At 45.6% G+C, this 1,153,433-nt stretch overlaps 7 protein-coding genes and 3 long non-coding RNA genes across 29 annotated transcripts; 4 read left to right on the top strand and 6 right to left on the bottom strand.

Annotated features, from left to right (window-relative positions):
- Positions 1-148,056: 148,056 nt before the first annotated feature.
- LOC142830398 (uncharacterized) lies at positions 148,057-157,482 on the bottom strand. The gene is made up of 3 exons (XR_012905601.1): positions 156,969-157,482; positions 151,408-151,797; positions 148,057-149,220 (listed from the first exon to the last, which is right to left on the bottom strand). It is a non-coding gene; the product is annotated as an uncharacterized LOC142830398 (long non-coding RNA).
- A 2,568-nt stretch (positions 157,483-160,050) lies between these two features.
- UNC5B (unc-5 netrin receptor B) lies at positions 160,051-326,674 on the top strand. 4 transcript variants are annotated; one of them, XM_075934963.1, is made up of 18 exons: positions 160,051-160,589; positions 276,458-276,679; positions 288,524-288,667; positions 291,762-291,865; positions 295,898-296,078; positions 296,886-297,053; positions 297,735-297,899; positions 300,463-300,546; positions 302,106-302,138; positions 304,843-305,037; positions 307,308-307,697; positions 308,510-308,597; positions 310,191-310,359; positions 310,727-310,960; positions 313,244-313,393; positions 317,892-318,056; positions 319,846-320,024; positions 322,084-326,674. In XM_075934963.1, the coding sequence occupies exons 1-18, from the start codon at positions 160,508-160,510 to the stop codon at positions 322,247-322,249; spliced, it is 2,919 nt and encodes a 972-aa protein (XP_075791078.1). In that variant the 5' UTR covers positions 160,051-160,507; the 3' UTR covers positions 322,250-326,674. The 4 variants fall into 4 exon arrangements, with proteins under 4 accessions (XP_075791078.1, XP_006121550.1, XP_006121552.1 ...); XM_006121488.4 differs by lacking the exon at positions 300,463-300,546 and having other exon boundaries at positions 160,052-160,589; positions 297,738-297,899; XM_006121487.4 differs by lacking the exon at positions 300,463-300,546 and having other exon boundaries at positions 160,055-160,589.
- A 21,383-nt stretch (positions 326,675-348,057) lies between these two features.
- Positions 348,058-389,227, top strand: SLC29A3 (solute carrier family 29 member 3). The gene is made up of 6 exons (XM_006121491.4): positions 348,058-348,634; positions 350,588-350,889; positions 372,161-372,243; positions 376,829-377,055; positions 380,058-380,220; positions 382,082-389,227. Coding segments are annotated over exons 1-6 (1,425 nt in total). The 5' UTR covers positions 348,058-348,633; the 3' UTR covers positions 382,731-389,227.
- A 5,287-nt stretch (positions 389,228-394,514) lies between these two features.
- Positions 394,515-408,235, bottom strand: LOC112545527 (uncharacterized). 3 transcript variants are annotated; one of them, XR_003089022.2, is made up of 4 exons: positions 400,850-401,048; positions 398,814-398,933; positions 395,360-395,493; positions 394,515-394,745 (listed from the first exon to the last, which is right to left on the bottom strand). It is a non-coding gene; the product is annotated as an uncharacterized LOC112545527 (long non-coding RNA). The 3 variants fall into 3 exon arrangements; XR_012905599.1 differs by lacking the exons at positions 398,814-398,933; positions 400,850-401,048 and adding an exon at positions 408,180-408,235; XR_003089023.2 differs by lacking the exon at positions 398,814-398,933.
- A 178-nt stretch (positions 408,236-408,413) lies between these two features.
- Positions 408,414-985,162, top strand: CDH23 (cadherin related 23). Of its 11 annotated transcripts, none has more exons than XM_075934954.1 (68): positions 408,414-408,961; positions 442,290-442,361; positions 463,197-463,274; positions 546,877-547,019; positions 554,316-554,363; positions 554,702-554,794; positions 636,518-636,712; positions 643,072-643,200; positions 661,641-661,719; positions 688,011-688,123; positions 694,307-694,495; positions 726,569-726,718; positions 729,328-729,486; positions 771,454-771,518; positions 773,374-773,611; positions 776,550-776,655; positions 777,531-777,658; positions 789,496-789,568; positions 791,915-792,031; positions 794,665-794,777; positions 801,031-801,138; positions 805,098-805,287; positions 806,786-806,931; positions 807,821-808,040; positions 811,288-811,440; positions 814,187-814,300; positions 822,880-823,028; positions 842,391-842,451; positions 843,982-844,130; positions 846,753-846,888; positions 848,254-848,642; positions 848,745-848,846; positions 853,429-853,578; positions 855,910-856,038; positions 858,055-858,183; positions 860,087-860,314; positions 930,988-931,209; positions 931,297-931,416; positions 935,473-935,653; positions 937,853-937,986; positions 939,125-939,334; positions 942,233-942,340; positions 944,100-944,202; positions 945,330-945,455; positions 945,657-945,860; positions 946,800-947,258; positions 948,172-948,288; positions 949,694-949,918; positions 950,502-950,671; positions 952,125-952,262; positions 952,595-952,714; positions 954,142-954,319; positions 955,319-955,530; positions 960,681-960,875; positions 965,682-965,792; positions 966,503-966,632; positions 968,630-968,893; positions 969,588-969,749; positions 970,670-970,926; positions 972,206-972,303; positions 974,122-974,242; positions 974,685-974,764; positions 975,295-975,335; positions 976,821-976,881; positions 977,485-977,614; positions 978,587-978,709; positions 979,229-979,342; positions 981,736-985,162. In XM_075934954.1, exons 2-68 carry the CDS (start codon positions 442,295-442,297, stop codon positions 982,057-982,059), a joined length of 10,074 nt encoding a protein of 3,357 aa, XP_075791069.1. In that variant the 5' UTR covers positions 408,414-408,961; positions 442,290-442,294; the 3' UTR covers positions 982,060-985,162. The 11 variants fall into 11 exon arrangements, with proteins under 11 accessions (XP_075791069.1, XP_075791071.1, XP_075791070.1 ...); XM_075934955.1 differs by lacking the exon at positions 408,414-408,961 and adding an exon at positions 436,415-436,535; XM_075934956.1 differs by lacking the exon at positions 979,229-979,342 and having other exon boundaries at positions 981,736-983,882.
- Positions 827,315-834,489, bottom strand: C8H10orf105 (chromosome 8 C10orf105 homolog). 4 transcript variants are annotated; one of them, XM_014572734.3, is made up of 2 exons: positions 834,000-834,489; positions 827,315-829,528 (listed from the first exon to the last, which is right to left on the bottom strand). In XM_014572734.3, exon 2 carries the CDS (start codon positions 829,521-829,523, stop codon positions 829,104-829,106), a length of 420 nt encoding a protein of 139 aa, XP_014428220.1. In that variant the 5' UTR covers positions 829,524-829,528; positions 834,000-834,489; the 3' UTR covers positions 827,315-829,103. The 4 variants fall into 4 exon arrangements, with proteins under 4 accessions (XP_014428220.1, XP_014428222.1, XP_014428223.1 ...); XM_014572736.3 differs by having other exon boundaries at positions 834,169-834,489; XM_014572737.3 differs by having other exon boundaries at positions 834,331-834,489.
- Positions 876,777-919,672, bottom strand: VSIR (V-set immunoregulatory receptor). Of its 2 annotated transcripts, XM_006121492.4 has the most exons (7): positions 919,430-919,664; positions 905,054-905,509; positions 903,437-903,493; positions 896,913-897,020; positions 886,844-886,871; positions 878,662-878,849; positions 876,777-877,519 (listed from the first exon to the last, which is right to left on the bottom strand). In XM_006121492.4, the coding sequence occupies exons 1-7, from the start codon at positions 919,512-919,514 to the stop codon at positions 877,482-877,484; spliced, it is 960 nt and encodes a 319-aa protein (XP_006121554.2). In that variant the 5' UTR covers positions 919,515-919,664; the 3' UTR covers positions 876,777-877,481. The 2 variants fall into 2 exon arrangements, with proteins under 2 accessions (XP_006121554.2, XP_075791076.1); XM_075934961.1 differs by lacking the exon at positions 896,913-897,020 and having other exon boundaries at positions 919,430-919,672.
- Positions 906,270-916,798, top strand: LOC142830397 (uncharacterized). The gene is made up of 2 exons (XR_012905600.1): positions 906,270-913,079; positions 913,494-916,798. It is a non-coding gene; the product is annotated as an uncharacterized LOC142830397 (long non-coding RNA).
- A 3,353-nt stretch (positions 985,163-988,515) lies between the features above and the next one.
- LOC102446209 (prosaposin-like) lies at positions 988,516-1,030,172 on the bottom strand. The gene is made up of 14 exons (XM_006121497.4): positions 1,030,013-1,030,172; positions 1,009,728-1,009,861; positions 1,008,766-1,008,840; positions 1,006,637-1,006,762; positions 1,005,682-1,005,876; positions 1,002,923-1,003,054; positions 1,001,737-1,001,793; positions 999,340-999,456; positions 997,536-997,631; positions 997,021-997,204; positions 996,610-996,779; positions 993,385-993,465; positions 992,268-992,372; positions 988,516-990,689 (listed from the first exon to the last, which is right to left on the bottom strand). The coding sequence occupies exons 1-14, from the start codon at positions 1,030,071-1,030,073 to the stop codon at positions 990,654-990,656; spliced, it is 1,569 nt and encodes a 522-aa protein (XP_006121559.2). The 5' UTR covers positions 1,030,074-1,030,172; the 3' UTR covers positions 988,516-990,653.
- A 4,259-nt stretch (positions 1,030,173-1,034,431) lies between these two features.
- PSAP (prosaposin) lies at positions 1,034,432-1,082,916 on the bottom strand. Its single transcript, XM_075934951.1, has 14 exons — positions 1,082,766-1,082,916; positions 1,058,610-1,058,740; positions 1,057,002-1,057,076; positions 1,056,465-1,056,590; positions 1,055,194-1,055,388; positions 1,053,559-1,053,702; positions 1,052,583-1,052,639; positions 1,046,620-1,046,733; positions 1,046,396-1,046,488; positions 1,045,859-1,046,042; positions 1,044,246-1,044,409; positions 1,040,355-1,040,435; positions 1,039,264-1,039,371; positions 1,034,432-1,037,601 (listed from the first exon to the last, which is right to left on the bottom strand). Exons 1-14 carry the CDS (start codon positions 1,082,893-1,082,895, stop codon positions 1,037,566-1,037,568), a joined length of 1,638 nt encoding a protein of 545 aa, XP_075791066.1. The 5' UTR covers positions 1,082,896-1,082,916; the 3' UTR covers positions 1,034,432-1,037,565.
- Positions 1,082,917-1,153,433: the final 70,517 nt, after the last annotated feature.

Raw genomic sequence — 1,153,433 nt, 5'->3', positions numbered from 1 at the left:
CAGTTGGGATGGACATGTGACTTCCTCAGATCAATCACTGCTAAGACTTAAAGGACAAAAGAAGGTGTTTACAGTTGGTCATTTAGACCAGGGGTCAGCAACCTTTTTTAAGTGGTGTACCAAGATTTAACCCTCCTGCCCTGGGCCACGCCACTCTCCAGGAAGGGCTCTCTCCACCACATGCCCTGCTTGGTCTCCTGCCCTGGGCTCCGCTCCAACTTTTCCTGTGGGGAGGGGAGGAACTGTGCGCACGTGCTTTCCCGGAAGCCAGATGTGGTGCGGAGCCTTGGAGCTTCCCCCCGCGCTGGCTCCAGTCTCATGGGGGACACGATGCTGGATCTCCAGCACAGACTAGGGCCAGGAAGGATGGGGGGGGGAGGGTGGGTGACCTTGTGCTATCCAGTCCTCATAGGAGTGTGGCCCACAGAGCCCTTGCCTTCCTGCCAAGAACCCAAGTGTGCAGGGGCCAATGCAGCTTTGTGGCAGGGGGACCCCCCACACGTTGTTCTCTGCCCTTAGCTGTTCCTGCCGCTGCCCAGCCCCAGAACCGCAGCCTGGGCAACACTCATCCTCACTCACACCCCAGAGCAGGCTCCCCTCCTCTCCACAGCCACTGCACCCTACCTGACTCCAGTCTGCCCACGGCAGCTGGATTCGGGGCTCCCCACTCCCCATATGGCCGAGCAGCTCCAGCCCCCGGAGCAGCCCTGCTCTGCCAAATGGCCTGGCCACCCCAGGAGCAGCCCTGCTCTGCCAAGTGGCCCAGCTGCTCCTGGAGCAGCCCAGGCCCCTGAAGCAGCCGTTGGCTATGCAGCCCTGCTGGAGGGGCCGCTTGGCTGCAGCAGAACTGGATCTGGGACAGTGGTGAGACTGCCCCAGCAGGGACAGCCTCACCATAACCCAGCTCCAGCCACAGCACACAGGGAAGCCGCCAGACATGCAGCCCCTCCAGCCGGGCCACATGCCTGTAAAAATCAGCTCACATGCCACTTATGTCATGCGTGCCATACGTTGCCAACCCCTGATCTATACATTGAAGGAGTCACCCTTGATGACTTTCTTTTGCACAATTAAAACCATAAAGCCTCCCTACTCCATATATCTAACTTCACACACGAGAATGACACATACGCCAACATAAGGTATACAGATCCAGCAGATTAAGACATTATGATTGATAGGTTACACGAGGTAATGTGTCCAAGTATCTTTGAGTTCTGCATATTTGTGTCCATAAGTCTATTTCATAAAGCACGAGGGTGGGAAGTCCATCACAGGGGGATTATTTAGAAATAACAGTATTGTTGTAACATCCCATAATGCACATGGATGCGCATAGAGGGATGAGAGAGAGAAAAAACAACCTCACTGGAAAACTGAACTCACCCAGAATATAATTTAACTCTGTCCTGTACCGGGCCCAGCCTTTAGGAGCATCAGGAATCAAAAGTATTCATTGTGCAGAGCATTGCTACAAACAGTACTACCCCTTTGTGTGCTGACGTTTGGAAAGATCTTACCCAATGAAATCATATTCTGTCCCAGTCTACTGGGCAGGGGCTCATTTGAGGAGATGCCAGAGAGGAGGAATAATTCCTCCAACCCATGCTCCTCACATAAGTCAGAAATGCAAATACCCACATGGTGAAGAGAGAAATGGACAGTGATCTGGGCTTCATTCTTTTGGCTGGTCTCATGGTTGTGGGTGTGTTTGGACTTTTTTTCTATGTGCTTTGGAGCCCTGCCTTGCTTCACTGGTTCCACAATTGCTGGGAGCTCATTTGGCTCAATTCAGGAATAGAAAGACATGCAAGTATTTCCCTACCTTTGGTCCCACCTGATGTAGTTTCACTTAAAGCTGTGTGAGTTCCAAGAGAGAGAAGAAAGAGCAATAGGGGTAAGAAGACAGAACGGATGATAGGTACTCCAGTGATGGGTGTTGTAGAACAGAACAGAGTGTATGACAAATGAGAGAAAAAAAATGAGCATTTAGAATGGAACCAAGAGAAGAGAAGGAAAGCCGATGTCTAATGATCATCTAATTTTAACATCTCCATGAATTTCAAACAACTGGAAACAATATGCAGCTAATCCAAAGCCAAATAAGTGGACAGAGCATTAAATGACAGTCACATACAGTGCTTTTGATCTTCTATTATAACAAGGATATTAGTAATAAAATCAATACCAATAGTTAGCTACGCCTAATAACTACACAGATCAAATCAGATTAATTTGATATTACTTATATCCTAATAACTTGCTATTGCTGCGCTTACACTCAAAGACGAAAGCCTTGACAATAGAACATCTACTTTTAATTAAAATGGGGTACTAGAATTTTGGATCACCCATAATGATAATTGAAGATAGCTAGTCCCTTTTCTTAGCAATTAAATCTGATTTGAAATTATTACTATTTTGTAAAATAGGAATCATTGGGCTTTTGCAGTTGTTTCTAAAGTAATAAAGTAGAATAATGCATGGGGAAGGCTGAAAATCTTAATTGGAATTTTCTTTTGCTCATGACAAAGTTCATGATATTGACTCTCAGGAATTATGATAACTCCATATGAAAACGTCCATGGTTTCCTCTATGAGAAATCTTTTGAAAGTAGCAAAATGATTTTCTTAAAGCACAGTTTTAGAGAGTAAGAAATTAGATACAACGCCTCACAACAGACCACAGATATGACCTAAAGCCCACGGCAGTCAGTTGAAATCACCAACACATCTCTCTTTGATCAGTGATCCCATCACACAGGACATCCACCAGTTGATTAGGGTTAGTGTTTGGATGAGAGATGTCCAAGGAACACTGTCTTGTGGTTTGATTTATTTTAGATCCGAGAAAAAGCAGGACACTCGAGAGAGACTTAACCACTTTCTTAGGCATTGTAAGCTTTAAGTAGTTAATATAGTTGTTTAAGTTTTACATGCCTTAAAAACATTTACTATACAATTTAAACCTTAAATACTATAAATTCTAAAGCAATCAGTACAGTACAGAAGAGTGCAAAAGCAATAAAAGACTATTATAATACAATAATTAAGCCTAGTTCACTTATACTTCACCCGTATGCTACCTACAGTACCAGGCAGGAGGTCATGATCCCTTTGATTCCCACCCATAGGGACGCCATGCACTGCTGCAGCCAGCGTGAAGGGTCTTTTGCTTCTAGTTACAACGAGCAGGACCTGTGGGTCAATCCTGCTCCCTCCCTCCCATCAATTCTTCTTACTAAGCCCATTTTATAGCAAAGCGAGACTTAGTTATTCTAATAATATTTTTCAATTGATTATGTATTGTGTAAGATACCTAAAATGCCCAATGCCCTTATTTGGGGTACATCCTGCTACTCAGGATGTTGCAAAACTATGTGCTTGGTGAACAGTTTTTATGGCTGTATCTGGAATTTTTGCTTATCAGAAATTGAAGTACCAATACAAGGTTCCTCCCAATATCCTTGGCATGGTCTCACATTAGTACCATGCTGTATCTGCATGATTGTGCAAAACTTTCCTGCCTCCTAAAGCTTCTCCCCCGAGCCTTGCCTGCGTGCTTCCATGCACTAGACTTGAGACAACCCTGGATTTTGCTTATTAGAGATCCACACGGTGGTCAAGGCAGACATTATTATTTCAGAAGCTTCACGGGGTAGCCGAGTTAGTCTGTTAGGGTATGTCTACACTGCCACCCTCGTTTGAACTAGGGTGGCTAATGTAGGCATTCAAACTTGAAAATGAAGCCCGGGATTTAAATATCTCGGGCTTCATTTGCATGTTCTCAGGCTGGTGCCATTTTTAAATGCCCATAGTCCACGGTTACACGCAGCACGGACTAGGTAGTTCGAATTAAAGCTCCTAATTCACACTACTGTTATTCCTCCTGCAAGGAGGATTATAGACAGTTTGTTAGTCTATAAACTGCTACTAGACCATTTGTTGTTTTATTATTATTTCAGTCGTGGCAGGGGTATCCAGGCTCCCCTAAAAACGCCAAGGTTTAAATGAATCACTATACAGTATTCTTTTTGTTGAGTTAGTATTAAACTAACATCACTGGTCACTACTGGTGTAGGTTTGAGCCAGCCTACCGATCTTAAGCGGAGAAACTTGGTATAAGAAATCCTAACCCTGTTGTATCAATGGAAATTCTGCCTATGAGCAGAGGAGCCATAGGACCAGTGAAGCCTGGGCAGAAAATGTGACCTGATCTTTGTTAGTTTATTGTTTTTCTTGTTAATAAACTCAAGTCCCATAAAAGAAAAAAAGCCCAAAGTACTTTCAGGTGCCAAGCGGGGGGAGCTAACATGATACTGGCCTTGGCAGCAGGATAAGCCACCAATAGGAGAATATACAGAAATTATGTCCTATGATGAAATGTGATTTTGAGGAAATTTGTGGGTTGGGTGAGACCATGACTACAAAGAATGGACCACCCAGATGTCACATAGTGCCTGCATGTGTGCAGGGAATGCAGCCATACTCGGGGGCTATGTCTAGACTGGCATGATTTTCCGGAAATGCTTTTAATGGAAAAGTTTTCCATTAAAAGCATTTTCTGAACAGAGCATCTAGATTGGCACGGACGCTTTTCCACAAAAGCACTTTTTGCAGAAAAGTGTCCATGACCAATCTAGATGTGCTTTTGCACAAAAAAGCGCCGATTGCCATTTTCGCGATCGGGGCTTTTTTGCGGAAAACAAATCTCAGCCATCTACACTGGCCCTTTTGCACAAAAGTTTTGTGCGAAAGGGACTTTTGCCCGAACGGGAGCAGCATAGTATTTCCGCAAAAAGCACTGATTTCTTACAGTAGGAAATTGCGGAAATTCAAGCAGCCAGTGTAGACAGCTGGCAAGTTTTTCCGGAAAAGCGGCTGATTTTCCGGAAAAACTGACCAGTCTAGACACATCCCAGGCTTTTACCACTCTCCCAAAGATGGTACTGTGGAGAAGTAGTCCCAGAATGCCCAGAGTATGGGGCTTCTAAGGGTGCAACATGCCCTATTCATGGAAGAGGAATGGTGCCTGGCCCAGTAAATGCACTTTGTGTGGCATATATGGTGCAAAAGGACTTGGTATAAACTAATTGCCTTCAGGCCACAGAGCTGATTCAGGTCTCCTGTGCCCAAGGAGACTCAGAGACCTATCCTTCAGTGGCAATTCCCTTGAAGATGGATAATAAGAGAGGGCAACTCCAAGTGAAACTGGGTGGCTCATTGCTCTTGTGTTAATGTGAGGTGACACTGGTCCATTTTCTGCTGGAGTCCCAGAGGTGTGCTGGAGTTATGAGACAGAGTCACACCACAAATGACAGGTCTTCTGACAACCACTAACCCAGTGGGAAACCTCTCCTAGGCATGGTTTTAAGATGGGCAGTAAGTAAGCAGAGGAGTGTTAATCTGAAACAAGCATCCCAGGAGTTAATCCTGCTGGGAAAAGGCCGGCTCACTGAAACAGACATCCTTATGCCCATCCTCCTGACTATAAGGGAGGTGTGTGGAAGTCTGTCTGTCTCTTTGTCTGTCTGTCTCTCTCTCTCTCAGGTCAGAGGATCAAAGTATGTGCTCTGCTGTCCATAAGGAGGAAACCCTCAGAGCAGCCACCCCCGGGATGATAGATTTAAGCTACTTATTACCCACATGACAAATGTGGGAGTGCTCGTTAATAATTATGAGTATTGTATTCCCTGGAATGGATATTGCCCCCTCCAGGTCTGCAGGTCTGACCGGGCACCAGAGCCTTCCAGCTGGGGAAGAGGGAAGAGGCCCTTTCTCACAGTTGCCTAGTAGCTTACACTTAAGGCTCATTAAGGGACAATCCGAGTGAGTAGCCTTAATAGCTCTTGCCTGCTTTGCAAGAGGTGTGTGGGGGAACAGCAGAAACAGTTTGAACAGGATGGGTCACACTCAGGAGAACCAACTGAGCCACATAAGCTATAGCAATAAAAAACCAGGGGCACTGAGACTCAGAGCGGGGGGCTGGGGAAGGAGGCGGGGCAGCTGACTCGGCCTCATAGGGCTTTGCTCCGGCTGCGGGGCTATATAATTTCAATATAGACCTTTGGACTTGGGCTGGAGCATATGCTCTGAGGCCCACCCTCTGATGGAGGGTCTCAGAGCCTGAGCTCCAGCCCAAACATTTACACAGCAATTTTATAGCCCTGCAGCTCAAGCCTCCTGAACCTGACCCAGCTGACTCAGGCCAGCTTTGCAGTGCAGACACACCCACAGACACACAGAACTTGCTAGGAGAGTGTAACTTAGTTTCCTTCCAGGAATTTAAGAGAAAAGTGTCTAATTTGTAGCAATGCATAAGAGGAGCTGAGAGTGAATATGCATGTAGCTTATTTGTTGGTTTAAATCCTTTTTCGCAATGCTTTGATCCAACAAATGCTTTGTCGAACAAAGCTGGTTGGACAAAATCATTGGTCAGTTCCCAAAGGTGAGAAAAGCAGGTACTTGAACCCAGTCAGACCTGCAACTGATAGGCAAGAGTAGCACGCCTAGACCCCAACCTACGAGTGGAAGAATTGTAAGGCTATGTCTATATTGCCACTTTCAGCGTTAAAACTTTAGCCATTGTGGGGTGTGCAAAAACATCTCCCTAACTCTGAGCTATAAAAGTTTTAGTGCTAAAAAGCCCCAGCATAGAGCACCTTGATGGGGTGGTTTTAATCACTGCCCAGAGATCTCTTCCCCCAGCAACAGAGTGACTGCACTGCCCACATCACAGCGCTGTGGTGACAGTGCTGTAACATGGAGGCTGTGTCTACATTGGCAAGATTTTGCGCAAAATCTTGCCATCTGTCTACACTGGCCGCAAGTACTTGCACAAGAACACTGACATTCTAATGTATAAAATCAGTACTTCTTGCGCAAATACTCTGACGCTCCCACTCAGGGATAAGCCTTCTTGCGCAACTGTTCTTGCTCAAGAGGCCAGTGTAGACAGGCAACATCAATTTCTTGTACAAGAAAGCCCGATGGCTAAAATGGCCATCGGAGCTTTCTTGCGCAAGAGAGCATCTACACTGGCATGGATGCTCTTGCGCAAAAGCACGTCTTTTGCACAAAGGCACATGCCAGCGTAGACGGCCTCTTACTCAAATACTCTAACGCAAAAACTCTTGCGTTAAAGAGTATTTGCGCAAAATCTTGCCAATATAGATGTAGCCGGACAATGTAGGCATTCTCATTTTGAAATAAGCTATTTTGGAATAATAACTCCTGAAATAACTATTTCCAAATAGCATGTCCATACTACAAATGCCCATCGAAATAGTGCAGAACTATGTTGAAATAGTGCATCTACAATGATTGGAGCCTGAATCGCATTTAAAGCCCCCCAGAAGCACTCCGGGCAGGGCATCAAGGCAGCAGTCACTTCCTGGAGCCGCTTCCTGAGGCTATCTGAGGCTCGTGCTTAAAGAAGATCCTCTCTAAACTGTGTCTCAGTCTGCCAATTATTTCTAAATAAGCACAGCTGCGCCATCCACACTCGTCCTATTTCGAAACAGTTATTTCAAAATAGGCATTATTTGTCATGTAATGAGGGTTTATTATTCTGGAATAAGAAGCCTATTATTTCAAAATAATTTCAAAATTATGGGTTTGCTGGGTGGACACTCGCCTTGTTATTCTGAAATAACACTGTAGTGTAGACGTGCCCTATATAGAGAATAAACTGAGAAATCAGAAACAGGACAGAGGGACAGCCGGTCCTGCAATCATGACCTCATTGTTGCCTTCTTTGTTGAGACTGGAAGGGGGTGAGTTTGGAATTTATTTAAATGTATTGCTGATAATACTATACAGCAGGTTGTAAAAGGCATCTGTTCACAGTGCACCAGGTATTCAGTATCTGAAAGGTGAGGAAAAAGTACTCCAGAAGGACCAGCACTGTTCTGATTTCTTCAGAATTAATCATCTTGGCACAACCTGCAAGCAAGCAAAATGTAAGCAGCAAGAAACACCTAAAAACTGGCAAATCACCCATATAGCCAGCAGTGAAATGCAGAAACAGGCTTCCATTTGAACATACGTTAATGGCCTAATACCACATGCAGAAACACACAAAAACATGTGAGATACACAGAAGGCAAAACATGCTCATCAGCACAAGAAATAAGGGCAATAAAGCACTCAGATGAATGCATACCATCTGCTGTGGAAAAAGAGGCTGATTAGAGTGATTCAGAGAATATTGTTTCCTAGGATGAGAGAAGTTTTCTGCACCCTGAAATCTCCTATTTATTGAGAGCTTGTTTTGATGAGAAGTAATGCAATTTTTAATATTAATTAAGATATTACCATCCTAGCTAAGCAGATGGAGGTTATCTAAAGAGATGTGGTATGTATTTGTCAAGTTAGTTTTTCGGTATGGTTTACTCTAGACAAGGGTTTCTCCAGGTGGAAATACCCCTTGGAGGGTTGTTATAGAAAAGCAAGATGTTGGCTTCCCTCACTCACAGGTCTAGAAATTAGAGTTTGGCTGGAGAAGAACAATTCCACTTCATGACAATTTCTGACGCTGTGTCTATGCCACTGCTTTCAGTGGTAAAACTCTGGTCATTCAGGATGGGGGGAGGGGTGAAAAAACATCCCCCTGAGTGACCAAAGTTTTAGCACTGAAAAGTGTCTGTGTAGACAGCTCTTTATCATTGAACTACAAGTTTTTGTCGGAAAAAGTTTTTTTGTTTCTGATTCTTTTGTCAGAAAAGCCTTTTCTGACATTTGGCCTGTCTAGACTGGGCCAAGTGTTGGGGAAAAAAAACCTCTTTCGGAAGCCTCCTTCTTCCTCGTGGAACAAGACACACAGGGGGTTCCAATAGAGCGCATGTACTTTTCCGCAAAAAAAAAAAAGCAGAAGAGCAAACGCGTTTGTTTGACGTGGCAGAGTTTTTTCGGGATACCTCTGGCTACCCCGCAGACTAGCCGTGCCCCAGGAGAGCTACTTCCCCTCATTCAGGGTGGGGGTTTTCATCGCTGGGAGATCTCTCCCCTGGTCATAAAGTGTGACTTCACTGCCCGTGCTACAATGCTGCATGGGAGACCTGCTGTGCCACACTGTAATGTGGGCAGTGCAGACATACCCTGAGATTTTACGGTTTTTTAGTCTACATTGGAATAAAACCACAACTCTGGAAATGTTTTCATAATTTGGAATTGTGCCAAAATGTCCATTTGGGGATCCTAAAGGTCAGGATTTTTATTTATCTCTCTCTCTAATCACTGGAGCATGCTTAGATCCACCCTAAGACTGAAAGAATTGAAAACATAGTTAAAAATCGATACACATCCCTGAAAGAATTCAACTTAAACCAAACAGCTTATTTCACTGGAAACACAGTCTGTTGAAAATGCTCCAACCAGCTGTCTTACCCCAGCAGCAATAGCCCTCTTTCACAGCTGAATATTTGCTCTGTGTAATGTCCGAAAATCTAGCTGACAAGCTTTCTGTTCTGGAGCCACACCAACCGACATTGATATTGCTCATTGAGTTTCCATTCCCCTTGCACACATGACATTACACGATTAAAGAACTTACAAAGACAAAGACGTCGGGTGAGTTCAGGTGTGAAGCACACCAAGCGTACACCTACACTACAGAGGAAGATCAAACCTGCCGCTTCGATCTTCCAGAGTTCGAATTAGCGGTCTAGTTAAGACAGCTAATTCAAAGTAAGAGAGGCCCTCCAGCTGTTGCCGGTAATCTGGCTTTCACAAGGAGTAAGGGAAGTAGAAGGAAGAGTGTTCTTCCTTTGACTTCCTGCAGCGTAGGAAGCGTCAAAAGTTAAGCCGAGTTAAACTACTTCGACTTCAGCTACGCAATTAACATAGCTGAAGTTGCATATCGGAATTTGACTCTGTGCTATAGAGTAGACGTACCCCAAGAATGTAGTAGTATTTCATCTCAGTGTCAATTCTTCTCAAATCCAAACTGAGTTATTCTCCTGGTCCCCAAATGGGGCAGGTAGTCACATAACAATTGAAGTTGATCCTGATGCAAATAAGTGAATGAAAAACTTCTTTTTGCTCTCACTACTTCCTGAAAGTCCAGGTATCCCAGGCCACCACAAGCCCATGTGCAGGGAAGAAAAGATAGAGTCATACTCACAGGGGAGCATAGAAAGAGCCTGATTTGCTGCTAAGTTATGCCAGTTTTATGCTAGTGTCTCTTGGTTGTAGTTAGTTGAAAGCAGGATACTCAAGGTGGTGCACAGAGCCCTACCCACCCACAAAGGATGGTGCATACAATGATTCCTCCAAGAGCCCTGCAAGGTGGTTCCTGCCAATGACAGTGTTTGAGGACTGTACCACAGACACAGGCATGGCAGTGATGGAAACACTCACTTCGCTGTAAGGGTTTCTCACTGTGAGTGTCTGTGTGTGCCCCCAAAGAATTCAGAAGGCAGGCGAGGTCCCGAGAGCAGAAGGCTGCATCCGACACAGCTTTACTGTGCTCATCTTAAACAATTCCCTCCTGCGTCTTTTATTTTTATTTTATTTTTGCCTGAAGCAAACCAGAATTGTTTCAAAATAAACCCACTGAAGTGCCTTCCCAGAGGGCAGAGTTCTGCTCCTCCAAATCCCTCCTTCGCACTGCTCTTTGTCCTGGGAGTGTGTGACTCCTCTCTGGAGTAGCTTGGGGAGCCGTCACACAGCAGTAGGCTGCAGCGCTGGGATATTTGATCCCTGCTACACCAGAACCACAATTTAATTCCAGCCTGGGGGAGAAACTTGGGCAAAGTGAGATAAAACCTGAATAATAAAACCAATTGCCTGAGAGTGGGGTAAGACAGACAGACACCTGCCTCACTTCTATCAGGAAGCAGCACTCTGCAGGCAGAGGATCTGGGTGAGGGGGTGGTTATGAAGCTTCCCTTTGCATTTCCCTCCCTCAGCAGTGCCTACGGATAACCTTGCTTTTTGGTTTTGGTTTTCTTCCTGAGCTGGAAGAGGATAAAACATTAAAACTAGCTGGGAGGGAGACACTTTGAATTTCTTGCATCCAAGCAAGACCTACCTTAATTTTATCTTTTCCTGCTCTTGCTCCTCTCTTATCGAGGATAATTCTGCTTTATCTCCAGTCACACAGCCACCCAGGAGCCCTGCTAACTGCCTCTTCTAACAATGAGGGATGTGTGGGTGCTGAGGTAACCACCTTCAGTCGAATCCCTCTTAATTCATTGCTGTGTGTTCAACAGCTCCTGTCTCACTCCCACAAGTCCATTTGCTTCTTGTAAGTTGCCATGAATTCAACCCGTTCATGCTCCACTTCTGCAGTTTTGGCCATTCCTACTTTGTTCCATCTGTATGGTTGCTCTGGATCTGTTTCCAGTCTTAACTATGCTTGACATTACTGTGCTTTGGGGTTCTTTGGTTCTGTGAAAGATTTTTGACCCTAGCACAAAGAAAGTTAGAATTTGGATTATAGCTGGATGGAGGCTCCCACACTTCATGATCCTGTGTCTACACAGGCCATGGAGATGCCAAGCACTATTGGGTCAGGATTCCACTTTTTCATCTGTCAAAGCCACAGATCAGAGACATTATGGGTATGTCTACACTACCACCCTAGTTCGAACTAGGGTGGTAATGTAGGCAACTGGAGTTGCAAATGAAGCCCGGGATTTGAATTTCCCGGGCTTCATTTGCATCTTGCTGGGCGCCGCCATTTTTAAATGTCCGCTAGTGCGGACTCCGTGCCGCGCGGCTACACGCAGCACGGACTAGGTAGTTCGGATTAGGCTTCCGAGGAGTAACGGTAGTTCGGAATAGGAAGCCTAGTCCGAACTACCTAGTCCGTGCTGCGTGTAGCCGCGCGGCACGGAGTCCACACTAGCGGACATTTAAAAATGGCGGCGCCCAGCAAGATGCAAATGAAGCCCGGGAAATTCAAATCCCGGGCTTCATTTGCAACTCCAGTTGCCTACATTACCACCCTAGTTCGAACTAGCGGGGTAGTGTAGACATACCCTATGACCTTAACTCAGCCCTGGATTTGGACTATCACTGATCAGTTGCTTATATCCAAAATCCTCACATGAGGGAAGTGAAGAAAATAAACTCTATTCTCTCTACGTCTGCTATAGGGTTGGGATGGAAAAGCTGGAAATGGGGGAGTTGTGTGTTCCTTGCAGATGGACAGACAGAAAAAGGAAAAGAAAGCGGATCCAAACTAAATTTTTCTACTGAGGAACTCTTTGGTTCTCAATGGTCCAAGAGTGAGATCAAATTTATTCTTCAAGTTCCAAAGTAACCAAAGTTTTAATTACACAACTCTTAATCAGGAAAAGTGTGGGAAGTAATTTGGAAATGAAAAGCACTGTATGAATGTTTCATATTTTATTATCAATCATCATCATCATCATCATAAATGTCCAGACTCCATGGAAATGGGATTCTGATCTGGAGGAGTTCTGGAGAAGCATCCCAGGGAGATGTTCTCAGGTGAAGACAGGTCTCTGCCTGTCAGAGGTGCAGTACACCTGGGCTATGTCTAGACTGGCAAGATTTAGGGCAAATACTCTAAACACAAGAGTTTTTGCGTTAGAGTATTTGAGTAATAGAGCATCTATACTGGCATGTGCCTTTGCGCGAAAGATTGACTTTTGTGCAAAAGCATCCATGCCAGTGTAGACACTCTCTTGCACAAGAAAGCTCCGATGGCATCGAGCTTTCTTGCACAAGAAATTGATGTTGCCTGTCTACACTGGCCTCTTGCACAAGAGCACTTGAGCAAGAGGACTTATCCCTGAGCGGGAGCGTCAAAGTATTTGCGCAAGAAGCACTGATTTCATACAGTAGAACGTCAGTGTTCTTGCACAAATACTCGTGGCCAGTGTAGACAGGCAGCAAGATTTTGCACAAAAGTAGCTGCTTTTGCGCTAAATCTTGCCAATGTAGACACAGTCCTGATATGTGAGAATCCAGAAAGGGTCTGACCTTTGAGTCTGTATCCCTCAGTGTCAGCAAATGCAATAGATGTCATTACATTGACCCCTGAAGGAGGAGGAAAGGACATGGAGGAGAAACAAAAAGCAAGTAACACAAAATAAAAAGAAGGAAGGATGCAGACAAGGGAAAGGAAGGAGTATTTTCCTAAACAGCTTGTGTTTGTAACTGCAGGTGAAAATTTACCAATGGTTGGGTAATATTGTTTATCCGCGAAGAGTTCATTCATGGTGTGTCTACAAAGTGCCTGAAATCATTCTTTGCATAGGCAACTGACAGGATGGACTGCAACACTAAGCTTTTGGCCTCAGTGCTCTCTCAGTTAAATAAAGTCTGGAAATTTTATTCTCATTCTCCTTTTGTGTGGCGCGAAAAGAAGTAAAAACTGCACTTGCACCTAATGCCACTACAGTCTGTGTTCTCCAACCATCCTGAACACACAATAAATGCTTGCACATAATTAAATGTACGTAAAGCATTCCTACAAACACACAAAACCCCACTCTGGCATGCATGCAGATACATACACAAATATCTCCAGTACACACAAGCACGGATACACAGACACAAGTCTTCACTCCCTCCCTGCCACATCTTAACAGCCTGCTATCGAGGGTCCACTGGCACAGCATCCACCCTAAAAATAAAAAGACAGATTGTCCACTTCAACTGTAATTACCAACTGAAAAGACCCAGTGGGGAGAAGAAGGGAAAAAGGAGAGAGAGAAACAAATCTCTGAACAGGACATCAATCAGCAAAGCAGCCTGCTGTGTAAGGTCCCTGTCTAGTGCCCATTAGAATATGAGTGTGTACAGCAAAGGAGTTAGGCCATCCTGTGGTTTCTTTCTCCCTCTGCAGAGACTCCTCCTTGCTTTCGATCACCTGTCTCACAGCCAACAAAATTAAAGTCCAGCACAGGCTTGTGCAGCTCACAGCAACATCTTCTCCCCTGGCTGAAAAACCCATGTGGCTGAAGACATGAGGGGTGTGGCACAGAGCAGTGATAATCCTCAAAGCCAGCACATGGATTATAATAGAGTATATCTCCCTAAGCCAGCTGGTCCCATTGCATCCCAGGAGAAATTTGCCCTAGAGAGAGGGAAGGTAGTGACACGGTGGCTTATTGGAATCATAGCTTCTATGTGTGACTAGAGCTTCAGAAAGGTCCTGGAAATGGAAGATGCAGAGGGCATGCACTGAATGATGTTCCTTCTCAACCAGCACCCCTGGGGTGCTTGGCTGGGCTTGGACTATGCCCATTGAGAGATCTCGACTTTATCCTCCAGCACATCAGCCTGTGCCATTGAACTGGCATAGAGGGTGGGAAGTTACTACTGACATGCACTGCTAGCAAATGGTTGCCCTTCTGGAGTAAGAGGGAGGAGAGATTCACTCTTCTCTGAAAAACTTAAAAAACAACAAATAGTGTAGTAGCACTTTAAAGACTAACAAAACACGTAGTCTTTAAATTGCTACACGACTATTCGTTGTTTTTTAAGTTTTTCTAGTTACATATTAACTCGGCTATCCCTCTGATTCTTCTCTCAGGCTATGTCTACCCTACAGAGGTTTTTCGGAAAAATGGCCATTTTTTCGTCCACACTGCATTTGTGTTCTTTTGAAAGAAAATTGAAAGAACAGAGGGTTTTTTCTGACATTGGTAAAAACATTTCTATGAGGAATAAGCCTTTTTCTGAAAGAGCTCTTTCGGAAAAAGGTGTGTGTGGACAGGGAAGAGGGAGTTCTTTCGAAAGAAGAAGAAAAAGAAAAAAGCACAGGTGCCCTGGTGGCCACTCTGTCCATAATAATCACAGCCTAACTGTGAGATAGTGTCCATTCAGTGTGGACTCTCTCTTTCGAAAAAGCAGATCGCTTTTTTTTTCAATGCACTTTTGCAGTGTGGATGCTTTCTTTCGGAAGAAGTTTTTTCGGAAGATCTCTTCTGAAAAAAGCTTCTACCAAAAGAAGCCTGCAGTCTAGACATAGCTTCTGTATCCTTTGCATAATCCCACAACAGTGTTTTCTCTGACTCTAACCAAGATACACTTACTGAGCACACTGGAGTTCCTTGGCTCTAAAACACGTGAGAGAAGAAATCAAGTCCTTGGTTTCTCCCGAGACCCACGCACACTGAAGAAAGCACAGGGCCACCAATTCCATGTCAGAAATAAAACAACTAACCTATCATAACTAGCTGTAGCTTTCATCAGAAATTGTCCTTACCCCACCCACTCAGATTTGTCTATGTCTCCATCTCTCACTCCACCACTCCAAGGTCGTTAGTATCATTTTCCTTATCTGGATCCCTTCCTGGTGTATCTGTCTCACTGATTTGAAAAGTTGATATTCCTTAACTGGACTGAGCAAGGCATATTCAGAGCATGGAAAATGCAGAGCCAATTCCTATGGCACCATTATCCCTTTCCTTTCTGCCCCTCTTATCCCCCAACCTCACTCCACTGGTAACTGATGATGAATCCTAGGTGTCAGAAACAGTGAGTGATAAATTAGCTGGGAAAGCTGAGTGTGATTGGGGTGACATTCCCAGAGTCACTGACATTTCTCAGCGCTGCAGAAATGTCTGCCATGTATCAGAGGCAATGCTGGTTACTGTGAGCTGCCTTGTGCAAGGCAAGCCCTACCCTCGACCCTACATCTGAGTTTTCAAATCAGGTCTCTGGAAAGACGGAGTAGATTGGCTAATTAGTCACTGGCAGTGAGAGCCTCTATCTGGATTTAGGGAAAGTTCACACAGGTCCAGAGGGAAAGTCATGGAGTTTGTGAGCCTGTTTTCAGTACCAATGTGTCGGCATGCACAGATATGTAAAATAACAAGAGGATTAAAGGATGAAGGTAGACACATAGACACGGTTGTGTTCAAACACACAGAAAGACACACACACACTCTCAGTTCTATGAACACATAGGTAGGAGAAGGCCATATTCTCCTTGTCAGCATTTGTTTATAGAGACACAACAAACTTAGTACCAGACGGGGAAGCTATTCAAAAGAATTCAACTCACCTCATAGGCCACCACTTTCTAACAAGTCTCCACTGCATGGGATACTTTAGAGACCAATACCCCGAACAGATTCGAAGCAAAGTACATGATGCCTGAAATCAATGATTTGTGGAATACTAAAGTTTAAAATACAGAGAAGTTGCAAAGCTGGTTTCACTGGTGCAAACAGTAACAGCTGTTGGAATAATGCTCACTATTACTCATTCAAACTGAGAGTTTGAAGGCATCTTTAAAAAGATAGCATCCACATGTGTGTGCACATCTGTCCTTGAGTGACTGCACACAGGTGTTTGTGAATGCATAAATTCACCTGTGTGTGCCTCTGGAGATGATGTTTGAGAACCAGGGGGGAGTCATGACTGGTATTGCTAGATCCAGCATTCCAGGCTGGGAACTGTAGTCTCTGGGTTTAGAAAAACTAAGAGGAGCCAGGAAGTGTAGGGGTATGTTGGATGGGAGGAAGTCACTGTTGGGGGTCAGTGAGCTGCTGCGACCAATACTTCTGGAACTGCATGACTGCCGTCTAAATAAACCTTGTTGGATTTCATCCTCAGCTTTCATGCATTCTGGTGCATGCAGCAATCTCCGCAGTGGGATAGAAAAGAGAGGGAGCATATGACCGCCACTGCTTGAGCTAGGGGCTCTCTCTTTTCACTCAACCTGCTCTTTCCTGATGAAAATCCCCCATCCTATCCTGGCTCTCTTACCATCTTTCTACTACTGATCGCTCATTGTTAATGCCAGTAGCCCTTATACCCCACATGCAGGCATTCATACAGCCTATATGCCACTGCATGGCATTGTAGTGGAGAGAGCATTTAATCACTGATATTTGAGGGACTCCAGAAAAATACCCATGAACACATTGTCCCAAAAGTTTACTGCTAGCAGTGCCAAACTCTGTCTGTCATTCCACCTGCAAACTGGAACCAGTGTCCCCTAGAATCCCTATATTCCATATCCCCATATCCTGAACCAGCCAGTTCCCTGAGCTGTGGCTGGCTGGCTTGGACTGGCATTTGCACCCTCAAGATGAAAATACCTGTATTTCTTTCCCCACCCCCTGAGCCATCCACTGCCCCACAACATGAAGACAGATTGAAAGAACTACATACAATTCCATTTCCCTTGGAAAACTAGGACTTCCCTTGGAGACTGGTCATACAGCTGGACAGAGACAGAATGACAGATGGAAATACACATACATATCCATAATGCAGTGCAGGTGACATTTATGTATTCTTTTTTTAGAATGCCAGCCATGTCCTGTCATTATCAGCTAATGCCCTCTAATGGGTCCATTAAACAGCTCTGTGTTTGCTGTTAATTTCCTCTCCCCCACTCACAATCTAGCAACATCACCTGCTTCAGAAGATATTATTATATTACTTTATGCATTCTGCACCACAGAGCCAAGCAGGCTTCAGGACCCATTCACCCTCATGCCACAAAACAAACCAGGATGGTACTTTTCATTCTACTCCGGGAACAGAAATCAAACAAGGGACTTTCAAAAAGGAAACGTTAACAGTGAAAAGGGGATAAAGTGGCAGCTGAAGTGACCTCTCCTTCAGCAGAAGAGAGATCCATGCTAATGTTCTCTTCCTGCTTTCCCGTTTGCTGAAGAGCCACTGCAAAAACAGCCTTGTGAGCAGGAACATATAATTACACCAGAGTGTACCATTTAACATGGAAGTTGTTTAAACAAACACTAGGTAGTAGTCACTATCTCCCCATCCTGCATAGCTGGGTCAAAGGGCTCCTCAGCACTGTTTCTGTCCATCCATCCATGTCATCCAGCCCTACAGAGTACATGACACATTGGTACTACACTTGTCTAGCCAGCCATATCGGCCATTTCCAGCAGGGCCAAAGGTTTCTTCACTTCTGCTGCTGTCCCTTCCACCAGCCTCAGCTCATTGCTGGGCAAAGTTAGCCACACACTCCTTAGTTTTGTCCCCAAAAGTGTGTCCACATCAGCTGTTCTTGACCCTGCTGCCTGCGAGACTGAATTGATGGCGTGGGAGTGGTGAGAACAATGACAGACAATAACAATTATGATATGTGTAGCATGAAATGGCCTCTTGAAATGTTAAACAATAGCGTGACTGGTATGACTCCAGATTGGTAGTTGCTGGATTGGTAGTTTGCTGACTTTTGCTGGCGTGTAGGGATGCGTTGGTATGGTAATTATTGATAACATGTCACTGTGAATGTGCATAGCACTGTGCTATACAAACAGTAAGAATTCAAGACTCCAGGGAGCTTACAAGTATGGACAGAAATAACTTTTAACCAGTAGATTGGTTGTGGAAGGATTTGGAGAGTGGAGACAATCGTAGAAGAGATCAGAGTAGGAAGAATCCTGAGGAGCGCTCTGGAGCAAGAAAGGAGAGTATGTTCAGCAGCCAAGCAGTGAGAGCCTGGAAAAGGTTTGTAGCTGAGAGCAGAAGAAGCAACATGGTCCAGTGATAGGGCCTGGGATAGGGGTGACTGGTGCCTGTGGGGAGGAGGGGATGCATGGATGGACACTGAGGGGCAGAGAGATGTGGGGGCACCCCATTTAGCAATTAACATTTTGATGGGGCCTTAGGAGGGCTGTGCACTTCCCAAGTGCTACCGCAAGTCACCTATGGCGTGGGACTCATGAGACCTGCGTTTTATTCTGAGACCTGCTCCGGAATTGCTTTTTGACTCTGGAAAAACTGTTCACTTTGTTTGTGCCTGGATTTTTATCCCTGTAGGATAGGAATAACGAAGATTAACCCCCTTGGTGAAGTGCTTTGAGATCTATGAATGGAAATGACTAAGTTGGGATTAATTATTAGCATTTATAAGGAGACAAAGGGAGGAATTAGAAGAGAGGATTCACAAGATCTGCGGAGGGAGAGAGTGGACTGTTACGCCCTGAGATAACATATATAACAATAGTACCCTTTAAGTCTGAAGAATCTTTTTTGTGTTGCGGGCCAATGACCCACAGAAAAATCAGTCAGGGGCCATACACAAATGAGAAAACAAAAAAGAAACAAAAAAGAAAACTCCTCTTCTTCCCCTCACACACCAGAGGCTTGGAGGGGCCCAGGCTAGTAGATTTTGTGTGCTCTGCACCAGCATAGGCTCCTCAATGCTGGGGGGAGCCCTGAGCCTTGGGGGCTGACCCAGGAAAGCTGGAGGATACATTCGGCTCCCTGGCCTTAAGTCCCCCCCCCCCCCCCCGCTTTAAGACAACAGAACTTTTTCTATAAAACTACACGTTTTTTAATTTTGTGTCCATCTTTATTCCTAATGACCACTGATGTGATCATAATGACACACCTACACAGTTTAAAAGGAAAAGATCCTATATGGTCTCCTTTTCTGTATGTTAGCCTCATTTCATGTTACGTTAAATGAAAGATACAGATTAACTGCCCTTGAAACTGAAGCCCTCAGTTTATCCTCAGGACAAATACAGCAATGGATATATATAGCAATAAACCTATGCACTGCTCCAGATGGCCTCACACTAAAACTGGAGAGAGTAGATCTAAGAAAGTGGTCTAGTCTCTGTAGCCATGGTCCTTCTGCTGATACTGCTGACAACCGGAGCACGTGGTACTAGAGCTCCATTGTGTGCACTAGGTGCCCATCAGTCTCTGCAAAGGGCTAACTGTTTCAACATCTGGTTACAGGAGACACTGCCTCTCTCCTTGTGCACACAGAACTTTTGCACTTACAATCAGCTCAAGGGGGCAGAGCCACAAGGAGGATGTTCCCCATGCGGGGTCATGGACTGTGGAATTCACTCCCCTTGCTCCTAGATGTGTTAAGCTTTCAGCCAGAGACGAGATAAGGACTGTAGAGTGGACATGAGGCCTGGAAACTCCACAAAAATGTTTTATGATGGAAAAATGTCTTCTTGACTAAATGGAAACATTCGCCCCCTTTTTCCCCTTTTTGTAACAAAAAAAGGGGTTTTTGTCATTAAAAACTAAACCTTTTTCAAGATCACAAGTTTAGTTGGGACTGAAATGTTTCTGGGGAGAAGGGAAGGACTGATTTCCTGACCAACTTTATAGGATACTGCAGAAGCCGTCATGATTATTGTGGAAAAAAGAAAATGTAGAACAAGATTTTAGTGATCTAAATACCTGCCAACGGGGAGCTTGAACCACCAAGAGTATTTCTCACAGATCTGGGCATTGCCTGCTGATAATGCTCACTTACCACTGGCAGTTTGTGACTAAGGCAGAACACTTCCCCTAGCTCCACACAGCCCACCCTCATGGTCCCCACCCCAGGTTCCAAGAGAAAGAGGACTGACTGGGACTCTCTGCCAGCACTGCTTCTTAATCAGCCAGTGAACACGGCTGAGTGAGTCCTGGAACCACACCCACCAATCTGCCCAGGCTCTTCAATTTTTTCCTACAGCAGTCACTGCCGTTCCAGATGAGGGGCTCCCCAGACAGTTCTGGCAATTAACCTTGTTTCTGACCTACAGCAATCGCTGCCACTCTGGTCCTGGATCTTTCCTCAGTAGAGACTGCTGCTTGTTCTGAACTCTATGATAACTTTTGTGATATGGATACAACATCTGCTGGACATTAGAACAGTTAACTGCAGAGGCTGCTACACGTCAAGGCAGAGGAGCATTGACTGAGCTTTATAAGGCCCAGGACTAGGAAAGCGAGAAGTGCACTGAAGTTAATCCCATCAAACTCTTTTCACTTCTGACCTAAGTCAGGATCTGAACCCACAACTCCAGAGGGAGTGAAGCAATGTATTGTGCCATCACAGCCCCAGGAAGGGCATCAAGGACAATCAGATTCTCCTACAGCAAAGAGAGGCTTTGTACTGCTACCCGATGTAAAAACTTGTTGATTTGAAAAGGGTATTAATGAGAATGCAGACCAAACACATGGAGGAGATTTCACTGGCACCGCAATAATATTTACTCATGCTCCTGTTTGTCATGACAACGTGCACCCAGCTGAAAAGAGCTGACTAGCTACCCCAACATCTATACTCATGACAGCTGCTTAGTAGCAAAACAACATCTTAATTAACTCATGGGCTGAATGGACATGCCACAGCCTTGGAAACAGTGCATGGACACACAGAGGTTTCCCCCAAGACTGGCAAGTCCCACACACTGACCGCCTGGTTTATAGCACAACCCAGATGGTCATTATTTCTAATGCAATGCAATTGAGTCTATCACTGCTTATTTACAATAGGAAGCACTACAGGGACTCAAGTATCAGAGGGGTAGTCCTGTTAGTCTGAATCTGCAAATGCGATGAGGAGTCCTGTGGCAACTTATACTAATAGATTTATTGGAGCATAAGCTTTTGTGGGCAAAGACCCATCTGATGAAGTGGGTCTTTGCCCACAAAAGTTTATGCTCCAATAAATCTGTTAGTCTATAAGATGCCACAGGACTCCTCGTCGCTTTTACAGTGTCTCAGTGGCTTTATCTATTCTAGGGGGAGAGGGAAAGATTAAGGGCCTTTGCATGAATATTCCTGGTACAGAAAGTGGAAAATCCCTTCCAAAAAGCTGGCTTGGAGACACCCATGGAGAATCTGAGTAGGTTCACATAAGGGGAGCATCTGAGGGGACAGGACAGTGATTTTCACAGGAGAGGGACTGCACACATCTCTGGTCAGCAGGAGCCCATCCTCGGATTGGCATGATTTCCAGCAATCCACAGAGGTCAAGGCAGAGAGGGATACCACACAGATAGCAAGGGGTGGGGGACGGGGGAGGCTGAGAGATGATCTCTTTCTCCTCTCCAATGATTAGTCGATCAATAAGCATTTAAGTTGTTCAGTTTCAAGAAAGTCCACTAGCCGTGTATAGCTCCCAGTAATGCAGCTATGGAGCAATTTCTGCTGTGGCAATCTGAATCCAAAACCTGGTTTAGGTACACGTGAAAATAATATGTTGGTCTTGGTTTTAGGGCCTGATCCAATCTCCCCTGAAGCAGATAGAAAGACTCTCATTAACTTGATTGGGAGATGAATGAAGCCAGTTGCCCCTAACAAACATTTGTCCTCTTTCCAAAACAACAACTCAGGTTTTGCAGTAACAGAGGGTGATACTTCAAATCCAGACTGAAGGACATCAGCTGTGAGATGTGTGAGGCCCAGCACTAGAATCGCAGTGTGAGATAACAGGGCAGAATAAAAGGTGCATTCGTTAGCTTGTTGTGCAATGCCTACCCATCTGATATCTGGTTCTCACGGGCGTCAGATACGTAAGGCGGGGGAAAGCTCTGCCTTCCCAAACTGCCAGGCATGGCCCTGCCCACACTCCACCCCAGAATACCTGCCGTAGGTGTTCTGTGGTGGAGTGTCGCTGCCCCCTAAGCCCACCCTCCCAGTGCTTCGGGGCTGGGGAGGCCGTGCTTGGCAAAGTGGCACGCCCGCAGACTGGAGAGGCCGGGCCATGCGGCACAGCAAAGCACACCCTGCCTCCTCCCTCCCCCCCAGTGTGCTGGGGCTGGAGAGGTGGGGCTGGGCTGGGCTGGGCTGGTCCAGGCCACGGGATGCAACATGCCCTGCCTCCTCCATTTCCCAGTGCTTGACAGGCTGTTCTGGGCTCGGCCAGGCCAGGCAGCATGGTACACCTTCCACTGGGGCTGGGGAGGCTGCACAAGCACATGGCGGCTTTCCTTCCCTCCCTGTGGTTGGAAGGGGGGATCACGCATGTAGTGAGTCACCCCATTTCCAGGCTTGGGGAAGGGGTGGGGCTTAGAAGAAGGGGGGGTCTGGAAGTGGGGCTGAAGGCTTGCCTCCCCCAGCTTTCTCTTCACCAACTGCCCATGCTGGCTATAACCCATTTTATTATTCCCTTTCTTTCATTAGAACCCAGTTTAAAATAAAATCAAGGCAACAAATAGGAATAAAGGACACGAAAGATGAATCCTTTAAATTTTAAGGAAATAATTTGTGTGGAAGATTTGAGTGAAAGTGTCAACAGATGCATCATGTAATAAAATGTGAAACCTACTATTAAGCTTTCACTAAGAAAGGGCAAAACTGCAGGCATCTGAGATAAACACACGGAGTTATGAAGCTGCAATATTTAATGGTTCACTAATCGTGTTCTCATTTCCAAGGTACATTGCCCCCTAGCACTGAACTAAATATAGCTTTTATTTACCTTTTTTTTAGCACAAGATTGGGCTGTAGCCCTTCAGTTAGGAAAATGCCTCCATTTCTCATGTCTGTATCAACTCTCTCACTTTGTTTAGACAGTTTTAATGAACAATGGTTAAATATTATTTTACACCCACTTTGCATTCACTTCACCCAGGTGTAAATGACTCCACAAAGTATGAAGGCAATGGAGAACAAAGCTCTGAAGAATCAAATATTAGGATTGGAAGAAAGCTCAGGAGGTCATCTACTCCAGTGGTTCCCAACCTTTTCCAGCATACGGACTCCTTTTCAATCTATTAACATTTTACAGCCCCCCCCCCGCCACCCCCCCACCAATCAAACAGTTTTCAAACATTCCATTACTTGATAATCATCTGAAATGTACAATAGTTCATGTTACCTAAACAAATATAGCAGTGTTGAGAGATAATACAGGGTGTCCACATTGAAATGTAGCAACTTTGAGGTGCCATATATTTTTACTGAATAAAATGTTAATGGATCCACTGATCCATTTTTGCTAGTGGCCCAAATAAACCCTTCCTGTCACTCTAGCAACTTTTGAACAGTTAGAGCTGGGTGACATATTCACATAACATGATCGTTTCAAAAAAGAGAAAAAAATGGAAAAATGTTGTACCAAATAAAAGCAAGCAGGATCTTATGAGGGGGATAAGGCAAAAAGCCACATTTATTGTAAAGATAATAATAAAAAATAAAGAAAAGATAGAAGCAAACAACGTTGTTTAACTACTTATTCCTAACACTACTTAACCCTTATACACTTGTATGTATGTTATATATATATAACCATTCATTCATACATCCATTCATTCAAGTTCTGTGTATAGTTACCAGCCTGGAAGTTGCTTGTGACAGAATACTGGCCAGGTATTCTGTACACAAGTGATGGTAGTGGGGAGCGAAGTCCTGATCAGATGCGCATCTGAAGCTCCTGGTGGGCTGACAGCAGAACCTTGGACTTTGGTTCCATAGTTTTTTAGTCCAGTTCTTATAGGAATTTCTTCCTATGCCAGTCTATGGAAATTGCTGCATCATGCTGAGGTCTCCAGGGTGGCTGCCAGGTGCTCGTCAGTGATCTCATCGGGTGGACCTCCAGTTTCTCCACTTGACACCTTTTGGTTGCACTGGCACCTGACGCCTTCTTCAGCCCTTTGTTGCTGTATTCTCAGGCTGGCACCTCTCAGACCCATTCACTCATCATCCAAGCACTCTCTCTCTCTCTTACATACATTCCTTAATTAATGTTTCCCATACAATGTTTTTGTATAATAATAATTTTACATATATCAGAGTTGTAGTTACAAAAAGTTTCTGGTAATAATTTTACATATATCAGAGTTGTAGTTACAAAAAGTTTCTGGGTGGTATTGCTTAAAACATTCTCTGAGTGCTGAGTAAAGTTACAATGTTTTAAAGAGAACAGGCGTCAATTAAGTAACAATGCCCTTAGTCAATTACAGGGCTTGGCTCCCATAGCAGAGTTAGTGGTTTGACAATGCATTGTTACAATGTATCTTTGCAATGTCAATTTCAAGCAGCCCCTTGCACAAACTTGAGCATGCCCTGGAGCACGGGGGGGGGGGGGGGGGGGCGGCTGTTTCTGGTTACATAGGATTATATTTTTAACAGTTCTAAGTTACATGACCTAATACATTATATTCTAAAGGGGCAATAATAATAATAAATCTAAACATTTAACAATCTTAACAAATAATAATAAGAAGAAGAATTAATAATAAATCTAAATACTTTAAGTTGTGGGGAACAAATTATGGGGAGTCACTTCCATTTGGAGGAATCATTTTCAATACATTAATATGTTATCCCTACAAAAAAAAAAAGTGACTGACTCATAGACTCATAGACTTTAAAGTCAGAACGGACCATTTTGATCATCTAGTCTGACCCCCTGCACAATGCAGGCCACAGAATCTCACCCACCCACTGCTAGAATAATCCTCTCACCTCTCTCTCAGATATTGAAGTCCTTGAAACGATGGTTCAAAGACCCCAAGATGCAGAGAATCCTCCCACTAGTGACCAGTGCCCCATACTACAGAGGAAGGCGAAAAACCTCCAGGACCTCTGCCAATCTACCCTGGAGGAAAATTCCTTCCCGACCCCAAATATGGCGATCAGCTGAACCCGGAGCATGTGGGCAAGACTCACGAGCCAGACACCCAGAAAAACTTCTCTATAGAACATTATAGACTCATTTATAAGCCAACTCCAGAGCACAGTTGCAGCTCATCAGCTTCAGCGTGGGCTGAGGGATGTGCAGACTTCAGGGCACGGAGCTTCTCCGCTCCCGTTGGCTGCTGTTCGCTGTTCACAGCCAATGGGAAGTGATAGGCTCTGTGCCTGCAAGCAAACAAACTCAGACTCTGCAAGCAAACAGATGTCCCGGCAGAGTACAGCAGAGTCTGCAGCACTTCCCAGCCCAGCAGGGTAAACTGCTGGCACACTGGGACGTTTTATCTACACAGAGCGCCTGCCGGCTTGGAGCCTATCAGCTCTCAGTCCCTGCCTTTCACTGTTCTGGGTAAAAGTGAGCAGCGTGAAGCAGTGGCCAGCATGTCACTTGGCCACACTGCTTCCTCAGCTCTTGCCCTTCCACCCCCTGCCCATCCACGGACCATACAGCGAGAGGGGTCTCATGGCCAAAGGAAGCTCCTGCCCCGGCACTCTGCCCTTGTGGCCAAACATGAAGCCCTGGGGGAGAAAAGAAAAAGAAAAGAAAAGTAAGGATTGGGCCCACCACAGGACTGGGCGGGAGGAGAGGGTTGGAGTGTAAACAGCAGTGCAGCTGGCGGGAGGAGGATGGGTGGTCATGAACAGCGAGCCCCAGGCGAGAATCACTTGGTGAAAAGTCCCAGACCTGTGGTGGGCCCAAACCTTACTTTTAAACTTTCCACAGACCCCCTATAGTACCACCGTGGACCACAAGGGTCTGCAGACCACAGGTTGGAAACTACTGGTCTAGTCCAACCCCCTGCTCAAAGTAGAACTGATCCCAACTAAATCATCTCGACTAGGTCTTTGTCAAGTCCAGCCTAAAAATCTCTTAGGACAGAGATTCCGTCACTTTCCTAGGTTACCTATTCCAGTGCTTCACCATCCTCCTAGTGAAACAGTTTATTCTAATATCCAACCTAGACCTCCCCCCCTGCAATTTGTTGAGACTGTTGCGCCTCGTTCTGTTATCTGCCGCCATTAAGAACAGTTTGTCTCCACCCTCTTTGGAATCCCCCACTCTTCAGCTAGCTGAAAGCTGCCACCAAATCTCCCCTCATTCTTTTCTGCAGACTAAATAAGCCCTGTTCCCTCAGCCTCTCCTCATAGGTCATGTGCACAGGGGTGATTGCTGAGGAGAGACAAAAGGGAGGCACCAGCCATATGACCATTGTGCCCCCCCCCCACACACACACTGTGGCTTCTCCCCGCACCATCTGTAGCCTAGACAACCCACCACCTTGTGCCCCAGACCCCAATCCCATCCCCACACCTCCTCTTCCAGCCCCTGCCCCACCCCTGCTCCCTGCAGATTTTCACTCACTCCATTTCTATGCTTAAGATAGGAACATGCAGGTAGCCCGGGTACTGGATATGGAGAGGTATAAGTATGGTACTTATCCTGTGCCCCATTGCTACCTTATGGAAAAATACGTGGTGACACATTCACTTTAGAAATAGTGCTCCCTTTAATATTTGCAGAAATTTCTGTATTGCTCTTTCCTTGTTCTTTGTTACTTAGAAACATTGAAATGCAAATGGGCTTTCAGTTTTTAAGTGTTCACCTGCTCTGAATCCATATTATTCCCCCCATCTGAATCCATAACCCTCTGCTTCATGCAGACTTCACTCTGATGTTACACAGAGAGGATTGAGAGAACATGATCCTGCATTCCTTGTACACCCTAAGCTCTCACCGATGTCTAGTGGACAAGTATTGGAGAGTTGGACCAGGTTCCTAACTAACAAAGAACAAGGGAACAACTGCAACAAGGCAGTGGGCAATACAAACAAGAAAAAGATCATGGTTTTTTTTAGAAAAGTCCACTCCTATTCTCATTTAAATGTAGAAACAGCAAGGAAAGGGTACTATAGAAAATACATAGCAGATGCAGAATTGGAAAGATGTGTGTCCACATGACCCCTCGCTTTGAATGCTGCCTGTGGCTCTCCCTTCTCTGTCATATCAAGTACAAGCTGCTGGTATTCCCTTTCAATGCCCCTCAGGGACTATTCTCCCCTATTGAGATGCCCACTCCCGCTTCCAACCGGCCAATGAGCCAAGCCTCTGGTGTCCACTTGTTACATTTTCAAACTAGCACTTTCATGCTTTTTCTCCCATGCTGCCTCTCCTGTTTGGGAGGAGCTCCACCTTCACATCCACCAAGCTGGCTCATTGTTCTTCTTCCAATGCCTCCTTAAAACTCTCCTTTCTTTTAATACCTATGTGGCTGGGTCCCTAGCAGCTGAGTAGTCTAGTGTCTAGGTTGTCGAATACAGGATTGGAAGGAGGGGCGCTGCCCCCTGCCTCTCTGCTCCCGGCCCAGGAACTCCAAACCATTCTGACGGGGTGCAGTCTTCTGTGGCACCCCATCACACACTGTTCAAATTCTTGAGTTTGGGGCATGGCCCCAGGAGTCCAGACTCCCCTTAGTTGGGGCTTCTCAGTAGGTCCCTCCCTTTCCCAGAGGGGTAGAGTGGGGGCTTCCTTGCTTACATGGCTGCCGAGTGGACAGGCTCTAGTTTATATTCTTAGTTTAGACCACTGAACCAAGCTCCTGTTTCCTTGCTAGTCAGAAGCAAACTGAGCCAGGCTCCATCCTTTTCTCCTCCCTCCAGGCCTGGCACTGGTTGCAGGTAAACAGGGACAGAGCTAACTGGGATCAGAGGCTTTCTTTAATCCTTGGGATGCTAGGCCCTCCTTTCTCCACTCCCTCACAGCCTACAAAACCTGCATGAGCATTTGGCCACTGTGTGCTGAGACCACAGCTTGTCATGCTGACCAGGATTCTCATTTTTTTCCTGTCTCTCTATATCTACCTATTATCACGTCTTCTTGTTATAGTACAATGGGATCCTGGTCGTAGGCCTCTTAGGCACTGTAATAATATAAATAATAAATAAATGATTCTTCCAACTTTGCTGGGCGGCTTTGTTTGCTCTTTAATAGTATTTGTGACTCTCTATGAAGGATGCAATATGAAGCTGTATCTAACATGGATACTTGTTGTGCTTTCATTCCTAATGTTCTTATACTAGATAGATTTTTCTTTGGAGACCTTTTGTTTCTTTCCACGTGCCTCTTCTAGCACAGAAGTAACCCAGCACCTAATCAATACTTCTGACAGTTATCAGTACTGTACAGTCACTGGTGGAAAGACAGGAAGGAATTATCCATGTGAAAGCTTCAAGAAAGAAATCAGTCACAGCAGGTTTGTTTGTTTGTTTTAAATCTTTGTTGCTTTCAGAAATTAAAAATTAATAATCCTACAGCAGACACATTATTTCACACACTGTGCACTCACTCCTTGTTAGAGACTCAGCTGGGTCTGGGTCTGCAATAGCTTCAGGAGGAAAGTTGAGGTCATCCCACAGAATAAATTGCAGGAATTTTGCCGTCTTGAGACCCACCAAATTCCACAGCCATTCAACACAGTAGAGTGTAGTACAGCGAAACCTTTGTTATCCAGCACTCTGTTAACCAGAAAACTTTGTTAACTGGCATTGCCCCCAGCCACAATACTGTCACATCTTCAGGCGCACAGGCCTGGCTTGGTTTACCATGACTGGTTTAACAATTTTTTTATTTAAGAAGTACTAATCATCTTTAACTCAAAATAGAAATGTGAGACCAACTGCCTCACACTACAAAACTATCAATATTAAAAACCTGAGTTTTACTATTATTGTCTATTGGTTTTTCCTAAGTTGATGGGACCCTCAGATAATTGGAATTTTTAAGTGCTAATGGAGCACTTAGTTCGAACTAGGTAATCCTCATTCCATGAGGATTAAGCCTAGTTCGAATTTACTACCGTATATTCCGGCGTACAAGACGACCTCTGAAGTTAAAAAACATCCCCCAAAAATCGGGGGTCGTCTTGTACGCCGGATGCCCCGCCGCCGGAGCCCCTCCGCGGCTTTGAAAGCCTCGGGGGAAGCCGGCGGCGGGGCATCCCAGGCGCGCATGGGCTGCCCGCCCGCCGGAGCCCCTCCGCGGGGCTCCGGAGGGGGGGCAGCCCATGCGCGCCTGGGATGCCCAGCCGCCGGCTTCCCCCGAGGCTTTCAAAGCCGCGGAGGGGCTCCGGCGGGCGGGCAGCCCATGCGCGCCTGGGATGCCCCCCCGCCGGCTTCCCCCGAGGCTTTCAAAGCCGCGGAGGGGCTCCGGCGGGGGGGCAGCCCATGCGCGCCTGGGATGCCCCCCCGGCCGGCTTCCCCCGAGGCTTTCAAAGCCGCGGAGGGGCTCCGGCAGGGGGGCAGCCTATGCGCGCCTGGGATGCCCCCCCGGCCGGCTTCCCCCGAGGCTTTCAAAGCCGCGGAGGGGCTCCGGCGGGCGGGCAGCCCATGCGCGCCTGGGATGCCCCCCCGCCAGCTTCCCCCAGGCTTTCAAAGCCGCGGAGGGGCTCCGGCGGGGGGGCAGCCCATGCGCGCCTGGGATGCCCCCCCGGCCGGCTTCCCCCGAGGCTTTCAAAGCCGCGGAGGGGCTCCGGCAGGGGGGCAGCCTATGCGCGCCTGGGATGCCCCCCCGGCCGGCTTCCCCCGAGGCTTTCAAAGCCGCGGAGGGGCTCCGGCGGGCGGGCAGCCCATGCGCGCCTGGGATGCCCCCCCGCCAGCTTCCCCCAGGCTTTCAAAGCCGCGGAGGGGCTCCGGCGGGGGGGCAGCCCATGCGCGCCTGGGATGCCCCCCCGCCGGCTTCCCCCGAGGCTTTCAAAGCCGCGGAGGGGCTCCGGCGGGGGGGAGCCCAGGCGCTCCTGGCGGCTTTGCTCCCGGTGCCTCTGGTCTGCTGGGGACCATCTCCAGCAGACCAGGGACACCGGGAGCAAAGGAGGCGGAAGGGCGCTGGGGTATAAGATGAAACCCTATCTTTTAATTAAAAAGATAGGGGGTCGTCTTATACGCCCAGTCGCCCTATACGCCGGAAAATACGGTAGTTCGAATTAAGGGCTGTGTAGCCCCTTAATTCGAACTAGTGGGAGACTAGCCCTCCCCAGGTTTCCCTGGTGGCCACTCTGGCCAACACCAGGGAAACTCGTCTGCCCCCCTCCCAGCCCCGGACCCCTTAAAGGGGCACAGGCTGGCTATGGTGCCTGTGCCAGGTGCAAGCCTGCCAGCACCCAGCCAGCAGACCCTGCACCTGGCACGGCTCGAGCCACCCACCCGCTGCCCCCAGCCCTCCCCCTCTTCCCGGGACCAGGCTGGCGGCTCCCGGGAGCTTTCCCAGGACCGCAAGAGGCGGGCACCCGCCTGGGCTAGTGTGGACATTGTGGACCTCGTCCACGACCTCCATACTAGGCACAGGAAAGTGGCCGGCTAGGGCAGGGGAACTGCCAGCCTGGCCACCCAGGAGCAGGTGTGCATGAAAATCAAGGTGGTCCACTGAGACCCCCGACCCTGAGCCCTGAGCTTACAATGGCCGTACTGGGTCAGACCAAAGGTCCATCTAGCCCAGTAGCCTGTCTGCCGACAGTGGCCAACTCTAGGGACCCTGGAGGGGATGTACCGAAGACAGTGACCAAGCCATTTGTCTCGTGCCATCCCTCTTCAGCCTTCCACAAACCTTGGGCAGGGACACCACTCCTACCCCCTGGCTAATACCACTCCATGGACCCAACCTCCATGACTTGATCTCACGTCCCTTTAAACTCTGTTCTAGTTCTAGCCTTCACAGCCTCCTGCAGCAAGGAGTCCCACAGGTTGACTCTTTGCTTTGTGAAGAACAACTTTCTGTTATTAGTTTGAAGCCTGCTACCCATTCCTTTCCTTTGGTGTCCTCTAGTCCTTCTTTATGGGAACTAATGAAGAACTTTTCTGTATGCACCGTCTCCACCCAACTCCTGCTTTTAGAGACCTCTATCCTGTCCCCCCTCCGTCTCCTCTTTTCTAAGCTGAAAAGTCCCAGTCTCTTTAGCCTCTCTTCATATGGGACCTGTTCCCAACCCCTGATCATTTTAGTTGCCCTCTCCTCTCCCAGATTCTCTCTTCCCCTCTCCCACCTCCTTTTCCCAGTCTCCCCCAGTTTTGTTCAATAAAGACAGATTCCATTTTGGAAGACACGTTATCTTTATTTTGTACATCAAGAAGAGGGGCTAGGGAAGGGTAAGTGGAAGGAGGTGAGGGAGGAATGGGGTACGAGCCCCCGATGGGGAGGACTGGGCTGGCTCTGCGGGCTTCTGGGGGTGGAAGTTCTCCTGCAGCCCCCCAATTGCCTCTTCTCCCCAGATGGCAGCTTGCGGCAAGTGCAGCCGGGCTGATGGCCGAGTGCTGTGATGTGCCTAGTGTGGGCACTCAGGGCACTCCAAGCCAGGACTGCTTTGCAAGTGGGGCACCCCTGAGAATTGTCTGTCCGGGGTGGAGGTCGGGACCCTTTAAGCACAGCCCTCGGCTAGCCTGAGACAGCATCTCCACGCTCTAAGTCCTCCTCTGATGCCCTGCCGGCACTGCTTCCGGCCATCCTTAAGCCTGGTTCAGGGTCCACTTAATGTGGACGCGCTAGTTCGAATTAGCAAAATGCTAATTCAAAGTAGTTTTTAGTTCTAGACACGTTAGTTCGAATTAGCTTAGTTCGAATTAATGTTGTAGTATAGACGTACCCTTAGTGCTACGAGGCGGAGGGGCATCTCTGTGGTAGGGTAAAGTTAGTAACAGAGCAGAGCAAATGCGTTTGAATTTGCACTTAGCATTTACAGATGAAAACTGATATCCTTCCAATTTTTTAAAACCATCCACCAAAAGTTCACCATGTACATGACAATGATATTGGTAGTCCACCAATGATCTCCTCCTCGTGTGCATTCATTCCCAACACACAACTCCAGATTGGAAAGAGAGAGGAGAGAATAGGGGCCTGATGTCTCATCTGTCTTACAGAACAAAAGTGGCTATTGCCTGTATCCTCCACCAACCTTAGTTGGATTGGAGTCTGCTCCCTGGGCTGAATCTGGAGCCAATTGCCAGGAGGGCATTGTTTTCTGATGGCTACGTGAGTGGGTCCTGGCAGTTCAACATGTTTTATTCTCACATTTTAGGTGCTGATTGAAGGTCCCCTGACACTATTCCATGCCATGAAGCGGTCTCCATCTTGTCTTCAATTTTGCTACTGATCCCAGATGCAGCCTTGCGAGGGACAGAGAGCTGGGAAGGATTGCTGACCCATCCTGACATAGGATGTACACCAGAGACTTTTAAGCCAGCAGTTTGTAACATCTCTGCTGAGAGCCTGCATCAAGAACTTAGGGTATGTCCACACTAGCCCCCTAGTTCGAACTAGGGAAGCTAATGAGGGCGACCGAAATTGCAAATGAAGCCCGGGATTTAAATATCACGTGCTTCATTAGCATGTTCCCAGGCGGTTGCCATTTTGGAAATTGACTAGCTCGGAAGAACTGCCCGCATCTACATGCGGCAGAGAAGAGCAATTCCAAAATAAACCCTGACTTCGAATTACCAGTTAAACCTCATGGAATGAAGTAATTTGACAGTTCTTCCAGACTAGTCAATTTCCAAAATGGTGACCACCTGGAAACATGCTAATGAAGCACGGGATTTAAATATCCCACGCTTCATTTGCAATTTCGGTCTCCCTCATTAGCCTCCCTAGTTTGAACTAGGGGGCTAGTGTAGACATACCCTTAGTGATTGGTGTATGTAATGTATTTTCCTTAACAACCTAACTCTCAACCTATTCTTTCTTTCATTAATTAACCTTTAGATTTTAGATTCTAAAGGATTGGCTCAGCATGCTTTTGTGGGTAAGATCCAAAGTGTAAACTGACCGGGGATTTGTGGCTGGTTCTTTGGGACTGGGAGGACCCATTCAGGGTAGGCAAGATTGGGTTCTATAACCCCTCACCTGTGTGTAAGGCCTGGGGCTGATTGTGGCACAGGGAGAGCTCGGGTGTCTGAAAGTTTTGCTCGTGAGGCTTCCTGCTGGCTAGATTGGCAGCTGAAGTACTCGGTGTGACTGGTTTGTGGCCTGTTTGGGAAAGGTCTCCAGTCTGGGGCTGTAAGCAGCTCTGGTTTTGAGCAATTCGCCCTGAGCGGATGCCCTCAGCGGTGGCCAGACCCGTCCCGGTCCATTACAGAGGGGAAGTGACTTGTCCAAGATCCCCCAAAGGTCAGTGGCAAAGCTGAGACTTTAAATGCCCTGACTCATAGCAAGGTGCCTTAGCCACTTTTTTTAACTCCTTGTGTGTTCTTGTCCCTTTCCTGTGATGCTCAGGTGAAAAGCTGCACATATAAAACATATACAAGTTTATGTCACATTTTTTCTTTTAGTCTTATTAACGTGAACAATCATTTGGTTTAACCAAATACACAATTCCAGGCCAACATCAGACTGGGCTGTAGCGGATACTTCCTCAACATGGATACATCAAACATGATCTTTTTACTTCTGTCCTCCAGAGCTTTAGAATCAATATTTGTTTGTTGTTTTATTCCTTGGGGAGAAGGGGCTCAAACAGTGAACACCAAGTCACTGATTTGGTGTGCCAGTGGTTCTCCATTATCAGGGCTTTTGAGCTATTTGTGAGCACTCAGGAAGTTGAGTCACCTGTTTGGTAAGCCTTCCAATTGATAGATAATATCCTACTGAGTGTCCTTCTATTCTGGAGTCTTCCTGACCCTTTACTATGGTCTATAGTACCATGTTTATATAGGGGATAGAAAGATACTTCCACTCTACTTACCATAGGAAATGTGTGTGTGTTAATATCTTTTCTTCCAAATTGTTGGTCTAGTTTATTCTTCTATTCCTAAAATTAGCACAGCTTCATAAGTTTGCTTAGGGTTTCCCTCCTTCCCCTACAAACTTCCCCCACCCCTAACAGCAAGCCTGGGTGAAAGAGAAGGTTCTGAATCCTGTTAAACTTTGAGGCTACATCTACACTGCGGGCTTCTTGTGCAAGAACTTTTTGTGCAAGAGTTCTTGTGCAAAAGAGTTCGTGCACAAAAAGACGCTCTCTTGTGCAAGAAAGCTCTGATGGCCATTTTAGCCATAGGGGTTTCTTGCACAAGAAACCCCTGTTCCCATCCACACAGCTTTCTTGCACAAAAGGGCTTATTCCTTGTGGGGACAGGAATAAGTCTTGCGCAAGAAGCCCTCTCTTCTGATGCTTTACTGTAAATTTACTTGCGCAAGAATACGCGTGCAGCATAGATGAGCCACAAGTTTTTGCGCAAGAACAATCATTCTTGCGCAAAAAATCTGTAGTGTAGAAGTAGCCTGAATGTCTTTCAGATGTTCTGTCAATGACATAACAATGTGCATATAAATCTAGGGGAAACAAAGCAGAAAATACCTTTACAATAAACATGAGCCAGAACCAAATTTTTCTATCCAGAGTTTGAAGTTAGAGAAAATGGGACACAAATCTGAACTCCTTCAGACCCCTGCTGACTTTGCTGAACAAAACTCTGTAAAACGAGATATTGCACATTCTAAAGCATCTATAGCTCCTACCATTTCTTTTTAAAATAGAGATAGGCCAGCACTGGAAGGCTATGTCTACACCGGCAGTTTCTTGCACAAGAAAATCTTGCGCAAGAGTTCTTGTGCAAGAACTCTTGTGCAAGAAAACGTCCACACTGCCATGTGGGAGATGTGCTTTTGCGCAAAAGCATCCATGGCAGTGTGGACGCTCTCTTGCACAAGAAAGCTCCAATGGCCATTTTAGCTATAGGGCTCTCTTGTGCAAGAAATCCCTGCCGAGCATCTACACTGCCCTCTTGTGCAAGAGCTCCTGCGCAAGAGGGCTTACACCTGTTAAAAAAGAGCATAGCTCTTGCACAAGGAGCCCTCTCTTACCACGCCGTACTGTAAATTTCCTTGCGCAAGTGCGGGCGGGCAGTGTGGATGCTCTGCAGATTCTTGCGCAAGAACGGCCGTACTTGCGCAAGAAGCTGCGAGTGTAGACATAGCCGAAGTGTTTATCTGGACATTTTTTTCCCCCTGCTAAAGTCTGGTCACAATCAATTTACCTAAGGAATCACCCCACCCATGATTTACCTCTTGATTGTGCAAAAAACAAAAGCCAGCATATGAACATTTCAGCAAAGCCAGACCTGGCTCAGTTTTGTAATTCTCTGCAATGTATGCATGTTGCTCTACTCTCAAAAGCCACACACCTGCTGGGTGTGGTGTACTGTCCCATCTAGAGGCATTGAGACCACTTACAGACAGAATAATGAGCCTGCTAACAACCAGCTGGCTTTCAGCACATACAGTACGGGCATGTCTACACTAGGAAATTATTTCAAAATACCTTATTTTGAAATAATAACTCCCAAAATAACTATTTCGAAACAGCATGTCCACACTATAGGGAAGCCTTGAAATTAGTCCAAGGCAGGCTACCTTAATGTGGATGCACTACTTTGACTTAGAGCCCCAGGAGGCACTGAGGAGTAATTACTTTGTATGACTCTGGGGACTAGTTATTTTGAAATAACAGCAGCAGAGCATCCACACTACTGCTATTTCGAAATAACTATTTCAAAGTAAGTGTCATTCCTCGTGGAAAGCAGGAGTTATTATTTCAAAATAACCAGCCCCTTAGTTTGAAATAACTGGCTTGGTAGTGTGGATGCTCTGCTTGTTATTTCAAAATAACTCCCGAGTGTAGATCAGGGCTAGAAGTGCATGCACTAAGCTCCAGAGGTCCCAGGCTTGATTCTATCTGTCAACCTTACACCTGTATGCACTGAAGTGAAGGCACACTATTGCAGATGAAAAGCCCTACTTTATGCTTTATTTGCAAAGCCCACAGAACCCTTACACATAGTTCTTATGCTCAGGACCAGGATCTGTTTGTGTTATACCTGTAATCTATTTTCTAAAATAAATTAAAACCAGCAACTAATGGGCAATCCTACAAAAACAAGCCAATGTGCTGTAGGGAGAAAGAAGATTAGAAGTAGACAAGGGAAAGTATATGAAATCAACTTTTCCTCTCTGCTTGCAGGTTTTAATAGCTTAATGTTAAAGAAACAATTATTGTAAAACAAGTTAATTTCATGTCACTTTCATCTTATACTGCCTAGACCAAGGAGATATTTGCCCTTATTTATATCAATGTACCAGTAGGAGCTGTGCATGGGAAGGGAGTGATGTTAACCCCAACAGGCAGGGGTGTTACCCAAACTCCAAATTCTAATTGGAGTGATTCCCCTGTTGTTTTAACTGGATATGGTATGACAGTCTTTGTTACCTCTTCTCTGAAACTGCTGTATACTGTTGCTGTGTCTTCTTCACTGGGATTAGGAGAAGTGATTCTTGAATTTTAAATTGTATCACTTGAATAACTAGATTTCATCAGCAAATAGGATGGTGTCATTACATACAGTGGCAACTCAATGAGACTTTGATTTTTCTGAATTCCTTTGTTATTCAAAATTATTTGAGCACTTCATATGAACATACTTCAGCCTTATGGGTTTGTTTGTGGACAGCTTGCTTTGATGATGCTTTGAAGAATCACTATTCATTATTTATGGAGAATGATGAGTCACTTAAGTTACACACGATATTATTTCTGACACCTGGCAACAATGTTACCAGCTTTCACATTATATCATGTTCTTCCTAAAGCTTCAGGTCTTGGAGTCAGCTGACCACATAAGAATTTCAGGTTTCACTTAAAATACAAAGCAAGTTTCTAGTCTTCCTGTTTGTGAAGGAAAACTTGAAAATAGGATCAGAGTGTACCCTAAAATACAAAAACCGTTAGGCAAGCCACAAAGAATCCCAACATTATTAGTAATATTATTTTCAATCTCAAGATCTTTAAGCCAGTCATGATTTTTGGAATCTGCATCATGCTTTCTATATGTAACATTGGAGCCATGCTGCTCCCAGAATATTAGAGAAACAGAGTAGTTGAGGTAACATCTTTTATTGAACCAACTTTTGTTCATATTTGAAGATCTGGGCCTGGCTGAATCATTTATAAATGGGAGAAAGGAAATCAACATGTTCCCAGATGGTTATGCAAATATTTCTTCTGTGAGAGTACAGTCTCACAGGACTTGCTTTCTGTGATCATTCTTGTGAATTAAAGAAAAATGAAAAAGATGTTAGCAGCAAATGAATGAAAATTGTTGTAAATATCAGCAATGTGGATGAGCGTGAGTATTCGAACAAACTCCTTTTGCAGATCTGTTCATTCCCAATGTATGATAAATATTAATATCACATTGAAATCACAACAGCGTTTTGGCTGAGTCATGCCAGTGGCTTTGCAGCTTTAACGTTTTGATTACAGTATCAAAGGGACACTGTCATAGAGGAAGTTCTGCCAAGTCTGAAATTGAGACTAGGCTTTGGGCATTCACGGTCAAAAAGGTATATAACAGATTTATTATAAAGATATAGCCAAAGAGAAACTGTCAAGTCACGAAGACCAAGATTTATATTTTGGAAAATCAAGGCGTTTTTACAAAACCAAATATTTTTCTGGGTTTCTTTTATATGTGACAAAAAGTAGCATTGGGCTACTGTTTGAAAACCACAAAAGGACATTAATGTGTCCAAGATTAGTTGCATATGCACCCTTCCTAGGCTCCAACCACTGGCTTCAGACAGTGAGTAAAGGTACCTTACAAATTCTAGGCAACAGTGAGACTGCAAGCTGGAGTCCTGGGACCCTCAGAACCTTGCAGAGACATCTCCGCTACCCGATTTTAGAATGTGCACTTTCTCAGTTTCTCCCACATATTGAAAACTTTACATGAATCCTCAGAATAAACCACTTAAATTAATGGCTTCATGGCAGGGTGGGAGGCAGACGGGCCAGCTTTTATCTTGGAATCACTACTGCTTAGGGCCTTACAAGAACATCTGCATCTGGAGACACTAACAATTGAGACTATTCTTGCACAAGATCACCTCTAGTTCTGCAGGGAAGAACTTTTGGGGCTCACAAAGAACTGGGGGTGTCTATAAACAGATGTGGAGGCTTGTCTAGTAAGTTAACTGTGTTAAGTTCTCCTCTGTAAGTTATACACCATTTAAAAAAATAAAAATGTTTGCACCAATATAAATGAAAGGAGAATATAGACACTGAACCAAGCTCACTATAACCTCATCAGGTAAGAGGTCTCTGTAGTATGTTGGCATAAGTATGTTCATTAGAGATGTATGAACGAAATAATTAATTTGAAGAATAGCCACCATGATCTGCCATCTCAGTATGGAAATAATAGAAAATAGGATTTTGTGTGGCTATAGAGGAGAGAAAAGCACTATGGTTTATTAAAATGCCTGTCTAGGAATAGGCCAGATAGCTGGGGAGAAAAGCTTTGCCTTTTACCTCTAGGATGCCCCCTTCAGTCCTGCCTAGGTCGGAAGTAACTTGTGATTGTCACTGTTGCATAACTAGGTGGTAGTCTATTTCCATGACTTTGATGACTCAGTCCAGTTGCCAGCAAAAAGAGATTAACATCACAAAAACCACAGCAATTGGCCAGTGTGACGGTGCAGTCTCTGCACACAAGCTAACGGTGTGTTTGTTATGGTCCCTCCATGCCAGAATGAGGCACATGATGGAGATGAGTGGGGCAGTTAGCTGTTGTCTGTTTCTGTGGAGAAACAGAAGAGACTGATTTTCAGGGCTGTCCATCTTTCACCTTCCATCATTACTAAACACACACAGGTTTTTGGCTGCCTGAGAATCCATACTCTCCTGCCTTCACTTCATAGCTCCAGATACAATTGTCTTCTTCCCAAACTCCTGAGTCCCAGCTCCTTGATGGTAGGGTGGCTGCCAAGAACAATGAACAAATTAAGGTCAGAGGAGGAGATATTGCTTTCTCATTTACTGCAGCTTTTCCCTTCCTCATCACCCTGGATATAGCTGTAATTTACGAGAACAATTTGCCAGAGCACTCTGCGTGGTCATCCTGAGTTATGAGGTTTAAAGTGACAGATCAGTTACGGTCGCTGATTTGATTTGACAATTCTTTTGCATAAGGTCTTGCCAAGAGGAAGAAGGCAGGGGAGGAGGGATGTTTATAGTTTTCATTTTATTTATTTACTTTTGTCCTCTGTGCCACAGAATGAGGATAGGGATAGGGCATGACAAATCAATACTGTAAGGGACAGCCTGCCACATAACAGGGTATGTACTCACTTGTCCCTATTTCAGCGCTTATTTATTTATTAAGATTTTGACGCAAGCTTAAAAAGCATACCTACACGTACACTCCTAGCTATCCTTGATGTAACTTGAACAATCAAATTAATACCCAATAATATTAATAATTGCAGGATAATTCAGTATCTCTGCAGCCCACGTGTAAACCAGAATCTCAAATTCTCTACCACACCAAGAATTCCTACCTCTTGGGATTCCTCTCTTTTTTCAAATTCCAGGATAAAAAGATGCCTTGAAGGTCATCAGACTTGAGTTATTTCAGATGGATGGGGGAACAAAAAGTCCTGGCTGGGATGATTTAGTTGGGGTTGGTCCTGCTTTTAGCAGGGAGTTGGACTCGATCACCTCCTGAGGTCTCTTCCAACCCTATTCTATTATTCTATGAACAAATTCTAAAGCTGCAAGTCCTCTCAGAGACCACCCTCCCTGCCAATCGTTCCCTCCGAGGGTTTCATCTCAAGTACCTCTGGCTCATCCCAATATGGAGGCACAGCACAAGAAGAGAGGTGGACTCTCAGGAACATAGCTTTTAATGGTCAGACTCACTGCTTTTGTTTCTGTGACTTAGTATTCCATCATCCCTCTGTTTTTACTATGGTTCTACCACAATAATGTTGTGCTGCAGCTAGTTAAGATCTCATTCATATAGACAGGCAACAGCAAAATACCACCTGGAAAAGATTATTACTTTCACAAGATTTTTCCTTTACAAGTTGTTGGGCCAGACACCGGTGGCAATATGCAAGGATTGGCTATAGCCAGTGCAGGTGATGATCTGCCAATGCACTAGATTCTTGACCTATAGCACCTTTCTCTTTTCCAATCCTGAGCCTCAGCAAACATTTGCCAATATGTTACAATCTTCCCCTGCAGCATCTTTTCTGTTCTAGTTCTAGGCACCCACAACTCTGCCCAAACACCTTAATACTGACCTAGAGCAACCCTTACTTTTTCTGTCTTGGCTCTTTCCTAAGTAGACAAGGGAAATCATGACAAACTGTGGATTTATTTCAGATTGTAGACAAAAATCTATTAGGAACTAGAGCAGGGCTGGGCAAAATACATCCTGCAGGCTGGATCTGGCCCACCATGCCACCAGATCCAGCCCATGGATGCAGCAGAGAGCCCCAGGTAGGCTCCCTGCTTGCCTCGCCCTACCCACATGCCACTCAGAAAAGCAGCTGCTGGGCCATTTCTCTTTCACAACTGTGAGCCTGAAGGGGAGGAGGGGAACGGCTTCATGAAATTCCCCATCCCCAGAACAATCCCATTGTCTGGTTTCTGGCCAATGGGAGCTGCCTGTTTGAAAAACAGGCAGCACATGAAGCACCACTCCCCTCAGGCTCATAGTTATTCACACACACACACATGGCCCCCTGAACCCTGTGCAGGGACAGGCAAGGAGGCAACCCAGCCCCCCCAGCCCTCTGTCCCCCTACCCCACATAACCCAAACCATCTACCCCTTCCTGTACCCATACCCCCTGCCAGAACCTGCACCCCAGCCCGCTGCCTTAGGTCACAACCCAAGTCCCTGCACTCCAGTCTAGTGCCCCAAGCCACCACCGCCTCCTTCACCCAAACTCCCTCACAGACCCCACACTCCCTCCTACACTCTAATGCCTTACCCCAAGCTCCCTTCTGCACCCACCTCCATCCAAAGCCCTCCATGCTTAATATCATGAAAGAGTACAGCCCTTAACTAATGTCCAAAATCTTGGAGTGGCCTCCCCATCAAAAATTATTGCCCACCCCGAACTAGAGTTATGTCACCAAACCTCTTTGATTTGTGATTAGGGCTGAGCAAATAATTCAGTATGATAATGTACTAAGTAAATGTAAAGTCTCTTTCTACTCATAGATGTTCTGTAACCAGATTGTGTGTGACCTACGATGTCCTCATATTTACTTGTTATTGGAAATTAGACACATTTTAAAATTTGTTACTAAATCATTAGTAGTAATATTAACAAGTATAATATTCAAAATGTGAACTGTATTACTTAGTTATGATTAGTCACATTAGTCAAATGGGATTGTTTCTGTTCCCAAATATTTATAATTTAGAGAACAGCTTGATGAAACTCCTGGGGCTCTGAATCTCTCAGGGAGAGGAAGAAGATAAACAGGATTAGAACACGTTTAGACCTTTACTTACTGGGCTCACCAGGTCTTTCACAAAACATCATTCCTAGGAAAAAGGGACTGAGGCATAAATATAATTTAGACTTAATAACATTGCATTGCATCCACACATAGTGACTTTTTGTACATTCACAATCCTAGCTGTGAGGAGAATGCTTGTATCTGTGTTTGTGACAGGGCCCTGTAAAGGCATATTGGGAACCCTATCCCCCTGCTTTGTCACTCAGATGTTTGTATAATGTGAACACAAGCTTAGCTATACAAATTAATTTTTCCGTTTCTGTGACTACTAGCAGACAGACTACCATTCTTCTCATTTCTGAAATTAGGATTTGGATTTATGGTGTTGCCTATGTTAAGAGTTATCAGTAGTCTTGCAATATGTAATGTTTTACTTAAAGCCCTAGCACCTGGAATCATGTGAATATATGTGTTTCAGTTTTCATTTAAAAAAATAGTTTCTAGCCATTGTCGCTACAAGGGAAAATATGACCTAAGTGGACCCTTAAGACTCAAAATCCTGAAGATATATTAAAAGAATTCATAATTTATTATTATTTTAAATCTTATCATTCTAAAGCCAATTTTATGATTCTGGGGATCTTTCTCATGAGTGTTGAAAGTTTGGGTAGCAATATAGATTCAGGTCTCCAGAAATGAAAGGCCAGGGCCACCAAACCTTTATTTAAAACGCTCTACCTGTGTCCTTTGGTTAGACCATTCAGTAAAAGAAGCCCAGTCTCACGGTTTATCTTCTGACATTTGTGGGGCACATAATTCACTCCAAGGGTTCTAACTTCCACCTTGTATCCAATGTGCCCTTTCCATTTAGGCATCAGATGAAAAGTGCCTTCTGTGGAAAGCATCATGTTTTCCCCACTCGATGGGCTACATATGCAGTTGAGCTCTGGAGTTCCCATTAACCAGCCATTTCAGTATAAACAAATTGATTCTCCATGCCTTTCACCAGCTGCACCTTTCTAGTCACTGCCTTGACTCTCCTCCAACTCAGAGGTTATAATTGTATATAATATGCCAAGCACAATTGCCTCACCTGCAAAGCCAAAAAGCCCCTTCTGCAGATTTATGGATCATTTTCCTGAGGGGGTACCTCCAGCTATTGCTTGTCTTCACTGAGCTTCCCCCTCCCCCCAGTACGGGTCACTTAAACCTTCCCTTCTTTTCACCCCATGTTCCATTCTCTTGTTATGATTCTAGGCAGAGGATGAGCTTATCACAGCCCACTCATTCTTAGCAATACATGCTGTTTCTATCTGTGCTCCAAGTGCTCCCATGGATCTTGGTCAGGCAGAACAAAAATGAACTTGGTCTGAACCATCCCTGAACAAGCATTAGCATGGCAGCAAGCTGCTCACACATTCAGTACAACAGGTCAAGTGTGTTCTGGAACACAGTGTCTGGCTGGATGCGTGGCCTCTGCCTTGCTAACGTGCCAGGTCATGTTCACACCAGGTTCCTCCTTGCCTCAGCTTCTTCCCAGGAAGCAGCATGGCAGAACCACCGGGAGATGGTTGAACTCCAAGAAGGTGAGTGGTGTGAGGTATATTTAGCTTTAATCAATTGGTGTAAAGAACCCAGGGCCTCCCTTGAGGCAATAGGTGTCACTATTATCTGAGCGTCATGTTACTTTTGCAGAGCAGAGGTAGTTTCTGAGATGTTTCTTCCATCCCTCTAATTCTAACCCCCTTGTCAGCATGCTCTACAAACATTTTACATGTGTGCTGAGCAGTTCTGACTCCTCTCTCATATCCTCTGTCTCCCACGTACCCAAAGACCCTTCCTCTCTGACTTCATTCCATCTACCAGATAACCCTTCCCACCGTCCTCCCATCTATCCCAGGGACCCAGCAATCCTTTCCCTACCACACTGATCTCTCACACCCCAAACAATCCTCCTCCTCTGGTGCATGTATTCAGATTCCCCTTCCTCCTGTGTTCCATGTTCTATAATCACCCTCCTCCTATATGGCATGCTGTTGGATTTCCTGTCTACCTGTACAGGCAGTCCCCGGGTTACGTACAAGATAGGGACTGTAGGTTTGTTCTTAAGTTGAATCTGTATGTAAGTCGGAACTGGCTTCCAGATTCAGCCGCTGCTGAAACTGACCAGCGGCTGACTACAGGAAGCCTGAGGCAGAGTTGCTCTGCCCCGGGCTTCCTGGAATCAGCCTCTGATCAGTTTCAACAGGCTGAATCTGGACGCCAGTTCCATACAGATTCAACTTAAGAACCCCAGGCGTCCCCAAGTCAGCTGCTGCTGAAACTGATCAGCGGCTGATTCCAGGAAGCCCGGGGCAGAGCAACTCTGCCTCGGGCTTCCTGTAGTCAGCGCTGGTCAGTTTCAGCAGCGGCTGACTTGGGGACGCCTGGGGCAGAGCAGCTGGGGTGCAGCTGGGTTGCTCCAGTAGCGCCGCTCCTCGGAGAACATGGACAGCGGACAGCCCGGATGCGCTGCGGCTGTCCCGCTGCCGGCGTCCTCAGAGGCTTTGCTCCCCGTCTCCCTGGTCTGCTGGCCTCCAGCAGACCAGGGAGACGCGGAGCAAACCCTGTTCGTAACTGCGGATCCGACATAAGTCGGATCCGCGTAACTCGGGAACTGCCTGTATTGTATACCCTGCCATGCTGAGATATTCCACGTCGTTCTCTTCATATTCATTAATAATCTACAGCAAATTTGACCCTATCTTTCTCAACGCGGCATCTTTCCAAGTTATAGCATCCCTCAGCTGTCTCCATATGGTACCTTCCGTTCTGTTACCTTGCCATGTATTTATTTTAAGTGATAAATCCCAGAGGAAGTGAGTTCAATCACCAGCAGCTGACACCCTGCTTAAAGCACAGCTTTCGCTTCATGTGTTTTCTTGTCTCTGGTTTACTTGTTTTACTGCCTCTGAGGGCATCGGCTACAGTACCGTGTCTTGTGCTGATGCACAAAATAACAGAAGATCCTACTCTGCTGAGTAGCTGGTTTTGTTTGGAAAAAGAAAACTGTCTTGGGGAAAAACTAGGGTTGCCCTTGTTACAGAAGCTGTGAGTGGCAAACCCCTTGTATAGATACTGAGCAAACCCCTTGTATAGATACTGAGCAAACAGAGTTCTGAGTTATTTATAGGGAAAGAATAAGCTAAGGTGTTTATATAAAACACATTAATAATTTCACCCTTTCCCTCTGTATTTACTAAATTGATTTTTGAACTGCAAGCAGTCATATTGCAATAAATATCGTTGAAATCCATTGCACGTACTGGTTTATAAATTGTGAGCCATAATTCAGCAAGAGACTGGGTGCTGGGTTTTTTTTTCTTTTCCTTTCCTCCAGCCCTTAAGCCAGCACAACTCTTAAGCAAAGTAATAAATTGGGAATAACAAAAGCACTGCTAACTAAATTTCACTTGTCAGCTTTAAGATTTCATGCTGCGTGTTAAGTTCTTGCAAATATCACAAAGCTTAAAAAACAACAAGAAAAACTGCTATGCAATTCCCTGTGGCTGAAAGGCTTTTGTGCTCAGATCAGCCAGGAGGGTCAAAGGGTCTTGCTTTTCAATTCCTAATAGGAACCCCCTTTTCTTTGCCACCAACACCTGACTCATGCACTTCCAGAAGCATGGCCACGTTCCCATGGAACCACCCCCTGACGTCTGTAGTACTGGAAAGAGCAGAAGATAGACCCACTAATAACAAGACTCGCCCATCCCTGCATTAGAGTGAGAGAAGAAATAAACAGAGAACACTTTGTAAGCGGACATCTCACCGGAGAAGGAAGCAAAACCATCCACCTGCCAAGTGGGAGTAGAACTTTGCTGATGTCTTTAATAATTTCAAGGAGATATAGGAGAACTGGCAGAAGAGGGAGTTAAGGGGCAAAGTATATTTAAAGGGACATTGCCCTACAATGTTATTTTCCTGGCACCAAATCAAACATTCAGATCCCAGTGTATGAATATTGTTTGAAGGTGTAATTATTATTCGTCAGCTTGTTCTTAGTATTTCCTTGGATCTGGATTGCTGGATATTTAGGCATCAGATAAGAGGCTTCCTTTAGAATGTAGGAGAGGTGGTTACCGAGAGCCAGGAGACATCTGCTTATTATCTCTTCCTGCAGACAAGGCAGGAGGAGATAAGCCTCCCCTGCCACCAGCTCACCAAAGGTTTGGTCCAGGAGAAGAACTGAGGTCCAAATACCAGCTGCAGCTGATATCGACTCACAGGAAGCAATCAAGATGGGTTGAAGTGAGACGAGCGACTCACAGGAAGCAATCAGGATGGGCTGAAGTGAGACGAGCCTCAAGGCACTATTCATGTGCTTAATGTGAGCCCTGTTCTTAAGAGCTTTGCTGAACTAAGATCTAAATACTGTCCCTTCAGGAGATAATGGAGCATGATTTATGGACCCACCATTAGCCAGCAAAGAGGTTCAACTGGGTGACGCTGAGGGTCATCAAGTCTCAACCACCTCTGGGTAAAGAGGATTTCGTACAGGGCACAGCTTTCAAAAGGGCCTATATGACATTTTCAAAAGTAACAGAGGCAATTAAGCGCATATGCCTCATCAAAAGCCAGTGTGTCATAGGCCCAAATCCTCAAAGGTCCTGTGCTGAGATGCCTCGCCAGGTGCCTGAAATCCAGTGAGCAACAAGGATTTTAAACTGCAGCTTGAACTGCAGCAAGGGAGGTTTAGGTTGAACATTAGGAAAAAATTCCTAACTGTCAGGAAGGTTAAACACTGGAATAAGTTGCCCAGGGAGGTTGTGGAATCTCCATCACTGGAGATATTTAAGAGCAGGTTAGACAAACACCTATCAGAGATGATATACACCATGTTAGGTCCTGCCATGAGTGCAGGGGACTGGACTTATTGATCTCTAGGTACCTTCCAGGTCTAGTATTCTGATTCCATGATATCAAAGCTCAGGCTCAGCCTAAGCTGGAACCTCTCCATAGTCTAGGTAGTAGCACTGACATTTTCAAAGCTGCTTACCTGCTGTCTATGCCTGCAGGCACCTGTATTTGCCAACCCACTGAGCCCTGATGCTACCCCACAGCTTCAGAACCCTGAAGTCAGAGCCTCAAAGAAAGGCCCCAAACCAAGTTTCAAACTAAGGGTATGTCTACACTACCCCGCTAGTTCGAACTAGCGGGGTAATGTAGGCATACCGCAATTGCAAATGAAGCCTGGGATTTGAATTTCCCGGGCTTCATTTGCATAAGCCGGCCGGCGCCATTTTTAAATGCCGGCTCGTTCGAACCCCGTGCTGCGCGGCTACACGAGGCGTACAGATAGTGCGGAATGGCTCTCTAGTTCGAACTATCTAGCCCGTGCCGTGTGTAACCGCGCGGCACGGGGTTCGAATGAGCCGGCATTTAAAAATGGCGCCGGCCGGCTTATGCAAATGAAGCCCAGGAAATTCAAATCCCGGGCTTCATTTGCAAGTGCGGAATGCCTACATTACCACCCTAGTTCGAACTAGGGTGGTAGTGTAGACATACCCTAAGTGAGGAAGTGCGTGCTCACTGATTGGACAGAACCTTTAGGCATGCTCCGTGTCTGCTTTATGAATGGAGAATGATCAAATCCTGCTGCAGGAAAGATAGGTGCAGATCACCCACCGATGGGAGCCAAGCACAGCACTTGCACAAAAGACAGCTAAGGCACAGAGAAACATAGGGCAACTCTGAGAGCTGTATCAGCTGTGGGCAAGTTTCAGCTGCAGGGCTCACTGGTTTTTGTTGCTTCATTCCAAGAGAAGTTCATATCTGAGGATGCTGAGTGGAGGGAAGCCTCTATCTCTGGCCCATTAGACAGGCACACCAGGTCAGGCTTGTAGGCTATGTCTACATTGCAAAGAAAAACCTCTGGCGCTGAGTCTCAGGGCCTGGGTCAATTGACAGAGCTGGGACTGTGAAGCTAAAAATAGCAATGTAGACATATGGGCTTGAAGGACCAGACTCTGAAACCCAGCAAGCAAAGACGATCTCAGAGCCCAGACTCCAACCTGAGTGGAAACTTCTACACTGCTATTTTTAGCCCCAATGCTCAACTCAATTGACCCAGGCTGTGAGACTAAGGCCAGGTCTACGCCGGACACAATATTGAACTAAAGTACAGAATTCTAGCTACATGAATAGCATAGCTGCAGTCCTCGTACCCTAGTTCAACTTACGGTGGTGTCAGCTCTGTGGGGGGGTCGATAGGAGACACTCTCCAGTTGACTTTCCTTATTTCTCGTGACCCAGTGGAGTACCGGAGTGGATGGGAGCAAAATCAGCAGTCGATTTAGCAGGTCCTTACTAGACCCACTCAATTGACACCTAGGAGACCGATCTCCACCATGTAAATCTCTCAGGGTATGTCTACACTACAAAGTTAGTTCGAACTAACGGACGTTAGTTCGAACTAACTTTAATAGGTGCTACACTAGCGCTCCGCTAGTTCGAATTTGAATCGAACTAGCGGAGCGCTTAGTTCGAACTAGGTAAACCTCATTTTACGAGGACTAACGCCTAGTTCGAACTAGCTAGTTAGAACTAAGGGCTGTGTAGCCCTTTAGTTCGAACTAGTGGGAGGCTAGCCCTCCCCAGGTTTCCCTGGTGGCCACTCTGGCCAACACCAGGGAAACTCTATGCCCCCCTCCCGGCCCCGGACCTCTTAAAGGGGCACGGGCTGGCTACGGTGCCCGTGCCAGGTGCAAGCCTGCCAGCACCCAGCTAGCAGACCCTGCACCTGGCACGGCACAGAGCCACCCACCCGATGCCCCCCAGCCCACCCCCTCTTGCCGGGACCAGGCTGGCGGCTCCCGGGAGTTTGCCCTGGACCGCAAGAGGCGGGCACCTTCCTGGGCTAGTGCGGACATCGTGGACCTTGTCCACGATCTCCGCACTAGGCACAGGAAAGTGGCCGTCTAGGGCAGGAGAGCTGCCAGCCTGGCCACCCAGGACCAGGTGTGCATGAAAATCAAGGGGGTCCACTGAGACCCCCGACACTGAGCCCTGAGCTTACAATGGCCGTCCTGGGTCAGACCAAAGGTCCATCTAGCCCAGTAGCCTGTCTGCCAACAGCGGCCAACCCTAGGGACCCTGGAGGGGATGGACCGAAGACAATGACCAAGCCATTTGTCTCGTGCCATCCCTCTCCAGCCTTCCACAAACTTTGGGCAGGGACACCACTCCTACCCTCTGGCTAATAGGACTCCATGGACCCAACCTCCATCACTTTATCTCACTTCCCTTTAAACTCTGTTCTAGTTCTAGCCTTCACAGCCTCCTGCAGCAAGGAGTTCCACAGGTTAACTATTTGCTTTGTCAAGAACAACAACTTTCTCTTACTAGTTTCAAGCCTGCTACCCATTCCTTTCCTTTGGTGTCCTCTAGTCCTTCTTTATGGGAACTCAGGAAGAACTTTTCTGAATGCACCCTCTCCACCCAACCCCTGCTTTTAGAGACCTCTATCCTGTCCCCCCTCCGTCTCCTCTTTTCTAAGCTGAACAGTCCCAGTCTCTGTAGCCTCTCTTCATCTGGGACCTGTTCCCAACCCCTGATCATGTTAGTTGCCCTCCCCTCTCCCAGCCTTTCTCTTCCCCTCTCCCACCTCCTTTTCCCAGTCTCCCCCAGTTTTTGTTCAATAAAGACAGAGTCAATGTTGGAAGAAACGTTATCTTTATTTTGTACATCAATAAGAAGGGGGGCTAAGGAAGGGTAAGTGGAAGGAGGTGAGGGAGGAATGGGGTACGAGCCCCCGATGGGGAGGACTGGGCTGGCTCTGCGGGCTTCTGGGGGTGGAAGTTCTCCTGCAGCCCCCCAATTACTCCCTCTCCCCAGATGGCAGCCTGCGGCAAGTGCAGCTGGGCTGATGGCCGAGTGGTGTGATGTGCCCAGTGTGGGCACTCAGGGCACTCCAAGCCAGAACTTCTTTGCAAGCGGGGCACCCCTTAGAACTGTGTGTCCGGGATGGGGGTCGGGACCCTTTAAGCGCAGCCCTCGGCTAGCCTGAGACAGCATCTCCATGCTCTAAGTCCTCCTTTTATGCCCTGCCGGCACTGCTTCCGGCCATCCTTAAGCCCTGTACAGAGTCCACTCAATGTGGACTTGCTAGTTCGAACTAGCAAAACGCTAGTTCGAACTAGTTTTTAGTTCTAGACGCGTTAGTTCGAACTAGCTTAGTTCGAATTAACTAATTCGAACTAAGTTAGTTCGAACTAGCGCTGTAGTGTAGACGTACCCTCAGTAAGTAGAGACAAGGCTTCAGTGCCACAGGTTTTCCTTTGCACTGTACACATACCCTGAAAGACCCACACCCCTCTCCTCCTCTTCCTGGCATTTCACTTCTATCCATCTTAGGCATCACCCTACATAGCTTAGGGGTTAGGTGTTGCAACATTGGGCAAAGTAATGCCTCTGGTCTTTTGAGGATCTGGACCCTAGAAGCTGAAGTCTCAGAGAAAGTCAATAGGGCTTAGGCTTTTCAGTGCCTAACGTAATTTTTGGAAATTAAACCTCCTTGTGGGTGGCCTGCATCCATCTCTCCTGCTATAGGTGGCACTTAGGCCTTTACAATACTGAGCAGAGCAACATTTGGGCTGTGTCTACACTTGAAAGTAGGAATAAGAGATCCTCCGGAAAAGGCTTTATTTTCCAGAGAATCACGTCTAGACTGGCGCTTTTCTCCGGCTTATCTCCAAGCCGGAAAAAAGCGGCAGCCACGTTAATGCAAATACCGTGGGGGATATTTAAATCCCCCGCGGATTTGCCTATTCCAAAGTGCTACATTAGCATCCCTTTTCCGGAAGGGATGCCAGTGTAGACACAGCCTTGTTGTTTGCCTTGAAAAGTCTGTGCTTTAGGTACTTCTGAAAATTTAACCCATGGACTTTCCTACCTTTATCTTTAGACTGTTATTTTATAATCCCTTCATCTGACTGTAATACTATGAAAATAACCAACGGCTTCTAAACCTCTGGGCTGCATCTAGGCTGGCAAGTTTTTCCGCAAAAGCAATTGCTTTTGCCAGCTGGAAAAATTTGCCAGCTGTCTACACTGGTCGCTTGAATTTCCGCAAGAACACTGACGATCTCATGTAAAATTGTCAGTGTTCTTGCGGAAATACTGTTCTGCTCCTGTTCGGGCAAAAACCCTCTTGCGCAAATGCTTTTGTACAAGAGGGCCAGTGTAGACAAAGCGGCAGGGGCAGATGACCGTTTTGCGGGGCCCTGGGCAGCATAATTCCGCGGGGCCCCCCCTTTGCCACGGCGCATGCACAGTGACGCCATGCGCATGCACGGTGGCGCCACGGCGCATGCGCGGGGCTTTCTGAAGCACGGAGCCCGGGGCGGCCGCCCCGTTCGCCCTGCCCTATATCTGCCCCTGCAAGGCGGTATTGTTTTGCGCAAAAAAGCCCCAATCGCGTAAATGGCGATCGGGGCTTTCTTGCGCAAAACCGCATCTAGATTGGCACGGACGCTTTTCCACAAAAAGTGCTTTTGCAGAAAAGCGTCCATGCCAATCTAGATGCTCTTTTCCACAAATGCTTTTAACGAAAAAACTTTTCCGTTAAAAGCATTTTTGGAAAATCATGCCAGTCTAGACGTAGCCCTGGTCTTTTGGTTCTTAGTCTCCCTTCCCACAAAGCACAGTCCATCCACTTGGCTACTTTGGGGGTCACTGCAATAAACATTTGTTGTACAAACACCATTCCTAGGACACTTGCACCCTTTTATCGCTTCCCTTCAGTAAGATCCCCTTTCCCTCGGACATCACTGAGGCTATGTCTAGACTACAGGCTTCTTCTGGAAGAAGCTTTTTTCAGAAGAGATCTCCCCAAAAAACTACTTCAGAAAGAGAGCATCCACACTGCAAAAGGTCATTGAAAAAGCGATCTGCTTTTTCGAAAGAGAGCATCCAGACTGAATGGATGCTGTCTCGCAAATAAGCTGTGATTACTATGGACGAAGTGGCCACCAGAGCACCTGTGCTTTTTCCTCTTTCCTCTTCTTCCGAAAGAACTCCCTCTTCCCTGTCCACATACGCCTTTTTCCAAAAGAGCTCTTTCAGAAAAAGGCTTCTTCCTCGTAGAATGAGGATTATCAATCCTGGAAAAAACCCTCTGTCCTTTCAATTTTCTTGTGGAAGAATATGATTGCAGTGTGGATATTCCTCAAGTTTGGTCAGAAAAACTACCGTTTTTCCGACAAAACTCTGTAGTATAGACATACCCTCTGACTGACTTGCTGGGAATCCTCCAGGGTTTTGAGTCTATAGGATCTAACATTTAAAGCATCTTCAGAATTTGCCTTCTAGCTCCGGCCACACCAATGGCTTTACCAGTGCTTCAACTATTTATGTCTTTTAAAAAGGAAGTAGCTGGAGAAATGGTCAAAATAGAAAATTAATCAGCTGGAAAAAAACATATACCAAGGGCTTGAGAGAGACTTTGGAGAGCTGAGAGCACAGACAAGCCAGGGAAAGTGGCACGCACATGCGGCAAATGGATCGGGAGGATCTGAGATTCTCAGGGTTCCTATCATTTAGTCATTTGCTCAGCTGACGTTCCAGACAAAATGTCACTTTCCCCTTGACACCACAGAGAACATTTTCAAGCCCTGACGGCTCACTCAGGGATCTTCAAGGGACATTCTTAGCCGCCGTTTCCGCTGGCATCAATCATAACTAGCCCTTTATAAAGACACACAACCCCCTTTGCTGTGACCCAAGGCTCTCATCTCTCACACAGATTTGCTATAAAGTGCAGCACTAAAGGCCATATGCAGAGGAACCAAAACGTTTCCACGCTGCCTGAGAAATCTCCCTCGGGTGAAGAGACAGAAGCTGAGTTGAGCGCAGTGACCATGCAGGAAAATCCATAGCCTCCATAGATTTGTGATCTGTGGCGAGAAATGTAGGGTAGATATTTTTAAAACGCAGGACCATTAAACTCTCAAAATTGGCCTGCTCTCCTGATATTTAAACGATACAGTGTGACACCATATATTTTAAATATATTCCTTCTGGACTTGTTAACTATAAACTGTCTCATCCCATTTATTGTAAATGTCATGAAAATGGCCACTCTTGTCACACAGTAACCATTTTACATTTTTTTACTGGGCACAGAAAATTTAAGAACCAAATCAGGGACCTGAAACTCCCAGGAAAATGTATTTGTTAGAAGCTGGAGTATTTATCCAGGTTGTTATTGTTCTCATCTTTTCTTTTTCCCCTTTGCCGTGATTTGTGTTTATTGTGATTGGAATCACCATATGAACATATACAGGTCCTGGCTGTGCTTGTGATTTGGGGATGTATAACGAGTATTAGTCACTGGCCTGCTGATATCATAAATTGAGGCAGATGTAATGAACGGCTCAGTCCTTTGCTGCATGAAAGGAACAGCCGAGTGGTAATGAAAAGTGTCACAAACAAATGAAGAATTTCCTAATTACAAAGGCGCCTTTGTGTGGGATTTGTGGGGCAATCTGAATGGGTTGCCTGCATGTATCCAGGAGCATGGATTGTGTGATCACATATGTGGGAGAGCGGGTACTATACAGCATGCCCAAGTACCTATATACTCGATATCCACAAGGGCAGTAATATTTAAAAGATAGCCTTGTCAGTAGGCCATGCTCCCTGGGCATTTGAGAGTGCTTAAAAACACCTCTCACATTATAGACATTGAATAATAATGTGCCCAACCCCTCTAAGAAGACCTATTTCCAGACATATCAAATGCTCAACTTCTGCATCACAGATAATAAAATATCCATAAGCACCATAAAGGTGCAATGAAATGGACTGTGTACATGTTACCTCACTGTGCACTCACTGCCAGATTTTTAGCCCAACAGTTCCCGTTGTGAACCCCTTTGTCCAGGTTTTCAAAAGAGCTATGCATCCAACCTGCTGAGCTGTTTTGAAAACTGGTGCTTTCCAGTCCAGAAGCCTGAGCAATCGTAGTTTGAAATGACTGATCATGGAGCTAATAAATAAAATTATTGGCCTTCTAAGCATGACTCCTGAGGGCTTAATAAATATTACAGCCCAGCTCCTTAGTTGGTGTTAATAGATATAGTTTCATTGACTTCAATGGAATGATGCCATATACCCCAGCTGAGATCTGGCCTTTTGGTTATTTGTATAATCACGTGTTTGCATGTTTGCATCCTGCCCAGGTGCTTGTGTGTACATTTGCCTGCTCATTTATGAACATACTGATTATCTTGTTTGCATGAGTGTGCATGTGTGTGAGGTGACTGTTTGTGTAGTGTCTCTTGAGGCTTGAACCTCACTGATCAATTATGACACCATCAAAGCACTGCAGACCTTTCTGGGAGGGCTCTCCTGAAATCTCAGCTACCTGGTATGCCAAGAACATCAGGCAGGATCTGGCCTGTTAACTGCAAACTCAAGCCCAACATGCACACAATGATAATTGCAGTTAGTAGAAGTCACTGGTAACAAGTGAGGACACATTCACTGATCATAGAATACTATAGAATACTAGGACTGGAAAGGACATTGAGAGGTCATCGAGTCCAGTCCCCTGCCCTCATGGCAGGACCCAGTACTGTCTAGACCATCCCTGATAGATATATATCTAACCTACTCTTAAATCTCTCCACAGATGGGGATTCCACAACCTCCCTGGGCAATTTATTCCAGTGTTTAACCACCCTGACAGTTAGGAACTTTTTCCTAACATCCAACGTAAACCGCCCTTGCTGCAGTTTAAGCCCATTGTGTTTTGTTCTATCCTCAGAGGCCAGGAAGAACACATTTTCTCCCTCTTCCTTGTGACACCCTTTTAGATACCTGAAAACCGCTATCGTGTCCCCCCTCAGTCTTCTCTTTTCCAAACTAAACAAGCCCAATTCTTTCAGTCTTCCCTCATAGCTCATGTTCTCTAAACCTTTAATCATTCTTGTTGCTCTTATCTGAACCTTCTCCAGTTTCTCCACATCTTTCTTGAAATGTGGTGCCCAGAACTGGACTCAATACTCTGAAGGATATGCATGTGTTCATTTTAAACAAAATGTGGTTTGGAAAGTAGGTATGCATAAAGAAGCATGCTGTGGCTCACCACCCTAGGAACAGTCTAGAAAAGGCCAAGAGGAGGGGGGTGAACTCAACATGTGGAGTGGAGAAGTACAAGCATGTGACAAACAAAGCCAAATATGGAAAGGTTGAATATGATTGGTTTAGAAGTTTGTGTTATATAACTTGTTATGTAACCTGTTATGTAACTGCCATGTGCTATAAAACAGCAAGGGGAGGGGCTCCTTGCTCGAGGGGCTCTGGCTGATTTTAGTACCAGGGGCTCTCCCTTTATGTTGAATTGAATTGAATTGAATTGAAGTATCGAATATCATGCGAAACCAAATGCCTTACTAAAGTCTAGGTATACCGTGTCCACCACTTCTCACTTATCCACAAGACTTGTTATCCTATCAAAGAAAGCTATCAGATTGGTTTGACACAATTTGGTTTTTACAAATCCATGCTGGCTGTTCCCTATCACCTTATTATCTTCCAAGTGTTTGGAGATGATTTCCTTAATTACTTGCTCCATTATCTTTCCTGGCACAGAAGTTAAACTGACTGGTCTGTAGTTTCCTGGGCTGTTTTTATTTCCCTTTTTATAGATAGGCACTATATTTGCCCTTTTCCAATCTTCTGGAATCTCTCCTGTCTTCCATGATTTTCCAAAGATGATAGCTAAAGGCTCAGATACCTCCTCTATCAGCTTCTTGAGTATTCTAGGATGCATTTCATCAGGCCTTGGTGACTTACAGACATCTAACTTTTCTAGGTGATTTTTAACTTGTATTTTTTTAATTGTATCTTCTAAACCTACCCCCTTCCCACTAGCATGCACTATGTCAGGCATTCCTTCATCAGACTTCTCAGTGAAGACCGAAACAAAGAAGTCATTAAGCGTTTCTGCCATTTCCAAGTGTCCTGTTACTGTTTCCACCTCGTCACTGAGCAATGGGCCTACCCTGTCCTTAGTCTTCTTCTTGCTTCTAATACGTTTATAGAATGACTTCTTGTTTCCCTTTATTCCTGTAGCTAGTTTGAGCTAATTTTGTGCCTTTGCCTTTCTAATCTTGCCCCTGCATTCCTGTATTGTTTGTCTATATTCATCCTTTGTAATTTGTCCTAGTTTCCATTTTTTATATGACCCCTTTTTTATTTTTAGATCATGCAAGATCTCCTGGTTGATCCAAGGCGGTCTTTTGCCATATTTTCTATCTTTCCTATGCAGCAGAATAGGTTGCTTTTGGGCCCTTAATAATGTCCCTTTGAAAAACTGCCAATTCTCTTCAGTTGTTTTTCCCCTCAATCTTGCTTCCCAGGGGACCTTACCTACCAGATCTCTGAACTTACCAAAATCTGCCTTCCTGAAATCCATTGTCTCTAATTTGCCGTTCTCCCTTCTACCATACCTTAGAATCATGAACTCAATGATTTGGTGATCACTTTCACCCAAGCTGCCTTCCACTTTCAAATTCCCAACCAGTTCCTCTCTATTTGTTAAAATCAAGTCTAGAACAGCTTCCCCCAGTAGCTTTTTCAACCTTCTGAAATAAAAAGTTGTCTTCAATGCAGTCCAAGAACTTATTGGATAGTCTATGCCCTGCTGTGTTAGTTTCCCAACATATATCTGGATAGTTGAAGTCCCCCATCACCACCCAATCCTGCACTTTGGATGATTTTGTTAGTTGTTCAAAAAAAGCCTCATCCACCTCTTCCGCCTGGGTAAGTGGCCTGTAGTAGACCCCTATCATGACATCACCTTTGTTTTTTACCCCTTTTAGCCTAACCCAGAGACTCTCAACATGCCCGTCTCCTATATCCATCTCCACCTCAGTCCAAGTGTGTACATTTTTAATATATAAGGCAACACCTCCTCCCTTTTTTCACCGCCTGTCCTTCCTGAGTAAGCTGTACCCTTCTATACCAATATTCCAATCCTGTGTATTATCCCACCAAGTCTCTGTGATGCCAACAATGTCATAGTTGTATTTATTTAGTAGCACTTCCAATTCTTCCTGCTTACTACCCATACTTCTTGCATTTGTATATTGGCATCTAAGATACTGATTTGATCATGCCTCCCAGTTCTGCCTTGTCCCTTCTGTCTCTCTGTTATTATAGCCCACACTCCCTCCCGTTTCTGACCCATCTCCCAGGTCTCCATGTTCTTCACTTACCCATGGGCTTTGGTCACCTGTCCCGTCGAACCTAGTTTAAAGCCCTCCTCACTAGGTTAGCCAGTGATGATAGGTTTTGTCATGTGAGGCCACTGAATGGTGTTTACTCTGCTCTGTACAATAGAGGCAGGTCTCTGGATACATACCCATTTCAGAGGCCTTGCACCACGAGCTCTCTCTCAAATAGCTTACTTAGGTTTTGTCTACACTTGCATTTGATGGACAAAACTTTTGTCATTTATAGGGGCTTAGTCCTCCCTTCCCCCCTCCCCGAAAGCCTCCACCCCAGAACAACAAAGGTTTTGCTGAGGTGACTGCAAGTGTTGATGTTGCTTTGTTAACAGGAGCACTCTCTGGCTGACAAAGCAAAAGCCACTCATGGAGGCTCAAAGTATTTTGTCTGCAAAAGTGCACTGACACGGCATTCACGTGCACTGACTTTTAGCGACAGAGCTGTGTCAAGACAGCATTGTCACTAAAAGCTGCGTAGTGTAGCCAGAGCCTTACATGTCCGGGCAAAAATCAGCAACTGCGCTACAGCTGAGCACAGCTCGAATGCTTTTGTAGTTTGATCGCATGATGATGTAAAATGGCTGCTCAGACATAAGACCATTTGAGGGATGGGGGAAAGATGGAAGCCAGATGGCCCTGGAAGTCCCACAGTGATCTGGAACTGGCAAAGGCTGGGAAATAAACATATTAGAAGTAAAATCCTTGTCTTGGCATTCTAACTATTTCATTGATCTTGGTCTTTCATTTAAAAATATTTATAATTGGGACTTTGGTTGTAGACTCAGGTACAGAAACCTTTCCTGCAGAACAGAGAGAAAGAGCACCCAGCCACTTTCACACAAGAAAAGTTACTCACAAGCCTAGCCTGCCTCTGAGAAGCAGGTGGGTGAGCATCTTTCAGCCCAGAAATGTTCTTATACCTTGTAATGAACAAAGTTCGAATCCCAATGGTGAACTATTGACCTGTTGACTTCTTTGAAGAAGGGGGTCTAATACTCATGCAGTTCACCTCACCCATGTGTATTTATGCCATTGGGTACAGTAGCTTAAGCTGTTGAAAGGCAGAGCAAATCTGTAGCCTGCATTTACTGGATGGGGTAGCAAAGGGAAACAATGTGATGTACAGTGAAGTAATGGGAAAAGAAAAACAAGCTGCATGTCTGTCCAGGAATTCAATGCAGGTAAAGGGAGACCTCACTGCTCCTGCAGTAGCTAAGTCACCTGGGCTGCCAGCTATTTGCTTACAATTTTGGGAAAACATGAGGTGTTGTGTCATCATGCTATATCATGAAGGAACAATATGGTACAGGTCAAACCTCTCTAATCTGGCATTTTCTGATCCAGTAATATCTGTGGTCCAGCATGATTTTAGTTAGCCACATATCCACTTATCATGGCTGTGGCCAAGTTTCCCACAGTCCCATAAGGTTTGTTTACAGCCACCAATCCTGGCTTTCTGTGTTCTGTGCTGATATTTAGCTTTAATTTACCCTTAAATGTCTTCTGGGATCCCAATAAGCAGTGGAAGTGCTGGTCATGCTGTTAGATAATATTGACCTTTTGTGGTTCATCAAATTCTCTGGTTCAGCACTGGTCAAGTCCCGTGGTTGCCGGACTATGAGGTTCAAACTGTACTTTCAAAAACTATAAAGAAAAGCATGCCTCAAAGAGTAAATAACAAATACCATGTCATTTCCCTTTAAAAAGTCTTTCACCTGAATCAAATCCAATCCAGGTTTTTAGTAACCAAATATTATTACCACACTGTGATTGTTACCATGTTACACTACCACTGCATTATGGCTATTAATAATAGAATGTCATTACCATAGTATAAATCTATGTGAAAAGTCATTGGACGCTGTCCAGTTCTTCACGGGAATCTATCCACATTGAGAAAGGCACCATTACAATGGCTACTAAATGACACATTTGTTGGCAGCTTCAAGAGACAGACCCAAGAATGAATGAATACAGAAAATTAACTATTCTCATACCTATAGAACTTTTCCCTTCAGGTCAGAGTTAACCGCCTATTGGTAGGACCCGGTACGGGGGTTTGGTTGGCTGATATCTGCTGTTTGTATTCTGTGAATGGAGATGTCTTAACTTATGTTGCACCGCTTGGCCTTTTCTCTACTAGATAATAATGGATTTTGTTAGCTGGCATAGAAACAAAAAGTTTAAATTTCTGGGCATCTGTAACTATTTTGCACACAGCTTTGTTCTTGAGTGCTGGCAGAATACTGAGACATACAAGAATCTTGTACCTGGAAGCACTCAGACACTGAATTTCTCATTCCAACATCCTCTCTGCTCACAAAAGCAGAGCAGCCATGGGGACTGCATCAGGATGTACATGTGTGCACGTTCATACATGCACACACTGAAGCAAGAACTGAAGCAAAACTGATAGATTTGTGTCCCTTCAACCCAAGTATTGTGCTTCATGAAAACAGGAAGTCTTAATAATGTATCAGAAATAGCATGATAAAAATTAACATTTATAGGGAGATCTAAATAAAATCATGACAGGCCCCAGAAAAGCCACAGCACAAACCACTGCTGAGAACCACTTCATATCTTCATGTGTGTCTCTCCCAATCCTTGACAGTCAAGCTTCTGGATCAGATTCTCCACTGCCATGCAATTCATGTTGCCATTTACATGTAAATAAATGGGTGAGAATTGCTGTCATAGCAGAACGATAGTGTTTTACAACCACATAGAAGAGGTGTAAAGACAATACCCAGAGGAAGGCAGAGGAGAACCAGACCTTGCGGAACTGGAGAAAGAGGTTTGGGTTTCGGAAGGACTTTGGCTGGTGTGACTTTAAAGACTTACTGTTGGGAGCTGTGATAAGAGACATAGTCAAAGGATGACGTGTATTGAAGACAAGGGTGAAAAGATACATTTTGAGGCACAACGTAAAGGGAGCCACTGGAAGGTTATTTAAAGAAAGGAACCATCTGTCATGGTGGCTAAGTAGGGAACTGAAGTGAAATCATGTTTCTAAAGATCTGAGAATTAATTTCTGCCTGTCCTGCCATTGCCCAAAGGCCTACAAGAATTTATTTTCTGACACTAACCAAGTAAGAGAGAGCTGATTTTCAATAGCGCCATATCAAATTCATTGTCCACTCTGGTCAATTTCATGGCCAGAGGGTTTTCATATTCGTCAGTTTCACAATTTCCAATGTTTACATCTGTACTTCCATGGTGGGATTGTGGGAGCGCAGTTTGCAAAGTTGTTATGGGGAGTCGGTCCCAAAATTGCCACCCTCACTTCTGTGCTGCTTTCAGGTCAGACCTTAGAGGAGGTTCCCAGAAGTGGCCATTTTGTCGATCCTTGGAAGGAATTTCTGTCCCTCCTCAGCCTGGCCAGGCGAGCAGCTGAGAACTTAGATTTCATGAGAAAAGACAGATTTCACGGTCCATGATGTTTTTTCATGGCCATGAAATTGGTATAGTCCTAATGATCAAATTCTGCTAAAATGGAAGAGAATATACATGAACAAATCTGCCTTCTTCAGCCTAACTAACAGGCATATTCTCTATTATTCTGAATGTTGAAGATGGTCACTTGCCCATATCAGGACTTGGCACTGGCACAGTTGGACAAGCACCTCCATGTCTCAACCTATATTTTTCAGTATAAATCCCTTAAGAAAGGATCTCCGCAGCTCTATTTTTAAAAAGTGTTAAAATTAAACCTAACCTCACTTGGAAAGCCTGGAAAAGTAGCCGAGAAAAATATGAACAACTGTCCAGGAGAGATAATCAGTTGTTAAAACATGCCTGCTGTTTTAATTAGAAAGCAAATGAATTTCGGTTTAAACTGGAATTAATGGGTGCCCCCTTATCCTTTGTATCTATCTTGCACTCCCCAGTCCTTCTGAACAAGCTTGATGGAACGAAAAAAAGGAATCTCATCTTCTCCGGAGCCCCCGCTCCCTGAAGATTCCCCCAGAGGCCTCCAGCCTGTAATCCGTTTAAACCATTCCAAGGAGCACAAACAATTGGTGTTGACCAAACCCCACCCACTGCTTAGTCTCCCTCAGACCTGCCTCCTCAGTGCCAGCCTGCTTAGGAAAGAGGATGAAAGTAGCTAATCTGGCTGTCGGATGCTGTTTATCAGAGGGGATTTCCTCTGGGGGCATCTCTGGGAATGAAGCAAGCGCAAATTGATGCGGCTGAGTCCACTTGCCCATGACTGTGCTAGGAAGTAGTGAAAATTTTTTTAAAAATCCAACATAAATTAGATGGACTATGTGTGAGCCCCATTCTGTTGAGACAGAGATGAGCAAGAGTCACTGTAAGGGGGATAGACCTCAATTCAACTAATGAGGCTTTAGTTTCTCAAACTGGTGGCTATACTGGCTAACCTCTAAGTGAAGCTACTTCTGGTTCTGGCATGTTCCACCTGGTCTTGGGAGTGTACATGTGCATGTCCTGGCTTAAGTAATTGTGCATAGATGCAAATGCTGGGTGGCTGAGCATATGGCTTCACTCTAGCAGCTGGCATTAACTGTTGGGCTACGTCTACACTGGCCCCTTTTTCGGAAGGGGCATGCTAATTTTGAAAGTGGGAATAGGGAAATCCGCGGGGGATTTAAATATCCCCCATGGATTTAAATAAACATGTCCGCCGCTTTTTTTCCGGCTTGGGGAAAAGCCGGAAAAAAAGCGTCTAGACTGGCCCGATCCTCCGGAATAAAGCCCTATTCCGGAGGATCTCTTATTCCTACTTCGAAGGATATTTAAATCCCCCGCGGATTTCCCTATTCCCACTTTCAAAATTAGCATGCCCCTTCCGAAAAAGGGGCCAGTGTAGACGTAGCCTTGATGTCTAGGGCACAGGCAGAAGTAGAGAGCCCACCCTCATAACAGTTGTTTCAATTTAGAAATAAAGTACTGTTTATTTAGTGTCTCCTTTACATCTGTGACACTACAGTCCTGGAGGAGGAAAAACAGCTGCTGGCTTTAACTCAGTAGTTTCTCTGCAAAAGCAGATGGAAGCCTCAGAAAGAGTCTCCTAAATACAGAGTACCACTCAGGAATTTCAGTAAAACACTGAATCCAATAATCTACAACTATCACTTGAAGACTTGTATCATTTGTAGGGAGGGCCAGACTCACTGGGAGACATTGCCAAGTTGAAGGATGCAAGTAGGTGAGAACTTTATTTGCAATTTGCCAAGCATTTCAATTTGCATTGAATGCAGCAGATTTCAGCCATGTTTATCTTTCACACGGAGGTGCAACTTAAAGAAACTACAGGCCCCAACATCTAAGGGTTGTTCTGCTCACACACTGCTTCATAGAATCACAGAATTCTTGAACTGGAAAGGACCTCAAGAAATCATCAAGTCCAGTCTCCTGCCCTCAAGGCTTAGATCATCACTGATAAATGTCTATCCAACTTGCTCTTAAATATCTCCAGTGATGGAGATTCCACAGCCTCCCTAGGCAATATATTCCAGTGTTTAACCACCCTGACAGTTAGGAAGTTTTTCTTTATAGAGGGAGCTACTCCTGAATGCATATTCAAATCTTTGATGTGCTCCTTTCTGCCTTTCCAAGATTCTATTTCTTTCCCCCTGCTTCCCAAACTCTCACTCTCTCTCTTCTTAGCTCCACAAAGACAACTTGCCTTTGATTATATTGATTTGGAGTGGTGAGTTCTCAGTCTGACATTCTTTATGGTCTTCAAATTTTGCAAACTCCTGCACTACTCAAGAGTCAAAGGTGTTCTGAAACAAAGAGTAGGAGAACTTTCAAGATCTTGGGATCTATTAAAGCAACCATGAGAGGCCTGGTCAGGGCTGAGTTACACAATTCTGTGTAACTAAAAACAGTGATAAGGTTCTTTTTTAGTTCAAGATTAGGAAAAAGGTTTATGTCAATTCTTGATTTTCTGCATCCATCCCAAATGAAAATGTTTCCTCTGTCATATTTAATTGAACACATTCACTTCACCAAGAAAAACAAGTTCATTTTCACTCATGCTGTTTATTATTTTTTAGGGTTGCCAGGTGTCCAGTATTGGCCCAGTATTTGCGGCATCTGTTCGGTTAAAAAAACCCAGAAAATACAGGACATGTATTTTTTTCTCGGATGGAAGGCTGCTTGGGACAATCTTCCCCTGCATCTGGTGGGGCCGTGACTCTTTTTCCAAGTAACATATAGTCAAGCTGTATGTGACATAGGGCTGGATTTTCATTTCTAGGGATTTTTGTGAATCAAGATTTTCTCATGTGATTTGCACAGTTGTCATTAGAACCCCATTCCCATACTGGATAATTGTATACATTTGTTCTTTCTTTGTAGGTTTTTGTCACCATGAGTGAAATTTTTCCCATGCGCAGAACCAGCACAAGGCTTAAGCACCATTTAAGTTCCTCTTAAGCCCTGTTCCTGTTGGCTTCCTAGATGTTCCTGGCTAGTGAGTAACAGCAATGACCAAGAATAATTTGGATAGAAGGTTCTGGCCTTTTTCTTTGGAGATGGGCCCCCTTTAGAGTTATCCATCACTTTGTCACTTTGAGTTGGGATTTCTGCAATGTACTTTATTTGAAGCTGAACTTGAAGAGTTTTTGGAAACTTTAGCTAGCCCATAATGTCATTGTCTACATTGTTAGACAATGACAAAGCACACCGGTGCTTTAGGATCTGCACTGGCTTCCAATCCACCTCAAATCTTAAACATAATACATTCTTCTCCATTCTGAGTCAGCTCTCTGTAAAACCTTCATATAATGCCTCCCCACCCTTTCTACTTCATCTGTGACCAGGGCTTCTCTTTTCTACCTTTAGCAAGGCATGGGCTAATGTGAGGAGCTGGTTAAAACCTAACTCTCAGTTGTGAGCATGTAGTCCTAGATAAGTTATACTTTACTTGTTTGTATTTTTAGAACTATGTGGTAATTAAATTGCAAGTCATTTTTCTTTTTCCACTGTATTGTGTTCATATTTCTGTTTGTTCACCATATAAATTATGTGCTGAGCAGATGAAAACAGCATTCTGAAAATCAGCTGGAATACAAAGCTGGTTAGAATGCTGTACTGGTGTGAAGGTTATTTGCAAATATTCAGATTCAGAAGGGACTTTCAATTCAACCATATTCATGACACTCTCATGCTTTCTGCTGATTAGGCCTTCACTGGAGTATTGTGTCCAATTCTGGGCACCACATTTCAGGAAAGATTTGGAGAAGGTCCAGAGAAGATGAACAAAAGTGCTTAAAGGTCTAGAAAACATGATCTATGAGGAAAATCAGAAACAATTGGGTTTGTTTCGTTTGGAAAAGAGAAGACTAAGAGGGGACATGATAGCAGTTTTCAAGTACTTAAAATGGTGTTACAAGGAGGAGGGAGCAAAATTATTCTCCTTAACCTCTGATAATGGGACAAGAAGCAATGGGCTTAAATTGCAGCAAGGGAGGTTTAGGATGGACATTAGGAAAAACTTCCTAACTGTCAGGGTGGTTCAGTACTAGAATACATTGTTTAGGGAGGTTGTGGAAACTCCATCATTGCAGATATTTAAGAGCTGGCTGGGTAAACATCTGTCAAAGATGATCTAGAAGATGGTGCTTGGTCCTGCCACAAGGGCAGGGGACTGGACTCAATGACCTCTCAAGGCCCCTTCCAGTTTTACTGTTCTATGATTCTATAACCTTGAACAGGCAGATGTTTGATAGTCACTTTCATGAAATGCACAAAACATAACACTAGCTTAAATGCTTGAATATTTTCCATAAGCCAATTCTGAATAGCAGAACTAGTGAATAACAGTGTAGATTATGAATTCTGAATGGCAGCTTTTACAATGGAAATGCCCTGCACAATATAGTGTGTTGTAGTTGGTTATGTATGTCATTCAAATCAGGACACAGGAACAATACCATGCAACTTGCAGTAACTAACCACCAGAGTCCACGCTTTAAATCGTCACAATTGGTGAACCATCTGCAGACTAATGGAGCTGAAAATTTGTTTACAGAAAATTTAAATGCACAAAAGGAGGCAAAATGTGTCTGAATTATGTGTGGTCTGATATTTGCCCATATCTATCTTCGGATAGATCTGTGTTACATTAGCAAGCTCATACTAAGAAGGTGGAAGTTGGATCTGAATGAATGATTTACTTGTAACTTCATGTTTTCCTTCTCCAAGGCTTATACAACTGAGTGTATGCAGAAATCCATTTCACAGTATTCCCTTGGGAACTCTATCAAGAGTTCACTCCAGCCAGGCCTTAGTCCAGTCCCAGGTCTTATTCCCAGTGCACTGACAGCATATCCTTTACTTTTTTTGACAGTTAACACTAATACAGAATCTCGACTATTTTTCCCCACCTGTCTCAGACACTGGTAAATCCCAGCCTATAAGACCTGGAGAGCCAGACACTTTAAAAAAGGAATGTTAGCCACCTGGGCACTTCAATGTTTACAAAATAATCAGCAATTTCTAATATAAGCTCCAAAAATCTATAACACTTCTGAACTTAGAGCTGGTGTGCTGGCCACGTTAGAAAAAGGTATTGATGGAGAGGGACAAAGAAACATTCTATCAAGTTAGGCCTCAGGGTCTGCTCTTTACTGAGCAATAAGCATGAGACTATTAAGAACTAAATTGTGCCATTTGGATGCAGCCCAGAGAGGAGGGAGAGTTTTTGTACTTTGGAGAACTCCAGTCACTCCCCATAATCCTTTGTGTATGGAGAGACTGTGCATACTACACATCATAATACAACCTGTTCTGTTCTGTCTCATCCCTGCTCCTTCTTGCCCCCAAACCTGCACAGAGGGAGAGATCAGTCTGTCTACTCTCATTAGTCAGGGACTGCAGTTGTGACTGGCTATTGTAGGAGGGGCAGGGGAGACTCTGCACCCATTTTCTCTCCATCAGGGGACCACCCTGTCCTACATAAACTCCAGAAGGAGGGGATCCTGTATCAGGCCCATACACAGAAGGGGGTGTGAAGGGTGCGAATACACCCTCTCCCAAGGTCCCTTCAGTAAACGTGAGGGGAGGAGTCAGCCGCTCCCCTACGCCGGGGTAGAGACAGAAGCAGCTATGTCTCATAATCCACTAGTTAGTGTGTATTGAGCATGCACACTGGAACTGAGCATACCCAGTAAGAGCTGCTGTTGCATGCACGCAGATTCAGATGCTGCTTCTAGCTTTTTATAAGCATTAAAAAGAGGTTCAGGGGGCAAATCACAGTGTGGGGAGGAACAGGCTGTGAACAGGGGGCACAAATTAATCAGTGTGGGGGGGTGTCATGTAACCTTAGGGTGAGGCGGAGAGGCTGGAAGGGAAATATTAGGCCGGGGGAGGCAGGAGCTGGGGTTTGGTTGGGGCGTGGGGAGACATTGCCAGAGAGGGGCAGAGGCACAGTTACCTAGTGTGGTGAGCCACCTGCTGAGTGCACAAATGCGATGGGGACGGGACGTAAGTGGGGGCAGAGCAAGCTTTTTATTTCCCCTTTCAGTGTGAAACATATCAGCACAGGGCAGCTGCTTGATTGTGCTCTTAAAGGCACAGCTGTCCTAAAGACGTGGCTCTCACTGCTAGCCCCCGCTGTGCCTCTCTCTCTGCACTGCTACAGTACAGAGGGGACTGAATGTTGTCAAACAGGGGTGGGGAATCTTTTTGGTCAGGGGCAATGCCCCACAGAAAAATCAGTCAAGGACTGCACACAAGTGGGGGGGACACCCCTCACTGATGTGGCCCCTGACTGAAAAACAGAGAGACACTCCCAGCACTCCCCTCCCACATCAGAACCTAAATGGGGCCCAGCCTCAATTTTGTGTGCTCCAGCCCTGAGGTAGGGCTCTCCAATGCTGGCGGGGAGGGCAAAGCCATGGAGGCTGGATCTAGGCAAGCCGGGCGCCACACCCAGGTTATAAAACATGCCACCTGTAGCATTTGAGGGAGTGTGTAACACATTTGGAAGATTTAGAAGTCTCTTAATTTATATGTCAATGTGAAGTCACATAACAGTTCACAAATTTGTCCTATCAGTTGCTATGATTCCTAAATTGCACTCCCGTTCTTGTAACCCATCATATATATAGTAGCCCAGTGTCTGAGAGTCTGTAACGCCGAAATGCTGGCTGTTCCCTCCTGAAATGCTGGCTGTTCCCTCTGGGTGGCACTGTTGCCTGAAATGCTGGCTGTTCCCTCTGGGTGGCGCTGTTGCCTGAAATGCTGGCTGTTCTCTCTGGGGGGCGCTGTTGCCTGAAATGCTGGCTGTTCCCTCTGGGCGGTGCTGTTGCTGAAATGATGGCTGTTCCCTCTGGGCGGCCTGTGCTGCATGGAGAGTGCGGGGCCCAAACGGCTGCTTGTGCCACTTGCTCCCCCACAGTGGCCCAGCTGAGCAACAAAGAAGTCAGCCGAGTTCCACGGCGAAAGCGGAAAGGGGCGGGGCAGTGACGTACATGCCCAGGGGTCGGGCCTGGCCATGTATGTCACCGCCTTGCCCCCCTTCGCCTCCTGCCGTGGCACTCGGCTGACTTCTGTGTCACTCAGCCGGGCCGCCACAGGGAAGCCCAAACGGTTGCTTGCTGCCCCGCGGCGGCCCAGCTGAGCGGCGCAAAAGTCAGCCGAGCGCCACGGCGGGAGGCGAAGGGGGCGGGGTGGTGACGTGCGGCGTGACAGTGGCTCCAGGCCCCGCCCCCTTGCCGTGAATGTCACTGTCCTCCTTTGCCTCCCGCCGTGGCGCTCGGCTGACTTCTGCACCACTCAGCCAGGCTGCCACATGGGAACAAGTGGTGCAAGTGACTGTTTGTACTCTGCGGTCCCCCGAGTGAGAGGCAGGAGGGGGAGGAGAAGAGAAAGAGAGAGACGGAGAGAGAGGCAGGAGGCGGAGGAGAGCTGATGGGGGGGGAGGCAGTAGGAGGAGGAGAGACGGAGCAAGAGACCGGAGGCTCAGGAGAGAAAACCAACGTGGAGGAGAGACCTGAAAATCCCATCTTATGACGTGCTAATTGGCTAGTTTCAATTATAGTTTTGTTCCTTTACAAATGTTATTTCTATTTCTCTTATTGCTCTGAACACTCCATCATTTCTCTGTATTATTGTGCAATGCATGTCATGGCAATATTTGTTTTTATTTCAATAGCTAATGCTCAAAATCATTTAAGTAACTAGTAGATACTGGTTTTAGCAATTCCACCTGTGTTTCTGTTACAGCACTTGCTCTAGGTTTCTGTACTTTAAATCTGTACCCGGGAGTTAATTTCACTTTTTTTTTCTTGTGATAGCACAATTTTTATTCTGTTGAGTCTATTACTGCCAGTGCTGTTTTCTTGAGGAATGAGGGCATAATATCTCAGGCCCGTACGGGGGTGTGTGCAGTGTTCCCTAAGTAAGCGTGAGGACAGTGATTCCACCCAGGCTAGGGAAGGTATTGCTCCTTTCTCCCTCCCCTGTGCTCCAGCTGGCCGGGGCAGAAGGCTGGGGCTGATGCCCCACCCCCAGGAGTGAGGCTGGGGGTGGGGCTAGGTCCCTTAATATTAAAATAAATTACAGTCCACATTTACAAAAAAAGTGCACACACCCCAGAAATTCCTGGGTACGGACCGGAGTATGGGAGAAACTCCCAAATGGTAGATCTAGAAGAGTAGGTATGGCTGTAGGCCAGAGCACAAGTTGCATTCATCAAAACATGCAGCCGTTCAGCCCCTAAATCCTGACAGGCCCTGCAAATCAAAGCATTGCTCACAAAAATAGTAGTTAAGAACAAACAGAAAAGGTGTAGGCATGGATGGCCTAGAAGGTGATTAAGTGTTCACCAAAATGCTACTGGACGTTATGGTTTGAAGGCCATAGTTGACTATGCCATCTCATTAACCTTCAATGAAGTAGCACGGGTATAAGCCAGGGCATCATTTGAAGTAAATGGCTTTTCACGAGTGTCACTGATGACATAATTCACTGGCTATAGGGTAGCACTGGTGTCACTGCAAGTCTTATTAGGCTTACAGACTCTCTCAGCCAACAGGGCCTTCAAATTCCAGGATAAAGCCTTACAAGTGTAAGTATGTTTAAATAGGCTTAGAAACACACTTGTGACCAAGCGATATTATTCTTGCCTTTGTAGACAGAAAACCCATTAAAGAACTAGATTCCAGCCTAGATTTCTAGCTGAGTCAAAACATGGATTTTCTGTCCAAACAGGCAAGGATAGATTTGTAACATGATTTGGCCACAGTTTTGCTGAAACATGGCTATTTTGTGGTATAATACAGACTGCATGGCTGGCAATTGAAAAAACAGTTTTTACTGAGAAAATTTGATATGCAAGTGTGTGAGCCACAACAGATCAGATAATGCCCCACTAGGTCATTTTCCAGAGCAAAACACTACATCAGGGCTATGATGAAGAACATAAGAACGGCCGTAATGGGTCAGACCAAAGGTCCATCTAGCCCAGTAGCCTGTCTGCCGACAGTGGCCAGCACCAGGTGCCCCAGAGAGGGTGGACCGAAGACAATGATCAAGCGATTTGTCTCCTGCCATCCCTCTCCAGCCTCTGACAAACAGAGGCCAGGGACACCATTTCTATCCCCTGGCTAATAGCCTTTTATGGACCTAACCTCCATGAAATTGTCTAGCTTCTCTTTAAACTCTGTTATAGTCCTAGCCTTCACAGCCTCCTCTGGCAAGGAGTTCCACAGGTTGACTACACGCTGTGAAGAAGAACTTGCTTTTATTAGTTTTAAACCTGCTACCCATTAATTTCATTTGGTGTCCTCTGGTTCTTCTATTATGGGAACCAATAAATAACTTTTCTTTATCCGCCCTCTCCACACCACTCACGTGGGCTGTGTCTAGACTGGCATGATTTTGCAGAAATACTTTTAACGGAAAAGTTTTTCCATTAAAAGTATTACCGCAAAAGAGAGTCTAGATTGGCACGGTTGCTTTTGCGCAAAAAGTGCTTTTGTGCAAAAGCATCCGTGCCCAGTATAGACGCGCTTTTGCACAAGAAAGCTCCAATGGCCATTTTAGCCATCAGGCTTTCTTGTGCAAAAAATTCAAGTGCCTGTCTACACTGGCCCTCTTGCGCAAGTATTCTTGCGCAAGAGGGCTTATCCCTGAGCGGAAGCGTCAAAGTATTTGCGTAAGAAGCACTGAATTCTTACATTAGAACGTCAGTGGTCTTGCGCAAATTCAAGCAGCCAGTGTAGACAGCTGGCAAGTTTTTGCTCAAAAGCAGCCATTTTTGTGCAAAATCTTGCCAGTCTAGACGCACCTATGGTGTATAGCAATCCTGTAACTGGCCACACCCATCAAAATGTGAAGTATGAACTCCAAGTAGGAAGAGTTGGATTAGATGGCTGTGTTCTGTCCACTGAAAAATATTCTGCTTCTGACTAGTGTGTTTTGGCTAAATTTTTTTCTCTGTGCACATTGACTCCTTTCTCCCTTTTTGTACTTCCTACTCTTCTTTGCCTCCTGTGAACACTGTCTCTCTGGATCCTTCTAACTTGGAGAAAGTGACATGAAGCAGAATAATAAAAAAAAGTCCTGGGATTCTGTCATTTAAAGGGCTGGTGGAGAGAATTTTTTTCCCCCACCTTCCTCTCATGTTGACCTAGGACTTCTTTTTTCCTTTCACTTCCCTCTGTTCTATTTGCACCAATACAACCGTCAGGCCTGAATCCCCTTTGAAAGAGTCATTAAGCCTGCCTGTGACATCTGATTACTTGGAGCCAATTTGGCAGAGTGTGAAAGAGAAACCTTCCTGTTCTTTCTCCCATCTTTTCTTTTCCTCCAGCCCCCTCTATCCTGGGATCCCACATGTGGTTTTGTGTTTTAAGAGGTCCTAGAATGAAGGCCCTTGTGGGTATTCTTTATGGACTTTAATAAATGGTTGGCAAGTGAGAATTTCTGATTAAGAATCTGTGCACATGAGCTGGTATGAAGAATTGTAAGCTTAGCTTGCAGGCGTCATGATTTTACAGATATGTTTTATGCTTTGTGCTCTCTTGAACTGTACTTACTAGCCTGAAATGTCATTTCACAAAATTGTTCTGTTTTGAAATTTCCTTTGTTTTCTTGTAAATCTCTGATTTAATATCATGCCAGGATCCTGATTAACTGAGGAAAATCCATGAATACTTTGGTCATGCAGAGTTTTTCCTGGAGCTTCTACGCTTGTTTAGCTATCTGCCCCTGCTCTTCAGACAGTCCCCAATAGACACAAATTGGATATACGTAAAGGGAACATACAGAAGCCTGGTGGTGAGCATTTCAGCTTGTCTAAGCACAGTCTGACAGACCAGCAAGTAGCTGTCTTGTCACAAGCCAGCTCTACAAGCCAAATACACAGAGAAGCCCTGCAATCCCAGTTCATCCACAAATTCAATTCACATGCTAATGGACTCAATCGTGATATGGGCTGGTGGGGACTCTACCTACTTAATAACCGCTGAGGGTGCTAACAGCTCCCTGAGTGGTATCCTTCCTGTTTTAGGAATCTATCTATTGACTTTGATTTTTATCAGCTTAGGTTTAAGTACCCATTCTCCAGATACTTACTGATGCTCTGTCTCCCACCCCCTCCCTTTTTCTTTCTCTTCCCCCTCCCCTTCTCTACAGGGGTAGATGAGAGTGCCGCAGGGCCCAGGGCAGCGCCGCGGGACCCCGGGCAGCGAAATTTCGCGGGGCCCCCCCTTTGACACGGTGCATGTGCTGTGGCGCCACAGCGCATGCACAGGGCTTTGGAAAGTGAGAGGCCCAGGGCAGCCGCCCCACTCGCCCTGCCCTAAATCCGCTGCTGCTTCCCTATTTATTTCAAGTTTTCATATCCCTAACTCATAACTCTGGTCATCAGGAGTGGCCCATGAGCCTAGGCAGACTAGGTGGTCATCTAGGGTGCCGCTGGCCCGGGCGCCCGACGATGATGTCACGGCCATTGACAACCGTGCACGTGGGGGAGCCTTCCGCCTGGGGCGCCAGCTGCTACAGCCGCCCGAGGGCTGCTCCTGCTGGTCACCTGAAGAAGTGGCTGTGCCCATGAAAGCTCATGGTACCATCTACATGTTTCGTTAGTCTATAAAGTGCTACCACACCATTTGTTTTTTTTTCTGTAACAGACTAACTCAGCTGCTCCCTAATCCTAGTTCCCTAGTCAGCCTCTTAGGACGTGAATCCAGTCTGCAGACTGAGCAGACCACAAAGCTGTGTGCCTGAGGGTCCTGGCAGAGTGGTCCGTGGGCTGGATTGAGTGGCTTGGAGGGCTGGATCTGCCCCCAGGCCATATTTTGACCAGCCCTGTGCTAGGGGCTTAGTCAGGGGAAGTGGGTGTGAACAGAAACTATTCTTTCCCTAATCTAGCATCAGTCTTGGTCCCTGACATACATAACAGAATGGGCACATGCAGAGCATGGGTAGGTACAATGATGGCATAAAGTTACCTTAGTTTCATTCTTCCATTCCTGCTCTGGGAATAGCTCAGGTGGAAAGAAGCACAAGGCCCTTCTGAGTATCTTTTCCTTTTTCACACAAGAAATTCGAATCTACCATTGACACTAAGGGTGGTCAAGAGCCCTCTGGAAGAGGATAAAAAACTCTGAGAGCCTAACATGGACAAAGCACAAGTGTTGACAGTGTTATTTATATACATCTCAGGTCTTTTTATACCTGCTTGTTCTATTCTTTTCTTTTGTCTCCTCAAGTGTCACACCTGATTTCTATTTCTCAGTGAGTGGAATATGTCAAGCTTTTCTGAGCTGCAGCTGGAGATGCTCAGCTCTTTTGATTGCTTCCAAATATTTTTTCATGTTTTTGAGTTCCAAGTGCTAGAGAGATGGAGTAGGGAATAAAACTCCTTAGCACCAAAAGGCTGTTCTTTGACTGAACCTCTCCAACAGGGTTTTGAAACAACAGGAGGGCATATCAGAGTCATACAATGTTGACAACCTCTCTCCAAGTCCAAATTTTTCAGTTTGATGGAGCTTTTATCCAGAGTTCTTGAATGTGTTAGGACTTGTCTACAGATGGAGCAGTTCCTGGTTAATTGATCTTGGTTAGCACTGTGTGGACACTCTTATTCTGGAATGTGTCTATACATTATGTTAGTCAGGAGCAGTTAATCAGGAATCATTCTGTGTGCTTCAGTCAGGCCTCAAAATCATTAATTTTTTAATAATACATTTTTGGCTCTTTTTATATTATGTTTCTGAGACTTTGTGACCTGCTTGGATAGTGTTTTCAATTTTATCTCTGCATCCAGGAGAATAAGAAACTCTTTTTCCTAAATGAAAACTGTGGCTCTCAGTTAATCACTTGACTCCAGGAACTGAGTGTTTAAGGAAAAAAACTGCACATAGCAAGGGTTATGATAAAATGCTGAGCGCTGGCAGCTCTGGTATGTCAATATTTAATAGAAAGATACCATGTTGGCTCATTAGTATATGTAGCACTGTTCCCAAGTTAGCAGATGTAGTCGTTATTCCTGCTACGCACTGCAAAAGGCTTCCTGAATCCAATTCTTAAGCAGTCCCAGAGTGGGCCTTAAGAAATGTCAGTCTCTGAAAGCCTATCAATTGAGTCTTCAGCAAATTAATTGATTACCATAGAAATACTTAAGCAACATGACTGAACATTACTTGACAAAAATGTAGATGGTATCATGATAATCTGATAATCTGAAGAAGTGGGTTGTGCCCATGAAAGCACATGATACCATCTACATTTTTTGTTAGTCTCTTAAGGTGCTGCAAGACTATTTGTTGTTTTTTAAGTTTTTCCCATGACAGAGTAACATGGTTACCTCTCTGACATTTTTGAACATTACTTTGTTGCAAATGGCTGAGAGGATTAAGAGAAGCCATGTTTCTTTGAGATTGGATTAGCATGGGTATTTGGTATGTACTTTGTTAGGAAAGATTATTTATGTTCAGTGGTGCTAGACTAGTGGATTTCTGCACTTCCTTCAGACAGTCATGAGTTGCTACCCAAGTGCTGGGTGGGCAGGTAGGAAACAAGCCCAGAGGTATAGATTCTGCTGTTTCAAGGAGCAGTAGATTTCCCCAGCTCATATAAGTGGATGGGGGAAATGCCAAAGGAGCTTGCTTTAGTGATAGCACCATGAAAAAGAGTGAGATTCTTTTAATCTTTGGAGATTTTTCTTCAGCTTCTGCCAGAGGTTCCTATCTGTTCTGAAATCTTTTCATTTTATCTCATTTAAATATTTAAGCCAATGTCAAGACTTAATGAGGACTAGGATGATGAATATAGTTTAATAATTAGGATGGGATTCACCAGGCTGGAGACATCCGTGGAATTAGTGCAGCTTTCAGAAGAGCCACCTTTTTTAGGCCTTCAGACAGTCTACTGGGGGTCAGAGGACAATCCATCCAACGTCAGATGAAGATGGAGCTCAGAAACAGTGGACCTGATCCTTGGCCCAGCGACATCTACTTTGCAAGGTAGTGATAGCACTGACCTTGTGGGGATTTTGCCCTGAGGTGCTACAGAACTGTGGGAATATCTCTTAAGCCATCTGCAGCCTCCCTGTTTAGGGGGTATGTCCAGGAGAAAAGGATCCTTGGGGGACACCACTAGTTACCCCTCTCCAAACTGAAAAAATACCATTTATTCCTACCCTTTGTTTCCTGTCTTTTAACCAGTTCTCAATCCAAGAAAGGACCTTCCCTCTTATCCCATGGCCATGTAATTTACACAAGAGCCTTTGGTGAGGGACCTTGTCAAAGGCTTTCTGAAAATCCAAGTATACTATATCTACTGGATCCCCCTTGTCCGCATGTTTGTTAACCCCTTCAAAGAACTCTAACAGATTAGTAAAACAGGATTTCCCTTTACAGAAACCATGTTGACTTTTGTCCAACAAATTATGTTCTTCTATATGCTTCACAATTTTATTCTTTACTATTGTTTCGACTAATTTGCCTGGTACTGAAGTTAGACTTACCGGTCTGTAATTGCCAGGATCACCTCTAGAGCCCTTTTTAAATATTGGTGTCACGTTGGCTACCTTCCAGTCATTAGGTACGGAAGCCGATTTAAAGGATAGGTTACAAACCACAGATAATAGCTCAGCAATTTCCCATTTGAGTTCTTTTAGAACCCTTGTATGAATACCATCCAGTCCCGGAGATTTGTTAACATTAAGTTTTTCTATTTGTTCCAAAACCTCCTCTAATGACACTTCAATCCGGGACAGTTCCTCAAATTCATCACCCACAAAGGACGGTGCAGATTCGGGAATCTCCCCAACGTCCTCGGCCATGAAGACTGAAGCAAAGAAATCATTTAGTTTCTCCGCAATGGCTATATCGTCCTTGATTGCTCCTTTTATAGCTCGATCATCTAGGGGACCCACAGGTTTTTTAGCAAGCTTCCTGCTTCTAATGTACTTAAAAAACATATTGTTATTTCTTTTTGAGTTTTTGGCTAGCTGTTCCTCAAAATCTTTTTTTGCTTTTCTTATTACATTTTTATACTTGATTTGGCAGTGTTTATGTTCCTTTCCATTTATCTCACTAGGATTGGACTTCCACTTCTTAAAAGATACCTTTTTGTCCCTCACTGCTTCTTTTACAAGGTGGCTAAGCCACGGTGACTCTTTTTTAGGTCTCTTGCTATGTTTTTTAATTTGGGGTATACATTTAAGTTGGGCCTCTATTACGGTGTCTTTAAAAAGTTTCCATGCAGCTTTCAGGGATTTGGCTGTAGCCACTGTGCCTTTTAATTTCTGTTTAACTAACCTCCTCATTTTTGTGTAATTCCCTTTTCTGAAATTAAATGCCAGGGTGCTGGACTGCTGAGGTGTTCTTTCCACCACAGGAATGTTAAGTGTTATTATATTATGGTCACTATTCCCAAGCGGTCCTGTAACGGTTATATCCTGGACCTGATCCTGCGCTCCACTCAGGACTAAATCGAGAATTGCCTCTCCCCTTGTGGGTTCCTGCACCAGCTGCTCCAAGAAGCAGTCATTTAAGCCATTGAGAAATTTTATCTCCGTTTCTCTTCCTGAGGTGACATGTATCCAGTCAATATGGGGGTAATTAAAATCCCCCATTATTATAGAGTTCTTTATTTTGGTAGCCTCTCTAATCTCCCTTAGCATTTCAATGTAAGTATCGCTGTCCTGGTCAGGTGGTCGGTAATATATCCCTACTGCTAATTTCTTATTATCGGAGCATGGAATTACTATCCATCGCGATTCTATTGAACACATTGCTTCACTTAATATTTTTATTTCATTTGATTCGACATTATCTTTCACATACAGTGCCACTCCGCCACCCACCCGGCCTGCTCTATCCTTTCTATATATTTTATATCCCGGGATGATTGGGTCCCACAGATTTTCCTCATTCCACCAGGTTTCAGTGATGCCTATTATGTCAATCTCCTCATTTAATACGAGGTACTCTAGTTCACCCATCTTATTAGTCAGACTCCTAGCATTTGTGTACAACCACTTTAAAAATTTGCCAGTGCTTATTTGTCTGCCCTTCCCTGATGTATTGGATTCCTTTGAATGCGGTTGTTTGTCTGCTCTGGCCCATGGTTTGCCCTCTCCCCTCCTCTCTTTCTGATTACAGCTTAGAGAATCTCTATCAATGGATTCTCCTCTAAGAGAAGTCTCCCTTCGATTTACATGCATCTCCGCACCAATCGGCTTTCCCCCATCTCTTAGTTTAAAAACTGCTCTACGGCCTGTTTAATGTTTAGTGCCAGCAGTCTGGTTCCACCCTGGTTTAGGTGGAGCCCATCCTTCCTGTATAGGCTCCCCCTCTCCCAAAAGTGTCCCCAGTTCCTAATAAATCTAAACCCCTCTTCCCTACACCATCGTCTCATCCACGCATTGAGACTCTGAAGCTCCGCCTGCCTACCTAGCCCTGCGCGTGGAACTGGAAGCATTTCCGAGAATGCCACCATAGAGGTCCTGGATTTCAGTCTCTTTCCTAGCAGCCTAAATTTGGCCTCCAGGACATCTCTCCTACCCTTCCCTATGTCATTGGTACCTACATGTACCCATGTACCACAACCACCGGCTCCTCCCCCGCACTACACATAAGTCTGTCTAGATGCCTCAAGAGATCCGTAACCTTCACACCAGGCAGGCAAGTGACCATACGGTTCTCCCGGTCATCACAAACCCAACTATCTATGTTTCTAACGATCGAATCACCCACTACTAACACCTGCCTCCTCCTAACTGGCATTCCCTCCCCCTCAGAGGTATCCTCAGTGCGAGAGGATACCGCAACATCCTCTGGGAGGAGGGTCCCAACTACGGGATGGTTTCCCTCTGCTCCCATTGAATGCTCTGTTCCCTTGAGACTTTCATCCTCCTTAAGAGCACTGGGGCTCTCAGACTGGAGGTGGGATAGTACTACAGTGTCCCGGAAAGTCTCATCAACATAGCTCTCTACCTCCCTTAGCTCCTCCAGTTCAGCCACCCTGGCCTCCAAAGCCCGAACTCGGTTTCTGAGGGTCAGGAGCTCCTTGCAACGGGAGCACACATACGCCACCTGCCCAGAGGGCAGGTAATCATACATGTTACACTCGACACAATAAACAGGATAGCCCTCACTCTGCTGCTGGGCTTCTGTCTGCATTTTTCTAATGAATAAGTTTAAGTATAAACTGGGATTCTTTTTAAACCTCTGGAATATAGATTATTCTAAGAGTTATGTTTTAAAGAAAGTCAGAAGTCACTAGTGCCCTCTAACCTCCCCCTCTAAACTCCCTCTCTAAACTCTCCTGTTAGCTGTTCCTGTTCACAAGCTTCCTGGTCACTGAGTCACAGGCTTATATAGCTCTGGTAGCCCCTCCCCCTGACTGAGGCTCAGCCATTTAACAGAGGCTTCTAGATTTCAAACCTTTTAGAAGCTCCTTCAAACAGACAGACCAAACAAACAAACCAAACCAAACCAGACAAACACAAGCTCAGCACACTGCAAATAACTCCCCCACACACAAACACATGCTCCCCTTATGTGTATGGGGCCTTGCCCACCATGGAGCAGCAGCTGGGTGTCATGCAGTGGCCCTGGCCTGTTCCCCACACACCGACCTTGCCTTGCAGAGGGCAGCTGGGTTTCACCCACAGTGTCCCCAGGGAGAACTGACCACTGCTCTTGTTTCACCACAGCTGCAGCACCTGGGATTGCAGGGTGTACCACCCCGCTTGCAACAGCCACCCGCACCCAGGTCAGCGGGCGCACCAGGAACATGGAGGACTATCACCGGCGGCACCTGCGGCTACTGGAGCAGCAGCTCCGCATCCAGGACCACTGGGTCCGGGAGGACCTGCGGCTGCGGCAGTGGAGCTTGGAGGTGCTGGAGGAGCAGAGCCGTGCCCTCAGAAGTCACCTCTAGACCCTGGTGGACAGGTTCCTGCCTCCTCCTGCTCCAACCCCTGCGGCCGCCCCAGCTCTCACTCCTCCTTCCACCCCTGCTCCCCCCTCCCGCTTCCTCTGTACCCCCCATCCCTCCTGCCCCTCCCTCCACACCCACTCCCCTCCGACGCTCCCGCAGTGCTGCGAGTCGGGAGAGCCAGCAGGACCCCCAACCCTGAGCTTTCCCTTCCCTTCCTCCCCTTCCACCCCCTTCCAGCCCCCTCCTCCCAGGTTTCCCCCTCTCCTCTCCCACCGTCACTCCTCCCTCCCTCACCCCAGTTATGTACAATAAAGAGAGATTTTTGTTGGCAAAACAGGTGTGTTTATTTTACATTAGGAAGGGGGGTTAGGGAGGGGAAAGGGGAAGAAAGGGAGGGTGGAAGAAGGCCCCAGTGGGGCATACAGGGAGAGTTCAGTCCTCCTCCTTCTCCACCTGGAAGCTCTCCTGCAGGGCTTCCCAGATCCGGACACCCCCCCCCCCCCGGACGGCGGCGGTGTGGGGCTGCACATACTGGCCAGCCATGCGCTCAGCCTCATCCATCCAGGCTGGCAGGAAAGCATCCCCCTTGCGCTCACATAAATTGTGCAGCACACAACATGCTGCCACCACGGGAGGGATATTGTGCTCAGCGAGGTCTAGGAGTGTGAGGAGGCACCTAAATCGTGCTTTCAGGAATCTGAAGGCCCCTTGACCACGTTGCGGGCCCTGTTGAGCCTGGCATTGAAGGCTTGGTGGGAGGGGTTGAGGTGCCCCGTGTATGGCTTCATGAACCAGGGATGTAGGGGGTAGGCTGCATCCCCCACCAGGCACACGGGCATGTCCACGTCCCGGACCCTGATGTGGCAGTCGGGGAAGAAGGTCCCGGCCTGCAGCCTCTGGCACATGGAGGAGTTCTAGAACACCCTGGCATTGTGTGCCTTGCCAGACAAGCCCACATTAATGTCCGTGAACTGGCTCCGGTGGTCACACACGGCCTGCAGGAGCACAGAGAAGTACCCCTTTTGGTTGATGTACTGGGAGGCCTAGTGTTCCGGGGCACGCATGGGGATGTGCATCCTGTCGATGGCCCCCCCCGCAGTTGGGGAAGCCAACAGCGCCGAACCCCCGGATGACCGCGTGCGAGTCCACCCTGTGGACCACCCTGCAGAGCAGCACCCGGTTGATGGCCTTGACGACCTGCAGAGAGACATAGCAAACCAGGAATCACTGGAGCACCCGGGTGGCTGGGAGTGTTCATTCCCTGGCACTGCCCCACGACCCACTCCCGGAAGCAACCCCCGCAGGTGGCGTTTAGTACGGCCGGGACAGACCGAACCCTCCGGTGCGGGGCACTTTCACCTCCTCCCTCCCCCCCCCCGTTTTCCCTGGGGCGGCCCATCCCCTCCTTGCAGCCTCCCTCCCCCCCAGCCTAGTGGCCGGTGGGTGCCGTACCTGCATGAGCACTGCTCCGACAGTGGATCTCCCCACGCTGAACTGGTTCCCGACGGATCGGTAGCTGTCCGGCGTGAAGAGCTTCCACAGGGCGATGACCACACACTTCTGGAGGGGTATGGCAGGTCTCATGCGAGTGTCCCGTCGCCGCAGAGCAGGAGCTCCAGGAAGGTGTCCTTCTTCATCCTGAAGTTCTGGGTCCACTGTTGGTCTCCCCAGCGCTCCAGGACGATGCAGTCCCACCAGTCGCTGCTGGTGTCCAGACGCCAGATGTGGCGGGGCACGCTGGCATCTGGGTACTGCTGCCGCTCCTCCACAACTACCGGGGAAGCCAGGGAAAACGGGGGGGGGAGGGAGGCGAAAGTGCCCTGCACGGGAGTGTTCAGTCTGTCCCCGCCGTACTACATTGCTGGCAGGCTTGCAGCAGCATGTCCAAAAACTGGAGCAGCATGCCCAGGGCGACCTTTGGCTCCATGGTACCAACTACGGCGGCGGCCCCAATGGGAAGCACCGACACAGGCAGGTGGAGAGAAAACGCTTTGCTGTCCGTCGACGAGGTAGGCAAGCAAGCAGAAAAGCTGAGAACCGGCTGTCCAGGGGGTCCCTTTAAGCACGAGTCTCAGATAGCCTCAGATAGCAGCCACACAAAGCAGCTACTGACCTGATGCCCTGCTGGAACTGGTTTCAGCTGCCCTTAAATGCGACCCAGTGTCCAATCAGTGTGGACGTGCTAGTTCAAATTAGCAAAACGCTAATTCAAATTAGTTTTTGGGTCTAGATGCGCTAATTCGAATTAGCTTAGTTCGAATTAACTAATTTGAATTAAGTTAGTTCAAATTAGTGCTGTAGTGTAGACATAGCCTATGCTACTTGTATTGCAAGGGGAAGAGCATGCCAGCTAATAGGCTGCTAAAAGGGTACTCAAGGAAGGAAATATTGGCAGGAGGCAGCCTCTATGTCTGTCATTCAAGCCCACAACTGAGAGCCAGCAAACCTTGGCTACACTCCCTGGTCTTGCCTCAGATTTCTTTTGTGACCTAGGGCAAGACACTTAGCTTCCCTTTGGCTCATAATACACCCCCACACTGCCTAACCTCCCACAGAGCAGTATAGTGAGTTGTAATTCATTAAACCTAAACCACTCGAGGAACCTCTGCTAACATGGAACTACTGGAGATCAAAATATTAGCAAACACAGCCCTGCTACCCCCTCTGAGCCCTGCTGGAGATGCACTCTCTCAATGGGGTGGAGGAACACATTCTGAAATGCAGCTTAGGTGCCAGTGGCTAATATGTTTGTGGTGCATTATGCAGGGTAGCAACAGTGTGAAACTAGAACAGAACAGGGGAAAATAATCAAGCTAAGGGGGGAAAAAAAATACCAATGTCCTCTTCTAACATAAAAGCCCTCCTCCCTCTGCAGGAAATAAAAGCCAGAATGAAATGAAGGTAAATGCCAGAGGTTTAAGTACCACACTGCAGAGTGTGTTTTAAAGGTTACCTTTCAGGGGGTTGAAGACAGAGCAAGCGGCAGAAAGGGAAAGAGAGTGGGAGCACTTCCCATAGTGAAGATCACTCCAGCTCTTAATGGATTTTAGATCCCTGTCTGCTTTCGGTGACATTATTAAAATTGTTTATTTTTAATATTTTTTTTTCTTGGTTTTGTTTTGAGAGGGACCAACTCTGTTGCCATGCCAACCATACAGCTGAAAGAAGCAAGATCACTTCAACAGTTTGGAACAAAATTGAAGTTTGAAAAAACCCCAACCCCACACATGAACAAAAGTCACAGTGTTTAATAGCAGGAGTGGGAAGGTGACATTTTCTATGCTCACCTGTTTAGAGTGAAGAAACAGGGAGGCAGCCAGTGCTGGGAGAGTCAAAAAGGCTTGTATGTAACAGTCATTCATCTATGATATACACATCATGTTTGTAAATGTATCAGCTATAGTAGAACTCACAAAAATGATGCTAAACTTTACCTCTCATTCATTACAATGTATGTTGTGTCTCCATTTATCTTCTGTTCGTTGTTTAATTGTTAGGTCTTTGGGGTAAGGGGTCTTGTCATCTTCGGCCAGAACTACACTATACACCAGGGAATCTCAACCTTTTTCTTTCTGGACTCCCCACCCAAATGCTATACAAGCTCCATGGCCTATCTGTGTCACAACAACTGCTTTTGCATAAGAAACCCAGAGCTGGCATTAGGGTAGGGGTGGGCAAAATACCTCTTGTGGGCTGGATCTGACCCACCAAGCCTCCAGATCCAGCCCTCAGATGCCCCCCCGGGACCCTCAGACACTGCAGCACCCACTGTTTTAAACGCAGGGCTGCTCCATGTGCCTCTCTGCTCTGGAGGGAAGAGGAGGCTTCATGTGATCTGCCCACCCCCGGCCCAATCCTCAGCTTCTATTGGTCAGAAACAACCAGCCAATAGGAACTGATCCAAGCCAATATCTTATATGAAGCAAAATGCAGTACTATGTAGCACTTTAAAGACTAACAAGATGGTTTATTAGATGATGAGCTTTCGTGGGCCAGACCCACTTCCTCAGATCAAATAGTGGAAGAAAATAGTCACAACCATATATACCAAAGGATACAATTAAAAAAAATGAACACATATGAAAAGGACAAATCACATTTCAGAAAAGGAGGAGGATACAGGGGGCGGGGAAGGAAGGTGAATGCCTGTGAGTTAATGATATTAGAGGTGGGGAAAGGTAGATGTCTGTGAGCTAATGGTACTACAGGTGATAATTGGGGAAGCTATCTTTGTAATGGGTAAGGTAGTTGGTGTCTTTGTTCAATCCCCCCGGAGAGTGTCGAATTTTATCATGAATGACAGTTCAGAGGATTCCCTTTCAAGTGCAGATGTAAAAGGTCTTTGTAGCAGAAAGCAGGTAGTTAAGTCCTTGAGACAGTGTCCTTTCTGGTTGAAATGGCAAGAAGCTGTTTTTTCTTTGTGATCCTGTCTGATATCTGTTTTGTGGGCATTAATCCTTTGGCGAAGTGTCTGAGACGTTTGTCCAATGTACATAGCAGACGGACACTTTTGGCACATGATAGCATAAATTATATTTCTGGATGCGCAGGAATATGTGTTCTTGATCTTATAACTCACTTGGTTAGGTCCAATAATGGTATCAGCAGAATGAATATGTGGACAAAGCTGGCAACGGGGTTTGTTGCAAGGGAAGGTACCAGGGTTGGTATTAGTGTGGTATGTCCTGTGGTTGTTGGTAAGAATCATCTTGAGGTTAGGTGGTTGTCTATAGGACTATGGGTCATTCTGCTGATACCATTATTGGACCTAACCAAGTGAGTTATAAGATCAAGAACACATATTCCTGTGCATCCCGAAATATAATTTATGCTATCATGTGCCGAAAGTGTCCGTCTGCTATGTAGTGGGACTCAGAGCTCCAGACTTCAGCCCCAAGAAATGGGGCTTTGTCTTTCTGCCCTGGAACCCAGAGAGTCGAATGCTGGCAGACCCCTGGAACCTGCATGAGGCCACCCAGGGGGCCTCAGGCCCCTGGTTGAGAGCCACTCCTATACAGTATAGACTTACCTCAGTTATCTCTGCATCACACAGAGGTGTGAAAAATCAGCGTTCCCAAAAAATGAAATTACACCAACCTAATCCCCTGCATGGACAATGCTATGTCGGCCAGAGGGTTTTGCCCATTGACATGGCTACTGCCTTTCACCGAGGTGGGTTAACTACACCGACAGGATAAGCTCTCCCATCAGAATAGTAACTGCTTCGCTGACGCACTACAACGGCGATGCTGCAGCAGTGAAGCATACATCTGCCCTCAGGCCTGCCAACGGGAGGTGTGGGGGTGCAGGTAAAGGGGCAATTGACCCGAGGCCCAGAGATTCTGCCTTCACTACTACTGCAGCAGTAGTAGCCGGGCTCCCAAGCCCCTTTAGATTGCTGCCAGCACACCATTCCCTGCCTCTATGTGGTTCTGAAAGCTACGGGGCGCGCTGCAGTCTGGGAAGTGCTAAGGGCTGACTGACCTTGGCCCGCCCTTTCTGAGGGCACAATGCTGGGCCCCTGAATACCTTGCTCCAGGGCCCACTGTGGCTGTCGACTCCTCTGCCTGCCCTTAGTGACCCAGATTTTCAGTTTGGATTGAGGTGTGCACTAGGCAGCAGCAAAGGGGGCAGGGATAGTGCTATGGTAGCTGTGTAAGCCATGCTTGTGGTCTTCCAGTCCTGGAACCACATTCTCCTCCTAAGTTCCCCCTAAGCTGCATGGGATTCCCCAACCCTCTGTCCCAACCCAGAGCCCCTCAACCCCAGCCACAACCTAGGGTCTGCACCCCTATCTGGAGCCCTCATATTCCTGAACCCCACCCCTCTGCCCCAGGTCTGAACCCCCTCCCACACTCAGACCCCTTGACCCCTCTCCCACCACATGAATTTTATGTGCACCAATACAAAGGTGATGTGTTGCACATCACCTCCATATCGGTGCACATAAGAAAATTCATTCTGCTCAGGAATGCTGCCTTGTTAAAGAGGCACAAGTTAGAACAGCCTTTACCAGGTGCCAGTTCTCTGCTGCCAATGGCCTTAAAGGACTGTTATGGTCTCTAGAGACTGGTCATACCATGTGCATCAGCAGCAGGCTGAGGGGGAAGGGAACTACACCAAGGTACTCTGACTGTGTGGCAACTTTGCACCATCAGAGCTGCACAGGACTGCTCCAATATTCTGGAGGATTTGGTTCTTTATATAGCACTCGGCACATTTTCAACACTACAAAAATATTATGGACCAACCGTGTGAGGATTGAGATGTGGTTAATATTAACTGAGATCCACTTGAACTATTAAGGTCACAGAGCTAAACTGTGTGCAAACCTTTTCCTGTAATTTAGACCCAGGGTTCTGTTTTAAAGGTGATTCCGTTTTAAAAACAAATGTATTATTTTAGCTTAGGCTCTGTAGAAGGTGCAGAAGCATTCTGCCCCCCTCCCCCAACCTAGACTGGCACAAGTGCATGTTGAGTACTGGATGTGACTCCTGTATTTTGCATTGGATTTTCACACTTCGTCTTCCCCACCTCTATGCTCCTTTGTTCACACGCTCCGGCTACGTCTACATTGCGCATTCTTGCGTAAGAAGATATGCAAATGAGATGAGGTGATGAATATGTCTGCGCCTCATTTGCATACCTAATGAGCCGCCATTTTGCACAAGGGGCTTTTGCACAAAAGCCGTTCTGCCACTTATTTTCAGGCAGAACGGCTCTTATGCAAGAGGGAGGTTATGCGCAAAAGCCCTTTGCACAAAATGGCGGCTCATTAGGTATGCAAATGAGGTGCAGCGATATTCATTGCTGCTCCTCATTTGCATATCTTCTTGCGCAAGAATGTGCAATGTAGACATAGCCTCCATGTATTTGTTTATCCCTTTGCCTCTTCTCTGCCTTCCTTTCATCTTAGTCTCTTGTTGGCTTTCTCTGGCCTCTCTCTGCTCAGGTTCTTTCATCAGAGTGCAAGCCCTGCCATGCCTGGAGGGGAGCACTAGGTGAACTTTAGAACCCATTGTGGTTCAATGAGCTGACCATGAGTTTACCCATCCCGAAAGTAGCAGATTTATGAATGGTATTTAAAAAGGGATCCGAAACATGACTGAGCAGCAAGTGAAGATGTACCTTTATCATTCTATTTAGGTTCTATGGCCCCATAAGGGAGCTATTCCAGGTCCTCACGTATAGTAAAGAATTTTTTCGCACCATACCCCCATGAAGTAGGGCAGTCTTATGTTCTCTGTATTACAGAGGGGGCACAGAGAAACGATGGGCTTTTCTACGCAGAGGGGTAACGTGCTGTACAGAGATCTCTAAAGCACACAAACGTGTTGTGCATTAATTGGTTCTTTCAGAGACCCTGCTAATGTCCTTCTCTAGTGTAGAACTGTTTGAAAACAGTACTGTGTTAGAGCACACTAGGGAACTGTTAGTGCACACCAGCAGGATATACACAGACGGTCACACAGGAACTCTAGCATAACTTGGAATTGATCTAGTACCTTTAAGCCTATTCCTTAACCACAGGATCATCCTTTCTCTCTGCATTAACAGTTACTAAAGGTGAAACAGCATGATTTTAATTAGGGATGTAAGTGACTAGTTGACTGTCCGATAAGCATATATTTATCAGATAATCAACTAGCGATTCAACTAGTTGCTTTCTCTCCCCAATTGCTGCCTCTGTCAGAGAGAGGCCGGGGGAGGGGGGAGGGAGGAGGGAGAGGGAACAGGAACCAGTGCTGTGGGAAGCTGATTTAAAAGCTGGTTCCTCCCAGCACCATCCTTGGGGAGGGAGGGAGAAGGGGACAAAGGCGGGGAACTGGCAGCACTTCCGCCTTTGAAATGTAGCAAGAACTGGGCTCTTGCTACATTTCAAAAACAAAACGCTCCCCACAGCACTTCTTTGATATGTAGCAAGAGTCGGCAGGGCTCTTGCTACATGTCAAAGGTGGAGGTGCCCTTATGGACTAATCGAATAGTCAATGTACATTGCATCAACTATTCGATTAGTTGATTAAATTTAACATCCTTAATTTGAATCATTGTCTAACTTGTTCAAAGCAGATCTATATCACACAATGCTCTCAGCACTGCTGGCTGGTGGTGCTCAGTATTACTACACTAATATGCTCACTGTTGCTACTAGGGGAAGCTTAATCAGTGGTAGCAAAGATGGAAGATTTTAGAGGAAGAAGCCTGGCAGAGGCAGCCTATGAAAGCCTGACCTTCAGAAAGTCAGGTTAGTGTATTTCCTTCACAAAACCAGCAGCTCTGGCTCTCTATCCCCCCATGTTCTTCCTAAGAATCCTTTCTATCATACCAGCTGTAAATAAACCATTATTCCATGATGTATCCAGGCCTGCTGATGGGGAGGAATGGGACAGTTGCCCCAGGGCCCAGCTCTCTGGCCCTTTAAATCACTGCTGGAGTCATGCAATGCATGCCAGGAAGCTTTAAGGGCTGCCAGGGGAGCAGGAACAGCATAGGGGGTTGGCTGCCCTAGCACCATCCTTTCCCCCAAGGCCCAGCCCCTTTTGGGAGCTTGGAGCTGCTCCCCTCCCCCACCTTGCCCAGGGGCACCAGAGGCTGTTGGCCCCACTGGTTGTATCACTACCAATCCTACCCATGTGCTGACAAGAGGTATCATCTGCCTTTCCCCAGCCCTCAATCCCAAAGTTAGAAATGGCTGGAAATCTGTTTTAGAAAGTCAGATTCAGAGGATAAAGGAAAGAAGAAAGAGAAAAACCTTCTGAAGATGAAGAATCTCTTTCCTCTCAGGTCCTGCCTGCCACTCAGAGGGATCTGAACAGACTCTTGTGGGTGTCAGATGGCCTTGTGGAAACAAATTATCACCTAGGCTTGTGAGGTTAATGTGATTTCATGTATTGCGCCTTTTAACAGTGTGCTTGGTGCACCGAGGGACCCAGGCAGTGATGCAGAGTTGATGCTGGGGGACACTAAACCCAGATGATAGAGGGAAGCCCTTGCAGAGAGCTTAATTGTACTCCCTCAGACAGCATGGCTTCTGTGAAGAGGGATTTTCCTTAATAACATGCAAAAAGAAGAAAGCAGGAAAACACTAGGTGCAGGCTCACTTTCAAATGGAGAAGACTGTAATCAGACAAGTAGGGTTCCCATGAGAGATCAGAGGGAGCCAGCTTCCAACTTGGGAGACCCAGAAGAGATGTCATTGGACATATTATTCAATGCCACTTCAGTGTGCTGATATTTCACCCTGTTGTACCAGCCTCATACTCTAAGAGTTCCTTAAATGCAAAAGCATTTAAAAGAAAATGCACATATCAGTACCAAGTATTTAACATGGCAAAAGGAAAATCTGGCTGAACCTTGTGCTTGTATTTCATCCCCACAGAGAATTGTGCACATATATATCTTACACACTCTACTTAGGGCTTTACAGACACTCTCTACGGCATTGCTAAAGTGCCTCGTGCCTACAGTACCTAAGAACCTACCTATGCCCGTTTCCTTTACTCTCTCTGGGTACGTCTACACTAGCTCGTTAGTTCGAGCTAGGTAGGGTAATTAGGGCAAGCGGAGTTGCAAATGAAGCCTGGGATTTAAATATCCTGGACTTCATTTGCATGTTCCCGGGCACCGCCATTTTTAAATCCCCGTTTTTTAAATCCCTCATTTGCAACTCCGCTTGCCCTAATTACCCTACCTAGCTCGAACTAACGAGCTAGTGTAGACGTACCCTCTCTCTCTTTCTCTCTCTGTCTATGTGGGTATGTATATATGTATATTTATGTGCAGACCTTCTGAACACAGTTCACATAATTCATACTTACACATGCATGCATCCAATCAGCCATTCACAAATATGAAATGCATTTTGCCTTCACACACCCACACTACAGTGCATATATAAACATACAGCGTTCCATGACATAAATTCATATCCAGTAAATATCATGCTAAGATCTCGGCACATATACATACATACATAGCTGCCCTGCATCTCGTAACTCAGGTATTACCATGACATGATAGACATCTAGCAGGGATGATGGTGCTATGAGCCCTTTATCTGGAAACAGAAAGAATACACTTAGAGCACAATAAAGTATGAGCAGCTATATCTGTGCATTTTGTGTGGATATATCCTGTAAATAATCAGCCTTTTGTTACACACCTTTATATCATGCAAAGTCATATCCTACAAGCAGACATGATGTCTGACTGAGCTTCATTATTTAAATGCAATTCCAGGGTAAATCCTGATAAATCCCCAGATTTAGTATTTTATATGAGAAAAAATATTTTAGCTAAATTGTTCAATAACATTCAAAAACTTTTCATTTGATATCTGTATTTTTCCTGCTAGCCACCTTTTTTGTCTAATAAAATAAACCCAAACTGTATTCCAAGTCTATATTTTTAAATCCAGGGTTCCAGTTACTGAAGCTTTGTCTCTTTTTTTTTTTTTCTTATCCTTTATTTCAACAGAAACCTACAGTAAATATACAGTGGAAAACACTTGTGGGAAAGTAGTTGCACAGGCTTGTTGTTATCACTGATATTTGGGACCAAATTTAAAGAAATTACATAAATGTCACACAGTGGATAAACTGGTATGACTGGGCCAAATTCTTCTTTTAGATGCAGAAGGGCAAATCTGGAATAATTCTGCTGACTGAGATCAGAGTCTTCCCCTGTGAAGGAAAGACATGGGATGAGGGGAAGAGAAGACATCCCATGAGGGGAAGAGAAAAAATGGAGACAAACATCAGTGAAATAGAGTAAAAGGGAAGAAATGAACCCGCTCAGAAACATCACTCGCCGTGGAATCTATGAATCACTTCTCGTCATGCATGTACCAATGGCAATGAAAGCTTATTCAAGCATTGGAACTGATGGAGAAAGATTATATCAATTTTTTAGGGGAATTCTTTGACTCCTTTTCACCTGCAGGGATACTGACACACACCTATAATTACATGCAGCAAATCTGTCTGCTTTCTTGTGCAAGTTTCTTCAACATGTTGCTTTTATTCTGAAATTCCTGTCATTAGAGAAAGACCCCAAGCAGACTCCTCATGAGTTTTTCCTGAGGTTGGATCTAGGTCCAGATGAATTCAAACACTTCCAATCCATTGAGAAAGTTTGGATCTTTGTGTAGTTCTGGATCCAGACTTCATCACTTGGCTCTATCGGTAGCTGTAATGTGCCTGCTTATAGGCTCCTGCCCCACATGCAGAAGGACCAATACTGTCTTTGAGATGGTAAGTCAGCATCTTCCCATGCAGTGCCACTTGCCACAGTATGAAATCCCATGAACTGCAGCTGCTGTAAGGTTACAGTGGCAGCATGAGGACCAGCCTTAGGGAAAATGGCACCTGGGAAAACTTGTGTTTTGGTGCTCTGGGCCCCCGTGGGCATGGCACTCCCCCATTTCTCCTGGCATCCATGGGCTCCCCAACCCCTTCACCCCCACCTTGCATCCCCTTTGCCACTAACCCTGCATTGTGCTCCCTTTGCCCCAACCTCTGCACAGTGTCACTTTCACCCGTAATCCTGCACTTCCTTCCCACCTGTGTCCCTAACCCCAGTCCTGGGCTGCCAGTGTACACCACCCATCCCCCTGCCCAGAGCTCCCCACCCCCTTATGTCCAGCAGCATCCATGCCCAGTGGCCCATCCCTTGGAGTTCTCCACCACAGATCCCTGTGCCTAGCACCCTCCCACCCATAGGCTTTGTCTACACTGCAGGCTTCTTGTACAAGAAGCTTTTTGCGAAAAGTTCTTCCGCAAAAACTTCTCATGCAAGAGAGCGTCTAAACTGCATGGACACACTCTCTCAGGAAAGGGCTGATTACCATTAACAGAATGGACACCAGGGCACCTGTGCTTGTTTTGATAGGCTGTTTTTGCACAAAAAACCCCTGCTGCTTGTCCACACACACCTTTTTGCACAATAACTCTTGAGCAAAAAGGAGTTATTCCTTGTAGAAAGAGGAATAACTCTGCTGCAAAAACCCCTCTGTTCTGTTGATTCACTGTAAATTTTCTTGTACAAAAACACGCTTGAAGCATGGACGCTCAGCGAGTTTTTGCACAAAAAACGACTGTTTTTGCGCAAAAAATCTACAGTGTAGAGGTAGCTTTAGACATACACCGGCACTGCCCTAGGATAGGGACTTGGCAGTGAGTTACCTCTGCATGCATGTCAAAAGGCCACAGGGAAGTGTTTTACACGATGGCTGGGATGTCAGCCAGGACCCAAATTCCCTTTGAATGACAAAAAAAGAAATAATGAGGAGGAGTCCTGTGACAACTTAAAGACTAACAAATTTATTTGGACATAAGCTTTTTGGGGATGGAACACAAAAGCTTATGCCCAAATCATTTTGTTAGGCTTTAAAGTGCCACAGGACTCTTTGTTTTTGCTGAAACAGACCAATACAGATACCCCTCTAAAAAAAGAAATAGTTAATTCCAATGGCTGAATCCAGACCTCAGGCCCTTCCCTGCCACTGTAGTGGGCCATCATCTCTCAAACGACCTTTCATTCTCTCTAAAATAGAGCATTTCCCGCTACGCCTGAAAAGTAAGCAGATGCTTGGGATGTGCAGTTTGATAAGAAAAGAAAAACAATTCACTAGTGCTACACACTTACAAACAAGAGCGCAAAGAGAAACAAAGCAAAGAAAACTCACTGCTTCCATCCTTCCTTTCTTCTCTTCTCCGCCCCCATTCAAATTTTCAATGCCCTGTCCAGTTTTTCCTTCTTCCCCCCCTGTGCCCTGCTCCTTCTCTGACCCACTCCCTGAAATTCAGGGCCTTCCCCCAAAATTGGCTCCCCACTCTTTTTCCAGCCTCTCAGGGGTATCCCCCATACTCTCTTGCGTGGCTCCCCCTTCAGCTCCTCTCCCATCCCACAGGCTTTCCTGCTCCTGCTGACTCTCACCTACCACGTCACATGGAGAGAAAGGGGCCCATCCTTGTCAGAAACCAAGCAGCACAGGCAGGCAGGGACTCTGCCCGCTCCATATGGTGGTGGGACAGCCCGCCATGCCACCAGTGATGGTCCATGTTGCTCCAGGACGGAGAAGAGGGGTGGGGTTGAGTTAGGGCCTTCAACTGGCCATCTGAGGAGTGGGCAGAGGGAAGGGGTCAAGGGGCAAGATCAGGGGAAGCTACAGCCCAATACCGATAGGGGCTGGAGAGGAGTCTGGACCACAGTGTCGTCAAATGAAGTCATGCTGCCACCAGCAAGAGGAAGCCTGAGCCCATTGCGGCGCCCATCCTGGCTATGGTGCCTTGAGCATGGGCTCAGTTGACCCGCCTTAGGGCTGAACCTGTTGCCAGTCCTCATGACATCAGGACCTTCCCCAGGCACCACTAATCCAACATTCAGGGAAGGAGTACATTAGGGCCATCAGTAGTGGTTCCCATCCCAGCCAGTACTTCGGGCTTAATGACCAGCACTCAGAAAGGGTATGTCTACACTACAAAGTTAGTTCGAACTAACGGATGTTAGTTCGAACTAACTTTCATAGGCGCTACACTAGCGCTCCGTTAGTTTGAATTTAATTCGAACTAACGGAGCGCTTAGTTCGAACTAGGTAATCCTCATTCCACGAGGATTAAGCCTAGTTCGAACTAGCTAGTTCGAATTAAGGGGTGTGTAGCCCCTTAATTCGAACTAGTGGGAGGCTAGCCCTCCCCAGGTTTCCCTGGTGGCCACTCTGGCTAACACCAGGGAAACTCTACTGCCCCCCTCCCGGCCCCGGACCCCTTAAAGGGGCACGGGCTGGCTACGGTGCCCGTTCCAGGTGCAAGCCTGCCAGCACCCAGCCAGCAGACCCTGCAACTGGCACGGATCGAGCCACCCACCCGATGCCCCCCAGCCCTCCCCCTCCACACGGGACCAGCCCGCCTGGACTAGTGCGGACATCGTGGACCCTGTCCACGATCTCCACACTAGGCACAGGAAAGTGGCCGTCTAGGGCAGGAGAGCTGCCAGCCTGGCTACCCAGGAGCAGGTGTGCATGAAAATCAAGGGGGTCCATTGAGACCCCCGACCCTGAGCCCTGAGCTTACAATGGCCGTCCTGGGTCAGACCAAAGGTCCATCTAGCCCAGTAGCCTGTCTGCCGACAGTGGCCAACCCTAGGGACCCTGGAGGGGATGGACCGAAGACAGTGACCAAGCCATTTGTCTCATGCCATCCCTCTCCAGCCTTCCACAAACCTTGGGCAGGGACACCACTGCTACCCCCTGGCTAATACCACTCCATGGACCCAACCTCCATGACTTGATCTCACTTCCCTTTAAACTCTGTTCCAGTTCTAGCCTTCACAGCCTCCTGCAGCAAGGAGTTCCACAGGTTGACTCTTTGCTTTGTGAAGAACAACTTTCTGTTACTACTTTGAAGCCTGCTATCCATTCCTTTCCTTTGGTGTCCTCTAGTCCTTCTTTATGGGAACTAATGAAGAACTTTTCTGTATGCACCGTCTCCACCCAACTCCTGCTTTTAGAGACCTCTATCATGTCCCCCCTCCGTCTCCTCTTTTCTAAGCTGAAAAGTCCCAGTCTCTTTAGCCTCTCTTCATATGGGACCTGTTCCCAACCCCTGATCATTTTAGTTGCCCTCCCCTCTCCCAGCCTCTCTCTTCCCCTCTCCCACCTCCTTTTCCCAGTCTCCCCCAGTTTTGTTCAATGAAGACAGATTCCATTTTGGAAGACACGTTATCTTTATTTTGTACATCAAGAAGAGGGGCTAGGGAAGGGTAAGTGGAAGAAGGTGAGGGAGGAATGGGGCACGAGCCCCCGATGGGGAGGACTGGGCTGGCTCTGCGATCTTCTAGGGGTGGAAGCTCTCCTGCAGCCCCCCCAATTGCCCCCTCTCCCCAGATGGCAGCCTGCAGCAAGTGCAGCCGGGCTGATGGCCGAGTGCTGTGATGTGCCCAGTGTGGGCACTCAGGGCACTCCAAGCCAGGACTGCTTTGCAAGCGGGGCACCCCTGAGAACTGTCTGTCCGGGGTGGGGGTCGGGACCCTTTAAGCACAGCCCTCGGCTAGCCTGAGACAGCATCTCCACGCTCTAAGTCAAGCCATTGCCAAGCCACCTCTTTCAGAGCATTCACAAACGAAAATATGATAATGACTAGGGTAACATGTACAGCTGCCCTTCCAACTGGAATCAGAAGTGCACAACTGTTTGCCATAGAACCTATATTGTAAATGGCTCAGGATGAGTCTCGTAGCAGGGGCCAGTGCTTTCAGAGCAGCAGGCTCTGATGCAGTGGGACATTCCAAGTGACAATTTAGTGACAAATGTGGAGTCCCTAGAGGGTTATAATTCTGTTATAACTGATATGTATTCCATACAATGCTTCTTTTAGCCTATATATGTGTGTGTGTTTGCTTAGCTGGTCTCTTCTTTCAGCTTAAGATGTTGTTCCTGGCTGCAGAATGAATTTAAAAAGAATTGCAAAAGCAGGGAATAAAGTTTCAAGAAAGGCAAAACCCTTCAATTCTCTATGCATCCTTCCTAAGACACACCGTATATGCCAGCATATATATTTAGTTCTCTTTTTCCGTCTCCTGTCAGTCTGGAGCTGGTGCCCAAGGGACTACTGCACAGCACTGTATGCACAGGAAGGGAAGCGTGATGCTCTTGGTGATTGCCTAATTTGGTAGTCATTTGATTAGAGTTGGCTTTTATTGGCTTTGTTGATAACTCCTGGTGCAGTGGGGAAAACGCAAGAGCGAGGCAGAGATGGGGATTTAATTGGATAATTCTCGCTGAAGCATCCCTTGTTTAACCAGCCAGAACCCCACCTGCATCTTTACATTACTTTGCATGTTAACAGGGTCTGTATCCTGCAGTGTGGCTGGTGTGGAGTGAGGGGTTATTAGAACTGATGACACATCTTCTGCTTATCCTCCAGGGTAATTAAAGGGTTGTCTTAGCCCTAGTCTAGGGCAGCTTGACTCACTACAGATGCACACATCTGTAAGTCCATGTTGTGCTCCATTCCAAACAGCCAGCACCCACTGAGACAGATACACTTTATTGTTATGATGCCTTTCTTAGTGTCACATATACTGGAGTGGGAACAAACCATTGTTCTGACCTGGTGGGGGTGGTGTTCTTTCATACCTGCCATTTATGAGCCATAAAAATGCTATAAAGTTCCTCATTACAGACCTCATCAAGGCTCCCCTCCATCTGATAATTCTCATAATTGGCAGGGTGTCCTCATGTCTCAGTTTAAAGCCCTGTCTACACTATAGTTGGACTTAGAAATGTAGCACTGGAAAGCACTTCAAGAATCATCTAGTCCACCTATACCCTGTGCTAGGGCAGGACCACGTACATCTAGACCATCCCTGACAGGAGTTTGTCTAACCTGTTCTGAAAAACCTGATGATATGGATTCCATAACCTCCCTAAGTAATTTACTCCAGTACTTAGCTATCCCTATAGTTTCATAGTTTTTCCTTTTATCCAACCTAAATCTCCCTTACTGCAGTCATGCAGCCTCAACTTTAAATACACTTCTCACTAGCAAGGTTGTAGCACAGCTACCCTTACCACTGTACTGTGCCCACCTTTGCTGGCCCCAGCTCCGGCACACAGAGCAAGCCGCCCACCATGCGGCCCTCCCTGACCACAGTTCCAGCCTCGGGCTCCCTGGCTGCTCTAGGGGTTGGTGGCTTGCTCTGGAGCCACACCATGGCCCAGTTCCAGCTCCAGCACATGGCTGGAGGGAAGCAGTGCTGTGGTACATAGCCAGGGTGGACCACATGGTAGCTGCCCGGCTACTCTCTTGCTCCATGGCACTCTGATTGCCCTCAGCCCCGCCTCTTCTGGGGGTGTGGAGCCACACACACACCCCACCTTGCCCTGGGGCCCATCGTGGCTGGTGGTCCCACTGGATGAGGAGGCAGGTTGGGGGTTGAGGGGGTCTGGCCAGGAGGGTGGGTGCAGGATCCTGGCTGCGGTGTCGGAGGGGGTGTGGGATTGTGAGTTCAAGTCCCACCCCCCTCCAAGAGGCTGGAGCACCAGCAACATCTTCCTGTTGATGCAGAAAGAAAGCCCACAGGAAGAATGGCAGAGCATAGAACACACTGCCTGGAGGCTTTCCCCACTGCTCCCATTGGCCAAATTGCGGCCAATGGGAGCATCAGGAAGCAGTGCTCCCCCATCCCTCTCATGTCCAGACCCTGTACCCTCATCCCCCTCACACACAAACACCCCAGCCAGCTCCTGCACCTTCCCACCTGGCTGTTGATTCCCCAAGCGGTTACTCTGCAGCACTGTTTGGTAGCTTGATCTGCAGAAAAAAAGTCCTGGCTACACAGATCTGGAAACCTGTACTAGAACCTGACTAGCAACTAGCCGTGAGCAAAAAGTATTTGTAGTAGCAGGCCTTCTGTCACAGCATGGATGGGGCATTAATATCTTCATGATGAGACATCCTCTACTTTTTTGCCCCTCCCCCAGCATGGGAGAGGGGATAAGTGTGAATGAGGGGCAGGCCTGCGGACAAGGGGTGGGCAAAAGGGAATAGTTGCCCCAAGGCCAGGTGATTCAAAGGGGCCAATGCATTGGGCTCCTTTAAATTGCTGTCAGAGCACCACATGCTTCACACAGCTCTGAGGAATGTCGCCACAACCTGGGCAGTGCTGAGGTCAGGCTGCCCCACTCCACCCCTTCCACTTGAGGCCCCACCCCTTTCAAGGGTGCAATGTTGGGCTCTCCCACAAATGTTGGCTTCCCAGTGAGGGGATCCATGTACCCTTACCAGTCCCTGCACAGAAATGAAAATGCAGGCGGCACGATTTATTCTGTATAATACCTCGCACTGAACTTTCCAAGAATGCCGAAGGAGATATTTTCTCCCAATGTAAAACCAAAAAAAAATCACCCTTCTCTGAAGGAAAAAGTAACCAAGACGCTCCAGAGTTCTAAAACTGGGAAGAGGTACAATGGAGAAAAAAATTTTGGAAAGTGAGTGAGCACAACAAGGAAAACTGGACACCTGAAAAATGTCTGGCTTGTTTTATTTCCTAAGTAAGTTAGCCAAAATAAATGTGATGCATGACATTCACTTCTCTTTGGGCTCAAAAACAGCATATAACCTCAGCTGGGTGGGTGAAAATTCCCATGTGGCAATAATGTGCTGTTGCTAAGAAGTCATGGTTATCATCTGGAGTTTTTCCTGTGTTAGTCAATATGCCCTTTATTTTTGGTGACATATCTGATGATTCAAATGGGCCAGCCCCAAGCTGGTTTCCAGTTAGAAGCAGACAGGAAACACAGAGGTTTGCTCCCCAGTCTCTAGCAAAATCTGTATTAGTATCAGATGTACATTGTCTCAGATGGTGGGTTTTGTTCTAAGTGATTTTACTTACATCAGAAGCAGTATTTGGCTTTTAGGGAGGTTTCTAGTAGGCTTTCTTTTGCTCTGGCCATTAGACATCATACCTCCACGTCACTCCAGGGGAATGAAGCCAATGGCTGAACGCTTATATTGATAATGGCAAAGCTAATATGAAGGAAACAAAGAGCAGGCAGGTAAAAGGATGATTCAACCTCTCTGGACACGCTCTCTCAGGAAAGGGCTGATGGACCATTGATGGACCTATCCTCCTTGAATTTATTTTGTTCTTACAGGGAACTCAAATGTAAGCTGTTTCTTACCCCTAATAATTTCTGTTGACCTTTCTGTATCATGATTTTATATAAAGGCAAGATGATATTTTCTGTTTTATTACCTATTCCTTTCCTAAAGATTCCCAATATTCTGTCAGATTTTTGGACTGCCACTGCACAGTGAGCAGATGTTTCAGAGAACTATCCACAAGGATTCCAAGATCTTTCTTGAGTGGTAACACCTATTTTAGACCCCATCATTTTTGTATGTATAGTGGGGATTATATTTTTCCATGTGCATTACTTTGCACTTCTCAACACTGAATTCCATCTGCCCTTGTATTGCCCAATCACCCAGTTTTGTGAGAGCCCTTGATAACTCTTTGCAGTCAGCTTTGGACTTAACTATTTTGAGTAATTTTGTATCATCTGCAAATTTTCCCACCATATCAGTAGTCCAAATGCAGATCTTTTTTTCTCTATCTTTTAAGCGGAGCACCTGGCAATGTTTTCATGATGCTTTAACAATCCTTCAGTTAGTTGAATAACAAAGCCTTTTGTTATCTTAATCACACTGTCTCCTCCAAAGGCAAAGCTGGGAGCAGCACAAACACCACTGCAGTTAAGAACTACCTCTGGCGCTAAAGCGTGCACTTTAAGCAAACCTCAAATATGAAACCCAGGGGCTTAAGGAAGGGGCTACTGACCCCCTTAGCACCCATATATGACATCCTTGTCATAAAAACCAACTAACCTACATTTTGGAATTCCAAACACATCAAAACCCCTAGAACAAGCCCTGACCATAATGATCATCAGTACAAATCTGAACAGTTGCTCTTCTAGGATAGCAGATGATTAACTTGGTGATCCTGGGAATTATTTCAAAATAAACTCTCCTTATTTCGAAATAGTAAGTGGAGCATCCACACGACCAAGCCTGTTATTTCGAAATAACAGGCTGGTTATTTCAAAATCTGTACTCCTGCTTTCCTGGGAGAATAAGCTTATTTCACAATAGCTATTTTGGGAATTATTATTTCAAATTTAGTTATTTTGAAATAATTTCCTAGACATGTCCTATGGTATTCTATATAAGGCACCTTTGTCAGTGAATTACAGTTATCTAATAAGGCACATAAAGAGAATCATTTGTCTAAAAGGTTTTGATGAGAGTTTCATGTGCCACGTCTTTCCAAGGGTGTATTTTAACCTGAGAGACAACTTCATCCCACAGGGAACTTTTCTGAAACCCATGGATTTACATGGGAGATGGCATTGTCCCACTATGCCCATTTCTACTTTAAAGGAACACTGCTTATTAGAAATTAAAATGACTCTCCCAAGAGATTAGCCCCACTTTGAAGGTGTCAATGAAAGATGTATGTTATTTTTATCACATACCCTTAGCATCAGAGCTAATATGATGAACTACCCTTCCCCTAGCCTCCCCCCAAATTCCACTCTTCAGATCTCACCTACTTGTTCTTTAACAGGAGTTGTGAGGGGAAGGGGTTATGCACCCTGACAAAGGTATACATGCCTGTCCTAGAAATGTGTCCTTATGCTGGTAAATAAACCACTGGTTGCATTTATGCCCTGACATTGGTATAAGCAAACAGATGCCTGTATAGGGGATGCAGCATGTGCAGCAGTGTGTTCACTAAGGGTGTGTCTAGACTACATCCTTTTTTCGGTAAAGGGATGTAAATTAGGCATGTCGATATTGCAAATGAAGCCGGGATTTAAATATCCCGTGCTTCATTTGCATAATGGTGGCCGACGCTTATTTCAAAATGGGGCTTTTTTTTTAAAAAAAAAAAACAGCAGTCTAGATGGGGATCTTTCGAAAATAAAACCCTTTTCCAAAAGATCCTATAAACCTCATTTTTTGAGGAGTACAGGATCTTTCGAAAAAGGGTTTTATTTTTGAAAGATCCCCAACTAGACTTTCGCGGGTTTTTCTGAAAAAACCCAGTTTAAAAAAAAAGCAGCGGCTACCATTAGGCAAATGAAGCGCAGGATATTTAAATCCCAACTTCATTTGCAATATCAACATGCCTAATTTACATCCCTTTACCGAAAAAGGGATGTAGTCTAGATGTAGCCTAAGGGTGTGTCTAGACTGCAACCTTCTGTCAGCAGAGGAATGTAAATGAAGCACTTCGAAAGTGCAAATGAAGCCAGGATTTAAATATCCCACGCTTCATTTGCATAATCACGTAATGGCGCTCTTCCGAAAAAGCGCTATTTCGAAATTGAAACTGCAGTCTAGACGTGGTTCTTTTGAAAACAGAAGCCTTTTTCGAAAGATCCTGTAAACCTCAAAAAATAAGGCTTCCAGGATCTTTTGAAAAAGCACCCTGTTTTTTAAAGAACCGCGTCTAGACTGCAGTTTCAATTTAGAAATAGTGCTTTTTCGAAAGAGCGCCATTACATGATTAAGCAAATGAAGCACGGGATATTTAAATCCCGGCTTCATTTGCACTTTCGAAGTACTTCATTTACATCCCTCTGCCGACAGAGGGATGTAGTCTAGACGTAGCCTAATAGTTTCTGTAGTAAGTCCCTAGGGCTTTGGTGGGGGGGGAAGGGGGACGTTTCTTATTTAAATTAGCACTGAACTAAAGACCAAGTTTTAAAAAGCTAAATACTTCTGAAGTACATTTTACTTTCCCTCACTTTCTGTAAAATGTGGCTAATTCTCACCACTTTCTCAATATCCCTTAAGACTATATGTTCAAATTCAGGGCCAGTGTGACCTGCTGACTAATCCATTCCACTTCCATTTCCTCATCTTTCTCTCTCCACACATCCTGCCTCTTTCCTTTCTGCCCCATGCAGGTGTCCGGGACATTCCCAGCCTCAAATATTTTCAACTCTGAAGTCATGTCCTGCTGCATCTCAATACTCTCAGGTACTGACTCTAGGCAGGGGGCCAGGAGTTAATTTTTTATCTACAGTATATAGCACAAAGTAGCAGTTAGCTTTTCTGATGTCAGTTCTGCCATGGGTATCAGGTTAGTGCAGCAGATGCTTCCTAGAAAAATGAGCTTTTTATCCACACAATTTGGATCTAGAAATAGCTTTTAGAAAGTCAGCGGACCAGACATGGGCCTAGGTTCTGACCATCTCCAAAGTTCAAGGAGTTTCAAATTGGAATTTACAGAACCTAACTCTAAGATGCTATTAAATCAGTGTGAATAGGAAATCAGCAACAAAGACCCCAATAATAGCAGCTTCCCAAGCTACCAATGTCATCCCCTCTCCCTCTTGTACCACACACTTCTCACTGGCCATGCCATGTGAAGGATATTCTATTCTAGTTTTCAAGGTGGGTGGAAGAGGAGGTTATTCATAAACTTGCAAATATGTAGCTTTTCACTCACTTTTATGGACAAACAGCAATTCAGGAAGAAGTTAAAGTGCTGAGCCACCAATCTTGCAGCAGTAGACACTTCCAGTAGACTCACAACACATGTCCTTGATGTCCTGCTTTGACAACCCCCGATTCAGCACATCCAGAGAGTGATGGAACTCCCCTTGCAGTTTCAGGTGTGGTAGTCCACAATCATTTTCCAGGCCTTTCACAACTCTGTACTTCCCTACTTAACCATTAATGTCTCATCGCTTCCTCCCTCTCCCCCTCCACTCATTCCAGGCTAAAATGCCACTCTGCGCCCACAAACAGCTTCACACTGCCCTTTACACACACACTATACTCCCTGAACTGATCCAAACAGCTGCTAGCCTTCCCTCCATCAGATCAGTCCTTCAGCTCCACTCTTCCTGTGATGCCTACATTCTGCGAGCCAATTCATGGTGGTTAGCTTAGGGAAGCCTTGTATTAATCTTTAATTGCATGAGTTTATTACTTTCATCCTCACTGCCCTTCCCTCCTATTGTTCATTGTGTCTTGTTTCAAATTACACTGAAAGCTTTTCAGGGCAGAGACCATGCTTCCTGTATGTTCATATAGCACAGTAGGGTCCTAGTCTTGAGTAGGACCTTTGGCATCATTTCAGTACAAATGAATAATAAATACCAGCAATAATAATAGCTAAAGTGCAACCTTGACTTCATAAAACCCAGTCATCAAGAGTCTGAGGCAAAGCTCACTGAAATCCATCGAAAAACTTCTTTTGACTTAAGTAGGTTTGAATCAGGCCCCTAATGAGGTTAAAAATTACACTAAGCTACACAGCCAGGCTCAAATTCCTGGTTCTGCTGTCAAGCTCCGTCATTGTGCAAAAGCTGGGAGTGCACTGGAGACTGTATGTTCAACCCCTGGAGGGAAGAAGTGCATCATGTCATCTCAGTCAGGAATGATCATTATGGTCAATCATAAACATCATCGATAAACTTGAATGGTGCCAACTAGTCATTGTCAGCTGGAAGAAAGGAGGATGGGATATGTGGCTCTCTGGAAATAGAAATGCACTCTGGTGGGCTATCTGAACATTTACTCTTTCCCCTCCCTCTCTTTATGATTCATGAGATTGTATCTCTAGCAGATACCCCTTGCCCCATCCGTAGTACACTCAGCTGCTTTTCGTCTCTGCTGTTGGCAGGTATATTGCAACAGGAAGCTTGACATTACCTTGGAGAACACCCTGTGACATTGAACAAAGGATGTTTCCCAGCACTGGGCAGTGACACACATTGTTAACAGAACTGGTCTGAATCAAGGAAAACAAGTGAAATGACAATCACTGATCAGTCGTTCCTCCTCTTCGTTCATAACTCTGTCAACCCTTTCAGCAGGACTGTCAAAATATGTTTGTCACAGAACAATTCCTAGCATTTTTTTTTCTGCTACAGACTCTGGCTGAACTCATCCATTTGGAACAAAACCCAATATTCATTTCCTCTCTGGGTGGTTTATCATATTATTGTCTCACCTGCTCCTGAAGTGGAAAAGCTGCGAGTGCAGTTGGTTCTTCAAAGCAAAATTCTATTTTGTTTCCAGCCTCGCACATTTGGTGGCTGCAGGTTTATAAACAGGAATGTAAAGACCCTCCTAGCAAATGATGGGAAATATTCTGTTCAGAATAGAAATTAATGAGCTGGAAGCATCCTTCTCCCAAACTCAGCTCCAAGCCATAATCTTTCCTAAGTATGTCTATACTACGGGACAAGGTTGAATTAAGATACTCAACTTCAGCTACGTTAATTGAGAAACTGAAGTCGAAGTACCTTAACTCGACTTTTGGTGCTGTTCACACTGCAGGAAGTTGAAGTAAGAACACTCTCCCTTCAACCTCCCTTACTCCTTGTGGAAGCAGGACTACCGGCATCAACCAGAATGCCCCTGTCACTTTGAATTAGTTGTCTTAACTAGACCTGCTAATTTGAACCCTGGAAGATTGACAGCGGCAGCTTCAATTTTTCTCTGTAGTGTGGACGTATCCTAAGCCCCAGACCTGCTCATCTCAGGAAACCCTTTACCCCACAAGGCCTGTTGCCCAATTTGTACAATCTCATAGAGACATCTCCGGGTGGGATTTTTAGAAGCACATTGGCCTAACTATGTTTTGATTAAAGTTCATAATAAAAATCCCATTAACTTAAATGGGAACTGAGTTAAGCCACATGCTATACCTGCAACTCTCCCACATGAATATAGGCTTCCTCCCCTTTGAGAAGCCTGTTGGCAGCTTTTATGCTTAGTGTTGGGCACTGCAGTATTCAGATCTCATGTCTACTCTTTGAAATGTCTTTTTCCTTGGGAAAAATATATGAATGCAACGTCATGAAGCTTAGTGTAAAGGCTGTCAAACTTGCCAGACTTTCACTGTGGGACCTGCAAAAATAGCAAGGAACTCAGAGGCCTTCTGGAAGGTCTTTCCAGGTGACATGGGGGTGTTACATGAAAGGAGAGTAGCTTCACAAGACTTGCATAAGCAATTTTGCTTATCTGATTGAACCTCTGAACCTTTGGGGGTTCAGAGATTCAGAGGCAGTTTGCTGCTTATTTATTTTCTGTATTTCCAGTCACCCAGTCCTATTGTTTTGCACTTCCATAGCTCTTATGCGCCAAGAACTCCAAAGCACTTCACAAACATCAATTAATAAAACTCACAACTCTTTTCTGAGTTAGGGGATAGCATCCTCATTTTACAGATGTGGGAACTAAGGCCCAGAGCAGCTAGGTCAGTGTTCTGTAAAGCCATACAGCATGGCTGTGGCAGGAATAGAATCCAGATTTCCTGAATTTGTGCTCTGAAAACAAGACCGAGTTTTCTGCCTCTGCTGCTTTTTAAACATAGATAAATTTGTATTAATAACAGGAACTTTCTTTCCTAAGAGTTCCCTGGCTTTCATTGTGTGGTGAGCCCATGCCAAGATTTTCTAGTGAAGTCCCCTGAGAGGGGTACAGAAGGTACCCAAGACAGGAGCCCACCTGATGAGTCTGTTAGCTTCTAACAGTGACTCCCAGACCCCATGCCTTTTCCCTGCTCTTGGCATTTTAGGTCTATTGATTTCATTACTATGATATATCGGTTTCCTATTTAACTCCAAAGACACCATAATAGCTTTCCAGTGGGAATCCTGGGGCTTCAACTGCAGACAGAATGAGTGGTGATGTGCTAGCACCGGCTGCCAGCACTATACCGTATGAAAAGATTCTGGGCAGGTACTGCAGAATTCAGCGCTTATATTGCCCCAGCTACAACTGGCTCAGCCCTGTACAGAGCTTTCACTCTCTCTCATATCCCAGCCAAATCCATCCATAATGAGTGGAAAAACTGCCCAGCCTTGCAAGGGCTAGAAATGCATAGAAAATATCCATTGTTCCTTCTTGCTGCCAATGCTGCAAACAGCTCTGAGCTTGCATGTCAGCCAGAGCTACCTTGAATGGCAGAAAAGTCATCATGCAGGTCAAGGACAGATGAATGAGGCATGTGTTAAAACAAGAAAACCAATCACAGCTGCAAATGAAAGGAAGACAAAGTGTGAAGAAGGATTCAAAGGTGTCAGACTAGTCCCACTGATTCTGACTACCATAAGTTCTTATTCTTGGTGTTCCATCTCCATATCTCCTTTCTTGATCAAGAGGTGCTGCACCGTAATGACTGAGAACCAAGCATATTGAGAGGCTGATCCATTATGCATGCCGCAGATCCATTCTCATGTAGCCTGTTGCCACCTGCCCTGTTAAATTAATGTGGAGTCTGTAGAAGCACCCTGGCAAAACAAACTCTCCCAGGAGAACTGAATTCTATTGTGCGATATGCCCTGAATATGGCATTCTATTAAACAGCTGCTGCTAGGCTGTGCTACAACTTTAGCTGTTCAACTGCCTGTGCTGGTCTGAATGCTGTGTTTCCATCTATACACTACATAGCAGGTATCATTCATTCTTCTAGAAAGACTAATATTTCCAAAATTCTATTTACGCCTACGCTGTGTCACTTATAGTACAGACAGTTGCAAAGTGTGTGCAAACATACGGTGATAATGGCTATTCGAATGCAATACATTTTGGCTGGTTTGTACAGAAAGGAAGTCTTGCAGGCACAGCCCCTATGCCTGATATGTTCTGCCATGCAATTACACCCCTGGAATAATTAAAAGTAGAAAACAAAACAAATGGGTCAAGATGTTTCTATGAATGGCTCATGCAGCTTTTCACCTCGGCTACGTCTAGACTGGCATGATTTTCCGCAAATGCTTTTAACGGAAAAGTTTTTCCGTTAAAAGCATTTGCGGAAAAGAGCGTCTAGATTGGCACGGACACTTTTCCGCAAAAGCACTTTTTGCGGAAAAGTGTCCGTGCCAATCTAGACGCACTTTTGCACAAAAAGCCCCGATCGCCATTTTCGCCATCGGGGCTTTTTTGCGCAAAACAGTTTTCAGCTGTCTACACTGGCCCTTTTGCGCAAAAGCATTTCCAGAAAAGGGCTTTTGCCTGAACGGGAGCAGCATAGTATTTCAGCAAGAAGCACTGATTTCAGACAGTAGGAAGTCAGTGTTCTTGCGGAAATTCAAGCAGCCAGTGTAGACAGCTGGCAAGTTTTTCCGCAAAAGCAGTTTTTGCGGAAAAAATTGCCAGTCTAGACACAGCCCTCATGTTTACAAGTCTTGAAGGAGCTGGAAGGGTGTTTTAGTGAATAGGGCACTGACTGGGGACTCAAACAACCTAGGTTTAATTCTAATCTTAGACACAACATTCCTGAGTGACCTTGGGCAAATAACTTAGTCTCTCTTGTGCCTCAGTTTCCATCTGTGTAATGGGGATAATACTTCCCTACCTCACAGAGGTGTTGCGAGAATAAATCCATTAATGTGAGATGCCCAGATACTGTGATGATGAGAGCCATAGAAGTACCTAGTTATAGAAAGAATGCAGAGCAATTCAGTGGTGAGAAAAAGTCATTGCTCTCTTGGCAGCCTATGTGAAACAATGTTGTAGACTTTTGGGTCCCAGGACACTAGACAAATGAGATGGGGGAAGTTCTGTAATATATTTTATTGGACCCAGTTCTGTTGGTGAGAGAGACAAGCTTTCCAGCTTACACAGGCCTAAAGAAGATCTCTGCATACACTCATGTCTCTCTCTCTCACCAGTAGAACTTGGTCGAATAAAATACATTTTACCTCACCTAGCTTGTCCCTCTCTGTGAAATAACTCAGCCAAGTTCCCTAAAGGGCCAAAACACCAAACCACCACTTTGGCATCCCTGTAGACTATGCAGAAAGGCCTTGGACTGAATGGACACAGAGAATGAACTACCCAAAAAACTTCTCCAGATTTCTCTGCCGTTCTGCAGATGAACAAAAGGTTTTACTCTCTCCAAGTCTCTGGAACATGTTCACGCCTCACATTTCCTTTTCCCAACTTCTCTCTCAGTGTCTGGCAGTTCCCTCCATCTCTCCTGTTGTTTTGCTAATGCTTTCCTCCTAGGAGTTGGAGGTGTATGTTCAGAACACTGCATGGATTTCTCTTGCGGCTGGGTTGTGGAAAGTACAGAAAATGGAGTGTGATTGCACCGCTTAGGTGATTGCTTTGTACCTTGGGAGAAGGGGGTTGACAGTCTGTATGCAGCACTATCTTGGTGTACCTGGAAGGCGTATCTGATGAATAGAACTGTTTTATTTGCCTCCGGCTGAACCACGCAAAGCTCAGGAGAGTTTTTTTCTGAGCCGCTCCATTAACACACAAACAGGCAGCAATGCTAGCTGCTGACACCAGGGTTAATTAAATCTATCTCTCCATCAATTCTTATTCAACTATTATCGACGGTCGTTAGATCAGTGACAAAGTGACAAGAAAACAGTAATAGACTCATTTTAACCTTTGCAGTGCTGGAAAAGCTTAGTGAAAAATAGGGCTGGCACTTCTCTTGCATTCCTTTTTGTTTTTCTCTCAACTTTTTTTTTGGCCCATGCCTGTCAGCCTCATTTTAAACTAAAAAATCCCAGGCAAAAAACTGTTTTCATAATCTGGAACACAGGCATCTCTTGCATTTCCTATCTCATCCCCATCTCCATTAAGAAGGAAGGAGGGTAATTCCTTCCAAGAATAAATGATATCTCTTTAATCTTGTGAAACACTTGGATGAAATAGCAGAATTTGGGACAATTAGCTTACACAGAAAATGTAGAGGAAAAATAGTTTGGAAGCCATCAAGTCTCTCTCACACTGCAAGCTTTAACATTACTTTAACATATTAGATGCACTAAGAGCCATACCTTGCCTGCCTAGAACAGTAAGTTATTGGAGAAAACATCCTTTGTATCCACATATCCCCATAAACTATATTTATCACAAACTTCTATCTTACAACCCTGTGGTGAACCTGCAAATGACATGTGTGCCATACGTCACTGATTACCAACTAACTAATGCACTAAAACAATTTCCAGCTTTTCAGCACTTTCTCTCTTGTATGCTGGACTCAAAACCAAAAGCTGGGACTTTCCTCTGATTTCTGAGGTGGGTGGTAAGACCATGGTCCTTCCCCCCATCCTCAGAATGGTATAGGGAATGCACATGATCAATTCTAAGATTAACCTGTGATAATTTATGGATGACAAATGAATTTTGGCTGATATAAAGTTGTTGCTATGAAAATTATATCCTGACTGCCCCTCTCTGTACGTATCCTCCATTGCTGACAAGCTTTTACCTTCCAGACCACAGACATGGGTCTTTAGACCTCGACTATTGTATATTCCAAGTGAAGCATCTTGAGAGAATGGATTTGGCCACAAAATGTTCAGGAGAGGTGAGGAAACCAAAATAGGGTTTATTATTTTGTATATATCAGTGTATTTGTTATGATGATATATAAAAAGAGCAATGTTGTATTCAAGTCCTATGCAAAGTCTATCTACGTCTACACTGGCGTGTTCTCACACAAAAACTCTTTTGCAGAAGAGTTCTTCTGCAAAAACTCTTCCAGAAGAGAGCATCTACACTGGCATGTGCTTTTGCGCAATAGATGTGCTTTTGTGCAAGAGCATCCATGCCAGTGTAGGCGCTCTCTTGCGCAAGAAAGCCCTGATGGCCATTTTAACCATTTCTTGCGCAAGAAATTCGTGTTGCCTGTCTACACTGGCCTCTTGCGCAAGAACAGTTGCGGAAAAGGGCTTATTCCTGAGCAGGAGCATCAGAGTTCTGGTGCAAGAAGCCCTGATTTCATACATTAGAATGTCAGTTTACTTGCGCAAGAACATGCGGCCAGTGTAGACAGGCAGCAAGTTTTTGCTCAAGAGCAGCCGCTTTTGCGCAAGATCGCACCAATGTAGACACAGCCTATGTGTTATGAACTATACACCTTACGACAGAGCAGTGCTGTGGAAAGGAAGGGTGAGCCGGGGAGCTCGGGGCTGAATAAATGACAAGCTGAGGCGCAGCAACTGAAGCCTAGGGAGGTACTAGGTCTACAGAGGAGCAGCAGTTAGAGCAGTAAGAGGCAGCAGGTCCAGCCTCACCTTGCCAGTGATGAAGTGGCTAGTTCAGTCTGCAGTTTGCCTCTGAGGGAAGGGGCTAGACAGGACCGTCCTTAGGATTTATGGTGCCCTAGGCAGGATTATTAAACTGGTGCCCCTATGCCTGACTTGCTCTTCCACCCTTGTCCCCTCCCCTTCCCTTCCCAGAGACCCCAGCAGCCAATCCCCTCCCTCAGACTGTGCTGCAGGCAGCGCATTCGGCCCTCTCTAGGACCCAGCCCTGCTGTTACATGTGTAACCCTTCTGCCGGGTAGGCCTGGCAGCAACCAGGGCCGGGTTCAATATCTAGGGCTATGTCTACACTGGCGGGTTACTGCGCAAGAACAGCTGTTCTTCTGGAAAGTGTCCACACTGCCCACCTGCTCTTGCGCAAGAAGATGTACAGGACGGCATGGTAAGAGAGGGCTTCTTGCACAAGAGCTGCGGTCTTTTCTAACAGGTGTAAGTTCTCTTGCGCAAGAGGGCAGTGTGGACGCTCTGCAGGGATTTCTTGCACAAGGAACACCTATTGCTAAAATGGCCATCAGAGCTTTCTTGCGCAAGAAAGCGTCCACACAGCCATGGGATGCTCTTGCACAAAAGCACAGCTCGCACATGGCAGTGTGGACGTTTTCTTGCGCAAGAGTTCTTGCACAAGAACCCTTGCACAAGATGTTCTTGCGCAAGAAGCTGCCAGTGTAGACATAGCCTAGGGGTCCATCTCACACAGAACCGGCTCGAGCCCCCACCCAGTAGCCTGGGAAATTCACACACCCCTGGGCACCTCTGAGAGGCAATGTTTCCCCACTCGCAAGCACAGAGTCTGAGTGAAGAAAATAAACTTTTAATGAAAGAGAGAGAAGTCACATGGCATTATCTTGGGAAAATACCACAACAGAGTTCACTTACCCAAACTTTCTCTGTACTTCACTTCAGATGTCCCACTTACAGCTCTGTCCAGTGAGTGCAGACCCTGACATATTATCCAGAGGACTCCCCTCCTTGAGCCTGAGGCTAGGCCACCTTTGTGCTACTCCTGGGCTAAGTCTACACTGGCAGCTTCTTCTGCAAGAACTATTTTGTGGAAGAGTCCTTGTGCAAAACTCTTCCACAAGAGAGCGTCTACACTGACATGTGCTTTTGCGCAAGAGATGTGCTTTTGCACAAGAGCATCCATGCCAGTGTAGACGCTCTCTTGCGCAAGAAAGCTCTGATGGCCATTTTAACCATAGGGGCTTCTTGGGCAAGAAATTCATGTTGCCTGTCTACACTGGCCTCTTCTGGAAGAGCTCTTGCGCAAGAGGGCTTATTCGTTGTGGGGAGAGGAATAACTCTTCCGGAAGAAGCCCTGTTTTCCAACGCTGTACTGTAAATTTACTTCTGGAAGAACACTTGGGCAGTGTAGACAGCTGGCAAGTTTTTGCGTAAGAACAGCTGTTCTTGCGCAAGAAGCTGACAGTGTAGACATTGCCCTGTAGTCCGCTGGCCGCTCCCACCAGCTGGTCATTCCTGCCAGCCGCTCCACTGGCTGCAATGGGTCTGGCTCCCAGTCAAACCAGCGATTTCAGCTCTTAGTGATTTCAACTCTTTTGCCATCACCTAGGCTGGCAAAAGATTCCATCTTCCACTGGACTAGCAAAAAGACTCCTCATGGAGTCTGCTTTAGGTCTGGCCTTAAAACCAGGGGGAAAGGGGCAGGTTGATCCAGTCTTTCAGCTCCCACCTGGCAAGCATGAAGCAGGCTAACTCAGCCCTCCAGCCCTTTACACCCCAACTCAGTTCACTCAACTCTGGCAGGGGGGAGGCTTGTTCCTCTGAGACCTCTTACAATGATGGTGTCTCTCCTGCAGGCACTGGTGTCATATTTGCCAGTTCCCACATTTAGGAGTCGCATGATTTGTGACCCCCACAACAGCCCCAAATTAGTTACAATACACCACGTTCCATTCCAACACTGATCCTCCATCAGCCCTGGCTGAATTGGATTTACATAGCCACACCTCGGATTCCTTCCCCCTCCTGGCATGAGTTGTATTTACATATCAACAGTTAACAGTTAATTATCTTGCAGAGCTAAAGGAGTGAGCACACCCACCCCACAGGGCAGCTCTCTCCTTTTAGCTGGCTGATAGCAAGCAGTCATTTAGCCCTTGCTTACACATGCTCCACTGCTTCCGTCCGTCCCAGCAGAGTGGTGCCCCAGAAATACTGGTGCCCTAGGCAACTGCCTATTCTGCCTATGCCTAAGGACAGCCCTGGGGCTAGATGACCTAGTGCACTGGGTCACTGATGCAAGTGGCAGCTTAGGGATAAAGGGTTTCCCTGGAAGGGGAGAACCCCACAGTGCGGGTGCTGCCTCAAAGCAGTACCCAGGGGAAGGGACAGCTGGGGAGGGATGTGGGGGCCTGATGCAACATGGTGGCGAACTGGAAAAAGACAGGTAATAGCAGGTGAGACACTGGCCAGAAGTGGGCACTCCGGAGCTGGAAGAGCTAATCCCCAAATTGACCAGCAGGAGGAGTTGTGGCAGTGAGCAAACCTGACCCACACATGCACTAGTATGGGTGACTCCACTACCAACAGTGGGGAAAGATGTCCTGAGGGGGCTGCTCTAGAACAATGATGCGCTAAGAGGCAGCGACACATAGCAGGCAGTCTGGAAAGTGACATGCTGTGGGGCGATGCACTGGGAGTGACACATTCTTTGGCAAATGCTCTGGCACAGTGACACGTTCAGAGATGCTGTGGGCATACTGATGAGGTGCTTGCAGGCGATGACACAGGGCGGCTCTTGATAGCAGCAACACATTAATGGGGAGATGTTCTAACACAGTGATAGCTTGAGGTGGGTACTCTGGGATGGTAACACATTGGGAGGTGTCACATGCTGCATGGCAGAGTATCTTGGACAGTGACACATGGAGGGAGAAATACTGACAGAATCACTATTTTGGGATCCCAGAAGTATCCCGAAATAGGAATTCCGCATCTTTAAATGCACCAATTATTTCAAAATATATTTAGAAATAATGGGTGCACTATTCGAGCATCCCTGTAAGCCTTGTTCCATGAGAGTTAAGGGATTGGTTGTAATAGCATTTCAAAATAAGCTATTTCAAAATTACCTCGAAATAAGTTATACAGTTTGCATAGCACAAATCGCATAGCTTATTTCAAGGTAAGGGTGCTGTATAGACTCACCACCAGGTGGGTCTGTGCCACTTCCTCAGAAGAACCTGCTTCAGCTGGAGCTTAAAAGAGAGCCAGACACCTCAGAAGGGGGCAGACAGGATAGGATGGGCTCGGCAACCTTTCGAAACCAAAGAGCCAAACCACATCAAAATTCAGAACAAGTGGTCAACAAAGAGCCATATCAGCAGGGCTCAACAAATAATGCAATCTACTCGCCCGTGGCGAGTAGATTGCAACCCAGAAGAGTCGGGTTCGGGAGATCTGTGCATGCGTACAATGATCTGCGCATGTGCAGATTGCCAGACAGCACGGCTGGTGAGCAGGGCTTGCCACGGTTCGGCGAGCCCTGCATATCAGAATGTCCATTTGCCTGACTGAAAATATACAACTTAATATTATTGATAATTGACATGATTAAGGGAGGGGCAGGGGTGTCAGAGGCAGAGACTTACCAGTGAGACTCCAGACCAGCAGCTCAGCATGTTTCTCAGGAGCCTGCTCTGCCCCCACATAGGCTGCAGGGCCAGGTGCTCTGTGAATAAGAGCCTGAGGGGAGGGGGGATTGGTGTTTTGTGCACTGCCTATTTTTGAAACAGGCTGCTTCCATTGGCTAGAAACTGGCCAATGGGATTGTGCTAGGGGTGGGAGCAGCCATGAAGCACCACTCCCTTTCCCCCCTGCTCACAGTTTGTGAAAAACAAATGGCCCCACAGCCACTTTTCTGAGCTGTGTGGGGGTGGGGCAAGCAGGGGAGTCTGCCTGAGGCTCCTTGCTGTGTCCGCGGGCCTGACTGTTTTGCCCAGGCCTGCTGCAGTACCAGCACAGGCTCCATGCTGTGGGAGGAGCAAGTGGGGGCTGGGCTCCAGCTTCAAAAAAGCCATATCTAGCTCCCTAATGAGCCCTATTTGTCTTGCGAGCCATAGGTTGCCGACCCCTGGGATAGGAGAACATAAGAACGGCCATAATGGGTCAGACCAAAGGAACATCTAGCCTGTATCCTGTCTTCCAACAGTGGCCAATGCCAGATGCCACAGACGGAGTGAACAGAACAGATAATCAAGTGATCCCTCTCCTGTCACCCATTCCCAGCCTCTGACAGTCAGAGTCTAGGGACACCATTCCTACCTATCCTGGCTAATAAGTGTTGACAGACCTAACCTCCATTTTTCTAGTTCTTTTTTTGAACCCTGTTAAAGTCCTTGGCTTCACAACATCCTCTAGATGAAGAGGACAAACCTTTCCTGAGTGAGGGCCTAGCTAGCCCCCTGGCTCAAGGATGAAACCCTTCATTCCATTGTCTGATGGATCATTTGTCAGGCTTTCTGACCATGTCTTGAGTGAGTGAGCATATAGTAGGAAGTGGCCCAGGAAGGCAGCTCTGAAACACTTCTGGGTGTTTGATACTGCTGCTTCTCCCAGTCCTCGTGTTGGAGCCTAGTGGAGAAGGAGGAACCCAGGTTCCCTTACCTGCCACATTCCATCTCTCTGTCAGCTGTGGTCTGGACATAGGCGGAAAGCTGTCTCTTTCCATAATTTTTTTGTTGTTGGATTCTGTTAATCACTGGAATGGATTACCTAACAGGAGGGATGGAGTAACCCTTTACTGGAAAGGTGACTGCTATAGTGACAGAGTGATTATCAGCAGAGATGGGGAACCATTGTGATACAGGTATCTAACTACTAGCCAGTACCACCGGTCAGCCCAACCCATCACATCTATAAACTCTTAAGAATTAAACATCCCTTGGGAAAGTCAACTACAAATATAAGTCAGTCTGTGAAGTGTGTAACCATACTAAAGGACTTGGACACTTTTCATTCCCCAGAGCAGTTCCTTATTGGATCAATGTCTTTCCTCTTAACCAAGGAGAACCTATGTTCTGAAGGCTCCTTTCAGTACCATCTGGATTTTTATAGGCAGGCTTGAGGGAACAGCAGTTTCACGCTTTCCCTTCTCTGATTAAGAGTTTAAATGAGAAATGAAGGCTGCCAAAGGACTGTCATCCTTTTCCACGTTTCTAGGTCAATGGCTTACAGGGGGCTGTCCAGCTCCCTTCAAGGTCAGTCATAGCCCTGCAGTGAAACTCCAGCAGATCCAGAAACTGTTGTGTCTCACAACTGTTCCTCTGCAGAGCAGAGAGACAGGGCTCTGCAGTTCTCCCAACCTGCCCATTACCTGAATGCCACCCCATCTCCACTCTGCCCTCGTGTTTAGCTTATCCCTGACCCATAGTGAACACACAGCTTTCTGTGTTTGTCCACTTCTCCCTTGGTCAAACACTGCTTCATATGGGATTTTGCTCCTAACGGCCTGAGCTCGGAAAAGATATTGGCCCTGTGACTAGATGACTCAGTGACTCAGTGACCTGGCCTACCACCTTGAAGACTTCATTCAAGTCATGTCTTATGTCATAGCTGTGACCTCAATCCAGTCTCTAGAGGTCATCACAAAGCCGGTAATGTGTCAGGACTGATCATTTCTAGAACCGGAACAGCTGGACGTGCTCTAGCTTAATAATGAGGAGCACGCACAGAGAGGTTAGTAGGATTGATGCTTTATCTGAAACCCAGCCGGCCAATGACACTAAAGGATCCATTTCTGAAGTGATTCATAAGTCATTTAACTGAACTACTCCAGTTGACATCGAAGGGGATTCTGCTCTGACATGGGAACCCAGCACAGTGCCAACCCACCCAATCCTGACCCTTGTAATCAGGTCCCCATCAAGTCTGGGAGGGGTGGCACGATTCTATGTTAGTGCTCTATTAGTAGCCCAAATCCAACTCACCTCTGGAGAGCAGACTCTCAAGTTTTCAGGTGGCAGACTCCATCCTCATTGAACTATTTCAGCCTGTGCATAAGAAGGCTTTTCACACACCTTAAGTGACATTTTGCACATTGATTTTCCAGTCATTTTCTGGCTCCGTCTTCTGGAGTAGTCACAGGTTGCTCCATGCAGTGGCTGGGGTATTAGTGAATACCTGTGTCATTTCTTACATCCTGACAGATTCTCTGTTCCTACAGCCAGTCCTTGGGAAACAGAGAAAACATGCCAACCATAGCCCTCAAAACACATGCACAAGCAGCATTTAGAGAGTTATACCACCTTCTCTTCCACACTATCATCAACAAACACATTATAAAATGTCCTTTGGTCTTGAGCCCAGTAAAAATAGCAGAGAAGGGAAAGCTGATTTGGGCTTAAGATGATTGTCTTAGATTAACATTAGAACTGAGTGCAAGACCAAAAGCCCTTGTAATCCTAGACTTGCATGGATTGTTTAATTCTGCCTTGCAGGGGACTCTCAATGTTGCTTGAAGGCGAAAAAAGATGGAAAGAAACAATCCTGAAAAACCAGCACTTGGAACAATGAGAGACAGTTTTGTTAAAGAGCAGGAATTAGGTGGCTCAGGCTATGTCTAGCCTACAGAGTTTTATCGGAAAAAGGTATGCAAATTGCACTCCGCAATTTGCGAACCTTTTTCCGATAGTTTTGTCAGAAGAGGCTTTTCTGAATTTTGGCCCGTGTACACTGGGCCAAATTTCAGAAAAACCTCCTCTTTCGGTAGAGCCCATCTTCCTCATAAAGTAGTCTAGACATAGCCACAGAAACATAAGGAGTTAACATGTTTGTCTCCCATCAACCCTGTAAGGTTATAGATGAAAATGAGTTCAGTTTCTCAGACTATTTCCTAGTGGATGTTGGCTCCCAGGTAAAACCCCACCAAAGGGGCACAATTACAAGTTTCTGCTCAGGAGAAATTCAGGACTGGCACATCAGGGCTGTGATATATTGGCTAGGTTTGGTGGAAATCCAGGCCTGGAGTCGTGGAAGGGAATGGAGCTATACTTCACAGTGGTGGCACACGTTCATTGGCAGAGTTGGACAGAAGCCAGGCCTGGAACAGCAACTCTGATTTTTCTCTATTTGACTTTGCCATCCAAGGCTCTTGAGTCTCTAGTATGTGTCACTGTCTGGGAGACAAAGACTAGGTGGCCGCATGTTGCTCTTGCAGCAGCCAGTAAGGAGCTAGTTTGCATGCCCAGAGTGAGTTTTTTGGAAGGGTAAAAGTGCAATGCTTCGATAGCAGCTAGAGAAGCAGAAGCTCCTCCCTTACGAGTGTTATACATGTCCAGTGCCTCCAGCTTCTGCTAGCAGAGCAGCAAGGTTTTAAAGCAGCTCTTCTTGTGATGAGTTTTGATGATTAACACCAGTTTAAAATAAAGCCAAGGTAACACTTTAACTGCTTTTAGCCAGCTCTTGGTTCCCCAAAAAGAAAATAATTTCTGTATTCGTTTATAGATGGAAATGATTCCCTCATTTATGACATGGACTCGCCTTCTTGTCCTGAAAAAGAGGGAACTCTACACCAATAGAGAGAATTTCAGAGAGAAGGGACACAAGACAGGCATTTATGTGCTTCAATTACAAATGAAAAGAAGCCTATGGTGCTATGGGTTTCTTCCCACCAGCTCCCCCACAAAAAAACAGATTGGGTGAAGGCTAAGATCTGATGCGGCCCGTAAATGTCCTGGATTCTTCAGTGTTGCAGGAGGAAAATGTCTGCCAACCTTTGTAAGTCATAAGACTTGTTGTGACTTTACAGTTTGAAGACATCTTCTTTCCCAATTGTCCTCATAAATAGGTAGATGGATTGAAATTGTAGGCTTGGGAAATCTGTTCTTTTTCCAATGGCAGGATGAAATCAGGCAATTAACATGGGTTAAATTAAACTGATTGATGTTAATAGCAGTTGTGGGTGTAAGTGAGCCAGAGGCCCTACTTGTGTACATTTCAGCCATTGGCTCATACCTGAAATCCATTCTCAAGTGGGCTCTAAGATCCAACCTGGCATTTCTATGTAGCTGCCATAGGGGACAGGGGCCACATAATGGGACCTCCACCAGAATCTTGAGCCTCTTGATTCATTTAGAATAAGTAGGAAGAGACTGTCATGTGGATTTATTTTTGCTGAGCTTCTTCATGAGCATTAGTATCTGGGAACAGCACGTACCCTCTTGGCAGCACTCGTCGATCCCAATTATCTACTATATATTTGTCTGTTCAAGAACCTTCCTGGTCACTCAATCCTGGATTTAAAAGTAGCTATTCTTCTACAAAGGAATCTCACCACTCACTTACAGAGAGACACTGCAGAACTGGAATTCATCTACAGATTTGACACTGTTATTCTGGGCTTGAATAAAGACATTAAGAGTCTGTCTACACAGCAGTTATTTCGAAATAACTTTACTAGCGTCTACACCGCCAAACCGCTATTTCGAAATTAATTTGAAATTAATTCGAAATAGCAGCGTGCTTATTTTGAATTTGGTAAACCACTTTCCACAAGGAATAAGGCCAAATTCAAAATAGCTATTTCGAAATAAGTGCTGTGTACACACTTATATCGAAATGGGGGCCTCCAGCCTTCCCAGGGTGCCCTGGTGGCCACTCCAGCCTCAACCAAAACCACTCCTCTCCCTCCCCCCTCCCAGGGAGCCCTTAAAGGGGTAGACTCTAGCCACAGTGCCTGTGCCAGCTCCAAGCCTGCCAGCCCAGAGCCAGCAGTCACTGCTCCTGACCCAGTGGCCCCAAAACATAAGCCAGCAAGCCACAGGCAGCCAGCCCTCCACCACTCCCCAGGAGCAGTCTGCCAGCTCCCAGAAGCCTGCCAGGGCCCAGAGAAGGTGGGCAACTTCCTGGTCCAGGGTGGAGATCATGGACCTTATTCAAGTTTGGGGAGGGATGCCCCCAACGTCCATGATCTCCGCACTGGATGGAAGAATGTGGCTGTGTATGGCAGGATAGCTGCCAGCCTGGCCACCAAAGGCCACATGCGAACTCAGGAGCAGGTTTGCATGAAAATCAAGTTGGTCCAGCGAGATCCCCACCCCTGAGCCCTGAGCTTCCCCTTCCCCTTCTTCCTCTTGCTTCCCCCTTCCAGCTCCCTCCTCCCAGGTTTCCCCCTCCCCTATCCCACCCTCTCTTCTCCCCTCTCCTGCGTCCTTTCCCCAGTCTCACCAGAGTTTCATTCCCCCCACCCCAATTTTGTTAAATAAAGAGAGTTTCTGTTAGGGAGGGGTAAGTGGAAGGACGTGAGGGAGGAATGAGGCACAAGCCCCAGTGGAGCAGACCAGGGAGGCTCTTAGTGCTCCTCAGGGTGGAAGCTCTCCTGCAGGGCCTCCTGGATACTGACAGCCCCCCGATGGACCTCCCAGATGACAGCCTGCAGAAAGTGCAGCCAGGCTCGTAGCAACACGTCCACGAGAAGCACCAGAGTGCGCAGGGGCAGCTCTGGCTCCATGTTGCAGAGTGCTGTGGTGAGGGCAACCAGAGCACGCAGAGACAAAATGCTTTGCTGTCCCTCATCGAGGTAGGCAAGCAAGCAGGGAAAGCTGAGAACCAGCTGTCCGGGGGGGTCCCTTTAAGCACAGGCCTCAGAAAGCCTCAGGCAGTAGCCACACAAAGTAACTCCTGACCTGATGCCCTGCTGGACCTGGTTCCGGCCAGCCTTAAATGCGATTCAACGTCCACTCAGTGTGGATGTGCTATTTCGAAATAGCAAAACGCTATTTTGAAATGCATTTTGTGTGTAGACGTGTTATTTCGAAAACTTATTTTGAATTAACTATTTCAAAATAAGATATTTCGAAATAACGCTGTAGTGTAGACATACCCTAACTGGTTAACTCATTACAAAGCCAATTTCCCCTGCCTTTAACACTGGCATTTTCATATCGAAGACTATGTATGGGACACAGCCGGCCCACTTAATTAACGTCAATAACACCCATTCTACAATTGACAGGTACTTCTTTTGCTGTTATATATATATCTTGGTTTCTGTTACTTATGCTCCAACTCATCTGATGAAGTGGGTCTTACCCATGAAAGCTCATGGTACTACATATTTTGGTTAGTCTCTAAGCCCTGGTCCACATTAGGACCCTTATTTCCAAATAACAAGCAGAGTATCCACACTATGCAGTCTGTTTTTTTGAAATAAGGGGCTGGTTATTTTGAAATAATGCCTGCTTTCCATAAGAAATAACATTTATTTCAAAATAGTTATTTTGAAATAGTGTTAGTGTGGATGCTCCACTGCTGCTATTTGAAAATAACTGCTCTACAGAGTCATTCAGAGTAATTACTCCCCAGTGCTTCCTGGGGCTTTAAGTCAAGGTAGCACATCCACATTAAGAAAGCCTGCCTCAGACTAATTTCGTGGTTTCCCTGTAGTGTGGACACGCTATTTTGAAATAATTAATTTGGGAGTTATTACTTCAAAAAAGTTTTTTGAAATAATTTCCTAGTGTAGACATGCCCTACGGTGCCACAGGACTCCTCCTAAACAGTAAGAACTAAGAGCATCACATTTGGTATACAGTTTCCTTTTATCATAACTTAAAGCAAGGTAAGGGTTTGGTTGTGCCAGGAGAATGGAATGTGTCTGGGATGGGATTGCTTCTCATAAAACCAAACAGAAAAGACAGAATCACAAGGCAGATGAGAGGGGCTGGCCCCCAAGTCTGAGACTGCTGCAGCCCCAAGCCTTCCACCACCCCTCAGGTACACTTTAGGGGAGGTGGGGGGGGGGGAGGGCTAAAGCTTCCCCTGCCCCGATTCACATGGGAACATTGCTGGCTGTTCCCCTTCATCAAGGAGCAAGGGGAAAGTGCACTGTTTGCTGCATTCCTCACTCTGGCTGGGGAGCACAGGGGGCAGATGATCCTGGACCTGCCCCAGCTGGAGGACATGCACCCCTCCCCCAGCTGTGCCCACTGGAACTGCAAAGCCATGGAGAGGCGCTTTGCACCTGGTCCCAAGCTGCTGTGATGAAAGAGGGCTGAGGTAGTCCTCTCTCCCCAACGTAGCCTGGATACTGAACCCCACGTGCCCAGCCCCACCCCAGAGCAATGGTTTAAATGAAGCATGTACATTTTCATGTTATTTTCCGAGAAACAAAAATTAATTGACTTAAGGATCCAAGCAACGCCGGGTAACTCATCTAGCAGGTTATAAAATTGACTCCTGAAAGTCTAGTGAGGAGCTGTGCCAGAAACCAAGGATGGAGACGTTGTAAGGCTGGTCTGGCCAGACACCTTTTCCATCCATGCCCCTAAGCTGGAAGAACTGGCCATATAGAGCTACTGTGCTGAGACTCTGCTGCCTGGGGAAACCGCAGGAAGTCAGGTAAGTTGCTTTTATAGCTCACAATAGGGTTGAGTTTCAGGCCTTTCATGTCTTGCCTGTGTTTGCCCATGCTGCAGTGAATAACCCTTACTACAGTGAGTATACAGGCAAGACTTGAATGGGCATGCTTTTGATCTAGCTGAGCTCTAGCAAATAAGCTAAAGGAAGGCTTCTTCTGCATAGTTCATCCACTGGTAGCTCTTCCTCAGCTGAGCAAGTCACAGCTATGCAGTGACTTGTTCTCATTTGAAAGCAGCCTGTGTTGATATACAGGGGGAGGGAGATTGTAGTTCACTTTAGTCTTCTCTAGACACATTGCCCTTAGGAAGTGGTCACTATCCCAACAGCTCCTGCCACAATTGCTAAGGGAAAATGGAACGGGTGCTGGTTCCACCACATGCTAAATCTGAGCCTGTGACTGGAATCCGTGGTGCCCCTCTAGAGCTATGGTGCAATCAGGTTAGCGGGTGTGGGGAAGGTTATATTTGAACAGGATAATTGATATTAAATTAAATGGAAAAGAAGAAATTGTAGATGGGCAAGCTGGTAAACATATCTATTTTTCATTGTCCACCAAAATGATTGAAGTCAGTAGCAAGGATGATACGTGACAGAAAATTGATAAAACATTGATGACAGAGGATGAATATTTCAGAAGGGGTCATATGCATCGAGTGCCCCCCGTGGTAAATCTTTAGCCATTGCTGGATAACCTTGAGATGCATGTGTTAGTTCTCATTTAGTTAGTGGCAAGGCAGGGGTGGGTGTTTAGGGAATAGTAACCAGGGAGAATTTAGGCTTTCTTCTTATCCCACTGGGAGGTCCCATTGGTGAAGAAGAGATTTTCATAGAGCTACTGTGCTGGGTCTATGCCACCCAGTTAAACTGCCTATCCAGTTTGCAGAAAAAGCTACTGATTTACTAGTATTGCAACAAAAATCTGCAAAAATAGTCCCATCAGTGCAGCTGGCCTGTTCTACAGGCAGATGCAGGAAGCTGAGATTGAGGCAGGCCTGCCTCCATCTCCCATGTTATCAATTTGGGGTGTCATTACGAGCCCCTTGGAACATACCACAGGAATTATGTCTGCACTCATGCAAGTGCAAGGAGTGCAGCTGTGACAGACTCTTGAATGATTCAAGTGAGAGATTGCAATTTACCTCTGCCAACCATGGTCAGGGTATGTCACAATTTAGCCTTAAGGTGGAAATGGGCCTGAAGCCCCCCAGAACTTTGTGGGATTATGGTGACAGACCAAGACCATTAGCAGGTTAGAATGACTGAGAGGGATGGCCTTTTTTTCATGTTTGTTTAAAACTAGTCAGAAGACACCACACGGATGGTCTGGGAAATTGCTTCTCTGCCCTGTGGGTTCTCTGATGCAGAGTTGTACCGGGTTCTCCCGTGTCTCACTTATTTTCCACTCATTTATCCTGTGTGACTGACACTGCTTACATACTTACTGGTGTCCAGGTGGAGTGTTTGGTGTAGATTTTGACCTGTAACTCTCTAAATAGCCTGAGACCTGCCTATCTAAGTAAGCATCTCTCTCCAAGTCCCAAACTAATACAGCTGTGGTCAGCAGGAGCACTCAAACCACAGGCCCTCTGGGTTAAAAGAGAAGTGAGCTGGGAGCAAAGCACTATCTAAGAGGGAGCTTCAGCTGTAGGATCTACTCTCTTCCTCCTTGATGACTTTCAGAGCATTCTACAATAACCACCTCTGTAACCTAGGTTTCAAGGAGGGACAATCTGAGGATAGCTGATATTCAGAGTAGTTTTTGGTATGGGGCCCTAGTTGTTTATTTTTTTATTTGCCAGTAGAAAAAATAAAAGTAAAATGAGGGGAGCCATAAACTGAGATATTCAAAACAGCCTAGAGGGTTGGATGCCCATTTCCCATTAGTTTTAATGAAAGCTGGGCACTCAAATCCCTTTGGCAGGTTTGAAAATCTCAGAGGCAATGCAGATGGTTTTTCTGTTCCACTTGTCTCAAAGCATGAGTATAAATAAATGCTACAAGAAGCTAGAAAACTGTAACAGGGCTAGGGTGTTAGGCTTGCCAACTTTCTGTGAACAGCACCTGGCCCATCCAGTCAGGAAAGTTAGCAATCCTAGGTGGGATTACTGTCAATACCCTTCTATGTAGTGCTAATTCTGCTCCTACTGAACCTACTGGTCAAACTCCCTTTTACATAAATGTTAGGCTCATGCTGAATGTTTTTCAACTTCCCATTCCCAGAGGGGCTGACAGACTTGCTGAGCTCCTGGGCAAGAGTGGGGAAACTCTGTGCTCCCAAAAGAGGTGGAAGGGGTGGGACAGAGGCAACCTGCCTTCAGCACTGCACCGCACCCCCAGCCCCCACCAGCTCTCAGACCCTCCTAGAGAGCGTCACATGAAGCTCTAGCAGTAATTTTAAGTAGGGTTGCCAGGTGTCCGGTTTGGAACCGGACAGTCTTGTATTTGAGCTTTCTGTCCGGGAAGCAAATTGAGAAAATACTGGACATATAAATGTCTGATATTTTCTAATTAAATAAGTTTTATTATTATCAGAAGTATCAGTAAGTAGTTGCATACTGCCTGGCTAGTAGACGCGCTCACACTGCGTGAGCATATATACTAGCCAGGCAGTACGCAGCTACGCAGTAGAGAGGAGGGTGGAGGGGGCAGCGCCGGGGCAGGATGGAATCCCTGGGGCCAGATTCACTTGCGTGCCCAGCTGGGACTGTTCAGAGGATGAGCAGTACCCTGGGATCTGAGTGCACCCGGATCATCCCCACTCCCCACTGGCCGGTTCCTCCCTACCTCCCCCTGACCCCGCTCCAGGACAGCCCTGCTTCCCACCAGCTGGTTCAATCCCCCAATCTCCCCCAGCCAGCCCCACTCCTCCCAACCAGCCCCGCTCCCCACTGGCTGGTTCCTTCACCTGATCTCCCCCGGCCAGCCCCACTCCTCCCGACCCCCTCCCCGCCAGCTAGTCCCTCTTCCCCCCCAAGTACCCCCAGACAGCTCTTCTCCCCACTGGCCAGTCCCCCTCCCCCTCCCCGAGCTCCCCCAGCTAGCCCCAAACCCCACTCTCCCCAACCCCCTCCCAATCAGCCCTGCTTCCCACCAGCTGGTGCCACCCCACCCTGATCAGCCCTGCTCCCCCCAACCCCCTTCCAGCCAGCCCCGCTCCCCTCCTGGATGGTCTCTCCCCCCCCCTCCCGATTCTGAGATCACGTGTGTCCGGTATTTTTTGAAACCCATCTGGTAAACCCACTGCTGCTGCAGTAGTGGCAATTGCCAGGAGTCTAGAACCCTTTTGAATTGCTGGACCCTGGGGCAACTGCATCCTTTGATTCCTCCCCTCCCCAGGTCAGTGGACTTGCCCATTCCTATTGTGTGAAATTAATATTGAAGTAAAATTATTTTAAATTGAGCTTGGAGACAAGATGAGGATGTTAGATCATAGAAGGACACGCCAATCCGAGAAAAGGATAGAAAGGCTTGTGGCTGTAGCAAGGAGGCTTGGGTTTTCCGTTTGCCCCAGTGAGAATTGAGGGGAATATTACTGAAGGATTTAGGAAAAGACTTGCCAGCAACCATCAAAACAGAAAGTGTGAGTGAAGAAATTAAGAGCAGCATGGGAAATTTGGGGCAATGGAGACAACTCGGACTTTCCTAGACCCTGGTAAGTAGAAAAGTATTGCTGGTTTGTAGCTATTTTCAGATAGAGAATTAATGAAGGATTACAGGGAAAACAATAAAGCTGTCCCAGAAACTGAAGGTGTTGAAGTGTTATTGCTAGGCTATTGGAGAAAGCATTCAGCCATAAATTCATCACTATACCACTGAATTCAAAATTTCCATTGACTTCAGTGGGAGCAGAAGCAGGCTCCATGATTGTACTGCTTATTTGGGGTGCGCATGTGACCTGAATTTGTTACCTTCAGAAATAGTCACCCGAAAGTACAAGGCACCAGCGTTTGCATGGAACCCAAGTTCAGCTCTAACATACCGTACAATGTGCCCACACAGGCATTAGGCCTAATTCTCTTCACTGACATTCAGAAGGAGCCTAAGGGACTCTCTGTATTTGCTGCTCCATAGGTTTGCTTGTTTACTTGGAAGTTGGAATTGTCCTGAACTTCTTTGTTTTAATAAAACCTTTAAGAAAGTTTCTCCCTCAGATGAGGTTTTCTTGGAATGCAGGAGATCCTCAAGTGTTGTTTGGATGTTTCATGAACCCAAGTGATGATACTGCCATCATTATTATTTATTTGTGTTGTGGTAATGCCTAGGGGAGGCTATTGTGCTAGGCTCTCTACCCTGTACACTGGTAAGTGTGAATTAAAGGGCCATAATTCCATCAAAAGGAGCACGGTGACATCTTTCATGAGGACACCTGAATCCCAAGATGGAATTATAGTCCATTAGCTTACAAATATAATTACTCAGTTTATAGCAATAAAAAAAGCAGGAGGAGCTCCATAGAAAGAAAAAAAACACAAGAGAAAAGAGTAGCCTGTAGACAAGAAAGACACACAAGAAACCATTTCTTCATGTGGCAATCATGCCTGTTATCACCCTGTCACTAGCTTTCCCTCTTTAGAGAAGACAGTTGAGACGGTGGCCAGGTAGCATGGTAGCAGATGTCTGGAATCTTGACACTTCCTCAATCCCTTTCAGTCTAGCTCTTGGCCAGACAGTGCATTTCTTACTCTCACTGGCTGTTGACAGAATGATGGACAAAGGTCAGATGTCCATCACACGGATTCTTTCAAATCTATTGGCAGGCTCTGCTGTCATTTGCCATGAAGTTTTGTTGAATTTTCTGTAGAAGATAATACAGTTCCTAAGGTTCTTTCCAAAAGGCACTAATAGAAGCCCTATCGTTTGATTGCCCCTACCTTTTTTTAATAAAACCAAGTAACACATCAGCAAATGTATTCTGTCTGTTTATCTGTACTGTGCTCATCACTGTGATTTCCGATTCCCTGTAAGGAGCTGGTTATCTGGATTATCTAATAGTTCCTTTCATGTCTCATTTCTATTTTTCTATAACAGCGACAGGCAATATTGCCCTTGGGCTGAATCCAGACTGTCAAGCTGCTGAATCCAGCCCACGGCAGCCTTAGCCAGATTTCCTACCTGGCCCGCCCCCCGCTCAAAGAGCCCTCTGAATGCTGCAAGCCCAGGGGGAGGGGGAAAAGGTTTTTCATGCTGCTCCCACCCCCAGAACAATCTCTCAGCTCTCATTGGCCAATTTCCTGCACTCCGACCCCAGGTTACAACGCCTGCCAGACTCTACATTCCTTCCTGCACCCCTCCTCCAGGTCAGAATCTTCTTCTGCATCCATACCCCTTCCCAGATCTCACACCCCTTCATGCTCCCCAATCCTTACCACAAGCTCTCTTCTGTACCCAACCTCAATTGTTGTACAGGATCTTTTTCATGGCGATAGGGCAAAACGCCATATTTACATACATCAATCAACACTGCATCATATGCATATGATATATTACGTTCATGCACTCTCACTCACACACACATAAGCACACTCTGTGTTGTTGTTGTTGCTGTTACCAGTTAGTTGCTCCCCCTAACTTCACTGGCCAAGTGAGTTAGATGGGGGAGGGCAGTGTAGCCAGACAGGAACCCCCCTTGTAACATCCATTTTTGCTTGCCTGGAGCGTGCAGGGCACACAGAACAGAAGGCCCAGGCTGCTGTGACCGTGAATGGCTGTAAACAGAGATATGCCAATTGCTGACCAAGAGGCTGCCAAGGAGTGTCCTTGACTCAAACCCATATTGATACGAACACACAGCCGCCCGCGGGGGGAGGAATCTCTTGCCCAGTAAAGAATATCCGGCACTCCTAATTTAGCTATCTTCCTCTCTTGCAAGTGTAAATTAACTTGAAACTTGCTTGTAAGAACTGGCGCCACAAAACAGACCAGTACAATTTGGCCTCTTAGATAAGAAAGAGGATACGGGCCCCCACGGGTATAAAGATGGGTCCAGCAGTACATTTACTCTGAGTGTCAATCTACCATCTATCTGCTGGTCGGGTTAGGTGTTTGATCTCCCGAGGTTCCAGAAGGGACGCCCACCTCGTATTCGTCTTTCCTAGGAATTGAGAGACCGGCCCTGGCCTGACACGCTGGAGTCGAGAGGCACAGAAAGGGGTAAAAATTGTACCTGGATGTGGTCCTTTGCTTAAGTATATATATACATAGTGTTAGAGCTCTTTAAAGATTAAGCTGTCACTTGGTACCATTATTTCTATTTTCTATCTTTATTTTCTTTGTAACCATTTTTTTTTAAATCTGTATTTGCTAACAGTTAAGAAAGAGAGCAATAGCCATTGTAACCATATGATTTATAAGTCTTTTTAATAAACCTGTAACTGTATAAGTTTTAACCTGACTCCTTCAGTTGCTGTAATAGAACCAAGCACAATTTAAAAGAACTTCAGCCCGTCATAAAGGGACAGTCATATGAAGAGCTTGGGCGTTTGGATCTGTGTCACTCCCAGGTGACAGATCCGTTGGGGCACTTTTCAGCCTTCCCCAGGCTGCCCGCTGCGAAGGAACTTTGTGTTCTAGCAGCTAAAATCTAAGGTGTAATAAGCTCTTCCTATATAACGGGGCGTCTGTTGGCCTGCTGGCCACCCTCTGTGACGGGACCCCGGTCCTAGCAGTAAAGACACGGATGTTAAACCTCTTCTCGGAAACACACACACACACACACACTGCCCTGACCGTCGGCTGACAGGCAGGAGCTGGGATTCTGCCGATCCGGATTGATGCTCCAGTGTTGGCGAGACAAGACCCAGGGTCCCCTGCAAGACACCCTACACTTATAGTAGCTTCCCTCTCATGCAAATCTATACACGTTAGCTGTATTAGTTAGTCATCTTATGCAAATCAATTCACTCTAGCTGTGTCAGTTAGTGATCTGTGGCACCTTCTTACAGGTATTGTCCTCGATGATGCCACATTCATCTTCAAACAGGGTTTTTGAATTTGCTTCAAAAGAAGGTGCTTGCTTCTGACTTGCAAGGCTGTCAATATGTCTGATTTTTTTCTCAATGAGCCCCCTTGACAGGTCTTAGACGATGTCTATACAGCAGCATTATTTTGGAATAACTGACATTATTACGAAATAACAAAGAGTGTGTCTGCATAGCAAGCCATTATTTCAAAATAATGGTGAGCTGGAGGACTTCTTATTCTGACTCATAGTAACCCTCATTTTAAGAGGAGTAAAAGAAGTTGAAGGAAGAGTGTTCTTTCTTCGACTTCCTGCTGTATAGACAGTGCCAAAAGCTGAGTTAAGCTATTTCAACTTCAACTATTCAATTGACGTAGCTGAAGTTGCGTAGGTTATTCCAACTTTAGGCCTGCTGTGCAAACATACCTTAAGGTGCATCTGCACCCTTATCTCAAAATAAGCTATGCAATTTGAGCTACACAAATTGTGTAGCTTATTCTGAGTTCATTTCAAAATAGCTTATTTTGAAATTTGGTGCTGTCTACATAGCACCAGATTTCAAAATAGAGTGCTATTCCAAAATGTTTCTTAATTCTCATGGAATGAGGTTTACAGGAACTTTGGAATAGTGAGACCATTATATTTCAAAATAACGGGCTTGCTCAAAAGATGTGGAATAGCTATTTTAGGACACTTCTGATATCCTGAAATAGCTCCGCATTGTAGACGAATCCTTAGTGTCCGTGGGTTTGGCTCCTATTCCCCATTCCAACTATTGCAGCTGTTTGGAGGTGCTTGCCTTCTGTACTTCATTCATTTAACAGGGCCACATTCAAGTCAAAGGGGAGAAAGATCTATTCCAGTGTTTCTCAACCAGTGGTATGAGTGCCTTTAGGGGTACTTGAGAGAAGTCTGGGGGGTACATCAACACAACTGAAATTTGGAGAAAATTGAATTTTTGTTTTAAGTTTTACAGTGCTTTATTATTTTTGTACATTTTACACACAAAAATTTGAACACCTACCTGGTTATGATTACAACCGCTTCCCGAGTTACGACCACCTCCACTTACAACCAAAGTGGTCGTAAATGCAGATCCGAGTTATGAACGGCGATCCACACTTACAAACAGCGCGGTCGCCATGTAACTCTATGGGATCCGAGTTACGAACACTTTGAGTTACGGACCAAGTGTTGGTCCGTAACTTGTTCGTAACTCGGGGAGCAGCTGTAGTTGTTTAAAAAATGTGCTGCAATGGTAAAACAAAATTTTCTGTGTCTGAAAACTGTAGGTATTGGGGGTACTTATAATTTTTTTGAAAAAAAGGGGTACTTTATAAAAAAAAAGGTTGAGAAACACTGATCTATTCTAATTCTAGTACAAAGACATTTTCTTTACCTTAATTATTCCTAAGGACTATAACATTATAAAAAGATGTAATACAAAATTTCTGTATTATAAAGAGACTTAATACAAAGTTTCTACAGTATGACAAGACTTAATACAAATTACGAAAAGACTTAATACAAAGTTAAAAGACTTACAAAGCTCCTATATTATAAAATGACTAATACAAAGATTTATACACCATCCCAGACCTCACACCTCCTCCATTAATATCATGGAAGAGTGCAGCCCTTGACCACTTACCAAATTCTTGGAGTCCCTCCCCCCTATCAAAAATTATTGCCCACCCCTGTTCTGTAGGGTTCTACCCAGAGATAACATCATGCTGATTTCTATGGCAACCACCCCTGGAATTTCTCATAGCACTGATGAACTCTTGGATAATGCAATAGGAATTCTAGTGTAAAAAGAGCTATCAGCAATTCCAAAAACCACCTCTGTCGATGCCTCCTCCACACAGGTAAAAACAGGGAACAGAAGATTGGAGCATTTATACATTTCCACAATAATTCACTGTTACTTCTTTGTAATGAATAGATGTTTGCATGTATCACGTCAGAGGCTGTTTTGCACAGAATCAGTTTCACAGATAGGGGCCATAGACCAGGAAATATTTTTGAAACATGGGTGCAACAGCTCTTTAAAATTATTTGTAATCATAGTGTTGGATTCAGAAATGAATGACAGTGGTTGAAAATATTATTTCAAAAGACATTGCATATCTGTGCATGAAAGCAGGGCTTCTCAATGTGGGGCAATGATATTCTTCAGCAGAGTCCAGATGCTTAATTTTGTATCTGGCTGTTAAATGTTTAGCAAAAGACAAGTGTTCCATTATGGCACCATGTTAACACTCCTAAATTTCTTGTTCAATTTACATGTGAATATGATCGTATGAACCCTGATTCTGCAAAGCACATACATGCTGCTTAACTTTAAGCAAGTGTTTCAATCACAAATAGGATGACTCGAGAATGTGCTTAAAATTAATCATGTACATAGGTAACTTTTTTAATAGAGATTAATTTAAGCCATTTTAAGTAGCTGGCTAATCCAGGGCCATAATTACATTGCCTATAGGTATCAGTTTAGAATTACTCTGATCTGTAAATGAAACAGCAAAATCTTTTGTGATAATACAGTGGTACCACTTATGTGAAAAGAGAAATCTAGTACCTTTGGTGTCCTGTGCTGAAGGAGAGCTAGGCATTATCAGCTGTGACATGTGTGATTTAAGGAAGACTATTGCTTTAAGAAGTTACACAGGAAAAGACAGCACAGACGCACTTAGGAAAACACAGTGAAACTAGACAACCTTCCAGTCTATTCCCCAATGCATTTGCAGTGTCCATTTCAAGGTTAGTGAAACAATAAAAATACTGAGCAAAGAAAGTTAATCTGTGGTCCAAAGCACTTGAACAAATATGTTTAAAATAACCACAGCAGACCCATTACCTCTCTCCCACATTTTGTAATAGCGTCCCTGAAATCCCATGACTAAAGATGTTACTATTTCAACATCTTTTTTTTTCTCTAGCCAATACCTAATTAATTCTAGATCTTAATGTATGTCAGGCCAGGTACTCTGAATGCCCCAATTATGCAAAAGTCAAAGAGCACCCATTACAAACAGTATGCCAATACTTCTGACCTAGCACCAGCATCTTCCTACCAAACCTTTCACATCGCTGGCTGCAACAGATTGTCGTAGTTGCCTACTGGTTTGTAGGGTTGTATGACATAGTTCCAGGATCAAATATACTCCTGAGAAAGAAATGAAAGATTTCCAGCCTGCAGCAAAGTGTAAGAAAGCAAATGATCCTTTTTGCTGTTATTGCTTCTTGCTATGTTTCTGACAAGAAAATCCACTGTGTTACGATGAGTTAATAAGCATCCTCCTTGGGATTTCTATAGCTGCAGCCCTCAGAGACTTTTCCATGTTTTGTGTCTGACTAATATTGTGTGTAGAGCATGCCAGCATTTTACAAGCACTGAAAAAGTGCTGTCTCACATTTTGGACTTTTCCCAAATGTTACCACATATTTCCAGGTGATGGTATTAAGAGGTGTGGAGACAGGAATTCAATTCTCCTAACTCCTATTCATAGACTTCCTTTCTTTATACACCTCCCAGAACTTACCTTCTCCCACTTAAACTGTCTTATCAAATACAATCTGCCCTCATTATAATGTGCCTCAGATTGTTCAGTCTCAGATGTAGAGCTATTACCATACACTCTCCATACATATACATTACAACATATTATCTCCTCATAGATGCATACGCCCCCTATTTGCATATACCTGACTAGGCAATATGTTCTGTAACTGTGGTCAGACTACACTGACATACTACCACTAACTGATACGAGATGGACTGAAACGCCCACTAAGGTCACACCTAAATCTCTTTCTGAAATGATCAAGTGCCCTTGCTCACCAAGGGTATGTCTAGACTACATGCCTCTGGCGACAGCAGAGTTCTTGCTTCTTCTTTGTATAGTTTAAAGCACTGCTGAACTGTAGTTCATAGTACTTGCTACCACTCACTTGGGGTATGTCTAGACTACATGCCTCTGATGACAGAGGCATGTAGATTAGGCTACCCGACATAGGCAAAGGTTATATTTCATTAAAATAAAGATGGCCACCGCGCTGTGCCGGCGATCAGGTGATCCGGCACAGCATGGAAGTCTAGACGCGGATCAGTCAGCTGGAGAAGCCTTTGCCGACTGATCCTGTAAGCCTTGTTTCACGAGGCATAAGGGATCGGTCGGCAAAGGCTTCCCTAGCTGACTGATCCGTGTCTAGACTACCGTGCTGTGCCGGATCAGCTGTTCGTCGGCACAGTGCGGCGGACATGTTTATTTTAATGAAGCGGGGATTATTTAAATCCCCGCTTCTTTGCCTATGCTGGGTAGCCTAATCTACATGCCTCTGTCGTCAGAGGCATGTAGTCTAGACATACCCCAAGTAAGTGGTAGCAAGTACTATTAACTACAGTTCAGCAGTGCTTTAAACTATATAAAGAAGAAGCAAGAACTCTTTGTAATTTCTGAAATAGGCAGGCAGGGGCACCCTTGTAAATTGATTCTGCTCAGAAACAGGAAGCTGCTGTAAGGGAAGGTCACAGGTGCTCCCTTCTTCTCCATGTGCCTATTTTCAAGGCTGTGGCTGTGCATGCCCTACCCAGATGGCATATGATGAATCTACAGTGGAAGGTAACATCTCTTGGGGAAGGAAGAAAAGGTGCTGAGATGGTTGGTGTGTGCTATCCTGTGACTGGTCAAAGGGGGTCTCAGTACAGTGTAATGGCCAGAAAATGTAGTTGTATTGCTTTGCTTAATTTTACATATATATATATTCCAGAGATATGCATTGCAAAGTGATTACGGTATTTCACAGAGGGTTTAAATTTATTTGGCTTTGTGTCTTGGAATACCCCAAACGGGGCATGTTATAATTGCCCAGAAACTGACTCCTATAATGTTTGCCTGTAATGGTCTGCTTATAGTGCTTTATTAGAGCCACTCCTTAATAAAAACACCTGATTGTGGGAGATTAAAGCTGCCAATAGAAGAAAACCTCCTACTCAAGGTTTTCAGTGGGCTTTGAAAATATCCAGGAAGTAAGACTCACAGCACCTATATGAAGTACAGTGGTAAAGTATTATCATAATTTGACATCTTGAAACACAGATGCAAAGGGAGGCTAAGTGACTTGCCCCAGACCACTTCACAAGTCAGTGGCAGAGCTGGGATTAGCATTCAGGTGTTCTTGATTCCCCCATCAAACCAAGCTGTCAGTCTGCCTTTTGATGCCTAGAGAGCAATAGTGAACTATAAGCCTGATTCCAGCGGCACTCACGAAGGCTGCATACATTCACAATAACACAATTCTCGGTTTGAACTTGTAGAACATTATTGCCCATTAATTATTGATAGTTATTGTACCCTCTGGACAATAAATGATTGAGGTTACACACTGAATGGAGAATGAGAAGCAGCTTGTGTTCTGTTTACAGCATAGCAAAGCTGAGCTGTTTTTTCCTCTTTACCTTTCCTTCTGCATAAGAGAGTCCCCAGCTGAAATTAGGAAAATGCCAAGTCTCTGACTACAGTGAATCAGAGAATACTAGAACTGGAAGGGACCTCGAGAGGTCAACGAGTCCAGTTCCCTGCCCTCACAGCAGGACCAAGCATGGTCTAGATCATCCCTGTTAAATGTCTCTCCAACCTGCTCTTAAAAATCTCCAGAGATGGAGATTCCACAACCTCCCTGGGCAATTTATTCCAGTGTTTAACCACCCTGCTGACAGGCAGGAAGGTTTTCCTGATGTCTATCCTAAACCTCCCTTGTATCACGGGGCCAGACAGTACCTCTGTAGGAGTTTCCAGAGGAATCCTGGTTGGGGAGGAGGGATCCCTGAATCTTGTGATAAGCGGCCTCCCGTAATATAGAGCCCATGTAGGTTTGAGCGAGTGATCAAGAGGTGAAAGTGCCATGTCAAACACCCACCCATCCCAGTTCTGCAGTTCACTTTCACAGTAGTTGCTGAATTCTTGGTTCACAACAACTAAAGTCCACAGTGGAAAGTCTACAATGCTATGTCTGGGGTGGTTAGAAATAACAGCGATTCAAGACAATCCTATTAATAACTGGTTCTTCCCTTTGTCCTTGCAGAATGACATGACCTGGTCACCCTGCTAACATTTTCATTCTCTTTGGAGGGATGTGCTTGTAACAGGGTGTTGCAGTCACATGATATTTTGCATTTACAGTATATAGCATCTGTTATCTGAAGAGCTTAAAGCTCTTGATGTTCCTTAGAAGAACCATTTCCCAGACAGAAATACATGCATTTTCAGTGAAATGATGGGGTAGTGGTGGTGGTGGGGTGTAATTCCATGTTTACTGCAGGTTCATTTAATTGGTTTTTGTCTTTATTGGCTGGTTAAAAACAAACACTTTCTGTATTTAGGCCCACACTCTGCTAGCTTAAGGATGGCTGTTTGGCCACTGCACCAGTGTTGGGGATGAAGTTGCACGCAGAGAGAGATGTTTTCATGTCAGTATCACATAGCTACGTGCATCAAGGGACCCTCCCTTGCCAGGATCTGATGAAAGCATGGGCTAATACTTTCACCTGAGGCACTCAGATTATTTTATAAACTTTACACCTATGAGAGAGAGATGGTTTTTCACTCATTTTTTGTGTTGGTTAACTGAAGCACAAAACTGTCATGTGACTTTCCTTAAGTCATTCAGTGAATCTGTGCCAGAGATAGACGTAAAACCATGGTGTCCTGACTCCCTGGTCTCTCCCATTAGAAAATGTTTTCACTTCCTGGGAAAGATCTCACCCTTTGCTTAGTCCTACGTGCAACCAGACTTATACAAAATACTTAAATATTTTGTACCGCATAGTACTGAATAATAAAAACTGACCAATTGTGCTAACATGAAGGTGCATTTTAATATCTTTGTATGTATAGATGTATATGTCTTTACTTGTGGATACAGCCATGTTTGATTAGACATCAAGGAGAGGGATTTCAGTGGGAAGTTCCTTGTGTTTAGTCAGGTTGGAATTGATAAAGGAGTGGTGATGACTATACTGATCTTAAGCTAACCATGGAGACTTAGAAAACCTGTAAGAAATACTGCATGGGCTGTTAGACTGATTGCCTCTTTGGCCAAGTCTCTACTACAAAGGCTTTGCCGGCTTAGCCATGCCAGCAATGGAGACACAGCATATACCAGCACTAGGAGTTTTTATTTCAGTACTGTTAAACCACCTTCCTAAACAACATAAGCTAGTGCCAGCACAAGGACTCTTTTGCTGTTATGAGCCTGTCTCTACACTGGAGTTTTTGCCAGCATAGCGACATTGGTTAGGCTGGGGGTTGATTTTTTTCCCATACTCCAACATGGCTATGCCAGCAAAGATCTAGCCTCACACATAGACTACAAGGGGGTTTGTTATATGAGGTTCATAAAGCTGGTTCCATTCCTTCTCAGTTGGTAGCCTATTTACAAATGATCTTTCTGATCTCCTGCAATCACCACAGCACAAAATGCCCCTGATTTCTGTATTCTCTCCTGAAGGAGAGAGCTACAGTGAGCATCTATTCCGTCTCCCCACCCAAAGCTTTGTCCGGAGCTTGTTTCCACATCCCTGCCATATCTTTCCACAGCAGCTTGTTGAGAGGCTTGGCTGAAAGAGTGATTTGGCACACCACAGTGATGATAATTAATCATCTCTGGCATCCATTTGCAGTTTGGTCTCACCATGTTTAGAAATAGCCAGGCTCAGGAGCACCATCGCTTTATTTTCCATGTCTAATCCATGCACCCTATTCAGGATACCTAGCCCAGGTACTGGAGGTGGAGAATGACGCATGGGATGTTGTTGTTGCAAATATATTCTCTCTGGACTCACCACTGCTGTTCTCCATTTACACCTGTGCAAAATGAGTGCAACATGATTCCATTCTGATTAGCATTTTCACTCAACTTCACACAGGTGCCATTAACAGTGCAAGGCACTAGAGAATCATGCTCACATTACACACTTTCCCCTCTGCAATTGAAGCACTGCCTTTGGCAGCATACATCCGGCTTTACTGAGCCCACAGCATCACTCTGCATCTGTCTCTGCATGGAGACTCTCCATCCCCTTTCCTTGCAGGATTTGGGGAGCAGTTTGTTCTCAAGACAGAGGCAGTGTCCTCTTCTAAACAAGTGACTAGGAGTAGAATCCTAGTCTCATACAGTGAGAAAGGAAGAATACCTATCTAAGCACAGAGATTATTTCCCTGTCTTAGGCTGTGTCTAGACTACATGCTTCTGTCGGCAGAGGCATGTAGATTAGACACATAGGCAAAGGCAAATGAAGCTGCGATTTAAATGATCGCGGCTTCATTTACATTTACATGGCTGCCGCGCTGAGCCGACAAACAGCTGATCAGCTGTTTGTCGGCTCGCGTGCTAGTCTGGACGTTCCCCCTGTCGACATCAAAGCCCTTTGTCGGCAGCCCCGTTATTCCTCATGGAATGAGGTTTACCGGGGCTGCCGACAAAGGGCTTTGATGTCGACAGGGGGAACGTCCAGACTAGCGCATGAGCCGACAAACAGCTGATTAGCTGTTTGTCGGCTCAGCGCGGCAGCCATGTAAATGTAAATGAAGCCGCGATCATTTAAATCGCGGCTTCATTTGCCTTTGCTGAACAAACAAATCTACATGCCTCTGCCGACAGAGTCATGTAGTTTAGACGTACCCTTAGTGAAATATAATTCCTTTATATGGAGATGTCAGATATTAAAATGAGTTTACACATGAGTAAACACTTGACCATCACCATCAGTGAGCAAAATAGGACTCATCTCATACATTAAGCAAAGTTTAGTAGCAAAAACATGGTTTCCCCTGCATAGATTGCTAAGAGGTACACTGATATTACCTGGAATAATCCTCAAGAACTATACAGTTAAGCCCTTGGAAACAATAGTAACTACATGACAAATGGTTAAACTACCCAGTTATGCCTATACTAATGCAGCTCCATAAATAGCTTATATCACCACTTTTATGAGCTTCCTTACCTTCTATTTTCTTTTCTACTGCCTTTATCCATTTCTGAACTATCCCACACTCCTCCTACAAGCCTGACCTGTATCAAAAGGATGCATGAGTCAGAAGGTTCTTTGACTTCTACTTCCATTAGTCTCCATTCTTTGTTGTGTATCAGCAAGGGGACAGAATCTCTGCAAGTTCTGCTAACAGTGGCTGGTGCAAGTGCACTTTTTGGAGCCTATCAAGGCCTTGATCAGTTAGAAGGATCTCTGATCAGTGCCAGAAAACCTGATTCTCCTGTGGCCCTGCGCTGTAGATCCAGCACTGAAGCAGCAAGGCTGTGTCTACACTGCACCCCTTTTCCGGAAAAGGGATGCAGATGAGACAAGTCGGAATTGCAAATGAAGGGGGGATTTAAATATTCCCCGCTTCATTTGTATAAACATGGCTGCCGCTTTTTTCCGGCTCGGGGCTTTGCCGGAGAAAAGCGCCAGTCTAGACGGGGTCTTTCAGAAAATAAAGCCTTTTCTGAAAGGTCCCTTATGTCTGATTTTAAGAGGAATAAGGGACCTTTTGGAAAAGGCTTTATTTTCTGAAAGAGCCCGTCTAGACTAGCGCTTTTCTCCGGCAAAGCCCCGAGCAGGAAAAAAGTGGCAGCCATGTTTATACAAATGAAGCAGGGGATATTTAAATCCCCCCCTTCATTTGCAATTCCGACTTGTCTCATCTGCATCCCTTTTCAGGAAAAGGGGTCCAGTGTAGACACAGCCCAAGATTATGCAGAGCAGGTTTGGAAATAGAGTGTGTGCAGAAAGCATGTGAAAATGTGAGTGCTGTCCTATAGGTTGGATTACCTCTCCCTCTAGACATACCCCTGGAAGAGTCCCAGGGAAAGAAAATGTCTGAGAGGATCTCCTGGCAAGGGTTCACTCAAGTCGTTCTATGGGAGCAGATGGGATTTGCCCCACTACCATGGAGTGAGATGTGGTTTCTTCCCAAGCTCAGAGGTTTGGTTGGGGTGCTAGTCCCTCCTTGTGAAGGCTCTCTTGCTCTGTGCTGGCTGTAACACTCCCAGCACCATCTGCCTCCGTGGTTCCAGTGGCGATCAAGGCTTCTTTAGGATGCAGCTGCCCTGAGCACCTTGTTAAAAGGGGTTGCTCTGTATGGAGGCCTGTGCCTAAAGGAGAGTACAGCCTGGCATGGCAGAAGGGAGGTAAGTGCTGTGCAGCTGGCTGACCCTCCTCCTTTCACACAGGACAGGGCAACCTGGCAGGCTCTGTCTATGTGCAGAGCTAGGGCACAGGAGCTGTGCATCTGTTTGACTCTAACCAGCATGACCAGACTGGCTTTCATTAACACCAAAAATCCAGGGGGTGAAAGGAACTTAAATTTCTTATTGGTACTGTTCAGTCATAACCCGGCTCTCTGCCAGCTTTTTAAATAGCTCCCTGCTGGCTTTTGCCACAGCTCTTGCTTCTAATCCGAACTAGCTAGTCCGTGCCACGTGTAGCCACGCGGCACGGGGTCCGACCTAGCCGGCATTTAAAAATGGCGCTGGCCGGCTTCATGCAAATGAAGCCCGGGAAATTCAAATCCCGGGCTTCATTTGCAACTGCGGATGACTACATTACCTCCGCTAGTTCGAACTAGCGGGGTAGTGTAGACATACCCCAAGGCAGCAGTGCATTATATCACATACAACTGCTCTTAGCCGTTTCTTTCCCCTGACACATGCTCTACAAGTGCATGTGTTCACCTTCCTCTTGTTCCCCAAGCTGCACTGGGAGAGTGATTACAGCAAATGAATTGGGCTGAGGAGGGAGGAAATGATGCAGGAAGAGAGTGATCACAAAAACTGGGGTCTTCCTCCTCCTCCGCCGCTCTTAGCTGTTGAAGTGGATTTACATCATAATCTCAAACTAAAGCCAAGTAGACTCTGGAATCAGTAGAAAGTGAAGCGCTTTCCCTAATCGAATCACACGCTGGTGTCACTTGTGAAGCTCTGCAAAGCAGAAAGAACTCTGAATCCACTGAACTGCAAACACCATCCCCTCCCCTTCGCCAACTTGTTTCTTTCTTTTCCTTCTCCTTCTCTCTCTTTTGGCCATAAGCAAGCTGGGGCCGGGGTGTGTGTGGGAGGGATAGCAATGCCATGTGAGAGACCTGGACTTCCGCTCCTCGTCCTTCCCTTTTCTGTGCCTCTGCTTCTTGGCCGTCCCTCCGTCTTCCTTCCCCCTCTCCCCCACTTGCTTCCCCATAGCTGAGGGAAAGTGAGAGGCTGAAAATACCACACTGACTAGCTTGCGGTCCTTATTATTGCTCCTGTTGGGACAGGGCACCTCCTTTACATTCTGTGTTTAGGCACATCCTCTGAAAACACACTACGCTCTACAGGGACTTCGGCCCAATCCTGTGCGGTGCTGAGGGTCTCTCAGGATCATGTCCTGATAAAGCAGGTAGACTTGTTGTCCTACCGTGCCTTTCCCCTCTCTGTTTTCTACACTTAGTCTCACCTTCTCCCATCTCTCACCCACTCATTTCTGAGCATCTGCCAAGCATGCCCCAGGGTGAGCTTGCTCCTGTCCCCTTTGAAGTTGATTTGTTAACAGGCTCTTTGGAGGTGAGAAGCAGATGGAGGAAGATCTAGGACTGATACATCACCTGCACCAACCATGGACCAAATGACATTATGGGTCTCCAAGCAGGACCCAAACCAGGGCTTCTATGCTGCATGGCAGAAGGCCTGATTCTCCAGTGCTCTCTCACCCCTTTGGGGAATGCAGAGCAGCTGTAACCTCCGTGTAAATGGTCCCAAAGGGATTCCTTCAGCATTGTGGCACCCTGCACCAGTGAGGAACTGCTGTAGTAGTTCCTATGGAGCTCTCCTTCCCATCCCCCAGTTCAGGGCTGTATCCAGGTGAGGTGGGGAGGGTATGGACGGGGCATCCCTATACTCAACCTGGGAGACTGTGGTTAGGGGAGTGCAGCACATCCCTGGTGAGTTATATGAGTCACTTTTGCCCCCCGGCCTCCTTCCCATGGATTTGTGCTGAGAGCTTCTCAATAGTGCAGGGAAGATGGGTCCAAATGTCCCTGATGATTTACATGATTCTGTTGACAGCATCTTCTCACTAGAGTATTCTGCCTGCCACCCCAGCTGGTGTGAGGTGCAGCTGTCAGGTGAGGCTGCCATGTAGAGGAGCCTCAAGGAGGGAAATGAGAAGTTAGATGAATCAACCATGTTCTGGAAACAGCGACACACAGGTGCTTGGGATGCGGGAATTGTTATGTGTCCAAGCTCAGCCACTGCTCAGGCTCTGCTGAGGCAGCTAATAAGGACACCTCTTGCTCTGGGTGGTGGGTATGATAGGCAGGAGAAGGCAATGCCTTTGCACACTGCCCAACTGGCTCTGCCCACTCTCCACCTCCACCCTCCTTTCAGCACGACTTCCCCACTCTCCTGGGGCTGCCTAGGCTTCAACCCTGCCAAGACTGAGGCCATCCTGTCAGTCCTCCCATGGGGAGGGGAGAACGAGATGACTCGGCTCCCACGAGGGCACTGGGTAGCAGGAGCGGGACCTCGGGCAGAAGAGGTGGAGCTGGGGGCTTGCCTCCCCTCAGCCTTAGGTCCACCCACCTCTTATGCCTATTGCATTAATTTATGTGACATAGACACTTGTCTACCAGGACTGGACTGATACACCAACTCACTCATATCACATAGGCCTTAGAGCTTTACTTAGGAAAACGGCTCTCCCTGATTTCCCCCCTTCCTCTCGTCTTCAGGTCATTTCTTCCTTCTCATCTCCTCTGTTCAAGAAGGGGAAGGGCAATAAATTTAAAATAACCAGGCATCCCAGCAAGTGCCCATCCCACACAAAAGCTCTGTGGCTTCTCAAAGACAATAAACAGCATCATTTCACTAGTCTGTCAATGGCTGACATGGCAAAAGAGGGGATGTGAGAATAGAAAATGGATTGAAACTGGTTCTCCTGCCCTCCCAGAAAGCAGCAGGCCACCCTGCACCTCCAGCTCCTGACCCACCAGTCAGACAGGGGTATCATTCCACTCCTACGGCCAGCTCCCTGACAGCCACACAGCTATGGGAACGAAGAAGAGGGGGAGGTGTTGCTAACACCAGGTGCCTGCTAACTGCAACACAGAGGAAAAATCATTACTAATATCTGAATGTCATTGTGTTTATTTTTACGTTTGGATTTGTCAGTAACATCCTTTTTATAACTCATCTCTACAAAAGCAAAAAAGCCGCTTCAGCACTTATCAAACCCTGGAGACTGAACTCTGTCTACTGAACAGAGATTGCAAAGGCAGTGACAGGGGAAGCCCCCCTCACATGGGCCAATCAGTGAGCCTTCTGCCTATCAGGAGGGGCCACTTTAAAGTGTGACATTCCCAGACCCATTCAGTCCTTGGCTTTTCTGGAGAAACTGTAGATCAGGGTGCAAATGATTATACATCGTGGACAACTAGGAATGAAGAACTGGAAAGAGACCAAAAACATTTGACACTCGCCACCAAATAGCCACCAGCTGATAATACTTCCTGGTCACTGCTAACCTGGGCGGATCCCATTACTACTGTCCTAAATCACCTTTCCCCTTGTTAAAACAATACATTTCCAAAAGGGAGCACACTGTTGTCAGGCATGGCCCTGGGAAGCACAATGAATGCCTCACACTCACTCCGCCAACCCTGGCATTTCATCATGCAGAGTTTTGACACATTTCATTAACCTTCCAGGCATAGCTGTGAACCAACACCTCCTCCTCCTCCCGGACCTCCTCCCGGTCATTTCTAGGCATAGCTGTGAACTATTCCCTGCCGCCATTACCAGGCATTGCTGTGAGACAGGCACACACCTTTCCAACTACCATAGCATTCCAAAACCACCGACTTGAGTGTAGCTGACACAAGTACAACTGCTTCTTTCACATTAACATTTATTTGGGGCATGGATGAGTGGGGAAATGGTAAACAGATAATGGAGCTTTTCACATGCGAGTTGTGCTCTGATTGCTATTTAATGTATGCACCGTCGTTGAAGCCATGTTGGTCCCAGGATATTAAGCAGATCAGTTGTTTTGGTTAAATGAATTGTGGGATTCAGTCCACAAATGGATACGGCTCCACATCACAACTGTCACAAATCACAACCAGTATCCTAGCTGGCAGCCCCAGCAGAGGCCAAAGAAAGAATATGCACAAAGAGCCGTGCTATCTTCTCACCTCAGAAGGTGGCTTCCCCAAGTCTGACATCAGTCACAGTGGCAGGGCAACAGATTGACCTGGTGTTGCTCATGCTGTGTTGGTTCTGTAATAAAATGACTTTAGAATCCAGGATTTTCCTCTTGTTGGCTTTTCCCCAGTGCAGTAATTCATCCTCAATAAAAAAGGGGGGAGAAAAACAAGCCAGCTATTTTTGTAAGGGAAGTCACAGCCTTGGGAATGAGTTGCTGTGGAATTATTTCCCTTATCTAGGCAATTCTCTATCATAGCTTTGTGTACAGGAGTTCTTGGTTTGTCCTTTTCATATACTTTATCCAGCATTACCAAAATCTCTGCCTCACATTCCTTTTTCTCAGTGTTAATTTCTCTATATTCCTTCATCTCACAAATGCCTAATTAAGTTGGAGCAACTGTCAGACATGATACTGTAGTTGTGGATAATATATGCAAATTGTCTTGAAGTCCAGAAAAGCCCTGAAATAGAATGGACAAAGGCCTATAGCTAACCCAATACATATCTGTTAAGGGGTCTTTTCAGCTGACCAAGGCTGAAAATAACAAGCATGCTGCAATCTGCCTATGAGATCTTGAATTGATAAACTGGGTGAAGGCAAGGAGACTGCCAAAAAAAGAATCAATGGTTTAAAAGAGAAATGGGAAAGTATCTTTTAAAAAAAATTTCTCTCCATTATAATCTTATCTGTATCCTAAATATACCTACCAGACCTCTCCTGGTGTCTCAGGGAACTTGTTGCTGCACAGACGTAGGCTAACTCTACACTGGCACTTTACAGTGTTGTAATTTTCTGGCTCAGGGGTATGAAAAAGCATCCCTACCTTGGGTGCAGCAGGTTCCAGTGCTGTAAAATGCCAGTGTGCACCATGCTACAATGCTGTAACTCCCACACTCCCAGGGCTGTTAGCTGTTTTCCTTGCAAAGGTTGTGTATACAGAGCTCTGGGAGATCTTTCTCCTAGCACTAGTGCTATGGCCACACTTTCTGGTCAAAGTACTGCCACGGCTGTGTTTTAAACTTTTATGTGTGGACAAAGCCTTAATTTCCAGGCCAGGTGCAGTAACATAGGCGTGCGCACAGGGTGCGCCTAGGCACACCCTAATGTCTCGGACCAGCTAGCGGCTGCTGGAGGAGGAGAGGAATTTGTGACGGGGTGCCACAAACGTTCACTTTAAATTCCCCACAGCCATCTGAGGGGCACTGTGGGGCAGAGAGAGCGCATGCACAGCATGCTGAAACGCCGCACAACAGGTGAGAGGGGAGATGCCCGGCCGTGGCGTGACATCATGGCCCAGGACTTTCAAACCATGCGGCCCAGCTCCACAAGCAGCTGAGGCCCTACTACAAATGCCGGCCAGCCTGAGACATTTTTGCGCTCCGGGCCCCGCAGCACCTGCCTAGCCCGGCAGCACCACACGGCCCCCCTGAGGCACCTCCCCCTGGCCCAGAAGCACTGCGCGGCGCCCCGGGGATGCCCCCGCCCAGCCCGGCACCACCGCACGGCCCCCCGTGAGGCGCCCCAGGGACGCCCCTGCCCGGCCCGGCAGCACCGCGCGGCGCCCCAGGGGCACCCCGGCTAGGGCCTGGCCGGCCTGTAGCTTGGGCCAGCTCTGACTCCAGCCCCACGAATTGGAAGGCAGAAGCCGAAGGTAAGGAAGGGAAGGGGAAAAACTAAGAGGAAGGGGTGGGAGAGGAAGGGGATTGTGCTGAAGGGAGGGGGCAGGTCAGGAGAAGACAGGGGAAAGTGCTAAGGGAGATGGTAGAGGAGAGGCAAATGCCAGGGGGCCAAGTGGAGACAATTAGGAAAAGGGCAAGAGGGGAGGTGTCAGTGGGGGGACGACAGAGTGATGCTGGGAGAGGAGAGGGGAAGGGCATTGGGGGCTAGAGGGGTGAGGGGAAGTGCTGGGAGAAGACTTGAAAGAAGGGGTGGGCATGAGGAAGGTGGAGATGGAGCAAGTCATGTGAGGGCACAGAGGGGCATGAGGGGAATGGGGGCAGAGGGTGGTGAGGGGATGGACATCAGGGAAAAAAAGGGCAAAGGGGGCAGGGGCAGTGAGGGAAGGTGGGGCACCAGGACAGTGCAGGGCTAAGGGAAGGTGCAGGTGCCAGGGGAGTCTGGAGGTGAAGCAGAAGGGCAGACACCTGCAGAGAAGGGACAGCACCAGAGTAGAGAGGCAGGGCAGGTGTGTAGTGGGAGGTGTTAGGAGAGGGGATGAGGAGGGGTAGCTCACATGATCAAAGTGGGGCTACTGGAGGAGTAGGCTACTGGAGGAGAGAAGGGCTGGTGGAGGGGGGCAGGTCGCAGGAGGGCTGAGGGCAGTGAGACGGGCAGGAGTCAGGACAGCAGAGGAGGGTGAGGGGTTGGGGGGCAGCAGGCACCAGGGGAGCTGATGGAGCAAGGGGAGGAGACAGGGCAGCAGAGGGAAAAGGTAGAGGTTTATAAGATATTTATTAATAACTTGGGTGCCACAGTGGCACATCCAAACAAGCCCCATGAACTCAGTACTGGTGCACAACACAAAATTCATTCTGCTCATGGGAGGAAACTCTTAGAGGGAACACGTCCCCCAGCCTCTCCACCTGAGTTAATGTCACACACATTGGGGTAATGCAACTGCAGGATAGTTAAATGAGGGGAGGTTTTTTTAGGGAAAACTAATCCCTATTGGTAGGAGGATAGTGGGAAAAGTCCTTGGGGGGGGGGGAGGATGTCACATGACACCTTTTCGTCATGTGTCCATCTTGCCCAGAGAGTGTTACCTCCAGAGATGTGGCCAATGGGAGTCAGGGGCATGGCTAACAGGGTCAGGGGAGTGGCTAATGGGGGTCAAAGTACATTTTTAAAAAATTCTTTGGGTGCACACCCTAGTGAATTGTGCTGCGCACGCCTATGTGCACTAATGTCGCAGCATCGGAATAGCTGACAAGCTTTTCCAAGTGACTGCTGATCCTGTTCTCTTGGCAAGTAGGGTGGGTGGGTGTGTGTGTGTGTACAGCCACATGCACGTATGTACATAAGGCAAGTAAACCTTGCAGTTAGGATGGAAGAAAATAAACTAGTTTCTTCTTTAGGGATGCAGTGGTGTGATCACATGATTGAAGTTGGGAAAGAAGCTCCATGGCAGAAGTACCTTCAGGAAAGACTGAATAAAGCTTTGCTCCTCCTACAGGTTATGCCCCAGAGTTTTCTTCTATAATTTATATTAAAATATTATTTTAAAAATCAAGATAAGAGCACCTGGCCTTTCAGTATAGCTAACATATGTGGAATAAGGAACAAAATAGCTGACCGTCTATAGGAATAGTGCAATGTAATGGAACAGCACAAAGCATCATGTGGTCTTTATAACGGGAGTACATCACAGGAGAGCTGGGATTGCAGATATTTTTGGAAAGTGGAAAGGTAAGATGCATTAAATAGGGCTGTTCCAAGTAAAATGGTTTGCATAGAGTGGGAAGAATGAACTCAGAAGAGGTTAGCATGGAGTGGAGAAGGAACAAACTCAGAAGTGTGAAAAGGAAGCAGTCAGAAGAGAAGGTTGGCTAGACCATAGGGAAAGATGAGCTGAATAAGGAAAGATGAGGTTAGAGGTTTGGGCAGGGATTAAGTTAGGGAACCTCTATGGAATAAGATATGGAGCGAGCAATGGGTACGTCTACACTACAACGTTAATTCGAACTAACTTAGTTCGAATTAGTTAATTCGAACTAAGCTAATTCGAACTAACGGATCCAGACTAAAAAACTAGTTCGAATGAGCGTTTTGCTCATTCGAACTAGCATGTCCACATTAAGTGGACCATGAACCAGGCTTAAGGATGGCCGGAAGCAGTGCCGGCAGGGCATCAGAGGAGGACTTAGAGCGTGGAGATGCTGTCTCAGGCTAGCCGAGGGCGGCGTTTAAAGGGTCCCGACCCCCACCGCAGACAGACAGTTCTCAGGGGTGCCCTGCTTGCAAAGCAGTCCTGGCTTGGAGTGCCCGGACTACCCACACTGGGCACATCACAGCACTCGGCCATCAGACCGGCTGCACTTGCCGCAGGCGGCCATCTGGGGAGAGGGGGCAATCGGGGGGCTGCAGGAGAGGTTCCACCCCAAAAGCCCGCAGAGCCAGCCCAGTCCTCCCCATCGGGGGCGCGTACCCCATTCCTCCCTCACCTCCTTCCACTTACCCTTCCCTAGCTCCTTTTCTTGATGTACAGAATAAAGGACAAATGTGTTCAAAAATGGAATCTGTCTTTATTGAACAAAACTGGGGGAGACTGGGAAAAGGAGGTGGGAGAGGGGAAGAGAGAGGCTGGGAGAGGGGAGGGCAACTACAATGATCAGGGGTTGGGAACAGGTCCCATATGAAGAGAGGCTAAAGAGACTGGGACTTCTCACCTTAGAAAAGAGGAGACGGAGGGGGAACAGGATAGAGGTCTCTAAAAGCAGGAGTTGGGTGGAGAGGGTGCATACAGAAAAGTTCTTCATTAGTTCCCATAAAGAAGGACTAGAGGACACCAAAGGAAAGGAATGGGTAGCAGGCTTCAAAGTAGTAACAGAAAGTTGTTCTTCACAAAGCAAAGAGTCAACCTGTGGAACTCCTTGCTGCAGGAGGCTGTGAAGGCTAGAACTAGAACAGAGTTTAAAGGGAAGTGAGACCAAGTCATGGAGGTTGGGTCCATGGAGTGGTATTAGCCAGGGGGTAGGAGTGGTGTCCCTGCCCAAGGTTTGTGGAAGGCTGGAGAGGGATGGCACGAGACAAATGGCTTGGTCACTGTCTTCGGTCCATCCCCTCCAGGGTTCCTAGGGTTGGCCGCTGTCGGCAGACAGGCTACTGGGCTAGATGGACCTTTGGTCTGACCCAGGACGGCCATTGTAAGCTCAGGGCTCAGGGTCTGGGGTCTCAGTGGACCACCTTGATTTTCATGCACACCTGCTCCTGGGTGGCCAGGCTGGCAGCTCTCCTGCCCTAGACGGCTACTTTCCTGTGCCTAGTGCGGAGATCGTGGACGAGGTCCACGATGTCCGCACTAGCCCAGGTGGGTGCCCGCCTCTTGCGGTCCCGGGCAAGCTCCTGGGAGCCGCCAGCCTGGTCCCGGGAAGAGGGGGAGGGCTGGGGGGCATCGGGTGGGTGGCTCGATCCGTGCTAGGTGCTGGGTCTGCTGGCTGGGTGCTGGCAGGCTTGCACCTGGCACGGGCACCGTAGCCAGCCCGTGCCCCTTTAAGGGGTTCGGGGCCGGGAGGGGGGCAGACGAGTTTCCCTGGTGTTGGCCAGAGTGGCCACCAGGGAAACCTGGGGAGGGCTAGCCTCCCACTAGTTCGAATTAAGGGGCTCCATAGCCCTTAATTCGAACTAGTAAGTTCGAACTAGGCTTAATCCTCGTGGAATGAGGATTACCTAGTTCGAACTAAGCGCTCCGTTAGTTCGAATTAAATTCGAACTAACGGAGCGCTAGTGTAGCGCCTATGAAAGTTAGTTCGAACTAACGTCCGTTAGTTCGAACTAACTTTGTAGTGTAGACATACCCAAAGAGATTCAAGAAGGGGAAAGACAGGTTCAGATCAGAGGAAGAAAATAATCTTGGCAGTGGTGCTTTGGATAGATTGATAGGGAGACAGAAAGAGATCATGGAGGAAGAGAAGGAGGCTATATCAGCTGATAATAGCCATAAGAGGAAGAACCACTATCTATAGGTTGTGGAGTGACTAGCAGGTCTCAGGTGGTAGGGAGCACAGCAGAGAAGTCCCAAGGTGGCCAATTCCACATTTTAAAGGCACTTGGAGGGGAGTGCTCAGTAAAGCAATCCAACTGATGAATGCTGGTCAAGTCCACTCTGTAAATATTGATACCTGGAAGATAACTGTGATACTTCCTGGGGCAACTAGAACTGAGAGTCACCTTTTTGCTACCTTGCTCTAGCATGAGAGATTTTTGGTTGTACTAACTGGCGTTAGTTCCTTAGTACAACCAGCCTGTCAGCCATTCAACAGCTTGTTTCTGGGCTCTGCAGATTCACAAAAGAGGTATCCCAACCACTGAGTTTCTTCAGTTTCCTCCTATAGCAGGGCTACTCAACACGTGGCCCGTGAGCCGCATACGGTCCGCAACCCGTTTGTTCGTGGCCCGCGGTGAAGTTTGAGTTTATGCGGGGCTCAATACATGGCTCATGGGTGGGAGCCAAAACAAAAAAGTAGTCAATATAATGGCTTTCTGTTGATATGCATTTTAGTAGTTAAATTCCTGGACTGTCATTGCTCATTAAAAGTGCTGTCATATGTGTGGAAATCGGGTAAATATTGCATTTTATTATCATCAGCAGAACTGACTTAAATAGGGCCTACGTGTTCTGTAGTCTTGCCTTAATCTTTATATTCATGCCCATCAGTGTGAAATAAACTATTTGCATATATATTTGCATATATATACACACATGTATATGCAACTACGCTGAAGTTTCAGAGGGGTAGCCGAGTTAGTCTATACAGGATAAACTTTAAAAACAACAAATAGTCTGGTAGCACTTTAAAGACTAACAAAACATGTCGATGGTATCATTGCGGCCCTCAGGATGTTCTGTGGGTACCATTGTGGTCCCTGAAGCTTCCAAAGTTAAGTAGCCCTGTTCTATAGTAACCAGCCTGTGATACCTGGACATCTGCAGAAACCCCACATCTTTCATCCTTCTCCTGCATCAAACCCAATGCTTGAGTTCAATAATAGTAAAACAAAAGGAGATTGATTTAAGAAAGTCTAGAGCAATGGTCTCCAACCTTTTCACACCCAAGATCACTTTTTAAATGACAGAACAAGCCAAGATCTACCGCCGTGCCCCTTCCTCGAAGCTCCACCCTCTCTATTCTCCTCCTCTCCATCACTTGCTATTCCCAACCCTTATATTGCTGCTTTTCCCCCCAATTCTTCTGTAGGAAGAGGTTTTTCCAACATTTGGCCTGTCTAGACTGGACCAAATGTCAGAAAAAAAGCCCTACTTTTGGAAGCCGCCTTATTCCTCGTGGAAAGAGGAATATAGAGGTGACTGAAAGATCATGTTTGCTCTTCCACTAAAAGAAGTGGAAGAACAAATGCATCCATGGATGCAGAAGAGTTTTTCTGGGATACCTCTGGAATCCTGAAAAACTCCTGCAGTCTAGCCGAAACCCTGCTGGGTGGAGACAGGATGTGTGGGCTCTGTGGTGGGAATGAGGGATTTGGGCATGGGAAGGGGTGAGAGGTGCAAGCTCTGGGAGAAAATCTGGATGCAGGAGAAGGTGGATAAGGGGACACTGGCTTGGGGAGAGGGCGCCAGGCCGGGCAGTGTTGGGGTCAGATGTAGGGTTAGGGTACTAAGCAAGCCACAGACTTCTGGATGTGAGGGTTCAGGAATTTGGGTTGGGGTACATGAGGGGCTCAGGGCAGGGGGTTCCAGTGTATGATAGGCAACGATGTAGGGTCTGGGGGGAAAGGGGAGCGCAGGAGTGTTATGATGCTGTGGCCAGATGGATTCTTAGCCCCAATTTGGGGTTTGTTGGCCAGGCTTCATTTTTAAATAAAACACTACCTCCATTTTCACTTGAGGTAGGTAGTGGGGCTTCTTGGGGGTGGGAGGGAAATGGAGGCGGGGCGGACAGGACACCTCGCGATCAACTAGTCGAGGCCTCGCGATCGACCTGTTGGTGACCACGGGTCTAGAGATTCAGTGAGGAACACATGTGAGTGAACCCAAATGGCTACATATCAAACCAAATAATAAAATGTGAACTAGAGTCTACACATATTCATAGTTACCTTTTGTATCTAATAAAGTAGATTCTCACCCCAGAGATCAGTCTTTTGCACCACCGATAGTCCCGAGAAGGTAAGGCCAGGTCATTCATGAAGTACTCCCATTCATCAAGGTATCTCAGTAAATGCAAAATCAATCCATAATGTCCTTTCCCATTGTGAATGAGTCTTTTGTCTTTATTAACAGACAGGGCCATTCTCTGTCTAATACTCCTTTTCACCTCCAAAGGGGGTTGATTATTATACTGTAGTTTGTCTGGGATGGTTTTCCCATTGACTTTTCTGGGTGGGTGCAAAGGTAGACAATTGAGCAATACATTATGTAATTGGCTAACTAGAGAAGAGTGACTGACAACTGCCTCCTACTTGAATGAGCCATGACAGAGACTTAAGATTCCCCGGTGATGCCATCTCATTACATGACCATAGGGCTATAATGTTCAATATAGTGTATACTTGTCTTACATATCACCTGTACAGCAATAAGTTATCAGTTTTCAGGAGAGACCTCCATGAAAACACTGTATTATAAAATGTAGTGAGTTTGCTGGGTCTGAGGAAGGAGCTGCTTGTAAAGAGCAGTGGAACCTTTCCCAGTTGGCACCAGTTCTGTGTCACATCTTTCTTCCTTCAGTCCCTAGTGGGGGGGGAGGAGAGAGGTTGCTTTCCCTTACACAATACATATAGTCCACCTTGCTGAGTCTCACTGACTTGAGTACAAGTGCAGCGGGATGATGGAGCAAAGGATTTATGTTTTCTCTTTGAGCTCATAGGCCTCCCAGTAATGTGTAGAAGTCACAGATGCACTAAGAGCAGAATAAGTCTCCTCAATTTAGATAATAATTGTGCCATCAGTGGGATATGAACTAGCCAGCAGGATATAATTCTGGCTTCTGACCTGCTGCCACCAGGCCTGCGGCCAACTGTGCTTCCAGCCAAGCAGTGAAATGCAGCACACCATTTCTGAAAAGGTAAAGGCCATAAGCAATTATTGGACAGGGAATTGCTTTGCTCATTGAGCATCCTCCTTTAAGCAGTGTTGTGTCTCCGCCTATGCTACAATCCTTTTTGTGGTACCTGAAACTGGCTCTCATTCTCTTTCTAATACCATCCTCTGGGCCAAATCTTAGTCCCAAGGAGGACACTAGGAGTTTTAGCAGTGATTTCAAAAGGACCAGGATTTGGCCCTGTGACGGAGCACCAGGGCTCTGCACTGGCACCCCGCCGGTCTCCCAGCTACCGGGGAGGGACGGGGATGCACCGCAAGGGCCCAGCCAGGAAACCGACCGTAATGGAGAGCCATGGCTCCACGCTCAAACCCTGCCGGTCCCCCAGCAACCAAGGGCGGGTGGGGCTGCACCGCAAGAGCCCGACCGGGGAGTCAGGAAGAATGCTGCGGGGCGGGGCAGGTGTGTTTGAGGGTGTGGCAACGCCAGGTGGCGTTGTGCCGCCATCTTTAAAAGCCGGCCGGAGGGCAGAGGCCGGGGGGAAGAACCAGGGTGGCCGGAGGCGAAGGACTAAGGGGCGCATGTGGGAAGGCGCCGGGGAACAGGGGCCTCACACCCTTGCGCCAACAGCACTGACGGAGGGTAGGAAGTGGCCGAGGGCAGGGCAATGGGAGCCCGTGGGTCGGCGTGTTACAGGCAGTCGCCCCGCCGACCATAAGGGAGAGAGTGCGGCTGTTCTCTTCCCATTAGGGCCCTGGGATGGGACCCAGTCATGAGGGTGGGCCCGGGTCCCCCTACCCTCCACCCTGCAGAGTGGTGGTCGGCGAGGGCGTTCAAAAGCCCACAACTTGTAAAATAAAACCCTTGACAGGGATCGGGGGGAGGGGTGCACTCATTAAAAGTGGTGTAGCAGACAGTGTACTGCGTACTGCCTCTTATTGGGAGAGGGGGGTTAGGAAGCGCGTAGGGCATGCGCGCTTCCAGGCCCGTTATGCCAAATGCTTGAAAAAATAGATGTTGCATGCAACCAATAATTACCTCCTTTTCCATATCCCCTGTGAATTAGGTGGGCTTTGTTTCTTTTTACCCCAGATATTCATTGTTTGAATATTCTCTGAGGGTGCGTCTACACTGCAACGCTATTTTGAAACAACTAGTGCTATTCTGAAATAACTTAGTCCGCGTCTACACAGCAGGCAGTTATTTCGAAATAGTGTCAAAATTCTGTCAAGCTGGAGGACTTTTTACTCCGAGTCCTGTAACCCTCAGTGTACGAGAAAGAAGGGAAGTTGGAGGAAGAGTGCTCTATTTTGAAATAAGTGCTGGGTAGATGCTCCCTATTTTGAAATAAGATACGCAATTGATGTAGCTCAATTTGTGTAGATTATTTCAAGTTAACCCCTGCAGTGTAGACGCACCCTGAGAGAGGACATGTAGGTTTTGGGCCTCTGTCAACATAATAGCTCTGCTGTGTAGTGCTACAGCTAGCATGGGAGAGGAATCAAAGTAAGTCCTCTTCTGCACTGCAAAGCACAGTCCTGGTAAGATACCCAGATGGGGTTGGGGAGGGTGGCTTGGAAGCTGCAGTGGGAAGAGAGGAGGGGACTACTTCTAGTGGGAGTGGCCACCTCTCACTGTATGCTATGTAGAAACAATCAGTCACATGGATCTTCCTTGTTTCTGCTGGCAGCTGGCTCCTATACAGACTACCACTAGTGGCAAGAGTCTCGGGTAATGTGCTGTTTGAGCCAGGTTAGTCCCCAGATTGGCAGAGGTAGCCTCTTCCCTAAGCCCTGTCCTCCGAGCGACGCAGCCTGTGGAATTAGCGGGAGGGTGGGGCTATGTCGCTTCACTTCCCATGGCTCCCACCACTGCTGGTGAGCACAAGGGTAGGCCTGACCCCTGCTGCCGGTGCAAGGCCCCCGGGCAATCCTCTAGGGCTGTCCTGGGCCCCCCAAAGTGCAGGGCTTAGAGCGGCAGCCTCAAACAGTCTTATGGGTGGGATGGCTCTGTACCGAAGTTAGGCTTACTGGACTGTAATTGCCAGTAACAACTCTGGAGCCTTATTTAAAAAACATCAGAATTATATTAGCTAGTCTCCAGTCATCCAGTACTGAGGCTAATTTAAGCAATAGGTTACATGACACAGTTAGTAGTTCTGCAATTTTATATCTGAGTTCTTTCAGAATTCTTGGGTGAATACCTTCTGGGTCTGGTGACTTATTACTGGTGTGCTTTCTTTTCAGCCTCCAGCTGCTTTGAACATTCATCTTTGCTGAGTAGCTTTCTCCCTTTCCTCGGCTGCTTTCCTCAGTTTGGCCGAAGCTTGCTTCTCCTCTACTCGGATATCAGCCAGCTTTTGCTACATTTTCAAGCCTCTTTTCATCTGCTTGCATCTGTACATGGACAGCTTCTGTTGTTACCTTCTGTTCTCGTGTCAGACTTACGGTCACTGAGCTTTAATCTTTAAAACTCTCTATATCAAATTTAGATTCTAAAATGCGTGGGGTTCGGCTCCAAAGTCCAGTTGGCCTGGTTCTGTGGGATCCTGTCCTGACTACACAAAAGTGAACTTGACTGCTGTGGGTCACAGCTAAAATGACAAATTCAGGACAGACTGATTAAAAAAAAACACATAGGCAATTACACCCCAACCTGGTGGTTATTCTAACATAAGAGCTCACCAAGCCCATGACAAAGTAACCTGCTGTATCACCACACTGGTTAATAAAACTCTAAAAACCACAGTCCACTTAGGCAATCTAGCTCCTACCAGAGCCAAGACATCTGGTCTTTATGATGAGAGGTTACTGAAAATCAGATTCATTCTGCATAAGATTCTTCTAATCCAGCGCTGAAAGTAACCTCAATGTCTTACTGGAATATGGGGATACTGGGCAAGGTGGGGGATGGCGCTGGGCCCCTGGAAGAGGCAGGGCCTCAGGCAGAAGGGGCAGGGTGCCAGCAGCAATGTTAAGGGCCTCAGGCTCCAGCTGCTGCCACTGATGCAGTGGCAGCTGGGAGCCCTGGGCTCTGTTAAATTACAGGATCCCAGGGCACCTTCTCCTTTCTCCACCCCATTGGCAGTCCTGCCAGTATGGTCCTTAAAGTGCTGCCGTGGTGGCACTTTAACATCAGCTGTGTACCAGCCCCTACCAGTGGCCATACACTTGCTGGTGGGGGAAGAGATAGCTCAGTGGTTTGAGCACTGGCTTGCTAAACCCAGGGTTGTGAGCTCAATCCTTGAGTGAGCCATTTAGGGATCAAGACAAATCTGTTAGGGATGGCACTTGGTCCTGCTGCAAAGGCTGGGGAACGGACTCAATGACCTTTCAGCTCTATGAGAAAGGTATACAGGCAGTCCTGGGTTACGTACAAGATAGGGACTGTAGGTTTGTTCTTAAGTTGAATCTGTATGTAAGTCAGAACTGGTGTCAGCTGCTGCTGACCAGTTTCAACCGCAGCTGAATCTGGATGCCAGTTCCGACTTACATACAGATTCAACTTAAGAACCCCAGGCGTCCCCAAGTCAGCTGCTGCTGAAACTGATCAGCTGCTGATTCCAGGAAGCCTGGGGCAGAGCAACTCTGCTGACCTGGGAGACGGGGAGCAAAGCCGCAGAGCACGCGGGCAGCGGGACAGTCCAGGCGCGCCCGGGCTGTCCCGCTGCAGGCGTGCTCCGCGGCTTTTTTCCTGTCCCCCTGGTCTGCTGGGGGGTGCAGCAAAGCCGATGGACCCGACCAGAGACACCTGGGCGGCGGCTTTGCTCGGGTGTCCCTGGTCTGCTGGGGGGGTCCAGCGGCTTTGCTGGACACCCCCCCCCCCCCCCCCCCCTCCAGCAGACCAGGGAGACCGGGAGAAGCTTTTCTCGCCCCGGAGGACACGGGTGGTGACCCGCCGCCTGTGAGCTCTGGGGCGAGAAAAGCCCCGTTCGCAAGTGCGGATCCGACATAAGTCGGATCCGCGTAAGTTGGGGACTGCCTGTATCTCCATTTATTTATTTCACCTCTGCTCTACTCCCAAAAGATCCACCACTTCCCCCACTCAATATAAATAATTAAGATCTTATAAAATACCATGATTGAAGCCAATCCTTTAGTAACTAAAAACTAAAGGGTTATTAATAAAAAAGAAAAGGAGAGAGGTTCAGGAATCATACATTACAAGTGATTCCAGAGTCTAAGGATCTGATTCATAAGAGTGATGGAAGTCTGCTAGCTTGTAGTAAGTTTCTCTGGTTCACCCAAACTGATCAAGGGGTCATCAATCCCTTGTTCAAAATCTCTTTTCTGTTAGAATTCATGTCCAGACATGTAGTACAGGAATGAAGACAGTGATGTCACAGTTTCCTTTTATACTTTCAGCCCAAGTGCAGACAAAGTTACTGGCAAAAGAAAAAGTCTTAGATCAAATGTCCTTACATGTCTCGCTGAATCAGGGGGCATCCATTGCCTCAGTGTCTACAGGAGAGGCTCACTGTGTGAATTGTTTGTTCTTAATGGGCAATTAAGCAGGCTGGCTAGTCTAGATGCAAATCCATCTTGGGACATCACCCAAGAACACAATGTTTGAGACACAAATACATAGGCAATATTCATAACTTCAGATACAATGTTGATACATGGATTCAGATAGGATAATCATACATAACAGGTTATTATATTTCCATTGATATCTTACATGGCATACTTTGAACAAGGCTAATTGTAATTTTGCAACAGCAGTGACTATTATTGTTCCTAGTTATGTTCCTTTCTGGACATCACCAGAGTTAGTTTTTGAGTCTTTTGCTAGTTACTCTTCAAATTCTTTTTGGCTGCCTGATTATACTTTTATAGTTGACTTGCCAAAGTTTATGCTCCTTTATAATTTTCTTTCTAGGATATATGATGTCTAGCTTTTAAAGTATGCCTTTTTGCCTCTATCTGCCTCTTTTACTCTGCTGTTTAGCCATTATAGTATTTTTTTGGTCCTCTTAACTTTTTTTTTTTTAAGTGGGATGTACATATAGTTTGAACCTCTGATACTGTGTCTTTAAATCATTTCCATGCAGTTTGCAGGCATTTCATTCTTATGATTTTTTTTTTTCAATTTAAGGAGCTTCTTCATTTATGTGTAGATCTCCTGTTTTGAATGATATGCTACGTGGTGCAGTTCTTTGGTATGTTTCCCTGTACAGGATGATTCATTTAATTACATCTTGGTCACTATTACCAAGAGGTTCAGCTATATTCATATCCAGGGCTCGACAAATAATACAATTTACTCGTCCATGGCGAGTAGATTGCAACCTGGAAGAGCTGGGTTTGGGCAATCTGCACATGCACAGAATGATCTGCGCATGCGCAGATCACCGGACAGCGTGGCTGGCGAGCGGGTCTCGCCGTGGTTCGGCGAGCCCTGTTCATATCTGCAGGACTTGCCAAGTGGCAGTGAGGCCCGCTTGCCAGCTGCGCGGAACCGCATGCTGCACATGCACAGATTGTGCTGCGTGGCTGCACCAGGCTAAAATCTACTCGCCACGGGCAAGTAGATTACATTAATTGTCAAGCCCTGCATATCTGGACCAGATACTATATTCCATTTAAGACTACACCAAGAATCATCTCTCCCATTATGAATTCCAGGACTAGCCGCTCCAAGAATCTGTTATGAATGATGTCTAGACATTTTATCTTGGTATCCTATGTGGAGGTGATGTGTCAATATTGGGGTAGTTTAAATCCCTCGTTATTATTGAGTTTTCTGTTTGATTAGCCTCTTTAATCTCTCTCAGCATTTCCCAATCCTTGTCAACATCCTGGTCAGGTGGTTGGTAGTATATTCCTACTGCTCTGATCCGTTATTCAAGCATGGAAGTTCTACCAATAGAGATTCTATAGTAAAATTTGACACATTTAATATTTTTACTATACTTAACTCTATGCTTTCTTTGACATACAATGGTATTTCTCCACCAGCACAATCTACTCTGTTATTTCTATATATTTTGTACCCTCATATTATCATGTCCCATTGATTAGCATTGTTCCACCAACGTTCTGTGATGCCTGTTATATCAATATCCTCATTTATTACCACACTGTCCAGTTAACTCATTTTAGTGAGTAGACGTCTACCATGTGATATACAAGTACTCACAAAATTTGTCAATATTTAGTGGTCTGCCTCCATGAGATGTAATTGAGTGGGAAGTCTTTAGACTATTTTTCTATCAACCTCTAGCCTCTTTTCTTACTGGGATATAATGAATCCCCTTTAAGAAATCCTTCCCTAATGGATGTCTTTGTCCAAACCATGTGTTTCTTCATATCTGTTGGCTTCTCTACAGTCCTTATAGTTTAAAAACGATTCTATAACCTTTTTAATTTTACATGACAGCAATCTGGTTCCATTTTGGTTTAGGTGGCGCCCATGCTTCCTACAGGATCCTCCTTTCCAAAAAGGTTCTTCAGTTCCTAATAAACTTAAATCCCTCTTCCAAGCATCATTATCTCATGCACATACTGATTTCTGCCAGTGTAACGGTTCCTGCATGTGGAAGTGACAGCATTTCAAAGGTCCTGGACTTTAATCTCTTACCTACCATCTTAAATTTAGCTTCCAGGACCACTCTCCTACCTTTCCTTTTGTTATTCATACCTTTGTGTATCACCATCACTAGCTCCTCCCCACCAGTACACATCAATCTATCTATATGTTTTGAAAGATTCACAGCCTTCAGACCCAGAAAACAATGTGTGGTTCTGCCTATCATCATAAATTATATTCCTAACAATCAAATTCCGCAATATTATTACCTGTCTCTTCTTAATGTCAGGGTTCCCTTTCCATAGAGAGGTACCCCTAGTGTGAGAGGAAACCATAACATCCTCTGGCAGGGTGATCCTAACCATAGGGTCTTTTCCTCCACTCCAGATTAATGGCCTCCTTCCCCAAGGGTGCGTCTACATAGCATCCTAAACTTAAAATAAGATACACAATTTGCGTAGCACAAATTGAGTATCTTATTTCAAAATAGCTTATTTTGAAATCTGGCGCATCTACACAGTGCCAAATTTCAAAATAATGTGCTATTTCGAGCCATCCCCTATCCCGGGTGCAAAGAGGTTTACAGGAATGGTGAAATACCGTGCCTGTTAGTTTGAAAAATATTTTGAAATAACAGGCGCCTTGTGTAGACATGGGATAGCTATTTTGGGATACCTCTGGTATCCTAAAATAGCTGTGCAGTGTAGATGTACCCCAAGACTTTCAGCTTTTAAACTTCTCCACAGCAAAGTGGCTGACAGACAGGGAGTGGGACCATGCTCGTATGCCCCGGAAAGTCTCATCCATATACCTGTGCATCTCCCTTTTGTCCTCCAGTTCAGTCACTCTGATATCAGGAGCCCATTGTTGGTCTCTGAGGACCCTGAGTTGCTTGCACTGTAGGCTGGTGCAACCATGTCAGTGCAATAAACTGGACAGCACCCTCTCACTTGTGGACTTCCTGCATAATTTTTAGTATCGAAGGTTTTTTGTTGTGGGGCTGGTTTTTTTGGGGGGAGGGGCAGAGTGGGAGGGATTTGCCTAAACTTAAACAATGTTTATTAGGTGTATCTGGCTCTCAAGCTCCCTCGCAAAACTCCCCTGTTGCTGCTCCTGGCTCTTAAAACCCCCTGCCCCCTTGTCAAGGGATCCTAAAGCGATTAGGGAGCAGAGCCAAGCTGCACTAGGCCCAGGGCAAGCACACAGCAACAAACGAACAGGCCACAAACTTACCCCAAGAGTCACACGCGGTCTTAATGTGCTATTAATACTATTCCCCAGCCCCGCACTCCCAGCACTTCTGCAGGCACAATCCATGTTCCACGGGAGACGCATCTCTAGTCCGCAGGGCGCTCCCTGGCCCAGCAGCAAGGAAAAGACAATCCTGGCGGGCGTTTTCAAGTGAGAGGGAGAAGGGGCTGCGTTAGCAATTCACCACTGTCCAATGAGTGCACCGAGCTTTGGGCTGCAGCGTCTCGCGCGGAGCCTACAGCGATTGGCGCTGACCCTCTCCCAAGCTCGCTTCGCGTCCCGATCGAAAGTTGGTTGCGCTGTTTGATCTTTGGTAGAATGAGGCCCGAAGGCCGCAACCAAGGCAGCCACCACAGGGCCTGGGAGAACCCGCGTGCATTGCAACCACAGCTCTTGGAGCTGGACCGGAGTGTCCCAGGCGGAGAATACAGCGCACTGCCGTGGAGAAAGTTGCAGAGCTCCCCCTTGTGCTGATTTTTGCCATTGCGGAAGAGCAGTAGCAAGGGAGGGTTGAATAATCCAGCTGGTCTGACTTTTTGTGGTGGTTCTTATTGAAGTAACTCACTGCCATTTCTTGTAGCTGAGACCAGCCCCGCGTGAAATGGTGCAGCACAGAGGAACAATAGAGCTGCTGGCACCAGACACCCCATTGATCATTCCGGCCCATCGTTGCTTTCTGTGTTTCATTAATAACTGGGGGCGGGGAGCAGTGGAAACTGAGAGCTGCCTTCTCTTCGTTTGACTTTGCTGCCGTGCAAAGCGTTACAATTACAAGCCCAAACTTGCCATTATCGTTAGCGGACGCTAAATCACTCCTGGAAGTAGGTCTGCGGTAACATCCCATTAGCTTTTCTCTCCGCAGCAAATGCTGGATCCACACACGCGCGTCTCGTGTGGGAAACAGCGGCCTCTTCACACAGCCCTAAGCCCCTTTCCACGTCCCAGTCCAGACAGCGGGGTTATAAGGATACAATGGTCGGTGAAACATACGGGACTAAGTGAGTTGCTTTAATAAACTGGCTGGGAGGTGTTTTTTGGGGTGGGTGGGAAGGGGAGTTAAAAATAACTGGGGAAAGGTGGCTCTGCAATAAACATGTCCAGGGTTATTATTTATTTCGCAATTAGGACAGAAATGCTTGGCCTGTGTTACACAATCGCGGAGGTTTCTTAATTGAGGAAAAGGCACAACCGGCACCAGGCAGATTTGGCCGGCCAGCTCTTTCCCCTTTTCCCCTTCCGTGTGTATGCAAGCCCGGCCCAAGTGACTACAGAGACAGGTATCTCGCTGGTCGAGTCCCCACTCCTAAGCATCAGACCCAGGAGTGAAACCTGACCCTGGAAACCCGGTGTGTGTGTGTGTGGACAGGGTGTCTGGGGAGTGTCTAGATAGCTTATTTACACTGCCTAAGATTGAAGACTCGGGCCAACTCCTGTCCTTTACCTGGTCCCCCAGTTTGGGGGTGGATTTAAGAGACTGTGGTAGGTAAGGGAGGAGAAGGGAACCTGCTCTCTGGTCCCCTTCTATTCCATGATGATCCAGACCAGGAAAGTTATGAAATAAATGTAAAGGGGAGACAAGGGAAAGAAGCCCCCTTCCCCCGCCCCCTTTTTATAAAACAATAGAGGCTTTGCTTGGATAGGGATCCAGATCCCATTCCCCTAAGCAATAAACAGTAGGAGAAGCACCATACCTGCTGCATTATCTCTGCCCAGGGAACTGGAAGAATCAAAAGTATCAGATAAGCAGAGCTTCTAAAGAAGGCTCTGTGTGGATGCGGCCAATTCTGCTACCTCTCCCCTCCCCAAATCCCTTCACAAAAGGCAATAATTCTACTCTGAGCAGGACTAAGGTTACATAAAGTGATCAGCAGAGCGCAAGCAGCCCATCAGCTCACCCTAATGGTCCTTTTCTTATCCCTTTCAGATTTTGTTTTGCGGTGGGAGATGGTTATCTTTTCTCTGGTATGGATTTATCCCCCTTCTTTAATATTGTTAATCTATTTTACTTTCATATGTTGCAGACCAAATAAAAAAGAAAAAAATCAGGAAAGCCAAGAGTGCATCCTAATACTTTGAAAACCCAGCGATTTCTTTTAATCTGAAAAACTGTGCAACTTTTTTTCGGGACTCATCAGATCAACAAGAAAAGGGGAGACGCTGCAGGCCAATCCACTTCAGGATCTCCTCCCTTCTGCTCCTATTTTTTTTTTCCATTTCAAGGTAAATTTGCTGAGGACCATAGGAAAGGCACCTAATACTGATAGACGTTAGTCTGCACCCTTTGCCTCCTATCCGGAAGTTTCCTCCTTTGTTCCTTCTCTCAATTGGATGTCAAGAATCTCTGCCACTTACAGGTGCTTGTGCTTACCTGACTCGCGCACTGCATCCCCCTTTCCCGTATACTCCATAGACATAGGGCTTGGGAAAGCAGCAGGAGGGAAAGCCAGTGGGAGCTGAGGATTGTTTTGGAAACAGCTGAACCGATTATTTAATTAGGAGAACAATCACAGGGAACATGAAATATTGACTAAAGAAAAGGACAGGGCCGGGAAGCTCTGAGGAGCTGCAGAGGATGTGCAAGGGGCACTTTAAGAGGATCAAGGAAGAAAAAAAAACGTGTTCCTAGGTAGTGGCACGGGGACTGCGGTGTCAGGTGCGATGTTCATGCCAGGCTACAGCCGCTCTGGACTAGGTGGGTGGTACCTGCCCCAAGCCCCGCAACCCCAGCAGAGACAAGCACAAGGCAGGTGATGTGTCTAGCCGGAGCCCCAGTGTACGGGGGGAAAGGTGCTAGGCGCAGGCTGCTGGAAGCGCGCTACCTGCAATGATGTGCAAAGCCGAGGGCGGCTGGGGAAAGAAGGGGGGCGCGGGCCACTGGGGAAAGGCAAAGGGGGGAGGCAGAAAACAGCCTGACGGGCGAATAGGTTCCAAGCCGAGGGAAGCGCCGGGCGACTCCAGCTCCGCTTCTGCTGTGGATCCGGCCAGCCGGGTTTTCCGCCGGGTCCGGCGCTGCGCGTTGCTGCCAGGGCGGTGTGGGCCGTTCCGAACTCCCTGCCGCCCCCCCTCGCCCTGCCCACGCCGCTCCTGCGGCTGTCGGCTCCCCCCCGTGGCCCCCCGCCCCTGCGCCTGGGCTCCGGCGTGCGGGCCACCTTGGCAGTGTGGCAGGAGCCGGGCTGGGCGCAGGATGCAAGTGCCGTGCTAGGCGCGGCGCCCGGCGGGGAGGCGGCGGCAGGAGGAGCCCGCAGGGATGCGCACCCAGCGCCCGCGCCTCTGACTCGCTCTCCTTGGCCCCAACTTGGGAGCGGAGCTGCCCAGCCTGGCACCGGCGGGCTCCAGGGGCGGGACCCTTCCCCGGGCTCGCCTGGCCGAGCCCCGCGTCCCCCAGGCGCGTCGGGAGGAGGCGGCCCCGGGCCGGGAAAGTGCCGGGGGACTCGGGGCCGGCGTGCGGAGCAGGCAGCCGCGGCGAAGGAGCCTGCGAGCCAGCCCCGAGGGGACGGACACGGGCGCTCAGCCGGGGAGCGATGCCTGCTTCAGCGCGGAGCCGGGCCGGGCTGCTGCTCCTGGCTCTGGCGCTGCACTGCAACTTCGGGCGCTGCGGAGCAGGTAAGGGAACCGAATCAACAAGATGTTGGGATGAACGAGCCGCGGCGCCCGGCCCCCGCCTGCCTCCTGCCTCAGGGGGCCACGGGAGAAGGAGTCCCCGGACCCCCTGCGAAGTTGGCTTCTGGGTTTCGGGGCGCACTTTTGTTCCCTTTGCCTCCGGGCGCTCCACGTTGTCCCGCGGCAGCAGGAACACGGGCCGGGCTGGCCGCAAGGCATAAGCCTGGGGCGGCTTCCCAGGCCCAGCAGTTTGCAAGTAATTGAAAACCAGAGACACGTTACTCTTCTATTTGGCGAGGAGACTGGAGCAAATTCTTCTACATCTGCACTGGGCTGGTGTCCCACTGCTCCCGATCTAGTGACTTAGAGGGAACTGCAAGAAATCCAGCTACTTCTCCTATCCCTACCCCCTCTCACCAGCAGGGTGACCCCCTAACTCTTACCGTGCTCTGGCTACCTTCCCTAGTTGGTTCGTTTTATTTTGCACAAGGGAAATCGCTTCACACAAGGGACCAGGAGGTTACTTTGGGTCTGGGCTGTAACATTTGAGGGGTGTCTTATTTAAGGAAGTTGGAAACTAGATGTAAATGTTAAATAGGGGCACAGGGAAAGAATGACAATATTAAATACATCTAAAAGGGGGTTAAAGTGTTCAGCTGGTCAGTTTCTGTAAGACCCTGAGTGCAGAGATGGAAATAAGGGCCTGCCAGTGCATTTGCAAACTCTCAAACTATTCCACCTTTGCCTAGGTCGACAGTAGTCTCATTGAAAAGGATCCTCTGCCAGCCCAGGTAGTAAAATGGGTCTCATGGAAGGGAATTAGGACCATGCTCATGTTTGCAATAATACAGTGCAACTTTAGTAACTGACTGCCACCCCTTACTTTTGTGGAGTACAGTAACATCACGTTTCAGGATTAGTCCTGTAGAGTATGCTTATTTGTATATCTGTCATATGAAACACATACCTCAGCTGCTTTCCTCTAAGGTAAATAATCAGGGTGGGAAGAATTAAGAGGTCTAGGCAAGGGAGAAAATAGTTCTCTTCCTAGATGAAACTAGAAAGGAGCTGGAAAATGAAGGAGCAGGATTTGTTTTGCCTTTTTTTAGGTGCATTATTTACTGGTGAAGGCCTCAAATTCCAGGGGAAACGGGACTGGAGTTTTCAGCTTTCTTACTGTCAGGTTACACTTTTGCAGTAAGGAACAGTGTAGGAGTTTTGACCTTCTGGTGTCAGGAGGGTGACTCAAAGTCCTCTCCCTGTGGATCATTGACATTTTTGCTTGTCTGTTTGCTGGCCGCTGTGTATGTTCTGTTCTGTGTGTATATTAAAGAGATGTTTCCATGATGGAAGGGAAGAGGACAGTACATTATCTAATTAGGGAGGCATGCCACATGTTTTTGTGCTTCTTAATCGTTTTGTATGAGTGCTGTAGAAAAGTGGAGCAGACTGTAGCTTACTGGTCCAGAGGCAAAAGGGTTCTCTCTCAGGCCCATGCATGATCTGTGTGGAACATGCTTGGTGGAAGAGTTTTAGAACAACAGATGGAATTTTTTGTATGCCTGGCACTTTTGAAATTTAAGGCTAAATCAAAGGACAGATCTGTATAGACCATGTTAGTGGCGATTTGGACTTGGATAAATATTTATAATTGACAACGGCTGCTACTCTGTAGCAGCTAATCACTTACTAGTCTTATAGGCTGTGTGCCTTTCTTTTCTAGTGCAGTGCTTGATACTGTTCTAAAAAGTTGCAACACTTTTATAATTTGATCTGCACTAATTATAATTTGTCCAGAGTCTGGTATTTAAAGATGTATTTTGGAGTTGCAGTTAATGATAGGGGGAAGGTTCAGTATGAATGGAGAACATTGTTTAAAGGGATTCAGGAATGTGAAATAGGAGCACTGGCTTAAGAACATTTAGAGTATGTTTATGAATGTGCAATACTACAAAATAGAAGTAAAGCAATAGAGCAGATATTCCAAATCAAAGGCCCAATTCTGTATTCTTTGTGCACTCAAAATGCCCAGTGAAATCAACGGGAAACTTGGGTGTGCAAGGAACATGGAATTGGACCCCAGCACAATATGGAGACACTGAAGGTAGGGTCTGGGCCTGTTTTGAATTAGTATTAATAACAAAGTTGCATTCCTCAGAAAATGATAATTAGGGACCACAGATGAGAGGAAGGGAGACAAGGAAATCTAGCTGAGACAGTTGCAAGCTGCTCCTGCTGTTATCTCCAGCTTTGATTCTTACTGATGTTTTGTTTTGTTGGCAGGGGAAATCTACATCCCTGCTATCTATTCCATTCTCTTTAATAAGCCAGGTATTCAGACCGGCAGTTGAAATGATGGGTATAGGGTAGGGGCTTCTTACTGTGGGAATAAAAAAAAGGCTCAGGCAGTAATCATTGCAATCACTGACATTTAAGAATTACCTTTTAATTATGGATTCTGATTTCTTATTGATTGACACATGGGATTGAATCATATTCTTCTCATACTTGATCTTAATTTTGTAAATTAGGTTGCCAAGACCAGAATGAGCCCTTTCCTACAGCTCCAAAATTTCCTAGGGGCAAACAAATCTGGTGATCATGAGTCATTTAATGTCAGCCTTTCAGTTGTTTGTGTGTTTGGGATTTCTCCCCTCCCCCCAACATCCAAAAAACTCAGGACCATGCATTCTGCTTCCTACCTTCATTCCTCATACCCCGGATAAAATGCAGCTGCATGCTGCCTAGAATGACTTTACTTTTGATGTCTTGTCTCTCTTTATCTTTTGATTCTGCACCATTTATCCTTTGTCACCCTCCAGCAATAGGAAAATATAGGTGCAAGTGTTTTCCCTTTAAGTGCAGATATAAAAAGATGTCTTCAACTGTAGATCTCAAAAGTGAGGATCTATAAAGTTTGATGGCTGTGGAGTTTGGAAGAGACTATAACTATAAATGTCAGACATTTGGAGTAGCCTGTCAGCCGGTGACAAGCAGACAGCTTGTAATTTTTGATGAAACTTTAAAGTCTAACTAACATAGCTGGTCATTTTCTTCCCATATTGTGAAGGAAAAAGGATGGCTGCAGAATGTGGTAGGTGTGTGTCACTAGAGCTGGATGTTTCGCAGATTTGTCGTCTTCTAGTGAAAAGTCCTTTTTTTTTTTTTTTTTTTTTAACTTGGCAAGGTGAACTTACAGGAAAATGAACCAAGCCGTCATTTTAAAGGGCAATTAAAGATGAGTTGGAATGTTGAGTGTTTCTCAACTGGAAGATTTAACCGCCTCTCTCCCCAATACACTTCATAGGGTAGGAAGATTTATCTTTTACAAAGGTACTGTTTAAAACGTGGGGACGGGAATTGAGAGTGAAGGGAGACTAATCTTAATACACTGGATCTTTGGTTCTACAGGCTGATATTAGATTTCAGTCCTTGGTCAGCATAAGTGAAAATGAGTTGGTTAATTGCAATCTGAATTTAATAAGGAATGTTGGTCCATTTAGGGGATACAAAGAAAAGGGAAAAAACACAGTTAGTGCTGTGTGCCTTAAGGCGAGTCAGCCTATTGGACTACAATAGGGATGGTGCAAATCAGGATTTTTTTAATATGTTGACAAAGTTGAACAGAGGAAAGGAGAACTGGATTAGCAAGGGTGCTGCAGGTCTGGATTTAGGTGCATTGGCAGAGCTGCAGAGCTCAGGCTGGGGATTAGAACGGGATGCTTCGGGTCAGGATTGAAGCATATTGGCAGAACTGCGTGGGTGCCCAAGACCGGAATAGCAAGCTGTGTGCAGGTTTAGAAAGAAAAGCATTGGATTAGACCTATGTGTGTCAGAAGGTTGTACAGCTCCTGTCCTGCTCTGTCTGGAACACCTATCTGTCCTCTAGTTTTTTGAGCACTACATTCAGCATTACAATATAAAGGAAGAACCGCAAGTTGAATATGAGGCCTGAAAGGAGAGAGTCATTCTCTTCATTTTAATGGCAGAGAACTTAAACATTTTCTGTTGCCCTCTATTCCCTGTTAAAGAGGGAAGGGATTTTTAGGGTTTTATCTTTCTTCAAAAGCTTTCAGTAGAAAAATAGTAGGAGCATTTGTTCCTTTGAGATTTCTTAGGTGCTCCAGAAAATGTTACCACCACTCTGATCATACCATTTGCTTGATGGGAATTCATCGCTGTTCTCTGACATGGGACTGGTTTTGTTGTGCATTTGGTTTTTATTAGACTCGGCATGTACATCTTGGAACAAGGATCACAAGCTCTCTAGGGTATATTTCCTTTTCCCTCTTCCTTCTCTCTGCCCCACTTTGTTGCCAACCCTATGTGGGTTGTATAGTGGCTGTGGAAAAATGGGAGTGTGATGCTGTAACATTGACTACGCAGTTACAGATACAGCATAAGCAAACCTCTCATTGTTTATTCCAAGGTAACACCATCACTTATGTTTGACTAAGATATCATCCACCACTGCAGATGGCTTTAAAGAAATAGATATACTGGTGTTACCCTGCTTGATGGAGATGGAATCTCTGGAGCCTAGGGTTAAAACAGCAGTAGGAGTTGTCATCGCAGGTCAGGATTGAGTGTCACCATATGATGAAAATTTCACAGCGTTGCCTGTACCATGCTAGGTTTACTCCCGTGCTGTCAATTTTGTATTTTTGTGACATTCCGAAGAGGTCTTTGCTTGGATCTCTGGCCCATCAATATACAGAAAAGTTACCAGGAAAGGGAAGGAAGCTTCTTGTCTCTATCCAGGATTAGGCCCCCTTGCCTAGAACATATGGGTATACTGGTGTAGGCTTCTTCAGGCAGCATTGCCCCAAATGCACAGGCCAGGGACGGCCCTAGACTAGCTGCCAGCAACTGGCACCCTAGGCGAACTATGTAATCGGCACCCCCACCTCCAAACCCCTCAATGATATTGTGCCATCATTTGGTGCCCCATTTAACTTGGTGCCCTAGGCGACTGCCTAGTTTGCCTATGTGGACAGGCTGCCCCTGGTACAGTCAGGTGCACCTCTGAGCTAGAGAGCTTTAATTGAGGATCTGTGGTTTTCAGTTTGGCCCTTTCATAGTGGGCCCCAGGCAAACTGTTGAGAAGACAGCCCAGTACCAAATAAGCCAGTACCGTTATCCCAAACTGATTGGAAAGTGGGTGTCTATAGAATTCTACATGCTGTTTATGTCAATCCCAGTGGAATTCCTTCCACGTGATGTCATTGCAACTGTATGGCAAAGGGAAAGAAAGATTAGACTGACCCATCAGAGAAGCCAGGAATTGCATAGCAAAGAGACCTGCTTGGCTGAAGAGTGGTGTTTGAAATGCTCCTGTGTTGTCTTTTTTTTTTCCTGGTTTTTGGAATGGGACCCTTTTCTAAAATAAAAAGCAAGTTCTTCCTTGCTGTGTTGTTAGACTAAATGTTTCTTATAAAAACCGTGAAACTGCAAAAATGACACCCTGGGGTTCTGTATTTGGGACTCCAGGCACCATTTTTTTTTTGCTTGCAACTCTAAAGTCCTTCTTAACCAGCAGCCCTGCAAAAACATCCTGAAAAGTCAAGTTGTGCCCTGCATGATGAGTGATAGTCAGAGGAGACAGATTCTACAGGTTGAACCTCTCTAGTCTGGCACCCTCAGGACCTGACCGGTGTAAAACCAGAGAATTTCTGGACCACAAGAGCTCAATAGTGTCTAGCAGCATTACCAACACTTCCACTGCTTACTGGGCTCTTAGATAACACTTAGGGGTAAATTACAGCACAAAACACTGAGAGCCAGAACTGGTGTCTATATACACACTTTGAGACCCTGGGAATCTTGGCCACACCCATGATAAGTGGACAGCTGGCTAACTAAAATCATGATGGACCACAGATGTTGGCGGACCACAGCGTACTGGACTAGAGTCGTTCAACCTGTATAGTTAGACCCTGAAGGGCAGTGCAGCTGATGCTGTACAAACCAGACTGGAATCCGTCTCTTTCCCTTGTTGTACTAGCTGTGTTATGGTAACAGGAATAAAAGTTTGTGAGCTGATATGACTGGATAACTCCAAGGAACAGATCTGTATTGAATTAGGTCTCTTTACTTAATTTATTTTCTGATTGTAATGACATTTTAAAGTCACTAGTTCCATGGCTTTCGATGTATATTGGCATGAGCGGAGTCAGGACGTAACACAGCATGCAGTGTGATCCTCTTAGATTAAGGGGAGTTCTATGTTCCAAACGCCTTTTCTCTCTTTTTTTAAAAAAAAGATGCCCAGGAATGGTTGAATGGGTCGGTGCCGTCACCAAAAGGGCACCCACATGGCTAATATGTGGGTTACTGGATTTGCTGGCAGTGTGTGTGGAGAGTAGGCAGGAAGTGGCAAGCACTGAGGAGATGATGGAAGGGGCTGTACGAAGTCTGCGAGGAGTTCATTACAGCAGATGTTAATGCCATAAAGCCACAGATTCCCGCTGTTTCTTATTCGCTTATGTCCTTTCAGCTTGAGCAATGCTAATGTTACTGAAAACATTTGCTGAAGTGGAGGCATAAATTACAACTCTAGTCCCACTTCTCGCCAGCCCCCCACGTCTAGTCTTTCCCCTTCTTGTCATCTTTCTCTCTTTTGTTTGCCTCTTTCCTTCCCTTCTATATAGCAGCAGCAGAGTCAGTAGAAACTTGCACATTTCCCCCTCTGCAACAATGAGCGCACATTAGCATCTCTTTAGTGGTGTGGGTTTAATTCAGTGCTGTTCGGCAAACACTGCTCTGTTACTGTCTGCACACTCCCTCTTTCCCTAAGTGTGCTGCCACTCATTCACATGCATCCTGCGCACAATAGCACACTCCTGTTCATGAGCCCACGTGCAAGGCTGACCCCCTCACTTGCCTTCTCCTGGTCTTAGATAAAGGATTTTATCCAAGAAGTTGTAATGTTAATAATGATGTATGGCCTGGAAATAATTCTCACCTTGCATGATCCGGCTGCACTGAAATCACCGTAACTCTTTATCTCTTTCATGACAGAGACACTTGTTTCTCCGTTGATAAAGAGAGGGCGCACATGATGTGTGGTTATGAAGAATAAGCAGGAAAGCTTTCTTCTGTGGATGGGAAGGGTTGGAGTAAGGAGGGGCCCAAGTCAGTAGCTGGTGTTTGGAGTAGACCTTCCATCAGAGGGATACCGACACCCAGGTGCGCAAGGTTTAGAATTGCTGCAGAGAGAGCTGAAGAGCCACTACCCCAAACCTGAACTTGGTCTGGGTTTATTTTCCGAGTTTGAGGCTGAGCTGTTGCCCTGATCTGATTGTTAATGAGAATCCCAAAAAAAGGTTGTTTTCCCCCGAGGACCCTTCTAGGCTCCATTGTGACTGAAGTGATTCCCCCCTGCTTGGGAAGAGAGGCAGATGTACACAGGCACACACAGTACCTGTTGGAGAGGAAACAGCTGGGGTAACTTCCTTCTTTCCCACCTGGATGTTAAATGTATTCCTATTTAAACAAGGATGAGAGAGAGAGAGAGTCTATGGAAGTGAGTAATGGCAGTTGGCATTACTGATCCTCAAGAAATCGGGGCTGCAATGGAACAGGATTGTTTTCTTGCTTTTCCAATCAATGCTATATTTTCACCCCCAGCATATTAAACCCTCTGTGTAGTTATTTCTACTGATGCCTTTGTATTTGCAAGGGGTTTGAGTTTTCACCCTGGAATTTGCTGTGAGCAAGGGTCTTGATTCTAGGGATGTCATTTATGTTTGATAGAAATCCTACACTTTAAAGTGTTGTATAGTCCCTCATGTAAATAGGAACACTTTTCAGGTACACTTAAATTGGTTTTGTTTAATCTTTTTTAAGCCTTGTTCTTTTCAGTCTTGAGTAAGGCAGAGTTTTGTCATTTAGCTGCTGTGTTGGGAATCAGACACAATAGCTCTGTTGTGCTTGAGAACTAGAAAGGGGCTCAGTGCAAATAAGTGAAGTTGGTTAAGTGCATTATGATTGCCTATGCTGAGTGACATGCAGAAAGTAAACAGCACACATTGCACTTTTAAAATCCCTTTGGTTCTAATAATTAAAGGTGGTGCTAGGGGTAAGGAAAGAACCTGTCTTTTAAAATATGACTTATCTGCCTTGGACTGAAATTAAAACTTTCCTTTTTGTAGCTATGTTTAAAAATACTCTCTTTGTGTGAGAAAAGAGAAGGAACTTGGTCAAAGAAACAACTAGAAATTACTTGAGCAAGTTTGAGAGTCTCTGGGTTAGGCTAAAAAGGGTAAAAAACAAAGGTGATGTCACTCTCGGAGTCTCCTACAGACCACTTTCCCAGGCAGAAGAGGTGGATGAGTCTTTTTTAAACAACTAACAAAATCATCCAAAGCACAGGATTTGGTGGTGATGGGGGACTTCAGCGACACAGACACATTTTGGGAAACTAACACAGCAAGACACAGATTATCCAATAAGGTCTTGGACTTCATTGGAGACAATTTTTTATTTCAGAAGGCTGAAAAAGCTAGTAGGGGGGAAGCTGTTCTAGATTTTATTTTAAATAGAGAGGAACTGGTTGAAAATTTGAAAGTGGAAGGCAGGTTGGGTGAAAGTGATCATGAAATAGAGTTAATGATTCTAAGGAATGGTAGAAGGGAGAAGAGCAAAATAGAGAGAATGGATTTCAGGAAGTCAGATTTTAGTAAACTTAGAGCTGATAGGTAAGATCCCATGGGAAGCAAGACTAGGAGGAAAAACAACTGAAGAAAGTTGGCAGTTTTTCAAAGGGAAATTAAGGGCCAAAAAGCAAACTATTCCACTGGTAGGAAAGATAGCAATTATGGCAAGAGATCACTTTGTCTTAACCAGGAGATCTTACATGATCTAAAAATCAAAAAGGAGTCGTATAAAAAGTGGAAGCTAGGTCGAATTACAAAGGATGAATATAAGCAAACAACACTAGTATGCAGGGGCAAGATTAGAAAGGCAAAGGGCACAAAACAAGCTCAATCTACCTAGAGACATAAAGGGTAATAAAAATATTAGAAGCAAGAAGACCAAGGACAGGGTAGGCCCATTGCTCAGTGAAGAGGGAGAAACAATAACAGGAAACTTTGAAATGGCAGAGGTGCTAAATGACTTCCTTGTTTCAGTCTTGAGTAAGAAGTTTGATGATGATGGGATGCCTAACCTAGTGAATGCTAGTGAAAATGGGGTAGGTTTACGAGTTTTAAAATAAAAAAAGAACAAAAATTACTTAGAAAAATTAGATGTATTCAGGTCACCAGGTCCTGATGAAATGTATCCTAGAATACTCAAGGAGCTGATAGAGGAGGTATCCGAGGGCACATCTAGACTATGCGCGGCTTCTGAAAAAAGATACGCAAATTCAGCTCAAATTTGCATATCGTCTTCCATTTTTTCCTGGAAGAGGCTTTTCTGATATTTGGCCCGTCTATACGGGGCCAAATATCGGACCCCCCCCCCATTTCGAAAGCCCCCTGTAAACCTCTTTTTAGGGACTTTTGAAAGAGGGGTTTTTTTTTCCTGATATTTGGCCCTGTGTAGTTGGGCCAAATATCGGGAAAGCCTCTTCCGGGGGAAAAAAAGGAAGAAAATATTCAAATTTGGCTCAAATTTGCATATCTTCTTTCGGAAGCCGCAGGTAGTCTAGATGTGCCCTGAGCCTTTAGCTATCATCTTTGAAAAATCATGGAAGTCGGGAGAGATTCTAGAAGACTGGAAAAGGGCAAATATAATGCCCATCTATAAAAAGGGGAATAAGAACAACCCAGGAAACTACAGATCAGTCAGATTAACTTCTGTGCCGGGGAAAATAATGGAGCAAGTAATTAAGGAATTTATCTGCAAACACCTGGAAGATAATAAGGTGATAGGTAACAGCCAGCATGGTTTTGTAAAGAACAAGTCATGTCAAACCAATCTGATAGCTTTCTTTGATAGGATAACAAGTCTTGTGGATAAGGGAGAAGCAGGTATGGTATACCTAGACTTTTGTAAGGCATTTAATACAGTCTCGGATAAGGATGTAAGTGACTAGTCGAGTGACTACTTGACTAATCACTTCCCCCACTTTGCCTCAGGAGCCGGTGCTGGGGGTAGCTGTCTGAAAAGCAGGTTCCCCCCAGCACCATCTCTGCGAAGGTTCAAGGGAGGCAGAGGCACAGCGGGGAACTGGGCGCAAGCCAGGAATCAGCTGATTCCCAGCTCGCACCCAGTTCCCCGCTGCGCCTCTGCCTTTTAAATCTAGTGAGAGCCTGACAGCTCTTACTAGATTTAAAAGGTAAAGCCGCAGCAGGGTTGGCTCCCAAGGTCGGGAACTAACCCCGATATCGCTCTGTAGTTTCCCTCCTTATTAGCTAATCGAGTAATCAATGGAAATTCTATCAACTACTCGATTAGCTGATTAAACGAAATGTAACATCCCTAGTCTCACATGACCTTCTTATCAATAAACTAGGGAAATACAACCTAGATGGGGCTATTAGAAGGTGGGTGCATAACTGGCTGGATAACCATTCTCAGAGAGTAGTTATTAATGGTTCACAGTCATGCTGGAAGGGCATAACAAGTGGGGCTCTGCAGAGGTCTGTTTTGGGACTAGTTCTGTTCGGTATCTTCATTAATGATTTAGATGATGGCATAGAGGGTATAATTATTAAGTTTGCAGATTATACCAAGCTAGGAGGGACTGCAAGTGGTATGGAGGATAGGGTCATAATTCAAAATGATCTGGACAAACTACAGAAATGCTCTGAGTTAAATAGGATTATGTTTAATAAGGACAAATGCGAAGTACTCCACTTAGGAAGGAACAATCTGTTTCACACATACAGAATGGGAAGTGACTGTATAGGAAGGATTACTGCAGAAAGGGATCTAGGGGTCATAGTGAACCACAAGTTAAATGAGAGTCAATAATGTGGCACTGTTGTAAAAAAAAAAAGCAAACATGATTCTGGGATGCATTAACAGGAGTGTTGTGAGCAAGACACGAGAAGTCATTCTTCCATTCTACTCTGCACTGATTAGGCCTCAGTTGGAGTATTGTGCCAAGTTCTGGGCACCGCATTTCAAGAAAGATGTGGAAAAATTGGAGAAGGTCCAGAGAAGAGCTTCAAGAACAAGAATGGAGATATTAAGAGCTGGTTGGATAGACATCTATCAGGGATGATCTAGGTGGTGCTTGGTCTTGCCATGAGGGAGGGGGCTGGGCTTGATGATCTCTGTAGGTCCCTTCCAGTTCTAGCATTCTATGATTCTAAGTTGAAAATCAGGGAAAATTTTTGTTCAGAATTCATCCTTTTTGCCAAAATCTCAAACTTCATCACAATTTTGAAATTCAGAAAATGTTGCCTAGCTCTAGGCTTACCAGAAAGTAGAAGGACTTTTTCTGTGAAAAATTCATCCCATATTTTAATCACCTTTCATTATGAAATCAATATTTAGAAAAATGCCATCTACTCCAGAAATTGGTCCATATATCATTTCAGAACTTTTTTTTAAAACAAAGTGTAGAAACTCAGTGGCCCATGGAATAGGCCAACTTTCCAGCTAAGGAGGTCTGGCTGGGACTCCTTTCCATGATGCTGTTTACTTGACCAAAGTAGATGGAGCTAGTGGCTGAATTTTGGGACTCTCTTTCACACGACATAGAGGCTTCTGTTGCTGGGTAAAATCATAGCCTTGATGAAGTCAGCGGGATTTTTGCCACTGACTTAGTGGGTCTGAGATTTTACTATCTGTTCTGACAGAATTTCTAGTCCTTTGAGCTTGAGGAACACGAGCCTAGGACACACGCTTGGGTCTCGTCCTGAATGGAGGAGGCTGTTTTGTATTTCCTTTGGGTGGGTCTGCTATACCCAGTCACGTTTAGGCCTGTGACTGAGTGGAATATGATTTTATTTTTTACCAGTGGACCTTATTTCTCATAGAAGAACTCTACCTCCTTCTCACCAAGCATCATTCCTGCATGAGCACTCCAGAGAGAAGGAAAGTTGAAATGTGCTACTGCTTTCCTCCCTGAATCACCGCTCTTCTCTATGATGACCGTATAAGTCCATAAAAGTTAATGAGAGTCTTTTTGTTGATTCGGTGGACTTGGGATCAGGGACTAATACAGGGGTGGGCAATAAGCAGCCTGCTGGTTAGGTGCAGTTCACCAGGTTTAGCCCTTGGTGGGCAGCTGGTCACTTTATTTACCTGTGAATTGGCAGGTACAGCCACTCATAGCTCCTGTTCACCACAGTTTGCTGTTCCTGGCCAATGGGAGCTATGGAAAGTGGTGGTCCAGCCATTGCTGCTATAAAGACAGAGGGATTGGTATTTGAACCACATGACCTGAATGCGCTTGCATCAAAATATATTTGTAGTCCATTTAACACTACCCTGGAAAGAACAATTGTTATCTATTTTTGCAGTGTAGACATAAAATGATCCTTAACATGGCAGGTGCAATTGGACGTAGTAAAGAGTCAAGGACATGTCTGGCTGAAGAATGAAGGACATGACTGTTGCTGTTAAGAAATGGTTTATCATGAAGGTGACAGTATTTAGCATCTCTCTTAAAGGCCTCACTCATGTTGTTGTTGCATGAGACTCTCCTCTTTTTTTGTTTGTTTTCTGAAGTAGGTTTCTGGCCCTCATAGTTGTGGAAAGAAGCTGGAAAACATTCTGTCCGCGTATTCTAAAGGTTCAGAAAATGGAAAACAAATAAAATGAACCCAAAATATATTATTTTTCAAATCTCATGACTTTGAGGGGGCCTGACTCATGGCTTTGGAATGCCTGTGGTTGGCAGTACTGCTCTATGTATGGGCAAGGAAAGCAGCCTTCTCTTGCTCTGAAACTAATTCCCCATTTCAAGTGCCGGAGCGGGTGCAAGCAAGCACCACAGCTATTGTGTTCTCTGTGTGTCCCACAATGGCAGTTGCCAGAAGCCACTTTTATGTCCGACTACTGAAGTGGGGCCCTCTTGATAGGATCTTCTATGTTGTTGCTGCTCATGGCAGGACTCTCTGTCTGTCTGTGAGTCTCTCTCTCTCTGTCACAGGGAAGCTTGGCTGGCTGTGAAATAGGCCATGGCAGGCTGCACATGAGCAATCTCTGTCCCCAGCCATGTGCTGGACACCTCGGTGTCAGTAGGAATGGAAAAGGTGGTGGAATTGGCCATGAATTTGCAGACTTGCCTGCTCTGTTGAGTCTGCTGATTGAGAGAAGACCTCGCACAAAGCCCACATGCCAAACAAGAATTCATCTGGAAAAGGTTAAGCAAAGCAACACTTCAAAAAGAGAAGGAATATGAACCAAGTACAGTACTTAATATGGGACTTGCTCCAAGATGTCCCACATGGCTCACGCCCTTCCGTATCTCAATCCGTGGGTGCTTCCTTCCCCATTCCAACCTATCATGCACAGCTCACAGCCCTAATACTAGGTGCTCCCTGTAAAGTGCTCTTGTAATGCATTCCATTCGTCCTTCAGGATCTACACCCTCTCCCAAGGAGTCATTCAAACTTCCTGTGTTGTTTGTTTTTTCTTCCAGCAAGTCCTTTAGGCCCAGCCCCCTTTTCATGTATGTATTTTTAGCTCCCTGTTGTTGTTGTTTATGAGAAAACAGATACACCTGTAAATACAGGATGCTTTACAAACATGTATAAAGATAGGTTCCATGCTCTGGAGGGCTTGGAATATAAATAAAATAAGGAGGATGGTTCTTCAGGGAATAGAATTGCCTGTGATAAGAAGGCAGGGGAGAGTGAATAAGATGCCAGCTGTGTTTTGAGGAGGAGAAATAAGGTATTAGGACACAGAGAATGTAGAGGGCAACATCTAAGAAGGAAAGCAGCCAAGAGTAAGAGGAGGAAACTAATGCAGGAGTAAGACTAGAGAACTGGGAGGAGTGTAGGGGAAAGGGGAGGGTATGGGGCAGCACTGTAGGTCAGGCCAAGAGGACATAGAGCCTTGCAGGTGAAGATGAGGAGGTTGCTTTCCTGTCTCTTACAACATCAGATTCAAATGAGAATTTTAAAGAGGAAGGAAAAAGATGGTTTTAAAGAGAGGGATTTTGGATAGGCTCTGTGAGCGGAGACAGCTGCAGTGACCAAGGCAAGAGATGAGCAGGGGATTGACTAAGGGGCCGGTGAGGAAAGGGCAGACTTTGTTTGCTATGTATTTTGTTTCCCCTCCCATCCTGCCCTGTAGGACCAACACCCTCTCATTAGGTCATTTTTGAATGGCCTATATGCCCTGTTCCTCATACCAGCCTGCCCTGCAGAACTCCCATCCTCTCTGCTACACTGTAGGTCACTGTAACTCCCTTTGCAAGGCTTCTATGTTTACTCCATAGCTCCCTTGCTGACGTCTCTTCAGCAGGCCCATAATCACCTTCTTAGACCCTAGAAAATGACATAAGAGGAGGAGATAATGAACTTGCTCCTTTCTACCATTTGAATATTAATGTGATCTTGTGGGAGAGAAAAGGGGAAATATAAATTCTCAAAAGCCCTCGGATAAATCCTTGAAACTGCTCGTGGTGCTTGTGCGAGGCATGTCCACACCCGTGTGTGTGTGTGTGTGTGTGTGTGTGTGTGAGAGAGAGAGAGAATATCTGCACACCCCTGTGTGTGTGTGTGTGTGTGTGTGTGTGTGTGTGTGTGTGTGTGTGTGTGTGTGAGAGAGAGAGAGAGAATATCTGCAGCTGCACTTGAAGGCCTGGATTATACTTTGCTCTTGTATGGCACTTTCCAACTGAGGGTCTCAAACACTTTACCAACCTCACAATCCCTCCCCCTGGGTTAAACCTCATAATTCCCATTTTACGACTAGGGAAACTGAGGTCAAATAATGTCTTTAGAGTTCTGTAGAAACAGAAACTGAAGCACCCAAGTTCCAGTTCTGGGCTTTTCCCGTAAGGTCGTGCTTCTCCCTGGAACTTCATTTCTGCAGATGAAATATTTCCAATGAGTTGGTGGGGAAGAGTTTACCGTCATTGACATGTTGGGCTTAGTTCACATAGCCATGAAAATTTCACCATGCTGGCAGAGCCAAACAAGAAATTCTTCCTTCTGTTCCTGCCTTCACCCCCTTGGCTTAGTACATTAGTGCATCTTAAACGTACAGAAAGAAAAGACCAAAATCTGATGAGGAAGTGGGGCTTGGAAGGTGAAGGACGGAGTGAATGGAAGCCCATCTAAAGAACGTGTATTCGGTTATACAGTAGGTAGACTTGGAAGGGTTCCAGTGCATCTGAATCTGTAGGCATAGACCGAGCATCTGTACTCTCCCTTCTTTTTGGACAAGTAGGGTGCCTTTTGTTAGTGAATAACAATGCCATAGATTGTAAAGCTTTTTTTTCAGTTGCTCTCCCTCCAAGTCTGGTCTGATACAGCCCATGAGTTATTCACAAAAAAGAGAGACATATAATTAATGAACCCTAACCACCCAGACGTGTTTCCATTTTCTTTTCAATGAAGCAGAATGAGAGCTGGGTGGGATGCTGTTTTAGAATCATGGCAACTTCAGCTATAGTGCAATATAAAGGAAATAGCCCCTGTTGCCTGCAGCCAGCACGCCCCACCCTCCAGTGCAAGAACTCACAGGGAGTTTCCCCCGCCTGCACTTTTGTTCCCTATTAATTTTCTAAAACAGAGACTTGTTTGCAGGGGAGAGAGCTCTTCCCCAGCTGGAGCTGAGTGTGGAACTGCAGGCCACAGAAGGGCCGGATTGCCTTCCTAATCACTACAGAATCTTTATTGATCCAGATTCCAGCATTGCCAACACTCTCAGGGGGTCTCGCTAGTGTGATTTCTTCAAGGGGCCTTTGAGTGACCTTTCTTTTTCCCCAATTCCTCTTTCTTGCACACATGCACTCAGCTCCAAAGCGGCGGGATTGTTTTCTTTTGAAAGAGCGTGGAAAATCTCATTTTGAGACGTTTAATGCTTATTACGTCCATCTGCCTCTGGGGTGAGCTCCTTTTCTCTCACTTGGAGGCCACCGAAAGAGAAGCGCCAGAGAGAGACCCTTTAGCATAAGGCACAGACAGATGCAAAGTACTGGGATGTGGAGGTCTTTCTTCGAGGAAGCAGGATTGTGGCCAAAACCTGTTAGCAGTAACCAGCAGCAGTTAATGGACATTCATGTTGGTAGGTAGAGGATTAGCATGCTGATATCAAAAGGAGAGAGATCTCTGTCTATTGCCCAAGTATGTGTGTGTTTGGAAAAGTACAGAAATAGTCCAGTTGCTAAGCACATGGACATGATTTAGCCAATAAACACACACCCCATCCAATGCTTTCTGGTTCAACGTGGCTACTTTATATAGGTTACCTTCCTACTCTGGGTCAAATCATGCAGCTGTTACATGGGCAAAACTTCCACTGAGTTTTTAGGTCTTGTTAAGCGAGGAGAGCAAGATTTGGCCCATTGACTAGAATTTCCTTGTGTGTGTGGTAGGCACTGGGCTGCCCTTGAAGCTGTGTCTTTTCTTATTTAAAGGCATGTGACTTTGCTTGAAGTACAGCTGCTGCCATTGTTTCAGATCCCTGCAAGAGGAAGGGACCCACCTAGCGGCAGAGAACAGATGCTGCTGCCTGGGCAATTCAGATCTCCTAGGGAGCACCGTACTTACTCTGAACGTGCCAGCCATATGCCATCTTTGATAACTTGGTTGTGGTCCCATCTGATTACATTACCAATGGGCACTAACAGAGACGGACCTCCCACTTCTCTTCCACCTCCTGGCTTCTCCGTCCATCTAATAGTTCCTCAGAAGACCTGGATCTCCCAAACAGGTGATAGTTTTGTCTGGCAGGAGGTGGCCAAGGAGGATGCCATGAGGCCAGGAAGGCAAGAGAACCTGGTTGCAAATGGAGAGGTTGAGGGATGAAGTTGTCCATGAAAGCTTTCACAGCGCCCTGCAAAACCTAGAGCTGGGTTTGCGTCTCATCCTATTGGATGACAACCCAGGCACTCAAATAGCCTTGCCACAGAGGAACTGATCCATTGGTTCATTTGGATTGTTACATTTTCCTCTAGCTATAGGGTAGACTTGTTAGTACAGTTTAAAAAAAAACCATGTGAAGCATTGGGCAAACAGCAGGCTCTGTTGGGAGTAGGATGGGAAAATTCATTTGTGACTCAAGATGCTCTCAGCTGATGCCCTGAAACAGTGAGAGTTGGCCAGCCTTACAACCTAGCTAACTGCTGAGCGGGATGTGGTATATACAGGCTAAGGTCAGCATTGGCATTGCCTGGGAGCATTATGAAGGCAGCACAGCACGTTTAGTCCCTGGGGAGAGAATCCTTGCTTTGCAGAACAGCTACTCTTACTGAGACAGAGCCCTACCTAATACTTTGGTGCAGTGATGGTGGCTTCAGTGTAGAGGAGACGTTAAGCAGGCAGGGTGTTGGGAAGAGGACCTTGGGACACTTCATGGAGTTTGGAAGGTGCCAGGGAAAGGGTAGAAACATCTTTTTCACATCCAACTTGACCACCTTCGATTCTCTTCTCTTCCTGACACATGCTTTTCTCTCAGTACCAGCTTTCCTTGATGCAGCTGGACTCAAGTCTCTCTCCTGGAAACCCTCCATTGGATGCTCTAGAGGTGAGGGGCCCAAGAAGGTAGAAACCTGCTTGTGCTTTATCCTCCACTTGGTTAATTTCTATTCTCATACCAGTCCTTTTCATTTGTCTTACTGTTCTGGCCAAGCACCAAATGGAGCCCAAATGGAGCCAAATTCCCAGATTTGTTAAATGGATGTGAATTTTCTCATGGTTTGATTGTGCAATACATTATAATAGCCTTGAAATACAGGTAATCAAAAACAAACATTGAAATGGCACCAAGAGACTTCTGTTGTTCCTGCAAGAGACACTCAATCTGTGGTATTGTTCTGTCCCAGGATTATATTGGTGAGACTTGCCCATTGTCTGGGACATAGTGAATTCTGCTGTATTTTTGACAAACCATGTTTTTCTGTATCATTGACTTGCTATATTTTCATTGGCTTAGAGAACAGACTGTCCTTCGGCCAATTAGAGAGTGGTTTATCCATAAAATTGCAGAACGAAGCCCTGTATTTATCCTCAGAGTGGGCACAGCACAGGCAAATGTTAGGGCAAGCTTCCCCACCCTGACCGGAAGGGACAACCTCTAGGGGCTGGGAGGTAGGCCATCCTTTGCAGAAACTAGCAATTAAGCTGCTAATTAGTGCCAGTTACGGTGATGGTTTCTGTCATGTGGACGTTCTGTCCATGGGGACCTGGCCTAAGGCCACCAGCTCATTTCACGTAGGCCACTACCCAGCCCTAGATATAAGCCACTTTGTCATTTCCTCCACCCTCTGTTTACCCTAAATAAGCAATGAGAACAGAAACTTTATGGTTTGTGCTGTATTCACAGATTTGGCTGATTTATTTTTAAATCCCTTCAGACAGTATTGCAGCACTTTGTATTTGGGTCATATTTAGAAGGGCTTTTTCTTCTGCAAACACAAGGGCTAGAGACTTCTCTTTAAATGAGCACTTTGACTCTCCCAGCACAATTATGCAGCATTTATGTGGCTGCATAATCATTCTACATAGACCCTGCATTCAATATTTCCTCCCATGAGTTTGAGCGCCTCAACCCATTCTCAGTGGGGCTCACCTAGACTTCTCTTTTCAATCTCAAAATCAAACCAGGGAGCATTGTCCTTTAATGAGTTGGTCTTGAATGATATAAAATCTAAATCCACTGCAAACAAGCTGTCTTGTTACTGCTGTTAAGTGTCTTCTAACCAGTGACTCCTGAGTTGCGATGCTTGCATCAGGAATCCCACATTTTATCTTGCTTCCAGAGGCCCTCTGGTAGTAAGTGGTTTCAAGATGTTTGCCCAAGGTAACAACTTGAAATGGCCACTAAATAGACAGTGAGTGGGGACAGTGAGTGAGGAATGTTCCCCTCTAATTTTTTCCATCCAGGTGCAGAATAAATTTTGTTATGTACATCACATTCACACATGCATTGTACCACCAGTGGAAACACATGCTGCCAGCTGAGGGTGCCGTGGGCACTCGTGCTAATCAGCTGGGCGGCATTTGAATCTCTCCTGGGTGGCTGCCCCAGTGCTCAGCGTGCAGGGAAGAAACACTGTGTGGGAAGAGACTAAGGGCTCTCTTTAAGCCTCTCATACTACTAAATATTGTCATTCTTCCCTGCCTTCAGCTGGAGAGAGAGAGGTCTGTAAGGTCATTAACTGTATGAGAGAACATGAGGTAGGCGATCCCAGTGGGTTCTGGGCCTAACGTTTGCTTTTCAGGGCTGCTGAAATCCCATTAGACCCACCGAGGGAATGTCTGGAGATTGTGTGTTTTGTAGCTGTGTCTGTGAAACCCTTTATAAAAAAAGCTTTGCCCTTTTATGGGAAGTCAGGTGAGACAGATTCCAGGCTGTGGAGGCCTGTGCCTGCTGTCATTTTGTGGATCTCTTTCCTGGAATTGTGCATGTTTTGGGAGAAGGAGTCTGTTCTTGGGCCGTGCTTCACTGGAATTGAAATAGCTTTACAGGCAGTCCCCGGGTTACGTACAAGATAGGGACTGTAGGTTTGTTCTTAAGTTGAATCTGTATGTAAGTCGGAACTGGCGTCAGCCACTGCTGAAACTGATCAGTTTCAACCGCGGCTGAATCTGGATGCCAGTTCTGACTTACATACAGATTCAACTTAAGAAACCCAGGCGTCCCCAAGTCAGCTGCTGCTGAAACTGACCAGCAGCGGCTGAATCAGGACGCCTGGGGCAGAGCAGCTGGGGTGCTGCTGGGTTGGTCCGGAGCGGCGCTGCGGGACCAACCCGGCAGCCCCCAGCTGCTCTACCCCAGGGGTAGGCAAGAAAAGCCTGGTCTGCTGGTGGGGGGGCACTAGCTGCACCCCCCCCCCCAGCAGACCAGGGAGACGGGGATGGCGGGACCGCCCAAGTCCTCCATGGCTTTGCTCCGTCTCCCTAGTCTGCTGACCTGGGAGACGCGGAGCAAAGCCGCAGAGCACGCGGGCAGTGGGACAGTCCAGGCGTGCCGCAGTTGTCCCACTGCAGGCGCGCTCCAAGGCTTTGCTCCCCGTCTCCCTGCAGACCAGGGAGATGGAGAGCAAAGCCGCAGAGCACGCCCGCAGCGGGACAGCCTGGGCAGCTTTGCTCCTGTCCCCCTGGTCTGCTGGGGAGGTCCAGCGGCTTTGCTGGAACCCCCCCCCCCCCCCCCCCAGCAGACCAGGGAGACCGGGAGAAGCTTTTCACGCCCCGGAGGACACGGGTGGCGACCCGCCACCCGTGAGCTCCGGGGCGAGAAAAGCCCCGTTCGTAAGTGCGGATCCGACATAAGTCGGATCCGCGTAAGTCGGGGACTGCCTGTATTGTACTTCCCAACTCCCTGTTAATACTGGTAGCAGGGGGAGGAGGTAAGATGCAAGAGAGTTGGGGAGGGATGTTAAGAAAAGCAAGAGTTAACTTAGCGTCATTGCTCTCTTAGTTATTTATTTAATTAATTTTCAACACCCTACCTCTCCCCCCCCCCCCAAAAAAAAAAACCCGGACAGCTCCTCCTCCCCATTCTGAACCAAAGTTCATAATGGTTTGACTCGAAGCATTATGTCAAGAACAGTTAGTGTAAGTGAGGGGCTTAGTACCATTAGAACAAAGCCACCATCTGCTGTGCCCCCCAGAAGTTACATAATCTTACAGGAGATCTCATGTTCTGATGGATTTGGGGAACAGGAGGAGGGAAACAGAGGAAGTTCTGCTGGCAGATTCTTCCCACTATGCCTCTGGATGATCACATTGTTGTGTAACATGGGATACAGTCCCCATTGAACTCCTTCCTTGGCCTGTTGGTTTTTACTGTAGTCGTGTACTTTCAGAGATAAGCATGAAGTGACCACGTAGAAGTGTAGCTGTTCTGTATGTGCATGTGTTCCAGCTTTGTTTCAGTGTTTGTGAAAAGAAGGAACTGTTTGCCCTGCCAAGGCCAAACACAACCCGAACAAGCAATGTGTGAGCCACCTACTCGCTGGCAGGGCACCTCAGAATACTCATGGCATTCCAGTCCGAGGCCTTGTAGTTTTGATGGTCTCTTTGGAGCACAAGCTGTGCTGAATTGTGTAGTGTATTCTAATGAGGACAAATGGGCATGAGGCATTATCGGAGTCTTTGGCCCTTTTAACACTAGTCAGGTCTGAACCCTGGGATCTAGAAGGAAATTTCCATTCTCTACCTTAGGTATTTATATAGCACGTGTCAGTGTGTGTAAGTGACTGCCCAATAAGCCTTTCCAGAAATCCCACTATGTTGGATGTTTCCTTTTTTTTCCTGAAGAATACTCTGCTTTGTTTCTTCCTGCTTACAAGCTCATCTCTGAAGTGTCTGAGCAAAATGAAAATGGCAGTCAGTAAGCGTTTGGAATTGGCTTGCGCTGAATTTGGGCCCTGACACTGATCTATTTGACAAACGTGCATCGGCATGGCTGTGTTGGGAAATCCACACCCCTGAGCGATTCAGGTACACTGACAGAACACCCAACATAGACAGCACTGTGTCAGCAGGAGGTCCTCTCCCATTGACATACTTCACCTTCTCCAGAAGGGGTAGTTATCTACCCCGATGGGAGAAGCTCTGCTGAGGTAGCATTTTCACCAAGTGCTAGAATGCATGGCTGCAAGGGCAGACAAGTGCATAGTTAGGACTTATGGAGCCAGAGGTCATCTCTAAGAGGTTGTGGGTGAAAATGACATGTGTTTACAGGCTGGGCTGAGATTGCCACCAGCTGGCGGCATTAAGCCACACACAGTGTAACTTTGATAAGCACCAAGCTTTGTTTGTCTGTCTTAACTGATGCCTTTAATTATAGCTTAGCAAGTGATAGTAACATGCTGGCACTCAGACTTTTCCCTCTTGTGAATATGTGTGTTCTTGTTACACTATCATAGAAATCCTGTGTGGCTATCCTGAATACATGCATGGTCAGAACCTTCATTAGCCAATCAAATTCCTCCTTTCATGTGCCATATTTTAATAATAATGATAACAGAAAGATGTATTTCAAATCATAGGCTTTTACTGAATGGAAGTCACAACATTTAACTCCCCCAATGACATTTGGGGACAATTGGATCCACTCTCTCTGATCAGAAGTGGGAGTGTTAGACCCCAGGAAGAATGCTGGCATTGGAACATTGGGATGCATCTCCATGAGGACAGCTGCACACACATTTTTGTCTCTCCGATGGATGCTGCAGAGTAGAGATAGAATTAGTACTTAACCGACAGTTGGGTTAGATCTAGTGGCAATTGCCTAGAGCAGTGTTTCTCAAACTGTGCTCCACGGAGCCCCAGGGCTCTGCGAGGTTGACAAACTAGAAACATTGATAGGTACAACACATACAATCAGTGGACCGCTGGAGCTCTGCATAAATTTTTACGCATGTAAAGGGCTCTGGACCCCAAAAAGTTTCAGAACCACTGGTCTAGAGGCACAGGCTGGGAGAAATATTTGAAGGTGATTTGTCAAAGTACAAGGCTGATCTGAGACTTGGTTGTCCATCAAAATATTATGATGGTCACAATTTTTGAATCCTGGAATTAGTCATGTGCATGCTTCTTCACTTGAAACCATGCAAGTTAGAGTGTAAGTTGCGCAAAATAGCCAGCCCAGGGAGCAAGCCATTCATTTCTTTTGCTGACAACCAGGTTTGCAAGAACACCAAGGCAGGAGGCCCAGTTTTCATTTTCAGCCTTGATAAAATCTTCCAGGCAGCCACTTATGATTTTTAAGTAGTGTCCTGCATCTCCTCTGGCAGACATCAAGAGTGGACTCATCCCCCTTCCACAGCCAGAAGGAATACTGTAAGGCTCCTTTTGCTCACTTTTCATCAGACTGTTTGCCAACTTGAAGGGGAGTAGGGTTGCCAGGTGTCCAGTTTTCAGCTGGAACTTCTGGTCAGAAAAGGATCATAGTAGCTTGGGCAGCTAGAAATTCAGCTGGCCACCAAGTCTGGCTCTGTGTGGCTCCTGGAAGTGGCCAGCATGTCCCTATGACTCTTAAGTGCAGAGGCAGCTAGAGGGCTGTGTATACTGCCCCTGCCTGTTGCTCAGGCACCACCCTGAGCACCAGCTCTGCAGCTGCCTTTGGCTGGGAACTGCGGCCAGTGGGAGCGGTGGGTGTGGCGCCTGTGGAAGGGTGTAGTACGTAGAGATCCTTGGCCACCCCTGTGCCTAAGACTCAGAGGGACATGCCAGCTACTTTTGGGAGCTGCCTGAGGTAGTTGCCACCCAGCGCCCACACCCCAAGTTTCTTCCTGAGTTCCTCTCCTGCACTCAAACTCCCTCCTGGAGCCTACACCCCTCCCCCCCCCGAACCCAAACCTAGTGCTCTAGCCAGTATTTCCCCTCCCACAGTCCAAATCACCCCACCTGGAGCTCCCTCTTGCACTCCAGAGCCTGCATCTCCTGTGAGAGCCATCATCCAACCCAAACACACCCCAGCCTCCTGCCCCAGCCTGGTAAAGCTGAGCGAGTGAGCATGGGGGGAGAATAAACAACAGAAGGAAGGGGTATGGAGTGAGTGTGTGTGGGGGGCGGGATGCCTCGGAGAAGGGGCAGACCAGAGGGTGCGGCAAGGGCTTTTGTTTTTCTGTAATCAGAGCTGCCAACGTTCTGAAGGGGAATGATATAGGCCTCGGTCTTAAAGTCCCTGGAAATCAATGAACAGTCTCCCTTTAACTTCAGTGGGTACTGGATCAGGCTCTTATTTTCAGCGGCCTTTGATTCACTTGGAAAAACCAGTCATCCTGTGGCATCTTAGAGACTAACAGATATATTAGGGCATAAACTTTCATGGGTAAAACCCACTTCGTCAGATAAATTGGAGTGGAAATTACAGAGGCAGAATGTGTATATATATTTGCAAACAATGTGTATATATAGAAACAATATAATATATAAAATGTATGTATTGTAAACAGTGTGTGTGTGTGTGTGTGTGTGTGTGTGTGTGTGTGTGTGTGTGTGTGTGTGTGTGTGTGTAAAAATACATACAACCAAAAGTACAACAAAAGAAAATTATTTCTTAAATGTAGGACCAGTGTTAAGGAGGCTAATCAAGTTTGGGTGGATGTGGTTCATCAAGAGAGGGGAAATTGACTTTGTAATACATTAACCAGTTTAAATCTTTAGTCAGGCCTAATTTGTTTGTATTGAATTTACAAACGAATTGGAGTTCATCTGTTTCCCTTTGTAATAGGGTTTTGAAGGTGTTTTTTGTAGAAAGATGGCTATTTTCAAATCCATTATTGGGTCCAGGGAAGTTAAAATGTTCCCCTGTAGGTTTATGTATGTCACCTTTCTTGGTGTCTGATTTGTGTCCATTTATCCTTTGACACAGAGACTGTCCAGTTTGGCCAATATACATAGCAGAGGGGCATTGCTGGCACCTGATGGCATAGATCACAAGTGGATGTTCAGGGACCCCGATCATGTGGCTTATGTGATGCCAGAGGGCTCCTTGTTGTTTTTGCAGATACAAACTAACACAGCTACCTCTCTGAGACTTTTATAGCATGTTAGAGTTCTTACAGAGCAGATTTTCTGTTCAGCACTCATTTATTACCTCTCTCTCTTTCTACGCACATGACTTATTGGATAGGTTTTCATTAGTATTTATGTACTAGCTGTAAGGGAATGCAGCAGCTCCAGCCTGACTGTTAATGACCCTTTCATGCAATAGCAAAGACCACTTAGCTGACTCAGTTGAAGAGTTTTACTGCCAGCCTGTCCATCTCATTCTGCCTAAGTCTGTCTTATTCCTTTAGACAGTGATATAAAAATGTCTGTGATTTTCATTTAGAACAAATGTGTATGTGTATATTTAGAGAGAGAATGCAAAATTTGTGCCTACAAGGGTTAAGTTGTACAATTAAAACAAAAACATCTGGAAATGGAAGAAGTTAGGGTTCCTACACTTCAATTGCACTGTATGTGTTGTGTTCATTGCATTATGCCTCTAGTCCCCATGAAATATGGATTGCAGAACTGGGGTCCTAATTGTGCTGCTTAAAATGCTGAGGAGTTTTTGCCCATGCTAGGGTCCCACTAAATATAAGTGGTACTGAGTATGAGTGAAGGTTGCAAACTTGGACCCTTGAGGAAAACAGAAATAGAAAACTGCATTATTCTGATTCTTTACAGCATTAACTGGAGCATAATGTTTTGGGACCGGCTCTGTTCAATGTCTTCATCAACTATTTAGATATTGGCATAGAAAGTACGCTTATTAAGTTTGCAGATGATACCAAGATGGGAGGGACTGCGACTAATCTGGAGGATAACGTCATAAGTCAAAATGACCTGGACAAATTTGAGAAATGGTCTGAGATAAATAGGATGAAGTTTAATAAAGACAAATGCAAAGTGCTTCACTTAGGAAGGAACAATCAGTTTCACACATACAGAATGGAAAGCGATGGTCTGGGAAGGAGTACGGCAGAAAGGGATCTAGGGGTTATAGTGGACCACAATTTAAATATGAGTCAGCAGTGTGATGCTGTTGCAAAGAAAGCAAACATGATTCTGGGATGTATTAACAGGTGTGTTGTAAGCAAGACACGAGAAGTCATTCTTCCACTCTACTCTGTGCTGGTTAGGCCTCAATTGGAGTATTGTATCCAGTTCTGGGCCCTGCATTTCAAGAAAGATGTGGAAAAATTGGAGAGGGTCCAGAGAAGAGCAATGAGAATGATTAAAGGTTTAGAGAACATGACCTATGAGGGAAGGCTGAAGGAACTGGGTTTGTTTAGTTTAGAAAAGAGAAGATTGAGGGAGGACATGATAACAGTTTTCAGGTATCTAAAAGGGTGTCATAAGGAGGAGGGAGAAAACTTGTTCATCTTGGCCTCTGAGGATAGAACAAGAAGCAATGGGCTTAAACTGCAGCAAGGGAGGTTTAGGTTGGACATTAGGAAAAAGTTCCTAACTGTGAGGGTGGTTAAACACTGGAATAAATTGCCCAGGGAGGTTGTGGAATCCCCATCTCTGGAGATATTTAAGAGTAGGTTAGATAAATGTCTATCAGGGATGGTCTAGACATTATTTGGTCCTGCCATGAGGACAGGGGACTGGACTCTATGACCTCACGAGGTCCCTTCCAGTCCTAGTATTCTATGATTCTATAATTGTGTGTATTTTATTTCCTAGGCATAAAAAAAGAGAGAAAAGGGTGGTGGTAGGGAACCATGAATAAACTATCCTAATGTGGACTTTTTGGAAGCACAGGTACATTCTTCTATGTAGTCTACTATAGACATTTAACCTCACGATTTGTACACATGCATTATGTGGTTATTTTAGGGGGATTGTTTTGAAACATCCTGGGTTGTTTGTCTTTTGTTTTTCAAAATTTCCCATGAATATTTTTCAGTTTTTTCAACTAAAAATTGCAAAATTTAAAATCTTTTAAAAAAACTTCAATCCCTAGGAACATTTTCTGTAAATAAATAAAAAATTATTTTTGCTCAAAAAGCTATTTTTCTTCAAAACAATGTCCTGCCAACAGAGTTTCAACCTGCTGTATGTTTTAGGAGTGTGTGCTCAAAGGAGCCACTAAAGCAGCATTTACAAGTCTGCGTGGATTCACACAAAAAGAGACTGCAGCAAAGGTGTGTGTGGCTCCCTTGCTAATCCGGGACAGGAGGACTGAGGTTCAAGGCCTCAGGCCAGATTAACTCTTCTGGGGTTCCAGGGTTAGTGGATTTTGAGGGCCCTCCTAAGCTCTGGGGTAGGGCTTAAAATGAGGGGTTAAGAGTATGGGACAGGGCTGCCCGTGAATGGGATAGGGATTGGGATGCAGCATCTGGGCAGGAAGTGAAATGGAGGGGGTGAGGGTGCAGAGTCTGGCCAAGAGGGAGGGTGCAGGAGTAGGCTGGGGGTAGGTTTCTGGCTGGTGGAGGGTGCAGGAGCAAGGGAGAGTGGAGGAACAGGTTGGGGCTGGATAGGGTGTCTGGCCAGGGTGTGTGTATGCAGGAGCAAGGGAAGGTACAGGAGCAGAGTGAAGGGCAGGGGTCTTGATGGGGGGAGGGTGTAGGAGTGGTTTGGGAGTACGGAGTCTCAGTGGAGGATGTGTTGGGGGTGGTGGAGGTGCAAGGTGGGAGAGGGGTATGAGTGAGGCGAGTGGGGGTGTAGCGGTCTCAGCTTGGGGGGTATGAGTGGGGCCAAGAGGGTCTCAGCAGGGCAGTGAGTGAGCGGGCTCCAGTGTGGGGTTTCAGCATGAGGGGAGGGGGGGGCCACTTAATTTGCTTTTGCGTGGCTCCCAATACTGTGCCCTGAGCACTGCCTCCCACTGCTCCTATTGGCTGGATTTCCAGAGTACAGGAAAAGCTCCAGGAAGCGCAGTGTCCCAGCCAGGGGAGAGGGAAGGGAACTGGCAGTGTGTGCAGCCACTTCTAGCTACACTTCTTCCCCACACGCCAGATCCGGTGGGGAGTCTCAGGGCTCCCCCTCCCTCCCACAGGAAGCCGGCACTGGTGTTTCAACCTTGTGGAAGGAAGCGGCGCGGCGCGGGGGGGGGGGGGGAGGGCGGCGCTGGAGCAGTGGAGTGAGTGAGGTGGGGCTGAGTTGCAGCTGCATAAGAGCCATATCAGGCTTGGAAGCCATAGGTTGCCGACCCCTGGCATAGGAGGTGGGGCTTTCGTGGCCAGAGAGCGGGATGCTGTTATTTTGTCAGCCAGCAGGAAATAGTTTTTATCTATCTACCTATCTATCTAATCTTACCGTATCTTCTTGTTATATCACTGGTAATATATTAACCCATTTTATACCATAAAAGATGGCCTTGTCCTTTATTACAATTTTGTTAATGGATTTTACATTAGCTCAAAGCATTATTGAGGAGCACAGTCTTTTTGGGGTCCCCCGTCATCCATTTAGTGTGGAATGAGCAGCAGGCCTTTGCACAGAAATGCAAGGACAGCTCTTTTCTGGCTTTACAAAAAATAAATGCTGCATTTAGTACAATATGCTGAGTGATGTGATAATTGATTGAAGTTCAGCAAGGGGAGGAGACAGCCCTTCTGCAGATTGCAAAGTGATCCAAGTTCTGTCATCTCTAGGAGGTTACTTTTTAAACTCAGTTGGCCATAGTTTCTGCTATAAATTAAGATCTCTGTCATCTGCATGTTATTGCTCTCCTTTAAACCTTAGTGTATGCTCAGTGTGCTTCAGATGGCATATGAGAAGAATTCATCACTGCATTTGGTTCTCTGGTTGGCTCATTAGTTTCCCTGGCTTGGGCTGGATACTGACAGGGAGTGTAACATGGACACTGTTCCATGCCCCCCTCACTCCTTTAAATGATGAAAAGCAAAGTAATCCAGTCTTTCCCCTTCCCTTTGTGCTTGCCTCCTTTTGCTTGTTTGCTTCTCTCCATGCGGAGTTAGCTACCCTCAAAACCCCCTGCAAGATTTTTAAAGTTATATTTGTCTTCCCATTCCTGATTCTTTGCTTATCTTTTCCAAGTGGGTTTCCACTCAACTGCTATAGGCACTTGTCCTTGAGTCTGGAATGTGTCGCAAGGTTCTTTGCATGGAGGCAGAATCTCCTTTAAAGAGTTTGGTGACTGGTGCCATAGCTGAATGGGGAACTGGGAACCCATTTCCAAAGATGAAGTTTTTATGCCAATAACACAGAAGGAGATAATCACATGAAGACATCTATTATCTGAACTCTGGTTGAAAAAGAGGTATTTGCAGCCCTGAAGTATGTATGGGTTTCCCTAAGTGAGTGCTGTGGACTTAACTGAAGTGCTTAAAAGAACTTCTAAAGAGTAAGTTCTCCAAGCAAACTTCCTAACTCTGAGAGATCTTTCATTTTAAAAAACCGAAGGGACAAGGAAAATACCTGATTTTCTTGGTTAGTGTTAAAAGGCTGTTCACCCCGTAATCTTAGTAACCATCTACTTCCCCTAGAAGCCCTCAGGAATGATTCCGTATCTGGGAACAGAGTCCAGAATTAAGAGAGGCTATTGAGTATTTTTCATAGAAAGAAACTGAGCTTGCAAGCAGCGGTGAATATCTCCATGGTGGTTAAATTCCTCAGACAGATGTATCTCAGTTCAAGAGAGTCTGCCCGTTACATAAGGCAGAAGCTCTCGACCTTTCCAGATTACTTAACCCGTAAAAAGAGTCTGATTTGTCTTGCAAATCTTCAAGTTTCACCTCACTTAAAAACTACCTTCTTACAAGATCAGGCATAGAAATACAAAAGTATCACAGAATATTGTTAGTGAGAAATTGCTTACTTTCTCATTTTATCATATAATTATAAAATAAATCAATTGGAATATTGTACTTACTTTTCAGTGTATAGTATATAGAGCAATATAAATATTTCATTGTGTGAAATTTTTGTTTGTACTGACTTTTCTAGTGCTTTTAAAGGAGCCTGTTGTAAAACTAGGTAAATATCTATGGGTATGTCTACACTTGCAGCCTATTTTGGAATAGGGCTGCAAATGTAGGCATTCGGAATTGCAAATCAAGCCCGGGATTTAAATATCCTGCACTTGATTTGCATCTTCCCAGCTGGGTGCCATTTTTTGAAATTTACAAGCCTGGAACAACTATCCGCGTCTACACTCGGCAGTGAAACGGGTGTTTGAAATAAAGCCCTATTTCGAACTACCTGTTATTCCTCCTGCAATGATGTTTAACCAATATTTCGAAATAGGGCTTTATTTTGAATGCCTGTTTCACTGCCGCGTGTAGACGCGGGCAGTTATTCCGGGCTTGTAAATTTTAAAAAATGGCACCCAGACGGGAAGATGCAAATCAAGTGCGGGATATTTAAATCCCGGGCTTGATTTGCAATTCCGAATGCCTACATTTGCAGCCCTATTCCGAAATAGGCTGCAAGTGTAGACATACCCTCAGAAAGTTAATGTACCCTGGGAAGGCCCCCTGTGTACTTGGGAGTATGTGCATCCCAGAATGAGAACCACTGACATAAAGAAAGGAAGCCCAGGAATAAGAAAGTGACCAGAGCCCCAGGAAGACACCAGCAAGCTGTCCAGATCTTTTTTTCTATTGTTTGGATCCATCACAACATCCAGAGCAATGATTTTTCAATAAGGTAAAGTACAGGCTCTGTGATAAGAGGATATACAGCTTATACAGGGACAGGAATTAACCAATTCCTGTGTGGTTTTGCATATGCGAATACAGCATCATGCCTGCCATGGGACTCTGAAGGCAAAAACTGCCCTGTGCATAATGGGAGGAGCTGTGATTTATACCACTTCTGAGAATTGTTTGTGGTACAGAATCAATGGGATGCTAATGTTCCATATTGGGTTAATGTAAATATAAATAATGTAAATACAAGGATGGATATTGATATTGTGCTTGAATAACTCTAATGTCTAAAACATGCATAAGCCAAAATTTGCTACTATTAAACTAAGAACTGAAGTGATATTGAAATTATAATGAAGGTGAGATTTAGAATGTCTTCCAGGTCACTGTAAAATACAATGATACTTGTTTTTTGTTTGACACCATTAATTGTAACAGAGGCAAATGGTCTTTCACTAATTAGAAGAAACTGGCCTCACAAGATGAGTCTGAATTGGAGCACAATACACATTTTTTAGATATAGTAAAGGAATTAAGCAAAAAACCTCAATTTGTTTTGTGTATAGACATGGGGGTTAGTAAAAGACATAACAAAGAAGCTACATGTTACATTGCCATTCCAAAACTATATGTGGCTCATCCTTTGCCTTATGGTTTATGAGGGTAGGTAAAAAGGCAATTCGAACTGGAGAACCAAGGAAAAAAGTCACACATAATTTAGTGAATGGGTTACAACTGATTATGAGATTCTACTACTAATGGAAGTGTAAGTGGGTGTGGGAATTAAAAAGGCATTGGAAATCACTGTATGGGAGCTGATCAGTATCCAGTTTCAAAACCACATAATTTATTTGGATTAAATAGTAAACTCTTGTGGGTAGGGATTGTCTACTATTCATTTATTCAGTGGGTCCTTGATATTGGTTGGTCCGTAGGTGCTACCATAAACAGTTAATGATGATAAACTGGCAGAAGAGATGAAATTCATAAAACTTGACCCATCTCAAGCATATTGACAGATGGCACTAAAGTCAGTGTCTTAAAAATCTTAGTGAATGCACACGAAAGGTTAGTCAGATAGAAAAGAGTCTCAGGTAATATGGCTAAGAAGAATAGATTGAGTTCCACAATCTTTGAACCGGTTGATTATTGAGATGACATTAAGAACACTTGAGAAACCTTGAGAGAAGGTTCTAAAAAGACAGCAAAATATTCATTTAGATGTAAGGAAGTAAAGTGTGCTTTGTCCAGAAGCAAGTTGATTATTTAGGGTTTAGCATAGATGCTAGAGAGGGGCTTATATATCCCTTAAAAGAAAACCATAATCAGGCTTCTGAGAATTTGACTGTTCCATAATGTTTCAGAGAGAAGACCATTTTTGGCTATGTTAACCTATTCTGAAGGTTTTATACTGAAATTACCTGGATTAGTAAAGTCAAAGTCTTAATTTTTATAGAAAAATGCAAAGTGTATTTGGTCTGAAAAGTAAAAGGAGACTTGATGAACCAAGTTCAGAACTGAATACTTGCAATGTTTTTAGTCATCTTTTATCCAGAGTTTCCCTGCCTATTACATGGAGTTCTTCTCCAGTAGAGTGGGAACTTTAATTTCCAACACATGCAAAAATGGAACAAAAAAGCCTACAGCATTTGCTAAAAGAACATTAACAAAGCTGGAAAGAGTTCACTCAAATGGAGAGGGGCAAGAAATTTTTTTTAAAGTAACTATGTTTAATAAACATTTATTTAGAAAGAAATTTACCTGTAGGCCCAGAGAAAGTATTGTGTCCTTGGTAGTAGCCAGAATTCAGAAGAGGGCTTTAATTTCAGTGGCCTGTCAGTACATCGAAATAGCTTAATTCGGTGTTTGGTGCTGTCTACACAGCAGGAAGTCTTAAGGAAGAACACTCTTCCTTTAACTTCCCTTACTCCTCGTGAAATGAGAATTACAGGAGTCGGAGTAAGAAATCCTCCAGCTCGCTATTATTTTGAAATAATGGCTTGCAGTATAGACATGCTTCTTGTCATTTTGGAATAATGTCAGTTATTTCAAAATAATGCTGCTGTGTAGACATTGCTTTAGAGGATCTTCTCAGTACTGCAAAAGAGTAAATAACAGAAACTAAGGAATTTCATGTTTAAAGAATGATATATACTCTTTCTGGTTGGTGAAATCATACAGGCTATGTATAGATTGGCATGATTTTCCAGAAATGCTTTTAACTGAAAAGTTTTCCGTTAAAAGCATTTTCGGAAAAGAGCATCTAGATTGGCACGGACGCTTTTCCGCAAAAGCACTTTTTGCGGAAAAGCGTCTGTGCCAATCTAGACGAGCTTTTCCGCAAAAAAGCCCTGATCGCCATTTTTGCGATCGGGACTTTTTTGCGGAAAACAAATCTGAGCTGTCCACACTGGCCCTTTTGCACAAAAGTTTTGCGCAAAAGGACTTTTGCCTGAACGGGAGCAGCATAGTATTTCTACAAGAAACACTGATTTCTTACAGTAGGAAGTCAGTGCTTTTGCGGAAATTCAAGTGGCCAGTGTTGACAGCTGGCAAATTTTTCCGGAAAAGCGGCTGATTTTCCGGAAAAACTGGCCAGTCTAGACACAGCCACAGTGAATGAGAAATTTTATCATTGCTCTTCTAGGAAAAATTGAGTGTTCCGAGAACAATTAATTATGATGGGGTACAAGTATGCTGTTACGAGAAGGTTTTAACTGCAAGATGCTGTTTGAATTATCTGACTATCACCAAAGCACACTGGAAAGAAGAAGGTTGGCTAGAAGTTATTTTTGGAGGTTAAACTTAGATGAAGGAGAAATTAAGCAATGTGAACTCTCTGGTCACTACTGAAATGTGTTACAAACCATTCCGTGTTGTAAGTGGGCAGCTAACCCTTGGCAAAGACAACATGCTGATTTTGGTAGAGAAGAATAACCAAATGCATCTAACAATCAGAGGAAAGTTTACTTGGGGGCACGTTATTTTCATAACTTTTTACTGCAGATTGTCTTGTGTTCTCTAGAGCAGTGGTCACGAGTCAGTAGATGCTGCTCCTGCCCTCTGCCTGGGAGCTGCCCCCCCACCCCCAGCCTCCTGCATGCTGTGCAGGGCGGGGGGGGGGGGAAGGGGAGAGGAGGGGAGTGCTGATGTCAGGATGTCACACTCCCTCCACCCTTGTAAGCCATCTGCACAGAGTGGCTGGAGGGGCATGATAAAGGTTCGGGACAGAGCGAGCTTTCTGGCCACTTTTGGGAGTAGCACAGGGCCAGGGTGAGCCTACCTTAGCTCTGCTACACTGCACATGATTTGCCTGAAGAAAGAGTAACAGTTGGGAATAACAGTTCAGATTGTTTCAGAGGGATTTCAGATTTTCCTCAAGAAGAATGTAGTAGATCATCTACTTACCATTCGCATTGTATGGGTTAGCAGACTGCTTTCTGTAGACACTTAAAGTCATTAGACAAAAGCAAGGGTAGAACCCTCGAAAGCTGTACTGCAGACTGTGTTTTACTGTATAGGTCAGCACTGCAGATCACGATACAGAAAGCTCCAGCAGAGTTATTTCTTAAACATCAGTTACAAACCAGATTCAATTTGCTTCGACCAGACACAGCAACTGAACTAGATGAAAAACAGCACAGAGCAAGGAACCCACAATATAAGCCTCACAAATTTTTATCTAGAACAAAGGGTACTGATTTTTAAATACAAGAGAGTATAGAAGTGTGAGGGGAAGAGGTTAGAAAGGAGTTGTAGGAAAGGTATTGAAATCCGTGACATACCTGGTTGAGGTAAAGGAGACCATAAAGAAGAAGTGTATTGTTACTGAAGGCTCAGAAAATAGAAGAGGAATTTAAATGGCTGCATACCATGTAATTGCTATGAAAGAAAACTGTTCTCCTTATCACTGGCCTGATGATGGTATCAATGTTAATATTAATGCAGAAAATGACTCTTGGAATGCAAATATTACTGTAGAAAATGGATCTGAAAATGTTAGTGAGGAACTGGAGAAGCAAATGACAACTACTCTTCCTGATGCGCCCTTCCAACCAAAACAGAATTATAAGCCTCCCAAACGTCTGAATGTATAATTTAAAAATGACTAGGGAGGAGAGTGGTATGTGAAGCTCTTCAAACGTTGGTTACTGCACCTTGAGGACCTTGAACGCTCTGGACGCAGAGCTCAAAACAAGAGTGTCATTTGGAAGCAATGGCTGTGGGAGCTGGTTGGAAACCGAACTCAAGAATGAAGCAAGAGGGATGCAGCTTGCAAGCAAGGGCCCTCTGACTGGGCAGGCTTTTCTGAATCAGAGCAAGAAAATAAACCAAAGCCCTCGTGGTTACACCACTGATGTGGTTGGCTGAGTGTTTTTTGGGAGAAAGAACAGGCCAGTGGAGAGCAGCAAAGAAAGCCAGGATCCCAGTGGTAAGGGTTGTGCAAGCCAGGCGTCTTTCAGGCCTTGTCCATGTGGGAAAATTATATAGCTATTGTACTCAGGCATTACCCCACCCCATGTGAACACTTTTCCTGCAGGAGAGGGAGTTTTTGCAGCTTCCCTTAAACTCCTTCCCAAGCAACACAGTCTGAACTGAAAAATGGCGTGGGAGCAGAGTGGTATGGGAGGGTGGGTGGACAGGGCAATGTGTGCACACGTGTTTATACTGGTATATCTGCTCAAATTCACACTCTTAGAAACACAGGGCTGGAAGAGATCTCAGGAGGTCATCAAGTCCAGCCCCCTGCCCAAAGCAGGACCAACCCCAACTAAATTAACCCAGCCACGGCTTTGTCAAGCTGAGACTTAAAAACCTCTAGGGATAGAGATTCCAACCCCTCCCTAGGTAACCCATTCCAGTACTTCACTACCCTCCTAGTGAAATAACTTTTCCTAATATCAAACCAAAGCCTGCTCCACTGTAACTTGAGCCCATTGCTCCTTGTTCTGCCATCCGTCACTACTGAGAACAGTCTCTCTCCATCTTCTTTGGAACCTCCCTTCAGGAAGTTGAAGGCTGCTATCAAATCCCCCCTCACTCTTCTTTTCTTCAGACTAAATAAGCCCAAATCCCTCAGCCTCTCCTCATAGGTCATGTGCTCCAGCTAGGGTTGCCAGGTGTCCAGTTTTGAACTGGATAGTCCAGTATTTGAGCTTTCTGTTTGGGAAACAAATTGAGAAAATATAAATGTCCGGTATTTTCTAAATAAGATGTAATGTAGATTGTGGTGTAATGTCAAGTGTGTCCGGTATTTTTCTTGAAACCATCTGGCAACCCTAGCTCCAGCCCCCTAATAATTTTGGTTGCCCTCCGCTGGACCCTCTCCAGTGCGTCCACATTCGTTCTATAATGGGGAGCCCAGAACCGGACATAGTACTCCAGTTGTGGCCTCACCAGAGCGGAAGAAATAACTCTGTTATGACATTTCCCTGCATAGACAAGGTCTTAGAAGATACTTACTCTATGAGGCCATGGTAGGGATGAGGTAGCCTCACTGGCTAGCTGTGCCAAAGAGGAAAAGGAGGCCACTGAAGTTAGACAGCCGCCTGCAGAGATCCAGACATGGAGAGAGGTCCAGGCTGCCAGAACTAAAGAAGCTAGGAGGAAAAAAGCAGAAGGCTCCCATCTTCCTCTACTCCACTCAGTGAAAAACAGGTAAAGCAACCTATTTATATTGGTGGAAGATGGGAGATTGACATCCCTGAAGCCTTGAGTCTTCTGTCTAACCACTAAAAAGAGGCATTGCGTTGACAGTAACGGTGTAAGCTACCCCACCACGAAGCCCAGCTACTACCTGGAGGGGTCTCTAGTCAAGAGGTCCCCTTTGTTGACAAGTCTCAGGTTTTTTAAATTCAGCAGACTCAATTCAATGGAAGTTACTAATGCATCTTGTATGGATGCTGCACATTTTGGCTCAGCTGAAGTGTGCTGTCAATATAGTATCTGATAAGACCTATGTCACAGAGTCTATATCGAGCCCTTGCACAGAGTTATTTAATAGGTTTTTCTCTCTACAATTACTTGGACATACTGTATTCTTGTTTCTCAGAGAGCAAGAGAGCCTCACAAATGTAAATATACATTTTAGATGATACTGTATGGCAGTGGTCCTCAACCTTTTTGTGGCCAAAGCACATTCATGTTTTCAGAAGAGTGTGGCGGGCGCCAACAATTTTTCAAGGCTTATTTTGTATTTTACATTAAATAATACGGAAAACATCATATTTAATATTACATAATATATGAATCCATAAGATAAAAAAAGTAATTCACATGTAAAAGGTATTAATTGAATTATTCAGTAATTATTCGGCCCCCCTTTGGAGAAAAAATAGAAAAAGGTGTCAAATGCGCAAATTGAAGGCTATTTTCATATTAAATGTGAATTGGGTAAATTTCATAGAAACTTAATTTACTTGGATAATGTTTATTTTAATTATAATGTAATTCATTTTTAAAGAAAATTCTGCATTAATAAAAAGGGGGGGATGTCCAAATGTTGAGCCAAAAAAGTACCCTCCCTCCCCCAAAAAATAATCATGGCACCTTTAAATCTCACACTCCCCATCCCCACCATCTGCTGCCATGTCTCCTCCCCTTGCTCCATCAGCTCTCCTGGTGCCTGCTGCCCCCCAACCCCTCACCCTCCTCTGTTGTCCTGATGCCTGCCCTTGTCACTGCCCTCAGTCCTCCTGAGGCCTGCCCCCTCCACCAGCCCTTCTCTATCCCCTGTGCCCACTCTAGTAGCTCACTCTGATCCTGTGAGTTACCCCCTCTCCTAACACCTCCCTCTACACACCTGCCCTGCTTCTCTCCTCTGCTGCTGGTCCCTCCCCTGCAGGTGTCTGCCCTTCTGCTTCACCCCCAGAATCCTCCTGCACCTTTCCTTAGCCCTACACCCTCCTGGTGCCTCCCCCTTCCCTCACTACCCCTGCCCCCTTTGCCTTCTTTTTCCTTGATGCCCACCCCCTCACCACCCTCTGCCCCCATTTCCCTCATGCCCCTCTGTGCCTTCACACATGATTTGCTCCATCCCCGCCTTCCTCATGCCCACCCCTTCTTTCAAGCCTTCTCTCTGGCTGTTGAAGCCTGAATGGGCCATGGAGAATTTATGGCATGTTCTGTGGGCAAAGTGGAGGCTCATGATATTGGGAAACCAGTGTTGTGTATGGGCAGAACTTTTGAAGATTTTTCTTCCATTGATTAGTTTTGAAGCTGGCAGAGCTGCTATATCTTGGCCTAGAAAAGGTGCAGGTACTTTCTTTGGCAGAGCACAGGGCATTGACCCCTAGTAAGGGCCCTGCAGGTGCGTGGAAGCAGTGATCTCCAACAAATGGATTTTCTCCCCTGCCCCCATGAAGTCTAGGGCTATAAAACCTCAAAATTTAATGGCCTTGTGCTGCTGTCTGCCTGGGAGCTCTGTCGCCTTGTAGCTTTGCATGAAAGATTCTAATAGCAGTACCTCAAAGAAAGCCGTATCACAGTGCAAGAGAAGAGGAGGTTCCCCTGTGCTCCCCTGATCCTGGCTGTACCATGCCTCCCTCCACTTCCCATTCTCTCCTTTGTGGCATGTCTCTGATGCACCTTGAAAAGGAGGGTGCTGAAGTTCTCCACACTGGTGCTTTTCATACTGCGGTGCCTTGTGCTGATGGAGCGGCAGTGCTGGAATACCTCCCTTCTCCTTTTGTGCTGTTCTTCCAGTGGTTAGATTTCCTTGTACTTTGCAGGGAATGCTGCTGAGCTGCAGGAATTGGAGGTGATGGTTCAGAAGGTGGGATGCTTATATATTAGTGCTGAACTACTGCCCTGGTTCAGCGCTAGAGAGCGCTCAGCCCTGCTGGAAGTGTCGTTCCCCCCCCCCCTCCCCCCCCCCCGTTAGAGGAGACGATCAAAACTTCAGTTTTATCATTGTGGCCATTTTAAAGAAACCCTCCCTCCCTTGCCAGACACTTTTCACGAGGCAAGAGGTGCCTAGCTCTGATAGCCTGTCAGATTCTAGCAATGTGACCTGCCTCCCATCACCACTGCAGCAGTTTCATTTGAAGAAGCTTTCTTGCCTAACATTGGGCAGTGTCTTGCACTGTTAAACTGCTGCCATGCTCCACGCCGGAGCTGGATGAAGTGACTTTTGTGTTCACTACCCATAGCACTCAGTTCTTGGGGATTCTTTGAGATGAAGGCACCATAGAAAATGTAAGCTGTGAAGGTAGTAACTAAAGGCCTCAACCCATGTAGGAACCCCCGTTAGGACTTTGGACTGGGCCCTAAGTGGAGAAGGCAGACCAAGTTTGGGTGAAGATAATAAAAATTATACTTCCTCAGTTATCTAGCTGTGAGCTTAATAAAAGGCCTGAACACAACTGCTACCTGTGACAATAAAAAACAATGCTCCCAGGAGACTGACAGGAGTATGTCATGGGAGTCATGGCATATATGGGACTGCCACGTGATCGAGTGCCCTGTTGCTGTAGGCAGTGTAAGAGCTACCTGTTATGGTTTATTAAATATTCCCACAGGATGGTCCAAAAAAGCATTGGATGCCAAGGTGGCTACAATGAAACAAAGCAAACTTTAATTTCCTTAATTAAAGTGCTTGTAGCTCCCATTTAAAGATGGGTGAAACTATAATAAATACAGAGTGACAAGTCAATCTGTATCCAAAGCACTATAATAAACAAAGGTACAAAAATACAACCACTGTGTCCCTGTTCTCTCCCACAGTCTTGGTTTGCTCTTAGATGCCCCTTAACTCAAGGAATGGGAAGAAATGGTAACTATATAAAACCAATTTGTGTTTAGGTGAGATATTCCAAGATACCTGATGGCTGAAAGCTGCATAGACAACCCCAACGTATGCCAGCACTGGTGCCCCTAGTGAGAACCAGCCCTTCTTGCAGGTGTCTGGACAGAGCAGCATTTCTTTAGTCAGCCCCAATAGTGACAACGGGGGTGGGAGGGAGGGTACAGTTCATAAGAGGCATTTCCCCCTCCCTCCCCAGGGCGAGGGAGAATGTTATAAGTAGTTTACGTCCTCAGCGTGAGAGTTTATTTTTAATAAAACTATCAAATCTTTGTGGCATTGGGGTGACCTCTCAAGTGGGCTGAGCTGCAAAAGCAGAGCAGCAAAAACTGTCTGTGCCCCTCTTTGTAATGGGAATGGGAAGCTGCAGGTCTGTTCTTAATGTACTTTCTTTGAAGGTGAACGAGGGAACCCTAGTTGAAGTATAAAATTAAAGGAAGCCCATGGCAGTTTGGTTTGAGAACATCGATTGGTGTTTGCTTTCACATCATGCTGGAGGAAACTGCACTGCTACTGTCAGCACATAAATAAAATAAGAGCTTTATTTTAAATTAGACTCTTTCTGCTGTTGGTTAATTAGATGAGCTCCTACCTGCAGATGCACTACCTAGGCACCAACTGTACTATGCATATTTGAGGCATATGGTTGATGCCTATTGCTTCCAAACTTCATCAGCCCCCTATTATTTTTTAAATGCCCCTTTTAATTGGATGCAAATTCCTTGGGGCCTGCTAGCATAAACAGAGCCCTTTGTAGATAGATGCACATGAAACCATCCGGCATTTCTACACAATCTCTTGCAAAGATTAAGCAGCTGGTTGTTACCACAGATTGGGACATAGCGGCAGACACTGTTGTTAATGGGAGCAGCATATCTAAATAGCCATGCGCAGTGCTGGAAATCAATTCATCACTGGCAAGAATTTACTGTCTGTGTTGGAGCGATGAGTTCTGGCAAATGGGTAATGGTTTAGGTTTCCAATTACAAGAGCAGTTGCTTAGAGTTTTCAAGTTTGTTAAAATGTAGCTGTGAGTATTCGGACTGAATGGAGGTTATGTAGTTATGGATGGACTCTCTGGCTATATCTAGACTGCAAGCCTCTTTTGAAAGAGAGCATCTAGACTACAAGCAGATTTTTCGAAAAAGTGAGCCACTTTTTTGAAAGAGAGTCTAGATGCTCTCTTTCGAAAAAGCACAGTTTGCATTCAGTAGTGCCTTTTTTTGAAAGAGTACTTTCGAAAAAAGGTGTTATTCCTCGTAAAATGAGGTTTACCGCGATCAAAAAAACTGCCACGTTCTTTCGATTTACTTTTGAAAGAACACGGCTGTAGTCTAGACATGGATGAAGTTTTTTCGAAAAAAGGCCACTTTTTAAAAAAAAAAAACCTGTAGTCTAGACACACCCTCTCACTCTTCAAGACCCTGGCTCTCTGTTCTGGCTGAACTGTGCTCATTAAAGTAACAAAGGGGTGAGCTACAGAAGGTGAATTTGGCTTTATTTCACCGTTACACTTTCCCTGTTATCAAACAGACTGTATGTCCATTCAGTCCCTGACATATATTAGATCAGCTTCGAGGCACTTTGAGTTTGTACCAGATGCCAGCAGCTCCCAGGGCTGTTCTGTCAACCAGGAGTAACTGGAGCACAGTGAATTTGCCGGTGCTCTGTGTTCCCAGGCCTTGACCCCTACATTTTTTATATTCTGGTGTAAACTTGTGGTCAGATATTATGGCCCCTTTGACTCACTGGAGTAACACAGATTATCCGGCTTGGCATCCAAATGCAGCAAAAGCCCCATCAGCACTTCCAGATGCATCCATGAAATGCGAGTGGCTGTTGTACTAAAAACTTGCCCTCAGTTCAGTGGTGGCTGCTACCATGATGACTCTGGTAACCCTTACCTCTTTGAACTCTTTTTATTCCCCGGGTGTTAAACCTACCCTTTATAAGCAAATAAGGAACATGGCATGCCCTAAATCACAGTGACACATGGCATCCCCACTGCTGCTTCATTGCACCCTTTTCTTGGGCAGAACTGAGGAAAATGTTATTCATGAGTCTGAGTTACAAATCTGTGCTCCCTAGGCTGTCACCCCGCACACTCTTGCCGAATGCTGCCAACAAAAAAAAAGGAGCCAAATGTTGTTCCTCCTTTTCTAGTTGAATTAAACTTTCCTGTCAAGCTGATATATTAGGCACCTGAGCTGATATCCCCACACTTCCTTCCTCCTGTGCCTTGGCCAGCTCCAACAGCCTGGAGTTTGGCGACTGAGGGCTTGACTACATAGGAAAATGTAGCAGAATAATTATACTAGTATAATTATATGGCTATAGTTGTTATACTGGTAAAACTGCTTCTGTGAACGCTCTTTCTGCAGAGTTAAGAGTGCCTTCTTCCAGTTTATGCAGCTTTAGAAGCAATAACAGCTAAACTGGAAATGGGAGGGGGGGAATTGTTAGGTTGGTATAACTATTCTGGTATAATTATACAGTTTATAATTATGCCAGTAAACTTTCCCATGTATAAAAGGAGCCTCTCTCCTGCTTCTCCTGATGAAGGGCAGCTCCCTTCCTCTCCCCTCCTTTTGTATGTGTGTGGTTTTTTTTTCCCCCTCTCTGAAAATGTTGTACTAGTTTCCCTGATCCAACATTCCTCTTTACAAGGAGATAAGGATCCTGTCTGGCGCCTGGGTTTCAAAACTGCTCCCTGATTATCTGCAGACACCCTGGTATGAGAGCCCCAGGCAACAGATAGAGAGAAGGGGAGGCATTCTTCAGACCACAGCAGCAGTCTGGTCCCCCAGCCTGTCTGTTCTGTTTGCTGTAGCAAAACAAAACCCCACTGGGTGATTGCTTAATGCTACCATTGTGCTAAAGAAATTGTTAGCCCTGGTAAAAAGGGCATTTTTTGCTGACTGGCTTTGTCAGAGGCAGTGGGAGGAAAACCAAAAAATAAAATGAATCCAGGAGGAAGAGCTTGACTGGAGCTACTTGCTGTTAGCGAAAGGACGGGAATGGCCACGAGATACCAGGTGGCTGAATGTAACTTTGGGAGTGAAAAGCCCCCAAAGCCATCATCACCGAACCAAATAAATAATGAGATGAAATCTTGTTAAGGAAGACTACGCTGTCCAGCTCTCCCTGCTGAGAAACTCCTTCCACAGATGGAAGTGAGGAAACCAAAGCCTTAATGAAAGGCAGCTGTTAGAATTCTCTGCATTTGGCATAGGGGTTTGATTCCTACGTCCCTACCTGCCAGGTTGAGAGCTGGCAAACCTGGAGCTGGAGGGGTGAGTGTATTCCTCCTGGCATGCAGCTTGGGAAAGGAGGGAGGAATGCCCTGTGCATTTCAAGCTGTGAGAGGCAGAGAAGAAAGAGTTTGTGGTAAGTGCATTAGTTAATCATCCTCACTAGGATTCAGAAAGAACAGAGGAGATGCAATGAAACCTATAATCAGATGGTTAGCCCCTAGCAAAGTCATATTTTCTTGGAGCCAAACCAAGGGAGATGCAAGCCTTTTGGACCTTTAAACTAGGTCTACACTATAGGTTTTTTTCGGAAAAAGCCACGCAAATTGCTTTTCAGGAAGATGCTTTCCCGCCATTTGGCTGAGTCTAGATTGGGCCAAATGGCAGAAAAGCCTCTTCTTTCGGAAGAGCCCTTATCCCTCGTAGATTGAGGTATTCAGGACTACCCGAAAGAGCTTGTTTGGTCTTCCACACACACAAAAAAGTGGAAGAGCCAAACGCGTTCCTTGGACGTGGCAGAGTTTTTCCGGGATCCCAGCGGGGTAAATCTACCCTGAGTATTTGTGTCTTCCCTCTCCAGAAGAAGACAGCAAACAAGCTTTACACCAGTCACAAATGTCTGTCACCTACCTTGCAGGAGAGTTAAAATGTTCTGCCTTTATTCTGGGCCTGATGACACTGAAATGCAGTGGTACAAGGTACATGCAATGCCACAACAGTTGGAAGCCGCAAGACCCTCACACTTTAATCTGAGTTACTGGTATGTAGTAATGCAGCTGTTACCACAGGATTGTTTAGTCTTGAAGACTGTCAGCGTTCTGTATGCTTCCTGCTCTAGCCCTAAGAGTTTGGGCTTCACCAGCTGTAGAACAAAGTGCTGTACCAGGTGGATGAGACCTGAGCTGGACAAAAATATTTGTCATGTTTGGGCACCTGACCTGGTATTTTTACTGATCCATTTAAAACCCAGGTGTCCCTTCTCTTTGCTTTGCTAAGGAATTCAGCAGTAAGGGTAGAAGCTTGCTCTACTCCTTTGTGTGCTGATACCTGGAACACTTCTCCATCTCCATCTCACAGTTATTTCACAACTGTGTTAAGATCTGAGCTTTGGGAACAAACCAGAGTTATTTCCTCCCACTCTAATGGAATTTGTAAATAGTATAACATTCCCGTGATTATATTTCTTATTATTTCCTCTCCAAATTCACAGTCCATTTTAGTCAATGTAATAGTCGTAGGATTTTAAAAATAATTCGTTTTATGATTTCAGCTATTTAAATCTGAAGTTTCACATTATTATAATTGTAGGGCTTCTGACCCCAAAAAGGAGTTGTGTGGGGGTTGCAAGTTTATCGTGGGGATGGGGCTGCAGTTGTGGTACTGCTAGCCTTACTTCTGGCTGCTGCAAGCAGTGGTGTTGCCTTCAGAGCTAGGCAGCTGGAGATTGGTGGCTGCTGACTGAGAGCCCAGTGCTGAAGGTAGAGCTATTGCCAGCAGCAGGGCAGAAGTAAGGATGGCATGGCATGGTATTGTCACCCTTACATCTGTGCTGCTGCTGGTGGGGTGTTGCCTTCAGAGTTCGGCACCTGGCCAACTGCCACTGCTGTCTGGTTGCCCAGCTCTGTAGGCAGCGCAGAAGTAAGGGTGGCAATACCATGACCCCTCCACAACTCCCTTTTGGGTCAGGACCCTCAGTTTGAGACATACTGGTCTTTCTCCATGAAATCTGTATAGGATAGGTTAAAAGCACAGAGATTTCATGGTCTATGATATGTTTTCATGTCAGTGAATTTGGTAGGGCCCTACTCATTACAGTTAAGCCCGTTTTATTTTTGAATGCTTGGGTTTGGTGGTAGTGTGTATATCCATAGATGAGGAGGAAACCCCTTTATAGAAATACTGGCTCTCTGAGGAGGTAGTAGGTGTTAGACAAACGTTCTCTCTACAGCTCCTGGCCCTGTCTGTCTGGCACAAACTAAGCTAAAAAGAAGTTTCTTTCATCCTATCTATTAATTTGTTCCCATGGGAGATAGCAGCTTCCATGAAATGAGCTGTCCCCTGCCACAGAGCAACGCTGAGCTTTCCATGGGCATTCTGTTAATGCTGGATATTTTGTATCAATAAATATTTGTATCTACAACACTCAATGAAGAAAAAATTAGAAGATGTGTCTTAACCTGCTGCTCTACTTTGTTCAACTGCATCTTTGGGTACCTCACAAAACAGCAATGTGCTCTAGATACACTTTTTACCTAAATCACTATAGTTACATTGTTGGTATGACAAAACAGCACATCCTAGGCATATTGCTTGCCTGTTAGTGTGGTGGTAGCTAGGGATGGAAGTGACTAGTCAACTAGTGACTCAACTAGTTGCTCTCCCCCTTCCTTCCCACTTGCTGCCTCTATCAGAGAGAGACAGCAAAGGGGGGGAGGGAAGCAGGAGCCAGTGCTGTGGGAGCCAGCTTAAAAGCCGGTTCCTCAGCCACGACCCCCCCCCCCCCCCCATCCCCTCGGGGGTGTAGCGGGGAACTGGGCACAAGCTGGGAATCAGCTGTCCCGTGTTGCGCCTGGTCCCCCTTGCTACGCTTCAGCCTTTTAGCTGTATTAAGAGCCTGGCAGCTCTTAATAAATTTAAAAGGCAGAGCTGCAGCAGGGAGCTAAACCTGATGTGGCTCTGCAATCTCTCCTCCCTCCATTCCCCCCGCCATCAACGAATCAACTAGTCAATGGAAATTCCATCGACTAGTTGATTAGCTGATTAAACGCCATTTAACATCCTCAATGTTGGAAACACAGTGCCTCCGTGGAGATGTAGGAGAGGCAACATCCATCCTACTGTGCCAACACTTATTTCCTGGGGGAAAACCATCTGCGGGTGATACTGTATCCCTATAGGGGCATTATAGGTTGTGATGGGTGTAAACACTCTCTTTCTCACACACTGGCTGTGTCTAGACTGGCAAGTTTTTCTGCAAAAGCAGGTGCTTTTGCGGAAAAACTTGCCAGCTGTCTACACTGGCCGCTTGAATTTCCTCAAGAACACTGACTTCCTACTGTCTGAAATCAGTGCTTCTTGCGGAAATACTGTGCTGCTCCTGTTTGGGCAAAAGTCCTTTTGCGCAAAGGGGCCAGTGTAGACAGCTCAGATTTGTTTTGTGCAAAAAAGCCCCGATCGCGAAAATGGCGATCGGGGCTTTTTTGCACAAAAGCATGTCTAGGTTGGCACGGACGCTTTTCTACAAAAAGTGCTTTTGCGGAAAAGCGTCCATGCCAATCTAGACGCTCTTTTCCGCAAATGTTTTTAACGGAAAACTTTTCCGTTAAAAGCATTTGTGGAAAATCATGCCAGTCTAGACGTAGCCTCGTATACACACACACATACACTTCCATGTACATACACTTCCATACTAAAGGCAAGATTTTCAGATACTCAGCTCCCAGTGTGACCCGTTGAGAGCAGAACATTTAAGAAAATCTGATCAAGTAATCTGGTACCTAATTGGGAGCTGAGCTCTTTTGAAAATATGAGAAGACTGGAGTGAGGGTCAGAACACTTTTTCCAAGGTCTCCTGTCTGGCAGTATAAAGAGGATGGTAGCTATTGTGAGAACCCACATGCAATTTTGTTGCGCACTTGAGACCAAAAATAACTCTATTGATTTTGTTTGTAGTTTTGAAAAGAGGTTATCTTCCTTTGTTGCACCAAACCCAGCAACATAGCCTTCATGTTAACTCTTATCCCAGACAGTAGCTTTAGTCCATCAGTAACCCTCCTCCCAACCCACTTTTTTTAGCCAATCAACCATAAAATAATTACTCTGAAATACAATGAAAGGGAGCTCTCCCCCACTATGCATTGGGGAGGGCCTTGAATGTGCATATGCTCTTACATTCCAGTGTGGTTTATCTGAAGCTTCCCAGCATTAATATTTGATGCCTTTCCTTGGGGCAAACATTAAAAAGATATGGCCATCTCCCTTCCCCTAAAAAAAGTTTTGGAAAAAAATTAGCTGAAATGAAATCGTTTTTTATGGCTTCCCGGAGCTGCTTGGATGTGGACGGGATGGCAGTAGGTCAGGAACAGAAGGCCTGATAGCCCTGTGATTGTCTGCCTCCTTGCATCTTTCCCTTTCAGGTCGTAAATATAAAACCACTGTTTGGAAAACAAAAAGGTCATTAAGCTGTCAGCGGGCTCCTTCTTAGAAGGCTGTAAATGTTTCTTTTAACAGTGCTTCTCACTCCTGTCTCAGCTGTGGGCTCAGGTACTTTCTGTCTCCTGAAGAAGCTGTAGGATGCTGAGATGCCTGGTTTGAGCCCGTAATAAAATGAGGGAGGAGGAGCTGGATCCTGTTTACATGGTTCCTGAGTTCACACTTCAATTCTCTAAGGAGACAGAGAAATCTTATTGTCCCTTTTCCCTCCATCTCTAGGTGTGAATTTTCAGAAGTGCTTTAGTCATTTCCCCCAGCTTACTTTCCCTGACCACAAGCATGGCTGGTCCCCTCTTTGAGATTGTCCTGTGGGGCTTGTGCCCTCACTCTATGCACAGCATCTCTAGGCACTGATAGAGCACCCTTCCATCTGCAGACACCAGCGGGAAGTGAAGTCTCTGGCAGGCTGAGATGTGAAATGAAAGTGAAACTCGCTTATCTGCATACAAGCTGGGTTTCAGTGGCCAGATGGGTCTCTGCTCAGTGTTGCAGCCTTACTGCCCTGAGAAATTGCTGCTGAGCAATGCAGGGCACTCACTGTGCCAAGCCTGAACCAGATGGAGCTGTGAGCTCTACTGGGTTGTCTCCTTTTGGGATAAATGTTCTCTCAAGATGGCACAGTATCTCCTCCTGTTTGTGGGCCCTGCACATGAGGGCTGTCATGTATCTTGCGCATCCATAGAACATCTTTAAAGTGTCTTCTGTCCACAGCTGCTCTTTTCAGGGCTACCTGAGAATTTTCTGTGGCTGCCGTCTCCTTGGCTTGCACAGCGATGGCATTCTTAATACAGTTTTTAATGCCCATGTGTTGCTAAAGAATAATAAAATCTGAAATTAGATTAGCGTTTCCTAACTATTAGAGTTTCCTAATTACTGGGAAGAGTGTGTGTGTGTGTGGGGGGGGGGGGTCGTAAGAGAGTAGGGGTAGAAAAGAGAGAGGAAAAGAAGATGGAATGTTAATGGGAACCTGATTTCTGAGCAGTTTTAAGTTTACAGCCTTGCAGGTAATTACAACAGGCAGCCTTCATTTGCTTTCCTGTGTGTGTAGGAGGGAGGGGGACAAGGCAAGGGCACAGAATCTTGGCACTGTACCACCTCATTAAGTTAATTACAAATAACTTGACTCTGCTGCTTATTATTTGTTGAGGTGGGAATGAGGGACAATTCAAATAAATTACATGATAATACTAGTCAGAGGGAAAAGCTTATGACAGGGCATTGTAGGAGTAAAGAGTGTGTGTGCTAGTCACAAAGCCCCACTTACTAATGTGTGGGAAAAGCTGAGATGTGGCATGGAGTCAGGATCGCCCAATGCCCCCTACTGGTGAGACTTGCCAGCATCAAGGAAGTTGTGAAGTAAAAGGGCCAGGGATGTCAGGAGGATGCTGCGTCTCCACTTCCAGCCCTGTGCCATTAGAAAGAGATGACCACAGGTGTCATTTAACTTCTGTGTTGAGGGGAAGGGCTGCAGTTCCAGCCAGTGTCTGGGCATGGGTTGAGGAGCAAATTCCATGCCTGCTTGAGGCTTGCAGTTTGGGGCAACAGAGTCCCCAGGCCTTCCCCAAACTGTGCCCATGGGGGACCAACTTTAGTTTTGTAGGTGAATCTGAGCCAACAGGTAAAAAGCATCAGTAATGAACAGATGTGATATGATGGATGGATTCAGATTGTTGTCTAGTTTTTGCCACCCATGCCCATAGTGGCATGGCATAGTGGCACCTGGTTCTTCTGGGTAGGGAAGTTAAATATCGGTTAATTGAATAGTCAATTAACATCATGAATTCTTATCGGTATTTGACTATTCGGTAGCCCTTGTGGGTGGGGCCAGCAGCCAGTACACTCCGGCCCCACTCCTGAGGAGCCCTCTGCCACTCTATACTGCTACCTCTGTCTGAGAGGCAGCAGTGCGGAGTGCCAGGTGGGAGCTGGTCTGTGAGGGGAACCCGTTTAAAAACCAACTCCCCTTGCAGACCGGCAGCAGCACGATGTGGCAGCAGCCACTGTCCAGAGGGGGTGTGAGGTCCTGGCACAAGGCAGAACTGAACCGGGCTGCCTGCCCACCTGACTCTTAATACACTTTAAATGCAGAGCCACAGCAGGGGTCGGTCCTGGACCCAGTGCTAAAAAATGTACTGACAAGGGGGGGCGGGGAGGAGATTCGTGTAGTCTATAGCGTTAACCTATAAGTTTTTGCTTATCGGTTAATCCATTATACTATTACATTCCTACTTCTGGGACCTCCACTGTGCAACAGCATTTCTTGCCCCAGAAGCCTCCTGCTGCCCCACAGTGGTAGGGTTTTTCTACTACTCTTAAACCCCGATGGCTGGCCTGTGTCAGCTGACTTGGACTCGCAATGCTCCAGTTATCCATCTGGGCTCAAGGGCCTTCCTCCTTCTTTCTACCCCCCCCCCCCCCCCGCCCCCCACTATCTCTTGGCTGGTTATACCCAAGCAACAATCATGCAGCATACAGGGACATTGCTGAGCACTCAGTTATGGAAGGGGCAATTTCTTGGTTGCTCTTGTTCAAGTGTGCTGCCTCAGCAAACTCCCCCTCCCACCATGGGACAGTCACTTTCTTTTCTTAATGCTGGCTGTCTGGGGGTTCTCCTCTCCCTCCTCTCTTAGCTTGAACAGGTGGATACATAACTCAGTCAAAACAGGCCACGAGGCTTTACTAGTATTGCCTTTGCTCATGAGGCTTCTAGCCCGTCTTCCCATCAGACTTTTAACCTTAACTCTGGTCTCAAGTTAGAGGTCTTCATTTTCAACTGAGTTCTAACTGGTCAATGCATTCACTTGTTGCTAACCTGGCACGCTGCTCTAGGCAGAAAGGCTTGTTTTTATTACTACACAGACATGGATCTGATGTAGATTGATGTCCTTGTATCTCAAAGGATGTGCCATGATGATGGAAGAGAAAGGAGCAGTTGAGATGAGTAGTCGAAAAGCTTGTGCTGGAGGGAAGAGGAAAAGAACAAATAGAGGGGAGGAGAGAGTAAATGGAACATAACAGTAATTTCTTAATTTTTTTCCCAAAAAACAATTAAGATACATAATACTTTCCAAATGTTACTCTCCCATAGAAGCAGTTGCTTTTGACTCAGGGATGAATTGCTATTGTGAATAGGAGTGGAGTCAGTCCATGCAGTAGGGAGTAGTAAGAAAGGTGTTTTGCAGACAATCTGTCCAATAAGATAGATATTTTAGGCTACAAATAAGAACTCCATCCATGCAATATTTTTTGTCATTTATGCACCAGATTTTTTTTCCGTGGTTGCAAACTTCTCAGAGATTGGTTACATGCCACATACTGAAAAACAAAACTCCTGTCATGTTACTAACTCTACTTAGCAGTAGCAGCAGTTTAAAATAGAAGAAGGAAAGGAATGAGAAATTAGAAATGGAAAAAACCTATTAGATCATCTAGGCTCTGACCTAGGATTATTTCTATTGCTTTGTCCAGTCTTTGTTTTAAATGTCCCTTGGGTTTCCACTACTTCCCTTGGAGACGGTTTCATTGTGTATTGAAAGTGATGTGAGGCCTGGCAAATTTATAAACTTTGTACAATAGAGTTAAAAGAAACAGTGCATGTTACTACTATTGCATTGTTTTATGTAGCCAGCTTTGCTTTTCACTCTTTTCATACCTATTTAGCTGGGATTTTCACAGGAGGCTGAGGAAGTTATATGTCCTGTTCCCACTGAATTTTGATGGGAACTAGGCATCCAACTGCTGTAGGTGCCTTTGAAACCCCCAGCCTTACATCTTTATCAGCAACATGAGTCACTCAAGCTGTGACTGACACTTTATTAATTAATGGCTTCCATGTTGTCATGCAAGACTCCTGAGTCCTGGGTACATGAGGGAGGGAGGGAGGGAGGAAAAGGTATTGTAAATTGTACTAAAGGAGAGGCGCGCACAGCAGATAAAAGGTGGTGTTACTTGCCTGCAGTCAAGCTGCCTGCTGAGTCCAATGAACTCCAAACTGCAGGAAGCTTCCTATAATTAGGGTGGTGGTCTTATTTCACTAGGTGTTTAGTTATGGAGAGGCTTCCATCTTTCATCCACTGATCTGGGCTTTTAATTGAAGTGCAGTATTGATGCTAAGGGGGCTGGTGGCCACTGTCATGAGGTCCTGTTAGGCCACCAAGGGCCTTGCATTAGAAGTGAAAACAAAGCCAGGCTTTGCAAAGATGGCAGGTTTCTGGGTGAGGCCATATAGCCTTCTCTCCAGGAAGTGTAACCCAAAGGTAGCAGCCTGTGTGTGTTCTCACTCTTGGGCTGCAGGCCTGGAGCACAGGCTGGAGAACTATATTCTGACTTCTAGTCATCATAAACAAGCCTCTGAGCTAAGCTGAGCAGTGTGGGAAAGGTGCTTCCACCATGCTGCCTGTTCTTCTGTGATGTTGCAGCATTTCAGAGAAGATAGAATGTGTGTGTGTGGAAGGGATCCCTGTCCTTCCTTCCCTATTTTTATTTGGCCCCTCAGATGGTGTCCTAGCACAGCACTCCTGAGTAGTCCTTGGGTGGTTCCCGAGGACAGCACTACTGATTAAAGACAGTGGCCGTGTGAAGAAATCAGCTGTTTCTGTGCCCAGGGGCAAGGCTCGTTCTTATGTGAGAGAACCCCGAATCTTTGCATGGGGCTTATTAGGCATCTCTGTGGTCACTCCGCTTAGATCAGTGGTCCCGAACCCTGGGGGGGGGGAGCGCATATGCACTGTGCATCCGGGGCCAGGGCCACCCATGCACTGCGTGCCCAGGGTATGGCCGGCCCCGATCACTTGGCGGGCACACATAAATGCCCCGGTGGGTGCCATGGTGTCCACGGGCACTGCGTTGGGGATTACTGGCTTAGAGGGAACGTTGGTCACAAATATTACTGGGGTTCTGTGAATATATCGCCTTTTGGAGAGTCTGGATCCTTACCTTCTAGATGAACTTGCCTCAGTATGGGTTTTGGAAGGGGGGCAGAGGGTGGAATTTTGCCTGGGTCAGAGGACAAGCGTATGGTGTATATGTGGAGGGAGATGAAGGATCTTTATTTACTGCTGAAACGGAGCTGTTCCAAAGAGCCTGCTAGAATCCAACACCTTCTGCTATTTTTCTTAATTGAAATAGTCTATTTGCCCTCCTGCTGTATGTGTTCAAATGTCTTCAAGAGACAGTCTGCCTGCTTGTTGAGCCAAATATAGCTGTGGTGTCAAGTGCATGTAACTTCTTCAGTGCTGTTGTAACTCCTTGTGCCAGGGCTGAGTTTGGCCTGTCAGATTTCTCTGAAAAAGAAAATGTGATTTAATAACATAAAACAGTTATTGGGTCTGTAGAGGGAGAGTCCATTCCAGAGGAATGGGTGTTATAATGGAAGCCACGAGGCTGGGCTTTACTACCAAGGCAAGATTCAAATAGCTGTGTCCTTGTGTGTCTGCTGTTTGACCTTGGGTAATTCGCTTTCCCTGCCCAGCCTTTGTCTATTGTGTCTGTTTAGACTGAAGTGCTTTTTGGGCAGAGGCCTAGTGCCTAGCACAACGGAGCACTAATCTGGAAAGGGACCTCTGGGTGCTATGTTACTAGTGGAGAGGGAGTTCTACCTTTGTACAGCAAGAGACTGTTTTGGGGATCTTCTTTTGGTGGAGAGTGTTCCCAGCCGCATCCTAACCACCATTACATCCTGGGTTCAAAATCTGGTGTACAGCAAACATTCTTTGTTTAAAAAAATGTACATTGCTTTGAGTGTGTTCCCTCCCTTCCTAATTTCTCCTCCTTCTATTACTATCTCCTTATTTTCCCCCCTGTTCTGTTCCCTTTTCTACCCCACTCCCACCCATGAAGTCTAATCCATAATTCTTGCCATTAAGTGTTTCAGTTCTACTTCCTCTCAAAACATGTCTCCTCTTTTTGTAATTTTTTTCTCCCTCTCCTGTTTTTACCATTAGGGTTATTTTTCTCCTCCCTCATTATCCTCTCAGACCTAATCTTTTCCTTTCTCTGTCTTTCCTGGTCCTCTTGAGACACAGCCTGAGTCCTGCTTGCCCTTCAGAGGGTGGATTGGAGAGGTACAGGCAAGCTGTTGTACCGGAGTTTGTAGTAACTCAAGTGAATACAATGGTGTTTCCTTCTTTTTAGCATCTTCTGTGGGATGCCGCCGTGCTTTACAAAGCAACGAGTGAGATCCAATCAGTTAATACATAGGTGGTGCTGTAGCCATTATGCACTTGACAATAGTCTTTGCATACAGCCTTGAACTCTAGAAGCTGGTTCATTAAGAGAAGGAATGTTGGGTGGGACACTGGGGTTGTACTTTTGCACCTCATAGCCAGCATCTGAGAGCTCATTTGAAAGGATCTTGGCTTAATCTCTCATCTGGTAGATGGTGTGCGACTGAATCACCATATTGCCAAGGGTGTCAGCTGCAGTGTTCTGAGGAGCCTCAGTCCCGAATGGTGTAGGATTCACCTCACTTGTAGCTTCCGAGAGGTTTGCATGCGATAGTGACATGCTGAGCTTTGTACACTGAAATTCAATCTAGCCACTGCCTGCCTACATATGTACAGCATTGCCAAATGAACAACAGGACACCAGATGCTCTGCAGCCCGGGAGCGTGTCAATCAGTTTGACACCTGTTGGGTCCAGCAAAGCTTTGGCTTGTAATGTTAGGGAGCTGTCTTTAATCCCCGCTGATAGAAAATGCAAGCCGCTAATCCTGGGACTTTTCACGGGACGAGTGGGAACCTTCTCTTCCTGCTTTGACAGCACACATGCTAACAGCAAACATGGGAACCATAACTTGCTCTGAACATCTTGGGCGGCAGCTTCACTCCCCGATGATCTGAAAAAAAAAATCCTATTCTTACATTAGCTGCTGTTTGCTTCTGATCTCACCTGTATCTAAATGAAGCAGAGTTCACTGAAAATTTTGTCTCATTTTCCAATAGCTTTGTCCAAACTCCTGCTGTTTAATACACCAGCTGCACTCCTGGCAGGTTTAGTTTTCCTCTCCGTTGCACAGCTTTTCTGAAACCAGTGATTTTACACTGGTTAAAGTGAGCATTAACTGGGCTTCCCCCGTGGGATAAGTGTTCCTGAGCAAAGAAGAAAGCTTAGAACCACAATTATGGGTGAAATGTGCTCATCGCAGTTGGAGGACAAGTAATCTTAGGGTCCTTAGCTTGATTTGGAGCAACCTTGGAGCTGCTTTACATTATATATAGAAGTCTGCAACTCCTTTGGGGCCCTGTAAATATTCTGGGGTTGCTGGGTGTGAAAATACTGTCTATGACCCCCTTCTCCCAGAAACACCTTTTTTTTTTCCTGAGGCTGGGATGGGGGCCAATGCAGAATTCCTACACTGGCTCTATACTGCCAGAGCCCTCTTGCTCAAAGGGAATCCACAGGGAGCCCATTAAGCCTGCTTTCTGACTGGTTTGCTCCACGAGAGTGGACTCAGAAATCAGGCCCATCTTAGCAACCCGAGATTTCTGATTGTGCGTCTAAAGTGGTGGGAAACCTGTTGCCCACTGAGGTTCCATCTGCAGCCCAGGGAGCCCCCGGCTGCCCGTCTTCTCCACGTGCCTTGCGCACTGGGGCACCAGAAACTAAGGATGATAAGGACTAGTCGACTATCTGATAAGCATTAGCTTATTGGATAGTCTGTCAACTAGTTGACTACTCGATTTACCTCCTCTTCCCCCTCCCCCCGCTGCCTTTATGAGATAGAGGCAGCAAGGGCAGGGGAGGGAAGAGGTACTTCAAAGTGGCAGCGCTGTACAGCTGAACCAAGGATCAATTGTGTGGCACTGCCGCTTTGAAACCCCAAGGTGGCATTTCAAAGGGGCAGCTGCTGCACAGCTGGTCCATGGCTCAGCTGTGGAGCGCTGCCCCTTTAAAATGCTGAAGGGTGGAGCCCGGGGTCAGCTGGAGACTCCACAGCTAACCCCCAGTTCCGAACAGCATTTCCTCAGAACCCAGGGAAGCGGCATTGCAGCGCAACATGGAGCCCAGGGTTAGTGGGGGACTCTTAAGTCCCCCGCTGACCCCTGGCTCCATGACTTTGAAATGCACAATAGCCCCCACTGGGGACTCTTACATTTCAAAGCAGGCATCCGGCTGCAGCCCGGAGTCAGCGGGACTTTGCGCTGGCCCTGGAGTTCCACATTCCTCCTTTGAAATATACAAGAACCCCAGTAGGAATGCGGAAGTGCCTATCAACAAGTCGAGTAGTCAGTTAACCTCATTTTAACATCCCTACTAGAGACCCGCACTTCCTACACCTCCCTCCCAGCATTTTCACCTGATTCATGCTCTGTCCCTACTCTCCTCCCAGAGCTGGAATGGGGTCAGTCAGCTGATGTAACCCCAGTGGGCTGTGGGCTGCTGCTGTCCACTGAGGGAAGGAGGGCCACTCATGCAGTCCACTCCCTATTCATGGTTGCCCATCCCTGATTTAAAGTCATGTTAAACGGGCATTGAGATGAAAATACACTCAGCCCCCAGGCCCTCTGGGCAGGATCCTTTCAATCCTCCATAGAAGGCAGCAGGGCAGTGAATGGAGATATGAACCCCAGGGCAACATGGTACTCTCAAATGTCAGCTTTGTAGGTGATGCCATACATGCTTGGAGGAGGTGAGGGCTCCAGGAAGCCTCAGGTGCTGTACCACTGGGGGAGACTCATTCCCTCCCCCACCTCCACTTGCTTTTGAGCTCTGAACCTAGTGCGCCTCACCTCGGGTGTTGTTGGGAGGGTGTAAAAAGCTGAAAGGGCAGGTGTTGCTCATCAAGGATTAGCCCATGGGGTGGGGTTTGCTGAACCAAAGTGGTCTGTTTTCCCCCCCTTCTGTTTTGGGAGGGCGGTAGCTGATCTTTTCTGTTTATCAGGGACCCATCTCAGCACCATGCTATAGCAAGGCTATCATATCTGCTGCCAGTGCAGTGTGTCATTAGTCCCCGTGCTGCCTCTGCTGGGCCATCGCAAAGCTGTTGCAATTGTTTGAAATACGCTGTGCGCCTTCCGTTATTCCATGGGGTCAGTCTGGCTGCCGCAGATATACCACGAACACTTCATCTCACTCTCCTGTGGGCTGTAATCATGACAAGTTATTTTAGACTCAGATCCATTGTTACTGACGAGCTTGGCAACACTGATGCTGCAAAAAGAGATGTCACTGCTTCACAGCTCCTTCGGTCCTGGTGTGTGTATGGAAATGTTCAGGCATGTGTGTGTGTATTTGTCGGACAGGGGATTTACCCATTTGACGAGGCAACGAGAAGGATTTAAGGGTGGTAAGGGGCCTACAGAGAGACGGAAAGATCTGATCAAATCCCGAGATGTTTAAGAGTTGCTGCACATGCGTTTGATGAGATGGGTTGAACCAAACCCTGTTATGGGTGGCAGACTGAGCCTTCCCAAACGGCCTGGCCTGGCCCCACCCATGTTCCACTCCCAGGAGTGCCTGTGAGTTCTTGCTCTTTCATGGCTCAGGGTAGACTTGGGCTGAGATTTGGGAAGCTAGAGTGGGTGCTCTGCCTGGTGCTCTGGTTGGGGGGGTGCTGCAGAGGCGCCACCTGCCCGGTGCTCAGGGCCGGGGTTGGGGATGTTGTGGCTGCGCTCCCCACCTCACATTCCAGGGCTGGGGTCGGGGGAGCTGTGGTTGCTTTGCTCACCTTGTGCGCCAGGGCTGGGGGTTGGGTGTGCTCTAGTGGCTCTGCCATGCCATGTCTGGCTGGGAGCCAGGGGCCCCGCACTCTGGGCTTGGGATCAGGGATGTTGTGACCACATTGCCGAACTGGAGCTCTGGTTAGGGATGGGGGCCCTGCACTCCAGGGTTGCAGTCAGGGGTGCTGGCCTGGAGGGGAGTGGGGCCAGAAGCAGCAGGGGGAGGGGACAGCGGGTCAAGGTTTGGGAGGGAATTAACCTCTAATTTCCATTTTGTGTGCTGCCCATGGATCCTGTTAACAGTGAGAACTCTGTCCCTTCTGTAGTGCGCTTCAGGATCAAAAGGGGAGGGGTAAGAGGGAACAGACCTGTTTAGTTTTCATTATTTTTGAGACATGTCACCAGGTACCCCAAGAACCCACACCTCTGTAGGCTTGTAGTGTAACAAAGGCCAGATGTTTTCCAGTCTTTTTTCACTTCCCGTCTGGCTCCTCCACATTTAGCTTTTTCTATGAATGTATTTGTTTTGGACTACAAACAAAATTAAAAAAGGCTTTTATAACCCTGTTCCCATGCAGGGGACAAGTTCAGGATATAATTTTAAATCTATTCACTATTGTCTTGGGGCTTTTCAGCCCTCCAGCACCCTCTATCACCATACACACTTTTGTTCAAGTTTTTTTCCGGTATGACATCTTTTCTCAGGAGGCTACTGGGCATTTTCTATTCTCTTCCAGCCATCAGGGAGATGGTGGGAATGTCTTGAGGTAATTGAGAATGAAGCATGTTTCCCATGTAGGTTGAACATTTAGATAACCTGATTCTGGCTGCCAAAAAGGAACTGTGAGCTATTAAACATACATGTGCAATGCTTCTAGATAGGATTCTCCTTCCCTGTGAGTAGGGAAAGCGCTATCAAAATGCATCAGGAGCATATTTTGGTGTTATTGATTATACAGTGTATTTTGTGCATGTGTGTGCAGTTATGAATGTGTATGTAGTATTTAGTACAACTCCTTTTATCTGAGATGTTTCAGTGACATCAAAACCAGGTAGGAAAATAGGATAATTAATGGTGCTTGCAGCCCTTACTATATGCAATACATTTAGAGAGCATTGAGAGTCAGAGAAATAAGATAGCCCTGGAGAGTGAGAAGAATAGCACTTTAGATCATTTAAAACAGGATCTGTGGCTCAAGTATTTTAATTTGTTTATGTGAATAAATAAGCTTCTGAATGAGATCCTAAATAGCTAAGGAAGAGAGAAATGGTATTATTAAAGGTGCCACCACCAATTTGAAAATATTGTACCTACAATCATTCAGTAGTCCCTAAAGTGACTATAAGTTTTGGCAAATTACTTTTGATATAGTAATCATAGGGGCTATTTGTCATAATTGTAGGTACACTCTCTTTAAATGTTTAGTTTGACTGTATTTTGTGTCTAGTCAGTTTCACTGTTCCTCTGTATATTGAGCTAGTTAGTCTTTTTTTCCCATGATGAAAACACTCTTACAAAGATCGCCAAGAAGGGGAAAAGCCTTTTAACATTTAAAAAAATCTAAAATATTTCAGGAGATGATGCTTAAAAGATGCCCTGGATGAATCTGGGGAAAATAAAATTAAGTTGACAGTATCCCTTTAATAAATGTCAGTTGTTTTTTGTGCCCAGATTAGCCTTTTCTACTCTATGGAGTTAGTCTCTATAGCTCTCCTCTGTCCCCTCCCTCCCTCCCTCCCTCTCTCTCTCTCTCTCTCTCTCTCTCTCTCTCTCTTAATTGCCTGTTAAATAATTTAAATATTTAGGACTAAAGGGCTTCAATTATCCATTAATTTACATTAGTAATTTATATATCAGGCTGAATGGACACACTGTTAGTATAATGGGCCCCAGTGGACTGGTGGAATCCACACTGCAATGCATTTTACTGGAATATGATCTGTTTCTTTACACCTCCAGGCCTTTATTTTAAACACATGTAGGCACATGTGTTTGGCTGCATGCATGTACACACACACACACACACACACATGTGCACACAGATGCGCCCACAACTATGTGCATTTCCACATACACAGAGGTCTCTATGTGCACACAGAGTTGTGAACACCTGCTCTTTTTGAGCCCCATGTCCGATGTACAGAAGTTTGCATTTCCACAAACACATAGATAACAGGGCGCTCACTTGCATATTTCCACTTGTTTTAGAATACAGAATCTCCTTCCCTGCGTCTCTTGAGCAATTCCAGCCCATCTTTTCCTGAGAGCTGGTGCTTTCCTGACCTGTATAATTTGTGCAGATTTGCCTCAGTGTCCTGTTAATCAGCATCTCCCAGGCCTGAGATCACTCTTGGCAACAGGATAGCAAAGCAGGGAATATTTATTGTCTATTTAATATTAAAGGGGATTTAAATCCTAGAGAGGGTGGGTATTTTTCATCTTTCAGTGGCCCACTGTGCTTCTGATGGCTGTGAGGATTCCACATGCTCTCCCTCTCCCTTCCCTCCTTTCACTGCTTCTTGCAGTTCCTCCCTTGGTGTCCACACTGTATGACCACCCTCTGTGCTATGCTGTTGTGCAGTGCAAGGGAGGGGGGGAGGAGGAGCTGGCTTAAAAGCCAATTCCGCCCAGCACAGTCTCCGCGGAGGCAGGGGAGGTAGAGGCACAGTGGGAACAGTGCAAGCGGGGACTGAAGCAGTCTCTGCTCACGCTGCTTCTGCTGCGATTCTGTTTTTGAAATGTACAAGAGCCCAGCAGGGTTCTTGTACATTTTAAAAGCAGAAGCCCCGCAGGGAGCACGGGGCTTCCTTTTGAAATGTGTTCTTGTACCTTTCAAAGGCTGAGGTGCCGCAGGGAACATGGAGCTAGTGGGGGAGTCCTGAACAACTTTCCTGCCATTTACTCAGCTCTCCCCCCTGTTCTTGGTGACACCTGCCTGTCCCCACCCAACTGATACTATGTCTGTAACTTGATTGCAATTTGCCTTCCCTGACATGCCTTTCTCTGTTACAGTTGTAATGTCAAACCAGAATCCTGTGCTGCCTCTGTTGTTCTGTACAGAGAAGAGCAGTGGCCAGAGACACCCTGCCCATCTTTGCAACAAAGAGCAATCTGCTTTTGAAAACAGAAGCTTGGTATTAATATGGGTTCTGATAGCAAAACCAGGCTCTAAAGCCAATCAGATTAGCTGTTAAACATCTGACTCTGCATTTGGATGTGATGTTTCCCATTGCAGTTGTGAAGATGGGCAGGGGGGCAGGGGCGGACTGCCCTGGCGGGATACCGGGAATTTCCCGGTGGGACTGCCGAAGGACCGGCTGGTGGCTGCTGGAAGAGGAGGGGGATAGTGACGGGGCGCCACAGCCCCGCACTTTAAATTCCCCAGTGCTGGCCAGGTACGGGGCACAGTAGGGCCGAGGGTGCACATGCGTGGAGTGCTCAAACGCTGCACAACAGCTGAGAGGGGAGATGCCCGGGCATGGCGTGACGCCCAGAGTTGCACCGCGTGTCTTAGCTCCAGGACCAGCAAGTGGTCTGGAGCCCCAGAAGCAGCTGGGGCCCAATCACAGACTCCAGCACCGCAAACTGGAAGGCAGAGGGGGAGGGGAAGGGCTTGTGCTGAGGGGAGGAGGACAGGTCAGGAGAAGAAAGGGACCAAGGAACAGGGTGGAGGAGAGACATTCCATGAGGAGTAACAGTTAATTCAAACTAAGGAGTTAGTTCGTATTAACGTTTAACTGCCACATCTAGCCACGGGCAGTTAGTTCGGACTAAGGGGGATTTAAAAATGGAGGCACCTGGGAACATGCAAATGAAGACTGGGATATTTAAATCCCAGGCTTCATTTGCAACTCCGGTTGCCCTCATTTGCCTACCTTGCTCAAACTAACAAGCTAGTGTAGACAAACCCTTAGAGGGAACACTTCCCCCAACCCCTCTGCCCCCGAGTTAATGTCACACACATTGGGTTAATGCAATTGCAGGATAGTTGCATGAGGGGAGTTTGGGACCAAACTAATTCCTACTGGTAGGAGGATGGTGGGGAAAGTCTTTAGTGAGGGGTCACATGACACCTTTTACTTCTGGTCATGTGTCCATCTTGCCCCAAGAGTGTTACCTCCAGAGGCCTGGCTAACAGGGGGTCAGGGGCATGGTTAACAGGTGCCAGGGGGTCAAAGAGTAAATTTTAAAAAAAATTCTTTGATGTGAAAAAGTGGGCCGTTCTCAGTCCATTTCCTAGGCCTATTTTGATTGCCAGTCCGCCCCTGCATGGGGGGATAATAGAATGATAAAGAATCCTTCCACTCTGTCTCATATATTGTTCAGTTTCCACTTCCCTCTAGGATGCTAGGAATGAAATCTACATGATTCACGCCGCTCATTCAGTGTATCCCATGTTTTGTCACAGAGATTTATCAGTGACTGTTTATCATGTAGGTTGTTGTCACTGCACTATTAACTTAAGTGATCAGCAGTTGGGTCTGAATGCCTGGGTTGGCCTTGCCCATGTGCAAAAGCCACATTGCAAGTCCCACTCAAGTTTTTGTGTCTGCATTGGTGCTATACTCCTGCATGGCTACGTCTACACTGGCCCCTTTTCCGGAAGGGGCATGTAAATTTCAGCAGTCGTCGTAGGGAAATCCGCGGGGGATTTAAATATCCCCCGCGGCATTTAAATAAAAATGTCCGCCGCTTTTTTCCGGCTTTTAAAAAAGCCGGAAAAGAGCGTCTAGACTGGCCCCGATCCTCCGGAAAAAGTGCCCTTTTCCGGAGGCTCTTATTCTTACTTTCAAAGTAAGAATAAGAGCCTCCGGAAAAGGGCACTTTTTCCGGAGGATCGGGGCCAGTGTAGACGCTTTTTTCCGGCTTTTTTAAAAGCCGGAAAAAAGCGGCGGACATTTTTATTTAAATGCCGCGGGGGATATTTAAATCCCCCGCGGATTTCCCTACGACGACTGCTGAAATTTACATGCCCCTTCCGGAAAAGGGGCCAGTGTAGACGTAGCCCATGTGTCACTAGGATTTCTGGAACCTATCTCCTGGGTCTTTGTTTTGCTCTGGTGTTGTTTGTATTGGGGTAGCACCTAGGAGCCCTGGAGCCATTTGTGGCAGGTGCTATACAAACAAACAAACAAAAACAGTGGTCCTTGCCCCAAAAAGCTTACAGGCTAGGTAAGTGAAGTGTCTCCTTGACTCCGCAGTAAATTGTGGGAAACCTTCTCCGTCCTGCTGGACACGTGAGAGGGGCAATGTAGGAAGGTATTGGAGGATTCTGATTGAGTGGTTTCTCACAGCAGAGCAGGTGTCTTACTAACCCAGGTATAAACCTTACTTAACCTATAGCCTCAGATGCCCTGGAAGGCAGCAGTGAAGACAGCCTCTAGCAAGAGGTTTCAATCCTAAGGTGAATGTTTTCAGAAGTGGCTAGTGCTTCTGCATGACCCACCTAGTCTGAGATTAAAGCACTACCACCTTTGGGTGAGTGGGTTTTGTATGAGAAGATGAGGCTGGGGGCAACACCTAAAAAAGAGCCTGAGTTCACTCAGCAACGAAGAGCCTGAGTTCACTTCAGCCTGGTAGCCGAAGTCTTGATTGTGATGTGGTGAAAAGAACAACACTGGTACAGTAGCAGGATGGCTGGGGCTGAGCAGGACTCAGAGCCTCTTTGCTGGATAAATATCATTGGCCATTCCTAGTGAGCTTCACGAAAAACAATGTGAGAGAAAGCAAAGGCCTTGTGAGTATTATCTAGTGTTGACAGCGAGCTGGGACTCTGACTTCACTTTTATAGCAGATTTGTAGCTTTGGAACAGTGGCAGCCATTCAGTGTCTGAGATGGGTGGACAGAGAGTTTGCTCTGACAAGCCCTTCTCGCAGATAACACCCAGTGCTGTGATGCCTCCATTGGCTGAGACAACACACGAGGTCTTTGGCTTGCTGAGGTCTTTGGCTTCCATTCTTCCAGTTTGCCAACAAGGAACTATTTATACTTTCGCATATGCATTTATTTTTGTAACACGTAAAATGGCATCTTTCTTTATGCTTTGTTCCTGTTCATCCTCTGCCCTTTGGTATTAAGGAGCAGGAATGTCACAAGCACAGTGCAACAGAGGGGTGAAGACTTAAACTCCCTGCATCTGTTACGGTAGCACTTTCTGATGGGATAGGCACTTGGGGCATTCAGCACTGAGAGGCCTTCGATAGGCTCTTTGTGCAGTTGTGTGCATGTTCTATAATGCATGCATCATCTGCAGCTTTGAGTATTCCATCGTCGTTTGGCCATATATTCATCCTTCTTTGTAACAATTGTTCTCTGCTATAAAACTCAGCTCTAGCTATTAATGAGCTCACTTTCAATGACACCCAGTATTCTGGATTAGGACAGGAGCTATGAATACTAGGACATGTCTATGCCACAAACCAAACCAAAAAAAGATGGCAACTTAGGTTAGCTAAATCAGATTAAAATGGCAATAAAACCACAACAATTCTGCTCTGAACTTGGGTTAGCAGCAAGAATTCAAAAGGCAGCCTGGGACTGAACTCACTCTTGTAACCCAGGTTAAAAGCATATTTGCAGTGTCTTCACCACCATTTTAGTCTGTTAGCTAACCTGAATTAAGAGCACCCATTTCTGGGCCATGTAGACATAGCTGTATTAGTTAGCCTAGCTTAAGAAATGAGGCCTGCATAAACTCATGAGAGTATTAGAATGGAATGGATAGTACTCTGACAGAATAGATTCCTTCAGTGCCTTTTATATGAGGGATCTAGAAATGACTCTACAGACTTGTGAGTTGTAGACAGAGCCATGTCTGGGTAGGCAAATACAACAGCCATAAGTTCAGTGATAGCTCTCTCTCAGCCTTAGAAATCTGTTTCCAGTGGAGAACCAAGGTGTTGTCAACAGCTTTTTATATTCCCTCTGTTGCCATAAGGTTGTTAGCTTGCCCCAGAGACAGGCAGAGGGAGCCTGTTTGCTCTTCTGTCCAGATACTAATAAGTCTTGATACTAACAAGTCTTATGCTGCAGCATCTCCTTCTCCTCAGAACTTCACTCCACCATTGGCATAAGAAAATGCATTGCCCAGACTTCCAGCCCAGAAACTAGCCCGAACCACGCTGAAATGAACAATGTTCATGTAGCCAGCTCTAGCACCTGCCTGTGCTAAATATCTCTAATGTGTCAGGTAGGAAGAAACCAACTAATATGCAAATATTTACATTAAACATTAATCACTGTTCTGTGTGGTGTTGTGTGGATAGGGGAAAAATAGGAGGATTAAGGTAATAGGAAGCATGAAAACCTCAGCTTTGTGATCAATAGAACCTCAATAGTCTGAACCTCAGTTAGACAGACTGTTATCAGAAGGTCAGACTTGATCCCCAGGATTTGATCTCATTCTGTGGAAAACTTTGTTCCTTAAAGTCCTTAAGCACGTCTGTCTGAAGTTAGTGACCTCCACAGCATAAAGGCGTTTCCCTGAGGAATATGCCTTATTCAGCTGCCCTTCTTCTGCAGTTTTTTCTAAACTCAGTAGGCACCTGACTCCACTAAACCCATTTCAACAAATCTTTTATTATCTAGATGAACATCAGGTCCCCAGTTCCAGTCAGATAATTGAGGTTACTATGTGTCAGTTGAAGTATCTCTGAGGATATGTCTACACTGCAATAAAACATTCACAGCTGGCTCAGTGTCTGCTGGCCTGGGCCTGGATTCGGGCTATGGGGCTATAAAATTGCAATGTAGACATTCAGTGTCTCAGAGCCCTTAGAGTCCTGGAGCCCCAGCTCCAGCCTGAGTCTAAAGCCTTACAATTGATAGCCAAGCAGCCTAAGCCTTGGTCAGCTGACAGATGTTCTACTGTAGTATAAACATACCCCAAGCAATCATGTCACTCGTTTCTGGCTATTCTTTCCCAATTAGTGGGAATTTGACATGGATTTTGTTAGCAGAGTTGCATGCAAATTCTGTAAGATGTAGGCATAATGTAAACTGATAAGTGCAGGCATTTGAGTGCTGACCAAATTCTTTCTGAACAAACCAGATTTCAACTCTGGTTCCCAGGAGTGAAAGGCTAGTGCAGGCATGTCCAAAGTCCGGCCCGCGGGCCAATTGCGGCCCGTGTTCCGGTTTAATACGGCCCCACAGGTAATTTGGAAATATCTATCTTTTATGGCCCCCAACGAATCCATATGTATTGAGATGAATACATTGTAAAATCTCAGTTAATGTCAGTTGGTCTAAATCAGTTATAAATATATTTGGACACAACATATATACTTGGTGTTATGTTCCTGTTCATATTTTTTGAACTTAAAAGTTGACAGACAACCTTTATTACCAATAATATGTAATGTACTTTACAATGTTCCTGACATATATTTCAGCTTCCTGGATTTTTTTTTCATCTGGCCTTCAGATATGAAAGGCAGAGTGATTTAACACCTGTTTAGATTTGTCATCCATGTGACGAAATGAAAAGTATGCCGTTTGCAATAAACTTTGCATAAAATAGTTAATTTGCATTTAATTTTAATGGTTCAAAGAATGTCAGGCAAAATGGTCGGCCCTCACGCATGTTCACTTCATCAAATCTGGCCCTGTTTGAAAAAAGTTTGGACACCCTTGGGCTAGTGTATTTACTCCCTGTGCTGCAGCAGGGAATTAGTTAACTTTCCAGGCTCAGTTTAGCATTGCTGGGTTTCTTACCTTCTGAGCAGGCTTCCCACTGCAGAATCTCTAAGATGAAATTCAGAGATGTCAGGCCCCCTTCCCGTCACAGACTAACACCAGATTACATGAACTGCCAGTCACCCATTAGTTCATTGTCACAGAGATGCTTGTTTCTCATGAGGAAGATTCAGGTTGGCAAATCGCCTTGCATTTAAATCTTAATGGCTAATGTCCACTGGAAAATGACAGCCATTGCTCTTGTCTGCTGTCATAGAAATCCAGCTCAGTGTGTCACACGCACAATATTCAGACTCCACTTTGGGAGGGCAGGTTTCCTACTTGAGGTGGCACACAGGTTCCATTCCAGATGGGCACAGAAATCCAAGTCTCATAGTGGCTAATTAAATCAACTTCATCCTCTTGCCATTCCCAGAGAAACCACATCACCCACCCAGGACTTTGTGGTCTATCAGTAACAAAGTTTTGGTTTTCAAAATGGGAACCCTCTAAGCAAAATTGTGGTCTGAATTTTGATGACTTTCTGGAATGGATTTTGGATCTGCTTTTGGAACTAGTAGGAGTAAACTAACAGAGGATAAGGAAGGGGGAAAGTATTTTGGGCCAGATGGGCAAGATTGCAATCAGCAGGTAGACGAAGCAAAATGGGGGTAACATGGGAAAATGAACATTTGGCTAAGAGTGAACAGTACCTATAGTTCTGTTCTGGTTCTCTGGACAACCAGCTGAACCTAAATCAAACCTCTACAAATCTCAAAAAATTGTTGTTAGCACTCTTACTGGGTAGTTTTAATTATTTCCATTTGTGTAGTCTTGCTTCCAGTAACACAGTCATTATCATAGTACCTCTTCTCTCCGCCCCAAAGGCACCAGACCAAAGGTCTTAGATTACATCTGCTGATTAGCAGTTGGGCTCATTCACACCTTTGGGCCTCATACCATTATTATCTAGGTTGCTCGTTTCCACAGTGAGTACCAGCCCTCTGGATACTCACAGAAGTGGACACAATAAGCAAATCTATTTTATTAGCACTCAAATTCTAAGGACAACCATACACCCCAACCATAAATCAACAAAAAACTAAAAACATCAATCAAACAACAAAAAATCATAATGCTGCCTGGGACATAGATAATGTTAATAGCTGATTCCTGAATCTTACTATGATAGGGGACTTGCTCTCCGAAAGGTAAAAGGATGGTGTGTGATCTGAGGGTGGGAAGCTGGGTGTTTAACATTTCTGGAAGTTCACCAATTTCAACTCTTTTATCTAGGATGCCCAACAGAACATAAGAACGGCCATACTGGGTCAGACCAAAGGTCCAACTAGCTCAGTCTCCTATCTTTCCAAGAGTAGCCAATACCAGATACCCAGAGGGAGTGAACAGAACAGGTAATCATCAAGTGATCCCTCTGCTGTCATCTGTTTCCAGCGTCTGGCAGACAGAAGCTAGGAACACCATTCCTACCTCTCCTGGCTAATAGCCATTGATGGATCTAACCTCCATGAATTTATCTAGTTCTTTTTTGAAGCCTGTTAAAGTCCTGGTCTTCACAACATCCTCTAGCAAGGAGTTCCACAGGTTGATTATGTGCTGTGTGAAGAAAAACTTCCTTTTGTTTGCTTTAAACCTGCTACTTATTAATTTAATTTGGTGATCCTTAGTTCTTATGTTATGGGAACAAGTAAATAACCTTTCCTTATTCACTTTTCCACACCAGTCATGATTTTATGGACCTCCATTATATCCCCCCTTAGTCTCCTCTTTTCTAAAATGAAAAATCCAAGTGTTTTTAATCTATCTTCATATGGGACCTGTTCCAAACCCCTAATCATTTTTGTTCCTCTTTTCTGAACCCTTTCCAATGCCAATATTATGCCAACAAATCACCAGAAAAGTAACCAGGATACGATTGCACAATAATCAGAGTTGTTTGCAGCACACTTAGCTATACCTGAGCTAGTTTTGCTTTGGTTAATTTGAGTAACCATAGTAGTAAACCCTAGCAGCATGAGGGGCAACACAGCTGTACAACCCCACTGGGGATGGTGTGTAATCCATGCTGCTGGAACTTCACTCTTGATGATGTTTGAGTTAGAGCAAAGCTAGCTTCAGGTATGTCTACAGGTCCTGCAGCCTCTGATTGCACTGCAAATATACCTTGCAACGGGGTAGTCAATTATTAAGTCCAAATTTATTGGTCAAAATGATGATGATGATGATAATTAAGTAAAGAGATACCAGGAACCATTTAATAGGTCTGGCTATCTGGATTTGCCTTATAATCCCCGTGGGGTATGTGTGGGTGTGTGTGTGTGTGTGTACAGCATTTCCTTCTACTTCCCACCCTGCCAACACACCTCCTTCCCTTCTGATTAGTAAATTAGTATTAAATGCTGATGGAAAGGACATAGAATGAACTGTCAGGGGCAAGAGAAGTAATCATGGCTCGTGTGTCAACATGAGTTTGTCAATAGATTCCTTCTTCCTCCTCATTCTGGAATGCTCCCCCCTTCTCATTTTGACTCTTCTAAGCAAAATAAACAGATAGATAAAGCGGGGAAATACCAAAGAGGACAGATGAGAGGGGAGAAAGATGGGGCAACACAGCTATGCTAATGTCCTTCTGTTCTGAGTAAAGCCATTTCCTGCCATTCCAGCCCAGGGTTTTAGCAAATCTCTGCTGGTTTGCAATAGTCCAGACCTGCAGCACCTTCATCCTTCCTCTGCTTGTGCTTTAGCTTTGATTTTTGAAAGTAAACAGAGCACCCTGGGAAAATCCCCTGGATCAGACTTGCAAGAGTTTGGCAGTACAGGAAGGTCCCTTTTGGGAGATGCTCATACTGATGCAATGTGCAGTAACTGTGGGAGAAAGCAGCCTGGAAGCTTTTTTTTTTTCTTTTGCATGGGGATACCTGTGTTAGTAACGTAAGGTTTTCAATGCACTTGTCAGGAGTTGAACCTGATGTAACTGTCAACTTATTTTCTTTTTGTTTTGGTTCCAGTAGGTTCAACCTCTGTTGCTTGTAAGATGCAGAAATGTTCCCTGTTAGCATAGCCTTTTAATCTTTAGTATGTTGCGAGATGCTTGGCTTTATTTCAGCAGGCTGCTGTTGCCTGTGGATATCCAGAGTTCTAGCAAAATAACAATTTTACTAATCCCAGGCTACCCAGAAGATGCAAGGGTATTGTGTGACTTTTGGACTCGGACTCGGGGGTGGGTGGTTCTCTGTGTGCTGGAGATGGCACATTCAGTAGCAGAATGTACAGTGGAATAGATGTGTATGACGAAGGCTCTTGACAAGTAGTGCACTCAGTGGCATTCCTCTTATACAAGCTTCCGGCAGGTGGGTGGAAAGCAGGGCCTGTTGATGACAACTTCAGAGCATGGGGGTTACTGTAATTAACTAAACTGTACCAGCATCCAAATAGCTCATGAAAGGGATCTTAAAGCGCCCTTTGCCTTTGCCTGCTCAGCTGTGCTGAACACCCCTCTGTGGCTGCCATGGACCTTGCCCAAAGCTTAGATGTGGATCTGTACAAAGGTGATTTTAGATCTAGAGCTCTGATGTCAGTAACAAGCTGCAAGGCACTAAGTGACTGCTGTATACTTCTAATAATAAAATGAGTAAAGTTTCTAGATTCTTCATATTCAACTTTTATTTCACTTCTTTTTTCATCTAGCCCTAAGGATTCCTCATTTCCTTCTGAAGTTTTAACTGGTAGCTTGAGAGTCTGTAGCACACAGAGAAGGAGGGATTTCAGCTCTCCTACAGCTCTTCAGAGAGAGTTGTAGAATGGCCCTCAGTCAATGTGTGCATGAATGCATCCATGTCACAAGTTCCTGGAGATTTCTGTGAATTTGCACGCTGCTGCTGCATGGTATTGTATGGACCATCAGTAATTGTACAGGAAATTTGCGTCAATGGTCTCTCATCTAACATTATTGGGATTCCTTGCTACAGTTGTGCGGTGGCGTAGTGCTACTCCTCCAGGCCATAGTCTTTCACGTCTTTAGCGCCCTGGATGCCCCTGGACATCGTGAAAATGAAAAATGTTTTTAGGGAAATGGTGGGTGCTGGTTAGCTTTAGTGTACCAATGGGAGCTGTTATACAACAAGATTTACTCTTTGTATTGATATGGGTAAGAGCCAGAGTATGTATTTCCGGCTCTTGCTCATTCTCAGGAGTGCCATCCTCCATAATGACTGCCTGCAAAGTGGCTTGGGCCAGCAAGCATTATGTGCTAAAAGCCTCATTACCTACCGTCACTGCAGTTTCATGTGCAGTGTGTTCCATCAAACACAGGCCTTTCATCCTGAGTGGCGCGTGGAGGGGTGAGGGCATGGGGCGTGAGCAGTACCACGCTTGAGTGACTTTGTAAAGATTAAATGTAGATAGTTTTGTTGCTGTTGCCCATCATGTCTTCAAAGGCCTGTGTGGTTCCTGTAGTGTCAGCATTAACACATGGCAAACCATGCAATTAGAATAGGGACTAGGAGTGTTAAATGCACTTAATCAGCTAATCGAGTAGTCGATAGAATTTCTATCGACTACTTGATTAGTTGATGGGAACAACTGCAGAGACACAGCAGGGTTAGTTCCCTGCTTGGGGAGCTAATGCTGGTGTGGCTCTGCCTTTTGAATGTATTAAGAGCCGCCAGGTGTAGCAGGGGGACTGGGCATGAGCTGGAAATCAGCTGATTCCTACTTTGAGCTCATTTGAGCCCCCAGTTGCATCTCTGCCTTTTAAATGTATGAAGAGCTTGGTACAGCATCTGGGACCAGGTGTGAGCCAGGAATTAGCTGACTGCTGACTCAAGCTAGTTCCCCCAGCTGTGCCCCTGCCACACCTACAGAGATGGTGCTGAAGCCAATTCCCCCCTGCACCGGCTCCTGCTCCCCCCACCTTTGCTGCTGTCTGATAGAGGCAGAGGGAGAGTGGGGGAGAGGGAGCAAGTATTCGAGTCACTACTCGACTACCTGATAAGCACATGCTTCTCGGGTAGTCGACTAGTCGCTTGCATTCCTAATAGGGACTTGTATGCTTTGACTGTGTTTTGCCTGAAAACCAAGCATTTTCAGTTGTACTTTGAGTACTGAATCTTAAGTAAACCAGCCACCTGTTTTCTTTCTTTTCTGTTTTGTAGGACATGAATTTGGCACTCACAGATGGGGAGGGACTGATGGCTCTAGTTAGAAACAGGCCGGTGCTGTGCAAACTTCTGCTGCACATCTCTGCCAAAGTACCATAGTGCTCATTTATGGCCCTCCCGCTATCCTGGGTTTGGACCTGACCTGGATACATTGAATTATGCTCTCCTCCAATATCTTTGAGCAGCCGTTGTCCCAATCTCAGAATTACAAGGAGTGAAGATGCTGCTCACTGGGCTCTGATGGTGCCCTGTGTTCTTAACGTATCTCATTGGCAATACTCTCTCTAATCTTTTCCATCCATGTTCAGATTTTGTCCATTCATGTGTGGAATAATTTAACTGATGCATATTTGAATGGGCACCACCAGTAGAAACAAAATCTAACTTTGTGCACTCTCCTGATCAGCTGGGTGGCATCTGAATCTTTCCTGAGTGGCCGCACAAGTGCACAGCTTACAGGGAATGCTGCTCGTGTTTTGTTTTGTTCTGTTCTGTTTTCATTTTTTTTTTTAACTCCGTGTCTTTTTCTGGTGGGGATGCGAACTGCATTGTTAGCACTCAGTAAATTTCTCCCAGGAATCTTGGAGGTTTGCCACCACATTCCACCCCAGGGAGGTGCTCTTTGCCATTTTACCTTTTGGCAAAATCAGCTCCAGCATTTTGCAAAAATGATGCTGCATTTTGAAAAATGATGGAATGTCTGAGAAAACTGAGCAGGAGGAGGGAAAACAGGTTTCTGCATTGACTTTGTGTGAGCCTGGGGAATACTGAGAGAGAGACTATGGGAGGAAATTGTTTATTCTGTGAAAGTCTCCCCCAAAAAAGTAACAAAAACTGCTACAAGGTGGAAATTAATTCCCAATAGTAAAAATAGGAAAGAAATGGCATTAAGCCTAGCTGCTGGATCTGTGTTTTGAATATATTTTCGAAACAATGTTTCTTGGGTATCTTTTAGAAAATCACCAGTTAAAACTTATCTGGCTCCCTGTTTCCAAAACAGTGAAGGCTAGGCATGCACGCAGGGAGAGTATCTCTTTATAGCACTGATTAGGAAGTAATCCAGTGGCACATGAAGTGCCTGGAGCCAATTCCTGTTTGTAAATGTTAATAATACATGGTGAAAGCATAGATGCCACATATTGCTCAGTTGCGTCTAGTGTTACTGTGGGGCTAGGAGGGAGAGAGCCAGCTGCAAGACACAAACCTGAACAATTCAAGGAAACTCCCAAAGGAAACCCACAGGCTGCAGGCAAAGAGGATGAGGAGCTAACTATGAATGGAGAGGCTTCCCACCAATGGTGAGAACAAACGGCTAGCTTTAAGACTACCTTGCAATAAGTGGAAATGGAAGCGGAGGGAAAGGACTTTGCTTTCAATGTATATAGATTTCCTTTCTTTCAATACTATTTTTGTTTTTCTCACCCTTCCCCCTTCCCTGTCAGGCCAAAAAACAAAAACATCAAGGAATGAGCTTTTAGCAGCAGGTGCAGATAGGGGGTGTGCTGCATTGTAGTATCAATCTGCTCTCAGAGGAGGTGTCATGGAGCTCATGAACAGAGAGAGAGCAATGGGAAGCGTAACTAAAAGACACATCGCTAGACAGTTATAGAGCAACAGTGATGATGAGTAATGTATAGCAAACACGTGTGTGTACAGAATGGTGAGGTAGTAGAAAGGATTGATCAGGCTGACTTTGGGATGGCCCCATTTCTTGTAGCTGAAAAAGCCAAAAGTGCACTTGCAGTTCCTAGAAGTTCTGTTAGCATCTGTATAGCAACTTGTATTCAACAGAGCCAAAGATGTGACAAAGAGCTATCTTGCAAAGGTCTTCAAGAGTTTTTAGGCTGGAATTTTCAAAGGCACAGACATGCAAATCACTGGAGACTCCTTGAAAACAACAATTGTAAAGTACAGGTGTTCTGTATATCTTGTAAAGCCAGGTGCAGGTTCTCATACACCAAATGTGCAGAGCTTAAAGGGAGAGGTAAGAATAGAACTAATAATTAAGTATCATCTGTACACAATCAGGGTGGGTATAATATTGATTGGAGATGAGGTTTATTTCTAGAAAATTCTTCCTTTTGCAGGTGAAATAAGTGACTGACAGTGCGAGAAAAATGCTTAGGACTGCATGCTGACTGTAAACTTTTTGGGACTGTATGTTTTGCATGAACAAAGGAGTCCTGTTTTATGATTGTGTACAGGGCATCCCCACATATCCAACGTATCCAAGATACGTTAAAAAAAGTGGACATATAGCGAAAGGAGGTAAAGTGGGGAATTTTTTTCCCATGGCTGACTTCTGTTTGCATGAATTGGTCTCTCTCTCTGGGTTTTTGTTTTTTTGTTGGCACGATGGAAGAGTGGAGAATGGGAGGACTAAAAACTGCACAGTTCCCACAAGCGTCAACAATACTAGTACAGAACCAACATATACTGGGGCGACTTTAGCAGGGACACCCTGTATGCAAAATATCCAAAAGTCCAAGGAGGTCATTGTGCAGCTGTGTTTTCAACCCAAAAGCACATGATATTCCGTTTGGTCTAGAACCTTCATTTTCTATGGCATGGCCACTGTGACATCTTTAGCAATAGAAGGAGCAAGCATCTTGCAAATCCTCATAGGAAATTATTATAATTTATTTCTTTTATAGTAACTGTGAAATTTTAGGACTTTTAAATAAGTTCCTGGTATCCCTAGGATGAGAAGTGTATATATATGTAGGATGATTTCCCTCCCCCCCCCCCCCCCAATTTTGTTCTTTCTGATCTTTCTAAGAAACCTGAAAGGACATGGTTAGAGCCAAGACATGTGCCCTCAGCTACTTTATTTAGAGCATTGAGGTCAGTGGGACTACTAGCAGGTATAATTATTTCTAGGATTGGGCCCTTAGGGTGAAATAAGTTTGTTTCTCAAATACACAGGGGTTTTCCCCTTCAATGCACTGCAGAGTTTCCATATGCTGCAGTTAGCTGTTAAAAAATATTTGTAGGGTGTGTGTGTGTGTGTGTGTGTGTGTGTGTGTGTGTGTGTTTAACTTTTTAATGAAAAAACTGAAGTGGGGGTGAGGAAAAGCTGAGAAGTCTTTTGATTTTCAAATATTTTTTTAAATATTTTGGGTTGGGTTACAATTTTTTAACCTTTTTCTCTTGTTTTTCCTTTTCCCTTCCCCCTCCTGTGCCCCATGTCTGCTTTTTTCCTTTCCATTTTGCCACAGAACCGAGGAGTGGGGAGAGAGAACAGAAAACTGATAATGGAAATTAAATATTTTCAGCTTTCATTTTTAGTTTCTTAACAAAAAAAAAATTGCAATTTCTTGAAAAAAAGTTTGAAATTTCCTGCCAAAAAACTGTAGGACTTTTCCCAACTGTCTCTATCTGCAATGATTCTCTTTGAGAGATTAAAGGTCTTGTGACCTTATCGCTGCCAATGTCTTATCTGCTAGTAGATTAATTTTTGGCACCAGATTTAGTTTTGTTTATAGTACAACTAAAAGATGTACCTGGTGTTGTTTTGGTCCTTAATTCAATTAATTTTTGCTTTTCTTTATTTAAATCATTGCTCTGGAGCGGGTCTGGGGACGAGGGGCTCAGTATGTAGGCCTGTGCACTTTCCCTTAGCTCTCTGACAAAGGTGAACAGCCAGCAGTGTTCCCATACTGGAGGGGGGCAGGAAGGAGAAAGCTTCGGCGTCCTAGCCCTTCCTGAAAGGCGCCTGGGGTGGTGTGAAAGGCTCAGGGCTGGGGCAGTCCTGGATGGGAGTGGGGATAAAGAGGAGGGAGGGATGCCCCAAGCCATCCCCCTTTCCCTGTATGGTGCATCTGTGGCTTCTGTATGGTTTTAGGACAAGCAATCCCATTCCAGGCACATTCCATTTTGGTTGTTCCTGGAAACCCTGACCTTGCTTTAAGTTGTGATGAGAGGAAGCTGTATACTGAATTTGGTGGTCTTTGCTCTTACTGATTAGCAGGAGTTCTTGAACAGAGACAGACAGACAAACTCTCTAAAATAGATGGTATATATTGCAGTTAGTTGTTTGGCAATCTCTAGCTGTAATGTTTTCCAGAGTGGGCAAGGGAATGACCCTTGCTAGTGTATCTGTGTTTTCTTTCCCCATTTTAGGAGTGTCTGCATAAATCTCAAGCAATAGTGGAGTGGAATGAAGTGTCCATTGCCACATGTTCTCTTTATACCACACCAGAGAGATGGGCTGCAAAGTAGCTCTAGGGATAAGGCTTTTGCTGTTGGTACAGTTGTTCATGTTATCAGAATAGTTACTAGTAGAAATGTAGAATTGCTGTGATTTATTGATAGCTTTTATTCCCCGCTGGTGCCATTTAGATGTATATTTATGCTATAATGGACAGGCTGCACTGAGCTACAAGAAGATAATTCTGTCAAGGAGTTCTAATGACAGCAAAAATCACAAGAGGTAGAAAAAGGAGACTGAGAAGGTCTGAATATAGTGGGAGGGAGTGTTTCATCACCAGCATACCAAATTAAAATGGTTGCTGTATTTTATTTCTGCAATACTGTCCATGGATAAGAAACTGTCGTGGGGCTGGGAACAGGCATCAGAAACCATGCAGGGATTTTATGGACTAAGTCACTTACAACAAAGTTGGCAGCATGAACAGAGAAAAGGGAGGGAGATAAGCAAGATGTTGATCAGATGGCAAGGAGCAGTGATTGCCTTTCTTTTAAGGACATCAGAAGCAAGAAGTTTGCTAAACAACCAGTAGGGCCTGGATGATCTAGATGCTAAAGGAGCACTCAAAGACAATACAGTCATTGCAGAGAAACTAAATGAATTATTCGCTTCAGTCTTTACAGCTGAGGATGTTAGGGAGATTCCAAACCTGAGCCATTCTTTTTAAGTGACAAATCTGAGGAATTGTCCCAGATTGAGGTGTCATTAGAGGAGGTTTTGGAACAAATTGATAAACTTAACTTAACAGGTCACCAGAACCAGATGCCATTCACCCAAGTGTCCTGAAAGAACTCAAATGTGAAATTGCAGAACTGTTAACTATGGTTTGTAACCTATCCTTTAAATCAGCTTCTGCACCTAATGACTGGAAGATACCTAATGTGATGCCAGTATTTAAAAAGGGCTCTAGAGATGATCGAATTACAGACCAGTAAATCTAATGTCAGCACTGGGCAAATTAGTTGAAACTATAGTAAAGAATAAAATTGTCAGACACATAGATGGACATAATTTGGGGGGGGGGGGAGTCAACATTGTTTCTATAAAGGGAAATCATGCCTTACTAATTTACTAGAGTTCCCTGAGGGGGTCAAGAAACATGTGGACAAAGGGGATCCATTAGCTATAGTGTACTTAGATTTCCAGAAAGCCTTTGACAAGGTACCTCACCAATGGCTCTTCAGTAAAGTAAGTTGTCATGGGATAAGAGAGAAGGTCTCATGAACTGATAACTGGTTAAAAGACAGGAAACAAAGGGTAGGAAAAAAATGGTAAGTTTTGGAGAGAGGTAACTAGTGGTGTCGTCCCCCAATGGTCTGTCCTGGGACCCATCCTTTTCAGTTTATTTATAAATGATCTGGGGAAAAGGGTAAACAGCGAGGTGGCAAAATTTGCAGATGATACCAAACTGCTCAAGATAGTTAAGACCAAAGCAGACTGTGAAGAGCTTCAAAAATAACTCACCAAACTAAGTGATTGGGCAACAAAATGGCAAATGAAATTTAAGGTTGATAAATATAAAGTAATGCACATTGGAAAAAATAATCCCAACTATACATACAATATGATGGCGACTAATTTAGCTACAACTACTCGAGAGAGAGAGAACTTAGCATCATTGTGGGTCGTTCTCTGAAAACATCTACTCAGTGCAGCAGCAGCAGTCAAAAAATCAAACCGAATGTTAGGAATCATTTAAAAAGGGATAGAGAAAAAGACAGAGAACATCTTGTTGCCTCTATATAAAACCATGGTTTTCCTACATCTTGAATACTGCATACAGATGTGGTCACCTCATCTCAAAAAAGATATATTGGCATTGGAAAAGGTTCAGAAGAGGGCAACAAAAATGATTAGGGGTTTGGAACGGGTCCTATATGAAGAGAGATAAAAATACTGGGACTTTTCAGCTTACAAAAGAGGAGATGAGGGATATGATAGACCTCTATAAAATCATGACTAGTTTGGAAAAAGTGAATAAGGAAGTTATTTACTTGTTCCCATCACATAAGAACTAGGGGTCACCAAATGCAATTAATAGGTAGCAGCTTTAAAACAAACAAAAGGAAGTTTTATTTCACACAGTGCATAGTCGGCCTGTAGAACTCCTTGCTAGAGGAGGTTGTAAAGACCAAGACTTTAACAGGCTTCAAGAAAGAACTAGATAAATGCATGGAGGTTAGGTCCATCAGTGGCTATTAGCCAGGAGGGGTAGGAATGGTGTCCCTAGCTTCTCTGTCAGAGGCTGGGAATGAGTGATGGGAAAGGGATTGCTTGAAGATTCCCTTTTCTGTTCACTTCCTCTGGGTATCTGCTATAGGCCACTGTCGGCAGACAAGATACTGGGCTAGTTGGACCTTTGGTCTGACCCACTTTGGCCATTTTTATGTTTAGCGAAGGTTATAAAACTACAGTTCCTGCCCTTGTGCTAATGAAAATACACACATTTAAAGCTGTCCATTCTTGTATATGGTGTAGAGCACACAGTGTTGTGCCTCTTGTCGCTCTCGAAATCACTTGAGAAGTACTGATTTCTGAATACAGTACTAAATGCAGATTGTCTGTGGGTCTCACTTTCTAAATATGATCTTCCTTCTCTTCAGTAGTGTCACACTGTCCTTGGGGAGCTAATAGTCAACCCTTGCAAGCATTTTATTAAAAAAGTGATTTTAACGGGGCTGACTTGTGAGATTGGAAGCTGAGGTAGAGCAAATAGTCCTGTGTCAGAAGGATGATAGAACTGCAAGACTTGTATGGCAAAGAGAGCAATTATTTGGTGTCGGCGTGCTGTACTGTATAGCAGCAGTGGCATGTCTCAGGGGCTATTGGTACATGCTAAATGTCATGCAAATGAGAAGCGTCAGAAAGAGAGGCAGAGATTGAGCCCCTGAAAAGGGATCACTTGAAGTCAGTAGGGTCTGGGGTTTGCTTGCTTAGATCACTTCGTAGGCTAGGGACAAGGTAGGTGTTCAGGCTTGGTCATAGCCACAGTATATCAGCGTGTTACATCCAAACATATTGATTGTACTGTTAACAAATGAAGAGAGAGGATCTTCATGATGGCGCCTCTTCTAAGGGGAAACGTAAAACTCTAGTGCAGCACTAGTCTGCTGCACAAGTAGAGAGCTGGGGCAGAAAAACTATTAAAAAAGGAGCAGGCTAATGCTAAATCATATACAGAGGTAGTAGCTGAATAAGGCTCGTTATACTAGGGCTGGTCAGATGCAGTAGCCCCACTGTTGGGTTCCAGCCCCTCTGGGCAGTCCCGCTACCTCCAGGCCCTGCTGGCCAGCGTTGCCATGGAGCAGCAGCCCTGTGCTGAGTTCCCGGTTTCACCGCCAAAGGGCAGCCCCGCTGCTGGACTCCAGCCCTGCTGCAGGGCTTCGAGCCACCAGCCCTCCACCGGGACTCTCTGGTCCTGGAACATCATTCCCGGACCAGAGAGTCATGGTTTAGAGAGGTTCAGCCTATAGTGAGATCTATGACGTTGCATTCATCCCCTCTTACACATGGAACATTTTAATCTCAGGTGGCTTAAAAGCATTGGTTACAGCTTTTTAAAAGTCAGCATACATTGCCTTAAAAAACCATTATTTCTGCCTGTTTTCTATGGTAAGACAATTCACTGCAAAATAATGGCTTTGAATTATAAACTCAATCAGATATTTGGGATTTTAAAAAATATATATATGTGCAATTTCCATTCCTATATGGCCACTTTGTGTGTGTGAAATAGCTCCTTTATTTCCCATGTACTGTAGTATGTTTAAAGGCATTGCTCTTTAAAAAAAAAATGTTTTATTTTGTCTGAATCAGTTGTTTCAATGAGATTTCATCTTGTGCTTAATTTACTGTATGCTGGATAATAATGCTTTGGGCTTTCTGACATTCACTGGAGCAGTGACTTCCCTTTCTTCTTCTCTTTTTTAGTTTTAAGACTGTCATTCATTTCACAATAGAGTGCAACACCAATGTTGCAAGTGAAGAAAACAGAATATTACTGCATTAGCTACTGCTGGATTTTTTTACATGGTGTAAAGCCCATATAATTATATCCATTAAAATGATATTGGGGCTCAGTAAATAGAACAAAATATACACGCGTAACATGACAGTGAAATTAAAACAATACAAAGAGAAGTTACTTTTCCCATAATAAGAACCAGCATCAGATGAGATTTTGAGATAGTTTTCAAACATTACTGCCTCACTGAAAGAAATGCATAAAATAGCACAAAAGAATCTAGCACAATAGCAGAGTATAATATGGATTCACTACATTTTTTTAAGTCTCCCTTCCCTTGGTATATTTATGGAGATTTACAAGGCTCATTGATGTCCCCTGTTAAAACCAGAAATAAGGAACAATTTGCTCCAATCTGCCTGTGATATGTTATAAACCTGTGTAATGGAAAATGAGCAGGTTCATATCATGAAGAATCTCATCTGTTTACACTTCTGTGTCAGTTTCCTTATGATTAACATAATCACAAAGATAAACCAAAGAATACTACTAATAGTTCCGTAAATACTAAGATCTAATACAAAATAAACAGTCAGTCTTCTCCTAACTCTGCACAGGACAAGGCATCTTGTTTTTGTCCTAATTGGGGGTTGGTTTTCCCAATCTCTATTCTTTTGGGAGGCATCTTGTACTTGTGGCATTTAGAGTTGTTGCCTTTTTCATGGTTGAGGTTTTGACTTGTACATTGGGAGCTTTTGCATTACATGCAGATGATGGCACTGAGAGGTTGTCTACCTTCCCTGTCTACCTGCCCCTCTTGGAGAGCACATGGTTAATCATTTTAGCCATATTCTTGGTACTGTTCTCCATTGTGGTTTAGAAGCCCTAGCACAAGAAGCTTGCAGACCCAATGTTGGCAAAGGGTTACCCAAAGAGATGATTTTTTTCCCCTTAGATAATGTGTCTTCTCACTTGGGGTCATGCTGAGAGGCCAGAAAAGCCAATCACAGAGATTTCAAAACAGAAGTAAATGCCAGGTGGTTCTGTTTAGCCTTAGGTGGAGTTAGGACATGGCATAGGTAATGCCTGTGGTGAATAGTGAGTTTCTGTCTTGCGGAAGTCATCTTGTCATTCCTGGTGCGGCTGAATGTTAATGTACGTCGCCAGAGGTTTATGAGCCAAAGTGCACCATGTTGTGAGTCTGTCAGTGACGTATATTGAACCACTACTTTAGCACGATGGATGTTTCCATCTCAGACCTTGAACTTATAAAATGAACCTGGCTGTCCCATTCCCATAGTGCTCCCCCAAAGGATGGAGTGTTGTTCAAAGGATGGTGTGACCAGACTAGAGCTCAAATAGAAACTGCCAGGTAGATGGGAGTGGTACATCCCCATTAGCGTCAGCATGAGTCATAGAGCCCTTGCTAGAGAGGCTAATAGCTAATGACTTGAGCTGGGAGGGGGAAGGAGAAAGGAAAGGGCACAGTGGGTGATCCTTAATCAATATACACCATTTATTAACACACAGGCTTTCAGGCAGTTTGTACTCATTCTTCCTGCCCAGGAGAGCAATGCAAGGCCAGTTTCAGTAGACACTGTTCACCTATTTTACTTTAATATATAAAACTAAAGTGAATGAAGAACTCATGAAAGGGAGAGAATAACAACCCTGGTAAATGCTGGCACACTCCTGGCCAGCTTCCCATGCACACAACTCTCCCCCTAACGCACAGCACCTGCAGTTCCTTCAGTCCTGAGTGTCCCACTCCTACCTTGGCTTGTGCACTTTACAGTTGTTTCATGATGGGCAGTTCTTGGGCCAGGTTTCGTCCACACAGAATGGTGTTGATGCCAAATTTTGTGATGGCTTATGGTATTCTGATAAGAGTGGCACCTAAAGTGCAGCTGGAAGCAAACTCTCATTGTGCTGTACGAACATAGCAAGAGGCAGTCCCTTCCTGAAGAGTTTACACACTATAGATGACAGGGGAAAGGTGGGGAAAAGGAAGTAAGTGTTATGAACCCCCTTTCACAGATGGCACAAGGCTCAAAGTCATACAGAAAGTCCCTACCAGAACCATTAATTGAACCCAGATCTCGAGTCCCTTTCCAGTGTCCTCACCATAAAACTATCCTTCATTATGAAGCTGATATATGTTAACTAGTCTGGAAGGCCACCAAAACAATTTTATTGGAGTCCTGAGGCAGGATTTGCATCCAAACATGAATGAGCATTGCTGTAACTCATTCCAGAAGCAGTAATAAAGCTCTGATTCAGTCAGTCAAAGACTCAGGGAACTTTGTATGGATTCTCCACTTAACCTAGTGCCTGATAGTTGCAGATAAAGAACTGGCCATGCAGTGTGTTTTGTTTTATGCTTTATCTTGAAACTGTTAGATTTTACACTGTTCAGGGCAGAGACAGCTTTATTAATTTTTGAAGCACCATAGACACGTGCATCATGGACATTTACAGTGCTATAGCCTACATCTACACTACCATGGGGATAGACGCTCTGAGATCGATCCATCTCATTTGATTTAGCGGATCTAGTGAAGGCCTTCCAAACTGATAAGAAAAGTAAGGGGCGGTGATGGGAGAGTTTCTCCCATTCACTCCCCCACAGTATAGACCCTTCAGTAATTTGATCTAAGGTACAATAACTCCAGCTATGTTATTCATTTAGCTGGAGTTACATGCCTTAATTCAGCTTCTATGGTAGTGTAGATGTAGCCATAGAAATATTTAATAACGTAAGATCATTTCATCTGAAGAAGTGGGTTTTGCCCATGAAAACTCATGATAGATATAAATATAGATATAAATATTTGTTAGTCTCTAAGGTGCCACAGGACTTCTCATTGTTAACACTAAGTCTGCTTTTCTGTGGGTGTAATACTTTGGCCTAGTTTGTTGGTGTGATTAGTGTGCACTTGCTGGGTGGCACTGTGGCTCCAGGAAACATAGGAGATCAGACAAGATGATCCTGTGGCCTTTTCTGATCTTACACTCTGTGATTATTTCCTATAGAAAGATACTTTTCCACGACCCATTAAATGCCTCTGAAATCCTAACTTCTACCTCTGCCTCCAGATGTGCAACAGCTTGGGAGAAGCTACAGGAGAAAGCAGAGTTCCCGAAGTGTAAAGCATTGTACTTCCTGTGCCTGGAAGTGCAGGACCCAACAATATCGTGGGGAGCCCAGGCGGTAAAGAGCATAAAAGGGGGGAAGTGCAAGCCCAAGGCAAAGGAGCAGGGTCAGGGCAGTGTTGTTGATGGTTCTCATTCACAGGACGAAAAGTGACAGGTGCTGGAGGAGGTTACTTAGGAAGAAATCCTAAGTTCTGCCCACCAAGCTGGCACAATGAATGTGGAAGATGAAGAAGAGGAGACAGAGAGGCAAAGAGAAGTGGGGGAATCACTATAAGGGCTATATTGCAAAAAGGTATCAGGCAGCTGAAGCTGGGTCAGGGGAAAGTTGTGGACTGGAAAAGTGTGACAGTGGAGAAAGGGACCACTTGCAGACTTTCAGCTAGGCCTCTCCTTAGCTCAGCCTTGAACTCTTAAAATGAAAGAGACAAGTGGGGGAAAGAACTCGACCTGATAAAACAAAAGAGGCCATTCCTGCCAGCACTTCTGAGCGCCAGCCCCTCCTAATTAGGTTGAGTTTTTTAAAGAGTTTTTTTTCTTTCTTTGTATGGACATCCCTCTCCTTTTTTTCCCCCCCTCAGTGTCCAATCCCTATTTAATAAAGGTGCACAGCAAGGGAGTTCATCTGCAGACTTTTAATTTTGCTTGGAGAAGAATCTGCTTATTTTAAAACTGTATAATTACTGCTGGCTTAAAGCACCCCCTCATTACCGGAGTCTGGAAGGAATGCTCTGTAATTATAGCATTCATCTACTGCAGGGAGGGAGGGAGGGGAGAGGAAGGGATCTGCTAACAGGTCTCAGAAGCTGGAGGCAATTCATCTGTGAAAAGCGTGTGAGAGCACACTCAGTTCTTGGCCAATCTGATCCAAGAGGTCAAAGGGAGAGGCTCAGCTAGATTATGTTTAAGGACCTGTTGGGGGTCAATTTAGCGGGTTAGTCAAGACCCACTAAATTGACCACTGACTCTGGTACTCCTTCAGAATGAGATAAGTAAGGAAAGTTGATAGGAGAGTTTCTCCCATTGACCCAGCGCAATGTGTACCCCACGGTAAGTAGGTCTAAGCTGTGTCAATTTGAGTTACGCTACTAATATAACTCAAATTGTTTAGCTCAGCCTGTCCCTGTAGTGTAGACCTTCCCTAATACTAGGAAGGCGGGCATAGGTTCAGGCTAGCCCTGGAAGCCCTTGTTGCCCATGAATGTGGGGTGAAATCATAGCCCCTTTGCAGTCCAATGGAAATTTTGCCATTGACTCCACTGTGGCCAAGACTTCCCCCCTGAAAGTATAATCCTTGAAATCAAGTGGTAGTAACAAGGACAATAAATAGCAATCACCTAGTCCTTTCATCTGAGGCTCTCAAAGCACTTTACAAAGGAGAGCAAGCTTTATAAGACCTGTTCCTGAAGCACGGAATGGAGTGTTTCGCGTTCATTGAAAGGGAGTCAGTAAAAACCAGGCCTCTTGGCAGTGAGGGGTTGGTGACATAACTCTCCCCTCCGTCCTCCCTCCCGCCCCTCTCCCCCAAGTCCTTCAGTCAGGTGGAGAAAGCTGCAAGGTTGTGAGATTGAAGGAATTGGGAGCAGAGGTGTTTCTAAAGAGAGCCTCTCAGTTTGGAGCTTCCCCATAGTACAGCCCTGGCCATGTCAAGACATCCTGAGGAAATGGAGCCATGTGACTGGTGTCCTCAAGCAGGTTAGTTTCTTCAGCAGCCAACGGATGAACCCACTAGTGGCTGGCATGGCCTGTTTAATGCAAGAGTCTAAATGTGCTCTCGCCAAAGGAAGAGAAAGGGGGGGTCACCAAAATGGTTTGGCAGAGCCAGTTGAGGTGATACGCATTAGGAAACAGGCTCTCCCAGGCCCTGTGGGATCTTGAGAGAGATTGCATGCCTCCTTGCTTAAAGAAAATAATAGACTAGTTCAGCTGCAGAGAGATTTCACCCCAGCAAGTGATTCCAGATTTGACAGGAAGGGACACAAAGGGGACCATGAAACTCCAGGAAAAGTGCAACTGGTGGAGGAAAATGAGCCTGTTAGTCAGACACAAATCCTTTTGGAAAAGGGTAAGTGTTTTTCTAAAATTCGTTTTTAAATAAAAGATTATGCAGAATAGAACAAGTTGTCCATTGTTTTGTGTGAGCTAACCTCAGGGAGGGAGGGGAAAGTGGTATTTTTGGAAACTGCACTTACTGTTACAGTGGCTGAGACTACAGTGCAAAGAGTGTTATTCAAAACTATTTAAGCTTATGATTAGAAGCATCTTCCACAACACTAGCTGCTCTTTACCCTGTTACAATCAGAGAAGTAGCAAATTGAATTCGAGTTTGGGTCAGGCTGAAGAGGCATTGGTATAAAGGTGAGAGCGTCCGAGTGTCATCATAACACAGTGTGCTGTAAGCCAGCCCTGCCAGACTAGGTTGGAGGCCTAAATCTTGGATAACAAGGGCAGTTGCTGGCAAAGAGAGAAATATGCTGGCAGATTGCTGGAGGGAGGAGGAGGGGGAGCTGCAGGTGAAAATGACACTAATAATAATTGTAACAGTCTTGCATTTATATAGCACCTTTCATCTATGGCTCTGCACCACTCCCTGCACAGGGCTTTGTGCAAGTCACCCTATTGATCCCATCAAAAATTCAGCTTTGGCAGAGAGCTGAGCTGGAGAAATGAATCCCCACTTTCCCTAGAGTGGGTCATTGGCTCCTAGCTCAGTGGCTTGAGACACATTGTTGTCCTGTGGTGCCTGTTCATACATGCTGACATTAGATCAACAGAAACTGTTGCTCCACGTAGATTAATCCTTTAAACAGAAAAAAATGTGTTATTGTCATATCCGAGCATCCAAAAATCATGAGTGTGTTTCTAGAAATCCAAGGGAATTTTAAACATAATAAATGTAATAAATATAAAGGTTCTCTTTCTTTCCCTTCTGGTTTTTGAGTCTCTAGGATGCTTGCAGCAACAGGGACTAGAACAGTGGTCCCCAACCTTTGGGGGCTGACGGACGTCCGGGGGTAGAACCGCGCATGCACCAGGTGCGGGGGCCTCCCATGCGCCTCATGCCCGGGGCCAGCAGCCGCCCCCTGCGCCTCGTGCCCGGGGCCAGCACTGCCCATGTGCTGCCTGCCCGGGGGTGGAGCCGGCACAGATTGTTCGGCAGGCGCACATAAATGCCCCGGCGGGCGCCATGGTGCCCGCGGGCACTGCATTGGGCACCACGGGACCACTGGACTAGAAACTTGAGGTGTTTTTATGGAGGAGGATTTAGTGGGGGTTCCCATGTGGTAAGATGACAGCAGAAATTCGCATTAGGAAAAACACCAAATACACTGAGACTTGGCAACAATGTTATGTCGAACAGCACATTGTATGACTGACCATTTCAATTTTAGGAGTAGATTATGATTTCAGCTACAGGTGTAAAGATCCAGGAACTGTACTGCAATCTAGGGATGTTAAATATCGGTTAATTGAACCGTTGCTTAACCTCGTGAATTCTTACCAGTTAGTCGACTATTCTGTAGTCCCCGGGGGCAGGGCTGGCAGCCAGTGCGTTCTGGCCCCACTCCCAGAGTGCCAGGAGGGAGCTGGCCTTCAAGGGGAGCCAGTTTAAAAACCAGCTCTTCTCGCAGACTGGCTGCCTGTGGCCCTGTGCTGCTGCCTCTGATACAGGGGGGAAGGGGACAGGGAAATACGTGTAGTCTATAGCATTAACCTATATGATTTTGCTTATCGGATAATTGATTAATCAACTACACTGTTACATCCCTACTGCAATCAGGACCTTTACTCTGCATTGACACCAGTGTAACTGAGCTCACAATCTGGCCTTTCATGGATAGTGTACCATTTCTTTGTTGCAATTGCAATAACTAAATCATCTTATTACCTCCCTAATACACATAGATCATAATGTCTCCAGTTTCCTTCCTCTCAGTCTTATTTCCTTCTCTCCTGAAACCATTACAGAGCCTGTGTGCCCTTCTGAGAGAGAGAGAACTGTCCTGGGGAATGCATTCCTGGGCCAATCTCCACTGAACTGCCTCTCTGTGGCCTAGCTGACACTGTGGCCGTCTTGTGAGCATTGGGAATTTGATTGGCACTTAAAGTATGTATCAGCATGAGATGTCAGATGCCAAAAGGATAGGAGCACTGTATATATACATGGGGTAGATATCCTCCGGGTCCGTTACGCTCAATTGCACTCTGCAGCTGAGATGTAAGGTATAAATATTTCCTCTTTCCCAGCTATCCTTCCTCCTCTAACTTCTCATCCACAGGGACCTGTGTCTCCGCCCCAGATTCTCTCCCTCACAGCTCCTTCCTTCGGAGGCAGTCTCACATCCCCCTACTTGTAATCACATTCCTTTTTTCCTGTGTCACACAAACCCGTTTGTTTACCCTGTTGCACTGTCAGTCCTCCATGCCCTCCCACTCCTCACTTAGAAGGAGAGGTTAATGTACTCTGCACTGAGTTAATGAGGGTGAGGGATTACATCAGCAAAACTGCAAACAATGGCGAGAAGGTAACAGCAGCTCCCCCGGGAGGGCGGTGACAAGGCCCCATTATATCCTCTGTATCTCTATTTCATCGACTCTTTCCAACTTGCATCAGCCTTTTGCAGCTCCTCGTTGTCAGTGGGTATGGGCAAGCACATAGCTCACAAACACTGCTATGTAGCCAGTTGGGTCCAGTCACAGACTCTTCACTTTTCCATCCAGGGTTTCTTAGTTTGCAGGCATGGCTTTATACATAAGCAACCCTCATAATCGATTGAAGCTGCTCTCTCAGGTGGCACCGCGTTCCTGCCCCTCTCAGCTCACAGACCATTAGACCAGAGTGAAGCAAGTCCCCGCACACTTTCCCTCATTCTCAAGGTAGTGGATCCTTAGGGAGAGACAATTTCCAGGCCATTATCCCCTCTCTCCTCCCGCATCATCTTAGATGCTCTGCTCTTACTTGGAGCCCTGGAAATGCAAAGCCAGCTTTGAGGGGGAGTCTGCAGTTTACTGCACTGAGGGATAGCAGGCTAGACAAGCAATCTTTGAGTTAGGTCTGTGACGCATAAAATGGGGAGATCCCCAGTGAATTCTGCTATGGACAAACAGGAAATTCTTGCCTTATGGAGATTTTAAGGAATCAATTGAGCATCGAAGCAGCATTGGAAAATGGGCACTGAAGGAGGAATTAGTTCAGCTGACTCAAGTGCTGACGCTGCAGGTATCCAAAATAACCACATGCAGACAGAGAAACCAAAAGGAGAGAGGCTCATGCTGCTTCTGACTTCCTGCTTGTTTAGTTACAGCAGCATGGTATAATTGGAGATTGCCAGAGCAGCATCGTGCATCTGTGTCTCTGATTGTTACCTATAAATATATGCACCCCTAATGTAGAGATGATAGCCAGATAAGTTGGAGAGTCATGTAACAAATAGATTTAATCATGCACCTTTGAGCACCTCTCCTGCCTTATGCCCATTAATCCAGCTTCATTCAGAACTTCTCTGACATCCCCAAACCCAACCAGCTCCCTGTCCTGGCCCTGCCCCACCAAATGAGCCACTTTTCCCCTATAATGAGAGTTAAGACCAAGGACCATCAGGATTCATTCCCGCAGCGTGGTTCATTTATGGACCAATACCTATAGGCTGTGTCTACACTGGCCCCTTCTTCGGAATAGCCATGCTAATTTAGAACTTTGGAATAGGGAAATGCGTGGGGGATTTAAATATCCCCGCGGGATTTAAATAAATATGGCCGCCGCTTTTTTTCCGGCTTGGGGAAAAGCCGGAAAAGAACGTCCAGACTGGCGCGATCCTCCGGAATAAAGCCCTATTCCGGAGGATCTCTTATTCTTACTTGAAAGATTGAGATTCTGCATTCACTCCAAGCCTGGTAGGCATCAGGTGTTCAAGTCATGGCATCCATGGAAAAGCTATTTTAGTCTACTTTTTGGGAACATTTTACATATATATTAGTTTTAATTTTAATTCCTCTCTGAGATGCACAATTGGACTCCTGGTAACCAAGACAGCTGGATTCACAGGCAGAGGGATACAAATATAGGCCAGGTGATGTATAATAACTGACTCTTTGGTAAGAGGTATTGCTACAGCACATGTGGCATATACTTTGTTCATGGTGATGCCTTTGGTATGGAAGTTTTAATTACACATACTTGGGAAACCTGCAGAAATCTCCTGTAACTTTACCATTAGGGAAGCGAATGGTTAACTGGTATGGGCTGGAGCAGTTCCCTGCACTCTGTGGACAGGGGCTGCTCCAGGCAGGAGCGCTCCAGGTGGCCTGAGCAGCCTCTGTCCACAGCGGAGCTGGCCTGGGCTGCTCCTCCCCTGCCTGCCTCCCCTTTAATTGGTTTTCTGGTTAAACAACATATTTAACCGGTTAATCAAATAAAATGGGATTTCACATCTCTATTTGCCACATACAAGTACCGTAACCATCCTTAACCCACGCTGGCAAGATCTTTTTACAATGCCATATCATTATGTATTTTCTCTGTGTGCGTGTCTATATGTAGAAAATCAGCCTTGCAAAATTGTCATGAGACTGTATTAGCTTAGGGACAAAATCCACCTATTTTCTCATTCAATTTGGTATTGATGTAATGGGGATAAGTAGAATTGTACCAGGCTGATACTTTAGGTATGTATGGCACTGGACTTGTGGCACATGTTTCTGTTTGTCCCAGTGGATCAATGCAATACAAGATTTGAACTAACTCACTTCCCTGTACTTGGTACTTCTAATGCTGACCTCAGTTCCATTCTCTTTCTCTATATCTGCAAGTGAGAGTTCCTGGACATCTGCCTCATTTGCCAGCAGAAACGTGTGATTCCTCAGAAAGAAAAGTAATCAGTGCTAGAATATAGACTGCTTTGTCGGCTTGTGGGTTATAAAACATTACCTGTTAAGGGCAAGATTTCCCTTGCCACTTATCGTTAGCTCAAGAAGGCGAGGACAGCTCAGGGCAACCAGATCTAAAAGAGAATGGAAACTAATGGAATAATTACAGATATAATAGTTCCATAGAACCAAACTCAAATAATTGATGATTCTGTAACAGTGAAACCTGACACAGAGAGCATTATGGCCTGAAGTATTTGAGCGCCATGCAGTTTTAAATCTCCTGTTTTCAGGCATCAGTTATTACATTCCAATGTGCAATCCAGTCCAGTGATGGGCTGTGTCAATACTTGCCCTACAACTTTTGGTGCCTCGTGTTGGCAGTGCTCTGGTCCATATAGTGCAAGGACTCTTTCCTGTGCACACATGTATCTTCTTCATCCCACAAAATCGCGAAAATTGAAGGAGAGTGTAGTTCAAGTCCCAGCAAATGCATTTGGCCACAGAAGAAATGAACATGTCCTGACCTTAATGCTGAGAGGGAGAGAAATTCTCTGGCATGTGCCATGTAGGAGGACAGACTAGATTATCACAACGATCCTTTCTGGCCTTGGACTCGATGACTCTGGAAAGTTTCATGGAGCATACCCAGGGGACTTTCTCTCCATATTTTACACCCCTGACTGTGCGTGCTTTGTTGTCTGATCAAACCCCATGCCTTTGGGATGCTCTGAGTAACAAGGTCCAAAAGAGTTTCCTTCCGTTGTGCAGTCATATTGATGACAAAGGCATGAAATGAGGATGTTCCATGTGTTTATTTCAATTTCAAAGTCCTGCAGGTAAACAAGATAGTCGCATCATGTGATATGCACAGAAATAGCAAAGAAGGGGCCAGGGTGTCCTGGAGCTCTCTAGTCCCTGCTCTTCATCTTTCCATCTAAAACCAGGAAGGCTTGGTAGTGGGGATTCTGAAACAATCTTTCCCCTGAGGTCTAAACTGTGCTGTGCCATCACAGTAGGTACCGTCCACGGGGCATCTAATAAGAACATGCTGCGATTCTATAAGGCTTTTCATCTGAGGATTTCAAAGCACATCTTTACTAATTAAGCCTCACAACATCCCTGTGAGCGAGGTAAGAGGTATGGCGGTGGGGGATGCTTCATTAATGAGTTACTGTTCCTAAAGCTGTGTAAAAACAAAAGCATAAGTGCTAAGTAGAGATGGGCCAGAACTTCAACATCTTTGCAGTATGGGGAAGTTCACATTTGGAGCTGATCTTGCAGCTAGCTCCCAAGGCTCCGATCCTCAAAGACATTTAGGTGCCTATCTCTTAATATGAGTTGGGCCCCTAACTGTTCTAGGCTCTCAGCCCTAGCTCTTAAATGAGCCAAATCAAAACCTAAGGCTATGTCTAGACTGCAGGCTTCTTTCGAAAGAGGCTCTTTCGAAAGCATCTTTCGAAAGAGCCTCTTTCGAAAGATCGCGTCTAGACTGCAGGCGGATCTTTCGAAAGAGCAATCCGCTTTTTCGAAAGAGAGCACCCAGCGAGTCTGGATGCTCTCTTTCGAGGAAGCCCTATTTACATTGAAGAACGCCTTCTTTCGAAAGAGGAACTTTCGAAAGAAGGCGTTCTTCCTCGTGAAACGAGGTTTACCGCCATCGAAAGAAAAGCCGCGTTCTTTCGAAATAATTTCGAAAGAACGCGGCTTGAGTCTGGAAGCAGGGGAAGTTTTTTCGGGAAAAGGCTACTTTTCCCGAAAAAAACCCTGAATCTGGACACAGCCTAAGAGCCCAACAGTGACCCCAGGCTTTGGGGAAAGCTGATGCCAAACATTGTGAGGCAGGGCCTTCTTATAATATTAATTAGGAGTATTGTTTTTTCACTCCTTACTGAAAGTTAACTATCCTTCAAATGGGATATGACATTTGTGCATAATAGTGCATGGTAAGACTATAATTATTAGGGCCCTATCAAATTCAGGTTCCATTTTGTTCAATGTCACCATCATAGGATTTTAAAAATCCTACATTTCATGATTTTCAGCTATTTAAATCTGAAATGTCATAGTCTGTACACTTATTGCGGCCAAGTATATGTGTGTGTGGTGGGGGGGGGGGGTTCTCAAGGCTACTGTGTGTATATGGGTGTGTAGAATGGGGGTTGCAGTACAGGCAGTCCCCGGGTTACGTACAAGGTAGGGACTGTAGGTTTGTTCTTAAGTTGAATCTGTATGTAAGTCGGAACTGGTGTCCAGATTCAGCCGCCCCTGAAACTGATCAGTTTCAACAGCGGCTGAATCTGGACGCCAGTTCTGACTTACATACAGATTCAACTTAAGAACCCCAGGCATCCCCAAGTCAGCTGCTGCTGAAACTGATCAGCGGCTGATTCCAGGAAGCCTGGGGTAGGGGCTTCCTGTAGTCAGCCACTGGTCAGTTTCAGCAGCGGCTGACTTGGGGATGCCTGGGGCAGAGCAGCTGGGGTGCTGCTGGGCTGGTCCAGTAGCGCCGCCGCTCCTCGGCACTACTGGACCAACCCAGCAGCACCCAAGCTGCTCTGCCCCAGGCGTCCTGATTCAGCTGCTGCTGAAACTGACCAGCAGTGGCTGAATCAGGACGCCTGGGGCAGAGCAGCTGGGGTGCTGCCGGGTTGGTCCAGTAGCGCCCAGAGCGGCGCTACGGGACCAACCGGCAGCGCCCCAGCTGCTGTACCACAGGTGTCCGGAGCAAAGCCGCGGAGCACGGGGGCAGCGGGACAGCCCAGATGCACCGTGGCTGTCCTGCTGCCCGCGTGCTCCGCGGCTTTGCTCTGTTTTGCTCCCCGTCTCCCTGGTCTGCAGACCAGGGGGACGGGGAGCAAAGCCGCGGAACACGCGGGCAGCGTGTGCGCTGCCCGCGTGCTCCGCCGCTTTGCTTCCTCTCCCTGGTCTGCTGGAGACCAGGGAGACGGGCCCCGTTCATAACTGCGGATCCAACATAAGTCGGATCCGTGTAACTCGGGGACTGCCTATACTGCTACCCTTAATTCTGCACTGCTGCTGGCAGCACTACCTTCAAAGCTGAGCAGCTGGAGAGCAGCAGTTGTTGGCCAGGAGCTCATTTCTGAAGACAGAGCCACTGCCAGCAGTAGTGCAGAAATAAGCATGGCATGAAATGGGATTGCCAGCCTTACTTATGTTCTGCTACCTGCAGAGCTGGGCCCTCTGTCAGCAGCCTCCAATGTCCAGCGATTCTGATCTGAAGGCAGAAACGTAGTGGCAATGGTGGCATGTTATGGTATTGCCACCCTTACTTCTGCATTGCTTGTGGTGGTGCTACCTTTGGAGCTGGGTGCCCATTCAATAGCTGACACTCTCCAGTCACCCAGCTCTGAAGGCAGCACAGGAGTAAGGGTGGCAATATCATGACCCCTCTACCATAATCTTGTGATCCGCTTCCCCAAATCCCTTTTGGCAAGGACCCCCAATTTGAGAAATGCTGATCTCTCTTGTGAGATCTGTATAGTATAAGGTAAAACACAGAAATGACCAGACTTCATGGTGGGAGACCAGATTTCATAGTCCATAACACGTTTTTCACGCTCTGAATATGGTAGGGCTCTAATAATTCTATAACACTGGGCAGGAAGGAAGGATAACTGTCCTCATTAAAACTTCAAGTAAAATTTAGATTTCCAAATATGTGTGGGTGATCTATCAGAGTTAGAATTTGGCCAGTACACCAGGAATTAGATCTGTGCTCTTATAACGAGTGCCTTGAGATTCTAAATAGGCACAAGGGATCCAGACCTTACATCCACAAGATAATATGTCTGAGATAAAATGGAGCATTGATTGAATACTGACTCCCAGAGAACAGTGCCTCAGCAACTCTTTCCACAGCACCTAGATGGCCTTTGGGGAGTGCAAGTGTGAAAACTGAGCGGCTCATGGCAGAAGGTAGTCTGACAATAGGCTGTGACTCTTGGTAGTGTAAGAGCAGAATGGAGCTTTCCTGAAGTGGCCACCGAGTTAGTACAATGTCTGTTGCTCAGGCAAAATGATTTGAACAAAGGCTGCTCTAATGCACTGGGTCTGAAATGTGTCAGAGCACCAGCCTTCAAACACTTTCAGGTCCCAAGCAATCTAAAGCTTCCTGGGAGTCTGCACTAGAGGTTTGTCTATCAGAGAATCTGATGGCCACACACGTGATGGTGTGATGCAAAGCTTGGTGTCAGTGGCTGATTTGTTGCCGTGCTGAGCATTTCCCTCATGCTTTGCTCGCCCTTGCACTCCTCTGCATTACCTGTCCACCATCTTTTTTTTTTTTTTTAAAGATAACAGGTTTGATTCACCCTAATTTGCATCAGAAGGTGCAAATGGGGTTTCTCTCATTTCAGGGTTTTGCTGGAGCACCACTTCAGATTTTAGTCATTGGGCCATGAGAGGTTGCACTGAAGGCAAGCTTGATGAGCATGTACCCGGCCCCTGGACTAGCACAATCCACTGCTGTGGCTGAGACAGCTAAATCAGGGACCACTTGGAGAGGGGAGTTTGTGGGCCTCTTGCAGACCTTGATGTAATCCAGGAGTGAACTGAGGTCAAATAATTTATTTTAATCATTCATCTCAACTATTAAATTGTACCTGGAGAGCATGGGAAGGAGAAGGGACAATGTCTCTTGTTTCTCTGATCCAGAGACCAGTCTCTGTCCTGCAAGGTTAATTCTAGCTTGGTAATAACGGATAGGCTGTGCTGCTTCCTCTCCCCCAACAGTTCATTCATCTCAGGCACAGAATGGAGATGGCATCACCGATTGATACATTGGCTGGGAGGAGGAATCTCAGTCCTCTGAAAACAGCGGTCTTGTTTGTAGGGGGAAAGGGAATGTAAGATGTGGTGTGTGGGTTTTTTTTTTTTTTTTTTTTTTGCATTGAAGTTTGCTTTAGCTGAAATGCCAACAGTGCTAATCCTTAAATGAGTGTTTGTTTCTCCAGAGGCAAGAGGGAGGGCAGAGGAGAGAGGGTGAGAGAGAGAGAAAGCAGAAATGGGGGGATGGAGAGTGTTTGGCTCCAGACTTTCCACAGGTACTTTGAAGTGCCTTTTAAAATAAAACCAGTAGCTTGAACAGTGCTGGATGTTTGACCATAGAGATAATGACCCTGTCAACTAGCACAGAGGGTTTTGAGAGCAAGGTGCATTTGGTCTCTGTTAGGGATGTTAAATAGCGGTTAGTAAGCTAATCGAGTAGGCGATGGAATTTTGCTGCAACTCTTCTTTTTAAATGTAAAGCACCAGGCTCTTACTACATTTAAATGGCAGAGCTACAGTGGTGCGAGCCACAGTGTGGTGGCTCTTACTACATTTAAAAATCAGAGGCACAGTATCTGGGGACTGAGCTCTCCAGGCTCCCACCTGCTCCCAGACCACTGTGACTCTGCCTTTTAAATGCAGTAAGAGCCTGGTGGCCTCTTACAACTGATACAGAGTCAGCAAGTGGGAGGGAAGCAGCTAGCTGAGAAGTGAATCGACTGCCCCATAAACCTAGGCTGATCAGGTAGCCAACTATTGAGCTAGTCGCTTGCATCCCTAGTCTCTGTGATCACAGTCAAGCTGAATACACTATAATACTGTACATTTCTATAGAAAATCTGTGTGAAGATCTTGAAGTGCTTTACAGCAATGAGTGAATTTAGCAACTGCCTTAGTGAGTACTGTGAGGAATATTGTTATGGCTCGTGTGGGGAAACTGAGGCATGATGGTTAAGTGTCCAAGGACCGATAGGAGATTTAGCAGATCTGGTTATAGATTTCCTGACTCCTGGCCTGGTACTTCATCTTTAGAGAATGTTTGATGTTCCTTTTCTACCTCTACTTCTGCATGTGGTACTATTAGGGAAGGAAAAGAGGAAGTGGGGGATGGGCACTGGCTTTCTCAGCCATTAATGCGCTCATAATCTCCCAAATGTTTTGATGGATAACAATTGCAGAAGAGAGGATTTTAACGCTTTCCTGCTGATATTTGCATGTGATGGGGAAACAATTGCTGTGAACAGTTGAACAACAAGTAGACAGGTGTGGGAAGTTGTTTTCTTAATGTCTCTTGTTTTGTTTGTTTAAACTGCTTTCCCTCCAAACCCTTCCCAAAATGCCTACCTTGCCCCCCCAATGAAAAACTCATTGTGGTATCTCTGGTTTGAGGATGTCAGTTTTTTAACAAGTTGAGAGAGCTGGCTGCAAACGTCTCCAAATAAGTCACTGAGGAACAGATGTTGCGGGTAATCCGGATCAAGTCCATCAGATTAAAATGTGTGACATGCATCCCATCAAATGTGCTGTGTGCCAACATTTCACCTACTGTCAGAAAGAGAGAACACGGGTCGTTCATTTTTCTGGGGCATCTAAATTGGCGGGGTCCCTGCACTCAGGTCCTGTTGGCCCAGTGGCTAATACACCACTGTCGTATTGCAAGGATGGACAGAGTGAGGCGGCCTTGTACAAGCCATCCTGTGTCCAGCATTTTAGTTATGGCTTTTCCTGTTCACCTGTGACAGTGTTCTTTCACGGGTAGGTCCCATGTTTAATGACTACTAGGGGGCTGTGCCCCCTGCTTGCTGCACTCACCAACCCCCCTATCACAGGGAGTAGGCAACCCTGGTTCGCCCCCGCCTGTCTCCGCTCCCCCACCAGCCCGGGTCCTTTCTCCCCTGCCGCTCCCCTGGCCACGGCACACACCAGGCCCAGCTCTAACCCCAGCAGCCGGGGAGACGCAGGGGTGCCTGCCTATCCCGTGTGGGGTGCAGGGAGGGGCAGAGGTAGTGCATGCAGCACTCTGGGGCACTGCAGCCTGCTGAGGTGGGGAAACCAGCAGGGTGGGGAGCCGCTGTCCTGACCTCCCCAGTGCAGTCCCCCCTGTGCTGCTCACCACCCCAGTCCTGCCTGCAGAGCCCAGGGCTGCCCATCCGCCAGCCAGATGCGGAAGGGAAGGAGCAGACAGGTCAGTGTGGCCACTGCCTCGGGTGGCCTGGGGGGTGCTCTGGAAGCTGCAGTAAGTGCAGCCACTGGAGAGGGGTGAGTTTCTGCAGGGGCAACCGGACTCCGGGCAGTCGGGCACCATTCTCTGGCTCCCCAAGAGCCTGCTGCTGCCACATAAGCCCGGCTGGGAGTCCTGCTCCTAGCATCTGTCCCCGGGCTGCTGTCCCAAGCACTGTACCCTCCCCACCCCGGGCTGTCGTGGCTGTGATGTAGGGTCTGCTGGCTACTGTGCCATGTTTCTTGGCATTGACAGCCCTGTGGGTTGGGAGTGGCAGAAGGGGAGTAGGTTTAAAATAGCAATTCCAAGTGGCGAGGGGAAGCAGAGAGGTTGGGGTCGAGAGGGGAAAGGGGAGAGAGTGAGGAGAGCGATGATGTCACTCTGTCATCCTGCAAGAATTTTTTTTTAATATATAAAGAGATTAGCTCTGTGTTGGCTGGTATGTGTTTGTATTTTCCCTGCTCTGTTTCCTCATTAGCCTCCAGGTAGCGAGGGGCCTGGCAGTAACAATACATATTCCAAAATATGCCTGGCCATATGCTGCCTGTCTGCCACAGACTGAGCAGCATTAGCAGAGTTGTGTGGAGGACCAGGCTTGGGATAGAGTTGGGGCCGTTGGTGAGTATTAAGTTCCTGGACAGATCAGTACAGAGAAGCCTGCTAATGCTGGTCATGCGGCATGGTTCTGGATCGAATTACGGTGTAGACATAGTGCTCATTGGGTGGGCCAGGAATAGAGAAATTTGTTGGGCTACGTAGGTTTTGTGGCTCTCGCACTTTTCCATGCCAAGCTCTCAAGGGTTGCATGCTCCAGCGAGGCCGACAAGGTAAAAAGGACTTTGTTTACAGAAGCCAGCCAGCCTTTTGTTGCCACTCAGAAAAAGCTCCCAAATTGCCAAATGTAGCAGAAAGTGCTGAGCGGTGTCTATTGATACATGTCACATTCTGAAGCCTTTTCTTCTTCCCTCACTCCCTGCCTTCCCTTCTTTTCTTTCCTTTATCTTGGTCTTTCTCCTCCCCTCTCCTCAAAGATACCCCAAGGCAGACAAAACCTGGCCCCTCCCCTTTTCTCAGTGCCCCTTGCTGAGGGGGATTGTCCTGTGGGTTGAATAGGCTGATGGCAGGTGAAGGGGGAAGGAGGCCTTGACCTGCTGGTAGTAGCAAAGCAAAAACACAGTGTAGGGCAAAACAATCAAAACTCCGCCAATACAGAGGACCTTTGTAAGCTTTAGTCCCAGCTGAATAGCTTGTGTGTGTGTTCTGTTTTCCTTTCAGAAAAGTGGGTGAAGGGACTCTTCCTTTTTTTTTTTTAAACTCACCACCTCTTCACAAAATAAATAATCCTGTAATGGCAGGGAGTACAATAATTTAACCTGCGCGCAGATTTGGAGAAAGGAAATCACTTGGACCTAGGTTTTTGTGACTCCTGAAAACTGACTGCTAACCTTTGGGAGAAGGGAATGGCTGGAGAGCAGAGCATCATTAAGTCCCATATATTGATAAATTCTGGTCAGGGAAACTATAATTGTTCTGTTGTTGAAGGAAGACATGAGGCAAAAACACATCCCCTTTGATTTAGTTTAACACTTTATTGTCTTTGTCAGCTATGATGATTAGCCCTGACACATGGTGGTGCCGTATTTCAGCACAAATACAGGAACAAACTCCTTTGCAGCATAAGGTGCTGAATGCTGCTTTTTGATTGATTTTTCTTATACTGATTTTTTTGCTGGTAAAAGATTTGTTGTTGTCAGGATTTTTTAGTGGGCAATCTTTGTCCAGACAAAGAAGGGAAGGGCCTTTTCTTTTTTCTAACCCCACTTTCTCTAACTGCATCAAGGCAGTGTCTTGCTTGGAAACGTGCTTATAGCTTGAAAATTCAGCCTTCAAAGTGCTTTTGTCCCGTCCCCCCATCCCCAAATAAAAATGTAGGTGCTATAGCAGCAAATATGTGTGTTTGAAATGCACCCTGTTTCCTACATGCTGGATTATTTTGGTTTATGATGCTAACTGACACTTACATAGTACCATTCATCAAGATCCCAAAGCATGTTTTACACAGGAAGAACCATGGCTCTTAACATTCAGTGCTAAATTCAGCCTGACAAAACATTAGTTGATGGGGAGGGTCTGAAGGATCATTTAAAATCCTGTGACTCTTACCTTACAGAACTGCAAATGTAACCCTTTCCCATTATGCCAGTGTTCCAATGATAGCGATCAATAGACGGCTTGATCCTCCACGGCCTTGTGTGATGGCCACTAAGACACTAGGGGTGCGTCTAGACTGGCAAACGTTTTTGCGCAAAAACTTGCCAGCTGTCTACACTGGCTGTTTGAATTTGTTCAAGACCACTGACGTTCTAATGTAAAAATTCAGTGCTTCTTGCACAAATACTTTGATGCTCCCGCTCAGGGATAAGCCCTCTTGTACAAGAATACTTGCGCAAGAGGGCCAGTGTAGACAGGCACCTTAATTTTTTTGCACAAGAAAGCCCGATGGCTAAAACGGCCATCGGAGCTTTCTTGCGCAAAAGTGCATCTATACTGGGCATGGATGCTTTTGCGCAAAAGCACTTTTTGCACAAAAGCATCTGTGCCAATCTAGATGCTCTTTTGCAGAACTACTTTTAACAGAAAAACTTTTCCGTTAAAAGTATTTCCGCAAAATCATGCCAGTCTAGGCGCAGCCTAGGGGATTGAACCAGGAAGTTCCAGACCTGAAAGGAGGAATCTTTGCAGCTTGAGCCAGAGAGCCAGGCTCTGTATCTTACACAGTAAGGGTATGTCTACACTACAGCACTAATTCGAACTAACTTAATTTGAATTAGTTAATTCGAACTAAGCTAATTCGAACAAGTGCATCTAGACCTAAAAACTAGTTCGAATTAGCATTTTGCAAATTTGAACTAGCATATCCACATTGAGTGGACCCTGAACTGCAGTTAAGGATGGCTGGAAGCAATGCCGGCAGGGCATCAGATTAGGACTTAGAGCGTGGAGCTGCTGTCTCAGGCTAGCTGAGGGCTGTGCTTAAAGGGACCCGACCCCTACCCCGGACAGACAGTTCTCAGGGGTTCCCCGCTTGCAAAGCAGTCCTGGCTTGGAGTGCCCTGAATGCCCACACTTGGCACATCACAGCACTCGGCCATCAGCCCAGCTGCACTTGCCGCAGGCTGCCATCCGGGGGGGGGGGTTCAATCGGGGAACAGGTCCCATATGAAGAGAGGCTAAAGAGACTGGGACTTTTCAGCTTAGAAAAGAGGAGACTGAGGGGGGAGGTCTATAAAAGCGCGACACCAAATTAAATGAATGGGTAGCAGGCTTCAAACTAATAACAGAAAGTTCTTCTTCACAAAGCAAATAATCAACCTGTGGAACTCCTTGCTGCAGGAGGCTGTGAAGGCTAGAACTAGAACAGCGTTTAAAGAGAAGTTAGATAAATTCATGGAGGTTGGGTCCATGGAGTGGTATTAGCCAGAGGGTAGAAATGGTGTCCCTGGTAGAAATGGTGGAAGGCTGGAGATGGATGGCACGAGACAAATAGCTTGGTCATTGTCTTCGGTCCATTCCCTCCAGGGTCCCTAGTGTTGGCCGCGGTCGGCAGACAGGCTACTGGGTTAGATGGACCTTTGGTCTAACCCAGTACAGCCATTCTAAGCTCAGGACTCAGGGTTGGGGGTCTCACTGGACCACCTTGATTTTCATGCAAACCTGCTCCTGGGTGGCCAGGCTGGCAGCTATCCTGCCCTAGACGGCCACTTTCCTGTGCCTAGTGCAGAGGTCGTGGATGAGGTCCACGATGTCCGCACTAGACCAGGCGGGCGCCCGCCTCTTGCGGCTCTGGGCAGGCTCCTGGGAGCCGCCAGCCTGGTCCCAGGAAGAGGCAGAGGGCTGGGTGGCAGCGGGTGGCTGGTTCGTGGTGTGCCAGGTGCAGGGTCTGCTGGCTGGGTGCTGGCAGGCTTGCACGTGCCCCTTTAAGGGCTCTGGGGCCGGGAGGGGGGCAGAAGAGTTTCCCTGGTGGTGCCCAGAGTGGCCACCAGGGCAAGCTGGGAAGGGCTAGCCTCCCACAAGTTCGAATTAAGTGGCTACATTCCATTTCAAGTAGGAATAAGAGATCCTCCAGAAAAGGGCTTCATTCCGGAGGATCGCGCCCGTCTAGACGCTGTTTTTCCGGCTTTTCCCCAAGCTGGAAAAAAAGCGGCAGACATGTTTATTTAAATCCGCGGGGGATATTTAAATGCCCCGCGGATTTCCCTATGCTGACTTACCTGCTTTGCATCCCTTTTCCGGAATTTGGGGCCAGTCTAGACGTAGCCATGCTGTTTAACTGAGAGCAGAATTTGGAGTATCTGTGTTTAAGTGTCTGACTCAGTAGCAAAATTCTGATTGAAAGTTAATGGGACTTGTGTTTCTATATCATCTATGCACTTTTGAAAGTCCCTCCCTGTCATGGCTCATTATAATTACTCGTTACCAGCTAATAGTATTAAAAAAAATTTTGAGAGAGAAATGCTTGCATATTTCCCTCTGAAAACATCCAAAGTGCCTGGGTTCAGAAAATATCACATTTCTTGTGGGTAACCAAGCCAACCTTGTGCTGTGATGTTTTCAGTCTCTCTTTAGTGCCACAAATGTTTAAGACCTGAACGGATCGTAAAATGACCTTGGATTTCACAGGGTTAAGGAACACTGTTAAAGTACAGTTTTTTCCCCTGCTGTAGTGCAAGACTAACCTATATTTTGACCACAGTTGGAGCTACTCTGTTGTAACCAAGTCCTTCCATAGATTTGAAACAGCACAGACAGTTCTTAAAAACTCCCAGTTACCTCTGGGGGAACCAAAGTTTGACAAGGGACAGGAGACACCCCGGGTTAACTTTGAGTCCGCTCTATTCCAAAGGCCTGGGTTTCAGTGTAGCTAGAAAGGTACACCTGAATATATTGGTTTCCGGGTGGCAGATGTTATTTAAAAGACAAGCATGTAGTTTGATGTGATTGGCAGCCTGGCCTTGGGCAGCTGGAAGGTTGAAATAGCCAAGGATATTATAGGTCGAGACGGAGGTGTGTCGGCATCACTGTGCTGGCTTTCCTGCTTGGATCTTGCCAGTGCTATTAATGCCTCAGTACTAAGAGCAATATGAAGCTGATTAAATGGCAAAACGTTTAACCCTTAACCAGAATTGCATCCAATTTTGTTATTGTTTAACAAGGCAGAGCAACACATTTGCTTGACAGGCCCAAGGAGAAGTTACTGCTCAGGTTTTTTAAGAAGGAGGCTGTCCCCTTTGTGTTGTCTGAGGCATGGCTGGATAGGGATTTCTAGACGGCCTTGAATGAGTTCATCGGGTGAGTGGGGCATGGTGCTGACTGGCCTGGCTCTCTAATAGCCACATTCATTGCCTTGTATTGCTGGACAATGGGAGCTAGATTTATTCCTGGTATAATACCTTTGACTTCAGTGTAATTACACCAGGAATTAATTTGGACCTGTTCAAGCAAACATTTCTTCTCTAAAGATGGAAAAGAGGGCACCAGTAACCCACAATAGTTCGGCTATGAAGAGAGGAGGGCTTACCCAGGCATCATCTTCTGTCATTCTTTACCAGCTTCTTCAGCCATCACTTGAGAGTCCTCTCTCCTTCCCTCCTCTCCCTCTCTGTCCTCAAGTCTACTTCAATATCCTGCAAAGTCACTTTTCTGGGGACCCTGGCTGCCTAACTGCAAACCAGCTTTGCCCAGGATTCCAGCAAGGAAAGCAAAGGGAAAGAGAACACTGCTTCTCTTGTCTTCTGGCTGCACTCTCTCTCCCCCGCCCCCTCCCAGTAATAGCTTAGCTTCCAAGGCAGATTGTGGACTCTTCATTGTTGCAGGTTTTTAAACACAAACTGTACAAACACCTATCGAGGATGAACTCTTTGTTCCATGCCCTGCTTCAGCGCAGGGGGCTGAACTCCAGGGCTCCTTGAAATCCCTTTCATCCCTAAATTTCTATAATTCTGTGGCTTCTCTGCATGCATCAGTGCCTGGGTCCCTGTTCCCTTTCTGAATAGTCTGTTCCTTCTGTGATCTTCCTTGCCCTTTTACCCTCCTTTTTCCTGCTAACACCTCCTTTTATTTGACATTTCTTGAAAGACTAGGGAAGTGACTACTTCCTGCTATGCCAGGTGGAAGTGACAGATCAAGTAAAGGAGCTGTAGAAAACTTCTCCTAGGGGAAATCTGCTTGTACTAGGAAGAGGGTGCTTCTTGATTGCAAAAACCCTGCTTGTCCCATAGCAGTCAGCTTCCATTTAACATGAGGTTTTTTTTAATTAATTATCAGACTGTTTCCAGTTTTATACTAAGAGGAGTCAGGATCATCAAACTATTCATCCACCATGAAGCTGGTGTAAAAGGAAGGGGGTTGTTTTGTGTGTCCCTTCCTTCCCTAATACTAAATGGTTTTTTTCCTCGTGGAGAGAATGTAAGAGATTTCCCATGAAGTGGGTGGCCAAGGCTGCTGAAATTAGCAAGAGTTAGGAGGGGTATGGATGCAGAGGGAGTGCACAGCTCCCAGAGTCAATGTTGTGTGCAGTCAGCACGCACCTCACTTCATGTGCCCTTGCTTTATGCGCGTGTCGCTTTAGTAATGCTGACAAGAAAAAACCTATGAGGATGGAAACAAGCGGAACCTGCTGACCCAGCGCGTGGGCAGCCGTAAACAAAATGTCTCACAGGCCACATGTTGCCCATCTCTGCAGTTGGGGTTCAGAGTCCTTTGTCGTTAAGCACTGGGAGCTCTGTCGGACCTGAGCATGCGTCTTAGGAGTTTCCTTGATGAGAACAGTCACTGTGACCTGAGTGACAATGAAAGGGGTTCAAGTAGGAGCAAATGGGGAACAATCAGTGCGCCCAAAGGGACCCTGAGGACTTCAGTTGTCCCATTGTAGCAAAGAATCACTAAACTGTAACAGGGACCATGTTGTGAGTGGTAACAGCCCATCCATTAACGATGGGAAAGCCAGGCCCAAAGAATCGACTCGCATCTGAGGCTTGTTGTTTCACATCTTTTGGTGCTGCAATGAAATGAGAGAGAACTGGAAGCCTCAGATCCATGCCAGGCAGGGACAGCCTATTAGATTTGTGGCAGTGAAAGGAGGAGGGTGGAGGTTAATAACACAGGCTCTCCCTTCTTCTGAATTGTGGTCTGGCTGGGGGGCTGGAGCAGGCTGCTGCTTGATGGTAATAAAGATTGATAGCAGTTATTTCTTTTCTTCTCTTCTCTTCTCTGGCCCTTTCCCTTGCCCACTTTCAGTCGTACAGAAATAAGAAGCACATTACAGAGGCCAGGGTGCCTGGCCTGAGCTGCCACTTCGTGTATTCAGGCTCTTTGCTACTGGCTGCACACAACAGCTGACATGCAGAGAGGGAAAGGGAGCTGTCTGCCTGGGAGCTGGGCTGAGGGTTTATTTTCTTTCCCATTCCTTAATTTCAGAGGAAAGAGAGGGGCAGTCTGGTAAAGTGCAGACCTGCTATAATCTGGTACAGACATCTCACTGGAGCTGTGCTTTGCTGATGCCATGGCGATGGATGGCCCTCAGACTTAGGTGGTGTCCTACACAAAGAGTTCGTTTGCTGGGTTTAGTGGTGTGTTGGGATTTATGTAAATGAACCAAATGTACAGTCCAGGAGGGGTGAGGGAATGTAACTAAAGGGTGAGCATTTCCAGACACCAGGTGCTAGTTATTCTTGATGTGGAAATGGCTGTTTGCCCCTTCAGATGAATGATGTATACAAGCTTTGTATAAGGAGTGGAGAATTGTCTGCTTTCCTGTTGTCCCATTCCCAGCAGATACCAGGTTTGGAAGTAGGACTGTTAAATTTAGATTAATTGGCTTCTCGAACAGTTGATGTAATTTGCATCAACGATTCAATTACTCGAAAGGGTGCCTCCGCCTTTGAAGTGCAGCAGTAGCCTCAAGGCTGTTGCTACACTTCAAAGGTGAAAGTGCTGCAGGGAGCACGGGGACCTATGCTCCCTGCGGCATTTCAAAGCAGCAGCACCACATGGAACCCAGGGTCAGCCAGGGAGTTCCCAGCTAACTCTGGGCTCCAGGCGGTGCTGCCACTTTGAAATGCCACATGTAGTCCGGGGCCTGCTGGGATCACATGGCATTTCAAAGCAGCAGCACCATGTGGAGCCCAGGGTCTGGCCCCAGGTTCCATGCAGCGCTGCTGCTTTGACACACCCCCTCTTCTGCCCCCCCCCCCCCCTACCCAGGTGCCTCTTTCTGATAGAGACAGTGGAGGGAGGAGGGCAACTAGTTGACTAGTGTGTTGACTAGTCGTTCACATCCCTAGTTGGAAGTGAATGAGGCTGGATATGCAGGAATCGTTTAGACCCTTTCTTAATGCTGCCTGGTGACAGTAGCTGCCTGGAGTTCACTGCTATCTCCATGGAGCAGGTTATTCCATGTGAGAGTTAGCGTGAGTAAGAAAGAGAGATGTTTTTCAGAGGGGCAGCCATATTAGTCTGTTTCAGGGGGGAAAAAAGGTGTGAGTGTTACATTACTACATGGTGGACCAGTGCTAAGGAGGCCAATTCAATCAGGGTGGATATGGCCCACTCCCAAAAGTTGATAAGAATGCCCAAAGGGGGGGAAATTACTTTCTGTAGTGAGCTAGCCACTCTCAGCCCAATAGTGTCAAGTTTGCATATGAATTCCAGCTCATTAGTTTCATGCTACAGTTTTTTTTGTTTTGTTTTTTGCTCATGTATATCAACGTTAAAGGCTGATACTGAGTGTCCAGGGAGGTTGAAGTGCTTTCTTACTGGCTTTGGAATGTCACCATTCTTGATGTCTGATTAGTGTCTATTTATTCTTCTCTGTAGAGACAGTTCAATTTGGCCAATGTACATGGAAGGGCATTGCTGGCCCATGATGGTATATATCACATTATCAGACAGGGATGAGAGATAATATTCTGCTATCCACGTCTCCAACATCAGCAATGTGTCCTTTTCCCCTCACAGAAACGAAGGAAGGCTGGTCATGTAGCTACGAGCTGGTGCATGGAAATTAAAGGGGTTTTAAGGGATCATGTGATCAAAAGATTAGAACAAAAGACAAGGATAGAAATGGTCCTGTGTTCTAATCCCAGCTGACTGCCAACCCCGTACGTGACCACACTGGGCATGTCACTAAAAGACTGTATAACTGGGGTGAGGAGCCTTTCAGAAAATGTTTCATCTAGTTGGAACTTCTTATGTTTCAGTATTGTGAAAGCACTCAGAGCCAGGCTGAAAGGGGGAGGTATATGTGTACTTTGTGCCCTTTCAGGAGCAGACTACTACTGTACATTCCAGCCCATGCCCAAGGATGGGCCTAAATTGGACATAGGACTTGTGCATTAGGCACTAGTGGAATTCTGTAAGTACGTTAGAAATGGAAATGTGTATTTTGGATTATAGGTTGGGCCGTGGTTTTGTTACAGGAGATCCTGGGAGTCAGACTTGACTTTTCGGTTTTGCAGGCTCTTCTTGTTGCTGAGCCCCGGGCAGGGGGCTAATGGGTTGTCTGTGCTTTGCTCCTGGTCAGGGATAGGACAGATCGTTTTGCAGATAATCAAGGATGAGTCAAATCTGTGACTTTTTTTATCCATTTCTGCCATGACTCATATGTAATTCTCCCACCCTCCAAAATCCTCTCTGACCCAAAGCCCCAATTATAATCAACAGAGAAGCAAAGTGTCTACTGCGGTAGGAAAAATGTCTGGATTTTGTTTTGGTTAATGATATGCCCTCTCACGCACACCAGAAGGATTTGCATGTTACTCCGTAATATGGAAGTGGGTCTGCTGTCTTACCTTGTTTGGGTTCTGGGAAAAAGCAATTGTATGGCTGGACTGAAACAAAACAGAGGTATTTGCATTTGGGGTGTTGCGTTGGTATTTGTTGATGTCAGAACAGTGTCTCAGTGTTGGGATATGTCTCACTCCACAACACTGGAAGTCAATTCAAGGCTCTCTGATCACTGTATGACTTGGGTTTATATGACATGGGGCAGGCTGATGAAAATCCGTATCCTCCCATGAATTTTGGGTGGGAGGTGCTGCTTGTTCCTAAGCTCATGAGGAAAGAATGTTGTAAACTAAAAGGCTATGGTCCCTTTCCTTCTGCAAGTCAATGCCCTGCTTGGAGGAAGTTCATGCATGTGCAGTTTGTAAATTGCAGTGCTGTTAGCCCATGGCATAGGGTTTAAATCTGAGTTTAAAAAAGTGAAATAAAAAACTAACTGGCACATACACAGCAGAGGAGAGAAACTTAATCGGTAGCTTCAGGCCTGCATTACAACTCTGGCCAGGGATAATATATCTTTAAGTACTTGTAATCCTTTGAAATTCCCTTCAGCCATGCCTGGGAGAGGACTGGAGATTACCGGGAGGACCAGGGTGGGGGAGGACGCTGCCAGACGCACTTTAAGAGACTAATGGATTTCTAATGTTTACATTTGGTATATACAAACCTACTTTATAAATGATCCTGGCATTAGAGTTGTAAAACAAAGTCATAAAAACAGCCTGCAGCTCAGGCAGAGCATAAATGACTCTTTCTGTAGGCAGATGAGGGGGAAAGAGAGCACATTGCAGAGTACGTCACAATCAATATTTATGTGTGTATCCATGTGTCGGCAATACAGGAAGGAGGTGGAGCATACGCCACAAGCCATTATGGTGGAGCAGTGGGATTGTTATTTCCCTGGGTGCATGTTGGGCCTAAGGAAAATAAGGGGCAGAGAATGCTGTGGATAGAACCAGTCAGGTGCTGTGCAAGCTTCTCCCACGATACTGTTAATGTCTCTGCCTGGCCTTCACTCTCCTTTTCCTGCCGCCCCGCTGTTCCTGTGTTGATTCAGCTCTATCAGCATGCCTCATTCCTGACCAATAACACACCCAGCCACTCCAGTTTCTTGCTTCTCCTAGGCCAGGGGGAAAATTTTTGAAGTGGTTGCGGGCTGCCCCGGAAGGCGTGGGGCCTTGGACTGAAGAGGCGGGGCTCAGGTGGAAGGGCGGGGCCTTTAAATAACAGGAGTTGAAAGAGCTTATGCCTCCCCTGCAGCTCCCAGGTATCACGTTAGCTGGAGATGGGAGCTGCAAGCCCTTTCAATTCCTGCTATTTAAAGGGCTCGCTGCTCCCTGCCTCACTGCTAGCGCATTGCCTGGGAGCTGGGGACACATGAGCCCTTTCAACTGCTTTTATTTAAAGGGCTTGCGCCTTCCCTGGGGCTGTTGCCTGCCAGCCACGGGAAGGCTCAAACCCTTTAAATAGAAGCAGTTAAAAGGGCTCACAGCTCTGGCACCGCTAGCGCATTGCCTAGGAGCTGGAGCTGCACGAGCCCTTTCAACTGCTTCTACTAAAAGGGCTCACGCCTTCCTTGCACCTGTCAGGGGAAGCAGTTGAAAGGGCTCCCAGGCAACACGCTGGGGGCGGGGTTTAGAAAAGCCACGCAGGCCGAATGCAGCCCACTGAATGGCTTTTGCCCACCCCTGTCCTAGGCAGTGGCTGACAGTGTGGATGAACTGTGCCACATACTTTATATGATTTCTGAGAAAGCAGCAACTTACCTGTAGATCAGTGGTCTCCAACCTTTTTACACCTAAAATCACTTTTTAAAATCTCAGAACAGGTGAAGATGTACCGCCCCGCCCTTTCCTTGAAGCCCCGCCCTCTCTATTCTCCTCCTGTCCATCACTTGCTATCCCCAGCCTTTACTTACACACTCTGATAAACAGTTTATTTTTAAATTATGCGATATATAAAATTAAAATCACGTGTTTATAGTTATGAAATAGTCTGTTTCTTATGCACGCTATTTAAATCTAAAATGAAGCATTTATAATTATACATTTTGTGGGGACAGAGTTCTGCGGCTGGGGGCAGGGGAGAGGGAAGAGGGTGCTGGGAGGGCAGAGGACAGGGTTCTGCAGCAGGGGACAGGGTGCCAGTGGGGACAGGTTTCTGCAGCTGGGGACAGGGTGCCAGTAGGGACAGAGTTTGGGGAGTGGGGACAGGAATAGTGACAGAGTTCTGTAGCTGGGAACAGGGGAGTGGGGACAGAATTCTGTAGCTGGGGACAGGAGAGTGGGGACAGAGTTCTGTGGCTGGGGACAGGGGAGTGGGGTCTGGGGAGCGGGGAGTGGGGTGCCCATGGAGGCAGAGAGTCCCCCCGCATCTGCCTCCTCCCAGGATGCCCCCCCAGAGGGAAACCAGTGCATGCCTGACCCAGGGCCCCTGCCTCCCCCCCTCCGCGGCACAGGGAAGCCCCGCACATGCATGCCTGCCCCAGGGCCGACCGGTTCAGGGAAGCCCTGCACGCATGCCTGCCCATGGGACCGACACCCCCCCCGGCGCAGGGAAGCCCCCCGTGCGCGCCTCCCCCGGGGCTGACTCACCCCTCCTGTGCAGTGCAGGGAGCCGATCCTCCCTCCCGCAGTACACCCGGCAGATTAAGCGATTGGCTGAGGCGGAGTCAGAGGGGAGTGGAGTTTGGAGAGTACCATCTGCATGAGGAGAAAGAAGGGCAGGGGCTACTGGCATTGGGGTGAGGCGGAGGCAGGGGGCAGTCTGTGCTGTGAAATAGGGGAAGGTGTGGATAATTCATTTGTGCTTTAGCTGGGAGTTAGGGACAGGAAAGACTGATGGTGCCTGCTAGTTTGAGAAGCAGGATTTTATCCCAGCCTCCATCTGAGCTGGAGGGAGCAGATTGCACAAGGATTGATGGGCAAAAGGGGGTGGATGTGCTGGCATCTGTGCAGTGAAGTGGAGGTGGAGGGAGTTTGTCTGGGATGTCCCTGTCTTGCTGCAGTTCTCTCTGTTTGGCTGGGGCAGGGAAAGCAGGCTGCATGGGGTGAGTACATGCCAGGACATTTCCATGATTATATTTTAAACAAAGTTTACATAGGTGTTAATGGCTTCAGGTAAGAAAGGAAAAGATTCTTTTAACAGATTTTTTTGGAGTGTTGCAGATATCTAAAATTCTTATCTTAATGATTTTTTAAAAGCCTGTGTTACAAATTAATACATGGTATATTTGACCCCTATTAAATATTGTAAGCATTGCTCCTTGCTAACTATCCCTTGTTCTAATATACTTTCTTCTACATATATGGATTGCTTTTTACAATACCTCACTCTATCTCAATATTGGTGTTGCACATTAGGAATGTTAAAATGCGGTTTATTGACTAGTCGATTAGTTGATTGAATTTCCATCAACTGCTCGACTAGTCGATAGGCACTTCCGCATTCCTCCTTTGAAATGTACAAGAGTCCCCAGCAAAGGAGGAATGCCGAACTCTGCATACAGCCTGGGGCTAGTGGGAAGTCCCGCTGACTCTGGGCTGCATGCAGGTGCCTGCTTTGAAATGTACAAGAGTCCCCAGCGAGGGTTCTTGTGCATTTCAAAGCCATGGAGCCCAGGGCCAGCAGGGGACTTCCCAGCTGACCCCGAGTTCCACGCAGCACTTCCCCAGCTGATCCCAGGTTCTGGGGAAATGCCGCAGGGAGCCCAGGATCAGCTGGGCAGTCCCCAGCTGACCCCAGGCTCCATGGCAGCTGTTCCTTTAAAACACTGCCTCTGGCATTTTAAAAGGGCTTCATGCAGCAGTGGAACCCGGGGTCAGCTGGGCACTCCCCAGCTGACCCCTGGTTCTGGGGAAATGCCGCGCAGAGCCCAGGATCAGCTGCGGAGTCCCCAGTTGACCCCGGGCTTCATGGCTGCCCCCTTTGAAACACACGGAGGCGGCATTTTAAAGGGGCAGCCCCGCCTCCACACAGCTGCCCCTTCGAAATGCTGCCACTTTGAAGTATCCCTTCTCCCCCCTTTTGCTGCCCCTTTACTGCGGGGATATCGACTAGTCTACAGACTATGCGATAAGCAAATGCTTATCGGATAGTCAACTAGTCTTTAACATCCCTATTGCACATAAGAAAATTCAACCTGCCCAAAAGAAAATTTGACCTGTCCAAGGATAGAAAATGTTAGAGAAAACACTACCCCTGCCCTCCCTCAAGAAGCCAGCGCTCGTGCTCCAATCTTGCAGGGGGGCGCTGAGGTTGGAGTGCCAGTGCAGGCTTCCTGCTGCAAGGAGTTGGGGGGAGGGGACTGAGCTTGAGCTGCAAAAGAGCCATATGTGGCTCCCTACTGAGCCATATTTGGCTCGCAACCTCTGAACTAGAGGCAATGGAAGCTGAGCACGAAATCCTGGGAGAAGCTCATATGAACTCAGTAGTGAAAATGGCTCCTAAGTAAGGGTGTGGTGACACGGTGATACACACTGGCATGTTTGCTGCATGCATTGGCTTTTTAAGCATGTTCATGTGGTTTAAAACGTGTTGATTTGTGGCACATTCTGAAAGGATCCAGGATTCACTGGGAATTCAGTCACATCTGCTTGTATCAGCTGCTCTTAGCTGCTGTTTTGTGTAGGTCTCTGCAGTGCTGTGCTTGACCACCTCTTCGAATCTGCCATGCTCAGCCAAATGCAGGGTAAAAGCCTCTCCAACACTGCGCAAATCCATCCACTCACCCTGTTGTTTGTCACTGTATTACTCAACAGGCCAGGTTAGAGAAGCAGAATGTGATCAGGCCTGTGCCTAAATGGGAGACGCTTCTCCAAGAAACATACAGGTTCTGAAATAGGTAGTGTTGGCTAGTAAGCGAGAGAATGATGCTGACCCCTGCCCTCCAACCATGCTGAATCAGTAACAAACCATGTCACTCGATGTGCTGCAGTTCCGATGTGAGGTAAAACAGAGGTCTTGACCACTTACAGCTGTTAAGAATCTCTCTCTCTCTCTCTCGCATGTGCGCGCTCACAGAGAGAGAGAGAGAGAGAGAGAATCATACTCAGATTGTAAGGACATACAGTGAATGGTCCCTTATGAATTTTACACGCAAAGCCAGACTCACAGACCTGCTCTCCTCTGTAAATCATTAACAGCATGTTCCCAACAGCACCTAGTCTGGAGAGATTTGCATGTGATGACTAGTGAGACTGATTATAGTCAAGTAAATGGATTGTAGCATGGCCTTTTATTTCTTACCTTGAAACATGTATGTTAGGTGCAGTGTGTAAACCATCCACGAATCCAGTGTGTATTCCATTTTGCCTTGTTTCTGTTGATCCAAGTGCACTTCAAAATTCCTGAAACACTTTTTGTAGTATGAAGAGTTGTTATGCATGGTGTTCTGGCTAAATTTCAATTCTAATAGGGTCTGATGTTGTTACATTGCTGCGTGATAGTTGTTTTGTTTCACCTCAGAGGTAGCAGCTTTTCAGTGATATGAAGTATAAGATGATGTCTGCCTGATGAAAAGTAAAGGCATCTCCTGCACTGCTCCTTTCTGTGCACCTGAATCAGTCGGTCTCTGCTCACTGTAGGGCAGAAAAAACTTAAGCAACAAATAGTCTGGGAGCACTTTATAGACTAAGAAAACATTGTAGATGGTATCATGAGCTTTTGTCAGTACAGCCCACTTCTTCAGAATTTTGGTCTTGTTCTGTCCTTTATGCTCCACTTTTGGGAGAATCTTGCTGTTAGGGATGTAAAATCCTGTTTAGTTAACCGGTTTACCAATTAAACAGGGCGGGTGGACTGGAGCCCATCCCACCCGCTGCTGTGGTCGTGGGCTGCTCCACTAAGGCTGGAGCACCTCCCACCTGCGGTGGGCCCTGCAGGGCTGGGAGCAGCCCCCTGCCCACTGAGACCAGGGGTCTGTGCCAGCCCCCAGTGAAACCAGTAACAGGTGAATCTTACCAGTTAACCATTAACACCCCTACTTGCTGTGCCTGTCTGTTGTGAGTTACCCAGGGATTGGTGTTCCCAAAAGACCATTGTTTAATAACCGGCCCCCCCAGTGAAAGCCTATACTCCACGGACCGTGTCACCTGCAACATTAGCATGGTCACCAGTTTTCTGTGATTCTTTCCTGTACCTATTTCCCTGCATTCTGATAGGCTCTCTCCACCCCCTCACTCCTTATCTTTGTTAGTGAAGGGGTGCTTTTGTCACCCTGCGGCATTGGTTGTCCTCTCAAAGATCCCGCTGAGCCTTCTACTGATGTCTTCTTTTTAAAGGCCAAAACAGGAAGCTGTGAAAATGCTTGTTCTTAGTCATCACTCCCCTCTGTGGGATCTGCACTAAAGGACACTTATTCATTAAATCCTTCAATCCTCCAGTATTTGAATTTTCACTGCACTGTGTTCTGCTCTTCACAAAACATAATGCTTTCCTGCCCCCTTCTTCCCCTCCTACCCAACGAGGGCTTGGGGCGCCAGCCGGCAACCTGGTGTTTGAGTTGGGCAGCAGCTCACAATAGCTCACCAGGAGGGCATTGTACCTCCTAATTATTCTGTGTCCCAGCGCAATTGGTAGGGTGCTGAGAAAATTACAGATCGGCAAATGAAATCAGGGAGGGAATGGCCAGTGGCAGCAGCCGAGAAGGGAAGAGCTGGAAAAAGAGAGAGAGAAACTAGCCTGGAGTTTAATTCATTGTTTCCAAAAGAGCAGTTAATGGATTATGACAAATGTCCTACTGTTCTCTCTTAGTGTTGTGTTAAAATGGAAATGGAAGGTCAATTTTCCTAAATAGATTTTAAATGACTGTCCTCCTGTGTTTTTCACTCACCGATTTTCATCGGGGAGGCAGCTTGGTCATTTTGCTTTCTTGGCCGGCCTGATTTTTGTTTTCTTTTTACTCCCTGTAATGCTTTCTGTTGCCCTCTTTTATTCCATAGCTTTTTGCCAAGGGTGACAAGAGACTGGGTTCACCTCAGCATTGCCACCACTCAGGATTTCGTCACCAAGCTGAGAATCCAATTTTCACTCACTATTTAGAAAAGGATGATCTTAAAGCCCTCTGGGTTCCTGAGAAAAGCCTGAAAACTTGACCTTAGTGTTGCCTAAAGGCCCTAAAACAAAAAAGTCAATGAAAAGAACCTTCAAATTTTAAAAGTTTCTGATTTTTGCAAGGCCCGACTCATGATTTCATGAATGCTTGGGCTTTAGTGGCTCATGAAAGTGATGGAGTAGACCGAATTGGTTAGGACTCGACATTCATAGGCCATGCAGGCTTGAGGCAAACTTCCCCTGTGCAATTCTGTTTTCGCATCTCCAGCTGAACCTGCAACATCCTCTGCTGTTTCCTGAGCATGTACAGCTCCGCTGTGGTAGATCAGTGCTCACCCACATCTATCTCCTCACTTACGTCTCACTGCTTGGCCTGAACACAAGCCACTAGTGTCCCTTTGTGTCACCTTTTCAAATTGTATTTGTGCGTGAATATTCACTAAGGTCAAACCTGACAAACTCACTACAATTGTGAACAAAATGGCATATCTGAACTCAGCTTTCTAGGGAGGAACCTAGTGTTTGAAATTCTTGTTCCACTGTCAAGAGCTCTAGGCTCTTGCTTTCTTTATAGCTCTTGATTCCTAAAGCAAATGGCCTGGCTGGAAGTAGTCACGTTTTTTTGCCAGGGGGATTGTGAGAGTGGCGTCCAAGTCCATTACCAATTCAATGGTTTTAGTCATGGAAAAAAGTCCGTGGTGCTTTAGATTACATGTGCAGCTGCTGCAAAACCTCTATTGTTGATCATTCGTGAAATATTGTGATCTCTGTTCTGGAGTGTATAATCTTCTGAGAGGGATGAACTGGGCATAGGCATGGGCAGTGGAATGTGAGTGTTATGCAAAAGAAACGGGAGAGTTGGCTGGTGTGGGGACCACTGGAATCCAAGAAAAAGCGGTGCCTAAAATCTGGAAAGACCGGTCTGTGTGATTTATGTTGCGGTCACAGTCAGCTTTCCCAGTGCAAGCCCTGCTGGGGTTTTGTTTGGATCACACCAATGCATTCCTTTAGCCTGTGGGATCGGAGACCCTGGGCCTATGCCAGACTCTGCTCATTCTCACAGAAGTGAACCTGTGAAAAGAGTTGACATGGAGCAAGAGACTGGGAGGAAAATGGTGTGAAAACCCTCCTTTCCATTTCAGCACCTTGATTTTCTTTAACCCTTTTGGTTCCGATCCATGACTTGTAGGTACATCCTCCAAGTATCCCCTTTCAGAGAAGCCTCAAGTGACCTGATAACGCATTCACATTGCTGTTTGGGGCAATGACGAGGCAGCTCTAACATGAAGTACCTGCCTCTGCTCCTGGATTGATGTGTTTTCCCTATTGAGAGTACCTCCACCCAGCAAGAACCGGAGAACTGGTGTGATTTTGGAGTTGTTGGGTGCCAATGACACACTATGGATGCCTTCAGGCTGGTTAGCAGCAGCATGGCGGGATGTCAGAGGCATGTGGCTGAATCCTAGGTTGCTCATGGCTCCAGTGAAGGGTGGAAGAGCAGGGTTCCGTAGGAGTACAGAGCACAGGAGAGGAGGGGCTGGGGACTTTGGGGAGGGAGAAGGGGCAGGAAGTGGCAGGCAGGTGAGGAGGCTTGGGGGAAGGGGCAGAGGTGGGGGTAAGGCAGGGCAGGGGAAGGGAAAGACAGGGTGGGGGCAGGGCCTCGGGTGGTTGTACTGGGCCCCACATCCTTCTAGGGATGGCCACGTTTAGGGGCCCACTATTTACTGCTCTCGTTGTGAAAACTGATTATATATTCCTATCTGTTGTCCTATCATTTAACCAGTTACTGATCCATGAGACAACCTTCCCTCTTATCCCATGATAAGCTTACTTTGCCTAAGAGCCTTTGGTGTGGGACCTTGTCAAAAGCTTTTGGAAAGTCCAAGTACACTATGTCCACAGGATCCCCTTTATCTACATGCTTGATGACACCCTTAAAAATTCTAATAAATTGGTGAGGTGTGATTTCTCTTTATAAAAGGTGTGTTGACTCTTCCCAACGTATTGTGTTCATGTATGTGTCTGACAATCTTCTACTATATATTTGAGAGTGTCAGTGGGCGAGTTTCTGTCCCTCCATCTGTCTGTCCTCCTCCTAAACATTAAGAGCTAGGACCGCCAAGTTTGGTATGTAGCGTCCTCTTTTCATAACGTAAAGCAAGGTCAGGGTTTGGTTGTGTGGGATTGGGGAGACTAAAGTCCCCTTCCCAGTTCGTACAGGGACACATAAAACCGTACAGAAAAGAGACTTACCAGGGAGGTGGAAGGGCTGGCTGAGAGTGCCTCTTCCATCCAGGACTGCCTGAGCCCCAAGCCTCCCATCCCCCAGATACCCATTAGAGGCAAAGGGGCAGTGTCACTCCCACCACCCCAACTCACACTGGAACATTTCTGGCTGTTCCCCTTCCTCAAGGAGTGTAGGGAATGCAGGAAACAGATGAACCTGGATCTGTCCCTGCACCCCTTCCCCACCTGTGCCCCCTGGAGCTGCAGTGACCATGGAGAGCCGCTTCTCACATGGCCCCATGCTACTGCGGGGAGAGAGGGCTGGGTAAGCCTCTCTCCCCGGAGCAACCTGCATACTGAACCCCTCATCCCTAGCCCCACCCCAGAGCAATGATTTAAATCAGGGGTAGGGAATAGAGTTACCAGGTAGACCCCCCCCAAAAAAAACCGGACACACTTGATCGTGGGTTGGGGGGGGAAGTGGGGCTGGCTGGGGGGGGAGGTTGGGGGCCGCGGGGTGGCCGGGAGGAAGGGGGGCCGGGAAGCAGAGCTGGGGGGAGATCGGGGGCCGGGAGGAGGGGCGGCCGGAGGAAGGGGGGGCGAGAAGCAGGGCTGGCGGGGGGGTGGGGGGGTGCAGCCACTGGCCTCAGACGGAGTCCAACAGGCCACGCCCCAGGCAGGCACTCCCTCTCAGTTGCTAGTAGAAGCCTGGTGGGGGCAGGGGGAATGGCTGGGAGCCACCCCCCCGCCTGGCTTCTGCACGCAACCAGAGGCTCCCAGCTGGGAGGCGGGGCTTCCATTGGCACTGGGAGCCTCTGGTTGGGTGCAGAAGCCGGGCCGAGGGAGTGGCTGGGAGTCCCCTTCCCAGTTCGTACAGCGGCCCACCCGGCTTTTGCACGTGACCACAGGGCTCCCAGCACCAATCGCGGCCCCGCTTCACAGTCGCTCCCCCGCCCCCGCCAGGCTTCCGTCCGGCACCCAGCTGGAAATTCAGAAAATACCGGACATTGCACATGTCTGGTATTTTCTGAATTTTTCTACTGGGCAGAGACCCCAAAAACCGGACTGTCTGGCAGAAAACTGGACACCTGGCAACCCTAGTAGGGAACCAAAGGCCAAGGGGCCAGATGTGCTCCCCGGCTTGCCTGGATCTTGCCCCCGAGGCTCAGGGCTCCCCCCAACATTGAGGAGCCTGCGCTGCCATCTCCCTGTAGGGCTGGAGCACACAAAATTTACTAGCCTGGGCCCCCTAGGCTCTGGGGTGCAAGAGGAATATGCGGAGGGTCCCCCTGCTTTTCTGCTTCTTGTTCTGGAGCCACATCAGTGAAGGGTTTGTTGTTGTTTTTGTTTTTTGCTTCTCACTTGTGTGAATCCCCCATCCTTACTTGTGTGATTTTTCTGTGGGTCGGTCACCTCTGACCCAAAAAAGTTTCCCCACCCTTGATTTTAAATGGGAAAAAACAACAACAATTGATTAAGGACCCAAGCAATGCCAGGGAAATTGTCTGAATCTTAAATGCAGAGCTGATAGGTTTAGACGCTGGTGATGCTTGGGGAAGCATTAGTGGAGCACATGCAGTCAGAGTAACTGCTTTCTTCATTCTCTCCCTTTCCTTGCAGGAATTGAGTACAGCGATGTGCTTCCAGATTCCTTCCCATCAGCCCCTGCAGAGACCCTCCCCCATTTCCTGCTGGAGCCCCAAGATGCATACATCGTAAAGAACAAGCCCGTGGAGCTGATCTGCAGAGCCAACCCAGCCACTCAGATTTACTTCAAGTGCAATGGCGAGTGGGTCAACCAGAATGACCATCTCACTAAAGAGAGCTTGGACGAGGTGACTGGTAAGAAACCACTCTGGCCCTAACTCTCTTTTTATCTTGTTTTCACCACCCATCCTGCCCTCTCCTTCCTATCTGACTTTCTCTCTCCTCTCCTGCTGCAGCTGTCTACTCCCTCTCTTTAAAGCTCTGTAGTGTGAAACAGAATGGTATTTAAAGCACATTACTTTGCATGCATGCTTGAAATGGAGAAATACCTGGATCCTTTTCCACTTTGGATGAGGAACAGGATTGCCACCTGCATTCAGCCTTGCCAGACAAGATTGGTCCACTTTAAAAGCAATTTATAAGCCTTTTCTCTGGCTATATACAGTCAGATTTTGGAAGTTCAAGGAAACATTTCCTACCATGTAAGAATGAATTTTCACACACCTCCATCATCATCCAGGAACCCACCCCTGCAGTCATCCCTGGTGCAAACTGTGCACACACACCAACAATTTCATCACTGGACCCAATGACATCAGCCACCAAATGAAAGGCTCATTTAACTACACATGCACTAATGTGATCTATGCCATCAAATGCCAGCAATACCCACTGCAATGTATATTGGCCAAACTGGACAATCTCTACGGGAAAGAATTAATGGACACTAATCAGATATCCAAAAAGGCACTTTTAATCTTCCTGGACACTCATTAATGGATCTCCAAATCACCATTTTGTTTCAGACTAATTCTACAAGCCAAATACACAGAAGAATTGGAACTTAACTTCATTCACCAGTTTAATTCTTATGCTAATGGTTCTTAGCAGCCTCTTGTAACTATTTGAACTGTCTCTCTCTTTTTTCTTCCTTCTCTCCCCCCCCCCCCCCCCAATTTATTCTTGGATCTCGACTTACTGTACTCCGGTCATCTGAAGAAGCAGGTTTTGCCCACGAAAGCTCATGATACCATCTACGTGTTTTGTTAGTCTTTAAGGTGCTACTAGACTATTTGTTGTTTTTTAAGTTGTATCCTTCTTGTTGCCCTATCTCATCTAAATATTTGTAGACTGATGCAATTCCTCCCTGTACACCTTGCTTGCTAAAGCTATGTGCATTTATCTGTGTCTAATTTTCCTTCAAATCACTACTGATTTTTGTTGGTCTTAATTAAAGCCTGAGACTGAAGAACCCATGTGTGAAAAAAATATTGGAGGCCCATTCCCACCAGACCAAAGAGAACACCATTGTGATCACCCTTCCCTCTGTTCTAAAGTGTCAGCATGTGCCATCCAAAATGGAATTGATCTTTTCTGCTGCCAGATTTTCCTGCCAACTCATGGCTAATTTGTTGTCTATTATTGCCCAAAAGTCTGTCTCAGAATTTATCCTTTTTTTGCTTTTCTTCCTCCTGTTGTATATCTGTTTGAGATTATTTCTCCCCAGATATATTAGCTTGTGTTTTTCCAGTTCATTTGATTATTTACCATCTATGTCCAAGCTCTCTAGGTCACTGTGATTTCCTTGCACTCACTGTTCCTCTCAATTTTTATTACCTGTGACTTTCAATAGAAGAGTTGCCCCTCCAACTTTGTTGGTGAGGTTATTGAATAAAAAGAGACCTATCAAAACTCCCTTGCTGAACCCCACCGAGAAGCAATTTATCAACATGTTAAAAGAGTTATTTCTTGGAACATCTAGTTCTAGACAACACAGAAGGAGACAGTGTTCCCAACTTAGTCGTAAGTTACCAAAAGGAGTTCAGTCAAAAAGTAGCTATAGTTAAGCTATTTAATAACAATGACCACATTGTAATTAAGCTCAGTACCCTTGTGGGAGGAATCCTACCAGTGTGGCTTTTTTAGCTGAAAATGTATTGAAGTGTTGAAAAAGGAGAACTATTAGATATAATTTAGTTGGACTTTCCGAAAGCATTTCACAGGAGGTGGTTGAAAAAACTAAGTAGTTAGGGTCAGGTGTAAAATATTGACATTGCTTAGGAAGTGTCAGAGAGAGAAAACCAAGAACAGGGATAAATGGTCAATTTTTAGCATGGCGAAAGGTTAACAGTGGGGTACACCAAGGATCTGTATTAGGACCTGCTATGCTTGTTCAGAAAAGGTGGGAAACTTTTGGGTTGGGATTTTTCAAGGAGCGTCAGGAAGGCCTACAATTCCAATTCAGTTTCATCAGGTACTTTACTCTCTTTTGAAAATTGCAGCCCTTGGCAAAATGCTATTCTGATAGAAAAGTGATGCAAAATTGCCTGCACAAATGTGTGACAAATGCTTTGCCATTTTTGTCCCACTTTATTTAAAATCTACGTTATTATATTGCCACATTTCTGGGGCATCTGAGTTCCACACAATCTTCCATGTCTTTATCCTCATAATATCCTTTAAGGCAGGAAAGTACTATCAATCCCATTTGAAAGATGGGGAAGCAAGGTACTAGAGACTTGCCTAAAATCCAAGAAAGTCTATGGTAGAGCAGGGAATCGAACCCTGGTTTCACTAGCCCTCTCCTAGTTCCTTGACACATGGGACAGACCTTTATCTCTAGGGCCTAGTGACTATACTAGACCAGGCAGGTCGGCTTAAGGTACACCATCCAGCTATGCAAAGTGTGTACCTGGATTCAATTTACCTTAAGCCAAACCACCGCAGCATCCAAACTGCGGGAGGCTGACGGGAGCACACGCTCCTGCTGGTTTCCCTTATTCCCCACAGAACAAGGAGTACCAGACGCCAGCGGGGGCTGCCCTCAACATTCGATTTACAGGTCCATTAGACCCATAAATGGAATTCTAGAAGATTGACCTCCGGAAGGTTGATCTGCTTTGTAGCAGACATGACCATGTGGTATGGAAAGGCTGAACGAGTAGGTGGCATAATTTGCAAGTGACACAGCTTTATTTGTAATAGTCAATCTAGAGAGCTCTGACGAACTTCAGAGGGACCTAACAAAGCTGGGTGAACGGGTGGCACAATGTCCGATGAAATTCACTATTGAACAAGACAAGGTAACATATTGGAAGCAACAATGTGAATTACTTACTTTGCCAAGTTCAAAATTAAGTGGGATCACCAAGAAAAAGAGCGAGGGCTCAATTAATTGAAAAGCTTTCTTCACAGTTCAGTGACATCCGAAAAAGCCAACAGGATTCCTAGCGAACAGGATAGAAAAGAATATTGAGACTTTCATAATACCATTATATAAACCCTTGGTCTCACTGTCACCTGCAATACTCTATTCAGTTTTGCCAACCATATTGCAAAAAGGTAAAGCAGAAATGCAGAGGGTCCAGAGGCTGTCAGTGAAAATGATTACAGGTGGGGGGAGGGAAAACCTAGATGAGGCGAGATTGGAAAGATCAAGATTCTTGTTTAGAGAGAATAAGAATGGGAGATTATACACAATAATGGCTGAGCTAAGGAAGCTAGATCAGGCACTGGCATTTATATTTCTCATAATCCAGGAATGAAGGGACATTTAATGAAATTGAAAGGCATTTCAAACTGATAAAAAGAAAACACCCAACACATAGTCAATCTATAGAACTCATTGGTAAAGGGTATCAGAGGCCAGAGGCTGAGTCAGATTCGAAAAACGATTAGCTATTTAATGGCTAGTGAGAAGGTGCACAGGTAGAATTTAAAATGTATATAAGTAATATCAAAGCTCTCATGCTAAGAGCATAAATCAAACAGTAGCTGCCCTGATGAGGAAAAATGTATCTTATGGGCACATTATTCCATAGTTGTCCATTACACTTTCTTGCACTTTCCTCTGAAACCCACATGATTCTGGTTTCTGACAGAGATAGGATAATGGACTGGTTAAATCCTCAATCTGACATAATTTAAATGATTTGCTAAAATGTAAATATTTTACAACTATCCCTCTCTTCATCGCTGATTTTGTAACTGTCCTGAAAAAAAAAAGCAGTCAAGTTTCTCTTGTAAGATATGTTCTTGGGACAAGCCCATGGATGTGGTGAATTATTCACATGAAGTCTTTAAATCAAGATGGAATGTTTTTGAAATGATCCTTTAACTCAAACAGAAGGACATGATGCAGTAATTATAAGATGGGTTTTTTTGACCTGTGTTATACAGGGGGTCAGACTAGATAACATCGGTCCCTTGTGGCCTTAAAACAATGAACATTGCCCATTGGTCATGATCCTGTTAGCCCCTTGATAATGCCCCCATATTATTAGCATCACTTTACTAGCAGGATAGTAATTACCAGGATCACGCTTCTTTGCTATTTAAAATATCAGCATTACTGCTTCTCATGTCCAGTCAATCAGTACTTCCCAGACTAGAGGTTTTTGTCACTTTTCATTACCAAAAGTTAGTGGTACATGACATCTGAGTTAGATGATTTGTGCAAGTTCACAATTTCCAAGTATTCATTCAGCTGCCTGTTATGAAGAGCTTCCTAATTGTCTCAGTGTTTTCTTGTTCCATCCTCCTATCATCACCATCTAGTTTTAAATGGGAGTTCACTCTGTTCTGTGAGTTCTTGTTTGCTTGCCTTTCCAAAACTACAGTGTTGAGGGAAGAGTATTTATTTTAACCTGAAATAGTTGAGCAGCTTACCTGGAAGCCATTTTTCCTAGTCTGTACATTTTTCTTTTCCAGACAATTTGCTGTCTAATATATTCCCTATAAGGTTTCCCAGCCACTTTCCATTCCAGTGAATTTGAATACTCCTTCCAGTCACACCTTATTCACAATGTACCAGATTTTAAAAGGTATTTAAACTTGCTGCACCCAATGTTATAAAGCCTAACTGATTTTCAAAATGATCACTCAGGAGCCAAAATTCCATTGATAAACTATCCGATTATGGTACTAAGAGTGTAAATCATTCCTGGAAAATGGGATTTAGGCACCTAAATCAGTTAGGCATTATGACACTGAGTGCAGCAATGCTTATGTATCTTTTAAAAATGGGCTTAGATTATTTTTTAAATAAATACACTCAAGACTCTTTAATTACCTTGCATGCTGAGTTTACAAGTTGCAGGACAGACCTATAAAATTAGGATAGTTGTGCCAATTTTGGGGTGAGCAGAAGGGAGGTACATCAGAAATCAGACATCTTGTTTAATTGCCTCCCCGTCTGGCATCTGAGGGAACCTGAGGATTGCCAGGGAAACATATGAGTGTGAATGTTGTTCTATTGTAAGTGAATGATTGTAGGAAGGAAAAATGTTTGTTCCTGAGTAGTTTATTTTGTTCTTGTTTGCTGTGTTCAGTTTTCTATCTAGAATTAATGCAGAACTATAATTAAAGCATCCATTAAAGAAATCCGTGTTGCACTGTTAAACTTCTGCAAAAGTCTGTATGAAATGGCTAAATTATTTAATTAGTGTCTAAATTACCAGTATGAATATTAAATGAATTCAGGATGGCAGGAGGCTTTATGTTCTCAGGAGGCTAGTTGATCCATACTGTTGTAATCCCAGCTGTGTGACCATCATATCAGCTAACGTAGCTAAATGTCAGGTGTGATTCAGAGGCGAAGGAGTCAAGGGGCTTGCAAAGAAATTTAATGAAGCTAGGGTTATGGGCAACTCATATATGAGAGAATGTGATGACAAATTAAACTTTCTAATAAAAGTAGCAGTGCATGGGGCAGTATGCGACATTATAGGGCAACTAATGCTGTAGTAACTGTGTCTCTTGTATTTTTAACTAGCTGGTGGTGCATTCTGGGATTTAGAATTCCATCATGGATCTTTGCTCATGGTTGGAACTCTACATACCACAGAAAATGGAGAAGCTGATTGTGCACTAATGATTCTTCTGTGCCTCTGCAGTCTAAACAGGCTTTCTCAGGTGGAAATGTGCAGATTCTTTAATTCAGAACGTGAAAACTGCAGCTAAAAAGACCACTGAGTCATTTCATTGTAGTAAGACGATGACTTGCCTGTGGCTTTACTCTTACTGGAAGCAGTGACACAGAGGGGTTGCTATTACTCCCTGCCTGCTGCTGAAGTAGTGGCCACCTCCACTGAGGACGTGAGCTATGTTCCACAGTTGTTGGGCAGATTGCACCTTTGGCCGCTCTTGGCCTTTCCGAGCGCACTCGTGCTAAATGTAGCCATCACCTGTCTCTGGGATAGAATTGGTGCAGGGGATCGGACTAGAGCTCTCAAGGTCCTGCCCATGCCTGCATTTCTGTCAGTCTCCCACTCTGACTGGACACTGCTTTGCATTTCCCTGGGTATCAACCAGAAGTTGCCTCAGCAAGTCTGACAGTGTCCAGACCCTGCAGCTCTGTTCCCTCGGGGACAATGACAGGGGTAACTGGTGACCAAACGGCCACCTTAAAACAAAAGCATTTAGGAAAAAACATATCTTAAATACAGTACAATAGACCATGTGCATGTCATAAGCGTACCAGGTGTAAAACCATTTTTCACAGGGGGATCTTCGTTGGACTAACTCTGTGAGGACTTCTCCCTAGAGCCTCTGTTCAGCCCTGTGCCTGGGCAGAGCTAACTGACAGCAGCCTGGACAGCCCCTGGTAAATTACCCTCCTGCTCCCCACTTCATAGGACTCAAGTTCACTTTTTAACTCTTTATAGTCCTTTTGATCTGGTGGTTCTATGCTATGGCAAAACAAGGATGGCTGCTGGGTGAGACAGGGATCTGAAACTAGCACTTTGCTCCATTGTATTGCAAGTATGTGCTCAGGCATTCTTATCTGGAAAGCCATTACATGGCCTCCATGCCTTGTACCCTATTGAATTTGAGTATTATGGGCATATAAATAAACAGTCCACTGCCCCCAGTGTAAACACAGGGAATTTTAATAACTTCAGTGTACAATAACTTTCCCCTACATACTGGTTACCAACAATGTTCATAAAATTGTAACATCTCCATGTTGACAACATAGGAATTAGTGGCCATTTTGAGTGAGTGCTGTTGACATAATGGAAAATACAGGGAAAATTTTCTAATAACTTTGCTTAACTGGAACCTAATTTCTTCAAAGGCATGATTGAAGGTGTCTGGCAATGAGTTTTAACTATATGAAAAATCTGAAAGCTAAAAATCTATCATTTATAAGCAAAAGGGGGCTAGAAAATAGGGATGTTAGATATCTTGTAATTGAATAATCATGTAATTGCACCAAATATTATCAGTTACACTATTATTCGATAGTCCCCAGGGTGGGGCCAGCAGCCAGTGTGCTCCCAGCCTCACGTCCGGGGTGCCCACTGCCACCTCATGCCACTGCCTCTGCATCAGTTGGGAGGTAGAAGACGGTCTGCAAGGGGAGCCATTCAAAAACTGGCTGCCAGCACAGACCGGCTCCCGTCTGCCACCCCACGCTGCTGCCTCTGATGCAAATGTTGTGCCGGCATCCCTCGGAGCAGCTTCCTGTGTCCCTCCCTATGCTGCTGCTTCTGATAGAGGCAGCAGCCCGGTGTGGGGGGAGTGTGAGGCAGGTGGGCCAGTGCTCATGGGGAGCTGGCTTAAGAGGCAGCAATGCAGGCAGGGGGAAGAGATGCTGCTCCACTGTATCTGGTGCTTGTGGGGAGCCAGCTTAAAAGTCAGCTCCCCATGGGCACTAGCTCCCATCTTCCTGTTGCTGCCTCTGATACAGACCCAGCCACCGCTAACAGGGGCTGCTGCCAGAGCAGCCTCTGCCCACAGCCAGCCCAGGCTGCTGTAAACAAGGACTGCTGAACCCAGTGTGAGCCAGGACTGGGCCCGGCTCTTACTACATTTACAATGCAGTGCCGTAGTGGTCCCAGACCTGGCGCAAGCCAAGACTCATTAGTCCTGGCTTGCACTGAGTGCGTAAGCTACCCCTGCCATGGCTCTGCATTTTAAATGTAGAAAGAGCTGCAGGGGTTCCTGCTCTGTCCCGGCTCGCATCGGTCCAGGACCTATCCCCACTGCGGCTCTGCAGTTTAAATGTAGTAGGAGCCGGGTTGCCTGTGCCCTGAGCTCTTACTATGGGCTCATCTAGACTATGCAAAAGCGTCAAAAGAGGATATGCAAATTCTGCGGGGATTTGCATATCTTCTTCTGATCTCACTTTCGAAAGCAAAGCTTTCGAAGGTGAAAGTAGTCTGCATGTGTTTTTTCCGGCAACCCCCTGCTTCCTTTTTCAAAAAGCTGCATAAAGCTCATTTAAACTGCAGAGCAAGGGTAGCTTCTGGACCAGCATGAGCCAGGGCACAGCACCTTCCTTTATTGACTAATTGTGTAGTCAATAAAAATTGCATTGACTACACGATTAGTCAGTTATCCCCCTCTTAACATCCCTAGCCTCAGAACTGGCTGGCCAGAGAGCATCCAGCTCAGAAGCAGCACCCCGCCAACAGTAGTGCAAAAATAAAGGTGGCAATACCATATCACACCATGCTGTCCTTGCTTCTGTCTGTGCTGCTGTTGGCAGTGGCTCTGCCTTCAGAGCTGGGCTCCCGGCCAGCAGGCACCACTCTCCAGCTGTCCAGGTCTAAAGGCAACTCAGAAAAAAGGGTAGCAGTACCGGAGCCTCCCGATAATAGCCTTGCAACCCTCCCACAACTCTTCTTGGGTCAGGACCTCTATAGTTACAACACTATGAAATTGCAGATTTAAATAGTCGAAATCATGATATTTACATTTTTAAAAATCTTATGACCATGAAATTAACCAAAATGGATTGGATTTGGTAGGTCCCCGCATGTGTGTTCTCAACTTGGCAGTGCTAAGATACATAAACTCACACTGGTTCCAGTTGTCTTGTTCAACTTGATTGTTTAACTTTCTAACATGGCAGTTTAAAGCTATAAACTACCATGTGGTTAAATAATTCAGGCACGATTTCAAAAATGACTAGTGATTTAGGTTCTCCTTTTTGGGTGCCAAACTGGAACACTTTAAATGGACTGATTCTTGAGAGAGTGCGGAGAACTACCCTCTGAATAGCAAATCCCTTTAAAGTCTGGAAAGAGGCTTGTCATCCAAAACATGTCACTTCTGAAAATCTTGGGGTTTTTTTTATCTCTTCCCTAAACATCCTCCCCCCCCCCTCCTCCATGGGATACTTTTTTGTTTTTTTCAAGCATCTCATTTTAATTAACAAAATATATAACTAGTCATGGTTTTCAAGTCTGTGCCTTTAAAGATGCAAGACTAGCACATGATCTGTTACATTAAACGGACTTTGATAGACTGCTAGGCAACCCTTTAGGGTTGCATCTTATTCTGTCAGTGCAATAAAACTATATTGAGAAACAGGGAAAGAGTGTTAAAACGGGCACTCCAAATTTGGTGCGAAGCATGTTCCTCACTTCATACTAAAGCCATGTTCACGCAACTACTTATGTTGCCAAAACTTATGAAAAAAACCTCCCTGAGTGACACATGTTTTGCAGGCTTACTACTCTCGTGCAAGTGCTATATTGGCAGGAGATGCTCTTCCCACCAACATATTTACCACCACTCATTTAGGTGGTTTTATTACGTTGACAAGAAAGCTCTCTCTCCCTCCTCCCCAGCAAAGCATGGCTACACAGGTGATCTTACAACGGTGCAGCTGTACTGATACTGGTACCACTGTGCGACGGTAAGCTTGTTAATGTAGACATAGCCTTAGCCCGTACATGTATCCCTCCTTATGTTGTGAAAATCAAAATTCATTCCCTGGCTGTTTTGTTTCTTCAAGAATAGATAGGAGGATGAGAATGTTCCACGTATTTCACTGTGAGTGGGACACCTGCTCAAATACCCACCTTTCCTTTAGTTTGTAATGGCTGTAGATGTGATGAGGATTGTATAAAAACAGAGAAAGGATAAGATATGAATAAGGCTACAAGTACGTTATGGAGGTTGCACGGGTCTTGGAATCTGTGGCTTCTAGAGACCTCTGTGACATTGGGGCCTGCAGCAGCCCAGCACCATAGGAGCAGGAGAGCTCAGCAGCTCCCAGCTGCCATGAGTGGCAGGGGAAATCCCCATGAAGTGAGTGGGGAGGGAATCCCCAGAGCACCCCAGCCACCAGTAGCAGCAGGGGACCCTGCAGGTCCTGGTAGCCAGTGGAGACGCCCATTCCCAGTTGCTGTAGGCACCATCCTACACCCCCTCCCCATGTTCAGCCCTGCAGGGCTGTGGGGAATTCCCCTCCTAGTCACTGCACAGAGGTGGACCTGGAGCTCCCTGCCACCGCATTCAGAGGGACAGGATGCTGGGCCCTTGTCCCTCCCCATTTTGTCAGGGATGTTTATAGTAAAAGTCACATGAATTTTTGTTTACTGCCCGTGACCTAGTCATGACAAAATTGTAGTCTTAGGTGTAGGTGTTGGGGCAATAAAACAGACTCTTTAGTCCCTACACATAGTAACTGGGGCTTTATTTTAAACAAAGTCCTCAGAGTGACTTTGCATACAACTTATCACAACCTGGGATGGCTAAACGCAGCCCAGCTGGCTAAGGCATGGTCATGTGATCAGAAAGTATTAGAGGTTGACCCACTTGCCACGACCCTGTTTCTCAGCCTTCCTCTTTCACCCCGTTCTCTGAGCAGCCCCTTTTCTCCCTCAAGCTGGGGGGGGGTGGGGCTGACATACTGTTCTTGCTATCTCACTTCACTACCACACTAGGGATGTAACAGTGTAGTTGATTAACTAATAAGCAAAATCTTATAGGTTAATGCTATAGACTTCACGCATTTCCCCCCACCCCTTGCCAGTACATTTTTTAGCAGGCTGGCGAGCAGCCCAGCTCAGTCCCAGCTTGCACTGGGTCTGGGACCCACTCCTGCTGTGGTTCTGCCGTGGTTCTGTGTATTAGGAGGCAGCCGGCCAGGCAGCCTGGCTCAGTTCCAGCTTGGGCCGGGTCCAGGAGCTCAGACCCCTTCCTCCCAGATAGGTGTTACCCGGGGACTATAGAATAGTCAAGTAACCAATAAGAATTCATGAGGTTAATCAACTATTCAGTTAACAGATATTTAACATCCCTCTACCAAACCATATTGTGCCTTCAGTTCCCCTGTGATGGGTACAATGGCACCATGTGCACCATCAAAGCTTTTATATGTCCAAGGGTCCTGTCAGCTGCAGACAGGCACTTTAAAGGGACATTTACATGGGTGGTTGGTGAACTGCTGGTTTGGAGTGGCTAGCCCCACCACACCTTCCTAGCCCCACCACTTCTGCCCTAGGCCCTTACATGTCTGCCAGAGCCCACTCACCACTGTAGCAGCTGGCCAAAGCCCCCATGCCTGCCCCACTCCCAGGCTAGTGCCCCCCAAGCATTGGGATGCTGGACAGCACAGCCCCAGTGGCACCCCAACCCTGGAGCTTTGGGAGGTCCAGCCCAGCCTCTGTAGTACAAGAGCACTGGGAAGGTGGACAGTGCGGAGCATGATGGCACAGGGGAAGAGCCAGCCACCTTCACAGCAGGAAGGAGGAGGGAGATTGGGACGGAATGTGGGTGGAGCCAAACCTGGATGTTTGGGTAGACTCCACCTTCCCCAGCCTGTGACACCCACTGCCTATGGACACTGATTTGAGATGGGATTTTAAAAAAGTAATAACCTTAAATGGCAACGCAACGAAGCCACCAGCATGTCCTGAAACATGGTATCACCTTTAAAACACTGTGTATTGGTGGAGGAGATCCTGGCATGGATCAGAATCTGGATCGAGCCTTTGAAAAAGTGGGACAAAAGAGGGAGAGAGGAAATGACTGCCTCATGAAGAGGCCATCAAATGCATCTCTCTGTCAAGCTCCTTTTTCAAGTTGGAGGGCCATCATTTTCCTCTCCTTCAGTTTGTGTGTGTGTGTGCGAGTACACACGTGCACACACAGTAATTTCCATCTGTATAAGGAAGGGTTCAACATTCTGGGCTTCTCTCCCCCCGGCCTCCTTAACCTTCTCTTGTTTTCTCCTTCCAGGGATGTTGGTGCGGGAGGTCCAGATCGAGGTCTCCCGGCAGCAGGTGGAGGAGCTCTTTGGCTTAGAAGATTACTGGTGCCAGTGTGTGGCGTGGAGCTCTGCTGGGACCACGAAGAGCCGAAGGGCCTATGTCCGGATAGCATGTAGGTGGAATACACACTTCTCATTGATCATGGGCTCTGCTCCATCTCTGTCACTTGCTCCTTCTTGTCAGCTTGTCCCCACATTCTTTGTGGAAAATCCTTCTCATCTGCCCTTGTGGCGATTTGGGAGTGGGAAGTTTCTTAACAGGTTTAGGCATTTGACAACCTAAAGTTTTATAATTACTTGAGCTGGCAAAAGCTCCCATCTCCATTCCAAGCATCAGAGGAAGGACAGAAACTTTCCTTCTTTATTTGCTCAATGGTTTTCTCCCAACATAGTGCCATTACTTCTCCTTTTCCACTGGCTGCCACCATAATCAGGCTTACCTGTGACAACCACTGAGATAGATGCTCATCTCACTCCCATTTGATGGAGCTGGTGGGGTTCACTCAATGAGGCAGAGCCAAATTACCCCATCACACGATTCCTGCCACACCTGTTGGACTTAGTTGATTGGTCAATGTAGGCTAGTGGTTACAGTCAAGGATACGAGCCAGGAACTCCTGAGAACTGTTCTCAGCTCTAGCATTTACTCACTGTGTGACTGTGGGTAAGTCATACTTCCTTTGTATGTAGCTCAGTGTTCTCATCTGTAAATGGGGATAAGCTTACCTGTCTCACAAGGGCATTGCGGTATTTAACTAGTTGATGTTTGTGTGGCACTTTCGACATGCTCAGCACTTCCACAATACTTCATTATTTTTAGCAGCCTGACAAGTTAGCACCTTAAACATGGAAGTGATGTGCCTGATTCAGCAACTTTAAATCCCACACCCCCAGTTGTTGTTCTATCTTGTTTCCTTTACCAAGTGAATAGCATGTAAATTCTTAGGGTACAAGCACTCTACAACTGGGCTCTTCTGCCACCCAAAGGATGCTAAAGGTGATTCTCTTGACAAGGCGAGAGCTGGGGGAATGGTACGTTGCAGTGTGGAAATTTCAGATCTGCCAATAGGGAAACTGTTCTGTGATTAAAGATGCTTCACTATAGAAGCATCATGCTGAATATTGAAAGTCCATATGGAACCTACTTTAAGAATTTGTTACATTTACACTCTGTACAGCTTGCACGAGGGAGCCCCTTCCCTGTATGACCCAGCTACACAGCTGAGCAAGGCAATATGCACTTCCCCTTCTGCAAAGCTCCTAGGTACATTTTAGACCATATGTACAATATAGAACTATAATGCAGAGCAGTAATACTTGCCGTCATAGGGCTATACTGTAGACTAGGCCAACTCTTTTTCCAGAAGACTCGGGAATACTGAAAATGGCTATCTAGGGTGGAAGCTCTTATGTTGCTTTATTTGTAGCAGTTGCTTCTTTCCAGCTAAAGCCACTGACGTGTTCTCTGCCTTCAAGGCAGTTTTGACACAGAGTGATGCTTCCTGTGCTCAGTTGACAGTGCAAGGCCACAGCTGAGGGAAAAAACTGTCTCTTGTCTTTCTCTTTTTCTTCATCTTGCCTTTTTTGAGGCCACATGAAAAGCCCTCTCTTGTCTCCTTTCCAAAATGGACCCCAGCTCAGTGACATTTGCTAATGGACCTCTGCGTTTCACAGAGTAGTTCTGTGGCAGTCAGCCTGCGCTTTTCACACGCTACATAAAAGTGTGTGTGGGGGGGGAAAGGAATAGCACAAAAAAAGTTGGCACCCAGTCACATTTAGCTCAAGTTGGAGTGATGCTTGTTGGAAGCAATTTCTGTGGATTGCAGCGCCATCTAGTGAGGAAGGGAAGGACTGGTGTCTGTTGCTCCTTTTTCACCACTGAGTTTGGTCCAGGAATGTACAGTGTGCCTTCACATGCTGCTATATTGGGCTGCCTGGTTCCCTTTCATTGAACATCCCATGTGATCATGAGCAAGAACATTTGTGTTACATATATATAAAGCCCAGTTCTGCCTCCTACTCACAATGAGTGGTTCCTTACTATGCAAGAGGTGTCATTGACTTCAGTGGAATTATTCCTGAAGTAAGGTGTTGCTTAGTGTAAGGATGGCAGAATTGGGCCCATGTTACTGACAGTATATATGTATGAGCAGTGTGATATATGATCACTTTTATAGTATGATATACTACATGGTTACATATGCTGTTAACCCATACAATAGTTCTGTATAATTCATTTAAAATGAAATAAACGCAGTTTACATGTGATGAATGAAAAAGACAAAGATCAGATTTGCAAAAGTGCCCAGCTTCTGGGACTTACAAGGAGATGGACCCTTTTGAAAATCTGACCTTTTCTTTAAGGGGCCTAAATGGAAGCAGAACACTACTGAAAATATTGTCTCTTGTTTAGCCTCAGTTGGAGCTTTCTGGGGTTGAGAATCTGGTCTGGAGATTTCCTTGAAATGCACAGTGCTAACTAATTGTCACCCAGAGTTCCAGTTCATAGTAGTACATCTGCCCCTGGATCAAACTGCTCCAGCATGTACTGCCAGATCTCGGTCCCTCCTTTTCACTAGTGTAACAAAGCAGCAAGACCATGTATCTGTGGTCCCCTTTCAGAAACATAGGTGTCATCATTTTGGATTGATTTGGATTATAGAAGGTGAAGTTTCTAGACAGGCACATGTCACTCCAGCAAAAGTGGACCAGAATACATCTCTTCTCCTCCACCCCGTACCCTCTGGGCTACCTCCTCTGAACAGTTCATTTAAGGGGAGGGAAATAAATTGCATTCCAGGAGTGGGCGAACACTCAAAACCATGTTTTATCCATGGGCAAGCAAATGTCAGCCCTAGTTCTGAGACATCCTTTGGAAGACCTAGCCTTTTTCTGCTGGAATATGATTCCCTCCAAAAGATAAGTGCGTGCCTGGGAAACAGCAGTTTTTACAGTTCCAAGCATAAGGTAGGGTACAAAGAGTCCACCTGGATGGGTGGGGCAGGTAGTGACACCCAGAAAGAAGGGTGGAGGTGACAGACAGGAAATCCCTGGAATTCTCAGTGGCTAGTCAGTAGGCTGATATAGTGAACTCCTGGTAGATTTTATCTCCTCGCAGGCTCCTCTGTCCATAGCTGGTACCCCCAAGGTACTGTGGGTTGCTCCATTCCGGGCTGATAACACTTGGGGCTCATTTTTCTTTCCCAGACCTGAGAAAGAACTTTGACCAGGAGCCTCTGGGGAAGGAGGTTCCACTGGAACAAGAGGTGTTACTGCAGTGCCGCCCCCCGGAGGGGGTGCCCCCAGCAGAGGTAAGTTATTCTCTTGCTTTCTCGTGCATGTCTCCCAACAGCAGAGCTGGCTTGAGGGGCCACGTTAGATGGAAGGTGTCAGCCTATGTTGGGGGCATATTTTATTCCTACAAGAAAAACTACTTACCCGAGAGCTCATACATTTCTGTTCCTCCTCCACCGTCCAGCATCTTTGCCCAAACAGACCAGATTTTCCATCCACACCAATCCTGGCAGACGACCCTTCACAGTACAAAAAAGCCCTCTTCATAGCGAGGGATTACTGCAGGGAAGGCTGCACCATCTCCATCCACCAGGGGCCTGCAGTGGCATCCCCAGAATGGGCAGCACTGACAGTGGATAGAGCATTGTCCTATCAGCAGAGGGATATGCTGTTTTAGTGCAGCCTATGGTGGTCTGGCTCTTGGGCATTCCTCCGCAGCTGTCCTCCCTTGGCAGAAAACCCTAGGGAACGCAGCCTGCCCTCGGTTGGCTGTATCTGCCCCGGGATGTAATAAACTCGACTTCCCTGCCCGAGCAGAAGTGACACCTTTTCCAAGCCCAGCTCCCCGTGCCCTCTCTCTCCCCCAGGCTGATGCATGAAAACACTCGTGCAGTCCAGTGGGAAAGAGCATGTTAGGCACTTTTCCTCTCTCACCTGCAGTCTCTATTTATGACTGTCCTGGTGGGTGTTAGTCTGGAGAGACTCCACCCTCTTAGATTTGTGGGAGCTGCTTCTTTGTTTCTAAGAGCACCTCTAGTTGCCGGATGTATGTTTCTATCTGCTGGAGGCAGATACTGGAATAGCATTTACAAGGCTCCTGGCATCTCTTGAATTTTGCCAGTTTTAGCAGACACACAGCTTTCAGTTATGGATTTTACTGCCCTGTCCCTTTTCCAGCTGTGGTTTTTGTTTATCTTTAATCAGAGGACATAGAAATTACTGGTATTTAGCCCCTCCCACCTGCCTTCCCTACCTTCATCTGGACACAGCTGTGGCTTCAATGAAGCCTGATCCCAAAAGTGAACAGTTGCTAGCCAGCCCCCTACGTTCTCCATCATGATCCCCTCATAAAATAGCACAAGCTAATACCAAGTCATCTTTGGGGACGCAGCTCCTCCATATGTTGTTCATTCAGCCCCTAGAACTCGTATCTTCCCCAATGTCTCTTGCACCACCTTTCCCGCTCCAGATGGGATTCCCAGCAGCTCAGTGTGCTAGTGAAGTTGCACTTCGGAGCAAGGAAGAGAACATATGTGGTAGATAGGGCACATCTTTGCAGGTGGATTGGGCCCATGATAGATGGCCTCATGTAGGCCATCAGCATCCATTATTCAGCAAAACTGTTTATTTTGGGCAGTAGATCTGTTATTCTGACATCTAATAACACACTTAACCTCAACACCTGTTCAGCTTACGCCTCTCTCCTATACATGCTCATCTGCCATTAACCCTTTGCAGGACTGATCTGGAAGAAAAGGAAGTACAGAATGGCTGTTTAAATGCTTTGAGTAAAAAATGAGTTAGTGGGGCCTGGAAAGAGGAAGTTCATGGTAACTCGTATCAAGGCAGGGCCTTTGCCTAGTCCAGTCACCTTTCCAAACTTGTTCCAGTAACTCCATGCAGTGCCATTAACACCAGCGTGAGTGCTCTCTGTGTGTGATAAGCCTATGGCCTGTCATCTCTCATAGAAAAAGCAAGTAGGTGGACAACCAGGTTGGTGCTAGTCCAGCCAGTAGTGGGAGTTTGAATATTTGGGACTGGGGTGGGATTCTGTCCCTGTTCTCAAGTGGTAAACAGAGTTCTCCTGCCTCATGCTGCCAGCATCTCTCCAGGCAACACGAGCCTTATATTCGTGTGTAAATGTGACACTGTAAAGGGGTACGCTCGCTGCCAAAGCGCCACCAGCCGTTGGTCCTGGGAATTAGCTCGGACGGCTGGTCACGGGGTCCTTTTCGGGACACTGCCCTCCAGCAGTGCCCACTACAGTCTCTGAGTTCCCCCCTTCTGGGGGTTGGTTGTAGGCTTGTAGGCCTCCCGGAGGGGTTCCTCTGCCTCCGGGTCAGTGGGCGGTATGCCTGTCCCACTGCGCAGCCCCTGTCAATTGTCCCCCAAGTCTCTAGTCCCACTGTCAGGCCTTGGCCTGGACAGGTAGAAGGTGGTCAATAGTTCATGTGCCCGGCCTTGCTTCAGGTCCGAGCCATAGGGGAAGAAGTTCAATAGAGACTCAAGTCTCTCAGCTCACAGCGCCGGGCAGGGCAGGGCAGCAGTCCTAGTCCTGCCCCTTCAGGAGGCCAGGCGGTAACCACCCACACTACATAAGCCCTGGCTCTGGGGCCGGGCGGGGCACCAAACACACAGGTTTGAGGAAGCTCCTGATTCAGGAGCTGGGCAGGTAGCTCACCTGCAGCAGTGGCAAGGGGGAGACCGCCACCCCGTAGGTGGATGGCAGGGGGCGCAGGCCCACCCACGCCACTGTGCCCCGGCCCTGGATGCAGCAGTGCAGCTGCTACTGGCTCAGCAGGGGCTCCAGCCCGCAAAGTGCTGGCCTAGGGCTGCAATCAGCCCGTGCTACCCCCTGGGCCACTCCTGGTCTCCCCCTTCGCGGGTACCCGTGTCTCCAGCAGGTCGGTCAGGGAGTCGAGGGTGGTGTCATCCCAGCAGAGCAGCCTTTGCCGGCCTTATGGAAGGCGGCTGTGAGAGGCCCAGGCCAGGTTTCAGCCTCATCAGCCAGGAGCTCTGGGCAGGCCTCTGTCTCCCTCAGAGGCTGGGCCCCGACTGAGCTCCCAGGCAGAGTTCTTATAGTCCTAGCCACGCCCCTTAGCTTCCTGTCAGGTGAGGGGGCGGGGCTAGGTTGTGGAGGATACTCGGAGGATACTTTCTCCCTTCTGATAGTGGGGGACATCTCCAACCCACTACAGACACCTATAAGGTCCAGGCAATGGAATTTTAAAACTTTATTTTTTTTAAATGTCTCTGTCACACCTGCATGTACTTTAACATACTGAGTAGTGCAGAAATACATACACACATTAGAGAGACAGTGTGCGCCATGGTCTCAATGCACCGAGGAGCTGCATGATGACACGCTGCCTTGGGGTTGTACCTTGCTCACTCCTACCCCTGATTCATCGTTTCCAAGGTCAGGAGGGACCATTGTGATCATCTTGTTTGACCTTCTATATTAAACTTTCTCAAAATAACTCCTAGAGCAGCTCTTTTAGGCAAACAGCCAATTTTGGTGTCCAAATGGTGGATTCTCCATCACTGACCATGACCCTTGGTAAATGGGGCCAATGGTTAATTACCCTCACTCTCAACAATATTCCTGTCTGAATTTGTCTAACTTCAACTTCAGAGTACATATCCCCCTCTCCTTTGAATCCTATTCCTGCTCATCTCTTTCTGTGTGCCCATCAAGATGCCTTCTCCTTTGCTGTTTTCCTTCCCACCCCACTGCAAGGTTCTTCCTGTGTATTTAAAGCAACTGGGCCCTGATTTGGTTTACACCTTGCTTACACTGTTTGTAAGCCAGCATTGTGGTGGAGACCATGTGGCATTTGGATTTCTTTCCTAGTCCTTGCCCACACTCCCATTAGCCACATCCCATGTTAATTATCCATTCAGCCCTGCATGTGCTGATCAGCATTCATTGTGTGCTACAACACCTAGCTCAGGAAAGAGCCAGCATGCTTCCTGCCCCTTTGGCCACGTGTTTGCACACCTTCCCCATCTCTCATCCTGGGCCATGAGCATCATGGCTCCCCCTCATTCACCTAGCCATGGACCATTTCTTTTCCTCGATGGACAGTGGTGGATTTTGGGTGGTGTTCTTAGAGATTTGGCAAGGAGGCTTCTGGAAATGACAATGCATGCTGGATTTTATCTCTGTAACCTTGCTTTCTCCTAGTGAGACCTAATTGCCTCTGGTTCTCTTTCTCTTTTTTCCCCTTCCTTCCTCTGTTTTCTTTCACTAACTTTCCCCATCCTTTCCTCTCTTTTATTCCTCTCTGCCTTTCCTTCCCTCCTTTCTTTCCTTTTTTTCTGCCTAGGTGGAGTGGCTGAGGAACGAAGATGTAATTGATACCACCCAAGACACCAACTTCCTGATTACTATAGATCATAACCTCATAATCAAGCAGGCCAGGCTTTCAGACACCGCCAACTATACCTGTGTGGCCAAGAACATTGTGGCTAAGCGCCGGAGCACCACAGCAACCGTCATCGTCTATGGTACTGATTCTTTGTTCTTAGGAAGCAGGAATTAGCCATTGTGTGTGTCCACAAGCTCAGGGAAAAGTATTGTGACTATCTGTAGCTGCATCCTTAGAAGTACCAGAGTTGCGAGCTACCACACACACAACTTTAGATGTAGAGCAAATCCAGGCAAGTTTTACAGGGAAACCAGATGAAATGCTGGATTTGGCTGAATTTGTTTTGAGCTTGAATCAAAAGGAAAGGATAAAAGTTGAACCAAACCCCACACATCTGTATCTATTTCATTTCTAAAACAAAGTAGTGACCATTTTCTGCTCTGACCCACTAAAAAGCTCTTGGAGTCAAAAACATTTGTGAAGTTACAACTCCTGTAGAGCTGCGGTAAATCAGTGCAGCTCCAGCATGGTGAGAAACCAGGAACACTTAAAAAATGTTCAGCCTTTTTTAATCAGCCAGAGTTGGGAGGCACTCACATAGAAGATGCCTGTTTATGTGGTAGAAGGTGCGTGTTTATTTGTTGGAGAGCGTTGGGAATGGGGTATGTAGGATTAAAGGAACCCAGTAATTGGTTGATGTGGATCAGTCTAGGGAGCTGGAAAAGACTAGGTACCATCCTCAGCTTCTTTAGTGACCACTCCCGTCGAGTCCAGGAAACCGCAGCGTTCACTCCACCAACCACTTTCCCTATTGGCTGTAGTGACTGCCAGGAAAGGAAAGGATGAACGTGACTGGAGTGGTGCTGAGACATGAGTCTGAGTGTCAGTCCAAGGCTCAGGGTTTTTAAGTAGTGTTTTTGGTACTATTTAATTTCTCTATACACAGTGAACGGTGGCTGGTCCACCTGGTCAGAATGGTCTCAATGCAACAATCGCTGTGGCCGTGGCTGGCAGAAGCGCACCCGGACCTGCACCAACCCAGCACCTCTCAACGGCGGCTCCTTCTGTGAGGGGCAGCCCTTCCAGAAAATCGCTTGTACCACGATGTGCCCAGGTAAGGGCAATTTATTTGAGAACCCGAGGCCGCCAGGAATCATGGCTATGTGCTCGCCTCTTCGGATTGTCCAGTTCAGCAATATCTAGCACTGCCCAGGGACTTGTGGGGATGGCATGTATTCTGGAGGGGGATCTGTAAGAAGTCACGGAGTATGAATCTCAGAGCAGCCTCCTTCCAACTAGTGCAAAGTGACTTTTGTCCTGTTGAAAACTCTCATTATGGGCTGTGAAACTCTAGGTTGTAGATGTGAAAGCAGCCATGCCCCTTACATTCCCCGGGACACTGCTGGACTGGGCTTGCCATGCAATAGACTACCATAAAGACCCCCTGCAGAACCTAGGCTGGTGGAGCCGTCCCTCTTCCCCCAAATGGCCTGACAAAGTCCTTACTTTGCCTGCCCTATCATCTAGAGAACAAACCACTAGTGAGACGGCCTTCCAGTTCTCAGCTGTTTGAGCTGCTAAGCCAATTCAGAGCTACGTTTTGTAATGACTTCACCTCCCAGTTTGGTGATTGTGCAGCAGCTGCCTCATCCTAAGGTTTCTTTTGATTATTATCTGTTGGGATTAGAGAAGCCAAGTGCCTTCTGATTCAAATTTCTCTGCCCTTCCTCCTAGCCTTTAATCAGTTGTCTTCTCTTTGTGTCTGTGTGTGTGGTTGTGTTTTCCTGGAACACAGTAGATGGAGCCTGGACAGAGTGGAGCAAGTGGTCGGCCTGCAGCACGGAGTGCACTCATTGGAGGAGCCGGGAATGCACTGCCCCTTCTCCGAAAAATGGAGGCAAGGACTGCAGCGGAGTATTACTGGACTCCAAAAACTGCACTGATGGGCTGTGCATGCAAAGTGAGTGAGCGAGCCAGTCGGGGACAGCATGGGAGGGAGGGAGAAGGAGGAAAGAGACAGCCAGGGGAAAATGTAGGCTAAAAAGGTTTATAGGAATGTGGAAGACATTGCAAGCTGAAGGGTATGTTCTGCCTTTGTCTTGGCAGCAGGCGCTATACTTGGTCTCCTGCTGTGGGTAGATACAGTATTCAGTTCAAGTTCATCTCAACTGCTCCCAGAGCTCATTCCAGGTGGCCCCAGAAACCCAAACCCACTTCAGAGCTCCTCTTACTGCAAGTGAATAATAGACCAGAGTTGCTCTCTGCCTGTCTGACCGTATCGCCAACTCCATACGCTTTTCACATTGGACAACCACTGGTAAATTCCAGACTGGATATCCAAGCCCAGCTGGAATGGATTCTGATTGCAGTGCTGCACAGCACACAGCCAAGGAGAGGTGGTGACAGCAAAATGGATGTGGGATATTTTCTTAAGCCCCATTACTGGACTCCCTCTTGTTGCCAGTGCTAGCATAGAATTCTGATACAGCCCTTTCTAGCCCAATCAGAGCCTCACTAGACTACTTGCAAACCTGAAGGTTAGACATTGTTAGGGTGGGCAATCCAATCCAGCTCCAAAACATTGATGGCAAGTGGACTGCAAGGGCCATTGGCTGAAGCACCAGCCTTTTACTTGTGGCACCTGGCTTCAAATCTAATGAGTGCACTAGGTTTTAGCTCAGGCCTCCTAACCCTCATGGTGCACATTATCATTCAGCACACTTGGCAGTGTGCTCCCTGCTGTGGAAGGACTTAGGAAGGAGTTGCTAAAAGAAAGTAAAATGTTTGTCATCACCTTGCTACGGCAGGGTGGAGGTGACTGGCTGCACTACAGAGGGTGAATGTGGCCCGCAGCTTCCTGGCCCACGCATGTAAACACAAGGCATCAATTTCCATCACTACAGAGTCCATTAACCTTAAAAAAGTACGAGTGCTCCATGTGTGTTGCCAGAGGAAAGGAAGCTGTGGTAGGAGGGAGGAAGGGAGGGGAACAGAGGGCCAACCACTTGTTTTAAATACGCCCTTTCTGGGATTGCTTTAGTCCTATATTTCCCAGATGGCTCCTCTGTGTGTTTTTCTGCTCTGCGCACCCACACCCCTCCTCTTGAGGTAGCAGTGTTTAGACACGGGTCTCTCTGAGCAGACTCAGTGCTTGCCTGTCACCCCCAGCCCGGGAAGGTTGAATATGCAGCTTGACTTCCCATAAGAGAAACATTTCATTTAAGACCACAGAAAAGGGGACCATTTAGCAGCAGTGGAAGCTTATTTCCCCTCTGATCCCTGTCCTTCACTGGTATGCCACGTCGTGGCTGAGTTCCCGGGTGTTCCCATCCTGACCCTGCCTCTAGCAGAAGTGGCCAGCCACTCCCCATGCTGATCCAGGCCCACGCAGTGGAGGGTGCTGAGCGCCCACAGCTTTCTTCAGAGTGCATTAGTGCTGCACATGCTCAGTGCCATGCTGGATCAGGCTCTCTGCAATATTTGTGTCACAATAGTGGATAAGACCCAACAAACTCATTTCATTCCTGACCTAAATCCCTAGCGAGAATAGGGATTAATCATCGTTCTGTTTTTTTTCTTCATCAGTTGTTATCAGTCTGTGTCCCAGGGCCTGGCATGAAGCCAAAAACCAGAAGTCTTTAAAATGCCTCTGAATTAAACCGTCTCCTCTAGAATTGAGGTGGAGTGGAGGAGGGCTTGGATATTTACCATACCCTATTTGGGATCTAAATAGATCAAATGAGTATTCTGAAATACCAAGCCTGTTCTAGGTCTGTGTGGCAATGAGTCTGACACGCTTCATGAGACAATCTTTTACCTGAATTTGGAATTCCTTGGACTCCCCTCATTCCTTAGTATCACTTCTGACCAGCAGCTACAAACAATCCCAGCTACAAATGGGAGGGGGGGAGGTGCTACAAGAAAAACACGCTTTAGAGAGTATTAAAAAGTGTCCTCCTTAGCCTGCTTACCAGCCAGGAATAGTACCATTGCTGCCACCTGCTTGTTCTACAGCAGTATCTGCCCTGCTGCCCTGCAGCTTGTGTGCTTAGCATAACCCGGAATGCCCCCCGTGCTGTAATCTGCTTTCAAGAATGAGTTAGGAGCACATCATAACCCAGGCCCCCCTGTATGACTGCCTTCATGTCATCTTAAATAAACTCACCATGTCGATCTGTGTTGGCAGTGAGCAAAGGGAAGGGGAAGGGGGGGGGATTGAACCACAGAAGTGGTTTCAAAGAAGCATCTTGCAAGCTAGTGCCCTCTGGGCCTGGGAGAAGCTCATGGTTGGGAAAATTAAGGCATCATGACAGCAGAGGTCGGGTCCAGCTTGCAGGCAGAATCAAGCTACGTGTGGTGCCAACTTGGTGCTGGCTGTTAACACTTAGCAGGCAGAAAGCGCCTCGCAGAGAAAAAGGAAATAGCCGAGTATTGAGGAGCAAGTCTGCAGGGTGTGGAAAGGAGTGGGGAGGGCTATTTTATATCCATGGCTACAAATCATTGAGCCGATGCTCAGGACTTAGACCAAAAGCAAAGGCGTGACCTTAGAAAGTGGCTTCCATCCTTGATCCAACTTAGACAGTCAAAACGTGAAGGGAAAGTATTTGGTAGGTTCCCATGTGAATCTCTGTGATTGTTTGCCAGCCATGTGTCTGAGTAAGAGCCCTTCCTCCTTTTCTGGCCATGGCGCTCTGCAGTTGCTGAAACTACTCTCTTGTCTCATCTTGTGTCTCAAGGCTTCAGTCCAAGCTGGAATTAAATGGGAGGCTGGGCCAGGAGGGAGAGAGCTATTGTTACGTAAGGCAAATAGCTTTGATAATCAGCAAACAAGACAGAGGACAATTTTGAAAAAGCCTAACATGTAAAAGGACAATGATTTTGTTTCAGTCATTGATTTCTAGTCTGGGGTGGGGGTAGGCATAAGCCCAATTATGGCAGAGGAGGGAAGGAGAGAAGCCAAGCAAGGATGGGGGGGTGGAGGAAGAGGTTTTAAGAACCCATATCCTCCCCATTGCAAATGTCCTGCAAGTTGCTCCCCCCTCCCACGTGCTCCTTTGGTGGTCCCTAATGCAGATTCCATGAGACAAGCTCACGTGTACAGGCTCAGACGGCAGCCTGGCAGCAAAGTGTCTCTCTTCTGTGCGTACTTCTATACACGTGGCACCAGTGCAGCCCTGAGTGATCACGTGGAGGCTCCTCCACCCTGTCAGGAGCATGTAGCCATGTGATGAGTGAGAAGAGTGTGTACGTTGGGGGTAAAAAACCACCCCAAAATCAAGCAGAAGAGTTAGAGTAGAAAGTGAACAAGGAGGGAGGAAGTGGATGAGAGAGAGAGCAGTGAGAGGAGAAGAGGAATGGAGAGAGGAGGAGAGGTGGCATAACTGGGCTGAAGAATGGTAAATGGGGAGATGGACAGAGAATGGCCACTGTCATCTCTCAGTCCATGACATGGGAGTGCCCCCTAAAAGAAGAATCACAGGAAGGGCATCACTGGTTTTAACAGAATGAATGGTTCTCCCTGGGATACTGGACTCATTAAAATAGCTCTGAAATTCAGTGTGGCTTTCTTGGGTCTGGGCTGAGCCTAGGGCACCCCTCATACTCTCCACCACACCTAAAAGAGGCAGAGGCTGGCCTTTGAGAACTTGCCACTGCTTCATCACTGGGGCCTGAAGTGCCTGGGGCTTTTAGTCTGTTGAACCCCCTGGGAGGCAAGTGAATTTCATGAAGTCAGACCAGGGACCAAGTTCTGCTCCCCTACACCCTCAGGTGAGCAGTGGGTTGAAGGGCTTGGGAAGCTGTCTCCCCACTCACCCCACTGAAGGAAAGGATTTAGGGGCAAGGGGTCAATGTGCTGTCAGGCTCCTACAGCCTATTGGAAATGTAGATCAAAATTCATCATTCTGGTTGAGCAGTGTAGGCTCCTTTAGATGGGCAGCAAGTCCTGACTGAGTGATTACATGCCTGCTTTCTTAAAACTACCACCTGAGCAAGGCTTCCGCATGGCTTCACAAGGCTCCTTGTTCTCTCTAAACCATTTGTGGGGTTTTATCTCTCGTGGGATCCTTCTTGGCATGCTGGGGCTGATTGTTGTTTGTTTCCTTCCATTAGCATCATCACCATCAACATTTTCACCCTTTGTTTTTAACTTTGTTTTTCCTAACAGATAAAAGAGTTCTAAGCGAACCCAAAAATCACTGTAAGTCCTCATTTCATGGCCACTTTATTTCATTGTGATACATTGATTTGTTTCTTGGCACCTCTGAGCGCTCCTTGGTATCAGGCTGGAACTACAAAGCAGCTGCATTACACCACAGATGTTAGCAGATGTTAAAGGATCAGTTGCTCCATCAAACTTGAAACACCTAAATTTAACTTGTATTTCACCCGTCCATTTCTCTATGTGCATGGGCTAAGTTTTATGGTTAGTTACAACAGAATACACCCAAATTAACCAAAGTCCATGAAGTTATTCCAAAATGAATGAAAATTGAATTTGTCTGCTTGTCTTTGTGTGTGAATGTATATATATATGAATAGATACATGTACACATATGTGTCCATATAAAAAGTGTGATTTTTTTTTTTAAAAATTGTTTGTTTTTTTTGCTTCGGAACAAATGCCTAGATTCACACACACACACACACCCACCCACCCACTCCCTGCCAATTAAAACCAGTGCCAGTAGTTCGTTTCTAGTCCTGTTGTTGTTAATGCACCTGTGACAACTTAGGAAATAACACTTCTTTCCTGAAGAAGAGCTCTGTGGAGCTCAAAAGCTTTGCCATCCACCAGCAGAAACTGGTCCAATAAAAGATTCTCTCACCTACCTTGTTTGTCTCATATCCTGGGGCCAACATGACAACAACACGGTAGACTTCTTTCCTTGCCATCTTTGTCATTTTCCATTTTACCAATGGGGTTTCTCTTCTGGGATTTCACTAGAATGGAAGCTAATGTGGCTGTTGATTTACTTCCTTCTTGTGCCTCTATATCCCCACTCATATCAACATTGTAAGGTTTGATAGTGTGTGGTTCTTCTCCGTTTTGCCAACTTCAAATATTCAAAAATTGAGTCAGACTCACCAAAAATCATATTGACTTTAAAATTAAGAGATTGTGAAAAAATAATATATTTGGTGATTCTTCTTATTTTCTTTCTGAGTCTTTAGGGTGCATGAGGGTCACATTTTGATGCTTTTTCCACAGACACAAGGGTTAGAAACTTCCCTTTTCTTTAAAAATGAAGGCTGGACCCATCCTTGACTCCAGGAGTTGGGGCTTTAAGGAAACCAAGTATAATGAGACTCCTGATGAAATCACAGGAGTTGACAGCACTACCTTCTAAAGGTGCAGAACATATAACACTGATCAACATTTTTTGTAGCCAGTGAATTTAACACTAGTAAAGATGAGCTCTTTAAAAATTGGATTCTTCCCAGAAATTAGAAGAATACTGGCCTGTGCTATAGCTCTGAAATACTTGTCTTTATCTCTGGGAGACAGGTGCAGATCATTTCAATTGTAGTTAATGTTGGATGTTGTCATATCTCCCTTGACAATCTCTGTGGAATCATCCCCCTTCTACAAAAGGTAGCACTGAAAACACTTTAGGTCTTTCAGGTTTTCTGTGAGTAGAAGCTCCTAGCTATTCCCCTTCTATCAAACTGGAATATTTCTGTGATCTTGCTGCAGAAGGAATACCCCAGAGGACAACCTACCCACGCCCACACAAATATACCCCAGGAATAGAAACAACCCTAACAAACTGGCCTTGGTTCTGATCCATACCAGACTCTGTACAGGTTAGAAACCATGAAACTAAGCAAAACAATCAAAGAGCACCTGGAAACAGGAAAGGAAAAGAGAGAAGAGGGGTAAGACAGAGAGCATGAGTGTTCAGGCCAATCTGTTTAATGTATCTGGAGTAATTTTCCTTGAGGCAATGTTCAAAACAGACGTGGGTGTATGTCTCAGAGACCGCAGCATCTGATTCTCTAATATGGCCTTATTTAAAGCACTCGACACGAGTCAAGGGTGGATGCAGATTCTGTCTTTGACACTAAAATATGCTGGAGACAAGACACTGATGCTGCAGGATCCTTGTAGAGTTGGAATTCCTTCCCTTGGCAAAGGAATGTAATCTGAGCTCATTTGAAATCAAGGGACTAAATCCCTTGGGTAAAACAAGGGTTAATTTGTTACTGAAGCATGAAAGGAAGGGAGTCAGTGACAGGAACAGAGATTCATGGGCCTGGTTCAAGCTTCCTCAAGTCTAACAATCTACATTCCCAGGCTAGAATGACATAGATTGGCTTAGGTGTCCATGCAGGCCACAGCAGCTGATCAAATCACCAGAGCAGCCATTCCGTAACAGCTGGTACTTTCCTTCTCTGAGGAAGGAAACACATCTACGAGTTTGAGGTGGGAGCAGATGGAAGAATGCCCAGTGGTTGTATGGCATCTCTCCATGTGCTATCCTATTAGCTCATTTTTATCTCTTCCATGTGCATGCATATCATCTTTCAAGGCAGATTTCTTCCTTTTCCCTGGACCAGGGGAGCCCAAAGATCAAGAGTCATACTGGGTGTGGGTGGGTGTGTCTGTGTCTATATATACACACAAACAGTGACTTCTGATTTGGGGCATACAGATAGATATATCCATTGTGTAGTTCTCATTATTGGACTACACTTTGAGCCCATCTGTTACCTTGTTGGGCCACCCTAGCCTTCCCCACCTAGCATTTCCTAAAAGCTTAATCCTAGAATTAGTAGTATCTTCTGCATAAAGACAGTGGGTTGATTAAGCAGGGATCCGGCTGTGGGTGGTCCAGGTCTGACAGCAGATTGTGCAAAGCCCCCTTTTCCTCAGGTTTCCTTTTCTCATTTATCTCTCCTAGTGTTGGAAAGCACAGGGGATGTGGCCCTGTATGCTGGCCTAGTTGTGGCCATCTTTGTTCTCATCGTCATCCTAATGGCTGTTGGAGTGGTTGTGTACCGACGCAGCTGCCGGGATTTCGATACTGACATCACCGACTCCTCAGCTGCTCTGACTGGAGGTTTTCATCCAGTCAACTTCAAGACCTCCAGGCACGGTAAGAAGAAAGCAACTGGCCTGCCCCTTCATAGCATGTCCACCTTTGATCTGCCAGAGAAAGGAGGCTGAGGGAAGAAGGTGGAAACAAATAAAAGGGGTCAGGTTTAGGGGAAGAATAGGCCATTTTGGACATCGAGCGTGAGAGGAGTCATTTATGACTTGGAGAGAAGAGTTGAAGTTCTCGTGTCACATTGCCTTTCTGTGTGAGAGCCAGGAAGGCCCACAACATTTTGGCACCTGAGGTGGCGGGGAGCTCAAATGATGCCCCCATGTCCCCTCGCTAGGGCCAAAACTTAGAATGGTCTCAATTCTGCCTTCTTGCTGTTCTACTCCTCTCATGGCACTCCACCGTCTCTGTGCATCTAGAGCAGAGAGAATACATATGCACCAGCAGCAGACACAATTTTCTACACTCTGGATCCTAGTGGTGCCCCCCCACAGTCTGGCATCTGAGGCGGCCACCTCAGTTCGCCTCATGGTAAGGCCAGCCCTGCCACAGTCAGTGCTCCCCGTGCAAAAGAACCATGCTTAGAATGTTTATATTATTTATTACTTGTATTCCTGTTGTGCCTAGAAGCCACAATCAAGATTCACCCATAGTATGAAAACGAGCTAATTATCTTGCTTGATTTGTTTCCTTATTTTTAAAATGAGTTTAAAAATAAAATGACACTTTGCATCCAGAGTAGGTTGTTTTATGTGTGTTCTTTATCAAACAAGAGAGCAAATGAGTGTTACAGGTTCAGTTGCCCACTTTACCAAAGCCACCACAGCTGAAATGAATTGGCAGCTTTATTGGAAATCTCTACAGAGACTTCTAGAGACCACATTACCCAACGGGGCACAGCAGAAGCTTGTATTTCCACTTCCTGCACTGTACCAGTTGTGTGGAAAAGAGGGCTTCAGTTTTCATGCCTATCAATCTGGCACTGTTCACCGGCATTAAATTGCCCCCCAAACTTGTTTAGAATAAAAAAAATAATAATTTCTATTTGCAATAGGCAACAGGTCCTGTTGGCTCCGAGCTGTCAGAAGCACCCTTCCATTCACCTCTTTATCCATCAACACAACGGTGCCCATGGGGAAGGGATTTCTGTCTGTCCTGTACACCGATCTGATAGATCAGATTCCATTTAATTCCTGCCCACTAACTCTCAAAGGATACAGAGGAGAAGTCCATGGTCTCATAGGTTAAGAAATGAAGTAACAGGCAAGCTCATAGGTAGAGTTGGTTGGAAAAATTACAACAAAACAGTTTTTCATTGGGATTTGCTGATTTTCCAAAATCTGAACCATTTCCATGGAACAATTCATTTCAATTCAGTTCCTCCAGAAACCAGGAAGTTTATGAAAACTGCTTGATTTCTTGCTGGCTTGCCAGCCCTACCTGCTGCTTCAGGGAAGCCAGCCAGGTGCCCCAGTCAGTGACCCTAGGGCTTCCAAAGTCTGTGGTTCTTGGGCAGCCCCACCAGTTCTGTCTCTTTGTGCGGACTCCACTGCTTGGCCTTCTATGGAGAACTTTGAAACATCGGGGTTTAATTCTGAATAAAAAAAAATCTAAGTATCACAATCCTCTGCAAAATGGAATTGCCCAGCTTTGCTCATAGGTTGTTTTATTTTTAAACTTACCGGTAGTTTAAAAAATAAGGAAACAAATCAAGCGAGATACTGAGCTCATGTTTGTACAGTACCTAGCACAGTAGGGCCTCGATCTTGATTGGGGCCTCTAGGCATAACAGGAATATAAATAATAAGCAAAAGTAACAGGAAGTATAGAGAACACAAAGCATTTCAGCAGTTCAGCATGGAATGAAATACTGTCCTGGTCATCTGAAGAAGTGGGCTGTGCCCACGAAAGCTCATGATACCATCTACATGTTTCGTTAGTCTATAAAGTGCTGCCAGACCATTTGTTGTTTTTTAAGTTTGTCCCCTTTGTGTGAGTTACAGGAGAGGTGAACTGCTTTGAGATTCTTGATAAACTTTCTGTGTTCACACGATGATGCAGTTTCTCCTTCATTCTTAAGGGAATCTTGGTCCTGATTCTCAGTCCAGGCAGTTTCCTTTCAAGTAATTGACAAAAGGGAGAGAGTTCAAAGTCCAGGCTCCAGCCTCTTGCTTTAATAACCTGTTTCTCCTAGGGAGAGTAACATACCCTTAGCCTATTGATTCACTGAGGACAGGTTTCCATATAGGACTCCTTTGATTTGAGCTAGTTTACATTGACATGTTACTGAAGTTTTTGCCTTTTTCATCTTTATCTTGCAGACAATCCGCAGTTGTTGCACCCTTCCATGCAACCTGACCTAACAGCCAATGCTGGTGTATATCGCGGCCCAATGTATGCCCTGCAGGACTCCTCTGACAAGATCCCTATGACCAACTCTCCCCTGCTTGACCCACTTCCAAACCTAAAGATCAAAGTGTACAACTCCTCCACAGCATCCTCCTCCCCCAGGCTGAATGATGGGGCAGACCTGCTTGGGGCAGTGCCCACAGGCACCTACCCAGGGGACAGTCCAAGGGACAATCACTTTATGAATTTAAGGAACAAGGCTGCGGGCTCTCAGCATCTCCTCACCCTGCCCCGGGAGCATGGGAACAGTGCCACTGGTACATTTGGCTGCTTGGGAGGAAGGCTCACTATCCCAGATACAGGTAAGCACCAATGTAGGAGGTGCACCTGCGGTTGCTACTGTCCCAGTTGCTCTCAGTAACTTACAGGTGAGTGGTGAGGCCTTGTGATGGTGGTCTTTGGTTTTGCAAACAGTCTGGTGCTGATTTGGAATAAATGATGCACATGCATATCCCTTGCTACACTGAAAACCCCATTAGGCTGCCGGCCTCAGTATCTCCATAAGAAACAGCTGATGGGAATCAGTCACTATCTTGTGGTGACCGTCGTGTATTTTCGTTACTCCATTTGTAACGTGTTGGAGAGCAATGGAGAAAGTCAGCTCCCTGCTGCACTTCTTGTGCTAAGGGTTTCCCCATCTCTGAATGCTGCCTGGCTACACAGTTGGACCCATTTCCATCTTGGCAGGCTAGGAAGTCTCTTAGGTCCTTCCATAAATTCAGTAGTGGCTGCTTTCACATCACATTGGTGAAAGCGACTGTGCCAGTAGTTGAAATAAAGCCAACATGTGACCATTTCACTGCACTTGCCAGATCACAGGCCTTACCCAGCTGCCAGTCTCTACAAAGGTACCCACTAGTGATACAGGCACTTCAACACGGTGATACGTGATCTGGAGCAGCAGTCCCACATCCTGGGAAGCTTTGGGTGAGAAGAGCAGGAAGCCTCATGCCACTGTCTGCACCCAAGTGAGGCCTCCAATTCAGTTTGTACTATGTGCCCAGCATTTGAAATTAACCCATGAGGAAACTGGAAGCTCTCCGGGAGAGGGGGTTCCTTCATCATTTCCTCACCATGAAGAATCCCAAACCCCCCTTTTTATTCTTTTCCCTAGGAGTGAGTTTGCTGGTTCCTCATGGAGCAATCCCACAGGGGAAGTTCTACGAAATGTACCTACTCATCAACAAGGCTGAAAACACTCTGTAAGTAGAATGTACTGTACAGTGGTCCCCAGTCTGTCATCGCCATAACTATCCCCAGAAAGAAATAGCATATCTTAATTCCTTCTGCACTGCCCTGCATCTCATTTCTTGCTGCTCTCTCCCTTGCTTCTGACTTGGACCACGCCTCATGCCCATCCACACATCGGTCTCTTTTATATTCTTCTCTTCATGGCTTCTTCGGCTATGCCTTTTATACCTGGAACGCCCATCCTTCCTTTCTCAGACACTCATCTTGTTTCCTTCATTCAAATCTGTCCTCAAAGCATTTCTTCCACTAAGCTTCTCAATTCTAGCTGCCAAACAAAGACACATTTATTTTACACATCATTAACGATAAAAAACACTGTGCTTCCTTGTGGTAAATTTTATCTGGTACATTCTGTGTTGGAATTGGATTGCTTTGTATGTGTAATTGTGAGCACTTTGAGTCAGTTACTGTATCTTCCCCTGTGCTTTATACATCACTGATCAGGTTCTCTGGTGCTCAGTAAATAATGTCTGGGAGGGTTTTACTCCTGCACCCAAAGATGGCAGTGACTATTGCTGGCAACACAGCAAAGAGGAGAGAAAGAAGTGCATTGTGCTCTGCAGTTTGCTAATGTGGTACAGAGTGAGATTTTTTTGCCGCTTGTATTTGTTTTGTGGCTCGTTATCAGGGGATTTCTGTGCAGCACCTGGGACTCTCATGAAGGTAGTGATGATTCCAGAAGCAGTGGCTACACAGTGAACTTGGACTCTACTGTCCACTATTCAGTATGGCTATGTCTAGACTACATCCCTTTTTCGTAAAAGGGATGTAAATTAGACGTATCGCAATTGCTAATGAAGCGGGGATTTAAATCTCCCCCGCTTCATTAGCATAAAAATGGCTGCCACTTTTTTTCGGCATGGAGCTTTGCCGGAAAAAAGCGCCAGTCTAGATGCTGATCTTGCGGAACATAAAGCGTTTTCCGAAAGATCCCTTACCCCTCTATGAAATAAGGGATCCCTCTATGAAATAAGGGATAAGCGATCTTGCGGAAAAGGCTTTATTTTCTGCAAGATCAGCATCTAGACTGGCGCTTTTTTCCGGCAAAGCTCCCTGCCGAAAAAATGCGGCAGACATTTTTATGCTAATGAAACGGGGGAGATTTAAATCCCCGCTTCATTAGCAATTGCGATATGTCTAATTTACATCCCTTTTACGGAAAAGGGATGTAGTCTAGACGTAGCCTATGTGTCCTCTGCCAGACAGCTCCCTGGCTAGCTCGTCTGCAGTATTTCCACAGGCCAGCAGAACTCCTAGTAATAAACACAGTAGTTTGTTTGCCAAAAAGTGATCATTGCTATCTGCATAGGAGCCCCAAGGCCTTTAACCATGGCAGAGCTGATTCTCCACTCCATGACTGTTACAACTCCACTGATTTCACGGGGTGGGAATCAGGCCCATTAAGTTTAGAGGATGGTAGGCAGCCCCTTCCTCAATTGTGAGCAACAATGTCAGCACTATGCAGGCTTCCTTCTTTCTTTGCATGCATGACTTGGCTGGCCTAGGCTAATTATTTTCCATATGTGTTTATTCATCCCCTCCAGCTTACCTTCAGAAGGCACACAGACAGTATTGAGTCCCATGGTGACCTGCGGACCCACTGGGTTGCTCTTGTGCCGCCCGGTCATTCTTACCATCCCCCACTGTGCGGACATCAGCTCCTCAGATTGGATTTTCCAGCTGAAAACACAATCTCACCAAGGAAACTGGGAGGTAATATGCCCTTTAATAATACAATGGGAACGAAATGTCATCACATTGCTCCGCCTCAGTCAGCAGGAGATGCTGGAGGGTATATGCGGGAATACTGCAGAGCCGGACACAGCAGTTCCATTAAGAGCTTCTTGAGGAATCTTCACTATTTGGGGTGGGGTGAGGGGGGCAGCTCTCCGCAGGTTTGCTGCAGGGATGGAGTGCTGCAGGAGCACTGACCTTCTCAGAGGTCTTCTCATGCTCCCTTGCTGCAGCACTACAGAAAGTGCCAATCTGAACGACCAGTAGAAACTTTGCCTATGCTGAACAAATTACTTGGGAGCAAAAGAGCTGATCAGGAACCTTCGTTTTTAATCCCTCCCTTTAGGAAGTTGTGACCTTGGATGAGGAGACCTTGAATACGCCCTGTTACTGCCAGCTTGAGACTAAGTCTTGCCATGTTTTACTGGACCAGCTTGGCACCTATGTTTTTGTGGGAGAGTCCTACTCCAGGTCAGCCATCAAGAGACTTCAGTTGGCTATCTTTGCACCTACTGTCTGCACCTCCCTAGAATACAACCTCAAAGTGTACTGCTTGGAAGACACACCGGACGCACTGAAGGTAACACTGCCTAAGTTTGGGGTCATAAGTAAGCAACCCCCCACTGTTACATTTTTCCTATCTCCAGCCCCCTTTTAGTACCTGTGAATTCACAAGAATTCATCATAGAGCAAATAATGAATAATCACTAAGCTATAAAAGTGCTTCTTTTTTATTGTTGTACAGCTTGTCACTCTCAGGCTCTCTCTCCTAAGACTGCAGGGAAAAGCCCTGATTAACTGTGAGCAAGTTCTGCTCCATGACAGGGGAAAGCAAACTAGCTTAGAGCCTGCCAGTCCCAACGGGCTAGCAACATAAATCTGTTCTTGTTAGTCCAGCACTAACGTTAGCCAATATATTCATCAGAGATTTTCAGGTGGCTTTTTCTGCTGCACTTGATCCAGATCTGATATAATCTCGAGGGCTTTGGAATCTTTCCACGAAGTTTCCTGAACTATGTTTTGAGTTGGTTACCAGCCCACTGGTTTGTTTGTCCTTGTGCATCCCTAAATATATAGGGCCAGGCCACCAGTTGGGGTAGATCAGCACAGCTCTGTTGACGGCAGTGGTTCACACCAGTTGTGAATCTGTCTTGCAGTAGTTGGTTAACATCAAATACATTGTGCATGTAAGTTTACTTATGAATTCTGCTCTTCCAACTGCCTGAGTCTCTGTGTTTGGGTTGCTAATTGCTTCAGCCTGCTCCTGCCGGTGCTTCCAGATGTGTGTGGTGTCTCTCGGAAAGGTCTGGCTCTGGGGAGCAAACAGCCTGATGCAACCCTGTGAAAAATGACCAAAGTTAAATAATAAGCATGTTTACTGTGTTCCCCAGAGATCAGCCATAACATTTTCCATGGTCCTTGGAGGGAATATCAAGGGGAAGAGGAGGATGTCTCATAGCCGATATTGTGTGCTTTCTTTCTGCAGAGATTGCACAAGGACTTTTGTTGTTGAGACTGAAGGAAGATTTTTCTTTCCTTCTTGTACTAATCAACCCTAATGTGAGATACGAGTTTAATACTCAGTTCACCATAGCTCCTATCATCCCTGGCTTAGACACATTTTCTTATTCCTACCCAAGAATTCCTTGTCTGTTTGTGGTATAATAATTGATCATAGTATTAAACTTAGTTTTTATAAATCATCGTTGTAGGTGCGTGGGGACCGTATGATAAAAGAATATGCTAGGAGCCAGCAAGTTTCCTTGAACTGAAAATAACTATCGTGATTTGTTACTGAAGCAACAGTGGTATTAACACAGATGGGCGCACACACTTATTATAATGCCCCACCTGTACATATTAATGAAATACAGACCTTCAGATTATCTGAAAAATAAGGCAGGTTCCAATGTCCAGAACAGTGTTTCTGCCTTCACTGTGTTGTAGAATCATATTCATTTTATATTACACTCAACAGCATTCTGTTCTCAGATTCTAAAATATCCATGAGGTGACTTATGAGGAGTCACAGTCTTCCATATTTAGGTTACTCAAATCCAAATCAGAATGGTGGTGACTGAAAGTCTCTATAAAATGGCCTCTATAAAATGAGTTGGTGGACTCAGTCCAGTTTCTGTTGAACAGGTGTCAGCATCACACAATGCACTATTATGGCTCCTTAGCGGAGAGGCCAAGAATGGAATGAGTGAGGAAAGTGAATTCCCACCTCCCTCTGAGCAGTGATCCTTTGAGTCAGGGGTTCAGTTATATTGCTCATACAGATTTGGGAAGCCTGAGCTGTTGTAATTCTTTGGATAAACGGGAGATCTTATTCTCCTGGACTGTCAACGTGGCACATTTCACCAGCAAAGAATTTATTTTTAGAAACATTTTGTTCATTGGGGTCTAGCTTAGCTAGAGTCTATGCTGTAGAATTAGAGGAAATTTCAAATGATGAGCCCTTTATCGGGGAAGTAGCTGAACCTGAAGAACGCCATGGGGAAGTGCAGCAAAGGCATTGTTGTAATTCTTAAGAGCCATGCCATACCGTAGATATGCAGTTCCTTGTGTTTTGCTAATTACTGGAGTTAAATTTGGTATCATTCTTGTCATTTCCTCTCTGATTGGGTGGCTTGCATTGCAGCACCAACCACTATACATTGCGCAATATCTTCAACTAGCCTGAACTTGAAAGAACTTGAACTTTTGTTGTTGTTTTTTGGCTTTTTGTGAAATGTTTTGTGAGCAGAGTTCATTGAACAGAGTGGACCCTTCATTGACATAGTGCTGCATTAAAAGCTCAGGTGCTCCACTTTGATGTGACCTTTGATGTCATGGCTTCTTATCCTCTGTCTGCCCATAGGAAGCGCTGGAACTGGAAAAGACTCTGGGTGGCTATCTGATAGAGGAACCCAAGCCACTACTCTTTAAGGACAGTTATCACAACCTACGCCTCTCCATCCATGATATCCCCCACTCGCTGTGGAAGAGCAAGCTGCTGGCTAAATACCAGGTGGGTGGCCAAGTGGTAACAGGAGTCATTTGGAATTTTCATGTGTAGCAGTGCACTGGAATTTAAGCTACTACTGCAAAGAATGGGGGGAGAGGGCAGGATGGGGCAAAGTGATCCGAAAGTGCCCCCCAAAGGTAATAACAACAGCTATGGAAAATTATAGGTTGAACCTCTCTTAACTAGGACTCTCTGATACAGCAATGTCCTTGGTCCAGTAGGACCACAGATGTTCCTGGACCAGAGAGCCCCAGCAATTGGGAGTCTGATGGCAGAAGGGCTAGTAGCCTGCCAGGGCTGGGACCCCAGTTGAGCTGGTGGCACAGGGGTCAGTGGCCAGAAACCTCACCAGAAGGGGAGCTTAGGAGTGGGGGCCAGTGGTTTCAGGGGAGAGCCCGGAGGCCAGCCGCAGACAGCCCAGCATTGACCTCCCCTGGTGCAGCAAACTCCCAGGTTCGGGACCAGTGAGGTTCCAAGGGTGCGCAAAGAACACCCGTTCACATAGGAGCCTATGTGACACACACACACACTTTGTAATATCATATTAATATTCGAATGCCAGCAGCAATTCAGGGGTTGAAGTGAGTCTAGTTTATGCGATAAATGATCAGAAAGAGAGATGTGATCAGGCCCTGAGGGGGCGGGAGGTGGCAGTTGTCCTGGGGCCCAGCAATTCAGAAGGGTCCCAGAGCTCTTGGCTCTGCTACCACAGAAGCACCAGTGGCTGGAGCTCCAGGCCTTTTGAAACACTGCTGGACAGCCACACAATGCACTCCGGGCAGCTCTGAGGGCTGCCAGAAGGGAGGGGGGAACCAATACAGTGCACTCCTGCCTGCGGTCCTGCCTTTTCAGGGGCATGGAGCCCCTCCGCTAACCTTGCCAGGAGGCCCAGCAAGTCTGTTGGGGCTCCTGTATGTGCTCATGCCTTTGATTATAAGTAAGCTAGGGATGTTAAAATTAGATTAATCAACTAATCAAATAGTCAATGGAATTTCCATCGACTATTCGATTAGTCAATAAGGGTGCTTCTGCTTTGAAATGTAGCAAGAGCCCACTGGGCTGTTGCTACATTTCCAAAGTGGAAGTGCCATGCGGCGTTCTGCCTTTGAAATGTTTCAAAGATTGAAATGCTGCCCCGCTGGCCCCAAGCTCCATGTGTCTCTTCCGCTTTGAAATGTACAAGAGCCCCAGCCCCAGAAATATACTCTTGTATATTTCAAAGGTAGAATGCCACTGCTGCACCTCACTTTTAAGCCAGCTCCCCCAAGAACCTCTTCTTCTCCTCCCCCCACCCCTTCCTGCCTCTTTCTAATAGAAGCAGCAAGGGACAGAAGTGATTAATCAACTAGTGTGTCGATTCTCTGATAAGCTTTTGCTTGTCTGATAGTTGAGTAGCTGCTTACACCCCTAAAGTAAGCACTGTTCATACTATTGAGATCCAGGACCTTCCTTTCTCTCTCTCTCTTTTTTTTTAATCTAATCAAGATTTAGGGCTTACCCATCTACCTGTGATTATCTGCTAAGAGAGTGACATATCACTCTGTGCTCTCAGGCTGTGGCGCTCAACTTTTCCAGACTACTGTAACCCTTTCAGAAGTCGGATTTGTCTTGTGTACCCCCTCATTTCACATCACTTAGAAAATACTTGCTTCCAAAGTCAGTCATACAAGTACAAAAATGACACTGAAAGTTACCATATAGCATAGCAATTACTATATAATTATAAAATAAATCAATTAGGGTATGTCTACACTACAAAGTTAATTCGAACTAACAGCCATTAGTTTGAATTAAGTTTGATAGGCGCTACACACGCGAACCGCTAGTTCAAACTTAATTCGAACTAGCGGAGTGCTTATTTCGAACTAGGTAAACCTCATTCCACGAGGACTAACGCCTAGTTCGAATTAAGGGCTGTGTAGCCACTTAATTCGAACTAGTGGGAGGCTAGCCCTCTCCAGCTTTCCCTGGTGGCCACTCTGGGCACCACCAGGGAAACTCTTCTGCCCCCCTCCCGGCCCCGGAGCCCTTAAAGGGGCACGGGCTGGCTACAGTGCCCGTGCCAGGTGCAAGCCTGCCAGCACCCAGCCAGCAGACCCTGCACCTGGCACGGCTCGAGCCAGCCACCCGCTGCCACCCAGCCCTCCGCCTCTTCCCGGGACCAGGCTGGCGGTTCTCAGGAGCCTGCCTGGGTCCATAAGAGGCGGGCGCCCGCCTGGTCTAGTGCGGACATCGTGGACCTCATCCACGACCTCCACACTAGGCACAGGAAAGTGGCCATCTAGGGCAGGATAGCTGCCAGCCTGGCCACCCAGGAGCAGGTTTGCATGAAAATCAAGGTGGTCCACTGAGACCCCAGACCCTGAGCCCTGAGCTTAGAACGGCTGTACTGGGTCAGACCAAAGGTCCATCTAGTCCAATACCCTGTCTGCCGACAGTGGCCAACACTAGGTACCTTGGAAGGGATGGACCGAAGACAATGACCAAGCCATTTGTCTCGTGCCATCCATCTCCATCCTTCCACAAACAGAGGCCAGAGACACCATTTCTACCCCCTGGCTAATACCACTCCATGGACACAACCTCCATGACTTTATCTCACTTCTCTTTAAACTCTGTCCTAGTTCTAGCCTTCACAGCCTCCTGCAGCAAGGAGTTCCATAGGTTGACTATTTGCTTTGTGAAGAAGAACTTTCTGTTGCTAGTTTGAAGCCTGCTACCTATTCATTTAATTTGGTGTCCTCTAGTCCTTCTGTTATGGGAACTAATGAAGAACTTTGCTTTATGCACCCTCTCCACACCACTCATTCTTTTATGGACCTCTATCATATCCCCCCTCCGTCTCCTCTTTTCTAAGCTGAAAAGTCCCAGTCTCTTTAGCCTCTCTTCATATGGGACCAGTTCCAAACCCCTGATCATTTTAGTTGCCCTCCCCTGTCCCACCCTCTCTCTTCTCCTCTCCCACCTCCTTTTCCCAGTCTCCCCGAGTTTTGTTCAATAAAGAGTGTTTCTGTTTTTGAACACACGTGTCCTTTATTTTGTACATCAGGAAGGGGAGCTAGGGAGGGGTAAGCGGAAGGAGGTGAGGGAGGAATGGGGCACGAGCCCCCAGTGGGGAGGACTGGGGTGGCTCTGCGGGATCCTCAGGGTGGAAGCTCTCCTGCAGCCCCCCGAGTGCCCCTCTCCCAGATGGCAGCCTGCGGCAAGTGCAGCCAGTCTGATGGCCGAGTGCTGTGATGTGCCGAATGTGGGCACTCAGGGCACTCCAAGCCAGCACTGCTTTGCAAGCGGGGCACCCCTGAGAACTGTCTCTCCGGGGTGGGGGTCGGGTCCCTTTAAACACAGCCCTTGGCTAGCCTGAGACAGCAGCTCCACGCTCTAAGTCCTAATCTGATGCCCTGCCGGCACTGCTTCCGGCCATCCTTAACCTTGGTTCAGGGTCCACTCAATGTGGACATTCTAGTTCGAATTAGCGAAATGCTAATTCGAACTAGTTTTTAGGTCTAGATGCACTAGTTCGAATTAGCTTAGTTCGAATTAACTAATTCGAATTAAGTTAGTTCGAATTAGTGCTGTAGTGTAGATGTACCCTTAGATTATAAATTTTGTACTTGCATTTCAGTGTATACTATAAAGAGCAGTATAAACAAATCATTGAATGAAAATGTACTGACTTTGCTATTGCTTTTCATATAGCCTGTTGTAAAACTAGGTATATATCTAGATGAGTTGAGTCATGCCTAGAGGATCCCTGCATACACCCCCCATGTGCATACACATTCCTCTGGGTGAGAACCACTGCCCTGAATGAAGGAAAAGGCAGCAGTAGAATTTTCACTTACTGTGTTTGAGTCAAGTAGGGCAGCTGGGTCACTGTCTATCAGCTTTCCCTGTCCTGCCCTGCCAGCTGTCAACACAGAATGATCACCATGTCCTGCCAGCGGGAAGCAGAAGCTGGGAAACCTAGAATATGTCTTAAATGCAAATCTGTGTGTTATTTACTCGATTGTGTGGGCTTTATAATGCAGGGGCAGCTGGCATAATAGGTGGGGGAAGGCATTGCCTTTCCAAACCCCCGGCCTGGCCCCACCCATACTCCACCTCCAGAACGCCTATTCTAGGCATACTGGGAGTGGAGCATTACTGCCTCTGAGCACCCCCCGTCCCCATGCTCCAGGGACAGTGAAGCTGGGGCTGTGTGCCACCCCACCTCCCTGTGGTGCTGGGGGTAGGAGAGGAGAGGGGAGCTGAGCAGAAGGAGCAGAGCTGGGGCAGGACCTGCCTCCCCCAGCTCTACCTTCACCCACCACCCATATTATTGTGGCTCTTGTACAATTAATTATCAGGCACTTAAAGCCTTATTTGTGAGGCATTTTAAAAATTGCTTCTTAAATAATTTCAAATATGAAAAGCCTCGTGGGCTTTTGTCAGGAAGCCCTTCCTCCATTTACAAAGGGTTGTTGAGATTTGCATCACATTGTACTGAACTAATCTGCTACAGGAAATCCCCTTTTACCACATCTGGAGTGGCAGCCAGAGGGCTCTGCACTGCACCTTCTCCCTGGAGAGATACAGCCTGGCTTCCACAGAGCTCACCTGCAAGATCTGCGTCCGGCAGGTAGAAGGGGAAGGGCAGATATTCCAGCTGCACACGACACTCGGAGAGGTGAGCAAAGAGAAGGGGGAGAGAGCAGGGAGCCGTGCCCACTGATAGTTATAGTTGGGAGGGCAGAGGAAGGACCAGGGTATTTAAGGTTGGTCTGATAATGTCTCTTCTGAGGGTAATGACCTGAACCCCCAGGCCCTGATTCTGGTCTGAGTTTTACACCAGAGTAATTCTGTTGACGTCAGTGGAGTGAGACCTGATACGTGTGGTACAGGTGAGATCAGAATCAGACTCTCAGTTAGCTCAAAGAAAGCTGATGCTGTTGCCTCAGGGGTAGGGTTCCCTTTTGCCACTCTTGTTAAATAAAAGAATAACACCAGCCTGTTTCTTTAAATGTCCATTGCCGTGTTGCAGCTGTCGCCATAGATACTAGCCTAGGGATCAACAAGGCTCAGCTACAGCCCTCTGTGGATGCGTCCACTCTGCTAATTACTAAAGAGGAGGTCCCCCATCCGCTCTAGTAACAGTGAAGACTAGAAATGGTCTTCGGATGTCCTCAGTGAATTCCTGGATTTAGGGATTTGAGCTTCTCTCTCTTAACCTGTATAATTAATAATCTAGTGTAGTACCCCCCCTCAATGTTTTATATCTATGGATGCCAAGATAATACCTGTGTTGACCATGCCCCCGTGTTTCTTAGGTCTGTGGTTCAATCAGAGATTTGTCTCGCACTCCGAGATCAAGGCTTGTAAATGAACTATCCTCTTCTGCTCCCAGGCTACTTGTGGAATGGCAAGGCAGTGCAGGGAAACTGGCACTTGCTCTCCCTGCCATTACCTGATAAATAGTGAACCTTCAGTGTCTAGGTCTGTCTCCCTGCCACCTTTCACCAGCACTGCATTCACTTCAGGGGAGGGGAAAGGATGACAGAAAAAAAAGAACCATTAAATTGAATGGTCGTCCAGTTACAACTGTTGCTGAGATACCAGCAGAGTCTGGCAGAAAAAGCAAAGAGTTAGGTTGTGATAACATTTTGTTACCAGAGCGATTCAGAATCCTGATTTTGAAAATATTGATGAGATGCTGATTTTTGGTACATGAGCAACCCCTAGGACACTCAGCTGCAGCTCCCTAAATAATCCCACACCACCTCTGCTGTGTATGAATGTTGTTTTCCAGAGGCTGTTTTGGGGATGGCACTAAAATGCTAGTTGGCACTTTCCCCACTCAAAGCCAGGTGAAAGTGTGTGCTAACCAATGAGAAGGAAGTAAATGAAGAGGCTGAGAGCTGGCTTTTGGAACCACTGCACTTGGAAGAGTCGCTGGGAATTTCAGGGCTTTAATATTTATGCCTCCCTGAAAATGTGCTTGAATGCTACTGGCTCTGCTCCAAATTGTTTAGCCACATGCACTGATATTTGAAGGTTGCTTCCGACTGGGTTCACTGGAGGGACCCTTGGGGGAAGAGCTCAGTGTCACTAAGAACTAGCTGCTTCACTGTTATTCTTTGTGGCATGTTATCCACCTCTCTCTTTTGTTTCTGTTCTTAGACATCTGTGCCTAATGCATTTTAGTGAATGTTACCATCTTATATCTCTCTCTCCCTGTCCTGATCAATGTTGTCTTTTTTTTTTCATCTGTCTGAATTTCTCTGTGATCCAGAGTTATCTTTGCTGCTGGATTGTTTGTGAAAGCACTGCTGAAATTCCACATAAAGAAAAAGGCATCCCTGCTCTTGGACAGGAATGCACAGACCCCGAATTGTAGGCAGGATAAAGTAACATGGGGACACACCAGTGCAAGCTGATAAGGAAAGAATTCTCCATTGAAATCCTTTTTTCCCCTCCAGAATGCCAGCTCCTTTGATGCCTTCTGCTTGCACCATGGCAGTTCTGTGACAACCCAGCTGGGACCCTATGCCTTCAAGATCCCGCTATCCATCCGGCAGAAAATTTGCAACAGTCTTGATGCTCCCAATTCAAGAGGAAATGACTGGAGACTTCTTGCTCAGAAACTTTCTATGGATCGGTGGGTTTCAGTTCAGTGAATGGCTCTAGATCGGGGTGGGGAACTTAAGGCTCGGGGACCAGATGCAGCCCCCAGCTTGCCTTGATACAGCCCCCGAGGTTTGGGGCTCCCCCCAGCATTGTAGAGCCATGCTGGCTCTCCAGCCCCTCACTGTCTCGCTGTGGGGCTGGAGCACGTCTATCAGAAATAGCCTGAAAGAACAGATTTGCCCTAGTCTCCAGAAGATGCTCTTACAGTATCATTAAGCCACAAGGAACAATTACTGACTCACAGGGCCAGCTTTGGGAAGTGTTCAATTTGCACATACAGGTGACAGCTCTCTGGTCCAGCACCCTTGGGACCAGAGTGGAGGTCAAGGCTCCCTGTACAGCTGTAGGCTCTGTTCCTGGCTGGGGCTGCACTCCCTGCCGCTGCCTCCAGCCCAGGTTGGGGCACCACCCCCCAAAGCACCAACCCAGGCTGAGTGCCCACTGCTGGCCCTGCTGACTTCAGCCCCGATTGGGGCTGCTCTCCGCTGCCAGCCCTGGCTGAGGCTGTGCCCCCCTCAATACACCAGCCACAGCTGGGACTGCATTTCCCACTGTGCTAGGCCCAGCCAGGGCTCCACTTCTGGCCAGTGGCCCCACTGACTCCAGCCCCAAGGGGGGCTGCACTCCTCACCACCAGCCTTAACCAAGGCAGCATCTCCCATCCTGCCAGCCCTGAGCGAAGCTGTGCTCTCCACCGCGCTGGCCTGTCTGCTCTCCGCCCAACACCATGGATGTGGAGAGTCCTGGATTTTAGAGGTTTATCCTGCACTGTGAAGCCTTGAGGGGGGTGTCTGTGACCAACAACACAGAAACTAAGCACAGCAATTTGGGAATCCAGCTGATGACGTGAAGCCAGCAAGTATCAATGCTAGTGGGCTAGGGAGAGGGAAGGAATAGGGTGTGAAGAAGCAGGGGGAGCCTGCAGCTTCCACTGGCCTCTAGGCAAGTTGGGGGTGGGGGTGGGGTTGGGGAGGGCAGATGCTCTGTGCTCCCAGAAGGAACAGAGCTGAGGGTAGCCAGGCCTCAGCACTGTCTGGAGTACACCACACCAGCCCCCAGGCAGCCCTTTGTGCTGGCCAGAGCATGTGGTGTGGCACTCTGGCAGTGATTTAAAAGGCTCAGGACTCTGGCTGCTGCCTCTGCTACTGTGGCAGTGGCTGGAGCCCTGGGCCCCTTTGAATCATTGGGCCCTGGGGCAACAATGGCTCCTTTTAACATACAGGACACCCTTGTCAGCGGGACTGGAAAGGAGACACAAAAATGAAGCCCCGGTGACTCAGAAAGAACACTGTGTAGCACTAGGATGTGCAGTCAGGAACTACTTTAGCCTCACAATCCAGGCTGAGGTAGGGCTGTGCTAGTGTGTCTGCTCTGCAGACGGAGAGATGAGGCACAGAGAGGGTGAAACAAGTTCAGTAATGGTGCACAGTGATTCGGTGCTTGAGAGAGCCCGTGCAGGAGCTCGAGTCCTAACCCTGTGTTGGTTGTGCTTGGCCTCTGTGTCTTTAGACCTGGAGGGTGGGAAGTTGCTGTTGCTTGTTGGGTTTTAATGGTGCTCCCCCTCTCCCTTTGATTGGCACTCTAGAGCCCTGAAGGATGGGCTGGCGGAACATTCCAAGCCTTCTGCCATGTTTGGGCAAAGCAAGTGCTTCACACCAGAGACCTTGACTGCTCTTGAACTCTTAGGCTGTGCTGGTTTAGGATCTCACTTTGGGGTCAGGGGTGGAGAGAGCATTTGTAATGTTAATAAAATAAAATTCCTTGTCTTGCTTTTCCATTAATGTTTTCTGCATCAGTGCTGTATAATAAATGCAGATGATGCCCTGAGGGGCCCTGCATTTTAATTCCGGCATTTCCATCTCAGTGCATATCAGAAAGAATTACCCACATTTGCTCCAGAGTCTAATACCCTGGCCTCCTTTCCCAACATTTTCTTCTGCTGCTCTTGGACCATACCAGCAGGGATACCCTCCTAGCAAGTAGATGTGTAACGTTAGAAACCTGCTCACATTCTCTCTCCTCCTTCACAGGTATCTGAATTACTTTGCCACCAAAGCCAGCCCAACAGGAGTGATCCTGGACTTATGGGAAGCCCAGCACCAGGATGATGGTGATCTCAATACCCTGGCTAGTGCCTTGGAAGAGATGGGCAAGAGTGAGATGCTGGTTGTCATGGCAACAGAGGGAGACTGCTGATGTTACTTTCAAGTAGCCAGTAGGAAATGGATGAGGAGGACCGAGTGTGGAGGGGGAAGGGAGGAGGAGGAGAAGGAGGAAGATAGGGAACGGCCTTTCCTGAAGGGAAAGGTGGTGGGGACAAGGGCAGTTTCTGCTTTGTCTGGTGGGTTGCTGATCTGTAGCTAACAGTAAGAGGTAGACTCCTTCTCCCACTCCTTCCTCAACAAGTCACCATCCGCCTTAGAGATCCGACTACACCGTTTACAAGCAATCCAAGTGTTAAACAGGCTCCCTCCTCCGCCTGGCCATCCTCCAGAGTGCGGCGCGAGAGCAATGCATCTTTGGTGACCGTGATGACAGCCATTGGTGAAAGTGGGCAGCTGCTTCTGCCACAGCATGCAGGAATTAGGGCTTCTAGAGTCTGGGTTGAGGTTTATTTTTATTTCATTTATTGGGGCTGCCTCCCCCACTCTCCCTTTGTTCTTCTTTAATAGCATTTATGCTTAAAAGACTTAAGTACAATCTAGACAAACTGCTTTCTTCTGTCAAATGCTTCAGACAGCTTATTAAGGGGAAAAAAGGAAAAAAACACAGTTTCTTAGGAAACGCAAATAATTTATTATCCAGATCTTTGGATGAGTCCTTTTTAAAAAAAACAACCATAAACATTAAGTCTTTTGTGTGTGAGCAAGAACATTGATCCACTTTGTGTGAGAATGAGTGAGAGAGAGAGAGAGAGAGAGACTTAATAATGAACACACACAAAAAGTTAAGAACAACTTGTTTCTGTATTTGGACCCTTGCTGAAGTCAGATTGGTTAAGTGCCTAGAGACCCACGTGGCATAGAAAGGGCAAGCTGAGCCCTCACTGTAACATCTTATTTGCAAATTCTCCTTTATGGCTGCAGCACAATGCACAGGAGGCCACTCAAGCAACCAGCTCACAGAAGAACAAACCCATTTCTGGAAACAAGGTTAAAGGGACATTGTTGCTCATTTCGTGGTTTTCTTCAAACTACAACTAAAGTCCTCAGAATTATTTCCAGGACCGATAAAGAAGCTGAAACCTCAAACAGCCTCCCCCCAGCCTCTGGCCCTACACTTTACAGGGATTATCCACTCCCATACCCATCTTGCGTCTGTTTGAATCAGAGAGAAGAGTGTGGCTTCATAGAATTAGTTTCTTTTTGTGTGCACCAGTGTCATCATTTCAATGGAATGATAATGAACAAAGGAATCTTTCAGCTGCAAATCAGGAAAAAATGTATTCATTGTTGGAGTGTGGAAGTTTGTCCCAGAAGGAGCAGGAGACACCCTCAAATGTGAAGTTTTAAGACTAGACTGAAGGAAATTGGACAAGATGAGCGCTACTTGTAATGGGCCCTTTCCTGGTTCCTATGCAATCAGTATAGCTCTGGGAGTTTCTTTTGTTAGTTAGCTGAGTGTACAGCCTGCAAGGGGAGGACAAGAGGCTACAGAAGAGGGCTGGTGGTAACCTATTTATGTGGATTGTTTAGGAGGGAAGGTTAATGCTTAGGCACAGTGGAGAATTTAATTGAAAACTATTTATGATTTATGGGACACCCTCCATCAGATTATTACAATTCTGGGATGGGTCAGATTTTGGAGCCCAAAGTATTTAAGATCTGTATTTTTAGAGGAAATTCTTTTAGGACTTTTGGGAACGAAAAGGATAAATTTCATCTCAACAACATAAATACAAACTTTCATGGATACAGTCAAGCACTAACACACAGCTGCATACCGCCACCCATAAACCAAGACTCTAGAAAATGGGAGTCTAAAGTTAGGCACCTAAATCTTTTATTTCGGCACTTGAAGCGAGTGGGCAGATTTTCAGAAATGCTGAGTGTGTCATGATTCCTAATGGGAGGCCAGCTGTTGAGTACAAAGGGTCTATTTTACAAAGCAAGGTTCAGTGGCCTGGGATGTAGAGATTAATTTGAAGACTATGTTATTTTAAAGTCCTCATAATCAAATCCATCTTTTGATAGAATGTTTCACAGAATCTTACTTTGATAAATATTCTTGTTCTGAACACTGGCCAAGAGACCATAAACAGTAGTACATCAAGTAGCAGAGTTGTTTGGCATGGTCCTACAGTGGGCAGTGAACTGTAAAAAAGAATAACCAGCACGTTAATGAAATTCACAAGTGATACTAAACTGGAATGTGTTGCAAATACCAGTGAAGAAAGAGAACTAATACAAAGGGAACTTGGTGAGATTAGAAACTCTGTTTGAAGATAGCAAAATTAGAATAAAATTGAAAAATGCAGCCGTTGTAGCTGCAGAAAAAGATAATCTGAGACACAAACTCATTGGGAAAGAGAGAACTTGCAGGCACTGATGCTGAATGGAATTGTGGAGTTGGGTGGGGGGAGAAGATAAGAGAACACTGCAGATTAAACATTTGCAGCACCCTGTGACAGCAAAAATTATCAATGCAACACAACTGCATGTGCAATTAGGTCAGGGTGCTTTCTGTGGCTATCACTGTGGCATACTGGAACTTAACGAACCGTTTTAAACTACGCCGGACAAATACTAGAATATGTATAGTGGGAAATAATCCCTCACTGATCTGTCTGGGTAAACTCATTTGTCAGGGAAGGATAGCATCATGGAGCTCAGTGCTTCTCCCACTTTGATCTTAGCAGTTCCTTTCTTTTCTGCATTAAAAGTGTGGTGTTTAAATGAAAGTTGGCTACATAACAAAGCTGATTTTAATTAAGGGGTATCCATGAATACAATGTAAGTTTCACTCCAGGATGTGGTATTTTAATGAAGGGAAAATATTTTGAAGGGTATTTTGAATAGCCACAAGTGGAAATATTTTACTCTGGTTGCTGCCTCTTAAAAGTTTGTCCTCCAAGATAAACACATCATGACACAAACAGCAACAGAGAGTCATATTGTGATGATGGCACATTTGCTCTTAAACCCCAAAACCTCTTACCACAAGATCTTTGTGGCCAATAATTTAAAACTTTACAGCATACAATAAGCTTCCCATCATTCATTACCCCATACTCCCTCCAGTCTGCCCTCTGTGGTATGGTGATATAGCTAAAGAAAAAGTAAACACAAACTCAGGGAGCCAAGCACATAATATAAGAAGACATTGCCTCTAAAGGATAGGTTAGTATTTCCTCAGGGTCTGAACCTCCAGTTGCATAATTCTTTAGCACACAGGTACTTACAAGCCTGTTTCCATCTCTAATGTTTCTAAATTGGTAGCAGACAGTAGCAGAAAGGACCCACGGACAGAGAACACAGGCAATGCTTGTTCTGTTTAATCACATTGGAAATGGATGGATTGATTGTACAGAGGTACCATACAGTGGCAGAACGAATCAACCCCAGTCCTGAAACTTAATTGAAAAGGACTATCTCAGAGCTTGGAGCCTGGCTTATGTGTAGAAGAGGCTGTACCTTCTTGCCTGATTAGTCAGATAGAAGCAATTCTGGATTTTGAATTTTGTTTTTTATGTATACAGAGACCATTTTTATGGTGTAAATCACAATCAGTGTTCTTCAAAAGTCATTTTATAAAGATTTTTTGCCAATGCTGTGGCTATTTTCTTTTAGCTGTGCACTTGCGTTGTGAATTTCATATCATGGGTGTAATTCACAAACAATTTTATTTCAAATACAAAATGTGCATTCATTACTATTTATATTAAATTTCACTTTCCCCTTTTTAACTTCAAAACTCTTAAAGCCTGAAATATCCGTATATATCTGTAGGTAATATACAGATCTGGATAAGTATCCAAAGTTGTGGATTTGTATCTTTAAAATAATCGAAGGCTCAAAACTGACTACTTGGCTAGATCAGATACTCCAACATAACTGAATTTTTTTTTTGTGTAGCTGGTTTTTGTTTGCTTGTTTGTTTTTAAAGACTTCCATGGACAAACAGTGTGGCTGCATGGTATTCAGGAAGTTTGACAAATATGACTTTTCTCCACCACAATTCCATTTCACAATACTGGGGAAGGCGTTGGGAGGAGAGCCCCGATCTTATCTGACATTTCATTGTGTTAGTACATTAGTTTTCAATATGTTGCATAGACTCAGCTAGAAACTAAGGGCCTGCTCCAGTTCCTCTTAGTCAGTGACTTCCATTGATTTTGGTGGAAGTCAAATATGGCTGTAATACAGGGAATGAGTTTTTCCAGTCTGTTTGACTCCATTTCATAATCTGATTTGTTGAAATCTTGCCTGTAATCTGAACAAGCAAATACAGGAAGTAATGTAGGAAGCGATAAAGCACTAAACAAATAAATATTTTAAAAGCTACCATAAATAACCAGCCATTGCGTCTTTTCTTAGAAAGTCAATGGTGTCCATGAAATGTATCCTCACTGTGCTTCTCTTGGAACACAGGTGTAGATTGTCAACCTATCTCTCTCTCCCCCTTTCTCTCATTAAAGGATCATGGTGTGTCAGTCTCACTCTCAAATCAGTGTGTGGGTGAGATTAAAAAATCAATGTGTGTTTGTGTCCCCTCTTCTCTGGCTATAGACCCAGAATGTCTGAGTACATGCTTTTCTCTCTCTCGATCACTCTGTATGCTTTTCTTAGTCTTTCAGATTAAGGGAGCTGTGTGTATGTAAGGGGTAGGAGGAGGGAAGGAAGGTACTTCTCTCCGATCAGTGTGCATGTGTTCTGTCCCCCTCTCTGGCTCTCTCTCTTGGACCATGGGATTATAGTGTATGTGGTGCTCAGATCACTGTGTCAGAGTGTCCCAAGCCTTCTCCCTTGGTCATATGTGTATGTATCTCTATCTCTTGGAGATGCACTACACTATGATCACACAAAGCGGGGCAGCAGTTTTGTGATACTGGACAGGCATTTCATAGTTTGAGTGAAAAAAACCAGCTGCTGTTTCTCTTTTTGAGAGTGTCCATTCTCTTGCTCTGTATTCTATTTGCATATTTATATGTCATGGGATGAGTCTGGCAGCATCCTCCAAACACACATCTGTTTATTCTGTAAACTAAGAACTGTAAATAAAGTTTAGCATTCCTATTGTAACAAAGTAATTTTTATGCAATAAATTATATTTCCTAGTCTAATTAAAAATGTGTTTTGCTGCTTTATTCCTATTTCAATTCCAGGTGGATTTGGCTGTAGCAGGTTTTATTTCTAGGAACATTGAATCTTGGTTTCACTGCACAGCACTTGCTTTCTGTTGTGTCTAGAGGCCCTTCCTAGCCCACTACTATGCAAGGGTATGTCTACACTACAAAGTTAATTCGAACTAACAGACATTAGTTTGAATTAACTTTGATAGGCGCTACACATGCAAACCGCTAGTTCGAACTTAATTCGAACTAGCAGAGCGCTTAATTCGAACTAGGTAAACCTCATTCTACGAGGACTAACGCCTAGTTTGAATTAACTAGTTCGAATTAAGGGCTGTGTAGCCACTTAATTCGAACTAGTGGGAGGCTAGCCCTTTCCAGCTTTCCCTGGTGGCCACTCTGGGCCCCACCAGGGAAACTCTTCTGCCCTCCTCCCGGCCCTGGAGCCCTTAAAGGGGCACGGGCTGGCTACGATGCCCGTGCCAGTTGCAAGCCTGCCAGCACCCAGCCAGCAGACCCTGCACCTGGCACGGCTCAAGCTAGCCACCTGCTGCCACCCAGCCCTCCGCCTCTTCCTGGGACCAGGCTGGCGGCTCCCGGGAGCCTGCCCAGGTCCACAAGAGACGGGCGCCCGCCTGGTCTAGTGCAGAGATCGTGGACCTCATCCACGACCTCCGCACTAGGCACAGGAAAGTGGCTGTCTAGGGCAGGATAGCTGCCAGCCTGGCCACCCAGGAGCAGGTTGGCATGAAAATCAAGGTGGTCCACTGAGACCCCCGACCCTGAGCCCTGATATTAGAATGGCCATAATGGGTAAGACCAAAGGTCCATCTAGCCCAGTAGCCTGTCTGTCAACAGCGGCCAACACTAGGTACCCTGGAGGGGATGGACCGAAGACAATGACCAAGCCATTTGTCTCGTGCCATCCATCTCCAGCTTTCCACAAACAGAGGCCAGGGACACCATTTCTACCCCCTGGCTAATACCACTCCATGGACACAACCTCCATGACTTTATCTCACTTCTCTTTAAACTCTGTTCTAGTTCTAGCCTTCACAGCCTCCTGCAGCAAGGAGTTCCACAGGTTGACTATTTGCTTTGTGAAGAAGAACTTTCGCTTATTAGTTTGAACCCTGCTACCCATTCATTTCATTTGGTGTCCTCTAGTCCTTCTATTATGGGAACTAATGAAGAACTTTTCTTTATGCACCCTCTCCACACCACTCATTCTTTTATAGACCTCTATGCTATCCCCCCTCAGTCTCCTCTTTTCTAAGCTGAAAAGTCCCAGTCTCTTTAGCCTCTCTTCATATGGGACCTGTTCCAAACCCCTGATATTGTAGTTGCCCTCCCCTGACCCACCCTCTCTCTTCTCCTCTCCCACCTCCTTTTCCCAGTCTTCCCAAGTTTTGTTCAATAAAGAGAGTTTCTATTTTTGAACACACGTGTCCTTTATTTTGTACATCAGGAAGGGGGGCTAGGGAGGGGTAAGTGGAAGGAGGTGAGGGAGGAATGGGGTATGAGCCCCCGATGGGGAGGACTGGGGTGGCTCTGCGGGATCCTCGGGGTGGAAGCTCTCCTTCAGTCCCCCGATTGACCCCCCTCCGGATGGCAGCCTGCGGCAAGTGCAGCCGGGCTGATGGCCGAGTGCTGTGATGTGCCGAATGTGGGCACTCAGGGCACTCCAAGCCAGGACTGCTTTGCAAGCGGGGCACCCCTGAGAACTGTCTCTCCGGGGTGGGGGTTGGGGTCCCTTTAAGCACAGCCCTCGGCTAGCCTGAGACAGCAGCTCCACGCTCTAAGTCTTAATCTGATGCCCTGCCGGCACTGCTTCCGGCCATCCTTAACCTCGGTTCAGGGTCCACTCAGTGTGGACATGCTAGTTCGAATTAGCAAAACGCTAATTTGAACTAGTTTTTAAGTCTAGATGCGCTAATTCGAATTAGCTTAGTTCAAATTAACTAATTCGTACTAAGTTAGTTCGAATTAGTGCTGTAGTGTAGACATACCCCAGTACCTTTCCAATGCTCCTTCTGTCCATCACCATCTGCACCTGTCAGTCATTGCTGGAGAAGATCTCCTCAGTGCTGTTCCAGCCAGATAGAAGAGAGAGTTGGACTGGAACATAACTGGGTGTGCAGTGTGGGCTGGTATGAGCAATTCCCTCACCTTCCCTGGTAGCTGAAGCTTCATTAATCTCATTCTCGCAGATGGGCAAACTGATTTCTCTTGACTCTGGTTCTAGAGGTCCATTTGCCCCACACACCATAACCAGATCCTGGCCACCTTTCCAACCACCCAACACCAGGTGCATACCAGCTTCCCTTTCAGAAATGTGTTGCAAGCTCCAGTGCTTCTCTGAAGCCACATGCCCTTTTTTCCTTTTGGCCAGGCTGTTTTGCACTCCAAATTTGACACTGAAGGCATCTGGTTCCCAGCACACAACCGTGCCTCTGAAAAGGGAAATGGCCCATGAAGCTCTAGAAAGCAGGAGTTAGCATTAGAACTGGTTGGGATTTTGTTATTTTTCATCAAAAGATGCCAATTCATCAAAACCAAAACTTCATGAAACAGCATCAGATGCAATATGTTTCCTAACTCAGAAAAAAGTCAGAAAAGTTTTAAAGCATTTTGTTTTTACATTTTAAAAATCAAAAAAGTCTTTAAAAGTCAATTCAGTCTAAGCTAATTAGACTGAAAAAATGTTTTAAAAGCAAAACAAAACATTTCAAAAATACCATAAAACACTAGAAGACTTACCTGGTGTTGCTTGGGTCCTTCAGAGTAGACGGCTGGTGGTGTGGGGGATGCAGGAGTCAGGGTAGGAGGTGAAGAGGGATTCAGCTGGGGTGAAGATTTGAAAGAGGTGGAGGGCTTAGGGGGTGCCCACCAGCTTCTCCTTGGGGCGGGGGAGGGGATGCGCACCCCGTTCACTGGGTTGTCCTTTTCGACAAGCGATGGCAGTGGAGCTCAGAATGGGGGGAGCCATACAAGCCAGCTTCACTAGCACTTCCTGGTTCTGAGGTGCAGAGGGGGGCACGCAGGCCGGCCCCATCGGCACCTCCAGGTCCAGATGACAGAAGAGGGAACTGCTTAGGCCAGGGGCAGGTGCGCTGGGTGCCTCGGTGCTGGGGAGGGCAGTGAACTGTGGCTTCTTGTGCTCCTAGGATGATGGGGGAGGCCGCAGTGGTGGGATCAGCAGAGCTTCCCCCTCCCAGTGTGGTTTGGGGTAGGGGACCACTTACCTGGGCTGGTGGCCAGCAAGATAGGGAGCCACTGTCTTCCTTGTGTGGCCGCCCCCCAGTGGTCACTCTGCAGTATAGCTTGTACCTCCCTTTCCATGTTAAGGAAAACAATTCCAGGCACATCCCATTTTCCTGGCACAACTTCTATGAGGAGTAACGGTAGTTCGAGTTAGAAAGCCTAATTCGAACTACCTACTCCGTGCCACGTGTAGCTGCGGGCACGGAGTCTGCACTAACGGGGATTTAAAAATGACGGCGCCCGGCAAGATGCAAATGAAGCCCGAGATATTTAAATCCCGGGCTTCATTTGCAACTTTGAATGCCTACATTAGCCACCCTAGTTCGAACTAGGGTGGCAGTGTAGACATACCCTGAGTAGGTTATGGGGGCATATGCTGAACTTTACTTGGGAGTGCAAGTCTCTTAATTTACTACTAAGTTCTGACCTAAAAAGAGTGAGCTATTCCCAACTTATTTGTATAGAACATTAAACCCTGTGCTTGAGCTGGCTGTGCTGAGCCAAAATCAGCCTCTATGGCTGTGATGCTTGCAATTTTTAGGTAAATTAGGGGTAGCACCATAAAAAGTAGTGGTGGTCATCAGTGCTTTAGCCACTGTGTCATTTAGACCTCTGCTTAGAAGAATTAGATGATACGGTGTTTAAAATGGTGGGCAGATGCAGAAGCATTGTCTACATTAGTGCACCTGACTGCCATCACACATGGAGGTGAACTAGGGGCAATCTTTGCAAAAAGTCTAATGCAGAGTCTAGAGACAGCTCATGGGCCAGTGGGCTGGTTCATTACTTCACTAATTGGGTTAATGGAACTGTGACAGGGTGCAGTCACAGAAGATCCCTTGGGGCTGTTTCCCAGTGTGCTGAAAAAGCCATTGACACTTGACTTTTTGCCCTCAAGGGGCTCCTCACCACCCTTTCCTGTTGGGACAGATCTCCTGGTCTCCCCCAGCCAAGGCACAGGCACCAGCGCCTGGGAGGCCCAAGCTAGTAGATTTTGTTTGCTCCAGCCGGGTGGGGGTGGGGGCAAGCTGGAACACCAGTGTAAACTCTCCATTGCTGGGGGGATCTCTGAGCCTCAGGAGCTGGATCCAGGTAAGCCAGAGGCCAAATCCGCCCCTCAGACCTTAAGTCCTCCCCCCACACACACACAATTTAAGTGATTATAATTGAAAACAGACAGAGCAAAGTTAGTTGCAAATTTAAAATAAAATGCATGCCTAGTTCTAACACATTAAAGTGTATTATAAACTTAATCTAAAACTGTTCTTATTTCAGGCAAATCTTCAAGTCAGCGATCTTTTATTCTGACCTGGATCATTGGCTCTGTTCGGTGTGTCATGCCAGCCAAAGACAGAGACTGCTAGCTTTCTAGCTTAAATAGACTTCCTTTAGCGTGAGAATCTTTTGTTGCGCATATTTGTATCCATAAGACAATTTCATACAATGTGTGGGGAAGGGCAGGAGGGAGGGACAGAGGGAGGACTGTCATAGCAGCCACCTCCAACACAGGAAGTGGCAGCTGTTCAACAGTGCGGAGCAACACTATGAATAGTTTTGGGTGGGAAGTGAGGGTAAGATTTCCTAGCAAGGTTGTGGAATTCCTGTCTCTGGAGATTTTTAAGAATAGGTTAGACAAATTTCTGTCAGGAATGGTGTAAGTGTAGTCAAGCCTGCCTCGGCATAGGGGGCAGATTAGATGACCAGTCAAGCAAAGTTTGTTCCAGCCCTACACTTCTATGATTATGTAGATGAATACTGTATCTCATTGAAGGTAAAGAAGAAGGTGCAGGTAGATAGAATATAACTAAAATTTGACTAGGACGCCAAGGCCAACATCCCTAGCAGCTGGCTCTCCACATAGAGTTAGTGCTTTCCCTATAAGTTTTTCACATTTTATGAAGGGGAAAGAATGTGATTCTTCTGTATATTTTGTCAGGGGAGAACACAGTGAGCATCAGAAACTTCAAGGAAAGCATCACACATGATATTCACACAGAACTTCTTGCCCTTTGAAATGTGTGCCCAATCCAATGGGCATCATTTCAAATTGCTTATACTTGAATAAGTGTCTCCAGAATGCTGTTGGAAAGCGGAGCAGTCTTCAATTGGCTGAAGAAGCATACTGCATCCCAGGCTTTCTCTAGCAGATCCATTAGAGGCTGGGCCTATTTGCTTTGTTTTCCTCTCTACCTAAAGTGAGTCATGTGTGTGTGTCATCTGTGCTTTTATTAAAACCGTTTGCATGTTTGTGTGTGTCTGGGGGCGGAGGGGCATTGATTGTGCTGGGTGCATGGGCTATAAGCAAGTGTGTGTTTTTTTTCTGAAAGTGCACTTTTCAGCTTGAAATAGCCCAACCGCCAAAGAGAGAGAGAATTGGGGGCAAGTGACTCCCCCTGTTATCTTTACCACATCTATCTTGTGAGGATCTGTTTTGTTAATGTAGCTGCGGAAAGTTCAGTCTGGTGGCTGCTGCTGCCGCTGCCACCTGGAGTATTTAAAAGCAAAGAGGCTGGATCCCGAAGCCTTTCAGCATGGACAAAATGCAATGTGTTTTTAAAAACTGTTTTCAGTGTGCATCATTTATTCTTTCCATGCTGTGCTAAGGAGGCCTGTTCTGCTCCTTGCCTCAGAGTCTTCAGCCTGTCATTTAAAATCCCACATCTCCTTCCTGCTGTCCAGGTCTTTATTCTTCTCTTATCCCTGACTCTCACTAGCCTTCAAGAATATTAAAGTGCACATTTGCTTCTTGTAAACATCACCTATTTTTTTTCCTTCTTCTCAGTATTTTATGATGCTTCATAGGATGGCCTATATGCAGACATCCTGATGGGTAGCCATTATCTGGAAAGGCATAGGTGTCCTGCTTGCAGTGACATAAATGATCCATTAGATGGCAACATTGCTCCTCCACCCTGGAACTGGCCTCTGAAACAGCAAGCCTGATATTTAGTTAGACAGAGCAAGGAGCAATGCATCTATTTTCCATCACTCTTATCTGCTTGATGAAATGTCACTGTAATAATTAAAACATGGCTCTGAAAAATATAGTAAATGCAACAAAATTGCCTAATATTACAGTCAGCTAAATGATGGACTGATCACAATTATTACCGGATCGGGCAGTTGCTGCATGTTGTCAGCTCAAAGGCAGATGCTGAGAGTGGTGCTCTTTTTTTCTTCTTTTAAATCAACTCAAACAACCCCAGATGGCCCGGGGCTGAGTGAGAAACCTGCTTGTATACAGGCAGGTGCTCCAGTACCGTGAGTCTAATTGTCCAGGCTTCTGAGGGAAAGGAAAACAATAACTCATACATTTAAAACCTCCAGATGTGACCTAAATCATTTTTTCTAAACATACGAAAGCCTTGCTTTAAAGGTCTAATATCCTGAGGTCTTGCAGGGCTTGTGCGGTTTGCCCATTAGAAGTCTGTGAATCTCCTCTTTCCAGCAGTGTACAGCTCTTGCTTTTAGCACTGAAGACTCATAAAATGTCCAGCTTAAACCTGATGCTGTTTGAGTTCTGTACTAGGCTTCAGGATAGTGTGATTTGGACACCTGACCTGGGAGCAGTTACTGAGTGTCACCCATGTATACAATCTAAAGTCATGCTAATGTAAAACCCTCTTGCGCAATGCCGTTACACAGGTTATTTTCAGGAATAACAGCATTGCGCAAGAGGATTTTTCTTGCGCAAGAAGGTGCAGTGTAGACACTCCTTCTGGCGCAAGAGCCTCTTCCGCAAAAATGGTGGCTCATTAGATATGCAAATGAAGCTCAGCAATATTCCACGCTTAGTGTCATTTGCATATTTCTGGCGCAAGATCGCACCAGTATAGACATAGCCCAAGTGTGTGGGTTACACAAACTGTGTAGCAGAATTAACAGATACACACTTCAGGTCCCCCTTCTTCCCAGCCCATCATTCCCAGACTTCTGTAGGTCTTTTTGGGGAGAGAAGGGATGGATACCTCAGCCTCTACACTCTTGAGCAGGATTGTGCATTGGGTGCCTCCCAGCAAAACACCTGAGGGTTCTCCTGATTTCCTCCTATCGAGAGTCCTGTGTGGATCTCTGCTCCAGGAAATTAGAGTGCCCTCTCCTGGGAACTGTTGTTCCTGTTTGATGACCTCTTTGCTTAGCTGCTAGATGATAGGTGGTAGTCTCTGGCTCGTCTCCTCCCCTGACCACAGGTGGTCACCAGAAGTGGCAATCATAGTGGCAACCAGCAATTCCCCTTCAGCCCCATGTGCATAACTGAGTACTTGCTCAGCTGGGGCTTCCTTCCACAGATTAAACTGCCCAGGGTGCAGGCAGTCTGTGCAATATGTGTTCCTCAGGTGTGCAAGAGATGTTTCTGAGTTCATTGCTAAGACTTGACAGGATAAACCAAAGGAGTGATAGTCTTCTGCGCTCCACCCACAGACCATGCGCCATCTACTGGTGATGCCATAACAACACACTGCTCATGGAACATTTGAAGGTGTACAAACTGGATTCCATCTGCTTTGCTCTCTTTCAGTGGAGATGTCAAACACACACATGGGCAATTTGGGTTTGGCTCTCCTTTGGTGGAATTAGGAAAATTCCCTGGATTCCTTTCTTCTCTTTCTGGTTTCTGGGCTCTATGGCTCAGTTTGGGGGAGGAGGAGAGAAGGAAGATTGGTGGTACTCTCCCAAATGCTACCTGCTGTTGGCACCAAAGTGAAGCATTCATTAGTTTATGCAGATCTCTTCTTTCTCCCTTATTTGCTTTGTTCAGTGGTGAAGTATGTCATGCTGATATCATAATTGGACATCTGAGTTTACAACCCACTGAGATGAACATGGCTGTTCATTCTTCTCAGAACTATTATTTCAAGATGTTTGCAAACTCAGGTAGACATCACTCCATCAGCTTATATATTGTTCATGGGGGAGTTTTTTCTTCACGGTGATAAATTACCATCAGCAACAAATAACTTTATTTCCAGAAAATACTTAAAAAACAACGAATAGTCTAGTAGCACCTTAAATACTAACAAAGCACATAGATGATATCATGAGCTTTCGTGGGCAAACCCCATTTCTTCAAATACCAGCTACATGTTTTGTTAGTCTTTAAGTGCTGCTAGACTATTCATTGTTTTTTAAGTTTTTCCAGTTACAGACTAACTTGGCTACCCCCTGAAGCTTTTTTTTCCAGAGTATGGGTATGTCTAGACTACAGAGTTTTGTCGGAAAAACAGCTGTTTTTCCGACAAAACCCAAGTTATGTTCATACTGCAAGTGCGTTCTTTCAACAGTAAATTGAAAGAACAAAAGGGGATTTGCGCAATTGGTATTTCTCATTCTACAAGGAAGAAGCCTGTTTGAGAAAGAATGCTTTCACAAAAAGGTGTGTGTGTACGGGGAAGAGGGAGTTCTTTTGGAAAAAGAGAGAAGAGGAAAAAGCACAGGTGCCCTGGTAGCCATTCTGTGCATAGCAATCACTGCTTACATGTGAGATAGCACCCAGGCAGTCTGGACGCTATCTTTCAAAAAAGCACATTGCTTTTTCGATGAGCTTTTGCAGTATGGACGCTCTCTTTTGCAAGAAGTTTTTTCGGAAGATCTCTTCCGAAAAAAGCTTCTTGAGCAAAAAGCCTGTACTCTAGACGTAGCCTATGAGTCCCAAAACTAGGCACAATATGCACAGACCCAGTGGTTTATCTTGCCTTTCTGATATTGTGTCCCAATTCCCAAATCATTCCCAAAAATTGCTAGAGCAATTATCATCAGAGTTGAACATGTAATCCCATATACCATGTATATAGTGGTGATATCTACATGCTAAATTCTTTTATCATGCACCTTTGACCATTTCACCTGCCGCCTTCTGCCCCTTAAGCCCTTTTCCTTAGAGCTTAGTGTGAAATCCCAAACCTCTGATCACCTTCAAATGGATGTTTATTTCGTACTAAAATAGCCTCCCAAATAAATGTTTCTGTCTTAGGACCTACACAGGCAGTACATGACTTAATCATGATAGGGTTTAAGGTGGACATTTTACTAGCCTTAAGTGCTAAAAGCAAGAGCTTTATTCCACTGCAAAGAAGAGATTCCCAAACTTCCAATGGGCTAACTATACTAGCCCTGGAGCTCCCTCTCTCCCCCCTCCCCCCCATCAGTAGACCTTTGAGCAAGGCATTCTTATGTTCAGAAAAGGTGTTTTAGGTGACTTCTAAAGCTTTTTAAATGAGTGAATGTGAGTTACTGTTTTTCTCTTCCCTGGAAGCCTGGACAATTAGGGTGCATCTACACAGAACAGTTATTTCAACATAATTTCAGAATAACAATGCGAGCGTCTACACAACAATTCAGTTATTTTGATCTAAATTTGAAATAATGGATGGCTTATTCTGACTAGCTATTTTGGAATAGCTGTAGTGTGGATGCTCCACTGCTGCTATTTAGAAATAGCTCCTCCACAGAGCAATTCAAACTAAATCGTGGAATAACATCCACATTAGGGAAGCTTGCCTTGGACTAATTTTGAGGCTTCCCTGTAGTGTAGATGTGCTATTTCGAAATAAGCTATTTTGGAGCATTTCTTCTGGAATAGCTTATTTGGAAATAACTGTGCAGTGTAGATGTACCCTTAGATGCAGAGTATGTATGCACTTGCGTGTGTCAGAGCAAGGATTTAAAAAAAAATCCCAATTAATTTATTTCAAGTTTGTAAAAATTATTCATATTTTTTCTGCAACATGGGATAGCACAGACAAAATAGCCAAATGTGTAATACTAAGGTTTTACCAGCATGAGTTTGGGCTGGTTGCATTACAAGTGGTACAGCAGTTATGGAGGTTATCCTACTTTATATCACACCACAGAGCAGAGCAATGCACATCATAATGGCCACTTTGAGTCAGACCAACTGTTTGTCTAGACAGTATCCTGTCTTTCAATGGTTGTCAATGCCAGGTGCTTTAGAGAGAATGAACAGAACAGGTAATTATCAAGTGATCCCTCCCCTGTTACCCATTCCCAGATTCTGCAAAATGTAGTTTCCAGTCATTATTATTATTTTACTTTTTATTGGTATTGGGTAGCACCTAGGATTCCCAGGATCCTAGTATAGTAGGTGCTAGAACAAAAAAATGAGTTCTGACCCAAGAATCCTCTGCCTTCTCCTTTTCTTTGCTTAGAGCTGAGAAAAGTCTATTCTGCCATTGTCTCCAGTATCTTTTCATTTCTTTTGCCATCTCCAATAGAAAAGGGAAAGAAGATAGACTTGGCCAAGTTTGGCAGAAAATCCAACAGGCCCTCCTCATACAGGTCCTGATCCAAAGTCCACTGAAGCCTATGGGAAAACTGCCTCCTCCGCAGGCTTTGAATTAGGGTCACAGCTCCTAGGGAAAGGAAGGAATGGGGCTGAGAGAACAGCAATAGAAAAAACATGTCACGAGTGTAGGAGTCTGTAAAATCTGTTCTTATCCAACATGTAACTATGACTGAATGAACACATCCATCTTTTGGCTTTTTAAACATTTTAATGGGTACTATTTACTTGATAGACATTATCAGTTAAATACAGATTCTGTTACCAATACTAATTATATTATTTACCCTGGTAGGCTGTCACAGTGTTTGTGCTAATCTGATCAGAGGCACTTTTTAAACAGTGGATTTTTTGACATGATAGACCAGAGCAGCTCAGAAATATCAGGCAAATCCTTCTGAGCTGATGGATAACAGACCCAGATGGGCTGTAAGAGCTCCTCCGGTGCTTTCATGGTCTGATATGTCAATGCAGATGAAAATCGCAATGAAAACCAGGAACTGAAAGAATAACACTCACATAGAGTCATTCAGTCTTACAAACATTCCATTTGCTACTGTACCTCAAGGGTGGCCATGTTTCCTTTGTGTTTGATGAAAAAAAAGAGAGCCCAGGGTTAATTTTACATCTGCATGACCAAGCCAGTCTGATTTATTTCCCCAAAAGGCTCTGAAGAAGGCAGTGCAGTTGTGTTAAGGACAACATGACTGTTTCCAGATGGCTGTGGGTTTTTTTATGTATTCATGCAGTGCTGCTGTGGGTAGCTGAGGTGTTTGCATTATACTGTATCTATTTTGCAGTAATTGCCTTATCACTGGAAAAAAATTAACTAGACTTTCCTAAATCTTTTTGCATGTACGAGTCCCAGTGGAAGGCTCTGCTGTTTCTTTGTCAGCTTTGATGCAGGGTGACTTTCAAAATCTGTAGATGGGTAGGAAGTGGCAGGAGCCATTTGGACCTAGAGACAAGGCAGTTGTGTGCAGGCTCTGTGCTCCAGCAGAGACAGGATACTGAACAAAATGGGAAATATGCCTGATCTAAGATGATAATTTGTGTGTTCCCCTCCATCCTTACCTGCTTCCAAACAGAGACATTTCCCTGACACTAGGGAAAGGAAGCACAGTCTCTCCCTGCACCCCACTTTCCCCCCAAGTCTGAACCAGAGAGACCCTTTCTCTGCAATCCTGAACCAAAGAATATAGAACCAGTCCTCAGCTGGTGTAAATTGATGTAGCTATATTGAAGTCACAGAGGATATACACCTGATTTTTCAGAAATGCTACTGAGAACAAATTCCACAGTAAAGTCAATGAGAGCTATAGCTGGTTCCCAGCATCTCTGAGGGTATGTCTACACTACCCCGCTAGTTCGAACTAGCGGGGTAATGTATGCATACCGCACTTGCTAATGAAGCCCGGGATTTGAATTTCCCGGGCTTCATTAGCATAAGCGGGGAGCCGCCATTTTTAAATCCCCGCTGCTTCGAACCCCGTGTAGCGCGGCTACACGGGGCTCGAACTAGGTAGTTCGGACTAGGGTCCTATTCCGAACTACCGTTACTCCTCGTGAAACGAGGTGTACCGGTAGTTCGGAATAGGCACCCTAGTCCGAACTACCTAGTTCGAGCCCCGTGTAGCCGCGCTACACGGGGTTCGAAGCAGCGGGGATTTAAAAATGGCGGCTCCCCGCTTATGCTAATGAAGCCCGGGAAATTCAAATCCCGGGCTTCATTAGCAAGTGCGGTATGCATACATTACCCTCCTAGTTCGAACTAGGAGGGTAGTGTAGACATACCCTGAAAAACAAGCACTTTAGAGATGTAAAGGCTACTTTACTTTCAGTCTAGGGCTTTGATAGAAAGGGAAGTGGTGGGGAAGTAGGACTGCATGGGTTGAAAATCCAGTGAATTAGCACAGGTTAGCATGAACAACTGGAATAGTAGTCAGCCATAGTCTGTATTTAAATTAATTTAATTTATTAAAAATGAAGCTAACAGCAATGAGGTAGAGAAGCATGTAGGCATAGGTTGTCTTTTGTTTTTTAAAGCAGGCCAACCCTTTAATCTCAAATATTTTTAAAGGCTAAAATATAAACAAATATATATTTTAAATTAAATATATCAATATAAAAATGGCAATCTGAACCTGAAAAAGATCATGTTAACTATGAACAAAAATAGGACTTAAAATGAACAAAAAAACAGTAAAAATAAAAAGGTTCAAATTATTTTAGAAATTGAAATATAGGAAATGATTGTTATTAATACTTAAACAGAAAAAGGGAACAAATAAGATGCGTGCCTGATCACTTTGGGACCGATATTGCAAACATTAGTAAAGTTGCTCACTTGTGCAGTCCCATTAATTTCAATAGGACTACTCATGCTTAAAATTAAGTGTATGTGTAAGAGCTTTGAAGAATCAGCGCTCTGAGTAATCCCACTGACTTCATGTGGGCAAACTCATTCATGTGCTTAAATCTTTGCAAAATTGCCCTCTTTAGACTATAAATTGTGTGTTTTCTTATGGGTTTTTTTCAGTAACATGTACAGGTACAATGGGACTCCAGTCTTGACTGGGGCACTATCACAACAAAAACTAATAATAGTAATAATAATAATCAATTGTCTTCAACCATTTTTTACAGCAGGGAGTGAGCTCATAAAAATTACAATCCATGTTTCTGATGAAGCATGAAAAACAAACGTGATAATACTACTATGACAGTATAAACCCTTGAGTTGACACCTTACAATGTTTGTACACTGTCATGTATCATTTAAAAACTCATAATTTGCTGATCAATAAAAATATGGCAAAATGCAAGTAGCAGCAGTATGTGTAGAGTTATAAATGTAAACTGAGATGCATATTTTCCAGATAAGTATGGGGACTGGCCAAGCCATTCTCTTATAGAAAATGGCAAGAAAATGCCTTAGCCAGGTGTAAACATGGCGATGGTCTATTATCTGCTAAGTGGCCATTTTTTGGTAGAAAAGGGAGCAGGGGCAAAATCCTTCATCTTATGTCTATAATGCAGCCTTCTTCCACAAAAGCTTATGCAAATGAAGCATGGAGTAGAATATTGCTGTGCTTCATTTGCATAATTAATTAGCAGCCATTTTTGTACAAGAGGCTTTTGTGCAAAAAAGAGATGTGTAGACAGCTCCTTTTTTGCGCAAAAAATCCCTCTTGCGCAAGAGCCGTTCTTCCTGAAAAAATTAGAAAGAATGGCTCTTGCACAAGAGGGGTTTTTTGCACATAAAGGAGATGTCTACACAGCTCCTTTTTGCGCAAAAGTGGCTGCTAATTAATTATGCAAATGAAGCACAGCAATATTCTACTCTGCGCTTCATTTGCATAAGCTTTTGAAGAAGAAGGCTGCAGTATATACATAGCCTAGGAAACAGCATGTGGTTTCCTTCCACACAGACTGCCTGCTGCCTTACTTCCAACTGGAAATGCTTCTCAACAGGCAGGGCAGTCACTAGGGGGTGCAGGACCCAGGAAACCTTCCTTCCCCCTTGTCTCAGGCCCTGCCCCTGCCTGCTGCTTCTTCTTCCTCCCCTCCCCTGCTCTGCCCCTGCCCTGTTTCTTCCCACTCCTGCTTTGCCCTTTTCCACCCCCACCCCTATTGCATCTCTTCTCCAAAGCCCCCTTATCCAAGCAACACAACTCAGGGGGTTTTTGGGGAGTAGGGCCTGGCACAGGGCAGCAGCAGGGACTGGGCCACCACACACACTGTAGTGGAAAGTGGAGTGACACAGCAGCCTGCTGTGCCCCACCATCTTGATGGCCTGTCAGGATTGGGTCTATCTGGGGGATTTCAGTTTCTTCTCAGTTTCATTGGCATAGTGTTGAGGTCTGATCTTGGAGTTGTTTCCTGGAATTGGTTTGCCAAAGAACTTCCTTTTGAACCCCAGTTTATATAGTGAAACTTAAATCCTGCTTAGCAATACTGTAACCGATTATTTTACTACAAATTTTACTAACCAATCCTATTATATTGTAAAGTACTTCCCTAACCAGATATATCCCACCACCTTAATTGATTCACATGTAACACAATTATTTATACAGAAACAATTAGAGAACTAGACAGAGATTATAAAGACAGACAATAGGGAAGTGGGACCACAATGACAGAACAATAAAGAGAAGAGGATTTAATAACCCCAACTATTAATAAATAGTTGCGTGTCAGACAGAATGCTATCAAACTAACCTTAACCTTCTTAACATATTTTTTTTTCCGATGATATTAGGTGCCATCAGGATGTTAAGCAGACCCTGCCCTGATATTGCACTATTTTAATGCAAGTTAGAGGGAATGTGAAGATGTGACTTCCTGCTTCTCAGCTAATGGCTGCTGCTCTTTCAATCTGGCTGCAGATGAAGACTGTAGGCTTTACGCCTTAATATGACCACTGCAAAAGGCCTTATCCTGACACTTACATAGTGATTTGCATGCTAGAGGCTGTTTCTGAGCAGTCCAGGTCAGAGGCTACCGCAGCCAGCAAGGCACTGTAAAGAATACCCCTGGTTGCAGGCCAGTGGTGACACAACTCTCCACTACTCTGCACTGTGCCCCCAGCATGTCACAGCTACCAAGTTACCATGTTATAATTTTGGATTTCAATGTATTTATTGATTTTCAAGTAAATATGTATTTGAAAGATGCAGGTGAAACGCTCCATATGAAAAGAGGAGAGAGAAGGAATAAGAAAGATAAATTATGCTTTTATAAAGATTTCATATTGTCTTAAAGATGACAGGCTTAAATTTAATTTAGAGGTAACTTTGCCAAGAAATTAAACTCTATTATGTGTTCAAGAAGATGATATGAATATGGCCAGAATAGAATTACTAACACAGAACAGAATTCCTTTTCCGCTCACCGGTGTTTGGTATATCATAGTCCAGCATTTCTGAAATGCCACTACCAGGGGATTTTCCTATAGCCACAGCCTCCTGGGTGGTTATTGGGAGGGAGGGGGAATCAACAGCTTCTCCCATAGAGCTGCCTCTAGGGCCTGGTCTCTAACCCCTCCTGGAGCCAGAAACACTGTAGGACCCGGTAACCAGTGTGAGTTCCCCACCTTCCTGAGGCAGTAGGCAGAGGGACTGACAGAATTGTCAGGCTCCTGGGCAAGTTGGGGGGTGGTTCTGTGCTCTTGGAAGGGGCAGGACCATACGCAGAAGAGAAAGAGCTGGGGACAGCCTGCCCTCAGCAACAGCCAGATCGTCTTGTACCCCTTGCCCAGCCAGCCCTTATCACAGCCTAGAGCAGTGTTTCTTAAACTGTGTTCTGCGGTAGAATTCAAAATGGCCACCCTTAAAGGGGCAGGTGACCTTTTTTTTTTTTTTTTTGGCTCAACAAAAAATCCTTGGTGTTCCCCATAAAAAAATTATTGTTTGGTGTTCCTCAGTCTTAAAAAGTTTAAGAAACACTGGCCTAGAGTGTACCATGACCCCCCCACAACCAGGCCTCAGAGCTGCCCAGAGTGTGCTTTCCAGGGCTCTGGTGGCAATTTAAGGGCCTGGGACTCCAGCTGCTGCTGCACTAGCAGTGGCTGGGATCCCCAGGCCCTTTTGAATCTCTGGGCTACAAGGCAGTTCTTTCCTACTTTTTGGCAGGCCTGGTGGTGAGGCTTTAGGCTTCTACCCTAGAGTGGTGAATGTAAGGCTCTGCCCATACAGTGGCAGATTTCCCTCAGCCTCAGGGGTTTGGGCTCACCTCGTGAAATCATCTCGACACCTTCTGCCTCCTCCAGCTTTCCATCTCCCCTGTCTCTCTTGCCGCCTTACCCAGCTCCTCATTCAGGGCTTAATTTTACCCCCAGGATACCGGGGTTGAGTAAGTCTGCTGTGAAAAGTTATATTAACAAATATTACTTTTCACAGTAGCAGATTTACTAGCAATCTAAAAAAAAAAAAATCAAAACATGCAAAGCACCTTACTTGTATCTCTATTCTGTTTAGGTACAGTAAAGAATAGAGACAACTGTACATTATTTTTATTATTTTTTATTATTCCTACATAAATAAATGACAATTAGCTGGACATGTATATGCGCCCATTCGTTGTTGTTTTTTAAGTTAATTAAGTATTTTAAGAAAAATGCCACCAGCAAGAGTTGGTAGCTATACCCTGAGGCCACCAAAAATATTGGTTGAGAGAACACATAAGGTACAGCTACACAGCAGGGCTAAAGTGAAATTAAGCTACACAACTTCAGCTACATCAATTGTGTAGCTTAAGTTGAAATAGCTTAATTTGGCTTTTGGCGCTGTTTACAGAGCAGGAAGTCAAAGGAAGAACACTCTTCCTTCAACTTCCTTACTCCTCGTGAAATGGGAGTTACCATGAATTGGAGTAAGAAGTCCTCCAGCTTGACATTATTTCAAAATAAAGGCTTGTAGTGGACTTGCACTCTATTATTTTGGATTAACGTCAGTTATTCCTGAAATAATGTTGCTGTGTAGATGTACCCATAGTCTGACAATGGGCCTGCACATGAGGGTTTTTTTAAATACAAATTGATTTTGTGGCTATGCTTTTGCTAAAACTTCTCAATTTCAAATTAAAAAGCTGACATATATAGGTTTTTTTCAGTTCTAGATTTGTTTGTAAGACAATGTTCTTTTTTGCAAATGTGTCCATAAATATTCACCAAAAAAGTTGGAACAAAAATAAATCAACTTTTGGGTTGTTTGCAAACTTCACTTTGATTCTTCATAGTGCAGAGTCATGTAAGCCACATGATACTGTGTTTGTACTGATACTTAATTGGATTGTTGAAACGTTATACACAACAACAAAAACAAACGGAAAAAGTGGATAATGAACAGAGATTACTCTTGCAAATACACTAATATCCTTGACAAATCTTCATTATGTACAGCTGTATCTTAACAGACCAGGAGTGAGTAGAGACTAGCTGAAATTGCTGAGAGTTTAAAGACAGAAATTTCAGGAAATGGGGAGCAAAATTGGTCAGTTTCACATTCATGAGTTAGCTTAAAGAAAGAGTCTTCTTTGAGCGATAGTCCCTATTGTGTTCCACTGTGCACTATGCATGTGCCTGTGGCAGGGATATAAAAAGTCATTTTAAAAATGTAACCGAGTAACTGCTAAAACTCCTGTTGGTTACAGTTTTTCAAGCTCTATACTGCAGAGCATACAGTGAAGTCTCCCCAGGAGTGGCTGCCGGCCCCACTCCCGGAAAGGCTTTGCTGCACTCTCTGCTCTGAAAGTTATACTGCAGAGCCTGCTCTGAAGCTGGTTCCCCAGAAGTCAGGGAGCCAGTGTGTAACTGTAACAGAAAATAATAAACTGAGGTTTATCAGTTGATCATTTAAATGGTTACACTTTTACATCCCTAGCCTGGAATCAGAATACAGATGGGGACATCATATCTGGAAGAACCTCCAGTTACAGGTAAATAACCACTTCTTCCATGTTAATCCTCAACTGCCTGATTACAACAATCAAAATAAAAAACAGTGAACAGAGTATTAGGTTTGTAAAATTATTTTAGCTTTAGTAAGAGATTATATTAAAGAGAAGCTGATTTAAACCCTAACCCTAATTTAATCTAGATTCCTAATTTAATCTACAAAAATGATATATGCATTCAAATGGGCTAATCATATTGGCTACGTGTAGACTGGCATGATTTTCCGCAAATGCTTTTAACGGAAAAGTTTTTCCGTTAAAAGCATTTGCGGAAAAGAGTGTCTAGATTGGCACGGACGCATTTCCGCAAAAGCACTTTTTGTGGAAAAGCATCCATGCCAATCTAGACGCAGTTTTGCGCAAGAAAGCCCCGATTGCCATTTTCGCGATCGGGGCTTTTTTGTGCAAAACAATACCGCGTTGTCTACACTGGCCCTCTTGTGCAAATGCTTTTGCACAAGAGGGATTTTGCCCAAACGGGAGCAGCACAGTATTTCCGCAAGAATACTGACAATCTTACATGAGATCGTCAGTGTAGTTGCGGAAATTCAAGCGGCCAGTGTAGACAGCTGGCAAGTTTTTCCGCAAAAGCAGCTGCTTTTGCGGAAAAACTTGCCTGTCTAGATGCAGCCATTCAGTACATTACAATCTTTCCAGTGACATGTTCATGAACCATCTTGCATCACTGAGTTATGACATTCAAATCATAAACTATATGGAATATTACATCACATCCACATGTAAAGTTAAGCACGTGCAGAGTTTGCTGTCGTGACTTAAGATTTAAATTCTGACCTTTAACATGATAGGCAAAATCTTGGCCCCATGGGCAAAATTTCCACTGATATCAATGGAGCCAGGATTGTGTGTATACAGTCACAACCTATAAAGAAATTACAACTGGCTTTGTTTCACTCCTCTATGACTCCATTTCCTTTTCTATCCTTTGTTGGTCTTTTGCGGTTAAGTAATCAGAGTAAGTAAAGGCAAGCATGAGTGTAAATCTTTGCAAATTTAGTTCTGTAGAGAGTAAGCTCTTTGGGACAGAGGAATTTCTCATGTTCTATATCAGTGCGTCTCATCTTTTTTTATAAAGTGCTCCTTTAAAAAAATTATAAATACCCCCAGTACCTACAGTTTTCAGACACACAAAAATGTTTTCTACCATTGCAACACATTTGTTTAAACAACATTGCTGGGCGAGCAATGACATGATTGGGTGTAAAAAGTACAAAAATAATAAAGCGCTGTAAAACTTAAAACAAAAATTTGGTTTTCTCAAAATTTCAGTTGTGTTGACAACCCCCCCAGACTTCTCTCAAGTATCCCTAAGGGTACTTGTACCACTGGTTGAGAAACATTGCTTTATATCTATATAGTGCTTAGCACACACAGGGCCTCGGGGTTGTAACTAAATAAATAATGCTCTATTCCACAGACAAAGGGCAGTGGACAATTATCTTTCTATATTTCCCAACTATGTGGACAACAAGTGAACTTTGAAACAAATAAGATTCTTACCCTGAAAGAGGAAGAAGTAGAAAACTAAAACAAGCAGCAGAACACAGTAGATGGAAACAGGGAAGAAAGTAATAAAAACAATGGGAATTTTGTTTTGCAAATAATATTTTTACATTTCTATAGTGCCTTTCCTCTTGAACAATTCCAAAGAACATTACATATTAATGTACAAACTAAATAATGGGATCACTTTGTCTACCAACCTGTTGTGGAATGTAGAATGTTAACAGTTGTGAATAAGCAACATTGCACAGTTGGTTAGGACAGGAAGTGACTAATATCATATCTAATTAAAATGTCAGGGTATTCAGAGAGGCAGAACGTAATACATGCACTGCAATTTGATCAGGACATTAAGGGGAACACCACTATTTTTGCATAAGTATCCTAAGCTTTTTGATGCCCATAAGTAATCACAACTTTGGTTTTTCCTTTTACCTTTTGGTTGTGTCTACACAGGCGCGATCTCGTGCAAAAGCGGCTGCTCTTGCGCAAAAACTTGCTGCCTGTCTACACTGGCCACATGTTCTTGTGCATGTAAACTGACGTTCTAATGTATAAAATCAGGGCTTCTTGCGCCAGAACTCTGACACTCCCGCTCAGGAAGAAGCCCTTTTGCACAAGAGCTCTTCCAGAAGAGGCCAGTGCAGACAGTAAACATGAATTTCTTGCTCAAGAAAGCCCTATGGCAGAACTTTCTTGTGTAAGCGAGTGTCTACACTGGCATGGATGCTCTTGCAGAAAAGCACATCTCTTCCGTAAAAGCACATGCCAGTGTAGACGCTCTCTTGTGGAAGAGTTTTTGCACAAGATCTCTTCCGCAAAAGAGTTCTTGCACAAGAAGCTGCCAGTGTAGACGTAGCTGTGTTTTGGGTGTTTGTCCCTAACATTCGATCAGTACCAGGGTAGCTATCTACCTTTCATGGTTATTAAGGACCACTATGAAAAATAAAGGACAACACTTAATTTTAAAGGCTAGCAGAACAGTGTGTTTTATTTGTGGCAGCTAAGTATGTGTCCCTTCAGGCAAACATATAAACAGTATCCGATCCCATTTTTACAAATATCTCTTCAATGGATGGTGGGTGTCAGGTACCAGATACAAGCATTCAAATCCAGGATGTGTTGATACCCCATTTGGGGCTGACTCTGAGGGATGTGAGTCACTGGGGCTTTTCACAGGTGGAGATATTCAGGAATAGCGTCTCTGGAATAAGAATTTCTGTACAACTCCATGTGGATGCTCTTCCTGCAGGCTGATTACACCGTGTTCCCATTTTAATCCGGTAGTTGGAATTTATGGCGCAAATTGCACAGTCTGCACTGAGCGTGTCTACAGGGAGGAATTATTCAGACACAAGACCACAGTTCTCCTTAATCCGAATTGCCTTCCAGGAGTGCACCAACGCTAGAAGCGTTACCCGCTCCCCCCCAAACTACGCCCATGTTAAACATCGGGGGGGCTTGCCCCACTGCTCGACCGGGGCCCCCCTCCTCCTGCGGCCTGCGAGCGGGGCCGGAGCGAGGAACAGCAGAGGAAGGGAGGCCGGCCCAGCCCGCCCCTAGGCAGGGCCGAGCGCCACATCCCCCGGTCGGGGCGGTGCTGGAGGCCGGGCCTGGGAAGCCAGACCCGGGGGGCGGCGTAGAGCCGGCGCGGTGCAGCCCTGGCCCGGCCAGGCCCCGCTGCGATCCCCGGTCTTGGAGTCGTTGCTGTCCCGAGCGGGGCTGGAGCCTCACAGCGGCAACAGTGAGTGGCTGCTGCCGCCGGTAGCTCCTCTGGGGCCGCGGGGGGCCTGCCTAGCCGGCTGCCTCTTCCCTGGCCGAGGCGGGCCGCCCCTGGCTGCCGGGCGTCCGGGGCTGAGCTCGGGAGGGGCTAACAGGCTCAGGGCTGAGCTACGCGTGTCTGCTGCTTTGGGGAGCTCCAGGGCCGAGCTGAACAGGCCACTACCCCGCCAGGCAAGCGAAGCTGGGGGAGGCCACCCCCCCTAGGGCCCGTTCGCCTTGTGTGAGGCTCAAGGTAGCAAATGAGCCGCCAGCAGCGGTGCTGAATGGGACCTGGGTTGCTGAAGGGCTGCTCAGGTTTGCGATTTAAGAGCTGTGCCACACAAAGGTGAGGGCAGTGCTAGTGTCTATTCTAGGCCTCTACCTTACATTGGGTGAGGACTGTTGCCTCACAAATCTGCTCCCCCTGAGCAGCTTACTTATAGCCACCTAACTCTCTGGCTATGTCTAGACTAGCATGATTTTCCGGAGTACTTAAAGTACTTTAAGTTATAAAATACCAAAGAAGTGACCCATCAGATTTCATTTTTACCTTGGTTCTAAGGATAGGCACAGGCTGATGCCCCTTGTATAAACTTAAAAAGCAACCAATAGTCTGGGAGCCCTTTAAAGATTAACAAAACATGTAGATGGTATCATGAGTTTTAGTGGGCAGAGCCCACTTCTTCAGATGGGTTCTGGACATCCAACACTCTGGTCATCTGAAGAAGTGGGTTGTGCCCATGAAAGCTCATGATACCATCTACATGTTTTGTTAGTCTGTACAGGGTAAACTTAAAAAACAACAAATAGTCTGGTAGCACTTTAAAGACTAACTCAGCTACCCCTCTGAAGCCCCTTGTATAGGGCATGGAAGATGTTTGTGTTCTATATGATGAGGGTTTATGATGGAAGCATTGACATTAAAGCAAGGCGCTTATTGGGACTCCACCAGACATGCCCTACATATTGCCATAGGTGGACCTGTCTGACTGCATGACAGTTCTTTCTGTACTTCTGTTGGAGTTAGTGTAGTTGGCCCAGTGCTTTTTCTGATTTCCTTTAGATCTGCTCTTGTGCCAGTGAGCAGAACATTGTGCCTGAAACCCCTCATACATTGCATCATATCCCTTCAGTGTCTCATCTGGGTCTTTGTCCCATTGTTTCCACCATCACCAACTTTTGTTGTAGCTCCTGTTCACTGTGTGTGGTCAGTGACCATGTCTCTCCTTTATCATACTCTGGGTTAAACCTCTCCAGTCCAGCACTCTCTAGTCTGGCAACATCCATGGCCTGGCATGATTTTAGTTAGCTGGATGTCCACTTATGGGTGTGGTCAAGTTTCCCATGGTCCTATAAAGTTTGTTTACAGCCTCCAGTCCTGGCTCTCAGTGTTCTCTGCTGTTAGTGAGCTCTAATTTACCTCTAAATGTCTTCTAAGAGCCTGGTAAGCCGTGGAAGTGTTGGTAATGTTGCTAGACACTGTTGTCCTTCCGTGGTTTGGCAAATTCCCTGGTTTGGCACCAGTCAGGTCCCATGGGTGCCGGACTAGAGAGGTTCAACCTGTACCTGACTCTGTAATAGCATCTCTGTTCTTTGCCAGCAGCATATGTACTGACCCATTGACCTTCAAAATATCTATGTTTCCCCACTGCATGGATGGGAAAGTGAACACAGAATTTAATTGTTTTGCCCAAGCCCGCTTGGTAAATTAATTGTTGGCACATAGGTGTTCCTGGTTCCCAATCTCATCCTGCTTTCTCTTTAGCATGCACTGCCCTCCTTTTTCTATGGACTGAAAGAGAACACTGGTATGCCTTCTTCTGCAAGCTGACAGGAAATGTGCGCCTTGTGTTTCTTGGCTTCTTGAGATATTTCATCCAGCTGGTGTAGAATTTTATCATATACAATAATTCCTCTTTTTGCTTTTCCCTTAAAGTGGCTGTTGACTTGGAAGATGGAGATGAAAGACTTCAACACAGTGCAAACTCCACATATAAACCAGTGAATACCTCTTACCAAGAAGAAGAGCCTCTGATTGAGGAGCCAGTGGGGAACAGATACATTCTGCACAAGCCTAAAGATCGCTTAAATGCTGCCTATGTTATTTTTTTCATCCTGGGTATTGGCTCTCTGTTGCCTTGGAACTTTTTCATCACAGCAAAACAATACTGGATATATAAACTTCAGAACTGCTCCAATCGTGAGGATCCGGAGGGAGATGGAGTCTCCGATCTCCGTGTGAGTATAATAGGTTCCCACTTGATGTCTGTGCTAGTGCTTGCATCAGCCTTTAAGCCCAGCATGACTGGATTCTCTGTACTTTAATCATGGTAACGGTTAACAGAAATACTAGGCACCGAGGTTGAGGCAGCAGACTTCTGCTTTCATATAGTTTGAACTGCAGTTGTGTTCTCTAAAATGGGCCTGTTAGTCACTCAGAACTAGGGAGTGGTAATAGCTGCTCTGTAATTAAAGGTTGAAACTAACTAGTTATTATCATCATAAACTTTACTTCTTTCCCTCCATCCCCTTTGCACTTCGGAGAAAAGAAACAAATTCCCCTGAAGTTTTGATTCTGTATCTGTTGGGGATACAGGGCTTTTTATTTTGTTTTGTAAAGTTTGCTAAAAACAAAAATAATTCTAAATGTTATGTTTAGAACTTTTACTTGAAGTTCACTTATGATTTTTTTAATATGTTAAAAGTAAACTCTTATTTTTATTCAAATAATCTATCTCCAACAATAGCCTATGAATTTAATATGTTTTGGCATTTGCATATATTTTTGCAAATTTTAAGTGAAGTTAAGGTGGTGTAATTCTGATGAGGAAAGAGTTAATGAGAGACAGATTATATGACCTTGAAAAATTCTGGATCTCATAAATACACATTTGCAGACCATTTCACATTTTTTTATGGCATAAAATGTGAGTTGAGTCAAATAGTATTTTGGGTTTTTAGCTAAACTCAAAATACACTTTCAGCTTCAACTCTTAGTGTGTTTTTCATTCACTCTGTTTTAATTAAACAGAGTTGATTGAGTGTTTCAATTTCAGTGCAAAAGCTCATGTCATAAGTTCTAATAGCCAGGGATTGTTGGATTTGGAGTTGTTCACTACATTCCTCCATTTCCTCCCAAAAATGAACTTTCATTTCCCTTCTCCCTTCACTGTGTATTGCTTTCCAAAAGACAATTCAGCACCAAAACGATTAAATTCAGAACTAGAGGAAACCACTTTGTCAATAGTTATGTTCATAGTTAGGTGTATAGGTCTGGTAGCATCTAATACTGCAATGTTCAGTGATCATTATTTGTTGCTATACCTAGGTCCTACTGAATAGTTGCTGCATCTGTATGTGGTTTCCTTATGGAGACATGCACACTTCTTCTAAGAAACCAATTTTCACAAATAGCTTCAATCAGTCAAAACCAGAAATTTCCTAACCTGTCTGCTAGGTCAAAAAGGGGGGAGAGTGGAAAGGTAACTCTTGTTGCTGAGTAACCGTAACAAAAATAAGTAAAAATAATTCTTTGCTGTGAGAGAAGACATGGTGGAATATGGAATAAACTTTCTGCTCTTCGTAACTTTGAGAATTAGGAATACTGGTGACAAGCTCACTCCTGATTAAGATGTCACAAAATAATGACATTTACAGTTGCGAGTATACTTCTCAGCCCCCGGGAGGGAGGGGACAACACAAGGCTTCCAGCTGCCACTATTTATGCAGCAGCTGGAGCCCTGGGACCTTTAAATTGCCACTGGAACCTCTCATGGTGTGCTTGGGACAGCTCTGAGGCTGGCAGAGAAAAGGAGAGGGGAGGGCGCAGTGCAGCATGCTAAGAACTGGCTGCTCCAACCCTTCCTCTGCTGGCTGAGACCCCACCCTTTACAGGAGCACGGAGCTGGAACCCTCCCACCCCGACCTTGCCCAAGGGCCTGGTGAGTCTGTCGTCCCCTCCACGTCTCACTGACTATGCAGGGGATTACCTTATAATGGTCAGTTTGTATTCAATGTAGCAACATCTTGTTCAGGGCTTTCATACCTTGAGAAATCCAAAGCCAACTGAGCTTCCTCAGATCAACTTCATCAGGTAAAATTAACATCTGTTTGGACTGCAGTTTGTAGCTGGATTGCTGCTTCACTATTTAGCTCTGGCTCTATTTGGAATAGACACTTTATAGTCAGTTTGGCTATATCAGATGTTTCATTGTGCACAGGGAAGACTAAGAGGCACAAGGTGTCTGTCTACTTTTCTGGAGACAAAATAAGTACTAACATGGCCCTCTAAAGAGACATTGTGCTGTTTTCAGCATCTTCCCCCTGTGCACCTAGTGATGAAGCATGTATATAAGAGGCAAAAGGAAGCATGACAGCAGGACTTTGAAAATGACAATGATAGCAAAACTTCTATGATGGGAAACCTACTCCAGGTCTTGTTATTTACAATTCTGCAGACTACCTTATGATGCAGTACAGCTTTTCCCCAAGTGCTGGCACGTGTGACTGTAGTACCTGCTACAGCAATAAGCCTCTGGCTTTTGGCATGTGAGATGAGAAACTTGTCATCTTTCGATTCATGGTCCAAACCTTTAGAAGCAAACTTGCCATTGGAGGATGAATGCTCAGCGGCTTCGTGTTTTGCATTGCATTTTTCTTCTTAATTCCTTGCTCCTTCACTTCTCATTGCTGCTGGATTCTTCAGTTCCTTGCAAGAGGTGCTACTCTGATGCCCCTATCTGAAAGCTCCTGTGGGTGAACACAAACACACCTGGCTTCACAAGACAAGCACCTGCAGTCAGATCATTTATTTACCCTAAAAAGAAATCATGCCAATTCTCCTTTTGAATGTAGCTTTCCAAAAGCAATGTTGGCAAGAGAAACTCTCCTGAGGCAGAGCAGTCCTGAAAATCTGAAAGTCTCTGTAACCCACCTACAGCTTGTGATGGCTGAGGAACTACAGGCAGTCCCCGACTTACGCGGCTCCGACTTACGTCGGATCCGCACTTACGAACGGAGCTTTTCTCGCCCCGGAGCTCACGGGCGGCGGGTCGCCACCCATGTCCTCTGGGGCGAGAAAAGCTTCTCTCAGTCTCCCTGTTCTGCTGGGGGTGTCCAGCAAAGCCGCTGGACCCCCCAGCAGACCAGGGACACCTGAGCAAAGCCGCCGCCTGGGCAGCTTTGCTCGTTTGCCCGGGAGCAAAGCCGCCCAGGCAGCGGGACCCCCGCCGCCTGGGCGGCTTTGCTCGGGTGTCCCTGGTCTGCTGGGGGGGTCCAGCGGCTTTTCTGGACCCCCCCCCCAGCAGAACAGGGAGACAGGAGCAAAGCCACACAGGTGGCATCCCGCCGCCTGTGCGGCTTTGCTCGGGGGCAAAGGAGCAAAGCCACACGGGCGGCGGGGTCCCTCCGCCTGTGCGGCTTTGCTCGGGTCTCCCTGGTCTGCTGGGGGGGAGGCGGCGCAGCTAGTGCTCCGCCCCCCCCCCCCCAGCAGACCAGACTTTTGTTGCGGGACGCCTCGGGTAGAGCAGCTGGGGTGCTGCCGGGTTGGTCCTGTGGGAACCTACCGGGCAGCGCCCCAGCTGTTCTGTCCCAGGCTCCAGATTCAGCAGCTGTTGAAACTGATCAGGCTGATTCCAGGAAGCTGGGGGCAGAGCAACTCTGCCTCCGGCTTCCTGTAGTCAGCCCCTGGTCAGTTTCAGTGGCAGCAGCTGAATCTGGAGCCAGTTCCGACTTACATACAAATTCAACTTAAGAACAGACCTATAGTCCCTATCTTGTACGTAACCCTGGGACTGCCTGTATGTATTCTGCTCCTTCTTGGTTTCTTCAGGTAGAAAACACATTTCTGTCTACACCCCATCGATTACTAAATGTCTTATAAACATAATGATGTATGTGATTTCCATCCCAAACCACTGCCTACGTTTAGTAAAAAAACATACAAATTATATATGGATCTCTTTGCTAACTGCTCAAAGGTAGCAACTTCTAGGCTGAAACTTTCTGGCCCTTGTCATGTGCCATCTTGATAATTGTAAACTCCTCCTTTGTGGCACTCGCATCACGCCATCCTCATTCTTACAAAACATAACTTCTGAGATTTTCTTTGCCCTTCACTCTGAATATATCATCACTTACTTCAGATCCCTCCACTAGCTTCTTATTTTCCACCACATCAAAGTCAAGCTTCCTAGTTTCATCTTTTGAGGCCCTCATTACTAGGGATGTTAACATGTAGTTGATTACACAATCAACTTATAAGCCTTGGCTTATTGATTAATCTTGTCTACTTCATGCCACCTTTCCCCTACAGCCTCTGTATCAGAGGCAGTAAGGGGCGGGGAGCGAGAGCCAGAGACTGTGAGGAGTTGGCTTTAAGCAGGCTCCCCATGAGCACCATATCTGCTTGCCCTCCCACCCCCCGCTGCTGCCACTGATAGAGAGGCATCAGTGTGGAGGATGAGGAGGGCAGGCTGGAGCCTATACGCATAGGAAGCTAGCTTTCTAGTAGGCTCCCTATGTGTGCTGGCTCCGCGCACTCGAGGCAGCGAGGGGGCGCAGGGCAGGCATGAGCTCATGATGGGCGGAGCTGGCTTAACAGCCAGTTTCCCCCAGAACCAGCTCCGTGGTACTGCCTGCCCTGCCCCCCATTCTGCTGCGTCTATCAGAGGGGAAACAGAGGCTGCCATGAAGCAGCCTCTTTCTGCAATGGCCTGTGCCTGCAGCAGACAGAGGGTCAGCAGTAGCACCTCCTGTCCATGGGAGGTCCGAGCGCCCCACGAACAGAGGCTGCTTCAGCACCCATGGAGCAGCCTCTGTCTGCAGTGAGCCTGGGCCCGCCACGGACAAAGGCTGGTCCATGGCAGCAGCTCCCTACAGACAGAGTCTGCTGCTGCGGACCAGCCTCTGTTCTTGGGGAGCTTGGATCTCCTCCATGGACAGGTGCTGATGCCACCCAGCACTGCTCCCTCTGTATCAGAGGCAGAAATCTAGGGTGGCAGGCAACCGGTCTGCATGGGGAGCTGGTTTCTAAACTGACTGCCATGGTGAACCAGCTCCCGCTTGGTACCCCGTGCTGCTGCCTTTTGATACAGAGGCAGCAGCGTGAGGTGGCAGGGAGCTCCTTGAGAGTGGGACCGGGAGCGCATTAGCTGCCAGCTCTGCCCCTGGGAACTATCAAATAGTTGTGTAACTGCTAAGATTTCATGCAGTCATACGACTATTCAACTACACAATATCTAACATCCCTACTCTTTTCTAATCTGTTTAGTATTCCATTGCCTTCTGCTCCTCCAACGCCTTGAACACCTTTTTGTCCAATTCTTCCTTTGTCTGTGTGGCTTCTTACATGTCATCTGCCATGTGGGGAAAAGTTCTTCTTGAGATGATCATGAAAACTCACTTCAAGACTAACATTGACATGACTGCAGCACAATGGGAATAGATGCTTTTAATTAATAGGGAGCAAAACAACCAAATATTTCCAGATGAGCCATGCCATTGTGCATGTAAGTTGTCTGCATAAATGAGTGGTCTAATTGTTATTACCCATATCATTCCTCTCTTCCTCTTATTGTTTGTTGCAATTCTTACTACATATTAGGTCCTGATTCTGCAATCTTATCTATATGGGCACAGCCTCATTCACCTCACGGGGATTCTATGCAAGTTTCTTGCTTTCAGATACAAGAGAAAGACCTATTTCTTTGTCATAATTTTCCCAGAATAGTACATTCATTCATTCATTCATTCATTCATTCATTCATTCATTCATTCATCTGTTCATTTTAAAACCTGCTAAGTCTGCTTCTTAGTGGCTGGGGTGTGGGGGAAAGAACACTTTCCCCTTTAAGAGGCATTTGGTTACAGTGATCGTGAGGGCCACAGAAGTATACAGGTACATAGGAAGATTAGGGGATGCCTATGTAAATCAGATTGAAGATCAGAGCATTGGATTATAAACTCTGATGCAAGGGTTAGGGGGTCCTTTGTGGTCACACAGCACCTACCATATGCCTGGGGAAAATAGGGCCAGTGGGCTGCATCTGGCCCGCCAAGCCACCAGATGTGGCCCGCGAACATAGTGAGAAGCCTTAGGCAGACTCCCTGCTTGCCCTGCCCCTGAATGCTACTCAGAAAAGCAGCTTATGGGCTGTTTGTGTTTCACAGCTGGGGTGGGGAGGGCAAGTGTGGAGAGGCTTCATACATTATCCCCGCCTCTAGCACAATCTCATTGGCCGGTTTCTGGCCCACCGGAGCTGCCTGTTTGAAGAACAGGCAACATGTGAAGCACCATTCTCCCCACCCTTCAGGTTCTTATTCACACATGCACATGGCCTTTGCAGCCTATGCAGGGGCAGGGCTGGCAGGGAGGCTGCCTGGGCTGCTGGCTGGGAGTCACCCAGGTAAGTCTCCCATTCAGAACCTGCCTCTGGCACTCCAGCCCCTCCCTCCCTCAATCCACCACCACCCCACATAACCCAAAACCTCTGTCCCTCTCCTGAACCCATACCCTTTCCCAGATCCTTCACCCAATCCCCCGCCCTACATCACAACCCAAACCCTGGTACTCCCTCCTACATCCCAGTCCCCCAATCCCCCGCCCTACATCACAACCCAAACCCTGGTACTCCCTCCTGCATCCCAGTCCCCCAATCCCCCGCCCTACATCACAACCCAAACCCTGGTACTCCCTCCTGCATCCCAGTCCCCCAATCCACCGCCCTACATCACAACCCAAACCCCGGTACTTCCTCCTGCATCCCAGTCCCCTGCCCCAGGTCACAACCCAAACCCCTGCACCTCAAGCCCTTGCCCCAGGTCATAACTGCCTCCTTCATCCAAACTCCCTCCCAGACCACACATGTCTCTTACCCCAAGATTCCTTCTGCACTCAACTCCATCCCAGACCCCGCACCTCCTCCATGAATAGCATGGAAGAGTGTGGTCCTGGACCACATTCCAAAATCTTAGATTGACCCCCTCATCAAAAATTCTTGCCCACCCCCAACCTGGCACAGTGCAACACCAAGTGACAGATATATCAGTCTGCATTTTCCTGAATAAAATTCCATTTTGTTATCTTGTGCCCATGTTTCTAATCTAAAGCCTTCTTTGTAATTTTTCTCCTCAGTAGTATTTGCAACATCTCCCAACTCGGTATTATCTGTGAATTTCATTAACATGCTGTTTACTCTTGTCTTTCAGTGCATTAATCAAGATGTTAAAAAAAGATCTGATCTAATATGATCACTCAGGTGGCACTCTATACACCTCCTCCCAACTTGTCACGTTGCCAGTTACTAATCTTTTATTATGGTCACTTAGCCAGTTTTCATTCCACATGAGAGTTCCCATCCAAGCCTATTTTAATTAATTTTTCAAATAAAAAATTGCTATATATTGCTTCTGTCTTCCCTCTTTTGCTCCAGTGTTTAATATCGTGCTGCCACATTAGGTCATAGTGTACTCCTATCACGTTGAGAGGGAAGAAATGGAGTAAGGAGGTGAGCCATTCATGGGTGGTTGGTGCAGCACCTCCATCCTCACCTACAGCCCCACCCCCTTTTCTGAGACCCCTGGGTAGGGGAGGAGGCAGGGCAGTGTGCCAAGTGCTCCTCAGTCTCCCTGGAGCACTGTGGAGGGGAATATAGGGTAGGGGAGCATGCGTACAGCACAGCTCCTGGAGCATTAGGAGAGGAGAGGAGATGGTTCCAGCCTCCCTGGCCAGGAGCACCAGGAAGGCAGGTGCTGGGGACAGCAACACTCTGCCCCCAGAACGCCTACAGTAGGTGCTGTGGGAGTGGAAGGCGCACGTGGCCAGGCTGGCAGTTTGAGAAGGCAGAGCCTTCCCTTGCCTTAGCCACTGGACACCCATGGAGCCATTTCTCAAAGCAGATGACAGGACTTTTCCAAAGGAGAAAAAAATGCACTATGTATTTGTACTGTGGCTTAGGACTTTTCAGCTGAACATTTTGTGAGTTCATTTGAGGGACACATCCTTCTTTACAGCTTATTTTCTCATTTTGGGTGGGTTAGGGCAGTGGTTCTCATCCAGGAATGTGTAGAGGTCTTCTAGGGGGTTTGCCAACTCATCTAGATGAGATTCTCAACTTGGGGGTTGTGAACCTGAAGGGCCGGCATTAGAGGGTGGTAAACAGGGCAGTTGCCTGGGTCTCCATGCAAAAGCTAAAGTTACATGGTTCACTATGAAGTGACAGGGCTCAAACTTCAGACTCCTGAAAGGGGTACAGTAGCCTGGAAAGGTTGAGAACTGCTGGGTTAGTGTTTCTTCACAAATTGATCTTCGCTACTTTTAAGGCAAGGCTCATCTGTAGAGCCCCATGGATGAACTGGTGTCTTTTAGTCTTCATTGGAATTATCTTACTTTTTAAAATTAATAATGTAGTATTAATGAAGCTGACTTGCCAAGCCTGAATCATCTACTTATCCACACAGCAGATATAGCAAAGGCAGGAGCACAGGAAGCTTTCCCAATCTGTGCTCCACCCATAAGATCATATCTTTATCCCTGATTTGGAAGGACCAGTCTTCTAGGGATGAGAGGGTAATTCAGTCACCATGTCCATGATCTCTCTGCCAATGAAAGAGTAGTTGCATTTTTTCTGAAGCGGGCCTCTGTCCACTAGGAAATGGACTGAAATCAACAACTTATTATACAGGCTTCTAAATATCCCTATGTGAAATCTGCTCATTCTTCCTTAGGTGGCTTTGGAAAGAGGAAATTGTATTGGTGCTTTTAAGATCCAGGTTTAATCAGTAGTCAGCTCAGTGCCATTCACAGCTTCTCCAATAGAGTTATCTGCTGATGCCTTCTTGGCCCCAGAAGATATTGGTGCATTGAGCTCTTGTGTGGGAAGGCTTTCTGATGGAGAGCAGGGAGGGCATGGAAGGAGAAGCTCAGAGAGGAAGTAAAATCACCTTTAGCTTCCTTATAGGTATCAGTTAATTGGAAATGTAAAGAAAGCAATTAGTTAGAATGAAAATGGCTGTATGTTTTAGTCTTCCTGAAAACTGCTACTCAGCCCTTTTAAAAAACAGAGTATTCCTAATAGGAGGGCACAGCCCACTATTTAGCTTGAAGATCATGTATTTATTTCACATTTTGTTCTTCATGTAGGAAATATTGAGGTCCTTCCTCACTACTGTGTATTCAATAGCACAGAAGTGACCCTGGTTTGGTTTCGTTTACTTCCGTGGTGATGTACCAATATCAGAATTTATATTCTACATTATGGGGAATGGATATTTTAGTTAACTCGCTGTTGAAGCAGTGGTATACCTCATGCCAGTGGGATTCACAAGAAAATTGAAAACAAAAAAAAAAGTCAATTTGTGTAACTTCTTTGCAGTGGAGAGTTGGGTTTCCAAGGCTTCACATCATAAAGTTGTGTTGCTCCATCACTATGTCATGGAAATTGAGTCCATTCAAAAATGATTAAAAAAATTAATTTCAGTATTTAAATTTATAATCTAAATTTCCAGAAAAGCAAACACCTTTGTTACTTTCATTCAGAGGTTATAATGAAATGACCTAATATGCTCACACCAAAATAGCAACATTTTTCTCCCTTTCACACTGTGAACCCATATGTGCTTGCAATAGATATGCCTATAAGTAAATATGTGTAGTCATTTGCAAATGGCTTTCCCAAGATTCTTCCCTAGAATACTGTGCACTAGTCCTTGCAACGCTTTAGGAATTAGTGCAGCATTTTATGGGGAGTTTTATGGTGTCTGAGGAGGCAAAGAGGTTGAGCAAATTCATTTTAGCTGCTGCATGTACACAAGGAATAGGAGCGAGTTTGCTACTCACCAGTGATGGTTAGCAACCTCTTAGGTATTACAGCCTATGTGCTGAAAAGTGAAACTGAGCTTGGAAAAATAGCAGAAAAGGTGCTCATGGAAATCTAGCTCCTCCCACTTTGACTAACTTAATTTTGGTTTTAATTTCTTGTATGGTCAATGTTTCAGTTTATAAAACTCTTTAAATAATAAACCCTGGGTATCAGAGTAAGTGCTTATGTCATGGTTTATTAGACACTTAGGGGTGACTAACTCATTCATGTGGACGAGGTTTCTATAGAAAAAAAACTAGGGTCATGTGGTTGCAACTTTATTGCTGATGACTTTAAATTTGCCTGAAAAACCTTCCTCTCTGCAGCATTCAACCACACCAGATTGCAGGAGGGTTAAATTGGAAAAAGGAAATAGATTTTTTTTAACACTAGTGAGACTTTCAAAATCTGCTAGTCATGCACCTAAATTATTAACCCTATTGAGAAGCAACTGGATTTGTGCTTCTCAATCACTTTTGAAAATCCCACTCTGAGCGAATTTTGTTGCCTATGAATGGTGGTGGCTTGCCAGACTGGAAGGATGAAATCCTCTATCTACAGAATAAACATAGCATGGTCAGCAGCCATTCAGGCTTTCAGTGTTTCACCTTGTGCTGTCCTCTTGACTTGGAGAAAATTTCTGTGAAGTTGGAAGAGGTGGTCCAGTTTCTGTGCCCATTCTATTCTTGTGTGTCTGTTGAGATTGTAATGAATGCAAAATGTGATTGCCAGACTTTGTTAATTATGGAATTAAATTGAGACAATAAAATCTAGCCCACAATACCACCAGTCATCCTCAGATGGTAGTGACCTTTGGTTTCTACCCATCTACTGCCCTGAAGCCTTAAAATCCCATCTCTCTTGTAGGAAGGATGTCAGGGAGGAATTCCCCTTCTGGCTATGTGGTGCAACATTTTCAACACTTGGGCGCCTAAAGCTAGGCTAGTAAATTTGAATGTAGTCACCTAAACAAAATGGACTGATCTTTCAAAAGTGCTGAGAACTCAATAATTCCTATAGTTGTCATTCGGGCACTGTTATGGAACTCTTGGCCATTGAATTTTAAGGCATCAGGATTATGGGCTAGAGTCAAGCCTGTAACCCACAGATAAAGGTTTCTGTTTGGTATTTAGTGTACACTGACTTTTAGCTGAGGATTTCAAAGCACCATAAAACCTAAATTAAGCTTTATACCATGCCTGACAGAGAAAGAGGTATTGTTTTTCAGATGGAGGGACTGCAGCACAGAAAGGTTAACTAACTTGCAGTGGCAAAGATGGATGGAGAACCCAGGTTTCCTTGACTCCCAGTCCTGTGCTTTAGTCTGAGGCCCATCATTGCTTTTTATTAGGATGCTCATTTCTGTGTGTCACATTTAAAAGGAGTCTGGTTCAGGTCACTAGGGGCATGAATCCTCCCGTGAGGCAAGTGGCATGATGTTGGCTCCCTTGCTACCAGGTGTTCCAGTGTTGCCTGCTTTGAAGCTGATACTACCCAGACTTCTGGGGATGGGGGATAGTGCGCTTCCCCTGCAGAGTCCTCAGAAGCAGAACTCTGCTATCGAAAGATGAGTTTACAACTGCAAACTATTCTTGGCTCCAACCTGCTTGCTGCTGCTAATTTCATGCCCTGTGATCCAGGTAACGCTCTAGTGCCTTGAGCCGCCACCCTGGGCCTGAATTGCTTTTCTAGCCCAGCAGGAGCCAGCTGCCTGTGCTGCCGAATTTAGGCTGTAGCTGAATAAAAAATACTTTGCAGAAGCATTTTGGCAGCACAGTGTAGAGTCTGCTGAAGCTAGTGACTCATTTGCTACAGTTGTGTTTTGTTTTAAAGTACTCAGTATTCTGTTTGAATAACATCACACATAGGCAAAGATCACAGTATTGTGTTTGAAGATGCTGTAGTTAATACTGGTCATCCTCTCCATTGTAAACCTCAGTTCTCATATATTTTAGAATGCTGGTGCTTGAATTCCTTCTGGGTTGGTGTGTACTATATGGGAGATTGGAGAAAAGTATTTTTCTTCCTTTTGTAAAGGTGATTGAAATCAGCCCAGCTGGCTGCTTGGCATTCTCATTTTGCTTTGAAGAGGAAAAAGCTTGTTTTGTGCTGCATACGTAGTCATTGCATCACAGAGTGGAGAGGTGACAGCCCTCCACTTCCACCCACCTCCTCCCTGTTTCTTTTGACACCATGACTGCCTACATCAGAGCCCAATACATATTCCATACTGAAGGAAGAGAAACCTATGTATGGGGCTAAGTAGGAAACAATAAGAACTAAAACGTTTAGGCTACGTCTACACTGGCATGATTTTCCGGAAAAGTTTTCCGTTAAAAGCATTTTCGGAAAAGCGCGTCTAGATTGGCAGGAAGCTTTTCCGGAAAAACACTTTTCCCAGAAAAGCGTCCATGGCCAATCTAGATGCGCTTTTCCACAAAAAAGCCCCGATCGTCATTTTTGCGATCGGGACTTTTTTGCGGAAAACACTACTGTGCTGTTTACACTGGCCCTTTTCTGGAACAGTTTTCCGGAAAAAGACTTTTGCCCGAACGGGAGCAACATAGTTTTTCCGGAAAAGCACTGATGATTTTGTATTAGATCGTCAGTGCTTTTCCGGAAATTCAAGCGGCCAGTGTAGACAGCTGGCAAGTTTTTCCGGAAAAGCGGCTGATTTTCCGGAATAACTTGCCAGTGTAGACACAGTCATACAGTATAACTAAACTGTGAAGCTGGGGAGCAGTGGAAGAGCAGAATATAGGTATATACAGATACGAGAAGAACGTAAACACCAATAATGGGGAAGGGTTATTTAAGAGGGAATGGAGTTATGACTAGAAGCAATCATGACATTTGGAAAAGGAAAATATTAGGCTGATTTCCGGGGCATAGAGGATGGTAATTTCCTGACAGCAAAATTTAATAGTCTGGGAAATCGTCTTCTATGGAAAGTTGTGTCTCATCTATCTCCAAAGATGTTTAACATGAGGCTGGTAGGGATACTAGCAAATGTTCTGTGAGGTGCCATCCTTGTTCTTGGAGAATGGACTTGATGTAATTCTGTACATCTTTTCCACCTCTAACTTCAGTGATGCTATAAAGATACAACAAGTCGTTCTGTAGCACCTTAGAGCTAACAAAAATGTATAGTATAATGAGCTTTTATGGGCAAGACCCACTTCCTCTGAAGAGCAGAGTCATGCTCTGCGCATCTGAGGATGTGTGTCTTGCTCATGAAAGCTATAGTTTATGATTGTGTATTATGTTTTAAATGAACACAGTCATCAGTTATGGTAATAACAGCTTAGGTTATCAAAGTGAAAGAATTTGACAAATTCAGCGCACAGTACTTGGTAGTGTTTATACTTGCTTGATGCATGCTTTTGGCAGTGATGCTAGCAATTAAATCTCTTTTACCATCAGGATTTTAGGACCTTAAACAACAGCATCTGGCCCTGCTATGGTGTAAAATTCAAAATAGCATCTATATTAGGGGTGAGCAATAATTTTTGATGGGGGGGGCACTCCAAGATCTTGGTAAGTGGTCAAAGGCTGCACTTTTCTATGGAGGGCATGTGAGGTCTGGGATGGAGGTTGGGTGCAGAAGGGAGAGGACTGCGGTGCAGGAGAAGGTGTGGCGTCTGAGAGGGAGTTTGGGTGAAGGAGAGGGTTGTGATCTGAGACAGAGGCTTGGAGGGCAGGGTCCAGGAAGAGGTATGGGTTCAGGAGAGGATTCTGGCCTGAGGGAGGGATGTAGAAGGGGGTTCAAGGCTTGGGAGGGAGTTGTGACCTGGGGAAGGAAGAAAGGGAGGGTGCAGAGGATTTGGATGGTGACCTAGGGCAGGAAGTTGTGGGGAGGGAAAGGCTGGGTTGCCAGAGGCAGGCTGTGACAGGGAGGCACATACCTAGGTGACTCCCATCCAGAAGCCTTACAGGACCTTGAGGCAGGCTCCCTGTCTGCCACAGTCCCAGACTGCTCAAAATGGCTGGGTGCTTCCTGTGGCTCTCTGTTTCTGGCACCAGGGAGAGCGGGAGGCTTTGTGCGCTGCCCCGCCCCCAGCAAAATCTCTCATCTCCCATTGACTTGTTTCTGCAAAGCCTCCCCCACCCCTCTGCACCAGGAGCAAAGACTCAAATGAGCAACTAGATGCTTAAAGCAGCACTGGGATGCTCTGAAGCAGCTGGCTGTTTTGTGCCTGAGGGTCTGGGCGGGGCAGCCCATGGGCCAGATCAGGTGGCCCCAGGGCTGTAACCAGCAGCTTGGTAGGCCATATCTGACCTACTGGGCCATATTTTACCTGCCTCTCTCTCTCTCTCTCTCTCTCTCTCTCTCTGTGTGTGTGTGTGTGTGTGTGTGTGTGTGTGTGTGATGAGTACTTCACTATAGTGTTGAGATCCAGCTTCTTTAATTGGATTTTCTAAAAACTATTTCTATTGCCCTAAAGTTTAATAAAACCTTGTTTTCACAAAACTGAATGTGAGAGTGATAGTTATGGTGACAGCATCCCTTTAAAAAATCCGCAAACAAGGCTACATTTTAATAATTAAGTTTACATTTTTCTTATAACCTTACTCTTCTATATCACATCCCATTTCCCACAGCTTTTTCTTTGGGATTTGTTTATTCATACTACTGCTATAGTAGATTTCTGTATTTATGTCTCACTCTCTTCCTGTATCTACTTCTCCACGATGACCTACGTATAAGACTACCTATTAGCTGAAATGGCAAAGCTATCAAAAATAAATTAATTCTGCACTCTAAAAATGGGAAAAGTAATGAGTGTTTTAACAGCATAACAACACATAAAATGAATTCAGAATAGAAATGCTGATCTGTGATGTTGGCACAAAAAACATTGCCTTCATTGTAATCATTGCTCTCTGTGTCTCTTCTCATTGATATTGTTGCCTGGTGTGACCTCTGTATGTCAGACTTGCCAATATTGACCTAAATGTCAGCCAAGTTACTCAGGGCATGTCTACACTAAAACTTAAGTCAAATTGTTTACTGCAGAAGTTCATGTCCAGACTGCCCTTCTTTGGTTAGTGATGTGCATCCTCACCGGGAATGCTTCCACTGACCTAAGAGGGGCAGTGAGAGGAGCTGAGACTCCAAGCTGCCTTGTATCAACGTATTTGTATAGTGTAGACCAGGGCTTATATCAGGGGCTTTCAATCTTCATTGCACTGTGATGCCTTTCTGACAACAAAGAATTACTGCATGACCCCAGGAGAGGGGACAGAAGCCTGAGCCTACACAATCCCTGATGCCCTGAGGGAGGTTGGAGGCAAAGTCTTTTCAGCTCCAGGAAGGGCTGGAGACCTTGAGCTTTAATCCTGGGTGGAGGGGCTTTGGCTTCAGCATCAGCCCTGGGCATTTGGGCTCAGACCTCATCTTGGGGCCTCAACACATCTAAGCCAGCTCTGCCAATCACATTATAATAGTTTGAGAACCACTGATTTAGATGATAGATGAGCAAATCAGGGATGTAAGGGAGTAGTTGACTAGTCGACTACTTGCATCCTCCTCCCTCTCTCCCCCCCCCCCCCGCTACCTCTGTATCAGAGGGAGCAAGAGCCAGGGAAACAGGAGCCAGTGCTGAGGGGAGCCAGCTTAAAAGCCTTTCCCCCCGAGCACCGTCTCTGCGGTGCTACCTGTCCGTCCTCCTCCACTGCTGTTTCTGTCACAGGCAGCCGGGGGCGGGGAGGAAGGGAGGAAGAGCGGGGGTGCTGCTGCCACAAAGCAACCCCTGTCTGTGGCAGCGTGGACACGGACAGGGGCTGTTTTGTGGCAGCAGGCCTGTGCGCAGGAGGTCCCAACTCCCCACTGGGACCCCTGAAGACAGAGGCTGCTGCTGGCTGAGCAGGCGTCCAAGCTCACGCTGGGTGCAGGGCCAAACCCCACTGTGGCTCTGCAATTTAAAATGCAGTGGGAGATGGCAGGCAGTCTGCCCGGCTCATACTGCCTTTTAAATTGCAGAGCCACAGCAGGGTTTGGTCCCGCACGCGGTGCAAGCCAGGACTGAGACGGGCTGCCTCTCGACTAACTGAGTAGTCAATTGAATTTTTATCAACTACTTGATTAATTAAATACCTGCCTCTTAACATCCCTAGTGCAAACACAATACAATTAAGTCTGAGTCTTAGGCCTTTTCACTGTATTGTGTGTTTTTACATGCCTTCTTTCTAGCTGCGGGTATTTTGTGTTACAGTGTATGTCCTATGCAAGGTCCAAATAGAGGAGAGAGAAGAAACAGGTTTGATTAATCATTGGAAACTTTACATTTAGTTACTTAACAATAATGTTTTTGTATTATATTCCATATAAACAAATCCTCCAAAATGCCTTTGAGTCAGTAAGCTGAGGCAAAGTGGCTAAAAGATTTGCCCAAGGCCAAGGAGAAAATAAACATCAGAAGATTAGAAACCAGGGATGTAAAAACGGTTAAAAATGTTAACCATGTAACTGATTACAGTTCATTTAGTTACAGGGATAAGCGCTGAGGACGCCATGGGAATTTAACCAGTAACTGGAACTGATAAGCATCGCTTCTCTGTTAACTGGTTAACTAGTTAAACTTTTACATCCCAATTAGAAACTGCAGATTGTGGCTACCAGTCATATGCTCCAGACAAAAGATGATCTATTTCCTCATTTTCATCAGTGTCCATGAAGGGAAGGAAATCTAGGTTACTCTAGGACTAAATGTCTCAGGGGGGTAGCCATGTTAGTCTGTAACTAAAAAAACATAAACAGTGATGGTCCTATAGCAACTTAGGGTATTTCGAAAGTGAAAGTGTGTGCTGGGACACAGGTCGAACCAAACCCCTAAAAATGAGGAGTAACGTTAGTTCACTTTAGAAACAGCTTTTGATCAGAGTAATGTGCTGGCAAGATCATGCTAATGAAGTGCAGGATATTTAAATCCCCGCTTCATTGACTATTTCGAATGCCTACATTTGCATCCCTAGTTCGAACAAGGGTGCAAGTGTAGACATACCCTTAGGCTATGTCTAGACTGCAAGCCTCTTTCGAAAGAGAGCGTCTAGACTGCACGCGGAATTTCGAAAAAGCAAGCCGCTTTTTCGAAAGAAAGCACCCAGTGAGTCTGGATGCTCTCTTTCTAAAAAGCCTGTTTGCTTTCAAGAACGCCTTCTTTCGAAAGAGCACTTTCGAAAGAAGGCGTTCTTCCTCGTGGAATTAGGTTTACCACCGTCGAAAGAAAAGCCGCATTCTTTCGATTTAATTTAGAAAGAACGCGGCTGCAGTATAGACGCAGGTGAAGTTTTTTCGAAAAAAGGCTACTTTTTTCGAAAAAACCCCTGAGTCTGGACACAGCCTTTGAGACTAACCAAAAATATTTTTCATGTGAAGAATTGGGTTGGGCCCACGAAAGCTCATGATACTATCTATATATATATTTGGTTATTCTCTAAGGTGCTATAGGACTGTTGTTGTTGTTTTTGTTTTTGTTTTTGTAAGGACTAAATGGTTGAGCTAGGACTAAGGGATACCTACATAGTCTCTCTGTGCCTTTGTTCCTCAGCTATAAAATAGGGATAATAGCACTTCCCTACTCACAGGGATGTCGTGAGGTTAAATACGTTAAAGATGTTGAGGAGCTCAGGCACTGTGGTAGTGGGGGCCACATCTGAATCTGAGATAGAAGTCAGATTAGTTCTGAGCTGGATATAAGTGCTCTTCATGGAAGCTGGTGTGAACAGATGTCGTGCTGTTAAAGGAGACAATCTTTTGATGGCAACCAAAATTATTTTGGGGATAGAACCAAAAGGGGTATATCTTTGATACAACATACTTTTGGGTGAAGATACTTCTTAAGTAGCCAAGGTTTTTTAAAAAATGAAGGAATCCTAACAAAAGGATTCCACTGCTATTAGGAGAGTGGGGGAAGGAAGGGCAATGAGAAATTAATTGGGATTGTATGTTTGTTTCCACATACTCTTCATTCTGCCTTGAAAATTCTTGCAGTGGAAATGCAAAGATCTCTAGTTAAAAGCTTCAGTTTCTTTCTTAGCTATGTTGTCTGTCTGCATGTGTCTCTGCCAAATAAAACATGTCAAGATTAATAGTTGCTAATTCTCATGGATGTGAATATACACTACACTAGACAAGGCTGGCCTTATATACAAACAAATTTCTTCTGGGAACCTGACATATAACAATATCTCTGTAAATTGTTCCATATCATAGCTTTCGCACTGGAATTCGGGTGATAAATTAAACTCAAAAATAATATTAAGCAGTATCATATTTGCTGCCAGCTTTTATAGAAAATCACAGCCCTGAAGCGGTGGAAGTCACTGGCTAAGCACCTGGAATCAGAATTTGAAGTGTTAAGTCAGCTTCAGACATCAGGAGCCTCTTGAAGAGAGAATAATTTCTTCATTTCAGTATATTCAGCTAATTCAGATCAGTGACTAATTAGTTTAAAGTTAAAAAACCAGTTGGATATTGAAAAGCAGATAAGCTTGTTTTCCTCTTCCAATCTATGAATATGAACTAGAAGTGAGAGGATGAGGTCTCGTAATTTGGTAACCAGAAATAATTAGTTGACTTGTAGCTAAATTACAGATAGTACGCTTTTGTAAACTTTCTGACAAATATTTTTTGAATGATTCTGCCACTTTTAAGGTAATTTCATTGAACTAATAAAAAATTGAAATACCATTTTTCTGCAGTTTAATTTAATTTAAATTTCTAGCCAAAGATAATTTGTGACAAATCAGAATAAAAAAAATCATCTAGTCACTTAAGAAATGTATCAGTCATCATTTTCGTATGATACAATTGTAAAAATTAAGAATTGGAATAAATGTATGTTACGCTTTGTAATTTCTTAAGTAAATTCATATGGCTAAAGTGTATCATCCTGTTTAGCAAAAAGTAGCACCACATGTCATGTAAAAGCTACATTTATTTGCAAATCACCCTGTTTTAATGGTTCCTAACTAATGAGCAGTAACATCTGGGAAAATAAATAAAAGTACTAGTGCAAAGTATGCTTAAAATTAATTATTTAATTAAGGGTTTCTTGCTTGGTGATATTTTTAAATATTAAAGGTGGTGTAAAGCACTTTGGTTAAAATCAAACTACCTTGACTTCATCAGTCCCATTTATGCTCCTGGCCATGGGATTTGAGGACCTGACAAATTACTGCCTGATTGTATGCAAACACAGAGGCTTTCAATGCAAATACAGATCTGCTCTAAATCCCTAATGCCTTGTCTACACTAAAAGGAAGATCGCCACTCCTGCGATCAATCTTCTGGAGTTCGATTTTAGTGAGTCTAGTTAAGATTTGCTAAATCAAACTCAGAGGGCACCCCCACTGGCAACCAGTATTCCTCCTTGTGAGGTGTAAGAGAAGCCCTGCTATGGGGACACCGCCAAGTTCGGCTTATATATTCTATGTAGTTGGAGTTGCGTACCTTAAGCTGAGCTACTGGATTTAGTACAGACCTGGCCTAAAACCTCTTAATGAGATGCTCAGACAGTGATCCATATAATACAGTGTCCTGTTGCTGCTGCAGGGGAGGGTACAGGAAACTGTGTTATAGTCAGATACGTGATTACAGTCAGATTACATGATAGTCAGTAAAACCTTTAGTTGTCTCCTAACCCTTGGTAGTTAGAGGTTGGCTTCTTAAGCCCTTAACCTTGAGGGGTTATAGCCCTTCCATAACTCTAGTTTGTTTTTATACTGAGCATTATTGTTAGTCACATACAAGTCTACATATTGTTTCTGAATGCTACTGAACTCTTGGCCTCACCAGCATTTTGTGGCAATGAATTCCACAGCCTCATAGTATATATATGTTCTGTATTTTTTATTTTCTCAATTTTGAATTTGCCATCTTTCAGTGTCCTGTTGCTCTTGTGTTACGAACTCAGTAAATGGAAGTTTCCAATCTCCCTTCACCATGTGATTTATAAAATGCTTTGGAACATTTGCAATCATGGAGAGCAGACTATATCTGGTGGTTAAATTTCATACCCTGTTGTGAATAACAGAGAGGACAGCTATGTTCTCCTTGGCTTATCAGTGTTTGGAATGCAGAATCTCTAGCCTGGTTAATACACTAGAGCAGGGATGGTCAGCCATGAATACTGGGTGGGTAGCATAAGTGGCCCTCCTTCACCTCAGAGGGCCACATCAGCCTGCAGCCTGCTGGGGTTCCACCTGCAGCCCTCCTGTCTTCCCTCCTCTGCCAAGCACCTCTCACCCCTGGGGCACCGGAGTCCTGCACTTACCTGCCCCTCACTCTTCCAGCATTTTCAGAGTGCATGAATCACCTGATTTGCTCCCCATCCTCACTCCTCCCTTTTCCTCCCAGAGCTGGATCACAGTGAATCAGCTGGTCGCAGGAGGGGGAGGAGTGGGGTTGGAGTGCGAATTAGGTGATGTGCACACTTCAGAAGTGCTGGATAGAGAGTGAGGGGCAGGTAAGTGCAGGGCTTTGTACCCCAGTACACAAGAGATGTATGTGAGAGGGGAGCAGCCTGAGGGTCTGTGGGCTGCAGGTGGAGTCCCAGTAGGCTGCCTGCAGGCTGCAGATTGCCCACCCCTGCACTATAGGTTGAGCCATTCTAGAATTAGCCATTTTGTCTTATAGAATATGTATATAACTAATCACTTGTGCACTGTTTCAGCCATTGATAAAATCCTTATTAGATTGGGGGACCCCCTCTGTTATACTTCCTTAGGTGCATATTTATTCACTCTCTAGGGATGTTAAATATCAGTTCATTGAATAGTCAGTTAACCTCATGAAGGTTACTCGACTGTTCTGTAGTCCCCGGGGGTGAGGCCGACAGATATCACACTCTGGTCTCACTCCCGAGGAACACCCTGCCACTCCACATTGCTGCCCCGTTATCAGAGGCAGCAGCGTGGGGTGCCAGGTGGGAGCTGGTCCATGAGGGGAGTTGGTTTAAACACCAGCTCCCCTCGTGGACTGGCTGCCTGGTTCCCTGCACTGCTGCCTCTAAGAGAGGCAGCAGCACGAGGTAGCAGCAGCCCCTGTCCAGAGCAGGAATGAGCTCCTGGACCCGGTGCAAGCCAGAACTGAGCCGGGCTGCCTACCCACCTGGCTCCGAATACACTTTAAATGCAGAGACACAGTGGGAGTAGGTCCTGGACCTGGACCTGGTGAAAGCCAGAACTGAGTTAGACTGCTGGCCAGCCTGCTAAAAAAAATTACTGGTTAGGGGGAGGGAGGAATGCGTGTAGTCTGTAGCATTAACCGATATGCTTTTGCTTATCAGTTAATCTACTACACTGTTACATCCCTAATTTACTCTACCCTGCTAAGATTGAACAAATCACCATACAACACGCATTCCATAGAGATGCTAATGCAGTGAATATTTTAGTAGCTCATACCTATTTACTGTAGTCACCACTGAACCTGGAAGATTAAGACATACATTAGAAATACATTTGGTAAATTGCAGCTCAGTTTGTAGGCCCACAGACAGTAGAACCTTATGATAGTATGGCAGCTGACAGCTTTGTCTTGGTGTTCTTGATTTGCTTGCTGCTACTTGTATAGAAGGTTTCGGAGGTAGTGCTTAGCTAAACTTGTTTCTGATTTTAGGTCTAAAGGCCTTTGTTGATTTTTGCAGGACTTCTTTGAAAGTTACATTTCCATTGCCTCGACTGTGCCTTCAGTGCTCTGCCTGATTGGAAACTTTGTGCTAGTCAACAGGTAAGTGCAGTTACGTCTCCAATCCAGGATGCATTAAGCACCACTATTTCCAGACTTGCTTGCTGCCTATGCAGTCCAACCATTCCACCATTTTCTTTAGTCTTTTTAGTGTTAGCACAGCAGTGGGCTTGAAGTCAAGCTGAAACATCTAATGGGGAACTACATTTAACCAGAAAAAAATGTTAGCTAAATTGCTTAAGAAAGAGACGCACTCTGTCTTGTCTCCACTGTAAAGCCTACTTGACACTTCTTAGAGATTAGACCAGGCACAAATATATTTCTGTGCTCAAACTCATGTATCTGTTCCCTGTTGTGATGGTAATAGTTCAGTGAAATAATAGCCTATTGTAGAAAAAGTTCAAATAGAGTATTAAATTCCGTGTTACATTTCCCTGTGAAATCTGTGTTCTGAATGCTACTGCAGTTTATAACGCAATACAGGTTCCTGGAATCCATGATGCTTGTTCGAGTGATGGTCTCTATATGTATTCCAAATGTGGGGTGTGCCTGTGCACCATGTACTAGAGCCAGAAGATTTTCCTACCAGTGTCCATTGACCCACATGTGCGTCGCAAATTCCCTGTGCTTGCAGTCGATAGTATAAGAGGCTGTGTGAGTCGATGCATCTCCATTTCCTCTTACCGCCATGTGGCCTGAGTCGAAACCCTTGTTTGTTCATGCTCTTAGTTTTAACTAAATCTGTATTCTGAATACTACTATAGCTTATAACTAGAGCCCTACAAAATTCCCAGTCCATTCTGGTCAATTTCATGACCGTAGAATTTGAAAATGAGTTAGTTTCACATTTTCAGATGATTACAGCTGAAATTTCAGTGTTGAAATCATGGGTCCTGACCAAAAAGAAGTTTTAGGGCAGGGATGGGAACCTTTTTTTGGGTCTGGGGCCATTGACCCTCAGAAATATCAGTTGGGGACCGCACACAAATGAGGAAAAAAAAGTCACTGATTTTGCTGCCCACTGAGAAGGAGAAAGACACTCCCCACATTCCCCTCACGCCTGAGGTTCCCCACCCTTGTTATAGGGGGGTTGCAAAGTTTTTTGGGGGGTTGTCATTCTCCCTTCTGTGCTGCATTCAGACCCACCTTTGATTACCATCTCCTGCTGTAGGAATCTCCATGGCTGAGCAGCAGGAGCTTCCTCGAGATGGTTCTGATCTCTCCCCAAGAGCAGCTGTGCAGAAGATAAGCAAATCCCATCCCCCTCAGCCTGGGGTATAGCCCCAGCTCTGTGTCTCCCCATTCCCTTCAATAGCTATATTTCATAGGAGAGGGCTTATTTCATGGTTTGTAACATGTTTTTCCTGTCTGTGAATTTGGTAGATCCTCACTTAGAAGTCCCAGAAATCAGTGATTTTTAGATACCTAATACATTCATATTATGCTTACCATGTATAAATTGTCTGTCTTTGAGCTTAGAAACTACCCATCATAGTAGTAATGAAAGGCCAAACATACAAAACATTATATAGGGGATGCTACATAAATTGGCATATATGCAAACTAAATTGAGTCAAAGGTTTTTGCTCCTCTAGGCAGATCTGAAAACGACCTACCCTCACAGCCTGGAGCTAGTTGAACTAACAGTCACTAAAGTTGTGATCCCTTTAGCATCTGCTTACATAGTAAACTGGCCCTGTACATGGACATTTTTTTTTCTGTCCAGTAAACTGAGATCAGAATTTGAGGGAAGAGAGTCAGGAGGAATACTCCTCTTGTACCCATTGTCCAGTTTACCCCCTGCCAGGAAAATCTGAAACACATTGAAAAGGTTTCCCCATCCACTAAGATAAAATCTTTTAGAGAGAATTATAGTACTGCACTTGTCTTGACTCCCTGCTGACTGGCAACTACAGTTCTGTTTTCTGTACCTGTGGATTTTGTCAGTGTGCCAATCCCTTTTATCTGCCTTATTCTGCAAGTTCTAATCATTGAAGTAAGAATAGAAATTAATTTGAAGGTTAGCTTATGTATGAACAGTTTATACTTCATATTGAGTAGGTATTTAATGTTCACCATAGAAATTATTAGCCAAGTGATAAATTCTTAAAATAGGTGCTCAGTTGTTACCAATCTTTGCACGTTGTATGCAAACGGGAAAGAAAGCAAAGGAGAACTTCAGAAAATAGATCTTATTTTGCGTGCATATTCTCCGGACTGCTAATGTATCCATTTCACTAAACTATTTTGTATTTAATGAATTACATTTAAATGTAGCATCTATCTCCTGCATATCACTGATTTTTCTGACTGGCACATCTATAATCAATAAGTGTTTTATTATGTTAAATTTTCAACATCATAAATACTCATGAGGCAGATTAACATTATGAAGAATTCTGAGCAAATCGGTTCCCTGTGGTTCAAATATTATGCAGCATATTTGGCTAGCATATGCTCCACCCTCAGAATACAGCATGTTGGAAAGCTTACCATTATGGCTGTTTTAAAGTAGTGGCACTGTCTGCGGATATAGCAACACATATGAAATCATGACTATTTTTTTGTACATTGTTTGGGAGAGAATAACAAAACTAGGTAGTGCCAGCCTTTTGAGAGGACTCGTGAGTATGCTTGCTTTCGTATTGATGCTCTTATTTGACTAGAGATCATTTTTGTGGTTTAATTGGTGTTCCATGCACATAAGGCATATTTCTCAAGAGTCCTTCCTCCTCCTAGAAATGGGCTAGTCAGACTACAGTATTTTTAGTTTAGCTAACTATGTAGCATGGTGCACCATATTGTGGCTCCTTGGAGACCTCCCTAGGGGAACAAGGTTTAGTACAAGAGACCTTGTATCTGAGGATGGAGGGAATATATTTCAGCACTTCATCTTTAGATCTTTGTTGCTAGTTTAGCTTTTCTTTTTCTTCCTTTCCCCTTCATTCCTTCTCTGCCTGGAAGGTGAGCTGATAAAGTCTTATGCATCTATAAATAATTTTCCTGTTCAGTCATAAATTTGATATGAGAACTCTTTAAATAATTACTTTTTATTTCCCTTCTTTTTCTTGGTCTTTCCTGCCCCACAGGAATTAGTTCATTGTAGCTTCTTCATTGGCTCCATTTCTCTAGCCATTTGGCTTCCTTAATGCTCTTGTATTATCTCCCAGTTGGCTGGTACATCAACAGCCTGCCTTAGCCAGAGTATGCATTTCTAGGCTGTCACTTGTACTTCCAAAGCAACTCCATTGTCAGTCCCCAAGTTCCTGTGTATGGTGTGGATTCTTGAGTCTGTGTTCTAAAAAGTGAGACAGCGTGGCAGCTACCCACTTGCACACTACATTTTATCAGCAGTCAGTACTGCAAATGGCATTTCTTGGCCACCTTAAAGCAAAGGTCCTTAGTTCAGATGGTGAAAATTAGTTTGTAAAGTACAAGGAAACTCTTGAAAGCAAAAGGGTATAGATATGCAAAGTTACAAAATGATAGCCATTCTTGCATTTGTCTGGAAACTTTTTGATGACTATAGGGTTGTAAAAATGAAATATGTAGAATAGGGTAGATCATTGCCAGCTTACAGGCATTTGAAGATGAATCACATGTAAGGAGAGGCACTATGACCTAATACATTTGGAACTATACTGGGAGTCAGGAATCCTGAGTTCTTCTGCCAGTTCTCCAACTTCACCCTCACTTTGCTCTGTTTCCCCTGGACCATTGTCTGATAAGATTGTGAGCGCCTCAAGGACTGTATTTTACCATATGTGTATACCAATATATACTAGGATGGAGACTGGGTACAGAAGGGACTGGGGTGCAGGAGACGGTGTGAGGTCTGAGAGGGAGTTTGAGTGAAGGAGAGGATTGTGACCTGGGTAAGGAGATTAGGGTGCAGGGTTTGGGAGGGTGTTTGGGTGCAGGAGAGGAAGCTAGCCTGGGGAAGAGGTGTATGAGGGGGTATAGGGTCTGGAAGGGATTTGTGACTTGAGGCAGGAGGTGAAAAGGGTTTGGATGGTGACCTGAGGGTGGGAGTTGGGATGTGGGAGACAGGCTCTGCCTGGGAGGCGCTTACCTAAGTGCCTCCTGGTCAGCACTCCCAAAGCAAGCCGGGCTCACTTCAAACTGCAGGCTATTCCCTCCATGTAGCTCTCAGCTCCAGGAGGGGGCAAGGCTTGCGCTGCGCTCCCATCCCCCAGGCCAATCTCTCAGATCCTATTGGCTGGTTGTTTCCAGCTAATAGGAGCTGAGAGATTGGCTGGGGTCAATTCCTATTGGCTGGTTCTTTCTGGCCAATAGGAGCTGTGGATTGGGCTGGGGAGATCACATGAAGCCTTCCCCTCCCTCCAGAGCAGAGAGCTGCCGGACTGCGCTTTAAACCTGTGGCAGCTGTGTGCCTGAGGGTCCCAGCAGGGTGGTCGGTAGACCAGATCCATCTGGGGGCTTCATGGGCTGGATCCAGCCCCCAGGCCATATTTTGCCCAGCCCTGGTGTATAGTGCTTAGCTCAATGGGAACTGTATCTCAGCTGGAGCATCAAGGTATTACTGTCATAGAAATAATGAATAATAATGCCTTTTTGATTAAAGTAGATAATGGTGGGATCTCAAACTGTTGCATTTCTTCTTTAGAGTATCTGCCAGCATCCGCATTCTGTCCTCCTTGGCTGTCATGCTGGCTGTCTTCGTGGTGATCACTTTGCTGGTGAAAATGGACACCTCCACATGGACACAACATTTTTTTGTCATAACCATATTTTGTGTGGTTATAGTCAGTAGCGCCTCGACCATCTTCTCCAGCAGCATCTTTGGCCTCTCAGGCTGTTTCCCCATGAAGAATTCGCAGGCATTGATTTCAGGTTAATCTCCCTCTGATATTTCAAAATGGAATTGGTGGTAGTAAGTAAATGATTAGCTTTGGCAATGGAAGGCTATCCACATGCAGAGAATCAGAATGACGAGATCTGAGAAACTGCTTAGGTTCATGGATTTTAGTTTTGTAACATATGCTGTGGGTTCTGCAGCACTTGCTCCATCTTGGTGGAGGTTTGCTGTATGCATTTCAGGCATGTGATAATGAGTTCTGCATGTTAACTGAAGTAACGTGTTTCCTTTATTTAAAAAAAAACAACCCTGTAGACTGAGATAAAGGGAAGTTGCCAAGGAAGAAACACAGCCAGTCATGTGAGCTGACTCTAGTTTCTGTAAACATTTTGTAGACTGCCATATTACACTGTATACAACAGCATTTGATCTCTCAAAAGACACAAAGAAATTCCCAGATCTTTCACATCGATATCTTATGCCTGATTTCCCCCTAAAGCAATCTGAGTCAAAGGACCACAGAGTTGACTTTTCTATAGGGAGAACGACCCCTAGTTCCACATCTGTTTATATCTCAAGAAATATTAAACTTCGCATTGTCTCTCTTTTATATTCCACATTTACACTCATTTCCATAATTGATGAGGGACATGCTGAGAGTCATAAGTGATGAGGTCCCTGAAGGTTTGGATGTGGTTGATAACATTTTAAATGCACTGCAGGGTAGGTGTGAGAGAGAGGTGAGGGGAAGAAATCAAGACAGAAATATTTCTTTGGGCCAAGGCTGGAATGTTTTAATTTTTTTTTCTTGGCGAGGGAATTAAGCTTGTCTCAGAGGTTCCTGTTGTAAAAAAGATGCATGTTGTATTGGCAAATTGATTTGCATTTTGGGAGATAAAAAAGAGAGACTCTCAAACTTCCAATTTTAGAAAACCAAGCTTATGTTTCTGATCTGGTAACTGATATTCTTCTCGTTGAAACTAGACATAGAAAATCCACATTAAAGCCCATCACACAAGATCTACCTGGCCCAAGTAGTGTAATGGAGTTGAGTATCCTTACTGGAGTGGGGAGACGGATGGATGGAAAGCAAGGCTCCCATTTCACTACAACAACTATTACACCTCAGGTGTTGTGAGCCAATAATTAACTGATTTGTAGTACAACACAGAAAAAGAGACAATACCAAATACAGGCAGACCCCGGGTTACGTCAATCCGACTTGAGTTGGACCCCTAGTTACAAACGGGGGGGGAGGGCGCAGCTAGTGCAGGGTGCCTCCCCCACTGTCGCCGCCTCTGGCGGCGTGGGGGACACTTCCCCCCAGCAGACCAGGGAGACGTGGAGCGGCTTTTCTCACCGCGAAGGACTCGGGCGGCGGGACTGCGGCGCATCTCGGCGGTCCCGCCCGCCCGCGTCCTCCGTGGCAAGAAAAGCTGCTCCGCGTCTCCCTGGTGTGCTGGGCGGGAGGGGGGCACAGCTAGTGCGCCCTCTCCCCCCAGCAGACCAGGCTTTTCTCACCGCGGAAGACGCGGGCGGTGGGACCGCCAAGACGTGCCGCAGTCCTGCCGCCCGCATCCTCCACGGCGAGAAAAGCTGCTCCGCGTCTCCCTGGTCTGCTGGGGGGGGGGGGGGGGTGCAGCTAGTGCGCGGCCCCCCCCCCCCCCCCCCCCCCAGCAGACCAGGCTTTTCTCGCCGACGCCTGGGGTAGAGCAGCTGGGGTGCGGCGCTACTGGACCAACCCAGCTGCACCCCAGCTGCTCTGCCCCAGGCGTCCCCAAGTCAGCCGCTGCTGAAACTGACCAGCGGCTGACTACAGGAAGCCCGAGGCAGAGCTGCTCCCCTCCCAGCAGACCAGGCTTTTCTCGCCGATGCCTGGGGTAGAGCAGCTGGGGGGCTGCCGGGTTGGTCCCACAGCACCGAGGTGCGGCGCTACTGGACCAACCCAGCAGCACCCCAGCTGCTCTGTCCCAGGCGTCCCTAAGAGCAGCTGGGGTGCTGCCGGGTTGGTCCCGCCACGCCAAGGGTCGGCGCTACCAGACCAACCCAGCAGCACTCCAGCTGCTCTGCCCCAGGCGTGTCCGATTCAGCCGCCTCTGGTCAGTTTCAACAGCGGCTGAATCTGGACACCTGGAACAGAGCAGCTGGGGCACTGCCGGGTTGGTCCCCGCAGTGCCGCACCTGGGCACTGCGGGGACCAACCTGGCAGCACCCCAGCTGCTCTACCCCAGGTGTCCCCAAGTCAGCTACTGCTGAAACTGATCAGCGGCTGATTCCAGGAAGCCCGGGGCAAAGCAGCTCTGCCTCGGGCTTCCTGTAGTCAACCGCTGGTCAGTTTCAGCAGCGGCTGAATCTGGGACACCTGGGGTACAATATGTACCAGTTCCGACTTATGTACAAATTCAACTTAAGAACAAACCTACAGTCCCTATCTTGTACGTAACGCGGGGACTGCCTGTATACAGATGGACTTTCCCTTTTAAGACTGCAAGCTTTGAAGCCTCATATTTGGGGTAACTAGATGATCCATATTAATGCATGGCTTTTCACCTCTAGAGACCTACACTCCACTGAGTGTAGGGTTGAGTCAGATAAGCAGTGAGTTCAGAGGTTTCTGCCTCACCAAGTATTTGTTTTTTCCCACCTCCCAAAACTATAATACAACTTGCAGCAATTGGCTGCTTTGTTTCAAGAGACCTGGAGCTGGAATTCAAGCCTTGTTCATAGGTTAGGATTAAAGTGCATTGGCAAAGCTGGGTGTGAGTATAACACGAGCACTTGCACAGCACATGCCGGCTTTGAGTCTGGCTCTGGCCAATACTACCAGTAGCGTTGTTCCAAGAACACGAAGCTTGCCCACATACTCCAATTAAAAACAATTTCTGAAATTCTTAGGTACAAGCCTCTTACCCTCAGCTCTCTTATCCCTGACTTATCTGTTTTGACTTTGGAGCTGCTGCCTACCCAAGCGTCTGGGTCTGGGCATTATTGCATGCTTCAGTGACACTGAATTCTTGCTTTCTCTCACTTCACATAGGTCAGGCCATGGGGGGCACACTCAGTGCTGTGGCATCGGTGGTGGATCTGGCAGCAGCAGCTGACGTTACAGACAGTGCCCTGGCCTACTTCCTAACAGCAGATGTCTTCATCATTGTCTGCATGGTAGTATACCTGATTCTTCCCAAGTTGGAATACTCCAGGTAAAGTCTGTCAAGTTATCACACTATTACTATGCAAATATCCTAAGCTGGGTTCAAATAATATATAACACACACATGGTGAATATGCCTCACATGCAGGTAGAGGTTTTTTTTTGTTTTTTGCATATTAAGAGCTACAAAGTACATAACTGTAGTATACTGAGGTGTGAAAAGCCAGCAGTAAGAACAGTGGTGCAAATGGCATAGCTGGGGACCTACTTTATCTTTCACTGTGTAATATAAAAGGTCAGAAAATCACAGTCTGTATGTGATGCTCGTTTCTCTTATTTCCTGCCATTTGCAGTCTTGCTTTTTATGTTCTTTGTTCATGTGCTTGTCTGTTGCAAGAGTCTACCTTTCTTCTTACCATGCTCTGAGGGCCATGCAACACACCCTATGCTTTAGGGATATAAGCAACTAGTTGACTATCTGATAAGCAAAAGCTTATTGGATAGTTGACTAGTCCCTTCCCTCCCCCTCTCCCCAGGAAGGCGGGGGGAGTAGGAACCAGTGCTGGGGAGAACCGGCTTAAAAGCTGGTTCCTCCCAGCACTGTCTCTGCGAGGGGTAGGGAAGGCAGGTAAGTAGCGGGGACTGGGTGCGAGGCAGGAATCAGCTGATTTACAGCTCATGGCCAGTCCCTGATGCTGTGCCTCTGCTTTTTAAATGTATTAAGAGCCAGCTATCTCTTAATACATTTAAAAATCAGACAGCTGATTCCCGGCTCATGTCAGGTCCTCTGGCTGTGCTCCAGTCTTTTTACCTTTAAGGCTGGTGCAAAGAGCGAGGGACCTGGCCCAAGCCCAGAATCAGCTGGGATGACTTGTGCCGGGTTCCCACCCTGCGCTCCAGCCTTTTAATACATTTAAAAGGCTAAAGCAAAGCAGGGAGACTTGGCACAAGCCGGGCCAGCTGATTCTGGGCTCACTCTGGTCTCCGCTGCTGCGCACCAGTCTTAAATGTAAAAAGGCTGGAGTGCAGTGGGGAGACCCAGCGTGAGCCAGAAATCAGCTGTCCTGCCTCAAGCTCAGTCCCCCCCCCCCCCCCCCCCCCGTTGCAATTTAGCCTTTTAAATTAATTAAGAGCCTTAATACATTTAAAAGGCAGAGCTGCAGCAGGTTTAGCTGCAGCTGGGGCCAGGAGCTAACCCCTCTGTGGCTTCCCCACTTATTGACTAATCAGCTATTTGATAGGAAATCCATCAACTTAATTGATTAAACGAAATTTAACATCCTTACTATGCTTTGCTCTCCTGCTGATTATGTTCAGTTCCTTTGCTGGGTCTTTCATCTGAACTTTCCAATTTGACAGAAACCACAAACAGAAACTGTGGGATTTGCAGCTTGTCTTGAGTTTCTGAAAAGTTACCTTTTGTGGGGAAGGGTGGGTGGATGACTGAAACCACATATGCAGTTTCTGATACGGAGGGCAGCACAAGCTATGTAATATAAATTGCATTCTTCAAAGTCTGGGTAATGGCTTGTAAGGGTAGGTCTTTGGCCGTTGCAAGACCGTTGCAAGATGCTTGTTTACCTGAGTGTCCACAGGCATAGCCATTTCTAGCCAATAGGAGTTGCCAGAAGCAGTGGCCCAGCAAAACGTACCATAGCTCCTGTTGACTGGGAACAAACTTGCAGCCACTGGGAGCTGTGAACAGCCATGCGTGCAGGTGCTCTGATAAACAAGTGTCTCATGGCTGACCCTTAAAGACGTGATCCAGACTTTGAAAAATCCCAGTCTAAATACTGAATTTATTTGTTGGATGCCAGCAAATTTTCCTGCGCAGTCGACTTCTGTTCTCCTTGTAACTGTCCACTTTGATTTCATTGGGATGTTGATTAGTTTTCCTTCCTTTTTTTCAGATACTACATGAGAAGCCACAAGAGTAGCACAGCCAGTGTACTGCCTAGCAGTTATTTAGAGGAAGTGGATGAGTCAGAAGACATTACCAACAGTGATCAATTCATCCCACCCCTACGTCCTATCCTGAAGAAGACTGCTGTCTTGGGCTTCTGTGTCTTCTACGTCTTTTTCATCTCTATCATTATATTTCCTTCCATCTCCTCCAGCATAGAATCTGTCAACAAGAACTCGGGGAGTTTATGGACCAATAAGTACTTCATCCCCCTCACCAGTTTTCTTTTGTACAATTTTGCTGACTGGTGTGGACGGCAAATCACCGCCTGGATCCAGGCTCCTGGCCCGAAGAGCAAACTGCTCCCTGCTCTGATCCTCCTGAGGACTTTGTCACTACCTGTATTCATGTTATGTAACTATCAGCCTCGGAGCCAAATCAAAATGGTAGTCTTCAACAAAGATGTCTACCCAGCTGTTTTCATTGTACTCTTAGGACTCAGCAATGGTTACCTAGGTACCTTAGCTATCATCTATGGCCCCAAGATCATGCCAAAAGAGTTAGCAGAGGCAACAGGGGTGGTGATGACATTTTACCTGACATTAGGTTTGGCTATGGGATCCGCCTGCTCAATTCTTGTGGTCCATTTAATATAGAAAAGAAGTGGGAAAGTGAACGATTACTCCCCCTGTGCTTTATCACCTTTGGAAGTTTCCAAAGGGCAGAACAGAGTTGTATGACTAGCATCCACATTCGTTTGAAGGGCAAGTGAGCCCTAGCCAGCACTGGAGGAAATGCTTCTGTGCCCTGCTGTACAAGGATTTGACACTTGTTTGGCACAAGGGAATACATAGCTTTCAATTTTAATGTCTTGGTGCTGTCTGGGCTGCTCTGTTTCTGGGTTTATGTTAAACCTCCAAGCTGGGCAATGGCAGAGCTAACACCTAATTGTATTTCATCACTGAGAGAGAATTCCTAGATTCCAAGTATTCCAAGGATTTAGTTCATCCTTCCCTTGCTACTCTTTCAAGGAGTAGTCGTCATTTTAGAGGGACACTCTGAAGAATCAGCTAATACATTGCATTTGTAGAGCTGTGCTGACATAATTGAGGGCACACAAACAAGAAAGTAAACAAGCCAGGTTAAAATCCAAACTCCTTAAAAAGAGGATAAAAATTCATGTTTGCTCATTTAGCATTGGATGATATTGTTAGGAAAGGAATTATTTTCAAGCTTCTAAAAAGTCTGCAGAGCAAAAAAGTAATTAAATATTGACAGTGTCCTTTTCAGCTTTAAAACCCAATGTGCAGGACATTTTTGGGGATTGCTTTAGGTAAATTATAACACTGAAGCCAAGGAATCTCAGATATCGAATTAAAAATGTGAAGATGCGATGAAAATGTGAATATGTTAGGGATGGTGCTTGATCATGTGGTAAATGCAAGGGAGTGGACTTGACCTCTCGAGGTCCCTTCCAGTTCTAGTATTTTATGATTCTATGAATTGGAGTACTTGGGTCGGATAGTCATGCCTGTGTAGTTATAGGGGTTAGTCTCAGTGTTTACTGTCTTGAAGCATTTTATATTAACCTTTATTATTGGGGCCCAAGGAATTAACTCAGGATTATGTTAAAATATGTTCTTTTTGTCAACTGCCAAGGAGCCTGCATCCAACACCTACCACATCAGCGTATGGATCCCTGGTGTATAGTGTTGCAAAATAGGAATGTCAGTGTTTGAGACTTCCATTGTATGTCTCAATGCTCCTCTAATGTACCTTTAAAACTGTAGATAATGGCAGAATAAAGGAAGGCGTGAAGTGGTATAGGTGCATTGGGGCTAACAGGAGTGGCCTCTTTGCTATGATGTGCCCCACTCTAGTTTTCCTTTTACGGTTAGGGAGTTACCTTCTGTTTGGTCAGCATCAGGTTGAGGCCACCAGCTGTTGGTTGAAGAATTTGCTCCTTTCCCCAGGGAACCTATGGTGTTGCATTCCTGAATCTGATCCTGATTAAGTCTGGAGGGACTCAGAAGTTGAGCTGCTGAAAACCATGTGGACAGGAAGGTTACGGGAAAGCAGCAGAGTTACTTGCTGAACCTGAAGATCAGGTGAAATGAATTCCTCATTAAGAAGCTCATAAATGAGGGCCTTTCTAGTATGGAGAGAAACAGAGCATTTGCAGAAATTCTCAAGGTTAAAACCGTATTCAATGCTGTAACCATATCTGTTATTTTGATCTTACATGAACTATTTGCTGGCCTCTGAAGCATCAAGCTGACTAAACTAGTTCAAGTTACTGCTAATGCTAGAGATGAACTAATAATGAATTTTGTTAAACAAACAAGCCTCTTCCCCACTCCCTCCCACTCCCTTCCCCATGTTGTTTGTGGGGAAGTTCCCATAGGCTGTACCAAAAGAGGTTAGTCCAGAAGGACCATTTTGATGGTTGGAAAGCTTCGTCTCCAGGAACAACTCAATAGGTCAGGTGGATGTGCACCAAATGTTGCTCTTTTTCTTCCATCCACAACTATGCTGTCTTTCATAAATCTGCGAACTAGGAGATGATTTTTTTTCTTTGGGATCAGCAGTCCACAGAGTTTCAAGACCTTACATTTTCAGATGCTTCAGTAAGTCCTGCTATTTTCTGCTGGGCAATTTAAAAGGACACTCTTGGAATATTTGTGATTATTTTATTACCAAATTAATGCTGTGGGACCTTGAAGCTGAAGTCTGTTTCCTTGTGGAACGCTTCCCTCATATAATGTACATATACACTGCTTTGTTGTTTAGGATTGTTTATTACAGCTGACCTTGGGTACATGTATAACTTTCAATGTTGTTTGCATATGTATAATGTGGAACAGAGCACTGAAGTGTTAGTCTTCGGGGGAGGGACGACAGAAAATTGGATTTTATATACTTATTCTAAGACAAGGAAAAACCCTGAATATTGGGCATAACTTCCTAACAATGAGATCTATTTGATTGTGGAATAGTTTGGAATAGTTTCCTTAGGGATGGAGTAGAAGCTCCTTGCGTACATCATTCCAAATTAGACTGGACAAAGCATGAGCAAGGGATGTCATAGCTCTCATCATTCTTGGATCTGTTGGAGAGTGGGTAGTACTTTGTGCTGTTGTAGACTTGAGAACATTCTTTTTTACTGTAACTAGCATAGCATGGCTTAATGGTTATTTAAAAAAAACAAAAAACAAAAAAACCTTCCTGTTCATATGAATGGACACTAACTTTTTTTCCCCTCAAACGTATCAAATGGTGACCCAATTAAATCTTAAATTGAAAAGGATCCAGGGATGATAAATGTTGCTGATATTTTAAAAGTTCTATAGTGTGTGTTGAGAAGAGAAAATTTTATAAAAAATTAGATTTATTAGAGGAAGCACTTTGTTTATTAAATTCACTATATGAGAAACATTTAGACCCCAGTAATTCAATAGACTGGCAGTGAGGGAAGAGAAGGATTACACTGGTAACCTGGTATTAGATACATTTGGCCTATACTATTATCCAAATGTGGAGATGTTTTAAAGCTTAAAAATGGCATCCAAATGGGATGGCTTTTTAAATTTATATATGAAATTTAGATAAAGCACAAACTAAACGAAATAGGGTTCTGATTATATTTTTACTCTACCATTGAATGGATTTATGATGTAAAGGCCTAATTTTATAATTTGTCATTAAAGTTGAATGTCTTTGGGGAAAATAACCATTGAAAAAGTTTCCTTCAGGATTTGATGTCTCAAAGAATTGAAAGAGGAATATCAAACCTTTTGTTTCTAGATCATTGTTTCAAATTCACCCTCAACTGGCAACTTCCTTAGTTTTTAGTCTCTCCTTTGAGCTCCTAACATGCTGGTGTTCATGTTTCCTAATCAACAGGAAATAGGTGCCGGTATGCCAGAAGGGAATCCCATTCAATTCAATTAAGATGGGAAAATAGGTGCCGGTACACCATCCTGGGGTGTACTGTCACAAGAAAAAGCACTGGTCTTGGGAATCACCTAGGTCATGTTTACACTAGGAAACTCTTTTGAAATAACAAGATTTGACTTAACTCCTAATTTTACAAAATTGAAAGAGCATGTCCCCTCTATGGGGAAGCCTTGAAATTAGTCTGAGGCAGGCTCTGTAAATGTGGAAGCTCTACCTCAACTTAGAGCCCCAGGAACCACTAGAGAGTAATTAGTTTGAATTACTCTGGAGAGTAGTTATTTCAAAATAACAGCACCAAAGCATCCTCAACAATGCTATTTTGAAATAACTATTTTGAAATTAGCATTATTCCCCAAGGAAAGCAGGAGTACAGATCTCGAAATAAGCAGCCCCTTATTTCAAAATAACAGGTTTGGTAGTGTGAACTCTCTGCTTATAAATTCAACCTAAAAGGTTGTTTTGAAATAAGCCCTAGTGTAGACCAGGGCCTAGAGTTAGTGCTAGTAATTCAAAGGATTTTGTCAGGATGTTGAGACTGGATGCTGTGCTGCTGCCAATGCAGAGCCATTTCTCTGATAGTTATTTAAAGGATTTCAGGTTTTGGTGTGGACAGTTAGGAATTAAAACGTGAACGATATATGTAGTGTTTTACGATTTAACACTTGACAGAATATTAATTGGAAAGTAATCTGGCCTAGTCGCTGAAGCCAGTGTGCTCTTTTGGATTCTCTTCCTTTCTTATGGTCTGCACAGGCAATAACAGTAGGTGATAAGGTTTAAAAATTGAAGTTCAGTTTTGATAGCTGTGAGTTTCACAAAGTGTCTACCCACTGCTGGCTTTCATTACTTTATATAGAATAATACATGGCTAGCATATAACCTATCATGATTGATAGCAGTTATTGAGACTGAACTAAGTGTTTTTTCAGGATTTAGTCTGGGATCATTGGTAATACACATACATTTCAGCTTTGTAGGTAATTTTTAAACATAAAATCCAGACATGAATGAAAAATGTACAGGGCATGTGATGCAGAAGGGGAAGCTTTACAGCATGTGACTTTCTATGGCACAGCCTTTAAAAAACTGAAATGAATACTGTCTTTTCATTAGGAACTAATCCTTTGGCCTTCATTTCATGGAAATACAGCACAGCCTGGCCAAGGCAGATACATGTTAAATTCTGCTTTTGTTTAGACTGTAAAGAGTTGCTAAATGACTAAGTAGTACAGTTTAAATGTACCTCTACCAATGACAAGTATTCTTCAAGGCATGGGTGTTTAAACCACAATATTACTTGCTTTGCACTGGTACCTGTCTCCTCTGCAATGTTGTGAAGCTTTAGGAGCCTTTGGGAGGTGTAGCAGAGTACTCCACTAGACTCTCATCCCTGAAGAGCGGAACTCAAATTCACTTTAACAGGTAAAGGCATAATGATGACATTTGTGGTCTTAACCATTTCCCACAAAAAAAATGCCTCCATCACTTATGTCATGCAACATTGAATATTTTTCAGGAAAAACCTGGGCCAGGAATAGCAGTGTGCTGGGATATATGTGTACACAGCCTCCATTCGAGTTTAGATTTTTTTTTTAAAAGAGGCTTAAACACAGCATCTAGTTTTTTACCTGCAGTCAATTGTACAGACACAAACAATGACATTAGCACTTCTAATTAGCTGATTGCAACTCCAAATCAGAGAGATGCCTAAATACAATCCCTCGTGTCTGCAAATTTAGAGCCACAATTAAAATATGGCCTGTTGATAGCTCTGGGGCTGGCAGGGCAGAATCTAACAGAACACTCTTCCTATGCTGAAATTTACTCACAAATACCATTTCAGATGCTTAAGACTAAAATTACTTCAGCCAACAGGTTGCTCTGCAATTCTCTAATACACTTGCTGTGGATGTTTAAAAGTGTTCTCAATGGACTTTAAAAATATGGAGCTGCCTACTCGATGTTCCTGCTTTTAAATGTCTCTGATTGTGAGTAGGGTATATAATATTAAGAGACAACATGATCCTTGAGAGGGATTGCTCATTAATTGACTGTTTTGCACCTACTTTGATTCTGTCCACAGTTAAAAAGAGAAATGAGTTATTACCTCTTGATACAGAACTCTAGTTGTCTCTCAGCATTGCTAATAACATTGATTTGGTACTGGGTAAATGCTAGAGTCTAGAGTGGTAATTTTTTTCTTTGATATATTCAGAGTCTAAGCAGGCTTCCCACTACCAAGGCTAATCAACAGGGAATACATTTTCAGCCACATCTTGGGATTGGTTTCCCCCATTAAAGGTTATACATTTGAGGTGCGTCTAGACTGGCAAGATTTTGCACAAAAGCAACCGCTTTTGCGCAAAAACTTGCCAGCTGTCTACCCTGGCCGCTTGAATTTGCGCAAGAGCACTGACTTTGTAATGTACAAAATCAGTGCTTCTTGTGCAAATACTTTCACGCTCCCACTCAGGGATAAGCCCTCTTGCGCAAGAATACTCGCGCAAGAGGGCCTGTGTAGACAGGCACCTTAATTTTTTGTGCGAGAAAGCCTGATGGCTAAAATGGCCATCAGAGCTTTCTTGCGCAAAATCGCGTCTATACTGGCCACGGATGCTTTTGCGCAAAAGCACTTTTTGTGCAAAAGTATCCATGCCAATCTAGACTCTCTTTTGCAGAAATACTTTTTATGAAAAAACTTTTCTGTTAAAAGTATTTCCGCAAAATCATGCGAGTCTAGACACAGCCTTGGTGATATATTTACTAAACCCAAGGATGAGAAGCCAAGAACAAGGGCTGATATATATTTGGGCAGCGTGTATATACTGAACTCGTATTTGAACCTGAGCATAGTAATTGTTTTGTCCTGAGAGAACTTTTGAAATGTGAACATTGACCTCATCAGAATCTTGACACACTTACAGTGATTCTCTCCTGTATTCACTCTTAATTTATCCTCCCCTATTATGTGATTTTTTTTAAATGCCTTTATACTTCCCATTTCCATAGCACCTTTTTAATAGGAGAATCTCTAAAACAGAGACTCCTCTACAATCACTGTTTGCCTTATAAGCATATTAAGTGTTATTCCAGTGATATATCACTGAGAGATGGAGGAAAGAAAGAATTAAATCTGTTGTCTGATTTTATGCCACAATAAATGGCTAGAACAACTAACATGGTTTGCCTGGTTATTGCAATCAAAACTGTGTCCTCAAAATTTGAAGGCAATGTCTTGATGGAGCAGAACAGTACCAGCAAGTAGAATGCAATCCATGACTTCTGACTATGCCGATCTTCTGATTATTAGACCAGACTGCGTCTTAGATAAAAACATTGTTGGATGCTTAGAATAACTATCCAAAAAGTAGAATAGTGATAGAAATGTAGCCGTGTTAGTCTGGTGTAGCTGAAGCACTTTAAAGACTAATAAGATGGTTTATTAGATGATGAGCTATTGTGGACCAGACCCACTTCCTCAGATCAAGTGGGTCTGGCCCACGAAAGCTCATCATCTAATAAACCATCTTGTTAGTCTTTAAATTGCTACATAGTCCTGTATTTTGCTTTATCCAAAAAGTAGTGAGAGTCTCAAATAGAGTTTTGGAGCCAATTATAATGGCTCCAAATACATTCACATGATTTGGAGGAAGATGCAGAGCAGAGAGACTGCTTACTCAACTTACAGGTGATGCAAACAAGGAAGGATTTCTCTCACTTTTTATTGTGTTATTAATCTAAGGAAGTTAGATAAATGAGGGGAGAGAGAAAGTCAATAGAGGATCAGTTTAGAAGACAGACTTAGACATAATATAAAATGGAAGAATCCTGTTCAGAATTCTGAACCACCACAGAAGAACTAAGGCGACACCACCACAGAAGAACTAAGGCGATGACAATTTGGGCATATGGTGTGATGCTTCAAAGAGAGACAGATAATTTATAGGAGATTGCATACAACAGCTGGGAAGTAATTCTGTATATGGCATGGGCAAAGCCACAGGTGATATTCATTGTGGGCACTGTTTTGCTGTAGAAGAGAATCAAACTGAAGCATACAGAAGACTGGTAACAGAAATACTAAGCAAAAAGTGTCTTTTGAAAAAAGGTGGAGTTAGGGAGTTTTGTTCGTGTATGGTTTAATTGTTGTACCTCGTTAAAATATAATGTTATGACAGTGTTTAAGTCAGTAATTGGCGCAACCAAAATGGAATCTGTGATCCTTGACCTAGGAATCCATGTTGGATCTCCTCAGGCACTGACCATTCAGAGACCAGTCTAAACCGGATTTACCCACCAACTGGTCAGAAAGGTTCTATTCGCCTCAGACTTTTCCCACCCTTCTGGCTTGATAACAATTGTGTTGCCTCAGCCTCAGGGCTGTCCACCACAGCGGCAGCTGTGTGTGGGTCCATCTGTTCTGCCATCTGACAACAAGGCTACGGCTACACTGTAGCCTTCTTCCGGAAAAGCTTATGCAAATGAAGCACAGCGTGGAATGTTGCTGTGTTTCATTTGCATAATTAACAACCGCTTTTGTGCAAGAGGTTTTTGCAGAAAAAGGAGAGCTGTCTACACAGCTTCTTTTTGCTCAAAAGCCTCTTGCGCAAAAGTGGCTGCTAATTAATTATGCAAATGAAGTGTGATTAGGAATATCACCATGCTTCATTTGCATAAGCTTTTCCAGAAGAAGGCTACAGTATAGCTGTAGCCTAAGGGACAAGATGCAAGATCAAGATGAACTAGCAAATGAACTATCGTGCTTCAAATTAACATTGATCAGTCCTTCAGAAATACTGAGGAAAATTTACCTTCCACCATTATCCCTTTTCCTGTAAACAGTAGCCAACAATACATTTAAAATAGACACAGATTTACTGGGAATGGCTACCACTAGTTTAGGCTAGTGTCTGTCTAATTAATGTCTTATTCTTTAGTCATTTAACAGACTAGTAAGGGAAGTTTCTGTGCATCATTTGATCTTCTTTTGTCCATGGCCATCCTCTGATGCAGGCTTGTAACGGATTGTGCAACTTTTATAACATCCAGAAATGGAGATGGTGGACATTTTTCAAATTTCCAAAATTCTACTGAATTTTTTTCAGGAAAAACTTTTCCCGGTTTTTTTACCAGCTCTATTTCAAATCATGGGATGTTACTCAGGTGTTGAGTTTCTTTGTCATCTGAGCTCACCCTATGTTCATTGTGAGGGTTCAGAATCATAACCCTGTGTCAATTTATGCTTTCACTCTGCAGCTGGGGAAAGCTTGTTATTTCACATAGTTCTGAAGCAAAACCAGCTGAAGTGATGCAGTGTTTCAATTTGTTTCACTAATGGATGTAAGACCACAAATGATTCTTACACAATTCATGAGTTCAAACCCATGTGAAATAAAACCAAATAAAAGAGTCACATGAACCTTCCAAACTCCCTGACAATACAGTCCACACAGCACAGCACTCGTACACAACATGGCCAAAGGAAACAAGACAAAACGAAGATAAGCCTGAAGATTCTCCTCTGGCAAGGACAAATGTAGAAAGGTAAGGATGCTGAAATTGAAATGGCCTGTATTTTCAATTGTGTCCAGTCGGGCGAAGACTTTTTATCAGAAAAGTGAAGAGGCTTGTGGGGATAACTGCACTGGGAAGGAAGCTGGCAGTAGGGTTGGAGGAAGGGGAATGGAGGAGACATCCACATATAGCATAAAATACAGGCACATGCCCCAAGCAGTGTGCCCCTGTTCCTCTCTCACACCATTTCCTTACCACCATATTGACAATCTCAAGTGTTCAAATTCGTCCCCCATTCAACCTTTAAAGCTGTAAAAAGAATTTGGGGATTTTTTTTAAATGCCATCTGGTTTTTGAAGTAGTTTAGGTCTGCTCACATATTCAAGTTTTTCTCTGAAATCACGAGATCTAAAACTTACATAAAAGATGTCAGGCAATCACATGACTCCAGGAAGGGGGGGGGGGCTCCACATACCATGGGACACACTGTTTCAGTGGACTAGTGGGGCAATTTGTGAAGAGTTATTCCTGTAACTTTAGCATAAGGAAACAATCTGCTTTGTGTGTGCTAGTAGCAATTCTTGCTCTGTATGTGCAGCCTAACCATACAGTCTATCTGCAAAGTTCACACACTTCCTAATGAGCAGTATGCATATTTCTCTCCATATAGGTCCACAGGCCAGCCAGTATGACCTCACTCCTAATTACCAATCTCCTGTCAGCTTGATTCATATGGGAAGGGAGCCCCAGGGAAGCATCAGTGTTTTTCATCACCACACTGATTCCAGCAGAATGTTAAGAGATTTCCCTATTACAGGTGGGTCTCAAGTCATTGCTCTTTAACCTTCCTTCAGCAGCTCATCAGCAGCTGCATTTAGAGACTTTGCTACCTTGACCTCTACAGTGAAGGGCAATGCGTGTTCATGGGACAGTTCTGCTGTTTCAGACTGTTCCAAATGTGGCCCTGTCTGTGGTTTTTTGGTTTGACATTTTTATAAGCGGTAGTTGCTTGGCAATTGCACCCTTCCCCCCACTGTCACACCTCACATTCGCTACCTGTTTCCTTCATCCATATGTAAATCTTCACCTATACCAATGTTCTAAAATATTGAGGTTCTCTTACAAGTCACCAGGTCCTGATGAAATGCATCCCAGGATACTCAAGGAGCTGATAGAGGAGGTATCTGAGCCTTTAGCTATGATCTTTGAAAAATCATGGCAGACAGGGGAGATTCCAGAAGACTGGAAAAGGGCAAATATTGTGCCCATCTATAAAAAGGGGAATAAGAACAACCCAGGAAACTACAGACTGGTCAGTTTAACGTCTGTCCCAGGGAAGATAATGGAGCAGGTAATTAAGGAAATCATTTGCAAACACTTGGAAGGTAATAAAGTGATAGGGAATAGCCAGCATGGGTTTGTGAAGAACAAGTCATGCCAAACTAATCTGATAGCTTTCTTTGATAGGATAACGAGCCTTGTGGATAAGGGAGAAGCGATGGATGGCATATACCTAGACTTTAGTAAGGCATTTGATACGGTCTCGCATGATATTCTTATTGATAAACTAGGCAAATATAACTTAGATAGGGCCACTATAAGGTGGGTGCATAATTGGCTGGATAACCATAGTCAGAGAGTTGTTGTTAACGGTGCTAAATCCTGCCGGAAAGGGATAACAAGTGGAGTTCCGCAAAGGTCTGTTTTGGGACCCGTACTGTTCAATATCTTCATCAATGATGTAGATATTGGGATAGAGAGTACGCTTATTAAGTTTGCAGATGATACCAAACTGGGTGGAGTTGCAACTTCTTTGGAGGATAGGGACATAATTCAAAATGACCTTAGCAAGTTAGAGAAATGGTCAGAGATAAACAGGATGAGGTTTAATATAGAGAAATGCAAAGTGCTCCACTTAGAAAGGACCAATCAGTTCCATACATACAAGAGGGGAAGCGACTGTCTAGGAAGGAGCATGGCGGAAAGAGATCTAGGGGTCATAGTGGACCACAAGTTGAATATGAGTCAACAGTGTGATGCTGTTGCAAAAAAAGCAAATATGATTCTAGGTTGTATCAACAGGTGTGTTGTAAGCAAAACTCGTGAAGTCATTCTGCCGCTCTACTCTGCACTAGTTAGGCCTCAGCTGGAGTACTGTGTCCAGTTCTGGGCGCCACATTTCAAGAAAGATGTGGAGAAATTGGAAAGGGTACAGAGAAGAGCGACAAGAATGATTAAAGGTTTAGAGAACATGACCTATGAAGCCAGGCTTCATAAACTGGGCTTGTTTAGTTTGGAAAAAAGAAGATTAAGGGGGGACATGATAGCGGTTTTCAAATATCCAAAAGGGTGTCACAAGGAGGAAGGAGAAAATTTGTTCCTCTTGGTTTCTGAGGACAGGACAAGGAGTAATGGGCTTACAGTGCAGCAGGGGAGGTTTAGATTGGACATTAGGAAAAAATTCCTAACTGTCAGGGTGGTCAAATATTGGAATAAATTGCCAAGGGAGGTGGTAGAATCTCCCTCTCTGGAGATATTTAAGAACAGGTTAGATAGACATCTGTCAGGGATGGTGTAGACGGAGCTTGGTCCTGCCTTGAGGGCGGGGGGCTGGACTCGATGACTTCTCGAGGTCCCTTCCAGTCCTATTATTCTATGATTCTATGATACATGGGCTAAAGGAACACCAAGACCTGGAAGTGGAGCTCCAACTGTGATAGTCAAATGTCTCAAGGCCTAATTCTAAGTCAGTTGACATCTATGGGAAAACTCAAAATGTCTTGAATAGGCTTTGCATCATCAGCCCCCAGCAATGGAACATTCCAGGGCAGATGGTCTGCTCCTATACCAGACAGGATTGTTGTTGTATCTTGTAGCATTTCACTCTGTAGAAATAATTATACTTTGAAATGTAGACAACCAGCTGCAGACTCGCCCTCTGACTCTCTGTTCCTGTCCTCCTTTAGCAAGTTTTATGGAGTGATTTGTACTATAGTTACACAATGGTGATAAACCGTTTTTAAAATGGAATGAAGAAAATGCAGTTGAATGAATTGCTACAAAAAGTCCTGTTTACCATTTTAAAAAAAAGTATTAAAAAATCACCATTATGGAGACATTCTGTTAGTCAGATGTGGGTAGTTTTCTGTTGATTTGTGTCCCTGATGTGAGGAGAAGCAGCCACAGATGCATGTTGAATTCTGCAGGGAACATATGCATGCATTTAAATCATTTACAGCTTTTTACTGGTGCAATTGTAAAGCACATTATTTTTTTGCATTTGTAATTAGGTTCTAAACAGATGGTGAAGGGCTGTAGCTCGCACTAAGATGGGCTTGTGCTCTGTTGGATTGCATTGAAAGAACTAACTGAGATAAGAAAGTTTCCTAATTTATTACATCATATTGGGAGGGAGGATATAACTATGTAACAGGGGTTGGCTAAATATGAATTCCAATGTGTATATATCTATCTGGAAAAAATTAAACTAGTCCACTTATCTGCTTATAATGTAATAAGCACATTTCTATGAATACAGTCTTCACTCCCAAAACTTAGCATAGATTCCAGATTTCATAAATATGAGTGATACCCAGTAGCAACTGCTCTGCACAGCATAGCTTTTATTGTGCAACAGTATAAGACATAATATCTGCTGTGACAAATGTTTTTAATATAAAGCAGAAGGTTTTGATTTGAAAAGAGTCTTTAGAATTAGAGCAAATTTGAAACACGAGATTATATACAAAGGCCAACTGTCCTGTTTATGGTTTTCACTTTGCTTTTCAGCACTGCCTTTCCCCTTCAAACCTACCTTCCCATGCTGTTTGAAGATACGGTGTAAAGTTCTTTTAATCCTCTTCCGAGGACAGCCTTGTAAACTGCAGCAACATCACAAACACAGTCTACTTCCTTCATTGCAGGATTAAGAACAAGGAAGACAATGAGCTGTGAAGGAGAAAGCCCTACTTTAAACATCTCTCACTATGGGCTGGGTAAGATGGTTCTGAAAAACACATCACGAGTAGCTAAACTAAACAGTTGTGTGTATAAGCATAATCCATTTTAACCTTACTCCTAGAACTAAACTCCTGTTCTCAGTTTATACTCTACACAGAATTAAAAACCCCACAGCTGGCCTGGGTCAGCCAATTCAGGTTCTGGAGCTGAAAAAAATGCTATGTAGACATTCTGGCTTGGTTTGGAGCCCAAGTTCTAGGACCCTGTGAGGGTGCAGGTCTCAGAGCTTGGATTCCAGCTGAAACTTGAACATCTACACAGTGATATTTAGCTCTGACGCCCAAGCATGCCATCCCATTCAGCAGACCTGGCCCAGCAGTGGCTTTGCTGCAGCACTTTTGTCCCTGTGTAGGTGTACACTTAAAAAACTAACTGGATCTGCAGATGTTTGCCTTTACCAAGCTGCAACTGTTCTTTATGAGCTAAGTAAGCATGGGTACCAACCGGATAATTCCACACCTTATGAGCTGCCTTGTTTTCAGATAAGCTGTTGAGTGGAGGAGGAATTCTTAAGATGCATTTCTTTGTATTATAAATGTATAGGTGTCTATTATTCTGCTGCATCTGCCCCAGTTTTTTGTGTTTTGTGTGGGGGGGGGAGGGAGGAAGAGAAGAAAAGGGAATTAGGTGTGTGCATAGTTAGGACAGGATGAAAACAGACAAGTGGAAATTGAAGGAGTTTAGAATAGAGCCAGGCTATACCAGGAGCAAGTGTGACAAGGCTGAACCACTAAAAGAGATGCAATGCAAACAGTCTTATAGGTAGGCACAGGACTGAGATTCTGTGTTCCAGTTCTTCCCAAAGATCCTCTGTGATCTTGGATAAGATATTTAAGTTACTTCCTCACATGTAAAATGGTAGTAAGGATATTTCCTTTCTCCCATCCTTGCCCTGGCTTGTACATTTATGTTGTAAACTCTGTGGAGGAGTTGTTGCTTATTGTGTGTATGAACCCAGTCTACCACAGTGGTGTTTTATGCTTGGTAAGGCCCTTTTAATTCAAATGTAAACAAAATGCTGGCTGTTTTACCAACATGCCATCTCCACTGTGTTCACCCAGAGTATGTTTAAATGATAGTGGCAAAAAATGTCATGGGACATCAGCATGTTTTCTCCCCTCAAGCTTATGCTGTTGCTACTGCTGGCACAATCAAGAACTCTTGAAGTGTTGAGTATAGGCATGGTTTGAGTCTATGGAATATGAGAAGCAGCTAGCTTATGCTGAATTGTTTGCTGCTAATTCCTTGTCCTTAGCTCCAGCTCCTGAGTTGGTGGAGATTCCAGCAGTTTGTAGGGCAGCTGAGAAGACTGAACAATTGCATCCAGAGAGAATGGGAGACTAGCTAGAGGCAAAGATGCAAGGTGCTCCAAGATTATGAATAGTTCAGCTCTTTGCTGTGGCACAGAGAGTTACTAGACAAGTTTTTTAATCATTTAGAGCACACCTCCAGGTCAGAAGTTGCTGGGACCATTTTAAGCAATGTGTTTTTGTTCTACAATGGTGCCTGTTCCTTCTCTCCGTGTCTCTCCCTTACACCTTCATCTTTAAGAGGCCCATGGTGCCAGTGCAGGTGATCCTTTACAGAATGGACATATAAGTGAGCCACTTATCTGCCATTCCTTGTGCAGGAAGCTGGGCTTTCTATTGGTGGCTTTCTGGCTGCTAGAGAACAGAAGTTGAGAGGGAAAGTGGCAGTTAAAGCTTTCAAATGGCAGCCATGTGCTGGTGACTGGAAAGGAACATTTCAGAGAAATCTGCCCAGGATCTTGGAGCTCTTGTGGCCCTTAAAGTCCTTATTTTGCTGTGAAGTCTAGGCCTATGAGAGGGGAGAAAAAGATATCAAGGCTTCCTCCTACATGGGGATGTTAGTAAGTAGTCAACTGGAGTATCAACTACTCACCACCACCCCTCTCCCACTTGCTGCCTCTATGAGAGGCAGCAAAGTTAGGGAGGGAACAGGAGCTGGTGCTGGGGGAAGCTAGCTTAAAAGCTGACTCTCCCCTCCCCCTCACCCAGTGCAGCCCTGCAACCCCCCTGCTGCCTCTGGGTGGGGGGGGGGTGGAATATGAGATACTGCTGTGAAGCAGCCCCTGTCCATGGGGGTCCCAAAGGAGAGTTGCCCCCTGCAGATGGGGGCTGCTGTTACCAAGCAGCCTCTGTTCGTGGCAGCCAAGGCTGGCCATGCAAAGGGGTTGCTTCAGCAGCAGCCCCTGGCCATGGCCAGCCTTGAGCACCATGAACAAGCGCTGGTGCCAGAGCAGCCTCTGTTTGCGGTGGCCAGGTATGGCTGCCATGAACAGAGGCTGCTCCAGCAGCAGCCCACAGCAACCTCTGTTCATGGTGGAAATTGTATCAACTACACGATTAGCCAGATAACTGCAATTTAACATCCTTATTCCTACACTATGCTCATCTGGATGAGGATAGCAGGGGCCACTTGTCCAATTTTCCCAGCTGTAGGCAAAGGGGAAGAAACAGGGTAGAGAGGAGAGCAGAGGGGAGTGAAACAGTTCTTGGCCCCATCCTCTTACTTTCAGCCACAGTAGCTGGCTGGGCACACAAAGGGAAGTGAGTAATCTTCTTCCTTACCCAGCCCTAGGGAAAGGGGGGAGGGAGGAGGAGAGGAACTGAGACAGTTCATTCTCTGTATGGCTCCTTAGTGTAATCAAAGAATCATAGAATACTAGGACTGGAAGGGACCTCGAGAGGTCATCGAGTCCAGTCCCCTGCCCTCATGGCAGGACCAAATACTGTCTAGACCATCCCTGATAGACATTTATCTAACCTACTCTTAACTATCTCCAGAGATGGAGATTCTACAACCTCCCTGGGCAATTTATTCCAGTGTTTGACTACCCTGACAGGAACTTTTTCCTAATGTCCAACCTAAACCTCCCTTGCTGCAGTTTAAGCCCATTGCTTCTGGTTCTATACTCAGAGGCCAAGATGAACAAGTTTTCTCCCTCCTCCTTATGACACCCTTTTAGATATCTGAAAACTGCTATCATGTTCCCCCTCAATATTCTCTTTTCTAAACTAAACAAACCCAATTCGTTCAGCCTTCCTTCATAGGTCATGTTCTCTAAACCTTTAATCATTTTCATTGCTCTTCTCTGGACCTTCTCCAATTTCTCCACATCTTTCTTGAAATGCGGTGCCCAGAACTGGACACAATACTCCAAATGAGGCCTAACTAGCACAGAGTAGAGTGGAAGAATGACTTCTCATGTCTTGCTCACAACACACCTGTTAATGCATCCCAGAATCATGTTTGGGAAACAAATATTTGTTAATGAGCTCCTCAGTCTCACAGAGAAAGATTTAACATAATCCAATGGCTGGAAGTTGAAGCCAGATAAATTCAGCCTGAAAATAAGGGACAACATTTTTAGTAATTAACTAAATTAACTTGATTTAGTAATCAAGAGTAATTAACCATTGCAACAATTTACCAAGGGTTGTGGCAGATCCTCCATCACTTGCAATTTTTGAATTGGCTGTTTTTCTAAAAATTCTGCTCTAGGAATGATTTTGGCAAAGTTCTTGGGTCTGTGTTACATTGGCGGTCAGACTAGATAGGGATGGGCAATAATTTTTGCAGGGGGGGCCACTCCAAGATTTTGGAAAGTGGTCAAGGGCTGCACTTCTCTGTGGAGGAGATATGGGATCTAGGATGGAGGTTGGGTACAGAAGGGTACATGGGGTACGGGACTGGGGTGCAGGACATGGTGTAGAGTCTGAGAGGGAGTTTGGGTGAAGGAGAAGGTTGTGACCAGGGTCAGGGGATTGCAGTGTAGAATCAGGAAGGGGATATGGGTGCAGGAGAGGATTCCGGCTTGGAGGAGGCATGTAGGATGGGGCACAGGATCTGGGAGGGAGTTGTGACCTGGGGCAGGGAGGTGCCGAACATTTGGATGGTGACCTAGGGGAAGAAATTGAGGTACAGGAGGGGCAGGAGTGCCAAAGGCAGGTTCTTGCTGGGAGGCGCTTACCTAAGTGTTTCCCAGCCAGCAGTCCTGCAGCACCCCAAAGGCAGGCTCAGCTCCCTGCCTACTGCAACCCCAGACCACTTGAAAATGCAGGTTGCTCCCTCCATGGGGCTCTCAGCTCTGGAAGGGGAGAAGAGGCTTGCACTGTCCCCATCCCCCACGCCAATTTCTCAGCTCCTATTGGCCGGTTGTTTCCCATGAAGTCTCCCCCTCCCTCCAGAGCAGAGAGGCACACGGAGAAGCTCTGAGTTTAAACAGCAGCAGCTATGTGCCTGAGGGTCCCATCAGGGTGTCCGTGGGCCGGATCCAGTGGCTTGCAAGACGTATCTTACCCAACCTTGGACTAGGTGGTCACAAAAAACTGAGGGCAGGTTGTCAAGTTCCAATTTAGCCCACAGCTATCATCTCAGCAACAGTTCCTCACTGATATCTAGAAGCATGTGCAAGGCCCACAGGTATAACTGAACCCGTGACCTCTGGAGCTTAGTGCACGAGTCTTTACTGCTTTCACTAAAAGCCAGCTGTGTCTCAGAAGGCTGTAGACAATCAATCCCGTTTGTGTGTGTGTCTCTCTCTCTCCCTCTCTCCTCCCTCCCTTTCTATCCCCCTTCCCAGTTGCCGCTAGGTGGGACAGTACACACATGCACCAACTGCAGATCTTCCCTCCTCTCTCTGCCTGATGTGTTCAGGTCAGAAGGATGGCATCAGATAAGTAAATGATCATGACTTTATAATTTGATGCTACCTTTGAATTCTACACACAAGTCCAGAGAGAGAAACTGGAATCTAACCTCTCCCTAATAGGGAATGCTTCGTGGACAACTTCCACAATTTTAGAAATGAGTCAGAAGTCCTGTGTAATCAACCCCTACAATGCAGGATTGTTCCCAAAGGTATGTCATTTAGTGCTCTAATCCCTCCCTCTGCCCCACTTTGGAACCAATGTTCCTCTCAGCTGCTTACTCCAGTCACTTAGTACCTCACTGTGCAGGGAAATACTTTGATTGTGAGCTCTTTGGGACAGGGGCCATCTCTTTGCTATGTTTGCAATGGGTTGAGGCGACTAGGTGCTATCGCAATACAAATAATTAATTATATAATCAACCTCTGAGCAGATCTAGCTGATATCTACCTTCCCACCTCAGAAATGCTTCTTAGTCCCTTCCATCACATGCATTAATTATTAGTTAATATTTATATTAGTGTGGTGGGTAGAGAACCCAGTCAGGGTTAGGGCTCCATTGTGATAGGAACTGTACAAACATATGGAGTCATGGCTTACAAAGAGCTTACAAGGCATCTATGCAGTGGAAGTTTCCTCCATGCTCTGATATCCCGGTTGTGAGGGTTCTTAGTCAACAAGGCAAGCTCATGGGATTAGCATATTACTGTTTCAGGAGAAGAAACCAGCTCTTTTTGGGAAGCTGGAGAGCTAAAAGGCTGTAGTGTTGACAGTTAGCCTGTAGATGGCACCTTTTACTGTGTCTGTGGCTGAGCTGGAAATAAATGATGAAAAAAGTGTTACAATGCAGGGCTCAGAATTGAGAGGGAGAAGGGAACCTCTGGGACTTCCCTAAATGGCATCTAAATCTAATCTGCAGCAATGGCTCCAGAGTGCTGCAATCCAGATCCAAATAAAGGGACTTGGACTCCAGTTCTGCCTTTCCCTGCCCATAACTCCTTCCTCACTAGTAACTTTTAATCATTGTATACTTGCCTTTCTGTCCATCTCCATATTTTCCTTTATAGGAAATTATTACAACAGCTATTTCAGACGCTAGAGAAAAAAGTCTCTAGCTGCTTGAATTGGAGTTGTAAAATGTATGCCAGCCATAACGTTCCTTAACCCCTCATATGTTAGTGTATGAGAAACACTTTTAAATATAGGACATTTATGTATCTCTATTTAAATGAATTTATCCAATGTAATTAGCATTGTACAAAGCAGACAAAGATGATAAATTGCTAAAATGGAGATTTTATAATCTAAATTAATTGCAAACAAAGTATTCCTCTTCAGCTTCAATTAACTGCAGTTGGCCAAATGTTCTCCACTGTCTAGTTGTACAAATAACTTTCAGTTTTTGGACTAAAGTTATGCTTTTGGGTCTGCAGTGGCAGAATGTTCAGAGCTATACCTGCAAACCCACTCCATGGGAGCTCAGAGCTCTTTTCCAAATGCTTATTCCCAGGTAGTTAACATTTCTATGCCTCTAGTTGCATGGCAATGAGGCACATTCCAGAACATGGAGCTCCCATTACCAAGGGACTCTGAGGGATCCCTAACACACTGAAACAGAGATTGTACCAAAGCCATCCAATCCCTGGCCAAGAATTATAGGAGCCATTGGAATAGAGCTCTGCACAATGGTTTTTTGTCTACCCAGCCTTTAGTCTTTCCATCATGTTTAAATGTGTGATTTTCACAGTGGATACTTTATTAAATTTTAAATGCCATTACTTTCCTAAAAATATTATTTTTTTCAGAGCAGAGTGATCAGTTTATATATCCGAAATATATCCACCATCCCTTTAATCAACAGAGTGGACAATCCCTTAACTTTATACAGGCTTCTTTGCCTCACCTGCTTACATTTCTCAAATAAATGGCATGATCTTAAGATTTGTCTTAAAATGCTGTATAAAATTAACCTAGAAATTAATTTCACGCAGGAAGAATGGGTCACTGTCAACCATAACATTCAGGTATGTTGCATGGACTATCAAATCAAGAAAATTCAATGCAAATCAGTTCACAGCATTTAGCGAAGCTGATTTGATTGTACCAAATGGCCTGTCCCAAACATGAGGGGCTAAAGCTGGGGTGAGGGGAAAACACCATCATCTACATACTATCCCCATTTTAAAGTGCTGTTGTATGAAGAACCACATTAATCCTGGGAATTCCTATTGTTGATCTGTTTGCCAGTTCTGTGCATTTCTTAATAAGCTGGGGAAGATGTAACTTTCTGGTGACTAGAGTAGTCTTCAGATAATAGTTCTGATGAACCTGGCTGGGTAAACTGACCCTTTGTGTAGAAACAAAGAACAATGCTGAATTTCATGTTGCTGAAGCCAATACCCTCCCTTTGTCACCAAATTGAGGGATTATGCTTTTATACGCAGCAGTGAGTTTTTAAAAAAGTCCCAGTATATGGCTGTTTAGCAATAGAAGGGTTGTTGCAGTCAAATAAGGTAAAAGAGCTGTGCATGTGATGCATTGTTGAGTTATCATTCCATAGTATCTTAGACATTCTTAAGACAGTGTTTCCCAAACAGTGGGTTGTAATCCAGCAGTGGTCATGGGGAGGATGGGTTGTAGGGAGATTGGAAAGCAAACCTGCCTTGCACTCATCTAACAGAAGCAGCATCTGTCTTCCTGGTGTGAGCCAGAGTCTCCAGTCCAGCCATTGTGGTGTGACCTGTGTGTGCATGAGGTCACATCACCACATCATAATGAAAGATCAGCCAGGACAAATTTGAATGAGTACTGTTCTGACCTTGTGCCAAACATAATTGGCACTGTGACCCTGTGTGTCTGGTCAGAATGTGCCGAGAGAGAGTCTGGGCTTAGCCCCTTTGGAACTGCTCTGTGAGTATGAGGGAGGGGGTTGAGCTCCAGTATCCACTCTCCTCAGGTCACCCCTCTACATTGGGCCAAGATTAGGATGGTGCCGGGGGAAAGGAGTTGCTACAGGTGATTGATGGCCCTTTGATGGGGAGAGGAGGAGGGAGCGATAAAGAAAGAGGACACTGCTCTGATTTGTTCTCCCCTTCAAATTTGGACCTTGAGTGGATCACAATAAAATGCAGTTGGTGGGTCATCTTAAGACAAAGTTTGGAGACCACTGACTTAGGAGAGTACTTATTAAAAAATGTCCTGTTGGCTAGTTCAAATAGTCCACAGTTCTGCAAACAGGTGTATCTATGACCTAAAAAAAGCCCGTCAAGGTTATAGGTTGAATAGTGTTCTGTGGCGATGTAGAATATGAACAAGAGGAATAGGACAATGATTCTTAAGTGTAAGAGAGCTGCACTTTAAATAGAAACACTGGCCTGAATTTATCATGGCAAGTCATTAAGTAAGCCATCATCAGTATGAAGTCAGAATGACTGCAAATGACCAATCCGGAGCCTTGTCTGCAAATAGCTTCCCCCCCCCCTTAATTATTTTGTCTCTTGTAGTTCTCTACTTTATTTGTCTATGTTTTATGGATGTGAATGAAATCCATCTGTACAGTTTATTTGTATATTCCAGCAGCACTTAGCCTGTGTTAAAGGCTGGCCAAGACACCATTCCTGCCCCACAGAGTTCCTAACCTAAGGGTGCATCTACACAGCACCCTAAACTTGAAATAAGATACACAATTTGCGCTATGCAAAGTGTGTATCTTATTTCAATTGAATTTCAAAATAACATATTTGGTGCATCTACACAGTACCAAATTTTGAAATAACGTGCTATTCTGAGACATCCCTTAACCCTCGTGGAACGAGGGTTACAGGGATGCTAAAATAGATATCAAACTAGCTGATGTGGTATCCCAAAATAGAGGGTGTATTCAAAAGATGCAGGGTAGCTATTTTGGGATACTTCCAGTATCCTGAAATTGCCCCACTGTGTCAACCTACCCTAAGAGAACAAGCAATATGGGTGCAGGGGAGAGACACAATCTACCATGCAATTTATGTATGTTAAAGTATCAGCGAGGCCCTAACTGCCCCTCACTATATGCATTATTAGCTGGCATTTCATTTTATTTCAAATGAATTAAACTCCTTCCTGATTCTCTGGCGTCCAGCTCCTTTCACCAGCAGTCTCCATCTTCCAACATTAAAAGACAAGGAGATACTTCTCTTGACTCAACCCTAGTACTGACTTTGAGTGGCCATTTGTCAGCAGTGTCACTTCTGGAGAAAGGGACTCTTCCACCTGCTGGACACTAAATGACACTGCTATCACAATATTACTCTACTCCAAGATGGGCAGTGCAACCTCTGATAAGTCACCTGCTCCTCCCTGCAGTGCCTGTTTATAATCTACCCCTACAGTACATCCCCCTTCTATCAAGGTAATGACTATCTCCTCCAGAACTATGATTGCACTCCAATCACGGTGGTGGCTGATGAGGGAAGGGGGGTTGAATAATACAGAGAACTCCCTTTACCCTCCCCATATTCAAGAGAGCAGGGGTAATCTACATCTTATTCAGATTGCCCAGTGCCCTATAGCCACTCTCAGGGATAGTCTATACTTGAAACACTGCTGCGATGCTTCAATGTAGCTACTTACTGTAGTAATGGGAGGGGTTTTTCCATACGCATAGGTAATCCATTTCCCTGAGGCATAGTGTTTGACTACTATGATACTGCAAGTATTTAAACCCTGAAACTACTGATCAGAGCTAGATCAGTGGTGTTTGTTTTGACCATTAAAAACAGATTTGATTCTTGCATAATCAAATTATCTCAGTAGGAGAGGATCATGAGGGAGGCAGGTAGCTGTATGGATAAGCCAGGAGGTCCTGTCTCACCCTGTCACCACATCTTATTCTTGGGGCGCCGAAGGACTTCCTTGCTGCAGACAGCTGTTCTTGAGAGGGTGTTTATGATGCTGGTTTCATAATGCAAGGTTTAATAGGTCTGGTAACAGAGAGAAACTTAAATTTACAGTGTGGTTTGCTCTCTAAGGTACACCACTGGACTTAGAAGCCTCAGAGAGGAAGGTTTTATACATAGCTTCCCAGTTCACTTCTTTATCTGAACTAGCAACACTTACCAGAGTCTGGGATCCTTCAAAGCGAACAGCTGCATCACAGCAGAGAAACAGAGTAACCTGAGCACACTGCAAACAACAACTTGTGTGATTTCACTACTGGAGCAGACATTGCACACATGCACTCCTGCAGAGGCTAGACTGCACAGTTACAGACTATATAAGGGAATCACCTCTAATATTTTATACCAAAGTTGTTTGGAGGATTGTGGTGTAATGCAAATGCTTACTCCATTTACAGTCCGGGGGGGGGGGGGGGGGGGGGGGCGAGGGCTTTGTGATACGCAGATTACCAAAATCAAACTGGCTTGTGGATGCTAGAAAGTAAATATTTGATGACATCTAGTCAGATGCACCAATATTTTGTACTTTTGAAAAGCAAACTATTCAAAATGCTTAATTAAAGAGATCTCCATAGTGCAGCAAATTAAGTCTCTAGCCTTTCACCTTGGGTTCAGATTGCTCACAGGCAAAATGATTTACTAACTACTAGGGTCTAAACTGAAGATATTTGTCCACTCCAAATCAATAAGCACCACACAGTTTGGTAACGATCTAATTGTCCACAGATGTTCAGGAGAGTCCTCAGATTAATCAATGCTACCAGACTCTGACTTCAGTAAGCTGTATGAGTCACTCATCCAAAGATGTTTTTAAAGGGGGGGGGGGGGAGCATTTGATTAACAAAGCATTCAGGAAGAATTCTGTAACAGTCTAAAGCTGAATACAGATGTAGATTTACCAGAATAACTAGTGCTCAACTTGAGACCTTTTCCACAAACTGGTTCTCATTGTTTTCTGAAAATCCATGATCTTCAAGCTGGGCACACAAGAATCACTATTCATTTTTTTAAGAATTAGTGAATAATTTTTTAGAAAGAAAAATATATATTTTTTCTGAATTTAGGTAAAAGGCTATGCTGTTCTGGGTTTGCTTCCATGATTTCTCTGCTGAGACCAAATGTGAGATCAAAGAGACAGAATTGGCAGTTTGTATGGAAAAGAAACTCGGGACTAGTGCAGTGAGGCCATTAAAGGTTAGGATTGAAGTGTGTTAGTACAGCTGCAATGTGTGAGAATTCAGAACTGGAATAATAGAGGCAATTCAGAGTTAATAGCAGGCCTAGCTGTTGCACATTAGGATGGAGGTGCATTGTCAGAATGGAGTGGGGAAGATTGCCCAGTTCACCTATGTGAGTAGAGATAGTATCAAGGGTAAACGGGCCCAATGGTGCATTAATTGCATCCTAAAATACTCCTTCCAGTTTGGCTCCCTTTAGTCACTTGTTGCTTTTGCTGATGTGATTAAACTTAGTCCTATATGCAAGCAGACTGAATTCTGTTGTCATATCATAGCCTTGCTATGCCAACGTGCAAGAAAACATTGATTGAGATGGCTTTAGTATACGTCAGACTAGTCCTCAGACAAGCCATGTTTAGTGGATGCAATTTAGCATCATTAAGGGAGTAACTTATCATTAAATGTAAAACTAAATCTCTCTCCATTACTTGTATTGAGAGTTACTGGAAATAACTTATTTTGTGGCATTCATGGAGCAAAACAGGTGCAGAGAAGATATAATTGCCCTCTTCCTCAGTGGAAGTCAGGTGCCAAGATCATAAACTGCCAGTAACGGGGAAGATAGAAATAACAGCCTGTTACCAATGAGAAGCATTGCCTATGCAAGTCAGACCCCCCCAGGCACCAGAGCGCAAACAGGAGGTGAATGTTGCACTATTCCAACTGCATGCCTCTATGCTGACACCAATCCATGCCAGGGTTTGCTATTTCACATTCATCTATGATTCATGCCAGTCCTGGTAATCCAAGTCATTCTATGCCCATTTTCATTTGCTTTTAATATCATGGTTGTAGCAGGGCGTATAAATAGATAATGGCACAGAAGCCAAGAGGAACTTTATGTACACACACACAATGACTAGTTTAGAATTATGGGAGGAAAGGAGGCAGGGTTGTTAGAGGCAATTGTTTCCCACTGCAGTTTATGCTGCTACCAAAACCTAGCCCTTTTCTAGGTTGTTTCTGTTTTAAATGCTGAGCTATCAGCCAGAGGCCAACCCTGATTATTGTTAAAAGAAGATTTTGGATGCTTTAGATTTGCCAGCCTCCACAATTGAAAACCCAAATTTCTATTCAAACATGCTAGTTTAATGGAGACAGAGATGATTGAGGGACAGGGAGCCAAGGCACTAGGAAGTGCTTCTAGAAGCTGATGTTTTAAAATAATTGTATATGGCTTAAAAAAAATCCAAGGCCTGGGGAAATTCTGCACGTACTCTTCAGACCAGAGAGTGACTCAACTCTGCTAGAGGAAGGGATCACACTGAAGAGAAGCGGAGCACTGCTGAGAATAGAAGTGGATGCGAAGCAGGATTGAATTTCCAATACATGTAGCTCCCCCGCCTCGCTAAAATGCTAACTTCGTATTCTAGCACAAAGGCAGCTGCATCTCGTCTATTTACCCCCTCTCCCCCCCGTTGAGGGATTCTTCAGCCCCATTTACCAACGGTATGGCTAGGTGCTTTTGCCCAGAGCCTGTTTTCCCGCTCAGCTCTATCAATACGGACTAGACCCGGTGGCATTAATAGAGTTGGTCAGGCTTTACCCCGGCTCTAAAGGGATCTGCACCTATCCCTTGGGTACCTGTATTAGTCTCAGGGCTTTGCTCTGCAAACTCCCAGGGACAATCACTGTACACCGAGCAGCGATATTTAAATACCGACATTCCTGCTCCCTGGGCAGGTAGAAAGCAGCCCGTTGTGAGGAGACAGCGAGGGGAGGATCGGAGAAGCAAGGAGCTCACTGACAAACAGCATCAGCTGCACCTGAGTCTGGTTCCTGCGCTCCGCTCGGCTTCTCTCGGGGGATCTGTAGTCACCAAAGCAGCAACCACCATGACATCAGCTGAGGGCAGTTTAACGCGCACTGAAATATTCATTACCTGGCAATGAGGCACTGCCTCCTTGCAAAGTGATCAGCAGCAGCTGTGCTGTCTGCACGCACTCTCCCTCCACTCCCCTCTCGTTTGCAACCGGGGGCCTCAGTTTACTCCTATTGTTTCCAAAGCCGGGGTGAGGTCGAATCCCCCAGAGTTCCTGATGGCGCTGCTCCCGGGAACCCCGCAGCACCCCATGCCTCTGCGCCGCGGCTCTCGCAGAGGGGATCTGTGTAAACGGACCTAAGTGGGGAGAGCGAAGCTAAAGTTGCCCGCGGACGCCATGGCTTCGGACAGAGCAGTCAGCAAGGCGCTGGGCTGCAGCGGGGCCCCTCCAGGGTGCGCTAGGCTGTGAGGGCATCTCCCTGGCGCCCCTCGTTCGCCGCGCGTTGGCTTGCGCCGAATCAAGCCGTGTGAACGTTCTGTACGCGCAGCGGAGACCCTGTCGTTGGTGGGCAATGGAAACAGGCTGGGAGTGGCGGGGAAGCGCTCCCAGCTGGAGTTGATGCCGGGTCTCTCCCTCCTGGCCTGAACTTTCCATCCTTTGCAAGACACTCGTTAGCCCGGGGGAAGAATTTCCAACCTAGCAGCCTCTGAAGGGACAGAGCGAGCCTCTTCCCGCGTCATTACAGAGCAAACGGTCCCCAGAGGCGGAGCGCTCCCGGGCGTCAGGTAAGGCAAAGTTTTACAGCCTCTGCCGCCGCCTCCACTCTGTGGAGCTGTGGGTGTGAGCCTGGCTCGTCCGGCACGCGCGGGAGAAACACTTGTTACTCCGCAGCCTGTCTCTGGATCGCATCTCTCAGCCGTGGTGTAGCGAGACAACCCTACTCCCTCCCCTTATTTCGTGTCTTTGTGTCGCGCTGTGTTTTGGAGGGGGTGGCAGGGAGGCGACCCCCAGCGTGGATCAATATTTAAAATACAAACTAAAAGCGAACAATCGATCTAATTCTCCACCGTCTCTCCCTCGCCCCGCGTCCCTCCTTTGCAAGGAATTTAAGGAAACTTTTCTTCTACCTGTCAAATTGTCCAGGTAGAGGAGGATTTTCCGGAGGGGTTGCCCTCCTGTGCCTGTGGTCAGTTAAAACGCCCAGCCCTTCCCGTGGCCTGGTGCCCAAGCAATATGCCGAGAAGGGGCAGTTCTTAGTGGCTGCCCGCGGCGGGAGTTTGACAACTTGTAGTTATGTTCCAAAGGGCGGCTACCGCTCTGGGCACGATCCGTATCGCGGTGGGCCGGACGCGCCAGTCCGGTGCCACGCGAGAGCTGCAGGAGTTTGGCTAACTTAGAGGGACGGACATTCCCTCCCCTCTCCAGTCCCTCAGACGTGCAGTCCTCCTCGATAATGGTCAGAGGATCCCGTTTCTGACAAGCGGGATCTTGTGTGTTGGGTACCGTCGGTGCTCACAGCTATTCGGGTGCATGGCTTTTTCCCCAGGGTGGCACTACAGAGCCTTGCTGGAGTAACCCCCCATCCTTGGGGAGGGGTCACCCCACCTGTCTGGAAAAACACGGTCACTAGACAGCGGGGTGTCTATGGCCAGCGCCTGGCTCTGCCGCGGAACCTCTCCTGGCGCGGCGCTGCGAGAGCAGGCGAACCGTTCGCGCGCTCAGCTGGGCTCCGGCAGGCTGGCCCGGCGAGGCGCAGCGGAGGCGAAAGGGGTTCCTCGCAGTGCCGGCCGGCGGCGTAGGGGCGTTTTCACTCTAGGCCTCCCAAACACCAGGCGGGGGAGCCTTGGCTTCGAGACCGTTCTCCTGCCCGCTCCTGGGACCTGAGGCTATCTCCCCGCTCCTGTCAGGTCGGCGATCGCTGTCTGCCAGGCTGGGGAGATGGCTGGGGACCCGGGGGAGGAAGGCGCTGGAGGTTTCTTTGCAAAGAGGAAAGCAGGCGAGTCGCCAGTGGCGCCCGTGGTTGTCCTGCATTTGACTAGCTGGTAGGAGTGGGTACTTGTTGCAGGCTGGTCTATGCCCCGCTCTGGCAGGGAGCCGCTCTGATCCCTTGGCCAGTCCGGGGGCAAGGTGTGCAAACTGGCCCAGCTCCTCCCCGGGCGCCAATGCTGCCAGAGCGCATGAGGGGCTCTGGCGAACGGTCTGTTCTGCTTAAAAGCAACAAGCCACAGGAAGGGCTGTTTGCAAGGAGAGTTGGATAACTGGGTTTTATTGGCTAACGTACCACTAGTTCCGGTTTCAATTGCTCCTGTAACAAAAAGTTAATATTTAGTATTTTTAAAGTGCATTGGGGCACATGGTGGTCTAGAGAGAAACTGTCCTGTGAAAAGTCTAAGCTAGACAGTGGTGGGCAAAGATTAAAACACCGATGGATAAGGACCAGGAGAGAGGCTCTCGCTGTGCGCACATTCGGGCCCCGATTCTGTAACGTGATGAGGACTTTGGATGGTTCCTATTTGTTTGGAGTATCTTGGGGGAAGGGGGAGTACATTTGAATTAATATGTCAACATACTAACAAATCAGAAAAGATCAGTTTGAGAGTTCCTAGGAAATAGTAGGGTAATAGCCATTGTGGATTAATCAAGAACAAATCAAGTCAAACCAACCAGCTTTTCTTATTTTGTATGCTTAATGGCCTACTGCATAAGAGGGAAGCCATAACTGGGGTATCTTGATTTCAGGAATGCTTATATGACAGTCTCATATGACATTCTCATAAGCAAAGTAGGGAAACACAGTCTAGATGAAATTACTATGAAGAGAATGCATAAAGGGTTGAATGAGCATTCTCAAAGAGTATTTATCAATGGTGCACTGTCTCACTGGGAGTATGTATCTAGTCAGGTCTGAAGAGTTCTGTCCTGTGTCCACTGCTAATTAAGATGTTCATTAATGAGTTGGAAAATGGAATGTAGAGTGTGATTGCATTTTTTGGACAACTCCAAATGGAGAGGGTAGCGAGCATTTTGGAGGACAGAATTAGAATTCAAAATGATCTTGACAAGTTGGAAAAATGGTCTGAAATCAACAAGATGAACCTGAATAAAGAAAACAGCAAAGAACTATAATTTATAAAGGTGAAAAAATCAAATGCATAACTACCAAATAGGGAATAACTGGCCAGGAAGTAGTACTGTGGAAAAGGAGCTGGGAGTTACAGTGGCTCACACATTGTCACAACATTGTTAGCTGATATTCAAAGTTCTAATTCTGAGATGCAATAACAGGACTGTCATCTATATGATAGGTGGGAGCTATCCTGCTCTCCTTGATTCTGGTAGCGCATTGGCTTGAGTATTGCTTCCAGTTCTGGAAGCTTCACTTTAAGAAAAGATATGGACAAAGTGGAAAGAGTCCAGAAGAGAGCAACAAAAATGATAAAAGGGTTAGAAAACCTTAGTTATGCGGAAAGGTTAAACAAGCAGCATGTTTAGTCTTGCGAAAAGAAGGCTAAGGGAAAGGGAAAGCAGCAGGAGGAGGATGGAGCCTGATAAGTCTTCAAATATCTTCAGAGCTGTTTATAAAGACAGTGATTGATTGATCGTTCTGTGTCCACTGAAGATAGGACAAGAAGTAATGGGCTTAATCTGCAGCAAAGTAGATTGGGGTTAGATAGGTGGAAAAACGTTCTAGCTACAAGGATAACTAAGTTGGGAATAGGCTTCCCAGGGAGGCTGTGGATTTCCCATCATTTGGAGCTTTCTAAGAGCAGGTTAAACAAACAACAGTCAGATGATCTAAGTGTACTTGGTTCTGCCTCAGGGCAGGAGGCTGGGCTAGCTGACGTCTCAAAATTCTTTTCAGCCCAAAACATCTGATACAATTTTTGCTTATGATGTATCCACTTCCTCCATCCTTTGCTTGTTCGAATCTTTTTCTGTAAATTCTCCAGAACAGAGTTTCTCTCCTCTGTTTGTGTAGCACAATGGGGTCTTGCTTCATCTTTGAATACTACCATAATTTAGGTAGTTACTGCTTACAATTAATATTTGAGGGAGAAGTAGGGTCGGGCAAGAAGTCAGCCATGAAAGGATAACTGAATGAAGACCTGTTTGAAAGCTGCATGGTACATATACTCTTGAAAGGTATTTCACTTCTGAGGGCATGTAGTTCCCTGTCTAATGTGATGCAGTCAGCCAGAAGCAGAGTTTCCAGAAAGAGCTACTCAGTGCCACAGGGTCCTATTGAAATGGAGATATTATTTGTAGGTGCACCCAGCATAGCTGTACCATTACATGAAAAATTCATGGAGACCAAAATGATCACAAGACAAAGAAGAGTATTTCATCTTGCCTGAGATCATCATGACAAAGATGAAGCCATTAAAGCACCTGGAGAAGTTTTAAATCGCAGTGTAGAAAAGAAAACGTAAAAGAGTTCTTCCTTTGGGCAATGGTAGTAATGGAATAATCAATCTATTGTTACTATTGCATTGAAGCAACTTCTTTCCTCCTTTAGAAAGATACCAGAAAGTTTATTCATTCAAACTGAGGTCCTATAGAGGCCAATGTTTTCCCATGACTCAAGATCCCTTCTTGCATGCCAAACGATATAGCTATAGATTTTTATTGTGAGTTTTTCCTGGGGATTTTCATTCTAATGATAAAGGCTAGGTAAGGAAGTCTCTCCTCATGAGACAGGTTAAGTGCCACTCTTAATCTTTCTTGAGCTAGGTGTGGATAAAACACTACTGTTGGTAGGAGGACCAAATTCTGATTTGGGAGTAGCTTATACCTACTTTGCACTGTTGCAAATGACTATACAAGTTGCAGAGAGAGACTGGCAAATCAAGCTTGTAATATTCAGCTATTGAATATGAGATGGCAAACTGGAGCATCTGGGATTTGCACAAGAAAGAGGACAGTCTAGAACCTGGCATGTCTAGTGATTAACATGCTTTACAGTAATACCTGCTTAGTGAAAGCCTTCACAGACAGGGAAGGAACAGACTAGAAAGCACACACTTATCCCAAGGCTGCAGAAAGGGATTCCTATTGGTGAGTGGAAGGAATATTTAGGAAGTACAAGAGTATGAATAACTTAGTGGAAATGCCAGCGTGAGGACCACTCTGCAGATCAAGAAATCAGCTGCTCTGATTGCTGGAGTATGTGTTTGCATTTATTGCTTAACATTGTGTTTTTTAAATATGTTTGCTTCCATGATATGCGCTGTTGGGGGTGCAAGTTTCTTCTGGAGTGAGAAATTAGTTAAGCAACGCTGCCACCTGAGTAAATGACCAAGACCTGTCCAAGTTGAAGGAGAGGATTCGCAGGGATTGCAGAAGAAATGGCAGGATGGTTTTGATTTTGACAAAAGTAATTGCCCTGTCAATTGTCTTGCATCTAAGATATTGCAAATCAAAGGCCAATTGGCTCCTGGTTTTGATTCTGGATGCCAGGCAGGAAGCTGTGAAAGGCTCCAAACATTTTTAGGAAGATAGTAGAAAAAAGATTGAACTTCCAAAAAGTGTAAGGTACAGGGATATGAATTTACCACAGAAGCAAGGGTTTAAATTAAGCCTCATCTGCAATAGCTCCTAAGAACCATTCAAACAAAACTATAGCCCAAGGCTACGTCTACACTGGCTCGTTCTCACGTAAAAACTCTTTTGCGAAAGAGTTCTTCTGCAAAAACTCTTCCAGAAGAGACTGTCTACACTGGTATGTGTTTTTGCGCAAGAGACGTGCTTTTGCGCAAGAGCATCCATGCCAGTGTAGACGCTCTCTTGTGCAAGAAAGCTCTGATGGCCATTTTAACCATAGGGCTTTCTTGCACAAGAAATTAACGTTGCCTGTCTACACTGGTCTCTTTTGGAAGAGCTCTTGTGCAAAAGGGCTTCTTCCTGAGCGGGAGCATCAGAGTTCTCGTGCAAGAAGCCCTGATTTTATACATTAGAACGTCAGTTTACTTGCGCAAGAACATGCGGCCAGTGTAGACAGGCAGCAAGTTTTTGCGCAAGAATGGCCGCTTTTGCGTGAGATCGCGCCAGTGTAGACACAGCCAAACAGAATTGCATTGTAGCTATAGCTAAATAAAATACAATACTGAAATAAAAAATAACTTTTTGACAAAACATTTTTTTACAAACGAGTTTTTATAAACATTTTGGCTTTCCAGGTTGTCTTTTTAAAATTAAAAACAAATTGACCAAAACAAGCAATAATAATAATATATTGAAGATCTTCATTGGAAACTGAATCTTTTTCTGACCAGCTCAATTTGTTTGGCTAGAGCGAATGGCTCCAAATTAAATAAGAGCAGTGGCTCTCACTATTTGCGTAGTTAGTAGTTCTTAATGCAGGTCCGTACGTAGTGGAAGGGTATGAAGGATGTGAAAGCATCCCACAAGGGCCCCCCAAATAAGCATGCTCTGGCTGGCCAGGCGAAGGCAAGAGTAGCACTCTGCCCGAGCCTCCCTCCCCCATGCTCTGACCAGCCAGGGGAAGTTGGGGCTGATTTCCCCACTTATTTGGGGGACTTTGAGGCGTGCATTCACACCCTTGCGGTCCATACTTACAAAAAACCCACACGCACCTCACAGAAATTACTGCATATGGGCCTGTAGTGGGATGTGACAGGAGCTTTTGTTAAGAGCATCTGCAAGTCTAGAGAGCATTGTTTTGACAAACTCTTCTAATACAAATTGGACCCTGTTCATACTGGTCAGACAAAATGTGTTAGCCTCCTGTTTGGCTACAGTGGAATTCAGATCTAATTTAGGCTTTGTTTGCATTTAAAAGTGGGAGAAAAATCTCTCAGCGCTCTATGCAAATCCCCTCTCTGAGGGGAGTAGCTAGCTAGCAGTACTGGAAGCCTGGCTCTCAGTGTGTTCACAGCCCCAAGCCAGACTGTTACAGTATTGTAAAGTGCCAGGGTAGACTTAGCCATAGATTATAAAATCAGGGGGTCTTTGTCTATTTACTCCGTTTGTACAGCACCTGGCACAATGGGCTCCTGGTCCCTGTCAGGGGTCCTAGAAGCTACCATAATATAAATAACTTGGAGACCATGATTAATTGCCCTTTTAAACATGGCTGGGGAAAGATAGGTATTACCGTTCAGTTACCAAATAACCAGAATTCTTGACAGTGTAAGTTTTATTCTGCGTAAGTCTGAAGCAAGAATGCAATGAGTTGATGCAGCCTGGTTGATGAGAAGAACTAAGAGCCATGAAACAATGTATTGCCTCTGTTGGATTAACAACTGAGCTACATGGGGGAAAAAACAGCAACTTGGAAGCTCTGTTGCAGGCAGAGAGGAGAGGAATAGCTGAATAAAAAGTAGTTTCTTGGATCCCAAGAGAGCCGGGGCGGGGGTGGGGGGGTGGGGGATGAAAGCCATTGCATTAATTAGCTCCCTCTAAGGATGTAAAATCCTGTTTAATTGGTTAACCAGCTAAACATTGTTTAATTGGTTAACTGATTAAAGGGGAGGTAGATGGGGTCTGCTCTGGGGGGTCCTACCACCACCTCCCTGCCACTGTCAGAGGCTGTACAGGCTGGGACACCATAGCAGCCCCTGTCTGTGGTGGGTCTCCTGCAGGGCTGGAGTAGTCCCTGCCTGCATCAGGTGGGGAGCTGCTCCAGCCCTCACCTGTTAACCTTAACCAGTAAGCCTCACCCGTTAAGGTTATCCATAGCTCCATCTAGAGTCTTTTGGAATCTGGTGCTGAGCTGTCAAGAAGGAACAATGTAACTGAATGCCAATCCATGTGCGGTGCCTAGGGACTTCTGTGTGTAATTAGGTTCTCTGGCACAATGCAGGTAATGCACAACGTATGTAACTGGAGAGTTTACAGTTAGACACAGATTTCTCTATGCAAAATGACAGATCAACTCCTCAGAGACATCCCAGAGTAAGTGTAGAGGAGAATCCCTTTCTTTGTTTTTCTCTCATATCTCTTTTCTCTCTCCTCTTAACCCCATCTGTCTTCAATTTGTCTGTTGCTGCTCCTAGCCACTGCTTAGTGGTGCAGCATATTTCATAATTTTTCAGGCCCGTGTAAATCAACTGTTTCTGATCTGGACCTATAACTGTATTTGAGGAGAAGAGGGCACTTTGGATCTGGGTGCCTCAAAATTAGGTTGGGGGAGGTTTGGAGGACCCATTCTCTAGTAGTGCTGCTGGTAGAGCTGGCGAGATTATATATGTCAGCAGCTTACATTTCATTCCAAGTGTGAAACCTCATCAGGGCTTGTAGCTCAGTATCACCTGCTCTGCTCCTCAGTTATTCTGGCAGAAGATGTCACCTGCTCTGTTCCTTCCCAGTTGAATCCCACGTGACAGATTGCCCAGTAACCAGGAGGCTGTGCAGGCAGTCTAGTGTAATGAGTAACTACAGCTGACTATTTTCCAATGGAATGTTTTTCCATCAGAAAATGCCTATTCATCTAAATCAAAATGTTCTGTTATGTATCTGTGTTGTTCTGACCCTTCAAGAGTCAGGAGACCTGGGGTTGGCCAGCCCTGCCTAATTAGCCCTTCCCCACTAGACCTGTGTTGGGTGTGGGGAAAAGGGGCTAGAGTGGGAGCCAACTCCTAAGTTGGTGGGACCAGGAGTTTCATACAGGATGGAAGCCTGACAAGCTACAACTGAGGAAACAGCTGTAGGCAAGACCTGTGGGTACCAAGATCAGTTCCTGAATGGAAGAAAGGAAATGAAAGCAGATCTGAGTAGGAAGACTGAAGTCTCCTGACTCAAATGTGGGGTGAGATGCACTAAACTGGGGCTGGGGCTGGGGCTGGAGGGCAGTGGTGTAAGGGCAAAGTAAATTGGATCCCATGTGGGGAGAGCTTTAATTACCAATGGATTGTGAAGGGGCATTCTTGAGGAGTTGAGGGGAAACTGAGGAAAGATGCTGCAGTGCTACCTCTGACAAGAAAAGGGAATGTGAGAGGCAGCCTGTGGGAATGTGTTTAGAAGATTTTTTTTTTAAAACAAAATTTCAAAGCATTCTATTCTGGAACTGTTAAGAGGGAGAAAAGTTTAAAATTGCTTCTTTCATTCTTTACATGTTGTTACACATTATAATCTACTATATTTTTGAGAGAGCTTGTCTGTCTGTCCAAGAATGCCTTCTAAATGTAAGAGCTAGGACCACCACATGCAGTATACAGCTTCCTCTTTTCATGACATAAAGCAAGATAAGGGTTTGGTTGTGCCAAGAAAATGGGATATGCCAGGAATGGGATGGCTTCTCATAAAACCATACAGAAAAGAGAGAGAATTACCAGGCAGGTGAAAGGGTCTGGTTGGGGGGGGGGAGGATGCTATCCAGCCCCAAGTCTCTCACCCCCAGGTGCCCTTTGGGGGGGCTGAATCTCACTTTTCCTACCTGCTCCCCCCATTCACACAGGAGCATTGCGGACTCTCCCCTAGGGGAACATGCACAATTTGCTGCAATCCTCACTCTGGTGGGGAGTGCAGGGGGCAGGCGAACCTGGACCTGATGCAGCCAAGGGACATGCACCCCTCCCCTAGCTATTCTCTCTCTCCCGGACAGCATGCATACTGAACCCTCATCCCCAGCCCCACCATTTTATTTTCCAAAAAACAAAAATGTAGTTGATCACCCAAGAAATGACTGGTAAAACTACTTTTATTTTATGCTAGTAAGAAATACAATATTTTTATTGTAATGGTTTGTTTCAATGACTTTTTCCCTAAAAATATTATTTTGTAGGAAACTTAAAATGTAATAAGTTTCAGAGGAGTAGTCGTGTTAGTCTGTAATTGAAAAAAACTTTAAAGACAACAAATAGTCCTTCAGTACTTTAGAGACTAACAAAAAAGTAGATGGTCTCATGAGCTTTAAGTGGGTTGTACCCACAAAAGCTCATCATACCATCTATATTTTTTGTTAGTCTCTAAGGTGCTTCAGGACTATTTGTTGTTGGTTTTTCTTTAGTGTAATGTTTCAATCCTATTGGAAAACAAATCTAAAAAAAAATGGGATTTCCTGTGAAATGGAAATTCTGGTTCCCACATAGCCCTGCGAATAACTGTGGAGCTTGCTGGAGTTGCCCCTACATGCCACTAGACCTGAATGATTTGGGGGAAGAGCTGTGCTCAGTTGGTTAATGAGGGACCCAATCACCAGTTGTATTCAACCACCTTTCTGCTCATGGGAATCTCATGAATGGGCAAGATTGTTTCACATCACTGCATTATCTGTGTTGCTTTAATAAAACCCAACAAAATAAAAGCAATGAGATGTTTGCCTCCCCCAGCCATGACCTCCTAGAAGTACTGAGAACTGTATCTTAAAACTGATTTAATTTGTCAAGTTTCTTAAATGTTCTGGCTGCTCTTTGTGTGGATAACTTTCAGCAATGACGCTTCTAAATGTAAAAACGTAAAAAACAACAAATAGTCTTGCAGCACCTAGAGACTAACAAAAAAGTAGATGGTGGTATGAGCTTTTGTGGGCACAGCCCACTTCTTCAGATGAATGGAGTTTAAGGGGTCCAGTTTTCAAATAAATTGCAGAGAGAAGAGAAGGGGAAAGAAACTGTCAGCGTCCATGCTAAATAGAGCTGATAAGAGCACTTAGTACCCACTTTAAGTACCCTTTGTTTGGTTTTTTATGTCATTAGGCTGTGGAATATAGTAGGCCATTCAGCCAATGTCTTTATTTATACTTCTGTTGTAGGTAACAAACTTGTAAATGAAATTAAGTTCTATAACTTTCCTTTAGAGCACGCTTTTGAAATTGGTTTGAAATAATACGGTGACTTTGAGATCCATTAATGAATGCCTTGGTGAGCTTAAACACAAAAAGGAAGCTTACAAGAATTGGAAACTTGAACGGATGACTAGGGAGGAGTATAAATATATTGCCCAAGAATGTAGGGGACTTACCACGAAGGCGAAAGCACAATTAGAATTGCAGCTAGCAATGGATGTGAAGGATAACAAGAAAGGTTTCTACATGCATGTTAGCAATAAGAGGGTCATCAGAGAAGGTACGGGGCTCTTATTGGGTGAGGGATGTAACCTAGTGACAGACGAGGTGGGAAAAGCTGAAGTATTCAATGCTTTCTTTGCCTCTGTCTTCATGGACAAAGTCATCTCCCTGCGTTTCCTAGTGCATCAGTCTGAATGGGAAGGAGATGGAAAGCCCTTCATGGGGAAAGAACAAGTTAGGAGCTATTTAGAAAAACTAAACATACACAAAGCCATGGGCCCAAATTTAATGCATCTGAGGGTACTGAGGGAGTTGGTAAATGTCACTGCGGAGCCTTTGGCCATTATCTTTGAAAACTCGTGGAGATTGGGAGAGATCCCGGATGATTGGAAAAAGGCAAAGGTAGTGCCCATCTTTAAAAAGGGAAAAAGGACAATCCAGGGAACTACAGACCAGTCAGCTTTACCTCACCTCAGTCCCCGGAAAAATCATGGAGGGGATCCTCAAGGAAACCATTCTGAAGCACTTGGAAGAGGGGAAAGTGATCAGGAATAGTCAGCATGGATTCATGAAGGGCAAGTTGTGCCTGACCAATCAGATTATCTATGATGAAGTAACTGGTTCTGTGGATATGGGAAAGTCAGTGGACGTGATATACCTTGATTTTAGCAAAGCTTTTGATACCGTCTCCCACAATATCCTTGGCAGCAAGTTAAGGGAATATGGATTGTATAAATGGACTGTAAGATGGATAGAAAGCTGGCTAGATTGTCGGGCCCAACGGGTAGTGATCAATGGCTCGATGTCAGGTTGGTGGTCAGTTTCTAGCGAAGTGCCCCAAGGATCTGTTTTGTTCAACATCTTTATTACTGACCTGGGTGAGGGGATGGATTGCACCTTCAGCAAGTTTGCAGTTTGCAGATGACACTAAGGCAGATACGCTGGAGGGCAGGGATAGGGTCCAGAGTGACCTGGACAGATTAGAGGATTGGGCCAAAAGAAATCCGATGAAGTTCAACAGGGAGAAGTGTAGAGTCCTGCACTTGGGACAGAAGAATCCCAAGCATTGATACAGGCTGGGGACTGAATGGCTAAGTAGCAGTTCTGCAGAAAAGGACTTGGGGATTACAGTGGATGAGAAGCTGGATATGAGTCAACAGTGTGTCCTTGTAGCCAGGAAGGCTAATGGCACATTAGGGTGCATTAGGAGGAGCACTGCCAGCAGATATAGAGAAGTGATTATTCCCCTTTATTCAGCTCTGAGACCACATCTGGAGTAGTGTGTCCAGTTCTGGGCCCCTCACTATAGAAAGGATGTGGATGCATTGGAGAGGGTCCCGCAGAGGGCCACCAAAATGATTAGGGGGCTGGAGCACATGACCTATGAGGAGAGACTGAGGGATTTGGGTTTGTTTAGTCTGCAGAAGAGAAGAGTGAGGGGGTTTTGATAGAAGCCTTCAACTTCCTGAAGGGAGGTTCCAAAGAGGACAGAGAGAGGCTGTTCTCAGTAGTGATGGATGGCAGAACAGGGAGCAATGGTCTTAAGTTACAGTGGGAGAGGTCTAGGTTGAATATTAGGAAAAACTATTTCACTAGGAGGATGGTGAAGCACTGGAATGGGTTATCTAGGGAGGTGGTGGAATCTCCATCCCTAGAGGTTTTTAAGTCTCGGCTTGACACAGCCCTGGCTGGGTTGATTTAGTTGGGATGGATCCTGCCTTGGGCAGGGGGCTGGACTCGATGACCTTCTGAGGTCTCTTCTAGATCTGATTCTAATGCCTGGGCAAGTTAAAATGTTCCCCAACAGGTTTCTGTGTCTTGCCTTTTCAAATATCTGATTTGCGTTCGTTCATTCATTCGTTCTCATAGAGACTGTCCAGTTCGGCCAATATACATGGCAAATGGGCATTGCTGGTATTAGATGGCATAGATCACATTAGTGGATGTGCAGTTGAACAAGCTTCTGATGAGCTTGTTTATGTGGTTAGATCCTGTGATGATATCTCCTGTATAGATGTATGGACAGAGTTGGCATGGGGGTTGATTGCAGGGGTGGATTCCTGGGTGATTATGATGGAGGTGTGCTGTGTGGTTATTGGAAATAATTTGTTTCAGGTTATGGGGTTGTCTGTTCCCCAAGGCTTGTGAGAGTGAGGGGTCATTTTCCAGGATGGATTGTAGATGGTTGATAATACGTTGGAGGAGTTTAAATTGGGGGCTGTAGGTGATGACAAGTGGTGTCCTGTTGTTTTCTTTGTAGGGCCTGTCTTGAGGCAGCTGATGTCTGGGTACTCATCTGGCTCTGTCAATCCTGTTTTTCACTTCTCCGGTTGGGTATTTCAGTTTTAAGAATGCTTTTTATAAATCCTGTACGTGTTTGTGGGATTGGAGCAAAGTTGGTTGTATCTTAGGGCTTGGCTGTAAACAATTGATTGGGAAATGTGTCTTGGATGGAAGCTAGAGGCATGAAGGTAAGTGTAATGATTGGTAGGTTTCCGGTATAAGGTGGTGGTAGGTTTCCGGTATAAGGTGGTGGAGATGTGTCTGTTGTGTAATTGTACTGTAGTGTTAAGGAAGTGGATCTCTCGTGTGGACTGATCCAGGGGTGGAAGTTGTTGAAGTCCCTGTAGAATTCTTCAAGGGTCTCTTTCTTGTGGGTCCATACGATGAAAATGCCATCAATGTAGCATGAGTAAAGTAAGAGTGCTAGGGGGTGAGAGCTGAGGAAAAGTTGTTCAAGGTCAGCCATAAAGATGTTGCAATATTGTGGCCATGCGGGTGTTCATAGCTGTGCCACTGACTTGAAGATGTAAATTGTCTCCAAATTGGAAATAGTTGTGGGTGAGGACAAAGTCGCAGATATTACTTTTTAAGGTGCTACTAGATTATTTGTTGTTTAAGTTTTTCCTGTTACAGAGTAACTTGGCTACCCCTCTGATGCTAAATGTAAATAGTATAGGATAGATTTGCTTTGACTTTTTCTTTAGGACAGATTCCCTGCAGTGCATATGTATAGGAACAACATATGTCTTGATGTCATCCCTGTAGGGTTTTAAATGTAGTGTTTGCTCTCTGATAACTTATACTTTTATGCTTGTTGGGCAAACTGACCCCAATTTTTCACAACAGCCACTGGAATTTTTCTCCTGTAAAATTTCCTTCACTCTAATAGTGACAACTTCATGCATGTTTAGTCCTTGGGTTTGAAAATATTTAGGCCCGTGCTTAACTTCAAACACATGTGTAACCCCCTTTTTCCTCCCCGGGTTACTGGGGAGCAGGTCACACTCACAGGTGTGCCTGGGCGCCTGATGTTTTAATCCAAAAGAGATCCTGAGCACCCCAGTGGTGATGGTGTTTAGTTGGGGAAAGCCCTATCCATCCCCTTGCTGCAGTCCCTTGCTGTAATGAATGTAAAATGGCGGTGTCTCCACCTGACTGGCCTTGTACACACTCACTGGTGTGTCTTGAGAGCCTCCAGGAACATCCTCATTCCAACATAAATCTGGATCTAATTCCAGAACAGCTACAAATCATATACGTCTAATAGAATACTTTATTTAAGTAAAAATTGTTTATTTTAAACAGGGGTTAACAGATTTAGCAATGAATAGCATTAACAAAACACATAACAATAACTGAAGCTTATATAGCTAACATTTGTACTGACAGTGACCCCACCCCAGAGTGTGCACACCCCTGGACTCTCCGTCCCAGACTCTTGCTTGCATTGGCGCGCTGATGTTGCAGCTGTAGTGGAGATTCTGTCCAGGCTAGACAGCAGCTCTGTCCCAGGCAGCACTTTCCCAACAAGGCCCAAAAACTTACTGCCTCATGCTGTGCCTATTGGAAGCAGCCTGCTAAATCCCAGTTCCAACAGGCATCTAGTCCCGGTCTGTAGCTGCACTCAACAGCCCCTGGACTGGATCAACCTCCTTGGCAGCAGCCTGGCTCCCCCTTCGGTTCCAAACTCCAAGGCAGAGTCCCAGACTGCTAGGGCTCTCTTCTCCACGCACACGGAGAGAGGCCGTCCTCTCCCACACAAGAGTCCTTCCTTCCTGTTTTTCCCAAGGGCTCATGGGAATCGTAGTCTGGATTGTAGCACACAGGGTCTTTTCAGAATAAAACAGAGGCCCCTTTAGTAAGGGGACTACACATGTTTGTTCAGTGCCTCACACAATGGAATGCTGGTCCTTGACTAGGGCTCCCATGCACTCTGGTAATACAAACAATCCAAAAAATAGAGTACCTTTGCTGACTTTTTCATAAGACTATTCATTTGCTGAAAGTAAAGTACGAGTCTAAGTGTTTGCAATATTGGGGCCATGTAGTCTTTCAGTTGGGAATTTTAGTGCTTTGCAGAGAGTTGTATTGTGCTCTATGTACTCATGCCGATTCCTTGACTTTCTTCCCTTCCCAAGCTTTGAATTTTTCTTTTTTCCCTGTCCCTGGGAGGGAGCAGTACACTTCTGACCAGTCAGAGCACCCTGTATAAACCTGTGGTGCACGGTGCTGCTTTGGTGAGAAAGTAATATTCCTCGTGCTGGTTCCACCCCCAAGGAACACTGGTTTCCAGGTTAAGATGAAATCCCCCAGGTGAGGAGGGCTATACCCAGATGCTAACAGATGCTCCAAGGGCAAATGACAAGCCACAGGGTGTGGCCTTGTCAAGATGAGGCCTGGGTTGAATTTTCTTTCAGTGTGGGCTGCACCATCATGGTTGGTAAGGCTTGAAGTGGAGCCTTTGTGGTCCCTGGGCAGAGAAGCTTCTCTGACTGAGGTGAGCTAGCAGGATCTGTGCTGAACCTCTATTACAGCTGTCCTCTTTTTTTTCCCAATAACCTGCCAGTGGACAGTCCTGCAGAAACACTGGCACATTTGCTTCTCTTTCCTGGATCTGATACATTGGAGGCTGCAGCAAATTGCTCCTGGGGAGGAGTGGGGGAGAGAAGGGTGTATGTGTGTGTGTAGAGGGAGAGCTCTGAACAACACAGGCTAGTCTTGTACACTGTCTTTGCTGGTTTTAATGGACAGAAGCACAGGTTCAAGACTCCCTGAACTGACACAGAAACATGCATAGGTGGAGAGTGTCTCTCTGGTGTCTCTGAAGTACCAGATTTCTGGAACTGCTGGGTGGGGCAGAGATGGGCCAGAGCTACCTTTACACAGGACCACCCTAAAGGAAGTAGTAAAAGCCATCCATTAAAACATGTAAACAATGATATGAGACCAGCCTCAGCAGTGCCAATGGCTCCTATAGCAGACCAGAGGTAAGTTTCTTCCACAGACACTGGAGGCTGTGCCAGACATTAACAGCTTCTATAAAAACCGTATTTTAATGAAATGCCTTTAAATCTTGCTGTCCCTTTTCCTGTATTTGTTTTCCCAATTTTAACATCCAGAATGTGCTCGGGGCTTTTCTAATATAGGGTCAAGAGGGATCTACAGTCTGGAAACAATGGGTAGAGAAGAGATGGGACTCAGCTAAAGCAACAGATAAAAGGGGGAAGGTCACCACTTCCTCACTCTTGGTTTTTGTTTTTCTCCCTATTCTTCCCTCCCTGCCCCTTCCTTAGTGATTACTAAGAGGCTGGTGGTGTAACAAATCTTCCCCAATTCCTTATCAGGGGTCCAGAATGAGTGAAGGTGTCTGTCTCTCTTTTAAAAAAAATCCACAAATCCACAAATTATCCCACATTTCATACTGGTCCTATGGTATATGAGGTTAAGACTTGGGCACTTTTTGCATTGCTTAGTGGATGACCATGCAGTGTGGCCATATTCAACTAAGCGGATCAGTCAAGGCTACAGTGAGAATAATGACATGTCTGATACTCAACTGGGCAAGCCCCAAAGGCTCTGCTGTTTATACAGCTGATTAAAATCTCCTCTTGAACTTGCAGAATTGGGCAGAAACAAGAGCAGCTTTTCCTTTTGATGAGGGCTCCAGAGCCAGACACATGTGGGAATGTAAGTGAAAGGCTAACTGATTGCCTTCACAACCAAGGCTGATGTTTCAGATGTTCTGTTTTTAATCCCCATTGTTCTGTCCCATTCCTGGTCCTAGTCAGTGGGTTTGACATCACCCCCACTTCTAAGAAGTGAATTATGTGAAAGAATCAAGAAGGGAATGAGGCTGAGAAGGAAGGGAAAAGAGTATTTTATACATAAATCATGGTATATTGTAATGATGGGGAAGGAAACTTGGGGGGGGGGGAATGACTGGGCGGCTTAATGGGATTTTGGCAACAGAGCAAGAATGTTTGCATGAGTGTATGTGGTGTCTGTTTAGCCATTGACTATCTAATAAGTTGCCAACTAGTTTGTTTCATGCTAGGTATTTTGTTTTTCATTTTGTATCTCTCCTCCTTTGACTGAACAATGGGGTAGCTTTGGTCTGACTGTTCTAAGTAGCCCTCTTTTTCCTTCCTCTCGCTACCCCCACCTTTTAAAAAAGGTTTCAACAAGCAAGTGATTAGCCTCAGCGTGTCCACAGTGTTACTATATCAGACAGAGTGTCAGTTTCATTAGCTTGAACAGCTAGTGGGCCTTGGAAAGGTCTGCAGCAGAAAAGTGCCTCTCCCTGAGAGTTAAGTGAGCCTTGTGCAAAACCAGCAAGGACACTTGCTCTCTCTTGCTTCATTTGGATGAAAAGAAAAATGGGTTGAAAAAGCTTTTGCCTTTGAGACTTCCAGAGAGACCTTTGCTTCTGGAGCAGCTTTGGGAGCTCTCTGAGATTTGCCCTTTCAACCCTTTGCTCCACAGCTGTAGGAATGGACTGTAGCCATACCGGTTCTTTTTTTAATGTAGTGATGCCAACGCTGTGGAATAGTCGGAGATAGTAAAGAATGATGAAAACTTTGGAGCCCCTTCCAGTCCATCACCTGCTTGTGTCTGGTTCATGTACAGACACTGATGTGGACTTTAGATGTAGTCTGGTTATTTTTGGGCAGGGGGGAGGAACAGAAGTTTGGAAGGAATTTAAAATGTAGCTTGATTTTTAAAAAAAATATTTGTGAATTTCCAGCATTGAAATCAAGAAGGTTTGTTTCTGAATTTTCTGTCTTTAGCTTTTGCATCCAGGATTCTGCAGAGGGGAGATCACAACTTAAGGAAATGGAGGTGCTTTTATTTGTGTTAGGAAAAGGGAAATATTAGTGTTTGAGGATATATGGACTCTAGCCTAATGTTGCCCAATGACCTGGCCATGGGCTGGTGTCAGGCCCCAAGAGCTCCCTGACATAGTTCAGAAAGGCAGCAACCTGGCCCCTGGTATGTAAAAGGTTGAAGAACACTGCTCTAGGCAAAGGCAGGGCAAATCCCCCAATCCCCAGTCCTGTCAATGGACAGCAACACTAGCCTGCAATTCCCTGATGCTCTTCCAATGTTGCTTCTCATGCCAGTAACCTACAAACTACAATTCGGAGCAATTAGTGGTCAGACTCATGTGCATTTGAAATTAAGGCTACATTTTTATTCAGTACACAAAAAATGAAGTTGGTGCCTCTGAATAAAATCCCCTCCACAAATGCCTTGAAAGTTGCAAAATAATTGTTCTGTGACTTGTTCAAATATAGAGGAGCTGGAATTTCCCAAGTTTGCAGGCACGATATGTGTATATGCAATTACACTGCACCAAAGTGGCAGATTCTAGGCTAGCATGTGAGCATTCAGGGCTCCTCTTACAGTTATTTTGATGCTATTGCTTGAAGCCTGTATGAAAGAGCAATGTAATTCCTGATGTGAGCAGGTGGAACTTGTTATATTATGGGGGACCCAAGAAGAAAGGGTGTAGGGTATGGAACAGAGAAGTCCAGCAGGGGAAATGCTAGGAACAGCTAAGTATAGGGAGAAAACTTAGACTGAAGTCTGTGTTCCAGGAGCAGTAGTGTGATCTAATGGATAGGACACTGGACTGGGGCTTGAAATCGGAGTCATGGTGGTGCCTCCATTTCTCTAGCTGTGAAGGGGAATGATGATACTGAATCCTTTGCAAACACTTTGAGATCTATGGCTGAAAAGCTGACTCTTAAGATTTTTTTTCTGTGTACACTACTGAAGGAAGCACAATACTCTTGACTCAGAGGTGTCCATCTAACATGACAACTTTTGATCACCACCTTTGATCAATTCTAAACTTTGAGGGACTATTTTAGGTAACAATGGCAAAAATCGAGTTGATTTTGGTGAAATTAGCAGAATCAGCCAGTTTAGCCCTCTCTGTAATTGTCTGTATAGCTCAAAGAACCAGACCGTGGCTGCTATTAACATCTTCCGACATAGCACTACTCCTATCTCAGCTCTGCCCTTCTTCCCAATGCCACTTTAAAGTACTGATCCCCTAAGTGTGTGGGAGGGGTGTTTCGCACACAGAGCCCCTGGAAGATGTCAGAATTGGGATTCTTTGGTATGGGGGTTTGGGAGGGATATTGTCGGCATGGGGAAAGGGGGGAATTGGGTCTTGTAAAGAGTCCCAGGCATGGGTGGTGAGGAGAGTGAAGGACAATTATGTGGAGTAGGGAGGTATATGGCAGAGACAGAGCCTCTGATGTGGCAGAGATGTGAATCCGCCAGATTGGGGATGCAGAGAGAGCCTGAAATAGAGAGGCATGGGTGGCTAGCCCAGAGACAACTTTTGGGGGAGGGGTGAAAGACTGAAGGGATGCAAGAAGTGTATGCAAAGAACTTGGTCTACATAGGTAACCAAAGGTGTCACAATGCAGTAAAGGAAAAGCCCAAGAAGTGAGAGTTTGGACTCTAAGAAGTGTCTGTAAGTATCCAGTTCAGAGCAGGAAGGGAATCTACCTCTGGTCAGGTAGGGTTGGATAATGCACTCCGTAAATAATGAACCCCCCCATTGATTTTAATCTGCACCAGTTTAGGCTCTAAGGGACTGGAAAGTCTTCTATTGACTTCAGAGGTCTTTGGATAAAGCCTTAAGTGCCTAGCCTTTCCTACAGCCGTTGCCCCTCTGTGCCAGCAACACAGTGCCCGTTTGATGTTTGTTTTAAACACAGTGCCCTTTGCAGAGTAGAGTCTGCTCATCATCCAAAATGTGAACTGCACACACTGATTTCATGCATGTGTTCGTCTTTTGTGTTGCTTGAAGGGAATGTTCACCTTCCTGAGAAAGGGAAGCTCCCCAAGTGGAGGTTGATTGCTAATGACAGTAGAATTAGATAGTAATTAGCAGATTAACTGCATTGACACTGTACTGGCAACTTTGAGAAGGAATTGATCTCCTTTCCCTCTCTGTATTGTGTTGTGTTCACCACATACACACTAAAGCACTAGATAAACAGGAATACTCTTGCAGGAAGGTTGCAACATGACATACTTATTTCTTAGAATTCGAAATCACACACGAACCTGAAAGCAGAAAGAGGGAAAACTGGCTGCTCCCTAGGCAGTGAGGCACAGCTCACTCTTGCTTGCTTGAAAATTAGCTCTTTACAGACAGACTCTGCAGGGACCCTATAGCGTGCTGGCAGCACCAGGACTGCCCTCTCTCCTGAGCTTACAACGATGCCCTACTATTCCAACCGCGTTGGGTGCTGGTGCATTTTTGGAGATTTCATCACATGACAACCTTTAAATAAAGATTAATCTCTAATTCCTGGAGAGTTGGCACCCTAAACACAGTCCCCAATACACCACATGTTGGGGCAAGGCTGCTCTTTTTTTTTTTCATTCTGTTTGTGTATGTACAGTACCTGACACAGTGTGGCTCAGATCCTTGAGTGGGGCCTCTGAGCTCAGTACAAATAATAAATAGAAGTAGTCGTACCAATATGGCTAACTGGATTCCTATTACCAGTCATCTAGCACAGCAAAGAGGTGGCTCTATCTTACTTCCCTCAGTCTCCATTTGTAAATAGTACAGAGATTGCGAGGAGGTGGGGGGGGGGAGGAGGAGGAGGGAATGAGCCTTACATTTGGCAACTGAGCATTACAGAAAAGTGTCAGCATGGTGCTGCAGCTGATTGTATGCTCATGGTTGCAGCAGGAAGTCCTGCACTGTGGATTATACAGCAGATTTCCCCCCCACACACACACACCCCCTTTCGCTTCTGCCACAAGGGGTAGAGGAAAGGTGTGTATGTAAGGTTTCCCCGGCCCACTGCATTGTGCTGAGAGGGAGAGGAAGTGAAGGAGTTCATTTTATAAAATGTTTTCAAATGTGCTTTTCTCCCATGATGCATGGGACTGTCTGCCATAGCCACTTGCTCTGTCTCTGTTCACGATTATAGATCTTGGAAGATGTGCTTTGCTGTAAGATTTAAGGGGAGATTGCTGCTGATCTATTTTGCCAGGTATGATTTAGGTGAGGACTTGTTGCAGTGTGACTTCCTGGACCAGCTATTGTTTCCCTCCTTGCTTCCCTTGCTCTGGGCCATGTTGTGATAATTTTAGAAATGGGTGTATCTTGGTCATTCGACCGATGGAATATCCAGGGGATCTCAATTCTTCTATGAAATTGCTTGCTTATTTTGCTATCTGAGAGAGATGTCACAGTGAAGTGTTCATAGATGGGAGACTGACTATATATTAAGCATTCTCCTTGCTGGGGCATTGACAAAAAAATGCACTGGCTGTATTCACGACCCCCAATAGAGCCTCTTGCACATCCCTGTGCCTTGCACCCTCACCAAATATCAATACATATGTTGGCCCACGTGTATTTAACAAATAAAGTGTTTTTTTTTCTCACTACAGGGTTGGGGGTGGGAGTGGAGAAAGAGGGCAAAATTCTTCACTGGGAACAAATCTCATTTTCAAGAGTCCTGACAAAATGAGCCATAAAATTACAATATTTCAAAGAGCTCTGTAATTCCAGTGCAGATGGCTCTTCATCATGGAATCTGAAAGCTCAGAAAATCTAAAACTCATTAGATTAAAATAAACCACCTACTGCGAGGAAGAAAAGCTTATTTATCAATATCAATTTACTTCTGATTACCCTGCTCTGCAATTTGTTATTTTCAGGAATTATGATTTGTGTATTGCTCATGCCAATGTAATTTTTTTAAACTTTAGTTTACTTTTCTGTAAAATTTATTTTTTTAATACATCTAGCTAGGAACTACTGGTAGACTCCAGAGCAGCAGAAGCTACTAGCAAATTGTGACAAAAAGTGAGCCATTTATATTGCAAAACATCCATAAGATATTTGAGGAAGGGAAGGGAGAGTGGAACTGAGTATGTTAGTAAGAGTTGGGGGCTCTGATTTAATAGTAGTATAATGGGGCAGAGATTTGATCATACAATTGTGATAGGTACTTCACAGGGATGTGAGAAATATTCAGGTTGTAAAATCAGCCTTGGTTGGCGTTGGACTTGCATTCATGCAGCAGCAGTAGTTAGTACAAAGTTTGTATAAGTTTCTTGCACAAATTGGATCCAATTGTGTTTGTGATCTTTAGATACTAGCAATGTTTGGAAGCTGCCATTTGCTGATGATTTAGGAATATAGCTTGAATTCACAACTAGAGATCATGTGGAATTTTTTTGGTCCAATCAAAGCTGAGCCTTTCCCAGTTTCAACAGTTTTCAAAGTGATGTTAATTCAAATACTGTACTAACAATTTTAGAAAAACAATTTCCAGCTGGATTTGGTCATGGTTGTATGGCTTTAGTATGAACAGATCTCTGAATGGAAACTACTTATGAGACCGTGTCTACACTACATAACTGTGCTGGCAGAGAGTGTCTACATTGTAACAACTGGAGCAGCAGAGCTGCAGCTTTGCAGCTGTATCTGTGTAGCACAGGGGTGTTTTACATTGTCCTTATGGAAAGAACCTTTTTGTCAAGCAATCCACCTCTCTGAGTGGCAGGAGCTAGGTCAATAGAAGAATACTTCTATCAACCTTGCTGCATTTATAATGGGGGTTAGATTGACCTAAGTAAGTTGTTCACTCAGTATGAAATTGTTCACTGCATTCAGCAATGTAGTGAGGTTGACCTAAGTTTTAGGTATAGACTAGGCCTTTGATGAAGCTCGTGCCACCAGAAAGAGGCATTCTGTAGGCATAGCTACACCACCTCCATGTGCAGTGTTGGATATGCTGGCAGAAGCACTCTTCGGTTGGCACAGGTGTGCCTATTTTGGGGTTTTGCTGATGTAGCTATTCAGCTGGGCAGGGTATAGTCGGGATGTGCTATCAACATAACTATGCTGGCATAAGTTTGTAGTCTAGATGTGACTTGAGGTACATCACTCATTTGGGATCCAAATTAACTCTGCCTCGATTAAACCTGGCAGCATTTTAAATTGCAGTCATGATTTCCCAAGTCTCAGAAGGGTAGACTTGTTAGTCTGTATCTGTAAAAATAATGTTTCCTGTGGCACCTTAAAGACTAACAGATTTATTTGGGTATCAGCAACCGTGGGTAAAAGCTACTTTGTCAGACGCATCTGATGAAGTGGCTTTTATCCATATGAGCTTATGCCCAAATAAATCTGTTAATTTTTAAGGTGCTACAGGATTCCTTATTGATTTTTCCAGTGGTCATCTAAGCTCTGGGCAAACATTAATTAAGGCAAATGTCCATAGAATTTCTAGAAATCAAGCAATATCCTTCATTTAGGTCTGAAAGTTGTGCTTGCATTTCAAATATGGAATTTGATTTGAGTCCAAACTTCTTCCAAGTTTGAAGATGTTCAGGCTCATTGTTTTGACTCAGTCCATTGTAGAGACGCCTGAGTACCAAGGCAGATCCAAAGATTGGGGACCAGGGTTATAGGAGAATAGTTCATGCACATAGAAGATCAAAATTTGGCCTTCAATGTTTAAATATGGGCTAAAAAAAAGTTAAAGCCCAACTCAAAGTTGTCTTTTGTCTCTGTGTCCTTGTATCCCATGCTGTGGTTCTGTATGTGGCTATGTGATATAAAAGCTTTATGAAGGAAGTTTTCTCATAGCCTCAATCAATTGATGTCTATTTTTTTTTTTAAAATCCCTGCATCATGCCATGATTCCATGATGGATATTTTGTTGTTGTCTTTGCTGATGTGCTTCCCTATGTAGGGGTCTTTCTGTCTACATTTTAAAGACCATTGTCATGTTGAAGCATCTATGGGTTAGAAAAGGTTAGAATGTGTTTTCCATTCCCTTTGTTCTTGAACAAATGGGAGCAGAAGGAAGCGAGAGAGCCAGGTGTGATGGGAAAAATCACTGCAATGGTGGTAGTCAGTATGCCACTGCAGAAGAAACCTCCTTGACAGGTGGATGAATGCCACATGCACATACACAGATCCCTATTGGGTTGCCAGAGATCTTTTTTGTCTTTTCTAAAAGGAAGCAAATACCATTAGTGGGTAGCCCCAGCTGTTGTTTCCCAGCTGCAATTATTCTGTGAATAGGGGGTGGGGGAAAGGGTGTGGGGGCCGAAGCTCATTAATTGCTCGATGGGTGTCTAGAGAGGCAGTTTGGAGAAGGGAGCGGAGAGGGGTGGTCTAGCAAGCAGTTCCTCACACAAAAGCCATTTGGGAGATGCTTTGATTTATACTTTCATTTCTTCTTTATGCTCTTGGAACAGCATGCAGCAAACAGAAAGACTGACACTGTAAATTAAAGACACAAATATTGTGGTGGTGTTTGAGAGAGAGAAGGCCAGGTGGGGGAAAGGGAGAAGAGGATTGTAGGTTTGGGATTATAAAAATGCCAGCAGCAGCCCAAATGTTTCTGCATGGCTGCCAACAGGGCCCAGGCAATGCAGAAGCTGCTGCTGTTCTGACAGAGGCAATTAAGGGTACTTTGTATGTATAACAACTCCTCTCCCGCAGAAGTGTCCCAACAGTGCATTTAAAATAACCAGTACAGGTGCACAGCCCTATAAACTGCTACTTCCCAGCCGGATAACAATACACAGAACAGCAAATCCAGATATGGTGTAAGTGGGTGCATCAAGTCCATATTGTTTCTAGATAAAACATTGGCAGCTTCACCACCACTTGTTACCAATTCCACCTTGATTAATTTACAGTGAAGGCATGGAATGGGGACCTGGAGCATGCACCCCCTGGGGTGACTGCAACTCAACATAATACAATGAAGATGGAGTGTTTATATAATTGATTTTCTGCTCTCTCTGCCTGGTCAAAGGCTTCAGAACCAAAGGCAGAGAAGATCCATAATGATTTCTTGGTAGACACTAAGGCAAGACCATAAAACCAGAGGATGTACAGGCAGTCCCCGGGTTACGTACAAGATAGGGACTGTAGGTTTGTTCTTAAGTTGAATTTGTATGTAAGTCGGAACTGGCGTCCAGATTCAGCCACTGCTGAAACTGACCAGCAGCTGACTACAGGAAGCCCGAGGCAGAGTTGCTCTGCCCTGGGCTTCCTGGAATCAGCCGCTGATCAGTTTCAACAGCGGCTGAAACTGGATGCCTGGGACAGAGCAGCTGGGGCGCTGCAGGGTAGGTCCCCGCAGCGCCGCACCTCAGCTCTGCGGGGAGCAACCTGGCAGCACCCCAGCTGCTCTACCCTAGGTGTCCCCAAGTCAGCCGCGGCTGAAACTGATCAGCGGCTGATTCCAGGAAGCCTGGGGCAGAGCAGCTGGGGTGCTGCTGGGTTGGTCCAGTAGTGATGAGGAGCAGCGCTGCGGGGCCAACCCAGCAGTGCCCCAGCTGCTCTGCCTCAGGCGTCGCGAGAAAAGCCTGGTCTGCTGGGGGGGGGGGGGGGGAAGGCGCACTAGCAAAGCCGCGGAGGATGCGGACAGCAGGACTGCGGCGTGTCTGGGCAGTCCTGCCGCCCGTGTCCTCCGAGGCTTTGCTCCGCATCTCCCTGGCCTGCTGGGGGGGTTCCCCCAGCAGACCAGGGAGACGTAGAGCAGCTTTTCTTGCCTCGGAGGATGCGCCGCAGTCCCGCCGCCCGCGTCTGGGCGGTCCCGCCGCCCGCGTCCTCCAGAGCAAGAAAAGCCCAGTTCGTAATTGCGGATCCGACATAAGTCGGGGACTGCCTGTATTACTATTAGTTGCAGCAGCAACCATGCAATGTGGCCAAGTGGGCAGAAAGGTAGAGGCTTTACATGTGAACACAGATCTGATTGCAGGATTGGGATCTGTTATCTAAAGTGCTACCCCTATTTCTAGCCAGGGTGCTACAAATGTCACCATAAAGTATTCATTTTTCTCTCTCAAAATATGCAGCACAGTGACACCACTCTATATCTAGGAATGACTGAAAGGAAAAGGACTAAAGAACGGGCTGCTATTGTTTTGCTACCAGTCTGTGGGAACTCAGATTAATGTGTCAAGTCACAAGGGCAGGGCCCAACAGGGTTGTGGATTTGCTTCAAGACAGAGTCGATTAGGGATAGATAGTTGCTTTTATTAATCTCACTATGTCACTACTATTACAGGCTTAATACTGCCAGATGATTACACAGCTACTGCAAAGTAATACAACAATTGGCATAGGCAAAGAATGCATGTAAGAGTAACAGGCACTTAGAAATGCTTACACCCATTTAGTCTGTGGGAAGTTCCATTCCGGTCACCTCGCATCCGGCTGCAGTGGACATGGCTCCAGCTAGGGGGATTCAGGACACCCTTTGAGGTTTATGTCCCTGGTGAAACTCTCAGAGGGGTGGGACTGCCAGTGATCCTATACTACAGTTGTTTACCGGGTGTGTACCTGGCTCAGCGCCATTCTTATCACTCTTATGAGCTGAGACTGAGGTCACACTTGTTTACCGCTTAGTAGTTTCCCAGCTTAAGGCATGAGTTAGAGCTGATAAAGCCCAGCTGCTGTTTGGGCTTGCAGGGTCCCAGCTATGCTAAGCTGGGTACAGTAGAGATGGAAACTTCCATGCCAGGCCTGCCGAGCTGCAGGACCCACATATGACTTTCATGTGACAAATGAGTGTACAGAAATGGGTGTCACTGGGATGTGAGTTGTTCTTTGGAGCACACCAAACTTGTGGGTGAGCAAAAGTTTCACTTAAAATGCTGAGTGACACTCAAGTCTACATAAGCAGGCATGTCTGTCACCCTCTAGAGCAGAGGTGGGCAATAATTTTTGAAGTAGCCCCAGACCACCTGGAAGGGGTAGAACCTAAACAGGAAGGGGCAGGCCTAAATGGGAGCTAAATGGTCTGGGGGTGGGGGAGCCCCTTTGCACCCCCTTCCCACTAGGCACCCATGCCTGGGAAGATGCTAGGCACACTCCCCCACCCCCAGGACTGTCAGGGCCTGGGGGTGGGGGAGCACGGGAAGCCTCCTCCCACCCTGTGAGGAGCATGTGTCATTTTGAAGTGCCACAGGCTCCTCATAGGGCTGGTGCAGGGCGAAGGAAGCTTCATGCAGCTCCCCAGGCCTGATTGGCCTGGGGGCGGGGGAGCGCGCAAAGCCTCCTCTGCCCAGCCCCCACTGCGAGCAGCGTGCATTGGTTCAAAGTGCCACGTGCTCCTGGAAGGGTGGGAGGAGGCTTCAGGTGCGACCCTGCCCCAGGCCAATTAAGGCCTGGGGGTGGGGGAGCATGCGAAGCCTTCTCCGCTCTGTCCGCCCCCTACGAGCTGTGCACGACACTTTGAAGCGCTGCTCGCAGGGAGGGGGCAGAGCGGAGAAGGCTTCGGGAGCTCCCCAGACTCTAATTGGCTTTGGGGTGGAGGAGCGGTGGGGCCTCTGTGGGTCAGATCCACCTGCTTGTTGGGCTGGAACTGGCTAGCGGAGGCCCTTTTGCCCACCCCTGCTCTACAGGCTGGCTTGCTTAGTGTCTTGAGACTGCTTCTGCCCCACAACTAATGGAGCTTGTCATTAACTTAACCAGTAGCTCCTCAGGAAGTCCTAGGTTCAGGCCCCTCAGATGACCTATCCAGTGCCCTTATTTGATTTATATATACAAGAAACTATGTTTCCACAGTGAATCTTTTTTTGCTAAGAATCTCTTTCTGGGACAAGGCACAATTAAATAACTCTTTCCAACACACAATTTTAAAACTCTCCCTTGACATTCCAGAATCCATAATATCAAAACACAACCATCTCTGGAAACCAGTGGGAGAAGTGCAGCATTGCTGAAGAAAGACAATCAAAATGACAGTTCAAGCAATTGCTTGTGTAATGAAAAAGTGACTTTGGATATACAATACTCAGATTATCATTCAAATTAGAAGGGAGGCTGTCAACTGTCTTTGTCTAAATAATTTGAATGGTTTTTCCATTGCTAGTTGTTTTAGAGAGAGACACTGAGAAACTGGAAAATAGCATTTCACCCTCTCTGGCTTGTGGTGGGCTCTGGTTCAAAACCACAAGCTCAGCTTTCTCCTCTTGTGAATCTGGTGCAGCAGACAGCAGGAAGACAGGATGTTTTGTTGACGTCTTCATTTGGGCCACAGCAGCATCCTCCCTGGAGCCAGCAGAATGTGCACTGCTCTGGAATTAAGGTTATTGGACTGCGTGCTGGAAAGGGACACTCATACTTGGGTTATGATGTGTGTCACACCAGAATGGCAGTGCTTAAAAGGGGATCTGCAGTGGAAGAAAATGGGTTTGTGGACTTTCTGGATTTTCCCCAACCCTGCTATGTATAAACCTGGTAGGTTGGGGAGGAAAGGATTAAGAAGGCAATAAGAGGGGCTTGTGGCAGAGTACTCGGCAACAGCAGCTGAGTCAGCACTCTGGTCACTGCAACTCTAATTAATTACCACAGAGCAGACCTCATTAAGAAGAGTGGTGTCTGACTGACAGGTGAGGAGAACTAAGTGACTAATTAGGCCATCGGGCAGATGGTACAACAGGCACAGGAAAGAAGTATGGGAGGGGGAGAGGAATGAAGCAGATTGCTTTTCCCTGCTTGTCTCAGGAGCTGAGGGCTCCTGAGGACTGTAGGGCTACGTCTACACTGGCCCCCTTTTCGGAAGGGGCATGCTAATTTTGAAAGTGGGAATAGGGAAATCCGCGGGGGATTTAAATATCCCCCGCGGATTTAAATAAACATGTCCGCCGCTTTTTTCCCGGCTTGGGGAAAAGCCGGAAAAAAAGCATCTAGACTGGCCCGATCCTCCGGAATAAAGCCCTATTCCGGAGGATCTCTTATTCCTACTTCAAAGTTTGATGTAGGAATAAGAGATCCTCCGGAATAGGGCTTTATTCCGGAGGATCGGGCCAGTCTAGATGCTTTTTTTCCGGCTTTTCCCCAAGCCGGGAAAAAAGCGGCGGACATGTTTATTTAAATCCGCGGGGGATATTTAAATCCCCCGCGGATTTCCCTATTCCCACTTTCAAAATTAGCATGCCCCTTCCGAAAAAGGGGCCAGTGTAGACGTAGCCTAGGTGTAAAGCTCTAGTGCAGTGTTTCTCAAAGTGGGCTTCAGACCTGCCTGGGTAAGACATGGGTGTATTGCTCACTTCCCTTTGAGGGGATTATTCTACACATGTATCTGCCAGTGAAGAGTGAGCTCCACAAGTTTTGGCTTTTCATATTAGCTTGGATCCTTTACAAAGCTCACCGAATCCTTTTAGTTTTGTTCTGCTAGGCTGGAGATCGCCAAAGAATTAGCCTCCCAAAGGTTTCTCAGCTTCCACTCCTAGCTGGAGAGGTGAATGAAAAATGGGAAAATATATAAATGAACTGACATACCTTTCCATTTTTAAATTAATGGTGATGCCCAAACCTTTCTCAATATTGGGCACAAACCATCCTGGGCTCGTTTCCATTGTATTATTTCTAGTTTCCTTTGCTCTATGCTGTGATGTGATTTTTCTGAAGGAAAAGGCAGATGCTTTTTGGCTGAGGATGTGTGAATATTATCCTGGTAACTTATGTAACAGGTGTGGGAGAAGAGCATAAAGGTTACTTCAGGACCAGGAGTGCCCCTAGTATGTTCTTAACTCTGGCTGCCTATAACGTGAGTTGAAGGTGCTGACAATGGAGCTGTTCCGGGCTGTCCTTTTGCGGGGCCATCACAGAGGGTCCTCTCCATTGCAGTGTGATCGCTATCTGTCCAGCCGCTCTCTATGCCTGCAAGCTACTAGCTGAGTTGGAAGCTTTGCTGGATTCTACACTAGCTGCTCACCTCCTTGGTCACAGCAGCAGTAAGGTTGGAAAAGCAACAGTAAGGGGAAAAGGTTAGCAAGAGTGGGGGAATCTGCATCTTGCATTCCCTTGCGCTTCCATTTCTAAAGGCCAAGCGCGATGAGAGAGGAAGTTCTTTGGTCTGTCATGGGCTAAATATATGTGGAACTAGAAGATTTACCCAGTGTTGCTTGGATCCTAAATTCAATTTTTGTGTTCTTGGAAAATGAAAATGTACATGCTTCATTTAAATCATTGCTCTGGGGTGGGACTGGGGATGAGCGGTTCTGTATGCAGGCTGCCCCAAGGAGAGAGGACTACTCCAGCCCTCTTTCAGCTCAGAAGCTTGCAGCCAGGTGAGAAGCACCTCTCCATGGCCACAGCAGCTCCAGTGGGCACAAGGGAAGGGTAGACCTGTTCCCTATCATGGGCAGGTCCAGTTTCATCCTACCCTCTGCGCTCTCCAGCCAGAGTGAGGAATGCATTAAACTGTGCACTTTCCCCTCACTCCCTGTTGAAGGGGATAGCCAGCAATGATCCTGTATGAATTGAGAGTATGGGAGAGCTTCAGGCCCCCACCCTAAAGGCTGCCTGGAGGGTGGGACTAAGCCTCCCAGACTGGAGCAGTCTTGGAAGGAGGAGTGTGACGGGGTGTCCTCGCCCCGTCCCTTATCCGCGACCAGGGAAGCACTGGGCAGCCGCCGCGGCGGGGAGCCTCACCCGTGCGCTGCCTGCTCCAGCGCCACTCAGCCGTCACTCCAGGCTGATGTCAGGAGGGGTGACGTCAGGGGTGCCCCGGAGCGAGTGGAGGGAGCGAGTAACGGCCCCGCCCCCAAGGAAGGAGCCAGGGTGCGCACCGTCCCAGACCGGGGACGGGACGTGGGGATGCTGGCATTGGGCAGGGCCGGGGCAAGCTGTTGATATGGCCCCTGCCCGTGATAGGATGGTCAGGGCAGCGGCGGCTATTCAAAAAGGCACGCTGGCCTAGACCAGGGAAGGACCGAGCCCGAGCTGGAGCGGGAGGCCCAAGACCGGGAGAAAACAGCCCGTCGTCGCCAGGAACGATTGCATCTCCACCAGCAATCCTGTCCACAAAGGGGAAGGTGGGCACCGTGGGGGTGGGGCTTTTGGGGGAAGGGAAGTTGCCCAGGGCAGAACCCGGTGTGGTTGGCAGGTCAGTGCGTTTAGGCGACTCGCCCCACTGACCGGACCGGATCCTTCACGGATCTGAGTCCTTAGGGCCCTGGGCTGGGGCCCGTGAGCGAGGGCAGGTCCGGGCCCCCCCTTCTCCCTGCCGTGGTACCCCTGGTCGCCGTAACGAGGGTGTCGTGGTGGCACTATCAGCGGGGACTATAAGGGCAAGGCTGAGGCAGGGAAGGGTGATGATGATGCCGGTGATGAGCACCCGAGACAGACTGTAGGCGGTCCAGCGTTGGACTGAGTGAAGACAGTCGATTGGGGCACTGAGGCACGGTGGGGGGGAGGCGGTCACGGGAGCGCCTCCTGACAGGGAGCGACCCCCCCCCCCGACAACCCCTCTTCTGTGTTTAGTGATTCTATTTTCCGTGTGTTTTTTGAGAAGTGACTGTATTCTAGGCACATCACGTTTCTGTGGTACAACCAAACCCTTACCTTGCTTTAAGTTATGACAGAGGAAACTATATACCAAATGTGGTGATCCTAACTCTTACCGTGTGGGAGGAGTTCTTGAACAGACAGACAAACTCTGTCCAATATATACCCAGCATTGCTCAGGTCCTTCAGGGTAGGGGGCTGGCAGTGTGAGTGGGGGGGGGGCAGGGTGCAGGAGTCAGAGTTGGTGCATGAGGTGTGGGTGCAAGGAGATGGGAAGGGATGGGGAGCTCAAGGGACAGGGTGGGCGTGGTGTTGGCTTCTCCCTGGAGCTGGCCTGGAGCATGGTGTGGGCACACATCACACTTGCCAGCTTCTCCCTGGAGTGTGTGTATGTGGGGAGTAGGGGCCGTGCACCCTGTCTGCCAGCTTCTCTGCAGGGCTGGCCTGAGGCGCGGGTGTGTGCACGTGCAGGACAGCATATATTTTCTTATCAATCATGTAATTTGATTTTATCTTTACCTCATTTTAAAATATGATTTTTCTGTGGTTTGGAGGTTTTCTGTTTTTGGTGCCCCCCTTCCCTGGTCTCTCTTCTGTAAAGCATCTGACCATTCTAATTATTTCTGTTTTCATTTTTAATTCTGTGGCCTCATTGTAAGCAGCCATGTGCTCTGTTAATACTAGCCTGGGAAATTCTAGAAGCTAAGTGAGGTGCGGGAGTGTTCGTTTGCATGCTAATGTACTCAGAATATTCTTCCAGCTCATAACTATTTCACAGCAGTGCTGGTGTTTGAGAGCTTTGGATGTGCTCATATGTTCTCTGTTGTTTTCTGCATTGTACTTCTAAATTCCTAGTGAATTTTTAGTTATTCCAGTCCTAGTCTCCCACACAGTTTTGCCAGTACAACTTGGTAATTTGCTGCTACACCAATACTGGGCTCCCATATCACATTGCAAAACAACTTTAAATCTCACCTCCAGCATTTCACTGTTCTCCCTGTTCTCTGCTTCCTACCAGCTTGTCCTGTGCATCTTAGACGTGCAGCACCTCTGCTGTGCCAGTTCTGAGTTTGGAGAGCTGTCTTCTGCGCAGACACTGTTGATCATGCCAAACTGTGAAATGAGTCTTATGATGTAAGCAAACATCCACTGGAAACATTGATCTTGTTTTGATTTGTGACATCAGCAGTCATTTGACTCTGGTTTCCAGCTACAATTGGACAGATTCTTCCCTTGGGTAACTCCACTGACTTCATGGAATTAAATCAGGGATGCATCTGATCTAATAATTTTAATCCTTTGATTCTGCACACCGGGTTTTGTGAGAGATGGGGGGGGGGGGGGAAGAAATGAGATCTTTCACAGAACACAAAGTTATATGGCAATGCTCTCTAACTGTAATACTTCTAGACATACCCGGATGAGATCAAAACAACTAAGAGTAGTAAAGACTATTCTTGTCCTACTGCCATTCAGATACAGATAGTCAATGGAGAGGAGAAATATGGAAAGCAGTGACTTGTCAATCAGAGAGAAATTTTGTAAAGAAGGCAGGTTTTGGACTGCCTGGATTAGGAAGGGGGTAAGTGTTCTATTTGGCTCTAGTGAACCTATCCCTGGAATACAGGGTCTTTTTGGGGGGTCGCTAGACAAAGTCCAGTAACTATTCTGAAATAACAAATGAAGCAAAGTTTTAAAAAGTTAAATATAATTTGGATTACTCAAGGGAGACATGACTGTATGTGAAGTATTTAAACCCAAACAAGGAGTGGAGGAGTTCAGAATAATCCAAACGGCTATAAATAAGAGTAATGAAATTTAAAATGAGCAAACAAAAACTGGGCATCAGCAAAGATTTTCCTAACAATGAAATCTCTTACGTTGTGGGAAAAAATCTCCCAAAAGAAATGCCAAAAGTCCTATCACTTTAGATGGTTGCTTTTAATGTAATATTGAACTGTAGGATCCAATCCTGTTTAGCCAGAGTTATGGACATATACTCTGGTATAAGTCTCTTGTATCTCTAATTTCCATTAAGATGTATAATTTCACACTATGGACCCGATCAGTACTTCCCATAGCTTATAGATACCTCTGTTCACATCATCTGAATGCCCACCAAGTGGCATCCTTCTGCTCCCTTTGCCCGATATATGGCCACATACCGCGAGCTTTAACCAGTGTCTTGGGTGAGGTCGGTGATGACTGACTGTAAGATGAGTAGCAGAAACTGTCAGATGGCATTTGTCATGGACATGAGTGTATTTCTCTCTATCTCTCTGCATTTATTGTGTAGGGTGGAGGTTAAGGCTTTCACAGGTTTCCTATCTCCTAATCGAAAGACCATGGCTTGTCTCCTTCAGCCAATATGTTTTGGACTTCCTGCCTGGGTGCATGGTGATTTTGTTTGCAGTGTCATGGCTATACCCCATGTTGGGAACAGATTTTGTCCTCCAACCCCACCACACAAGTGTGCATTGGGAGGAAGCTGTCCTTTACCAAAACTCATGAGACTTAAATATTAAATTTGCCTCTCTTCTTTTATCAGGAACCATGAAGTGTCATTTTGCCGCCAGCAACTTTCTTCTCTCCCTTATGGTCTTGGATTTTGTCTGTTTGGGTAAGTAAAGTTTCTCTCTGTTCAGTTTTCCTTCTTTTTTTTCCCTGACTCATCTTTTTTGACTCATCTTTTTGTTGCAAGCTTTCCGGTAACACTTAAACAGCTTAACCGTTGCATGACTTGGAGTTTATCTCTAGTGACAGAAAGGCTTCATCTTTCGACTGAGTATGTGATCTCACTAGCTACTTAGGCTGTGATTGAGCCTATTGTTAGATAGATGCCTTTGAGAAAAGGCACAGAATGAACCAGCCACCACTCCAGAAAATGGGGGGTGAGCAGCACATAGATGCTAAGTGCTCCAGGGCTGGGACTGTCTTATGTGTTTATATTCATAGCACAATGAGGCCTGGCTCTGTGACTGGGGTCCCTAGGCACTGCACGAGAAAATAATTGTTATACCGAGGAAGATCAGTTCTGATTGAGTCTGTCAGTTGTTGGTAGTTGATGCTTATCTGCCACCAGGGTTTTCTATCACAATAGTCCTTTAAGAGAATTGGGGCCTGCACTTTTAAGTTAGTTTCACGCTGTATATGATAGATTGAGAGAGGGAAATATGTTCCCTTATGAAATAAGACCTACTGAGAAACTCCATGCAGTGAGTAGTTTCATTATTGCCTATTGTTCTATTGGAATATATCGGACGAGGGGGTCAAAAACCCTGGAGACTTGTCATACATTACAGATACATGGAGCCCTGCAGAGATAGACATTTGTATCCACATCCGATCCACAAAAACAATCTGTGGCTATATAGCAGGTACCCATGGATTTGCAGGGCTCTGCAGATACAGGCCAAGCCAGCTGGCTCCTCCTGGAGGCAGTTTTGGTACCAATGTTGGTGGCAGGTGTTAAGTCTTTGTTGAACATAGTGGACTAATTGCATCCCAAATATTCTGTGCTTTTCTTTCACATCCCTCCCACTGACCAGCGCTCAGAGTTAGAGGACAGACTCCTTCTCCAGGCTGCTGCTTGTCTTCTGCATTGAGCCCCTAAGGGTAGGACTACTGGGCTGAAGAACCTGTGGCCTGCCTGAGTTAGCTAACTCTGGCTGGGAGGGGGAGAGGCTCAGGTTCCGGGCCTGAAATGTTGCCGTCAGACATTCTTCCTCCCTCTAAGGGCTGACACAGAGAATCAGGAAGAGAGAGGCGAGAGCTGCTGGGGGAGGAAAGGAGCACCCCAGCACCAGGCCTGCAGACAGGGGGAGCAAAGGGGGCAATTGCTCTGGGTGCCAAAGTGCCACTCCATGCAGCTTTGAGGGCTGAAGGGGGTGACCGAGTGCCATGCACTGGACAGCACTAAGGGATGACTGCTCTTGACCCCACCCCTTCTGGAGGCATAGAGACCATTGCCCCATCTTGTCCTGGGGCCCACAGTGGCTGTCAGCCCCACTGTCCAGCACAGAAAGCAGCAGAGAGCTGGCAAGAAGTGCATGGGGAAAGCTCCAAGGGACTGGAGAGAGAGAGGCATTCTGAGATCTGGAAAAGAGCCACAGCTACTGTTTGAACCTGGCAAGCAGCAGGCTAGAGCACAGGTCCCTGGGAAAAGGGAAGATCCAGCTTGGCCAGAGGAAGTTAAGCCCAGAAGCAAGAGGGTTGTTGCTGGAAGATGGACCCCAGGGTAAGCCTAGAACTGATGGGCAGGAAGGCCACGGTAGTGCAACACTGAATGAGGCGGAGCCCTCTGGGTGAAGAGCTGAGAGGGGAGCTGCAGGAAGAACCTAGGAGCAAGGTCTTGGTCCCCAAGGGTGTTCCCTGAGCAGGGGTTGGAGATTCAGGCAAGGAGGCATGGGTATTGGAGCATTACAAGGAGCTCTTTGAAGGGAGGTGATGGCAAAAGAGACGTGAGAGTGGGGCCCTGGAACAAAGCACTGCTATTGACTCCTGGCTGGGTGATTTGGAGCCATGTCCCTGGGGTGAGGAATGGAAAGCCTACCAAGTTTGTATCTGCTTCCTGTGGGAATTGAGTCGTTTTACCATCAGAGAATGACTGCATTCGTGTATGAATAGAGTATACCCAGTAGCAGGCTGTGTGTGTCACGCACTGAGAGATGATGTTCCTTCTGTGACCAAGCAAAAAAGGGAAACTGAAGCTGTGTGCACCTGTCATCCTGCAGCCAGCCTCTCGCTAAAGGGTGCCCCCAGCAGTGCTGCTCTCCTTAAGTACCCGGATGCTAAGATCATGTCCCTCCAAATGCAGTCTGGTTTTTCTTCTGCACTTCTGCTCCAGCATGATGTCAGCAGCTCCTAGCCTCACCATTTGCTAGAGTGAGTGTGAAAGGCATTACAGATGATCAGATGGTACACAGCATTAGTACTAGCTCTGAGTTCTCTAAATAATGCCCACTAAAAGCTACTGAGACCCGAAAGAGCAGTGAGCCTCGGAATGTGGCGGAGGAAGCTCCAGAAATACAGGCATCTCCTTGGTGTCAGAGAGGAGCTGCTCCCCTACCTCAGCCTGTTCAAGGAATCTGCAGATGCACTTGTGGGAGCCTCTCATTCTATCCAGTAGAGGGCAGTGGGACACACACGTAGATCTAGGGACTGGGCTTTCTCTGTATTGGGATTAAACAGAGGACCAGCCAGTTGTGCTAGAACTACGATCAGTATGATAAGCGTCTCTTCAGTCTTGTGTGTCTGAGATTAATATAACTGAATGTGTAGTACATATCCAATACTAAAACAACATTGCTGGGGGGTGGGGCAGCAATATTATTGGCTGTGATGCCAAAATGAAAAACAATTCAGTTGTATAGTCTCTGAATATCACATCTTCTACCTTCCTGAACAGCCACATGATCTACCTGCATTACAGGGCTTGTTAACAACATGGTAAGGAGCATGTCTCTAAAGGGAGCAAGCACAGTATGGGAGATTTCCTATGTCTTCCCCCCCCCCCAATTAAATTTAAGACCCTACATGCTCCTTCACCCTGTTCTTTTGGAAAGTGGTTGGTGGGAGTGGAGGTTGACTTAAGGAAGGGAAAAGTTGAAGCCAGCAATTGTGGAAATTTCAAACCTGCTCAAGTTGAAAGGTTCGCTCACAATTTTCAAATGTGGGTCAATGTTCTCCCTACTTTTCTCCACCTATGTGTGGAATATACTTTGTGTATTAAGGCATTTGCAGAAGTGTACCAGGAGTAGAAACACATGCAGCTGGCCATGGAGACACTGCTGATCAGCTGAGCGGCATTTGAATCTCTCCTGTGTGGCTGTCCAAGCACTCGGCTTACAGGGAACACTGGCTGGGGACCTATACTTGGGCATTTAAACCTATAATTAGAGACTTAAATATGCAGCATGATTACCTGAGGTGCCCAGCCTGGCAGACAAGCATTCACATCACAAAAAGACACTTCTAAAATGATCGATAAATAGGTTTCTGACAGCAAAATTCATAGCCCCCTTTCCCAGTTTCCTACTATGATACCACCTTATTGGTAATAGGGAACCACCAGAAAAACAAGAGGAAGCCTATACAGCCTGAAGTAAGGTACTAAGCCCCAGAACTGGGACTGTAACAGACTCCTGTCTTCTGTGGATCAGACACAGATGGGAGACTCCTGTCTTCTGTGGATCAGACACAGATGGGAGTGTGTGATGCCCAGTGACCATTAGTGTGACTCCTAACTAATGATGAGACATGCCTAAATGTGCTGCTGATCCCCTTTAGCACAGTAGGAAAGGGAGAGGTTTGGGATAGCACTGGCTTTTTCACCTCTCTCTTTCTTCTGATCCAAACTCTGAGCTTCTAGCCAGGAAGCGTTTCCTCTTCTTTGAGGAGGGTCCCCATAGGTCTTTGGGGCACTACTGCGCACCTAGTCAGAGATTTACAGTAGCAGTGTCCTCTGGTAGGCTGCATGTGCGAGGCAGACGTCACGTGTGGTGCTTCTACCATACATGCGCATCCAACCGTCTCTTCAGTTCCTTTTCTACTGCTGCCTACGTCAGTCAGAACCACAGTTGCTCTCTGATTTCTTCTTAAAATACTTTAAAAATTTGAATTTTTCTGTGTTAATAGTTAGCTAGTGTTACAGTTTTTTCTAGTTTAGAGTTAAGGTTTTTGTCTTTAAATTAAAAAACAAAAACCCACCCCTCTATTCTCCAGTTTGCAAGGCTGAAAACAGTAGCCACCTGACTTTTACTACCTGGGATGCCTCGTTCCCCGGGATTCAAACATTGCCTCTCCTACAGGCTATCTATCCCTATCTCAGATAATCATTCCTAGTGTGTGTGCTATTTGGGTCAGGCACACGTTTTACCACACAATGCCAGCATTGCAAGCAGTTAACGGCTTGCACGCAGAAGGCATGGGAGCTTCAAGTAAAACTTCTGTCACTTGAGAAAACAAGACAGAACTACGTAGCACTTTAAAGACTAACAAGATGGTTTATTAGGTGATGAGACCTGCCTCAGATCCAGAACATTCCTCTTCCCCGTGCCAGCCATCCCCCGTGGCCATGTCTGAAAGGGCCACATCTGACACCTCTACCTCGAGAGACTCTTCCTCTGACCAATCTAGAAAGGGATCTCATTCTTCAGGGAAAACAAGCTCCCAAAGTACCCCCTGCTCCCATCCCTGCTACGGCTCCGGACAGGGAGATTCTGGGACTGTCCAGCACCAATGGTTCCCAAGGGTCCAAGGACCTAGCCAGGCAAAGCCAAGTCTAAATCTGCGCCATCGGCACCGTCAGCACACGCATCCATGCTGAAGAAAGATAAGACCAACTCATCTTCGGCTGAGGCACTGCAGGCACTGAAGAAGCCTAAGCCTTATGTGGCTCCATCGGTACCCATGCCACCCCCAGCACTGAAGAGGCATAAGCAGGTGGCACTGACTGTTTACCCTTCAGCACTGTTGGCACCACAGGTAGCTGCGATAGTCCCATCTTAGTTGCTGTTGGCACCACAGATGCTAGTACCTTTCCCATTCACCACCATGGAGGAGCTCAAGGTATCCTTGGTTCCCACAACGCCTCAGTTCAGCCCAGCTGGCATGCCCACATCCGGCAGCTTTTTACACTCCGCTACACCAGGTTTGGCATTGTCATTGTCTATCGATGAGGACGAGGAGCCCTTGGTCGGCACCCACACACCAAGGCATTCCTCCCCAAAGCAACCCCAACCACAGCAATAGGACACAGCAGTGCAACTGCATCCGCCACAACGGTTGCCTCCTTCCATGCCACTCCCTTCCAATTGGCCCTATTGGGACCCATGGGCAGCACATCAAGCACAACATCTGCAGCAGGTGCAACACCTTCCTCTAAGGCACCATCCTTACCATCACTTGACAGGTCAGTCTATCAAGAGGAGAAGGAACCAGCATCTAGGGGCAAGGAGTCTTCTGTTTCCTCCCGTCTTGCAATGCATATCTCCTCCTTCTCCTGACAACACGCTGGTGCCTCTGCTTCCCACGACGGGAGGTGACTTCCGTTGTTTCCAGGAACACTACAAGCACGTTGCAGAGGTCCTTGAGGTCTCCCTGGTCAGCCTTCCCGAAACTGAGCACAAACTGACCAGCATACACCACACTTCACCTGCCTCCAAACTGGCTTTACCCATGGGCCTATGCTTATGGACCCTGCCAGGTGCATATGGCAGACACCAGCCACAATACCGCTGGTCTGCAAAAGGTCTGACTGCAAATTCTGTGTGGCCTTGCAGGGTGTGCCACACGCACCACCCCATATGATAAAGAATGGAAGCACCTAGACTTCATGGGAAGAAAGGCCTATTCCTCAGCCTCCCTTCAGCTCCGTATATCAAATTACATGGCAATGTTGGCCAAATACACCCACCATATCTTTGAACAGCTTTCCCTCTTTGACAACTTATCCAAGGATAAAAGAGAGAGCAACTCACAGCCAACGTAAATGATGGCATGCTGATTTCCCCTACGGCCCCACAAGCAGCCTTCAACACAGCCAACAGAGCATCACGATCAATTGCAACCACCATTGTGATGAGAAGGTCCTCCTGGATTCACTTGTCAGGTTTTCCCTGTGAGGTACAGGCCACGGTAGAGGATCTTCCCTTCTAAGGATCAAAGTTGTTTGCAGACACCATGGGTGCATCCCTTCATTCACTTAAAAATTCTAAGACGATGCTGAAAACTCTTAGCATATACATACCTGCAGTTAAACACAAACAGAACAGGTATTTTAATCAAAGATACAAATCTTCACCCTTCAGTCAAGCTCAGAGGCATTTTGTCAATAAGAGGAGGTAATGACAAACTGGACATAGACAGGCCCCTGGCCAACCTGCTGCATCTCAACCATCAACCTCAAGGCAGATGTTTTGAAGATCAGGTTGAGAGTCTGATTACACCCCCTTGTCTAGAGCAGGCTCAAACCCATCTGCTATTTCATCAATGCCTGCTACCCTTCTACCACCACTGGTCCTCTATCACAACTGACAAGTCGGTGTTAGGCATCATGAAGGATGGATACTGCATTTCTTTTGCTGCTAACCATTCTTCCCACCCTCCCTGTCCCTCTTCAGGGACCCATCTCCCAAGAGTGTTCTACTCCAAGAGATTGAACGCTTTCTCCACCTAGGGGCCATAGAAGCCGTACCCCAGCGATATAAAGGCAGGGGTTTCTACTCCCATTATTTCTTCACAATAAAGAAATCGGGAGAGGGGAGACCAATTCTCGATCTCAGGAGGCTCAACCGACACAACGTCAGTGCTTCAAGATGGTGACCTTATCTACAGTAATACTAGCCTTAAATGAAGAGGATTGGTTATCGACTGTCGACCTCCAGGATGCTTATTTTCATGTATCCATCCACCAGAGTACGTAGGAAGTACCTAAGATTTGCACTTGGCAACACACGTTTCCAATACACAGTGCTACCCTTGGGACTCTCCCCAACCCCAAGGTTTTTCTCAAAGATAATTATGGTGGCTGTGGACCTCCCCAAACAAGTCCCAGCCAGCGCTTACCTCCAATTACTAGGCCACATGGCAGCGGCCACATCAGTGGTGGCATACGCCAGATTATACATGAGACCAATGCAGTAGTGACTAAGAACAGTATACAGCCCTCATTACAAGAGTTTCAACAACTGATTTCAATTCCAAACAAAATCAAACAATCACTAAACTGGTGGGTGGACCCAAAAAACATGTGCACTGGGGTACCCTTCCGCAGAAATCCCCCGATGATCACAATCATGATGGACACCTCCCTCCTGGGGTTAGGGGCACACTCTGAGCCTCTGAGTCTAAGATCGATGGGATCCACATTAATGTTCTCTGCAAATCAACGTATTAGAACTCAAAGTGGCATGATATGTGTGCCAGAACTTCCTACATCTGATACAGGGCAACACGGTACACATTTTTATGGACAATCAAGCCATAATGTACTACATGAACAGGCAGGGTGGAGCCAGATCTCAGCACCTATGCAGAGCGGCAATCCACCTATGGTCGCGATGCATAGATCAGAATATCTGCATACAAACCTCTTACCTTTTGTGCAAGGAAAATCTTATGGCAGACACCCTCAGCTGGAAGTTCACCTTCAGCTACGAATGGGATATGGATGATGACATAGTACATATGATCTTCAAATGCTGGGGATTCCTGTTGTCATTGGTTTCAAATAAGTCCACCGTAGGGAAGTGTCCATAGTATTGTTCACGTGTGAGCATTGGGTTACACTCCCTGGGGGATGCCTTTACAGGACTTTGGAATGCACTCCTTTTTTATACATTTCCACTGATCCCACTTCTTCACCAGGTGATCAACAAGACAAGAGTAGAGGCATCATCAGTAATACTTCTTCAGCAAGGCCATGCCAGAGTTGGTACACTTACCTGCTCCACGTGTCCATGAGACCACCATGGCATCTCCCGATAGTTCCCCATCTTCTAACTCAGAAAGATGGTAAAATCCGGCATCCATCCCTCCAGACCCTTCACCTCTGGGCATGGTTCCTCAGTGGCTCTTCTCAATGGAAGCAACGTTTACAGATCAAGTCAAACAGATCTTAATAAGTAGTCGCAGAGTAACAACAAAAATGTCTTACTTCCACAGGTGGTGCAGATTCTCCCTCTGGGTGAACCAGAGATCCACAAATCCATCAACAATCTCACTTTCCAATATATTAGAGTACCTCTTAAACCTAAAACACTCAAGTCTTTTGTTTAGTTCATTGAAAGTACACCTCGCAGCCATAACAGCTTTTCACCAACCCATCGAAAACAAATCTGTTTTCACCCGCCCAACAACTAAGCACTTTTAAAAAGGAATTCAAAAAATGTTCCTGACAGTTAAAACCCCAGTTCCAGCCTGGGACCTCAATCTGGTACTCCACGCTCACCCATGCACCATTTGAACCTATGGCTACGTGCTCAATGCTTCACCTCTCAATGAAGGTGGCTTTGCTGGTTGCTCTTACATCAGCCAAAAGAGTAAGCGAAATTGGGGCACTAATGACTATCCCACCGCTCACGATATTTCATAAGGACAAGGTGGTTCTGCGACCACACCTAAATTTCTTACCAAAGATACTTACCTCCTTTCATTGCAATGAACCATTGGTGTTACCTGTTGTCTTTCCAAAGCCTCATGCCACTGCAGAAGAAGATAAATGGCACACTCTTGATGTGTGCTGAGCGATTGCCTTCTATTTGGAAAGGACAAGGACAATTTAAAAAAAAAAACACACATGCTTTTCATCGCCACTGCTGAAAGATCCCTGGGCATGCAGATCTCTACCCAGAGACTGTCCAGATGGATTGTGGGCTGCATCTGCCTGGCTTATGCCAGTTAACCAGGAGCCTCCATTTCAATCATGTGCACACTCCATGAGGGCCATGGCAAATGTGACAGCTTACCTTAGTAGCACTCCTCTCACAGACATTTGCATAGTTGCAACTTGGTCTTCTGCATACACCTTCGCCCTCGATACTTACCTGAAACAGGGCACTCAGTTCGGACATACTGTCCTGACCGATGTCCAACACAGCACTTAGCTGAGGCACCCTCCTTCCCACTACAGATACTGCTCTATAGTCATCTAAGATGGAGCACCCACAGGGACACTCCTCGAAGAGAAGGTTACTCACCCTATGCAGTAATGGAAATTCTTTGAGATGGTTGCCTCTGTGAATGCTCCACCACCTGCCCTTCCTCCCCTCTGCTTTGGACACATTGATTTCTCCTTCTGGGGCAGAGAAAGAACTGAAGGGACAATTGGCTGCGCATGTGTGGTAGCAGCACCATGTGTGCTGTCTGCCTCTCATGAGCAGCCTACTGGAGGGCATTGCTACTGTTAAATCTCCGACTAGGCATGTAGTGGTCCACCCAAAGACCTAAGGTGGAGCACCCACAGGGACAATCATCTCGAACCTCCATTACCGAACGGGGTGAGTAACCTTCTCTTTAACGGTGTTTAAAAATGGCTTTGACCATCTAGCCTAGGAAATAATGAATCTTCAACCTCAATGAAGGAGGGGCTATGGGACATCGCTGTCGAGTAACGCATTTTCGGCTGTCCCTCAGTGTGAGGATGATGTTTGCCAAGGGGGCTCATTGGTGAGATCTTTAAGTGTCTGAGGAGCCCTACAGATTTTCCCAGAGAAGTGACTAGTGTAATCCTGGAGGACGTTGTTGGCTGGATGGTTGTACCCTTTCTTTCCTCCTGTGTTGCTTCTATTGAATGAGCATGTCTGTTCTCCTCCACATGGGCTGTGACTTGGTGTATAGTGTGGTGCCACTGTGTTCTGTCCTGCACTGAGTCCTCCTAATTTGTTGGGCTGATGGCTCCCTTTTTAAGGTGCACTTTCAGTGTGTCTTTGAAATGCTTCTGTCGCCCTCCATGAGCCTTTCTTCCCTGACTTGACTGAAAGAAGAGTACTTGCTCTGGGAGGTTAGTGTCAGGCATATGTACACAGTGGCCAGCCCAGTAGAGTTGGTATTATATTACCTGTGCTTCTATTCTGCTGATGTTGGCTGCAGTGAGAATACTGGTGTTAGTATGTCCGTCTTTCCCAGCTGATCCTGAGAATCTTCCTGGGGTGGCTGCTTGAGATGTCATCTGTAGGTTGCTCAGGTCTCGCGCTCATAGGAAAGGGTGGGGAAAAATAACTGCAATATAAACATAAATCTTGGTGCCTGTTTGCAAATCCCTATCACTGAAGACTCCATCTTCCAAAAGATGTGCTGGCATAGCAGATCCTGATTCAATTTCTGTGTCGGTGCTGATTGTTTGGGAGAGGTGGCCATCAAGATATAGGAAATGACCCAGGTTTCCAGGGGTTCTCTGCAGCCGGTGATTTGTGGATTACAAAGATTAGTTTGTGCAAGTGAAGGCTGGTTTGTGCCGTGGTTTTCCTGAAGTTGAGAGAAACCCAGGCTGTGATAGGCATCTGAAAAAAGATTTTAGATACATTGCAGGTAGCCTATGTGTGTGCAAGACTGACAGTCATCTGCATACTGAAGGTCAATGTTGACAATTCTGGGGAATTTAGATTTTGCTTAGAGATGTGAAGATTGAGGAATTGGCCATCATATGATGTTCAGTCTTGATTCCATTAGAAAGGTGATCACAGATGAGAATTAGGATCAGGTGAAGGTAAAGGGAGAAGAGTGTCATTGGAACAATGACCCAACCCTGCTTGACACGGATGTGAACGATGAATGGTTGGTTGTCCACAGAAGTTAATTTCCAGCATCAGACTTCTCCATGATGGGATGGCTGCCAGCATTTTGTGCAGTGGCTCTCAAGTAACAACACTTGGGAGCAACAGATTATTTTCTTTGGGTAGATTGAGTCCAAGGCTTTCTGTAGTAAGATGGTTGGGGCACAGAGCCTCTGTTATCCATTAGTTCTCCTCTATCCCCAATGACCTTCTGGTAGGTTAGCCCTGCACTAAGGGAAAATAGTGTCTTCCATATGCTCTTCATTTGTCTGCATGGCAGGATTAAAAGGTAAGTAAATAAAATCTAAAGGAAAATAAAACAAGCAGACAAAAGGCTAATACATGAAGTGGAAGGCAACAGTTGCTACATGAGAGTGGGACCATTACCCCAGCATGTGGCAGTGCTTTCTCTTCACTCTTAAACAGACTTCAGCAAGAAGATTATTAAGATAATTGTTTAATATATTCCACGCAGCAACACCCATTCCTTAACTGTGAAACAGCTTTAGAGTTCCAGTGGAATATTTACAGGTACATATAAAGCTCACAGCAAGAAAGGGAAATGGTCCTGCCCCCCTCTCTCCCCCATGAAACCCTCCACTTTCCTGTTAGCTAATGATATTAGCAGCAGTTTGGCTCATTTCTCACATGCACAACAAAGTTAGTGACAAAAGTGTCAACAAGATCAGCAGCAGCCCTCTAAAACACCCACTTGGCAAATCTCCCATGTGGGGAGGTAACAGTGTAACACAGTGCAGATCCCAGGCAAGGTGAGATGGCTCCCAAGCTTCACACCAAGGCTTAGCTTTTCAATCAAGTTATTTCTGTCTGCACTTAAACAGGGCCCATGTGGTAGCCAGAAAAGCAGTGTGATAGTATCCAAGTCCCCAGGATTTCAGAGAAATAGAGGTCCTGTTCTGCCCTGGTGGCTAGTGTTTGAATGCACAATGACTGTAATGTTGCTGCTTAGTATAAACTGGTGATCCCTGCAAGTGGCATTGTGTCAGGGCACACTCAAATAAGTTTCAAGTGGCTTATTTTTTTGTTGTAAAAGTGTATAGCACAGCCCCATGAAATGGAAATAGGTGCTTGAGTAATTGAATAGGGACTGTTAGCATGGGGAGCTGTATGTGACTGAGAAACAGCAGCATGCTGTTGACAACACTGCACACTTAAGCAAGTGTTTCTCTGCTAAGAGACAGTAGCAAAAACAGGAGCCACATATTTGGCCCAGATTAAGTCCTTTTTGTGCCACTTCAGTGAGGATTTAAAGCTGATTGAAAGGGAAAGACCAGATTTTCCCCCAGTAGCATAAAAACTGCCTAGTAGGGTTACCAGGTGGTTTTTAAAAAAAATACCAGACACACTTGATCTCAGATGTGGGGGGAGGGAGGGACTGGCTGGGAGGGGAGTGGAGCTGGCTGGGAGGAGGTGGGGAACTGGCTGGTGGGAAGCAGAGCTTGCGGGGGGCGGGGGTGTCGGGGGATAGCAGGGCTGGCCAGGGGAGATTGGGTGTCGGGGGACAGCAGGGCTGGCCAGGGGAGATTGGGTGTCGGGGGGAGGGGGAGCGGCAGGAAGCTGGGCTGGCTGGGAGGGGGTCAGGGAGAGCAGAGCTGGCCAGGGGAGATCAGGGGGTCAGGGGATATCGGGGGGCAGGGGAGGGGACTGGTTGGTGGGATGCAGGGCTGGTTGGGGGCAGTGGGGTTGGCCGGGGAAGATTGGGGGTGGGGGAGACCAGCCGACATGGAGCAGGACTGACCCAGGCGCACACAGATCCCAGGGCCCCGGGGATTCCCTCCCACCCAGGCCTTGTGTAGTTGCGTATTGCCTGGTTGGTAGACACACTTGCACAGTGTGAGTGTGTCTTCCAGCCAGGCAGTTTGCAACTACGTAGTGATACTCCTAATAATAATAATAAAACGTACCTAATTAGAAAATACCGGACATTTTATATGTCCCGTATTTTCTCAATTTGTTTCCCGGACAGAACCCTCAAATAACGGACTGTCCAGTTCAAAACCGGACACCTGGCAACCCTAGTTTTCTAATACTGGCTTTGTTACACACTGGACTCGGGAGGGTGTGACCAGGGTAGGGAGAAAGGGACTGCACTCCCAATCATCCTGCCACCCATCTCAATAGAACGCTCCCTAGACCGGGGTTTTCAACCTTTTTTCTTTCTGAGCCTCCCTCCCACATGCTGTAAAAAGTCCACAGCCCACCCATGCCACAACAACTGTTTCTCTACATGTAATAGCCAGGGCTGGTGTTGGGCTGGGGGGGAAGAGAAGAGTAGCAAGCAGGGCAATTGCAAGGAGCTCTGTGCCACAGGGCCTTTGGTTTCAGGCCTCAGTGGTGTGGCTTGAGGCCCTAGGCTTCTGCCCCACAAGTGGGACTTTGACTTTTTGTGCTTGGCCACAGCAAGTCAAAAGCCAGCCTTGCTTAATGGATCCCCTGAAACAGTCTGGCAGCCCCAGTCTCTGGACTGGGAACTCCTGGCCTAGATGTCTCAAACTGGCCTCCAGAGCATGTTAATCTCCTGGCTGGCCCCAGGACTTAGGAGTATAGACAGGTGCTTTTCAGCCACCTTTAGTGTTCAGCAAACCTCCTCAGTGCTGTGCCTACTGTGAGTTTGGGGCAGCTGTGAATCAAATCTATAGGTATGTATTTAAATGGTTTCCAAATGACTCCTGTTCTTCAGGTCCTTTATCTTTGACCTACAGTTGTGTGTATTCCAAAGATCTTTCACCCCCTCAGCACTTCGTTTTCCTTCTCATGTGAATTTTAACAGGCCATCTTCTTGGTGACAACCATCATGTCAGAGATGTAACCCACTCTTTGTACTGGAAAGGACAGAAGAAGGGAGATGTCCTCCTTCAGGACCCCACCTTCTTGCTCCTGACCTAGCTGTATCTGTATCCAAGCACCATAGCTGGCTCACGTATGTTCTGTGATCTGACAGCTATAACACATCAAACATCCTAATACAGCTGTTTTAGGAGCAGTTACCATTATTTCTAATATACTGTATAATATAAATAAGGCCATCACGTGAATCAAGACAAATCTCCTCTACAAAGCCAAGGCCATTCAGCCTGCAGAAAAAACTGCCCACTAGGGGCTTAAAATGAAATGCCTGTTACTCAGAGGTCTGCTTTGTATGTAGCAGGTGATCTCAGAAAGCTGCTGCCCAGCAGGGCGTGCAAAGACTTCAGTGGCTGATTATCGGAAAGTACTTTAAACTACAATTTAAAAAAATTGCATGCCACAGAGAAGGTCTTTTTGGACTTGTGAATTTTGTCTGGCTCTCTTATCTTTCCCCCTCTTAAGCTCCCACCCTGGAACATCAATCAATGTGTGCTGACTTCTAACCCTCCGGAAAAGTAATTAGCATAGAATGAATCATTTTGTCTGTGTGAGTTGTAATTTTTCCAAGTGCTTAGCATCGGAGCCCTCAAGGCATTTCACAAATACCGATTGTGTAACCCTCCCTGTGCTTGTTTGAGGTAGCCATGGGAAAAGCATTATCCCTACTTTAAGGGGGAGGGTAGAGAACACAGGAGGTGGCTGTGGGAGCCAAGATGAGTATGTAGGTTTCCTGACTCCATTCCTGTATGCTTGATGCTCCTTAGTTTGCTTTCATTGATGTATTTCAAGAGGTGAATTTTGTCACTTCAGAAAGTGTACATCCAAAAGTAGAACTTCTGATGGGCCTAGTTCTAGCTTATAATCCAGATCTCTGGAGTGCTGGAACAATGTGTATAGTGGGGTGTTGAGAGCCATTGAACCAAACTGTAAACCCTCTATACTTGGAAACCACTTTAACCCAAGTGATGTGACACTACCCCTAGTTCCAGAATCTACGAGATCTCTGCCCCTTCACTTTGCGGCCACCATGAATTTGAATCCAGTCTTCAAAGAGGCCAGTTTCACTGGTATTTTGGGAGCATGTGGGAGCAGTGCAATGAGGATCCTTCCTTCTTCTGGTGGCTGGCCCTAGTGACTCTACTCAGAGCTAAAGGAGCTCTCAGTGGAAGAGCTCCATGATGGGTCATGTTTTTGTTTTGGAGGGGAGATGATGCTGTTGGTCCCATGTTCAGTGCCCACCAACTGTGATGGCTGACTGAGCAGCTATTGTTTGTTGCAAGAGATCTGTAAGATGTAGAGTGTCTCTGGAACCAATCAGTCATTGAGAGATGAGACAAGGAGTTGGAGTGGGCTGTGGGAAATGGAAGCCATGCCTCCTCTTCCAGTTCAGAGGCATGCAGATATATAAGGGATCTAAGCACCCAGCTCACCTTTCTTCTTGTGTGTTTAGCAAGCTTAGAGACTGGAGGTTTCTGCTGTAAGAATGAGTCTTTCTCTGTCCTCTTTGGAACCTCCCTTCAGGAAGTTGAAGGCTGCTATCAAATCCCCCTCACTCTTCTCTTCTGCAGATTAAACAAACCCAAATCCCTCAGTCTCTCCTCATAGGTCATGTGCTCCAGCCCCCTAATCATTTTGGTGGCCCTCTGCTGGACCCTCTCCAATGCATCCACATCCTTTCTATAGTGGGGGGCCCAGAATTGGACACGCTACTCCAGAGCCAAATAAAGGGGAATAATGACATCTCTGGATCTGCTGGCAATGCTCCTCCTAATGCACCCTAATATGCCATTAGCCTTCTTGGCTACAGGGGCACACTGTTGACTCATATCCAGCTTCTCAGCCACTGTAATCCCCAAATCCTTTTCTGCAGAACTGCTACTTAGCCATTCAGACCCCAGCCTGAACAATGTAACAATGTTTGGGATTTTTCCATCCCAAGTGCAGGACTCTACGCTTCTCTTTGTTGAACCTCATCAGATTTCTTTTGGCCCAATCCTCTAATCTGTCCAGCTCACACTGGACCCTATCCCTGCCCTCCAGCATATCTACCTCTCCCCCACCTTAATGTCATCTGCTAAATTGCAGAGGCTGCAATCCATCCCCTCATCAATGTCATTAATAAAGATGTTGAACAAAACCGGCCCAAGAACAAATCCTTGGGGCACTCCGCTAGAAACCGACCACCATCCTGACATCGAGCCGTTGATCACTACCCGTTGGGCCCAACAGTCTAGCCAGCTTTCTATCCATCTTACAGTCCATTTATTCAATCCATATTCCATTAATTTGCTGCCAAGAATATTGTGGGAGACGGTATCAAAAGCTTTGCTAAAGTCGAGGTGTATCACATCCACTGACTTTCCCATATCCACAGAACCAGTTACCTCATAGAAGCTAATCAGATTGGTCAGTCACGACTTGCCCTTCATGAATCCATGTTGACTATTCCTAATCACTTTTCCCTCTTCCAAGTGCTTCAAAATGGTTTCCTTGAGGATCCCCTCCACGATTTTTCCAGGGACTGAGGTGAGGCTGACTGGTCTGTAGTTCCCTGGATTGTCTTTCTTCCCTTTTTTAAAGATGGGCACTACATTTGCCTTTTTCCCATCATCCGGGATCTCTCCCAGAGTTGTCTCATGAGTTTTCAAAGACAATGGCCGAAGGCTCTGCAACGACATTTGCCAACTCCCTCAGTACCCTCGGATGCATTAAATTTGGGCCCATGGATTTATGTATGTTTAGCTTTTCTAAATAGTTCCAAACTTGTTCTTTCCCCACCAAGGGCTGTCCACCTCCTTCCCATACTGCGTTGCCTAGTGCATCAGTCTGGGAGCTGACCTTGTCTGTGAAGACAGAGGCAAAGAAAGCATTCAGTTCTTCAGCTTTTTCCACATCATCTGTCATTAGGTTACCTCCCTCATCCGGTAAGGGTCCCACATCCTCTCTGATCACCCTCTTATTGCTAACATGCCTATAGAAACCTTTCTTGTTATCTTTCACATCCCTTGCCAGCTGCAATTCCAATTGCACTTTTGCCTTCCTGGTAAGTCCGCTGCATTCTTGAGCAATATATTTATACTCCTCCCTAGTCATCTGCCCAAGTTTCCACTTCTTGTAAGCTTCCTTTTAGTGTTTAAGCTCACCAAGGACGTCTCCAGTAAGCCAATCTGGTCACCTACCATATTTGCTTTTCTTGCTGCGCATCGAGATGGTTTCTTCCTGTGCCTTTAATAAGACTTCTTTAAAATACTGCCAGCTCTCCTGGACTTCTTTCCCCTTCATGTAAACATCCCAGGGAATCCTGCCCATCAGTTATCTGAGGGAGTCAAAATCTGCTTTTCTGAAGTCCAGGGTGTGTATTTTGCTACTCTCCTTTCTTCCTTTGGTCAGGATCATGAGATGGTGGGATTCAGGATCACTGCTTCCCGGGTTGTTACCCACCTCTACTTCCCCTACTAGTTCCTCCCTGTTTGTGAGCAGCAGGTCAAGCTGTGCATGTCCCCTGGTTGGTTCCTTTAGCAGTTGTACCAAAACGTTATCCCCAACATTCTCCAAGAACTTCCCGGATTGTCTGTGTACTGATGTATTGGTCTCTCAACAGATGTCAAAGTGATTAAAGTCGCCCATGAGAACCAGGGCCTGAGATCTGGAAGCTTCTCTCAATTGTCCAAAGAAAGCCTCGTCTACCTGGTCTGATGGTCTATAGCAGACACCAACCACAACATCACCCCTGTTGCTTCCATCTCAAAACTTAATGATACTCTCAACAGTCTTTTCTCCCTCTAAATACTGGAGCTCATACTGTTCTCTTACATACAATGCTACTCCTCTTTTTTTCTCCTCTGCCTGTTCTTCCTAAACAGTTTATACACTTCCATGACAGTGTTCTAGTCGTGTGAGTCATTCCACCAAGTCTCCGTTATTCCAATCTCATCATAGTTCTTCGACTGGTCCAGGGCTTCTAATTCTTCTTGTTTGTTTCCCAGGCTTCTCGCATTTGTGTACAAACACCTTAGATAGCCAGCTGATCGCCCTACTTTCTCCATCTGAATCAGGGGTCCTCCTTTGTTGCTAACTCCTCAGTGTGATTCTTCCTGGTGTCTGACTTCCTCACTTACCTCAGGGCTTTGGTCACCGTCCCCCAACAAACCTAGTTTAAAGCCCTCCTCACTAGATTTGCAAGTCTGCCCGCAAAGATGCTCTTTCCTCTCTTGGTTAGATGGATCCCATCTCTGCCTAATAATCCTTGTGCCCGGAACAGAGTCCCATGGTCTTTGCAGTTAAGGAGAAGAGCCTGAACCTATGACCCCAAAAGGCTCAAACACCAGAAAGCAAATAAAGCATCTTTAAATGCATTATTTCCAAAAAAAAAAAAAAACCTCATGGTTTTGGGGTGCCTGACTCATGGTTTGTGAACACCTGATGTTAGCAGTCACCTACTTCACACAATCATACTTCAGCATAGACTTGACTGGGCTCATCCACAAAGCCAAGGACAGTGCAGGAAATTCAAAGGCACTATAGCTAATCTTCCAGCATGTCCTTTTCAGTTTTTTTCTGCCAAAGAGCTTGCAGAATAAATGGAGAGTGGCAGAATGGAGAGTGTTCCCAGTTTTAAAGATGGGGAGCTCAGGCATAGAGAGAGTGGTGGGTATGAGATCATTCAGGTGATCTGTGCGCAGCCAGAAAATTGAACCCAGACCTCTTCAGTGTCACTCCTGGGCTGTGCTCGCCCTCCCCCCAGCTGGCATCTGGGGCATTCCCTTGGCTTTTCTAATACAACTAGGCTAATGATTGAGGCAATGATCTGGACTGGCTGAGTTGATCCCAACTGATCGGATAATTGGTTTTTGGGTCAGACCACTCGTATTCCCAGCGGCAGCAGGACATTGTATTCGGAACCTGACTCCTGCAGTCACTCACTCCTGCTTTCCAGGTGAGCCAGAAACTGGAACCCATAGAATTCAGATGCAAAACACTTCTGACAGGCCAATTAAAATCTCCACTTCCCTTGTTCAATAATGTTTGTTGTCTGGCAGTTAAACTGTATCTCCTAATGTGTGAGTGTACTGGCTATTTCAGCCCTGGCTGGAAATCCAAGGGAACTCCATCTGTCAAATGCAGTACTGTCAACCATAGGTCCTTTTGGAAACCTGCTGTGTGTGTCTCCTGCCAACTTGTATCCCATCTCTGCCCTTGCTCTCATGAGAGAGCCACAATAGTTACCTTTTCCCAAAGCTCAGGCTGCACTCTTGGTCCACGTGGTCTGGCCTGAACTGTCTCAGAACTAATGAGCTTCAGCCCATGGGGTGGCAATTGCTGCAGTTCTGGGGACAGGAGAACGCGTCTCCAGCCTCACTCTCACTAAGTAAACAGGGAGTTGAAATAACTGAGCCTGGTTATTAAAGGCAAAAGGAGGCAATTATAAGGAATGTGATAGTGACTCTTTGGCAGAATTAAGGCTGACAAGGCAAAAGGCTCTCAGCCATGGGAACAATGCGAGAAATTAATCATGCACTAAAACAATTATTGCTGTCTCCCATCCCTGAGCTGCTGCTCCCACTACCATCACCCTACAGAGTATAATGAAAAAAGGCACTGGTTGCGGGCTGCATTCCGAATCCCTGTATCCATGCCTCTCTTAAATCAATCTGCTGTGAGCCAGCAGCAGCGCAGAGACAGATCTGGGCTGCTAGGATACTCTTCCCTCTTTTTTTTGTTCTGGGCACTTTAGTGCTTTATCTCCTCTGTATTCTTGTCTGAGCTCCTGGGGCAGGGGAGAGACACAACTGGGCAAAAGATTACTGGCCTGTTTCATGTCCCTGATTTCCATTGCATGTTTTCTGGGGGCCATATCTTCACTACAAATACTACATCTGCAGTGACATGGCTGTAGGAGCTCCACTACAGCCAATGGAAGGGTTAGTAAATCCACAGTCCTCTTCAAGAGGTGGCAACTAAATCTAAGGAATTCTTCCATTAAACTCTACGGTAGGAGTTAGATCTACCCAGTTGCATCACACAGCCTTGAGCAATGTAGCTAGCTCTACAGAAGTTTTTAGGTGTAGGCCGGGCTCAAGTATCTATGCAGTTCTCCCCCACTGGAATATCAGAACACCCACTGTGTACAGTGAAGCTTCCCACTTAGTTCAGCAGCTTCTGAGTCAGCCAGTGATGGACAGGCCCGTTGATGGGGGAGGGAGGGCAATTACCCTAGGGCCCAGGTATTCTAAGGGGCCCGGGACTCCCAGCTGCTGCTGTTGCTGTGCACCAGCAGCAGCCGGAGCCCCAGGTCACTTTGGACCACTGCTGGAGTGCCAGAATGCTGTGCCGGGTGCTCCATGGGCTCTGAGGGCTGGGGGAGCAGTGTCGTGCTCCAGGTGGTGCTGAGTGCCACTTGCCCCTGATCCCACACCTTCTGTGTGAGGCCTTGCCCTTCCTAGGGGCACACAGCGCCCCCCGCCTCTCCCCCCCTTGCCCCAGGGCCAGTGGTGGCTGTCAGCTCCACTGGTGATCGAGCTATGAAAACTGGCCCCATTTGTTTCTCAGGAATGCAACCCTAGAGAGAGATGGTGGGGGAGGTAATATTTTATTGGACCATTTGCTGTTGGTTGAGCTTACACAGGTAGAGTGCTCCATTAATGCATCTTCAGTCATGGGGCATAAATCCAATGTGTCTGCTTACCCTGTGATTTTTCGTGTCTAACAGAGCAATACATGTACATTCCTTGGCTCATCTTTTGAAAGCATTATGCAGATTTCTTTTGAGAATGGAGACTGATAGGTCAGATATAGAGTGATTTGTGTCCTATGACTGCAGAAGTATTAATGGGGCACTCCTCCATGAACCATCCCTTCTAATATGTGCTAATTACCAATGCTAAACAATCTGCTCCCCCTTGAATTTAGCTGAGACTTTGAGGGTATCTTTCCCAGACATGGTGAAGAGCGCTGCATAAATTCGTCTTTCACCAACAGGTGTTGGTCCAATACAAGAGATCGCTTCGCTCACCTCGTGTGTCTACTGTCCTGAGACCAGCATGGCTATAGTTACGCTGCATACAGTGTGACCCTATTTGCTATCACAGGCAGTTGGATGAGGAATGGGACCAGGTGGGTCCCTCAAGCTGCATAGATTTTAAGGCACAGGAAGACTGAGTGTCTTGCTGCTGGCCCTGCAGAGAGTTAGGGCTGGCCCCAGGGTACTGCCAGCTGTTTATGGCATAGGAGTGCTTGGAATAATCTCCTACCAATCAAATGAAATAGGATAAAAATACATTTAAAAACCTTATTTTTCTCCTTCATCCTTTCAGGTCTGAGCAATCGGCTGCCGTACTTCATCAACTATTTCTTTGATACCTACCTGCTGATCAATGAGGATACCCCTGTGGGTAAGTGAGCCTCACTTGTGTTCATGAACGGATTGCATTGTGTTCCAAGCCTGTTACGGTGTGTGAGGAGCACAGAGTGGCTAGCAGGCTCCCATCACATGGACTATGAACAGGGTTGCCCCCTGTCCATACATTCACGGAGAATTGTAAAAAAGGGCTAAAACTGGACCTGCCCATAAAAGCATTTAGATATCAATAAAACCCCCGAGCTTTGTAGTGGAGCTGAGGAATACGTCCCCTGAGATCCTGCAATGAGTTCTGTGTCGCGGGGCAGCTTCAGGAAATCTTCAATTCCTGAGGCGAGGCAGAGAGGGGAATCCTCTGACTTGCTGCTGGCTAGCGGGGGCTGCTCTTTTCCACTTCCGGCTTCTTTGGCATCCCTAGTATCAGCACAGCAGCAGCCTTTCATGGGTGTATGTGCAGCACACACCTCTGCCTGGCTCTCTGTGCTGGGGAAGGGGTTGGGGAAAGGATACAAAGGGCCGGGTGTAGCATCCTTCCATAGGTTTCCTATCAGTAAGTTACAGTGGGGTGGCCTCTGGTGGCAGCCCCCTGTCTCAGCTTGGTGAGTGGTTCCTAGACATCTTCTCTCAGGATGGGAAGAGAGTCTGGAGAGGGGATGGTTTGGGCCATGGGGACTGTGATTGGAATAGGATTGTATCTGCATGCCTGGCCAACATGTTGTAGGTCCAGCTGCCTGTGTTGTAGGCTTCCCCCCTTCCCCTATCCAACTGCCTGCTGCCTGGCTTGGTTTGCTGGCTGGGCTACAGTTTCCTAGGTGCCATCACTGTCAGTTCAGCTGAGAGACAGGAGTGTTGTGACGTATGTGTAAAAACACTGAATACTGTTCACTTTTTTGTCCTTTTGAAACCTTTATATTATGCGAGAATGTGTCTGTTTTCTGTAACTTTTTTCTATGCTGCCCATAAAAATAATTTTCAGCAACTGGCAACCCTGACTATGAAGTGAGTATGAAATAGCATAACTGGGAAAAAGATCCAGGCCAGCTGGGAGAAAGGAACTTATTTTTTAAAGAAGACAATAGGCAGCATTCCCTTGGGAAGTGTGTGACGTTTGATATTTTAAGATATCAGTCAGACTGAATGGTGCATCCTGCATCAGCGCTTAGGTGCCTTTTCTCCTGTAGAGAAGCCAGATCGGCTTTATATGCAAACAAGGCAGGTGGGAGATGTCTTTCTGCCCTGACATCTCCAGAGCAAGGAGCTAGTCTTGAGAGAGTGCTGCATGCCCTCCACTCTCAGTGCAGCATCACCCAGGGAGAGCTCAGAGTAGCACAGCACTTTGAAAGATCAAGCCTCAGTAGAGCTCTCTTCAGGGCCCAGTTCTCCATTGCCCAGCAACATTTTTTGTCACTCACCCCAGCACAACGTGTAAACTGTTACCAGACCAGAACGGTAGTGCCTGACACCCACTTTGCACCAGTTTCAGTGGCCACACAAGGTGCAAGGCAACAGAGAATCAGGGTCTGGGTGCCAGTGGGAGTTCTCTAAATGCATTAGCGGATGGAAGTAGAGACTTAAATAAAATTGTAGCTCAGAACTGGAACTGCTCCGAGAGGTACCTGTGGAGGAAGAGTTACACATGGATACGATTGTAGCCTGGTTGCACTTTATACTAAAATAATATTGTGTAATATACAAACTGCATGTGTTCTCTCAGATTTCCTCAGTCCCTTTTTAATGTTGGCTGGCTTTCTATAGATAGCCTAGAAAAACCAAGGTATATGAGACATGAGAGAGGCTTCTAGGTGGTGCGGTAATAAGCAAACACTTTCCCTTGGCTTCTTGTAACATGTTGCCTATTTCCCTCCTCTTTCCTACTTCCCGCTGGAATAGGTAAACAAGTCCAAAAAACTTTCACAGAAGCAGTTACAAGAATTTGAGGTGGGAGAGTGACACAGATTAGTTAGCTCAGGGAGGTTTACAAGTTTAAATTCTCAGAGAGAGGCTCTTGTTGGACAGTGGTAACTTCCCCCTTCCCAGACCTGCGCACACATGCGCAGCCAGAGTCAGTTGCCAAAGAGCAGGCGGTTTGGGTAGAAAAGGGATTTTTTTGTATAGTGCCTTTGGAGAAAAATGGCAATTTTTGATTGACAGATGTGGCTTTTTATTTTATTTATTTGTTTTGCTAGTGATCAGTTTTAGTAAATGTAGAAATTGATCGGGCCTTTCTCAGCCTCTTTCCAGTCTCTCAGTCCATTAAACTTGTGCTCTTCAATCAGGGCTGGTGACTGGCTTTTAATGCTGAAGGAATTGATTGACCAGTGTGTTGTGTGAGTGTGGGTCTGGGCCTCCATCTGCAGGCTAATAGCTGTGATCTTATCAAGGCCCCATTTACACTGACTTCCTTCACCTGCCTCTTTCCCCCTGCCCCCAAACATAAACATTGCAGATCCATGCAGCAGGAACCTAGCAGCTTCTGAAACATCAGCAGGATTTTCACAGTTTATCTGGGACCCCAGTTAAGGGTGCTTCTCTGAAGAGCCTAAAGAGCACAGGTTACCAGAGTCAGGTCTGCCCATCCAGCTCTGGGAGGGACCTCTGTTCCATATTTAATTGTTCTGAGGACCTATCCTGAAGTGGGAATATGCTGTTATATTTTTATGACCCTTGTGTATTTGTTTCCCTCTGTGCTTTGTACAATCAAATGTGTAATATTTACTCTTGGGGCAAAGCAGGACATGAGGTGAGGGTGTCACTTTACATCTTGGCTGCAGTGACTTGGGTCATTAAGGAGCTGTCTGGAATATGCCAAAAGCGACCCATATCAATGCAGAAACAAAAGACAGGACTATGTAGCACTTTAAAGACTAACAAGATGGTTTATTAAATGATGAGCTTTCGTGAGTCAGACCCACTTCCTCAGATCAAATTGTGGAAAAAATTGGCATATACCAAAGGGATACAATTAAAAAAAAAACGTGAACACATATAAAAAGGACAAATCAAATTTCAGAATAGAGGGGAGTTGAGCAGGGGAAAGGTAAATGTCTGTGAGCTAATGATATTAGAGGTGATAATTGGGGAAGCTATCTGTAATGGGTAAGATAATTAGCCCCCATCTTCCCCCCCCATCTCCCCTCTGTTCTGAAATTTAATTTGTCCTTTTTATGTGTGTTCACTTTTCTTTTATTGTATCCCTTTGGTATATATGGTCCTGCCTATTTTCTTCCACAATTTAATCTGAGGAAGTGGATCTGGCCCACGAAAGCTCATCACCTAATAAACCATCTTGTTAGTCTTTAAAGTGCTACATAGTCCTGTTTTTTGTTTCAGCTGCACCAGACTAACACGGCTACATCTCTATTACATATCAATACAGAATCCCCAAAAGACAAAGGAAAAGCCTCATGGATGAAACAATGACACCATGAGACCCACTGAGCAAAAGAAAGGAGTTTTGTTTCGCAGATCTTAGCAGTGAAGCTGATCAGACCCCAGCTTGAGAACAAGACTGAGTCATGGCAGGCAGGGAATCAGGAGTTGGCTCCTGGAGGGAGGGAGGAAGGAAGGAAAGAAGGAAGGAAGGAGATGCACTACAGCCTGGCTGGTAGTTTGTGCGGGTTTGTCCAGGATGGACAATGTTGTAACCTTGATTTCTCTGTGCTAACCTAAGAACTTCCAGTGCTGTGTGCCAGCTGTCTAATAAATCGTACTCTGTTTTGAAAACACTGCTTGCGTGTCACTGTAACTACCTGCTGAGATGCATTAGTCATGGAACAGTGTACAAGTCTCTTTCAAGAGTCTATTTCATCTGGGCTAGTTGAGCAGAACTCACAACATGAAACAGGAGTGCTGGAGCCAATGTAAGGGGACAGTTAGCCCTTTACTAAAACTCAGTGGGAGTTTTTGATAGGCCTGCTCCCAGAACCAAAAGGGCCCATGAGAAATCAGGGCCCTGAGACTGACAGACCCCAGGGACAATGGGAAGAGGCCAACACTCCAGCTCAGCCTGATTGACAGGTTGAACAGGCCAATGTGGGAATTAGGAGGCCAGGTTCTGTCCTCTATGTAAGCTGGAATTTTCTGGGTCTGAGTCAAAGGGGGAGAGAGCTACGAGTAGTAGCAAGGGGTCCAGGCTGTCCTGACAGGCAGACCTGCAGCGACAGAGCCATACACACGCAGTCCAAGGAGTGCAAGCTGTGCTGAGAAGCAGACCTGCAGTGACCAGAGCCAAAGGGGTCAGAGAAGCAACACAAGAAGCTGGAGGCTGGCAAAGCAGCAAGGTCTGGAGCTGGATGTGGTGAGCAGCTGGGACCAGCAAAGGGGGGAAAAGAAGCTCTGGGAAAAGAGGGAGATGTCACCACCAAGATGCAGGCCAGACTTTGAGAGAGATTGTAACTCCAACTGGGAGAGGAGTCCTGCCACCTAGAGCCTGAAGTTGTGCGGTCACTACCATAGCAAGCGTGTCCAACCTGCAGCCCCCCTGCAGCACAGCCAGGGCCTGAAAGAGAGCCCTGGGACCTATATGGAACAGACTGTGAACTGTCCTTACACTCTGCAAACTGCTGTTTGTGATGTCATGTGCTATGGAGCGGGGCTATGTGTTCTCTCTTAACCTTTCTCAGTTTTTCCTTATTCTTTTCTTTTTAATCAGTTGCTGTTTAATAAATTGTATTCGCTTTGAACTGTATGTAACAATCTGTGGGTCAAGAAAGCATCCAGTGTGAAGAGAACACCCCGGAGTGGGGACACACTAGCCCCTGCCCACAAGGTTGGGGATTAAGCCCCAGAAAACCTGCGCCCAGCCTTGTTGGGATTTCGAGGACTTTGCTCCACGGGAGTGTAGAAGGGGAGCCCTCAGGGTCATGGAAGCCTTTGGGTAAAAGAAGTGGGAGTGGGGATTCAGATGCTTTCGCTGGTCTGTTTCACCGGGGTAGTATAGAAGCCAGGAAAGTTCCCCACAATAGCGGGACCATTCTCCTGCTTACACCTAGATGCTCATCTGCAAGGTGGTGAGGGTGTCTGGTCTATGCTGAAGAAAGGAGTGGGACCCCTTGAAGGTCTGCCACACTAAAGGGGTTGCTCCAAGAGACTATTAACAAGATGGGACATAGCACAACTCCTGTGAATCTATGATAGGCCCCTCAAACTGAGTCTTGCATGCAGCCTGTGGTGGTGCACTTCATAGAAATTCTCCAGGACAATGAAGTGGCACAGCCCTCCTCTTGGAATATATCCTAGAAAGTCCAATGGCTTGTGATCCCTTCCTTGAGAAGCTCTCTAAGGCAGTGAGATGCAAACATTTTCAGTTCATCCTCCCTTTCCATTAACATAATGGCTACGTCTAGACTGGCCACAAATTCCGGAAAAGGGATGCAAATCAGGAAAGTCAGCATAGGGAAATCAGCGGGGGATTTAAATATCCCCTGCAGATTTAAATAAACATGTCTGCCGCTTTTTTTCCGGCTTGGGGAAAAGCTGGAAAAAAAGCGTCTAGACTGGCGCAATCCTCCGGAATAAAGCCCTTTTCCGGAGGATCTCTTATTCCTACTTTCAAGTACTTTTAGCTAGTGAAATGCAGCTAAAGAATTTCAAATGGGGGAGCAACAGTATTCTTTCTTGAGAGAGACATAGGGGATCTTCTTCAGGAGCAGAGAAGAAATGAACTCTCTCAAAACAGATCTCTTGGGTTCATCAGCATGTGTGACTAGGAAAAAGTTTAGGTAGTTGATAAGGTTTATTGTTTGGGGTTTGGAAAATTATGTCTGAGCTGGTTAATTGTTCTCCTTTTCTCTCCTGTAACCGAGAATTAATCCCAGGGGGAATCCCTGAGCTTTGTTTCAATTCATGGCTTTTTAAAACCAAGCCATTTGCTATTCCTGCAACGATAGTCTTGTTTTAATAAGAAAAGTGGGGTGTGTTTTTTTTTTTTTTTTTTTGTTCTGATAACTGGTACTGTTTGATCTTTTGTGTCCTTAAACTTATATGCCTGGCTGCAGACATGTTACCAGAGAGAGAGCACAGGTTCATTGTTCTCTGCGACAGTGTTTTGTTTTTTTCCAACTCCTTTGGGAAAGGAGGTTGGGGGTTTTGCCCTCAAGGAAGAGATTCCAAGTGGTTTCTTCCCTGGAAAAGGAAGTTTGTACATGTGGTGGTGGCAGTATCAACAGATTTCAGGGGAAACTGAAATCAGGAAAAATTTTGTCTCTGGGTACTACAGAGACAGGATCTGACGGGTTTTGTGTTATTTTATTTAGCCAGCCCCTATTATCTACACTCTTAAGTGCCAGGTTGGGGAGTTCAGCTGTGACACCCTCCATGGGGTCTGGCCTGCACCTGAAGGACAGAGGAGGGCTGGAAGCATGGTGCTTCATTCTTGGCCCTTGGAGGTCTGGCCTTGGCCCTGTTGCATGCCTCCTCACAGAGTTCCTTCATGTCCCCGCCATTTGGAGACAACTGATCCTTCCCCAAATTCACAGAGGACTGACTGGCAGGACCCAAGTAAAGATGGTCAGGTAACTTTTAGGGAATTACAGCTATGCATTTTAGCACCAGTTGTATCTTGGTGATTGTCCAGACAAACATGTAGGAGGTGTTGTAGTCTACCTGAAAAACAGAATAGCCTCCTGCTCCCGCTGATCGAGTCAGTACCATGGTGGAATATGGACCCTAGGTATGAGGGGTAGCATCAGTAGCAATACCTCTCAGTGGTTTGTAATGTAGTGCAATAGAACAGAACTGGGTCTCTGATTCTTGGTTTGCTGTAAATCTCAAACGTCTTCATATCTTAAAACAGATTTTAATGGGCACTACCTTTCACAATCTTTGAAAATGATGAAGATTGTATAAAGGAAACAAGAAAATAAACTCCCTTTTAATATGATCTGTTGTTTTGTACCTGTACTGAAACAAAATTAAGAGATAGTAGGTTTAAAACAAACAAAAGGAAGTTTTTCTTCACATAGCTAACCACTGGAACTCCTTGCCAGAGGATGTTGTGAAGACTAGGACTTTAACAAGATTCTAAAAAGAGCTAGATAAATTCATGGAGGTTAGATCCATCAATGGCTATTAGCCAGGATGGATAGGAATGGTGTCCTTACCCATTTTCAGACGAACAGAGGCTAACAGGAGCAGGATCAAATGATGGTTAACTGTGTCCCCCCTTCCCACTAGGCACCCATGCCCTGGAAGAGGCATGGCACACTCCCTCACCCTCAGGCCCATCAGGGTCTGGGGGCGGGGGAGCACAGAAGGCCTCCTCCTGCCCTGGGAGGAGAATGTGGCACTCTGAAGAGCTGGAGTAGGGGAGCGTGCAAAACCCTCTGGCCTGGGGGCGGGGGAGCCTGTGAAACATCCTCTGCTCTCCCCACCTCCCTGCGAGCAGCATGCGGCACTTCAAAGTGCTACGTGCTGCTCACAGGGCAGGAGTAGAGTTTGCGTGCTCCCCCGCCCGCAGGCAATTAATGCCTCGGGGCGGGAGAGCACCTGAAGCCTTCCCTGCTGTGCCCCGCCCTGCTCGCAGCACATGGTGCTTCCAAGTGCTCCATGCTACTCGTAAGGCGGGAGGAAACTTCGTGTGCTCCCCCACCCCCAGGCCCTAATTGGCTTGGGGGTGGGAGAGCAGCAGGGCCTTTACGGGTTGGATCCACCTGCTTGGCAGGCTGGATCCGGCCCTCAGAGGCCCCTTTGCCCACTCCTGGGCAAGAGTCAGCATACCATCTTGGACGCTGGAAGCCATATTTCCTGAGGGAATTCTGATCATGGTTATTGGTGCTGCTCACTTCATATTGCCAACCTATCTTTAAATTCTACCAGCACTGTGGGCACAAGGGACTGTGCTTTAAGGTCACATGCAAAGGGCATACTAGCAGGTCAGTATCCCCTTCTCCTGCATTGATGTGTCACTGCTGGACATACAATTACTATGTGAGGGATTTCACCCTTTGACATTTTGACACTCACATAAGAATGGTGCTGATGAAGACTTACTGAAGAATATAGTAATCATTCCAATAGCTGCACTCATTCAACAGAAACTGAACTGCAAAATGCAGCTTGGAGTGGATACTTTCTAGGGCCACATTTTTACTTGTCGTGCTGAAGATGGATCTTTTGGTGTTCAATTTAGTGGGTCCCACTAAATCGAATGCTGAGGGTGGCTGTGGTTGGCGCTGGTACTCCTAGCAGTTCAGGAGAGAGGCTACGTCTAGACTATTTTGGAAGAAACTTTTTTCAGAAGAGATCTTCCGAAAAAACTTCTGAAAGAGAGAGTCCACACTGCAAAAGTGCATCGAAAAAGCGATCTGTTGTTTTGAAAGAGAGTGTCCAGACTGAATGGATGCTCTCTTGCGTGTAAGCTGTGATTGCTATGCATGGAATGGCCACCAGGGCACCTGTGCTTTTTCCTCTTTCCTCTTCTTCTGAAAGAACTCCCTCTTCCCCATCCACATACATCTTTTTGCGAAAGAGCTCTTTTGCAATTGCAGTGTGGATGTTCAAGTTTTGTCGGAAAAACGGCTGTTTTTCTGACACAATTCTGTAGTGTAGACATACCCTAAGTCTAAGGGAAGATAGACAGGAGTGTTTTCTCCTGTTGGCCTCCCTCTGTGAAAATGACACCAAGTTCAGCTTAAGGTAAGCTGACTGCAGCTCCGTATTTTACGTAGCTGGAGTTGTGTACCTTGATCCAACCTGCCAGGTCTAGTGTAGACCTGGCCATAGATGTTCATTTGATTCAAAAGGTATCCACTGTCATGAGGCCAAAGAAGTCAGTCATCCACAGACAGGAGAAAACCCCTCCAAACTGCACCCAACTTGGTATACCCTAGATGGAGGGAGGAAGAAAGTTTCAAAATATCGGCAACATTCCTTTTTCTGTTAACTTTTTCTCTCCCAAAAAAGCCTCTCTGCATTCTCACCTACCTGGCTAGAAATTGACAGTCTCCTCTTCCCTCACGTGATACCTAAAAGAGTCTTAAGCAACAATTAAAGAGATCATTCCCTCTCTAATCACTTACAAGAGTAAATTAGTCTTGTCAGGAGCTATTAAGACAGAGCGCTTGGAATTCATTAGGCTAGATTGGGCCTATGGAGCTCCTGGCACTGCCGCCAGTCCAGGCTGATTAATTTATCTGAAAACACCATCAATGCCCATCTGTTTCATTTAAGTCCAGGGAGAGCAATTTTCAGGTGGAGTGATCCCCCTTGTCAGTTATTTCACCCAGCTAGTAATGAAACACACACACACTGCAGAATTGGGGAGGGAGAGAATTGGAGGGGGAATATAAAATACAAATACACTGTATGAAGAATACAAAAGCAATTGAATTTGCTAGGCAGCAGAGAAGAAATTGAAGGACAATAGAGAAATGAGTGAAGTAAAGGAATATTAGGTACTTTATGATGTGCATGACACAAGAGGTTGGTTTAAAGAAAGGAGAGGAGGGGAGAATCACCCAGCCACAGGGCTGCCAACCCAGAGCCATTGCAGAGACTCTTTACATGCAAAAAAAGTGGCTCATGGTAGAAGAGAGTGAGGAGGGTCTGTTTTGAAACATTGCAACTTCAGCCATTGCACATACAGAAGCTATGAACTAGGTGGGAGAGACGGATTGCAGACACTTGGGCCCCCAATCACTGTGATGGGGAGCAACGAAGACAAAACTATAGTGCATGAACCTGGACTCAGATATTTAATCCAGGTCTCATTGCTTTGTAGCTGGTGGGAGGCAAGTTGTAGAAAACCAGAATTGCCTATTAACTGTTTTGTACTCTTTAATGCAAAGTCAGTAGCTAATGAAGGACAAGGCCCCTGACTTTGCATGTGTGGGTGAGACAGTTTGATGAGGAGGAGGATGCAGGACAAATATTTGTGCAACTGTATCTGATAAGGTGTATGGTTCAGTATGAGATTAGGGAAGACTGAGTAAGAGGTGCTGCTGTGTTTGCATCTGCCTCTAAGTGAAATGGAGTTTGTCATGTTCTAGGTATCCACAGTTAGGGTATGTCTACACTACAGCGCTAATTCGAACTAACTTAGTTCGAATTAGTTAATTCGAACTAATGCAGCTAGAACTAAAAACTAGTTCGAATTAGCATTTTGCTAATTCGAACTAGCGCGTCCACATTAAGTGGACCCTGAAGCGGGGTTAAGGATGGCCGGAAGCAGTGCCGGCAGGGCATCAGAGGAGGACTTAGAGCATGGAGATGCTTTCTCAGGCTAGCCAAAGGCTGTGCTTAAAGGGTCCCGACCCCCACCCCGGACAGACAGTTCTCAGGGGTGCCCCACTTGCAAAGCAGTCCTGGCTTGGAGTGCCCTGAGTGCCCACACTGGGCACATCACAGCACTCAGCCATCAGCCCGGCTGCACTTGCCGCAGGCTGCCATTTGGGGAGAAGGGGCAATTGGGGGGCTGCAGGAGAGCTTCCACCCCCAGAAGCCCACAGAGCCAGCCCAGTCCTCCCCATCGGGGGCTCGTGCCCCATTCCTCCCTCACCTCCTTCCACTTACCCTTCCCTAGCCCCTCTTCTTAATGTACAAAATAAAGATAACGTGTCTTCCAAAATGGAATCTGTCTTTATTGAACAAAACTGGGGGAGACTGGGAAAAGGAGGTGGGAGAGGGGAAGAGAGAGGCTGGGAGAGGGGAGGGCAACTACAATGATCAGGGGTTGGGAACAGGTCCCATATGAAGAGAGGCTAAAGAGACTGGGACTTTTCAGCTTAGAAAAGAGGAGATGGAGGGGGGACAGGATAGAGGTCTCTAAAAGCAGGATTTGGGTGGAGACGGTGCATCAAGAAAAGTTCTTCATTAGTTCCCATAAAGAAGGACTAGAGGACGCCAAAGTAAGAGAAAGTTCTTCTTCACAAAGCAAAGTGTCAACCTGTGGAACTCCTTGCTGCAGGAGGCTGTGAAGGCTAGAACTGGAACAGAGTTTAAAGAGAAGTGAGATCAAGTCATGGAGGTTGGGTCCATGGAGTGGTATTAGCCAGGGGGTAGGAGTGGTGTCCCTGCCCAAGGTTTGTGGAAGGCTGGAGAGGGATGGCACGAGACAAATGGCTTGGTCACTGTCTTCGGTCCATCCCCTCCAGGGTCCCTAGGGTTGGCCGCTGTCGGCATACAGGCTACGGGGCTAGATGGACCTTTGGTCTGACCCAGGACGGCCATTGTAAGCTCAGGGCTCAGGGTCGGGGGTCTCAGTGGACCCCCTTGATTCTTTTGCACACCTGCTCCTGGGTGGCCAGGCTGGCAGCTATCCTGCCCAAGCCAGCCACTTTCCTGTGCCTAGTGCGGAGATCGTGGACAAGGTCCACGATGTCTGCACTAGCCCAGGCAGGTGCCCGCCTCTTGCGGTCCCGGGCAAGCTCCCAGGAGCCGCCAGCCTGGTCCCGGGAAGAGGGGGAGGGATGGGGGGCATCGGGTGGGTGGCTCAATCCGTGCCAGGTGCAGGGTCTGCTGGCTGGGTGCTGGCAGGCTTGCACCTGGCATGGGCACCGTAGCCAGCCCGTGCCCCTTTAAGGGGTCCGGGGCCGGGAGGGGGGCAGTAGAGTTTCCCTGGTGTTGGCCAGAGTGGTCACCGGGGAGGGCTAGCCTCCCACTAGTTCGAATTAAGGGGCTACACACCCCTTAATTCGAACTAGCTAGTTCGAACTAGGCTTAATCCTCGTGGAATGAGGAAATTAAATTCAAACTAACGGAGCGCTAGTATAGCGCCTATGAAAGTTAGTTCAAACTAACATCCATTAGTTCGAACTAACTTTGGAGTGTAGACATACCCTTACAGAAACAATAGTTGGCAATTGCCTTTACTCTTAAAAAAAACTTCAGAAACATTTGACTAATCCTCAAAAGAACTAGATAATAATATCACCGTTTTATAGAAGGGAAGGGGGGGGAGAGATAAGGCTAAGAGGTCAGGCCAAATTAAAGGTATTTAGGTGCTTAAAGCCCCATATAGATACTTTTGAAAGCCTTTTCAGTAACTATTTGCATCTTTAAGTGCCTTTAACCTCCCTGGGCCCTGTTCTTCCCCCCCCCCCCCCAAAAAAAAAATTCTAGCCTTTAAATGTCTTAATCAGACCTACAAGGGGAATCAACCTTATACTGGGATTAGGATTTGGCCGTTTTTGCCTGCTATTTCTCCTATGCCATGTGATCAAAAACAAAATGTGCAGCCCCTGAAATGGGGAACATCCCATCCTGGTGTGACATTTGTGGGACAAAATAATTGCATGATGCTGTAGCCTGATTATATGAAATGTGTGTTTTCATATCATCCTAGAATATCATCACAGGGTGTTGTGGCATGATGTCTTTACATGATTACAATGTTATCACTGAAAATCAGCAAGCAAATGGTCTGGTAGCACTTTATAGACTAACAAAACATGTAGATTGTATCATGAGGTTTTGTGGGCACAGCTCACTTCAGATGACTGGAGTTATGACTAGGGATAAGAAAATTTGAAATAAATAGAAGGGGGGGGGGAGAGAAAGATGCAAGTCATGAACTCTCGAATTGCCCTGTGAGATGGATTACAGGAGGTGGGACAATGAAATGAAAACTGAGATTGCCTAACAAATTTCAGAACAGCAACCTTGTAATTAGCTGTGTTACCTTTGCACAAGTTTCTGGAAAAGTTGCATGCTTTGGAGCCTTGCAAATACCCAGCAGAAGAGGTAACTCAGGAAAGAAATATACTTTAAATGAGTCTGGTTCTGAGTTCCCTTCATCTTAGCTGCTGCACTTAAATGTAATTCGGAATAATGCTCTCTCCAAGTAGTAATAACTGATTATGTTGTCAGAGTGGACTCCAACAACACACCTTAGGACCGACTATTCCATTCTCAATGTAAGAATGAAAGTATATTGTGTGTGGGTAACTACAAGGTTTGATATCGGGGAAGAGGACAGGAGGGATGGCCAAGCAGAACTATGTTTTGGGTACTCTAGTTTTACATGCTCCATTCACAGGTTGGGAGGGCCTACTCAAACCAGAGCTGTAAAACAGGAGATTGAAACTGATGTAATAGTGGCAAATATCAATGAGTACTCCGGTGTTTCACTGTGAGGTCTGACTGTCCATTCATAACTTCAGCATGGAAGGGGTATGGTACTTTTGTTGTTCTTTCTGGGACTATCTCTTCAGCTGTGTTTTGTTCTGGATGAGAAACCAGTCTGGGACTGGGAGCTTTGCCCAGGAGAGTAGCACACCTGCTTCATTTCAGACAGGTAGAGACGAAAAACTCCCCATTTGTTCTCCAGCAAAAGGCTCCTTCTACCTACATATAAGTTCAGCATATATTTTTGGGCAGAGAGAGTAAACATGGCTGATGTTCTAGCTTACTGCATTCATGATGAGATATTGGCTCAATACCTTTAGTGTCACACATCAAAGCTCAGATCTCTGTGCCCTGTTCAGAAGTCGCTGCAAAGTTATTGGCTCAACAGTTTGAGTGCTGGGCTTGTGTCCAGGTAAGAGTCTCTGCTTGGTCACTGGAACAGACACACTAGCTTGCTGGATTTATGCAAAGGCCCAGCCTCTGTGCACTCTCTGGCTCAGCACCTCTTGCTTGCTGGGAAGATGCCAAGGCACCAGCCTTTCGGTGGAGACCTGTTCAGCACTGCTGGCTTTCTGGAATGACCGAAAGCTGTGATAGCTTTCTGGTGTATGGTTCAGCATCATTCTCCACATATGGATGGATGGTGAGTTACGGACCTCTCTGAGTTCACTGGCTAAGTACCTGTAGTTTACTGGTTTGTTGTGAAGGCTCAGGTCTCTGTAGGACTTTGGGCATTCTGGATTGCTACCAATTCATGGGCTCTTGAACATTACTGGCCCAGCTTTCATAGAATGACAGATCACAGGTGGTCTTGCTTAGTGGTTACAGCTGGGCAGGATATGGTGGTAGCTTGGCAGGAGCTGTAGGAATAGGAAGAACCAGATCATATAAGCAGGCTGGGGTCCAAGAGTGGAGATCAGAAGGTGAAGCAGGCTCTGAGTGTGACAGCAGGATGAAGTCTGTGTGGGTACCTAGACAACTTCCTGGGGCAACCCTTGGGGTTAACTTGGGTGCTTGGCTTATCAGAGGGCCACAGGGTATTAGTCAGGTGTCTCTTGGATGGCATTTCCTCTGCATAATGCTCCATGGCAGTGCCTCTGTATGGCATTGCAGGGCTTCAGCCATCCTAACTCTATAGCCCTGGGTTCTTGTTCCAGGTCCTTGCATGCTACAGTACTGGATGTTGGACATCTGGACAAAGGTCTTGAGTCCACAGGCAGTAAGTGAACCTGTGGATTGGGGAGGTTAAGTCCTGGCCCCGCCTGTTCTGCCTTGCCCCAAGCTGGTGCCCTCCCTCTCTATTGTGTGGACTCTTTCAAGGTGTGAGACTGTAAAAGCTATGAGAACTGTCAGTGAGTGGATTTGAATTAGGGATGTTAATGGGTAATGGCTTAAATGGTTACCAAATAAGCATCGCCCTTATAGGGTGATACATACTGGGTAACGGTTAACCGGTACCCAGGAACATACCCCTGCTTGCAGCCTGGCTGTGGGTGGAGGGCTGCTCCAGCCCCACTAGGTCCCCTGCGTGACGCTGCCATCAAGGGCAGCTGCAGCAGTTCCTGTCTGCAGTGGGGCCAGGAGCTGCAGCAGCAGCCCCTTCCTGTGGTGAAGCTGGGAGTCACTGCGGCGGGGGCTGCTCTAGCTTGATCCCAGTGGCTGGGGGCCACTCCAGTCCTGCGGGAGCACCTCTGCTCCCACCTCCTTTTAAATGGTTGAATATAATGGTATCACTATGTTTAACTGTTTAACCAATTAACTGGGATTTTGGATCCCTAATTTTAATATGAACAATGGATGCATCTAGGGGCCTGGGCAAAGTACCCCACAAGCTGAACTGGGTAGAATTCTTTGGAACAGCTGAGGTGTTTAGTAAAGGAAGGTACTTGTTGGAACCGAAACTATTTTATAATTGTGCAGTACTGTAATTGTACAGTAGTAACTGCATAATTGGGCTGAATCCTGCCATGGGATGCCTCCTACTTCCATTGACGTGGAAGGGAATTGACAGTGCTCTGATTGTCCCAGTACTGGGACCATACTACATAGTATTATAAGGAGTGTATGTGTGTGTGAATATTGCTAATGGTGCTTAATAAGAGTGTGAAAAGGGCTAAAAGCCACAGTGTCAAGAAAGTGCTGCAGGCATACTGTTAATGAGATACTAATTGGGTACTAACCAGGTGTGAATTAAATGAAGCACAGAGGATGGTTGCCAAGCTGTTGTAAACTCATTGTTGAGACAAGCTGAACTTCTATGTTGGCTGCAGTTCTTGTTACCTTGTGTATTTGTGGGCATGGTGCACACCAAGAACACCTATTTGTGGACCAGCCAATCTTTGCTCTTTGCACTACTTCTTTGGTGCTTGTTAGGAAGGGCAGGTTGTGGTTTGTTATGAAGAAATGTTTAGCAACATTTCACAAAATGATTCTGAATTTGCAAAAACTTGAAGCTGAAGCACAATTAAGAAGCTGTAGAAAATATGCTTGTTTGTAAGATGAGATCTACATAATATAGCGTGCACCACATGTCTACCATGTACATCAAAGGACATGACCTCCATTAGGCTAAATGCCCACATCAGAGGACCCAGAAATTAGAAGAAATCAGAGGACCCAGTTGTTATATGGTTAAAATGAGTCATGCAGACAGTTCCTGAATATGTTGGCACTTACCCCAGTTGCATTGCAAATGAGTTACACCAGAGCTGACAATTGTGAGAGCCCTAAGGTAGACTATTTCTGCTGTCTTTTCCAACCTTATCCACAGCTGGTATAGATGACAAGGTGGTTAAAGCACTGTCAGCTGGCACTGGCAATTTTGTTCTAATAGCAGTAATTGGTGGCCAACGACTGGTATAGATGCACCAGAGCATGCTCCAACTGTAGATCAGTAAAGCTGTGATTTGTACTGGTGCAGTTTACACCACTTTCAGCCATGAGGAAAGCAAGCAGTTCTAGATGATGATATGGGGGATGGAATTCTGCTCTCCCCCTTCTATAATATAGGTGTGTGCGCGCACACACACACACACACACACACACACACACACACACACACACACACACACACACACACACACACACACAGAAAAGCAAGCTGTAGAGCCACCATGTTCTCCTCTGAGTGCCATGGAGTACAATTACACCTGTGAATAGAGATGGTGAGGAGGGATTGTTTGTATGACTGAGCGTCCTAAAGCTCAGGGAATTGGACAATTAAGCTGGACTTGGAGGGCTGGTGATTCTCCCAAACCATGAACTGAAATTTGGTGGTATGTAAATATGTGGTTACTATATTTCTTCTGTTTTTTTCCCCTCTTTTCGACTTAATATCCCAGAGTCCTTTGTGCTTGCCAGTAGGGATAAGTCACCTGGAAGAAATCACATTTTAAGTGTCCAGAGCCAAAAATAGGAGTGCAGCTCTGAGTAGAACCTTGAGGCATCCTTTTATTTACATCAGGAAAGGACCTAGAGGGATGGAACCTGGCTCTTTACTGCTGGCTCTGGCACCTTGGAGAAGGGTTACATAGTGGTATAGAAGGAAGAGTATCTAATGTAGATCAGGCCTTTGTGCAAAATGGTCTGGCTGCCTCAAGTTCTGAGTTTCTCCTTGAGGCTGAACCATAAGGCAGAAATAAGCAGTTTGTGTTCCATTCAAAGGATATGGCTTTTCCATTCCTGAGAAAAGTAAGTGTGTGTGTGTGTGTGTGTGTATGTATATGTATATGTATATGTATATGTATATGTATATGTATATATGTGTGTTCATCACCATCATTACCCCACATGTGTGCACCATTATTCTGAGTGGCTGCATCTAGACTGGCATGATTTTGCAGAAATACTTTTAACAAAAACTTGCCAGCTGTCTACACTGGCCATCTGAATTTGCGCAAGAGCACTGACAAAAATCAGTGCTTCTTGTGCAAATACTTTCCCGCTCCCGCTCAGGGATAAACCCTCTTGCGCAAGAATACGTGCGCAAGAGGGCCAGTGTAGACAGGCACCTTAATTTTTTGCGCAAGAAAGCCCGATAGCTAAAATGGCCATTGGAGCTTTCTTGCGCAAAAGCATCTGTGCCAATAGTCAGATATTTCTTGAATCAACCACTTTTTTCAAACTAAACATTGGGGCTATGTCTAGACTACAAGCCTCTTTCAAAAGAGAGTGTCTAGACTACAAGCAGATTTTTCAAAAAAGTAAGCCGCTTTTTCGAAAGAGTGTAGATGCTCTCTTTCGAAAAAGCACAGTTTGCATTCAATAGTGCCTTTTTTGGAAAGAGTACTTTCAAAAAAAGGTGTTATTCCTTGTAAAATGAGGTTTACCGCCATCGAAAAAACTGCTGTGTTCTTTTGATTTACAGGCAGTTCCCGGGTTACATACAAGATAGGGACTGTAGGTTTGTTCTTAAGTTGAATCTGTATGTAATTCGGAACTGGCATCCAGATTCAGCCGCTGCTGAAACTGATCAGTTTCAACAGCGGCTGGATCTGGACACCAGTTCTGACTTACATACAGATTCAACTTAAGAACCCCAGGCGTCCCCAAGTCAGCTGCTGCTGAAACTGATCAGCAGCTGATTCCAGGAAGCCCGGGGCAGAGCAACTCTGCCTCGGGCTTCCTGTAGTCAGCCGCTGGTCAGTTTCAGCAGCGGCTGACTTGGGGACGCCTGGGGCAGAGCAGCTCGGGTGCTGCTGGGTTGGTCCAGTAGTGTGGCCGCTCCTCGGCGCTACTGGACCAACCCAGCAGCACCCCAGCTGCTCTGCCCCAGGCATCCTGATTCAGCCACTGCTGAAACTGATCAGCAGCGGCTGAATCAGGACTCCTGGGGCAGAGCAGCTGGGGTGCTGCCGGGTTGGTCCAGTAGCACCAAGGAGTGGTGCTGCGGGACCAACCGGCAGCGCCCCACCTGCTCTACCACAGGCCCCGGGCTTTGCTCCACGTCTCCCTGGTCTGCTGGGGGGGGCACTAACTGCGTCTCCTCCTCCCCTCCGCCCAGCAGACTAGGGAGACGCTGAGCAAAGCCACGGAGGACCCGAGGCCAGACCCGCGGCTGCTTCTAGAGCAGCTGGAAGCGCCGCGGGTCTGGCCGAATGTAGCCAGACACAAAACCCCATCTTGTTTTTCCACGAGCCCCATCTTGTTTCCCCCCCCCCCCCCAGAGAGCAAGAGAAAGGCAGTCAGCCTTTGATGCCCTGGGAACACAGGTTTGCTGCCTGTCCCTGACTCTACCATAAACAGAAACCAGACAGTAAATGGGCTAGCTGACGACCCGGGGCCTCCCGTCGCCCTGATGGCTAGTACCAGTAATTGACACGCCTGCACTGTCCCAGAGAGGAATCTTCGCCCATCACATACCAGAGGTGCCCATTGTCTGCATTTTCCCAGGTGTAAATTATGCTTTGCACCCTTCGTGGGAAACTTGGCATTCAAAGCCATTTTTCCTAATTGGCCACTTGAGCCCAGGAAGAAGCCTACATGACCCAAGGGGTATAAAAAGAGGTTCAGCCGCCCACCCCATTTGAGCTCCAATCATCTATACCTGCTGGCAGGTATTGATTGTCTCCCGAGGTCTGTGGGACGCCCAACCTCGCCCTACTTCTTCCCGAGGGATTGAGAGAAAGACGCTGGCCACGCCAAGTCTGGAACGCAGGGGTGAGAATATACCTGCTATGTGTCTATTTTGCATGCATTTAATAAGAGCTCAGAGAACCAAAAGGGTTTCATGGTACCTGTAAGTGACTTATTAGTAATTTCTGTCCTGTCCTTTGTAGTGGCTGTGTTATCTGTAACACAGTAGTAGCATTTAACAACTAAGTTTACCCTGTAACAATAAAATAGTAACTGTTTAAGCTTTAACCTGACTCCTTCAGTTGCTGTAACAGAACCAAGCACAATTTAAAAGAACTTCAGCCGGTCATAAGGGACTCACTGCCCTGACCGTCGGCTGACACCGGGTCCTCCGCGGCTTTGCTCAGTGTCTCCCTGGTCTGCAGACCAGGGAGACGCCGAACAAAGCGGCGGAGGACCCGGGGCCGGACCCGCGGCCGCTTCCAGATCAGCTGGAAGCGCCGCGGGTCCGTCCGGGTCCTCCACGGCTTTGCTCCCCATCTCTCTGGTCTGCTGGCTCCCCCAGCAGACCAGGGAGATGGGGAGCAGCTTTTCTCGCCCCGGAGGAGGCGGGCGGCGGGACCAGGCGTCCCGCCGCTCCAGTCCTCCGGGGTGAGAAAATTCCCGTTCGTAACTGCGGATCCGACATAAGTCGGATCCGCGTAACTCGGGACTGCCTGTACTTTTAAAAAAAAAAACCTGTGGTCTAGGCACACCCTGGCACTAGTTCTTAATCAGGTATATGTGTTCAATCTTGCCAGTCTTAAATGTTCGTGGAGTTGAGCCCCACCCCTGCCCCAAATTATGATGCCCAAAAAATGGGGTGAGGGAGAAGGAGGGGGTCTCTTAACTTTCCTTTTGCAGTAATTTGAGCCTTTGGGTATGCTCACTTCATGTGTTCAAGCTTTTCTCTGTAGCTGCAGAAGGTAGAGACTTTGCTGCTTTTTTGTTGTTGTTGTTGACATCTAATATTTTGATAACAATGTCTTGATTCGAGTAGCAGGGGGAGAATTGTGCCGACACACAGTGATTTGCAAGATTATCAATTTATCAGTGAAATAATGCAATCATATGCATCAAACCTTTTTTGTTGCAGTGCTGGCATTATAGTGAAAACTGCCACTATGGCAGCAAACAAGATTTAATTGCACTCCTTTTTACACACTTTCACACTCAGAATCTTCTGGAAAATTCATTTTATAATGAAACATTTTATGCTTGTGCTCAATTGTAATGTGTGGACTTTATTTTTAAAATGCTTAGCAAAATACTTTCAGTTGCTTTTTAAACTGTTTCCTACTGTTTATAATTAAAGATCACATTTCTTGTACCATGGTTCAAAGATGGCTGAGCTTTAAAACTTGAGAATTGAAATATGGCTAGTCTTTGTTGAAGAGAATGGCCATAATCAGGTATGAAAATAATTGGGTGAAAACGAACAGTTATAAGCACTTGAAAATGTTTTGTACTGAGCATATTTCATGAAATTTCTGTCTCTGATAGTTTTCTCATTTAAATAAGCCACACACATGATTGGTGCATCTCTGTAGATGTGGACATTATCCTTTTTAATTCCTTAGAGCTGTAAAAGTACTTACACCACCTTTATTGGTTAAAATAGCCTAATGATAAAGTTTAACCCTTTCCTTTTTTAAATAAATAGGAAAATGTAAACTTTTTAATGGAATATTAACATTTCATAATATAAAATGAAAAGTTCCAATAGCACTTTCATTTGACCACAGTATGAATGTAATATATTTTATTTCTGTTTTCCATGTTATTGTATGACCTGGAAATACAGAAGGTGCAATGTGCCCAAACTAATATTGCCGTTTGAGTCAGCATTTCATAATGTTTTAACTGTGGAACCTTAACACAAAGCTGACACTCTTTTTCATGTAATAGATGAATGTTTGAATGGCAGCATAAGTTAAAAAAGTTGTCATGACTGACTACTCATACACATGGATGGCTTTTGCATCAGCTGTATCCATTTAAGAGAACAGATTGAGACAGAATTGTGAACAGTGCAGTGAAAACATCTCTTGAGTTTGCAGCTGCTGTTTTTAAAAGAGTGAATAAGCTGTGTACCTATTTCTTAAAGATGTATTAATATTGCATTTTATACAAGGGGGAAAGATTTCAAACACATGATCATTAATGGTGAGTAACTCAATTTTATTCCATTCATCTCCATGGCTTTGTCAAAAATTATTTCTCTTTGGAGTCTCATGTATTATATTGTGCAGGTTGACTTTCTGTGGTTGTGCAGTTAGGAAGGTAATTCAGTCTTATTTTTCTATTGTGTTTACTACTTACATATCACATATTTAAAAATTCAAATTCGGCAAAAGGAATTTGGTGGGGGTATGCTCCTGAGACAGGCCCTGAAAGGGCTAATGTGGGCCGGAGACCAGACCTGTTATGGTGCCTGGCAGCATCTGGAGGAGAAACCAGACTTAAATGAACATGAAGCCCAGCTGGGCAGAAAGCACTCTGGTTAGTATAAAGCCAAGAAGTTGACAGCAGAAGGAGGCTGAAGTCACTCTTCGAGAGCAGAGATGAAGAGGTGAAAATCTGAGGGAGAAGAAGCCCTGGAATCCTAGCCCTGGAAAAAGGATTAACTCCACAGGAGTTGTGGGGGAAAAGCCTGAGAAGGCAAGGCAGGAAGAAGCCAAAGGAAACAGTAGCAAAGAAAGGGGACCATGTAGATGTTGGCTGCTTGTTATAGGATCCCTTGGCTAGAATCTAGTTCTTTTGCCTCACACTGGGAAATAGCATAGCAGTTGTCAGACAGACCCTTCAGACCAGCTGTCTGGTAGACACCTGATTCCCTGGAGTGGGGGGAATGTACAGTAACCTGGCTTGTCACAAAGAAAGAGCACCTTGAGTCCAGAGGAAAAGAGATAATTGGGTAAGAAACTGAAGGAGAGGGCACCAGAGGGGAAGAGAGCTAGGTGAAGCCGCAAGAGAAGCCACAAGCTAGCAACTCTGTAGCGACTGAACAAGGAGATATAGAATATTATGAATATGCATAATACCATTATATAAATCTGCTATAGCCTCATCTTGAAAACTATTAAGTTCTTCTTTGAGTGATGTCCCCGTGGATGCCCCACTGCTGGTGTTGGGCTCATCCCGGCACTGCAGATGGGAGACTTTTTCAGCAGTGTCCAATGGGGCGGCGCATGCATGAAAGCGGTGTGTGCTGATTGCGCCCCTGGAATTTGCTTGTGTGGCCCGACTCCTGTCAGTTCCATTTTGACCACACTTAGTTGCAGACAGAGCTCTTTTGCTCTCCTCCCTCCTCAGCTGCTTTTTTTTCTGTAAACAGGAATTCAAGCAATTAGTTAGAAATCATTCCATTCTCGTATTTATAGTCAGTAGTACTTAGTTAAAAAATTTTCCTCACGGTGATTGTAAATAGTTAACCCATAGTGCCTAAGGGATGATGGATTTACAACTGGAACCCCTCAGCCCTCTGGTACCAAAAAAAAAAGAGAGAGAGAGAGAGAAGTGTGTGGCACAGATAACAGAAATGCCAGTCTGCACTCATTTTAACAAATGTGTAACATGCTGAGATTCTATGCCTGTGTCAAATAGCCATGTGTCGTGCATTCGATGTGCCACAAAAGTGTGCTCACTGCTTGAGCCTTATGGACAGACCCACAAAAACAACAGAAAGCTCAGGCTACGTATGCTGCTGTTCGACAAGGCACTCGAGCCACAAGTGAACTGCGATACTGACTCTGCAGTGAAGCAGAAACATAATCAGAACTTGCTACTACATAAGTTGTCCACCAGAAGAAGGACCTCTCCTGCTTGCTCCCTCCCATCAGAGTTACCAAGGGACACAAACCACGCACTCTGGCTTGGCATGCCCACATGCAGCATCGGTGCTGGAGTTGCAATCCCGTTCAGAGCAAATTACAATATTGACTGCCCCAGCACCGGAGGCATCTGACACTAAGGATCTAAGCAGCACAGTGTCACTGTTGGTGTCTTCTAAGACCTCGGCACCTACAAAACCCAGGCAGAATTGGTGAGGTTAGTGCATAGCCCTCACACTACACCATCACCAGCGGCACAGATGCCGCCCTCCTCGCATTCCCATTCTCCGGCACCGCAAGAACCACCATATAGTCAAGCACCAGTGCGACACCAGGATCAGGACCTCCATATACTCCTCCCCATTTTCTTTGCGTGGCTCTCTGATTTTACCACACTCGCCAGTGCTTTCATACTACAGCTGCTGCAAAAGGGACCATAGGAGTGTATTTTTCTCATAACACTTTTCCCCAACCAGATGGCATTCACTTTATGGCAGGCACCATCTGCACTATACATGTCACTCAATATGGTATCCAGACTGGTCTTACCATCCATATCATCCACCCCGTTGGTCTCCATATCCACATGGGGCACCTTCATAGCACTGACCTACCGTGCACTCAATTCTATCTCACAGATCACTACCTCCTTCACACTTATACCTCTGCCTCCCATATCACAGCAATGGACACTGAGGAGGGACAGTTTATAGATGATGCAGATACCAAACCACCAGATGCGTCTCCAGTTGACAAATCTTCATCGGTTCCTGATGACTGGCTGTCATCCCAGAGGGCCGGTCATCAATTGACCACCTCAGGCAATACAGCACGGACTTTTTATTTTTCCACCCACAACCAAATTCCTTAGTGGTGGATGCTGCAACCCAGAGGGACAAAATACCACAATACAGATCGGTAGCACAAGGCCAAGGTCACGAGCACTAGATCTGTTTGGCAGGAAAATGTGCTCTTCTTCGACCCTGCAGCTTCGAATAGCTAACTATACATCACTTTTAGCAAACCGCAGTTATACTAAAATGACAGAACTGATGCAGCACCTCCCCGATAAGACCCATTTTAAGATCTATAATCTAGGAAGGCTACGCGATAGCCTGAACAGTGCTACAAATAGCACTTGTCACTGCATACCTGGCTGCAAGAGCAACCACAACATCTGTTGTCATGAGACTCACGTCATGGTTACAAGCAGTTGGAGTCCCCAAAGAGCTCCACGCCAAAGTTGAGGACTTGCCATTTGACAAGGACAAATTATTTGCAGCTAAGACTGATGAAGTTCTCTGCTCAAGTAAGGACTTGAAGACTACCTTGTGTATACTGAGGGTGTACTCACCGCCTTACTGCAGGAGACAATATACTTCACTTTTAATATACTGCAACAGCAAAGGCCCTGTGAGAACAATTAAGCCAAAAATGAGAAACCAGTGCCCATGACCCAGCAACACTTGCTCATCTAATCACCAGAACTCTAAGCAGCAGGTTTGAGGTCTTGGTCAAGGGCTTGCAAGATCTCTTCAATTCACCAGTGCCTTGCCAGTATGCGGTATTTCATCACCATTTACGCCACTTCTACAACCAGTGGGCAGCAACAACCATGAACCGTTGACTTTTAGAAATCATCAGGTGCAGACACTCCATTCCCCTTCTCTTAAATCCCACGAACTTCCCCACCCTCCCCAGGGAAACTTCTCATGAGACATTGCTTTGTAGTGAGGTGGAGCACCTCCTACACACAGGAGCCATAGACAGGATACCCGAACAATATCAGGACAGAAGCTTTTATTCAAACTACTTTTACTCAAAAGAATGGGAGGATGGAGACCTATTCTTGACCTTTGCCCCCAGACAAATATCTGTGCAAACACTGGTGACAATAATCCCAGCACTAGATGAGAGACACTGGTTTGCAGCCCTTGACTTTCAAGACATATACTTTCATATAACGTTTCACGCCGTGCACAGGTGCCTTCTTCGCTTCACACTTGCTCAAGAACACTTCCAATACAGAGTTCTGCCATTCAGTCTTTCATCAACCCCCAGAGTTTTTTTTTCTAAGACCCTGGAGGTTGCAGTGGTGCATAGTCATTGCAAAGGAATCATGATATTCCCATATCTCGATGATGACCTCATTCGTGGACCATCTCAGAAGGCTGCAACGGATATGATCCTCTTCACAAACAATTTCTTAGACTTCCTAGGGTTCATTATCGAAGTACAAAAATCTACCCTTCTTCTGACCCAATCCCTAGAGTTCATAGGAGCACATTTCGACTCCCCTATAGCACTAGGGACTTAGGCTGCTGAGCTGCACTAACCCTCATAGAAGGGGATCTGGTACTCAGACTCCAGCCATTGAGCCGTACTGACACTGGTAAGCAGACTTGTAGGGGATTTTGACCATGGGAGTCTTCCTGAGGGGAGTCCGCCTGTTGGTTTCTCACCCAATTTGCTCACTGAATGTCATGCAGATTCCTAAAAGGGCTGCGTAACCTACACCCATCCTATAGACTGATTTTTTTTCCCCCTCATGGAATTTGGAGTTAGAACTGCATGCACTATCCAGACCACCGTTTGAACCCATGACTAAGAGCTCACTCTAATTATTAACTGTAAAGATGGTTCTCCTACTGGCTATCACATTGGCAAGACGTGTAAGTGAACTCGCTGCTCTAACAGCATTGCTCCCTACACCATCTTTATCAAAGATAGAGTAATTTTATGCCTTCACCCTTTCTTCCTTCCCAAAGTTTGTTCCAACTTCCATATCAATGAACTCATAGTACTTCTAACCTTCAACTCAAAGCTTTACACTTCTCGAGAGGAGACTTTCTGCATATGCTAGACGTTCACAGAGCGTTCTCATTCTGTAGAGACACAGTCCTTCCGGAAGTCTCACATTTTGTTTCACTGGCAAAGCAATCCAAGGGAATGCCACTCTCATCCCAGACGATTTCTAAACTAGTTACAACCTGTATCCTCCAATGTTACCCCCTTCAGGATACTCCACATTTTGTGCTTCCTAGGGCGCACTCCACACATGCCATGGCAGTGTCAACAGCCTTCTTGAAAGGAGTTTTGCCCACAGACATATGCCGAGCTGTTATCTGGTCCTCCAGTCATGCTTTCATGAAACATTATGCAATTTCAACTCAACCAGACATGAACTCTGCAGTAGCCAATGCAGTTTTATCATTGGCACATAGAACCTAGCTGAAGCCCACCTACCATCTGTGGGATACCGCTAGGTAGTCACCATGCGAAGCACCCAAAGTTACTCTCCTTGAGCAGGAACGATGGTTCTTTGAGATGTGTCCCCCTGCAGGTGCTCCTCTACCCACCCTCCTCTCCTCTATTTTGGCATAATAACTCCGGCAACAGGGCATTCACAAAGAAATTGCAGGGAGTCAAGCTGTGTGCATGCACAAACGCCATGGTTGCAATTAATGTACATGCAACACCAATTGTACACTGCTGAAAAAGTTTCCGATCTGCAGCGCCGGGACAAGGCTGACACCAATAGTGAAGAATCCATGGGGGGGAGACACCTCTACAAGAACGGTTACTGCACAGTGAATAACTTCCTTTTTTGGTCAGGTAATTTTAAAAAACAGATCTAGCAGAAAAGAGAGCTAGAGGAGAAGAAATGTTTCAGGCCAGGGAAGAGAGGGGTTGCCACACAGGTGAGACTAATGAATTTGGAAAGGAGGGGAGAAAGAATAGGTATGGCAGAGAAATATAAAATGCCTTGTGGTATACAGAAAATTAGCCTGCTTTATGGCATTTATCTTTTTCCATAATACAAAAGCAATGAAATTTAACCATTTTAAACCATGAAAAATAAGCACTTGTGTTTGCAAAGTTTTAGCATATGGAATTCAGTGAAGTGGGAGATCAAGGCAAATGGCTGAAAGAAATAAGCAATGAGTCATAAAAAATATCAAATGTTCTTGACCCTGATTTAAGCGGGGTCTATGGGCACATGCCTAACTTAAAGCATGTGGGGAGTCATACTGACTTCAAAGCTAGGCACCTTATGAAGGTACTTATGAACCTTGCTTAGTCTGGGCCTAACAGTATACTAACAGTACATGTTTATCCTCCAACTATACGGTTAGTGCATGTGCTTCAAAGAATAAACTATTTAGGAAGAAATAGGTGACCAGGACAAAATGTTCTGTTGTTAGGGCAGCCCAAAGCCATGATGGGCCCCTGAGCAAGGTGGGGGGGGTCCCCAGTTCTGTGCTACTGGAAGGGGTGGAGTCTCAAGCAGAAGCGGTTGGGGCCAGAGCTGCTAGCCCTCAGCACCATCAGGAGCACACCATGCACCTCCCACCCCTTAGTCACTCAGAGTGTGCTGCGTGATGCTCCAGTGGTGACTTAAAGGATCCAGGGCTCAGGGGACCACTGCAGAGGCAGTAGATGTGGCAGTGACTGGGAGCCCTGAGCCCTTTAGAATCACCCAATCATGGGGTAGTTCCCCCTACACCCGCGGTCGGTGGGTCTGTCCGTTGCTCATAATGAGATGTGCTTATATAATGTAGGTCGTCTTTCAAACATCTTGACATTGGCAGTTCTGTATAGCTAAGATCCCTGAAACCTAACTTCTCAGCTGCTACAAGTAAATATAATGCCACTGAAATCATCCATCTAGACAACTAGAAAGCCTGTGGACTTTGCAAATCTTCAGTGACTCTGTATCCACTGAGAATAAGTTGACAACATGGATACGGCTCATCCTTTCTACATTGGTGTGTAAGATTATATATCCCCCTTTATACCAATGGTAGCATGAGTGTACCAAGCAGTGAAAGACCGAGGTCAACTTAGATTTGTTTTCTCACAACACTTCATTAATGAAGCCTGTGTTGTCTGCTAGAGATGCTTCTACAGGTAGATGCCTTAGCACAGATCCATAGGGACTAGATTAGAAGGGGTGTTCTGTTGAATTCCCAATATAGAGCTGTAGATGGTAGGATCACAAAAGTCAGAGTTTTGTATGTGCTGTTGCACAAACATACCAAGCAAATTTACCTTTGCCCTGGCAGGGGGGAAACCTCTACTCACCAGTGAAACTCATCTGGATTTTCTGCCTGTCCAAATGGTGCATGCAGTTGAGCATGTCAAACGTGGGGTCTGATAATCTTCATAATGTCTGCCTGACTCTGCCGAACTGCTTAAGGATGCAACTATGCAAGAGATTCCCCATGCAGACAGCACAGTCCTTCTGGTTATCAATTTTTACAGCTGTTTACTTGCCATTTTGCTGAAAAGTTGGAAAAAAAATCTCCATAGCGGATATGAATTCACTTTCCTGGAGAAATTGCCCCTGTGATTGGAACATTGTCTGTAGTCCTGTCAGGTACATAGCCACAAATGGCAGGTTATAGAAAGCAAATTGGCTAAAAGCTATTACCCTTTTACTTCTGTGGACTTGGAAAAATAGTCATAAATTAATGTTCCATGCTGGAGAAGAGAAGTAAAATTCCCCAACAGGCAAACCCATACTTTTCTTTTTTTGGGTTGGGGGGGGGGGGGGGGGGGGAGTCCTAGGGAGAAATAGGATGCTATGATAATAGATTTAAACTTCTGATGTTCTGATGCCTCTTCCAAATTACATACAGTCCTGTCACTGGGGTGGGGGAGAGGGAGAAGCCTACAAGGCATGGGAGCCTGGCTCTGAGCTGAGCCTGGCATGGGGGTTTAGGGTGTGGCCTCCAGGAGGGAGTTCAGGGCTGGGGTAGGGATTTGGAGTGTGAGAGAGACTGAGGAGTAAGGGCTTATGTCAGGCAGCTCCAGTTTGGTAGTGCAGGGGTTAGGCAGGCTCCCTGGCCCTGGCCCTGGCCCTGCACCAATCCTGGAAGCAGCTGTCACTGTGGCCCATGGTGTGAGAGGTGGCTCTGCACACTGTCCTCAGCTGCAGGTACCACTCCCACAACTTCTATTGGCTGGGAGTTCCTGGCTAATGGCAGCTGCAGAGTTGGGGTGAGGGCAGAATGTGGCAACTCCATGGCCCTCCAGAGGCCACAGGGACGTGCCAGCTGCTTCCAGAAGTGGTGTGGGCCAGGGAAGGCAGGGAGACTACCTTATGTCTGGTGTGCTTCTGGTTTGGCTTCAGCTGACTCTGGAAGATAGAGCACAATTCCAGGAGACTCCTCGTGAAAGTGGGTGGGTTGGCTATTCCGATAGTGGTTGGAGTAATCGTCTGAGTCAAGGAGTCAAGCCAACAGTCAGAAATGGATTTGAATACTTGGCAAGGACCAGGACCGGGGACAAGGCAAGAAGGCTGGGACCTGTGTAGCAGCCAGGCAGAACTCAGTTGTGTGGACAACTTCCTGTGCCTCTCTTTAGGTTTAAATAGGAAGTCCTGAGCAGAAGTGTTGTCAGCTTCAAGCAACTATTTGAAATAATGTACTAGACAGGAATGAAGTTAAGTGGGTTTCTCAGAAAATCTGAAGGTGGAGGTAAATGGAAATATACCACTCCAGACTGTACAAAAACCTAGACTTTTGAAGCTACACCTTGAGGAGAGACCCATTGTTGGGCTGATTACCTGGTCAAAGTCTCTACAGATCAAAGACCCAGACTGCAGAAAAAAGGCTAACCTAAGCATGGAGGTGATTGTTCTGAGTTAAATGCTGTTATACACTTGTAAATCACAGAACTCCTCCTTGGTGGAAGAGAGCTGACACCTGCCAGAGCCCTAGGTGGAGTTGGGGTGATCACTGGTAAGATTATTATTGTGTGTAGATTCTTTTATTACTTTGTTTTTCTCTGCAATGCTCTCACTTTTAAGAATAAATATGCTTACTTAGAAAGGGCAGTGTGGTATGCTGTAACTGTGTCCAGTTGTGCTGTTTTATAGCCTTTTGATGAGCAAGCGCAGCAGGCTTGCTTTTGCAGTCTGACTTGTTAGAGAAACTCCTAATATAGGTAGGGAACCGTGCAGCCTGGGAAAAACCCTGGTCAGGTTTCTGCCCAAGAAAATTCCACAGATCTTTGCCCAAGAAAAATGACTGAGGATCTGGGAGCCTCAAAGAGAACATAAGAACGGCCGTACTGGGTCAGACCAAAGGTCCATCTAGCCCAGTATCCTGTCTACCGACAGTGGCCAGCACCAGGTGCCCCAGAGAGGGTGGACCGAAGACAATGATCAAGCGATTTGTCTCCTGCCATCCCTCTCCAGCCTCTGACAGACAGAGGCCAAGGACACCATTTTATCCCCCGGCTAATAGCCTTTTATGGACCTAACCTCCATGAAATTATCTAGCTTCTCTTTAAACTCTATTATAGTCCTAGCCTTCACAGCCTCCTCTGGCAAGGAGTTCCACAGGTTGACTACACGCTGTGTGAAGAACTTTCTTTTATTAGTTTTAAACCTGCTCCCCATTAATTTCATTTGGTGTCCTCTAGTTCTTCTATTTAGGGAACTAATAAATAACTTTTCTTTATCGACCCTCTCCACACCACTCATGATTTTATAGACCTCTATCATATCCCCCCTCAGTCTCTTCTTTTCTAAACTGAAAAGTCCCAGTCGCTTTAACCTCTCCTCATATGGGACCCATTCCAAACCCCTAATCATTTTAGTTGCCCTTTTCTGAACCCTTTCCAAGGCAAAAATATCTTTTTTGAGGTGAGGAGACCACATCTGTACACAGTATTCAAGATGTGGGCGTACCATAGTTTTATACAGGGGCAGTAAGATATTCTGGGTCTTATTTTCTATCCCTTTCCTAATAATTCCTAGCATCCTATTTGCCTTTTTGACCGCCACTGCACACTGCGTGGAAGTTTTCAGAAAACTGTCCACGATAACTCCAAGATCTCTTTCCTGATTTGTCGTAGCCAAATTAGCCCCCATCATACTGTATGTATAGTTGGGGTTATTTTTCCCAATGTGCATTACTTTACACTTATCCACATTACATTTCATTTGCCATTTTGTTGCCCAATCACTCAGTTTGGTGAGATCTTCTTGGAGTCCCTCAGTCTGCTTCTGTCTTGACTATCCTAAACAGTTTTGTATCATCTGCAAACTTTACTACCTCACTGCTTACCCCTTTCTCCAGATCATTTATGAATAAATTGAAAAGGATTGGTCCCAGGACTGACCCTTGGGGGACACCACTACTTACCCCTCTCCAATCTGAAAATTTACCATTTATTCCTACCCTTTGTTTCCTGTCTTTCAACCAGTTCTCAATCCAAGAAAGGACCTTCCCTCTTATCCCATGGCCATGTAATTTACACAAGAGCCTTTGGTGAGGGACCTTGTCAAAGGCTTTCTGAAAAATCTAAGTACACTGTATCTACTGGATTCCCCTTGTCCGCATGTTTGTTAACCCCTTCAAAGAACTCTAACAGATTAGTAAGACAGGATTTCCCTTTACAGAAACCATGTTGACTTTTGTCCAACAAATTATGTTCTTCTACATGCTTCACAATTTTATTCTTTACTTAATTTTATTCTTTACTTTGAGGTGCCTTTGTTGGACAAGGAGGAAAGCTGACTCAGGTGTAGTTGCCCTGAACTGGGACAAGTACTTCAGAAAACCAAGGTGCTTCCTGCTGCATTTTGTCTTGTTGTCAAGTGTGGGATGAGTACACCCTATCTTCCTTGCAGAGATAGGATAAGCTGCCTTTGCTTGCTGTATAAAAGGTAATTAAGAATTAACACGGGGCTGCTTTCTGTATACACACAGGATAATATGGGTCCTCCTTTCCAGAGAATTTAAGTCACCTTTCCCTGGTGCTCTAGATAAGTTGGGACAGTGCCAAGTAAAGGACTCTTTCTTGTACAGGAACACATGTTCCAGCCCTTTCTCCTGGATTTCACTTCTCTTGGCAGCACAGGAGCATTGTCCAGATCCAATTAGGCACAGTGCTCTGAGAATTCTCCACAAGTGTTGGATGGAATAGCTGTGATATTGCTGTTTTGATAGGTCACAGAATAAATTTTCTAGGGACAATTAAACACTTCACAGTAAAAGGGGGGGCAGGATTTCCGGACCACTGGGAAAGTTAGGGTGACTCCTTGCTCCAGGATGGGGTGGTGTCTTAGTTGGAAAGGATGGAGCTGGGAGCAGCCAGCCCTCAGGACCATCCAAAGTGTGGTGCACTGAGGCGCCCCCTCTCAAGGCAGCACTCAGTGCTCCAGCAATGATTTAAAGGATCTGGAGCTCCGGCTGCTGCTGCAGTAGCAAAGGCGGCATCCAGGATCCCTGGGCCCTTTTGAATTATTGGGCCTTGCGGTAGTTGCCCCCTTTTCTGCTCCCGCTGACTCAAAACACTCAGGATAGCTATTTTCTCAGAACTTTAACCTTCCTCTTCTCCATTGCTTGGCAGATTTGTGAACAATAGCATTGTCCTAGTAACCCTGATCTAAAAGGGTCTCTGCCTTCCCAAGGTTTAGCTGATGTTTTTCTCTGTTGCAGCATCCTTTCAAAGGGAATTCAAAGATAGTCAAATCATCCGGAATTGAATCCTTGTGGTTTGCATTTTCGTGCACTTTCTCATAGAAACTGAGCTGAGAACATCAGCTCAGTGCTTCTGTTGGCCAGTCCAGAGGAGAGCGCTTGGTTTTTGGTTCTTATCTACAAAATGCCTACTGTTTTAGTATCCAAGCACAAAGCCATTGTTCTCGGGGGGCCCTGGATATAAAGTTGATCAGAACCCCCTGAGAATCTCTAAATGAGGGACGTTTTCTGGTTCTCAAACTTGTGATCACTCCAGATATGTAAGAATGTTCATATATGGACAGACTAACAGTCCATCAAGCCCAGTATCCTGTCTTCTGACGATGGCTAACGCCAGGTGCCTCAAAGGCAATAAACAGAATCCTAGAACGGAAGGGACCTTGAGAGGTCATCGAGTCCAGTCCCCTGTTCTCATGGTGGGACCAAGCACTGTCTAGACCATCCCCAATAAATCTCTATGTAACCTGCTTTTAAATATCTCCAGAAATAGAGATTCCACAACCTTCCTAGGCAGTTTATTCCAGTGTTTAACCTCCCTGACTGTGAGGAAGTTTTTCGTAATGTCCAACCTAAACCTCTGTGTCTGCAATTTAAACCCATTGCTTCTTGTCCTCTCCTCAGATGCCAAGGAAAACAATTTTTCTCCCTCTTCCTTGTGACACCCTTTTAGATACCTGTCCCCTCTCACTCTTCTTCTTCCAAACTAAACAAGCCCAATTCTTTCAGTTTTCCCTCATAGCTCATGTTCTCTAGTACTTCTGTCATTCTTGTTGCTCTTCTCTAGACCTTCTCCAATGTCTCCACATCTTTCTTGAAATGTGGTGCCCAGAACTGGACAGAATACTCAAATTGAGTCCTAATCAGCGCAGAGTAGCATGGAAAAGTGACTTTGTGTCATGCATCCCAGAATCATGCTTGCTTTTTTTGCAACAGTGTCACACTGTTAAATCATATTTAGCTTGCGGTTCACTATTACCCCTAGATTCCTTTCTGCAGTACTCCTTCCTAGATAGTTGCTTCCCATTCTATATGTGTAAAATGGATTGTTCCTTCCTAAGTGGAGCACTTTGCATTTGTCCTTATTAAACTTCATCCTGTTTACCTCAGACCATTTCTCCAGTTTGTCCAGATCATTTTGAATTATGACCTTATCCTCCAAAGCATTTGCAGCCCCTTCTAGCTTGGTATCATCTGCAAACTTAATACGCGCGCTTTCTATGCCAATATCTAAATCACTGATAAAGATATTGAACAGAATCGGTCCCAAAACAGACCCCTACGGAACCCCACTTGTTATGCCCTTTCAGCATGATTGTGAACCATTAATAACTACTCTCTGAGAATGCCGCTTCTTGTAGTAGCTCCATCTAAGTTGTATTTGCCTAGTTTATTGATAAGAAGATCATGTGAGACCATATCAAATGCCTTACTAAAGTCTAGGTATACCACGTCCACCGCTTCTCTGTTATTGACAATACTTGTTATCCTTTCAAAGAAAGCTATCAGATTGGTTTGACATGCTTTCTTCTTTACAAATCCATGCTGGCTGTTACCTATCACCTTATTTTCTTCCACATGTTTGCAGATTAATTCCTTAATTACTTGCTCCATTATCTTCGCCGGCACAAAAGTTGAACTGACTGGTCAGTAGTTTCCTGGGTCAACAAGTGATCCATCCCCTATTACCCTTTCCCAGCTTCTGGCAAATAGAGGCACAAAGTGAATTAATAATGGCACAAGTGCTTCTTTTTGCTGACCAAGCAGAGTCATAAATGGCCTTCATTCTGAGCAGAGGTCCCCACTGTCACTAGATGGAATTCTCCATGTTAACAGAGGGTCAGCTTGTGTTCCTTGCTGTCTAAAGCGGGCATCTATTCAGGGACACTTTCCTTAAGCCATTCTCTGAGTATAATTTTAACAGTGTAATTAAATGCTCGCCCCGAACAGTTTTATTAGTGCGATTCTGTGCGGGAATTATTGGAAAAAATAAAATAAATATTTTTCTAAACAAGGTGGAGAGCAGCAGTTATGATTATAAGTGACGGCTATAAAGGGCTGGGCTGGGCTGTGCAGTGGGCTTCTCCAATCCTGTTCTCATCCCTTTTATCTATTAAACCTGCTGTGTTGTAAACGCAAACGTGGCCCAGGTGGCAGGATAATCACCTCTTTAATTGTGCTCTGAATGAGATTAATTTCTTATCTGACAGCTTGACATCTTTATTATTATTAATGTGTGAGTTACGCTTTCATATTTTTGTAAATGTGGTGGCAAATATTTTCTTTGTTTCAATGTATTGGTTACATCCTTAGTTATCCTAGGCTGGATTCTGAGCCCACTGCAGATGATGTGACTGGGCTCAGTTGACACTTGTTTTTCTTTCCTCTCTTTATTTCGTGGCTCTATTGCTCCTGCATTTGTTCCTCAGAGAAATGGAGATGCTGGCTGTGACAGAGTTCCAGTGCTAAAAGCACAGCAATGCTAGAATTTCTGGGCCTAATAAAAGGAACTCACGGTAAATGTGCTCTCGGCTGGCTGAAATGTCAGGGAGAGCCCTTCTTGCTCACCACCATTACAGCTGGTTGATCATTTTAGAACAGCAATGCTGGTGGGATTGAGGGTTCAGGGCATCATATAACTGTGGTGACCTGAATGGGATGCTGGCTGCAAATTTTCAGTCACCGGTGGTATAGCCATCGCTCTGGCTGAATCGCCTCCGCTCTCATCCATGGTGCATTGACAGAAATGTGGATAGAACCGCAGTGGCTGCAGCATCAGCGCTGTAGCAAATGTTAGAGCAGAGACTGGATATAGGGAAAAGGGATTGTGCTGTGGCTTGCAGCTGGTGTCCAGGCAAGGGCTGATGGCATGTGTGCATCCCAGTCAAACCAGTGTTGCTACTTAACTAGCTGTTCCGTGGAATGACAAGGTCAATAATGCCTTTCCCTGTGTGAGTTTTAGCCAACATTGCTATCAAAACCAACATTAATTCTCACTAATTAGGAGTTGCTACTAATGAATGTCACAGCTAATTAACTCATCTGTAACTCAGTCAAGGAGCAGACCACATGCCCAGCATCTGAGAATGAGAATCTGACTTTCCTTAATCTCTGCCATGCTTTCATTTATCACTTGCCTGCTTTCTGCAGTCATTCATTCTGTGAAGACAATTCTGTGCCCATGTGTGAACTGTGTGTGCATGCATACATTTCTGTGTTGCTCTGGAGTGGCAAGTTTGGGAAGGAGCAGGAGCATCTTTACTGAACTACTCCAGACTGCAGGAGTTGCCTGGCTCAATCTGAAAAGAAATGGTGATTTAGCAGATGATCAGGTGAAGCAAGAAAGGCTGAGAGAAGGGGGCAGGAAGCTGTAAAAAGGACTTATATGGCTGCATTTGAGAGAGAGCTGGCCAGCTGTGAATCAACAGCACTTGATGAAACAAAATGAGTGCAAAGGGGGATGAGGACAAGCAAGATGTTGGATTTCAGTGAGATTATAGAGCTCCAAAGTCAGTTTTTTACAAAAAGTACAAGGAAAACTCTCTCCTCCCTTTTTCCCCCACCCCCAAAAACCCAACAACAATAACCCATGACTGCAATAGGACCATATGAGATGGGAAAAGAATTGGAAGAGTTCTCAGCAAAAAAGCATGGGGGAGGGAGGGGAGGTGGAAATGGCCCTGATGGGGAATTTTGGCAAGGTGATTTTTTTTCTTTTTCTTGCTTGGACCTCTGGAGGAATATTTTGAAGTCCTGCACTACATATTTTGTGTTGCCCTCCCCACCTCTGCTCAGATTAGTTTCCTGTGACAAGTCAGAGAAGCTGATTTGGAAAATGTGCAGCACAGGAGATGACAAAAGAGCTTGCTGCAGCTGAACATGTTAGGTTAGTAGAGGCTTTTGCATGGATTAATTTTCTCCTTGTAATTTCTTACAATGGTATCTATATTGTAAAGCCATATGCCCTGGTTTTTATTGTCTCACAAGAGCAGGGCAACCCATGATATGGACATTTTGGCAGTATTTTTATGATTCTAATATGCATCCCAAGTTTGCCTCATTTCTTGGTGTTACTGTGCACACTGAGTATAAAGAGCACCTCATGTCTCCTGCTTTGTTATATAATTGTCTTGGGCTATTTATGACTGGATTGTTAAGGGCAGGCCAGGACCCTACAGAAAGTCAATGGAAATCCCAACTACTGAATAACTGACACCTATTAATGTGAGACGGCTCCCAGCTTACCGGGGTAGTGCACACACAAACACAGGCCATGTCTACACAGCAGTGGCATAGCTGAGGGTTAGATTGAGAGCTATATATTTCAGGGATGAGGCTTTTTCACCCCCGTGAGTCATAGCTATGCTAAGGTAAGTTCCCAGAGTAAAGCCACCCTAAAACAAAGGGACAGAGACAGGAAACCAAGAGGTCCCTAGAGCAGCATGGTTCGAGGGACTCCATATAGTTTATGGCAGAGCTACATCTTAACTTTTGCTTCTCTATGATAGCCTAAGGACTTGCTGACAATGAACTCTAATTGACTTTAAACACTACTCTGTTCTAAAAAGGCCACATGGAGTTTCTGCAAATACTTTTTGAGGTGCATTGATCCCTGAAGAGGCTAAAAGACTGAGCAGGAGTCTATCTCAGTTGGACTTGCTAGGTAAAACTCCTGGGGAGAAACAGAGTGCTGTATCTCAGAAGCTTAGTCTTGGAGGTGCTGAAACCATGAGATCTGGCACACTGAAGCACCGACTGTTAAGTAGGCACAGATTCTGTGGATTCAGACACACGTCCACAAATGTTCTTTGGAATTTTTAGGAATGAGCTTAGCCAGTGTCTGTACCTTATTTGTGTTTGTTTTCTGCAGGGTATATTGGCAGGGCTAGCCCACTGATGCTACAGAATATTTCAAATGGATAATCATAACTATTGCACAGGAAATCAGTCTCCAATTCATCCATGTCGGAAACAGGACCATGCCATATGAGTTGTGTGTCCAATAAAATGACTCAGATTTTGAAACCAACAGCTCCAAAAGAGATATAAGCCAAGAATTATTCAGAGATTTTTTGACAAATAGTTCTGACCACATGTTTGGGACCGTTGCAGTCTGTTTGCAGACAGCTTGCCAACAGAGACACATCAAAATTCATTGAATAAATTATTTATAGTTTATTTACCTCATTCTAACTAAGCCACCTTACTGCTTCTCAGTACAGGCAGTCCCCAAGTTACACAGATCCGACTTATGTCGGATCCGCACTTATGAACGGGGCTTTCTCGCCCCGGAGCTCGCAGGCAGCGGGACCGCCCAAAGCACAGCGGTCCCACCACCTCGACCTCCGGGGCGAGAAAAGCTGCTCCGGGTGCCCCTGGTCTGCTGGGGACCGTCTCCAGCAGACCAGGGACACCTGGAGCAAAGCCGGGGAGGCGGAGGGGTCCCGCGCCTCTGAGGCTTTGCCAGAGCAAAGCCGGGGAGGCGCGGCACCCCGCTGCTGCTGCGGCTTTGCTCCTCGTGTCCCTGGTCTGCTGGGGGGGGGGGGGGGCGGCGCAGCTAGTGCGCTCCCCCCCCCCCCCCCCAGCAGACCAGGCTTTTGTTGTGGACCCTGGAGCAGAGCAGCTGGGGTGCTGCCGGGTTGGTCCTGCAGGGACCTACCTGGCAGCCCAGCTGTTCTGTCCCAGGCTCGAGATTCAGCCGCTGTTGAAACTGATCAGTGGCTGATTCCAGGAAGCTGGGGGCAGAGCAATTCTGCCTCCAGCTTCCTGTGGTCAGCCCCTGGTCAGTTTCAGCAGCAGTGGCTGAATCTGGAGCCAGGTCCGACTTACTTACAAATTCAACTTAAGAACAAACCTATAGTCCCTATCTTGTACGTAACCCGGGGACTGCCTGTACACTCCTTTGTTTGAAGATAGCTATCCTGGGGCAGAGAGGTGAGCAATGCTTGCATTGCCATTGCGTTTTGAAATTTTATTTAAGAAAGTTAGATGAGCTGTACATTGAGTTGTCTGAATTTCTCTGATGCCCCTATACTTGTACCTCCCCCAAAGCCAGAAAATAAATGGATTTTTTTTTGGGTGCCTGTACCCTGCATATCATCAAATTCAGCCTGTTTTGGACCAAAATAGGGAATGAGTTCTAATGGCCTCATGGAAAATTCTCTGTCGAAAGTGAGTTTCTTTTTGTAATCTTAGCCCCTTCTGCCCTGGTGGCCTTGCTGGAGTGCTGTGACCAGGAATCTTGATCCTTGATAGTATTCCCCATGGACTTAACTTTGGAATGTGCTGTAGGTTGCTGATTCCAAGAAGCATTCTGTCACCTGCCCCCAACCATCACACTCCTTGTAAGTCCCGCAGACACCTTTGCCTTCTTGACCTACTCACCAGCCATCTGCCTCCCAGTGACCTAAAACCCTCCTCAGAGGGAGACGAGAGCAGCAGCAGACTGACCCTTAGGCAGCACACATGTCACTTTCTGCTCTGCTGCCCTAAGCCAGCCTCTGAAATCAGGCGGCTAATTGCTCTATTGTTCAACATAATTATATGATACTGTCTGTATCCAAGGCAGGTTCCAAGCCATTTAGACATTTAGAGGTTGAATGTAACACACTAAACCCACATGAAAATTAACATTTCCCTCTACGGTTGATCCCAGCCAGAGAACATGTTTTTAAAGGTATTCAGTTCTGTCTACACCTGTGTGTGAAACGTTAGTTGAAATGTGTTGACTAACCTACTTTAAAACACACTGTTTCCCCTTGTCTGGATATGGTTGTGGAGATGATTAGGAAGCTCAGAGAACAGCCTAGAACTATGGAGATATGTTCCTGACTGCTGGGCTTGTTGGTCCAAGCTCATATTTCATAGGCTGTTCCCTTTCCAAAATAAAATCAGCAGGTCTCCCTTAGTCTTGAACACAAGTATGTAAGCATGTCAACTGGAGATTAGCTTGAGTCAAACTTGAGTTGGATGTGTGCATCATTTAGAAGCAGAGTATTTGCCTTACTAGAGCAAATCAAGGGCCCATCAAGACTGGGATGTATTCTGGCAGAATCCAATACTTGATTCTTTTAGAAGAAAACTCACAGGGTCTGACTTTGCATTAATGTTGTCCTGTTTTGAAGGAAGCTAATGTGGAGTAGGAACCTTTTTGTTCTTGTCCAAAGTGTCCGTGTGGGGAAGTTACAGGACAGCATGTTGGTACAGGGCGTCCCCACTATAAGTTGCTCCAGTATACATCCATTCTGCACTAAAGTAATTGACACTCGTAGGATTAGAAGTCCTTCCATTCTCTGCTCTTAAGTCACACAACCCACCCCCCCAATCTGTGCAAATGAAGTCAGCCATGGGGAGAAAATTCCCCGCTTCAAGTTGTTTCACTATAAGTTCAAGTTTTTTGAAACATACCTTGGACTTATAGCCAGGACAGCCTGTATACACTGCTGTGCCTGCCCCCATAGTGTGAACTGTGCAGCAGTGTAGCCATGCTTTTGGTTTCCCTTCATGGTGAGTTCGTTAAGATGATGTGCACTGTGAGAAGATTTCCAAGATTCACCTACGTTTTACTGCATCTCTTGGTTTTGGGAATCTCTCTCAGTACCAGTCACAAAGGCAAAAATACTGAGATTACGGAAGTGGCAAATAATTCACTACAAGCACCCAAGGGGTTAAAACAGTCTTCTGTAAATAGCATCATGCAGGAGCATCCTGTTTGATGCATCAAATGCCCTCTGGAAATCAGTGTCTCATCCCTGAAAACACAGAGTTTTTGTGAGAACTTACACCAACAGAAGGTAGAGCTGGCAGCACAGCACGCCCCTGCCTTTCCTCCAGCGTGCTGCCACTCTTCGCTTGGGGGAGTGGTGGATGAGAAAGTTGCTTTGCACTTAGTACCCAGGAAAAGCGACCTTCAGGCAGAGTAGTTCTTTGGAAAAACTTCCCCATCCGTGACAGATTTGACTATAAATCTCCAGTATTAATGCTCTGGTTCCCAAGGTCTGTCATCCTGCATGCCGGTTAGGCATGCAAGTTGCTTGAAAACAATGTACTGATTCATCAGTCATTTCTGAGATGTGTTCCTGTTGCTGTTACCAGGCGGTTGAAGGAAGACTCCAAGAGGTGTTTATATGCATGTGAAATAGAACGCTGCCGTGGGGGTTGCCATCCAAGGGAGAGGAAATAATGGGGTATATTTGTGCACTGGAAAAATTATTACTGTAATGCAAAAAAATCTGTCTTAATGTAGGAGAAGCCAATTTGTGCAAGGTTTTGATCCGCTCACCTTTCACCTCTGGAGCCCTGGCTCCTCATAATAAAAGGCTGAGGTTTTAAACATTGGAGGAGAGCTGTGTGGCTTTCTGAATTGAATTGGCAGGGCTGAGGCAGAGCAGTTCTGAAATGTATGTAGTCATAACTGCTTGGGGAAAGTTTGTAAACCACTTTACACTATACTGGACTCTAATCCGTGCTAGTGTCAATTTCTCCCTTTTGATTTGTCCTCAGAACTTCCAAGCCACACAGGTGCTGCTGCAAGAACTAGTCATTTCCATACATTTGTCTTTGTGTGGTCAATAAGATGATGAATGGGGTTTCTCTTGCAAGGGTCATACCGTGTTGCATTTGTGTCAGTCGGGCTGAGTAGCCTGCCAGACTCCTAATTGTATTTTAATCAGAAAGCTATTTTTTCTTTCCCAAATGCTTTTGTGACTACTTTCTCTCTAAAGCAGTGGTCTCCAACCTTTTTACCACAAGATCACTTTTTCAATTTAAGTGCAATATAAGATTTACCTCAAACCCAAATGCTCTTTCCCTGCATCCTTCCTACCCCTTCTTTGAGGCCCTGCCCCTGCTCCACCCCTTCTCTGAGGCCTCACCCTGCTCACTCCATCCCCCTTCCTCCCCAACCTCCCTCACTGTCACCAGACTGGCGTAGGGATTGGGGTGTAGGCTCTGGTCTTGAGCCAAAGAGTTTGGAGTATGGGAGGGGCTCCAGGCTTAGCCCAGAGTGGGGGAATGGGGTCCAGGAGGGGTTTGAGTGCAAGCTCTGGGAAGGAGTTTGGGTGCAGGGGGACTCACATCTGGGGCAGGAGCTTGGGTGTTGGAGGAGGTTCAGGGCTAGGACAGGGGTTCAAGAAGCAGGTTCTGGCTGGGCACTACTTAACTGAGACTGCTTCAGGGTGGTGGAGCAGCAGAGAATTACTCCTGTCCTGGCCCTGCACCACTACTGAAAGCAGCTGGCACGTGCAGCAATGGCTCCATGGCGTTGTGTGCTGCCCCTCATCCACAGGCACTGAGCACACAGCTTCTACTGACTACGGTTCCCTAGAATTGATCAATGGGAGTGTGACGGGGCTAACCTGCCCCGCACTGAGCAGGAGGGAGAGGAGCCCGCTTATTGGGTAGAGCACGCCCCTCCCCCACAGCCCTACTGGGCATGCTGGAGGTGCAGCCTCACTATAAAAGACTGCCGGGCTGCTCAGTTGGGGCAGACCGCCGGGGAGGAAGGAGCTCTGGCCCAAGCTGCAGGCCCGCCGCCGGACCGGCCGCCAGATTCAGAGCCGGAGGGACGGCCGCTATTGCTACTACCATCTCCGGGGCGAGCACACCCCCAACGCCGACGCCGGGGGGCCGCCCGCCCCGCTCCAGGAGACACCCCCTGCGCTGCTGCCCCAGAGATGGGACCAGCTGCTGCTGCCGCCGCCGCCAATCCAGCTTCGCCATGTGGGACCTTCGTCGGCCCCAAGGCTGGGGTAGGAAGCAACCCAGGGCAAGGGGCAGGGAAAGCCTCCCCCCATGGGCTCGGCGTGTTTCGGGGAGGACCCCCCCCCCGCTGAACCAGTGGTGGGAACCACCCTCCACCATTAGGACCCTGGATTGGGGTCCGGTGCAGAGGGAGGGCCCGGACCCCCCTACCCCAACTCCTCAGGGTGTGGACTAGGCCTCAGGGCCTGTTGCGGAGGCTGGACTAGGCTTCAGGGCCTGCTGCAAGTGTTGGACTAGGCCTCTGGGCCTGTTGTGGCTACTAGACTAGGCCTCCGGGCCGGTGGCTAGCGCTTTAATCACGGGGAGAAGGGAAAGGGGCGGGGAGGACCCCGCCACAGGGAGCTTCAGGAGTGGTGTCTGTAGGCAAGGACACCATGTGGAGACTTCCTGATCTGCCTTTCTCAGGGGCTGCAGGGATATGCCAGCCACTTACAGGAGCAGCAATTACCACAGGGATAATTACTCCAGACATGACAGGTTAGGCATTTTAGAATTCAGTACTCAAAGAATTAAATTTAAGCGCAAGAGAAAAATGAAAATTATGAAATGCACAGACCAGTCCAAAACCAAAAATAACACACTTTGCAGGCAGTAAAAGAAGTAACAACCACCCCCCGTGTGTATGTTGGGTTGGGAGATAAGTGAAGGACAGTGTGGGTATGTCTACACTACCCTGCTAGTTCGAACTAGCGGGGTAATGTATGCATACCGCACTTGCTAATGAAGCCCGGGATTTGAATTTCCCGGGCTTCATTAGCATAAGCGGGGAGCCGCCATTTTTAAATCCCCGCTGCTTCGAACCCCGTGCAGCGCGGCTACACGGGGTTCGAACTAGGTAGTTCGGACTAGGTTCCTAATCCGAACTACCATTACTCCTCGTGAAACGAGGTGTATCGGTAGTTCGGAATAGGCACCCTAGTCCGAACTACCTAGTTCGAGCCCCGTGTAGCCGCGCTGCACGGGGTTCGAAGCAGCGGGGATTTAAAAATGGCGGCTCCCCGCTTATGCTAATGAAGCCCGGGAAATTCAAATCCCGGGCTTCATTAGCAAGTGCGGTATGCATACATTACCCTCTTAGTTCGAACTAGAAGGGTAGTGTAGACATACCCTGTGTGTTTGTGAGTATGACAGAGATACAGTGTGTGTGTGTGTGTGTGTGTGTGACAGAGATTTGTATTGCCAAGCTCCCTCCATCCCCATCTCTGTGTGGAGACAGGGTACAGGAGTGTAAGGAGGAGGGACACGCTGACATCAGTTCTCTCCCCCCACACTTCTCCCTCCCACACCCTGCACAATAAGCAGGAGCTTCTCCGGGTGGCAGCTCCAAGGCAGAGAGCAGGAGCAGCATGACAGTGGTTGGAGGGGCAAGTGAAGTGCCAGTGATTGATAGCTTCCCAGCCAAACCAGTCAGAATCACCTGTTAGAGGCTTTGAGATGTACCGGTAGATCCCCATCCACTGGTTGGTGACCACTGCTCTAAAGAAAGAGGAGAATGGGAGCATTTTCCTACTGAAGATGGAAAGAGTAAGGTTGATTGCAAAATAGATGCAGTGAGGGTATCGGTTTTATTTGTAGAAGCATTAAGAAAGTTATGAATCTCTTGCAGTTCTTTCTGCTAAGAAAATCCTTTCTTTATTTCTTTCTCATTCACTTCTGGTTAATAGGGCTTCTGATGACTCATCAGTAATAAGGGTGATAATCTTGGGCTTCACACCAAATCTGAGAGAATTTCAGAGGTGTCTAGGCAACAGTACTCTCTTCAGCCTCACAAAGATAAGGACCAGAATCAAGAAGCTTCAACCATTCACCTTTTTGCAGTGTTCCCTATCTTCACTACCTCATACTAAAACTACTATCTTTTAATGGGTTGGAGGGAAAGGGGTATGTTTCATGTTGATGAAAAGCGTGTGATGACTGGCTAGAATGAGGTACTATACAGTAAGGCATTGGGCAAACTTCCTTTACATTGAGTGAGGCCAATGTGCTTCAACCTGCCATGAAGTAGTAACGTAAACAGAAGCCCAATAGGGACTATGGATCGTCTGAGCCTGCCATGTTTATTTAATGTGTGATTCTAAGTCTCAATTGTTAGCTCAGAACTCTAGAGGTGAAAGGTTAGTACATTAATTTGCTATGCCATTCTTCTGCCAGTACTTCCTGCCCTCCAGCAATAAAACTCCTGAAGAAGACTAAGAAGGGGACTTGACTCTGATTAATTGTTCTCTGTGGCCCTGAAGATAGGGCAAAATATATTGGGCTTAATCTGTCTCAAGGGAGATATAGATTTGATATTAGGAAAAACTTTCTAACTATGGGGGTGGGGAGGAGTTGTCCTTTGTCACTGAAGATGCTGCTGCTGATATTCCACCCAGAGAGTCGTACGCTGGCGGCTAAAAACAGATGCACGAGTGGCAGTTCCTTCCCCATGAAGTGTATAGTTAGCCAATGCTAAGGAAGGGAGTACAGTCTGTGCCTGCTGTCTGACAGCAGTTAATCTTGAAGTAGGTAACCCTGATGTTGACTACTGCTTGCCAGCTAGATCTGATTGTGGTGGATTCCCCACAGCTGTTAAAGTTATGTTTCAATGAAACATTTCTTTTGGCTGCCTCATTCAGTGAACCACTTTCAGACCCACATATGAAAACTGCCATGGTGATCTGGTATTATCTGTTGTGATGGGGGTAAGGTCACACAGATCTAGTGATCAGAGCAGAAGTTGGGAATCTGGCTGAGTCAGGCAACAAGGACAGAATCCAAGACAATCCAGAGGGTTTTATACCAGACTTTTTAGCTTCTGAGCTCAACATGATCTTTCCAATTTTTGTGGCTTTTAAAAACTTCTGATAACTACTTAAGAAAAATCCCAGGATACCTATTTGGCTGATATTCCCTGTAGTGACCACTTCTATTAACTACTCCAGCCAGTATTCATGCATTTGAAGTCAGCAAAGGCAATTGTGAAAGAAGCTTGGGAGGAAGTCAGTTGCTTCTCTATAAGGAATGTGTACTGAATAAGAGAGGATGAAGTATTAAACAGGGATATGCACACTGCCAATCTAGTTATTAGATTTTTCTCATCATTTCAAGAATGGCTAAACAGTATAGAAAGGTTTCCATTTCCAGCAAATACACAAGTTTTCAGTATAGAGAATTTATATAGACCTGAATCCCGGAGTCTCACCTTTGTTGGCAATGTGTGTGTAGTGCAGTGTTCGTAGTGTGTTAAGGAATTGGCCTTTTGGAGTTCCTGAAATGCTGGCTTACCTGAGGAGCATGTCAAGATAGGAGACTTAAGAAGTGTTGGGAGTGAGCTGCTTTGACATGCGAGTCAGTGGTGTTACGGAAGCTGCTAATATTGAATTGGATGGAAAAATACATAACACACTAGCTATCCGTATACAGGCTGCTGTGTCTTGTGCTTTTCTCCTCTCTGATGTTTACAAGTAGCTGTTGGCAAGTGTATGCTGAATTTAGTGGTCAATACCCAACTCTCTCTTAACAATAAACATTTAAAGCTTTACTCTGAGAAATTGGGGGGAAAAAGTCCAAACAGTGATTTATAGAATAATTTTCCTCTCCATAGATTTCCACTTTTAGAACAGCCTATGAAACCAGTGTGATTACTTTTTCTCCCTCCTTCAAACATCTAGCAGCTGGGATTTCATTTTTTTAAAGATTTTGAGGAAGTTTTTATGCTGTGGCTGGGTTGGACACAGGAGAGAGACATGCATAGAGTCAAAGTCACATATTGGAGCTGCAAAGCTGAATGCAGTAGAAGCTGCATGACTTGCTTCCTGTGCAGTCTGATTTTTGTAGGTCACCTTGGCCATTGGGCACACATTGGTCTGAAGAACTTTACCTTTTTCCATGTTGTTAGTTTATTTTATATTTAGGGCTTGCCTACGCTTATAGCACTGTAGCTGCAGTACTTAGTGAAGATTCTATCTATGCTGACAGATGACCACCTGCCATCTGTGTAGGTACTCCACCTTTCGGGAGGAGGTAGCTGTGTTGATGGGAGAAGCTCTCCCATTGACATGGCACGGTCTACACTGGGAGTTAGGTTGGTAGAACTATGTTGTTCAGAGATGTGGAAAATCCACATCCCTGAGTGAAGCAGTTCTGTCATCATTAGTGTATAGTATAGATCAAGCCTCAGCACTGTTTACAGTCTAATAACACTGGAGTGTAATGACACCTTCACTCCATCCTCTCTGCCTCAACAGGTCTAAGAGAGAACCAAGTAGAGGGAAGGTCTAAACAATCCCATTGCTCCAGGCCCCCCTATTTCCCCTACATTTAAATAGCTTCTTCTCTTCATTTTGTAATAACCCCCATGAACATCTAGGAATGTGGCTATGTGAAGTATCAGATGCCCCTAGACATGCTGTTTTGTGAGAACCACCTGACTGGATAATACCTCCATCCTCCAGTAGGAATAAGGAAGAAAATGCAAATATAGTAGCTTCTGCACATAATCTCACTAAGAACTGGGCACTGTCCTACTTTTCAAGTCATCTGTCCGCCCCCTGACAGTTATTTTTAATGTACTGTTGATGTACAGCACAGATTTCCTACTTCAGAATGCTAGGACTAGAAATCTAGGAGCGCCACTATTGTCAGTGTCTCCTGTATTTCCTACAGCAGCTTCTGCAGTGCCTGAAGAAGCATTCAACTTTCCCCACCAATGGGGGATACTTCCTATAAACATTAGGTTACATTCTGGCCCGATTGGAGTCTAAGGGACAGGATTTTGTCCACTCTCTTTCGTTTTCTTAACCCTTTTCGTTCTGAGGTATCTCTACCTCAAGCTTGCAATAATATCATGAAACTGCACCAGTCCATGCACAACTCTTTCTCCACAGTAATGAATATAATAAAAAAACAAATGATTTCACCTCTGTCCTAAAAATGAAACTCACTTGCTCCAGAATAATAATTTTTTCCAGATCTACTTACCATGCATTACAAGCCATCCAGGAGTGACTTCACCTGCTACTGTGAAGCCTAGTAATCAGTTAGGCAGCTGGCACAGAGGAAGGTACAAAAGGTGCAATGGGATTCATTAATATGCAGGTAGAACTGACAGGATTTTGGTTTTTAACATGTCTTGTAATGATCACCCTCAGCCCATACCTGGTTCTATGCAGCTTATTACAGTTCATCTGCTTCAGAGAGATGAAGGGTTGAGTCAGCCCTGAAGGGGTTAAAATCTGTAATTTCAATGGAGTTGGGTGTTTCAAACCTGATGCTTGCACCCCATAACTATGATACCTACCAACACTCTAAGGCTATGTCTATGCTATGGAGCTATTTCGGGATACCAGAAGTATCCCGAAATAGCTATTCCACATCTTTTAAGCATGCCCATTATTTTGAAATATAACAGGCTCTCTCTATTCCAACATCCCTGTAAATCTCATTCCACGAGGCATAAGGGATGTTTTGGAATAGCAATTTATTTCTAAATAAGTGCTGTGTAGACAGCGCCAAGTTTCGAAATAAGCTATTTCAAACTTACCTCGAAATAAGCAACGCAATTTGTGTAGCTCATACTGAGTCGCTTATTTTGAGCTCCGGATGCAGTGTAGATGCACCTTAACCGTGGGAGACTGGGATTAGTGTAACTCTCTGGAGGGATCTGGCACATACATTATTTTACATGGGAATTTATTACTGCAGGGTTGTTGGTTTTCTTTCATGGAGAATCTCTTGATGTTTTGAGGTTTCTCATAGTTCGCATTCCTGATTTCTTTTCCTATTTCTCTGTGGGGGCAGCTGGTAGTGAAAAACACACAATAAATATGTTTGTTGAGTTGGTTAGACACAGAGGCGAGAGACCAAGATATGACAATCAGATATGTATAGCTGACCTCGATTAATGCTTTTGTGAGATGTTCATGAATTCTCTTCTGAATACAGGCAGTCCGCCCGGGTTACGTACAAGATAGGGACTGTAGGTTTGTTCTTAAGTTGAATTTGTATGTAAGTCGGAACTGGTACATATTGTAGGGGAAACTCTAGCCAAACATTTTTTTTAGTTTTGGATAGCATAGGGAAAGGTTAACTCCCCTCTAATGTTTGTTTTGCTGTCTGTTCCCCTGTTCAGAAGATTTCACATCTATTTCTGTCCCTGTGACAAACTCAGGACTAAAGGAGTAACTCATCAAATACCAAACAGCTCTGCACCATGCTTTGAGCTAATAGCTTTATTTCCACACACCACCCAGGGTTCTAGGAGGAGGGTCCTTTTTTTGCTAACACAATGAGGCCAGCACTTTGTTTGTTTTGGTGGAGTCTTTGTTTGCCCAGGGAGCCCAGCATGTATAGGGGGAGGAGGGGCGGAGAGGCTGCTTTTGTCTGCTGTTCGGCAGCCTGTTGCTGGCACGGGGGGGAGGGGGAGGCGTGCAGGATGCGAGGCCGCGGGGGGGGGGGGGGGGGCAGCGGGCGTGGGGAGGCACTTTTCCTCTGCCCGGCAGCTCTGCGGGATCCCTGTCCCTGTGGCCAGCTGCTGCAGGCAGAGGCCAGTTGGAGCCGGCCGAAGAGCAGGAGGAGGTGGATTCTAGGACCCAGGTGAGCGAGCCCCGGGGACGCTGCTGCACTCCGGGAGCCCGGCATGTATAGGGGGAGGAGGGGCAGAGAGGCTGCTTTTGTCTGTTCGGCAGCCTGTTGCTCAGGGGAGGGGGCAGCCTGTTGCTGGCAGGGGGAGGCACTTTTCCTCTGCCCGGCAGCTCTGCGGGACCCCAGTCGGAGCCGGCCGGAGGAGGAGGAGGATCCTAGGACCCAGGTGAGCGAGCCCCGGGAATGCTGCTGCGCATGTGCGGGAGTTGCCTCACCCCGTTCGTATCTAGGGATCCGACGTAAGTCGGATCCACGTAAGTCGGGGACTGCCTGTACAACAATGCGACTTCATTTTGGTATTTCAAAGCTCCTCTTATTTTCTTTGTATTGACATTCACACAAATAACCGTATAGTTTCAAGGAAATTCATAGAAAAGCAATGTCAATACTCACTATTTTTGCATGTGTGTTCACATGTGAATTGCATGCCATCTTGAAAGCTGTTTCTGGATTTAAGCATCATTTATTCCAAAGGAAGAAACAATCCTACATACTTTAGGTGACCATGTGAACTGCAAATACTCAGAACAATTGTCATAATGAGAGAGAATTCCATAGCCTGAAATACATTTCTAATAAACCACTCATTGAATACACTCGAATAACGTATATGTTCATAAGAATCCAAATCTATTTGCAGATAATTCACAAACAGGAAGAAGGGCTAAGTTCACCAAATACATTGTTCACTAGGAATAGTGGTCCAACTGTAACAAGGACTTCCAGATGTTTGCTTGCAGTAGTACATTCTTTTTTGGATCTGCATACATTAACTCCTAAGCAGACTTCTGGTGCATACTTGTATTTCCACCTGAGAAGCTCTATTCTAAGAAAGCCAGCAAAAACTCTTTCATTTCCCACTTATCATTCTTCTGGCCACATTTGGCATCTCATGCAATGTGATGGAAGAGACCTGTGTGAGTTTCCAGTGCTTCAGCTAATTGAGCCCTAATACAGTGGGAATGCTTTTGTTTCTAGTGCAGGCCAACTGTTAGGTCTTGACTTTTGTGTGGGTTGGTTGGTTTTCTAGATATAGCTGTAGGAAAGAGGGATGATGAACTCGCCAGTCTGTCAAGTTTGAGAGGGCTAGTGTTTGTTCTGCTCTTATGCATTATATTTGAGTGGAATTGTGGTTTCTTATGGGATGTGGATGGAAAGCCTGTATATGAAGTTGTTAGAAAGGTGGAATGCCATAGACTTGATGTTAGCCAGCAACCAGAATTTTGACCAGCCCCCTCTAAAAGAGGAAGGATTTATCGGTTCATTAGTGAATCATCAGTTCAGTGTAATTCATTCATTTCCCCCAGTTTTATTTTGTTTCTGTTACTAAACACCCCAAGATGGTTTTTAAAGTCCTGTAACTGAACTGGCCCATTACTCACATGTGAGAGGACAATAGAACACCAGGCCGCTCTTAAATGTCTCTCCACGTCGGTATCATTAATAACAGTAATGTTGGCATCACTCGCTCCTAAATAGCCTCATTTATCAACAAGCAATTTACCGTGGAGCGGTGGCAGGGACGCAGATAAGCAGTCGTGGCTGAGATACCACGTGCCACCTGCAAAGTCTCTCTCCCCACTTTCTCCTTTGGCATTTCTGTGCTGGAGACAGGAAGAAAAAGAGAAACACTGGAAAAAACTCAATTTGAAACGTGACTTCCATTGTGAGCGCCCATCTCCTCCCAGCAGTCGCAGAACTAGTTTCTGATCTGTGGCAGGCCACTTCAGAACAAGAATTGATGGGCTAAAGGTATTCCTGAACTTAATATGCCACTTATAATAGAAGCATCCATGTGCAAGGGTGTGGTTTGGTTAAAGGCGGTGTACATGCAACTCTCTAGTCCTATGATCTCCCCCACACCCTTTCATCACTGTTCTTGTTAGCTATTCATCTACACTTGGATGAATTCTTTACATTAACTGTCCATAGCTGGCTATTTCTGTTGTTGTTTGGTGGTTTTTGTGGTGGGGGGGAGAAGGGGCTATAGAAGGTATATAGAGAGTCCTTGTCTGTTCCCATGGGTCCCACTCATACTACAGCTGTACCTTGGGGATCGTGGGTTGTAGACTCTCATCTGTGCAGTGGGTGAAGGAAGGATGTAAAGCCGTATGGTTTTTGTTATATTTTCAGTATATCTACTTCATAATACATGGATTGAAACATCTATCTTAAGTTCAGGCACTGAAACCAATTTCGTAATGATCACTCCTTGAAAAACCTCACTTTGGTTAAGGACTCATACCATTATAGGATAGTTCTGACCATTAACCCTATTTCCCTTTGACTTCAGCCAACCAGCATGGAGAGCTTTCTCTGGAGAGCTTTTCCTCCTCTCGCTCCCCCCCAAGTGCAATTCATTATTGCACCAAAGTCCACTCTGGCCACTAGCTCACCATGTTGGCCAGCCTAATGATGCTATTACTGACTTTGCTCTAAAACAGGGATTTTTAGCTGCCACTTGAACAACCAGTTGTGGGCAGAAGTGACCTTGTCCAAAGTACAGTACCCCTCTCCCCAGTTTTCTAGACAGTGGAGCCCTTTTTGAGGCACCCTGACATGCCAGGGCATGATTTTTTGGAGCAGAATATCACAATGCACACAGAATAAAATGCATAAGCAGGGTGAAAATGCCTCAGTGAAGTGTACACTGATCTTAGAATCATAGAACACTAGAACTGGAAGAGACCTCAAGAGGTCATTGAGTCCAGTCCCCTGCCCTCATGGCAGGACCATCCCTAATAGATGTCTATATAACCTGCTCTTAAATATCTTCAGAGATTCCACAACCTCCCTTGGCAATTTTTAGAGTTTTTAACCACCCTGACAGTTAGGAAGTTTTTCCTAATGTCCAACCTAAACCTCTCTTGCTGTTGTTTAAGCCCATTGCTTTCTTGTCCTAACATCAGAGGCCAAGGAGAACAATTTCTCTCCCTCCTCCTTGGGGCACCCTTTTAGATACCTGAAAACTGATATCATTTCCCTTCTGAGTCTTCTCCATTCCAAACTAAACAAGCCCAATTATTTCAGTCTTCCCTCATCGCTCATGTTCTCTAGACCTTTAATCATTCTTATTGCTCTTCTCTGGACCTTCTCCAGTTTCTCCACATCTTTCTTTAAATGTGGTGCCCAGAACTAGACACAATACTCCAACTGAGGCCTAATCAGTGCAGAGTTGAGCGGAGTGTGTGTGTGTGTGTGTGTGTGTGTGTGTGTGTGTCACCAGTGCCCCCTTTCTTCAGCAGCTCAAAGTAGCATAGTGGGAAGGTGGGGCTACAGATAAGCTCTGCAGCCCTGTGGCTTTTCTTTCCTTTGACAGAAGTGGGAACCATAAGGCCTCTTCATCTTGCCATCAAGTATGTGTAATAGGAGCTGTATGTTCTTCTTCGAGTGGTGTCCCCATGGGTGCTCCACTCTAGATGAAGGGTCACTCTGAGCCACAGATCAGAACTTTGTATAGCAGTTTCCCCTGTTGAGCCACGCATGCCCAGGAGGCATCTCGAGCCCTTCCCGCCTCCTGAGGAGCATGGCTCAACCCCCTCCCTTTCAGTTCCTCTTTAACCGCCCTCGTCAGTGGACAGAGCAGCCAGGAGCTCCCTGTCAGACTATCTGACTACTTTCCTTTTAGTTATTTAGGCATAGTTACCTTCCCCTGTTCTATCCAAGTTAGTCTCTCCCTGTTTTCTTAAAAAAAACAAAAAAACAAAAAAGAAAAACCTAGAAATAGGAAAAATAGACTTAATTAAAATCCCCCCGCGGGGGGCTTGAACTCACCCCATATAATTCATATAATCGATACCGGTATGGACAATACAATCGACCACAGAGGCCTTATGAAGACACCAGACCAAGACAGCGAGGTCCCAGAAGGCGACCCAACCAAGCCTGCCCACTGGCTACCCAACCATCTAAACAGCAAATTTGAACATTTGGTCGAGGGCCTGCAAGACCTCCCTCATGATCTAGCACCACCTCAGCCCGGCCATCTATTCAACCACCGCTTGTGCGCTTTCCTCCCACAGTGGGAATCCATAACAGCGGACCACTGGGTCCTAGAGATAATTCGAGTGGGCTATACCATCCCTTTTATTTCTATTCCCCCCTACCCTTCCCCCTGCCCCGTCCCTTTTCAGGGACCACTCTCACGAAACCCTTCTAAAACAAGAAATCAATCGGCTCCTTGTCATCGGAGCTATAGAAAGGGTACCCCGAGAGTTGCATGGGAGAGGGTTTTACTCGAACTATTTCTTGACTGAGAAAAGAACAGGGGGTTGGAGACCTATATTGGATCTCCGCAAACTGAACAAATTTCTCAAGAAACAGCATTTCAAGATGGTCACTCTCTCCACAATCTTTCCTGCGCTAGATCAAGGGGACTGGTTCACAGCCCTCGACCTCCAAGATGCCTATTTCCATATAACCATCCACCCCTCCCACAGACGCTACCTACGCTTTGCGCTCGGTCCAGACCACTTCCAATACAACGTTCTTCCCTTTGGCCTCTCATCAGCTCCTAGGGTGTTCTCGAAGGTACTAGCAGTTGTAGCTGCGTACCTCAGATAGCAGTACGTTATCATGTTCCCCTACCTGGACGACTGCCTTCTAAAGGGATCCTCATACACCGAAACCACCTCTATGATTCATACGACTGCGGCCCTCCTCAATCATCTAGGCCTTCTGATCAACAAAGAGAAATCAACACTGCACCCCGTCCAAGATAGAGAGTTCATTGGCGCAGGACTGGACTCCGTTACAGCCCGAGCATACCTACCTCGGCAACGTTTCGCAACTATATAGGAAATTATAACCGGGATGCTCACAATACCTACTACCACAGTACTTACATGCCTCCGACTAATGGGACACATGGCTTCCACCACCTACGTAGTCCACCATGCTCACCTACACTTTCGATGCTTCCAGCTCTGGATGGCGACCGTTTACATCCCATCATGACACCCTCGAAGAAAGAGAATTACTATCCCACCAAACGTGCTTGCATCCCTACGATGGTGGACCGTGCCAAAGAATGTTCTGGCGGGGGTCCCATTCCAACAAACCGAACCCACTATCCAAATTACCACGGATGCTTCCCTCCTCAGCTGGGGTGCACATATGGACAGCCACGAAGTTCAGGGCAGGTGGTCCCCAAACGAGACACTCCTGCACATTAACCTTCTCGAATTAAGAGCAGTAAGGAACGCTTGCGCACACTTTGCTTCCGACATCACCCTCCTGGGCATGCGTGGCTCAACAGGGGAAACTGCTATACAAAGCTCCGATCTGCGGCTCAGGGCGACCCTTCACCTAGAGTGGAGCACCCATGGGGGGACACATCTCGAAGAACACTCATTACTGCACGAGGTGAGTAACTCCCTTTTGCCTCCAGAAGGGTTCAGCTCACTTCCTCTACTTCATGTCAGGTCACCGTAGCCAAATCTTGGTCAATATTATGAAGACCTGAGGGCGCTAGATCAGTCTGTTCATTGCAGAGTCCATTTTATGTTGAATGGTAGATTTCAGTGCCCCTTCCCTTCCCTTCCCTTCCCTTCCCTTCCCTTCCCTTCCCTTCCCTTCCCTTCCCTTATGCACAGTACTCAAAGCATTGTGCTATGAGAGGGGTGACCTCCAATGGGGAGAACTGTTGTGCCACGCCTGCTGGTTCAGTATGCCAATAGCAGGAGTATATTGGGAATTAGGTCTCCTGCATTCTACTCTAGTGTTGTCCTTCACTTGCACACAGTGTGCTGCATATTTTCTAAACAATAGAAAGACACAATCCCTGTTCTGGAAGTTCTATGCTCAGTTCTATGAGAGAGACTCATTTACTTACTTAGCAGGAAGTTCTGTCTAAATATTTTGTCTGTAATGCACTTTGAAATGCTCAGGTAGAAGATGCTATCAACCTGCAAAATTTAATATTCCCCATTGATTCACCTGGTAAAGCTGCTACCTTCAATTTGGAGGATCCTGGCTTTGAGTCTTGGTTTCAGATCTTGTAATCAGGATCTGTTAGGTCGAAAGTCCTCTATTTGCCCCTGCGGTCTTGCTAATTGGCAATTACAATAATGAGCACAATCTTCCCAGTCTGAATCTGGAAAACCTGTATATCTCATCTCTCCAGTGTCCTCCCTGTGCTTTCAAGCTAGTACTGCATAAGTACTGCAGTTTTGCCTATTAACAATCTCTTGTACAACTAGCCTTATGACAATCTGAATAATTCATACAAAACATTCCTGTTTCCAGCAGTTGGTGCATAATGAATCCCAACAAAAATCAACCACCACAAAACCCAAGTAATTTGGAATTTTTACTGAGAAACAATCATTTTGCAGTTACTTGATGTGAGTTTTCTGAAATGCAAAACTTGACTGCTGCAAGATGATTTTCTGACACAGTTGGCAATGCCAAATGGTGGCGGACTGGATAGCTCAGAAAACATTGGGTTTAATGTAGAAGCTCTGCTAAAGGCTTGACACAGGTGGATTGTGAATGAAAGTCATTTACTGTCTGGTGTTTGTGGGTACAAAATTAGTCTGTGGTCTCAATCCCATTTTCAGTGAGTTGGTGTTCCTCGTACTGGAAAGAGTAACCCAAATGGAATGTTTCTTGGCTGAGACACTTAGGACTGAATGGACATGAAAACTGACCTAACTCCTGGTTCATATTTGGAAAAACAAGGATGCTAATGTTCTTCCTAAAGGCTTTGTTGGCTTGGACACACTCTGAATTCCTCTTACACTGTGGGAGAGCCTTCCTTTCCCATTTCTGCCTTGGAAATCAAACAAAGCAATGTTTTATAAACTGAGGCAGGGATTCCCAAGGGGCTGACGTCAATAGAGCTGTGCACCCAATTATCATAGATGCTATTGAAAATCCTAGCTACGATGTAATTTATTCATCCTAATGGTGGGTGTGTGTGTGTGTGTGTGTGTGTGTGTGTGAGAGAGAGAGATTTCTTGCTCTTTTTTTTCTCTTCTCCTCTCTTCCATTTTTCAGCCATAATCCACTTCCACCATACCCTTTTCTATTCATCAACTCAATGACTACTCTTGCTGTTCCACTATCTGGTGCCTCTTTTCTGTTTTACAAACAATTCATTTCTGTTTCCCTCTCTCTTTTACTCTCTCCCATAGTTTGTCCTTTTACATTCTCAGTTCTTTCTTTCCCCTCCCCCCACCTTCTTTTACTCTGTTCTGAGGCAGGACTATCCTTTTCTTTTGTTCACCATTCTCTTGCCTTTGTCTTCCAGCCCACATTTCCACCTCCTTTTTAGATTCTTTCTTCTCTCACATACCCTTCAAAGGACATCAAACTCAGTTGATCTCCTCCTCCTATCCATTCTCAGCTCTCCAGACTTCTGCCTTCCTTCCTTTCCTCTCTTCCTCTCTCTCTAGACTTTTGGGTCTTGGCCCAGCTGGTGCTGGTAATCTTCCCACAGCACTCTTCCTGCTATTCCTTCCCTTTTTCTGTTGGTGCTGTGCCTTGCCCACATACGCCATCACCATTTATGCTGGTTTCCATCATCTCTAGAGTTAGTTTACCACATAGCGACTAGGAGATGTGCATATCCTCAATGGGTAGCATGACACAATTCAGAGAGGAAGAAATGGCTGGCAGTGAATACATCAGTACACTAGGACCCATGACAGAGATCCTCAAGGAAGGCAATAAGGAAGCACTGAGTGGTTCTATAGTGGGAGGAGAGTTAAAACATTGAGAAGAGCACTGGCTGCGTGTTGTGAGCTGCTACTCAGTCACAGAGCAGGAATAAACCCCAAGATCTAATCCATGCCTGTGTGGGGAGCTGTCAGTAGGTGCTGATATATGCTGTTTCACATGCTGCCCTTTCATGTCTCACTTCAGGTCAGGATTGAGGCACGTTTGTGGGAAAGATTGTTCTACCTGTTCTGTGAGCAAACAGAACTTTATCAGTTTCCAAAGCTCTCTTATATTCTTCACAAGCACTATTCACTGGTAATTCACTCAGTGAGATTAAAATCACTATAGGAATGGCTTTGTGCAAATGATAAAAAGGGATTTTGGTGCTCTGTGAAACTGTCATGGGAGACTGTATAAAATCTCGATTTTCACACGATGTGTTGTCTTCCCAGTGTATTACACTCCATTGGTTTGTAACTTCGACTGAGAAGCTAGAAGATTCAGTTCCCTTACCCACATCTATTAACTAGCTTATTGAAGAAGCTTGCACTTACCCTTCACGACTGCTCAGTGTTTCTCCACAGCACTGCCACAAATATTGCAATAGACTTTTGGAAAGACAGTTATGTCCTTTTCCTCAGGGGGCCAAGCTGTTACATCCTTGGATTGGTCGGGATGTTTTGATGAACCATTAAATCCCTCTGTTACAGGGGTCTCATCCCAGAATAGGGTCCCACATGTACAGAGCTGATTCAACAGCAGTCAGTGTGCCCTTGGGATTGGGTGTGGGCCTGTACTGGGAGTCCACGTACAACTTAAACCACAGTGGTCTTCTGCCCCTTCTAGGCTTCTCTTCATTTCCCTGTTCCTCTTACAGTTGCCCTAATGCAGTGATCTTCATTTCCTCTTAACGGTCCAGCAAGGGTACCCACTTCTAGACCTCCAGCTCTTCACTGTTGTCTTGCTTGGCCTGCATCTCACTCACCTGTGACTGATGCATTTCTAGGCTGGACCATTCCTGGCCTGTGGTGTTGTCAGCAGAGACAGCTGCCTAGCACACATGCTTGCTCTTTCTTTTGAGTCTGCTGACAGAGTAATGTTCAACAGTTAGAAGTCACACACAGCACTTCCTATGCAAGCCCATTTTATTCTGAAATAATATCTTGAATGGAACTACCCTGCAATCATGCTGGCGGCTGGCAGAGCCAGTCACCAGCCAGGGACAAACAACCCAAGTTCAGTTTATAGGCTTTGCCTCAGGGCTCACTCTGTAGCCTCTTTACAATCTTTTTTCTGCAGCGACTGGCACGAGTTCATATTTTTCAACTCTCATATGGAACTGGGAGCTCCCTTTTATCCCCCATCTGGGACTGATCTGTCCCAATTGCTTGATGATTTAGTGGCAGATGCCCAGCACTTGACTTCTGTTTTCCTCTCCTGTCTCTTAAAGGGGGAATCCTATGTCTACACCAAATCTGTTGGTCTGAGTGTAAAGATTAATTCAGTGACTTGATAAGTGTGTGTGAGAGAGAGATTCCTACCAGTGATTAAATGCCCATGTAGCACTAACAGAAGCGACTATAGTACTTGAACTTTAGGCTTATGATCTGGTTGGCATGATCACCAGCACTACAAAACTTCTGGGTACCATTTTCTCATACACAGTATCAGGCCTCTCTGAGACAAAATTAGGGTCAGTTAAAATTCAACTAAGTGAGTGAGTATTCTGTTGTATGACTTTGGATCTCCATTTTTGCCTCACAACTGAATAAAATATAGGAAGAAGGAGGCCCATGTGGAGAAAACAACTTAATCATCACTTTGAAGAGACAGATGGACAAACTTATGAGTTTAGTTGTATGCTGGGGCTGCTTGAAATGGTGGTGATGGGGCCTCAGCAGGGTATGTTCCTAACAGCTCATAGCCCAGGGCCTCAGGAAGGGATACTCCCCCCACCCCCAATATTTTCTAGGAGGATTTTTTTTTTAAGTTTCCTTGTCTGGAGCTTCAGAGATGGCTATAGCTGTAGAAGGGACATTGGGTGGTGAAGTCCAGGGCTCTGAGGTGGCACTGAGCATTCTGTCTCAGGGCTTTGGCTGGTTGGTTCTTGCTCATGTGCTATGTTTGGTTGTGAAGTAATTTTTTCCCCAGGATCTAATGGAAATGACCTTTTTTTTGCTTCTCTCAGCAGTGTATCAGTGCAGGTCACTTGCCAGAATTAGTATTTTGCACTTACCTCTCTGCTGTTGCAGGGGCTCAGGAATTGGTGCACGTGGGTCTATCCTGTTGGTTACCTGGGAGACACAATACTCTAGCCTTCTACGGTCTGTAATATTCTGGTCTAATTTGAGTTGTTGGGATTAGTGTTTGGGTATGTTGCTTACTTCTTGCTTTGATTTCACTCTTTAATAATTCATTCTTTAGACTCTTTTCTTCACTCTTCTTTGTAGGCCTTTGAGAGACTATTTCATCCCTTCTCCATCTATAATCCTGATTTTATCTACTCTGATAAATCCTTTAAAGTCTGATCTAACTCCTCTCTATTTCTGCTCATTCTGAACAGCAAGAAGTCAGTGTTATCATACCTTCTGCTGCAAAAATGCCCCTTTTTTCATCCAAGCTCTAATTTATACTTTCCTCCAAGGTGTTGTGGATGGACCTTCCCTTGTTGGCTCACAGCCACTTTCCACAAATCCTCTGTTCCAACAGGATTGATGAAAACTACCATGACATGCATTTCATGTGTACTGTCTAATGAATAAATGACAGAATGAGACTTCAGAGACTCTGAAAGGACTTGTGCATCCATTGTCCAGCTGGCTGCTGGTTGCCATTTCACAAGTGGTTGCATTTCAGCAGGAACGTAAAATGAGACCAAATCTTGAGGTAGTATTCGTTCAGACCATCCGTGATCAAAACTCCCAATACCATAAAATATGAGTAATGATGCCAGGTTAAAAAGCACCATATAAAAATGTGACACTTGCTGGTGTTGCTCATTGTAGGTGCCCATTTTTCTACATCCTCTTCTATTGACCAGGAATCAGTTGCTTTCAGGGCACCCAAAGTTTTCTGTATGTTTGAAAGTGACCTTTGGGATTTGCACACACTCTGACACATGGATCTATTTATCAGAGGATTAGCTGGACTTGTGCATGTTTCTGTATACACATGCATTTTATAAAAGGTGACTATGACGTGTGTAATGGTGTAACTTCAGAGAGATGTCCCAGAACTTGAGAGGATTGGAGAGGGAGAATGGCAGGTACAATTCAGAGCAACCATTCAGTCTTATAATCCTAATAATATCTTGCTCTTCTATTGCACTTTTCATCAGTAGTTCTCCAAGTACTTTTCAAAGGAAGTCAATGTTATCCTCATTTACACATGGGGAAACTGAGGCACAAATTGAGGCCCAGAAGTGAAAATGCATGTGCCTTGCCATAATTTTGAGGAAACATCCAAGAGACAGACCACCTCTGTCCCCTTCAATGGTTGTACCTCTGGGTTCAATTAAATTTCTCACAAGCTATCTAATGTTCTGATTTCCCAATTCTAGCAGCATTCTCTGGCTTAGAGATTGCCCAACAGTCACACTTCCAGAATGTTTGGCAACTGCATGTGTTCACTAAGAGTAGCAAATTATAACCATTAACATTTGTTTTCCTATATATTTCCTCATTGTCCATGATATTTAAATGAAAGGAGAGGTATATGCTTTTTTCCTCTCCACAATAGCGTTAACAATAAAACTATGTTGTTATATATTTGAAATCAACTATATACTTATCAAATTGGATTGCTTGATTAGTTAGAAACTGAAATATTTTTTTTTTTTTTGGAGTGGGGGACATGTTCTTAATCCTTTCTAGCCTGTTTCCTTATCTGCAAATTTAAATTTCAACAAAGGATATTCTGTGGATTTAGGGTTTAAAATTTGTCAGAAATGTTAATCAAGGCTTTAACTAGATTTGCTGAGCCGTATGAGAGGGTATGTATATACAGCACTTAAGTAGGGTGTTTATAAGGTTCTGTTGATGGAGGTGTAGGAATATATGTACATGGACAGGGAAAAGGGTTTGTGTATTTCCAGGAGTAGTATTTGATCTCTGAACATTTCTTCTTGGCCAGCTGGCCAAAGCCATCTCAACTAATGCAAGTTAGCCATAAAATTCATTACATTTCTTTTCCTCCAAAAGATCTTCCAGACTCAGAGGGTTCTTCCCAGCCAAGCTGCAGATAGTCATAGGTCCCTTATTTTGAGTCTATGGCATGGGGGTTCACCAAAAAGCAATGCAAGGTGGCCACTCCATGATAGGCAATTTTTCTGATTTTTATATTTCCAACAGTAAATAGGGATTTCCACCTCCATGTTAAATCAGTCCTAGGATTACAAACCCCACACTGCCACCTATTCCATAAAAAGGGTGCTGCCATATTGTGGAGAGCATACAATTTACTTCTGTGTTGAAAGCTGGAGGAATTTTACTTTCCATCCCCATTCAGTGTCCAGGCAAACCCTTCTTTCCCACTGGCCTTGGGGTGGGAAACTCTACTCTCCTAGCAAGAGAGAGGAATTTCAATTTTCATGTTGATTTCATTCCTGGATTATCATTTCTCTCTCTGTTCTCTCCTCACTGCAGTGTTCACAACATAAGAGAAATTAGGGATGAAAAAAAGTATTCCTTTAGTCCATGCTTGTGGGGCCAGTTCAGGGTTGTTCCCAGTGGCATTCTCTGTTTTGTCTATTTTTTTGTCCCTCTTCCATTCCACACTCTTGATCTAGTTTAAAAGTGCCAGTTGAATAGGTCTTCTTCCACTGCTTCCTGGAGACTCTTCAGCATCCTAATATACCTCACTGTGAGGCAAATTACTGCTAATATCAAATCCACATTTTCCTTTACTTCTAGTCAATCTCCCCTCCCTTAACCTACATAATTCTTTGTCCTTGTTGGACATACCTTGCAAATAGTTGTACATGGCCATGGTATTTCAACAGGATGGCCTCTCTGAAACCAAGTTATATGTAATTGCCTGACTTTTTTTTTTGAGAGAGAGAGAATCTTCCACCCAGTCCTCTAATGCCTCTGCACACTGTCAGTGCTTGATTTGTACCAAGGCTGAGCCCTGGTGCCTCTGTGCTTGGCAGTTTATAGCCTGGACATCTCTGGGCTTTCCACATCTGTTATGAAAATAAAAGAATTGCTTAAACCCAGCACCTGCTTGAACTCCGGCACCTCTTTCATTACAAATTAAGGACTGCACACTGTCTAGAAACCAATGCAGTATTCAGAAGACACTTGCATTAGAAATTATCACACGTTGCTTTGTGGCCTGGGTCCTTGTCTATGTCCTTCAAAATCACATTTGCCTTTAAGAAATGTCAGAAACAGCTAGTCCAGGGGAGAAGCTTAGGTTGAGGCTTGTGTTTCATCATTGTTTGATTTACCAGGAAAGATAACCTAAGCTGGAGAGTACGTTTTACTTTATACAGCATGAGCAGACTTTATCTAGAACAGTTTGGGAGTAACACCTGCTTACAATGTCCTTCTGAGAGTTTTCATGCCCTGACAGAGTGCTTATAACTAAGCCACTGTGAATTTTGTAAGACTTTAAGACAGTGCATCAAATAATTTTCTGAACTGATGATATATGTTGTACATTTCCTTGCCTCCACTCATTTTATAGTTCTGTCATAAAAATCAAGTTTATCTGGTGTGATTTCTTCCTTTATAACTTCATGATGTTCATTGCTCATGTTTCTTTATATGTTTACATCTTTTTCTCACAATATTTATTCTATTACTTTACCAGAGACTGACTTTAGACTTTCCAGAGGGTAAATATTTGTGTTTTTCCAATTCTCTGGTACCTCTGCAGCACTCCAACTCTTCTTGAAAGTGGTTTGCTAGCTAATTTCCTTCAGATTAGTTTAAAACGCTCTCCTAAAGTCTCTTGAAATGTTGTTTTTATTAAGGGATCCTAATCTTTTCCTAAACGAGCCACCATCCACCGATATGAGGATAAAATTTTTATAGTTTTTTATGGCTAATTTGGGAACTATGTGGTCGTTCTGTGATGCATTCTGAGATCAAAACTATGGCCATCATTTGATCCATCATCTTTGCGAGAGACTAAAGGGGCAAAGATGGCTATCCATAAAAGTGAATGAGATTGTTTGACGGTGCAGCTTCTGAGACGGAACTTTTTATGGCACAAACAATGGATGGAGCAATATTTGCATAAATCTCATTAGAAAATTTGCAAGTTTCATAAATCTTGTGATAAATTAGTGTGATATCATTCCAAATGTGATGTATTAATTTTAAGGTAAAATGTATGGTTCTGTGATCATAGCTGGTAATTAGGCTTCCAGGCAGTACAGAGAGGAAATGACTTTTTTTTTTTTGTTAAAGGGGGCTTTTTAGCATAGGAACTTCTATCAGTCTGGGGATGGCTAAATAGGCACTGACACCAGCCTTTCATAATGCTTCATTTGTTCTACTCCTCATTGTTCTGTAATTTGGTCTTATTGTTTGTCCTTCCCTCTTTAAAGCTAATAAGTTTTTCAATTTTTTAAACCTTTTTCAATTTAGTAACGTGTTAATATTCTCGCTTACATCACTCCAGTATGCCAGAGTGTTTCTAGCGGAACTGGAATCAATAATGCTACCTGTTACTTACTTATTTGCACACCCGCATTATTGATAATCTTATCAGGAATGTGTCAGTTTGCGGAAAGAGTTTAACAAGCTGCTGCAGGGGCACAACCAGCCGCAAGCTAGGAAAATGAACTCATACTGCAGGGACTGCTTGGTGCTTGGGATGTTATTTGCTACTTTGTGGGCTCTTGATCTAGAATTGAAATTGGCACTGGCATGGGGATAGATGCATGCACCAGCTTCTGTATGACTATCTGAGGATAACTGTACATAACAGAAATTGCATCGATTAGAAAACTATCCACGATGACTCTGAAAACAGCTGCTCAGTATGCAACAGCAGTCAAAACAGCTAACAGAATGTTGGGACCTATTAGGAAAGGGACAGATAACATGGAAAATATAATATCCCTATGCAAGTCCATGGTGTGCCCACACCTTATATATCTTGTGCAGTTCTGGTCACCCCAAGCCCCTCCCCCAAAAGATGTATTACATTTGGAAAAGGTGTAGAGAAAAGAGACACAAATGTTTGAGGAGGTATGGAACAGCTTCCATACAGGAGAGATTAAAAAGATTATTAATCTTAGAAAAGAGATAGCTAAGGGGGCCTATGACAGAGGCCTATACAATCATAAATGATATAGAGAAAATGTATAGGGAGGTGTTATTTTCTCCTTCATAGAACACATGAACTAGGGATCAAAAAAGAATTAGCTATGTTCATGGAGGATAGGTCCATCAATGGTTTTTAGCCAAGCTGGTCAAGGGATGCAAGCATATGATCCTGTAAGTCCCTAATCCTCCAATTATTAGAAACTGGGACTGGACAATGGGATGGATAACTTCATAGTTGCCCGGTTTGGTTTATTCCTGCTGAAGCATATGAAACTGGCCACTGTTGGAAGACAAAATACCAAGCAAGGGCTATGTCTAGACTATGGGGTTTTTCTGGGATAATCCTGCCACATCCAGGGAATGTGTTCACTCTTCCACTTTTTTTCCGCATAAGAGCAAATGCGCTCTTTCAGGGAGCCCTGTATTCTTCATTTCACAAGGGATAAGGGCTCCACTGAAAGAGGCAGCTTTTCCGCCATTTGGCCCTATCTAGACCGGGCCAATTGGCGGAAAAGCCTCTTTCAGAAAAAGTTACACAAATTGTGGAGTGCAGTTTGCATAGCTTTTTCCAATAAAGCCCTGTAGTCTAGACCTAGCCTTGATGGACCATTGATCATATATTCTTATATTACTTTCTAAATCAATTTACCCAACATGGTGCCAGCCCTCTTGTGTGGACACTTAAACTGGTTTAAGAAGAAGTGACTTCCACTTCTGTATTAATCAGTTTCAGTGAGGTCCAGGCCCCTGCTCTGAGGCAGGATGGAATACAACTAGACCATCCCTGACCAGTGGTTGTCTAACTTGTTTAAAAAACCTCTCAGAAACCTATTCCTGAGTTTTACTACCCTTATAGTTAGAGTATGCACACATGGAAAGCCAGTCAATTTAATACAATTGATTTTAGAAGTCAGTTTAATTAAATCAGTGCAGTATGTGTGAGTATATGGCCTGAGTGCACATGAGAGAACAGCTTGCTAAGTGGGTGACATGTATGCAAGAACTGACTGTGTATGCTATATATGGTATTATTTTTGTGAATGATAATGTCAGGAAAGTGCAGTTTGACATTGTTTTTCCTCCCATTTTCTTTGCAAAGATAATTGAATTAAGTTTTTTTTAAACTTTCACTTCACTAATCACCACTATTAAATGATGAGGAGATCTGAGGCACCTTATAGATGAACAGATTTATTGGAGCACAAGCTTTCGTGGGCAAAGACCCACGTCATCAGATGCATATAGTGGAAATTCCAGAGACAGGTATAAATATACAGGCATAAGAAAAGAGTACCATATCAAGACAAAGGCTAGAGATTCCGAGGTCAATTCAGTCAGGGAGGATGAGGCCCACTTCTAGCAGCTGATGTGGAGGTGTGAACACCAAGAGAGGAGAAAACTGCTTTTGTAGTTGGCTAGCCATTCAGTCTTTGTTTAATCCTAAAATGATTATATCAAATAGGCCAGTGAGGAATTAAGTATTCTTTCTTACTTTCATTCTATTTTCTATTCTGGGTTCATCATCTGTTACTTCTCCCCCCTAAAAATCTGTCCCTTCTGCCCAAAAATCTTACTAAAATTGCCATTTTTTGAACTGCATATATTTGTCCTCCTTCCGGTCATTTCCCCCTTTCATAGAAGTATTAGGTTGGAAGGGATCTTGAGAAGTCAGCAAGTCCAGGCACCTGCTATGAAGCAGGATGGAATACAACTAGACCAGAGGTCTCCAACCTTCTTCCACCGCAAGATCACTTTTTCAATTTAAGTGCAATGTAAGATCTACCTCAAACCCAAATACCCTTGCCCTGCTTCCTTCCCCCTCTTCTCTGAGGTCCCACCCCTGCTCCACCCCTTCTCCTAGGCCTCACTCTGCTCACTCCATCTTCCCTCCTCCCTGAATCTCATTCACTTTCCCCAGGCTGGGATAGAGGGTTGAGGTGCAGGCTCTGGTCTTGGGCCAAGGGGTTTGAAGTATGGGAGAGGACATCCTGAAGGCAGTGAGGTGGAGTGCGTTCTGGAGTGGCCTAGGGCATTTTTCTGGGGAGAGCAGGGTTGGGGGCTCAAGTTCCTCCCTCTGCTGTGCCCACCCTGGAAGCATCCAGCCAGCCAACACAGGCTGCCCCACAGGTGGAGCTGGCTACTGCATTAGGAAAGTAGGATAAGGGATCTGCTGAAGATAGGGAGATGGTGTGGGATGTGGAGTGGCCATGGGGCTATGGCATCAGCATCTGGAGCAGAGGGTGGAGGACTTGATCTGATCGCCGCTCCACCCACTCAAGCAGCGGCCTGGCAGCCAACACCAGTTGCCCCAAGGATGGACCTAGCTCCTGCATTAGGAAGGTAGGATAAGGGACCCTCTGAAGGTATGCAAGTGGGGTGGGTTCTGGAGTGGCCTAGGGTATACAGCATCTGTCTGGGGAGTGCAGGGTGGTGGACTCAAGTCCTTCCACTCCACCCACATATGCAGTGGCCTCGCACCGCAGCCAATACCAGTTGCCCCAGGGATGGAGCTAGCTCCTGTATTAGGAAGGCAGGATAAGGGATGCCCTGACAATAGGCAGGTGGGCTGGGTTCTGTAGTGTCTCAGGAGATAGGGCATTCACTTGGGGAGCATAGAGTGGTGGGTTCAAGTCTGCCCCCCCACAGCAGCCCAAGCCTCCTCTCCCTTTCCCTACCCCCCATCACCCCTGGGAATGATCAGACTGCCAAGACAGGATAAGGGATCCTCTGAAGGTATGGAGATGGTGTGGGCGATGGAGTGGCCTCTAGGGGATACAGCATTTGCCTGGGGAGTGAGCACAGGGCTGGGGGCTTGAGTCCCACACCCACCTTGGGAGCAGCTGAGCAGCCAACACAGGTTTCCCTAGGGATGGAGCTGGCACCTGCGTTAAGGAGGCAGTATAAGGGAACCCCTGAAGGTAGGGAAGTGGGGCGGGTGGGTTCTCAAGTGACCCAGGGGCTAGGACATTTATCTGGGGAGCACAGGGTTATGGGTTGGAGTCCCACCTCTGCCCACCCTGGGAGTGGCCAGGCAGCTGCCCCAGGGATGGAGCAGTGGAGCCAAGGAAGGCCCACTCTTGCCCTGGCCCCGCACCACCCCCAAAAGCAGCTGGCATGTATAGCTGTAGCTCCATGTGCTGGACCATACAGTTGTTATCCACCACATAGTAATTTCATTTAGACCACATTTCCCTAGTATTGGTTATAAGAATGTCCATGTGGGACTGTCAGGTTTTGTTGTTAAATAAAACAATATCCTTTACCTGGATTTTGTCACCTGGTTTATTCATTTATACAATTTTTACATCTAGAAGGACAACTCCCATTCTCCATGTGTCTGTTTCTCCTAGCACCATGCCATTCACCTCTGTGAGCCTGACACAGAGCAGAATAAATCAGTGCACAAATTGTGGGAGCATTTCTTGCTTGCTTGTCATTTAGCTGGAAACCAGATTTTTTTCCCCCCTAAGAGAATTATTGTCCCCTCCATCTCTCATGTGCTCGCAGTTTGGCTTGTGTTGGATTGACCAGTGATGCAGAAATGTTGGCATTAACTTGCCTTTTGATGTTTTCCCTAAGACACAGTTTTCTTAAAGTTAAGGGGAGGAAGCATTTTTAAGGTGTGTGTGTGTGTGTGTGTGTGTGTGTGTGTGTGTGTGTGTGTGTGTATAGAATTACATGGACTGTGCAAAGATAAAGGAAGAGGTGAAAAATTAGGAACATAGGATTCACCTTTCATGATTAGGTGTACTAGAAGCCTCTTTCCTATAATGAACAGGGCCAATTGTGGAATGCTTTATATAGAGATGGGGATTGCTTCCTCGCCCTGACAGTGATCATCTTATGTCCTAGCACTTGAGATGAGCTGTGTTTTGTCCTGACCATAGCGTGCATAACTAATACATCAGTCCTGCAATCAGAGCCACTCAAGCATGGGCTGTCATGCCAAGCCTGGATTATCACCGAAGTCAATGGGACTCTGCATCAGTACACATGCCCTAAGTAGTGGTGTTCATTATCTAGTTCTAAAAAACAAAATACAGAAAAGTCAGCACTAGAGTTTGATTTGCTGATCATCGCCAGCGGAGGATTTTGCTGACACTGCCACCCCCTTTCAGCTTTACTTTGACAGGAAGCTTTTACTGGAGCAAGGTGTTTTGTAATAAAATGAAGCCCTGAAACCTGGTGCTGTTTGTATGGAGTGTAACTCTGGATTGCCCTTTGCTGGGCAGGGCTACCTAGTGATATTATCTTATGTGTCATGTGTAAAACTCTGCCAAAAGATCTGAAGTATAGTGAACTTACACTTACACTTATGTAGAGTATTCCAATAACTCTTGTGCTCTCAGACAGTCCTCTTGGAAAGCACATATGGGCAAAGGCCTTGGTACAAAGAGCTGCTTCTGCCTTTGTCTCCTCCCTCAGTGTGCTTTATGTAGTTTCAGAATGAAGTGCTGGTTCCTTCTTTCCCATGCTTTGATTTGGGAGTGTATGGTTTTCTGTAGTACATTTTTTTCTATAAGCTGAAGCTTTGCTGAGTTCTCTCCAGATTCTGGCGTGCCTATTGTATAAATGACAAGAAAGAACAGTGCAAAGAAACTGTGCAGAGACTGTACTATTGCATTCAATAATAAGGCCAGAAGGGGTCAGACCAATGAAGAAGCCAAGGTTAAGAAAACAAAGTGCCTTTTTAAAATGAGATTTTAAAACAGAAATATTAAATGTACTTGGGGTCAGAAGATCTGACCCAAAGTCCATTGCAGTCACCAGAGGGCCTTGCACTGATTCCAATGAGCTTTGGAACAGACTCTTTGAGGATGTTTTTTAAAACAAATAACTAAAAATCCAACCTTTAGTATTGGTTTCAGCATCCTCCCCAGTCTCCTTTACAGTGTCCTTTCTCTCCTCTGGTACCAGCATCTCAGATGTAATTCTCCATGTTGTACTCTCTTTCCTGGCTCAGGAGCTAGCTCTTTCCTGCTCCTGAGGTCATCTGTTTTTGAAAACTCCACTGCATTTTGAGGATCTTTATTCTTCTTGGGAATTCATTGTCTATTCTTTCAAATACATTATTCTGCGAAAAAAGAAAGGGGTTAATAGTGATGTTAGTCCACTATAGCAGTCGGATTCAACATAGCACTTTTTTCTCACTCTCCTGCAGATGGATGGAGGGGAAGTTGTAAAAGCATTGTTACCGAGGAAGTTCTCTCAGAAGAGAATTCTTAGTTTCCAGGCAAAGGGTGAGGAAGGGGGGAAACTTCACAACCTTTGAAAGGTCATTCTGTTAAGCCCAGTGCTCTGTGGTCCATGATAATCGGTATTTGCAGTGCTAGAAAACCCCAGATTTAGAGATGAAAGCAAGACATTGAGGTAGGAGTTTTCTACTTGAAAAACAAGAAATCTCCAGGGGAAAAAAACAACAAAAAAACCCTGAGGTCAGTCTAAGTTCAAGAATCAGGAAAGAAGAAAGTGAGAGATGCAGCCATGATTGAAAGAGGGGAAGCATAAGAAGACAAGATAGATTGTGATTATCTGGAGAAATCAAGACACTTAACTGCCCTGTCTCATTCCTGAGGGGAAACAAATGGAGCCTATAACTTTGCACTACAAAAAGATCATTTGTTCTGGTTTCCTTTGTCCTTCTGCTAAAGCAGCTGACGCATGTAGACTACTCTGTTCTTCTCAATGTCCAGCACATTTTTGGCAACATGTCATGTTCCTTTTCCTCTCTAGCTCTTGAAAAGTGAGCTCTGTGCAGTATCCACCTGTGTAGGCATAGATCAGTGTATCAATCCCTGCATAGCCCATCTAAGGGGCAATCCTGCTCCTTGTAACAAATCCATGTTAAATTTTTACCAATGATATAGGAACCTTCATCTCGTGATCTTGAGGCCTTTGTTAAATATTTCTGAATTATGCCTCACAATGCTTGTGTCCAGCAAGGAAATATGAATATTCTTGTTTTGCAGATGATGACATAAGGCACAGAAAGGGTGCACAATTTTCCCATAACTAGACTGGAAGTCTGTGGCACAGTCATCAGGAACAGCTAAGTATCCTGAATGGCAGTCCTTTGTATTTCCACCCCACCCCTGATGATCCTTCCTCCTTGAATGTAGCACTGATGGTTAGTAGCTGAACTAAGCATTTGAACTGGCTTACAAAGTGCCAACCTTTGCACTGTTGGTAACTTTCCCGTTCTGAGCAGTCTGAGCCACAGTGAGTGCAGCAGGTAAACAGAGCACAACAGGAGAAGTGAGAGAGGGTGCCCATGGGAGCCAGCAAAGGTTAATATGAATCGGAAAGGTTTAAAAACAAACAAAAAAAACCCCACACTAGTCTCCTGGGTTTCACAGTAGTGTCCTGTCTTCTCTCTGTGTGTCTTTGGACCTGTAAACTCCTTGAAGGAGTTGTTTGCTTTGTGTCGTCGTCAACGCTGAACACATTGTTGACACTTAAAATGAGATGCTAGGTAAAAATTGTCTTTTGTTTGCTTTTTTGTGGGCACAAACCAGTTCTGCTGGGATTTATGTTGTTTGTTATTGTCTACCTATTCCACAAACTGCCATGCTGGCTCGGGGCAATGGCTCTTGACAACAGTGGCTCCACTTTCTGGTCCTTCCATCACTGCAGTCACCAGGAGAGGCGTATGGTTGTGTGAACACAGATTTGTATCAGTGGTCAGGGGACCAACAGACTTGCTGGGCCCTTGGGCAAGGTGGGGGAGGGCTGGCTCTGTGTTCCTGGAAGGGGTGGGGTCTCAGGCTGAAGGGGCCGCCCGGAGCACACTGTGTGGTATTCCATGGGTAATTAAAGTGCCCAGGGCAGCGGCTGGGAGGCCCAGGCTCTTTTGAATTTCTGGGCTCTGGGGCAAGTGCTCCCTTTGGCCCCTACCCCCATCGGCAGTGGATATTCATATGTGGGCATATACATTTGTATCCACACAGGGCTCTACCAGTCGCTATTGGTTACCTAGTAATCATAGGTGAGCTGGGACAGAATAGCCTCAAGCTGCAGAAAGGAGGATGTGATGATGCGGAGTATTATGAAATAGACTCATGAACATGAATATACACAACTCAAAGGTGGTTTGAGTGAATTATTTCATGTAACCCATCGATCTTCATGTCATGATCCGCTGGCTCTGTTTATCTTACTCTGTTGTATGTATCATTTGGGTGTGTAAAATTAGACACGTGGAGTGGGGAATACTGTGTGGATTTCAAATGTGTGAATGGGAGAAACTGAGGGTATTCCCTGCAACTTCTAGATGAGTCACTGTTAAACAATCTTTTGTCCTTAAGTCTGAGCCCTGGTTGGTAGGGAGGGGCCTCAACTCCTTACCAAAAGGAATAGGAAAGAAGACGCTGGAGTCTTTTGGCTGAGCTGCACCTGATGGAAGGGACCAGGGACTCCAGGGTGTGGAAGAGAGCCCTGGTTTGGAGAGGCAGCTGGAAAAGAGGTTTTAGGGTGAATTTGATTAAGTTTGTACTGAGGTTTCAGTGTAAAATTAACAAAGTGGTTTTGTTTCTTTTGATTTGTAACCTAATTTGCTCTGCCTGTTCTCACTTACAACCACTTAAATCCTACTGCTTCCACTCAATAAAATCATTTTTATTTTCTATCAAGCCCAGTGTAAATAATTGTTACCTGGGGGGGGGGGGGCGGGGGGAACCAGTGTGCACATTCCCCCTTTCATTGTTAAAGGTGGCTTACCTAATTCTTTGGTGTTTGATCCCATCTGGGGAGTGCTACCTCAGGAAGGTGGACCCTAAACTGCACTCTCCTTGGACCTGAAGTGGTTCAGTGTCTGTACTGCTTCTCGGTGGGGGCAGGGACCTCAGCTTGGGGCTTTGGCTGGGGAAGACCAGCGGAGCTGGCCCAGCAGGACCGGGTGGTGAAGAGCCCCAGAGAGCGGGAAGGTGAGTGGCAGTGGCTGTGTCAACACTCTGGGGGCACCCTGAGGGGTCGTCTGTGACAGTACCCCTTCACAGACGCGTTCCTTGGACTTGGCATTGCTTTTCTGGGATACCTCCAGAATCCTGGGAAAGCAGTGCAGTCTAGGTGTAGCCTATGTGGGTTTTATTTAAGGAACCCCTTGAAGGTGGAGACAGGCAGGCCGTGACCTCAGACATGGAGGAAGGCATGTGGGAGGCAGTCAGCTGACGGATAGAATTCTGGTGCAGCAAACAGCTGTAGAGTTATCAACGTTGGGAGGAAGGGAAACCGGTTCTCATTAGCTTTGTCTGAACCAGGCTTCCCTTTTGGAAAACCACTGCTGCCAAGGCTCACAGTTTTATCAGACTTTTGTTACATTTGGTATTTTTTTTTAAAACCCAACCTCTTGGAGACATGAGAATCTCGACTTTGAATTTATTTTAAAAAGTAGTTTCTCGTCATCCTGGTTGCAGGAAAAAAAATGGAAATATGACCCTTAAAAGCTCAAAGTCAAGAAGACATATATAATTTTCAAGTTATTTTAATTTATGTTTATTCAGGTGGTTCTGATTCAAGGTTTTTATGTGCTTGGGAGTGGGAAGTGGTATTTATACATGAAAATAATTTAAATTATTTGCTTTTATTCAAAGGAAAATTATCAAAAAGTTGGATTAAAAATAATTAATCTCGAATTAGTTTCACTGGAGTTTAGCTCAAACCCAGGGCCGATTATTACACTTTCTTTGGTACCACTCCTGCATGCGTGTGACTGCAGGTGAGGACTGTATGCTGCTGCTGTGTGTGCTGCTGTGGTCCCTGCTCAAGTAATTGCTTGGTGGTGTGGAAAAGCTTTCTAACTGGGGAAAGAAACAATGCAGCCCTCCCAAGCCTAACAAATGGTTAGCAGAGGGTTGCAAGATAGCGCCAGAAGAGTTTCATAGAGAATGCTGGGAGGGTTCATTGGGCATCCTGTTGTGAGTAAACAAACTTTTTCTGCGATGCGTGCTCTGCCTAGCTGCACAGGGAGATGAGAAGTCAATGGAAACTGTTCCTGCGTTGGTTATTTCACTATCACTTCCAACCCGATTTAAAAAAGCAGTACATGACCAGTTGTATCCCTGAAGTACTGAAGCAGAGTAGAAGTCTCAGGGGGTAGTTGTGTTAGTCTGTAACTAAAAACAACTTAAACGACAATGGTCCTGTAGCGTCTTAGAGTCTGTCAGGGCTGTTTCTCACGCTGGCACTCTGAGTGCAGAAAATGGGAGCCTGCAAGAGACCTTAAAAATACCTTGCCTCTGTAGGTTTCTGCTTACAAAGACTCTTGCCACCATCAAGTGTAAAAACTCTTTCTTGCGTAAACCAAGAAGAATCACTTGAACTTTTTCCAGAGGGATACCCCAAGTTCTTTTCCCACAAGAGAACTTGGAGAAAAAAAAGAGAAAACAAACTGCAATTCCTGATAGCTGACTTCCCACTCTAGGCACACATACATATACCTCCTGCTACTTTCCAGGACACAAGAATCAAATCATCGCCTTCAAAAGAGGTGATTTTATTAACAAAAGAAAAAAATATACTAATAAAGCATATTGATTGCTAGGTATTACAGAACAACTAAGAAAAACAAATCAAAACAGAGAAACATAGTTTCTCTGGGCTGCAGCTTAGATATGATGAATGGGGGAAGGAGTACACATGGATTAACACAGAGAAGTTAATCAAACAACAAAACAAAGAAAATAACCTGATTGTGACTAAATATACATTTTCCCCTATTATTCATGATCCACTTCAAGGTCCAGTCCATTTTCATGCCCAGTATTCCTTGGAGTCATGGTAGTCCTGCCTGGATTTAAAACATCCTGTTTCACCAGCTCCTGGCTTAAATTTACACAAAGGAAAAACGTCAGGCAGGTATATCTTTACAATTCATATTTCAGCGCTGTATCCCATTGGTTCTTCTGCTTCCCTGCCAACACCCCTAGCTATCTTAGCTTAACCGTTTAGTCACCAAATGCTGGACAGCACTCCTATCTATCACAGAGAGAAACAAAAATATATAAATAGTATAATGAGCTTTTGTGGGCATAATCCACTTCTTCTGGGCTGTGCCCATGAAAGCTTACGATGCTATTTATATATTTTTGCTCGTCTCTAAGCCTACGTCTAGACGATGTGGCTCCGGTATGCCTCGTGAAACGAGGTTTACCAGAGCGGTCGGCAAAGGCTTCCCTTGTCAACTGCGCTGCGTCTAGATTGCTGTGCTGTGCCGGATCAGCTAATCGTCGGTACAGCGCGGTGGCCATTTCTATTTTAATGAAGCAGAGATTATTTAAATCCCTGCTTTTTTGACTATGCCGAATGAACTATTTTACATGGCTCCGTCGATGGAGCCGTGTAGTCTAGACGTAGCCTCTGGTGCTACAGGACCATTGTTGTTTAAGTTTTTTAAGCAGAGAAGTGTAGCGCCTCCTCTCCACCCAGTTACCTTCTTTAATGCCAATCTGCTTATAGGTTTTGATGGACAAGTCTGGGTTCTTCTGGATCCCGCCACCCACTCAGCAGGGTGTATCCTCTTTATTTTTCCCTATGAATTTATTTGGCAGTGACTCCTTCCTGGCAGGGTCACCAGCGCAGCTTGGGAGGAAAATTCTAACCACAGGGTAATCCCCACTTACTTGCCAGATAGTTGGAGACTTCCAAGAAATAACACAAAACATACAATATATTCAACATAATAATTATATGAAACAGGAGACAAATATAACATCATAGGGTAAAACACTGTTTTTAGGTTCCCATGTGGCTAATGCTTGCGACTTGCCCCAGTCACGTGACTTGATGTAGCAAATGTAAGATTAGTGTCCCGTTGGTACGCGTACTTTGTTGGGGCCCTTGATGACCTATGACCACAAAATTCTTCTCTGCAGTGGTTTAGCAGTGGGGCTGACAGGGTCCAGTACAGCCCAAAGGACTCAGAAGCGGGAGAAGGTAGTAAGTCCCTCCACAGGTTTAATATGCAGCAGTTTATAAAATCCCCAAACCCTTACTCCCTGGCTTGAGGACACAGTTCAGGGAGTAGGGGGTCCCCAAAAGAAGTTCCGTGACTACCTAAAGGATGGTGCGCTCACAAACACCATGAATGATGCTCAGGTTCAGAGATGACTCTGGATGACTCGGTCACTGCAGAGGGGCTGATCTCTGCTAGCAAGAATCCTCTTCAGGCAGGAATCAGGCTGCTTCAGTCTCAGGATTTCCCCTTACCACAAAGGGGTGCAGGGCTCAAGGTGCAGATTACACAACAGTACTAAAATCCAAACTGTAGTCTCCTAGCCCAGCGGCCAGACACACACACAGCAGGCAGCAACCCTGAACTAGCAGACAGAGCAGAGCTGACCATGTGGTGACTGGTCTCACCTAGGGAGCTGGAGGGCTAACTCAGCCTGGCTGGGGAAGTTTCCCAGCAAACTCTACAAACTGGGAATCAGGAGTGGAGAAAGGAAAAGCCCACCTGAGGGATCTTGCTTTTGGGTCCCTAGAGGCCAGTTCTCAGGGAGAACCCTGCATACAGGCCTGGGGCTTACCAGCTCCCCACACAGCCAGCCCTGCCCTTGCCTTGGCTTGCTCCAGACTCCCACCAAAAAAAATGGCTTCTCATAGACTCATAGACTTTAAGGTCAGAAGGGACCATTATGATCATCTAGTCTGACCCCCTGCACAGCGCAGGCCACAGAATCTCACCCACCCCTCTTAGAATAATCCTCTCACCTATGTCTCAGTGATAGAAATGTAGCCGTGTTAGTCTGGGGTAGTTGAAGCAAAATGCAGGACAATGTAGCACTTTAAAGACTAACAAGATGGTTTATTAGATGATGAGCTTTCGTGGGCCAGACCCACTGGGTCTGGCCCACGAAAGCTCATCATCTAATAAACCATCTTGTTAGTCTTTAAAGTGCTACATTGTCCTGCATTTTGCTTCACCTATGTCTCAGATATTGAAGCCTTCAAATACTTTGAAGGCCCCAACATGCAGAGAGTCCTTCAGCTGTGATCTGTGCCCAATGCTACAGAGGAAGGCGAAAAACCTCCAGGGCCTCTGCCAATCTACCCTGGAGGAAAATTCCTTCCTGACCCCAAATATGGCGATCAGCTAAACCCTGAGCATGTGGGTAAGACTCACCAGCCAGACACCCAGAAAGTTCCCTATAATGAATGGTCAATTAGTTACCAAGATCATGTTATTTCATCCAACCATCCCCTTATCATAGAATCATAGAACTGGAAGAGACCTCAGAAGGTCGTCAAGTCCAGCCCTCCGCTCTAGGCAGGACCAATCCCATCTAAATCAACCCGGCCAGGGTTTTGTCAAGCCGAGACTTAAACACCTCTAGGGATGGAGACTCCACTACTTCCCTAGGTAACCCATTCCAATGCTTCACTACCCTCCTAGTAAAATAGTTTTTCCTAATATCCAATCTGGACCTCTCCCACCACAACTTGAGACCATTGCTCCTTGTTCTGCCATCTGTCACTACTGAGAACAGCCTCTCTCCATCCTCTTTGGAACCTCCCTTCAGGAAGTTGAAGGCTGCTATCAAGTCCCCCCTTACTCTTCGCTTCTGCAGACTAAACAGACCCAAGTCCCTCAGCCTCTCCTCGTAGGTCATATGCTCCAGACCCCTAATCATTTTGGTTGCCCTCCGCTGGACCCTCTCCAATGCGTCCGCATCCTTTTTGTAGTGGGGGGCCCAGAACTGGACACAGTACTCCAGATGTGGCCTCACCAAAGCCGAATAAAGGGGAATAATGACATCTCTGGATCTGCTGGCAATGCTCCTCTTAATGCATCCTAATATGCCATTAGCCTTCTTGGCTACAAGGGCACACTGTTGACTCATATCTAGCTTCTCATACACTGTAACCCCCAGGTCCTTTTCTGCAGAACTACTACTTAACTGGTTGGTCCCCAGCCTGTAACTATGCTTGGGATTCTTCCGTCCCAAGTGCAGGACTCTACACTTGTCTTTGTTGAATCTCATGAGATTTCTAGTGGCCCAATCCTCCAATTTGTCTGTCACTCTGGACCCTATCTCTGCCCTTAAGCGTATCTACCTCTCCCCCTAGCTTAGTGTCATCTGCAAACTTGCTGAGGGTGCAATCTATCCCCTCATCCAGGTCATTAATAAAGATATTGAACAAAACTGGTCCTAGAACCGAACCTTGGGGTACTCCACTAGAAACCGACCGCCATCCTGACATCGAGCCATTGATCACTACCCGCTGGGCCCGGCCTTCTAGCCATCTTTCTATCCATCTTACCGTCCATTTATCCAATCCGCATTCCCTTAACTTGCTGGCAAGAATATTGTGGGAGACCGTATCAAAAGCCTTGCTAAAGTCAAGGTATATAACATTCACTGACTTTCCCATGTCCACTGAGCCAGTTACCTCATCATAGAAGCTAATCAGATTGGTCAAGCACGACTTGCCCTTTGTGAATCCATGCTGACTATTCCTGATCACTTTCCTCTCATTCAAGTGTCTCAAAATGGATTCCTTTAGGATCCCTTCTCCCCTCTCCTGAACTCCCCAGGAGGGGCATCTCACTCTCTGTTGGTTGCCTGGCAGACTCTGAGTTTGCCTTGGCTCCCCCTCCCTGCCAGGGACAGTGTGCCTCTCCCTGAACTGCCAGCAGACAGAGCCCCAGGAATCTAGCTAATCTCCTTTGGGGTTACAGTAGTTTTACCAGACATTACCTCCCCTGCAGCAGGTTGAGCAAAGCCGGGCTGGTGGGACTCTCTAGACCAGGGATGAGCAATAAGTTTTGATGGGAGCCCACTCCAAGAATTTGGTAAGTGGTTAAGAGCCACACCTTTCTATGATATTAATGGAGGGAGTGCAGGGGCTGGTATGGAGGTTGGGTGCAGGAGAGAATTCTTGGTAGGGAATTGGGTCACAGGAGGAGGTGTGGGGACTGGAAGGTGGCTTAGGTGCAGGAGACTTGGAGGAGGGGCAAGGTAAGGGGTGCAGGGTCTGGGGGAGAGTTCTGACTAAGGTGGGGGTACAGAGGGTGTGGTTTGTATCCTGGGGCAAGGAGTTGGGGTGCAGAAAGGGATGGGATGCCAGGTGCAGGTTCTGGCCAGGAGATGCTTAGTGTAGGCAACTCCTGCTCAGCAGCCCAGCAGGACCCTTGGCAGGCTCCCTGCCTGCCATGCCGTCACATGCTGCTCAAAGTAGCTCACTGCTGGGGCCAGCATGTTTGTTTGTGCTGCATGTCCCTTTGGGGGGGGAGGGGGGCAGGGCGGGGCTGCACTGCGTGGATCTCCACATGCTGCACGTACCTGCAAACATGGTCCAGGTAGCTCCTATTGGCTAGTTTCTGTGGGCCAGATCCAAATGTTTGGCAGGCTGTATTTTGTCCCTCTGTGGTCTAAACTGCTCAGGACCCCCCCCCCCCAAAGAAAAGGTCACCCCATACCACCAGATTGCCTATCTATTGCCCTTCTCATCTAGTACATTTCCTAATCTAGTACTTTGTCCTCTGGGTGCACTCCAGTGGCCAGTGACTCCTGCTCCCTACTGTGTGCATGGAATTCTTGGCAGTGAAAGTGGAGTTGCCACCAAGGATGGAGTGCAGCTCCTTGTATAAGTGCCAAGTCTGTTGCTCTGCACCAGAATGTCTATTTGCCTCTCTTGTCTGCTGATTTGCCTGCCTCATCTCCTTGATTTTTATCTGGTACTGCTGGGTGTTATTGTCATAGCTCTTTTCCACCAGAGCTTAGGTGATCTAGCCATCTATATCAAAGTTCCTTTGGTAGGAGTAGAGCTGTCACTGAATGGCCTCCTCTCCCCACAGACCTAGGAGATCCACCCCTTCTCATGTACTCCAGGCAGGAGCGTTCTTGTTGTGTGAAAACAGCATCGTCAGCAAAGCAGTTGCTCTCCATGCTGAACAAACAGGAAAAGCATATACCTGTGTACCAGCCTGCAGGGTAGCAGAGTTCAAATGGGTGACCAGAGCGGTCATGGTGGGCATTCTGGGGCAAACTCCTGGAAGCCACTTAGGGTGACGTAAGCAGCAAAAAGCTCTGTGCCTCTTGTGCAGGTGGTTTTATTCGGTTGGTGTAGCTGGTAAGTTAAAGCGGAGGAAGGCGCATTGCAGTATGTACACCTTCATAATTGGGCTGGAAAAGCTGCCTTATGCCTGCCTAACTTAGTAATGTAGACAGATCCTAAGACTTACCAATGTGTTTAGAATTGTACCAGGAATAGGCAGAAATGACCCTGATGTAATGTTAAGGAATTTTTGCTCCTTGCACTGTACAGCTTGGCCAGTTGCATACTCTTATCAAAGTGATTAAATCTTGTACTTTCTCTTGAATATTTAAAAGATGGGTTCACCTACAAGAATTGGACCTTTTGGATCTGATTATCCTTTGGATACACATCCACTTCTGCTGTTGGCTTCTGACCATTGCAAGTAAGTCTCTAAGGGCAGTCAGGCCCATAAACTATACTATGAGGTTAAGTCATGATCCATAAGAATATTAAGGCAGTGCTCATTCCTTTTCTCACTTGGTTTTTCTTTATCTGCTCTTATGCCACTTTATGCGTCTTCCTTCCTGACTTCCACCTGGCAACCAAGTTTGACTGCTTCATGGCATATTGATCTTCACCTATTGCCTCAAAATCAGGTATCCCGAGTGGTACTACAGTGTGCCAGTGGAAATGAGGCAGAGAGTACCAGCCTCATTTAAGATCAGGTACCTGTTTTAAACAGTGTTGCAGACAGATGTACAGTTTAGGGGAGAAGCAACTTCGCTCTCTCCATGACATTTAAAACAGCCTTTGGAAGCCAAGATCTTTTTGCAACGTCTTATGCAAGGAAGTTTTCCATGTAGGCAGGAATTAGCAAACTCCACACGTTGGGCACGGGCCATGCTTGGAGCAGCTGCCTCCACTGAGATGTGACCTTCCTGACCTTTCTTCCCATGAATGGGAGGGGGAATCTAAACTCCTATTTGTGCGCACAACCTCCATGTTGCTTTCCCTCAGTTAAAAAATGGCCTCTGGCAGTATAAGGGGCTTAATGTATGTCAAGTGGCCTAACTGAGGGTTGGAATTCCTCTGGGCTTCCCTGCCTTTGATACAGAATCATACTGTGCATTTTGATCCATTTCATTGCTGCTCCTGATGTTTTTGCCTTCTTTTTACCAAATATCTCGGGAGGTTTTTTCTTTTACAGTGATGAAATCACAGTCATTGCTGTCTTCCTCTTGCGTCCGCTCTTTTTTCTAAGACTCTTTAATACAGGCAGAAAAGAATGATAGGTGATAGGGACATTTAGGGGGCAGGGTGAGCCAGGATCTCCTTAATACAAAGCATACCAAACTTTTTTTTTCACTTCTAGATCAGCAGTTTGCTTTGAATGCATGAAGGAAAGGGTTTGCCAATCCTTAAGCCACACCCATGCACATACCTCATATGGGTAGTAAAACCATGCACATGAGAAATTCACATATGCATTGCATACACAACTCTCTCTAACTCTGTCTCTCACACACACACACACAGACACACACACACACACACTCTCTCTCTCTCTCTCTCTCTCTCTCTCTCTCAAAAGCAAACATGTGCAGCCTTTCATATGTGTGCAAGCGTAAACTCATCTATGCCTGGTGCATATACAACATCTACGACTTAGCAACATGACATGCATATATATCCGTATCATTTGACCATAGAGCAGCTGCTGGAAATATTTTGATTTTTTTGATATTTTGACCAAGGGTTTTTGAAGGGACAAAGGAGTGGGGGTTTTTATAGTTTGTTTTTTGGACTGTATAAATGAGAAATTGACTCCGTTGCATTTTGTGGCATTAGTCTTGTGTGCATTTAGTGCAAATTAGGGGGAATTGGGCCTATTACCTCCAGTTGCTGTTTAAATGTAGGGCATGGGGTTGTATAAGTTTAATTCAAGGCAGCATTTAGGCTATGTTGTTGTATTGTACGACATCAGCAATCTCGATAGGCAACATTCTGAGCTGCTTAATGGCAAACTCAGCTTTCTTAGAAAGTTAGTTGTTTGTTGATTAGTGAGACTGCCATATAGGGAATCTAGTGAATGAAATCATGAATTAGTGTGGAGTGCTTAACACTTTTGGAAAATGCCTCATCAAAACAACATCATGAGACTTTCACAGCGCAAGACCTAGGCTATGTGTTTGAGGACTGTATTTTGTCCCCTACATCTAATTCTTGCATGTCCACATCACAAAGCCACTGCCTGATTTGGTCTGACTCCCAGTTCCAGTTCAAAAGGTGACCAAGTCTGGAACATAAGACAGTACTAACGGATGGGGCAGAAATGCAGGAGCTCAGATAAGGTCTGGCTCTAACTAGGACTAATTGTCTCACTGGTTGAGCACTAGAATTCCCTGAGACCGCCCAAATCTCATCTCTATACAACAAAAGCACTTCTACTACACTGATACTCTCTAACAAACACACCCATGATTTTGTGCCAACATACCCGAGATGGAGGAATGAGCCTAAACACTCCCAGTGCTGACACTTCTGATCCTGTTTGTCCTGGTTCCTGACTCTGCCACTCCCTGTGGGTGGGGCTGTTGAGCAGGTGGGACATTCCACAGGGGGCTGTTTGAACAGCTGTGCCTCCTGAGCTCTCTAGTTTGAGATGCCATTTACACTGCTTAGCTCTGCGGTGCGCAATAATTTTCAATGGGGGACGTGGTCAAGAGCCGTACTCTTCCATCATATTAATGGAGGATATGCGGGGTCTGGGATGGAGGTTGGGTGCAGAAGGAAGCTCATGGTAGGATTTGGGGTATAGGAGAGGGAGTGGGGTCTAGGAGGGAGTTGGGATGAAGGAGGGGGTTGTGACCTGAGGCAGGGGATTAAGATGCAAGAGGAAGTGCAGGCTCTGGGAGTAGGCATGGATATGGGTGCAGAAGAGGGTCCGGACCTGGAGGAGGGTGAAGGGGGGATGCAGAGTGTGGGAGGGGGTTATGACTTGGGGCAGGAGTACAGGAGGGAGTTCAAAGATATGTTCATTTGTCAGTTGTAACCTGGGCAGGGCACTGGGGTGCAGGGACTGGGAGGAGGGTATGGATGCAGGAGCAGGGGTGCAGAAGGTTTGGATTGTGACCTGGAGTACGGCAACAGGAGGAGGGTAAAGGATTAGGGAGGTGGGAGGGGCTGACGTGCCCAGTGCTGGCTCTAGTCACTTCCCCTGTTCAGTGATGCTGCTTCTGTTTTTTAAGTGATCTCTCTGTGAGAAGGTGGAAGAGAAGAGGTGAGGTGGAAGTCACTGTCTTTCATTCTTATATCCCACTCCTCTATATGGGGATTACCCCCCAGTGGGGCATAGTCTCCCATGTATGCTAGAGTTGAAATGTTTCTGGGAGGAAATGCAAATTATTTGTTTATAGCCCATTCCGCTCTCCTGGCTGGTGCAATGGTCAGGTAATGGCCCTTTAGCATTTTGCTGTCCTACTAGGGCATCTTTGTCTCTGAGGAATTGGTTTGTGGACATTATCCAAAACTACAAAATAGTTCCCTAACATTCAGTAAAATCTAACACCTTTATGCACAGTATTGTTATACACATCTTCAAAGGCCACTGATATTCTGCAGATTGTGTATTCAAATAATACCTCACAAGGCATAACTTGTACAAAATGTATAATAAATCATAAAAAGGGAGAACATGGGGGTACAGGGTTTCACAGTAGGATATGTGTTTGATGGATGAGAAATGCAATATTTTAATATAATATTAAAAGTCCACCTTCAATTAATGTGTTCAGGAAAGGTCACTTGCAATTACACACAGACGTGTAAGTGGAGGTGCCAAACACTATGCTAAGCTATTCAAGATGCTCAAAAGGGTGGTTTCTGGCAGTGGATAATTGAGCGCTGAAAAATGGATATAAGTAATAAAAATTAAAGGTTTGGTGGCAACTGATGATGACCTTGTCCTAGCTCTCTTCACATTCTTGAGGTATTTGGGCTCTAAATCCTCTAGGAAGATTTGCTTTCATTATGATCATTCTGACAGATGTTTCCATTTGTCCTCCTCTTATGCCTCAGTGACTAGTGAAGTACCGGAGAAGGTACTTGTTTGGTGGTGGTGCTCTTAACATGGGACTTTTAATATACTCGGGGCAGATGAGAGTGCCGTGGGGCCCCGGGCAGGGAAATTTTGCGGGGCCCCACCTTTGAAATGGTGCATGCGCCGTGGCCCCATGGCGCACGCGTGGGGCCTCGAGAAGCGCGGGGCCCGGGGCAGCCGCCCCGCTTGCCCTGCCCTAAATCTGCTGCTGAATATACTAACGGTTCTCACATTGGCTTCCTAAATGCTGGGTTGCTCTGAGCTATGGGCAGCCTCTATAAGACTCCTGTAAATTAAAACAGCCCCCAAGGTTGCTGTAAATTGTTGTGGGAGCCATTCTGGATGCTCAGCCAGACCAGAATCTGAGTGGCATTAAGGTGGTTCATAACCATTTGGGCTCTATCTTCAGTTCCTTGGGGTTTAATTCTGTCTCAAGCATAGGAAATTTAGTCCGATATCCCCATAATCCCTAGTGGGTATCTGTCCACAAAAACACTCTGCCATTTGGCACAGTGTAGAGTTGTAGGCAGTCTCTGCTCAAGGCCCAGAAATAGAGAGTTCATGTTGTAGGTGAAGACAGAGAAATTAATCGGCAGATGGGTGAAGAGGGCTCTAGCGTTGAAATGAGAGTGGGTCCTTTGGCAGAATTGTGTGAAGGAAGCACACATAGTAGCTGTTCCTTTGTTAGTCTTGGTATTCTTGTTTTCCCTGTTACTTCCATAAGCACTAAAATTCAGTAGTAACAACTTAAACAACATGAAAGTGAAGTGCCTGACAGCTCTGAGGACAGATCATATTGGCAGACTGGTGCCAAAAAAAGATGCCTGGATTATCTCTGTTTCTAGTGATAGGTACAGCTGCATGCTGTCACTTTTTTCAGAACTAATTCTACTTTCCCATATACAATAATTCCTTACCTACAAGGGGTACAGTTTGAGGAAATGTGGACTCAGCTTGGCAGTGGTAGCTCTGCTGAAGGGAACAGCAAACCTATCCTCAATTCCACCTTTGCTACTTAGATCACAGATTGTTTGAAACATTGCAACATTTGTAAATATATTTGAGGGGAAACTTTTTTTAAGCGAGCAAAGATGAGGCTGCGACTCAGACTTTCAAAAGTCTAACAATGCCATTCAGCGATAAGAAGCTAATTGGTTCCTTGAGTCTGACATTTTCTTCCTTTTTTTCCCCCACTCATCCACTTTTCCTTTTGTTCTTGCTTATGTTGTTCTAGGTTCGTCAGTGACCCAGCTGCTTGCCCGGGACCTAGACAATGACCGTCTTGTGTTTGGAGTTGTCGGAGAGGAGGCCAGCAGGTTCTTTGCCGTGGAAAGTGTGACTGGCGTTGTATGGCTCAGGCAGCCCTTGGACAGAGAGGTAATGTCACTTGCTGCTAGGAGACAAGCTGCTACACCTTGATACGAGGGTTGTTTTTGTCAGAAATATTCTCCTTTCCCCCTTAGTTTTACTTCATAGTCAGATAAGTTCTTTTCTTTTCCTAATTTCTCAAAAATGGTTTTTCTCCTTTCTTGTCAGCTAGCTGATGAACACTTACCATAACTGTCTCTCTGGGTTCCAAGTACTGCATTACATGCAGGGCCATCCCTATATTGGATGGTCATTCACATTGTATTAAATGTTTGGGAGAGTCTCACATCCCCCAGATATGCCAATGAAGCTTTGGATTTGGTGTCTTAAATACAACACCAAGATATTGGCTTCTTACTTCCCCCTTTCTCTGAATGTTACCACAAACTAGCTCAGTAGAAAATTTCCTCTGGGTCACAAATGGAAGTTAAATGAGACTGTCATGCACGATATATTCCATATATGAGGTAACCCAAAACTGGACCTCTTTGCAACTGTGATGATCAAAAAATACCCTGAAGTGCAAAACTAGGGAAACGCTCCTTCTAGGGATGCGTTCATGATCCCATGGGACCACAAGTTACTGTACATATTTCCCCCCCAATACCATTTCTCTACAGGTTGTAGACAAAACTATGGACAGACTATTCCAGGGTCAGTCTGATATCCCCTACATGGCCGAGACATGTGTGGTACCCCGTCTGTACCAAGATGTCAATTCATGTACCAGTTCTGCTCCCCTACCTTCTGAATCTCTTATTGCAGAGCTATTGTTGACTAACTATTCCATCCCAACCTAGCCATATTACACCTCAGGGCCTACCTCCTTCATTGGTCTCTCATGATAAATTAACTTGTTCCGAACAGGTTCAAAGGGGGTAGAACACATTTTTATATGCACACCTACCTTCATAAATGGACAAAATTCATGCACTGGTGTGCTGACCAACCACTTCTGCACCTTTTCCACTAATACTCAATTAATCTGTTAGAGCTTAATCTTTCTGTACTCTCCCTCAGCTTCATCAAGGTCCATCTAGCTCAATTACAATGTTTCATCACAATTTTTGGAGACATTACTATCTTTGGTCATCCCATTACCAAATAGTTTCTTAAGGGCCTTCAGTTCCTTTACGTGGACATTAAACCATCCACTCCACCTTGGGACTTTTGCTTAGTCTTAACATTCTTGACTCAAAAATCATTTGAACCATTAGCAGCATGCTCCATTTTTACCTCTCCATGTAGTATTCATGGCAATTACCATTGCCACACATGTAGGGGAAATTGGAGTACTCATGGCAGATCTACCATACACTATATATTTTTTTAAAGACAAAGTCACCTTCAGACTGCACCCCAAATTTCTTCCAAAGGTAAACCTGTCCATTCATTTCAATGAACCTGTCCGTATACCTACCTACCTACCTTCTAAACGGTATGCAAATTCCTAGGAATCCACAATGCACACACTAGATATGCGCAGAGCCTTGTCCTTTTACTTGGATAGGACCAAACCCTTCAGGAATTTTATGGAGCTCTTTGTCTCCATTGCAGAACACTCCAAAGGCACATCCATCTCTACTCAGAGACTTTTCAGCTGGATATCTGGTTGCATTCATCTCTGTTATCAATTTCAGAATGCGATTTTTTTTTTTCAACTAATACCAGGACTCAATCTACCAGACCCATAGCAACCTTGGCGGCTTTTCTACATAATCTTCCCCTCAAGAATACTTGGGGCTTCTGAACACAATTTTGCAAAACGCTGTGCTCTTACCTAAGGATGATACACTATGTGTATGGGTAGAGCTATCTTGTCCACCACCTTCTTACCAGATCTGAAACCCCTACCTCCTTGAGAAATGTGGCTTTTCAGTCACCCAGAGGGGAGCGCTCATCACTCAGAACATATCTCTTTCAAAGAGTAGGTTACTCACCTGTGTAGTAACTGATTATTTGAGATGCATGTCCATGTGGGTGCTCCACTCCCCACCTCTTTACTTTGGAGCTGTGGCAGCCCCTCTTGTAGAGAAAACTGAGGAGACTGGTCATGCACATGCACTATTAAGACACGACAGGCATGTGAGGTAGTCTCTGTGTGCATGTGACAGGTACGAGTACTGCTGTAGAAATCTCTGAGCGAAGGCACAGAGGTGTATTGACACCTGGAATGCAGTACACACAGGGACACACATCTCCAACAACATCAGTTACTGCACAGGTTTGAGACCATTCTTGGGAAGAATGGCGAGCAGATCACTTCAAAGCATATAATCTGTTGGTGCCCTTCCACTATTCCTCTAGTGGGATGGTCTCTCTAGTCACCAGTCCTGAAAACAGGACTGACCCATCAATCATCTGATGCAGGTTTTGGCCAAAGAAAGATATAGAGAGTTCAGGCTGCCTTAGCCTCTGTAAAGTTGCCTGGAGTCTGCTATTGCTAGGTGTCTGCCTTTGAAACTCTTGTACCTTCCCCAAGATCCACAACCACAGTAGTAATTGGAAATGTGGGGAGACACCATGGCTCTCCTGTTAGGGTCTACTTGAGAGTTTGGGGAGGGGGTTCCAGAGCATGGAGCTCTGTTGATTCCCAGGCTTTATCCATCCCACGTTTGCACTGGTTTACTTCCAAAGCTCTATCAAGCTGCACAGAAGGCAAGGGTGTGTCCAGGTGCTATCAATACTCTATCTCTTCTGGGGTCAGGATGGGTTCAGGGCTCAGACGAATAGGGTTTGGCATAGTGGGCATGGGATCAGGTCACCTATTCTTTCCTACTTCTGCTTGCACAGCTGAGAATCAATAATGGCCTTTATGCAGTTAGGGTTTTCAAAGAGCGCTATCTCACCTTGAGTGGCTTCACCTGAGTACCCTCCAGAATTGGTATAGCTGGGTTGCCTCATTCCATTTGAGATCAGCTACAAGCTGTCAGGGTGTCCTAGGAGGTGGCTGGCCTGGTCCTTGTCCTTGTCCCAGCAAAGCTTCCCAGGGTATCCTATGGAGTGGATGTGATACTGATCATCAAAGACGGTTGAGCAGGCATGTGTAAAGGCATTCCTTTTGGAAAGTACTGGTCCATAATGTAGCTGCTTCTCCTTGCAAATGTACTCACTGCCCACACAGAGCTTGTGCTTCAGCAGCAAGCTGGGTAACTAGGGTGTTGTAGCATGAATTTCCCCACCCACAGGTGAGTGACTTGGTCCTGCAGATTCTGAGACCTTGGGGAGTTACTGATCGGAGCAGGGCCTGCCACTTCTGTCATCTGTGGAGGGGCTGGATGGATTGAGAGTGAGCAAAGGTGATCTGAGCAAACTTTCAGGACAAGGCTGTGAACAGTTTGTGTGCACTGCTCAGTTACCAAGCTGCAGGCTGGAGATGAATTAGAGGAGTCAGGATCAAGCTAAAGCAGGATACCAGGAAGTCAGGGTCAAGCACCATGTTGCAGACAGCAGGCAGATAGCTGAGTTGGGGACTTATTATGGTAAGAAGCTGGACTTTGAGATCTTCAGTAAGGCAAGGTGTAGAGCAGAAGACACTGGTTAGCTCTGCCTACCCTGGTTAACAAAAGCTTAAATGAGCACTGACTGTTAAGGTGTGTCTAGACTACATACCTCCGCCGATGGAGGCATGTAGATTAGACAGATAGGCAAAGGGAAATGAAGCCGCGATTTAAATAATCGCGGCTTCATTTAAATTTACCTGGCTGCCGCGCTGAGCCGGCAGACAGCTGATCAGCTGTTTGTCAGCTCAGCGCGCTAGTCTGCACACTCCGCGCCGACCTGAACGCCTTTTATCGACATCCCCCTTATGCCTCGTAGGATGAGGTTTACAGGGGATGTCGATAAAAGGCTTTCATGTCAGCAGGGGAATGTCCAGACTAGCGCGCTGAGCCGACAAACAGCTGATCAGCTGTTTGTTGGCTCAGCGCAGCAGCCATGTAAATTTAAATGAAGCCGCGATTTTTTAAATCGCGGCTTCATTTCCCTTCACCAAAAAAACAAATCTACATGGCTCCATCGATGGAGCCATGTAGTTTAGACGTACCCTTAGAGAACATAGCACTTAGAAGCTCCAGGAGAAGTATAAATTCAGCCTGTCTCCTTTTAAGCCTACACCTTGAGTCCAATTTTCACTTCTAAAGAACCTAAACCTGCATTTAGGACCTTATTTAAAGAGATACTGGATATGTCTATTTCTACTGTGTTTACATGGCTGCTTCTCCTCAAGCTCAGGCACTTGGATATTAAAATTGGCACAATTCTGGACATTAATGACTCATTTTACATACTCGCAGTCAATCTTTATTTGAGAGCCTAAATTCAACAGATGGATGATGTCTTATTTAAGTTCTCATCTTTGAAAGTTGTGCTTTGCTGGTCCCCTAGCTGTTGCATCTCCTGTATTTGTAGTGAGAGGGAGGCTAGTTTCATACGATGAAGGTACTGCCACAGACTTCCTGTGTGACCTTAGGCAATGCACTTAATCTTCTCCATGTCTTTGCTCCCTATCTATAAAACAGAGAGAGCACTTCTCTACCTCACACAGAAATGAGGCTAAACTCCATTAGTTCAGGTGGGGTACTCAGGGACTATGGGGTTGGATACCAGAGAAATCCCACTTTTTTTTTTAAGTAGGGAGTGGAAGGATTTTGCATAGCAATGGAATGGTTCTTTACAGAGGACCAGATTCTGTGCTGTCTCTCACATGAGGGTTGGCACAGCAGATGCAGGCTGGGGTGGTGGTGTAGGGGAGCAGGCAAAAGGTAGTTTTAGAAGAGCCTGTATATGAATTGGTCCTGGGGGAGTCTGCAAGTGATTATGTATTGGCTTGGTGGTGAGAAGTTGTGTGTGTGTGTGTGTGTGTGTGTGTGTGTGTGGAAGAGTTTTGGGGAGGTGTGTGTAGTTTTTATATGCAGGAAAGAAGAGTAGGTGTGAGTTTCAGAAGATGAAGGTGGGAAGAGTATACAGAACTTAGAGTGAGGAGCATGAGAGAGGAAAAGAGAGAAAAAGGAGAAGATTACCAAGTGGGAAGAAGAGAAAACCACATGTGGAAAGCGAAGGAAATACACCAATTATTGCCCAATGTAGGAAAACGATATGGAGGGGCAAAAAGACATAGGACAAAACTAACACAATAAATAGCAGTGGAAAAAGAGAGAGCAGTGAAAGGGGAAAACGTGCCGGGGAGACAAAGTAAGCTTTACAAGATCCATGTAATACTAAGAATTAGGTGTAAAATGATGCAGTAAATAACCAAGTCTAAAAAGGAGTGTGATTGAAATGTGCAATTGGGACAGAAATTAGGCTGGAAATGGCTCTCTCCATCTGTCCAGTCTCTTCCCTGCTTACCTTTTTTACGTTCAACAAAATCTGGAGTTGATCCCCATTTTCCAATGATTTCTTCCTCCCTCCCACCTTGGTTGTATTTGTGGGTGGAGAGGGTGTGTGTGTGCAGGGAGGAGGGGGAGAAATGGGGATGAGAAAGCTGACAGGATAGAGTCTTACAGCAAGGAAAATGGCTCTTCCTCTTGTGTCCTTGGCATTTGGGCTGCTCAGAGTAGCTACAGGCATTGCCCCGAGGCCTTCTCAGTTTGCATTACCTAAACCTTCATGGAGGGTAATTTAGGCTTTGGTAAATCGACCCTGAAGTCCTCTCCAAGGTAAACAGCTATCCTGATGTAAGTGAGGTTAAGTTGCAGTTTGGGGAATCAGAGCCTGCCGGCTATCCCTGAGCTTTCCTACTAAGAATAAATCAGACTAGTCTATAGCACATAAGATGATCCAAGCAGCTTCCAGATTGCTCCTGTGCAATGCTTCCAGAGCACTTGTCACTCCACTCCCACAGCAGTAGCCATTTAGGGGGCAGAGAAGCTGTAAAGGAAGAATTGGAGAAGGAAAGGAATCGTTCGGGTGGTTGGGACACTGGGTTAAATGAAACCAGATGGTATCCAGGTAACAGTTCTGTTATAATATTTTGCATCTCACATCACAGCCCGGCATGAGTTCTGAGACAAGATTTTTATGGCTCTCAAATGGGACAGTCCTGGGTGGAAAAAAGGTGATCTGAAAAGAATGTTCCTCCCCTCCTCCTTAAGTGTCCGATGCCAGCCATTGCTTGGATGCAAGGCACTAGAGTTGACGGACCAAAAACCTAATCCAGCCTAGCAAACACATTCTGTATTCCTGTCCAGAAGCTATTGATACACTCGCATCCAGGGGCTGGTGGAGATGGGTGGGAGTGGTACAAAAGGAGGGAGAGCAAAAGGCTTTTTTTTTTTTTTAAATGGTATGAAAAATCGATGGGACTTCGCGGGTCCCTTGTCTCTAATCTGTAAACTAGGGCAAAGACACAAGGATTTTGCTTCCCCTTGACTCTTCACAGTCCTGGATTAAAATCATTATCACAGGGCCAGTTTGGTGGGGGTTATTTATTTATTGTTACATAAAGCTGTTGAATTCACTGAGATGCTAATGAGCATTAATGGAATGGGACATTTGAGTTCTCTAACTTTTCCCCTAAGGGGTCTCAAACCATTGTCTAGAGTGCACAAAATATCATGGATGCCTTCTGTGGCAGTCCCAGTTGCAGAACATCCCAACAACTAAGGAGTATCAGAGTAATATTAAGAAAGCAGTGGTGTGTTTTAGCAGTCTTTAGTGAGGTAAGTATGGTATCCTTTCTGGCAAAACTTTACCACATTGTTTACATTTACTCTTCACTTCACCACCCCCCACACACCTGTGCTTTAGCTCTCAGCTAGAACCAAGAATGACAGGCAGCTCTTTGCAGACACCTTGTGGTCCGGAGGCTACAATGTGGGAGCCCTCATCCTAGAGGAGTTTGCTCTCTCCCTCATTTACTCCTCCTCACTGCCAGTGCTAATAGCCTTTGTTGCCAGGATCACAGCATATGCCAGAATAACACCACAGGGGGTGGGCACAACAAAGAAGGTTAAACAGCAGACTGCTTTGATCTGTATGGCTTTCATGGAGTACTCTTCTGGTTAGGAGTCCTCTGCTGGCAGTTGGGAAGCTGGCTACATCCATAATTGCCACCTATTGACACAGGGGAAGAGCTGCCTCTTGTGTATAGGTAATGTACAGGAGCCCCATGCAATTAATACTCATGAGAAATTGCACCCATATACAATGTAAGTAAATGGACTTGGAACCCCTCCCTGTTCTCTTCAAGGCCTTGATGGTATGTGGCATGAAATAATACTCGGCTAAAGTTTAAAGCTTGCCATCCACAGATAACCACTACAGTACCTCTAATTATGTGTTTTTCTTCTTGTTTCATTTCAGACCAAGTCAGAATTCACGGTTGAATTTTCTGTCAGTGACAGCCAGGGGGTAAGTGTGACTTTTTTCATTTATGATCTGAGACAGGAGATATGTGAAGTGGGACTGGAGAGCACTGGCTGTTGAGGAGATCACAGCCTCTCTCCAAAAGGGGCATTAGAGTGGCATCTGCTAGCAGGGGGCATTATAAGACCCATTGGTCCTCTGGGGATCTAAAGAGAATGGTATACAGCAGCTGTGGCTTTAGGGGAGTTCACAGCTGCTGAAGTTGTCTCTTCTCTTGCTGCCTGGTTCTCCAATTCTACCTCCCTTTTCTGAAATCCTTTAAGAATGAAGAAAATATCCAGTAGCCTAATCCCTGCTGTATGCTTTTATCTTTCTGGTGACAGGTGATCAAGGGAACCGTGAATATCCAAGTGGGAGATGTGAATGACAATCCTCCAAGGTTTCACAATCAGCCCTACAGCGTTCGCATTGCAGAGGTAGGAGTCTGATTTTCCTCTGGAAATATTTTTTCCCAGGACACACTTTCTTCTTTTGAGCAGAGCTTACCCTTCTGCTTCAGTTAATTATCAAAGGAGCAGAACTCCTTCTCCAGCTGTGTGGTGAAGTCCCTCTGAGGTGTTTGGTTTGAAAGTACTGGAGAGCAGTTTGGATTCATCTCTTCTGTCTGTCCCCTCGGGCCTCCGTGGAGGATGAAATCCCTGAAAGTTTAGACCATTTGTCTCCAATCGGAGTAGTGGAATGATAATGCTTCAGAGGCAGACTATATCCATTGGGAAGTGTAGGTAGAAGAGTGGGCTGTGAGCTCACAGAAATGTAACACATGCTCTGGGTGGGGCTTTAAACTCAGGAGCAAGCTTTGGGAAGGAGTGAGGACTGAAAGCTACCCAAAATAGGAATCTGTTGTTTGCTTCTGTTTTCTTTTGAGGATAAAGGAAGAGGAATCTCCATGGAGGTAATTTTGTGTCAAAGTAAATGTTCCCTCAGGCCTTTTTAGATTAGTCGTAAATTCTGGGGAAAGTGCCTGAATGGCTCTGCCCTCTCAGCTAATCAGTTTCCTTGTAAACCTCGCTGGGGCGTCTTCCCTGGAGATTGCCTCCCTTCTTCCAGGGAGGCTTGGCCATGCTAACTCCTGGGAAGAAAATAGGTCCTATGTGTCACTAAGTCAAGTAGAATGATCAAGGAGCTTCTCATTCTGGAGACTTCAGGATGATTTTTAGAACAGTTGGGTGCAATCTAGAAGCAAATGTTTAGTGAAGGAGAGTCTGCAGCTCAACAAGCTGCACCATGGCATGTACTAATCTTAGTCAAATGATTAGCAGTTTGGAAATGGAGAAATGAACTGATGGAGCTCTCTCCCTATCTGATACTGGGCCAGGCCCTGCTGTTCCCAGACTAGAGAAGCCCTGTGTGACGCCAGGCAGGCTCATGTTATTCTTGGAGCATGCGTCTGTTTGCAGATAAAGGGGTACATCTGTATATGTGAAACTAAGCAGTCTTTTTGGTAATTGAGAAGTACAAATTGTTGGATTACAAATGGTTGTTTAATACATCGGCTGCAGTACTCTGTTGTAGTGGAGCTTCGCTGTTCCTCTCCTGTGTGGGTGAGTTTTCTTCATTAGGCTGTTTGTAATACATTGGTCTGGAGTTTGTTTCCCATTTGCTTTGTCAGCTCATCTGTGAAACAACTAAATCGGAAACAGCCCATTGAGAGTGACAGTGGGTCTGAAGCATTTCTTTTCTCTCTCTTTTTAAGAGAGTAAACTTAAAACAAAAGTCAAACCCCTTGAAATGAAGGAATGACTGAATGGTCATCCTGAAAATATCCTCTATACAGTGATATGTCTGAAGGGGAGGGTATTTCATTCAGTCTAAAAAGTGAATGGTCAGTTGGGGTTGGAATTGCATGTCCTATCTTCCACTCAGGGATATGGGAGAGGAGGGATTTGGCTTTTAGGTAACTTCACCTAAATCCTTGAACACACAGACCCTTTTTTTCCTATTGCTCTACTCTTCTTTTCAAACTGTTTTCTTATCTACAGAAGCAGTATACTCCCCCAGAACACAGGTGAGACTTAAGAGAATGTTTTCTCTTGCTTTCCCATCCCAACTTCACTCCTTAAAAACCTGTTAAAATATTTTATGGTGTCTTTTAGATAGAGTGCTCCCTCCTGGTTCTGATTAAATGAATGGAAACTGAATTTCTGTACTCATCTGGATTTGACACTAGACTATGCTCCTATATTTAGATAGCTAGATATAAGCCATGCCATTTCTCCTCTTACTTGTCACCTCCACTTTGAGAATGAAGATCATAAATCTCTACCCATCCATATATTTGTATTTAACTTACTGGGATCAAGTATGGGCAGTAAGGAGGGCCAAGGGTCAGGAACTGATGTGAACATAAAACTTGGTAGAAAAAGGCACTGTGGTGGCAGTGCTGGAGGACAGAAAAAAATTTGTCATACTTTGTGTGTGGTCTTTTTCTAGCTATGAATTATCTGCTCTGCAATGAGAGGTTTTCAGACCATCTTGCTGTGTTTGGTTATACTTAGCATCATGTTACCCATAATGCACCAATGCTAAAACTTACTTCTCAGAGCTCATGCTTTTTAGGAAGTTGGTCTAACATAATTAAGCATGTTCTTGTGCCAATTTGCAATTTCTAGCCATGTTCTTTAAGCAGTGGACATGGATCAGAGCTAATGAGCCACATACTCATCATTCAGCCAGTATCCTGAAAGTATTTGTTTCTCTACTAGGAGATAACATTTCCATCGGTTCTTTTTAATGTGTGGTAAAGTACTGAGAAAAAGGGTCCTCTATTCCTCCAGCACACTGTTGGTGAAGTTGCTTCTAGCTTATTTATATGACAGGTTCTGGGGCTCCTGAGCAGCCTGTCTGGCTTCAAGCTTATGCTTTTTTCATTTTGTAGTAACTTTGGCTTGGCAGGAATATGCCCTTCTCTCTATCACAATATCACTTTACATTTTCCAAGATCTGCCAATTCATCCCAGTTCATGTGGGAATTCTGATGGAGTCATCACATAACCCATCCTACTGGTCAGAAGAAAGCAAGCAAGCAAGAGAGATGATACTTTTACAACTGACAGTTGGGTGTGTTGATTAGCTGCCTGCTGCTACACTCAGCTGGTGCTGAGGTGCCATTGACTTCACAGGGAGGTATACATTCTCTTCATCTTGGGAAATCAAGCACCTGGTATAAAAGGGTGGCTTTGTGCATTACAAGCTGCTTCATGCTTTCTTTGATGTGCTGACATTTTACCAAAAAAGTGGTCCCAGGAATGTTATGGGTATTAAACAACGAGATTACTAATCATAAGCTATGACCCCCCACCCCAAAGAACTTAGGATCCAAGTTCGAGACCAGATGTGACTAGACACAATGAACAAATGGGATTGTGAAGTTGGGGAGGGAGTCCAGGTTAATAGCAATGCAAATGAAGTTAGCAGTTGGCATAATAATGTGTGGAACCCTTCTGCCAGGTGGAGCCAGCAGCAGTCATGACTGTGTGTTCAATATCTAGGTGGTGGTCTCCACCTGTCTAACACAGAACTGGCTCAGGACCCACCCATCAACCTTGGAAATTTGCATATCACCCTTGGTGCCTCTGAGCAGCATTACTTCCCCACTCATAAGTACAGAATCTAAGTGTAGAAAATAAACTTTTAATAAAAGGAAGGATGTAACATGGCATTCATTGGGGAAGACACCTCAAGCAGGGTTCATAAACATAAACCATGCATAAAAGTCTCACCTCAAGTAGGCTGAGCAGTGTCTTTTCCCCTCAGGCTCTTAAGGCCAGCAACCTGAAGGTCCTCTTCACGAGTCCAACCCTACTCACAGTTGCTGCTCGTGGTCAGTGCAGACCAAGAGTTCAGAGGTGCATCAGCAGAGTTCACCTCCAACTCTGAGTGGAGGAGGGGAGGAGTAAGGAGGCATTTTAATCAACTCTGTTTGGCCTCTCATAGTGCCTCTCCACTGGCTGCCTGCTCGCCACTCCTGCTAGCTCTCTGCTTGCTGCTTTCCCTGGCCACCCTCACCAGGCAGTCCCTTAGGGTATGTCTACACTAGCCACCCTAGTTTGAACTAGAGCGGCTCATGTAGTCATTCGAACTTGCAAATGAAGCCCGGGATTAAAATATCCCAGGCTTTATTTGCATGTTCCCGGGCGCCGCCATTTTTAAATGCCCGGTAGTTCGAACCCCCTGCCCGCGGCTACATGTGGCACGGGCTAGGTAGTTCGAATTAAAGCTCCTAATTCGAACTACCGTTATTCATCATTGCAGGAGGAGTAATGGTAGTTCGAATTAGGAGCTTTAAATCGAACTATCTAGCCCATGCCGCGTGTAGCCGCGGGCAGGGGGTTCGAACTACCGGGCATTTAAAAATGGCGGTGCCCGGGAACATGCAAATAAAGCCCGGGATATTTTAATCCCGGGCTTCATTTGCAAGTTAGAATGACTACATTAGCCACCCTTGTTCGAACTAGGGTGGCAGTGTAGACATACCCTTATTGATTTTAGCTCTCTATAAGCTGGGCAGAAACACAATCCTGCCACAGATGATTTCAGATCTGTCTGAGCAATTTAAAAATAGCAAAGGAGACTCCTAATGAATCCTGTTTACTCTATTCTTAAACAGGGGAGAAATAGGTTGAACCAGTCTTGCAGCAGGGCCTTGAGGGCATGAAGCAGGTGGGGGCTCCTATCTTCTTCTTCCACAGGGCTCTGACATTTCAGCCCTTGTCTGTCCAAGGCTCTTTCAGCCAAGAGTGGTTTCTCTTTTGGGACAGATTAAGTAGTTTTTCTTTTCTGTATTCCCATAATAATTACAAACACTGGTGACCATATTTCACTATACCTGCTTTCAATACTGCCATAATTTGTGATTCAACACCAGTCAAGTTGATTACAATTAGCAAAACACCACTCCACCAGCTGAATATCTAACAAATCTAAGCAAAACATAAACACACCCAGTGTCTCTCCCCTCTTCCAGCTAGCTCTCAGGGAAGCATTTATTCAGACCCGCCAAACATGAAAAAGCCCACCCTTTAAAATGCTACTTCTGATTAGGCATACAAGTGCCTCACAAAACCCATTTGCTTCAAGAACATAAATTATTTGGTCATGAGCCATGCCATGCAATTTGAGTGCGTATATGTATGAGTGAGGGAATGTGTGAGTAGTTTTAGTGGGGGAGGGAATTAACATCCCTTCTGTCACACTCATTATTGGACTGATGATCATGCCTCCTTGCCTTATGCGTTGGTATGGTGCTTGTGGCATGGTGGTCTTCAATGCCTGTCATGTCTTAATTACATCAGTCACCTGTTTGCAATAGAGAGCAGGTGTGTGTTTATGTGGAGGGCGGGGGGTTGAGGGGTCTTTCTCTCCCCCAATACCTCACTATGCTGTTCCATTGTAATTATCCATTTTATCTGGGCTAACGGGCCTGCAATTCACTTGTCGAACTCTAATGAAGCAGCACGGATGCTTTCAAGTCTGTAAAGGAAGGGGAATCCAGCTAGAATTGGCAACTTAATTCACCAAGCTGGCCTTGACAGACCTCATTAAGTTCCCGTGTATTCATTTCAGGCTAATGGCTGTCATGCTCACTGCTGTTTGATTTGCTATAATAGACTTTTATGGCTTTGCAATTTGCTAAAACGTGTTTGCCTGTGTCTGTGCCCCGGAGTGTTTTGGTAGTACATTAGTTAGGCATCCATGTGCATTCCATGTTGACCTTCAGGGTTTGTTCTCTAAGATGCATTTTTTCACTTTGTTCTCTTTGCCCCTGCTACAAGGAACCATAGACTCATAGAAACATAGGGCTCAAAAGGACTGTTCGAGATTATCATGTACAGCCCTTTGTGCTCAGGCGATATCAAGTAACCGTAGCCCATCCCTGGTACGTTCTTATCCAACTTGTTCTTAAAAACCTGCAATGACAGGGATTCCACAATCAAACTTGGAAGCCTATTTCAGAGCTCACTTACCCTCATAGTTAGAAAGTCTTTCCTAATATCTAACCTAAATCTTTCTTGTTGTAGATTTAAGCCCAGTACTATTTATCCAGCCTTTAGCGAACATGGAGAACAACTGATCTCTTGTCTTCTTTTTGACAGCTCTGACCACATTTGAAGACTGTTATCAGGTCCCCTTTCCATCTTTTTTCAAGACTAAACTTGTCCAGCTTTTTCACCTTTCTTCATAGTTCAAGTTTTCTAAACATTTAATAATTTTTCCTGTTCTTCTCAGTACTCTGTCCAATTTGTCCATCTTTCCTAAAGTGTGGCTCCCAGAATTGGACATAGTACTCCATATTAAATCTCAATAGTGCCAAGTTGAGAGGAACAATTCCTAAGTGTTTTATGTACAACACTCCAGTTAATACACCCCAGAACAATATTTGCTTTTATTGCAACTGTGTCAAATTATTGACTCATATTCCATTTGAGATCCTGTATAAACTCCAGATCCTTTTACCCTAGGGCTGTCAAGCGATTAAAAATTTTAATTGCGATTAATCACACGATTAAAAAATTTAATTGCGAGCAATTTTGAAACACTGTGGTGGTGCTTCCAAAGGGCAGTGCAAGCGGAGCCCCTTTGAATTGCAGGAGTGGCACTTCAAAGAGGCAGCTCAGGCTAATGCTTTAATGGCAGGCATTAACACAGGTCAATTAACAGCCCTATTTTATACAAAACAGCAACCAATCAGTTATTTATTCTCTGTAGTTGTGCATTAGAGTTTTTCTTCCTAAGTAATTTCACTTTATATTGAATTTCATCTTGCCAAAATCAGACCAATTATCCAATATATCAAGATCATTTTGAGTTCTAACCCTGTCCTCCAAAGTGCTTGTAACCCTTCCCACTTGGTGTCATGGACAGATTTTTAAGCACTCCATTATCCATGTATTGAATGAAAATATTGAATATTACCACCAGATCCAGGACTGGCCCCTGTCAACCTCACTAGATATAGCATCCCAGTGAACCATTGATAACTACTCTGATTATGATCTTTCAATGAGTTGTTCATACAACGGAGAGAAATTTCATTATCTTTTTCTTCCCCTTTTTTTCTCTGTTTTGTTTCCATTTTTCCCAGAATCTGGATTTTTAAAAAGTATAATATTGAGCAATTCCTCTGTATATTCTGTGTTGTTTGGAAATAGATGTGAAACATTAGTAAATATCAGAAACCCAGTTTTGTGCATGAGATCTAACCAAGCTTTGGGGTTGTCCAGACTGTATTGGGGAAAAATGGGTCTTCCTCAATCTGAAAACTCTTGCGCATCTTTAAATGCAAACTAGCCATTCCTTTCATTGTGCATAACATGTAGGAAAGTAAGACTCTTGTCTACCAGCTTGAGATGGTATAATGATACTATTGTGACTGGGTCGTTCCACTCATGGGCCTTAGACCCCTGTTCAATTCACTGTCTTGTAGGTAATTTAGGCATTGCAGTATGGGCCTTGCTTGCCCTTGCTGAGGTTTGGGCTTCTGTCCCTCGGCTAGAAGGGCATTGGTGTAAGTGCCCCCTGGTCAGCTTGGGGCTGGATAAACAGTCCTCCTCAGTGACTAGCTGAACTCTCAGGATTCCTGGGAAGGGAGCCCAAAAACACTACTCCTTGTTGGAGCTCCTCACCTCCCCTTATCTGCTTCTCTGATTCTCTCCTTGGCTATGTCTACATTGGCAAGATTTTGTGCAAAAGCATTTGCTTTTGTGTAAAATCTTGCCACCTGTCTACACTGGCTGCGAGTACTTGCACAAGAACACTGATGTTCTAATGTATAAAATCAGTGCTGCTTGCGCAAATGCTCTGACACTCCTGCTTAGGGATAAGCCCTCTTGCGCAACTGTTCTTGCGCAAGAGGCCAGTGTAGACAGGCAACATCAATTTCTTGCTCAAGAAAGCCTGATGTTTAAAATGGCCATCGGAGCTTTCTTGCACAAGACAGTGTCTACACTGGCATCGATGCTCTTGTGCAAAGGCACATGCCAGTGTAGATGCTCTCTTACTCAAACGCAAAAACTCTTGCATTAAAGAGTATTTGCGCAAAATCTTGCCAGTATAGACGTAGCCTTTGTCTGTTAAACTCTCGGTCTCACTCCAACTTCCTTTCCCACTCTCCACACTTTCCCTCAGCAAGGAAGGCTTTTTAAAAGGCCTTGTGTCAGTCTCAAGTGAGATCAGCTGGCCCTAACTGATTTATAGCAGCCCGTCTCAGCTGCTCCCACTCCACCCATGATAACTCTGGTCAGTTGTGCCTGGTGCTCTGAAGGAACCCTCTTCTAATTAGCTAGGGTCATTTCTGTTTTCTAAAACTGCCCCCCTCTCCCGTTCTAATCTAACCCTCTGGCCTGACCCTGTCATACTATGTTAAGCAAGCTAACAGACAGAACAGAACCAACACTTATTTTTGGAGTCTGGTCCAGGAAGGGTGCTAGGCTAGACACAGAATATTTCCCGCAGGCACAGTACTACCTCTCTTGTCCAGTTTGCAAATACATAGCTTCCAGGGGCCAGTGTCTCCCCATACTCTGGGTTATGCATCACATTCATGGTGGGAACCTCTGTGTTTGTAAATAGCATGGTTCTGCACACACACATTTTCTGTCTATTAACTCAGCTTTTTGTACCTAGTGAGCTAACTGTTTTAGCAGGGAGAGTGATTAAACCACAGTAGGCCAGTATCCATTAGTAGGGGTCATTGGCCTATATTCTGATTCCCGTAGAGCCAATCACTGCTTTTAGTTTCCCACTGTTCTGAACCACTCTTACCTTGCTAAGCATGCCTCGGTTCTCTGTAACCGTTGGGGAATCATGAGTCCTGATTGGATGATAGAAATGTCAATTGATTGTTTCCTTCTTGGATGAACCTCCAGGTGGTCATTTCCAACAGGGATTTTCTGTTCTGTAGCGGCAATTTCCCCATCTCCTTTCTGTTGTATTTAACACACTGGATGATTTATAAAGTAATATATCTTACTGGATTATTTCTTCTGGCATAAGACAGTCTTCTCAGTCATGTTTTAGGTTTCAGACCGCCACTTAGTACCTTAACCACCTGTGAGATGACACTTACACCAAAAGAAGTTCCTGTAACTTGACAGAGCATATTAATTTATACTAGGGCTTTATTTACAAGAAGCTTCCACTGCATCTATAACCACCTGCCTATTGATCTGTGAGAGAAAGGAGCAGAGCCCTATAAATCATCTCCAAACTTCTCTGCTGTTGGACTGAGCCATTCAACTGCAAGTGCCTCTGGGCTACAGGATATAAATATCTTACATCTGCTTCAAAGAACATTTTGTGGGCTGAGGTTCTTTGACCTTTCCCTTCTGTTAGTATGGTGAGGAAGTAATGAGAAAATTCCTCTAAACATCAGATAGGTGGGCATCATTTAGAAAACTGACAACTTTAGCTTTGTAGCCCCATGACTTTGGTCTGTAGCAGTTTAGCATATTAAACAGCATCAGGCATAAGAAGGGACGGGAGTATAGCATAAGCCTGCATCCATATGTGGTTTCCAATAAAAAACCAAACCAAACCTGGTATCCACACTGCAAGCAGCAAGTCTTTGCACTATCCACTTGCTAGTCTGTATTCCAGCCTTCCAGAGAATCACAGATCATAGAAACATAGGGCTGGAAGCCCTGGTCTACACTAGGGAGTTATTTCAAAATAATAAGGTGGCACGTCTACACTACCAAACCTGTTATTTCAAAATAACGGGCTGGTTATTTTGAAATCTGTACTTCTGCTTTCCTCAGGGAATAACTTTTATTTCGAAATTATTTCAAAATTGCATTAGTATGGATGTTCCACTGCTGCTAATTTGAAATACTTGGCCTCCAGCGGCCTCTCACAGTTGCTCTTCTGACCACTCTGGCCACACCTGATATCTCTACTGCTCCCCTTCAGCAGATTTTTAAACTCTAGGCAGCAGGAGAAGGGTTTATCACACATGGCCAGCTTTGCCAGCCCTGTGCAGACAGCAGCATCCCAAGAGCCATGAGTGACCCAATGCTCCCTTAGAGCCTCCCATAGCTGCCAGCACTACAGCTGCTCCCTTGGCTGTCTCTGGCCAGGGATTCAGCAGAGCTCTGGCCTGGATTGGTGCGGAGATCCTAGACCTACTGAGGTCTGGGGGAAGGAAACCAATCTCCAGGATCTCCACACCAGAAAAAGAAATACAGGTGTCTATGGCTGGATCGCTGCTGTCCTGACCAACGAAGGCCTCAGCTGGACCCTGGACCATTTCTGGGTGAAGCTGAAGGAGCTCCAGCCGGTCTACTACAAGGCCAGGGAGCAGAGCAGATGCTCTGATCTAGCACCACACACCTGTTGCTACTTTGAGCAGCTGGATGCCATCCTAAGGAGGGGCATGTTACCTTCTCTTCCCCCTCCCCCCCATCATTGAGTCTAGCCAGGACATGCCTGGCATCAGCCTCCAAGAAGGCAGGGTTGTGGACAAAAGAGAAAGAGGAAGCCAACCAGGTGACTTACCTACCACCAGGAGATGCTTCTCACCCTGGAGCCAGTCCCCCACCTCAGGATGTCTCCCAGGCTTCAGAGGAACCCAGGGAAAGCACTTGAGGTGAGTTCTATAACTTTCACTGTCTACACGTGGGGCAGGCAGCAGGCTGTGAGGGGCTGCACACTCCTCTCTTGGCCTACGCGACCTGGGGGCCCCACAACAATCTGTGAATGTGGGTGCACATGGAGCACCAGTCTGGAGCACTCAGCCCCATAGGCGTACGCAGCACCTTTCATTAGAGTGTGCACCCAAAGAACTTTTTAAAAATATACTCTTTGACCCCCATTAGCCACATCCACTGACCCCCATTAGCCACGCCTCTGGAGGTAATACTTTTGGGGCAATATGGACACATGACCAGAAATAAAAGGTGTCATGCAACTATCCTGCAATTCCTTTAACCCAATGTATGTGACATTAACTCGGGGGGTGGAGAGGCTGGGGGAAGTGTTCCCTCTAAGAGTTTCCTCCCATGAGCACAATAAATTTTGTGTTGTGCACTAGTACTGAGTTCATGTGGCTTGTTTGGATGTACTAATGTGGCATTCAAGTTATTAATAAGTATCTTATAAACCTCTACCCTTTCCCTCTGCTGCCATATCTCTTCCCCTTGCTCCATCAGCTCCCCTGGTGCCTGCTGCCCCCCCCCAACCCCTCACCCACCTCTGCTGTCCTGACTCCTGCCCTTCTCACTGCCCTCAGCCTTCCTGAGACCTGCCCCCCCTCCACAAGGCCTTCTCTCCCCCCTGTGCCCACTCCTCCAGTAGCCCCACTCTGATCATGTGAGCTACCCCTCCTCATCCCCTCTCCTAACACCTCCCACTACACACCTGCCCTGCCTCTCTCCACTTGTGCTGGTCTCTCCTCTGCAGGTGTCTGTCCTTCTGCTTCACCCCCAGAATCCCCTGGCACCTGCACCCTCCTGGTGCCTCCCCCCTCCCTCACTGCCCCTGCCCCCTTTGCCCTCTTTTTCTCTGATGCCGACCCCCTCACTACCCTCTGCCCCCGTTCCCCTAATTCCCCTGTGCCCTCACACATGCCTTGCTCCATTCCTACCTTCCTCATGCCCACCCCTTCTTTCAAGCCTTCTCCCGGCACCTCCCCTTCTCCCCTCTAGCTCCCCAAAGCCCTTCCCCTCTCCTCTCCTAGCATCATCCTGTCCCCCCTCTCACTGACACTTCCCCTCCTGCCCTTTTCCTCATTGTCTCCATTTGGCCCTCTGGCATTTGTCTCTCTCCTCCACTCTGTCCCTTGGTGCCTTCCCCTTTCTTCTCCTGACCTGCCCCCCTCCCCTCAGCACAAGCCCCTTCCTCTCTGATCTTTTCCCCCTATTTTTCTCTCCTCCTCCAGCAGCCGCCAGCTGGTCTGTAACAGAGTTCTAGGGTCACCCTGACTGTCACCCTTCTGGTGCTCCCCCTACTCTGTCTTTTAGGTTTCTCAGCCCCCTTTTGGGCCACAAACTCCCACCCCGCAGTCTCTGGTTCCTAAAGTTCCGGCAGTCCCCATCACTTGGTGCCTGCACCGGGTCTGACTCATAGGGTTGCCAGGTGTCCGGTTTTCTACCAGACAGTCTGGTTTTTGGGCCCTCCTTGCACCCCTCCCCCGCCCCAAGCCCAGCTGTGCTGCCCCCGGCCCCGACCCCGGGTCCCCCCACCCCGAGCCCAGCCGTGATTCCCCCTACCCTGACCCCCCCCCCGCCCCGAGCCCAGCTGCGCTGCCTCGACCCAACCCCTCCTCCCCCACACCCCACCTCCAGCTGTGCTGCTCCCGAGCTGAGGCGAGTCGACCCCTGGCCTAGCTGTGCTGCTGTCATCCCCTGCCCCGGGGGCAGGCACACCCCCCGCCTTCCCACCTGGGGTTTAAACTTACCTCGCTTGCTGGGGAAGTGGGGTGACAATTCTGCTCCCTGCTGCCTGTTTCTGTGGGGTCCTAAGACCTGCCAGTTTTAGCCACGCATGTGTGACAAACCCTGCTCAGCATCCATTCCCCAGCGCACCAGGGCGGCCCTTTGAAACATTAGGGTGTGCCTGGGCACACCCGGCACTCCCTGTGTGCACGCCTATGCTCAGCCCCATGACACTCCCATGCAGGAAACCCTTGGTCCTTCTCACAAAGTTCCTGGAGAGGCCTGCCTTTCTCCAGCCTGCGTGATGAGATGCTTTCCCATGACAAGTCACCACTAAGTAATCTGGTGTCATGCCTGCACTCAGGCAATGTTTGCTCCTGATCAAGCGCAGCGATATGGAGGAGACGGATCCTGTGCATAAGAACATGCTCGGGGGAGGAAGAGAAGGGCAACTGAGTAGCACTGTCTCTGGCAAGCAGTGTCTGCAGCTAACACACACCTCCCCCAACATCCTCCCCCTCCTCCAGCGGGCAAGGATGCTGCCAGTGCCAGACCCGGTGTTTGTGGGTTACTGAAGGAAATTGAGCCACCCCATCCTCCCCTCCTGCCCACAGGCTCCTGGCCTGTCTGGCACCTTCCCATGCCTGCTTGTCCTCTGCAGAGGAGGAGGGGGAAGGTTGGAAGGGAGGGCAGGGAGAAGGAGGGGTGGGAGAGGAAGGGCACACAGAGGCAATGCAGGGGCTCCTTCTGGAAAGCCATGCAGGGGAGTCTCACAGCTGGCCTTGGATGAAACTCTCTCTCATATGCTCATATGCCCTGGCCAGTCATTCAGTCTTTGGCCCCATCCTGGCCGAAAAGTCTGTCCCTTGCTCTCTCAAAGGTTGTGGAGCACACTGCAGGCTGCTACCACAAAGAGGATGTTGCACTCACAGAGATCCCGGTGGGTAAGGAGACTTGGGAACTTTCCCTTTAAATGGCTGAATGCACACTCCACCACCATGTGGCACCTGCTCAGTGTGGCTTTCAAGTGCTCTTTGGTGGGGTCCAGGCTGCCTGTGTAGGACTTTGAGCCAGGAGAGCAAGAGGTAGGCTGCGTTGCCCAAGATGCAGATGGGCTTGTCCACTTCCCCGACTCTGGCACTTTTTCTCCTCAACTGCACCATCAATGTGCATCTTTTGGAACAGGTAGGAGTTCCAGAGCATGCGGGCATCACGCCTCCCCCAACCACTTGCTGATGATGTTGGTGAAACGTTCCATGTGACCCATGAGGGCCTGCAGCACCCCTCATGGGAAGTACCCCTTCCTGTTTACGTAGTCCAAGGCACGGTGGTTGGGGAGCCAGGATGGAGATGTGCATGCTGTGTATGACCCCCTGGAGTTGGGGAAGCCCATGGCGGCAAAGCTATCCATGTCCACGTTCCCCAGTATGACCTCCATAGCAACACCTGGTTGATGGCCTTGGCTACCTGCAGGAGCATGGCCCAGACTCTGGATTTCCCCATGCCAAACTGATTCCCAAAGGAGTGGTAGCTGTCCAACATGGCGAGCTTCCAGAGCGCGATGGTGATACCCTTCTGCACTGGGATGGCGGGTCCTATCTCCTGACATCAGGGGCAAGCCACTCACAGTGCTCAAGGAAGGTGGCTTTCCACAGGGGGAAATTCTGCAGCCACTGCTGGTCATCCCATAGCCGCAGGATGACACGGTCTGGCAGAAGCAGTGTTCCATGGTGTCCAGAGGTCTGAGGGGTATGTGCAGCAGCAGGAGTGCTGGGACCTGGGTGATCAGGGCCTGTGGTCTAAGCTGGTCCATGTCCTGCGGGAGAAGCATGCAGGCAGTTTGCAAGTACTGCGCCATGAGGCACAGCACAGGGTCTGTGAGTTTCGCATTGCTTTGCAGAAGCTCCAGCTCCAAGGTGTGTGTGCTGTGGCGACCATGAGGGCAATCAGAGCACACTGCTTCCCTTTTGTGTCCCACAAGGCGGGAGGAAGTGGAAGAGTGGTGAGAGAGACGTGGCTGTAGAGAGGAGTCCCTGAAAGCACATGTTGCAGCTTGCCTGACCAAGCAGCCACAGGAAATCTCTGCTCTCCTGGTGCCCTCCTCAGAGTGCTTCTGGGGGCTCTAATTCTGAGGCAGGCTTCAATCTGTGTGGACGTGCAATTCTGAAATAATTCTGATTAATTTCAATGCTTCCCCATAGTGGGGACACGCTATTTCGATTTTGTTAAATCTGGAGTTATGTCGATTTTATTAATTCAAAATAATTTCCTAGTGTAGACATGCTGGAAGGAACTTTGTTTCCCTTGTTTCTACTGTATCTGTCTCATTCAAAGCAAATAAGAATGAGTCCAATAGCAAATAGGGCTAGAAAAAAAGGAAATCCCTAGACAGCTTTTAGATAGAATCGCCACAGGAAATTTCTGCAAAGCAGAGACCTGCATATGTAGCCACAGTCCATCTTGTCAGTGGTTTTGATAACCATGTATTTTAATTGGAAATGTGAAGGGGATACAATCACTTGCCATTCAAAGCAGTTATTTCTCTTAAAGCAAAAGCCTCTGGGAATGAGGCTTCACAAGCCTGACATTACCATTTCCATTTTTAATGTATTGACACCGCTGAAGCAGCGTTCTCTCTTTAGTATTGGACAGAAAGGTGTGCTGCTGCCCAGGATGGAGGCTGCAGGAAAGGGTAGTCATCACACTGCCTTACTTGGAATGAAATAGTTCTAGAAGAGGGCTGGTAGGAAAAAAAACAAAGCCCCTAATGTCATTAAAATTATTATTTTGGTTTAATGGTAATAATGTTAGTAATTACATCAGTTTCCCAGCCAGTCCTGCCCAGAAGTCTTTAGAGACCCATACCATTGTATTGCAAGGGCTACACGGCCTGATGCTATGAATATGAAGCAGTTAGAATGAGTGTGAACTTCTATTTCAGGCACATTAGTAATTCTCGTACACACTCCAGGCCACCTTTGATTATTTTTAAATAAAAAAAACTTCAAATTGAGGGAGATAATGCTCTGATAGGACAGAAATTTCTGCTACTCTGCAGTGCTGTCAGTAATCAGTGCTGGCTGGATTCCTTTCTCTTTTCCTTTTTTTAATCCCGGCTTGCCTCCTTCCTCTCTATTCACCCTTATGTGCCTGTGTGTATTTTAGAGCAACACAAATGATTATCAGTGAATAATTTATCTGGCAAATCTATCCTCCTCCCCAGTCGTACCCATCCCAGGATAATTGAAAGCGGATCAAGATTTCCTCAGATGTACTCCGTATGCAAAATTATCTGATGAAGATTTTTAAGACTTTCTGGATTGATCACAAAAACTTCTATAGAATATTCACTATTCAGAGACTGTTGGTTGATTGTGATTGGTCAGAAATCATGGGATTCTGTTCTCAGATTGGTATGCAATTCACATTTCTAGCACAAATACTCCCTAATGTGAATGTAAATTTTGGCTTATTCAATTACTCATCTTGCAACTTTGTAATTCACTTGCTGCAAACACTCTTACCAATAACACTCAATGGCACAAATGTCCATGGGAAATGAACACCAAAAAAGTCTGCAAGCACATCCTGAGAGAGCAACTTTAAATATTCAAAAGAACATTTATTGAAAAACATTTTTTTGTAGAATCCATCCAACTCTACCATATTATTTAAAATACTGTAACATTCAATCTCACAGGGATTTAAAAAGCCCAAAGATGAGGGAAAGACATTCATTCACCATTCAGGCAAGTGAATCTCTCTGTTTTGATATCACTTTCTTTGAGAGAGTGAAATTAGTTCTGATGATAAATGTCAGAGTGATAGCTCTAAAAATTCTTCCATGACATTATGGTCCTCAACCCTGACCAAGTGCTGAGAGGGGAGGTCTGTAGGTTCCCTACTGAGATTGCAGTTGTCATGGTGTCTTGTCTGGGAATGAACACCTCCCTTCTAGGAACTAAATTGAGCCCGTTGGTTCATTTTATACATAGGCTTCTGAATAGGGGCTGGAAAGTGATAACTTTTGGACTTCTGAACTAGAGCTGTCCATCTGAAAGAGTTTTACTAGCTCCTCTGCCATACACAGACCTTTGGTGGTTGAGAGACTTGCTGAGTTCTTATATAATTAGATCTGTTCTCATATAATGTATTGAGTTCTTGTACCACTAGAAATTCCGAGTTCAAAGGTTCTATGACTTGCTTACATTACTGATTAAAATGTGTCCTTGTTGCTGCCTTTAAAATGTTTGCATTTTTAGTACAGATGGAAATGAGGAATTGCATTAGCTGGGCATAGTCTGAGCAGGCTTTAATTTTGACAGCACTTTTTAATCCTGTCCTGCAGTTCTTCATACTGCTTCAGTTCTAGGAACTCTCAGAGCTTTGCAAAAATAGTTCCTTTCTGACTTGCAACATCTTACCCCTGCTAATTCAGTCCTAAATCTCTGGGCAGAAATCGCTAATCATGCCAAATTTTGTGTCACTATGAAATGATTTTCAGTTGCAAACATGAGAACGCTAATTTGAGTTGATAATTGAGTTGATAATTATTCCTGCATAATAAAAACTAGAAAGTGGGATGGTTTGAGTTTTATAAACTTTACACAGAGATGTTTGCACAAGCTGTTATGGAATCATTTATAAAGCATGCAGTCTAACACACTGAAAGTCTCAGAGAGGGCTGGGAGAAATCAGATTCGCATGCTGAAATCCTAAGGAGATCAGCCTGTAGCTTTTATTCCTTGGGATGGGGTGCTCACCACACATCAACCCTGAAAGGGATAGGTGGTTTACAAGTGTCCAATTAATCTTATAATCTGCATCTGAAATGGGGAGTCAGGCTTGATTGATCAATCTAATTTATGGTGACACACATGTGGGCAAAGGCTGACAGATCTTGTATAAACCTAGGAAGTTTGCAACAGAAAGGGGCTTCTGGGGGAGAGTTTGCAGATGCTCCCTTGGTACATACAGGAGTAAACCCAAAAGGGAGCAAAAGCCTTGGGAACTTAGCTCTGTGGCAATGATTTATCCAAAGGAGTTTTGGGTAAGAAAAGCCTGTGGAAGGCAGAGTAGGAAAAAGGCCAGGGAAAAACGCAGCAAGGTTTGAGTCTGTCAAGACTTTGGTTCCTGCTACTGGAACCCAGTGTAGCAGGTGGGCTTGAGTTCTCTTATCAGCTGCTGGGAAAGTCGTGCAGATCAGGAAATGCTACAGAAGTCTGCTTGGTATGGTGTAGAGACAATTGGTGTGTGGGGGATTTTGATACCCTCAAAGACTAACTAAATAGTGACCTGGCTGGAAAGCTGAGTCAAACCCAGAAAGCACCTTGAGTCTTGCACAGAGAGAGGGCAAAGGGTGCCAGACTGGTGGAGAACTGATAACCAGCACAAAGGGGCATGCTAGTGGTGAGTGAACCCTGTTATGTTCTTCCGCTAGCCACTGGAGCTGTAGAAAAATTTTTTTGTGAGCTGCAAGTGCTGTGATGCTTGCTCGTTGAAACCACCTGTACTGCTGTGTGGGCGCTTTGAGTACAGTCAACAGCGCTTCCCTGTTCCGACAGAGATGAAGATGATAAAGCATCTTTGAGGAAGATGCTGGAGCCCCTGAGACCTCCCCACCTCCGTGCACACTGCGTCCTGCATGGTCTTTAAGGGTAATAGCTTATGCATCCATTCTAAAGTCCCCAGGCATGAATACTTTGTTATTCTTATGATAGTTTTATGCTGGTGAAACATGAACAATTTCAGTGTGCTTACTCTGAAATAAAGCTTACATAATGAAGTGAAGAGTAAGGTCTTGTCTACACTAAATGGAAGACCACCACTGCAGCAATCAATCTTCCAGAGTTTGATTTAGCAAGTCTAGTTAAGACTCGCTAAATCAAACATGGAGGGTGCCCTCACTGATGTCCAGTACTCCTGCTTTTGTGAGGAGTAAAGGAAGCCAATGGGAGAGTTTGCTCCCATCGTTTTCCTACTGCGGGAATGCCATCAAGCTTGGCTTAAGGTAAGCCAAATCCAACTATTTATTCTATGTAGCTCAAGTTGTGTACCTTAAGCCGAGCTGATATGCCTAGTGTAGACCTGCCTCAGGTGCTCTAAGTTAGATTCAAGCTGCTGTCAGTGAGTGAGTCTCCTTCAGCCTAACTAGTGATCTCTTTCAGTTCACTAATAGAGTTTCTAAAATTTTCCCGTCCGCCTGGTAGGCCTAACAACTTTTTCCTTTTTAGTTTGTATTCATGGCTGACTCCTTTTTTGACATTGGGTGGCTCCCTGGCACTGCTGGCTGCCCATGCCACCCGTGGACTGACCTTAAAGTTCTATCAAACAGAGTAAGCATAAAGGAGACATTGTCTTTAGATGATTTCCAATGAGCATCTGTAGTGTTAGGGGAATTTTTTACTGTGTTCGAGGTGTGTGGACTTTGTGAGAGAGCTGATTGGGAGCTGTGGGAACACAGTGTCAGGACAAGGAATTTATTTAGATTCCAGTGTCCACAAATCCTCTAGAAAATGCTATTGGCTGGTAAAGTGTTTTAGTCTTAGTTTTGTGATTGCTGCTCTTGGGCTACAGCCCATGGAAAGGATCTTTGTATATAGTTTGTGAAAGAAGGTGTACAATGTATTACTAAAAACGTATATCACGGTATTTATTTACATACTTTGGTTGTGCTCGGAGGCAAGAAGTTGAATGTTGGGTACCTTTGATAGGCTTTGTGCTTCACAACTTAGAAATCCTTACCAAGTAGTGCTGTGTCAATCTGGCCAAGGAAAGTATCCCAATTTTGATTGCCTGGAATGTATGTAGGAAGATGGGACAGTTATGGATGCTGCTCATCCTCACAGAATTCCGCATTGTGACACGTCACCATTTCACAGAAGTGTAACAATATGCTGCAGCAAATGAATGGGGGCATTGCCGGGGCCATCCATTCAGAATGTGTGTGAACTGTAGACAAATCATGGGCTTAGATTTGAGTGTTTTATTTACACTATTGCAGATCTTGGGGGAGGCAGTTATTTTATACTGTATACTGCTGCTGTATTGTTTTCAATTGGTATTTATTTTTGTTGGGATAAATTCCAGCCCCCTCTAGCTATGGTTAATTTGTGAGCAAAACAGGACAGCTCTACATCTTTTCTCCCTGGCATTTGAATAATAAGTCACTAGGGGCTCATTTTGTTGTATATTCAGAGCACTAAGCTCTCCTCCCTTTAAGCTGGTGGAATGGCAATAATTTCTTTGATTTCTCAGCAACCTTTAATTACTTCCCAACTTTGTACAGCAAACTAGCAGAAGCGTGAGGTGTCCAATGAGAAGTAAGTGATTTCCTTTAATAATCTTAACTGGCTGCCTAGTGGCTAGCTGTAACAAAGCCATCGCTGAGCTAGATAAGATGATGTCTTAGAGAGGATTTCATTTGATCTGTAATCATTAGTAGATTACAAATGTCAAAAACTCTGAAGTGAGTAAAGAAAAGAATAAATGGGGGCATTTTAGTGATGATTTGGATGCTGGAAGCAGGAGGATTTTGTACAAGGTTCAGAGGTTATTGAATCTCCCTGCTCCATCCTTTGAGTCTTGTTGTCTATACAAGGAGTCCGGCCAGTCAGAATGCCTGATAAAACTGAGAATTTTCTGCCCCTGAATATTGTTGTCATATAGGTTTCTTTGTCTCTCTTGGTGGTGCATGCTCTAATAAATCACAGAAAAAACTTCAAAACCTTTCTGGAAACTTACCCCTCCCTGAATGAGCTTATTTCCTCAAAATCAGAGGACAAAAATTCTCCACCTCTGGGAGTCCTGCCATTTGTCCTAGTTCGCTGACATGTACAAAACCCTGATTTTAAAACATGTGCCCAAGAAGTGAAATGAGAAATGCAACAGAAACTACTGGGGCGGAAAACTCCAAATGGCGTGGAAGTAATATCTAAAGTGCGCTGGAGATTACAGTCATTTCCACAGACAACACTTTGACTGTATGAGGAGGGATATTGCAGCAAAAGAGGAGGGGGAAACAACCTAAAAATTAAAAATAATAATTCCATTCCACCCAATGTAGTTCCCCCAGGATAGACAAAGAGGGACAGAGAAACTTAGAAAGTGGAGAAAATGGCAAATTTGGATGTCAAGGAGAGGTGTATGTGGGGCAGAAGATAATTCTATGCATCTGCAGTGAGGCTGTTGCCTTGGGAATATAAGATTCCTAGAACCAAAGGAATAATTTCAGGGCAGAATAAGAAAAACTATACTCAGAAGAATTCTTCAAACAATGCACACCTAAAAGGGAGAAGGGAAAGGAGGGAAGCTGACCTTGGATAAAGAGGCAGTCATCCAGCTAGTAGTAGCATAGTGAGGCTAAATACTCTTTCAAGACCCTCATCCCCAATACGTATATATTTCATATTAATCATTGCACATAAAGATAGCTCCAGTTCCTTCCCCTTATTGGCTTCTAAAGATGTGACATTGTCTCGTCCACATTATTGTCTTCAGACCTTGCTCATGACTCTGAGCACTTTTTCTTTTTGGGTGGTTGCAGTAAGCAAGAGAGGGTTAAAAAGGATTAGAAAGCTAACACACAGTGGAAGTCACCCAAAGTATAGCTCCTTTCAGGTCCCAGAACACACAATGCATATTACATTGTGTTCTGGGACCTGAAAGGAGCTATACTTTGGGTGACTTCCACTGTGTGTTAGCTTTCTAATCCTTTTACATTGCATATTACATTGTGTGTTGAGGGAACTCATGGAAATCCCTTGAGCTTGGTATCACCACCTACTACTAGCAATGACGGCTCTTCAGGATCTCCTCAGCCCAGTTGGAAGCAAAGCATTTTTATTAAGACCTTGGTTTTAGAGCCTGGTGATAGCCTATGGTATTGACACTTTCCATGAATGAATACTGCCTAGTTCAAGCCCATGATGTTGCAGAAAACATAGCACCAAGAAGGACTTCTCTAATCTAGAAAAGAGGAGAGATGAAGTAATGGAGAAGTTTTGGTTTTACATTTTTACTCTGCATCATTTATAACATTCTTATAGTAGCTTGAAAAAAGGTGTTTTTTTGTTTTTTGTTTTGTTTTTGCTACAAGTTATCCTTTTTCAAATCAGGAAAGTTTGATTCTTTGCACTGCAGTTTCTAATGAAATAGAAATGACACAGTTCCTTTTTGTTTGCCTCTCTTTTTGTGCATTTATGGCCATAGGTGTGTGGCTCCGTTTGGAAACAGGTTTTCTTGTTAACTGTTGCAAATCAGGCAGCAGAGGGAGCTCACATGTAGTAACTACATAGTGTGAAAAACCAAACAATATTACCCAAAAAACAACCACCCCTCTTTCAATCACATTTACTCTGACAGAAACAGATACTTCAGAGAGATTTTTTTCAGATTTGGGACCCAGAGTGGTTGCACACAATGTGTATGTGCATACACTTTGACGTAATACTCTGTGAATTAAACAGATACTTGGAAATGGAAATCAGTACCTGGTCCAGGTACAGCAGATACACAGTTGTCACAGGTCTGTATTTTGCAGGCATAGCTTAGGTACCAAGTTTTGAACATTTAACTGTAGAATCAATGAGTAGTCCTATGGCACCTTAATGACTAACCAATTTATTTGGGCTTCATTTTTCATGGACTGCTTCATCAGGTGCACATTTGGCTGGTTAAAAAGATGGATGTCTGACTTGAAAACCAATCCTAGAACTAGACTTGCCTGGCCCTGCCTTTCTTTAACACATTTATGTAAACTATTGATTTTGTTTTTAATCACTGCACCCTGTTTACCTTGTCCCTTCGATATTCCCAATGTTGAGAGTTCCACCCTTTAATTATGAATTCTGTGCATATATGTAGAGTGCCTTCTATTGGGATGGTGCCAACTGGGCACCATCCAAACACCTTCCATCTTAGGATGTCAAAGTTCATTACAAATATTAATGAATTGAGCCTCACCACAGTCTTTTGAGAAGGATACATATTATCCCCATTCAGGAGTGGTTCTAGACGAGCTGCCGGCAACTGGCACCTTAGGCGAAACGCGTGATTGGCACCCCTGCCTCGAAAGCCCTCAATGGCATCAATGGTGCCCTAGGTGACCGCCTAGGTCGCCTGTATTGACACGCCACCACTGTCCCCATTATATAGTTAAGCAAGGTGAGCTACACTGAGGCTAAGGCCAAAAACTTCTAAAGGGCCTATGATTTCAGGCTGCCATAATTCTTAGGTGCCTGACTCGAGACACTTCCTTCACTTTCAGTGGGGCTAAGCACTCACACCTGAAACTCACTTTTAACTGGAGTTGTGGAAATCAGGCTGTGCATCTTTGTAGTTGAGTACCTAAAATGAGAAGTGGCATTTGAAATTGTCTGGCCATTAGCCTTGGAGATGCCAGTCTTGTATGCTCATTTCTCACAAGTGTGAAACTGTCCTTGGCACTCATGTTCACAAAAGCCCTCTCACAAATGTCACAGTCACCAGGGAACACAGTTGGTTGTTACCTGTTAGTTTTACTGCATGTGAAGAATCATTCTCTCCTCCATTTACTGCCCAGTTCAGTCCTGGCTTGTTTAGGTCTCCTTTGGCTGAATAATTTGTTGCCTGCATTAAAGGATGAGTTGTCCTGTAGTGATATTCAGTGTCATGTGAATACTGGACCAAATCTCAAACAGAACCTGGACTTAAAAGCAGAAAACATTTTTTTTGGACTGGGTTCTTTAGATACGAGCTGCCTGATCTCATCTTAAGTGCTCTACAGCCCCAGTCTGGTACATGCAGCCTCCTCTAGTTTGTTTCCCTATGCCTTACCTAGTTCACTCTGGACTTCCTGGCCTTATTAATTTTCAAACCCATCTCAAATCATCTGTACTTCCTATTTCTAAATAAATAAATAAAAATACCAATGTCAGTCAGTGCCAGACTGAACCAAAGAGACTGAGCTTTACCTAAACTGGATGGACCTGGGTTCAGGTATTTGGTTTCCTATCTTCATATCACCCCATCCATGGTTCCAGAAACTTTGACACTGAGGAGCAGTGCACACACCTCTTTGATCATCCCCTGTGCTGCAGGGTGCTGGTATGAGACTCGCTCCCTTCTGAGCAACAGAACAGGGCAAATGTGCAGGAAATGAGCTTTGTAAATATGCTTTTTCAGTTTCCTCCCTCCCCCCCTTCTCTTTGCTCCTGCTGCATCTCTGCCACTCTGCCTTGCTTTCCAAATGTCACTCTATCCTTTCAGCATCAGTGGTTCCCATTCTATTGGCTCAGTCCCAGCACCAGCTCTCTCTCCCTTTTGGCTATTTGGTCTTAGTTTAATAATACACCATAAGCTCTAAAGGTACTCTCCCACCAAAAAAAAAAAGTGGACATATAGCTGTAAGTGAGAGAGATTCAAGGCACCAGAAAAATGCATCCACACATAAGTTCCATGTTTTAATACAATCCAAGTAATGCAGACAGGATTCATCTGTCCTGGTGGCATGGGCAGTAGAAGAAAGAAGAGGAACTTTGCCACTAGTTTATTGCCATTGAGACAAATTCATTATGGCATGTTGAGGTGGTGATAGGTTTTTTTACTCTAACTCTCAAAATGAGGATGAAGTTTGGTCCTTTCTGTGTCAAGTACTTCAGTTCCTTCCTCTTGTCTGGCATTGAGCAGCAATTCACAGTCTGTAGATTGGAGGCTTTGTTTCTGGAGGCAGAACAGAAACTGGGGCTGTAATCAGTGAGAATTCCTTAGGACTTGCTGCAAGGGTAGTATAGAATACTGCTGTAAATCAAACTGAAGGGAGCATGGAAGCTAAGGAAGACAAGCAGAGGGGTAATTAGCTGGCCATCTTCTATTCAGTCAGCACATGAGTGGCTTCTGCCCCTGAACATGCATACGTGCATACTCCACATGTTGCTTGAGGGCTCGAGCCTAGATGTAATCTGTCTATCATGAGCACTACACTGATTCTCAGAATTAGGAAGGTGATAAAAGTTGGGAATGGATATGTGAATCAGCCTATTAGATGAGTGACTCCAGTTCCTGTTTATTTGAAAGGATAGGCAATATGCTAGTAGAAAATACTTGTATCTTTCTGTCAGCGATAGGTCCAAGATGAAATCCCAGGATCTAAGCTCCTCTGAACTTTGCGGAAATATAAATCCAGAGCAGAATTTTGCAGGTTGGGCCTTTCTCTGCTTTATACCATGGTTTGCAATACGTGAATAAACTGCGTGGCTAATAAAAACTCTGATCTGTGTAATTTTGAAACCCACGCCCAACGTGGGGCAGGAACTACTGAGCCAACATAAAAATAGCTGTTATATATGCTAAAGACACATGGGCAGATGTGCTATTACAGAGTCTCATTTGCTCTCATGCCTCCCTGGAGTAAATGTTACCTACCCTGAGAACTGCATGCCAGTCCTTATTTTTGAAGATTGGTCAAGGGACAGTGATAATGTTAAGGCATAAAGCTGTTCCAGTACAGTGGCTAATTTATAGTCCGTGAAGTGTCTGCCCCTGTTTGTGATATGTTGGTAGGCTGAGAGCACAAGTGGTTATCCTTTTGCTATGTGTATTTTGTGCATTTGATAAGGGAGATTTTGTAAAAAGGCTGCCACCCCATTCAATGAATTCCCAAAGCAATAAGAGATCAAGGAAATTGTTGCATCTGCATCTCAGAACATCAGAAACGTTGCAGTTTATGCAGGGCCTTAGTGGCCCTTAACCAGATTATTTCTGCTTGAAGCGGAGCGGGGAGGTTAGCGAGAGGAAGCAGAAGGAACCTGCCCTCCTCCTTTGTGCCCCTGCACAGATACAATCTCAGTGCCTGGCTGTTGGTGGTGGGGGAAGTTAGTGCCAGTAGCATGCCTGGGATTGGAGCTGGCCCCATCTCTGTGGAGCACATACTGCAGTCTTTAGAAAGGTGTAGCAGGAGCTCCATTAGTATGTCTGGAGATGCAGAGCCTGCCTTCAGTGTAGTACATCCAGCATCTCCTAGGACTGGACCATAACTGGCTTGACCTCAGTAGAGTCTGGACCAGGCCTTAAATGCACCATCTGACTCTAAATGCACCACAAATTACATATTTTTCAACCAGCTTGCATCCCTAAGGTTTGTCACACTGGGCATGGTTCCTTGTTATGTACTATTCCTTACCTTTGCCCTAGTGTAGATTTTTCATATGGACACTAGAAGCTGTCTGTAAGGTCTTAGCATTCACTCAGAAACAGCAGATCCATATCTTTTTTTTTTTTTTTTTTTTTAAAGAAATGTGCTCTACTTTCCCGAAGCTTTGTCAAGGAGCAAAGGGTCCATGTTGTGTTGGTTTCCTGCCCTTCTACCTTGATCTGCAAAGTATAGTATGAGCAGCTCTGTCCTGCTGGAGCGAAACATCCCAGCTGGGGCTATAAGTCTCTCTTGGCAGTATAGGCTGTTTGGTATCACACACATTACCAATACTGTGGGGTAGCACTTCCTCCAGGCTCCAATCACATGACTTTAACATGTTTCTAGAACCTGGTTCTTCTTATTTCGGGTTGGAGTCAGGTGGAGAAGCAAAGGCTGGAGAGCAAGTGAAATGATTCCTTTCTGGGCTTCCCCTAGGGAAAGACAGCTAGGGAGAGATGGGGTAACCGGGGCAAGCAAATATCTCAAGACTATCAAGCACACTTGGTGAGCTGTGAGGTCTATTAGTCACGTCCATTCTGCACGTTTGCGCTTCAGGCTGGGCTGCGGCAGACATGCTTTTTTTGTTTTTGGTTAAAAAGCCTCATCGGAGCGTTATGGAATTGGAATGTGAAGGGTAATTGAGCTGAAAGCCATTCTCTTCCTGCAGTCGGCGCGATAGGAGTGATTGAAGCTCCCTCAAACGCCAGCCCTGGGAATCCTGATGGAAGAACATGTAGCAGCTGGAGAAGAGGGGGAAGGGAGGAGTAGGAGCTAGGGAGAGGGAAACACAAGTCTCTTCTGTACATTGTCTCCAGTTCAGAACTGCCCAATGCCACCTGGGGTTTTATTTTCCAGCCTATCCTGTTCCTGAGGCCATGCTGAGCCCCTGTACCCCAAACTTTCAATTGCACAGCAGAGATGATTTGTAAGGAAACAGAATTCAGGAGAAGCTGGGTTAGTGACAGACAAAAGTTTGGGGTATGTCTACACTACAAAGTTAATTCGAACTAACAGACGTTAGTTCGAATTAACTTTGATAGGCGCTACACTAGCGCTCCGCTAGTTCGAACTTAATTCAAACTAGCGGAGCGCTTAGTTCGAACTAGATAAACCTCATTCTACGAGGACTAAGCCTAGTTCGAACTTACTAGTTCGAATTAAGGGGTGTGTGGCCCCTTAATTCGAACTAGTGGGAGGCTAGCCCTCCCGAGCTTTCCCTGGTGGCCACTCTGGCCAACACCAGGGGAGCTCTATTGCCCCCCTCCTGGCCCCGGATCCCTTAAAGGGGCATGGGCTGGCTACGATGCCCGTGCCAGGTGCAAGCCTGCCAGACCCTGCACCTGGTACGGCTTAAGCCAGCCACCCGATGCCCCCCAGCCCTCCCCCTCTTCCCGGGACCAGGCTGGCGGCTCCCGGGAACTTGCCCGGGACCGCAAGAGGCGGGCACCCGTCTGGTCTAGTGCGGACATCGTGGACCTCGTCCACAGCCTCTGCACTAGGCACAGGAAAGTGGCCGTCTAGGGCAGGAGAGCTGCCAGCCTGGCCACCCAGGAGCAGGTGTGCATTAAAATCAAGGTGGTCCACTGAGACCCCCGACCCTGAGCCCTGAGCTTACAGTGGCCGTCCTGGGTCAGACCAAAGGTCCATCTAGCCCAGTAGCCTGTCTGCCAACAGCGGCCAACCCTAGGGACCCTGGACAGGATGGACCGAAGACAGTGACCAAGCCATTTGTCTCGTGCCATCCCTCTCCAGCCTTCCATAAACTTTGGGCAGGGACACCACTCCTACCCCCTGGCTAATACCACTCCATGGACCCAACCTTCATGACTTGATCTCACTTCCCTTTAAACTCTGTTCTAGTTCTAGCCTTCACAGCCTCCTGCAGCAAGGAGTTCCACAGGTTGACTCTTTGCTTTGTGAAGAAGTTGTTTCTGTTACTAGTTTGAAGCCTGCTACCCATTCCTTTCCTTTGGTGTCCTCTAGTCCTTCTATTATGGGAACTAATGAAGAACTTTTCTTGATGCACCCTCTCCACCCCACTCATGCTTTTATAGACCTCTGTCATATCCCCCCTCAGTCTCCTCTTTTCTAAGCTGAAAAGTCTCAGTCTCTTTAGCCTCTCTTCATATGGGACCTGTTCCAAGCCCCTGATCATTGTAGTTGCCCGCCCCTCTCCCACCCTCTCTCTTCCCCTTTCCCACCTCCTTTTCCCAGTCTCCCCCAGCTTTGTTCAATAAAGAGAGATTCTATTTTTGAACACAATTGTCCTTTATTTTGTACATCAGGAAGGGGGGCTAGGGAGGGGTAAGTGGAAGGAGGTGAGGGAGGAATGGGGTACGAGCCCCCGATGGGGAGGACTGGGCTGGCTCTGCGGGCTTCTGGGGGTGGAACCTCTCCTGCAGCCCCCCAATTGCCCCCTCTCCCCAGATGGCAGCCTCCGGTTCAGGGTCCACTCTGTGTGGACATGCTAGTTTGAATTAGCAAAACGCTAATTCGAACTAGTTTTTTAGTCTGGATGCGTTAGTTCGAATTAGCTTAGTTCGAATTAGCGCTGTAGTGTAGACATACCCTTGGTGTGTAATAAGCACACCAAGGTAAATAGTGTCCCTGAATTAGAATCTCAATTTCAGCCATGAGCTTCCCAACATTTTCTGAATTAGTCCTTTCTCCACTCACTGCACTTTCCTTAGCTCTCTTTTCAGTGATGGTGTCCTCACTTCATCGTTAATCCTATTGTACCCTCTCACCATTTCCAGAGCCTCCCTTGGACATCCTAGTACAGTTCACCCACCCCTAAGACCATGTACATTTTGTAAAAGGTTGCATACTATTCACTTGATCAGCAAGATGTGTTCTATTTTAAATGATTGGAAAGGCTGGGGAAAAAGATGGCATCTGACTGGGCCAGGAAGGGTGCTGTTATAGGGTATAACTGGTTGAGGCTAAATATAGTAGTCACATTTGCCTCTATTAAAAGCATGGAGTAACACACTACAGCAAATGAGGTTACACAGCTACCTGCACTATGTCAGAGGAAGGGGTTAGCAGAAAACTCCTGTCTGTCTAACAAGGCCACCCACTGACATGCAAACACTTGATATGACTGTGCACCTTGCCAGGTATTATTGATTGCAAAACAGGCAGCGTTAAATGTGTTTCATTAATATCTGTTTTGGTCCCTTCCCTAAACTCCGATGTGTGGAGAAGATGCTTCTTATCTCTCTCCTGCAGGTTTTATTTCTGGAAGATTCCACTTGCTCGTGGCAAACCCATTTTTGTAACAATTGGGCCACTTTCCCTGATTTTTTTTCAAAATTCAGAAATTCAGTTGAAAGGCCATTAAGGCTAATTTTTTAAAGCAATGTTCAACTTGTGCAGCTGAATTATTGACTGGCTTGCTCAGAGTCATAAATCTATCAAAAATGGATCGTATGCATATGTGGTTTACTTGGGGTAAATTTTTTTAATCATCTTCTTACCATATGCACAACCTGCCTCAGTTGGCATGTGACCAATATCCACCATCTAATTTGATCCGCTGGTTGGAACATGAGCTTTCCTGGGACAGTGTGACATGGACGCTGATCTCCAACATTTGAAAGTATGTGCATGAGCTGGGTAATGGGATAGCTGATGATTCAATCACTGCGTGTGAGTTAAGGTGTTTAAGGGACAGTATGAAGGGTTTGGAAACCCTGTGGTCATCTATTTTCTATCTTTTTTTTGTGTGCCATGGCCAGGCCATTGTTACTTCCAGTCTACATAAGATCCCTTTGGTTTGCTCTCATTAATTTTTGGTTTCCCTGTTGTATCTGTCCGCAAGATGCTCAGCTGACCTTTTTGCATATTTCGATGGCCCCTGGCTAGCTCCTGTTCTGTCTCTCTGATGAGGTAGTTACTGAGGTAACTGCACCTCTGACCCCCTTCTGGTTCCTTTAATGCACCTGCCTAAGTCTCAAGCTATCACTTCCTTGGGGTGGAACTCTGCACAGGAAGATATTAAGACATGCCTTTCTCATTAGTGGAGCCACGCCGCGTGCCTGCACTAATTAGCTACCTCCTCCTGAGTCCTGTAGATGGACAAGGTGGAAGAAGTTAAGGTTGGGGCCGGGGGGAGGGGGAAATAGGAGTGAAGGGTGTGAGCAGGAAGTCAGGAGGCAGAGGGAGAGTTGACTCTAAGAGTCCAAATCCCTCACTGTGCCTGTAGAAACGGCATCTCCTCCTTCTCAGCCAGCACCAGCAGCTGGGCTGCTGTAGTGTGCCTGCAAATGGAAGCAGCAGCCCTCCTTCACGCCTCCTTCCAGGCAACCCCATGTGCTGAGCTGCCAGGGCTTTCAAATAACAATGGCAGCAACTCTGTCCCCTCTGCTTCCTCTCCCTCTGGCAGCCCCATGTGTTGGGCAGCTTTTCAATAAGCTTTTTTTATCCCTCTGCTGTCTTCCCCCTTCCAGGCAACCCCATGTGCTGACTGCTTTGATTAAAAGTGTGGGAAGCGCATTGCACTCTCCATTTTCCCCTCTCAGGCAGCTTCCTAGGTGTTGGGCTGCTTTGAGTCAAAACGGTGCCTCCCTGTTTCTTCTGCCCATTCCCCTTCCCACCAGGTAACTCCAGCTGCTTGGCTGCTGTTCAGAATAAAAGTCAGGAAGCACCCATAAAATAGACCAAGTCAAATCTGAGACTGACTGTGCTAATTTGGTGCTAAAATGCTGAAGCTTGCTGTCTACCCACTTTATTCAGCCATTCCTTAGGTGCAGAAATAAAAACAAAAGAGTAAAATATGCAGGATTTCATTCGCCAAGCTTTCCCCAAAGCTGAATCACACCAACTTTGATGAATGGCAAAGCAAATTGTCTGAAAGATTTGAGATATGTAAACAGAACTGAAATATTTACAAAAATCCTGTTTCTTGGGTAATAGAGAGCAAGATGTGCAGAAAAAGTGTTTAGAAGTGAGCCCATTAAATAGCATTTAGTCAATAGTTGAAAACAATTAAAAACTTCTATCCCAACAGCCCAACCCAACCCCTACTAGCTAAAGTCCCAGTGCCTTCAACTCTTACTTTCCTGGCAAGGACAGGAGCAGACACCATTTTAATAAGATGCCAAATGGCTACTGAAAAATTTGCGGTATTAATTTTATTTTTATTTGATTTCATATTAAATAAATATGTAAAGTCAGGCACCTTGTTAATTAACCCACGTTTTAGGGCTTGCTGGTCCAGGAATGCCCATGTTCCTGCTGGACCACAGATGTTGCTGGATGAGGGAGTCCCAGTTTTGGGAGGTCCAAACTGTACTAGTGTTTTGTTGCACCTAACCATCTGTCTGCTCCTGAGCAATGTGCCAGTGCTTTGATTGTGACATTGCAATAATGTCAAATGATTTCACAAATGCCCACGCTGTGACATCACTGAATGATTCAGGCTTGCGCATGAGACTGAAGAGAGCTAGTCTGTATGCAAACACCCTGGCAGTTAGCAAAAATGAAGAAAATACAGAGGAAAGGAAAGGACGGTTGAGTGAAATGTTGATACTTATTTTAAATGTTCCTGACCTGCAATAAAGGCTGTTGCAGGAGAGGGGGAGATGTGATATGATTGTTTAGGCTTTTTAGCCCACCAGTGAGATTCTGTTGAATGGAAAATCTGTTGGTGATGATGAATGTGATGGCGGAATGCCGTACCCTGAAGATCGGAAGAAAGGATGCCTTAGTTCTGTGGTTCTCTCCAGGGTCACATGTATGCAGAGGTGTTCCAGAAGCTACATCAATTCATCTGGATATTTGCCTAGTTTTACAACAGGCTATGTAAAAAGCATTAGCAAAGTCAGTACAAACTGAAATATCATACAGTGGCTCATTTATACTGATCTATATACCATACATTGAAATGCAAGTACAATATGTATATTCCAATTGATTTATTTTATAGTTATATGGTAAAATGAGAAAGTGATTATTCCTTAATAGTGTAACACTTTTGTATTTCTAGGTCTGATTTTGTAAGCAAATAATTTTTAACTGAGGTGAAACTGGGTTGGTATGCAAGACCAATCAGATCCCAAAAGAGGTACAGTAATCTGGAGAGGTTGAGAAGCCTTAATTGACCTGTTCTTTCATAGATGATGTACATCTTTAGTTTGCTTTTGAGCCATCTGGTTCTGTTTTTTTTTTCCTGGTGATGATTTTGTTTTGGATGCCCTGTTTCCAAATATCATAGAATCATAGAATACTAGAACTGGAAGGGACCTCGAGAGATCATCAAGTCTAGTCCCCTGCCATCACAGCAGGACCAAGCACCATCTAGATCATCCCTGATAGATGTCTAACCTGCTCTTAAATATTTCTAGTGATGGAGAGTCCACAACATCCCTAGGCAATTTATTCTAGTGTTTAACCACCCTGACAGGAAGTTTTTCCCTTGCTGCAGTTTAAGCCCATTGCTTCTTGTCCTATCATCAGAGCTCAAGGAGAACAATTTCTCCCCCTCCTCTCTGTGACACCCTTTTACATACCTGGAAACCACTATCATGTCCCTTCTAAGTGTTTTCTTTTCCAAACTAAACAAGCCCAGTTTCTTCAACCTTCCCTCACAGCTCATGTTTTCTAGACCGTTGATCATTTTTGTTGCTCTTCACTGGACCTGCTCCAACTTTTCCACATATTTCTTGAAATGTGGTGCCCAGAACTGGACACAGTACTCCAATTGAGGCCTAATCAGTGTGGAGTAGAGAGGAAGAATAACTTCTGTGTCTTACATTAACAGGAGTGTTGTGAGCATCCCAGAATCATGTTTGCTTTTCTTTTTGCAATTGTGTCACACTGTTGACTCATATTTAGCTTATGGTCCACTATGACGGACACCCCTCTGAGCCAGTTCCTTCAGCAATGTCAAGGGATAAAATGATTAGTGTCTGCACTTTTTTTTTTTTTAAATCTCAGCATTACAAAGGGGCTTGTAAAGATGTTTGGAAAAACCTTGATGGGAGCAAGTCAATTGGATCCTCAAGGGCTTGTAGTTGGCCAGTTTGTGAAACAGAAATCTTTGTGTTACAACAAAAAAGCCTCATCTTTTAAAAGCATCTCTCTACTCCCCACCACCTTTTTATTGCTCCTTACAAATTTTATAGTGTGAATCTTTGGGTTTATGAGTGAGAAGAAAGACAGAAGTGGTAGTGAGGGAAGGGCAGGAGTGTTTTATTGACATCTCAATAGGATGGTGACACCGTATAAATTATACCATTTGTGTATGCTTTGTGAGGTCACAAATGACCAGCAAGAAACCCACTAAATAAACAGATAACCTTCTGCCCCAAATACTTTCTTTCCTATTTTTCCAGCAGGAGTTTCTCTCAGAAGGCTTTGTTGTTCCATGTAATATATTTTGGCTTGGTGCATGGAAAATACTTTTTATTTAACAGATCTTTTATTGGGTTGCTTTTTTTCTTTGGGCACACTTGGGCAATTTATTTGTTTAACAGGTTTATTCCTGTGTCAGGCATTTTATTTTAAAGGACTTCTTTTGTATTTCTATGGACAGTTTGTTTTTCTGTGTGGAAAATTTATTTTGTTGTTGGTTTGCTCCTGTGACAGGGGTACATCTAAGTGGGTTCCATTGTGCTACTAGGTAGCTTGACATGTGTTTTACAAAATTGGTGACATCAGAAATGAAAACCAATGATGATCTTATATTAAGGCTTTGCAGGCTCAGAATTCACTACCGTATCTCCAGTAAGGTTCAGGTTGGATAATTGCAATGATACTATCTATGGGGAGAAAGAGTTTAAAGGACACTGCTAAATACCTTTTAGATGACTTTTTAACTGTTATAAAAATCACTGAAAGAAGTTGGAAAATGCAATTTGATTGTTCAAAATGCAAGAAGGAAAGATCTGAAGAGAGTAAATGGCTAATATATTTTGTATGTTTTTTTTTTTTTTTTACTTAGGCATAGAGAAGTGCTGCATTCACAAATATGTGGAATTATGAATTTTCCGAATCTTTCAGGATCTAAACATCTTTTATAAAACAAGGTTTTATCTCTTCTGTTTGCATGGAAGAGGATTTTTGGAGTTGTCTCTACTGATTTTTTTTTTTATGTCCCAAATTTCCCACCATTATCATTACAAATTTAGCTCCACTGGTGATACTAATGCTGTGAACTCTAGTGTGGATAGGGCATGAGAGAGCTGCTTTGCACTTCAGGCACTGTATTCAATGCAGTAGGAGATTTAAGCAGCTTTCTTGGAGCTCAAAAGTACTGTGGGACAAGAAATTAAATTCCTAGTTATCTCAGACTCTCCCCTGTGTGCCAGGAAACCAATGTAATTTCCAGGGTGTCTTCTCAAATTTAATTCCAGAGAGGACACCAGCCTCTTCATTGCTGAGGAAGAAGTTTGCTGTCTGACCTTTGAAATGTAGTCACCAAGTGGCAGAGGTGGTTCTGCAGAGTGTACTGCAATTCGGCTACTAAACCTACTGAGCAGGTGCTGCAGTGGCTACAGGTCCTATCCCTGAAGAATAACCTGTTTTCCGCAGTACCTGAGAGTTCATGGGCTAGAATGCCATTTTGGAGTCTGAATAACAATGACAAACATGTTGCAGTGAGGGTCTCTGAAGATAGAGGATGAGCAGCAATGAATGCAGAGTTTCATTAAAACGAGGAAAAGTCTTTTCTTGAGTCAGCTAACTCTGACTTTGCAGCAGTAGGTTACCAGGATAAGAGTTCTACTCATCTCCTCTCCCCCTGCCCTTTTTATTTTAATTTTTAAATGTGGCAGTTGCTCTGTGGAAGCTTCCTAACCTGAGTTACTCACTGGCTGGGAAGTCCACAGTGGATAGTGTTGCCGTGGAGTTAGGACTGACAATACATAGTATATTGCAGGGACATGCAGTGATGGTGGGAAAGAGATAACTGAAGGATTCGTGCAGTTGGGATCTCTTGTCTAGGAGCTATTGATGGAAACTGCATGCCAGGTTTGTGCCCTTACTCCTCCTCAACAAGTCAGAGGACATTAACAGTCAGAAGGGGTATAGTCAAAAGTGACAAAGGCCTGAGTGGATTTTTCTGACAAATTCATGAATGTGTATGGAGGCTGGCCAGGTAAAGTACTTGATACTAGAATTAAAAACACTCTTGACTTTTCAAGAAAAGTAGGAAACTCTTACCGCTGCCTGACATTGACACAAATGACATTTCAGCTCCCACTGTGATTCCCAGGACCTCTTATATGTGATTAAATGTGCTTTTGCCATGACTAATGAATGAGGATTACACAGATGTGAAGAAACATCTATCGATCTCTACTCTCAGTGGGTGCTAAATTAGGGGAGTTCCTCCACAATGGAGGAAGAAGGTAGCAGGATGGGAAGCAAAGCAACTCAACACCTAACCAGACAGACAAGCTGTTGCTCCTGAGATGGAGCTGATCATCATCAGTCTGAAGTTGTCATGCTTTGTGTTCACACATCCAAAATTATGATGAGAAAATGGGTGGTGGATCCTGTATGGAATTGGTGATGTTTTGAGGCATCTCAAAATTATGCAAATGAGCTCCATAGTGCTCACAGTGATTTTGCTATAAGTAAGTGGTTTCTAGCAGTGGAGGGCAGCAGAGTGCAGAAAACAGATCAGACAGGCCACTTGAATAGTGATTGGTGCTGGGAGCACTATTTGTTGTGTGGCTATTACACCAGTGATTCCTGTTGATGGCAGTGTACAGTGTAAATTAGTCCGGTGGCAGACAACACTAGAGTTAACCTTGCTTAAAGCTGGTCTTGTGCAAGTGGTGGCATGATTGACTCTTTGTGCTGCTGGGAACACCTTTTGTGCATGGATGTGCTTGGCCTTTTAGAGGTGTCTAGGACACCAAGCAGTGATAATTAGGCGTTTTCTACAGTGCCCAGCATGATGCGTTCCTTCTCTTGATTGGGGCCTATAGGTCCTACCATAATATAAATAACTAATCATGAATTTTGAGTTCCAGTTTTGCTAATGTAGACAATGGTGGACATAACCCAGTTAGGCAGGGTATGAATTACGCACCATGGTGCATATGGATTTCCCATTTGGTACTTTCTTTTTGTTAGGTTACTTACCCTTGGGTCAGAAACAAACCATTTAAAACAGTATCAACCATTTTTTCTCACAGTGCTAATTAAGCTTCGTGCACTAAGAAAGGATTTGCCCATAGAACAGAACAAGTAGCATTTGGACTTCCACTCTCCCTCATGGGAAGGCAGCTTTTGTTTTCCTTCTGGGATTTCACCAGAGCCTTTCTGGTGGCATGCTGCAAGAGGGAGGCTGAGCTAGGTAGGAGCTGTGCAGCCATAGAGGTATCTATTGCCTGATGTATGTGGAAAGGGTTCCATACAGAGGGAAATGTTCAGTAGCAGAGCTGTACCAACATAGAGGAAACCTAGGTTACTTAATGCTGACTGGGATTTACATGTGGTAGGGTTAAGTGAGGGGGATGCTGCAGAAGAGTATCTGTTTCCAGTTCCGTTATGAACTCACTAGAGCTTCCCATATAAAGTTATGGGGCAGCAGAGCCAGAAATTCCTTTTCTGGGCTCTCTTGTCACTGTTCTGCCCCCCTTCGCGCCCCTCCCCCCCATTATGTTCTTTAGTCTTCGGCTTCCTATGTACGCAAATTTGGCTAAATGACCAGTGGGCTAAACTGAGACCCATTCCACACATCTCCCTAGAGACTAAAGGTCAGTTTAACCTCCATTCTAGTGTTTCCTGAAGCTGCTTTGTCAGAAAATGGATTTTTGGCATCCAGAAGTTCGGGCATTTGTCCTGAGCCAGAAATACACACAGATTTGCTCTCTAATTTAATAAAGTCATCCAAATAATATGATTTCTCCCATAACCATCATTTGTTTCAGAGCAAAATGATAATGAGAAAGTCATTAGAAGTAATAAACAATACCAAACCCACATGGCATTAATCCTTCACTGAGCCTGACTGATGATGAGAACAAGAATAACACTTGAATCTTAGTTAGCCAGTGCAATGTTTGCTGTCTGCTGCTGTTATTTAAGCAAATGTAAAATGATGCTTCAAGAAGATGGTTTTTAATTTTTTTTGTTTTGTTTTTCTTCAGAGGATTTTGGTGCCTCAGCAGATGGAGACAGTGAGTCCAGTGCTAACTTTCCCTTTTGGAGCTGAGTTTTTATTTTTGTCTAATACTCTATTGTTATGGTAGTTACAGCATCCTTGCTTTCCCCCTGTAAGTATGCTGGTACAATAGATAATAAACCATAATCTGTCACTCCCCAGAAAGCTTTCCTTTCCGCATTATTTGGCTGACTAGCTTTTTCTTAGTTGTGCCGCCAGCTTGTATTTTAAGAACCGGACCTGCAGGAATGCTTGTGGGTTCGTACAAGCACATGTTTCTGTCCTTGTTTCCCCGTCTGATGGGGTTTAATAAATCCTTATTTAAAGCTCAGTCACCACCTTTGCTTTCCCTGACCAGTATATGCAGAAATGGCTCCTCCTATAAGAATGTGATTTTTTTTTTTCTCTGTAGGTATTAAAAACTAAATAATCCAACAGAAATACAGGAAAACCCCTTAAAGGGGCAGCTGTGTCTCCAAATCTCTGAAAGGCTTTCTCTCTTGTGTATGTACTCTTTTACTACTTGTGGCTCTCTTTGTTAGACACTTGTCAGGCCTGATGAACTAAATGATGCAAAACCAGAGAGATAACAGCTCCTTTTATCTCCCTCTGAAAAACCCAATTTGTCCCTGCCATCTCTGGGGCAATCCACTGTAAATTCCTGCTGCTGCTGCTTTTTTTTTGGGGGGGGGGGGTGCATTTCAAGTATTACTCTATTTTCTCCCATTCCCTCCTAAGGGGGGAACATTTTATCTGTTTTGCACGTTCAGTGCATGGTGAACGAGCAGGTGTGTCTATGGTACAGCTGCTAGCATGATTGCATAGGGTTTAACAGACCATTTGGAAATTTTATTTTTAACCCTTCTTCCTCCCAGATGTGGTTTAATCCACTGAGTGGAGAGGACATCCTAGGAGAAAACGCCTTTCTCTGCCACTTTCTTTCCCAAGAGAAACTGTGATGAAAATACTTAGCGATAATTTGAACAAAGATTTTTTTCAATGCAAAGGAAAGGCTCTTCGGGTCAAATTTTTCCAAAGTCCCTTTTGAGACAGATGATTGCAGGATGCTTAAATTCATGAAAAGTTATATACCTTGTTAAATCTTCCCAGCTCTTTGGGAGTGGGGCCTCAAACACATTGTGGAACTGATCTTACTGGAGCTATACAGACTTCATCAGCTGAGGCACTGAACCTCAGCCTCCCTTAGAGGTCTGTAGGTTTAACACCTCTGTAGAGAAAAGGCAACATTCTTGACCATTAGGGACACTGTAGAAGTGTAATAGTCAGGCTGTATCATTAATGCGTCTTATATTTATTTTCAAAGATCTATTTTAATGCCACCTGCTGTGGTCCTGAAGGATGGTCTTAAAAGATTTTTTTTTCCCTTATGGTATTTTTTCTTCTCCATCTGGGACATTTATTTCTTTGTTACTATGTTCCTGATGGCACCAGAACCCTGGTACTTCACTCCAGGATAAATAGGCAAAGCACAATCTTGTAATTATTTATCTTTAAGGTATATTGCAACATCTTTGTTCCAGACTGACAAGTTGGAGGCACTACCATTCCGTTCTCCAGTGCACTGAGGTCCTATTGCGGAGCAGAGGCTAAAACCAGTAAACATGGAGTTAAAGAGCTCCTCTGGGAATCAGCCCCAATCCAGCCCCTTGAGAGGTTTGTCAAGCCTGGAGTCCTTTAAAGGGAGGATCCCTGCATGACTTGGGGTGACACTCAGGAGGAGTGGGGCTGTAACTGGGAGCTCCCCAGCCCATGGAAATGGGGGTTGCTGACTGGGGAAATCACTTGGCAGCCTTTAATAAAGGAGAGGAGCCTGTTATTTTTAGTTTTCTAAAAGCCTTTTGTGGGGCATCCTGACTTTTTTGGACAGACAGCTTTACCCCCTGTTCTGAGGCAGATGCTCTGAGCAGCATAGATTGTGGACTGTGCCCACGATTCCAAGACTGCTGTGGTGAGGGGAGGGATCTCCAAGATGATAGCAGTGCTCACTTGTTTCTAACAGGGTGCCAGAAAGTTATGCACTTAGCTACTAGAGCCTACAATGGGACATTACCTGGCATCATGGCACATTACTTGGCATCCTTTCAGAGAGTGAGAAAGTAAGAGTTTAGTAGTGGCGGTGGTCCCACTGCTTTTCCATGCAGCTTTTCCAGTATGTGTCAGAAATGTGTCGGTGACGATCACTAGATATAAAGCTTCATGGAAGGGTGTGCTAGTGAGGAGGTAGCGGCTCCTGTTCTTTTCAATGGAGATGTGAGTGACACAGTTCAGTTGTACTGTCCTGCCTACTTTATGCAGCAAGGGCTTTGGCACAGCTCTGAAGGCACTTATCATTCAGCTGATGGCTTTTTGGAAATAGTTGGTCATCAGACACTTATGGATCTCTCAAGCCCCTTTCTCTCCCTAATAATCCCACCTCTTGGGAGGTATTGATTCCTCACTGTGGGCTGTCTCTTGGTATTCCATGGCCCATTTTTGTCTGTATAAATTGCTGTGCTATTATTTTCACGCAGCAATTACCTGCTCTGATTTCTTTTATCCCGAGTCCTTTGCCAGAAATCTAAACTCTGTATTGACAAATCACAGCAGCAAAAGAAAGGGATGGAAGGTGGGAAGAAGTTTAAAGAACAAACTTTGAGAAGGGTTTCCTCCCCTGTAAAATAAATAAAATGGTATGGCTATAGAGAGAGAGAAAACATATATTCACTCCTTGGATCAGACACACAGTGAAGTTGTCATGTCACTTGCTTCTCTTGCCACTGTGTGGAACTTACATGACCAATGAAAAGGGGATTGGAAAATTGTATGGGGAACAGAGCCTAGGGAGGCCTGCGAGTCAGATCATTGAAACCTTCCCCTCCTGCCTATTTTTACTGAAAACATAAGAGATTCTCAACCTCCACAATCATACCATTTGTCATAGGCTTTGCCTAGAGACTTTGAGGCAAGGATTCTTTGGGAGGGGATCCTCCCAAACTTAATTGAATTGTTTTATATTAAAATATGGAACAAGATTGATCAACAGCAGCTTCCCGCTGTAGAAGGAAAGGAACCTGCCTGTTTGGTGTGTGCATTGGTGCCACCATCTTGAATTGTTACGCAAGGGGCAGTTATTCAAGATGTGGTTTTGTGGATTGCTTGAAGAGCACTGGGAGGCTACTCTCTGGATTCTAGCACCTTGCAAAGATTAATCAATCAATACATCCCTTCATGGACTGTCCATAATAGGCTTTCTGGCCAAAAATTTCTCATCCTAGCTCATGCTGGGTCAGTTTCATTTGTGGTAACAAGACAAGGCTCTTTGCTGCCACTGGTATTTTCACTATCATGTGGTCTCACCTTGCTCAGAGCAAGTCCAGAGAGCACAGTGTTTGTTCTTCTGGGATTTGCTGGCACTGTGGTTATTACCATTGGTGGAGTTGGACTAGCAATGGTTAAAATGCAATAATTATCCATGTTTCACAAATGGGGAAATGAAGGCAGAAAGATTAAGTGTCCTGACTGTGTCAGAGCTGTGTCCCTTGCTTGAGCCACTAAATGTGCTGACTCCAACTGTCAAGCTACTATACTTTGTGGCTTGAGGTCACACTAGTTGCTCTCAGAAGTGTTGAGTTAGCTGCAAAGCGTCTGAGGGAGCTTATAGCCACCTGGACAACACTGCTTCAAAACAGCTGCAAGCTGAAATGAGTTCCAACATCAAAAGAACCTCAGAATGTGTTTTTTTTTTAGACAGGAAGACCAGCCATGGGGAGAGATTAGGAATTTGAATAATCTTGGATAGTGAGGAAAATATTTGGATACTTTTCAGTCCTTATGATCTGTTCACATTTTTACTTCAATTACAAGGAAAGGAGCTAGAAATTTAATTTTTGAAACAAGAATTGAGATTAGTACTGATATGCATAGCTCCCTAAAATCTTGTATGAGATTGGGTTCTGCAGTTGCTGGTTTCAAGGGCTTCATAGATCTTTTCTGATGGAAGACATTTGCCCAGGGAGATGAACGAACTTCTAGTTTAAGTCAAAAGACATACATGTAGTGACCAAGAGGTGTTTGAACTCTTCACCAATATTGGTAACTGGTATCAAGAGAAGACTTACTGAATAAATATGGTGTTCATATGGCATCTTTCCTTTTATTTCCCAAGACAGGATGGTCTCTCTTGAACCAGGGTTAGGGTACATCTGCGAAACAGATGAGGGAAGAGACTGGAAAGCTTGAGAGAGAATGAATTTGGAGTGACTGCCATACAGCTTCTATTGAGATGCATTTTTTTCAAGGTAAAAATAGTGAAGTAAATGGAGAAATAAGGCAGTATGTTAGGTTTCTCTTTGTCTTTGGATTTCTATTCCTATACTGTTTACCACATAATGTACAAACTTCTAGAGGTGACATGAATTTTCTATAACACGGCACAAAGTTTTACTTCCAAACTTGAAGGCATTTTGTTATTAAAATGGTACGCCTGGCCAGTGAGAGCGCTCACTTGAACAGAATCCCCATCCTAGCAGAGAATAAATTAAAACGCCAACTGGCCAAGTCTGCCTCAGGAGTGCAGGGAGCAGAGATAGGGCCAGAAGTCAGATAACAGTGTCCAGAGTTGTGAAGCCTGATGCAAGGCGTGAAATTAAAACCTTTTCTCCCACCCTTTTCACCCTGTAATAAAACAGTTCCTTCCACAGTCTGGCAATACTCAGAGCAAAGAGGAGAATAATTAATAAATAGTGATTTTGTTTCTGATGGCAGGTCTTCCCAGGGAAATGTTCTTCCTCCTTAGTCTCTGTTTTGGACATCTGCTGCTAATTTTGCAGTATTGCCCCCATGTTATTTCCCCTCTGTATAGCATGCTTAACTCAGGCACTAGCCTGTGACAGAATCTATTTTTCCTCTCAGCACATGGTAGAGAATGCTGTAAGTGCCTAGTTTAGCCCTGCACTTAGTTGACAGGTGTGTTTCTACAGGGGAAGGTGCAGGGTACGCCAAGCTTTGGAAACCAGTTCCCAAACCCTCCTAAAACAAGTGCAAAGAGTTGCTATCAGACTTCTTTTCCAAAACCTAAGCCTATTCAGAGCTCTGAAAGGACGAACTCCTGTTGCTTCTCTGGAGTTACCACAGAGAAGCGATGAAGCAGGCAGCACTTTTTAATCAAAGTTACATTAGGTGAAGCCTTATATTATTCACCCTGCTTTATTACAGCTATTTTTACACAGGGGTTAGAAGTTAATACTATTCTGCAAGCCTGGTTTTACTGAACTCTCGCAGGCACCGAAATTCATCAGCAAATCAAGACAGTGTAGGAAAGAGCCAGAATAGAAAAATAAACTCACCAACTGAACAGAGAGCTGTTAAAAACAAACTTTAAAAATCCCTTTAATAACAGAGGGTAGGGACTGAAGTGGCAGGAACAAACTAGGGATATCAGTTCTAATCAGTAGAACTAAGAGGGGCTGCAATCACTGCAGTGTGGGAAACAGGGACTACAATGGGAGTGGTGAAGGGGAGGAGAGAAGAGGGAGTTTCAGTGCTGTTCTGTAGGCAGGTTGCTTTTCATGGGCTAGAAAATTAATCAGAACTCTTTTATGGTCCTCAGCCACACACCCGGTTGAATTGACAAGGTTTCAGCCTGATTCTATGAGCAGTACATCAGAACTTAGGAGACTGAGGTGTTGGCTGATGTTACGTGCGTCGTTTCAGGCGTTTTTAGCAAATAAGATGTGATGGGGGCATATTTCTGAAGTGATACATAGGGCTTCAACAGAACAACTTCCTTTGACTTGGACTCAGGAAGGGTGGGATAATATGCCACAATATATTAGCAGATCTGAAACTGTGGGTCTGAACCCCAGAGTGGGTCAGGATCCCATTTTAATGGAGTTGCCAGGCCTGGCTAAGACTTGCTGGTGCCGAGTCAGAACTGAAGCCCAAGCCTCACCACCATGGTATAAGCCCCTGGCCTGGGGCTGAAGCTCTAAGGTGCCCCACACCTGAGGCAGTGGGGCTCAGGCTTTGGCTTCATCCCCACCATCCACAGCAGTGGGGCTTGAGTGGGCTCAGGCTGTAAGAGTCCTCAAAAGCTAAGTATGGATGCTTAAATCCCACTCTATTAGCCTCATATAGCATGGGCTCTATAATTGACAGGGTTTTTTTTTCTCCCCCTCCTTTCTTTTTCTGCTTTAACTTTGGGGTTTCTGTCCCTTTTGCTCCACTCATCTGAAGAAGTGGGTTGTGCCCACGAAAACTCATGATACAATGTATCATGTTAGTCTCTATGGTGCTATAGGACCATTCATTTTTAAAAGGTTTTTTTTAAGTTATAGACTAATATGGCTACCCCCGAGACTATAAAACCAATACATTCCTTATTTTCTCTTCCATACCTCATCCCATCCCATAACATTCCTTCCACAGAAGGCACCCACTCCAAAACTCTGCGAAGGGACCACAGCAAAGCTCACTTTCTTGCACTAAAGGGAAGACTATGGCAATATGATGTTTATAAAGATCGGTTCTCTATGTCCACATTCACTGGTAGATCCAGTGCCAGTCATTAATGAGTTACTTGTTTGCTTGCAGCCGTCAGAGGGACACTCAGAGTCTGAGTGCATAGCACTAAGTGTCCATGAATTGGGGCAGATATATGAAGCAAGTGAATGGCTATGATCCTTCACAAATCAGGTTGGCACAGGAACTTCCTACTCATATTTGAGAGAGTGATCCTCAGGGCTTTTTAAAAATAAAACCACTTATACAAATCCCAGAAGATGGTCTTAAGCGCCTATCTTTTGTCTCCCATTTTTAAGAAACAATTTCACTGAGTAGTAGCCTGCGGTGGGAATTAGCCAAACCACATGCTTAGTTCAACATTGTTTTGAGAATGCCCAGAAAAATGCTTAATTTGATCAATCCTAGTTAACTGTGCCCGCTGCCAATCACAGGACAGACCACAGGGAGTCCTTTCTTTCTTCTCTTGGCAGCGTTCTTTTGAAGACTGAGAGGAGTAGTGAAGACAGGCATTTATAAACTTTGGCTAGCTTTCCTCTTGTATCCCTATGCACAACATTCCCGGCAGACATCAAGAAGAATTTTTTACAATCATGGGAAAGAAGGAGAGAGGGTGGGAGGGGGAAGAGGAGGCAGGAGTTGTGCCTGTTAGTTTTAAGTTTGTAACCTAAAATGGACTTTTCCCCCTCTCTCTGTTTCTGATGATAAATTTTTCTATGGAGGGAATCCCGTACACATTTGACATACAAGTGTGAGCATGGACACAGCTGAGTAAAGATGAGAACCTACATGACCTATCAAAAAAAGTAGATTCACCCTGTTTCCTAAATGGGTGACAGAAGGGATGACATTTAAAACATACCTGTTTCCAGCCACAGAGACATGCTCCTCTGTCTGGATTTTATTGTTTAAAATGAATTACAGGAATTCAAAACATTGCTGCTTTAATCCACATACAGGCATAAATCAATTACTAAGGTTAATATTTTGTCCGCTATTTTAGTAAAAATCAAGGAAAGTGCATGGGCAATAAACAAAAATTCTCAGAAACCCATGGACTGCCCTTTTACTAGAAGTACTCCGGGGAGCACAAAGAGAATGCTGCCAGAGCTTGCAGCTACTAAAGCCCCACTGCTGCTGTTGCTGTTCCAGGGGGCTATTGGCTGGTGCTCTGACAGGCTCAGGGCTGGCCCCTGGTCAGCTTTTCTGGAAGCCACTGCTTCGGTGGCCCTGGGTCTGTAGGCTGCTCCAGCTCTTCCCCAGAAGAAGTCAGAGGTCCTGAGTTGCCTGGACTAAGATTGTGTTAATTTCTAATTACCCCCTTTAGAGTTGACAGGTTCTTTGTCCCAGGATCAGGCCCAACATTCAATTATTCTACGGTTAGGAACCCTGATGTTTACAGTGGCCATACTCACGCTATAGAAACTCTTGAATATTTACAAATATAGTTTATTAATACAGTTAGCACAGTCACGAACACCCCAATTTCATAAGATAGGGAATGTCCATCCATATTTCATACCCATATACTTACATCATTCCTTCTAGAACAATCTTAGGTGTTAGCCCATCATCTTTCTCATTACCTTTACCTTCCCCATCTTCACCAGGGGCCATCATTCTGGCCCTTCCAAAGGCTACCTCTTCTTCTCCCTCTCATCCCTAGGCTGGGGTCCCACTTTTATACTATGTGACGCTGCATATTCAGTAGGGGATGTTTCTAATGTTGAAGTGTCCTTTTCCTATGTATCATTGCTCTCAACTTATCATATACGTCAGTTCATTACCATGGGCCCTTGTGGTCATCTATTACATGCTGTATCCTGATTACTCAGCTCAGCCTGAACCAGTTATTTTTGGACTTTTTATATAATGATGCATCTGCTGAGTCTGGGGGTGAGTCTAGACTACAGGGTTTTGTTGACAAAAGTGGACTTTTGTCAACAAAACTATACCTGCATCTACACTGCCGCTGAGTTCTGTCGACATAACTTCGACAGAACTCAGCAGTTTTGTCGACGGCTGTAAACCTCATTCTTCTTCAAGTGGCCCCGTGGGTGCTCCACTCCAGGTGTCGGGTCCATCCCGGCGCCACTGATCGGAAGATTTCATAGCCATACCGGGCCGGGCCACGCATGCTCCCTGCGCTGCTGGTAATTCGCGCCCTTTCTAACAAGCGCGGCTCGGCCCCCCCGCCAGTTCCTCTCAACCGTCCTCGGTTGCTGACGGAAACTGCGATCTCTCTTCGGTCGCTTGCCTTTCTCTGAAAAAAAAAAAAACCAAAAAAAACCGCTAGTTCTGTAAATAGTTGATCTTTACTGTTAGTTAGTTAGTTATTAGTCTTTCTTTAGTTAGTCTTTATTCCTTTTCTTTTTTTTTTAAACTAAAAGAAGATCATTTTAGTCGCGCGCTGAAGCGCTTTCCTTGTCAGTTTCACCGCCATGTCCGGATCACCCGGCTTTAAGCGGTGCGGGCAATGTAAAGAGGCTATGCCTGCTTCTGATGGGCATACTCTCTGTTTTCGCTGTCTTGGGGAGTCTCGTGTCACAAGCAAATGTGCCCACTGCTCTAAACTGACTCCGAGGGCAAGAAGAGACAGAGACCTCCGCCTCAAACTCCTGCTTTGTGATAAGGCTCTTCAGCCATCAAATCCTCTGCAGCAGGAGTCCCATCAAACCCCGAAAAGAAGGGCATTATCCCCTGCAGCAGCCGAAGCTAAAAAGAAAAAAGCCTCCCCGGCCCTCTCCCTGCCAGCGGTACCTCTCCCTCCGGTGATTCAGGGAGACCGGGGATCGGACAACAGCCGCTCCGCGGCTAAGTCAATTTCGCAGCCACGATCCTTGAAACCGGGCAAGCAACGCACTGCTTCTGCCCCACCGCCAGCCTCCCCTCTCCATGGGGAGCACGAGCCGACTCCGATCCCTTCGGGGAGCAAGCGGCCCCGGCTAACGGCGCCGCTGGAGAAATCATTGTCCCCGGAACGGCAGGACATGCAGGGGTCGGCACCGGAGTTGGCTGTCCAAGCGGTCACGGAAGTGGTGCCGCTTATGGCTCCGCGAGACTGGGCACCTTCGGCACCAGACAGACGGCACCGGGAGAGCCCGGCACCGTCAATGCAGCTGGCGCCGGCAGCTATCAGCTGTTCCTCAGCGCACCCGGTGCCGTGGGAATTACCTGCATCGGCACCGAGAAAGTCCTCGCAATCTGCTCAGCAGCCTACGTCCATACTGCAAACAGGCTCTCCCTCCTCCCATGAATCAGGCTCCCCATCTGTCAAAGAGATTTATTGCAGCACAGCAGGGCACTCTTCAAGTGTTAAAGGGCACCCATCATCAGCCCATACAAAGGCATCTGGGAAGTTGATCCCTAGGGATCATTCACTGTCTCCCTCTCCTGTGCTTTCAACATACCCTTCCCCACCCCATTATTTGGGACCGGGAAAGGAACCTTACTATCCCAGGCATAGGTCTTCGCGTTCCCCGCAACGAAGATCTCGCCGTTATTACAGACACACATCTTGCTCTCCGAGTTACTCTCCTCCAAGATCTCACCATACTAGACGTGGCAGTAGATATGCGTCCAGAAGACCATCTCCTGATTCAGACTACCGTTACCACAGGAGTTATTACACGGGGAGGGAGGGCAGATCACCGTCCCACTCGTATTCGTGTTGTTGCCATCAGTCATCTTACAGACGCCACTCGCCAGCGGTCTCTGATCATCGACTGTTGCAGTCACCCAGACCACCTCCTAGTGCCCCCTCAATTTCAGTCCTGTCGGAGCCTGAAGAGGGCCAGATATCGGACACAGATGAGCGGGCGCCACAAGCTTCCCCACGGGATGCTCAATCATCTTCCCCTGATGATGCAGTTTTTGCAATGGACTCCTCACCACCAGATGACACCAGAGAATTTCAAGACCTCTTTAAGAGGGTAGCACAATCACAGGAGGTTCAGTTAGCGGAGGTGAAAGCGAAGCAATATAAGTTACTGAAGAATTTACACCCTAGACAGCAATCTAAGGTGGCTCTACTGCTGGATGAGGCGATCCTGGAGCCATCCACAGAAATTTGGAATACGCCGGCTTCCACTACTCCATCATGCAAGCGAGCAGAGAAGAGATACTTTATATCTTCAAAGGATGCTGAGTTCCTTTTTACTCACCCTCAGCCAAACTCGTTGGTTGTGGATGCAGCTCTGCAAAGAGCAAAGAACCCGCAAGTAAGAAACTCGGCAGCAGACAAGGACGCAAAGAGACTGGACATATTCGGGAGGAAAGTGTACTCCTCTTCAACACTTCTCCTCCGAATCGCAAATTACTCAGTGTTGCTTTCCAATCATAGTTTTTGACAACATTGCAAAATTATCGGAAATTGCTCAGAGAATTTCCGAAACTGCCAAAGTACTTCTCCGATCTATACTGCAGGAGGGCTATGCATGTGCCAGAGCAGGTTTGCAAATCGCCATGGATGTGGCAGACACAGCGGCTCGAACAATTGCAACAGCAGTTTCCATGAGAAGAGCTTCATGGTTTGCGACCGCTGCCGTACCGAAAGAGTTGCAATCTAAGGTCGAGGATCTTCCATTCGACAGAATCAAGCTGTTTGCGGAGAAGACGGAGGAAGTGCTCCACATGGGCAAAGATTCCCGGGCTACCTTACGTACCCTCGGGATCTATGTTCCACCTTTCCGTCGTAAGCGCGATTTCCCATTCCAAAGACGTTACGATTACTGGTTTCGCAGACAACAAAACCGTCCATATGATCAGAACCGGTCCAAGCAGAGGACACAGCGCAGACGCCCTCAGACATCTAGGGCAAATAACGCAGCAGCACCCAAGCAGCAAGTTTGACTTTCAGGTCGAGGGCACGCCGGACATTCCGGTATCAGTCAGAGACACCACTCCCATTTTCAAACATCGGTTGCGACCCTACTACCATCAGTGGGTGGCCATATCATCGGACAGATGGGTGTTGGAAGTGATAAAATCCGGACTCACCATTCCATTCACATCCCTTCTTCCCCCTACCCTTCCCACCCTGTCCCTTTTCAGGGACCCTTCTCACGAGACCCTCCTAAAACAGGAGGCCTATCGCCTGTTGGAAATCGGAGCAATAGAAAGGGTCCCAGACTGCTTCAGGGGAAAAGGATTTTATTCAAGGTACTTCCTGACTCAAAAGAAAACAGGGGGTTGGAGACCCATACTTGATCTAAGGGAGTTAAACCGTTATCTGCGAAAGCAACGGTTCAAGATGGTGACTCTGACTACGATAATCCCTTCTCTCGACACCGACGACTGGTTCATGGCCCTCGATCTCCAAGATGCCTACTTTCATGTGGCCATACATCCGGCGCACAGACGTTTCCTGCGATTTGTTATAAACAACGAGCACTTTCAATATTGTGTCCTTCCGTTCGGGCTGGCTTCGGCTCCAAGAGTTTTTTTCAAAGACCCTTGCCGTTGTCGCCGCCCATCTTCGTCGTCTCTGAGTCATCATATTCCCTTATCTGGACGACTGTCTCATAAAGGGAAGGACGGCACAGGAGACGACTCGGATGCTTTCAACAGTCAGAGAGACTTTCAACTCACTCGGGCTGATAGTAAATGAACAAAAGTCCACGTTAATTCCAACACGAAACATAAAGTTCATAGGATCGGTTCTCGACTCCTGTACGGCGAGAGCATATCTGCCCATGGACAGATTCCAGGCAATAAAAGACCTGGTCAATCTTCTCCAAAGAACCACAACAATCTCAGCACATGCTTGCCTGCGATTGCTCGGCCACATGGCGGCGGCCACCTTTGTTGTCCCGCACACATGTCTCCATTTAAGAAATTTACAGCACTGGCTGTCAACGGTGTATGTCCCATGAGACACGACATACGCAAGTTGGTTACTCCTCCAGCCCACGTGCACAGGTCCCTCCGATGGTGGACGAACCCATTAAATATTCTCACGGGAGTACCGTTTCATCAGCCATCGGTTCAATTAACATCAGATGCTTCACTCATCGGATGGGGTGCTCACATGAGTGGGGAGCGCATCCAGGGACAATGGTCTCACGCCGAGAGATGCCTTCACATCAACCAGCTAGAGTTGCGAGTGATCTTTCTAGCATGCAAACACTTCCTCCCCAGTCTGAGGGGCAAAACAGTCAGGGTGTTGACAGACAATGTAGTGGCGATGTATTATATAAACAGGCAGGGAGGGGCAAGATCACGCTCCCTATGCGCCAAAGCGGTACGGTACTGGAACTGGTGCATACAGAACAACATAATTATAACAGTATCGTACTTACCTGGCATAGCCAATGTCATTGCCGATTCCCTCAGCAGACGCTTCCCCACGGACCACGAGTGGGAGGTGAGGCTGGACGTACTTCAGAGGATCTTCTGCAGGTGGGGAACGCCCCTGGTAGACGTCTTTGCGACGTCTGTCAACAAAAAGTGCCGCCTTTTTTGCTCCAGAGCGGGGATCGGCAAAGGATCTCTCGGCGATGCACTCCTGACCAATTGGAAAAAGTCGCTACTGCACGCTTTTCCACCAACAGTCCTCATTCCCAGAGTAATAGAGAAAATCAGGACGGAGAGAGCAACAGTAATTTTAATAGCACTAGCTTGGCCGAGGCAAGCATGGTACCCGTTCTTACACAAGATGTCACTTCGACCGCCATGGCCTCTGCCCTTGTATCGAGATCTCCTCTCTCAAGACTGGGGGTCTCTCCTTCACCCCAAACTAGAAACATTGCGCTTGACAGCGTGGCTCCTGACTGGCTCACACTAGACGAAAAGCTTTGTTCACGTCAGGTCAGGTCCATATTGATACATAGCAGAAAGACATCTATGCGAAATACTTACCTGGCTAAATGGCGCAGATACTCCTGCTGGTGCCTCCAGAATAACGTTCAACCGTTGACTTCTCCTCCACACCAAATTCTCGATTACATTCTTCATCTACGAAATGCAAAGCTTTCTCTGGCATCCCTCAGAGTTCACCTGGCAGCCATCAGTGCTTTCCATTACCCAATACAGGGTTATTTGGTGTTCTCTCACCCGATGTTGAAACAATTCCTGAAAGGTCTGACCAATATGAGCCCACCTCGAAGGCCGCCTCCCCCGTCGTGGAACCTCGACCTGGTACTCGATACTATTATGCATCCCCCATTCGAGACTCTAGCATCTGTACCTTTACAGATGTTAACCATGAAGACCGTCGTCTTGCTCGCAATTACATCAGCTCGTAGAGTTAGCGAGTTAGGGGCGATAATGGCAAATCCCCCCTTTACTTCTTTCTCGAAGGACTTGGTAACGTTACGATTACACCCAGCGTTCATACCCAAAGTATCTTCATCATTTCATATAAATGAACCGATCATCCTTCCTTCCTTTTACCCTAAGCCACACGCCTCAACGAGGGAGGCCCTGCTACATACGCTGGACGTTAGGCGGGCTCTTTCCTTTTATATAGACAGAACCCGCCAGTGGAGACGAACAGATAGACTTCTAATATCGACAGCGAACTGATCTAAGGGTGCTGCACTCTCCACTTAGCACATTGCCAAGCTTATCACCTTGTGCATTACCACATGCCATTCCATTCGGGATAGATCCTTGTCTTCTCAGCCACGAGCGCACTCGACTAGAGCAGTGGCGATATCTACCGCCTTTGCCAGAGGAGTTCCTTTAGCCGATATTTGCAGGGCAGCCACTTGGGCTTCCAGTTCTACATTTATGAGGCATTACGCTATAGTGCAGAAGTGGGAGGCGGACCATTCAGTGGCTTCTGCAGTCCTTTCAACAGTAAAACCTAAGTAACCCGGAGCGCTCTTAGTTCCGACTACTGCTATATAGTCACCTGGAGTGGAGCACCCACGGGGCCACTCGAAGAAGAAGGGGAAGTTACTTACCTTGTGTAGTAACGATGGTTCTTCGAGATGTGCCCCGTGGGTGCTCCACGTCCCGCCCTCCTCCCCGCTCCGGGTTGTTTTCTTTCTTTCTCTTCCAGAGATCGAGCGGTGAGAGGAACTGGTGGGGGGGCCGAGCCGCGCTCATTAGAAAGGGCGCGAACGACCAGCGGCGCAGGGAGCATGCGCGGCCCGGCCCAGTATGGCTATGAAATCTTCCGATCAGTGGCGCCGGGATGGACCCGACACCTGGAGTGGAGCACCCACGGGGCACATCTCAAAGAACCATCGTTACTACACAAGGTGAGTAACTTCCCCTTCTACGAGGAATAATGCCTTTTGTCGACAGAGTTCTGTTGACAGAAGGCGTTATTGCGTCTACACTGTCCTTTGCGTCTACACTGTCATGTTGACAAAGTGGCTTGCTTTGTCGACACAACTGAATGTAGTCTGGATGCTCTTTGTTGACAGAAGCTTTGTCGATAGTATCAGTCGACAAAGCTTCTGTCGACAAAAGCCTGTAGTCTAGACGTACCCTGAGGGTATTTTCCCTACTACCTCCTATTTGGGTGAAAAATCCCAGACATAAGTTCCCCTTTAGAGTCCAGGGAAGCTATAAATAAGCTATGACCTGTGTCTGGATGAGACTCGTGTCTGGGTGAGACTCGTGTCTCAACCACAGAAATCTGCTAACCTTAGCTTCTGCTGATCTTGCAAATGGCCTATTACAGCTTTTCGGAGATTTCTTGTATTACAGCTCTCAACTTTTACCTTTATACTAAATCTACCCATTAATCTAAATCAACATAATCATATTATTAGCATCATAGGCAAGCAGCTTGATAGGCTACACCTGAAAGTCACTGATTCCATGACCTCTGTGACAGAATCATATAATTATCGGTGATTTATAGGCATAAATCAATGTGTTGGATCCTCAGGCAAATTCTTTTGAACAGGAATCATATTAGAAAAATAAGGTCCAATTAATACAGTTGTCTAAGGTGGCATGTAAGGTAGTATTTGTGAGTTGGTCCTGGATATTGGAGAGATGGGATGGAGAATATATTTTATTGGACCAACTCTGAGTACATTTCCTAGACCTGAAGAACATCTCGGTGTAAGCTAAAAAGTTTGTGTGTCTCACCAATTGGCAGAGATCTTCTTTAGGTCTGGGAAATGTACTCAGCATGCCACAGGTAATGACAAGATGGAATGCATTGTTTAGCATACATAGTTAAGTAATATTTCAAGGGATCTTTCAAGGTGAGGTGAACGCATCTCCAATCATAGGAGGGAAAGGAAGAAAAAAAACTTGGTGGTGATGGTCATTAATGCCCAGGATATAGATTGGCCATAAATCCAGGATCTCATCAGTCCATGATTTTTAGTGCCTAGCAAAATTGAGAAGTTAAAACTTCCAAACTCATATTTTGAAGGTGTTGTGTAGATTTTCTTTGAAGAGGACTGAGAGGTCACTTATAGAATTATCATTTTGTGAAAAGTGCTCATCTGCAGTGAGGTGGTGGTTTTGTATTTTATTGTTTTTCTGTGTGAGTTCATTTGAGAGTTAATGATTGTCTCATTTCATCCAGTTAGCAGTTGTTGGGCCACTTAGGGCACATCTACACAGCAGGGTTAAACTCGAAATAAGCTACGCAATTTGAGTTATGCTAATTTTTGGTGCTGTCTGTACAGCAATTATTTTGAAAGAGCACTCTTCCCCTGACTTCCCTTTTGAAATGAGGTTTACAGAAGTTGGAGTTAGAAGTCTGTTATTTCAAATTTATTTCAAAATAATGGGCTTGCTGTGTAGACCCACACTATGTTATTTTGGAATAGCTGAGGTTATTCTGAAATAATGCTGCTGTGTAGACATAGCCTTAGTGTCCTGGCCTGTGGAGAGCTTGCTTTTGATCCTGAACTTGGAGAGGTTGAGGGTTGATGGAAGGCTGTAAGAGGAGGTTCAGGAAAGATTTTTTTCTGAAAGTGGTCCCCACCAAGTATGTATTTGTAACTGTTTAATAATACCCCAAAGTGGTTGTAGAGGGGGGTAATAGGTAACAACTACAGGTGTGCAGTTGAGGAGGGGGTTGGTTATTTCTGTGTTGAAGCAATTTCTCTTGGGGTATGTTGGTGGCCTGTTCCGTGATATGACCTACTCCTCTTGTGATGTGTCCTTGCTTGGTTTAAAGTATGTTAAGATGTATATCCTGGACTTTCTCCTCCAAACATGCTCAGTAGTATCTGAGTGCCTGACTGTAGGTGACAGATTTCTTGTAGTGTTTAGGGTGGATGATAAGTGTGGTGATCTGAGTATGTAGTGGTTTGTAGGTTTTCATTGCTGAAGCTGATCATGGTGTCCAGGAATCTGGTATTTGTGTTTGAAAATGTAATGGATGGGGGATGGTTGTTGAAGTTGTGGTGGAAATCTGTGAGGGAGTTTAGGTTGTCTGTCCAGAGGATGAAAATAACATTGATGTATCTGAGGTATATAATTGGCTTCATGGTAAGATCTTTGACTAGTTAAAACCAGGGGATTTAATAATTCAAAGAGCCTTGTTACCATGAAGGAACTTTCCACATGTCAGTCTCAGCCTGAAGGGAGTGGCACTGACCAGGATGAGGGGAAAAGTCCCTGCTGGATTGGTTGCCCAGAGGCAGTTAAGATTTTACATCAGATTGTCTGACAAGGAAATGTACCTGCATCTGTATTCAGGCTGTTGAATCACACACTCAAATTCAAAGGAAACAATGTTCCTGCTGTGGTTGCCTGAGGCATTACTCTGATCTTGTTCTGTTGGGCCAGAATCTGGCCCTTTTTGAAGCTTATCTGGTCACTTTTCTCAAGGCATAATTTATATGGCCAACATCAATTAGGATGGTGAATTCCTTCTCCCCTCTGACTGGCAGCTCAGCTGTATTGCCCTCTTCCATCGCATTTCCTTTTACTGCTTCTGAGTGAGGTAGCTCAGTTCCCTTTGCTCCACTTTCACACATCCCTCTGGGCATCTTCTTCTTTGACTGATAACTTTTTGCTGTTTTCCCTGAGTTCACAAGTCCATGTCCAGTCGTTCTTGGCAGTGTTTTCTGCAGTCTTTAACTCTGGCTTTCACAGATGTATGCAGTGTATGTCATCTATGGAGCTATATGGTAAGGGGGAAATACTGTACTTGATTGGTCACTGTTGATCTCCGTGGAGAAGCTTTGCTCTCATTCTGACTCATCTTCAACACTGACATGCAGTTGCCACCAATCTTCAGATACCCACTTTTGATCCAAATATTTGCTACTCAGGTAATCCTGGAGATTGTGCATTGAGATGGCCATATACAGGCGGTTATGTTATAGTAGAAAGGCTGAAGTCCATGGGCTATATACCAGAACTTCCTGAGCCACGCTTTAGTTATACTTTTTAGAGTGTGTGTGTTGCTGTTCATAGTATCATAACTTTTATTTATATGAGTAATTTCTTTGCTTTGTATTGCTAGTTGCATTATTTTGAATATTAAGTCCTTTCCTTTGGGTTGTCCATGTGCTCAGTTTTATTTCCCACTCATCAGTGCCCATCTTCCTTTTCCCAGGTCATCTAAAAACAGTGTTGTTAATAAAACATGTATTTTGTAACACTTATTTAAACAAGGATTTCTAAGGATATTGGCAGAACTGCCGGATGTTGTGAATTGGAGTACATTCGATGCCAATGCTGTCTCATGCAGACCACTGGCTACAAGGAATTTATAGGACACACCTATTAGTCTGTCAATCTGTCAGGGTATCCAGAATTTACAAATCTGACAAGGAGTGGATGTGAAAGTTTGTGAAAGTGTTAACCTGACATAGCCCATCCTGTTACGTGTTGATCCTGTTGCAGGATTGTGTGTGTGTGACTGAGGTATTGAGGCAAGTGAGTTCTACTTGGATATATGCGGTAGATAAAAAAGTGAGCAGAGAGACTAAATATTCTGAGGTTGGCCTGTTTTGAAACAGGCATCCTAGGAGCAGCTCAGCCTATTGAGAAGACCTGAGCTGAATTTTATTGATAATTTCTTAGTTAATAAAGCTATCTCCAGGAATCTGAGGTTTTTTATTCTATGCAATGTTTTGTTTCCATCAGAGATCTTGGAAGTAGACCCTGTTCAGTCTTCCAGAAATTTTTCAATTTAAGAGGTTTTCTTCACACTAGTTTAGGTGAACATACAGGTTCCAGGCATCAAGTAGATTTTCTACCTTCATGGCCACACAATATCTGTTCCACTTCTGATCAGAAATGGAGCATCTTTGCACAGCTCTTTGCTAAGGTGAAAAGCAGTTTTAGCCTGTGTTACCAAAGCATAACATTTATTTTAAACGTTTGTGAAAGAGCTATGGAAACCATAACTAACTTCCTGCATTGTTGCTTGTTAAATTCCTTAGTCCAGGCGCAGCCTTTTCCCTGTGGCAGGAGGGGTGTTTGCTCCAAGTGGCTGGCTGTTCTCTGTGGCTCTCTGTGTTGCAAAGGGCTGGGAGTGGGAGAGGCTTCACGCATTGCACCTGCCCCCAGCAAAAAAACAATGGGAGCTAAGAGATTTTTTTTCTAGGGGTGGGGGCAACGTGCAGATCCTCCCCCTGTAGCGTAGAGAGCCACATGGAACAGCCAGCTGCTTTGAGCAGTTTGGGACTGCTGGCAGGCAGAGAAGCCTGCCTGAGAGTGCTGCTGGGTGGGAGTAAGGATGTTAAGTTGTGGTTAGCTGGCTAATCATGTAGTCGATGCAATTTTATCAACTACACGATTAGTTGATAAGGGGCCACTCTGCAGCGGGAGCAGCTCCAAGAGCTGGCTGGAACCAGGACTGAGCAGTCCTGACTCATGCTGGCTCTGGAAGTCACCCACGCTGCAGCTCTGCATTTTAAATATAGTAAGAGCTACCGGGTAGCTCTTACTTGATATGAGCAGTGATGGGGGAGGGGCAGGCAGCACTGCAGAGACAGTACTGGGGGGAACCGGCTTCTAAGCTAGCTCCTCAGGACACCGGCTCCTGTTCTCCCCCCTACATGGTGATAAGTATCAGAGGGGTAGCCGTGTTAGTCTGTATCTTCTTAAACAATGAGAAGTCCTGTGGCACCTTGTAGATTAACAGATTTATTGGCATATAAGCTTTCGTCTATAAGGTGCCACAGAACTTCTCATTGTTCTCCCCCCATTGCTGCCTCTCATATAGAGGCAGCAAAGGGGGGGGGGAGCAAGTAGTCAACTACTCTCTAACATCCCTAGGTGGGAGCTGCTTAAGTAATCACTTCCCATTTTTTGATCTGAGGAAGTGGGTCTGGCCCACGAAAGCTCATCATCTAATAAACCATCTTGTTAGTCTTTAAAGTGCTACATTGTCCTGCATTTTTTTTCTTGTGAGTTTGACTCGTGAATAAAATGTATTGCCTGGTCCTATTTTTAGTTACTACTTAGTGCGTCATGCTGTGCAGGAGACCATGGTTCAAACCTGGTGGCTGGAACCTTAGGGGCAGGAGTGGGGGGAAAAGAAGAAATATCCTCTATTGCTGGAGGAGTACAAAGGCATTTTTTAGGGAAAGCAAATTTGATACCAAACTACTGTGCAAAGGAAAATGTGTTTGCAGACACCCTTAAACTTTATGTATATATTTGCAATATGTTGCATAAATGAATGTAGTACCTAATGATTCGTGATTATTATTTGAAGGGTCCCACTGTTTCAGATTTATTTGTCATTTCTTGTAATAACACAGATGATAATGAATTCATTTGTATTAATGTAGGTGTCGTGGACTTCCGCTGAAATTCTGCATTAATTAATGTACCATTAAAACAAAGTGTCACCCAATTAATATCAAGTAGAGGTAATACTGCAAGTGTCCTATCATTAGGAATTCATTTGTAAGTGATTGTATTAACACTCTGCTTAATGAAAGTCATTTGCAATCCAGAGTATCACCCCATAGGCTTCTCTGGGAGTGCCAGCATTAAATATGAGCTAATGGACTTATCAAAAGAGGGTTACTGATTTGAATTGATAATGACAAGACACTGTTAAAAGTGATACTCATTAATGTCTCACCCCAAGTCCACATCAGATTGCTTAGAATTTCAGTATTGGCCTTCTTCCCTCTTCCATATCAGCTGATTAGAGAAAGCCAGTTCTAGTTTTTTGTTTGTGTTTAATTGTCCTTCATTCCTCATCTGTAGCATCAAAGCTTTTTAGAGTCCCAATTGTGCAGCAAAATTGGAATTTGTTTACATATCCACTGGTGATTAGGGATTCTTTCCTTTTTATTTGTGTTACAGTAGCATCTGGCCCCTTAGTGCAAGTCACTGTGCAAATGAGTAGTAAAGGCAGTCCCTGCCATGAAGAACTTACGGAATAGATATATATATGACAACATGCAACAGGAGAATGGAAGAGACAGAAGGGTTATGGGAGGGGTCAGTGGGAGGAACCAACTCAACATTTACATCCTAGTCAGCTACATTGACAGTAACTCACTTTATTACTGATAGCCCTTTCCCCTGCCCCATTATCATAAGCCAAGTGTGTTCATGAACATAAGCAGCCACTGTAAATAAAATATTACCTAAGGAATAGGATCTTTTGGGTCCTGACATAACCTTAACGCAGGAATCAGTGAAATAGTTTGTCCTAAAAGTGCTTTGGTCTGTAAGAAAAATCTTACTGAAGACTTGCTTTTGCTTACTGATTTAAGATATTAGAGGAAGAATGGTAGTGAAACTTCAGCTGGTGGTATAGGAAGACCCAATGTCATCCAGTGGTTACAGAAGGGTATCAGGATCTAGAGACCTGGGTTCTATTCCCAGCCCTGCCCTTTCATTGGGGAAGTTGCTTTCCTATCTGTCAGTCATCTTCATCCAAAAACCTGGGTTAATAGTACCTGCTTCCCAGATATCATTTGATTGCAGTGGGAATTGCAGGTGTCCATCATCCCAGGTGGACAGATGTGAGGGAAGGGAGAATGTAATGCTGCTAGCCCAGGCTGCCATGCTACTTATTTTATAACAGAGATGATTCTGGTACCTGGTGGTATTACACAGGGGGGTTGTCAGACTTTTTCTAGCCACACACCATTTGGGTATGTCTACACTACCCCGCTAGTTCGAACTAGCGGGGTAATGTATGCATACCGCACTTGCTAATGAAGCCCGGGATTTGAATTTCCCGGGCTTCATTAGCATAAGCGGGGAGTCGCCATTTTTAAATCCCCGCTGCTTCGAACCCCGTGTAGCGCGGCTACACGGGGCTCGAACTAGGTAGTTCGGACTAGGGTCCTATTCCGAACTACCGTTACTCCTCGTGAAACGAGGAGTACCGGTAGTTCGGAATAGGCACCCTAGTCCGAACTACCTAGTTCGAGCCCCGTGTAGCCGCGCTACACGGGGTTCGAAGCAGCGGGGATTTAAAAATGGCGGCTCCCCGCTTATGCTAATGAAGCCCGGGAAATTCAAATCCCGGGCTTCATTAGCAAGTGCGGTATGCATACATTACCCTCCTAGTTCGAACTAGGAGGGTAGTGTAGACATACCCTTTCTGAGGTAAGGTGTCTATGAGGTCAGAGTCTAAACCAGAGACAGGCTAAACTCTCTAAAATCTTTTTGTCTCTCAGAACAGCATTCTACCTAGGAACGGGGGTCGGTTTGTGCATGACGGCATGAATGAGATAAAGCTGTTGTGACATGACTGGAAACCTAAATCTGGAGGCAGAAGCTGAAGGAGGGAGAAGGGCTCACTTTCGCCATCTGAGTTGAGGGCTTGCTGGGACAGTCAGAATGAGCTCTCAAGCAGAGCTTCCTGAAACTGAAAATCTACTGCTTTGCTTCTACTAAGGGACAAGAAAGAGCAAATGAATTGCCATTGTGAGGCCCTGAGCTTTGTGACTGACAGGTTTTCACATTCTCAGCATTTGCTTCTGACTTTCAAATGTCTCATTAGGCCAGCCTGGGTTCCCATCTGTCATGTCCTAAATCAGGACTGACATGATAGCAATTCAGAACATTAAAACAGGCTACACTCACAGTCCTTCTTTGGCCCCCTTTCCAGCTGCTCAAGGGCTGCAACCTTTTAAAAGATTTCGCCTCAGAATGGGCATGTTTCTTGAAATATGCTAAAGATGAGGGCACCAGGAGAGGCAGCAAATTAATTCTTTCCTTTAATCCGGGCATGAGGAACCATTTTTTAATTAGGGGTGGGGGGAGAGGTGCTGATCCACAATTGAAATGCCGCACACAAGTGAGATGCAAAAAAACCCAAACAAACAAACAAACAAACAAACAAAAAACTCCCAACAAAAACAAACCCTCACTAACATGGCTCATGTCTTAGAAGGAGAAAGACACTCCCCACATTCTCCCCTCCACACCAGAGACTAAAAAAAAGCAAGCAAATGGTCTGGTAGCACTTTATAGACTAACAAACCATGTAGATGGTATCAGGAGCTTTTGTGGGAGCCTTGTTTAGTAGATTTTGTGTGCTCCAGACCAGTGGTGGGGCAGCAGAGGGGCTGGAGCACCACCACAGGCTCCCCAATGCTGGGGGGCAGGCCCTGAGCCTAAAGGGCAAGATCCAGGCAAGCTGGGGCGGGGTTTCCCACCACTTCTTTAATCTGTGGACACTTCGGATCAATTAGGTCACAACAGAAATAAATCTAGAGACTTTCACCTAATCTGGAAGGCAGGCTAGCTGCATCAGAATGTCTTGAATCCTGCACATCTCTGCTTGTTATTCAATCTCTCTTTTGGAAAGAACTCTGGCAGAGAATAGCAGAGGTTGCTTCCTATCAGTATTAAGGCTGACAAAGGCTGGAGTTGGTGGGACGATATAGAAACTGGTACAGTGGGGCATGCTGCCAAAAACTATTGGAGATTGCTGCCATCCACCTAAACCTGCTTCAGTCTGTCACTTTTACTATCATGAGAATGCATCTTTAATTAAAGAAAATGCTTACAATTATAGCAGTTGGGATAGAAGAAAGGGCATGAAGATTTGGTTTAGTGATTTAATCCAGCTTCCTGGACAGCCCCTTGTGTTAGTAAATCTGAATGGTATTAATTTGTTGTCACGGGTTCCTGATAACTTACTTTCTAAGAAATCCCACCTAGACTTTGTTCATTCACAAATCTATCTGATGCTATGTCTGCAGATAACTAGAATTATATTGGGAGGGGTAGCTGAGTTAGTCTGTAACAGGAAAAGCTTAAAAAACAACAAATGGTCTAGTAGCACCTTAAAGACTAAGAATACATGTAGATAGTATCATGAGCTTTAATGGGCACAACCCACTTCTTCATGATACCATCAACATGTTTTGTTAGTCTTTAGAATTATAGTGACACTCCTGACCGGTGCCCAGACAATCCTGATGTACGGTATGTGAGGGACATTGTAAGAGTTAATTTCAGAGAAGGATGCCAGTCCAGAATTTCCCTGTGGCTATTGCAGATGGAAAATGGTACCAATGAAAGGCTGTCCTGCTGTGAAAGAGAGAAAGTAGGGTTTCCTGGTCAGTTTGTGTGGAAAAAGCTAATGCACTAGATTCATGGCTGTCATATAATGAAGACCTCACCTGCTGATGTGAAATCTGCTGATAAGCTGTAGCCGTACACAGAGATAGCGAGAGGGGGAATGTGTGTGTGTGTGTGTGTGGGTAGATAGGGGAAGAAAACAAAAATTCCATTTCATGGGGATTTTGAGATTTCAAAATGTATATTCTAATTTGAAACAAAGCCTAAAAATTGTGGAATTCTCTATGAAAGAGAATTCTGGGGAAAATACTTTGGGGGTAGATCAAAATGAGGTGTGTATGTGTGTGTGTTTTTAACAAGATGAAAATGTTTAGTTGTGTTTTGACTTATCTTATAATACAAAATTTAAAATATTATAAATGAAAAGTTTTAAAGGAAACATTGAATTTTTTCAATCTGACATTGTCAAAATTGGACATTTCAAGTCCTATTTTGACATTGTCAGAATGCTCCCTTCTTCTCCAAAACTAAATTTCACTGAAATCAACATGATGTTGTGAAGTGTTTAGATTTTGATGGATCTGAGTTTTCTTATGCAAAAACTGTTCCACTGAGAGTTTTCTGATGCAGCTTTACTGTGGATATGGCTGTATGTCATTCATGTCTATTTCTATGCATGTTTTTATAGGTTCATGTAAATACTTAGAGAGCTCTGAGAATCATATTCATTGTCTGCAAAATGAGGGGGAAATGAACTTTGACAGACAAAACTGATCAGTCTGCTTAAATATCCAGGTACAGCTGAGAGAGGAAATTGTAAAAAGCTGGTACATCACTTTTGTCCAACAATTTTCCTTTAGTGTCTTATGGTGCTAATACAGGCACCTTTTTTCTTCATTACTTTGTCTTTGCAGCAGTTGTTAAACAATGTGGTGTTCACGTTATAAAGACATCCAGTTTCAGTGCAGAGCAACATGATTTCACTGTTTTTTATGAGAGGAAAATATGTGCTGCATTTCTCTTTGCTTTGGTTTTTAATGCAAAGAATCTTTAGGGATAAAATCGGAAGTTTAGAAAACTTATATTTGTAGCAGTGACTAGAACCCCTATAAGAAGATAATTGAAAATGCTGCACAAATCTGCTAGCATACTCAGTTCTTCACCTCAAATATCCACTGCTATTGGAATCCATCTGACTCTTCTTCTGCATCCCAGCTTTGCTAATGCACTTTATCCCATCAAACATGACCTGCAGCATCCTAGATACCCCAATCCTGAGCTCCCACATGTATCTGGCAATGCATCTCTCTCCTGATCCATAGCACCCAGTTATTCTGGTCTCTAGTCTGCCCTGAGCAGTGCCTCCTAGTCATGTTGAATTTTTCTTAATAGTATGAGGTTTGTGTGATGTGGATGACGTTGAAATTACCAGGCTCATTTCATTTGTGACTTAGGCCAAACTTGAATTAATGTCTAGGATGTGGCAAAGCTGATGTGCCAACTCGCTTCATTTCTCTCCTCTTTCCCTTTTCACATCTAGAATTGTAACTGATCTGTTACTTTTCCAGGCTGCACAACACTTAATGCTGGAACTGGCAGGCACCACATTTTATGCCTGGCTGGCAAACATGCTGTAGTCTTGGTCAAACAGGGTCCCTTTTTGAAGTGGCATTGTCAGAGATTTACTTTGTTCCTTCCTCATCTGGTGATCATTTAAAAATATACATAGATTCCAGAGGAGTGTGTTAGCCTCCATGCAGCGCTGTAGCTCTGTTGCTCCCAAAGCTGGAGAGTGGGCAAGTAACAGGTTTCCCTTAGCATATCACTTCCTGGGAGATAGAGCGGCAGCAGTGGGAGCTTATAAATAAGAGACACGTTTTATTTCTTCGTCTTCCATCTGCCTTTTTTCTTCTCCCTCTTCTGTTTCCACTGTATTACAAACAAGTCGTCGATAGGTGTGGTGTTTGAAGTAGTATTTATCTGCCTCCATGACAAATAAGCCAACTAGGTGCCCACAGTGGAGACCCACTAGATACTTGGGGAGGGGGGCTGTCAGTAGTGTGGCTTGACAGAGATTACTATTGCTATACTGCACTTGGTTTATGAAGTACTGCACAACAGGCTAAGTAAGCACAGATTTCAGGTGCTTTCAGGGACACAGATCACCTCCTTTTTCTCCAGAGGAGGAAGTGAAGGGACTTCATAGGACTGAAGGAAAATAGATGTTCTGCCCCCACAATACTGGAGCAAGGACCCAAACTACCCTTCCCCCTGCTTGCCTTTAGGCACCTAGCCTACCTGTTAAGTTCTGCTGCTGTTGGTATCTACAAAGCGTGTGGCAGAACAGTGTGTGCTTTATGTATTAAGTTGTCTGGGAGTGTTGAGAGACCATTTATCTTCCTACAGCAATATTTCCTTTGCCACCACCTCCACAATGGGATACTTGTGAGAAGTTATGTGTATGTTACAGTATTTCACTACATAGGGGACCATTATTTCCTTGTAGTCCATGACTAATTGCCCGCATGCAGTCAGACGTTCTAGTAATTGCTCTGACCAGTGCACCATAAGCAGCATTCCCTGACACTAGATGCAGAACAAACTGGCTTCCAGTGTGTCAAATTTCTGCGAAGGCCTGCTCATTATAATGTTGCGTTCTTTAACATTTTTGCATTGAATTGGCCTGTTTGTTTTGAATAACAGCACACCGAGATGAGAGCAGTTAAACAGGCTGTAATTCAGCCTCGAGTTTTGCTAACGTGAGTACTCCAGCTGTGATTATTATGTTTTCAGAGGCTCCTCAATTGAATTACTGCTCTGTAATGGCTGTTTGCCAATGTTACCCTCTACTCTATAAGAGAGAGGTTACTTAACAGAGATAACAGGAGATAAATATTAAATAGAGCCGGTGAAAAAAGGGACAAAGTATTCACCAAATATTTGTCCATTTTTTAATCCATTTTGTTTTTGAGATTTTAACTTTGACTTGGTTTAATATTAATGCATATTTAATAATAATAAATCCTTAATAAGTAGCTTGGAAATCCAGGGGAAGGGGTGGACGTGTATATTCAATGGTCTGTATATGTATAATGCGTGAAGCAAGAGGCTGATTTGATGTGGCAGCCAGGTGACCTCTGAGAGAGAACCAAGGAATGGAGATGAAGCTTTAGATCAGGACTCATTTTTCCTGTCGGTGGAGTGAAGAGCAAAGGTGAAAGTAAGCTGGTGTGCCACATGAGAGACTGGCTGGCTGGGGGATGGCTGGGGGCACACAGGCTTCAGCACTGATGCTCTGGCAGCGCAGCCCTGGCCAGGCCCCATGCTCGGGTGGTGCAGGCAGCTTGGCCCTGGCCAGCCGTCCCAGTGCTCGTGCAGCCAGGGCCGCGCCACCCCAGGAGTCTGGCAGTGGAAAAGAGGAGACTGGCAGGGGGGGATATGATAGAGGTATATAAAATCATGAGTGGTGTGGAGAGGGCGGATAAAAGTTATTTATTAGTACCCATAATAGAAGGACTAGAGGACACCAAATGAAATTAATGGGTAGCAGGTTTAAAACTAATAAAAGAAAGTTCTTCTTCACACAGCGTGTAGTCAACCTGTGGAACTCCTTGCCAGAGGAGGCTGTGAAGGCTAGAACCATAACAGAGTTTAAAGAAAAGCTAGATAATTTCATGGAGGTTAGGTCCATAAAAGGCTATTAGCCAGGGGATAGAAATGGTGTCCCTGGCCTCTGTTTGTCAGAGGCTGGAGAGGGATGGCAGGAGACAAATCGCTTGATCATTGTCTTCGGTCCACCCTCTCTGGGGCACCTGGTGCTGGCCACTGTCAGCAGACAGGCTACTGGGCTAGATCGACCTTTGGTCTGACCCAGTACGGCCGTTCTTATGTTCTTCCAGGAATCCCTCACCCCTACCTTGACTCCTGGACCCCCAGCGCTTTGCCCTGAACCTCTAACATACCCCAAGCTCTTGGCCTGAGCTTCCCACACTCTGAGCTGCCTGCACCCACACTGTCCCCTGCCCCAAGTCTCCCCACATCCACACCCACTCCAATAGGCATGACACTGCATTAACAAAAATCAGAGTTATTGCTTTAATGACATCTGTTTTACATTCATAATATTTACATTACAAATCCTCTTCAGTTTTCAATTTTTACTTTTCTATCTGGTGAGATATGGTCCTCTCTGGTGTGATATGACATAACAGCACTGTCCTATGGCAACCTGCTCTCCCCATTGCAACTTGCCCCCCTGAGGAGGAGGGTTACAATAGGACAGTACCTGTAAGAAACTTGATAGAAATGTAGCCGTGTTAGTCTGGTGTAGCTGAAACAAAATACAGGACTATGTAGCACTTTAAAGACTAACAAGATGGTTTATTAGGTGATGAGCTTTCGTGGGCCAGACCCACTTCCTCAGATCAAATAGTGGAAGAAAAGGAAGTGGGTCTGGTCCACGAAAGCTCATCACCTGATAAACCATCCTGTTAGTCTTTAAAGTGCTACATAGTCCTGTATTTTGTAAGAAACTTGTTACTTTCACTTCTGGTGTAGAGAGAAAGATCTCAGGATAGGATTGATTCAGATTCACAATAGAGCTCTCCTTCTACTTTTGCTTGCTAAACCCTCCAGGGCACCAGGAAATGGAGATTCAGCTGGGAGCTGGGGTGGGTGCTAATGTCTCACCAGTCAACTTGCAAAATAAACTAATAATCCCTTTTCCTCCCTCTAACCAACTAACCAACCCGTGGCTCCCCTTGGCTGCAAAGGACGAAACTGAGGCAATGGTGGCTGTGGCACCGGTAAATAAATAAACCGGGAGGCCAGTTAATGTTTTTCTGAGAGTGGTTCTGTGGAACAGAGTCAGAAACATTGATCTAGTCCCTGCCTCAGGCACAAACTGGGTTGTGTCTAGACTGGCAAGTTTTTCTGCAAAAGCAGCTGCTTTTGTGGAAAAACTTGCCCAGCTGTCTACACTGGCCGCTTGAATTTCCACAAGAACACTGATGATCTCATGTAAGATTATCAGTGTTCTTGCGGAAATACTGTGCTGTTCCCATTCGGGCAAAAGCCCTCTTGCGCAAATGCTTTTGCACAAGAGGGCCAGTGTAGACAATGCGGTATTGTTTTGCGCAAAAAAGCCCCGATCGCGAAAATGGCGATCGGGGCTTTCTTGCACAAAACTGTGTCTAGATTGGCACGGATGCTTTTCTGCAAAAAGTGCTTTTGCGGAAAAGCGTCCATACCAATCTAGACGATCTTTTCCGCAAATGCTTTTAACGGAAAAACTTTTCCATTAAAAGCATTTGCGGAAAATCATGCCAGTCTAGACGCAGCCACTGCAGTCTGAAATGGCCACTCATCTTTGGCAAAGGGGTGTGGACCTGCTGCCTTCTTCTACACTTCCCTGCAGCCTTAGTGCTCTCAGGCCTTGCCTCAGGTCCTGCAGCCTGAGCTCTGGCTGCCTTTCCCCAGCACTGTTCTGTCTCTGGAAGCCTCTAGCTTCTTTAGTAGACAAGTCCTTCCTGCTTCACAGCTGGAGCAAGAGTGTTTTCTTCTCTGCTCCAGGAGCCCTTATTTATACAACCCCCAGCTGGGCTCTAATTGGCTGTATCTACCTCAGCTGCAGGCTCCACCATCTCAGCCCTCTCCCAGGGCTGCATTTTAATCCTTATAGTGTCAGTGCAGAGCAGATGCCCCATCACAATTGGTTTGAATCAGAGAAGCGATGGTTATCCCCCTGATTGCTCTGGGAGGGGAAAAGAACCCAGCATGTGGTGACACCAGTCTGGCTGAAAGCCTCAGCATGACATAAGCCTGCTTTTGGAAAGAGCAGAGTGAGAATGACCTTGCCTATTGTTCTAACCCCAGTGCCCGTCAGAATGCACCCATCAGTTCATTTCTATTATTGTCTCTCATTTCATTGACCTTCAGGCAGCTGTTTGGCCAGATTGCCTGCTGCTTTTACACATTATTTGCATTGGTACCGCGGGCATGCCGTCGCATCCTAATCATGTTACCAGCTTCTGTTCCTCTATTGGTGAGTGACTTTGTCCAGGGCAGTGATATGGTGGTTCTGTGAATTCCTCTGGTTGCTCCTAGATGATGCAAGCCACATTTTACTGGATCCTGTTCTTGCTGGCTCGCTAGGCTGGCTAAAACACCTGTAGTGAGTCTTCCACAGGAAACTGCCTGCTCTCTTGTCATTCACTTTTCAACCCAGATGCATATATGTCCTTTTCCCATTGATCACATCTTCAGAGGTGTGAGGAACATGACCCACAGTCATGCTGGCAATGAAACCTCAAACTACAGCTGCAGATTCCTCCATTTGGGCAGCAGAAAAAAGGAAAGACATGTCTAAATAGGAGACTGACCCTGAGCAGAGCCCCCTTCCACCCCAGGCAATGTATACATGCCATTAAGTATTTTCTCACTTTCAGCTGCTACATGAACCCTTATCTCATAGTGTTTAGGAACTAGATGAGGTGCAATTGTGCCTCTTTAGAATATGAGTCTGCCTTTTGGGCTCAATGGGACAGGGTTGATGCCTGGTCTTAAGTCTTTGCAGACTGGGGGCAAACAAATTTAGTTTTCATAGTCAACAAAACACAAATAGATACCTGCCAATATGTAAAAACACAATACTGTGATGCACAACTTGGCACAATAGGCTATTCTTGTTCAGGAAGGGTCCAGAATTGGAATACCGCAGTCCCAGGGTTCAAATTCAGCCAGAGCTGTCCAGGGCAGACCTCAGTTGCATATTTTAAAACCTGTGAGAAATCAGGCCTTCTGTCTCACAGGGTTGGGGCTGTGAGACCTCATAGGTGAAATCCAGAGCTCTGAATGGTGTGGGGAGAGGTGCTCTAGGAAATACCATTTGAGAATGTATTCCCTGTGCAATGCAGAGTGCTGAAATTCGGGATTGTGGCACGATGACAAAGCTGGGTGAGGCACACAACTAGAACAGCAATGGGACCTTTGAAATCAGGATTCTGAAGCACTTGTCAAGGTGGGTGGAAGAATTTGTACAATAATTTCCTGGCATTCTACTTCAAATTGGTACTGCCTGTTCCTCACCTTCGTGAACACTGTATTTGTATAGAAGTGTGTTTGTGTTTCTCAGGATTCTCTTTATGTTTTTGGAAGTTCCAATGCTCTTTATCTACCCAGTAGTAGAATGCCCCTTAGGTTTTCAAGTTGTGGCCAACATTTGAATCAGATTTTGTTTTAAATTAATTCTTACATTTAATGACGGAGGAAACTGAGAGATTTACTTTTCAAAGTCTACCTCCACTTTGCCCACCTTTATTTGTATCAAATACTGATCCTGCTATAAAGGAGTCAACTCTTTTTTTTTTCCTCTCTCTCTCTCTCCTCTTCATACAGATGGGCACTTGGCAGTCGGCCAGTTGGATGAGACGGATGGATCAAGTCACGTTCTAGGTGTTTGTGGCTTGTGGTCCGTGAAATAGTTTTGATACGGTGGAAAGCTCTTAAAAGCATAGTGCGATTCCATTCCTTTAACAGGTTTATTCATTTAGTTGGGCTTCTCTTGTACCTCTCTATCTGCCTTAGGTTTTTATAGAGAGTTGGAGTTTTGCCACTGCAAATGTCTTGGGCCTCGTGAAGGGCTCTCGATGCCAGGTTTATATTGTGAGAGGGCCTATAGTTTAACTCAGCACCAGCCTGTTGTCGGAATCCACAGCACACAAAATGTTCATAACTGGGGGAGAAGGTAGAGGGCAAATGGCAGGAAGGAAATTCAGACTCCTGATTCTTTTAATTTGTTTTAGGTTTTCATAGCAGATGAATTCAGCTTCAGCACTAAAGCTGACACTGTATTGGTATGGTATCCCCATTATCAGAGCATCTGGGCACCTTGGTCTGAAAGCCTGAGCTGTTTCATGCATATATTTTTTGAAGTCATGCATATAAAAAAAAGACTGAGAATGGCTGAGAACTTAGCAATTGGATAACAAAAGACTGCAAATCCCAGCTATGTTTGAATCTGGTGATATTTTGAACAAAGAGCTCTGACTTGGGCTGGTAGCAGTTTTTGTTGCTTTGCACTGACTCTACAGAGATATTCAGGCAGGGCTTAGCTACGTCAATTGCGTCGCTTATTTTGAAATTGAAATTGGGAGCATCCACACAGCACTTATTTTGAAATAGAGCGCTCTTCCTCTGACTTCCCTTACTCCTCATACAACAGGGCCAGCCCACAACATTTTGGCACCTGAGGCAGGGAGCTCAAATGATGTTCCCATTCCCCCTTATTTCGGCCAAAACATTGAAAGGTCTCAATTCTGCCCTCCTTCCTCCAGCACAGCACTCCACCATCTCTGTGCATCTAGAGCAGAGAGAATACATTTGCACCAGTAGCAGACACAATTTTCTACACTCTGGATCCTAATGGCACCCTTCCCCCCCCCCCCCCCGCACACACACAGAGTCTGGCACCTGAGGTGGCCGCTTCAATTCGCCACATGGTAAGGCCAGCCCTGTTGTACAATGACAGTTACAGGAATCGGAGAAAGAAGTCCTCCAGTCTGACAGTATTTTGACACTATTTCGAAATAACTGCCTGCTGTGTAGACACCGATTAAGTTATTTCAGAATAGTGTTGCAGTGTAGACATACTCAGAGTGACAATCAAGGAATTACGTAGCTCTTCACTTTTATCCCTATTTTACAGATGAGGAGCTGAAGCACAGAGAGGCTATGTGACTTGTCCAAGGTCATACACTCAATACTCTGCTCCATGAAAACTGAGACCACATCTTTTGAGTCCCCAGTTAGGGTTCTAACTACTGCACAATCCTTCTCTTGTCCCCAATGTTAGTTTAAACATTGGGTCCATAAGAGAAATGTAAATGGAACTATTTCTCAAAAAAGACTCAAATTAGTTGTGTTATAAACTAAAGGAGAAGTATGCTCAACAAGCTTACTATGCCTTGAGGGACTTGACCTCTGAATTTTCCCTTTATTTGCAGTTTCCTCTTTGAAGAGTTCCTGGCATATTTTGGTGTCCAATTTAGAACATTCCACTATCTGGAGCTATTGTTATTGGAACCTTTCAGGGAAAGTTTTGATATCTATATAATCTGTGAAATCTGAATTATGTAATCTATCTGGTATTATGAGACATGCATGCTGAAAGGCTACATTTTGTACATGTACTAATCTGCTATATATTGTTACACTTTGTCAGAATAACTTCTGTAAAAATTGATTGCTAATGCATGTTATATGCCTTTTAATATCTTTATAATCAGACATTAAACACTGTAGTTCTCTCTCCTGGGCATATCTTAAATAATTAAAAAATATCTTTATATGTAGTACCTTCATAGAATGTTGGTTTGCGGGTGCCTTTTGTTTAGAGTGTTATATAAGGCTGGAGTGGGCAATTAATTTTTGAAGGGGAGCCACTTCAAGAATTCTAGAAGTGGTCATGGGCTCTGCCAGAAGGGGTGAGGCCTCAGATAGAAGGGGCAGGGCCAGGGGACTTTGCATGCTCCCCCACCCTCTGACCCTGAGTGGCCTGGGGATGGGGGAGCATGTGAAGTCTTTGCCTCCCTGCTCCATCCTGCCAGGAGCAAGTGGTGCCTAAAGAGACCCACCAGCTGTTTTGAATAGCTGGCGGTTCCCTCTAGGTGCCGTGCACCCCTGGCAGAGGGAGGAATAGAGGAGACCTTGTACGTTTTCCCCCGTCCCCATGTCTCAGTTGGCCTGGGGGCAGGAGATTAGTTGAGCAACCACGGGCTGGATCAACTGGCTTGACAGGCCAGATCTGGCCAAATATTAACATAGCTGTGTATCTGTGTGCCTTAAAACATTTGATTTCCTCATGCAAGATACAGGCTTACACAATGGGTGGAATCCTTCCCTGGTTGAAGTCCACAAGAGATTTGCTATGGACTTCAAAGAGGCCAGCAGGATTTCATTTTATATACTTGAGCTTGAGCAAATCACAAGAGCTCTGTCTGTTTCCTCAATTGTAAAATGGGGCTTTAGTAGGTCAATTCAGTTCATTAACGTTTTATTGGTGGCACAAGCTATACTGGTATTGCTGAAATGTAAGAGACAAACCCCGCATTCTATGCTCCTCCAGGGGAATGTGTAGTCTACTTAGCATGGTGCTTCACACCGTTTGTATTTGCTCTCCTGTATGCATTTGTCTTTAAGGTCTGTCTTTAAGGTCCATTCTTTATCCAGAGGGGAGGGTGCAACATAGTTTAATGTCATTTCTGCTGAACATCTTCTTTTCCTCAGGACTAGATACAGCTCTTCCTTGTAGCTTCTTGAAGAGAACTCTTATTTCTGATCATTTAAAGCAGTGTTTCCCAATTTTATTTGGCCATGGAACCCTTTTAAACTTGGAAGTATTTCGAGGAACCCATAGGGAAAATTTGTCAAGCAAAATTGCTGGACCTGAGTGCCATGACACGCCCCCCTCCCCAATAAGTAAGGATAATAATAATGAACAAATGCTAAATAAGGTCATGAGATCAACATTTAGTTTAACTGAACATATTTAAAAACATAAATCACATTTAATGTGTACAAAAAATAAAGCTCAAAAACTAATATGAATTATAGTGGCAGTTTTCAACGTGAGGAGTGGTTTTTCTTCTTTTCTTGGCAAATTCTTTTTATATTTTGTTTAATACTAAAAAGTTGGATTTGCATATCTGTTGCTGCATTCAGTTGATTTCTGTATTTTGTTTTTGTTGCTGCATAATTCGAGAACCCAGTTTCACACAACTATGTGCTCGTGAAGGTTAATAACTGACGAATTGCACGTCTTGATGAAGCTGAATATTCTTGACATATGCTGCCCCAAAACGTAATCAGAGAAACTTCTTTAAATTTTTATATTAATTGGCCATCTGAAGTGACTTCGATTAGGATTTCATTATCTTGCATAGAAAAACTGACTGGCTTTCCTGTTATACTTAATGGATTTCAAATCCAGTTATTGTTGTCATTTATGGTTGGAAAATACTTCATGATGTTTGTGTATAAATCACAAAGATGATCTGCAATGTACCGGCCCCGAAAAAGAGTACAGGAGAAAGCTTGGGGAAGAGTTGTCTGGACGGGGGAAGGTACAAGAGGGGACTTAGGGCAGGGTGTCAGAGCATGCTGGGAATGCGGGCTTTTGGTTGAGGGGGAGAGGAGTGAGGGGGATATGGGTGCAGGGTCTGGGCATGAGGGGGGATGCTTACCTGGGTTGGCACCCTGCTGCAGCAGGGAAAGCCTGCAGGCAGCACGCTCTTGTTCCTGGAAGGGGGGAAGCTCAGTCTTCTCTTTCTCTCTCACACTCCCACCCACCCACCCTGCCCATGCAGTGGGGAACCCAGCGCAGCTGCAGCACCAGGTCTAGTGTCCTGCTGGCAGGGCGTGTGGGTGGGGAGGGTGTAGAAACCCCAACCTTCTCCACCAGATCAAACTCTGCCACTTCCCCAGCAGGGTGAGGAGGGGTGCAGGGGAGAGAGCAGCAGCAGCAGCATGTGGGGGGCAGCAGAGCCTGAGCACATCCTGGTGTGTGTGTGTGCGCCGAGGTCCTAGAGCGGCTCCTTGGCTCTGGCCACTCCTTCCCCTCCTCCTCCCAGCAGCAGCTGCCACTATAAATGCTGCCACCTGCACATGAGGCGGAAGCGGCTGCAAGGCACTGGGACAGGGCAGTCCTGTAAGGTAAGGAGGGGCTGCGCCGTGCATGGGGGTGGGGCAGCTGCAGTGGGTGGTGGAGTGGCCAAAGTCGCATGCCCCCAGAAGCCCATCCTCACTGGCAAAGCCCCAATGGGAGCTACCTACGGGTTCTGCAGGGGGCGGGGGAGCAGAATTTTTTCGCGGAACCCCAGCGTTCTGCGGAGCACCATTTGAGAAACACGGATTTAAAGAAATGCCTTTTGTGCTGTACCCCCGTTGTGTTGGACTGGAAAGTGTCTGTCCCAATCTCTCCTCAGTCATACTGATTGCTCCATCACTCTTTTCTTGGTTTGGACTGTTACGTGTCTCCCAGGTTCCAGCTCTACTTTATGGTCACTGATTCTGTGTTTGGTAAGACTCTGCCCCTGCTTTGCATATTTCACTGCAATGAAGTAGGCTGCTAGTGTAAAGTTCTGTTCAGAGATCTGTACTAGTGTGGCTTGTTGTTTTTTGATGGGCTCTTCCCAGTGACTTGTATATTTGTGTATTTCAGTGTGATTCTGGTCTGTTTATCATTTTTCAGTGTACAGTGGATTGTGTGCTCTGTTGCCTGGGAAGTTAGTCTTGTTGATGACAAACCAATGGAGCATTCTTTGATCTGTATTTAAATGTTGATCTTTTAGTGCTTTGTTGTGAATGTTTCACTGCTTTGGTTGAGAGGATGCTGGAAGTTCAATGTTCTTTTCTTTGTGTTGATTAAGATGGGGAATGAGCCCACTTTGGCTTTGCAGCCATTGCTGCTGCAGTTTCCATATACATGCAGCTGTATAAATACTACAGGTATAGGCTTTATATTGGGATTTTGTCCTAGCTGGTGTAATTGTCCATTACAGTTAGACCCCAGATTTAATTCCCATGTAGTAAACAAACTTAAAATATACAGCTGAATAGTTCTAGCCATTGGTTTGCTGCAAGACTGTGTCTTCTAGTCAGTCATAGAAGGCTCACATAGCTTTCTCATTTCTCCAGCCATTTGAAGCTCTTGATGTGTTTGTTGTAGGGCTCAGGCATGTTCAATATAGGTTTGTTTAACTTTGGGCTTTGCACTAAATGTTGAGTTTGTGGGTGGTGGTTTGGGAGCTTTCTCTAAAATACTGAGATTTTGGTTCTTTCCATACTGTCCTGGAGGGCTATGAACTACAATCTGGTGGTGCTGCTGGTGGTGTGCGGTGACTATCTTGTGTAGGTAAATACACTGTCAAGAACTGGCTGGCTCATTACCAGACACAGTATTAAGTCCCACTGCAACATCCGGCCAATAAAGGACTTCATGACCTCCAGAGCACAAAAGAGAGAAGTGCCACTAGAGGACAAGGGAGACCTAGCTCAAGAGGTTGCTGGTGGCTGAGTGGGAGCAAGAATTGCTGCACCTGGAGGCCAGCGTCTAGGAGCTGGCTGTGGAGAGAAGGCCAGGCACTGTGGGATTGCAAGACTCATAGCTTGTCTTGGAAACAACTTTTACTGGCAAGTAGGGTAGTGGTAGCCATAGCTAATGGATCATGAGAAGCAGCCTCCAGATGGCAGTTGTGCAGACTGTTTCAACCAGTATGGACAAAATAACTGAAATCTGGTCAAGGCAATTGGCAAGCTGGGATCTGATTGCCTCCAGGGTGGAACCTCCCTGGCATCAGGCCAGAAACTGCCTTCAGGGGATCAGCTTGAAGCTATTGGTTCATCTTTTGCATGCAACTTAGGCTATGTCTGCACTTAAAAAATTAAGCACAGCCACGGCAGCACTTTAAACGGAAGGTGTGGCTCCCAACACTGTATGTAAACCACCTCCACCAGAGGAATAGCTAACTGCGCTGGGAGTTAGTGCTGTGAAGTGACAGAAAAGATTTTGCATGAGTCACTGTCCTGACACTGTTTTTCTGACAACCCAACAACCCTTTTTATAAACCAGACTAAGGCAAAATCTACACTGGCACTTTACAGAACTGTAACTTTTTGGCTCAGAGGTGTTAACCCCTCCTCCTCCCAAGTGCAGCAGGTCACAGTGCTGGAAAGTGCCAGTGTGAAACAGGCTACAGCTCTGTAATTCCTGTACTCCCGGCACTATTGGCTGCTCCTCTTGTGGAGGTGGTTTACATTGAGTTCTGGGAGATCTTTTTCCTAGCACTTGTGCCATGGCCACAATTTCTGTTTAAAGCATTAGCTGCAGCAGCACTTTAAACTTTTAAGTGTATGGGATGGTGAGAGCCTAGTGCTAGATGTGCCTACTGCTTGGTACATCTACCTTTGCCAGACATGTAGGGACTGGTATACCATAGCTGTTAAGTATACCATACAATAGTTAAGTCCAAAGCAGAAAGTGAAGAGTTTCAAAGGGATCTCACAAAACTAGGTGACTGAGCAGCAAAATGGCAGATGAATGTTAATGTTGAGAAATGCAAAGTAATGCATATTGGAAAACATATACCCAACTATAAAATGATGTGGACTAAATTAGCTGTTACCACTCAAGAGATCTTGGAGTTATTGTAGATAGTTCTCTGAAAGCATCCGCTCAATGTGCAGCAGCAGTAAAAAAAGCAAACAATGTTAGGAATCATTAAAAAAGGATAAAGAATAAGACACAGAATAACTTATTGCCTCTCTATAAATCCATGGTATGCCCACATCCTGAATACTGCGTGCAGATGTCGTCACCTCATCTTAAAAAAGATATATTGGCATTGGAAAAAGTTCAGAAAAAGGCAACACAAATGATTAGGGGTATGGAATGGGTGCCACATGAGGAGAGATTAATAAGACTGGGACTTTTCAGCTTAGAAAAGAGCAGACTAAGTGGGGATATGACAGGGGTCTATACAATCATGACCGGTGTGGAGAAAGTAGATCAGGAAAAGTTATTTACTTTTTCCCATAACATAAGAACTAGGGATCACCAAATGAAATGGATAGGTAGCAGATTTAAAACAAACAAAAGTAAGTATTTTTTCACATAATACAGTTAACTTATGGAACTCCTTTCCAGAGGATTTTATGAAACCAGGACTTTAAGAGGGTTAAAAAAAGAACTATATAAATACATAGAGGATAGCTACTTCAATGGCTATTAGCTAGGATGGGTAGGAGTGGTTTCCCTGGCATGTTTGTCAGAATCTGAGAGTGGATGACAGGGCACTTGATGATTACCCCTGTTTTGATCATTCCCTCTGGGATATCTGGCATTGACCACTGTTGAAAGACAGAAAATTGGGCTAGATAGACCTTTGGTCTGACCCAGAATGGTCATTCTTATATTTTTATGTTCACATAGTGACGACCCCCCTCCCCCCTTTTGAAATGGCTTGATTACAGCATGGCCAGTTCATCAGTTTAGAAGAGGTATTTTATCTCCAGATTGCTTCATGGGAGTCCTGGGTTAGTGTATTGATGTATATGTTGAGGAGGGTCAAACCTGGGATAGATTCCTGTTTACATCTTTCTGTTGCCCAGAGAAATTGGCATGCATGTTTATTTCTACCCTACATCTAGGGGAATGGTACATGGGTTTAATGATGATGTGATTGTTTCCCACAGTTCCACTTTGGTAATAAGTTGAAGGTTCAGTTCTAAGTGATGGACCAAGTAAAAAAACACTTTTTAAAAATTTGGGGAAGCAGGCAAATATTGCACTTGTTTTCAGTGAGCATATGTAGGGCCTAGACTTGGCCAGTGATTTGATTCCTTTTGGAATGCATTTGACTTCTTTGCATTTACTTGGAGCTGAAATAAACAACTCTTAAATCAGCATGGAGGAGGCAGAAAGTTACATGGGAAACATATAAGCATTTTGTAATGGGCCAGGCACTCAAATGTACAAACATGACTCATCTTGTGTGATTTACTGGTTATACGCATTCATGAGTTGTGCCTTCAGCTAGCTATTTATAAAGAAATACTAAATCATTCCAGAATGTTTACCCAAATGCATCACTCAATTGTGGTGCCTCTTTGTAGACCTAAAGTGCCATCTCTTGCTGTGGAATATTCTGAGTGACCTATTTGTTTGTCACTCTTGGGAGGAAATGGAGGAGGATTTTTAACCTGTTTTGTTTATTTTAAGGAATGTTAATGGAAATTCCTCTGTTATCTGTACATTCTAGCATAGGTATAAGTGCTGCAGAGAACATCTCCTTTCTTAGTGGAGTGCTGTTGTGTTTTCAGTCTGTGCCTCCTGTTTGGGTCTCACCAGAACTCTCACTTGACACATTTGAATATGAAAAGGCGCTTCAGGGGATAGCTGAGTGAGTCTGTTACAGAAAAAAACAACAAATGGTCTGGTAGCACTTTATAGACTAACAAAACATGTACATAGTATCATGAGCTTTCGTGGGCACAGCCCACTTCTTCAGATGACTGGAGTGGGCTGTGCCCACGAAAGTTCATGATACCATCTACATGTTTTGTTAGTCTATAAAGTGCTACCAGACCATTTGTTGTTTTTGAATATGAAAAGACATTTTCAGGAGCACTTCTTGATATAGGTTCACACCCTTAACCTCTGTGCAAGCCTGAGTTAAACAGGCTTTGAGCAGATGTTCTCAGCAAAGCATGGGGTGATGGGATCATCCCCCAAGACTCATGACCATGGAGTAGTAATGGAGCGGCTTCTCAGAATACCTTCAACAGAGCTACGTCTACTGCAGGCTTTTTGCACAAGGACTGTTTTGCGCAAGAGTTCATGTGCAAAAGGTCTTGCGCAAGAGCGCATCCATGCTGCTATGTGCTTTTGCGCAAGAGATGTGCTTTTGTGCAAGAGCGTCCATGGCAGTGTGGATGCTCTTGCGCAAAAAAGCTCTGATGCTCATTTTAACCATAGGGGTTTCTTGCGCAAGAAACTCCTGTTGCCCGTCCACACTGCCTTCTTGCGCTAGAGCTCTTGCACAAGAGAGCTTGTTCCTCGTGGGGAGAGGAATAACTCTTGAGCAAGAATAGTGATAGAAATGTAGCCGTGTTAGTCTGGGGTAGTTGAAGCAAAATGCAGGACAATGTAGCACTTTAAAGACTAACAAGATGGTTTATTAGATGATGAGCTTTCGTGGGCCAGACCCACTTCCTCAGATCAAATAGTGGAAGAAAGTAGTCACAACCATATATACCAAAGGATACAATTAAAAAAAATGAACAAATATGAAAAGGACAAATCACATTGCAGAACAGAAGGGGGATGCGGGGGGGGGGGGGTGGGAAGGGGGAGGAAGGAAGGTAAGTGTCTGTGAATTGCTGATATTAAAGGTAGGGAGAGTGGGATGTTTGTGAGTTAATGGTATTACAGGTGATAATTGGGGAAACTGTCTTGGTAATGGGTGAGAAAGTTCAAAGTCTTGTTAAGTCCTTGGTGATAAGTGTCGAATTTTAACATGAATGACAGTTCAGAGGATTCCCTTTCAAGTGCAGATGTAAAAGGTCTTTGTAGCAGAATGCAGGTGGCTAAGTCATTTAGAGAGTGTCCTTTCTGGTTAAAGTGGCAAGAAACTGTTTTCTCTTTGTGATCTTGTCTGATATCTGTTTTGTGGGCATTAATCCTTTGGCGAAGTGTCTGAGATGTTTGTCCAATGTACATAGCAGACGGACACTTTCGGCACATGATAGCATAGATTATATTTCTGGATGCGCAGGAATATGTGTTCTTGATCTTATAACTTACTTGGTTAGGTCCAATAATGGTATCAGCAGAATGAATATGTGGACAAAGCTGGCAACGGGGTTTGTTGCAAGGGAAGGTACCAGGGTTGGTATTAGTGTGGTATGTCCTGTGGTGGTTGGTAAGAATCATCTTGAGGTTAGGTGGTTGTCTATATGAGACTATGGGTCTGTCTCCCAGAGCCTCTTTGAGTATGGTATCCTGTTCCAATATAGGCTGTAGTTTATTGATAATGTGTTGGACAGGTTTTAGTTGGGGGTTGTAGGTGATGACAAGTGGTGTAGAGCCCTCTATTCTGACGCTTTACTGTAATTTACTTGCGCAAGAACATGCGTGCACTGTAGACGCTCCACAAGTTTTTGTGCAAGAACGGCTATTCTTGCACATAAAGCCTGCAGTGTAGACGTAGCCCAGATGTACCAGCCGTAGCTCATGTGCTCTCCTTTCCATAGGGTTTTGGGTCAGTTGGTCCAGGCTGTTTTGGACCTATTGGCCATTCTGTTGCCCAGTCGTGCCTCCAATAAACCTTTTTCTGTTGGTGTGGAGCACAATCCTATATCTGTCAAGGGCACAGAGTGCCCCGAGAAGGTTTTTCAAAATCTGCCCTCTGCAGCAGAACTTCAGTACTTCTAGTGATAGAAATGTAGCTGTGTTAGTCTGGGGTAGTTGAAGCAAAATGCAGGACAATGTAGCACTTTAAAGACTAACAAGATGGTTTATTAGATGATGAGCTTTCGTGGGCCAGACCCACTTCCTCAGATCAAATAGTGGAAGAAAGTAGTCACAACCATATATACCAAAGGATACAATTAAAAAAATGAACAAATATGAAAAGGACAAATCACATTGCAGAACAGGAGGGGGTTGCGGGGGGGGGGGGGGGAAGGAAGGAAGGTAAGTGTCTGTGAATTGATATTAGAGGTAGGGAGAGTGGGATGTTTGTGAGTTAATGGTATTAGAGGTGATAATTGGGGAAACTGTCTTGGTAATGGGTGAGATAGTTCAAATGTTTGTTAAGTCCTTGTTGGCAAGTGTCGAATTTTAACATGAGTGACAGTTCAGAGGATTCCCTTTCAAGTGCAGATGTAAAAGGTCTTCAGTATTTCTGTTGACCTTTGGGCTAATCAATGTGTTTAGAATGGGCAGCAGGATTTTACCTACATCATACAACCTATGCACATCTCTTTCACTTGCATCAGATATGTGACTCTGTCTGCCCACATTGTAGCATAGATATAATAGCACAGCCAGCACCTTAGTACCAGTTAGTAGTGTGAATTACTGAGGTTCTACACTGTAGCTTTTGTTTTTGTCCATGAAGGAAGCAGATGGTGAATAGTAAAGTTAACATGGGCCATATATCCAGGATTGTGAATGTACCTTAGAAACGGATTGTTAAAGGGTCGATGCCCATCTCAGTTTCTGCAGCATTACCAGCTTTGTTAGCTTCAGAATCCCACATCCTTCCTGCTGGCTAGTTTTGAAAAAAAGATATGAGAAATAACTTGGAGAATTTAAATAGTGCATGACGTTATGATGATACAAGGTTACAATTAGAGATGGGCAAAATTGATCCACGGGTTGATCAAAACATTTCATGAATTCATATAGGATTCAGAGAATTGTTTCAGCAATAAAACGAACTCAATTTTTTAAAAAAAATTACACAATTTTGTTATTTTTAAAGCAAAACATTTCAAACTGAAACAACTTTTTTTTCAAAATTTACTTATATTTCATTTAAAAAATAAAGCTTTTTTGTTTAAGGAAAAAAATATTGTAGGGACACTTTTTGGTTCCTCCCTCCCCCTCACAAACACCCTGGATTTTGAATTACCAGTGAAAGAAAAATGTTGATTTCATAGTGCTAGTCATCGTATTGGTGGGGGGTTTTGTGCAATGTGATGTTTTGACATTACCATTACATTGCAACATCATGATGATGATAAATGTCAGTGCAACTTGAAACAAGTTAGATAAACCTGAATAAACAACATTGTTAGTTTGTTTGACTGCAGCTGTGCTAGTCAGCTTGTCATTTAGTCAAATATCTACCCTACTTAAATCTCACCTGCACAGCTTACCTCTGTCATATATGTGGCTGCATGTCTCTTTATAACATGAGCCTAGAGACACTGGACCCCCTTCCTTGTGGATAATGTACACTAAAAATACAAAGTCTGAAACCCTGTTCACGTGTAACTTTAATATAGGCGAAGTACAAGAGGGAGAGCCTGACCAGTGAATTTCTGAGAGAGGAGAGTAATTGACTTTATCCTCAACCAGAATCCAGGCTTCATAGCCGTCTTGATTCCAAACTACTTTTCCATCCGCAAGAAACTTTGTTGACCAAATCTAAACTTATCACATCTGTTACCCTGAATCCTCTGTGTGGTTTCAGTTTTGGAACAACTGTGCTGCCTTGGGGGCTAGAGAATGAATTCCTTTCAAAGGCTGTTTTTTTTTGGCTATTGTATGAAATACAATACCAGCTAAATCAAACTCTTCTTTTTCACAGCCAGCCATGCAGTCTGATAATTGTTGGTGACCAGAGCAGATTTGCATGTTAAAAGGAGTGACTGGGGACACTTAAAAAGAAGTGGAAACATATTCATCAAGGCTAGCTTTATCCTTATGAATATTATTATTCCTAGGGACAATACCCACAGACCTCATCAGAGCAGGCCTCTATTTAGACTCCTTTTTTCTCCATTAATAGTTAATTTGTAATGGTTGGAGAGACTTAATGCTTATCCTGTGCAGTTCACCAGAAGGAATTAAAGATGGAGCCTGTAAGGTGCTCTCTAGCAGCAGTAGTGCACTGCATTGGAAGGGTAGTTGGAATTGAAAGGATGTGCTAAGGGGAAGGGCAGGCTGTGGGGCAGCTGGGAAGGACAGCTTTCTCAGGAAGTGTATAACGCTGGAGTTGTATAATGCAGATTTGCCTGCATGGAATGAACAGAATCATAAGGCATTACTAGCAGGCAGCTAACACTGCTGGTGGCCCACTTGATGCTAATAAAAGGGGACTAGATTTCTGAAATAGAAATTGGAGACACCATGTCTCCCCATCAGAGGGGGAGGTGTAGCAGGGTTTTGGTAGAGGGGGGCTAGAAAGAAGGTTCTTGTTGTGATTCCTAATGAAGTAGTGCTTAACAACCATTGCTCCCCATCCTTTCCTACCAGAGAGGAATCTCTTCTCACTCTCTGCAACTTTCATTCCTCTATCAGAAGCAGTAGGGGAGTGGAACAGCGGGGGGCAGGGGTCCATGGTGGGTCCCAACTACCTACTGGGACCTCCTGCGTACAGGGGCTGCTGTCGGCTGGGCAGGCAGCCCGGATCGCACTGTGTTTGGGTCCAAGCCCTGCTGCAGCTCTGCAATTTAAAACACACTGACTAGGCACCGGGGGGGGGGGGGGAGCTGCCCAGCTCCTACAACTTTTTAAATTGCAGAGCATCAGGGGGTTTGGTCCCGCACCTGGTGCAAGCGAGGACTGAACTAGGCTGCCTATCGACTAATCAAGTAGTTGATAGAATTTTTATCGACTACTCAGTTAAATACCCACCTCTTAATAACCCTATTTTGATTGCTGTATATGGTATAATTTTTCTGACTTTAAAGATTTACTTTCAAGAATGTGTATCTAAGTTGCATGTGTACAAAATGGAGTGGTTTTGTCCGAAAAGGATAATTGTGCTCTTACAGCTAATTAACAAAAGGAAATGCCAAACTGTATTTGTAGTTTCTGATTTTGTATGCTTGGCTGTGTATATACAGATTACTTACTCATTTATGAAAATTTAGACTGTAATATGTATGTAATCTGGCCAAGTTTCAGTTGATGTAGTGGCTGTAACTCAGTATTTCATGTAAATTCTAGCAGTAGTGTTACATTTAGTACAATTCTTTTTGCTCTTTTTCTAAATGCCAGAGGTAAAAAAATTGAGTAATTTAATGTTGAAATAAATGTTCTTTTGGGCTGAGAAGAAACAAGAAGTTTCAGTTATCAGAGAGATTTTTCTGGCAAGTCATAAGTGTCGAAAACAGGTGTTTAGATTGAAAGTATCTTCTTGACCACAACTGTGTAATTATTATCATAACTACATTGAAATTTTTATAGCTATGACAATGCTGTAATAAGACAGCAACTGCATACCATATAAACATCCTAAAACACAGAGAGCTTGTTTATTGTATTCATATTTTTTACTTCCAGAATACTCCAGTGGGAACTCCCATTTTCATAGTGAATGCCACAGACCCAGACCTGGGGGCAGGAGGCAGTGTGCTGTACTCCTTTCAGCCTCCGTCTAGCTTCTTCACCATTGACAGTGGCCGCGGCATTGTTTCAGTGATACGAAGGCTGGATTATGAAATCACCCAGGCCTACCAGCTCCAGGTCAATGCAACGGTGAGTAAGGCCATCTGCTTCATTTAATTCTTATGCTTGGCATTTGAGACACTTCAGCTGCCGTGGAAAGAATATATTACAGCCTTGTTTTATCTCTTCTCCTTTTACTTTCCCTTTAGAGTCCTGGGTTCAGGTGGATTGCAACAGTAAAGTTCTATTTTAGAATATTTTAAGTGGTCACATAGGTGAGGTTAGGAGGATTTTATTTAAGCAAATGCATGCAATGTGTGTAGTCAAGCTACCTTACACTTGGGCTGGACTGCTAAGCGCCTCCATCACGTTCATTGTATGCATGTTTCTTTCAAATCTTTCATGCTGATTACGTTTTTTTTTTTTTTTTTTTTACAAATTGACTGACTGTAGTTCCAACTCATGAGAGGACTTGTCTGCAAATTACGCCACTCAGAATCTTTTGCCTGCGCTCAGATAACTCCCTTAATCCAGAAAACCCTGTAACAAGATGGTTCCTTTTGGATATGTCTGTGCTGCACTTAGACCCCCAAGGCTTACCTGTGCCATGGGACTCTGGCCAAGCAGCAGCAGTTTAATTGGGGATGGATATTTAGGTTTGGGCTGGAGCCCAGGTTCTGGGACGTAGTGAAGTGGGAGGATCCCAGAGCTTGAGCTCAAGTCTGAACGCCTGCATCACAATGAAATAACCTCTTCTCCTGAGTCAGTTTGCATGGCCAGCCATGGTTTTTTAGTTACAGTGTAGATATATCTTTTAAAGACAGTGGACCCAGGCCAACCAGCCCCTGTTTCAAGGCATGGCCCTTTTAAAGAAAGGATCAGGAAGATCAGTCATCCAGCTGGGAAGGGGGACCAGGTGTTTTAGTCAGATGACTATAACTCAGTTCAGGCTAAGAGCCTGTGTGGAGCTTGAAGAGGGGAGCCTACAGTCTGGAGAGATGTGGGAGGGGGAGGCTTCCCAGCACAAAATATGAACCCTGATAAGGGAGAGCTATGGTTTTTAGTGAGGACTAGAGCACTGTGTGAGCAAGCAAGTCTGAGTACCTTATCCCAAGGGAGAAGAAGTTTGGCCAGAGCGAAGGCAGCAAGCATAGGAAGAGGCCCTGAGAAGGAGCAGCAGGGCAATTTGCAACTATGTGGGACAGAGAGGTTTTTTTTGCCAAAATCAGTTCATCAAATAAACTGGGTGTCTGGGAGCACCCAGCTGATGGAGAGTTATGTACAGGAGCTAGTTCTTTTCCTGAAGGGGAAAGCTGATGAAGAGACATTTGACCAGTTCTCCAGGATGTGTTGAATTACCTAGGACCATTTCAGCTAAACTGGGACTGTTAGAAGGTATGACAGAGTTGAGCTGCTAGGGTCTTCCCCGCAAGTACCCATGGCTGGGGGAGGGCTGAGAGAGACTCTGTGGAATGGAGCCACAGAGACAGAACATAATTACAATTAAGCATCTGATTCTGTGCCGTGATCTCTGACTTGATGTTTCAATCAGGGATGCTGCAAGTCACAAGGCTTGGAAATGGCAGAGATGCTTAATGACTTCTTTATTCAGTCTTCACCGAGAAGACTGAAGGAATGCCTAACATAGTGAATGCTAGTGGGAAGGGGGTAGGTTTAGAACATAAAATAAAAAAAGAACAAGTTAAAAATCACCTAGAAAAGTTAGATGCCTGCAAGTCACCAGGGCCTGATGAAATGTATTCTAGAATACTCAAGGAGCTGATAGCCGCTAGCTATCATCTTTGAAAAATCATGGGAGACAGGAGAGATTCCAGAAGACAGGAAAAGGGCAAATATAGTGCCCATTTATAAAAAGGGAAATAAGAACAATACAGGAAACTAAAGACCAGTTAGTTTAACTTCTGTGCCAGGGAAGATAATGAAGCAAGGAATTAAGGAAATCATCTGTAAACACTTGGAAGGTGGCATGGTGATAGGGAACAGCCAGCATGGATTTGTAAAGAACAAATCATGTCAAACCAATCTGATAGCTTTTTTTGATAGGATAACGAGTCTTGTGGATAAGGGAGAAGCGGTGGATGTGGTATACCTAGACTTTAGTAAGGCATTTGATACGGTCTCCCATGATATTCTTATCAATAAACTAGGCAAATACAAGGTGGGTGCATAACTGGCTGGATAACCGTACTCAGAGAGTAGTTATTAATGGTTCACAATCCTGCTGGAAAGGAGTAACAAGTGGGGTTCTGCAGGGGTCTGTTTTGGGACCGGTTCTGTTCAATATCTTCAGGTATCTAAAAGGGTGTCATAAGGAGGAGAGAGAAAACTTGTTCATCTTGGCCTCTGAGGATAGAACAAGAAGCAATGGACTTAAACTGCAGCAAAGGAGGTGTAGGTTGGACATTAGGAAAAAGTTCCTAACTGTCAGGGTGGTCAAACACTGGAATAAATTGCCCAGGGAGGTTGTGGAATCTCCATCTGTGGAGATATTTAAGAGTAGGTTAGATAAATGTCTATCAGGGATTGTCTAGACAGTATTTGGTCCTGCCATGAGGGCAGGGGACTGGACTCGAGGTCCCTTCCAGTCCTAGTATTCTATGATTCTAGAGTGCCATGAAGTATGCTTTGCAATTCAATGTCAAAGCCAAACTATGATTGCATTGTGGCCTCCTATGACTCTGTTCATTAATGACTTGGCTTTCCAGCTCCTTCAGGACAGGTGCCCCTGCCCAAGCATTCCATGTCTAGACACAACTGAAGCGAGTTTAGTGATCTCCTCCTAAGTGTGAGTGTCTACTTGTCATATTAGAAAGCCACATGTGCTACAGCAGCATGGTCAGTGTGAGCTCAGAAGAGGCCAGGTTTGAGTTCTTCCTGGTGGAGTGGAGTGTAAGTCCAAGCTTTGGGATAGAAAGGAGTATTGTGGGTGAGCACTGGGGTGGGGCCGGGCTTCTGTTTGACAGAACTAAGGTCACACTGGCAGAGCCTGTTCAGCTGCAGAAGCCTGTGCAGTGCCTGCCTGCATGGTGCAGGCCACCAGCCTGCACAATCAGTCTAACTTCACCAGACTGAAACTAAGCTTGAAAAAGTAGAAGTTTTTATCTGAAGAAAAGAAAATCATCAAGCCAACAGTGATGATGGCAGAGTAGCAGGAGAGTGTGAGTCAGAAACAAGCATCCATCAAGGCCATAAACACTAAGGCCTGTGTGTTAAGAAGGTAATGTACAAGCTGTGTTGTTGAATGCAGGTTAAATTAACATTAATCTCCTGGCAATCAGTCCTTTTTGGTGTTGAAAACTATTTGCAGAAATGTGCAGTAACCTCTAATATTTTGCCTTTCATCATTGAGCTTAATGGTTGGGTAACAAGAGACTTGTTTATCTCCGTTCATGTTCTCATCCATTCTGCTTCTCTTCTACTGAAAATGTAACAAATTAGCACTTTATTTGGCAAAGGGCTACATGAGCTAGCATGGGCTTGGGGCTCCCATTATGGAGAGATGAGTTCAGGGGTCGGCAATCTTTCAGAAGTGGCATGCCAAGATCGAATTTATTAACAGAGCTGTGTGCGGGAGGGGGGGGGGGAGGGGGAGACAGGGGCAGGTGGGTTACGGTGACCATATTTTCTGAACAAGCTGCAGTTAGGTAGAATGGTTTAATTTAATTTGTTAAACAGTTTAAGTGTTTTAACTTCCTCATGATAGTTTATCAAACGTCATTTTAAATAAAGTAAAATATTAATTTATGTCCAACATAAAAGGTTTCAATGTTTTCTTTCTTTATGGCAGGGATGGGGAACCTTTTTTTGGGTCGAGGATCACTGGCCCACAGAAAAATCAGTTGGGGACCACACAAATGAGAAGCAAAATAATTCCTCCAAAAAACCCCAAACCTCACTGAATGTGGCCCCCAAATGAGCTATCACAGGGTGAGAGGAAGGGACAGGGAGGTTTGAGGTTCAGGGTTTCCAAAAGGACAATTTACTTTTCTGAGGTCCTGGTGTTAGTGAATTTTATGGACCCCCTTAGGCTCTGAGGTAGGGACAAAAATGAGGGTGTCCAAGACAGGGCTGCCAGCGAGTGGGATAGGAATGGGGTGCAGGATCTGGAAGAGAGGTAGGGTGCAGAAGGGGGAGAGGTTGGGAACTCTGGGTGGGAGGTAAGGTGCTGAAGCAGCTAGAAGTGGGGTGTCTGGCCAGGTGGAAGGAACAGGAGCAAGGGAGGGTGTTGGAGCTAGCTGTGCGGTCTTGTTGTGGGGAGGGGAGTAAATGAGGGAATTGGGATCTGGGGCTCTGGGAATGGGGGGGAGGGATGCTTACTTGGCTTCACACCCCCTTGCAACAACTGCTGTGGCCATGAGATCCAGGGCCGGCCCTGGAGGAGCTGCTGTTGCAGCCATGTGGGATGAGAGAAATTACAGAGAAGTGCTCAGAGATCTCGGGTGCTAAGAAACTTTGCACGAGAACAGCAGAAGGTGGAATTTAGAGAGGGGAAAGCCGGAGCTAGAGCTGGGATATTGCCGAATCCCATTCAGGGGCTGGGGCTTCTCGGGGCATGTAGAGGGGTGACCAGCTGGACACTCCCAGGTTTTGGGGTTCCTGCTGCCCTGCATTTTTCTGAACTCCCACAGTAAAGCAGCCTCCTTGCAAAGGGTGCACCAGGAGAAAGAGGCACCAGTGCCACTCACGCACCCAGTGCATGGATCTGGATAGGAGTGGGAAGGTCAGAAGGGCTTGGCCACTCAGGCACCAGGGGCAGCACCATGCAGGTGAGGCAAGGCATAAGCCAGGGCTACATAGCGTAGGCCCCCCCTCAGCCCAGCGGCACTGTGACCCCAACTGGGCAGTGGCTGACCGCAGGAAACACCCAGACCCCAGGTCTGGTGAGGGGAGGAGGGACGTAGCCACTATGGGGTGGAGCTTGGGGACTGGAGCCCCCCGCAGGCAGCCAAGACACACGCAGGGTGACATGGATCCTCCTACTGCACTGACCTGGGATCAACACAAGCCAGACCTACCTGAGCCATCAATGCTGCCTGCCCGGCCTGGTCTGTCGCCGCCACCTCCACCATGTGACCCAGGCCAGAATGAAGAGGGGTGGGCCAACAAGAGTCTTCTGGGTCAGAGGCACTTCCAGGGGCCTGGCAGTTGCTGTGGCTGCTGTGGGTCGGCTCGTGGGGAATTTGTGCTGCTGAGGAGCCTCAGCCCCAGCTGCCTCCTCCCCAGGGCTGCCTTCTCCCACTACAGCAAAGCTCCGCGTGGTGCGCCAGGGGCTGACCTCCCACTGCATGCCAGTGAAAATCGGCTCGCCTGTTGCTTATGGTGTGCGTGCCGCGGATTGCCAACCCCAGGACTACTGCAAGAGAGCTCCTGTTACAGCAGACCTCTCCTGATGTGGGACAGTGCTTGCGTGGACACAGTCCCAACTACTGCTTCCCACTGTTGGGAAAGTTCCATCTGCGGCATTTTAGCCACTGTGGCTGTAGTAGAGTGCATACTGCAACAGTCCTGTGTGGCAGTAATAGGACTCAGTGGTACGGGTGCCTACTTCACTGTCTTGAGACCATTGCGGGTTATTTCTCTTGCAAGCTAAGCCATGTTTGAACCCAGACGTCCAGCAGTGAAAAGCGTACAATAGCCCAATCACCCACAGCCCCCTGGCTTGAAATGTTCCAGGGCTGTTGCTTTAAAGGTTTTCATAACAAGACCTCCTACACACTTGTTCCAAGCTCTCACCTCCCTACATCACAGGAATCAATTTGCTGAACATAGAAAGAGAGCTGCAGTTGTACTAATCTTGCCCAACTTCTTTAGAATAGAATAGAAGTGGGTGACTTTTGACTTATTTAAACTAAAAATGTTACCTACTTGCAAACGATTTTAATATCACGAGGGCATGCTGACCCATGTCTAAAATGTTTGCATTTTAACCCATTATGTCAATTGTAGAAATTAAAATTAAGAGTTGCTATTTGTGGAGCCTCTACACATGACCATGTTATGGGCCCTTGTTAGTTACTAGCAGCCACTGCACTAGCAGTTAAGAAAATCTATAGCTTTAGTTAAAGCTAAGACATTTCAATATAAGTAAACTATGGATTGAAATATTGGTTAAACAAAAAAGCAGACTCTGTTCCATTCAAAATAGAGAAAAAAAACACAATGTTTACTAAATTGTACAGAGCAAATCTTGAGGAGAAAAACATGTTATTTTCCAGCTCAGAGAGATGTATTGACCACACTAACTTCACAAGATAGTTTTAAGAAAAAGTGATTTCCTGTAGTATTTATAAATCCCAACCTCCTCATGGATGAGATGGCAGGAATTCTGTAAGTGCAAATCTGAGACACTTTACCATTGTGTGGGATGAACGATTGTTCTGGGTATCTCTGTTCTTATCGTATATTTTTCCCCCTCTCTGGGTTTCCAGGATCAAGATAAAAGCAAGCCCCTGTCCACTTTGGCTAACCTGGCAATCACCATCACAGATGTGCAAGATATGGATCCAGTCTTCATCAACCTGCCTTACAGCACGAACATCTATGAAAATTCACCTCCGGTAAGGGCGTCTTTTTCTTGCAGTGAGAAGGGAAGTGAGCTATGGCTAAGGGGATAAAGAACACTAGACATCATAATGCTGGGGATGAATAATCTCCTGTCAAGTACTGTGGCTTCCTCCTCTCAGGATGGTTTCCTTTGGTTCCTCTGTCCCAATTTTCAGGTGTTGAATCTGGGCTTTGTATGTCCAAATGCAAACACCATAGCATAGTTTTTGTTCTGCAGAACAAACAGGGTCAGTGGCAGATAGTCCTTGGTCTGAGGTTTACTAAAGCTGTTAGTTATGACAGTAACAAGGTAATAAGGTATCTGCTCGCTCTTGGGGAAGGGTAGCTTGACTTACGGTAGCATTCTCAAAAATCTCTGCATCCTGTATGCCATTGAGAGTCAATGGTATTTACATTTCAAAGTAATTTTTGAAGACTTTGCCCATAAAGCACGTGTTCTCTATACTTTGAAAATTACATTCTGTCCTAAAATTATCATGTGCTAGATTTCCATGCACTCACATAACACATCTGGAATCCTATGTTCAAATACTTAATTAGCTCACAGTTTAATTTGTTCATCTCATCCAGCTACACAATGTAACATACAGATGCACAAGAACAACCAAGAATGAGAATAAATGTAGTGTGGATTGGCGTTGAATGTACATGCTGTATAAAGGCTCATTACAGGAATAGGCACAGTGGCTACAAATCAAAGTTAAGGTGAGTTGGTGATATTGGCACTGGATGAACCTTCTTCAGACTCGACTATTCTTAACTCAGGCTTGGGTCACATATGCCTCACTTTCATAGCTCTATATTCATCTATAGATGTTCTCAATTCCACCCCCAGAATTCCAAGTAATTTCTTCTGCATTTATTGTATGCTCGTACTGAAGAATTTCTAAAATACTGCATACTAACTAGAACATTACAAAGTCTGTGTGAATGGGCCTGGTAGACCTGCACGCTAGACAGGAAATATAGGGTGAATACATTTTTAGCATCCTCTGAGTGTGTGGTGGGACTGTCACCAGTGCACAGAGAAAATGGTTGTAAATCAGATTGGAAATCAAGCATCAGTATGGATAATTAACAATTAGAACAATGTACCTTGGATTTTAGTGGAGACTTCATCACTAAGAAGGTTTAAATCAAGATTGGATGTTTTTCTAAAAGATCTGTTATAAGAATTATTTTGGGGAAGCTCCATGAGAATCAGACTAAATTATCTCATAGACTCATAGACTTTAAGGTCAGAAGGGACCATTATGATCATCTAGTCTGACCCCCTGCACAGTGCAGGCCACAGAATCTCGCCCACCCCTCTTAGAATAATCCTCTCACGTATGTCTCAGATATTGAAGCCTTCAAATACTTTGAAGGCCCCAACATGCAGAGAATCCTCCAGCTGTGATCTGTGCCCAATGCTACAGAGGAAGGCGAAAAACCTCCAGGGCCTCTGCCAATCTACCCTGGAGGAAAATTCCTTCCTGACCCCAAATATGGCGATCAGCTTAACCCTGAGCATGTGGGTAAGACTCACCAGCCAGACACCCAGAACGTTCCCTATAATGAATGGTCAATTAGTTACCAAGATCATGTTATTTCATCCAACCATCCCCTAATCATAGAATCATAGATAGTCTCTTCTGGCCTTGAGAGATATGAATATTTGATGGTGGAAAAATTATTAGGAATGTGTTTGATGGGACAAATGTCGTGATATTATGAAGTCATGTCAGCATATCGCAATGCAATGTACATGGTAGAGTGAATGTAGGAGGACTTTATAAGCAATGCTTGTGATATTCAAATCACTCCTTTGAAAACAGGACAATCTTAAAAATACAAAGACACATCATGAAATTCTAAATACATTTGATCTTAGCTGAAAGGCTGAGAAGTGATTCAAGATGGAAGATGCAGTTAATAGATACAAGTGACTACATGAATTATACTCACATGAAATCCTGTCCTGTTTATATTAAGCATTTTTTCATCAAAGTTCCTACTTAGAGTGTTATTAACAAAAAAAAAGATATGAAATGAAAATCCTCATTATGAGCAAAGATTATAGACTAGATCACCTTCACAGAGTGACTTTGTAACTGTGTAAAGACTCTCTCTTACATTAAATGACAGAATAGCAAGACAAGCTAAATAGTCCCTTCATGTTGTTGTTTACACTAACATACCTAACAATTACTTTCTGAAAGTATAGTTCTCCGCCTGGACAAAATAACTAAAGAATCCATGTTTGAGGTGCAATATGAGATCAATCCATAACTACTAAGTCACAATCTAACAGATTTCCAGTTTGTTAAATATTTATTGTCTCCTGTTCTTCCATTGCATCTGGAAAAAATCATATAATAGCATCAAAGAGAAAAAGAGGTGGAAACAAAATTCGGATCCATCCAAGTGTCCTCATTCTCCATATAAAATGCATGAGAGTGCAGCTTGTAAAATTTCCTCGTCACTTTCTCTATCACATTGGTACATGCAGTAGATGGGAGCTCAGAGAGGATCTGTATGGTGGAGTGTAAAGATGGGCATATTTTTCCTTCAGGGGACAACTTCTGAAGTCTGTAAAGAACATAAGAACACAAATCTCTGTGCAAATGCTGAAGCTGGGCTGTGCCATTTTTGTAAGACAAGAAATGTCTCATCAAAGCACCAGCCAGGTGGTGTTATCTACAGGACCTCTTTCCTTTCAGATCTCCAAGCTGTCTGCCTTTACCTCTAGTTTGGAGGCTTTGTGACCTAATAGTCTCAATGTATATGGGTACGTCTACACTACAGCGCTAATTCGAACTAACTTAGTTCGAATTAGTTAATTCGAACTAAGCTAATTCGAACTAACGTATCTAGAACTAAAAACTAGTTCGAATTAGCATTTTGCTAATTCGAACTAGCGCGTCCACACTGATTGGACGCAGGGGCGCATTTAAGGGCAGCTGAAACTGGTTCTGGCAGGGCATCAGGTCAGTAGTTGCTTTGTGTGGCTGCTGTCTGAGGCTATCTGAGGCTGGTCCTTAAAGGGACCCCCGGTTCTCAGCTTTTCCTGCTTGCTTGCCAACCTCGCCGAGGGACAGCAAAGCAGTGGTCTCTGTGCCCGTCTGTGTCGGTGCTTCCCTTCGGGGACGCCGCCGCAGATGGCAACATGGAGCCAGAGCTCGCCCTGCACCTTCTGGTGCACTTTCTGGACTTGATGCTGCAAGCCTGCCAGCAATGGCTCGAGGCTGCCTGGCACCACCTGGTGCACGTCAGCCCCCTGCCTCTCCGCCTGGCCGCCCTGGGGGCCGTGGAGGAGCCGCGGCGGCGCATCTGGCGTCTGGACACCAGCAGCGACTGGTGGGACCGCATCGTCCTGGAGCGCTGGGAAGACCGACAGTGGACCCAGAACTTCAGGATGAGGAGGGACACCTTCCTGGAGCTCTGCGAGTGGCTCGCCCCTGCTCTGCACAGAAGGGACACTCGCATGAGGCCCGCCATCCCCCTCCAGAAGCGGGTGGCCATCGCCCTCTGGAAGCTCTCCATGCCGGACAGCTACCGATCCGTCGGGAACCAGTTCGGCGTGGGGAGATCCACCGTCGGAGCGGTGCTTATGCAGGTATGGCACTCGGCCACTGCGCCGGAGGGGGGAGGGGCGCTGCAAGGAGGGGATGGGCCGCCCCAGGGACAAAGGGGGGGCGGGAGGAGGCGAAAGCACCCTGCACCGGAGGGGTCGGTCTGTCCCGGCCGTACTACACGCCGCCAGGGGGGTTGCTTCTGGGAATGGGGCGCGGGGCACTGCCAGGGCACGAATGCTCCCAGCCATCCGGGCGCCCCACTGATTGGCGCTTTGCTGTGTCTCTCTCCGCAGGTGGTCAAGGCCATCAACCGGGTGCTGCTCCACAGGGTGGTCCGCCTCGCTGACCCGGATGCCGTCATCCGGGGATTTGGCGCCCTCGGCTTCCCCAACTGCGGGGGGGCCATCGACGGGTCGCACATCACCAGGCGTCCCGTTACGTGAACCGCAAGGGGTACTTCTCCGTGATCCTGCAGGCCGTGTGTGACCACCGGGGACAGTTCACGGACATTAATGTGGGCTGATCCGGCAAAGCACACGACGCCCGGGTGTACCGCAACTCCTCCGTGTGCCAGCGGCTGCAGGACGGGACCTTCTTCCCCGACCGCCACATCAGGGTCGGGGACGTGGACATGCCCGTGTGCCTGGTGGGGGATGCCGCCTACCCACTGCAGCCGTGGCTGATGAAGCCCTACACGGGGCACCTCAATCCCTCCCGCCAGGCCTTCAATGCCAGGCTGACCAGGGCCCGCATCGTGGTGGAGGGGGCCTTCGGGCGACTGAAAGCCCGCTTTCGATGCCTCCTCACCCGTCTGGACCTGGCCAAGCACAACATCCCTCCCGTGGTGGCAGCATGTTGTGTGCTCCACAATTTATGTGAGAGAAAGGGGGAGGCTTTCCTGCCAGCCTGGATGGCTGAGGCTGAGCGCGGCTTCCTGGTGGAGGAGGAGGACTGACCTCTCCCTGCATGCCCCACTGGGGCCTTCTTCCACCCTACCCCCCTTCCCCTTTTCCCTCCCTACCTACTGTCAAATAGACACCTGTTTTTCAAACAAAAACGTCTTTTTATTTTACATAACTGGGGTGGGGGGAGGGAGGGAGGAAGGAGGGTGGGAGAGGGAAGGTTGAAACCTGGGACGAGGGAGCTGGAAGGGGAGGGAAGGGAGGAAGGGAAAGGAAAGCTCAGGGGTGGGGGTCCGGCTGCCTCTCCTGTCTCGCAACGCTGCGGGTCCGAGGGTGTTGGTGGGGAATGGTTGTGGAGGGTGGGGCAGGAGGGACGGGGGGTGTGGAGGAAGCAGGAGGGGGGGAGCAGGGGGAGGAGGAGGAGCAGGAGGGGGAGCAGGGGAACAGGAGGAATTGGGAAGTGGTCGAGCAGGCTCTGGAGGTGGCCTCGCAGGGCATGGCCCTGCTCCTCCAGTGCCTCCAAGCTCCTCCGGCGCAGCCTCAGGTCCTCCTGGACCCAGTGGTCCTGGAGATGGAGCTGTTGCTCCAGGAACCGGAGGTGCCGCCTCTGGTACTCCTCGTTCCTGGCTCTCCTGCTGGCGCGGGCGGCTGCTGCAGGCGGGGTGGTGCGCCCTGCAGGCCCAGGTGCTGCGGCTGTGGTGAAACCAGAACAGCGGTCAATTACCTCAGGGGCCCAGGTGTGTGAAACCCAGCTCCCTTCTGCAAGGCCAGGGTCCCTGCAGGATCCCCAGCTGCTGCTCCATGGTGGGCAAGGCCCAGGCGCACGGTCCCGGGGCTCCCTCTCGCCCCAGCCCCCCGTACACATAAGGGGAGCAGGATAGTACTCAAAGGTGGACACCTCCCCGGCCCCAGACGACACAGGCGAGCGGCTCTGTGGGGTGCCTCGGGGGTCCCAGGTCCTGGGCAGGCTGCCGGCAGGCTCCTGGCTCTCGGCGCCCTCCTCCTCCTCCGTATCCTGGAGCGGTCCCTCTGTCCCGGGGTCTTTCACGTCCTGGGGGGCAGGGACGGCATGAGCCCCCAGGAGGCGGTCCAGAGCCTGGAAGTGGGGGCAGGCCTCTGGGTCGGCCCCTGGCAGGCAGGGCCGGGAGTAGGACTGCCGCAGGTCCTTGATTTTGCAGCGCACCTGCTCCCGGCTGTGCTGGTGGCCCCTGGCGGCCAGGCTGGCAGCCATGCGGCCGTAGACTTCCGCGTTCCTGTGGCTAGTGCGGAGATCGTGGACATTGGAGGCTTCCCCCCAAACCTCGATGAGGTCCACGATCTCCGCACTAGACCACGCGGGTGCCCGCCTCTTGCGGTCCCGGGCAGGGTCCTGGGAGCCGCCATGCTGGTCCCGGGAAGAGGGGGAGGGCTGGGTGTCCTCGGGTGGCTGGCTCATGGGTGCAGGTGCAGGGTGTGCTGGCACGGGTGCTGGCAGCCTTGCAACTGGCACAAACTGTGTAGCCAGCCCGTGGCCCTTTAAGGGCTCCAGGGCCGGGAGGGGGACAGTAGAGTTTGCCTGGTGTTGGCCAGAGTGACCACCAGGGCAAGCTGGGAAGGGCTAGCCTCCCACTAGTTCGATTTAAGGGTCTACACAGCCCTTAATTCGAACTAGTAAGTTCGAACTAGGCTTAATCCTCGTAGAATGAGGTTTACCTAGTTTGAACTAAGCGCTCCGCTAGTTTGATTTAAATTCGAACTAACGGAGCGCTAGTGTAGCGCCTATGAAAGTTAGTTCAAACTAACGGATGTTAGTTCGAACTAACTTTGTAGTGTAGACATACCCTATGAGATTAGGAGACTAGTGGGAAGGAAACTCTGATAGTATAAGAGGTTACAGTAGAATGTTCTCTTGCAGGAATAGTGATCCTGATTAACAGCAAAGTGATTTCTCTTCGCTGTACCAGTACAATAGCTTGCCACTTACTTCTGCTTAGTCACTTTTGAACCTTAGGAAATCAAGCATTAAGATAGTATCTAGAACAGTGGTCCTCAACCTGCATTGCAATCTGTGCAATGCAGCTGTGGCCCATGCAATATCCCCAGGTAGTGATGGATGCAGCCCACAATGGTTGAGGACCATGGGTCTAGAACAATAGCAAAATACAGCCCCTGGACCAGATCTGGCCACCAAATCACTGGATTCCACCTGCCACTGTCCTGTGGCACAATAGGAGCCTCAAGCAGGCTCCCTGCCTTCTGCACCCCGGCATGCTGTCAAAGCAGCCAGCTGTGGGGGCCATGTGCATCTCTGTGCCACAAACCCATAGGGGTAGGGGCAGTTCACAGAGCCCCCCCTCGGGCACTCTGCACGCAGAGACACACACGGCCCCCACAGCCATGCTTTGAACAGTGGGCAGGTGTGTGGCAGGCAGGGTGCCTGCACAAGTCTCTCATTGGGCTGGTGACTAAGGTAAGAGGCTGCATGTGGCACCCCATACTCCCTCACCCCCCCAACCCTGTACACCCACATTCCTGCACCTATGCCTCCTCTAGACCCTGCATCCCAATGCCCTGCCCCAGGTCACAACCCCGTCCATACTTTGCCCTCCCTCCTACAACCTTCTCCCAAGTCAGAATCTCTCTTGCACCCATACTCCCCCCTCGTATCCCACACCTCTGCATTCCAGTCCCGTGCCCAAGTCACAACTTCTTCCTTCACCCAAAATCTATCCCAAACCTCACATCACCTTCTGCACCCCAGTCCCTTACTCTGAGCTCTCTCCTGCACCCAACCTCGATTCCAGACCCTGCACCTCCTCCATTAGTATCATGGAAGAGTGCAGCCTTTGACCACTTACCAAATTCTTGGATTGGCTTCCCATCAAAAATTATTGCTCACCCCCGGTCTAGAGCCTATCATGATGCATACATGGACTGTGAAAACCTTCTAAATACACATTCTTCCTGACCTATAACACCTTTCATACTCAGTTGAGGGGTGAATAAAATAGTCAGTGTGTGGTAGTTACGTGACATGAAAAAAAAAAAGTCCAGTAAATATTTTGATGACGCATCTGGCCTTTTTTTGCCACAAAATGGACTTCAACTTGATCTGCACACTGTGAACTGTGTGCCATGCACTGTGGCCTTGATATATACATCCTCTTCTGGCACATTGGGCTAATATACACACAAGCTGATTCTGCTATTGTAAGTATAAGGGTGTATACAATGTTTGAACAAGGCTCCTGTTAGTTTCCCTAGCCTCTTTACCTTTGTCTCTCTCTCACTGTTTATCTGTGGTGCACAGCATGATTGTGTTTCTCTATCTACGCATCAGGCAAGAATAACTAATCTAAAGTGTATATGTTACCTAATAAAATCTTCTTATTTGGGATTACTGCATCAAATTTTAATTTCCTGACTCAAGTAACAGCATGTCAGCCAGCCTGTCAGTGAAGAGCTGATAGAAGGTGAAAGAAGAGGATAAACTGCAGCAAATTACTGAAAACAGATCCCTATCAGCCCTTTGACTAGAATTGACTGGAAATAAGGAGTGAGAAATAGGATTTTTTTTAACCTCAGATTCCGCCATGGCAGCTTTCTTAAGCACAAGATCCTCCCATTGGCTCCTCCTGCCTTGACACAGGCTATGGTTCATCTTTCAAGTCCTTAATCCTGAGACAGAAGAAGGAAGAGAGAAGAAGAGTGCTGCTGGAGTTATTTTTCTGACCTCAGGGTGCTGTGCCATTATTCAGAAGCATTTTGCACATATTCAGACTCCGGGAAGAAAGAAATCTCCCCCACCCACCATTTAGAATTCATTAGCAGTCAAGGAGGGAGAGAGATTTTGTCATCTTGTTTGGAACTGTATATTCTTTCTTGATATAGTGTGTATTTTCAATGGGAGCAATACAATTTTTCCCTGTTTCCTGGACAAATGAAAACAGAACACATAGTTACAGTAATGTTCAACACTTGTGGTACAGAGTTCTTTTCTTCAAAACGCTTTACCAATATTAATCCCCACAACCTGTATCAGTTAGTAAGCATTGGCCATTTTACAAATAGGTAATGGAGGTACAGAGATGGGATTTACTACCAGCCATAAAGACGTCTCACTTCCTGATAACCCAGGACTTCTTGATTCCTGGCTTTTTGTTCAGCCCACAGCTTACTCTTGTCCAAGAACTTTAAATCAAGACCCATTTTCAAAGGGGACTTCTGCAAGAGGTAGGCAGAGGCACACCTGAATGCATTCTACATTAGCAGATGAGAAACTGTGCAATAGTGGATTTAAAATTAGCCATTATTCTACAAAGGAATTTTACTACCCAATTACAGAGAGAGACTGCCGAACTGGTATTAATTTACAAATTTGACACTTAAAAAACATCAAATAGTCTAGTAGCACCTTAAAGACTAACAGAACATGTAGATGGTATCATGAGCTTTCGTGGGCAAAACCCACTTCTTCAGATGACTACCAAAAGTGGGTTTTGCCCATGAAAGCTCATGATACCATCTACATGTTTTGTTAGTCTTTAAGGTGCTACTAGACTATTGGTTTAATTTTTTCTTGTTACAGACTAACTCGGCTACCCCTCTGAAATTTGACATTGTTACCCTGGGCTTGAATAAAGATATTAACTGGTTAACACACTACAAAGCCCATTTCACCTGCCTTTAAGATCTGCGTTTTCACATCAACAAACTATGAATGGGAAACATCCAGCCCACTTAATTAGCTTCATGAACATGGGTCCTACAATTGACAATTGCTTTTACTGTTATATCTATCTTAGTTTCTGTTACTTCCATTCCAACTAATCTGATGAAGTGAGTTTTACCCTAAATAAATAATCTTAAATAAATATTTTGTATTAGTCTCTAAGGTGCCACAGGACTACTTGCTGGGTTTTCCAAGGTCAGAGGATAATGCGTTCCTTATTACAGCATGGCATTTATCTCCCTTAACATAGAATTAAAATACTTGTAGGAGTTTTGGGCACTTCCAAACTTCCTTTCCACCCAAAAATCAGTAAGTTAAAGAAATAATGCAAAAGTAGTACCACCTTAGCTCCAGAGTGTCAGTAACTCTCAGTTAATTCCTTCTTAGGATAGTTCTAGCCCGTCAGTGTGAATACTTTATTAAAAGCTCAGGGTTTTATTAAAAAAGGATTTATTTATTCTCCTCCCAAAACCTTCAAACTTTATTTGGCTAATGTAAAATCCTTTTTCTGGTTTTTAAGCATGGGACTGTTTCAGATTATTGCTTTTTAAATCTTCTCCTCCCATCCACATGGGAGCGGGTTGTTTTGAATTGTAGCACTTCACTTCTCACTTTACATCATCTACTTCAGAGCTTTGTTATAGGCCTGTGGTCCCCAACCCGGTGCCCGCGGACGCCATAGTGCCTGCCAGACTCTTTACATGCGCCCGCGGAGCCGTGGTCCCCAACCCGGCCCCGGGGGCACTGCGCGTGCCCTTGGCTCCGGCACCGGCCTTGGCCCCGCCCCCGGGGGTGCCGTGCGTGCCCTGGCCCCGGCGCCGGCCTTGGCCCCGCCCCCGGAGGCACTGCGCGTGCCCTTGCCGGCTCCGGCGCTGGCCTTGGCCCCGCCCCCGGGGGCGCTGTGCGTGCCCTGGCCCCGGCGCCGGCCCCGGCCTTGGCCCTGCCCCCGGGCGCGCGGCGCTTACGGGGGGAGCGCCGGCCCCAGGCGCGCGGCGCTTACGGGGGGGAGCGCCGGCCCCGGGCGCGTGGCTATGGGGGGGACCCGGGGGACCCGCCCCCGGGCATGTGGCTGGGGGGGGCCTCCCCCGGGCGGGCAAGTGTCCCCGCCCCCTGGCGCCTGGCGGGCGAACGGCCACGCCCCCTGGCACCCGACAACCTGAAAAGGTTGGGGACCACTGTTATAGGCTCATCCCTCCTTGATGATCAGGTAAATACTGAATCCCTGTAAGAATAGTGGGAGCTTTCAGGAGTAGCTGCAGACACCAGTTTACCTGACAGAGGCATGGATGACTATCATATATAGACATGAACTTTGATTTAATCTAGGAACCTAATTGTATATTGGTTATAACAAGGACTTCTCCCAGGTGTAAGTGGCAGAGTTACCTCTGATTTAGAAATGAAGGTAACTGCGTGCCTGCTATTGAAGTTCCCTGGATAATAGGCTTTCATCTTACAATGATCTTATGATGGGTTGGATTGTAGAAATCTCCTTGGGGTTGTTACCCGGTGTGCTGATCAAGCCTGTGACACCATCCTTCCTGCTCTCTGGAGCTTCCTGTCCTGCTGGGCCATAAGCTCTGATCTCCCCAGCCAAGGCACAGAGTTGGGGTAACTTCCCCTGCTGCAGAGCAGCACAGACACTGATAACTCAGCTCTGGGAGGGCTCAGTGATAAGATCACTGTTAGCACCCAGGAAACCAACCCCCCCAAAGGACCAGAACCCCAACGAAATCCATCTTACCCTGTGTAAAAGTTTTACACAGAGAAAGCTAATAAAGATGTTCACCCCTTTATCAATGAAAGAGATATGTATGCAGTGGTAGCTCCTCTCCAGGCAATAATTATTTACACTGGGCTTGATAATAAATAAAGTGTTTTTGTTAAGTATAAAAAGTCATATTTAAGTCATTGCAAGTGAAATCAGATGGAGCAAAGTTAAGTTAAAATAAAGAAAAAAAGCTAGCTAATTCTAAGCCCCTACAAAACTTGTTACATGTAAATTCTTATCCTAAACTGTTCTTATCTCAGGTAAAATGCTTCATGTCAGAGTTGGGTCTACAGCTTTTCAGAGTTCTTTAGAGTTCGTTTTCTAATTTCTTTGTGTATCCTCTTAGAGTAGGCAAGGCAGTTTTAAAAGCCAGCTGAAGATGTCAAGGCTTTTCCCCACTCTGGCATGATGAATGCAGAAGTGAGGGCCCGCAAAAGCACCCCAAAACCTGATCTCTACAGGCTTTGGTACAAAAACTCCCCCCAAAATCTTAATACCCGGACTTTGGAGAATAAAAACTGCTGCCATCACACAAGTAATGGTAAGAAAACCAGGGAAGAGATCACTTGGGAAAGCTCAGCTCCAAAATAAAACCAAGACACACAAATTAACTAATACCAGGTCAGTTAAAAAAAACCCCGAACTTTTATCATCAAAACAATACCTCAGTTACAAGCATAGTTGGAATGGCTAGATGTTAAGAGCCACCAATTAATATACTCATCAGGGATTCCCTCCTCCCCCATGGGCCAAAACTTAGTTACAAAAGAGAGGAAAAACCATTTCCAACAGCACAGACCTCAAATCCAAATTCCCAAACCAGAAAACAATAAAACCTGACGGATTTATCTAGACTTTACCCTACTTACACCTTATGAAGAGTCTCTTTCTTGGAGAGAGACATGTCTTCTGTCTTCCTCAGTATCTAGAGAGCAAACTGGCTCAGAGATAAAGGAGGGAAAACCCCAAAATTCCTGTGTCTCAGTTTGAAATCCCTAACTGCATTTCTATTGGCTGACTGCTTCCTGGCTAGGTACAGGGGCCAAAGACCTGATTGCTTTCCATTCCTTAACTAGACCTTTCCCCAGGATGGGAACCCTTTGTTCAGTTTCCTCATCCCAATAGAAAACTACTAGCTTTAATATGGATGCCAGTACCAGGTAGGTGGCATGGTCACATGTCTTTGTATGACCCACCACTGTTTGGTCTTGTAGGAAAAATAAAACTATTCATGGGTCATTGACTTGAGTACTGAGACATTAAATTCCTAAAGTATCACTAATGGCCCTCATTAGCAAATTTAGAATTAAAAACAAATTCACACTTTGTGTTTTAACTTCAGATACGAGAATGATACATGCACAAATATAGGATATACAGATTCAGCAGATTGTAACTTTAAAAATATGTTACATGAGCTGTTATGCATAAAGCATCTTTGAGTTATGGTATTCATAGTCATGCCAATTTTCATAAAGCATAAAAGGGGCATGACACACCCCACAGACAAAATTAGGGTGCCTTGTAAGAAGAACCGGGGAAGAAACCAGCTGCCAATCCAAGAGGAGCTGAGAGAAACAGCACAATGAGGAAATTAGCCAATTAATTTGCATTTCTTCATATGAGGAATTATATAACTAGGATGGAGCTGTCAGGGCTTTCACTTGTACTCTGTATAGCTGCCATGGAGTGCTTCTGTATTTATTAGCATACTGAGGGTGTTTCTGGGTGGGGCCTCAAAAGTACTTTTTGATTTCCCTTTGACCTTTGCAGCAAATGGAGAAATTGCATCAATTTACATTTCTATTCCCAATACAGGCAGTCCTCGACTTACGCGGATCCGACTTATGTCAGATCCGCAGTTACGAACGGGGCTGCCCCGGAGGACACGGACTGCGGGACCTTGCGGTCCTGCCGCCCATGTACTCCGGGGCTTTCTCTGCGTCTCCCTGGTCTGCAGACCAGGAAGACGCGGAGCAAAGCCGCGGAGGGGCTCGGGCAGCAAGGCAGCCCAGGCGTGCCTGGGCTGCTCCGCTGCTGGCTTCCCCGAGGCTTTGCAAAGCCGCGGGGGGGCTCGGGCAGCGAGGCAGCTTTGCAAAGCCTCGGGGAAGCCGGCAGTGGAGCAGCCCAGGCGCGCCTGGGCTGCCTCGCTGCCCGAGCCCCCCCGCGGCTTTGCAAAGCCTCAGGGGAAGCCGGCAGCGGGACAGCCCAGATGCCCCGCAGCTGTCCAGCTGCTGGCGTCCTCAGAGGCTTTGCTCCCCGTCTCCCTGGTCTGCTGGTCTCCAGCAGACCAGGGAGACTGGAAGCAAAGCCGCGGAGGACCCAGGCGGCGGGACCGCAGTGCATCTCGGTCTGCCGCCCGCGTCTTCCTGGTGTGCTGGGGTGGGGGGGGGGGGGCGCAGCTAGTACGCCCCCCCCCCCCTCCAGCAGACTAGGCTTTTCTCCAGACGCCTGTGGCAGAGCAGCTGGGGCGCTGCCGGTTGGTCCCGCAGCGCCGCTCTGGGTGCTACTGGACCAACCCGGCAGCACCCCAGCTGCTCTGCCCCAGGCGTCCTGATTCAGCCGCTGCTGATCAGTTTCCGCAGCGGCTGAATCAGGACGCCTGGGGCAGAGCAGATGGGGTGCTGCTGGGTTGGTCCAGTAGCGCCGAGGAGCAGCGCTACTGGAGCAACCCAGCAGCACCCCAGCTGCTCTGCCCCAGGCGTCCCCAAGTCAGCTGCTGCTGAAACTGACCAGCGCTGACTACAGGAAGCCCGAGGCAGAGTTGCTCTGCCCCGGGCTTCCTGGGATCAGCTGCTGATCAGTTTCAGCAGCAGCTGACTTGGGGACGCTTGCGGTTCTTAAGTTGATTCTGTATATAAGTCAGAACTGGCGGTCAGTTTCAGCAGTGTCTGAATCTGGACGCCAGTTCCGACTTACATACAGATTCAACTTAAGAACAAACCTACAGTCCCTATCTTGTATGTAACCCAGGGACTACCTGTACATGCACTCTGAGATGCAGCAGAATTTCAACAGATGCAAACAGAATCTGCTCCGAGTTGGTGCTAAGTTTGTGACTGAAGCCTCAGAAATTAGTTGTCATGATTTCTGATGTGCCAAACCTTCCTGAAATTCAGCAGTGAAATATGGGCTGTTTTAGGGCAAATTATTTGGGGGAGGGACTTCTTGGCTATTTTAGGACATGAGAATATGTAATTAAAGCATGGCACATAAGAGAAAATGAAGGCTATAGAGAAAGTCCTGTGTTAGGGCCGAACTTGGCTCTGTACAGTTTGCTCTGGGATAGCAGATCAGTGTTTCCATTTGAGGCTGTTAACCAGTGCTCACTGTGAGGCAGGTCTTGGCTACACTGTTATATTTCATTTCATGTAAGCAGTTAATTGAAGATGTACAGTTAGGACCTGATACTATGAATTCAGTGGAAAGATTTTCAATGACATTGATGGGCTTTGGATCAGGCTGTTAGTGGGAGACGTACAAACTCCTGGAGTTTGGTTCCACTAGTCACTGGGATGTTCAGGGAGCATTCTATGAACAGGACTGCACAAAAGACAAAGTCACACAGTCTGGTAGACCATAAAGCAAAATGTAGCTGGTGGCAGTTGCTGTCTCTGCTGTGGGTTCAGGAAATGGATGTCTAAGCTGTGGAGGTGAGGTAATTCTATCTCCAGTAATGCGTGTTTCACTGTCATGAATAAAGTGTGAATCATTGTCAGAAGGGCATGAGGAGGGGCTTCTAAACGAGAGCAGAGGAGTAAAAGGGTTGACCCAGAATTGCAAAAAACAATTCCATGAAAACCTGTGTCAGGCTTTCCAGAGGCGGCAACGCCCTAGTTTCCTGTGTTGCCAGTTCTTTAATCCTCATGAAATACCAACAACCCTGTGGGTTACCCCCTGGCTCTTGCAGATGGGTTTTTCTAAAAAGAAAATCCCTGAACTCTCACAGCAGCGTTGGTATTCTTAGCTTCTGCCTCTGGCAACGATCGCGTCACTTGGCACCCACAGAAGGTGGCTTTTTGTAGGATAAACTTGCACCACAATAAACAGGGCCATTACTATTCCTGTGCCATCCCTAGCCCCTCATTCCTAGCAATTGCTTTCCCTTTGAAATGTACAGCACGGCTTGTGACACTTATCATTCTGAGCTGCTCCTTCTCTCCTGACAGGCGATGAGTGAACTGTCAGATAGGTCGGCATTGCATCTTGTGTCTTTGGAATGGAGATGCACTTTAGTTTGCCATTGAGCAACTGGAAGCTCATCTCCCATGGGAACAGTAAATTGAAGTGTTCCACATTGGGAAGTGAAGTGAGCACTGAATTGTCTGCACTGAGGTCTCTTTCTCTTCCACTTTGTCTTTTCTGTTTTCTTCACCTCTCTAAATCCCAGCTCTTGGCTCCCACCTGCCTTCGTTTCCCCATTTCTCTGGGGTTTGTAAATACCATCTTTATCTGTACTTGCTGATTTGGAAATCACAATTAAGCCTGGTCATTTAAATGCTCTGTAGTGTCTGCTGGATCCCAAGAAGCTGAGTGACTTGGGGAGTTATGCTTAATGCTATCAAATAAAAGTGCAGATTTACTTTATTGAAATGCCAGGGGAGATTTATCAGAGAAATATACACGGCCCAAATAACTTCCCTTTTGATTATAGCCAGTTCCATATTTTCTCCACTCAGTTTTTCTGTGCTCCCTGGAATCAGACAGACTGATGCTCTGAAAGCCGGACAATGAAAATCTGAATTTCTGAGGAGAGAAGTTCTCTCGGTGTTTTCTCCAAGGTAGCTCAAGGAAGTTTTTAATTTCTAAATGAGCTGATTGTGTTGTCACAGGATCACTTTCCCCTACTGCACTGTTAATAAGATTCCCCTCTGTTTGGCTAGTGTACTTGTGTGTTTTGTGCACACACATACTCTGATGGGTATTTCATCCTTGCATGCTTAAATATTTGCATATGCTTAAGCAGGCAGGCACAGATACTCATGGGTAGGCAAGTACGTACATAGCAGCAAGTATGCATATGCCTACCCATCCCACACCTGGGTACTTGTATGCACATCATTATACCCATAGTAACTGAAATACGCACCTATATTGGGGTGGGCAAAACATTTTGACGGGGGCCACTTTGGACATTTTTTAATTGCTCCCCTGGCTGCCTTGGAAGAGGCAGAAACCTGTGGAAGGGGTGGAGCCAGGATACTTCCATGCTTCCCCACCCACAGACTCTGATTCCCCTGGGGGTGGGGGAGCATGCAAAGACTTTGTCCTCCTACTCCCCCCCCCCCCCGCCAGAGAGAACCGACAGCTGTTCAGAACAGCTGGCAGTTCCCTCTAGGTAGCCGTGCCCCCTGTGGTGGGAGGGGACTTCACATGCTCCCCCCACTGCCACCCAGGTCAATCGGGGCCTGGGAAGGGGGAGCATGTGCAGTCTCTTGCTCCCTGCCCCCACCCTGCAAGGGAGCTCACACTTAGAGTCAACCACTAGCTGAGCAGAAGCTGGTGATTGACTTCAAGTGCTGAGCCCCTTGTAGGGTAGGAGGAGACTTCACACGCTCCCCCCACCCCTAAGCCCTGATTGGCACTTAGAATCACCATGTGTGCCTGGAATGGTGGGAGGAGACACACTCCTTGCAGGGCAGGAGGAGATTTCGCACACATTCCCCCCTGCCTCCAGGCCCTGATTGGCCTGGGGGCAGGGGTGCAGTAGGGCCTCCACGGGCCAGATAAACTCACTTGGTAGGCTAGATCCAGCCCAGGGAGGCCCTTTTGCCCACCCCTGACCTTTATGCAATGCATACACATTTATATACACACATTCTCATGCATTCTCAGTGGCAAGATTTTTTAAATTTAGTGCAGGTCGTAAAAAATCTGTAGTTGTAATGAAAAAATGAACCAGTAAGGTTGGTTAAATAAATGGTGGAAACTCAACCTTCGGCCTTCAGCTGATTCATTTTGACATTGGTGGAAATCAGCCAAAGCCAGCATGCTGTCTTGCTTCCTCATTAGACATGCAAATGCCATTGTTGACATTTTCTCTCAGGGTGAAATAAATGCCTCTTTTCCTGCTCTCAATAAACCAATGAAAAGGAAGCAGCTTAATGTCAGAAATGTGTTCACACAACATTAATTACTGTTTTGTGTGTGTGTGTGATGTGCCCATGCATGGACTCACTCGAGCCTCATAAGTAAAGCCAAAGCTAGAGATGCCAGATAGTGAATTCATGAATAACATTTCTGTTTCAAAAAGTAATCCTGGGTCAGTCTTTGGCCATTTACAGTTTACTTGGGGCTCCTAGGCTTGTACATTCTTTTGGCTTATTGTGGGAGAGCAAGTCATGTGACTTTCCTGAAGGAACTTGTGGAACTGGATGTCTGATAGAGGCAACCATCGGTAGACTGACCCCTATTCTGAGCTTTGTTCTGACGCTCATTCTGCCTACAGCATTTTATTAAAATGTAACTGATCTTTTTAGTTCTTCCAGTCAGTCAGGTAGCTGGCCAGCCCTGATCATTGCTGAGAGAGCCTCATTCAAAGAACACTGAAGACAAATACCAAAAGAAATCAGAACTGAAAATAAAATGGACAGGTGGAATCTATGTACTGATGATTGTTGAAATCTATGGTGGAAAAATGATTGCCTTGTGGGATATGAGGCCTGAAGCTCTAAGCAGAGGAAGCTATTGCTTAGTGGAAGTCCTTTTTCTCAAATTAAGGAATAGATAGTTTCAATATATAAACTCCAGTATAAAAACTCCAGTCTTTGTATCTGTTCCAGTCTTAAATGTTTTTTTTCCTTAAATTTGCTACACCTTCCTTTACCCACAGCTGAGATTTCTCTGGTTTAGTCCTAGTGTTAAGAGAGCTCAGATATTAATTGCAACATTCACCTTGGTGACCTAGCTTCAAATTCTTCTATTAAAGGTAGGTGGCAAGTGACAGTGAAATGTGTTTGTTGGTGTCATCATAGTCCCTGGTGGATATTTGCTCACTGCACAAAACTACAACATGATTTGTCTCAGTTTGTTCAGAAGACCTTGTGTGTTACAGGTCTAGTTCTGCTTTGGGTATTACAGGTCAAGACCAAGGTACGTTGCCAGAGCTTTGTGAGGGGCACAGGACTTGAATAGCAAAGGGTGTTGCAGGACAGAAGTAAGCTGTATTGGTGCATTGGCTATGGGAAGCTATTCTGGGGCCTTACTGCACAGTGCCTTGTCCTGTTCATGAGCAGTTCCTGACTCCCACAAATACTCAGCACATAATAAACCACATTACATTAACAGGGCACTTCAACTGCTATACTTGCATTGCCATGAGGTTCTCTGATTCACTCTGCTATTCTCATTCCCTGAGTGCATGTGAGTTAAGCCTTACGCACCATAGAAGTGCAAGAATTTGTAAACATTCTGCAGTATTATACAGCACAGGAAAACGATACAGTGGAAGTCTACAGGGCCTGGCATGTTCACATCTTCCTTTCCTTCCTAGGGTACAACTGTGCGTATGATAACAGCAATTGACCAGGACAAAGGACGGCCCAGGGGTATTGGGTACACCATTGTCTCAGGTAAGTCCTGTGGAGAATTTATCATGACCCTTGGTTGGCATATGTTGGAGGTGAGGGAAGAAATGGACTTTTAAAGAGTTTTCACCTTCCCTGTCCAAACATGAAAAACTATTCTTTTATTCAACTATTATCTCCTTAATTGTGGTTTTTTTAGGTCTGTAGTCAGTTCTTTAATTGCAATCATTGCTGATTACCAGAGCCTTCTGACATAACTGAAATCTTTCTGCTTTCTGATGAATTTCTTTTGCTATCAGTAATGTCACAAAAATACCCTGTTAGTGACTTCTCAATTCTCTTGAGTGGAAATGGTCATTTTACGTACAATTTTCCAATATTTTATATTGTCCTTTCAGTGTTAATAGCATGCAAGGTACATACAGCATGACTACTAGACTATATACATTTCCACGTCCCCAATGTTGACTTTGCATTGCTTGCTTTGTGCACCTTTGGATGCGTCTATCTAATAACGGAATGCAGTTCATCATTCTGCATGTATCCCACCAGCTCAAGGCTGTGTGCAGTTTACATGATACAAACTAGCAGGTGATTAGGAGAGACCTTAGGGCGGGCATTTCCCTGTGATGGTGTTGCTTTTAGAAAAAGAATATATGTAAGAGTAGACAGTATGGTACATGCTTATTTTCAAGAGTTAAGGATTGCTGCATGACTTACATGTTTTGCCTTGCTCCATCACTTGTAAGTATTGTTTATCACAATGGAATGGTTCCATATCATACCACACCAGAGAAGACGTCTGCAGATAGCTAAGTGTAAGCATTTTGTTGCTGATACGGTTGTCATATTATTGATATAGTTATGGAAATAGTGTGATTTATTACCTACTGAATTACTGAGACCATTTTCTGCAGCACCTAAGTGTTCCCTAATTATCTCTTATTAAAGTATTAGCCTGGCCCACCAAGACTCTGCTTAACTTGTGAGATTTAGTAGGATCATTTCACAGGTTGGTCTGCCTACATGCTAATTTTTAAACCTATTTTAACCCAATCTGATTGTGCCACCTCACTCCCCAATACGTATTCTCCTTTCTTCTGGGGCTTTATGTCCTCAGTTCTTCTTCTCTGTGGTCAGTAGGCATTTCTCATGCTGCATTGGGACCCTGGACCAGAAAACACTTCCATGTGGGAGAGGTCTGCTTAGTTTATACCCTTTCATTGCTGCTTTGGAGTGATCTGTGTGAAATTCCCAAGCAATCTAAAGCCACCCGAGTTACAGTAAAACTTGTTTAAGATAGAATCTGATTTCAGAAAAAAATTGAATTCAGTTATTTTTTCTGCATGGATACCTGAAATTGAACTCTGCAACAGCTCCTTTAGATAGATACCATGCAGGTAGTTATGAGGAAATAAGCATTATTTTCTGCTTCCCATACATACATTCATCCTTTCTCTTCAGACAATGATCCCTTTTACTGGCTTCTATTTGCAGAGACATGGCCTTGAGTCTCAGGATTCTCATGTTGTCCTTCCTCTCTCTTGCTCTCTGGGATCCCAGCCCTTTATACTTTGAGATGCTTTTTAATAATGGTGGTTTGGACAGAATCCAGTGGCATATCAAGTATGCAGGGCTAGGTTGCAGCAGCATTTCAGCAATGAAATGTTCAAGCAGGTGTCTCCTCATTGGTGAAATGTAACAAGCTGTGTGCTTCATGCAATGACTATTGTACTCTGTTCCTGCTCACAGTTACCACCCTACCCTCCACATCTTACTCTGGAGCTACTTTAGAGTTTTCTTTCTCAAAGCCTAGTGTTTCAAATGTCTTTCGATATTGCCTGCACCTCAATCAGCCTGAAGGGTCAGGGTGACTTGATCCTGGCTTTCATGTCTGTTGTCTCTGGCTGGAAGTTTTAGTCTGAATCCAGCTCAATCTGACTTTAAAGAGACTGAGATTATACATTTGTATAATTCCCTTTTAACTTTTTTTTGATCTACATAGAGTATGTATTAACTGACTGATTGGCATTGACCTGTCACACAGGGATATTAATCAGAGCAAATTACAGTAGTGGGTTTTTTGTGATGTAGACACAGATTCACTGGAAACTAGACTGGGACCACAACATCATTTCACAGAGGCCATCAAGCAACCTTCAGATGGTAAAGACTTTCTGCAACTGCTGACCTGTGATGTATTCAAACCCATGACCTAGAAATAAAAGTCTCTGTTATCCAATTACTCCTCTCCCAAGGTCCATTCTATAAGCTAATCCTCCAGGATGTCATTTCCTGAGTGCTGCTCTATATATCGCCATCTCCTTTAATTTTGTCTGCTGGCTTGGCTGTTGAGTATGTCTTGGGTTAAATGTGTATCCCCATTACTAATGACCCCTGGTTTCCCACTTTCACAATTGTGGCTTTTGTCTGTGCTCCTAAAGGACAGCTTTACTGCAGCTATCCCTTTCATTCTTTCCTGTGTGATCACCTTGAGGCTCAGAGATATTGGGAGGGGGCAGGTTCCTCCTGAGCCTTCTATGCACTAGATTTGCAGGAGATATTTCCCCTTTGTGTTGGTGATGCTGGGAACACAAGAGTAGATAAGGCACCAATGATCACAAGCATTTTTACTCATTTGATCTGTAGGCCTGCTCTAAAGAGCATTAGACTAATGTGTAGGGCCCTACCAAATTCAAGCTCCATTTTGGTCAATTTCACTGCTATAGGTTTTTAAAAATGGTAAATTTCATGATTTCAAACATTTAAATCTGAAAGTTCAGGATGCTGTAATTGTAGGGATCCTGACCCACAAAGGAGTTGTGTGAGGATCACAAGTTTATTGCAGGGGGAGTTACAGCACTGCTACCCTTACTTCTGTGCTGCTGTTGGTGGCGGCGCTGCCCTCAGAGCTAGGCAGCTGGAGAGTGGTGGCTGCTAGAAATAAGACTTACTGTGTAGACGTGCACAGCACTATTTCTGAATCACATTAGTGATTTCGAAATAATGCTTCAGTGTAGACATAGCCTTAGTGAGCAGCTGCCACTCCCTGGCTGCTCGGTGCTGAAAATACCCAACCAACCAGAGCTGGCCCAAGCTACGGGCTAACCGGGCTACCACCCTGGGCACCCCATTGTAGGGGGAGCCGTGTGAGGCTGCTGGGCGAGGCGGGGGCAGCACCACGCATGCTCCGCCTGTCCGGGGTTGGGCCGCGCATGCACTGTGTGCCCGGGGCAGGGCCACGCATGCGTCGCACTCCCGGGGGCGGCGCTGCGCTCCCGAGGTCCGGGGAGCACGAATGGCTTAGACTGGCCCTGCAGTCAACATTACAGACACTATTCTCCGGTTACCCAGTTTTGAAGGCAATGAATAAGTAAGGGTGGCAATACCGTGACATTCCTAAAATAGCACTGTGATCCCTCTGCCACTGCTTTTTGAATCAAGATTCCCAATTTGGGACATGCTGGTCTCTCCCATGACAGCAGTATAGGATAGAGTAAAAGGACAGAAAAGGTCAGATTTCTAGAGGACACCAGATTTTGTGGTCCTTGATGCATTTTGTATGGCTGGGAATTTGGTAGGACTCTGAGTAAGCAGTAGTAAAATCCCTGATTCCCTGCCTACATTAGTGCTACTGCCTAAATTAGAAGTCATACTGGTAATAATGGAGCAGTGGGAGATTTCCCACTAAATCCAGCGTAGACTCAGCTCGTATGTGACACTGCAAGTTTTCATTGCAAAATTTTGGCAATCTGTTCTGCTCAGCTACATCATGCATGAGCAGATTCCAACAACATTTCTCCCTTTCCATACAGGTTACCTTGTGCTTCTAAATTCAAGTTTCCTGAAGCACTGTCACTGATTGGCCTTGAAAAATGTTTAGGGCTGAAGGAAGTTTGTGGTGTGAACATGGCCTTTCTTGTCCCTCTGACTTTTGGGGGGCATTCTGTAATTGCTCTCAGCTGAGAGGTTTCTCTTCTTTCCAAAAGGTGGTCACTGACATCATTTTAGGCATGAACCCCACTTGGCCTATTCCATCTGCTCTGGCAGAGTCCCAAGCAATTTTGCGTTCTTTGTTGTGGACTGGTTTTTTCTACACATCCATTCTTTACTTTGAATTTTGATTGATTTTTATCGCACAGAAGAATATTTACTAGCTCTCTCCCCCACCCGATAATCCTTTTAAAAACAATGCCACGTGATGTTAAAACAGTGTGATTTGATTAGCCGGTCTAAGTTATTAACCAGTCAGTATGCTTTTATTATGTTACTAGCCAACTGTAGTTGATAAAATAATTTTTACTCAGTCATTTTGCTGTAATAATAATATATATGAGCTAAATATTTTCCCTGTCATGCTGTTTAAAACTGAATATATAGTTCTATAGCAAATGAAACAATGAATTCACGCTATTGTGGCTCTTTTGGTTAGTGATGATTGCTAATTTGGCTCCTGAGCCACTGAGGGCTAGGTATCACTGCTGTAGTGTGTGTGAAAATGATCAAAGAACAGTTTTACAGGCCCATTGGGAAGCTAACATTGTAGCTTTGAAGAAATGTGATATTTTTCATTTCACTTTACTTTTAGGTATTTTCTTTTTAGCTTGTCAACTGCTATCAATACAGGCAGTACCTAGAGTTGAAATATTTTTCTATCCACTGGCCCAAATCTGCAAAGCAAACAAACATGCATGCAGTTTACAGGTCAGCTAAATTTGCTCATGTTCACATCTGGCTCCCTACTCCATTAACACCCTGTTTTAATTAATTCCTTTCTTACATATGCTCTGTGGCTTGGCTAGTGTCAGTCTTGTCTGTGCTGGTCCAATCATTACTCAGTTGAGATACTATGGGAATAAATGAAAAGTGCTTTGGAGTGTGGGTTGTGTGTGTGTGTGTGTGTGTGTGTGTGTGTGTGTGTGTGTGTGTGTGTGTGTGTGTGTGTGTGTGTGTGTAGAATTTATAGTCACAGGCTTGCATTCGGTGCCTTAAAGACACTTGGATTTGCTTGAATATGCCATTAACTTAATCGCTGCCCCTGGATCTGGCCTGGTGGGAGAGCGGCTATTGCAGAAAACAGTAATTAAGAATACATCAAAGCCACAAGCGATTAAATTGTTTTGCATTTTTGGGGAAAGCCAAAACACAGGAATTTTAAAATATTTTGGAAACTGGCCATATGTTACCCTGTCTGATAACCTCAGTACTCTCCACTGTGACAGTGATACTGAGGTCTGAGGGAGTAGCACATTCATGGACAGATTGAGTGCCCAGTAAAGGAGAAGGATTGGAATGTAAAGGTATGTATGAGGTACCGAATGGATGGGTTGCCTAATGTATGCAATAGAACAAGCTGAAGCCTATTGGGCCCAATCCTAATCTTATTTACACCAGTTTCAATTATAATATTTTTATTTTTACTCATTTACTTCACTGCAAGACCGGAAGCAGGTCTATGGTGTTGAAACACAAAGCAGTGAGGAATTCTAGTAATCTGTGTCCTGAAATGGGATAAATGAACATTGCTACAATCTGAACCTACAGACACTACTGTGATATAAATAATAATAATAAGAAGATGTATTTTTTCATGGACATCAAATCCATTGAGTCCTTTTAGCACTAGCTTTTGCAGGGCAGCCTTCCTGTCCCTCACCCTACTATAGTCTTAAAACAAAGGTTTGAGAAAATTGCATTTTGGGATAAAGGTAGGGTTGCCAGTTTTCTGCTTGCACAAAATCAAACACTCTTGCCCCATCCCTGTCCTGTCCCTTCTCCAAGGTCCTGCCTCTGCTTATTCCATCCTTCTCCTCAGGAGTGCAGGCTTCAGGCGGTGGTTATCTCAAGCAGCTTCTGGAAGCAGCAGCAAGTTCTCCCCCCCCCCCCATGGTTCTACATCTGCAGGCCATGGCTCCCATTGAATGGGAGCTGCAGAGCCGGCACTTGGCTGCACCTACACATTGGAGATAGAGGGGGGACATGCTGCTGCTTCTGGGAACTGCACAGAGCCACAGCAGGTAGGGAACCTGCCTTACCACCATTGTGCTGCCAGCCAGACTTTTAACAGCACTGTTGTCAGTGCTGACTGGAGTTATCAGGGTCCCACTTTAGCTGGGCATTCCAGTCAAAAACCTGGTCGCCCTAGATAAAGACTGGGTTGTAATCAATTACTAACATAGTTTGTGTGTACAAACAACATGCCTGAAGCTTGGATAGTAACCACATCTGTTAAGTGTTTCATCCATGTTCGAGGCCTAGGCTAAGCACATGGGAATCTGTCATCAGCACAGCATACTATATTTGCGCAGTGCAAAGACCTCCTAACAGTGCCTAAGAATAGGGTTGGCCAGAGTGCATTGCCCCATATGTTGCTGGCACTGTTCTCTGTTCATGTGCTCCACGCACTCTGTCCACTGCTGAAACACTAAAAGATAATTACCATATTTCCGCAGAATGCACTAATACAAACATAGTCTGGAAGTGTGGTATGTGCAAGTGCACAAGCTTAGTTTTAATGGCAGAAAAGCTATGACGTGGCCGCAGCCTGTTAACTTCCTCCAGCCAGTTAACAAAATCACAGTTGTGGATGACTAGCTTTTTGTCTGTTCCACTTAAAAGAAAGGTATTTTAAATTCACACATCATTAAACTGATACTGGTAGGTCAATTTAGGCTCACAATTTAAATTTTGTAAAAATAAACTTTATGAAAAACTTAACATGAACAGAAATGAGAGTGACTCCTTTTGAATCATGTCTCTTTAAAATTTCCATGACAATAACATTTTTAAAAATAATATACTTTCTTATGCTTTATATTCTAGACATTGAAACATTGTTAATTCATCCTTGCAAAATTCTACTCACACAAGGCAAATAGTTTTCTGGCAGTCAAATAAAACATCATTAATTCATCATTATCCTTAATCATTATGGTAAAAGTCAATGAGTATATTTTGTGCCTATGCAGGTAAATTTTCATGGCAATTTTGCAAAGCTGTATAACATATGGGTATCGGGAAGTTAATTGAATTAGCAACTGACCATAAGCAAAAGTGAAAATGAATAATAGTAATAGCTAGCTAGATCTTATACAGCCATATCATCAGTAGATCTCAAGGTGTTTTACAAAGGAAGATAAACCTCACCATCTCTATTTGACAGATGGGGAAACTGAGGCACAGGGATGGGAAGTGATGAATCTCAGATTACCAGGAAACTAATGGCAGACATGAGAATAGAACCCAGTCTTCTGAGTTTGCCAGTGATAGTGTCCAGGCAACACTGTCTCTCTTACATACTCATTTCGTCTGTTTTTATTATCCACATTGTGAAAATACAGCAACAAGTAAATTGGATATTTATTGGTTTTACATTTTAATAAATTATGGTGTTAATAGCACTGGAAAGGACATTTTATAAAAATTCTGAATCATAAGGTGACATTGCCCATGTCATCCCCTTCCCTCTTTTAGTTGTGCATTAGTTTGTGTCTTCTGGATATTCCGCAGATACTCTTATTTATGCAGCGGTCTATGAGTAAAAGATTCTCATGACTGGAAAACAACAAAACTACAAGATTAACCCAAAGCATATAAAATAAGTCTTAAGTCATGTTGTTTGGTTTCAAAAATATTAAAGTCTGAAATCATACAGAATCCAGTGTTCTCATCCATATGCCTCTCTTTCTTGGTCGGCATGGCTGACTGAAGTTCTCTGTTTCCAGCTAGCTGGCTGGTTTATTTACATACTAATTTATAGATTTCTTCCCTTATGGAGAAATCCCTTTTAAAATTTGCTTTTTGTGAATAAATTAATACGCTTCTCTCCATGAAAATATTTACCATTTTTGACAATTTTGGGGCAGGTGGGGGAGGTGAAATTTCAAATGTCAATGAATAATTTTATTGAAAAATTCAAAATTTAAAACATTCTCTCTCTAAACTCTAGGCTTAAGCGTAATGGGAGAAGCAATGTCATAAGCCACCAGAGGCTTGTCTACACTAAGGCTTCCATTGATGCAGCAGAACCATTGATAGCAGTGATGGGAATTTCCCTAGAGGGACATGTCCATAGAAGTAGTACAGTGGGAAAAAATGTTGGAGATGGGGAAGGAAACTAGCTGCAGGCTGGTTTTTTTTTTTTTTTTTTGTCCAGCTTGCAGCATGTGGAGCTACATCAGTGTGTTTTACTGATGATTTTAATCTTACTCAACATTGTTCAAGGCAATAATAGAAATACCTGTGCTTCTTATAAGTGAAATTCAATGAGGAAAAGACTGTCCTTGGTATAAGTCTACTCATTTCTCTCCTGGCAGAGTCAAAACCTTTCTTGACTCCTCACTAACTGGGTTAACAGTACTGAAAGCAAGAGAAAATAAATAACATCTGAGCCTGAAAGAACAAGAGAGAGCTTTTACTGAGGAGCAGTAGTAAAAATAATGATGGTTTGTGGGGGTACGTGCGAGAAATCACCGAACACCATTCAAAAATCAAACTGCAACCAGCAAACAGCTCCTTTCATCAAAGTTCACTAGTTGCCTTGGCAGGTTAGTGATGCTCAGCAGTTGAGGTCAGGGCTTTGTTTGAAGGACAAATCATTAATTCAGCAAAGTAATCCGTGACTCCTTTTTTGGCAGATTTATGGAGATAGCCTCTGTCCCGAGGACTCTACCTCATCATCTTTCATTTTCCAGGCAAAGCAAGTGACTTGTTATATAACATGACATGTTCTAGATAAGACTTTTCATTTAGGGGAGCTCTTTGGGCTAAGGGAGATTGATTTCCTGGAGCCATCCAAGATGCACCAGGTGATGGGAAGGCAGCAGAACTAGTGTTGGAGGTTCAGGACATCACTTGCCTTCAGAAACAGAGAAATTAAAGCTGGCTGGTCATTAGCTTTTATGTTTACACCTCACAAGAACCCTATTGTACCTTTTTAACTATTGTTCCTCCCCTCCTCATTCTGTTTTCAGCATCCTGCCCCCTTAAGGGAAGTGGGAGTAAGCAGTCCATGCTCAAGACTGCAAGGCACCCAAGTGACCGTTCTTGTGCATGGCTGTGCAAAGGTCTCACACATGGGGGAAAACTTTTTGCTAGCCCCCATGATCCCACAAGGGATGGGCACAGTGTGACCACTAGTGTATTGGGGAAATATTTCTTGTTTGTAATAAGCAGAGAGTTCATTGTTGGGTGTGCTAATGTGTGTGGAAGGCAAGGTGAGAGATTCAGGATATGCTAGCTGAGGAACCGTCCCTGTGTTCTGTGGTTGACCGCAAACTGTTCTACATCTTTACCACAGTACCTGTCAGGAACCAACTTCTCGCTTAATTGTCACATTGGCTTCTTTCTTCCCCTGCCCAACAACTGTACACAGTTTTCACCCATAGAACCCTTTTTTTCTGTTCAGTGATTGGTTGTCAGCCTCTGCTCATTCAGTTGTGAGCTTCCTCATCTGCTGTTCACCCACTAGGAGCCCTTCTCCCCAGCAGCTCCTGGAATGACATAGTAACTCAAGTGACATGGTATACTCAGATGAAACTGGGGCTGCTAGCAGAGCTATATGAGAAAATGCATGGCTGGAGAATAGTCCTAGGTTTGGGGGAGGTGTCTGCCAGAAAGCTGAACACTTTAATTTTCACCCAGTCTCTCTCTGGAAAATGCAAGTTTTCCAGATGGAGCACTATCATCTTTCTGCAGAAAGCTGTGTTTGCTATGGTGGAACTAGTGAAATTTCTCTGAAAAAAAAAATTGGTTTCATGCAGCTCTGACTATACAGACTTGTACCGAATGCTAAGAATTGAAGTAGAGAAAAAGAGATGCATTTCAGACCAGAACCCTTACCTCCCAGTTTGGAACCAATCATATGGTACTTAGCATACCCTCTTAGGTATGGGGGGGGGAGGCTTTTAATTCCTCTTGGAGTCGGTGGGAATGGAGATTGCTTTGTATTTTGAAGGATCAGGTCACTGGAGAACAGCATGTTTTCACACTAGCAGCTAAAGAACCTAAGGTGTGGTGATTTGTATGGCATTTTAACAACAGGATTTTCATAATTAATTAGACACAAGAATATGAATGGTACTCAAGCCCATGATAGGCTAACGCTAACCTATTGCTCCCCCTGTATGTAAAACTTATCCGTCAGTGAGCTTCTGTTTTCCCCTCATCTCCTGACTTATTTACAATAGGTGAGAATTACAAAGATGTTCTATTCTGCTACCCTAAAAGCTTGTGTGATGGTAAATGCAAAGGTGCAGGAGTACAAGCATGTGTATGCTTGGCCACCGCAAATAAGAACTAGGAAAGAATGCTGCTTCACCTATATAGAATAACTTTCAGAGATTATGTGGGAAATATCTAAATGGTTCTACTAATATTTTGTGAAATCAGGTCAAATGAATCATAGAATCATAGAACACTAAAACTGGAAGGGACCTTGAGAGATCATCAAGTCCAGTTCCCTGTCCTCATGGCAGGACCAAGCACCATCTAGATCATCCCTGTCTAACCTGCTCTTGCATATCTCCAGTGATGGAAATTCCACAACCTCCCTAGGCAATGTATTCCAGTGTTTAACCACCCTGACAGGAAGTTTTTCCTAATGGCCAACCTAAACCTCCCTTGCTGCAGTTTAAGCCCGTTGCTTCTTGTCCTATCATCAGAGGCCAAGGAGAACAATTTCCCCCTCTCCTCCCTGTGACACCCTTTTAGATATCTGAAAATCTCTCTATCAAGTCTCCTCTCAGTCTTCTCTTTTCCAAACTAAACAAGCCCAGTTCCTTCAGCCTTGCCTCATAGCTCGTTTTTTAGGCCTTTAAAATTTTTTGTTGCTCTTCTCTGGACCTTCTCCAATTTCTCCACATCTTTCTTGAAATGCAGTGCCCAGAACTGGACATAATACTCCAATTGAGGCCTAATCAGCGCAGAGTACAGCGGAAGAATGACTTCTCGTGTCTTGCTCACAACATTCCTGTTAATGCATCCCAGAATCATGTTTGCTTTTCATGTCGGCCCCGGAAGAGACACGCGCTGGTTTCCCTCTTGGGGGGGGAGGGGAATCCTGGGAGGAAGCATATGCAGGGGACTCTCTGCCTCCACTGGCACCCCACTCCCCAGCTACAGAATTCTGTCCCCACTCCCCTGTCCCCAGCCACAGAGCTCTGTCCCTATTCCTGTCCCCACTGGCACTCTGTCCCCAGCTGCAGAAACCTGTTCTCTGCCCTCCCAGCACCCTGTTCCCTCTTCCCTGCCCCTAGCCACAGTACTCTGGCCCCACAAAATGTATAATTATAAATGCTTCATTTTAGATTTAAATAGCATGAATAAAAAACAGACCATTTATTTCATAACTATAATCACGTGATTTTAATTTTATACATAATTTAAAAATAAACTGTTTATCAGAGTGTGTAAGTAAGGGCTGGGGATAGCAAGTGATGGACAGGAGGAGAATAGAGAGGGCAGGGCTTCAAGGAAGAGGCGGGACTGTTTGGAGATTTAAAAAGTGATCTTGGGTGTAAAAAGGTTGGAGACCACTGGTCTAGGTATACCACATCTACCGCTTTTCCCTTATTCACAACACTTGTTATCCTATCAAAGAAAGCTATCAGACTGGTTAAAAATCAATCAGAAAAACCCACAGCACTGGGGACTGGTCCATATCTTACTTGGAAAGCTGGTTTGGAGTATGCAAAACTGTCATTTTTCACCTTTTCAGGTGCCATAAATGAATTATTTGGTGTTTCATGCATAGGCCTGCATCCTGCATTCATCTTATAATGATTGCTAGAAACCCCAGTAGATGTTTCAGTGATCTGGGATTTCTAGTGTGTAAGGATCAGTGCTACCTGAAAATCCTTTTACACAGGGCACATCCTCCTCTGGCAGGCTAAGAAGGCTTTAGAACAGTTTCATGCTAGTAGAACAGGTCAAGGCTGCCCTAATGCAGAGGAGGATCCAGTCTATGGTCTGTAGTAATATGCTCTAGTTTATTCTTTCCAAGTGTCCCCATCCGCCTTTGCAATGTTATTAAGCTAAAACAATAACATCCTTTCCCCCCTTTGAATAATTTAGCTTGTTCTAAAATAGAGGGGCATAAAGTAAATATGCAGGACCCTGACTACTAATGTACTTTGTCAATAGGAGAATGTAGTAAACTGGTTCCCACTCCTCCCCTTCCCCTCCCCCCCCCCCCAATCTGCCATTCAGCTAGCCACAGCCCCTGCAGCTTGCTACAATCAGGGATTGGTCCAGATGTGTGGATCAAGATGCTCCCTGCCAAAGTTCTCCCCCTCTATCATAACTCCATTCAGGATCTGGATTGGAGCGTCAGAATCAAACTAGTGGAAACCTTACGTGAATATTTCCTGCACTGTTCTTCATGCTTCCTCCCTCCCATCATCCCATTTACCAGCTCTTCATATAGTCCCTCTTCTCCTGACAGCTGAGTATTACTTTACTGCTTCAGATCTTCATGAGGGTCTTTGGGGTGGGGCTCTTAAGATACTCCTGTCCTCTCCTCCTCAAATTGGAGGGGAGCGACACCCTCTTGTGATTGCTATGAAACTATAAAAGAGATGGGGATAAACTGTAATGGGAAATGTGACTGTTCCAATCTCTGCTTGCCTGTTGGGAGGACACCTGCCACACCTCAAAACAGCTTGGAATGGTGCTCCTCTTTGGAAGTCTTCCTACAGCTCTTAAAGGAGTAGCCAACTGCCTCCCCTGATCAGAAAGTGGAAGGAAGGACAAGGAATAAAGAGCACAGTGCCCCATCTCACTGATGATTGGTAGGTGGAGTGGAGTAAGTCCAGTCCTATGGTGTGATGGAAGAGGGGAGGCAGCCTTAGGGGCAGAGGAAGGATATGTTGGAAGCCAAGAAGATTGAACCTGCCGAGACTTGAATCTAAAGAGTCACAGCCTGTAACATTAGCTTCTTTCTAATTATCCAAATCAAACCAATTTGCACTCTCTGAGAGTTAGGTGTTTTTGTCTGTAACTTTAAAAACAATGAGTAGTCCTTTGGCACCTTATTATATCAAGAACTTTTGTGGGCAAAACCCACTTCTTCAGATGTGCTGATCTTCAAAGGTTACTCAGGACTTCACTTTTGAACCCACATCACCACAGGTGAAAAGTAAGTCCTACCTTGCCTGTTCCTAATTATTCCATCCCTTTTGCTCCTCCCCAGATGTCCTTTTCACTTTGTATTAAAGTTGATCCTAAAATTAAAAAAGGATACAAAGCTTTTATTTTAATATGGCACAGAGATTTAGGATCCCTGACATGTATGTGTAGGAATGGCTTATACCTTAAAGGCAGATACCAAAGAGTTAAATCAAACAGAAGGCTTCATGGGCTCTGGAAAAGCAGCGGCTACCTCTGATGCCAAAACGTCAATCTCCATGTGATTGACAAATTTCAGGTTTAGTGATGGATGGACAGCAGGGAGATTACACAAGGACAATCAATATGTCCTTCCCAGTACATGCAGAGCCTTTGTAGGAGACAGTAGAACAACGAGCCACAGAGCTGCAGTGAACAGGTGGAGTTTAAGGGGTATCATGAAACCTCTAGAACATTTTTTTAAAAAAAGTTGCAAGCTTTTGATCCAAACATTTCCCACCTGAATTAAAGCTGTTGTACTCCAAGGGAAGTGTGAATTAAATTCATGATGCTGAATTAAATCCAACTAAATAGAAGCCCTTGCTACAGAAGCAGTGTGGATATTGCTTGAAAGTATTGCTTTTCCTGCTTCTTGTATTACTGGAGAATCCTAGTTTTGAAAACATGCAGTAGCTCATGAAGCACCTTTCTCCAAAGGTAAATAGAACACAAGCCCCCTTACTTTTCAGTTGTTGTACACATTTTTCCTGTTACAGACTCTACCCCCTGAAGATTTTTAAGTCAGTCATTTGGCCAAATGAGATCTCTCATTCTCATATTAGGAGATTGTTTAGCCTTCTCTTTGTAATTTCCACTGGGCATCCCCCTGTATCTTTAGGTGTCTCTCAATACCTTTAAAAATCTGGCCCTGAGTCCCTAAACTGGACACTGGAAGGGAGAGCATATAATGGAAATAAGACCTATTAGCTTAATATACCCTTTCTGGTTGGCCTAAATTGTTCTGGCTCCCCCCCCCCCATTCTAATCACTCTGAATTACTGTGTGATAAAGTCTTCTAAAATTATGCCTGCCAGGAAGACCTTCCTGTGTGATTTGTGTGATCAGAGCACAGTGTTTTGGAAGGAAGACCTGCTGATGGGTAGAACTACACCTCACGCTACATTATTGATCAAAGGCTGCTTTTTCACACCAAAGCAAGAGAATAAGACTGCGCATGAGGGTGAGGTGGGCGGCTGTTGTTCTGGCCCTAGTTTACTAGGCAACTTGCATACTTGTCTGGTACTGGGAACCAACAGGCTGTGATGCTACTTTGGCCTGCTGACAGTCCAGGAACAATGATAGTAAATATGGCTTCTATAATAGCTGCCTTCATTTCAAAGTGCTTCCCCGGCAAATGGTCTTCAGTAATTAAAACTATAAGTCAGCATCCGTTTGGGAAATGACTGAAAAACGTGAGAGGGTCTGGCAGGCTTTTGGGAGGGTGAAGTGGGACTGAAGTCTGCATTTGGAATTCATTGTTAATGTTGAGCCAATTAATTTCAGATTTCATGAAAAATAATACCAGGCAGTACCCCACACCTCTTCATTACTTGAACATGTCAGATCTGCTCTGTCAGGAATTGCAGAATTGAGAAAGGAAGACACCCTAAGTGACAGAAAAGAGGAGTATATGTACACAATCTGGATTGGAGAGAGAACACTTTTTCAGTAGCAAAGACAGAGAGCTACATGGAAGTGTTTGTTTTCCCTTTTCCCTAAGGAGTTATGAGTCTAAAATGTGTGAAGTTATTGCACCAGGTAGACAAGATGCAAATAATTACACAGTGAACCAAACAAAAAATCATCATCAATCCGTTAGGTATTTTAAAAGTCAACTCCCCCATTAGGGAGTTGGGATGTTGAATTCTTGCTTTTCGTGTGTGTGATTTTTCTTTAACAAAAAAAAACAACCAACCAAACAAACAAAAAAAGTTCACTTGCAAAAGAACCATTCAAATATTGATGACTGACTCATATTGGAATTTCAATGTGTATCTGTTTCAGGGGGCTAGGAAAAATAGAAGTTCTTATGTTTTAGCCAGGCCTTGACTGGAAGAGTTTCTGATAAGATTAGCAAGGAAGCATATTTATTTATGTTAAAAATGTATCCAAAGAAGCAATGACAGGAAGAAATGCCACCTGGAGGTTACTTTATATCAAGTGGCCCCCAGTATTGCTTCTGATATCATCAGGAAGCTGCTAATGGGTTTGTGGAACTGAAACCCATCTGTTAGTTCACGAGTGTGTTTTCTGTGATTGGAGGGGAATGAGAGAGATTTATGAACCTCAGAAGTCCAGTGCAGAAAAAATCTGCATAAACCTACCCCAGTAGTTTTATGGGTGTGTTTCTTTTGTATGCAGAGTTGTGAAAATTCAGTCCATAAATCCAGTCAAGCTGTAAATGCATGAACATCCAAATGTGTACAAGGCACATACTCTCTTTGGGAATATATTTGCCTTCTGCTCCCTATTTACTTACATGAAGCCCGCTGCAAGTTAAATAGGACATTAAATAAAATGGTGAAATGAACATTTTATAAAAGTTATGTCATCCTTTGGGAATTACAAAAAAATGTTTTGTACTGAGAGGGACACAGAACAAAAGCGAATGGAGTCTTGAGTTGTATCACAATGAAATGGTATGAATATTAATAATTAATTTTTCTTGTTAAATGTGGTTGAAACAGATTAAGTCGTTAATACTTTCTTATTCTGTACTGGTGTACTCTTTCATAATCCTATATAAGTGTCCCAAGTGTTATGGTGACTGTCACTCTCAGAAGACAATCTGCCCATTGTAAAAGTTAATATTTTATTTATACGTGAATTCTGTAAACTCAGGGAACTTTCAGGCTCTAGGGTTGAGCAAATGATTACAGTTTTTCTGCAATAAGTTTTCATTGCATTCAGTTCATGGATTAGAGGTTTGATTCTTAAAATCTTTGAGGTGCATATTTGAATATAGAAGTCAGACCATGTTGACTGAAGGGCTATTTGTGTTGTTCCTGTGCTTGGAAAATAAAACTCTGCCTGGAAAGAGACCCTGATTGGCACCGAGTCATTTGTGGGCAGGGGAATGGTCAATACATTGCAATAATAAACTAGGTTTGGGACTAGAAATTTATCACAGAAGTTATAATAGTCATGGAAACCGCGAATTGGAATAATGTCCATAAAATTGGGCTCCCACTGCTTTCGGAATGGCTATGAAAACACATTTGATTCAGGTACCAAATTGAGTGGAATTGCAACCTTGTGCACTGTCACAGTGCCGTTGAGAGGAAGAGCAGTGGCAGGGCCAAACCTGAGTGGCATTGTGATCTTGTGTACCAGGTTGTAATCCCCAGAGCAAGGAGCACAAACTACTGCCACTGGACTCCCTCTGCCTCCCTACTCCAGACTCACCTTTCAGCACCCTCACTCTACTCTTTGTGTATGCTGCTGTAATGAAAGCTACTTTATTTAGTTACCTTTTTTCAGCAGTTTTTTCCCTTCACACCTCTGCTGTGAAATGTATTACATAATTAAAATTATTTAAAATTTTCATGCTGAAATCATAGGTTTAACTATGATGAGCTCAAAAGTCCAATATCTTTAGAATCTATGGGGTTTATCCTGCTCTCCAATACATGACTGCAGCTCCTATTAACATTAATGGGAATTGTCAGTATATCAGAGTGCAGAATTGGTCCTTGTGTGTACATGTGACTCTGTCCAAAACTGCTAGTTCTCGAAGCACATGCATTGTTTTTTTTTTTTAACAAAACATCCCCATCTAGATTTGAATGCTATGGGCAGGAATTGGTGTTTCTAGAAACAAGCAGCAATTTGATTCTGAATCAGAGAGAACACATAATTTTTTTTCTAGAACTGGAGATAATGAACTTGGAATCTCTGTTCTTAAGGGTGTTGTTTATGAAATAAAGAACAAGATGCCATTCTCCTCCCCTTAGAAATGTCTTGTTTCCTTCAAAACTCAGTGAGGTATGCACTTACTGATAGATTATGGGTGTGTTGAGGAAGAGGAAAGCTGCCCTGAAGCACTTGTCTCCGTATTTCATGGGGCAAAAACTCAAGGTGAAAAGCAGTGAGGTGGTCAAAGCAGCTGATGGACTATTTATATAATGATAACTTTGTCTGTTGCTGACTCTGTGAACCACATCCAACAGCATCTATTTCAATACAGAGGAGCCCTGACAGAGCACATTTTGATTAATAAATTATCCAGCGCAAGGAGGGTGATGAGTTCCCCTTTCACATCTCATGAAAGTCATTCACTCCCATTTCAGTGGCTTGGTAAGTCCCCACCATTCTGACAATGCATGTCTCGGCCACAAATGTCCCTTCATGGGGGTCTGTTGTAATGTTCACCTAAGGCATAAAGGGTTGGATGGTACTGGTTGAGAAGCAGTCCTTGATTATAGATGGACTGGCCAAATCTTTTTCTTTGTGCATAATTTGAAAAGTAATGAGCTACCAGTAGCAAAGGAGGTGGGGAGGAGACTTCAATATCTTTTTCCTTTTTCTGGAGTCACTCCAGTATGTTGAAATAACCTCTCTAAACTGAGAGAGTCAGCAGAAGGTATTAAGAATCATGGTCCTTACTTACAACATCCCACTTTATATCATTGTTTCTCTGAAATGGCATCTATATCAAGACCCATTCTTCACAATGAGACTAGAAGAGAACTGAAATATTGCTGTTGTGGGATAGCCCTTGTGCTCCAGATGTGGTTTCCTTCTCTTCATCTTGTTTTTCTTCACCGCAGCAGATGAAAGGAATTTGTGAGTTGGATAGGATTTATAATAGTCAATTCCCAAAGGTGAATTATCTTCTGGCCAGATTGATCTGATCCGTGTTCTTGTTGTTGTGTCTTTAAATCTCCAAACCCCACTGGAAAAATCCATATAGACCAAGAAAAACAAAGTGCTACATGAAAAATTTAGCAGAAATGGTGCTGATCGTATATTTACATCATAAGGCACTATGTGTTTACACTGTTGCGTAACCATGTTAGTCCCAAGATATTAGACAATATCTTTTATTAGACCTTTTATGCACTTGCTTCTTTTAGTGAGAGACACAAGCTATCGAGACACACAGACCTGAAAAAGAGCTCTCTGTGGCTCAAAAGCTAGTCTGTCACCAACAGAAGCTGGTCCAATAAAAGATCTTACCTCACTCACCTTGTCTCTCTGTGATACCATGAGGTTCCCATTACCATTGTATTTGAAGGGCTCTTTGTGAACTCTTGTGTGGGGCATCAGAGAGACTGCTACGGAATCTATGTAGAGATTCAATGCAGTTTTCTGTACTATGATAATCTGTCTCTTCTTTTCACATGCTTCATTTTTTCCTTCTATAACTGAATGCATTCTTCCCCCTCCCTTTTCAATGGCTGTTTACTTGAGTTTGTTTCCATAATATTTTATTTATTACATTTAAATGTATTTATCTGTAACAGTTTTATTTTTCAGATTCTTCCTTCTACCCTGAGCTATTTTACTATCACCTTTTCTGTTTTTAAATTTTTTTTTAAAAAAAATCTTACACTCCATTTTTCTTGCTCCATGACCAATGTGCTTTTTCTTGATACAATTCTTCCTTGCTTCTTAGTATAGCTCAATCCCCTAGGTTTCTTCTCACTAGCTCTGCTGTCCCCTCAGTCCAATTCAGTCTGCCCACAATGACTGTGTTCAGCTCCACCTACAGCCTCTTCTAGATCAGCAGGTTTTCATTTGTGTTTCAGTATAAGGGAGGAAGAATGGGAGCCACCGATCCCAGGTGGGCTAAGTAGCTGTGCTGACTCAGTAGTAACAAGAAAAGACCCATCAGTTCCTGAAATTTGCCTGCTCAGTCTGACTGAGCCAGAAGAGTTCCTGCCTATGACAGAAGCTCTGTTCCCAGACAGAACAAACAGTTTCTTATTACAGTCATGAGCTCTCCAAGCACTTCAAAGGGAAAGCTCATTTCATCATGTTCATGGGACTGGCATTTGTGGTCCTTCTCATGTTTTGTTTCCTCCTGTTCCTGTTTAGTCCAGGGCTAGACCTAGACCAGCTTGTTGGTACAGCCCTGGGAGAGCACAAGGCCCTAGCATAGCACAACCCAGAGAGTGGGTTTGAAGACTCTTGCAGAACTGAGATGGCAGCAATTAGATAGCAGCTCTCTTCCCAAAAGTTCTACACAGCTTTGGAACAGACTCTTGTCTAGTGGAAATGTGTTAATAGTGAACCTGCTAGTGATGCCTGAATTTGTTTACGATGACTTAATTACCTGGCTGGAGTACACAGCACAGGGAAGCTAGTTCACTGGCTGATTGCTCCATTAAATGGTACTGGAACGTTTGTTCTCAAGTGAATCTGTTATGTGAAGGTTGTAGCATAAACTGTTAATACAAATCCAGCAGAAAGAGCTGTGGATAGAGGCGTTGGTCGGTATAATTTCCTCCTGAAGGGAAGTCACCTTGAACACTTTGCTTTCAAGTATTCATATGATATGATTATTCAGTATCAGGTGAACTTTTAGTGTCAGGTGCTGACACTCTTTGTCTGGGTCTCAGAGGGTTTGTGTTCTGCACTCTGAGGCTATGTCTACACTGGCGGGTTCTTGCGCAAGAACCCGCAGAGTGTCCACACTGCCTGCCCGCTCTTGCGCAAGACGATTTACAGTATTGCGTGGTAAGAGAGGGTTTCTTACACAAGAGCTATGCTCTTTTTTTTACAAGTGTAAGCCTTCTTGCGCAACAGCACTTGCGCAAGAGGTCAGTGTGGACATGTAGCAGGGGTTCCTTGTATAAGAAAGTCCTATGGCTAAAATGGTCATAGAGCTTTCTTGCGCAAGAGTGTGTCTACACTGCCATAGATGCTCTTGCGCAAAAGTACATCTTGCACATGGCAGTGTGGACGTGTTCTTGCACAAGACTTCTTGCACAAGAACCCGCCAGCGTAGACATAGCCTGAGAGACCCGTAAGAAAGAGCGAGAAGCCTGCTGCCACTTATGGCTGCCAAGCAAAAGAATTCTCTTGGTAGATTTCCTCCATTTAAAATACACTAGAGAGGGTTCAGTGTACCAGTCATGTCTGGATATTCAGCGCTACTTCAAAAACATAGTAATCAGAGGAACAGCAACTCATTGCACTGACAAACCCGTGTCAGGGTGGCAGGTTAGAATGAATAGCACTGGCAGCATTAGGCAAACAAGACTAGGGACAGAAAGACATGACAGTACAGATAGCAGAAATATAGGGCAGGTAAGAGTGGTCTAAGCAGCAAGGCAAGGATAAAAAACCAGGTGTCTTTGGACAGGCAGGTAACACTGAAAACAGTAGACAGGGTCAGGGTTCAGAGTGGCATGAGACAGGCTCTGAATGTCTGTTAGACATTGAGATAATGGCATAGGCAATGCAGAGAACACTAGCAATCGCCCTAGGGTCCTTTGAATCACCAGGCCTCGGGGCTCTGGTTGCTACCGCTGCTATTGTGGCAGCAGCTGGAGCCCTGGGCCCTTTTAAATTTCTGCCAGAGCATTACACCAGCTGCTCCGTGCAGCTCTGAGGGCTGGGGCAGGAGGCCCAGCGGTGTGAAGGGCTAGCTGCTCCCCAACCTCCCCCCCTGCCAGCCATGGCCCTGCATTTTCCAGGAGCATGAAGCTGTTCCCACACACCTTGCTCCAGGGGCCCGCGGTGGCTATCATCCTCGGTGCTGGTACCAGATCTGCAGTGGTATATGAAGATGGAAACATATTGATGGGTCACTTGCCAACATTATGTAATAGAGAGTAAACCCCTTGCTGTAGGATTGTATTGGATACTTATTATGTGCTTCAGAGGCCATTGAAATAATAGACTTATCTTCAGTCATTGTCCAGCAACTAGGAATTGGAGTCTGAGCAGCAATGTGCCAGAGAGCCATTTGTGCTCCTCAGTGTCCCATATTGTATGGCTCTATTGCATCCACCTCCATGGAATCCCTCCACCTCTGTGGCTTTGTCTACACGATGCCCCTTTTAGCAGAACAGCCCCGTCGCTACTGTTCGTTAGCACTTTTGCTGACAAAATGCTTCCACTCCCAACAAATGAGGTTAGCTTTGTTGGTAGGAGTGCGCGCTTCACACCAGTGCTTCTCATCAGCAAAACTTTTGTCTTTCGGGGGGGGAGGTGTCATTTTAACACCCCTTAAAGATGAAAGCTTTGTTGTTCACTTGCGAGTGTGGACACAGCCTGAGTGAGTTGTTGCAGGAGTGTAGAGACCTGCTGGTTTGGAAAAGGGATGTAAGATCCCATTTAATCAACATTTAACCTGTTAACCACTTAAATGGGATCCTGTGTATGGGGTACTGCTCCAGCCCAGGCTCCACACCTGTGGTACTGCCATGCCATGGGCTGCTCTGGCCAGCCAGGCCATTGGTTAACTGGTAACCAGTACGCATCACCCTGTACGGATGATGCTTATTGGTTAACTGGTGACATCTCTAGTTTGGAATGGTTTCTCTGCTTTCCAGACACTGAGGGAAAGGAGAAAGAAGAGTGAATGTAATTGCTGTTAGAGCAATGGAGCAGACAAACCAATTGAAAGCCATCAGCCTGTGTTGAAGTACGCACAGTCAGACACACACTAAACTGCAGTTAACCCAGGCTGGGACTTTTTACTGGGTCAAAAAACTGACAGATAACGAGAGGACACAGGATGAAGGAGAGATTTTATAGCAATAAGGGGTGGAGAAAGTGGAAGGCTGAGTGACAGCAAATGGGGAGTGAAAAGCAAAGATGGCTATTTTTCCTCCATGAAAGAGATGAAGAAATTGAAAATGTAAAGATAACGAGAGAGTTTCCAAAGAGAAGTATCGAGCAGAATTTGCTTTGTTCTGTGGTGCAATATTTCATGGAGGAGTATTGGTCAGAGGATTAATGAATTGATGGTGAAAGAGGCTTTGTAGAGGAAAATTATGAAAACACATTGACAAATCTGGACACATGTCTTTCCTACTTCAATGCTGTTTTTAGAGCCAACCGACTCGTTGTAGGCAAAAAGGCTCCCCAAAGGATAGCCCGCACACATCTTTAGTTTGAACAATATTTGGAAGGCTGAACTAAAGGAAAATGTCTGATGTGCACAGCAGAGCATTTGGGCCCTTAAATTGTTCCATTTCTCCTACGCCACCTTACCACTTGCTTTGGGAATAGGGGAGAGAGCCCAGATTGCAGAGGCATAGTGAGTGCAGGGAGCTGGTGGCTATAAAATTGGAGAAGTAGCATGAAATATGTGAAGACTTTGAAAATCAAGAGGACATCTGTAGATTAGATATGGAGGTGAATAGGAATCCTGTGAAGATGAGGGAGACACTGGCATGAAAATGAATGAGATGACTTAATACTGCTAGGTCTTCTCTATAATAATAATGTTTTCAGCCTTATTAACAAAGTTATGGGTTGACTTAAGGAGATACTTTAAGTAAGATCAGTGATGTGGGGCAAGTGTGTCTTCTCTCTCCCACAGTTCTGAAAGGGGATTTAATTAACCATGCAGTAACTACTATCTGAGAAGCAAGACAGATAAGTGGATATTAGAGAGATCTGAGAATAACCCCTCTCAAAAAAAAAAAAAAAAAAAAAAGGACTGTAGTTGGGTGACAACTACATTGAGGCAAAGATAGAAACCATTGGTGGACTAGGCCCAAAGGCCCCCTGCTAGTGGAGACCTCATGGCTCTGCCTCACCCATTCCCAAACAGGAGCTTCAGAACAGAGTTGTAGTTACTTGCTGCATGGAACTCAAGGAGTGAAGACCAGGTGCCTGGCTAGTGAGAAGAGCAGATTCTTGAAAAAGTCAGTGTAGGCAGGCTGAGCCTGAGGGTACTAAGCACACAAAGGTACCAAGATGGGCCCTGCTACTCTGGCTCCACACTGAGCCCAAGGAGAGCTGCTGAAAAGGACATCAGCTGGGTGGATGAATGCAGCAGTGTCTTGCAGAAGCCACCATGGAGCTACAGTCTCATACCAGGGTTAAGAAGGAACTGTATACTCAGGAAGAAGGAACAATGTTGGTGGCTTGGGTGGAGGCCTAGATTGCTGAAAACCCACTGAGAGAAATAGCAATAGGGACGGGGTGCTTATGAGAACTGGGTGCCAATCCTGATACATTATCATTATGATTTGCTCCTGAACATCATTTAATACTTGTAAGTAGATCCTTTACAGTTCATTAAGCTGTTAACTGTGTCACTTGAAGCAATCAATGGGCCATTTCAGATGGAAGAGAGAAGAGGCCCCACGGACAGAATCATGAGGCACTCTGTAACTGGAGATCTGAGGGAAAATGTAAGCCCTCCACTGCAAAGGAAAAATGTACAGTTACAGAGTTAGGGCTTGGTCCAGGACAAGGAGGAGACACTGGTCTCTTTGCTCATGGTGTTTCTGGAAGGTAAAATGTCTGAGAGGATTGAAAGCTGCAGTGCAAACCAAGTCAGGTGAGAGTACAGCTGTAACGAGAAGCAAGAAATCACCCATGTAAGGTAGTATCTATATGATGTAAGTGATATTAAAGTGGCTTGGTTGGGCAGGCAGAAGTACAGAATGGAGCAAGGTGGTCAAGAGCTAAGGAAAGGACATTTTTGTAATGGCAAATTTTCTTGAATGCATTCCCCAAAAATTGGCAAATAGTTTTTAACATAGAAAGATACTGAGCAATTCGGTGTCTTTTCTCTTCCCTCCCCTGCAACTGAATGGAATGTAACAATCCCCCACCTCCTCTTTGTCTTTGCTTTTGGGATCAGGAATTCTTACACACTAAGAGAGTTCAGGGAAAGTGGTGGTTTAGTACTACTGTGTTTGCATGTGTGTATGTGGAAGCCCCTGATCATTAATTCAATAGGCACGTCTTTGGATAGCACACAAGGCAAGCATCAGATATCCAAGTGTCCAAGTGACAACTGGTTTCTTTGTCTCCATTGATAAAGATAGAGGAGATGAGATTATAGTGAGGGCAGCCCAAGTCCTTGGAGATTCAGCATATTAGTATCTGCTGACAGTTGGGCTCAGCAATAGCGTGTTAACCTTCTGCCAATGTCTATTGCTAAAGGAGGAGAGAACTGACTCAGGTTGCCATTAGAGTGCAGGACATATGCTTCTGGATGAAGCACAAAACAGTGAAGCATTAAGTCCACATTGCATACAGCCAGTCACATGTGTAACCTTTGGGGATGCCAAATTTAGAAGTTTGTAGAAAGGCACCAAAAAGCATGGAAGGAAGAGTCTCCGCAACTAGATGGGAGCAAATGAGAGGGTCCAGACACCTCCCCAAAGGAAGTGAGGACACTGAGAAGGAATGGCATAGCCAGAAGGGTCCACTTGGGTGGGCCCTGACTTCAGGTGAATGGGCAACAATGGGGGTGGGAGTTAATCCCCAGTCCCTAGCTAGAGCGCTAGGCAGAATGGAATATATCCAGGTGCCCCAGCCATAGGTGGGCCTTCATGCAAAGCCACAATCCACTCAGGCCCACCCATGGCTATGCCACTACTGAAAAGAAGCAGTCTGCCCTCCAGAGGACATAGTGGCAAGTTCCGGGGGAGAGGTGTGGGGGAAATGAGAATGCAGTCTTTCCACTAACGCAGTCATCGTCTAAACCAAACCCTGTTCAGTTCAATAACTCAATTTTCCTTTTGGTTGTGCTACTTTAGTGCTCTCCTAAAACCATGTGGGACAGGACCATGAGGATACTATATCACAAGCCCCAGGTAAAGGGCGGTGTGCAGTCTGTTCCAGGAGCAGGCCAGCTCCTAGTTGAGCCCCTGCTTCCCCTTTGCTTCAGGGGAGGAAAAAGTTGCAGGAGCTCAGCTCTGATGGTTGGTGCATGAGAGTGGGGGTGGAGCTAAGCTCTGCTCATCCCAGTCTTGTCCAACCATTTCCTACCCACCTTCATGTGATGGAGTAGCTCAGTCATGTCAAACGTGCAGCCTAATTGAATATTTTTGCGACCTGCAACTACATCTTTATAAATTATCTAAGTGCAGCCTGCCCAGTTACATTGTTTATAACAGGGGTGGCCAACCCATGGCTCTTAAGCTGCATCTGGCTCTTTGACTAAGGAAATTCAGCTCCTGCTGGTTCTGAGCCACACACCAGAGCTGCTCACAGCTGGCCGCTCTGTGCATGCGTCCTAGCACCTGCTCGCGGCCTACTACTCTGTGCATGCATCTGGAGGGAGAAGCGATGGGCGGCGACTCCAGAACTCAGGCATTTGGGGGAGAGGGGAGGCATTGGGTTAGAGTTGGGGGGGGGGGTGCTGGGAGTGCCTGGCTCTAGGGAAGCAGGGGGCATAGGGTTAAATGGGGGCATGGGGGTGCTTGGCTCTGGAGGAGAGGAGGGAGATTGGGTTAGACCAGGGAGACTGGGAGTTTCTGGCTCTGTGGGAGGGGGAGGGCATTGGGTTAGAGCATGGGGTGGGGCTGAAGCACCTTAAACTCAAGAGTCTTCGTGGATGCAAAGAACAACAATTTTACACATCAAATTATTGTATTATATTCAAACAAGACCTGAAAAAATATTATAAAATATACCTAAACATAATCTACAATAATAAATAATTACGACTTTCCAATAGAAGTACATTTTCTTTGGTGGCCCTGAAAGCTATCCATTTTTGTTTCTGTGGCCCTCAGTAGGCTTTGAGTTTGACATGCCTGGAGTAGCTGCTCCACTGTAGCTGTTTGGTCCCTGTGCTCAGTCTTTGATGCTGGCTAAGAGGTAAGCTGCAGAGGTGTCTGTATACACAGAGATCCCTCATTAGTAACAAGGCAGATGTGGAGATTTACGTTTTAGCAGAAACTCTTTGAAATTCGTACGTTGCCTGAAGTGTTTGCAATGCTATCAGCTCTTGCAAGGAAAGCACAGTTCTGAGCCCAGTATTGGGTAGGTAAGTGAAGGAGGAATTGATCTACAACCATTTAATTTTAAAGTAAATGTATAATGCTTTGAGTCTACCCACACTAGTATAACCTGTTACTTGGCTTGGAGTCTTCAAGCAGACTACAGTTCTGAATTCTAAAATTGCTTTTTGAATCTGATCGGGTCAGCATGGAGGATACACTTGTTCATCTGTGTTAAGTCCATAGTTGTCTGTGTCTTTAGCAATATGGTCTGCTTGTGCTCACACTGTTTGTTTACATTCCCAGGTAACACTAACAGCATCTTTGCACTGGACTACATCAGTGGAGCTTTAACTCTGAATGGACCACTGGACCGTGAAAACCCTTTCTACAGCACTGGATTCATTCTCACAGTGAAGGTGAGGTACTAAGAACAGTATCCCTTTGGGAGGTGGGGGGAAGAATCAGTATAGCTGAAGGGAGAGGAAAGGCACTTCAACCCAGGATCACCTGTGATTGTGTTGCTGCTTTATGTTGCTCAGTACTGAATTATTTCAAGTGAAGGATGCTGGAATTACTCTTTCTTGTCCCGTCTGACACCTAGGTAGATCTCTGCTATTTACAGTGAAGGACCTCTTTCTCCTTGTCCAGCATCAGAGCCAGACCCCATGATCTCTAGACTGAGGGAGATGGACATAGAATTTACATGTTCTGTTTCCTGTCATTCTTCCTGACTCCCACTAGCTCAGTTAGCCTTTCCAAAACTCTGTGAACTTCTGCCCCGGGTTAGTCTAACTCACCCGATGAAGTAATCTTTACCTATGAAAGCTCATAATATATTTGTTAGTCGCTAAGGTGCCACAGGGCTGCTAGTTGTTTTTAAAATTGCAAACTTACATAGCTACCCCTCTGAGACTTTCTGCCCTGGGTACGTCTTTTCTGGTGGTCTCTGTCTTCTGCAGTGTATGTACTGCTCTGTTCTGGCTGAGGGGTACTCCTCTGGATGGGAGGAGGCTAGACGCAGACACTACAGTTCTCAACCTCTTCGAATGGGGGAATGTGCTGATGAAGCTAATAGGTACTGTGGGATGCATGACAAAAATGGGTCTTATTTTCAGATCTCAAGGTACCTGTATTTTTGGTGTGCAGCACATCCTTTAGCTGCATGTATGTCCAAGTTGTGTGGTAAAAGGATTCAAAAGAAAAGGCTAAAAGTCACTTCATCTTGAAAGTGCATCGAAGCATAACATTCCAATACCACAATGCCCCACCAGAGAACTGTTCCCCCAACTCTGTTTTCAGTCCTTTAATCAAAATCAATACCAAGTCAGCCAGTTAGTTGGAAACACATTTAGAAGCATGGATTCCAATGGGCTGGGGTGGGCGGGGAGGGAGCTCAGCATGTTAGATAGGTCAATGATTGGTAGGATGGCAGCCAGCTTTGGAAGAGCACAGATCACCTCCTTGCTGTGGTAGGGGCAGCATTTTGTCAGGGAGAGAAAATGACATGTAATTACTCTGCTTGACCTCTGGTGAGGGTCTTTCTGTGGAGTTCCACACGGTCAATATACTATTATCATCCTTTGGATTCCTGCTTCTTTCCCTTGATTCTCGGGAAGGCAGAGAGGGAGCAAGGTTGATTTGGGGGTTAAAAACTAGAAACTATTTATATAGAGAGAACAGGCCCAAATGCCAATCTGTGGAAATGCTGATTTTTATGAACTCCGCAATCTTAGCCTCAGGATGATCTTTAACAGCCCCCTCTGCCTGCCCTCCCATGTTCATTGGAGCTGCAGGGGGTTCTTTCCTCCCCGTGCCTCATATGGTCTTGTCTCCATTTTTGTAGATTATACAAAGGAAAAATGCTATTTTCAATGTTCTTCGCCATTCTAGTTTCTTTGACAATAAGAAGATTCATTCTTCAGCTCCCCGCTTCTTTCCCTCCACCCCCTTCCCCCCAAAAAGAACTCACTGTAACAGGGACTTAGAGCAATCACATTTTTGAATTGCTCTGCTCCAGCTCTGCTCCCGCACCATTAATGACTGCTCCAGCTCCTTTCCGACTCCGCGCTCCGACTCAAATTAATTTTTAACTAAATAAAATGTGCATACTGTAATTTTGAAAAAACATTTTTATTCAGAGTTTTAAAACAATTTAAATGTCATCAGCAATGATACAAACTAGAATCATTCATAATTCAATCTGTATAAAATTATTGCAGCTATCAAGTCATCTTTCATAGCCTGCCGCAGATCATTTAAAATGAACTTTAAAGCCGAAAACAGTCACTCTACACTAGCTTGAGTTGTTGGCATGCTCGAAGCAATTCTACAGGCAGCCTGAATGCGGTGTGGGTAGCTGTGAATTGCCTCAAAAACAGACTTAACTTTTAGCCTACCAATAGACTCTATCACCTCACAATCTTCCCGAAAGTTTCTCTTGAATAATGCTTCATTACAATTATGAATTGCAGAAACTCGCCAGCGTCTTTCTTGTTTATCCAATTCCTTTTCGAAGTCATCGTCATATGAAGAATTGGTGCTTGAATTATCTCCATTTGCCTGTGATGGTTGAAGACGTCTCAGGGATGGACACTCGAACAAGTTCAGAGTGGAGATAGAAGTCTGAGAACAGCCTGCTATTTCTGAAGGATGTGAACTTTCCGAAACTGCAAATTCGATTGTTGATGACTTTGTTGTGTTTTGTTTTCTTCAACCTCTTTCGCCAAGTTCAAATGTAGCAATAGATTTTGTTTTTTGAGTCATCGAGCAATATCAAGGAGCCCTTCCTTTGCCTTTGGTATTTCCCTTGAGGTAAGAAGAATCCAATACCGTGGGTCAACAAAAACTCCAGCAAGGAAATGAATATTTTCAAAAAGCTTCTCTTTGCGTTTCTGCATGGAGGATAGGATTCCTTCTGCAATTTGTCTACCATTTTCTTGCAAGAATGTTGACAGTTTTTGCCATTCCTTCATTAATACTCCTGGGGTTACATCGACAGCTTGAAGATTCACGGTTGTTTGGTTTGGCTTTGTCAAGAGGTCTCGCAGGTTCTTCACTTCATCCCATTCAGCTTTTGTTAACTTGAGTTCTCTTATTCCAGCAGCAGCCACTTGTTCACAGTAAGACTAAAAAATGAGAAGCCGATCAATCATCGCAAATGTTGAACCCCAGTGAGTCACAGTATCCAATGATAGAGTTACCCCATGTAGATCAAGCAGAACACTTTGAATACTTTGGGTTCGTCTTTGACAACGACTTTGTCGAATTTTTGCCAGAAATTTCTTCGCATGTTCTTTGTTCAGACCATCCCAGATTGCCAACTGAAGAGTGTGAACACCACACCTCATCAGTTGGACTTTTGAGTCGTTCTCATGAAGCCATGTTGGAAGTATGAGGTCAGTAACTCATTGGACAGCAGCATCTATGTTGAGTTTGATTTCATCCATTCCTTTAGTTCCTTCATCAGGCAAAATAGCTTCAGTTCTGTCCACATCCCTATTCTCAGAGGGTATGTCTACACTACCCCCCGTAGTTCGAACTAGGGGGGGGTAATGTAGTCATACGGAGTTGCAAATGAAGCCCGGGATTTGAATTTCCTGGGCTTCATTTGCATAAAGCCGGCCGGCGCCATTTTTAAATGCCGGCTAGTTTGGACCCCGTGCCGTGTGGCTACACGCAGCACGGACTAGCTCGTTCGGATTAGGCTTCCTAATCCGAACCAGCTGTACGCCTCGCGTGGCACGGGGTCCGAACTAGCCGGCATTTAAAAATGGCACCGGCCAGCTTTATGCAAATGAAGCCTGGAAAATTCAAATCCCGGGCTTCATTTGCAACTCCATATGACTACATTACCCCCCCTAGTTCGAACTAGGGGGGTAGTGTAGACATACCCAGAGGTAGAAATGGTTTCACTGTCCTCGCTGAAATTTTTGACGGCACACGTCATGTTTGCTGCATTGTCAACGCAGATGCTCAGCACTTGCATTTCACTGATCCCAAATAGATAGTCTAAAATAGCTTTTACTTGACTTTTTACGTAGGAAGAATTGACGCCCTTCAGTGTGGATTATGTCCAAGGTTTTTACCACAGCTTTATCTTTTCCTTCTTTGTAGTATTGAGCATTGATTGTAAGGAAATTTCTGTTTCCATGGGTTGCTGCATCCATTTTCAGGTAGCACAATTTTTGCTCCAAAGCTTTCTTGAGCTCTTCGCAACCGGTCTCAGCTGTGCTGACAACTAAATGATGAACCGCATCGTGTCCCGTCGAAACGCCAAGCTGCTGACCCATTTCACCTGCAATTTTTTGGAGTCTTTTGTTCTTTAGCCTGAAGGTAGTGAGCGGTGTTGAACTCAAGCAAACCATTTCCATCAGCCTTTCATGGAAAGTATTGGCATCCATGGTGACTGTAACCTTTGAGGATTTCAAATATGAATCAAGTTTTGTTTGCACAATTTTGGGTTTCTTTTCAGATGAAGCTCTGCAAAAAATCTTTTCTCCAGGAGTTTTCAAAGAGCCAGATGAACGTCGTTTAGCCACGTCAGCTTTCTGTTTTGCCTCATCTTCCTGGTCCATTTTTGTAACCAGAGCCGTGTAGTTTTCAGGATGGTTACATTTTACATGCCGCCTAAGGTTGAAACTTTTCACTGCACTTGCTTCACTTGTCTTGGAGCTACATTTTTTGAGCTCGCCATTCACTTCCTTTTCCACCTTGCACGTTGCCGATATCTTCTTTGCTTTTCCCAAAAGCCCAAATTTGGGCTTTTCAAATTCAAAAGTAAAGACGTCATTGAGATCCTTTTCTGTAAATTGGCTATCAATCATGGTGGGCAGATTTGATTTTTTTTGTTGAAGCCATGGCCAAATCTTGTGCTGCTACCGCATCCAAATGTTTCTTGTTATGATCTTCGAAAAGCAATGAACAAAAGCATTACTTTTTTTATAACGTACCTGCTTGTGATATCGTAACCACTTAAGGTACTTAGAATTTATTTTGGATTTTCTGGACAAAAATGATCGCATTTTCTTTTTACACAAAATTATTATTAAAGTATATTTTAATATTTTAACACATTTCTTGCAGTTTTAATGAAGCAAGAAGTATTTTTAATATACATAATTAATATACATTTTTATGTATAAATTGCAAGTTAGTTTTTCTTATGAAATTTTGCGGTAAAAATATTTGAAATATTTTCCAAGTTTTAATTAATATCTTTAAAACGCTTTAATATAGATATATCAATGAAATTTGGTATGTGCCGTAGCGTTAGTACATGCTATTGCTGTTCTGCAACATTAATTGTTGGGAAGTAACGAGGCTACATGTTACAAGGTTGAAAATAAACACATAATAATCTAACTATCTAATCTACGCAAGTACATACTCGCCTACCCTTTGCACAAGGATGGGAGCAGTCTGCAGTGTTGCCAGATGTCTGATAATTATCTGATTCTTTAATAAAACATATCTCCAAAAAACTTTGTAATTTTGTATCTGTACATTAAATCTTTATTTCGGCTGAAGTGAGAATAACTGTGACATATTATGTAAAGTGGTAAAGTAAATGTTAATATCAGTTGTTATACAATCTGAAACTTTTTGGCACCATTAGGACTTTCTTGCTAAAATATCATTCATTTTGGATTGAAAATGAAAAAAAACCACTGGAGCAGTCAAGATTTTCTGTGCTCTGGCTCCGCTCCAGCGCCGGGCAAAAACCTCCAGCTCCACACTCCGCTCCAAAGCTCAGCATTATAAATTTTGATGTCTCATGGGAACGTATGCCCTGGTCCTTCACATTTGCAGCCAAACCTATTTTAAGTCACAAGTAAAACAAGTTTGCTGATCTTTTCCTATTTTTCTAGTGGACATTTGTCTCCATCACATCACAACATGATTTTTGCTATTGCTAATCTGACTTCAGGAGAGGCCCTGAAGAACCTGATGTCACTGCCTTCCCCAGATCTTATGAGAAACCCTGGTTTTGAGAAGTGTCTCCCATATCCTGCTCGGCTACTTTGCAAGATGTTGACAATCTTGACATTAATACTAGTGGAGGGGAAAAAAATCTCCTGTATTCCTGTATGCGTGTCACAGTTATGAGTTTGTGTCATTACAGTGCACAGTATCATAATGGGAGACAACAGTTTTGGTCCCACAGAGCACATCTATAAATATTTGTTACTACTGATTTACAAAGCCGCCTCTCATTTACATGAGAGGTGGATTTGTAAATCAATAGTAACAAATATAGTCTGAGTGATAGGAGTGGGATAGTTCAGGTAAAAATTCATGTGTGCCCATCCTTGGCAGACCTAGGAGGTGAGGGAGTTTGCACAGATCCTGACTACTTTATGCTTGACTGAAGTCACAGTTATCAGTCTATTACTTTGAACACTAAACTTAGACCACAAATGCACATTTAAAGCCTTGGTCAAATCATGCAGCCTCCATGATATGAAAGACAAGGAAAGGCTATTACTGTGCCATTGACTTTGTCTCAGTGACAGCAGTCAAATGCAGTGCTCGTATGTAATTTCTATATGATGGCCCACAATCTTCTGCATTTCTCTTATACTTGTTCTTTTCCCTTGCAGGGTACAGAGCTGAACGATGACCGCACCCCCTCCAATGCCACAGTGATCACCACCTTCAATGTCCTTGTCATCGACATAAACGACAATGCCCCTGAGTTCAATAGTTCTGAATACAGCGTTGGCATCCCAGAGCTGGCTCAGGTGGGCTTTGCCCTTCCCCTTTTCATCCAGGTGCAGGATAAAGATGAGGTAAGACATCAGAATGATTATCAATAGTCACTTGCTGCGGATGCACCCTACGGAATCCTCTGTCACATACCTCTGATACCTTTTGTGTAATTTGCATGTTGTATTTAGAATAGTACGCAGACCACAGAGAGATAAGTGGGTACTAATATGTAATGAGGAGTGCGGTTATACCTAGGATACCTGCATGCCTTGGATATTTTCCAGTACCTTCTACAGCTATCACTCTACCCCATCAGTCCCTAAAATGCAGACAATTTCACGAATCTCTTGTTGCTTTTGTAAAATAAGACTAATGTGAATATGGTTGTACCACATACCAGTTCTTGTGTGCTTCAGGGCACCTGTCTGGTAATCAGCTTCCTTTCTCCAGCTTATCCTATAAATGGGGATGATTCTGCGGTGCTGACATAAACTGTGACGAGATGCAACTTAGTCATCAGAGCCCTACCATACAGTTATCTGTGCATTAAAATCTACAGATACAATATGATTAAAGAACATTTAAATGAATAGGCTGTGTGAAAGTTGAAGATATGTGTCCTGTGGTAATATGTATTCAATCCAATGTGTCTGTCTGATCTTTACTTGTCTTTTAAAAAAAACAAAAAACAAACAAAAAAAACAATAAAGGGCTTGGTTTGTGTCAGTGCATAGAGGAGGCTAAAACCACATAATACAGAACATTTTGTGACAGTGATAGTCTCTTTTAGAAGAAAAAAGTTCTACTAGGTGCTGCTGTTAGAGGTGTATGGATAGAGGCCATGAATCTCAATGTGTTGTTTAAAAATTACAGATAGAAGTTCATCCAAACTACACAGGCTGTTCTAGAAATGATAAAGAACGGACAACTTTTCAACCTCTTTATCAAGGCACTTTCAGTTCTCATTGTAAAGAAGATGAAGTAAAGATAAATAAGCTAAGAAAGTTAATCAGTAACCAGAGAGCTTCAACAAATGAATAGTTATGGAAGGAAATCCACACAGATCCTCTTGTTTCCTCTCCTGTATTCCACATGCCCTTTTAAAGCAGTTTTTCTTCTTGGAGGAGTGTCCCTGTGGGCACTCCACTGTGGGTGTCTCAGCAACCCTGCACTTGTAATTGAACTTTGGGCTGCCCCTGGGTGCTGATGTGCATGCACGATGCTGCTCACTCCATAGTGTGCATGTCAATGTCAACCATCCTCAGTTCCTTCTCAACTGCCTCTGGCAAGGGCGGAACTAAGCAGCACTCCAGCTCTTTATAGCAGATAAAATTGTTGTTAGTGTAGTTCTTTCTTGTTAGCATTTCCTTTAGGGAATTCGGGTGCCTTTTCTTCCTATTTTCTTAAAAAAACAAAAACAAAAAAACCACATCCTCCAGGTCCCTAAAGACCAGGGATCTGCAGTTCAAGCTTCTAATGGTGAAGACAGTGAGACCAGTGTCAGAACCGGTATTACAAGCCTCTTCTCTGCAAACATCTCCTATGGCAGTTTCGGACCAAGGGACAAAGGTACTGCAGGAGCCTCCAGAGAAGGAGATGTCAAGGAGAAAGCGCACATCCTCTCCCACCACAAAAAGGCCTACAAAAAAGGAATCACCTCAAGAGAAGCCTTCCTTCGCACCGATGGCACAAGCTTCAGGGGATAAGCAGGTTCCAGGCACAGCCGGTGTGAACAAGTTCTGAGGGGTGGTGCCTACCAATGAAGCACACTTTGCAGACTCCACCTCAAAACCAAAACTGACACAGCATATCGGTACTCAGAGGCACTCAGATCCGTTGGTAGAGACCCTATTTAAGATGGCACTGGGACTGCATACTGAGACATCTCTGGTACCAAGGACTCGATCGAATAATGCCTTCAGACCATGCCACAGTATACCCAAATAACTGCACGGTCGGTACCATTATTTCCATCACCATGTCCACTGAACACACAGCAAGAGCTGGTGATCACATTGATACTGGGGACCACCCTCTTTGGCACCGATACCACTCCTAGGTTTGAGGGACCAACCAGGCTTGTCACCCACTCTAGCTCAGCTCCACTTTTTCCTAGCAAGGATGAAGGGTTGTGGATTCACTGGACATCTCCCTAGTGGAAGTTCCTGAAGTCCAGCATACATTTATAGATATTCTTCATGCCTCTGCCTCATCCAAGATAGCACTCTCCATAAACGAGGCCATCCTGGATCCAGCTAGGATCATCTGGCAGCCTCCAAATCTCCAGCATCCAAAAGGGCTGATAAGAAATATTGTGTGTCAGCCAAAGGGGCAGAGTTCCTGCTTACTCACCCAGCCCCTAACTCCCTTGTAGTTGAAGTGGTTCACACCAGGGACAAAAGGCCCATTTCAAGTCAACACCATATAACAGGAAATGGAAGAGGTTGGATATATTGGGATGCAATGCCTACTCATCTGCATTCTTGCAATTTAGGATTGCTAATTATTTGGCCCTCCTATCAAAATATACTTCCAAACTTTTCAACAAAATGAATACCTTTATTGAACACCTCCCCGAGGTCCCCTTCAAACCCAATCTTGAGGCGAGGTCATTCATAGCCAAGATGGCATTGCAAGCCTCCTTGGATTCAGTTGACACAGCACACCATTCTTTGGTGATATCTGTTGTGATGCACAGGGCCTTCTGGTTACATGTCTCAGGGTTTCCTAGGGAGGTGCAAAATACAGTTGAGGATCTTCCTTTTGAAGGTCAAAAATTATTCTCTACATCAATGGACAGATCCCTACATATTCTCAAAGATTCTAGGGCTACATTGAAGACCTTAGGCATGTACATCTCTCAGCCTAAGAGGCAGTACTGCCTTTATATTTCTTGAGCTAGATCATCCTCGTACACCTCCCACAAGAGAGGCTACTACTTAAGATGGCATCAGAGACAGCAGAAGAAGAGGCAGCCTCCAGACCAGTCAACTGTGCCCCAGTCAGCAACCACTAGACAGGCATTTTGAGGAATTGTTTGAGGGTGCAACATCGACTCCTATACTGAGTCAGCGTTGTTACAATCTGCACCCTTTCCATCAAGCCTGGTCGCATATAATTTCTGATAGATGAGCATAGGAGATAATCTCCCAAGGGTTATACCATCCCTTTCCTCTTCTTCTCTCCAACACAACCCCCTTTCCCATTCCTCTTCAGTGACCCCTCTCCCAAAACTCTCCTACAACAGGAGATAGACAAGCTTCTCACAAAGGGAGCAATAGAACCAGTGCTGCCCTCCCCACAGGGGAAAGGGTTTTTATTCCTGATACTACTTGACTCCAAAAAATCAGGAGATTGCACAGATCCAAGATGGGTCTCCAGACTGAAAAAATACCTAAAGAAACAACACCTCACCATTGTAATGCTGGCAAAGATAATTCTGTCTTAGGAAAAAGGAAACTGGATGTTGTCCCTCGACCTACAAGATGCCTACTTTCACATTACAATTCTCCCATTGCACAGGGAGTTTCTCACATTGACCCTAAAAGACTATCACTACCAATACTGTGTCCTTCCCTTCAGACTTGCCTCACCCCCAAAGGTATTTTCAAAGGTTCTTGCAGTAGCGATAGCACACTTAAGAAGATCAGCAGTGATAATCTTCCCATACCTGGATGACTGCCTCATAGTAGCTTCCACAGCCCGACTAGCAATGGACTCCACAGCAAGAACTATCAACTTGGTTCAACACTCTGGGCCTACAAATAAACACACAGAAGTTCCACCTGACTCCTACTCAGGAGTTGGAATTCATAGGTGCAATGCAGAACTGCATCCGAGCATAAGCCAACCTTCCACTTCACTGTTTCCAGTCTCTAGCTTTATTAGCTCAAACCATTATCAACAGCCTTATGATGTCAGCCATACAATGCCTACGGTTGCTCAGCCACATGTCAGCTGCAACTTATGTGGTGCCATATGCCTGGTTGCACATGGATTTCCTCTAAGCATGGCTCAGCACCTGTTTTCGACCACATAAGCACCGTCTGCACAAGATCTTGAGCCTTCCAAAAAGGGTAAAAGAATCCCTACATTGGTGGTTGCAGTCCAGCAACCTTTGCAAGGGGATGCCATTCTAACGCACCCCTCCATCCATCACAATAACCACAAATGCTTCTTGAGAAGGATGAGTTGCACACCTGGACAAACAGAACATTCAGGGAAAATGGTCTCCACCTAAGTCATCACTTTGCATCAATATTCTGGAGCTCCAAGTGATCAGACAAGCATGTGAATATTTTCTCCCTCTGATTTACAATGAATCAGTAAGAATACTCACAGACAACATGGATTGCATGTTTTATATAAACAGTCAAGGAGGAGCCAGGTCTTACCATCTTTGCAAAGAGGCCACAGCTCTGTGGCACTGGTGCATGTGATCATTTCAGCAGTCTACCTCCCAGGAAAGCAAAATATGATGGCAGACCATCTGAGCTGAAACTTTCTTCAGAAATATGAGTGGGAGATCCATCCACAATTCTTGCATACCATATTCCAAAAGTGGGGCTTTCGGACATAGACTTGTTCACCATGTTTTACAATGTGAAATGCCCCAAGTACTGTTCCAGAGCAGTCCTGGGCAAGCACTCCCTAGGCAATGCCCTATTATTCAACTGGGTTGACAAACTAGCATATGCTTTTCCACCCCTACCACTACTCAACAAAGTCATCCAGAAAATAAAGCAGGAAAGGGCCCAAATCATATTTGTAGCACTGGTATGGCCCAGGCAAACCTAGTTTCCTTACCTGTCACAGATATCTGTGGCTCCCCCACTTCATCTTCCACAAGTCTCAAACCTATCACAGGACGAGGGCCAAATTCTCCACTCAGACATCCAGCGGTTACACCTCAAAGCCTGTCTCCTTCAAGGCTGATCACTTCCAACTCTACCTATTTGGAAGTGATCCAGCACTTCATCATGAACAGATGCAAACAGAGTACCAGGAAAACCTATGCTAAAAAATGACAACGGTTTGTTCTTTGGGCCACACTCAGTTCACTATCATTCACTCTGTCGAGGGTGCTAGACTACCTGCTTTCCTTGAAGAAGCAGAGCCTCTGAACTTTAACTGGTAAGTTTGACTTGGTGGCATTTTCAAGCAAGCATTCCCAAATAGAGGGACTTTGCTCACCCTACTATGAAAAGGTTCCTGAAAGAGCTCAGTGTGTTCCCTCAATTTAGGCAAACTCCACCATCTTGGGATCCTAACCTTGTCCTTACAACCTTGACTGGTTGCCTGTTTTAACCAATGGTAACTTGTTCGCTTTTGCATCTCTTGATGAAAGTCACTTTCTCATAGCCATTACCATGGCAAGAAGAGTTAGCAAGCTCGCTGCACGCATGGCCGATTCTCCTTTTACCGTATTTTATAAGGGTGAAGTGCTCAGACCTCACCCAAAATTTCTTCCCAAAGTGGTTTTGCAGTTCCACTTTAACAACCCATTATACTTACTGGTCTTTTGCCAGAAGCCTCATCCAAATGCCAATGCTGCTCATCTCCATTTCTTAGATATCCACCATGCCATTGCCTTCTACCTGGAAAGAACAAAGCAATTTAGATGTTCTCCTAGACATAGCAGATCATTCTAAAGATCAAGCCTTTTCCAAACAACGACTCTCTAAATGGATAGTTAATTGCATCAAGATGTGTTACTTGATCAACAAAGTACCACTCCCAGATCAAATACCAGCTCACTCTACCAGAGCAGTAACTACCTCTACAGTTTTCCTGCAGAATGTCCCTATCACTGACATTTGTAGGGCCACAACATTATGCCGTAGATACGTATGCCTTTAAACACACTACATTTGGAGTGGCAGTTCTATCCAATACAATACACGTCCGAAGCCTCCCCTTCCAAATTCTCAGGGCACTGCTCCATAGTCACCTACAGTGGCGTGCCCACAGGGACACTCCTTCAGAAAGAAAAGAGTTTATTCACCTTGTGCGGTAAATGGTGTTCTTCAAGATGGGTGTTCCTGTGGGCACTCCATGACCCTCCCTCCTCCCCTTTGCTTCAGAGTCTTAAAATCTCTCCATGGTGAAGAAGGAAACTGGGGATGGTTAACAACACGCGTGTGTCAGCACGCTCGCTACAGCGGAAGCGGCACTGTGCATGTGCATCGGCACACAGGGTACTGCTGCTAAAAAGTTCTGATTCTAAGCACGGGGTGCTGAGACGCCTATGGTGAGGACCCACAGGGACACCCATCTTGAAGAACACCACTTACTGCACGAGGTGAGTAACCTCTCCCCCTCGCCATGATACAACATGAGATTCCAGAAGCAGCTATCGGGATATCTGTGTACCCCATCTTCTACCCATCTTCTATCCCATTAAACCTTTAAACCTACATGATGATTGCTTGGTGTAGTTCTTAGATGGCTTGGCAGGAAGGGGAGCTGGGATACTTATTTTCTTACTACTTTTCAGTGGCTGCAGTTACACCTAGTAACATTTGCCTACAGCATCAGTGACTCGTTCTCTGCTGCTGTTAATGGACCTTCTATTTATTATAGTACTGAACCATTTCACTTAGGAATTCCATTAGGTTTTCCAGCCCTAGGGTTATACTCTTCAATTACTCTTCATATTTGACTCATGAAATTCATGGCCTTTTTCTTCTACTATCCTAACTTACAACTATGCCACAGTCTACAATGCCTCCTTTAAAAAACAAAAACAAAAAAAAACCTAAACAAAAAGAAAACCCTGGTAGCACCACATGGAGAAGTTTCTAAAATATCTAAAAACAGTCCTGTTTCTGTGGCATAGAGGATTTTTATTTCTCTTCCTTCCCCCTTTATTGTTACCATATGAAGAATATTTGCAGGACAATATAATATTAGGGTTTTTTAAATTATTCTATTCCTGGCATTTATTCAATCTACCTGAAACTATAATTGCAATATTGTAGGGGAAAAAATTAGATGGCTGATTAAAATGTATAATGTGTCTGTAAAAATAGCACATTTTCATTTGCGGCAAAAGGAATATTTAGAATTTGTTCTGAGGCTGTAACTGCACTATTATTTATCAAAAAAACAATGTTTGCTAGAATCGTGACCAATTTCTCCTGTGGATGAAATTCACAAGTTTTTGCAAGAGCTTGCCAACATAGTTGTTTTCATGTGTGAAGGAATTATGACAAAGTACTAATCAGAATAATTAATTATGACCTGTATTACAGAGTTATGACTTCAGGTGAGAGACATGCAGGTGAGCACTTCAGTGCTAATAAGGTCATGCTTTCTTGCAAATGTCCTTAGCAAATAAAGAACAGAATTACAAATAAGATGATGGGTAGCTGGGATTGTTTCTCAACTGAGTATTTGTCATAATGTTCCAAGAAGTGTCAGCAGCTCTTTAATTGAAGGACATTGTAGTAAGAATGTGTCAATAGAGCAAAGGCTCTATCATTGTTTCTGCTTCAAAGCTCTGTTTATAGAGTGTATAACACATCTCTGCAAATTCAGTCCAGTCTTCACCCTCTCTTATTTTAAAAAGTGAGAAAAGTCATGCGTCCATTTAAGTAATGAATACAGAAAATAAACTAGTTTTGTGGTTCGCAATGAAGTTTCTTTCAGCTTCTGTAGCTCCCAAACAGATTGGTTGCAGTTGTCAAAATCACTTTGCCCTGCCCTCATTGTTCTGCCATTGAAGCTGATGAGATCCTTACCTTTGATTTTAATAAAATCAGTGGAGTTATTGTGCATAGAAATGGCATGGTACGTTGCTGCACTCATCACGTTTTCCAAAAGTAGTCACTCATATTCTTAGGCAGCACCTAGATCAGAGCTACTCAACACATGGCCTGTGGGCTGCATGCGGCCTGTTTCTTTGAGGCCCATGGTGCAGTTTGGGTTTATGCAGGATTCAACACACAGCCTTTAGGTGGGATCCTTTGAACACGCTCCACAACGATGAGTCAATATAATGCTCTTTTGCAGATATGTTTTTTAGTTGTCAAATTCCTCATGAAAAGTGCTGTCATATGGGTGGAAATCGGGTAAATATTGCATTTTATTAATATCAGCAGAGCTGACTTAAATTGGACCTGCGTGTTGTATAGTCTTGCATTAATCTGTGTATTCATGCCCATCAGTGTGAAAGAAGCTATTTGCATATATATTTGCATGTACATACAACCACACTTAAGTTGCAGCCCTTGGCATATTCTGTATCACTGTGGCCCCCAAGGCTTCTAAAGTTGAGTAGCTCTGACCTAGATTAACCAGGAAGTTGGTGTTTTAAAAATCTATTGGGGGAACAGTGTATGAATTGAGAGGGGCTTGAACTTTGTGGAGATTGGAACTGTCAGGTCAGGTCATGCTTTCTAGCATGGCTGCGAATAGATGCTTGCAACCTGTGAAACTGCAGTGCTGTAAAAGGTAAATTACAGAGGCTCTCGTGATAGGTGTGCATTCAAAATGGCAAGATTACTCATCTGGACAGCCTTCTTGGAGAAATGAGATTCATTTTAGAAACATTCATGAGCAGTTTGTTTACTCTGCTAAAAAGCCCCCAAAACCCTAAAACCATTTTTGTATGAAAAGTAGAATATTTAACTTTTTTATGTACATGAACATAGTAGTTTCAAGGTAGCAATAAACCTGCTAGCTTTGAGCATTTCCCCCCACATAAACCTTGGAGTTCAGAGCAGAGAATTCATTTTAGTCTGACAGGGGGAAATTCTGGCCCTGTTGAAGTTAATGGCAAATATCCCATTGATTTCAAGGGTGAGGATTGTACCCAAAGACTTTTGATCTGTCATAGACTCATAGACTTTTAAGGTCAGAAGGGACCATTATGATCATCTAGCCTGACCCCCTGCACAGTGCAGGCCACAGAATCTCACCCACCCCTCCTAGAATAATCCTCTCACCTATATCTCAGATATTGAAGCCTTCAAATACTTTGAAGACCCCAAGATGCAGAGAATCCTCCAGCTGTGATCTGTACTCCATGCTACAGAGGAAGGCGAAAAACCTCCAGGGCCTCTGCCAATCTACCCTGGAGGAAAATTCCTTCCCGACCCCAAATATGGCGATCAGCTAAATCTTGAGCATGTGGGCAAGACTTATCAGCCAGACACCCAGAAAGTTCTCTATAGTAACTCCTATCATCCCTCCATTGACCTATTTCCCACTGATAATGAATGGTCAATTAGTTACGAAGATCATGTTATCTCATCAAACCATCCCCTTCATAAACCCATCTAGTTTAATCTTGAAACCAGATAGATCTTTTGCCCCCACTACTTCCCTTGGAAGGCCGTTCCAGAACCTCACTCCTCTAATGGTTAGAAACCTTCGTCTAATCTCAAGTCTAAACTTCCTACTATCCAGCGTATATCCATTTGTTCTTGTGTCCACATTGGTATTAAGCTTAAATAATTCCTCTCCCTCTCTGGTATTTATCCCTCTAATATATTTAAAGAGTGCAATCATGTCCCCCCTCAGCCTTCTTTTGGTTAAGGTAAACAAGCCAAGCTCCTTGAGTCTCCTGTCATGATTTGGTCACAATTATAAATATAGCTAAATGTCATTCTTTGCCAAATGTTTAAGTTCAAATCTTGATTTTCTTCTTTTGTTGTTTTCCTGTTAATCCTTTCTTTCCATGTCTCTCTTTGTTCTCTACTGTTTGCCTCCTTACTGCCTGCATATGTCCACATGTATATCCTCTTTGATATCTTCCAGTGGAGAAACACATGTTCTTTTAGCAGGTCAAATGGTCATAGGCATGACTGAACTACATGCCCCATATCCCATAGCAGAAAGTAGGGAGAGCAGTTCCCTACTCCACTAAGGGATTGTCAACACAAACATTTAGTTCATAGAAAGCAGGGGCATGAATCTAGCCTGCTGTGCATTAACTGTCCAGATGGACCCTGCTGATGTGCATTAACAGTTTTGTAATGTGCTTTCATCCAGTGCCATTTCAAAGAAGACTAGATCAAAGCACATTAACAAACTATTAATGCATATCAGCGGGGTCCACACAGACAGTGCACAGCTGTTTAGTTCAGGGTAGATTCACATGCTAGCACTAATTGTTTGTGTGCACAAGTCCTCACAAGACCCTACTCTTCCTTGTTTCTGATAGTGTCATTAGCAGTGGGGATTGCAAATGGGAATGGGAGGAGCATGAGGGGGAAGAGATCTTCAGGCACAGAGCTGAATGAGGATGCATCTGACAGAAACTATTTCAATATCATGGCCTTCATGCAGGAGATGACACAATTTGTTTGTATGAAAAGCAATGGAAAAGAAAAAGAGAATTGTTCAACTCACTGGGGAAAGTAGCTAAATAAATAAGTATAGATAGAGATGGGCAAAAAAAACACAAGGCAAGGTTTTTTAATATCTTTAGAAAGACCAGTTCTACTCCTTACTTTATGTACCATCCCTACTTCACATTATAATTCCATAGACAGTCCTTCAGTTGTTGTTTAAAACCCCACAGGTGTGTGGATTTTTTTTTATTCTTTCCTCACATCTCCACCCACTTGTGATTTTTGTTACTGATCTTGGAATTCCCTTCAGTTTGTTAACATCTTTCTGTCATTGAGGTGCCAAGAGATGAGCACAATATGTGTTGTCAAGGTGCAGTCTTGCTACATTGTATGGAGGAGAGAGAAAATTACGCTCTCTCTGATTTGTGATGTGGCTGTGTAGGCAGCTTAAAATCACGTTTGTTTGTGTCTTTTTGGTGTCACATGAAGTATTTACTCTGGGTAGGGCTCGGCAGTAGCATAAAAACTCCATACTACCATTGCTAATGCCAGTGCAGTAACGCTAATAGTGGACCAGTGGTGAGAGAATTGTCTATTATTCCACATCTCCCTTCCCTATCTCCCTGGAAGTAAAGAGGCAAAGGATTCATGAAAGAAAAAGCTCCTGATCTAAGGACTAGTCAGTGCTTTCATTCCTTCTATTTTAAAAATAAACCCCAAGCCTGCCACTGAAACCAAATTGATTCATGCTATCTGCAGACATGGTTAGCTCTTAATTCAAATCAGAGTCCCACATTTCCTGTTTGTAGGGTGCCTTGATTGTGTTCGGCTTCTGAACACTAGTAGAAGGGGTAATTATGTGTGGGGTAGCCCCTTTTAAAATGTTTTAGGTGCTATTACAAGAAAGAGAGATTTTAATATGTTGACATGTTTCATAACTAGAACTGTGTGACATTTTTTTAAAATTGCTAGTTTCTCCCCCTCCCACCTGATTTTGCACACATTAATGTTGATAAAATGATTATGGTTCTGATTCAACAAAACACTTAAGCATGTGCTTAAATTCTGCTGAAGTTAGGTACGTAAGCATGTGCATAACGTGCTTAAGTGGTTTGCTGAATCAGGGTCTCTATTAGCACCAAAAACACTACGAAGAAAGAAATCTGGATGTTTTCAGTCCAAAGCCACTTCCATTAAATCATCAGCCTATTGCTACACTGGGCATAAGAACATAAGAACGGCCGTACTGGGTCAGACCAAAGGTCCATCTAGCCCAGTATCCTGTCTACCGACCGTGGCCAGCACCAGGTGCCCCAGAGAGGGTGGACCGAAGAAAATGATCAAGCGATTTGTCTCCTGCCATCCCTCTCCATTCTTTGACAAACAGAGGCCAAGGACACCATTTCTACTCCCTGACTAATAGCCTTTTATGGACCTAACCTCCAGGAAATTATCTAGCTTCTCTTTAAACTCTATTATAGTTCTAGCCTTCACAGCCTCCTCTGGCAAGGAGTTCCACAGGTTGACTACACGCTGTGTGAAGAAGAACTTTCTTTTATTAGTTTTATCCCTGCTATAAGTTGCCCCACTATACATCTGTTCCACAGTGAAGTCATTGATGCTTGTAGGAATTGATGGATTGTAAGTCCTCCCATTCCTCACTCTTAAGTTGTGCAAAAAAACCCAACCACAATTTGCACAAATGGAAGTCAGCCCTAGGGGAAAAAAAATCCCCACTTGAAGTTGTTTCACTAGACGTTCAATTTTTTGGAACGTTATCTTGGACTTATAGTGAGGATGGCCTGTATTAAAAATCCACTCACTATCATTCAAAAATGGGCAGTTTATCTTGGAAAAAAAATATCGTTCCTTAGCAAAATTTTCACAAGTGAGCTCTTTGTATCTGCACAACTACATACATATCTGTGCATGCACAATCCACATTTTTGCCTGCAAACAGGAACTAGTGAATGGAGATCATGGGATGGCAAAATTAAGAATTGATTTGGATACACATCTATGAGGTTTTGTACATGCAAATTTGGTGCATGCAATAAATCAAGCGTGTTTGTGCTTAATCAGATATTGGTTTGAGATGGCCTGAAAATCTAAACAGTAGAAGAAGCATCACCAGGGATAGGCAGTGCCAGATAGAGCAAATATAAGAAATAATCTATGTGGGTTCTGTTTCAAATTCAGCAGTAAAATGTTTTTTGCTGACTTTCACTTCCTGCACCTGAAGAAATTATACCAAATTTGGGAACAAAGGGAAAGCATCTGGGTGTGAAAGCATATCAGATAAGAAAATCCGTTTGAGAATTGAGGATGACCTCAGATGTGAATTCTGGGTACAACCATGTGGTGTTTATTGAGTTGGCCTCTTGTCACTGCACAAAGGAAAGGAGGGGAGGAGATTGGCATCTGATGACATTCATGTAGGAGCATGGAAGATTGATTTTTCTTCTTCAGGAGTAATTAGCCAGGGGTTTCCATGTGTGTTAACACTCACTTGCACTGTCTTAATTCAATTGGCCCCTTTTGCTTTTCTACTGATAGCACAAGTTCAGCCATCAAATCATTGTGCAGTCTCCAATGTGGTCTGCAGTAAAAATGAGGCCTAAGCATCAGGAGACCTGCATTTTATTCTTGACTCTGCTACTTGCTTGCTAAAGGCATGGTCTGAAGCATGTTACATTTAGTGGCAATCTTTTCATTGACTTCAGTTCTCTTTGGATAAGGCCTCTGTGAACTTAGGAAAATGAATTAACCTCTCTGTAACTCAGTTTCTCCATCTGCAAAATGGGGAGTGATCTGCTTGAGTATGTTTTCTAAAGCTGATTCAGAGCCTCTTCTGAAGGACAATGAAAGCCATTCCCACAGGCACTGTACTAAGCACTTTCCAGAAGAGTAATCCTATATACATGCGCCTTCAGCTGACTTTTCCTGTCACTTACTGCAATAGACCAGTATTGACTCACCAAAAGAGTAAAACCTCTATGAGTGAAGGGGGTTTGAGGCCTACTATTATGTGTTTCAGTTCTGAGACTAGGAATTGCTCTGTGGGGATCAGGTTCCAGTTCATAGAGTAGTTCAACCAGCACTAGTTCCTGGTGTAGATGAGGAGGATGAAGGTACCGTTTCATTCAATATTATTACTCTTTAATACCATCACTTTGTGTGACACTTCACAGAGATTATAAAAGGTAAAATAGTTGCCCCAAAGGACTTGATCTAAACTAGGGAAACCTAAAATGTGGTGATAATGTGGAGGGAGAGATCAGTAGGGGGAAAAGAGAGGTGTGTTACAATACATGGAATAGAGAGGCTTGTAGCATGCAAAGTCCTGATGGGATGGGATGAGTACACAGCAAAGGGGTTGGAGTTAATTTTGAAAGAAAGATGAAGTTGGTTTTTAGAGAGGTTTCAAGAAGAGGAGTGAGAATGTTTTGCACACTGGAAGACAGATAAGCAAAGAGATTGTCAGGACTGAGCTGAAGGAAAGCGTGGAAAAAATACTCAATCTTTTATGAGGGGAGCAACAGTGAGGCAAGTAATAATACTTGAGATGGGGAAGGGACCTAGGCAGACCAAAGAGGCATTGTTTTAGCTGCTGAATGCTGTATAGGCTGGAGGAAGGAATGTGCATATTTAGGGAAGCTGGAGGTGAGGCAGCCTGTGGTCTGGATGAGAGGGATGGAACTATGGTTTTGGCAGTGAGCATGGAGAATAAGTGTTAGAAATGCTAAGAGGGAGAAACAACAATATTTGGTCAGAGTCCAATGAGGAGAGAAGTGAAAGAAGGAGAAAGGCATGATGAGGGTACGGTTGACAGGTACAAAACAATCTTTTTATCTAGCCATTTCATCTATGTATTTTGTACAACATTTCTTTGAACTACACATTTTTATTAAGGTATGTCTACACCGCAGAGTTTTTCCAGGATACCAGTATCCCAGAAAAACTCCGCCATGTCCAAGGAACGTGTTTGCTCTTCTGCTCTTTTTTTTGCGGAAGAGCAAACATACTCTTCTTCTTCAAGTAGTGTCCCCGTGGGGGTTCCACTCCAGGTGTCGGGATTGTCCCAGCACCGCAATCTGGAGAGTTTTAGCCAGCAGTAGTCCCCGGTGGACTGCACATGCGCAGAAGCCACCTCGCCCTGTTCGCGCCCTTTCTGTGCAGCACTGTCTATCACCAGTTCCTCCTAACCGTCCACAGACTTGGAACACACTCCTCTTCACCTGAGGAGAATTTGAAAATTTGTTATTCGTTCTGTCCCAGTTAGCCCGCCCCACCACCCATCATAGTATAGTTAGTTATCGTTAGTTAGCGAAATTAAAACAAAACCAAAAAAACCCAGTTTTTTCTTCTCGTTCCGTTTGCTCTCAGGCCCGTTCATTCGGCCTACCAGCTATAGTCATGCCCACGGGGTTCAAAAAATATGCGTCATGTAGCGACGCGATGACAGCCTCTGATGGACACTCCCGATGCACACGCTGTTTGGAAGAAGGACATATACCGCAAAAGTGCGGCCATTGCTTAAAATTGACTGCTAAGGCCAGGCGAGACAGAGAAATGCGCCCGAAGATGCTCCTCTTCAATAAGGCGCTTCAGCCTTCATCCGCAGATGACCGTTCGGAGGCCCCAATGCCCCATAAGCCCCGCGAAGGGAGGAGTTCTGCTCCATCTAAGAGTGTAAGTGCAGGGGGTTGCACCGAGCCCTTTGGGACTCCCACCCAAGCATGGCTGGGAGAAATCTTCCAAGGGCCATAGCACGTTGGTGCCTAGCCCCATGCTTTCCTCAGTAACACCACTGCCACCCTGTGCGGCACCATGCTCCAAGTCCACACCTGCAGCAACGGCACTGGGTGCACGGATGGCACCGGAGCCACAATCAGCACCATCCGAGCCAGCACTGAGGGCTGTGTTTGAGCGCCACGCTCGACCAACTGTGGCTACTTCTAAGTCCGTGCTGCGGCATGAGCTGGCACTGAGAGGCGAGCCGGCGCTGACACACAAGCCGTCACCGAGACATGAGCTGGTGCCGAAACATAAGCCGGCACCGGGACCTGAACCGGTGCTGAGAGGCGATCTGGCACTGAGAACCGATCCAGCACTGAGAGCTAAGACGGTGCCGACAGTCGACCCCGTGCTGGGGTCACCACAGGCGCGAACAACATCCCGCGAACCGGCTCCCTGACACGTGCGAGCACATAAGGCATCAGGCCCTCTCGGACAACTGGCACCAACATTGCATCTGACACCGGCTATTCAGTCAGCACCTGAGGCCCAATAATCAAGCCCTTCAGCAGAGGGCACGGCACTGCCATCATTGGCCTCGGCACCTGTAAGGACTCCGGTAAGGACTCCCGAACTACATTAAGAACGCTCAGGATGTATATGCTGCCCTTCAGGCGCAGAAGAGCATGGACCTATAATAGACAAAGGCCTCCCTCCTATACCTTACAGCAATTCAGGCCTTACGACCAACACAGGCAAAGGCAGTGACCGCAACGACGGTGCCAGCAGCCTACCAAGACGCAGAGTCAACAGCAGTCTCGGCAGCAGGTTTGACGCACCTGTCGAGGGGCTGCGTGCCATTCCCCTTTCAAAAGTAGCCAGACTATTCCATCACTGGTTGAGACCCTACCGCCGTCGTTGGTTCGCCATCACCACAGATCGATGGGTCAGGGAGAGTATAACATCCGGTCTCTCTTATACCCTTTTCCACCCTTCCCCCTTCCACCTCTGTCCCAATCGGGTGAGGGACTCCCTCACGTGGTGGCTCGACTCAAACAACACACTAGTGGGAGTCCCTTTCCATGCCCAGACCCTAACCATCCAGATCTCCACAGATGCATTCCTCATCAGCTGGGGAGCACATATGCACCATCACCAAGTCCAGAGTTTATGGTCACCTCACAAGACCCTACTTCATATAAATTTTCTAGAGCTCTGAGCAGTTTTCAACACATGCTGCCAGTTTGTTCCTTACTTGCGGGGAACCACTGTACAGACCCTTACGGACGATATATGCACGGTCTACTACTTAATCGACAGGGTGATGCCAGATCCAGATCCCTGTGTGTGGAGGCCATATGCCTGTGGAATTCAGTGATCCAGCATGGTATTATGCTCACAGCTGCTTATCTTCCCGGCAAGAGCAATACCATTGCAGGTGCTCTGAGCAGAACCTTCCATTTGTAACATGAATGGGAACTGCTCGACGATGTAGTCCACAATGTTTTTCAGTTTGGGGGATACCCGGACATAGATCTCTTTGCGACTCGGTGCAACAAGAAGTGTCGCCTTTACTGCTCGAGAGCCGGCATAGGGACCAACTCAATGGGAGATACTTTTCTCTTCAATTGGAGAATGTACCGGTTGTTATATGTCTTCCCACCAATCCCCTCATACCAAGGGTGATAGGAAAGATACTGGCGGATGGCGAAACAGTACTACTGATAGCATCATTTTGGCCCTGTCAAACCTGGTTACCGCAACCCATACGGATGTCCATATCTCAGCCGCGGTGACTTGCACACGTGAGCAACTTGCTCTCGCAGCAACGCGGCACTCTCCTGCATCCAAGCATTGACCGACTCTACCTCATAGCATGGTTCCTGATTGGCTCCAAGGGTCGGAATTAGCTTGCTCCCAAGCGGTGAGAGAAGTATTGATACAAAGCAGACATCAAATGACCCAAAGGTCTTACCTTTATAAATGGCGTCGCTTCCAGGCCTGGTGTCAGTTACAAGGCACGGATCCTTTGCATGTACCCATCCAGCAAATCCTGGAATACATTCTTTATTTATGTTCCCAGAATTTGGTGGTCGCTTCATTAAAAGTGCATTTAGCTGCAATCTCAGCCTTCCACCCATTTATAGAGGGTGTTTCAGTGTTCGCACATTCTATCTTTAAGAGATTTATGAGGGGTATGGCCAATCTCCACCCACCACGTAAAACTGCTCTGGAACCATGGGACCTTACACTGGTGCTTGATACTCTAACCCGCCCACCGTTTGAACCCTTAGCAACTTGTGATCTACAGACTCTCACCATGAAAGTTGCCTTTCTTTTAGCTATCACCTTGGCACAACGAGTCAGTGAGTTGGCAGCATTGTCGGCCGATCCTCCATATACTCTGTTTACTCATCAAACTGTGACATTACGATGCCACCCTTTGTTTCTTCCAAAGGTTAACTCATCGTTCCACATCAATGAGCCCATAGTCTTTCATATGTTTCACCTTAACCCTCACTCCACTCCAGAACATGCACATTTGCACACCCTGGATGTCAGGAGGGCATTGGCTTTTTATTTGGACAGAACACGTCCCTTCCAGAAATCACAACGCCTATTGTTGTCAATCGCAACACGATCTAAAGGTCAACAACTGTCATCTCAGCGTATTTCATCACATATTGTGAACTGCATCACCCACTGTTATGCTCTTCGAAATAAGCTTTTGCCCTGTAAGCCCCGGGCGCATTCGACCAGGGTCATAGCACTTCCACGGCCTTCCTGAAAGACGTTTCTCTGCGTGACATTTGCCGTGCAGCGACCTGGTCTTCCATGTCTACATTTGCCAGACATTACACTCTTGAACGTATCACGGCAGCGGATGCAGCAGTGGCTCAGGCAGTACTCTCCTCCATGCACAGATAATTCCGAAGCACAACACTAGCATTTGGCAACTGCTTCATACTCAACTGTAGTGGAGCACCCATGGGGACACTACTCGAAGAAGAAGAAATTGTTACTCACTCTGTGCAGTACCATCTGTTCTTTGAGATGTGTGTCCCCGTGGGTGCTCCATGATCCGCCCTCCTCCCTGCTTTGGAACTCTTACGATTATGTTTTTCAGATGTTCCGGCTAGGAGGAACTGGCGATAGACCGCGCTGCGCAGAAAGGGCACGAATGGCACGAGGCAGTTTCTGCGCACGTGCAGTCCACTGGGGGCTACTGCTGGCTAAAACTCTCCAGATTGTGGCGCCGGGAGAAGCCCGACACATATAGTGGAGCACCCACAGGGGGACGCATCTTGAAGAACAGATGTTACTGCACAGGGTGAGTAACAATTTCTTTTGGGGAGCCCTGTAAACCTCGTTCTACAAGGAAAAAGGGCTTCTCCAAAAGAGGAGACTTATCTGCCAAATGGAAAAATGCTTTTTCCGAAAAAGCAAACGGAAAAAGCTATAGCGTAGAACTAGTCTTACTGTTTTTCTTATTAAAGAGTAAGTCAGGACACTTGGGAGGAGATTTTGCTAACTGAAGGAACTGAAATTCTTATTAAACAGGGTAAGAGTTTCCAAAATTGGCTTAACTTTGCTACATCAAAGTGTTCCAGTTGCAATATCAACTCCTGTAATAGTCTAAAACATGCAGCATCCCTCATGTAGCTGTAAGCCCTTATCACCAAACTGTATTCTGTCTAGATTCTGTCCTCATCACTCTAAAAAAAGAGTATGTATTTTTGTTAGTCTCTAAGGTGCTATAGGACTACTCTTTATTTTTAAAATTACCGACTGCAGGCACATCTACACAGCAGGGCTAAAGCCGAAATAAGCTATGCAACTTGAGCTACATCAGTTGCATAGCTTAAATTGAAATAGCTTATTTCAGCTTTTGGTTCTGTCTACACAGCAGGAAATCTGAGGAAGAACACTCTTCCTCCTACTTCCCTTACTCCTCATGAAATGAGGGTTACAGGTAGGGTTGCCAGGTGTCCGGTATTGACCTGGACAGGCCGGTATTTTCGCCTCCTAAAATGTCCGATATTTTCTGATTTTTTTTTTCCCCTGGCCAGGAGGCAAAAATACCGGGTGCTTACCTGGTTCCGCAGGGGACCTGTCTGGCCCAGAGCAGGAAAACAAGATGGTGGACGGCCTCCAGCAGCCTGTTAGGGCCAAAAAGCCTCAAAAGCATTTATTAAAGGGGCTATGCTGGTTTTTTGTTTGTTTGTTTGTTTTTATTTTTTTGTTTTTTTTGCTTAATAACTCTTGGCGTCCTTTTTTTTGTTTTGTTTCGCTCAACAACAATGGTCTCCCCCTATTTTTTCCCCAGTGGTTAATTTTTTGCCCGGTGTTTTTTTTTGGGGAGGAGGGGGCAGTGTTCGATATTTTTGGTTAAACCATCTGACAACCCTAGTTATAGGAGTTGGAGTAAGAAGTCCTCCATCTTGGCAGTATTTTGACATTGTTGAAATAACTGCTTGTAGTGTGGACACGGACTATGTTATTTTGGAATAACATCAGTTATTCCAAAATAACACTGCTGTGTAGATGTGCCCTATCACAGCTACCACTCTGAGACTCATCACCCCAGTATCTGCAGAAGTAAAGTATTAAAGTAAATTGGAGGACGCCCTAAACAGAAGGTGAAATCAGGTGTGGAGAGAAACAAACTTTTCTATTTTGGCTTTGATTGTATTGACTGATCACGGCTGACAGCAGAGAGGGTGAGAGACTGTGTACTTAGCACATGAACCACTGCAAGTAAATTGATTTAATTAAAAAAAAGTTTTAAATATTCATTATTAAAAAGATTTCAAACAAGCACTATTGGAATCTAGAAATATACGATGCATAAAGTAGCCTTAGACAGCATTGTGTTATTCATAAATGGATATAAATATATGTATGTAATGTGTGACTCTTTATTTATATAGTATATGTATGCATACAAACACACACAGTATAAATATGATATACACAGTACATAATTATAAAAGAAAATTGACAGATCTCCAGTATTCTTTCCCAAAAGTGCCAGCTGCCAATTGTATTGAATTAGATTTCAAAGGTTTTTTTTTTTTTTTTTTTTTTTTTTTTTTTTTGCAATACATGGATTTCACCAGCAAATTACCCTTAAAGAGGGAAAATCAATCATTTGGAGCAGAGATAAGCTGAAGGCGAGTCAGCCTCGGATTGATCCCGTCTGTGCAAGCGTGTGTGGAATTCAGCAGATAACTGGGGGAAAGCAAGAAAGGAGGGAGGGGAAAAAGGCAAGGAGTGTGTGGAAAGAGGCGCTTGAAGAAGGAAGAAGGCTACAGAAAAGGTGTGTGTGATCGAGTCGAGGAGAAGGGAGTGAGTGAGGAGAGAGCAAGCGAAAGGCTGAGTGAAGCTAACACCTAAAGGAAGTGGGGAGCATTAATTTTTGTGCTCTAGGAGTAAATGTGGATTCTTTGTTCTCGGACAACAGCCAGATGATTACAGTACTGGCAAGTGCAGACTGTTTCTCCTCCAAACCTCGGGCTGACTAATCTTTGGAAAGAGAATCTCTTCTACTTCTACCCTACCTCCATTCCCTTCTCGCTGGTCTCTGTGGCCAGGACAGTAAGGGTGTGTCTAAATTACATGGCTCCGTCGATGGAGCCATGTAGATTAGGCTGATCGGCAGAGGGAAATGAAGCCGCGATTTAAACAATCGCGGCTTCATTTAAATTTAAATGGCTGCCACGCTCTGCCGACCAGCTGATGATCAGCTGTTTGTCGGCAGATTGGGGCAGTCTGGACGCGCCGCTGTTGACAAGGAAGCCTTTGTCGACCGGTGCAGGTATGCCTTGTGAAACGAGGTTTACCTGCACCGGTTGACAAAGGCTTCCTTGTCGACAGCAGCGCGTCCAGACTGCCCCGATCTGCCGACAAACAGCTGATCATCAGCTGGTCGGCAGAGCACGGCAGCCATTTAAATTTAAATGAAGCCGCGATTATTTAAATCGCGGCTTCATTTCCCTCTGCCAATCAGCCTAATCTACATGGCTCCATCGACGGAGCCATGTAGTTTAGACATACCCTAAGGGGAGGGAGAAATATGCAAATGCTTTTCTGGAGCTGAGAGGAAAGAAATAAACTTCATTGGTAATGTATATTGAAAAATGGAAGAGGGTAGTGGAGAAGAGTTGCTGTAGAGAGGTGAGTGAGGGGGAGGAGTGTGGAAATACTGGATTGAATAGGGCATGGTGGCAGAGAAGAGAGTGGAGAGGAAAAGTGAAAGAGTAGTATAAGGGGTAATTGAAAAAGCACCAAAATGTACTCTCATCCCTCCCTCCCCCCAGCGCTGAGAGGCACTGAGATGTAATGCTGAAGGCTGTAGGAATGCCTTTGGAAACAAAAAAAGCAGGATGGGCATTTTGGAGGTAGGGAGGGGGAGGTCTTCTGTCAAAGGAAAGGGTGGTTGATATTCCAGGGTCCCTTCTCTGCTTCTTGTAATGCTGACTGAGAGGGGATTTTGCAAATACTCATGAAGGATGAAAAGAGATGAAGGTAGCCCTGTGCAGCAAGAGAAATGTAAATGTGTGCAGAAGGCTACATAAACACAAGGGAGTAGTAGGTGATGGCAAGAGAGGAGCCTAAGTGATACACTCCCCTAAAAAATGTACCATGTCTAGACCTATATCACTACCACCCACATCCTCCCCAGCCTGAGCCCCTCTGTCTCTGGTGCACACAGCTATGCAGAGATCAGTAGACCATCTCCATTCCTCATCCCATCTCTGTCTCTGTCCTGGATGCATCAGTGCCTTCATCTATGCCCAGTCTGTAGTTCAGTGCGATGCTCTGAAGTCATTGGTGGGGAAGGCTAGTTCAAGAAGACACTCAGGTGTAGCTGTACTGTAGCTACTGGATGAACACTGAATGAACAGGCCAGATTGTTATCAGCAGCCATGCCTCTAAGTTATTCAGTCACATTTCCAGTGTTAACCCCTTTGTGATCTTAGTATACCTTGAAGAAGTGCCAAAGGATTTGACTATTAAGAGGTGGAAGGGTATTCTCACAGACGGGGGCAACTGTTTTCTTAAACTTCTTTTCCCCAGAGACCAGATAATTTTTCTCCCATATCAAAATATCCTTATTAAAATCCCAGGGGTGCCATTTCAGATCTTGGTAAGGGAGGGGAAACCACCTGTACATGCCGCAACAGAGGGTGCAAGTGAGGACATGAGGGAGCAGATTTAGGACAGTGGTTTCAACAGGCTTACTGAGCATGCTCAGTATAAGCCAAACAGTAAATCAGAGAGGGAGTAGGACTGACCCTGTCCACTCTCCCACCCACACGTACACATCAAGTCTTTCCAGGGGCTACTTAAGCACTTGAAAACTCTATATTTTTGGTAGCTAACTTAGCAATTAACTGACAGGAGCACTGTATCTAATTCCAATACAAAAGAGAAAATTAAATAAATATTAGATCCACTCAACTCTAATACTAATATATTCTGATATCTTGTGGCAAGTCACTTAAGGGATGCCAGTTAGGCTTGCATTTTTAATATATATTCTTTCTTTGTTACAAATTCTGAAGAGAGAGAGAAACTGTCAGGACTTCTGGGCTCTATCTCAGTTTTGAGAAGGGAGTGGGGGTCTAGTGGGTTACAGTAGGGAGCAGATACTTCTGGGTTTTATGTCAGAACATCAGACTGGCCAGACTGGGTCAAAACAATGGTCCATCTAGCCCAGTATCCTGCCTTCCAACAGTGGCCAATGCCAGGTGCTTCAGCATGAATGAACAGAAGAGGCAATCTTCAAGTGATCCATCCCCTATTCTCCATTTCCAGCATCTGGCAAACAGAAGCTAAGGACATAATCCCTACACATCCTGGCTGGTAGCCATTAATGGACAGATAATTGAAATTCTTTCATTCTTATTGGAACATTGTTATAGTTTGAGCCTTTCCACCATCTCCTGGCAGAGTTCTACTGTTTGACCATGAAGAAATAATTTCTTTTGTTTGTTTTAAATCATCTGCCTATACATTTAATTGGGGGGCCTTCTTGTGTTATGTTAGTGGAGGAATAAATAACATTTCCTTATTTGATATTTCCACACCATTCATGATTTTCTATTAGGGATGTGAATTTATAAATGTGTAAATGGTTACATGCAGTCTCCTGCCTTGCTCCTGGGGAGCTGGCTGCCATCCCATGCTGCTGCCTCTGTATTAGAGGCACCGGTTGAGGGGGCGGCAGCCAGCTCCCAGGGACTGAGGCTGCAGGCAGGAGCTGGTGCAAGCCAAAAGCTGCTGATACAGAGGCAGCAGCATGGGGCAGCACCTGGCTCTCCTGGGAACGGTGCACACTGGCTCCCAGGGAGCCAGCTATGGGTTCGAGTAACTGTAACCACTGAGTTTTTCAGGTCACGCATTCACACAATTACCCATATTTTAACATCCTTATTTTCTACACCTTAACATATCCCCCACCCTTTAGTCATTTCTTTTCCAAGATGAAAAGTCCCAGTCTTTTTAATCTCTCCTCGTATGGAAATTGTTCCTTGTTCTTAATCACTTCTGTTGCCCTTCTCTGTACCTTTTCCAAATCCAATATCTCTTTTTAGATGAAGTGACCAGATCTGCATACAATATTCAAGATGTGGGCATATCATGACTTTAGGTAGAGGCAATATGATATTTTCATGATCATCTAAAGATCCTATTATTTGCTTAATGTGTGTTTTACGTAAGTTTTGTTATCTTAATCACTCTACCTCCCCTGTTTATAAACAAATTCCTTGTTCCAAAGGCAAAGCTGGGAGCAGCACAAGCTCTGTTGCAGTTAAGAGCTGTGTCTGGAGTTAGAGCATATGCTTTAAGCAGACCTCAAGTATGAAATTCAAGGATTCAAACTTTGGGGTGCTGAACAGACTCCATGTGGTGCCTTGAGACCTTAAGTGACAGGTTGGTTAGTGTAGAAAGAATATGAGAGTTACTGCATAAGCATTTTTTTTGTATGTTTTTTGAAGGAAATGTAAACCTGAGTCCTGATAATTTATGATAATTAAAGATCCTATGCTGTTTTCTCCAAGAGCAGGGATGCTGATCCCTGTGTTCTGGCCATATTCTCTTAGTTTGTCTACTTAAATTTTCAAGTAATTTCAGTTAGATATAGTGTGGTATGTTTTCTTATTATTAATTGTATTTTATTATTTGCATTCAATTCTTGTGTAGCAATTGCTATGTGCTGTTAAAGAGTTCTGCGTTTTATCTAGAAATGGCTTCATTTTGCTGGCAAATAATCAGTTTTGTAAATAATTTTCCAATAATTTGGGAAGGCACTGGATAAGTGCAAGATATCATATGGACTGAGTCAGCATGCATTGGTATACTAAAGCTGGATATGTGTAGCAACTAGAGCACATGGGTTATTTCATATATACACTTTAAAGACAGAATAAGTTAGCAAGCAAATTTTGAACACATGCAATGTTCAAGAGCAAACTGTATAAAAAGGTCAGAGTAATATTTCTGTCTCAGATCAAAATGGAATTATGGAACACGGCAGACTTTCTGTGCTGCCTGCATGAGCTCAGACCCTGCTGACAAGGGAAGTTCCATGCATTGAGAATGTGAACCACTAGAGCCAGGGTCTATCACAAGCCTCAAAGAGCCAAATTTTGTTCATGACTCATAGTGGGGACCATTATATTAACTGTTCTCTTACTCTGCTACAGAGCACTTGTGTACACTTGCATATACATGCGTACATGTCAATGTGTCATAACCGGAATGCCTGATCTGAATCCCTTCCTCTCTCTTTCTTAGGAACAACAGGGACTTTCTATAAGCTAATCACTCTGCTTTGTTGTTGAACAAAAGAAAAAATAGCTGGTCAGTAGTTTTGGAGGATAAAATGCTGCTTATGCAATGAATGGTCTAAAATGGCCCCCTAATCCATTCTTTGTTTGCCTAAGATCCCTCTCATCTCCTCTTCCAAGGCAAGATGGCTTCTTATTTTTCAGCTCTGTGTGTGGTCACTCTAGGTGTTTGATTGGGCTTTAATTAAACGAAGCAGAGAATGGACTGACAAAGAGCAGAAATACTGTATAGTTTGATTTTTCTGTCACTCTACACACTAGATTAGGAATGCAAGGCAGGAAGTTGTTAAGCAAGTAATGAGCACCATGCAGACAGACACATGCCGACATTCTCCCACCCTCACATTTTAGATAATCAGAGGTGGCTGCTGAGTTCTGTTCATTTGTGAACTAAACCCAGAGTTTTGAACCCAAGGCTCATGTTCAGAGACAGTATGTAGTTTAGAGCCATTAGACTTCTAGATTTACTTATACTAACCCAGCATGTCGAAGGGAGTGTGTGTTGCCATACTGTACACACTGAGAGGAGCACAAGAAAGAGGAAGCCCCCAGTGCACCAGCTAGACTCACCTCTGGATTTGATGCAAAGCCTCCAGAGTGACATGGCCTGTTTATTGTTCCCTTGACTAAGTGGTTTGAGTTGTTTCCCCTCATGCTATATTGCAATAGAGGCAGTCAGAAGGGGTGCTCCAGTGGGACCTTCTTGCTTTAAGTGGGGGATGGGGTTACTGGCATGATGGTCTCCGTGAAGATGTATCTGACTCTGGAACTCATTTGCCACATTGGTCTAAAAGCGCCCAGTTCCTTCTCTGTGCTCACAGCAAGGCTCATTCCTTTGTCTCCTCCCCCCCCCCCCCCAGGAATTTGAGGAGTAGTCTTCCAGGGGATGCGGGATTTTTCATTGGTTATTGGCATAAGGTAGCTAGTTATCTCCTTTGATTGAATGAGTGGTTTATTTGTTGTTGATGGACACGGATATGGCACTGACAACTGTAACTATTGCAAGGGCCCCTCCAGCATCAGATGCCTACAGTAATTTGCTCAGCAGAATCACCATCAGAAAAATGAACTAATCCAGGGTCTCCAGTGTGTGGCTCTTAAGCTGACAATCATCCATTTCCTTCACAACAATTTTGAAGAAGGTGGTATGTGAACCAAGAAAGTTTGGTAGCACTAATATGTACTACTAACGTGACATACATTCTATTTCAGTAACTATTGAAAGAGCCCCGTGGCGCGCCCCTCCCTCCCCCCACCACCATGAGATGCCTCCAGTAAATTGCTTAGAAGATGGTCTCCATGAAGGTGTATCTACTAATATTTACTACTAAAGCTAGGTATATTTTATTTCAGTAAATTGGAACACCTTTCTACAGTTAGATTTATGCAAAGGGCAGGCTAATTGCAGCAACAGCTGCTGCAACCATTGGATACCCATTGTGCTCCTGGATGCCAATGAGCTTCAGTCAAAGATGCAGAGTTCAGATACTAGGTTGTGAAAGGAAAAGTCTGTGCAAGAGGAAAGTCTATGAAGGCAGGCTTTTGCAGCTGCTCTCCTGGTTTGTATCTGTCCTATTGCCTTTCTCTTAACATTCTGTGGTGAGGACACTGGAGTGCCAAGAATGACCTCTGTCTCTTATGAATGGTTGATAATATTTTGCATTAGGCAATCCAGGGACAGAAGTTGATGCCCCGCCTCTTTGTTTGTATTTTGCTTTTACAAGTTATAGTCCTCTTAGAGTAGAACAAGAAAGCCAAAGGGACTCCGTGCTCTATTTGTGGAATGGAGTGCTTCAGTTTAAATTAATTGCGATTCTTAATTTTGCATTAGAAACTACCACAGACACTAGGGAGAATGCATTATTAAAGAAATTAAAATGGCATTTTCTAGCTTTTTGTTGTTAATAATAAACTTATTTCTGAGCTCTGTTTCCTTTTAGAATAATTTGTTTCCTCTACAGAATGCAAACACAATGATTTATTATTATAGGGTTATATATAAGGGCTGGGCTATGCCTGTTGGTTCATTCTTTTTCTGTTGTTTATAAGCTGACCTTAATTTTTTTTAAGAAAGAAATAAAGACCATTGAAGTATTTAATTTTCAGGGGTGAAAAAATCTAAAGCATTACATGGGCTCTGAAATCAAATGAAGTATAAAGAAGGGAAAACAGCAGAAAAAGTTTGGGGGTCTCCAACCTCAGCAGCGTTCCTTTACAAGCAAGACGTACTCGGGTCACAAACAACAACAGATGCTTCTAATGCCCATTTTTCCTTTACCAATCTTATAAAGCAAAAGTAAGTGTGTCTGCCAAAGAAGGTTCATTTATGAGCCTGCCTTTATAGGAGAGAATCTTTACGCAGTACAGAGACACTTTATTTATTTTTGCTCATCTCCCCCATGTGGTGCAGGTCCTCTCATTGCTTCATATGTAGGATGGAGTGGGGAAGAGAAAAGATGTCTTTTAAAAAAAACAATAGAAAAAAATCTTTCTTCCAAGTCTCCTCCTTTCCTGTAGGGAAATGTGTGTATGGGGAAGAAATAGCTGTATTTCAATCTAAGCCCACCTGTTCTTGTGGACAGCTGATAAAAATTTGAATATTTGGATTTGCTTTCAGCCATCCACAAGGAGTTCAAAGACTCCAATAACTAGGAGCAAGGAAAGCAGCATGGGGGCGGAAACCAAAAATAAATAACAAAATAAATAAATAATAGGAAAATTATAGCAACTTTCCCAACAGGCAGATGTATTCCAGCCCTCAAGATTTCATGTGGGGAGGCTCAGGCATTAGAGTGGTTGGTAATTAGGGATGGCAAATATCAATAGACTGATCTGCATTCCCAGCTGGAGTGGAATTAATCCACCCAGCTCCCTTTCACACATGCTGGGGTTCCTTTTGATGTTCAACTTTATCTCTCATCCCAACAAAATCGCTCCTCTTCAGTTCCAAGAAAATCCACAGCGTCTTACAGTGATGAAAGGCTCCTTGGCACACAGTGACAATGGTACAAGATACTAGAGTTGGGCTCCAGTCAGATGTGAGGAAAGGGCTTTCTTTGACATTGTCCAGCTTGCAGGGCTGACTTAACCATTAGGCACAGTAGGCACAGTGCCTGGGCCCACAAAAATGTTTTAATTTCTTTTAAAATCAGAAGGAAAAAAATGAACTTTTAGGGTCGAAGAAAATGTTTTGATTTTTTTCTCACATCAGAAAAAAATGAAACTTTTAGGGCCCACGAAAATCCATTAAATTTTGCCTAAAACAGAAAAAAAAATGTTGAAGTAATTAAAGTTATATCAAAAATCATTTTAAATATTTTTTTTATGGAGGAAGGGGCCCACGAAGGCAAAAGTGCCTAGGGCCCACAAAAGTCATAATGTGGCCCTGCCTGGCTGCAGTGGCCTCCATGTTAAAGGACAGCTGCAGAGTGTAGAGGGAAAAATGGAAGATTCTGATCCGCATCCTCTTGATTTCTCCAAGTTTCCAGCTTGGGACACTGCAGACTCAGGTATGACTTGTCTGTAGGCATTCAGATGCGATGCTGTTAAGCACTGTAGGATTGCCAATAAATAAATAATTTTAAATAATTAAACCATTTATATAAGTGCTCAGTGAAAGTGAGGAACTACTGTGAAAAATATCTGAGAACTTGATTCTGATACCCTAGCACATGCTGGATGGTACACAACTCCACATGTAGCTCTACTGAAGGTAAGAGGTCTACTTGTGGAATAAGGTACTACTAAATATAAGGCAAGATAGCAAAATCTATCTCTCTATTATGAGTCATGCTGGAATAGGCAAATCACAGCTGTTGCTCCCAGTTTGTAATCCTTTTCTGAACTGAAAAAAGGGCCTTTGTTCAAATGTGTTAGGACTGAATGTGCTATAATACAGACAATATAAACTGACATAATATATGCATCTTCTTAAATTTGTGCCCATTTTTACTGCTTCATTACTAACTCCACTTCTTTCGACCACTTCCTGAAAGGCTGGGCTCAGAACCAGTGTGTCTAGAATGTCCTAGCGATGTTAATAGGTATACACTCAGCATTCATGCTGGGGAGATGAACATCTGCGTGAGCCTCTCCCAACTTCTGGCAGTGCATCCACTTACTTGTAATGACATTCTTAAAACCAGCAGAATTTAGAAGTTGATCATGGTTGTTAACCTGTTGGTTTCACAGTGAGTATGTAAATTAATCTTTTGCCTACCCTGGAAGGTTACACAGTCTATTTGTTTGAGATGCTAGAATGTGACACATGGCGCACACAGATGTAGATGTAGTGTTTGAGTTTGCTGGGCATGTGCCCTATGCACCAGAGATACTGAAGGGGATAAAAGCAAACAAGCAAAGGCTATTGAGCACTAAATTCCTACATGAAGATGGGATTGAAAATTAAATGGAGGGACAGAAAAAAAGCCCTCAACATTTGTCTATGAAGCTATAGAAATAGGATAAGTACTCTTATTTAAGGAAAACTTGCAAAGAAATTATTTTTAAAAATTGGATATTGCCCCTTTTTGCTGCTTTGATGTAACTAGAGGGCTGAAAGAAAGGTATTGATGCATCCATATGTTCTTCATAAACTGCCTGCACAAAGGATACTGCAGAAGCCAAGCAACTCTTGTTTTACGCTAGTCATTCCTGCTGCAAGAGTTAGTGTCTGACTTGATCTCCCTTCCTTGTCCCTCCTCCCCCACCTGCCACCCCTCCAACCTTGGGTGTAGGTTGGAGGTGGAAAGGGAGGTGGGAACAAGGAGGGAAGGAGGAAGTATAATGCTTATCATAAGTAATGGAGGCATATTATCAATTCCTCCTTAGGACTCAATAGAATCAACAAGCCCATCCAATGAGATTAGTGATGCTTGTGTTTTACGGAGAACAGACAGTGAACACTACACATACAATAGCTACCATAGAAGTGGGCATCTCCCAATGATCCAACTCCATGTGCTTTCAAAACATTTTCAAATTCCTAGATCAACAGAAAAGGAGGGGGTCACCTGTTGAATTATCTGACATATCCATTCCCCTCCAGTGTAACTGAACAGTTGTCTTCACCTTAGGTAGAGGCAGAGATGCTATAGGTATAAGCCCTGTTAGTAGGATTTGCTCTGATAAGAGGTCATCATAAAACCCTTTGGTCTCTTTTCTGGCTGCAACTTCCAAACCAAGTGAGAAGACCTCACAGCAAGAAGTCTGTAAATAACTTTTTTTGTTCTTGCTAAAGCTTGGCTTCTATTTGGTGTATACGTGAACTCTCCTACCTCTCCCCACTTCCTCCAAATAATCCAGTTCTGTCATACTAGATTCTAGGAGGCCTTTACCTTGTCCTCCTGATTCTCAGAAGTTCAGTAGCATTCAGTTGTTCCAGCCAGTGAAAAAGGCTCTAATTGCTTTTCTTCCAGTTCACCATCTGTACTCCAGCACAAATCACATCTCATCTCTCTGTGACTGTATTTAAAAAAAAAACCAACAGGGCTTCTCTAGCGTATGTGAAAGTAGGCACACTCCAAAGTGCAACACCACAGCTTGTAATCAGAGCTTTACTAAGACCATTTTGCCTCTGGTTTTATTTATTCCCCATCAACTCTCATAGTCTAATAGTTTTTGGTCTCATTTAGCCTGATGGCTCCTTGAGGCAGAGATCTTGTTGTCTTAATTTGTCTGTGATGTACCATGCATGCCTCTGGTACTATATAAGTATCAGGAATATTCAGCGCTCTCTCCCCTCTGCATGGGAATATCTGTTTTTATTTTGATGGGGGGAGGGAGGGGAGAAATCGAGAGGGGACTTTCTGGCATGTCACCTCTCAGCAGTCACGCTCAGCCAGCTTTTGCTATTAGTGCCCCTTCGTGCATTTAATTGGTCCCTCCTAACAGGTTGGAGTGGAGACCATTTGTGGGAAAATTAGAAATTTGGCTCTGGCGGTTTCTGAACTTTATTGTAATGTGCTCTGCTAAATTGCACCTTGGGAAGGAGCTTGTTGCTTGGTTGGAAGGTTCTGAAGTGTCACTATCAGTACTTGGGAAAAGGCTCCTGCTTACCTGCAAAGAAGGCTTGGAAAAGAGGGGTGCTCTTCAGTTTCAGCTGTATCTTAGGAAAGTGAAGTGTTGTCTATAAAAATAGCTGTTTAGAATCCATATGTGCATTTCTGGGAGATTAAAGGATCACTTTGGTGGTGTAGCCGGCTGTGGTTTTGAACACTTTCAGGCTCAGCATGCCCTTGGTATGTGTAGGCATCAGTCTGGACACGTGACATCTATGCATGCATATGGTATATTGGACATGTAATGTCTGTGGGCCTAACAAATGAGTGGCCTGTTAGATGTGTGCCATTTCTGAGTTCAGTGTGAGCACGGCGTGCTGGACATTCATTCCCTTTGGCTTGGTGTGTAAGTGGCACGCTTCAGTGTATGCTGTCCCTTTGCTATCAGGTTTCTATTTTCCCTGGCATCCTGCCACCTTGGCAGTGAAAGGTAGGACTGGTAATGTAGATCCATGCTGAGATGGAGGAGGCTGGTCAGGTCACACAGAGGCTGAGTGGTGACAAACTATAGTATTTCTTGAATGGGAGCACAAGTCTTTGACTACAGAACAAAACATAAGGGGAAGCACATCTGCTGTACTTACCATAACATGGTGTTTGTAGGTAAAATATGTGTGATGTGTACAGAATCATCCTGTATCTTTATATATGTCAGGCTTCATTTCTTACATTTATATACTATGCAATAAGTCCATGATTATATCAGCCATAGTTCTGCATCCTGTATATGTGCAATGGGACTCATAAAATATTATTATTATAATTTCTAATTTGCATTACTATAGTGTCTAATCGTGGCTCAAGATGCCATTGTGCTAATTGCTGTACGAACAAAGAAAAAAAGACACAGGAAAATAGGGAAGAAATAATATGTTTCTTCCAAGTAGACATCTCTATTCCTGGCTGTGTGACTTCTCCCCATTATCTATTTGCCTGTCTTTCCTTTCTCTTTCCTTGTTTCTGGCTGGCTCCTCCATGCCTCTATGTCCATTTGTCTATCTGCTTCTTCTCTCTACCTGCATCTTGATTTCATTTCCACTCTCCTTTAATTCATATGTATTTTTGGCTATGCCACCATTAGATTCCCTTTCAGCCCATCATGCATTTAGTCTGGGCTATCTATCCCTGCATTTAGCTGGGTACATTCTGCATGTGTTGTTGTTAATGTTCCTCTCTTTATTATTTTGAAATATTGTTCTTAGGGACTCAACAGTGTTTTTGAGGTTTACCTGGTGGGAAACAACTCCAGACACTTCATCATCTCCCCAACCTCGATCCAGGGAAAGGCAGACATCCGTGTGCGAGTTGCAGTGCCGCTGGACTTTGAGACAATTCCTCGCTATGAATTTTCTGTAAGAAATTTCCTAAGGATGGGGTGAATGGCTGGAGATGGGAGGGCCTCAGGGCTACATTGTGCAGTAAGATAATGCATTAGCCCATGGGTGGCAAACTCACTCAGTGAGACACCATCAGCTGGGCGTAAAAAGTTCACTAGCAAGAGAGTAAAATGCAGTTTTGTCCAACTACAGAACCTGCTTCTTCATCCAGCAAAGTTAAATACTGCATTTAAATACTATTCAAGACATCTTTTGAAGATTAAATGCATTTATGTAACCTCCGTTTCTTTTTCTGTGAACTCTCCCTCTGATATCCTCCCATCAACAATCATACACTCTTTTGTGCATGCGTGTGTGTTGGTGTGTGTCTCACTCACACATATGCATGTACACACCTTCACCCCCTTTCATTGCATCACTAACTTTGGATATACCCTTCCTCTCTCCTCTTCTACTGCCTCCCCCCATTTGGGAATTCTCTCCTCCTTGTGCACTGTCCCTTGCTTTCTTTTTTTAATTCCACCCTTGGGCTATGTCTGGACTGCGAGCCTCTTTCAAAAAAGAGCATCTAGACTACAACCAGAACTTTCAAAAAAGCAAGCCGCTTTTTCGAAAGAGTACACCGAAGCAATCTGGATGCTCTTTCAAAAAAGCACAGTTTACATTACATAGCACCTTTTTTCAAAAGAGCACTTTCAAAAAAAGGCGTTATTGCTTCTAAAACGAGGTTTTCTGCAATCAAAAAAACTGCAGAGTTCTTTCGATTTACTTTCAAAAGAACGTGGCAGCAGTCTAGATGCAGGTGAAGTTTTTTTTTTTTTTAAAAAAAAGGCCACTTTTTTTCGAAAAAGCCCTGTAGTCTAGGCACACCCTTGGAGAGTTACCCCCTTTTCCTTCTCTCTCTCTTCCCGCACCCACCCTAGTCTCTCTTCCTCTTTTGGCAATTCCCACCCTGTTTTAGGATGATTCTTTTTATGGGCCATGTCCTCTGGGAGAGGAAGAGGAAGTGAAGGGGCCACTGCTTCCCTGAACTTGGTCCTGTGAAGCCAGCAGTGGAGTGGGGAAGGGAGCTCTGGGTCACTGAGGGCTCTACAAAGGGCTGCTGCTGGGTGAGGAGGAAGAAAGAGGGATGAGGAGCTCCATTGCTTGTGCCCAAGGAGGCATAATCTCCTTCCTTCCACTCTGTCTCCAGGGCCTTCCTGGCCTCTTTGAGAAGCATTATCCAGCAGCTGCCAATTGTATATGTTGTAGAAGGGTCTGTGAGCCAGACAGATGAGTCCTAAGAATGAGATCCTGCCTACAAGCTGTATATTTGACACTCCTACCTGGCCTATCCCCTCTGTGCAGCCAACTCCACCACCAGACTTCAGTGATAGGGTTTTAATTGTGTCAATCGTTCTGGCTGGCTGTGACCCCACAAACCTACCATACTGTTTGGCGGCATAGAGATGGAGTGGCAGGGCTGAGGGGGCAGCCTACGACTAGACTGGCAGAGCTGCCAAAGCTCAGTGAAAGAGTGCACTAGCAGAGTTACATTTGCAAGCTTGTATAGTACTTGCTCACTCTGCTCCTGCCTCTTGGATTCAAAATCATGAACATTTACCCTACCACCTTCCAGAACAGGACGAAAATACACGTATTTTTGTTCTGCGCTTCCTCTCTTTTTCCAGAATTTAGAGCCTCAGCTACTAGAGCTTAAACAGAACATGTGTTCCCCCCCCCCACACACACGCTGTGGGACCATAAAAGCTTTATAGAGCATAAAACTTTATTTTTAATGCACCTATCAGGCAGCAAAACTCTTTCCAGCCGCCTGCTTGAGCCGCGTCCCGCTGTTTGGCTCAGCTATAAATTCTGGCAGGCAAAGCAGCTTCCTGATCATGCCAGCAGCTCCTGTTGCTATTAGTCCTGGCAGAGGGGCTTTTATATACCAGTAAAGATGCATAAATAAAAGTCTGCCTTCCTTGAGCAGTGCAAAATGTAAACCAAAACCAGTGCTCCAGTTCCATTCAGCTAGCTGTTAGATGGCGAGACAGTGGCAGCTCTTAATGTCATGACCCCAAGAACGAGATGCTTAGATTTATCATGCTCAGGATACCTTTAAAGAGTGAGGATGAGTAGGAGACGGTTGTGGTGCTTTAATGCTCATAGAACAGATGGTTGCCACAACTTGTGTGCATACCAATATTGTATTCTGTGGTACAAGACTGATTATTCTATGCTCCTTAACATGGATCTCACCAGCAATGGAGCTTGGTTCTCAGAGTTATAAGTCTGAGATTTGGTGTTATTTCAAGTTAGAGCCCACAAAAGAATGGGCGCAGGATATTTGACTCTGTCTAGTACAACCAAGGTCTTATAATTTGGTAAACAGGCACAGTTGCCTGGAAAGGTTGGGAAAGATTTATCTTCAGTGTTGACTTAGCTGTATTGTTTGTGCATAGCCTACCAGCAGCAGAGGCATGCTGCTATAGTACCAGACTATCAGAGAAGATGACAAAAAACAAAACAAAAACAACATTTCTTTCTCCCCGCCCCCCCCCCCCCCCGATGCTTTTCTGGCTTTAAAAATGAGACAAAAATGAAATCTCCAACTGTGTTGCTTGCCTCCTCTTTCTGCTCAGCTGTTTGCAAATGAGAGTGTTCCAGAGCACGTTGGCTTTGCTCGTGTGAAGATTAACCTCATCAATGAGAATGACAACCGCCCCATTTTCAGCCAAGTCCTGTACAACGTCAGCCTGTTTGAGAACGTCACAGTGGGAATCACAGTCTTGAGAGTCCATGTAAGTAGAAACTGCCTTGATTTTTGTTAATTTCCAGTATTCATTTTATTACAATTTCTCCTCAAAGCTATGATACAGTGACCCCACAGAATGCATAGTCAGTGCAAAGGAAATCTCTGGGTACTGTGTTCTCAGAACAAATCAGTCATGGACTGGTCACATCCTGAGGGCAGGATGCTGTTATCTAGCTATTTCTGGGGATTGATTTTCTCTGTTGTGAATGCCACATATACAGCAAGGCTGTCTGAAAAACTGTGCCCAACTATAGGAGACCTGACTGGCACAAACACATCGTAGGGCAGGCATATGTGCCACTGAAGGAATAGCCAGCCTTGCAAAAGCCCCGGGCACAAGGGATGTTTTGGGGCAGAGTAAAGGATGGTAGGTGGGCCAGATGAAGGATGGGAATATCAAGGTCTAGACAAGGAGTTGTGGTGGACCTGAAATTATGTGGCCATACAAAGCCCTGTCGGGGCTTTTGTAGCAGAATTAACTGCCTTAGTCTGTACTAAATCAGGAGATGCACCAGCTGCCTTCTATCATCCCCTCCCTGACACCTGCACTGTTGCAGAGAGGAGTCTGGTTCATGCCCCTCAGTGTGTGATGCCATACCTAGATAAAACAGGTGGAGCTAGAGACAGAGAAAAGGTATGTGTGCGCCCTTCCTGATGGGTTTCAGATGGTAATTAGCTAACAAATACCATTGCAAGAGCAAGGCATGTTCAGAATGAATATGTCTACACTATGAGATTCCCAGCTTGAGGAGACATTTTGTGCTAGATCCCACCAATCTAGTGTAGCCATCTCCTTTACATGCCTAGGATTTGTAGTGTGCATGTGCTTGCAGGGGCTGGCCCTTCCCACTCCTTGCACTCCCACAGGTATCTTCTACTTTTAGCACAGTAGATTGACGAGAACTAGCCTGAGAGTGTTTCTGCAAGCTGGGAATCAGACTCCCAGCTAGAAGGGTAGACATAACCAAGCAGAAAAGTAACTAAAAGTCAGGCAACTGGGGTTCTATGCTTCATTTCATCAAATGGGAAATGAGAAAATGTAAAAGGCAAGAAAATGCATTTATTGAAGAAAAAATAAGGAATTACTGATGGCACAGAGCAAAATTGCAAACAAGAAACTCAACCCCATCTTTAAAATCATTAAAATAGAGATCAATTTCTACCTCAGAAGAATGCCATCACTGGAAACTGAGAGAGCGCATTTCTGGTTGGTAGGTGCTCCTATACTGCTTTAGTTAAATAGACATAGATTCATCCTCTGACATGTGTTTCGTTCTCCCTCGTTCCATCGCCTAATACATGTTCTCTTCATTAGCCCCTACATCTCTGGATGAGTATACTACACATCCACACTAGCGTGCTCGCATACACACATACGAATGAAAGCTCTGACAAAATGATTTGGGGTGTGGAAATGTGTTTACTCTACAAACAGATGGTGTGAAACTGTATAGAGCCCCTGAGCAGTTCCCATCTGACAGTTATTAATATTTCAAACAGATGTTTAGCTAGTCAGGCCATCAGACACTAAACAATGAGATTGTTGCAGCGTCTTTTTTCCAACTTCTAGCTATGCCAGCATTTTGGAGCAAACACATAATGCCAGAAGTTGAATCTTGTATGATAAATCAGAATGTATGCAATTAGCACTGAAATCCAGATTGTCCTCCCAGCTGATCCCAAACTTCTAACAGCCCTCATAAAATACTATGTCTTGTATATGAGATGCAGCGCTCTACATTTGTCAGAATGCTGTTTGCTTAACATGCTTGTTCCACAGACTGTCCCACGCTCCACAAACAAAATGAATCCTGGGAGGACACTGTAATCTGAGCATTGCCTTTCATAATGATAAACTACTGTTTTTCCAAGAGTTTCCTGGGAACCTGAAGTGAGTGACTATTAAGTACAGATTTTAAAAACCAGCCGTGTAAATTTAGTGTGCATTCTTACTCCTCTCCCAAAAGTGCATCAAATGGGTTACACATGCAAAAGGCCATATATCTGTTCCAAATTCTGTATTGAAAAAATGCCCTTTTGCACAAACAGGCTCATATTTTGTGAGTGCATTTTAGACAGCTTTGAAGTCTTAACTTCTCTAAACATAAATTCCCCTGTACTTTGAAAGATAGTCAGAAAACCCACAATATGGTTATGGAGAGTAGAAAAAAATGGTCTCCAGGGGATTAGCCCAATAGCAGAGATAGGTGGATGTTGAGACTGAGTTTCCAAAGTGATTACCTCCATTCCAGATACATCAGCACTGAGCAATGGTTTCTGGAGGATTAATCTTCAATCATAGACAGTCTTGCACTGAGGGTAATAATCGCATTGACATTATCCCAATGTCACAGACAGTCCAGCACCAGGACAGCGGCTTCAAAGGGATTGGACCTTTGTCACTGAGGCCTTGTCTATACGAGCATTTCCCTCATGTTCTCCACTTTTGCACCACCATTAATGCAGACAATAATAAGCTCTTGTAGATCAGCCACCAGAATTTAAACCACTGTGTCATCTCCTCACCCTGCTCAGTGGAGATTTGGCTCAGGATTCCGAGAGAACAGAAAAAGGGAGGATTTCAAAATTAGCCCTCAGTCTCCTTAAAAACTGAGAACCAAACATTTATACATTTCAGTGGGAAATCAGATGTCTAGACAGAAACAAACCCATGTTACAGAATCAATGTGAACAGGAATTCTTTGTGTTTTCTCTCCTCCTGCGTTCTCAGATTCTGGTGTTCCTCTGATTCAAATAACTCTGCCCCCATATGGTCTTCTGTGAGTGAACATAGTAACTTTTCCTCTTTTCATTGCAGCACCTATTGTGTTTTGGGAGTGTGTATTCCCTGCCTTGAATAATGGAAGGCGGTCTCCAGGATCCCAGAGTCTGTGTCAGCCTTTTTCTGGAAATGGCAGAATGGCAGCTGGCGCTACAGTGCCTACAGCTTGTTCCAGGCAAAGACATGGGCTGCTCAAAAATAGGGGAGGTCTGGGGAACAGGAAATCTCTGATCTTCTGCACGATACAATAGTGATTAAAAACCACTTTTCTCTACTTCCTAAAGAGGGGAAGAGTTTACTCTCAACTGCCTTGAAATTCTGGGCTTTCAGCCAGTGTTCCCTGTAAGCTGTGCACTTATGTAGCTGCTCATGAGAAATTCAGATGTAGCTCGGCTGATTAGCAGAAAGCCCACAGTTAGATTTTGTGTTTCTCCTGGTGGTGCACATTCATACATGCCTTGATGAACATAAAACAATTATTCAGCACATGGATGGAAAAGATTAGAGGGAGCATTGCTTTCAAGCCCACTTTTCCAAGTCCCCAGCCTATCAAATTTCTATCCCCGTTATTTTGCTATTTGGGCATAGGGGAGGGAAAAGAGGAGTCCTGGGGGAGGCAGTAAAAAATCTAAGCCTTCCATTCACAGCATGTATAAACACACAAGCTCCTCGCCACAGTTCCTACTTTCCTGCTACCTCCTCTCTAGGCTTGAACATCTGAAAATGTAAAAGAAAAAGACTTCACTTGTGATGACAAATGGCCATTTGTTTCTGCAGTATTTGACCTCCTAATGTCACTGACAGCAGGGATACACTGTCTGGTACATGTATAAATCATCAGTAAGTACAAGCAGCAGAGAGTCAGAGTCTCCTTTTACTTCTGCTCGTGGCTCCCTACTCACCTTCATCTCTTCCCTGCACAAGATATGCGCAGGTTCAAACACGTGTTTCCACATGACGCTTTTGGTGAAAGTCTAGGTGGCTTTGGAGAGCCCCCAACCTCCTCGACCATGTAACTTTGGGCAGCCTTTTCCTATAGTGTCCACATGTGCGGCTCTCTCTTGCTATTTCACATTCTCTGGCTACCCTTTCCTTTCCTATCTATCTGTTTCCATCCATATAACGCATGTATCATATAAATTCAGGGAATAACATGCTGACATGTGAACAGCAGGAATACATAGACTTTATGGAAGCAGCTCCTCAGTGCGCACACTAACCTGGATCATGTGGGAAGGCAGCCCCTCAGGGCATGAAGATGATTTCCTTTCAGGAGACCCATTTCTTTATAGAACTGCATTTAGGCATGGAGATATATTGGCTGAAATTCAGCCCTGAAGTCACATGCTGCAACCCACTTAAGTCAAGGGAGTTGCTTAGGGTTGCCAGATGGTTTCAATAAAAATACCGGACACACTTGACATTACATCACAATCGACATTACATCTGATTTAGAAAATACCAGACATTTATATTTTCTCAATTTGTTTCCTGAACAGAAAGCTCAAATACTGGACTGTCTGGTTCGAAACTGGACATCTGGCAACTCTAGAGTTGCTTCCTCTTACAGTAGGGCTGAATTTGGCTCATTTTATGAATGGTCCCTGGCCGTAGAGCGATTTTCAGCCAGAGGCTTAAAAGTGCATTTAAAAAAGTTGAAGAAGCAGAACAGTCCAAGGAGACAGCACTGCACTGGGACTCAGGAACCATGGGTTCTGTTCCACACTCAGCCACTGACTTCCTGTGTAATCTTGGACAAGCCACTCCATCTCCTGTGCCTTTTGCCCTTCATCTTGTCTATTTAGACTGTAAATTCATTGGGTCGAGGATTATCTCTGTTTTTAACCATGCCCAGTTCAAAGAGGCCATGATTTTAGTTTAGGGTTTGGATGCTATTGTAATAGAACTCCAAAATATTGATTATATTCACTATATGAAGGGGGAAACCGAGGCACAAAAAGTTAGGTGAGTTGCCCAAGATCATAAAGTAGCAGAGTGAGGAAGAGAGCCCAAACCGTTGACTTCGAGATCAGTGAATTATCCCGTGACATGCTGCTTCTTACAAACATGGGAGACTTAGCTTTAGCCCTTTACAATAATAATATATTTGCAGAACATAGTTTTGAACTGGACCTTACTTTCGGAATATAATTTTGCATCTGCACATTTGTTCATGCATCTTCAAATACACATGTAAATTTGTGGATGCTATTAATGCAAGCACCAGAATGCACTTGCAGAAATGGAGTCATTATTTCAGAAAAGAGACTCTAAATCTCTTTAGGCCTTTTGCATTAAAATATTTAACAAAGGGCAAAATTTGCGGTGATGAGGTACATTGTGAGAGATGAGACTGGAAGCCAACACATTCTGTTCTCCCCACTGAGGCCTGCAATTATTCCTGTCCATCCTTCTCACTAACAGTGTGCAGACCAGATTTCTTCAAATGTGCTGAGCACCCAAAGCTCATATTGACTTCAGTTAGACTGCTCCACCCTTCTAAGGCTCTGGGAGTTTCAGAGATTAGTGTGACTACAGAGGCCTGGCATGGGTGGGTGTGTGTTTGAGAAAGAGAAGGCAAAATCTATTCCCCAAATCTTTTTTAAAAGTCTCCTTGTTTGCAAAAACAATTATTTTCTTACCCTAGATGTGATGCACTTTATTTTTAGGATAGCTCTCCTGCCGGGCTTTGCTGAAGCAGCCCTCCTTCTGGGGAGACATTTATAGTTACAAATGTTGAGAGCACAGAATAGTGATGTGTCCTGTATCCTTTGCACATATGATTTCACTCTTTACAGCCTGAAAATAACTTCTTTACCAACACCACAAAGCAATGGGGAGATTGGCCAAACAATCCCTAGCATTGGGTCCTAGGTGTCAGAGGACCCTAGTTTTATGTGTTCTCAGCGCCTTTTGCTTCTTGTGGGCATGAAGTTATACCAGACCAGCTTGCTCAAGAAGTGTGAAATTCCTGCTCTGACCTTTTCTGTTATGTTATTAAAAGGTTTCACAGCCAGTTGTTTCAGAAAAAAAAAACCACCTTTAATATCTGCTGGTAGCTGGGGCAGAACCTACCAGTCTCTCTAGCCTAGGGATTGATCAGCTGACTCTATGTACACCCTGTGCTTTGCTGCTTTGTTGCTAGGTGTAGCATTGTCTTTCAGTCTAACTCATTGTCCCCATGTACAGGTTTCCATGGGGAAACACAGGGAAGACAGACAAAGAAGTCTGTATGCTGAGTGCAGAGACTTGCTGGAATGTGCCATGGGAGGGTGCAAAAACAGTCTCAGGGGGATGAATGGAAGCATGCACTTGAAAAGAGTGATTGTGAGTGAACCTGGTAACTCTGCTGTGTATGCCTCTTGATTGAGAGCACCAGGTTACCGGCACTTGACAGCACCAGCTTGGGAATAGTTTTGTTCCTTAAGGGGGTTCTGCAGAAGCAGTCCAGAGAGCTCTCTAGTTGCAGTGCTCTCAGATAAAGACAAGGGGAGACACACTGAGCTACTGGTATCTGCTTGCTCTATGTTAAATGAGACCTGGCTGTGTGACTACTAGAATATAGGCTTGTACAATGATCAGAGTTGCATGTGGACCTATGCTCTTAAGGATGCAGACCTACAGACCTGGGCTCAAATCATTGAAATCTCTCCAAACAACTGCAAGGCCCACAACCATCAATACAGAAGAGGGCTTGTGTGTGTGCTGGTATTGTGACCACCCTCAAAGCAATTCCCAGGCCTCTGTTGTTTTTCCTGCTGTGAGTAAATAAGAAGAAGCAGGGCAGGGAATAGTCTTCAAAGCCCTGCTCTTACCAATTATGAATCTGTGAATGGATAGACTAGAAGGGGAGAGGTGAATTGATAGATTAGAAAAAAATTCCCTAAACAAGAACAGCTGTAATATCAAATCAAAGCGCATAGAAAGACTTTAGACCAGACTCGAGAATAAATCCATTGAAGAGAGGAACAGCTCAAGAGATAAAGGGGGGAAAAGTATATAAAACTGAATGGCCAAAAATTCTAAACTCCACCCAATAATATCAGTCCAAGCCCTACAGAAAACAAGTTGTGGCCCAAATGGTAAATTTTCCCCATCATACACTCTTTACAGTGCAGAACACATGGTGCATGGAACAAGGAAAGAGTCAGAATCAGTGGATGATGGAGCACAGCAGCAGTTAGAAGAGCAGTATGACAGGTCTTGGTAGTGTAGAATGTTAGATCCCAGGCCATGTCTACATTAGAAAAGTATTTCAAAATTACTAAATTCGACTTAACTCCTGATTTAAATTCAGGATTCTCTGGTCTGGCAACATCTGTGGTCTGGCATGATCATGGATGTTCCAGGATCAGAGTGTCCCAGTGCGCTATAGGAGGGTGGGGGCCTTGGAGCTAGCGTAGGGCTCAGTTGGGCTGCAGCAGGGGAGGACCGGGAACCAATGCCCGGTTTATCTGAGCGGTGGAGGGGGGGGGGGAGAAGCTATTGCGCATCTCAGCCGGGCTGCAAAGGGGGGGGCAGGGAGCTGGTGCGTAGCTAAGCTGGGCTGTGGGAGCCAGCACGCGGTTCAGCTGTGCTGCAGGGGAGAAGGGGAGTGCTGGAGCTGGCACGTGGCTCAGCTGGGCTGCAGAGGGAGCCAAGAAGCTTGGGGGGGCCTGCAAGAAGGGGGCCTGAAATGACCTCCCATGGTCTGGAAAAATCCTTCATCTGGGACCAGTCAGGTCCCCAAGGTGCTGGACCGGGGAGGGCCAACCTGTACTGTGTTCATACTATGGGGAAGCCTCAAAATTAGTCCAATGCAGGCTCCGTTAATGTGGACGTGCTACCTTGGACTTAGAGCCCCAGGAAGCACTGGGGAGTAATTAGTTCACATTACTCTGGGGAGTAATTATTTTGAAATAACGGCACCAGAGCGTCCACACCATTATTTTGAAATAGCTATTTCAGAATTAGTGTTATCTTGATGAAAAGCAGGATTTTGAATTCAGCGGCCCATTACTTTGAAATAATCACTTCAGCTCCACATATGGAAGCAATGATGGGAATGCATGCTAATGTTAGCACACTGTAATATGGCATGACTCACCGCCACAGCGCCTCCTGCTGATCTCTCAGGGAATCTGCTCTTTAGACCTGGAGCGCCCCCTTCTGGCTGGTGTCATGCCTGCCGTTCCCTGTTAATGGCTTCACCACCTTGCATTAGGATCCATGCCCCTCCCAGAATGTGGCATCCTCCCACCTGGGTACTGCCCTTCCACAGTGCCTCCACACTCTGGGGTCTTCCACCTCAGGGAATCCCCAACCCTCTATACCCACCTTGCCTCAGTGACCCACAGCCAGTGGTCCTCTAGCCCCTGCCACAGAGGCAAACTCCACTCTGAAATGGCCACTCATCATTGGCAAGGGGAGTGTGTGGACCTGCTGCCTTTGCCTTCTCTGGCTGCCTCCCTGCAGTACTAGTAGCCTCAGGCCCTGCAGCCTGTGGCTTGCCTGGCCTGAGCTTCCCTAGCCAGCCCTGCTCTAAGTCAGGAAACTTCTAGCTTCCCTGACAACTAGGCCCCTCCTGCTCCACAGCTGGAGCAAGAGTGAGTCTGTCTCTGCCCCTCCAGGAGCCCTTATTTATACAGCCCCAGCTGAGCCCTAATTGGCTGTATCTGCTTCAGCCGCTGGCTCCACCACTCTAGCCTTCTCTGGGTGCATATGCATTGCACCCTTACTGCAAAATAAGTTACGCAATTTGTGGAATGAGGGTTCTTCTTCGCGAACTGTCCTCATGGGTGCTCCCCTACAGGTGTCGGGCTTATCCCGGCACCGCAATCCAGAGAGTTTTGCCAGCAGTAGCCCCCAGTGGACCGCGCATGCGCAGAAAGTGCCTCGCGCCGTTCGCGCCCTTTCCACGTCACGTGGTCCGTCGCACCAGTTCCTCCTAACTGTCCACAGCCGCAGATGGAGTTGGAACATTATCCTCCTCGCCTGAGGAGAATTTGAAGAATTTGCTACTCGTTATGTCCTAGCTAGCCCACCTCCTTGTAATAGTTAGTTGTGACCCGACCTGTCAGATTTTTCTAAAAAATTTAAAAGAACTTAAAAGATCTAAATCATGCCCAGCTCTCCGGGCTTCAAAAAATGCGTGTCATGTAGCAATGCTATGCCGGCCTCGGACAGCCACTCCTGGTGCATCCACTGCCTGGGAGAGGGCCATATACCACAAAAGTGCGGCCACTGTTCAAAGTTGACTGCCAGGGCCAGATGTGACAGGGAAATGCACCTGAAGATGTTACTCTTCAATAAGGCACTTGAACCCTCATTGGCAGAACAGCAACCGGAGGCCCCAGTGCCGCGTAAGTCCTGTGAAGGGAAAAGCTCCACTCCATTTAGGAGTGTAAGTGAAGGGAATGCACCGAGCTCACTGGGGCTCCCGCCAAAGTATGGCGGGAAAAAGTCAACTAAGGGCCATAGTATATCAGTGCCAAGCCACGTGCTATCGTCAGCAACGGCACCGGCAGCTCATGCGACACCGCGCCCAAATCCACGGCAATGGCACCGAGTGTGCAGATGACACCGGAGGCTGAAGTGGCACTGTCTACGGCACTGAGACCTGAGCCGGCACCGAGGGCTGTGCTGCAGCGTCTTACTCCTCGGCCAGCTATGACCACTCCGCACGCATTCAGCACCCTGCGAATTGGTTCCGCAGCACGTGCGTGGAGAGCTAGCACTAGCACCGAAGCACACACATCATGGGCCAGCACCGAGTTCGCATGGACAACCAGCACCGACAACACACCTAGTACCAACAGTTTAGTCAGGGCCAGTACTAGAAACCCAACAATCTGGCCTTTCAGGCGAAGACATGGCACCGCCATCGCCAACCTTGGTACCCAGATCACCATCCCTGTCAAGGGATCTATCCGAGTCTGCCTCTGTCATTTCTGTACAAGGCAGCCCGGTTCCCACAGCCCCCCCAACTGCTACTAGAGTACCAACTAAAGCCCAGAGAAAAATACACACACCCTTGCCCAGTCCAGATAGGGCTGTCTTTTCACCGGGACCTTCACCCTCACCTCATCACAAGAGGCGGGACTGTTATTGATGCTCACCTTCACTGCGCTACTGGAGATCTCCGAGGCATTCCCTGACACCTCCACATTATCATCGCTCATGTTACTTGAGGTCCCCTTCACGCTACTTACTATGATCACGATCTCCGTTATCGCCTTCTTGTTCACATTACTATCAGCACTGGAGCACCAGTTCATACTCTCCGGGGTACTCACACCATGGCCAACATCATCGCCAATGCACCTCGCATTACCGCGACCGCCCACGTTCTTCCACAAGGCGTGCACCTCCTTCATCACCAGAACGCCCTCAGTCATACCACAGCTGCTGACCCAGGATATTATTCCTCCAGCACAGCCTCCTCCGACACCCACGGGCGATGCTCCATCTACGTCCACTCGTCATGGTGATAACGGTCAGTCCCCCACCGCGGAGCAGCAGCCGATTGACTCCAACAAACCTCTCCTCTTCCTCACCAGACAACGCAGTCTTTAATGATGATTCTTCACCTGTGGATGATTATAAACAATTTCAAGAACTGTTCAAACGAGTTGCCCATTCACAGAACTTGCATACCTCAGAAGCCCCTCAGAAACAGCATGCCCTTCTGAGAAATCGCCAACAGTCCAGCAGGTCAAAGTTGGCTCTTCCCTTCAGTGAAGCAATTCTAGAAATTTCCAATGACATTTGGCAAACCCCAGCACCCTTTCCACCAACAAACAAGCGCTCCGACAAGAAGTATTTTATCAACGCTAAGGATGCGGAGTTTCTTTTCACGCATTCCTCTCCTAATTCCATTGTTGTCAACGCAGCTCAACAGAAGTCAAAGGCTGCACAACTGAAGAACACCGCTTCTGACAAGGATGCAAAAAGTCTGGTCCTGCTCGGGAAGAAGGTCTAGTCATCTGCTACAGCCACCCTGAGAATGGCCAATTACTTTGCCCAACTTGCGAATCATGACTTTGACAACTATTCCAAGTTGGTGCCTCTAATGCAACATTTACCCGATACCAGAAAGGAGATACTTAAAGCCGTCGTGCGGGAAGGCTACACAGCAGCCCGCTCAGCACTCCAGATCTCCCTGGATATTGCTGACTCAGCATCCAGGACTACGGCAATGTCAGTTGTCATGCAATGCACTTCTTGGCTCCACCTTGCCTCTGTACCCAAGGACCTGCAACCCAAGGTGGAAGACATACCCCTTCAGCTTCTCCTCTTTATTTGCTCAGAACACCAATCAGGTGTTCCACTCTGGAAAGGATTCCCGAACTACCCTGAGAACGCTCGGGATGTATTTGCTGCTCTTCAGGCTCAGGAGAGCCTGGCCCTACAACAGGCAAAGGCCTTCTTCGTATACCGTACCGCGCTTCAGACCTTATAACTAGCACAGGCAAAGGCAATGCCCTCAGCGACAGCACCAGCAGCCTACCAAGACACCAAACCAACAACAGTCTCAGCAGCAAGTTTGATGTGCCCGTTGACTGGATGCACACCATTCCCTTTCTGGAGGCTTCTTCACAAGTAACCAAATTGTTCCACCATTGGCTGAGACCCTATCATTGTCGCTGGTTTGCCATCACTATGGATCGCTGGGTCAGGGAGATCGTAACCTCCAGCTTCATCATCCCTTTTTCCACCCTCCTCCCCTCCAACCCTCCTTCCCCGTCCCTTTTCAGGGACCCCTCTCTCAAGATGCTGTTGCGACAGGAGGTTGTGCGCCTACTTACTATTGGAGTGGTGAAGACTGTTCCATGCCAATTCAGAGGCAAAGGCTTCTATTCCCAATACTTCCTCATGCAGAAGAAGTCCCGCGGATGGAGGCCAATCCTGGATCTTCGCAGACTCCACCGTTATCTAAGAAAACAAAAATTCAAGATGTTTACTCTAGCCTCTATCATCCCAACTCTGAACGAAAGGGATTTGTTCGCATCCCTCGACCTCCAGGGTGCGTATTTTCATTTCCGTTCACCCAGCCCATAGGAGATTCCTACATTTCACCCTAGGCAATGGCCACTATCACTACACAGTGCTCCCTTTCGGGCTTTCGGCAGCCCCAAGGGTATTTTCAAAAACCTTGGCAGTAGTAGCCGCCTACCTCTGATGTTCCGGTATCACGATTTTTCCATACCTCGATAACTATTTGCTAAGAGCCCCCACAGCAGATGAGGCACAAGCTGCGGTTACTACTACCAGAGACACGTTTGAGGCCCCTTAGCCTCATCATCAACCTCCCAAAGTCTTCCCTGATTCCATCCCAGTCCATCGAGTTCATTGGAGTGAAACTGGACTCCAAGACTGCTACTGCAACCTGCCAATTGACAGACTTAGTGAACGTTCTGCTCACCACTCCCACAGTCTCTATACTTAAGTGCCTGAAGTTGCTAGGGTACATGGCAGCAGCGATGTATGTCGTTCCACACATGCGGCTCCACATGCAATGCCTTCAATATTGGCTCCTCATAATCTACAAACCAGGCATCGACAATACCCGCAAACTTACATCTATCCCCACTTGTGTGAGGGACTCCCTCACATGGTGGCTCGACCTGAACAATACACTGGCAGGCATCCCCTTTCATGCTCAGGCCCCATCGTTCAGATCACAACGGATGCATCTCTTGTCGGCTGGGGAGCACATATGCAGAATCACCAGGTTCAGGGTTTGTGGTCACATCACGAATCCCTACTCCATATAAATTTTCTGGAGTTCCGGGTGGTCTTCAATGCCTGCCGACACTTCATCCACAAGTTGCAAGGGACCACGGTACAGATCCTTTCTGACAAAATCTGCACTGTCTACTATATCAATCAGCAAGGGGTTGATAGATCCAGATCCCTATGTGCAGTGTCCATATGCCTCTGGAATTGGGCAATTCGGCATGGGGTTACGCTCACAGTGACTTATCTTCCTGGCAAGTGCAATACCATTGCCAATGCTTTGAGCAGAACCTTCCATTTGCAACACAAATGGGAACTGCTAGACGAAGTAGTCCGTAGTCTTTTCCAAATATAGGGCTACCTGGACGTAGATCTGTTTGTGACTCGACGCAACAAGAAGTGCCATCTTTACTGCTCGAGCGCTGGCATAGGCACCGAATCAAAGGGAGATGCCTTCCTCCTCAATTGGAGAATATACCACCTGTTATATGCCTTCCCACCAATCCCCCTGATACCACGGGTGATAGGGAAGATACTGGCAGATGGCACAACGGTGATATTGGTGGCACCCTTCTGGCCCCAACAAACTTGGCTACTACAACTCACACAGATGTCTTTATCCCAGCCTTGACGACTTCCGCAATTGCGCAACTTACTCTCGCAGCAACATGGCACCCTCCTGCATCTGACCATCGACCGACTGCATCTAACAGTGTGGCTTCTGACTGGCTCCAGGCGCCAGAATTAGCCTGCTCCCAGGCAGTCAGAGACGTGTTAGTACAAAGCAGGCGTCAAACTACTCCTTTGCTACATGGATCCTTTGCTAGTATCCATCCAACACATTCTGGACTGCATTCTTCACTTACATTCACAGAATTTGGCAGTTGTTTTGCTAAAAGTGCATTTAGCTGTGATCTCGGCCTTTCGTTCTCACATAGATGGCACTTCAGTGTTCGCACACCCGTTCCCTAAGAGGTTCATGAAAGGAATTACCAACCTCTACTCCCCGCACAAACCATGGGACCTAACCCTTGTACTTGACACACTTACCCGCCCACCGTTTGAGCTGCTAGCAACTTGTGACCTACAGACTCTCGCCATGAAAGTTGCCTTTCTCCTGGCCATTACGTTGAGTTACTGCTTCATACTCACCTGTAGTGGAACACCCATGGGGACATTACTCAAAGAAGAAGAAACTGTTACTCACCCTGTGCAGTAACATCTGTTCTTCGAGATGTGTGTCCTCGTGGGTGCTCTATAACCTGCCCTGCTTCGGAACTCTTACGTTTGTATCTTTCAGATATTCCTGCTAGGAGGAACTGGCACGACTGACCATGCAACGCAGAAAGGGCGCGAATGGCGCGAGGCAGCTTCTGCGCATGCGCAATCCACCGGGGGCTACTGCTGGCAAAACTCTCCGGATTGCGGCGCTGGGACAAGCCCAACACCTGTAGTGGAGCACCCATGGGGACACACATCTCGAAGAACAGATGTTACTGCACAGGTGAGTAACAGTTTCTTACAGGGAAACCAGAATAACACACCCGTTATTTCAAAATATGTTTCAAAATAACAGGTGCATTTAAAGATGTGGAATAGCTAGTTCAGGATACTACTAGTAACCCAAAATAGCGCTGTTGTCTAGAGGTAGCCTCCCACAGCTGGGATTTAACCCTTAAAGGGTCAGTGCGGGGTAGACATCCTGTGTCACAAACCATTAACATTTTAACCTCCATATTCCCCACAGCACATCTAGATGACCCAGTGGCTAGTTCCAGTCCCCATTCTGTGTTATCGCTATTTCTGTTGCTACCACTGTTGGAGCTGCACTGGAAGCAAGGGTAGTTAGCGTATACCAGCCCTACCCTAGCACTGGTCCCCTGGTGAAAATAGGAGTACTGTACGAACTTTCCTTTGTATGATTAATACAATGTCCTATGTCTGCATTAATGGATTTCCTTTTTCTCCCTTTCACTGAAGCCACAGGTTTTTTTCTTTTGTATAATCAAGGCCATTCTTCACTGGTCCATGATTCTTACACATGAGCAGGGGGATGTGGAAATATAGATACAATTCCATTTCCCCCTGTTCACATCCTGTCCCTTGTGTTGCATAAATGAAAAATGCTTTGGGCAGAAGATAACTGATCACACAACAAACTTGCCTTTGGTGCACTCATGTAGGACATCATTATTCAGTCTGTCAGGGGTTGCCAGGAGTTGGGGCCAATCAGGGGTTTCCTCTCTATAGTTAGGAATGTACAAGACGGCCTAATTTGTACTGTGTTAGGGTTTGGCAATAGCATTACCAAAGCCTACAGGAATGGGGCATGGATATAAGAAAGCCTATACGAGAGGAGAATTAATGGGCAGGGAGGTGGTCTTAAGATTCTCATTTCCCTAAGATTTGCACAGTTGAATCTGTCTGAAAAAGGCTGATAACTGAAATATTTAAAACTGAGAGGAACCAATGTAGTTTGTTTTTAACACAATATGCATTCAATTTGCCTTGCCCCAGAGGGCCTGCAGACAAATGATTCCTCAAGAAAGGGTTATTTTGTATGGTAGCCTAGACTCCAGGGTGCGTCTCTGGGATTTTTAGGTTGTTTAGATTCAGATCAGTTGTTTAGGCTGCCTGGATCAGCTGGTACCAGGATGAATCAGCTGACTTGTTCTTTAAGCGTCCAGGAGTTCTGCTGTGTGTATTCCCCACTGAGCCCAGGTTTTTTTTCTTAGTTAAAAAAAAAAAAAAAGTTGAAAAGACTCTGTAGAAAGTAAGTCTGTGTTACAGGGACAGAGCAGGAACTTCAGTGTTTAACCCCCTTCACCTCAGTTCGTTACTGCTCTTATTGAAGCAGCACACAACTGTCTTGCCGTCATTGCCCAGACCCACACTTTACAAGAGACACATTATAGTGTTTTGGACTGTTCCCATAGAAATCTCTAAAACAGAGAAATGTAGGAATTGTTGTGCCAGACCAAATCAGCATTCAGAGCAGAAGTCCATCCAGTCCAGGAAGCTATCTTTGACACTGGACAGAACTAGATTATAAAAGGGGCTTTAGACACTGTAACATGGAGCCCATGCGTGTCGTGGCTCAGTCTGTTGCGGGGGGAAGGGAAGTGGCTCTGCACACTGCCATTCCCCCTCCCACCCTGGGCTGGAGCTGCGTGCATCACTGCTAGCAGTGCTCACCTGCAGGCTCCATACCCGCCACTCCCATTACCTGGCAATCCCGGCCAATGGGAGCAGTGGGAGTGGCGCCTGCACGTGCAGAACTGCATGAAGCCATGTGTTCCCACCCCAGGAGCTGCACCAGGTAAGTGCCCAATCACCGGCCCCTTCCTACACCCTACCTCCTGCCCAGACCTGGCACCTCTAGCCTCTATGCGCCCACCTTCCTGCTCAGAGATGGCACCCCAACCCCACTCCTTGGCAGTCCCCTCCTGCACACTGAACCACTCCTTTTGACCCACCCCAGAGCGTAAGGGGCCCTGCAAAATGTACTAGTCCCGGGAACCTAGAAGAATTAATCAGGAAGATGCAAGTTATTTCTAGTCCTCTAAGGTAGAGGTTGGTTTATGTCCCAAAGCTTGACAGCTCATTCTTCTGAACATTTAGGGATTTTTTTAAGTAGGGTCTACTAATGTAACTTTTGATATTATTATGCATGTCAATGTCCAGCAATTGTTTGAATTCAGCTAAGGTCTTGGCTTCAAGATGTCTTGTGGCAATAAATTCCAAAGGCTAATTCTAAGAGATATTTTAGTTATTGGACTTGATGCATACGTGACATTCTATAGCCAGTGTTAAGCAGGAAGTAAAATTTAATTATCAGAATGGTCCTTTCTGGTCTTAAAATCTTTGACTCTAGAATAACATTGTATATTTAAACAAAAAAAGTAATTCCTTCTCTGTTTTAAGTGTACTGCCTTGCAGCATAATTAATGGTTGCCTTGCTCTCATATGATGAAAAAGGATAAACAGAAATTCCAGAAAAACCTTCTTTACACCATTCATTATATTGTCTGTTTTTATCATAGCCCTTCCGATTCAATACTTCTCCAAATAGTCCAAACCTTTTAAAACTCTCTTTGTGGAAAAAGTTTTCCATGTATCTTCCACTTATCACTGAAACCATTCCATTTCAGTTATATCTCATTTGAAGCGGAGTGGTCAAAATGGAAAATAGTGTTCCATGGGAAGGTATCTTTTGATTTGTGCAACAACCATTTTTATATTTTCCGTGTTCTTTTCTGACCCAGTCTTCTTGCATCCCAACATTTCTCTGGGTTTTGACAGCTGCTGCACATTCAGCAGAGGTTTTCATTGAGCTGCCCACTATGATGCCCAGATCCTTTCCTGAGTTGTTGCAGTTAATAGAAACCAATGAAGTGTATGAGTAGTTCAGATTATTTTCTTCAATTCTCATTGCCCTGTATTTGCCAACACTGAACTTCCTCTGCCATTATGCTGCCTATTCAGACTGGCTTGGTTAAGTTCATCTGAAATTCCTCACAATTGTTCTGATTTGGAGAAACCTAAATAATTTTGTGCTAGCTGTACATTTTATCTCCTCACTGCTCAAATTAATTACTGCATTAAACAACTATAGTCCTAATACAGAGCTTTGTTGTTTTACTCCTTGCTTAGACACCCTCCCTTAATGTGCTCCAGATCCATCCAGCACGTAGGCATGTAATCTGCTACATTCTCCCTCATACCAATGTCTAAATGTACACACACTTGCACAGTACCTAGACTCATGTTTACATAGGAACCCTTCTCTATGCTTCCAGTGACATTCACTGTCTCATACATGTATGTTCCCTCATACTTAACTACACACCTGCTCAACTGCCCATAATTTTCATTTCTTCTCTCCCTCCCCCATACACACACTACACATAACCCTCTCCTAATATCTTTGTAGAGTTGGGAGACACCTTGTTAGAAAGATTCTTGTACAGTAAATGTGCTAATTAACCTTTCATTGCTCCCCTCATTATGGCACCTTTAATTTGGTTGACGAAGTCTCTCTGTCTCTCTCTCCCTTTTACCATTTCGGCCATCACTTTTCTTCTTCGCTTCGATCTCCCCTTGTCCCCCCACAAGGGACAAAGAAATCGATCCCTGTCCGATTTTTTCCTTTTCTTTCCAGCCAGCTGTAAAAGCTAGTCAACAAAAAAGTAATAATGTAGTCATCCCACACTGGGAAAGAGAGCCCCAGACATCAATAAACTCGTATTTAAAATGCAAATCACTTTCTCAATCAGCTGTCAGTCTGCTGTGGGCTCTTACTTCCTGACAGCTGTATAAAGAGCTTTTGTGGCTTGATTCTGGGGTCTGCAGGCTGCCGACAGAGTCTTAAGCCCCTGTAAATACCTTCCCTTTGGATTTGTTCTGTCCAGTGATTGTGTCCCGCAATCTCAGCTTGGTGACTGAAAGGTAAATAAGACATAGTTTAGTAAATGGGAACCTGTCTGCTGGATGTCAGCTATTCCTGCAAGTGGACTTGACACACTGGACTCTTCTTATGTTTCTGCTGCTACTCTGTCTCCCGTCATCCCAGATTCTGATCCAGGGCTTCATCTGTTCTCAAGCAAACACAGAAGCATTGTGTTTCAAGGCTGCTGCCATTTCCACTCAGTCATCAGGCTTGGCACCCTAAGGTGGTTCAACTCTCCTTTTGCCTATTCCAGCTTCCTTTCGTTCAGGGAGGGGGGAGTCTCGCTTTCCTTTCTGATATTATACGCTGCTGTCTGGACTGAAGTATAGTACAATCCCTCCTGTCCACATAGGTAGGGGTATCTAGTAGCACAGCAGTCCCTGACCCCTTTATAACTTGTAAGGTGATGAAAGATCAGGTAGAAGTGATGGCACCTACAAACATCATGGGTAAAAGCTGGAAGACACAATTTCTTTGTTTTTATTCCTTTATTTTACTGTAGGCAGACAATGAATGTATTCACAATCAATAGGAATTGTTAGGGAGTGTGGCTGTGAATAACATAATTGGTAAGAGGATGGGAGATTAACCATCGGGGTAATGGGCCCTGCTTTAGGTGCAAGACCTGAAGTAGGCAGGAATGGGGTAAGGGTGGATGTGGCTAGGGATAGTAGCATATAATGTAAAGCCCAGTGTATTATACAGAAACCCTGGTGTGTTGTGGAAAGCTGCTGGGTTACCTGTAACAGGATAGAGAGGAGAAGGATTGAGGATTTGTGGTTGTGGATTTGAGATAGGGTGGAATGGATATAATGGATTAGTGTTCTAGTAGCATTTGAAGGCTCGGGTATGTAAAATGGTTGTAATGTTTTTCTCCTGTCAACGTGAATCCCATGAAATCTCTGGGATAGGGTAGCCTGACTTCTCTGCTGCAAACAGGAAAAATAAAGCTTTGGGGAGGGGCTGTTCTGTTCAGATGTCCTCTGGGCTTTGTTCTTTCCCCCTCCCACCACCTCTTCTATCCTTTCTGCCTGGCTCTCTTCACTACTGGCATCTTAATTGATCTCATTGTTCTCAATCCCCCTGAGTCCTGAGACTCCAGCTGTGCTTAAACAGAACAAAATCTCTTCCAATTTCCCCACCGTTTAAAAGAAAATTGAATTCTTTATCTGCGATAGGAGAGAGAAACTGCAAACACCCGAAACGGTAAATAGTTAAGTAATCAGTGAGGAGATTCCAAATAGTCTGGAAAGTTAAATGCAAATGTTTTTATATTATTATTTGGTCAAGCCCCTTGTTCTTTTTAAATATTTTTATCAATTTATCTTAGTAAATAAAGGAGGGGGGAGAAAGGAATTACTAGGTAGCAAACTGATTGACGGATCTGAAGTTCTCGTCTGTCTGTCAGGGCCCAGTGCTCTTTGGTTGTGTTTATCTCTTTAATCTAAATATCAATCCGTAAAACCGAAATGGGATGGAATAGGACTCATGACAGCCCAAGAGCTAAAGAGACAGACACTTATTGCAGCCTTTGCAGCTGCCGTGTCTCCTGATGGAGCTGTCAGGATAAATACACACTTTCACAATGCATAGGCAGAAAAAAAAATGAGATGAGAAAAGGAGTGAAACAAACCAACAAACACACATTTTCACCTGTCCAAATTATACCCTTTAAAAAACAAACAAGTGAACAGGAGTCACTCATTGAGTATTGTTATTTGGAAATTGCTCCCCATTGTTGTTTTTTGCTATGCTGGTAGTTTGGAAGCAGCTGGGAGCTGAAAGGAGTTCTTGTTCAAGGAGAGGTGTTGCTCTATTTTAGACTGCTGGTTGGCTAAAAATTACCAAAATGCAGGCTTTACAAATACAAGTAACAATCCCACATGGCAGTAATCATCTTTCAACAGATTTTCCTCATCGGGATTTATCTGTCCTTTTGTCTTGCACCGGAGCTACTGTAGAATATCCTCCCTCTCCCCCCTCACATACCCACCACCGCAGGCACTCAGTTCTGGCCTGCAACAATTTGCTATGAGAGCTCCCCATGGCCGTCTGCCAGGTGTGCTGTTGTGTTTGTGATGTGGACAGGTACCCACTATTAAGAAGGCTGATCCCACAACACTATGATTAGGCATGTTGCAGGCCTAATCATAACTTGAATCCAAATCTTAACACAAAAGCTCATGATACCATCTACATGTTTTGTTAGTCTTTAAGGTACTGCTAGACTATTCATTGTTTTTTAAGTTTCTCAACAGGTTCAGTTAGTACATTAGTAAAATAGAAAGGAATAGGTTTATTCTGGAACCAAGCTTCGAGACATAATTTTTGTCTACCTGTTTTTGCATTCTGCTGCTCTTGTTCACTGTTATAAAATCAAATTGTATCTTTGTTTTAAATAAGTTCCTTCATATGAACATGCTGAGAAATCCTGGTTTTACTGCTACTGCATGTTGTGTTTCAACAGCAGTGAAATGTGCCAAATACCAGCACAAACAACCATCTGCCCCATTGGAACTGAGAGGGGAATTTTTACCTCTAAGGAAAAAAAGGACTCAGAGACCTACCTATCTTTCCCTGAGCTTTAGATTCTTTCCTGAGCACATGTATCTGGTGGAATTCTTCCACAGTGCTTGGTATTAGAGCCCTTGTAGGGCAAAACTGATTGACTTAGCTTCAAGAGGAAAAGATATCTGTGAAACTGGTCTTCAAGACTATCACACACAGGGATACAAGAGATCAATTTCATAAGTAATGCCAAAGGTTCTGTAACTTGGACACTATGCCAAACCCTCACATGCTTGTTCATCTTTTCTCTGATACCTACTTATGCACTCTCTGTGGTTGTGTAAGAAAATCTAACTTTGTGTGAATCTAAATTAGTGTACACGGAAGAGCTCAGAAGAAGGAAACATTAAAGGGAGAATACTTAAACTTGCACCTTCTTCTAGCTCCTTGATGTATATGTTACAAAACTACTTTACACTTCTGAGTTTGATTCAGGGACCTTTTCTAATGATTAGTTCTGGGTTATGTCCAATACCTCAGCTGCTTTTTGTGGAGATGCCTAACCATAGGAACAAACCTGGAGCCAACCGTGCACCTGAATGACAGTGAAAAGTTTTGGGAAGAAGGTCCCATTGCCAGAGGATATTGTAAATGCCAACACTATAAAAGGGCTCAAAAAAGAGCTTGATAAGTTCATGGAAGATAGGTCCATCGATGGCTATTAGTCAGGATGGGGAGGGATGATGTCCATAGCCTCTGTTTGCCAGAAGCTTGGGATGGCAACAGGATGGATCACCTGTTCTGCTTATTCTGTCAGGTGCACTTGGCACCAGCCATTGTCGGAAGACAGGATACTGGGCTAGATGGACTTTTGGTCCGACCCAATGTGGCTGTTCTTAGGTTTTCTCCCCTTCCCTTTCTCTCAGATATTTTGATACTACCCACTTTGTTGTTTGGAAGTTTCTCCATGTCCACTAGTGTGGTGTGGTGTGCTATGCCTTGCCTGCTCTATGCATCTGACCCACAACTGGGGTCAGCCCACACTGTGCTGGAAAATCTGCAGCTACTGGCACATCCAACCCACCACCGTGAAGCTGAAATGCATATGGTCAAGTTGACCCTTATTGTGCACATTCTAGTGCTATTTGGCATGCAGTTCAGGCTGCTTCATGGACAACTGAGACCTCTGTGTGGATGGTAAAGTCAGGCCTGTGGGGAATCAGGGGATGTCACCCTGTATGCCTTAGCAGTTGCACCTGACCCCATCCTGTTTGTCATTAAACTTCCACCCACTCTCTCTCTCTCTCCAGAAACACACCCTCCATTTCTGAACATACTTTCTGTAATAGAGGGAGTAGAGAGAGAAGCAATTGACTTGGCAAGTGGCTGCCCATTGATTCTTGGGCTGCCTCATGTAAGTCTGTGCAGGGAAATTGAATTGCTTTGTAAGAAGCCCAGCTCTGGTTGAAGCAGTCCTGTCTATAATATCACTCCTGCTTCTCTAATGGCAGGTGTCAAATGTGTATTAATGTAGACATTACATGATAAAGTTGCTGTCACAGTTATATATGTGCATCTTAACATATAGAGGAGTTATTAGTCCTGGGAGATACCAGGTGAATTACCTTCCTACCTTTTGGACAAAGACTGGGCCATAAGTCAGATTCCTCTCCAGCAGGATCTGATCTGTTCACACCCACCTTCAGACTGGTTCTAGTTCTATCTCTCGGTTCCTCTGGATGGGAACTTAGTGTAAATTCACTCCTCCAAAATGGGCTGCCCCTCTTCCCGTTCCTCAGGCCACAAGAGCAGACCAAATTCTAAGTGTTTTCATCAGCTCTGTTCTCTGGATAAGATGGATTTGCTAATGGCGGCAAAGGGAAGAGAGAGGAAGGCTAAGAATTATATGTATGAGCTCTTGTGAATATTTCAAAGATTGTTGGTGATTTATATTTCCTGCTTCGGACTTTGACCTTAATTCCTTTCGTTTTGCTGGGCTGTAAAATTCATTAAAGACCTAACAGTGGAGTGATTGAGATGTCAGCCATGCAATTGTGTGGTTATTTAATCTATCAGATGTGCTGCTTGCCATTTAGGTGGACAACAAGAGAATATGAAATCAATACGGTTCATTAGCAGAGAACTTGTGCCTAGCCCAATCAGAGACTCCAATAAAACCTGGTGAGGCGAATGTCTAAATTGTATTGGTGTCACCTTAGGGAATAAAATAAAATAAAATAAAGGGGAGGGGGGAGAATGAGTGTATGTGGAACCCCTGGGTAACTTCTCTGCTAAAGAGCTGCCTTCAATATGGCACAGCTATTGAATAAAATTTTAGACCATAATCTCCAACCACAAACAGCCTGACTGCAGTAAATTACTCTGTGCTGAATCGAGGCTGTTGCTGCATGGATAACAGAGCTAACTGCTCTAGCGGCTGGCTGATGTTGAGGGGACTGCTGTTATAAAACACAATCAAGGGAAGCTGTTGTTTTTTCTAACAGCTGGGAGAGGAGGTGGAAGAAGCTTTGTAATTCCCAGGGGGGTTGATTGGCCTTTTTTTCCCCCTGCCAGTCTCAGCAAGAGCTCTCTTGGGTTGTTAGTTTAGCGTTAACCCCCCACATCCTTTCAGACTCTGCACTCTCTGGCTGCTCAAGAACCACTTTAGGTTTTTGCAGTGTCCTGCTCTTAGCATCCCTCCATCTCCTTGATTCCCTGCTTCTTTCCTCTCCGCCTTCCTCTCCCCACAGCCAATCACCTTTACACAGCTCCAACCCAGTAATTCTGATCAGCAGGTCACCTCTGGTAGGATTCTGATTATAATCTCCTGCCCAGGTTCCACTCTTTAGATGACACAAAGAACGAGGTTCCTGAAAGTGATACTGCAGAAGATGTAGTTTTTCATTTGCCAAATTTATAATAGTTTAAGTGGAATTCCTACCAGGTATTGATCTGTTTTTATATCCATATGATTATTTCTATGGTTAGCTTCTCAGTCTCTCTTTCTGCACATCCAGTTGTGGTACAATCAGTGTGTACACTGCTTTTCAGGAAGTACAATATTGAGTAATTATCGCTAGAGCTTTTTCTAGGACTTCCGACAGGTATTTTATGGAAGAGCCATTTGTTTGTAAACATTCTGAAAATGGTGATGACGTTTGAGTGATTCTGGAGACTGGTAACAGGGCATAGAAGAACTCATCATCACTAGATTCAGGTTCAGTTGTGGCCAGGATTGGGGAATTGGGTGGCTGGGGAATAAACAGTGACATCTGTAGTCTTTTTCACTTAAGGATATTGGTTTGAATCTGGTCTGGTCAGTTGTGACCAAAAGCTGCCATGTAAAATGTTTTGCCTTTCAAATATTGCTTTGAAAGTTGCCCAGTGGTGGAGGATTGGATGGCTTGGCAGCTTCATACAGGAATTCAGAGCTTTTCATTTCTAAGTCACTCTCATGAATTTGGCTTTGATCAGTAGCACAATGTACTACTACTACCTGATGATGGGTCACGCTGACAGAGAATCACTCTTAAATCTAGTTGATGGTGGGAGAATATTCATACTATGAAACTGCAATGTTGGAGCTGGTTCTGATTACCCTTTTGTTGGCTACCTCAGGGGAGTGTTAACTATGCTTTTGTCTCTGCAATTGGTTCCTCAGATCAGTATTGAGAGACAGAGCAAAATGGCTGTGGTACGGAGCACAACTATCTACCGTATTTTCCGGCGTATAGGGCGACTGGGTGTATAAGACGACCCCCTATCTTTTTAATTAAAAGATAGGGTTTCATCTTATACCCCAGCGCCCCTCCGCCTCCTTTGCTCCCGGTGTCCCTGGTCTGCTGGAGATGGTCCCCAGCAGACCAGAGGCACCGGGAGCAAAGCCGCCAGGAGCGCCTGGGCTGCCCCCCCCCCCCCCCCCCGCCGGAGCCCCTCCGAGGCTTTGAAAGCCTCGGGGGAAGCCGGCGGGGGGGCATCCCAGGCGCGCATGGGCTGCCCCCCCGCCGGAGCCCCTCCGCGGCTTTGAAAGCCTCGGGGGAAGCCGGCGGCGGGGCATCCCAGGCGCGCATGGGCTGCCCCCCCGCCGGAGCCCCTCCGCGGCTTTGAAAGCCTCGGGGGAAGCCGGCGGCGGGGCATCCCAGGCGCGCATGGGCTGCCCCCCCCGCCGGAGCCCCTCCGCGGCTTTGAAAGCCTCGGGGGAAGCCGGCGGCGGGGCATCCCAGGCGCGCATGGGCTGCCCCCCCGCCGGAGCCCCTCCGCGGCTTTGAAAGCCTCGGGGGAAGCCGGCGGCGGGGCATCCCAGGCGCGCATGGGCTGCCCCCCCGCCGGAGCCCCTCCGCGGCTTTGAAAGCCTCGGGGGAAGCCGGCGGCGGGGCATCCCAGGCGCGCATGGGCTGCCCCCCCGCCGGAGCCCCTCCGCGGCTTTGAAAGCCTCGGGGGAAGCCGGCGGCGGGGCATCCCAGGCGCGCATGGGCTGCCCCCCCCGCCGGAGCCCCTCCGCGGCTTTGAAAGCCTCGGGGGAAGCCGGCGGCGGGGCATCCCAGGCGCGCATGGGCTGCCCCCCCCGCCGGAGCCCCTCCGCGGCGGCGCGGAGGGGCTCCGGCGGGGGGGCAGCCCATGCGCGCCTGGGATGCCCCGCCGCCGGCTTCCCCCGAGGCTTTCAAAGCCGCGGAGGGGCTCCGGCGGGGGGGGCAGCCCATGCGCGCCTGGGATGCCCCGCCGCCGGCTTCCCCCGAGGCTTTCAAAGCCGCGGCGGGGCTCCGGGGGGGGGGGGGGCAGCCCATGCGCGCCTGGGATGCCCCCCCGCCGGCTTCCCCCGAGGCTTTCAAAGCCGCGGAGGGGCTCCGGCGGCGGTGCATCCGGCGTACAAGACGACCCCCGATTTTGGGGGGATGTTTTTTAACATCAGAGGTCGTCTTGTACGCCGGAATATACGGTATCTATGTTATACATCTGAGTTACTATGAAAATGCCTTTGCCCAATTTACTTTCTAAAAAACCCTGCAAAAGGGGTTAAGGAGGATCTTCCTTTTGCCTTCAACTTTTCATGGCTAAGGCCCAACAGTCCATGGTGAAGATTAAGGCTCTGTGAGAGGTGGGCTAGAATATTTTCTGCCAGGCAGACAACGTGGCATATTACACACACAGTTTGTTTCTACTTCATGGTCCCATTTCACTGCTGCTCACCGCACAGAGTACCATCAAGAGGCTGGCAGGTCACTCAGATGCTTTGACAGTTTTTTGACATTAGGTAATTGCTTTCTTGCTAGGACTCTTTTAAGCAGAGAGTTTCTGGCCACAACAATTTGCTCCCCATCAATTTTTATTTCCTGATTTTTAAATAAAAAAAGAGAATAACCTTCCCACCCATACAATAACAACAAGCCTGGGAGCTCCTTTATCTAACAGCACTAGTGTCAGGATCATTCCTTTTGCCTGGGCAGCCCTGTCCTGCCTGCAGAGTGACATACATCTTAAATGGAATTCTCTCATCAGCTGGGGTTGTTGTGACCCCTGTCTTGTTCCTTTCACTCTCTAGCCCTCCTTCTTTTAGCCTCCGGTTCTGTCATGAAAAGAATCAGCAGACTTTTCCAAAAGGCCATTTCATTCAGGAATAACATAGGGGAATTTGCCTCCTCAAAATCTCCTCTTTTTTAAACAAATGCTATGGTCATAGTCTCAGCAGCTGTAGACTTTGTGTGTGTGTGGTTTTTAGTTGACAGGTATTGCTTAGAATTGCTATTGATTAGAAGGACAGGCAAAAAGGAGAATAAAGACACATACACCTCTGTAAAGTTCATCCCTGCCAGGCCATTTGTCATGCCTGCAATGAGGGCTGTGCAAGAGAGGCCACAAGTGTCCTTAATTTGTTGTCTGTCCCATAGGTGTTTACTGGATATGACCGTGCATGCTTTTCCTCCTGTATGCAGGCTTTTTGTCTCTCTAACTCCCTGGAGAAAAGTGATAGAAATGTAGCCTTTTCATATGTGTTCATTTTTTTGATTGTATCCTTTGGTACATATGGTCATGCCAATTTTCTTCCACTATTTGATCTGAGGAAGTGGGTCTGGCCCAGGAAAGCTCATCGCCTAATAAACCATCTTGTTAGTCTTTAAAGTGCTACACAGTCCTGTTTCCCTGCAGAAAGTTTGCACCGATCCTCTCCAAAGGCAGTGCTTTTCCTTTGACTGAGGAGGAGGAGGTGGATTATATGGAGAAAAGACATCCCAAGGGGAAGAATGTGATTATCACCCCAAACTTATGATTATGGCATTCATGATGTATCATATATTAGTTAGTTTATATGAGTATTCCAATAGCTCTCTGAGTCTTGGATTGTGTCCCCAGCATGCTGGACAGAGCAGTGATCTGGAGTCAACAAGCAGGCACTAGCATTGCTGACACAAGTCTGTGTTTTGCAATTAAAAGTGAGGGTCCTTGGATGACTACTCAGAGTTTTTTGTGCAACAGGATAAACCATTTTCTGATGTGTACATCCCTGTAATGTCAACATGAAGGGAGGCACCAAGACGGTTTCAGAAGTGGGAAGGTCGAGAAATTCTCCTAGAACATAAGAACGGACGTACTGGGTCAGACCAAAGGTCCATCTAGCCCAGTATCCTGTCTGCCGACAGTGGCCAGCACCAGGTGCCCCAGAGAGGGTGGACTGAAGACAATGACCAAGCGATTTGTCTCCTGCCATCCCTCTGTAGCCTCTGACAAACAGAGGCCAAGGACACCATTTTATCCCCTGGCTAATAGCCTTTTATGGACCTAACCTCCATGAAATTATCTAGCTTCTCTTTAAACTCTGTTATAGTCCTAGCCTTCACAGCCTCCTCTGGCAAGGAGTTCCACAGGTTGACTACACGCTGTGTGAAGAAGAACTTTCTTTTATTAGTTTTAAACCTGCTACCCATTAATTTCATTTGGTGTCCCCTAGTTCTTCTATTTAGGGAACTAATAAATAACTTTTCTTTATCGACCCTCTCCACACCACTCATGATTTTATATACCTCTATCATACCATTTTCTGATGTGTACATACCTGTAATGTCAACATGAAGGGAGACATATTTTATATACCTCCTCCCCCAAAAAACAAAGCAGAGATGCCCCAAATGTCTCCTCCAGTTTCACTATTTTTGTATAATTTTTCTTCGAGCAGTTTCTGAAAGATAAACGAGCAGAGGGGTGGTATAAGGATGTCAAGTCACAATATCTAAGGACTATGCTGTTCTATTACAATAACCTCTATCAGGCTGCAAGAGGTTATAGTCTCATGGCCCCCCAAGTAAGCATGAGGGGACTCTGTTAGGGAAGTGTGTCCATGGCTAGAGTGCCGTGCCCCTCCTTCCCCTCACAGCAGAGAGCCTGTGCTGGTGCTCCAGCCCCATCATCCCCTCGCCCCACCCACGTGGTTGGAGCGCTAGTGTCGGCTTCCTGCTGGCGTGGGGGGAGAGAGAAAGTCCCAAGCCTCACTGCATGATCCAGCTGGCAGGGAAGAAGTGCTTCCCCTCCCCCTGGCTGGGGGAACAACAGTACATGAATGTGCTGCCTGGAAGCTTTCCCCTTTTTTACCTCCCTGCCAAGACCCCGCATCCCCAACCTGTTCCTGCATCCTCCTCCCTGCCCAATATGTCTCAGATGCAATGGTACATATAATCACAGTGTGTCTCCTGTGATGCTAACACCACAATAGAAAAACTTAAAAACCAATGAATAGTTTAGCAGCAGACCACTTCTTGATGGAGTATTAAAAGTCCAGTTCCAAAAATAGACCCACAATAGAGTCAGGTCCCAAAGCCCAGGCTCTCGTCTGAGTCCAAGTGTCTACACTACAATTTTTCAGGCCCATAGCCTGAGCCACAGAGACCAACCCCAGATGGTTTAATAACAGTGTAGGCATAGTGATGTGCACAACACTGGGAGCAGCAGAGAATTGTGCTCTGAAGTATGTACAGTGAATACCTCCTCCCTAATGTTAGCACGTGTCTAAGCACTGGAGACCTTCACAATACATATCCTGTAGATGTCTTTAGAGGGTTGGTCACAGACGATTCAATCAGGAGCAGGGAATAGAAGGCAGCATCGTCTAGCAGATTTAACACAGGGCTATAAGTCAGGCACTCCTGGGTTCTAGTCCCCATTTTGTGGCCTTGGGTGCATTACTTCAGCCTCTTTCCTGAGCATTAAAATGGGGATGGTGACAGTATTTCTCCCCTCCCAAGGAAGCAGCAAAGACTAATTGATGTCTGGGCAGTACTTTGAAAACATCCAGTGTGGTACATTGTGGCCACATATAGGTTAAGTCTTTTTTAGAAGACTGTTAATTGGGAGGGTCCTTCCATATTGATGACCGGTGAACAGTCACTGCAGGAAGAGTTCAAGAAGCACTGTCACAGCTCATAGGGCATATTTTAAAGGGTTATCGCATTCTGCACATTATTTTGCTCCCATTGTTTGTAGAAAATGCTCCTGTACCTTTAAGCTCTTCTCTTCCTCATCTCTTTGTTCCTCCCTGAAACTGCTGTGAGTAGAGTTAATCTCATGTAGTTTAAGGAGATGCTCAGTGGGGCTCAGTGGATGATGAATGTTGAAACCATTACCGGCAAAGCACCAGGACTCTGTGGAGCTGTTTAAAAATGCATTCTCCCATGTAAATTTCTGCTCCATCAATCCTTATGACATGTCAAACATTGCTATTGTTTCCTGAACAAATTGTACGACATGCCCTTTTCTGCAGATTTGTGCACGAGAGCAGAACTGCTCTACAGCTTTGGCTTCCGCTTTTGTCTTGTAGCAGCTCTAGAGCAGCAGCTGCTCTCATGCTGATTCCCATCACAAGCCTCCTGCAGGTATGTGTGGGTGATAGGTGCCTAGGAATGGAGGAGACAAAGTATATACATATATGACAGGCGTAAGGTGTTGCAAAAACGTACACATGTGCAAGATAGATAGGCTTGAAAGGGGGTGTTTGTGTATTGCCTAGGGATGTGTGAAAGAGGGTATTTTTGAATGTAAGTATCACAGTATGTGTGGTCTGTGGGAGAGTACAAGAGATATTTATCTATTGGTGTAAAGCTGAAGGAGATGTGCCTCAGTGTGATTGTACATATTTATGCATTATACACACACGTTTGTATTAGGATAGCACCCACAGTATTCTAGCCTCTCTCCACCAATATAACTCACAGTACACAAATGTAACACAGTGTCATTGCACCATGTCTCATGAGTATATTAAATCACTACAGTGTGGTTCTGGAAATTACTCCTTTGGCTTCTTTATATCTTGTCTTGCTGACACTCTTCTGGAGTTTGGTTGTACATAAATGGTCTCTTGAAATGAACTGCTGCAGTGATAGCTCATAAAAGTACAGATATAGTCTCATGTTTTCATTTTGACCTTTGCAGGCTACACTAGACAAACCCTATTTTAATATTCTGCACAGGAGATGAACAGCCATAAAAACATTTGATTGATTCCTGACATCGAACTACTAGAATCCTCCACCCAGCTGTGTTTTCTCTTGTCTTTGGTATCAGATGTATGCTGAGGGGGCCAGAGGAAGAGGAGCAGAGCTGAAGTCCAAGAATTATGTAGCCCAGGGATACGTAAACTGAGTGATTCTCTGTGTGTTTGCATATCCTTTAGTGGGAGCAGTTGGTTTTCTTATTATGTTCTTGTGATAGCTTTGCTAATCGGATTTATAATCCCCAGTAGTTTTGGGTCCTTTCCTGAGGGTTCTGTTCCACTAAGTAGTTTCATCATTAAAACTAAAAGATTCTGTAAAGTACAAATTATAGCAACCACAAAAAAGTAAATATGTCCAGGTATGTATTCTTACTTCCCTCTTGTCTCCTGACATCCACCACAGTAACTTGCATTATTTTGCTGATTGCCTCTGAGATATGAGTGTGCATGGCACATGACATGGGCCAGTCATCACAACAATATCCTCTGAGTCCGACTCTCCTCATCTTTACACTGGTGTAAATCAGAAGTAATTCCACTGAAGTTACTCTGGATAACTCATTTAAGAGAAAAGAGAATTAGGCTGGTTGTTTCTGTTAGAAACAATTACAACGGAACATGTCATTTACGTCAGCAGCTTGCTGGTATTTTAGCTTGAAGTAGTCAGCACATGTAGCACAAAAAAGCCTTTGAACCAGTGGGCTGGGTGCATGAGAGCTACTACCTGGCCTTGCATTTCAGCCATTCCAGGGTGTGGGAGATATTGGAGCAGGGAGAGGGCTTTTTTTTTCCCAGAAGGAAGGAAATCAGCCATGAAAATGACCAACAGCTCTTTCTGTATAATACGGTAGTGGTTTTCTTTTGCTGGGAAATCATAGAATTGGGCTCTTTATATAGTGTGGTTTTGATCCCTCTAGGGAATGGCAAAGTTCACATTCAACATACTGCGGCCCCATGGAGCAGCTCTTCTCACCTTGTACTACACTAACCTTCTTTTAACCTCTTTCGTCTAGTTGGTTTTTTGTCAGCAGAAGAAAATTACACTTCCCGGCATTGTCCATCACTGAACTAAGCACTTACAAATGTAATTATAAAGGGCCAAATGAGGGAATTAGTTTTGCTAGTAATGCCAGCCCTCCATGGCATTGTCAGGCCTGCTATAAATCATTACCTCATCACTGGCCAATCCAAGCATTCTGAAAAGCCTTTTGATCTGTCTGCTCCTGTCCTTTTATGCTGCACTTGGGGCTTAGGAAACCAAGTGCTGGCTGGTTAAACACTGCGCTCTATCAGGTTTAAAAAAGCCCCTCCTCATTGTTTCTAAGCATTTATGGAATGTCCTTAGGGGAGGTTGGGGGGTGACTGTCTATACTTAATTTTTTTTTGAAAGATTTGTATCATAGCAAGCTGTAAATAAAGAATACCCTGTAAATTAATATCTAAAAGTTCATGTCCTCTCGTATCAGACATCAGTGTTACAGGCAGTCCCCGGGTTACGTACAAGATAGGGACTGTAGGTTTGTTCTTAAGTTGAATTTGTATGTAAGTCGGAACTGGTACATATTGTAGGGGAAACTCTAGCCAAACATTTCTCCAGAGCTCAGTTTTATTCTCCCACACCTCACTTCCCTCAGTCCTTTATTCTCAAGCTGAGGTGTCTGCTGAGAAAAGCCGCTCTGTCTCTCCCTGGTCTGCTGGGGGGGGGGGGGGAGGGAGGAGCGCTAGCTTCGCGTCTCCCTGGTCTGCTGGGGGGAAGCAGCTAGTGCGGGGTTGCCTCACCCCGTTTGTAAGTAGGGATCCGATGTAAGTCGGATCCATGTAACCCGGGGACTGCCTGTACTTGACTGAGAGGCTGAATGGTGGGGCTGTTCAGATTTGCTTTGTAATTGTCTCTCATAAACTGCTACCAAGAAAGCTCTCACACAGGTGTCCCCCACAAACCAAGGCAAGCATATATTGCATCTAAAGAACATGGCAGGATGAGGGGAACAGGCCAAGCATGGCAACTAGAGAGCAAAATTATCTGAAGAACATAGGTACCCATAGTAAATATCCTTTGAAAGTCCATGGCATTCCATACCTAAGAAAAATTCTTTTCTTGATTAGGAATGATAAAAATCTGCCTAATATATATGTGCACTGAAAACCAGAGTGGATCAGGTTTTCACACACTGCATGTTCAAGGAGTGCCCAGATCATTGGTTTTGGTGTAATTTCATGTCTATTGAAAACCACAAGTAGTAACTATATGTATATGTTTTTTAATAATAATGGTCTGATCTTTACACAACACAAAATAGACATACCAAAGGATACAGCGATGATAATATTTGTACTATAGGTGTTTTAGTGCAAAGATGCAGTTGCATCGAGATATTTTAATACTAACAAAAATGTTTGGTACCCAAGTATTTTTAAGACTGTAATTTTTTTCTAAAGCCTCTGAAACTAAAAGAAACACAAACCCTATTATGTGCTTTTGGAAATCTCATTCTTAAAAGCATGTTGTTATGTTATATAACTGAGTTTAAAAGGTTACTTTCCATTATTCAGCTAAATTAGCATCCCTATACGCACCCAAACTGCAGTCTAGGTTAATTCATTTGACAAGTTATAGGAAAATTTCATTCTGTTTGCATAGGAACATAAGAATGGCCATACTGGGCCATACCAAAGGACCAGCTAGCCCATATCCTGTTTTCTGAAAGTGGCCAATGCAAGGTGCCCCAGAGGAATGAACAGAACTGGTAATCAAGTGATCCAACCCCTGTTGCCCATTCCCAGCTTCTGAGGCCTTGTCTTCACTCCATGGAAGATTGACACTGCCACAACTAATCTTCCAAAATTTGATTTAGCAAGTCACTAAATTGAGCTCAGAGGGTGCCCCCATCAGCGTCTAGTACTCCTGCTCTTGTGAAGAGTAAGGAAAACTGATGGAAGCATTTGCTCCGTTTGCTTTGGGGATGCCACCAAGCACAGCTTAAGGGAAGACGACTCCAGCTATGTATTCTATGTAGCTAGAATTATATACCATAAGCCAAGCTGCCAAGTCTAGTGTCGACCTGGCTTGACAGAGGCTAGGGACATCATTCCAGCCCATTCTGGCTAATAGCCATTGATGGACTGAACCTCCATGAATTTATTTAGTTCTTTAATTTCATTTGGTGACCCCCTAGTTCTTGTGTTATAGAAAGATGTAAATAACTCTTTTTTTGTTGATTTTTTTATACCGCTCATGATTTTATAGATGTCAATCATATCCCCTCTTTTTGTCATCTTTTCCAAGCTAGAAAGTCCCAGTCTTGTTAATCTTGCCTCATATGGCAACCATTCTATACCCTTAATCATTTTTCTCCTTTTGTGAACTTTTTTCAATGCCATGGCATCTTTCTTGAGATGAGGTGACCATATCTGCACACAGTATTCCAGATGTGGGCATACTGTGGATTTATATAGAGGCATTGTTCTATATCCCTAACATTCTGCTTGCTTTTTGGACTTCTGCTGCACATTGAGTGGGTGTGTTCAGAAGTTCTGTGCTACACCCTGTTAAACCCTGCTTAGCATTGACTTTTATTTTCCAAATTTAATGACCTGCACCCAGTCATTTCAACCATGGAGCTCTTTAAAACAAAATAAAACAAAAAACGTAGCTACAAGATTTGTGTGCGCTGGGAGGCAGGGGCATTGTTTCGATGAGTGAGAAAAGGGTCATTTTTCACTTTGTTCTTCAGTAATGGTTAGCTGAACTTTGTGCGACTTATCTTTGAACAGTGACCATCTTTAGAAAATTTTAGTATAGTATGTGAAAGTTTTGGAAAGTAAGAAGCAAATGAAAGAAGCTGCAATTAAAATGGAAAAGAATATGCAAGTTAGCTGTAGCAATTGCTACCACTTGAATTGAAGGTTTGAACATGCATGATAAAAATGTACAGATGTGGACACATATTATAAAGTGTAGTATTTTCCTGAAGGGGCCTGATTATGATCTCAGTTTCATGAGTTTAACTCCACTTACTTCAGTAAAGTTACTCCTGATTTACATCACTGCATGGAAAGGATTAGGTCCTATCTGATTGGCAGCCTCTCTGTATGACAGACCTAGGTTGGGACTATTACAGTGCTAAAGATTGATGTGCATTGGCAGAGACGTATCTGAGCACAGGACTAAAATAATAGGGGGTATTGCCTGTCACAGTTGAGATGTAATATCAGAGCAGTGTGTGTGAAGCTTGCACACTGTTTGCCTGCACTATGCCAACTGTTATTACTTCACTCTCAACAACAGTAAAAATCCACCAACCTAACCCCAGAAAGAGGTTTCTTATCATAAAGGTTTCTGCTAAGCATGTGCAACTTCAGATCTATTCCTTTCCTTAACACCAGTAGAAGTGATATTTTTCCAAACCTGTGAAGTAAAGCTGGTGTCTGACCTTGAATTGCACTGTTTATCAGAACTGGGGGCTGTGCCTGTGATAACAGGGATCTTGGGAGCCTAATGTAGAAGATGATCTCTTTTGGAGTTGGATGGCTGCTGTGTGATTAGAGTCACCTAACATAGGATGTTCTCAGCAACTGTCCAAGCAGTAGATTTCTGAGGTCTGCTTTGATTCATCCTGAATTCATCTTCCATGGGTCCACAACAAATATGGCTAGAGCACCTTACCATTTAATCCAGCTATCAAAATAAGACCCACTGAGCCGCAAGGTACATTGGTGAAAATCCACTGATTTTAAAAGTATGAATTGATACAGTGGTCATGAATTTGTCTTTTAATTTTTATTTTTTGGAAAATATTTACTTACTAGAAGATTTACCCAGTGTTGTTTGGGTCCTTAACTCAAATAAGTTTTGTTTTACTTCATTTATATCATTGTTCTGAGGTGGGGCTGAGGATCAGTATGCAGGCTGGCCCAGGGAGAGAGGACTACTCCAGCACCCTCTCACTGCAGGAGCTTGGGGCCAAGTGAGAAGTGCTTCTCCGTGGCTGCTGCAGTTCCAGTGGGCACCTGTGCTCTTTATTCAGAATGAAGAATGGAGCAAATTGTGTACTCTCCTCTTGCTCTCTGACGAAGGGGAACAGCAGTAATGTTCCTGTATGAATGGGGGGACCTTCAGCCTCCCTTCCCTCCTTAAAGGGTTCCTGGGGGTGGGAGTCTCGAAGCTGGGGCAGTCCCAGATGGGAGGGTGGGATGCCCCCGGCCACAGGGCTGGCTTTACCATGAAGCGAACTAAGGCAGCCTCTTCAGGTGCCAGACTGTGGGGGGAGGGGATGCCACTAGCACCCATGGTGTGTCTGCTGCTGGTGCATGTGTATTCTTTCTGCTCTAGATGCACAGAGATAATGGAGTGCTGTGCTGGAGGAAGGAGGGCACAAGAGACATAATAGGCAGGCAGGAGAAAAGGTGGCATGGGGGCGTCATTTGAACTCCCCGCCTCAGGTGCCAAAATGTTGTGTGCCGGCCCTGCCCGGCCAGCTCCTTTCATCTGCCTGGTGATTCTGTATCTTTTTTGTATGGTTTTGTGTGTCCCCGTATGCGTTTTGGTTGGGGGGGTCATTCTCCCCTACTAAACCCTTACCTTGCTTCAAGTTACAAGAAGAGGAAGCTGCATACCAAATTTGGTGGCCCTAGTTCTTACCATTCAGGAGGAATTCTTGAACAAGCAAACAGAGACACACACTTGCGCTCAGACAAACTCTCTCAAATATATAATAGACAGTTTGTACACACATCTTCTCAAGTGTGCCTGACATACACGCTGGGCCAGAATAAACTCTAAAGCTGAAAACAACATATAATTCGTGGAGATTCTCTTGCATCTCAAGTTACAGAAGCCTCTGTTTCTGGAGCAGAAATTCCAGGGTTCTTTTCATTCCCCATGCCACATTTGTGTTATATAGCCAACAACCACAGTGGATTTGTTAGAGAGATTTACAGGGAAAGGATCTGAACAAAGCAAGAGCCTGAAGCAGTAAGTGGTTAGAAGTGAAGAGATCTTTAGTTAAAACAATAATATTAATTATATATAAAGGCTCCCTGGAATGTACAGAATTTGCCACCTGGTTGTTTCGTTTGTGCACAGCCTGTCAAATGGATACCGATATACTGTATAAAGATGTAGCTAGAAATCCATTCCTTCTCAGTGAACATTTGAGGCTCTGAGGACCATAGAGGTGAAGGGCCATCTGGACACCCATGGGTAGATGTACTGACCACATTAACTCAGAGCAACCAGAGAGCTCTCTCTGCAAAGATGAGGTTGGATCAAAAATGAGGAATTTGCTACTTGTGTGAGCACTCATTAGCCTTCTCCCTAATGGGACAGAATGCATTTGGTCCAAGAGTTCAGATAACTCCTTCTCAAAGCCAAGTTCTGAGTAGAGAAAAAACTGAAGGCTGATGCTGAAAGACCATGCTGCAACGATTACCATAGCAGGAAATTGCAACTTCTCAGCTTCCAGCTGGCAGGGGAGGATAAACACCTGGAAGGCTTGCTGGGAGGCACTGAGCTGTTGCAAATTAATAGGTATGTGAGTTTCCTATGGGGCAATCCTGGACAGGCCAAAAAGCAGCTTTGCTGAATAGCGGGATGGGAGGGGGAAAGAAGAGGTGGGGAGTCAAGTGGCAATTATTTTTTTTTGTCTGTCCTCCTTCCCTCTGATCCTCTGCATTGAGGGTGTTCTCTTAAGGCAGAATAATCAAAGATATGGGTGCAGCATTGAGATGTGCCCTTCAAGAAGGGTGATGCTAGTTAGAACAAAACCATAGACATTTCCTGCAAAGCTTTCCCTTTCGTTGCTTCATGTGCCTCCTCAAGGACTTTCATTTATAGGCGGGGAAAATATGCAGGTAGTCTGGTAAGGAACCCTCTTTGCTTATTGTGGAGGGGACTGTGCTTGTAAGAGAAATACATATTTCGTGTCAGCTATTCTCCATTTTGAGGGAAAAAGGAAGTGACACACATACTTGGACTAAGGAAGAGGAAATGACTGCAGCACTGTCCCCTCTTACATGTAAGGATCTGGTTCCTTTGCCACAACAAAGAGGAACTTAATGCAGTGAAGAACCCACTTCAGAGAAGTCTGCCATCACAGGTTCAGTGTAAACACTACGTCCTGCAGCACCAATGGAAAACGACTGCACAGTTCCCCAGGACATCTAGTTTACCATACGAGTTTTGGTGTGTACAGTTGAACAAGTCCCACTTCTTTTGAGAAGCAGGCTCTGTGTGTAGTAAGCAGTGATACCAGCCTGGAGGGAAAAAAGTGGTCTCTTAAAGGGATTTTCCTTGGCTACTGGGCTGTAACTAAAGGCAGGGGTGACTTGCTTAGTCATCTAATGTACAGAATAAATAAATCAAACGTTACAGCACTAGTAAGCAAAAGGCTGTTCTGCTAAATGTATGTGCAGGTCTTAAAGATGTGCACGTCTAGTTGAAAGACATTCAGTGTTAGGCATTAAGAACTCACTGCCTAATTGGGGAAGGTGTACATGACTTCTCTCTGGTTAGTTTTCATACTTTCTCCTCCTCTTCCTTCTTTCTGTGTCTTTCTATGCCTAGCTGCAATGCTCTTTCTGTTTCTGCCACGTCCTCCTTCCTCATGACCATAACTGTGAGGCAAGCTAAGCACAGCTAAAGGGGTTGCCTCCCCCTGTGACACACTTGGACTTCTGTTCTATCAAGGATAATCAAGGGCATATAAAAGACGACAATTGCAGGAGAGGTTTCTATTCAATGTCAGTTCTAAAATACAGCCCTTTAATGGCATTATGAAATGAAATGTATTTCTGCTCTTTCCCTGTTCTGTGGAAGTGAAAGAAACCAAGACACGGGCTCAATTTAGAAAAAAACATGAAAAAAAAAGATAGTTTGGGATTTTTATTCCATTTTTCTCATTTTAAAATAAAACTTTCTGGTCCTTTTCCTTTGCTGCCATTCATACATATTTTATATATTCATTAGAGAAAAGACTTTAAAACATCTACAAATCTTGCTCACCCAGAGTGACACTTTCAGCATTACACATTTTGCTGGGCTGGTTGTTATTATTTTGCCATAGTCAGCCTGTGAAACCTGTCACAGCTCCAAACAATTTACATGGATTGTCTGCTGATGGTGGAAGGCCTTAGATTCTGCTAGGAGCTAAAAATACAGTAATAGAGGTTCAGTCCCTCTCTCCCCATTGCACCCTTACAAAACTGCTTACTAAATAAAGAAAATATACCTCACAGATCTTTCCTTTCAGAACATTGGGTGGAGCTAAAAGAGGTGGTGTGCATTTGTGTGATCAGGTGTTTCTCTCATACAGTCAAGCTGTACCTACACTTGCACTATCTCAACAAAAACGTGTCATTCATGGGTGTTTAACGTCCCTGCCACCCCATGAATGAAAAGGTTTTGCCGCAGCAAGTACATGTGTAAATGCTGCTTTGTCATCAGGAGTGCTCTCCTGCCGACAAAGCAAAACCTTTTTGTTGGGGGTGGATGGAAGTATTTGTCAGCAAAAGTGCAGACAAAGGGCTGTGTCAATATAGCCTTGTTGGTAAAAGCTATGTAGCTCCTATACTGTTAAACTGTTATCTTCATGTGACGTTTATTAGGCAGTTGTCCTGAATATCCTGCTGTATGGCTCAGAGTTGTAGGCCATATATCACTGCCATGTTTTGAAACTTGATCAGTTCCATATGTGACTGCCCATGTGAATTGGTGGAACAGAATTCCTAACACGGAAGTCCTTAAGCTGTGTGGTGTCATGAACATGGAAGCAATGCTTATGGACAAAGAATTTCTCTGGATTGTTCATGTTCTGAGGGTGGATGATACGTGGATACCTAAGCTAGTCTTCTACTGCTGGGTTGTTCACAGAAAGTGCTCTATTGGTGGTCAGTAAAAGCATTATAAAGGTATCTTAAAGGCCAATGTGAGGTCATGCAGCAGAATCTCATGGTGACCTGGAAATCATAGCTCAGGACAGATTGTTCTGGCAGCAAACTATTGTATAGGCTCTCAAAAACTTTGAGTCAATGTATAGAGACATTACAAGAAAAGTGTAGGATCCAAAAAGAATGTAAAATACTCATAAATGGTGGATTTTTATGTGGCATCTGTAATCAGATCTCTTGATCAAGGATTGGCTTATTCGCTCACCAATGGCTTCATAGAAGATGAGATCTGTTGATCAACTGCTCAGTGCATACATCCAGACATACCCACAGCCACATGCATGAGCATGATTTCAGTGCAGTGCCCTGTGGGGCACTCAGCACCTCAATGGATAAGGGAAGATTTTGGAATAAGGGCAACAGGGCACATCCCTACTCTGACTGAAACTACTTTGGGATCCTTAATAGCGAGGCTAGGAGATGAGACTTCTTATATTATCATTATTTTTAAGGTTTTGTTTGAAGGACCCCACACACAGAGAAGTGCATGTCACTCACTTTGGCTACCTGGGTAGGGTAAAAAGCTGAATTGACCCCTTCTATGACTTGAGTCTTTTGTTGTAATGAGATTGAGTTTTCCAACTTGACCTTCAAACCATGAAGCTGTCCCTCTCAGAGCCTGCATTTTTTGTCAGGGTGAAATGTTGACTGAATAGTGTGCACTGTGGTTTGAATAATTCAGAAGTGCAGGGGTGCTGAAAAAGTGATCATAAGGATACTGAAGAAGGACAATTTTTGGAAAGGTTTTCTTATTATGAGTCTGTTCTCTACTACAAAAATTGGAGCTTTAAGTATCCAGTTAGGATCTATCTATGCCACTTAGATACTCATTTGTCTACCTTTATCAAAGTGTCTCAGCGCTTTTGGTGTATTTACCCTCGCAATGCTCTGATGAGGTAGGGAAATAGAAATAATAATGATTCAGAGAAGGGGAACTAAGGCAGTGAAAGACCAAATGGTTTGCCCAACATCTCCTGGCTCCATACCTCTGCCACAGAATTTCTGTATGTCGGCTGCCTAGAATCCCAGGTTCTAACCACTAGGGATGTTAAAATTAATTTATTCAAGTGAACGTGCTACACGGTTACAAGTGGGGAAGGGGATCATGCGGTTCCTGCCACCCCACGCTGCCTCCTCTGAAACTGCGTGGGTGATGGGGTTGCATGTAACCACGCACTGCAACCAATGAGCCCAGCCAGGCTCATCAGTTAACCATGTACATGGTTACACTGTCACGTCCCTACTAACCACTGGAGCCGTCCTTCTTTTCCAGCAAAATTCTTCTCAGAATTGTGTTCCTACTTGCTTTAGAACTGGCATTTTGGATCCAGTCCTCTGATTTAAAAGGGGGAAAACCTGGGGAAATTGTGGATTGGGTTAACTGTTGAGCATTGACCAGTGGTGACTCATCCAGAAGTTTAAGGGAGAAAATTGACAGTCCACTCCTCCTCTGTCATAAAGAGAGATGTTGATTGTGAAGAGACTTTGGAGGATGATCATGGAGATTACAACTGTGGAAGCCTTCTTTGGGCTCCAGCAGGAATCAGAATAGCCCTGGAGTAGGAAAGCAGCCTGGGTGGCAGGTACCAGAGGCAAGGGTAGGTAATGCCTTCCCAAAGTGCCAAGTGTGGCTCTACCCTGAGGGTCTCCACTTCAACGTGGCTCCCTTCTGTCTTCAGCTGTTTCAAGGCTGGCTGGCCTCCCACCCTCCCCTGATCCAGAGCCCTTGTGGTCTGCAGTTGTTTTCTGTGGAGTAATATAGCCCTTGCCACTTTCCAAGTTGTGCAGGCCTGAAATAGCTCTTCACCAGGGCCATTCCTAAGTTATTCCTCCTGGGGATCTATATAGACATAGCACATCTAAATTAGGGAAGCCTACATTAGACTAATTCTGCGGCTTCCCTGAAGTGTAGATGTGCTACTTCAAAATGAGCTATTTCGGAATAACTATTCCAGAATAGCTTATTCCAAAATAGCTGTGCTGTGTAGATATAGCCATGTCCAAATGACCCAATATATAGGAGTGCTCTTTTACACACTTTTAATTGAGGGTTGCTTGACCCCAATTAGATGAGCTGTGACTCCTTTTAGTAAGTGCCACGCTTATTTTCTTTCCTTGGCAAACGGGGCTTTGCAATTTTCTCTGGAAACATCCCCCACCTCCTGCTCCCATCCCACCCAAGTATCCCATGTTAGAGATGACTCCTCGTTATTGTGTGGATTTTTGTATTAGTTTTGTTCTGTGGGATTGTATCGTGCAAAATTCAAACAACTGGTGTTTCTTAATCGTATTAATTTTCTTAATTTTCTATGGCGTTTATTGTGTCTCATTGTTGAGAGAGATATGTTTGTGTGTACTTACTATACGAGCTGCTCTTGGTATATAAGTTAGAGTATATGGAAAGCTTCCTATTGCTAAAGTTTTGTGGAAGTGGCGTAAAGAGGATTTGATGGAGTGTTGTTGTCTAGGGCAGAGTGTGAGTCAGAGACATACACAGAATACATTTCAGGAAAGCAAAAACACCTGAGCCTCAGATTTATCAGATGAAAACTGTCAGCTAACAAAATCTACTCTGGTGTCAGCCCATTCATTCACTTGTAAGGAGAAAGGGCAGAAAGCAGTATTGGATTTGTATACCTACTTGGAATGGATTTTGGAAGTTTGGAGGATCAGAAAAGCAGAGTCCTAAGAAGAGTGTAACAACATCATACCCTCACCCAGTGTTTTTTTTTTGTTGTTGTTTTTTTTTTTAAAAAAGGAGTGCCCGTACTTCAGGGGAAAAGTTGTTGAGCTCTAACTGGAGTTGCTGGTACTGCATCTGGAGGTGCTGGTACTGTCACAAAAAAAGCACTGTCCTCACCCTTTCTGTAAGACACTGTAGAGAAAAGGGACCATAGAGGTAACCTAGAAGGATATCAAATGAACCATCTGGTCATAGCATGGCATCTAATACAGAAGAGGTTGAATTAAGATTACTATGGATTTTTAAATGTTATCTTTATCAGAATTTACTGTATAAGCTAAAATTCTCAAACATATTTGTTAATATTCTTTTTCTACTTAAACTTTTTAGGCCACCGACAATGACGTAGGCACATATGGGAAAGTCAGCTATTTTTTCAGTGATGATCCTGACAGGTATGTGCGATGCAACTTTAGTACCTTAAAATCCCTTTTTGGTTTTGCCATGAAGTTGTGAAATTGGATTGTTCGTGACTTTAATCTGTGAAGTGTCCCCTGAGAGAGAGACTACCATAAGCAAGGAGGGCAAACTGACCCTAAAAGAAGGTGTATTCTTGTTTTTACATGGCTTGTTTCTATTTAAATTTTGGGTGTTCATAAATTGAAGGAGCAATTAGAGCTGGATCATGCCACAAAGCTTATGCCTATTCCTGTTGAGGTGAATAGCAAAACTTCCATGTACTTCCATTGGATTAGCCCTACACTGAGTTCAGATACTATTTGAGCCCCCCAACCATCTGTGCCAGTTCATATCAGTCCAAATCTGTGTCTGGTTTTGGTGCCCATACTTGAAAAAGGATAGTGAAAAATTAGAGAGGCATCAGAAAAAAACTACAAGAATGGTTTGAGGTTTGTCAGGCACAACTTAAGATGAGAGATTTATGGAAGTCAAATCTGTTTAGTTTATCAAAGAGAAGACTCAAGTAGTCTGTAAGAACAGGTTGGACCTCCTTGGTCCAGCGCCCTTGGGACATGTCCAGTCCCGAATGAGGGATTTTGCTGGAGGTCAATTCCAGCCCCTCTGTTGATGGACTCCAGGCTCTCCTAGTGTCTATCCCCTCTGGGCTCCACATCTCCACCTAGCATCTCTGCTGGCCGGTCTGGCTTCCATCCCAGCCACGATCCTGGCCTCTGGGCTGCTAATCGGGTTTCACACCCCTGGTCAGGCTGTGCTGCCTTAGCCACTGGGGTCTGCTGCTAGCTCCCTGCCCCTGGGCTGGCTCCACTGCAAGCCTCAGCACTGGGCTCCTGGCTCCTCTCCGAGCTGGGGGTCTCTGGTCCTGAACATCCATGGTCCTGCCATACCCAGGATGTTGAAGAACCAGTGTCCCTGAGCACAGAGGTTCAACCTGTACCTATACAGAGAAACTTTCTGATACTAAACTGAGCTTTAGCATATCAGAGAAAGGTATGGCATTTCCCATGGCTAGACATACTCACATTGGAAACAAAGTGCACATGCTAACGTTTAGGGTAGTTCTCTTGTGGAACAGTTTACCAAGAGAGGTGGTGAATTGTCCATCAATTTGAATCGCTAAATCAGGGATTGGTGCTTTTCTAAAAGACAGGCTCTTGTTCAGGCATTACTAGATGAAGATTCATGGCTTGTGAAATTAAAAAGGACTTAAGTCTGTGCTTAAAGAGAAACGTATGCTTAATTGCTTTGCTAAATCTGGATTAAACTGCACAATTATGTTACTTGAGGCCAACACTTAATAGTAACCTGTTTGATAGTATTAGATCTAAACATGCTCAGAGTGAATGACTGAGAGTCCTTTCCTAGAATGGAAGACATATGGTGTTGACATTAAGGGGCAAAATTCATCCCAGGTTTGATTCCAAGGACTTCACTGGGAGCTGCAGCAGCTCAGCCCATTTGAAAATCAGGTTGCTCATTTAAGTGCTTAAATGTGGATTTATGTGCCGAAGTTTGAAAATGTTGTCATTAACCTCTTCATGCCCCAGTTTCTTCAGGAGCTTGGCTTTAACTTTGCTGGAGCTCTTTCTGTCAAACAACAACTACCACTCTGAGGTTAACAGTGAATTGGTGCCTGAAAAATATGATGAGATATTGTGAAAGGTCAAGGCTATGAGGCAACTATGAGCTGATATGTCCAGCATCAACCCTTTTCCAGTTTCTCTTTCTATGCCTGTTTCTTACCATATTGTTTCATGCTGCTGTTTCCTAGAAGCCTGAAAGGAAGGTTTGATTTGGTAACTCCTCTGTTCCCCCTCTTTTTTTCCTTCTCAGATTCGCCCTGGATAAAGACACAGGCATGATCACGCTGATTGCGCGGTTAGACTTTGAAACGACACAGCGGTACACGCTGACTGTGATTGCCAGGGATGGAGGTGGGGAAGAGACCACAGGGAGAGTGAGGATTAACGTTCTGGATGTCAACGATAATGTCCCCATCTTCCAGAAAGAATCCTATTTGGGTGCTCTCCGGGAAAATGAGCCTTCAGTCACTCAGGTGGTCCGTCTCAGGGTAAGACATGGGAGCACCAATTCACTTTCTCCCTTACTCACCTTTTTCCAGATCTACAATGGTCAGTATTATTAGGGGAGATCTGTGATCCAGGCTTTTTCCAGTTCGGGTAAGTCTCAGATGCTCCGTGAAGAGGAGCAAAACAGCATAAAGTACATTTTAAATCTTTTTCCCCCTCTTCACTCTTTCAATTTCTCATTTACTTGTCATTGCTCTGTTATCCCCTCCTGTGTGAAAGCAGTCTGAAGCCAGGGTGATGCTACTGTACCACAAGAAAATCCCAAGGAGAGAGCTAGCCACTGTAATCAAACTCTTTATGGATACAATTCAATAGGAGTATTATTGGGTTAGGAATAGTGGGAGGGGGCCAGGAGGAGAAGGAATTTCAGACCATCTGCTCCTTTGAATGCTTTAATTACTCTAACTGCCATACTTACTTTTACCATGTCCCTTTCGTCCCCTCCTCCCCTGGCTTCCTGAGATGTGTATAGGATTTACTGTCTCAGACTTTATTACACGGAGTGATTGGGACTTCCCTGAAGGCTGTCTGGATTTTGTGACAGAATTGGAAAGATGCTAATGAATACAGCTAAGTAAAGAGACGAAACTGTGTGAGGTTGGGAGAGCTGAATTTCCATTATGAGTGTCTGTATTATCACTCGGGAGTTCCTGTGAAATGCAGGGCTATAGAAGGAGAGGAACCGTATTGCTAAAGGGAAATGTAGAATTAGCAAAGGCTGTGGAATTTCCATTTTGATAGGTTTGAAATTTGAGACAAGCTTATTCAACTTCAAAATTTACCATTGGCATGACAAGCTCCACAAATGTAGACAAGCTAGGCTTAGCAAAGAGGAGGAAAGTTGCAGGAATTTCCCTCCAGGCTGTATCATTGCCAGAGCTACACCTGGAGTGTACCATATCCAGCAGCAAAGCTTCTTCCAGAATGCAAACTCATCTTCATTATCATCAGATCCTTTCCTGATGAAATTAGCATTTACCTGTGGGAGCTGAGCAGTTTGTTGCTCATCAAATTGTAAGCTTTTGCTGTTTAAGAAAAGAGATGATGGAACTCACTTATCTCCTAGAGCATGACAGGAATAAACTAGGCCTTTTGCAGTGTTCTCTGAGCTGGTATTTGTCTTCAATAAACTCAGGCTGTGAGTACTGTAAGAGTATTGTTGTGGTCATCTCTTAGGTATTTTAGAGCTAAGTGTCTGTTCCTTATAAGTCTGAGCAAAACAGAGAATAAAGAGGAGGTATTTGAGACACAGTGATTCTTGTCTGAGATGAGATTTGAAAAGAAATGATTATTTTAACACCCTGGCAGCTTACCAATTCACAGAGCAAGATGGCCTCTATCATTAGTGAATATTTCTGTCTTACCCTCACAAACTCCAGCAAGCAGTCCAGAAGGAGGGAGGACATCTTATCCAAGGCACAAATAAGTGAGATGATGAAAGGATATTTGGCATAAGCATGAGGATGAAAGGGTATTCCAGAAGAAACCAGAAAGTGGAAACTAAATGTTTCTATTTTGTTACAGTATAAGGGGCCCCATGATGCCATACATAAACTTTATCCTCGTAGGGAAGGGGTTATTAAGGAGCTGCTTTGGGCTGGTGGGCCCTGCCTCACCACACCTGCAGATCATTCCAAGACTCGAGAAGGGGTTAAAACAGGGCTACTTAACTTTGGAATGATACTCACTGCACAATGATACTCACTGCACATGCCAAGGGCTGCAACTTAAATGTGGTTGCATATACATGCAAATATATATGCAAATATATGCAAATAAATTTTCACAATTATGGACATGAATACAAAGCACTTCCCACAATGCTCTGGCACTCCCGGCACCTCCTCCCTGAGGGCTAGAAATGCCAACACCCTGTACCTGTCTGTTCCAACCAGTCCATCCACTCGCGTCTTTCAGTGCTCACCCCGCCTGAGCAGGAGCGGCCCTAGACTATCTGCCAGCAACTGGCACCCTAGGCGAACCATGCAATCGGCACCCCCACCTCCAAACCCCTCAATGATATTGTGCCACCATTTGGCGCCCCATTTAACTTCGTGCCCTAGGTGACCGCCTAGTTAACCTATATGGACGGGCTGTCCCTGCGCCTGGGAGATACCTCGCCATTGTAGAGCATGTTCCCAGTGGAGGCCATGTTCAAAGGATCTACGCAGGGGCCCCGCATAAACCCAAACCGCACTGCGGGCTGCAAACAAACAGGCTGCGGGCCGCATGTTTTTGAGTTAAAAAAGGGAACACCACTCAGATGGGAGCAGGCCTGGAGAGAGGACTGGCAGGCTGCAGAGCCCTGCCCTTGCAGAAGGAGGGTGCAGATCCCATGAGTTAAAAGAGGAAAGAATTGAGGCTTGCACTGGAGGCCAGGGAACTTTAAAGTAGACATTGATACTCCCAGACCGCTCTGAAGCAAGAGAGACCCTTTCCCTTGAGGGAGTTGCCTTCAGTTTTTTCTTTGCCTTTCTTTTGGTTAACCCCTTTTTGCTGACTATGGGTTGTTTGGTGGCATCACTTAGGATACAGAGAGGGAACACGAGGCCCAACTAGAAGGCGAGCACTTGGGGTGAGAAGGGAGACAGTTGTGCACAAACTCTTCACATAGCCCCCTAAAGGGGACATGCTGCCACAGAAAGATCTGTGACCGATCCCCATACCCACCACCTAAAATTAGTTATGACCATGGTTAGGGTAGAGGAAAAGCTAATATAAACCTTAGGAAAATCCATTTACAGATATCCATTCCTTTGCCACTACTACTAACCGTGTTCTGTTCCTCCTAACCTCTTCCCCTCCTTTCCCCAAAATTCTTTACTTTTTATTCTCTGTGTATTAGGCTGCAGCATTTCTCAGAGACCATGTCTCTATTTATATGGTAATACTAGGGCTTTTTTCCCATTTTTAACCTAGGCAGCTGATGAAGATTCCTCTCCAAACAACCAGATCACTTACAGCATCATGCAAGCATCAGCCTTCCGAAGTTCCTTTGACATTAGTGTCTCTGAAGGGTATGGAGGTGAGTGATGCTGGGACAGTGATAGGGTGCTCTATGAGAGGGAGGAGTAAGGGGCCAAGTGGCACTCAGTGGAGTGCAGTGGTTTGGTTATATATACTACATCTCCACTTGGGTTTGCTGCTGTGGTTGCATATGGAAAATGGTTTGTGGACGTGCCAACTGGTGCTGTTCTTTTGACTCCTGGTATCCGGAGAAGAATAAAGCAAGATTTTCAAAAGTGACTAGTGCTTTTGAGTACTTCAGGTGTTGGATTCCCAGCTCAGGCCACAAATCATTGGGGCTGATTTTCAGGAAAATTCAGGTCCCCACCTTCCCCCAAGTTAGGTCCCTTTAAAGTATCTCAGTTTTGGAGTTCAGAATTGAGACCTTCCCCCAACATTTGTTGTTTGGCCTTAGTCAGGGCAGTTCTGCTGAAAAAAAGCAATTGTTTTACTGGGAGTGCTGGGAGATGACGCTTGCTCTGAAGAGTGGCTGGTGCTAACTCTGCTGAGTGACAAGGCTGACTCATAGTAAATGCTTCTGTAGATTACTAAGAGTGTGTCAGTCCTGGAAACATCTGCAGTTATCTGCACCAGAGCAACTGCACCAATGTTAGCCATTGTGGCCCCTGCAGAATGGACAAGGCTCTGGCATTGTAAGCACTGTGGCCAGCTGCTGCCAGAGGTAGCGCAAGTGCAGTTATATCATTGAGGAATAAAAACTCATGGATTTTCCTATTATAGACTCGATCTAAATTGGTTGCTCCATGAGTGTACCAGATGGAGCTGTTCTGCTGCTATTCTGTGTGTGCCTATGTGCATGTGCTTGGTTGGATGAGTTATCATTAAATGGGCTAGTGCCAGCTGCACTTACTCCAATGCTTTATGCCATTTCAGTGATAAGTGTGACTCGTCCTCTGGATTACGAGCAGCTCTCTAATGGAGTTATTTATCTGACCGTGATGGCCAAGGATGCTGGTGTCCCATCACTTAACAGCACTGTTCCCATCACCATAGAGGTGTTTGTAAGTACCAGCCATACCTGCCATTTCACTCTTTTCCTCCCTACAAGTCCTACCACAAGCAGAAAATTCACATCGTAGCATACTTATGGCTAGTAGCAGCAGCACTGAGTGTGTCCATATGCTTGATGCCAATACTTCATCACTTTTCTGCTTTAGTAAGAATAATGCTTTGCATTCACATAGCACCTTTTATCCAAGGATCTTAAAGAACTTTACAAGCCCTCTGAGGTAGGACATGCTCATGACTTCAACATGTAATATAAGACACAGGTTAAGTGAGCTGCTAAGGCCCACGGACCAAGTAAGTGGGAGAACCAGAGTAATACTCAGGAGTCCTGTCTTGCAGCTTCTTGCTATGAAGGCAACACCCATGGGTATATATGTAATCTGTCATGTGCATGCAATACAGTATGTGTTGTATTTATATGTATAACAATATGTATATATAGATGCATAAACATAAGCTCTTCTCTCCATTATTTAAAAATTCCAGCAACTTAAAGAAAAAGCATTCCTTTCCCTCTCAAATATGTGGGGGGTTTTAGATAAAACTCACCCTTACACCGTCCTTTGTGCTTCTAATTGAGAAGTAGGCTTGGTGTGAGCATGAGACTCATCAGTGAAATTAGCAAGTACATGCACATCTCTGCAATAATTTTTTTTTGTTGATAATCTTCTCTTGCAGCACTAAAGGAATCAGTTTACAAACTGATTTTGGTGTGAGCTGCAAGCAGAGTGAAAAAAATTCTTGCTGAGATAGAATTCTTTTACATAATAAAATTAGTAATTTAGGGCTGGATTTTCAAGGTGACTAAGGGAGCTAGAAACCCTTCATTGAAAGGAAGGCACAGTGCTTAACTCCCTTAGATGCTTTGCAAACCTAAGCCTTAGGGGCCTACAAGATACTGCCCAACACGTTATAGTTACTTAGAGAAGATAGTTGATTTAGCCACCCGATTTCAACTAAGGCTGGCTCTAATATTTGATATGTGACTGACAGAGAGGGTATGTCTACACTACAAAGTTAGTTCGAACTAACAGACGTTAGTTCGAACTAACTTTCCTAGGCGCTACACTAGCGCTCCGTTAGTTCGAACTTAATTCGAACTAACGGAGCGCTTAGTTCGAACTAGGTAAACCTCATTTTACGAGGACTAACGCCTAGTTCGAACTAGCTAGTTTGAACTAAGGGCTGTGTAGCCCTTTAGTTCGAACTAGTGGGAGGCTAGCCCTCCCCAGGTTTCCCTGGTGGCCACTCTGGCCAACACTAGGGAAACTCTATGCCCCCCTCCCGGCCCCGGCCCCGGACCCCTTAAAGGGGCACGGGCTGGCTACGGTGCCCGTGCCAGGTGCAAGCCTGCCAGCACCCAGCTAGCAGACCCTGCACCTGGCACGGCACAGAGCCACCCACCCGATGCCCCCCCAGCCCACCCCCTCTTGCTGGGACCAGGCTGGCGGCTCCCGGGAGCTTGCCCTGGACCGCAAGAGGCGGGCACCTTCCTGGGCTAGTGCGGACATCGTGGACCTCGTCCACGATCTCCGCAGTAGGCACAGGAAAGTGGCCGGCTAGGGCAGGAGAGCTGCCAGCCTGGCCACCCAGGAGCAGGTGTGCATGAAAATCAAGGGGGTCCACTGAGACCCCCGACCCTGAGCCCTGAGCTTACAATGGCCGTCCTGGGTCAGACCAAAGGTCCATCTAGCCCAGTAGCCTGTCTGCCGACAGCGGCCAACCCTAGGGACCCTGGAGGGGATGGACCGAAGACAGTGACCAAGCCATTTGTCTCGTGCCATCCCTCTCCAGCCTTCCACAAACTTTGGGCAGGGACACCACTCCTACTCCCTGGCTAATACCACTCCATGGACCCAACCTCCATGACTTGATCTCACTTCCCTTTCAACTCTGTTCTAGTTGTAGCCTTCACAGCCTCCTGCAGCAAGGAGTTCCGCAGGTTAACTATTTGCTTTGTCAACAACAACAACAACTTTCTCTTACTAGTTTGAAGCCTGCTACCCATTCCTTTCCTTTGGTGTCCTCTAGTCCTTCTTTATGGGAACTTTTCTGAATTCACCCTCTCCACCCAACCCCTGCTTTTAGAGACCTCTATCCTGTCCCCCCTCCGTCTCCTCTTTTCTAAGCTGAACAGTCCCAGTCTCTGTAGCCTTTCTTCATCTGGGACCTGTTCCCAACCCCTGATCATGTTAGTTGCCCTCCCTTCTCCCAGCCTTTCTCTTCCCCTCTCCCACCTCCTTTTCCCAGTCTCCCCCAGTTTTTTTCAATAAAGACAGAGTCAATGTTGAAAGAAACGTTATCTTTATTTTGTACATCAATAAGAAGGAGGGCTAGGGAAGGGTAAGTGGAAGTAGGTGAGGGAGGAATGGGGTACGAGCCCCCGATGGGGAGGACTGGGCTGGCTCTGCGGGCTTCTGGGGGTGGAAGCTCTCCTGCAGCCCCCCAATTGCCCCCTCTCCCCAGATGGCAGCCTGCGGCAAGTGCAGCCGGGCTGATGGCCGAGTGCTGTGATGTGCCCAGTGTGGGTACTCTGGGCACTCCAAGCCAGAACTTCTTTGCAAGCGGGGCACCCCTTAGAACTGTGTGTCCGGGGTGGGAGTCGGGACCCTTTAAGCGCAGCCCTCGGCTAGCCTGAGACAGCATCTCCATGCTCTAAGTCCTCCTTTTATGCCCTGCCGGCACTGCTTCCGGCCATCCTTAACCTCTGTTCAGGGTCCACTCTGTGTGGACATGCTAGTTCGAATTAGCAAAACGCTAATTCGAACTAGTTTTTAGTTCTAGACGCGTTAGTTCGAATTAGCTTAGTTTGAATTAACTAATTCGAACTAAGTTAGTTCGAACTAGCGCTGTAGTGTAGACGTACCCAGAGAGATCTAACTGTACTCTGAGGTCTCATGTAAAAAGTGAAACAAATATTGATCATCAGGACTCCATTCCTCTGTTCTCCTCTCCTTTCACTGCACTCGAAAGACATTGGAACCCAGGCATGCAAATCTAATTGTAAATGACTTGAGCTTACGGAAAGGTGAAGAGAACATTAGGGAGGAATGGTTAGGGATACGGGCATAATACTTGGCAAATTATAAAGTGCTTTCTGTCTTCAGCAATAACAACAATGTGTATTTTAGGAAAAGGAAAACTGAAAGTTTAAGTCAACTTGCCAATTCTACAGAAAGAAGTTTTGTTCACTCAGAGTTAGACCATAGTTCCTGACTCAGAGACTGTTCTCAGCCCACTAGACCATTCCTCTCTCTTGCTGTAGACCTTATAGGTAATGTATATGAAGCATCTGATGGTTACTGCTTTGGGAATCTGACTTCCCTTTGTGGAACTTGCTAGGTGTCCCCCAGGTGTTACCTTTCTGTAACTCTCTCAGTTGCTCATGCTGTGGGCTCTTAGTGTTGCAGAGGAACAGAAAGTATAAATTCAGCAGAGTGTAGTGTAGATGGATTCACATGATATGGAATTGGTATTCATAACTGTGTAAGAGTGATGTCTTCCTTTTCTCCTTATGCCAGCTAACCTGACAGGCAGCCGTGGGCACATGGGGATCAGAATGGGGTGAAGAGGGCAGATGCCTGACAGGAGAGGGACTTCATTCATTGCTGTCTTTGCAAAGTTCAAGAGGATTAATAAAGGCTCTTTTCCTTTTTCTTCCCCACTTGCCTCATATTTAAAGAGCTAAAGGTGCCTGAAACCAAACGGCACAGAATCTGACATGAATATCAAATGCACATTAGCACTTCCAGTTTCTGAAATTATCAATCACTGAACCAGTCACAGTCAGTTGTTTATTTTTGAAATGCTAGCTGTCCTGGCTGGATAAGGTTTGAGTTGTTGCATTGTACCAGATGCTTTCCTTTGCCTTCTGCACTCTGACACAGGTGTTCTTATCAGAGATGATATGTGTGTACTGATGGGGGAATTAGCTTATAAATGTTGCTCTGTCGGATTAGATGAGATTGACTGTTTGCAACAAATTGTGGTTTGACAAAGGCTGGAGGAAGGTATCAGCAATGAGGTTGATTCACTTGATAACCCTTTAGTCTTATTGTGATCTGATCTGATCTTGCTCATAAGTGGCATCAGTGCTGACTGACGAGAAATGAAGTAATTCACTGCTGTAAGAATTGAGTGATTTCTTCCATCCTCTTCCTCTTACCCCCAATTTTTCATAATATTTTAGGGAGAATAAGAGGGGGGAAAGAAGGGAATTTAGCAGTGGCTAAATACAGCCAGGGGAGGAAGTTCTATGGACAGTGTAATCAAATCTGTCTAAAGACCACTCTTGAAAAGGTCATCTCCTTCTGGCTGATTTTGTACATTGGTGATTTTTAAGTAGCTGTCACTTTCTCCACTTTAAACCAAAGGGATTTTCTCTCAACTGAAAAAAAGATGATGATGATGAAGTGGCTCACAATGGCACTTACAAGGGGAAAAAAACAGAACAAGAGAGTGACTGAGAGTGTAAGGGAGGTAATTTTTTTTCATCCTTTGCTTGTTGGTTTTTAATAAAGAAGTCAAACTCGCTTTGTAGATTTCCCATTAGGGGACAATAAGCTTTTGTAGAGGGAGCCACTGAATTAGAACTAATAGCAAGTGATATGCCAGGATCCCAGGAAATATCACCACTAATAAGTTTCTGCCTAGCTCTCTGTCACTGACATTCTAGATGCCGTTTTGTGCAGTGAGCCAGTAACTCTAACTATATGTAAGTATATATTAAAAAAGGTGCTGGTGATTGACAAAGTCTTCTCTTAAGAGTGTGCTAGCTCTGGCTGTTTGCTTTGAGAAAGGGATGGAGCCTTTGGCGAGGACGTTGTAGTGGTAGGTAAACATTTTAAATCAGTTTATCTGAAACCAAAATGCAGGACAATGTAGCACTTTAAAGACTAACAAGATGGTTTATTAGATGATGAGCTTTCGTGGGCCAGACCCACTTCCTCAGATCAAATAGTGGAAAAAAATAGTCACAACCATATATACCAAAGGATAATAAACCATCTAATAAACCGTCTAATAAACCATCTTGTTAGTCTTTAAAGTGCTACATTGTCTTGCATTTTGCTTCAGCTACCCCAGACTAACACGGCTACATTTCTATTTACTATCTGAAACCAGTGAGTCAAATTTAATGAGCCAGGGAGTAAGGTTGGTGGTGGGCAGAAAGTGGGGCTCTTTTTACCCTGATTGGATGAATCCATACTTTTAAAGGAGCTTCAAAGTTGCCATGTTGCTCTGATCAGTAGTTGCCTTCTGTCTCCAACACCGGTATGATTTGGGGGAAGTGCAGAAAACCTAGAAGTGAAAAATGATAGAATAAGTTTTCCAGGGGTTGATGAAAATTTATTTCATAATCTCTTTTTTAACTTGCTTTCACCATCCATGTTCAAACAAATACACCCCTACATACACACACTCTGTCTCTGTCTCTGTTTCTGTCTGTCTCCCTCTTTCTGTGCAAGAGTGTTAATTAAGCCCGGTCTAGACTAAGGGGAAAGGTCAAATTAAGATATGCAACTCCAGCTATGTTAATTACATAGTTGGAGTCGACATACCTTAATTAGAGTTTCCACACTGTTTCAATGCCGTCTCCACCAGCATCAATGGAGCTGCTCTTTGAGTTCAATTTAGTGGGTCTTTACTAGTCCCACTAAATCGAACAGAAGATCGACCGTGGTAGTGTTGATCTTCCACATAGTGAAGACAAGCCTTACATTCCCATACTTAAACACTACGTGCAACATTAATACATTTGATATGTTTTGATTGATGGGTTTCCTAATAGCCATGCCCTCCAAAATGGCAGTATAAAAAAGAATTACATGGTGGAGCAGATTTCCACATTAAGGTTCATTATGCTATGAGGAGGGCAGTGTGCAAAACTGAGCATCACAGAAGTGATGCAAAGGCTGATTAAAGATCACCTGCTTCCGGCAACGATAGTTGAGGATAGCAATTTAATTAGAGTCTGATGGGTATCACTGGCATGTGAAATGGCCTAAAATATCAAGTTCAATGGCAAAAGCTTCAGTCATGCTACAGGGTTATCAGAGACTTCTAGAAAGCTCCATCTTTGACATAGGGATCCAAGCAAATGGGGTATTTTAATTCTCTGGCAATTTCATCCTTAACTCCCTTATGCTGCTGGATTTGGTCTGTTTATGGTTGATCCTTGATGTTACTTCAATGGCATTTAAAACCCTTTTAAGCTGATCCTCCTTCCATTTTTAGGAATATCTTAAACCAAGCATTATTGATTTAGTTTCCCAAGACAGCAGCAGTCTGTCTCCCAAAAGAGACAAGCTTAAAGAGAGGCCATCAACATAAAGATCACATTTCTTGTCTGAACCTTTTTTGTATTTACTAGCTGAGATAGGATCACTTAACATTCCTATAGCTTTGGGAGTAGCCGAGTTAGTCTGTTACAGAAAAAAAACAGCAAGCAAATGGTCTGGTAGCACTTTATAGACTATAGCTGAGCATGATGGTAGTAACCATCTATCTTGAAAACCTATAGTATAAGCATGAAAGCTGTTCAGTTACTGTACGTCATGTTGTAGACTAGTAACTAGAAGTATTAATGAATATGTTTTTCACAATATACCTTTCCAGTGGTGAATGTATCCTAGGTATAGAATGTATTCAGAGATCAATATTTAAATGATGGAATTATTCCAGTGCTGGAGAACTGTCACTTCTTACCTTGGTATACCTTAAGTTTTCATGCCTAAAGAGCAGAATAATAAAATGAAAGGCTATAGAAAATATGGCCTATAATGGGGGTATGTTTAGTTTGGAGAATAGAAAACTAATTGGGGGAATTGATATGTTTCAAATATGTAAAGGGCTGTTATGAAGAGGACAGTGATCAATTATTCTGATTGTCTAGACAGGGCAAAAAAATAATTGGCTTAATTTACAGCAATGGAGATTTAGGTTCGATATTAGGAAAGCTTTCAAACTTTAACAGTGTTTAATTATTGGAATAGGTTACTAAGGGCATCCCCATCATTGGAGGTTTTCAAAAACAAGTTAGACCTGGGGTTCTCAGACTTCATGAACTGCAACCCTCTTCTGACAACAAAAGTTACCACACTACCCCAGAATGGAGAGTCAAAGCTTTAGCCAGCCTAAGCACCGCTCAGCGGTGGGTGCTTAGCTGAAGTCCAAGGATTTCAGCCCCAGGCAGAGGGCCTATAACCTGAGTCCCAATAGGGAAGGTTTCAGCCTTGGTTGGTGGGGCATGGGCTTTGACTTTGGGCCCCTCAAGTTTAAGTCAGCTCTGTCGACCCCCATTAAAATGTAATTGCAACCCATGTTGGGGCCCCGACCCACAGTTTGAGAACTGTGAGGTTAGATAAACACTTGGGCTACGTCTAGACTACATCCCTTTTTCGTAAAAGGGATGTAAATTAGATGTATCGCAATTGCTAATGAAGCGGGGATTTAAATCTTTCCCGCTTCATTAGCATAAAAATGGCTGCCGCTTTTTTCCCCGCACGGAGCTTTGTCGGAAAAAAGTGCCAGTCTAGATGCTGATCTTGGGGAAAATAAAGCCTTTTCCGAAAGCTCCCTTATCCCTCTTGAAATAAGGGATCTTTTGGGAAAGGCTTTATTTTCCGCAAGATCAGCGTCTAGACTAGCGCTTTTTTCCGGCAAAGCTCCATGTGGAAAAAAAGCGGCAGCCATTTTTATGCTAATGAAGCAGGGGAGATTTAAATCCCCGCTTCATTAGCAATTGCGATACGTCTAATTTACATCGCTTTTACGAAAAAGGGATGTAGTCTAGACGTAGCCCTGTTGAAGACGATCCTTCTGCAGCACAGGAGGATGGACTTAATGGTGTCTCAAAGTCTCTGCCAAACCTACATTTCTGTGATTTTATATTTCAGTTTCTAATATGCTGGCCAAAATTTTGCAAAGTGGCCATTTGATTTTAGAGGCCCAACTCGATATTCCTTGCTGTCTATTTTCAGAAGTGCTGAGCACCCATAACTTCAGCTAAAACGTACGGGAGCTGTGGATGCCCAGACTCTCTGGAAACAAAACCCAAGGAGTGTTAAGCTGCATGTTAAAAATCATTGGCCACTTCTTTGAAATTTTGGGCTAAACCATTTTAAAGTTAGAGGAAAAGGGGAGAACTTCAGAAGGGGTTGGAGGACTCAGGACACTGATGCTATGCAGCTCTCCAAGCTGATCACTTTTATCTTTTGGTCCCAGCCTGGCACAGGTTAGTTATGACTTAACATCTGACAGCCATTGTGAAAAGAGTGTGTGATCTTTCCTTACTAGTAGACAAGTGTCCAAGGCATAAATACGCAGAGTTTTTAGAGAGTCTTAGTGCAGTACTTGGAGATGGCACTGCTCTCTCATCCTCAGAGGTGGTCTGTGTATGATTAGGTGAGTGGGGCAATATGGGAAATATCGTGCTGCCACTGTCTGTCCCGTAAGGGTTGTCCTGTGGAGAGAGGATTTATTGGTTTCAGAAGTGGCATCTTTCACCAGCACTATATTCACTTTTTTCAAAGAGATTCCTTCCCTCCTCCTTATAAACAGGAATCAGATTAACTTGTTTTGCGCATAATAAACAGATAACATGACTTCTAGGATCATGTGTCATTGGCCAGTGTGCTCCTGAATGATAACATCTCCTTGTGCTGCTCTGAGGAAGAAGAAAGAAGAGATGATGCTTGTATTTGTTTTTTTACTTTTGTAATGTTTTGCTCCCTTCTAAAATGTGGTAGAGGGCAAGGAGGAACTCACAGGACACTCCCTAATGAGTACGGGGAGGGAAGAAGGAACAGTTTATAGAACCAGACTTCATTAATTGAAAATGTTTAAATCAGAGGAGAAATCTCCTAGGGATACTGAGTATCAGTTTCCCACGCCATCCCTCCAAAAACTGTAAGCTTTATCAGTTAGGAAACAAAAGAGAGACAGCATCACTTTTATGGAATTATAGTCGCTTTGCAGAGACAGATAATTAAGGGTATGTCTACACTACAAAGTTAATTCGAACTAACAGACATTAGTTCGAATTAACTTTAATAGGCGCTACACATACAAACCGCTAGTTCGAACTTAATTCGAACTAGGTAAACCTCATTCTACGAGGACTAACGCCTAGTTCGAATTAAGTAGTTCGAATTAAGGGCTCTGTAGCCACTTAATTCCAACTAGTGGGAGGCTAGCCCTCCCCAGCTTTCCCTGGTGGCCACTCTGGGCACCACCAGGGAAACTCTTCTGCACCCCTCCCGGCCCTGGAGCTCTTAAAGGGGCACCCAGCCAGCAGACCCTGCACCTGGCACGGCACGAACCAGCCACCTGCTGCCACCCAGCCCTCCGCCTCTTCCCGGGACCAGGCTGGCGGCTCCCAGGAGCCCTCCTGGGGCCGCAAGAGATGGGCGCCTGCCTGGTCTAGTGCGGACATCGTGGACCTCATCGAGGTTTGGGGGGAAGCCTCCAACGTCCACGACGTTCGCACTAGGCACAGGAAAGTGGCTGTTTAGAGCAGGATAGCTGCCAGCCTGGCCACCCAGGAGCAGGTTTACATGAAAATCAAGGTGGTCCAGTGAGACCCCCGACCATGAGCTTAGAACTTAAGAACACAAGAATGGCAGTACTGGGTCAGACCAAAGGTCCATCTAGCCCAGTAGCCTGTCTGCCGACAGCGGCCAACACTGGGTACCCTGCAGGGGATGGACCGAAGACAATGACCAAGCCATTTGTCTCGTGCCATCCATCTCCAGCCTTCCACAAATAGAGGCCAGGAACACCATTTCTACCCCCTAGCTAATACCACTCCATGGACCCAACCTCCATGAATTGATCTAATTTCTCTTTAAACTCTGTTATAGTTCTAGCCTTCACAGTCTCCTGCAGCAAGGAGTTCCACAGGTTGACTATTTGCTTTGTGAAGAACAACAACTTTCTCTTACTAGTTTCAAGCCTGCTACCTATTCATTTCAGTTGGTGTCCTCTAGTCCTTCTATTATGGGAACTAATGTAGAACTTTTCTTTATGCAACCTCTCCACACAACTCATGCTTTTATAGACCTCTATCATATCCCCCCTCAGTTTCCTATTTTCTAAGCTGAAAAGTCCCAGTCTCTTTAGCCTCTCTTCATATGGGACCTGTTCCAAACCCCTGATCATTGTAGTTGCCCTCCCCTCTCCCACCCTCTGTCTTCCCCTCTCCCACCTCCTTTTCCCAGTCTCCCCAAGTTTTGTTCAATAAAGAGAGTTTCTATTTTTGACCACACGTGTCCTTTATTTTGTACATCAGGAAGGGGGGCTAGAGATGGGTAAGTGGAAGGATGTGAGGGAGGAATGGGGTACGAGCCCCTGATGAAAAGGACTGGGCTGGCTCTGCGGGCTCCTCGGGATGGAAACTCTCCTGCAGCCCCCCGATTGACCCCCCCCCCCGGATGGCAGCCTGCGGCAAGTGCAGCCGGGCTGATGGCCGAGTGCTGTGATGTGCCAAGTGTGGGCACTCAGGGCACTCCAAGCCAGGACTGCTTTGCAAGCGGAAAACCCCTGAGAACTGTCTGTCCGGGGTGTGGGTGTCGGGTCCCTTTAAGCACAGCCCTCGGATAGCCTGAGGCAGCAGCTCCACGCTCTAAGTCCTAATCTGATGCCCTGCCAGCACTGCTTCCGGCCATCCTTAACCCTGGTTCAGGGTCCACTTAATGTGGACATGCTAGTTCAAATTAGCAAAATGTTAATTCGAACTAGTTTTTAGGTCTAGATGCACTAGTTCGAATTAACTAATTCGAATTAAGTTAGATCGAATTAGTGCTGTAGTGTAGACATACCCTTAGAGACATTCTGTTAACATCTTTACTAATACTTATGCACATCCAGAGATGCTAACAAAAGGAAGCCATTATGAGCTCTGCTCCATTTGAAATATGTGTAAATTAGTGTTGTGATTGGTGGAGGGAATAATGTTCATCTTATGTGTTTAGTTTAAAAAATCCTTCAGGAAAGACATTTTGGGCTAGAGTCTCATTTCTACTCCAGTCACTTTGAACCATTCAGGCAGAGTAGCCAAACCAAGCCAAAGTGTCAAACAGAAATTCTCTTCCGGAGAGATAAACAGCCTGCTGGCATAAAGCAGGGAATGCTAGCTTCTTAGTCAGCTGTGCACTCCCAACTTATAGTATGTAGAACCTGGAGAGGGGATGAGCATGATTGAGCTATGTTAGGCCATGTTGATGCTTTCTGTTTGATTGGTGTAAGGTCCCAAACAACACAGAATCAGGTCACTAACTGTCTCTCATGCCTGCTGGTCCCTTTTGTGCTCACCACAGTTTGGAAACAGAAAAGAGGTGAACCATTTGTTTTCAAGCTTCTTATAATTGTAGCAGAGAAAATGGAGAGGAAAAGAAATATACAAAGTAAAGCACATGCATGACCTCTAGACATTGTTTGCAGATAATAATGCATACCATTTACATAGGACTCTCCTCCCCAAACAACTGTCCTGTTGGAGCTAATTCATCTTCACAACACCACAAGGAAAGAGATGTTATTGCTCCCATATTATGAATTAAGAAACCAGGGCACCAAGAGACAATGTAGCATAACTTGACCAGAGTTACAGTGGAAGTCTGTGAACAGATCTCCATGGCTATAAGTAGCCTTGTGCCTTCACTGCCCTAGAATCCAGCCCCTCGGTTAAAGCAGCAGTATTCTCTTCAGAAAGGAGAAGTAAGTCAGGAGTAACTAGACATTTCCATGTCCTATCACACCAGTGTTTTGTCATTATTCTGTTGTTTTCTTCCAAGTTAGTGTTTTCCAACATCTCTTCTTTTCTCTTTAGGATGAAAATGATAATCCACCCACGTTCAGTAGGCCTTCCTATGTCATTACTGTGCTGGAGGACATCATGGCGGGTATGGAAAAGTGTGCTCCCTCTCTCTCTTTATATGGCTTCCCATTTGTAGTTTCATACTGGTAATATTTTATGACAGCCTACTCAGCCAATGGAGAGGTGGCACTAAGTTCCAAAAGAGCCCAGCTACCTGGCAGAAGGTGTCAGCATCCTGTTGGAAGCAATTTTTCAGAGAGAAAATTAGCTAACTAATGACCAGGTAGACTGATTTCAATACATGCATAATGCTTTGCATGCACACAAGACCTATGCTGTCATGTACACAGCTTCTCTTCACACGTACCTTTGTATCAGCTTAACCCACTTGAGTGTTTTAGCATCAGGCAGTGATGGAGGGGAAGTTGAATGAAAGGCCATTGGCTCTGGGTCCCTTGCTATTCAACAGCTTCAAATTGTTAAGCCTTCCACTGATGAGTCACAAAGAGTATCTTTTTGTTTTAGCATTTGCCTAGGGGCAAGAACTTCTTTTACCCACAGCCTCACCTCAAATCAAGGTACCCTGTGAGATTTAGCCTTCAGGGTTGACACTCATGAGCATATTACCAAGTGTATATGTGATGACTGCCATCTCATCCAGCCCTGGGGATTGAAACAGGGAGCTCCAGTCCAGCACTGAAAGCCTGGGCCTCCTCAGCCTGAGCTAAAGAGCCAGCTACTGGAGTTGTAACACTCCCAGCCTCTGGATTAGGTACAAAGAGGGAGGAGATACAACACATGCTACCTAATAGGATTCAGATATCTATTGATATTGTTGGTCATTCAGAATTTGAGTGATGGCCCCTTTTATAAGTTGAAAGTTAAAATGTGTCTCTTCCATAGAACTCATACAAAACATGCAAATCCCACACTGTACATGCCATGAAATGCTCTCTGTGGTGGTAGCAATGTAGTTATTGATTGTATTCCTGAAGTGCCTACAAGCCTTGATGGAGAGCCAGCCCACCCTTCTCCCCTCCCCCATTGTGCTAGCAGTGTACAAAAGACAGCCCCTGTTGGCCAAACTCTGCTCCAGGAATCAATGGTTAAATTCCCATAGAGTTCACTGGAAGCAGAGACCGGCCAACTCTGAATGCTTTTGAAAAATCACACACACAGCTAGATAATGTACTTCTTACATCTTACAGGTATGGTGGCACCTAAGGGAACTGTGCCATCTGAGCAGTGCTAATATTGGCATTGTGCCTTCTGAGGGCAGAATCTGGGACACTACCTTAGGGGCGCTGAAATACCCCTTTGAAAAAAAGAGTTGCTTGTATTTTTCTCAGTGCCATCTTCCTAAGGTTCACCATTGTATGTAGGACACTTTGTCCACATCTGTTCCCTCTTGGATGCTCAGCCATGCTAGTGGGCTTCCAACCTTATTAGTGGGAAACACTGGATACAGAAATATTGCTCTCACTTGCATGATAGCATTAGGCTGACAAACTCCCAAAGCACTTGTGTTTGATACACTTGGTGTGGAAAATTAGGATTGTATGGGCATACTGTACCCAGGGAGTAACAGCACATCTGCTCTCACCAATCAGTCAGGAAATAGTATCACTGTGTTCATAGCTATGCTGGTAAATATCAAGTAAAGCATGTACTTGATTTGTGCTTATACAGTGAAAAACAGCAGTTAAAGTAAACCTGGAAAAGGCAAAATTGACTTCCTATCCAATTGGAGCTCAAGCGCCTCCACTCTCCACCTTCTCATACAGTTCTCACACCCATATCTCACCGAGAAAGCAACTTGTGAAAGCAATTGCCTCCTTGCTTTCTTCCAGCTAGGCAACCAAAAGTCCTCACCATGGCACTTAAATCCCTTTAACGTTAAGTGCCTTTTTGTTAAAGAGTTTATCCTTGTCAGCTTTCCTGGGGCCAGTAAGTAGCAATCCCCTCATGAACTGCTGGCTGGTCATGATCGATCTGTTGGTGTCAGTGATTACACATCCAACCAGAGATGGCTCGTGCAGCCTCCGTCCTCGTTCCCCTGGATTAACATTAAAATGCCACTAACATGGCACTTAAAATCCCTGAGGATCCGTGTACTTCCTTTAAAAGTTGCCAAGTGATTAAGTCTCTCACATTGGGATTCCTCGACACAGTGACAAGTTTGAATTGGGAGTTAGAGCTGCTGCTGATAAAAGTCAGCTCAGAGAGATGGACCAGTTAGCAGGATAGAAAATGATAAACCTATTAAAGAAACAGCTCAGAAATACATATGACCATATTTCCTGGTTTGGAGTGACCATGAGCTAACTGTATTAGATATTTTAGGAATGCTATGCTTACTGTTCCAGCTGTTGTCCAATTCAGTGTGCTAATAAACATGCATTTTTTGATTCCTTGTTTGATGTTTTCCAAGGAGCCACGGTGCTATTTTTAAATGCCACTGATTTGGACCTGTCCAGAGAATACGGTCAAGAGTCAATTATCTACTCACTGGAAGGTTCCTCTCACTTCCGGATCAATGCTCGCTCAGGTGAGCCTGCCTATGGGATCTTTCTCTTTTCCCCTCACCTGTCTTTCTCCTTTGGATATCTGTTATATTTTCTGCCTCTCATCTTTCTTTTTCCCTCTGTCCTTTTATTCTTGTCATTTTCCACCCTCCAGCCCTCTCCTCCCACCCCCCATTCTGCAATGTGTTTATTGTAGAAGAAACACAGCCTAAAGGAGTATAAAATGCAACTGGTCCCAGCACTTCAGGCACAAGTATCCATCCTGCCATTATGGTACCTGGTGCCCAACTCCGGAGTCATTTTCTAGAAGGAATGGGAGAGTGGCCAGCAAACAAAGGGCCCTGGTCCAAGGGGAAATTTAATCCATGTTCTACTCTATTACTCAGTCTAAGAGAAAAGAGGGGGGGGGGGTTCATTTCCCAGGGATGCTTTGGGATTTGTATAGGGGATATAACTGGCCATTATTATAAAGAAGGTCTGACCACATTGTTCTAAGATGCTGTTGACCTAGCAATGCTGAGAGGAGCTGTCTGGAAAAAGCTGAGTATCTATTATGATCCAAGAGCTTCTTTTATCCACAGCCTTACTTCTAATCAAGGTACACTGTAGCATACATTGGTGCCTAAGGGTGGAAAAGAAAGCATCTGCAAAACTGCATGTGCTTGCTTGGTGCCTTCCAGGTATATGCACTTTCTAGAGAAGTTCCTGATTCAAATTAGCTGAACCTGCTCTGTAAAGATGCACTTAATTAGATGTAATCTTGTGGACAAGAGGAATGATCCATCATTGCGACACATTCATATTTAAAACTTTTTTTACTGATTAATTTTTTCAGCCTGTGAATTAATAGATGCCACAAAACTTTAGAAGCAAATATATTGCAAGAGGACCTTTTAACTTTTAAAATTTCTCTCATCTAGATTAATTTTCCCTCTGTTCCTGCTTCCTTCCATTTATGCCTGGGACTGCCCCTCACATTAAAGCTCCAACATACTGGAGCACAGCCCTCATTACTGATGTCCCTTTAGCATCTGGAATGTGGAGTAGGGGGAGAAGTAGTAATGGGAAGGAAGGTGATTTGTCACTGAGGGGCAATTACGATGGTTGATGAGATACCCAATGACATTATTTCATTTATGTCTACACTGTACAGCTATTTCAGGATACCGGGGGTATCCCAAAATAGTTATCCCGCATCTTTACAAGACACCATTATTTTGAAATATTTTTTGAAATAACAGGCGTGTTATTTTGGCATCCTGGTAACCCTCGTTCCACGAGGGCTAAGGGACATCTTGAAATAGCGTGTTATTTCAAAATTTGGCACTGACTAGATGAGCCAAATTTCAAAATAGTTTATTTTGAAATTCAATCAAACTAAGATACGCAATTTGTGTAGCGCAAATTGTGTATCTTATTTCGAGTTTAGGGCATTGGTTAAACAAACCCATTGGGATCTGCCACAGCATGGAAAATTCTGTCCAAATCAAACAGAAACTTGGCTCCTTGCTGTGAACTTCCTATTCCTTTAGGAATCTCAGATATTAGATTCCTGTTATTTTTCTACATTAGTTAAGAAACAATGATGTCATTACAAGGCAGTGAAGTCACTGAGCTCAAGCCAGGCAACATCACAGTTATGTCAGTGATTACCTCTTGTCTTAGGTTAAATTTTCTGAAGTTGGAGACCAGAAAATCAGAGCCTGGATTCACCCAGATTCTTTCCAGATTGTGCCAATACTGGTTCATATGTTCTGCATAGTCTGAGCCCATGATCATAGTGAAAAGATAGACAATGACATTGCAGAGTTGAACTGTTTGTACAAGTGTTCTATCACAGAAGATGTCACTATGCAAATCCATCTGTGAACTAGTCCTCACCACAGCTGTTTCAAAGGGATTGTTATTGTCATCACAATGCATTATCCTATGTCATAAGAACGGCCGTACTGGGTCAGACCAAAGGTCCTTCTAGCCCAGTATCCTGTCTACCAACAGTGGCCAGCACCAGGTGCCCCAGAGAGGGTGAACCGAAGACAATGATGAAGTGATTGTCTCCTGCTATCTCTCTTCAGCCTCTAACAGAGGCCAAGGACACCATTTTATCCCCTGGCTAATAGCCTTTTATGGACCTAACCTCCATGAAATTATCTAGCTTCTCTTTAAACTCTGTTATAGTCCTAGCCTTCACAGCCTCCTCTGGCAAGGAGTTCCACAGGTTGACTACACACTGTGTGAAGAAGAACTTTCTTTTATTAGTTTTAAACCTGCTACCCATTAATTTCATTTGGTGTCCTCTAGTTCTTCTATTTAGGAAACTAATAAATAACTTTTCTTTATCAGCCCTCTCCACACCACTCATGATTTTATAGACCTGTATCATATCCCCCCTCAGTCTCCTCTTTTCTAAACTGAAAAGTCCCAGTTGCTTTAACCTCTCATTCATGGAAGAACCTGATCATATTTCCAAATCTGAATTTTTCACCTCTTCACAATGATCTTCCTCTTTGCACATGCAAATTCAGACTTGTGGGCAATTTTTTGCATTAGTATTTCCAAATGCTCATACCACTCTCCTCATCCCATGTGGACAAGTGCCCAGGATTCACTATTATCTTATGAAATCTCTTTTCTTTCCCATTTCCCTTTTTTGCAGGTGAAATTACCACAACGTCTCTGCTTGATCGGGAGGCCAAATCAGAGTACATACTCATTGTCCGGGCCGTGGATGGGGGTGTGGGTCATAACCAGAAAACAGGCATTGCCACAGTGAGTTCAAATGCTTCTCTTCTGTTAAGAGCTTGTAACATGTTATCATTTCTCTTTGAAACCAGACAGTTGAGTCGATTTACATTGGCAATACCAGGACCTTTCATGTCTGGGTCACTGCACCTGGAGTCAATAGTGATTGAATGTTGTTATTGTCTGACAGCAGTGATGAGTTTGGTGGTCCTCAGTTCAGTTACTAGTGGACAATTTTCTGCATCGCAAAAGCTACTAGATCCACTGGACACTACTTGTGGACCATTTCAGTAAGGGGACAAGGACAGAACGGGCCTGGAGTTTGCTGAAACACAAAAAATGTAGTTCCTTCTATTTCTGCTTCTTTATTTAGATGTTTACAGACATGAAGAGCATTTATTTGTATGCATGCTCCAAGCAATCTTGACATAACTTTAAAACTAAAACAAAATTAACACCCAATCAGGCTCCCTTCACTTTCAACGCATTTAACCATCTGGTAATTTGTCCTCTCTGTTCCTCAGTTTCTTCATCTCTAACATGGAGATGATCATACATACCCACATTGTCTCTGCTCACAAAGTGGTTTTTACCCATGAAAGCTTATGACCAAATAAATCTTTAAGAAGCCACAGGGGTCCTTATCATTTTTGCAGATACAGACAAATATAGCTACCCCTCTGAGCCAAATAAATTTGTTTGTTTTTGAGGTATCACAGGACTCTTTGTTGTTTATATCCACCTTGCCTCTTGTGAGGCAGAGTTTGTTAATATCTCTGTGCTTTAAAATCTTCCTGTGGAAGGAATCCTAGGAGCGCTTAAAGTATTACCTGTAATTGTTATTCAAATAGTCTGTGTGCTATTTGAATGATGCTGTCACCTTGACACAGATGCCTGTCTTTAAAACATGCATCTAGCCAATCACTGAAAACGCTTTAATAAAACTTAGACAAGATTTTACAAATGTCAGAAAGCCAGCAGCCAACGACACCTTTCTCATTATTTGAATCACTGTGCCAGCATGTGTCTTTCAAGGCCTTTTGATCTCAGTCAAACTGCTCCATGCTTTGATAGTACAAGAGATGTAACAAGCAGTGGGTACTAATATAAAGATGATAATCTTTCTTGAATCTGCTTGTTTTTCTACTTGCGAATCACAGAAAATGCCTTTGCAGTGCTAGCAGGGAGAGCTCTATGAGGTAGTTCTCACCGTGCTGGGTACAGTGATAGCTTGATGTTTCCTGTTGAATCTGGAGCAGGTAGGCCTGCCCTGCCCAGTTGGAGGTGGCTGTCATGTTTACTACTGTGTCCTCTTTGGGGCTTCATGGGAGACGACCCATCTCCTAATAGATTCATTAAAAGACAAGGAACAGTATCTGTAGAAATGGAGAAAAAATACATTAACATATTTCCCTAAAAGTATCTGTAATTAGAGAACCTGAAAACTTGGTGGGAAATTGTTGTCTGATGAAAAGTTTGCCTATTGCATTTGGCAGGAATGTACACCTAGGATTCATCAGCCACAGTACCATCTTTGAATAAGAAAGAAGAGTCCACAGTCCAGTGCTCCTGGGCCTGCATGCCTGGGTCCCCTAACAAACCACAATAGTGCCCTTTAAATAGCAAGCATTGCCTGCAATGGCCCTAGCAAACATACATGTTGGGATTCCCACACACCAGCAGCTACTGTCACCTTTGCACATCCCCAGAAATCCATGGAGGGCACATGCACACTCAAGAATACGCTGACTTGTCACACTGCTGTCTTGAAATAGAGCAGCACCTGGGAGAAAGGAAACAGTTTGCCTGTGGTGTGATAGCCCAAGGAAAGCAATGTAAGCTTTGGCCCTTAAAATGGGACTAGAAGGAGAAAGAATGTGTGGTAGAGAACTACACTGAATCCGCCCCTAGTTAGTGGAGTCGTTGATCTACTAGGTCTTTTCTCATAGACTATAGTCTTTAAGGTCAGAAGGGACCATTATGATCATCTACTCTGACCCCTTACACCCGTGGTCCCCAACACGGTGCCCGCGGGCGCCATGGCGCCCGCGGGGGCATTTGCATGCGCCCGCCAGGTGCTCGGAGCTGGCCTGGCCCCGGGCACATGGCGCGGCGCTTGCGGGGAGCGTCGGCCCCGGGCGCGCAGCGCTTGCGGGAGGGGGGGGGAGTGCTGGCCCCAGGCACGCGGCGCTTGCGGGGGGGGGGGAGCGGCGGCCCCGGGCGCGCGGCTATGGGGGGGCCCCGACCCCGGGCGCGTGGCTATGGGGGGGCCCCGGGCGCGTGGCTATGGGGGGGCCCCGCCCCCGGGCATGCGGCTATGGGGGGTGCGCCCCCGGACGCCCTGCAGGCGAACAGCCACGCCCCGTGGCGCCCGACAACCTCAAAAGGTTGGGGACCACTGCCCTACACAATGCAGGCCACAGAATCTCACCCACCCACTCCTGGAATAATCCTCTCACCTATATCTCAGATATTGAAGCCTTCAAATAGTTTAAAGACCCCAAGATTCAGAGAATCCTCCAGCTGTGATCTTTCTTGGATGCTATGAAATGGCCCTAAAGATCATATACTTGTGATTCAGCACATCAGCAGCAGGTCCCATGTGCCCATCACTTGGGGATATCCTTTGAGAATCCACACCTGAGCTAACTTGAATAGAAAACAGTGCCTGGGCTAGCTCAGGAGACCACAAACTTGAGTTTCTCCTAACCTGCCACAGGATGGCACCTGTGCTCCACCTGAGTGTTGCTGAAAGCACTTGCATTTCTCTGAATTGCCTGATCTGACCCACTGTCTCCCTTTGAGTTCTATAGATGCATGGTTTGCTTGATTTGTTTTAGGAGACTATTTGCTAATATTAAAACCCTGACCTTGACTTAGCTTCTCTTGGAGCTTTGGAGTGATATTGTAGAAGCAACCATCATCTGGGGACTGCTATCTGAGCCCTGAATGCTGGAACAGATGTGACAGGGTTCCTACTATCTCACTCTGAATTTAGGCCACCTCCTGCACATGAACAATAATAGAAAGTGTTTGTAAGATCTGGTTAAATCTCTTTAAACTGTTACAATCAACAGCTGGTTCACAGTCTGTGTATGGATACATGCTTGCTTTCTGGTTTGTGGGGATCAGTAGAGCTGGATTTGGCACTAAGGATAAATGTACGGGGGATTTTAGGAAGATTTGTGTTTAAAAAGAAAGGTACCCCACAAACAGGGGTTTGAAATGTAATACAAGTGGTTATCTGACAGTATTTTGCTGTGTGCCTGCGCAGTTAGCCCAATCTCTCTAAAGCTACACTACAGTTTGATTCAGATTTCCTCAGCAGCACCTTCTGCCATTCCTTCCTTCCCACACAGATTGGCAGAGATATGGGACCTTTCCACTCAACCAATATCTTCATCAATAATTTAAATATCAGCATAGAGAGTACACTTATTAAGTTTGCAGATGATACCAAGCTGAGAGGGGTTGCAACTGCTTTGGAGGACAGTGTCATAATTTAAAATGATCTGGACAAATTGGAGAAATGGTCTGAGGCAAACAGGATGAAGATTAATAAAGACAAATGCAAAGTGCTCCACTTAGGAAGGAACAATGAGTTTCACACATACAGAATGGGAAGCGACTGTCTGGGAAGGAGTACGGCAGAAAGGGATCTACGGGTGATAGTGGACTACAAGCTAAATATGAGTTCACAGTGATGCTATTGCAAAAAAAAAAAAAAAAGCAAACATGATTCTAGGATGCATTAATAGGAGTGTTGTGAGCAAGACATGAGAAGTCATTCTTCCGCTCTACTCTGCGCTGATTAGACCTCAGTTGGAGTATTGTGTCCAGTTCTGGGCACCACATTTCAAGAAAGATTAGGAGAAGGGCCAGAGAAGAGCAACAAGAATGATTAAAGGTCTAGAGAACATAACCTGTGAAGGAAGACTGAAAGAATCCGGCTTGTTTAGTTTGGAAAAGAGAAAATTGAGAGGGGACATGATAGCGGTTTTCAGGTATCTAAAAGGGTGTCACAAGGAGGAGGGAGAAAAATTGTTCTTCCTGGCTTCGGAGGATAGAACCAGAAGCAATGGGCTTAAACTGCAGCAAGGAAGGTTTAAGTTGGACATTAGGAAAAACTTCCTAACTGTCAGGGTGGTTAAACACTGGAATGAATTGCCCAGGGATGTTGTGGAATCTCCGTCTCTGGAGATATTTAAGAGTAGGTTAGATAAATGTCTATCAAGGATGGTCTAGACAGTACTGGGTCCTGCCATGAGGGCAGGGGACTGGGCTTGATGACCTCTCGAGGTCCCTTCCAGTCCTAGTATTCTGTATTTCTATGAACCCCAAGGTGAAGCTGGAAGCAGAATGTGAACGTGGATGTATAGCTGTCATTTCACTAAAGAAGTGGCTGCATGGGCCTTTTTTCACATACACCCCTCTTTATTTTCACTCTTCTTCTTTGAGGCTTTTTATTTTGGCTGCTCTTGACTTGACCTGGATTTAAACTGGAGAGTTAGCATGTGAAAGGCTCTGCATCCCACTGCCAATACCAGGAGCCATTTAGACCCTGTATGCTGACTCCCAGCCACTGCCTTTTCTTACATTGAAAAAAATAGTTAACACTTTAGAGTACTATTCTCTTCCTGCTTTTTATCCTGTGCTCTTTTCTGCTTCTCTGTTGCTCCCTGCTCTGCACCCACCATTCATGTCCTTTTACCACTTGCCTGCTCTCCCTCTTCCATTCTTGCTTCTGTCACTTAATATGCTTGTCCTTCCCTTTTTTCCCTCCCTTTCCTAATATTTTTCCCTGTGATCCCTACATCCTGCCATAATGACTGAGTTAGGTGCCCTGCTGGGAAGATAACTTTCAGAAATACAGTAAAGTACCCTGTTCAATAAGCAGTAGCCCCGGGCCACTAAATTAATGGGAATTTCGAATTCTGTAAATAATTTACCAGGGTAGTGAAAGATCAAGGAAATTGCTCAGACTACATCTTGTTGTGTCTCTGATTAGTGTTTGAGAGGGAAGCAGCTGCTCTCAGACCTGCCAAAACATTTTCATATAGCGAATGGTGACTTTGCTACAATATAGCTCTAATATATTAGTAGGGCAGTTGTAATGAACAATGGCATCCCAGCTACAGCCCCTAACAACATTGGCTACTGTATATTGCACTGCCCACCACAGGAAATCAAGCAACTCCCATTGGCTTCCTGCAAACCAGAGAGCTAGTTTAGGTTTCCATCCTGCTGGCCTTACCTCTGGAAGTAGTGCCATTAACTGTGACCCTTCATGTGAGATGAGCAGGATGTGTTTGGCTCTGTGCTGTAGCAGGGAGTATGTGGACCAGAGCCCAGGAAAAATAGAGTTTGGGGAAAGAGTGTAAAAAATGTCCTGAAAATATTTGTTTGAATGTTTAAACAAATTCCCTTTCCCTGAGCCTACTGTATTCATTTTCCATTAATATGCTTGTGTGTGGTTTTCAGCCTGGTGATTCCAAGAACCCTTCCCTCCCTTTATGTCCAGGCATTGGGAGTTCTGAAATGTTGTTCTGTGGTAACATGGGTTTGTAGCATGGAAATGCCCAAACCATTGTCCTACTTAAAGAATTCATGGACAGGAGTGTTTGTGGAAACAGCAGCTTCCATGGGAATGTATAAGAATATTCATGTAAAATTCACTCTGAATTCATAAACACAGGAATTCACTCTGTAAACTTGAATCACAGTGTTAGAGTTGTCCAGTCAAGGAAAGGAAACAGCCCCAATCAACCATTATATAATAAAATGAACCAACTTTTTTTTTTTTGGTTTTCAAATATTGAACATGTCATCCAACATACAGACTAAGACTACTCAGCAAATAATTTCAAATAATGAGGAATTTTACTTATTTTCTGTGACTGTCACTTATCTCTAGACAGCAGTGCTTATGGAGGGGAAAGTGGCTCTCATGGCACCCAGCAGTGTGCTTCTGAAAAGGTTTGTGGTGAAAAGCACCTTCTTCTGTGATACAGACAATGAATTGAATTTAAGAAGAAATCTTTTTCATTGCTCTCTTCATTTCAGAGTCAACCATTGGGGCAACTATCTTGCTAAAATTACATCATTTGTGACACTAGCTTCTGAGGGAAAGGTGAAGAAGGGAGCAGTGTCAGATATTGTAAGCTCAACCCCATCTGACATTAATAAGCAGAAGCACCGAGGTAGATTTGCAGCTACTCTAGGGTTACACAGTACTAGTTACTGGATAGGGAAGTCCATATTCACACTTGTCATTTTGCAGGTTAACATCACTTTGCTGGATATTAACGATAACTATCCCACATGGAAAGATGATCCATACTTCATTAACCTGGTGGAAATGACCCCTCCAGACTCCGATGTCACAACGGTAAGTGCTGGGACAGCCAACGAAATGCACCCTCAGAATCAGGAAGCACAAAGAACTAGTTTTAGTCTTTAGCATATTTAATATGAAGGGCCAATGCTATTCACTGGAGACAAAGATCTTTGCATGCTTCTGCCTCACAGTGTTGCCAGGGTACCTCTGTCCTGCTTTAGCAGACCCAAGTCCTGAAACACTTTTATTCATTCATCTCCATCCTGAACTGCCATCCCCTGTCCTCACCATCATTCCAAACCTGGCACTTTCCCAGGCAGGAATTGGCACACTGTGCCAAATTTATTTTCTCCTCATTCACTGTGTTTGGCACAGTGCAGAGAACAGTTATTTTAAGGATTGTTCCTTTAATTCAATGGGGTTTGTGTGGCCAGAAAGTGGAATGCAGGCAGGGAGTCCTGGTGCTTAGTCTTTGAGTTAACAGGCCTTTGTTGAAAGGAAGACTGCAGTTTGAATTTTAAAAATGCAATAACCAACTCATCAGATTATGACAATTTGTAAATCACCAACAGGACTGGCAACAGACTTCACCAGGCCCTGGGCAAGCTGGGTGCAGGGGGGGCTTTGACTCTGGGCCTTCTGGAAGGAGCAGGGCCTTGAGTGGAGGTGGGTAGGGCTGGGAACAGCCTCCACCATTCAGCCCTCAGCACTGCATAGACTGTGCCATGTGGGGCTCTGATAGCAACCTGTTGTACCATTTTCTAATAAATATCAACATTGACCTGAAACTAGAAGTCCCTGGACATTTCACTCATTTATCATCTCAATAGCAGTTTGTCTGTCTCCAGTGGTCTCCAAGTTGGGTGAGTGGGTCTCGTTCAGGGATCTCAGCACTGTTTAAAATTGCAAAGATACCAACACCATGGCAGAAACCTTTTTTTTCCTCAAAACAAGCTAGTGTAAATGAGTGTAACTTCACTGCCCTAGGTGAATTTGTCCATTTGCACCAGCTGAGGATCCCATGTATTTGCTTCTTCTAGTAAATATTCATTTAGCTATCTTAAAGCCCTGATCTTGCCAGGACTTCTACACATGGCTAGCTTTATGTTCTGTCAGTAATCTCAGTCATTGACAGTAACTGGACTATTGTTAACAGTGCAGAAAGTTAAGTCTTTGCAGAATCAGAGCTTAATATGTTATGACTACAGCAGTCAGTTCAGATCCCTTAGGATATGTCTACACTAGCTCGTTAATTCGAGCTAGGTAGGCAAATGAGGCAACCGAAGTTGCAAATGAAGCCCTGGATTAAATATCCCGGGCTTATTTGCATGTTCCCGTCCGGTCACCATTTTGAAATTTCACTAGCCTGAACTCACTGCCGCGCAGCTACACATGGCAGTGAAACGTTAGTTCGAACTAAGTCCTTAGTTCGAATTAACTGTTACTCCTCATTCCACGAGAAGTAAGAGTTAACTCGAACTGTTAACTCCACGAGGAATAACAGTCAATTTGAACTAAGGACTTAGTTTGAATTAACGTTTCACTGCCACGTGTAGCCGCGCGGCAGTGAGTTCGGGCTAGTGAAATTTCAAAATGGCGACCTGACGGGAACATGCAAATAAAGCCCGGGATATTTAAATCCCGGGCTTCATTTGCAACTCCGGTTGCCTTATTTGCCTATCTAGCTCAAATTAACGAGCTAGTGTAGACATACCCTTACAGACAGAGCAGACTCTCCATAGTATGAGCCTAGAATTTGATTTACATGTAGTATGGGACTTGAACTTTGTGTCCTGCATTGTTCATCTGGGCCCTGATAGGACTAGAAAAACTTGACAGTCTGTTTGGAGAACAGTCCTTGAACTGCAGCCATGCTTTCCACCACAAGTGTGTTGCAGTCTTTTCTCTGTATGTGTGTGTGTTTTTCTTTAAAACAATGTTTTTGGCCAATTTCTGCTTTCCTAGCCTCACTTGTGACCTCCCTCAAGGACCTCTCTGAAAGGCATTGATTTAAAGTCTTTCAAATCTCTTCAGCAAAATAAGAGAGAGGAGGAGAGAGAATTATTTTCCATCATGTTGGGAGAAAAATGACGGGCGTGAAACAGAAAAATAAATGAGGGAAAAGTGAAGAGAATCCAGAAAATCATCAAACAGGAAAAGCTGGAAAAAAATCCTGTAGTGAAACATTAATATTGGAGGGGGAGGGGAAATAGATTCCATGCTAAGCCCACCTTGCAGAAATTAGCCTTAGCTGGTCTACTGGCTTTCCCTTCCCTATGGGTGAGCAAATTGTGCTTTACGAGTGCATAATTCACTTGGACACATGTAAGCAGCTCTTCTTCCATCTGTTCCTGTTATTGGGAAGAAGCTGTCAGCAGCAGGATAAGGGGAAGTAGAGAGGATTAATAATGCGTTTAATTATTATTTATGCTGAGCAAATATTTATTCTTGTGTAATTAAAATGAAGCATTGTGGGGCTGTAAAGGCAAAACTGAGATGGTTTCTATATCATTTTTGTGTGTGACCCTTTGCTGTGCCCCTGTATCTCTGCACCTGGAAGCGCATACCTGGAGGAGTTAGAACAGACATTTAGATCACACAGAGAGACATTAACTGGGCAGAAGCAAGTGGATGGGCTTCCTTCCATTTCAAAATATTCTTGCACTCTTTGTTACTATGACACTTCCGCCTATGGTGATCATCAGGGGCATGGTACTGGACTATTTGACCCTGAATCTGTTTGGATGTGGCAGTTTATATAGTGTTTGAAGACTGGTAAAAGCTGTGAGGTTCAGAGTTGGAGTTTCCATTCTTCGCATAACTCTACCCATTTTACAATACCTACATTGTATAGTGCAATGCAGTGCTAAGGTACACTTCATTACTATTTGTGTCCACATTTTTGTGCATTATAGTTGTGCCAGATCTGGGTCCCTAATCGGGGCTATATTGTGCTAGGTGCACCACTGAAAAGTACTAGCATGGTTAGGGGCACAGGACAAACAATAAATCTCTGTGGTATCCAGGAAATGCAATCTGCTATTTGTGTTATAATGTTCATGTAAAATGGGGTGAGTTGAGCAGAAAGATTCAGGGTTTAGAGGTTTCAGGAATGGCCCCTAAAGATCAACTGTCCTCAGTTGATAAATCCTCCAGCGTCTATATCCCAGCACGGATGTGTTGTAAGGCCAATGCTCTGCTTCCATATAGCAGTTAAAACTGATGGCATTTTTTGTGTTCATATCAAATTCCTGCGGGGGTAATTTGTCTGTCTGAATACCCCCTGCAGTTTGAGTTGGGTATTAAATTCTTCTTTATTGAATCCCCTAATTTGTTGTATGGGGTTGCTGTGCTTTATTACACAGAACCCCTCTTTCACCCAAGAGAAACACTACTCTTAACTGGTTGGCAAATAATCCTTATCTACTTCAGAGGACTATTGTGCAGTTTGATTAGTCTCAGTAAAATTCTGTGAGATCCTTGGATGAAAGATACCATATAGGGGTTCCATATTTCTCCTTCATTATTTTTTATCTATAGCAATGTCTTGTAAGGAACACAATCTATTTCTTCAGCATGCCACTGCTCCTGCTGCTTATTCCCCACTGAAAGTCATCTTGCATTTGGCATCACAATTAGTTTCTGGGAAAATAATAATTGTATCACCAACATAATACTTTTTCAACGAGGGAGAAGCAACAAGAGCAGTGAAGTCCTAAGTAACAAAAATCTTATTTTTATGTAAAGGTTTCCAAGAATTTAAAAACTCGAGGAAGAAAAATAAAACAGAAAATGTCTGACATAGAAGAGATGATGCCTAAATAGATTTTCAAGTTTCTCCTGGGGCAACTCGAGCTCTTTTGTGCAGTTAATATTTTATTCCTTTTCTGGTTGCTTTAATTTCCTCTCTTCAGTTTCTCTTCTCAGATCCAAGAGTTGGCTGTGTGAATGCGCTGCATTGAACAGGTTCTCCTGATTAGCAGACTGACATCTGCACTTGGTCTCTCCAGGTGGTTGCTATTGACCCAGACCTAGCTGAAAATGGCTCCCTTGTGTACAGCATCAGGCCACCGAATAAATTTTACAGCCTCAACAGCACCACAGGGAAGATCCGGACCACGGGGGTTGTGTTGGATAGAGAAAATCCAAACCCCCAAGAAGCTGAGCTGATGAGGAGGATCGTGGTCTCTGTCACTGATCGTAAGCTCCAGTTTAGTTTTTCTGCTCCTTGCTTTTTCTCTTGGCTTACAATATGCCTTCACCTTTTCTCTCTCCTATTGCTCCAAATATAGGATACATATATTTTTCAGCATCCTGTTTCTTTTTCTGTTTGTACCATCCCTTATTAAACAGGATGTGAGTTACCAAAGTGGCATGATAGAATTCTCTTAAATTATCATGTTGCATACATTTTTCTGAGATAGCGGGACTGGCAGTAACCACTGTTGGTAAGGTTATATAAACATTTCCATTCTAACCCTCCCTTGCATGTACTTTTCTGAAGCTTTCATGTATCAGGCTAAAAAATTCCAACTCTGATCTCTGCTAATAGGTGACTTACACACTTTTTTGTTTGTTTTTGTTTTATTTTGAGCAAAATAGATTAGTCATTTCTGAGGAGAAGAATGGAAGGAGAGGGGAAATACTTGCTCAGTTACAAAAAAAAAAACAACTTTTGTGATTTTTGTTTAACAGTCCAGACAAATTAAATGAGAGGGGTAAAATTTGGCCTGGAAATGGCCTTGACTGAGGAGAAGTGCTTTTGAACATTGTGGTGAAAACTGGTTTGCTTTCACTGAGTTATGACCAGATTGCACTTTGTGCATGCACAGTGTGTTTCAGTTGGATTTTCTCACTCACGGTGTAGCGTGTGTAGCTGGCAAAGGCTGTGGTGTTTGCACATGTGTGATTAATTTAGCTAGGTCCTACAAAACAGATGTTAGGGAAACTTTAGGAGCCTTTGCTCCAACCCAGACATTTTCTATAAAGGTTTGAGGCAGGACTTTTGCAAAATTCACTTCCATAAAAAGATATGTGAGGAGCTCCTATTTGGCAGACTGTAGGTCAGGAGGAGGAGACCTCTGCTACTACATGCCATACTAGGGGGCTGCTGTCATATGCAAGAGAGAAACCCTGCTTCTGGGTTCTGTATTTTAAAGCTGCAGCCTTAGGCTTGTGTTTCTTCTGTGAGGCTTGTAAAATCCCTGGAGCACAGGGGACTACTCTGAAATCAAGCATGCCATGGCCCTTGCGATTTGCAGGAGAGGGAGCTCCCTCCTACAGGACTTGTAGGATACATAGGACATGACATTCCAGTAATATCATGCTAAATAAGGTTATCGTTTATGGGGAAAGGACTGCCAAGTGATATAAAAAACAGGTTTTTCCTCTGAAAAGCATATCCTATGAGGACCGTTTCCTTTTTAAAATTTAGTTAAATGAACGTTCTCATTGCACAGCTAAGCACTCAAAAATTAGGGAAAGACAAAGTAAGGCTGAATGTAAGAACCCCTGTCTCTGCCATGTTTGCATTACTACTGCACATATCCAGCTGGAGAGAATCATCCTAAATCGCTCTCCTTCTAGAAGGAAAGATGACCCTGTAGAACTGTCATTGGCATTCATCCTAAGAAGTAGGGGGATTTCTGCCATTAACCTGGTTTGTAGATTAAAATTGGGCCTTTCCTGGACTTTGCAGGTGGGAGACCGCCTTTACGGGCTACTAGTAGTGCCACGGTTTTTGTGAATTTGCTGGACCTCAATGACAATGACCCCACCTTCCAGAACCTGCCTTTCATTGCTGAGGTCCCTGAAGGCCTTCCAGCAGGCTCCTCCGTCTTTCAGGTAAATCTTCTGCTTTCACTATTTCCATTTCAACATGTATTTTTTTCAGTGGTGGTCTAGCCATGTTAACCTGTAGTAATCACCATCATTTGTAAAAGTGCTAAGGAAGTGTTTAGTATGATGATCATAGCTGTATTTTGATGAGAGCCTTCTGCGTAGTCAGTGCCCTCTCCCCAGATCAATATGGCCAAAGTCAGCAGCCAGCACTGTATAAAACAGGGATACAGTAAACGATTCTTTACAAGGGTAAGCCCCAGACTCCATAAGACAGGCAATGTTAGAGCCTAACCAAACACTAGGAACTCAGGCTCAGTTTAATTTACTTGTGATTGTCATGGTGATAAAGTGGTTATTTTCTCCTCTCACATCCTCTGCCTCTTGTTGGCCCCTTTCTCTGCAAGAAAGTGTGTCAAATTGTTTAAACACAAAGTTAAAAATGGGGAACTCCTGAGCTCAGGTGCTGGCTCTGTGACCGACTAATACTGTGGTTGCTTGCTGTCTGTACCTCCGTTTCCCCGTCTGCAGAAAGGAAATGTCATCATTGGCCAGCCAGGAGGTCTGCAAGGCTTAGGCAGTGTTAGCGAAGCTCCCTGTGTATGCCCTATGTAGCAGTACTCGCACTCCTGAAGCCTTTCCCCACAGATGTGACACCAATACTTTAATTCATGGGGAGTGCAACCCCCCTGTAACTGTAACTACTAGCAGATGTGATATTCAGAGAACCCTTTGGGTTTAACTCCGAGTCTGTGGGGGATGGAATCTCTTTCTCTGGCTCCAAAGTTTATGTATTTGTATTTTTTTTATCAATATAACACATACCGGGCTCTCATATGAGACATGTGATGTCAACCTCTTTCTCATGCTCACTTCTCCCCTTCATTCTCATTAGGTGTTGGCCATAGACCTGGATGAAGGTTTGAATGGGCAAGTGACTTACCGCATGCAGGTGGGGATGCCCCGAATGGACTTCCTCATCAATAGCACCAGTGGGCTCATCAACTCCACAGCCATGCTGGACAGGGAGAGGATCTCCGAGTATTACCTCAGGGTGGTAGCAAGTGATGCAGGAGTGCCATCGAAGAGCTCCACCAGCACCCTGACTGTCAGAGGTGACTGCAGGGCTGGGCATCCCAAGGCTGTTACACTCACACTAACACTTTCCTAGACCTGGCTAGTGTCCTAGGAGTTGTTTCTATACTCTTAGTCCCAGAATCCCTACTGCCATGCATCGGGAGGAGGCCAGCCTCAATCTGCTGTCCACACATGTCTTCCTCTGAGGTCAGATCAGCTGGGGTGCTCATGCGAGCAATGCTCAGACATGAGCACTGAGACAGTGATGTCAGGGCACTGTCAGCAAGTGGACCTAGATTGGTGGATTTGTTCCCCCCATTGCTCTGCCAGTTCTAGTATTTCTGTACCTTTCAGAGTGTGTTGCAAGGACAATCTGTTTACCCAGGCCTTTGCCTGCATGGTGCTGAGTTTTTGTCATGCTTCGGGGGTTGAGTTTTCAGAGCTGATCTGTAGTTAATTAACCTCATGTTTTAATTTTTGTGAGTTTACTTAATAGCCAGAATGGGTCAGACTAATTATTCCATCTCATCCTGTATCCTGTCTCGGCCAGTGCCAGCACTTCAGCAGGAATGAGCAGAACATGACAATTATCAAGTGATCCATCCTCTGTCATCCAGTCCCAGCATCTGACAGTTGGAGGTTTAGAACACCAGGAGCATGGGCTTTCATCCCTGGTCAACCTGGCTAATAGCCATTGATGGACCTATTCCCCATGAACTTATCTAGTTCTTCTTTTAACCCAGTTATTGTTTTGGCTTGCACAGCATCCTATGGCAATGAGTTCCACAGATAGACTGTGCATTATGTGAAGAAGTACGTCCTTTTCACTTTCTCCATGCCATTCATGATTTTACAGATGTCTATCATATTCCCCCTTTGTCGTCTCTTCTTTTTAATTTCTTCTCACATGGAATATGTTTCTACTTCTAATCATTTTCATTCCCCATGTTTGTATCTTCATCAATTCTATATATCTTTTTTGAGATGGGGCAACCAAAACTCCTAGCAGGATTTAAGGTACCATCAATATCTGTTTCCTACTAGACACTAACATTTTTAGCTTTTTAGACTTCTGCACATTGAGTGGTAACAGCTAATTTAGGTCCCATTGTTTTGTATGTATGGTTGGGATCATTTTTTTTCAATTTGCATTACTTGCATTTATCAATGTTGAATTTCATCTTCCATTTTGTCACCAAGCGACTCAGTTTTGAGAGATCCTTTAATAACTCTTCAGCTGTTGATGTAACAGTGTTGAGTTATTCTGTAACATCTGCAAATTTTGCCATATCACTGTTCCTCCCCTTTTTTGAATCACTTGTATCTTGAACAACACTTGGGATCCTTGTAGGTTGGCATGGGTACTTCTCTCCATTGTGAAAACTGACCATTCATATCCTTTGATTCCTATCTTTTTAACCAGTTATTGATCCATGAGAGGACCTTCCCACTTAGCCAGTGACTGTTTAGTTTCCATAGGAGGCTTTGATGCAAGGCTTCTTAAAGGAAGTCCAAGTACACACTGTCAACTGGATAGGATAACTCTTGTTCACATACTTGTGGTCTCTCTCAAAGAATTCTAATAGATTGGTGAGGCATGAATTCCCTTAAAAAAGCTGTGTTGTCACTTCTCCAGAATATTGTGTTTGTCTATGTGCCTGATAACGCTCTCTTTTCTATAGTTTCAATTTGCCACTACTGAAGTTGGGCTTAGCAGTTTGCAATTGCCAAGATCATCAGTGGAGCCTTTTTAAAAATTAAGTGTTACTAGGGGGCTGCACCCTGCTTGCTATGCTCGCCAAACCCCTGACTCTTGCCACACAAGGGGCTGCCCCCTGCTCACTACGCTCGCCAACTCGCCTTTCTCTGGCCACTTTTGTGGCAAGAGAGCATGATGACATCATTCTATCACCTGGCAGGAAAAACTTTTTTTATATATAGAGAGAGATAAGCTACCCTCTAGTTATCGGGTATAGAGAGTGATTTAAATGGTAGGTTACATACTATAGTTCTGTAATTTCATATTTCAGTTCCTTGAAAACTCTTGGGTGAATACCATCTGGTCCCGTTGACTTATTGCTGTTCATTTATCAATTTGTTCAAAAACCTCCTCTGCTGACATCTCACTATGGAACAGTACCTCAGATTTGTCACCCAAAAAGAATGGCTCACAAGTGAGAGTCTCCCCCAGTCTCTGCAGTGAAGACTAATGCAAAAAATTAGTTTAGCTTCTCTTCAACTATCTTATCTTCTTTGAGTGCTCCCTTAGCACCTTGACCATCTTTAAAAAAATGCTGTTGTTGTGTCCTTACATAGTTGCTCTTCAAATTCTTTCTTGGTCCTCCTTATTATAATTTTACGCTTGGCTTGTCAGAGTTTATGCTCCTTTTTATTTTTGTTGCTAGTATTTGACTTCTGATTTTTAAAGGATGCCCTTTTGCCTCTAACTGCCTCTTTTACTGTGCTATTTAGCCACAGTAGCAATTTTTTGTCCTTTTACAGATTGGTGTGTTTTAGTTTCCTTGTTTTAATCTGGGGCATATGTTTAGCCTGAGCCTCTATTATGGTGAGTTTAAATAGTCTCCATGTGATTTGCAGACATTTACCCTTGTGATCCTTCCTTCTAATTTCCATTTAACTAGCCTTCTCTTTTTTGTGTGGCTCCCTTTTTTGAAATTAAAAGCGATGTTGGTAGGTTTCTTTGGCATTCTTCTCCCTACAAGGAGATTATATTTAATTATATTGTGGTTGCTAGAACCTAGGGTCTCTGATAAGCATAATTTAGAAATGAGAAAAGAAATAACCTAGAGTTCCTTCAGTCCAATGTGTGGAAGGATCTTTATCTACATCTATAGCCACAATATGATCTTTGCCATGTACTAGGAAGACATTTGACTCTACGTCCCAGATTCCTTTCCCTCTTGCCCTGGGGAACAGTGTGGACTTTCTCTGTATGTCTGTCCCTCAGAATGTTTCCTGCCCTATGATGATAGAGAATCTACTTGTACTGTAAACTCTTGTATGCCTTTCAGGGCAGGAATGGTCTTTTCATTCTGTATTTGCACACTACCTAATACCTGATCCCGAATGGTGCGTCTAGGCAACTGCACAATACCAATAATAAATAATAACATTAAAGTAAATGTAAAAATGAAAAATTCAGAACAGTCACCAGTAATGGGATGTATTTGAGAGCTCAGTAGTTAATGGTGGGCTTTTAAGAGCAGCAAATTAGCCTACATATATAGGCAAGGGACATACTTGATCTTCCACTGTTTGTTACAGTTCTGGATGTGAATGACGAGAACCCCACCTTCTTCCCAGCTATCTACAATGTCTCCCTACCTGAGAACATACGCCGGGATTTCAAAGTGGTCCGTCTAAACTGCACTGACGCGGATATGGGTCTGAATGCTGAGCTCAGTTACTTCATCACTGGTACCAAATATTTCTAAGCCTTCTTATCTCTGATCTATCTTGGCTGTGTTGTTATTCAGTGTGCAGTAGAGCTCTCCAATCTATCCTTAGACCTGTTCCAAAGTCATGGTGCAAAGCACTGTGGGTAAAATATATGCAAATTAGACAGTCAAAGGGGCTTTTCATCCTGCTGTTGCATTGCAAGGCTGATTTGCTTACATTTTCCTATGATGCTTTGCAAATGACTGGAAAACTGTTTTGGGCTGTTTGAGGCTGAGAATTATCTATGCTTCATCAACCTGAAAGTGTAATGAGCTGTGTGTGTCTGCACAAAATGAGCATGAGGGCTTGAAGCAGGAATTGTAGGTCTCCTTTGCAAGGTCAGGTGAAGCATTGCCAAGGGAGCTATATTCAGGCAAGCATGGAAGTTGACATGAAAACGTGCCGCCTCCAATCTTGTCGGGCACTGTGGATATAGCTGTGAGATTCAAGTCCCTTACCACTCCTGTTTTTCTGGAATAATCCTGGCATGACTCCAACTATTGCTAGCATTCTCTGGGCCCAGCTCTCTGGGGGGGAGGTACAAGCTGCGGCTGGCTACAATTTCCAGTGACATCAAGATATAGGTGTTGACTTCATGGGTGTTCTGGGACTGAGGGGAAAAAATTAGTGGTGCAGAGCACCCACCAGCAGCCAACTCTCCTTTCCCCTGCCTCTCATCCACTGGTGGCCCCACTGACCACCTCCCACCACTTCTGGAGCACCGCAAACAGCTGATTTGCTGTGTTCAGGAAGCTCTGGGAGGAAGGGAAAAGAGCAAACATGGGGCAAGCATGAGGGGTGGCAGGCAGAGAAGAGGCAGGGTAAGTGTTTGATATGGTAGAAGTGGAGGAGGACGGTCTAATTTGCATATGTGGCGCTTATCTAGTTGATGGCAGTGTTATAGTATTTGTAGTTGTTGGAGACGGTGCTCTCTGAGGAGCTTTGCTGTGTAGTTCAGATATATAATTTACAAGACAGAAAGTTTGTTCTTCACACTTTCAAAAAGCTTTGAAACAATGTTCCACTCATAAGGTCTGCTTTCCTCAGAGGTTCCAAAAGTTGTGCAGTATCGCCCTCTTCTGTACAGATATGTAGATGATAACCCAGATTTATAAGTCTCAGAGGGCCGTGTTAGTCTGTAACTGAAAAAACTTAAAAAACCAACTAATGGTCCTGCAGCACCTTAGAGACTAACAAAAAATATAGATAGTAGCTCATGATACCATCTACATTTTTTGTTAGTCTCTAAGGTGCTGCAGGGACCATTCATTGTTTTTTAACTCACATTTATATTAGCTCTAGCTGTTAAGTAGTCCCATCCTTTAGCCAGGAAAGAAGTGCTGAACCTGCATTTCTTCTCTCCTCATTCTTCTTATGCATTCTGATTCTCATTCAGATGGTCTTGATTGAAATCCAAACTGGAACTTTTTCCACTTATCCCTCTGCCACATCTTGCCTCTCAGCATCATGAAACAAGTGGATTGGCTTAATGCAGCTGAGAGATGTGTGACTGAGTCATAAGGCACAATTCATTTAAAGTGCATTTATTGGAAGCATGCCTGTAAAAATACAAATCATATATAAAACACCATATTTCCCCTTCCTAAGTCAAATCTGTTCACATTGCTGAAACAAACATGTTTTCATTTCTGTTAAAACTACAGAACCAACGGAGTGTTTAGAGAGCAAACTAGATTTTAATCTGCCTTGTACATCCTCACCAAAAGAGTCAGTTGAGTTCTATGGCAGAATCTCTAATACTGAAAGTGAAGAAAAAAGGCAAATCCCCACCACAACTTGATCTTCATATCCCTAGCTGAGTTTCTGCACCTGCAGTTAAAAACCCCTTACAGAACTTTGACTTGCAAACTGAGCATATGTGACTTGGACACAAAGAAGAAAATGCAGAGAAACCAGTAGCATCATATTATGATCACTCTTCTCACTGTAGCTGTGCTGTGTTATGTCCAACATTCCATGGGCTCTAGCAAGAAAAAAACCTTATGTGTTTCCCTATGGATACTATGAAATTGTATGAAATAATTCTCTTCAGAGGCACAAAGATATTTTAACACATTATTTCCCATAACCTGTGGTGGGCTGTAACCTGTCTAATAAAGACTAGAGCCAGTAGTTGGATGGATGGAGAAAAATAAGCCATTGGTTCAACAATTATTGGCCCGTTCATTCTTCACCATATAAAACACTTATCTTCCCCCAAAGAGTGCAGATATGGAGTTGTTCTGGTGTTTCTGACTGAGTCACTGATCAAATCATGCTTTGTTGGTTTGTTCTGGTTAACCAATAAAATTGTATCATTTGGTTTATGTGGGTAGTAATGTGGTGTTCTAAGTAGCATGAGGGATTGGGCTATTTGTGTCACACTGGGCATCCATGTGGGTTGTGGGGAATGTGCTACTTTTTATACAGTTGACATTATTTGGTTGTGTTAACTTATCCAATATCCTGGAGACTAAATTTTTCATGTGATCTGGCAGAGCAGGTACAAGACAATGTTGTTCAATAATAGTTTTAAAAATGTGTCTTCCTCTTCAGAGCAAAACAACATACTAATTTACGTTGTCATTTGTTAGAAGGAGCCCTAACTAAAATTTGATTGTTTTCACTGATGGTTTTTTCTCAATAGAATATGCTGGTCAGTTTTTAATGTATGTATCTGTTTTCTCATTCTGTCTTTGAAATGTTTTTATTTGCCCTGCTGTAGGTGGAAATCAGGATGGTAAGTTCAGTGTTGGCTTCAGAGATGGAGTGGTCAGAACAGTAGTGAATCTCGACAGAGAAACTATGGCATCGTATACTCTAGTCCTGGAGGCCATAGGTAAGGATTTCCCTCAGGTTTTGCTTTAGTTCAAGCAATCAGTTTAGTTGTATACAAGTCTTTGGGGTGCACTGGAGAGAGAGGAACTGTCTGTAAACACCATATAAATCAATGTTAGTGCATGTCGTTTAATAATAATGATTTATGGCCCACTTCTGTTAATCTATCTCAGCCCCAATGTGAGGAACCTGCCTTTTCTGGGTGGCAGGGGGATTCCTTATTCAGGTTTGTTCAGTCCAGGGCTTTCCCTGCACTGCTCTGTTGCGATGTGGAGGAAAAAAATCTTCCTTGAGTAAGGAAGCAGTTCAGTCTCTTGTTACTGTGTATCCCACTGTAGTGAAAATATTCACTATGGAATTATGTTATAATAAAATCAATCTCAAAGTGTCATGCCAGAACATGGTTCACTTACTGCCAGTTAATACTATGAGCCAACTGGCATGATCAAAGGAACTCAGTGCCAACTATTTTTTGGCCATTATCACCAAGGGCTTACAGGGCTGTGTTAGTTTATGGGAGCCTTGCCATTGATCTCCCCTTCCAAACAATGCCAATGTAAGAATTTTCTATAGACTACACAACGGTTGGAATGCATGTGAAAACCAACTGATACAGGGAACACAACAGTATTAGGAGACCAGCAGTAGTTCTTCGAGTGCTTGCTTATGTCCATTCCGTCTAGGTGTGCGCGCGCCCCGTGCACAAATTCTGGAAGCTTTTTGCCCTTAGCAGTACCCGTTAGGCCAGCAGGGGAGCCCCCTGGAGTGGTGCCAGTATATCCCAGCATATAATCCCCTGCTGGCCTTCCACCCCCTCAGTTCCTTCTTTCTGCCCAGGACAGTTGCTGGAATGCTCTGCTTGCCTTTCCAAGTGCACCCTTAGCTTTCTTATGTAAATAGTTTCTCCTTAGGAGTAGTTAGCAGTTAATTGTTAGTAGATAGTGATTAGATAGCGTTGATAGTAGTTTCCCCCTTCCCTCTGCCAGGAGGGCATGCTAGGGCCCCAGGGCTTCATACCCTGTCAACAGTACTCCAAACCCATGCTTCTTGGAGATCCACATATAAATTGTTTGAAGTGCCTCTGTGAGAGCCATTTAACTAATGCCTGCAAGATCTGCAGGTCCCTTAAGCCTCATACGCAAAGGGAGAGAGACTCCAGGCTTAAGCTCCTCTTAATGGAGTTGGCACTTCAACTCCCTGTGCTGGAGCTGGCACTGTCCATAAGGAGCGCACTGGCGTCGACTAGAGAGACAGAGGGGGCTCCAAGGCACGCAGTGGCTTCCTGGTACCGATCGGCACCGAGGCACCTATCTCATTCACCAGCGCCGTCAACTAGTAAACGGGCGCGAAGTGAAAGGTCGCCGCGAAAGCAGGACCAGAGTACCTTCCCCTGGGAGCCAGTGCTTCAACGGAGGAGCCCGGTAGGATCGGGAGACCAAGGGGGCTGGGACCTGTCCCTGGAGGTGGTCCGGAGGCCATCCACGCCAGAGACGTTCTCTGCAGCCCAGGAGTTGATAGAGCTCACGGCCTCCCCAGGCCTGGCACTGCGCGGCACGGAGGAGCACAAGGGCCACGAGACCCATGTGCCTAAACTGGCCCCAGCACCGCAGCTGGCACCACCCAGACCATCACCCAGGCAAAACCTGGGCTCGGCACCGTCGGCACCGCTGTCCCTGGTGCAGGAGGCACCATGGAGGAGGGTGCCTCTTCCCACTGAGTTGGCACTGAGCACTCCGGTACAGGAGTTCCCTGCCATGCCGCCCCGCCAGTGTTGCCTGTAACCCATAGAGGGAAACCGGTTGCAATGGCTCACCATGCGGCACAGGGGGAAGAAGGGTCTTCTGCACCACCATGGTCGGCATCGAAATACTCTTCGGAGTCCGATGCAGAGTCTCTGGTCTCATCAGCCTCTTCTCAACGGTTGGCTGCATCTAGGGTCTCTCGCTCGTCCCGTAGGTCGGCGCACTGCTCCAGGTCGGGTCACCGGTCTTTGTCTTAGCACCGCTCGGGGCATCGCAGCCCACCCATGGTCCAGACGTGGCCCACCCTCCCCACCAGTGGCAGCCGCCTATGCAGTGGCCCTTCTGGACACTGTGGGCCTATGATCAGGTGCAAGGCCCTGACCCATCGAGACCAGGGTCCGTAGCGACCTTGGTGCGCTCTAGCCATAGGTCTGTCCCCTCGGTCAGCCTGCTCACCAGGGACCTGGGCTCAGATACTAGAACCAGCCCCCTGGAGTCAAGGGATGAATCGGCTGAACCACCCCATCAGCCTTTTCCAGCAGGCCCTGAGCAGAGCCCTGGCCCCAGGACTGAGCCTGTCGCCATGGTTATGGTTCAACCCCAGCTGCTGGAGTCCTCGTCCTCATCACTGGATAAGGCCTTAGCAGATCCATCTCCGGGCATGCCTACAATGGACATGTGAGCCCATCAGGACCTCCTCAGGCACCTCGCTCAGAACCTGGGGATACAGGCAGAGCAGGTTAAGGAGGAGGAGGAGGACCCGATGGAGGACATTCTTACGGCTGACGCCCCGGCTAAGATCGCCCTCCCTCTGAATAAAACGGTGGCAAAGATAGCCAAGACCTTATGGCAGACACCGGCCTCCATTCCCCTGACACAAAAAGGGGTTGAGGAGGTATTTTGTGCCCCAGTCCAGGCATGAGCATCTCTTCGCACATCCACCACAGGGTTCAGGAGTGGCTCAGGCGGCTTGCCAGAGGGAGGTGCAGGGGCAGTAGGGCCCTGCTCTGAAGAGTAAGGAGCCAAAGAAGTTGAACCTGCTGGGATGGAAGGCATATGCTACGGCGGGCCTACAACTGAGGATCACAAACCAGCAATTGATGCTCAGCCGGTATGCATACAATGCTTGGGTGGCAGTGGATAAATGCAAGGACCAGCTGCCCCAAGCTTCCCAGTGGAAGTTTGCCGCTTTTATGGAAGAAGGAAGAATAGTCGCGCGAACAGGCCGCCCTGGATGCTGTGGACTCGGCAGCTTGGGTCATGGCCACGGGCATTGTTATGTGTAGGTGCTCATGGCTCCAGATCTCTGGCATACCGCAGGCGGTCCAGGTGACGTTGCAGGACCTCCCCTTCAAGGGCTCTGGGTTGTTCTCGGAGCAAACAGACAACAATCTACACATCCTTACAGACTCCAGGGCCACCCTAAAATCCCTGGGCATCCACAGCCGGCCCTGCAGTGGTGTCCACTTAGCCTCTCTGTGGCCTCTCGTTATCAGCAAGGGCCACGGTTTGATAGTAGGAGGAGGTCTAGGGCTCCCACAGCTAGGGGGAAAAGAAAGAGATCACGGGATCCTCCTGACCAGAACCCCGGACCCTCCAATAAGTCCCAAGGGCCTGGGCTGGCCTTTTGAAGTTGTGCCCGAGGACAGAGTTCCAGTCACTCCCATAGATCGACTCTTTTGCCAGAGGCTATCCCCTTTTTACCAGACCTGCTGCGCTATCACCATAGATTGTTGGGTACTGGACACAGTACAGAGTACTCTATCCCATTCCTTTCTTCCCCACCCTCCCATCCCCCTTCCCTGTCCTTTTTCGGGGACCCCTCTCATGAGACCCTGTTCAGGCAGGAGGTCTCCATTCTACTTTCTCTAGGGTGGTAGAGGAAGTCCCCCTGTCCCTCCAGGGAAGTGGCTTTTAGTCCTGCTATTTCCTGATCCCAAAATCCAAGGGGGGTCTCCGCCCCATCCTGGACCTAACGGGGCTCAACGTCTTCTTAAGAAAGTCAAAATTCAGGATGGTGATGCTAGTCTCCATCATCCCCTCCCTTGATCTAGGAGACTGGTATGCCACCCTTGATTTGAAGGACGCATACTTCCACATCTCAGTTGTTCCCGCAGGAAATACCTTTGGTTTACCAGTGCATGGCAGTAGTGCCGGCATTCCTTTGAAGGAAGGGACTGCATGTTTACCCTTACCTAGACGACTGGCTGATTAGGGGCCAGTCGAAGGACCAACTTTTGTCTGACATCAACCTAGCCAGGGAAACATTCTTAGGGTTGGGGCTCATACTGAATGAAGAGAAGTCCACCCTTACTCCCACCCAAGTGATAGAGTTTGTGGGGGCACATTTGGACGCAACATGTGGCAGGGCGTCCCTCCCACGTCCATGGTTCCTCTCCCTGGACGACATCATTCATGGCCTCCAGGCTTCCCCCATGACCACGGTGCGGAACTGCATGAGGCTTTTGGGTTACATGGAGGCATGCATGTATCTGGTGCGCTACGTCAGGCTCCACCTCAGGCCTCTCCAGAATTGGCTGTCAACGGTTTACAGGCCAGCCTACGACCATATCAATCTAGTCCCTCCCACGATCCTATCAGCCCTGAACTGGTGGCTGAGGAACTCCAAAGTATGCGAAGAGGTCCTGTTCCACCACCCCACCCTTACAGTCCAGCTGGTGACCAATGCATCCAACGCAGGATGGGGTGCCCACCTGGTGGATCTTCGTATGGAAGGTACGTGGTCGGGGGCAGAGAGGAACCTGCACATCAATGTCAAGGAGCTGAGGGCGGTTTGGCTGGCTTGTCAGACATTTATGCCCCAGCTACGGGGGAAGTGTGCATCTGTTCTCACGGACAACATGACAGCGACGTACTACATCAACTGTCAAGGTGATGTTCACTTCTCCCCCCCTTGCCACGAGTTTCTAGCCCTCTGGGATCTGTGCATTGCACAGAGGGTTCATTTGCAGGCCACTTACCTGCCCGGGTCATGCAACACCCTGGCGGACTGGTTCAGTCGGACCTTTACGGCCCACGAATGGTCGTTCAAGGGGAAGGTGGTAGTGTTATACCAATAAAAGCAAGCAGGATCTTATGAGGGGGATAAGGCAAAAAGCCACATTTATTGTAAAGATAATAATAAAAAAATAAAGAAAAGATAGAAGCAAACAACGTTGTTTAACTACTTATTCCTAACACTACTTAAACCCTTATACACTTTTTTTTATATATATATATATATATATATATATATATATATATATATATATATATATATAACCATTCATTCATACATCCATTCATTCAAGTTCTGTGTATAGTTACCAGCCTGGAAGTTGCTTGTGACAGAATACTGGCCAGGTACTTTGTACACAAGTGATGGTAGTGGGGAGCGAAGTCCTGATCAGATGCGCATCTGAAGCTCCTGGTAGGCTGGCAGCAGAACCTTGGACTCTGATTCCATAGTTTTTTAGTCCAGTTCTTATAGGAATTTTTTCCTATGCCAGTCTATGGAAATTGCTGCATCATGCTGATGTCTCCAGGGTGGCTGCCAGGTGCTCGTCAGTGATCTTATTGGGTGGACCTCCAGTACTTGGTTTTCTCCACTTGACACCTTTTGGTTGCACTGGCACCTGACGCCTTCTTCAGCCCTTTGTTGCTGTATTCTCAGGCTGGCACCTCTCAGAACCATTTATTCATCGTCCAAGCACTCTCTCATACATTCATACAGTATTTTGTATAATAATAAAAGTTGTAGTTACAAAAGTTTCTGGGTGGTATTGCTTAAAACATTCTCTGAGTGCTGAGTAAAGTTACAATGTTTTAAAGAGAACAGGCGTCAATTATGTAACAATGCCCTTAGTCAATTACAGGGGTTGGCTCCCATAGCAGAGTTAGTGGCTTGACAATGCATTGTTACAATGTATCTCTGCAATGTTAATTTCAAGCAGCCCCTTGCACAAACTTGAGCATGCCCTGGAGCACAGAGGGGGGGCTGTTTCTGGCTACATAGGATTACATTCTTAACAGTTCTAAGTTACATGACCTAATACATTATATTCTAAAGGGGCAATAATAATAATAAATCTAAACATTTAACAATCTGAACAAATAATAATAATAATAAGAAGAATTAATAATAAATTTAAAACACTTTAAGTTGTGGGGAACAAATTATGGGGGGTCACTTCCATTTGGAGGAATCATTTTCAATACATGAATATGTTATCCCTACACTAGACCCCCTCTTCTGCAGGTGGGGAACTCCCCTAGTAGATCTGCTCACGACCCTTGCCAACAGAAAGTGCCCCAGGTTCTTTTCGTACAGGGGTCAAGGCAGGGGGTCTGTGGGAGATGTCCTTGTGGGAACATGGCCAGCGGGCCTGCATATGCCTTCCCTCCCTTCCCCTTGATCCATGATGTGCTCATGAAGGTTAGGCAGGGCGGGGCTACACTCATTCTCATAACCCCAGACTGGCCCCGGCAACATTGGTACACGACTCTGGTGTCCCTTTTGAGCGCAGATCCTGTCTCCCTGCTGATGATCCTGGACTTCCTAATGCAGGAGCTTGACCAGGGTTGGCTGTGCCACCCGAACCTCAAATCCCTCCACCTCCAGGCTTGGATGATCAGTGGCTGCGGGGGGGAGGGGGAACTCCTTTGCTCAGACTGGGTAAGGAAGGTACTCATGGAAGATAGGAAACCCTCCACTAGATCCTCCTACCTAGCCAAATGGAAGAGGTTTTCCATTTGGATCAGTCAGAAAGGGGTGGCCCCGGAAAGGGCCCCTATTCCCCTTATTTTGGACTACCTTCTTGCCCTCCGGGGCCAAGGGCTGTCCACCTCATCGATTAGAGTACACTTGGTGGCCATTACAGCCTTCCACCAGGGGGAAGGGCAAGAGGTTGCTCTTTGCGCAGGATATGGTGAAACACTTCCTGAAGGGATTGGACAGGTTATATCCCCACGTGCGTTGGCCAGTGCCGCGGTGGGATTTGAACCTGGTGCTGCGGGGGCTCATGTGCCCACCGTTAGAGCCGTTGGCTACGTGTTCTCTCTCCCACCTCTCATGGAAGGTAGTGTTTCTGGTGGCCATTACCTCAGCCAGGAGGGTTTCTGAGCCGCGCGCCCTCTTCTCAGAACCCCTGTACACAGTGATTTTGAGGGACGAGGTGACGATGTGCCCCCACCCAGCTTTCCTCCCTAAGGTAGTTTCCCTGTTCCACATGTCCCAGGAGATTTTCCTGCCAGTGTTCTATCCAAAGCTACATGCGGATGAGAAAGAGAGGGCACTCCACTCACTGGACGTTAGGAGGGCTCTCGCCTTTTATTTAGACAGGACGCAGTCGTTTTGCAAGTCCACTCAGTTGTTTGTCTCCATAGCAGACAAGATGAATGGTTCCCCTGTTCAGCTCAGTGTCTTTCATCATGGATTACATCGTGTATCAAGACCTGTTATGATCTTAGAGGGAGGGTGGCCCCTCCTATTACGGCCCACTCGCCTAGGGCCCAGGCCTCCTCCATGGCCTTCCTAGCTCAGGTGCTGGTCGTGGACATATGTAGGGTGGCCACCTGGTCCTTGGCCCACACCTTCACCAAGCATTATGCCATCACACAACAAGCTAGTCAGGATGCAGTGGTAGGTCAGGCAGTGCTTCAGTCCGTTTCACTCTAGGTTCCGACCCCGCCTCGTTAGGGGTTTGCTTGGAATCACCTAGACAGAATGGACATAAGAAAAGCACTTGAAGAAGAAAAGACCGTTACTTACCTCATAACTGTTGTTCTTTGAGATGTGTTGCTTATGTCCATTCCGATCCCGCCCACCTCCACCTTCATCGGAATCTCCAGCAAGAAGGAACTGAGGCAGTGGAGGGCCATGCTAGGATATACCGGCACCACTCCGGGGGCTCCCCTGCTGGCCCAACAGGTACTGCTAAGGGCAAAAAGCTTCCAGAACTTGTGCATGGGGCGCGTACACACAGAGACAGAATGGACATAAGCAACACATCTCGAAGAACAACAGTTACGAGGTAAGTAACCATCTGTTCTCAGTGTTTGCAGCTATCGATAATATCTCCCTTTTATGGATTTTGGTCCTCTTTGGGCTACAGACACAGAGGGAAATTCTTTGTCTCCCATCTCCAAAGAACCCCATGGAGGGTGATGTTGGCACTTGTCTTACCAAGTCAGCTGGATATTTGGTTACCATATTTGAAATAACAAAGGATAAACACTGACCCTTGGGCAGTTACCGGAGTATCTGTATTTCCAAGTTGCCAGGTCTTCTGTCCCCCAGTTTACTGTATTTAAAACTAGGTGTTAAATTCTTATTTCTCATTGCTTATGGTAACCTTTAGGATTCTTAAAACCAAATTGCATTTTCATTCGATCATTTTGTTTCCTGCGTTGTCATGCATATTGATTTATGCTGCTGCATCAGAGATGGGCATCTGATGCTGTTTTCCTGTTTTTCTTTTGCCTTGAAAAGCCGAAATAATTACACAGATTTTGAAATTGCACAGATGATGTGGAGGAAAGAGAGTCTGAGACCAAGAGGGACAAAATGTGGGTCTTTTACTAAATTAATTGGTCATTCTGTGTAGAATAAGACTGTATCTGCATTTTTATGATGCCATAGTCTGTTTCCCTCCAGCAGGTGTGGCAGAACTGGTGTGTCTCATGTGTGGCCCAGCTCTGGCATAACAAGAGGGAAGGCCTTTTAACCTTATAGAAATGTAATCCTCAATGAATAGTCAACACCTAACAATGCCTATGTGCTCCCTGTGCATGAGAAGAACGGAGAGATGGACCACTTTGTGTTTTTTGTTCTTCACAGACAATGGCCCTACAGGAAACAGGAGGACTGGGACAGCCACTGTGCACATCACTGTACTAGATGTTAATGACAATCGGCCTATCTTCCTTCAGAGCAGTTATGAGGCCAGTGTACCTGAAAACCTCCCAGACTCCAGCAGCATAGTGCAGGCACGTATCCCTCCTGTTCACCAGGCTCCAAAGGAAATGTGTGACTGTGTAAAATGGAATCTCCTCTCCCTTCCATCTTGCCACATTCCAACTGTTAGCTGGAAAGACACAGTTGTATAGAACTTAACAGATCTTTCCACCTCTGGCTATGGTCCATTTCCCTGCCAGTCTAGGATTATTCAATACTTTACACTTGCTACCCAGTCCTTCCTCTCTTTTCATGGACCAAAAACAGAGAGCCAGAGAGGCTGGGAAAAAGGAAGCTGGGCAAGTGAAAATAAGTAGAGACAGGGAATGGGAGGGAACCCGGGAAGAGAAAAAACAGAAAACTGCTTCACCCCACTTCTTGAGAAAACAATCTCTGTGTGAGAGAGTCTCTTCCTTTCTCTTTCTTTGGCTTTTCTTCTCTTTCCCACCCAGCTGGCGTTCTGTATGGTATATGTGACTAAGGACTCAGCAGCAGCAGCGCTGCACTCTGCAAGTTTCCATTCTGCTTGGGGAAAGTAACATTTTCCATGGTGGGGAGAGAAAGGAGACAGTCCTCAATAGCAGGCAGCTAGTGCCCCAGAACAGAGGCGCTTTCTTTGTGACACTGGCTGAGGCTGCAACGTCCTTTCTCTCCTCTCAGTGAGCTAAGAGGCTGAAAGGCCACAGCAGTCTTCAAAGAGAGAGTGAAAGTTTGGAGTCTCATTTTTATTTTTCTTTCCCCTTTGGAACTAGCCTCAGTAGAGCTGAATGAGCCAGGAATAAATGCATGTATTCACTTAGCCTCTGAGGGTTTCCAATGTTTTCTGGAGCAGACGCCAAGGAATATTTGCAGTATACTTTGTGAGGCCTTCTTATGTTTTGAATGCATCTCTTAGAGCTGGAAAAGGAGCAGTGAGGTGACAGGGCTTTGTCCCTGTCATGTGGAGAGGGAAATGGCAAAGTGATTCACTGGAAAAAAAAATTGAGCCTTTCACCTGTTGGTCTCTTGTTAAATCCCGCCCAGATCAGCAACAAAATTGTCGTCTGTGAAAGGTTTTTGGTGTGAGCTGTTCCTAGTGGATATAAGAGCCTACAGAAAAAAAAATTACCACAAGTCGTATTCTTTGTTGTCTGAATTTCAGCTTTTTATGTGCTTGGTTCTGGGTTGTGCTGAATAACTTTGCTGCACCTTAGCTATGCTGGAGTGTTATTTCTCATGTGGGTAGTTTTTAAATTAGGCCAGTATATCAGTAGGATCCCTTTTTATTCTGTGAATATACTGTACATCTAAATACATAAGTAGAAAATCTGAGGACTGAACAGGCCTGGAGACTAGGCTGCTCTTTTACCTTAGAGCCAATCTCTCCAAGTCAAGGCCCAGTCACATTGCCAGGGCACCATGGGAAGAAGTACCAGGCTCTGTTGCTGCCTGCTCTCTGGATTCTTTTGGGTCCTTGCTCTCCAGGCTGTCAATTCAGCTCCACATGTAGAGGCAAACTTTTAAAAGGTATAATCAGTCAAAACTGCATGACTGGAGTTTTTTACTTCCATAGGCAAAAGAGAGATTGCAAAGCTCATGTAATTGTTGTCATTATTCCATCAGGGCAATCTTAATTAGGGTGGTGGTGACGTGGACACCTGTCACTCCCAAGTGCTTATGGGTGAGGACGAAAACTTCCCTCTCTTGAGTGTGTGTCCATGTACACCTGCAGACTCCTCTTCAATCTCTCATTTCCAGGCAAAAAGCTAAAAATTATAGTTATGCACTCAGAACCCATGAAGCTTTCTCATGTCCTGTTCTGATGTTAGGGCTGGCTGGGCGGGAAACCAGCCCCAGTGAAGTTAGAGCAGCTTAACTTCCCGGAACTGGGGATTGTTCTGCTGGCCCTGGATTTCTAAAGTGCATTGTGTTCCATCTCGGCTCTGCTGTACTGGCCAGACCTCTATAGGAGGAAGTAAGAAGCAGGTGGTGTAAAGCTCACTGGGCAAGATTTGCACAGCTGAGAATTCTCCCATGCAAGGAGAATCTGCAGTTTCCCACATTGGCCTGACTTAGGGTTTCTTTTGTGTCACTTTGGGAGCACAAAGCAATCTTGGTGGGTGCCAAGGGCTTTCCCTCCAACTTTGTAAACAGCCTTGTAACTTTCTGCTTTGGGATGATGTAGTGATGCTGTTCAGACCCCCTAAATTCAGGTAGGCTGCACAATCCCAATAAGCAACCCTGTTTTCAGTCATTTGATGGATTTGCTCTGGATGAGCATAGGCTGATCATGCTAATAACTTCAAAATGTGTGATTTAATTGTTTTTTTTTCCTATTTAGACTTGCCAGGCCCCTTAGCTCCTTTTGATGAGTTTTAAAGAAAAATATGAGCAAATCAAAAGATGTTTTTCCATTAGAAGGAACATCCATGTTTGACAATTGGCCTGTGTTTAGGCAGAAACTTTTTTGATTGCCTGTCTTTTGATTCTAACATAGTATAGAGCAACACAATAATAACTATGAAATAAAACTGAAATTATAGACATGGCTTCCCCACAAAGGACAATACAATGTTTTCTAAAATGCTCCCTGAAATGAAATGCACCTGAAAGTCTGGAAAGGAAGGGTAGTGTAACCTAGAGAATTTGGCAGTAAAATAGTCTTTAATGACCTTCCAGGAACGTTAGTTTTCCCTGAAATAAAATGTAAGAGAAATGAAATTCATTAAACTGGGTAAATGATGTCAGAGTAAATGATATAAACAAATTATTCAGTGTATTTTAGTTTACTGAGTAAATTAAGGAAAATGCATTCTCCTCTCCCTTCGTCTTTCCCATGGTTTTCATTGTGTATCATGAACCCTTAGGGCTAAATGAGAATCTTGCAGTTCCCATTGTTGTCAAGGTTGTGGATATAAAGAAGGCTTCTCTATTGTTCTAATGGGAGCTGCTAGGCGCTGAGCACTTCTGAAAATATGCCCGCTTCATTGAAGTGCCTAAATGGGAGTTGTTGGGTGTAAAACTTTGGGGAAAACCTGGCCTTAATATACTGTGTTGTTTTTAGTTATACTGCTTTTGTTAAGACTGCCTTTGTAAAAGGGAATGCAGATAACCAGGCCAGTCCTAGGTCCCTCACAGCAGAAATTGCACAGCCTCTTTCCACCTCGCCAGTGATTGAAACCCTCAAAAGGGCCTTTCAGTACATTCACAAATATGTTTACCTGATCCTGCTGCTTTATTCATTGATGCAGTTTTTCAGTGCGGGTTTGTGGAGTTGAAGATTACACACAAACTTAGAACAACTCATGGATTATACCATTGGGAAGAGTACATAGGTATTATATGGTAAACAGAGGGTCATGCAGTAGAGCCTATTCAGCACACACCTGTTTAGGAATAGGCCAGCGGAGAGAATACATTTTCCGTGCACAAATTCCAAACCATTCCAGAATGATAATGAGACCTCAGATCCATGATAAATCCGCTAAAAGAATACAATTATAAGGGCAATAAAATGTAAAATACAATAGAAAACATAAAGGAATACATCTGATTAAAAGAAATACACATTACTTTATACCACACTTGTGTATTATATTAACCCTGTGTCACTTATCCTAGAAGCAGTGTTTGTTGTGCCTGAGAGGTTATGATTTGTTGCCCAAGTCATTTGTTACAAGTGTTACATGACTTACCCAATGTTCTTCAAAAGAAACCAAGCAGCACCTTATGAGCTGTGTGTTTAAGCTTCTCGTGGATGTCATTTGGACCTACCCATTTCAGACCAGGAAACAGGAGCCCTGAATATGTACTCCACACACATAGTAAAACTGAAGTACCACAATTTCAATTCCTCTTCCACCTGGACCTAAGCTCCATTTTCCACCCCATTCTAGAAAGGGGAATCATTAGTGGTTAAAAGATAAAAGATCACAGGGACTGTAGTATTAGAAATTCTCAAGACCTCCAACAGAAGTGCTTAGAATAGCACTTATTTAGCTTTCCTTACTAATATTAAAGGCTAGTGCTTAATGCAGATGGTGAAAATCAGTGAGTCCTCAAAATATTTTAATTTGGTGTATTTGGACAGGTGGGGGTATTTTTAACAGAGCTCCCTAATTTCTGTGCCCTAGAGAGGGATCCAGTATTCCCTCTAGTTTTTTTCCCTTCTTTGTCTTCTCCCTTACAATGCCCTTCATCACAAAGGGAGATTGAACAGCACTGTTTGGAGCCCAGCAGTGTGCTTTGGGGTGCAATAAGTCCTTTTGTCACCGAGTGTGGGAGAGTCACCAGGCCCTGCACCCCCGTCCGCAACCAGATGTGACTCTCAGCCAGAAAATAGAACAGAAGGTTTATTCGTTGACAGGGACACAGCCTGGCATGGACTCATTGTTACAGGAACTAGGAGAAGTCAGCACAATCCATCCTGGGAATAGGGGGGCCCAGAGCCAGGGCCCCTGCCCTGGCCCCCAAGCCAGTTGGCTCTCTTCTCCCCCAGCTAGCTGAAAACTAACTCTCACACCCAGCAACTGCTCACAGCCCTACAGGCTTCCCTGCCTCCTGCTTTGTTCAGATTCCTGGGCAAAGTATCACTTGACTGAATCCTCTACCTAGTTCAGGTGTCAGGCCAGGCCTGGGCCATTCCCAACGTGCCTCCCCTCAGGAGTTCTCCCCCAGAGATCCCATCCCTAACTGGGCCCTGCACACACAGGCACACACACAGTCACTGCAGATCAGCATAGGATAGTAGGAATCACATAAAGCACAACAAAGCAAACAGTGAATGCAAAACTGGAGTGAACACAGGACTACAAGAGTAGACAAAATCCCCACAACGTCACACCTTGTTTTAAAATGGCACCTGTGTTGTGGGTGAGGTTTATAGGACATTGTTTCCAAGAAAACATCCAGACTCACACAAAACAGCATGTTATGTTGTTGCCCACGGTGGCAGTGATATATCTCAGCACTGTGGGGTGACATTGATGGGGGAAGAGGTCACACTGTGGCTGAGCATCAGGTCATGACCCATTTCTCCCAGGGAACAAACTTTAAAATGGTGGCAGCCCATGTGCCACTTTTGAATTGGTCAGTGCTCAGTGTTTGAAGGGAGATCTGGTCTGAACGCAACACCTGTAGTGCACTTCCTCCTACCACCTACTTGCAGATTGAATACAATGCATTACATTGGGTCTGCTTCCCTCCACCTTACTGGCTCAGTGCATACAGAGTGAACCGAACCCACCACTTAGCCTCTGTTCCACCCCTGGCTAATCAGGACCTTGTACTACTTCATACATAAAACAGCTGGGTTGAGGGTTTTTGTGTGACTTTGCCAAAATCTTTGAGAATTAATTAATTAAGAGTTGTAATGACTAAGGTCTAGTCTACACAAGGAAATTAGGGCAGTGTAACTATGTTGCCCGCAAATAACAAACTTAAACCAACCTAACGCCTGGCCCTAGGCACTATTGGACCAATGGGAGAATTCTCCCATCAACCTAGCTACTGCCACTCTGAGGGACATAGTACCTATGCCAATGGGAGAACCCTCCTGTTGTAGTAGGTAGTGTCTTCACTGATGCCCTATAGTATTGCAGCTGCAGAGGTGTTATGGTATGTATGTAGCAATACCTTAATGCTTCTGTTTGTGAAGAGATGGCAGATATTTTAACATCAGTGTTAAAGTATCCTTGGCCTTTATACTAAAGGAGATAGTGGAAAAACTTAAAATTACACAAAATTGGAGAAATAGACACTTAAATTCCAGGGAGACACTTTCCAAGGGGCTTTACAATTTGTGATGCCTTCTGTCAGATGCTTTCCCTTATGGCACTTGTTAGTTCCTGATTGCAGGGTCCCAAGAAACAATACCACATTGGTATAATCTGGTTCTATCAGCTGGTCTTTACAAACTTCATGCTCCAAACTTGTGGGCTGTGGGAATCCTTTAGATATTTCCATAGTCACAGGAATCACTGCTTCTCTACTCTCCCCAGCTCTTCATCCTGATCCTGTGTTCCACAGAGTGGCATTGGGCAATTTGAGATCTCATTGATAGCCGTGAATGGGGATGCTGTGCAATGAGGTGAATTGGTTTTTGCAGCTGAAGAGTGGGGAAACAGCTGTCACATTTTAGTGGACTCCATGAAGTCTGAGTCCTGGGGGGCTGGTGGCGTCCTTGAGCAGGTCCAATGGTGCTGGGAGACTGGCTGGGTCCGCCTGAAGCTGGTTATGGAACGCCTTAGGGAGCCCAGCCGCTTCCAAAACCTTAACTGTGGTTCACTGGCATCCTCTGGGTGGTAGGGCATGCACTCATGTGGCCCATAGCGGGCCTGGTCAAGTGCTGCTGGTTTGCAGAGAGTGACAAAGATGAGACAGGTAGCCAGGAGGAGGAAGATGCAGATAAGTGCGATGATAATATGCAAAGGATCTGGCTTCTCCCCTGTGGGCACAGGACTTAGTGGGACCAACTGTGTGGTGTTTACAAGAAATCCAAGTATTCTAGGTGTTGGAGAGGTCTCGTTCCCAACATCATCTGTGTTCATCTTTCCTGCAATGCACAACATTAAAAGAAATAAGGTGATTTAAGCTATTACCATATAGAAGCTGTTCCGCAGCTGTTGTAAAATTGACTGCTGGCCTCAGTCCATAGAGGTATGAACATCACCAAAACCACCCTCATGGCTGATGCCAGTCGGCAGTGATGTGGCCCTCCAACATCAGCAAAGACAAGTACAATTTGGGATTCGATATGGGATGACCCTCTTATCCTTAGAGGATGGTTCCTCCAGAACTGGGCTGAGGCATATCAGTGGGCCAGTGTGTGTGATTCATGTCTTACACATGTTCCTTGGATAAAGTAAAGACTTCAGTTCACCAGGCTGCCAACCCAGCACCTTCATCATCAGTACTAAAATACATCTGAAAACATGATACAGGACTGGCCCCAATAAAAGTGAGGGTAGCTGAAGCTTCCATAAAGCCCATCATTACACAGGCAACCTCTTTGCATTCCGCTCATAATTCTGATGCCTTCCAACAAGCAACTGACATTTTATTTTTAATAAATTGAATGACCTGGCTGATAGTCCAAAGTTCGGACTCTCTAGAAATGAAGTACGGGCTGCAAGCCTGTGACATGAGATTATGGAACTCTTTGTTCTAATACACCAGCAGGGACAGTGCATCAAAAGAGACCCTGTTGTGGGATTTAGGTCTATTAAATACAGTTTCTGTGCACTGAACTAAAATACGTGATATAAAGCAACAGAGCCCCCTGACAAGAATATCTGTTAAAGAGAATATATACCCACAAATTGATTTATGGAGCAAAACACACTATCCTTCTTGTCCTGAGTAATTAGCATACCGTAACTCTAGTGCTGCTTGAAACTTGACAGGAGGTGACCTTTCTTTCAGGGACTGTGTCTTTACCATCCCCATGAAAATCTGTCCTGGTTTGGCCATGTTATAAGCCTTTCAAAAAATCATAGCAAATATCTGTGAAACCCGTGACACTATGATTAGGAAAAACTTAAAAAACAACGAATGGGCCTGATATGTTCATGATACCATCTACATTTTTATTAGTATCTAAGGTTCTATTGTTTAAGTTTTTTAAGTTGTAAACTAGCATGGTTACGCCTCTGAGACTTGAGTAGGAAAAATACAGGTTGGGCCTCCTTAGTCTGGCACCCTTGGGACCTGACCAGTCCCAGATGAGGGATTTTGCCAGACCAAGGGAGGTCATTTCTGGGCCCACCCCTGTCACCCCCACCGCCAGTCATGGCTTTGCTGCTGGCTTCCCAGCCAGCTTCCTGCTGCCACTGGCCCCTTCTCACACAGGGCTCCCAGCCCTACTATGGCAGCCCCACTGCCAGCACACAGTCCCACTGCCAGGCTCCATCCCCTGTGGGACAGCGCCCCCTGCTGGGGTCCAGTTGTGCCACCAGGCGACAAGACCTGCTTGGACTTCAGCCTTGCTGCCTTCCAGCCTTACCAGGCAACTCCACCGGTGACAGTGGGGCTGCTGGGCTTTTTGCTGCACCCCGCCACCAGGCAGTCTGCGGTCAGGTTCAACCTGTACTCTGCTGCATATTTCCACAGAGATTGAATCACTATTACAGAATATTTCCTATGAAAACATTCTAAGTATTAGAATGGCATAATGTGCAATCAAAACATTTTAAACACACGAAAATATAAGAAAACACAATTTTAAAATTATAAAGCTTTAAAGCAGATCTATTAATTATAATAAAAAGGCAATAGCATTTACACACACATACCACATACTCAGTCTTTAAGCAATCATGTTATATTCCAGCATTAATACTTTATCAACTAGTCACTAAAAAGACTTGTGGCTGATGGTGCCTGTTTAATATGATGAACATATGGTGAGGGACCAGACTTAAGATTCAATGTGCACAGCTATAATTCAGTCCCCCTGTGACACTGTATCACGATCTCAGTCCCCTGGCGCTCAGAACTCATGGATCTCTGCTTAGCCCCATTTATCTTACTAAATGTCAGGTCAGAGCTGTGTCAGTTCCCCCTTCTATCAATAGGATACTTTTTCCAGGTTGGTAAGATGTTTGCTTTTGTTTCAGCCTCTGTTCTTCCCACATCTTCAGTGCAAATGTTTTTCATGGTAAAAATATGAAAACTTTTCAGACTTCACACCCCTCACCCTGGCATTACCGCAGTGCTACCACAACTCTTCTGGAGGAGTGGCTGAAGGCCCCCTTTTGGATTCACCGGCATTATTGTCAGTGTTCACTGGAGTGTGACCAAAGCACTCCTTTCACATGGCTTCAGAGGCAATTCCATTCCTAACCATCCAGGAAAATAAGCGAGGTTTTGAGTCATTTCTTTTTTCCACTTACTGAGTCATTTGGGAGTAATTTTGATTTCTAGAGGGGAATTCTCAGCATGAATCACAGAGTTCTGGCTGACATGAACACTACTTAGTCTTGCCAGCTCTTTTCATTGCAAGTCTTGCAGTATTTGGTGTTTTCTCTTAAGGATTCAGTCCCTGAGTTCAAGTCATTGTATGAAAATTTCAGCTTTCACCATTACAAAGCCAAGCTTGAAAATGTGAACCTACATTTAGCACAGAGGTTCAAAAAACAGAAGACAAAAAAATAGATTTTAAGCCAATTTCATTTTTGGAGAACTGTCTTAAATTCTTGGGGTCAGTAGTATGAGATGCTCCACTGTCAATATCCAGTCATTCAGGAAGAGAATACACTAAGGGATTTGCAAACATCTGTCACTTTATGGGCCATATTTTTCTGTGGGCCATATTTTCTCTTGGTTATATCCAATGTTCTTATAACTCCATTGACTTGAATTGAGATACTCTAAATTTACACTGCTGCAATTGCAGGCATTTGGCCATTGGGCTCTGAATTAAAGAGTGGAATCTCTTTGATAAACCAGACAACTTTCTGCACTGTGTTGTCATTATGTCTGTCATTTTGTTTTTCTCTACTTCTCAGATTCCCCCGATTTAATGTCCACTATTGTTTTCCTGAGACAATGTATTGATTTCCCTTCTCCCACCAAACCTGTTGAATGCTCATCCTAATCCAAAAATAAACTAAAACAGACTTGCAAGTCTGAGAAGAAACATTTCTGCTCTCTTTCTGCAGACCCTTTCCCTTAATTGCTTGCACCTGGCAACTCCCTCATCCCTTCCCCAGTTGTTTGCCCATCTCTTTCTTACTGAGATGGTGTTGCCAGAGCCTGTACTCCACACTGAGTTGGCACAGGGAACTGCTGTGCGGTACCCACTAGTAAAGGACTTTCCATGTTACTGGCTGTCTGGAACTTCCCCAGTAAGGCCCACGTTAAGTGGGACCCTGTGCTACTACACAGTCAAAGGCCTTCATCAATTAACTGTTCAGTCCAGGGGGAAATGATGGCTCTGTACAGACTCATTCAGGCCAGCACTGCAGCTAGCAATTTGAAATTAGTTTTATGCTACTGCTGAGCAAATTGTGCCTGATATATATTTAAAATTGGCATCTATCCACTTGAATTGAAATTAGGATTCAATTCAGCCACGTACGCAACTAGAGGTGGCAAATTTAGAATTTAATTTCCCCTTTAGAAAAAATCTCATTAAACACACTGGGAAAATTATTCTGTACATATGTTAATAAAGCTTTGTCCAGAAGTATTTTTACATATATTAGCCACTCTATTTCCTCTCAACCCTGCCTGCACAGTAGTCTTGGACTCCAAAGTTGCCATTCTGTGATTGCTACTATAACAGGCAAAACGATCTAGTGAAATCCAGCAGTGTTAATAAAAAGCCTATTTAAAGACAAATCTGCTTGTAACAAAAACGTCGCCCAATCTGATTAAATACAATATATAGTGACTGGCATATGCCCGTGATTAATTGGGAAGGGGTTTGTAAAATGTTCCCAACACAAGTGAAAAAGTCATATGGAATATAATAAGAAATAGAACAAAAAGTTCCTCTCCTTAGTCTCACCAAATAGCAGGAGTGGGTTTGTGCATATTTGCAGTTGTTTTCACACACACTCATCCCCTTTTCTGATCTTTGAAAGTCATTTTCAGTGGCTTTTGCTCTTGTGACACATACCTGGTGAAAAGTGGCTTTCCTCTTCTCTTCTTATTGTATCTTGTAAGTGGCGAGTGCTAAGGAAGTGTCCCTAGCTTTGCTTAATATGCGCACACACAAAAAAGAAACCAACCCAAAATCACTTTTCACTTGTGTGGAGAAGGAGGTATAGCATTCAGTGGCTCAGTTTTCTACTAACAAACTCAAAGTTTCATAAAACATGGTATTTTAGTTTGCAATTAATGCAGAACAATCATTTAAAATATGTGTTCATTTGAGTAATCTCCTCAGTTCATTGCCCCAAAACCCTACCAGCAGAGCAGTAAGAAACACATGCATAGACCAGTTTCTCTCCTCCATTGCTGGGATACCCCAGCAGACAGACAGACAGTGATAATGAATGACCAGGTTTGCTTGTGATCACCTTATTTCAGCAGCATCCCAGATCATCTCACACCCTCATGGCCTGGCTATTTTAAAGCTCGTATGAGTCTTTTGCTTTTCTTCAAATTGTTGTGAAGCCAAACTTGAAAATGGGGATGAGGAAGGGCTGGGATAGACTATCCAGATTGGAAGAACCTCAGTGCACTGACCTGTCCCTTAGAAGCTGTCAAGAAATGCTGAATAACACAAGCTGAAAGATAGCTCCTCAGAGTTAGTCCAGATCATTCATCATTTTCCCATTTGTGTACTCTAGCAGCTGCTGTTATTTTTCCAGGACAAAACCATGATGCTGCAATTCCCTGGCTTTGTACCTCTCTCAGTAATTCTCAAGCTGCACAGGAGTGTCTACTTTTCCTGTCTCTTCCCTCTCGGCGGTGTGCCTGTCCATAGCTCTCTTTTGTCTTTCAGTCCTTTACTTCTTGGGAGAGGAGAAGGGGGGGGCGGGGTGTGGATAAGGTAGGATAGGGGGAGAGATGGCAGCTAGGATGGGAATAGCTGGGACTGACTAAGCCAAAACAACTTATTGAACTAGCTAAACCTACAGAGATCCTGCACTTTAGAATCAACAAATTCATTTGATCATTTCTTAGGACTGTATTTTTTTTTAAGGTTTGGATGTAGTTCCTTTAAGGAAGGGATATCAGATTAAATTGTAATTCTTTGAGCAGCTCTCACCTTCCCCTGTGTAAAGTTTGAATGGTACAGTCTGGTGGCTGGATGCTATTCACTGAATGCCAGCCTTTAAGTTACTCTGCAAGCAGATTTGGGATCAGCAGCTGGGGGAGGGGGAGAAATAGAAGTGGGTCTCTCTCCTTTGCAATTTCTTCTCTCTCAGACACACTTTCTCTCCTGCTTGTTTCATTCTTCTGTTTTTCTTGTCTCAAAATAATTCCTTAATCTTTCTTTGCTTTTTCTTTCCCCCGTTTAACTTTCCTTTACTACCCATTTTTGGCCTCTTTCTCTGTCCTGTACCTATTGGTCCCTCCTTTTCAAGTTAATGTGCAAAAGGGATTACTGAGGGGACAGATAGCTCAGTGGTTTGAGCACTGGCCTGCTAAACCCAGGATTGTGAATTCAGTCCTTGAGGGGGCCATTTAGGGATCTAGGATAAATCTGTCAGGGATGGTACTTGGTCCTGCTGTGAGGGCAGGCAACTTGACTCAACTTGATGACCTCTCAAGGTCCCTTCCAGTTCTGAGATAGGTATATATCTCCATATATTACACAATTTACCAGGGATTCTTTGTGTCATCTTTCTGCTTTTTGATATACAAAGCAACCCTGACAGTGATGCGTGTGTGTATGTTTTGAAAAAGCAGCTTTTCCCTGCTGACTACTTTGGAAATACCAGGAGTATCTTATCTTGTCTTATCAGTTTATTTTAGAGCACTCGCCACAGGACTGGCTGCAAAAGAAGGAATGTTGAAACTTTCACAAAGGGCATGTCTACACAGCAGGGCTAAGGTGAAATAAGCTAAGCAACATGAGCTATGTCAATTGCATAGTTTAAGTTGAAATAGCTTATTTCGGCTTTTGGCGCTGCCTACCACAACAGAAAGTCTGAGTTGGAGCACTCTTCCTCCGACATCCCTTACTCCTCATAAAATGAGGGTTGCAGGAGTTGGAGTAAGAAGTCCTCTAGTTCACCATTATTTCAACATTATGTCGAAATAACCGCTTGTGTAGACGTGAACTATATTATTTCGGAATAACGTGAGTTATTCTGAAATAACGCTACTGTGTAGACATAGCCAAAGAGAGCTTTTCTCCCATATGTTTCCACTCTTTTGAATTAAATGGGTTTTAAATATAAGCGGTCTAACTAAATAGTTCTTCCTCTCTCAACTACTCAGCTTTGTCTGTTACTTGTGATGTCCTAATCCTGCTGCTTCTCCAGTCAGCAACAGAATCTTTCAGAAGAAGACCAGATCTAAAATTCTAATGTAGAAAACAATCAGAAAATATTACAAAATATTGTGGGCAAGTTGCCTTTAGCAGCTTTAAAGCAAGATTTTCATAATGTAGAAAATCTTTAAATCTACCATATTAGGAAATTGGATTTTGGCTTTGTGCCTTTTTCCTACTTTTTGATAAGTATCAAATATATTAGGGCCACATTGTTCTACCATCCCAGCCCAGGAATGGTAGATTAGTGCACAAGTAGCTTTGTTGAAATCAGGACTATTTGAGGAGTAAATATACTACTCTACATGAATAAGGGTATCTGAGCATTTTTGTTTAACCAAATATTTCCCTCCAACGTTCCTAATGCTGGATTTGTTGCTTCCCAGTCATTTTAGTGGCATCCTAAGCACCTGATTGAAATTTCCTCAGCAGAGAAGCTGGGCAGCGAAGCAGAACATGTTTACTGAAAACAAATAGGTTAATAAATGCAAATGGAAGCCAATGGCTTGGGTGCCAAAACACTCTCTTTCCACCTACTGGCCCATTTTGCACATATCTCCATGTAGCCTACCTGCCTTGTGGCTTTATCAGCTAACCTGGGATGGGCTATGAAAAAAACTTCCTGTGTGGAAGTGGATGAGGAACACTTTCTGGGTGGTACTTTCAACTCAGTTTAGGAGATTTGGATGCCTAATTCCTAGGAAAGGCAAAGCTGTTTCAAAGGTGAGTTCCCCCCGCCCATCATAGCTAACTTGAAATTCGTTTCAGTTGACCCCAAAATCTGTTATTTTGCACACTTTTCACTTGGAAATAGGTCCCCTTTAATTTAATCGGGTAAATTAAAATGGGCCCAGACCAAGCTAAGGCTGTCTTTGAAAATCAGACCATGGACAGGGTAGCTGAAAATGCAGCAGGGTGCATTGGTCAGCCCTTGGCCAGCAGAAAAACTCACCATGTGCTTGCAGCTAGAAAATGTGTAATAATCATATTTTTCTCAGGGAGGAGGAGACATGGTAAATATCTGGGGGAGATGGACTAGACAGACACTGAGGAGGAGACATGGGGATGAGTGAGACTCAAGAAGGAAAGCTGGATAGTTTACGATTGTGGGGGGTCAACATTTGCAAAAGAGGCCATTGACGTGGGCTGTCTTCACTTTTTGGATATCCTACTGAAGGCACGTAGGACCCAACTTTTAAAGGTGCTAAGAGGCCTGTGCTTCCCATTAATGTCATTTAGACTTGGGGCTGCCTTGGAAAACCAGTACAAAGATGTCTGAAGATGGACACTCAGGAATGGAGGCACCCCAATGTAGTGGTTAGTTCTAATTATTTGGGCCTTGCATCTGTTCTGCAGCCAAGCAAAATAAAATTCTTTGGGTATGTCTAAACTACATTGGAAGAAGGATGTAAATTAGTCAAATTGAAGGTGCAAATGAAGCGGGGATTTAAATATCCTGCACTTCATTTGCATAATGGCATCAAAAAATAAGAAGTACGGGATCATTCGAAAAAGGGTTTTTTTCCCGAAAGAACTGCGTCTAGATGGTACTTTCACTTTTGAAAAACCTTTTTCGAAAAAGTGCTTCGACACCATTATGCAAATTTAAATCCCCAATTCATTTGCACTTTCAATTTGCCTAATTTACATCCCTCTTTTGACCGAGGGATGTAGTTTAGACATTCCCCTTGTGTAACTAGCCAATAGCCCGTCATAAAACGGGATTTTTCTGGTCTCACCTCCATGTCCGTCTCTCTCTCTCTTTCTTCCTCCTCCTCCTGACTCCCCCCCCTCCCCCCCAGCTCTCCTCTGCCTCCTGCCTGCCTCTCTATCTCTCTTTCTCATCTACAGCGTTAGAGAGTCACAGACATTGGGCTACTGTATATATGATGCCACATTTGGAGTTTGTATTGCAAATCCCCTTTCTGGTTTATTAAACCAGAATATTCAGCCAAAACATACAGCCTTGACAGAATGAAACATTTATACTACGTGGAAAAGTAATTCAAGAAAAATGCTTGAGAAATTTTCTGAATTCGTGCGCATTGATGCATTTTTTTTCACTGTGGTCATTTTGCAAATTAATAGCCACAATTTACACTTGCTTCCTTCTGCATATTGGGAGAAGAAGGATGTTTGTTTCCCTCCTTCAAAGGAAATTAAAAAGGGTTGAGTCATCTGGGATAGGAGGCATTAGAAACTCCTTCACTGAACCCCTTCAGTATTCTGCTTGAAGGTTGCTAAAAGCTGGGGTGTGAGCAGATTTGCTATAGCTGCTCTGCAGATCAGGCAGAGGCGGGGCAGGAAGGATAGTTGGTGGTGGTGGGTTCCTGGAAAGTGCTCTTGTGGAGGGGAAATCTTGCAGTGTGCGATAGAAACACCAGGTGGACCCATTATGTAAAGTTTCCCCAAGTGTTTGGCAACATTTCATTCAACACTATAAATCTAGGATATTGGAATTATCCTTCTGCAATCCATTCAGCCCAGTAACTTGTCTCTGATACTGTCCAGAACCATATGCTTCAGAGTACAATGCAAAAAATTCCATAATGGACAATTGTGGAATAACCAACCCAGCAAGGACATTTCTTCACGATCTCCACAACTAGGTTTTGGTTTTGCCCTAAATCATGAGGCTATATTGCCCATATACAGTATATACTATATATAATATACCCTACAGAATGTAACTGTGAATGGTCTTAGCTGCATGAAGCTTTTCTGATAGCTCTGTGATTTGAATCCAGAAGTTCCAAAGCTTGCTGGCTCTATTGCATAAATATTTTGTTCTGTCGATTTTACACTTTCTTCCTTTTAAATGTGTTGAATGTTACCTTTATTTGCAATATGAGAGAGGTCAAGTGGGTGCTCCTATTTACCCTTTTCCATACCATTTACTACTGTAAACTTCCATTATATCTGCTCTTGCTCATCCCTAGTCTAAACTAAGTAGCTCCAACCTTTTCAGTTTCTCTATATCTGGAAAAGGGGTAGCCATGTTCTTCTGTAACTAAAACTTAAAAAACAACAATAGTCCTTTAGCACCTTAGGCTGTGTCTAGATTACATCCCTCATTCGACAGAGGGATGTAAATTAGGCACTTGGAAATTGCAAATGAAGCTGGGATTTGAATTTCCCACGCTTCATTTGCATAATCTCGAAATGGTGCTCTTTTGAAAAAGCGCTATTTCAAAAGTAAAAACGTGGTTTAGACGCAGTTCTTTCAAAAAGGGAAGGCTTTTTCGAAAGACCCTGTAACAGTTTTTATGCAGTTTTACTTTTGAAATAGTGCTTTTTTTAAAGAGCGCCATTACATGAATATGCAAATGAAGCGTGGGAAATTTAAATCCCGGCTTCATTTGCAATTTCGAAGTGCCTAATTTACATCCCTCTGTTGAAAGAGGGATGTAATCTAGATGTACCCTTAGAGATTAACAAAAACATATAAATAGTATCATGAGCTTTCCTGGGTACAACCCACTTCTTCAGATGACAAATATGGAGCAAGAGGCCCAGAGTTTGGAATATAAAGAGAATCTGCAGAACTAGCTTTTATATGCAAATTTTATACTATCTCACACAGCTTGAACAATGACATGAACAGGATGGGCCATTATATTCAACACCCAAATGACATTAAAAGCTAAGAATCAGGCACATCCTACTCAATTAGCCTCATTTAGCATGGACACTTTAATTGACAAATTTTTTTCCTTTCTTTCTCCTCCTCATCTCTCTTTTTTTGCTTTATATTTCTTGCTCCATATTTGTCATCTGAAGAAGTGGGTTGTGCTCATGAAAGCTCATGATACTATTTATATATTTTTATGAAACTCTACGCCCTGGTCTACACTAGTGAGTTATTTTGAAATAACTCTCCTTATTTTGAAATAACAAGCAGAGCATAAACACTTCCCAGACCCGTTATTTCAAAAATAAGGGGCCAGTTATTTTGAAATAACTCCTGCTTTCCTTGGGGAATAAGGTTATTTTGAAATAGTTATTCTGGGAGTTACTATTTTGAAATAAGTTCCTAGTGTAGAAATGCCCTAAGGTGCTACAGGACCATTGTTGTTTAAGTTTCCTTCATCTAGAAGTCATTCTATGTTGATAGTCATTGTTGTCACCTACCTGAGCCCCTGCCCTATTTCTGCTATATCTTATTAGAGATAGGTTGACCAGAACTGAACACAGTACTCCAGGTGAGACACACCATAGATGACTAGTCATTACAGGAGGTCCTTGCTATAAGTCGCCCAGTATGTATCCATTCCACACTAAAGTCATTGATGTTTGTAGGAACTGATGCATTATAAGTCTTCCCATTCCTCGCTATAAGTCGTGAGAAACACTGCCCCCAATTTGCTTAAATGGAAGTCAGCCATGGGAAAAAAATTCCCTGCTTTAAGTTGTTTCACTATAAGTCCAAGTTTTTTTGGAACGTATCTTGGACTTATAGCAAGGACCCCCTGTATAACATTTTCAAAGTCTTATAATTTATCCTATTCCTCACATAGATCCTAACATTCTGTCTGTTTCTTAACAGAAGCTGTTGCACATTGAGCAGAAGTTTTTACTGAGCTGTCCATAGTGACACTCACGTCTTTTACCTGAATCATTAGAGCAGTGGGTTAGAGAAATTCAACATCTTTCTTCCAATGCACATTTTCTCGCATGTGTCAAGAATACATTTCATCTGCCATCATGCTGCCAGTTCCCTGAGATTTATTAGGTCTCTCTGAGGTTCTTTGGCATCTTCGCTACTACTTAGCTAACCTAACTTATTTTCTGTTATCTATGGATGTTTCTCCCTTTTCTAGATCGTTGGCAAATGTGTTCATGAAACTAGTGATGTGAAACCTTGGGATAACCAATAAGCTTACACTGACTACATCTTTTGCTGTGTAGGGTTAGGGTTAGATCTTTAGTATGCCAAAATTTGACAGGCCTTCTATTCTTTAAACCAATGGTTAGTATCTGTGTTTCTATCATTTAAATTCACTTACTCTCAGCTGTCTGAGTGAGAATATCTAGACTTCTGGTCTCGAATCAACCTAGAAGCAGGTTATTTTTTACTTAATTTAGTGTAGATGTGACAACCTTGGAAGTTATAGCCTGTTTAACCACAGTACGTGGTATAGCACAGGCAAAAGGCGTTCAAGCTTTGCTGTCATTCACTCAATCGGCCTCAAGCCTTAAAGAGAGAGCAGGTCAATTTCAATGACAGGTCTGAGTCTTCACTCTGAGTCTTCACTCTTTCTGTTGACATTGCCAGCTAAGGTGAAAATTAGTGCTGGATGTGGTGATGATATTGTGATATGCAGTAGGCTGTTGACCCACTGATTTCACGTAGACCAGAGGTTAGTCATCAAACTGTAATGACTTTCAGTCAGTGCTGAACAGGACTTGGTTTGAATTTGTCGAACACGTGGTGAAAGGCTCCTGACCCTTTACAGCTCCTGTGTCCCATCAGTTCCCGTCTATGAGAGCATTTTAATGTGCCTCCTAGAAGTAAAGGAAATATAGCTGTAAAACTAGACAGCTACTAACAATGTTAAGTCAGGCAAGGGTCAGATGCATTGGGTATAGTCACATCACCTCTATAATGACCTAAACTCTGCAGGATTTTCAGTGTGCTAATTGGAGTGGGGTGGAACTGCAGACAGGGGATGGGAGAGGAGGCAGCTGCCCCAAGGCCCAGCAATTTAGAAGGGTTCAGGGCTCTTGGCATCAGCAGCAGCTGGAGCTCTGGTCACTTTAAATAACCAATGGAATCCCGGCAATGTGTGCCCTGCGGCCCTGGTGACGCTAATGGACTGGCTGGGGAGGCTAGCCTCAGCCCTGTTCCTTCTGCCTGAGGCCCTACCCTTTCCAGGAGGGTTGGAGCCAGCTCTTCCTACAGCCTGCCTAAATCTCTCATCAGCCCTGGAGTGAGGTAACACTAAACAAAGGCAACATCCAGATGAGGAAGAAACAGAAGGGTGATTAAATACACTGATGACTTTTTAGTGAAATGTTTCCATTTTTTGTTTCTCTCTGGCTCAGTTTTATGTTTGGCTGTCACATGCCCTCCGAACAATTAGCGCAGTCTAGTCTTACATTCGCTTGCAGAGGTCTGTGGGCAGTATATATATTTTACTTCTGCCATTGGCAGAGCAGACCAAGGAGTAACATTTCCTCACTCAAAGCGCAGAGCTACAGAAAGGTTTAGCCATGCACTTACAACTTAAACTACAGTTGAGCTGAGATTTCCAAAGGGCAAGAGCTCTCTGATTGTGCACTCATTGGGAAATGGGGACGTTTAAACATGTGCCCCTGTGTCCAAGAGGATTTGGGGAAACAAGATAGCCTTGGGTATCCAGACTGTTACTTTTGGCCTTGTATGAAGGAAGGAGAAGGAGAGGGCTTTTGGTACAATCTGAAAGTCACTGGCCTTTATTAATGGCTTCTTTTTTTCTTTCTGAAGGTGAAAGCCACAGATGCAGATGAAGGTGTTAATGGGAGAGTGTGGTACAGGATTGTCAGTGGTAAGTGTAGATGACTCTTTGCAATGGGGATTTGTGTCCCTGTGATTTTGTTAACTAATTTTTTTCTATCCCCTTTTGGCCAGATAAGCACATGGGCAATCTAGCATGATGTACCTATTTCATCACATTGTGGTGTTCTTTGACCTGCTCATCAGCTAACAGAAACACCCCTTTCTTTTATGTATTAAAGTCATCTCAAAAAAGATATACTGGCATTAGAAAAGGTTCAGAGAAGGGCAACTAAAATGATCAGGGGTTTGGAACGGGTCCCATATGAGGAGAGATTAAAGAGACTGGGACTTTTCAGCTTGGAAAAGAGGAGACTAAGGGAGGGGATATGATTGAGGTCTATAAAATCATGAATGGTGTGGAGAAAGTGAATAAGGAAAAGTTATTTACTTGTTCTCATAATATAAGAACTAGGGGGCACCAAATGAAATTAATGGGCAGCAGGTTTAAAACAAATAAAAGGAAGTTCTTCACACAGCGCATAGTCAGTCTGTGGAACTCCTTGCCAGAGGAGGCTGTGAAGGCTAGAACTATAACAGGGTTTAAAAAAGAACTAGATAAATTCATGGAGGTTAAGTCCATAAATGGCTATTAGCCAGGATGGGTAAGGAATGGTGTCCGCAGCCTGTTTGTCTGAGGGTGGAGATGGATGGCAGGAGAGAGATCGCTTGATCATTACCTGTTCGATTCACTCCCTCTGGGGCACCTGGCATTGGCCACTGTCAGCAGACAGGGTACTGGGCTGGATGGACCTTTGGTCTGACCCAGGGTATGTCTACACTACCACCCTAGTTCAAACTAGGGTGGTTAATGTAGATAACCGGAGTTGCAAATGAAGCCCGGGATTTGAATTTCCCGGGCTTCATTTGCATGTTGCCGGGTACTGCCATTTTTAAATGTCCGCTAGTTCGGACTCCGTGCCCGCGGCTGCACGCGGCACGAACTAGGTAGTTCGGATTAGGCTTCCTATTCCGAACTACTGGTACTCCTCATGGAGTTGCATATCGATGTGCAACTTCCAGTTACAAATATTAGTGGTTTAGTAGATCTCAAAAAGTACTTATCCAGTGTAATTACACTGCACTCCTGGCCAATTACAGCCCAGTCCACATTACTACTACTTAAGCCTTTTTTTAAGGAATTAATTTAATTTTCATCCACACAATGTATTTCTTAAACTTGTCCCTTCAAAGGGAAACAGTGTCTCCTGAGCACAGTATTATTGAAAATAGTTTGTTTAATACGGGTTCTTTGCAGTGTGGATGGGAGTTAAACTCTTCTAGTTAAACGCTTCTAGCTTTAAAAGTTGCTCTGAGCTGGGCTTTGTGTGGATGTGGTTTGACATTCAAGGGCAATGAATAAGGGGATATAGGCCCGTTTCAATGCTTTAGAGCACCACTATCACCTCTAATTCACTTTCCAGAGTTCTACTTTTGCTGTCTGTGGTGATCCCATGATGTTTGTTCCATGTGGAGAACAGACTGATATGCATTCTGTTGTGTTTTGCTTGTTTACCAATAGGAAACAATTACAACCACTTCCGGATCAACCCCGGCAATGGGCTTGTCATGCGGGGTTTACGGCACCTGGACAGAGAGCAGAATTCCTCCCATGTCTTGGAGGTGGAAGCCTACAATAGTGAGCAAGGCTCAATGAGGAGCTCTGTTAGGGTAAGAACATTTCTGAGGTTGAGGAGGAAGGGAGCAACAGAACCCATCAGGAGCTACATCGGGGAAGGCTGGCACTGGGCTTGTGAGGGGGACCTGTACACCAGAAAGCTAATGACTGGATCTTGAGCAGTGGGGCCGACAGTAACAGCAGACCCCAGGGCAAGGTGTGTGTGGGGGAAGGGGTGAAGCCTCGGGTAGAAGAGGCGGAGCCGAGGGCTGTCAGCCCTTAGTGCCACTCACACTGTGCTGAGCCTTCCCCTCTCCACCCCCATCCTCCCCCGCCCTCAGAGCCACGCAGAGTGACTCCAATGGCAATTCAAAGGCGCCTGGAGCTCCTTGCTGTGGCCTCAGTAGCTGCAGCAGTGGCTCAGAGCTCAGGACCCCTTTGAATTGCCAGACCCCTGGGCAACTACCCCTTATTCTCCCCTTCCTTTCCCCCAGTTGGTGGGCCTGACCTTGAGTAACAACGAGGTAAAGGTAAAACCAGAAAAAACTTTGTGAAAGATTTTTTTAGTGCAAAGTATTTGTGGTTTCATCAAATGTTGGTAATTTCCATGCACTGCAGTGCAGTGTTAGCTGAGATGGAAATGTCAGCAAAATGCTGTAGAAATGACTGATGGAAATTCTATGGGTACTGCTTTTGGGTGGAGGATATTTTTCTGTGCCATTTCATAACATAATTAGGCTGAAAATTGGCAAGAGAATCAGCAGCAAAGGGAAATTTTTTCAAGCAGCTAGAAATGGGTTATGCTTGAATGTATTTATCTACAAGTTAGAAAAAAGATGCAATATACATACACAGGCAACACGATATTGAAAAATGTTTACAATATGGCTACATTTGCCCAGTATTTGTCCATGTCTGCAGATTTCTCTTCTTTTTTTAATACAGTCTTGCTTACTTAGCTTCCTTTTAATATTTGTACATTATGGCTGTGTAGGCAGCTGTATCTTGAGCTTTCTGAAAAGGCAGGTGTGTGGCCAGTGACATATTTAAATAAATCAGATGTTATTAGCAGTAATATTTATTATTGGTACAATTCCATTCTTCTTGAAGGATCCCAAAGAACTTCATGATCCATGCCCCAGTCCTGCAATCAGATACATATAGGTGATACTCTATAGCAGTGATACTTAAACTCTTTGGCTCGTTGCCCACTCCATTCAGCACAGATCTTTCTGCCAACCACCCACGATGACAAAAATGGGTGCAGGTGTGGGGTCTGACCAGGAGGTTGGGTGCAGGAGCCATCTGAGGGTGGATAGAGTCTGGGTGGAATGGAAGTTGCAAGAGCAGGGTGGGGGAGTCTGGGAGGGAGGGTGCAGAAGTAGAGTGAGTTGTAGGGATGAGGGAGGGAGGATGGGAGGTACTTACCTGGCTCTGTGCCTCTCACTGCTCTCAGGCACCCCGCAGCTGCTCCAATTGGCTGTGAAAGCTTCCAGCTGAGCTGGTTCCTGTATTGTGATTCCCCTAGCTGGGGGGAAGGGTTGTGGAAGTGCATGGAACTGCTTCTTTCCCCCACAAGCTGGATCTAACCCATGAGTCCCCTCCCCCCCCCCCCACCCTGTAGTGGGAAGCCTGCACTGGTGCTCCAACCTTGCAAGGGGGCGGGGAACAGGGCTGGAGCACCAGCGCAGGATCCTTGCTGCAGGGAGGTGAGGCAAATCCCAACTCCATGGCCCACCTGCAGGACAGTCACAGACCAGTAGTGGTCCACAGACCACACTTTGAGTATGTCTACACTACAGAACAAAGTCAAATTAAAATACACAACTTCAGCTACGTTAATTGCATAGCTGAAGTTGAAGTAGCTTAACTTGGCTTTTGGTGCTGCGTACGCTGCAGGAAGTTGAAAGATGCACACTCTTCCTTCGACTTCCCTTACTCGTGAAAGCCGGGTTACTGGCATCAACTGGAGGACCCATCTCAGTTCGAATTAGCTGTCTTAACTAAACCACTAATTCGAACCTTGAACAATCAACACCTTCAGTCTTCCTCCCTAGTAGATGTACCCTTTGAGAACCACTGCTCTATTGCATGCAAATCCACTGACTTCAGCAGAGTTCTGTATGGTTGCAGGAATCTGCCTGTGTGAATATGATTGCAAGATTGAGGTAATATACAAACACTACCATTACACTATGGAGGAAGAAGACAGGGATAGGATGGCAAATAGGCAGTATGCAGCACACCATTTGTGGAAAAGGATACATTGGGCTACACACTAGAGTGCACTCCAATACTTACAAAATATGCCACAGGATCATTAATATCTGTGTGGCATATATAGGCTCTCACTTTTTAAGGTCTTATGCTGATGGCTCCCACACAGGAAAGTGCATAGATTTCAAATTGTTTCTACCCTGGAGTAAGATCCGAATTAGTGGTTGCAGGGGCCTCAGGTATTTCAGACCACAAAGCCATCTCCCCAGCAAATAAAGCAAATTCATAAAAGTGACTAATGTGGTGATGAGTTGGCAAAACCCCATAACATTGGGCAACCACATTATTTCTTTATCAACTTCCCAGCTCTATATTTTATTCTTTTTTCATTTGAAATATGAGAAAAGTTGGACTCAAAGCATTGTGGAGTGTCATGATTTGTACATGATTTCCCCCAGGTGATTGTGTATGTGGAAGATGTTAACGATGAAGTGCCTGTGTTTACCCAACGGCAGTACAATCGTCTGGGGCTGCGAGAGACTGCAGGGATAGGAACTTCTGTTGCAGTTGTCCGGGCAACAGATCGAGACACAGGTAAGGAGGCTGTGATGTGCTGCAAAAGTATGCCACCACTGCTCCCCAGCCTGCTCTGAGATTATGTCACCTGGCTCTGGTTTATAAGTGGAGTCTCCCTTTCCCCACTCTTGCTATGGGAGTGCAATGGATGCAGATTAGAATTTGAGAGAACAGAGAGTGGTTGTGGGACGAAAGCCTGCAGCCACTGTCCAGTCCAGTCCTCTGATTTGGGGTTCTTTTACCCCAAACAGCAGAGGCCAGCCCATTGATAGATGGACAGTCAATCACTGTTTTGTCCTAGGTGTTTTCAGGGAAGGGAGAAGGTCTGCCATAGCATCTCATAAATGCTGTGGGGCATCTTAGAGGGGAAATCATTAAAACAAAAAAAGGAATGATAAAACCAACTGTAGTGTGTGGGGAATATCCCGGTATTGGCTTAAAGTGCTTCAGCTAATTCAGCTTAAAATTAACATTGCATTCTGGGCCTTGGAGTCTCAGCAGGCTACACCTCAATATTAAATACTAGAAGATTTACCTGATGTTGCTTGGGTCCTTAACTCAATTAATCTTTGTTTTTTGGAAAATAAAATGAAAATGTATGTGCTTCATTTAAACCATTGCTCTGCGGGTGGCGATGGAGATAAGTGGCTCAGTATACAGGCTGCCCTGGGGAGAGAGGGCTGCTCGAGCCCTCTTTCACCGCAGCATCTTGGGGTCAGGTGAGAAGCATCTCTCCATAGTCACTGCAGCTCCAGAGAGCACATCCTGGGGAGGGATGAAAATGTCCTCTGGCTAGGATAGGTCGAGGGTCATCTGCCTCCTGTGCTCAGCTGCCAGAGTGAAGAATGCAGCAAATTGTCACACTTCTGTCACTTCCTCATGAACGGGAAGAGCCAGAAATGTTCCTGTATGAATGGGGGTGGGGAAAAGCTTCAGCCCCTTCAACCTCCCTAAAGGACGCCGAGGGGGCGGTAGGCTTGGGCAGTCCCAGACTGGGGGGAGGGGGTGCATCCTCTGCCAGCCCCTTTCAGCTGCCTGGTGATTCTGTCTCTTTTCTGTATAACTTTATGAGAAGCCATCCCATTTTGGAAATGTCCCATTTTCCTGGCACAGCCAAACCCTGACCTTGCTTTAAGTTATGATGTGAGGAAGCTGTAGGCCAAATTTCGTGGCCCTAGCTGATACCATTTAGTGGGAGATTTTGAACAGATGGACAGTCTTTCTCAAATACATAGTAGGTAAGAATATTTGTAACCTCTTTCATCTTAGATAGAGAAGGAGCACCCTGGAGGCTTTTAGCATGTTGACCTGTTGGACAATGTTTGGCCTTGTCTGCTTCTCTGTGAAGTCCAGTCTAACACTGATCATTTATTCCTCCCCCAGGGAATGGAGGTCTGGTGAATTACAAAATCCTCTCTGGCTCCGAGGGGAAGTTTGAAATTGATGAGAGCACTGGCCTCATCACCACCATCGACTATCTGGACTATGAGACAAAAACCAGTTACCTGATGAATGTCTCTGCCACAGACCAGGCACCCCCCAACAACCAAGGGTTTTGCAATGTCTATGTCAGCCTGTTGAATGAATTGGATGAGGCTGTGCAGTTCTCCAACGTCACCTATGAGGCAGTGATCACAGAGAACATCCCCAAAGGCTCTGAGGTGCTGCGTGTCCTAGCACGTTCCATTGACAACCTGAACCAGATCACATACAAGTTTGACCCCAACACCAATGCTCAGGCCCTGTCCCTGTTCAAGATCAATGGAATCACTGTACGTAGCTAACAATCGCCCATCTAGCTGAGGCGTTAGGTGCTTGAGCATAAAAGCATGACATGCATATTCACTATCTCTGTGGTGGTTTGTCCCTGGTAGGGCGTCATCACAGTCAAAGGCCAGGTGGATCGAGAGAAGGGGGATTTCTACACTTTAACAGTAGTAGCAGATGATGGGGGACCAAAGGTTGACTCTACTGTGGTGAGTGGATTTTAGTTGTTTTTGCGGTAGTCTTTTATCTTAGACCTGGTATAAGCTAAACAATGGCTGACGGCATGAGAACATCCTTTTATTTCTTCTCTTTTGGGAAGGAGTACCCCAGCTAAACGTCATTCACTTCTCCTGTCTAAGGGTTGCCTTTGTTTCTTACTTTTGACCCGCTCAATCAGTATCCATTCCCCAGAGTGCAGATGCTCTGCTGCGAGGACAGACTACAGTGACCTCCTCAGATCCCTGCAACTGTCACTCCCCCAGGAGTCAGCACTCTAGTACTTTTGCAATTCAAAATCTCCCCTCTCTTTCTCTCTCCCCTCCACTTCGCCAAGGGTCAGGTGAATCCCCACTGCAATGTACCTGGTCTGCATCCACCCAGGCACTTTCAGATGTGCACTTTCTACTAAACACAAATCATGTTTGTGGTAATGCCCCAAGGACGGCCACAGGACCTTCTCTTTTCCCTTTCTCCTTTGCATGCTTCTTCCTGCAGCTCTCTGTAGTCCTGTCTCCTGAACTGCTAATTCATGACTTGTATGGTGAGTTGATTGTCAACCTGAGGTCTCCTGTAGTAACCTCCGTGAGGTCTTTTGATTGGGTATGAAGCCTATGGTCTTGATTCCATTCCCAAACCAAGCAATGCTTTCTTGCCAAGCCATCCAGAAAATTGAGTTTTAGTCCTGAATTATAGGGTCATGGCCATAAGCATGGGGTGTTGTGTTTTAACTTCCATATAACAGGCTGGTTTTTAAAAAAAGGAAATACTTAGAGTTTGGAGGAGGTTACTCACCAGATTAAAACAGTTTGCAGTTAGGTAAAATTTGGGGTCTAAAATCTTTGATGGTGTGTGGCTAACACTCCTTCCTGAATATCCCAATTGTCCTCGGGGTTGCAAAGATTCATGATCTACAGGCAAGTTGCAGGTCATATATGCTACAACACCTCTAACACAAAAGTTCAGCTAAAGAGTGGAACTACCGCCATATCCTTGGTGGAAAGGTAATGGAGCTATATTGATTTACACCAGCTGAGAATCTGATTGAGAGATTTTAACTCCTAACCTTCTTATTTTTGTTTGTGTCATTTAAGGATGGTAGGTTGTGATTTAAAGGATTCGAATAGCTTGAATTTTGGTAAATCTGTTACCTTCAAAAATGACATGCTCAGGCAAAACAAATGCAGCCAAGTCACAACTGATACTGGCCTCCAGCAGTCGGGGTACCAGTGTCTTTTCTTTCTAGACACTGTCATAATAATTTCTGGGTTAATCTGAAGCCAGAAGATTGAAGTGTTAGAGCAAGCGGCCCGGGTGGAGGGAAGTGAATTACCCAGGGAATGTGCATTGGTTTGCAGAAAGCGTAGTGGTTGTTTTAATCTGAATTTTGATAGAAGTGTTTGCCTTTCCCCTTGGGGGTCCTGCCTCCACATCACAAAGCTACTCAACAAAAAGGAGCCTCAAACTATGTGACCTGACCCATGCAGCCTCCCTTTTTTGTCTTCGGGGCGTGGGTAAGGTGCACTGGTAGCAGAGTTATGGAGGGGAAGTTTGCACAGCATCTGCCTTCATTGTTCTGGTTCCACCAGCGTCCCTTTCCCCGGCCTTTCCAAAGCACTTAGCTCATGCTGTGTTATTAAAAGAAAAGGGAAATATCTGTTAACTGTATTTTTTTTCTTTTTCTTTCCCATTCTGCTTCCCTCCAACAGAAGGTAAGAGTGTTTGTATGTCTTTATCCCTTCCTTCCTCCTGCCTGCCTTCCTCTCTCACAGTCACTGCATAGGTAGCTTTACAACATCTGTCATAACACAAAAAACCTGGGCACCATACAGATTGATAGCATCTACTCTACCATTTAACCAGGTACAGCATGCACTCCCCAGTGCCCAGCCAAGGCCATGGCCTTTGGGTCTCCATTCCTATGGGGTTTCTAGTGCTGGTGCTGGACCAAGAGTTCCACAATCCTTGTGCCGTGGGACTTCCAGCACTATGATAAATCCTGGCCTCTGTGCTGCAGTGGGGAAAGCTCTCTGACCCTGTACTCTTCCCCCACCCGTGCAGTCTCACCTTTGCTGTTTCCTGTGTCATGAGTGCTCAGCAATGCAGCCTCCGTTTTTCTCTTCGTATGTGTGTTTGATGGAGTATTTTAAAACCACATCATGAACCGGATTATCAGATGGCATGAATCAACATAGCTGCATTGAAGTCCAGGAGCTCTACTGATTTCTACCAGCTGAGCATCTGGCCCTATGTAACCAACCCACTAGGTGCATAAGGAAAGAAAGCCAAAGGGCCTGGAAAGCAGGTTAGCCGGCTTCCAAGATGCAAACGCTCCCCTGTGCAGTGGCTCATTCCAGCCAGAAAGGGTTGGCTGCTGAGAGTGTGAGGTTGCCTCGGCAGCTGCAGATTTTCTGCTTGAGCTGACTGGGTTTTCCCCCTCCTGCCTTCTTTTTTAGCTACAACAATAACAGTGTCACCCAATTTTTTTAAAAAAACAAACCCACAGGTTTCCTCCAGGACGTTATCACATTGACTATAGGGCTGCACCTGGAGCCCATAAATAGAGCCCCAAGAACAAAAATGTTCTTCCTCTCTTTCTCCACTATTATATATAGTGCATAAGACTTTAATTTTAAGCATGATGACAGCATTTCCTCTGGCTAATGACAGAAGTGGCAGACACTTGTCTTCTTTTTTAATTGTTGACCACAGCTGAGCAACATTTACATCTACTACTTCTTTTTCCTGCTGCTGCTACTACTGGTTGTGTCTTAATGCTGTGTCTGTATACATGAATGCTGAATCATGGCCTATTTGATTTATGGAGCTTTGCGCATTGGGCTTCTCTGCATTGATGTCTTCCTGGCAAAGCTGAGTGGTACACAGATTGCAGCTGAGGCATGGAACCCATCTGTGAGCTGTGGATCCATCTTGGATGGACCAGAATATCATCCCCTCTTCCTGTGTGAAGAAATAGATCAGCCCAGGAAGAAATTCTGGGCTTGTCCACACTCAAAACTTGCCCAGGTTGTAGCATTTTAGTTAAATGGATGTAAACTTCTGTGTGAACACGGAGACAAGCTTATTAAATGGCTTATGTTGATTTCATTTATTTCAAATCCTTCCCAATGCAATTTTGTGTGTAGAAAAGGCCTAGGAAATTGCATGAGTTTAACAGAAAAACCCTGCCCTGCACAATGCTAGCAGAGCATCCCCTGCCAGGGCAAATCTATACATTTTCTGGTTAGCCAGCTAAAACTGAGAGCTCTGGGTAGATATTGACCCCCTCAAATACCACTTTTTTCTCCCCGTTGCACTAGCCTTTCCCCCTCCCTTGTTTAACTTACATGCACATACAGAACAGGGCCATGGGCAGGAATTTCTCTGGGGAGGAGCGTTTTTTTTGTAAATGTGGACCACAGTTTTTTAAAATATAAAGGAATCCAAAATAGCTATGCAATGAGTGTGCATAACAGAGGTTAATGAAAAATGGGAGTGGAAACAGTGGTTGGTAAAATGATTTTGTTATAACATACTATAAATGTATACAGTAACAACGGTTTTATAGAAATTACCTTCTGGGACCATGGCGGGCAGCGCAGCTGCCATGGCACCCTGCTCCCTTAGTCGCCTCTGACTTCTGGTGCTCTACCTGCTCGATGAAGCCAGCGCCGGGTGAGTGCGAGCAGCTGGGAGTGCCATTGCCCCAGCCCTGCTGTGCTGCCACCAGCCCTCTCCCATCCCCGTAACATAGTGGTTCTCAAACTTTTTGGCCCATGGACCACCTAGCTCAATGCAAACCTTTCCACGGATCATGGGGTGTGCGTTCGCACCCTTTGCACACCCCCCCCCCCCCCGCATATAGGCCTGCAGAAGATTCACATATTATAGGTTATAAGGCCATTGGACACCAGCGTAATCATCTAGTATGACCTCTGGCATAAAATAAGCCCTTTACTTAATTCCTGTTTGAACTAGATGTCCTCAGTGCATTTGGAGGAGTTAGTGATACAGCCTTTCAACTCTTGAGACCTGCACTCAAAATGTAAAATGAATGTCCTGGTCCCATCCTATTCCTAGCAGAACATACATTCACCCATATTCTAAACAACAGTAATGTTGTCACAGATTTTAATCCCTTCTTGGGCAAGTCTCTGGACTGCCACAGCCACCTCAGTGAGTCAAGCTTCAGCTTCATCAGCAGCACCAAGTGGGAAAGGATTGCAGAGGGTCTGCTGTCATTAGTGTGTCTGTCCCTCTTAAATACACTTAACAGGAACCACATGTTAAAGATTGTCCTCAGCCACTCAGCAGAACCTGGATTTAACTAGTCTTTCACTGAGATTGTCTGGTTCTTCTGCCATTGTCAGCACACCTGGGCCTGAGTGGTGAGATCTAATATGATGGGGAGGGAAGGAAATACTGAATGCCAGCTTATGCCCTTTAAGATGCTCTGTACATTTCTCATTTTCATCCCAAAGGCTATGCCATCCCCAACATGGCTGCCTTCGGGAAGTTATCATGAGCCAGACTCCTGGTAAAGCTCTCATTAATCTCTACACTCTTGTTCAATAGGTAACAATCACCGTTCTGGATGAGAATGACAACAGCCCACAGTTTGACATCACCTCTGACTCTGTGGTGAGTGTAGCGGAGGACAGTGCCATTGGGAGGCGAATTGCTGTTGTCCTGGCCAGAGATCCAGACGCAGGAAGCAATGGGCAGGTACCAGTGCTTATGCAGCTATAAACTATACTTGGGTGTGTATACACTGCACCCTTACCTCGAAATAACTGACAGGAACACGTTTCATAAAGAGGGGGGAAACATGCAGTTCCCAATTTATACCATAGTGTGTCTGCTTCCTGCACACCATGTCCATATTCCCAAAGAGTTAAACCTTATTGTGTTTCTCTAGCCAGTTTCAAAAAGGGTTAAAAATTGAAGGAGATAAATTCATGGAGGATAGGTTCACCAATTGCTATTAGTTAGGATGGGCAAAGCTGGTCACCGCAACTTCTGTTTGTCAGAAGCAGGGAACAAATGATGGGATGGATCATTTGATGATTTCCTGTTCTGTTCATTCCCTCTGGGGCACCTGGCATTGGCCACTGTTGGAAGACAGGATTCTGGGCTAGATGGACCTTTGATCTGACCAGTATGGCTGTTCTTATGGTCAAATTTATCTAGAACCTCCTCAGAGATATTTTTCCAGCTACTCCTCTCTCAGGGTCTCTAAGATCTTAGCCTCTAAAATTTTATTGTTTATGAACATTAACACCACAATTTTTGGCAATGGGGCTGCTCTTTAGTTTGGGATGGATAGTGCCAAAAACCAGCAGGGCTTGTTTGGTCACTGTGGAGGGTGTCTGAAGAAAGACATATTAAGCATTTCCCTTGAGTGCCAAGACACAGTGGACCTGAATATATGAGGGGGAGGGGGAGGGTGTATGATTTTTCTATGCTCCCAATGGACAGCAGGGAATTTCTATCCAGATTAAAATAGGAAGCTCTCTCCATTTTGCCAGAAGAATTTATAAGATGCTGTGAGATTCCAGCAAGTTTTTTACTTAAAATTAGGACTGTCAAGCGATTAAAAAAATTAATCGTGATTAATCGCGTGCAACTGCCCCTTTGGAAATGCTTTCAAAGAGGCAGCGCTACAGAAGCCCGGGATCAGCTGGAGTCCACACAGACCCTGGCTCAGTGCAGCACTGCCCCTTGGAAAGGCTGCCCTGGCGTTTCCAAAAGGCAGTGCTGAGGAAGCCTGGGGTCAGCTGGAGTCTTCAGCTGACCCCAGGCTCCATACAGCTGCCCTTTGGAAAGGCCACGCTGCACGGAGCTTGGGGTCAGCTGGAGACTCTAGCTGATCCCAGGCTCCTAATTCGCTGCCCCTTTGAAGCGCCAGTCCGGCACTTCAAAGGGGCAGTGCAGCATAAACGCCTGTGATTAACACATTAAAAATGGTGTTAATCCTTCCCTGTGTTAATGGCAGGCGTTAATTCACATCAGTTGGCAGCCCTACTTAAATTAATCAGCCTAGTCCTTCTCTGAGTGACAGCTTAGTACATCCAAAGCAAATTGAGCTGAATATACATACTGAATATATATACTGAATTCAGCTGTAAGGTCAGGTTTGCCACAGTCAAAGCCTAGTGAAGTCAGGGAGTTCCTTTCTTAACACTGTGAGGCCTTTCAAAGTGCAGCCATCTTCCTTTCATGTTTGGAAACCATCTAGTACTCACTGAGGGCTACTGCTAATAAATACTTTATCATTATATAATGATATCAAGTTGTTTCTGTGTCTGCATGCCACTATGACAGCCTCAACCATGCCAAAACCTGGAACAACTGGTGAAACAGAGTAGAGATGAGCAAATCACGTCACGCAGAATAAAATCTTTCCCAAATTAAGAAATCTCATGGCATCTGAACTAGAACCTGAATTGTGGTTAGAAGTTTGGCTTACATTCTAAAGGGCGATTTTTCTAAATCTTTCTCACCAAAACCAGCAGCAAAATGCAGGACAATGTAGCACTTTAAAGACTAACAAGATGGTTTATTAGATGATGAGCTTTCGTGGGCCAGACCCACTTCCTCAGATCAAATAGTGGAAGAAAGTAGTCACAACCATATATACCAAAGGATACAATTAAAAAAAATGAACAAATATGAAAAGGACAAATCACATTGCAGAAGGGGGATGCGGGGGGGGGGGGGGGGGGGAGGAAGGAAGGTAAGTGTCTGTGAATTGATGATATTAGAGGTAGGGAGAGTGTGATGTTTGTGAGTTAATGGTATTAGAGGTGATAATTGGGGAAACTGTCTTGGTAATGGGTGAGATAGTTCAAATGTTTGTTAAGTCCTTGTTGGCAAGTGTCCAGCAGCACATATACAAAATACTCTGAGAGTCTGCTGCATTGGATTTTCAGCACAAGAGCCAGCACAAGCCAGGTTTAGTAAGACCTCGTCAGTCTGTAATGACTCTTCTCCCTTCCTTGACCCCTCTGCTCCTCACTTCCCCACACTTCCCATTATTTATTTCCTTCTTACCAGGTGACCTTTTCACTGACATCAGGAAACATAGGCAGCGTCTTTGAAATCCGCACCACCAATAATACCTATGGAGAAGTGTTTGTGGGAAGGCCATTGGATAGAGAGCTGCTAGACCACTACACCTTGAAGGTAACCTGGAGCTTACAACCATCCTAACTGCATTTTCTGCAATATGCAACAGACAAGTAGTTCAGATACAAAAACTCATTACCCATCTAGATGGTACTCCAAATAATGCCTTTGGGGAGTGAAGTTTAGCAGTCTGAAACTACAGTTTCTGAATGTGATTTGTATGATGCTGCAGGTATTCCTGTGGCTACTTAAGCTAATTATTGGGAAATTTTCCACATCAAATATATTATAGCTTCCCTGTTTGTGTTGCTTATTTCATACAAAGTGTTGCACATCTGTGTTTGTGTGTGTAACTATAAAGGCACAAAGCTCTACATTGCTGAATAGATAGCAATAAAGCACATATTTTAATTGTCAAAAATTGGCAGGTGGAGGGGCAGACTTTCACAGCAGCAATTTCAACATTCTAGTTTGTATTGGTTCTTATAATGCACTTCCCATCGCAATGCACTGGAAGGCACTCAGATATTAAGCAATGACATCTGTCACGAGTTTGTTCTGTCATCCTCTGTCATGGTGATAGCCATGGTACCTCTGCTCAGAGCTAGTTAGAGAGGACAGTTTGTTAGGAACAAAAATGTATAAACATATTTGATATCCCTACAAGGTGATTCTCAAAGTGTTTTAAAGAACACCGTCATATTAAAAGGGGAATCAAAGGAAACAGTTTTTATCCTTCAGTACAGGCAGTCCCCGGGTTACGTACAAAATAGGGACTGTAGGTTTGTTCGTTGAATCTGTATGTAAGTCGGAACTGGCGTCCAGATTCAGCCGCTGCTGAAACTGATCAGTTTCAACAGCGGCTGAATCTGGACGCCAGTTCTGACTTACATACAGATTCAACTTAAGAACCCCAGGCATCCCCAAGTCAGCTGCTGCTGAAACTGATCAGCGGCTGAATCCAGGAAGCCCTGGGCAGGGGCTTCCTGTAGTCAGCCACTGGTCAGTTTCAGCAGCGGCTGACTTGGGGACGCCTGGGGCAGAGCAGCTGGGGTGCTGCTGGGTTGGTCCAGTAGCGCCGCCGCTCCTCGGCGCTACTGGACCAACCCAGCAGCACCCAAGCTGCTCTGCCCCAGGCGTCCTGATTCAGCCGCTGCTGAATCTGACCAGCAGCGGCTGAATCAGGATGCCTGGGGCAGAACAGCTGGGGTGCTGCCCGGTTGGTCCAGTAGCGCCCAGAGCGGCGCTACGGGACCAACTGGCAGCGCCCCAGCTGCTGTACCACAGATGTCTGGAGCAAAGTCACGGAGCACGGGGGCAGCGGGACAGCCCAGACGCGCCATGGCTGTCCGCTGCCCGCGCGCTCCGCGGCTTGGCTCTGCTTGGCTCTGCTTTGCCCCCCCCCCATCCCCCTGGTCTGCAGACCGGGGGGGGGGGGGGGGACGGACAAAGCAGAGCTAAGCCCCGGAGCGCCCGGCCAGCTGTCAGCTGATCGCGCGCTCCGCGGCTTGGCTCTGCTTTGCCCCCCCCCCCCCCGTCCCCCTGGTCTGCAGACCAGGGAGACGGGGGGGGGGGGGGGGCAAAGCAGAGCTAAGCCTCGGAGCGCGTGGGCAGCGAACAGCCCTGTCCGCTGCCCACGTGTTCCGCCGCTTTGCTTCCTCTCCCTGGTCTGCTGGAGACAAGGGAGAGGAACCCCGTTCGTAACTGCGGATCCGACATAAGTCGGATCCGCGTAACTCAGGGACTGCCTGTACTTTTTTTTTTAATGCTACACAAAAACAGCTGAAAATGTTTGTTGGATTGTTTATTTGGTTGCGGGAAGAAGGGTTTTTAAAAAATCATAGAATTTTAACATTTGTTTGTTTTTCATTGGTTACACTGTTTTTGTCATGCTTAGATTTTGTTAAAGCCATTTCTTTTAAAGCAAAACAAAAAATGTTGAATCTCCCCTATTGGGCAGTGCCTTTTTATGATTTTTTTTCTTTTGCGACATTATAGCTGACTTTTTTTTCAACAAGATTTGAGCAAAGAAATATGCCCCTGCCTAGATATAACTATTGTGCTTCACTGTAGATCCAGGCATCTGACAACGGAATCCCACCTCGGAGAAAAGAACATGCTTTAAGAGTTAATATCCTGGATGTCAATGATAACCCACCAGTCATTGGAAATCCCTTGGGATACAATGTTAGCATTAATGAGGTAAACAACTCTGTTGCCTTATGTAACAGATTCTCAGTTCTCTTCCAAACTACAGCCTAGGGGCTATAAAGTCAGTTGATCTTCTCACTGGAAAATATCCTCAGTAACATTAGGATTCCCAGAGTATGACTCTGCTATCTCTCTTGCAGCCCTCAGCATAGGTATTTATCAGAGGAAGCATGGCCTGAGCACAAGGCCATCTTGTACTCTAGGCTAAAGGAGAATTCCATAAAGAGCTGTTAAGGGCAGTATGAATTATAGAGCAGTCTCTGGGGTAGTTCTAACTTACAACAGGGACTTTTCCAGTCTTAGGCACGTATAGGATACAAGAGGCAAAGGTGGCCCATAGCCTCTTCACCCCACTCAAGTATCACTCTGAGCATGACCATAGCCTGGAACCAAACTCTCAGATTCATGTTCCAGTGTGTGCTGAGATCCATGCTGTGACTTTGATCTGCCGAGAGGGACCATGATTTCCAATAATTTCCTCCAGAAAACACCACATGAATTCCTGACTCCTCTGTAGAAAAGACATGGATAACTTCTTCATTTGGAACAACATTCTTTGGAGGATATTTTGAACCTATTGTCCTTCGTATTAAGTGGCATTACACAGCTGCCAGGAAAAACAGAATGACCCAATGATCTGATGAAACTTCCAGAAAATCACCTGGAATTAAAGGGAATTGCCTCCCCAGAATATGAATTACTATCAGGAAACAGTCTCTGAAAGTTTGGTAATTAAGCAATAGAACAATAAGTATGAGAAAGGAAACATATTGCCTGAACTGAGATCTTTATGTGATTATGAAAAGTAAAATAAAAATAATGTGCATGTACCCAGTGACACCTTGCTAAATCTGCATGGTGTGTATGATTTATAGCTTTGAATTAAACCTAATAGTTTTTTCCAAACCCTCTTCTCTATTTAAATTGTATCTGAATTTTCTGTACCATTGGCCCTGGGAAATCAGCTGCTCAGCTTTGCCTTTTGTTTGGCTTGAGTTGCTCTAGAAGTGTTACCTATGGCTGAAGCAGGCTCAACATCTGTTCTGCTGCACTCTGCTTCAGTGCAAGTGTGGTCCAGAACAAAATGCTTTCAGCACTATTCCAGCAAACTGAAGCCGTTCTGTGTGATCAGTGGGGCACTCTGGGGTAGTCTCCTGTGCACCGTCCTTACAGGCTGGTCTGTTTTGGAAGGAGCTCAAGCTATGAAATAACAATGTGTGCAATTTCTTTTGTTAGCGTTAGAATCGTACAAAGGTGAGGATTTGTAACAAGGTATGAAGCATTCCCCTGCCAGCTCAGCGATTTAATTCTCAGCTGAACTGGTAGTGGCAAAATGTTGTTTCCATCTGACAGCTCTTCAGGCCTCTATGAAATGAGCTGGTAGCCCTTGTCTCACTTCCTAAGATGAAGGTGTCTGTTCTAGGAAAAACCACAACTTCAGCTGGCAGTTCAGTAATTCTCACCTTGGCTGGCATCTCTCAGCAGTTGGCCTGGATTGATCTGGTAACTGAATTAATCATTCAGCCCTAGAGATAACACTTCCAAGTCTAGGTTGAGGCACATGGGCAGAGTGGTGGGGGGATTTGTTTGTGCTCCATCCTCCCCAGAGAGCTTTCATCTCCAGGGCTGGTAGATGCCATCAACAACTATTGAGAACATTTTCCAGTTTCCCTCAGGCTCACTCTTTGTCAAGGTTTCATGTTGAGTAGAGCAGTGTGGCTGAGGTACCTGGAGATTTTTATAGTGAAAATGCTGGAGGAGCCTTCCCCCCTTCACGGTGTTCGAGGGCACCTCTAAGAGCTGTTTCACAGGGTACATTCTTGTTCAGATAAATCTGTGCCAGACGCTGACTTTTCTTTCTGTGCTCTGTCCCGGTCTCCTCATGGATCTCCAGAACGTTGGGGGAGGCACCGCTGTGGCTCAGGTGCGAGCAACCGACAGGGACGCTGGACTCAACAGCGTCCTTTCCTACTACATCACCCAAGGGAACGAAGATCTCATCTTCCGTATGGACCGAGTCACTGGGGAAATCGCTACCCGCCCATCCCCTCCTGACCGTGAGCGGCAGAGTTTCTACCGGCTGGTTATCACTGTGGAGGATGAGGGCAACCCATCCCTTTCAGTAAGTGCTGGTAGGGGGAGGGCTTTACCATTCTTATGTTCTTATTGTTGTTCTTATTGGTCTTATGTTCTTAACGTGGTTGGAATTGAGTAGAAAGTGCAGTCTGGTCCCAAGGATATCCCTAAGAAACTGTATGGGTAAGAGAATGTACATCTGTATCCAGGGCTGAAGAGATTATTTTGTGAATATTGATTAGTGTGGGTGAAGTGTAAATAGTCCCTCCATATCTAGCTGGCTATCCCTAGTAGCACACCTAATCATGGTGGTTATTTTCATTTTTGTGATTTACCCTATTACAAGGAGTAAACATGTTCATTAAAGATTCACTTTGCCGGTAGTGATATACATATTAGAACTTAGGCCTGGAGTAAAATGAGGTCTCCCTCCCACACAGTCCTGAGTCACAACAGCCTTTTGCTTCCTGTATGTGTGACTGTCTGAGAAGGGGTGGGGGTATGGGGGAGTTGACATTACAATTCAAGTTTAAGATCTGCCAAATGAGCGGTCTGACTCAGCAACCCCAAAAACCCACAGGGTGAGGTCCCTTCTCAAGAAGCACGGTGAGGAGTCTTGTGACAGTTGGTGAGACAAAGGCAAATGTTTTCTGCTCTGTATTTGCAATAGGGAGTTTCAGCCTGGCCCATTGGTGGGAGAGTAGTTCTCTGTGAGTATCCAGAGTCTTCATGTGAGTTACTCCTTGTGGAGCATTCAAAACTGAATCCAGGGAGTATTGCCAGTACACCACTAAAGCAGCATCATTGTCTCCCAGCATGACCTACTGTCACTGCTTTTTACCTTTTATAATTCTGCCCTGGCATGGTTCCAGAATAAGCCTTGACTTATTTATCTCCTTGTGAGTACTAAAAACACAAGCAAAATCCCTGACGTGCCAGCCACTGCCAGGGTCACCCTGCCCTGCCCCACAAGCACTGTTTGTGCTCTGTCAGACATGCAGGGCTTTGTCTACCCAGAGCTTTTTGTCTTGCTTGTCTTCACTGTGCAGTTTGCTCACTCAGAACCACAGGGATAGAAGTAAAATTCTACTTAAAAACCACTGGGGTAAGGGGTGGACTCTATCTTAAAAAATATAGTTCTTCTTCGAGTGCTTGTTCAAGTTGATACCAATCAAGTGTACGTACGCCACATGCATGAGTGTCGGAAACTTTTCCCCTGGCAGCTCCCATAAGGTCGGCTGTGGAGACCCGAAGAGTAGCACTGCTATATTAGTGCATATATACCACTGCAGACGCTACCCTTCCCTCGGTTCTTTGATGTCCGTGATGGCGTTGGAACTTCCTAGCTGTCTTGCTGTGGCAAGCTGCTAGTCCCTAGCACAGGTGTGGGCAATAATTTTAGACTGGGGGGGCACTTCCAAAATTTTTGAAGTGGCCCTGCTCTGCTCTGGAAGGGGCGTGGTCTTGGGCAGAAGGGGTTGGGGCCAGGACACTTCCTTGCTTCCCTGCCCACAGACCCTGACTGGCCCAGTAGTGGGGGGAGCATGTGAAGTCTTTGCCCCTGCGCCCCACCCAGAGAACTACCAGCTGTTCTGAATAGCTTGCGGCTCCATCTAGGCAGACCCCAGAATACATTCCCCCTCCCCAACGGTCAAAGGGGTTGAGAGGAGGTACTTTGTTCCCTCCAAAGGCTATGAGTTCCTGTTCTCATATCCTCATCCCTCCTCTCTTCTGGTATCAGCCTTCAACAAGAAGGAGGGTACGTCTACACTACAGCGCTAATTCGAACTAACTTAGTTCGAATTAGTTAATTCAAACTAAGCTAATTCGAACTAACGCATCCAGACTAAAAAACTAGTTCGAATTAGCGTTTTGCTAATTCGAACTAGCATGTCCACATTAAGTGGACCCTGAACCTGGCTTAAGGATGGCCGGAAGCAGTGCCGGCAGGGCATCAGATGAGGACTTAGAGCGTAGAGCTGCTGCGTCAGGCTAGCCGAGGGCTGTGCTTAAAGGGACCTGACCCTCACCCCGGACAGACAGTTCTCAGGGGTGCCCCGCTTGCAAAGCAGTCCTGGCTTGGAGTGCCCTGAGTGCCCACACTGGGCACATCACAGCACTCGGCCATCAGACCGGCTGCACTTGCCGCAGGCTGCCATCTGGGGAGAGGAGGCAATTGGGGGGCTGCAGGAGAGGTTCCACCCCCAGAAGCCCGCAGAGCCAGCCCAGTCCTCCCCATCGGGGGCTCGTACCCCATTCCTCCCTCACCTCCTTCCACTTACCCTTCCCTAGCCCCCCTTCCTGATGTACAAAATAAAGAAAACGTGTGGTCAAAAATAGAATCTCTCTTTATTGAACAAAACTTGGGGAGACTGGGAAAAGGAGATGGGAGAGGGGAAGAGAGAGTGTGGGAGAGGGGAGGGCAACTAAAATGATCAGAGGTTTGGAACAGGTCCTATATGAAGAGAGGCTAAAGAGACTGGGACTTTTCAGTTTAGAAAAGAGGAGACTGAGGGGGGATATGATAGAGGTCTATAAAAGCATGAGTGGGGTGGAGAGGGTGCATCAAGAAAAGTTCTTCATTAGTTCCCATAATAGAAGGACTAGAGGACACCAAAGGAAAGGAATGGGTAGCAGGCTTCAAACTAGTAACAGAAAGTTGTTCTTCACAAATTAAAGAGTCAACCTGTGGAACTCCTTGCTGCAGGAGGCTGTGAAGGCTAGAACTAGAACAGCGTTTAAAGAGAAGTGAGATAAAGTCATGGAGGTTGGGTCCATGGAGTGGTATTAGCCAGGGGGTAGGAGTGGTGTCCCTGCCCAAAGTTTGTGGAAGGCTGGAGATGGATGGCACGAGACAAATGACTTGGTCACTGTCTTCGGTCCATCCCCTCCAGGTTCCCTAGGGTTGGCCGCTGTTGGCAGACAGGCTACTGGGCTAGATGGACCTTTGGTCTGACCCAGTACGGCCATTGTAAGCTCAGAGCTCAGAGTCGGGGGTCTCAGTGGACCACCTTGATTTTCATGCACACCTGCTCCTGGGTGGCCAGGCTGGCAGCTCTCCTTCCCTAGACAGCCACTTTCCTGTGCCTAGTGCGGAGGTCGTGGACAAGGTCCACAATGTCCACACTAGCCCAGGCGGATGCCCGCCTCTTGCGGTCCCGGGCAAGCTCCCGGGAGCCTCCAGCCTGGTCCTGGAGAAGAGGGGGAGGGCTGGGGGGCATCGGGTGGCTGGCTCGAGCCGTGCCAGCTGCAGCTGGGTGCTGGCAGGCTTGCACCTGGAACGGGCACCGTAGCCAGCCCGTGCCCCTTTAAGAGGTCCGGGTCCGGGAGGGGGGCAATAGAGTTTCCCTGGTTTTGGCTAGAGTGGCCACTAGGGAAAGCTGGGGAGGGCTAGCCTCCCACTAGTTCGAATTAAGGAGCTACACACCCCTTAATTCGAACTAGTAAGTTCGAACTAGGCTTAGTCCTCGTACAATGAGGTTTACCTAGTTCGAACTAAGCGCTTCGCTAGTTCGAATTAAGTTCGAACTAGCGGAACGCTAGTGTAGTGCCTATCAAACTTAATTCGAACTAACGTCTGTTAGTTTGAAGTAACTTTGTAGTGTAGACATACCCGGAGAAACAAGGGCAACAGGCCCCTGATCCCAAGACCAAAGAGGCCAGAAACACTGACCTGTTTGGCAGGAAAGTCAACTCTGCATGAGGTCAACAGCTGAGGATTGCTAACCAACAGGTGATCCTCAGCCATTATGCATTCAAGTTGTGGGAGGTGCTCTAAAAATATAAGGTGCTCCTGTCTCACGATAACTGCCAGGAGTTTGGGCCCTGATGGAGAAGGGCTGCACCATAGCCAAGACCTCTTTACAAGTGCCCTAGACTCTGCAGACTTGGTAATGAGGACATTGTCAATGGGGGTGACTATGCGCCAGTCAGCATGGCTTCAGGCCTCGGGGCTTCCCCTGGAGGTCCAGTACACATTTCAGGACCTCCCCTTTGAGGGCGAGAGCCAGTTCTCAGAACAGACAAAATTCTAAGCTACATTCCCTCAAAGACTTCTGGGCAACCACAGCCATTTGGAGAAGCACACCCCAGCTTCCCAAAGTCACCCCTTCCATCTTTGTCCTCCACAGCAGAGGTTTGCACCAAGACAGCACCCTGAACAGCAGCGCAGGTGCAACAGGAACAATAACAGGAGAACCCCATCTCAGCAAAATAACCAGGGGAATAACTCCTCTAAAGCCCTGTAGACCTGAAACAGGCCTTTTGAAGGTGCACCCAAGGGCAGAGCACCAGACCTACCAGATCCCTCCCATTTATTTTCAGCCACACTATTCCACTTCTATCGTGCATGGGCCAGTATTACTTCAGATCACTGGGTCCTCTGCATGGCTGGGGTGGGATAGTCCCTGCAGTTTACATCCCCACCGCCTCACCATCACCCTTCCCCGTCCCTCTTTAGGGACCTCTCTCACAAGCATCTCCTGAAACAGGGGGTCTGATTGTTCCTTGAACTAGGTGTGATACATGAGAAGTGGTCCCTCTGGGGATGAGGAACATGGGTTTTTACTCCCCTACTTTCTGATACCAAAGGTGAAAGGCAGTTTAAGACCAATCCTAGACCTAAAAAACCTCAGCCGCTACATGCGGAAAATGAAATTCATGATGGTCTCACTAGCCACCATAATTCCCTGTCTTGATCCAGAAAACTGGTTCACTGCCCTCGACATGAAGGACGCACACTTCCACATTTCAATCCTTCCATGTCACGGACACTATCTCAGATTTACAGTAGCAAACAAGCATTACCAGTTTGCAGTGCTCCCATTTGGCCTGTCTACTGCCCCAAGAGTATTTACCAAATGTATGGCAGTGGCAGCTGCCTTCCTGCACAAGAAAGGGGTCCAGGTGTTTCCTTATCTGGACGACTAGTTATTAAAAGTGACTTCCAGAGAGCAACTTCATGCACACATGGGGCTCATGTTAGAGCTGTTCAGAGCCCTGGGCATCCTTCTCAAATGGAAAGTCAGCCCAGCAAAAAACAGAGTTTATAGGGGTGACCCTGGACTCAAGGGAGGGCATCTCTTCCAGAAACCCAGTCTCAGGTGATATAGGACTTGATACACACTCTTACTCATTGTCCTGTTACAACGGCGAGAATGTGCCTCAAACTTCTAGGTCACATGACATCATGCTGCCACGTGATCAGATGTGCGTGTTTATGCCTCAAACCCCTTTAGGGATGGCTCGCCTCAGTCTATGTGCCAACACAAGACAGTCTGGATGTGGTGGTGTCTATCCCCCAGCAGGTGATCAATTCTCTCAGGTGGTGGCTGAACCCGCGAAACCTGTCAGAAGGGGTGCAGTTTGCCCCCTTAGCTCCCATCCTAACCCTAGTAACAGATGCAACATGAGACTCAACAGCAGGAGAGAGTTAAGAACTGTGATTTTATTTATTTCAATTTAGAGCCACCGTGTATTTCCCTACCTCCAGGTGCTTGTACAGCAGTAAAAAAGGCATACCGAATAATAAAAGGAATACCATTCTGATGCACACTTATACATATTAGATTTCTCAATTTATTATGACCCGTACCCAGGTGGCCCACTCTAACGATTTAACACACACTAGCTTGTGGTTCTTCTGCATGCCATGGCATGTTTTTATATTCCAGTGTCCAGCTTATTGCAGAGTGTTTGCGTGTCTTTTCCATACCTGTCCATTCCCAGAGCAGCTATATAAGAGTATTCATTCATGATTTATAAGATCTAATTCCATTTGTTTCTAGCAAAAGAGAAGATGCCAGATTGTGGGAATCAAGAAAATGCACTAGCAGTGAGAAATATTAAATTCCAAAGCCACTTTTACCAATTGAATCTTCTGAATGGTGCAGGTCCGATTATGTGTGTGTCTGTGCATGTGTATCTGATACTTCCCCCTTGTGGAAGAAACATTACAGATTATTTCACCACACTATCAAATGAACACTAGGGCACACTAATAAACTAATATTTGTCAATGAAAAACAAAACTATGATTTTACTATAAATATTTTCACTTTCCTTCCTTCCATGGAGCTGATCATGAACAGTGACCTCTGGGACATTGAACCAGTTTTCTCTCTGGCTGATCACTCTGGTTTTTAAATGTCTGTACTGAACTCATTCAGATATTTTTAGTAAACACGTATTCCTCAAGATCACACCTTCAAGCCACAGTGAACAATTGTCAAGCATCTTTCTTTCTGCGGCCCCATTTCCTGCTATCTTGTATCATCTCTCTCAGATATTTGTGAGACTCTCCAAGGTGCAGAAGTCTGTTCTACTTTGGGAGGAAATGTTGCAACAGCTATGAACAGTTTGCAACACTTGTACTGTGACTCGCACTTACCCCAGTTGTCCATTCCAGGCATTTGACATGTCTGTCTGCCCATCTATCAAATCCATTATGAAAATATCAGAGCTGCTAGTGAGGGTTGTATCAATTGGCTGTAATGTCTGGAAAAGGTCGCTGACTTAAGTTCAATGGAATATGAACTTTCTTTACAAATGGGATAGGATGCCTAAAGCACTGGATGAGAAAGCACATTGATTATGATGAGCCCTCTGGGATAGATGCTTCAGGAGTCCCACAATGCACTAGTACAAGCATTTATAATAAGGAATACTATGCATGGAAGTACCAAAACAGTTCTGATAGAAACAGGGTTGCTATGGAGATGTGCTAAATTTTTGTGAGGACAAGTGAGACAAATTATTTCACACAAAAAGGGCATCCCAGGTCACACCCAAGGAGAATATTCACAGCACCCATTCTCTGTGTCTAGCATTGGATGATGATTTTGACCCTAGGGCATGGGACAGCAGTGAACTTAATTTAACCTCTCCTAAAGTATAAAAAATAGAAATAAAAAGATCTTGTGAGGCTGAATTTCTGCCTGCTGGAGATTCCATTCTTTGCCCAACCCCTGCACCCTTTCCTGCTCAAGTCAGAGATAAAATAAGGCGTGGAGTTGTGATTCTTTCACTTTTCATTTCAGTAGCTTCAATTTCAGAAGCCAACGTAGAGTAAGTCTCCAGTGAATCTGGTTTAGAATCTTGCCTTGGAAGATAGTAAACAGGTTCAGGCAACAAAGTAAAGCACCTTGTGGATCTGAGTCAGATGATTGTGTGGGGGTGGTTGGGAGTTTCAACTGGAGCTGAGCCTGATCCCAGGTTTACAATGCAATGTAGATGTATCTGTGAAGGCCTAGGAGTAGGATAGTAAACACAGCTGCGAGGCACAGCGGATAGCTACAGCTGTTGCATGTGACCATTTTTCTCCCTTCTTTATTTTTACATTTTCCCCTTTCTATTGGCAAGTGCATTGTTTGCTTCTTTGGGGATGGCGGTCTGTGTAAACAATTACCTACTGCTCCTCTTTGGCTGGATTTGCCTTGTGATCACAGAGTGCAGAACTCAGTGAGTCAAACTTCTGTCCTATCCCAGGCTTCTACTTTCTGATTAAATTGCCTAGTAACAACTTCGTTTTTTTTTAAATGCACTGAAAGCAACCTTTGGTATCAGGAGATCACATCTAGTGCTTTAGTACTGGTATTAATAACTTAATATCTGTGTTCATGGTCTCTAAAATCTGCTTATTCCTTTTAATTGTATGGAGAAGCAGCTGGTATTTGTTTGGACAGTTTTCACAGTTCATTGCTTGTCCTGCTAATGGGCTGAAAGTAGTGTAGGTGCACGCACAACAGTTGAAGTGTACACGCGCATGTCTTTATCCTATGCACCCTGATTTGTCACATCTGTGGGTACCGTTCAGGCATTGTTGGTGGGGTTCTTTTCAGAAAGTTTGGTTATTTTGCACTTATCATCTTCAGAAGCAGAGTAGATGCTAATTTTCAATAGTGTCATTCATACTCCATGTGCTAAAGCACTTAGTAAAGCAAGAGATTATGTATAAGTAATTGTGGTAGCAAAGGCATCTGCCATTCTTTCATGCCCCAGAACTCTCACTCATGCTTGTTGGAACTTTATTTAATTGGGAGAGGGCTGGGATTCTGGGGGATAGGTCTCTAAAGATCCTAGGCACTTTTTGGAAAAACCTGACCCTCCATCCGAGCAGCAGCCAGGGCTGGGTAATTTGATGTGTGAGGGAGAGGAGATGTGGCAGCGCAATGATGCCTCCCCCTGGCATGGCACAGCAGTGTCAGCTCAGCTCTGGGTAGGAGCCTGAATCATGAAGTGGGACTGGAATCCAGAGACCAGTGCAGCTGGCTGTGCTATCCCCAGGCCAATGTTATTTTCTTGTCTCCATTTATGAAAACATCTCATGTCTTGACAGCGCCACAAGTCTGTGCTCTCTTGTCCCATCACACAGATTCCTTCTCGCCATCTTTGACGCTGCAGGCCCTTTCTCCTCCCCTCATGTAATATGTGTCCCTTTGCTCCTCCCTCCCATGTGCCCTATCCCCCTGTGGGCTTGCACACACCCCTCTGTCATTCAGAAATGCAATTTGTTACAGTGGTTGCATATTAGCTGGGTGAAACAGGGCCCGAATGTACTAGGCATCCACGGGCAGAACCTGTTGGTTTAGGTGTCTATCAGAACAACAGCAAAGCCTATTTCAGAGGAAAATCCAGGCTCCCAACTGCCCGGTACAGCTGGCAGAGGAATCTCTCTGCTGCCCCCTGCTGTGATCTATAGAATCTCTTTGCACACACACCAAAGGCAGCAGCTTAACTGGGAGTCTGTCAGTAGTCTTCACTCTTAACAGAAATGAATGAGCCTCACAGGAAGGGCTGGGAGGAAGATAGGAGTCAGTGCAGTGGGGAGGGAAGTAGGAACTGGGAGGAGGCAGAGTGGGGATGAGGAGGAATCAACAGAGGCAGAAGGGCTGGGCAAAGGATGCACAGGAAGCCAGAGGGCAGTGAAGGAGAGGTTGGTGCTGATGCAAACGGGAACCTGGTATGGAGGAACTGAGGCTGAGAGTGAAGGGGAAAGCAGTGACCCAGAAAGAGGGAAGCAGGAGGAAGGGGGATGAAGGAGGAACCTGAAATGTAATGGAAATGTAGCACAGTGGTGGTGATGAGGGAGCAGGAACCTGGGGGCAGGGAGTGGGTGGGTTGGTGGTCATGGAAGCAAGAACCTGGACAGTGGGAGCAAGGAAAAAAGGGACTGGTGCAGGCATGCAGAGCAGGAGATAGTGGTGCTGGGGGATGGGGAATTGCAGGGGTAGGAGGAGAACCAATAGCATGCCATAGGAGGGAGTTGGGGGAACACAGAGCCCGTGCCGTGCAGAGTTAGAAGGGGATGGAGAACAAAGAGGAATTTCTTTGATGTGGTTTCCAATATTGGGAAAGTGAGCCGTTAGCATGCATGCTCCATTGCCTCTTGGCTAGAGGGGTACAGTGCTGGTACCATCTTAATGCAATGCCCCTTCTGAGAAGTATAAGGTCCGTGTGCCCCAGCAACAGTCTCGGGAAGGGCACGTGGCTTTTGCTACTTTCATTAAGTTGCCCTTATTGCAAACATGGGCTATGGCTGTCCAGGCCCTTTGCCAGTGACAGGAAAAGCACACTGCTGTTGCCATTGTGCTGAAGTCTCCTTAATGGAGCACTGAGATGCTGCATACCATGCAGGGCTGGCCCAGGGGAAAGGAAACCCTTGGAAAACCTGTATTTTGGTGTGCTGTCTTTGAGTTTGACAGCAGCATAGGGCACAGGGCATAGGGTATGAGAAGCTGGCACCAGAGTCTAGTCTGGCTGCAGAGAGGAGAGTTTTGAGCTGGGAGTCTCCCCCTCTTAATATATCCCTGATCACCTACCAAGTGGATAGCAAGTATGTGGCCATCATCCATGTCTGCAGGAAGAGGGGATCCAGGGGCTGGCCCACTAGCTCTGCAGGGGTGAGCCCTGCTGTCTGAGATTCCCTGAAGGCTGGCAGATCCAGGCAGCCTTACCTGCTCCCCACCCAACTGGCCAGAAGCTCCAGCCCAGGCTCACCTGCACTAACCCCTGCTCCCGAAGCCAAGGCCTGCTAGCTTGTGGTGCTCAGACAGTGCACACTGACCATGGCACCCAGGTTGGTTGCCCATGTCCCTGTGCCCCAGAGAGAAGGGGATACTGTCAGTGCCACCTTTCTGAAGTCTCCACTCCTTGTCCAAGCAGTAGCAGAAAGAAAAATGGCTGGAGACCAATTAGGGCTAAAAAGACAACTTAGCTGGGCTGAAAACAGGAAAACCACAATGCAAAAACATGTTTAAAGACAAAAGAGGAAATAGAATAAAGGAAGTATGGCAGCACTTCTCTTCCGCCCTCCTCCCTACACACTAAGCACAGCTGTTGCAGAATGAGGGTAGTGGATTTTTTTAATCGAGATAGATATTGGGTGAGCCTTGGTATGGAAAGTGTTGGTTCCAGTAAGAGGAGATTACTTTACGTAGTCTGCTACACTCGGCACTGTATTTACTCATACATAGAATGCTGTGAAATAGAGTACCTGAAAATTTGAGTCACATCTGGGTCCTAATGTCGATCCACCTGCCTCTTACTATCCCTGTTCTGAAGCTCTGCTTCCTCTGGACAAGATCTAGTTAACTTAAAAGTGTAGAAGCCTGCCAGACCTATTGGCAGAACCTGTGATAGGGCCATTTGGGTGATAATGAAGCCATTTAACGGGGCAACCCAAGGTATTTACTGTCCGTTTCTGAATTTACTGTTAATCCACAGGATCTTTGTTTAACATTAGTTTTAAAAATATTAGTATGTTGCTGAAGATTATAAATTCGCATTTCTAAAAATTTGCCTCCCCTCAGCTTCCGTGAGGCATAGAGGCACCAGATTAATAGTACTACATAGAGCTCCATAAATTCAAAGGATGGCCCTGGCTGCTCTGGTTGTAACGTGATGTGTAGCCCTTCCTCAGTTTTCCAGCAGGGGACAAGTGTGCTACAGAACCCCATACAGATTCAGAAAGGGAGGGACAGTCTTGTACAGTTCTGGCTAAAGACGTCATTTCTTGGAATGATTTAGGTTGATACAAAAATCTATTCCAGCAAAAGAACTTTGGTTTTGTCATGCAGGTAACTGTACTCTGGCAACTTGGAGCTTGTCTCTTCCTGGTTCCCACTCCATTTTTCCTCTGATTGCTAAATTCACATGGCATCATCCCAGTGCTGCTGTTAACCTCACCATCATCATTTTAGCCACTGATATTTGACGGCATTGACCCCTCCTTCCCTGTAGCTGGCTAAATTTTGACCTATTATTTGTGAATCACTTTCTGTTATGTAAGAAAATAATACTTCCAATAAAACTTTATTGCATCAATCAGTATTTTTAGAAACAAATGCATGCAAATCTGGAAAAATTTCAGAGCAATCAGAATATACAAATAGCCCAAAGCAGTTGATCATCTCCTATAACATATTGTAACCATTACCTTCATTTTATACTGTTCACCCCGCCTCCTTTCAATCTTGAAACATGCCACCCTGCTGTCAGTGGTCGCAGGAGACACACAATGTGAGCATTTTATTCTAGCCTTGGAGAGAAGGGATTTTTTGTTTTTGTTTTCTTTTTTAAATAGAACATCACAATTAAACCCGAAAGCAGTGTCAAGAGCTACTCTTCCAGATCTGACACATTGTCGTGCATTGTTCCCATTGGGCTCATGTCCTTTCAAAAGCAGAGACATCGTCATGCCTTTAAATGCTTCCGACATGCTCTGCTCTTCTAGTCTCTTTCTCTGGAACAGTGTTTCTTAAACTGTGTTCCAGGGCACACCAGTGTGCCTTAAATAGGCGACTTTTTTTTCCTCAATAACTTTCCCCCGACCCTTTTTTTTTCCCTCAACAAAAAAATCCTTGGTGTTCCTCATAAAAAAAATTGTCTGGTGTTCCTCGGTATTAAAAAGTTTAAGAAATACTGCTCTGAATGATCAGGAGAACCTCAGAGAAGAGGGGAACTGACCCTTTGAACCCCATCCTGAGTCCTTTATTAACTGGAACATGAAGGGACATCACAGAAACAGGGATAGCTTGCATGGCCATATGAACCAAAGAGACTTAGGCCCCCAGAGAGAGTTTTTACCTGATTTTTATTTTGGTGGCAGGAAGGAGAGCTGGGAATTTAGATTGGTAGTGAAATCCTTTGAATGGAACCGTGAATAGGAGCAAGTCAGTGGGTGGGAGCACCCAGCTGGGTTCCTTCTGCAACCAGGAAGTTAGTTTGTCCCTTTTGGGACAAGTGGCAGCTGGTTTGCACAATGCCACCACTTTCCCGCAGATTTCTCATGTGCTTCTTTTTTTAATCTCTAGCCATGTAAAGGCTTGTTTCTCAGAATTATCCAGTGCACTCTTCAGCAAGAAAGCAGTTAACAGCTGACAGCTTTAAACAAATAGTTCCCCAGATCAGATATATATACACTTGTCATGCAGATGTCCCCATGCTGGAGGATCCGCAAGACTGGTGATGATCATGCAGAGTAGTTTGCTAATCTAGAGAAGATTTCAGCTTTCACACAGATTGTCAGGTTTCTTCAAGGGGCCCCTTTGCATCACCTCAAAAACAAGTCCACTAAAGGAATTGCCCCAGGCTTGTACCATCAAGCATTACCCTGTTAACAAAGATGAGGCCTGTGTTTGAAGTTCTGAAAAGCTGGAGCTTCTCAGATGGGCACAGGCATACAATGTGGTTCAGGATCATCTTTTTGCTGTGGTGTACCATGATATACTATCAAGGTCTTTTCATTTCATTCTATTTACATTTTTTGAGATTTTTTTTTTCTGAGATTAATCAAGTCCTTAGGCAGCAGTTGCTGCCAAAAGATTTGATCTTGTCGTGTCTTTGGAGTGTTGAAGAGATGTTTTGCTCATCCCATGTTATGATGAACACTGGCCTGTGATGGCTGCCTAGATACACTACATCGGTGATCTAGTTGGGAATCATCTCAGGGTGCTTATCTAACAGAGCTGAGATTAGACCATACCTGGCACAGTAGCTGGATTTCTAATGGACTGGAGCCAGCCCACCCACCATGACAGCCAATGAGTCACAGTAGTGGCAGTCATCACAACAAGTAGCTTTCCGGAGTAAACTTTTCCAGACTTGTCTGCCTGGAAATCTACCCAGGAGCATATTCTATTATTTATATGACTTTTTAGATTTGTTTTGTTTTTAATGTCTGCTGGTAAGCTATGCAATTCTGGCATGGCAGTCAGTTGGGTATGACATCAGACACTATGGGCATCATGCTGCTGATTTTGGAGTCATTTCAAAAACACTATTTGTGTTCTGTATTTTGGTGGTGATTTCTCTAAGTTATGTGTTATGATCTTAGTGGAACTCCATTCCCCTCTGATCATCTTCACCCTTGCCTATAGATGGGACCTGAGAGTATCAGGGAATTGAGACTCCTAGGAATTTTTCCTCTTGTGACCTACTTCTCTGTGCTAGGTGGCAGGGAGGCTAGGTTCTAGGAGACAGGGAAGACTGGGCCTAGGTAGAAGATGGAGACTCCCAGGCATTCCTCTGGACTAGAGGACACTAGGAAAACTGCTGAGAGAAATCTCTCTGCAACAAAATGTAACATACACTATTAAACAGATGTCTCCCACTCTTCTTTCCCACCTGCCTCAGAATATGAAAGGTATAAGGGATGGCTAAGTTCCAAACTGCATTTCTTGCTGCAGTTTAAAGAACTTTCTAAACTGTACAGAGTATCACATGGGCCCCTTCTCCCCTCCAGTGAGTGAGATGTATTTGCCTCTACAGGTCATGGACTCATCACCTGGAAAGGGTTCTTTTCAGGGCTTTGGAGCGGAGCCCAGAGCTGGAGTACGGAGCAGTGGAGCTGCAGGTTTTTGCCTGGAGCTGACAGAAAATCTTGACTGCTCCACTGCTCCAGGTTTTTTTTTTTTTTCATTTTCAATCCAAAATGAATGATATTTTATCAAGAAAATCCTAAAGGTGCCAAAAAGTTTCAGATTGTATAACAATTGATATTAACATCTACTTTACCACTTTACGTAATATGTCACAGTTACTCTCACTTCAGATGAAATCAAGATCTAATGTACAGATACAAAATTACAAAATTTTTTGGAGATATGTTTTATTAAAGAATCAGATAATTATCAGACATCCAGCAACACTGCAGACTGCTCCCACCCTTCTGCCAAGGATAGGCGAGTACGTACTCACGTAGATTAGTTAGATAGTTAGATTATTATGTGTTTATTTTCAACCTTGTAACGTGTAGCCTCGGTACTTCTCAACAATTAATGTTGTAGAACAGCGATAGCACGTACTAACGTTATGGCACATACCAAATTTCATTGATATATCTATATTAAAGCATTTTTGAGATATTAAAAACTTGGAAAATATTTTGAATATTTTCCTGCAAAATTTCATAAGAAAAACTAACTTGCAATTTATAAATAAAAATGTGTATTAATCATGTATATTAAAAATTAAAAAATTATAGTTAAAAATTAATTTGAGTCAGAGCATGGAGCGGAGCTAGAGCAGTCAGTATTGGTGCTGGAGCGGAGCAGAGCAAAAAATTGATTGCTCCAAATCCCTGGTTCTTTAAAAAAAAAAAATTGTTTACAGCTGTGGGAGGGTGGTTTTTTTAAGCATCAACATCTTGATTATTTTTATCAATGCCCATGATTGTTTTAAAAAGTAAAGAACATGAAATAGTCTGTTCCCCGACTGAAACTCAGACTGCCAGCTTGAGTGACTCTCAGGTAGAGATGGATGTGTTTTGAACCAGTTGAAAAACTGGCCTCAGAATGAGAGCATCAGACTTTCTCTTTAGCTATATTAAAACTGTTGTTGGTGTGATCCTATAGGATGAGATCTTTTTCTGTTTCCCTCTGCATGCTCACATGCACACACACCAACACACACACACAAGCACAGATTTGTTCATGCTGAGAGGCTGCCTTGATCATCTCCTGATGCCTCTTTAGTTGCGTAGTTCCAAATTGGCATAATTAAAGTGTTATAGAATAAGTGACACGCCATCCTTTCTGAGGGAATATGAGAGGATGGTGGGAGAGGAAAACTTTAGGATAGGTGCTAGGTTTTACTGCACCTGGCCTCAATATCCAGACTATTTTCACCATCTTTTCCCCCATTTTATCAGGAAAGTTCTGATCTGTCAGGACACAAAGGCTGTTCAAACATTGTGTGTCATCTTCCTTCCCCATCCTGATGGGTTTCTGGGTGGAGCTGACTGTTGCTTATCTATGCAGTCATCATGGCCTACCACTCAAAATCAGGTCTTCATTCATGCTTAGCAACGCATATTTTTTCTGTGACAATCTATACCTCGCATGAAAATCTCACATGTGGTAGGTCATTTCTAGAAAGATTATATGTTATGGTTTCCTTCAGACTCATGCATTCCTGCTGTACATCTATCCCAAACAGAGCAAGTGACTCTTGAACTAAAACTTTTTTCCAGAGTGTTCTCATTGTTTTTCAAAATCTCCTTGGCCCTATCTGCATTGCACCTTTCAACCATGTTAAGGAACTTAGGGTACATCTATACTGCGTGGCTATTTCGGGATAATGGAGGTATCTCAAAATAGCTACCCTGCATCTACAAAAGCCACCTGTTATTTTGAAATATTTTTTGAAATGACAGGGGTGCTATTTCACAATCCCGGTAAATCTCGTTGGATTAAGGGATGGCTCGAAATAGCATGTATTTCAAAATTTAGCACTGAGTAGACATGCCAAATTTCAAAATAAGTTATTTTGAAATAGATTTGCAATAATATACGCCATTTGTGAATCTTATTTCGAGTTTAGGGTGCTCTGTAGATGCACCCTCAGAGTCACATATCTGAAAATGGTTACTGTGGTCAGTATCATGACTACAGCTTTTAAAATCATCTTATGACTTGCCAGTTATCATCCGACCCTTCCATGAGAGCTCTGATGAACACATGCTACTTTAATTCAAGTTGTTTCTCATGGGTGTGCCTCTAATTGGAATGCAGTGAACAGTGTATGTTAGTTTTCCTGGAAATCTGAAACACTAACTGCTTGCAGCCTTTCTAAGGTACTCTGCCTATGGATATTTAATGTGGCAAAATATACTGTTTCCTCTTAATATTAGATGTGCATAAAGCATTTTAAAAGTTGTTCCGAGACAGGGGGATAATCTCTAATATGGCTATGAAAACAGATGACCATAAAACAGATTATAAACCATGGTAATAGGTGGAACCATTTGACATGATTTCTGATATGGTTGGTTGGTTGCTCGCTCAGGCTCTCCATTTGATATTTACCATATTTCTAAGAGAGATGGGGTTAGGTTAGAAAACTAGATCCCTACCCGCTTGGACTTTAGGCAAGGTAGAATCTGATTCTAGGGCCAAAGTCCACAGGTCAGGTTCATCTCTACAAAAGACCTGAGTCGGAGCAGTAGCTGCACAAACATTCCTGAACTTTTCAAAACTCTTGATTTGAATCTAGATTCCAAACAACATGACTTAAGTCAGTCTTTTATTTCTGACAGATTTCTTATTTTTAGCTATTGTAGCCAGCAGCCAATATTATTTTTCTTCCCATCATATGTCTTTTCAAACTGGGACACAAGTTCTAAACATATCATACAGTTTCTATGCAATAGCATCAAACAGTGCAGGCAACATATACACACGTACTTCTCTAAGAAAATAGATAGCAAAAATCTAAACCCATTGAAAGGAGACTCGTTTTCCCCTTTACAAATTTCCATTGGGGTGAGAGACATGGAACGTGGGGGGACAAGGGATGATTCTCACACTCTGGTTCAGTTTATAAGACTTCTTTTTTTTGTTCAGCATCTCTCTCCAGTTTAATAAGTCATCTTCTTATATCTGCTCTAGATGCCAGCGTTGTAAATAAGCAAGGTGTTGGAGAAGTTTGGCAACATATTGGTCATTAAATTGTAAATTCCTTTGTGCAGTGCAGTAAAATCAGCAAGAGCGTCAATATCTGTGGAGATCTTTTTTTCTTTCTTGTTTTCTTTTTCTTCTTTTGAGAAATGTTCAAAGGAAAATATGTGCAGCGATGAGGTGCCAGAGAAAGTGTCTGTGATTTTTTTTCCCCTTCAGAAGTGGCCTTGTCTACAAAGCCTTTGCTCCAGCAATAGCCAAATACTTTCCCTTATTGCTGACAACTAATTCAGCGGAAGTTGTGCTCCTTCAGCAATTTTATGCATTCATGAAATTTGGAGAATCAGGAACAGGCTCTAAAAAGGAGAGACAATTCTGTTAATAGTTTTTTGGTTATTTATGAGTGTGGAGCTCACTGGGCACTTGTGAGGCTGTGGTCTGAGGTGATTAACAGAAGATACTTCCCTCCACTATAGACAAGATCCTATTGGCTGGGAGTGCACATTGCCATTTGTAGGCACCTTTAGCAATGTGATTCAGCCAAATGTCACCAGCTGCAAAGATGCTAGGGAATGAGAACTAAGGGCCTGACCCAGAGCATGTGGTGGGAGTTAATAGAAAGACTTTTGTTGACTTCACTGGGCTTTGGGTCAGCTCCTAATATTCCATGGCTCATCATTTTAATCCCCCAGAGGCAACATTTTTAAGGCAACTGGCATGATTTTTTCCCTCTAGCAAGTAATCAGTTAAGGGCTAGCTTTCCCTACTTGTAACAGCATCTGCTGTGTTGCTAATAACAGGCTGTGAAATGGCAGCCTGGCTCTGGGAAATTAATATGGTGATACTCTGGGGGAGGGGGCAAGGGACTGACAAGAGGGCCCCCAATTTAACATTGCTATCCCACATCTGGAACTCAAGAGTACTGCAGAAACTGGCCCGCTGGGAAGAACCCCTTGTATGAAAGAATAGCAAACCCCATGCTGCGGGACAAACATAAAGAGCCAGTCACACCACAGCTGTGTTTCTTTCCCTCCAAGACTGAGATCTTGTCGCGTTCCCCTGTTCACCTCCAGACCAAAGATTTATTATTTGGTTTGTATCAGCAATTTCTCTCGACACCAAATAATTATGAGTGGACAGCTGGCCAAATTCTGTTTCCATTGATACCAGTGTAAATCTGGAATAACTTCATTGGCTTAAGTCGAATCACTCCATGTCTATGCTTGTATAATTGAGATAAAAATTAGGACCATTAAGTATAAAATGAGGCCCTACAGCAGAGATGCAGGGTTTTCCCCCTCCCCAGAGTCACAAGACTATAAATTTCATGTTGAACAAGGTTAGATTTAAACTGAATATTTAACAAGGGATCAGTCCCCTCCCTTTCTGACTCTTTCTTTCCCATGTCCCTCTTCAATGGCTAAAGTTCCCTACCGTCTGTCATGGCAGCTTTAGCTTGGGTCAATCAAGGAGCTAGTTTTATAAAATGGACACTTACCCAGTGTTGGGAAGAAGCAATCTCCTGTGCCAGGAGGAGACAGTGGAGTGTTTGGTTCTGAGAGAAGGTGTCTGCCTGATTCTGACGGCTGGCGGCTGGCAATATATGTCATCTGCAGCTTGGGCCTGGACTCTGTATTTGTGGATGGAACTGCTTCAAAGACAGGGTTTTCAATGCCTTGAGCATTACTACAGGAGAAAATACAGCGTCAGTCCTCACACTCACACCCCCACCTTCTCTCTCACCCACTAAGAGCTCCAGAATTCTAGACTTTCTTCCATTCTAACAGTAGTACCATGGGTGGCAGGTAATGTAGGCAAGGGAAGGCATTGCCTTCCCAAAACTGCCTATACTCTCTAGCCACCAGGGAGGGCTGTGGCTGTGGTATGCTAACCCTGCCCTCCAGGTGGCCAGGAAGGGTTGGGCTGTTGTAGTGGGGGGCTTGGCTCCACAGGGGGCGAGGGCGGGGAGAGGTTACTGAAGGGGCAGGGCCTGTGTCAGAAGGGGCAGGGGCTGGAGCATGCCTTCCCCAGCTGGGTCTTCACCTGCAGCCCTGAGTAGCACTTACTATTTTTAGTTCCTATTTATCTGTCTTACACATAAGTTAGTGGGTCTCTCCTGTGTTTGTCCTTGTGACGTCTCAATGACCAAGCTCTCTATTGTTTTCCTAGGGCTTACTTCCTAACATCTTGTCTTTCCCCTGTCATGCTGCCATGGTTTTGTACTACAAACAGCTGTGATGTGACCCAAGAACAGGATTAGAATCTTTAGGGAGGAAAGCCAGGTTTTTGAAGAAGGCAGGAGCTCGTTAAAATATTATAGTAAGAAGAGGTGTAACCCTTGTCAGGGGATGCTTTAAGGGAGTCCAGGCCCAGATTACCATGATAATCTAATTTAAGGGGAATTAATCCACCTAGGTATTTGATGAATAACAAACACTGGGCCTAATAAAAAGCTATTGGGGCTCATTTGCAGCGACATGCTTATAGAGAAATTATCCCAATAGACAGGCACTTCCAGAGCCCACAGGTGCACAAGGAGGAAGGCCATGCACATCTCTGAGCCAAAAGAGGGACCAGGACTGAAGCAGCAAGTAGTTGCAGCGTTGGGTCAGCAAGGGGTGGAAAAGGGCGGACATGCCCTACAACCACAGGTACTTGAGTGGGATATCAAGACACCCTCCACCATCAAGGAGGAATGACTTTGTAGGACGGTATAAACACCTGCCCTGGCTGTGGGATTTTGACTGTTCCATGACAGCATATGGAGGGGCAGACACAACTGTAGAGGTTCCTGCTTCAGATTGGGGGCATACTCAAGAAGCAGCAGAGGTGTCCATGATGGAAAAGGGTCAATTGCAAATTGCCATCAACCCCAAAAGGGAAGAAGGCACAGGCTCTACCAGCTTATATATATTTACTATGAAGAAGCGAGGCATGCAGGATGGGTTGGCCACTATATGAACAATCATTATAAGGCTGGTCTGGTTGCTCTGAGTACCAGAGGGGAACCAGGGAGAGTCAGGCTATCAAAGATACTCTTCCCAGAAACTGCTGGGGCCAGGACTATTGTGAAGTTTGAATAATACTGTGGGGACTCCGTTGAGACAAGAAAGAATAATGCCCGAGGACCAATCTTTTTTGGCAGTGGGGAGAAGAGGCAAATATAATGGTGTTGCCTCTCTAAAATATGTCTATTTTATGGTGGACACTAATTTTGAGGAAGCAAGACCCTATAAGAATAGGCAAATGTGGCTTAGACAGGGAAATAGGCCCTGGGTGAAAAATTAAAGGTGGGAGGCGGTGAGGTTCACTATTCCCATTAGTTAAGGGAGATGCTCTACATGACTTTTAGCCCCAGAGTGTGAGAGCTTGAGGAACTTGAATAAAAGAACCAGAGAAGACCCAGGAACAGAAGGAGTTCCAATCAAGGGGATCCAACCAGAAGCCCTAAAGGATGACAGGATTCTGGGGTAGAGCAGGCCATATAAAATATGGAACTTGACTCAAATGATCTGGAGAGCCAGGGAAATGGAGGCTACAAAAGCCATGATGTGATTGCTAAACAATTCAATGAACTACAGATCCAAGTAGTAGATTTCTACCAGGAATTGGATAGCTGTACAAAGCATTAGAAGGCCTAAATTCAAGAAATGAGGTGGAAATGCTCTCAGGCTATACGGGAGCTGATCATACGGTAGGAACATACCAGGCCAATAGAAGCAGAGCTTGAGAGGCCAGAACAACCAAGGCAGAGCAAATGTGTAAGGCTGACCAGAACGTAAAGATTCCTCAACCTGGCAACAAAAATACTTGAAACTCATAGAAGGAAGTGACAGAGCTGTAAATGATCTTGAAAAGTGACCTCAGGACAGTCAAGCCAATTGGAGAGCAAGTATTTTAAGCCAGTGGATAAACTGGCAGAGCTGGTAGTGAGCTAATGCAGGAGTTACTGCAGAAAGCAACACACAATAAACTGAGTCTCCATACTCTGGTGGACCTGATAGAGGAGAAGGTGCCATTCTAAATTGGAACCTTTGAGAAAGAGAGATTTCCAGCCTAGAAGGCAGAGAGACAGGAGTTGGAATAGCTGCTTGTTTTGGAGAGGGAATATTCTACATACTACTGAGACAAGTAGAAACATATTAAAAGAGAATTGCAGGAACAGGTGAGACCAACCTTCTTCTGGAGCAGAGCAATGGAGGAACACTTGAAAGAGAAGCTGGAGCCAGAGCATGGCATGAATATCTTGGAGCAGAAGGTTATTAAAATGAAAAAGGAGCTAGAGACTGACTAGTGAGCTCTGGGACCTGGCCATTGAGGCAGGAGCCTTATGCACGCTGGAAGAAGAAGGTGATTTGCAGGGGAAACTGGCTGGGGATTGTCCAGGAAGCAGGACCCAGGTGCTGGCACCCATGGAGAGACATGCAATAAGATGGAGAGCACATAAATCAATTACAGGGAGCTTGTGTTGATACAAAGGGTCTGACTGACAAGTAGGGCCTCCAGAAAGACCTTCCAGGAGGAAAAGTCAACTGATTGACAACGGATTGTGTGCCCTGAGAGACAAACCCTGAGAGGCAAAACACGGCAGAAGTTTCAATGGTGCCAGCGGCTCTCTCGGCTACACAGCAGACCTCTCTAGTAAAGGATGGAGTGAGCGGGGAGCGAAGGCTGCAACTGTGGATAGGAATCACATTGAAATCCTGGAACTGCAGATGCAGATGGCTGAAGAACAGGAACAGATGTGTTTCTCCAGGGGAAGGATCTTAGAGCAGTCTGCAAACCAGAAGCAGCAGCAGCTGCTCTGCCTCCAAAAGGACACTGCAGAACAACAATGTTTGCTGCTTCAGAGGGAGATGACTAAGCTCCAGAACCTGCCTGAAGATGCAGCCGCGGCTGAGATCCAGCTTGGCTAAGGATAAAGAGCTGGAATCCTGTGGGGTGAGGCCACTACTACAAGAAGATGGATTTAGCAAGAAGGTACAGCAGCCCTCTGAAGCTAAGAACTGCTCTGTTGTGGCATGACAAAGCTGCAAGGCCAAGCCCCAGCCAGACCCCTGCTAAAAAGAAGGGTTCACCCCAAGAAAAAAGGGGGACCCAGACAGTGCGGTGATTCCAAAAGTACTGTAGGTCTGGCAGTTGCAGAAATCTGTGCTGACTGGGTTATTAACAATGATAGGGTCCAATCCTTAGAGTCTGGAAGCCCTAAGGAAGTAGGATTTAGATGCAGCTATTTTTAATCTCAATGATGATGCTTGTGTTTGTATCCAGGGGGCGCCTCCCTAAGGGTGTGTCTACACAGCGGCATTATTTCAGAATACCGGCCATTATTCCGAAATAACAATGTGAGTATCTACACAGCAATTCCATTTTTGAAATAATTTCGAAATAACGCGTGGCTTATTCCAACTTCTGTAAACCCCATTCCACAAGGAATAATGCCCATTCCAAAATAGCTATAGTGCGGATGCTCCACTGCTTCTATTTCAAAATAGCTCCTCCCCAGGGCCATTCAAACTAATTACTCCCCAGTGCCTCCTGGGGCTCTAAATCTAGGTAGTGTGTCCACATTAGGGAAGCCTGCCTCAGACTAATTTTGAGGCATCCCTGTAGTGTAGATGTGCTATTTTGAAATACCGGTAAGCTATTTCAGACTATTTCTTCCAGCATAGTTTGTTTTGAAATAAGCATGCAGTGTAGACATACCCTAAGAGATCAAGTAGTAGCCTTAAGCCAGATCAGCTGTGGTGAAAGCTTTGTATTGTTGACCATAACAGAAGTAGCTGGGGAACTAGGCTTTCAGGGGGTACAGTATATGGTGAACTATGACATGCTGAGATCTATGGAAGAATACATTCACAACATGAGGCACTTATAACATAGTGGAATTCAAGTCCTGATCATGTCATGTTTTATGGAGGGAGGCAAGAACATTGCCAAGGATTTAACAGATTTCCTAGTTGCTGCTAAAGAGGAAGTTCCTCCTGGTTGGAGATGACCAAGCATTAGCTATTGTTGATACTACATTTCAGTATAAGTTGGTTTTGCTGGGAGAAGGTATGTCACAGGATTGTTTGCCCCTTGTTTGCTGGTGCTTATAGAGAAAGAAACTATCCTATGGAAGAGGGTCTTCCAGAGACTACAGGTCCTCAAGGCTGAAGACCAATGGGAAAGACTTTATTTCGAGTTTGTATTGTATTTAATAATATAGTAGAACCCCAGTGAGAGAATTTTGTCTTGTATCTTTTTGGACTGTGGAGTTGTGTCCCTGAGAAAAGGAAACTGAGGAAGGGAGTGTCTGCAGCATCGTGCTAATTAGCAAATAGCACTAAAGTGTAGATAAATCCCTGGCTGGTGGGATTTTAAACTCTGATTAACATTGTCCTAGACCCAACACTGCTAACTGGTAAAGGACGTTTTCTTTAGTTCAAGCGGTGGGAGCCTGAGTCTTCAGAGCACCAGGATATGAGTTCTAATTCTACTGACAATGGAAAGTTCCAGATGACCACAGAATGCAACATAATCACAATCATGAAGCTCTCATTGGCCTTGGATTAGAAATAATATAAGGACACTGATGCCTCTTTCTAGTGATACAAAGTGATTAACACATGCTACCTGAATACAACCAGCAACCAGGAAATGCAGCTGAGCAGTTATTGCAATTACTGATATTGTACATGAGAGCCATTTATAATACCTGAGGCTGTGTCTAGACAGCTTTTCTCTTCCAAAAGAGGAAATGCAAATGAGGAAAATGGAAATGGAAATGAAGCACTGATTAGCATGTTTGCGTGCTTCATTTGCATATCTTCTTCCAATCCTTTTTTCTGAAGAGGTTCCCCCCCCCCCAAAAAAAAAAGCAGTCTAGAGGCGTTCTTTTGGGGGGGGGGAAAAAACCCTTTTTCGAAAAAACCCTTCTTCCTCAAAAAATGAAGTTTACAGGGTTTTTTCGCAAAAGGGTTTTGTCCAAAAGAACCGCATCTAGACTGCTTTTTTTCTGAAAAAAACTCTTCTGAAAAAAGGATCGGAAGAGGATATGCAAATGAGTGCACAAACATGCTAATCAGCGCTTCATTTGCATTTATGTTTTCCTCATTTGCATTTCCTCTTTTGGAATAGGAAAGCCGTCTAGACGCAGCCTGAAAGAGGCAATGATAGCCTTAAAAATACAATGTAATAAAGCACTGAAACACAGGGAGAAATGTCAGTAAATTAATGTTTCTTTTGCAGACCAGGAGAGATGGAAAATAGTAATTTTAACCCACTCGCAGTTACTGAGCAAATGGAATGTCACATTTGATCCGCTTCAATATGCATCTCTTTTCATCAATTGTTAAAAATGCCCCCAATAACAGCTTCAACCAAGTTGCTTTTCTGTTCCTTCCACATAAGGTACTATCCCTTTGGAAGAAAGAATGTAGCTCCCTATAGTGTTTTGTGCTGCAATCAGCTGACTAGATTTCAGCACTTATTAGCAATCAATCAAGACAGCTACAGAGGATTGCAGGCCAATTAAATGTGTAATTTTTGTTTAAATGTTTCTTCTTGATGTTTCCTCCACAATGAAGGGTGTTTTTTTAAGGCCAAGTGGCCAGATGGCCTTTGAGATTTCATCAATGTCAATAAACAAAACCAAGGTTAATTTGCATTCTTATTTCAGTTTCTGATGTATGCTGCCAGTTTCAGTTACCGCTTGAAACAGCCTAACAGGGCAGGCAGTGGGGTTAGCTTTTTGTCAAGGCCTGTCTGGCCTAAGTTGTTGAGACTTTTCAAATGAAAAAGTAGGAAATCTGTCACAGGAAGAATTGAGGGGTAGTTGCATGCCTGAGAATGGGATGGAGAATGCCCTCCCCCAGCCACCCAAGTTTAAAATGAAGAGCCATAATGAAGCATTATGAAAGCAATAGTCAGAGTGGATGGATACTATAATTACTTCTCTTGTAAGAGGTCAACCACACGTTCTGTAACAAGTAGCGAATATAGTTTGGCTTAGTCTGTAATAACAGATCAGGAGGAAGACACAATTGATACCCATTGCCAACCATGCCTCTGAATGATCACTGCGACTGCAGTTCTTTATTCTTCTCTTTCTTCTCACAGTCTCATTCAATATTGCCAAACACAAGAGATCAAATCAGACTGCCCCAAAACATGATGTTTTTAGCTCAAATAATATTTTATAGTCTGACTGTTTAAACTCCTCTCTATTCCTCTCCCAGTGCATGGGTTCTAATTTCAGGTTGAAAAGTCAACCTTTGATGAATACACAAATACACAGCTATGCCCACTGCCCGGATGTATACTCTACTCACCCTCTCCTCATCCCCAAGACAGGGGAACTGCTAGCCCTTCCCATTGCTGTCCTAGCCCAGCAGCAATGCTTACCTGTCTCCTGCTGCTCCAGGGCTTCTCCAGCCAGGACTCAGCAGCACCTGACTGCTCTCCTCCCCTGCCTCTGAGTCCCAGCAGCACCACTTTCCTGCCTCCCCCTGCTTCAGGTCTCTCTGCCATAAAACCATACCTATAAAGGCAGGGCCCAGTGGTTGGGCAGGTCTGAGTCTCCAGTCCCAAGGCTCTTGCATGAGCTCTTCCCTCATGCCCAGCCTTAAAAATTGCAGGATTGGGGTTGCTCCTCAGCACTGCAAGAGATCCTCCTGCTGGTGCCAAAATCCCATCATTTCCAATCAGTACATGAGACTAGGCAACACTACCTTCCCCTGGCTCTACAGTGCAAATTCCCCTTACCCAACACTGCCCCCAAACCGGAGGAGCTGTGAATCTGTCCTTTCAATTCCCACCCCCACTGTCCTATGAACTTCCAAGGCCTCTGTCCTGTCCTTCCAATCCTCCAGCACCCCTGAAATCTGCCCCCACTCTCCATCACTTTACCCATTCACTTTTCAGAGAGTCTCTTCTGCTCCTTGCATTCCTGTGTTCTGGTAATTCCCCTGCACACAAAACAGCAGCCATTGCCTGTGGGCATAGCTCCCATTGCACTGGAAGAAACAATGGGAGGTGGCAGGCAATGTTGTGCAGGGCAGCTCAGCTGCCACTTGCAGATAGGCTTGTAGGGAAATGGTAGCCATCTTCTGGCTTGGAAAACATGTCAGTTGGCAGCCTTGGTTAAAAATGAAAAACACCCAAAACAGTCAGAGATGTGATGAAATTGTGAGAGTCAGCACTACTGCTAAGGCTGTTCACTTTCTGTGGCTACCTCTCTCTCCTCGCTCTCCCCCTCCCTCCCTGCTTGGTTCAGAAGCCAAAACACCATACCATGCTGGAGCCTGGATAAGCTCCCTTATCTTTGATATCTCATTCTCTGTATACTGTATCTGATGCCAGTAGGAACAACTGGCATAGAGCAGATAACTTGAAGCTTTAGGAGTGGAGATTTGGGGGTCTCCACGGTGCAGGAAGACTCTGATTCTCACTTGACAGGGTTAAAACAAAGTGGGTGGGTGGGAACAGGGAGCAGAAGTTTGTGAAAGTGAGGTGGGTATCTAAATGTAGATCCCTACCACTGTGTAGGGCGTCAATACACCCCAGAGGTCCAGGCAATCTGCCAAACTAAAGTTTAAGTCATTATCAGAGGAAAAGCAGGCCACTTTCAGGGTCATAAGGAGGGAAGGGAGCATGAACAGGCCAGTGGAAAATGGAAAGACTTAAGATTTCCTCACCTCTCCATTCTTACAAGTTCATGGGCACCTGCAAAAAGACAAACAAAAAGTGTTTATTATACTAGTAAAAAACAATGGTTGCTATTTACAGTCAGCTTTAATGGAAAAAATATTAACGCAGAAAATTCAGAAATCCCTGTGCATAGTTTCCTGCTACAGGGTGAGCACTTTCACTGCTTTGAAATTGAGTGAGTAGCCCAGAGCTCTCATTTAAGGTGTTACATACACGAGTTTTGTGTTCAACTAAAAAGGCTGAGACATGGGCATATTACATCAGCAGTGAAAGGATTAAGTGTGGTGATGTATTCCAGCCCTAGTGACAGGGACCAGAATACCGGTATGTTCCTGGAACTGAAGCAAGACAATGCAATGGAAATGAGGTACTCCGAAATGCAGCACATGAGGGGTTAAAGCCTCAGATTCCTTTCCTTTTCACTGTACTTGTGTTTTGTTTTTCTGAGCAACATTTTCTGTTCCCATAAATCTGAGATTTGGTGGTTTGGACTAGAGGAACGGAAACTGACAATTCATCTGGAAAATGGATACTGAATCACGTGCTCTGGGGTTTGCAAGGATCTGTCTCTTCCCTCTTTGATTAATTTCTTCATTCAAACATTTCAAAGATGAATAAAAGTGGAAGCAGGCATAGCACAGGCCTTTTTACCTCACATGATTCAACACTGGCATCTTGACCTGCAGCTCCTCCTGCACCCTTCTACAATTTATGACCTTCAAGTCTGACTTGCAGAGCTCTCAGGGGCTGTGTCCAGACTCAGGGGTTTTTTCGAAAAAAGTAGCCTTTTTTCGAAAAAACTTCACCTGCGTCTAGACTGCAGCCGCGTTCTTTCGAAATTAAATCGAAAGAATGCGGCTTTTCTTTTGATGGTGGTAAACCTAATTCCACGAGGAAGAACGCCTTCTTTCAAAAGTGCTCTTTCGAAAGAAGGCGTTCTTGAAAGCAAACAGGCTTTTTAGAAAGAGAGCATCCAGACTAACTGGGTGCTTTCTTTCGAAAAAGCGGCTTGCTTTTTCGAAATTCTGCGTGCAGTCTAGACGCTCTCTTTCGAAAGAGGCTTGCAGTCTAGACATAGCCTGGGTTTTCTACTCCTCGTCACAAGGAGGAGGAACCCTGTCAACTTGCAAAATCAACAAATCAGGTTTTGAACATAAGATTCCAGACAGGAAGAGAAGCTTATAATGGATGAACCCTTTCTCCAAGGCTTGCTGTGGGCAGTCCAACAAGGTTATCCCAATGAAAAGCATCCAGATAAGGAGAGTGATCCATTATGACTTTTTTGTGTGAACTTTTTAAGTAGCAGGCGTCTTTCTGGCCCTTTGTTTTGGATTTCATATCTGTGCTGTGCTGTGCTGTGCAGTGCAGTAGAGCATCTTGTTTCCTTAGGGAAACTAAAGCAAAGTATAAACAATGAGGAGTCCTGTGCCACTTGAAGACTAACAAATGTATTTAGGCATAAGCTTTCATGGACTGCAACCCACTTCATCAGGTGCAACAATGTTAATTGTGATTCAGTGGCATTGGTGTCAATTGTAGTAATCAGAACTATATTTGCAAGACAATTGCACTTTACTGTATTTGTTCTTTCATTCAGGCTTATTGATGGAAGCGTCTCACAATGTGGCCACTCTCTCAACAGGCTCATGGCTAGAGCCCTGCACCGATATAAAATCTGTATGCACATCTGCATCTGCAAAAATGATCTGTGGATATCTGAATCCACATCTGTGGATGCAGCTACCCACAGTGATCCACAAATTTGCAAGGTTTTAGATACAAAATTTGTATCCGCATCACATACATATCCACAAAAATGAACCGGAGGTATCCACCTCCACAGATGCATATACCCACAGATGTAAAGCCGATAGCCATGGATTTGCAGGGCTCTACTTATGGCATGATTAGGAGTTTTGTCTGAGCTTGGACCTTAGGATTGGCCCTGATGTCACTAATATCAGTATTAGTGTTAACTGATGTTGAGGTTAACTATTATCTCACCACTGTTAATAGGGGCAGTGCTAATATTAGGACCAATACCACCACTATTACTACATCATAACTATTACTCCACATCATAACAACATCAACAGAGCAGATGGTTGGCCTGCTCTGCCAGTTTTCAGGGAGAGGATTCACACTCGGTGCTGTGACATGTCCCATCCATGTAGGGTCTGTGCTTTTGTGGTCATGTAAGTGTGCAAGGCAAGTAGTAAAAACTCTGCAGAGAGCTCCCTTGGCACAAGGGGAATGTTCACTTCACTGACACACAGCTGTCTTCTGACACAACATTCACCCCCTCAGAAGGCTTTTACCACATAAGTACTGCTGCTTTTGGAGGCTGCTTTCAGTCCCTGCAACAGAGCGCCAACAAAAAGTCTCTTTTCCATAAAGATGTGAGTAGATGTGATAAACTGGCATGACCTTTATACATGGTTAATTGTCTGCAATAAATATAGAGCAGGAGTGGTGTTTGGCTGCTCTGTGGATTATTTCATGACTAGAATTGCTTAGTGTAATGAAAATGGAGTGGATTTCATTATACGTCAAGTGTAACAAATATGCTACTTTGTCATAGGAACAACCAGTATTTTTCTGCTCCTTATTCTCCCTTGCTTTTCTCCTTTTGTCTGATTCCTGTGCCTCTTCCTTATTCATTTCTCCTTTCCCTTATCCTTTCCTTTCTTCCATCCATCGATCTATTCTTCCTTCTCTCAGTTAAAGGAGGCTGACGCTTGGTCCCCCATACGCCTTATTTTCCCAGCCCTGATCTTCTATTCAATTGGCATTCCATGGGTTTGAACAATTGGACTCTGTCAGGCAGATTTTCTAGTATTAATCCTGAAAATGTTGTGCTCTGATTCCATGATGCACAATTCATCAGCATTAACTACTATGTTTTCACTGGCTATAACAGTAGCATGATCTTGCAGCAGCACTGCCATCAATGGGAAACTCTGTGTTCAGGAGTGATCTCAGTCTTCTGTCACTCCCCTTTCTCTCCCACCCGCCGCCGCCGCCACCACCACCACCACCACCGCCTTGCCTAGCATAGAGGAGTGTACAGTACTCGCTGCTGCTATGGGGACCCCTTCTAACTTTGGGATTACTGACAGCTTTGAAAGAGAATTTAAGACACACACATGTCTTGAACCTTAAACCCTGCTCAAGGAAAGCCTGGGATAAGGGGAGTGATAGGAAAGGACAAGTTGAAAGGCAGGTCCAAGAATGAAAGAGTAGATTGCATTTGCCAGGCTCCAGTTTAATATCCTGACCTTCCCGGGATGTAGGGGGAATCTTTGCATACAGGGTGGGTTGGGTGTGTGGAGCGGAGCTTGCACACACTTTAGCACAAATCAGCAAACTGCTTGGAGCACTGCCCAGGCTTGCAGATTGTTCGTGTTCTGATGTTCCTCCCCCCTCACTCAGCAACTTGGAGTCTCAAATTGCTTGAGCTTCTGCAGTACACAAAAGAAGCTTGGAGGGAGGAGAAGAGGAGGAATATTCTGCAATACCGGAGTCAAGGGGAGGAGGAGGTAGTTCACCAGTATCTTCAGATCTTAAAGTCTCCAGTGTTCAGCTGCAACACCCTCTTGAACTCTCAGAGGAAGTAAGGAGCCTGAAGTTTGTGGTTAACTGTGTTGTTTGTTCTAGAAAGTGGATAGAAACTTAATAGATGGCAGAGGAGCTTCCATTTCTGAATTTAGCACAGTGTGAAACAAGGTACAACTAGGCTACTGCAAGCTTGTTTGTATCGGAATGATTCTCTATACAATGCATTTCTCATGGGCTAACCTTACAGATAGGCGACAGGGTCAGGGGGTGCCTTCTGAGTGCCACAAGCTGGCAGGCCTGGAGCGGGAATGAATGCGGATGGAGTCCATGACCAGCTGGGCAGGCAGAGGGCAGTGATACCCCAGAGAGCTTAGCAGGGAGGGTCAGGCCAGGCTTTCCCCTGGGTCTTAGTACTCAACTGCTCCTATCCCTGCACTCACTTTTAAAGGAGATGCTTTAATGTTTTTTTATTGTAATTTTTTTTTTTTGGCTTAAGTCCTTGGAGTCCTTTTTTTTTATGTTCAACAACTTTGATCTCCCTCCCTTTTTTCCCCCTTCAACGGAGGGTTTTTTTTGGGGGGGGAGGTGTTCGGTAGTTTTGTTTCAGCTATCTGGCAACCCTATATATATCCAGGGACTGGTGAACTCATTAACAGACAGCAAAATCATCACCCTTCCCTTTAAATTGAGGAAAGAATTTTAACACAGATTTTCAGGGAGACTTGTCAGCTGCAGTTCATTGTCCGTATCTGTGTGTGTATGCACAAGCTCATATAGCTTCCGTAGGTATTGTGCCCACAAGCATGCCCATAGTTACTGCATGTGTAAACTGGCTATGTAGGAGCACAGATGTATGTGCTGCACATGCCCATTTGTGTGAAGGTCTGTGTGCAAATGTTGTCATGTGTTTTATGTAAGTGTGTGGGGGAGATGGAAAGAGCTGGGTAAATACTGTGATCATTTCAAATAATTCATTTGGATTTTAGAGCATTTGACTTTGGCTGTGTACACACCCCTCTGTGCTCTCTTCCCAGGAGTCAGAGGTCAAAGTAAGAGGGTGTGCCCAGCTCCAGCAAGAATTGGCTGAGCTGTGGCAAAAGCCAGCAGGGAGCCATTTAAAGAGCTGTCAGGGACCTGGATTGCAATAGGACAGTACCTGTAAGAAATGTTAAGTAACTTTCACTACTGCCAGGAGTATTCCCTTAATGAAACTCCCCAGCAGGAATGTTCACAGAAAAGTACAGGTTAAGTGTATATCGCCAAGTGCCCACAGGAAATCCCTTTCACATTTGTAATCAGGAGTGCTCAAAGCAAAAAGCTGATTCTGCTGCGATGCATGCAGATAAATGCTGGAATTCAAATCTGTGGAACACAACACAGTACAAAAGGCATCTGCCTTAATCATTCATTCCTTCTGTCTGTCTATTGTAGCACCACCTTTACTGAACCTTGGCCAGAGCCTATTGCCAGCTGTAGCAGAGCAGCATTGAGATTGTGTTGTAACCCTGCCATGCGCCTTCACTTTGTTGGATGGAATATTTTCTTTTATTCCAAGAGTTTCACCATAGGTGCATCTGATGTCCTGAAAGGAAGAAACTGCTGGTCAAACTTGAATCTGTATTTATGAAGTTTTGGGGCAGGGAATTTCTGTTGATGGTGGTTTGGGTTTTTAAGCAAGTGGTGCTAGTGAAGGGGTATACGTGTGAGCCTTTGTATAAAGCTGTGTGATTTTTTTTTCAGTTCATTAGCCATACTGAAAAATATGGACCCAAAATTATTGTTCGTACATTTTAACAACTGAAAAGTTGGAAAAATTGTTTGGAGTCAAACAAAACGTTCTGAGAATGCTGCCGAAGGTACGACACAGCCTCTCAGCACCTGAATGAGGCTCAAGTTCAGCAGTGGCTACAGTACAACACCTTCAGCTACCTATTTACTCAGAAGTCAGCATGCCTGAAAATACTGGCTTGTCACAGAGGACCAGACCTGGTGCATAAACGAAATTACTTTCTCTGGCTCTGGCTCTTCAATTTGACTTGATCTATATTGTTGAGCCGACTATTACCTTGAATAATTTTTATAATATTGCTTCTCCCGAGGCACCATGGGCACTGGACGCCAATTGAGATAAAACTTTAACCGGCAATATCATTTTGGGAGGAGCAGAATTATCGTTTGAGCGCCACGTGTTTGCAAACTGTAATAACTGAAAAAGGTTGATGCCATATTTTTGTTAAAGAGGAGTTGTTTCTCTGGAACTCCATGCCCAAATGACCCCAAACTTTGAACACTAGCCCCCCCAAAACCCTGATGAAGCATAGTGAATGCCAAAGCAATCTGGGTATGCATGTGGATTTTAGAGCACTTTAAAAACTGTCTGTTAGTAAACAGTCTCACTCGTAATTTATGGGGTGCTACTACCCTGGTTTAAATACATAAGACATGCCGCCCTGGTATATATACCCTATGTATTAATTCAAAACAAAAAGGATTTAGAACAACAAATTATCACAGTAAGAATGAACATAAGCTAAGTTGTATCATTTAGGATAAAACTGCTATGCATGGGGAACTTTACAGAGTTCCCGCAAAGGCCATTTGTGGAGGGAGGCATGTTTCAACCCCAGACTCACAGGTGTACAGAGGGACCTTGTAGGTAGCTATCTCCCTTTACGGTGGTGCTAACTTGAAGCTTTTTAATATAATGTCTTAGCCTTAGACCATTGACTATAATACAGTGAATAAATACGCATTTTAAATTGGCGCAGCTCTAAAAAAAATCAAATTCAGATTAAAAACCCAAGATTAACACTTTTTAAAAATCAGTCACACCTTTAAAATCACCAGCTCCAAAATAATTTACAAAAGTAAGTTTTAAAGTACTATTAGGAGTTCCTTATTTCATTGAGGTCAAAAGTAGCCTTTCATGGACATACTTTCATCTTATTTTTATAGTCAGCCAGGCAAATCCGGCAAGAGCCTGTATAACTGAAATATTTTGCACTGAGTAGGAAAAATTGTAATATCTGATGTGATGTCATAGAAAGCAACACGGCCAGGAATGGAAATAGCCATTTGAGTCTCCAGTAGCAGTAGAGGTTACAAGTCAAGAAACACTGATACGTCTTCAACTTGGCCAGCCCCACATGCCAACATACCTCCCTTTCACATAAGCTATCTGCATAATTTGGAAACAGAAAACTGTAAGGGCCCTCTTTATCTTATTGCTGTTCCAAATACGTAAATATTCTTCATAACTCTAGCTATTCATTAAAAGATAATGCCAAATAGACATTATTTGTTTTGTAAAAAATTAGCATCTCCAGTTGTTGGCGTATGTCTTCTTATCTGAGCTTACTTGAGGTTTTCATGCTTTTACTTATAATCCTAAACAAGTCAGGTTCAGAAAAGCCCAAACAAAAAATTAAGGAACAGTAAATTTTCAAAAGCCAACGGAACTTTAGAGAATGTGTCCCGGTGAACTGTTCCTCCAGAGACAGAGCTTTGAGAGCAGCTGTTGTTGATTCACATTCCCCTACCTCTGTGCTGAGTAAGGCAGCTGCAATGTTACTTGGCAAGCAAAACATTCTCCTTACAAATTTGTTTTGCATAACCTTTAACTTACTAGGATTCTTTCAGGTCAAATTTCCTCATGATGGTATGTGCAAGATTCTGCAGTTCAGTGCGAGTGCAGGGTCTGGGCCCTGCCTCTTTTCTGCCTTCCCATTCTCCCTTTGGGATGCTGCATCTCTTTGGGAGCACAAAGAAGGAGTCCTGATCCCCACCAATGGCAGGAACTGTGAGTATGTGAGAGTGAGAAGGTCCCAACTGCCCTCCCCCTGTTGTGTAACCACACAAGGGCCATGGGCCATCAGGCCCTGAGAATTATGTTGATTAATGCTGAGTAATTAGAAAACAAGTAGTCCTGTAGCACCTTAAATACTAACAAATATATAGAATCATGAGCTTTCATGGGCAAACCCCCCTTTCTCAGATGAGCAGAGTGGTGGTTACACTGAGTTATGTGGACAATTTGTCCACAGAAAAAGGGGCAGCATTTGTCTATTGACCAGTTGTGAAATGTTTGCCTCTCTGTAATGTGCGGCATGACCATGCGCTCTGCATTTGTATGTTACAAGGCTAAACACAGGCTCAGTGGATGAACATTCATACTTCCTTGTTTTGTGAGGGGCATTGCAAGACCCCTTCCCCAGTCAGTTTGTTCCGTCACTGCTACATATCCTTTTTCCTTGACCTCTGCTTAAAGGTGACTTGCAAAGCAAAAATTTAACCAAGTTAAACTCAGATTTAAGTCCCAAATGGAGCGGAATTGTGGGGTTGCAGCAAAGAAATAAGTTTAAGCTAAACTTTTCAAATTCATTTCTCCTTGCACGCATCATCAAAATCCTACTAGTTCTTGGTTTAATGACTATCTCATATATCTCAAACTGCATTATTATCTGACATCATTACAACCATGACTAGCATTGATTCCAGACAGACTTTCATATATGTTGATGTCACATTTTGGGACACATGTCCAGTGACTCAGGAACTGCTAAGAGAACCTTTTAGAAGCCAGAGAAAAGATATTGAAATGGTTAAACTTACTTCCTTACAGACTGCTCCCTACAGCCTGGTTATCTGGGACATTCAGCAAGTCACTCTCTGTTAACTAAGTGTTCATTTTTGCTTTGCCATTCATTTTAAAGCATCCATAAGTTTTGCACAGGTCAGTGCTCCATGGGGCAGAGGGTCCTGTACCTAGGGTTACTGACATAGTGGCACAACAGCACCAACACGGGACCCTCCTTTCAACTGGAGATTGATGTTGAAATTTGCTGCTATATTTCAGTAATTACATTTCACCAGATTGTGCAACACAAATCACTTCTCTAATTTATATTAGAGCAACATAGTTACCCACATCTCCCCAGCTTGATAAAATGTCACCACAGCCAGGACTTAAATTCTCATAAACTATTTCCCAAAGCTCCCTATCATTCCCCTTAGCACTTTGCGGCTGAGACTTCAGCCCCGAGGGGCATATCAGAGCTTGGGGCTTCAGCCGTGTGGGCTGAATTTAAACCTTGATCACAGCAAAAGATGGTCTGTTGCTGTTCACTCATAAAAAGAAGACTCATTAGAAGAATGTGAGCAGGGCTCTGCCTGGGTTCCAACTCCTCTCTTGAGCTATCTACATGCTTTCCTAGGGCTACTGGGGGCTGGAAGGAGGAGACATTCTTCTGGGATTCTGTTGCCAAACAAATGTAGAATATAGGAAGTGGGTTTTTTTTTTTAGAATGTTATAGTGGTAACTAATTTTTTCAGTTATGTGAGTAGAAGAAAAGCAGAATAGAAGGGCTATTTCTGTTACATAATGGAATTCAAATTAGGGGATACGAAAATTAACACTATATTTCAGAAAATGTGTCTGCAACAGTAGAAGAGACTTGATGTGACCATGTGTCATGATGTAATCAAAGTACCCCACCACACCCAGGCACACTTTAAAACTTGCTGTTGCATATTTACAGCATTATTAAGCTGCTCCGCCCTCCATCTGGTTTACCCATCCCATCTCAAATCCCCAAGAGATTTACATAAACTAGCTTGTTTCCTCCAGGTTCCTCCTTACAGTTGAGAGCTTGCTAAGACCTAGATGTGGACAGCTGGCCTTTAGGATGCTTAACAAAGATGCATAATCAAGGCTGCTGCACAAAGCTGTTAAAATAGGAAGCTGAAACCGATGAGCTAGAGTTCTTTAACATACAGTATATATAGCTTTCCATAACCACAGTTGCAAATTAGCATTTATTTTGTACAAATGCAGCCACTGGGAGATGTGAGGATGTTTTCTCCTCCCCCAGGTTTTATTGGTTTCCCACCATTTCAACTTGCCTCCTCCCCCTACGTTCTGATGTAACATTACAGTAAGAATGCACATGCATATGAGGAACAGAAAGAAATATGGGTCTTGAATGAGTGATCTCCTATGCTAAAAATGTGGTAACCAAAATTATCCTCCTGATGCCCAAGTCAATTAAGTGTGTCGCAGTCAGTATCTCAGTGTATCACTGTGGTCTTTTGCCTCTTCTAGCCCTGAATGCCTATTATAGACAATACGCAAGTGGCTTCAGAGGGCCTGGTTGTTTATTCTCACAGGTGACATATGAATACATTTTCACTGCGCGGGTGGGGTTAGCCAACAGCACACTTTAATGTTGTCAGGGATCATTCAGCTAACTTCAGTTCAACCCCTGACAGGCTTGGTGATGTAGCACACTTATTCCTGCACTGGTGAGAATACTAGAGCTTTCAGAATGTCTGTCCTCTTCATGAGAGGTCTTAGCAAGCCAGCAAAGAGAGAGAGAACTCAAGAAGACTTTCATCCTAACATCAGTTAGTGGTAAACATTTCAGCCCTCAGGACTGTGAGAGATTGAAATAAAAGTGAGGAAGGAAAGGAGTGTGGGGATGGGAACATTTTGATACATACGCCTGTTGTTGACTGTTTGTCTCTGCTTGTAAATGAGGATCAGTATGAGGGGTAAGCAGAGAATGCCCACAATGCATGCCCCTGTTGCCAGTGCAGCTGCTGTGAAATCTGCAACAGAACAGGGAAATTAGAGATGAAACAACCAGCAAAAGCCGTTTCAAACTGCACACTTACAGTCAGGACCTCTTTTGAATGAGCAATTAACTAATGTTCATTCTCAGGAACCTCTCCTCTGTTGAGGCATTCAAGATAAAAAGCAAAAGGTTCTCTGGATTCAGGCCTCCTTTCATACATGAAGTACAAAGCTAGAATGAAAAACAAGTGTGTGCAAAACATTGCACTGAATAACCACTGGACAGGCCAATGATGGAATTCAACACTGAAATAAGACTTCATTTACCATTCCTGTCTGTGAATCCTCCAGAACTTGCTGGATTTCTCAAGATACCCTGGAAGCATTCTGTAATAGTGATGTTCCCAGAAGTCTCATGCAATCATGCTACCCTTATTCCTATAATACCTAGGTAACCGATCAAACTTCTCAGAGCAGGAGGCTTGACGTTGCTTTGGAAGAGTAGCGAGTGGCATTTTATTTCTTCTGTCTATAGAAGTGAGGTGGGATTAAGCCTTAAAGTTTAGTTCCCAAGCCAAACTTTTCCGAGTTCTGGAGATACTCAGATACATGGGCTCTGTTCAGTCCCAGTTATATTACAGGAACATGTAGAAAATGACTTAAGTGATAATATGCCTGATCCGAAGTCTTTTGAATCCTGTGGAAAGAGTCCCACTGACATCAATGAGCATTAGGGTCAGACCCCTAGTCAGCTAATAAAAATTAGTCGCTCTTTAAGGCTACGTCTATACTGTACCCGTTTTGCGCAAGAAATATGCTAATGAGGCTAAGCGTGGAATATTGCTGAGTCTCATTTGCATAATTAACGAGCGCCCACTTTTTGCGCAAGAGGATTTTGTGCAAAAAGGAGCCATCTACACAGCTCCTTTTTGCGCAAAAAACCCTTTTGGGCAAGAGCTGTTTTTCTGGAAGAAAATGTGGAAGAACGGCTCTTCCGCAAGAGGGCCTCTTGCGCAAAAAGTGGGTGCTCAATAATTATGCAAATGAGGCTCTGCAATATTCCACGCTTGGCCTCATTTACATATTTCTTGCACAAAACGGGTGCAGTATAGACATAGCCTTTGTCTTCACTAGCCACTTTATCCTGATGGTTGCATTTTGTAGACAAAATTCTAAGCCCACAAATAACTACATCAACAATGAATTCTGAGCACAGATAATCAGACAGCTACCTACAAAGCTATAGTTGCAAATCAGATAGACATACAAATATTTGCATGTGGGATCAAAATTGTGGTACAAGTTGTACTTTAACTGCGACTACCTGGTCTGCCAACATCCATGGTCTGATGTTCCTGGACCACAGAGCCCAGTAACAGGGAGGTCTGGCAGCAGGGCAAGAGCACTGCAGGGGGCACCAGCAACTCAGTGAGAAGCCCAGTGTTTGGGTATCGGGGGAAGAAGGGGGAGAATGGGTGGCACAGTGGGGAGTTCTAGCCTCAGTGGTGGCTGTGGAGCTCTGGTCCTGGCCTTGGAGCCAGGCAGCTGTGGAGCTTTGCCCCATTTGTGAAGCTCCAGCCCCGGCCACAGAGCCAGGCAGCTGTGGAGCTCCGGCCATGGGGCTGGGGCAGCAATGGAGACAGGGTGAAGCCCTAATCCAGTAGCAGTGCGGGCCAGCAGAGAGGGACCTCCGCTAGTCCAGCAAATCCCCTCGTTTGAGATCAGTCACGTCCCAAGGGTACCAGACCTGTATAGTTACTTGCAGACAAATAACTGTGCCTACAAAATCAAAGCTGAGGTTCAGACTTGCCAGCAAATGGGTGTCTTCCTTTATATTTACCTAAAAAAGCAAATTTATTGAATCACTTAGCTCTCTGAACAGAAAGGGAAATTTTTATCATTCAACTGGAGTAGGAAGGAAATTGTTTGTATGTCAACGAACTGTGGTGAGAAAATATCTACAGTAGCACAGTTTGGTGCTGTTTTTAATATGAGGAAGAGATACAGCAACACTCCCATATTTACAGTTGTGGGCAGTAATAAGTGAACTGATTATATACTGGAAAGGACTTTGTAACCCAGATCCAGATAAGGAATTTCCTTGATTTTCTGTGGAAAGCTAAATATTTGATCTCCGTCCTTTATAATGTTTAGTGAAATTTATGGTAAGTTCAGCAAATGCAAAGGGAGTAAGTCAAGACAAATATGTGTGCTGCAGAATTGAGAGGCAGAGATTGTGCCAAAATATTAAATAATTAGATTGGGATATATGGGATGTAGGTTTGAAGTTAATTTAGCGAAAGATTCCTGTCAGGGCTAGCTAGCAACCCGGCAGATTGCTGCATCTGATTCAGATTCTGTCAGTGGTATTTGTTGGACCTGCAGAAAAGTGAGAGCAGATCTGACACACCTTTTCTGGGAATGCCCAGAGATTCAGAACACGGGAGGAGGATCATGCTGATGGTGATTTCCCAAATGATCTAGGATGTGGGAGACCAGCTACAGAACGCAATGCACCGCAAGATGTAGAAAGCAATGCATTTTCAAGTTGTGCCTTTTCAAACTGACACACCATTCTCTTAAAACAAAAAGTAATATATTGAGCAAGTGAATGTTAACATCTGGGCTAAATATATCTTGGTGGTATGAAACTTAGAATTGATTTCATGCAGTGTGACAGACAAGCGATTTTTGATGAAATTGGGCTATATTTTTTGAGCTTCCTGATTATGGTAATCTCTCTCATTTATAATACAGGGTCTGTTTAATTTTAAATGGACCATATTCAGCTCTTATGCTAGGATTAAGTTCTACTGATTTTCTTAGGTCTGAATTTGGCTCATGAATTTCGAATGCTTGGAGTTGGGAGCACTGTGAATTCACAGAATATATTATATGTTATTTAATATTCTGTGAATTTACAGTACAGAACTGCCAACTCCAGGCATTCAAAAACCATGAGTCAGGCCCAAAGATCATGAGTGTGGCTTGATAATACCAAGTAAAGTTATTTTTATTAGCATTCTGGTTTTTAAGTCTTTAGAGGTCATGTTTTCCTGGTTTCTCTGCAACCATTGGGGCTAGAAATTAATTTATTTTTAAAAAATGAAAAAAAATGTCACAGGGAACCCTTCCTGACTTCTTTTTCTGAGAAGTCAGATTTATTTTAAAGTGGGTCAGAATGAGATTCTGATAGATTACATTATTAATATGCAGACAAATACACAATTGGTTCATGATTCTGTTTAACTCAATATAAGCAGATTTTCAGTAGGACAGTGATTTTTCCAGATTTCTTTCAGTAACATCTGGTTCAGAATTAGCATCCTGCAGATTTCAGAATTCTGAGTGGTTGTGGGAGGACTGTACTGCAGGATACAATTTAGTTTTATATAGCATCTTCCATTCTCAAGGTATCTTCAGAGCAAAAAGTTAGAAGACTGGAGTTCAGTGACTGCATGGACAAACAGAAGAATTACATTGTGCCCAGCAACAGCCCAAACCCACAGGGCATTAGATCCCTGCTGAGAGAGGGAATGTTGTGTAGGGCATATTGGTGATGATTTCCCTGTTCCTTCTGGAAAGTGTCATGGAATATTTCCATATCTGTTTGCACAGCCACTACAGCCAAGTAGCTGAGGCTCTGATTTGCAGTCTCCCACCTAAAAGATGGTAAGTGAAGGCATCAGGATGGAAGTTACCTTTTGCAGGCCTGTGACTCAAGCAGTTTCAAGGCACGTGGTGGATCAAACCACCATGACATGGCAAGATGAAAAAGAAAAAGGTCTGAAAAGTACACTGGTAAGTGAAACTGCTCTATGCATCCAACCTGAGGCCTCTCCACTGCAGGATGAATTCTGCCTGACAGTAGTGGGTTAAACACAAATTCAAACAGGCAATCCTTTGGCTGCCATTAACCTTTTGGTGCTTCATGCTTGATACTGGAATTTGTCCAGTGCTGCAAAATCTGGTGTCCTTCAATGTAAGGACAGTTCTGACACATTCTAGGGCCTAAGGCTAACACTGGAAGAGCAAGTACGTTGTACCAGAGGGCGAGCCATCTGTATTACCACAGAGAACTCACTTTTAATTATGGAGATCTGTTTTGGACAGTTAGGTGCATAAATATATTATTTACTAATGTGTGGTATTGGTCTGATCACTCACACGAGATTTGGATGTCCTCTTTAGATACTCATATTTTCAGGTTAAATTAGCCTCTATATCAGAAAGGAGGTGATTCAGTCTTAGAATAGCAACAGAGTTTTCATGGTATCACACAGGAAAAGGTTTCTCTCAGACTCTTCAGCTCTCTAAACTAATCCACTGCTCAGTTCTTGTTTGTGCAGTAGCAGTTAAATCTCAGACTTGTGTTCTGTTTTCTCCTGAACTGGACTTTCATATTTACTCCATCCAGGCCTTTTGTGTGTTTGCGCTGCCTTGGGAGATTCAGAGAGTAGCACATTGCAAAATTCCTCTTTCTAATGGCTCACTTCCTACTTTCACTGTTTGTGCAGTTTGGAAACTGAACCAGTCATCACAGATCCTTGAATGATGGTAAACCAATCCAACCAGTCAGACACAAAAAGTTACTCCCAAGATGGTTCCAAAGCTCTTTGGTATCATACCGTCCTTAGAAAAGGACCTTTTGTAAAGCACTATGCAAATCTCTGGTGCTACAGAAATACTAAACACTATGGGTGAATAAGGGAGCATATAGAAGAAACTCCAATATACAGGCAGTCCCCGGGTTACGTACAAGATAGGGACTGTAGGTTTGTTCTTAAGTTGAATCTGTATGTAAGTCGGAACTGGCGTCCAGATTCAGCTGCTGCTGAAACTGATCAGTTTCAACAGCGTCTGAATCTGGACGCCAGTTCTGACTTACATACAGATTCAACTTAAGAACCCCAGGCATCCCCAAGTCAGCTGCTGCTGAAACTGATCAGCGGCTGATTCCAGGAAGCCCCGGGCAGGCGTCCGGAGCAAAGCCGCGGAGCACGGGGGCAGCAGTTCAGCCCAGACGTGCTGTGGCTGTCCTGCGGCCTGCGGGCTCCGCGGCTTTGCTCTGCTTTGCTCCCCGTCCCCCTGGTCTGCAGACCAGGAGTACGGGGAGCAAAGCCGCGGAACATGCGGGCAGCGGACAGCCCAGACGCGTCTGGGCTGTCTGCTGCCCGCGTGCTCCGCGGCTTTGCTCTGCTTTGCTCCCCGTCCCCCGTCCCCGCTCTGCTTTGCTCCCCGTTCCCCTGGTCCGCATGTTCCGCCGCTTTGCTCCCCGTCCCCCTGGTCTGCAGACCAGGGCGACGGGGAGCAAAGCAGAGCAAAGCTGCGGAGCACGCGGGCAGCGGACAGCCCAGACGCGTCTGGGCTGTCCGCTGCCTGCGTGTTCCGCCGCTTTGCTTCCTCTCCGTGGTCTGCTGGAGACCAGGGAGAGGGAGGGCCCCGTTCGTAACTGCGGATCCGACATAAGTCGGATCCGCGTAACTCGGGGACTGCCTGTATACTGTTGTGGAGGAAAGGGGAGGGGGGAATAGCTGGCATGCCACAAAGTATAACAGATATATCATTTTCACATTAAACTCAATTAGCCCTTTTGGGGCCTTACCCTGCATTGATCTACAGACAGAAATCTTCAGTGAGATAAATGAGGGAGTTCTGTGTAAAACTGAATGGCTAGCTATGGTGTTGGGTGTGGGATTTAGGAATGCCAGGAGGGAGCTGGAATGGACATGATGGGATACTGAAAAGAACCCAGAGAAGGGGGAAAGTGCTGCTGTCCTGTCTCTTGTTCTGGGAATCCCCCCTACATTCTTCACTGCAAAAACAGGCAGGACTGTCCCCCAAAGAATTTATCCCAGGCTTTATGTGCATGCTGGGATACAGCTTGGGGAGCTTAGTTAGCACGGTGTTATGTAAAATCATGCAGTGAAAGCTGCAGTTGAATACTGCGACAAACAAAGCCTCAGGGCCAAATGCTTGGCTAGTGTAGATTGGTGCAGTTGATGGAATGATAATTATTTAAACCAGCAAAGTATTTGGCCCAGCATGCTTTGTTTCATTACCCTTATTCACTCACCTTCTCATCACCGTGACGAGTCATAAAGAGAACAAGCCTAGTCCTTTCTCTGCATACACAGAGCATTGAATACCACACACCACAGTTTGAGACTGTGCTATGAGTGATTCCCATTGAATTCAGTGGGAGCTATTTGTAGTCTGCATGGAGAGTCTGGACCTGAGGAGATTCCAGGAACCAAAGACACAACTATCCCAATGGCTATTATTGCGTAGAAACTAGAGAATAACTCTTCAGGAATTTAACTGAAGTTTGTTTCTTTTAGGACAATTATTTTGTCCAGGTTTTGACCAAAATACACGTGTTCATTTTACACCTCTGCGTGGGAAAATACATAGAACAGGACAGTAAAAGGGCATTATAAAGAACACTTACTTTCTTTTTCTTTGCTGGCACCAAGATGAAATGTGCAATTTGGAAATGCTTCTCTGGCTGTGGAATTAAAGAGAAGAATTGGTTATATCTCCTGAGAGTCACTTCTCAGGGATCCAAAAGAAAATCCTACTTAAAATTTAAATAAGGAATTTCATTTAACTTTGCTTTATTGTCTTTCTTTTTCATTTAGGGTATGTCTACACTGCGACTATTCTGTGTCTTGACAGAGCGCCTGTTATTTCAAAATATCAGGCGCGCTATTCCAATGTCCCTGTAAACTACGTTCCATGAGGATTAAGGAACGTTTCAGAATAGCAGCTTATTTAAAAATTTGGTGCTGTGTAGACAGTACCAAATTATGAAATAATTGCGTAGTTCAAATTGCATAGCTTATTTTGAGCTGAGTGTGCAGCGTAAACACACCCAATGAGAAAATCAGGATGGCAGATTCCAAAAAATGGGGCATAAAAATGGCAATGACAGTTAGTTATCACTGTTATTTCTGACCTTCCCTCCACCTAATCCACCTAGAGCAGAGAGAGAAGTTGTAATGTAAAGGATTTATTGACACACATTTGAAATATGACCATTCAGGGTGCTAGTGGCAAAGCTACTGATGTGTCATTTGCCACTAGCAAGTAGCACTACTCATTTGCCACAAGCAACGTGTATAAGTGCCAGTTAAACTAATTATACCAAGAATTGTCAAATGATTGTGTCCTGAGGCCCACATCTTATTGGAGGGATTGTTTAGTGATAACTAGCTTCTCTCTTGGTTGTGATCATGTTGATCACTGTGCCTGTTTTTGACCACAAAGGCCTCCTAACTGCCCATTCACAATTGCATAACATCCCTGTGGCAATGACAGGAATTGTTTGCATGAAAAAGTAATACTGATATTTAGCTGTCAGAGCACATGCCCAGTTGGTTCTCTGCATGCATATAGCATAAAACTCCATAGACCACAGTTTGAGGTTTATCTTTAAGTTGGGAGTAGCATAAAAAAGAAAATCAGCATTTTCAGCAGTCCAGTAAGATACAGCTTTAATTTCTAGCCCTTGATGTTTGCAAGATATTGGATCCTCAAACTGTCACTAGTCCAGGACTAAATATAACTTTTGCATCCAAAAACAATGTATGATATCTCTCTATCATTTTTGGCCTGACGATGAACTTTTTTCTGAAAGAGATTGAAGAAAATGAAGGTAACTTTGTTTTTATTATGTAAACATGGGGGGAAGTGCTTTCCAGATGCTTATATATTAAGAAAAAAGTTCTGATCTCTTCTTCCTTCAACCCAGGCCTATGACATATGTTCTACATCCAGGGTTGGGTCCCACAGAGTTTTGCAAATATACCTTGATCCTGCTTACAGCACCCCCTGGCCATCCAGCTCTGAATGCTAAACAACCTGAGCTTGTGTTCCTCTGTGTGGGCCTATAGCATCACCAACTTTGTCTATTGATTTTTGGGTCCAGTCTGGTTCCCACTAAAGTCAGTGAGTGTCTTTCTACTGATTTCAGTGTGAATTGAAGTTGTGCAGAAATTTAGTTACTATTTTTTCTTTGTAAAAGTCTCTCACATGCATTCCACACACATGTCCCAGTTACATCTACCTTTCTGTATGCGGAGTTCCATGAAGCCATGAGACACTTGCGTGGTATGCAGTTTGCCATGTTCCTTTTTCGTGTCTACCACATAACAGCAGTAATTGCCACTGTCCTGCAGAGTCAGGTTCTTTATGATGATACGAAATGTCCCATGGTGATCCGAGGTGGTCTCCAGCCCATGGTAGTTTGCTCGCTCCCCATGGAAATACTTTTCAGTGACATTGCTGTGTGTCCCATGATGCCTCCCCAGCTCATGATGTAGGTCCCTTTCAGAGATGTTGCGGATATGCTGCTTCTCAGAGCAGCTTTGGTCTCTGTTGCTGCTGAAGTACCAAATTTTGTAAAGTAAGTCATGTGGAGCAGAGAGTGACCCAGTGAGCTTGCATGTCAAGGTGACATTCTGTCCTTCTGGGCAGACATAGAGTGAGTAAGGAGTCGTGATCGTGAAAGCTGTTGTCTGTTCTACATGGAGAAAAGAAAATCTAGGCAATTACAATGTAAGATAAACAGCAAGATGTTAAAGAATAGCAACTCTTTGCACTACTATGAAGATCTAATTAAACATACACCTGCAAAGAGCCCTGTTTGGTAGATAAGCACTATACCCATTTTACAGAGGAATGCACTGACACACACAGAGGTTAGTTAAGCAATTCATACAAGGTTACACAAAGTGTCATTGCAGCTGATTTGGGATTAGAATCCAGGAGATCTGATCCCTAGTCCTGTGCTCTAAACACTAGTTTAAGTGCATTAGATTGGGCAATTAGATTGTATAGTGTACACATCATACAGGACATCACTAATGTTTGTAAATCATCTTTCCCCTAAGAATTAGATCTGAGGTCTCACTGTGTATCTTGTCATTTCACTGTTCCGTAATCATGGTATCTCAGAGTGACCAAAATATTCTACATTATAGCTTCTTTTATTCCATACAGCTACTACTGCTCTTTGGTGCAAACTATTAAAGACATTCTTTTAAAAAAAAAAAAACAAATTTCACCAAGAAATGTTAAGATATTGTCAGTTCTGGCTAACTCTCTTGCATTACCCACCTGATCATTTAGGATAGTTTTTCTCCACATTAATGCTGGCAAATAATATACTTCATACAATTCATAGAATCATAGAATCATAGAATAATAGGACTGGAAGGGACCTCGAGAGGTCATCGAGTCCAGCCCCCCGCCCTCAAGGCAGGATCAAGCTCCGTCTACACCATCCCTGACAGATATCTATCTAACCTGTTCTTAAATATCTCCAGAGAGGGAGATTCCACCACCTCCCTTGGCAATTTATTCCAATATTTGACCACCCTGACAGTTAGGAATTTTTTCCTAATGTCCAATCTAAACCTCCCCTGCTGCACTTTAAGCCCATTACTCCTTGTCCTGTCCTCAGAAACCAAGAGGAACAAATTGTGTGTGTCTTTTACACATTTGGGGGAGGAGGGAGAGGGAGAACAGGATACAGTAAACTTATGCAATAATATACAAAAGGAAGTATGTCTTGTGGTGCAGAATTGTATAAGAAACCTTAAATAAGTAAAAATCAAATTCCTTTCATGGGGATTAGGTCTGTGAATCAAAAATAGCCGAAGGCAATGGGTGTTTCCCTCACAGCCAAGTGACTTCCTGATCATTCAGTTAATGCTATACCTGTCAAATACTTACATATTTTGGTGTCATTTAATCTGAACAGAGTCAAAAATCTTGTAATAATGTAAAATGCTTAATGCATGTTCGTTAAAAAAAAAAAAAAATTCAAGTAGAGCCCCCATGATAGTGGCACATGACCATTCTGGATTTTCAGATGCATTCAAAGCAAGTGCACTTTGAACAGATAGCACTTTGTTTGGACAGTTCATAATGTGCAGGACCCATAAAATAATCAGTTTTCTTTTGAGGGTCCAGTAAGCAAGAGGAAAAACCTTTTAAATCTTAGTGCTAGGTCCTGCTTCCATTTAAGATGGTAGCAAAACTCCCATTCAGTGGTAATAGGTTTGGTGGACACCAAAGTGGTACAAAGTTCTGGCTTTTTATGTAAATCATGTAGTGAAAAAGTTTGACGTGTACCTTGATCTTATAAATAAATAACTTCTTTCAGTAGGTATAGTGTACTTGAACTATATAAGTAGTTACTATTTTTACTTCTGTAAACTAGCAAGGAGCTTTTGCCCTTTTCCTGGTTTGGGTGGCAGCAGAGATGTTATGCAGGTCACTCGCTTATTGAAACTAGGCCTGGGGGATGCTGTTGCGTGGTATCTTCGCACTGTAACATTTGCTGAGAGAGATCAAAGTGGATCAGGAGCCTCTGTGTTTGTGGGGGAAGACTGATGACAGGGGGAGTGTATGGTACTCAACTGAAGACATTTCAAAATGGCTGTGATTCAATTACAAATCCCAATCATTGGTGTTATAGTTAGTTCCTTCTCTCCCTCCTCCTCCTCCTCCCTCCCCGCTCCTAACCAGGGGGCTGTTAATGCCTGTTTTTTTAAAAAGAGAAATAACAACAGCTTATGAAACACTCCCACTCCAAGATCAGACTGTTTTAACCTCACCCTGTTTACGCAAGACTGCTTGTGTTTTCCATTTTCTCTAGAGGCAGAGGTGGAACTGGCTGACACACAAAATTCCTTAATGAGAGAAGTTGTTCTCTGCCGAGTTCAGAAATCCCTCATTGTTTACTGAAAATTGTTCTCAGAGGCCCAGCAAAGGAACAGCAGGGAATGTTTGTAGCTCCAAACTGAGGTGTATTAGCAGAGCTGTTTCTGAGGCTTGTGTTAGGGTTATGCAAGTCAGGATTCAGGTACATGAGCAAAGTTGAGTAGGTAGCAAGGACTGGAATAGTTAGGGTGCTAAAGGTTGGGGGTAGTAAACTGGAAAATCTCTGAGGTACCAGGATTGACATGGTGAAGCAGGGTATTATAGCCAGTTCTTCAATTTGTATACCAATGAGTGGAGGAAGACTAGAACAGTGCCCACCTACGTTCTGTCTAACTGAGCCTCCAGCTGTGCCACTGTCCCAGAAGCACTAGTAACCACAGGGATCCTTCAAAAACTAAAGAGGGAAAAAAGGAGGATTTCTTTACTGTATTTTTGAAACTCTTGGTAAAGAGGAACCACGTAACAATATGTCTCCAGGGTTTGGTTTGTTACACATATGATGGTGTTATGAGGACAAGATGTTCTCTCGCTACACTTACATCCTGTTGTTCAGTTGGATTCACCTTTATTTGATTTTTCTGGTTTTTCATTTGATGTACTTAGAAGGGCCAACAGAATACATTGCTCCAAACTTTCACAGAAGTCTTCCGGTACTGAAACAGGCTCATGTTCACTTGGTATAAATACTATGTAGGCCCTCTTTCCCACCCTCTGAAGATGGACAATCCTTGTTCAAATAGGGTTTAAAAACTACATTCTAGCCTAGGTCCCTGCGTTGACAAGAACTTAGTTTCTAACACAGAGCTGACTCTGTTAACCTTTTGAGGGTTATGTGACTTTCTCAGCCTGTAGCAGATCTCCAGCTCAAGTAGTAGAATTGATCTTGGACAAATACAAGTGAAAAAGGTCCTTAAAGTCTTTCCAGTTTTGTCCATTATTTGTTATATTTAGAACATTGTTGGACTTGGACCTCTTGGAATCATTTAACTGTGTTATTTATGGAAGCTGGGTCTGAATGGATTGATTACTTCCTTGTCAGCAATCTGGGAGAGGTGAGAGACCCTGGGTGTGTTTATGTAAATACAGTTTGCTCCTGCTTTGCTTAGATTTGCTAGATATTCAGCTAATAGAGTGGTGTTTTGCTCAATGTAATAATCTTGGCTGGCATTGAGTCTAGGATTGCCAGATGGTTTAAACAAAAATACTGGACACACTTGACATTACATCACAATTTACATTACATCTTATTTAGAAAATACCAGACATTTATATTTTCTCAATTTGTTTCCCGAACAGAGAGTTCAAATACTGAACTGTCCGGTTCAAAACGGGACACCTGGCAACCCTAATTAGGTCACACATTATGTTAGTACTGAATGCTGAGAGAGTGAAATATTGTTACCAATGTTGTAATTATTGTGAGACTACAGAAAAGCAGGATTGTGCTTAAACCTGTCCCAAAGGAGGGGTGTCACTCTTAGTTGAAAGAAGCTCTGTAAGGACAAGGGCTCAAATGTCAAAGCCATGTGAAAGAAAGAAGTGAGGGGGACAAGTATTTTGGTCAGGAGGCTGCACTCTCTCCCCAAAAGCACTCCCTAGAGTAGTCTGACCTATTTCTCCCCCCTATTCAAAGAATACAGCTAAATTGGTATCTTCAGAAGCCTGTTTGTTATTTTAATTGCACCTCAGAGCTAAAACTAGTTGTGGCAGAACTATGTTTCTGGTCTGCCTGCTAAGAGTTAAAATCACTGGGCGCTGAAGTCACTTGAGATGGGGCAGTATTTCTCTTTAGCCTTCAAAAGAGCTAAACATTACTAACAGATTGGTGTGCAGTTGTCACAACAGAGACATGCGGGCAATGGATGGCGAGTGACAGCCAGTAAGGCGGCAGCAGACAGTGTGACAAGTGGCTAGCAGGGTAACATCAGTAGGCGATGAGCAGGCAGCTACTGAGAGTAAGATGACTCTTTACCCCCCACCCAGGGTGGAAGGTAGGCGTGACAGGGGTGGGGCATGAAGAGCTTGTACCCCAAATGCTGCCAGTGGGAGGGGTACGGGGCTAGAGCCTCTGGGTAGCATGGGGGACTAACAGGGTGGCCTGGCACCTGCAGCAGAGGTTGTGCCTCCCTGTGCACACTGGTAGTGGTGAGGGGAAGCAGAGTAGTGCGGCCGTAGCCCACTACACTCCCCTGTCTTCTGGCTGCATCACTTGAAGGAGTGGGCGGGACCGTCCCCACGCTCACCAGTGGGAAGCTGAGTAATGTGGGTGGGAACCAAGGGAGCAGAGTGAGCTGGGGCCATGTCGCTCTGCTTCTCCTGCCACTAATAGGGGGGCTCAGCCCCTACTGCAGATACCAGTCCTCCTCCCCGCCTTGTCCCCTGGGCTGTACAGAGGCTCTGGACCCTTGCTTTTCCCACTTGCCGTATTTGGGGTCTGTGGCTACCTGGCCATCATCTCATGCATTGCCAGTGTTCACGCTGAACAGCAGTTGCTAGGTGCTGAGAAATGGGTGATCACTCCACCTGGCAGGATCAGCATTGTGATAGAGCCTGCATTGCCAGCATGTGGCGCAGACTGGATGAAAGATTTTCCATCCTTCTCCCCTATGAACCTGTGATCTCAGTTGCAATCTGTGGTGTGGGTCGCTTGTAGCAACTGAGCTTATATTTTATATGGACTTTGCATTACGGTACTACTGGGGTGTTGCACTGTTTGAGGTGCCATCCCGCTAATGAAACAATATCTCTTCTGCCTATCTGATAGTGGCTGATGTCTAAGTAGACATTAGAGAGCTTATGACATTTTATTTTAAGGCATGCATGTTTGCGATGGGGGCACGACCCCTTACCAAATAAGAGAAGTTATAATGTCCAGGGTTAGGTCTGAGCTATTGCTGAGCATGTTAAAGCTGTTGTTTTTGCCTATACAGTCACTGAGTTGCTAGGATCTACCTAATCACTTTGGGTGCATCTACACTGCAGGGCTTAACTCAAAATAAGCTCCGCAAATTGAGCTACATCAATTGCATAGCTTATTTCAAAATAGGGAGCGTCTATTAAAATACACGCTTTGAAATAGAGACAAATACAATGAGGATTACAGGAGTCGGAGAAAGAAGTCCTCCAGCTTGAAGTATTTTGACCCTATTTTGAAATAACTGTCTGCTGTGTAGATGTGGACTAAGTTCTTTTGGAATAGCACTAGTTATTTTGAAATAGTGTTGCAGTGTAGAAGTACCCTTGTGATACTTGTTTATGAAGAAAGCTAGGGAAGTCCTTCTTATGTGAGGGTGAGGGGGTTTTTGGACTTTTTTTTTTAATACTGAAAGAGTATATTCTTTAACCTACTCTGCAAGACTCTGCATCTTAAACCAGCTCTTGCTTCACCCACAGGATTTGTTGAGATCTATCTACAGTGGAAAATAAACACAACCCACATTTTTGGTAAGAGCTGCTATGCCAGCACTTGTGTGGGGGCAGAAGTTGCCACCTATGTAAAGTGTCTTTGGTTTATGTATTTGCCTTTTGTTTTCCAAGGTCAGATGGGAGTTCTTTAAAGACATCTAATGCAGCGGGTCTCAAACTTCAGCAGCTTGAGAACCCCCATTTTGATATAAAAAATGTTGAGGACCAACTCCCCCCATGCGGTCCACCCCCCCTTTCTCTGTCACTTATTCTCCCTCACCTGTACTCACTTTCAGCAGGCTTGGGCAGGCGCTGGTGTGCAAGAAGGGGGAGACGGCTCCAGCTGGTGGTATGGCTTGAGGGTGAGGTTTTGGGAGTGAAAGGACACACTGGGCTGGGGCAGAGGGTTGGGGTACAGGAGGGGTGTGAGGGTCTCTTCTGGGGGTACAGGTTCTGAGGTGGGGTTGAGAAGTTTATAATGCAGGAGGGGGCTCTGGGCTGGGGCAGGGGGCTAGGATGTTAGGGGGTGTGGGTTATAGACTCCAGGAGGGAGTTTGGATGTGGAGAAGTTGGGGTGCAGGGTCTGGGGTGGGACCAGGGATGAGGGGTTTGGGATGCAAGAGAGAACTGGGCCAGGACAGGGGGTTGGTGCATACTGTGGGACGGAGTTTGGGTACAGGAGCTAGTTTAGGGTGCAGAATCCCAGCTGTGCTTACAGTGGCTCGTTTGGAACCCAGGCCATTTATCTTTATCAACGTAATTCCTAGAACATATATTTTAGAGAAACATCCAAATCTTGATTTTAAAATTCTTAGCATTGGAGAATCCAACACAACCCTGGGTAATTGTTTCACTGGTTAATTACTCATGCCGTTAAAAATGTATGCCTTCTTTCCAGAATCAATTTGTCTAGCTTCAACTTCCAGCCATAGGATTTTCTTCTAGACTGAGGAGCCCACTATTAAATACTTGTTCCTCATGAAGATACTTATAGTCTGTAATAAGTTACTCCTTAACCTTCTCTTTGTTAAACTAAATAGATTGAGTGCTCTGAGTTCATGACTATACAGCATGTCGTGTAATCCATTAATCATTCTTGTGCCTTTTCTCTGAATCCTCTTCAATTTATCAACATTCTCCTTTAACAGACGGCACCAGAACTTGATGCAATATTCCTGCAGCAATTGAATCAATGCCAAATATAGAGATAAATTCCCATACTTGAGATTACCATTTGTACGTCCAAGGTTTGCATTAACTCTTTTGGGCACAGCATCAATCTGGGATCTCTAATTCATCTGATTACCTGCCATAACACCCAGATCTTTTTCAGAATCGCTGCATTCCAGGATAGAAACCCTGTCCTGTGAGTATGGCTTACTTTCTTTGTTACTAGATATCTACATTTACATTTAACCACGCAGTTTTGGCTTTCACCCAGTTTACCAAGTGATACAGATTGTGTTGAATCAGTAACCTGTCCTTTTCATTATTTATTACACTCCCAATGTTTGTATCGTTTTTGACTATATCAGTGATGGTTTTACATTTTCTTCCAGATCACTGATAAAAATTTAAATAGCGTAAGGTCTAGAATCAGTCCCTGCAACTTCTCTGGCAACACACCTGCTTGATGAGAATACTCCATTTGCAATTACATTCTAAAATCAGTCAGCCAGTTTTTAATCCATCTAATGTGTGGCATGTTAATTTTATATTGTTCTAGTTTTTCTTAAGTGCCATGTGGTACCAAATCATGTTGTGACATCCTGACATGTCATTAGCCGCACAGCAATTTCAGGTTTTGATGGCACAGAAGGCCTATCTGACAGAGCATGATGCTGCCCATCCTCATCAGGACTTTCCCACTGGAATCAATGCAGGTGGTAGATCTGACATGAACGTAGCAGAGTAGGATCCATGGCTTTCACTACCTCTACTCAGTCCTACTCTTAGAAGTAATGGCACAAAATGACCTTTGCTTTTGCCTGCTTTCATGGAGCCCCTCTTTTTCCAGATAACTAGCACCATAGCAGCCCCATACAAAGCTGTGAGAAAAAAAAAACCTTGTAGGGTAGCATACAACTGGTGTCTAGGTGAGAGGAATATTCTGCTCTCTTAGACAGTAATGGGGGTTCTTTCTGCACAGTTGACAGAACTGCTGTCTAGAACTCTCAGTGGCCCTTGTTCTTATGAGGAGGGGTGCAGGTCATACACTGAGCCTATCCAGCCCTGGAAATACTATGAGGCTGCTGGAGTCTCTGGTAGATGGTTGGGTCTGTTCATGAGCGTCTGGCCCACAGCTGGAAGACACAGGTCTCGAGTGCATCCCATATAGTGTCCTCTTCATCTCCAACATTTTATCCTAACAGTTTTGCCTTAACCCAACCAACACACTACTGTGGCCTTGGTTGTGAAACCTACTTCCGTGTTCCTGCAACCTGTGGTGACAACAGAGAATGATGCAAGCATCCTGGAGACTTCAAGGAAGGCACAATTTCACATTTCACCTCACCAATGATCTCTAACACTGCAGGATTTCATTAAACAAAAAGCAGAGGAAAAACCCTAAGGTCATTTAATTAATTTTGTATCACTGTTGAATTTCTTAAAATAAAACTAACTTTATTTATTTTGTTTGAACAAATGAAAGTTCCTCTCCCTATCTCTCTGGAGAACTTCTGTGCCCTCTTAGGCCTACACTATGCCCCCACCTTCGGTCAATCTAAGGTATGCCACTTACCTATACAAATAGCGTAGCTGAAGCTGCCATACTCACCGCCATGGTAAGGTCATTGGATGCTGCTCTCCCATCAACTCTACCTTCTCTTCTTATCCTGACAGAGCACTGGAGTCGACGGGAAAGTGCTTGGTGGTCAATTTATCGCTTTTAAGCAGATACGATAAATCCACTGCCGGTGGATCAATTGCTGCAGCATTGATCCACAGTATAGGGAAGACAGACCCTTAGAGATCTTCCAAAGCTCTTTTGTTTTCAGTCCTCCTTGTTTTTTCTATTCCCTTGTCTCCCAGTGTCAGCATAGCAACATTCTGCTTACTCACATTTCCAGGGTGGGTAAACACAATATTTTATGTATTTACTTTTGTAAAAGTTGAGTAAAAATCAGTTTTTTCACTATTATCTTCTCCATGACCAGTGCTTGAAGTGGATTTTAACAAGAAGATGGTAATCAGTTAGTCTACCAGCCAAGGAGGAGGGGGAACTGTGAAGAAATAGTAGTTCTTTGCCTAGTCAGGGAGAGGGAAGGGTCTTTCTCTCTGCTGTTTGTGGAGAAGTGAAAACCATTCTGCACCTGTTGATCCTCACAGGTAGATTTTGTATCTAAGCTGTACATTTTCATGAATGTTGCAAGACTCTCTTAATTTGTTATCACTGGGCTTCAGTTTTCACCCCAGAGAGATAAATGTGGGGAATTCATACTTCTGTTAGGGCACAACTACATTGGGGAAAGGATCTTGTATTAACAATGCTTTCCTTGGCTTACTGTGCTGAATACAGATCAGTTATCCGTGGGGATTGGACCAAATTATTACAGAAAGTGAGATTGTGTTGATAGGTTCAACAAATCTACACTATCAGCCAAACTGTTTTCAAAATTGGTTGGAAGGGACAGAGAGGAACCATCGTTAATACCACTGTTAACTATTGGTCATTTTCAGTGTGCAGAGGGCACTTTAGAGTGATTCTTTCAGTCTGTCTAGGGGATGTTAAACCACTAACTGTGGTAAGCTTACCTGTAAGTGTGAGGCTTAGTGATATGCTTATGGGTTAATCAACCCTTGTCAGCAAACTCTGACAGTGGTCAGCTATGCCAGGCCAGAGCAGCCTCAGCCATGGAGTGGCCAGCAGGCTGGGCTGTGGGATCCATAGCCACAGCGGGACCCTGGCATGAAAACGGTTAGCCAGGTAAGTTCTCTTGTTTATTCAGTTAACTGTTTTAACTTCCCTAATGTTGACTCATAGGCTTTAAGGCCATAAAGGACCAACATGATCACCTTGTCTGACATCCAACATATTGCAGGCCACCCCAGAAGCTCACCCATCCATTCCTTCAGAATAGCAGCATCAATCCGCTTTCATAAGAAATAAAGCAACTAAAACTTAAAATCCTGTTTAAATTCTTCAGTAGAAAGACACCAATTTTACAAAGATGCGCCCCGTGACCCAGCATAGCATTTTCCATGGGCTGTACCTCTGGGAGCCTTAGTTTTTAGAGTTTTGCTGTGTTTCAGTTTTCAAGAAAAAAATCATAGTGAAACTCTGCTGAATCTGCTGAATCTACATGTGAAACCACTACATTTCTCGCTGTTTCCACCTGAAATGTTACCTTCACTCACATTGCGGCCCAGACGTGGCATGATGAAAGGTTAATGAGCTATAGCAAACATTACCTGAAATTTTTAGAAATAGTGTGTGATATTTTTAGAAATAGTGACTAACACTATTTTTTTCAGCAAAAAGTACAGATTCAGTTGCACAAAAATTATTTGTAAATTCATGTTGGTTTACCAAATTATTCATGTAAAAATTACAAATCTAAATGTGGTGTGTTCAGGTTTTTTTAAACAAATCTTTGTTTATTATTATCATTTAGATTTGAAGTTAAGTTTTCTTTCAGAATTTCCAGTAATTTAATTTTTTTAATTGTCAAACATTTTAAAATGCTCCCAAATGAAACAGTGTTTCACTTTAAGCACATGCCATTTCATCTGACTTATGGGTTGTTGTTTTTTAACTTTTCTGTCCACCGGGAAATTTTTTTGACATTTTTAAATTGCCAACAAACCAAAAGATACGTTGTCTCTAGACAGAAATCCCTTAGCTATTACAACATAAGAATGGCCAAGCTGGGTCAGATCAGTGGTCCACTGAGCCTGGTACTCTGTCTCTAGCACTGGCCAGTGCTCCTTCTGAGAGAAGGAACAAAACAGGCCAATTCCCAGTGATCCATCCCTTTTCTTCTGGACCCAGATTCTGACAAGGGGTGGTTTAAGGACACCCAGAGCATAGAATTACATCTATTACCATTCCCTTCCTCTAAGTTCTATCTGTTTTTAAGGCTTACTGTAAGAAGTTGAAGTGCAGCAAGCTGGGGTACAAACCTGCCTTGGCTAGCATACCATGCACTGATGGCCCTTGGAGATCCTACTGCCACACACTAAATTTTCAGTTACGTGGTTTAATTTATCCAAATCTGAAACACAAGTTGAATAAAGTGCACCGTGGAAGTTTAAATGCTCAGCACGAGGGCACTCTCAGGGTGGCAGGCTGGGTCATGGTAGATTTACAGTTGAGCTTATTAAAACAAGTAGAGCCCTGCACAGGTACAAAATTTGTATCTGCATACGAACTGCAAATATGGTCCAAGGATATCTGCAGATGTCTGCCAATTTTGCAGGGCTCTATAAAAAAGCCTTAGACTGGCATCCTCTTAGGACATGGACCATCTCCTTGCATCTCTCTGAAAAGCACCCTGCCCATAATAAGCACTACTGAAGACAAATAATAGTAAACTTAAATTAGCATATTATCACTCTAAACACCATCTAATGTTTAGTTAGCTGTCCAGGATATTGGAGCTGAAATGAAGCTGTCACTTAGGGTGTGTCTAGACTACCTAGTTTTGTCGACAAAAGTCCACTTTTGTCGACAAAACTATACCAGCGTCCACACTACCGCTGAGTTCTGTCGACATAACGTCGACAGAACTCAGCAGTTTTGTCGACGCTGGTAAACCTCATTTTACGAGGCATAACACCTTCTGTCGACAGAACTCTGTCGACAGAAGGTGTTATTGCCTGTAACGTTGCGTCCAGACTACGGAGTTCTGTCGACAAAGCAGCTTGCTTTGTCGACAGAACTCAATGTGTCTGGACGCTCTTTGTCGACGGAAGTTTTGTCGACAGTATCTGTCGACAAAACTTCCGTCGACAAAACGCGGTAGTCTAGACGTACCCTTAGAGCTTAATCTGAAGCCCACTGAAGACATTGCTGATTTCAGTGAGCTTAGGATCAGCCCCATAATAAAATGCATTTTAATCTGCACAAGACAGTATAAGCAGAACTTCATTACCCTGGAGTCCCTCCACTCTCTGCACCATGTGTAGTGCTATCTTCACCCTGTTCCTCACTCCAGGTTCATTCCTGTCCTCATCGGTGCTCTGCAACCCACCTTTCCACTGATCTATTCTGTGCAGGATGCCTGAATGCTTGGCACAGTCGTATTAATATTGGATTGGCAGTGTCTGGACGGTTGGCATGACAGATCTTTGAAAGAGTGTTTGCAGGGGCTGCTCATACACCTGAGCCCAAGACGGGATGTCTGTGCTCTAAAAGGCCATTCCCAGAGTGTGACTAGCAGAAGGGGTTATCTCAGAGGAAATGTTATGCTGGAATCAAGGGCTAGTGTTAATTTCTGTTAAGCTTTGAAAAATCTTTTTGTTTGATTGCTTAAATATCCATGTAAATGTGTCCAGAGGAAGGTGCAATTGGCAATTTCCACAAGGTCAGCCATCTCTCTTTCACCAGAGTAACCAACCTCCTTTCTCTATGGCTTGATCTTGCATTTACTGATGTGTGCGGATATCTGATCAGTGTCTATCCAGCTGCATGAGGTTTCTGGATTTTGACTTTGTTTTTTTGACTGAGCAAAGCCAAAGTTTTGCACTCAACTCTGTCATTTCTCAGTTTGTCTGTAGATCAAAGAACCAGCTGATAGCAGCTTTTAACGCCTTCCAGCATAGCAATACCCCATCTCAGCTCTGCCTTTCTTTCTGATACAGTTTAAAACATTGACTCTCTGAATGACTTATCTCACAGACAGAATGAAAAGAAATGGGGGGGGGGGGGGAATACACACAGGGTTCCTGGCCTAAGAGATGGGGTAGTAGTGCAGAGAGTCCTTGATATAGAGGCAATGGGAAGGTAGTGCAGGGCATTTACAGAGGGGAATGAGATAGATGCAAGGGGGCTTGAGTGTGAGGCATGCAGAAACAACATTGTGCACCCCCTTAGTTATTTATCACCTCAAACCACAGGAGATGTTCTTAGCAATTATCATCTGACTAAAAATACCTCTTGTGTGGCAGATTTCTCCCTTTACACATTGCAGCCATCAGTAAATCTGCCACAAGTAACCAGGAAATAGAAAATGAAGTGTGAAAAAACAAGTTTTTTTCTTCTGTATAGTAAACAAACATTTGTGGCTGTCCAGTGTTAAACTGATTGCCAGGTTCGGAGCCAGGATGGATTTTTCCTTAGGTCACATTGTCAGCAACAGAACTAGAAGCATGTTGTTAGGCATAGAGCATGATGTCTCACATAATTATTTCCCTGCAGTTGCAGGCATCATTACAGAACCCCACTCCTTTCCTTCCTTTATTTGTTAACCTGTTGTGCCTTTAATATATAAAACTCTTCTCTACATTCAGCAAAGGCCGTGAGATACATCACATGTGAGATAAGTGACCCTGATTTGAGGCCAGCTGAGGGCACCAAAGCACAGCCGAAGGCTAGCAGCTTGTTTGATATCCAACTTATCTGGAAATACTCAAGACTATTGGAGTACAGAAAACTTCAGAACCCTAGTGTGATCTCTCAATAGCTCAATTCCTGGAAACTCAGGAGCACCCAGTTAATAGATCAAAGACCACTCTGGTTGGTGTCCTGTATGCTCAGAAAAGCCGACAGAAGTAGCAACTTCCTGGTGTGTGCGCACACAAATGCATGCTGCTCAATAACAAGCATCTCTATAGAGGACAAAGTTGTCTTATTGAACTCAAACAAACTGCCTCTATCTGCCACCCCCTGTTAATAATGAAAGACTCCATTCACCTAGATGCTAGGCCAAATGTTCTGTGCTTACATCTCCAAAAGAGCTGAGGATAAGCAGCAAGTAGAAATCTACTCTGCATCTCTGTATCTTCTCCGTATCCCTTTATGGGACTAGTGCTGTTGTTTTGTTTATGACTTGGTTTTGTTCTTAGGCACAAATTAGTTCAAAGTGAAGGAAAAGGGAGGACAATAATTGCAGGAAAGTAGAATTTGAAAAATACAGCAGCTCCCCTTCTTACCCCTATACAAACAGCACTCATTAGCCATCCCCAAAACAGAGCCCCCTCCTTAAGTCTTTGAAAAATCTCCCTTGAGAACTTTAACATACGGAGAAAAGTGAGAAATAACACAATTTGATCTATTCTGGAATACTCAGTAAATACAGAAAGCAGAAAAAAATTAGATTTTCCTTTCCTCTCCATTTTGAATAGAGGAAAACCAACCTGACTTTACCTTGGTAGAAAGCCAAGTAGAAAGTTGTCAGCAACAGCCAGCCCTTCCATGTGCTGTCCATTGCACGACTGGAGTAAATATCCATCTTCGCTCACTGAAATTGGAGCTAACCCTTCTCCAGAATTTTTCTCTCCTGTGTCTTACACACACACTCTGAGCAACCCTGAGATAGTCAGGCAGAGCAAGAGGGTTGCATACACAGGAAATTTCACTGAGATAATGCATACTCCAACTTGAGAGAGAGAAGCAGAGAGCTGAGAGCACCCCCAAGAGGTCAGAGGGAAAAAAGAGAGAGAAAAAAAGAAACTTTGTGCTGCTTAGCATAATGATCAATCCCTGCAGGTTTCTTGAGATCAACAGGATATTGTGACTGGGTAGGACTGCTAATTTCAGCTGTCTACTTCCAGGACACACATAACAGATGCACTAAGATCAGCTGTGAACTGTGAAATGCAGCACTAAACTTCAGTCCATTTTCCATGTATACGGTACTGGTTTTAAAATAAGTGGTTTAGGATAGCAAGACTCTGATTTGTTACATTCAGAGATAGCCAGTTAGACACTTCAGAACCTGCTTTTCCTCACAAGAATTCAGATGCACAATCCAGATTTTCACTGAAGTATGTTCTTCTTAAAAATATCTTGCTGGCTTGACTGATGTGTAAGTTGTGTGAACTTGCCTGCACACTTACGCCGAGGGCTTAGCTGAGCCTAGAGTTACTAGGTGTCCGGTATTTACGCAGACAGTCCAGTATTTTCGGCTCCTGTTCGGTAAAAAGTTCAGAGAATACCGGACACCTAAAATGTCCAGTATTCTCTGAATTTTTCCCCGGCCAGGAGGCAAAAATGACAGGCACCTGGCAACCCTACAAACACTCAGCGCCTGCCCTCCCTGAGCCCCCACCTGGCTCCCAGCCCCCCGACCCCAGCCCCCATGCTTACCTGGTTCCCCAAGGCTGCTGGCACAAAATGGCTGCCAGCCAAAAGAGGTAGGGGAAGCAATGGCTTTTTTTGGCTTGTCTTCGGAGGAGGGTTTTTTTTTTCCCCTTCAACAGAATTTTTTCCCATTTTTTGGGGGGGGGGGGGGTGGTATTTTTGTTTCAGCCATCTGGCAACCCTACTCAGGCTGAGCCCAGCAGAGTGAGTTAGCCCTCTTCATGCCAGAGTGAGGCCACTCCGCTGTATTACACACCCACACTCTTAAATGCATCTCTGAGGAGCTGGGATTCACCTTCTGCCACCCAGGAAAAGAAATGGCTGTTTGTGTGTCTTACTAGCTCAGAATGGAACTAAGAGGGCATGTGATTGAGGATCACACGTAGGTTAGTCTCCTTTTCAGTATGCAGTGGTCAGTCATTAGAGTACGGGGGCTCTATTGCAAGGCTTCTGCAGTACACTTGACAGTTGGGACCTCCTTTTCAATCACAGACTAGTTGTGCTTGTGTCGAAACAGCTTTCAGGTGAGATAAATCAACGGGTGCTGTTCTTCCTTGATTTCTCAGAAGAGCATTACTCCCAGAGATTGGTTTGAAGGATGAACTCTCGAGAGAATCAGGGTTGAACACCATAGATTGTTGTCACAAGTGGTCTTTAAGTGCCTGAAAGGCTCGAACTCAGTCTTCTGTCCAGTGAACTGATTGGATGTTATCCTTCAGAAGTTCTGTCAGTATCAATGAGAAGTTGGGGACAAAGTGGCAGTAATAACCTGCTAACCCCAAGAACTTTTTGATTGACATGGTAGATAGGGCTGAGTGGCCTGGACTTTACCCACAAGGAGTGGACTTGACCATACCCAGGATGTATCCTATATAAGTGGCCTTCTTCCAGCCTAGTTTGCATTTGTTGGCATTCACCATGGGCCCAGCGGTGTAAAACCTGAAGGATGTTGAGACGGTCCCTTCCAGTTACTGCTGTACATGATCACATTGTCCAAGTAGGTGGTGGCACAGGTACCATGAAGCTATAATATGTAATCCATCAACTGCTTGAAGGTGGATGGAGCCCCATAGAGCCAGAAGGGCATCATGGTAAATTGGTGTAGTCTTATGGGGGTAGCAAAGGCTATTGTCTTCTTGGAAGCTAGATCCAGCAGCATGTCTCAGGATCCTTTTCTGAGGGTCTACAGTGGTAATATATTGGAGTGCTCTTGGCAGAGATAACCAAAGCAGCTAGCTACAGGCACCCAGATTTCCATCACTATGTGGCCCTCCTTGACTGCTCTGCCAGTACCTGGGATCCTGTCTGTTGGTATGCCTCTCACTCAGTCTGGGTCTTTGAATTTGTGCTTGTTCCTCTTGGGTGGACTGGGCTTTTGTTGACCACAAAGTTTTCCATTAGGATGATTGCTTCTCTCGGGGTGTCCAGCTGATCACAAAGGACCCATGCCCTTCCGTATGGCGATAGGATGGGAATAGATTGCTCCAGGACCACCCATTTGGTGACCTCAATTCTAGTATGATGCTCAGGTTACATCTACTGCCAACAGACATCTTCATCCCCTGCATGATTAACTGTAGTTTGGACCCCAGTGGGTCCATCTCTCTCCAGAATTGTTGCAGGAAGTATTGGGCATAATGTTGAGGGCAGTGAGGATCATGTTTTTCAGTTGCCCATTAAATATGGCATGAAGAGGCTGTCCCACTCTTCAGCAAGTCACTGTCTCACTGATGCAAGACATTCAAATATGACCAGTAAGGCCTCCAGGTTATCATCAGGCCACCTCTTGGTAAGGTACGTGGTCACGGCAGAGGCTGTCTGGATCATTCTTCCCATAACGTCTGGTGTCATGGAGATCAGCAGCAGGCATTGGTGCTGTTGCTCTCGATGCTGGGTTCCCAATTCCCAAGTCAGCCTTTGCTAATGGTTGCTCAGCTGTTGGACGAGGAGCTGCTGCTACTTTTGGGTCTGGAGTGCCTGTTGTTGCTCGCTCTTGGCAAGCCACTTTATAAACTTTTCCATCTCCATTAGGCTCAGAGGGGAAAATTCTCCTTCTGTCTCTGCAGTGGGTGAATCAGATTCGCATTTTTTCTCCTTGTCCCAGCTGGAGCAGAACCTGCATTCTCCACCATGTTTGGAAGGGGCCTGTGTCTTGGGGCCAGGAGTTCCCCTTTGTTGGTGATGGGGAATCTGCTCGCATCAGGTTGGTGGTAGCCAAGCCTGCTCCGTGGGAAGTGCAAAGCAGGCAGCCAATAGATCAGGTCTTCTTATGCTAAGGTTGAGGACTCCAGTGGTTGTGGTTCAGGCCTCTAGCCTCAGGGCTATGGAGAAAAGCAGTCATCAGTCCAGGCCTCCTGGGAAGAGGTTAAGCAAAAGCAGGCAGTGGCTCAGGCCTTCATGCCTTGGGGTTAGTGCTCATCCTCCCCCGAGTGCAGGGCCAGAGGTTAGGGGACCTGAGACCATTGTGCTCTACCAGGTGCCAGCCCAGGATCCGGAAAGTGGCAAGTGATCCCATCACAGGATTGGCAGGGAAGCATAGGGCAATTGTCTTGCCTCCCAGCAACATAGCTGAGTCATTGCCTCATTTCTCTGAGCTACTTCCTACCATCATTTGGCAAGGCTTCCTTGCAGCTGGAGGGCCTGGTTCCTCATCCTCGTGCTATGTGATTCACTTTCCACTTCCCCTTTGGTTCTGTCTGTCTCCTGGGGCAGCAGCAGTCCTTCCTTCAAGGCTAGTTCAGGGGAATCATCACCTGCTTCAGCCAGTCATGGGCTCTTTGGGGAGTTTGGCTCCCTGGAAAGGATGTCTGGCTCTTTCACTGGTCTGGCTCCAATGGAGCTGCAGGGCCTTGCTCTTACATTTTCTGCCCTGCCCTCTGCACTTCCTGTGAGGAGGTTGAAGAGGCAGGTTTAGCTAAGACCAACAGGGTGAGTTTGCCTGCTATGTACTGGAACGAGGCCATTGCACCTCAGTACAGATCCCAACACAACCTACGTCAGAGGATGAGAGAAAACAGTTTGCCTTCTTTGGAAAGAGCATCTAAGATCTAATGGTAGGAAGATGACAGAAAACATATAATGCACGTAGTGGCATCCTGCTCAGTATAGGAGATGTGACTGAGTTGTGTGACGAGAACTGGTGAGAAGGACAGGAGACACCAGTCCCCTTTGCCAGGCAAGCTTCTAAATGCACTTGGAACAATACTGTGCCAAGATGTTAGCAGAGAGGCACATAATGAATCCTGTTCCTTGTTTTTTGCCTCAACAGACATCTTATACCCTACTAGAAGAGGCCCAACTGGTGCATGGCTTGAGCTAGTGGGCAGGAATGGGAAAATATATACAATAGCAAATGACCCATGACTAATTAGCCTCCCCTTCCTCCTCCCCAACCCCCACTGCTTGTAACAATAGTGTCAAGAAAACATGTTCTACTATGTGCAGTATTTGCATTTAAAACTCTCATTTGTCCAACCACCTTGAGTATCCCCCTTTTGCTGCAGATAACTTGAATTTTGATTGTTTATAGTGTAGATGTTGTGAGGGGCAGGGAGGGGGCTCAACTTCTTTTCTCTCTAGCGCTCTATAGTGTTTCTCTTTAGCTGTCTGAAAACAGTGTGTGCACAGTGTGTGCCAGTGCACAGCACTTTATAACCCAATTCTCCCCTCAGAGAACTATATCTAGACTATACCACATCCCCCCAGTGGTAGAAAAGTGCTCATAAAAGGGAGTATCATCTTCTCAGATCCGCCTGGAATGGTGATCTGGTGGGTTGGTTGGTATGCTTGGAATGTATGTTTGTTTTTGTTCCTCAGAGTGTTCATGAGGTGCCCTTGTGAAAAGCCTCACACGTGCAGAGCCAATCTCTACTTCAAAGGACAGAGCATTGTAAATCCTTCACTTTTATTAGAATTTTTGTATTCCGCATGTTGACTTATCCATCAGATAACAGCTGTATTATTATAGGCTGTGGCTTCAGTTCCCTGCCTCTTCTGACAAGTTAGAGATTGGGACAACTGCCTCTTTTTGCACATCATTGCATATGCGTGTCTCTTTTTTTCCTTTTTTGGAGGAGGGGGTACTTGATGTCCTATTTCTGTTTAAGTATTTGGAGTCAGATAAAGTAGTGTCTCTGAGGAGTGCTCTGTTTTTTTTTCTCATGACCCAGTTACAATTCCATTTTTGTAGAGTACACAGGGCCTTCACTATGTTCCCAGTCTGACCTAAAATCTTGCTTCATGGCTTATCAACAAAACATTTGATTTTATCCACGTAAGTTTGTAACTTCTCCATCTGTCACCTGAGTTTCAGATTCAAACAAGCTCAAAATCTCAAAACAAAATTCAGCCAGAATTGCCAAGTTCCACTTCTTCCATGTCAAAATTGTGACCAAACTAATCAACTGGAATTAACGAGAAACTGAGCCCAACAATCAAACAAGGTTAGCAAAGCTAAATGGCTATGCAAAGTGGAGCCATAGGCCATGTCTTCATTCCGGGGAAGATTAACGCTGCTGTGATCAATCTTCCAGAGTTTGATTTAGTTGGTCTTTTAAAGACCCACAAAACTGAACTCAGTGGGTGCCTCCGTCTGTGGCTGGTACTCCTGCTCCTGCAAGGAGTAAGGGAAGCCGGTCCTGTTGGCCTCCCACTGTGGGACAGCAGGGAAACTCAGGTTCGTTGACTCCAGCTATGTAATTAAGGTAACTGGAGTTGAATATCTTAATTCAACCTTCCTCTTTAGTGTATACTTACCTAACACTTTTAACTCCTTTCTCTCTTTTTTCTCTAGTGAAATAAGTTTAGAAGACAAGGTATGAGTTCACTCTAAATGCCAGCAAATGTTCTAAGCAGCAATGGGAAGAATCCCATTGATCTGATGACAGATCAGAAAACCAGAAAAACCTGATTTCCACACACTGTCATTTGGGGCTCCAGGCAAAGGAACACAGTGGTATCATAGCTGCTTTCTCACCCCTTCCAATTAAAACAAAAAACAGGACTGTGTAGCACTTTAAAGACTAACAAGATGGCTTAATAGGTGATGAGCTTTTGTGGGCCAGACCCACTTCCTCAGATCAAATAGTGGAAGAAAATTGTCACAACCATATATATCAATTTTAATTGTATCCTTTGGTATATATGGTTGTGACAATTTTCTTCCACTATTTGATCTGAGGAAGTGGGTCTGGCCCACAAAAGCTCATCACCTATTAAACCATCTTGTTAGTCTTTAAAGTGCTACACAGTCCTGTTTTTTGTTTCAGCTGCACCAGACTAACACGGCTACATTTCTACCACTTTCCTTCCAATTACTTTGAGTACTTCACTGCAATTGGGTTGAAATGAATTAGCAAATGATGCATAGGTCAGGACTGAGGTTCTTTAAGAGAGCTGGGGATATGTAGCGCCCCTCTCCACCTGGTTACTTCTTTAAGGCTAATCTGCTTACAGGTTTTGATGGACAGGTCTGGGTTCTTCTGGGTCCCACCACCCACTCAACTTTATTTTTTCCTATGGATTTATTTGGCGATGCCTGAACCGTCCTCACTCCTTCCTGGCAGGGTCACCAGGGCAGCTTAGGAGGAAAATTCTAACCCAGGGTAATCCCCACATACTTGCCAGATAGTTGGAGACTCCCAGAAAATAACACATACACTATAATAAACAGGACAAATATAACATAACAGGGTAAAACATTATTTTTAGGTTCACCGGTGCCCAGCAACTGTAAAATTAGTGTCCCGTTGGTACACGTATTTTGTTGGGGCCCTTGATGAATTATGACCACAAAATACTTCTCTGCAGTGGTTTAGCAGTGGGGCAGACAGGGTCCAGTACAGCCCAAAGGACTCACAAGTGGGAGAAGGTAGTAAATCCCTCCACAGGTTTAATATGCAGCAGGTTATAAAATCCCCAAACAAATTCCCTGACTGACTAACTAAAAGATGATGCACTGACACACTCCATGAATGAGCCTCAGGTTCAGAGATGACTCAGTCACTGCAGAGGGGCTGGTCTCTTCTGGCAGGGATCCTCTTCAGGCAGGAATCAGGCTGCTTTGGTACCCCACTGGAATAGCAGAGACTGCTTCTGATCAGAAGCAATATTGGCTGGAGATTTGCACTGTGGCTCCCTCCACAGAGTAGCTGGGTAGGCCAGGTGATCAGTTACCTATGCCTGATCAAAATGGGATAGGCCCTGTGTAGATGAACCTATCTGCCTACTGCGCCAATGGGCACTGTCAAAAGGAGAGGTGACCAAAACAGAGGCAGTAGAATTGGAGGTATGGTTAGTGTTTGTGTAGTAAGGATCACTGGAGGAAGAATAGTGATAGAAATGTAGCTGTGTTAGTCTGTTTTTTCTTTGTGATCCTGTCTAATATCTGTTTTGTGGGCATTGATCCTTTGGTGAAGTGTCTGAGACGTTTGTCCAATGTACAAAGCAGACGGACACTTTCGGCACATGATAGCATAAATTATATTTCTGGATGCGCAGGAATATGTATCCTGTTCCAGTACAGGCAGTCCCTGGGTTATGTACAAGATAGAGACTGTAGGTTTGTTCTTAAGTTGAATTTGTATATAAGTCGGAACTGGTACATATTGTAGGTTAAACTCTAGCCAAACATTTCTCCAGAGCTCAGTTTTATTCTCCCACACCTCACTTCCCTCAGTCCTTTATTCTCAAGCTGAGGTGTCTGCTGAGAAAAGCCACTCTGCGTCTCCCTGGTCTGCTGGGGAGGGGGGCGCTAGCTTCGCGTCTCCCTGGTCTGCTGGAGGGAAGCAGCTAGTGCGGGGTTGCCTCACCCCGTTTGTATGTAGGGATCCGATGTAAGTCGGATCCGTGTAACCCGGGGACTGCCTGTATAGGCTGCAGTTTATTGATAATGTGTTGGACAGGTTTAAGTTGGGGGCTGTATGTGATGACAAGTGGTGTTCTATTGTTGGTTTTCTTGGGTCTGTCTTGAAGTAGATGGTTTCTAGGTATTCGTCTGGCTCTTTCAATTTGCTTTTTTATTTCTCCGGGTGGGCAGTTGAGGTTTATAAATGCTTGGTAGAGATCCTGAAGTACAATCAACAGTTTCTTGCCATTTCAACCAGAAAGGACACTGTCTCAACGACTTAATTACCTGCATCCTGCTTCAGAAGCCTTTTAAATCTGCACTTGAAAGGGAATCCTCTGAACTGTCATTCATGCTAAAATTCGACACTATACGCATGGGTCTCAACAAAAACCCCAGTTATCTTACCCATTACAAAGATAGCTTCCCCAATTATCACCTCACAGATATTTACCTTCCCCTCCCCCCCGCATTTCCCTTCTGTTCTGAAATGTGATTTGTCCTTTTCATATGTGTCCTTTTTTTTAATTTAAAGGTATATATGGTTGTGACTATTTTCTTCCACTATTTGATCTAAGGAAGTGGGTCTGGCCCACGAAAGCTCATCATCTAATAAACCATCTTGTTAGTCTTCAAAGTGCTACATAGTCCTGTATTTTGGAGGAAGAATGTGATGGCTGGCTAAGTCACAGGGCTCCTCTGCTCCAGCACCAAATAGATGTTGTCAAGGGGATGTTGTTGATGAAGCTGATAAAAGTTCTAAGAGAGGAGGAGGAGGAGGAGTGGGTTCCATAGCTTGTCAAAATGCAGGTTTAGTGGCAGCACCTGGCAATTGCATCAGATTATTGGGTAGACTGTGTTTCTGCCCCTCCTGCTGCCTGCCAGCTCTGCTGCATAACCAGTGACACATGCGACCCTGTAGTGAAGCTCTCCAACTAACCTGCCCCAAATTCTGAGTCTGTAATGGAAAGAGGAAGCCACCTGACTACTCTGTGGTTTGAGGTTTTGCTGCAAAATTTTTGCAAAACTCTTGTGAAAGCTATTCCCTGAGGGACAACAGGCTTCTGCTTAGGGAGATATTTAGATACAAAGTCAAATAGTTTTTGCATGGTCAAAGGGACCCACAACAGTCCCATTTTAATTTACCCTAAACCCTTCCTATGTCACATGTATAGCCCTCTCGCCGCCCTATGCTAGGATGAGACTGGCACATTCCACTCTGATGCCTTCTCACAGAGTGAGACTTCCTGTGGCAGCAGGTAACAAGACAGAGTAAAAATGTGTCTCTAGCCTTCTCTTCTTGCTCAGAGACAGGGGCTGGTGTGGACAGGAATATTCCACTGAGACATTGGGGGGAGAGTTAGTCATCCTGCCAAGTGTCTTGCCTAAGATATGTTTTTGTCCTTCTCCAGCCAGTGGAATAAAAGAAACGTATCTCTGCATGACTTATGGTGAATTTTTCATTTGTCGTCTCCTACTCCTGTTAAAAGGGAAAGGGGTATAATTAAGAAGAAGCTGATGAATTTATAGTTTTTCTCCTGACAGTCCTTGTGCACTTCAATTATCATCTACCATTGAGATATGACTGGAAGAACTTTCAGCGACTCGCTGGCCACAAAGATTGTGCAATAAAAATTTCCAGACACGTGGTCACTGTTTATTAAAAGATGGAAGAGTCCCAAGAACACTTTGTTTAAATAATGGATGAGTGTGGCTTTGGGGGTAGATCATGGGACTGGAACTCCAGCATCCTATTTCCAGCTCTTCTGATTCATTCTGGCAGTGCCAACGTGACTTTTTTCCCCTCTCCATTGTTGCTGCCATCATTGGCAACCACAGTAGAAGCTCTGGTGCAGACTAGTGCCAGCCTTTTAATCTGTTCTGAGCAGGGTTAGACAGCAGCCAATCTTCAGTGGAACTCCCAAAACAAAACTAGGCTAGGTATGTGTGACCATAGGCATATCACTTAGGGTTTGTCTACACTACAGTGTTATTTTGAATTAAAATATTTCTGAATAATTATTTCAAAAGAAGATATTTTGAAATAACGCATCTACACACAAAATGCATTTCGAAATAGCGTTTTGCTATTTTGAAATAGCGTGTCCACACTGATTGGATGCTGCCTTTAAGGCTGCCCAGAACCAGTTCACACAAGGCATCAGGTCAGGAGTTACTTTGTGTGGCTGCTGCCTGAGGCTATCTGAGGCTCATGCTTAAAGGGACCCCCGTGGACAGCCATTTCTCAGGTTTCCCTACTTGCTTGCCTACCTCTCTGAAGGACAGCACAGCGTTTTCTCTGCTTGCTCTAGTTACCCTGACTCAGGACACCAAGCACTCTCCACCATGCAGTCAGAGCTGCCCCTGGGCACTCTGCAGCTCTTGGACATTTTGTTGTATGATCTGTGGCCAGCAAGGCCCAAGTGTGCAGTGCCTAGCCCTCCCCCTGCCGCCCCAACGCATAAGGGAACAGTGATGGCATTCATCTGATGCTGCTTTCCCAGCGTCGGACAACACCTGGGACATGTCCGCAGGGAAGGTTTGGGGGTCTTGGCTGAGCTGGATGGTGACACTGGCCTCATCCAGCTCCTGGCCTCTTCCTCCGTGCTGTTGTCGGGGGCCCCAGCGAGGATGACGACAGCTGGCTCCACCCCAGAGTCGATGACCATCTGGGGGGAACGGACTGTCCTGCCCCCCAGGATGCAGTCCAGGGCATCAAAGTAGGGGCAGCTGTCTGACTCTGCCCCGGGTCGGGAGCTGCCCTCTCTGGCTCTGGCATAGGCCTGCCGCAGCTCTTTAACTTTCATCCGCACCTGTTGCTGGGTGCAGATGTGGCTTCTGTCGACCAGGCTGGCAGCAATATGGCCATAGATGTCTGCATTCCTGCATCTAGTGCGGAGATCATGGGGGTTGGTGGCATCCCCTCAAACCTCAATAAGGTCCATGTCCTCCACACTAGACCAGGAAGGCGCCCATCTCTTCCGACTCCTGGCAGGCTCTTGGGAGCTTGAGGACTGCTCCCGGTGAGTGGTGGAGGGCTGGCTGGCACTAGCTGCCTGGTTCATTTCGAGGCCACAGAGTCAGGGGCAGCAGCAGAGTGGCTCAGGGCTGTGAAGCCTGTTGCTAGCCACAAAGGCTCTGGGCAGACTCTGCACCTTTAAGGGCTCCAGAGCCGGGGGCGGGGGGAGGAGAAGAGTTTTCCTGGTGTGCGCTCAGAGTGGCCAGCAGGACACCCTGGGAAGGGCTGGAGGCCCGCTAATTCGACATAGCCCCTATTCCTGCTCTACACAGCACCTATTCCGAAATAGCTATTCCTTGTACAATGAGGTTTACAGATTTCAAAATAAGCCGTCCGCTATTTTGAAATTATTTCAAAATAGCGGTTTGGCTGGGTAGACACTAGCAAAGTTATTTCAAAATAATGTCTGTTATTTCGAAATAACTGTGCTGTGTAGTCATACCCTCTGCCTCTTTGGGCCTCAGTTTATCTGGTTGTTAAATGGGGATAACAAGACTTATCAATCGTAAAGCTTACTTAGCTAATGTTTGTAAAGTACTTTGAGATCCTCAGATGCAAAGTGCAATAACTATGAAAAGCATTGTTGGGTTTTTTTGTTGGCCATGGTTCACATGTACCATTATTAGCCATCCTGCAATCTTGCACTACCAGGCCCGAGCCCATTCTAGCCAGATCATTGATATCCTGCCAGGACTGACCAGCAAATATCATATATTTCGTTTAGCACATGACTAAAAGAATGAGTTCTTTGCCCTGCAGGCCACTACCACAGTGTGTGTCACTGTCCTGGATGAGAACGATAATGCCCCAGTGTTCCAGCAACAGCAGTATGAAGTCACGCTGGATGAAGGCCCAGCCACCTTCAACGCCACCCTCATCACCATGAAGGCGCTGGATCAAGATGAAGGGTCCAATGGCACAGTTGCATACGCCATCACAGAGGGGAATATTGTGGGCACCTTTCACATTAACAGCGCCACAGTTAGTAACAACATCACCTCTTTATCCCATGTGTTTGGTTAGTTTCCCGTGCACCAGACAACCCACCACTTTTGCGTGCCTTTTCAGGGGCAGATCCGCACTGTGAAGGAGCTGGACTACGAGATCAGCCATGGACGCTACACACTGGTTGTCACTGCCACAGACCAGTGTCCAATCCCATCACGCCGTCTCACAACCACTACAACGGTACGTAGCTACTGTGTGAGCAGTGTTCCACTGTTGCTCTAGATCATTGGAGAGTGGGGTGTTATGGGAAGTTGTCGGGGCTAGCAACATTCTGTGCAGTAGTGCCTCGTTGAGAAGTTTCATGTCCCCCCACTAAGGAGTTTAAAAAGTTTCACTCGTCTGAGTTGATAAGGTCATTTGGTCTAGTAAGTCATTGCTCAACGATGTGTAGCAGCTGCACTCTATTAGCCAAAAGGTTGTTACAAAACATGGAAGAGAACAGGAAGGGGCAAGTTCATTGTGGTGATCCCCACCAAAGGGAGAAGCAGATACACACTGAATAAATGGGCTGACAGAGGCATTTCTGTCAACACAGCCCACGTTTTCTAACACTATACTCCACCCATATTTTTTTGTAGCCCGTTGTTATTTCCATCAATATTCCCCCTGACTTTTCCACTGACAGCTTCAGTCTCCATTACTTCCTGTTCTAAATTGTTGTGCAGCATTATTGTGTCTTATTAAACATATGCTGTACTTCCTTGATGAAAGGCAATGTGTTTTTACATGTCTAATTAGCCTGATTATTTGTATGTTATTGTGTCTAGGAAAAAAGTATTTTCTTTTATCCTTTTTACATTGACCCTTTTCTTTTCTTTGAGGGCCCTCTTATTATTGTATTGGGGGAGGAGAAATAGCAGAGCCTGGCTGACTTTTTCTACATCATCTGTTACTTGACATCTATCAAGTCACCTTTTTATTCATCTCCTTTTAAAACCTACTATTCCCGTTCCTTCTAATCTCCTCATGTGAAAGTCTGTCCAGGCCTCCAGTCATTTGTTGCCCTGGATTGTTGCCTTTTATGCTACATCCTCATTGACCAGAACTGAACACAGTTGTCAAGGCGAGGGCATAAAGGGCAGCTTGTGGTAAGATTGTTTCTTTAATGGAATTAAATAGACAAGTAGTTCTAAAAAGCGTATTTGATTGTGCCCTCCTTCTTTGTGTCTATAGTCATTCACACCCCTCCACACAAGTATAAATATTGCCACCCAGCTCTGAAGGCAGAATAGAGAATAGTGGCTGCTGGCTGGACACCCAGCTCTAAAGGCAGCACCATGCCAGCAGCGAGCGGCACAGAGGTAAAGGTGGCAATGTGAAAAGTGATATTTGTCTATCATTTTTCACTGCAGATTTAGTGCCCTATTGCCACTCTTACTTCAGTGCTGCTCCTGCCACTCCAGGTTTGATAGTGGAGGCCTGCCGCATTCAGTCAAAGGATTATGGAAAGGTGGAGAGCCCAAGCCCCAGGTCTTGATCCCCACCTCCCAGGTATGCACAGCACTTCTGCATGAACCCCAGCCACCAAGGACTGACAACCAGAGCTTTTTTTTACAAAAAACTAAAATCACCCATGCACACACTCGTGCCTTCTATAGCAGGCACAACCCATAGTTTGAGAACCACTGGGGGAGTCCATCCAGCTTTCTTTTGTAACTAAAGGCAAACCTCAAGGAGTCAAATGGCAGCATCTCTCTGTATCCTCTGACCTTCAGTCAAAATTCTTACAGTGGCCACTCCAACATTTTCATCATGTGCACCTGGAATATCTACTCATATTTCAATATATTAGCAAGTTAGACAAAAATCTGTCAGGGATGATCTAGATGGTGCTTGGTCCTGCTGTGAGTGCTGGGGACTAGACTGGATGACATCTTGAGGCCCCTTCTAGTTCTAGTGTTCTATGATTCTATGTACTTTAACTGTAAGTTGTGTGGGGCAGAAACCATCTTTTTTATTTTTCTCTATACATCACCTGATCCATGACTGGGGCTCCCAGTTGCTATCACATTAAGAAGTAATCGCATTGGGAAAATGCAGCCATCCAGTCCCGGACTTCCATTTCCCTAGAAGTATTTTAATGTGCTAGGACATTAATGTTGAGCTTTGTATTTATCAAGGGCTGAGTATCTACTGTGAACAACTTCTTAGAAATATCCACTCCAGTTTGTAAATCACTTTTCTTCGGCTATATTCCCTCTCCCCTAGTGTTCATTTTCTGTGAATATTCTGGTAAACAATTTACTAGCAAGAAAGGTTCTGCAAACAGAGAGGAATTTTCAGTATATTCTTTGCCAAATATTTGGAGAAAGTGAATCTCAGATTTGTTGCCTTGAACTTTTGCACCAGAAACCTAATTGTAAGAGGAAGGGCGGGCTTTAGATGAAGGCCCTGGACTGAGCCTGGGGAAATCTGGGTTCACTGCCAGCACTGCCTGAAGGCTCTCTGTGTGATCATAGACAAGCTACTTAATTTCTCAGTAAGATGGCCATCTGTAAAAACCAAAAACAAATGGGGATAATAATACTTCCTTTCTGACATCCTTCACAAGTCTCATCTGTAAGCTCTTCATGGCAGAAATTCCTCTTTCTATACCTTGTATTCTACCTCAGTGGTGGGTGGGAGATGATCTTGGCTGAAGCCCATAGATCCTGCTGTCATATTAGTTAAATAAGATAAATGACTCAGTAAGTCAGGAAAAAGAAGCACACAACACCAAGAGATTCCTGAGGTAAAATATGCTTCATCAAAGTATCCATATCTTTGGGTTTCGTTTGGATAAGTACCCAAACTTCATAGGTTTTAAGGTTTGTGCAATGTTAGAAACTAACATATAAGTTGTATGATGCAAACAGAAGAAGTAAAGCAACAGAATACTAAAAAGATAGCAGCCTACAACTTCATGTGGGGACCCGGGCTTGCATATCAGATTGATAATCGCTATGATCAGATAGGGTTGCCAGATGGTTTAACCAAAAATATTGAACACCTCCCCCCCCCCCCCCCAAAAAAAAATCTGGGAAAAAATTCTGTTGAGGGAGGAAAATAGGGGGGAGAGACCAAAATTGTTGAGGGGGAAAAAAAAGACAGGACTCCAACAGTTATTAAGCAAAATAAATAAATAAACCCAGCATGACCTCTTTAAGAAATGCTTTTGAGACTTTTTGGCCCTAACAGGCTGCTGGCAGCCTCCGCTATCTTGTCTTCCTGCTCCGGGCCAGACAGGTCCCCTGCAGAACCAGGTAAGCACCTGGGATTTTTGCCTCCTGGCTGGGAAAAAATTAGAAAATACCCGACATTTTAGATGTCTGGTATTTTCTGAATTTTTTACTGGACAGGAGGCAAAAATACCAGACTGTCTGGGTCAGTACCGGACACCTGGCAACCCTACGGTTAGATGAGTTTTTAAGATTAAGGCCTAGGATTCCAATTGCCCATCCATTTCTCCACATACCTCAAGTAGTCAGTTTGTCCGGCTTTGTATCGGTGTGTGCTGCAGAAAACTTGTAAATCATCTGATTTTTTTGCTTTAATTTGCCCCAACATTTAGAATGGCGTGGAGGTGTCTGCTTTTAAAGCACCAGAATAACATGTCAGTGGTCAAAAGGAGGCTTGTGCTGCTGTTACCTCAGCTTGGCAGGCTGCAAAACCAACCATACAGCAGTGCACCAACCATAGTGCACTGGTTCACTTGGACACTACCAAACTGCAAACGCTTCAAGGACATTACAAAATTGTGGGATCCACAGATTCTCTGCCTGCCCATACAGACTTTATTTGCCTCATACTATATTGAATTTGGCTAAGAACACGGCCATAATATGACCAGCATGCTCAGGGTCAAACAAGCATGTTCATTTTGTACTTAGTGACTCCACTGAACCTTCCAAAATTCAGTAAACCAGAAGAAGAGGAAGGTAATTTACAGTCTTCTTGGTCAGTGTGTGAAAACAGCAGATCTAGAAGCATTTTGCTTGTGTTCCAAAATGAATAAACCTAGACAACCTAGAATGTTTAAAACAAACAAATAGAGGCTTATAATAAAGTGAGACGACAAAGGAGATGCCACCACTTTAACCTAAGAAAACAATCGGGGAAAGAAAGTCTCCTGACTCCTCTGCCATGGTGCCTTTCACTAGGATATTCAGTACTTCAGGCTGGAAAAAGTGGTGGGGTCTGCTTCCATGGCTCTCCAGGGTTTCTCTGTTACTGTGTGTGTTCTTGTCTTCCCTGCAGGTGTTGGTGAACCTGAATGATATCAATGACAACCAGCCTACTTTTCCAAGAGCCTATGAGGGACCCTTTGACATCACAGAAGGGCAGCCTGGCCCAAGGGTTTGGACTTTCCTGGCTCATGATGGAGATTCGGGGCCCAGTGGACAAGTGGAATACAGCATCATAGCTGGGGACCCTCTTGGTGAGTTGAGACGTAGGGGAGAAGCAAATATCTGGAACGCCTTTGGGTTATTCCCACATCCATCAAACTTTGAGGGTAAAGGGCAGGACTAACTCTCAGAAACTGTCTGCACTATTTTTGGCTCTGCCTCAAATTTCCTTAGGTAGGTCACTTCAGCTATGCTGGCCTCCGTGTATAAATAAATAACATGTCCCTACTTCCTAGAGGTGGTGTAAGAGGGACATCATTGAGATGTTCAGCTACTGCAGGAAATGCTGTTGAAATGCCTATAAGTAAATAAAATGTTAGCACACTTCCTGGTACACACACCCAGCTGTGTATATCTCTGCATCCACTTACACAGCTCTCTGTGTATACACAACTATTCACTGATAATCATCTCTCTGCACATACACTCTCTCTTGTCCACCCAACCTGTACCTCCTTGGATACAGGCCAGCTTCTTGTTAAAAAGGCCAGTAGAAAGTCCAGTTGTCCAATCTGATCATTGAATAAAAGGGATAAGGTTGAAAGTCCAGATGCCAGCTTTGTGTGGACAGGTGCAGGCAGAGGAAAGGTGTATTTAATAATGTATTTTCCTAGAGATCCAGACCAGGCCAAGTGTAACTGATGAAGGTATCCACAGTTTCCTCCTCCTCCTCATTCAGATGATCCTATTACCCTGGGTAGATGGAGCCCCACACTAGCACTTCCGATCAAAATATACTTTTCCCCCCTTTCAGACAGATGAGGAGAGAATGGAAAAGGCTCAACTGGTTTAGAAAAGTTCAGGAAGCGATTCAAAAACTTTCTCAACTTGCTTCTCTGAGAAATTAGAGTTTTTACATCAGGAAATCCTGTTACGAGAAGCATCTGCTCTGCAAGGAAATATTTCAACTTGTTATTGCTTATTCATAGGGGCCTTGACCTTGGATTTAGCCCAGGGAAAAAAAGGAAAACCAGCTAGGGAGGGGTTTGAGGAAAATCCAAGATGGGCATGGAAGCTGTTTTAAAAGAAAAACCCCTCTTTGAACTACACACACGGCAAGATCTATGCTGCTGGGCCTGACACAGGAGTTATGGCTCTGCCTTGCAGAGCTGCAGTCCAAGATCCCTAACTCTCAGTCTGTAGCATCAACATCATATAAGCCCACATCTAAGGAGGAAACATTTCACTCGGCCTTTGGGCTCATGTCATTCAGCTGGTAGGATGTTAGAGGAAGGAAGGAGAGTTTCTCATTTGTCATTAGAGGGGCTGAATTTCAAAAATCTTAAGAAAATTAGTCTTCTAGCCCTGACTCTAGTCAGCCCTGCTGCATGCTGCCTTTGTGCAGGTTTCTCACTGATGTACACAGTTCTTCCACTACACCTCAAGCCAGAACTACAGGACCCCTGGTATCTCAGTCTTGGGCTATCGCTGAGCACTGACTCCTTGCCAAGCCAGACTGTGTATGCAGTGATATGTGCTAACAAGGGAATAATTTACATCACCATTTTCATGGTTAATTAGGGAAGGAAGGACATCCATAAGTGCCAGCTGGCCCCCATTTCAGTCTCCTAAATAACCTGGGTGCAGTATGCGTCCCTTGAGAGGTGATTGTGACACTTGTAAATCATTTTGGGACTGTCCTATATCCAAGGACACGATAATGAAACCGCTGTCACAGAAATGGCTTTGAGTCATTCCACAGCCTGGTATTTACACATCTGGCTCACCCAAGTATAAACACAAAACCCAGATGGGGGCACCTAGCACATCAGAGTCCCCAGCCACTTCCCCAGGTAGGTGCACTTGTCTGGGGAGTGTCACAGAGGTAACCACTGCCCAGTTTGGTGTCTGCTGCTACCTGCGGAGCTCACTGTGGATAGGGTGCCAGGAAGTGACCTTCTCCCCTGTATTAATATTTTAGTTGCCTGAAATAAAATAAGGGAGGCAACATTTTCTTTAATTCCACAGACCTGACCCAATTCTATATGTGCAGCTGAGACCTTTTCAGAGCCTATATTTCCTGGTACAAAGCCTGTAAAAGACAATCATGGGAGCTACAAGCCCCAGAGCCCACTCCTCCTTGCAAGGTCTCACCTTTTTGTCCAGACGTGAGTGAGGTCCATGCAGGCTACAGTTTTCCAGTGTCTCATTCCTCACTCCTTGGTGCTAGAACAATTCCTATTGAAAATGTCCTGAATCCCTCTTCTCCCACTCCTTTCCCCCTTTTGCAGGAGAATTTGTGATCTCTCCGGTGGAGGGGGAGCTGCGGGTTCGGAAGGATGCTGAGCTTGATCGAGAGAACATTGCATTCTATAATCTCACCATTGCTGCCCGGGACAGAGGGACACCTCCTCTCAGCTCCACAGTGAGTCCCGCTGGCAGGTCATGAGGCAGGGGTGGTAGGACCTGCCTGACATACATAGTCTTGTTCCTAGCATGCTTTGTACACGGAATGGAAAGGTGAGGGGCCAGAAAGCAGACAGAGTCCCTAATCCACCCTTCTCACCTTCCTTTCCTCCTCTTTGCATTTTCCATTCTTTTTCTGACACTTGACAACCACCACCCCTTTTTTCCTCCCCCCCCCCCAGCCTCAAAGAGGAGCTTGAAAAAGTTCTTCCTCCTCATACCTTCATCCCTAATAAAGTTCTGGCATGTGCTAGAGCTGGCACAAAGCCCCACCAGTCAGCACACTAGAGGTTGAGTCTTGTGATTTAGGGCATGGCAGTAGGTTCATAATTATGGCATCAATCTTGTAGTTGTGTTGCAGGAGACCTCCCTCCTTCCACATCAAAAGAGACATGTCCTGTCTCAGATGGGGCGTGGGATCCCACATTTACAGAGCAGGGCTCACCACTTGATTCCTCCATTCCTATTTAGGTGTAGCATTTGGTGCTCTGCTGTTTCTGTTGTTTATCATTAGGCCAAATCCCAAGGTCTCAGCCACAGTCAGGAGTATGTGAAGGAGATGAAGAAAGCTGTCAGGAGAGAAGCTGAGAGAAAGTCTGGGGTGGGAGAGTTTTGAAGGAGGTAAGACCAGATGGTGGTGGGGCAGAGTAATGGATGCTTTGAAATGAAGGAGAAGCAGCGTTAGCATTATGTATTGAATGCCCTCCATGGGCTAGACAAAATATAGATATAGACAGGCAAGGTCCCTGATCGAAAGAGCTCACAATCTAGGGGATGTGTCTGCTCAATGACTGAGTGGCAGGGGTAATATCTTCCTTGTAAATTCCATAATTTGTATTTAGACGTTGATTTCTGTTATTTAGTTATCTATTCCATTTTCTCTCACTGTATTAAGGAGGGTCTTGAAGGAGGTGAGGGAGGAGATCGTGGCAGGACAGGTAGCAAATTCCTGGCACATACAGCTATGTGGAAGGAAGCACAGAGCTTGAATGTGATATTGAAGAGGAGTGGGAGTCCATAGGTATTAAAAGAGTGAGAAGACTGAAATGCAGATGGTGTTTGCCTTCTTATCCGAAATCCTCTTCCCCATATTTCAGGTTGTGGTGGGAGTGCGCATTTTGGACATTAATGATAATGATCCTGTGCTCCTCAACCTGCCGATGAATCTCACACTCAGAGAGAATACCCCTGTCTCCAGCTTTGTCACCCGCATTCTTGCCCACGATGCCGACAGTGGGCGGAACGCTCTCCTGACGTTTAACATCACTGCTGGCAATGCACAAAACGCCTTTTACATCAATGGCACTGTAAGTCTCCTGGTCTCATTCTCTCTACATGCAGCAACATACATGACTGTGTATAGATGCCTTCCCACACTATGTGTAATGGCACAAACATGAACTATGTAGAGGGCTTTATTCGCTGCATACGACAGGCATGCCCACATATGCTGTGACATATGCCCTACATGCAGTGGTGCAAATAGAACTGCATACAGAATACTAATGCATATGTGGTTTACATGCACATATTGCCACACATTAGCTAGAGAAACACACACACACAAATTATGCAGACCTACATATTACCTGCATGATATAACTGGCAGTACATTCTGCACAGCATGGGTTTTGAGTGCTGTGCGTATAAATGTAATGCAAAAAAATGATGAGCAAAATAGGAGGTGCAACAGACCCGGATGCTGTGTTACTGAGGGTGGCAGTACCCATACACCAAAGCACTCTTTCCTTGGAGTAGTCGAGAAGCCCAGGAAGAGAGAGAATAACTTGCAGGTGATGGCACTTGTTTCTCCTTTGAAATGCTCACACCTGCTTCTTTTTCACCTTGACCTCTTGAGAGTAAGGTAGTTGGTGAGTAAGGCCTTGAGATTGACTTCCACTCAGTGCAGGTGTGAGGCCGACGTGGAATGCATGAGCCTCTACCACTTGAACTAAAAGCCAGCTGTCTCTTAGCTAAGACCATAGAGCAAACTCATTCTGTCTTTTTTCTCTAAGTGCCACTACACGGGACAGTGAACCACACCCAGTAGATGTGTGGTTTACACAAGGAATGTGCAGGTTATCTTTGCCAGTTTGCACGGGAGCAGAACAAACCAGATCTCCTTGCTTTGCACCGTGCATGTATTGGCAAGTTTTAAACATTAACAAGATACATCATAACAAGAACATTTAAGGGGCACACCACATAGCAATGCCTTCCCAAATAGGGAAAAGACTGTTTCTCTACACTAGTCATTCTCAACCTTTCCAGGCTACTGTACTCCTTTCAGGAATCTGAATGGTCTTGCGTGCCCCAATGCTCACCTCACTTAAAAACGCAGGCTTCGACACAGCCCTGTGCAGTGAGGCTCCATCATGAGCTTTCTGCCCTGGGCCCCAGAGTATCCAAAGCTGGCTCTAGCAATCCCATTAAAACCAAATCACAGTATACAGAGCAGTATAAACAAGTCATTGTCTGTGTGAAAAGTAAGGCCACATCTACACTACACTTAGATCGGCAAAACTTTTGTTGCCCATGGTATGAAAATCACCCCCTTGAGCGGCATATGCACTCATATGCACAGTGCTTTGTCGGTGGGAGACACTCTCTAGCTGGTATAGCTACCACCATCGGTTGATCTGGTTTTATGATGTTGACTGGAGAGCTCTCTCCCATAGCCTTATTGCTGTGCTGCTATAAGCTTATAAGTGTAGATGTGGCCTTCATTTGTACTGACTGCTAGTGCTTTTTATGTAGCCAATTGTAAAACTAGGCAAATAACTGGATGAGCTGATGTATCCTTGGAAGACTTCTGAGTGCCCTTAGAGAGTTACAAGTGCCCTGGTTGAGGACCACTACTCTAGATCAGTGTTCTCTCTAAGATGAGTGTTTGGTTGGCCATGCAGGAGAAATTCAAATGCTGCCCCCCTGATTAGAAGAGCACCTAGGGCTGGCAGCAGCTGGCAACATGTGTTTCTACTGGTGGTGCCCATCTGCACATACATGCCCCTGCACATACATGGATGGAAAAAAATTAGAGGGAACACTTCTCTAGACTACATCCTACTCTATCTTCCCTTTATAAAAATTCCCCAAAAGAAAGTCAGTGTAAAAATGCTCACTAGGGAGAAAGAAAGCATGTACCAACCAAAGAAACAGCAACAACAACACACGGTCAGGGCAAGACCTGATAACAGAGACATTTACTGCATGAACATCAAATCTGGCATAGTCATTTAAGGCTAGGGCAGCACACAGTTCCTTATGAGAAGGGGCGTCCCTTATTACTTCATCTCTATTCAACAAGATCAGAAGTTGCTGAGTGCTGCAAAAAGCAGCAAGGAGTGCCCCTGGTGAATGTATGTGAGTACTGTTTATTAGTAATAATACTTAATAATTTTGAGAGGAGGGGTGGATTGGGGATGTTAACAAGTCCCTTATTTTTGAAATACAATGTTGGCATCCTATTTAGGGCCCATCATTCAGCATGCCTCAGTTGTTGGACTTAAGGCATAGTTTTCCCAAGACAGTGAGCACCCACAATTCTAGTTTTATTCAGTACGTGTGACCATGTTCAGTACTTCTGAAAATAAGGTCTGTTGGGACCCAAAAGTAGAGGTGTTTTATTGAAATGTTGGCCTTGTGACCATGCACACACATACAGCGCCACTTTTGCATGTGCATTATTTACAATGGGCCAGATTTCAGCTAGGCTTGCGTGGATGCATAAGAGGGGGCAAACAGAGCAAAGACCTTCCCCATCTCTTGGTGTTGCATAGGGGCCAGCTCCAGTCACACTGGAGGGGGCAGGAAAGTGAGATTTTTTTTTAGCATCACTGCTGGCAGTAGACTCCTGTACTGAAAGGGGCAATGGTGAAGCCATGGTACACTAAACCTCTGTACACACTAGTCAGCGCAGTTGGATTGGTGTGGAGGAAAGCATGCATTGTGCCTTTTCAAAAGATGACACCACTCCATCACGCAATCCCCTTGCAGACTTCAAGATGAGCCAGCCAAAATGTATCTGAGGAGTCTCACTGAATGCTGTGTGGCCTGTCCATGTGGCAGGGACTCTGTGTGGCCCACCCACTGAGCCTGAGGAGCGCTGTGTTCTCTGCTCCTCACCCATCGCTGGTTTTTCTCATCAGTTCAGCCTGGGAAGGCCCATCTCTATTTGATCTTTCTCCTTCCTTTTTTCTCACCAGACTGGCAGTGTTTATGTGAACCGTCCCTTGGACAGGGAGCTGGTGGCTGAATACAGACTGACTGTCACAGTGAGGGACAATCCTGAGAACACGCGCAATGCCAGGCGGGTAATTATGGACACTACTTGGGTTCTTTGTTGAAGCAGCCGGCGGGGGGAGAGGGGAAAGCTTCTTATCAGCACGTTGGTGGACTATTCACTTAAAACTTTACATGGCAACCTCCTCCCACAAATTAACTTCTGAATTCCAAAGGCAGGTGACCCAAGCCCCACCTAGGTCAGACAACCAGACCACACTTTTTTCACACAGGGTAGAATGTTCTTACTAGGCCTTTACCCAGCCTTTACTTCAGTAATGGTCTCTCAGCAACAGCTCACTTCACCTGGCCTTTCTGAAACACAGAGAGACACCTCGCAATGGAAGTACAGTAAAACTCCAATAGTCCGTCATCCAATAGTCTGCACTCCTGATAGTCCGGCATCAAAATGGCTAGAGCCTAGTGAGTGAGCTTCGGCAAAAAATGAGTCACAAAGTAACAGCGGCAGCAGCTGAACTGAGCAAAAAGGGTAAAAAAAGACTTAAAAAAACTCAAACATTACAGTATACTGTATACAGTATGTACAATAAAAAGGGTTAAGAACACTTTATATGCAGTGCATAACGTAAACAGTATATATATAACCATCTTATAGTACCTCCTGATAGTCCAGCATATTTGATAATCTGGCACCACCTAGGTCCCATAGGTTCCGGATTATTGGAAGTCTACTGTACAAGGGAGAACTAGATGTTGTGTTGCTGGAAGAGATAATGCAGATTTTCTGGGCTGTGAATTTCTGGACCTTATTCTGGAACATGGTGATATCCTAGCATGTAGTTTGTAGTTCCAGGGTTGTGTGCTATAATTACAATTGTGGTTTCCTGGACCCACTGTTGTGTTTGAACAGAACAAACATGGTATGGCTTGGTGTCCAGGTTCTTTTGTAGAGGGTATCTGTGGGGTGGAGGCTTCTAGGGGCCAGCCCCTTCTCCTCTCTAGAGAAAGGAGTGGAAACTGCAAGTGGCCCGCTGCCATCTCTGGAAGTAGCACCATTCCTCCACCTGCTTGACTTCCCACCTGATTGACTTCATAATCTCCCAGCCTCTCTTATAGGGGCACAATGTATAATTCTGCCGTGGTGGTTTAAGTCAATGAAAACATTGTTATGTAAGCGTATTAAAGGTTGCAAGGCTATTTCTTTGCATGGCAGGCTATGTTGTGCAGTACTGCAGTATGGCAGCAGTAATGCAGTCAGACCAAATGGTCAGGAGTAATACGATTGCAGATGGCATCTGCTTGCTGCCTGCAGAACTCAATGTGGGAGGAAGTGCTGGGAAGTCCTGCTTTCCCTTTATTAACTCCTTTACCGCCTGAAATAAAATAGAACAAGGGAGACCATTTGTTCTTTAATTCCACAGATGCCATGCGTGTGGTTTAAACCCTTCCAAGGAGAGAGCCTGAATTCTCTGGTGCAAAGCCTGTATTCCAAATGGCATGGTCTATTAATGATACAGAATCTGGCCATGTTCAGCCATGGAACTGCATTTATGGAATGATACCACAGAATGTGTAATTCCCCTACCCTGCTGTCCCGGACCTCATGTTGCTATATGACATTGGGCATGAAGCCCAGGCATCTGGGCAGAGGCACTATGGATCCTATAGTATATTCTGGTGATGCACTTCCATGGTTGCACATAATCTAGGCTCTCTGTGGTGCTGAAATAGGGGGGGTGGTACATGGCAGACACTGATGCAGGAAGTGAATTGAGGAGTGGGTATAATAGTCACTGTCCCCTTTTCTTTGTTTTATTCGTACACCCTTAGGATTTTGACCTGCTGGTGATATCAATAGCAGATGAAAATGACAACCGGCCGCTTTTCACTCAGAGCTCCTATCAGGCAGAGGTGATGGAGAACTCCCCAGCAGGTAGGTGTGCCCTCCCATGAATACATTATTCAAAACTTGCAGGGACTTTCTTTGATTCCCAACCCATCCCAGTTGCCTCCAGATAGATGAAGGGAAGGCCACTGAGGCAGAAAAGCTCTCCTTTGTGGGCTGTCCTATAAAACATCATTAACTGAAAGTCGACGATGTCACTGAACAGTTAAACATTTTCCATCAGTAAGAGAGGATATTGAAGTAGGCTAAGGTGACGGTGTTACATGGTGATGCAGATAAACAGAGAGAGAAGGCTGGGTCGGTCTATGAAAGTGGATATTTTTCCCACCGAAGTGACAGTCTGGTCATCTGGTTCTCTCACATGACAAACCCTTTAGAAATCATACCTCTGGGTGGCATCGGGCAAATGTGCTGCTTTCTTATCTAGCTGATGAGCTCCATGTCCTGAAGCCACAGCATATGTTCTGAAATAAAACTAATTGTTCTAAGACAGCCAAACTAGCCAAATATCTATTATCGTGTGTCGCTGAAATATGGCAGCACTTTGTTGTTGTCATTTCAAATGATGTGTGTTCTGTCTGCCATAAAACAGGATGAGGCAAGCAGCTATCTGCTTCATTAGTGTGTTTCTGTAACTCTCCCTTCTGGATTGGTGTTGCTTTTAGAGCTAGTAGAGTGAAACATCTGGCTTCTGCCATTTATATCAGAGAGCTACTCTTTGAGAGGGACACTCTTTGAGACTAACCTGCTTCCAAAATATCTAGCAAACTCCAACTAGCCCCAGTTGATGTCTCTGTCCCAGATGCTCACATACAGACATATATATTTGGGTGAGTTCAGGAACAAACCAAGTAAATAAGCCTCTGAAGCAAAGCATGCTGAGAAGTACCTTTTAAGTCAGAATGATGGGTTCAAAGGGTCTTATGGCTTTCTTTGTGTGTTTCTTTTTAGCAGGGCGTTAGACTTCTCCCTACGGGCTTCTTGAGTCAGTCTGCCAAGGCTGCAACAGCCATTACTTCAGTCTCATGTCGCCTCATTCTGTTTGCTTCATTCGTTTGTTGCTCTCAGTCACAAGTCACAGGGCGTAATGGGGGGAGGGAGAAGGTGTCCATGATGAGCTCACCACCAGTTGCTGACATTCTTGTCTGATTCAGGAACTCCCATCACAGTGCTCAATGGGCCAGTTCTAGCTTTGGACAGTGACCAGGGCATCAATGCACTGGTGAGGTACCAGCTGCTGGGGATGCCAGCGGACCTCTTCATTGTCAACAACAGAACAGGTAAGCTAGAGATGTACCAGGCTCCCAGTCCAAACAGACTGTCTGAAATAGAGAGTTGCTGGGCAGCTTTGCCAGGTCCAAGGCATAGAGGCCTCCAGCACTTGAAAGCTGTTGGATTGCACCTGAATCCCGTTGGCACTCTCTCTTGACGTTGCCTCTTGGTGGTGGTTTTTTTCCTGGCTGACTTTTACTATCCTCCAGGTGTCATTTTGGTAAAACCTGGCAGAGTGATTGACAGGGAAGCTTTCCTGAACCCAAGCCTTGAGCTCACACTGATGGCAGAGGATATTGGCAAGCTGAACAGCACTGCTAGGCTCTCTGTGACCATCCTGGATGATAATGACAACCGGCCAATATTTAACCCAGCAGTGATGACAGTGCAACTGAAGGAAAACAGCCCCCCAGGTCAGTCTGCTACCACTGTGTGGGAGAGAGCTGGGACACAGAGGGAGACAGGGAGAAGCCAGCCATGGAGAAAGCAATAGGACAGAAGATAGCAGGGCAGGGAGGATCCAGGGTGTCAGTCTGGAAGACTGAAGGGATTTTGCATAAAAGGGAATTGGGGGCAATGTTTATAGTGGCCCCTGCCAGTAGCACAACTGCTTACAGGGGAGAGGAGGAAGCCTCTTCTCTCTCTAGTGATAATCATGGGCTACTTTCCATCAAGGAACTGAGCTATCTGAGTGAAGCTCAAGTTCATTGTTTGCATGGGGTTGCCTGTTTCCTCTTTTCATACTGTAGGTGTGGCACATTTGCATTGTGCACACTCTGACATCACAGGGTTGTGGAAAGTAGGGCACTTCTCCATACTTTTGGTGACCCTGAGAGCATGATATTCTTGTAGCCATCTAGATAATGGTGGATTGGTACAGGTAGTTCTGTTACTGCATGGCAGATGCATATGTGAATGTTGCTCAGTTTTCTTTCTGTTTCATGGGTCAGATCCAGTAAGGAGAATTTACCAATCAACTTGACAAAATTGTCCTGGTTTTTCTCTTGCTTCTGTTACACTGGCAAGGTGCGATCTTCCCCTCTGCACTTTACTCTGACACCCGAGGAATAAGCCAGAAATCATTGGTTTGATTTTATCTGTGCCTTAATTTGCTTTGCTTGCACCTGTCAGTCAATTTTTATCTGTGTGCTGGCAAGGGCTGTAGCTCCCCATGTGTAGGATCCAGCTCAGGGAGAAGTAAATTTCCCTAAGTGCTATGATGTTGCTAATTTAATTAAAAAGGTACCACAGCGTCACTGGCAGCCTACAGCACTGGCCACGCTCAGCGAGGCTGCTGACCTAGATGAATGAAAAAGCCTCAAATGTCAGAGTATGGGTTTCCTCCCCCCCAGGTTTTTCTGTCCTTCAGGTAACGGCTACAGATGCAGACAGTGGTCTCAACCAGCATTTGAGCTACCGGATTGAGAGTGGAGCTCAGGATAAGTTCCTGATCAATGCTGACTCCGGAGTAATCCGCGTGGCCAATATCACCATAGATAGGGAAGAAAGGGACACCTACAGGCTGACAGTGCTGGCAGTGGATCAAGGCATGCCCCCTCTCTCTGGCACCGCCACCATCAACATCCTTGTTGACGATATTAATGATTATCGCCCGGAGTTCATCCGTTTGATCCAGACGGTCAGCGTGCCTGAGTCAGCAGTGCCCGGCACCATCATCGCCGAGGTCACAGCAATAGACAAAGATCTGAACCCCCGGCTGGAATATTACATCATTGAGATTCTAGCAAAGGATGATGCCAATGCTCTCGTGCTGGGCCAGCAGGGAGTATTAGCTGTGGATTTTAAAACAGGTACAAGAATCGGAGAAACTCTGTATGAATGTGTCTCTCTTTCCCCTTCTACTTCTTCCTGTCCCTGTCTACTCCCCTCCCTCCTCCACCCCCGTAATGCTTTCTCTCACTGTCTTTCCTTAGCTTTTACTTGCTCTCATCACTCTTCTCTCTCTGTTTCTTCCTTTCTCTTCAGTCTTCCTCACTCTCCTTGCCCTTTCTCTCAGCTGCACTTAGACAGTACTGCACTGCCAATGAACTAACTAACCTTTTTCTTTTCCTTGTGGCTCTCAGCTCAGCAGGTTTGAGCTCTCTGTTTCTGTGTAGATCTGTCAGTCAGGCCTCGGTCTGCTTCATCCATTGTCTTCTTTCCATCTCAGTCATAACCATGGTCACTTTCATCACTGGCTGGGTGCTTGGCTGCTTCACGCTGGGAGGGAGCAGCCCTGACCCATGCAGCTGGCTGTTGTTTAGCCTTCGCAGACTGAATGCAGACAGCTCCTCAGCAGCATCTTGCTGATGGGGTAGGGGGAGCCTTTTGGGTAAGTGATCCCTTGCTCGCAGTGTTTTGGGTATGGAGAGGTGGGCATAAGGGATGTCTCGCTTGCCAGGGAAACTGCATTCCCAGAATACACACCTCCCGTCTCTTCATGACACAGGGCCTTGTGCTGTGAAACAAATGGACTGATTTAGTGCCTGTTCAGCTATGGAAAGCTGACTCGTGAAAAAATCACCTGTTGCTCCCTCCGTCCTCTTCTGTAAATAACATAAGGAAAGGCAGGAGGCCACCAAGAGGGACAAAGAGGATTATGGGGAAATAGCAGGTCTCCTGGGGTTGGTGCTCTGTGCCACTCTGCCAGAGGAATCAGGCAGGGTCTCTGTGGGGTTTGCAGTCTATGTAAGTGGTGACTTTTTTTCCTTTTCTGCTTTGCAGGAGCTGTGAAGGTTAAGTCCTCTCTAAACAGGGAGCTAGTGGCCACATATGAAGTCACCATCTCTGTTCATGATAACGCCAGTGACGTTGTTGACCATTCTGTCAGCATACCAAATGGTAGGCAAACTCCTGCTGCCGACAGGCTCAGCCAGCTCACGTTCCAATGTGAGCTTCGGGGAGGGGGGCAAATCAATTCGGGCTAGGGCATTTTTTGGGTAAGGATCTGGCTTCAAATCCTGTTGGTGATGGATTCTCAGGCAAGGCCCACAATGACTGTGTTTCCACATTTACAGTTTGGCATGATTGCAGTTTCTGCTAAGGGGGAATCCTAGGAATACAGTAATAGCAGGGGTGCAGGTTGGGACCAAGGGGGGCTCAGAACTAGAAAAGCAATGAATGTGGCATGAAGGAGATGGTTGTCAGAGCTGGATGGGGACCCACAACTCGAATAATGGGGGAGGTGTCTTCCACTTGAAAGCTGCATTATTCCTCTTGCTGTTCCCCTGGGGCTTATTAATTAAATCTGTTTTTCTTCCTAATAAAACAACCCCCGGCTAATATTGCAGGCCCTGTGCCAAAAGAAAGCTGCTCACATGTGCTATATAACAGCAGTAGGTGTTTTGTGGCTAAGGGCAAAGTGCTGTTAGCCAAGAGGGTATGTTGTGCTCCAAGGGTACGTTTAATTGCAGCACCTCTATTTTTGCAGGCTGCTGGGAGGTCTCTACTGGAAAGATACATGCTTATAATTGATCGGGCCAAATATCACATTCCATTCTAGTACTGCTTTCACCATGGCTGTCTTAGATTTTGAGTAGGAGCTGAACGGGTATTTAATTTCCATAAATAATGTACCACAGCTAGTAATGCCCACTACTGAGGTTAGTGGTCCTGAATTCTTGGATGCCCTGATGGCCTGTTACCTCTTGGGTAGGAAGTTTCCTTTGTTCTGTCTAATTTCAGCTCTTTGAGAGTGCTGCAAGTAGCAACGGCCTTGCAAAACTCTGACAACAGTTTACAAGCCCAGGCCCACGTGCCTTTTCCAGGATGGTGGTGATGGTAAAAAAACTGCTCATCTTTTACTTTCCCATCAGAGACAGTGACTTGCTCGGGGGCATATGAATGACTAGAATTTTTCAAGTCTGCTATTGGGTCTTCGAATACACCAGGCCTACACTATTTCTTTAAGCAGTTAGTGAAACTTCCCTTCTCCCATCAATGAGCTAGGCATCAAAAACAGACGAAGTAAAGGCTTCAGGCTGTGTTCAAAGCAGCTACTGCACAAGCCTGGAGTTCTCCTTGTAGGAGTGGGAATACATTTAAACTTTCTAGCCAGATCCTGAGCTCTGGTGACTTTCATGGGGCTCTATAATTCCATCAGCTGAGGACCTGATACACCATACTTACCTTCTCTCCTTGCCTTCTCTCAACCACTCCACTTGTTTCTCTTTCACCCTGTCTGTTTTTCGTCTACTTTCCCTTTCTATCACTCGCACTCCCACTTCTGTCTCCCCTGCCCTCACAGCTAAGCTGACAGTAAACGTGCTGGATGTCAATGACAACACTCCCCGATTCCGTCCTTTTGGGGCCACCTATTTCACTGAGAGGATTGTGGAAGGGGCCACGCCAGGGACCACCCTGATTTCCATGTCTGCGGTGGACCCAGACAAAGGTGCCAACGGACAGATCACCTATGAGTTGCTGAACCTTTCACCTGAAGGATATGCCCGACTTGAAGATCTCTCAGCAGGTAGGTGGGAGGAGGGGGGTGGGATTTAGGAATCCCTGTTCTCGCTTGTGAATCTCTAAATCTATCAAAGGGACAGTGAGGAAGGGATGAATGCAGATGCTGAGGTGAGAACTAGTCTGTTGGTGGCTTTTGTACAGTCCTGACAGCCTGATTCACAGCCATCCTTACTCACATTGAATGGTACCTTATTTTATGTGCCAAGAGATCCCTGAAAGCATGATGCTGATCACGCACGCTGTCTCCTTACAGCTGTCAGCACCAGCACTGACCAGCTAGCACATTCCTATACCAGCTCTTCCTGGTCTCCCCTGCACCCTACAATGGCATTGCTCAGAGAGTCTTGGTCAGCCTTGTTGATCCTGGTCCCAGTGGTGGTGAGGAAGAGATTATCCCGTGCAATGGAACCCATCCTATGGCAGTTTTCATGATCCATGAACATGTAGAATGAGGGAAATGGCCTGTCCCTCATTCCATAATGGACATTACAGAAATGAGTTGACAGTTACTGACCTGTACCTTGTATGGCATGGCCAACAGTGGAAGGGCTTAAAGGCGTTCTTGTTTCAGTGTCTGCTCTTTCTAGGGAAGGTTATTGCAAATAGCACAGTGGACTACGAAGAGGTGCAATGGCTAAACTTCACTGTCCGGGCCTCAGACAATGGCTCTCCCCGGAGATCAGCTGAGATCCCAGTGTATCTCCAGATTGTGGATATCAACGACAACAATCCCATCTTCAGCCAGACCTCTTACCAGGTGAAGGGAATTTAACACTCAGAAAGTGTGTGTGATGCTGGGGGCTGACGGATTAGAGGTGCATGTACCTTGGCCATTATAGCAGGCCGGACGCTTATAGGCCAAATCATTGTGTACTACAGAGTGCCTGCTACAGCAAACTTCCGATAAACCGGCACCTTTGGGGGTGCCGGATTATTGGATATGCCGGAGTATCAGGAGATACTCCGGCAGGGGGGCTCTGACGGGGCTGGAGGGTGGGAGGGTGGGCAGGGAACGGCGTGTTGTGGGGCGTACTAGGTGTTGGTGAGGGGCAGTGCTGCAGAACCAACCCGCCAGCACCCCAGCTGTTCTGCTCCGCGCTGCTTCCCCAGTTCCACAGCTGGTCAGTTTCAGCAGTGGCAGCAGCAGACTTGAGGAAGCGGCGCGGAGCAGCTCCAATTGTCCAGCTGGCCAGAGCACTTCCAGGTTCCAGTTGGTGCCAGACTATTGGGAGTGCTGGACCACTGGATGCGGGACAGTTGGAGTTATACTGTACTTAGAATCCCATGAGAACCATACACAGGGGAGAACAAAGCAATTCAATAAAGCTAAGGGCAAAGCAGCTGATTTGACACTTCTTATGGAGACTTTGTGTAAATGAAAATCAAGCCCTGAATGTTTAGCTATATCTGAATTGGAAGAATCTTAACTGTTTGCTTCTGCTTAAATTGGAAGCAGTGAGGTAGATGATAATATTGGTATTTACCTTGTCATCATTAGTTTCCAGAGTGAGCACCAAGTCAGATGTGTATTCCATTTCACAACTATCTCTGGGCTATTATTTCAGGCTCTCTCTCTACCGACTCAGAATTAATAGGTGCCTCACTGAGTTCAGTTCTGCAGATTTTGTCCCATCCAGACAAGTTCAGTGTCCATAAGTTTTAAATAAATGCTTAAAATTTCAGAATCTGATGTTTAAAATTCAGGGTACGTCTAAACGGTGTGTGGGGGGGGGGAAGGGGTTCGAAAGAGGATATGCAAATTCTGTGGGAATTTGCATATCTTCTTCCGATCTCACTTTTGAAAGAGGATTTTTCAAAAGTGAAAGTAGTCTGGACGCGTTTTTGCGGCGGGGGGAACCCTTTTTCAAAAAACCCGCGTAAACCTCATTTTTTAAGGAAGAGGGGGTTTGGGGTTTTTTTTCGAAAAAGGGGTTTTTTCTTCCGAAAAAAACCCCATCTGGACTACTTTCATTTTCGAAAGATCCTCTTTCAAAAGTGAGATCGGAAGAAGATATGCAAATTCCCACAGGATTTGCATATCCTCTTTCGAAAATAGAACATTTTAGACTCTATGCCGGTGACTTAGGGCAGCACCTCCCCTGCATAATCAACACACTGATTCTTTTGAATGCTTTGTAGTTTTTACTGTTCTGTAAGGGGGTGAAATCCTCACTCACCTGCCCTCTCTCCTCTTCTTTTTGCACTTGCAGAAGCCAGTTTTTGAGGATGTCCCATTGGGTACAGTCATCCTGAGGGTCAGAGCCACCGATGCAGATTCTGGGCGCTTTTCCCTCATCCAGTACAGCCTGGGAGATGGAGAGGGCAAGTTTGGGATAAACCCCAACACGGTAAGAGGTGAAGAATGGAGCTGTACAGCGCTAACAGTGGGGATATGGGACCAGGAGCACTTTAAATGGGAGGGTTCTGCTGCTGACAGAGTCCCATCTAAGGTCAAAATCTCACTATATTACATGTGAGAAATTGTGGGGAGGGGGCACACTCAATGTTCCCCTGCCCTTTTAAGGGGAAGGGAGTCAAGCCTGAAGAAGGGGATTCTGACCCTTCTGTCCTCCAATTTCTCTTAAAATAATGTCTTGATATTGGCCAAGACCTCAGGTCAACTTACCACAGAAATGACATGCCAATGGCCAATAACTTTCTGAAGGTTTGTGTGTTGCAGGGGGATATCTATGTCCTGTCATCCCTGGACCGAGAGAAGAAGGATCACTACACACTGACTGCTGTAGCCAGGGACAACCCTGGGGACATTTCTAGTAACCGTCGAGAGAACTCTGTGCAGGTACCATGCCACCAAAGCTGATCTGGGATGTATTTAAGACACATCTTTATGCCATAGATGCAATCTCCATGAGTTTGTGTGCATATTTTGGATTATAGAAAGGCATTTGCTTTTTACAGAGTATGAGAAAAGGGAGCAGCAAAATCCATCAGTGTCGGTATAACAGAGAGAGTGTGCATATGAGTTCCAAAAGAAGGTGGTGCAAGTGAATGAGGGAAATAGCAGAGAAGCCCAAGCAAGAGACAGAGAGAAAAACAGTTTAACAGAGACCGCATCCACAAGAAAGTGCCAGAGGTTCAAGATGGAATTTCTTGGTTTAGCTTGGGTCAGAGTCACTGGTGTTTTATACTACAAGGGGACATTGTAGGATTGAACATTACATTCCAGTGTCCAGACAAGCCCAACAGTGCAGTTGTGATAAATAGATGCAGTTGTGCTCATATCATGTTACTTCACAAGTTTACCACAGTCTTTATTTTAAACAACTCCAGAAGATGTAGTGTGGCCAAGAGAGAAGAGCATGCAGGATGCAGATGCCTCTATTCTATCTTGTAATTATTGTAAGGTACAGTCTCAGGTTTAGTGAATATAAATAGGATTCTTTTTGGAGGCCACTGGACACAGACCATGTAGTTCTGTCAAGGTCTCTAGCTTCCAAAACTGAACACAGCCAGAGCTGCCTAGCATCACTGCATAGACTCTCTAGGTCCTGACCTTGGAATGTGGAAGGGACTACTGCCCATGCTACAGCTGCAGGTTCTTGGAAGCCAGGCATGGTAGAAAAGAAACTCAGCAACTCTGAGCTCTCAGTTCTGCCCTTTCCCAACAGTGCCAGAGCACTTGCCACAGTATCTGGAGCTAGCTCCTCGACCCTTTCCTGTTCACATATCTGCCTGGACAAGGCAGTTTCTGAAAAGCTTCTAAGGAGCAATGGGTTTAGAGTTTTCTGGGCAGGGACTTCTGATAAGGCCTCCAGTTTTTCTATTAACTACTAAAACTATCTCACATGGTTGTTCTGGAGCAATAATCCACCACCTGAGCCTATCTCTGGAGAAGTCTGTCATGCCCCATACGCCCTTGCCAAAGCACAGTTTTCTACTCCATAGTGAGAGTAGAGCAGCTGCTGCTCAGCTTTAGGAGAGCCCATGATGTGGGTTCTGAGCTGTATGGTAACTAGCAGGGACTTTCTGTTGAAGCAGCTATTTCCCTTCCTGCTAGGTGAGGCTGCTGTAATCATTGTCCTGAATGATGCTCGGAGACATGGCAATGGCTGTTATTGCTGGAGTCTGTCAGCATTGTGTTTAACAAAGTTAAATAGATAAAAGTAGAGCCGATTGTCTTTTAGGGTCATCGCAGTCGCCTTGTTCTCTGGTCCCTTATAGGATTCCTCTGCCCTTATCCACATGACCACTTTGCTTTTGCTTAAGGTGTTGATTACGGTTCTGGACATCAATGACTTCAGGCCGCAGTTTGTCAAGCGACAGTTCAGCACCAGTATGTATGAAAATGAGCCAGCGGGGACATCTGTGATTACCATGACAGCCACGGACCTCGATGAGGGTGACAATGGAGTGGTGACTTACAGCATCGAGGGCCCTGGAGTGGGTATGTGGCCTTTAGGCATTTAGGGGATGGAAGAGTGACAAAGGATGTTTCCAGAATGATATGGAAAACACAGAGTTAAAACTGGAGAGATCTAAGAAGATGCAAAGACCTAATAGAAATTTTTCTATTTCACCAACTATTAAGTTAGCATTAAGGCCACATGCACACACAACTACTGCACCGTGGAAAATTCTGTTCCCTTGTAGGCCATGCATTGCAGCCCTACAGACCTTTCCATTGCTGCTCAGTCTCTGATTCTCTCTTGTCTACCACATCCAAGACTGTCACTTCCCAGACTTCCTAGTTACACAAATGTAAACTGTTTCCTGAGTTCCTGCTCCTGGAGTGAGTCCACTACACATGCTCTTACATAAATAAAAAACAGGAAAAGGTGGAGAGTGGGTTATTTATTGAGATGGATAGTTACAGAACATGAATTCCAGAGTACGAAGTCTCACTGCCGGGTGGTAGCTACAAGGTCAGAGCCCACATAAGTATATAGGAAAAGGAGAGAAAACCCCACTTTTCTGACACCTGTGAGTTTACCCCTGTTTTGCGGCAGCATCAAGAGGGCTGCATGTGGAATAGGGGAGGAATTGAAAATAATATGAGAACACCTGTGACCTTTAAATCTTTCAGTGAGACCAGTCACAGCCTCTCTTCAGCTTTAAGAGATTCTCTGAGACTCCAGCATACCACTTCAGTGCACATGTACTTGGAACAGAACTGGGAAGTGTGTTGTGCTCTGTAAAAAATCTACTCATGGCTGTAGGGTCCTTTACCCTATAGTGACTCAGATTTAGTGTGTTGCTATGACTGAGGGTGCTGCAGCCAATAATTTTCAACCAGTGAATTATGGTGTATGCAGCTGTCTGCCAGAAGCTCTTAGCTGGCTAGACTGCTCCATTCTGCTTTCTAATTTATACCATGCAATAATTTTATAATACTTCCTTTCATGCAGAAGGCCCAGAGTGATAGATTTGTCTTTTCTGTCCCTAGAGGCCTTCAAGATAGATAAAGACTCTGGGCTCATCACATCCCGAAGGCATCTGCAGTCTTACGAGAGGTTCAACCTGACAGTGGTGGCTACAGATAAAGGCAGGCCACCTTTGTGGGGAACTACCATGCTCCAAGTGGAGGTCATCGATATTAATGATAACCGGCCAGTGTTTGTTCGGCCACCCAATGGCACCATCCTGCACATTAAAGAGGTAAACTGCTAACATGGTGCAGTGGGGCAGATGTCTGAAAGGACGATTACTGGCCCTGTGCCATTAAGGTGTCCACAGAGGGGCTTGTACTGACAGACGCAAAATCCGGAGAAGCAGCTGTGTCCCCACTAACTTGGACAGCAATGTCATGTGACAAGCCAGATTTCCAAAGGAGCAATCCATTAGCTATTGTGGTCCCAGTTTTGACTGTCTCTTTGATCTGACATCTCACTTCCTGTTCTGGCTAGCACTGAGCATGATGCTAAGGTAGATTTCTAGCCCAGGTGAGGCACTGGAAAGAAAATTGGGGACAATCCCCTCAGTGACACCCCCAAAAGCTAGAGCACCACATACACCAGTTTTCAAAGAAATTCCACCCAGTCCTTCTTAGCCAGGAATTGGAGCCCATGTCTGCGTCCATGACACTCCTGGTTTGTACTTTTGAAAGTTGTTGTTTGACATCATAGATGAAGGAGAGAGGGAGGGAGATGATGGCTGCCAGTCTAAGGAAAAGACAGGACTGAAAAGTCCCATTTGTCAACACCAGAGTACTCTTCTCTAGCTTGGGTTGTTAGTCACTGCTGCGGGTGGGGGAGGAGAGAGCGAGGGGTGCTCATGTAGGAGCCCCAGGTACAACGGCCAAAACCTTTCATGCTCTCCCCGATGGACAGTTTCCGCTCACCTTAAGCAGAGGAGCTTCTCCCTATGGTTAGCAGAAGTCCCAACTGAGCCATCTTCAGGGGCTGAACTGCAAAAGACCAAAACCTACCTTTGGCCTAAACCTCTCCTTAGCATGGGGTCCTCCTGTCTCTAAAAATGTATTTTGAAACACAGAGAAAATATATCACTGTAGCCTGCTGCAACCTGTCCGTGTCACAAGAGCACATGAGGAGTTCAAGGAAAGCAAATTAATGGGGATTCTCAGAGTAGCTTTAGGGAATAGAAGCTTCAGGAGGCAAGCAAAATAAGTAGGATGACCATATTTCCCTATGATGAATATGGGACATCTGGTAAAATTACAGGTTGAATCTCTCTTGTCCTGCACACTCTGGTGTGGCAGCATTCATGGTCTGGCATGATTTTAGTTAGCCAGATGTCCGCTTATCATGGGCAGGCCCAAGTTTCCTCTGCCCTCCCTCTTATCCCTGTCTGCATCGCTCACTGCCCCAGTCTGGGACCACAGCTGGGGTTTGTTGTGGAGTCCTGGGTCAGGAGTAGAGCTCAGGGGCTGACAGCCAGGACCCCAGGGGGCAGTTGGGACTCTGGGCCATCCTTGTGGTCTGGCAAATTCTCTAGTTCAGCAATGATCAGGTCCTGTGGGTGCTGGACTAGAGAGGTTCAACCTGTACTCGTCCTCAAGTGAATTCAAGCCATTCAATCAGAGCTATAAAGTACAAATGTTCAAATCAACATCAATTGAGTGTGCACACGCACACGCACACCCACACTCTTACATAGCTCTCCTGCACAAGACTGGCCCCTTCCTCCCCACCCAGCATGCTCTGCCCTCCATGCCTCGCTGGGCCCCGCGGATAGACTCACCACTCCTGGTACCTGATGCCATGTTTTCTGAGGCAACATGTGGGGGTGGCACAGGGTCATATACCTCCTCCCAGTTTTCTGCCAGGGTTCCCACCAGATTGTAGCCAGCAGCAGTTTTTTGGCACTGTGTGTGGGAGGGGAGGGATGATCTAGCCATGTCTTTTCAGAGCTCATCTCTCCTCTCCCCTCCCCCTTGCAAGTGGAAGCAGTTTGACCTTTCCTGCCTGCAGTGTTGTGAGGCAGCTACCACATCCAGGCTGCCACTAGCCATCAGCATAACCCAGCCACCTCCTGCCCCCTGGCTACAGCATGGACAATGCCCCAAGGATGCATTGTGCACCAAGGCCTAGGAAAGCTGACTGCGGGGGTTCCAGCAAAGGCAGCCAGAGAGGTGGCTCAGCTGGGGAGGGTGCTCTGGGGAGTGCAGGGACAGAGCAGCTCCTGGGGCAGGCCATGTGTGTGTGTCACTCCCCTCCCCCATGCGGGGGGCACCTTCAGGACATGAATAGGCTGGAAATCACACACTCCCTCTCCCACCATTCCAAGGCTTAGCTGAGAGGTGGAGCAGCTTCCCCCTGCCAGCGCTGGGTGGAGCTTTGGTACATGCTGGGCTCAGCTCCTCCTGGCCAGCACCCCAAGCTGTAGGTTCTTGGGCTTTCCTAGGGTGGTGGCCCAGCCTCAGGTAATGGGAGAGGAAGGGGCCTGACAGCCAGGCTGTTGGTGAGCTGAGTGCTCTGCCCAGGGGCTGGTTCTCTGCTCAGTGCTCTGCTGGGAGGGATATGAAGGAGCAGCAGGGCTGAGCGCAAAGGGACAAAGCAGGAAACAAAGCGAGAGTGGGGAGCACATAAAGGGCCAATGGGGGGCAGCAGAGGTGACATGTAATCGTCTGCCCTCTGCACTCACCAGCCATCACAGCTCACAGCATCCACCACTGCCTGCCAGAAATGAAATGAGGGGGTGGGGCTCTGTTGGCCCAGAGCCATCACACACAGGCAGCTGTGCTGACAGACCAGCAGGGGGGACAGCTGGCCCATGCACTGCCCCACACTAGCTTTGCACACTCACTCCCATCGTCAGCCATTGGACTCCCACACACACAACTCACTGCTGACGAGCAGGGCTCTATGTAGGAGCAGGGACCTACCGTTACTGACTGGGGAGGCAGAGGGGAAGAGAAACAGAAAATATGACTGTTTTTAAGAAAAATTCAGGATATCTGCAGGAGGGCTTACATGTAGGAATATCCCTTTAAAAAGGGGACATCTGGTCATCCTGAAAAGGAGGAAACCACTGATGTGCCAAGTGTATTTATAAATTAGGTCTTCAGGCTGGGAACTGAAATGCTGATATTTTAAACGGTTTCCTGTCCACATGAAGCTCTCCTTAGCTCATAGGGTATGTTTACACTACAAAGTTAATTCGAACTAACAGACGTTAGTTTGAATTAACTTTGATAGGCGCTACACATGCAAACCGCTAGTTTGAACTTAATTCGACCTAGCGGAGCGCTTAATTCGAACTAGGTAAACCTCATTCTACAAGGACTAACGCCTAGTTCGAATTAAAGTAGTTCGAATTAAGGGCTGTGTAGCCACTTAATTCGAACTAGTGGGAGGCTAGCCCTCCCCAGCTTGCCCTGGTGGCCACTCTGGGCACCACCAGGGAAACTCTTCTGCCCCCCTCCCGGCCCCGGAGCCCTTAAAGGGGCACGGGCTGGCTACAGTGCCCGTGCCAGGTGCAAGCCTGCCAGCACCCAGCCAGCAGACCCTGCACCTGGCACGGCTTGAGCCAGCCACCCGCTGTCACCCAGCCCTCCGCCTCTTCCCGGGACCACGCTGGCGGCTCCCAGGAGCCTGCCCAGGTCCGCAAGAGGTGGGCGCCCGCCTGGTCTAGTGCAGACATCGTGGACCTCATCCACAACCTCCGCACTAGGCACAGGAAAGTGGCTGTCTAGGGCAGGATAGCTGCCAGCCTGGCCACCCAGGAGCAGGTGTGCATGAAAATCAGGGTGGTCCACTGAGACCCCCGACCCTGAGCCCTGAGCTTAGAATGGCTGTACTGGGTCAGACCAAAGGTCCATCTAGCCCAGTAGCCTGTCTGCCGACAGTGGCAAACACTAGGGACCCTGGGAGGGGATGGACCGAAACAATGACCAAGCCATTTGTCTTGTGCCATCTATCTCCAGCCTTCCACAAACAGAGGCCAGGGACACCATTTCTACCCCCTGGCTAATGCCACTCCATGGACCCAACCTCTATGACTTTATCTAACTTCTCTTTAAACTCTGTTCTAGTTCTAGCCTTCACAGCCTCCTGCAGCAAGGAGTTCCACCGGTTGACTATTTGCTTTGTAAAGAACAACTTTCTGTTATTAGTTTGAAGCCTGCTACCCATTCATTTCATTTGGTGTCTTCTAGTCCGTCTATTATGGGAACTAATGAAGAACTTTTCTGTATGCACCCTCTCCACACCACTCATGCTTTTATAGACCTCTATCATATCCCCCCTCAGTCTCCTCTTTTCTAAGCTGAAAAGTCCCAGTCTTTTTAGCCTCTCTTCATATGGGACCTGTTCCAAACCCCTGATCATTTTAGTTGCCCTCCCCTCTCCCACCCTCTCTCTTCCCCTCTCCCACCTCCTTTTCCCAGTCTCCCCAAGTTTTGTTCAATAAAGAGAGTTTCTATTTTTGAACACACGTGTCCTTTATTTTGTACATCAGGAACGGGAGCTAGGGAGGGGTAAGTGGAAGGTGGTGAGGGAGGAATGGGGTACGAGCCCCCAATGGGGAGGACTGGGGTGGCTCTGCGGGCTCCTCGGGGTGGAAGCTCTCCTGCAGCCCCCCGATTGACCCTTCCCCGGATGGCAGCTTGAGGCACGTGCAGCCGGGCTGATGGCCGAGTGCTGTGATGTGCCGAGTGTGGGCACTCAAAGACAGGACTGCTTTGCAAGCGGGGAACCCCTGAGAACTGTCTGTCCGGGTAGCCTGAGACAGCAGCTCCATGCTCTAAGTCCTAATCTGATGCCCTGCCGGCACTGTTTCCGGCCATCCTTAACCTCGGTTCAGGGTCCACTCAGTGTGGACATGCTAGTTCGAATTAGCAAAACGCTAATTCGAACTAGTTTTTAAGTCTAGATGCGCTAATTCGAATTAGCTTAGTTCTGTAGTGTAGACATACCCCCAGAGAGCCCAGCCAGGCAGTAAGGCAGTTTTTCAGGTGTAGAAAATGCCTTTGTTTATGTCCCCAGACTCCTTTGGAATCTGTCTGGTATTCTCCTGAACATCTGAATCTGTAACAGCAGCCTTGGCCACCAGATAGCAGCATAGCTGACACACAGAAAGGCTAGGGATATTGTCAGCAATGCAGCTGTACAGTGGAGATGTGCATGAATTTTGCTGGTGTGATTTAAACCAGTATTTTGTCCTGGATCACCTTACAGGACATAGTGGGGACTTTCTCGAAATGTTTGTGGGTGTTTACAGAAACAGACAGGACTCCCATTACATGCTTTGCAGACCACTCTTTTTGTCATGGTCTGTAGAGAGGGGCATTGGGAGATTGAGCACATTCCTCCTGCATGTGGATTGATATTCTGCTTGTTTGTGAATAGGAAATTCCTCTGAGGTCCAATGTGTATGAAGTCTATGCCACAGACAAGGATGAGGGTCTCAATGGAGCTGTACAGTACAACTTATTAAAAACTGGTGCAGGGAATAAAGACTGGGAGTACTTCAGCATCGACTCCAGCAGTGGACTCATCCGGACAGCAAGGAGGCTTGACCGAGAGAAACAAGCCATGTACAGTGTAAGTTTTGGTATAGGAGTGGAGGCTGGGCCACGTGATTGTGTTTGTCCATATCACAAAACTGTTATCAAGTTAAGAGCAGTCTCTGTCTCAGCCCAGGCATCACAGGGACTGAAACATACCATTGTGGGAGAGTCATGTGGAGGTCAGAGCTGACCATGCAGCCATAGGAGAGAACAGGGAAACATTGGCAGAGCTATGGATGGAGACAGGACTGCAAGAGTGGGGGCGGAGGGGTTGGCAGGTCAGAATTGAAAGTTTGTCACAGAGAGGGGTGGGTGAGTCCTGTGCCGTGACTGTGTTAGGCTCTGTGTACATTTCCCACTTTCACAATTAAAACCTTACCTCTCAAACAATAAAATGAGCAGGAAGCAGTAACTTAGAAACTGCAGGTCCTGATAACAAACTGTTTTTTCTGATGCTGTGTATTCCTCCCAAACCTGGTCCCTGTCCAAATGTGGTCATGAGCTGCTCTTTGCCATGTCAACTTCCCCCAAAGATATGATTTGTCCCAGAGCAATCCAGCTACTTTTAGGGTTATGCACCTCACACTCAGACTGGGGGTAGAGGGATTAAATGGTGGGGCTGCACATGTTGCACCTTGTAGCAATTTTAGGCCAATAGCTCACTTCAAGCTGCTGAGCGCAAGCCTCCCTAGTTTATCACCAGCTAGACAGCTGAGGAGAACACAGTATTTATGCATCCTCCAATTACACTCCTTTTGCCCCAGGAGTTAGGGTCACTGTTATCCTTCATTTGCTATACTTAACCCAGGAAAAAAACCCACTTCTTTTAACCTTCACCTTTTTCTCATTCCCTAACTATCACTGTCTCATGGGGCCCAATTCAGGACAAAGTGCTGCACAGTAGGGCAAGCTCATCCCAAACTGGTGGTGATTCTATCATTGATTTATACCAAGCCTGGGCAAAACACCTTTTGCGGGCTGGAACCAGTCCACCAAGCCATTGGATCTGGCCCGCAGATGCAGCAGGGAGTCTCAGGCAGACTCCCCTGCTTGCCCCAACCGCACACACTGCTCAGAAAAGCGGCTGCCGGACGTTTGTGTTCCACAAACTGTGAGCAGGGGGAGAGGGAGTGGCGCTTCATGGCTGCTCCCGCCCCCAGCAAAATCCCATTGGCCAGTTTCTGGCCAATGGGAGCTGCCTGTTTCAAGAACAGAGAGCTCGCAAAGCACCAATTCCTGCCCCCCCCCCCCAGTCAGGCTCCATCCACATGGCCTCTGCAGCCTATGCAAGGGTGGAGCAGGGTCCTGCCTAAGAAATGTGCCGGGCTTCTGGCCAGAAGTCTCACAGGTAATTCTCCCTATCAGAGACCTGCCTCTGGCACCTCAGTCCCTCGCTCCCCCTCCAGCTATCTATACCCCCCTCCCCACTCCTACCCTCTTACCCCACATAACCCAAACCCTCTGCTCCCCTCCAGAACCCATATCCCCTCCCATACCCTGCACCCTATCCTCTGCCCCAGATCACAACCCCATCCTGCCCAAACCCCTGCACCCCAAGTCCCCTGCCCTTGGTCAGAACCCCCTCCTGCGTTTGGTCACCACAACCCAACCCCCTGCACTATAATCCCCTGCCCTAGGTCACTACCCAAACTCCTGTGCCCCCTCCTGTACTCCAATCTCCCGTCCTAGGTCACAACCCCCTTCTGCCTTGGGTCACAACTCAAACCCCTGCACCCCAATCCCTTGCTCCAGATCACAACTGCCTCCTTCACCCAAACTGCCTCTCAGATCTTACAGATCTTCCTGCACTCCAATCCCTTACCCCAAGATCCCTTCTGCACCCAACTTCCATTCTAGACCCCGCACTTCCTCCATTAATATCATGGAAGAGTGCAGACCCCAATCACTTTCCAAAATCTTGGAGTGGCCTCCCATCAAAAATTATTGCCCACCCCTGGTTTATACCAAGCCAGTAACAAACGTGAACTTCTGTATCACCCCATTGGTTAGACAGAAGCCAAACATTCAGCCTCCTTAAGCATTACAGCCTTTGTCTCAGCACCCAGACACTGGACTCTTTGGTTAGTAGTTGCTGAAAACAAACTACTGGCCAGGATGTATAGGATCTCACTAATCCCAAAAGAGATAAACCACTTAGCCAGGTCAATGTAGAACTCAGATCTTACTTATTAATCATGCTGATGCCAGTCCTTTTAGTAACTAAAACTGAATGTTAAATAATAAAAGGAAAAAAGAGAGGTAAGAGTGGTTAACAGCTCATCTACAAACAAATAATTGTGAAGTCCTTATATTAGGTTTGTAGCAGTGATGGAATACACTGCTTGCTTATAATGTGTCTCTGGTGCTTTCTAGAAGATTGGAATATCCTCAGTCCATAGTTCAATATGCTCCTTTTAGTTTGAAGTCCATACTCTAGAGCAGGGGTCTCCAAACTTTTCAGCCCGAGGGCCGCATTAACTATCAAACAGCAGTTCGGGGGCCGACTACACACTTGAGGTCCAAATAAAAAACAATCAAAACATGGATGTTGTTTTTAATTATTTATTTAATATTATTTTATTCAGTTATTATTTAATAACACATTGATACACTACACATGAACACCTGTATTAGTGTGAATGGTGAAATTGTTTCCTGGATGCCAAAATAGCAGACATTTCTGGCTTTAGATTTGTTGTCCCTAACATCAACAGTGACCTGAGATTATCATCGGACAAGTTTGTTCTCAAATTGTTCTTCACGTATTTCATTCTTGAAAATGTTTGTTCACACAGGTATGTTGTTCCAAAGATTGAAAGGTACCTTGATGCAAAAGTTTTCACATTAGGAAAGTCTTCCTTGGGCAAAAACTGGTAAAAACCCACCAGTCCTATTTTGAACTTGTCCCTAAGGAGGTCATTTGCTTGCAACTCAATGACTTCCAGCTACAGTTCATCTGGGCAACTGGCCACATCTGCTTCAAATGGGTTTTGAAACAATCTCACTTCTTCTGCCTTTGAATCCAAAAAGGTCTCCATGGGCCGGATGAGAGGGCCTCGCGGGCCGCATCCGGCCCGCGGGCCGTAGTTTGGAGACCCCTGCTCTAGAGTATCAGGGCAGGAGATCTCAGGAGTCTTTTTTTATCCTCTTCCATGTGCCTGGCAATTTACTGTATCAAGATGGAGTACGGGTCACCTGACATATCACATGTCCTTACAGAGCATGATGACTCACAGGGTGTAGCCATTGCCCATATTCTGGCTGAGGCGTCCACAGGAAGTACTGTCTGGGTAGAATGAGTTTCTTCTATGTCCCATTGTAAGAACTAAGTGTCTTTGATCAATACAGAGCTCTCTGGCCTTAGTGTAAATTTTACCTTTAATGGGGGTTAACCATCATGTACTGTGTTTGTGTGCCAGTTCCAGACTCCAAATTTAGAATAGGGGTTCTAAACAGAATGTCATAGCCTGCCTCACAAACATGTATGAGTACATTGCTGTACATGAGTACATGCAAGTACATCGCTGTAGGAACAGAATCTGGACACCGTATATGAAGAAAGCAGGAGAGTTTATTACAGTGCTGGCAGAGTGTCACGTCGCTTGTTAGGCTTAGTGAACACTGCCAAACAATAGGGGTATGTCTAGACTACATCCCTCTGTCACCAGAGGGATATATATTAGACATACCAAAATTGCTAATGAAGCGGGAATATAAATATCCCGCACTTCATTAGAATAAAAATGGCTGCTGCTTTTTGCCGATGCGGCAATTTGCCGGCAAAAAGTGGCAGTCTAGACGGGGATCGGTCGACAAGGAAAGCCTTTTCCGACCAATCCTTTAAACCACGTCGGCAAAAAGCGTCGGCCATTTTTATTCTAATGAAGCGCAGGATATTTAAATCCCTGCTTCATTAGCAATTTCGGTATGTCTAATTTACATCCCTCTGGCGACAGAGGGATGTAGTCTAGACATACCCTAGGTTACAACTAATTATGTAAGATGCTCAATGGGCAGATTAAGTGATGGGGGCAGGAGGAATCCCGGAACCCCTGGATAGATGCTGATTGTGAGGCAAAATAAGAGCAATAATATAGTTACATAGTGTTTCTAGTAAAACAAGTATTTAAACAAAGCAGACGTCAGTTATCAATTATGTATGAAGTGGCGATGTGTCTGTCATCTTCAGGAAGAAACAAAAGACAGGACTATGCAGCACTTTAAAGACTAACAAGATGGTTAGTCTTTTGTTTCAGCTAGACCAGACTAACACGGCTGCATCTCTATCACTATCTTCAGGAAGGTATCTCTGCTCAAATGTGGTGCATTTGGGGATTAAAGCAGAGACATCAGGAGTACTTGACAATTGCGCATTTGTTCCTAGCATGAATGTGTCATGTCCTGTCTCCCATCCTGGGTCATTAGCTCTATGATGAACTTTCTTCGATGGGCTAGGTGCAGGGCGGGAGGAAACATCATGTACTGTGTTTGTGTGCCAGTCCCAGACTCCAAATTTAGAATAGGGGTTATTAACAGAATATCATAGCCTGCCTCACAAATTCTTACCCTACAATTGCCAATGTTCATGACTTTAGATTCAAGAACAATACAGGATAATCATACTTTGTGAACCGAAACTTCTCCATTGACACCTTGCAATGACATACTTTGTACAAGATTTGTTGTACTTGTCTAACAGCGCTAATATCAATGATATAAATGTTCATATTCAATCATGCAGCATCACACTAACCTCTTAACTTGCATTAGAGTCCCTCATCTTTGGGGAGTCTTAAAAGGCAAGCATGTGACCAGGGTTGCATGTGTGTTTCTTCTGCAGCTGATCATCGTGGCGTGTGACCAGGGCCAGCCCACATATGAGACCATGCAGCCCCTCCAGGTGGCACTGGATGACATTGATGACAATGAACCCATCTTCCTGAGACCACCTGTAAGCAGAGCTAGCTTGTCTCCTTGCAGGGGACAATTTTAGGCAAAGGAATATGGACTATTGGAGTACATCTACATAGGGATAAAAGTCAGGCAGCACAGCCACAGTTGGTCTGGGTTGGCTAATTCTAGTTTGGGCTGCAGAGCGAAAAATCAACGTGTAGACACATTCAGGATCAGTCTGGAGCCTGAGTACTAAGACCCTCCACCCTCAGCGGGTCCCAGCACTCGGGCTTCTGCCCAAGCCTGATCATCTGCATAGCGATTTTTCTGGAGTCTTAGAAAATCCAAGTCAGCTGACTCAGGCCAGAGGTGGGTTTTTAATCCCTATGCAATCCCAAAACATACTGGAGTCAGTGAGACAGCAGACAGTTAATGTGTTAATTGAAATGGGAACTTTAGCCATTAAAACAAAAATACTCCTCTCCATCCAGCTGTTGATCCTGAGCCTACCCTGTGGTTGCAGGGGGTGCAGCATGTAGTATAAGTAATGAATGAGTAATACAAAGCCTGAGGATTAACTGAGACCCTTGGTGTAACTTTAATGACATGTGCTATGACTTGTCTGTTGTTAGCTTTTGAAAGCAAAGAGAAAAAGTCTCCTCCAGTCTGGGAGGGCAGAGTGAGCTCCATAACATCGTGCATATTCTCACTCCTCAATTGCCTTCCCTTCTAACGCACCTTCTCTTCTCCCTGGGCCCACTCTCGCAGAGAGGTAGCCCCCAGTATCAAGCTCTGTCTGTTCCTGAACATTCCCGCCCGGGTACCATTGTGGGGAATGTCACTGGTGCTGTGGATGCAGATGAAGGCTCCAATGCTATCGTCTATTACTTCATAGCAGGTAGGATTGCATCCCTTCTCAGCTTCTCTGGGGAGTTGTTTGTTTTGTGCTGCTGCTTTAATTTTGGGTGAATTAAAGGCTTGTCAATGCTGAAGACACTACTATGGCACAGCTGCACTGCTGTAGTGCCTGAGTGTAGATGCTACCTATGCTGCCAGGAGGTGCTCAGTGTTTTGTGATCTCTGCTGCTCTGCAGGCATGTGCCCTTCCCCTTTCAAAGCTTCGGGAAGTATCTGACAGCTGAGTGAGCGACTCTGTTTGGGGAACAAAGATCAAATCATTGGAATGTTTCTATTCTGCCCTGTACTAGGAACACAGAGGCAAGCAGACTGCTGCTGCAGGGGGACAGTTGAAAAGACTGCTGTGCTACTTTGAAATTCCATAGCACAGAGAGCTCACAGAGCTACGAGGGAATCCCAAGAAGCACAGGAGTCAGCTCTGCCTTCCCACAGCACTGCACTGTAGGATGCTTAACCACATTGGCTTGCCTTATCTGTCATCAGCTGTGCTAGCAATGTGGCCATGAAATGTCGACAATGGGAGTCAGAAAAATTGGTTTTTAACTGATTTTCACTTTTGGCAACTTTTGCATGTTAACAGCATTTTTGTCACCAAACCTTCCCGGTGTAGACGTAGCCTAAGGTCAGCTATCCCTTCCAACATCCCCCCTCCCGGCATACCTGATTCAATAACAGGTCTCTGGCCAGTTGGGGGCTGGAACTCCTGTCAAGGTAGGTAGTTCTCCAGGATCAAAGTGTGTCTGTCATTCTGGTGGTTCTGGCCAGTCCTTGGCTTCCTTTAAGTCTGTAGCAGCCTCCCAGCTAGTGAACGCAGGGCAGGCATCTGGCTTCTCTGGCAGCGGGGGGCTCACTGTACTCCTGGGCCTGCCTTTTATACTTTTGCCTGCCCCTGCCTTCTGGTAAGATGATGGGATGAGGAAGGACTCCGCCCTCTGGGTCAGTGGGTGGCCACTCTGCCTCACCATAGCATCTAATGGGGGACTGGTTAACCCCTCCCATCTGCTTTTTCCTAGCAGGCTTAGAGGTATTTATGCCATTGGCTATTCGCACATAAAAGACTATGCAGAGAGGGGAGTTACCAGGGGAGATGAAGTAGAATGGTAAGGAGAGCAGGAGGAGCCACTGTCGTGACATCAATGGTGCTCATTCTAGTGGGCACAGAGATGGATCCAGAGGGTTCCATTTACATGATGCTATGTTTAGAATATCACATTACTTCCCAAGAACTGGCTGTGGTATAAAGCCCAGGATTCATGGCAGACTCAGGGTGCATCGAGATTGCAGGGTTTTTTTTGGAAGAACAACTGTTTTTCTTAAAAAACTTCACTTACGTCCACACTGCTATTGCGTTCTTTCAGTTTTCTTTTGAAAGAACACAGGGTTTTTTCTGACATTGGTAAACCTTATTCTACGAAGAAGAATGCCTTTTCCGAAAGAGCTCTTTCAGAAAAAGGCGTGTGTGGACACAGAAGAAGGAGTTTTTTTGAAAGAGGAGGCCTCCAGGAAAAAGCACAGGTGCCCTGGTGACCACTCCATCCATAGGAATCACAGCTTACAGGCAAGATAGCATCCATTCAGTGCAGATGCTATCTTTCGAAAAAACAGATCGCGTTTTCTATGCACTTTGGCAGTGTGGACGCTCTCTCTTTCGAAAGAAGCCTGCAGTCTAGACGTACCCTCAGTGAGCAGGAAATGTATCTTACTGGGTGTTTGTAAAAGCTGTGTAAATGTATGGTACTAGACACATCATACCAACATTTTTCCTGTAGGGACAGAGAGGCCTGAATACTGTGCTTGTCTAGAGTGGGCCCAAAATCGTCTTGGGGGCAGTCTGGAGAAAGACCAGGTTTAGGGTCTGAACTATGTTTCTGTGCCCATCTGTGTTCCGCATCCATGTACGAACCTAGAAGCCTAGTTCCAGAAGGGAAGTTTTGGGGCCCAGGTACGACTAACATGCATTCCATTTACCCTTTCTAGCTGGTAACAGGGAGAACAATTTCAAGTTAAGCCAGGATGGGAAGCTGCAGGTTCTACGAGACCTGGACCGAGAGACAGAGCCTTATTACTCCATCCTTGTAAAAGCTTCCAGTAACAGGAACTGGGCACCTCCCAGGGGTCACAGGACAGCTAGAATCCAGGCCCTGGACCCCAGCACAGACTCCACGCTGAAGGAAGTCCGGATATTTCTGGATGACATTAATGATCAGCCTCCCCGGTTCTCTAAGTCCGAGTACACGGCAGGTAAGAGGTGGTGTTACAGCTAGTTCGGTGGGTGACTGTTTTCCCTGGAGTAAAAACAGAGGTTGCCATTCAGGGATACAAACTCAGGTCCTGAGCACCCTGGACTGGCGGGGTCTAAGAGTGCCATGGCCTGGGATGGGTACTACTGGAAGGAAAGCTGTACAAGAGGAGAAACACAAACTTCTCCAAGGAGATACCTGAGGAGACTTAGATTAACACATCACGCTAAGCTCCACCATCCAAGAATTGCCATACTGCACAGCCAGTCACAGTTTACCAGCAAAGCCCTGGACAGCAGCTACACTGTCAGCTGCAAGCTGCCCAGGAAGTTCACTTGCTGATGGAGACTATTTGGCATAGGAGTCTGGCTATGCAGCTCCGTAGTAGTCAGGGCTTCTCTCTCTTTGGAATGGGTTACTGGCAAAGCCAAGGAAACAGAACAGGTGCAGGGAACAGATGAGCATCTTCTCCATTCTTCCATATGGAACATATAGGAGTGATAAGGAAACTTCTCGGTGAGGGGTTATTTGGGGAGTTGCAGGGAGATCCCTCTTTGCCACCATAGCAGTTGGCATTTTCAGGGGAAACACTTCCTTACGGTGCCTCCTTACTCCTGGGTATGTGGCCCCAGATGCCAGTTACATACCCTGCTCATTTCCTGCTCTTCCTTTCTTCCCCGCCCCACCCCCAAAAGGGGTTGCGACAGATGCCAAGGTGGGTTCGGAGCTGATCAAGGTAGTGGCACTAGACTCTGACGTGGGGAACAATAGCCTGGTCTTGTACAACATCCTGGCGATCCGTTACATCAAGCAGCATTCCAATGAATCTGAGGAGGTGGCCAGTGTCTTCAGCATTGGTAAGTGCCCATTTGTCACCGCAGGAACCTCAAGCAGAGATGTTCTCATGGAGGGATCCAAAGGATCTCGTTCCCTTTCCTCCCACCCACAAAGCAGGGACTGAAATCACAGTTAGGTAGCCTGAATAGAGAAATTTAGGGAAACCATATGTTTGCAGCCAGACTCCATTCTCAGATTTCTTTGGTCCTATATGTGTTCCTCCCATAGCAGTGACTGAAATTGATGCTGTTTCTGTGGCTGCAGGGCCTCTCTACCCATGTGCAGAATATACAGCTGCATAGGGCATCCAAGAATTGGGGGTATTAATATGCGCCCACTTGCCTCTTCTGATCCTTGCATTTTGGTCTGCTCCCTCTGGAGAAGATCTAGTTAATTTAAAAATGAAAGGCCTGCCAGACCTATTAGCAGAACACTAAGGAAGCAGTAAAAGAGCCATTCAAGTGGTAATGAAACCATTTAACATGTATATACTGTCCATTTCTGAATGTACTGCGTTAGTCTACAGGGCCTTAGTTTAAATTTTGCTTTAAAAATATGTCATTAGTGTGCTGCTGAAGATTATAAAATCACAGCTCTAAAAAATTGTCATCCCCCTGCCCAGGGCTGTGGTTGGGGGTAGGGACCCATACATCCTAACGATGCCCCTGTATGACCAAGAGTGGGCATGCAGTCCTGTTCACCACACAGACAGGGGGCATCTTTTTCTTCATCTCACTTCAACAATCCCATCCTAAGGATCCATTTGAAGTTTAAGTGGGTTTGCATGAGGAACATAATTCCTCCCCTCAAGGCACAAGGAAAGGAATAATGTTCACACTGGATTGATCCTCCCTCAGCATAAAGGAAGCAGAATCTGTTTGCTGATAATCATCTCAAATGATTGGGCTAATTCTTGATTTGTGGTTGGTTCTCTGCAAAGGTAATTTGGATGGGATCCTGCGAACCTTTGACCTCTTCACAGCCTACAACCCTGGATACTTTGTGGTGGACATTGTGGCTTCAGACCTAGCAGGGCATAATGACACGGCTGTTGTTGGAATCTACATCTTGCGAGATGACCAGCGGGTGAAGATCATCATCAATGAGATCCCAGACAAAGTGCGGCAATTTGAGGAAGAGTTCATCAGTCTGTTGTCCAACATCACAGGAGCCATTGTCAACACGGATGATGTGCAGGTAATAACAGCTCCCAGGCCATGCACACACCTTGATGTACAGTAATATGGATCACATTGCCCAGAATCTGGGAGTGGGGAATGGGGACAGATCACTTGAAATTTCCCCGTTCTGCTCATTCCCTGTAAGGAATCTGGCATTGGCCACTGCTGAAAGACCGAGTACTGGGCTAGATGGACCATTGGTCAGACCCAGTGTGGCCATTCTTATGACTTACCATAGAAATACCATAGAAATCCCTCCACAAAGTGACTGATCAACTACTGATCGGTCAAGAAATCCCCTTGTTTTATTTTTGATTTGTCTCCTCTGAAACAGGAGCAGAACATGCACCCTGCTCCTTCCACCAGTCACCATCATGAGCTCTAGTGGCAGCAGAGAAGGATCCAGTCCTCAGCAGCATTTGGGACTGATATCTGGTGTCTCTGTATAGAAAAGGAAGCATGTTGGGATATAGCCAGACAGTGGTCACTTGATCATTGGGATTCATTAGAATGTGTCAGCTCAGTGGGAAAACTGCAGAATAGAGCCAACAAAAATATCAGTTTCATTGCTCTGGAAAGCAATGAGCTCTTTCCCCACATTTCTCTGCTGGTCTAGTCTATGACTATTTCTTAGCGGTTATATAAAGCATGGGCACCTGCAAAGTGCCTACAGAGTAGTCTCCTAACACTGCTGTATGGGAGGTAAGTCACATTGTCCCTTTTTTATACATGAAGAAATACAGAAGGTTGTGACAAATTTGCCACTGATGTCTTGTGTGAGCTTGAATCTGGGATTAGAATTTAGCAGCGTCTGGCTTTCTAGTCAACCTAAATGTCTGTGAACAAAAGCTGCCCTTTCTGGGACAGCAATTTGTGTCTTTGTGGAGCAGAAAAGGAGGCATAACAGTTGAATCAAGGAAGAGGGCCTCAGCCATTTATTTCCAACACATAGTGGCCTTAGTTTGCTGTCTAATGGTGTAGGACCTCCTGCATGGCCAAAGCAGTAGGCTAGTGAATTGCAGAGGTGGGCCCAACATGAAAATGTTAAAAGACAAATGGGGCATTGCAAGAAACCCTGGCTTGCAGTCTCCTATTGGCAAGAAGCTTTCTGGTATGTGTTCTGAACTGGAGTTTCAGCCCCATGAATTCCTGACAAACTGTGCCATGGAGAACAGATACAGGCAAGGCCTGAGAACATACACACAGCCCATTTGTGCACTAGAAATGGGAGTGGCTATCCCAGAAGGTGACGTTCTCCTTGTGGCTATATCATGAGCATCTGTTTTTTCTCTTAGTTCCACGTGGACAAAAAGGGCCGCGTGAATTCTGCTCAAACAGAGTTGCTGATCCACGTGGTGAATAGAGAAACCAACAGGATTCTGGACGTAGAGCGGTAAGCGATTGTCTTTCTGTATGGGAAGATGGGAGAGGGAAGGGAGCAAGAGGATGGGCATTCATGCTTTTGGAATCAAAAAGCAAGTTATATACCTCAATCAGAGTGCTTCACTTCAATGCACTGGAAGGTTAATGCCAGTAATATGGGGTCTAGGTGTTTTTCTGTATAAATGGGCTTGCGCTCCCAGGGCTATCTTACTGTGTTTAAACATACATTAGTGGGAATGACTGACTGGTCAGCATAAACCAGGAGGAGTCATATTTGGCTGGTTTACAACTTGGGAATCCTGGCCCCATCTGTAGGACAGTGAGGATAGTGAAATAACAGCTGCACATACTCCACTTTGCCCCAGCTGCTCATGATTGTTGCCTTAGCACCACCAGCAAAGCTTGTTGCCTGGACCAGAACAAGTGATGATCAATTCCGGACCTTTTAGGAAATATCTGGCTGGCTGCACCACCAGGCACTTGCTGATCGCCTCAGGTGAACAGATTCTTCTGGCCCAATCCAAGCAGCCCACAGGAGTGTGTGCTTCTGCTTCCCAATGCCAGTATGCCTTGAACTATCTAGAGCAATGGTCTCCAACCTTTTTCAGACAAGATCATTTTTTGAATTTAAGTGCAACCCAAGATCTACCCCTAAGAAAATGCAGACTAAACTGTCTATTTTTAATTTGTGCTATATAAATCTAAAATCAAGTATTTATAATTATACATTTTGTCATCTACTCCCCAAGTCTCAGTGTGACACCTATGACTGCACATTATCTGCCAGAAAAAATGTGTTAGCTATATCTATAAATATGTTCAGATGCTTATCCTTTAAAAATGTTGAAATGAAAAACTAAGATGCTCTTATTTATACATTGTGTTACAATACTAAATGTTTTATATTTTGAAAAATACCTCTTTCTAGTCGTATCCACATTTACAATGGACATTTCACAATGGTATCAAATGGTGACGGGTTATTAATTGTCTGTAAAGGTTTGCTCCCCCTCTCATGCTGTGCTCTAGGGCTGAGCAATGGTGTGGAGGAGGAGAAGGTGGTGCATCTCCAGCAATGGTGGTAGAAGCAGTGTTTGTCCTGGTAGGAGTCGGGGGAAGCCCTGGGGCCATTAGGAACACTTGGGAGTCAGGGTTACCCTCTCCAATACAGAATAGGTGTAGCAGAAACACTTCACCCAGCCACATGGCCATCACCCCAGCCCCTGGCAGCAGCAACCCACCTGCTCTCGGCTCCAGCCCCCAGCGATAGCAACCTGCCCGCCCATCATGTGGCCCCAACCCCTGGCGGCAGCAATCCACCACCTGCCAAATGGCTGCAAACCCCAGTGGCTGCAAACTCCAGTGGTAGCAACCTGCCTGCCCAAAATGCAGCCCCAACTCCCAGCAGCAGCAGCCCTGGCTGCTAGAGCAGCTGCTGGAACAGTGGCCCCTCAGCGTGGACCCGGGCCTGGCCCATCCCCATCTCCACCCACTGTGCGGCCCCGGCCATGGGAGCAGCCACACCATTTACCTTTCAGGGCTAGCAGGAAGGCGAGTGCTGCTGCGCAGCTCTGCAAAGGAAGTGGGCAGGCTTAACATTTTTGGTGCATGCCGTGCAGGCACGCACCTGAGAGGGAACACAGACTGAGACTGGGATCAGCTGTTAGAGACATCGCGATTGACAGTTGGTCATGATTGATGGGCTGAAGACCATGGATCTAGAGGGGGGTTCAAGTCTTCTGGGACAAACTGTTAAAAGGTATTTTCGATCTTCAGTGAATGAGAGGAGCCTCTACTCAAATGGCTGCTCTTTTGTCTGTCTTCCTAGAGTGATTCAGATGATTGATGAGAATAAAGAGCAGCTGCGGAATCTCTTCAGGAATTACAACGTGTTGGATGTGCAGCCTGCCATCACTGCCAGGGCCCCAGATGACCTCTCAGCACTGCAGGTAATGAGAGAGGCATTCTTAATCCCCCACCTGCATATGCCACCAACACTTTTGCCTCCCTGCAAATGACTTGACATGGCTGCCCAGCGCACCTACTGGGTGACACTAAAGGCAAGTGCCTCTTGCATGATTGCCTCCAAATTGCCTTTTCTTTTTAAAGAGCAAAACAATATTTGTAGCTGAAGGAAATGTTTCTACTGTCACCCAGTGGAGTGGGATGAGTTGATGTAGGAGTCGTTGAACCTTCTGGCTAAGTTGCTTCACTGAATCCACTAGCAGCTGCTGAACTGTCCCTTCTCTGTACCACAAGCTTTCTTCCTATTGACACAAGCTTACCTAAAACCTGGAAACATTTCCTCTTGTATTAATACCTAGCTTGTTTGCTCTCCCTCGGCGGTTTCAAACTGCTCACCTGTTGCAAATAATTGGCTATCTTTTCCAGATGGCAATTATCATCCTGGCTATTCTCCTCTTCCTGGCTGCCATGCTCTTCATCCTCATGAACTGGTACTACAGAACAGTGTGAGTACCCCTGAGCTCCTGGCACTGCAGGGCAGAGCATATGAATAAACCAAAGTGTTTGGCTACTATAGGGCAGAATAAATGACAACAACCTGAATGGATGGGACATTATGAGTAACCCATGCAATCTGGGAATGAAAGGACAGAATAGCTATACGAACTTCAGTACAGTAGGGTGAAATCAGAGGCACCAATTTTTAAAACACCTAGTCTTTCAATGGAAATCAAGCTCTTAGTTCATGGGTGGCTGAAAATATTACCCATGTGTCCAAGAAGTACAGTCCTTTGATAAGGGATCTTTCTGCAGTGACTGCAATAATATACCTAAAGAGAGAGACTACACGTGTTATAACTCCTGCCAAGAAAAGACGACACCACCTTAGCTAATATATAGTTTTTGTGAGTGTCCTGAAATCATAGTGACCCTATGACTGTACATGGGAAGAGATTTGCAAGTACTGTCCCATTTTACTTGATTATTCCTTTAAGGATCTTTCTTTCTTCTAATTTTTTTCTTTTTTTCCCCCTAGACACAAAAGGAAATTAAAAGCTATCGTGGCTGGCTCAACAGGTGGGAGAGTTTGAGGGTTCTTTGTTTGTATAACAATATGAGAGTCTTCTTGAAGACATGCAGATTAATAAATATAGGGTGTAATAGGTGTGGAGAAACCCAGGAATCTGTTGAAAGAGACTTGATGCTGCTAGTGGCCAATAAATTAGAGATGAATTTGCCTCATTGGTAATAGATGGGTATACAGGCAGTCCCCAGGTTACGTCGGTCCGACTAATGTCGGACCCCTAGTTACGAACCTGGAGGGGGGGCCCACTAGTGCGGGGTGCTTCCCCCACTGTCGCCGCCTTTGACGGCACAGGGGACGCTTCCCCCCAGCAGACCACGGAGACGCGGAGCTAGCGCCTCCCCCCCCCCCCCCAGCAGACCAGGGAGACGCGGAGCGGCTTTTCTCGCCGCGGAGGACGCGGGCGGCGGGACCATCGAGACGCGCCGTGGTCCCGCCGCCCATGTCCTCTGCGGCGAGAAAAGCCACTCCGCGACTCCCTGGTCTGCTGGGGGGGGGGGGGGCGCACTAGCTGCGCCCCCCCCCCAGCAGACCAGGCTTTTCTCACCGACGTCTGGGGTAGAGCAGCTGGGGGGCTGCCGGGTTGGTCCCACAGCGCCGGTTCTCGGCGCTACTGGACCAACCCAGCAGCACCCCAGCTGCTCTTCCCCAGGCGTCCCCAAGTCAGCCACTGCTGAAACTGATCAGCGGCTGACTACAGGAAGCCCGAGGCAGAGCTTCCTGGAATCAGCCGCTGATCAGTTTCAGCAGCGGCTGACTTGGGGACACCTGGGGTAGAGCAACTGGGGTGCTGCCGGGTTGGTCCCCGCAGCGCTGACGTGGGATGCTGTGGGGACCTACCCGGCAGTGCCCCTGCTGCTCTGTCCCAGGTGTCCAGATTCAGCCCCTGTTGAAACTGATCAGCGGCTGATTTCAGGAAGCCCGGGGGGGCAGAGCAGCTCTCCCTCGGGCTTCCTGTAGTCAGCTGCTGGTCAGTTTCAGCAGTGGCTGACTTGGGAACACCTGGGGCAGAGCAGCTGGGGTGCTGCCGGGTTGGTCCAGTAGCGCCAAGGAGCAGCGCTGCGGGACCAACCCAGCAGCACCACAGCTGCTCTGCCCCAGGCGTGTCCGATTCAGCCGCTGCTGGTCAGTTTCAACAGCGGCTGAATCTGGACGCCAGTTCCGACTTACCTACAAATTCAACTTCAGAACAAGCCTACAGTCCCTATCTTGTACGTAACCCGGGGACTGCCTGTATATGATATTAGGATAATTTCTTTAGTTGCCAGAGCTTTGAATTATCAGCCCCCATAATTCCCCACCCCCCAATTGACACTACAGCTGTTTCCTTCAAGATCTAGGGTGCTGGGCTGTTCCTTCCCGATCTCTTCCTCCAAATAGAAAAGGGGATTTGTTCCCCCTGCCATGCTGGTGTTTATGTTGTTTGTTACTCAGCCTATATAAAAGTCAGTTTAACCTACACCTGGTGCCTTCCACAGGGAATCGAGGCTTCATGGACATCATGGACATGCCAAATACAAATAAATATTCCTTTGATGGGTGAGTTCCCAACAGGTTTTTGTTTTGGTTTTTGGCTTTTCACAGTTTGCTCTACATGACCCTGCAGCAGGATTCTCTGTTTTAGCACGACCATTAGCGTCTGCTAGCATTTCCAACACACGCCATATCTGCAGCCACTTGCCACTGAAAGCTAGGATTCCACAATATTAGGAAACACGCTAAGATCATTTAGAGCAGGACCTTTCTTGCAAGAAGGTCATCCTTTGTATTAATCCAGCACCACCAGTCCCAAAGCAGCACAAACTTGTGGCCCCTACTGATGAAGAGCAGATACGACAGAACTTTGAAAATCACTTGCAGGTAGATGTTACAAACTTTACAGTTTACCACCTATGGATTCTGATAGGCAGGGGTTGTTTAAATGCCATACGGAAATGGCTCTTAATTTAACTACAGCTTGACGGTAAATGCAGGATTGAAGCAAATTACTATTTTATTTGTGATGGAAATCTGGGTTTTGGGAGGGGTGATTACAGTGCATAAAATTCCCTAGAGCAATGTGGTGTTTTCAGGGAAGCAGCTGTAGCAGGCCCATCTTACTGTCTCCCTTCCTTCACCTTGGCCCTTTGTGTGTCTGTGTAGGGCTAACCCTGTGTGGCTAGATCCTTTCTGCAGGAATATGGAGTTGGCAGCACAGGCAGAACATGAAGATGACCTGCCTGAGAACCTGAGTGAAATCACAGACCTGTGGAACAGCCCAGCCAGGACACACGTGAGAAACTGCCAGCTTATTCTTACCTTTAGGGTTGGGGGCAGAGTGACAGCACAGACAGGACTCAGATGGACTGGATTCGTATGTCACTTAGACCAGTGCAAATTATAGTCATTCCATTGTAGTTAATAGAGCTAGATCAGGCGAGTGAGGAGAGAATCAGACCTTTAAGATTACCTGTTTTCATAGAATCATAATACACTAGAACTGGAAGGGACCTTGAGAGGTCATCACATCCAGGCCCCTGCCCTCATAGCAGGACCCAGTATTGTCTAGACCATCCCTGATAGATGTCTATCCAATCTGCTCTTAAATATCTCCAGAGATGGAGATTTCACAACCTTCCTAGGCAATTTATTCCAGTGTTTAAGCACCCTGACAGTTTGCTCTGTGGCATTTAATCTTCATCAAAGCAAAAGAAAAGCTTCCTAAGCTTAGATTCTGGTCAAGCTTCTCCTTAATGGCTCTGCTAGTACTGTATATCAATCCCCAACTCCCACGATCAGGTTCTGCAACCTGTTATCTCAACCCTAATTATAACACTGCTGCTGTTGTAACCCAAAGCCTCCCCTAACCAGGGACTGCTCATCACTCCAACTTTCCTGATTGCTTTGTGATATGCACAAATATCTGCCAAGGGCCTTCTTAATTCTACTCGATGTGATGCAAATATTAACCCCTGATATTGGGTTTGTTGGCTAGTTGTTTGCTCGCACTGTGTGTTGCCACTGATACTGGGTTGGAAGTCTTTGACTTGTGGCAGTTCCAACAAGTTAGGGCTGTGAAGGGTGTGCATCAGAAATGGGAAAGATATGTATAGGATTAACTACAGCAGGCAAGAGAGCAATGTGGAGTAAGTAAAAAATGACAAAGCTGTAACTTAGGGCAGGGGAAGGAAGGATGAGAACAGAGGTTCCACCTCTGGTCCACTCTTGCTGAGGTTTTGTTTTCAGAAACTCCCATTCATTGCAGGGCACATTTGGAAGAGAGCCCTCTGCTGCCAAACCTGACGATGACCGTTACCTGCGAGCAGCCATCCAGGAATATGACAACATTGCCAAACTAGGTCAGATCATGCGGGAAGGGCCCATCAAGGTGAGTGGAGCTGGCTTCCTCCATTTCTGTCCAATAGTCTTCAAGTTCCTCTCCTATGCCATCTCAGCCATTGTCCTCCTTCATGAAAGTAGCAGGAGAAGGTGAGCTTTCCAAATAGCTGCGGATTCGCCACATCTGAGAGGAAATGTTGCTCAAACGCTGTTCACTACAGACTAGTCTTTGCTGTGTCATAGCTGTTGGGAACCTAATAGGGACACAGCTCTGAAATAGACAGAGCACAACATTTGAATGGAAAACCAGCCTTAGCATATTTGCTATGGCTGACCCAAAAGCTAGATGCCATGACATAGACCATGTTTAAAATATAATTGCACTAGATTGACATGAGACCACGTGGTGGCTTTTAAGATCATTTTTTGTTGAAGGGAAAATGCCCCTCTGGTTCCTCCTGGATGGAGTTAGGGTCACACTTGGAGACTCACCCTGAGGTAGTTTCACAGTTTGGGCCTGGTGGGGAGGAGCTCCTATATAATCTCTCCTGTTGCCCTCTCCATCCAGGGCTCTCTCTTGAAGGTGGTCTTGGATGATTACATGCGGCTGAAAAAACTTCTTGCCCAGAGGATGGTGCATAAAGCCACCACCAGTCAGGGGGACCAGTCCTCGGTTACCGAGGTAGAAAGCATGTGCATGGACATGAGAGGAAATGCTTGCTGTGCCCTCTGGAATGCAGTGTCTGTTTCCATGCCTTTGACCTGCTCTAAACTCTTCTGAGTGACCATTTTGCCCCCTAAAGCTGTGTGAGCTCATGGCTGTCGGTTTAACCAGACCTGAGGGAGGGGCCTCCCTCAACCTTTTACTGGAGGCCATACTCACATAAACACTCTGGCTTATCACAAGGAGATTCCAGCAGTAGCCACATTCCTGGCCACTCTCCAGTGTGCCAAGTGGAGTGGTGCAGGAACACAGTGGAGTTGATGGCGTGCCACTCATCAGAGTATGTCTCCCCCAGGAGGGGTCTGACAGCAAGACGGTGTCTGTCTTTCGTCTGTAAATATCCACACTGACACTTCTTTTCATCCCACCACCCCACAGTTCTCCCTTTATCCTGTGTGCTTGGACTATTTGCTCTTTGGAACAAGCCTTTGGAATACATTCTGACAATAATAATAGCTATCTGATGAGCCTCTCCATTTCTTCAGCGCTTTGCTCTCCTGGTTCTCCTACACTGCTGCCTGCTCATTCAACATCTCACATGGTGGCTCTCTACCTCTTGGTCCCATGTTTGTTGATTTGATTCAAAATTGCATCCTCTTTTCACATGACGTCTTCCACTTTCTTAGGGTATGTCTACACTACCCCGCTAGTTCGAACTAGGAGGGTAATGTAGGCATACCGCACTTGCAAATGAAGCCCGGGATTTGAATTTCCTGGGCTTCATTTGCATAAACTGGGCGCCGCCATTTTTCAATCCCTGCTCGTTCGAACCCCGTGCCGCGCGGCTACACGCGGCATGAACTAGGTAGTTCGGACTAGGCTTCCTAGTCTGAACTACTGTTACTCCTCATTCCACGAGGAGTAAGCCGCATCTCTGTGAAGGGTTCCCAGGCCTGCCTCTCACTGGGACTTGTCCCGTCTCACATCTCCTCCTACACTTTCAACCAAAATCTCTCTCTCTCTTCAAAGCACAGTTTTTAGGTTTTCCTCCCCATGCATGCCCATTTCATTTCCTATGCCCACTATGCTCCCATCTGCCAGTCTTGCTACTGTCATTTAGCTCCTCTCCTCCCTGGTGCTTGTTTTGTGGAATATTGTCAAATACCCATTCTGCTTTCTTTGTACTCATCACTAAATCACGGCCACTGGCAGCTCGTGCCTCAAGTGAAGGGTGGAGTTGCAGGTAGCAAGCCCAGTCTGGTGCTTTTTTTTATCCCCTCACCAGCTCTTCCACCATTTTAGGTTCAGCAGATTGTCAGAGTGGAAAATCTGAGGCACAGCTGTGGGAATTGTAGAGAAGGGTCTTGGGGACAGGGATTGGGGGAGAGATGAGAGAAAAGGAAGCTCCTCTTCTACCACCTTTCCCTGTTCAGAATAAAAATCTGAGTTACCTTGCAGGGCAGGCTGGGGAACAACCAGAGTTAGACTCCTAGTCCCAGCCTCTTCCTCTCCCTCTCCCGCTCAGAGCCCCTTCTTACTATTCTTGTTCCCTTTAACCCATTCCCACACAACTCTGAACCCTTATTCACACATGGCTCCAACTCCCTGACAATAGCCCCGTTCCTTCTGCTTATCTTCCCTAAGGAACCCACTCACCCTCAGTCATGCTGGTAAACCCACTCCTCCCACTTTTAACATTCCTCCATTCCCAGAGTCCTCTCAGCTCCTTCCAACACAACCCTAGATTGTGCAGAAAGCTCCTTCCTCCAGATTTCCCCTGTCTGTGTTGGCCTTCACCCCCCATTCTGCCCCCAAACTCCTGCTCTGGTACTCAAGAACCTGAGGAGTCTCTTTCAGCGCAGTGAGAAGATAAATCTGCTGTTGAAATCTCTCACTTGAGCTCATCCCGTTTGCACTGTCCACTGCACAGTATTTAGCTCCAAGACCCATACAGCTCAAAACCCAATTCCATGGCCCTCCTGCAACACACAGAATAAGTTCTTCAGACTTTAGCTTGCAAGCTCCTTGGGGCAAGGACTGTCTCAACCTACATTTCTATGCAGCTTCTAGCACAACTTAGACCTGGTCCCAGCTGAAATCCCTGGATGCCATTGATTAGAGTGGAGGAGTTCAGAGTTACAGAGTGTGTGTTAATGCTCATACATCATGTAGGATGCACTGCTGATTCCAGTTTGGCTTTAAGAGGTAGCAAAGAAAACACTGTTGTGAAGCTGCCTACAAGTGTATCTAGTGGAACCTGCCCCTCATGCTGGCTCCTGCTTCAGGAGAAGCTGACTGGGACCTTCAAGGGGACAATTGGCAACCAACAATAATTCTAAGGGAGGCAGAGGAGGGAAAGGGACACAAGTATTTGAAACCAAGTTGTTGATTTGTGTTCGGGTTTCTTGTAGCTGATCCAGAATGACCTGGATGAAGAGGAGGAGCAGAGTCCGAGCCAGGGGAGTCTTCGGTTCCGGCACAAGCCACCTGTTGAGCTGAAAGGCCCGGATGGTATCCACGTGGTGCATGGCAGCACAGGTACTCTGCTAACTTCTGATCTCAACAGTCTGCCCGAGGATGACCAGAAAGTGCTGGGTCGGTCCCTGGAGACACTGAACACAGACTGCGGTGGCTATAACGACCGCAATGCTCGCACTGAGTCTGCCAAATCCACCCCCATGCACAAGATGAGGGAAGTGATTATGGAGAGCCCACTGGAGATCACAGAGTTATGACTAGAAGTGGCATCACTCGTCTAGTGTTCCAAGAAAGCGTGGCCAAGCAGATCGGCACTGCAAAGAAAAAAAAACAGACTCGGGGCAAGAGGGTAGAAGAGAATCATGGTCCCCTTCTGAGAGCCAAGCATTTTATTTTGATACAGCAGCCTTGGGGAGCCTTACCGTGGTGGAGGGCTCTCCGGACTGTGCTCACATCATTTGATCATTAAACTCACATTTTTTATTTTTTTAAAAAATATGAAAGATGAAAAGCTGTAAATCAGAAAAGGGGAAGCCCTGTGGAATTGAGGCACAAGCTTCTACTGTTTAGGGTCGCAAAAACCTGCACCAAATGGGTGCAAAGACTCAAGAAACTTGCACATTTCCTGGCTCCTCAGCTTATCCATGGCTGCATCAGTGCTTCCTCCTAGTGTGCATGGGACAGGGTCACATCCCGCCAGGATGAGGGCAGAAGGTTCTGGGGCTGATGTGGCATTCCAGGAAGCCTATAAAGGGAGTCTGAATCTATTTGGCATTAATCTGTATCATCACCTTACCAGGAAGAGAAAACAAACCGAAGACATGTCTACATTTTGCTGGCTTACCAAATCATATATAACGTCAACCAGAAACAGACTGACATTAACTTGGGTTTTGAATGTAGAGTGTTCGTGTGTAATTTTTTTTGTTTGTTCTGTTTCAGATAGTAACTTGTTGAGAGTTTTGGGAATGGTCTGTTAAATGAACCAGAAATACAATATTGATTTGGTTAACCTGTCCATCATTCTTTCTCTCTTGCTACCAGGCAATTCCCTGGAGAAGGTGTTGGGTTTACATACCTCCTGGGTTAACGTAGCTTCCGGTGCGCTCTCAACTGTGTATATGTTGCTGTATATCAGCAAAGAACTACTTTGGCTGAGTTTCTTCTTGTGGATTAAACACAGAGCAGTGTGTGGTCTCACTCAGTTCCTCTGCTCACTGTTGGTGTAGTGTATAACTTCCCAATCTGCAACCATACCCATAATCTCTACCCCACTAAGCCCTGTCAATACAACCCAAACAGGTTCCTTCCTTCTAGCAACGCAATGTCATCCCTGTGAAGAGGTCAGTGCTATTCCATAGTCCAGAGAGTGTCCTGCTGAGCAACAGCATGCATATCATTCAGACTGCAGCCATTTCTGTAGCTCGACATTAGGTTTGATGTGGGAATTACCTTGTGAAGGTTGGTAGCCTGTGTCCTGCAGGAGGTCAGACTCAACTACCATAATAGTCCTTTCTGGTCTTCAAATTATATGAACACATTAACAACCTGTAGGACACATGGTAAGATTCAGCTTTAGCTAAGGTCAGGCCATAACAGAACGTATAGCTGAGGAACATGGTGACCACAGCACATGCAAGCCAGAGAGAACTTTAGCTACTACTGCATATAACTTGGGCAGGGGGGAGAGGACAAAAGCACAATGCTGTCCCATTTGCAGGACATTTTTTATTGTGAGAGAAGTTTCAGCGCAAAATCGAGAGACTGTAGATATCAGTTATATTTCCCTCTCCACTTCCCAGCCACTGCATCTAATGCTGGGAAGGAGCTACAAGAACAGGCTGATCGAGGGTCCTTTGAGTTCAAGTATGCCACCTCACAAGTAAGTTCTGCATTCCCCTTATCTGCACAGGTACACCTCACTGTGGTATCCAGGTGCCACTCTGTGGTATCCTTCCCACAAACATTGTCCTTTGTTCATTACAAGACGGCAGGAATATTGAAGCCTCCCCTCAATATACAATTCTGTTCAATCACAATGAAAAAAGACACGAAGGAGGCAGCAAAAGGGTGGAAAGGAGGGGGATCTGGGGCAGGGAACCAAGCACCGCCCAGCTACAGGGAGAGTTGGGCCTTTACCCCTCCACCCCAATGCCAAATAGGCAAACCCCTCGTGCAGCAGCCATTGCAGTCTCTGCCCAATCCTGCATTAAGGTCATAGGAAAGCTGCACTTACTTTGAACACAAAGCTGTGCATTACTGTTTTCTATCCCAGACTAATGTCCTTAATAGCTAAGCCACCAGAAAAAGTGACACAATGAAGGAACGTTGTGTCTTACCCTGCATAAACAGTTTGCTTATGGCTAAATTGTAGAAATGAAAAATCACACTCTCCAGCAAAGCAAATACACAAGATAATAGTCATAGCAACTAAACTAGCTGTGTCTTGAGGTTCTCTGCGCCTTGCCTATAACGTTTAGCAAAATGTGTGTGGGGGGGGGAATTAAAAATAGAAAATCTCAAAACCAAGAGGATTTTTGGTTTGCTTTAAACCTGGCAAGACAATTACATGTCAAATACCTTATTGTTTTGTAATATTTTCAAAAACAGGGCTGTTAATTCACACTGAACGGGTGGGAGGCCTGAGAATACACATTTTTGCCCTTTTCAATTTCACTTTCTCTGCCCCTACATAATGATAGACCACTCCAGTGCTCAGAATCCACCATAGAATTAAATTGCCAATCAAACAAAGCTTTGTTCGGTCTCCATTGCAGACCAGATTCCCCCCTGAGAAGCAAATTTGCTACAGTAATTAAGCTAAAGATACTGTTGGGAAGAAGACCAGCAAAGACCATTTCTGTCTTAATTTTAAGGTGTGTCACCTACAGTTGACAGAATATTTACAAAAGCCGCAGTCTGAAAATTTTCTTCCAGTTCCACATATGACTTGAACTGAGGCTGAGAGTCAAGGAGAAATTAGCTGTGAAACTATTATTGCAAGTCAAAGAGCATCCATTGTTACTTTCTGGGAACAATTGGGAGCCCAAATTATTACCATTATCCAGAGATCCCTCTTGGGCTAATTTTGTGCCCTGATCTCATGCTCACTAAAGCTAAGAGCAAAGCTCCCATTGATAACAGGGCAGGACCAGGCCTTTTATAAGCATCATCTGGTGCTTCACAAGACTATTGGATTATATAGACAAATGAATGTAGGAACCTTGGTCTGAGTTACAGTCCCGACTCCCAAGTCTCCATGTAGTTTGGTGGTAGGAGTGCAGCCAAAGGATTGCATTGCTAAAGCAGGGAACAGCAGTTCCTCCAGGTGCTTAACGGAGGACATCAAGAGACTCCATGAAGGCCCTGTCATTGATTCATCCTGGCTGGTGGAGAGGCTTGATTTATAACTTAATAAAAATGCAATTATGATATATTGGCCTCCTTGCAGTATCAATGTTATATATCAACATAGCTATAGACTTGGCTATTTACTAGTATCGTTGCATTAAAATGGGGTTTGCTCTGGGAGATCTCTCCAAAGGACTCTGTTTGGTGCCAGATTCCCTGCCACAACACGTGCTTACACCTTTCCCTTTATGTGGCTCCTAAAACAGGCTGCCGTATCTAATCTCAGTCTCACTGATGCTGTGTCACCGCCCTGCCCTACTTCCTCCTCTGCTCATATGATGACTTTAGCCATATTCACCGCAGTACCTTGGGAGCTCCTATTAAGTGGCTTGCCCAGCATGACCCCTAAATCCTCTCTTTTGGCATGGAGAGGGGCGGTGCATAGTGCTAGTGAGGCACATCTTGCCACTGTTCCTACTGCTTGTGTTCATGGTCCTGGCACTCAGGCCCCCAGAGGTGAGCTCCGCTGGAGGGGAGAAGAGGCTGGCCTGCTTCATTACAGTGAAACCTACTGTTGGCGATCTCTTGCTTCAGCCCTGATTCTGCTGAAGCAGGCTATTTCCAGTGAGTGGGTACTCACTTGCTCACATGAGTGCTGGGGTTCTTGGGGTTTCCAAGAGCGCTGCAGTCCAAGCTGCTTTTTGGATGGAGAATTGAGTTTTTGACTCCGGGTATGTCTACACTGCAGAGAAAAGTCAAAAGAAGATTCACAAATTGTGAACCTCAACTTGCTTATCCTTTTTTGCCTTTTTTCCCCCAAAAGAGACTTTTCTGAAATTTGGCCCCTCTACATGGGTCCAAATTTCAGAAACAACTCCCTTTTCAGAACATCCCTTATTCCTCTCACTGAGGAATACAGGAATGCTGAAAGAACATCTGCTTTTTTGGAAACTGTTCCGAAAAAGCGGACGTGTTCCTTGGACGCAGCAGGGCTTTTCCCTGGAAAAGCTCTGCAGTCTAGACATAGCCTCACTGACATTTTTCACAAAAATAGCTGCTTCCTTCAGAAAAATTAAATTGCCTCGTATTCTTCATTTTCCTTTATGGATGGGTGCTCCTGTGTGATCTAGTTCTCCCATAATGAATTATACTGGGCCTCCCCTGATGACCTGCATCCCCACAACAACAGCGGAAACTGTGGTTCATCACAGGAGACTTAGACCATGTAGCGGGCCCTGCCTCTAGGAGACCAGACCCCAGCCTTTCCAAAGCTAACTTCTGATTTTCAGCCTCAATAGTTTTGAATTTTTGCTGAAAATTCACATTGTTTATGGGAGGGCGACATGTTCTGGTCAGAAATGACTTCAGGAGCTGGGGGTCTGTAATGGCTTTTGTAAGGTCACACTCCTGCCTGGTGTCAGAATCCTTCATCTTGGCACCTGCACCAGCAGCCTGAGTAAACTGAGTAATGGCAGCCCAGAAGCCTAACCCTCTCCCAAAGGCACCACCTCCACCTCCACCCTCAGCATCAGCAGTTCAAGGAGTTAAGTGACTTGGGGGCTACGTCCACACTGCAGGCTTCATGCACGAGAATGGCCATTCTTGCGCAAAAACTTGCAGAGCGTCTACACTGCATGTATGTTCTTGCTCAAGTAAATTTACAGTAAACTGTCGGAACAGAGGCCTTCTTGTGCAAGACAATGAAACCTGATTAATAAACTAGACACAGCAATCAAATGTTGATATTCAAAGAAACTGAGCAGTGCTGGTGTTTTTGTAGGTGAATGTATTTTGAGTACTGACTAAAAGGTAACTAGATACCGATGTATCTAGTTGTCCTCTGTCCCTCATGCTACTCATGTTCCATAGCACCAATCGTCCATATTTCTAACCATTTCTCTATGGGTGGATGGATTAGTTTTCTTTTTTCCAATGAGAGGTTACCAACCACCAACAGGCTACCACCCGCTGAGAAATGAATTCATGTGAGTGACCATGTTCTCTAGGAAAAACTAGGAGTATCTCCAAAGGGTCATCTGGTAACAAATTTCCAGCAATTTATAGTGTTTGGGTACAAATCGCCATCGCGCTCTAATGACCGAACATGTCCACAAAAATCTTTTTACCAACATTTTCCCCATTCAGTTTGTGTGTTTAACCCAGGGATCTCAAACTCCCAACCCACGGGCCATCCCTGCCCAGAGCAATTGCACAGACTAGCCCAGGAGTCCCGAAGGGCCAGGTAACGTCCATTACCATTCCCCAAACCCCACCTCTCCCTGCCGACATGCTGCTCCTCTGGTACCCCATCCCCTGAGGGCTCAGCCTCTGGGATCACCAGGGGCAGGCACAGCGCAGCAGCAGCCAGGCCCCCTGCACTTCCTGCAGGGAAACAGGGTGCACTCAGCAGGCACCCACTCTCCACTTCGCTTCCCCAGAGCACCTGCCACCACAGGGAGTGTTAGGGGGTCTGACCACTGCTGCACACTGCACCAGGCCCCCTCAGTGATCCCCAAAGCTGCATCCTCAGGGGCTGGGTGCCATGGGGGTGAGAGGACAAGGTGTTGGAAGAGAGCGGTTTGGGGAACAGCAACAGTCACGCCCACCGCACCAGGACTCCCAGGCCAGATTGTGCGATTGCTCCAGGCAGAGACTCTGAGACCCCTTGTTTAACCTGACAGCTGAGAGATACGTGTGAAACAGTGTTTTAAAGAAATGTCATTTCATTTTGATACAAGATGAGGTTGCTGGTCCTTTTTTTCCAGCTCAAACTCGCATTCCCCGGGGTAATTTGTCTATCCAGGTCACTTCCCAACAGCGCATGTATGGGCATTGCTTGGCCAGGACAGTGTCTGCAAAGATGGACAGCAATTAGTTCTGCGGTTTTTGTTTCCTAATTGACCAGATTCCATCACTTCTATTCAACTGAGCTTTCTGTAGGAAACAGTTTTTCTAGAAAGTTGAAAAACAGTGTCTGACTTGAAAGCACTAGCCCCGGTGAACTAGCCAGTTAAAGTTAGCTTTGATCTCTAATCAAGTTAGAAAAAATTCTTCCCTGAATAGCTAGCCAAGGGTATGTATTCAATAATCTCTCCTTTTCCAAACAACATCCTGGCATCAGTGTTACCCTGCATTCATGCAGATTCGCAGCTCAACAGCAGAAAATAGGCCCTTCGTATTCAAACCACGTGCATAACACATTCTACCTTTAGGAGTTTGGGGCTCAATTTGACCTTTTTCTAAATTCAGTCAATAAGCAGGACTCACAGCAGAAGGATGTACAAGGACTGGATCACCAGCTCATGAAAGCCAGTAAGAGGTTTTAAGAACTATTGTGTACAAAAGGAGAAAGCACGAAGATGTCAGGTTTACAGGATGTCTTTATTCTTAATTACAGAAGTTTGCATGCACCATTAAGACCACGTTTTACTGAAAACAGCTGCATGTCTCCCCTCCACATCCACAGCAAGGGAGACGGGAAGATCAGGGATTCTGCCTGTGGAGATAAAATGGCTCCTCTCTATACAGGTATTTTTACTGAACTTTCCATAAGAAGATCTGAATGACTTGAAGGAGCATCCTAGCCCAGAAGTTTATTATGCCAATCATTCCTCACAAGGAAAAGGAACATTTAAAAAACCCACTTCAGCCAGACCAGGAATAGGGCTTGGCTCTAGTTAGACATCAGGCTGCATTACCAGAAGAAGTGTCATGCAGCTAATAATGCCAGGGGAGAGATGCTACAGCTAAGGGGAGCTGGATGCTCTCCCACTGATGTACAAGTTAAAATATCCATATAAGGCAGTTCCTTCAGTAGCCACTACACAAACTTTCATCACACGGAGTGAAAACCTGCTGCTGCTTTGTGTCTTTCTGTGCCTTGTGAAAATGAAGCACTTTCAGATCCTGTACTAATTCCAACAGAAAAGCTATGCATCATGGCTTTGTACCTCCTTCAACTTACCACCCCCCCCCCCCATATGGAGGCTGTACCACCAGAGAAAGTAATGAAATGTAAGAATTACAGTTAAATTTAATCAGTTACTTTCCTAAGATGTCTACCAAGAAGTACCCCAAACCACCATGACCATGTGCACAACAAGACAGCGCCTGACAGCTCTGCCACACATGCTGTGCCTTTAAGATTGCCCTTTTCTCTGCTACAATGACAAGGCAACTTAGGAACAGATCCTCAGCTGGTGTAAATCAACATCACTCCACTGACTTCAAGTTGAGCTATGCCAATTTACAGATGAGGATCTGTCTCAACACTTATTTCCAGTCGCAGGTGGACTCAAACCTCCAGCTTTCCTTCTCTAAATTAGAGGCGAACCATTTCAAAAGGGCAGTTTAACTTTTCACTTACAGGTCAGTAGTATTTAGGGTGGGATGTTTAAATAAACCCAAGGGATTGAGATTTGGAGGCCATATTCACTTGCAATTCCTAATTCCCTCAGGCTGCTTTAAAAAGCTAAGCCTTAAGGCTGTGTTTAGACTGGCAAGTTTTTCCGCAAAAGCAAGTGCTTTTGCGGAAAAACTTGCCAACTGTCTACACTGGACGCTTGAATTTCCACAAAAACACTGACTTCCTATTGTCTGAAATCAGTGCTTCTTGTGGAAATACTATGCTGCTGCCATTTGGGCAAAAGTCAATGTGCAAAAGCTTTTGCGCAACAGGGCCAGTGTAGACAGCTCAGATTTGTTTTGCGCAAAAAAGCCCCAATCGCAAAAATGGCAAAGTGCTTTTGCGGAAAAGCATCCATGCCACTCTAGACGCTCTTTTCTGCAAATGTTTTTAATGGAAAACGTTTCCGTTAAAAGCATTTGCGGAAAATCATGCCAGTCTAGATGTAGCCTAACTGTCTTTCACCAAGTAAGGGCAGAGTGCTCAAGAATAGAGCCCTACAAATCTACAAATATCCACTTTATATCTGAGTATCCACATCCACCGATGTAGAGGCGGATATCTGTGGCTCATTTTTATTTTGTATCTAGACCCTGCAAATCTGTGACTATCCACTTTATACCCACATCCACAGATGTTATTGTTGATATCCGTGGCTCATTTCTGCAGATACTAATTTTGTATTCACACAGGGCTCCACTCAAGAACATTGCAGTAAACGCAACACCAGCCAACCACAGAATTTCAGTTGGGTCCACCTGTCCTGGTTTTTTTTTTTAATTAGACATTGGGCTATTAATTCACAAAGGAACAAACCCCACACAACCCTACCCAACACCTCACCCTCCTTCCCCCCGCCCCGCACCAAACGCACACAAAATGGTACTGTTTAAAGGCTTTTGTGGAGTCAGCAGTACAGAGGAGCTCCCTAAATGGCAGCAGCACTACACACAAAGCAGAAGGCACAGGACCATCAGAAGGGAGAGGAGAGACTGTTCTTGACCCAGCCTCAACATCTCACCCATCCCTACCCAAACAAATTCCAGGAGGCTTAATCAAAACCATGGCAAACATTTTCAGCTGGAAAGGTTTCTTCTAAGACCATAAATGGTGTTTGCAGTGCTCAACAGCCTAGGAGAGAGAGAGAGAGAGAGATGTATGTGAAATAGGCCTGTGTTGTCACGTTATACTATAGCCAGCGTCAATGTGCATGAACAGCTTGGAGCACCATTCAGGATTTCAGGGCAAACAGATACTCAGTGCTCCTCTTCTTTAGTGGTCCTAATTAGCACTGTATGAGAAGCTTCACCAGCAAAGACGGGGACAAAGGAAGTAAATTATACATCAAACCAGGACTGTTGTAATTCTGCCGTGTCATTGCCACAGTCTAAGGAGAACTGACTCTCCCCATAGGAAGCAACTCACATCTCGTCAGCCTGCCTGGATTATTGCACTGCCTTGTCACCATGGTACCCGAGTCTCTCTCATCTGTTAACAACTAGCTCCTATGTGGATGGTCTCTATTGACTCCGAAAGGTACAGCTAGTCCTCCATGGCTGGAAGGACAGAACCATACAAGTTAAGGCTCCATTTATACCTTAAAGAGGGAGTCTGAACTATTGACAAAGGGGTCCAGGAGTGGGAAATGAAGGCCACTCCCATACTTTCAGTTAAACATTAACAGAAGTGAAGCTGGATACTGTGTATTCCCAACCTAAACTTCTGCTTTATACAGCTCACCCCTCTGTACTATAGGACAACAGCCACTAAAGTGCTTACGCTGCTTGGTTACCCCTTTTTGCTGTCATTAATGAGTCAGTGGAGTGTCTACAGGAAGCGCTGCTAAAATTTATCAGCATCAGTATGAAACAGCCATCCAGTACATGGCTGGAGCATGGGAAAAGAGCAGGGAGACTCGATTATACAAGACTAAGAGACTATCTACCTAGCCAGGAAAGAAAAGTGGTTCATGGATGTGCAGCATTAGCTTGCCTTGCGCTCTCATCCAGTACCCCCAGCCCCAGTTGGGGGCAGGGCAAAAACATGGTCTCCACAAAAGCTCCACACTTGTTTTTTCCTGGACAGAGCCAGACCATTGTCACAGGCTTTTTACTATGAATTGTCTTTTGGGACTGGTGAGAGTTCAAGTATTAGAGGAAATGACCACGCCAGATGTGGGCAAAACTAACTTCTTGGATGTGACCAACCTCCTTTCCAGATGATCTCATTCCTTTAGGCTGTAATTTTAGTCCTATCATCAAATTTCCCATTTAACTCCTCCCTATTAACATTGGTGGATTTCTCCAAAATAATCTCAGATTCCTGACACCTAAGGGATTAAAAGCATTCAGTAGTAGGCCAATTACAGCTTCTGAGTCTCTCAGCTCAGAATCAGCTGTTCAAAACTGCATCAATGAATCATCAGGTTTTAGAGGCGGAAGAGCCTCTATTCTCATAGGTAAACCTCCCTTTCCCAACAACTGGGGGCCGGGTCTTTGTGCTTCTCTCTCACAGACATGGCCTGATTCTCCTCTCATTTATACCCACATCACAGTGATCCACTTCATTCAATAGAGTTACTCCTTCACACCAGTGGAAGTGGAAAAAAGAACTGGGTTTAATATTTTTAAAGTAAATTTTTAAAGTTTGTTGCCCATTAGTTTAACGGTACCTCAGAGCTCCCCTCTGAGGGAGCCTCTGGTGACTTACATTGCATTGAGCTGCAGTCTCCATGTTCTTACACCAGTAGCTTGGACCCCACACACATGGATCCTCACCCAAGAGATCTTCGGACGACTGACAAGCTCCTATTTTCTGTGCAGCAAAAGAAGCAAGAGAATGAAAGGTGCAGCTACCCCTCCCTGTTTAACCACTGGCATTCAGCGGTCTCACTTCCTCCCCTGTGATCCAGGGCCTCAGAGCCTGCACTGCAATGACCATTTCCAATGGGGTGTCGGAGTGTGTAGACAAAGCAAAGGCTGTGCTGGGAGCGCTAGAGACAGTTTGGTCGGTAGCTGAACAAACATTCTTGTGAGAAGCCCATTGAGAGGATTCTGAATTTTAGACTCTAGATAATTTCAGTCTCTGTGTGAGCTGCAGATTTGTTAATCCCATTGGTTGATCCCATTCGAAGCAGGGCCATGCACCTCACACTGGGTACGTCTAAACTACATGCCTCTGTCGGCAGAGGCATGTAGATTTGTTTTTTTGGCAAAGGCAAATGAAGCCGCGATTTAAATGATCGCGGCTTCATTTACATTTACATGGCTGCCGCGCTGAGCCGACAAACAGCTGATCAGCTGTTTGTCGGCTCGCGCGCTAGTCTGGACGGTCCCCCTGTCGACATCAAAGCCCTTTGTCGGCAGCCCCGGTAAACCTCATTCCACGAGGAATAACGGGGCTGCCGACAAAGGGCTTTGATGTCGACAGGGGAGCGTCCAGACTAGCGCACGAGCCGACAAACAGCTGATCAGCTGTTTGTCGGCTCAGCGCGGCAGCCATGTAAATGTAAATGAAGCCGCGACCATTTAAATCGCGGCTTCATTTGCCTTTGCCTATGTGTCTAATCTACATGCCTCTGCCGACAGAGGCATGTAGTCTAGACACAGCCACTGTGTTACATGACAGCTACATTTCCTGCATTTGAATCATGGGGCAGGGAGAAGAACGATTAGTCTTTGCAAAAGGTAAATACTATAAACCTCTCTCTTTTTCCCGGCCAAAAGCCAATAGTCAGTGAACAACTGTCCTTTCACGAGACCATGCAATTAGACAGCTACACTGATAGTGTATTTCCCCCACCGCATGTGGCAGAGGGACTACTTACAGTGCACACAAAAGACGGTTCCATTATGCGTTCCAGGAGTAGCAGGGCTTGCGGTTCATACTCCAGCACAACCTCATCACACTGCAACAAGAAGAGAGGACATGAGACTGAACACTCTGCTGGACCATCACGAGACAAAGACAAAGTGCCCTGATTCAAACAGGGAATGCCAAATTATCTTGTGCTTTAGAGAGAAAGCAAAGTTTCCACTGAGATTAGAAAGGAGACACTTAGGGAGAATAATTCAGAGCTTTAGAAACGTGCAGGGCATCACCACATTGTACAACTATCACTCTCTGCATGCAGTGAGGCAGATAGGAAAAGGGAAGGAAGAGGGACACTTCTATGACCTTATGTTGAAGCACAAAGACTTGCATTCCTGTGCAGGAGCCAGCCAGATGTCAGCCCTGCACTCACATGCTATGAACGTGTCAGGGTATGTCTACACTGCCGCATTATTTCAAAATATCTTATTTCAAAATAACGTGTCTACACACAAAATGAATTTCTAAATAGTGTTTTGCTATTTCAAAATAGCGCGTCCACACTGAGTGGATACTGAATCGCATTTAAGGCTGCCCGGAACCAGGTCCAACAGGGCATCAGGTCAGGAATTACTTTGTGTGGCTGCTGCCTGAGGCTTTCTGAGGCCTGTGCTTAAAGGGACCTGCCCCCAGACAGCCGGTTCTCAGGTTTCCCTGCTTGCCTAACTAAATGAGGGATAGCAAAGCATTTTGTCTCTGGTTGCCCTCACTTGGGACACCACAGCACTCTGTAATATGAAGCCAGAGCTGCCCCTGGGCACTTGGACACATTGCTGCGAGTCTGACAGCACTTTCTGCAGGCTGCCATCCAGGAGGTCCATCGGGGGGCTGTCAGTATCCAGGAGGCCCTGCGGGAGAGCTTCCACCCTGAGGAGCACTAGGAGCCTCCCTGGTTTGTCCCACTAGGGGCTTGTGTCTCATTCCTCCCTCACATCCTTCCACTTACCCCTCCCTAACCCCCCTTCCTGATGTAAAATAAAATACACTTATTTTCATGAACACAAACTCACTCTCTTTATTTAACAAAACTGGGAGGGGGGGGATATAACTGGTGAGACTGGAGAAAGGAGGTGGGAGAGAGGAGGAAAGGGAGGGGGGAACCTGGGAAGAGGGAGCTGGAAGGGGGAAGAAGGTGGAGGGGAAGCTCAGGGTTGGGAGTCTTGCCAGACCAACTTGATTTTCATGCAAACCTGCTCCTGGGTTCGCATGTTGCCTTTGATGGCCAGACTGGCAGCTATCCTGCCATAGACGGCCGCATTCCTCCATCTAGTTCGGAGATCATGGACGTTGGGGGCATCCCCCACAAAACTGAATAAGGTCCACCCTGATCTCTGCCCTGGACCAGGAAGGTGCCCACCTTCTCCGGGCCCTGGCATGCTCCTGGGAGCTGGCAGACTGCTCCTGGGGAGTGGTGGAGGGCTGGCTGCCAGTGGCTTGCTGGCTCATGTTTTAGGGCCACTGGGTCAGGGGCAATGACTGCTGGCCCTGGGCTGGCAGGCTTGGAGCCGGCACAGGCACTGGGGCCAGAGTCTACCCCTTTAAGGGCTCCGGGGAGGGAGAGGAGTGTTCTTGGTTGAGGCTGGTGTGGCCACTAGGGCACCCTGGGAAGGCTGGAGGTCACCTATTTCGAAATAAGTGTCTACACAGCACTTATTTCGAAATAGCTATTTCAAATTTAGCCTTATTCCTCGTGGAATGAGGTTTACCAAATTCGAAATAAGCGCTCTGCTATTTTGAATTAATTTCAAAATAGCAGTTTGGCTGTGTAGATGCTAGTAAAATTATTTAGAAATAATGGCTGTTATTTCTAAATAACTTTGCTGTGTAGACATACCTTCAGTGACTCTCAGCAGCAGTGCCATAGTATAGACACAACCAAATGGTCTTAGTTCTGGTGTAAACTTTCCCCTTCCATGTAACAGTGTGGCATCAAGACGGCAGCCGTGACAGCTTTTACCCAGACAGCAGAATGCAAAAGAATACACAAACTTGCATTGCTACCTAACAGTGGCTTTTCAGACTACTGATAGCTCAGAATGGGACAAGTACCAGCTCCTTTTACCCTCAAGAGAAGGATTTGAAATGTCTCCATGCACACCACTCCGACTATGGTCATTGTACTGTATCTGAGCTGTTCAAGTCCAATATAGGATAGATTTCATTGGCGTGACGACGTACATCCGAGTTAGAACGGGAGGCACCTCTCTCTGCTAAGATACTGAACTAGGTGGCTTTACACATTTGTCCATTCTATATTACTCACAAATTCTGATTACGAAGCAGGCTGCCTGCTGCCACAGATCCAGGGCCAAGGGCTGCCTTCTGACCTGCAGTAGACCAGCGTGCTCTGTACACATACCATTTATTTTTGGTCAAAAAGGAACAGTAGCTGATGCTGAGTAAAAGGAGAGAAATCCCAGCAGGATTTAGACCTAAGTCACATTCCAGAATCCCAGCTGCACTGTGGCCAGTTTCAAAGCAGAATCACCAGTCCATGAACCTTTTTTTGATTCTCCAAATATAATCTGCTGGAGATGGAGGCAATCAGCTATTTCAAGCACAGAAGCCACTGCGAAGACTCAGACATTAATGCCTAGCCTCAGTTCTTGTGAATTTGTTCCCAGATGGATTTTAGAATAGATAATCTAAAATTATAGGTATAAAGCATTAGGGAGGGAGCAGCAGACAGGCCACAGTCACTGGGAACAGGGTGCAAGAGTGGCTCTCAACCAGGGGTGCACATATCCCTGGGGGTATACTGAGATCTTTCAGAAAGTACATCAACCCATCTAGATACTTGTCTAGTTTTAGAACAAACTACATAAAAAACATTAGGTCATGTCTGTGCAAAGGAAAATTTCATACAGACAATGACTGTTTATACCATTCTGCATACTATGCACTGAAATGCAAGTACAATATTTATATTCCAAGTCATTTATTTTATAACTATATGGTAAAAATAAGAAAGGAAACACTTTTTCAATAAACAGTGGGCTGAGACACCTTTGTATTTTCATGCCTGATTTTGTGAGCAGTTTTTAAGTTTGAGGAAATGTGAGGGTACACAAGACAAATGAGGCTCTTGAAAGGGCTCTGGAAAGTTTGAGAGCCGTTCCAATGTTATCCAGATGGATGGGGGCATCCGACCCGCCAACCCACAATAGCTACTTGCAGTTACCTTTTCTATCAAGGGTTGTGGCAGAAAGTGACAGCCCTTCTCGAGCATCTTTCCAATTTGAGCCCTTGTCTCATTCTGATCCAGCTCATTGTCGATGTAAGTTACAACAATCTGACACACATCACAGAACTCGCCAGGGTTTGCTGGTAACTGCTCCAGAGCTCTTCTCTCTAGCAGACACACAGAGCATTAGCGTGTTAGACAGGCCACATTACAGAGAGAGTTCTCAGCAGCTTCCTGTGCTCTAGTCCCAGACCTAGGAACCAGCAAAAGGCTCCCTCCCTCCCTCCCTTCAACTTCAGCAAATGGCCTCAGATGAGTACAACACTAGTACCTTATGTGTTCATAGATGGGACTCTTCCCAAGTAAACAAGCATGCTTTGGGCAGAATACCAGTCACCCAGGACTTACCAGCGTGTGAAGGGCTACTCTTGGGGCAGCATTTCAGCATGATGCATATAGCTTCAGGATTAGTGGCTTCCAACAACATGACGACAACAGCCTTGCCGTAAGAGTCCACGAAGTCCTTACACTGTCCTAAGACACCATGGGGCAGCATGTAGCAGACCTTCTCCATTTCATGGACTATTTGCTCCTGGAACACAAAAGCAGCAGGTGGAGGGAAGAGAGAGAATAAATCTCTGCAGTAGGGAGCAGAGGCACACTAGTTAGGATTCGTGCGTGAATCGGCACAGCAAAGCTTTGCAAGAGGGAAGAGCTGCACAGAAAACTGAGATGACAAGCCAAGACCACTCCTGCGTCAAGCCTTGGGAGAAGCTTGCAAGCAGCATGTAGCCCTTCACAGAATTGTGTCTCCCCTAGCAACTCCTAACCCACAGAAATGAGAATACAGGGCACAGTTAAGGCTACTGTCTGGGCTACATGCCAGCTCTCTTACACCCCTATATCAGCAGCAGGCCACATACCTCTGTCTTGTTGTTCTCCAGCATGCGCTCTGCTGCCTTTACTGCAATCTCACATATACTGCACAGGGGAGTGTTGTTTTCTGGTTCCTGGTGTTCCTATTTATTAAAGCACAACAGAACACTCATATAAAACAAAGCCATATGGGTGGGGAGTCATTTCTAGAGCTCCCTCTTGCTTTCATCCCTATTATATTCCATGCAGTGTTTTTCCCAGTGATCTGACAGACACTGCTTTTGCACTGAAGTCTCAAATGATAAACTGGAGAACTGATCTGACAGCAGGATGAAACTTTGCACTTGTCTGTATTGAATAATACAGATAGAAGGGGGGAAAAAAATCAAAGGTACAACTTCAAAATGGGGACCAATTGGGCAGTTGGATCTGGGGATATGAGCGGCTCACAAAGTGAACGAGTCAGTGACGTGACGCAGTAGTTGAAAGGGCTAATAGCATGCTCGGATGTGGTAACAGGAGTGTGTAAGACATGGGAGGAAATTGTTTCACTGTGGGCACCACAGCTTAGGAAAGATGCGGACAAGTTGGTGAGAACGCAGAGGAGTATGACCAAAATGATAAAAGCTTTAGAAAACCTGGCCTCTGAGGAAAGGTTAAAAACCTATATATCTCATTTAGAGAAAATTAAAGTTATCAGATGGAGGTACCTGATAACAGCCTTCTACTACGTCATGGGCTGTTACAAAGAGGACTTATCAATTGTTCACCATGTGCACTGAAATCAGGACACGTAGTAATGGGCTTAATCGGCAGCAAGGAAGATTGGGGTCAGGTATTAGGGAAAACTACCGTATATTCCGGCGTACAAGATGACTTTTGATGTTAAAAAACATCCCCCAAAAATCGGGGGTCGTCTTGTACGCCGGGTATACATCCCAGGCGCGCCTGGGATGCCCCGCCGCCGGCTTCCCCCGAGGCTTTGCAAAGCTGCTGCGGCTTTGCTCCCGGTGCCTCTGGTCTGCTGGGGACCGTCTCCAGCAGACCAGGGACACCAGGAGCAAAGGAGGCGGAGGGGCGCTGGGGTATAAGATGAAACCCTATCTTTTAATTAAAAAATTAGGGGGTCGTCTTATACGCTCAGTCGCCCTATACGCCGGAAAATACAGTATTGCAATATAGGTAGAAAGTTAAGTAGTGAAATAGTTTTCCAAGGGAGGTTAAAGAATCCACCTCATTGGGATGCCGGGGTGGGTTTTTTGACCCTGTCTCAGCACATGGGGTTGGACCAAAGGATTTCTCTAGCATCCTTGCAGCCCTATTTTTCCAGGATTTGAAAGCATATGCTGGTCTGAGGTATGTGCATGTGATCACTGGACATTTAAACATAAGAGTTTGACAATGCCAAACTTCAACTTTGCCGGAGATTAGCTCTCAATAAGGACTAGTTCATCTGATGATGTTTGTAGAATTATTTATCACAAACCAAGTTATAAGCAACTGAGAGTGATGGCATGACTGGAGCTGGAGAAAGAGGCTTGGGGAAAGGTTAAGTGAAAACTTTTTGGCAAAACAAATATCAATTTTTTTTAAATGTGAAAGTTTTAATCTGTTCTGATACGGACCAGGCCCTACTTCCATGCTGCATTTCATGCCACCTCTATGAAGTGAAGCAGTTTTGCAATGAGGAACAGTGAGGAAATCTGTACTTTATGCCAGAGGCAAAGTCAGACTTCTACGTGCACTGCAGTATTGCCTGACTTTGACCCTTCCTCCAGCTCCAGATGGTAATAAACAAGCCTTCCTCTTACTGCAGCAAAGCAGCAGAGGGCACTGAAAGACTCATTGTACCTGAGCTGGCTCCTTTGTATTGAATGCAGGCATCACTTTGGCTGGTACCAGATCCTGAAAGGGCTCAGATTTCAGGGAAGGACAGAATCCAACTCTGCCACAAATATCCTTTGGGTGCTAGAGGGAGAGATATGAATGAAGTAATTACAGGCTCTATCCAGTTATATCGGCTCTATAAAGAACTGGCCAATGAGGGAATAGACAACCCAGTGTGTTATGACAGTTGCAATGCAGCTGCAAGTGTAGTTTTTTCCAAACATTCTTGGAGGGAATGGTGGTTGAAGATAGGTTACCAGGCCAATAGTGTGATCAGATTTCCTTTGTCATATACTATCAGGATAAACTGACAGACTCTCACGCTTAAAATCAGGAATAAGGGACCTTTCGGAAAAGGCTTTATTTTCCAAAAGATCCCCGTCTAGACTGGCGCTTTTTTCCGACAAAGCCCCGAGCCGGACAAAAGCAGCAACCATGTTCCTGCAACTGCAGCAGGGAAAATGTAAATCCCCGCTGCATTTGCAATTCCAACTTGTCTCATCTGCATCCCTTTTCCGGAAAAGGGGTGCAGTGTAGACACAGCCCTCATGTTATTGCTCTGACCCTCAAAGGTTACCATAGAGTAGAACCAATCAGAGCTTTCAAACACCAAATGAAACAAAACATCAACACCAAACAAATCAAAAAATCACCTTTGATTTCAAATAATTGTCCCTAAAAAAATGAAAGTGGAACAGCTTCAGCAAAACAGCACTTTTCATCCCTTCCCACCCAAACAAAACAAAACAAAAAATCCCCACCCCCACCCCAAAAACAAAAAAGTTGGAAAATTTCAAATCAACTAAAAACTCCGGGCTCTTCTTGAGATCAGAATTAAAGCAAGGAAATAACCAGAGCCAGCAGCGAGATACCCATATATCCTCATCTCCATCACAGGAAGGACTTCATATCTACATCTCAGGTGGCCTCATCACCATTAGGCTGAAATCTTAACTGACACCTGGTACTGAGAGCAGGAACCATGACTGATACTCATTGATGTACATCACTGCCCTCCTTCCCCTCCCGCTGTGGCACTCAGCTGAGTGCTGCGCCCCTCAGCCGGGCCGCTGGGAGAGCCAGCAGCGCAAGGGGCTGTTTGGGCTTCCCCATGGTGGAGGAAAAGGGAGGGTGGTGACGTACACGGCCCCACCCCCTGGCTGTGTACGTCACTGCCCCACCCCCCTCCCTTGCAGTAGCCTGGCTGAGCAAGCAGCACTCAGCCAAGTGCCACGGCGGGCGGGAGGGAAGGGGAAGGAGAAGGGGACAGACAGGCAGGAGGGGGAGAAGAGAAAGAAAGAGATGGAGAGAGAGGCAGGAGGTGGAGGAGAGCTGAGAGAGAGGGGGTAGGCAGTAGGAGGAGACACACACAGACAGACAGGCACAGAGCAAGAGCGCTCAGGAGAGAAGACCTGAAAATCCCATCTTATGATGGGCTAATAATGTTCTTATTATTCTACAAAATGTCTCCACAGCCCCAAATGACAATGAAAGAACACATCCCAAACAGGAGCCCATAACAGCCCTTTGAATTTGAATAGGGTTAGGTTCAAGTAAATTTATCATCTGAATTATTCTTCTTTAAAAATAATTCTTTAGGTTTAAAGGCAGCATTGCTATCTATCAGAACTGGCATTAAAAGTCAACCCTGCCTTCTGTTCCTCACTGACTCAGAGTGACACCGGGCAAGTCAATGTGCCTCAGTTTCCCCTACTCTACAATGAGCATAGTACTACTTGGCCCCCTTTCTAGAGTGCTTTGAGATCTTGAATGAAAAGTGCTACATAAGTGCAAAGTGCTACTCTAACAACAATTTTTACAGCCAACATCAGGGCCTCACCACCATGGCCATTACATTTTTCTCTACTCTTCTCCATAGCTCTCAATCCAACCCACACCACTCCAGTCAAATTTTCAGTTGCCTTAGTGCCCCCGGAGGTGTGAAGTTTTTTGGGGATGTGCAACAGATGCTCCATTTGTTCCACTGGGAGGGACCTACTCAGGTGCATACATGAAAGATTCTGTTTGCCTAGAAGCTGAAAGTATAAAATATAGGAGAGGAAGTCTACAGAGTGGGAAAATTTAGAAGCCACATTAGATGCAACTCTGACAACACAGACCCCTCTGCATCCAGAGTGACAGAGTTACCTAGAAATGAGACAGTGGCAAAACCAAAATCCACTAGTATTTGTTCATGGCTAAAAGGATCCATAGAACATTAACCACTGAACAATACCACAAGGTTCATTCCGAAGGTTAAAAGGCCGTAAGGTAACTTTTGCCAGAACAAGTTCTGATGAGGAACCAGCACCAGGAATAGAAAAAGATCTAAAGAGGCTTTTTACATTGTAGTCAGCTTACCATGTGCATCGCCATCTGGATCGCAAACTCTGAATATTTATGAACATAGCTCTTGCACTGTGGGAGAGACAGACATCTAGTAAGTACCAACAAAGCACTCGTGCCACATGCCACTTGTTACTGCTGCATCAAGAAGGTGATTGCAGCAGAGTTGGAAAATTGAAAACGATGGTTGCCACAGAAGCTAGCCTGACCTGAGCCTTTTGAATCTGAATTAGTCTATGTGTTATCTTCAAACCTTATCAAAGGTGTAACAGAGATACAGTCATGGGGTGTGGGGGAGATCAGAAGTGAAGTGCTGGCGTTCTGAAAATAATGTAATTTTGGGGCCTAACTTTTTAAAGGCTCCCTAGAATTACCTCACCTGACTCTGGAATTAATTGTCCCTCCCCTCTGACATGTGTCCAGAATTATGGATGCTTCCCTTTTACAGCAATTATATTTTAAGAGTAGGAAGGGAGAAGGAAGAAAAAACTCTGTCTACAATCATTATGAACCTAAGGGAATCAAGTGACCAGTACTAACAATGTTGACCTCTTACCAAAGGAGCTGGACACTAGCTTCCCCAGATGCTCTTGATTCCGGCCCTAACCATTTAGAACCCAAAGCCTTGTGTTTGAGAAGTTGGAACAATAAATAAAATCAAATTGCGTACCTACCCTATCAAAAGTATTATTATATCTTTGTATTTCAGTAGCACTTGAAATGTGCTAGGCAGTCTCCTCACACAAAAAAACCACAACCTCTACCCCAGAGAGACCCAATCTATGAAAATAAGCAAGTAGGCAGGATGGTGCAAAGGGATAACACAGTCACCGTATAGACAGTTTCTTCAAAACCCAATCAATTTTGCCTCTCCTCAGTTCACTCTCAGTCTAGCTAATGTTAGTGGGTTAACTTCTTGTCAGGATCAGAGCAGAAGTAGATGGAGGAAGGATTTGAAGAACGAGACGGTAGAGGCCATATGGACTTTCATTGGAGACACATCAGCATTTTCATTAAGGACAGATACAGCCACAAACATTCTGTGCACATGAAAGACCAGGAAAAGAGCAGCAACAGACTCTGAAAAAAGACTCCAGAGCAGAGCACGTATGGCCCCTGCCACACAAAGGGCTGTTCAGTTCTCCCTGGCCACAACTAGAGGCAGTTCAATTATCTTGGTAAAAAATCAAAATTCTGTTACCCCCTCAGCCAAGCTAGATCCCAGGTGTTCACACAGCTGCTCGGCGGTAGCAACCAAGGACTTGGTGGTTCTCACTTCTTTCTGAACATCAGTGACCAGCTGAACACAATCTTGACACAAGGGTCTTCTCTCCTGACCAAAGATAAGGGAAGAGGCAAAAATCAACACGTGGCCATAGAAGCGTGGTGCTGTCATGTCCTCATAGTAACCAAAGAAGCACTCATGGCAGGTTTGTCTTCAGCACCCTTTCTAACATAGCTAATCTTTGCAGTGCTACAAGGGGTGAGTATTAGCCCATCTCAAAAGTGAAGAAACCAAGGCAGAGTGGTTCAGTCGTTTGACCAGGAAACAGAGTGAGGCCATGCAAGTGCATTAACACTCAGCATTCCTACCCTCCACTCTTGGGCTTGCATATTTCTCTCCAGGGAACAGCCCCTTGAGAAGACAAGGAGACACACACTCTTCCCAGGCTTGCCTCTCCTCCTATTTAAATCCCACTGTTGCTTTCCTTGGGCACTTACGGGGCATGCCAGCTGAGCCCTGATATCCATCTGGAATTGTTGTGCACAGGGCGGAATCTCTTTCACACATTTTCTACCTTGCCCCTCACCCCAGTGGGAGCACGGAGAATTAGTACAGTAAAACTCCATTAGTCCGGCATCCAATGCTCTGGGACTCCTGATGGTCCGGCACCATCAGGAACCAGGAAGTGCTGGGGCAGCCGGACAGGCTTCCCCCATTCAGCTGCTGCTGAAACTGACCAGCAGCTGAATCGGGGAAGCTGGGAGCAGAGCAGCTGGGGTGCTGCCGGGTTGGTCTCGTAGCGCTGCCCCTCGGGGCTGCGGGACCAACCCGGCAGCACTCCAGCTGCTCTTGGGGACGCCTGGGGCAGAGCAGCTGGAGTGCTGCCGGGTTGGTCCCGCAGTGCCAAAGGACGGCGCTGCGGGACCAACCCAGCAGGACCCCAGCTGCTCTGCCCCAGGGGTCCCCGATTCAGCCGCTGCTGAAACAGATCAGCGGCTGATTCCAGGAAGCCCGGGGCAGAGCAGCTGGGGTGCTGTGGGGTTGGTCTCGTAGCGCCGCCCCTCAGCGCTGAAGGACCAACCGGCAGGACCCCAGCTGCTCTGCCCTGGGCTTCCTGGAATCAGCCGCTGATCTGTTTCAGCAGTGGCTGAATCGGGGACCCCTGGGGCAGAGCAGCTGGGGTCCTGCCGGGTAGGTCCTGCAGCGCCAAAGGACGGCGCTGCGGGACCAACCCAGCAGCACTCCAGCTGCTCTGCCCCAGGCGTCCCCAAGAGCAGCTGGGGTGCTGCCAGGTTGGTCCCGCAGCCCCGAGGGGCAGCGCTATGGGACCAACCGGGCAGTACCCCAGCTGCTCTGTCCCAGGCGTCCCCAAGAGCAGCTGAAGTGCTGCTGGGTTGGTGCCGTAGCGCCGCCCCTCGGCGCTGCGGGACCAACCCGGCAGCACCCCAGCTGCTCTATTGCAGGCATCCCCGATTCAGCTGCTGCTGAAACTGACCAGCAGCAGCTGAATCAGGGACGCCTGGGGCAGAGCCGGACTATCGTAAGGGGGGGCTATGAGGGGTCTGGGGTGGCATCCCCTCCCACTCCACTCCAGACCCCTCATAGCCCTCCCTTCTGATAGTCCGGCATATCTGATAATCCGGCACCCCCTGGGTCCTAAAGGTCCCGGATTATCGGAAGTTTACTGTACTTGCCTAGATACTATCATTTTAGATGGTGCAAATTATCATAATCCTTCAGCGAATATAATCAAATCTTTTAATATGTACAGTACAAAAGAGCTAGTAAAAGCTACAATGTAATTATACATAGAGCCCTGCATGGATACAAAATCTGTATACATATCCATACCTGAACCCACAAAAATGAGTCACAGATATCTACTGATTTGCAGGGTTCTAGATACAAAAATGCAGCAGATAGCCTCATCCACCTCCACGGTTGCAGAGAGCTGCAGATATAAATTGGATACCTGCGGGTTTGCAGGGCTCTAATTATGCACTATGAGTTGGCAGCTGGGACCCTGGGTGCCAGGCCATGTGGTAGCAGGGACCCTGGACACTCAGCTACACAGCAGTCAGGATTTGGGGGGGAGTCAGGATCGGGCAGCAGGGAGTTAGTTGGGCCTCCAGGTGCCAGGCCAGCTGCAGAGCCCCAACTAAAACCTGGTGGAGCGCCAGCACCTCCTGCACCCCTGGTTTCCATGCCTATACATTTAGCTTGATCAGATTCCTAGATAATTCTTGTAGTTAAGATAAGAAATTCAGAAACGATCCAAATTATCGTATGACCAGAAATGTTAATTTTCTCTATTATTGAAACCACCTTTGTCATTGATTTATTTTTAGATACCCACTGATGGGTATTTAAAAGTCTGTTTGTGGAGACTCTCATATACTCTCCTGCTGGCCACCACAAGGGAAGAGACCCCATTCATTCAAAGGACTGCTGCTCATTCTAAACCAGAATTGTAACAGAATTGCAGCCCCTGTCCGTCAGTGCAGCTCCATTGCCTTCAGTGGGGCTATGACAATGAACAGCTGCTTGGGAATTGGCCCAAACATCCCCAAGTCCAACTGGCAACTTGGAACCTGCTCTCTCACATTGTAAAGCTGTGAGTTTGTGCTCCCAAGTGACATTAGTTTGGCATGAGTTACTGAGACGCACTGTGACACTGAAACAGAACACAGCAGCTGATAGAGTGAGAAACCAATTTGTCCATATTGCATCCTCACCCAGGTCTCTTGCTGGGTCTTGTCTTGGGGGTAAAGGAGAAGAGGGACATTAGCAAGGAAGGGAGACACCATTTCAGGGAAGTCCATCACAGGTATCTCATTGGACTGCAGTGGATTCTGACGCTTCGGAGCATCCTCATGATTCTCTATGGATTTGCACAAGGAGATGGCCCGGCACACAACATCAGGGTTGGACTAAAGAGAACAAAGGAAGGCCAAGTCATTGTTCTGTTGATATCCACAATCCATCCTACTCAAAGTTAGCCTTGCAGCTTGGGGAAAAGAAGGGTACAAATAAAAAAAGCAGCAGCAGCCATCCCTACTACTTAGTGCTCCTCAGAGAAGCAAAGTGTAAGTGAACAATGCAAGAGTTGCTAAGATAACCAGCAAGGAAATTGTTTACAGAGCTGAAAGATTTATTTGCAATCCACACTCTCCACTTCCATGCGCTGGAACCTGTTCCATTGTTTCACTGTAATCCTGGTGCAGTCCCATACAGACCCACTAACTTTCTTCTATCTATATGTATAGAAGTGACAACAAAAATACATGCAGCCTGCCAATCTAAGTGCTTTAGAAATTAATGGAGATGAAATGTTAAATATCATAAAATGGAAAAAGGGTGGTGCAGCATCAAATTGTGTGCAGAAATAAACATTGGAGACACTGGAAAAGTAACTTAGGTTTTAATGGTGTTATCAGTTGCTGTAAGTCAATTAGGACCCTGAATTCAAATCTTGGCAGATAAGTGAAGTATTTGTTGATTGGCTATCTATAGTTCTGGGGGGTTATTACAGAATTTAGTGTATTGGATTGGAACCTGCTTATAATGCTCTTTCAGAAGCTTATTACCACATTCTATGTATTATTGTCCTAAAGGGACAAAGATGCAGCAATTCAGCCTGCTAATTTTACATCATAAATATGTGCCATTGTTTTCCCCCTAATCAATTACCAATATTTGTTTGCTCATCTCTATGATCATTATCAAGCTAGTATCCACCATCTTCTTGCACTTCAGTGACCAGTCCTGGTAAGGCAGGCACTGGCATATCTTATCCAAGAAAGCATGGATCTTTTCCTAGGAGACAAGAGGAGAGAGGAGAGTTATGGGTTGAGTTCACGTGCACAGTGACAAAAACATGTGTAACCCTTCCACATTCACAAGAGAGACTATGAAAAGTCTGGGCAAAAGGGACCATTATGATCATCTAGTCTGACCTCATGCACAACGCAGGCCACAGAATCTCACCCACCCACTCCTGGAATAATCCTCTCACCTCTCTCTCAGATATTGAAGTCCTCAAATGATGGTTTGAGGACCCTAAGATACAGAGAATACTCCAGCAAGTGATCCGTGCCCCATGCTACAGAGGAAGGCAAAAAACCTTCAGGACCTCAGCCAATCTTCCCTGGAGGAAAATTCCTTCCCGACCCCAAATATGGCGATCAGCTGAACCCTGAGCATGTGGGCAAGACTCACCAGCCAGACACCCAGAAAAAAGTTCTCTATAGTAAGAGAAATCCTGAAGCTCCACACTAGGGAAAGGCAGCTTTTTAGCAGAACGCAATATGGGTGGATAAAATATTTATTTTTCCATCCCCAAATTTAAAAAAGGCAATGCCAGATCTTCTGAGAGGTGAAAGGATGCCAATGCTGGCACCTACTACCCTGTAATACAAGAGGCAGATTTTCTGCAAGACCTGTCACTGTGAGAAAGAATTCTTATAGGTTTATAGGCTTCATAAAAGGCTTTAAAGCACTCTAGCTTATAAGGGAGATCCACTATCTTTTCTGTTTCACACACACACAAATTCTAACTAGAGAAAAGAAAGGAGGCTTAAAAAAACCTGACTACATGGCTGGATTGCTTCTGACCAGATGGAAAGGTGCTTGCACCAAAGGGAAAGAAGGGGGTGGGGGGGTGCTGCGTAGCTGCTCCAGAATTCCCTTGCCACATCACATCACAGATCTTTGTAGCGTCTTCACAGACAGCATGGCACCCACCAGCTAACTACAGCTAAATGACTGCTCCAGGAGGGGCAGGGGAAGAAAGCGCACACAGCGCCAAGTGACAGAGTGTTCTGTAGAAAGTTGGGGCATATCAGAGATAAACAGCCATGAGTCTACCCAGGGGAGAGGGAAAGGGACCCATTTGCTAGAGATGCTGAAGCCCAATGTCTCCATGTGTGCTAGGATTCTCAGGCTATGTCTAGGCTATAACTTTTTTTTGGAAAAAGGTTCGCAAAATGCACCCCACACTTTGCATACCCATTTCTGCTTTTCTTTTTTCCCTGAAAGAGGCTTTTCCAAAATTTGGCCCGTCTACACTGGGCCAAATTTCAGGAAAAAACCTTCTTTCAGAAGAGCCCTTCTTCCTCATGGAACGAGGAAGGCAGGGCTTCCTAAAGAGCATGTCTGCTCTTGCGCAAAAAAAGCAGAAGAGCAAACATGTTACCTGGACACGGCAAAGTTTTTTCAGGATATCTCCAGTATCCTGAAACCCCCCCGCAGTCTAGACGTACCCTCCCTTATACCCATTCCCTTCTTAGAATAGTAATAGAGATGTAGCCGTGTTAGTCCTGTCTTTTGTTTCAGCAAGACCAGACTATGCAGCACTTTAAAGACTAACAAGATGGTTTATTAGGTGATGAGCTTCTCATCACCTAATAAACCATCTTAAGTCTTTAAAGTGCTGCATAGTCCTGGCTTTTGTTTCATTCCCTTCTTAGGCACTTTTCTACTGCAGTGTAACCCGAGGCAGCACAGTGTAGAGAGTCCTAAATGCAGAGGAGATTCTCAACCAATATCTGCATGGAAATCCCTGACTCGCAGGTAGAGAATAATAGTGTTAAGCTACTTCCAACCACCAGGTCATTTTCAGGTTTTGTGAACATTCTGATTCCCCACCAGACAGAGGCTCTTATGGTTGCTTTCCTTTACCTCTCTGTGTGAAACTTAGGTAACAAAAGCTAGTCATGATGTTCTTCCCCTTCCTTGCTCCTCCCTGGGTCACCACGATAGTTGCAAAGGCATCTAGTGCCCAAAGCCAGGAAAGCTGCTGGGTTCTTTAAGCTACTTACATCTGTACGATTGTCCTGCAAGATCTTCCCAACCACTGACACCGCCATTTTACATGCTAAGCAAGGGACGCTTTTCTAGGAAAGAGAAAAGAGAAAACATTACTTGAGAGGGATCCACATATTAGAACGTAAAATTGCTTTTCCCTTTCTTGTCTCTGCATCATGTAATGAAGGAGGAAGCCAACAGCCAGCTTCCACATAGGCTCCAGTTTCAACCTCTGCTCTCCCAGCTCCTAAAAACCTGATCCTGGGCTCAGCTGTGTGGTGCTGCCAAAGGACCTCCTGTTCCCCTTCCCTCCACCCTGTTCCTGACTCAAATGTAAGGATGGGGCAACTGAGAATGAGATTCTCAATGATTATGTACACAGAAACCCAATACGTTTTATTGGCGAGGGCAAGTTTCCAGCACACAGCAATTGTGCAGTTAAAGAGATCTAGGCTAGTCCAACATTTAGCTTCAGTTTCTACAGAAAAGTTCCATCCATGGGAATTCTTGGGAAAATGTATAGGCATCTCTACATGCTTATAAGCCTTTGGTTTTTATTGGAAGGCCTGCAAATCTTCTAGCGTAAGTTTTACAATGGCTTAATGTGATCTCTGGAATAATGCATTTTTTCTGGCAGGTGCAAGAGCTAAACGTTCATCCCTGTAAACCTAAAAAAAAGGGTTGTCTATTGGACTAATGATAGCCTGTCATAGAAAGGAATGATCCATGCAGAAAGGGACTGAAATAGAGATGTCAGCCAATCCGTCTGTCCCTTTCATTCGTTCACACAGTGCATGGATCCTCTTGGTATCAAAGAAAGATGTAATACAAACATTTTAGAGGACAAAATCACAGAGAAGCACAATTCAGAAGTCTCATTCCTTTAAGTAGGACCTAACTTTAGAGGGAGCTGCATGTGGAAATATAAGGGCTAGGATAGACAATAAGAAGTGGTTCAGTGGGACTACACACTCACCCCAGGAAGCTTGTTCCAAACAGTCTGCCAACAGTGTTCCACAGCCCCACATTGCAAAGCAGCTTGAAAATCCTTACACCAGTTCTCAGGACCCTCCGAGCACTCTTTCTGCCATGAGAGTGGGCTCGCCGCAGCTGCCAATGAGAGAAAAAAAGTCAATTTTCAAAATGAAGGGGATTCAACCTTTGAAGAAAAGTTACCCCATATTGTTCCATATGGAGGCCTTGCCCATATGCCCCATTCTAAGACATCTATATTACATTTTAACCTGCACTGCTGCCTAAGATTTCAGGTTATTTCAGTATTTATTGTATAGGCTGCCCCAGGCTTTCTAGGTCCTGATAACCCCCCAAACCCTGATTTGTTTCCTTCTGCAATTAACAAATTAAATTATACCTCCAGCACAGAAGAAACCCCTGATTCTAGTATGCTAAAAACCATGTAACAGCCCAAAAGAATGTGGAAGAATCAAGGAGATAAAATAGATGAACTTTAGGAAAAGGATTCCAGAAACTTTAGTCCAAAGTTCCTCCAGTAGATCTCAGTCCCCCTGCCTTCACACAAAGTATGCCTTGAAAAGGAAAGTATTAGAGTCTTTTCACTGCTACCAAAGGGCTAGCATTCCTGCCTGGTATGCGTTTCAGCACTGAACTAGCTAAATAGAGTACTAGTAGTAGAGTATTGCTTGCATTATTCAGTAACCACACTAGGTGTGTGGGTTACGTACTTCCCCTCGGTGAGGAAGCAAGGAAGCACATCCTGAGCTTCAGAGACCCAGCTGAGATCCCAGACAAGCCCCCACTTGCCATGAGGTGGATTTGAACCTGGGACCTTGGAAGCAGAGTATAGGAGCCTCTACCCTCTGAGCTAAAAGCCAGCTGGCTCAGTAGTAGAGTAATCTCTGGGACATTTCCCTCCTATTTTTCTGAGGGGGGTATGATTTTCTCATGGGGGAAGAGGAATAAAACCAATGCAGGCTAATTCATTTCAGGATGAAGCATGTACATTGCATGAGGATAACATCTGAACTGCAGTGTGAGGAATTTTGTCATTGTATAAGATACTAACTTGGGCACTTGCCTTCAGATGTTTCCCCTGTACACAGAATATTTACCTCTAAGTCCAATTGGCTAAGGAAAATTCACTTTGCCTCAAACCCACTTACTTTCCCTCCTAGTTAAAAGCCCACCACCTCTCACCCATGATTAGCACCTTAATAGGTTAGCCACACAAGGCTTCTCATTAAGATTGCATTAATATTCATTCTTCAGCAAACACCAAAAGTGTGTTCAAAATGCTGTAGTAGGATTTCTGGATCCCAAACACTGTTGCAGCAGATTAGAAATGCTATTCAAGTTTCACATTAAAATAATTTTTTCAATGAATTACATGAATAATGTGATCCAGGCGATGGTCGCGGAGTTGTTCATTTGTTAAACCATCTAGCAGACTTCATGCTCTCTAGACACTGTTGTAGTAACAATCTATAACTGTATTATAGAACTTGTTGGGGACAGATGGGAAATTTTTGCAGCCAGCTCGAGGACAGAACATTAGCAGCTTTTTGCAGCCAAGATGCAACGGGAAGCAGGTCAGGAGTGTGGAAGAAGCACATGTGCTGGAAGTTTCAGATAAGGATCAACAGAGAAACCATGAACAATTTATGTAAATTGTCATCTTTAAGCTTCCAGAAAATCACCTTCTTAGAGTGATTGATTTAGACATTCTGCAAACACAGAAGACATCACTGCATCCCGTTGTGCAAATTTTAGCCTTAATCTCACTGTATCTCAGATCAAATTATATAATGGGAACAATAACCCCTATCTCTCAGGAGTGTTATGAAGATAAAGCCATTGATGCTTGTGAAGCATTAATATACAATGATGATCAAGCAATACAGAAAAGTCCATGAAGACAACAGTAATTACATATTTAGTGCACACAGGTTGGCACTGGTAAGTAACCGGTAAGTAACATATATTCTTTTATCCTCATTCAATGAACAACTGCCTCATTCTGAGCACTTTCGATCCTGGGCATAGAATGAAGCAGAGGTTCTATAGATAAATATTATATGATCATGAAGATTCTCTCATAAGGTATATACACAAGAGGGCAGAACTAATGTTCTGTAGGCAGCCACAAATCTGACAATTCCTGATTTATGTGATGGTCTTTCCAACCTTAAAAATATCCTTTTTAGTGTAGTTTAATTGCGTGAAATTTGCACATAGAACAATGTAAGTGCTCAACAGTTGAGCTTTAATAAGTAGCATAGTCTTTGATCTAGAAGGCTCCTGCTACAGGCAACGAATAAGAACTGGAAAGTCAGAAGTTGCAGTAGAATTTAGAGAATTTCACCATGTTTGTTACTGTGGTTCTCAGACTCTCCCATACTGCAAGAAGAGGAAGTGCTGGGAGGACAGAAAGCTCCTCCCATCCTGCCTCTTGTCTCTTCTGTAGTATTATTATAAATAATTGTCAAATGAACTATTCAGGTTAGCTTGTTCCTCCTCTTAGTCACATCTTGTTTTCCTTGGCCTTCTTAATATTACAACTTTAACTGTGTTGTGACTAAGAACAGGAAATAAATCCAAAACATACAAAATGAGGTTTGCTAAAGCCAGCATGGGACTGGCACATAGCAAATTCCATGTTAAATACAACAGTAACGAGAAGTCACGGAGAAAATTCCACTTGATTCAAATATATGCTAGAGCCCAATTACCAGGGTTTGGTCCACACCACAACTTCCTTGCACAAAGTGAAGAGGATAAGAGCTATTGACATATAACTTAGCCCTGACACATGCAGTAATCTATATAAGTGAGATCTAGAGGAGTTTGGCGCTATGATTACTACAATTATCCCTGCTTTATTAGACTTAATGGGAGGGACAGAACTGTGAATTTATTCCAGAATGGAGCATATGATAAGCTCTAAGTCTTCTAGGCTAGAGTGAATGACAACTAGCTTTTATGGCATCTAGTCTATTTTATTCCTTGATTTTAGAAGTGCAGCACAAGGACTCTAATCCCAATCCAATACCAGGTTTTGTAAGTATCTAATGGAGTCTTCCTGACATACTGTGGCAGTAGCTATAGCAGGAGTCCCAGTTCACCAGATCAAGCCAGGAATGGTAGATATACAAGAAATCCCATTGCACATCACTAAATAATCTGTACAGAAAGTATCATAGTCTAATGTAGGATTAAGTGGACTGTAGAGAATCAAGTTACAAATGCGAGTCCAACCATAGTCAAGAACACAACTCCCAGAATGCTACACCAAACATGCTGAGGGTTACTTCTGGTTTCAGTCTCATAGCGGCTTCATCCTCAGTCATTCATCTGCCCCAGTACCAGTGACTTTTGCCAGTTTCAGCATCTACTCTCAAAGACAGAAAGCAATCTACTTTAAAAGCCAAAAGAAAGAGTTAACTGCTGCTTAGAAATAACCCAATTCATTTAGGGCTAGTTGGAAACTTAAATACAAGTTGGGACAAAGACAAACTATTATGTTCATAAGGAAGTCAGAGTGAAACTGAGAGGAAACAAATTGAGATCAGAAGCCAATACAATCAGCTCCTGGGTTCAGCAAATTATGGAAAGTAAGAGGGGATTAACAGATAGAGGGCAACAGTCACTGGTTCTGGAATTACTGCTAGTTTAGGGATTCCTCTGCAATATTCCCTCTTGTCTTTTCCATCTATGGGCAGAATGATCATTAATCTGCACTGAAGCACGTGTGAATGTGCACCATCAGTAGAAAAAGGAAACTAGCTGTGGGCGCTCCACTGCTGTTTGGCTGGGCAGCATTTGAAGCCCGCCTGAGCAGCTGAGCAAGCACAGAGTTTACAGGGACACTGTTTCTGTGTCCCATCTACATTTTCATAAGCAAGAAAAAATAAAACATGGTGTGAAATCCTGGCTTGACTGAAGTAAATTGGAGTTTTACCATTAATTTCATAGTGGTCAAGAACTGATTTTACTGGGGCTAGAATTTCACCCCTTGTATTTACTCTATGTTGTGCTCTGACAGGGTGCTCATTACTGTACTTAATGGGAGAGAGACAAAGACCCTGCCCTCTGAATTTACAAACCAATGAGCACAGAAAATGCACTGCATGGAGAAAACGCTTCCCGCTTCTAGCTTTAATTAAAGCCACCCGCTGTGTTAGATGCCACAGAATTAAGTCTCATCTATTACAAGTCACTGTTACTCCAGAAATCACTTTCCCAGTGTAAACCATTTCCTTGCTTATGTAGCCTACAAGAAAACCATATTGATCTACACAGCAGCCAGAAAAGCATCAAGTACCCCTTACACTCAGCTGGTCCTTTACCTCAATAAAGATGTCAACTTCCAAGCCTAGTTAGGACCTTTGGAATGTACTATTTCATGGAACTTTAACACCGTCCAGTGTTTTGCTCAACAGGAGGCATTCTTGAGTGATTTGTTCCCCATAGTAAGCATTTTCTGTCACAGAGATTATAGGCCTGCACAAGTTTATGTCATTTGCCCCACCTTGTTTTTCCAATCTCCTGTGTAGCAACGGGAGTGAAGACTGGGCACATAGCCAGGCCTTGACTGGGGAATATTATAGGTTCAAAAGACTTGCATCTTAACCCAAAGATTCAGTGAAACTAGTACTGCTTCCCAGTTCTTCGGGAATGAACATGGCACAGTCTAGAACCAAGGCTGGACATCACCCTCACTCTTAAGTGCATGGCAAAGCTCCCATTAACTGCTCCTTGTGCAACTTGGACATAGGGATTGCGTGTTCCATTTTGAACAGCTAGGATCACGGAAGTAACCCTTATAAGGCCAAATTTATCCCTGGTTTTGTTCTACTGGCTCTGATTGGCTTCCACACAGGATAAATTTGGTCTGCAACATTTAACCTGCCTCCTTAGTTATTCCTCTGGCACCAGCAACAAGAGCAACTGAAACAGCAGCACCAATGCAGAGGTAACAGGGTGTTTGGGAGGTAGCTGCAGCACTCTTTGCAGAACCCATCTCTTCACATTGTTGGGTGAAGGCCTGGAATTCAGGTCAGAACTGGTCCTAGGTCATCTCCTTTACCGCAATGTCTACAAAAAGACTTGATAATTAAGGCAGCTGGTGGACAGAGACCACTGCCCAGCATGCTGATCAGTAATGTCTCATTCCTTGGGCTCCCTCAGCTGCCTGGCTGTATCCCCTCAGTGCCTCAGATCTTATACTTATTACTTTGCTGGTAAGCTCGTTGGGACCAGGACACTTCGTTCTGTGTTTCTGCATTTCTTAATACAATGATTCCCCAGTCCGTGGCTGGCTCTCCTGGGTGTGACCACATTACAAGTAAATAAATAGCTACGCTTAGGCTGTATCTACACTGACCCCATTTTACGCAAAAAATATGCAAATGAAGTGAAGCGTGGAATATTGTCACACCTCATTTGCATAATTCATGAGGCCCTGTTTCTGCACAAAAGCCTTTTGTGCAAGAGCTGTTCTTCCTGAAAGACGTGGAAAAACAGCTCTTGCGCAAGAGGGGGTTGTTGCACAAAAAGTGTACACAGCTCCTTTTTGCACAAAAGCCTCTTGCGCAAAAATGGAGCCTCATTAATTATGCAAATGAGGTGCAGCTATATTCCAGGTTTTGCCTCATTTGCATATTTTTTGCACAGAACGGGTAGTGTAGACATAGCCACTATGCATTGTATTCTTTCTAAAAGCCTGGGGCAGAAGACACTGAGCAGATGATTATACACTGACTTTGAAGGCGGCCATATCACATGCCCAGCCATATCTCACCAGCCGACTCTACTAGGATGGCCCACATACATTTTTGTGATGCCAGGCTACTGTGAAGTCTAATGAAGGAGTGGTGGTTTTAGTTTTCAATGTAGTTTGAAAAAAATAATAATTCTGGGGGGGGTTTTGTGAACTACAAGCAAAACCTTCAATAAATTCACGTGAAATCTTTTCCCGTGAGTCTTTGTGAGCCGTCTCCATTGCTCTAGAAGAGTTCCTAGGAATTGTGATAACAGCAAAAGATGGCCAACCCAGTGCATAGGATGACAAGTTCTTCCCCCCTCCTCCCAACACGAGTTATTTGCTTAGTGACATCCTCCTTTATGGCTCTCAGCATTCAGTTCAGAGGTGTCATTTCCCCACCAAGACATTATCGAGGTCCCCTGTTGTGAACTTTACACGGTTAACATCTATAACTAGGTCAAAAGTTGCTCAAGCCAGTGAACCTGTTGACAAACATCTCAGGCAACCAATTGTGCTATGAACACAACACATCCCTCTGTGTAGAGCAGGGTTTCCCAACCTATTGGTCGGGACCCAAATATGGGTCGCCATTACATTTGAAAAGGGCTGCCAAGTGTCTCCCCAGGTGGCTCTACCCTCCCTCCTCCCCGTTTTTCAATTGCTTTGGGTCACCAAGTCTTCCTGAATTATCAAAATGGGTCCCCATCTGGAAAATGTTGGGAAACTGTAAAGCAACCAGCAAGTTCACAGGAAATATTTAATCAAACTGAGTATCAAGTGCACAACTGCGGGTTGTTCAATGCCACCCCCATAACCCTCTCAAACATGAGGCGCAGACTAAGCAATAAATGGAAACAAAAATACTTTGCAATAAATACAATGACCTTCCATAGGTCTTTAAATTAAACACGCTAAAAGTAATCTAAAGGTAGCATAGGCCTCCCATCTACAGTCTCCCAATAGCTTCCTTCTCAGACACTTGCAGTTAGGACCATGCCTAGGGATTGCACAGGGTCTAGGGCAACCCCCTCCTGCAGGCCCTGCCCTGCCCATACTCCATTCCTTCCCTCAAACTCCACCACTGCTGCACCCCCTTGCCCAAGGCCTCTTCCCCTGAGCAATGTGGGCTGGGAAGTTATGAGGGGGGGCCTGGAATGGGGCAGCAGCAGGGGTCATCCCCTCCTTCGCATACACTCACTGTGGCAGTGGGAGCCAGAGCAAACCAGCAGCCTACTCCACCATGTCCTTCTGCCATTTCCAAGCCCACTGCACGTGGCTTCACCTCAGTGGGAAATGGCGCACCCTGGAGTGGGGCACTCTGCTTCCTGGAGTGCAGCGGGCTGGGAGAGAGCAGCATGGGGCAGACTGTTGGGTTGCTCTGGCTCCCACCGGCATGGTGAGTGGGGGGCGACCCCAGCTGCCACTGTGCACCAGCCCCCCGGTAATACACTCGGACCCTATAGGCCTCATCCATAGGAAGGAGGAAGTGGCAGTCCCAGGCTCCCCAAGCACTGGGCCTGGGGAGGCCACCCTGAACTATCCTGAGGAGGGATGACTCTGGCTGCAGAGTCGGAGTTAATAATTATGATCTGTTTGTTGGTCTTGCCAACCCACCCCGGGCTTTGCAGGTCCGGCTGGGTTTTCACTACTCACATTTATCTAACAGGGCCTGCTAATACCCACAGTTACCTTTATGCAGACCTATTGCCAGCATTTGGTTTGCCCAGGTTGGCCCTAGAACTGGAATTAGGGATGTTAAATTTAGTTTAATCAACTAATTGATGGGTTTTCTATCAACTAGTTGATTATTTGATAAGCAGGGAGCCACAGCAGGGTTAGCTCTAGCCCAGGAGTGAACCCTGCGGCAGCTCTGCCTTTTAAATGTATTAAGAGCCTGTCGGCTTTTAAATACATTTAAAAAACAGAGCACATCTGGGACTAGGCATGAGTCAGGAACCAGCTGAATCCCGGCTCACGCCCAGTCCCCTGCTACTGCCTGCCAAGACGGTGCTGGGGGGAAAAACCGGCTTTTAAGCCAGTTCCTCCCAGCATCGGCTCCCCTCCTTGCTGCCTCTGATAGAGGCAGCAAGCGGGGGGAGCAACTAGTTGTGTACACCCCTAACTGGAATCATTCTGTTGATGACACACAAAGGTGAGAAAAGTTCGTCTCGCTCTGCAATAAGTGTGCTGGTAATAGATATGCTGAATCGATGGTGGATTTTTAATATGGTCACTTTTCATAGGAAACCCACAATAAAGTGACATTAACATTCTGCCATCACCTCCCCACCCCTCCGGAGTGGCCATGAATTTGCCAGAAATGCATGTTTTAGGACGTTAATTAGTTTTCAGACACTGCCTTTTGGTTTAAAAAACATGCTCCTCTTGTTTGCTCCTATAAGTCTCCCTCATTCTCTTACTGAGGGATCAGCAAGCCCTTCCATTTGTTTCTCTCTCCTGGCTGTCCCTCTTCTCTTTCATGATCCCCAGGACTACTCCTCCATTCTTGTGATAAACATCTCTGCCCTTCACTTCTCCCCACTCCATCACTTCAATCTGTTCTGCTTTTTGGATACTTCAGAGCAACCTGCCAGTGACATCCATAAGACAGAACAGAAGTGAGAAAGGGCAGAAGAAGCTGTCTCCACAGACTTGGAAAAGTAACTCTGTACATGAGGGGATAGAGGACAGATGCATTGAGTTAGGTACCCTATTGAACATGTATATTTTAAGAGCACCTACATTTGCATAGCAGACCTGCCCGGAGTCATGCAATACGAATTTCAATCCTTGCTCTAATTTTATTTGGTTCTCTTAAAAACAGCTAGCTCCTAAGGGTTGCGGTATTTATAAGTCCACCCAATTACTTTAAGGGCCATGTGGTGGAGTGTAAATAATCTTCTAGGTAGGTAGCAAATGCAATCTTTTATAAAAGACATCCACAGGAACTGACAGGGACTGCCTATCAGATGTCGCAATACTGGACTAAACTCAGACAGGCAGGATGGTGTAGATTCCAATTAATAGCCTCAGCAAGACTCACATGTGTTAGCCCAGAGCTCTGGCTCATACTGACATGCTATTACAGGAGAAAAACAGGTTTAGCAACAAGACTCCCTTGCTGTCCTAGGTTGGAGCATACGCCCTGAGGTTTAGAGTCAGCTCCTGCCTGGTCTACTTTCAAAGAGGCTCCATGCAAACGAAGTGACAGACTCCTTCAAAAACTAATTTCTGAACAGTATTTAAAATAAGGATTTGGAAGAGTAGTTTTTAAAAGCAAGAAAACTAGCTGGTGCCAGTCCGCAAGAGCAAAGAAAGGCTGCCATATGCAGTTCCTGGTCCCTCCCCACTCCCAACTCTCATTATTCCCTCTCCCCCTATCCTTCTCAGCCATCTGTTGGCTGACATCAGGTGGGAACGGCAATGGCTTCTAAGGGAGCATGGCCCAGCTTGTCTCCAAGATGATCTGCTCCAGTCCTTGATAGATTAGGCAAGATTTTAGTTATCTGCTCCCTTAAGGAAGCATTAGAGCTGTAGCATTAAGTCCTTGTGCCATCAAAATTTCTGGGATTGATAGTTTTTCCAATTGCGTTTCCTTTAGGCAAGTGATTATACATTTGCAAACTGTATATTTCAATATCTAAAACCTACTAAAAACTAAGATTTTTGGGAGGTATGTATAGTATTTGCAAAACTTGCATCAACATTCTAGTTCAAACATTCACACTGCCTATAATCTTTTTTTTTTTTTAACACAAATCTCAAAAGTTTCCTTACAAATAGCTGCCTCCTGCTCTTATTGTATTATTTAGCTTCTCAAAAGCTAATCAGGAGACAAAAATCCCAAACCAGAAAAAGTCCAGAGCGAGCTGGGGGAGAAAAATTTCAAATTAGCAATTAAAAAACTTCCCATTGTTTATGTTCCAAATGCTGCATTGTGGAAATTGACTTAAGATTAATTTTAACAGTGTCTAGCACCGTGGTGTCCAACCAGTCCTGAAGCAAACTAGCCACACTCAACTGGCCCAATAGCCACAAGTGGCTAGTGCGTTGGACACCATGGGCTCTGAGATAGAACTCCAAGATACTGCTGTAAATACAATTTAAATAGTTTTGACAATAATTGTAAACCACAAGCTAGAAATTCTAGCCAAAGTGTTCAAGCTTTGGATACCTAAAGTGAGGTTTCCTAAATCCACATTTGGGACTTGATCTGTACGAGGTGCTGAACATTCACAAGCCCTATAAAAGTTAGATTTGTAGTCAGTGAGCAAAATAGTCTTCCAAAAACGGGATCAGTTTCCAGGCCAGTAAGCACCTAACTTTAGTACCAATGTTGGAAAGTGTTAGAGTATAAAAGTAATGAAGATAACTAACTGCCAGTAGATTTAAAACCAGGATGAATTGCACCATAGCTTATACTGGAGCATCAAGGGTAGGATTAAGGCTCCAGGCCAAAATTAGTAATTCAGGTTTCCCAACAGAAAACCTCCCCCACACTTTTCCTAGGAGTGCTATATTTAAGTCTCATCAACAGCGCCTTCTGCCAGGGTCTCAGCACTGGGGGAAACAAACAGGAACAATGAAAAGGTTAACAATTTCAAAACGAGTAAAAAACAAAAACAAACAAAAAAACAGTAGGAGGGAGAGAAAAGGACCATGGTTTGTTTTTTTAAATTTGAGTTCTCACACTGGAAGAGGCAGGAGGACATACCACTGTTCAGTCTGGGGTTACAATGTTCATCTGCAAAGATGACACCCTTATTCATCTATTTCTCCATCAACTATATGGGGGAAGGGTAAAGTAGCTAATCCTTATAGCCCATTTGTTTTCATCCTAGCCAGTCCTATGAGCTGGGTGTCAAAATCTGTCCCATGATCAAGCTGTTCTTCATAAAGACAACAAGTCCGCCCTGGCTCATCTAAGCAGCCCATGTTTTCAATATGCATTCAGTCACCTGCTCACTTTGTATTCTTAGCAGGGTTTATTTTGCCAAGAACAACTGAGGTTTCTAGCAGAGACGAAAACACTGATCTGGGTTTAGTCCTATGGTCAGAGACCAGGCCAGGTCCACACTACAGCTGAAGGTCACTTAAGGTACCCAACTCCAGCTACATAAATGTAGCTGGAATCAATGTACCTTAAGCTGAGCTTGGTGCCAACCCCACAGCAGGAGGTCGATGGAGAAACGTTCCCGTCAATGTACCTTTTCTCGCTAGGTGTAGTTCTGGTGACAGGGGAGGAGGGGAGGCACCTTCAGCATTCAATTTAGTGGGTCTTTACGAGACCTGGTAAAAGTCGAACTCTGGAAGATCAACCGTCGCAGCATCGCTCTTCTGAGAAGCACAGACGAGGCCTAAGAGGCTTTAAGGAACCAAGGCTACTTTGGCTTCAGTGTTATTTAGAGCAGCTCTAGAGAAGCCAGCTGAGTATCACAAGAGCACTGCACTCTACAGTCATGTCCACTTCGCTGTAGACTGCGGTCAGGAAGAAGCTCAGAAATGGTTGTATAAGCAGCTGTAATTCCTCTGCCAGGAGAATCTTCTATATGCCCTGCTCGGGCACTTTTCCAGCCATCTTTGCACTAGTAAAGTAGCAGCCAGAATCTGGCCTTAGATCAGGCTTTTCTTACACTTCTATGGAGTATCTATGTCTCTCTTTGGGTAAATGAGTAATTTCTAGATACAGGCCTGTCCCCAGGAATTTCTGCGGGGTGGAGGGGTGGGGGAGTGCTTTTTTACAAACGTGGACTACAATTTTTTTAAATATAAAGGAGTTCAAAATAGTCATGCAATGAGCGTGCATGAGATAAGTTAATGAAAAATTTGAGTGAAAACAGGGATTGGTAAAATGATTTTGTTTTAACATACTAAAAATGTATACAGTATTAAAGGTTTTATAGAAATTACCTTCTGGGATCTTGCTGTAATATCATAAATGAAAAACATATCCCAAAATATTCCAGTCCTCGGCTTGAGAGTTTTTCAGTTAAGGCTATATATAGTCTAGTAGTAATGAAATATATTTAGATAACAGCAAACTTTTCTTCATGATAGTAAGTTCACAGCAGCATCGAAGACGTGTTCATAGTGAGTTTCCATCTTTAAGAAGAGTTTGACACTCTTCTAGGGAGCTTCTGGGCAAAGATATTGTTTGTGTGTGTGTGTGTGTGTGTATTAAATTGTAATACTTTCAGATGAATGGGGAGGGAAGCGTGCTACCCCAGCTTTCCCCCAGCCTCATTCCCTGTGCTTCTCTCACCCCTTCCCCCCGCGCTCCAATGTATGAGTGAGATATGTAGGGTGATATCCTGGTTCTATTGAGGTCAGTAGCAAAATTCCCATTGGCTTTAGGAGCTATAATTTCACTCTTACTATGTACATTTTGTGTCTTATGGTTTAGGGTTTTGAGCTGTAAATGCTGCCCTGATTGCTTCCTACCTGTCAGAAGTCTTTGACCTGGAAATGCCTTATTCACAGTGGCAAGTCTGAGCATATTTTGTAGGAAGGACTGTTACTTTCACTCCATTTGTTAGAGACACAGGCCTCTTAAATTTGGTTAATGTTAGAGCTAGTCAAAATACAAGAGACCCTTTCCGCAAAAGTTTTAGAAATATCAAATTTTTCTTTCATGAGCTATATAATGGATCCATTTTCCATGAAATTTTCTGAGATTGATTTAATTATTTTTTCTTTTAGTTGGAAACTCCATTTTTGGTGAGAAAATGCATCTGTCAAACAAAACATTGAATGTGAGTTCAGTAAAAATTATAAAATTCCCCCCAAACATTTCAGTAGTGTTGCCAATTTTGTGTTAAAAAAAATAAGTGTCACACGGGGGAAGAGAGGCTTCTATAAAACACAAAAGTTTGGTAAGCACTAGTTAATATTCTGCAAGAGGCTGAAACATGGCTTATGAGAGATACTGAAATGATCCTTATCAGTGTACAGCCCACAGGAAGCTACACAGCAGAGACATTAGGAAATTTCTCTGCAGAGCAGATCCAAATATATGGGGGCTGGGGAGTCGCAGCAACCTCCCTAGCTCTGAGGGGGTGGGGATAGTCAAGGAGAACTGAGTACAGTGGCCAAACTCACATTTGCACTCGTTTTAGTGTTGATACATTTTTTTTTGTAGATTCTGAATACCGAGACTGTAAATTCAAAGCAACTGCCGGATACCTTGCCACTGCTGAACATTTTAATATATGTGCCTATTACCAAGCCAATGTTTCCTCTAAGCAGTGCAGCAGCACAGCCCTGCAGATACTTAATGAGCACTGCCCTGCCAGGGGCTCAGGACTCTGGCATGGAGCTGCCTGGCTAGGCGAGGGGCACTTCTCCCACAGGGGCAGCAGCAGCTCCCTGCTGAGAACAGAGCGGCAAGTCTCTCCCAGCCCATAGGGACACGTCCCGTCCCTACTGCTGAGAAAGACTCGCTGTTCTGCCCTCAGCAGGGAGCTGCTGCTGCCCCTGAGGGAGAAGTGCATGGAGCCCTGAGCCACTGGCTGTAGCCCATGAACTAGCTGTGGGGATGTGTTGCCATGCAGCTTAGAGGGAGTCTTATACCAGATCTTGGAGCCTCTGACAGGTGATCGTGACTGGTTTGGCCACGTGGCTATCAAGTGCTGGCACTTCAGCTGCTCCTCTTCCCACTGCTGCATATCTCCTGCCCTTTGCCTTGGAACAGTTCCCTCAGGAGCCTCCTGCTTGCTGGGCAAGGCAGGGGAGGGGGAGGAAGAGGAGGGTGCTGATGTCAAGGTGCCCCCCTCTCCCACCTTGTATCCTATCTCCACAGAGCAGAGAGGGGGCACAACAGGGCTAGGGATAGAATAAGTTTGCTGGCTGCTTTTGGAAGTGGTGCAGTGCAGGGCTGGGTCAGGAGTGAGCCTGCCTTCGCCCCACTGCACCATCACCCAGGAGCCACTTGAGGTAAGCCGTGCCCAGTTGGAGTCCACATCCTGAACCCCTACCCAAGTCATGAACCCCCTCCTATGCCTCAAGCCCCTGCCCTAGCCCTGAGCTCCCCTGCATCCAAACACCCTCACAGAGCCTGCACCTAGAACCCCCTCCTGCAACCCAACTACCTGGCCCAGGCTCAGGTCAGATCCCTCACACTCTAAATCCCTTAACCTCAGACCAGAACCTGCACCCCAACCCTCTGCCCCAGCCTGGTGAAAGCGAGTGAGGAAGGGGGAGGGGGGAGGGAGGATATTGTGAGCAGGAGCAGGCTCCTCAGAGAGAGGCAGGGCAAGGAACACAACAGAGGTGGGGCAAGGATATTTAGGTTTGAGGTAGATCTTGGATTGCACTTAAATTCAAAAAGTGATCTTGTGCTTGAAAGGTTGGAGACCACTGGCATACAGTCTCACACACCCTTTACTGTTATTTCCTTACCCAGAGGTGCCCAGGCCAGTGCCCTAACCCCTCCACCTTCCTACCTTCAGAATATTTTTTATCCAGCCTTTCTAGTGGGACAGTTGGTGCTGGCTGTGGTGATGCTCCTCAGTGGGCAAGGCTTGAACCCACAACTCTGGGGTCCCCAGGCCAGTTCCCTAACCCCTAGGCCACTCAAGAACCCAACCCACCACCTCCTCCTCATATGGACCTTGAAGAGAGGTTGATTGATGCGGCTGCTGAACTGAAAGTCCCTTCTCCCTTATGGTAGACAGGGTGAGATGGGAGAAGGATTCAGAGAGGAGTGAGCAGGGGGCAGGATCTTGGGGAGGGAGGGGGGGTAATAGGTCATGTGAGAGCTGGGCTCCAAGGAAGTGGAAGCATAAGGGCAGAGCTGTAGTTGAAGCACTATTGATGCTTTACACGCACACTTTCAGGGGGTGTCTGCCACTCCATACACCGGTGTAACTGCACCCACAGTAGCAGCTAAAGCAATGTAGCTTTCTAGAATCACTTAGACGTGCCCTTAGTGTTTGGACGCCAAAGTAGTTTTACAATCCTGAATTACTCCTAATGGTGAATCCTCATTTTTCTTTTCAGTAAATCAGTGGAGCTAGGTAACATGTTGACTTACATCAGCCATAGAGCTGGCCATTCAAAAAAAATTGATATAAAGATTTGAGGTGACTCCAATACAACCCACAACCACCCTCTTAGAATGGGATCAGAAATGAAACATTTTGAAGGGAAGACAAAAGCCAATGCTGTTTTCAAAGCAGTGGGGAACATGTATGTCATTCACATGCACTTAGGGTAAAATTCAACCCCCCTGAATGACACAGCTCAAAGCAGCATCCAGGCACGACTAAGACCGTGTCCACACCAGGGACACTTTCCTAGGAACACCCAGGCTGTGTCTAGACTAGCAAGTTTTTCCACAGAAGCAGCTGCTTTTGTGGAAAAACTTGCCAGCTGTCTACACTGGCCGCTTGAATTTCCGCAAGAACACTGACGATCTCATGTAAGAAATCAGTGCTTCTGGAAATACTATGCTGCTCCCATTCGGGCAAAAGTCCTTTTGCGTAAAAGAGCCAGTGTAGACAGCTCAGATTTGTTTAACTTTTCCGTTAAAAGCATTTGCGAAAAATCATGCCAGTCTAGATGTAGCCCAATAGTCTCTACCAGCAAAGCATCCCTACCGTGAGCATAGCTCTAGCAGGAAAGCCATGCGTCATGCTGCTCTAGTAAAATCTCAGCCCACAAGCGGCACAAGCTATGTTGGAAAAAGCATTGTTTTGCCAGTAGAGCTGCTTCTGCTTCTGCCAGGGACTTCTGCCAGCACAGCTATGAAGGTTGGGGGTCACATCTCTTCACATCCTGATCCACATGGCTATGCTGGCAGAAGTCTGTAACGCAGACCAGATCTGAGGTTAGGCTCATGATGCATCCTCCATACACCAAGGGTACCTTGAGCAACACTGCAGTTACACCAGCTCATACAATTGTTGTGCTTTGAGAGCAGTTTTGATTACTGAGGGGCTCAACTCCATTCTTTTGATCTTTCATGTTTGTTATGTGACCAAATACTGGTAGGCTCCTCGAGGCAAGGAGGCATCTGTTCAGCTTGCAAAAGCGCTACAGGTACGTATGATGCAATCTTGTGTAGGTGGTAGTGTGGCTTATGCTGTTGACAATCTTCAGCCTTATGGTGATAGACTCAAGGAGCTCAGTATATTAAGCTTCTCAAAGAGAAGCTTACAGAGGTGATTTCATTACTGTCTGTACAAAACTACATAGAGAACAAATATTTAACCCATAGATAACCATCTAATGGCTGAGAGTTAAAGCGAGACAAATAAAGTGGAAACTTTTGACAGTGGAAAGCCATTAATCATTGGAACAACTTACCAAAGGCTGTGGTGGACTCTCAATGGAAATGTTTAAATCAAGATTGCGGGGGGTTTTTAAAACAAGATCTGCTGTAGGAACAGTTTGGGGGAATCTATGGCCTGTGTTACCAAGAAGGTCAGACTAGATGACCACAACTGGTTCCTTCAGTCCTTAGACTCTATGAATGATCAGATCACATCCCAGAGATGACTGTACAAACTCCTTCCAGACACCCATCCCAAATCAATACATGTGTAGAGCAGGGGTCAGCAACCAGTTCAAACCAAGTCACCAAACTACTTCAAAATTCAGAACAAGTGGTCAACAAAAAGCCATTTTAAGAATGCCCATTTGCATGACTGAAAATACACAACTTAATATGTTTGATAATTGACAATGATGAATGATAGCACACATGAAACATTGGACTCACAGACTTTATTTAATGGGACTTCTGCTGCTGCATCTTTTCACACATTTCTTTGACATTTACAGTATAACTGGTCAAATCCAGCTTGATGCAGGTATTCAGGCCGTCCTCTGTCCATTTTATGGTAGGGGGCTGAGGATATGGGGGTGCATGATGAACTCAGGGGCAGCATTCCCTCAGTTGCATGGCAGCACAGCTTCACAGGTGAGTAATCAGCCCCACCCAGCCAGAGGCTTAGGGCTCCCAGCAGGGAGCTGACAGACTGAGAAGGGCTGATTACTCACCTGTGAAGCTGTGCTACCCCCCAGCTTAGAGGGAACACTGCTCAAGGCACAAGGTTGGGGTGAGTGGGGGGGTGCAAGAGTATTATGGCAGGGAACTGGGGGTGCAGGAGTCTGGGCATATGGTAGTATGAGGGGCTCTGGGCAAGGGGTTCAGGTGTATGATGGGCTCAGGGTTGGTGTGGGGGAGGCACAGGAGTGTTATAACACAGCAGCCAGATGGGGGCTGGTCCCCGATTGGGGCTTGTTGGCCAGGCTTCATTTTTAATGAAAGTAAAATGTGTCCAGCACAAAAATTTACAACTTTGTCTTTCTTTGTGGCAGGAGCAGGGAACTTTTTTGGGTCGGGAACCACACAAGTGTGAAGCAAAAAAGAAAAAACCCTCCACCAACCCTCACTGATGTGGCCCCCAGCTCAGACACTTCACTCCTCTGGTGCTCCAGCCCCATGATGGGGGGAGAAGGGGAGGGACTGAGGTTCAAGGCCTCAGGCCAGATTTTCTCTTCTGGGATTCCAGGGTTAGTACATTTTGTGGGTCCCACAGGCTCTGGGGTGGGCCAGAAATGAGGTGTTAGGTAGGTGGGACAGGGCTGCTAGTGAATGGGATACGGATGGCAGTGCAGAGTCTTGGTAGGTGTTGGGGTGTAGGAGGGGATGAAGGTGCAAGGGAGGGTGCTGGGAGGAAGGGGACAAGAACAGGCTGGGGGCAGGCTATTGGGTGGGGCGAGGGAAAGAGGAAGGAACAGGCTGTCAGGGCAGCGGGTGGGGGGACAGGGTGTCTGCCTGTGGGGGAGGAAGCAGGAGTGGGCTGAGGGCAGGATGTCTGGTGGAGGGGGCAGTGAGGGGAGGGGAATGCAGGGACTGGGCATGGGGACACTTGCACATTGTTGTGCCATGTCACAGGCACCAAGTAACACGGCTTCCTGCTGCTCCCATTTGCCAGAAGGAAGCCTCCAGGAAAGATTTGCAGGGGTAGCCTCCAGGAAGTGTTTCTTGGGGAGGGGGAAGAAAAGGGCAGCATGGAGCCATTTTTGGCTCCACTTGTTCCCCACATGCTGGATCCGGTGGGGAGGCTCAGGGCATTCTACCCTGGGCCCTGGCTCACTCTGAAGGAAGCTGGCGTTCCAATCTTGCAGGGGACTGGTAAGGCTTTTAGCACCAGTGCTGGTTCTCTGCTGTGGGGAGATCGGGGGGAAGGGAGCTGAGTTATGGCTCTTCTGGAGCCCCATCTGGCTCCCTAGTGAGCCATTTTTGGCTCATGAGCCATATGTTGCTGACCCCTGAGCAATGCTTCCCTTTATGCCAACTACAGACTGTAAACATGATCTCCAAATAGTCCCATATGGGAGTAATGATAGTGGGCAGAGACTCCTTCCCTCCCTCCCTCCCTCACTTCACTGGAGTAGGCCTGACTCCCTGCTACAAGAGCTTGGGGGATGGGGGGAAAGAGGGTAGCTGGTTAGTTTCTCAGACCTAGAATTACAGAGAACTTAAGGTTTATCTATATTATCTCAAATGGCAAATCCCTACAGTACTGAATAAACCTGTGAGCTCAGATTTCTTTGGGTTAGAGGCCTGAAGCTTACAGATCCAACAGATACACCAGGTACCAAGAAAGAAGGTATATCCAGTACCTTGTATGACCTACCACCCTTACCCCATTGCATGGCATTTACCCAGGATATGGAGTTGGGTCAAGATCACCTAAAATCCCCAAGAGTCTTATGGGAATCAAACACTTCCTCCTTTCCTCAGTTCCACGTCTGGCATCTTGGCCACGTCAAATGCCTAGCTCCTCAATCTTCTTTTAGAGTAGGGGCTCAGCAAGCCCGCCAACAGGGAGAGAGAATGGGGGCAGCTGCCCTGAGGCCCAGCCATTTAAAAGGGCTTGGAGCTCTTGACCACGGCTACTGCTGAGCCCTGGGCAATGCCGAAGGGCTCCTTAAGGGAGGCTAACCCCGTCCTCAGGCCCTTCCCTCTCCAATGCCCAGAGCCACTCCCCCTCCTTGCCCAGGGCCCGGCAAAGTCTGTCGAAAGAGCTTAAAGTGCAGATAACCTACTCTACCCCATATGTTTTGTAAAGGAGTCAGCGAAGGCTTGTCTGCATGCTTTCTGGAATAAGACAGGATGTGAATTCAAAGAGTAATTGTTATTATGCAATAGCTGCGTAGATTTATGGGACTGGTTTACACATGGACAACCAAAGAAATTACTCCAAATTAACAAAAACAGAGTAACTAATGCAGTTTCACTAATCCACTTAAAATACTGGTGTAAATGCTCTCACTGAGAATTACAATGGTCTTACTTCCTTTAGCTTAACTCACTTCCTGAATCCAAGAATTCTGCATAGTAATGTGTACCACATCCTGCTGCTTTTGACCAATCTGCTGGCCAGACAAGCACATAAGGCTGAAAAGCACCCTAGCTCTGGGAGATCAGCTTCACAAGCACTGACATGCCAGCAGCTGACAAGCTTCCCTGAATTTCCCAGCTAGCTGATTCTGACTCTGCTTTTGGCATTTTTATTCCGTTCCTCAAAATAAGAGGGGTGCTCTTGGAGACTGTCCTGGTCTGGGCCAATCACTACCCCCAAACAACAGGCAGTCTCACTGGCAGGACCAAAGAAGCTGGAGGAGGGATGGGAAAGTATTTGCATCTCCATCTATTAAAGTATTTCTGCCTACACAGTGTAAACCTGCTTGCCAGCTTTCATGCTGAGCACTTTTCCCCTAAGGGAATTTGGCAAAGACCTTGGTGTTTCTTGGTCTCTCCCTAGATGCTGCAACAGAGATCACATGTTCAGAGCAGATAGGAATACAGTGGGTATTGATGGGCTTGGGTTATTTTCAGTCTATTTATTGGTAAGTTATGGCTTTAGTTTTCAGTTTGTGACTTACTAGCAAATAGCCAAAGCTCCAATGCTGAGATTTCTCTCTAACCAATGAAGTTCTGGCAATGCCACGAGGTCAGAATCCTAACAAGAATTCATTGAAAACACGAGAGAAGTTTGGCAGCATGACCAACATGTGCTTACATGCAAGTAGTCGTAGTCTTTAGGAGAAAAGCTTCAGACCATATCATCCCACAACTTTTTTTTTTAAAAGTAGGGAGCAGACCATTCATGGATCAATGCAAAGGCAGATTCTACCCACTCAGAACTCGACTTGACGTCTCCTAACATTCCTACATACACATCGCCTCTGCAGGAATGAGACAAATCGAGCATCTTTCTAGGCTGCAGGGCAAGTCTCCTGTGAACTCCTATGACGCCATTGTCCCTCTGCTGCACTGGGAACAAACCAAGTACATCCTTCCCTTCCAATGCAGGGCAAACATGATGCTGCGCTTATTTCCTAGCTGCACAAGGTTAAACCACAAATACAAGCTATAGAACACTGCAACAGTATCTCAGCATATAATGGGGCAGGGGAGCCTGGAGAAGGGTCAGAAAGCAAACATCTTTCAGATCCCCAAAAAAAGGTGGAGTGGGGGAGGAGGAAAACCAGCCCGACCTTACCTTGGTAGGAAGCCAAGTAGAGAGTGAGCAGCAGCACCCAGCTCTTCCACATGCTGTCCATGCTGTTTCTGGGTTAAAAATCCTTCTGTATCTGGAGTCGGAGCTAACTCCTCCAGGGCTTTATTCCCTGCTATGCGTCTCTAACACCAAGCAGCCAGTGAGGAGTGAGCTGACACCTACACAAGATAATTGCCACACCCATTCCCCTGCACATCATCGCAGTAATTACCAGTAGTTACATGTATACGGAGGAAGGAATGAGAAATGATGGCACCCACAAGAGAGCTATACCTGATGCTGTTCAGCACAATGGCCTCTTCCCCGATGGTGGGTGTCTGATGGGGGTTTATACAGGGCCTTCTCTGGGTTGCAATCAGTGGGGGTTCATACGTGGCAGCACACAGGCTTCCCTCACCTCACCCCAAACTATTTTCATTGCTGGGCATGGAGTACGGGGATTCTTGGTGGTAAAATTATACTGTGCTTAGGGACAATCAAGTTGCTACTTACCAGATGACCAATAAAGAGTATTTTTTAAAAAGATCCTTCCCTCCCCCCCCGGCCCACCCACAAAAAAAACCCTCCATGAAAACCCAGTTCAAATGTTTGAGACTAAGAATATCCCTCGGATCAGGACATATCCAGGTAAGAGACTGCAAGGGGACAGACATTTGAAATGCAAGTCTGGTTTGTAGACTAATATTGCCATGTCTCCAGCAGAGTCCACCCCTCCCCTGCCCGCAGAGCACAGTTGTGGCATCGTGCTACCTTAATGTTGCTTTGGTATTCTATGACAGAAGGGACACATTGGGCAATAATGGTTGAGCCAGTTAATCTGCTCAGTATGGAAGATCTGACTGGACCATGTGAGAGAATGGTCAGTGTGTGGAATCCCCTCAGTACTGGAGCCCAGAAGAAACGATAGCTCCTTTTGGCCCTGGAGAAGTCTTCCATCCTATTGTGAATCATATATATAGTAGCCCAATGTCTGTGACTCTAACGCTGTAGCGTTACGTCTTGCCTCTGGGGGGCACTGTTGCATCCCGTCATGGCGCCTGGCTGAGCGGTGCAGAAGTCAGCCAAGCGCCATGGCGGGAGGGGAAGGGGGCAGGGTGGTGACGTACATGGACGGGGGCAGGGCCTGGCCGTGTATGTCATCGCCCCCCTTCCCCTCCCGCCATGGCACTCAGCACCACCACCGCGCAGGAGCAAGTTGTGCAAGAGGCAGTTTGGGCTCCGCAGTCACCGTGCTGCATGGGGAGCATGGAGCCCAAACAGCCACTTGCCCCTGCACGGGGAGCATGGAGCCCAAACAGCCACTTGCCTCTGCATGGGGAGCATGGAGCCCAAACAGCTGTTTGGGCTCCACAGTCCCCGAGTGAGAGACAGGAGGGGGAGGAGAAGAGAAAGAGAGAGTGAGAGGCAGGAGGGGGAGAAGAGAGAGATGGAGAGAGAGGCAGGAGGAGGAGGAGACACACGGACATGGAGGAGAGACCGGAAAATCCCGTTTTATGACAGGCTATTGGCTAGTAGATACAGATTAACAATTTGAGATCCCAAGAATATTATTTATGCCAATTAAATTCCAGTAAGAATTTTGAATACTTCCCATACAAAATTTGGCCTCAGTTTTTGTCCTTCCTCTCCCTACATCTCTCAAGCTAAATTAAGACAAATTAAGATAGCTACCCCTTTACTGGTACACATCAATTGCTGTGCCAGGTCTCCTCTTGGAAGTATTTTCTATCACCGGGGGTATATCTAGACTACGGAGTATTTTTTTTAATGGCTTTTTTTAAAAAAAACTTCACCTGCATCTAGAATGCCGTCGCATTCTTTCGAAATTATATCGAAAGAACACGGCGGTTCATTTGATATTGGTAAACCTACTTTTACAAGGAAGAACGCCTTTTTTTGAAAGAGCTCTTTCGAAAAAAGGTGTTCTTGAATGCAAACTGGACTTTTTCGAAAGAGAGCGTCCAGATTGCTTAGGTGCTCTCTGTCAAAAAAGCGGATCGCTTTTTTCAAAAGTCTTGTGGGTGTCTAGACGATCTCTTTCAAAAAAGGCTTGTAGTCTAGACGTACCCTGGGAGATGTGAGAGAATAGGAAGCACCAAGCCCCTGCTCACTTGAATAGTTATACTACCTATGGCTGTGTGATCTTTCTATATTGCCACATGGCACTTCAGCAAGAAAGGTGTGGGAGTTGCATAGCTCTCAATCCTTTGTTGTGCAAGCATAAATTGCTTAAATAACCAGCCTCAGTGGCTTCAAGGTCTAAGGTATCGGTTAGGTAATCACTTGAAATCAAGTCCTCACTGAATTTCACCACTCAAGTGTATAAATTCCATAGGCTGTGTGTTCCAGGTAAAGTTATAAGAAAACCTTGATCTCTAAACCAGGGGTCTCCAAACTACGGCCCGCGGGCCGGATGCGGCCAGCGAGACCCTCTCATCCGGCCTGTGGAGACCTTTTTGTCTGGCCCCGCCTTCTTCCGCGTGCCGGTGTGACGAGGCGACCCCCGCCCGTCCCTGGGGCGCCACCGAACGGGCCCTTCTTGCCGCGGGGGGGGGGGGGGCCCTGTCAGGGGTGTGCGGCGTGTACGCACGCCGCGCCGGGGCAGGAGAAGCGGGCCGCTCCGCTGACAAGCGGCCGCGCGGCGGCAAATGGCGCAGGGGGCGGGGGTTAGCACGGGCGGCGTTCCCCCGCCCAGACTGACAAGGCAGCCGGCCAATCAGGGGGCAGGATGGGCGGTGGTGGTAACGCCCGCCCGGCGACGTGCGGGGGAACGTGAACCCCGGCGGGAACTTTAAAAAGGTGACCCCTTCCGCCCGGGGGGGAGGGAAGGAGTGAGCGGTGGCAAGCAGGAGGGGAGGACAGCGTGCAGAGGAAGGGGAGAGCAGGGGGAAAAGCCCCCCCCCCCTGAATCTCAGGTCACTGTTGATGTTAGGGACAACAAATCTAAAGCCAGAAATGTCTGCTATTTTGGCATCCAGGAAACAATTTCACCATTCACACTAATACAGGTGTTCATGTGTAGTGTATCAATGTGTTATTAAATAATAACTGAATAAAATAATATTAAATAAATAATTTAAAAAAAACATCCATGTTTTGATTGTTTTTTATTTGGACCTCAAGTGTGTAGTCGGCCCCCGAACTGCTGTTTGATAGTTAATGCGGCCCTCGGGCAGAAAAGTTTGGAGACCCCTGCTCTAAACCATGGCACCACTTAGATATGTCAATGTGTATTTTCCTTCTAGTAAGGATGGAAAACCCATCAAGAATGTCAAGGCTGTTCCATATTTCAACAGTTTTGGCTCATGCTAGAGATCCTGTTGGAAGACATGTAGTCCCCTTACTAAAGGGGCCTCTGTTTTTTCCCTGGAAAGATCCTGTGTGCTGCAATCCAGACTACAATTCCCATGAGCCCTTCGGAAAAACAGGAAGGAAGGACTCTTGTGTGGGAGATGACTGCCTCTCCATGTGCATGAAGAAAAGAGCCCTAGCAGTCTGGGACTCTGCCTTGGAGTTTGGAACCGAAGGGGGAGCCAGGCTGCTGCCAAGGAGTTTGATCCAGTCCAGGGGCTGTTGAGTGCAGCTACAGACCAGGACTAGATGCCTGTTGGAACTGAGATTTAGCAGGCTGCTTTCAATAGGCACAGCATGAGGCAGTAAGTTTTTGGGCCTTGTTGGGAAAGTGCTGCCTGGGACAGAGCTGCTGTCTAGCCTGGACAGAATCTCCACTACAGCTGCAACATCAGCGCGCCAACGCAAGCAAGAGTCTGGGACTGAGAGTCCAGGGGTGTGCACACTCTGGGGTGGGATCAATAGTCAGTACAAATGTTAGAAATATAAGTCCCAATTATTGTGTGCACTTTGTTAATGCTATTCAATGTTAATCTGTTAACCCGTTTATTTAAGTAAAGATTGTTTATTTTAAAGTATTCTATTAGACGTATATGATTTGTAGTTGTTCTGGAATTAGATCCTGATTTATGTTGGAATGAGGATGTTCCTGGAGGCTCTCAAGGCACCAGTGAGTGTGTACAAGGCCAGTCAGGTGGAGGCACCACCATTTTACATTCATTACAGCAAGAGACTGCAGCAAGGGGGTGGATAGGGCTTTCCCCAACTAAATGCCATCACCACTGGGGTGCTCAGGATCTCTTTTGGGTTAAAACATCAGGCGCCCAGGCACACCTGTGAGTGTGACCTGCTCCCCAGTAATCCGGGGAGGAAAAAGGGGGTTACAGACATTTAACCCTTAGGGGCATACGGCAAGATCAGATCTCTAAATTCAAGCCCTTCTGGGAACTTCCAGAGGAACATGCACAGTATTTGCATCATCAACAGACCAAAGCTTGAAGCCTTTTACTAGAAGTACTATATACTAAGAAAGCAAAAAGCACAAAGATGTCAAGTTTTCAGTAAGTCTTTATTGTTAATTACAGAAGCTTTAGTGCAAAAAAATCAAGACAATGTTCAGAAAGCAACTGCATGTTTTTCTCCTCCAGTCTAGAGTAAGACAATGCTATCATTCTACAGAAGAAGAGGAAAAACTAAGTTCTTAATACTAGAATTTAAACACTACACAAAACAGCTCCAAATTCACCTTGTCCCAAATGTGACTGTTAAATTGTTTGCTTCTATAAAAACAAGACAATTAAACGTTGATCCAGAGAAAAACAGTCATAATAGAAAGGATGCCACCTCATTTAAAAGATTTAAGGTTGCAGTATAGAGTGCAGTATCACACATCCTAAATTCTATAGCAGAGACGCTACTGTTTAAGGAGAGACCACTGTTTCCGCAAAGCATCTTGCCTGCCCACCCCAATGCTGGGCAGAGATACTCCACATAAAACAGAAGCCACTGCATAAGCCTGCGATCACAGAGAAAAACTGCAGATGCTTAGAATTTTACAGCTTTTTTGATAAACAAAAATTCTCAGAGTTCTATACAGAACCAAACAAAAATACACAAAATCACTGATCTCAATCAACTAGGAAGTACAACTACAATAAAGAAACAGTGCAGAAAGATGCAACTGAGTGGTTTAAGTTAAATAATTAGTTTGCTTGTTCCTGAAGTGTGCTGCTAGAACTACTCCCACTCTCCTCCCCCCACTCCATCCTCCCATACCACTTCCCACAAAGAATGCTCACACAGAGAAGCAACCTTTCACTGGCACCTCTCTGAATAAGTTGAAACTGGAATTTTCAAAGCTCTCTGCCTAGCTACAGACATGTGCTTAGCTGTACACCTACTCTCCTCCAGAAACATTTTCCACGTTTATTTTGGGGGCCTCTTTTACAAATTCTATTCAGAATTATGCACTCAACTCTGGTAATTACTTGTGTGGTCCAAAGCCAAGTATTTGGGGACCTAGTCAATACCCACTTTGAATGGAATTTTTCCCAACAGGTTTATGATCGTTGTCTATACTTTGGAAACAGAAGACTAGCATTCTGTGCCTGGTTGTTCTGTACTGTGTGCTAAAGGAATATACATTATTGAGTTTGTTCTGTACACCAAAGAAATGAATATAAAAATGCTTATGAAACCTATGGTTTAATTTACCCTGACATTTCAAGAATGCCTTCCCATTATTTTAATGCTTAGGCTATAGAAAGGAACCCATTTCTTTGGTGTGCAGAGAAGCATTGCTCTAATACGATACCATTCCATTATCCATGCTCTGTGCTACATTAATCTAGGCAGAAAGGTGGTCTACTGCACAGGCTCAGCATGAACAAGCTTGTTTTCCTTGCAAACTAAAAGAGATGTCAGACAGATCTATAGTACAAGCATCCTGCAGGCAAAGCACTTCTGTATCTTAATGGGTGCCCTGCAGGGTTTCTCCTGGGGCTATTCAGGAAGATGTTAGCATTGGTGATGCTGACAGACTGTGGGGCAGATGAAAATGAATGGCAGCTCTGGGCAAATTCAGGGAAAAGTTCTGGAGTCTTGGATCACTGAAACATGCATCTTAATGTTAGCTGTCTGGGTGAATCTCAAAACAAGCAGTGTTATCACTGTTCCCACCCTTTAATCACTGCCCTTTTCTCATCCCTTTCACACGCTCCTTCCAGCAAAATGTCCACATCCTGGCACCGTTCTGTACACAGAGATGGGTCCTACAAAGCTGCTGAAAAGAAGCAAACACAGTTAATAGTTTTTCCAGTGGGAGTGGGAGGAGCTGTGCCTTCAATGTTTGCCTGTTGCCTGTGGAATGGGCACTCTCCTCAGGACTTCATTCTAGAGGCTCCAGTCCAAACTGCCAGAATGCTCCCAGCTCATGCAGGTTGGTTTGTCCACCCAGACAGGGTCCAGCACCTCACCAGCAGACAGATGGAGATGCACAAAGGAGGCGCACGTATCACACTCATGAGGAGTCCAGCAAGTCATCCTTCTGATAGCAATGGCTTCACAATGCCCCAGATCATCACTATTTCCAGACTTCCAGATGTGCTGGTTTGCCTAGCAGATGAGAGCAGCTTCAAAGGCTACCAAGGCCCACATTATGGACCCACAGCAACAAACGAGAGCACTGCTCACCTGCAGGGCATCCATATAGGATCTAGCTTCCATCCCTCCTCCTCCTCCCCTCACATTTAGCTAAAGCTCACCTTGATATCACACAGCTTTTGCTTTCTCACATTAACCTTCCCCCTTCTCTCCAAAGAGATTAGAAGATACAGGTGAAGTTCCCTACAGGCAGTCTCTGTAGGAAAATCTACTGCCCAAAAGCTTAGGCATGCTCTGAGATTTTGGAACTTTACACTGCATAAAAGCCTTTTAGGTGGCCCATTACACTCACACAGCATGTTTGGATTAAGCCCTTAGTCTCAAAATCTGCTGGAAGTCCACAATTTATTAAGCCGTCTTTCAACTTTAGCCATGTGCTCAACCTAAAAGCTGCCCCACTCCACACAAAAGACCTTTCACACATTTTTTACTGAAAGTTTTCCACGAGCATTAAATTCCCTTGACACACCGATAAAGCTTTGAAAATTCCAGCCCAAGGGATTCATGGACTTAGGTAGCCTAACACTACAGATTACAGAAGGAAAATACGTTTTGCAAGTAGTATATAATTTAATATTCTTGCCAGATGTTTATGAAGAGCCCTCAAGAGCACATAGACATCTTCTCAACCAGTGACAACAACATTTAAAATTTAGAATTATCCTGATCCGTTTTAGCTCTGACAGAAGTGTGTTTTATCTTCATTTCACTTTCACTGTATGCCACTGCTCCCACAAGTGTAAATACTGCACCCTAGTGGTGAAAATCCACAGTGTAATGCATATTTTTAGAGTAAAATCAACTAAACTGTATGATCAAAAATAGCCTCTGTTAAGTCAACATTGCAGATCAGAACCTTCAGCAGCAGTACTACAAAAGAATGACAATAAAGGAACTTCAGGGTTGGGAAGTTAAGAAGGCTAGGAGAGGAACAATGGAGACTCAGCTCTCCTACCCACCTCACCCCACAATTTAAAAAATAAAAACCCTGGACAGACATTTTCAGAATTTAAGATTTTCTTCTAGTTCCACACGTGATGTTTGCAGTGCTCGACAGCCTAGGAGAGAGAGAGAAAAGAACAGGAGAAGTTCAAAAGACAGTTTGCTAGCTATAAATAAAGCCACCACTGTATGAACTTGCCTCTCCACAAACCCCAGGACTTTGGAGGGAAATATCGTTGTGTGTTGCACTGAATTAAAATTCATTGAGGGGCTTCACAAGGAAAGATTGGTGGACAAAGCCTTAAACATTAGAGGCCTCTAAGTTAGATTTCATTTTCTCATCAGGGCCTAGAGATAGCACCCCACCAGAGGAAATAAACCCCACCAATGAGCAGTAATAGCCCACCATCACTACTGTGTTGGGAGCCAGATGAATCCATCCAGTAAAGAACCATGCTAAGTCCTCCTTTGCTGAAAGAGTACTTGGCTAAACACAAGGCTCATTTTGTACCTTTGATGGGATGCATTCATGCTGCAAGTCAGCGACAGGGTAAGAGACTATAAATTAAACCCCCGATGTAATTGGAGCCTCCCAAATGTTCCCTCTATTACCAACCCATGTGTGTAATAATTTTTGTTGTTCGCACCAGTGGAATGTGATGTACAGGCAGTCCCCGGGTTACGTACAAGATAGGGACTGTAGGTTTATTCTTAAGTTGAATCTGTATGTAAGTCGGAACTGGCGTCCAGATTCAGCCGCTGCTGAAACTGACTGCCAGTTCCGACTTACATACAGAATCAACTTAAGAACCCCAAGCGTCCCCAAGTCAGCTGCTGCTGAAACTGATCAGCGGCTGATTCCAGGAAGCCTGGGGCAAAGCAACTCAGTCTGCGTAAGTCGGGGACTGCCTGTATACCACCAGTAGAAACCAAACACCAAGACAGAATTTTTTTTAAAGTTACCAATAGGGATAACTGCTCCAGCCAAGACTACTTAGACATTTCAGAAGATTTAGATTTAAGTGTAAGAAAAATAAATAATGAAATACATCGACCAGTCAAAAAACTAACTTCACACTTTCTGCGACTCAGACTGCATGTGCTAGTTGCTGGGGAAATCTCTGAGACACTCCAATATACTGTCTCTTTAAGGCACTCACTGAAAGCTTTCCTCCTCCTGAACCATTTTGCAGAGATGGTGTATGGAGGGGGGGATGAATGTGCATGTGCACACGCACGCACTGGGGGAAGTCAGAGACAACTCCCCCCACCCCACAGGTTTGTGCAGACCTCAAAGCTCCTATGGAGTCCTGAGCCCTGTGCCCTCTATATTGCTCTGTAGAGATGAAGCACATGAGCTGGGGCAGTGAGTGGTGGCAATCTGATATCAGCACCCTCCCAGGGTACAGCCAGCAGGAGGTCCCCAGGAACAGCTGCAGGAGCAATGTGGCTGCAAAGCAGCAGGGGGGAAGGGGCATCTGCATATAGGTTTCCAGCAGGATGCGCATGGCTCTGCTAACAACTACTTGGCACCTGAATCTCTCCTGGGCAGCCAGCCAAGCACACAGCTCACAGGGAACACCCGGGCCCACTTCTTTGCTTTCTGAAACTGGGTTTCTGAAATTAGGTTTGGGCAGTTCTGTTACAGAAGCCAGAACATAGTACTGTATGTGTAAGAGCTGTAGCAAAAGCGAGTGTGTTTCTCTTCGACCTTCTGAGGCTCAGGTTTGCAGCACTGCCTCAGAGCAGATACTGAAATGGAAATTCCCATGACTTACATTGCATTGAGCTGCAGTCTCCATATTCTTACACCAATAGCCTGGGCCCCACACACATTCTTCTGACCCTAAAAGATGCTGTTTGGACGACACACAGACTCCTAGTTTCTGCACAATGAAAGAGAAAGGAATGGTAAGCCGTGTCTTCCCATTTACATTTGGTGATCTCACTTCCTCTCCTGTACACCTATGACTGTTGCCAATGAGGTTGGAATATGTAGCCAAAACAGAGGCAGTGCCAGCAGCTTCCACACCTGCAGTGCCAGCCTGCTACTGACAATTCAGTCTGTAGCTCCAGAGTGCAGAACCTAAGGCCAGGATTTGAACCTTGGCTTGCCTGGATCCAACCACCGGGACTCAGGGTTCCCTCCAGCATTGGAGAGTCCGCGTTGGTGCTCCAGCCTCCCCATCTCTCCTGCGGGGCTGGAGCACACAATCTACTAGCCTGTCCCCCCTCCCATAGGCTCTGGTGACCAAGGAGAATATGGGGAGTGTCCTTCTTTTCAGTCGAGGGACACATCAGTGAGGGGGATTTTTTTGGGGTGCTTCTCACTTGTGTGCAGTCCAAGTGATTTTTCTGTAGGTCAGGGCCCTCCCTCCCCCCAAAGGTTCCCCACCTCTGCTGTAGCTAAACAAACAAGACTTCTGAGACTCCCCTGGAGGACACTAGGTCTCACACATTAGACAGTTTCTGCTTCTATGCGGCTTTCTGGCCTCTTGACTTAATATGGAAAATCCTACTAAAAGCAGGAGACCTCATATTTGAGTGTCAGGAGTTATTCACTAAACGTAAAATTGTTGTACTCAAGATTTGGGAAATACAGATCTGGTCACTCAGGCAAAGGAGACACATAAAAGCCTTTGCTCTGCCAAAGGCCAGAAGACTACAACCTACTGTATGTTCATAAGTCATTGATCAATTGAACAGTCATGCAAGGCCCAATGCACTTAGCTGATAGTGTATATGTGTACATTACAGTGGAGCCTATGCGTGCTAAGCACTGGACACAGAGAAAGAAAGAGTCAGTCTAATCCCTGCCTCAGAGAGCTCATGCTACACAGAAATTACATTAGCTGCATGCACTACTTACTCTGCACACAAAATCTGGATCCATTATCTCTGTCAAGATGGTCAGAAGCATTGGTTCATACTGATCCACAAACTGAACACACTGTAACAAGACATAAGTGGTTGAGACATTTTGTATTCATTTAGATGTGAGCATATGGGTTAAAGATGTTAAGACCCTGATATTGTTCAACATTAGAATTCTGTTAAAACCATATTTGGGGTTTTATATACTGAGACTTTAGCCTTAGTACCATTGTAAATAAGAGATAAAAAGAAGTTCCAGAAAATGGAAAAAAGCATTTGAAATATAAAGTATTAAGCAAGGCTTTTATTTTAAACACTGCTGGCTGTTCCCTTTCCTTTCAGCTGGAGAGAGTTTATAGTAAGGATATGAAGTTCTTAACCAGCCGGGTTAACCAATAAGCATCATCTTATCAGTTAAACTCTCAGCCCCATGGAGCTTATACTGCAGAGCCTGCAGTGCAAAGACAGCTCCCCAGGAGCGGGGCCGACAGCAGGAGCTAGTGCACACCAGGAGCCAGCTCCCAGCATGCTCTGGTGTCTGGGGAGTCGGCTGAGCTGCGGGCTCTTCAGTATAAAGCTTATATATGAAAGCTTTATACTGCAGAACCCACAGCATGTGTAACCACTAGGATTTTTAACAGTTACATTTTTAACCTTTTCTCATCCCTAGTTTATAGAAGGAAAATTTCCTCTTAGGTAGTACCAATGATGGTAAAACTGCCCTTTTGAGGCCAGGAGAAATCAGTTGAGATGGGCTGTTATTGCTGAAGTTCAATAAGTTTCAAGATGAACACACAAGGAAAGTGTCTGGGGATGTTGGCTTTCACTTGCAACCTCACTTTCTTAACAGTCAGTGCGGCCTGGCTGTTTCAAGCACTGCATTTTATCTTTTTTTGGTTAGATGCTTAAAGCCAGACTTACAAAGGAAAAGTGAAGAGATAGCTGGGAAAACAAAAGAACTAAGGCAAGGAAGGGAAAGGATACATGGGGATAGTAGGAAGAGAAAAGAAACTGTCTAATACCAGTGTTTCTCAACCAGTGGTACAAGTACCCTTAGGGGTACTCGAGAGAAGTCTAGAGGGCACATCAACACAACTGAAATGTGGAGAAAACTGAATTTTTGTTTTAACTTTTACAGGGTTTTATTATTTTTGTACAAAAATTTCATTGCTCACCTGGCTACGATTAAGTTGTTTAAAAAAATGCGTTGCAACAGCAGAAAAAATGTGTCTGAAAATTGTAGGTACTAGGAGTACTTTTTTTTTTTTTAAGGGGGTTATTTTATTTAAAAAAAAAAAGATTGTGAAACACTGGTCTATACAAAAATAAGTTGACCTTTTTAGGTTTACTTGCAGCCACTGTATTAACTACTGCAGTGACTGATGTGCACAGCATCTTCATGTGTACATCCTGACCAGAGTGTTTTCACTGACCTACGGGGGTAGTATGGGAGCCTGGGTGTCTCAGCTCTGTTGGCAGCTCCCTACCATTATCTTGGTTGTGCCACCACAGCCATGACAATAGACAAGAGTCAACATTCCCCACCAGGAGCAGGATCTAGCTGTCCTGGGGCTCCGCATGGGAACAGGGAGCTGCTGTACTCTAGCTGTCTGGCTCGTGTCAATTTCACAGTGAAGCTAGGAAACTGAAAGAACAACAGCCAATAGCCAAGACAGGGAGCATAGCATCTACACAGATATGGTGTTGCCCTAACTATACCAGCATAAGCCCTACAACTCCAATTGAGCTGGTTTTATTATTCACCGTAGCAGGGAGTACATGGTCTGCATTTCAGTGTGTACACACCTCCACTGTTTTGTCAACAAAAGCTGACTTGTGGACAACACGGATGTAAAATCCTATTTCATTGGGTAATCAGTTAAATGTGATGTTTAATTAGTTAAAGAGGGGGCAGGTGGGAGCCACTCCAGCCCGCTGAAATAAAGGGGCCACTAGGCCCGGCCATAGGCTGCTCCAGCCCCTGGGCAGCCCCTGTTCATGGTGGGCCCCATGGGGCTGGAACAGTCCCCTTACCAGTTAACCTTTCACATCCCTAGTGGACAAACCTGTCTAGTGTAGACAGGGCCAAAGTTTCACATCCCAGGTGGTGTTCACAATTTAGCTAGAGCTGATGGAGTTAGCAGTGTCATCTGGTCCGGTAGCCAATTTTTCCTCCCAAAAGTAATCTTCAAGGACCCAAATGCAGAATGATGTGCAGACTACCCCCATCCTTTCATTATTCTGTCTACCAATCAGGTCTTATTTTCAGTGTATCAATGGTGACGTGTGGATTTCTGCTTCATTTTTGTTAATTATGATTTTAAACACAGTTAAGAATTGTATTAGCAGGCCCTTTTATTTGGTCTAATTTAAAGTCTTCCCCTTCCCTCTACCTTTTACTAACATTTGCTGTTTTAGATTGTGATAGATGAAGGGATTTATTGAAAAGCTTACAAGACACTCCTTCCCTTCCTCCAGTGTTCAGCAAGGGAATATGTTTTAGCTAATAACAAACACCATGATGGCACCTATATTTTATGAGGAAGGAGCACCAAAATTGCACCTGCCATTGAAGCTAAAACTCAGAGCAGTAGCTTAAAATGGGATCACAAGATGAAAAAACTAGGAGGGAAGGGGAGAAAAACTACACGTACAAAGTATTCTAAGACCATTCACAGTATTATGGTGAGAAGTCTGCTCAACGTTTTTAAACCAAATTTTAGCACAATGGAAGAGACTGTGCTGAACACAGGCAGCAGCAGAGCAAGCTCCATTGCACCAATATCCCTCAGCCCTCTACTGGAGAGAGGATCTCTAATGGAGAGAAAATGGTCCACCTCCATGACCATTCAGTCTATGAATGCTGCGGAGAATTCTAACAAGTTTGACAGTTGTGACATGAGTTAATTACCACCTCACTGGACAGCCAACAACTTCACTCATTTTAATAAGACCCTATCCTGGATTTAGACTGGCAATCTATGTGAAAGGCTGTATCTCATTAGCTCTCTCTTCAGCCATCCAATGAAGGGTTACCAGAGTATCTTCAGCTGTGCACTACCAGGCGCTGGTTTTTGCTAACTCATGAGTCAGTATACACTTGCAACTTGGTTAATCCCCTAAACTGTACCAAAAGGGCTGAGTCAATCCAACATGTGATCTGCTCCTGTGTTTCAATACAAGAAGTGGATTTTTAAAAATTGAACCCAGTTCCAGATGGGACAGCAGAGAACTCCCAGCTCCTTTACCCTCCAAAGAAGGGACAAATTCCTTCACTTTCACCATCATACTTACTACAGTTGACTGACCATCAATAATTGCTTATTGTGCCAATGGGCAATATGGTTCACAAGTCGATGTGTGAATTTTTTTTCTACCGTTTTGCTGAGCACAATGGTTTTCTACGTTTATCCAATTTGCATTGCTCTGGTTCTAAGGTAGACTGCCACAGATCAAGCTTCTTCCTTAATTGTGCAGTTTACTAAGAACAAAAAAAGGAAGCTTATGCCCTTTGACACCACGCATCAGAGAAATCCCAGCAGGGATCAGGCTTCCAATTTGGGGCTATTTAGAACCAACACACACTTCGGAGTCTCAGCTGTATTGTGGCTAGTTTCAAAGCAGTCAGGGCAAACGGGCCACTCAAATATCACCTGCCCGAGATGGAGGTTTTCAGCCATCTCAAGCACAAAAGTCACTGTGACAACTCTAGTGTTAACATCCAGGCAAAATGGGCAAGAATTTGTTCCCAAATGAGTTTTAGCAAGGACAACCTACTAAAGGATCAGGGTAGAGAAAAACCACTCAAACAGATGACTGGGCACCTATTTTAGCCTCAGATTCTCTAGCCTCACAAAAAGTATGTGTTATATATAACATCCTCTACCTGGTCGCTGACAGATTTTGGTAGGAAGTGACAGACTTTTTCAAGTGCAGCCTCAATTTCAGCTCCTGTAGCATTCTTCTCCAGTTGCTTCTCTATGTAAGCTACAACCATCTTGCACACATCACAGAAGTCACCAGCCTGTAACTGCTCCGGAGCAATTTTCACTGATCAGAAATTAAAAAAAAAAGTGCTAGTTGTCAGGCTCAATGTTTATACTGGAAACCTCTACCTTGCAGTTGATCCAGTTCTTAGACTAAAGAGAAGCCAAAAGGCTAACAGTTAATGTCTAGGCCAGGGCTGGGCAAATTCCAGCCTGAGAGTTAGATCTAGTCCACCAGGGTTAGTCCCTGGCAGGCCCCACTGCTACATTTACAGGTATCAAGGGATCGCAGTTCTCCTTGGCCACTGCCATTCGCAACCAATGAGAGCATCGAGAAACGGTGTCCTAGTCCATGCCATTTCCCACAGCTCTCGTTGGCTGTGAATGGTGATCTGCAGCCAGTCACCCAATACCTGCAAAGGCACAGGTGAATATAATAGTGGAGGCCTGCTAGACTGCCTTTTTTTATTGCTCACCCCCATCTAGGCAGTCCCCGGGTTACGTACAAGATAGGGACCGTAGGTTTGTTCTTAAGTTGAATTTGTATGTAAGTCGGAACTGGCGTCCAGATTCAGCCGCTGTTGAAACTGACCAGCAGCGGCTGAATCGGACACGCGTGGGGCAGAGGAGCTGGAGTGCTGCTGGGTTGGTCTAGTAGCACCGACCCTTGGCGCGGCGGAATCAACCCGGCAGCACCCCAGCTGCTCTTGGGGACGCCTGGGGCAGAGCAGCTGGGGTGCTGCTGGGTTGGTCCCGCCACACCGCTCCTCGGCGCTACTGGACCAACCCGGCAGCACCCCAGCTGCTCTGCCCCAAGTGTTCCCAAGTCAGCCACTGCTGAAACTGACCAGTGGCTGACTACAGGAAGCCCGAGGCGGACCTGCTCTGCCCCGGGCTTCCTGGAATCAGTCGCTGATCAGTTTCAACAGAGGCTGAATCTGGATGCCTGGGACAGAGCAGCTGGGGCGCTGCCGGGTAGGTCCAGTAGCGCCGCACATTGGCGCTGTGGGACCAACCCAGCAGCCCTCCAGCTGCTCTATCCCAGGCGTCGGCGAGAAAAGCCTGGTTTGCTGGGAGGGGGGGGAGTGCACTAGCTGCGCCGGCCCCCGCCACCCCCCCAGCAGACCAGGGAGACGCGGAGCGGCTTTTCTCGCTGCGGAGGACGCGGGCGGTGGGACCGCCGAGACATGCCGCGGTCCCTCCGCCCGCGTCCTCCGTGGCGAGAAAAGCCACTCCGCGTCTCCCTGGTCTGCTGGGGAGGGGCGCTAGCTCCGCATCTCCCTGGTCTGCTGGGGGGAAGCGCCCCCAGCGCCGCCGGAGGCATCGACAGTGGGGGAGGCACCCTGCACTAGCTGCACCCTCCCCCCCCCCAGTTTGTAACTAGGGGTCCGACTTAAGTCGGACTGACGTAACACGGGGACTGCCTGTAGTATTGTAAAAATCTCTACAGGTGAATCTGATCACACATTACCCAGGTATGTTTTACACTCAGTACTGGTCATCCAGTCCTTACCTTCATGAGAAGGCTTGTGGCTTGTGCAGCATTTCAGCAGGATGCATACAGATTCGGGAGTAGTTGCCTCCAACAACATGTCAATAACAGCTTTGCCATAGGTATCCACAAAGTCCTTACACTGGTCTTTGATACTTTGAGGGAACACGGAGCAGAGCTTCTCTATTCCATACACAATTTCCTCCTGGAATGAGAGAGTAGGAGTCATGGAGAGAAGGGAAAAAATATATCCATGGAATCAATCCCATTGTATTCATTTGGGTCACTAATCCCCTCTGCTGCCCTATACGCCAGCAGTAGGGCGATGATGATGATGATGGACCCCCTTGGCAGGAGGGACAGAGATCTCATTGTTCCAGTATCTTGAGGAACCCGCAGAGTACTACTACACCAGTTACCACATATCAACTCTCCCTCCACCCCTATAACACCAGTAGTATATGTGCCAAGGAGCTGCATCATCCCAGCAAGTACTTAGTACAAGTTCTCTTTCAAAACATCACAGTACAAGAGCTGTGCTTTGGATCAGCACCACACCTCTGTTTTGTTGCTCTCCAGCAGACTCGTCACCTCTTTCACCACCATCTCACATATATCGCAGACAGACGTTTCCGATTGCACCAGGTTTTTCTGCATTTGAGTATAAAGCAACATTTATAGAAGATTATTATGACAGTTTGCATGCAGCCATGTAATTTTACTTCATTCAGCTCAAAGAGCCTGCTCCTTTTACAACAAAACAGAAAGCGGTCCCATCATACCTCTGCAGGCTCCATTTTCACTTTAGGCACCACTTTTGCAGGCACCAGGGTCTGCATGGGCACAGATTTCAGGGAAGTGCAGAATCCAATCATGGCACAGATATCCTTTGGTAGCTGAAGAGAGAGATACAAATCAGCTGAAGACAGAACTTAGAATAGAATCTGTGTAGAAACTCTTAACCTCACGGACTCCATAAAAATGGAAAGAAAAAACAGGCTGAACTGAAAACAACTAGGAACTTGAAAAAAGTGCAAGAAGATTGTTTTCAAATGCAAGTATAGTGGAAGGAAACTAAAGTTTTGACCATCACAGTTATAAACAGGACAAACTGATCAGGTTTTGTAATTTTTAATCCAAAACTAGTATGGATTTAGTACTAGTTCTTAGGCATTTTCAAATGACCAACCCTTAAAAGACATGTATCTTCAAAGCTAATATGACCACAAGAGAGGGAGCACAAGTTATCTGAGCTTTATAGAGCTTGTGGCAGATCTAAAAAAGGCTGGGCAGTCCAAGATTAACTGATATCCGGGAAATCAATTATTCACTGGTTGCCATGTCATGTGATTAATTCTGTAAATGAAGTGTTGACATGAAGAGCTGCTTCCAATAAAATCACTCAGGCAGTGATTATATATTATCCCTGCAGCAGTAGAGAGCTTAGCCCATGCTTCTCTATATTATCAAAAAATGCAAAAAATAAATAAGATAGGCAGAAACCAGTTATTTGTACACAAGACTCTGGGCTTTGAGTATCTTCAAGATTTATACTATGTTACTAATCACAACACAGAGGAAGGAGCAAACCAATTAAAGCTAGTAACGTAAACATGTAATCATCAAATAAATTATAAACTGTGTAGCAGATAGGATTTTAACCAGGGATGTGGGGGGATCCCAGCTGTTGCCTGTATTCAGAGCATCCCAGTGTGCCTGGGGTATTGGCAGCTGGCCCAATGTGGAGTTGACAGCCTGGACCCTGGGCAGAGTTTAATCATTAAGGAAAACCAATAAGCATCAAGCAGATCGGTTAAGTGGTTACACTTTTACATCTCCAATAGACGTAAAAGCTCTCAATCTTAAGCAAGCATGGTTCTTGCATTGAATCCTCCCCTGTGGTACAGGAACAATTCTGCTACAGCTCTTTGCAATGGTACAACTATTCCGGCTCAGCAGTCCCAACCATGGTGAACGGATTATAGCTCTCTGCTCTAATCTTGCTGCAGCACCGAGCAGCAAAGATATTCAGGGGCACACCAACAATTTAAAGATAAAATTCAGACAGGGGAGTGACTTTGTTACAGCAATATTAAGTGTCCATTGTACTTGTAACAGAGTAGAGAAAACAACATCTCTTCTATTTTGTACATTTTATAACACAACCTCCCATTTCTGTTGATGCTTCACAAAGCAATAAAGGACAGTTTTTCTTTAGACTGACTAAATTTCAAGAACAGAGTTTACTTGATTCAGTGACCTCTGTGCTCAGAGTAATACTTTTTTTTTGGGGGGGGGGGGGGAGAAAGATAGCAAGACTGGAACTATTGTATCCATAGTTTGACCCACTACAAGCAATGAACTATAAATATACACCAGAATGGAGAGCTTACTGTAAAAAGGGACTGCATTCTTTTCCACCTATCCTCTTTGTGGGCATTTCCCACATACCTGGAATCCTGAAGGAATGATTTATGAAAGGCTAGGACAGAGCAGTGAGATGAGAGGCTCAAGTCCAAGAATGAACTGGGTTGAAATTCCTAAAGACTAGTTTATTCTCTGAAATAAGACATTTCCTGCCTCACTCTTCTCCCAAGGTAGGCCTACTATGGTTTGCTCCATCCTGTGTAGGGTTAATATAGCTTAGGGAAAGGTAAGAAAACTTTAGTAGGACTCAGGACCATACAACAGGCAGTTCTAGAGCACTTATAGCCATAAGTGTGTTTTAAGATGCCATCAAAGTGTGTTAGAAACAGATAAAAAATATTTCCCCTCTTTAGAAGTGGAGATTTTTAGATGCTTAAATCTGTGCAGACACCACCTCTACAGAGTCTTGAGTCCTTTGAAGCTGGTGGTACCACTAAAATATTTTTTTAAAACCACCGCTAGTGCCAGACACATGAGACAGGGAACAACTGTTCCAAAAGGATTCCTCATACCAACTACAGGCAGTCCCCGGGTTACGTACAAGATAGGGACTGTAGGTTTGTTCTTAAGTTGAATCTGTATGTAAGTCGGAACTGGCCAGTTCTGACTTACATACAGAATCAACTTAAGAACCCCAGGCGTCCCCAAGTCAGCTGCTGCTGAAACTGATCAGCAGCTGATTCCAGGAAGCCCGGGGCAGAGCAACTCTGCCTGGGGCTTCCTGTAGTCAGCGCTGGTCAGTTTCAGCAGAAGCTGACTTGGGGACACCTGGGGCAGAGCAGCTGGGGTGCTACTGGACCAACCCAGCAGCACCCCATCTGCTCTGCCCCAGACGTCCTGATTCAGCTGCTGCTGAAACTGACCAGCAGCGGCTGAATCAGGACCTGGGGCAGAGCAGCTGGGGTGCTGCCGGGTTGGTCCAGTAGTGCCCACGGGCGCTGCAGGACCAATCGGCAGCGCCCCAGCTGCTCTGCCCCAGAGTCCAAAACAAAAGCCTGGTCTGCTGGGGGGGGGAGCACACTAGCTGCGCCCCCTCCCCCCAGCAGACCAGGGACACGGGGAGCAGAGCCGCAGCGGCAGCGGGGTGCCGCGCCTCTGAGGCTTTGCTCTGGCAAAGCCTCTGAGGCGCGGGACCCCCCGCGGCTGCGGCTTCAGTCAGGGTGCCTGTGGTCTGCTGGGGACCGTCCCCAGCAGACCACAGGCACCGGGACCCAAGCGGCAGCAGCGGGCGGGTTCCTGCGCTTCTGAGGCTTTGCCAGAGCAAAGCCTCAGAAGCGCGGGAACCCCCGCTGCTGCCGCATGAGACCCGGTGCCTGTGGTCTGCTGGGGACGGTCCCCAGCAGACCACAGGCACCCTGACTGAAGCCGCAGCCGCGGGGGGGTCCCGCGCCTCTGAGGCTTTGCCAGCGCAAAGCCTCAGAGGCGAGGGGAACCGCCGCTGCTGCCGCTCCAGTCTGGATGCCTGTGGTCTGCTGGGGACCGTCCCCAGCAGACCACAGGCACCCGGACTGAAGCCGCAGCCGCGGGGGGGTCTCGCGCCTCTGAGGCTTTGCCAGCGCTGGCAAAGCCTCAGAGGCGCGGGACCCCCCCGCGGCTGCGGCTTCAGTCCGGGTGCCTGTGGTCTGCTGGGGACCGTCCCCAGCAGACCACAGGCACCGGGTCTCATGCGGCAGCAGCGGGGGTTCCCGCGCTTCTGAGGCTTTGCTCTGGCAAAGCCTCAGAAGCGCAGGAACCCGCCCGCTGCTGCCGCTTGGGTCCCGGTGCCTGTGGTCTGCTGGGGACGGTCCCCAGCAGACCACAGGCACCGGCACCCAAGTGGCAGCAGCAGCGGTTCCCGCGCTTCTGAGGCTTTGCCCTGGCAAAGCCTCAGAAGCGCGGGAACCCGCCCGGTGCCCCTGGTCTGCTGGAGACGGTCTCCAGCAGACCAGGGGCACCGGAGCAGCTTACGAACGGGGCTTTCTCGCCCCGACTTCCGGGGCGAGAAAGCTCCGTTCGTAAGTGCGGATCCGACATAAGTCGGATCCGCGTAAGTCGGGGACTGCCTGTAAATGAAAACTGAAAGCACTTATAACAGCATAGTATACAAAGCGAGAGAGTTTTGTTTCCAAATAGTTTGCCAAAAACTTATCTTCAGCACAATGGCTAGCAGAAAAAGCAGTCTAGTTAGATGTGGTCAGACTCATTTTACATGTCAAATTGCCCTCTTCCCCCCACTACACAGACACACGGCCTCTTAAGTAGTAATAGAAAGGGAGCTGAAGTGTTTTCCCATCGCCATCCTCTAGAACATGAAACAAGCTTCAGGCAATGGAGGTTTACTGCTTCTATGGAACAATTTTTCTATCCCAAAAGACTTCCATGCATAGGTAGAAGCAATACCTCAAACAGATGGCATCACTTTAGACTACACAGATTCAGGTCAGCCAGACACTGACTTTAGCTCCCTGGTTCATGCACTATAATAAGCATTCCAAGGTATTAATGCTACAGCAGCATCACATACATGCAACATGCCCTTGTTGTAACATGACAGACACAAGGTCTCCCAGGATTTTTCTAAATAGAAATCTAAGAGGCACTGAAAGGGCAGAAATATGAATGCCCCCTGTATCTTCTTCCCATACTTTGGAGGTCTACCACTGCCTTGAGCTATAAAGGTTATTCTAGCAGAAAGCCTGTCACAGCGCTGACTTCATCTTAGAGCTCAAGGCCTTGAGAGTAAAACCAGACACTGATTAGAGACAGCATCAAAATGTTCCCATACCTTCACCTGTACCCTTGAAAAGTAATCTGGTCCACTAGTGGTTCCATCATTAGGCTGAAATCTTAATGAAGAGCTGATACTGAGAGCAGGAACCGGACCTATTCATTGCACATCTTTCCTCTTTTTCACCCCACCCCCAAACATCCCTTGTATCTGTCAAAGCTGACTGCAGTCACACACCATGTACACAACTAATTAGCAAGAGGTGAACTACAACCCTATAAGCTAAAAAGCAAAGCACCCCCACAGGCAAATTTCTCACATACCTGGTCCTGCTGTTGATAGAGGAGATTGGAGAAAGAGAGAGAGAAAAAGAAATTGAAGACATAATAGTTTGATTAAGGGAAAACATGTCAAGCAGTTGAATTGCATGGACTGATTTTACAAAAATCTTGCTAGTGCCTCTGCCTCTATGCGCGAGGTAGGCAGTGCAAGGATGACACTTCACTTACCTAAATACTCCCTCCAGAAAAGCTTGTAGTGTATTAGAAATTTTTCAAGCTATGACACTGATAAAGCACCCTGGGAAGGACTACAGACAAAGTTTGAACACTGCTCAGAGCAAACCAGAATGTTAAATGTGTTCATGTTCCAATTCTGAAGTATAGCTAAGACTCAATTGTTAAAATTGAAAGTCTCAAGCCAACTTTACTTGGAATGAACATTCTAATTCTTTCTTGCATAAAATGTGCCTTTAACTTCTGTAAGCCATTTGTAACTGACAGACTCCCAAACAGGAGGCTCACAATGTATTGTCATATATTGTTCAAGCCTTTCAGACAAACTAGCACAATTTAAGTAAGGTTAAAAAGAGTTAGCACGTCTATTGCTTAGAACAAGTGTTCAAATCAGTCATGGGCTCTATTCACAGATCTACCCCGCCAACGAATGTGTCACTTTGGACACATCCCAATGTCTCAGTTCTTCTATTTTAAAATTAGAGATCACAATGCTTACCAGTCTTTGTAAAGTGCTTTGCAATCCCTGGATAAAGAAGTGCTATTTGGGTGGTTGCAAACAAAATTTATGCATTTTTGTATACAACATTTGTATCAACAGAATTATAATTCTCTCTCTACTACATACACCCCAAACTCAGGTGCATTAGAACTTCTTCTGATAAAGCTTACTACTCTCAGGATGTGATGCATTTATTTATTCAACCAGGTTTTGTTACCATAGCAGCCCCTGGGAAGGTCCAGCTCTGGTATATGTGAGGAGTATTTTTGGCATAAAGGTGAAAAAAAGAAGTAGCCAGGTTCAAGAGAATATACACAGTGGAAGATTTAAAAGCCATTTATTACATGCAACAAAGATGTCCAGGTACTCTCAGAATGACTGTGACAGATACATAGAGGAAACAGCTATAGAATGAATTCATTCTTTAGTCACAAACTTGATTAAAGAACCAAGACTTTAGCTATGAAGTTTAGTCTGGAGTCTTCATGACTTTTAAAAGGTTCAGGATACGAACACTCTCCAGACTACATTAAGAGGAAGCTACACATAGTAAAGAAATCATAGCAAAAGGCGGTTTAGGTCATATGATCTTACCATGTGCATCATCATCTGAATAGCCAAGTCTGAATACTGGGAGATGTAGTCCTTACACTGTGGGACAGAAATACAATCCAGTAAACAAATAAAATCATTTTACCCATACAAACTTATTAATGCCACGTTATGGTGAGATTACATACATCTTGGAAAATTCAAAGTGAGGTTTGCCACAATGAATTTGTTCCCCGGCATATGTAGTATTTTGCAACATATTATACAGTTTCTTGGAAGGTAACTGCAAGTAAACAATGTGGTATTTTGTCACAGTCAAACAAATTTCTTGATTTGTGCACATCATGTGCTCCCTGCCATTCCATTTTGTTGGTTTTAATATATTTTTCATTCATTAAATATCACCTTACCTCAGCTGGTAATTGCTATTAACTCTGAGATTACTTGCCACTATTCTTTGGGCTTTTTAAAATGTTACGATGCTTACATTAGAGAGAAGATTTCATTTTGGGAGATGGAAGGAGGGTGGCTTTTTTGGATCAGAAAGATTATAGTTTGTAAGCATTGGGACAACAAGGTTGAGCCACACCTAACCTTGTTTCTACCAAATATAAATCTCATGTAAGAGCTTTTACAGAGACCATTTCATGTCTCCAACACGCTCATCGGCTAATCCTAATGCTTACATGCAGCACCTCTCCCCCACCGTCAGAGGCAGACGGGATCTGGTACATGCGGGGTGCCCGCTTTTAAGCCAGTTCCCTGCACAGGCCAGTTCTCGCAGAGCTGCCTGCCCTGTCTCCCTGCTGCTGCCTCCCACAGAGATAGCAACACTGGGAGAGGGATGGGAAAGAAACTGGCTCCCCACAAGCACTGGTTCCCGCCTACCTCTCCCCCCACATGTGAACTCAACTGCTGAAATTTACAGGGGTCACACATTTACAAAAATAAATGCATTTTCACATCCCTTATCTCCACTACTGACATTTCCCTTAATCAACACAGGTTGCTTTGTTACCAGTTGAGCTGTGCCCGGTCCCAAGCGTTCACACTCCTCCTTGGCATGAGCAATTAAGGAAGTCACAAAAGATGAGTTTGTCCTTACAGCTTCCTGAACATCAGTGATTAGCTGAACACAGTCTTTGCACACATCCCCAGTCCCCTGAAATGGGAGAAAAGGAAAATACTATATTGGCAGATGTCCCCACACAGCAAGATCTAGACTTGCGCTGCTGCTGTCAATTACCACTTCTATGGTAAGAACTTCATAAAACCAAGAGTTCTCCTAATACACTTCAGCTAATGGAGTAGCTCACAGGAACAGAATGTCGCCATCACTAGAGCGGTCAGCAGGTGTCCAAACTATTTGCTATCCACACAAGAAGGAGCTCCATTCCTTGCTCAGGAGAGGAGCCTTTTGATAGTCATAGGCCATTATACTTCAGGCCCTTCCAGTCTGTCCCCTTCAGCATGACGCCCCAGTCTACTCCCTATGCAACACATCTTATTCTTTCCCTGCATGCCAGTTCTTGTTGCCTTGCAGAAGAGGAAGTAACCTGAGTCCAATGCTAAGGCATCAGCAGGGAGATTTTTTCCCTGGGGTCTCAGTAATCTTAATTTCAGGGCTATTGCCCCAGTGGCCCCTGCAAACACTTGCAGGAAAAATCCTTCTCAGACCCGGCAGCATGCTCAGGACAGACAGAATTTTCAGCAAATTTAGTTGTTAAATTCTAGATAGTCTCTACTGAGCATTGCAAATTTACCATCTTTTTCAGAGGCTTGTAAATTGGCCAAATCTGCGTACTTTTTCACCATAAGAGCAAAAAGCACTTCCCTGCCAAATTTCAAGCCCACAGGCTGAAGTGAAGAGAGGTACAGGTCAGACCTCCGTGGTCTGGCACCCTCAAGACTGGAGTAGTCCCAAACCACGAAATTTTCCGGATCAGGGAAATTCAAGGCTCCTCACCTGGCTGTAGGTTCTGCTCCTGCCAGGGCTGCCCTCCTTGCTGCCTTTCCCACTGCCTCCAGCCCCCCACCATGCCAGCCCCAAACAGGGCTACACTTCTGAACCTGGCCAACTGGGGCTCTGGTCCAGTAGTATCAGGGGCCCTGCCGGACCACAGATGTTGCTGGACCAGAGAGAGTCTTAGATTTTAGAAGTTCAAATCTATACTAAAATTTCACTAACAATAAATTTTGTTTCTTTAAAATGGACAAAACATTTCGCCTTCATCCCATTCTCTGAAAGAGCTGAACCACTTTTGCTGAAGCTTTCAAAGAACAGTTCTGCCTGACGCTGGCATCTAGCTTGAGAAGAGTTTTACCTGAAAGCTAAAATTTGGCAAAGTTATAAGCAACTAGAAAAAGCAGAATCCTATATTAGAAAAAACATCAGGCAACCCTAATTATAGGTAGCATCATTACATTGGACTATAATCAATATTGTATAACCAGCACAACAGCTATTTCACCCTCAAATGTATAAACAGAATTAATTTGTAATGCAGCATCCACTTAAAGGCACGTTGGCTTTCCAAACTTCTAAAGTTGCCTGTTAACCCAAATCATCACCTCTATTGATGAAGACCACTGTGATACTTGAAAAGGAACACAATTATGTTTACTGTGCCCAGAGATAATGTTGCATCCTTACCTGAGACTCCTGCTTGGGCTTGTCTTGAGGGTAAAGAAGAAGAGGCACATTAGCCATGAAGGGAGATGCCACTTCTGAGAAGTCCAGCTCAGGTATCTTATTTGACTGGAGCTGTTTCTGAAGTTTCATTGCAGCAAGATGCTTCTGAAGGGATTGGCACAAGGAGAGGGCACTGCACACCACCTCGGGATTATCCTGAGAGAGAAAAAAAACAAACACAAAGCACTAGTCTGATGCCATATTCAATCCCAGAGGAATAATATGCATATACATACACCTCAAAAGTGAGCAAAAATTCACTGCAAGAAAGTGATTTAGGATTTAAAACTATTAATGGTTTCCTTGCAATCCCTAATCCGCACCTTTGTGAAATGAAAACTCTTCCATTGGATTTATATTGCAACATTGTATAAGCAAGTGAACCAGTGGTCCCCAACGCGGCGCCCGCCGGGCCATTTCTGAGCACCCGCCAATTGATCAGGGCTGGCCCCACCCCCAGGTATGCGGCGCATGGGCGGAGCCAGCCCCTGGGTACATTGGTGGCACCGGCCCCGGGCACGCAGCACATGGTCAGTGCCGGCCCTGGGCGCGCAGCGGTTAGGCAGGCCCACCCCCGGGTGCGCGGTGCGAGGTCTGTGCCGGCCCCGGGCGCGCCGCACAGGGCGTGTGGCGCATGGGCACTGCCAGCTCCTGGGCACATGACACAGGCGCTGGCTCCGGGCACACAGCGCATGGGCAGTGGCGGCCCCGCCCCGGGCGCGCAGCATATGGGCAGCCCCACCCCTGGGCGTACAGCACAGTTGCGGCGCCAGCCCCAGGAGTGCAGTGCATGGGTGGCGCCAGCTCAGGGCACGCAGCATATGGGCGGCTCTGCCCTCGGGCACCTGGCAGCCCCAAAAGATTAGGGACCACTGAAGTGAACAAATCTTTTGTGGCTGCAATTTCTATCATGGTATTAACCCATTTTAGATCAAAGACATTTCAGGACATCAGGAACATTTATACTCCCAGGAGTAGGGAAATTATGAGGTTAGGACAAAATTTAAGAACCGGAAGATTTGGATGTGGGAGGTTCAAAGATAAGATTTGAACAGACACCATTTCAACTGGTTTTCATTTATTATATTGACTTCTGTCTGCGTATTAGGGGAGTTACTAAATCTGATCTTATCTCCTGTAAAGATTAAATCCATCCAACAGAGACAAGACTCGAGGACAGGACATAGTTTTTCAATGTAAAGGTTTTCAAAAACTGTTTACAGTCAACTCACCAACTCTTCTTTGATCAGGTCCATGACAACTGGTAGGTAGGCATCCACAATATCCTTGCACTCAGACACTAGGCCTTGGTCCGGAAGGAACTCACATACCTTCTCCATATAAGAACGGATCTCACCCTATGAGATGAGAGGAGGCTTATTGGCTGAGTTCATGTGTGCAACGGCAGAGAGGTGTGTTCATTCTCAGAGAAGACTACACACCATCTGGAAACCCTGGAACTCTGAAGTGGGTTGAGGTATGATGGTGGAAGCCTTTGCTCTCCAATAGTGATGTTACTAGGTAGATAACTGGGTAAATGTGTAACCGCTGAAAAGTCTGGGCTTATCGGTTAACCATTTACATGGTTAAACGTTCACATCCCTACTCTCCAATACCAGATCTACTCCGAGATGCCATTGTAGACAATGGCTGCACTAAGGTTTTCAAACACTAGTTTTTAAAGGCGTTAAGCCACATTTGGAGATCGCTCCCACTCCCTGTTGCATTACCACTACTACAATGAAGCCACATAGCGCTCTTAAACTTACCTCTGTGCTATTGTCCTTCAAGACATTCCCAGCCACTGTTACAACCTCTTTACATAAGTCACATGGGATGCTTTTCTGAAGGAAAAAAAAAAAGTGTAAAGAAGAGTTACTTGAGAGGGACCTAAAGGTTAGCAAATATACTAAGTTTTCTGTGCACATTGCATTTTTTAAGCTTTGTGCTTTATCGCCCCTCTTCCAAAAAAATAATCTGACAGTCCAATTCTCTTCCTATTTGAGTCCAAAATCAAGGCCATTTCAAAAGGTCTCAAGTTCCAGTTTCTAGAATAAACTGATGTCAGCCACAAAACCAACATGTGTGCTATTGCTTTGCTTTCTTTCACACATCTACTGCAGTAAGAAATTTCACTAATACAACATGTTTTCTCTCATATTACTGAGAATTTGCTTTTGATCTGATCATCTTAGGAGGGACTTTCCTGTTCCATCTTCCCCTTAAAGACATTTGGACTGGAGACTGGTTTTTGACTGCTTGATTTAGGAATTAGGTTGAAAACCTGCAACAAATTGATTTTCAGGCTGTGCGCTGAGTAGGAGAAATAAGATCCGTGCAAAAACTGTAGTCCAAAACTAGTGAGAATCGAACAGAGATATCTTCCCATAGCCATTTTTTTTTTTAAATCGAGCTAAAACACTGCCTCTGTAGGAATGGTATTCAATTAGTTTTTGGTCCTGTCTGTAACAAAAAGTAAAATTAGGAATGGGAACAGATAGTGTAGTAAAACTAGACTCCCAGCTAGGTATCTTCCAAACACAATTCCCAATGCATAACATTAGCTATATTAAGACATACTTCCTCAAGCACATGGATTTGGGAAGTGTACCGACTGAGCTATTATGGAGATGAAAGCCATTACCATAATATAAGATTCCATAGGAAATGTGTTTAGCTTTAGGAAACACTTCAGGCATTTATACAAGTTACACGTGCTTTACTTATTTTTCCACTTCTATGCCTTCAAATTTAGTAATAGAGATGTAGCCGTGTTAGTCTAGTCTAGCTGAAACAAACTGTGGAAGAAAATACATATGGTCATGCCTATTTTCTTCCACAATTTGATCTGAGGAAGTGGGTCTGGCCCACGAAAGCTCATCACCTAATAAACCATCTTGTTAGTCTTTAAAGTGCTACATAGTCCTGTTTTTTGTTTCAAATTTAGTATAGCTCAATGTGATCTCTACAAGTAAAATGGATGTTAGACACAAGCATTGAATTTATAGGATTCACTCCTGGAAGCATAAGAGAAATAAGTTTACATAGCTTATTTGGTCTCTGTCCAGGATGTAAGATGGATTATTTTCCGCTCCCTGTTGCCAAACAACAACGGTAATTGGACTGACAGATAGAAGTGAGAGTGCTCTTCCTTTCTCTATATAGCTTGCATAAGACAATCCTATTTCTAGGAACTGAGTTAACACGTTGTGGCCAAGTCTTTGATGAGACAGTAAACACTGAATATCTATAAAAAGTGAGATTCAAATTATACCTTCCACCTCCAAGTCCGACTAAAGCTTCAGAAACAGTTAAGCAGCACATGAAAATACAGATGAACTGAATAGTAGAGCAGCAAGTGACACAATTATACTCACCACAGAAGGCTTGTTCCAGACAGTTTGCTGACAGTGTTTCACCGCTCCACACTGCGATGCAGTTCGCAAATTCTGACACCATATCTCAGGACCCTTCACGCAGTCCTCCCATAAGAGGGGGCTTGCCACAGCTGTTTGGAGAAGTTTTTGAAAGTTACACACCTGAAAGGCTCTGTACCCTCAGTAAATACAGGTTGGACCTCCCTGGCTGGCACTTTCAGGACCGGACTAGTCCCAAATGAGGGATTTTTCCAGGTCAGGGGAAGTGATTTCAGGCCACTAGCCTCCCCTTTTCCCCCTCTTCTGCCACTGGGCTTCCTGGCTCTCCCCATAGCCCAGCTGAGCAGCATGCCAGCTCTCGGCCCCTCCCTAGCCCAGCTGAGCTGTGTGCCAGGTCTTGGTGCCCACCCCCCAGCTGACCCGCATACTGGCTCCCGCAGCTCAACTGAGCCACACACCCATTCCCGGCTTCCCCTCACAGCTCAACTGAGCCACATGTCAGATCCTGGGTCCCCACCCCCCGTGCAGCACGCCCAGACTCTGATCCTGGAACATCCATGGACATGCCAGATGTTGCAGGACAAGAGAATCTAAGATTTTAGAGGTGCAACCTGTAGCTACTCCACATAATCCCTCCTTCTGTAGAGAGAGGGAAGCAAAATAAAGATAATGAATTTCAAAGGCGGCAGACTTGAGCAAATTCAGAGAGTTGGCAAATAAGATCCCATGAGAAGTCTAGAGGCAAAACAACTGAAGACAGCTGTCTCCTTGAAAAACTGCCATTAAGGCGAAGAGTAAACTATTCCACTCTGTAGGAAATACGGATGTAAAACCTCATTTAATTGGCTGGCTAAACATCTTGTTTAACCCCCACCTCACACTGCAGGCAAAGGCTGAACCAGCTGGGATGCTCTTCCATACCAGTTTTCCACATCTAATGTTTTTCAAATCTAATTCACGTTTTCCTTAAGGTAAGGTAGCAGGGGAAATAAAGCAGCCTAGTGGGAACACTAGGTTTCTGAAGTACCACACAATTTAGAATGCTGGTTCTATAAACTCTTAATCTGATTACATATTAAGCATTCAAGGCTGTTTATGCATTAGAACTTAATATTTCTTGCGTTTTGGAAATATGGGCAGTGATGGGTAGTACTGTGTATTCCAGTGCTTAACCAGAGTGCCTGCAGATCAGGAATCTGCAATCTTTTGTTCTATTTATTTTAAGGGACACCCGCACCTATGACATCCAAAAACATGTGGCGGTGTTGCCAACCAATGTGTGTTTGCGGCCCACGGTGCAGTTTGGGTTTACGCGGGGCTCAACATGCGGCCCGCAGGTGGGATCCTTTGAACATGGTCTCCACTGGGAACACACTCCACAACAGCGAGGCGTCTCCCAGGTGAGGTGAACACTGAAAGATGCAAGCATATGGGCTGGCTGGAACAGACGGGTACAGGGTGCCAGCATTTCAAGTCCCCAGGGAAGAGGTACCAGGAGCACCAGGGCATTGTGGGAAGTGATGGCTGCTTAGTCTTGTGGGCAGAGTCTGAGGTGCTGAGTGGCTCACACTGGCCACATTTGGGTCTGCCTCAGTCCCGCACGAAGCGACAGACTCACGCGTGGGACGTCAGCCCTGGTAGGAATCCAGGACGGAGATCGCAGGCATGTGCACTTTTTTGCCTCTTGTGTCTGGCCTGACTCACCCAGCTCCCCGCAGATTGGATCACTCTGGCTTGGAAGCTTTTCTTTTTAGAGTAAAATCATTCCAAGAAACAAACAACCTGAAGCTTTGAGCTAGCAAAACACTGGTATACAATTTTCTTTTTAAGAAGAATTAAAAATGGCAACAAAGAAGAGACGCTTGTTGGATAAACACAGGGTTTTCAACCATATTAGGGAGACAGTATTTGCTTTTGCAGCGATAAAATGGAAAACCAATGTGTCGTCTTTTGTCAACGAGATTATCGCTGCATTAAAGAAAAACTTGCAATGGCACCATGAATCTTGTCACCCTGAGTTCAAACTCTTGTATCCATCTGACAGCAATTTAAAAAAAACTAAGATACGTTCCTTACTGCCCATCAGTGTGAAAGAAGCTATTTGCATATATATATTTACATATATATGCAACCACACTTAAGTTGCGGCCCTTGGCATGTACTGTATCATTGTGGCCCTCCGGGTTTCCAAAGTTGAGTAACCCTGCTCTAGGGAATCCCCTGATTGTCACTTGTTTTCAGGGATATATATGTATTCTGACGGGAAAGCAGTTCTCACAAGGGGGCAGTGTCAATCTATCCAACCTTTCCAAGTTCATTTGCCAAGGTTCCTGATTCATTTGCATAAACTCCATCTGGATTCATACTTTTAAAGCAGTGGTCACCAACCAGTAGATCGGGATCTATCAGAAGATCTTGGAGAGTCTGACTGGTAATCCTGACTGGTTTGATGTGGAAGCTAGCAAGTGCTGGCACTCCAGTTGCCTCTCCACCTACTGTCATGCTGCTCCTGCTCTCTGCCTTGGAGCTGCCCCCCTGGGAGCCGCCTGCTTGTTGTGCAGAGTGCGGGAGGGAGAAGAGGAAGGGTGCTGATGTCAGGATTACCTCCTCCCCCCATTCCTGCACCCCATCTTCACACAGTGAGAAGGGGATGGAAGGAGCATGGCAATGCAAATCTGTCACACACACTGTGTGCGCATCACTCACAAACACACACAGTCCTTCCCTCATCTCCAGACCCATCACATACATGGAAGCTTGTTACTACTTTTACTGCTTGCAAGTGGGTTATTTTTGGTTGTTGACACATCTGTGTAACTTTTGTTTCTCTCTCACTCTCTTAATTCTTTTGAGTAGTGCGTTCTAAAATGCCTAACCTGTTATGTGTGAAGTATTTATCCCTTTGGTAATTGTGCTCCTGGAAGTGGCTGGGATGTCCCTGCAGCCCTTACAAAGGCTGGGGAGGGGGTCTCCACATGGTATCCTTGCCTGAGGATACCACTCCTGCAGCTCACATTTATCAATAACTGTGACCAGTAGAAGCTGTGGGGTCAGGGCCTGTAGATGAGGAGCAGCACATGGCACAGCTGTACATGCCAGCTGCTTTCAGGAGTGGTGCAGGGCCAGGTTAGGAGTAAGCCTGCCTTGGTTCTGCTGCTCCATCCCTGGGGCAGCTGGCTGGCCACTCCCAGGGTGGCTGGCAGGACTCAAGGAAATGCTGTATCCCCTAGGCCACTCCAGAACCCACCCCACACCTCCCTACCTTCAGAGGCTTTCCTAACATGGGAGTCAGGTCCATCCCTGAGCGAGCAGAAGGAATTGAACCCACCATCCTGCACTCCCCAGGTGAATCCCTGCCCCACCTCCCAGTTCACTGGAAATCCCACTTCACCTACCTACCTTCACAGTGGGTCCCTTATCCTGCCTTCCTAATGTGGGAGTCCGCTCCATCCCTGGGGCAGCCTGTGTTGACTATCTGACCACTCCCAGGATAGGTAAGACTTGAACCCAGTACTCTGTGTTCCACAGGCAAATGCACTATCCCCAAGTCCACTCCAGAACTCAACCCACCTTCCTACCTTCAGCTGGTCCCTTATCCTGTGTTGGCTGTGAGGCTGCTCCCAGGGTGCACAGGACTCAAGCCCCCAACCCTGCGCTCCCCAGACAAGTGCCGTATTCCCAAGTCCACTCAAGAACCCATAGCACCTCCCTACCTTCAGCGGGTCCCTTGTCCTCAGTTGGCTGTCTGGTCACTCCCAGGGTGGGTGGAGAGGGACTCAAGCCCACCACCCTGCGTTCCTCAGGCGAATGCTCTAGCTCCTAGTCCCCTCCAGAACCCATCCCGCCTTCAGAGGGTCCCTTATCCTGCTTTCCTAATGTGGGACCTAGATCCATCCCTGGGGCAGCCAATGTTGGCTGCCCAGCCCCTGTCTGAGTGTGTGGAGGGGGGTGGGATAGAGCTCACCACCCTGTGCTCCAGAGGCTGATGCCCTGTCTTCGAGTTCACAGGAGATTAAGTTTTGATTGGATAAAGTTTTGATTGGAATTTAGCTTTTGATTCATTAGTGGATAGTTATTACTTCTGTAGCTGAGATGACATGAGCTGAAGTTTTTTTTTCCTGTCTACTAATTAGTAAGGGGAGCTGTGCTTATTGTTGCCGAAGCCCACATGTGTATCTATCTGTTTGCAGTAGACTAACTGCCAAACTTCTATGGCAGTTTTAGACTACCTGGAATAATGGGCTATTAAAAGTCAGGGGCCAGGCCATATTCTCAACTACAGGCAGTCCCCGGGTTACATACAAGATAGGGACCGTAGGTTTGTTCTTAAGTTGAATTTGTATGTAAGTCAGAACTGGCGTCCAGATTCAGCCGCTGCTGAAACTGACCAGCGGCTGACTACAGGAAGCCTGAGGCAGAGCTGCTCTGCCCCAGGCTTCCTGGAATCAGCCGCTGATCAGTTTCAGCAGCCTGGGGCAGAGCAGCTGGCGTGCTGCTGGGTTGGTCCAGTAGCGCCGAGGAGCGGCGCTGCAGGACCAACCCGGCAGCCCCCCAACTGCTCTACCCCAGGCGTCAGCGAGAAAAGCTGGTCTGCTGGGGGGGGGGGGGGCGCACTAGCTGCGTCCCCCCCCCCCCCGCCAGCAGACCAGGTAGACGCGGAGCGGCTTTTCTCGCCGCGGAGGATGCGGGCAGCGGGACCGTCGAGACGCGCCGCGGTACTGCCACCCGTGTCCTCCGCGGCGAGAAAAGCCACTCCGCGTCTCCCTGGTCTGCTGGGGGGGGCTCTAGCTCCGCATCTCCCTGGTCTGCTGGGGGGAAGCGCCCCCCATGCCGCCAGAGGTGGCAACAGTGGGGGAGGCACCCCGCACTAGCGGGGACCCCCCCATTCATAACTAGGGGTCCGACTTAAGTCGGACTGACGTAACCCGGGGACTGCCTGTAGTTGAACTATACTTTCAAATAAATTCAACCCTCTGCTAAATCTCCAGCCTTAGCTTTCCTCATAATGCTTTTATGAGCAGTCTGATGTTCCCTCATTAATTTATTACGAGTCAGGTTTAGCATAGTGTCCAATTACATCTGGATTTTTTTTTTAAGTCAGCCAGTAAAGTTAATTCAACTGCAAGATATATCTACTAGGAATAGATTTACTTAGAGACAATGTTAAGTATCTGATAATCTGGAGAGGAATTCCTCCCCTGCCCCTCACTTGTTAGTAGAAACCTTTGAGTTGACAGCTGCATTGGTAGAGGCATCAGGTCTTGGAACAGACTATATTGCAAGGCAATGGTTGATACTTGCTTGTGATGTTTTTGTGTTTGGAGGGCATTAGTACAAGGCAAAGAACTGCAACTGCTGCTAAAACAGCACTAGACAGACTTAGGTAAGGACTGAAGGCCCTTATTTAGGAGCATGACAACAAGACCGTGATATGTTATTTTACTAATTCTTCATTAGGATGTAGGTTTTGCAAGGAAGATGTTCAGGGGAGGGGGAAGGAGGAGTAAATGAAGATGGGTAGGAAACCAACATTTTAGAGTAGCCTGAGGTGCTATTAGATGGCATGTTATGGCAACATCACCTTTTGAGAGGTTATAAAAGTTATTTTCTTTCATGTTCCTGACTTCCCAAACTTTGGCTGCCTCTATTATTGCCTAAACTAGGGTGGGGAAACTCAGGCCTGGATGCAGCCCTTGGCATGCCCATTAGCTGGCCCCTGAGGGTATATCTACACTGCAGAACTTTTTGGAAAAACTGCCATTTTTCAGAAAAAACTTCAGTTATGTCCACACTGCAATCGTGTTCTCAAAAAAAAAAGGGGGGGGGTGGTTCTGACAGTGGTAAACCTCCTTCTACGAGGAAGACTGCCTTTTCCAAAAGAGCTCTTTCAGAAAAGGCATGTGGACGGAGAACAGAGTTTTCTTTCAAAAGAAGAGGCCTCTGAGAAATAACACGTGCCCTGGAGGCCACTCCGTCCAAAGTAATCAGAACGCTATAGTTCCGGGCACCCTGGACAAGGCTTGTGGCAGGAAGCTGGCCTGGAGCAGCACCCTGACCGCACAGCTCTCCCTGGCACAAGACCCCCCAAAACCCCTTCAGGCCTCGGAGGGAGCATGACCAGGGCTCTGAGGGGTACCAAGTAGCGGGCACCCTCACGGTCTGAAGTGGAGATCCTGTCCCTCCTCAAGCTCTGTGTGTGTGTTTGGGGGAGAGGGGGAGAAGGAGGAGAGAAGGAAACTCTGCGCTAGATGCCGCAATATGGACATTTATGACCAAATGGCTGAGGCCCTGGCAGAGCAGGAACACCCACCCCGCACCTTAGAACAGGTCCAGGGTACTGTGAAGGAGCTCCACCATGGATTTGTGAGGGCCAGAGAGCGCAACTCACACTCCGGGGCAGGATCCCACACCTGCCCCTATTACGCAGAGCTGCACCAGATCCTGGGAGATGGGGATGCCCTCCTCCGCATCATCATCTCCTCCAGGCTGGAAATGCCCATTAGTGTCTGAAGGTCGCACAGGAGTGGGAGGAGGACGATGACAACAGGAGACCATAATGACACTATCTATGGGTAGCCATGAGCCTGGATATGTTGCAGGCATCCTCTGATGCCGGGGAGGGATCTTCAAGTGAGTGCTCTCAGTTGGACACTCAGGGAGGGGGAGTGTGAGCATTGCTCAGTGTGGACAGTGTGCTGCAGTCCATGCATGTGGAACCATGTGCCATGTTATTGTGTGCCACACTGACACAGCAGCCAGCCCCGGGCAGCCCCAGGCTCCTACATGTCTGGCCCAGGAAGGGGGAGGGAGAGAAGTGAGAGAAGAAATGGGACACCCCTCCCACCACATCTGGAAGCAGCCTAGCCACAAGGTCACATGCACAAGCCCAGACCCACTGAGGAGTGCCACACACTGCCCTGCCTGCATGGGTGAGGCAACACCTGCTCCAGCAGATAGCACTGTGAGGTGCAGGTGTGTGCATGGGCCCCAGGGACGGTTAGGCTGCTCCAGATTCTTCCACCACCCATAAGATTCCACTGCGGCCAGACACTTCCCTTGCCTGCTTGTCCATTGGAGGAGGTGAAGAGGGGAGCACACAACATGGTTCCTGTGCTCTTCAGAGCCCCTGTGAGATGGGGCCTACTGTATAGCCCACAAGGCCTTGCTCCTGGGATATTCCCCAGCTTCTGACCCAAGGACTGTTGCTCACTGCTCCCAGAGGAGGGCACAGCCTCAGGGACAGCATCTGCATGGATGACTGACCACTTCTCCCTCTTTTCTCCATAGCCAGACCAGCCAGGACTGAGGGGTGATCCACGACACTCAACCCAGCTGCCCAACCCAAAAGTGCACCAGAGTCCAGGAAGACCTAATGAGAAAGCATGTGAGAGTCCTGCATGACAAAGCAGACCCTGGTACAGGTGGTCTGGGAAGATGCAAAGTGGCAGACCCATATGTGAGACCAGCTTGTGCAGCAGGGAAATAATGTGTGCCATCATGCAGCAGATGGTGCACCCAGCTGCTTTCACTGCTCCTAACTACCATTCTCCTGCCCTCCTGGCTATGCCCATGCCCCCTTCCCAGCCATACCTGGCCTCATTCCAGCCTCTTCTCTCCTCCCCACTCACCCAACTGTAGTCCCAGAACCCACCCAACCCTAAGTTTGAAACGCTCCCCACATCTGAAGTAGGACATCCATTCAGCCACCATGCACCACGCCACTCCCAGCCCTAAACCCTTCTCTTCCCCCCCCCCCCCCCCCCCCCGCTTTTTTTAAGATACATAAAGTTCATTCTGTAAACATTCGAACGGGTGTCTTTATTCAGAGTTCAGGAAAGGGAGGGATTATGGTAGGAAAGGGATATTGGAGCAAACTGGGGGAGGCCCTGGGGACCTCAAGAGAAACTCCCTCAGGGGCCCCCCCAGTGTGCACCCCAGCCTCATGGGCCTCGCAGATGGCAGCTGTTCATGGCTGCTCAAAAGGTCTCCTTGCAGCTGGCCTCTGCCCCCCCCACCCTAGGAGGAAGGTCTCCCACTTCCTTGCCACAATGTTGTGGAGGACACATGCCGAGACGACCGTGGGGATGCTGTACTCCCCCATGTTCAGGCAGGTCAGGAGGCCACATCCCCCACGATGTACTGTGGAATCTGCACATCAACTGCAAAGTCATGGCAGGGGAAGAATGCACCTGCCTTGAGCTTGCTGTAGAGGGTGCAAGTTATGAAAGACAGGCATTGTACACCCCGGCGGGCCACCCGACAAAAACATCAGTAAAATGTCCACAGTGGTCAATCAGGGCCTGCAGCACCATTGAAAAATATCCCTTGCGGTTGATATACTGAGCCACTCTGAGGTGCACATATCAGCAGGGTTCAACAAACTATAGAATCTACTCTCCCGTGGTGAGTAGATTTCAGTCATGTGCCCCGTTTATTGGTGGTGCAGGGCTGGTGAGCAGCTTTCACCGCCATTTGTCAAGCCCTGCATATCAGGATGTGAGTGCCATCTATGGCTCCATCACAATTCGGGAATCCCAGGCCAACAAATCTGGCCATGATCAGGTCCAGATCTTAGGTGGATGACCCTGCACCTGCAGAGGGAGACCAAAACACACAGAACAGAAAATGAAGGTGCCCATCCCCTCCCTCCCTCCCCACTGAATACCCCAGGAACTAGCCCCTATGAGCCCCCCCCAGCAGCAGGGTTGTGAGGGCAGAATGGCACAACACCCCAGGGACAGGGCCTCACCCCTCAACCCTGCCCCATACCTCCAGCCTCCTCTTTCCCAACAGGCCCCCTTTTCCAGGACTCACCCCCCTCTCCCTCCCACCTTTGCACAGACTGCAGCCCAGGAGTGCCTTACCTCCATGAAGGCCCTGTTGGTGGTCTTCCCCATGCCAAATTGGTTGCCCACTGACTGGTAGCCAGGGGGGGGAGGGGGGGGAAGAAGGAGGAGAAGCTTCCAAACAGCGATTGCAACCTGCTTCTCCAGGGTGTCGTGTCGTTGGAGGGCAGGGGCAAGCCAGGCACACAGCTCCAAAAGGTAGACTTCCGCATGCAGAAGTTTTGGAGCCACCGCTGGTCATCCCACCGCTCCATGACCAGCCTGTACCTACCACCAGTCAGGACTGATGTTCAGCCTCCAAAAACACCTCTCAACTATGGGGTGCAGTTGCAAAGGTCTGGCTCCCACCCATAGGGAGAAGGGCTCAAGAATGAGCTCAGAGTCGAGCTTGAAGGGCCAGGAAGGCAGCCTGTACAAACTGCTGCAGTTTCTGCAGCATGGCCGTGTGGGGCCATCACATGGCCAGGAGCAGCTCTGGCTCCATGACAAAAAATGCTGTTGTGTCCAAAAAGCTGGGCAAAGCTGGCACTGCAAGAGCTTTGCTGTCCTTTGAAGAGCTAGGCAAGCACGCAGCAGAAGCAGAAAAATGGCTGTCCAGTGGGGTCCCTTTAAGCATGAGATCCCTTTAAGTGTCTCAGGTAGGCTTGAGCCAGTACAGGCAGTCCCCGGGATACGTACAAGATAAGAACAAACCTACAGTCCGTAAGTTGAATTTGTATGTAAGTCGGAACTGGTACATGTTGTAGGGGAACTCTAGCCAAACATTTCTCCAGAGCTCAGTTTTATTCTCCCACACCTCACTTCCCTCAGTCCTTTATTCTCAAGCTGAGGTGTCTGCTGACAAAAGCTGCTCCGTGTCTCATAAGAACGGCCATACTGGGTCAGACCAAAGGTCCATCTAGCCCAGTATCCTGTCTACCGACAGTGGCCAGCACCAGGTGCCCCAGAGATGTCTCCCTGGTCTGCTGGGGGGGGAGGGCGCTAGCTTTGCATCTCCCTGGTCTGCTGGGGGGAAAGCAGCTAGTGCGGGGTTGCCTCACCCTGTTTGTAAGTAGGGATCCGATGTAAGTCGGATCCATGTAACCTGGGGACTGCCTGTACTCAGAAGCAACTGATAACCTAATGCCTTAACTGAACTGATTTTGGGTGGATTTATATGCAAGATTAGCATCCAATAAGTGTGGATGCTATCTTCCAAAAGAGCATCTGCTGCTAAAGAGCATTGAAAAAGCTGATGCTCTTCCGAAAAGTTTTTCCAGAAGATCTCTTCTGGAAAAAACTTTTGGAAAGAAGCCTACAATCTTGACATGGCTCCTGAGCCTCAGGAGCCCTTTCCCCCTCCAGCTTTGGGGAGCCCACTGATGCTCAAAATTTACTAGGTTAGGCCCCCTGGAGACTCTGGTATGTGAGGTGAATATGGGAAAGCGTCTCTCCCCTCAGTTGGAGAGGGGTGGAGTGAGAGGTGGGGTTTCTCACTTATGTTTCCCTGCCAACTGATTTTTGGTGGGTCAGTGGCCCCTGACCCAAAAAAGGTTCCCCACCCCTGACCTATACCAAGGCTCAGTCAGACACTGAGGAACAGTCTCCCCTAGTCCTATGGAAGTACAACTTTGTTTCAGGATCCTTGGTTTAAAGGAGGCTCAGGCAGGAAAAACTCAGTTCAGGCAGAATTAAAGTGACAAAGGCAGCAGTCTACTGGCCTGTACAGCTGAAACAGTTTGAGGTTATGAATTCAGAAGTTTTTTGAAAAGTGCTAGTATAGTAACAGGTGAATTTAAATGGATAGGGATGATGGCAGTGACTAAGGAGTGGGTGAAGTTAAGCCTATTGTGTTAGGTTAATGCAATCTTCTGTGAATAAAAGTCTTCACATTTAAGACCAAGCTTACTATATTTTAAGCTTAGAGCTATTAGAATTTTTAAACTATGTTGCAATGAGACTTTTAAAACCAAAGAAGGAGTCAGAGGGTTGCACTAGTTTCACATTGGTTTGGATTTGTTAAGCCTTGGATTTGTTAAGCCATCTTTTGTTCAATGAGGAGAGTTATGTTTAGAGAATTTTAGGCACAATTCAGATAGGCCATCAGAGCAGTTCCACAAACCTCTTTCGTGCAGAATGGTTAAGAGAGTCAGTTGAGTTGTTTGTTTGTGGCTACTACAACTTCTGGAAGAACAAAAGTTTAATTCAAATGCATGTTTATCAACATTTAGCTGCATGCTTATAATGCAAATTCCTGCTCCTTGGATCTATATTGGACACATTAATGAAACAGGAGCAGCCATGAACTGCTCTATTCACTAAAGCATGTAAATGATGAACATCCTTCCATTAGAAGTGGTGGGAATATGCTTCTCAAGTTACCGTGCTGAGAACACTATTAGAATGATGCATATTCTTTAACAGCCTCTTGTATTTTACATTGAGCAGGACCCAGTTGTAATAAGACCTTTAAAGGAACGCTGAATAATATGGTGCAAGTAAAAACAGGAGACTTGCAATATAAGATACACTAAGTCAGCAGTGTGATGCTGTGGCCAAAAAAAAAGCAAACATGATTCTGGGATGCATTAACAGGTGTGTTGAGAGCAAGACATGAGAAGTCATTCTTCCACTCTATTCTGCGCTGGTTAAGCCTCAGTTGAAGTATTGTGTCCAGTTCTGGGCACTGGATTTCAAGAAAGATGGAGAAGTTGGAGAGGGTCCAGAGAAGAGCAACAAAAATGATTAAAGGTCTAGAGAACATGACCTATGAAGGAAGGCTGAAAGAATTGGGCTTGTTTAGTTTAGAAAAGAGAAGATTGAGGGGGGACATAATAGCAGTTTTCAGATATCTAAAAGGGTGTCATGAGGAAAGAGAAAACTTGTTCACCCTGGCCTCTGAGGATAGAGCCAGAAGCAGTGGGCTTAACTGCAGCAAGGGAGGTTTAGGTTTGACATTAGGAAAAAGTGCCTGTCAGGGAAGTCAAACACTGGAATAAATTGCCCAGGGAGGTTAAATATCTCCAGAGATGGAGATTCAACAAGAGTAGGTTAGATAAATGTCTATCAGAGATGGTCTAGACAGTACTGGGTCCTGCTGTGAGGGCAGGGGACTGGACTCTATGACCTCTCGAGGTCCCTTCCAATCCTAGTATTCTATTATTCTAAGTGGTATCCTATGCATTTGACAATACTACCTTTTTAGCAAGTTTCCTTGTTGCTTGGAAACACTCCAACACTTTAATAAAATTGTAAAACCACACAAATGAGCAGATAAAGTTAACTTTATCTTTAATGTAAGATACATTCAGCTCATCCCCTCCCCCCCTCAGGTTGCGTAAGTTATGAGTGGGCTGCAGTTTTTACCATTAGTCTGCATAGACACCAACACTGAGCCACTAGGTCAAAACAAATCATCCCCACATCTTTCAATCAGTAACTTTGAAAAAAAAAAAAAAGTGGGCTGTGTTAGGTATCTGCTCTTCACTCCCAGAACGCAGCAGGAGCAGGGTAATACAATGTAAGAGAGGCTACGATCAAGTGCCAGTGAAGTCAATAACAGCACTCAGGACTTTGACAGAAGAACACTCTATAGTCAGGTAACAAAAGGTGTCTCTAGAGTACAGGATTTTCTCAAAATGTGGCCTTTAAAAAAAAGCAAGCTTCCCCTGTGTCTAGACTGCTGCCATGTTCTTTTGAAAATAAATATCGAATGAAGGCAGCAGTTTTCAACCACGGAAAACTTTGTTTTATGAGGAAGAACGCCTTTTCAAGAGTCCTCCTTTGAAAAAAGTGTTATGTAATGTAAACTGTGCTTTTTCAAAAGAGAGCATCCATGCTGCCTGGGTGCTCTTTCAAAAAAGCAGCTTGTTTTTGTCAAAAGTACTGGTTGTAGTCTAGACCTCTTGAAAGAGGCTTTTTCTAAAGGACCTTTCTGAAGAGGCTTGCAGTCTAGACGTAGCCAAAGAGAATCCAACAAAGGTAGATGAATAAGATGTTCATTTTGGAAAGGTCAAGCAGATGGTCAAGGATAAAGACCAAAAAACAGGAAAGCACAAGATAGGAAGCTAGATTAATAAAATACTATAAACCAATCACTTAGTGACTACAACAATGGTTCCTTGTGAACGTATCAGTTTATTACAGCTCTACCAATCTCACTGTCTCAGCTATCAGCCTTTTAGTTGGCAGCAATGACTACCTCTCCCAGCCAAACTCAGTCCCCAACTCCATATTAAAGTCACTGTTGTAACACTCACCTTCACAAAAGTGTAACTCACTTCACAAAAGCACAGGCATTACATACATCTAAGTTAATTGAGGATTTTTTAACATCTCAGCAATATTTAACAAGCACAGATTTTATCTTTTATCTGTATTTTTAGGCAAATATGCTACAGTGTCTCTGAACCAGTTCATATTTTGAAATTGAACTGTTGTATTGGCATTATACATTATTTAAGAAATGGAGGGCAAACCTTAGTCTTGTTTAAGAGCCATCAGGCCATTGAACATCTGAACTCACTGTGCAGGAAGCAGGACTGTCCCAATTTAGATTTTACTGATCCTCACCCCCCCCTTTTGCTACAAGTTGCGCCTCCCTGGTCCAGCACCCAATGAGGGAATTTACCGGGCTACCGCAAAGTCTCAGTGACCCTGCAAGGCAGATTGTTCAGATGTTCATTCTGTCTCACATTCACACCATCCCATGTAAAATCTAAAATGTTAGCCACTCATCAGCCATCGGCCTAGTCTTTCAACACTACTTCTGACTAAGAGCTAAAACTAGCTGTGAGCTACAGTTCCTCCTTTGTGCTTTTGTTTCTACAGCTACCAGTTTCAGGATTTGCCTAGTTTATTGATAAGCAGGGCTCAACAAACAATACAATCTACTTGCCCATGGAGAGTAGATTTCAGCCACGTGCCCCATTCATTCGGGGCATGCACATTTGTGGCTCTTGTGCATGTGCAGTACGGGGCTGGCAAGTGGTTTTTGCCGCAGTTTGTCAAGCCCTGTTGATAAGTAATTAAGGAATTCATCTGCAAACATCCGGAAGATATACTCCTGCCCCTTTCCTTCTTCCCACAAATGAATTCACCTGTACCATTTGATAGTTTCATGTATTACATGATAATCTAGAGAAAGTACAAAAATCTCTAGACCAGGGTGAGGAACCACAAGCCCAGGGGCTGTATGTAGCCCCCTGGCTTTCCTGGATCCAGCCCCTGAAGCTCAGGGCTCCCCCCCAGTATTGGGGAGGCGGTGATGGTGCTCCAGCCACCTGTGGGGCTGGAGCACACAAAGTCTACTAGCCTGGGCTCCCCAAAGCTCTGCTGCATGAGGAGAATGTGGGGAGTGTTTCTCCTTCTCAGTTGGAGGCCACGTGAGATAGGGTGTGTTTTGGGGTTTTTTTTTGCTTCTCACTTGCGTGTGGCTCCTGACTGTTTTCTCGGTGGGTCAACAGACCACAACCCAAAGAAGGTTCTCCACCCCTGTTCTAGACAGTCAAAGCTTGGTCACATTACCTGCCATTTTATCTTGAGTAAAAGTCTTTAACAAGCAAAGCAACATACTTGTTACACCTCCCCTCAAAGCTCAGTTCTTCAGGACTGGTCCTCACACAAAGCACTTCAGATGCACTAGCATAACTATGCCACTGTAGCAGTAGCTACATTGACATAGTATCTTCATTAACCTCAAATAGAAAAAACCTTGGACTCACTGGTTAATCCTAACAGTTACCATGCAGCCCCCAGCCAGGGGCAAGAGGCAAGAGCCAGCACAAGTGGGAAGCCAGAGGCAGCAGCAGGGGAGCAGGAAGTGGGCAAGTGCTGGTGCATGTGGGGAGCAGTCATAAGGTGCCACAGATCCACCTTCCCCTCCCCACTCCATCCCTTCTGTCTACTACACCAAAGATTAGGTCAGTAAAACTATGTTGCTCGGGAGGGGTGTTTTTCCACATACAGGAGTGATTCAACTATACCAGTATAAAAGTCTGTAATGTAGAGATTTGGCCTCAGTCTCATGATTCTTCAGTTATAGGTCTGCTTCACTCCATTTGCAGTATGGTATGCTACCAACTGATGCCTATCAAATGCATACAAAAAACCCAGCAGAAAGGGGCAGGTCAAGGATTGAGGAAGAAAAGCAGCAGCCGTCAGAATTACATGACAAAAGATTATTAGTGGGGCACCCAATTTAACAAGTTGTTTTTAAAATATCTATCGAGTAGACTGCCTTTATAGGGGGGGGAAAAAAAGCAGGTCTTAAAATGTCTGTTGCCAATTATAGTGTGTATTCCATCAGCCACATTAAAAATGAGTTGCCAAACAATTGAGACAGACAACCAAAGCTTGACTTTAAGACTAGCTCATGAAGTAAAACTATGCTACATTTGCAATACTAAGGAAACTGACTGGAATCATATAGATTTTGCCATGGAGAAATCAGTGGGTGATCACAGCAAGATTCACGTGAGCAAGCTCAGAGCATTGAATGGTGTCGAACAGCACTCAGAACCAACAGACCTAACAAAAAGTCCTCTGTTTTGCTCAATAGTTTCAAACAAGGGTAGCAGGAACCAGGCAGAGTGCACTCCCCCACGCCAGCAATAAGAGTATGGGAGGCTAGCTCAGAGGCAAGGGGACCCAGCACTGTCTGCGCACACACACACCACCCACCCCATATGCACATATATGAGCAGAACCAAGGAGGGGCTGGAGTAACCACTCACCGCAGAGCTCGACATCAGGCCAACTGCTAGGGAACATGTTGAAACAGCTCTCCTTTCCCTACCTTCTAGTCACTGTAATCAGTCATTCAACCCAGGAGAAGGGCAGGAGCATACAAGATCTATGGGAAGACATGTCACCAGAATCTGGGCCTGGAACACAAGGTACCAAGTGGCAGCAATAGGAATGGACTACCCCTTCCCAGCTTGGAGCAGCCACCTTACCACTCCTCCACCTCCTTGCACTCACAGCAAACATGCACAACAAGACTAATCCAGCCTCACTGTCACAGTTTAGGTAAACAGTGTGCATCAAGTCTGAAACTTGGGAGAAGAACAAATCAGGTCTTCAAAAAAATTACAAGGCATTAGCAGACCTGCATTTTTTTTCCACTGCTAAAATGCAAAAATAGCTTAGATGATTAACTGAAGACCTAAGACAGTTAAAATAAGAATTAATGTTTTTAAAGCAAAGTGATGGCCAAGCCACTGGATTGAAGATTGCCCTTCAGTGTTTCTTCATCCACTCCAAGATGTCTCAGTTTTCCCCAGGTATTTCTCAGAACAGATAAATTTTACAAAAAAAGGCTGTGTCATCCAGGACTAGCCAGCTATAAACTGTCTTTGCTACAGGTTGAACTGAAAAGTCTCAGGAGCACCAGTCTAAGGATGTTAAAGACTAGTCAACTATGGGATGGGCTGACTAGTCAATAAGTACTTCCGCATTCCTCCTTTGGAATGACCAAGGGCCCCATCAGGGGTTCTTGTACAGTTCAGAGGACTGCGGAATTCTACCAACAGCCAGCAGGAAGTCCCACTGACTCTGGGCTGCAAGCAGGTGCCTTCTTTGAAATGCACAATTGTCCTCAGCGGGGGGGCTCTTGTGCATTTCAAAACCATGGAGCTCTGGATCAGCAGGGGACTCCCCAGCTGACCCTGGGAAATGCCACAGGGGCCAGCAGGAAGTCCCGCTGACTCCAGGCTGTACGCAGAGTTCTGCATTCCTCCTTTGACAGGTACAAGAGCCCCAGCGGGGCTTTCAAAAGAGGAATGTGGATGTGCCCATTGTCTAGTCCAGTGTTTCCCAATTGGTGCTCCGTGGAATACTGGGGTTCCGCAGAGCACAACGAGGGGTTCCGCGAGGAGCCGGCGCTCCCCCGCCCCCTCTGAAAAAAGAGAGACGGCCAGCAGAGGCATGGGCAGCAAGTTGTGTGCATGTGACGGGCCAAGAGCAGCCTGCACTGAGGAGCCCGAAGGGGGACAGGGAGAGGCGGGGTCCTCTGCTGCGACACCCAGCTGGGGGGAGCCGTCACGCGGCAGAGCCGAGCTGCAGCCAGCCCATCAGGCAGCGCATGTCTGCTGAGGGCGGGGCAGGGTGTGGCGGAAGCACGTCACCTCCGGCAGGCCATTCAAAAGGGGCCCGCCAGCAAGGAAGGCGGGGAACAGTCGTGGAGGCCGGCTCCTGAAGAGCGGGGGGCTCGGGAGGGGACAGTGCCACCTCCAGGAAGCCCGGAGCTGCTGACGGGGACTCCCGGAGCCGGGAGTTTGAAGATACCTGCAGCCGCGGGCTGCCGCCAGACCTGGACCCTATGACAGAGAACAGACTCCTCCGTGCCGAACCGGTAGGCCACAGGGACCCCACGGGCAGGGCAACGGAGTCCGTAGGGGGGGAGGAAGCAGCCCAGGGCAGGGCCCTTTCGGCGCCCGTGTGGGGAAGCGTTTCGAGAAGGCATCCCACATCCACCGCACAGGGAGCAAGCAGACCTCTGTGCTTAGGGCCCTGGGCTGGGACCCGGTGGAGAGCGTGGGCCCGGGTCCCCCTCCTCCCTCCCTGCCATCGTCAGGGGTGAAAGTTGCTCCAACGCCGGCGAGGGGGAACCTCCAACGGAGACCGTGGGGAGAAGCCCCGCAGAAGGAGACAGGTGACCCTTGGGTTCGCAGATCCCCCAGACTCGGCCAAGCGGGGTGATCAAGCCCAAAGACGCCAATACCGACTGAACTCCGGGACCAACAGATGAGGGCCGTCGACGGTGTTCGCTGAACCCCCCTCCTGGGCAGGAGGGGGTGATCGCACCCCCGATGTGGTCACAGTGGGCTTGTGGTGCCCATGCTCCTGCAATATTTGGAGCTGGACCCGGTCCCGACCTCCCCCCACTCCCGCGTCCTCCCAGCCTGGCCCCAGAGCGTCTCTCCCCCGTCCCTGGACCTGTACCTGCCGTGCGCAACCTTCCCTGAGCTCCCCCTCACTGGCTGCTGCTGCCTTGTGTTGCAGGCTCAAACCAGTGGGTGGAGAGATGCCTGGACATGACAGAACGTCACAGCCCGGGATTTTAAACTTGCTGGGCGCTGTGTTGCACCGCATGGCTGAGTTGTGGGTTCGGAGTCCGGAGACAGAGCACAGACTCCGGCCCCACAAAGTGGAAGGCAGAAGGTACGGGGGGGGGAGGGGCTTGTGCAGACCAAAAGGGAAGGGCTGGGAGAGGAAGGTGCTTGTGCCGAGGCAGAGGGGAAGGCACCAAAGGGACAGGGCTGGAGGAGAGACAAATAGCAGGGGGCCAAGCGCAGACAATGAGGAAAAGGGCAGGAGGAGAGGTGTCAGTGGGAGGGGGAGAGGGTAAGGGCATTGGGGGCTAGAGGGGTGAGGGGAAGTGCTGGGAGAAGACTTCAAAGAAGGGGTGGGCATGAGGAAGGTGGGGATGGAGCAAGTCATGTGAGAGGGCACAGGGGCATGAGAGGAATGGGGGCAGAGGGTGGTGAGGGGTGGGCATCAGGGAAAAATGGAGCAAGGGGGCAGGGGAAGTGAGGGAAGAGGGAGGCACCAGGAGGGTGCAGGGGTAAGAGAAGGTGCAGGTGCCAGGGGATTCTGGGCAGACACCTGCTCAGTGGAGGGACCACCATCAGAGGAGACACGCGGGGCAGGTTTGTAGAGGGAGATGTTAGAAGAGGGGATGAGGAGGGGTAGCTCACATGATCAGAGTGGGGCTACTGGAGAAGTGGGCACAGGGAGGAGAGAAGGGCTGGTGGAGGGGGCAGGTTGCAGGAGGGCTGAGGACAGTGAGAAGAGCAGGAGTCAGGACAGCAGAGGAGGGTGAGGAGTCAGGGGGCAGCAGAGGGAAAGGTAGAGGTTTAAAAATATTAATAACCTGGGTGGCACATCCAAACAATCCACATGAACTCAATACTGGTGCACAACAATTCATTTTGCTCATGTGAGGAAACTCTTAGGCTATGTCTACACTGGTTGTTTCTTGTACAAGAACACATCCACTCTTCCATGTACGAGCTGTGCTTTTGCACAAGAGCATCTATGGCAGTGTGGACACTCTTGCCCAAGAAAGTGCCAATAGCCATTTTAGCCATAGGGCTTTCTTGCTCAAGAAATTCATGTTGCCTGTCTACACTGGCCTCTTGCACAAGAATAGTTGCTCAAAAGGGCTTATCCCTGAGTGAGAGTACTGTAGTTCTTGCGGAAGAAGCCCTGATTTCATACATGAGAACGTTAGTGTACTTGCGCAAGAACACACGGCCAGTGTAGACAGGCAGCAAATATTTGCTCAAGAGCGGCCGCTTTGGCGCAAGATCCTGCCAGTGTAGACACAGCCAAGGGGAGGGAGGAAGGCAGAGGCAGGGAATCAGCACTGGCTCAGCATGTCTACGTGGTTTGGGGGAAGGTGCAGAGAAATTGAGCTCAGCTGGGTTGCAGAGTGGGGAGGTCTGGGGGGCTGTGGGGTGGGGGGGGTGTGTGTGTGTGGAGCTCAGAGCTCGGTTTGACTGCAGGCGGAGGGAGGTGCCGGGAACTGGGGCTAGACTCAAGGGGAGGGAGGGACAGGTAATGGCTCTTGGCTCAGCAGTTTTGTGGGGCTTGGAGGAGGTGCAGGGAAACGGGTCTCAGCTGTGCTGTGAGAGAGGCATGCAGGAAACCAGTGCAGGGCTCAGCTGGGCTGGGGTGGATGGGGGAGGGCATACAGAACAGACGGGCAGCTCAGCTGGGCTGTGAGGGGCTGCAGGGAACTGGTGCTGCACTCCCTTGGATTGTGAGGGATGGTTTTGGGGGGAAGTGCAGGGAACCAGCAGGGGTGGGCAGCTTAGTTCGGTTGCAGGGGATAGAAGCGCAAAGAAGCCTAGTGGGGAAGGGAGGGTGGGACCAGGAGCCCTGAAATGACCTCCCCTGGTCCAAAAATTCCTCATCTGGGACCAGTCAGGTCTAGAGGGTGCCAGATCACAAATCTGTATCCTGAGCCCATCATACTCACAGCCTCCTTGCCCTGAGTCCCTCACATATCCAGCCCAAACTCCTGCACCCTCACATCCACAAGCCCTGGCTTGCTCAGCACCCCAAGCTTCCACTTGAACCCAACACTCCCCAGCCTAGAGTCCCCTCCCTGAGTCAACAGCCCCTTCTCCTGCATCCAAATTCCCTCCTAGAGCTTGTACTTCTCACCCCTTCCCACACCCAAATCCCTCATTCCCACCCCATACCTCACTCTCACTAGGTTGAGACAGGTATAAGGGCTGGGTATAGCAAGTGATGGAGAGGAGGGGAACAGAGTGGATGAGGCCTCACAGAAGGGAGATGGGGGGGTCTTGGGGAAGGAATGTGAATTTCATGAATTGGTGGGTCCCTCACCCCCCTTTTTTGCGCTTGACAAACCTAGGGGTTCCTTGAAATTTTGAAAAGCTGAAAAGGGTTCCTCAGCCAAATAAAATTGGGAAACACTGGTCTAGTCGATAGAAATGCCATCAGCTAGTGAATTAACTGCATCTAAAGAACAATTCATAACTGAGGGGACAACTACATAGCAAGATTTCAAAAATAGCCAGCATTATTTCAAAATAACTTAAGTCCATGTCTACACAGCAGTCAGTTATTTTGAAATAATGTCGAAATACGGTCAGGCTGGAGGACTTATTCCAGCTCCTGTAACCCTCATTATATGAGGAGTGAGGAGGTAGAGTGCTCTATTTTGAAATAAGCATTGTGTAGATGCTCGCAATTTCAAAATAAGCTACACAAATTGAGCCAAGTCCTGCTGCATAGATGCACCCCGAGTTAAAACCTCCTTTCTAGTCAAGGGTAGAGATGTTTAGCATATAGCCATTTACAGGGCTTGACAAATGGCAGTGAAAGCTGCTCGCCAGCTCCGCACAGCGCATGCACAAGAGCTGCATTGCGCATGCGGGCACTGCTGGTAAACAGGGCACATGGCTGAAATCTATTCGCCACAGGTGAGTAGATTCTATAGTTTGTCGAGCCCTGGCCATTTATACAATGAACACTCATTGATTCCCTGCCTCCTTGCAAAGCGGTGGAGGGTTTGCCGCTCACTGTGCTGTTCCCCACTGACCCCCCCCACCCGATGCCTTGCCCCCTCACCTCTGCCCCCACTTGCGGGCAGGCAGCTTCATGGCACTTCTCCTGTCTCCCTGCAAAGTGGTGGAGGGTTCGCTGCTCGCCGTGCTGTTTACCAGCGCCCCCCCTTGCTGGACGCAGTGCGGGTCCCAGCAGATTGTCACAGGGGCATACTCCCAACCTAATCCACCTCCCCTTCCCCAGAGCCAAACACCTCCCCATCCTGCTGTAACCCAGTCCCCTTTCTCCCCCAACCTTATGTCCTGGTCCCAACAGACACCACCACTTGAAACGCAACCCCCACTTCTTCCATTATTTTCAATGGGAAAGTTGACTCCACATAACATGTTCTCATGTAATACGATCATTTTCTGAAACATATCTATAGTGTTAAATGAGGAAGTACTGTATTCTCAACTATATGCATTTCCTCTCCACCCTTTGCTGCCTCTCAGAGAGCAAGGCAGGGAGGGGCCCTAGCTTAAAAGCCATTAGATCTACCTGCCACCCCCACCCCCCATGTCTCTAATAGGTGAGGGGGGGTAGGCTGGCATCAATACATGAGGGGAGCCAGCTTTCAAGCCAACTCCTCCCCCCCCCCCCACACACACACATCCACTCCCGTGGACCCACCTACTCCCCACCTTTGTAGGCAGGGGCAAGAGGCAGGCAGGAGCCAATGCTGGGGGGGGGGCTAGCTTAACTGGTTCCCCCCAGCACCACTGCCAAGGGAGCGGAGGGGGAGGAGGGAGGAAGACAGGAGAGGCTGCCAGCAGGCCCAAGCTCCATGTGGACAGAGGATGCTCTATGGCAGCAGCTCCTGTCTCTGGGGGTCCAAGCTCCCCATGAACAAAGACTGCTCCACATCCCACAGAGCAGCCCGTGTCCATGCCCAGGCTGGGCCTGCCATGGACAAAGGCTGCTCTGCTGCAGCAGCAGCTTCTGGCCATGGGGAGCTCAGACCCCTCTCCCCATAGACAGAGGCCACTGCAAATCCACACTGCTGCCTCTGTATTAGGGTGTAGACCTGCACAGGAAGCTGTTTTTTAAAACTGATAGACAGGCAGCAGCAGGGAATGGCAAGGGCTCCCTGGAAGTGGGGCCAACAGTGCACTGGCCCAACCCTCAGGGACTACCACATAACTGCTTAGTCATGTAACTGCATGGAATCTTTTCAACTGCACAATATCCAACACCCCTACTCTGTATCAGAAGCAAGTGGCAGAAAAGTTGGGCCAGCTCCCCATGAGCACCAGCTCTCCCATGCCCTGCTACATGTAAATGTGTAACTGCTTAAAAAAAGTCAGCAGTTGTGTTTACCCAAATACACTTTACCACCACTTTTACAGCCCTAGTCAAAGGTTAAAAATACATGTGCTCATTTATAAGTGAGATGGTTTGGGGGCAGGGTGCCGTTAGAGGACACCATCAGTTTTCTGCAGGCTATAGTTTAAAAGTGTTTTAGCCATTGATTGCAAAAACACTTTCAGGTCAGAGCAATACTGTACTGCCTCTCTAGTCAGGCTAGGTGCAACTGATATGTTTGCTGCTGTTCAGAACTTTCCCAAGCTACAAAGTGAAAATTGGCAATACTTGATGAATTTTCATCTCTACTATTCATAAGCTTATGGACAGTTATGAAACTGAAATACACATTTCATTTTCACTTTACCAACAATAGGTAAATATGAACAAATGCAGAGACCAGCATCAGACCTAGTCATTCAGGGGAAAGAGCACTCTAACACAGAGAAGCAATTAAGGGTAGAATAGAAACACCTCCTCCTCCACCACCAAGAGGCTGACATGAGGATAGAGTAATGACACTGCCATTAGCAGGAGTCTGAGTTGACATGGGGCAGAACAGAGAAGGGTTCAGTTGGTAGGATTTCCAAAACTCCAAGTATATCTGCCTACAACCAGCAGCATGAGAGGAGACAACTTCCTACTACAAATCTCAACCTAAACCCATTTTTCAGTAATTGGTGTGAAGGCTGGCTTCTCATCTGCACTTTGTTCCCAAAAGTGCTCTCCAATTTAGTTTGTTCTGAATTCGGTGTCAGGTCAATTTTTCAAGACCTGGGTTTTTCTTTTTTGATAGATTCAAGATAGGCCCTTCATAATTCATATGAAACACTACTCCTCAAGAAACCCTTCAAATTTGTTTTAGTTTATTCCTTTTTTCATTATTCTGCCAACTTCCCTAATATTCTGTTCTATTAAGAACATAGACTATTCAGGACACAAAATGTTTATTTACTGCTGTAAAATACTCAAACACACCAGAGCACAAAAGCACAGAGTATCAAGCTAAATTGCATAACGGTGTGTATTGCAGTGTCATTAGTACAGTAATATTAAGGCTCTAGGCAAGAATTATTTTCTTCCAACTCTCCACCCACAACATGTTCTTGGATGCTTTTTCCTATTCCTCAGGCTTTGGCAGCCAGCAGTTTTACAATGCTGTGTTATTCATAGAACCAGTCAGCATTGTCTTTTGAAGAATGTGCCTGTAAACTTGATACCAAAATTTGGTAGACTAATTTTATGTTAAAAGGTTCTTTAATTTTAGTCCTTGCTAGTGGAGAGGCATTTAGTCTAAGATGTTAGGATCATTTGGCAGGTTTATTTTACTAGAGAAGCACTGAAGGTCATATAAAATATTGACTATTAAAATCGGTACCGTGTAAGTGTTCAGTCAACATCTGAAACAGCCAAGTAAGAACAGGCCAAACCTATGGCCCTGGCTACGTATTGACTATAAGGAGTGGAGTGAAGAGAACATGAGCAAGGATATTACAGGAGTTACCGCTATTGTCTTCAGACAGACCAGCCACCTAGTACCGACCCAGCGCCCGAAGGCTGCTGCGCTGAGGCCAGTGCCCACGCAGGGAGATGGCCGAGGAGGACACTGTGCCGGCGGGGGCAGGGGAACAGGAGACTAACTGTGCCTACGGTCAGTAGGTGCCGCTTCGCTTCCCGCTCCGGCCGCTACATGGCCACGGCCCAGGCTTGACAAAGCTCCGAGGACACGGTCCCCGCGTAGCGCCCACTGCACCGGTGCGGGAGACACGCAGGCTCCGGCCTCGACCCCCCAGCCCGGAGACCAGCCCAGCGCTCCCGACTCCAGGTTAGGCCGGGCGGCTCCGCTCTGCCCCGTCGCACGCACCGGCCCGGCCTCCAGGGGCGAGCCCAGCCCGCGCACCAAGACAGGCGGGGGCGCCGCGGCCCAGCACCCGACCCCGCTTACCGGCAGCCAACAGGCACGAGAGAAGCAGCAGCTGCATAACGGCCTCTCCAGAACTCCACCGTCTGCAATGCGGAGCCGTATCAGCTGATCCCAGCCTATATACGGCCAGCCCAAGCCCCCCACTGCGCATGCTCTGCCCACCCTGCTGGGGTTTCCCCACCGCCACTGCGCATGCGCCCATCACTCCACCGTTGACCCCCCCCCTCCCACCCATATTGTCCCCAGCGGCTTCAGTACCGCGCATGCGCCTTTTCTCCTGGTCTCCTGACGCTGACTCAGATCGGGCGACGAGGGATCAGGGAGATGGCGCGTGCGCAGCAAGGAGTAATTGGGGGGAGGGGAGATTGTAGGAGGGGCACGCTCGGACACCACGTGACGGGCCAGCCGAGGGGTGCTCGGTTCAGCTAGTTATCCCGGTGTGGGGAGGTGCCCGGCCTCCCTCCGCTTGTAGGTGGGCACGGAGCCCGGCCGGGGCTCACCCGCCACCCTCACCCCAAGCCCGGGGCGTCCGCGGAGCCGGAAAACCCCTCTCCGGCTGGCTCAGGCGAAGGGCCCTTGGGCTGTGTGGCTCTTAGGGCTGGAGCTGCGGCCTGAGCTGCGGAAGGCCAGAGCCCCATAGAGCAGCGTTTCTCAACCCCTGTAGGGTGCCCTGAGGGGTACATCAGCACAAGTGAAACGGGGTTTGCCCTGCGAAGGGGATTGGGGCGGGGCGGTGCCACGTGCCTGTCAAATTGAATGTTCGGAGCCGCGTGCCCAGCCGTTAACAGCCGCTCTGCGCACCCCCCAGCGCTGGTGGGGAACGCGTCTCGCTGTGGCGGCAGCTGCGGGGAGACTCTGGGCAATTCTAAGTTCCGCTCCGGCAGCCTCCCCGGGTGCTCCAGTGTGGCGGGCGGCTGAACCTGGAGAGGCGCATTACCCCTACCCCTGCCAGCAGCTTGGTGTAAGGCATCCCCGTTGCTGCTTCCCCCGTGGCACTGCCGAGAGGAGCTAAAAAATGGTGAAGCAGCTCAATAAACTTTGCTCCAAAAGACCCCCCCACACACACACATCAGAGGTGTAGCCAGGATGGGCAAGGGGGACAGTTGCCCTCAGGCACCACACTAGGGGGGCGCCGGGCTGGGGCGGGAGTGCACAGCCCCACGTGGCGAGCCTGGCGCTGGCGGGCCACTTGCTCCCTGGAGACAAGCCACCAAGGCAGGGCCAGGTAGTGGGAGTGGGCACTTCAAAGGTAGGGTTACCATATGTCTGGTACCTGGCTCTGAGGGAGAGACGGGGCATTGGGTTAGAGCAAGAAGGCTGGGGTTGCCTGGCTCTGGGGGTACTTATACTTTTTTTTAAATGTGTACTTTATAAAAAAAAGGCTGAGAAATACTGCCATAAAAAACATGGATGCTGCAGTTGCACAGTCCCATGAGCCCACTCAGTGGACAAACACTGGCCCTGGGATGTTAGTTGCCCTATAGCCGCACCTCAAGGGTCAGAAGAAGAAGTGACTTGCTTCTGCCTCTCAGCATTTCTGGCTCACTGCTGCTGTTAATTGCTCATGTTTAACTGTAGATTACATTACTAATGTGTCCCACAATGCTAGCATTCAGGAGTCTTCACAGAAATATACAGCCACCAAAATCTCCTCTTACTCCCCAAAGAAAGAAAGTGGAAGAGTTGTTTTGTTCTACCACCACTGGCATGACTAGAAACTGTGGGTGAGTGGGCAATGACAGCAGTGGGGTTTAAGCACTGATGCAGAGTCGTAACTAGTTAATTTGGTGCCTGAGGCAAGACCTTCCTAGTTGTGGGCGGGGGTGCTGACCTGGCACGAGCAAAGACAGTGTAGTAGCTGTCTTTTCTGTGCCCTCTCAGCTATGTGCCGGAGGCAAGTGCCTCCCTCGCCTTGCCCTTGTTATGGCCCTGCTGTGATGTCCTGGTCCTGCTACCAGCCAGGGTGTGTCTAGACTACATGCCTCCGTCGACAGAGGCATGTAGATTAGTCAGATCGGAAGAGGGAAATGAAGCCGCGATTAAAATAATCGCGGCTTCATTTACATTTAAATGGCTGCCCCGATCTGCCGATCAGCTGTTTGTCGGCAGATCGGGGCAGTCTGGACGCAACGTGCCGACAAAGAAGCCTTTCTTCATCGGCACAGGTAAGCCTCGTGAAACCAGGTTTACCTGTGCCGATGAAGAAAGGCTTCTTTGTCGGCGCGTCGCGTCCAGACTGCCCCGATCTGCCGACAAACAGCTGATCGGCAGATCGGGGCAGCCATTTAAATTTAAATGAAGCCGCGATTATTTTAATCGCGGCTTCATTTCCCTCTTCCGATCTGACTAATCTACATGCCTCCGTCGAAGGAGGCATGTAGTCTAGACACATCCCTAGAGTGCCTGACAAAGTGGGGTCAGTCCCTGCTCCCCTGCTGGAGCACTGGGCAAATCAGGGTCTCTGTAATACCCTGATCATCTCCCCAGCTGCAGTAAGAGCTGGGGCCTAAGCCACAGCCCACTCAGGCCCACCTGTGGCTATGCCATAGATGAGCACAAGACCATGTATTAGACTTATTAAGAGAAAGATAAATCAGAAATTAATTCAGCATTGGGTTCCCAATACTCAGAAGTCAATGCTCATTCTTACCTGTCTCAGGGTATGTCTACACTACAGCACTAATTCGAACAAACTTAATTCGAATTAGTTAATTTGAACTAAGCTAATTCGAACTAGTGCATCTAGACCTAAAAACTACAGGCAGTCCCCGACTTACGCGGATCCGACTTACGTCGGATCCGCACTTACGAACGGGGCTTTCTCGCCCCGAAGGTCGGGGCGAGAAAGCCCCGTTCGTAAGCTGCTCCGGTGCCCCTGGTCTGCTGGAGACCGTCTCCAGCAGACCAGTGGCACCGGGCGGGTTCCTGCGCTTCTGAGGCTTTGCCAGAGCAAAGCCTCAGAGGCGCGGGGAACCGCCGCTGCTGCCGCTTCAGTCTGGGTGCCTGTGGTCTGCTGGGGACGGTCCCCAGCAGACCACAGGCACCCGGACTGAAGCCGCAGCCGCGGCGGGGTCCCGCGCCTCTGAGGCTTTGCCAGAGCAAAGCCTCAGAGGCACAGCACCCCGCTGCCGCTGCGGCTCTGCTCCCCATGTCCCTGGTCTGCTGGGGGGGGGGGGCGCAGCTAGTGTGCTCCCCCCCCCAGCAGACCAGGCTTTTGTTTTCGACTCTGGGGCAGAGCAGGTGGGGCGCTGCCGATTGGTCCTGCAGCGCCGCTCTGGGCACTACCCCAGCTGCTCTGCCCCAGGCGTCCCAAGTCAGCTTCTGCTGAAACTGACCAGCGCTGACTACAGGAAGCCCCAGGCAGAGTTGCTCTGCCCCGGGCTTCCTGGAATCAGCTGCTGATCAGTTTCAGCAGCAGCTGACTTGGGGACGCCTGGGGTTCTTAAGTTGATTCTGTATGTAAGTCAGAACTGGCGGTCAGTTTCAGCAGTGTTTGAATCTGGACGCCAGTTCCGACTTACATACAGATTCAACTTAAGAACAAACCTACAGTCCCTATCTTGTACGTAACCCGGGGACTGCCTGTAGTTCGAATTAGCATTTTGCTAATTCGAACTAGCATGTCCACTTTGAGTGGACCCTGAACCGAAGTTAAGGATGGCCGGAAGCAGTGCCAGCAGGGCATCAGATTAGGACTTAGAGCGTGGAGCTGCTGTCTCAGGCTAGCCAAGGGCTGTGCTTAAACGGACCTGACCCCCACCCCAGACAGACAGTTCTCAGGGGTTCCCCGCTCGCTTGTCTAACTCGATGAGGGACAGCAAAGCAGTCCTGGCTTGGAGTGCCCTGAATGCCCACACTCGGCACATCACAGCACTCGGCCATCAGCCCGGCTGCATTTGCCACAGGCTGCCATCTGGGGGGGGGGTCAATCGGGGGGCTGCAGGAGAGCTTCCACCCCGAGGAGCCCGCAAAGCCACCCTAGTCCTCCCCGTCGGGGGCTCGTACCCCATTCCTCCCTCACCTCCTTCCACTTATCCCTCCCTAGCTCCCCTTCCTGATGTACAAAATAAAGGACACGTGTTCAAAAATAGAAACTCTCTTTATTGAACAAAACTTGGGAGACTGGGAAAAGGAGGTGGGAGAGGGGAAGAGAGAGGGTGGGAGAGGGAAAGAGCAAACCTGGGAAGAGGGAGCTGGAAGGGGGAAGCCAGGGGAAGAAGGAGGAGGGGAAGTATCAAACTATGGTACGCCATATCTTCAGTACTGTGTACAGATGTGATCTCTTCACCCCAGAAAAGATATTTTGGCCTTGGAAAAGGTTCAGAAAAGGGCAACTAAAATGATCAGGGGTTTGGAACAGGTCCCATATGAAGAGAGGCTAAAGAGACTGGGACTTTTCAGCTTAGAAAAGAAGAGACTGAGGGGGGATATGATAGAGGTCTATAAAAGCATGAGTGGTGTGGAGAGGGTGCATAAAGAAAAGTTCTTCATTAGTACCCATAATAGAAGGACTAGAGGACCAAATGAAATTAATGGGTAGCAGGCTTCAAACTAATAACAGAAAGTTCTGCACAAAGCAAATAGTCAACCTATGGAACTCCTTGCCACAGGAGGCTGTGAAGGCTAGAACTATAACAGAGTTTAGAGAGAAGTTAGATAAATTCATGGAGGTTGGGTCCATGGAATTGTATTAGCCAGGGGGTAGAAATGGTGTCCCTGGCTTCTGTTTGTGGAAGGCTGGAGATGGATGGCACAAGACAAATGGCTTGGTCATTGTCTTCGGTCCATCCCCTCCAGGGTACTTAGTGTTGGCCGCTGTCGGCAGACAGGCTACTGGCCTAGATGGACCTTTGGTCTGACCCAGTACGGCCATTCTTATGTTTTTATGTTCTAAGCTCAGGGTCGGGGGCTCACTCGACCACCTTGATTTTCATGGAAACCTGCTCCTGGTTGGCCAGGCTGGCAGCTCTCCTGCCCTAGATGGCCACTTTCCTGTGCCTAGTGCGGAGGTCGTGGACATTGGAGGCTTCCCCCCAAACCTCTATGAGGTCCACGATCTCTGCACTAGACCAGGCGGGCGCCCGCCTCTTGCAGCCCCGGGCAGGCTCCTGGGAGCCGCCAGCCTGGTCCCGGGAAGAGACGGAGGGCTGGGTGGCAACGGGTGGCTGGCTCGTGCCGTGCCAGGTGCAGGGTCTGCTGGCTGGGTGCTGGCAGGCTTGCAACTGGCACGGGCACCGTAGCCAGACTGTGCCCCTTTAAGGGCTTCGGTGCTGGGAGGGGGGCAGACGAGTTTCCCTGGTTGTGCCCAGAGTGGCCACCAGGGAAAGCTGGGGAGGGCTAGCCTCCCACTAGTTCGAATTAAGTGGCTACACAGCCCTTTATTCGAACTACTTAATTCGAACTAGGCGTTAGTCCTCGTAGAATGAGGTTTACCTAGTTTGAATTAAGCACTCTGCTAGTTCGAATTAAGCGCTCCACTAGTTCGAATTAAGTTCGAACTAGCGGTTTGCCTGTGTAGCGCCTATGAAAATTAATTTGAACTAATGGCTGTTAGTTCGAATTAACTTTGTAGTATTGACATACCCTCATAGTCTAGGATGACTCCTGTGGAACTACTACCTCTCTCCTGCCCTTATAAATCTCTGTTAGTTTTTAAGGTGCTGCAGAACTAATGTTTTTTAAGCTTTTTTCAGTTACAAACTAACATGACTACCCCTCTGTGTCTGTTACTAATCAGTTTTGTTGTTTTAGCAGCTTATAACTGCAGTGGGCGCATGAACAAATGAGGCAGGCAACCTTACAGAGCTGTGGTCACCAACCGGTCGATTGCGATCCACTGGTCAATCGCAAGGGCTCGACCAGTTGATCGCGAGGCGTTTCAGGGGGCCCCCTAATTTTCCCCCACCCCCTAGAAATCCCAGTACCTACCTCCAGGGAACATGGAGGTAGTGCCGGTTCCCTGCAGGGTGGATTGAAGTCCTGCAGCTGCGTGCCACTTCCGGGGGTTCTGGAAGAGGGGCTGCTCCCCTCCCTCAGGTCTGTGGCGTGCTGGAACTTCGGGGGGGGGGGGGGCAGAGGAGGCGCGCACCGGGGCTTCCCTCCTCTGCAGGAAGGGGAGTTGGCCCTGGAGGAGGCGCGCTCAGGGGGCTTCCCTGCGCCACAGAAGCGGGGAGTTGGCCCCAGAGATGGTGCATGTGGGGGCTTTCCTGCACCGCGGGAGGGGCAAGTTGGCCTCGGAGGAGGCGGCAGGGAGGGGGAGTTATGAGAGGAGGCTGGTGCAGGGGACTCCCTGCCCCCACTGGCACCCTGTCCCCTGCTGCAGAACCCTGTCCCCTCCTCCAGGGTACCCTGTCCCCTCTCCACTGTGCCCTGCTGCAGAATCCTGCTCCCACCCCAGCACTCTGTTCCCTGCCCCAGCACCCACTAGCACCCTTCCTCGGTACCATGTTCCCTGCTCCCACCAGCACAGTTGGGGCCACATTAGTGAGGCTTGGGGGGTTTTGAGGAGGAGTTTGGGGGGGTTGCATCTCTCTTGTGTCCCCAACTGACTTGTCTGTGGGTCAGTGACCCCCTGTCTCAAAACAGGTTCCCTGCCCTTCTCATAAATAAAGTCAATGCAGAAATGTTTTGTGTTTGACGTAGTCTTTTATTTAAAATGAAGCCTGGCCAACAAATCCCCAATTGGGGCCAAGCCCCCATCTGGCCGCAGCATTATAACACTCCTGCACCACCACTAACCCCAGACCCTAGATCTGAGCTTATCATACACTGGAACCCCCTGCCCTGAGCCCCTCACATACCCAAACCTAAATTCCTGCACCCTCACAGCCGCAAGCCTGTGGCTTGCTTAGTAGCCCAGCCCTCTATCTGACCCAACACTCCCCAGCCTGGAACGCCCTCCCCAAGCCAGCATCCCCTTCTCCACCTCCTCCTGCATCCAAATTTCCTCTCAGAGCTTGCACCTCTCACCCCTTCCCACACCCAAATCCCTCATTCCCACCCCAGAGCCCACACAACCTGTCTCAATCTAGTGAGGGTATGGCAAGACTGCAGGAGTTTTTTCAGGATTCCAGAGATATCCAGAAAAACTCTTCCACATCCAGGGATGCATTTGTTCTTCTTCTTTTTTAAGTGGAAGAGCAAACATGGTCTTTCAGTAACCCCTATATTCCTCATTCCACGAGGAATAAGAGCAATTCCAAAATAAGAGGTTTTTCTAACATTTGGTCCAGTCTAGACAGGCCAAATTTTGGAGAAACCTCTTCCTACGTAAGAATTGGGGGGGGGGGGGGAGTGGCAGTATAGAGTGTATAAGGGCTGGGGATAGCAAGTGATGGAGAGGAGAAGAATAGAGAGGGCGGGGCTTCAAGGGGGGGGTGAGGTCTTGTGGGAAGGATGGGGCAGTAGATCTTCACTTGTTCTGAGATTTAAAAAGTGATCTTGGGTGTAAAAAGGTTGGAGACCACTGGCATAGAGGCTTTGGATACTAAACAAGAGCAGCAAAAAAAGATCTGAACAGAATCTAAAATCATGTCAGTCCTTTTTTGGTTTTGGTTTTTTTCCCTCATCCCCAAATATAGTGACTTAAAAATAGAGATTTAAAAATAATAAAATTGGGTTTTATGTGTCTTCTTACTCTTGTGCTTCAGAGCTATGTTTTCAGTCTTTATTCTGCAACTTAAACAAAATTGAGCTGAGATTCTCACATATGTGGGTTTAGGAATAAAAAAACACAAGACTTTAAATTAAAAAACAGCCACAAAAAAAGTTAGTACTGTAGTTGTAGGGGATTTCAGTATGCAGAACAGCAGGTCAATATGTTTACAGCAGCTCATGCTGCTGAGCAAGCAGCCAGGTGCTGTACCAGCTGATGCTCCCTTAGGCTGTCTGGCTTCATTCCCAGATATGGGAGTTGCAATTATTGAGCCTGGAGCTCAAAATTGTGGATCATTGTTGCTAGCTGTATATCTGAGATAAGGGAGCAAATTCATGTCCTGTGCAAATGGAATGTATTTAGGCCTCCAACCCTAGTACAGAGGAACCTGAGGCCATGAAACACCTTTACAATGAATAGGTAGATGCCTTCAACTGAGGAGGGACTTGGGGGAGCTATGGAGGAGGCAAGTTTCTCAAACTGCTTCCCTATTCCCACAAGTTTCACTTCTCTCTTGTTTGGGTTCAGTTTCAACCTATGCACCTCTGCTAGGTGCTGATCTCTTCTGTGCAATAAAAGATGGTGTTATTTACATCTTTTCATATCAGATGTAAAGCTGCGTGTTACCTGCATGTTACCGATAACTCTGTATTTAACCAGTTTATGCAAGTGCTTTATATTACATAGGTACAGGGTGACTGAGATCCTCAGCCATCTGCAAGGGCAATGGGATTACAGGATGGCATCCAAAGCACTGCTGCATTAATTTTAAAGTAGTCAAGGAACACTGATTCTGCTTAACTAGTTCATCCACTCCTAGTTTATTTGGTTTGAATAAACTCCCCCATGATTTGGCAATTTGGTTGTATCCATTAGTAAGGATTGAATCTTGGTGATAGCTTTGTGGCTTGAGTAGGAGAGAGAGTAATTTTTGTGTTTGCCTTAGCAATATCCATCCCAGGACCAGTGTGGAAGACTAAAGGCTTCTAAGGAAAAACCTAAAAAGGAGACAAGATTAGCCAACAGATTTCAGGTTGTTGAAGCAAAGGCACTTATTATTTTCTCGGGAGACTTTAATATACATACTATCAGCCATGTAAATTTTATCATTAGGGCCTTCCCAAATTCACAGTCCATTTTGGACAATTTCAGTCAGAGGATTTTTAAAACCATAATTTTCATGATTTCATTTAAATCTGAAATTTCACAGTGTTGTAATTGTAGGGGTCCTGACCCACAAAGGAGTTGGAGAGTGCTTGCAAGGTTATTTTAGGTGGGAGGGTTGAAGCACTCCTACCCTTACTTTTGTGCTGCTGCTGGCAACAATACTTCCTTCAGATCTAGGTAGCTGGAGACTGGTGGCTGCTGGCCAGGAGCCCAGCTATGGAGGCAGAGCCGCTGCCAGCAGCAACACAGAAGTCAGGATAGCATGGTATGGTTTTGCCACCATTACTTCTGTACTGCTGCCTGCAGAATCGGGGACCCAGCCAACAGATACTGCTCTCCAGCTATGAAGGCAGCATAGAAGTAAGGGGTGGCAATAGTATGACCCCATAAAAAAACTTTTTCACCCTGTCTGCTACTCCTTTTTGGATCAGGATCCCCAATCTGAGAAACACTGGTTTCTTAGATCCTCTTAGAAGACATCCTCTTAGATCCTGTTGGAAGCCTTTTGCACGGGGAGGTTTATGGCTTTTGGGGAGCTGTATTGTGAGTATAAACGTATTTGTGAGCATTTGTTTGACTATGTTTGGCAGTTTGAAAAGTGTGAATTGGGAGTCCTTTGTTCCAGGTGGGCCTTCAGGGACTAATTGGATTAAAGACAAGGCTTTGAGGCAGACCTAGCCAGCGGCCTTATAAAAAGGTAGCCAGAGCGAATGCAGTGAGCAGTGAACAGGGCAGCAGCCAACAGGGTATATGCCTGGGAAATACCCTGAGGGGCCGCAGTAGTGTTTGGTGGTCTTGTTCTTGAATTTTGTTTCTCTCCTGCCCTTCAAGGAGACATTTAAAAACATCTGAGGAATCTCTCAGAAGGAAGGCAGGCATGGATAGTGATAGGTTTGCTGCTGTTACCTGCACATCATGTGCCATGTTTGTCTTCCTCTCAGAGGATAGAAGGGATTTCATCTGCACTAAGTGCAAGTTGGTCACCATTTTGGAAGAAAAAATTGGAGGACTTGAGGCCCAAATATCAACCCTGTGTTCCATCAGAGAGGATGAGGACTTCCTCGAAAGAAGGCAGCATTTAATTCTGCAGGCCCAGCAGTCTGAAGAAGCAGTGAGGGCAGTACAGAACAAGGAAGAAAACTGGAAGCATGTAACCTCCAGGAGAAGGAAGCCAATTTGGGTGGACGTAAGTAACCACTTTCAGGCTCCCTGCAAAGCACTACTGTGGAGAATGCTTTGGCAGGGACCTCTCAGGAAAGAGATCAGAAGGAGATCCCATCTTCCGGAAGGCATGGGATGTGTAGTCCTAGGGATGGGGATTCCACGACCACTACTACCAAGAGAGGAAGACAGGTGGTGCTGGTCAAGGACTCTCTCCTAAGAGGGATGGAGTGATCCATCTGACGACTAGAAATGGAATCTCGAGAAGTGTGCTGCTTAACAGGAGCTAGAATTCAAGATGTGACCGAGAGTCTTCCAAAACTGATCAAACCTTTGGATCGCTACCCCTTCCTACTTCTCCATGTAGGAACTATTGATACGGCCAAGAATGACCTCAAGCGGGTCACTGAAGATTATATAGCGCTGAGAAGAAAGCTCAAGGAATTTGAAGCGCAAGTGGTGTTCTTATCCATCTTCCCTGTTGAAGGAAAAGGTCCAGGTAGGGATCGTCGAATTGTGGAAGTAAACGTGTGATTGTGCAGGTGGTATCAGAGAGAGGGCTTTGGTTTCTTTAACCAGGGGACTCTGTTCCGGGCACAAGGATTGCTAGGAAGGGATGGAATCTGCCTAACCAAGAGAGGAAAGAACATTTTTGTGGGCAGTCTTGCAAACCTAGTGAGGAGGGCTTTAAACTAGGTTTATTGGGGGATGGTGACCTAAGCCCTGAGGGGAAGTGGGATACTGGGAAGAAACACAAGGAGGACCCCTGATTTGAATGAAGAAGGTAAGGCAATCAAATAGTAATCTAAGGTGTTTGTACACTAATGCAAGAAGCCTGGGAAACAAACAGGAAGAATTAGAAGTCTTGGCACAGTCAAAGAACTATGATTTGATTGGAATAATGGAGACTTGGTGGGATGACTCACATGACTGGAGCACTGTCAGGGACGGGTTTAAACTGTTTGGGAAGAACAGACAGGAGAGAAAAGGAGGAGGAGTTGCACTAGGGCTACATCTAGACTGCAGGCTTCTTTCGTAAGAAGCTTGTCTGGAAGAGATCTTCTGAAAAAATGTCTTCAGAAATAGAGTGTCCACACTGTCAAAGCACATCAAAAAAGCGATCTGCTTTTTTCGAAAGATAGCATCCATTCAGTGTGGATGCTATCTCGCATTTAAGCTGTAATTACTATGGACGGAGGGTCCCCAGCGCACTTGTGCTCTTTCCTCTTCTTTCGAAAGAACTCCCTCTTCCCACATACCTTTTTCTGAAAGAGCTCTTTTGGACAATGGCTTCTTCCTCATAGAGGTTTACCAATGTCAGAAAAAACCCCTCTATTCTTTCGATTTTTTTTTTAAAGAACGCGATTACAATTGGATGTAAGTGAAGTTTTTTCAGAAAAATGGCCATTTTTCTGAAAAAAACTTTGTAGTTTAGACAGCCTGTATGTAAGACAGCAGTATGATTGCTCAGAGCTCCAGTATATGGAGGGAGAAAAGCCTGATGAGAGTCTGGGTTACGTTTAGAGGCGGGAACAACAGGGGTGATGTTATGGTTGATGTCTGCTATAGACCACCAGATCAGGTGGATGAAGTAGACGAGGCTTTCTTCAGACAACTAAGTGAAGCTTCCAGATCACAGGCCCTGGTTCTCATGGGAGACTTTAATCACCCTGACATCTGTCGGGAGACCAATACAGCAGTACACAGACAATCCAGGAAGTTTTTGGAGAATGTTGGGGATAACTTCCTAATACAAGTGCTGAAGGAACCGACCAGGGGCCATGCGCAGCTTGACATCCGCTCACAAACAGGGAGGAACTAGTAGGGGAAGTTGATGTGGGTGGCAACGTGGAAAGCAGTGATCATGAGATGGTAGATTTCAGAATCCTGACCAAAAGAAGAAAGGAGAACAGCAAAATACACACCCTGTACTTCAGGAAAGCAGACTTTGACTCCCTCAGAAAACTTGTGGGCAGGATCCCCTAGGATGCTAACATGAAGGGGAAAGAAGTCCAGGAGAGCTGGCTGTATTTTAAAGAAGACTTATTGAAGGCACAAGAACAAACCATCCCAATACGCAGTAAGAAAAGCAAATATGGTAGGTGACCAGATTGGTTTACTGGGGGTATCCTTGGTGAGCTTAAACACAAAAAGGAAGCTTTTAAGAAGTGGAAACTTGGACAGATGACATGGGAGCAGTATAAATACATTGCTCAAGAATACAAGGGAGTAATCAGGAAGGCGAAAACATGATTGGAATTGCAGCCAGGGACTGAGGCATGGGCGAGACGGGCAGCTGCCCGGGGCGCCAAGCAAAGAGGGTACCTGATGGCAGCTGTAAGGGACGTGCGGCGTTCCTTATAGCTGCCATCAGGCACCGTGCACCCGGATCCCGCAGTGCCGGCCCCACAGTGCCGGACAGCAGCGCCCTTCCCCCGGCGGCCGGGGGGCCCTGCACGGCCCGCGCACGCGCCAGCAGTGCTAGCCGGGCTGGGCTGGGCAGCGTATGCACCGTGTGCCCCGGGGGCAGGCCCCAGGCTGCCGCGCATGCGCTGTGCGCCTGGGGGCGGGTCCGCACACTCTGGGGGCGGATCCGTGTACCCTGGGGGGGCGGGCCCGCTCCCCACGGGCCGGGCCACGCATGCACTGTGTGCTCGGGGGCGGCGCCGCGCGCCCGAGCCCAGGGCGCCAAAAGGGCTCGTGCTGGCCCTGATTGCAGCTAGCAAGGTATGTGAAGGGGAACAAGAAAGGTTTCTACAGGCATGTTAGCAATAAGAGGGTGATCAGAGAGAGTGTGGGCCTTTACTGGATGAGGGAGGTAACCTATGGTATGTCTAGACTACATGGCTCCGTCGACGGAGCCATGTAGATTAGTTTACTAGACATAGGAAAATGAAGCGGCGATTTAAATAATCACCGCTTCATTTACATCAAAATGGCTGCCACGCTGTGCCAATCAGCTGTTTGGCGGCACAGCAGGGCAGTCTGGTCGCTCTGCAGTCGACAAGGGAAGCCTTTGTCAACGGCTCCGGTAAACCTCATTTCACGAGGCATAACGGAGCGGTCGACGAAGGCTTCCGTTGTCGACCACAGAGCATCCAGGCTGCCCCGCTGTGCTGCCAAACAGCTTATCGGCACGGCGTGGCGGCCATTTTGATGTAAATGAAGCAGCAATTATTTAAATCACCGCTTCATTTTCGTATGTCTAGTAAACTCATCTATGTGGCTCCGTTGACGGAGCCATGTAGTCTAGACATACCTCTAGTGACAGATGATGTGGGAAAAGCTGAAGTACTCAATGGGCTTTTGCCTCTCTCTTCACAGACAAGGTCAGCTCCCAGACTACTGCACTAGGCAGTGCAGTATGGGAAAGAAGTGGGCAGCCCTTGGTGGAGAAAGAATCAGTTAACTATTTAGAAAAGCTAGACATACACAAATCCATGGGTCCAAGTCTAATCCATCTTAGGATACTGAGGGGGTTGGCAAATGTCATTGCAGAGCCTTTGGCCATAATCTTTGAAAACTCATGGAGATCGAGAGAGATCCCGGATGATTGGGAAAAGGCAAATGTAGTGCCCATTTTTTAAAAAGAAGGACAATCCAGGGAACTACAGACCAGTCAGTCTTACCTTAGTCCCTGGAAAAATCATGGAGGGGATCCTCAATGAATCCATTTTGAAGCACTTGGAAGAGGGGAATGTGATCAGGAATAGTCAATATGGATTCACCAAGGGCATGTCTTGCCTGACCAATCTGATTAGCTTCTGTGATGAGGTAACTGACTCTGTGGACATGGGGAAGTCAGCAGATATGATGTACCTAACTTTAGCAAAGCTTTTGATACGGTCTCCCACAGTATTCTTGCCAGCAAGTTAAGGAAATATGGATTGGATAAATGGACTCTAAGGTGGATAGAAAGCTGGCTAGATTGTTGGGCCCAACAAGTAATGATCAATGGCTCGATGTCTGGTTGGTGGCCGGTTTCAAATGGATTGCCCCAAGAATCAGTTCTAGGGCTGGTTTTATTCAACATCTTCATTCATGACCTAGATGAGGGGATGGATTGCACCCTCAGCAACTTTGCAGATGATACTACAATAGGGGGAGCGGTAGATATGTTGGAAGGCAAGGATAGGGTCCTGAATGATGTAGACAGATTAGAGGATTGGGCCAAAAGAAATCTGATGAGGTTCAACAAGGACAAATTCAGAGTCCTACACTTGCAACAGAAGAATCCAAAGCATTGTTACAGGCTGGGGACCGACTAGCTAGTTAGAAGTTCAGCAGCAAAGGACCTGGGGATTACAGTGGATGAGAAGCTGGATATGAGTCAACCGTGTGCCCTTGTAGCCAGGAAGGCTAATGGCATATTAGGGTGCATCAGTAGGAGCATTGCCAGCAGATCTAGAGAAGTGATTATTCCCCTTTATTCGGCACTAGTGAGGCCACATCTGGAATACTGCATCCAATTCTGGGCCCCCCACTACAGAAAGGATGTGGACGCATTGGAGAGGGTCCAGTGGAGAGCAACCAAAATGATTAGGGGGCTGGAGCACTTGACCTACAAGGTAGACAGAAGGATTTGGGCTTATTTAGTCTGCAAAAGAGAAGAGTGAGGGGGGATTTGATAGCAGCCTTCAACTTCCTGAAGGAAGGTTCTAAAGAGGATGGAAAGAGACTGTTCTCAGTAATGACAGATGGCAGAACAAGGAGCAATGGTCTCAAGTTATAGTGGAGGAGGTCTAAGTTGGATATTAGGAAAAACTATTTCACTAGGAGGGTGGTGAAGCACTGGAATGGGTTACCTAGGGAGGTGGTGGAATCTCCACCCCTAGAGGTTCTTAAGTCTTGGCTTGACAAATCTCTGGCTGGGATGATTTAGTTGGGGTTGGTCCTGCTTTGGGCAGAGGGCTGGACTCGATGATCTCCCGAGGTCTCTTCCCGAGGTCTCTTCTAACAGGATAGCAAAGTTAGGCTTATTTTGATTCAGAGAATTAAATGAATGTGTTTGTAGGATTTTGTTTTGCTAGAGCCTCTTTAGATTTGAGCTTTCATATTAACAATACAAATTGTAAGTGTTGGCAAAGTCTTCAGGGGGTTTCCTGCTCATATCAGCTGAATTTTGTGTGTATTTTGCTCTGAAATGTCAGAGGAAGCAGTGGTGTTCTGTTTAATTATATGACACAATGCCAAAAATAGATATTAAATAAAAAGCAACATACGTATGCATGCCTAAAACTAAAAAGCCTGCACACTTCCATCTCTTCTTATCCCCGCTCCCCCAATATCATTGGGAGACATGAGTATCACTTTGTTCAGATGAACTATGTCTGTTTCTGAGCCACATTTATGGAAATCCCCTCATAGTCCATAGAATTTTTTTGTTTTAAGTTTCATTTTGTTTGGATGCAGACCAAAGTGGATACAAATCTTGAGTTTGTTTTTTATTATTATTTATTATTATTAATGGTTATTTTATTAAAACTGTTGAAATAAAGTCCAAATTTAATCCAAAATACGTTTAAGCCTAAATTTATACTGCTACCATTTAAATAAAAATATGCCTCTATCAAAACCTTTGAGTTAAAGTTGTCTTTTCTATATAAAGAAATATGTTTTTCTCATTATTCTAACTTTGAAGGTCAAGCTTTTTAAATATGGCACAATAATTCAACCAAAATAACTTAGCAGAGTATCACTGCTCTATGCTTTGTCTACAGTGGCAGAAGTAAAGCACTGTCAGTTACAGCACTGCTCACATCGCACATCAGCGAAACCACTTGTGTAGCCACGTTGTCAGCTGTCAGTGCAATAGCATGGACACATAGCACTTGAGTGGCATGTGGAGCCATGCACTCTGGGCAGCTATCTTACAGAGCACCTCTTTCTGTTCTGTTGCTGAGGCTTGTGGGAAGGTGGAGGCACAGGGCATTGTGGGTCCTGTTCCAATGCCCCATGATGGATCAGTTCATATCCCAGCAACATCTGTGCTTCCTTTCACATTTGGTGCCATCTTTCAAGGGCTTTTGTGCTTAACACTGTGCCTCTTCAGTCTATGGGAATGGATCCTAAACTGTTGAAGAAAATGCTGACAGGTCTCACTAACTTGTCACAAATGGGTGCTGACCACAGTGGAACACTGCCTTTGGGCTCGGGAAACAAGAGTTATGCAAGTCTGGGATGACAAGCTGCAGCTGCAGAACTTTTGGATGAGAAAAGCCACTTTCATGGGACTATGTAATGAGCTTGCCCCCACTCTGAGGTGCAAGAACAGGAGAGTGAGAGCAGCCCTACTAGTGGAGAAGTGTGTGGCAATTGCATGGTGGAAGCTGGCTACTCCAGACAACTTTTGCTCGGACACCAGTCATTTCAGAGTGGAAAAGTCAACTGTTGGACTTGTGTTGATGGAACACCGTGACTCTGGGAAATGTCCATGAAATCGTGGGTGGCTTTGCACAGATGGGCTTCCCTAACTGCTGGGGTGGGGGTGATAGAGGGCACTCATTATTCCAATTCTGGTACCAGACCACCTACACTCCAAGTACATTAACCAGAATGGGTATTTCTCCAGGGCTTTCCAGGCACTTGTGTATAACTGTGGGTGTTTCACAGACATTAATGCAGGCTGGGTCGGGAAGGGTGCATGATGCATGCTTCTTTTGGAACAATGACTTGTGCAGGAAGCTGCAAGCAGGGAGTTTCTTGCTGGACCAGAAGATCCCTACAGGGGAAGTCAAAATGCCCATTCTGATCTTGGGAGACCCTGCCAACCCCTTGAAGCCATGGTTTATGAAGCCATACTCTTTCTATAATATATATGAGCCTTGACAGCAGTAAGGAGTGGTTCAATAACAGGCTGAGCAGATGCAGAATGACTGGAATATGCTTTTGGTCATTTAAAAGCTCACTGCCGATGTTTATACAGGAAGCTGACCGATAAGACCATCCCTTTTATAGTAAGCTATAGCATTGTTGAAATATATATAGTTAGAGTGTATCCTCCTACACAGCAAAGATGTTTATTAATCAGCATGTTTTAAAAGTTGTATCAACCAATGAAAATTCACCTTTCTTTAGAACAGTTGTTCTCAAAGTGCTGTCCTCAGACCATTAGTGGTCTGCACATGCCTTGCAGGTGTGCTGCGGCTTGAAGCTCAGCCCCATCCACCCTGCAACAGGGAGCCCATGCTGTCACTGCAGCCCTATCCCCTCCGTCCCCCGCCGCAAAGATGGAGCACTAGCTCTGGTCTCCCACTGTGGGGGGAGGGAGAGTCCTGAGCCTCACAGGCTGGATCCAGTTTGCAGGGAGTGCAAATGGCTCCACACACTGCCATTCTTTCTCCCCCTGGTTGGGGGAATGACAGCACAGAGAAACGCTGCTTGGAGGCTTTCCTCTGCATCCATTGGCCAGAATTGTAGCCAATGGGAGCAGCAGGGAGGCTGGTAAGTCAGGTAAGTGCCCCCCCATTCCCAGACCCCACACCTCCAACCCCTCATGTACCCCCTCCTGTTGAGACCCCCGCACTCCACCCCGTTCCTGCACCCTCTCTTCCTCCTGCACCCTGTCTCCTGGCCACACCACGTCCCCAGCCCGCTCACGCACCCTCCTTCCCTCCCATCCAGACTGCCCACCCTCAGTATGCTCCTGCATCCAGCAAAGCTGACAGCTATCACGGTCCTTGAGGCAAGGTGGCAGGAGGGGGACTAGCTTCACACCCCTAGAAGAGGCAGTGCTGAGGGCAGTCAGTCCTTAGCACTGCCCTGACCACAGCGCTGGGGCCCCCCAGCCCTCAAAGCTGTGTGGAGTGGCACTCCAGTCCTTCTGTGGCAGTTCAAAAGAGCTCCAGGCCCCTTTGAATTGCCAGGCACCACAGCAATTGCCCTCATTGCCGCCACTGTCTGTGGGCCTGCCTGTACTCTACTTCCTGCCCAGATTCTGTATCACCCCTCCTTCGAAGGATGGTAAGTAGCATGTAATTCATTTTTGCATCAACTATTCAATTAGTCAATAGGATGGTGTTGCTCCTTTGAAATGCTGCTACGGCATTTCAAAGAGGCAGCGCTGCATGGAGCCTGGGATCAGCTGGAGACGCCACAGGCTCCACGTGGTGGTGCTGCTTTGAAATGCCATGGTGGCATTTCAAAGGGACAGTGCTACACAGCTCCAGGCTTCGTGAGGCTCTGCCCCTTTGAAACACTGCTGCAGCGTTTCAAAGGGGCAACACTGCACAGCTGATCTCAGGTTCCGTGCGGTGCTGCCATTTTGAAATGCGGTGGCAGCGGGGAGTGGGGGTGCGGAAGCATCTAGTCAATTAGCCTGTCCATTATCCAATAAGAATTTGCTTATCGGATAGTTGACTAGTCCTTAACATCGTTACCTCCTTCCCCCACTTTTTGGGTGGTTGACTAGTGATCCACGGAAAGGTTTGCATTGAGTGGGATGGGCCATGGGCCAAAAAGTTTGAGAACCATCACGTTAGTTTAGAAAATAAGTGATGTGAAGATGAAAACATTAATTTAAACATTATTTAAAGTGAGGCATTCCAATTAATGATTTTTAAAAATCACCTTGCTTTATATTAAATCCAACCTGATGCAGACTCAGAATGTCAACAGTAGATATGTTTGCACTGAGAAATTTCTCTGCAGCTAGTATCTATTCTAAGCATGGAAACACAGGGGTACCAGTTGCAGAAATAATTGGTCCCCTTGTTTGTCTTTGCAAGATATAGCAAGTCCACAAAGCAACTTTGGTTTTGACAAACATTTTGATACATCCACGTACAAGAAGAGGCACATTATCTTCCACAGTGATTCTCACTAGTTGCTGGAAGCAGACACCAGGAACTCCATAGGTGCTGCTGAGAACACAAGTTCTCAGGTGTTTTCCAAACCTGAGGTATTACAATATGCGTTAGATCTCACTGAACAAGTTGTCACATTATTGGATTTTAAAGTGAGCAGACAAATCATTATTGCACCCACTGGTGGTGTTTGCTCCAAATTCTGTACAAGGTGGGCCATGGGAGGTGTCAAATGAAAGCTTATGCTCTGCTGATTCTATGTATGCTACTCATATGGTTGTATGATTGTTGTATGTGAAGTTGTGAATATGGGCTCTGTTCTTGTATTTTAAATGTTCTCTGTCTGTGAAAGAGCAATGGGCCTGCACCGCCTATTGTGAAGAAGGATTGATTAGTGAATTGTTACCAGATTTGCCCAATACTCTGGGGTATGCTCATTTATCAGGGTTACTCTTAAGGGACTGGGGGAAGGTTAACAATTCTATCAGTGTGCTGTTTGTGCTTACTTGTGCTCTCATATGGAGCTGAATTCTCCCTGCTGCCAATTCCCCCTCCCAATGGAGCTCTCCTGCAGGAACTAGGTTCCTCAGGATGGGGTTCTTACCACCTTGGCAACATACACACTCACACCCACTAATCAGAGCACGTCTCAGAGGACTGGGTACTCAGCACTCACAAGCTGACCCCCTCATATATCCCTGGACTCAGCTGGCTGGGTTTCACAGCAATGCCACACTGCACCCTCATGTGCCTTTGGACTCCGTGGGCTGGATTAAACAGCATTTTAAGCTGCCATCCTCATAAGCCCCCAGGTTCAGCACCCCCTATCCCCACTTTCACACCCCAGTCATTCACTGGTAAACCACACGATGAGCAAACCCCACAGGATTTTGGGCACTACAGGGATCTTTAGCTTGGGTACAAGAAGTGTTGTTGCAGAGTGAATGGGGAAGCCAAAACAACACCCCTTAAGGAAGAGTGAGCAAAAGAGAAAGAGAGAGAAGCAACCAGCTTAACAATGAAAGTGATTTATTTCTGAGTAGTGAATAGATATAAAAAAAGTTACAACATTAAATCTAAATTGAAACTGATTACAAATGTAACCATATAACAGTTTACGTAGGGCAGGGTCAGGAGGCTATGCTTAGAGCGATAGTTGATGGGAGAGAGAGAAAGAGAGAGAGAGGCCTCACGACTCCATGGAGCTTGCACTGATCAGGATTCCCAGATGATGATGGTAGCTGGGGGTCCAGAGGGCAGGAGAAAAGCAGAGCAGAGCCCCCAGCACGATCAGACAGGAGATGAAGAAGTCTTAATGGAACTGATACAGTTTAAGTCCAGATATCAGAACAGTTTTTCTTGGGGCAAGGATAGGAGTTTGTATAGGGATAGTTCAAAGAGAAAGAGGAGAGACAATAGAGACTGATCATCCCTGGTTATGGGTGATGTTCCTTGAGTGAGCTCACAATGCAACTAGGCAGTTTCAGTATTTTAGATGTCAATAGGATCGTTACTAGAATTGGTCTGGTAATGACTAATTTGGGTGTGAGCAGGCCTAGGTTCATTAGCATCTGGAGCAGGGATTTCCCATCAGGCAGTGCTTCTCTGCTTTCGGTGTCCCATAGTTCACTGCGGTTCTTGCCTTGGAAGAGCTGCTCTCCATTCTGTATGCTAATGAGATGTCCCTCTGTTCCTTCTATAATGCAAATGAGGCTGGGGTGTTTCCTTAATTGTATCACCCTTGTCTGAAGCAGTTTAGGTGTGTCTTCCCTGGCCTTTTCATTGCTTTGTCTTTGATTCTAGCAGAGGCCTGAGGTGGGGGGGGAGGAGGGATGGTTTTCCATGAATGTCACTCCCTGGCTCTCAAAAGCACAGGGCTGGTAGGTAACAGAATGGCTGCACTAACTAACACTGCTTCGTGGACAATGGCTCTCAGAGTGGCCAATATACACCTGAGGAATGCATCTGGAAACCTGCAGACTAGCCAGTGCATAATGGCTACTTGCATGTGAAACACAGATAGGTCACTTGATCATGTGGCCAGCTCCAGTTTGGGAGACACCAGGAATATAAAAGTGCCATGAGGGCATCTCCATCTTGTCTTCAATCCTGCTCCTGATTCCAGACACATCCTTGCTAGGGACAGAGAGCGGGGAAGGATTTGCTGACCCATCCTGATACAGGATGTACACCAGAGACTTCTAAGCTAGCAGTTTGTAACATTCTGCTAAGAACCTGCATCAAGAACTTAGTAATTGACGTATGTAATGTATCCTCTTTAACAATCTCACTCTCAACCTTTTCTTTCTTTTATTAATAAATCTTTAGATTTTTGCTTCTAAAGGATTGGCCCACCGTGCTCTTGTGGGTAAGCTCTAAAGTGATTGTCCTGGGACTGTGGCTGGTTCTTTGGTAGAATCTGTTCAGAATTGGTGAGATTAAGTTTTATAGTCTCTTACCTGTGTGTAAGGTCTGGGTCTCACTGTGCCACAAGGAAAGCTCGGGCGTCCCAGAGATTTTGCTTGTGAGGCTTTTTGCTAGCCAGATGGGCAGCTGAAGCACTCTGCATGACTGGTTTGTGGTCTATGGGAAAGGACTCCAGTCGTGGGCTGTAAGTACCCTGGGTTTTGATCAATTTGCCTTGAATCAACTTCCTCAGCAGTGCCCAGACCTGGTCTGGTCCGTTACACAAGTGACTTGTAAATTCTTGTCTACAAAGGAGCAAATCTACTGCAATGGTTCAGCCAGATTAAAGAAAGACCTCCACTTCAATTAAGTTTACAGCACTTAAACTGGCATTTTACAGCACTGTAAAGCCTCCTGCCCTGCCCCATGACACACATCCCCAAAGCCCTGCCCTGACTACTGCACCCCCCCCACACACACACCACCAGCGCCCTGCCCTGAAGGACCTGGGCAACACCAGGTAAGTCTTCTAATGAAATAATAAGACCAGAACTGGCTTTAAAAGCCTAGTAATGTTCCTTTATCACTGCTTACAGGAACATTTACAAACACAAGGTTCCATGATATAAATCACTTCATCTGTTACCTAAAAATCATAAACATATATCCAGCCAGCCTGACAAAACACACCTCCCCAAACCAAAAGCATGTTCTTCAAATAGTCTCCTGCTTGGAACTAAGTCATGCCTTAGCACAAGCCTTCTAGGATTTGGTGTTGTTTTTAATTAAGTATATTGGTCAGATGATGCTTCATGGAAATGGCAATATGGTTTGATTCAACTCATAACAGTTTTGGAACAGGCACCTAGTTAATTATTCTGCACCCATTACTGAGGTGCAGTGTCTGAGCCCTTTCCAGTTTATCAGACTAGCCATACAATTATCTTCTCCGCCACTGCTATAGCAAAGGACAACTGAAGATTTGTCCTCGCAGGGATAAGTTTAACAACCCACTGGTGAAGCATCAATTACCTTGTTGCCCCACGCCAACATTTCTCTCTCCTGGCCTGTCTTTCACATCTCTCAGATGTACGGACATGTTTTGATCTCTTTGGCTACATCTACACTATAAGGTTTTTGCGCAAAAATGGCCATTTATGCTCAAAAACCTGCGGAGCGTCCACACCTCAAGCGTGTTTTTGTGCAAGTAAATTTACAGTAAATCAAAAGAACAGAGAGGTTTTTGTGGTATAGGTATTTCTCTTTCTACGAGGAATAACTCCTTCTTGCGCAAGAGTTTTTGCGCAAAAAGAGCCAATCAAAAAAAGCACAGGTGCCCTGGTGGCTATTCTGTGAATAACAATCAGAGCTTTCTTTTGAGAGAGCATCCATGCAGTCTGGACACTCTTGAGCAAAAGCGCATTGCTTTTGTGATGTGCTTTTGTAGTGTGAATGCGCTCTTGCACAACAAGTTTCTGTGGAAGATCTCTTCCGCAAAAAACTTCTTGTGCAAGAAGCCTGCAGCGTAGACGTAGCCTCTGATTTGAGGTCACACTTGAAGACGGTGGGGTGCTTTCCAGGGGACAGTCCCTCTACCAAATAATCAACAAAATAAGACAGGAAATCGGAAGCAAGTGCAACACCTCACAGGAACAGAAAGCTTACAGCAAACCATGAGAAGCCCTTGCTTTGATCCAAAGTTCCTTTTCCAGCTTTATACTGGTGGATGAGAGTCAAGGAAATCCCCAGTTGGGAACATGACTCATTCTCATGGGGTGAATTCAGCAGCTGGCACCTAATGTAATTTCCTACCTAGGCTGACAGATCTAACACAAGAGATCCCAGCTGGCATGAGAAAGTAAAGACAAAGTAATTTGCTTTGTGCTGAGACTTCATGTGCTGCCCAGGGCACCCAAGTAGTTTTTGTTGTCTCCTCAGGCTTCTTGCGATAATCTCAGATATTTGCTTATGCAGCATGCCTGACACAGCAATTTGGAAACTCTGGGAACCCATCCAAGGACTTTTGCAGCCTGCCCCAACAAGCTCTAGGCTATATGCACTTTTAAAAGTGCCTTCACTTAATGCAATGGATTGGCTTCTCTAACAACAAAAATGTTTTTTGGTGACCACACTGAGCTAGCAGGGGAAAACATGAAAAAAACCACAAAAACTGGAAAGGTTGACATTAATTCAGAGCCACTCTAGTACTGCATTTTCAAACAGTAAATGCTATCAAAGTGAATCTGCCAAACTAGCAATGTTTTCATCTCTAGTTCTCAGATTTTTTTGACAACTGACATCAAAGTAGTCAAGTTTTACATGTAATCAGCTCAGATTCCAAATACTTTCAGATGCAGGATACATTAAATTGATTTGCACAGTTAACTCTCCAGAACTCCTGTACCTAGTTTGCTGCAGAAGCACTGATGACTGGAAAGAAGTTTAGATCAGGCACCAACCACAGACGTTTTGCCATGTTAACACTGTTGAATTACTCTGGTGCTGTTAAGGTCTAGACTTAGGGCAGGGGCAGATGACAGTTTTGCGGGGCCCCAGGCAGCGTAATTCCGCGGGGCCCCCCCTTTGCCACAGCGCATGCACAGTGACGCCATGCACATGTGCAGCGGCGCCACGGCGCATGCACGGGTCTTTTTGAAGCGCGGGGCCCAGGGCGGCCGCCCCGTTCGCCCTGCCCTATATCCGCCCCTGACTTAGGGCATGTCTACACTAGGAAATTATTTCAAAATAACTTATTTCAAAATAATAACTCCCAAAATAACTATTTTGAAATATTGTGTCCACGCTACAGGGATACCTAGAAATTAGTCGAGGCAGGCTCCTTTAATGTGGATGTGCTACCTTAACTTAGAGCCCAGGAAGCACTCACCAGGGGAGTAATAATTTTGAATTACTCTGGGGAGCAGTCATTTTGAAATAGCACCAGTGGAACATCCACATTACCACTATTTCGAAATAACAATTTTGAAATAAGTGTTATTCCTTGTGGAAAAGAGGAGTTATTATTTTGAAATAACAGACCCTTCTTTCAAAATAACAGGTTTGGTAGCATGAACGCTCTGCTTTTTTTTTTTTTAAATGAGGGGAGTTATTTCAAAGTAACTCCCTAGTGTGTAGACCAAGGTTTAGAGGGTAACAACAGTGTCAGGAAAGAGCAGGGTGAATCCTATTCCAGCTCAAAGCATTTACTGTTTAAGCACAGGAAGATAGCCTAGCACCAATACACTCTTGACAAGTTCAGGAACATGTAGTACAAGGGTTTCCCCTTTTTTAAACCTGCATTTAAGAACCCAATTGTGTCTGCAATGAAAAAAAAAGTTTTGAAAAGATGCCTCCATGACTGGCTCATAGCCAACCCTTAAAGGTGATCTGCAAAGGGAAAAATGTGTCTGACTGTCATTGACTACTTGCAAGCTATAAAGACAAGCTTTTTTATTTCATTATAAGTTTAGATTTGCTTACCTTGGGAGATTTTATGGATAACTGGAGAGGTAGTGGTACTGTGACTTCACATGCCAAAGAAATGAAGCCTGAGCAATTGAGGGAAGGGATTTTTATTAAGATGTTTTAACCTTCATTTTATTCATACAATTGGATGAAAAATTTCCCTAAAGGAGTCAGCACTTCCTCTGCTTCTGTCGGGGTTAAGGAAACTCCCAGTACATACCAAATCATTCATGAAGTCCTCTGTTAAGTCTTCCCCTGGCTTAAAAATATTCTTGGGTATGTCTACACTACCCCGCTAGTTCGAACTAGCGGGGTAATGTAGGCATACCGCACTTGCAAATGAAGACCGGGATTTGAATTTCCCGGGCTTCATTTGCATAAGCCGGCTGGCGCCATTTTTAAATGCCGGCTTGTTCGAACCCCGTGCCGCGCGGCTACACGCGGCGTACAGATAGTTCGGAATGGCTTGCTAGTTCGAACTATCTAGCCCGTGCCGCGTGTAGCCGCGCGGCACGGGGTTCGAAGAAGCCGGCATTTAAAAATGGCGCCGGCCGGCTTATGCAAATGAAGCCCGGGAAATTCAAATCCCGGGCTTCATTTGCAAGTGCGGTATGCCTACATTACCACCCTAGTTCGAACTAGGGTGGTAGTGTAGACATACCCCTTGAAACTCATAAGGTGAAATACAAGCAGAAGAAAATAACTTTGAAACCCTCCAGTTTTCAGGCCTTCACAGTAGATTATTTAAAAAGCAGAATATGACACACGCCTCCTTTTCCCCAAAGGAAGACACTTATAAAGCAGCCAGTGCTGTTAGTTGGAGGCGTAGCCTGAATTTCAGGAGTGGCCAACAAACAATGAACAGCACTGCTTCTTTTCAGGCTCTAAGGATCCTACAGTCAGCTGATTTTTGGAACATGCCTCTTCTATCACACTGTATTATCTGTGTAGACAAAAGTGTAATTTGAGGTAGGTCTATATTTAAAATGTCACCGTGTAGGCAAAACTCTAGTGACATGAGGAGTTCCTTCACTGTAAAAAGTCACAGAGAGTAGCCATGTTAGTCTGTAACTTTAAAAACAATGAGACAGACCTGTGGAAGCTTAGATACAAACAAAAATATATAGGATCATGAGCTTTCATGGGTAAAACCTGGGGATGTTGGATATCATGTAAATGAATAGTTGTGCAACCGCATAAAATATTATTGGTTACACAACTATTCGATAGTCCCCAGAGGAGGGCTGGCAGCCAGTGCACGCCAGCCCCTCTCCCGGGGAGCCACCTGCCACCCCATGCTGCTGCCTCTCTATTAAAGGCAGCAACATGGGGGGGCAGGTGGGAGCTGGTCCATAAGGGGAGCCAGTTTAAAAACCAGCTCCCCTCACAGACTGGTTGGCTGTGTCCCTGGGCTGCTGCCTCCATGGGATGCAGAGAACCCTCTGTCTGTAGGGACTTTGGACCCCCACGGACAGGGGCTGCTGTCGCTGTGAAGCAGCCTCTGCCCACAGTGAACCCAGGCTCCTGCCTGCCCCCCTCACACTCTGTGCTGCTGCCTCTCTATCAGAGGCAACAGCAAGGGGGGGGGGGGGGTAGGTGGATCCAGTGCTCATGGGTCTTAAAGCCAGCTCCTCATGGGCACTGGTTTCCACTTCCCCCCACCTCCTGCCTCTGATACATAGGTAGCAAGGGGTGAGAGTGAGTGTAGTCAATGGGATTAACCAATAAACTTAGGCTTATCAGTTAATCGCTTACTCCATTATCCTCTAACATCCCTAGTACAATCCACTTCATCAAATTATTTGAGTGGAAACAACATTATACATATATACATATACTGTATAACAGCAAAAGCAGGTTCTTGTCAATTGCATGACCTGTTAATGAAGCTAATTAAGTAGGCTGGATGTGTCCCATTCATAGCTTTTGATGTGAAAATGTGAATGTCAAAGGCAGGGGAAACTGGCTTTGTAGTGCATTAATTAATGAATATCTCTATTTACACCCAGGTTGACAGTTTCAAATATATAAATGAATTCCAATTTAGTTGTCTCTCTCTGTAATTGTAAAATTCCTTTGTAGAAGAATGGCTACTTTTAAATCTATGGTTACATGGCAGAGGGGCATTTCTGGCACTTAATGGCATAGATCACATTAGATGATGTGCAGTTATAAAAGCCCCTGATGTTATGGCTTATGTGGTTAGGTCATGTCATGGTTTCTCTCATACAGATGTGTGGACAGAGTTGTCAGCAAGGTTTGTTGCAGGGGTAGGTTCCTGGATGAGTGTTTTTGAAGTGTGGTATGTGGCTGCTGGTGAGTATTTGCTTCAGGTTGGGGGGCTGTCTGTAGGTGTCTCTCAAGGCCTGTCTCTCAAGGCCTGTGACTGCAAGGGTTTGATTTCCAGGATAGGCTATAGATTGTCAATGATGCGCTGGAGGGGTTTAAGATGGGGGTTGTAGATGATGACCAATGGTGTTCTGTTATTTTACTTGTTGGGCCTGTGTTGAAGTACAGGCAGTCCCCGGGTTACGTACAAGATAGGGACTGTAGGTTTGTTCTTAAGTTGAATTTGTATGTAAGTCGGAACTGGCGTCAGCCGCTGCTGAAACTGATCAGTTTCAACTGCGGCTGAATCTGGACGCCAGTTCTGACTTACATACAGATTCAACTTAAGAAACCCAGGCGTCCCCAAGTCAGCTGCTGCTGAAACTGATCAGCGGCTGATTCCAGGAAGCCTGGGGCAGAGCAACTCTGCCTCGGGCTTCCTGTAGTCAGCGCTGGTCAGTTTCAGCAGCCGCTGACTTGGGGACGCCTGGGGCAGAGCAGCTGGGGTGCTGCTGGGTTGGTCCGGAGCGGCGCTGTGGGACCGACCCGGCAGCCCCCAGCTGCTCTACCCCAGGGGTAGGCAAGAAAAGCCTGGTCTGCTGGGGGGGGGCACTAGCTGCACCCCCCCCAGCAGACCAGGGAGACGGGGGTGGTGGGACCGCCCAAGTCCTCCACGGCTTTGCTCCGTCTCCCTGGTCTGCTGACCTGGGAGACGCGGAGCAAAGCCGCAGAGCACGCGGGCAGCGGGACAGTCCAGGCGCACCGCGGCTGTCCCACTGCTGGCGTGCTCCGAGGCTTTGCTCCCCATCTCCCTGGTCTGCTGGTCAGACCAGGGAGACAGGGAGCAAAGCCACGGAGCACGCCCGCAGCGGGACAGCCCAAGCGCGCCCGGGCTGTCCCGCTGCGGGCGTGCTCCAAGGCTTTGCTCCCCGTCTCCCTGCAGACCAGGGAGATGGGGAGCAAAGCCTTGGAGCACGCCAGCAGTGGGACAGCTGCGGCGCACCTGGACTGTCCCGCTGCCCGCGTGCTCTGCGGCTTTGCTCCGCATCTCCCAGGTCAGCAGACCAGGGAGACGGAGCAAAGCCGTGGAGGACTTGGGCGGTCCCGCCACCCCCGTCTCCCTGGTCTGCTGGGGGGGTGCAGCTAGTGCCCCCTCCCAGCAGACCAGGCTTTTCTTGCCTACCCCTGGGGTTGAGCAGCTGGGGGTTGCCGGGTTGGTCCCGCAGCGCCGCTCCAGACCAACCCGGCAGCACCCCAGCTGCTCTGCTCTGGTCTGCAGGGAGACGGGGAGCAAAGCCTTGGAGCACGCCCGCAGCGGGACAGTCCAGGCACGCCGCGGCTGTCCCACTGCAGGCGTGCTCTGAGGCTTTGCTCCCCATTTCCCTGGTCTGCTGGTCGGGAGACGGGGAGCAAAGCCGCGGAGCACGCCTGCAGGGGGACAGCTCAAGTGCGCCTGGGCTGTCCCACTGCGGGCGTGCTCCAAGGCTTTGCTCCCCGTCTCCCTGCAGACCAGGGAGACGGGGAGCAGCTTTTCTCGCCCCGGAGGACGGGGGCGGCGGACCGCGGCACATCTGGGCGTCCCGCCGCTCCCGTCCTCCGGGGCGAGAAAAGCCCCGTTCGTAACTGCGTAACTCGCATAAGTCGGATCTGTGTAACTCGGGGACTGCCTGTAGTTGACTTCTGGGTATTTGTCTGGCTCTGTCAATCTGTTTCTTCACTTCTCCAAGTGGGTATTTAAGTTTTAGCAATGCCTGATAAAGGTCTTGTAGGTGCCTGTCTCTGTCTGTAGGATTGGAGTAAATCTGATTGTATCTTAGGGCTTGCCAATGCTTTATTTACTTTCACCTCCACAGGTCTGGGCACATCCAGCTCCCTTTGGTAGATTGCCATTCCTGGCCAATGGGAGCTGCAGCCTGCAGGAAGTGGTGTCCTGGTGAATGCTGCTTCCTGCAGCTCCCATTGACTCAGAATGATGATCTGTGGCCAAGGGGAACTACAAGCTCCCATACCTGTGGAGACTCAGGTAAATAAAGCAGCAGCATCCTGGCAGGTGCTAATCCTGGCGAACTGCCTCTATCTTATTGCCTACTCCTGTGATTTAGGTCAAAAGAAGAATTCTTCCATCAGCCTAGCACTGTCTACACTGGAGAGTCAGGTCAACTTAGCTATGTCTTTCAGTTTTGTGGATTTTTCACATCCTAACGAGACGTAGCCATGCTGATGTAACTTTTCAGTGTAGGCCAAACCTTGGTTTAAGCAATCTGAGTGACATTCGTCACCAAGTTATACCCTACAAACAGAAATGCCACAGGTATGTCAGCTGAAGCTATATCAAATCTGTTTTTAAAGGTCATTTTCTAAACGGCTGTTTGTTGCAGTGCAGCAGGGCTCTTTTGCTTTCCAAAGCAGCTGCTAGCTACATTGCTGCTTGGCCTGCACTTTCATCCTTATTTGTTGAGGTTTCAACAGCAAGATAACTGTCATTATGGAAGCAGTTACTCCAGGCCCTGAGATATTGATTAAAGCTCCCTTAATACATACCCCAGCTGTGTTTTTTAGGCACAGGGCCAAAGTGAATGAGCTTGTAACTGCCCCAGAAAGGTATTAATGGAGTATCAACATGCACCCCAGAGAATATTGTGGCTAACAGAACATGTGTCTTTTGTATTTAAAAAGAAGTTTTACAAATGAAATTAAAAAAGAATCAGTCCTAGAGTCTTTGCCATTAACTCGCATGAGAACTTCAAGAGAGTAGAGGTGGAATATGTGCTTCTTTCGCTACATTTTCTACTCAGGAGGAGGGGGGGGGGTCAGCCAAAAAGCAGCAGGAAACAGCAAAAGAAAAGAATTAAAAGCCTTTTCTGTGACATATAATATGTGTTCCCACCAAGAACAGTTCTCTATGCACAAGAACTTCATTCTTCCTGAAGGCCCTCTTGTCATTCTTTGGGCGAGTAGGGCTGCAGGGGTCTCTTTTTCAGAGTTAATTAATAATTGAGGCACTCCCAGTCCCAGCCTTCAGAAGATTTGTCCCAGGACGTGTTTCACCTTCAAGGAAACATTTTATAAAAACAAGTTGCTTTTTCTCATTAGGCTTCTCTACCCAGTGGATGAGAGACTAAATCTTGGTTATTTGTGTGACAGAGCAAAGCATTAACCACACAGTCACCAGCCCAGCATGCTGGAACATTCTCCATTCCTTTGTTCCTCTTCCTCCATGTGAAAGTGCATCATACATCCAAGCTTTTTCTTTTTTAATTGCTTCTGCTATTGCCTTTTACAGTCCTCCTCCAGACTGGCTTCATTCCAGCTTTTGACAATGTATCACATACCGCAGAGCAGCTTTGCACTACCATCTCCCTCCCCCGCTTTCAAAAATTAAGACAAACAGAACCCCTTACCTTAATTAAACTATATATTTGGGGGTTTTGTTTTCTTTTTGGTTTCTGAGTATTGAGGGGTTACATTGTTGCAAGTATCTTGAAGCTTGACAAGATAGGCTAGAAACCCACTTTTTAAAATAATGAAAATTAAGTTTAGCAAGCAGAAACCTTTGCTTTCTGATTCCCCATTGCCAGAAATGAAAGGTAAGTAATTCTTCTATGAAGAGAATGATCCAAACCAGGGTGCCTCAGATTGCCTAACTCCAATGTGTATACTAGCACTTTCGTCAGTAAAACATATGTTGCTCAAAGATGTGGGGGAAACAAAAAAACAACCGCTGAGCATCACTGTCACCAGCATAAATAGTAGTGTGCAATGTTATGCCAGTAGGAGAGCTTGTCCCACCAACATAAGCTACTGCCACTTGTTGGAGTTATATTTATTATGCTTGCAGAAGAGCTCTTTCCTGTCAACACAGAACTCTTGGACTTTGTCTACACTGCTGACTTTTGCTGGCAGAGAGTATGCAAATGAAGCGTTGATTAGCATTTTGCATGCTTCATTTGCATAATCTATTCAAGCCATTTTTTCTCATGAGGTTTTGTGCAAAAAAACCAAGCAGTGTAGACGTTTCCTTTTTGTGAAAAACCCCCCTTTTGTGCAAGATCCTGATCCCTCTCCGGGATGGCTGCACAGCTATGATGCTGTAAAGTCTCTTGGTTTTATTGGCTATGTCTACACTCAACAAACTCTCCTGTGTCACTAAAACAAAAGAGCAAAACCCACCCAAACAATTTAACTGATTTTTAGAGATAGGACAAGTTAATCATATGGTCTGAGGTACTAAAAATAAGGGGTCCATATGAAAGGATTTTGTTTGACCTCCCACTCCTTTTTGGCTCCTAGTATGTTGAGAAATCTGCAATCACTTAATTAGGTCAGGGTTAAGCTGCCAATGTACACAGGGGTTACTCAGAAAAGCAATGCCACGCCATCAAAACATACTTAAACATTGTAAATCAGAGACTTTGATCCAGATAACAATGTTCACCGGTGCTATCAAAATAGACAGAATTCTAATGGCCAAAACTTTGACATGAGTCAGAAAGAATCAAAACCACATGGGTAAAATGAAGGAACTGATCTGTCTAGATGCTCACTCACCGCAACCTTTAAAATGTTTTCTTGCTGACAATTATTTCACAATGTCACATGACAATACACAATGTCTGGGTCTATGCTATAAGGATACTAGGAGTCAAGCTCAGCATTTCTGTAGCGAAGTCTAAAGATACAGATTCGTCAGAAGCCAAGATAGTCACAATTGAATTTTGCATTTTAGGCCACAGAACTCAACCCCAGAATTCTTCTAAAACTGGGGCAGAGTTCAAACAAGTCTATCTGTTTTGTCCAGTGATGTGTTTCAGCTTCAAAGAAATCCATTTTAAAAACAAGTAGCACCACACCACACTGCAGCTATTCCCCCCACCCCTAGATGTGCAACAAAGAAACATCCCAATTTTCAGTTCCACAATGCAAAAATAAGTTGAAATCTGAAAGAAAGTTGCTCAGTGGCACCACAAATAAGGAAGCCTGTTGTAATTCAATACCCTTCTGTTTGCATTTCATACAACAGTGTCCAAGAATACAACAACTGAACATGTGGTAGCAGGAAGTCATATATACATTCTTCAAGCTAAGTCCCTTTTATGTAGATTTACAGTTTAATCATTGTTGGTTGAATTCGAAGAGGTCTTTTTTGATTTAGTCTGATAGTGATCCAGAAACAGTACTGGGCCTTATGTTAAGGACCCCCAGATGTGATATTGATCCAATACAGTATGGATTTATGCCAGCAGTGAAAGTGTCAAGGCTGATGGGGTGAGACAATACCACCCCTAAGATACTTTTTTCAATGGCTGTAGTAATGTTCCTAAGAGCTGTTCTGAGAAGGGATGAAGAGTGAAACAAAACTCATCCTTCATCATCACCAATGAAACATCATTTTATATGCAGTAAATATTTAGGTAGAACCACCAGGAAAAAAATATCTTAAAGGAAACCTGAAAGCCCTGATTGTCTGTCCATGGAACAGGGACAGAGGCATAAAGTCATGTTGCTAGCTATAGACAGCGTGGTCTTAATTTAACATCCCTAGTTAATAGAGCCTCTTGCAGCATAAAGGTCTAAACACAGAAATAGATAAACACAAGACGTTACGACTTGAAGAATTATAAATATCAATTGTAGCAACAGAAAAATGTACTGGTTATTCGATCACCTGCATGCAATAAGCCAAAGTTGCTGCTGGTGCAACTATAGTGAGATGAAGATGGTCCAGTGTTTCAAATGAGGCTGGTACCATTGTAGCTCCAAACACAGCACTCTGTGTCATTGACCTCTGTTAGTTGCACTGAATCCACTCTGGCTATGTCTACATTGCAGGGGGGGTTTTTTGGAAAAAGAAATGCAAATTACAAACCGCAATTTGCATATTTTTTCCACCTTTTTTCGGAAGAGGCTTTTCTGACATTTGGCCTATCTACTCAGGGCCAAATGTTGGAAAAAACTCCTCTTTTGGAACATTCCTTATGAACGCAGAAGCGTTCTTCGGACGTGGCATGGCTTTTTGCTCTGCAGAATAGACGTAGCCTCTGTAAATCTTCCCTCTCCCACCCCAGTCTGTAGCTTGGATTGTCCAGCGGCAGTCCCTTTTCATTACTACATCTGCTGGTGAGGGTTAATGAGTGATTGAGGAAAATAGTTTTCCATAAAAACAAAAGTTATTGCCTCTGCAGTTTAGTGGGCACCCTCAGAATGCAAGTGTATTTTGCCTTGATTTGGTTCTGCTGACACTACATGGCAGTCGGAACATTTCACCAATTTTAAATGCATCAGATTCTACAAACATTTATAGATTCTTCTTTCCACCCCATGCTCTTTCCATGTTATTTATTTTGTGTGTGATTCCTTTTATTGGAGAGCCTTGGAAATATATGCAAACTCTAAGTGCCTTTTTGTACTTTTCACTGTCTTTATGAAAATTACAGTTTTACAACCTGTCAGAGCTTTCAGACCAGTTGCTACTACATACATGCATAGAGAGAACATGCTAAGGTGAGGGTGATGATGATGTTTGTCCATCGTGTTCGAAGAGGACCTTGACATCTAACGAGTTGTGGGCTGTCCACGGTGTGTCCGCAGATGGCTGATAAGGCCAATGCGGGCATGAAATGTTCTGCCACATGTCGGGCAGACATGTGCAGGCACCACTGTTGCAGCGTTTGCAACTCTGGCTTTACGGAGTGCTCGCTTCTCTTGTGCTATGGTTGTCCTTCTGGCTTCAGATGTTTGACAGCCTTGTTGGATCAGCATGCGCCATGTCGATTGGTCTTGTGCCTTGGTCTCCCAGGAGGTGGTGTCGATTTCCAGGGACTTGAAAGAGGCTTTAAGCGTGTCTTTGTATCTCTTCTTTTGTCCCCCGTTCGATCTCTTTCCTTGCGACAGCTCACCAGAGAAGAGCTGTTTAGGGATGTGATGGTCTGGCATCCTTGCAACATGGCCAGTCCAGCGTCTCTGGGCTTTCATCAGCTCCTTGGGAGGGAGGAGGGGTGCAGCAACAGCATTCCACCTTTGAAATGCACAAGAGTCCCTGCTGGGGACATTTCACAGTGGATGCACCGCATGGTGCCCAGGGCCAGCGGAGAAGCCCCTGCTAGCCCCAGGCTCCATCTGGCCTTTCAATCTTGTACAATGTGCATCACTTCTGCCTTGGAAATGTAGCAACAGCCGGCCAGGCTCTTGCTACAATTCAAAGCGGCGGCGCGTTGATCGACTAATTGAATAGATGATGGAAATTCCATCAACTATTCAATTAGTTGATTCATCTTAATTTAACATCCCTAGTCCAAGCAGGGGAGCATTTGGTGCAATGGTCAGGCATGGGCCCTGGAAAGTAGCCATGAGAACACTGTTTGCTGAGCCACCTCACAGGGGTGTCAGGAGTGGGGGTGTTGCAGGTGTTCAGGCAGCAAGAAAAGGGATTTAAATTTTGCCAGGCTTGCAAGGGAGCAGCATGGGTAGCTGGTCATCTGGCTGCAGGGCAGTGGAGTTCAAACTGCTGATCAGATCGGATGATTGGGAATTGTGGGCTACTTCCAGGATGCCAGAATCAGCAACAACATGCCTCCAGGTATCCACACTGAATGCTTGTCAACAACCCAGAGAGAAGAAAGAACAAAAACCCTGGTGGAGAGGGAAGTTTTTTGTCTATGAAAATGACAGTTTTTCATGACAAAAGTGGCATTGCAGTGTGAATGCTCATGCACTTCACTTTTGTTGACAAAAGGCATTTTTCCTCTACAAAACTTGCCAGTGTAGACAAAGCCCAGGAGTCCTGGGACCTCTACCATTCTGAGGGCATCCAGACTAAATTGATGTGTTAACTAAGCAATGCCTTAATTGTAACTACTGCTACTCTTGCCCCGGATGGTACATTGCTTTGTTGTTAGAAAGGGGACAAAGTTCTTTCAAATTATAGATTTGTTCCCAATTTGCAAGTCTGGATTGCCCCAAATTAGTACTTGTGCATGACAATAAGGATGTAATTGGTATCTCTTAACTAGGATAATCCAGATCCTTCACACGGCCATCACAGAAAGCATGTTATTTTCCCCCTTTGACCAAAAAAGGAACTGTGGAAATGGATCCTCCCCTCTTTCAAACCTTTGTTCAAGATGTTCCATATTCACTCAAAATTCACTTCATTCATTTCCAGTCTTTCTACTACTGCATTCAGGGATTGTAGCAGACTGAGATTTTCCCCATACATAGAATGGCTTCCCCATGATGATGACCATGTGTCCCCGTTTTCAAGGCCTGTCCCAGTGGACTATCAGTTTTATAATCCAGCAGTTTTGTCTGATGCCGTGGTTAGCTGCACCTGTGACTCCTCAGTCTCTGGAGAGTTAATTTCAGTTTTATAATCCAGCAGTTTTGTCTGATGCTGTGGTTAGCTGCACCTGTGACTCCTCAGTCTCTGGAGAGTGCACTCTTGCAAGTGAGTGTTGTGCCTTCACTCCTCCCAGGGTGAAATCCCATAATACTCCCACTAACAGGACAGAATACAGGACTATGTAGCACTTTAAAGACTAACAAGATGGTTTATTAGATGATGAGCTTTCGTGGGCCAGACCCACTTCCTCAGATCAAATAGTGGAAGAAAATAGTCACAACCATATATACCAAAGGATACAATTTAAAAAAAGTGAACACATATGAAAAGGACAAATCTCATTTCAGAACAGAAGAGGATGCAGGGGGGGGAAGGAAGTTCCTCCCCCCCCCCCCCCCCCCCCCCCCCCCCCCCGCATCCACCTAACAGGACAGGAAATTCATCCACCCTATGAATGGCAGGTAGGTTTCTAGGGGAACCTGTTTGGTTTTCTGTCAGCTCACCTGTCAGGCTGCTGGAGAGCCTGGGTTTCCAGAGGAATAAGCTGGGGGCAGCCAGCTACTCCATTTGGTTTTTTGAGGGAGCGTGGTGGGAGGGAGTTGAACTGGAACAGTACGATCTTCCCAAAATGAAAAATTTTGGAGTTTCCTTTTTGAGAGAAATGTGTTTTCATTTTCTTGCCTGCAGGCCACCTCCCCTGCCCCAAGCTAAGGACATTGTCCCAACATTTCCTGACATAATGCATTACTGGCTTATCCAATGCCAGTGTCTCAGACACTGCTTGTGTCTGCCTGCCAGCACTGCCCTGCTGCAAACCCAAGAACCTTGCTGCAAAATTTGGGTCTTGTCTATAAGACTTTGGACATAGTGTGCTAGAAACAACTACACCCACCTGTAGGCATAGCTCATGCCTCTGGCTGGAAGACTGGGGCCATGTGCCAGGTTAGCACTGTATGGGCTGCATCTGAAGTGGGGACATCTTTTAGACACTCTTTCACCCTATCTGAGGATGGAGGCTCACAGAAAAGCAACAAAGAATCATAGAATCATAGAATACTAGGACTGGAAGGGACCTCGTGAGGTCATAGAGTCCAGTCCCCTGCCCTCATGGCAGGACCAAATACTGTCTAGAAGACCATCCCTGATAGACATTTATCTAACCTACTCTTAAATATCTCCAGAGATGGAGCTTCTACAACTTCCCTGGACAATTTATTCCAGTGTTTGACCACCCTGACAGTTAGGAACTTTTTTTTAATGTCCAACCTAAACCTCCCTTGCTGCAGTTTAAGCCCATTGCTTCTTGTTCTATCCTCAGAGGCCAAGATGAACAAGTTTTCTTCCTTCTCCTTATGACACCCTTTTAGATACCTGAAAACTGCTATCATGTCCCCCCTCAATCTTCTCTTTTCTAAACTAAACAAACCCAATTCTTTCAGCCTTCCTTCATAGGTCATGTTCTCTAGACCTTTAATCATTCTTGTTGCTCTTCTCTGGACCCTCTCCAATTTCTCCACATCTTTCTTGAAATGCGATGCCCAGAACTGGACACAATACTCTAACTGAGGCCTAACCAGAGCAGAGTAGAGCGGAAGAATGACTTCTCGTGTCTTGCTCACAACACATTTGTTAATGCATCCCAGAATCATGTTTGCTTTTTTTGCAACAGCATCACACTGTTGACTCATATTTAGCTTGTGGTCCACTATAACCCATAGATCCCCTTCTGCTGTACTTCTTCCTAGACAGATGCTTCCCATTCTGTATGTATCAAACTGATTGTTCCTTCCTAAGTGGAGCACTTTGCATTTGTCTTTATTAATCTTCATCCTGTTTACCTCAGACCATTTCTCCAATTTGTCCAGATCATTTTGAATTATGACTCTATCCTCCAGATTAGTCGCAACCCCTCCCAGCCTGGTATCATCTGCAAACTTAATAAGCGTACTTTCTATGCCAATATCTAAATCGTTGATGAAGATATTGAACAAAGCCGGTCCCAAAACAGACCCCTGAGGAACGCCGCTTGTTATACCTTTCCAGCAGGATTGAGAACCATTAATAACTACTCTCTGAGTACTGTTATCCAGCCAGTTATGCACCCACCTTATAGTAGCCCCATCTAAGTAGTATTTGTCTAGTTTATTGATAATAATATCATGCGAGACCGTATCAAACACCTTACTAAAGTCTAGGTATACCACATCCACCGCTTCTCCCTTCTCCACAAGACTCATTATCCTATCAAAGAAAGCTATCAGATTGGTTTGACATGATTTGTTCTTTACAAATCCATGCTGGCTGTTCCCTATCACCATGCCACCTTCCAAGTGTTTACAGATTATTTCCTGAATTATTTGCTCCATTATCTTCCCTGGTACGGAAGTTAAACTAACTAGTCTTTAGTGTCCTGGGTTTCCTTTTTATAGATGGGCACTATATTTGCCCTTTTCCAGTCTTCTGGAATCTCTCCTGTCTCCCATGATTTTTCAAAGATGATAGCGAGAGGCTCAGATACTTCCTCTATCAGCTCCTTGAGTATTCTAGGATGCATTTCATCAGGCCCTGGTGACTTGCAGGCATCTATCTTTTCTAAGTGATTTTTAACTTTTTCTGTGTTCGTTTCCCAACATATATCTCGATAGTTGAAGTCCCCCATCACCACCAAATCTTGGGCTTTGGATGATTTTGTTAGTTGTTTAAAAAAAGCCTCATCTACCTCTTCCACCTGGGTAGGCGGCCTGTAGTAGACTCCTAGCATGACATCACCTTTGTTTTTTACCCCCTTTAGCCTAACCCAGAGACTCTCAATACTTCCGTCTCCTATGTCCATCTCCACCTCAGTCCAAGTGTGTACATTTTTAATATATAAGGCAACACCTCCTCCCTTTTTTCCTGTCTATCCTTCCTGAGCAAGTTGTACCCTTCTTTCCCCACATTCTAATCATGTGTATTATCCCACCAAGTTTCTGTGATGCCAACAATGTCATAGTTGTATTTATTTATTAGCACTTCCAGTTCTTCCTGCTTATTACCCATACTTCTCGCATTTGTATATAGGCATCTAAGATACTGATTTGATCTTTCCTCCCAGTTTTGCCCTGGCCCTCCTCTCTCTATGCCATTATAGCCCACGCTCCCTCCCAATTCCAAACCATATCTTTGTGTACTTTCTATTGCTGAATTGTGCTCCTGTTGGCCAGCACAACTCCTATTAAAGGAAATAGGAAAACTTTCACTGATGTTAATAAGACTTAGAGCTGGTCTCTGGTCACACACAACTCCACTGAGGAAATCTTCAGAATCAAATATATTTGTGTATTTGACAAACTGAGGGCACATGTAGTCAGAATATAAAAAACAGCTTGGTTCATCTAGCTTTGCCCTTGACCCATATGGTACATTGAGGGACATTTTATTTATACAGATTGACTCATCTTAACCTTTGCAAATTTTGTTCTTTATATTGTCTGTGTTAAAAGGAGGGAAAGGTCACAGAGAAAAAGCAAGTTGTGCAAGAGGGATTGCATTTGCCTTTGAGTTCCTACATTGTTTTGGGGTATCTCTTCTCTGTGGTTTGGGAAATGTGCCTTGTGAAAGAAAAAAGGGGGTGCAAGTGACTTCTTTATTTTCACTGCAGCAGCCTTAAAAAAACAGAAGTGAAAACGGAACAGAAACTATATTGCTGAGCCATTTCAAGAGCATACACATGAGTGTGATTGTGTGCAGCTAGTAGAGGACAATTCACACAGTTCAGTTAAAGACACAGAGTTGATTGCACAAGTTAAAACTATCTTACCTTAACAAGTACATTAAAAAAACCAACAACACGCACACAGCAAGAATTGCTGAAAAGTACAAATCTTGCTAATGAATTGGAGACGATGGGATTGCATTGCATCTATGGGTGACAATCAGGAAGGCATGCAAAAAAATAATACCCAAAGACTAGCTATATCCATGAAAACATGGCAGGGGGAAGCAAGCCCCCAGCCCCACATCCAGCCCTGCCCCTTCTTCTGAGGCCATGCCCCTTCCCTGTCCCCATGGGGAGGTGGGGCAGCGCACCATGTGCTCACTCCCCCTCTCAACCACTGGGAGAGCAGGTGAGCAGGTGGGTGCATGCTCATCCCAGCCTTCCCAGCCCAGGAGAAGGCAGAGGGTGCACAGCATGGCCTCAGCCTCCCCAGTCCCAGAGGAGGGCACACTATGTGACCCCATGCAGCCCAGCCTCTCCAGCCCCAGAGCACTGGGGGAGGAAGGAGGGCGCTCCACGCAGTGCAGCCCTTCCAGCCCCAGGGAAGTCAGAGGGTGGGTGGCATGGCTGCAGCTTCCCCAGACCTGGAGCAGGACACACTGTGTGGCCTTGCCCAACCCTGCTTCTCCGGCCCCGGAGTACAGGGAGGGTGGGTGCTGGGGACAGCAGCACTCTGCCCCAGAATGCCTACAGAAGGTGTTCTGGTGGCAGAATGTGGGTGGGGCTATGCCTGGTGGTTTGGGAAGCCAAAGCCTTCCCCTGCCTTACATACTGGATGCTCATGGCTATATCCCAACCTGATTGCACTGTGGACAGCAGCTATTACTTACTTGTTTCCTGTTCTGAAGAGAGGGACGCTGTACTGAACAAGTGTCCTGGTGAAAATACTGTCTTTTGTATGAGACATAAAACCAAGGCCCTGACTATTCAAGATCATCAAGTATCCCACTGAGCTTTTCCCAACAGTGTGGATGTTAACACATATGCCACAGTTCAGGGCTCTCTGCACTGTGAGCCCCTCGTAGTTTGTGTGAGTGCAGTCTTTCCAGGTGACTGGCCTCCTGCCCTCACTTCTCAGGGTGGATTCTCCTACTCTTTAGTCTGGGTCCCAGGGTACTCTGTATACTAACCACGTTAAACATGATCAATCAAAAGGCCCAACTAGATTGGGCAGCCACTCAGTAGCTATGACCAGTGGGAAATACAGTGCCATAAAAACAGCCTGACAAAATAGCATTTGGTCTTTTACAAATAAGAATAAAGCACAATAAGAAAAAGTGGGTTCCACACAGTCTAACCACACCTGTCCAACCTAAATCTTAGGCAGCTCTATGTTCTCCAGATCTGCTCCCTTTTGGGGTTTATTCCGCTGCCCCACAGTCCATGACCCTCTCTCTGACCATCCTCTCTAGGAAGTATGTCCCTATTAGCCACTCCCAAAATCCTCTATCTCCCTGTATCTTGCCTGTTCCAACTGGTTTATACTGTCCCCTGGGTGTTGGGAGAGAGAGACTTCACAGCCATTGTTCTCTATATTGTCTTTTAAGTATTGTTTAAATAGGGAGCCATCAGAGGTGTTTGTCTGCTTTCCTGTTTGGGCTGTGTGCTCTGGTTGGAATTAACCTCTTTGTAATCATACTGCAGCCAATCAAAGAGACAAGAACACATGGTATTCATAAAACACAGGCAGCCTCAAAGCTCTTCATAATAGATGTCCTGACCAAATTGGGTAGTTACAGTCTGTCCCGCATTCCTTCTACCTTTCCACATCTGCCCAGTTTTCCTTCTTCTCCTGGCCTAAGCCTCTGAACAGAATTATTAATACCTACTGCCTTCCATGCCAAATGTGGGTGCATACTTACCCATATCACGTAATTCAGTTTTAAAATGGCTTTTTTTAACCCAGAAGAAGGAAAGTCAGTGAATCCTTCAGCACAGGCTTAGAATAAAGGAATCTAACAGTCACACTAGAAAGTGGAGGAGCTTGTAAATTCTTTGATCTTCACATATTGCTTAGCTTAGACATTTTACAAGCTCCAGGGCTACGTCTAGACTACATCCCTTTTTCGTAAAAAGGATGTAAATTAGACGTATCGCAATTGCTAATGAAGCGGGGATTTAAATCTCCCCTGCTTCATTAGCATAAAAATGGCTGCTGCTTTTTTTCCGCACAGAGCTTTGTCGGAAAAAAGTGCCAGTCTAGACACTGATCTTGCGGAAAATAAAGCCTTTTCCGAAAGATCCCTTATCCGTGCGGAAAAAAGCGGCAGTCATTTTTATGCTAATGAAGCGGGGGAGATTTAAATCCCCGCTTCATTAGCAATTGCGATACGTCTAATTTACATCCCTTCTATGAAAAAGGGATGTAGTCTAGACGTAGCCCAGGTATATCCCCATCACCCTTCCCCTTCTGATTTTCCTCCCACTCTGCTACTTCTTTAAGCAAACAAAGAAACAAAATGCAAAACATTAGCATTAATACAACATTAAGCTGAAATATCAGGCAAGGTGAGGTCATTCCAAAAATTAAGGTGGCTCCCATAACATTAATTCAGCTGCTTTGCACATATGTAGCAGTTTGTATTCCTGTTTGCTTTAAAATGTAAGCTTTAATGTATTGTTCCCCACTGAGGTAAGTAACAGTGAAAGGCCCCTGTTGACCCTAGATCAGGCCCTACACTAAGACGGGGAGTACTACCCTGTTGGCTTACATTTCATTATAGCAAAAACTTGAGTTTGCATGGAAAGAATATCTGGCTTCTAATTTCTCCTGGAAGGTGCTGCTTGCATTGATAAATTGATGAGTGAAGCAGATCTGAGCAGTCACCCTACTGGAGCCATTCACCACACAGCAATGGGATACAGCAATACAAGTAACAGCTAGAGATTAATAACTAATCTTTCTCTCTTCACCTTCTGGCTGGGCTGGTGCAGTGAAGGGTAGGAAGTGAAACAGGGAAGTGTGGCCAAACTGAAAGTTCCTGTTCAGCCCTTTGTACCCAACATTTTTATCCAACACAACAAAAATACAGTAAGGAGGGTTCACAGTGCTTTACTATAGTTAAAATGTGCTAGACAATGTCCTTGCCCCAACGGGCTATGAAGGGCCTACACACAGACACAACACAACACAACACAATTTGTGCAGAACAAAAATTAGATCACAGAGTTCTATATGGTCCTCCTAGATGGAGTGCCACAGGGAACACAAGGTCTGGAGGAGAAGGGGATTAAAGAGGTGCTGTGAGAGAAGCTCGGGCAAAATGTAGAGAGGAAGGCGTTGTGGGATGCGTTGAAGTCACAATTATACCTACCTCACTCTGTTAAAATCGATAGCCCATCTCCCAGCTCTGCCAATGGGTTAAACCACAGCAAGGCGTAGGCAGGAGGATTGCAACAGATTTGGAAATACCGAAGCAAGGACATGGAAATAAATGAAGCAAGAGAGAGCAGGTGGTGACATGATGAAAAGGACAAATTATGGAGTTGGAATGGCCAGAATTCAGACTCAGAAATAAAAAAAGGAGGAGCAAGATTGAGAAAAGCCAAGGCAAATTTTGTGTACCTTAACTTTACACTTGTAACCTCCACCACATCAAAGGAGAAGGGGTGAGAGCACAGAAGCATCCAGAATCAAGAAAAATGTGGATTCTGTTGGGTGTTTGGGAGGAGAGAAGGTGTCAAACAGTATTCCACCACCCTTCTCGGACAATTCCTTTTGGAAACCATCAGTATCAGTCCTTAAATTAGCCAGCATGGTGCACTGGAAATGGTGTGAGCCCCACTCCCAGGGCTTGGGGCTGAATATACCACCACACTTCACATCACACTGAATACAAGCTGTAATATGTTATATTAGACAGGTCAGGCTGTAGGAAATTGAATCTGGTAGCATGAGGCTTCACTGTACCATGCCAGATTGAATGAGGGTGGATGGAGTCTTATACCTATACACAGGGCTCGACAAATTATAGAAAACCCTACTAGCTAGACAAAAAAGAGACTCGCCACTCCACCACGTGACCCCCACCCTGCAGGTGCACGCCACCCGGAGAACGGGACAACCAGGATGGCATGTTTGCTTCTGTGACAGGGCGAGGCCGCTCCGCAGTGGCGAGGGCGACCCGCCCCGCACTTCAACGGCACCGACCCCCGTGCTGCACGGGGAGCACGGCGTTCTGACAGTGGTCTGCGCCGCTTGCTCCCATGCGGCTGCCCAGCTGAGTGGCGTGCAGGGGTGCCGAGTCCTGGGATGGGAGTCGGAAGTTACATGCGGGCTTAGGGCGGGGCCAGAGTGTGCATGCGTCCCTGATGTTAGGGGGAGAGGCGCCGGCGCAAGAGAGCGCCGCATTCAAAAGGGGAGCAGAGGAGAGCGGAAGAGAGGAGGGAGGAGACGGAGGAGAGTAACAGAGGGAGAGGGGAGAACAGAGGAGTGAGCTAGAAGACGATGGTAGGCGGAGGAGTGACAGGTGAGAGCGGAGGAGAGAGGAGGGGGACGGGAGACGGAGGAGGTCAGAGAAGGCAGGAGGGAGACGGAGAGTGGAGCAGAGAGCAGAGTATGGGGGCAGAGGACATGAAAGGAGAAGCAGAGGTAGGAAGCAGCCCAGAGCGGAGACACTAAGCAGCCCCATCCTGGGCTGCTTCCTACCTCCGCTTCTCCTTTCACGTCCTCTGCCCCCACGCTCTGCTCTCTGCTCCACTCCCCGTTTCCCTCCTGCCTTCTCTGACCTCCTCCGACTTCTGTCCCCGTCTGCTCTCACCCTTCACTCCTCCGCATACCGCCATCTTCTAGCTCACTCCTCTGTTCTCCCCTCTCCCTCCGTTACTCTTTTCCGTCTCCTCTCCCCCTGCCTTCCTCTGCTGCTCTCCTTTTCAGTGCGGCGCTCTCTTGCACTGGCGCCTTTCCCCCTGACGTCAGGAACGCACGCACACCCTGGCCCTGCCCTACGCCCGCGTGTGGCCCTGCCCCCGCTTCCGGCTCCTGTCCCAGGACTCGGCCCCTCCTCCACGCCGCTCAGCTGGGCAGTCGCACGGGAGCAAGCGGTGCAGACCGCTGTCAGAACGCCACACTGCCCATGCAGCACGGGGGTTGGCGCCATTGAAGTGCGTGGCGGGTCGCCCTCATCGCCGCAGGGTGGCTCCACCCCGTCACAGCTCTCCAGCTGCCAAAATCCACTCGCCAGTGGGCGAGCGGATTTGTCGAGCTCTGCCTATACAGCTGAGGTGAAATTCACTTGGAAAAAAGAGCTGCCTCGAGAGATTCCTGAGGACATCAGACTAAATATTTTCAATACAACGAGCAGTCCTGTGGCATCTTAGAAACTATTTTGAAAACAGTGTCCCAGCCTCTGAAGTTTCTTTTAAAAAGAAGTCTGAACCCTCTCTGTCCCCAGTTCTCAGTCATTACAGATTAGCCTGTTAGAAGCTGTAAGGCAGCCAGATCTAGGCGACACACTACTAGAGCACCTCAAGAACAGACCACTGTATTCCACACAGCCAGGACTGCTCTCTTCCTGTTTGGGGTGGGGTATTTTGTAAGGGAGACTTTCACAGCTCATCCTTGGGATCATCATGCTAGTGCCTAGCTTAGGGCACTGTATCCCAAAATGGTGGATTTAGAGGTCCAGTAGGGGAAAGAGCTTTGTGTTACTTGGTCTCTCTGGTAACAGGTGTGTGAAAGTGAGGAGTTAGGAACAAATCAGACTTTGAGCGGTATAATCTCCCAATCGTCGACTTTGGCCTATAGTAAACTCAGGAGTTTGAGCGTTACCAGAGAAGATCCCAGTTTGAGGCTCACACCATTAAATGCAAGATCACCGGTTAATAACATTCCAGTTGCCCATGATTTATTTAAGGACAAGGCCTGGGTCTTGCATGTAAAACCTGATGGGGTGATTTCACTGGGCCGGTTTTGGCACAGTTGATACTGACAGAGTATTCAGTGCAACCTGACCCTCAAAGAGCTTGGGGGTAAAGGGGAGGTGCTGTGGCTCTACTGTTTTCATCCCACCTGAAATGTAGGAGCTTGCCTCCCCTCCAGCTAAACTGAATATGCTGCATCCATTTACAGTCACAGTTAGACATGAGCAGCGGTAATGGCAGTGGGCAGGACATGAGTATTCATTCTGAGTGGTCAGAGCAGACATCAGCAGGCAGGAATTAGAGCCCAGTATCAGAAGTGGCTGCCAGAGCCAGGCTCCCTGGAGAGAGCACGGCAGGAGCAGGGCTGGGCAGGGGCGGCCCGTGAGCCTAGGCAGACTAGGCGGTCGCCTAGGGCGCCGCCAGCCCGGGCACCCGATGATGATATCACGAGGCATCAGGGCGCCCCATGATTACATCACGGCCATTGACGGCTGTGCAGGCGGGGACACCAATCGTGCCTTCTGCCTGGGGCAACAGCTGCTGCAGCCGGCCTCAGGCCGCTCCTGGGGCTGGGCACATACAGACTGGAGTTATCAAAGCCATGGGCATGTATTTTGAGCTGCCACTGAACTGCTACTGGGTTTACTAGCCCATATGCTGACTCTTCCCACCAAGCAGGCAGCCTGTTATTACAGGATAGCTCTTCTCATTAGGTTGCCTGGAGACTGGCTGTGCTGCTAGCCCAGCTTCCTTACAGGTAATCAGGCTGGAGGCCCTCAGATTACAGAGGATCACCTCTCCACAGGGCCTTCTTTGTGTAGCACGTTGGATTCTCCTCCTTTCCCCCCAGGTCTGAGCTAGCCCAAATGTATTGCCACTGCAGTACCTCTCCCTGTCTAGCAAGACTGCTGGGGATACAGGGAGGGCCTGGCAAGTGTTCTTTGTCAGGGGAAGTGGGGTTCAGTGTACTCCTGCCTCTTTATGTTTGGGGGGGGGGTGGAAGCTGCTGGTCTTTACTTTTGTTCTGATTATACTGATAATTTTTGGCAAAGGCTACCATAGCTCTGGTGAGGCACTTTATATTCATTCTGGCTTGATTATTTTTCGATACAATAACCACATTCAACATGACTGATCCATTATGGACAAAACCACGCTCGGTAATTGCACGTTTGTCTCTGAACTGATGTACAGTGATAGCAATAGAGAAGAAGCCGGGGTTCAAAACTAGGGGGGCCTGAGTACCAGAAAATGGACATTGAAACCTCCTGGCCAGCATCACTTTATTTACACCATAAGTCAAGAAATCTAAAGTTTCCTGGTGCCTGCATCAGCCACCAGACGGCAGCAGAGCACAATTTCATTCTATAACCAGGACTGATTCCATGCTCTGCCTGGATCTGCAGTCCTCCCACCTAACAGTGGTCAAAGCATGGGACGGGATGTCATGGCTGCTGTTGCTTTGTTAGCTTTTCCAACTGACTATGAGCATCACACGATGTAGAACCTGCCTCCAAATCAGGCCTTGATAACAGGAATAAATGCACATGGGGGAAAAGACCTCAAGCACCACATAAAACCTGCCCTGAGCAGATTGTATCTGTCTTTGACTGGGCAGCTGACGGGTGAGGGTGTGTGTGAAAGGGGCTCTGCACCCCTGAACGGGCAGAGCTTTGGGCAGAAAGGAGCGACTGGGGGCTAGCTTTTCCCAGCCAGCCCTAGAGCGCTGGCTGTTGCGCGCCGCCTGAGGCTCTGGCGGCAATTTAAAGGGACAGGTTTCTGACGGCTTCCACTGCTGCTGTAACAGAAGCCAGGAGACCCGGACTTTTTTAAATGGGGGCCCTGGGACAGCAGCTCCCTTTGGGTATGTCTACACTACAAAGTTAATTCGAACTAACAGACATTAGTTCGAATTAACTTTGATAGGCGCTACACACGCGAACCGCTAGTTCGAACTTAATTCGAACTAGCGGAGCACTTAATTTGAACTAGGTAAACCTCATTCTACGAGGACTAAGCCTAGTTCGAATTAACTAGTTCGAATTAAGGGGTGTGTAGCCACTTAATTCGAACTAGTGGGAGGCTAGCCCGCCCCAGCTTTCCCTGGTGGCAACTCAGGGCACCACCAGGGAAACTCTTCTGCCCCCCTCCCGGCCCCAGAGCCCTTAAAGGGGCACGGGCTGGCTACGGTGCCCGTGCCAGGTGCAAGCATGCCAGCACCCAGCCAGCAGACCCTGCACCTGGTACAACTCGAGCCAGCCACCCGCTGCCACCCAGCCCTCCGCCTCTTCCCGGGACCAGGCTGGAGGCTCCCGGGAGCCTGCCGGGGCCGCAAGAGGCGGGCACCTGCCTGATCTAGTGCAGACATCGTGGACCTCATCCACGACCTCCGCACTAGGCACAGGAAAGTGGCCGTCTAGGGCAGGAGAGCTGCCAGCCTGGCCACCCAGGAGCAGATTTGCATGAAAATCAAGGTGGTCCACTGAGACCCCCGACCCTGAGCCCTGAGCTTAGAATGGCCGTACTGGGTCAGACCAAAGGTCCATCTAGCCCAGTAGCCTGTCTGTCAACAGCGGCCAACACTTGGTACCCTGGAAGGGATGGACAGAAGACAATGACCAAGCCATTTGTCTCGTGCCATCCATCTCCAGCCTTCCACAAACAGAGGCCAGGGACACCATTTCTACCCCCTGGCTAATACCACTCCATGGACCCACCCTCCATGAATTTATCTCACTTCTCTTTAAACTCTGTTCTAGTTGTAGCCTTCACAGCCTCCTGCAGCAAGGAGTTCCACAGGTTGACTATTTGCTTTGTGAAGAAGAACTTTCTGTTATTAGTTTGAAGCCTGCTACCCCTTCATTTCATTTGGTGTCCTCTAGTCCTTCTGTTATGGGAACTAATGAAGAACTTTTCTTTATTCACCCTCTTCACACCACTCATGCTTTTATAGACCTCTATCATATCCTCCCTCAGTCTCCTCTTTTCTAAGCTGAAAAGTCAGCCTAGACAATCACTTAGCTTGGCTGGCAATGGGAATGTCTCAGCTCCTGTACTCTGATAGACCTTACCTAAGGCATCCTATTTATTTTTCCCCACCTCGGCCAGGACACCAGCTTACAAGTCCATAAAGAATCCCCAGGCATTGTTTCCTTGCATTTAGCACCAAACTGTAGCTTTCTGCATAGCACAGAGGACATCAGTTTTCCCAAGTGTCAAATAACAGCCTGTCCCAGGAAGCAGGGAGACTGGCCAAGGAGTAAATGAATCCTAAAGAAGTGGGTCTCCTTTCCTAGAGAAAGGAATAGGAGTGTTGATGTGTGTGGGGAAATGTAATGAGTCAGGAGAGCAGCAGGGCCCCACTTCGGGGGAAGGAGAGAAAAGAAGGATACACTTTACTGAGGCCCAGACGCCCTGGGGAGGGGTGTGTGTGTGCTTAGTTCAGGCTGCAAATTGTGGTGTGTATGTGGGAGAGGGTCCATGTTACAAATTTGTACTGGGCCCCAAAAATTATGCTTGGGCCCTGGGGAGCTGTTACCAATGATCAGTACTATAGAAGGATGAGCCATCTATCACAGGATTATGTGCCTTGTCACTGAGGCCAGACCCAGCCTCATGACACTAGGCCTAGCAGCTAAGCTTAAGGTCTGCAACTCCAGCTATGTAGAACATGTAGTCGGCTTACCTTTTGCCAAGTATGGCAGCGTCCCCACAGCAGGAGGCTAATGAGAGCAAATGCTCCCATCAGCTTCCCTTACTCCTCACAAAAGCAAGAGTACTGGACGCTGGTGGGGCCACCTTCTGAGTCTGATTTAGCTAGTTTTAACTAGACTTGCTAAATCAAACTCCAAAAGATTGATTGCTGCAGCAGCGATTTTCCTTTCTATGTAGATAAGGCCTAAATCACACCGCTTGGAGTTAGAGATAGAGCAAGACACCATTGTGTGCTAAAATGTTATTGCCTTCTTTTTTATTATTTCTAAGAGGCACTCAGATACTGTGGTTAAAAGCAGAATGGATGATGCCAACAAAAGTCATTACCTGTCTCACTCTCCAAGCTTTGGGAGGTCCTGATAAAATAAGATCTGTGGCCTGTAGGTTTTGCAAAAAAAAAAAAAAAAAAACCTCTAGTTTTGCAAAAGCTGATCACTTAAATCATTTGTCATTCTGCCATCTCTGCTTCGAGCAGCTAACTTGTGTTTATCCCTCACATTGTCCCTCATTCTTGTACAGTTACATACCCGAGAACAAATAGATATCCATATATTTTATTATGAGTGGCTCATATTTATAACGTTACATTGCTGACTTATTCCAATGTAGCCAGAATACATGTTAAGATCAAACAGGGTAAATATATTTCAAGAGACCTAGGTTGCAAGTGTCTTGCTGCACACCTCACTTATGGAACAAACCCAGCTCACACTACTCAAGCAAATGGTCCCATTGAACAAAGTGCAACTATTATTCCTCAGATGAAATTCAACCCTATGCAGAGTTGAGCACCAGGTCCAAGCACCATTTGAGTCCTTGAAGTCTTATGTGAGCTATAGGTAGTACATAGATCTTATGTTGTACCCTGCTGCACAGGGGTGAAACCCTCCCTTCCTCATACAGATACAGGCAAGCAAGTTTTGGCCATTTAATCTGAGGGTGGTTAGACTGCAACATTACACTGGGGGAAGTTCTTGTGACTATTTTCACTATTATCCCATATTTTAATTGGTCCTAAATATCTGCAGTGTTTACCCCTTTTGGAGTTGATTTTTCCATGCTTGGTCTCTGCATGAGAGTGAATTGACTTAGAAACATTAATTGAACTGGCAACAAATTAGCACACTACAGAGAGACTATGGATTAAGTGGCCACCAAAACTGCACTCTTCTCTGACTCAGCAGGGGACCCCTCCAGGCCCAGCATAGCATTAAAGGCACATTGGCAGCACTGTTTGGCTGCACATTGTTGTAGCCAAAATATGATGTTTGTATGATTTATACACTATTGTATGTGTAATGTAGCTGTAGAACGTTTTAGGATTATAGAGGGTTCAGTTATATATGTTGTACTCTGCCAGCCACTCTTTTTCACTAGCATGAGCACCCTTGCTCACTAGCATCGGGGTATGCACTTATCTATCAATGCCACAAGGCCTTGTGCCATTGGTAGATAAGTGCATACCCTGATGTTAAGGCAGGAAGAGATCATAACTTCTTATGGTCATTTCTTTTATCTTAGGACATGGCTTTAGTCTAATATTTGCTATAAGAGCTTGCCTCTTGTTTATATTGCAAACTAAATTGGGTAAGGTTCTTTTGTAATTTCTTTAGTAACCATACAGTCCTTTCTAAAATGTATTCCTGCCTAAAATTCTCTGTACAATTGTTTGGTGTGAGTGAAGGATGTGTGCATATTTAGGGAGAAACATGAAAGCTATCACTAATGTCCAAATGGCCAGATTAACAACCCTAAAGCATAAATATACACTTCTGAAGACAAGGTAACAGATAAAGCAAAACAAGATGTGGGAAAACCCCCAGTGACAACCATCGAAATACTGATGATAGTGATGGACAGAGCTCGCCAAGCGCGCGGTTCTGTAAGCTGCGCATGCGCAGATCGTGTGGCGCCGGCTGTGCCGGCTTGTAATCTACTCGCCACGGGCGAGTAGATCATATGATTTGTCAAGCCCTGGTGATGGAAACCCCCCACCTCCCAGTGATGATGATGGAATAAAATGCTACTTTAAGGATTAACAATCACAGCATGACATTGCAAAATCCATACACTCAAAATGGGAACTTACAATTATAAAAAATAGGGTATATTATCACAGTTCTTTGGGTTCAGTCCTGCAAAGCCTCAGAGAATCGGATCATGACTGACAGCTCAGCTCCTTACTTGTATTCAATGTAACTGGCCATTAGATTGACTTGAGCCATGACTAACTGGTAAGGCCATCTGTAGGACATCTGTGTGAGTGAGTGAGTGAGTGAGTGAGTGAGTGAGTGAGTGAGTGAGTGAGCGAGAGAGAGAGAGAGAGAGAGACTGTTGTATTTTCAATAAACACAGTGGGTTGCCTTTTCCACTGAAAAAGATCCAGTGTGCTTCTTATAAGCATAACACTGTAGCCATGAAACTCCTCTAACCAGGAAGCTGAGAATTCCCCTACTGTTGTGTAAAGGCCAACATAGTCAACTTTGTGTCACCCTGTCAAAGTGTGGCCACTTAAAGAGCGCCCCCTCATGGACGGGGTCACTTTATAGGCACGCTACCCGTTATCCCCTCTTGTCAGTATCTTGGGCACTCTAGGCAGTCCCTGTTATGATGTCTTTTAGCACCCATTTCTGGGGCTGGTTTAATATCAAGTAAAGTTCACACAGTCCTCAGAGTCCTTAACCACAAAATAGTCCTGTGATGAATGGGTAGGGTACAATACTGCTCTTTTCTGGAAATCCCAGCCATTCAGTTAACTAAATGGCCTTTAGGGGTTAAAACTGTAGGCAGAGAGTCCAAAAATGTTAGGGAAGCAGGAAGTGTTGGCAGAAAGCCAGGAGAGCCAATGAAAACAGAGTGGGGGGTTTTGAACTGGAAACAGTGATCTTTCTGTTCCAGTCTTTGTCATTGTGTGACCAGAGCAGAGCTGGGAGAGGTGAACTGAGCCAGGAAAGCAGGCATGGAGGAGTCAGCAACATTCATGCCTAGGAAAGGACTAATCAGTTGTTCCAAGGCTATGTGAGTAGAACAGGGGATGTTTAGTCAGACGTGATCAGATTATTTTCTTTATTTTCGGGTTAGTTGGACTTCTTTGTGCTGAGCACATACATGTACTACCCCTGTGACGGACGCTGCCCCCCCCCCCACCCCGTGCTTTATTAAGTGGATTTACGGACATAAATATACATAACTCAAAGGTGCTTTGAGCAAATTATTTCATGTAACCTATCAATCTTCATGTCATAATCCACTGGTTCTCTTTATCTTATTTTGGTATATGTATCACTCTTGTGCGTAAAATTAGACATGTGCAGTAAGGAATACTTTATGATTTTTGAAGGTGGAAATGGAAAGCCATCAAGGGTAATTCTACTGTTGGGATGCCTCAATGTCTGGGCAATCATATGCAAATAGCCTTTTGTCCTTAAGTCTTAGCAGTGATTGGTAGGGAGTGGCCAGCACAATAAGGGTATGTCTACACTACCCCGCTAGTTCGAACTAGGAGGGTAATGTAGGCATACCGCACTTGCAAATGAAGCCCGGGATTTGAATTTCCCGGGCTTCATTTGCAGAAACTGGGCGCCGCCATTTTTAAATCCCTGCTCGTTCGAACCCCGTGCAGCGCGGCTACACGCGGCACGAACTAGGTAGTTGGGACTAGGCTTCCTAGTCCGAACTACTGTTACTCCTCATTCCACGAGGAGTAACGGTAGTTCGGACTAGGAAGATTAGTCCGAACTACCTAGTTCGTGCCCCGTGTAGCCGCGCTGCACGGGGTTCGAACGAGCAGGGATTTAAAAATGGCGGCGCCCAGTTTATGCAAATGAAGCCCGGGAAATTCAAATCCCGGGCTTCATTTGCAAGTGCGGTATGCCTACATTACCCTCCTAGTTCGAACTAGCGGGGTAGTGTAGACATACCCTATGGGAATTCTTTAAAAAGAATAGGAAGATAGGAGTCTTTGGCTGGCTGGACACACCCGGGAGGGTGAACCAGAGACCCCAGGGGAAAGGAAATGACCCTGGTTTGGAAGGCAGCTGGAACAGAAACAGTTTTTAGGGTGAGTATGTACTAAGTTTGTACTGAGGATTTTAGTGTTAGAATTTGGATGGTGCAGTGTAGCATCGAAGGTCAGGGAATCTGTGACCTTGGGGAGTTTTTAACAGAAGCCTTTTTTTAGAGGAAGGTATTTTAAAGACTCTTGTGGGACTCCCACTTTATGCACTCAAAGTACCAGAGTGAGGAACAGCCTTGACAAATCCAATCAGTCCTCAACATAAAAATCTAAAATCATAACTGACCAGTTCATACCAAATTCCAGTTCTTCAGCCACATCCAGAGCTCCTCACTGTCAGTCAGTGCTACCTGCAGCCCTTGACTCTTTCTAGCTAGAAAGCTCCGCCTTCTGGCCTTGCTTCCTTCTCCTAATTCCTGAGCTTCTCTCACCCATGACTCCTCTGCATCTTCCTGATGCCTTTTACCCTGATCTAACCCAGGTATGAGTTAGCCTGTAATCAGGACTGGTTTAGCCCCAGGATCTCCAGAGTATTGGTCATGTCATCTTATTATGCACCCTCTACCAGACACACTCCTATGTAAGGGTATGTCTACACTACAGCGCTAATTCGAACTAACCTAGTTCGAATTAGTTAATTCGAACTAAGCTAATTCGAACTAACGCATCTAGAACTAAAAACTAGTTCGAATTAGCATTTTGCTAATTCGAACTAGCATGTCCACACTGATTGGACGCAGGGGGCGCATTTAAGGGCAGCTGAAACTGGTTCCGGCAGGGCATCAGGTCAGTAGTTGCGTTGTGTGGCTGCAGCGACTGGTGGGACTGCATCGTCCTGGAGCGCTGGGAAGAACGACAGTGGACCCAGAACTTCAGGATGAGGAGGGACACCTTCCTGGAGCTCTGCGAGTGGCTCGCCCCTGCCCTGCGCAGAAGGGACACTCGCATGAGGCCCGCCATCCCCCTCCAGAAGCGGGTGGCCACGCCGGACAGCTACCGATCCGTCGGGAACCAGTTCGGCGTGGGGAGATCCACCATCGGAGCGGTGCTCATGCAGGTATGGCACTCATCGGCCACTGTGCCGGAGGGGAGGGGGGCTTCAAGGAGGGGATGGGCCGCCCCAGGGATAAAGGGGGGGTGGGAGGAGACGAAAGCGCCCCGCACTGGAGGGGTCGGGCTGTCCCGGCCGTACTACACACCGCCAGGGGGGTTGCTTCCGGAAGTGGGGCACGGGGCACTGCCAGGGCACGAATGCTCCCAGCCACCCGGGCGCCCCACTGATTGGCGCTTTGTTGTGTCTCTCCGCAGATGGTCAGGGCCATCAACTGGGTGCTGCTCCGCAGGGTGGTCCGCCTCGCCGACCCGGACGCCGTCATCCGGGGCTTCAGCGCCCTTGGCTTCCCCAACTGCGGGGGGGCCATCGACGGGACGCACATCCCCATCCGTGCCCCGGAACACCAGGCATCCCGTTACGTCAACCGCAAGGGGTACTTCTCCATCCTTCTGCAGGCCGTGTGTGACCACCGGGGACAGTTCACGGACATTAATGTGGGCTGGTCCGGCAAAGCACACGACGCCGGGTGTACCGCAACTCCTCCGTGTGCCAGCGGCTGCAGGACGGAACCTTCTTCCCCGACCGCCACATCAGGGTCGGGGACGTGGACATGCCCGTGTGCCTGGTGGGGGATGCCGCCTACCCACTGCAGCCCTGGCTCATGAAGCCCTACATGGGGCACCTCAATCCCTCCCGCCAGGCCTTCAATGCCAGGCTGACCAGGGCCCGCATCGTTGTGAAGGGGGCCTTCGGGCGACTGAAAGCCCGCTTTCGATGCCTCCTCACCCGTTTGGACCTGGCCGAGAACAACATCCCTCCCGTGGTGGCAGCATGTTGTGTGCTCCACAATTTATGTGAGAGAAAGGGGGAGGCTTTCCTGTCAGCCTGGATGGCTGAGGCTGACCGCATGGCTGGCCACTACGGTCAGCCCCGCACCGCCGCCGTCCAGGAAGCCCAGCAGGGGGCCGTCCGGATCCGGGAAGCCCTGCGGGAGAGCTTCCTGGTGGAGGAGGAGGACTGACCTCTCCCTGCATGCCCCACTGGGGCCTTCTTCCACCCTACCCCCCTTCCCCTTTCCCCTCCCTACCTACTGTCAAATAAAGACACCTGTTTTTCAAACAAAAACGTCTTTTTATTTAACATAACTGGGGTGGGGGGAGGGAGGAAAGAGGGTGGGAGAGAGGAGGGGGAAACCTGGGACGAGGGAGCTGGAAGGGGAGGGAAGGGAGGAAGGGAAAGGAAAGCTCAGGGGTGGGGGTCCAGCTGCCTCTCCTGTCTCACAACACTGCGGGTCCGGGGGCGTTGGTGGGGAATGGTTGTGGAGGGGGGGGCAGGAGGGACGGGGGGTGTGGAGGAAGCAGGAGTGGGAGCAGGAGGAGGAGCAGGGGGAGCAGGAGGCGGAGCAAGGGGAGCAGGAGCCGGAGCAGGAGGAATTGGGAAGCGGTCGAGCAGGCTCTGGAGGTGGCCTCGCAGGGCATGGCCCTGCTCCTTCAGTGCCTCCAAGCTCCTCCGGCGCAGCCTCAGGTCCTCCTGGACCCAGTGGTCCTGGATGCGGAGCTGGTGCTCCAGGAACCGGAGGTGTTGCCTCTGGTAGTCCTCCTCATTCCTGGCTCTCCTGCTGGCCCGGGCGCGGGCGGCTGCTGCAGGCGGGGTGGTGCACCCTGCAGTCCCAGGTGCTGCGGCTGTGGTGAAACAAGACCAGCAGTCAATTACCCCAGGGGCCCAGGTGTGTGAAACCCAGCTCCCCTCTGTAAGGCCAGGGCCCCTGCAGGATCCCCAGTTGCTGCTCCGTGGTGGGCAAAGCCCAGGCGCATGGTCCCTGGGCTCCCTCTCGCCCCAGCCCCCCGTACACATAAGGGGAGCACGATGGTACTCACATGTGGACGCCTCCCCGGCCTCGGACGACACAGGCGAGCGGCTCTGTGGGGTGCCTCGGGGGTCCTGGGTCCTGGGCAGGCTGCCGGCAGGCTCCTGGCTCTCGGAGCCCTCCTCCTCCTCCTCCTCCGTGTCTGGGAGCGGTCCCTCTGCCCCAGGGTCTATCACCTCCCGGGGGGCAGGGACGGCATGAGCCCCCAGGAGGCGGTCCAGAGCCTGGAAGTGGGAGCACGCCTCCGGGTCGGCCCCTGGCAGGCAGGCCCGGGAGTAGGACTGCCTCAAGTCCTTAATTTTACAGCGCACCTGCTCCCGGCTGCGCTGGTGGCCCCTGGCGGCCAGGCTGGCAGACATGCAGCCATAGACTGCTGCGTTCCTGTGGCTAGTGCGGAGATCGTGGACATTGGAGGCTTCCCCCCAAACCTCGATGAGGTCCACGATCTCCGCACTAGACCACGCGTGCGCCCGCCTCTCGCGGCCCCGAGCAGGGTCCTGGGAGCCGCCAGGCTTGTCCCGGGAAGAGGGGGAGGGGTGGGGGGCATCGGGTCGCTGGCTCATGGGGTGTCAGCTTCTGGGTGTGCTGGCTGGGTGCTGGCAGCCTTGCAACTGGCACAAACTGTGTTGCCAGCCCGTGGCCCTTTAAAGGTTCCGGGGCCGGGAGGGGGGCAGACAAGTTTCCCTGGTGTTGGCCAGAGTGGCCACCAGGGAAAGCTGGGGCAGGCTAGCCTCCCACTAGTTCGAATTAAGGGTCTACACAGCCCTTAATTCGAACTAGTAAGTTCGAACTAGACTTAATCCTCGTGGAATGAGGTTTACCTAGTTCAAACTAAGCGCTCCGCTAGTTCGAATTAAGTTCAAACTAACGGAGCGCTAGTGTAGCGCCTATGAAAGTTAGTTTGAACTAACGTCTGTTAGTTCGAACTAACTTTGTAGTGTAGACATACCCTAAGAGCCAGAGCCAAGAGCCAGGAGCAAGGGGTGTGTATGTGTGACTGAAGTGATGCTGTGCTCTGGTTTTCCCCATTGTTGTAATAGCCCCCTGTAATAGCACATTGCCAGCTGACAGAATTTAGAGCAGCCTATGTTAATTGCATGGGAAAGGCATGACAAATTGGTCCCCAGAAACTCCTGGGATCAAGTGTGCACAGAGATGGTACCCAGCCATCTTGATTCAGTTCCCCACCATCATTGCTATCAGTTGTACCAAGCGTGCCTCTGCTGGACTCCAGGAGTAGGCCTAGGCATGAGCTTTGCATTCTCACCGTGGTGACATAATAGATTCTTTGAGGCCCATGATGAGTTGTTGTAAAAGTTTAAGTTTATATTTTTAGACTCGATTGACAAATTGACTAACATTGGCAGGGAGGGAAAACAACCATATATGGGGATGTGGAAAAGAGCCTTCCAAGATTAATCTTCTCAGGACAAGTGAGCTCATGTTTTGAATGAAGTATGAAATACGGCCCTGACAAAATGATATTTTCAGATTTTTTTCTCAGTTGTATAATCCCCCAGATAGTCAGTCATATTGACTGTCTTAAAAATATTCCTCAATTGCCTTCTTCTGGAGTGTTACATATAAAACTATGGATAAGTGCAGAAAGTTGGAAAGCTGGAAAAGTGTCTTTCAATATGAGGTTGCTCCATCTGTCTCTGGTGAGGTAATCCAAACCAACATTTCTGAAACATTAAGAAAACTTATTAATAACTTCCTCCTGGTGGTTACAGTCAGTATGCTAGAAATCACAAGATGAGAATAACTCTTGCACAACGGAGAAAGTCTGGTGGTGGCAAGTATGGTTAATGGTGGCAGGGCCGTTTCTACCAATATGCAAAATATGCTGCATAGGACACCGAGGAATTTGGGCACCACACAGCTGTATGCTGCATATGCAGTGCCAGCTCTGGGAGCCAGCTCCATATTGCAATACACCCCAAGGCAGGCTGCACCCAGCTGCTGCTCACCAGTCATTTACTCTTCTGGAAGAAGGGGAAACTGCCGCTTGTGTCTGGCTGGCTGCACGGTTGCCCCCTGCTCCATCTCAGGCTCACAGCTCATGCCACTCCCTGCCTGGCCCCACAAGTCCCACCTGCTCCATACAGCTCTGGACCTGCCTCCACAGCTCCAGTGCCCATGGCCCTGCCCATTAGGGAAGACTCCCCTGCCCCGTGGAGCCCTGCCCCCCCAATGGGGGTATATGCAGTGCTCAGGATGAGTATTGCACCAGAATTGGCAAAGACAACCCTGACTGGTTGCGATGGGACTGGAAAAATTCTACTATGACACCCTGGATGAATAAATGGCCTTTTAAAGTTCTTGAGTATTTCCTGTGTATGGAAAATTAGAGACTGAAAAGATGAAGGATGACATAGAGGGATGATTGACCATCTCATAGGAACTTCAAAATTAGCTCTAATTTTGCCAGTGTGACTCTTGCCTTGACTCCTGCACTCCCCCACTCACAGCCCCCTGCTTTAATGGACCCAAGCAAAAGTGAGGCCAGGACATAAGGTGCAGGAGCAGGTTGAAAGTGAGGGTGCAGGGTCTGGCAGAATGTAGGGTGCAGGCTACGGGTGGGAGACAGGGTGCATGAGTTGGCTGGAGGAGAAGCGAGGGTAAAGTCTGGTTGGGAGGAACTGTGCATGAGTGAGCTGGAGGAGAGTAGTCTGGGTGTCAGGTAGGCTGCAGCAGTGGACTGCGGGGTCCGGGTGGGAGGTAGGGTGCAGGAGCAGGCTAGGGGTAGGCGTGTGGGGTCTGAAAGTGAGGGTGCAGGAGCACAGTTAGGGTGAGGAGTCTGGGCAGGAGGAGGGGTCAGGAGGTGGCTGGGGATGCAGGTCTAGGAGGGAGAGTGTGAGAGCACACTGGGAGTGGGGGTGTGAAGTCTGGAAGGGAGGGAGGTGCTGGAGTGTTGTGTGGGTGCAGAGGATGGGTAGGAGGGGCAGGGGATGGGTGCATCAACTTGATGCAGCTCCGGGGGGAGGGGAGTGCATGTGGCTCTGCGTAGCTTTATTAATTGCAGGGAAGTGCCTCCCACTGGCACCTCCCCCTGCTGCTCCTATTGGCCACAATTTGGCCAATGGGAACAATGTGGGGGCAATGCCTGCATGGAGCATTTCCCTGCAGCACGCAGGAGCTGCTTCCTCCCCCATTCCAGGGAGAGCCCACTGGCCTGGATTGGGCCCTTGAGGCTCAGGGTTCCCCCTTGCAGCGGGGAGGTGGTGCTGGTGCTCCAGCCATGGCTCCCCCACATGTGGCTGGAGCACTAGTGTCAGCCTGCACTCCTGTTGGGGGAGGGGACAAGCCCTGAACCTTGGAGGCTGGATCAAGGCAAACTGGATCTGGCCCATATGCCGTAGGTTCTCCACTCCTGGTTTGGAGGGTCTGTGAGCAGCCAGTGTCAGGGACTGCATATCACAGGGGAACTATTCAAAGATATTCAAGTATTGGCACTATATTGGCATGCACCTAGGCTGTGTCTAGACTGGCAAGTTTTTCTGCAAAAGCAAGTGCTTTTGCGGAAAAACTTGCCAGCTGTCTACACTGGCCGCTTGAATTTCCGCAAGAACACTGACGATCTCATGTAAGAAATCAGTGCTTCTTGTGGAAATACTATGCTGCTCCCGTTTGGGCAAAAGTCCTTTTGTGCAAAAGCTTTTGCGCAAAAGGGCCAGTGTAGACAGCTCAGATTTGTTTTGTGCAAAAAAAGCCCCGATTGCGAAAATGACGATCGGGGCTTTTTTGCGCAAAAGCACGTCTAGATTGGCACAGACGCTTTTCCGCAAAAAATGCTTTTGCGGAAAAGCATCTGAGGCAATCTAGACGCTCTGTTCTGAAAATGCTTTTAATGGAAAACTTTTCCGTTAAAAGCATTTGCAGAAAATCATGCCAGTCTAGACGTAGCCCTAGTGTTAACCTCTCTGGTGGGAAAAGAACTGACATAAACCCAGAAGAGGATGCTTGAATGGCCAAAGCACTGACAGTGTCAGCAAGCCGACACCCAGATACCTCAAGACTTCGTCTCATAGGATACAGGGGTATAAGGTGACTCTCAGTCCTGGGTGCCCCAACAACTCTTCCACTACTCTTCCTGCTGCTGCATGTGAAGAATCCTCAAACTGCACCATGATGGTTCTCTGTAAAGTGTCAGAATGAAAATGGAACCTCTTAACTCCCCGGAGCTGCTCCTTGTGTGTATTTAGAGTCGCATCTGCTGATTCTAGTGTCAAATGTAAATGTTTAGTATATTTGACTCGTTAGCCCTGCAGAGCCACTATAGCTAAGAGGGAGTGAACGAAATTCTGCTCCATCTGTGCATCATGAAGAAAACTGGTTGCTAAATTCCAGTTACATATATAATCAGTTAGCCCTGTGCAGCCCCAAAGAAGGCAAATAGATATTACACAGTTGTTGGTGCAGGTATAATCTATAGATAATGAAGTTGCACTTGCACAGAGATAATTTGGCCTCCAAAACCTTTATTACTGGTGATAATATTAGAAAAAACTGCTTGACCCTCAGCTCTCAGGCTGAGTGGGTAGGGTTGTTTAGAAAAGGAAATGGATTTAATTGTAAACGGGGAACATTTGATTTGGAAATTATTGAGAGACAGTAACTCATGATGGTACTTTCCACAAATTGTTTAAATGTCATCATGTTAAGTTATTTTCCTTCATTCTGACCAGAATTGAAATGGGATGTTTACTATTTCCATATCCATAAACCTCTACAGCGTACACAGAAAAACAAGTCTTCCTATTACAGAAAACTGCTCATCATTCAAAGATAGCTCTCAAGGGTGTTGCACACAAATGTGCTTGTCCAATTCGTTCCTGCCATTATAACAGATACGCACACAAATGATGAGTTAGGTATCTAATTGGTCGTTTGACATGGATGTCTGGTAACCAGCTATTTGCTGCTGAGCTTATGAAAATCAAGTATGACCAATGTGTCTTGATTAAGCCAGTAATGATTTTCAATTTTCAGTGCATATTATGAAAGATTATAAATCAGAAGTAAATTGACATATTTGTACCATTTGGTCCTAGTTATTTTTTCCATCATCCGTATGTCCTAAAATCTAATACACCACTCTGAAATGTTTGCTGCAGACACTGGTTTCAAGTCTGAGGGATGCTACACTATTTCATCCAAACTGTGTAACTCCGGTTGGTTTGGTAGCCATCTTTCCGAACTGATGATATGTGAGCCTTCTTCCTTTCATGTGAATGCCACAAATTCCTTTGTGTGTGTGGAAAGCAAGCAAAGCTTGCTCACAATATTAAGTTTCAGAAACATGGGGTTACTGTGTTATTTTTACTCAACTAAATCATCAGGTTGTTTTCAATCACATAATTTTGAGCCAAGCTGAGGCCTTGTCTACATTTACTGGGAGATTAGCACTGCAGGGATCAATCCCCCTGGGTCGATTTAGCAGGTCTAGTAAAGACCCACTAAACCAGCCACTGATTTTGCTCTCCTTGACTCCAGTACTCTGCATGATCGAGACACGTAAGGGGGTTGCCACAGTAATTTGATCTAAGGTGTTTCGACTCTAGCTACACTATTCAAGTAGCTGGATTTGCATACCTTACTTCAACATTGCCCCCAAGCATAGTCCTGGACTGAGTTTTCCCCCATGAAACTAATTCACAACCATGGTGGATTTTCTTCTGCGACATGAATTTCCAGTGTTGCTGATGAACTATTACACTGTCAACCACTGATGCAAACTAGGGGAGTGGATATAGAGTAAAAAAATTAAGTTATCTCCATTGAGCTTTTTAAATGACCTTTTCAATGAATGTACTGAAAGCATAAAGTGCCCAACTGGCAGATATAAAATCCTCAATTTATCCACCAAAATGTATAGTATAGGGAGCAACAACAAAGCATCATCCCACACTTCAAATCTTTAAACCTGCTTCACCCCTGATCAGGAGAGAACTTTCCTAAGGATAAGCAAATAGGTCCTTCTTGACTTCTTTCACTTTTTGACTTCTTTTGATGAAACTGTCAATAAGACAGCAAACTGTGATGTGGACAGCTTTCCCTAGGAGAACACAGACTACTAATTAATTGTAAACAGGCCACTGAGCAGCCATGAAATGCTAAATGATTCGCTGTCACTGCTGATTTAGGCTGAGTTTGTACCCATGCAGGTCCTATAGCTCATTACCAAATTCTAGAGCTATCTGGCCCAGAAACGCATCATTCCTTTTGGAATGCCTGACTTTCTCCAAGTGGCTGTCTCCTCAGCCAGCATAAATATGAATGCCAGAGTGGTCACATGCTCAGAAAAATCATAAACTTCACAGTGACAGAAACCAGGAGGGAAGCCAGGTGGATTATTCCAACTGCCCTGTTCTGTACAGTCTAAGGATGTTAAGGGCTAGTCAACTAGTTGACTATCGGATAAGCAAATGCTTATCAGATAGTTGAGTTGACTAGTCACTCCCCTCCACCTTGCTGCCTCTGTCATATAAGGGGGGGGGGAGATGGGATACTTCAAAGTGGCAGCACTGCACTGAGCCCGGGATCAGCTGTATGGCGCTTCCTCTTTAAAAAGCCACCACGGCATTTCAAAGCGGCAGCACTGTGTGGAGCACGGGGTCAGCTGGGGACTCCCTAGCTGACCCCAGGCTCCATGTGGCATTTCCATGGAACCCAGGATCAGCTGGGGATTCTTGTACATTTCAAAGCTGGCATGCCACATGCAGCCTCGGGCCAGAAAAGAGTCCAGCTGACTCCGGGCTCCACACAGGTGCTTCTGCTTTGAAATGCACAAGATTCCAGGGACTCTTGGCCCCCCACTGCATGTGGGAGTTCCAACTTTGAAATGCACATTTCCCAGGAGGAATGCGGAAGTGCCTATCAACTAGTTGAGTAGTCGATGGAAATTCCTTGACTAGTAAATTAATCGATATTTAACATCCTTAGTACAGTCCCTTGAAGTTTGGGGCATTGGCTACTGTCAGAGACAGGATACTAGGCTGGATGGGCAAATGGTCTGTTGGCTATTCTTATGTTCTTATAATTTCAAAGTGAATGAAAAACTGGAAGGAACAGAATTTAATCTATACTGCATTTTATGTATACATTATTTCCAAATGCAGTATATTAACCCTGTTCTACCATGTGACATCCAAAAATTCTTTAAGGAAAGTACAGTTTTAAGACATTTTTTTGGAGAAATATATATATATATATATAATTTGTTGCACTATCCTATGCAATGGGTAAGCAATACAGGCTCCTGCATCTGGACAAATGTGTGCAGAGGCTTTGATAGTATTAAATACCAGTTGGGTAAGGGTTAACTTAAAAACTGCCAGCACTTTTAAAAATAAAACTGAGTGATATTGCAGACACATCATCAGCTTGGACCAAGTACAGGTATCCAGAGCTCCAGTTAAATAATTGGAATCAGATGCACTCCTCTCCCACCCCAGCCCAATGCATTTTGGTTGCTGTAGCAACTTGCTCCCCTTGCCTCTTTTCTGATATCATGCTTGGACAGCCTTACTTCAAAATGTAGGGACAGTGGCTGGGATAAGGAGGTGAGATGCCTGGAAATACAGACTGTGAACTCGCTCTCTGGGTTTGAGGAGATTTATGTTTGAATTCAAACTCCAAGAAAGCAGTTCCTATGGCAGTGGTCCTCAGTCTTTCCAGACCACTGTGCCCCTTTCAGGAGTCTGATTTGTGTACCCCCAAGTTCTACCTCACTTAATAACTACTTGCTTACAAAAATCAGACATAAAAATACAAAAGTGACATAGCATACTACCGTTTCTCATTTTTACCATGTAATTTATATATTTATATACAGGGCTTGCCAAGCAGCGGCGAGCCCTAATTGCCAGCCACGCAGTTTCGTGCGGTTCTGCGCTCTGCGCATGCGCAGATCACTCTGCGCCGGCTCTTCCGGGTTGTAATCTACTCGCCACGGGACAGTAGATTACATTATTTGTCGAGCACTGTTTATATATATGAGTGTGTTTTATCTGTCTGTGAGTCCTTTTGTTCAAGAACTCCTAAATGGGAAGATCTAGGGGCACCACATTTGGTATGCAGCTTCTTCTTACCCTCACTTAAAGAAAGGTCATAGTTTGGTTGTGCCAGGAAAATAGGAAGTGCTGGGAATGAGACTGTTTTCCAAAACATGGAAAGGGGGGGACAGAGGATATGTCTACACTACAGAGTTATGTCGGAAAACACGGCCACTTTTCCTACAAAACCTGAGTTATGTCCACATTCCAATCGTGTTCTTTCAAAAGTCAATCAAAAGAACAGAGGGGTTTTCCTGATGTTGGTAAATCCTCTTTCTATGAGGAAGAAGCCTTTTTCCGAAAGAGCCCTTTCAGAAAAAGGCGTGTGTGGACAGGGAAGAGGAAGTTCTTTCGAAAGAAAAGGAAAGAGGAAAAGGCAAAGGTGTCCTTGTGGCCATTCCGCCCATAGTAATCACGGCTTAAATGTGAGGTAGTATCCATTCAGTGTGGACGCTATCTTTCAAAAAAGCAGATCACTTTTTCAAGCGCTTTGGCCGTGTGGACACTCTCTTTCGGAAGAAGTTTTTTCGGAAGATCTCTTCCGGAAAAATGTGTTCCGAAAGAAGCCTGCAGTCTAGACATAGCTGGAGAGGAGGGACACGATGCTCACAGAGACCTCTGGGGACAGCGAGTGCAGGGGATAGCTATGCTGCAGAGTGCCCACTGGGGTCAGGTGCATCAGTAAGGGTATGTCTACACTACAAAGTTAATTCGAACTAATGGACGTTAGTTCGAATTAACTTTGATAGGCGCTACACTAGTGCTCCGCTAGTTCGAACGTAATTCGAACTAGCGGAGCGCTTAGTTCGAACTAGGTAAACCTCATTCCACGAGGACTAAACCTAGTTGGAACTTACTAGTTCGAATTAAGGGGTGTGTAGCCCCTTAATTCGAACTAGTGGGAGGCTAGCCCTCCCCAGCTTTCTCTGGTGGCCACTCTGGGCACCACCAGGGAAACTCTTCTGCCCCCCTCCCGGCCCCGGAGCCCTTAAAGGGGCACGGGCTGGATACGGTGCCCGTGCCAGGTGCAAGCCTGCCAGCACCCAGCCAGCAGACCTGCACCTGGCACGCCATGAGCCAGCCACCCGATGCCCCCCAGCCCTCCACCTCTTCCCGGGACCAGGCTGGCGGCTCTCGGGAGCCTGGCCAGGACCGCAATAGGTGGGCACCCGCCTGGTCTAGTGCAGACATCATGGACCTCGTCCACGAACTCCGCACTAGGCACAGGAAAATGGCCGTCTAGGGCAAGTGAGCTGCCAGCCTGGCCACCCAGGAGCAGGTTTGCATGAAAATCAAGGTGGTCCATTGAGACCCCCGACCCTGAGCCCTGAGCTTAGAATGACCATACTGGGTCAGACCAAAGGTCCATCTAGTCCAGTAGCCTGTCTGCCGACAGCAGCCAACTCTAGGTACCCTGGAGGGGATGGACCAAAGACAGTGACCAAGCCATTTGTCTTGTGCCATCTATCTCCAGCCTTCCACAAACTTTGGGCAGGGACACCATTTCTACCCCCTGGCTAATACCACTCCATGGACCCAACCTCCATGAATTTATCTAACTTCTCTTTAAACTCTGTTCTAGTTGTAGCCTTCACAGCCTCCTGCAGCAAGGAGTTCCACAGGTTGACTCTTTGCTTTGTGAAGAAGAACTTTCTGTTACTAGTTTGAAGCCTGCTACCCCTTCATTTCATTTGGTGTCCTCTAGTCCTTCTATTATGGGAACTAATGGAGAACTTTTCTTTATGTACCCTCTCCACACCACTCTTGCTTTTATAGACCTCTATCATATCCCCCCTCCGTCTCCTCTTCTCTAAGCTGAAAAGTCCCAGTCTCTTTAGCCTCTCTTCATATGGGACCTGTTCCAAACCCCTGATCATTTTAGTTGCCCTCCCCTCTCCCAGCCTCTCTCTTCCCCTCTCCCACCTCCTTTTCCCAGTCTCCCCCAGTTTTGTTCAATAAAGAGAGTTTCTGTTTTTTAACACACGTTTTCTTTATTTTGTACATCAGGAAGGGGGGCTAGGGAAGGGTAAGTGGAAGGAGGTGAGGGAGGAATGGGGTACGAGCCCCCAATGGAGGACTGGGCTGGCTCTGCGGGCTTCTCGGGGTGGAAGTTCTCCTGCACTCCCCCGATTGCCCCTTCTCCCCGGATGGCAGCCTGTGGCAAGTGCAGCCGGGGTGATGGCCGAGTGCTGTGATGTGCCGAGTGTGGGCACTCAGGGCACTCCAAGCCAGGACTGCTTTGCAAGCGGGGAACCCTGAGAACTGTCTGTCCGGGGTGGGGGTCGGGTCCCTTTAAGCACAGCCCCCGGCTAGCCTGAGGCAGCATCTCCACGCTCTAAGTCCTCATCTGATGCCCTGCCGGCACTGCTTCCGGCCATCCTTAACCTCTGTTCAGGGTCCACTCTGTGTGGACATGCTAGTTTGAATGAGCAAAACGCTAATTCGAACTAGTTTTTAAGTCTAGCTGCGCTAATTCGAATTAGCTTAGTTCGAATGAACTAATTCGAACTAAGTTAGTTCGAATTAGCACTGTAGTGTAGACATACCCTAAGACAATGGCGAGCTGCAGACAGGGCTCTGCATGTCGCTGGCCAATGGAGTGAGAAAGTAGCCCCCCTGTCCAAAATAGCCCCCTCACCCACACTCCCCTCCCAAGGAAAGCCTGGGAACCGGGCCCAAATCCTTCTGGAGGACAGGCCTCTCTCCTTCCCTGAAGAGATGCTAGAGCCAGGAACCATGACCCAGCCCCGGATAGGCTTCAGTAGGGCCATGGAGCCCAGGGCTGGCCCCGGACTTTCACGCACATGCCTCACAGAGAGCCTGCAGACCATGGGGACCCTGCTGGAGGCTGGACTCCTTCCCCATGTACAGCCTCCAGGCTGCAGGGTGTAGGGAGAGCGGCTTCCAGAGCCGACCCCCAGAGCTCACCCCGTCAGACTCGCTGACGGGCAGGGCCAGCTGCTACAACCTTGCCCTTTCACCCCACATCCACAGACAGGCTGCAGGTAATGGGAGGGCTGCTGCAGGCTGAGGGATCCCCCCTCCCCAGAGCTTTGTCCCTCCATGGACCATCTGCAGGCTGGGAGCTCACCCCCACAACCTGCACAAGCTGGAAGCTGCTGGGGTAACTGCAAGCTTGGGCCAACCCCATGAGCCTACCCCACCTGGAGACAGGCTGCAGGGGGGGCACTGGAGGCCAGGGCCAGCCTACGGAGCCTTGTTGCCCCTGGCCCAGCCGCAGGGCAGGGGAGACACCTGTATGCCCGCAACAGCATAGGACCCCTATCCACTCTGGACAGGCTTCAGTGCAGGGGTGGCACCTAGAGGCCAGGATCATCCCCCACAGTGCAACCCCCACCCCTGGGAGTGCTGCATGGGGAGCGCAGGGCCCAAATGGCCTCTTGTGCCGCTTGCTCCCGCATGGCAGCCCGGCTGAGCGGTGCAGAAGTCAGCCGAGCGCCACGGCGGGAGGTAACAGCTCCGCCCAGAGGGAACAGCTAGGGGGCGGGGCCTGGACAAGTGAGCATCTCTGATGTCAGGAAAGGACGCCGGATTCAAAAGGAGGAAAGCGGAGCAGACATAGAGGACATGGAGGAGACAGAGAGGAGAACGGAGGATGTGGAGGACAGCGAGAGAGAGAGTGAGAGAGACGCAGCAGGAGGAGGAGAAGAGAAACACAGAGTGAGAGGCGGGAGGGGAGAAGAGAAAGAGAGAGAGACGGAGAGAGAGGCAGGAGGCAGACGAGAGCTGAGAGAGAGAGAGAGGGTGAGGCAGTAGGAAGAGAAGAGAGAGAGGCTGTTTGCGCCGCTTGCTCTTGCGTGGCAGCCTGGCTGAGCGGTGCAGAAGTCAGCCAAGCGCCACGGCGGGAGGTGAAGGGGGGCGGGGCAGTGATGTACACTGGGCAGGGCCTGGACGAGCATGCATCCCCGATTGGGACAGAGGAGAGCGGAGAGAGAGTGAGAGGCAGGGGGGGGAGAAGAGAAAGAGAGAGACGGGGAGAGAGGCAGAAGGCAGAGGAGAGCTGAGAGAGAGGCGGAAGCAGTAGGAGGAGGAGAGAGAGATAGAAAGAGACACAGAGCGAGATACCAGAGACTCAGGAGAGAAGACCGACGTGGAGGAGAGACCTGAAAATCCCATCTTATGACGGGCTAATCGGCTAGTATAATATAAAAGGCAGTGTACACCAGCCATTCGTGTGCCCTGGGCCCCACGAGTGCGCTGCCGACCCTGGGAGTGCAACGCATGTGCGGCTCTGCCTCTGGTCGCCCAGTGCATGTGCTGCCCCGCCCCAGGTATGCGGCCCATGCGTGGCCCCGCCCCCGGGCGTGCTGCGCGTGCAAGGCCCCACCCCCGGATGCTTGGCACGTGTGGCGCCGCCCCGGGCATGCGGAGCATGCGCGGTACTGCCCTCGCCTGGCCCGGCAGCCCTGCGCGGTGCCCCCTACAATGGGGCACCCCAGGCAGTAGCCTGGTTGGCCCGTACCTTGGGCTTGCTCTGGTGGCTAGAATAGGAGGACAGTAGAAATCCAAACTCCTGGGCTCTTTCCCAAGATATAGCCCTCATCTACTTTTTGGAGAAGTCACTTAAACTTCCTGGGCTTCAGATTACTCATCAATAAAATGGAAGAAATTATCCTTATGCCACAGGACAGATTGCTAGACTTAATACATGTTTGTAAAGTATTATGCAATCCTCAGAAGGAAGGGTCTATAGATGGGAAGAGAACTGTTATTTTTATGAATGAAAAGACATCAAGAAGAGATTTGCTCTCAGTATTTCCATTTTAAGTGAGTTGAAATCTGGCAAAAATCATGCAGATTTTAAACTAAAATACAGCAAGGGCACGCATTCTGACTTGACAGAACCTGAGAACCTAAAGATTGTGCTTCTCCTCTACCTCCCCAAGTATATCACTACTGCTATTGATAGTGTACTAAAAACCTAGGCAAGACATCATGCTCAGATAACATGTGTGATGAATTACAGACCCGCCTCCTCCTTCATTCATTTCAATGTTATTGTCATTTTAAAATGATGTTTTGATTAGAATCTTCTTTGACTACAACAAATAGGTATACTCACCTGTTATAATGGAAACAGGAAGAAGTTCAAAAATACTGCAAGTTTGCTTAGCTATGTCTAGAAATCACATATAAATCAGAATGGTGTGCAGTCAATCCAGATAATCATCATTTTTCACATGTCTAATCTCATTTTTTCCATAGGCCCAATCCTGTAAACCCTTTGCATAACTCTACCATGCTTTAATGGGAACCCCATACATAAAAGGCGTACAGGATCAGACCATTCATGTCTTTATTTCTTTAAATATAAACCTGAAAGCCAAAGAATATATTCAGTCTTTTTTCACCCGCCCCACCAGGATTGCGTACAATACTTTCATGACTACATAGTACCCAGTCACACCATTACAACACCAGAGTTGTATTTGGGCTACCATATCTAACTGCAATGTCATCCAATGCCAACATTTAGCTCCTTAGTATGAACTGAAGATGAAGGAAGCAAAATAATACAATCAGTAATAGGTTCATTGATCCAACCAGGTGGGTGTGACATGAATGAAGAGGCAAAGTCTAAGCAAACTGCACTGGCTGCGATGTAGACAGGAAGGGTAAAGAAGCCAAGCTAAGGTTGTTTGAGGATGCAGAAATATTGTGATGCTTTCCTTGTAATACAAAAGCCCTTTCCCTAACTTGCCCTTTTCCTGTTACCTGAACCCTTCTCTTCTTTTTTGGAAGAGAAGGGTAGTGAGCTACTAATGACCAATCAGCAGGGAGAGGTGGAGTTTATAACACTACATGCGTGGCCTACACAAACCTAACATAAACTTTCATATATAAGTGAACAAATACTGTTCCTAAAGGCACAAATGCTTACATTAAATACACACACACACTATAAATTAATAGATTTTATCAGCCTGAGTTGGGATGTGGTGCCCTATACCTAAGTGTGGCAAAACCCCTAATAAATTATGTGTGTCATCCCAAATTAATGCCAGTTGAACCTTCATTCCACACCGCACTATTAGACACATGAATTCTGAATATACCATGTATTACACACCCATACCCACAAGAGGAATGTTAGAGTGCTTAATTTTTTTTATTGGGACTATTTGTTGTATTTCTGTGTTCCTATAAAGCCAGATTCCTTAGTTACCATGAGTCCAACCTTATAGGGCTCAGAGAGAGCTCACTAAATACATTATAAAATGCCTTTTTTATACAGAAACAATGCAGCTTTAAAGTCTGATATCTTGTGGCTCTGCAGGACTAGAAATGAGTGCTGTGCTGTCCCATTAATAAACAGAAATCTCCCTTTCCCAGAGATGAATAGCTCCTATTTCAAGCCCTATTGGACTGCAACATGTTTATGTTCAGAAAAGCTGTAACTGGCTCAGACCTTAATCTCACTTGTGGTAGGCCTCAGGCTGAAGTACTTTGGCTGGAGGAAGAACACTCTTGTGATACATGGATTTTTTTTTAAAAGGAGGTTGTTGGTAACAGTTGAGGGGTTGGATGTCAGAATGAATCTTGGGGAGATAGATTAGAGGGCCGAGGGCACGTAATGCAGCCCTAGCTGAATGATAACTAAATTTATCATGTCTGTGCAGTTTATCAGAGGGGCGGCACTTTCACGTTTATGGTATATATTATACCATTCGTGTACAAACACTTGTTCATATACACACACTTGCAAACTCATGCATGACACATACATATACAGTTACAACCTCACTTCTGTATATAGACATAACATAACACAAAGATATGCTCACAAATTCATGTATACACACAAAGTTTTAATGCCCACATAAATAGTCACACAATCTCATTTACAATGAGAAACTGATGCAGCAATATCAGAAAAAAATGACCATTACAATATGTTCAGGATCCTGCTTAGCTTCCGCATTTGGAGTCAGCTGCCAATTTAAACAGAAGCTAGGGAAATAAATTGAATTTCATGACCTCTTGGTGGAGCCGTTTTCCATGTGTCTTACTTATTTCTT

The sequence above is a fragment of the Pelodiscus sinensis genome, chromosome 8 (assembly GCF_049634645.1).
Source record: "Pelodiscus sinensis isolate JC-2024 chromosome 8, ASM4963464v1, whole genome shotgun sequence".
In the NCBI taxonomy this organism is placed as follows: domain Eukaryota; kingdom Metazoa; phylum Chordata; order Testudines; family Trionychidae; genus Pelodiscus; species Pelodiscus sinensis.
The sequence above is the reverse complement of the archived record's forward strand: the minus strand, read 5'-3'. Positions and strand labels throughout refer to the sequence as shown.

Coding starts and splice junctions, on each gene's coding strand:
- UNC5B (XM_075934963.1), top strand. CDS start 160,508: ATGCCTGCTTCAGCGCGGAGCCGGGCCGGGCTGCTGCTCCTGGCTCTG. Junction 313,394..317,891: donor AGCTGCTGGCTAAATACCAG/GTGGGTGGCCAA, acceptor AATCTGCTACAG/GAAATCCCCTTTTACCACAT. Junction 320,025..322,083: donor CAGAAACTTTCTATGGATCG/GTGGGTTTCAGT, acceptor CCTCCTTCACAG/GTATCTGAATTACTTTGCCA.
- SLC29A3 (XM_006121491.4), top strand. Junction 350,890..372,160: donor ATGGAGTCTCCGATCTCCGT/GTGAGTATAATA, acceptor TGATTTTTGCAG/GACTTCTTTGAAAGTTACAT. Junction 377,056..380,057: donor TTCGCAGGCATTGATTTCAG/GTTAATCTCCCT, acceptor CACTTCACATAG/GTCAGGCCATGGGGGGCACA.
- CDH23 (XM_075934954.1), top strand. CDS start 442,295: ATGAAGTGTCATTTTGCCGCCAGCAACTTTCTTCTCTCCCTTATGGTC. Junction 442,362..463,196: donor CTTGGATTTTGTCTGTTTGG/GTAAGTAAAGTT, acceptor TCATCCTTTCAG/GTCTGAGCAATCGGCTGCCG. Junction 966,633..968,629: donor CGTCTATTACTTCATAGCAG/GTAGGATTGCAT, acceptor TACCCTTTCTAG/CTGGTAACAGGGAGAACAAT.
- C8H10orf105 (XM_014572734.3), bottom strand. CDS start 829,523: ATGAACACAGATGATGTTGGGAACGAGACCTCTCCAACACCTAGAATA.
- VSIR (XM_006121492.4), bottom strand. CDS start 919,514: ATGGATATTTACTCCAGTCGTGCAATGGACAGCACATGGAAGGGCTGG. Junction 886,872..896,912: donor ACAAACAGTCAACAACAGGC/GTATGTATCAAA, acceptor GTCTTTTTGCAG/GTGCCCATGAACTTGTAAGA. Junction 877,520..878,661: donor TTGCTTCTTCCCAACACTGG/GTAAGTGTCCAT, acceptor TCTCCTTTTTAG/AGCCTGTTCCTGATTCTCCA.
- LOC102446209 (XM_006121497.4), bottom strand. CDS start 1,030,073: ATGGACAGCATGTGGAAGAGCTGGGTGCTGCTGCTCACTCTCTACTTG. Junction 999,457..1,001,736: donor TCCAGATGGCGATGCACATG/GTAAGCTGACTA, acceptor CTCTCCCTCTAG/CACCCAAAGGATATTTGTGG. Junction 997,632..999,339: donor ATACAAAGGAGCCAGCTCAG/GTACAATGAGTC, acceptor TTTAATAAATAG/GAACACCAGGAACCAGAAAA.
- PSAP (XM_075934951.1), bottom strand. CDS start 1,082,895: ATGCGCAGTGGGGGGCTTGGGCTGGCCGTATATAGGCTGGGATCAGCT. Junction 1,056,591..1,057,001: donor TGAAGGACAATAGCACAGAG/GTAAGTTTAAGA, acceptor CTCATCTCATAG/GGTGAGATCCGTTCTTATAT. Junction 1,039,372..1,040,354: donor ATCCAGATTTTGTGTGCAGA/GTAAGTAGTGCA, acceptor TTCATTGTGCAG/AAACTAGGAGTCTGTGTGTC.